We start from the raw sequence: 1006638 nt of genomic DNA, 5'->3' as shown, positions 1-1006638 counted from the left end.
TTCGACAGCATGGATAAATTTTCATTTTTTCGTCGATTTCGCTTAACTAAACAGACTGTCTTAAACTTTTTAAGTGAAATTGAAGATCAGCTTAAGTACAACAATAACCTGTAAGTTGTTTAGCGAAAAAAGAAATTGTCCCAGAAATGCTTCAAAGTGTTCTTATGACTATAATTTGTTTCTCTTGTAGCACTAGTTTAACACCAATAAATCAGTTCCTAACAACATTATGATTGTATTTTTGTGGCAACCATCAAACGGCAATATCAGATTTTATTGGATGTCATCAAACAACAGTTTTAAGGATTCTCAGGAGGGTTACAAGAGCAATTTGCCTCACAAGGCCACATCACATGAGAATGCCACAAAATGAGCATGAAAAGTTAAGAATTTCAACAGACTATTACAATATTTCCAGGTTTCCTAAGGTGATTGGTTGTGTCGATGGTACTTACATTAGAATTCAGTCGCCTGGTAAGGAGTGCCTTTTATTTTTAAAGTTCATCCATTTTAATACCTTTATAGTCTTGAAATGATAATAAATCATGACTCTAGGAGGAGATGATGCCCAGGTATTTAGGAATAGAAAGGGATATTTTTTCTATTAACACCCAGGTTGTTGGGGATTCACAGCTAAAATTCAAGATTGGCCTGGTTCTGCACATGATTTAACTGTTTTCTATAATAACAGGATACATGGAAGATTTGAGGGACAAGAATTCCAAGATTCTGTTTTACTAGGCAGGTATAACAGTTACAGAACATCTTTCCATTATATAAATTTAAAATTACTGGTTAATATTACTTTATAATTTCATTTCTAGTACTCTATGTACGACTTGAATTGTTGTAATACATACTTATATATTGGTTGATAATTTTAGGTGATAGTGGGTATGCTAACCGCAATTATCTGTTAGTATCCTTGTTAAATCCCTTAAACCAAAGTTTACTGAATAAAATACTTAAATAATAGTATTTTATTCAGTAAACTTTGCTCAAACCATGCAGAGGAGTGAGGCTCATATTAGGACACACAATACTATAGAAAGATTGTTTGGTGTTTGGAAAAGGAGGTTTCCTATTTTGGCTTATGGATTGCAATACAAGCCAGAATTAGCCAGTGACATAATAGTGGCCACTGGAATATTGGCTAATGTTGCAAAAGAAAACAATGAAGATGAAGACAATGAAGAAAACCGTGATGCTTTTGACCAACGCAGACATTTAATTGAACATTATTTTATACATCTTTAAGCATTAAAAAATAATGTAGTCTATAATAAGACAAAAAATAGATAAAGATTTTTTATTACAATATTTCCCAACAAATTTTATACTTCAAAAAACAAATAAATTAATAACCAAAATTGCACTTATGCTATAGGATTAAACTTGCTTAACTTTATTAAACTTTTACAAAACCCTAATATTAATGATATATAATTAGTGAGATCATAAGAAATAAATATCAAAATAAGCATAAAACTAAACATTTTTGGTAAATATTAAGTTTTGTTAAAACAAAACAAGTCCAAAAATATTTAGATGGTTGAGGTCACTGTATCAAACATTGATTGTTTATATGTAATTTCTGTCTTTAATAGCCCTATTTTCAGTAGCTTTTCCTGCTTTTGCAAGCTCAAATTATCTTCTTCCAACTTTAAATTTATAATTTTTTGTTTATGCTCCCCTTGAGCAAATTGTTTGGCCTCAATTGCCTGTTCAATTTGTTTTTCTATTAAAAGTAATCTTCTGTCCAATAAGATATACTTTTCACGGACATCAGATGAGCAGGCAAGGCTCTAATGGGTCTTCTTCTATTTGATTGAGGGATTTTATTTTTACTTCTTTCATTTCCAGGAGTGCTCGCTATTGTACTACTGGTAGTAGCTTCACTAGTTTCTCTATGACATAGGAGTTTTGAATTAATGGGTTTTTTGTAGTACTGCTAGAGGACACCTAGTGGCTAGTACTTTGATTATAACAGATCAGACTCAGGTATTATAGCCTAAAATCTTTTTAATTAAACTATTTGTTATGCCTAAAAATATATTATCCTTACCTTATTGCCATTGTCAGTAACATTTAATGGAACAAATTTAAAAATGTTAACATCTTCAACATTATTAGATGTGCTCTGAATGTCAGTCTACTTTTTCTTGAGAATTGGTTCAAAATTTTCTTTTTGTGTTATTGTCAAGCTGTCATCCTGGTTAAAATAGTTGTCAGAATCAAATTCAGAACTAAACCCTTTCACAGATTTTTCATTTAGAACTTGTAACAATAGATTGTCTACTCTATTGAGAACTATGTCAGGGGGTGCAGGTCCCCCTCCAGTTAAATAAATTTCCTTCTTGTGTTCTGCCATTTTTTTCCCAACATCCTTTTTTTTATTGTCATACAACCTTTTGAGTTGGTTGTGACTTCTAAATGCCAAAACAGGTGTTTCAACTCAAATTCAATTTTTTTTCCATATTTCAGCTTTCTCTTCAATGCTAGTTCTAGTGGTTTTTTTTTATCTTCTAAGACTAAAGCATATTTCATGACAATGTTCATTAAAGATTCTTTCTCCGCGGGTGAAAATTTGGGGATACTTGCCACCTTTTTTTCTGCCATTATAAGCAAAAAAATTGCCAAAATCACTTAATTTTTACTACAACTTATGTCTCAGTTATAATAATGAACTTTTTTTTGTTTATAATGTCCACTTTTATTTTCTTTTTGTAACCTCAAAAATCCATCTGTGCTTTTTTTTGAAAACTAACAGTGTTGCCATATCATAAATACAGATTAGATAATTTCCGTACGATGCATTACTATACGTAATTACTATATGCTATACATAGTACTTGTCTATGATGCATCGCGAATGATGCATCGCGAACGCTTCGCGTCTACTTTGGTCCGTGGGGACCAGTAGAAATTTTTAAAATTTTTGTCAGTACTACAAAAAAAAAAATCCTTTAATTATCCAAGGAGTGCCCTAAACACGCAGTGGGGAAGAGACCTGCCGTATCCTCATAAGGTAAGGCTCTGAGTTCAAACCTTAGCCTCGGCATGGTGCTCTACCCAACTTTTTCTTTTTTTAGTACTTCGAAAAAATTAACATCTATAGTAAATACAGAGAGAAAAGGGAAGGTCTTATTATCTATTATAATCAGAAATAAATTTCATTGAAATATTACTTACTTATTTCTGGGTATCATGCTTCAGAGAACCATGATGTGTTACAATACGCTCCGCTCTAACTCGTATAAATATAACCAATATTCAATGATACCTTCTTATTTTATTATAATACGCCATCTAGGGTAAATACGCTAAAACAGAGTCCTCAATTATAATACACTGTTGTACTATAAAAACACTTTATTCTTTTTCTTCTTCTTTTCAATTGTTGAGCGTGTGAAATAAAAATTTCTAAATTGATTTTTGCTATAAGTGACGTAATACCCAATATAATTAAGTAACTCATTATGAATTCGTCACAACAATACAGATTTTACACTGTTGTACTGGCGAACGTTATGGCGTATTCACCATAGTATGCAGATAATCGCTGTTTCCAATGTAATTTCATTTAAATTATGCTCCAAGTTTTTAAATTATGCTCCAAATTCAAAATTTATTTTTTTACCTTAAAGGCCATTCAAAATTAAGTAAAAAAGTTTAATAAATAAAATTTTCACGACTTATACGTGCCACAAGATAAAGGAAAAAGAGGGTCCCATTTATGGTATTGGAATAATTTTTTTATTTTTCAAATTTATTTTTAAAAGCTTATAGTAATAAGATACAAAAAGAATTGGCATGAGGAGAATAAGGAATAAAAGAAACCAAAAACGAAATGAATCGAAACTATAGAAGCCGAGATATAAGTAAACATGTGGGAAAAACAAAAGAAAACTGGTTTTTTCCCACCGTACCATTTTTTTTCCTAAAATGATTATTTGCAAATTTTAAAGTAAGCCCTAAATTAACCATTTCCAGTAAAAAAGCCCAATAAAAAAATAATTTTTCTTTTGGTCGAAAATCGAAAGGGAACCCACGAAAATTTCGAAAAAATTATTTTTATTTTTTTCTAAACTAACTGTAAGTCTGATAACTTTTTGTTTCAAACAAAAGTTCTCAGGAATTTAATGAGGTATCCGCATGATAAAATAAATCGATTCTAGCTATTATAGAATCGGAGAAAATTGAAAAAAACTGTAAAACATAAATATCGAATTATCAAGAGCACTATGAAAAAATTTCAATTTTTTATTGTTCTATCCTACACTACTTCAGAGTACCTTTAAAAAAGATTATTATCGATTTGACTCTTAAATGAACGGAAAACCTATTTCTTTGCATTTATCGATTTTCGAACAAAATCCGGGGTCAAAATGACCATTTTTTCAAAATATGCTCCGAATTTGAAAATTCTTTTTTCTGCTTAAAGACGATTTAAAAAGTAGTAAAAAAGCTTTATGACAAATTTTTCCACGATTCATACGATTGCCACAATCTAGAAAGAAAATCAGGTCCTATAAGAAGCTACGTATTGGGATAGGACAAATGGGTTTGTTTCTTGATTTTTTTTGTATTTTTATTTTGAAAGGCAATTATAATAAAATTTAAAGGAAAAAAAAAGAATAAAAAATGTATCAACGTATGGAATAGAAGATATAAAAGCCGTGAACGGCTTTTTTTTGGAGGTTTTTCTTAAATAACAGCGCGTTGCGGAAAAACGGTAACATTTAAAGAAAAACGGTTTTTAATGGATTATAGCCAGATAGTATCCGGTGATTTCAGAAAAAAAATGGTTTTCGTAGGTGTCATAGGTATGCCGGTATAAAGCGTCAAAGTTAAAAAAAGGTGTAGAGCAAAAACTACTCTACGTAGAAGGTTGTAGAGTATGTTGAAAAATAGGATTTAAAAAGTTCTTAAAACGCTGAAAGTTTGAAGTCTCTAGGTGCCGCCAATAAAGAGTTATTAAGAAAAATAGAAAAAATCGGTCAAAAAAAGGCTCAAAAAGGGGTTTATATTTGTTAACACAACTCACCCTGTATAATACCTAGCGTCATGAATAATACCTCTATTTAATCCTAAAGGATTAAGCTTTCAAATGGTGTAAGCAAAAAAAATTAAGAAAATTTTTTAGAAGTTGAAAAAAAATCATTTCTCAAAAAATTCAAATTTTTTTTTTCGAAAAAAAAAATTTAAGTTTGAGCTCGTTTATCTCGGAAGAAGTTTCTTTTTAAAAAAAAAGTAGTTTTAACAAAAAAGAAAGCTACATTTTCGTAGAAAAAAGCTGTTTTGTCCGCAATGTCGGGAACGTTACCGTTTAGGCCCCACAATCGTTTAAGTCCGCGAGGTACCGCAATAAATTTCTTTGGTGAACTATTTTTAATGTAATCCGGTAACTTGTTCCACATTTGAATGCCGGTTATATATTATATCCCTATTTAACTTATAAGAAACTGTACAATACCAACCAGCTTGCTAAATCATCATTTGTCTTTTCCTATTTTCAGCATTTTATAAGCTTTAGCTTTTATTGTACGTAAATTTATTCTTTAGTCTATAATTAACTCTGTACTGTATAAGACATATTATCTAATTTGAATAAAGTTTTTTTTTAAAAACAGAGTTCCGTAGTATCGTTACATAATTGGCGCAGTCGGGCTTTTAGTACGGTTCGTTTTAACGATTTATTGGGAGGTGAACCTTTGTTTTCGGGAGTGCGGTTTTGGACTTTTATGTCGTTTTCGCACTTCTAACCAGTTGGGTGAATTGAGTAGCTCAACGAGAAGATCCGGAACAGTACTACGTCGTTGACGGAATATCAACGTCGGAAGCAGCCAGATCCAGAGATGAGACTTCAAAGGGACATTAAAGGGCTACGTATGGACAAGATACTGGTTTTGCTGTAAGTACATTTAATGTCATTTAGAGTGTCTAATACTGATAGTGATAGCTCATACGAAAGTTTATCATCTTCAGATACAGAGAATATGAATTCTGGCTCACCAAGTTCTTTCAATTTTAAGTATCGTTCAAGATCTCCTTTAAAAGTAGAAGCGAAGGCACATCGCAAAAACTTTAATAAGGAAAAAATAATTCAAGAGAGTAACTTTAACAATTTTAATATGCCTAACGAAGGTGCAGGAGCTTCGACTCCAACCTTTCCTTCTTTAAAAAAGGAATATTTAGACATGGTTTCCGAGTTTCATAGCGAAAGGGAACTACTTCCTAGATTTTTAAATATTTCAGAAAAACTTGTAAATAAATTTTACAATACTTTAGATTTAACTGATTTTCAAAATGAATATTTATTGTCAAGTTTAATTTCTAAAATAAAAGGTGAAGCCGCAATAAATATTTCATCTAGTTTAATAACAAATTGGCAGAAATTAAAAGACGCATTACTAAATGCTTATGCTGATAAGCATGATATTTATACGTTAAATATCGAAATGAAAGAAATAAAACAAGAAAATGAGACACCATTCGAGTTTTATAATAAAATACAAAAATTATTAAATTTGCAAATATCATTTATTTTAACACATTCAAGTGTAATAGAATCTCTAGTGCTATCTCAATACTACCGAAATTTAGCTTTAAGGATTAATTTTTAGAATTAAGAGGCTTAAAAGATCCAATTGATTCATTAATGAGAACCAAAAATCTACAGGATTTAAATACAGCTTTAAATATGTTGATTAACGATTTTCAAATTCAGTCAGCGGAAGAAAAAAGTTTAAAAACGTTTAATAAATTTATTAATAATAGATCTAAATATCCAAATATGCTAAGGAATTTTAATTTACCGATAACAAACTTTAGCCATAATAATTATACACATTTACAAAATCAAAATCAAGCCAGTAATTTTAGGCAACATCTTCAAACTCAGAATTTACAAAATCCAAGCAATATTGGTCAGAATTTTAGAAACACTCAAAACCCAACACAAATAAATTTAAACACACAAAACACCACAAACGTTTTTAGGCCTAACCAAAATAGATCTTTCCCAACACCCACACCAATGTCAATTTCAACGAGGAATACTTTTAAGCCACCCCTTAGCAATAACTATTTTAAAAATCAGCGAAATAACCCAAATATTATTGTTGAGGAATTACATAACATTGACGAACAAAGTAATGATAATATATTTTACGAGATTGATGACGAAAACAATCAATCCGATTGTATTATTGAACAGCCCTGTGAAAGTGACGAGTTTTTTCGGTCACAAGCCTCGGTAGCACTGACACCATTACAAGATTGCCAAAATCCCAACTGATGAATTTTACTTATAACGAAAGCAAATTACCATATATCATATTTTCTGAATTTAATTTAAAAGTCCTTATTGATACAGGTAGCACAAGATCTTTCGTAAAAAACCTGATATCGCTATGAAATATTTTAAAAATTGTAGAAAACATGATCCGTTTCAAATTTCCACTGCCCATAGTACATCAGTTAAAAATTTTAGCACTCATTTTTTTCATAATTACTTGTATTGATAATTGATTGTTTACTTGGTATTGATAATTTAAAAAAATTAAAGGCTATGATCGATTTAAATAAAAATATTCTTTGTACTCCAGAAACTGAAATAAAACTCTCATATTATAATGTGATGACCCATAATACAAATTTTATAGTACTGCATCCAAGGTCAGAGCAAGTTATCAAACTCAAAGTAAAAAATATAAAAGACGGTAACGTGATAATACCCCACTTGAAATCGGATAATCTTGAAATTCCCGAGTGCACTGTGAAGGTTGAAAATAATCACGCCATTTGCTCTATATTAAATTCGTCAGAACAGCAGAAAACCGTTGATTTTTCCCACCCAATAGAGGTAACATATGAATTCTAAAGAACGTGACGCAATTTTTAAACTTTTAAGGGAATATTCAGATATTTTTTATCAAGAAGACGATAAACTAACATTTACCAATAAAATTAAGCACTATATCAGGACAACAGATAATATTCCCGTACACACCAGAACATACAGGTACCCAGAAATACACAAAAAGGAGGTACAAGGTCAAATCAAGGACATGCTGGACCAAAATATAATTAGGCCATCCCATTCGGCTTGGTCTTCACCAATTTGGGTTGTCCCCAAGAAAGCTGACTCATCTGGACGCCAAAAATGGAGAATTGTCGTCGATTTTAGGAATATTAATTCAAAAAGCATAGGCGACTCCTATCCACTACCAAACATAACCGACCTGCTGGATAAACTAGGGCGCTGCCAGTACTTTACTACATTAGATTTAGCCTCTGGATTTCACCAGATCGAAATCGCAGAAGAAGATATCCAGAAAACGGCATTTAATACAGAAAACGGACACATTTCTTCGAATGTCGTTTGGGCTAAAAAATGCTCCGGCTACGTTCCAGAGGGTCATGGACAATATACACCGAGGATATCAAAATGAAATATGCGCCGTATATTTAGATGATATTATCATTTTTAGTACCAGCATTCAGGAGCATATAACCAGACTAAAGAAAGTATTCGATCGACTTACAGGAGCCAATTTAAAAGTCCAACTAGACAAATCGGAATATTTGCAAAAAGAAGTGTCATATTTGGGCCATATAGTCACACCCGATGGTGTAAAGCCTAATCCTGACAAGATCCCAGCGATAAAAGAATTCCCAATACCAAAAAATCAAAAAGAGATCAAAGGATTTCTTGGGTTACTAGGGTACTACCGTAAATTTATTAGAGATTTTGCGAAACTAACTAAACTTCTAACAAAAAGACTAAAAAAAAGACGCCATTGTAAACATTTCGGATCCAGACTATATTAACTGCTTTGAATTTTGTAAAATTCTTTTAACAAACGAACCCCTTCCTTACAGTATCCAAATTTTGCCGAACCGTTTATTTTAACCTGTGATGCATCGAACTTTGCTTTAGGAGCGGTACTTTCACAAGGAAAAATTGGATCTGACTTGCCAATAGCATACGCTAGCCGTACCTTAAGTGAATCAGAAATCAACTAGTCAACAATAGAAAAAGAACTCTTGGCAATAATCTGGGCAACCAAATATTTTAGACTATTATACCAAATATATATAGACTATACATTAGACTATTAAATAATCAAAATGAGCCTATAGAAATAAAAATTTAATTACGCTATTCTTGCCTATAATAATACAATTCATTCTGTAACCAACTTAAAACCCTATGAAATTATTACTGGGCATTTAGACACAAATTCTCCACTTGATATAAATATTGATAGTCAACTGTTAAATAATTATATTACTTGGGTTCTATTGTTAAAAGCATAACTGGAAATTTAGACGCTCGAGACGGTGAAAAAATTTACACAATTTTACATCTTCAGAAAAATGAATAAAATCTAGAAAATCAAATTAAAATGCAATACTCCGTTAATAAACAAATTATCGAAAATTTTAATAATACTGTCCAGAGTATTATGCACAATGAAAATCTTTTAAAATCAATAATATTGCAGCTTAACCAATTAATTAAAGAAAATGCTAGTTTCAAAGATATGCTTTTTGCCAAGGGCTTGTTTAATCAACTAATAGCCTTATATAACTCCATACTTAATACTTTGCAAGATATCGAAAATTCAATTACCTTTTGCAAACTGGGCGTAATGTACCCTAGCATAATTAAATCTAAAGATTTGTTTTATGAATTGCAAAAAATTGCCACACACTATAAGAACCAACTTCCTTTCGATGTGAAACTCGAGAACATAATAAACTTCGAAAACATTATAAAAATCTCTTACAAAATCGATTCTAACGAAATATCGTATTTTTTCACTTCCCATAGAATATAAAGACAATTTTAATTTATATTATTTACTTCCAACTCCAACAAAAATTAATTCAGAATATTTTGCAATAATCCCAAAAATTAAATATAGAATTAACTCTGTACTGTATAAGACATATCTAATTTGAATAAAGTTTTTTTTTAAAAACAGAGTTCCGTAGTATCGGTACATAATTTGCCTACATACTGGAATGATTTTTTAAAACCTGATGTTCGATGAAATGGAATTCTAATCAAGTTTGGATTTCTTACATTGTGTATATAATCATAGTGAAAAACATAAGTCCCTTAAATATGGCGGCTGACCTGATTTAATGATTTTGTACAGGTAGATTGAGAGCTAATACACTCGATGTTACTGCTAGCTACAATGACGTCAATAAGGGTATTAGACCGATTGTTGATTCTAGTAGGGTTATTAATCAGTTGCCGAAGATCGAATACTTCCAAAAGATACTTAAAGTTTTGAGTTGCTGCAGTTGGTCTCAGTAAATCTATATTTATGTCCCCCATAAAAATTATACTGGCCACCATCATAGCATGGAACAGATATAGTAAAAATTTCTTCAACAAGTTCAAGAAATGTAGGCATGCTAGAAGAGGGTGGCCTATACATATTTACTAATAAAATATTTCTTTTATTTGCAATAAACCTTATATTTAAATACTCAAACTCATTAGTTATATGGGGAAATGTTACTAAAGAGAACTTAATGACTTTCTAAATACCAACCCCGCCACCCCGCCCATTCCGATCTTTCCTTATAAAATTATAATTAGGTATGTTAAAAATCAAGCTATCATCAATCATCATCTGGTGTAATCATCTGATGTCCAAAATAAGGATGAGCCTCTAACTATACGAGGTCGTATAGTTAGAGGAAAGTTGCGCAATATAGTATGGCTGCGTCTGCCTAATCCTCAAATGCTACTTAGCTGGTTCTTGCTATGAGTTTTATTGATATTTTGACTAGACCCCCATACCCAGCGAAATCCAGGACCAGCAATTCATCTGTGTAACAAAAAGAACAAACACTTTCTGGAGGATTTCTTCAAACACGTCTGTATTTATTAACTAAATAGTCCTTGAAGAATTACACAATCTGAATTAAGAAAATTAAAGTAATAATCCCAAAACGAGGGAAAACAGGATAACAAATTTACATAGTTGCGCAACGGTAAAATGCAATTAATTGCGAGCAAAAAGGGTCGCGTGGACCGAAAGCGTTACTGGTGGGACGTGTATCGCTGACTCTTTTCTTATAATATTATTTTACCGAATTCGGCCGTAAACGATTTTTCAGTTCCTGGAATATATAAATCATATATCAGTGGAATATATATATTAGTTGGCCTTTATTTTATACTTAATATTGAAAGTTAACGAAAATTTGTTTAAATTCCAACATAGTTTCCTTTTATAATAGAATATTAATCGCAAAATCGTTTGAAATTTTTTCTGGCGTTATTTGAAGATATTTAATAAAATTATTTATTAAATTAATACATTATTGTGACTACTTTTTCTTCCCTATAGGATGACATCTTTCAATTTTAAATACGACATACCGACATTTTGAATAGATTTTTTAATTACGTTTCCAACGAGGTATCTTAAAATTTCAATCCTAAATACAAAAGTATTTAGGATCATGTCTAAAAAAACATATAACTATATCTCTTTTGCTTAGCTGTTGGAAAGATAATTAAAACGGCTATTTAAAATTGCCCTTTTACCTTGCGCCGATAAGGAAAAAAAAAGGTCAATTAAGGCCATTTTAATGACCCCTTTGGACAAGCTGAGATACACTCCTAAAATCCTTAATAGAAAGATACAGGTGTTTGGTTGAAAACATTTCGATTTGAAAAGACTTGACAACAGTGTATGTAATGTAACCGCGCTCCGTCTAAAGGTATGGTCTATCTACTGCGGAGTGCGCAAGCGGAGTACGCAATGCGGAATCCGCATGGATTGATTCGTGTGTAAATAAATGCGGCTGTTCTATGTATCGCGCACTCCGCACACGCTACGCAATCGTCCGTTGCGCACGTCCGTCGCTATTGAACGTGAGGCAATTTCGACGACTGGTCCGCAGCAGTTGTAAACAAACTACGGTGAGAGAATCACGTGCTTTTAAATTAAAATAGAATAAAAAGCAACTTTATTGTGACAAATCCAAAAAACTTTTGCAAATTCTCTAAAGAGCAGGACGATATCCTAATTGAAAGCGTGTCTCAACATCCTGCGCTGTATGATGCCTCTCAAAAGTCGTATAAAGACAATGTGATGAGAGAGAATATATGGAGGGAAATTGCTGGAATTATTAAAAGAAGCGGTAAGTTTAGTTTATATATTTAAGAAAAACACTTATATTCACATTATTTTTTATCTGTTCGATTTATTAATTTTTGCTGCCAATGGACTTGTCCTTGTCTACTACAAAAGTAGTTATAATTCCTCCCGTGTTCTATATGCCTGTAATGTCGCATTTCCCCCAGTTTTATTTAATGGTACCATATTTTTAGTTCGAAGAGTTGTGGCAGGTTCTTCTACTTGCAGTTCTAACACAGGGCGAGTTTCTTAGCAAATTATGCAAACAACAACACGCTGTAATTAACAGCTCTGCTGTATCTGGTAAATATAGGTACTAACTTCTTGCATATTGCTGCTAGCACTTCTTTAACAATTAAACTTATGTGGTTATGCGAAATTCTATAAGCAAATGCTAACGAACGGAAGGATTTTCCTGTTGCCAGATATCTGAAAAAAAATACATTTTAGCTTAAGACTGCAAAACAAGATGGAGAACATTAAGAGATTTATATAATAGGAAACAAAAACTAATAACGAAGCAACCAACTGGTAGTGCTGCAAGCAGCAAGAGATCAACCTGGAAGTATTTGGATCGCATGTCATTCCTAAGAAAAGTGCCACATGAAAAGGCGTAAGGTTTTTAAAAAGGTGACCTTTATAGAATGCTATTTTATATAATTTTTTTACATAGGTCCTTTACTAATGTTTCCGGAACTGGGTCTCCAACCTCTGATGGACTTTATGAAAATGACCAAGACAAAGAAAATGAAGAAACTGTTATAGATGAAACTGAACAAGAAGAGCAAGAAGAGAAAGAAGACAATAACACTAAAAAAAGATGTTTTGAGGAGTCTGAAATACCCAATAAAAGTGCAAACAAAAAGAAAAATACAGATCGCATTCTTGCAGCTTTAGAGAACAGAGGCAAAGAGAGAAATGAATTAATTCGTGATTTATTGTCAGCTCCATCTGAACCCATCACTACGCATGAAACAAATCCGATAATGAAATTTTTTCAGAGAATGGCTCAAACTGTAATGACTTTTCCTCCCCACCTAGCAGTTGAGGCAAAAGCTAAAGTTTGCCAAATTGTTACCGACTTGGAATACCGTTCAATTTCTCATAATAAGCTGCCTGCTGTGAGCTGGCAACCATTCCTGCGAGCCCTATTGCTATCAGGAAAATAGTATACCAAAAAACGATATTTCTGAGGGTCAGTCTAGCAGTTTAGATGCTATTTTTGATGGGACAAGTTTTTTACTTAATCTTTAAGACTTGACCACATTTTTTTAAATAAATGCCATAATGACACAAATTATTGTTTACTTACCTAAGAGTTAAAGCGAATTTTTCATATCCACTTATTGGATCTTGAACAAAGCTGTTAGGCTGCTTTTCCAATAAAGGCGATATCATGTTCAGAACTTCCTTAACTTACTTAATCTAAAATATTCCTTAAACTTTGGTTCGTTTTCTTCTAAATGGTTTTTAATTAGAACTTTAAAAGTTTCTTCAGTTCTCCTTTTAAATAACTTACTAACTTCATATCTAATATTGAAAACAGTACCAAATCATCATCCTTTTCTTCTAGCAGCAAAGATAATATTCTTTTTCTCTTGTCCATAGCACATCTCGTAACAAAACTCCAAAAGAAACTAATAAATAAAAATGTAAACAAAATTATATTGCATTGCGCAGTACGTATTCTAAATAGACCACCATAATATGCGAATTCTGCAAGCGCAAATATAAGCGCGACGCAACGCGTACTCCGCTTGCGCACTCCTCAGTAGATAGGCCATACTTTTAGACAATTTTTGGGAAGCACACCGTCTCCTTGAGCTTTGTCAACAACTATGAGGCCACATGTATGAAGCTTGTATGGTGAAAATCGGAATCGTATGTCGGCCATCGTGCTTGGCAAAATTGACAGGGAGGTGACAGACAATTGTTGACATTGATTGATCACATTTGTCATTGTCATACCATTTGAGTTTGTTTTTTATTTCAATCAGGGTTGCCATTGCTAGGGAATTTTGCGAAATCTAGGGAAAAATTGGTTGCCTCTGGGAAAAAGGGAAATTTTTAATAATCTAGGGAATTTTTTTTAGGTAAAATTCCGGTAAAATAATTATATCTAGGTACGTATTTTAATATTACAGAAATTGCCCATACGCATTTTGCATATACAAAATGCAATTTTGACCGAATAATTTTACACAAACGGTTTAACCGGACATTAAAATTGCAGTGTATGTGCGCCTTTAAAAAGAGCCGTCTCGGTAAGTGGTGACAGTTCACAGAGGGTTCGGGGATTCCCAAACTCTCGGGGGAATTTACTTAAGTGATCGACAGTATTATCAAAGTATATAGATTTCAACTAGTTAACTAATTAACTAGTTAGTTTCAACTATGTTAGACTGTGGTATTATTTTCGTGATTTCGTCGGGTTTTTTATTAGAACAAACCATCAAGCATCAAGGCGTTGTGAGTTGTATAAGTAATTATTTTTTAAAGTGGTGCGTCGTTTTTTACGAGTAATATTTTACATTTGTCTTATTATTATATTGTTAAGTGTCAGAGTTGCAGGACTTGCATGTATATAAACCAAAAATTGTTTGTTGCTAAAATTAATGTAAATTTTATTTTATTCTAAAGCTAAAACAGCAAATTATAATGGCTTCAACATCTCGCCAGATTTCGTCTAGCTCTAGTGATTCGGATTCCGCGTCGGAGAGGCCAAGAGTAGTAAAAAAGAGGAAAAAAACCATTTATACAACATTACCAAGATAAATGGGAACAGGATGAGCGGTTTAGGAACTGGCTTACAAAAAGTAAGAAAGGGTCTACTTTTGGCTATTGCAAGGCGTGCAAGAAAGACTTTGTATGTGGTAAGTCAGAAATAGAAAAACACTCCAAGGGAAAAAAACATAAGAAAAATTCGAAGGGGTTAACCAGGCAGCTTTGTCTAACATACCTACATTACAGCAAAAACTATCATTAAATCAAAAGGTTAAGGAGGCTGAAATTATTAAGGTTAAGGAGGTTAGCAACTTATGCAGTGGAGCATAATATTTCTTTTAATGCATTAGATCATATAGCAAAGCTAAATCGCGAAATATATCCGAACTCCGATATTCCAAAAAAAGTTACATGCGGAAGAAATAAAGCAACTCGAATAGTTAATAACGTCACCGGAAAATACTATTTTGAGAAGTTATTAGATATTTTAAGAAAAACTAAATTTTCGCTTATATTGGACGAATCTACGGATCAGAGGGATATTAAACACCTGGCTATGGCAGTCAGGCTGTTTGATAAAGAAAAAAAGAATGTGGCTGATCTCTTTTTGGGCTTACTGTAAGTGCCGCTAGCAACTGCTGATGCCCTATATGCCGCTGTATCGAGTTTCTTTATAGAAAATAATATTTCATATAAAGACAATATGATTGGTTTTGCGGCAGATGGGGCAAGTGTTATAATAGGTTCGCGCCATTCTCTATCTATATTATTTAAAGTTGACATCCCAAAACTATTTATAATGAGGTGTATTTGTTACTCATTTGCATTGTGTGCAAATTATGCATGTGAGAAACTGCCTACCTTTATTGAAAATACCGCTAGAGATATATGTATATTCATTTTTAAAAAATAATTTTAAAAGACAGGCTGATTTAACGATTTTCCAGAAATATTTGGAAATTAAACCCCATAAAATCTTACACCCCAGCCAAACCAGATTATCTATTATCTCTAACCCAGGTTATCTCTTTTTGCTGTCGTAAAAAGACTTATAGAGCAATATAATGCGCTGGTGTTATATTTTACTAATGCACATTTACTTGACAAAATACAAAATGCTGAACAAATTTTAAATAACTTACGAAACCCTTCTTTTTTAATGTATTTAGAATTTTTAGATTTTAGCTTACCACTTTTCAATAGCTTAAATTTAGTGATTGAATTGGAAAATATTAAAATACCTTTTCTATACCAAAGAAATTGTACCATTTTAAAGACAATATTAGGTTGTTATTTAAAAAGTGAATATATTAATTCAACAGATATCGAAAACATAGATTGTAAAAATCCCCGTAATTTTATGAAAATAGAAGATTTATACCTTGGGGGGATAGTCACTGCTAAAATCCAAGATAATTTACATAAAATGAAGGCTGGTGAGTTATTGAATTTTAGAAAACACTGTTTGGCGTTTCTTATTGAAGGATGTGAGCAAATTTTAAAAAGATTTAATTTTAAAGATCAGCCTCAAAAAATAATAAAACAATTAACTTTGCTTGATCCTAAATCAGTGGTTGATAAAAAATATAATTCTATTGCTCCATTGGGAATGCTGTTTCCTAATTTAGTCAAACAAGACACAATAAATGACTTAGATCGAGAGTGGCGTGAGCTAGAAAATGTAGAATTGCATACACTTGAGAATTAAAGTTTGGTAGATTTTTGGATAGCAGTTAGCAAATTTAAAGGCGGAGATAATAATCCTATATTTCCCAATTTATGCAATTTTGTGTTCAGTCTACTTTGTTTGCCGCATTCTAGCGCTACAGTAGAACGGATTTTTTCGGAAATTAATTTAAATAAATCAAAAATACGTAATCGCCTATCAACAAAAACATTAACGAGCATAATGCATTCTAAAAATTTAACAAAAAATACTTCTTGTTTTAAATATTTGTAATTCCGAAAGAAATGGTCGCAATGCTAAATGACCAAATTTATAACGATTAAAGAAAAAAAAATTAAACAATTTTGTATAATTAAATATTAATTAATTAATTTTTTTAAGTATATATTTTTTTTGCTGAGAAGACATTTTATTTTTAATTGAAAAACACATTTAAGTATTAGCATAAGTATAAGTTTATTAGTTTTTAAGCTGTATTATAGGTATTAGCAGTTTTTATTCTTACATCTGTATTTTAAAATAAGTATATACCTAATTAAAGGATTAGTAAAAAACAATTGTTTTAATTTGTCAATATATAGCCAATTTCATATCTAGGGAAAATCTAGGGATTTTTTTCAGATTCTTCTAGGGAAATAAAAATATTGGACCTGGCAACACTGATTTCAATGAATGCAAGCGTGGGTTGAGTTGAGTTTGCTATTTGTTTTAAGGATATTATTTTAAATTGATGACTTTTTTCTAAAAAGTTCTCTTTCAATATTAGGAGTAATGTTTTAATTGATTTACGGCAAGCAATTCCAGGTTTCTGGTAAGAAAATCTGATTTTATTTATTAGTATTATGTTTTTGTATTGTTAATCTTTAGTCTGTAATAAAATCAAATTCAGTTGATTTCAATGAAGAAGTTTTACTTTTCAAGTATTTAATTTTTAACTTGATTATTATTAATATATATTACAAAATGTCTGGCCTCTCATTTTCTATTCAACAATTAAAAATTGATTTAAAATTCTCCTGACAATTTCCTTGATGTAAGAGTATGTATATTTTAAATGGTTCTGAGAAACATAGTAATAAAAGATTTTTTTGATTTCCTTCAGTTCATATTACAAGAAAAACATGGAGAGCAATATGCAATGTAAATTTTATTAAGACTTTGAGCTATAGAATTTCTTCTGGTCAGTTCTCCACAAATTTTAATAATACTAATACTGCTGGCTTTACACTACAATACATATTTATTTAAACATTTATTTTGTGTTTTTTTCACATGAATCATTTAGTCTCAGAACATTGAAAGGCTTTTCAATATTCTAAGCATTTAGTAAATTGATTTATAAGGTTTGCGGTGCCTATTTTTTTATTTTATTTTATGCTAGTATCATACCACTTTCTGTGTTCACTGAGATGAGACATAGGTACAGAAACTAAGAGACCCGAGCACACGGAATGGATCAGAATTAATGTTTTTCTTACAACTTGTGTTTTTTTGGAGTTTCTTTTTATTTTATCTAAACATCTGTCCTTGAATTAAGTTTTTATTAATATTATAGTTCCAAGATATGTTGTTAGTATGATTAGAGACCAACAAATATATACAATGTAAGCGATATGTTTATACTAAAAAGTGGTTTTCATTTTAAAAGAGTTTATTTTGTTTTGTAAATGGATATATTATTTCTTTCGATAATACTCTGCTATAGAATTTTTAATTAATTTTAAAAATTAATATTTAAATTATAATTTAAATAATTTTAAAATCTGTTTAATTTTTCTTTAGGAAACAGATATATGTACATATTAAAAAAGAATAATTCATTCTCTATTGAATCAATGTGTTAATAAAATAAGGATATGGGAGTGCCTTTAGATGTATTATGAAAAAATGGCACAACAATTTTGACAACCTTTTCTAATCTGTTTAAAATTAGGGTAGTTCAGTGCTAACAAAATACTTTTAAACATTATTAGATATTAAATTATTGTATATTATGTATATCATTTTTTAAGTAATTTTTTTTTCAGGAAAATTAAATAATAAATGTATTGAAGGAAAACATTGTTTTATTTCCATTTGTCCAAATGGTGATATGTCGTACACTATTGTTAGTACACTGTCGTAGATTATTGCAGTAAATTAACTCACTTAGATAGGTAAAATAAAGCTGAAAAATTTTATTTTTGTTCAGATCAATATTTGATGCCTAATCAAAAAGGCTCTTTTCTCTATGAGTAACCTTTTTGATTAGGCGTTTGCTTTAGATATTACGATTAAATGATAAGATTCGGTCGGATTATATGAATTTTGATTTCCCACCTTAATTTGGCCACGCCTTTCTACCATTTTGATTGGTCCAATTAGGCACGTCAAACTGTCAAGTTAAATACAAGAGTTTCCGTTGCCAAGTGAGAGGACGCTAGCTGATTTGTCATCATTTCTATCAGTTTGTATGCAACCACCACTTCTCTATACATTTGTGTTCTGTGTATGAGGCAGTACCGCAGTATTGCGAGAGAAGTGATCGTGTTGTTACGCTTCCATTTTTTTTAAATTCCCTTCTCTCATAAAACGAAACGTATTAATCTATTGTGCCTAATATTAAGAAGGTTTATTAATATTAACGTGTTTTTCTTTTATTAGTTAAAGTTAGTACTGTCAGAACAAACCCAATATACAGTCCACTTTTAACAAATCCAACAACAGGTCAAATGATACATCATCTTGAAGCTCTTGAAAAATGCTTTCCAATGTAGCAATTATAGAAAGCCATATTTTAGAAAATTCTTCTCTGTTTCAATCGATGAAACCATAAAATAAACCAATAAATAAAAACACATTTTTGACAGTTTTTATTATTAATCAATAAGAAAGGAACGTAAATTTTATTTCAAAGTTATATCCCTATAAACTGCAAATAGTGCAAGAAAATCCAGTTTTGTGAAATAATAATTACGGCAGAACCTCGACTAGTTAAAAATATTTGCTTCAGTAATAAGTCAGTTCAGTTTTGACTTCTTTTTGTCAAGTTACCTAAAATCTGAGTCACTAGAGTATCATAGAATAGTTTAGAAATCACCCATTAGTTATTTTTATTTTAAAAATGTTGTACAAAGTCATTTCTCCAAATATATAGCTTACAACAAATAACTGTTAGTAAGTTACTTATTTCTAAATGACAAACCTAAATAGAGCTATATCCAGAGAAACGTTTGTAAATGTGCGTCAAGAATTTGAAAGTAGGCTTTATTATTTTCTTCACAATAACAGAAATCAAGAATAGAAAGAACGGAAACAATATATACAAATATTTTTATATATTGTTTTCCTCATAAAATAGAGAAATATTTTCTTAAATGTGGCTTTCTATGGTATCATTGAAAAGCACTATTCAAGAGCTTCAAGAGATGTATCACTCGGCCTAAGATTTTAGTGATGTATCTCACCCTACCCAAAGGGTTATCTATATAAGGATGAGATAATATTATTATTTATGTTCCCCCTACATTTTATGAAAACTGTTTTCAGCGGAAAAAAGTTTTTGCGATTCCAATATATGGCTATTTCAAGTTTTTTAATTGTCACCCTGCATAAGTGTGATTAATTTAGTGTTTGATTCGACACAGCGTTTGAAATAAAAAAGATTTTTAGAAATTTCATTTAATTCCGGATATATTACATTTTTTAAAATTTTAGATTTGCATTTATTCAAGTAATAAATTGCACAATTTTTCTCTAATTTAACTGTCCTCGGATCTTCTACTGCTTCTGAGACCCCATGTACATTAGCTTTATCTTCGACACCCTATATTATTAACTTTTTGGAATTTTGGGACTAAGGCAAGTTTAGCTAAACCGCAATATTCTTGGTGAAGATTAGTTATTTATGATTAGTTATTACTTAAAGATTATAAAATTAATAAATTGATTTAAGATTACCTTGAAGAAGTAAAAGAAAGAAAAATGTGAAATGGCTGTCATAGAAATTGAGAAACACGACCTCGGTTTAGTTTTTGCAGATAAAATGCATAATTTTTGAGGTTTATAATTAGATGTGTTTTAAGATATGCTAATAAAGTTTTGAGTTTCCCATTTCAGGCTATTATAAATCAGAATCTAAATTAATAACTATAAATATTAATCAGTATGCCATGGACATAGGTTTACTATATTTATTTTTGTTTTATCTAATAATATTTTATAAATTGACTTAATAAATTATTACTTACTAAATTACTTAATAAATTATTAGTTACTTTTAGAATATAATAACCTTCATTAAATACTTTTATTACTGTGACATAAATTTAAAATATGGTCTGATTAGAGAAAATAGATTATTTGATTTAGTAGTTTTTATTAATTTGAAATATTTCTTTCTACCTCGTATATCGCTTACTTCTGATTTATCCTTTTTCAAAAAATATTCACAATTGTTTTCACACTTTGGTGTGAATCACAATTGATTTCTCTCTTAAGATTTTTGCAAAATATCTAGAAATAAATATTACATTAAAACACGTTTTAAAATACTCAAACGGTTTTATTTGAATTATTTGATTTTTTAGTAGAACTACTTATATTGCTATTATGTAATTAGGAATAATATTTATGTAATTTAGGAATAACAATAACTTACATTTTTATTGGGTTCAATATTTGAAAATTAAACTTGACTGGTCTATCATCCAAATGTAAAAAACTTTGGACATCTTTACAAATTTCACTGTCCAATGATTTTTGCAATCTAATATTAATGTTACCTTGCAAAGCAATTCGATACTGCTGAATATTTGAATTTGCTTTGCATCTATACCTATTTCCTATTACAAAAAATAAATTCTCTAGAAGTGATTGAGGTGCCTAATTAAAATATATTCACAATTCAAGGAGTTTGTTAAATATTCAAGTAAAACAAGGACTGAATTAAGGATATAAATAAATGCAATGAATATTTTTTTAAAATTATTTTTAAATACTTCAGTTGAGATAAAATAATTAAGAACAAATTTACAAAAAATAACGTAAATCTGACTAAAACTACCTCTGAGGTATTGATTTAATACTCAATTACATAGTTTTAAATCTGCTTTTATTAACGTATATTTTCTTAAATAAAATTAAATCAGAAATAAGCTACCTAAAAAATAATACCTAATTGATAATATTACGATTTTCGAAACTCCTTTTTTTTAAATTAATTAAACGCTCTGTAAAGGCTAAAGTATCTACAAAAAGAATTGAAATAAAATAGTTTGTATTAATAGGTTAAATTGAATTCAATATTTATAACAACATATATTGTGAAAATTCTATAATAAATGATCCCTTCTATTTAGTGAAAAAAAAATGTATATGAATTATAAAAATAATTTAAAAACCTTTTTGTAATGTATAAACCTTTCTAATATATCACATTTCCGTACAACATTTCTTCTTAGTAATTTTGTTTGGTATGTTTTTACGTAACTATCATTTTTCAAAAAATTATTTTTGTATATCCATTATTTTTTAGCAATGTGTTCCCCAACAAAAAATATCACGGGTTTGAATCCACTCAAACGGTATTTGATTTAGAATCTGCGATTTAAAGAAACTTATGTTATTGTTTTTTCTTATTATGACATTCCCTATAAACAACACTTATTTTGATTTGTTGCCCGCATACCGGTATATATTATGCAAGAGAAGCAGCAGTTAACTACGCTACTAAATGTAATAAATTTATGTTTAGCACCAAAAATGTCCACAAAAAAATTAAATAATCTTTCGAAGTACCCCTGTGGAAAACATTAATAGGTATCAGCTCAAAGCGCCCGAGTTTTCAGTATAGTTCAGTTTAGAGATCTATTAGAATCTTTGATGTGCCGCGAATAGTCCGTGTGCCAATGTTGCTTGTATTGTCACATGACATGCATGTTTAAATCGCAAAATTTTATATGAAAAGAGTCATAAAGTATTATTCTAAACGATATTTAATCATTCCATTAAATAAATAAATGTTTTAAGCATTTTTAAAGAATTTTTACATTTGATTCGTAAAATTTGACTACATGCGCCCACGTACTATTTTGTTAGACTTCTGACCTTAGCCATAGCCACTCAAGCCTGAAAAGTTGCACAGGTCCGGCCTTAAAATTTATTTGTATTTAAAACTTTATTATTTGGGATTTTTGGGCTTAGTTTTATTAAGTTAGAAATTCAGGATAGTTGATAGCAAGATAATATTTAATTTAACTATAAGATTTACGTAAAATGAGTTTAACCAAAAATTTTAATTTAATAAGTTTAGTTTTTAGCGCCATCATTGGGGTGTTTATAACACCCACTTATACACACAGGGTGTATATAAGTGATGAGAGAATAGGTGGTATGAATTAATTAGGCCCATTTATTCTGTAGATTAAGGCATTAAATATTTACTTTTTGACACAAAAGGGTAAAATGTTTTGGTTTGTCTTCAAATTTTATAATTCCTTTTTTTGGGTATTGAGATTTATTTTTACTTGGTGGTGTTTATTAATGGGGATTTTGGCTGCCATATTCAATGTCCTTTATTATTGTTTTTTTTTAATTAATACATATTATGATATATTATTATAATAATATACTCATGAAAACCCCCATCTCTATTTTGAGTACCAACTTCATTTGATAAAAAGTAATTATGTAGTCAGAAAAGTGGAAGTATATTTTTTAATAAACTTTTACATTAACGATCATCTAGCTGTCTATATTTTATGCGTTTAAAAGACACAAGTTTTACTTATAAAAAAAACACACTTTGCATCCTGAATGTAATATTTATTCATTGGTTTGCCTCATATTTAGTTATTGTGCATATTAGGAGAGATTAGATGAAAATTAACAAAAATAAATGCTTATACTAAAAACAAAAATCTTATACAAACACTACATTTTAAGTATACTGGATCCTAAAACTACAGTGAGGATACTAAATACTTTTATAAATTTAACCACTCTTTTGAATCTGGCCCAAAAAGTTAATCCAATTTTCTAAATTCTGTTTTTTGCCTTTGTTCTTTAGCAGTTTCTTCCGTTAAGAAAAGAAACAGTTTTTCTGTTGCCACTATGGATTCCAACTTCATCTCGCACATCAGCATATAGATACTAAAGCATTATATTATGTATACTTTATTGTGTCACTGAAGGACAAACAGGGGCAGTAAGCTGAAAAAAACAAAACTTTAAACTTGTTTAATTAATTAAAATATGGTTTTCTTATTATGGAAAAAAAGGGACTTTTTTCCAGAGAATGGTGGAAAAAGCAGTCCTTACTGTGTCACTGAAGGACAAACAGGGGTAGTAAGCTGTAAAAAACAAAATTTTAAACTTGTTTAATTAATAAAAATATGGTTTTCTTACTATGGCAAAAAAGGGACTTTTTCCCAGAGAATGGAAATCATACATCAATCATAAATCATACCATGTTTCGGCTAAATAATATATGGATCTTTCTTCCTTCCAAAATGGTTTAATTTTCTTCAAATATTCTATACACCACTTGATAATTCCATTACAGCAGCTCTTAAGCTTAAATCCAAGTTTTATCAGGTATCTCCACAAGGTTGAAATTGAGAAATGTTTGTCCCTTGTCGATAAGGTGTCCTTAACCATCTCTATGGTCAGAACCTCATTGTTTTTGTATTTAGAATACACACCTTTCCTTAGCAATTTGGCAATATCCATGTCAAGTCCCTTTGATTGTCCGGCATCTTTCCTTTTTTTTCTGTCTTTAATCCTTTTTTTTACAGGCATATTGTACTACAGGGTACCCCTGTTAAAAAACGCTGTTTTTTGCAAAGCACTACAATCATTTGTGAACTGAGGATTTTAGATTGTTACAGATATTTAGATACATTTGTTTGGCGTCTGTACTTAAACAATTACGTTTTAAAACTGCCTGATTTTTCCCTATAGCTTCTACTTCCCTTGCCTCTTTTTGCTTTCTCAACACTAAAAAATGAACTATCAGAACTATGTGAGTCTAAATCACTGTCCAGATCACTCTTATTGTTTTCATCACAAATGTTATTGTCTTTCTTGTGCACCCACGGTTTCCATAAGCCCGCACAAACACTTTCTTCTTCATTTGCCTAATTTTCCTGCCTATTTTCCCAGGATCGAAACATTTAAGGTTTTTAAGTATAATACCAAAACAAATCCACAAACACAAATAAAAAAACACACTTCCTCACAGTAAAAACTGCAAATAAATCAGACGAATACAGGCCAAATTCAAAATTCTCCACTTTCATAAACGTGTAAAAAGCAAAACCGACAAAACCCATCAAATAATAATAACCTCACATGGCCCCCCTCCCAACTATTAGAGGTGATAGACCCATCCAACAAACTATTTTAAAGGCCATAGACCACGAACTTATAAATATACCTGGACTGCCATTTCAATGAAAAGTCAATGACCACTACTAGGGGGCCGCCATTTTGCGTGATTGTGTCCTTTCGATGTTGGCCACTCTGACAAATTTTAGTTGTGCCAACTGTAGGGAAACAAAACAATTTAAATTTTTGAGGGGTTATGTTTACAAAAATACAAAATAGAAAGTTACATATAGGTAAGAATTTAAGATAGTTAGCGTTAGAGCTGTGATTTTTCTGGTACTTCTTTAAGAATTTCGTTAAAATTTATAAAAGAAAGTATCTTTACCTAAAATGAGACAAAGTTTCAATCAATTTGGAATAGATGCATGCACTTTAAAATATTTGTTTTATCATTCTGATAATCTTGAATCTTATAAATACTAATACCATGAAAATCATGATATTCATTTGAATTTTTACTTGTATTTACTTATATTAATAACCGCAATACACAAAAGACAAACTGAGGTTAGGTTCGTGTACGTACTACGTATGCGCAAGCAAAAGAGCAAAAGTGCATTGTGGCTCCTGAGCTTCTTGTAGCAGTTCCGGCATTGACCGAAGACCGGATTGATCGATAAGTGTCGACACCGTTCTACGTGCGTATTTTTCGGTACGTGACCTTCTACTCATATCCCCAAAATATCCAGGGAAAGTCACTTTACTTATTTATTTACTCTATCTTGTTTACGTTTACGTGTCAGCAGGTGACAGTTTTAGATTAACGGTTGCATTCTAATATTTTGATACATGAGTGAGTGAAACCTATGACTTAAGGGTTTTTACTTAATTCTCTCGGGATATACATATGTCGAAGGAGCCCATTTTATTGGTCCTTCGAGCCGGATAGTTTTTTTTTCTTACAGAATAAGACCGGGAATCTTCCAGCCTTATCTGCTGATTTACATTACATTTTTAAATGCATTTTACGTCTTATTTTACTATTTCTATTTTTTTACATTACCCTGGGCCTTATAGCCCTTTTAGCCTTACATGCTTCTATTCCTGATCAATTATTACTTGATTTTATGAAAAGATGTCATGAAATAGACACCATTTTTATGAACTTTTTGAATTGCCTTTGAAACAAAGTGGCATCTTAGATACATCCCTTCATCCTATATTTACTGCGCACGATCACTACACTCATCATGATTATGATAATTTTCTTAAATTGGCAATTCCTATGTTTAATGGCGACATTACTACTTTTCCTACTTTTCACCAAAGTTTCACTGTTATGGTTCACTCTAAAAAACAATTAAGTAACATTTCCTAATTTAATTACCTGCTTGGCGCATTGAAGGATCCTCCACGGGAGTTGATAGCAGATATTTTAATTACAAATGAAAATTATCCAATAGCCTATAATATTATTATCGAAAGATATAGTAATAGAAGATTACAAGCATTTACTCATTGGAAGTTAATCGAGGAATGTCCCCGAATGACATCTGATAAAAATTTTGCTATTCTTAATAACTTTGGGATTTTCCGATTACTTATTCTTTACTTTCCAAAATTCACCCTTCCACGCGCAAAGCATTTGAATAGCAACACGCTTCAAATGATGTACCCAAATACGATGTTGTACGATTGTTTTTACAAAAACAATGTGTTGCTCTTGAAACCATAGAACTGGAAATGTCTCAAAACTCAAAGCCGTCTACATCTAAGCATAATTTCTCATTTACCAACCCCTTGTATTTCATCCAATAATAGACATAGACATAATTCTATTTTATTTTCGAATACCTAATTTAAACCTAATTTAAAAACCTAATTTACTAAATACTTGTTTCTTATGCAAGGGTTCCCACGTGGTGTACAGATATCCCACATTTCTCTCAAAAACTGTAAAAGAACGTTTTGATATAGTAAAAACAGAAAAGGTTTGTACTAATTGCCTTGCTACTTGCTACATACTGTTAGATCTTGTTCTTCACAAAAACGATGCCTTATATGTTCCCTTGAAAATCATACTTTACTTTGTTTTAAAACCCACAAATACTTCTGGAAATCAAGTTCCTTTAGATAATCCTCAAACATCAGATAATTCATTAACACATAGATCTACCACTGCTTGTATGTTACTTAATGATTATGAGGTTTTATTATCTACTGTTTTAATTAAAATCATAGATGTCTTTAATAATTGGCATACTTGTAGAGCTCTTCTTGACGGAGGTGCTCAATCAAGCTTTATTTCAAGAAATTATGCAAATAAATTACTTTTACCTACCTCTAACATTTCTATGTCTTTGCATGGACTCGATGGTATGTACTTAACTGCCAAAAAAGGGTGTGAATTGCAGTGTCGCTTCACTTTACGATAATAATGAATCTTTTAATTTTGAAGCTATTATTATTGATAAAATTTGCAATGATATGCCGTCAATCTCATTTTCAAAAGAACATTTTATTATTCCATCGGAACTAAACATAGCTGATTCATATTTCTTTAAAAAATCATCTATAGATCTTTTGCTTGGAATCGATATTTCCCCGTACAATTTGCAAGATAGAAAAATAGAAAATTGGCCTAATCAACCAGTCTTAATAAATAAATACCTGCTTTGGTTGGACTGTAATTGGTAAGACATCTTATACATCTACTGATGAAATCGTTCGAACCTTTTGTACTGCTATTTCAAATTTGGACACTATAAACAAAACCTTACAAAAGTTTTGGCAGATTGAGGAAGTACTGGAAGTCAGTGTTAAATCAAAAGACGATGAATATTGCGAAAAATATTTTTTAAATACCACTCAACACCTTCGAGTAGATACGTGGTCTCTTTACTGTTTAAAATTACTGCTTCAGATTTTGGAGATACATATACCGTTGCTCTCCGCAGACTTTTATCTATAGAAAAAGGATTTGCTCAGAGCTATCAGTTTTTTACTTCTTATTCTACAATTTTACAGGAATACATAGATCATAATCACATGCAACTTTTACAAAAACCTTCTTTACTTACCATGCATAATTACTTTTACATCAGTCATCATGCTATCTTTAAAAATGATTCAACTTCAACTCCAATACGCAACAGATACTCCAATTGTCTATGATTAATATAAATTAGAATAATTTCCACTCTTTCGGCTAGTGTGTAAAACATTTTGTATATAAAATCTTTAATTCAACAAATAAATTTTCACTATTCCAAGACTGTCAAATGTAACTGACGGCAAAATAAATTCTTTATTTTCCTTAGCAACTATAAATAACTAAGCAGGTATAACAATAAATACAGTTCACCCAGGATATCTGTGTTGATGAAAAGAATGCGGAAAAAAATTCAGTTATTGCAGCAGTGCATTCAGTTTATTGTTATTATGTTATTTTCATGTTTTTGTTTTCTATCTGAACAAATTAAGATAAACAAAGATTCTTCTAATTTTCTCGAAAACAAATCGACCGATTTAAAAAAATCAAACGTCAAAATAAAAGACTTCGAAAGACCTTTTAAACAAGCTATTAAAGTCCAGTGCAACGATATATTAGAATGGTCACCCGTCAAAACACCAGCATTTTACTTCTCAAACAATGTAAATAGAAGGTGGGTGACATTGTTTGGCAGGTGGAATGCTAGTGTTTTGACGGGTGACCATTCTAATATATCGTTGCACTGGACTTTACTCGATATCCCTTGCCATTTAAAATTTTTAAGGGGATGACCCTGGGGGGCAATGGGTGAAAGGGGGTGAAGTAATTTTAGGTTAGAAAGTTGTCCCCCTTGACAAACCTTTTGACGTATTTCGGCGTTTTTTTAAACAGTGGTTTTCGATAAATCCGTGGTGGGAAGTTTTCAAATGAACACCCTGTATGTTTGTGTTAATAAAATAGGGATATTATTAACCTAATGGTAATGTCTTTAGATGTATGATAAGAAAATAGCACAAAAATCCTCACAACCTTTTCTAATCTTTTTAAAAATTAAGGTAGTTCAGTGCTAACAAAATACTTTTAAATATTATTAATTCTAATTGATATAAAGCCTGTTATAATAAATTATTGTAAATTACTTATATCCTTTTAAGTAATTTTGAGGAAATTAATGAATTAAATAATAAATATATTAAAGCAAAACTTTGTTTAATTTCCGTTTTGTAATTGGTGTCATGTAGTACACTATTGTTAATTGATTATTGCAGTAAATTAACCTATTTAGATATGTAAAATAACGTTCAAGAATTCTATTTTTATTCTGATGAACAGCAATCAAAAAGGCCCCTTTCTCTATAAGTAACCTTTTTGATAAGGCGTTTGCTTTAGATATTACTTAAATAATATTACCAGATTAAATGAAATTTGATTTCCCGCCTTAATTTGGCCACGCCTTTCTACCATTTTGATTGGTCCAATTAGGCACGTCAAACCGTCAAGTTAGTTACAACAGTTTCCGTTGCTAAGCAAGAGGACGCCAGCAGTTTTGTCAGAAGAAAATCAGTTTGTGTACAACCAGCACTTCTCTACAGGGTGTTCATTTGAAAACTTCCCCACCCTGTATATTTTTGTGTTTTGTGGGTCAGACTATTTGTGGTCAGACTGCTGCAGTCTAAAAATATTTCCGTTACCAACTTTTTTCAACTTTATCTTATATTAAGGTTGATACGTATATTTATTTTTATTAATTATTTTTTCTTTTTAGTTACTCGATTTTTTTGGAGGAAAATGTTCGGGAAAAGTTGCCTTTTTTTGATTGTGCAGTTCTCCCACTCTAAAAATTCCTACGTCGGATTGCACGAGGAAAATCGAGTAAACTAACTAGTAGAGTCTATAGTATTTATGAAATCTCTGTGATATATAATTTTTTTACAGATATGCACTTAATTCGAGTCCATTATTATACCAAAATCTTAAGAGCAGTAATTATGAGGAAAGTGGATGTTAAGTGAAGTGATCTGCAACTGTGGCAAAATCATGTCATAAAAAACATAGAGTACTCCTTATATTCGTATAAAAAGTTTTCTTTCTTTCCACGTGTTTAACTTTTTTGGCAAACAGAAGAGGCAATAAGAAAAACAATTACAAAACTGTATAAAGATTTATATTTTTTATAAAATTAAGAACGAATTTTTCAAAATAACTTTAGCATTTTACCTTCGTGTTAATTCGCTTTAATATTTGTTTTCGTATGATATACGTTATAAGAATTATGATAATTAACATGCTGAAAATTGACATTTATAGAAAATTTTACAACTGTATAAGAATTATTTATAGTTATAAATTATAATTAATATTATTTGTTTCCTTAAAGGTAATAGATCATTTATAATTATAGTGAGAATAAATTTATAATATGTTACCAACTAAATAAATTATTTGATCCTGCCTAAATGATTAGTGACATTTAAGGTCGGAACAAGCATTCTCCTCAAAACACTTGCCTTCTTCGCATACATTTCTCGCCTTTCATCGTCACTGAAGTTCAATTCCAAATCAACCTCGTCTAGTTCAATATAACATATTAATTTTTGCTTGTAGTTCTAAAAGAAAAGAAATGCAAAATTAAATCAAAAAATATGTAAATTTATATAGTGTATTTATTATAGCGGCAACTCGGCCAAATTAGCTCAAATACTAATTGAAAAAAAGTTAAAGCGAATTGTATATTTTGTAGTAAAATTGGTAATTTTTAAAATTTTATTTAATTTGAAAAACTAGGATTACAGGTATTTATATAAGTTTATAAAAGCTTATTTGGCAAAATGATGATTGCATGATGATGAATTGCTACTGGGTAAATATATACTAAGCAAACATAACTGAGTGGCTGGTTGCTGGTTTATGTCTTGAACTTCATCTTTAGAGGGGGTTACTTTAATGGGTGTCATCTTCTTCTTATGGCCTCGTAGTTTTAATAGGGATGGAATCTTGGATTTGAAAAACAGAAGCAAAATCATAGTGATGCAAATTATAACCTGTATTGTGACAATAAAATTTGTTGAAAAGTCTTGGAAGATTTAATGCTTTAAAAAACAGTAAATAATTAATTTACTGCATTTAAGTGGCTAACAAGATCTTTTAATTGGTAGACCTCGCTAAAGTCTATAGTACTCATGTTTTTTTGAGTACTATATACTTTATTTGGTTTGTTTTGTTGGTTGATGTTGTGGTTATACGTAGAATTTAATTGAAGTTTTGGAAGCATCAATTTTGTTATATTTTCTTAACTGACATACCTCCGTGTCAGGATAAGGTTTGCTCCAAGGACTTTTTTATAGAGCTTTTACAATGATCAAAAATGCTATTAAAAAGTTGAAACGCAACAGATCTCTTGGTCCTGATGGCGTTCCAGGATATATTATTAAAAAGAGGCAGTGATTTCTTGGTAAAGCCTCTTTCGCACATTTTTTACCTATTCAAAGGCTTAGCGTACAAGTAAGGTCATTCAGATATTAAAGAAAGGACAGAAAAGAAATATAAACTATCGACTCGTTACTATTTTGAACTCTATGTCTAAAGTTTTTGAAATTATCTTATTTGATCGACTATATAATAAAGTAAATTATAGTCTGGACTAAGTATAATATATCTACTATAATAAAGTATATCTGAATATCAATGGAAGACAGATTGATGCAGTTTAATAGAAGGTGGCTAATTTGACAAAGGATATTAATATGAAGAAGGCTTTTGATAAAATAAGGCATAGTCAGATAGTAAATTCTCTCTATAAAAGTTATGTGACAAATATTTTAATTAAATTGCTTATCTCCTATTTAAATGACAGGCAGCAATATGTTGAAGTCAAGGGTGCTAAGTCAAATGTTTATACTAGCACCACTGGTGTTCTCGAAGGATCCAATTTACGACCTCGGCTATTTTTTATTGCTATAAATGCTATGTTATAGGTATAAAATTCTGTAGGTAATTCAAAAAGCTTGTCAGATCCACTAGGGGTTTTACCATTGCGTGTTGTCTAAGGCCGATTTTCAGTGTAGAATTTGTAAGAATCGCCATTACTCTTTTGGGTGACAACTTTGACAGGTAAGTGTGACGTACTATTTCCCCCACCACTTAAAATTTATAACCTAAAGAAGCAGTCACTGAAATGAATTGGTGAAATGAAAAAATTTTTAAAAATGAAGCCGACAGAACTTCTACACTCTTTTCTCTCGTATAAACTACTTTTATTGAATCTAAAATAAAATATTTTTAAGCCACTAATGTATGTATGCGTAACAAATATAACATAATATAAAATTTCTAACATAGATACCATCAAGCAAATTGCTTGCTATTTCCTGTCCTTAACCTCAACTACTACTTCTTCTCCTTGATAATTTAAAACTAATTGGTATTTAATCTTTATAATTTATAAAGGGCACAAACCATATCGTGATCCTCAATACATTTTTTTATAATCTAATCTGAGTGTTCCATCTTTAATTGAAAAGACAAAAAAACAATTAAAAATTAAACGAAACAGCACTGTCGCAAAATATGCATGCCTCCACAGAATGGGAAACGCGCCTGTAAAGATGACGAACGGACGGAAGAGAGAACAGCGGAAGATCCAGTGCCTTGAAAGCTTGGGCGATTTACGGAATAATAAAAAGCTTTTACTAATCGAAATTTAGATGACGTTAAGAACAAAAAGCTACTGAAACTACCGCTTTGACCTAGGGTGAACGGACTGTCAAGCATCAAATTATGTCTAATATTTCCATCTTTATGTTTAATACTTGTTGTTTAACTCCCAGGTTTGATACAAGGTAAGTTAGAATGGTCTTCATAACAAGTGATCCTACCAGAGATGTAAGCTTAAGCTTAATTTAATGATAAACTGCTTGGATGAAACTAAGCTCTTTAATTAATAATTTAGTTTTTTTCATAGTAAAAAAATATTATACTTAACTTAGTAATGTGTCTCTCAGACTGTTGTGTAGCCAAATGATATTTTGTATGATATATTTGAAATCAATAAGATATCTTTTTATTTCTTTGAGTCCAAGATGTATAGGACATTCCATTTAAAAATGCCTTTTTTCAGATCAGGACTATAAAGAACTGACCACTTTTAATAACATAGAGCAGCAGCCGAGAACCAATATGCTGATGGATTGAAAGATAAAAACTGCACCTAGGTCTTTAGTAATACCATAGAATCCTCGACGGACAATATGGCAAAATGGGGAAAGATTTTTTTTTAATGAATAATACTTCAAAATCTGCTTTCTTTTTCTAGATATTGGATTCCCAAATAAATTTCCCAGTGAAGCTCAATAAAGAGCAGAATTCATCTTGTTCCTGTATAGCCTTTTTGACGGCCTCAATATCAAAACATGCTTAAAATGTGACGCTAAACCTCAGAGAAAAGCAATTTCAGCAGTTTCGATGTATAAGCAATTTTGGAACCTACACAAATCTTGGAGTCTGAAATTTTCAAAGGCAAATAGAAAAATGGTAACTCCTGTAAATTTTACCTTTAACATATTTACTTATAGCCTCTTTCATTACTAATTTATTGATAGTTATTCAGTTTTGTAATTTATTGATTTATAATATTTACTAAGGAACATTACTCGTGATTTAAGTAGGAAGTAATAACTTGGTGCATTTTATTTTTATTGACCTTTATACATTTACCATAACCTGTTGCAACACTCTTATATTCTACTATAAATTCTACTTCATACACTTTGCTCTCTTCTTTCTGGTGCTGTAACTTTTCCTATTGCCTCTTTCACTTGTAATTGATTGACAGTTATTTATTTTGTAATATTTACCGTAGGGAGTAATTCCTTGGTAAATTTATTAAATTTTTATTGACCTTTATACACTTATTATAACTTTTTGTAAAGTTATGTTCAGAGATCTATTAGAAACTTTGATGTGTAGCAGATGCCGCACTAAATGGTCCGTGCGCCTATGTCGTATTTATCGACGCATGATATACAGTTTAAATGGAAAAAATTTATGTAATTTATCTATGAAATCATTTTAAATATACGTAAAACCCCATGTTTTATACTATTTTTTATTTTTCTTTCGAAAATTTAATTTCTAGAAAGAAAATAATATCACAAGAAAATAAGATAAAAAAATTGACCGCGGACTAAAATCCAAGCATTTTACAAAATATTTTAAACAGTCCCAGCACTCACAGACTTCTCAGCTCTTTTCAGTAAGTATATTAAACAAAGATAAAATACCTGCGTTCTGGCGTTCCTACTTCAGGCTGTGCAAGTGATTGTGTATCTCTCTCTATCCCACTGATTTTGAGGATTACGGGACCGTACTCAGATAAGTCTTTGGGCTGTTTTTGTATTACTTTCGTCGTGTTTTTAAAAAGATCTTTAATTTATGGGTCTATCACCCTTAATAGTTGGGAGGGGGTCATGTGAGGTTATTATTATTTGATGGGTTTTGCCGGTTTTGCTTTTCACATGTTTATGAAAGTGGAGAATTTAGAATTTGGCTTGTATTCATCTAAATTTTTTGCAGTTTTTACTGTGAGGAAGTGTGTTTTATTTGTGCTTGTGCATTTTTTTTGCTATTATTTTACCTAAAGACCTTAAAATGGTTCGACCCTGGGAAAATAGGTAGGAAAATTTGGCAAATGAAGAGAACAGTGTTTGTGCGGGCTTATGGAGACCGTGGGTGCATAAGACAGACAATAATATTAGTGATGAAGACAATACGAGTGATGACTGGAAACTGATTTAGACTCACATAGTTCATTTTCTAGTATTGAGGAAGTAGAGGAAGGGAAGTAGAAGCTACAGGGGAAAATCAAGCAGTTTTAAAACGTAATTGTTTAAGTACAGACGCCAAGCAAATTTGTTTAAATGTCTATAACAATCTAAGGAATGATCCTCAGTTTGCAAAAAACAGCCTTTTTAACAGGGTTTCCCTATAGTACAAAATGCAATTTTGTAAAAAAAGGTATTAAAGACAGAAAAAAGGAAAGATACAGGAAAATCAAAGGGACTTGACATGGATATTGCCAAATTGCTAAGGGAAGTTGTGTATTCTAAATACAAAAACAATGAGGTTCTGACCATAGAGATGGTTAAGAAAATCTTATCGGCAACGGACAAACATTTCTCAGTCACAGCCTTGCGAAGATATCTGACAAAACTTGGATTTAAGTTTAAGATGGTTGACAAAAGGGCTGCTGTAATGGAAAGTACTCAAATTGTCAGGAGAAATTTAGAATCTTTGGAAAAAATTCAAAAATTTCGGGAGGAAGAAAGATCCATATATTATTTAGACGAAACATGATATATACATACACATGACGCGGCAAAAAAAGGGTTGGACTGATAATTCTAACAAATGTGTCACCAAACAGGGATCTCGGATGATCATTATTCATTGTGGTTCAAAAGTGTGTGGCAAAAAAATAGAAGAGTGCGATGAGTGAATGTGGATTATCATAAAAACATGCTTGCAGATATATTTAAAACCAGGTTTGAGAAAACATTAATTCTAAATTTAAAGGAAGACAGTGCGATTGTTATGGATAATGCCTCGTACCATTAAGGTTTTCTGAAAAAATCCCAAACACATCTTCACATAAATTGAAAATTGAGACATTTTTATTAAAACATTTACTATTTTCACAAATCTTATACAAAGAAATAATTATTGGAAGTTGTAAATATCAAATCATGGGAAAAGCAGTACGTAGTAGATAACATAGCTAAAAAGTATGGCCATACTGTCCTTAGACGTAGACTTATTTTTTACAGTTTCTGTCTATGATTTATCTTACAGAGACACTATAAAACCAGTTTAATTATCTTTTTTACAGTTACTGCTATACTTGTTCTGTCCTAGAGAGGCAAGATTACTTCTTTCATAATTCACTGAAAGGAAAATGCTATTTTACATCTCAGTTGTATTTATTTTTAAAAAAATATTGTAAATTTATTATTATTATTTAAATTTAAGAATTATTTCTGCTACTCGTATACACTTTTTAAATCTGTTTTAGTATCCATATGATTCAATGTGAGATGAAGTTAGAATCCATAACGGCAACAGAGAAACTGTTTCCTTCCTTAATGGAAGAAACTTTAAAGAAAAACGGAAATAAACAGAGAAAATTGTATTAACTCTTTGGGCCAGGTTCAAATGAGTGGTTAAATTTATAAAAGTATTTAGTATCCTCACTGTACTTTTAGGATACTTCAAATGTAGTGTTTTGTACATGATTTTTAGTTTTTAGTATAAGTATTTATTTTTGTTAATTTCCATCTAGTCTCTCCTATTATGCACAATACCTAAATATGAGGCAAACCATTGAATAAATATTACATTCAGGATGCAAAGTGTGTTTTTTTATAAGTAAAACTTATGTCTTTTACAAGCATAAGATATAGACAGCTAGATGGTTTTTAATGTAAAAGTTTATTTTAAAAAGTATACTTCCACTTTTCTGACTACATAATTACTTTTTATCAAAAGATGTTGGTACTAAATATAGAGATGGGGTTTTCATGAGTAAGTTATTATAATAATATATCATAATATGTATAAATTAAAAAGAAAAGCAATAATAAGGAACATTTAATGTGACGGCCAAAATCCCCATAATAAAAACCACCAAATAAAAATAAATCTCAAAACCCATTTAAAAGAAATATATAAAATTAGAAGACAAACCGAACCATTTTACCCTTTAGTGTCAAAAAGTAAAATTTTAATGCCTTAATCCACAGAGTAAATGGGCCTAAGTAATTTGTACGACCTATTCTTTCATCACTAATTATAAACACTCTACTGATGGCGCTAAAAACTAAACTTAATACCTAATATTCTCTTGCAATAAACTATCCTGAATTTCTAACTTTATAAAACTAAACCCAAAAATCCCGAATAATAAAAGTTTAAATACAAATAAATTTTAAGGCCGGATCTGTGCAACTTTTCACGCTTGAGTGGCTGTGACTGAGGTCAGACGTCTAACAAAATAGTACGTGGGCGTATGTACTCAAATTTTATCAATCAAATGTATATATTTTTAAAAAACAGTTTTAAACATTTATTTATTTAATGGAATGATTTCGCTTAGAATATTACTTTATGAGTCTTTCCACATAAAATTTTGCGATTTAAACATGGATGCCATGTGACAATACAAGGAACACCACACACATCAAAGATTCTAATAGAGCTCTGAACTAGACTTTAACGCTCTTATAAATTCAACTTTATACACTTTGCTCTCTTGTTTCTAGTGCTGTAATTTTTCCTTATTCCCTCTTTCATGTGTAATTTATTGACAGCTAGGTATTTATTTTATAATATTTACTATAGGGCTTACTTCTGAATTATGTAGGAAGCAATTCCTTGGTGAATTTATTATTTTTTTTGACCTTTATACATTTAATATAACCTTTTGTGACCTAAATTGGAAGTTTATACCTTATCAAATTTGGACGAATTTTTAATTTTATTTAATGTTTAACAGTTTTTTATTTTATGTTTATATAATTTTTTATTGTATTACCTCTGAATTGTTTGCTATAATCTCTTTTTATAATAGTAATACATTGGTGAATATTTTTTATTTAATTTCTGAAACCACACATTTCCCACTAATTTTAAGGGCACGTTAAAATAAAGCGAACTTCAAATTTAGTGCGATAATCAGATTTTTGCCCGCCATTATTATTTTCCGTCACAAATTTATTTTCCTTTCCTGTTAGTACTACTTCTCAAAATTCAGCCACATTTATCGACGTTTAATGTTTTATTGGCTATTATGGGAGTTTCTTATCTAAGTAGAATTAATCTATGAAGAAGATCGCCACGAATAGTGCTATTATGTACGTAAATCATTAATTTTATCCGGAACGTTTTAATTTATAGATGTTAATATATCCGACTTTCAGCGTGGAATGATTCTTAGTTGGTATTTACTAATGCGTTTCTGCGATTCTGGGTTTAACCACAGATGTAAATAGCTCCGCACGTGCTAGCTATTTACAATAGCTATGTAATAATATCATTATTTTACAACAAAAATCATAATACATACGTATATTAATTTAACAGTAATCTTCTCGGATTTGCCGAAAATTTGTCTACGACAGTCTTTTCAATAAACTCACTGCTTTTTTTTTATATAATTGCAATGTATGCTCATCAGATATAAACCTGTAAGCCTTTCTTCACCCATGGTGCTTTTAAGCCACGTTTTAACTCTTCGCAGCGTACTGAAGGACCGTTCTACGGTCGCTGTGGTGCATGGGATGGTGCTTAAAATAATCAATGCCTTTCTGACAGCAGAGTAAAAAATGTTGATGATAAAATGATGTGTTCCCCCACCAAGATCATGTTGATCGATTTAACTTGCAGTGCGCTAACTAATGGTTCTAAAACTGCTGAATATTTGGCTATTGTTTGTAGAGCAATAACAAACACTGGTTTTGTAACGGCTGAATGCAATTGACATGCAGATTTTCTGGTGGAATAATTTCCCTCTAAGGATAATGTTTCTAGAGATTTCACAATCTCTGGGATATTTTGAGAAAACTTTCTGATTGATTTATATTTTTCGGACCCTCTCATACAATCGTGATAGGTTTGGAGCGTAGTTTCGACTTGTAGTCGATTCTCTGAAAAACTTTATAACATCCTTTACAGTGGCGACAGTATTTCTAATTTCTGGCACTGCGTTCGCATCATTCAAAAAAAGGTTGAGTTTGTGACTTGAACAACGACGGCACTTTTCCAGGTGACTGTTTAATTTGTCGTCCTCTGAATTCTCAACTTCAATAAATCTAATAAACACCCTCATCTAATTGTTTTCCTCTAAGAGGCATATCATGTGTACCGCAAAATACTATACTATTTCCCCCCCCCCCCCCCCCGATTCGTATAAATAATTTATTTCTTTGAGAACGCGATTCTCGTACGTATGCAACCGTCAACTAAATTCTTGATCGATTATTTGCCTCGAGAGCAGCCTGTAACTCCAATGACGTCTCGCTTCTTTCCGTTCTGCAAGGGAATCTGCTCGTCCTGCCAGGCGGTAGCTTAGATTCTAACACCCGATAAGATATGATTCTAACACCCGATAAGGTGTTTAAATTTGGTAATTTTCTGTTTCCCTGGGTATAATTTTGACCTTAAAATCCGTATATTTGCATTGTTGTAATGGCTTACGAAGAGTATCAGGATGCATTTCAGTAGAATTGGAAAGTAATAAAAAAAAACCTTCTTGGCAGTTAAGTGTTTAACCAACTTACCAAGAGCATCAGGCTCCAATTCAATTGCTAACAAGATTTCCTTAATTTCTTCCAAGCAATTGATTGTATTCTTCCAGTTTATAAAAAGCACCACTCGCCAAATGCCTGGAAGAGTCTTTTGTGAACTAACCTGTGAACTAAGCTAAATATTTAGCAATATATAGTACCTACTTTAACAGATTTTTTAGGGTTTATACAGGGAACCAGAAAAATTTCATACAGTATTTCTGACCTTCCATTTTAAATTCGACGATTTAATATTTGGGTTTGTTTTTCCAAATCTTTATTTAGCATCTATTTCTTCGATGAATGCCTGTTCTTCGTCTTAAAATTTCCTGGTTGAAACTTGTATAATTGATGATAATATTTGTCTGTCTTAATCGATTGCTTTTAGGTGTCCACTTTGCAGTTGGATGTCTACAGGCACATTTTCAAGAAATGTAGCATTTGTCGCTGTTAGGCGAAGATTGGTCGTTGCATGCTTTCGGCAGTCTTCATGCATATTTTTGAACTTTATATGCCATATATAAATGCTGACCATAAATGATTCAAAAATACCTATAATAACATCACATTCAAATATCATTTACTTTGGACTTCCTATCAGTAAAAGTAAAATTGCGATATTCAAAATTCGTTAACTTTGTGGTTTGAACAAAGAAATCAAATAATCATATTAGGTTTTGTTTTGTTTTGACTCACCTCTTTTAAAGAATTTCCTGATCCATTTGACAGATTAATATTTCCAGTCGCCAATTGTTGCGCAGTAAACGTAAATTAAACCTCGTCTCTCTGCAACTAAACTATGAGACATTATGGCACATGAAATATTCGCTCGTATTAAACTCCGAACTGAATTGAATTGTATTCGTTGTCTCGTCGAACTGAATTGTTTTGCTCTGGCCCACGATCCCGCTTATATATTCAAATATTCCTGCTCCCGAAATACCTAGAAAATACTCGACTCTCGACTCTATTTCCGTCCTTGTCTCATACTTGCTATCGCCTATCACTGCCTTTCATTTCCAGCTAAAACGTTCTTCGTGGTATTGCTATTCAATAGAAGATGTCGCTATTGACAGTATAAATTGATGCTATCTCAGATTTCTCTTATTCTTTTTACTAGAAAAAGTACTGTCGTCCGTAAGTAGATATGACTAGATGTTTTCTCCCAATTATATTCGCCTTTAATCCTAGATGGCTCTGATTGTCTCGTCGGGAGCGGAAACTACGCGATGGGATGGTTTCGCGGGAGATTTAAATTATATTGAGTCGCTAACAGTATACTATATCGAATGGTGTAGAATATTTAATTATAAATAAAAAAATATTAAATCAAAATTTCTGACTGAAAAGATCTACGCAATCTTCGATTGGGAGGTTCGAACTAATTAAGGAATTGTCAATTGCTTCAGCAATTGCTGAAACATTTTGTGCTTTTAGTTCAACGAACCCTTACGTAAACTTACATAAAATTGACGTTTATTTTATCTTCTAGGGGAGGGCGCAATTCCCTCAGATATAGCCATTATAAATTTTCAAATTGGTAGCCACTATAATTTAAAAAAAAATAGCTATACAAAACCCCTCCTAAAATTCAAACATCTACATATAATGTACAGTTGTATTTGAATCTTTAACTAAAAAATATAGGATATTTAAGACTACTTACTTGGAATTTTAAGTCTCGAAACTCAATTTCCTCCTTTGACCAATATATTAAATGTTTATAAACTTTTTTAATGACTAAAGTCAGTTCATCAATATCATCATCTATTAATATGTTATTTCTTGTAGCTTTTCGAAATAGGGGCATTGCTGGAATGGGCTCCTTGGATAAAATCCACTGCTTATATTTCGGCAGATATTTTATTTTTGTGCTAAATATATATGTTGTGCTAATTCTAGGTAATATCTGGCATGGAAAGAATGAAAATTTAATTTTTGTCGAGCTGAAATAGTCTATCTTGGTTCCAGATAAGTGAAATATACTATGGCGTTTAGTAGTTTTCAGCCAGTTAAAAAATTCTTCTCGTTCTTTTTCGATTTGTTTTTGTTGATTTTCTGCAGCTGAAAACAATATTGTTACATTAATATAACTGCACTATCATGTTTGAATTAGTTTAAGACTATTTAAAGAACTGCAAAACATAAATAGCTGCATGAGGAATTATATTAGTTTAACAAAAAACAATAAATTAGATTGTAGCATTTTTACTATTCATTTAGGTGTGAATTAAAACACTAGATGCACAAAAATAATCAACTTATTTACTATTTATTACACGTATATATTAAATACAATATAATAAACACGATGACTTAAGACTTCTAGAAACATTTATTTAAACTGTATATTTCGTACTATTTATTTTGATTTAAAAGTCGCACATTATTTGGACTTGAACTGGCCTTCCAGTAGCTTGAGCTCCTTATACAGGTTGGGGCCTCTATCTGGAATAAATTCGCCAGCTCTTGAAAAAAATATTTCAGAAAAACGCAAAGACCAGTCTACTAAGATTTTTTGGCCGTCTTTAAAAATGTATTCATTTTTTTTAACACCTCCAAAAGGATGAAACCTAAAACTATTAAATTTTTTAAAATGAGATGATGCCCACTTCTAAACCCTTGCTGAAGAGAGGAGGTGATTAATTGCTATATAATGACCTAACTGCCCCAAAATTATGTACATGCCACCGTACATAACCACCTTTCAGTAAATACATTAATTCAAATATTTGTTTAACGAAAAAACGCACAGATAAACAGGTTTTTATGAAATAAATCGAATTAAAGAATCGATAGATCCAGAACTCGTGGACATATAGGTCTGGACCTATCGGCAAAAAACAAAAAACTAGACAAAAAACAACCATCGATAAGCGAGGATACAAAACTAGATGTTCTACAGCAGTGTTACTCAAACTTTTTTCGTGGCGGAACCCTTTTAAAAAACTAAATTTTTAACGGAACCCTAAACTCTAAGCTAAAAGCAAAAGCAGTTATATGTGAATTGTTTATTATTAATCATACAAAAAAAGATAGATACAGTAAGTAGTGAGTTAGTAAGCAAATGATAACATTAAGTTCATTTAATGCGAGGCATGTAATTGCTTTTTATTCCTCATCAACTGGGTAATGTCAGGCTTGATAGAAGAAGGTTGATTTCTCATGTCTGGTTCGGCATCCAGTCTATTTCGGTATTTTGTTGTTGTAGCTGTATATGCTGAAAATGCCGTTTCACACAAATAAGTTGTTGGTAACAGCAGAAGAACATTCAAAGCTTCTGTGGCAAGTTGTGGATATTTATCACGAACCCTGCACCAAAAATCATTTAGTGAAATTGTTTTGAACAATGATTCCATGCTTGTATCCGATGTCATTTCTAGAAATGATTCATAGATCTGATTTGGCATATTTTCAGGCTTCTGCAATTTAGATGAAAAAGGGTTTTGAATCCATGAGTTTATTTTCAGTTTTGTATTGCACCAATTCAACAAATATTTCATTTTGAAATATTTTTGTATCACTAAGACTATGGTGACTAAGGAACTCACTTAGCAATGAAAAGTTTTCGATTTCTCTCTTCTCAAAATAAGTAATTAATTCGTTAAGCTTTTCCAAACATTCCTGCTAAAAATGCTAGTATAAATAACCAGTTTTTATCGGACAAACGGTCTTTTAAATTAAAAGGAACATCTGTAAGAAAAACTTTTAATTCTGTTCTTAGTTCAAAAAGCCTTGTTAAAGTTTTACCCCGAGACAACCATCTCACTTCAGTATGGAGCAATAGTGTTTTATGATCGCTACCATAATCTTCACATAATATTGAGAACAATCGGGATTGTAGTGGACGTGACTTGACAAAATTAATTATTTTTACTAACTCATCAAGAACCAATTTTAGATTTGGTGGCATTTTCTTAACCGCGAGTGATTTTCTATACAGGATGTAGTGGCTGGAACTACAATTTGGCGCTTTCATTTTTATTCGTGATATTGCTCCTGCTGTTCTACCTGTCATTGCCTTGGGTTCATCGGTACAAATATCAAAGCAATCATTCCAATCGAGTTGGTTTTCTTCAAAAAATATGTTAATCGTGTTAAAAATTTCTTCTCCGGTTGTATTAGTAAGCAGCGATGGGCACATAAGCAAGTCTTTTTCTAGTGAATGTTTATATGGATATCGCACAATTACTAGCAAGATGGCCAGTCCAGCAACATCAGTCGACTCATCCATTTGCAAGACCAATTTGTTATTTTGAAGCCGTCAAACCAGTTCTTGTTTTATGTTTGCTGCGATATCCCCAATTCGGCGCGTAACTGTATCGTTCGAAAGCGGCACTGTAGAAAGCTGCTTTACAAATTTTGCGTCGATTATACATTTTGTTATGTCTACCACACATGGTTTTTCACACGATCATTTCCTACTGAAAATGAAAATTTTTACAAAAGAGTCTACTTTCAGCAAGATGTTACAACTCTTGATTATGCTGCTATTGTATGACAATTACTTCCGCAATAACTTGATTAGACGTAGAAGGATAACTAAATATCCAGCAAGGCTACCTGACCTTTGCTAAGGACAAAGTGAAGGTAGTATTAGATGCTAATCTATAGTCTAAGGGAATCAAGATAAATCTTTTTCGGAACATTCAACGCCGCCAGGATAATAGATGTCTAATAAAGAAGATCCAATAGAGCGGGTAGCCTTTGACTTAACCGAAAACGGTAATAAAAAATAAAATTAGTGCTGCTAGCATAAGTGTTCTCCACTCCAACAGTCTGTCAGGTCTGTGAGGAACTGTATAAGTGAACTGGTATCGTTTCTGGCTGACGAAAATATAACGATGCTTTCTCTAACTAAGCATTGGTTAAAACAAAACGATTTATTTCTTTAAATGATTATGTATAATGTAGTTGTACCACCAGAGAAAATAGTATGGTTGGAGGTTTCTCCAATATTGTTGAATAAAAAATGTGCTTGTCAATTTGAACCTATTTTAACAATAAATGAAGAAAAATGTGCGAAAATGTGCTTATATAGTCATGTAACTTGTATGTTTTTAGTATTTATAGATCTCCTTCTCTATCTCACGCAGGAGATGCGTGATGCTTTGACACGTTTTGCGGTACTGGTAAGGTGCTCTGCTGCAGACTGATTTCAATGCAACTATTGTTTTTACAGGTGATTTTAATGTCTTATTTGGAACATACCAAGAGAAGCAAGAGTAATAGAAGAAAGACTTTTTAGAAAGTTTTGGCCTAAAATATATTTTCTTTTTAAGAGAGACTGCTTAGACAACATCTTTGTAAATTTTGATGTTCATGAAATAAATAATACAAATCTTAATGTATTCGCCAACCACTCGTACAACTTGGAAGCCTTAATTTGAAAACTATTGATATTTTAAAACATAATTAACTAATGAGGCTTCTAGTCTAATGAGAGCTTAAAGCAATTAAGAGATGAAGATCATTTTGGGTGAGGTGTGTAGACAGGGTGATATTCCAGGTAACAGATGGCTGTTGAAGAATTTTTAAAAACACTATAAATAGAAAATGATAAAATGTAAACGTCAATTCAATAATAATCTGATAAGATCCTTCAAGAGCCCTACTAAGTGTATGTGGAAAATATTAATAATAAAAGGGAAAAGGCCTATGGAAGTAAAAAAAATACTATTATCTGCTGACCAGTTTAATGACTTTTTTAGTAGTGCTATTCTAGATTTCTTAATAAGTTTTTATTATACTACGTTTATGACGATGGTTGTCCCTTGATATGATGGTATGACAATATCTGTATTTACTTGTGAAAAGATCGGCCTAAATCGCCTTTTTCCCATGGTACGGCAGAAGTCTTTACTATCGTAACAGTTCACAAAAACACTAAAATTACTCAACCTTTCTCCTTTTTCAACCAAGAACTAAAGAGAAATTGTTTAAAATAATTTAATAAATGTATAAATTCGGGGGCATGAAACATTTTTTTCCTTTTTAAAAAATCAGATTGTTATAGGTTTCGTAATTTTTGTGAGATTTTTTATAAACCAGAGGTAATAACCCAAGAGTTCTAAGAATGATTTCAAGTCTTTTGGAGATTTGGGCAACGGAAAATTTTTATCGCCGAATTTTTTTTGGGATTTGGTTCTATTCCATCGGTCGTCACAACGTATCCTAGATATTGAACTTCCTTTTTCAGAAACTCGGATTTATCTAATTGAGCTTGTTAGACTTGCTTTAAGAAAGAAATATGTTGTTCCAGACATGTATTAAATACTACAACGTCGTCTAAATACACTAAGCAGATTTCATTCTGTAGGCCTCTCAAGATATTGTCCATTACTCTTTGAAATGTTGAAGAGGCATTTTTGAGTCCAAATTTAACTGGTTCAATAGCAAGACCGACGTACGGGGCTGGTGCATGAAATGCGTTGTATGGGCAGCAAGTAACGGGCTGCAGAGGAAGCAAAAGGCTCTGATGCATCAGTACAATGTGTAAAGTCCCGTTGAAAGGAATGCTATTGACGCTGCTGGTCCGTTTTATAAGTCGGAAGCAGAGAATAAGTACATGATGGTCATAATGGACTACTTGAGCAAATAGGTTGAGGCTTATATTTATCAAACCAGGCAATCTCTACTATCGCCTACACTCTAATAAAAGAATTGATTTGGTGTACCTTTGGAACTAAATTCAGACTAAGGACGAAATTTTGAAACCACTCTGTTCGAGAACATCTGTAAGACACTTGAATCACGAAAACGGTAATTAATCGGTATTTGCTTAAAGTATTCTTTAGCCACTAAAGAGAGTGGTATAGATTTCATTTGTTCCTGCCAGCTTATTGATCGGCCATCCATGAAGGCATAGGAGGGTATCCAGCTCGAATAGTGGTAAGAAGAGAATTCTGTAAATATAGCGATCTGAAGTTTGGTTGCCCTCTAGGAACCATTATTGCTGGGGAGACCGTAAAAGAATAAATGTCAATCATAGTCAAGAGCGAATTTCCATTCAAGATGCCAGCGATCCGATGCTGGATGTATAATATGATGTCAATGCCAAAGACCAGAAGTACAAGAACGGTGACATGGTTTGGCTTTATGACGCTAAAAGATGGAAGGATCTACCATTGAAACTTCAAACATCCTGGGATGGCTGATATTAAGTGCTGGAAGCAACGTCACGAATACCACCTGTCTTCCGTCATTCAGTGCGGGCACACTGCACGACGTCTCTAGAGACGCATGGAAGGTCAGCGAATATTCCGGAATCATGGTCAGCCGAGTATACAGGGCAGGCCAAATCAAAACGAAACACAGCTGATATTTCATATACCGTTTGTTAAAAAAAATCGCTCGGACCCGGTCGATTTTTATTTTGAGGGGGAAAGATTTTCGCAGATCATCAACTTTGCAATTTCAACCTCTTGCGGGGGTGAGATCTAATCCCAAAATCTTAAATGAGATTAGGAGTCAAGTGATTTTCAATGATTTTTTTTTTTTAATTGTATGCAGATATTCTTAAGAACATAGGAAAAAAATGAATTAAAGAAAAAGCTAGAAACGTTTGTTACTAAATTTTATTTAATTCTAAAATGGATTACTCAACTGTATCGCTGATTGAACTGTATTACAGAAATTGTAAATATGCTAATGTTGCGGCTCACATATTTAATCAAATGAATCCAGATAAGCATGTTTACCGAAAATAATTAAGTTGGTGGCAAACTTTAGGAAGACAGGGTTAGTTGCATCATTTCAGTGTAGCCCAAAACCAAGCGCTCCAAATCGATGGATAGTTGGAAACGAACTTATGGAAATTGCTGTTTGGGTCACGTCAATATGGACCCTACATTAAGCATCAGGCAATTACCTTTAGTATTTGGCATATCTCGTACGAGCATTCGCAGAATTTTAAAGATACATAAATTTCACCTCTACGAAATTCATCTTGTACAACCATTGAACGAAGATGATTTTGGACGACGTTTGCAATTTTGCTTAAATTGAAAAATTATAACCGATACTGGTGTGAGGAAAATCCACATGTAGTTCATAAGGTTGACACTCAACACGCTGAGAAAGTAAACGTGTTTTTGTGTAATTAGTCGTAATAAAAAGGACCTAATAAGATAGTAATAGGATGCGTCCTAAAATAGAAATATTTTTACGGATTGGGGCTTGTTTCTACTTTAGGACTATATTAAGAAAAATTAATTGAATCTATTATTATTATGAATAATAATAGATTATTATGAAATATAATTGAATTTATTATTATATTTATAAGTTGTTTTATTAAATTTTAAAAATGAAATTTTATACGGGTTGAAAGAATTTTGGATATAGTGGACAAATTTATGAAATTTTAAAAATTACTTGTTTGCACAATATTTTGGTATTTTGGGACGTCCAGCAGAAAGTTAAACGTTCATTCTTGATTAATCCTCAAATCTTGGTAACATGCACTATCGCTTTTCGGCAAATGAACTTTAGCTCGAAAAATTCATCCATTATCCCAAAGATACTAGTCACACACTTTTATAAAAGGTAAAAGGCTAACTTGTTGAATTTTCCTTTTTTCGGGTTACATCATCTTAATAATTATTATTTAAACATGTAACCGTTGTCATTTTATTAAATGTATTTGTGATGCTGTAGATTTTGTGTTTTTACCTTTTATAAAAATGAACTTTAGAATCATTAATAAAATAATTAATTCTGGTGCCGTACCTTAGTTTACTTTTAGTTAATTTTTACAAAAACGGTGATATTTAGCTGAGAGTACCTTTATGCAAAAGGCATAGGAGCATCATCATCTGATACTCAGGTCTTAGAGAAATGGGGTTAAATTTACGAAAAATACCCCTGGTTTTCACGCTTCTGGATAAAATTATTTTTATTTAGTGGGTTCTAAAGAATAAACGTACTATAATAACAACGTATAAACTTACTTAAACTTCTATTATAACAATAATTCATGTCCCAAAATTGGTTGTTATAGCTAAAGTAGCTCCGAAGCTATAATACAAAAACTAGTTTTTAAAGTTTGTCTTCAAAAAGCTCTAGCTCCCTGAGGAAACACTTCCCGACCCATGTTCATATGAACTTTTCTTTTTTTTGACATTAAAAAAAGCTAATAGGTAAAAGTTAAAGTATAGGAATCAGCTAAGCAGATCTATGACAGGTGAATCACCCAAATATCATATCACTGCAGCATGTTGTGCATTTAAAACATGATTCTTTAACATTATTTTATATCTTTGTTTTTTGTATGATTTTTCAAAATCTGTTCTATGCATAAAGATTTTCAGTGGCTAAGGGTTTCTGATATTATATGAAACTTATTGAGTTAAAAATAAATATAATACTAAAATACATATATGTATACGAACTTGTCTTCAATTGCTCATATTTAAAATTTAATTGGCATTAAGGAACTTTAATCTACACAAAAATATAACCTTAAAACTATGAAGGCCACTAAGCCTTCATAGAAATTTATTATAATAGAAAGAAACATGGCCTATTGTTACTGATTTGCGAAATAAGGTTCCTACATATAGCAACATTTTTACTTTACCGAACAGTCTTAACGATTAGTTTGAAAATGTTGCTAAAAATTTAACGAGTACCTTAACCCCGTTAATTAATCCACTGTCATATCTCTCTAATTCTACTGTAAATTTGCATAATTTTTTCTTCACATCCGTGGTATTAGCAGAGCTTAGCAGTACAATTAAAGATATTAAAAAGAAGTCTTCATCCGGAACTGATAGACTAACACTAAAAATCTTTTCAAACCTGCCGGAATGCACTTTAAACATTTTACTACTCTTATTAGTCTGTGATTCCACAATGGAGTTTTTCCGAACTGTCTTTAGACAGTTATAATTATTCCCTTGCATAAAGGAGGAGAGAAAAAGGAAGCTTCGAGCTATCGCCCAATTGCACGTCTCCCCGCGCTGTCGAAAATCATTGAATGATTAGTTAAATAAGGCTCCTATCGTTTTTGTCCAAATATAAAATTCTCACTTCTCATTAGTTTGGATTTTTGAATGGACTAAAAAAACTAAGTGGGTTAAAAGTACTTGCCAAGTCACATGGTACGTTTAGTGCAATCATAATGTGTTTCCAAACAATTGTAAGAAAATGCAACTGCAATTGGATCCCATCTTAACCTTAAAAATTTTATTATACTATCGGCTTCTGAAACAAAAGTAATACCCTTATTTATTATGTAATATTCAGGCAAATCATGTAGTAATAATAGGCCTGGGTAGTTAGTTGCCCATTTTTTGGCCTCATAACAGCCTCTAGATAGGAGTTCAATAATTTGATGTCTTATGAAGATTAGTTCTTTAAGGGTAGAACCATCCCCAGTAAAATCATCCACGTAAGCTGAAGTTTTTAATATGTTAGATGTCAATGGTAAGTCGTTGTAGTCATCTGCCAGTTTTAAAAGCATTCTAATAGCAAGATAAGGGGAACAAACTACGCCAAAAGTAACAACATTTATTTGATAATGCAAAATAGGATCAGTAAGTACGAAACGATATAAAATTCGTTGATGCATTCGGTCCTTGGGATTATAAATTAAAACTATTATTATAAATTAAATATTATTTCAACTATAGAAAACGCAACGAAAGACTTACCAAGGGATCGATTTATCAACAAGATGAATTTAGAATTAGGACAAAGATAGAAATTGAAAAACCAATTAAAATTAAATAAAATTTAAACTTTTTAAAATTAAAAGCTTTAAAGAAACTTAAATCCGATAACACTATTAAAATACTTCCAGCCGATAAAGGTAATGCTACTGTTCTTTTAAATATTAACACTTATGAAAATAAATTAAATTTATAAATTAATGATGGTAATTATTCTAAATTATCTAAAGATCCTACAGAAAAAATTGAAAGACAAATTTATAATTTACTTAAGAAGCATAAAAATCCATTTTCTGATATTGATACTGTGGGGGTGAAAGCAATAAATTTATGAGAGAAAAAGGATAATAAAAATGAACATACCATAGGCTGTTGATTCCTTTCTTCTATATGCTGACAAATACATACTTATTAAAAAAAATTTAAGAGTATTTTCTAAAATGCCCATAAAAAATTATAATTACAATGTACCGCAAAACAAACGACAGCATTAGATAAGCGAGTCAATACTTGGTAGAATAACCTTTATTCTTGAGGACGGCTGCGCATCTTCGTGGCATCGAATCTATTAACTTTTGGCATGTTTCAACTGGGATGGAATACCAAACTTCCTGAACTTCCTTCCAAACATCTTGCTTATTTGTTATTTTTTAGTAAGTAAGTAAGCAATATTATGATATTATATTTAAAGAGAAGCAGTAAAACTTGCACTGAAGATAATATATTGTTTTTTACGGAATCAATCCAACTCGACAAAAGAGTTCAAATCTTTTTAAAAATAATAGGTATTAAAAAGGCTTATCCGGCTTGAGGGATCAATGTTTCGTAGATTATGTTATTTTATAGGCTATGCCTGCTCACCCCGTCATCCCCTAATCCAAACACTTTCGTCTATAGAAAGATTACTGCAAAATTGTAGTAATAAATGATTTTAAATTTTAAATGTATACTCGACTTACCCATTAAGGCACAAAAGGAAGGTAAGAGAAGAGGTTTTTCAGTTTTACGCGCGGTTAGTTGCACTGCTAATCCGCTTCTCCTTTGGGTGTACTGTTCACGCACATTTTTGCTAGTCTTTTTTTCTTAATCTGCCTTTGCATCTCTCTCGCACAGGTAAAGTATATTGTTTGCATATTTCAGGATAAGAATTAATATGGGAGAAGATTTATAAAAAAGGCAAGTCGAGGAGAAAATGCAGGTAGTTTTATTTAAGTATTAAGTAAAAGTATTAAAAAATTTATTAATAAAAATGCGTTAAGTACAAGAAATACTTCTACCAGAAAATATATCCAATATTACATTATTATAAAACAAAAAATATAAATAGATAAATTATGTAACCAATAAAAACTTGAATTTAATGTTCACATTTTTTATCCTATGCTAAATATTAAATTTGGTTCTAATATTGAGGACAAAATAACTACCCTTACTTACTGTGTTGAGTAATCCGACATATTTTAAAATACTAAAATTTTCTTGATGTGTGTTTTCATAATATGGGATAGTATTTTCTAAATTGATTTTCACTGAAATAGTGCCATATATCCCCAATAAAATGAGTTAATAATCAATACTCTTACTTACTATGAAAACAATTTATGTAATCCAGCATATTTAAAAAAATTAGAATTAATTTCTTGTGATAAGCGAATGAACTAATTTCGATAACTTCAACATTTACATGGTAAAAAAACCGTTGCTTGGATAAAACTTTAAGATTTATTTAGGGATAATTAATCGGTTTAGTTTTATTTACTGAATAAGTCGTTCAAATTATTTGACAAATTTTAAGAGACTAGAATCGAAAATATAAAGATTAGAAATAGCTTGAGCAATTTAAAACACCACGATTTTCAGAAAAATTGTTGGTTCAGTAGAAAGGTTACGGCCTATAGACCATTTTAAAGTAAGGACATTTTTGGATGAGTCATATTTTATACTAAAAAATTTTAAAAACTTTTTACTAAGTGACATAATTGAAATAATAACTTGATTTTAATAAGCACTAACGGTTTATACTAATTTAATTTTTTTTAATTAAAGAGAGTAACGATCTCGTATTTAATATGTAATATTTTAAAGTGTAAGGGCTGGTCTCCAACCCAAGCCCAACCTAATCGCAATCCGCCCAGCCTCACCGTACTCCAAAATGAGAATCTGATAAAAAGTGTAGTTTTTTTATGTAATATTTTATTTATTGAAACTAGGAACAATAAAGTATTATTTTATTTTTTAAAATAATATAAAACTCATTAGCTTATATTATACCAGAATATATTTTTAATATTTGTGTTTATGAGTCAATATGACCAAAGTATATTCATATATGACTATTGATATTGACCTGGGTAGCGCCGCGCCGTGGGCAAATGTTCACGATGCGATCTGTGAGGTTCCGGGTTTGAATCCTGGGATGGCCATGGTTGTGTGTGTTTGTCTATACAAAAATTCATTCGTGGTGCAGAACACACGTTAAATTGAAGGTCTATTATATTCAATCTAGGCAGCCGTCTAAAATGGCGCGAGCTGATCATAAGAAGGAAGGAGATTATTTAATAGAAAGAGGACGGTCTATAGAACATTTTAAATCAAAAAAATTGTTGGATGAACTATATTTTGTACCAAAAAATCAAAAAAACTTCTTACCAAATGATGTCATTTTCAAAATATTGCTATGCAAAAACTCCCTGATATGTAAATTGTTCGCAAGGATTTTCAGCACTGTTGCCATACTTGACAAAAGTCGATAAAGTTTAGGTAAAAGTTGTCAGTTCTTAACGAAGGTAATGATAAATTAGTTAGTAATGTTAAAAACTAGTTTTCACTTGGAATTTCTTGAAGTGAATTTCCGTATTTTTAATACGAAGTTAGTAATGTATAACTAACTTCGTAGTAATAGTCTTACAAATCTTCGTATTGCTAATATAAATATATTGGCATAATTTATCTATTTTAACATGCACTAACTGATTAAATACAGTGCTTTCATTTCAAAACAATCCACTCTTAATAACTTAAAAAAAATGTAAAAATCGAATCTATATGCAAGGGGACGTTTAATTTTATATTTGACAAAGTTCCGTCAATCCCCTCCTCACCTCCAGCTAACCTCATTTTGATATGTCAAATGGGAACACTCATCGTGTACTACATCATTGTAAGCAGCATTAAAAAAATGTCTATACAAGAGTATGCCAATAAAATTTAAATGGGAAAAACGTACCAGCGAATAGTGACCAAAAATGTCCTGAATGACCTCAAACTTTCCTATTTCAAATGGCTACCCCAAGTGTTTTACATCATTCTAAAAGGCATACAATCTCCTATCTAAAGGAAAAACAAAATCGGTTGACGTATAATCGAATAGTAAGCAACAATGTGTGGTAATAAAAGACATTTTATCAACTTAAACATTGGTAGGCCTCATAGTGTTACACAGTACTTTAAATGGCAAATAATTTTCCATCATACTTCGCCAAAAAAAGGGCTGCAAGTTGAAGCAATTTACCAGTAAAAATGTCTATAATTTATAGTAATAAATAGTTCATTGAGTCCAAATATTTTTTTTAAAACATATGCATCTAATCTTTGCGAGAGTTGTATCCGTGAGAACCACTGACTCTTCACCATAGATTTTTCCAATGGCGTAGTTTACCAAATGATCATCGTGAGAAATGCTGAATTTTCACAACGTGGTTGGCTACATCATCAAATTTTTATTATATAAATCCATAGTATTTAAGATTATGTTTAAATTATGGTGAGATTTTATTGTACGACTATCGTAGTTATTATACAATATTATGAACCTGTTGCTTCATGTCACTTTGTCAGTTGTACTTTAATAAATTTACTTTTTAAAAAGTCATAGTGTTGCATAATGTTCGTAATTCGAGAAAATAACTAATGCTATTTTAAAATTCTTCCCAATATTTTTTGCAGTATACGTCGGCTTTTTCAAACGACATATATAATAAGTATCTATAGATACTGTGTTATCATTCTTAAAAAAATCTTAATTTTTTACCCGTAGCAACGGTGTTTTTTTACCCTTCAAATGTCGAAAATACCGAATTTGGTCTATTCTTTTATCATAGTAAAAAAATTCTAGTTTTTTAAAATACGTCGGCTTTTTCAAAAGACATACACAGTAAGTATCTATAGATACTGTATTGTCATTCTTAAAAAAATCTTCAGTTTTTACCGGTAGCAACGGTATTTTTTTACCTTTCAAATGTCGAATGTACCAAATTTGGTCTCTTCTTCTAACATAGTAAAAAAAATTTTAGTTTTTTAAAATACGTCGGCTTTTTCAAAAGGCGTATATAGTAAGTATCGGCAGAAATTGTAATATCATCCCTTAAAAAATCATATTTTTTCACCCCTAGCAACGGTGTTTTTTTACCCTCCAATTGTCGAATATACCAAATTTGGACTCTTCTTTTATCATACTAAAATAATTAAATTTTTTTAAAATTGGTTAACTTTTTCAAACGGTATATCCAGTAAGTTAGTAGAGATATTAAGTTATCATCGCTAAAAAAAACTTAAAATTTCGACCATAACAACGGTGTTTTTTTTGCTTTTTAAATAATAAACGACTTATATCGATTTTAAAATAATTTTTTTCCGATTATTTTTTAATTTTACATAATTTTTTAAATTATGCCGACATAACAAAATTAGTAAAGAGCAATTTTTTGCGTTAAGAAAATGCATCTAATGGAAATTATAATGCATCTAAAGTTTTGCATGTGTTGAGTAAACTATCAATTTTCATAAGCGCCGCTTCGACATCGCGCTCGACCTCGTGAGCCGGCAACCTCCGTTGCTGGTATTCCGTCGCTAACATTACTCCGGTTCGAGAAAAACGAAGCACAATTTGAGCACTTTGAATAAAATAGATGCTGTGAACTGATTACATTTTTTAAACACCTTATTTATAGGAGCATATGAAAATCGTCATCCATATACAACATGAAATTTCCTTTTTTTGTTAAAAAAATGGCTCATCCAAAAATTTTTTTGTTTTAATATAATAGATTTGCGGTAAGCTTCCTAAATATACCAAAAAAAAAATCTAAAAATCGCCGGGTTTTAAATTACTCTATCATCGATTTAGTATTTTCAATGTTAAAACTCTATTATGAAGCCGCAAACACCGTGTATAATTATTAATTTGATTATGCCGTAAATAGTATAAGGTAAATATGAAAAAATTTTCCATAATACTTATACTATAAAGAGAATTAATTTAGACATATACAAATTAAAATATAATAAATGGGTAACTCACCATTAGGAATGATATCACTACTATTTTCCGAATAACAGGAAATTTTAGTATTTAAAGAATCATCTAAATATTCATATAACCAAACCATTTTATCGCCCAGCAATAACTCAGATTAGAATAGATTTATTTAAATAAGTTAATTTATTAAATTCAATATTAAGTGACGACCAATTTTAATAATTCAACGTTGTATTGTACCGAATTTATTTTATCATCTACGATTCGGCAAACAAAAAGTGATTCGCAATTAAAATATGCGCATTTTAAACTGGCTTTTTCATTTTTTAGTTCTACTCGATGCGACTATAGCTACGTTTACAACGCGTGGATGGATCAAATGAATAAATTTTTATTTAGTACATCCCTGTTTTCAAGGATGGATTTTGAGGGTTAAATTAGTGCAGGTGCAGGATTATGTCTAGGATCAAAATGTTAGTTGAAGTGAATTTAGACGAAGAATTATAGAACATAACCTCTAAATCTAAAGTGTTATTGTTTAAAGACAATAAAAATAAACTAATAATTTCTTTTTCAAGGCTTAAACTTGTCCCCTTGTATGTATTTTCTTTCCTTGTGTTGTATTTTCTTCCTTATTTTTGTGTACAAAAATAAAAACCTCCTAAGCTAACATCCAATAAAATGTCAAACTTGTCATTTTGGCACTTCAAAATAGGTCCTAGGTGTTTACACCGAAAAAAACTAAATTTAATCTACCCTGTTTGGGAAGCCAAATAAATATTTGGTACCCCCGTTGTAAACGTAGCTATTGTGCTGTCACAAGAAATACATCGCACAAATATTTTCTTTCGTTTACGTTACGTTATAATGCCTATGTATGATATGGAATTTTTGTTGAACGCAAAACATGTTATTATCATTATACAGTGTGAGTCTGTAACTTAGAATAAATTCAGTTCATGTACATTTTTTTCTCAAAAAACTCCTCGGATTAGTGTAATCTGTCGATTAGTATTTTTAGTTGCGCTCTTTTTTGTTGAAAACAAAGTTTTACAGGGTGTCCCAAAAATAATATTTGATGACTTTTTTTTAAATACAAACGCAAATTTTTTAATGAGTATATTTGAAGAGCATATCAAGTTATACATAGATGCAAAATTTCAAGCTTATGTGATTCGCAGTTTTTAAGATAATTAAAATATTTTTTTTTTAATTTGATATAAATTATAAAATCTGTTTTATTTAAAAGGTTTTCAAAGTTGAAATATGTCAATGTTTTCGATGATTTTTTTAAACATGGCGTTTACTGTATTGTATGTTTCACACGATGGGGGTTCCCATTTGACATATCAAAATGAGGTAAGCTGAAGGTGGGGAGGTGATTGACAGAACTTTGTCAAATACAAAATTACACGTCCCTCTGTATATCTAAATTGACGTGTTTTTGAGAAGTTAATGTGGTGGCTCGTTTTAAAATGAAAGCACTGTAGATGTAGGACAAACATTGTATTGACAAAAATTTGATGTTTTTCATTGGGATCTCATAAATGATAAGAGTAACAAGGTCAGTTACATTCAGATGGCGCATTTAAGTGGCTGAGAAAATGCTATTTGAAAATTTTAAGAATGTCAAATAGTAATTACGTATATGCTTCCAGCAGTGGTTCGTGGTTCGTGGAAACAACCGGTTATGAGTAGATTAATGAAAGTTAAGGCTGGCAACAATCATTTCTAACTACTGCCAAAGTCTATATATTTCATTATTGAAATATTGAAACATTGAAATATATAGACTTTGATACTACCAACGCTTAAGATAATCTTTTTATACATCTAAAAAATGTAAAAAGATGCAAGGCAATATGGTATTCAGATAAAATACGAGAGAAAGCATATTGACTGACACATGTATGAACGTATGGTGGGATCGAATTCGTGTGTGGCAAAATTGACAGGGAGCTAACGGTAATGATGTTGGTGACATTGACTGATAGAACGTCATTTGTCATATAATTTTTCAAATTCAAAACATGCTTTATTATCCTAAATACATGGTATTTGTTGATAAAGCTTCTTATAATTTAAAACATGAACATAAATCGACATATTACTAACACATAATTAAAAAAAAAAACACAATACTGGCTTCAACATACTAGCATACACAATAATAACATAAAATTTAATGTAACATTCAAGACGAAATGAGTTAAAATTTTATGAGAGTAACATCATAAAAATAATATAAAATATATATAGCATGACAAAAAATTTTGCTTTTAAGCAGTTCCGTTAAGGGCTTTTTAAAGCGAGGAGGACTTTTAGAGGCCTTGATGCAATTTGGAAGATGGTTAAAAAATTTTATGCTCAAGTATATACGTTTCGGCATTGGAATATTGTAATTTTGTCTGGTATTGTAATCTTTTGAGGAGCCATTATTTACAAGCTACAATTTAAGTTTGTTTTTCAATGCTGTAATCGTGGTACTTGTGTGTATTTGAGTTTGTTTTAAGGATGCTATTTTAAATTAATTACTTTTTTTTCCTAAGAAGTGTCTGTTTCAATATCAGAACTAATATTTTAATTGATTTGCAGCAATTCCAGGTTTTCGGTAAGAAAATTTGTTTTTATTTATTACAGTTTTTTATATTGTCAATTTTTAATCTTTAAGAAAATCAAATTTAGTAGGTTTCAATCAAGAAGTTTCTCCTTTCAAATATTACATTTTTTAACTTGATCTTTATAAATACATGTTACAGAATATCTGGCCTGTCATTTTCGTTTCCACAATCAAAAATTTAATTAAAATTTTCCTGTAATGATCTGTCATGTAAGAGTCTATCCATTTTAAACGGTTCTGATAAACATAGTAATAAAAGATTTTTTCAATTTCCAGACTCTAAACAAGAAAAACATGAAGTGAGATATGCAATGGAAATTTTATTAAGGTTTGGGTTTAGTCATATAATTTATTCTGATTACTTCTTTCCAACAAATTTTAATAACGCTGATATATTTAAACATTTGTTTTGTCATTATATAGCGAATTTATTTATAAGGTTTGCACTGCCTATTTTTTAATATATATAATTTCATGCTTATATTATACCATTTCCTGTATATAGACTAAGAGAGCACCTAGAATCGATCAGATTGAACGTTTTTATTATAACTTGTTTTTTTACGGAGTTTTTGTTAATATTATAGTGCCAAATTATGTTGTTAGTATTATCTGAGACCATCAAATATATACTAAATGTTTTCATTTTCAAAAAGCTTTTTTTGTTTTGCATGTAGATTCTTGTTATTTTTAAATAAAACTCTGTTATAGAATTTTTAATTAATTTTTAAAATCTATTTAATTTTTCTTTAGGAACAAGAAATAAGTACATATTAAACAAAGATAATTCATTCTCTATTGAATCTATGATTGTGTCTAGTAAAATAGGAATATTATTAACCTAATGGTAATGTCTTTATATGTATGATAAGAAAATAGCAAAAAAATCTTTATAATCCTGTTTAATCTGTTTGGGTTAGGGTAGTTTAGAGCTAATAAAATACTTAAGCATTTTTAGTTTAATTCTAATTTATATTATGTCTACAATTTATAATAATATAATTTATATTGTATTATATAGAGTGTAAATTTCAAAACTTTCAATGCAAATATCTCTGAAACTGAAAAAGTTAGAAAAGCGAAATTTGATAAAGTCTAGTTCAGAGATCTATTAGAACCTTTGATGTGTCGCAAATGCGACATCATGTTTAAGTGGCTAAATTTTATATAATTTATCTATGAAATTATTTTAAATACACGTAAAACACCATGTTTTACATTATTTTTGATTTTTCTTTGGAAAATGTCTATTTTTAGAAAGAAAATAATATCACAAAAAAATAATATCCAAAAATTGACCGCGGACTAAAATCCAAGCATTTTACAAAACATTTTAAACACTCCCAGCACTCACAGACTTCTCACCTCTTTTTAGCCAATCTATTAAAGAAAGATAAAACATCTGCGTTCTGATTGAGTATCTCTCTCTCTATCCCACTGATTTTGAGGATTACGGGGCCGTAGCCAGATAAATTTTTTAAGCTGTCTTTGGCAAAATAGGCATAAAATTTTGGCAAATGAAGAGGAAATTGTTTGTGCGGACTTATGGAGACCGTGGGTGCACAAGAATGATAATAACATTTGTGATGAAAACAATAAGAGTGATCTGGACAGTGATTTAGACTCAGATAGTTCTGATAGTTCATTTTCTAGTGTTGAGGAAGCAGAGGAAGATGCAAGCGAAGTATAAGCTACAGAGGAAAATCAAGCAGTTTTAAAACGTAATTGTTTAACTACAGACGCCAAACAAATTTGTTTAAATGTCTATAACAATCTAAGAAATGATCCTCAGTTCACAAATGATTGTAGTGCTTTGCAAAAAACAACGTCTTTAACAGGGATTCCCTATAGTACAATATGCTATTTTGAAAAAAAAGGGATTAAAGACAGAAGAAAAAGGAAAGGTGCAGGACAATCAAAGGGACTTGACACAGATATTACCAAATTGCTAAGGGAAGCTGTGTATTCTTAATACAAAACAATGAGGTTCCGACCATAGAGATGGTGTTTGCTACTCCTGTACACTTTTTAAATCTTTTTTAGTATCAATATGCTTCAGTGCGAGATGAAGTTGGAATCCATAGCGGCAACAGAGAAACTTTTTTCTTCCTTAATGGAAGAAACTGTTAAAAAAAAGCAAAAAAACAGATTTAGAATATTTCCAGATTCAAATGAGGTAGATTTTATTAATGGTTAGATTTATAAAAGTATTTAGTATCCTCCCTGTAATTTTAGAATTCAATATACTTAAAATGTGGTGTTTTGTATAAGATTTTTAGTTTTTAGTATAAGTATTTATTTTTGTTAATTTTCATCTAATCTTTGAGGCAAACAAATTAATAAATATTACATTCAGGATGCAAAGTGTGTTTTTTTAAGTAAAAGTTGTGTCTTTTACGGATGGTTTTATATACTAAGATGTAATTAATAGAGTGAAAAATCGAATGAAGCATGGCTGAACAAAGTTTAAATACTAACTAAACTATATAATCAACTAAGGAATTGGATCTTTATCCCTATAAAGAATGGTTTTTTGAATATTGCTAAACTTTCGTATAGATCTGATTTTCGATTGTTGTTAAATGGTTCTGGTAATTTTAACTTATCTATTTCTACAAAGTCGCCCGTATTTAAAACATATTAACCTTCAATTTTCGAGTTTTCTATATTTCACATGAGCTACATGTTCTTTAAATGTGACAATAATCGATGTTTTCGCTTGCCTTCTTATTACAATAGTTGCAAAACTAATCTCCTAGATCCCGGACGATTAATTGGTCTTCATTTGATCTTTTGGGTTTTCTAAAAGATTTCTTAACTTAGCCGAACTTTGATAGACGTTTGATATAAGATCATATGATATCGCAACATCTTTTTGACGAGTTCTTAATATTATCCCTCTTCACAAGGGTGGAGAACCTAATGATCCATCAAATTTCCGTCCCGTTGCTCTTCTTTCTACATTGGCAAAGGTTCTTGAAAGACTTGTTAAGGTGAGAGTTATTTCATTACTTAAGCGACATGATATTTTGAGTATTGAGCAGTTTGGATTTCGACAGGATGTTGGTACCGGGGAATCGATTTTCGCATTTATTCGGGTGCTCTATGATGCTGCTGCAGCGGTGTTTTGTGATTTGTCGAATTTGTTGACTGCGTGAATCATGAAATACTGCTGGGAAAGTTAAGCAAATACGGTTTCAGGGGTGTTTGTTTAGAGTGGTTTAAGCCCTACCTGTCTGGCCGAGTCCAGCGAGCACTCTTAAATGATGAAATATCAAGGGACTTGTCTGTCAATCCTGGTGTTTCCCAGGGTTCAGTTTTGGGCCCACTGCTATTTCTTTTATATGTCAACAACCTTCCCCAAATTTTTACTGAAGGGAAGTTTACGATGTTTGCAGACGATACAACTATCTTATGGCATGATACAGATCCGTCTCAATTAAGCAAAAAAATAACTGTCGGTCTTCAGAAAGTAAAAACCTGATGTGACTCAAATTTATTGAGTTTTAATGTTTCAAAGAATAATATTGTTAATTTTAAAGGTTCCATTAATAATATTCTTATGATCTGAAACTTATCAACCCAACAGTTTAAGAATTTTTTGGGTTTAGCCATTGACGATACTTTAAAATTTGAGGAACATATCTCTCGTGTTTACAGTAAGGTCTCGTAAGTGGGTAAATCTATGCTCTTGTGTGAAAATAAATAGTTTGGATTTTGCAATATCTAAAAATCCCATTCTGGGGGTCCTGTTCGCAGTATCTTTTTAATGTCTTGTTTGTTTTTCAGAAGAGAGCAGTTCGCTATTTATGCGGGGTAAGGTCTGCTAATCAGTCCTGTCGTCCTTTATTTGTTAAATGTAAAATTTTGACTTTATGTTGCCTTTTTGTTTTGGAAACGGTAATACTTATTTTTGAGAACACTTATTTAAGGGGGACCTTGAGTTTGAAAGACACTATACGACCCGCCAGGTCTGTTTGCTTGGGTTGCCTAATCCTCACTTTAGTCTTGTTAGAAATTCATTTGTATTTGAAGGTAGAAAACTTTTTAACCATTTACTAAACATAACGCAACTAAAGAGCACAAAAAAGTTTGCAAAAAAAAGCACAAAGGGCAGCAAGGACACTTTTGGTAAATAAGGGATTTAATAGAAGTATTATAATTTATATCTTATATCTACATTTAAATTTTTGTTTTACCAAATAGCTTTGTCAACAACTATGTTATGATAATAAAGCTATCTTGGACTTTGACTTAGATACAATAGGATAATTGTCAGAGTTTCACTCTACATGAAATATATCTTTTTGTTCAAAGTAGCCTAAAATATAAATGAATATGACATGATTATATATATGATTTTTACATCAGATGTCGGCAATTGTTGATAAATTCCTATTATGCAATTAAAAAAAGATTTGATTTCAAGGAAACTACTTTATCCAAAGTCGCAATGATTGACAATAATTACACTAACCGACAAAATAATAGCTTTGTTCTCCCATCTAAGGAAAATATATACAAGGTGTTACAAAATTCGGAGCAAATATTTTAAGAGCCTATTATTAGAGTTAAAATAAGATTCTTTTAAAATAAATATGTGTCCTAGAATGCACCCCTTCAGAGCTCCAGCTTGAAGAAAATCGATTATTTGGAATCGTAACTACAACTATGCATCAATTCTTCTGAAAATTTGCATGTCCCCGTTTTTTGGATGCTATTTTTATTTTCTCTCCCAAAAAATGGTGTAAATCCAATTTTAGGGGAGTATTTAGGGGAGCTTACCCTTCTGATGGCCCATATCTTATATTTCCTATAAAAACTTTAAAAATCTAGTAACATTATCTAGTTGGCCATGAAAAAATATAAATTTTTTTGTCTCTTCAATTTTTTCCATATAATTAAGCGTTTTCGAGAAAATCGAAGCTTATTAAACCTGATGAATCTATTTAATTAGAAAAAACGAAGTGGGCTGTGACTGTTTTATTTTTTGTTAAACCAAATTAATTTTATCCAAAAACGCAAAAAATTATAATTTTAATTTTTTTCATGGCTAATTAGATAGTGTTCTACATTTTCAAATTTCTTATTGGAAACACTTAATATGGGTCATCATAAAGGTAAGCTTTCCTGATTGCTTTCCTAAAATTGGGTTCACACCGTTTTTGGGACCGAAAATTTCAAGAGGACCCAAAATAATTAGGACTTGCAAATCTTATTTGATGTGATTTTAAAAAATGTAGTCTTAAGGACATTTTGCATCCCATTTTTTGCTAAGCTTTTAACATCGTTTTGACGATATTGACATATAGCGGAGATTTATGATTGCCAAGAAAATGTTTAGTCAATTCTAAGGATAACCAGGCTTCTTTTTCAACTTCGTTAAATACTGCCAGAAACTCTGGACCTTCATGAGTTTCCTTATGTCAGATCCAACAAACATGCCTTCTTTTATCTTGGCCTCGCTAAAAGAAGAAAATTTATTTTTCAAGTATTGAAAAATAAATTTTCCAACCCAACCCAGGACCATTTTTGTCCATGGCTTTAAGGAAGTTTTTTATTAACCCCAGCTTTATATGTAAAGGTGGCAATATTATTTGTTTGGGATAGACTAATGGAACACTTTTTTTAATTTTTTTTCGCCAGGGATATAAGCTATTTTTTAGGCCGGTGCTCTTGAGTGTAATGTTTTTACCGATCCCTACGATCCCATTCATACAAGAAATAGCAGAATTTGTTATAGCCAGTTTGAAGTCTTAAAATTAAAGCAACAACCAAGAAATCAGCATAGATGGTCCACTGGAAGTTTTTGTAGTAATTTTGTATAAAACAAATCTCATCACTTCATACGTTTCTTTTAAATTAGTACTGTGTGCTACAGGAATGGATGGAAGTTTGTTACCATTATTTAGAAGCACGGCTTTTAAACTAGTCTTAGAGGAGTCGATAAAAAGCCATTCGAAAGGAACATGCTTATGACCTAATTTACCAAACATCATTACAAAACGCTGGGCTTTCCTCTTTTGAAAGAAAAATCAAGAACAACTTGATCAAGAACCTAAAATGAACAAGAGCGAACAAGAACCTAGGATTAGGTGGTCCGATTCTGTGAGTCAGAGGACGAATCTTCCGGGCTGTCTGATAATGTATCATTGCCTAGTGATGAGTGCGCTGGCAAATTCTCATAACAGAAAACAGGTTTTTCAACCGAATTCACGTCAGGATACTTTAGAGCAGCTCAATTTTTTATGAGACAAATCGCAGTGAGACAAAGCAATGAGACAAAGTACAGCAGATTTGTGATACCCACGATTTATCTGTCAATTTAGATAAAACAAAAAACTCTAATTTTAAAATAGTTAAAATAACACTCTTCGATATGCGCAGTGCTAGACTTTTATTGGCTATCTGTTGTGAACTTTCCACACACGTACAAAACTGATCAGCAGAATGTTTGCACTTGCATGGCATTTTTGTTACTTACTTGCGGTTCGAACAAGAGTGAACTTGTTTCAATAGTTCGCCTATTTTATAAATTATCGTAAAAAACAAAGTTGTAAACATGGAGAATTCATGCAAGTCATTTATTTCGACAACGGGACCTAACAAATGTAAATATTATTACCAATATACCAATCAAAAAAGCCCTTTTCTCTATGAGTAACCTTGATTAGGCGTTTGCTTTAGATATTACGATTAAATGATAAGATTGTCAGATTAAATGAAATTTGATTTCCCGCCTTAATTTGGCTACGCCTTTCTACTATTTTGATTGGTCCAATTTGATTGGTTCCAGAGAAGACGCTAGCTGATTTGTCAGAAGAATTTCTATCAGTTTGTATGCAATCACCACTTCTCTATATATTTGTGTTCTGTGGTGAGAAAATGAAGCTGTTGTAGTATGCTGTGTATTTAATCTGTGGATAGTAAAAGACAGTGACAGATTGCCTGGTTTTTGAACAGGCCTAATACGTTTAACAATTGGGTTTAAAGCCTTGAAACCATTAAAATCTCAGTAAAAAACCATTCTAATTAAAAATCTATGAATGTGAGAATTATTTTGTTCCTCATTCAGCCATGCCCAATTTAAGGAGGGGCCTTACACCAGATGCCTTACCTTAGGTAACCCCCCAGCCTTTATACAAGGTAACAACTTCCTAACAAGTGACCCCATCAGAGGTGTAAGCTTAAGCTTAATTTAATGATAGACTGCTTGTATGAAACTAAACTCTTTAATTAACAATTTAGCTTTATTGTAGTAATAATATATTATACCTAACCTGTTAATGTGTCTCTTAGACTCAGATTTCTGTTGTGTGGCCAAATGATATTTAGTATGATATATTTGAAATCAATGAAATAAATGATATATATGATAAATATTTTTTTATTTCTTTGAGTTCAAAATATATACGACATTCTATTTAAAAATGTATTTTTTCAGACAAAAATTAGTTTTATTTTTAATTTCTTTTTTTATTTATTTGTTACAAGTATCAACAGCCACAAAGCCACTTACAGATTCTAACTTAACATACCATAAAAAGTACTGAAATAAATAATAAAAGGAATAACAAAAATGAGCAAATACACAATGTGCATAATAACGCAGAAATTAATTTTTAGCGCACAGTATAGTAGAGCAAAATTAAAAATTTGGCGTCATAATCAAATTTCAAATTACTCTGTTTTATGATGTCACAAGTTAGTACTACTCCTCGACATTCAGAGAGCGCAACAGTCAATTGTCAAGTCAGTTCATTCGCTCTTGGGAGTTTCCTATCTAAGAAGAATTAATCTAACTTTTTTATCTTTATATTTTCCTGAGGGAATTCATGGAGACACGAATCTGATAAATACAAACATATAAAATGTCAATAATGGCGTTTTCGACTGGCTGCACTAAGCCGCACTCAATGCGAACTCGCACAGAATTACAATTTGGACTGGTAGAAGCACAGATGTAAAAAGCTCCGCAGCTGCGGAGCTATTTACATTTGTGGTAGAAGCTAATAACGAAATCTATTGGGGAAATAATGTAGTACAAGTGCGGACCCACGGAAAAATTTACAAACCATTGGTGTATTAGTGCAGGTTTGTGTAATCTTTGTGCTTCTTAAGTGGGTCAAAGTGCTATTTATCGATTTTCAAGTTTATACACATCACTTTTAAGATTTTTGTGTTGTGCTCTTATCTGTGTAATTTGGGATTTTTTGTGAATTTCTTGTGTTCCACTAAAACTAGAAACTTATGCCTAAGAGCCACGGTTAATGCTTTATTCACATCAAAAAATGTAGGTTTTGTTTTATTTAAAGTCCAGTTCAGAGATCTATTAGAATCTTTGATGTGTCGCAGATGCCGCACCATCTAGTCCGTGCGAGTAAATTATTGTATTTAAAACTTATTGAACTTAAATTAAATTAAGTATATCGAACGGTGTCGTTACAGATTTAAGTTCATATTTCTTTTAAATACGTGAATAAGTCTATTTTCTTCTTCTTTTCAATTGTTGAGCGTGTGAGATACAAATTTCTAAATTGATTTTTGCTATAAGTGACGTAATACCCAATATAATAAGTAACTCAGTTTCTCTGTTGCCGCCATGGATTCCAACATCAGCATATTGATACTAAAGCATTACATTATATATACTTTATTGTGTCGCTGAAGGACAAACAGGGGCAGTAAGCTGAAAAAAACAAAACTCTAAACTTGTTTAATTAATAAAAATAAGGTTTTCTTACTATGGCAAAAAAGGGACTTTTTTCCAGAGAATGGAGGAAGAAGCAGTCTTCATTGTGTCGCTGAAGGACAACAGGGGCAGTAAGCTGTAAAAAACGAAATTTTAGACTTGTTTTCTTATTAAAAACAGTGCTTTTCTTACCATAGCAAAAAAGGGTTTTTCCCAGAGAATGGTGGAAGAAGCAGTCTTTATTGTGTCACTGAAGGACAAACAGGGGCAGTAAGCTGTAAAAAACAAAATTTTAAACTTGTTTAATTAATAAAAATATGGTTTTCTTACTATGGCAAAAAAAGGACTTTTTCCCAGAGAATGGAGATCATACATCAATCATAAATGTATCATACCATGTTTCGGCTAAATAATATATGGATTTTTCTTCCTCCCAAATTTTTTAAATTTTCCTCAAATATTCTATACACCACCTGACAATTTCATTACAGCAGCTCTTTTGTTAACCATCTTAAGCTTAAATCCAAGTTATATCAGGTATCTCCGCAAGGTTGAGACTGAGAAATGTTTGTCCCTTGCCGATAAGGTGTCTCTATGATCAGAACCTCATTATTTTTGTATTTAGAATACACACCTTTCCTTAGCAATTTGGCAATATCCGTGTCAAGTCCCTTTGATTGTCCTGCATTTTTCCTTTTTATTCTGCCTTTAATCCTTTTTTTTACAGGCATATTGTACTATAGGAAACCCCTGTTAAAAACGCTGTTTTTTGCAAAGCACTACAATCATTTGTGAACTGAGGATCATTCTTTAGATTGTTATAGATATTTAGATAAATTTGTTTGGCGTCTGTACTTAAACAATTACGTTTTAAAACTGCTTGATTTCCTCTGTAGGTTCTACTTGGTACCCTTGCTTCTTCTTGCTTCCTCAACACTAGAAAATGAACTATCAGAACTATGTAAGTCTAAATCATTGTCCAGATCACTCTTATTGTTTTTATCACAAATGTTATTTTCTTTCTTGTAGACCCACGGTCTCCATAAGCCCGCACAAACACTTTCCTCTTCATTTGCCAAATTTTCCTGCGTGTAAATGTAAATTAATCATAGAAAATACATGAATATCAAATATTTTAAATCATTAATTAATTTTGAGAATACCCTGATCTTTAGCAAAGGAATCCATGTATTATGAAAATCAACCGAACAAGTAGCTAAGCATTTATCTTCATTTAACATTATAAATGCACTTTCCTTTAGCTAAGCTTTTTTTTAGTTTTTTTTTTAACAGAGAAACTGTTTCCTTCCTTAATGGAAGAAATTGCTAAAGAACAATGGCAAAAAAAAACTGAATTTAGAAAATTGTATTAACTTTTTGGGCCAGATTCAAAAGAGTGGTTAAATTTATAAAAGTATTTAGTATCCTCACTGTAGTTTTAGGATCCAGTATACTTAAAATGTAGTGTTTTGTATAAGATTTTTAGTTTTTAGTATAAGCATTTATTTTTTATCTAATCTCTCCTAATATGCATAATAACTAAATACAAGGCAAACAAATTAATAAATATTACATTCAGGATGTAAAGTGTGTTTTTTTTATAAGTAAAACTTGTGTCTTTTAAACGCATTTTCCAATTTTCTGACTACATAATTACTTTTTATCAAAAGAAGTTGGTACTAAATATAGAGATGGAGGGTTTTCATGAGTATATTATTATAATAATATATCATAATATGTATTAATTTAAAAAAAACTATAATAAAGGACATTGAATATGGCAGCCAAAATCCCCATTAATAATCACCACCAAGTAAAAATAAATCTCAATTCCCAAAAAAAGGAAATATATAAAATTTGAAGACAAACCAAAACATTTTACACTTTTGTGTCAAAAAGTAAATATTTAATGCCTTAATCCACAGACTAAATGGGCCTAAGTAATTCGTATCACCTATTCTCTCATCACGTGTTATAAGGGACTGATGACGCTAAAAACTAAACTTATTAAATTAAAATTTTTGGTTAAACTCATTTTACATACTTAAATCTTATAGTTAAATTAAATATTATCTTGCTATCAACTATCCTGAATTTCTAACTTAATAAAACTAAACCCAAAAATCCCGAATAATAAAGTTTTAAATACAAATAAATTTTAAGGCAGGACCTGTGCAACTTTTCACGCTTGAGTGGCTGTGACTAAGATCAGGCGTTTAACAAAATAATACGTGGGCGCATGTAGTAAAATTTTACGAATCAAGTAATGTATAAATTCTTAAAAAAATGCTTAAAACATTTATTTATTTAATGAAATGATTAAATATCGCTTAGAATATTACTTTATGACTCTTTCCACATAAAATTTTGCGATTTAAACATGCATGTCATGTGACAATACAAGCAACACCGGCACACGGACTATTCGCGGTACATCAAAGATTCTAATAGATCTCTGAACTGAACTATATTAACATATTTGGAGGAAATCCGTTAAGGAATACCCATAGTATTAGTAAATATAGATAAATCTATTAGCTTTATTTATATATAGGTATTCATTGAAGAATTTTTTTGCCTTTTGAAACATGCCCTGAAGTCCCTGCTGCGTTCCCGGATGTAAATCTAATTACAAAAGTAGTTTAAGAGCAGGGGAGGCAACTATTTCTGTTTTTGGCTTTCCCAAAGATGAACAACTTAAAATTGAATGGCTAAAAGCCATACCTAGAGATAATTGGGTCCCTACTCAATATTCTGTAGTTTGTGCCAAGCATTTTGACCTGAATGATATTATCCGTGAAGATGATTATCTTTTACCTGATGGCACACTTACTGAGATTAGAGTTAAAGCAAGATTAGTTTGCTCAGCAGTGCCTCAATGTTTTCAAAATTTACCTGCATATTTAACAAAAACAGTGCCTCTTTACTCAGCCACTAGCCGACTTTACTCAAGCCGCGAAATAACAGTTGGCAATGTCGCACCACGTGGAAGATTCGGATCCGTTTTGGTGGATCCGTTTATGCTTTGAAAGCGCGGCTCTGCCGAGATGGACGTTCAATTTTGATTTTATTTATGTGATTGATTTATTAACTTTCTCAGTCGGTGCTAAAGAAGTGGATACAATGTTTAAATTATTAGTGGTGTCGTTAGCTTTATTTAAGCCAGAATTTGGTGATAGATCAAAGCTAGAAGAAAGATACTGTAGGTACCTCTTGGTGGGTAGATTAAAATAATCTCTAAGCAATTCATATGCGCAAGGGGATATAATATATAACATAAAAGACTATAGTTGTTGGGAAATAACGTTTTTGCTTTAAAATAAGTAAAGTTATTTGGTCTATTAAAAGTATTACTCGATTACAAATGTCACTATCTTTTTTATCCTCTAAGTTGTGTGAATCAGAACTTTCCAATAAATTTATTGCCTGTTTTAAGAAATCTGAATTTTGGTTAATGAAGTCATGAAACTTCTCTAGAGATGAAAAGTATGGTTTATTAAGCTCACAATAATCAGAAGACTTATACCTAGTTAATAGATTTTCGAGTTAAGAGCACCTGCCGACCACTTTTCGAATTGATCAATTCGAAAGGTAAAATCCATTTTAGGTCATTTTGGGACAACTCATCGTTTTTTAAAGAGACTTTAACATGTAGGTCGCTATCTATTAATATTTGATTAATAATATTTATACAAGCATCATTCAAGTTCAAAGTATAGAACTATAGTTTTGTATCGTCAACAATTTTTACATTCGACAGGTCAGATATTAGAATTTTTTGGGAATAATTACTTATAAGATCTTGAAAATTTGTTATGAAATCAAGTTGCTCAGAGGCTTCATTGGCAAGTTCATTACGTTTTTGTTGTTTACTATTTCTTTCGTCTCGACTTTAATAAAATTCTTCAATGAATTCCTATAGGAATATGAATAATTTTTTTTATTTATTCATTGACCTTGTCCTGAGCACATTTAGCAGTGGCGAAGCGTGAACTTTTTTTTCGGGTAGACAAACAATAAAAATCGTTAATTAGAAAAAAATTGTGTATTCAATATTATTCACATTAATGAAATACAGAATGAAAGCGCATGAAATATTAACTCAAAGAGAAAAATTATGTAGTGACATAAAAAACAAATAAATAATTACTACTAGCATAAAAAGATATATAGATAAAAATAAATACTACTTACAAAAAAACACAACTAAAATAAAATTGCCAATATCGAGCAGTCGTTCATAAATAACCACTAAAAAAACCTTTTCTATACACCCAAAAATAAAAATACTAATTATTAAATTACTATAGCACGCGCCCCCACCAAATGGAAACAAAACTGAAGATGTATTGCGGCCGACCAGATCAAGCGTGTCCATAAAGAATAACCCTCAACAGCATAATAAAATAGCTGGTCGACTTCGATAGACAAAAGCTCGAATGTCTTCCCCGCGAGTAAATTTTGCATACGTAATAGGCTGAATGCGGCCGGACCTCTGTAGCCTGCTTGATGCGTATTTGGTTCGATATGCTGCAAATTTCGGAAGACAAATATTAATGTGTCTTCCTATATTTGTCTTCCTGGGGCTCGTATACATTAATTGGGTGTCAGCCTTGTATTTTTATCTTAATCGGTGCGGCAGGCGGTGCGCGCCTTCGGATTAATCATGATTAGATACTATATAATATTAGTAAAGATAGCGACTACGTTCTGTGTTTTTTTTATGTTTTTTTTTAATTTTAATTCAACAATTACATGAAATAATTACGTGATAAATTAATGACAAATAACTGGATAATTTTGGGTAGACAGTGTCTACCTTGTCTACTCGTACGCTTCGCCACTGACATTTAGTCACGAGTTCCAATTAAAACAACCTCTATAATTTTGTAAAAACTAAATCGGTCGCTCACAATCGACCATACCAAATCTGGGTTCGAACCCAGGGCCACACGACTGCTAGGCAGGCACATACCAACCGCGCTGTCGGGGCCGGCTATATATAAATCAAGCTAATAGATTTACCTATACTTACTAACACTGTGGGTATTCCTTACCAGATTTCCTCCATATATGTTTATAAATAAAACAAATCCTACATTTTTTGATGAGAATAAAGCATTAACCTTGGCATAGTTTCTAGTTTTAGTGGAACACAAGAAATTCACAAAAAATCGCAAATCACACAGATAAGAGCACAACACAAAAATCTTAAAAGTGATGTGTAAAATAGGCTTGAAAATCGATAAAAAGTACAATGACCCACTTAAGAAGCCGGCCGGCTCCACCTGTTTCTGTTTACAAACAAGGTGTTTTAAAAAGATTTATAACCATTTATCACTGTTTTAGTATATAATAATGTGTAATAGTATATAACACACCGACACTGGCTGGGAGATGTTACTAAGACTTACTAAGTTCATAATAATAACTACATTGACTTTCCTTTCCGAAATTTCACTTAAAAACTCAAATTTAAAAGAGGAATTCAAACGATCTCCAGTAAGTCCTATGAGAACTGAGATGAAAAGAGATCTGAAAGCAATGTTGCTGATGTTATCATTTCGCGGCTTGAGTAAAGTCGGATGTGGCACTTGATGTACCAACAGAATTCAGCAGTCGTAAAGCGTAAATTCAATTTTAAATGTCCGTTTAGGCTGTGCATTAAACATAAACCACGTCCGCTATTTTTATGTCAATCTGACGTGTACAACAGGAAAAAATAAATGTAATATTCCTAAGTGCATATCAGAAGTTTAGTAAAACATAACGCCAAAATGTTAGATTTTTTTACAATTTTTAGCAAAGGAGGTATTGTGCTGTGGTGCTTTCAGAGTACTAGCCAAATATTTACATCCTCCGTCAACACATTAATTCAGAACGTTGTATTACAGGTTAATTTTTTAATGCAATATGTTTAATTAGTTTCACATCTGTTGGGTTTCTTTTTTAGCAAAAACCTCTGCCAATATTTAAAAATAATGGACTTCTGTTACAATACAAGTTGGATAATGAGTTTGACTTAGTTTTTGTGGTTGCATATCAAGAAATGCTTCAGCTAAGTTATGTTGACAAATTTTTAAGTGATATTCAGTTGGAGTTCCGAGACAAGTATAAGAATGACTTGAGTGTTAAAAACTACTTTCAAAACTTTGATTTTTCACAAACATTTAATAAAGTACTTAAAAGGGCTGAAGAATGGGGGAAAATGCAGGCTCAACTTCCAAAACAGATGAGAACATTTGATGAATCTGATAAATCTAAGAAAACTGTTGCCTCTATGATTGAGAGGAAAGGGGAGGAAAAAAGCAAGAAGGAAAAGAAAAAGGAGGTTAATTTTTCCAGTGAAAGTATGTATAATCTAATATATAATTTTAATATTTTTATTTTATAGTCTTTAGTACTTCATATGTTTTGAGATTGGCCATTTTACTCATTTGGTCAAAGTCAAAAGCTTTTTTTTATAACAACTAGGCATTAAGGATGTACTAACAAATAAGTGAGTTAAACTATACAGTGGTGGCCAAAAGTATGGAAACTTTTTTAATTTGTATTTTTTTTTTAAGAAACCAGGCACTATAATAAAGTTACTCATATTGTGATAAAGTATATATAATATATATTTTTTTTAATAAACTTTATTACTGAACTTAAAACAGTTTACAAAACTGATAAGAAGTCCTTCATTAGGAATATTTTAACATTTAAATTAAATAGTCAGTTAAGTATACATGATAATATAAGCTTAGATAAACTATAAAAAGAAAATTAACACTTTCAATATCCCTTTAACCCACAAATCACCCCCAAAACAAAAAATACCAAAACTATATAAATTTTCTCCAATATAAAACTTTTATAATTTATAATTTATAATTTTTTTCAATAACTTACATCACTCCAAACTTATTATCTATTCAACTTTTCAAAATTGGTATGTTTTATATAATTGAGCAGTAGGAAACAACCTAGGTAAATTATAAAGATATTTTATAGCCCGATTTTGTAGTCTTTGAAGCTTCTTTACCAGAGTTTTCGTTGTTGATCCCCAAATAGTACCCATGTATTGCAGATGTGATTTAAACAATTTATTATACACCGCTCTTTTCATTTCATCAGGCAAATAACTCGCACATCTTTTGATAGCACCACAAGCACTGGACAGTTTCTTCTGTACATGACAGACATGATTTTTGTAATATAATTCTTCATCAATAGACAGTCCAAGGTATTTGTAGCAGTCAACTTTTTTAATTAGATTATTGTTTATTTTAATGTCTGTTTCACTTATTTTTTTATATTTATTCCTAAACACCATATATACAGTTTTGTTTACATTTATTTTTAAATTATTTCTTAATAACCATTTGTGATATCTGGATAGACACACATTTGTTTTTGTTTTTGAAGGTGGTAGACAATGGTACAGTGGAAACATCTTGTCGAACTTGCATTGTCTTATTTATTTAATGTAACATGACATTTCGGTTGGGTTGGGTTTTACACTTACCAACCGAAATGTCGTGTTACATTAAATAAATAAGACAATGCAAGTTCGACAAGATGTTTCCACATTTGTTTCCTTGACTAATGTTTTGAGACACAATAAATAAGGTAGAGCAGTGGACCTAGGACAGATCCCTGGGGTACACCCATGATGAGTCTCTTTGGTTTTACTTTCTTTGTCGTTCACACTTGTATACTGTTTATGTTTCACCAGATAAGATTCTATTAATTTATAGGCAATGCCTCTAAAGCCCATTGACAACAGTTTCTTAAGCAGTATCTTAATATTTACCATATCGAAAGCTTTTTGAAGATCAATGAACACTGCTAACACATGACATTTCTCATCCAGAGCTTTTGTTATATGATCCTGTAGTTCAATCACTCTGTATTGCTAGATTTCTGGAATCCATATTGTTGTGGATCAAATTTAAAAATTTTTTCTATAAATTTTATTATCCTTCTTTTGATTAGTTTCTCGGCAATTTTAGATAGTGCTGAAATATGAGCTATAGGCCTTTTATTTGTTGGTTCATATTGATTTCCTGCTTTATGAATAGGTATGATTTTTGTTACTTTACTTTGAAACACTCTGGATAACATCCATTACTAAGCATCTCATTCAACAAGAGAACCAGGATAGGTATTACCAAGGTCTTTACATTTATTATATCAGAGGTTGTAATTTCATCACTCCCAGGAGCTACATTTTTTTTTAGTTCATTTATAATTTCATTGATTTCTTCATCTGTACATGGTGTTAAAAAGATGGTTTTGTCTTGAGTCTCCTCCTCAAATATAGTGTCCAATCCTACCACCATTTTTTCTTGTTCAACTTCTTTCCTTATTTCATTTTCAACATTTAGAAAGTAATAATTTAAGGTATCAGCAATTTCCTGGCTATCATATATTTTTTCATTGTTTATTTGGATGTATTTAATATCATTGTTCTCACTTCTGTTATATTTATTGTGTATAGTATTATTTATGACTTGCCATGTTTTTCTTTTATCTCCACTTGCCTGTTCAATTTGGCTATTTACAAATTTATTTTTCAATTTTTTTCTGAGGGATTCACACTGATTTTTCAAGTTTCTAAATTCCTCCCTTATATTTATGTTGTTAGGATTTCTTTGTGCTTGTACGTATATTTTATCTCTCTGCTTAACTAATCATAGAAATTCTTCATTGATCCAACATTTATTTCTATCCTACATTGTTTTTATTGCAGTTGATTCTTTTTTGGCTTCTTGTATTATTTTAATTAATGTCTCAAAATTATTTATTTCACTATTTTCTATTTTTTCTGTTAATAATATTTTAAAACGCTCAGACTTTACACATTTAATTTCAATTTTTTGCTTTTGCGTATTATTTGTTGCTGCCATGTCAAGCTCTATTTTTTTTTATTTTGTGATCCGTCATGGTATGCATGAAGTATTTGACATTGCTATTTAAATTTAATATGTTGGTTATAGTGTGATCAATGAGTATATTACCTATACTTAACTAGGTGTACTTACTATATATTACCTAACTTAACATATTAATTTGAAATTAAATGTATTATAAAAAGAAAGTGAAATAAAACTAATATTTTCTTGGCCAAAAGTTTGGAAACTGAAGAAAGTTATTTATGTAAATTACATCTAAATCAAAATCTGCTAATATTTTGTGGCATATGCCTCCAAATTTATTACTTCTCTACATCTTCGTGGCATAGAATCGACAAGTCTTGCACAGTCTTCCCTGGAAATGGCAGCCCACTCAGTTTGCAGTATTTCCCACAGTTGAGCCTTGTTCGAAATTGAATGGTTTCGAATCTTCCTGTCCAAATGATCCCATAAATTCTCTATGGGATTCAGATCTGGGGACTGTGATGGCCAATCCATAAAGCAATGCTCTGTTTATTTAACCAGTTTTTCACAAATTGGTACATGTGTTTAGGGTCGTTGTCTTGCTGAAACAACCATCTCAATGGCATTTCCTCCTCAGCATAAGGCAACATGTTGTTCTCCAATATGTCTTTGTATAGAAAACGGTCCATTATTCCATCAATATTCATGTTTTACCATAGGCATTTGGTATTTGTGGCTGTACTTTGTACCTTTTGGTCGCCGGACATAACATCTCCCATCACTCCCAAATACAATATTCAGTACAACAATACAGTATTCCAATTTTGGTGAGACCAGGTAAGACGATCTTGTGCAAATTTTAAGTGATCCTTTCTATTTTTCTTTGATATTAGTAGTTTCTTTACAGCAACTCTTCCAAAAAGCCCCACTTCATTTAGCTTTCTTCTCACTGTGCGAGCAGATACAGAAATCCCCATTTCACTCATTTCTCCAGAAATATCTATAGAAGTTTTCTTTGGGTCGTTCGATACTCTTTTTATTACCTTCATAGCCCTTTTGGACAACTTTCTTGGTCTTCCTTGCTTGTGGGCTACCGAAACATTTCCTCTCTCTTCAAATTTTTTAATTATTTTTGAAACAGTGCCTTTTAAAATGTTTAAATTTTTACTTATTTCAATTTGTTTATAACCCTTCTGGTATAGTTCAACTATTTTACTTTTTAAATCACTAGATAAGTATTTACACTTAGGCATGATGCCTGTCTTCACTCAAACAAAATCGTACTGTTAAACAGCTTGTAGTAAACAATTATTATGATTTTATTGAAGGTTTCCATACATTTGGCCACAGAGAAATAACTCCTCTTTCATCAAAACTAATAAACAACATTCTTTTGCTTTACCTCCATTGGAATTTCTTTATTTGCTGATAAGCTGTTTATTTATATTTTTGAGAGTTTTCATTGCGATAATTTCTGCATTTTTTGAAAAGGTTTAAAGTTTCCATACTTTTGGCCACCACTGTATATGCATCAAAGAGCAATTGAAAAGAGCTTCTCTATATTAATGCAAAAAAAAATCATCTGCTGCTTGGTTTTTGTGTTTTTTCCCACTATTTTATTCTATGTTCCCTAAAACATAGAATAAAATAGTGGTATTTTATATGATTATGTTTTGTATTTTTTTGTGAGTCTGGTGAGTATCGTATCGTTATTGTACCTGCTTCAGTTTTCCTGAAAAATCAAAAAAATCTGGGACCTACTCTTCTAAAATATTTGTGTACAAATATAAATAATAATGGGAATGGCAGAATTCAACAAATACCTCAGCATGTAGGTCAGTAGCAACAAATAGTTGTTGCACATTGAGAGTTTTCGCATGATATACATTATATATTGCATATACAGATGTTAAATTTTTATTTAAACTATGCAACTATAAAGTTGATGCACCTGATCTTTTAAGGGACTGAAACTTTTTTGTTCCCCCTAGAAGACACCTTCATTTTTATTTAGAAAATAGACCTACTAACTTAGCAAGAAATGCACCTTTATATCAAGTTTGCTCATGGTTTAATGTTTTACACAGCAATAATGATATTGGCCTCTTTAATGGCTTTTCAAATTCAAATGCAAAATTGCTCCAATGATTATGACCTTATAACCACTAAGTATTTAGTTTTTTTCAGTTTATTGGTTATGTATAATTACTTTTCATTTGTTAAGCATATGTTGTCTTATTATTAGGAATTTCCTGTTAGACAATGTTTGGTAAAATAAATAAATAAGTTAAAGTTGATTCAGGACTTTTCAACTGATGTAAAAGAGGAATATTGCATTAAGTACAAGGAAAAAAGTGAATGACAATGGTCATTATTAATTATTATTCATGTGATTCGTGCTTAAAAAAATTTATTAGAAAAATTCACAAGAATTGCACTGAACTGTCAGCGTCTGAAATTAAATGTATGCCACTATAAAAAAGATGTTTGTTATTCATTTGTAACCCATGTAAATCCCTTATTGCCCAAATGCCATATAAGGTACAAATGCTTGACCAGATCAAACAAGATGTATTAGATCTTAAATCTCTACACAGCAGTGAACCAACACATTCTGGATTAAATGTTCCAGGAAAGAGTTATGCAGATGCCCTTGCTCCCTCTGATCAATCATGACTCCAAGCCAATACTGATGAGCATACTATTATAATTAGAGGCAAAAATAAGGAAGATACCAACAATGCCAACTGTGAAAGACCGACTGTATTTGTGGAGTGTAGTGGAGAACATGATGTCTCAAAGCCTTCAAGTAATTTAAAAAATGTCATAACTGTATTAATGCCGACAATTTTTTTTTAACTAAGTATAACATTAATCATGTAGCCAATCTTAAGTATTGTTCATAATTGCTCATTCTGATCAAGAAGCCATACTAAATGAACATTTAACTGAAGGTATGCCGGGGCAGCTAGAACTGGAACCTTTGCATAAAACAGTAAGCAGGGGACATAGGTCATTAAATGTTGTAATAATAATAAATGTGTTTGTTACGACAAAATATGCATTTTTACAAATTTGCTTAATATAATGTATCTAAAATTAAAGAAAAAATGTAATTGTCCTAAAAGACTTCAGACGCCCTATAACAAAAGAGTTAAGGGTACTGCTTAAGCTGAAAACTAAGTATTAAACTAATATTTAGCTTGTAAGCTCCTATTTTCTAACCTTACTTAACTTAAGGCACCTAAAATTCCAGAATACAACAAATCATTCCAAAAGGAAAATATATAAGTATACTGATTGTTATGACAATTTATAATCAATTACAAACCCTTAAAATTGGGCAACAGTACATATGAAATTCAAAATTTTATAAAAATTTAGAATTTTCTTCATTAATGTAAAATAATGAAGAAAAAAAAACTATACTCTATTTCAGAAGTGTATAGAGCAATAAACTGGGGAATTCCGTTCTGTTTGGCTACATTTCGTGGTAGTTCATAGGCGCAGGTACTTATAATATTTATGAATTTAATTTTCACGGATTAAATGCCTTTATTTTGAAAGAGATTAAATACTAAATAAATACTTTTAATCCTTTTGTATAGGTACCTATCTTTTAACGCTTTGTAACATGGAAAAATGGGGTCAGGTAATATATACAGACTATAAATACTTTTAAATCATATTTTAAACGTTAGTAGTCACTGCTACGCTGTAGTGTAATCACAATATTATTATCCCAATATTTAAAAAATGGAGGTATTCAGTCCAACGAAAAGATGTACTAAATATTCTCCACTATCGCTGAGTGAAAAAGTTATTATTTTAAATGTACATGATTGCATTAAACACGATTACCCTAGTTTTACTGTGCAAGAAATTGTTGAAAAATGTTCTCGAATGAGTGGAATTGGAAAGTCCACCATTTTCAAATTGTTGCGGGAAAGAAAAGTAGCAAATCAAGTGGAATCTCCCAAGCAAAAGCCAGGACGACCTACAAAAGTCCTTGATGGAAATGCTAAATGTATAATTCGAAGAAAAGTTCACTCTTTTTATTTTAAAAAGGAAATACCCACCCTAGACAAAATTTTAATGGAGCTTGGCCGAGATGACAGTATTCCGTTGATAAGTAGAAAACTTGTATGGAAAACTTTAAAAAATATGGATTTTGCCTGGGAAAAGCATAAGCGCAAAGCACTTTTACTGGAGAGCGATGAAATTGTTTGTTGGAGACGACAATACTTGAGAAGTATCAAGCAGTACCGCAGGGAGCAAAAGAAAGTTTTTTATCTTGATGAGACGTGGATTAACGAAGGTTATATAGTCCAAAAAATGTGGCAAGACAAAAATATAACCAGTGCTCGCCAAGCTTTCATAGAAGGCCTGTCTACGGGTATTAAAGTACCTTCGGGAAAAGGAAAAAGACTTATAATCACACATATTGGAAGCGAAGAGGGATTTTTAAAAGAAGGTCTGCTAACCTTTGAGTCGACTCGCACAGGAGATTACCATGAAGACATGAACTCAGACGTTTTCGAGGACTATTTTGGTGAAATGATAAAATTTCTTCCGGCTAATCCGGTGGTTCGGTGGTTATGGATAACGCAAGCTATCATTCACGGCGAATAGAGAAGACGCCAACTTCAAGTTGGAGAAAGCAAGAAATTATCGATTGGCTGACTGCAAAAGGTATTGCGTTTGAAGCAAATTTGATTAAAAAAGAACTGCTGGCAATAGCAAACTTACACAAAACTCGTTTTATGAAATACGCCGTGGAAGATATAGCCGAAAAATATAATATAACTGTACTGCGCTTACCGCCATATCATTGTGAACTAAATCCTATAGAACTGATATGGGCGCAGGTAAAAGGATTTGTAGCAAGACAAAACACGACTTTTAAAATGAAAGATGTTAAGCTACTGTTTGATCAAGCCATTACGGAAGCGACACCAGAGAATTGGCGAAAAGCAGTCCAGCATGTAATTAAGCAAGAGGACAAAATGTGGGATCTTGACAACCTCATCGATCAGACAGTCGATCCTTTAATTATAATGTCAAGAGGTGATGACAGTTCATCAGATGACGAAGAATACTACAATCTATTATAATTTAAAATTGTTATACACTGTTCAAAAAGTGCCAGATCCAAAAGTGACATTTTCAACTGTTTTACTCTACATATTATGTTCAATAAATTTGTGAAAAAAATATATTATTCCATTTAAACAAAAGTAACTTTCTAAAATAAAATAGCATTTAAGTACATTAATTATAAAGTAAAAAACAAGTCCCAGTTGCACGCCTTTGGCGAACCGTTTTCAATGTTTATCAGTGGGTAACAATGGGCAAAACTCATAAATTGACCCAAAACCGGGTGGCACTACCTGCAATCAACGAAAAGAAAGAATTTTACATTGAAACTAATACCCAACTAAGGTAGTGGCATAAAATATTGGTGGATCACCAGGTACCACTTTTGCATACCTAATGAGGTTTTATTGCTCTACACACTTCTGAAATAGAGTATAAATTAAAAATTAAGAAGTAAAATAAATATGTGAAAAGTGACATGAGAATAAGGTCTATATCAACGGCCAAGATCATTTGAAATCATATATATCACTATAAGCAAAGAAGTCAAGATCGCCTACCAACTTTAGCTAGTCTCCTATTTGTTCAGCAATTAAAATTTTTTTTAAGTTTCTTTTAAAAGTAACTAAGGAAGAACTAAGTAACGTTTGCGGTAATAAATTTATAGTTTTGGCAGCACTATATGAAAAAGATCTTTTAAAGATTTATTTATGATGCCCAGGAATAGAACTCTATGATTATAACGCAGAGGACGACTGCGCACAGCTACCCTAAATTCAAGCTTAAATAAATAAATAAATTGTGCACTTGAACATAAGAGGCGTTAAGAAAAATTTCGATAAGTTGCTACTACTTATAGAACCGACTAAGTTTACATACTGTGATATATTTATTTAGATTTGATGTTTTAAATTAAATTCTTACACGATTCCCGGTTATGATACATTTTATATTCAAGGCAATTTTAATTTAATCTTAAAGGGGTTCTTATATTTATTTTATTAGGTCAACACTAAATCCTGAAGCAGTTAGTCATTCTAAATTAGGGAGAACAAAAATAATGATTAGTAGGATCACCCTTGGCATATATGGTGTCTCTAGGGGAGGAAAAAATACCATACTCCTAAAAAATATTAATAGCTTGAGCCAGTTATTTAAAATCTGATCAGACAAACCTGCAAACACCTTTTTAGATAGGCCGTCATCATCCCCAGGTTCAATATGGATTGCTGTAATTCTGTTAAGTCTGTGAGATTTAAAAAAATATTTTTAACCCTTGCAAAATTTGACAGAAAGCTAAGAGGATCAGAAGGTTGTATGATATTTTTAGTTAGGTATTTAGCTATATTACATATAATTAATTTAATAAGTTCGGTGATAATTTACTCTCATTAACGCTCGAGGAAAAGTGGTTTTTATTACGAATATCGTTTATTATTGATCAACTATTTACATTCATCCAAAAAAACATCAGTTCAATGATTTTATTTCTAAGTGACTGGATGTTTAAAAGCGGAGGATAGATATAGTTTTTACAAGCAAAGATTTTTTCAGGGTCTGCGCTGTTCTTCAAAAATCTCACTGAACTACACTACTTATTTCATTAATAACGTCAACATTAATTTCCTCAAGGCTATCATCATTTCTTTCTACAACTGTCTCAGATTGATCACGGATTTGAACATTTGGTATCCGCCCATCATTCCGTATATTCTGGGTTGCAAGGTTGCAGTTGCTAAATTAGCAAAAACCAGATTTTTATTGGGTTTTCTTGTATAAGTAGTAAGTATTTGAGTGAGAGTTTTTAAGTGAATTAAGGTTGCAGTTAATTTATATAAGTATATACAGGGTGTTCATTTGAAAACTTCCCACCAGGGATTTATCAAAAACCACTGTTAAAAAAAAAAAACGCCGAAATACGTCAAAAGGTTTGTCAAGGGGGACAACTTTCTAACCTAAAATTACTTCACCCCCTTTCACCCTCTACCACCCAGGGTCATCCCTTTAAAAATTTTAAATGGCAAGGGATATCGAGTAATAGCTTGTTTAAAAGGTCTTTCGAAGTCTTTAATTTTGACGTTTGATTTTTTCAAATCGGTAAATTGTTTTCGAGAAAATTGGAAAAATCTTTGTTTATCTTAATTTGTTCAGATAGAAAACAAAATCTTGAAAATATCAGTTTTTATTTCAATAAGTGTTCAAAATGTTGCCCGTTTTTGGCCAAACAATGATAATTATAGGCGATGTTCAAATTCCTGATGGACATTTTCAAAAACATGTTGTGGGATATCATGGCAGCTGTCGATGATGCGTTGACGAAGTTAATCCAAACTTTCAGGTTGGGGAGTAAATAAAGTGGTAGATTTCAAATGACCCCATAGACACAAGTCTAAAGGCGTTATATCAGGAGATCTAGCAGGCCATTCTATAGGCCCCCTTCGCCCTATCCATTTATCTGGAAACTCGTCGTCTAGCCATTGCCGAACGGGAAGAACATAGTAAGGAGGAGCGCCGTCTTGCTGGAAATATATTTTAGACGACCCAAGGTCATCTTTTTTCCTTTCATTCATAAAGTCCAACTTCTTTTTATTTAATTGTCGGTTTAAAAATGATTTGAATGCAGAAGAAGATTCATTTTAATTTAAGCAGCCTGGAAACACTGATCACGATTTTCTTTTTTCTTATAACGTTTTTCAGAACAGATGACCTCTTGTCTCCAATTTTTCTGTGACCCCTACAGCTACAGATTTAAGCATCGATTAATAATTAAGTATATTTACAAAATCGCTTAAATGTAAGCGATAAAATATTTAAGTTTTTAATATGTATAGTCTTCTAATTCCTTTAAAAGGATGAAAGTTGCTCATCTTAACGTAAGGTCGCTTTTTACCGAATTTAACGAATTATCCACGCTAATAATAGAAAATAATTTCGACGTAATAATCATTACTGAAACATGGTTAAGTCAAAACGCTAATGCCAATCTACTTAACATTCCAGGGTATTATTTTATACACAAATATAGAGCTGGGTGTGGGAGCCTACATCAGGGACGGATGGGACGTTGAGGTCATGCAATTTAATTTCTCTATCGCTGCAGAACTTGAAAATATCTTTTTAAAACTCTTTTTACCAAATAAAAAAATTACTATAGGAGGATTTTACCGCCCTCTTAATACAAGCATTAACAATATGATCGGCGACTTCATAATTAATTATATTTTTCTTTATGCCGATATCATTATACAGTGCGAACGTAAAGGTTGGAATAAATTTATTTAAAATTCAGGGGTATGTTAAAAAAAAAAACGCTCGGACATGTCGATTTTTATTTTTAACTGCGGGTTTTCTTACTATAATTTTATGTATACAGGGTGGCCCAAAAATAAGTTACGGTCATCAACGTAATTTTTTTAAATGTAAACACCTATTTTTTATTTTAGATTTAGGTTCTACATCAAATTCTCAGTACATTTCATGTACCATGTCCTATACCTAAACTCGACCGTTGACGATTGAACACAATAAAAGGCTATTTTTGGAAGAGTTATTTATATCAAGCAAGAATACATAACAATATTTTAATTAATTTATTAAGTGTTGAAAATGGCTGCCACGAACCTCTTGGCAATATCCCAGTCGATGCTGAAATTCTTGTAAAACGTTATCGATAACAGAAGGTTCTATCAATCTTATTTCTTCCGTTATTCTAATTTTTAAGTCTTCAATGTTGTTTGGCCGATTAACATAAACTTTGGACTTAAGATACCCCCACAAAAAAAAATCTAAAGGAGTCAGATCCGGCGATCTGGCCGGCCATTCAATTGCATCTCTCCGACGAATCCAGGTACTGGCGCACGGGACGAGTGTAATGGGCTGGAGCTCCATCTTGCTGATACCATAAGGAATTATCTAATATATCTGGGTCTTCTGGATCGGGGTATAAAGTGGCAAGGCATGGAACCAAGTCATTTTCTAAAAACTCTAAATACCTCTCACCATTCAAGTATCCTTCAAAGAAAAATGGCCCTATAACCCTGTTTTCAATCACCCCCGCCCAAACATTTACTTTTTGAGGGACTTGGCTGTGGCACTCCATCATCCAGTGCGGATTTTCAGTAGCCCAATATCGGCAGTTTTCCCGGTTTACACTACCATGAAGACAAAACGTTGCCTCATCAGAAAATACAATTTTTTTTGAAAATTGTGGATTAGCATGGCACAAGTCCATAAGTCTCTCACAAAATTCTAAACGCCTATCTGGGTCATCTTCATTTAGTTCATGAACCAATTGAACTTTGTAAGGGTGCCATTTATTTATACCTAAATACTTAACGACGGATGTCTGGGATATCTGATTTTCTAACGCAATATTGCGAGTCGTTTTATGGCAATCTTCTTCAACTGCCAGCAAAACATTTAGTTGCTTCTCTTCTGATATACTTGACCGACCTTTCGTATAATTATCCCTGACATGATCCAAATCCCGATATTTCTGTTCTATTTTACTGACAGTACTTTGAGATATACGTGGCCTATCAGGATACTTGGCATGATAAATTTCACAGACTTCCATCTGAGTGCGCATCCTGTTTCCATAACCAATCATCATCAAAATCTCTATTCGCTGTCGCTCACTAAGACGTACCATTTTTTGAAATTTTAATTTTATCTTTTGATAAACTTAACACAAGCAAAACTTTGCTTAGGCATCTAAATCAAACTAAATTCACTCAAAATTATTTGATGTCAACAAATTGTGACAAGTTAACAATCAAAAACACCAACCACAAATGTAAATAACCAAACAATAACTGATGGTTGCTTGATATAAATAACTCTTCCAAAAATAGCCTTTTATTGTGTTCAATCGTCAACGGTCGAGTTTAGGTATAGGACATGGTACATGAAATGTACTTAGAATTTGATGTAGAACCTAAATCTAAAATAAAAAATAGGTGTTTACATTTAAAAAAATTACGTTGTTTACCGTAACTTATTTTTGTGCCACCCTGTATACATAAAATTATAGTAAGAAAACCCGCAGATAAAAAAAAAATCGACATGTCCGAGCGTTTTTTTTTGAACATACCCCTGAATTTTAAATGAATTTATTCCAACCTTTACGTTCGCACTGTATGTTTGAGGCTCTTAATGTCAATTTTCTTGACCTGCAGAACTCCTTTTTAGATACTTTTAGTGCCTATGGTTTTGAACAAATTATTGAAGAACCAACGCGAATAACTAGTATTACAAGTACGCTAATAGACCCCATTTTTATTAAGAGAGACTTTGTAGGCAATTGTGGTACTATTCCTTCTAATGGAATTAGCGACTATAATCTGGTTTTTGTCGATATTCCTATTAATTTTAAAAGCCACCACCTCGCTCTGTTGAATATATATCTTTTGAAGGCATTAACTGGCATAATTTTACAACCGATTTACAAAATCTTCTTTGGTACAGAATTTTCTGGGAACGTTGTCTTGAGAGGAAAATATAGATGTTTAATGAACTTATTATAACTCTTTTCGACAAGCATGCCCCGCTTCAACAAGTTAAAGCTACGAAACCGAGGGCACCATAATAACACAAGACATTCGAGAATTGAAAAAATTAAGGGATAAAAGCTGGCAAAAATATAAAAAAACTATGAAAGAAGCAGACTATAATGATTACAAAATTTTAAGAAATTACCTTTTATCATGTATACAAACAGAGAAGGGAAAACATATAGTAAATATTTCTCAACAAAATAATCCCTTTAAACTTTGGAGGAGTCTGCAAGATCTTGTCTGCCACCAAATTTATCAAATCCTGAGAATATCAAAAAATATTTTACCTCATTTTTCCAGTCTATCCAATGTACAAAAAAAACACAATTTTATAACGATAATCATGTTAGTCCTGAAATTCATACTATTTTACACAAAATTAAATCTAATGCATTGGACGTTGATTCAATAAATTTAAAAATGTTGCAAATATTTAGCCCTTTTATAGATACTATTATTATAAATATTATAAATTATATAATTGAGCTTGATAACATTCCAACTCTTTGGAAAACTGCAATTGGTATCTCACTTCCTAAAGTCAATAACCCAATGGACTTTTCTGATCTAAGGTTAATCAGTATATTGCCAACACTATCAACAGTTATGGAAAAAGTTCTCTATAATGAACTTTTTTTTCATTTTGTGGAAAATAAAATAATTCTAGATTTTCAATGCGGATTTAGAAAGGGTTTTAGCACCGCCTCAGCATTTGCATCCGTATTAGGAGGTCTCTTTGAGAAAATTGACTACTTTTTTAAAATCAATATCTTGTCTAGAGGTCATACCCTTATTTGTAATCATAAAAATTAATTTTCAATGTTTTTCGTAATAAAGAGAAATTTGAGAATTAAAAAAAAATTAAGGGCATACTTATATACTCTAGCTTTTTACGTCGACTGTGAAAAGTTGCTCGCTTAAACGTGGGCCATGGACGTTACATTTTTGTGCTGTAGGAGGACGGTACTTAACTGGTATAATTAACCTTATTTCTGCGTTAAAAATATGATATTGATATTTTTTGTTGCGGAATTGTTGAATTCGCCTACGGATCATGTGATAAAACTCCCAATCCTAAAAAAAGGGAAAATTTATATACTTGTAACATATATACAGTGCGACTCTTAATTATTGTCCCTTCCCTTCCCTTTCATCGTTTGAATGCGTTTATATAAAAATTTGAAATTTGGCATACATCATGGCATACAGCAACCTACTTTGGTCCCCAGCTTATTATATATACATGGAATACTTCGTTAAAAGCTCTCACTGAATGCTTTATGGTTCTAGAATATTAAGTCATAACCTATAGCAAAATGGCAGCTTTTCAAAATCTTATTTTTATTTATTTTTATTTCCGTTACTACACCTGTTCAGGTGAAATTTGTAGGTGTGTTGTTGCTAGAGTTTGTATTTTTTGTCAAAGTCAAAAAACAAAAAAAAAAGCAAAAACTACAAACAACACTACACTTACAAACAAATTACACCTGAACAGGTGTAGTGATGAAAATAACAATGCGAAAAGTATTGATTTTGGATGGCTGCCATTTTACTATGGGCTGAAGTAATTACTTAATATTCTAGGACCATAAAGTATTTAGTGGGAGCTTTCCAACGATGACTCCCCTTTCCATTTAATTTTATTTTTGAAAAATGAATAATAATGTGTTCCAAATTTTAAATTTCTATATAAACGCATTCAAAAGATAAAAGGGGGGGAGGGACAATTAAGAGCCGCACTGTATAACTAATTTAATCCCTCACTGGAGCGATACATGTTTTTTAATATATTTTTTTTTACTTTTGTTAACTTGCTAAATTTTATTTACAATTAATTGATTCCCATTTTTTAGCTACCACACTGTCTGGACCACCAAAGTCTCCCAAGTCAGATAATGATACTTTAGATGAAGAAACACTAGCAGCAAATCGTGAAAAATTTGCGAAGAAGATGGCTCAAAAGAAAAAACCTGATACCAAGTAAGTTTATTTTTTTAATTTCTCCGTAAACATCATTTATTATAATAATCTTTGATTTTTAATTAAAAAGAAACAACTCAAATTCGTCCTGATGCTACTTCTACTTCGTTCTCTGTTGGACTTAAGCACTGTACTTTGTGCTCCAACGTTTCTAGATTTGTTCTTCATGAGAGTTGAACGTGCGTTGTTGTTGAGTCGGTAAAGAGTCTGATATTTATATAAGATATATATAGGAGTCTGAGTATTCAAGCAAGATTTGCTTACACATGGTGTCAAAGGTCCAGGCAGCGTTGCAGGATTTCTTTCAATGAGAAGACGTACACCGTAATGAATCAATACGTGGGAGTATTGATTCAATACGAGAAAACAATATTTAAGAACTAAAGAATTATATTGAATTTCTGCCCCAACTGATATTTCAGGCCTTCAAGTCCCGCATTCTAAATTTATTTAAGTTGAGGGAGAGTTAGAATGTAAGAATGAAAATTAAATGCCATTCAATATTTAAGTTTGTTGGCAAATCGGGTTATTCAAATGTTTTTGCTCAATGCCTGTGACAAATGTCCCAATAAATTAAAACGACCTGTGGAAAATATTCAGAAACAAGAACGGCAAGATACACACAATCCAGCAGAGGGGTTGTAGAAGAGCTGAGTATTTCAGCTTTTTTCTAATCTTTCTTTTTTTAAATCTATATACCCATTTCATTAAAGCCAGGTGGCTACTAAACAAAATAAAAAACGAAATGAATGAATAGCAACACAAAGAGGCGTATACATTGAACGCGACGCATCCGTGACGCCATGGCATTTGCATGAGATGCGAATTTTTAGTTTACTAAACAAAAACGATTTTTTTTTCAGATAGTGGCATACTGAGTTATATAAAAAACGTTGTGGTTTAGAACTTATGCAAGATTTAAAGTATCAGCAGACAGTATAACACTTACGAAAGCAAATATCATGTAAAAATTAGTTTATATTATTTTTTATGTAATTTATGTCAATAATTAATATAAACACTTCTTAAAATAAACATGTTTGATACATGTTTAATAATTTAGTGAAATACCTAATATAGGAATATTTAAATGCCGAGGGAAATTGCTTTTCTTCGGTCCACATAGAAAATTAACTAAAAATAGTTTATCTATATTATTTGCTACAGAAAATGGATTCCAAATCGCCTATAACGCGACGCTCGCGCGCCTCCTGAAGTTATTAAGACAGTTATTAAGGGTGGATCGTTTTGAAATGAAAGCACTGTATATATGGATATCCAGAAATATAAAAAAAAATTCCTGAAATACAAGACGAAAACGAAAATGTTCACTTTTGGAGATGGTTATTTGTCAGATCCTGTATAAGAGAATAAAATGAAAACTGCTTATAATAGATATTTTTATAAAAAAGTCAGTGGCCTGCATAATAATAAGTAATAGAATGTTACTAAATGTGTGAGTTTGAATTTTTATAACCACTCACCAAAGTAACTGAGAAAAACGCAAACACAGAATGACATTTATAATCATTCATCTTGTCAAGGATAGCCTACTTTAGAAATATTTTCACCTAAAGTAGAACAATAAAATTTTATCTTAAGCACATTGAAAACTTCCATTGCGTTTAAATTTAAAAAAAAACAGTACTTTTTTTTATCTGATTATTTGACTTATAATGATTAATTAAAAAGTAAAACATTTTACACTCAAGACAATCCTTTCGACAGTATTAAAATTTATTACTTTTATTCTTTAAATGAATATGTTATGCCACATTTTTTCCAAATGTATGATATTCCTTACGGAAAAAAATGTTTACAAAAAAGCAATACTCTTAAAGTTATGTGATTCTAAACTCTATTCACAATAATGTATTTTACAGTGTTATTCAGTAGAACCAATTGGTTTAAAATTTTTAAATAAAAAATTATAAATTACATATCTTGGAAACTACAGATCACAAAAAATTGAAATTTTGCAGTTTTGTATGTCGATATGCTCTTTTGAAATAAGCTATAAAAGCCATTTTTAAAACAATCGTCGATAACATTATAATATGTATTTCAATTTTGGGAGACACTGTATATTAATTTTTACATAAATCGTTAAAAATGTTCAAAACGATTTTGAAGTACGAAATTCGTTTACTATTAAATAGTAAACTTCACATTTTAAACATTTGTTAAAAAAAAATTTAGTAAAACAGATTTTATAATTTTTATTAAATGACATTTTTTTATTCTTATTAACTTGAAAATGGTTCATCATATAAACTTGCAGCCATGTATAATTTGATAGGCTCTTTAAAAATACGCAATAAAAAATTAGGGTTGTTATTTAAAAAAAACGTCATAATTTTTGAGACACTCTGAATAACTTTGTTCTCAACAAAAAATAGAGCAACTAAAATACTAAACAACGGGTCCAAGGATTGTTTTGAGAAAAAAAATTATCTGAACTACTGAATTTATTCCAAGTTAAAGACTCGCACTGATATGATATGAAGTTGATCGAGACCTCCTCCCGTCTGAGTTTCGTTTTTAATGTTTTTGTACAAAATGAATCTCTTGCCATTTTTATTTACAAATTTTTCTTAGAAAGAGTCCAAAAAGCCCTAAAAGCCCTAACCAAGAAAAAGCGGGCAAAAAACCAAGGGTTTGGGACTTTGCGCCCGATGGAACGGATGCCAAAAGCCTAGAAAGATCTACCGATAAGCCTGAAGATGCTAAGAGCCATTTAACACCGGATGATGTGGTAAGAAATGACATATGGAGCTTTAAATTACTGAATGGGTATTATTTACGAAAATAATTACCACAGTAGAAGCCTATTTTAAAACTAGGCTATAAATTATTTTCTTATTTTACAGATTGTTGGGCAAATGAAAGGAGTTATTAAAGATCTGGAAGTAGAATCTTCCGAAGATGAATACGATGATGAAGAGGGAGAAAAGGAGGAAATTACAGAAAAAGATGAACAGAAAAAAGCATCTAAAGGAGGAATGTTTTCTATATTTAAAGGACTTGTTGGTAATAATTTTATCTTACTACTAGTTTAAAATGAAGCTGCTTATTTAAAAATTTATCCGAGAGCTTATCATTTAATTTTTAGGTTCGAAAAATCTCACATTAAGCGATATGCAACCAGTATTAGAAAAAATGCGCGATCATCTAATTGGGAAAAATGTCGCGTCTGATATTGCCATAAAGTTATGTGATTCTGTGGCATCCAAGTTAGAAGGCAAAGTTTTAGGTATTAATTACATCGGATTTTATTAAATTGATTAACTAATAGCGGTTTTTAGGAACCTTTGATTCTGTGGCAACAATTGTAAAAAATACACTAACCGATTCGCTTGTACAAATTTTAAGTCCGAATAGAAGAGTTGATATTTTAAGAGATTGTTTGGAAGCAAAAAAGGAAGGACGGCCTTATGTTATGACCTTCTGTGGAGTAATAGATTTAATTTTGGATTGCTTACATCAGAAATTAATTATTCTTTTTTAGGTGAATGGTGTGGGAAAGTCGACTAACCTATCAAAAATATGCTTTTGGTTAATTGAGAATAATTTACAAGTGCTTATTGCTGCCTGTGATACTTTTAGGTAAATATTTGATAATTGTCAACATAGAACTTCTTTTATATTATTGCAAGTTTGGATATACATACATATATATATGCTTATAATATCCGTAATTAATTAGAGCTGGTGCAGTGGAACAATTAAGGACACATATGAGGCATCTAAATGCTTTACATCCGCCGGAAAGACATAGTGGTAGACAAATGGTACAATTATATGAAAAAGGTATGCAAGAATTTTTGTAATTAGTGTATCAGCTGTACGCTGTGTTTCTTTAATAAATAAAACACACTACTTGTATTCAGCGTATATAATAAATAAAAAATTGCTGCTTAGCGCTTTCGGCCGTAGCCAATATCAGGGCTTAAGATACTATAATAAGATACATTAAATTAGCACAAGAAGGAGCATTTCAGAATTAGACAAACATCGTTAAAACAAAAATCGTAATAAGTCATAAAAATAAATATAAAAGGCCAGTCACACAAAGAGGGACGAAAAAACATGAGAAAAGACATGATACAAACATACGAATCAATACAATCCTAAGGTCAACTTACTTTTCAAAACAACGACACTATTCTAGAAAAACGGTACACCATGTTGCCTATGGTTTCTTAAGTACTACCTGATGGACGGTATTAAAGCAAAAGGAAAAAAATCTGTAAATTCCGTGTTCTATGATTTTCAATCTTAAAATTATCGGAAAACGGAAAATCTAATTTAAATGGGCTACAAAATAAAATGAAATAAAAGTAAAATAGTGTAGAACCCAAGTTAAGATAGAATGTAGGGGGAGGGAAGGGAAGGAAAGTCAGTAATAAAGTTAAAGGAAATTTAAATGTAGGCCAAAAGCTGATTTATTGGGTTTAGAAATGTGTTCTTTAATTCTTTTCTCGAGTTTTCTAGTAGTTTTACCGATGTAAGTGGCAGCAGTCTTCACAATTTAGCTTATACAGATCGTGTTTTCGTTCGTTACTTATAGGAAACCGCATAGAGGCGAAATTTTGCAACGTCGCGTCACGCGTGTACGAGTGCCTGCGATGAGTACCGCCCCGGCCGGCCCGAGGACGGGATTAGTAAACATCTGACTTTTGTGGGAGCTGCGTCGTTTGGCGACAAAATGTCCCAAAATATTACGCGAAAATCCAGGCATTTTTAAAATATTTATTCCAATGCGGGTTTTACAGACATGACAATGTGTAAAACCCGCAATTGTAATCTTAAAATGTTTAATATGCTGTGTTTTGCATAATGAAAATTAAAGCGTTATTCTAATAAGAAATAAAATATCAACTCTGATAAAAATATAATAAAAAATCAGAAATAAAACTATAATAAACATACTTAACAACATATCATTTTTTAAATAAAAGGCTCAAATAAACTGCCTTCTTTCGCTAAACAAATACTTAACCTATTCTAAAAGCTATTTCGCACCTCCAAAAGATTTTCAGGTAAAATGAAATTGGCACCTTCGACAATTTTATTTCGCAACTCCTCTAAATTTGTTGGCCTACTAAATTCATGCTTGTAAATGGTCTGCTTAAGGTAACCCCACAGATAAAAGTCATTTGGAGACAAATCTGGAGATCTAGGAGGCCATTTAATATCGCCAGTCCCACTAATAAGGCGGTTAGGAAAAGTATTTGTTAAAAATTTTTTTACCCTAGCCGCGTTATGAGCCGGACAGCCATCTTGCTGAAAATAAACCGATCCCAGGTCTACATCAGGTAGGATTTGAATGGCAGGAAGAACTTGGTTTTGCAGCAACTCAAGGTACTTTTGGGCGTTTAAAGTGCCATCAATAAAAAATGGCCCTATAACATTGTCGCCCAAAATACCTGCCCAAACATTCAATTTCTGAGGATACTGGGTACGAAACTGAAAACTTATGTGCTAGTTTTCCTGAGACCAATAACGAACAATGGAAGGATTGTGTTTGCCATGTAATGGAAAAGAAGATTCATCAGAAAACAAAATATTTTTTAAAAAATATTCGTTTTCATTTGGCTTTTTCATCATGGTTTCACAAAATTCCATTCTTCGCCACTGGTCTTCAGGAAATATTTCCTGAGTTTTTGAATACTTAAAACATTGGTACCCATATTCTTTTCCAGATACGAGCAACAGTTTTATTGCTCATTCCCAGTTCCTCTCCAACACTTCTAGTGGACCGTGTCGAATCAAGTTCTAGGGTACTGCAAACCATTTCTTCCCGCCGTTCTATATCCTGGAGCACTTCAACAGGTGGTTCTTGACGTTTTATGTGGCATTATTTACAATCTTGAAGACAAAAAGATGTTTCAAAATTTGTAACCACATTTAAAACCGTTTTTGCACAAGGAATCGGTCTATTCTCAAATGTCACTGAAAACAAATCTCTACATTGTACTGCCGAATTGCCTCCATAAAACCATTTAATTAGTTGAACTCTTTCGGAAGGGGTATAAACAGCCATAGTGAAAAAAACACGAAAATAACGCTCAAAAATTATTAATGCAACGTGCAGTAACACAGCAAAGTGAGGTCTGCTGACTCCCGGTTCAAAAAATAAAAACGAAAAATTCCGCCGCCTGCAAGCCGCAATCAAGCGGTGTTGCCATTATTTTGGGTAATACGTAGCTCACGATAACACGGTCTGTATACCCCATTTTTATGATGTATGTATATGTTATGTACATTTTATGTATGAGGGATTTTTTACATCTGACTTACATGTACACAGAGTAACTGAAATAAAACTGTAATTGCTAATCAGCAACGTTGGCGCATTTTGTTCTTACCTGGACATAGTACGGGGTGTCCCATTTTGGATAATTTTGCGGGATATCTCCGTTATTTTTATTATAATATAATAATATTTTTTTTTTATTTATCATAAAAAGCTTCAAATAAAATACAATACATTTTATAAAATTCAATAAAATTATAATACTTTGATCAACCCAGTACATTATAACCTACTTTCGTCAGCAGTAGTTAAATATACCCAATATATAACACACACAATAATAACACATACGTGGGTCATTGCAAATCGATGATTTGACAAAACACAAGTTATATATCTGGGTTTTTAGGTCAAGCTGTGGTCTAGTTGAATTGGTTTCCATACGGGGCAACTCGTTGACATCCTTCGGTGCCCCGTTTTTTTTCCAGGAACCACAGCATCCGGTAACAAATAACTTAATTAAAAAAAGGAAAAAACAAAATTTAAAGGTGATGTTCAAAATAACGGCCATTTTCTCTAACGCATAATTGGCACATCTTTGTAACTCTATAACCAAAAAAAGAATCATTGTTCTCCTTCGCAAAATTCGAATGGCTAAATGAATTACCTTTCGAAGTTCTGCTGTCGTATCTTGTTTTAAATAATTGATTTTGTATAGAGCTCCATAAAAAAAATCTTGAATTGAGTAATCTGGAGGTCATCTAACAGGTCTGTTGTTATGTACCTCTATCCATCTTTCACAAAAGTTAATATTAAGAAACGCCCTTAAGAGCCTAGAGTTGACTTGGTGCACCATCTTGCTGGAGGTAAACAGCATTATATTGAGCTAATAGAATATTTTCGAGCGGTTCTGGAATAAGTTCCTCAGGGATTTCTAGTATAGGATCTACGTGCTGTAAGATCTTCTTCAAAAATCTTATAAACTATTTGTCTGCCAAACTAAAACATGACACTTCAACTCCGAAGCGTCCTTGTTGTATATTCTCAAACATTAAATGCTGATTTTCTGTATGCCATTTTCTGGTACTGTAACAATTCAAAATGCCCGCACTTAAAAAAACATTCATTTGACAAGATAAAGGTCTTCCAAATAATTCAATAGTATCGATTTGCCGCAAATACCACTGGGAAAACAGTTTCATATAGTTGCACTATATGAAACTGTTGATACGTATATTTCTTCAATATCCACTGAGCGTCCCATTTTTACGGTATCTAACAAGCTCTATAAAATATACTAGCGTATCATATTTTTCGTAATTTTCATACACTACCACTATTCGAAGAACTAAAAATACCGAAAGAAGGAACATCAACTGGTTCTGAAAAATAGATTAAAAGTCGATCCAAAACCGATAAGATAAACAAATATTTGACATTTATTTATTAACAGTAGCCATAGCCTACTATCAAACGTTGAAAAATAACGGAGATATCCCGCAAAAGTACCCAAAGTGGGATACATACAGGGTGTATAATATTATACCTATAATGAGAAATAAAATTCTTGTAAATATATAGGATTGGAAATGTATAATTATAAATAAATATATGTATGTACATATAGGGTGTTAAAGTTTTATTAATTTATTTGTTCACATATATTTCAGGTTATGGAAAAGATGCTGCCGGCATTGCAATGGAAGCAATTAAATACGCAAGAGATTGCAAAATGGATGTTGTTTTGATAGATACTGCAGGCAGAATGCAGGTAGGTGTTAATTTTTTTTAAATTACACATGTAAAATTATGGTCCATTAATTGAAATTAATATATGACACGCTAGGCGTATCTATTCCTCATGCAGGATCTCTCTAAAAGGCCTGTACAAATGGTCCGACGTAAAGCAAGTTACCGTAGTCCGAAATTGCCTCGTTTTCGAGGTCGTAAGGTTAAAAAATAATAGGTTAAATTATAATATTTTTTGTATACGAGTAGAATTTTTTTTTTTAACGTACAGACTGATAAAATTCTATTCATAAAGGTAGAGTAGTTTTATTCTCACTTGAATGGCTATAAAAGTCGGTACACACACGGGTCTTGCTGCTGCGCGATGCCACTGTGGTATAAAAATTGTGGTATGCGATACTATACAATAATTGGACGAATGCATGACCGCAAAAACTTTTCTAGGTTACCCTTTAGGTCCAAGAACGATAAATAACAAGTAACTGCCTTTTGTGAGACGCAAGTATATGGATGTACCCAATGACCTCTCTTTTTTTCGATATATATATTTTGCACGAAAAAGAGGGACAAATTTTAGGTTTTTTGCGGACAACAGCATCCATCTCTAATGACAAATTATTGCATCATCTCGGCGGCCGGTGCCGCCTAGTGTATACAGTGCTTTAATTTCAAAACGATCCACCCTTAATAACTTTCTTAAAAAAAAAAAAAAAAAAAAAAACACGTCAAATTAGATACAGGGGGACGTTTAATTATGCATTTACTGAAGTTCTGTCAATCACCTCCTCACCTCCAGCTAACCTCACTTTAATATGTCAAATGGGAACCCCCATCGTGTGATACATCATAGTAAGGAGCGTAAAATTCTCTATTCAACGGTACCAAAAAAAAATGAAATCGGTAAATGTGTAAGCAAATAGTTAGCGAAAATGTCTAGAAATAATGAATATTTTATTTACGCCAAACTTTGGTATGTCAAATGGCTACCCCACGGTGTGATACATTATTTTAAAGGGCATTCATTATGCTATCAGTGGTTGTAAAAAAAATAAAATTGATTGACCAAGAAGCAATTAAAGTGTAAATCGGTAGGGTAGAAAAACGAATTTTATTAGTTTAACAAATTTATTTTATTAAATGTTCAAAATGCGCGCCGTTATTAGCAAGACAATAAAAAAGCCTATTTTCAAACTCCTTACGAATATTGGCAAGGGTCTGCCCCCTAATTTCTCTGCATTCTTGAAATATTCTATTTTTTAAATTCTCAATACTCTCAGGTGGGGTTTTATAAACTTTGCTTTTTAAGTAGCCCCAAAGAAAAAAGTCTAGTGGGGTTAGGTCCGGAGACCGCGCAGGCCATTCGATTGCACCACGTCTGCCAATCCACTTTTCTCGAAAATTTTCATCAAGCCACTCTCGAACTACAAAAGTGTAGTGCGCGGGAGCTCCATCCTGCTGAAAATGTATATTATTTCCATTCAATAATATAACACCATGTTGATCTACTTGATTTTCCATAGATTGGATGATGGAAGGGTATATTGCATTTTCTAAAAGGTTTAAATAAATTTCGCCAGTCAAATTTTCTTCCAAAAAAAATGGCCCGATTATTTCATTCCCATAAATTCCTGCCCAAACATTAATTTTTTGGGGATATTGGGTATGGCCTTCCCGAAAAACATGCGGATTTTCATTATCCCAGTATCTACAGTTATGTATGTTCACCAGGCCATTTAAAAAAAAGGTCGATTCGTCACTGAAGCAAATGTTCTTCAATAAATGGGGATCGTCGTCAATTCGCTGGCACATCACAAAATTGAATTCTCCTATCAAAATCATCTTCTCCGAGTTCATGAAGAATATGAATTTTATAAGGAAAGAACTTATTTTTTTTTTTAACTTTATGTACGGAACCAGGGGAAATATTTGTTAGTTTTGCGGCCTTTGGTATAGACAAAGTTGGACCCATAGCAAATTGTCCTAGTACTTCAACTTGGCATGCTTCATCGACAACTCTATGTTCATATTTTTTCTTATTGCAAATCGATCCCGTCTCTTCAAATTTTCGTATCAATTCTAATACATATTTATGGCTCACGTTTTTATCTTGATACCTTTCATTAAATGCTCTCGCGGTTCTGCGAGTACACCGATCTTGAGCTCCATAAAGGAAAATTAATTCCATTCTTTCAGCTAGCGTATACACCATTTTATTAACTCACTGTTTTAACTAAAATTCAAAAATTGCACGCGTCAAACTGACAGTTTTAACAATAATAAATCGCCTGCTTTTTAAACGCCTTAAAAATGTAAGGTATTGCAGTGTTTTTTTGTAACTATTAGGTAGGTTTCGCAAAAAATTTGAAGACACTCTTTTTTCTCGCAAATAACGGGTTCTCGAATATAACAATTATATTTTAAGTGTATTTGTAAAATAAAAATATATATCACTTTTATCACAGATAAAATAATTATGTTATATTAGTGTTTCTTATAAAATAAAATAGATTTATCTAATGCCATTTTTTAATGACCTTTACTTAGGTTTATTTCCGCTATGTTGGTTTTTATGATTTAAATTAAATGCATATATATTTAAAGGGGCATCAAAAATGAGGTGCGAATATGCACTTATAATATCAATAAAATTCGTTACGCAGGAAAATATTTGCCCAGAGAAAATAATATTTTCTTATATAATAATCATTACAGGTATGATCATAGCTAAGCCGCCATGATAGGCGTGGTGTTGTTTTCGCCATTTATCTTTTCTTTTTTACAAAAGGTATTGAGCTTATAAACTCTATCAGTGTGATAAAATAATCTTAGCCGAATACAAATTGTGTTATGATTTTTTTTATTAAAATATTTATATTTTATAATTGTATTTAAATAGTCTTATGAGTTAGTAATAAAACAATAATATAACATTAATAAAATAATTTTGTAAATGCTTTATTATGGACTGGATCGATTTTATAATCCTATATAAAACTATTAAATTAGTTTAATGAATTAAAAATATTTTATTAGCGTGGGCCCTTTTTGAGTTCATACACGTGGTCCAAAACCCAATGTAAAAGTCGCATATGGTCAGATGACGTATCCGTGTGGTTTTTAAGCAAATGGTGGAAATTGCTAAATTGGGTGGGAACTGACGTTTTCAATTTGAAAATCAGAGGCTTGAAATGGTATCGTTGATATAAGTTTGAATTTTCCGAATATGTGCATATCTTTTATCGAATCGTCTTTATTGAGCCGCAAAAATCCGCCCTATGACTTTCTACAAATTTACATTTTCAAGGGCAATGGAATGAATAAGGACAACTATAAATGATTATAAATATGAATCGATCATAAAAACGAATTAGGAATATTTTGCATAATGAATATGAAATATAATTATATAATAATATGAGTAGAATATGAGTAGGGAGTAGGATAGTTGAATAGGTAAAGGATAGTGATGTCTGGCAATGATCATAAGTGCATCGAGTTTTCACGTGTCACGTCTCGTGATGTCACGGGTTATTTCATTAATTCATTATTAATATTATGGAGGTGAGATAATTTTAAAACGGTTTTTAACATTTCGATAATTAGTATAAATATAAATATTAATAAATATATAATTATTTGTATGTAAAGAAAATAACAGTAATAATGATTCTAATTCATTCAATCATTCCAACTTAGGTTGCACAGGCGTTGAGTCAAGTCATAATTTAGTCTTCAAATATTGTAGTTTTGGTATGGACATACAAGTATACAATATAATAAGAAAGTTAGTATCTCTTCCCGTTAAAGCGGAAGTGATGGAAAACAATAGAATATGTCAGAAGACGCTATTTACATGTGTGGTCTTTGCCTACTTAAATTATTCATTTGAAGAATTTTAAGAAAGAGCTGGAATCCCAACATTGTAAAGATTGGCGGATTTTTTAAAAATATGTTTAGGCATACACATTACACAAGTATTAAGTTACTTAGTTTGGATTATCAATAAATAACTAGTTTTATTTTAGTACTTAAAAATATTCATTATTACCAGATGTTTTAGCTCACTATTCGCTGGTACGTCAACCGATTTAATTTTTTTTGCACTGTTAAATAAACGTTTTAATGCTGCTTACAACGATGTGTCACATGATGGGGGTTCCCATTTAACATATCAAAGTGAGGTTAGCTGGAGGTGATTAACAGAAATTTATCAAATATAAAATTAAACGCCCTCTAGATATCTATGACGTCTATGACGTTTAAATGGCAAAGGAGGATTATTATTCCACCCATTTCTGCCTCTAAAAATATGAATCTGATGTTAAGAAAATTGATATAAGGTTGGTACAAGATAATCATAATTCAGACTGCCTAAAATACAAAATTAAAATATGATTTACGTTAAGGCACAAAGAAATTTTCAAGATCTTCTTGTGAAAACTTGTAAGTGCTTGACAAATTCATTAAAATTTTCTTCACACAGATTTTATAGTGATAACAGGCATCCAGAATACTAAATATTTTTATTATCCATTTCTGTCGCATAGAAAACTTAGCTCTTAATTCCTGCCAGCATCAGAAGGATCTAGGTTACAACCTAAACATTAGTGTGTTGAATGTGTACTTCTATTACCTGTGTTGGGTCATCACAGTAATAGAAGTGACAGTAATATTCCTTTCTGCTAATCTAATAATAGCCTTTTGTACGTGCTTTTCTTTTTCCTCACCACTTAAAGATTTAATAAAAAAGTAACTAACGGGTAATTTCCATGGAGTTTAATGGCAAACATTATTTATGACTTTAAAGCTTCACCACCAACTTCCAGTTGATCGTCGTTTAAAGTAATGGCAATATTCGCATATCCCCGCATCTTTCTACCATAAAATTCAATTTGTTTTTTTTTATTGGCATTTCATCCGACATTAATGAGATAATTATAGATCTTTCTAAGTTTAAAGCTTCATCAGATTTCTTTTGTAGCAATTCAAAAGATAAGTCAAGGAAATTAGGGTCGCACTTAATATTGGAAAATCATTTCCTAATAGTTGATTGATCAAAGCTAATGTAAATTATTTTCCTACTTCCTCGTAGAATCTCGCAGAGTAGAATTTTTTCACGAGTCACTGAGGCCAAATTTACATTTTTTAAATAGCGTGACATTAACAAGTAAGGTACATCAGTAACAGTTTTGTCAATATGGTATATTGCATTTTGTGAAACATTTTATTTTTCCAAATCTTCCAACAAATTTTTCATTCGAAATTCTTTTTTTTTTCGTAGCTTAGTAACTATAAAACTTTGTTCTATATCTTTTTGGTTTTTGCTGATTTTTCTGCATTTTATTATTCTTACTCAACATGAAATTGGGAGACTTACTGGAATAAGGCAAATGAATGTGGTAGTTTTGATTCTGGGCTTTCCAGAAGGCTGAAAAAATTGAGGATCAAAAAATGAAAAAAAAACAACATATATTTTTTCTTAAAACCAAATAATCTAGTCTAAATACATTTGCAGTTGTGACTAATCATTCCTATAATACATAGAATAATATAATAATATAGGTTTAACTTTTGACAATTTTAAATTAGCAAATAAAAAATAATGCTAAATATAGAATTTTTGCACCTTATTATAAGCTCCAATAATAAAAAAAATCAACTCACTATTTAAACAAAAATTGGAGAGCAATTCTAAAATAAATGGGTATGTAGTTTAAAAATTTACTTTATATATGATTTTCTAAGATACTCATGATGTATGTTTTACCTATTAGTGATACTTCCCTATAATATGTTTGTTTTTTTTTTTAATTTTATCCATTTTTCTCAACAAAGCTTAAACTAATTTTGTATGTTTTTGTCTTACAATACTATGTATTTTTGTGGAAAAAAAATGCTGAAGGCAAAAGCAAAGGAAATTAATCAGAGACTTATTAGTTAACATTATCGCGTTTATGTGGATTTCAGTACTGTGAAAATATTTATTGTTAATAGTATGATTTTTTTTAAACAAATAAATATTATTTGTTTCGAATTTAGTGCCTAAAATTGAATTGGCGCAATAGTTTCGTATAATTTATTTGGCCAAAATTTAAGTGTTATTTTAGTATTGATGATGGGATGGTGTTGAACGCTTTTTTGTCTATGTAATTCTTTTTTTACTTAAAGAAATTTTACAATCATGTATATAGCCACACCGTTTTATTTATTTTTAGGATAATGAACCATTAATGAGAGCCCTCACCAAGTTAATAAAAATTAACGAACCTGATTTAGTATTATTTGTCGGAGAAGCATTAGTCGGTAATGAGGCTGTAGACCAATTAGTTAAATTTAACCAGGCTCTAGCTGATTATTCCTCTACAGCAAATCCCCATCTGATTGATGGAATTGTCCTTACCAAGTTCGATACTATTGATGACAAGGTAAGTTAAGCCATAATGTGAATGATTATCAAAAATAAGATGCAAGTATGCCCGTTCATATTTTATGTACGAATGTATTAATTAATTTTAAAATTTTGAAGCACGAAATTGCAAATATACAATAAATTATACAAACTAGATGAATTGTTAACAGCTATCCTAAAAGTCCTAGGACGAGAACGGATATATTCTCTTTAAAAGGATTCAGTCTTCATAAACTTGTACAAGAGTCACAATTAAATTTTAAGGCATTATAAGTATCTTAAAATCATCAATATTAATGTCATTATTATTATAATATATTACGTACAAAAAAGAATTATGGCTAAAAAAAAAGTATAAGTTCCCGTTTTACTGTGTAAATATATCAAGTAGATTCGATTATACCGGATGACACAGAAAAAAGGGAACACTTAATAACTTTGTTACTTTTTAAGATAAACAAATAAAATTTGGTATATCGATAGAATAGTTATATGAGCATCTTTTGACATATTCTATTGTTTTCCATCACTTTCGGTTTGACAGGAAATGACACTAACTTTCTTATTTTAAATGGGACACTTGGTATATTATTACGTATTTCGATAGAAAATAATATTCTGAAAACAATGGTACTCTATTTGCTACTTTTTGTTTTATACTCAAGGAAAAAATTTTTTTTTTAAATTTTAAAATAGGATGCCATGAATGTGTGGAAAGTTTTAATTGTTAATCAAGTAATCACAGAAAAATAGTTTTCATTGCATTTTATGACTTAAATCTTTTACACGTCTATTTAAAATGTCCGAATCATTAATTCTGGCATTTACATTATTTTTTTAAATAGCATATTATTGGGAACAACCACTTTTAAAATGCGGTTTCTTTTTCCCAATAATTTATTATGATTATAAACAGGAAGCATCGTAATGACACTGCTGCATATTTTTTTCAAGTGACATAATACATCATATTTTGTCAAACGTTATATTACTATTTGAGAATAAAAGAATAATTTTTTCAATACAATATGTTTTTCAGTATCTTAATATTTTATTTTTTATTTAACATTTACCTAACATAACATAGGTATACACAAGCGGTAAACAAAAAGAAAAAATATGAGGTTTATAAATTATTTTAATATAAAGTTTTTACATGTATTGTTCGAAACGACCACCTTCTTGTCGAATGAAAGTACGTATGCGCAGGAATATAGCGTACGGCATATTAACTTTTTCTTCATTGGTAAACATATTAGCAGATTTATTTAAATAACAAATAATAATTGCGCTTAACAAGATGTCATGTATTATGTCAATTAAAAAATAAATGAAGAACGTCAAAACGCAGCCAAGAAATCAAAGCCTTCTATGCTATTTTTATTCATTAAATGCGTTTATTTATGTGACTTAGTTTTTTTTCTCCTTATGGGCTTATTTATCAACCGATTTAAAAGATAATCATATTAAATTATTGGGAAAAAGAAACCGCATTTCAATAGTGGTTGTTTCCAATAATGTACTATTTAAAAAAAATAAATAAATGCCAAAATTAATGGTTTGGACAGTTTAAATAGGCGTGTAAAGGATTTGTGTTATTAAATACAATGAAAACTATTTTTCTGTGATTACTTGATTAAAAATTAAAACTTTAAACGCATTCATGGACCCTGTTTTAAAATATTAAAAAAAAAAATAGAAAATACAGTACCATTGTTTTCATAATAATATTTTTTAACGAAATACGTAATAATATACCAAGTGGCCCATTTAAAATAAGAAAGTTAGTGTCATTTCCTGTTAAACCGGAAGTGATGGAAAACAATATAGAATGGCAAAAAATGGTCTTATAACTATTCTATCGATATACCAAATTCCATTTGTTTATCTTAAAAAGCAACAAAGTTATTTAGTGTTCCCTTTTTTCTGTGTCACCCGGTATAGTTAGTAACGTATTTTGTTAATCACTATTTAAGTAAATATCAATTTAGAAAAAAATCATCTCATACTCTGAATTATTGAAAATTAAACAAAGAAAATAGACTTATTCTTGTATTTAGAATTATGAACGTGTTTGATAATGTTTTTTGTGATATCATCCTTTATTTATATTAAACTACATGGGACCCTTAAATCAAATAAACTACTAAAAAGTACCTAAACCCTAGAGGTAAAAATATTAAATTAACTTAAAGAGAACTATAAACTAACTTAACTAGTGAATATAAATTTCAAAATAAAAGAAAAAGTAATTTTATCAACAGATAATATAAATTTTTTAACATTTTTATTATTGAGGTGGACCAGGGCTTAATAAAGTATAGGTAACAGATTTCATGTTATTTTAATAATTATTTATGTCCTGGTTGGTTAACCTAACCTATCATTATACTCTGTGGATTGAAAAATATATTATTTTTTATAAGCATTGTTGGTACTCCGCTGAGCCAAAATCGATATTTGTCTGAAAAATGTGTTTTAGTCGTGTTGGGCATATTATTGGTTTTTACAGAGTTATTCTTGTGGTGGGATTAAATATAAATACCCTTGTTTACTATTTTACGATAATATTGTATTGACATGATAACGTAACATTAATACTATTTTAGGTTGGAGCAGCTATTTCAATGACTTACATTACTGGGCAGCCCATTGTATTCGTCGGTACTGGTCAAACGTATACGGATTTAAAGGCCTTAAACGTTAAAGCGGTGGTTCATTCTTTAATGAAGTAATTGTAACTGTTAATTTGTATCATTTTAATATTGATTTGATCCTTAACCCTCTGATGCCTACTATCACATCATATAAAATCTAATATTAAACACTTAATTAGACATCTCGATCATCTTATAATTATCTGTAAAAAGTGGGTCGCCTAGAGGCGTGAAATAATATGGTATATTAATTCATAATATGCATAATATCATATATACCATGTGGGGGCCTTACCGCTATGGTATATTATAAAATAATGAACAATAACAATAGTTATTTATGTAACAAACGTGTTAAATTATCCTTTTTTATGAATAGGAAATTTGTCACATGAGCCGTAGGCGAATGCAACAATTCCCATGAATAAAAAAAGGGGATTTTACACACGTGTAACATACAAATTTTTTCTACTAACTTAGAAAACATTAAAAAAATCAAAAATATCAAATTACTTTACGCACTTAAACGTACGGTAAAAAACGTCAAAACATTTGTTGACAAATTATAAATTAAATGTCAAATTACTTTTTACACATTTAAATAAACGTCAAAATACTTTACGCACTAGTGAAAAAAGACTTTTTTAGACACTAGTGCATACGTGAAATTTTACACAACCTGGGAAGTGTGTAAACACCTTACGCACGGTAGTTGTCGCGAAAAGGTGGTTCCTATTAAATGACAAATTTTATATTGAGATTCGACGCGAAAAGGGTATACTTTGGCAATAAAAATCATGAATGGCACCTTACCTTTGGAATTTCTGGATGTGAGTGTCGCAGGGATCCCTGATTTCCTCTGGAGAACTTGACTGGATTCTGCTTGTTTCAAAGTATTCACTTAAATTAGATTTTTTTTAAAACAATGTAGACTTTTGCGAAAGGGAACTTGCGAAGAACTACCTTTTGAGAATTACTTTTTTAATATGCTTGGAGAGAGAGACGACTTGTGGCGCTTCAATCGCAAGACTGCTAAGTCGTCTGCGCATCCAGGTACCAACCAAGTATTGCCAATGTATAAATATAAAAATTTAACTTTAGACGCGGGAAATAATTGTTGCAGCGACATTTTCCGCCCACCAAAACGGACGTTTTTCTTTATATTACAAAAAATCTTAAATAGTTAAAACAAAAATTGCGAAAATTAATCATTTATTTACCGCTTTACATCTCACCATTTTCCATCCAAGTAGTACAAAAAAAAATTAAATGGAGAGAGAAAAAAAAACCCAAATTAACAATTTTTAATACTAATTTTTAAACCTAAAGCTATAAACCAAAAGTGGTATTTAAATGTATGAATGTATGAAGCTAATCTATCGGCAAGGGGCACAACTTTACGATGGGCCGTTTGAACAATCCGTTCTGTGTTCGCGCCGTAACTACTCGTATATGGCCATCATTACCGGGATGTACTTCTATAATTCTACCAAGTACCCAATTCATTGGATTCTTGGTTTCATTTTTTATGAGAACCAAAGCATTTATTTTAATTTCACTTGGTTTTTGGACCCACTTAGAACGCTGTTGTAATGTATGCAAGTACTCGTCCTTCCACCGAACCCAGAAATCGGTATTCATACGCTGAATTAGCTGCCATCTAGAGAGACGGTTCAATTTAAGAGAAGACATGTCTGGACTGGGACAAGTAGTAAGGGGTTCTAAGGTCAGAAAATGACCGGGGGTCAATGAAACCAGATCGTTGGGGTCTGAACTCTGAGGACAAAGCGGACGAGAATTTAAGAGCGATTCGATTTGTATAAGCAAAGTATTTAACTCCTCATAGGTTAAGATTTGATCTCCAACAACACGGAACAAATGATACTTTACAGATTTTACTGCAGCTTCACTCAGTCCATTAAAATGAGGTGCAGCGGGGGGATTGAAATGCCAAGTGATTTTTAATTGCTCAGATGTTTGTTTGGACAAGTCATGCAATTGGGTATTAGCACCAATAAAATTGGTACCGCAATCGCTGTAGATATCGGAGCAACGACCACGTCTAGCGACAAAACGCCGAAAAGCCGCTATAAAAGCCTCAGAGGACATATCGGATACTAACTCAATGTGTACTGCTTTTACAGCACAGCAGACAAAGAGGCAAATATAGGCCTTAGACAACTTGGAACCACGATATCTTCCTAAAGATATGGTAATGGGACCTGCATAGTCTAACGTGACATGCGAAAAACACTTCAATTGTGAAATACGAAAATAGGGTAGATCTCCCATATAGGGGGTATACGATTTTGGTTTAAGGCGAAAGCAGCGAATGCATTTTGATAAAACAGACTGGATGGCCCTGCGAGCTGAAAGTATCCAATACTGTTGACGAAGTAAATACAAAACAGTATTAAATCCAGGGTGAAAATGTTCTTTATGAATATTTTCAATCAAAAGGTCAGTAAGTCGATGAGTACGGGGAAGGAGAAGAGGATACTTTGTCTCAAACGGGATATTGGCATGACGTAAACGTCCGCCCACCCTGAGATAACCCTTTTGGTCTAAAAAAGGGGCAAGTTTGCGATATGGCTTTAGTAAAAGTTTATTGTCGTATATATTCGATATTAATTGATCGAAAGAAGACTTCTGACATCTTTTTACTAAAGTAAGCAGAGCGTCTTGCATTTCGTCAGATGATAGTTTAGAGGCACAAATTCGAATCGATTTATTGCGACAATTGAAAATAAATCGGTTGCAATAGCCTATTATACGCTGAATTTGAAGTAAATTTGATTTGTTTTCTAGAAGTACGTCTAAAATGTTGGCTTCGATTACAACTGAGAGAACAAGGGGTTTTTCCTCGCAAGACATCTGTTGGGTAATATCAAGAGACTTGGCAAAATTTGAATTTAATTTCCAGTCCGATTTAGGTAGTTTAAGCCATGTGGGACCGCTAAACCACAATGGATGATTAACTAAATTATTTGGCGTTAAGCCTCTACTTGCGCAATCTACAGGATTGTCATCTGATGAAACGTGAAACCACGAAACATTAGGGATATTTTCTTGAATATGGCCTACGCGATTGGCGACAAAAGTCTTCCAACGATGAGGAGAACTCGAAACCCAGGCGAGGACTACGGCGGAATCGGTATATGCAAAAATAGCATTTATCGAAATTAAAGATGAGTAAGTTCTTATTACGAAAGCGAGAAGATCTGATAGAAGAGTAGCTCCTAAAAGCTCTAATCGAGGTAGGCTTTGTGATTTAAGAGGTGCGACTCGCGATTTTCCAGTTATTAGGAATGTTTCAATTTTATTATTACATAACTCGGTGCGCAGATACACAGCAGCGGCATATCCCGCTTCAGAGGCATCAGAAAATCCATGAATTTCACAGCATACACTATTTTGAGCGAAAATCTGTCTGGGCAAGACAATGTTTGATATAGCAGGTAACTCTAGCCTGAATCGCATCCAAGAATTGATGATACGAGAATCAGGGATATCATCCCACCCTGAATTAGACAACCATAGCTTTTGCATCAAACACTTAGCGAAAAAAGTAACCGGAGAAAGAAAACCCAAGGGGTCGAAAATTCTGGCAATCTCTGACAAAATGTGCCTTTTGGTGCAACTTTTGTCGGATGGTTGACATGTATATGAAAAAGTATCAGTTGAAGGGTTCCATTGGAGGCCAAGAACCTTTATGGGTGAAGAATTTTCTTTGTCAAAGGTTATGGGAATCTGACATTCCTCTTGCGAAAAGGACTTCAAGAGGGTGGGGCAATTGCTCGCCCATTTTCTTAATTCGAATCCTCCTGACTTCAAAATTCCAATAAGATCCTTCTGAAGAGAAACAGCCTCATGTATAGAGCAAGCTCCGGCACAGATGTCGTCGATAAACATTTGTTTGCGTAAAATTTCACAGGCATTTGGATATCTATGAGACTCCTGACAAGCTAGCTCTTGAACAGTACGTATGGCCAAAAATGGACTGGAACTTACGCCAAAAGTAACGGTGTTCAAGCGATATTCCTGAAGAGGGCCTTGGGAATCAAAACGCCAAAGCAACCGTTGAAAATCTCTATCCTTAGGAGTCAATAGAATTTGTAAATACATTTGTTTTATATCAGCCGAAAATACCACAGCATAAAAGCGAAATTTTAGGAGAATACTAGTGATATCAGGTTGAAGTTTAGGACCGGGAAGAAGACTTTCATTCAAACTTATACCCTTCGATCCTTTAGCTGACGCATTGAAAACGACTCGAAGTTTTGTAGTAGATTTTTCGGGCTTAAGCACACAATGGTGAGGGAGATATGCGACAAAATTAGGTTTTTTTTCGTCTTGCGAAACTAAACTCATATGACCATTATCAAGATATTGCCTCATAAAATCCGAATATTGACGATACAAATCGGGGTTGCTTAAAAGGCGATTTTCAAGAGAATGAAAGCATCGCTTCGCCATAGAATAGGTATCACCTAGATCGGGGTCTGAGTTGCGAAAAGGAAGAGATACAATAAAACGACCTGACTTGTCTCGCGAGACAGTGTCTTGGTATATCTTTTCAGCTCTCTTATCATCGGGAGAGCTATATAATTTTACCGGGACTGATTCCAATTCCCAAAACTTATTAAGAGTCTGATGAAGGGATGGTTTCGCTAAAGAAACATAAGATTCTACCTGAAACGATTGAGGAAAATTGGAGATTTTTCCGAGAAGTACCCATCCAAATTCAGTCTCAATGGCTGTAGGGCTACCACTGGCTCCAGGAATTCGACCTGACTTCAATACTTGCGAAAACAGATCTGCTCCAAGTAACATATCGACTGGAGCAGGAATATTAAAATCTCTATCACCAAGCTTCAAATTTGAAATATCGTTCCAATGTGGAGACATAATCTTAAAAGAGGGTATATCTGAGCAAATCTTTGGCAAAACAAAAACCTCAATGGTAAACAATGGTGATGACGCATCAACAGGTTTAATTGTACAACTGGACGTCCCACTAGTAGTACCCGCTGATTGACTAATTCCCACAATAGGGATAACGTAATTCCTTTTTGGAAGGCCCAATCGATTTAGGCAAGACTCTGTAATGAAATTAGCTTGACTAGCAGAATCTAGGAGTACGCGAACCTTTTGAATGTTTCCTCGTACGTCGATAACGTCCACATAAGTGGTAGATAGAAGTACTGTGCTTTTAGGTATAACAGATTTTAGACAGGCACATGCGCAGTTAACCTGTGTCACTTCTTCAGATTGATTTGACAATTGTTGATTCGAGTGTGATTGCGAAATATTATCGAGATGAGATGAAATCGGGGGCTCATGAATTATTAAAGTAGAAGTTCCGGGAACGTTGGATTGCACTGAATTATTATGTCTGGAATTTGGCGAAAAATGAACCAAAGTATGATGGCGAGATAGACAGTTGCGACAGTTAAATGTCGAAGGACAGTTCTTTAACATATGCGTAAACCTTAAGCAGTTTATACAGGCATTATTTTGTTTAATATAAGCAAAACGATCATGCGGGGATTTAGCAAGAAATAAAGAACATTGCGACAAATTATGTGTAGATTGATTGCAAAGGCGACACTTTTGCAATTTTTCAGGGAATGAAGAAACTCTTGAACCTATATTATTTGAAGAACTAGCTAATGCTGAACGGTTAAGATTGTTACTAGGAATATTTGCGACAAAAGTTTGAGAATAATTTTTGGGGCTATGAAATGAACTATTTTGACTTTTGAAATTATTCGAGGATGACGCGGGTATTTTTTGGTGTCGAGGGGAAGGCATAATCTGAACAGATTCTAAGGCTTTACAATGATTATGCAGAAATTCAACTAAATTTTTGTAAGTGGGTAATTCTACCTTACTATACTCCATTTCAAAAGTAGTTCTGGTTTGATTATCGAGCCTTTGAAGCAACATATTGAATAAAACAAAACACCACTGGTCCGTTGGAAAGCCTAAAATATGCAGAGCTGCAGTATTTTCATTAAAACAGTCTAACAAATTGCGAAGGTCCTTAAGAAAATTTGATTTTAAAAACGGAGCAGTATTTAAAGCGTTCCAATAGGTGGTTGCTAAAATTCTTTTATTTTGATAGCGATCTAACAATGTTTGAAACGCAATTTCATAGTTTGCTTCAATAGTGGGTATGGACTTAATCAGATTTAGTGGTTCACCTTTTAGAAGAGAAATCAAATATTGAAATTTTTGTATGTTGGCCAGAGTCATATTTTCGTGAACTATTGACTTAAACATATCAAAAAAAACAGGCCATGACTTCAAATTACCATCAAAACTAGGTACGGTTAATTTTGGTAACCTAGCATTTAAATCAGTGTGATTTGGTACTATGGGAGCTACATTAGTGCTTAGCGAAAAACTATTTTCTTCGGGTGGACACACTTGTGAATAAATTGTTTTGACTTTAAAATAATTTAAATCTACTTGCTGTCTAATAACATCTTCGACAACGAATTCTTCATCATTCTCTAAGAAACCAACCACATCATTATGAAATTTTTTAAACTCGGTATAAACGTCATCTAAACTTTCATACATAGATTTAAATAATGGAATATCGTGACGATTATTTACAGTTTTTTCGGCAAAAATATAAATGTCGGTTATACGTTTAACAGAAACATTTCGTTTTTGAGCAACTTTATGTTTTGAAGACATTTTTCTTTTTAAATAATTAGCTACAATCTGATCAGCTCAAAAAATGAATTATTTTTAGGTTTAAATTGCTTAAAATCAGCAAAAGATTTTAATTAGAGATTAAATATTAGCGAAAAGATAAAACATTAGCGATATGATATTCAAAAAAGTATACTAGCGAAGAGGTATAGCGAAATTAATTAATTAGTGCGAGAAAGGAATTAAAAAAAAACTTACAACATTCGATATTATCCTTAGAAGAAATCCACGTTGAACACTCACTTGATAAACTATAAAACTACATCCCTTGCGAACAAACCAGCACCAATACCCCAATCTCAAAAACGTTAGAAAATGGACTGTATTCTTTCTTTTCTCTATTGACTTCTTTCTTAATTAAAATATTTATGCATCCTAATATTACGCGAACCACAACCGAACGATATACCTTTAGGTTCCAAAAAATATAAACAAACGCCGTCGCGCCGTCAACGTCTCAGCCGTATTAGGCTTTATTCTTTATTATTTATAATTTATTTCAAATTACCAAAAATAGATTTTCAAGGTGATGGGTCAAATACTGTTCACCTGTGTAAAGACGGTCAGATGGTCGATTTTTTAATATATATAGCGAAAATTGAACGGCTTACACGTTTTTAAATACGACGAGAGCCGACGGACACGAATGATTTAAAAATGGCTGTTATGGTGGAATATGAAAAGTCAGATGGATTAATCTGGAATTATTACATGAATATTTCAATCTTTATGTAAATGAAAATCCGGAAGAAGGATCAGAAAATGTCGCGAAAAGGTGGTTCCTATTAAATGACAAATTTTATATTGAGATTCGACGCGAAAAGGGTATACTTTGGCAATAAAAATCATGAATGGCACCTTACCTTTGGAATTTCTGGATGTGAGTGTCGCAGGGATCCCTGATTTCCTCTGGAGAACTTGACTGGATTCTGCTTGTTTCAAAGTATTCACTTAAATTAGATTTTTTTTAAAACAATGTAGACTTTTGCGAAAGGGAACTTGCGAAGAACTACCTTTTGAGAATTACTTTTTTAATATGCTTGGAGAGAGAGACGACTTGTGGCGCTTCAATCGCAAGACTGCTAAGTCGTCTGCGCATCCAGGTACCAACCAAGTATTGCCAATGTATAAATATAAAAATTTAACTTTAGACGCGGGAAATAATTGTTGCAGCGACAGTAGTAGAAAAAATATTTTAAATTATTTTTTACGAAAATCAAAAAAGCCAGTTTTTGTTGGTGAATTACATAAACTTATATTGCATTTTACATAAAAAGGAGAGTTTTTGATGATTTCGAAAATTTCCATGGTTTTTTGCCTGATCGATCATGAAATATGCACTAATAACTTACTTGGTCAAAATGAACGTCTTTTATAAATCACACTTGGTGGTACATAAGAACTAATACTTATATAAATATATAAATGGAATTTCAATAAAAGTTCATCTTGAGGCGGGCAGGTGCATTAGAGGGTTAATGCCATAATTGATAAAACAATATTATGGATGACTTAAATATTATTTCTGTTAATTTTTTGGTGTCTGAATTTTTAATTCTAGCGCTATATTTAATTTTTTTTAGATTGTTATTTTAATAAATAGATTTATTGTAAATTAAGAAATCTAAATCGTGTTTTTTTTTGTAGTAAAGAAAGTTTGAGTTGTGGCTAGAGCAATTTATTATACATGTTAAAATTATTTCTACCTTCATAGACATTTATAAGAATAACTTTTGATTAAGCGAGTTGAAATTGGCGCATGTAGACATGTCTCGTAAATGGTGAGTATTTGACGTAATAACTTATTTTCCTGTTATATCTGATTTTAAAATTAATTATTTTGGAAACAAAATATATATAATTAATTAATTAGTGAGTTAAAAATAGAAATTATGGATCAAGTTAGCACGGAAGCGAAAAAATTTCCGTGTTTTGATTTTTATGTGCTCATTTACATAGAATAGCAATAACGAGACAAAGTGTTAAGTTAACGAGAGAACGACAATGCTTCACCAATTTCTCGCGTGCGCTTGCCTCTGAGAGGGGAAATTCAATACGCCGAGTTAGAGAAATGGTCAAGACAATAATATTTAATATTGATAATTCAAATAAAATAAAACCCAACCCAGTGACATACTGAAAATATGAACAAAAAAAGTCATTATGCAAAATAAATTTATTGGTTTACAATTTCGATATTCATAAAAAATAAAATGCATCGTAAAACATCATTAATTTATATTATTTTCAAAATACAACAAAATGTATGTTATTTGACATAAAAACTTTGTACTTAATATATATTATCAAAATTATAAACAGTAAATATCACACTACTACTATTATTTATTATTATTTTCAAGGGCCATGTTTAAACTTTTTTAAACATTTTATTTTCTTTCTTGAAGTTTGAGTGGCTTGTTTTGGTGTTATATTCCTGAACATAAGAAGTTTTTTTCTGATATCGTCGTTATGACTCATTTGCCTTGGGCGGATTTTTGCCCCAAAGCCAATTCAGCAGTACTTTTGAGGGACTTTGGACGTCACGAGCTGAAATAAATACTTATTAATATTCAACTAGTGAAGAAATTTTCAGTTAAAAAAAATCGGGAAAATATGAACGAATATGACAAAAATGTGCCAGGTTCGACATTAGTTAACTGCCAGTGGGTTTTAATAAGGTAATGGATAAGTATTTGTAATGTCAATTTCATCTAATACAATAATGAAAGAGGAGTTCTATGCTTAAAATACTATAGTTACAAGTTTCAGCTTTTAAACATGATAATGTAAAAACTAAGATGGACAAGCATCCTCATATTTATTCAATTCCTTTAGATCTGCCGCTGCCTGACTTTGTAGTCGTAGTATGCGAGACGTCTCCATGTTTTTATTATGTTCACTGAAGTTGCATTAAATAATAATTTCCCTGTACCTTAAAATTTACTATTTTGAGAAACGGGGACGTAATAAGCAAATAGTAAAAGAATAATGTATTAAATCTTTATAGGTTTATTGAATGCATATGTTAAACCATATTTTTAACTATGCATTATTTCTAAAAATAAAATACTTGCATATCATCTCTTAGTGGGTGCGATATTTTTGATATTGGTCTGGGTAGTGATTGGAAGCCGTATTTATGAATAAACACTCTTTTAAACTTAATTTTACGTTAAGAGTAAATACTGTAAGAGGAACTGTAAATTCAGTTACTGTGGTTTTCATTTCATTCTATTTATTATAAAATCTTGTTTAGTTGATCTGATAATTAGTTGATCTGATAAATAAAGCATTGTGTTTGGAAATCCGCGCTATCTTATCATTTTATTTGGGAAAACTGTAAAATATGATTTTTAAAATAGTTAGTTCTGATATACAGTGCCTAAAGAAATATTAAAATACAGGGCTTTGAATTAATATAAGACCATGAGGAATACGAACTCCCGCTTCATTGCCAATCCTGAAGCAATATTGCTCAAAAGATCTTTTTTGCTTATAATTTCATAATATTACTTATTTATTTGAAAACAACAAATTAAAATTTAAAAAAGGAACATATGTACTTACAAAGCGTGTAACTAGCGTCAACTAATTTGGCTGCAGCTTCTGGTGGCAATTTTGCGACTTCGCTTATATGCTCGTGCATCACGGCAAGTTGTTGCAATCTCCTTGCTTCCTGTTCGTCGACGAACGTTTTATCTTTTTTATACCCTACTTTCTTTAGTTCTGATAATCTAAAATATAAGCAACTTTAAATTGTATCGTTTAAGCTATAATAAAGTGTATAAGAGACACCAGACTAAAACTGTCCAATAAAATTAGAGAATTTAATTTAGATTTTCTTAAAATTGAAAGAAGTTTATCTTAATTTAAGGTTCGAAAATATAAAATTAGGAATCTCTGATTTTATCCAAAATTACTTTAATACGAGGGCGGTTCAGATATGCGGAAAACAAATGCTATAAATGACGCGCATACATGTTTTGAAAGTGTTGGCTCGAATATGTGATAAATCGAACCGTCAACGTCCAGTACCGACCGTTGCGCAACGTATTATTCATTTAGTGTAAGAAGGCGTATCCTTAACAGTGACTTAACGCTCTTTTGGTTTCAAAATTTTAAAGGATTAATAACAATTAAAAATTTAGGTTTAAGATAAATCGCACGCAAATATTTCTGCCTTTGCGAAATCAGTTCGGTAGTGAGTGCCTAAGTAGGACTGCTTTGTTGAAGTGGGCCAAAGCACAACATTCACCGCGTGGCAGAATTCATTTTGGAGGACCTTAGGATTAATGTTCGAGACATTTCGGCTGAAATCGACATCTATATATTAGCGCAGAGTCTATCATCCACGAACACCTTCAATATCGCAAGATAACGGCGCGATGGGTTTCTAAACTGTTGAACTTGGAGCAAAAATTCTTAATTGATTTTCTTTTGCTGACCCGATACGAAGGAGGCGGTTTTTAACGCGAACCTTTACTATAGACGAGACATGGGTACACGTATTACCCTCTTGAAAGCAAGGTGTCGTCTAAACAGTGGAGGAAGGGGTGTCAGTCAAAGCGAAGACAACCAGGTCCGCGGATAAGCCTACTCTAACTTTCTGATGACACACGTGAAACCCGCTTATTGCTCGAAATGGAGAAGCGTTCCAACATGAAGTGCGTTTCTTCTCCAGAGAAACGCGGGCCCTCATACGGTGGGTCTGACGCTCGATACAATATCGAAATTGGGATAAGTGGTACTGGAACTCATTTCCCTACAGTCCTGATCTTCACACTGCGACTACCACATGTTTGCGAGCACTGAAAGAAGTCCTCAGAGGTCAAAGATTCAACACTGACGACGAGTTTGTGTGCGCATGGCTGCCCGAGTTGCCCAAGAAATTCTTCGATATTAAAAAGCTTCCGGAAAGGTGGACAGAATGTGTAACTAGAGAGGGAAAGTACCTACAAAGAAATCTGTACATTTTTTCAAGAGTAAATAAACGTGTTAGAGCACTTCTCTCAATAATATTTGAAAAATAATTTAGAACCTTAATTTAGACAATTCTAATTTTCTCTTTATCAGCACAAATGCCCATTTATCAAGAAGTTAATAATTTCTATTTGTACAGTGCACTTAAAAAAGGATTTTTATAAAAATATACGTACTTCATAGCTAGGCTTTGATTACTATCTAACGGATCTTTAGCTAATTCTGTTCCAGAAGCCGCCAAAAATATCGCTGATGATTTACTGGGGGAAGACGTGGAAGGTTCTGAACTCGTCAATTTAGCTTGGTTGGAAGAATCCTTCTCGTCTGAAAAATATATTTAAAATTAGACTAAAAAAAATATTTGCAACGTTTTATAAAATATTTAGTGCGAAACTAGTTGTCTAGTTGTGTTTAAGTGAATTTATTTAAGCTGAAAATCTCTTTTAGACTAAAACATTAATTAGAAACGGTTTTTATATTGAAACAAATTAAAATGTAGGGTATAAATATTGTCTAAGCATATGCATGCCAATTTTAGTATGCTTAAAATTTAGTTACCAGAAATGTCTTCATATTCTCAACGAAATAAGTTAATTCAATTTAATTTTAATTAAAATGGGAAAATTATGGAATTATAACGTCTCGGGGATAAATTGTAAGATCCAGACTTCATCTTTTCCATTTTTTAATTAAAATGTAAGCTTAAAGCAGTACACTACGACCTAAAATGTCAACAAAATTATTAAACAATTTGTTTAATAATTTTGCCCAAAATCTACTCTTCTCTTAGTAGAAGAGTGAAATTCCCATTTCTAAAAATATGGTTCAAAATACATCTGAAGCCTCACTATCAAAAGTCACTGCCTTTCACCCCTCGGTATGGAACATAATATTATGGTGGATTTAGACCTTATAAAAAAGTTAAATTTTCCTGAATATGCATATTGAGAGTGTCTCCAATAATAGGTGTTAGTAACACTTATTCCTAACGGACCAGCCAAAAAAAATTTAGGAAGATGGACAAGCATCCTCATATTTAATCAATTAAAAGAAGAGAAAGCGGTATCCCTGTCCATACTGTAAATTTATTTCTTTAGAAACAGTTACTTAAGGAAAATGTTAAGTGAGACTCAACTTTATTTGGTACAATTTCAAATTGTTGAGGAATGCCGAACTATTCATTTAAGTTTAATGCTAATACGATTAACGCAACAATTTTGACGGCAAAAACAATGTGGAAGTTTCTAAGCATTTCCAAATTATTCCATGGGTCTTTAAGGGATATATCGCGTCATTCATGACATTTTAATCCATTTATCTTGGAGACAATTGGAATATAACGTCGACAGTCAGCTCGAGTCAGTTGAAAATTTAAAAAAATAAAGAGTATATTGCTGACGTAAGAGTGTGGTTCGAGTCACGTAAAAATTGGTGTCAAAAGAAAAGCCTTGACCTGACTTCTTTCTGGAGCCCCAATTTAGTGGATGTCTTTAACAAGAACTCAGGCCAAAATGGAGACCAAGAAATTAATGGAGCTGTTAAGAAAAATGAGACGAAGGCGATACGAATATGAAACTAGATCGGAAATAAGAAGAACATGATATTGACCATCATATTGAAACATCTTGACCTGATCTAAGGTATAAGCGAAGAAAGAATATAAAGAGCGAGATAAAAAACCTGAGAAAACCTGAAGGTCAACTGAACTTAAAAGCAGATATTAAAAAGGAGCAAGAAGAGACACAGAATAAATAACAAGAGGAACAAGAATTGAAACTTCCAGAAAATTTCCGATGTCTAACCATACTCTAAGAATGGTTCACCATAAAAGTATTTCAGAAGCTTTGGTTCTTTTTAAGCAACTAAAAGCGACATCCTGATAAGACAAATCAGAACTTCGGATAGGTATCTTAAACCATTTTTAGTTAGAAAACCTAAAAGACCATTCCGCTGTTAAAGTTGTAATGAGTATGGCCATTTTAAATGCCAATGCCCCAAGCCTTTGGCAGACCCCGAGGAACCAGGAAAAACATCGGCGCTTTTATGGAAAGCAAGCTGGCAGGGTTCTATTAAGCCCCACGTATAAAAATAAGGGTGTGACGTCCTGGAGAAAGCTTGGTAGTACAGGGATAAATATGCAACCGTGAATGTGAGATGGTGGTTAATCATATAATACTATCGTTATGCAGAACATCTTAGAAAAGGAATCCCGATCATTAAACTACATGAAGCTGTAGTGACAATTGGCTTAACAACCCTCCAGCAGTCAGTTAATGGCAAAAATTACAGATGTTTTCATATTAGGATTAGATGTTATGAATCCGCAGCAGTTTAAAATACAGGGTGTTACAAAATTCGGTGCAAATATTTTAAGAGGGTATTGTTGGAGTCAAAATGAGACTTTTTTTTCCTATAAAGAGGTATCCTAAAATTCACCTCCTCAAAGCTAGAGCCAGCGCAAATGGCTCGAAGAAAATAGATTAGATAGATTCGCTCTTAAAATATTTGCACAATCGGTTTCACTTCCATCGGTGTCAGATCCTTTTAAATGTATGACTAACTGATCAACAGCTGTCCAGTCCAGAGCTGGTTCTTGTTCCATAAAATGGCACCCCAAAAATAGCATGATATCACAGCCATTTTTCACTTCTTATAATATTTTTAAAGAATATTTTTAATCAACATTTTTGAATTTAAAATCAAAATTTTTTGCAACATACCGCAACATTTGCAACAAGTCCGGGTGGTAGACTGCTCTAAAAGGAGAAGAGTCCGGGTATAGAGAAGTCTTAAAACAGAATGACCTATATCGATTATACATATAACCTTATCTATTTTATAGCTTTTATATTTAGGTTTATATATTTTTATTAAGCTGTATAATACCGCTTTAATATTTCTTCCGAGCGTGAAATACTCCGTTGTCTCAACCAGTTTTTCATTACATGTTTGCTGAAACTGAAGTGTATCATCTATAATCACTATTGGCTAGAATGTTTGAAATGAGTTTTTCCTAAATCTATTTCTTGTAGTGGATAAAATTTATTTCACTATGATAGTCACCCGACTTTAAGATTCAAATTCCAGATTTAAATTTTAAATATCCGTTTTTTATGAAACCTATTTCGTCGGTTGCATTAACAATAACCATTCTTTGTCCTTTAGATACTGGTCTATGAAACCCTTCGTTAGTACTGTCTCCCGAGGTTTTATCATGGCTAAGCGAAGAAGTAAATCTATTACATACCGAGTGTCCCAATTAAACCTATGTACCCCAAATAACCGTCCCCTCCAAAAAAGAATGCTGTTTTGAGGGGGATTTTGCACCTATATTTTCAGATTTGCTACTTTACCCTCTAGGCGGAGTTGGATATTCACCCCCAAAATGTTAAAGTAAAGGAGTGTCGACTGATTAAGAACGACCCTATTTTAAAGGTCTACCTTGAGTACAACTGCCAATTTTGAGGCCTCTACTGTCATTCTGTTGAAATGACAGCTTGTCAAATAAAAAAATTACCTTGTAAAAATTGTAAATAAAAAGGTTTCATTTCATACACTGAACTCTTAAACACAAAGTTTTTAATAATTTCCAAAATGACGTTCATTTTACAAGGAAGAATTGAAATTAATATTTTTTTAAATTATGAACAATAATTATGACCCATAAATGTTGTGGAAAAAATTTACAATAATCGGTTGGTAACAAAAGACGTAAAAGAGTAAGACCTGTACGAAATGAAATTATTACTGCATGTATCGGAAGGAAACTTTAATCACACCTCATTTAATCCGGTGTAACACATACATCCTTTAAAACTAAACGTGTAGGCTGGAATTTTAGGTAATCACATTGTTGGACCTTTTTTCATACAGGCCAATTTAAATCGCGATATTTATTTAAATTTACTGAAAAATGCCGTAAATCCCTGGATCACAGAGATTTTAGAAAACCAACCGGATTTAGTTGAAGACTAGCTAGTCTTTTAACAAAATGGAGCACGTCATGTAAGAGATTTTCTAGATATTACTTTTCCTGGTCGATGGGTTGGAAGAAGAGGTCCAATAGACTGGCCGGCACGATCACCCGATTTAATGGTTACCGAACTTCTTTTTTTGGGAACACCAACAATCAATTGTTTATAAGCCGCAGCCAGAATCACTTGAGAATTTAACGACTGTGATTTAACGAATGAAAACGAATCATAGTTAAATGCTGTCAGCTAACACCTGAAACATTTCGAAGGGTTCGAGAAGAATTTGAAGCTCGATTGTATCACTGTATGGAAGTAAACAGCGATCATTTGGAAAAGTTTATAAAATAAATTATTATTAAAAAACATTATTAATTTAACATTTAATATTATTACAAAATCACAAAAAGTTTCTCCAGTAGTACTCCAGCAACAAATTTCTCCTTTTCAAATTAAAACTAATTTTTAAAATCGTACTTATATTCTCTTTTTCTCCACTACCAACTTATTTTAAACATCGTCTGACCGTCACCATTAGTCCCGAAGTTTAAAGCGGCTAATTTTTGTGATCGACACGCCTTTCCATTTAACATTTTGGAGATGAATCTCACCCCCGCCCAAGAAAGTGTCCCCCTCAACACAATTTTTGTTGGTGGGTGGCACTTATTTGAGGTGGATAGTTTTAGGTCAGATACCCTGTATAAATTATGACGCAACTTTCTTCCCTATTATGCCTAATACTCCTAAAAAATGTTCCTAAGCACTCGGCTTCTCCATCAGTTTTTTAAAATTATTTTTGCCTTTATTCATCGAAGTTCCATACCTCTCATTACTCTTCTCAATTTTTCGATATTATCGAATCGGTTTGGTGTGCGTCGTAACAGGAGCCTGATTCACGTCTCTAGAAACATTTGACAAACTGTAATTGCTAGCTTTGACTGTCAATGTTCTCTTGACCTGATTATTCTCCATCGGCAAAAACAATGTAGAAATTTCTAAGCATTTTCAAATTATTCCATGGGTCTTTTTTATAAGGAGCCGCGTTTCGTGACATTTTAATAAGTTTTGTTGGTAATTTAGAAAACAACCAAACGTCAATTAACGCGAATCAGGTGAACATTTTGAAACCTGACGTAAGTAAAAAGAGTATATGCTTGATATAAAAGTGTATTCCTCGCGTAAAGGTATTCCAGAAAGGATTCTGTTCTGAGTTACGTAGCAATATGAATCTTTCATATAATATATACATATGCAAGTTTAGAACAACCATTCCGAAAATCATTCGACGGAAAAATTCTAAATGGTAATATATCATATTTATGCTTACCTTCTCCAAGTACAGCCTTTCTTAATTCTGCGACTGTCATATTTAATACTTCCTTTTCTCTAATAGCGTTTGACAATTTTAATTGTAGGGTATCCCTTTCCTCCAGCAATTGTCTCACTTCTACTGTTAACTCTTCACATCTAACATCACGCTGGTGTAATATATAAGTTACGAAATCTAGTTCCGCTCTGCTGACCGTATCTGAAGACTCCGAAAGAGATTGTGACACTGACTCTAAAGTCCCGCCGATGGGTTGTTTGGTAACTGGAATCCTTCCAACGTCCATTTCTGCTATTAAAGAATCATACTGATTACTTTTATCAAACAGTTGTTTTCTGATCTGTGCGATCCTGCTTTCTTGATCTTCTATTACAAGCTTAAGTTCCTCTAACTGCTTGGTATCTTCGTCCAACAGTTTATTCTGCTCGGCAAGTTTCTGCTCTAAGTCTTGTTTCTCGTGGACCGCTTGGTTAAACCTATTAAATAATAAACAAATGAAATAAGATTAAGCTAACTAGGGATATTAAACAAATTTGGGATTCATATAAAAAATGTATCCTACATGTGGTTATCTTATAAAATTAGATTAAATGTAACGATGAACCTTTTCCATGGTAATAGATAGAAGTGGCTGGGCACTTTCTGAACGGGTTTAATAAGCACAAGATCTAAAACATCTCAGTTTTGGTTCGTGAAGATTCCATGTTCAAAATATGCCAATGTAAGGGCCCGGGTATGAATAATAGGGCTAGTTTGATATATATCCAGTTAAACAAAGTTGTTTAAAATGAGTTAACTCCTTTTAAATACATATCAAATATCAGTTCAAACTTTGTTGTTTGTTGTGTTTAAGTGTTTTGTTTGTTTCGTTTTTAGAAAAGTTTTTTCTATTCGTTTTTAGGCTAGACCAGAAAATTATTATTATTTTTTATATTTATCATTATTTATTAAGTGTTAAAACAGCCCTTAACTAATTTTCAATCTATTTTTCATATTAGACTTGCATGCATTCGTATGTATGCTGCTAAGACCTTGAAAGTTTCTATTTTAAGCACTTCTGAGATAATTAAGAACTTAGTAGGTTTGCCGGAAAAATTGTACGTCACATCATCGAAAAATACAATTGATACTTTCCATACTGGCTATGAATATTATTGACTTATAAACAAATATTTGCGGTCCACGCATGTAAAATCCAAGAATTTCGATAAAAAAAGTCGAGGTGTTATGAGGACTACTATTCTAAAAAATATGAACTGTATATCAGCATAAATCGAATTATTAACATTTTATTATTTCAAAATTGGTTTCAATTGTTCTCAATATTCGTATATCGATAGGTAATAATAAAAATTGTCAATACTAAAGCAAATAAAAAAACTTACTCACCTTTCATAGTCACTTTTATTGGCCTCGACCAGCTCTTGAATTTGTCCTTTTAATACATTAATATCTAAATCTTTATTAGATAAAATCTCATCATAATGTCGTTGAATATCAGACAATTGGTTATTCTTTAGCATTTCCAACGAATTATTATATTCAATATCTTTCTCGTTAATTAATCCGTTTAATCGATTTACCTCTTGTTCGTAATACATATTTTGTTGATAATATTGCATCATATTTCCATTTAATTCTTGAATTTCTTGCTCTTTTTGGAAGAGCTTTTGAGTAGTTTCTTTTAGTTGTGCCTTAATCTCCGTAAGACGATCCTAAAAGGATGCATAAAACCATTATCCGCTTAATAAATTAACTAAATTTTAAAAGAATTCATGTAAAATAAATTCTAATAAGCTTCCTAATAACAATATAACCTACTATATCCTACTAAAACTTCTTAATAAAAATATATACCACGCGACTGGTTACTTAAATATTAAAGGTTTAGAAAATTGGTACTCCAAAAGTTAACTTTTTGGAATATTTAATGTCAAGTTGGAGTAGCATTATACACAAAGGTAAGAATCTGGATGGAATAAGTTGGCAGAACACAACCAAATAAAAGGATACATTAAGTCAAAAAAACAAAATCATCCAATGAACGCGTATTGAAGCAATACAGTAATAAAGAGCAAAACTTCCAAATTTTTAAGAATTATTTAATTAAAATAACTAAAATAAATAGATAATTACATAACGTCAACAACAACAATTTAACAAATTTATCTAAACACAATTATATCGAAGGATCATTGTACCCTAATTATATTTTCATGAGATATGCAAACATTTATGTAATTGTTCAATTTTATGCAGTCAATAATAAACAAAGCCATAATATAAAATAATATTTTTTGGAACATTTTGGAAAAAATTAATTCGGTTAAACAAATTGATTTTAGGTCTATTATGTCTTTCTCGTTAAATTGTTACGATAGAGGCATGCGAAAAAATACTTTGCTATTTCAATATCTCCTGGCAGTTGTAGATGTTGAAATAGCATACGCGTTTTCCAAACAATGTTTTTCCATTTAGCCGTGACGTTAGTCCCCACTTTAAGTATTTTCTAACCGATTGACTTAAAATTTTACTTCAAAAACTTTACTTTATAAACGAAAACCATGGGTTACAAGAGGCCTTAAAATTTCAGCTAAAAACCTCAGTTTTTTGACTAAATTGTGCAAATATACCACAAATGAAAATATCCTTGTATATCATCAGAAATACCGTAGTCTGTACAGAAAGACAATTAAAGCAGCAAAATCTAATTGTTATAGAGATCGCTTAAATATGTCATCAAATATGCAAAGAGAGTGTTGGTCGATTATTAATGATTTTAGACATTGCCATAGAAAAGTATCTGAACCGGAGTTAAGACCTGACATTTTAAACGACTATTATTGTGATATGCCTAATATCTTGCTCAAGGGCATTCGTAGTGACATTGATCCCTTACACTATCTTCAAGAAGTGTCGGTTGAGCATTCATTTTTCTTTCATCCTGTCGATCTTACCGAAGTAAAAAATGAAATCAAACGCCTAAAAAACCATAAATCATCTGGAGCTGATGGGATATCTTCCAGGTTGTTACTCTTTTTGCCTGATTCAGTTTTAAATGCTTTAGTTTCTGCCATAAACAATTCTTTACATATTGGCATTTTTCCTTTATGTTTAAAAGAGGCAGTGGTTATCCCTCTTTATAAGGGTGGAGATTTGGATCAGCCTTGTAATTTCCGTCCCATTTCTATTTTGTCTACCCTCTCTAAGATAGTTGAAAAACTTGCAAAAAGCAGAATTTTGTCCTTTTTACATCATAATGGCATTTTGTCTGCAAATCAGTTTGGATTTCAAGCCGGTAAAGGGACTCATCATGCTGTTTTTAGCTTTTTGGAGAGCGTCTATGTGTCCTTGAATTCTGGAGAGTCATCGGCGGTAGTGTTTTGTGATCTATCCAAATCATTTGACTGTGTGGATCATGGAATACTGTTATCTAAGCTCGATAAATATGGTTTTAGGGGCGTAGCGTTGCGATGGCTTGAGTCCTATCTATCAAATTGTACTCAGAAGGTTACAGTGTCTGGGTGTTTGTCTGCTTCTAGATCCCTAAAATGCGGCGTTCCCCAGGGTTCAGTGTTGGGACCACTGTTATGTTTACTGTATGTGGATGACTTGAGTTCATTGAAACTGCAGGGCAAGGTGGTTCAGTTTGCTGATGATACCACCATACTATGGAGCCATAAAAATTCTGATTATATTAAGACTTGTATCCTTAAAGACCTTCAGATTTTATCAGGGTGGTGTGCTTCCAACAGGCTCGTGTTTAATGTAAGAAAGACGTCTATTATGGGGTTTAAGTGCGATGTTCAGAGTCTGATGTTTGACGAAAATTCCCTCTTGCAGAATAAAGAGTGCTGCAAGTTCCTAGGAATTACCATTGATGGTCGCCTTCGATTTGAAGATCATATTTTACATTTAGCTGGGAAATTATCTTGTGGATGTTTTGCAGTAAGAATAGCAAAACAAGAGCTGGGAGGGGTGGTTGCACGTTCAGTGTACTTTTCACTTATTGAATCTCATATTCGGTATGGCTTGCCTTTTTGGGGTTTAACCAATAAGGGGCTACTTAACATTGTCTTTGTTATTCAAAAAAAGCAGTTAGATACCTGTGTTCTGCTAAGTTAAGAGATTCTTGCAAACCCCTCTTCGTTTCTGAAAAAATCCTAACTCTTTTTTCACTCTTTATCTTAGAAACAGCTGCTCTTATTCACAAAATTCCCAAACTACCCTCTGACACCGGGCATTTGACTCATTTCCCTTACCAAAAACTCATTAATTTACATAAGTAAAAAAATTTACAATCATGTTCCTCTATGTGTTAGACATATATCGGATGTTAAGAAATTTAAAAGAGAATTAAAGTCGCTTTTATTGGCTAAGACATATTATAACCTGGATGACTTTTTTAATGGTTTTAAGGTTTTAACCTTGGACATATTGGAAAGTTTTTTTTTCCTTTTTTCTTCTCTAGTTTTGTCAACAAGTTTACCTTTATTTAGTAATTGATTGTTTTATTTAGTTATCTTTAATTCAAGTATGTTCAAAAAGTTTTGTCTTCTTGTGTTTAATTTTGGTCAGTGTTTTGTCAATTTTTGAAATTGTATTTTTGTTTTGCTTTTTTAGCTTGTAGGATGCTTGTACACAAGATTATTCTTACGTAACATAGCACATTTTCTTTCTTTCTTTCTTTCTTTATGTTAAGGTATAAAAACCTTCGGATGGTTGTGTGCTGGTAATCCCTTCCAGTATCGCTTTGTTATGGCCCCAGGGTTGCGCTTGTATGTTTTGTCGTATTGTACACAATGCCTAATGCTGGTTCTGAACCTATCAGGTTGGATTCTGCTAATGATAACATGTATACTAAACAAAATTTGATTAAATCACTTCGTTTTAATCTGATAAAGCTATAAAAATGACACACGATTTCCCGCTCACAAGGTAGGATCAGTCCTCATAAAATCAGCCTTCATAAAAAATGTCCCTTCCTTATGCGTTTGTTACAAAAATCAACGCTGATTTTCTGATTGACACAGGAAGTTCAAGTTGGTGATATTTGAAAAAAATATATTTATATTTAAATAACACATGCGCAAAAAATCCATCTTTTGGATTTTTAACAAAAATATATAACTACCTTTTTGTTGAAATCTATACTTATGCGTCTATTAGTAGCGCAGCTTGATTAGGTTCATCAACCGACTATTGTTATCAACCTATACAGATCGTGATTTCGTTCGTTACTTATAGGAAACCGCATAGAGGCGAAATTTTGCAACGTCGCGCGTGTACGAGTGCCTGCGACAGAGCACCGCCCCGGCCGGCCCGAGGACGGGATTAGTAAACATCTGACTTTCGTGGGAGCTGCATCGTTTGGCGACAAAATGTCCTAAAATATTACGCGAAAATTCAGGCATTTTTAAAATATTTATTCTAATGCGGGTTTTTGACAATGTGTAAAACCCGCATAGAATTGTAATCTTAAAATATTTAATATGCTAAGTTTGCATAATGAAAATTAAAGCGTTATTCTAATAAAAAATAAAATATCAACTCTGATAAAAATATAATAAAAAATCAGAAATAAAACTCTAATAAACAAACTTAACAACATATCATTTTTTAAATAAAAGGCTCAAATAAACCGCCTTCTTTCGCTAAACAAAAACTTAACCTATCGTAAAAGCTATTTCGCACCTCCAAAAGAGTTTCAGCTAAAATGGAATTGGCACCATCGACAATTTTATTTCGCAACTCCTCTAAATTTGTTGGCCTACTAAATTCATGCTTGTAAATGGTCTGCTTAAGGTAACCCCACAGATAAAAGTTATTTGGAGACAAATCTGGAGATCTAGGAGGCCATTTAATATCGCAAGTCCCACTAATAAGGCGGTTAGGAAAAGTATTTGTTAAAAATTCTTTTACCATAGCCGCGTTATGAGCAGGACAGCCATCTTGCTGAAAATAAACCGATCCCAGGTCTACATCAGGTAGGTGGAGGTCTGCTGACTCCCAGTTCAAAAAATAAAAACGAAAAATTCCGCCGCCTGCAAGCCGCAACCAATCGGTGTTGTTATTATTTTGGGTAATACGTAGCTCACGATAACACGATCTGTATACACCGATATCTACCGTCGGTTGATATATTATCAACTGACTATGTTAAAGCGAGAAAGTTAAAAACATATACACAAGTTCCTATAAAGTACTTTATAATCTTTTTAAGAAAACTCGCGATTTTACGGCCGTGTATGTAAAACTTGCATGGGAAATTTATCTCTACTTTTGCGTCATATTTCTTTAAAATGTTGGGGCAACCCATACGCACTACGCGAATTTTAGAGGTCTAAACAAAATTAAAAAACGAGACCAAGGAGCGGCTGCTCGATAACGCTCGAGGCGTGATTACCAACCGTATTATGGGTTCGCTTTAAGTAATTCGGAAATAAACAGTCTGTATATGTGCTTTTATATAGACATCAACTAAGGTCTTATACTGATCAACTATGGTCTTGGTATCTGCGAAAGTCAATGTATTAATTTGCAATAACAAATATCAGTCACAAGTTAAAAAGAGCACGATTGCGTTCGTTTATCCTGCTCCCGGCCGTGGTAATTCTTTTCAATTGACTGTACACTTTGACATTATAACCATGAGATGACGAGAAGAAGTTGTTTGCAAATATTATGGGTATAAATAAATCAATTGTTTCATTCATCAAAGGGACAAATGACAGCTAAAAAATTAAAAAAATCATAATTGTATCAGGATATCAATAAAAGGAACAGATAATAATATTAATCATACGCAAAAAAAATAAAAATTATTAACGGCGCAAATTTGGTGATGATTACAAAACTTATTAATTCCAAAGGGACCCATAACATTTGGTGGATTCCATAATAATACGATAGTTGGAATAGGATTACTTAGTGTTGGACTAAGATTACTTTTCCCAAAAATGACATATGTACCATTTTACATCCCTTAACATATGAAACAAATTTGTTCCATATATTAATGAAGCAATGCCATAAATCCAAGTAAATCACGGACTTGTTAAGGGATTAAGAGCACTGTTTTGCAGTGGCCCTCGATTGCAGTTTTACGACACTTTACAAGTCTGGCGACGCAGTAGACTTGCCGCGTCGCCAGACTTGTTAAGTATCGTAAAACTTTAATTCCACCGAAAACCTGTGGTATTACGTTGATTTCGAAATAAGACATACATAAATCCACTTTAGGTCTTCACAGAAAAACAAACTGTTTGATAAAATATTTAAAAATGAACATAATACATTAGACATTTACGTGAATTGGATGTGTTCAAACTTTAATTTTTATTAATATGCTTGAAGGATATCTAAACTATCAATGATTTAACTTACCTGAAGTAGTAAATTTTCCTCCTTAAGCTTATCACACTCTTTTCTTAATTGCTCCACTTCTTTATTGCTGTCATATCTGGCTCTCTCATCGAAATCGTTTAACTGCTGAATCAACTGCTCAATATATTCGTTCTTGTCATGTAGGCTTTGTTTAACTTCTGCTAACTCTTTTGTAGAAGAAGAATAGTTTTGTTTTAATTGCTCAAACTCCATATTTATAGATTCTCTATCTTGTTTTGCTTGTTCCAGATTTATTTGTTTTATTTGGTCGGTCTTTTCGGCCAGGCATTGTCTTAGTTCCATTACTTCTCGTGTATTTCCAGAATGTTCTTTTTTCAAATTTTCTAGTTCCAACATAACTGAATCTTTTTCTTGTTTCACTAGTTCCAAAGCACATAGCTCAGTATTTAGTCGAACGAGTTCTGCTTCTTTTTCATGAATTACACTCAAATCTTTTTGTAAATCCTCTATGATTTGGTTAAGTCCAGATATTTCTCTTTTATTTGCTGCAATTAGTTTCTCCATGTCATCAATATTTTGTTTTAAGGTGTCTATTTCATTCTCCTTTAGACCAATAATTGTTAGTTGTCTCTCAATTTCCTTAATAATATCCTGTTTTTCGTAAGAAAGAGAAGTCGGAGAATATTTTTCTAACAAAGAAACAATTTCTTCAATCACAAGCCTTTTTTCATCAAATTGTTTTTGAGTTGTTTCCACAATTATATGTAGACTACTTAGTTTTTGATTCTTATCAAAAACCTCGATGCGTAATTTTTCTAATTCACTTAAACAATTAACCATGTTATTCTCTATTTCTTCAATCTGCTTGTCCTTATCACTAATAGTCTGTTGCAGCAAAGATATTTTGTCAATTTCATTACTGATTTCCTGGTCCACATTTTTTCTCAATTCGCTATTTTCGTTCAGCAGAATATTATTTTTTTGTTCTAGTTCTGTCAGACCTGATTGTAGCTTAGACTGGATCGCCTTAAAGTCCTTTTCAACCATTTCTAAATGTATTTTCCAGCTTTCAGCTACGTCAGCACCTCGCTGATCCACCTGAATCTGCCAGGTTTGATTTAAATCATTAATGGTTTGTTCCAAATGTTTATTTAGTGTCGTAATCCTGGCTTCAAGGGCCGATTTTTCTGATTCCAACGTTTGTATAATGGAATTCAATTCTGTTATATTTTCATCTCGTTTTGCTATTTCTAATTTAAGTTCTTCATTGCTTAACGTTAAATTTTGATTAGTAGTTTCGAGATGCGCTATGATACTAAGTTTTTCTTCTAGTTCCTTGTCTAGTTTATTTTCTGATGGTTGTGCAGTAAGTGCCAAAATAGCCTTTTCCGAAACTAATCGATCTAATTCTTCTTGCAGCAGAAACATTTCGTGTTTTAGTTGACTATACTTATTCTTTTCAGTCTCAAGTTTCATTGAAAGATCATCGCAAGATTCTTTGAGATCCTTAATTTTACTACTTTCTTCACATTCTTTTAAACGTGAAATTTCGGCATCTTGCAACTCTTTCATTTCAACCATTTTTGTATTTGCTGTATCCAACACATCAATTTGTTTTAATAAATTCGCCTTTTCAGCAATTTGCTTTTGTACGCACTGACTTAGCTCTTCACATTTTTGTCCTAATTCATTTTTTTCTAGTATTAACTCCATTTTTTCTGAGGTTAATTGTTCTAATTCGGATTGAAGCTGCAAAACTTTTGATTCTACCTGCTTTAGAGATTCCGATGTGTTTTCCATTTCGTTTGCTTCAATTAATTTGACACTTAACTCCTCTATTTCCTGTGACAATTGGGATTTTTCAGTTGCGTCTTTCTGTATTTGTTTATTTAAATCCTGCAAAACGATGTCTAAATTATTTAGTTTTTGCTCTAAAATAACTTTTTCGGACATCAAACAGTCTAAGTTTGCTTGAAGATGCTGTTGTTTGCCCTTTAACTGTCTATTCTCTTCTGTCAATATGCCTACTTGCTTCTCCAACTCCTCCTTTTTTTTTAATTCCTCTTCCAATTCTAAACTAAGATATTTAACTTGATCCTCTAGATGTTCTAGAGATCGCCTATTTGGCGAATGTATATCTTCAGAAGCTAATGAATTTAATTCGTCCTTTAGCTTCTCCATTTTATTTTCGGCAAGATTTTGCTTTTCGGATAATCCACTTATTTTGCACAATTTTTCATATTCATCCACTTGTTGTAGTAAATGCGATCTTTCCGTAATTTTATTTTGCAACTCTTTGTTGAGTTCTTTAATTTTTTCACGCTGTTCTTCAAGCAACGTTTGCAAATCTTCATTATCTAAAGATAAATCTTTAATAATGTTTTCCAGCTCTTTAACTTTAGCTGAGGACTCAATAGCAGGATCTGTTTTCTGAAGTCCAACATCTGGAGTGCCCCAGTCGAGATTTTCAAATTTATCCTGTGCTTCCTGGTACAGCCTTTTCCACCTGAGCACTTCAGAATCTAGTATCTGTTTTGATTCAGTAATTTTTTCATTAGCTCTAGTCACCGCCTCAAGTTTATTTGCCAAACTCGCTCTTTCACCTTTTTCTTTCTCATATTCGCTACTTATTTCTTTAATTTTTTTTTCCAATGAACTTATTTGATGTTTCAACTCTTCTAAAATGGTATCGTCTAAACCATCATCCACTTTTCGACTGTTACCCTTTGCCTTTAGTTCTTTGCATTTCTTTAAGAGCTTTGCAGACTTGATTTGCAGCTGATTAATTTCCTCCAGATAGGTCTCCCTTTCCATATGTAGTATTTTAACATTTTCTTTTAACTGAGTAATTTCCTTCAATAGGTTCTTCATGTGAGGCAAGTTTTCCAAAGTATTCATGTGTTCCTGTTCCAGCCTAGCTTCTTCGGGTCCCCAACCCCATCCATCATCATTTTCTTCCATTACTTTCAATGTCTGTCCCTCATCGTCAAAGCAGATATAGGCTTTTTTAGGTTCGATAATTTCTTCAACCACTGAATGCGCTTGCTCACCAGATAATTTACTGGTCGGCGCAAATGGAGGTGTAGCACAGCGGTCTAAATTGTCATCCGTTAATATTTGGGACTCCAGTTCCATCTCATCAGGATTTTGACTTAATCGCACAGAATCTTGTTGGGGTTCAATTTGTTCTCCCTTAGATTCTTGGCAAATAATTTTAGTCATTTCAGACACTAACTCAGTACACTGATCCAAAGCAATTTCTTTTTCGCGATCGGTGTTGTACAGAAGGAACTCAAGGGTCTTGATTTTTTTTAATAGAGCGTCACGTCCATCTTCAATTGATGCTTGATGCGTTGAAGGCACTCCTTGCAAATTGTCAATGGTAGATTGAGTGTTTGGTTGAGCTAAACTAAAATCAAAAGATTGTTGGGGAACATGGAAAGAAGATTGAATCGGGACTGACTTCTCTTCAGCAAAACTATCAAATATCGATGAACTAGTAACTTGTGGCTGCTTAAAAGCATCGAAAAGGGGATTTTCACATATAGATTCATCAGTTTTTCCGGAAACGTGTTCGAAATTACTTAAAATCAACTCTGCTGCAGGGTCAAGTAGTTTCTGAGAATCTCTTTTGGGTTCTAATTTTTGACTCGCTTCACACGAAGCTTCCAGAGCTGCTTTGGCAAACTCTAGTCCCTTAATTTCCTGGCTTAAATTATGGTTTTCTTGTTTTAAGTTCTCGATATCGGCGGCTGAATGTCGAAGTTTTTTATTAGATTCTTGTAGATTGCACTCAAGTTCCTCTATCCGGGATTTAAGTTTTCCAACTTCGAGGTTCAACTGATGCCTAATTCGTTCCTGCTCTTCTTTGCTAGCCTGAAGGTCTTTAGAAGAATTTTGAAGCTCAACTTGAAATTGGTTAATTTCTTCACCATTGCTCTGCTCTATTTCAATAATATGGCATTTATATTGGTCTATTTCTAAATTAAGTTCTTGAACCTTTTCCAAGAGCTTCTCATTATCCATAATTAAATCATTTTTAGCTTTGGATAATTGTTCTAATTGAATTTGATAGTCCGATTCAATTTTTTCATAGTCGGATTTACATGCGTCATTCTGATCCAGAATTAATTTATGATGTTCTTCAAGAACTGTTATTTGAGCTTTTAATTGTTTATTGTTGTTTTCCGATTCTTGCAGAGTGTCCTCCAACCCTTTAAGCTCAGTTACCTTGTCATGTGCTTTTTTTAGCTTAACTTTGAGTTTCTTAATTAACTCTTCTAATTCGGCGTTCCTGTTTATTAACTGCTCACGTTCCTCTTTCACTTCCTCAAGCTGTTTTATAAGCGCCTCGTCATTAGCGGTTACTTCTGCTAATCGCAGCTCCAGCTGATCCTCAAGTAATGACTTTTCTTTAAAGCTATTTGAGGTTAAGTTAAGTTTTTCTGTAAGGTCAGTATTGCTAATGTGAAGTTCGGAGTTGATTTGCTGAAGATTTTCAATTTCCTGTTGCAATTTGTCCACTTTTTGCTTAAAGCGACTAAGTTCTGCTTCGCTGGTTTCTAACTGGAGTTCCAGCTCGTTGATTTTAAAACCAGTCTCTTGTTGTTTTACCCGATTCAATTCGGCTTCAAGTTCTTGGTAGGCCACGGTTTTTTTCTTCAGATTAGCAGCAATTTTTTTCATTTTTTCCAACTGTTCCTTGTTTTTATTTGTTAATTCTAAGACATGGGCTTCATTGTTTTCTAGTTGGTTTTGAAGTCGCAAGTACTTATCCTTAATATCACCGCTTATAACTTTAAACGATTGGTTCCTCTCCTCAATGTCTTTGTGTAAACTTGTTATAATTTCGTCTTTATTTGCTATCTCCTTTCGCAGTTTTTCTATCTCACTCTGTTGATTCTCTAATAGTGTCTGTAATTCCTGAATTTTTGACGCTTCTTCTATATGGTGCGTGAGTGAAGATTTTAGTTGGTCCAGCTCATTTTCCATAACTTCTATATTCGTTTGCTTAGCATGCATTTCATTTATCATACTTTGAAGTTCAATTATATTAGCCTGTAACTCTTCAGTATTTTTTTCACGCTCACTTAGTTCATTTTGAAGCTTCTCGATTGTCTCAGTACTATTTTTTAATTTATCCTCCAAATTATTTCCGTGTAATTCAACAACAGTACTTTTCAGTTCACTGATATTTCTTTGTAGGTCATGAATATTTTTATTACGGTCTTCTACCTCACTTTGTAACTTAATTATTAATTCACGTTCACTCATCTGATTCTCCTGTAGTTCTCGTATAACTTCTTGCAATTCATTAATATTGAATTGTAACACTTTAATCTCATTTTCTTTAAAACTTAATTGATGTTGAAGTGTAGTAATAGTTTGGTCTTTGTCGGCAAGTTGCTTTTGCAGGTTTTCCAAGGTTTCTTGCTCTTGCAATTCACTAATAACGCCCCGTAGTTCACTGATGTTCATCTTAAGCTCTTGTATATCGTTTTCTCGTTCTTCCAGTTGGCTTTGTAGCTTGGTAATTGTATCAGCTGAATGGATCAATTCTTCTTTATTTTCTTCGATAATTAGTTGATAGTTATTTATTTCGTCAAGATTTGAGTTTAGTTTTGTCTCTAAACTACTATTGTTATCAACAAGGTCCTTGAAATTTTCTTCCAAATTAAACTTTTCTTGATTTACATTATCTAATTGTTTCAAAGATGTTCTAAGGCCTTCGTTTTCTTGCTTTAAGCTTTCATACTTATTTTGAAGTATTTCTAGGCTTTCTGGAATCTGGAAAATTGAAAATTAAATTTAGTTTGTTTTCGGTGAATTCGGTGCATTCTAATTTAGTTTTTGGTTGCGATGGATTTGGGGTCAATGAAACCCAAAATTATTAAGTAATGTTTTAGATAGAGAATATTTTTATAAAGTTTAGTAGAAAATAAAATACAGAAGTCTACTTGTATGTTTACACTGACATTTAAGAAATGGATATTAACAAATATCTTTCTTTACTGTAATAACCTGTAGTGCAAAATCTAAGACGTTTAGGACATATGTTCATAGTAACTATGTTCATTTAACTAAGATTGCTCGGCAGGTAACATAGATACCGTGCTTTTGATGCCGGCAATTCTATATTTTTAATCTTCTTAATTTTTGTGGTACTTTAAATGCACCAATAATAAAAACGAATAACCCGACTAAGAATTTCCTTTTGTTCCAAATCCAATCGAACCACAAAAATACAAGCATTCAAGGAAGTAAAATTTGCGGCATACCTTCTCAACAAGTTGTTTTTCAAGTAACTCTTTTTCGTTTTGTAACTGTTCGTAGGTCTCTTCTAAAATGTCCCTGTTGTTTTCAATTTCCTTCAACTGAAAGATATTTTTTTTATTAATAATGTACAGTTCATATATATTTATTTTATTTACAAACTATCCGCTAAATACCTTGTTATTAAGATGTGTATTTTCCTCCTTTAGATTTTCCATCTTTTGCATGACTTCTTTGCGTTCTTGGGTAAACATTTCTATTCTTTGAAGAAGCTCGGCGGTATCTTCACTCAGTTGTTGTACACTTTCATCCAACTCTGCAGGAGGGTCATCTTCAGGACATTTCAGGGTTTCTAAATGTATTAATTATTTTATAACATTCTTTTCTTTTTCTTTCTTACTAATTTACTATTCCGCTAATTCTTGGCTCATCAGTAAATATCACACTCTGTTTATGTAACAGTAATGTTCATACAACATAAAAAATATACAGTGTGTCCCATTTAAGGGTTAGCCACCCCTCTAAAATATTTGTTTCTTGACCAATTTTCAAAAACTTTTTTTTGTTGGATAGATGGTCAAAAATGGCACTTATGAGCCAAGTTCGACATTTAGAGACAGCAGGTCATGGCCTACTGTATTCAAGTTTAAAGTGCGAAAAATCGAGAAGTAGTATTAGCGATATTTATTTTTAAAAAATGGTACTGGATTATTGTTCAGGACCACTTAAAACATAAGTGTACCAAATTTGGTTATGATAGTATACAGGGTGTTGAAATAAATTGGAGATTGGCGTCAAATTTTCAAAAGGCGCAATAACATTCTTAATCAAATACGAATATTTTTTAAATTTTTGGCTAATTGGCATGCGTCTTGAGAACACAAAGGTTGGAAATATCCTTCAATAAACAACAATCGATCATATTATCATACTATTTTGGGCTCAATTTGTTTGTTTTTTTATGAGTTTGTTTGTTAAATTCCAAAGATGTTTTTGTTGAATTCCAAAGATGTCAAAGATGATTGTGTCTGATTAAAAATTATTTTGTAGGAATTTTACCCAAGTATGCTATGAAAGAAAATGTTCCTGACAGTTTGTCAAAGTTTTCATGCATTTAGTTCATTTTGACTGCTTGTCGAACAATTATGGGTGATTATAATTTAAACGAAAGAGTTGAAGTAGTGCGGCTAGTTGGCGATGGAGTTAGAACATTTCGTGAAGCTGCGGCGGAATTTAACAGGAGACATCCTGGTAAAAACATCCATCATTCAACAATAGCAAGAATAAACTACGGGTTTGATCAGTCTGGTTCAGTAGGCGGAGTACGTCCTCATTTACATCATAATCGAGCAAATAATAACCAAATAATTCTTGAATACTTTAATGCTAATCCGCAATCTAGCATTAGAGATGCTAGTGCCAACTTAAATGTTTACAAAAATTGCATATGGAGGTGTTTAAAGAAAAATAACAAGAAGTCTTTCAAGCCTATATTCCTTCACACTTTGGAACACGGGGATGAAGAACGCAAGATGGAATATTGTTTGTGGTTACAAGGCGAGTATTTGGCTAACCCTACATTTTTGAAAAATATTTTATACACCGATGAGGCAACATTTACTACAAACGGCATTGTGTCATCTCAAAATATTAGAATGTGGAGTAACATAAATCCCCATTGGGTGATACAATGTAAAAGGCAGTATTCGCAGAAAATTAACGTATGGTGCGGTATCTTGAACGAGCGTATAATCGGGCCGTTTTTCTTTAATAAAAATCTAAATGGACTTAATTTTCTTCGATTCCTGGAAGGTGATTTTAGTGACGTAATCGATGATTTGCCGTTAGCCGAAACAAGAAACTTACACATACAATTTGACGGTGCGCCTATCTACAATGCAGTGGTAGTGCGGAATTGGCTAAATCAGAATTATCCGAATCGATGGATAGGACGAAACAGTCCATTAATTTAGTAGCTAGCACTTTCCCCCGGCCTTTCTCCCTTAGATTTTTTTCTTTGGGGAACCCTTAAAAACAAAGTATACAAATCAAGACCGCAAACTCTACATGATCTTTGTGAGCGCATTAGACAAGAGTGTAATGAAATAAGCAGGGTACAGTTAAGAAGGGTGGTAGTAAACAACAGAAGACGCATAGAAAAATGTATAAGAATTAATGGAGGCCATATTGAAGGAAATAATATTTAGTTTTGTAGCATTAATTTTTAAATTTGAGTGTTAGCAAAGATAAAATACTAGTAGTATTATTATCTTTGGTGTTAGGTAATTCCTTAAGGTAATTATTTTCAGTTGCTGCTTAGCCTACATTACATTATTAAGTAACTAGTGAAGTGCGAATTGCAACCTAACAATGAAATAAAACTAAAAAATGTATAAATGAAGTTGTATTATTGTGAAGCCCACAATAGTATGATAATATGATCGATTGTTGTTTATTGAAGGATATTTCCAACCTTTGTGTTCTCAAAACGCATGCCAATTAGCCAAAAATTTAAAAAATATTCGTATTTGATTAAGAATGTTATTGCGCCTTTTAAAAATTTGACTCCAATTTATTTCAATACCCTGTTTACTATCATAACCAAATTTGGTACACTTATGTTTTAAGTGGTCCTGAACAATAATCCAGTACCATTTTTCAAAAATAAATATCGCTAATACTACTTCTCGATTTTTCGCACTTCAAACTTGAATACAGTAGGCCATGGACCTGCTTTCTCTAAATGTCGAACTTGGCTCATAAGTGCCATTTTTGACCATCTATCCAAAAAAAAAAAGTTTTTGAAAATTGGTCAAGAAACAAACATTATAGAGGGGTGGCTAACCCTTAAGTGAGACACACTGTATATTGGACTTTTTTGGTTGGCCAAATTTCTAGAAAGTGATCTTCTGTAATCAACTGCGTGGTACGGATAAGGATACTTTCTAATAGTTTCATTCTTAAAATATTTTGCTTAATTTTGTTAATATTTAAACTTTTTAATGGTTTATATAGATTGGCGAATAGATTACTACACATACATATACAGTTCCTAACAGGCAACGCAACGCCGCCGCGACGACAGTATGCCGGTGTTCGAGGTTCAAGCTCGATTATTTTAAATTTTATTTTAGTAAGCGTAAGTATCTCTTGCGGCAAAATTTAAAAAAAAATATTACGCGGCATTGGCATAATATTTTTCTAATGCAGGAATTCCATGTTTAAAACCCGCACAGATTCGAAATAATTTTTTTTATGCTGTGCATTGCATATTAAAAATTAAAGCGTTGTTCTTATTAAAATAAAATATCTAATAAACATAGAATTAAAAAAAAAAACAGAAAATAAAACTCTAAATAATAAACCTAATAAGTAATTCTGTAAATAAAGGACTCAAAAAGACCTCCTTCTTTAGCTAAACAAAAGGTTAGCCTATCGTAAAAGCTGTTTCTTACTTCCAAACGAGTTTGAGGTAAAGTGCAACTGACAGATTCAACAATTTTGTTTTTCAACTCCTCTAAATTCATTGGCCCACTATTATGTTTATAAATACTCTCCTTAAGATAACCCCACAAATAAGTCTTTTGGTGACAAGTCGGGAGATCATGGAGGCCATTTAATATTGCTAGTCCCACTAATAAGGCGCTAAGGTATAGTAAAAGTTTTTGTTAAAAATTCTTTTACTCTAACCCCATTATGAGCAGGATAGCCATCTTGTTGAAAATATACTGTCTACCTCAGGGAAGAGTTGAATGGTAGGAAGAACTTGGTTTTGTAGCAACTAAGTATTTTCTAAGAAATTTTTATTTTCATTTGCCTTTTCCATCATGGTTTCACAAAGTGCCATTCTTCGCCACTGGTCTTTACGAAACACCTCCTTAGTCTTGGAATATTTAAAATATTTGTATCCATGTTTTTTCCAAAGACTCACAGTTTTATGGTTCATACCCAGTTCCTGTCCATAACATTTCTGTTCGATCGTGTTGAATCTAAAACTAAAGCACTACAAACCATTTCTTCCCGCCGTTCTATCTCCTAGACCCTTTCAATAGGTGGTTTTTCAGCTTTGTTGTGATATTTTCGATATTCTTGGAGGCAAAAAGATGGCTCAAAATTTGACACAATTTAAAATAGTTTTAGCACAAGGAATCGGTATATTTTCAAAATTTACTGAGAATGAATGCCTGCATTGTACTTCCAAATTCCCTCCACAAAACCATTTAATCAACTGAACTTTTTCGGAAGGGGTATAAACAACCTAGGTGATAAAAACCTTTAAAGAAATTAAAATAGTGCTGTAAAACTCAATCAGTGCAGTATGCAATCACACAGCAAAATGAGGTCTGCTGATTGTGCCGTGCCGAAAATAGCAAATCAGACAATCGGAATTCGCCGATAAGCGGCGATCAACCAGAAAGTAAGCGAGAAGCGGTGTCACCTTTTATAATGCCTATGTGTAGTCTTCTATTCACCAACCGGTATATTAAAGAAAATAATAGTGGATAAGCATATGTTAATTGTTTTAAATAAAGAGCCCAATACGTAACTTTGAGATATGGTGTTCCATTTTATAAACTTAGTTCAACTAATATAATTTTCAAAATTTATTGATTGATTTCTAATTTCTAGATTTTAACCATTTAATCACTAAATGAAACATTTTAGAAATCGATTATGATCTCCTACATCAAATACAATTTTTTTTTTCAAACCTAATTTGGGTTAATACATGGATCTCGCATTTGCGGCTAGAATAGGAATTTGGACAATAATTTTCGACGTTGCCGAAAGCTTAATTGCAAAAGAGAAATTGAGCTGGGTAAGAAGTAATTTAATTTAAAATTCAATGTAGTACAATCATAAAAAGTATAGGTAAAATTTTGAGGATTGTAACATGATCTTTAAAGTATTTTTTTTATTGAAAACTATTTTTTTTAACTATCGGATATTATACAGTGCTTTCATTTCAAAACGATCCACCCTTAATAACTTACTTAAAAAAAAAAAAAAAAAAACACGTCAAATTAGATATACAGGGGGACGTTTAATTATGCATTTACTGAAGTTCTGTCAATCAAATCACCCCCTCACCTCCAGCTAACCTCACTTTAATATGTCAAATGGGAACCCCCATCGTGTGATACATCATAGTAAGCAGCGTAAAATTCTCTATTCAACGGTACCAAAAAAAATGAAATCGGTAAATGTGTAAGCAAATAGTTAGCGAAAATGTCTAGAAATAATGAATATTTTATTTACGCCAAACTTTGGTATTTTAAATGAATACTTCTCTACATCATTTTAAAATTCTTACATTTTTTATAATAGATCATCAAGAAAAATACAAGCAATTTAGAAGTTAAAATGTGTGGTAACAAACAGTACATTTAGTTCAAGCAAATTATTTATTTTTTTAAGTAAAGAATGTGTACCGTTATTTGCGAGAAAAAAGAGTGTCTTCAAATTTTTTTGCAAAAATCTTTGCAGTCTTATAACTTTGTATAACACTACACTTTGGTAGTTCGAAAGTGGCTTCATGAAAATTTTCGAGAAAAGTGGATTGGCAGACGTGGTGCAATCGAATGGCCTGCGCGGTCTCCGGACCTAACCCCACTAGACTTTTTTCTTTGGGGCTACTTAAAAAGCAAAGTTTATAAAACCCCACCTGAGAGTATTGAGAATTTAAAAAATAGAATATTTCAAGAATGCAGAGAAATTAGCGGGCAGACCCTTGCCAATGTTCGTAAGGAGTTTGAAAATAGGCTTTTTTATTGTCTTGCTAAAAACGGCGCGCATTTTGAACATCTAATAAAATAAATTTGTTAAACTAATTAAATTTGTTTTTCTACACTACCGATTTACACTTTAATTGCTTCTTGGTAAATCAATTTTATTTTTTTTTTACAACCATTGATAGCATAATGAATGCCCTTTAAAATAATGTACCACACCATGGGGTAGCCATTTAACATACCAAAGTTTGGCGTAAATAAAATATTCATTATTTCTAGACGTTCGCTAACTATTTGCTTACACATTTACCGATTTCATTTTTTTGGTGCCGTTGAATAGAGAATTTTACGCTCCTTACTATGATGTATCACACGATGGGGGTTCCCATTTGACATATTAAAGTGAGGTTAGCTGGAGGTGAGGAGGAGGTGATTGACAGAACTTCAGTAAATGCATAATTAAACGTCCCTTCAGTATATCTAATTTGACGTGTTTTTTTTTTAAGAAAGTTATTAAGGGTGGATCGTTTTGAAATGAAAGCACTGTATAAAATGGTGTGTCGATGCGGTCTAATGTCTTAATGTGTTTCTAGGGAGAAATTCGACTCGCAATTGGTAATAAATCTCGCGTCCCCGACATTTGATTGTATCTAGAAGTATTGACTAATATTAAAGTATTCAATGGCGGTGGTTGCGCTATACAGGAACAGTAGATATTTTTTAGTGCAAATATTCAGTATCTCAGCAATACCGCCTTTTTTTTAAAGCTAAAACATTTTAGAACGAAAAACACTGGATTAATTTAAACACTTTAATCTATGAACTTAAAAAAATAATACTTTCAAATTTTCACGTACCGTCAGGACTTAAATGTTTCTGATATGCAGCCAGTTCCAATTTTTCCTGCTGTGTCAATCCTTCAACAATCTCGATACTTTCAGCAGATGAAACTTTTTCCGCACTTAATTTTTCCAGTTTATCTATCAAATCCATATTTTCCTAAAAAATTAAATTTTATAAATTAAAAATCTTAAGAAAAACTTTAGAACTGTTTCAAAATTACCTGTATGTACGTCTCCAATTTAGCATTTATTTCAGATTTTTCCTTTTTCATCAACTCTAGTTCTTCTAAGATGCTTTCTTTTTCAATATTTAAAGTTTCTAGTTGATCTAAAAGCTTCTTTTTCTCGTTATTTAAAGTATCAATTTGTTCTTCGTAACAAATTGATGACATTTCAGAAGAAACCTGGCTGGTGATTTGAATTTCCTCTAAATTTTTTTGATTTAGTTGTGCCTTTAAGTCAAGTAACTCTGGGCACAAAAAAAAGTTATATTCTTAAAATATTTAGTTAAAATTCAAATACTTAGTTTCAAGATTTATAGATTCATCAAGTAATATTAAATCAAACTTACCAGTTTCTAGAATCTGAATAGCCTTATCTTTTTCTTCTATATGTTTCGCAAATGTGTCATCAAGCTGCTTAGTCGCATCATCTAAAATTGTTTAGGCTTTAAGCATATAAATTAAAACTTAAAATGCACGTTATGTATATACAGAAGCGGAAAAACTAGAATCATTAGCCGTAAAATTAAAATTAGAGGCAATAAGTAATACTACTTCATAATAGTTATGCTAGTTATGAAAAACCATTGTCATATTTTAAACCTTTAAAGCGTTACTTACATTTGATTATAATATTTTTATTTCACAAGAAACTAATAAATAATATCTGTTCACATTAAAGAAACTGGATATCTATTTCCGAATTAAATTAAAAAAATCCTAAATTGCAAATTTAACTTAATTTATAAGTTTAATATTTTTGGGATCGGGAAAAAAATCGTAGCTTTCAAAATATGATTTTTATAAACAACTATTCTTGCAACACAATATAATCCATACTGTACTAACAAATAAAATAATTTATTTCACTCCAAAATAGGAAAGCATTTTAAGAAATATACTATTTTACTTTTAAAAAAGTAAGTGTAACTTGGTACCTTCTTTTGAGCTATTTGCAGATTCCACCATTTTTAATTGCATATTTCCCTTTTCATCTTCAAGTTCAGCAATTTTTTCATTTAGTTTAACAATATCATTCTGCAATTGTCCGATTAAAGCATTTGCATCGTTCATTTTTCTGAATTGGTCGAGTTTTTTGTTCAGCTCTTTAATTTTTCCTTTTTGGATGGCTCTTGTCTTAATCATATTTTTATTGGCTTCATCGAGCTGTTTTTTTAGTTTTGCAATTTCCTGGTTTTCTATTAAAAAAAATATATATGTAAAAATTGGAAGCCATAACATATTACCTTCGTCTAGATCTATTTATTTATTTATCTAGATTAATTATATTACTTATCTAATAGTTAATGTACAATATTTAATAAATCTTTGACCCACAATAGACCATCTAATTGTGATTAGCGTTCTAACATATCATCACTTTTTTTTTAAAAGATCATTAAAAACTGGCAGTTGTTACTCGAACATTTGTTGAACAAATGTTCAAACCAGAAATACCCTACAAATAAATAACAAAATACAAAGTTTATCTCAACTTAATTTAACTTTATTTAACTCAAACTAGATTTAGACGAAACCGACATTAAGCTTCTTGAGATAATCAAAATACAACCTTCGCCTTACCTAGATGTAAATTAAAACAGAAAAGACCAATCAACCAATATGTCCCTTTTGCAATAACTATAATCTCACCATAAAACATATTTTTGCACATTGCAACAGACTACATACATTTAAAATAAAACACAACTTACCAATCACCACTAACCTAAAACATATACTTGAACCGAACAAAGAAAATATAAAGGATATAATAAAATTGTTAAAGGAAGTAAATCTATATAATACAATAAGAAAATTAAAAAAAACGTACAGGGCGCTAAATGGCCTCAGATGCTGATGCGCATTCACAAAACCTAAATTCTCTCTCTCTCTCTCTCTCTCTCTTCAAGGTTGTTCCAGAACAACCATTTACCTGCAGAAAGTACCAAAATTCCTATATCATTTTCAATACACGGTTGAGTTGGGTTATCATTGACTTTGAGAACTACCGTCTTTTACCTAAACCTTATGGAATTTTGTCAAGTTTACCAACACTGCCAAAAATCCGCATTGCAATGTGTTGAAAGAACGTCATTTACTAAAAAGATTTTTTAGTAGAAAATATGATTCATCCAAAAAATTTTCAGTTTTAAAATATTCTATAGACCGTATTGCTTAACATGGAAAATCGTTGGGTCTTAAGTTGATCAAGCACCCTCGCTTGCCTTGGCTGTCAGTGTTCTATTAAAAATATTTGTCGCTATCAGCCAAAATAATAAAAATGTTCCAAGCACTCCCGAATTATTTCATGGATCTTCAAAAGAGACTAAGCTTTATGATATTTTAATAAGTTTTAACTAAATTACTAAATTATTAAATTTAGTAAAATTAATATTAAACAATTAAGAGTAGACGAATCAGGGGTGAAATTTTTATGATCTGACCTTAACAATAAAAAAATTGTATTTCTGACATAAGAGTGTGCGAGACAGGAGTATGTTCCTAAGTATTATTACAATACAGCGCATCCGTAAAGTAGCGGATAAATTCAATAAAAATTAAATGGACCGTTTTTTGAAAAAAATGCCCCAACCCGTTGATTTTAATATTGGGTTTAGGACTTTTCTACGTGGAAATTAAATATACAGGGTGACTCAAAAAAAGATATGACGTCGTCAATATGTTTTTTAAATGGAAACCCACCATTTTTTAATGCAGAATCAGAAAGAACGCATTTTTTTACAAAGGATATGATACAAATGAATAGTGGTTACATAAGCAATTTTGAACCGAAAATGAGGTCATATCTTTTTTTGAGTCATCCTGTATATTTAATTTCCACGTAGAAAAACCCTAAACCAAATATTAAAATCGACGGGTTCAAGCATTTTTTTCAAAAACAGTCCATTTAATTTTTATTGAATTTATCCGCTACTTTACGGATGCACTGTATATGAACTTACGTCCATTTAATTACTGTATTCATTAATTTAATTACCGGGTAACCCAGGATAAAGGCCACAAAAACCCCATAACTTCTTCCCCTTTAAAAAAAAAAAAACAAATTAAATTTGGTAGTTTTGGTATTCAATTGTTTTCTGTCAATCCCGGTTTAGAAAAAAATTTCTTTTATTTGGTAATATTAAATGTGATACTTCGTATTTCTTTACATATTTCGGTAGAAAATTATATTCTGTTATCTGGAAGTCAAATAAATGACAAAAAATTAATATCATCATATCCAATCACTAACACAAACGCCAGCTAAGTGGTTTCCGTGTCTTGAACTAACTTTTAAGGGGATTATTCACCCATAAATTCCTGTTTCCTGGATAATTTTTTTATTTTACAATATTTTTAAATGCGGTTTTCGCTAATGAAATGTACATATTTTTTTCAGGAATTGGTAGGTGCTAGTTTTTGTAATTTCAAAAATTTTGATTTTTGAAATAAAAGCCAAAAAGATAAATAAAAAAATCTTTCCATACGTCTCTAGATACATCGATATTAGAAACACTATATTAAAAAACCATTTCAAAAAAATTAATAATAAACCTTTGAGAATGGAAATACAAAATTCAGGCATTTTTCTTAAAATTTCTTGACGCGCCGATAAGTTTAGTATTATTTAGCAACAACGCACGGCTGGGCTAGCGTCAATCTGATCAAGGAAAGCGCGACCCGCGAAGCTACTCTTGTTTGGCCCGATCTGCGCAAACGGCGGTATCGGCTACTGTTAACAGCAATTCAAAAAAAGTAGGAAGCCAAAACAGGATCAGTTTAGGCCTAGAATGGCTGCAAATATAGAGTAAGAATGCCACATTGCTTTTACTATATATAATATAAAATATATACAGATAGATACAGGACATTTTGGAAATTTTTGCATTTTGTGACCCCCGTCGTATCTCGTTATTTTTACAGTTTTTGTAAAAGTAAAAACTTATTCTTATAGATTTTTTTCCATAGAATCTAGTGGTAGAGATATATATTTTTTTGATTAATAGTTTTTGAGTTATAACTCAAAATTGGTCTTTTTTTTACCTCTTCAAAAATATATAACACTATGGACTTTTCAAAAATACGCAAATAACTAAGGATTTTGTAAATTAAATGCATAATTTAATAGTAGGCCATGAATAACAATGATAGACAAATAAAAAGTTACAAAGTTATATATTTTTAAAAAGGTAAAAAAAAGGCCAATGTTATGAACTATAAATATACAGGGTGTTCCATTAAAAAAAGCAGGTTAGGTTATAACTCAAAAAAAATATCTACACCACTGGATTCTACGGAAAAAAATCTATAAGAATAAATTTTTACTTTTACAAAAACTTTAATTTATTAACTTAATTACGTTAATTTATAATGTAATGTAATATAAAATTTTTTGAATATTTGAAAGTTATTTTTAATTCAAAACATTCTAAACCTGTAACTTTACAACTTAGTACTTTTTCATACCTATATTTTACATATTATATACGAGCGTTGATTGAAGGTACGGGTAAAGTCCAGTTCAGAGATCTATTAGAACCTTTGATGTGTCGCAGATGCCGCACTAACTAGTCCATGCGCCTATGTCATATTTATAGTCGCATGATATACATGTTTAAATGGCAAAATTTTATATTGTTTATCTATGAAATCATTTTAAATACGTTTGGGATTTTATGTATGTAAAACCCCATGTTTTATACTATTTATTATTTTTCTTTCGAAAATGTCAATTTTGAGAAAGAAAATAATATCACAAGAAAATAATATAAAAAAATTGACCGCGGACTAAAATCCAAGCATCTTACAAAATATTTTAAAAACTTTCAGCACAGACTTGTCACCTCTTTTTAGCCAGTCTATTAAACAAAGATAAAACCTACGTTCTGGGGATTCCTACTTTAGGCTGTGCAAGTGATTGTGTATCTCTCTCTATCCCACTGATTTTGAGAATTACAGGGCCGTACCCAAATTTTTGGGCTGTTTTTGTATTACTTTCGACGTGTTTTTAAAGAGATCTTTAAGGATGGATCTATCGCCTTTAAAATAGTTGTTGGATGGGTCTATCATTTTTAATAGTTGGGAGGGAGGTCATGTGAGGTTACTATTTGATGTGTTTTGCCGGTTATGCTTTTTACACGTTTATGAAAGTAAAGAATTTAGAATTTGGCCTGTATTCGTCTAAATTTTTTGCAGTTTTTACTGTGAGGAAGTGTGTTTTTTTTTTGTGTTTGTGGATTTGTTTTGGTATTATAACTAAAGACCTTAAAATGTTTCGACGCTGGGAAAATAGGCAGGAAAATTTGGCAAATGAAGAGGAAAGTGTTTGTGCGGGCTTTTGAAGACCGTGGGTGTACAAAAAAGACAATAACATTTGTGATGAAAACAATAAGAGTGATCTGGACAGTGATTTAGACTTACATAGTTCTCATAGTTCATTTTCTAGTGTTGAGGAAGCAAAAAGAAGCAAGGGAAGTAGAAGCTACAGAGGAAAATCAAGCAGTTTTAAAACGTAATTGTTTAAGTACAGACGCCAAACAATCTGGAATCAAGGAATGATCTTCAGTTCACAAATGATTGTAGTGCTTTGCAAAAAACAGCGTTTTTAACAGGGGCTCCCTATTGTACAATATGCCTGTAAAAAAAAAGGATTAAAGGCAAAATAAAAAGGAAAGATGCAGGACAATCGAAGAAACTTGACACGGATATTGCTAAGGAAAAGTGTGTATTCTAAATACAAAAACAATGAGGGTCTGACCATAGAGACCTTATCGGCAAGGGACAAACATTTCTGTCTCAACCTTGTGGAGATACCTGATAAAACTTGGATTTAAGCTTAAGATGGTTAATAAAAGAGCTGCTGTAATAGAATTGTCAGGTGGTGTATAGAATATTTAAGGAAAATTAAAAAAATTTGGGAGGAAGATCCATAGAAATAGAAGAAGAGAGATCCATATATTATTTAGCCGAAACATGGTATGATACATTTATGATTGATGTATGATTTCCATTCTCTAGGAAAAAGTCCCTTTTTTGCCATAGTAAGAAAACCATATTTTTATTAATTAAACAAAAGACTGCTTCTTTCTCCATTCTCTGGAAAAAAGTCCCTTTTTTGCCATAGTAAGAAAACCCTATTTTTATTAATTAAACAAGTTTAAAGTTTTGTTTTTTCAGCTTACTGCCCCTGTTTGTCCTTCAGCGACACAATAAAGTATATATAATGTAATGCTTTAGTATCCATATGCTGATGTGCGAGATGAAGTTGGAATCCATGGCGGCAACAGAGAAACTGTTTCCTTCCTTAATGGAAGAAACTGCTAAAGAACAATGGCAAAAAAACAGAATTTAGAAAAGTGTATTAACTTTTTGGGCCAGATTCAAAAGAGTGGTTAAATTTGTAAAAGTATTTAGTATCCTCACTGTAGTTTTAGGATCCAGTATACTTAAACGCATAAAATATAAACAGCTAGATGATTTTTAATGTAAAAGTTTATTTAAAAAAATATACTTCCACTTTTTTGACTAGATAATTACTTTTTATCAAAAAAAGTTGGTACTAAATATAGAGATGGGGGGTTTATATGAGTATATTATTATAATAATATATCATAATATGTATTAATTAAAAAAAACAATAATAAAGGACATTGAATATGGCAGCCAAAATCCCCATTAATAATCACCACCAAGTAAAAATAAATCTCAATACCCAAAAGGAAATATATAAAATTTGAAGACAAACCAAAACATTTTATGCCTTAATCCACAGAATAAATGGGCCTAAGTAATTTGTACCACCTATTCTCTCATCACTTGTTATAAACACCCCACTGATGGCGCTAAAAACTAAACTTATTAAATTAAAATTTTTGGTTAAACTCATTTTACGTACTTAAATCTTATATTTAACTTAAATATTATCTTGCTATCGACTATCCTGAGTTTCTAACTTAATAAAACTAAACCCAAAAATTCCGAATAATAAAGTTTTAAATACAAATAAATTTTAAGGCCGGATCTTTGCAACTTTTCACGCTTGAGTGGCTGTGACTGAGGTCAGGCGTCTAACAAAATAATACGCGGGCCCATGTAGTCAAATTTTACGAATCAAATGTATAAATTCTTAAAAAAATGCTTAAAACATTTATTTATTTAATGAAATGATTAAATATCGCTTAGAATATTACTTTATGACGCTTTCCACATAAAATTTTGCGATTTAAATATGCATATCATGTGAAAATACAAGCAACACCGGCACACGGACTGTTCACGACACATCAAAGATTCTAATAGATCGCTGAACTAAACTATATAAGATGATTTGCGATAACGTGTGCTGTTTAAGATTGAGATTTTGCTGTCGCAAGTGGCGATTAAAATACGGCTTTCAACATGATGCGATTCGAGATCTCATGTGACGTATAGAAAAATGCGTCCGGGGACGTTCTTCTCCGCGCGTGAAATTGGAACTTAGAACTTAAGAACAATTTAGATGGTTTATATGTACGGTTTAAAATAACGTGGTGAATTTAGGATTATTTGGTATTTATTTATCATTCATCATAACTGATATCAACTACTTGAGATCAATTATGGCAACTCAAAAGACGATATTGTTTAAGAACGTTTTATTAAACTCATCTCTATCAAAGCTAACTACCGCGGATGTGTCCGTTTCTGCCTCCCTACCAGACATTTAATAGTCTATTACAATTTAGATAGTTTATGACTATCTTTGCTAGAGCGGCAAATTAAACAAATATTTTCTTCCGCATCTACCTCTGCGCCGCAGCAGTTTCTCGAAAGGATGGAAAGCGGAGTCTTAAAAAGCAAACCAGTTGAGTGTTTTCTTTTTCATTCACCATCCGATATATATATGTTTTTCGCGTGCTATTTTTTTTAAATTTCTGATATTTGGCTCCTGCTACCAAACAAAATAAAAAAAATTACTGATTAAGATGGCATTGTGGGTGAAATTAAATATTATAATATGTGGATTTAAAATCAATCATAATAAGGCGATACTTGATGAATAAAACTTGTAAAAACAGAAATCGAAAATAAATAAAAATGAAAATTATAAAATAAATTATTATTAAAACCTCGTCATACCTTGTTCAACAGATTTGGTTGTCCCTCCCATACCACTGTTTTTCAGAAGTTTTAACTCAGTTAATGCATCTTCGAGTTGATTTTCCAGTTCTTTAATTTTAAATAAATTCTTTTCGTTTTCGTTAGTTAAACTTTTGTTTTCATCTTTAATCGTTTTTAACTTATCTTCATTAGAAATTTTCATGTCATTTATTTTTGAAATTAATTTGTGATTTTCCATCTTCAGTTTTTCAAGTTCTTCAAGTACATTTTGCTCATCATCGCGTGTCTTATTCTCGCTCAAGACTTTTAATTGTGTTTCCTCTATGTTTTTAATTTTTTCGGTTAAAGTCTTGTTTTCTGATTGAAGTTTCTCTATAAGTATATCGCGTTGCATTAGTTCTACATTATTGTCAGATTCTAGAGGGACATACTTGCTGAAATACAAATAGTTTTAAGAACATATTTATTTGTACAGTGTGTGTTCCAGTAATAATGCATAAATTCAATACTAACTAAACGAGGGCGCGTTCGGATCTGTCGACATTTTACTTAAAAAAAAAACTTGTATACAGAGTGTTTCAGAAAGGGCTATCAATTTTTTTGTTTTAATTAAAATCTCTATATCTAACGACTTATTTGCCAAATACGAAAAACTAGACATATTTTCTATACATACCTAACTATATTTTAATAAAACTTAATGTTCAAGCACATACGCTTTTACAGTTTGACGGTAGCTTGCTGTATATTATTAAAAAATCTATTGTTTCTTCTTTCCAATCTTTTTAATCTTCAATATTATTAGGCTTGTTCTTGTAAACTTTGTGTCCGGTCGTGAAACTAGCACGCGAGTATTATTCAATAAACTCTTCGTCACAGAAAATAATGCCGGTTAAGTCTATCTAACGTGAAATTTTCTCCGCTTTCCGAATCTGCACTCAAAAATATGAGCTCTCATTTAAAATTTCGAAGTTGGCGTCAAATTAACCGTCAAGGACATTCCCAAGATCAAATTGTGCCCTAATCAATTCCATCTAACTTTTGTTTAAACTTCTTGTTCACGAAAATCAATATTTTTAGAGATATTTGACCGTTCGGATGTTTAATAGACATCCTGAATATACAGTGTGGGGACTCTAGCTGGAATAAATTAGCTAGCGCTCTTGCAAAAAATATTGGAAAGCACTTTTAAAATGGAAATTGACGGTGTACTTTTCTTTTAGAAATAAGCTAACCCTTGACTTTAAATTAAAAAAAAAACTAGGTACAAAAATTAAAAACGAAATATGCGTATTTTGTTAATCCTAAGAAAGTAAAAAAAAAACAACAAAATTACCTCATAACCTCATCCAACGAGGGGTCAGGTCCGGTAAGAACTTAGATAGGAACACAATTTTTTTTTTCACTGGAATGAATTATCCTTTTGTGTCGCCTTATACGAATGCTAGTTTAAAATGCAGGTTGATGGCACATTTTATGATTATTTTATCAAAAAATTAAATTTCTTTTTCATTTTCTAAATTAAATTGACATATTTCTTGTACTGCCACGGTTTAAGTTCTCAATGATCAGAGATTGAAATGAAATATATACATCTGTAAAAAAAAACTGTTTATTGCTTAAGCAATAATTGTTCAAAGTTAAACTTATTTACCTCCTGACAAAGCCCTAAACGGTGATAAACTTCTGTTTGTAAAGTTCTGAAAACATATATGTAATGTATGTAATGTAAAACATAGATATACAGGGTGTCCCGGTTCATGTGGGAAATCTCTCGGATCCAGGTAGAACATCGAAAAATAATACCGAACGTTCCTATAAAAAAAAATATAAAATAAAAATTTTTGGTGATGAATTCTATTAGGAACCTCTTAAAATGACATCCTTAAAATACATTTACCTTGTTTACTTTACCAGGGGCGGACTAGGTTGTACACTTTAATGCGTATATTTTTAACACCCTGTATTTTAAAGTCTAAAAAAAAAAAGTTTGGCTACCTTAAACCCAAGGCTAAAAAAAAGGTACTCTTGTTCATTATCGATAAAATGAACCGTTTTGGAGAAATAAAATAATAAACGAGCCAATGTTTTTTTTTTTATTTTTTTTTAAATGAGATAAGTACGCCAGTTATTCAAAGACCAGAAAATTTCGATAGAAAGAACCTAAAATTGCATTAAGGAAATTTAATAGTATTACCTCATTAAGTGGAAAATAGAAACCTACCAGTTTCCCTTAGACGTTGATAAACACGTTGAAATGTTTTCTGATCCGGAATAATGCGATTAGGAAATCTTTCTTCGTACAATCTTTTTGCTTCCAATGCATTGCAAGACGCCAGACCATACATAAGATGCATATCTGCATACTCAATAAAAGTAAACTCCATATTTTGACGTAATTTAAATTAAAAGTTACCAAAAAATACAAAAATTAAACAAATATTATCAAATAAAGGATGAATATGTTGACAAAGATTAGGTTTAAATGATAGGTATTTGCTAAATTTAGAGTATAGCAACGGTTGTAACAATAACAGGTACAATACAATTGGTTTACATAATTTTTTTAGTTTTTTTTTATGTTTAGTTTTTATCTTAAGAATAACAAAAAAGAAATAAACGTATAATAAATAAGAAATATTTTGTAAAAGTATTTTTTAGGACACCACTGTATTTTTAGGAACATGTATTTTTTTTAAATTAAATGACTTACATCGAAATTTTCTGGTCTTTGAATAACTGGCGTCCTTATCTTTTTTTTTATTATTTTTTTTTTATAAAAAAAAAACATTGGCTCGGTTATTATTTTTTTTCTCCAAAACGGTTCATTTTATCGATAATGAAGAAGAGTACCTTTTTTTTAGCCTAGGGTTCAAGGTATCCAAATTTATTTTATTTAGACTTTAACATACAGGGTGTTAAAAATATACGCATTAAAGTGTACAACCTAGTCCGCCCCTGATAAAGTAAACAAGGTAAATGTATTTTAAGGATGTCATTTTAAGAGGTCCCTAATAGTGTTCATCACCTAAAATTTTTATTAAATTCTACTGGGTAGTTTAAAAGTAATTTATGAAAAACCAATTTCCAGCAGCGTCCTTTAGGAGGCTGTATCTTCGTAAAGAAGGCCTGTAGAAATTTTTTTTATAGGAACGTTCGGTATTATTTTTTGATGTTCTACCTGGATCCGAGAGATTTCCCACATGAACCGGGATACCCTGTATATAATATACAATATAATTATAAGGGTTGCCTTTGTAAGTTTCTGAATGCTTCTTCGGTTGAAGCTCGGAGTTTATCTATATAATTATGCCGATTTTATTTATCAAATTTATTTTTTATGTATTACCATATAGAGAAGTCTAAAATACTTAAATCCAGTGATCTCGGGAGCCATCTGATTGGCCTGTATGTGCCAATCCAGCGTCTACCAAAATGAGCACTTAAATATTCTCTAACTAGCCTTGAATTATAATAAGAGGGTGCTGCATCTTGCTCGAAATATATCTGATGTCGCTGTGCCAAAAGTATGTCCTCCAGCAACTCTGGCATATTATTTTGTAATATATTTAGGTATCGTTGGGCAGTAAAGCTACCCTCAAAAATTGTAGATGTAATTTTAGTGCCCAATGCTAATAGCTGCCATTCAAAAGTAAGATGTTGGTTTTCTTGATACCAATGTCTTGTATTTTATCTATTAAATATGCCGCTGCTGCTTATATGGGATTCGTCAAATCATATTACCTTTCTTGCAAAATCCAGATCTTCATTAGATTTAGTTAAAATACAATAACAAAATGCCAATCGTTTAAATCGATCATCAGAATGCAATTCTCGAACAATATTTACCTTATACAGTTTAAATTTGCTTTTTTAAAATTTTTTGCACTTTTGTTTTTGCAACTCTGGATTGGATTTTAACTGAAATACTGTAGATCCAGATGGCTGACATCTTTCTGGAAACCTAATATCTTTTTACTTTTTTTTATTTTTTAACAAAATAAAATAAGTCGATTTTTTATGCACGTTCAAGTTTTATGCATGCGTGAAAAAATTCATGGCCTACCTACTATTAAAAAAACAAACTTGATTTTTCTGATTTTTGAAGCTAAAAATAACTAAAGCTATCATGTGATATAGGGTGTTCCATTTAAAAAATACTAAGTTTGTGCCCAATCTTAAAAACAGTGTTCTAAAAAATTTTTTAAATACGCCACTCTGTAATAATATTTATTATAAGCAGTTTTAATTTTTTTTCTATCTTATACAGAGCCTGAGAAATAATAACATCTCGAAAAGTAAACATTTTCGTTTTCGCCCCGTAGTTCAGGAGCAAAAGTAGTTGGAATATTTCTGCTTGTGGCTTCAAAAGTTTTAGAAAAAAGTGATACAGGGTCGAGAAAACCGCAAAGCTATATCTTCAAAAATTACAAAGATACCGTGCAATCTCATCCAAAATAGGACACAGTGTACATACATTTGGGGTAGTTAGGTCATTTTATAGCGATTAATGACGTTCTAATATTACAAAATACGTATTTAACGTCGAGATATTTTGTTTTTAATTTTCATAAACCGTTTTTTAAATTTGAAGTCAATGGTTAATTTGTTTTAAAAAGAAAAGTACTCCATACTAGTACTTCTTCACAGAGCTTTCCAACAAGGTGTCACAAGTGGCATCATCCAGTTTAAAAAAATAAGTAGGGTTAGTCTCAACCTTTCGAAGGGTTGAACAAAAATTTTATTAGATTTTTAAAGCCGACAAAAAATCAATTCAAGAGCGCTAGGGAATTTATTCCAGTTAAAGTTCCCACCCTATATATATATTTATTGATTTTCGTGTTTCCAGGTAGTTTACTAAATTTTTTATTGGTTTGGTGACTAGAAAATCCAAAAAACAACATAAACAGTGTTTGGTAAACTTTATAAATCCGTGCATAAATCGAAAATAACAAAATCTTTAACGGTTAAAACGAATTTCGAATTTAAAAAATGTAGATACGTATGTTGCCTCCCCTACTTCCAAGCAATGTCTTGTTCAGGCGTATATGACCGCGGGAGACAATTAAAGAGTTAAACAAAGCGTCACCTTTAACAATTAAGACTTTAACTCGAAAGTCGCGAACTAGCACAATAATCAAGAATCAATAATTTTTTATATATTAGTAATTAGTTATATAACCGGTTAAAATTTCTGCTTTAAGAAATTAGTGTTTAAAGTTGTGTTCCTCGAATAATTCATCGAAATTCCGACAACGAAATTGGGTCCATAGACTAATTAGATAAGGACTAAGTAATGTTGGTCAAGATTTACCCATTTTGCAGTTCATAACCGTAGCACCGTAGCAGATTTTAAAGATTAGCTGGAGGCACGTTTCCAAATCATACCCTACTGAAGAGCAGGTCCCAAACATGCTCTATTCGATTTAAATCCCGACTGCATGCTGGTCAGCCTAAAACTCTGATATTGACCTCCTGATGATACTCAGTAACTATTCGAGCCACGTGTAATAATTGTTCAAAATGTTCACCATCCACTAGGACACATTGTCTTTTATTTAAATTTTGCCCGACTCCAAACAATGATTCTTCCTGGGCCCTGATGGTATTGACTCCTTCCACAATCTTTTTCCACAATTCCTGACGGTTATTTATTTTATTTTTATACACAAGTGATTTCAAGTAGCCCCAGAAATAAAAATCTAAGGGATTAAGATCGGGACTACGCGCAGGCCACGGATATTCACTATCTCTACCAATCCATTTATGAGGATAAATTTCGTCCAAGTAATTTCTGACTTGGAGTGAATAATGTGCCGGTGCACCTTCGTGCATATACCAACTGTCACGTCTTAAATTTAGGGGCACATCTTCTAGAAGAATGGGTAGATCATTCCTCAAGAAATTTAGATAACGTTCTCCATTAAGCTTAGCTGGCAATTCAAACGGTCCCACAATACAATCCCCAAAGATACCACACCAAATATTTATTGAAAACTCATATTGAAAATGGTGTTCTTGGAAAGCATGAGGATTTTCCATCAAATAGATATGATTGTTACGCCAGTTAAAAACACCTCTCCTTGTGAACGTGGCTTCATCCGTAAATAAAATTTTATTACAAAAAAATGGATCATTCAATTGGCGCTCTCTTAAAAATTAACTGAATTGGAGCCTTGCAGGAAAGTCTTGAGGAAGAAGATTTTGAACTGGAGTGAAATGATACGGATACAGTTTTTCTTGGCGTATATATTTGGACACCGAAGATTTCCTTACACCAGTGGCTGCCTCAATACGTCTTGTGCTGGTTTCAGGATTTTCGATAACACGAACCAAAATTTCATCTTCCATATCTGCTCCAATTATCCTTGGTCTTCCGGCATTTACGTTTTTTGAACGAAATGAGTCCGTTTCGCCTAATCTATCGTACAACGCTTTAAATGTTTGATGATTTGGCTGCCTTCTATCCGGATACAGATCTAAATAACGCTGCGCTGCTCTTCGAGTACGAAAATTTTCTTGAGCATATACACATACCATATCCCGGATCTGAGCATTAGAAAAATCATTGTGACGCGGCATTTTTAAGCGAAAATAACACAACAAGAACACGAGCTTTAGCCAAATTAAAGACTTACTTATTAATACTTCACCTTGACAGGTCGTAGTTATGATGTGTTCATCCTAGGCAAAGCCTAGTTTGTAAAACTCCGATAATAATTTGTTCATACGCAACCTAATACAAAAATGCGTTTATTTCGAAAACGGTCTACTTTTTGGAGATCAAATAAGTATACCTTTTTTGACTAGAAGTAAATGCTGTTTTATTATTTCCACTCGCAAATGTGCGTACAGGTAGGTCAAAAAAGTTATGACCATTTTAATCACTCAATGTTGTTGTATGTGGCGCCATCTAGTGGTAATGGGAAAATAGATATCATATTCGTGTTCCTCATCCCAAATAATAAGAGTACGCCAAATTTTAGGTTAATCTGTCCAGTGGATTCCAAAATATTTCAATAAATGTTTGGTAAAAAATTAGTTTTAACACCCTGTAGAACGAAAACCAATAACATTTTGCTAAGCGATATTGAGCTCAAACGGTTTATTTTCATGTCAGGTATCCTACATTAACCTATGTCCAATTAATTACGGGACACCCTGTATAAATCCATTTCAGAACCCTTTCGGATGAAAATCTTTGTATAAATGACTCACTTCATGTATAAATACTTTATTTAATAGACCCTCGTTCAATTATTATTGAATTTATTAATTTCTTCTGGGACGAACTGTATGTGTACTACTGACCCCAACTAAAATATTTGGTAGTAACACATTTATAACCAATAATAAACCAAATTTTTCTCGCGTAAAAATATTCTGAAAAAGGCGTATATTTTTAAACTACTTAGATTTGATAGTATTGATTGCAGGATATAATTTTGAGTAATTAATCATATTTGACGATTCGACTTTTGCCCTAATTTAAGTTACTGTGTTTTTTGCTAAAGCTTTGACTGATTTTATAAATGTATTAGGCGTCAACAAAAACAAAGTAAAATTTTTTAATCTTGCAAATAAAAATCTTCTAGCAAATCTTTAAAAAGAAATTCAACATGAGTAAGGTGAAAGTCTACTAATGTGTTCTTGACAGCAACGACGAGTTTCGTTACAATATATTAAAAGGAAAGTACTTACCATTGTTCTAATTCAATATTCTTTCTTTCTAGTGACGTGATATGTTCCTTTAACTCACTAATTTCATAATTTTTCAATTTTAGATCACTTAGAAGAGTCAATTGTCTTGCTTTCATTTCCGCTTCTAAAGTTACAAAATCCTGCTGCATTTTTCGCATTTGCTCTTTCGTCTCATCGAGTTCATCTAAAGTGTGTTTTCCCTTTTTACTCAAGCTTTCTGTCATCAAAGTTATCGCTTTTGTTCTAGCGTCTAAAACAGAATCCTTCTCTTTTAAGTTTTCTTGTAAATCCAATACAGTGCCTTCTAATTTCTGGCTTTTGGCGCTTAACTCAGTAATCTTTTTTTCTTTTATTAGCAAAATGTTAAAAAGTTCTTTTTGTGAAGAACTTTCGTTATAATCAATATTTTTGTCTTCAGAATTAATAACCGATACGTTTAAAGAACTCGACGTAGAAGTGTCTTTAAGTTGAGCTTGAAGTTGAGTTACCATTTCTTCAATTCCTTTCTGACTTTTTCCTCTTTCAGCAAGTTTTGCTCTAAAACAGATTACACATAAATATTTCAATTTAATCATCGTATTTTTTATACAGGGTGTTACAAAATTCGGTGCAAATATTTCAAGAGTATTGTTGGAGTCAAAATAAGACTTTTTCCTATTAACATATGTCCTAAAATGCTCTCCCTCAGAGCTACAGCTCGTGCAAATTGGTTGAAGAAAATCGATTATTTGGAACCGTGACTACAGTTATGCGTCAAATCTCCTGAAAATTTGCAAATCTTCGTTTTTTGGGTGCTCTTCTCATTTTCTGTCACAAAAGTGATGTAAATTAAATTTTAGGAGAGGATTCAGAGGTGCTTACCCTTCTGATAGACCCTATCCTATGTTTTTGATAATTAATTTAAAACTCTAGCAACACCATCTAGTTAGCTATGAAAAAATTGAAAAATTTGTGTCTTTTGCAGACAATCGCTGGTTAACGAGAAGGGAGCATTATGAAAATTGATTAAACTATGAAATAGGAAAAACGAAGTTGCCCGTGATTGCTTTCAATTTTGTCAAATCAAACTAATTGTATCGAAAAAATGCAAGAAAAGATAATTTTAGATTTTTTTAAATTTTTACAATTTCTTATTGGAGACATAAGATATGGTCATAATGGTAGACCACCCAGATTCGTTCCCTAAAATTGTGTTTACACCATTCTTGGGACGGAAAATGTCAGGAGCAAAAAAAACGGAGATAAGCAACTTTTCAAAAGATTTAATGCATAAATGTATGCATGCTTAATGTTACAAATAATAAAAACAACAAAGATAAATATTACCAAAGATAATTTTTTTTGGAATTTTGGCTATTTCAATAATCTCGCTAAGATTAACACTTTTTGAGATATTAGCATTTAAAGTTTTTAATATACTCAAAAAAATGACATTCATAAACTATGTAAATTATTTTATTACACTTTTAATGAATAATAAAATAAAAAAGATAAGTTTCAAATAAAAATTATGAATATTTGCCAGTAAATGATTGACATGACCTCTATTTGTCTCAATACATTGAAAAATTCTTTTACTGAAAATCTAAAAAAATTATTACTCATTTCGAAATAACTCATGCTAATATTTTTTCCAATGATTTCATGTATATCTATCTGCAAAAATCTAATGGGTTAAAGTCTGGACTTCAGGCGGGAAAGGTCTGCGACTTTCACGCCATACACAATAAATAACAAAACTAATAATAAGAATGCAATAAAAGGTAATAGATAACGTTACCAAATGTGTGGGTTTGAATTTTTAAAACCACTCATCAAAGTAACTGACAAGAACTTAAATCCTCACAGTGACAATGACATTTCTGATAATTCATCTTGTCAGGCACAGCTTACAAATATTTTAACTTAAAGTACGAAAATAAAATTTTATCTTGAGCGCAATGAAAACTTTAAATGCAAATATCTCAAATAGAAATAATTGAATCAAGATTTTCGAAGTGTACCTTTTTTAAGCAAAACTGGTTGCACAAAGCATATTTTAAATAAATTATGCCAAACCTAAAAAAAGTTATGGCATAATTTTAAGATTTGCCATATAAAAAGTCATTGTCCAAATTTTGTTAAAAACAAAGAATAAATGCTAAATTTATGGCCAAAATTCAACAAAATTATATCAAGTTTATTACCTTGTATCTTGGTTGTCTTTGGTTAATCAGACTAAAAAAATTTAGCTTAACCCCCTTTTTTTAAAGGAAAGCTGTTAAATTATTTATGGCACCCTGTATATATAAAAATTATTAAACTAACTTATTTTCTTCTAATTGCTGCCTCAACAAATTTATTTTTTCCTTTTTAATAGCATCTATATTCACTGTAGCAGTTGTACTAGAGCTTGAACTAGACCCAGATTCCTTTTTTAATTTCGAGCGCTTCGCCCGCGCTCTATTTAAGGTATTTACATATTCCTCGACCTAAAAATATTTAGTTAATGGTATTAAATGTATAGTTAAAATATATAAAATTACTAATTTGGTAATACATGTACCCTTTTAAATGTTTAATCAGTTATATCTCAGCAGTAATGTGATTGCGCAATAAGTATGATACCTATACAGGGGAAGTCGGGCAGAACGCACCAAACTCCAGGTAAGTATTGTTAACGTGAAAATAATTTAAAAAATTTTGTTTGTTTGTAATATATAGGCTATATTTTAAAAATAAATGAGATGCGGATAAGAACATATGAGTTTTTTTAAATTATTTTCACGTGTACCATACTATCTGGCGTTTGGTGCGTTCCTACCGACTCACCCTGTATAAGAGATTTATAGTCAATTGTTTTACATGCATTCTGTTCTTATTTAACTGTGTTGTCGTTACAATTAATATTAAGAATCTAAGAAGATGATGACTAAAAGAGCTGCATGACATTAAGTAACAATAACTTGAGCAGTAAGGAAATCAATAAAAAATCCACTTAAGTTTTGAAATATTGTATAATAGAAAGTCTCTTCTTGTTTTCTCTTAAAAGTTCAGATATGTTCGATCAGTTGAACTATTCCATATTAAATTTTCTAAAACTTTGACCTTTTCTAGAATATTGTTCTCATTTGGAATGACTTTCCTAAAATAGGGCCAAATTTTTACTGTCTCAATATAGTTATTTATATATTTATAATCAATTTAAAAAGAAGGTATCTTCTTAAAACACTGAAAGGCTAGAATAAGCAAACAACAACTTTGTTTGAGTTCAACATGTGCACAAGGGCAAGGGCAGTTTTGTTTACAAACATATTTATCGATTCTCTGTTGTCAAGTTTATACACATTTTCAAGAGGAAATTTTCAGCTATATATCAACACATATAATAATGTTAATTTATTACTTTGAGGTTACGTCGGGTATACATGTAAGAATTGCTTCCAAAGTAAATGAAAGTCAAAAGTTTTGCAAACATTGCCAAAAGACTGTTTAAAAGACCTCTCTGGATTGTATGAAATGTTGCTCTAAATTCCATGGAAGGTGCGCGTTTCAGGCGAAAGTCGCCAATCAAGACGAAAAGGTGATCTGCTGTAAACAAACCCTGCAAAGTGAGGTTAGTCTATTGAAAAACCCTACAAATAGTTCTAATTCACCTAAAATGGATGAAAAAGCACTCAGGCAAGTTATAAAAACTACCCTAATAGGTCAATTAGCACCCTTTAAAAAGGATATGGCAAAAAATTTAGCAGAGCTAAAAAGTTCCATGCCTGACTCTTTCGAAGAGCAGAAAAAGTTCTAAGCCTGACTCTGAAATACATGCCTTTGATGTTATAGTGCTATCAGTTTTGATGGCTGTGCAGTTTATGTCAAAGAAGATATTTTCCAGGAATGTGTCATTCTGAAATATAATGAAGTCAAGTGCCTAAAAGTCACTGTAGTTAAGTGCAATACCTTGACTGATCTATTGGCCTTATATTGGTCTCCCTCTACGAACAATACGAACATAGATGGTAGCTTCATAGTCAGCTTACAAATTTTGTTAGGAAATATTTCATCTGATCCTGGTAAAATGTTTTTTTTACAGGTGATGTAAACATCAACCTGTTGGATGAAAGTTGCGCCAATGTTAATAACTACTTAACTGTTATGAATAGCCTGGGTTTTACTAGTTTAATTAACAACATAACAAGGGAAAAAAATAACACTGCAACTTGTATTGATTATCTTTTTATTAAGTGTAAAGACAAATGCTTAAATACAATAGATCCCATAAGTCTAAAACATGACCCTACAGATCACTATCCCATCCTTCCTAACATAATGCTTATGAATGACACTGTTACCACAAAAAGACCAAACACAAAAGAAAATTGATTATGCTAGGCTCTCTAATCTTATATCAATATTGAAGATTATTGATGATGCTGAAATTTATACGGAAAATTTTGATGTCTGTTTAATCAGTGCTATTGAAAAATCCATTAAGCAGGTTAAAACTAGAAATATGAAATATAAATTGCAGATTTGGATCACTGATGGTCTCGAGTTGGCAGAAAAAATAAAACCTCGTGATCCAAATGTTCATGTCATGCCACTAAGTCAAATGTAGTCTTGCTATTTTACACCAATACCACGCAAATGACCTAATCGCCATAATCAACTCACTAAGAAATAATGTAAAGAGCGATTATTTCACATCAGCGATTATTTTCATCACATTACTTCAGAAGTCTTAAAACACAATCACAATCATTTGATTCCACCTTTAATGCATGTTCGAAATTGCACTCTTGGTATGGGAGTCTTTCCAAAGATTCTAAAAAAAGCAAAATGGCAAATTGCTTTAATAAGTAAAATCAGTAAATTAGTTAAAAAATGCATAAAGTCAAGTACAGTCTTTCCTTGATGATAAAAACTTACTTTACAGGAATCAATATCCATTTTAAAAAAAATTCCAGCACAGAGAATGCATTGAGTGCAGTCACAGAGTTGACCCTTAGGGGCTTGGATGATGAAAAAAGAGTTTTGGGGATTTTCCTGGATCTAAACAAAGCATTTGACACTGTGGCACATCACATACTACTGCAGAGACTCTATAAAATAGGTTTTAGAGATATTGCATATAAATTAACAGAAAGCTACTTAAATGAGAGAACACAACATGTTAATATTGGAGATACTGTAAGTGAGTCTCTAGTGGTGGTATGTGGTGTTCCACAGGGGATGGTACTTGGTACACCCTTATTCAATATCTACATAAATGATATTTTGTCTATTCTTAGCAAAAATGAGGGTATACAGTGTTTTGTTTTGCTGACGATTAATGATATTAATACTGAATTAATAATAGTGCAGGGTGAGTCCTGGGAAGCTGTGGTGAAGAATGCAGAAGCTGCTATTACAAAAATCAAGTGTTGGTTAGATCACAGCCTATTTTCACTTAACATCAAAAAGACAAAGGTCACATTTGGGTTAACTGCAAGAACTCTTCCTAGTATGCAGACTCTTAGGATTCACAGCCTCTAGCTGTTTAGATGTAATGCAGTGTGCCTATTCTGACAAAATTGAGAGGGTAATGTCTTTAAAATATTTAGGTATTTTTCTAGACGAAAATCTTAACTGGAAAACACATGTCGATTATGTCACAAAAAAAATAGAAAACTCAATTATAAATTTTATGAGCTTAGAAATGTTTTAACCCTTAAAATGGTTTATTATTTATTGATTGAATCAATTATAAATTATGGAATAATAATAGGGAGCAGTGCACGTAAAATAACAAATTCTAACCTTTTTATAGCTCAAAAAAACATTATAAAGATAATGATGTTTAAGAATAAAAAATTGTCCATGAACCTACTCTTTCAGGAGAGTAAACTGTTGATATTAGAACAATTATACATAAAGGCTGTAATACACTTTAGGCTTAAGACTCAGTATTACAGACAAAAAATAACACAATCAAAATACTCATAATGCTAAGAACCAAAATCTAACAATGACATTCTCCAGAAATTCTGCAACTCAGAGGCATATTAGTTATACTGGTCCTGTGGTTTACAATGTATTGCCTGACTTCATTAGGAATAAACCATTTAAGGTTGTCAAACACAAAATAGGTCAGTAGATATTGGAAAGTAGCTTTTGCTTGAATTTTTAGACTGTTTTCTTATGGGTATGTTTTGATTGCTAATTGATAATGTTAAATATACATATAATAATATTTACATGTTTAACACAAAAATTTACAAATATTATTTATAAGATGTAACTTTAAATATAAGAAGAAATTAACTAGAATAGATAGATAACCAACACACACAGATTTTTAAAATCCATTGTGTTGGTAAATACTGTTAGTACCTATATTGTATAAATGAGTTTTAGGTAGATATGTGATTCGTCCTTCAATTTGTAAACAAAATGTATTGTATACTAATAATAAATAAATTTGAAAGACAAAATTGATGTTAGATTTTGGATTAAAAATTAGAGAAAGTAGAAATAGATATAATATGTCATTCTAAAAGCAAAAATAAAATCTTCAAGCAAAAAAAAAATTATTAACATTCTTATTCCTAAAACTGCTCCTAAAAAATTTGAAATGGCAACACTGCAGGCAAAAGCTTATGTCATCTTGACAAACAGCATTGTATTTACATTCGGCATTTGTGAAGTTCTGTGCTTTATTTGCCATTTCTACACAAGCATTTAGCAAGATCAGAGATTTTGCAAGCAACCAAACAGCCCATAGTTCCATGGCAATGCTAATTCTAGCCTTTCAATGTTCTAAGTATCTCTTAAAGTAAGAAGGTAGGCAGACTCATATGGTATTTTGCATCTCTTAAGAGGGTTAACTCAAGTCACTTATAAATTCATTCTACAGCAGATAATTCAGAAAATACTTTTCCGGAAGAAGTTATAACATTGTTCAAAGAGTTTAGACAATATCACAATTTATTTGTAATTTTTAGGCTTAGTTGTTAGTGATTAAATTAGACTAGAAATTTAGAATTAGATTAGTGTTAAACACAGTTAAGGTTTAACCAACATGCTCTCCAAATTGGCATCAGTGGCAATAGAGTCCTTCAAAACAAGAACAAAGGTGGTCTTAAATATGAGAGTCATAAAAATCATATTCTATCAGTTAAACAATTACAATAATAAATAAATCCTAAGTAAAAAACTAAGATTAATTTGGTGAAGAAACTCCAGAGTAACTACTTACTACAGAGGTTATAGCTAACAGTTGTGCTTCATCAGTAGAAGACAACCATAATATCAAAGTAAAAGAAAAAAAACATGTATGGAGAATCAACAAATAAAAACAACTATAAATAAAAAAGGAAAGTTATTATAATAAGTGAAGTAATAAAAAGATGTGGTTTTCAGAACATACCACAAACTAGAGAAAAAAAAAAGTAAAGGAGGAAAAAAGTAACTAAGATCTTTTTAATCAGAAGTGGACAAAACTTTAAAGACATATCAAGTATTACATCTTTGAATTAATGCATATAATATATTTGGAAATTATTATTTATTAGCAAGTATGAACTTTCCATATCTGAAAACTTGACCTTTTATCAAAAGTGATATTTGCCAAAGAGCTTAACTGGTCTTATAAAAAATGAATGTGTTTTCAGATGAAAGTTTTTTTAACTCTTTAGATCTGATGGCATTTTTTGGATTAGGAGACCAATGAATGAAAGATTTAACCCAAACTATATGCAACCCACGAAAAAACACAGTGGCAGTGGTAGTGGTGTCATGGTTTGGGGTTGATTTTGGAAGCTATGGTGTGGGTCCATTGGTCAAGATAGAAGGTATTATGGATCATATGTATACAAACACATATTAGAAACTGCGATGCTGCCTTGCACAGAAGACAAAATGTGCTTAAGGTGGGTTTTCCAGCATGACAATAACCCAAAGCACACATCAAAAGTAGTAAAAAGTTAGTTCTTAACAGTTCTAAATAAATTGCAAATATATTATATGTATTAATTCAAAGATGTAATACTTGATATGTGATTAAAGTTTTGTCCACTTCTGATTAAAAAGATCTTAGTTACTTTTTCCTCCTTTACTTTTTTTTCTCTAGTTTGTGGTATGTTCTGAAAACCACATCTTTTTATAACTTCACTTATCATAATAACTTTCCTTTTTTATTTATAGTTGTTTTTTATTTGTTGATTCTCCATACATGTTTTGTTTTTTTCTTTTACTTTGATATTATGGTTGTCTTGTACTGATGAAGCACACATGAAATGGTTCAATTTCATTTCTTGCGTCATACTTCTTATAGAATTGTGAGTGATCTGCAATGTTTGCCAATTTAACAATATAAGAGATTTCAGAGAAGGAAATATTAAAAAAGAGAGACAGGATGAATTTTGCTACGTTTTTACTTCTTACATTTTTATATTATGAATTTGCATGATCCTTGCTTATATACTGCATGAAGCTTACTTCTTACGTGTTACTTCTTACTACATAGTGCCTACCAAATTGATGAACCCACCTTTATTGTGTGATGATACTTATTGGTATTACTGATGTAACAAAAGAGGCTTTGATTTTAAAAAAATATTTTCTAATGAAAAATTAGATGTATTTAAAAAAAACAGTCTTTAACAATATTCACAATTTCTTTAATTGTCTTTCATTTTTATTGTAACAATTTTATAAAACATGAGATCCAATTTCTTGAGATCTTAGACTTTTTTTAATTTTCTAGAATTAACCCCAAATTATGCATAAAGCAAACATAAGGTTAGAGCAAATAAATAAAAATATTCTTACCTTATCTTGAGATACACTGCTCTGTTCTTTGCGAAGCATCTCCTTTAGTTGAGCAATAAGAACCAGTTGCTGCTCATTCTGATCCTTAAGCTCAGAAAGTTCCTGAACCGAAGAACCCGTTCTGTCAGTTCCCCCAGGATCGGGGTTGTCCTTACCCCACATCTTATCAGACATTTTTCGCAATAGCGAGAGTGACGCTAAAAGCTAACGCATAAATTAAAATAAAATCAGTACAGGCATATTTAAAAATAATTTTTTAAACATACCCTATTTGGAAAAACATGAATATTTTTGCTATATTTATTAAGTCAGATGTTGTGTTGATGTGTATTCTTTTGACGTTGACATTCTTGACATGCTCCACGTACCTGACATTTATGTTACATTAGAGAGATGAAGTGATACCCAGAACACCAAGCACGTATACGTATAAAAATAAATTGATAGCTGCGCATGCCCAGTTTCACTTTAGCGTTCTACGTGATACGTAGGCTATAGACATACTTCACGGCCGATCCTAACGTATAAGCTTAGCTGCGATTACTTGCGAACCACAGCGATTATAACCGAGTAAGCCGTGCGTATGAATTATATCATTTATATATTACAACTGTTTAATTGTCATTGCCTTATTTGTATGTTTGCGTGTTATATAAACTTCTCGTTCTGAAATAAATCCGAAAGCTAGCAATTCTGAATCTATCAGAGCAGTTGAGAATTTTGTCCATTCATGGCTTACGTCGTCCGCCTACTTGCTGGTGTTACTTTATATGCCTATTAATAATGAACAAGCGTCTAGGAATAGAGAAACATATTTTGGGGAACGTAATGCTGCCTATGCTACCTACCTATGCTAATGCTAACTATTAAATGGGAAATAAGCTAGAGGAGGTTAAACCTACATTAAAATTGCCGAGTATCGCTCTCATCTTTTTTCTATAAATAAGTAACTAACAAACATTACGCTCACATGCACCAATCCGGTAATTAAAGTAACCCTAAGTAACTTTTAGTCTATAATGAACTTAATTTTACTTTCGCTTTCCCCAACATACCATATTTTCTCTGGTATGTATATTAATATTTATTAGGCACAGTATTATTTAAAATAATAACTAAATATACTTTACGAATTGGGTATACAGGTTGATGTGTAGGAAGTGTAATGATTCCATCATTACACTTCCTACACATTACTACTCGTCTGCTTCGTCGTTGTTTTTCAGTACGACGTTAGTAAGCATCTGACTTTGATACGTTACCTGTATAACTGGCAATAAAAAATTCAGGCATTTCTAAATATTTTTCTGATCGAAGCTTGCAATAGTGAACAACCCACATGGAATCGTAATCTTGAAATGTTTATTATGCTGCGTATTGCATAATAAAAATTAAACCGTTATTCTAATAAATTTAAAATATAAACTCTAAGAAAAAAAAATTAAACACTCTACAAAAATAAAATTAACCCTTTTAAGAATAAATTACTATTTAATTCTTTACATAAAAGGCTCCTTCTTTGGATAAATAATAAGGTAACCTATCATTAAAGCCATTTCGTACTTCCAAATGAGTTTCTAGTGACATAGAATTGGCACATTCAACCATTTTCTCTTGCAACTTCTTTAAAATTGTTGGCCAGGTTGTTGTTGGCCAGTGGTTGACCTACTAAATTCGTATTTATAAATTGTTTCCTTTAGAGAACCCCAAAAATGAAAGTCATCTGTCAATCATAAAAGTGAAATCTGGAGATCTAGGAGGCCATTTAATAGCGCCAGTCCCACTGATGAAGACGGCCACGAAAAGTATTTTTTTTTTTTACCATAACCGCATTATTGGTTATAACGCGGACAGCCATCTTATTTAAATACTCAGTAAAATTTCGTAAAACATTATCTAATTATTTTTTAATACTTCTAGAGTTCTGTAATACGAGTGTTAGAAGAATCTATGCCCATGTTTTTTCCAAATACTGGTAACAGTTGTATGGTTCAGACTCAGTTTCTCTCCAACACTTCTCCTTGCTCGTGTTGAATCCACGAGGGGACTACACTACAATTCTAGGGCACTACAAACTATTTCTTTCAGTAATTTTTGCTCCTGGACCCTTTCGATAAAAGGTTCTTGCACTATAATAAATATCTAAACCGATTTTGGATGGTTGCAAACCTCTAAAAAGAAAAGTTTTTTGGTAAAAAATTATTGAATTGTTACATTTAGAAAAATATAAACGACTATAACTTGCAAAACTCCCAAAGGATTCGAATGAAACTTTTGAATGCAATTAATAATAAATATCTAAACTGATTTTACATAGTTGCAAACCTCTACGAACGAAAGTATTTTGGCATAAAATGATTGAATTGTTTAGTGGGTAGTGGTTTTACCGAACCCCACACTGTTCTGGAGGGTCTTGTGCATGTCAGTTCGTGCGTAAATGCATTCCGCCGTCGTGTAATGAAATAAAAACAATATAAAAAAAGTACACCAAAGAGCGCAAAGAATTGTATTGTTGGGCAGTTCAGTGGGTAAAAACTTAACTGCTTCTAACATACACAAATTCCTGAAATTTCCAAAAGGAACTTAACTAACACCTCACACTGTTACGAACGAGGTCTATGTAAGTTCTTCTTAAATAAAATTAATGAAACCACCTAGAATATTCTTTTTAGGCATCCTGGTATTAATTCAGCCAGTCGTAATAACTAATTAATTCTGATTGGACCTTTCAGGAAAATATTGACTGCTATCTCCTGGAAGAGAGTGACAACCTGAAGGGAAGACCTGGACTTCTTTTGTAGGACCTGACTTTAGTATCGACGACTTAGAGCTTAACTAGCTCTGATGGTTTTATCCCATACCACTAGTTGGCTGAATTTGGATCTTGTATTTATACCCAGATATTACTTTTTTATAAATTAACTAATATAAATAAACTAATTAAAATAACTCGATTTAATTAGTTTAAAAACATCTCTTATATCGTTTTGTAATGTCTCTTAAATCTCAGTTCAATTAAAATGTTTATTATTAATATTAAAAAAAGTTTTATCCAATTCCTTTGGGAGTTTTGTAAGTTAGAGCTTTTATTATATTTATTTATTTTTTCATTTCTTACATCTGACTTTTTATTTAATTTTCACAACAAAACCTTAGTTTGTGGCAGTTTGGGACCATCGTAAGTCGATTTAGATTTTCATTGTTAATATTAGGACAAAAAATTATTAAAATCCCTTGGGAATTTCAGGAGATACGGGCATTATATTGAATAAATAACAGGGAGCGCGGACTATAAATTGGTTGCTGCCGACATATGCTGCGTACTCGATTTTGGTTGCTCGATATCGATCGGACGCTAGATTCACACACATTCATCCTTCTAGGTTATAATATTATAAAAGACGGCATATTTGTGAAGTATCTATTAAGTATTGGATGCCAAAATATTAATAAAAATGTGTAATTAAGTATGTTATTAAAATCTAGCAAATTTATTGCTTATTCGAACCCGAAATGCCGCAATATTAATGTGTGCAAAAATGAAGGTAGTATCACGTATATATATATCGATATCCAGCAGCATCTGAATCGAGAACGCAGCATATGTCGTTTGTCAGGAACATATTTATAGTTGGCGTCCATTATTATTTAATCAATTTAATGCTCCTATCACAGATTACCTAAACCAGCTGGGCTCGAAAGGCATGGCAAGGCAAAATGCCAAATTTGCAATGCTTATGACATTTTACCATTTTTTTGCTCAAAAGGCATCAAAGAATATCAGATGCAAATGTAAGCCTGGTGGCATGATCTGCGTTCCCCACTTTTTCGTCTGCTCAACGTCGGATCGAATAGTAATAGTATGGGAGCAAATTATTTTAGTTTCACGCTTGCTTCGGTACCCGTGACGCTGAGAAGTGGCATAGTGCAAGCGCAAATATATTTTTTTAACTATGACGAGTTATAAGTGCATAAGTAGATGCTGTTCTTCTGTGAACACAGAAATAACCTTTTTTGGTCTTCCAAGTGATCCTTTAAGATAAAGGTATTTAATTTATTTAGTTTTAAAATAATACGCACCGTTTGTTTAGACGTGAAGCTTGGCTTCGTGCAGCTAAAAGAGAAGACCTGCTGCAAAAAGAAAACTTAAAAAAATACAGAATATGTAGAAAGCATTTTGCGGAAAAATATATCCCATCTGGAGGGAAAAAGTTATTTCCAAACGCTATACCTACATTTTTTTGTAATCATATTTGTGTACTTACATCGACCGAAATAAATGAAACTGAAATTAATGTTAATCTGGAATCCGAAAGCGAAGAACCTCCACGAAAGATTTTGATTTTATCAGGTAGGTTAACTAACAATAACAATAAAATATAACATTTTAATGTGTTTTTATTAATTTAGGTTTTTTTTATTGCTAATTAAAGAGCTCCTGATTGTGTTATTGATCTTAATCAAACATATATTTTTATTTTTTAGTTTAACACGATTTAGTTACCTAATTCTTTCTTTACTGTCTCATTGGAAATTGGCTGAAGAAAGTTGCAATTTTGCTATGTTTAAGACTTAATTCTTGTGCTGTTATATTAAGCTTAAATTTAAATATTTTTCACTGTGGTTCAAAAATATGTAAGAACCGCATTGTCAGCAATATTCCTAATTAGAAAATAGTATGAATTAGCCACATAATAACCACATAACAAATTTCTTAAAATATGGCGCGCAGCTCTCATAAAACTATAACATTTTGTTTATAGTAGGGGCTTTTGGTTTGCTGTTATCAATTGCACTTAAAGTATAATAGAAATATTAATATAAAAAAAATAGTTAGTACAATGCAAAAAATAAAAACTCTTTAGAGTTACAGGTCGCTAACATATGTATATAATAAGAGCAAACAATAAGTCACATTTCTTTTCAGCAAAATGTCAAGTATTTGTTTTTATTCTGTTTGCCCCTCGGTTTACCCTGGCTTATCAAGTCTTGTAATATTTATTTTATTTTTTCACTTTCACACAAATAAAAATTTGTTTTTAAAAGGACATTTTTTTAAATGTGCTTTAGAAAATAAATATTTTTAAAACTTTTTTAATAATATTTTTTTTTCTTTGTTATTATCTAGATGTGAATAACCTTAAATCAAATAAAGATATGATTGACCAAACGACCAATTATAAATTTGTTCAAAGTGATTTTTCAAAGGCATATGTAAACACAGGTATTAGCATAGGCATTATCTAAATATTTATAAAAATAGTATTAGAGTTAATAATTTTTTAGATGTGACAGGCACTAAAGATACGCCCATCAATTACATTACAAGCATAAAATCAACAAGCATAGGAACACAAACTTCATCTGCATTGACTGCCAATAGCCCAAGAAAGCTGAAATTGCGATACCAAGTCAGAGGTTTAAAAAGGAATATATTAAAACAAAAAAAGCAATTTGAGCAGGCTAAAGCGATTAAACCGAAACTCGATAGTTTTATTAAATTATGTGACAGCTTTTTAAATAAAACTTTATCTGAAATAATAAAAGTTCGAGCTAAATTACAGCAGTAGGTAAAGCTAAACGATATCCAGATAGTTATAAACAGTATAACAAATCTACCTACTAAACGTACTCTGGAAAAAATAACACAAAGTATTGTTTCAAAACCAGGACTAAACGAACAAACATTCAATTCTCTTGCTATTAAAGTTAAAACTATGTCTGAACTTGATAAGTATTGTACCATATGTATTGATGAAACATCTTTAATGTCCTATCTGTATTTTAATTTAGCAAAAGATGAAATTGTAGGCTGGGAGGATATTGGAAAAAATGACAATAATAATATAGCACAAAATGTTGCTGCTATTATGGTTCGCGGACTTTTTCATAACTGGAAGCAACCACTGGCTTATTTTTTTGTAAACTCCCAACTTAAAGCTTCAGATATTTTAAAAATATTAACTGAATGCGTTAAAAAATTATCAGATGCTGGTTTATTTATCCAAGGCTTAGTAACTGATATGGGCTCTACTTTTATACAGCTTTCTAGAATGCTAAAGGTTAACGAAGAAAATCCTGAAATTCAATTGGGCGATTTGAAATTAGTTTACATTTTTGACCCTCCACATTTATTAAAGGCTACTAAAAATAATTTAGCCGAAAATAATTTTCATTTTGACAACAAAGTAACGTCTTGGAAGTTTGTCGAACAATTTTATGAAAAAGATAGCCAGCAAGTGTATAGGTGTGCTCCGAAACTTACTAAATCCCACATATATCCTAATAACTTTGAAAAGATGAAGGTAAAACTGTCCACTCAAGTTTTAAGTCATAGTGTTGCGAGTGGAATGAATACATATATGACTTTAGGAGCACTTCCTGTAGATGCTTTACCTACAATTGAAATTATAGATAAATTTAATACTTTGTTGAATTTGTTTAATTCTACAGATACGTCCCACCCGAATAAATTTAAAAATGCATATCAGGGTCTTGATTATCAAGTTGAGTTTTTAAATCACATGTGGCTATTTTTGAAAAACCTGGAAATATGCAATAATAAGGGAAAAATTTGACAAAAAAGTGTAAATTTCGTTCGTGTTGGATGATATCTATCTATGGATTGAAAGTTTTATGGCAGCGTCTTTCAAATTGCGGATTTAGCTACCTAAAAACCAGAAAAATAAATCAAGACTGTCTTGAAAATTATTTCGGAAATATAAGGCAACAAGGAGGGAATTGCGTAAATCCAACCCCAATTTAATTTCAAAGAGCCCATAAAAAAATATTTTGTCAGAATTTTTTACACTCGAATATATGAACTGTGAGGACGATTTAGGCGTGCTTCTAGCTGAGCTAAAAAACGTTTCAGATACAAATTTAGGAGAAGTGATGCCTACACAGTCATCTCAAATATGTAAGGCAATAACTGTTTCCACCACACAAAATGCTTTTAAATATGTCTGTGGTTACTTAGTTAAAAAAGCTTTAAATATTCATAAATGTCCCATTTGTGTCAGTTTTTCAGAAGAATCCGAAAACCTTGATGCTTCAAATTTATTAACTAAACTAAAGGCATATAGCAACACCGGAACTAATATTTTTGGTAGTTTGAAAACACCTAGCGAGAAATTTGTATGTTTTATTTATGAATTAGAAAAAAAAATTATTTCAATGTTTGATCAAATATCTACTGAATCTGGCATTTCTCATAAATATTTAAACGTTATGGGTTTAATAAAATTTAATCATCCCTGTAATAATTTCCCTTGATTATATATTGTAAAGTTATTTATAAGGATATTTTATGCTTTAAAGTATGCTAACAGAGATTTGAAATCTTTAAAAAAATCGGAGAAAACTAATAAAAAAAATCGAATTCTTAACCATTTATAATAAAATGAATATTTATTAATAGATAGTTTTATTTTTGAAACTGAATAACTGGTGCAAAAAAATGCGTGTTAAAAAATAAAGAAAGTCTATGACCAATGGTGGAAATCATCCGCTACCGGTAAAGGCCTACCTAAATAGTTTAGGTAATCTGTGGCCATATTTCCTGGAATTCTAAAAGAGTTTTAATAATTTTGTGTCTAGATATTACCCATGGCACCGAACATAAACTAGAATAGAAGGATCACTCTAAGCGCCGCCCAAAATGTTGCCTTTCTCACTCGCTTTCTGATGCTACTCTTTTTTGCTGCCCGGTGGCGACTGCGTTATACAGGGGCGTCTTCAATATTAGAACTATAATAGCGTTGTGCGGAAGTTTTGTACTTTAAAAATGCCGGCGATATGTTGCGTAGATGGCTGCAGGAGTAAAAGGGGATATACATTTTTTTTTAAATAAAAATGGATTAGTTTACAGAAAAAAATACACGCTTTTCTTCAGTATTTCTGAAATATCTCGGAAAATTGAGATCTTACAAAAAAATCTAATAAACAAAAGTTGGTTTAAAAACAAAAGATTGGCTTTGATTTATCTAGGTGCTATAGGCGCTTACAACTGTGTGAACATAACCCCTTTTTTTAGATAACAAAATATAATGACGTAAAATAATAACGTGAAATAAAAAAAAAAAAACGTTTTTTAGACAAATATCTAGCACATTTTTTCAAGTATGTACTATCGAAAACTTTAAAAATAAACTTGATTGTAAGTTATTAGCATAAAAATTAAAAAAGTTAGGAATAAAATAAAAATAATTGCAGTTTTAAAAAAATTTATCATAAAAAATTATGTATTTATTTCAAAAATTAAAGCGTAGCCATCTACAATGGACTATATATAGGTACCAATAATATGTTCAAAAAGTGTCAGCGATTTAGAGTACATATTTTTTTTAAATCGTGATTTTAATCTGAAAAAATGCAAAATTTTTGGTAATATTCTGTTATTAGTGGTGGTTTTTAATAGTGAAAGCTATCCGATTTATTATTAGTTGCATTACAATCATTTGAATGATATAAATTTTAGCCACTTATACCGTCTAACCATACTTAAAACTGCATTTTTTTCGTCATTAAGGGTGGTTTTTAAGGGTTTAAGTTTCAAAATATTGATGTGTACTATAATCCCCAATGTAAAACTATATTCATTTTGCATATTTATATGAATTCTAGGTTGTAAAACACCTATTTTCGTTTTATTTGAATTTTAGTGGTTTGTTCTTTCATCCCCTATTTAAAAAGCAAATAAGTAGGCATTTAATAAGTTTTTTTTATTTAACTGCCTTTTTATATTTCACTGTTACCGAGTTTCATGTGTTGTTATCACATTATTATGTAAATTTTATTAAATATTTAAAAAATGGGTATATTAACGAAGTTATTATTAATTAAGTGTATGTAATATTAGGTAGGTAGTTTCTTGGTCAGTTAAGAAAAGAGCATGAAAGGAACGTAAAGCTAAGATTTAATTGTGTACATTCTAATAAACTTAATTTTAAAGCTATCTACCAAGTGTTTTTCTTACTTCTTATTCGTTCAAAAGAGATACTTAATAATATTCTTTCAATTTCATTTTAACAATAATACAAAGTGCCTTTAATTTCAAAAAATTTCATATATTACACGCTGCCCGCCGCGATGTACGAAAATATTCCTTATTAAAAATGTTTCAAACACCCCCCGTATCGTAAAGGATTGCCGTCGAAACTAAATAATGATTTACGACCGCGTAAAAAAAGTCGGCACTGTTTAGAAGTCCCTACTTCAAACGGCCGCAAGAGAGTGAACCTACTGTCTTGTTCTTTATACTGTGCCCATGGATAGCTAAATCGGTTTATACAGGGGAACCAACCGCGACGAACTAAGGTTTTTTTTGTAAAAATCAATTTAAACTTCCAAAGATTTGAATTAAACTTGTTTTCTGTAATATATAATAAATATCTAAACGGATTTGAGATGGTTGCAAACCTCTACAAACGAAAGTTTTTTGATTAAAAATTATTGAGTTAGTTGTTATAAACGACTATAACTGCCAAAGAATATCGATAAAACCTTTTCTTATAGCCGTTAGGAGTTACATAGCCCTTTATATTTTTTTAACATCACACAATTCAATAATTTTTTACCAAAAAACTTTTGTTTGTAGAGGTTTGCAACCATCTCAAATGCGCTTAATTATTATAGAAAAAAGATTAATTCAAATCCTTTTTCATTCCTTTAATATTCAATTTTTTTAAGTAATTTTCACAAAAAATTTTAGTTTGTAGAGGCAATTAACAACTTTCGTTTTATTAACGTGTCGTTAGTTTTATTTAAGTCAGGATTTGGTTATACATCAAAGCTAGAAGAAAGATACTGTAGGTACCTGTTGGTGGGTAGATTAAAATAATCTCTAAGCAATTCATGTGCGCAAGGGGATATAATATATAACATTTTAAAAGACATTACTATAGTTGATAGGGTTGATAGGACAAAAACGTTTTTGCTTTAAAATAAGTAAAGTTATTTGGTCTGTTAAAAGTATTACTCGATTACAAATGTTACTATCTTTTTTATCCTCTAAGTTGTGTGAATCAGAACTTTCCAATAAATTTAACACCTGTTTTAAGAAATCTGAACTTTGATTAATGAAGTCAGGAAACTTCTCTAGAGATGAAGAGTATGATTTTTGGACTGGACTTTTTCTAGAAAGAGGCACTGTTTTTCTTAAATATGCAGGTAAATTTGGAAAAATTTGAGGCACTGCTGAGCAAACTAATCTTGCTTTAACTCTAATCTTAGTGAGTGTGCCATCAGGTAAAGGATAATCATCTTCATGGATAATATCATTCTGGTCAAAATGCTTGGCACAAACCACAGAATATTGAGTAGGTACCCAATTATCTCTAGGGATGGCTTTTGATGTCAAGATGACTCTGACTTTTAGGCATTTAATTTTAAGTTGTTCATCTTTGGGGAAGCCAAAAACAGAAATACTTGCCTCCCCTGCTCTTAAACTACTTTTGTAATTAGATTTACATCCGGAAACACAGCAGGCATGTTTCAAAAGGCAAAATTAATTCTTATATATAAATAAAGCTAATAGATTTACCTATACTTACTAATGCTGGGTATTCCTTACCAGATTTCCTTTAAATATGTTTATAAATAAAACAAAATCTACATTTTTTGATGTGAATGAAGCATTAACCTTGGTTCTTAGGCAAAAGTTTCTAGTTTTAGTGGAACACAAGATATTCACAAAAAATCCCAAATCATACAGATATAAAAAAAAAAAATTCTAAGAGTTCAACACAAAAATTTTAAAAGTGATGTAAAATAAACTTGAAAATCTATAAATACCACAATAACCCACTTAGAAAGCCGGCCGGCTTCACATGTTTCTGTTTACAAACAAGGTGTTTGTCCTTATAACCGTTTATCACTGTTTTATAACACACCGACAGTGGCTGGGAGATGTTATTACGACTTAGTAAGTTCTTAATTATCACTACGTTCACTTTCCTTTCCGAAATTTCTTAAAAACTCAACTCTTCTTCTACTTAAAAACTCAAATTTAAAAGAGGAATTCAAACGATCCCTATTAAGTACCGTGAGAACTGAAATGAAAACGGATCTGAAAGCAACGTTGCCGATGTTATTATTTCGCGGCTTGAGTAAAGTCGGATGTGACAGAAATGAAAAGGTATCTAGAAAAATAACACAAGGTGGCAACATCGGATACGTGCATTGTAAACATAGAGGTGTGCTACGTTGACAAGCTGCTTTTTTTTCATTAACTTTTTTGTCAGGCATCTTTTTTTATTCTTAAAAATTTGTTGATTATTCTCAAAGTATATATTATTGACTCAGCAAATAAACGAAACTTTTACAGAGTACATTTTTTACCTGTTACAAAATACAACACATTAAAAAAATATGTAGTGGATTAAGAAAATATATATTGAATGAAAACTTGGAAATGCGATTTGACATCATTGTCTGAGTTGGTGAACTCAAACAAACTTCGCCTATGGTTTGCAGCTAGGCTTATTCCAGGCATTCAATGTTCTGAGGTTTGAAGCGTAGTTTCCACGTGTAGCCGATTCTCTGAAAAACCTTATTTCATCCTTTAGAGGCGACAGTATTTTTAATTTCTGGCACTGTGTTCACATCATTCACAACAAGGTTGAGTTTGTGCCTTAAACAATGAAAATATAAAGCACGAGGATATTTTTTTTTCAAAATGGCTTGTACGCCACCCTTTTTCCTTACCATTGTAGAACAGCCATCGGATCCAAACCCTACGCAATCTTCGGCTATGAGGTTAGAACTAATCAAGAAATTGTCAATTGCTTCGGCAACTGCTGAAGAATTTTGTGCTTTTATTTCAATGAACCCTACAAATTCTTCTCTGATTTTCCTTTTGCTTTCGTCGTAGAATCGCACGCCTATTGACAGCTGTTCTTTCCCAGCTACGTCTGCTACTTTATAAGCTAAGACTGCGTATCATAGAGTAATTAAAAGTATTAATAATATTAAATATTCATTTCTCTATGCTGCGTATGCCATTCTGAACCTCACTTATTATGTTCTCCTAAAGCCGGTCCCAGACACTACGTGCATTCGGCGAATGTGCGAACTTTCGGACTATGTACTAAGCCTTCGGTCAGCTTCCCAGACGCAACGTTATTTGCAGAAATTCGTCCAATATCGAATGTTTCCAGTAGTACTACGAAGAGCAACCAAGGACGGCGACCGACGACGTCTTGAATTTCAGTGGCGTGTGCAGTGTACAGTTTAAAATGGACAGTCACGAATAGCAGGTCGTTGTTGCCGCTGCTAGTTGTATAATTTTTAGCAGTGTTTTATTATTACGTAATAAGAAAAAGAAGATGGTGGATGTTATCTTTGAATAGAAGTCGTTCTAAGTATGTATTAACAGTGACGTTACGGACAAGGGCGTCCAGAGAGGCGGTACTTGCCTCCCTGGAAATTGCTTTTTATTTATTATGAAAATAAAAATGTGAAAATACATTACTTCTTCGGGACAATCAGTTGCCGCACTAAAAAGTCTAGTTCGGACTGTGGCTAGTAATTTACTCGAGTAATTTTTTTGGTGTATAGCAAAATTAATTTTTTTCAGACATTAAAGATGCGAAGACCGTTAATATCTTGAGCATGCACTCAACTTGTCAGTGTAGTCACACAATAATATTACTAAACATTTTTAGAGATATAAAGGTATAAGTATACTCGGCGATGGTGGTCTCATGCACTGTATAAAGAGATAAGTGGATCTTCATTATTTGCAGTTTTGAAGATGCAACAAATTAGCGGACACTACAAAAATTTAACCGCATGAGTCCAACGGATTTTGAATATTGTATTAATTTAATGGGTCCGAAGATTCAGAAAATGAATACTACTTGCAGGGAAGCAATATCCGTTCAAGACAGACTAGCAGTGACATTTGGTATTTGGCGACCGGCGATTCTTTTACAAGCCTGCAGTATTTATTTCGAATATCTAAACAAGTCATTAGCAAGATTATTCCAGTGATGTGCGAGGCATTCATCGATGGGTTAAAAAAACACGTAATTCAGCCCAAGCATCTTCTTTCAAATGCCTTTTGTAATAATCCTTATGTTTTTTGATCCCATATCACAGGCATCTTTTTATAATTTTCAATTAAGCCCAAAACGTTTTCTTCATCCCACGTAATCATATTTTTTTGGTTACAACGTTGCACGGCACACGCGAACCTCGCAAAACAACGTCCACGAACCAACTGAGAATTCCTTTGTGTTCGTCCTAAAAACCGACAAAATTTGGCTCTGCGCGTGCTCGCGAACTCTGTTCGGTCAAAGTTTACTGAATAAAATACAAGTTGCTTCACTCGGCTCCACGCGCCGAATTACCTATTCACCGCCCCTCACTTCATTTGCCGGGCGACGCTCCTATAATCGAATCTGTTGGGTTACACAGTGAGTACAGTTTAAATCGTTTTGATGTGCGAGCGTTTTATTACTAGTTGTACCTGGTGGACTCAGTGGACTGGCAAATTATTATACTCTATTATATTAAAATGTCGACTTATTGTTCGGTAGACAGTTGTTTTACAAAGTGTGGAAGTGGTTTAATGTTTTTTAGATGTCCGAAAAATGAAAATAGGTAAGTACATTGGAATTAGTTGTTTATTAAATTTATGATTGCATTCCTAGTTACTTTATATTCTGGTTCCTGTTTCTTTTTTTAAATTGATAGAAAAAATGGATTATAGGTGCCAACTCTGGAAAGGTATTTTGGGATTTACTGACGAACATAGATATGCCGATCTTACTCCGGAACAATGTTATAAAAGGGTTAATATCTGTAGCTTGCATTTTGCGGAGAGCAGTTTTATTTGCCCTTCAAATCAACGTCTTAGACCCGACGCAATTCCTACATTGTTCCTGACCAGAGCATTGACAAGTATGTTTTATGTTTTCTTCTAATTTGTGCACTTATAATGGCAATATGTATTAAAGGGTATATATTAAAGGAAGGTACCTAAGGTAATATTTGTAATTTTTTGGTGTATAGGGAAATCAGAATTATTTATAAATTTACGTACTATTTTTCCAGGCACAGATAATTCTAACATCATTGCAAGTCACACATTAAGAAAGGAATTCAGTGACGCTTCCGTGCAAACTGACACTCCGATGCAGGTTAATGTTTCTGTCCAGACGGATGTATGTAATAATACAGGTAAGTGAAAGAATCGGCACTGTGAACTTTTTTATAATATGCAAAACAATTACACTTGCACTATACTCAAATGTTTTACTTAAAGTACAATAAAAATTAAGAAAAACCTAGTAATTTAATAATGAATACGACGCTACCCCTATAATAGTTTTTTAGCTCCTGAGTACAAAAATCTATATTTTTTGTTAGATTTTATTATTTCAGTTTGGGTAAAATTTAATAAATTACAAAAAACATTACCTTAAATTTTTTTGAATTATTTTGATCTTGTTTTGAGTTAAATTTTAATGTTGTATTAAAACAGTTATCGTATATCTAAAATAAATTTTACTTTCAAGATAAGTTCTGTCAAACGTCTATGAAGATTTCGGCAATGACTCCAAGAAAAATTCAATTAAGAAAAGAAATTAAAACTCTGGAAAAGGAAGGCTCTCACGCTAAAAGATCCCTGGAAGTAGGAGTTACTTTGGACGATGTTCAAATATTTTTAAGTACAATTTTGTAATTAACAAAGGAGCAACAAATAAGAGTTATTTGAAAACCATGTATAATTATGATAAAATGAAACAGTATAGACTTGCTCCAAGACTATCTAGCAAGCACATTTTTCCAAATAACTTACAGAAAATGAAGGTTAAATTAGCGACACAGATATTTAGTTACTCTGTTGCAGTAGCATTGCATACTTATATTGATTTTAAAATTCTTCCAGAGGCAGCAAAAGTTACTGCAGATTTCATTGAAAAAATGAATAGATTATTTGATATTCTAAATTCGAGTACTCTGCAAAATTTCAATGCTTTCATGGGAAATGAAAATCAATTTTTTTTAAGAGAAATGGACAACTTATTTAAAAACTTAAACGTTATAAATGTTAATGGGAAAAATATGACGAAACAACTTAAATTTATTTTTGGTTGGCGGCTGTCTATTAATGCTATTTTGATATTATTTGAGACTTTGCAGGGTAAGGGATATAAATATCTGTTTACCAGAAATCTAAATCAAGATTGTTTGGAAAACTTTTTCGGGCAAATCAGGAATTGTACTGAAAATGTGAGAAATCCAACTCCCATACAGTTTTGCCGGGCTTTTAAAAAAAATTTTGCATTACGGCATTTTGACTATTCTTAATTAATTCTAATACGTAATACGTAATCTTAATTAATTCTAATACGTTAGGTGAAGACGAAACTAAATTTTGTCATTTTAAATCATACAGTGAAACTAATTTTGGATTAGTAGTCCCATTTAAGAATATGACTGATTATGTTATTGCGCTGGAGAACATATTTACTAGTAAATTCGAAGAACTAGATCATCAAACCAATGTTGGAAATAAACTGAGAAATCAATTTTTGGAAGTCAAATTTATTCACCCTTGCAGTTCATAGATTATTTTTGTAGATTATTTTGTCCGACTTTATACAAGAGTTCGTATTTATTTTACCTTAAAATTCGCGAACCAAGATATTAAAGCCGCTAAAAAAAGCAAATATAGTATGAAGCTCTCTATTTTGCAACATCTGTAAGATCAAAGATATTATAACTAATGGTGGATTTACACAGACAAATAACATAAAATAAGAAATAAAATAAGGACTTATTTATTTGACACTTGGCAATTATACAGGCAAATAATCCACATTATTGGGCTGGTTATGAATGAAACATTATGTTTATTACTTATAATGTCTTTGATAATGCTATTATTAGTCTGACAAAATAACAAAAACGTCAAAAAGTGTAGTAATCAATCATTTAAAATACAAACATGTCATTACTTAGTAGTGATGTCTATCTTTAGTTGTTAAGTTTAGTAACAGTAATATATGCATTTTTTCACACAAACTTTTGACTTTGATTTAAAAATAAATCCTAATGAAACCAGTCGTACCAAAACAACTTTATTAAGATACCTAAGTACCTAATTATTAACAAAAAAAATTTAACTATTTAGTTCTTGAATTAGGTAAACTTTGATAATGTAAAATTTATTTAGTTTGGTGGTTATAAAAACAAATAATTTATAGTATTATCAATTTACATATTTTTCCCAAGTAGATACATTAAATAATAATTTTATTCCAGATAATAAAGTTATTATAAAATCGTGCTCCGTCTTCCCCTACAGTTCGAATTAGACGAAACTCGTAAAATAATAGCTATCTTTTACCAGAATTCCCCTTTACATTTTTTGCTAGTTCCCCGTCGGCGAGGAGCTCGGCGGCCCGCCTTTGAGATCGAAAGATAAAAGGTTTTTCGCCGAGTGAAGCAACTTGTATTTTATTCAGTAAACTTTGGTTCGGTGCACGTCCACATTACTGAATTTGGTTGCTGTAACAGTTGCAGTTATAGTTCGTCAATGAGTACGCGGCTTAAGATACGGTTTTAAAAATTGCTGTTTTTATGAATTTAAAAGCCTCTAAAACTTATTCTACTTAAAATAGAAAAAACAAATTTCATTTTTCTAGTCTTATTTTTTAATTCCTTTTTTTCTGATGAAAAGGTAAAAAATATGATACATGTCAAAAAAAATTAATATACGTAAAATTATCAATGAAACTCAATGAATTAAATATTTTAATCATTTTATTAAATGTTCAATGTTCACCATTCACTTCTTGGCAAAATGCTACTCATTCAGAACATTGCTAAGAGTATTTTCATTAATTTGACTAATTTCATATCTAATTTTAAATAATCGCGGTTTCTCTTTATAAACATTTGATTTTAAATACCCCCCAAAGAAAAAAATCAAGGCGTGTGAGATCTGGGGATCTTGCAGGCCATTCCGTAGGACCATTCCTTCCAACCACTGTCCGGGAAATACCACATTCAAATATTCGCGTACCTGACGAGCAAAATGGAGTAGGGTACCATCCGGTTGAAACCAAATAGATCTGTTAAGTACCTAATGCTTGTTTTTTTATTGCATACGTAAACAATTTTAAGTGCATTTGTTCCATATTTTTTGACATGTATCATATTGTTACACAGTTTTATTGTCATACAGTTTTTTCTTTATATACACATACATAAAAATAAGTTTATATTCAATTTCTCAGCCATACATGTGACGTAATAATCTGTCGATAAACGAGCAGCGGAACTAAACTTACATATAAATGGAAGTAATTAATTAAATTTCATTTAATTAAACAATTAAATGTTAATATTAACTTCATTAATGATAAAAATGTTTGATCTTTAACCGCCTTATAGTATACAAGTCATTTATAAACAAGTGTGTTTCTGTATAATAATATTGTTCTTCTCTTTTAATTCTGTATTTTCTCATATAATTCTGTATAAAAAAATACAGCAATTAACTTTTGGGTAACATGCGTGCACTAGGCAGACCATTATGTAACAAAACATGCATACAAAATACGTATAATATGCTAGAAAATTTGTAATAAACTAATTGGGTATTAAATGTTTGACATAAAAGGACAGATCAATAAAACCGTTACAAATTTCTAGTTTTTGCCACAATCGCCTCACTAATTGTCATAAGATGATTTATAGATTCTGTTATTTAAAGGGGATAGAAACGCTACTTAAATGTAAAAATTACCGCATTCGATCTCAAAAATTAACATATAAGAGTTAAGAACTTGCAGATGGTCTTCTTGAAATCAGAACAAGGATGAATTCTGAAGAAAGAGACCGTAGTTTTCCCGTAATCGTCTTTGGAACTCTTAGGTGAAAGAATAATACATTTTTAATAATAACTTACTTTCATAAGAAAAAATATATATTACTATTTGTACAACATGGTTTATTCTTGCAATTTGTAGAATTGCTTACAAAAGATTATAGAAATAAATTATAAAAAATCATAAAATGATCTAGAGTAAAAGGGAAGTTCAAAAGAGATTGCAATATGGGAATACCATAAAACCAGACTGAGTTCAGAATGGTAACCTATAGTTCCGTCTTTTCCACTGTTCCCATTTTAGGATGGTGTTTACCCTGATACACCTTGGACTCGATTGTTATACTTTCACACTCCGGTTGTTCGACGAGAAAATCTTTCGCCGTCCACGCTTGAGATCCGTCTTTAAAAAGAAATATGGCTCTGTTGTCATCTACTAAGTATCTGAAAAAGCCAAAATATAGTCACAAGAATTCGTTATCACAAAGACAATGTTGCATTGAAATGTTGCATTCTGCTGTTAGCAGTCACTTTTATTTACTGACTTAAATATCTGTTACGTCAACTGAAGTAAACAACCACAAATAGGTCTTTTACATTTAAATGCTTTAAAAAGAAGGAATTTGGCAATTATGTAATTGCTGTATGCATGGGTGTTTTCCACTCTAGTTGCCTAGAAAGAAAAAGCTACACTGTAGTAACTAAAAACCAAACATAATCTGAAAAGAATGATTATAAAATCTCGGATTATTTAAAAACACTGAATGATATAAAGCAACAGATAAGGAGTAAAGAAATTCTACTAAATAAATACATAACAACTCCGTTGCTCATACAAATAAATGCCGCTTAACCTTGACTCTATAACTTTAAAAAAGGAAACTTTCAAAGACTATACCATGCTTATATTTCACAAAGACTGGTCACCTTTTTATAAAATATTAGACTTAAACAGTACCTATGATATTTTGTACAAATCTCTTTACTCAACTCTGGATCCTTTGTTCCAATGCAAGTATCCACCTTGGTACTTGTATCTTGAAGGTATCCCCTTGAAGCAGCATGACTCAGTCATTGATTTAGAAGTCTTTTTGAATCCGAGACTTAATTCTTCCCACCATTCCAAGTATACCATAAATAGAGCTAATAAACTGATTGGATTTATCAAGAAATCTTGCAAAGACTTCACCGGTGTGTCAGCATTGAGGTCAGGGCACTATATATTTACTTGGTCTAATTTAATTTGGTCACCTCATTTTCTCATTTACATTGAGACACTTGAAAATGTCTAGCACAAGTTTATCAGGTTTGCCAGATATGCTCTTATGAATTCGGGCCTCAATCGTACCTGTTCTGAGACCATGTCCTAGTTGAGTATTAACTCTTTGTCAACCAGAAGGCAGTTCTTTGATGTTTGCTTAGCATTTAAAGTCCCGAATGTTATTGTTAGAAGTCTAGAGTGTCTGTACCTCTACCCTTTTGCAGAACATCCTATTTAATAAATAGTCCTATTAACAGAATAGCTTCTACAGTGAATAAATTTGCAAAAGATCTTGACTTTTTCAGTACTTCTTATATATAAATTTAAATCTTCAGCTAGGGCTATTATTTTGGGATAGCACCCTAGCCCTCTCTTTAGATTAAGCTTAACTAAGTATTTTTTTCTTAGAAGTATAGTTAATACTTCAGATTACTGTTAGCGACTAATATGTACTTCAAATGTTATATACGTTGACCAATAAATAAATAAATTCACACTGTTAAAATTAAAAGAAACATTCAACTGAAGAATAATAATATATATATATATAGAATATACAAAATTACAGTAAAAAAAAAACAAAACAAAAGATAATGTAACATAACATATAATAAATTTTCCACATTACAAACCAAGATTAAGGGTGATATCATTACTGTACCTGAAACTGAACAGCAAATCAAAGAAGACTCAAATCATTTGTGATCATTCATTAATTCAAAATGTTCAAGGCTTAGAAACATAGACATATTTTCTATAATAGATTTAAAGTCTCTTACTGAATCAATCAAACCTCAAATCCTTCATTAATTACTGACACAAAGTAAAGGGAGATTGAACCATTTTCCAAAAAAAGAATAGTGCTCTCTTTCTGGACGCTCTCAACATTATGCTAAACAAAAACTATGAGGAGAAACTAATTAATAAACTTTATTTCAGATTAGACAGAACATCAAGAGCTGAAGATTTTGCACCAATGTACTGTGAGATAACCCAACCTATCCAGCCAGTTAAAAGCAAAATTCACTGGATACCTTAATGTGGATTAAAGCAGCTCCAAAGTAGATTGACTCCTAAGATTACCTCTTGACCACTATGGACTAGGTAAGTACCATCCAAGAATACTATACCTAATCTAACTAATAAAAATAGTTGCTTGAAGACTATGAATTTTATACCAGACCTTCTTGTATATAGCTTAGAACAAGCTAGTGAAGTTTACAGTTAAAAGAATCTATTGTCAATATGAATTTATTTAATAAATGCTGGAAAGTAATTAAATGTGTATTTGTAAGAATGACTCTGTGTTATATTTGATTTAAAATATAGATAGTGAGGGTTTCTGCAAGATACTCACAGTTTTTTTGCCAAAATCTAGAACATATAAATGAGGCGTGTCACAGCAAAACCGCCTATATCCGATTTTTTAAAAAAATGAGCTAAAAATCAATTTTACATCTATTTGATTCGCCTGATAGATGGCTAAAATGTTGATACGCCAAAAATGCCTTTATCCCATATAAAACTACTAGTAAATATCAGGTGTCGCGGCAAAGGGCTCCATATTAACCGACTTGATCGCGTCAAACGGGCCTATATCCAATGAACCAATGAAATGGCTAGAATAGCTTTTTGCCCCAGGAAGAGCTTATTAATTAAGTTGCTCCTGCATAAATATTATTATAAACTGTTATAAATAATTAAGTTTATTTAGTTTAGTGACCATGAATGAGAGTATAACTCCATTAGAGCCAGGAAAAGCTAGGCGACCTCCTGGAGATCGTCGCAAGTGGAAAAGAAACCTAGCAAAATCTAAAAGGTTGGTTATTTTTTTTCTTTAAATTAGCGATATATAAATTTAATATGAATTAATTTAAATCAGGCATTATTATTTTAATGTTTAAAATTTACAGATAATTTAATACACTCTAAACATTAACGTTTAAAAAAGAATTGATTAATTTTATATAGGTTTTTAAAATTTGTTTTTTATTATTTCAGATACGATCCTCCAGGGCCACCAGAATATCCTCGTTGCAACCATTTGAACAAGTCTTATAAATGCAAGAGGCTAACAATGAGGGACATCAAAAAATTTCATGCAAATTTTTACGCAACTCGCGAGAAGAACTCCCAGGATGCTTTTATCATAAAACATGTCTTGAGCATAAAAACTCAGATTTCTAGCAAAAATATTTTGTTTACCGTGATATATCGTCCACCTTCATCAGATATTAACAGTTTTCTTGATTCCCTTGAGGATCTATTTACAAATATTGTTCCTTTATTTGATCATGTGGTTTTTATGGGGGATATTAATATTAATTTACTAAAGAAGTGTAGACTTTCTGACAGATTTTTAGCGCTCTTAAATACATTTGATTTAAATCAAGTAATAACCGAGTCTACAAGATGGAATATATCTAACAATACAAGTACCCTACTTGATGTCATTATTATAAATAAACATTTTCCAATAAATGGTGTCGATTCGTTGTCTTTGCCACAAACCATTAGTGATCACAACTTAGTATTCTGTTGTCTTGAGTTTCCTAAAAGTAAAGAGGGACATTTTAAAATGAAATGTAGGAACTATAGTGTTATTAATACGGATTTATTTGAGCATGACGCTTTAAGACTTAATTGGGATAGTATATATTACCTAAATTCCGTTAACGATAAACTTGTGGCTTTTAACAACAATATACTTTGTTTAGTTGATAAACATGCGCCAATTAAGACTAAAAATATTAAAAATAAACCATTTACTCCTTGGATAACAGACAATATTAAATTGCTTATGAAGCTCCGAGATAAAGCACTGCGAAAATATAAAAAAAAATAAAACTGAGTTAAATTTAAACTATTATAGGCAATTGCGAAACTATACAAAACATGCTATTCAGCGGGAAAAAATATCATATTTTAACACACTTTCTACAAAAAAAAATCGTGATTTTTGGATAAATGCTAATAAACTACATCTAACTAAATCAAAGAATACCGATCTGCCTTGTAATTTTAGTAATTCAGAAGCCCTAAATAATTATTTTTCTCAATGCGTTAACCAAATTAACAATAATATATCACAAACCAAATTAAATTTTTACAATGAAAATAAATGGAATAATAGTATTCAAGAATTAAATTTAAGTCTTCTTGATGAAGAAAGGGTTAACAGTATAATTAAGACCATAAAATCAAATGCTATAGGAGCTGACGGACTTTGTATAAATGATATCAAGCTTTGCCTACCTTTTTGTAAAAAACCACTTGTAAACATTTTAAATACTTGCATTCTTACAAATGTATATCCTGATATCTGGAAAAAAGCACTTATAAGACCTATTTCAAAAATCTCTAATCCAAAAGAACTAAAAGACATAAGGCCTATAAGTATTTTATCAGTAGTTTCTAAAATTCTAGAAAAGCATATTCACCAACAACTTTATAATTTTGTTAACTCATTTGGTATACTTCCAGATACGCAATCGGGATTTAGGAGGAATTATAGTACAACTACTAGTCTGGTGGGAATGTTAGATAATATAAGACTTAACGAAGAACATAAACAAAGTACTTGCATGGCGGTGCTTGATTTTAGCAAAGCATTTGATACTATAAATCACTCAATGCTCCTTGCAAAGTTGGGATATTTTGGTTGTTCCGAATCTACAGTTTCTTTTTTTGATTCCTATCTTAAAAATAGATCACATTCGGTGTTGTTAAAAACCAACAATGGAAGTTTGGAGCACTCAGGGTATCTTGACTTGGAAGTTGGTGTTCCTCAGGGCTCCATATTGGGACCTCTTTTATTTTCGATTTATGTTGCGGATATGCCTAACTGTATTGAACATTGTAAATTACAACAATATGCTGATGATTCTCAAATATACATGCCATTAAATTTTTTTAATTTTAATATTTCTGAGCAAAAAATTAAATCGGATATACTAAACATAGTTAATTTTTCCAAAGAGCATAACTTAAAAATTAACCCTGCTAAATCTAACATCATTTTATATGGCTGTAAGTCAGGAATTCGGAGACACTTATATAAAAGTATAAATATTGAGATTAATGGAGAAAAAATTCCAGTTGTCAATGAAGTGAAAATATTAGGATTGACTTTAGATTCTAACTTTTGTTTTGAGACACACATTAAGAACAAATTAAATATAGGCTATATGCGTCTTAGAAATCTGTACAGATTTAAAAATGTCTTAAAGAAAGAGTAAAACCAAATATTATCTCTGCAATAGCCTTATTCTCTCCTTACTCGACTACGGTGATATCGTATATTCTAATTCTATAACATCTGAGCTTTCTAGATCTATACAAAAATTGCAAAATAGCTGTATAAGATTTTCTTATAGCGCTGCTTATCGGGAGCATATCACACCTTATTTAAACATAAATTCTATTTTAAATATGGAAAGGAGAAGAAAATTACACATATATGCCTTTATATATAAAATAATAAAGTCGGGTCAACCCCCTTATTTAAATAAGTTATTTACTACTCTCTCGCATTTACACAATACTCGTAATGTTGGAAATTTTAGGATACCTCAACATAGAACAAGTAACTTCCACAAGTCATTTTCGGTTGTCGGAGTTACAATGTGGAATAACTTGCCAAATAATATTAAAGATTTGTCATTTAATAAATTTTACACCAAGGTTAAGCAAATTCTTCTCGACTCCCAACGAGATGCCTAGTAGTATGACTAGTAGTAGATACATAGTAGTATAAACTGCAAAATCAACTAAGACCAAAGATAAGCTGGCCTGTCCAATCTTTCCTTTGTGGTTCTTTTTTGTCTATTCTTGTTACCTTCCGTCGCATGCCAGCCAAATTGCTTTGCCATTTTTTGTTTCTACCCTTTTTAGTTTTAATTTTGTTCTTTTTTAGGTTAATTAGGATTTTTTTTTGTGTTTATTTATAATGTTTTCAAGGCCTGTTTCACGCAAATTGCGCTATCGGTTTTATATAATCGCGAAGCAGTTCCTTTTACCAAAAATTGTCAATTTTATTTTCTCATGTAGCTAATTATATTTATAACTATTTTTTGGTAATAAACTTTTTTGACTTTTGACTTTGACATGTAAAGGTAACAACTGCAAAAAGACCACGTCCTAAAAAGAAGCCTACATCTACAAAGAAAGTTAGTACAAACTACTATATTAGAGTTTCCGGCACGGAGAAGTTTTGTTTACGTGTATGTCAGCAAACCTTTGTTGATATTCTTCAAATCTCACAGAAAAGAATTCAAGGCTTAGCTCGAAAATTTCTAAATACGGGTAGAATGCCAGTGGATAGGAGAGGTGGAGCAAGACCTAATCATTTCTATGACAGGAAGAAAACGGCTATTAGAGGGTTTATAGAAAAATTGAAATGCTGTGAAAGTCATTATTCTCGAGGTAAGTCTGCACCGACGATACTTGCCTGGAAATTTTAGTATTAATAAATTATATCGAATGTACAATAATGAACAGCCTGACGAATTATTAAAATTTAAAAAAAAAACATTTTTTCAAAAGATTTTACCACTGAATATAACATTGGCTTTGGCACGCCAACCACAGATGCCTGCTCTAAATGTATTGAACTTAAAGGTAAAGTTAAAAATGACACCAATGCCCAAACGAAAAATAAATTCATGACTGACATGGCATTTCATAAAATATGATATAAAGCTTTTTTTAGAAAACTGCAAGAAAAGAGAGAGGATCTTTTAACACTCAGTTTTGATTGTCAAAAAAATTTAGTTTTACCCAAAGTTCAAGATCAGACGGCATACTATAGTGGACAAATTTACATTAACAATTTTTCCATTGTGAAGGGAAGCTCAAAAGACGGTTTGTCTCCTGAAAATGTATTTTGTTATACTTGGAGGGAGCACGAGCATAAAAAGGATGCTAATGAAATTGTTTCCGCGGTATTTCATCAATTGTCGATCCTCGAATTATTGGCATCTGTTTCTACAATAAGGTTGTGTGCTGATGGATGCGGTGGGCAAAATCGTAACTCGATTATGATCGAAATGCTGCACTATTTTTTAGCAAAAGTCGCACCTCCAAACATTAAGGAAATACAAGTTATTTTTCCTATTACTGGACACTCGTTCTTACCCGCTGACCGCGTGTTTGCATCTATAGAAAAGAAATTGCGTAAGTTACCAGTGATAATAAACCCAAAAGAATATGAGACAGTTTTTTCAGAGCATTCTACTATTTTTAGGCCTGGAACTGACTTAAATATTTATGATTGGAAGACTTTAGCAGAAACTTACTTTAAAAAAACTGGATCCTGGCACTTTAAATTTAATGAAGTGAAACATTTTATCCTTACCAAATCTGCACAGCAAAATGTGTTGCTCCGGGGAGAAACATCTTATAATAGCAATATATCTACTGGAAAATTAATTGTAAAAAAGGTATAAAAATTAAATCTGCTACATTGCCAGGTCAGATACCTATGGGAGTGGCACTTAAAGCAGTAAAGATTCAAGATATTAAGAATCTTCTGAAAAAACACTTTGGCGAAACCTGGACCACACACTGCTTATTTTAGTATTACGAGTTGCTATGAATTATTTATAATAATGATATAGGTTTTGCTACCTATACTTTAGTTGCTACAGTTTTTTGCATCTCCTGAGAAATTAGCGGAAGTGGATATAGCCCCCTTTGCAGTAAGATGCCTCAAATGTGCCTTTACCTTTCTGCCTGAATATGATTGTTCCACAGCCCTGTTTGCCACAATTTGGTTAGCTCCTCTGTCTTATCCCTACTAGGATTGCCAGCCACATTTACAAATGTCATTAAGGTTTTTCCCTTCTTAGTCAGTTTGAGCATGTCTTCTGGATCTCCCTGGCCAAGTTGCGATAAATCTATGTGTGGTACTGGCCTTAAGTGTTCAGGAAGCTCATCTGGTTCAAGTGGTTCCTCATCTTCCTATAATATAATAGTAAGTATGAATATCTTGCTAGACTGAACTGAGTCTTTTGGGGTCAATAAACTGTGTGACTCTATTAATAATATTAGAAGCTTAAAGAATATGAAATTTATCTTAGAAGCATGCAAAACTAGAGTAGTACCTCCCACTGATCCAATAACCTCTCCATATCGGCATCAGAGAAGTCTCTTATGTCTTTTTTAGCCCAATCAGGTTTGTCTTTGGCTTTTTTAGATTGCACCAAAGAAACATTGTTTATGACGTTAATAATGGCAAATATGACTACAAAGAGGACTATTTTCTCCATACTTATATACTAATTAAAAAATTAGATTAATGTTTACACCCTAAAAAAAATTATAGGTTAGGTACAGAAAAGACGAAGTTAGGTTAGGTGAATTTGACAATCAGCTGACCGCCGTCACAATTTGACATCTGTCACATGTCAGTTAAAAATCAAAACAAGAATCAGATTTTTTTTCAAGAAGTAAATACTCATAAAAATAAATAAATTATTAAATGAAATATTGTAATAATTACGTTTAGTTGTGTCGTGTTTAAATTAATATTTACCCGTGTGTAAGTAAAATTTACGTTTCGCGGTTTTTCCTTGTAGACAGAGAATTCACAGTGAATATGGAGTTAGGAGACTGGCGCCAGAATATTTTGTCCCAATTGCAGAAGAGGAACCGAGAAGAAACTTATTGTTTTCAGGATTTAATAACACAACGTACGTAGTAACTTAATTATGTAAAAATAATAAAGATCATATAAGGAAATTTAAGTGAGTAAACAACCCAAAGACTTCGGAATAAGGGGCCAAATTTCATTGAAATATCACCTCACCTATAATTATCTCAATAGCCAATGTATTAGATCCCTTCTTACTTTCGTTTTCACTTAATCCTTGAAATACATAAATTCCTATTAATGCCTCATGGAATTAAATTTATGTGTTTTTAGTTGTTTATTAAATTTTTCTGAACATAAGAAAATGTTCAGTTATCTACTTTAGTAGAAAAATGAGTCCAACTTAAACCAGTATTATATTGAAAATTAAAGAAGAAGTAAGTAGAGTTACTGAGGTTAAAGATCTATGAGTTTTGTTTCGGTCCAATTTAAATTTTAATAGTAATTTTTCTAATATTATAAAAAAAACTTTTAAAGCACTGTGATTTCTGATTAGAAACACTAAGCATTTTAAAATCTTTATAGATAAAAAGACTTGTCCTAACTGATAATGTATCATAGCTTCAAAACTATGTACTTTTTATAAAAATGGTGAAACACATCACTTTTAATTTATTTTTTTACCTAATTTTTATTTTTTTGTTTTTTTTAAGGGGTTAAAACCACCCTTTAAGATTTTAACATCTTTTTTATCCTTAAATTGATTGCTTTTTGGAAAAAAACTGCAAAACGCCTCAATTTAATTTCATTTTAATGAAAACAACAGATTCTTGAAAATTCCGCCACCCTGAAGGGATGAAATGGAGTGAAAACTTCTTCTACAAAAATTTTTTCTTTTTAAACTTATAGCTTTGCAAATTAATATTTTTACATATTACAAAACAAAAAATTTTGTTTACAAAGAAATCCTTCAGTAGAACTTTTCTTTTATTTTCAAATTCTATGTGAGCAACGCCGTGAGCATTCAGCTAGTAAGACTATATAATGCAATAGTTAGACCATGTCTTGAATATGCTTCTCAAATATTGATGCCTTTGATATCTGTAATTTCTCCTGAATCTTTATGTCATGGTGTCAGTGATTCAGTTTGAAGACATGGTTTCTTATTGAAGTATGCTGGATAGTTTTTCATTTAATAGTTTCCTAGTTATAAAAAAAAAAACAGGCTGTGATATTTTTGCGTAATATATTAAATAACTTTAATTATAAACTGTAACCTAATCTAAAGTTAATTTAAGATTGCCAAATAATCAAAAATTCTTTAATGTAGATCCTTATAATAATTTATCTCCATTTAATTGAATGATGGGATTCCTAATTAGGTTAGCGCCCCTTTTTACAACTGTTCTATTATTTTTTATATTTGACTTGTTAATTATTTTCAAGTATATTATTTTTTATTGTTGTTTTAAATTTAATTTTATATTAGTTGTAGTCAGTAATTTTTTTAGAACCTACTCATCTTTACATTTACCAATTTTGTGGTGTTTATAAACTATTGCAAATAAATAAATAAAATATATGAAATAATTCCTAAATATTCTTAAGATAAGATTTGGCCTAAAGACACAATCAAGATATTCTCTATTTCTTCCTATAGTTAGTTTATTAATGTTGTTCTACTGTACTAGATATTTTTATTTTGTCCATTAAGATGAAACTGAGACTTTCTTTCCCACAAAGCACAAACAACTTTTCTTTGTTTAATTTTATGCTAATCTCATGTAAATGTTTATTTTTCTACAATCTAAGTCAATACATCTTTTAATATTTATTTCAAATCAATTTAAAATATATTTGTTTTTAGATAATAAAGTGTTCGAGAATGCCAACTCCTTGAAACATGAAAATATTCAGCTATCCATCCAGAATGAGAAACTCAGAGTCGAGGGAGGTGGTGGAAATAGATCGAACAGTGCTACAGGTAATTTAAAAAAAAATGTATTATAGGCAAAAGATCAAAACTACTCAAAATGCCCATGAAATACTCAGAAAGAGTAGAGTAGCCAATAATGCCCTACAATTTGTATGGCTTGTCCAATTTCGGTAAAAAAATATCCAAAGACTCCTAATACCTAAAATAACACCTTTTTCACATCACAAAAAGTCAAACCCCAACTTAACCCAAAAATGCTTAAAATTACCTAAACATACCAAAAACTATCCAAAACTTCCTCTCTAGTTTCTTCCTTGTATATTATAATGTAAAGTCATAAGACCTCCCTGTTTTTATTTAGTTAATTTTATAAAGAAAAGTCTGTAAAAAAGTGTATATTCACAATATCACATTAACTTCATTTACAATTATCTTATATGTGCATTAAAAATGGTTGATCACACTGTTTCAGATCACAAGAAAACGAATAAAAAAGAAAACGAACTATTAAAAAGGAAAATAATATATAAAATTGTTTCTGTAATATTGTTGAAAAGAAGTTATCAGATCAAGACATTGCATGTTTTGATAAGTTAATTAGGATCTTAAATCAGGCCCAAGATAAATTACAATAAAAATCAGAAAAAAAACTATTGGGTTACAAGTGAACCTACCCAAGAATTAAAGAGAAAGACAAACTATACACTAGATGGAAAAAACCAGAACTCAATATGCTGAAAGAGAATTTCAAAAAGCTAAAACTGAAAGAAAGATATAATAATTTTTTGAAAAACTGACAAACTAGCAGCTAAAATAAATAATAGTAATGTACCAAACTTCAATGAGAACGAAAACCAAAAAATAATTTTCTTGCATCCTACAGATGACATGAAAGAAAAAATAAATGATCTAAAAAATAATTGTTCACCAGGTTTAGTTCTTGACCATATTAACAAAAATGAGGTGATGGAGTTATTGTAAAGTTAATCAATAAAATACTAGAAATTGAAGTATTCTCTGAAGAGTTGAAAATTGGCAAGATAACACCAGTTTATAAAAAAGGAAGTAGATCAAAAGTTAATAACTACAGGCCAATCACAGTCCTAATTTTTTATTATTTTGCAATATCATTGACGCAATTTTTGGGTTTCACATCAACCAGTATAGATTTCAGAGTAAAAGCAGTATACTCAGAGTGACTTGTTGATTTCTTAGAATATATTTTGAAGGAATTAAACAAACATACATTTGTCATCATAATCTTCATAGGTATTCAAAAATCCTTTGGTACTGTGAACATACACTTAATGTTAGATAAATTAAAAAACATGGGCTTCAGAGGCACCTGTCATGAACTGCTGAAATCATAATCCAATAATAAAAGTTAAGGTTGGTGTAGAACAACGCTTCGTCCTAAGGCCACTGGAGTACTTACTTCATGTGCACAGTTTAAAATATGCCAGACTTGCAATACAGTGTTGGTGCATTATACTAGAGGAAAGTGTAAATAGTGATTTAAAAATTGGCTGAATTACAACAAGCATTAATGTTGAAAAAATTCTTTATATTCAAGGAAAAAACAAAAATGTTAGCAAAATCTAAATCTTATACTTATGTTAAACAATACCGATTTACGAGAAGTGAGACTTTTAGCACATAATGGGCTTGCTCCAATGAAGCATACAAAGTCACGTTACTTATTGAGCCATACTTGGGGCATCACAAGTAAATATGGTAAGTTACAAAGGTGTCAAAATAAAGTAGTATTTTTTTTGTAAACTACTACAGACCAACAAAAGACGTATACAAATTCAAAAACTAGTTCAAAAACTTTATTAACATAGAGTTGTTGACAAAAAGAGTAAAAACTATTATCATAGAGTTGTTGCTGAGAAACGCGTAATCTCAAAGTAATAATGTGCTATAAATGCAATGTGTCCAGAAAGAAGATAAAAGTGAATTGTTGGAATTTCTCTGTGATATATGTCGTGAATATGTAAAAATCTGTTTAGGAATAAGGGGTTCTGAGATATAATGAAGGCAAGATGCTTGCCTCACTTTTGCCCAGACTGCTTAGAGTGCGTTCTGATGACGCCTAGCTTAAAGGAAAAAATGGATTCACTAGAGTTTGAGGTACAAAGCATAAAATGTAAGTCTACAACTATTTCACCTGCTGATCCGATCCAAGATAAAGACCCACTTTTCATTAAGAATGCGGCTGATTTCATTGGTAATCAATTAAAAGATCAAGCAGAACTTATTACTGAAAAGCTTAATGGGACAGTCATTGACATTGAAGCAAGGATGATGTCACCAATATCTCAACCATTCCCTTAACCACTTCTGACGTAATGATTTACTATCACAGTCTAGATTAAAGTCCATACAGGCTGTTCCAAAGGATAAACAAAAATTAGCAAGAAATATTTCCAAGATTTCTACACTATCATTTCTACAGTACTTCGCACTTTGTAAAGGGCTTTAATAAAAACTCCACATCTCTATCGGCTACACCTGATAAAAAGTGGTGTATTGGTTTAGTCCTGAATTAGGGGATTTACGTGGGGCATAAAATAAAAACTGTTACTAATTACTAAACTGGTTTATTCAAAAGAAAAGACACCAAAAAGTGCCCCAACACGAACTGTACCTGTAAACTACCGCTAAAGAGAAAACTAGCTGACTAACCCAACATTTTTGTAAAACATGTCATTAAAATAACTTCAGTACTAGTAGCGTCATCTCTTGAATGATATACTAAACTTAACACACTAGCAAACTGTAATATTATTTACCATTATATTCTAACAACCCCCCTCAATGGTAAATCCCTTATTCTAACCCTAACATATTCCTAAACTTGCAATCAATCAATCATTCCTAAGTGGTTTTGTCATAACATCAGCTAACTGCAGATTACTACGTATATATTTAATGTTGACAACACCACCATTTACCTTTTCCCTAACAAAGTGAAATTTAATGTCTATATGTTTTAAACGTTTATGAAATTCAGGATTTTTAGTAAGTTTAATCACGACTTGATTATCTTCATAGATACTTACACAAAAAAAGCCATTTATGATCTTAAAAGAGCCATGTTACACTGCTTTCTCGACGACCATGAAACCGCACAGTTAAAAAGTCTAAATACAAATGAATCAAACTAGACGTATTCAGAGCAATTTATTTTTAAAAGCTTAGCAGAGCGCTTTCGGCGTATGAACCATCATCAGTGCTATCTGAAATGAGTTGGGTGTTGTATGCGTAAAAATATTAGAGTTAAAGGTGAACGAATGGAATGTACTCACTTGTCAGTTAAGCCCAGGAGTTTTCCATAGTGGGAACACATTTTATAGTTTTAAAATTATACATATAAAATTAACATTTAGACATACTTATACAGAACACTAAACAGGACGAACAGTATTTATTTTATTTTTTTTTAAATATTGTCAAACTTTCCGGACTTTTGGCCTGATGACACTCTACAAAGTTACTTGTATCCCTGTTTGCACCTAAAAACCTCAACTTGTACATATTATTGTCTCTGGTTGCCTAATCTCAAAGCCCTTATCCAAAGCACAGCCCATAATAAAAAGATTGAATTTCAGCTGTGGGCTGTGGTACATAAAATACCTGATTTAACTTAATTTCTCTTTAGATACTTCCTGTATGAGCTTGAATTCTTAAAACTCCAATGCCTTTAACCTCCAAACGATTACCATTGCCAACCCTCACTTTCTGGGTAGTTTTAAGCTCTCTCAGAGTCTTAAACATGTTTATATCTTTAAACATATGCTCACTAGCGCCTTTGTCAAGACACCAGTCTTCACTTCAGTTTTGGAGTTACCAACTAAGGCAACTGGCTGCCGTCCTTTTTGCCACTGTGGTTCTTATTCTGCCGAGGCCAACAATTTTCTATCTTATGGCCTGGTTTTTGACAGAAAAAACACTTCAATAGAATCACTTTTCTTTTTTACTTGGGCACTCCCTTGTCATGTGACCAACTTTATTGGAGGTAAAACATTTCCTGGCTTCGTTTCCTTTGACTTTTATTTCACTAAAACTAGCAGCTAAGGCTGTGTGCTGCTCTGTGCACCTGTGTTGGCCAACAACCTTGAGGTTAGCTCTGTCAATGTTTGACTCAAAGGACATTAACGCCTTTGTAATAATCATTCTATTTGATAAAGCTTCCCCGGTTTGTTTCAATTTAGTCTTTAGCTCGTCAACTTGTGAAATGAAATAAGAAGCAGTTACTCTCACTAAAAGACGTATTGAAAAATCTTTGTTGAAGTAAATGTAAGCTTACTTGAGACTCTCTCTCGAATACTGCCTTCAACTTTGTCCACATATTACAAGAAGTTTCACAAGATAGCAGATGAGTAACGAGCCTTGGTTAACCCTCAATATAATAAGCTCCTGTGCCTTGACATCCTTCTTTAGCCAACTTTCTAGCTGTTCCCCAGAGGCTGGTCTCTGTTTTTCACCACTTACCACCTCATAAAGCTCTTTGCGTTTTAACATCACCGAAATCTGGAAGAACTACCACAGAACCCAGTTTTCATTGCCACATGATTTAACTGTTGTACTTTGTTCTTTCTCCATTACTATTGTTGTGCAAAATTCCACAACAAAGAATTTAATTTTTAATTTAAAAGATTATTTTTAAACAGACGGAACTCATCAAACACTTTACTGAGAATAGAAGTATTTTTCTTCAGTTCAGAGAATTTGCCCCCGGCACCAAATGCAGGCAGAGTAAGCATTTGGACGTTTTGATTGGCTAGTTCGGTGACAAAGCGGGGAAAATAACTCGGTATTTAATTTGACCAGATATAGATCAATGATGAGACAGAGAGTACACGGTTCGCATTCTCCGCCATTTTTTTGGCAACAACAGCGGCGTACTATTATTTTTGAACGATTCTGAATTTGTGTTTGTTGAAATATCACTTTGCATACTTAAAGTAGATACAGTCCACTCATACAATAAATTGTGTACCTAAGTAAACAACTGGCCCAATTTAATGGTCATTCGAACCGGATAATTTTGAGGAAATTTGAGGCAGCCCAAGCAGAAATCAGATTTTTGTGACTGTTTGGTTATGGTTTTTTCCAACGAGCAGGGACGGGGATGGAGAATTTGTGAGGCCTCGACTGGTTTGACATGACTGCAGTTTTAAGGTAGGAGATTTCGGATCTATTAACTTGAACTTCGAACAATTTGTGTTTGTTTAGTGTCGTTTTAGACTTCATTTTGTCGTATATTTTAATGTGAACTTTTTGCCGAATTTTATTAGTTTTTATGAACTTAAAGACCTAACTTTGATAATTTTAATTGCACAAAACTATCGTGCTTAATTAAACATTTAGTTTTTTGTGATTATTTGACGATACTTTTAACGTTGTATTTGTGATGTAAACGGGACTTTTCTTGCGACTATTTTACTTAGTAGTACATTAACAAAAATACAAATTTGTAGTGTAGTATTTTTACTTTCATGCTAATACTCGACGTTTATTTTACTTTTGACAAAATATTATTGTAGTATAGTATTTTACACTCACGCTGAGACTCGAAACTTGTTATGCTTTGACTCAATAAGTACTAGGTATATCTTAGGTTAAATATTTGACACTTTTACAATTTTGGTAGACTTGTTAAGTGTAACGTATTGACATTTGTAAGCTCACTTTTGCATAATTTGTCTTTACCTTTTCATATATTTGTATTTATACATTTGTCTTGTATTAACTTGTATTAATTTGTATAAAATTTTTTTATGGAAATGGAAGCGCTAAGAAAGCAGAGGGGTATTGCAAAGGGTACCATAACTAGAATTAAGAATTGGTTTTCACAGAATAGTGACTTAACTGAGTATGAACATTTTGATTACATACTAGATTACAGGCTTTAGTCTTGGCCTTTCATAATTTTTGTAATATTCAAGAAAAAATTGAGAGGGAGAGGATGTAAGTGAATTGGATGAGAAAGGCTTAGTCGAAGATCATTATTTAACTTTGTCAGCTCAATTAAAAAATCAAATTAATTTACTCACTAAAAATAAGTCGATTTTACTTCGAGATCTTATAACGGTTCTTAAACACAATATAGAGGGTTTAAAGAATTTACGTATTAATGTTGATCAATGGGACCTTATACTTATTTATATTTTTTCACAAAAACTGGATGCCGGTACTCGGAAGGCATTTGACTTTAAGCTAGGTATAAACTTTCGCCCTACTCTAACCCTATTTTTTGAATTTCTTAAAAAACAATGCATTATTTCCGAACGTTTTTTTATACCAGACATAGGAGTAGATTTAAAACATACAAATCTGATTCATGAGTACTCATTCGTAAGTACACCTTAGCCACAGCTACTTTCAGCGTAATGATGCTATTGTGCCTTCTAAAACACAAGTGAACTTTAAATGTATTTTCTGCAATGTTATTGGACACAGAATATATAAATATCAGAAATTTTGTGCTCTCTCCCGTACTAAAAAATATGATGCTGTAAAGGCTAAAAAACTTTGTTTTGGCTATTTAGTCTTCAACCATACAACCCAAACTTGTTCGTCACGTAGTTGTGGTATTTGTAATAAACACCATCATACCTTGCTTCACTCAGATTTCAATTAACCTAGGCTCTTGCAACAACCCTATAAACCTTTAGTAACACGTAATAATAATTCAGAAAGACACTTAAGTAATATAAACAACCAGTAAAGAAATCAGATGTCTTTGCAACCAAATCGTGCTCCCTTGCAGCAACATCAAACTTCTTTGCCACAAAACTCATCGCGTTATAATCATGAAACTTCTGTTGTTCACACTAATGACTCATCTTTGGATGCTACGTCATCTCATACTGTATGTTCGACGCTCTCAAGTGGAGAGACTCTTTTGGCCACAGCGCTTATAAAAATTGTTGATTCTTATGGTAAACCTATACTGGTAAAGGCTATTCTTGACTCTTGTTCTACAACTTCTATAATTACTGAACGCATTCTTGATACTTGAACGTTTACTACGAATTTTACTACGAATATTGTCGACACATATCAGTTTGAGATAACCTGCACTGTTTTACGTAATATAACAAAACCCTTGCCATCGTTCTATTTAAAACGCGACCTGATACCCTACCCATAGTAACTCTCGTAGATCCAGAATTTTTTATTCCTTCGAATATTGACTGACTTCTTGGAGCTGATATATACTATCAGCTACTTACCGGAAAGATACTTCGTCTTGAGGGCAGTTCACTTACTCTGATTGGTACATATTTGGGCGATGTAATAGGTGGCCCAATTTATACAGGTCTAATTTCGAATAAAGCTACTTACAAGGATGCACAACCCCAAACTTGTTTTTTTACACGACAGTAATCTTTAGAAACCTTGGTCGAGAAATTTTGGGCTCAAGAAGAGTTTTCGACTAAAGGAAAGTACCTCTCTGCTGATGATGAGCTAGCAGAGAAAATATTTTGTGACTCAACTTTTATTCTTGACGATGGGTCATATGAAGTAAATCTTCCACTTCAAACCCCAAATGAATATTTGAAGCTTGGTGATTCGTTTCAAATGACAAGAAAAAGCTTTTTTAACCTTGAAAAACGTTTTAGCAAGGACATATCTCTATTTGACAATTATAAAATGTTTATAGAATTTTTGAATATGTGACGTTAGGTCATGCCCAATATATTCCCTTAGAACTTTATAATAAAGGCGGAAATTACAAGTATTTTTCACCTCACCATTGTGTGATACGAGATCAAAGTCCAACCACAAAATTAAGAGTGGTCTTTGATGCCTCTATGCGGACACTTCTACGGGTCTTTCACGGTCTTTTCTTACGGTTGTAATTACGGCTGATGTTATGAAAATGTTTGGATGTATTCGAGTTTCTCCTTAAATGACCTTTTTGCAGAATATTTTGTAGCGTGATAATCCAGATGAGCCTCTAAAATGTATTGAGCTTCTAACGGTAACTTATGGTACGAACAGTGCGCCGTATCTTTCGATTCATGTTCTAAAAGAAATCGCTCTTAGAAATAAAAATGATAGGTATCCTCTAGCATCATACGCTATTTTACAGCAGACATACGTTGACGATATTTTTGGCATAAGTGATTCTCTAGAAGAATTAATAGAAACTCAAAAAAAGCTTGTTAAAATGCTCCTAACTGCAAATTTTCATCTTCACAAGTCGTGTTCTAACAATGAGGATCTTATGTCTATTTTAAATCTTGAATCATCGTCAAACTCAAAAATTTATGAAATTAAATCTGACAATAGTCATAAGGTCTTGGGAATTTCGTGGAATGCAACTACCGACCAGTTCTCGATTACTCTTCCCAAACCTTCTAATAAGGTCGTCCCAACAAAACGAGAAGTTTTATCTCAAATCGCTTAACTATTCGATCCATTAGGTCTTGTTGCCCCAATTGTGGTAGTTGCTAAAAAACTTCAAATCCTCAACTTTTACTTAAATAGACAGAATTATAACCCAAATTCCTCAGCTTTAAAACTTAAAAATATCGAGACATTCACTTACGGGTTTTGCGATACCAGTTTAAGGGCATACGGCGCATGTGTCAAGTTACAAGTAAATTGGTGGCGTCAAAGAGTCGAGTTGCTCCTCTGAAGACACTTTCAATCCCTCGATTAGAGCTCTGTGGAGTTTTACTATTGTCTAAATTGGTTTCAAACTAACTGGCAATTTTATATGATAAACTTTTCTTTGACAGCGTTAACTTATATTCGGATTCCCAAATAACACTTTGCTGGATCAAGTGGACAAATTTTGTTTCAAACCGGGTCTCGGAGATTCAGCAATTAACTTTTTCGTTTAACTGGTGTTATATAAAGTATATAGATCTTGTAACCCGGCTGATCTTGTATCCCGGGGTACGACACCTAGCGAGTTAATGAAGTCCGATTTATGGTTTAACGTACCTCAGTTTCTAAGATTAACAGATTATGACTTTCAAAACTTTAGAGTTAGAACTCCACATCGTTAAAATTATTCAACTTAAAGGGTTTTCTCAAGAGTTGACAGATCTACAAAATAACAAGCTTATTTCAAACAAACCTGTTCTTAAACTTTACCCATTTATTGGCGAAAGAGGCCTCCTTAGAGTGGGTGGCCGTTTAGCTTGGGCTGACTTGCCCTTCGAGCAAAAGGGTACTATTTTGCTCCGATCGAGACATCCTGTTGTTTCTTAATGCTTAAATTGGAACATATACGTTTGGGACGCGCTGGGGCACATGTATTTTATCCAACTTTCGATTAAGATATTGGCCTCTTGGCGGCTTGACAGAAATTAAGCGCGAAATATACGAAATTGTAATATATGTTTTCGTTTTAGCGGGCAAATAGGTCAGCGAATTATGTCGAATCTTCCTAAGGATCGCACGACACCCTCACGTCCAATTTCAAAGGTCGGAGTTGACTTTGGCGGCTCTTGCTTTGTTAAAAACTCTTTGGCAAAACGTTCATCCTTATCAAAGGTCTATATTTGCGTCTTTGTATGCATGGCTACCAAGGCTGTGCATATAGTTAGTGTCCACGCTATCCACAGAGTCCTTTATTCTCACTTCAAAACGATTTATATCCCGTAGGGGTCAACCGGTAATTATCTATAGTGATAACGCTACAAATTTTATTGGACCAAACAATCAGCTCAAAGAGCTTTACAACTTTTTTCGTGACAAGTCTACAAAAGACAATTTAGAAAACTTTTTGTCAACAAAGGGCGTGACCTGGAAATTTATTCGTCCGAGAAGCCCGCACTTTGGTGGACTGTGGGAACCAGCCATCAAAAGTACCAAATATCATTTGCAGCGAATTGCAGGAACAGCTCACTTTACCTTTGAAGAACTATCGACAACTTTAAATTCCAGGCCGTTGATTCCTATATCTAGAGACTCTTCTTATCAACCAACAATTGTTTTGGCGAAGATGGGTTAAAGAATATTTAAATCTTCTGCAAAATGGGCCAAAATGGCTCATACCTAAAGAAAATTTAAAGGTAGGCGATGTTGTTTTTTTCAAGGGAGAAAATACACGACCTTTGGAATGGTCGGTGGCAAGAATTATCGAGGTAGTTCCTAGTCAAAGTGGCAAAATTAGAATCGTCAAACTAAAGACTAAAAATGGTATTTTTACGAGGTCTATTACAAAGGTAGTTCCATTACCTAATAATGATAATATGAATATTTAAACTGTAAGTTTTATCTGTGTTTGAAAGATAAATCTTTCAACGGGGTGGCAGGATGTTGTGGAAAATTCCACAACAAAGAATTTAATTTTTAATTTAAAATATTATTTTTAAGCAGGCGGAACTCATCAAACACTTTACTGAGAATAGAAGTATTTTTATTCAGTTCAGAGAATTTGCCACCGGAACCAAATGCAGCGAGAGTAAGCATTTGGACGTTTTGATTGGCTAGTTCGGTGATAAAGCGGGAGAAAATAACGTGATATTTAAAACAAATGTGGAGTCTACGTTTTCTATCTTTGACAAAATTTTTGAACAAATTATATATTATACCGGATATGTTTACCAGAAAACATATCCGGTTTTTAGGAATATTTTTTCTATAGCCTAAATGGATTATTCCTGGTCGCTGTACTGTTACCAACCTGCTAGCACCTGAACAGATCTTGTTAAAGGCCTTGGAGAGACGATGTCAGGTAGATGTCGTATATACGGACTCCTTCAAGTCTTTTGACAGGACGATTGCTTTCGGGTAAACTTGAAGGCTTGGGAGATCATGGACCTCTTCTTCAATAGATTAGTAGCTATTTTTCCAATCGTATTCAAAAAGTGAAAATATCGGATTTTAAGTCTTCTAACATATTCAAATTCAAAATAATTTATTAGACAAAATCAAAATTACAGTTTCAAATAAACTAATGTACAAATCTTACGGCATCTATTGGAAAATAGTGGAGTCCTCATTCGGAACACAGGCAAAAGCCCTATCAAAGGACATTAAAAACAAAAATATATATAAAAAAACAGTATAAGACGAATATATAAATATTTATATAAAAAAAATTATAATCGTAAATTATTATTAAGTTTAGAGTTTTTAAGTTTTATTGCAATTCTAATAATTGCTAATTTTTTATAAATTCTTTTATCTAAATTCTAATCTTTTATAAATACCGCGAATTTGATTTTTGACAAGCTTTTATCATACACTGAAAGACTATTCCACAAAATTATCGCATTATGTTGAAATGACTTTTTATAGTTTGCTGTTTTGTGATTGGAATATCTCAACATGAAATATAGAAATATTTCAACGTTTCTGACATCATGGTTGTGAAAAAACGAGATAAATTTATCAAAAAGGTACGGCGTTTTTTTCGTTTTTATGATTTTATATGCAAACAGATAATAGTGGTATTTTCGCCTATTAGACATATTAAGAATTTGGTTTTCCTTAAGATAAGGTGTTATATAACTTCTGTAAGGCATTGAGTAGGCAAACCTCATGCACGAATTTTACAGCTTTTGAAGTTTTTTACAATATCCATTGGAAATCGACTCAGTAAAATAGTCAAATAAAGAAATAATGAGAGATTCACAAAGCAAATATTTTACTTTAGAACAAAGATTTCGTTTTAGGTGCGTGATATTTTTTAATTTAAATAGCAAATGTTTTGTTTATATGACTTTCAAATTTTAACTGACTATCCATCAAAATTCGTTAATCCATTAACGTTTATATTTCTTTTTACAATTTCTTTTATTTGAGGATTTGAGTGAAAGATTAAGACTTGGGATTTTGAGGTATTCAGTTTCCATGTTCTTAAGAGTATATGGATATATTTTTTATATACTCTTTATTTTTTTGAGTTGTATATTGTTAAAATTTAGAGGTAAGTAAAGTTGTCAGTTATCAGCATATTGAATAATGTCTGAGAAATTAAAAGATTTTTTCATATCCGCGACATATATTGAAAAAAGAAGGGGTGACAGTATCAAGGCCAATACTGTCACCCCTAGGTACCCCTTTTGTTATCTGAAATAAATTGGATTTTATTGTGTTATGCTCATTTTAAATAATCACATAGAATTTAAGGAAAACCCAATATAGTGCAACTTGGACAACAATAAATTGTGATCCAAGGTATCGAAGGCGTTACTATAGTCAAGCAGTGTAAGACATGTCATTTTTATTTTGGGCAATCAAGGCAGGTAGTTGTGCTAAAGTTTTTTCTAAAGCCAGACTGGCAATCTGGAATTAATAGTATATTGTATACCTAGTAGGAAAAGCTTAACATTCCCGGGCGATCGTAAAAACGGAGTCCGGGAATGTGGCTTTTCCTACGAGGTCTACATACTATTTTTCCGAAAATCGGGAATCATTCAAATTACGGTAAATTATTACTAATCATGTTAAAAATTTCAAATCAACATTATTATTTTTCCCTTAAATAAAAGAAGCCATGAAACATTGTTTCGTAACTACGGAATATGGAACATAATTTTAAATTGTCAAACTTGACGAGTGAAAAGTTTATTTGTGGCGTCTTTCCAAAGTGTTCATTTTTTAACGTTTTAAAAAGCCAAAGTAACGTGTAAAATGATGAGTGATGATGACTGTTCCATTTCTGGAACCCCCCCAGAACTCAAGAGGCAGTGAATGCTGCATCATTGGAATTGTTACCAGTAAAATCTAGAATTAAGTATAACTATGCATACAACCGCTTCATGGACTACCGTACGAATAAAAATGTAACTTCTTTCTCGGAAAATGTTGTAATGGCATACTTCTTGGAGCTTGGTTCCAAGATGAAATCTTCAACTTTATGGGCCAATTATTCAATGCTGAAGGCAACCCTTGCAATTAGACATGATGTGGATATATCTAAATATTCAAAACTTCGGGCATTCCTGAAACGGCAAGGACATGCCTATAAGCCAAAAAAATCCAAGATTTTAACTAAAGAAGAAATAAACAAATTTATTCAGGAAGCTCCAGATGATTAAGGTAACTTACAAAACTTCAAATTATATTTGGATTCTTTACATGCTTATTTATTGTTGTAGGTAGCTGTAATATTTGGAATTTCCGGAGCTTGTAGAATGGACGAGCTGGTTAAAATGACTGTACAAGATATACAAGTTCTACTATCTAAACTTTTAGTTACCATACCGGATTCAAAAACCAATATATCAAGATCATTTATAGTAAACGAAATGTACTTAAATCTATACCGCAAGTATGTCTCTTTAAGACCATGAGACATGAATACCACTTGGTTTTTTTTTTTAAGTACCAAAATGAAAAAGGTTGTAGACAAGTAGTAGGAATTCACCAATTTAGAAACATGCCTAAAATAGTGGCCAGTTATTTGAATTTGCCAAACTCCAAAGAATATACCGGCCACTGTTTTCGTCGGTCTTCTGCTACAATGCTTGTTGATTCTGGTGGAGATATTACTAGTTTAAAGAGACTGGGTGGATGGAAATCAACAAACGTCGCTGAAGGATATATAGAAGAGTCTCTTACTAATAGGGAAGAAGTGGCAAATAAAATTTTCACAGCAGAAAAAAATCAAGAAAGTAAATCTAATATTTCTAATACTGCAGTAACGCCCAATATTAGTTATTGTCATACAAATAAAATTATTAGTTTGGAGAATATTCAACAAAATAATGCTATTAGTTCCCAAGTTCTTCCAGTTTTCAATACTTGTACTAATTGTCAAACAACAGTAAATATAATCAATAATAAGTAATAATTTTAAAATATAATGTTAACCTTGTTTGTGCTGAAAGTTTTAAAAATAAAAGTGTTTAGGAAAAAACCTGTTCGCATTTATGTTCTAAAGTTTACTGTATGGAAATAACATTTCCTTACAGTACAGAAATGAATATTTCCTTACTGTTATTTTCGGTTGCCAGGCAACTATTGACTTTTTCTTTCAAATATGTTGTCAAAAATGTTATTATTTCTTATCGATTTTCGGAAAATTATATTTTTACTTATTATATTTTGAGTCTCAGGTCTTTTTTATCCTTTGACTCATTATTTTTGACATGTTTCTACATGTCCGGAAAAACTCCCTTTAGAATGCATGAGTTAATTATGTCAATTAGAGCGTTTATATACAGTAAGGAAAACAGATTTTAAGAATCTTTGATAGAAATATCATCTTCTCCGGTCGCATTTGTTTTAATTTTATTAACCAAATCTATAACAGTTTGTTTATCTATAAGATTAAATGATACCTTACGCGTATTGGGACCTATATTTTCATGAATATTTGGTTAAAAGTATGTAATTTTTTCTGGTGATGCCATTGTATCTGTGTTATTTGAAGTTATAAAAAAGCTATTTAATTTATCAAGATATTGTAAAAAGAGTGGTATGTCATGATTTTTCGGTTTATTTACAATATTTAGCCGTTTTGCTGCAGTCCAAAATTCGTTGCCGGTTTTTTGTGTCATTTGGTTGAAGAAACTTATTTTTTCGCGTATTATTGCATGTTTTGTAAATTTTCTAAGGGATTTATAATAATTAAATTTGGCCTCTATTTTTTAATATAATTGCGCTACGATTTATCTCTTAGTTTTATTAAAAGTTTTATCTTATTTGTGATCCATGGTGATCAAATGGTTTTTGATTAATATTTTTATTTATTTATTAATTTACTTATTATTGAAATGTTATTTATTTCTCTTCCAACGAGCAATTGCCCAATTTACAACAATATAAATCATTTAAAAAGTCATTTTCATAGTTGATTGCACACTATATAAATAGGTTTAAAATAAATGATTTTACATTGACAGAAAAAACTTTTAAAGTTAACATTAAGCTGCGTCTCCTTGGTTAATTATGTGTATGAGTGATTTTTTTTAACGTTTTTGTGTATAATATTGTTCATGATTTTGTTCCTGAAAGGCTTTGAACGTTGCCATAAATCGTTATATAATTTTCCTCATCTTCCCTTCCCCTCAAATTTTCTTTCATATCCTGATCCTCTTCCCATGCTCCCATTAGGTATGTTCTTTCTTTTTCAGTAGAATATTTATTATTAAATTTTTAAATTATTGTTTTTTTATAATTTTTTTTTGGCCTCAACAGAATTCAGGGAGCCTTTTGTGTAAGGGATATCTCTGTAAATCTGCATATTATGGCCTGTTGTCACCTTGCATTATTAGCTTTTTTATTTTGTTACAAATTCTTCGATTTTTTTTTGTTATTGGTAAATGATGAAATACTCAATATTTAGTGGAATTTTGTAATATTTTGAAATTTTGTAAAAGTTAATACCTATTAGTTTTATTCTTTGTGCTTAAATGCTGTAATTTCTTGGTGACGTCCTATTATTATTATTATTATTATTATTATTATTATTATTATTATTATTTTACAAGAGAATAAAAACCTAACCTACACTACAGATTGCACAAGAATCATAATGTTACCTGATAAAAATCTTAAAAATAGATAGGGTACAATTTGACTTAAATATTTCCACATCAAAGAATAAATTCACAGACTATTGGTTTTCAACAGTCTTAAAAATTCTATTCTTCAATTCTTAAAAATTCTATATCTCCAATCCAACTGATCCGAGTACTAGTTAGCAAGTTTGCCTGCCCTGGTAACAAAGAATTATTCTCATAATTGGTTCGGTGGGATGGAATATGCAATGAGGGTGTTTGACGGGTCTGCCTATAAAGAACATAAAGACCATTTTACCGAGTATATCTGGGTAGCAAGATCCAGAATGGAGAAAGTCATAGAAGACTAAACAGGTCACAATGTTTACGACGGGTTTGGAGAGTATGGATGTTAAGTTCAGACTCAAACTCGTGATAGATAATAGGAAGTGGAACATTATTAGAAATAGCATACTTATTAAGTAGCCACTAATAGCTGATGGCTTCCTGAGCCTACACAAACAAACAGTGCCCCAATTTCCTTACTTGATGACAAAACCCGACTGGTTATACTCTTATGCACTGCAATCAGCACTTCCCCTCCACGAGAACATTCACTAGTAAAATCCGATCTATCCTTTCGGCATACAGTATAATCGTATAATTGGAGTACTCACTGGTTAACCAGGTCTCATTTAAGACAATTATGTGATATTGAGAGTTATAGGACACATTCTGGTGCAACAGGTCAAGCTTGGTTCGTAAACCTCTCACGTTTTGGTAATAGACCATCAATTGGAACTGAGGAAGCGGCACATTCAGTTTTTTTGAGGTTTTTTGGAAACAGTTTTAGGAATCTCTGCAAAATACTTTAGTAGATCATCTCAGCCAAATGGCTGGATAAAATTTACCCACCCCCGGATGCAAGTATCAAAAGGGTTGGGCTCTGTCAATAACTCTTATACCTGTAAAAATTGTCTCACGGTGCGGCAAGTGTTCAGAATGGCCGCTTTCTGCAGGTCGATGTAGGTGTTCCTGTGCAGTCCCAGTTTTAAGAGGCTAGCTTCTAGTGATTTCGGTATAAGGCCTGTAGTGATAATATTACTGGGACGATTTCGACCCTGTTTGCATGCCACATTTGTCGGATCTCAAAAGCTAGATCTGCATATTTACTTACCTGCTCCTGATACTTACTCAATACGTTGTTGTTATTTGGTATCGTGATGTCTATTAGGAGGACCGAGTTGTCTCTTTTATCCACCACCACTATATCAGGCCTGTTCGTCACCTGTCTGTCGGTGATAATGGGCCTGTCGCAGTAGAGTTTAAAGTACCTTCTGGGGTTGATACATATAGTATGGAGTGTAAGTATTAATAAGTCCATACTTCTTGGCCAACTTTTGATGGATGATCTTGCAGACCTGGTTATGTCGATAATTATAATCGGTATTTGCGAACAAGCTGCACCCAGATGTTATGTGCTGGATTGTTTCCGATACTTGGTGACATTTCCTGCTTTTGCCTGACTCAGTGTTTGGATCCCTAATAATAAGTTTCTTATAATTGTTAGTATTGATGACTTAACCTTGAATTGCCATCATAAACCCTTCTGTCTCAGGAAAGAGTTCGCCTCGAGAGAGCCACCTATTGGATGCCTCCTTGTCGATATGAAGTTGGTTAAGGTCGTGGTAATGACGACCATGTAACTCTTTTTGAACCCATTCCTCCATCTTTGTAGTGTCCGATTTTACTTCAGAGGTTAGTTCAGGTGAGGCGAGGTTAAGAGGCGTATAGTTCTTGTCTGCCTTCGCAACGGTATTATGGAGGCTTGAGGTTCGAGCTTTGGTGTAGAAAAACTCGCGTAAATTACTTACTTGTCGGGAATGTAGATTGCTAACATCGACTTGACCGATTATTATTATTATTATTATTATTATTATTATTATTATTATTATTATTATTATTATTATTAATATTATTATTATTATACTTGAAAGTGTGTATATACATCGAAAATTCAATAACATTAAAATACATAAATAATAGAACACACTTATATCTATAAAAAAAAGTAGACTATTAAATCCAGCTAGCTTTTAAACAAAAACGACCCATTTTTACGCTAAACAGAAATAGAGATGTTCACTCACATTGTCTAAAAATAATGCATAAGTTAAGAAATTAAATTTTTAAGACTCTTCGATTTTTAGATGCATACTCACATCAATAAGATTCCTATAAAAGTGTGAACGAACAGCAATGTAAAACTATATTGTACAAATATGTTAAAAATAACAATAAGATTAATACTATTTTACAGAGTGCTTCAGACAAATCCAATATTTAAGGTAATTTCATATACCAACTTAAATTTGTTACAAGATGTATGTTATATTTTTGGCAGGCTGCGGTACTAGCGCAACATCTGCTGATTAAAGAAAGAAAAGAAAAAAGGAAATAAATTCGTTGACAAAAAATAATATTTTATTCTAGAACTCAAATTACAAGAAGAGGTCCAACAATTGAAACAAAAACTGTTTACTCAAGCCGAGGAACTGACAGAGTTACATAGGAAAAAAAGTGGAAACATTCAAGAAATAATCGATTTAAATGTAAAACTGCAAGACAGGAATAAAGCGGCCGCTGATAAAGAAATTCAGTAAGTTACACTACTATTAAAATCAGTTTTTGTTGAAATAAAACCACAAAACAATCATAAAAACCCTGGGGGAAACTTTTCAATACAAGAGATTTTTAGGTTGGCAGAGGCACATTCCAAAATAATAAGTTTAGAAGCCGAAATCGGGATGCTGACCCAAGCAAACAAACAACTTCAATATTTAAATGATACTCTTAGGGATGAACATCAGGCTTTGCAGTTGGCCTTTAGTGCTTTGGAGGATAAACTTAGGAAAGTACAGGTAAATATTTGGAAAAAAACTGTCAATTTAAAACAATTCATTGTTAATGCTTGTATTTTTTCCTATTAACCTAAAATTTTAAGATTTAGTACTTTTTTAGGAGGAAAATCGCCAGCTGGTGGAGCGTTTAATAAAGTACAAAGCCAAAGACGCTGACCGAATGAATGAAGAAAATGACAATTTCTTAAAGTAAGTCAATCGTTATGTACTATTACAACCTGCCGGTGTAAGTTTGCTTTTAGCTTTTTTTAGTCTTTTTGAGTATTTTTTGGTTAACACGTTCACTAAAAGTAAAAGTTAATTCAGTAAATTACTCTTAGTAAATTCAGATGGATTTAAAAATTAATCAAAAATTATTACCTTTGGTGTTTAACCAATGTTCCCCAATATAATTAAATTATTTGTTGCTTTTTTGTATTTTAGTCTTGTATTATTTTTACTTATCTGTAGTGTGTAAAGAATATAAACTAGTAGTGTACAGTTTTTACACGTTAGTTGCTTTTTTTGTACTTTAGCCTTTTTTGTACATTTGTTGTCTTGCAGCGAGGGTGCCAGTAAGCATTTTTCTACTTCTGTACTCAGCACGTTTGGTATTTTTAGGTATGTACAAACCCTTGTAGTTAGTTGTGTGTAGCGCTTTAAACTGTTATATGCTTGAATACAACTTTGTGTCTGTTGTTAAATGTATTGAGTCATTTTGCAAAGTCTACTCAACCATATATCATGTTTTAATTGGTTTTAGTTTTAACATGATACTAATGATGTAACAAAACTGTTTTTACGGTGTAAAAGTGTTTAAATAATATGGAAAGAGAGAAGTCAGGCATCAGGAAGTGATTATCAGTGGCTTTGCTTATTTATTTTTTTTGTCCAAAACTATTGAGTATTGCCTTAAAATTAATCCTTTAAATGCTTATAAGATGTTTTGTAATCTACATCATCAAAAGTTCTCGTAAGATGTTTTATTCGTATTAGTATTTTCGACTCTAATTTTGTATTTGACTTTCTTGTCGGTTACAAACTATATACAGTGACCGCCTAAAGTTCCGCATAAATTCGATAAAAATTAGAGACATGATTTTTTGAGAAAATGCTCAGACCCGTCGATTTTTATTTTAAGTTGCGCATTATTTCACATAAATTTTTGTATACAGGGTGGAACAAAAAAAAAGTATGACGACATCGGTCATTTTTTTAAATGGAATGCTATATTTTTTATTGCATTTATGAAATAGAGGTGAAATTCCAAGCAAGTTTCGTATAACACACCTTATCTCAAAACTCAACTGTTTCAGAAATATTTACATTTAACCAACAAGAAAGCAAGTAAGTATGTACGTCTATTTACAAATTAAGATAAAATGGAGGATAAAATGTTATAAACTGTGAAAACTCTTATTAATGTATCAAGTGTTTAAACTGATCCCTATTTACTTCTTGGCAGATAGCAAGACGGTTTAGAAACTCATGTAAAACACTATCAATTATTTCGGGTGATATACGTCTAATTTCATATCTAATTATATTTTTTAAATCTTCTACGTTGTTTGGCTTCTCAATATAAACTACTTTTCAGGCACCCCCATAGAAAATAGTCGCAGGGATTTAAGTCTGGTGACCTGGCCGGCCACTCTATTGGCCCTCTTCGTCCTATCCATCTTCCTGGGAACACTGTATCCAAGTAATTACGAAAATTCAAATAGCGTTGTCCTGTTAAGTTTTCTTCGAAAAAGTATGGCCCTATTACTTTATTTTCCACGATACCAGCCCAAACATTAATAGATTTACGGTACTATGTATGAGCCTCAGTTGCTCAGTGTGGATTTGATACTGACCACTACTGACAATTTTGCCGATTTACGACACCGTTTAAACAAAAAGTTGCTTCATCCGAAACCAAAACTCGTAACACAAACTGACGGTTATTATTGCAAATGTTCATCATTTGCTCGCAAAATTGGTTTCTTCGATCAGGATTGTCCTCATTTAATTCGTGTATTAGTCTAATTTTATAAGGGTTGTATGCATTTGCTTTTAAGATGCGTCTTACTGACGTTCCGGCTATATTATTATCAACTGAAATTTGTGAAGTTGCATTGTTTGGATTTTCTTCGACGGAGCAGAACGTTTAATTTTGTTTCTTCAGAAATTTTTGGACGACCTGATCTTGGTAAATCCCTAACATGACCTAAAGTTATGAATTTGTGCTCTATTCTACTAAGAAATAGGATGGTTTGGATATTTGGCATTAAACAGTTCACTTACTTCTTTTTGCGTGCGCACTCGATCCCCGTAATTTCAATTCGTTGGGTTTTCGTTAAATTAACCATAATTTATTCTGATATAAAACTATTAATTTTCGAACTGACAGTGACATTTGAAAATGGAGATTCTTTACAAGTGCAACCATGGAAATAGAAACAATTGGCAGTGTTTATAATATTATTTTTATCCTCGATTTTACCTTAATTTGTAAATAGACGTACTTATTTGTTTTCTTGTTATTTAAATGTAAATATTTCGGAAACAGTTGAGTTTTGAGATAAGGTGTGTTATACGAAACTTGCTTGGAATTTCGCGTATATTTCACAAATGCAATAAAAAATATAGCATTCCATTTAAAAAAATGACCGATGACGTCATATCTTTTTTTTTGTTCCACCCTGTATACAAACATTTATGTGAAATAATGCGCAACTTAAAATAAAAATCGACGGGTCCGAGCGTTTTCTCAAAAAATCATGTCTCTAATTTTTATCGAATTTATGCGGAACTTTAGGCGGTCACTGTATGTATATGTGTTTTGTACTGACGAAATATAAAATTGAGTTATTTCTGCAGATGTTTTTTCAATTTTGATCCAGATTTTCATGTTTCTAAAGACATTATCTTACTCCAGAAATTTTAAATAATTTTTACCTAATTTCCTGGCTTTTTGAGTCATAGACCTTCCAGATATTGAATTCAAGGAATTTCAAACAACAAAAAATACAACTTCAACAACAGAAATATTTGTTACTATGTTTCAGTCATTTAAAGCAATTTTTAATTTCTCAGTCATTTGACTTTACTTCTTATGTTTTCCAGGCTTTTGGAGCAATTTATTATGTTTTTCGAAGTCTAATTTTTTTCACGTAATTCAAAGCATTTGAATTAAATTGCCCGAGAATTGTCAAACTATTAATTTTCATTTAAGGATTTGAAATATGATTTTTTATGTCTTTCAGGCATTTAAAGTCACTTCTACCTAGAGTTTCAAGTTCTATAGTTAAAAAACATAATATTCTAAAGAGGTTCATTAATTTCCTTACATTAATAACTGGAGATAGATCCGCCAGCCATTTACTCACACGAAATTTGATACTATCATAAATTTTCGAATACAATTTTAATATTGCAAATTTGCAGAAAACGATACGCCAAAATGCAAAAAGACTTAGAAGAAGCCTGTAGAGATACAAAAGGCGTTTCCTCAGACGACCTGTCGGAGGGTTATGGACCTCTTAGCCAATCCACCTTACCTTCGAAGGTGCATCTTAAATTTGTAAGTATTCTTAGTAAAAAGCAATTGAAGATACTTAACAAATATTTAAAATAAAAATAGAAAACAAAATTTCGGTTTTAAGGAATTACTCAGTTACACCTTATCGCACCAAAATGCAGCATCATCAGGCCTCAGAAATTAAAACAAATGCAAAAAATTAAAACTAAACAAATTTGGTAATGTCGAAGGTTTTTAAAATAGTTTTATACAACCAGCTGATTGAGTATGCAATGTGAATTTTCTACCAGTAATTGATAAAAAAATTATTAACAGCACTAGTACTTCTGGATTTCTCTAGAGTTTGTAATGATCATGACCTTTTAAGAGTTTAAAGTTAAAATATGGTTTTTAGATTAGTTAGTATGACTTATAAATTATTACTTTAAAAAGAAATCACAAAGAATATTTTTTATCAGCTTTTTTTCGTATAAAGGGCATATATTATCTAAAGTGCCCTAGGGTCTATTTTTGTCTTTTCCAGGGTCTATTATTTATTACTTACCCTTCCATATACTTTAAGAAATCTTTAAAGTACTAAAACTCACGCTAATTTATTTTCATTTTAGCCATCATTGTTACCTGAATGCATCTTCCTTATTTAATCAAGATATAATTTTATTTAGGCCCTTAGCCTCAATGGATAATCTTAAACTTAGCCCTGTTAAATCAACTTTTTTAAATCAAGATTTTTGACCCTAGGCTTTTCTTAAAGTTATTTTTAATATTCTATTCGATAACATTACTCTTCTTAAGGAGGGATGTGCCAAGAATTTAGGTTTGGTTTCGCGAATATTCATTAAGCTGTTGATTTAAAAGTCGTTTATAATTTTACAAATTCTATATAATAATCGCCATATTTTAATTTACGTAAAATGCTTTGCGAATCCTTAATCTTGATCCATATTTTCATTTGATTGAAAGAAACTGTATTCAGAAGGTACAAAGTGCTTACGTCTCAATTTATATTATGAAAGTGCGACCATATTTTTCATCCTTTTCGGGAGTTAAACTGATAATGGAGAAACGCGGATATTTTTATAGGGGGATTTTTCATTTGAAGTTCTACGAAACGCCTCTTTCATTGGGTTTTAAAAATACATTTTGTATTCATTCTCGAGTCAGGATAACAGTTCTTCAAGATCAGACATTAATGTAGCAAAGATCATTTACTTATAATGTCACAAAACTATATAACTCAATAAATAATCCAATTTTGAGATACTTGCGGAATAATGAATATTTATACTTTAGTAGCATCGTTTTTCTTTACATGTGTATTTTTTTTAACCTGTTATGGTGTGGGTAATTCTTTTTTAATTTAAATGTAGGTATAGTTGGTTTATCTGATTAAACAGGGTTCAGGAGAGTAGTTTCTCTAAAGCTAGACTGCGCCCTGTTCTCTAGAACTTAATTATTTGAAATTTGTAATGTTCTTAATTGTAATATTAATAATATAATTAAAAACATAACCTAACATTTCAATTTTCTGTCGAGATGTGTGGAGCGAAATACATACCATATTAAGAAATTTGCGATTAAATTTTTTAGAAATAACCATGAATTTTTGAAACAGTTTATTAAAAAAACAAAACAAAAAAATTAAAATAAATGTTTAAATTGTTGACCATTAACTTCCTGACAGTAACCAAGTAGATATTCAAATTCGTAATACTTTACTTATTGTTTGAGGTCGGATTTGTTGTATTTGGACTCTAATTCTATTTTTTAGTTCTTCTAAACCTTCAGGTTTATCAAAATAAACTTTAGATCTTAGATAACCCCATAGATAAAAATCCAATTGGGTTAAATCTGGCGACCTTGCTGGCGATTCAATAAAACCCCCCCTTTCAATCCATCTATTTGGGAAATTTGGCAAAATGGCAAAGTCGATGGAGGCCACACAACTAAAAGATTTTGACAGTTCTGACTTTTCCTGAAGTAGGTGTCAACTTCGTTATTTTAAATGGAACACCCTGTATATTTTTACATTTTTGACTTCCACGTGAAATTCTAGGTGTATTTTGTGTATAATGTCCTATACCTAAGTGTAACCGTTTTTGACATATTTTTATTTTCATGTGAAAATTTATGTTTATAAGCCCTAACATAATTACCGATTACTCCCTTTCAGTAGCCTTTATTTATTGGTTAGTTTTGGTTTTACTTTAAAGGAAGGACCACTTTAAAAAACTATTTTAATATTTTTAATAAATCATTAAAAATCAATTTTTTTAAATGGAAACCCCCTATTTTTATTATTTTTTTATAAAGATAATTAAAAATAAGGTTATCTAGTTCAAAAATTGATAGTTTCCGAAATATTGGCAGTTCAAATTTGGCCTAATATTAAAAGCCGCATAGAGTAACACGGCTCAAGGATTGTTGATTAGTTGGCCATGACAGTTTTTATAGTAACCGCTAGAAGCGGCAGTAAGACAATGGATTATAACAGAGAAATGTCAGAATTTCTTGTAATTTCGTAATTTTTTAAAAACTAATATAACGGGGCGATTAAATTATACACACGAAGATTATTTAAATTTGTTTATTATCTATGGAGAATGTAATATAGTTTTATCGAGAACATGACAAATACTTGCGGATAGATTCTCAGAAAAACAGAAACCATCATGTTGCGCTGTTAGGCGAATACTAGAAAATTTTACAAATTTTAACAGATTTTTTTTTGACATTTGTTCAAAATTTTCTCCTTGAACTTCTAATCATTTTTCACATCTGCGAATTAGCTCATCATGGGTTGCCGCTCTAATTGACTCTAGAGATAAACTTTCAAATGATTATCTAACCCTTTCCATACAATCCTGCTGCGTTGTTAATGGATTGAAATAAACAATATTTTTTATCGTTCCTTAAATAAAATAATCTAGGGCAGTTAAATCCGGAGAACTAGGAGGTCACAAAATAGGTCCGTTATTGACAATCCACTTGTCATAAAATGATGCGTCTAAGAATCTCATTACAGGAAAGGTTCTGTTTGGTGGTGCACCATCATGTTGGTAATAAATGTTTCTGTGTTCTGCCAATGGTAAATTTATTAAATATTCTGTATCCAAGCCTTCTAGAATATTTAAATATCCTTCTCCTGTAAAAATTAATACAGAACTAAAAATTTAAACATAATATGCATTAAATTTATCAGTGACTTGCCATTTAAGTTTTCTTCGTAAAACTGTAATTTAATGATTCGATCATTTCTGATAGCACAAAAACATTAAACTGCCAGACTTCTTGATAATTTCGTGATCTCACAGCATGAGGATTTGAATCACTCCAAACATGGGAATTATGTCTGTTAAAAAGACAATTTTTTGAAAATTTTGCCTCATCAGTCCAAATTACGTCATCCAAAAACTGAGGATTTTCCTGTACCATTGTTAAGATAAATTTACAAAACTGGATTCTTTTGGGCAAATCTGTTTCTCTAAGGTGCTGAACCAAATATATTAAATAAGGGTGGAAGTTATGTTTCAACAAAATCCTGTGTATTGTGTCTTTGGAGAATCTAGTTTGTGAAGCTACTTGTCTTAAGGCCGTCATAGGATACGCTGCAAAATATCCCAATTTCAATATTTTCATTGTCAACAACTGGTTTCCTTTTTTGCGCTTTCGCCTTAACAGTGCCAAAATTTTTTAAATTTTCTATTATTCGCCTAACACCACAACATGATGGTTTCTGTTTTTCTGAGAATCTACGTTCATACATTTGGCATGTTCTCAATAAAACTTTGTTACATTATCCACAGATAATAAACAAATTTAAATAATCTTCGTGTGTATAATTTAATGGCCCAGGCATATTAGGTTTTAAAAAATTACGAAATTACAAGCAATACTGACATTTCTGTTACTAGCGATTACTATAACCAACTAATCAACCATTCTTAAGCCGTGTTACTATGCAGCTTTTAATATTAGGCCAAATTTAAACTGCCAATATTTCGGAAACTATCAATTTTTGGACTAGATAACCTTATACAAAGTTAACCTTACTTTTAATTATCTTTATAAAAAAATAATAAAAATAGGGGTTATTCATTTAAAAATTGATTTTTCATGATATTTCATTCTAATTTTTCTGATTTCATTTTAATTTTTAATGCTAGTTTTTGACCCCCCTGTATCTTTTTTTTATGCCAAATATTAAAATAGTTTTTTAAAGTGGTTTTTCCTTTAAAATAAAACCAAAACCAACCATTAAATAAAGGCTATTGAAAGGGAGTAATCGGTAATTATGTTAGTGCTTATAAACATAATTTTTCACATGAAATTAAAAATATGTCAAAAACGGTTACACTTAGATATAGGACATTATACACAAAATACACCTAGAATTTCACGTGGAAGTCAAAAATGTAAAGATATACAGGGTGTTCCATTTAAAATAACGAAGTTGACACCTACTTCCGGTATAACCGGAAAAGTAAGAACTGTCAAAATATTTTAGCTATGTGGCCCCCATCGACTGTGATATCGATCGCGTCTATTCGTCGTAAGACACCCTGTATACCGTACTGTTCGCGAATAGTCTGGGGAGGCGCTATCCTGTTGGAACCATATCGAATCTGCCGGTATAAATGAGTTTTCAGCATTTGGATAAAATGCAATTAAACTAAGTACTATCTGATTTTGAATCAACTCTAAATATTTTTCAGAGATAAGTGCGGAATAAAATAAGGATTCACAATTCCTGCCCATCCGTTTAACTTCATGGAAAATTGTGTGTGACTTTCCATACACCAGTGTGGATTTTCTGGTGCCAATAATAAAACTTTTGCCTATTTACAGAACCATTTAAAAAAAACTTGCTTCGTCGGAAAAAAGCAATCATACTTAAATATTGTGGGTTTGCATTACATTATTCATCATTATTTCGTAAAACTCTATTCTGTGGATGTAATCATTTTCTATAAGCTTCTGGATTAAATGAATTTTATATGGATCCCATTTATTTCTATGGAAATATTTTAAAACACATGATTTACTAACCGACTGATCTGCAGCAACTTGTCGAGTTGATTTATGTGGATTTTCTTGTAAATCGAGCAAAATATCTAATTGTCTGTTTTCTGGAAGCATGGGACGGTACAGGTCATATGTGTCTCTAACATGACCAAAAGCTCTAAACTTCTCTTCAATTTTGCTTACTACCGAACGTGTAATAGGCCTCTGCGGGTACTTATTGTTAAACAGATCGCAAACTTCGGCCTGTGTTCGAATCTTGTCGCCATAACGTACCATCATCAAAATTTCAATTCTTTGTTTTTCAGTTAAACGCGTGATACTTCTAAACATTGCAACTGCACTTGACACTTACTGACATTTACGTTAAGTAATACATACTGTTTCCATGCTATTAAATGGTGACAAGGTATCAACAATCGAATATACCTGTTAAGAAACTATGAAAAAACATGTTTGAATACGCTGAAATGACCCAAACAGTTGCAAATTTATTAATAATGTTAATATTAGGTATAAGACATGGTATTCAAAATATACTTAAAATTCTATGCAGAATTCAAAAATGGAATAAAAAATAGGCGTTTTCATTAAAAAAAATTGAAGTTGATGGTCGTTGCTTATTTTTGTTTCACCCTTATACATGAACGCATCATCAAAAAAAATCGCGAATTTGTTCCAACTTGCACGTCCTCACTGTATAATATCACCTATGCATTTATTCCCAAAAAATGTTTGCAAATAAATACCGCTTATTTCTTATTAGCTATTGTTCTCACTAAGATGTTCATTTTCTCACTAATTGACGTTTAAATTACAAATTTAATTTAAGGAAAGTAAATTATAAAGCAAACTACGTTTCACATTCACTACACAATTTTTAGATTTTTAACAGGAAAACTATCATTAATTAAACTATAAAAAACAGCAGCGCATTTGTCGTATTTTGTGTTTAGTAATGTTTTAATATAATTAAAGGCTCTTCAATATTTGTTGCAAAAAATCACACTCATATAGACGAATAATTAACACTCTTAATTTGCGAATCAATAGAATCTTTTATCCGAAGAATTCTAGAGATCTTTTACATATGACCTGGCTAAAGTCCTAGTAAATGTTTACTATATTAACTTAATTTATAAATGTATCTACAACAAACATTTTCAACATACTGAAGACGATTTTTGACAAAAAAGCAAGACAGGGATAGTATGTAATATGACAATAATTTAAAACATGTAAAATCAATGATTGACACATTTTTTTCTTATTTTAAAATTAAGAATGTGCCTATTTGCGTATAAAATTTTCATTTCTAAATAGATTTTTTGTAATATCTTTGTAATATGCTCCTTAAATCTAAGTTAGACATCCAAATATAACCCTAGCTTTCTTTCACAATTTGAAATATTAACTTCTTATCCGCCAAATTTAAATTTAAACTCTCTTTAAATTAAAACCTCTAAATTCTTTTGTTGTTTTACAAAACTGTTTTTTCAGCGTTTAATTTTAAATTATCTTTATTCGAGTAATGAAACATTGAATTTAGATCATTATTTAGCTCAGCAGTAGTCAAATCAGAACCCTCAGGATAAAAGTAATGAAGAAGCTGGGTATCATCAGCATAGGACTGTATCTAAGAAGCTTTAAAAAAACCCACGTGATACTTCATCGAGATATTTTAATTTTGCCCATTGCAGGTAGCAGGTTTTCCTACAAGATTCAGCGTATAACACAATCTTAACTTAAACATTCAACTGATGTAATAAAGATATAAATACCTATCTAGTTTTCTAATAATTTCTATCTAAGTGATGGTATACACGATCCGGTTTCAACGGATGCGTTTCTACCGCATACGGATATACGCAATGCATACTGCGTTGAAAACGGATATGCACTAAGACAAATTCCAAAACTTAAATGCTTTGAGACTTTCATAGAGAGATAATGTCTTCATTGCTTAGAATTACTTGTGATCTTGAAGCAGAAAATCTTTTACGAGAGCCAATATAACGTAAACATTGAAGGCATCCATATTTTGAAAGTAGAGTAGAAAAATCAACAATTTTTATACAAATATTCGGCAGTATAATGATATGTTTTTCAATTATTAAAAAATGTCTAAAAAATGATTTGGCGAATTATTAGCTATGTTAAAACAAGGTATTTAATGTAATAATTTGAGTGGAAATGACTAAAAACGCGCGTTACAACCGGAACGTGTATTGCCTCCTATTTTAAACTATTTGTTGTCGTACCAATGCGGTACCGCTGCGTTTCTACCGCATCCGTTGAAACTGGATCGTGTATACGCGCACTAAGTGCGGGTATACACGATCCAGTTTCAACGGATGCGGAAGAAACGCAACGGTACCGCATTAGTACGACAACACATAGGTTTAAATAGGAGGTGATACACGATGCATTAGCACCGCATAGACAGAAGAGAAACGCAGCTTGCTGCGGTAGCAACGGACGACGGGATGATCCTAGCCAACACACGTACTTACATGTATCGCGATACACGTTCTGGTTGTAACGCGCGTTTTTAGTCATTTTTGCCTAAATTATTACAGTAATTACCTTGTTTTAACATAGTTAACAAATCGCCAAATGATTGTTTAGACATTTTGTAACAATTGAAAAACTTATCATTATACTTGTATAAAAATTTGTCGATTTTTTTTCTACACCACTTTTAAAATATGGGTGCCTTCAATATTTACGTTATACTGATTCTCGCAAAAGATCTTCTACGTTAAGACCACAAATAATTCTTAACAATGAAGACATTATTACTCGATGAAAGTCTCGAAGCAATTAAATTTTGGAATTTTTCTTAGTGCATATCCGTTTGCAACGCAGTGTGTATCGCGTATATCCCATGCGGTACAAACGCATCTATTTCTATCGCATCCGTTGAAACCGCGTCGTGTATATCCGCACTAAGAGTAATGAAACAATGCAAACAAAAAACTATTAAGGTTAGTACTCCCATGTATTCTGATGATAATTTATTTTAGGATGCACACGAAGGCGAGGTAAACGCGATAAAATGGAGTCCGTTAGATCGGATATTCGCCACCGGTGGCGCCGATCGTAAAGTGAAACTTTGGGACATTTCGAAAGGTCAGTCAAACAATGCATGACACGCGTCACTATTACTATGGGCTGACATCATTTGCTTGGGGCTTAATATTATCCTCACGGCTGACTTGATCATAATTCACTCCACAGCATTTTGCTATTGCAAATTATCATTGTTTTGTTTGTTTATTAACAAAATTTTTAGTTTTATTTAAGCCCTTTAAGGTTAAGGCATTTTATCTTTATAAATGACTGATTGTTATTTTATTTATTTGTTATACAAATGGTGCATGAAATGATTCTTGAAATAAATTGGCTCTATGTCTTTCGTTTTTTAGGCTAGTTTTATGTTATATGTTAAGGTTTATGTCTTTTTTTATATAAATAAATTTTACTTAGTAATTTATTGGTTTTGTTTTAGTAGTAATGAATTTGTTCTATTATGTGTGTTTTAAGGGTTAAACTCTTTTAAATATTTTGTTACAGAAGGCGTTATTTTCAGTCATGTTTTACTAAATAAGTAATTACCAACAAATCTTTTAAAATGTAAAATAGAAGCTTTATATGCCTCATGAGTTCACGTTTCACCCGGAGGGATATGCTATTTCCTTTATATGATTTACAATAATTTCTTACAGGAATTCAGGAATGCAAAGGTGTCCTTGTGGGAAGTAATGCCGGTGTAATGGCCGTAGACTTTGACGCCTCCGGATCCCTGGTTTTGGGTGCCTCGAACGATTATGCCACGAGGGTATGGACGGTGGTTGATCAGAGATTAAGGGTAAGTCTTTTATTGACAATTTTATTATAATTAAATTATTGAGAATATTGATAGAACAAAAACACAATTTTACCAACTATTCATTTAATATTATTATTTAACCACTAAACGAGTCAAAAGTCTAATAATAAATGAATACATTTTTCAGTTTAATCTTAACTAAGAAAAGACTTTGTATATGTATTGGGTAAGAGATGGCTGTCTATGTACGGCAAATTTTTGAAACCTCTTAAGTTTTTACTGGCTTTGACTTTTCTTATGATTTAAAGTGTTTCTTTGTTAAGGTAAATATAGGCAAAGCAATTTTTCTTGTTGATACAGTTTACAACGCAATTAAGTCAGATTTAGAGCGTTGTGTTGAATGTTTCGATAAAATATTATATGACATAATTATAATAGTAGAGTTGATTAAAAAACGGAATACAATATATATAGTTACTAACCATACAATAAATAAAAAATGAACATTTACAAATCTCACTGAAGCACACTAAGCACTTTTGTGCGTGATTTAAGGTTACATAATTGGGTAAATGTTAAATCTAGCTAATTATGTCCTTATTGGGTAAACAGGCTATAGTCGGGTTAGAAAGCTCATTTCGGGCTATAATCAGTACAATATACAGTTTTAAAGCGTAGAAAAGTTTTTAATGATTTAATAAATCTTGAATACATCCATTGAATGTTTTTTGTTTCAAACTGCTTTTGAAATAATATCAACTTACATGTATTACTTTTATAGTGCGGGTTTGTAACTTGTAATAAATTCGATAATAAATAAATTGAAGCGTGTTCGGAAAAACGCTGGGACACGTCAATTAAGATTGTAAGTTGTGCATTTTTTATAATAATTTTTTTTATACAGGGTGTGGCACGTAGGCAGGGGTTATACCAACTTTCCTATTTTAAATGGGACACCCTATATGTTATTATATTTTTAGATTTTGCACAAAACTCCAAAAATTTTGATGTATCACATGCTATAACTTTATTCACCAGTTTTTAAGTTTTGATTTTTTGTTTTAAAAACGTTTTAAATTCAAAAAATAAGCGTTTCACTAAACAGTTTTTTAATCGTAATGCATTTTATGAATCTCTTATAAAAATGTGGCATTTTTATAAATTTTGACATTGCTACAAGACGTGCCTTTACTGTCGGATAATCATATTTAAGTTTCTTTTAATTTTTTTACGAAATGGGCTATTTAAGTGAAAAGCACATTATTGATAATCTTAATGATGATTGGGTATGGAGATAGAACAAGAACCCAAAATGAAGTTTTGCATTTATTCAGACAGAAGTATCCCGATTTACCAATCATATTTCAAAGTACTACAAGCAAGATTGAAAAACAGTTTTGGGAAAATGATCACGTAAGAACAATGACTAGTTTTCGTCGATCTGCGATAAAAACACCAAAATTAATGTGTTATTAGCCATTGAAGAAAATCCTAATATTTCCACTAGGCAGGTAGGGCGCGAATTGGAAGTGAGCCAGTCTTCAGTGGTAAGGTTTCTTGAAGGAGAAAAATTTCATCCCTATAAACTAACAATTCTTCAGGAACCCAATAAGGAGGATGCAGATAGAAGAATTGAATTTTGTGTACAATTTATGGAATTAATACAGAACAATAATCTTATTACAGAAAACATTCTCTTTTAAGATGTTTGGGCTGGAATTCTAGGTTAGCAAGTTATAGGCCCAATTTTCTTCGAAAAAAATTGAAATGGAGCCAGGTACTTACAGTTTCTACAAGAAGAACTAATTCCAAATCTAGCTGTTCTATTCCCTGATCCAATAGAAGCTGATATTCCGAATAGAAACATCTGGTTTCATTTTTCCAGACAGATAAATTGGCAGGAGAGAACCTTTTGAATGGCCACCAAGATCGCCCGATTTGACTCTGCTAGATTTTTTCCCATGGGGATATTTGAAATCCAAAGCTTATGTGACCAAGTCGGCAAATATTGAGGAGTCGAAAACTAGAATAAGGCGAAACATTTTTCCAGAATGCATAAGAAACGTTCAAAATGAACTTGTAGTATTTTTAGGGCATTGCCAAATAGTAATTGCTTTACATTTGGAATACTTATTAAAGAAAAAGATTAAAAAATGCCCTCTTTAAGTTTATTTAGTAGTTTTTTTTTTTAACGCCCTCTATCTTATAAACAATCGAATAAAGGTATAGCATGTGATACAACAAAATGTTTAGAATTTTGTGGAGAATCCAAAAATATAATAACATATAGGGTGTCCGATTTAAAATAAGAAAGTTGGTATTAGCCCCCCCTAGATGGCACACCCTGTATAAAAACTTTATTGTAAAAAATGCGCAACTTACAATCTCAATTGACGTGTCCGAGCGTTTTTCCGAATATGCCCCCATTTATTTATTATCGAATTTTTTCCAAGTTACAGACTCGCACTGTATAATAGTAATACATGTAAGTTGATATTATTTCAAAAGCAGTTTGAAACAAAAAACATTCAATGGATGTATTTAAGATTTATTAAATCATTAAAAACTTTTCTACGCTTTAAAACTTGACGCAAATCTAATATCTTACTTTCACAAAATAGGTTATTTATGAGATATGTCTCTGCTAAAAAAGTTTTTTAAAAACCATTTTTGAACTGATTTTAATTTTTATATATGTGTTAGTCCTTCCATTGTTTGGTTAGGTGAAATTTCATTTTTTTGTTTTCGGTTTACGGCTTTTTTGTTGCTTAAGGTCCTGTTTCGATATTAATTCATCTTCTTCGGTTTTCTTTTTGGTTTTTCTCTTTTGGGAAAGACTTTGGAGGGTAGTTCTGCCTTTGCTCAAATCTTCAATCTGTTAACTCCTTGGTGCTGGAGTGGGTGGCGCACTTGTGTTTGGCACTAAAGGTTCCAAAGATGTAGTTGTGTCCAACCTTTTTAGTATTTCGACTGTATATTCGTCGTGCCTAATGATAAGCTTCGATTTTACAATTTTTCAGAACTGTTCTTTTCTAGCTATTTAAAAAAAATCGTAGAGAATTTTCAGTTCTTTTTTGTTCAGTTAAATCTCTCCCGATAAAAATTTGAGTTGCCTTTAATTTATTACAGTTGTCTAGAATTTCACTCACAATACTCTCTCTAACACGTTTCACTAGTATAGGCCTAGGTTTTTCATTTCTGTCTTTTCCAATATTAACAGTTTAGTCTAATTAATTTTTCCTATTTTGAGGCGTAAGTTATCACTGACAATGTCTGACACAACTTCCTCCAAGAGTCTAGCTGCAAAGTTTTCCTTTTAGCCAATTCTACGTTCTTTAAAACTGAAAATCCTGCGAAATCCTGTTTTAGCGTTAATACATCCTGTCTCGTTCGCTGTAAAATTTACCTCTTGTGCTGCTTATTTATTTGAAAAATATACGTTTTCCGAAAATCGATAAGAAATAATAACATTTTTGATAACATATTTGAAAGGAAAAGTCAATATTTCCTCCAACTTAATTGTTGCCTGGCAACCGAAAATAACAGTAAGGAAATATTTATTTCTGTACTGTAAGGAAATGTTATTTCCATACAGTAAACTTTAGAACATAAATGCGAACAGGTTGCTCCTAAACAATTTTTTTTTTAAAACCTTTAGCACAAACAAGGTTAACATTATATTTTAAAATTATTACTTATTATTTGTTATATTTACTGGGTTTTGTCAATTAGTACAAGTATTGAAAACTGGAAGAACTTGGGAACTAATAGCATTATTTTGTTGAATATTTTCCAAACTAATAATTTTATTTGTATGACAATAACTAATATTGGGCGTTACTGCAGTATTAGAAATATTAGATTTTCTGCTGTGAAAATTTTATTTGCCACTTCTTCCTTATTAGTAAGAGACTCTTCTATATATCCTTCAGCGACGTTTGTTGATTTCCATCCACCCAGTCTCTTTAAACTAGTAATATCTCCACCAGAATCAACAAGCATTGTGGCAGAAGATCGACGAAAACAGTGGCCGGTATATTCTTTCGAGTTTGACAAATTCAAATAACTGGCCACTATTTTAGGCATGTTTCTAAATCGGTGAATTCCTACTACTTGTCTACAACCTTTTTCATTTTGGTACTTAAAAAAAATCGAGTAGTATTCATGTTTCTTGGTCTTAAAGAGACATACTTGCGGTATAGATTTAAGTACATTTCGTTTACTATAAATGATCTTGATGTATTGGTTTTTGAATCCGGTATGGTAACTAAAAGTTTAGATAGTAGGTCTTGTATATCTTATACAGTCATTTTAACCAGCTCGTCCATTCTGCAAGCTCCGGAAATTCCAAATATTACAGCTACCTACAACAATAAATAAGCATGTAAAGAATCCAAATATAATTTGAAGTTTTGTAAGTTACTTTAATCATTAAATATTCCTTATCTGGAGCTTCCTGAATAAATTTGTTTATTTCTTCTTTAGTTAAAATCTTGAATTTTGTTGGCTTATAGGCATGTGCTTGCCGTTTCAGGATTGCCCGAAGTTTTGAATATTTAGATATATCCACATCATGTCTAATTGCAAGGGTTGCCTTCAGCATTGAATAATTGGCCCATAAACTTCAAGATTTCATCTTGGAACCAAGCTCCAAGAAGTATGCCATTACAACATTTTCCGAGAAAGAAGTTACATTTTTATTCGTACGGTAGTCCATAAAGAGGTTGTATGCATAGTTATACTTATTTGTAGATTTTACTGGTAACAATTCCAATGATGCAGCATTCACTGCCTTCGTGAGTTCTGAGGGGGTTCCAGAAATAGAACAGTCATCATCACTCATCATTTTACACGTTACTTTGGCTTTTTAAAACGTTAAAAAATCAACACTTTGGAAAGACGCCACAAATAAACTTTTCACTCGTCAAGTTTGACAATTTAAAATTATGTACTTCGTTTCCGTAGTTACGAAACAATGTTTCATGGCTTCTTTTATTTAAGGGAAAATAATAATGTTGATTTGAAATTTTAAACATGATTAGTAATAATTTACCGTAATTTTAATGATTCCCGATTTTCGGAAAAATAGTATGTAGACCTCGTAGGAAAAGCCACACTCCGTATTGCCAGTCTCGGCTTGCGCCTCGACTGGCAATTTTACGATCGCCCGGGAATGTTAAGCTGTTCCTACTGGGTATACAATATACTATTTATTTATATGTATAAAATCCGGCTGCGCTACGATTATATTATTATTTGCCTGTCCACAGTATGAATACTGGGCAGCATATTATACTGGGTAAGGCTAATCATTAAACAAATATTATTTTAATTGATTTGAAGCTGTAAGGCTTATGATTTTACCCAGTTAATAAATGAGCCTACTTCTATTACTGGTTTTTCTCAATAATTATTAATCGATGTTATCTATCTTTAAAAACCCACAATATTACAAGGGCTGCAGTATTTAACGCTGATTTATTAAGTGACTATCAATCTATATTCTGTAGTTTTCAAATTGAGAAAAAAAGTAGGAATTTTAAACATTCCAATAAAAATAATAATAAAATATTTTTATTAAAATGTTAATTTTTATAAGGATCTAAATAAAATTATTTATGATAATATGTACTATATAAATAATTTAGATCAAAAAATTAGGTACCTTACTAGTAATATTTGGTTTTTATTTATTTGATAAACATGCACCATTTGCGACGTCAAAAACGTCTAAGCTCTGTACCCCGTAGATAAGCCAATGTGCAGCTTTTTATGAATGAAAAAATAAGGCATTGTCAAGGCTTAAAAAATATTAAAAAGATGTAAATATTAAAGTGTCGCCGATTGGAAATAATGCTAATAAGTCTAAAAATTGTCTCTAATAGATCTATTCCTTTAAATCCCCAAGATTCAAACAAATTTAATGATTCTTGCTTTAGTTTATATCCCATTAGATAGTTGTCCAGAAAGAATTGCTAATTTTTTTAACAAGCAGTTTATGCATGAACTAAATTTGAAATTTTCTCGAGGAAATTTTTACCATAGTTTTAAACCTTAAATCAAATTTACACAGTTGTTATTCAACACCGGCGTCAATGTTGTAATACTGTATTACAAAGCTGTCTCCACATATTACACCTATTATAAACTGTTGCCTAGAAACTGGGTATTTCCCTGATATGTGGAAAACTTATTTCTTAACACGTTTGGCTAAAATTAGTAATCCAACTAACTTCTGCGACCTTCGACCAATTTCAGTTATCACAGTCATCTCTAAAGTTTTGGAAAAATGTATTGTTGTATTATTCCGTATAAGCAATCGGGTTTAGAACAACATAGCACGACATCTTTCTTACTAAACGTTACGACAGAGGTGACTCCACAGCACTTATAAAGCTTGACTTTTCCAAAGCATTGACTCAAGGTGTCAACCTCAGTTCATCATTTGCTTATCTATTACGGATTTAATAATATTTCTCGAATGTTTTTTAGATCATACTTGTTGTATGTAATTTTAAAATGTATATTGTATGTCAATGTTTACTAGGTCATATTGACGGAATGCAAATAGTAGTCTTGGAAGGTCAAACTTTCTCAAATACTAAATATATAACATCTGGAATACCTCAGGGATCTGTTTTGAGCCTGTCTTTTTTGTGATGTATGTTTCTGATTTGTTTAATGTTGTAAAATACTGCCAGATCCAGGGTTTTGCCCTTGATCTAAATCTGATCTTTTTCTTCTCCTCCCTATCTATGCGAAAAACTTACCTTTCGGAAAAATTTACATACTTAAATATCGATAAGTCTTTTTTCGTCACGGTTTTCTATATAACACTGAAATTAAATTACGAGACAGTTCTACCACTAACGAAAACTCTTTATTTTTACTCTCGACACGTGTTTCACTAACGATGCTAGCATCTTCAGGAGAAGATTAAAACTAAACTAAAACTCCTTACAAATCTCATTATACAGGGTGTTACTTAAAGGTATGTCATAATTTAAAAGGGACATTCCTGGACCGATTTTAAGTCGAAAAGTTCATATAAACATGGGTCCTAAAATGCTTAGTTTTTAAGATACAGGGTGTTAAAGTTTTATTTTTTTTTTCGTTTTTAATACATTTTTCAAATACGGTTTAAAATATTGAACTGAATTTTGGCACAGGATATTATGGCATAAAAACACATTTTTTAGATGTTCACCTACTTTTTTTTAGCAATCAGTGGCGTAGCTATGATGAATTTTTAATACAATTTTACAAAAAAAATACTACGCCATTGACTTACGAAAAAAATTATGATTTTATCTTAATTATCAATCAATTATAAACAAAAAATTCCTCCATGACTTTTGCTGTAAATCTTACCGTTTGGGTGTAATCGTTAATTAAAAAAAACGTCTTTTATGCATAAAATGCATCTTTAAAAATTATGGAAATAAATCAAGTTAGCTTTGCTCGTTGCCAGAAATTGTTTTTTGTTGTTTTAAACATTATGACACTTGCGTTAGTGATTATTCTTAACAGTTTGTTTTTAGTACCCTTTGGATCTTAAAACGTGAATTGTACTATTAAAAAAATGGTAGATTATTCTAATTTGGAAATGACGCAAATGCATTTCCTTTATAAACTTGCCAATGGTAATGCTATGGAGGCGCGGCGTTTGTATCAAGAAAGGTATCCTAATCGCGCTGTCGCAAATAGAACACTATTTATAAACATTCATCGTCGTCTGGCTGAATCTGGGAGTTTTAAGGCTAATTCTGCCGAGGGAAGGCCCCGTACAGTTAGGACACCGGCAGTTGAAGAGGCTGTCCTACATGCAGTCGAAGAAGATCCGATCACAAGTACACGAAAAATTGGTATGGTATTGAACATCTGCTACAAGACGGTATGGGTAATTTTAAGGGATTCTTTGTTATATCCTTTTCACATACAAAGGGTTCAGGCATTGCTTCTTAGAGATTATGAACCGCGTACGCGATTTTGTAGATGGTATCTCCAATAAGTAACACAAAATCCTCAATTTGGTGCGAACATCTTGTTTACGGACGAAGCTTTTTTTTTCTCCAGAAATGCAATAATCAATTTCCATAACAATCATTACTGGGCTCAAGAAAACCCTCATGCGATTACAGAGACACATTTTCAGGAACAATTTTTAATAAACGTTTGGATCGGTATAGTATCCGATCATTTAATTGGACCATCTTTTTTATTAGGACACCTTAACGGACAGAATTATTGTAATTTTCTCCAAAATGATTTGCCTTTGCTTCTCGAAGATGTTCCTCTTCAGTTACGGCAAATAAAATTCTTAAAAGCGTAGACACCAACAAAGCTTTTGGACCCAATGGAATTCCAGCCCTAATACTAAAACGTTGTGCAGACGAATTGACTCCTCCCTTATGTAGACTGTTCACGGCATCGTATAAGCAGGGCCAATTTCCAACAAGCTGGAAAACTGCTCGAGTGCAAGCTGTACTCAAAAAGGGTAAGAAGACGATGCCCTCCAATTACCGCCCGATTGCACTAGTTCCAGTAATATCGAAGATTATGGCGAAAGCAGTCAACCAACAACTGTTAAGATATCTGGAATCATCTGGACTAATCAGCGATCATCAATACGGCTTCCGAAAGCTTAGATCCACCGGCGACATTCTGGCGATATTCTGGCACGGTGAGTCCCGCTCAGTCGCTCTTGACATTTCCAAGGCATTTGACAGAGTGTGGCATGAGGGACTGCTAACCAAGCTCTCCTCAATCGGCATACAAAACTCATTATTGAATTGGATCAAAAGTTTTCTTGAACAACATTCTATGCTTGCATTCTATCCCCCATTCTTTTCTTGGTATATATCAACGATTTGCTAGGAACCACTGTCAATCCAATCTACAGCTTTGCGGACGATAGCACACTTATTTCCACATTTAAGTCCGCCAAACCAACGACAACCGCAAGTTCTCAGAATCTTAGGCAGCAACGAGTAGCTTTAACCAACAACGATATTAAAGCAATCTTGGAGTGGGGCAATAACAATTTGGTCAATTTTAACACTAAAAAAACGCAGGCTGCCGTGTTTACGATGAAGACTAACCTTGGTGGCCCGGAGCTGGTTATGGCAGGGAAAACATTGCCAATGAAATCATCTTTACTAGGTCTTACTTACAATCTTCTAGGAGTCGAGGTCACCAACAGTGTATCCTGGCATGACCACGTTGCCGAGGTCGCCAGGGCGGCTTCCAAAAAAACTCGGAGTGCTTTTCAAAACGAAAAAACTGTATACACCAAAACAGCTGCTGACTCTTTATAAGGCTCAAATACGCCCTTCCCTCGAGTATTGCTCGCATGTCTGGAGCTCTGCACCCAAGCATAGTTTAAACCTGCTGGATTCTATACAGAAGAGAGCTATTCGTCTTATCGACAAACCAGAACTGACAAGGATTCTGGATAGTCTGGAGCACAGGGGAAAGGTGGCTGATCTCTGTTTATTCTACCGTTATTATCACGGTAAGTGCTCCTCTGAGTTGGCAGGCCTGATTCCACCCAGGGCTGTTCCGGCAAGAAGGACGCGTCTAGCAGTTGCGGCTCATCAACATCGAGTCCACCTGCCTACCCCAAGGACGTCGCTGTATCGGGACTTTGTGGAACGCGCTTCCACCTCACATATTTCCCGACGCATACAACATACAGCGATTCAAGATAAATGCCCACAAATATCTTCGCACAAGCACCACTCTAAGAGTGACATAGGACTTTCCTCTTGTGCTTGTGTTTACCATAAAAAAAAAACTTTGGTTTCTGCATGATGGTGCTCCAGCCCACTTTAGCATATTGGCTCGTGAGCATTTAAATAGAGTCTACCGAAATAAATGGATAGGCCGTGGAGGACCACAGTTTTGGCCACCTAGATCACCTGACTTAAATAGCCTAGATTTTTTTTGTGGGGACACCTAAAAACATTGGTTTATCAGACACCAACTGTGACATTAGAAGAACTAAGAAATAGAATTATTGACGGATGTGAAACTATACGAAATACGCCTGGAATTTTCGAAAGAGTTCGTGATTCTATGAGAAGAACATCAGAAGCCTGCATAGAGGCAAGAGGTGGTCATTTCCAACATTTGTTGTAAATTGTGTATGTATGTATTGTATTTAATTGTTGTTGCTTTTTGTTCACCAGTTTGTAAAAAATGGCTTGAAAATAAATATTTGAAAAATGTACCGTTGGTATGTAAGACGTAATTATGTAAGACGTTTTTTAAATTAACGATTACACCCAAACGGTAAGATTTACAGCAAAAGTCATGGAGGAATTTTTTGTTTATAACTGATTGATAATTAAGATAAAATCATAATTTTTTTCGTAAGTCAATGGCGTAGTATTTTTGTAAAATTGTATTAAAAATTCATCATAGCTACGCCACTGGTTGCTAAAAAAAAGTAGGTGAACATCTAAAAAATGTGTTTTTATGCCATAATATCCTGTGCCAAAATTCAGTTCAATATTTTAAACCGTATTTGAAAAATTTATTAAAAACAAAAAAAAAATAAAACTTCAACACCCTGTATCTTAAAAACTAATCATTTTAGGACCCATGTTTATATGAACTTTTTGACTTAAAATCGGTCCAGGAATGTCCCTTTTAAATTATGACATACCTTTAAGTAACACCCTGTATACTAATGATAAACTAATAGAGTGGAAAAGGCAATGAAGCATGGCAAAACAAATCTTAAACACTAACTAAATTATATAATTGACTATAAGACATCCCTGTTAAGAATGTGTTTTTGATTTTTGAATATTGCTAAACTTTCGTATGAATCTAATTTTCTATTGTTATTAACTGGTTTAAGAAATTTTAAGTTGTCTATCCCTACAAAGTGACAGTTTTTAAAACATGTTCAGTCACACTTGACGTTTCAACTCTGATTTATGAAATAATATTTTAATTTATTCTAGGCTTTTGGAGGCACTTTTTATTTGTCCTTTTAAGTGTTTTCTAGGTAATGTAAGAAGAGTAAGAAGTTTTCTTAAGAGAATATTCTCGCCGAGAGTTTTCTAAACTCAGCTAATTTTTTTGTTCTATTATGTATTATGTATTGTCCTTTATATGAGGCGTCCCAAAGCAAAACTTATGGAAATTAGTTTGAGTGAAAAAAACTTATGTTTATGGAAGTTAGTTTGAGTGTAGAAAAACCCTTAAAGGTAGAGATTGTCAAAATATATAAAGTGGATTATTTTTCGACGCTAAAATAAATTGAAAATAAGTAGTTTTTTAGAAAAAAGCTAAAGAAAAATGGATAATACAAGTTTTGCTTTGTCAGAGTGGATTTAGCAAGTTTTGGTACTGTAGTATCTTTCAGTTTAAATAAAATAAGTAATGCGTCCAGATTAGCGTATTTAGTACGACATACCGCACATTCTAGCGAAAAATGCGGTAGATTCTTACTATCGAGATCAGTTGTACTCGGGTCATGAGTTTAACAAAACGTTTGTGGTAAAAGTAAAAAGGAATTTATTAAGTTATTAAATAAATAAGCAGTTAGTATTATTACCGGTGTTTTATTAGAGTTAAACAATAACCCGGAACATTACATTGGCGACGAGGATTTTCACTGTTTTTTATTTTTCTTATAAATAAAAAATAAAATTATAGTGTTTTAAAATAAACATTTACAAAGAAAAACGCTTGGAATTCCACGGGCAGTACTTGAGTGCGTTAGTGCAAAAGTTACAATAATTTAAACTATGGCGACAGAAAATGTAGGTCATTTACGCGTTGATTGAGAAATTGGGAAGATGCGCGATATTATGGGCGAAAACGTGCCACTAAAAGTATACGGCGGATAGATGGCTCTACTAGCGCGGGAGCGCGAGATTGCTAATATTATTAAAAACATCAGTGGAGCCGTATAATCGGTACTGAACGCATTGGAAGGAGTTTTTGCACAGCGTTTTTTTGCTATTTTATATTAAGTGTTTTGTGAGTGTTTTTTTTTGATATTTTAATTAAATTTTGTTATGTCGAGCATCAAAATGAATGCTTGCGTGTATCGTGCATGCAGTAGCATTCGCAAGAAAAACAATAACACGGTAAAATTTTTTAAATTTCCTGTAGCAAGGCCGGAAATACTAGCGCAGTGGGTGCAAAACTGTGGCAACGAGAAAATTTTTTTAATGGATGAAGGGGATCTTAAAGATAGACTTATTTGTGAAAAACATTTTGTCAAAGATCAAATTTATGTTAGCGGTGGAAGATCGTTGCTACAGAAAATGGCTGCTCCTATATTCTGGAAAGGTAGGTCTATTAAATTCAAATAGTTATACAAATTTTAATAGGTAAGTACCTAGTTTACATTTCAAAAAGTTTATTTATAGGTTTATACCTAAACTTTTTAAAATATAGGTAAGTAAAGGTAGTCTTTCATTTATGAAATATACCTATATTAATATTCACTAGGTAGGTACTTATAGGTATTAACTTTCAGGCTGTTTTTTAAATATGTAAACGTATTTATGATATGTACCTTACTATACTTACAACCTACTAGTATGTCAGTATGTAGCAAGTATGAGCTTTTTTTTTAAAGGGTTAATAAATTTAATAATATAGGTAAAAATTATTATACCTAGCATTTATATTACCTATGCATAGGTCCTTACATAGTACCGTTATGTACATTTACATAGGTATACTGGGTGGTTAGGTTCAAACGTCATTAATTTCAATATGTGGATAGATAAATAAAATTGAAAGTTTCATGATAAAATTTTTCTCAAAAATGTTTAATAACATAACCACAAAGATACAGGCAGTAAAAGTAGAAAAAAAAATGGTTTATTTGAAAATTAAAAAAAAAGCTTTCATTTAAAATTTTTTTAATGTTTATAATATAAAAGCTTTTTTTTATTTATTTATCATAACTTTAAAACTGCCAAATCGATTTTAATAAAATTTTAATAAATTTCCATTTTTGTCAATTTTTTTTGTATAAAAAGTTAGCTCTAATATATTATGTACATATTCTTCATTTGATTTTGAAAAAAAAGTTGTACTTGCGAAAATCTAATATAATGCACCGTTTTTAAAATATTGTACCTAATTTAAATATACAGAAACCTCATCTAAAATGCTACAGCTTTAGAAAAAAAATAGGCTTAATTTTGATATTAATCCTGTCAAATTAAGTGCTTAATGACTTAAGGTAACATAACTGATAACTGTATATTCAACTTATTCATCACTCTAAGCTCGATTTTTTTTATATATGTAAGTATGTATATGTAAATTTGTGTAGCATTTTAGCTAGTGTTTCTGTTGTCTCTTGTAGGTACATTAAAATTAAAATATTAAAAAAAAAACTGCCTTTGTATTATAATCAGAATTGCATGCGAAATTTCATTAAAACTATTTTAATAATATACCTAATATACCTATTATTATTATGTACCTACATTTTTATATTCCAGATTTACCTGATGAAAATACCCCGCAATACCCTGCAGAAAAAGCTGTTCAAGAGCCTAACAACGAAATAGAAGTTGTGTTATCAAACGCCGCCGGTCAACGTAAGTTTAAATAATATTTATATTATAAAAAATATTAAATAGTTTAAATTAAAAAAAAAAATTATTAAGATACAGTTTTGTTTTATGTAAATAAAAAAAGTACCTACGCAGTATTTACGTTTTATAACTATTTAATTTAAAACCTAGTATTTTAATTTAAAATAACATTAATAAAATAACAAAATAATAGGATTAATAGTAGGTAATAAGTAGATAATTTTGAATTATCAAACTTTTTTTGAAAAAAAAATAATAAAGACGGTTTTATTACAAAAACAACAATCGTGTTCCACAATATAAACAAGTGTTTTACAATTGCGAGTATTGCGAGGACAAAATCAAAACTTTAGGGGAGATTATGCTTAAAAAAATATGGAAAAGAGTCCATGTAAATGTGGGTCTAAATGGGCTTCCTGGAACTTTAGAAACAAGCATTTTTGGACCTATGTTTATATACCTACTTTATGAACTTTTTTCCATATTTTGCTGAGCGGAATCTGCCCTAGAGTTTTGTAACCGCACAACTCTAAAACATCCTGATGTGTATATATCAAAAAAAATCATGCAGGGTGGCTTCTACACATACTCTATGTTGGTTTTTAGATAACCAGCTGAGAACTTACTCCAGAAAAAGAACTAGAGAAGTTGAAGAAAGTTCCGGTTCAGAAGATCTTCAGTATTTGCAATACATTACTCCTTCGTGTCCTGACGATTTAAAAAAAATATTAACTGCTGAGTCTGATATGGTAATGTTTGGCGAACCAGGAACCCCTTCATCTACTAAGTCGCAAGTGAAACGGAAATGCAGTAGCTTAACAGTTAGATTAGTTAATTGTAAGAAAAAACTCCGTAATCATAAAATGAGAAATATTCGCTTAAAGAGAAAAAATGCAAATCAAGAATGTTTGATTAATCTTTTTAAAACTAAAAGTCACAGTGTCAAAACTTTCATCAACATGCAGTTGCCATCGCGTAAAAGAAACTGTTGGAAAACAGATGAAAAGCAGTTTGCTCTGTCTTTATATTATAAATCCCCGGGATGTTATAAATTTCTTAGAAATAATTTATTATTTTGTCTTCCAGCTGTAAGAACAATACAATCATGGTTAAAAGTTATAAATCTAAAAACTGGGTTAGAAAATACGTTGACAAAAAAATTAGCTTTAAAAGCTAAAACAATGAGTAAATCAGAACGAGTTTGCGCTCTGCTTTTTGACGAAATTGTATTAAACTGTAAGTTAGATTACAATCAGTGCCACGACTATATTGAAGGCTATGAGGATTTAGGGTTTCTTGGGCGTAAAAAGGGCATTGCTAATGTAGGATTAGTTTTTTATATAAGAGGAATTTTTGACAACTGGAAAATTCCTCTTTGCTACTTTACATCCGAAACATCGGTAAAGGGAGAAACCCTCTCCCAACTAATTAAATATGTTGTTCAGGGATTACATAAAATAGAATTCAATCCCGTAGCACTAGTATGTGATCAGGGACCTAATAATCGAAATGCCTTGAAAACTCTAGGAGCTTCAGAAATGAATCTGATAGTAAAAATTAACGACGAAAAGATTTTTACGATATATGATGTTCCGCATTTAATTAAGAGCCTAAGAAATAATTTTATAAACTTAAAATTAACGTTTCTAGTAAACGGACATTTAGTTTCTTGGCTGGATATTCTTAAAACTTACGAGGCGGACAAAAAAAGTACAACTACAAGGATGATGCCAAAACTGACAGATCAACATATAAAGCCACCTTTTTATGCAAAAATGAGGGTAAAATATGCAGTACAAATTTTTTCCCACTCAGTGGCTGCAGCTGTGAGGTCAGCTTCTCAGTTGCATGCTTTTACAAGCAATACTGCAGCACAAACTGCCGAATTTGTAGAGAACGTTAATATCATTTTTGATTCTTTAAATAGTAGAGTTTTATATGATGCAAATCTAAATAGGCGTCCTTTATCGACTAAGGACCAACTTTCATTGAACAATTTAAAAAATGGGCTGGAATATTTTAAAACCATCGAAGTTTTTGAAGACGGCAGAAAAAGAAATAATATTTACTGTTTAAATGGATTCATATGGACAATCAAATCAATACTTAGTTTATGGGAGCATCTTCAGAGTATTTCCGAATTTAATTGTAAATATCTTATAACCGGTCATCTAAATCAAGATCCGTTGGAAAATTTTTTTTCGGTGGCTAGAAATAGATGTGGATACAATCCAAAACCTAGTATTCAACATTTTAGAATTGCATTGCAGTCCAATATCAACATTAGGTTGCAAAAGGCATTAGAAACCGGTAATTGTGAAGAAGATTTTCAGGAGCAACTAATTTTAGATGACTTAAGAGAAGAAAAAGAAAATACAACATTTTCGATGGAATTCCAAAACTTACCAGCAGAGTTTGAAGAAGACGATTTTCAAGCATCTTCATCGTCCACGATTTCTAATGCACTTTTAGAAACACATCAAGAAGGGTCATCATCACCTGTATCTAATGAGGTAACACTAGAAACCTGTTCAAATGTATATGTTGCAGGATATTTTGCATATAAGATTTTGCAAAAAACAAATTGTAAAAATATTTGTGAAAATTTTTTAGTACAGAGCAACAATGCTGATATAAACGATGAAAAGGAAATATTTTTGTTAAATAAAAATTATGCAAAAGAAAATTATGTTTCCTGCCTGAAAATACCTTCAAATGAATTTTTAGAACTAACCCAAATGTTAATAACAAAATTTCACACCTATTTTGAACATTTTAAACTTCACAATGGTGTAATGAAATCAATTTACAGGTTATTACTTAATGAAATCGATATAAATGTTATTAACTTATGTCCCGAACATATTGAAAAATTATTAAAATTATTAATAAAAACAATGCTTTATAAACAAATGAAATGGGAATCTCAAAAGAACGTCAATGACAAGAAAAAGGACCGCCAATCTAAATCTATTAAAAAGAAAAATAAACCTCATAGAAAAATAATAATTTTATCAAAAAATCACTAATAAGTTAATTATTAAAAAACTATGTAAATTATTTACAAAAAAAAATGTTTGAAGGTATTTTTTTATACCTACAGGTCATCATAGCCTATGTATACCTACACAGAAAAAACACTTTAATATATTGAATAACAAGGTTTTGATTGTTTTTTTTTTATTTATCGAATAAAAATTATGTTCATTTAATTAATTATATTTGAAACAATTAAGGAGAAATTATTGATGCTATTACAAGTATTATATTCAGAACATATCAAAATAGTTATTCACTTAAAATATATTGTTATTATGTAAATGATTCTATATTTTTAAAACTAAGGGTAATCTGTACTTCTTTGAAAATCACAGAAATTATTGCGTTTAAAGATTATGTAATCAAGGAAAAATTTGCAGTGTTTATTGCAATGGAAACTAAAGTTAGGGGAAATTAAAAGTGTCGTAGGGTTGGGTTGGGTTGTCATGACAACAACATGAGGTTGTTGAACATTGACATTCAATGTTCTCTTCGCCTTAAACAATACTGTGATCGCCGCAATATCGTTACCATTATTTCAATGTGACCCATATTCAATTTAACCATAGCTAAAATTAAAAACGCCCCACTTTCATTTTGGTATTCGGCAATGCCGGCGTGGAACAACAGGCTTCGGTTTAGGTTTCAATGCTTGTGTGTATCGGTTTCTGTGTCAGTACATAATTATTTTATTCTGTGAGTACATTATTTTTTATATAATACCTAATATGAATAATTTGCTGGTGTCCTGGGGGTCGGACTCCTTGAAACAAATCTTTGCAGGTCAGTTAAATTATATGCTATTTTTGTTAAAAAGCTATATTTGTTACAGTTTTCGAGATCCGATAGGACCATTACATTTATTATAGCCTGTGTTATTACACCAAAAAATAATGTTATGTTTGTAAAAAAGAGGTTAATAAAAAAGATAACCTTATATATTTTTGTTTTATTTGATTAAAAACTCCTGTCCTTCAGCTCAGGGCTTAGATTTTCGACTCCTCTCAAATTTCGTTCGTATAGAACTAAGTCAAAATTGTATAAAAATTAACGATTCGTATTTCAAAAATTAAATATCTGGATCGTTAATTGTTTTTGACTTGGTTTGCATACGACGATATTTGAATGGATTTGACAATCCAAGCTCAAATAGACTTTAAACTCATATTCAGTCTATAAAACACTCGCATTTAAACAATTAAAGTATTTTATTACAATAAACACTACGTGAAACTAAATCAACTGTGGGATAAGGTTGTTTAAATAAGTCTCTACTTCAAGTTATAAAATAATAATTTTTGTTACAAAAAAAATTAGATTTATTTATAAAAGAGTTCATATTAATGTAATTTACACCTACCATTTGCTCAAGATGATACCTGATAAAATGAGCTAATATTTTCTAAGATTACAGAAGACTTTGGCTAAATAAGCAAATTTTAAAACGTAATAATATTAATAATAATAATATCATATTGTGCGACTTAAAACACACAAATTTGTATATTATTGTGTCAATCGCAAAAACTATATTATGTACAACTCGGCCAAAGTAGCTTGGCCTCTGAGATGCGCGAATAAAATTATTAAAGATACGGTATTTGTATGGTTCAAACCATTGTGCACATCAAGGTCAGAGGCGAAGCTACTTTTGCCGAATTCTAGGTAGGTATACATATTTATATTCATACAAAAAACAACACTAAACCCCAGTATAAAAATTGTTTTATACAGTGATAAACTGCGCTTCGATTCATGAGAAAACAATTTGATTATGCATTTGCTAAAACTCCCCTGGGTGCCCGATATCGGTTTTCTTTAAGCTGAAACTGAATCGAAATGAGAATTGCCGCGCTTGGCCGCTAAGCGTCGCTCAAAAGCAGCAAGTCCCCCTCGTTCCGCGCGTCCCCGGCCCTCACTACAGACGGGCACGGTTTAATGCAGGGCATTTACGTATCTTCCCAATTTCTCAATCAACGATTTACGCGAATTTGATCCGGCAAGTTCGGATTGGTCGATTTTCAGAAAAAGAATAGAAAATTATTTTGTAGCTAATGATATTAGAGATGAGGGTCGAAAAAAGGCAATCTTGTTAAATATATTAAGTGAGGATGCTTACAAATTAGTTTTTGACTTATGCATTCCCGAGGAGCCCGAGAAGAAATCATATACATCTCTCATAGACCTTATGACCGAACATTTTAAGCTAAATGTCTCAGTATTCGCGGAACGTTCTAAATTTTATACCGCTTGAAAATTATTTATGACTAAAAGTGGGCAGCCAAGCTTCAAAATTTAGCTTCAGTGTGTGATTTCGAGGCAAGTGTTTTGAAAGTCGTGTTAAGGGATCTTTTTATCATTGGATATGATCATGGTGCAACTCAAGATCCCTTACTCGAAGAGAAGAAGTCGACAACGCAAGAGGAGAGTATAAATATAGCAGCGGCTAAATCAGCTGCACAACCTTTTATGGTGCACGATAGTCCAGGTACAAGTTATATGAAACAAGAGGTAGAATTGCATTTTACTGGAAACAGGCTGGGTAAGTCCTTCCAACATTCTACTAACCTTGCCATGACTCAAAATTCGAGTGAGGGAATCAACAACGCTAATCAACAACAGTGCTTAGTTTGTGGACGTAAAAATCACAAATCAGAATTTTGTTCTTTTAGAGAGTGTTTTTGCCATATTTGTGAAAAGAAAGGGCATTTAGCTCCTATGTGTCACCTTAAAAGAAATAAAAAAAATTATAAAAAGCCAAGCGTTACTCGAAGCGGTCAAAATTATTTGGAATCTAAAGAATATTCTTTACATAATCTGGATTTTAAATATAATCCCATTTTAATTGAATTACTTGTCGATAATAAAAAAAAATCTTTTAATTTGGACACAGGACCAAGTTTTAGCATTATTTCTGGAAAAATATACATAGAAAATTTTAGTATTTTCATATAAAAATTAATAAGATTGTACAAAAAACTAATCATGTCACCTCTATAATGGAGATCATTTTATTTCTTTAGGTTTTATTAAATGCAATGTGTTGTATGATAGTCAGGGACATGATTTGGTTTTTTATATAATTAGAAACGCAGCTGGACCACCTCTGTTAGGACGTGATTTTTTTAATGTTTTTAATTTAAAAATTTCTAATTTAAATTTTATTGATGTGCCCTTTGATATTAATAAGTTAATAAAGCAATATTCTAACGTTTTTTTTCCTGGAATTGGAACTTTTACTAGGGGTGTTATATCAATCAAATTAAAAAATCAAGATGTATCCCCCAAGTTTTTTAGAGCTCGCCCCTTACCGTTTGTAATGAAAGAGAAAGTAGAACAGGAACTTAATCGTTTGGAATCGTTGTGGGTTATATCTAAGGTAGATTATAGTGAATGGGGAACACCAGTAGTACCGGTGCTTAAAAAAGATGGCTCGGTGAGACTTTGTGGTGATTTTAAAGTCACAATTAATCCAGTTATTGAGGTTGATCCTTAGAACATTGAAAGGCTAGAAGTAGCATGCCGTGGAACTATGGGCAGGTTTGTTTGCTTGCAACATCTCTGATGCAATGATGCCAAGTGCTTATAGAGAAATGGCAAAAATCACTTTATAATATCATCAAAATTTTCAGTTGTTTCCGAAGGCACAAAACAATACTACTGCTCCCCTTTAATAAAATATCAAGCATTTTTTAAAAATAAATTTGATAAGATACTCTATATCGAAGTCAATATAAGTTAAGTAAATGAAAATAAAGTACGAAGAAACGAGAAAACGGTAATGGCATCGCAACGCCGCTCGATCGCATTGTTTATGTCACAGATACAAGCACTCTTTACCAGTGACGTCGTCAACAAATATTTACCTGATAAATTTTTATTAATTAATAATTAAAGAGTTTGAGTATAAGTAATATTACCATTTATGAGCTATTTATGTGTTTTTTTTAATGGACTTCATTAGAGGAAGGTCCTAATGAAAGGCAGCATTTTTGTCAAAGCATTTTTATGGAAATTAAATATTTTATTAATATAATATTATAGATTTCTTAATAAATCATGTTTTAAGACACAAATTTTTAACATTTTGCAAAATTTTATTGTTATTGTTATATTGGACAAAACTCAGTTTTACATCACTTCCTTACATCACATAATATATACTTCTATGCTGCTGACTTTTTTAAAGGGACAGTATTGCTTCAGCGGAAAAAGTTAAAACTACAAGGATGTTCAAATTGTGAAGGAGTTGCAGGTTTTTTGTAGGTTATAAGATTTTTATTATGAGTATTTAGCCTGTATAATGGTTTTGAGACATTTAATAGTGACCTATATAATACCTAATACCAAATATTATATCATATTAATTTATACTAAAAAACAAAGCTAAGAATAAAGACTATGTACAATAGATTAGATTAGAGAGTTTATTAATAGTAATATACAAACAAGTGCTTTTACAAGTCAAATAAAATATGTCGTATGTTGGGCTTTTCCATAAAATCATGTTATTATTTCATGTAAGTATTTTAATAATGACTTGAGACATCTAATTTAATTTCTTTGGCGCAAATTTGCTTGTTGCAATCTTCGAATTTTAATTTTTTGTTCTTTATTTTTTTTCCATAATCTGGTGACAAGTGATTAAGCTCTTGAAACGGTGGAATCATCAGTGCTTAGGTCCTCAGGATATCATTTTGATTTTACCCTAGAATAATATACATAAAAATATAGTATTACCAAAATTTAAAAAAAAAAAATTTAAAAAATGTATTATGATAATCCAATTGATCAATAAAATGTATGTTATTATAGAGAATCTTTGTAATGTCATACATTTGATTAATTGCATTTAATTAAACAAATATAATACAATAAAATACCATATCACTTTTAAATAAGATATATAGAATAGGATGATACATGGCATAAAACTAGTAGTCTATTTTGAGTGTATTTTTACCTTTTCCTTGGCAGAGTCAGGGAATGTGTAGCAGTTAAACAAAAACGGCTTGGATGAGAAATAGGAATTGTTGACCTAGACTCCACGGTTACTGTAGAACTATAATTTTCAGATGCAGTTATTGTTGATGATGAATGATCAGATCTGTAATTATACAAAATTTGGTGTATCAAGAATATTAATCTATTTTAATTATCCATACGTGTCTATATTAGCTTCACTGTTTGTACTATATACCATTTTGAAAGCTAAAGAAGTTTTTGCACTCTTCAAGAAAGCTACCCCTGTAGCTTTGAAGGGTAAATCACTTGGTAAATTAACTGAATTATTGGCTGCTGTGTTTTTAACCAGTGCATCAGAAATCCTAGTAAAAAAATTGTTTTACACACATACCTAATTTAATAAGTATTAGGTATAAATAAATCTATATGAGTAACACTAATACTTTTTGTGAAGAAGCTGTATGTTTTACAACATAGCCCAAGCACAAGTTTTAAAAGGTTGTTTTTTTAGCTTACATAATGTAGTACATAAAAGCATGCAAACCTTTATCAATAATTCTAAGGTAAAATATACTCATACCTATAAATATACTAGAAAAATATATTTAAAAAAATTACCTTTGAGGTAGAGCTGATTTTTTTAATAAAGTCTTGCTACTGATAATATTATCTCCCTTATATCACTTCTAAGGATGTGATCTGAACAAACAAATATGTTCTTTTTAAATGTGTTGATTTCCATTAATGAAACCCATTGTTCCCTTTGGGCATAATCATTGGGCAATCTATAATAAGTATTTGATATTTAATCAAAAAGCAGAAAAAAATTACAGTAATAAATTAATATGTGGTGCCAATTACTATATATATTATTGTAAGTTGCAATAAGGTAAAACAAAAAAAAAATTATGGAACAAATTTTAAAGAAAGACAAAATTAACTTTATACATAGATATCAAACTATATATAGATAGGTACATAGGTATTATGCATTTTTTCTGCCAAAACAACAAAAAAGACATAAAATCCTGTAATAAAACCAGGGACAAAATTCTAGTTTTATATCTTTTATAGCGTATTAATAGATGAAAGAATCAATGATATGTTCAAAAAAATATTTAGATTTAAAAATATAAATATGTTGGTATTTTACGCACACTTTCACATTCAAATTTTTATTAGGTTTATATCTATAAAATCCCCTATTCTACATTTATGATGATGGTCACCCCATGATGTAATGTTATGAAAGTATCGGTACTTACTTGTGAAAAGATCGGCTTGAATCACGTTTTTATCATGATGCGGCACAAACGACACAAGTTTTTGCCATCCTAGCAATTTAAAAAAACACTAAAACGTGGCCTTTTTTCCTTTTTAAACCAAAAATTAAAGAAAATACACGAATCCCGAATATAAACAAAAAGCTGTTTGACAGATGACACAACGCGTATGGTTTAGGCGCTTAAGCTCCGGTGTTGTCGCTTCAAATTTTTTAGAAGCAGTTTTAGTGATAAGAATGTTAATAATTTTGTTTTTTTTTGCTTAAGGATATTATATTTATTCTTAAAATAGGTTAATTGTAGTATTTATACTTTTTATTTTAAATTTTCCTAGAAAATATAACAGAAATAAGTTAAATTAACGTTATAATGTTTGTTAAAATATAGCTAAAAATTTTCTCCGTTGGAAATTTGTATCGACTTGACAACAGAGAATCGGCACATATGTTTGTAAATAAAACACCCCTCTTGCCCCTGTGCACATGTTGGACTCAAACAAAGTTGTTGTTTACTAATTCTAGCCTTTCAATGTTCTAAGGGTTGATCAGTACCCACTTCCACGAATCAATGAACTTTTTGTGAAATTACAAGAGGGGGTGGAATTCACTAAGTTGGATTTATCTAGCGCATATCAGCAAATTTGCTTAGATAGCAGTTCAAAAAATCTAACCACGATTTCGACACATAAAGGGCTGTACCAATTTAATAGAGCACCATTTGGTATAGCAAGTATTCCCTCAAAATTTCAGAATATCATGGAATCCCTTTTTGAAGGCGTAGAGGGGGCAGTTGTGTTTATCGATGACATTTTAAACGTTTAGATACCGTTTTAAAAATATTGGATAGGGCAGGTCTAAAAATTTGCTTGGAAAATGCAAGTTTTTTATGAAACAAGTTTCATATCTAGGATTTAATATCAATAAAGATGGTCTTACGACGTGTAAAGAAAAGATTTGTGCTATTATAAATGCACCCATTCCAACAAATGTAACCCGATTAAAATTATTTTTGGGACTAATAAATTATTATGGCACTTTTGTTGCTGTTCCCAACAATGCTGTTCCCACTTGACCAGCTTCTTAAAGATGATTTAAAATGAAATTAGACCAATGAATGTTCTGATGCATTTTCTGCAATAAAAAAACTTATGACTGCTGCTCCAATATTAGTGCATTATAGGCCTAGTTTAGCTCTAAAGTTAGTAACAGATGCCAGCGATTATGGGTTGGGCGCGGTTATATTCCATGTTTTTTCAGACAATATTGCTTTTGCGTCGCGGACGTTATCCGCGACAGAAAAAAAATATAGTCAGGTGGAAAAAGAGGGTTTAGCTATAATTATTGCCTTATGCAAATTTAATCAATACTTATATGGGCGTAAATTTACTCTTATAACTGATTCGAAAGCGCTTACTACAATTTTTCATCCGCAAAAAAATATACCCCAATTTTCAGCAAATCGCTTACGAAGGTGGGTTGTTATTTTAGAAAATTATCAGTATGACATTAAATTTGTAAAGTCAGGTGATAATTTAGCAGATAGCCTATCACGTTTGCCTGTCGAAAACATTGAAAAGTGGGAGGATGTGGATATTCATTTTATTATTTTTCAAATAATCCAAAATTTCCATTAAATTTCGAAATAATTAAAAGCGCATCGCGAACAGATTCCCAAATTTTAGAAATAAAAAATTATGTAAAGAATAATAAATGGCCATCTAAGATAATAAACAGTTTAAGATCTTATTATCGCATAAGAAATAAAATAAGTGTAGAGGATGATTGCCTTTTGTGGAGCAACCGCATAATCATTCCAACCGAAATCCGCGAGCATATTTTAAATCAACTACATATGTCACATCAAGGGGTGGTGAAAATGAAAAGCTTAGCACCGTCGTATTTTTGGTGGCCGGGACTTACTACAGATATTGAGAGGTTGGCAAGCAATTGTGAAAATTGTTCTTTGTATAAAAAAATCCTAAAAAGGCTGAAATTCACCACTGGCCATGACAATATCGGGTCTGGGAGCGGGTACACATTGATTTCATGGGGCCATTTGTGAATAAATATTTTTTTGTAATTACAGATGCCTATTCGAAATGGTTACAAGTTTTTCCTGTTAATAATTTAACAGCAAAATCAACTATCGAAATTTTACGTTCAGTCTTTTCACGATTTGGAATACCTGAATTTGTGGTATCAGATAATGGCAAAACATTTTGTCCTAAAGAATTTTTTGAGTTTTTAAATAAGAATAATGTTCAACACTTAACATCTCCACCATATCATCCCTCCTCAAATGGAGCAGCTGAAAATGCTGTGAAAACGGTAAAGGCATCTCTAAAAAACTCATTGGGGAATAAGTTAGGTATAGATATAAATAAATCATTATGTAATTTTTTATTTGATTTTCGTAACACGCCACATTGAACGACCGGAGTGACTCCTTCTTTTCTTATGTTTAACAGGAAGATCAGAACAAGATTTGATGCTTTACTCCCTAATAACTTAACACATAATACTAAAAGTAGCAAAAACCAAATTATTACTGAAGTCAGAAACAAAGTATTAAGTAATCAAGCTAAATAAAAAAGTTATCATGGAGGAGAGCGTTCTGCTGAATTTTCAATCAATGAACAAGTTTTTGTTAGGGATTTTCGTTGTGTAACAAAGCCCACCTGGATGAAAGGTTGTATTATACAATAAGTGGGAAAGAATATATATATTATAAACATTCCAACCCTAGGTAATATTAAGTGGAAACGTCATTTAAACCAAATTAAAAAGGTGCAATTTAGAGAATCCCAAATTTCAAAAGATATAGGTCAAGATAGTGTGTTAGTGAGGATTTTTGTGTGGAAAATTCAGAGGATACACCTCTGGACTCTAATAGTGATCAAAAAGTTAATATTAATGGGGAAAGTGAAATGATGGTGCGTCCCAAGAGAATAATTAAACCTATAGAAAGATTTAGATTTTAATGAAAAAGGTGAATTATATCTATAGATACACAGTTATAATTATATTATAAATTTAAGGTTAAATGAATATGTATTTTTTTTGTAGGGGAGAAGAATGTAGTATCTTCCAGTTTAAATAAAATAAGTAATGCGTCCAGCTAGCGTATTTACTACGACATACCGCACATTGTAGCGAAAAATGCGGTAGATTCTTACTAACGAGATCAGTTGTAGTCGGGTCATGAGTTAACAAAACGTTTGTGGTAAAAGTAAAAAGGAATTTATTAAGTTATTAAATAAATAAGCAGTTAGTGTTATTACCGGTGTTTTATTATAGTTAAACAATAACCCGGAACATTACAGGTACAAAAGATGTATTTTTAAAATAAGAATAATATTACTTTTGTAAAAGTATTTATTTAGTTTAACCTAAATTTTAACAACAAAAATTCGAGAAATACCTTTAAATAGGAAAAAAAAACTAACATCAAATTCTTAGCCCGAATTCCTAGTTAATTGAATCTCTTTGTTCGCAAAAATTTTCATTATCATCATTGCTTCAGCTAAAAAGCTTTTGAAAACTGTAAGGTCATCTCTTAACTGCCAGTCAAATCCAAAATGTTTCTGCAATAAAGTCCGAACATCAACTCTAAGAGGTATTATTGGCAGAGGAAAACTTTTAACTTTTTTACCTTTCTTTAAAACTGATTTAAAAACTCCGGTGGTGGAATTGTAATACATTTCTCCACAGACTACAGCATTTCCAATTGAATTTTTAGAAAAGATGAAGCGCTTCATTTCTGAAAACTTTAAATTCTAAGATCCAACTGCTTTAAAATACTCCTTTACTCCCGTTTTCCAATTGGTAACTGGACAATCTTGATCCAACAATCTTACAGTGCCGTGGTCTTGGATTAAGATGGATTTTCGATCAATGATTGTGGCCTATTTTTTTACCACTGTTTCGATTCTCCCAAATACTCTGTCCGATGGTAGAAAAGAGTGTCCAGTAACTGGAAAAATTAATTCGATGGTTGTAACATTCGCTGGGGCACTATTGGACAAAAAGTAAATTAGCATGCCAATCATTGTCGAGTTGCGATTTTGCCTCCCACAACCATCTGCGCAAACTCTAATCACAGTGAAAGATGATAAATCGATTTTGGAAAGAGTGTGATATACTGCTGAGCATATTTCATTCGACCCTTCGTTATGTTCATTCTCCATCCAAGAATAAATGAAAACATTTTTATTAGTTAGCTTTGCCTTGGAAGAGCCCCGTACAATGGTAAAATTGTATGTATAAAGCTGCTTGCTATAATTGGCAATTTGATCCGATACATTAGGATTAACAAAATTTTTTTGACAGTCGGAAGAAAAAGTGACCATATCATCCCTAACTGCTTTTAGTTTACCGAAAAAGGCATTTGCTCTTAATTTGTGCACTCTTTTTTCTATTATCATATCTTTTTTTAGATCAATATTAGTTTCTGGTTTTATTTTCTCACCCAATTCAATGCCTTTTGAACAGGCATCTGTAACGGGGGTTCAGAAACCAATATTATATTCCCTATTAAAAATCCTATCAAATATCTTTTTTACTTTTAGGGCCGCATCACATGATTCGGTATACATTCGCCATATTTTTGAAATATTTAAACGCCAGGCAGTAAAATTGGTATAAACTTTCTTACAGTTACCGTTCGTTTTTCCGAAAATTTAACACTAACGCGGGGATCGCGTTAGTCATAAATTATCCATAACCACGTATGTTAGTCATAAACCACGGTTTTCTTGAGGCATTAAACCTGATTCTAGATACCTTCTAGATATTCTTTGCACACGGTCTCTCGAAATGCTCAGAATGTTTAAAAAAGTTTTTTGACACACCCTATTTCAAATTTTTCACTTCCACTTTTTTTACAAAATTTCTTACACTTACACCTTTTCTGCTACTATTTCCTTTTTTTGATCTATCCCGCTTTGGCTTTGATGCTTTGGAATGTTTTAAAATAAAACAATCTTGTCCAACTTTGGTTTTGTTTGAGTAAAACTTGCGATGAAATTCATAGATGTCAGTTAACAAAAGTTTTCTGCATTTATATGTCTTCCCGTTATGACTACAGATGGGGTAGGATGGCAACTCTTTTGCAGCTAGTCTGAAACAATAAAATTTAAAAACATTCAAAAGTTATTTACCTAACTTATTATCAACTTAAAATAACCAAAAGAAAGGTTAATGACAAAAAAGGCTTTAAGCAAGTAGTGTTTAACAGGAAAAATCGTTTTTTTACTTTGATTATCCGCATTTCGGATAATTTTTTTCTATAAAATAACTTATTAAAAAAGAAAGTATTTATGTACAGGTACCTTTCACGTTTAGCTATTTCTCGCCTCCATTTAGATTTGTCAGCCACCTTCTTCCTGCCTTTTTCCAATTCTGCTGCTACAATGTTTTGATCCATTTTTTACTAGCTTTTACGTTAAATAATTATTTTTCTTACAGTTTATTAATAAACACAAAATAAGTAAATTGCTTAAAACAAAATAAAAACAACAAGCTTCTTTAACGTCTTAGAAGCACTGTCTATATTCATGCAAGGTTACGGAAGAAATCGTAATAAAGCGATTTCATTGCTGGAGCGGAAAAGGCGAGTTTTGATCTGTCAGCGCGATTGGATATAGCAAGTTTTGCTTGGGAACCCAAATTTCATTGCGAGATTTGAATGGCTTTAAGCGAGTTTTGCTGCAAAATTATTTTACTAAGGTGTAGAGGGCAGCATAATAATATTTTGCAATATTTTAGCGGGATTTTTGAAAAAGTGGATAAGACGGATAAATTTTTCTTTGCGACGCCTCATATGAAAAACACTGTTGTTCCTTTTTATAATTTCGTGTATAATTTTATGATTCTAAAGAGCCTATTTTATCTTTAAATTTCTTCTTAAGCGCGTTTAAAGGGTTCATTCTGAAATAATTCTCCATATCGAGAATATTCTCCGATTTTTCATTCTCGTAACATCACTACCTCTAGGCATTTTACCTAATTTCTTTCTCTGTTTTACAAAGATTTGCCATTAATTTGATTACACCTTATTATACACATTACATTCTAATGCCCTGTATATGTTTAAATCTAGATAATGCAGGTATCTTCTATGAATATAGGAGTATTAATTTCACAGGTACTACAGGGGTATCAGAAAGAGAAAAAAAACAAATTCAACAGATCTGACATAAAGGGAATCAGCACTCACATAATGTAGCAAGCTCGTAATGTAGAAAACCCTTTGATCATTTGAGAACAATGATTAAAGCAAGTTAGGAATATTCTTCGTCAGGTTTCATTACAGAACTGGAAAAAAGAAATATTGAGTTTGCTGCTGCTTTGAAAAGGGAGAAAATCTCTGAACGATGATCTTTTGGTAATTTCAAGTATTTTCTCTCTTTTTTATGCCCAGGAATTTCTAAATTTCTAAAAAACTAGTTAATAATAATTTATTTTACTCCAAGCTCTTGATGATTGAAAATCGTTATTCATGTTATTCCAGGCTTTTTGAGTGTTTTTTATATTTTCCAGAAATTTTTTATGTCAGTGATTTGAAGTAATTTCTTCTATTATTTCAGGCATTTGATATCATTTTGTTTTTCAGTCATTTGATCTGGACTGAGTTTGCATGTCTTTCAGTCATTTGGAGTTTTTTTTCTGATTTTATCCAGACCTTTAACTTTATTTTACATAATTTATATGCTTAGGGATGTGTTCCAGGCATTGAAAATACATTTTTATGTGTCCTCTTTTATATCTGTAGAAAATAGTGCGCGGATAGGTGGTGAACGGCCTATATAGAATGAAATAATGAGTAGGCCAACTTAAATCCAAACATAATATGTAAGTGTCGCGAAAAAGTAGCAATCAAATTCTAAATATAGACTTCGCCGAAAACGGAGGCAAAATATGATTTTTATTAGGTATTGGTTTTTGCTAGTGATGGAAAAATCACATTATTTTGAAAATCGGATTATTAGGATATAAATGATTTCAATAATCGGATTATAATTCAAATTAAAAATCACTCGTGTGTGTATATTGCAACATCGCAAATTATAAGAGAAAAGACACTTTTTATCAGCTGATCAATTCGTGAGAAATAGTAAATATTTGCTCCTTGATCATTACACTATTGCTGTTTCTTGAAAAAGTATATTTTAAATTTTAATATTTTTAATTTAAAATTAATTATAAACTGTGAGAAAAGAATATTACTGTAAATAGTAAATGATGTTTACGATGAAATGAAAATTTTAAAATATTTGGGTAGAACGACTAATTCGAAACAACATCAATTAAGAATACATCCAACAGTATCGCTAGAAGTTGCTACACCCGAATAAGATCAAATAGACACATCAAAAGGCCAAACAGTAAATCAGTCCACTTAAAGTATTAGCCCAAGTAGGACCTTCCAACACGGCAGTAGAGCCAGAGGATGCCTTGATACGTCCTTCCACCTTCTCGCAAACTATTTTCGTTGCTGTTACCTAAAAAATTCATTAGACCAGAAACAATTAAACCATTAAAACCTTTTGGTTCAAATGAATCAAATGAGCTCAGATCAATCAGATAAATCAAATCAGAAAGTAAAATTTCAAAAATTAATATCAAGTTAATTAAAATTATTGTGTTGCTTTAACGACGGATATCTATACCTCGGACAGCAACAAAGCCTACGTAACTGTCACTTGCCATTTTATTCATGAAGATAAATGTCAAACGCGTGTTTTAGCTACCAAGGAATGGTGTGGATCCCATACTGCCAAAAATAATGCTGTAGAATTAAAAGACATTTTGAACAAGTGGGATATAGAAAATTGTAACTATAGTATCTGATAATGGCGCTAGTCTTAAAAAAGCAGTAAACGAGTATTTTCAAAAATATCGCCATCCATGTTTCGCTCATACGCTACACTTAAGCATTCCTGACACTATATCTTGATAGAGAAATTGAGCACTCTTCTAAAAAATATAGAGCTATCGTCGGTTATTTTAAACATAGTGTTGTGGCAAATGATAAACTTAAAAGCGTTCAAGAACAAATGAACTTTTAAAGGTCAAACAGGAAATCGCAACTCTTTGTAACAGCACCTCCATTATAACTGAAAGACTATTATTTATTAAGGATCCATTAAGTGTAGCAAGAGCAAATTTGCCAATAGATCCTGAATTTTTAGACGCGAAAGAATAGAAGGCACTTGAAGATTGTGTTATGGTTTTAAAACGTGTTAAAAAGTGTTCTGCCAGGTGAGAAGTATCCTACATTATCTGTAATTATTGCTCTTTTACGTAGATTTCAATTTACCTTAAAGAATCTTAACGTAAATTGCAGCATTGATGAGGAATTAAAATTGAAGGTGCTGGATACAGTCGCACGGCATTTATCGGGCTTTGAAACCAACAAAACTATTGCGAAGGCTTGTATTTTGGATCCTAGATTTAAAAAATATGGTTTTAGCCTCGACAAAAATGCTCAAATGAGATGTTCAAAAAATAGTGATAGATGAACTGACGCAAATATTAGTAGCCAAAGGGAGGGAAAATGTTATAAAAGAAATTGATGCAGAAGTTCCTAAGAAACGGGGAGAACATTTGCATCATTATTATGAGTGGAAATCATTTGGTCTCATTTTGATAAAAAAGTCACAACATAGAAATCTTTTACTATATTAATTTTAATTATCTAATTTAATCTTTATCTAATCTTTAATTATCTTCAATTGCTACTTTAAGGGTAATGCAATATTTAGAGATGCCGCTTTTAAAAAAGAATAAAAATGCCTTGAATTTTTGGAAAACAAATATGTTAATAAGGCCAGAATCGTAGATGGCGATGAAATATTTATGTGTCCCGTGCACATCTGTACCCTCATAGAGAGTTTTTTCAAAAGCGGGACAAAAAAACCAATCAAAGAAAAAGTAGACTATTACCCAAAAATTTAGATTACATAATTTTTCTAAATTCATGCCTTTAATTAGTTTTTAACGAATTAAAATATATTTTTCTTTACACGTATATTAGAAATAATTATTTTTTTAGCTAGAAATTCTTATTATCTGTACTTATTTTTAGCTAGAAATTCTTGTTTTCGTTACTTATTTTTTTTAATTTAAAAAAATTATTTGTTTAATTTTTTGCTTTTTACGTTATACGAATGATCTTATATTACCATTATTTGACAAATAAAACATGTTTATTTCTATTTAAACAAATAATAAAGGGCTTAAAAGGAACACAAAGAATTATATATTTCATATCTACTTTTAGTTCAATAACAATCCTAAATTGTATCTATAAGTCCCATCCTTTCGTCCTACACCCTTTAGTAATTAATAACAAAAAATAATACCAGTATTATGTTTCTTATTATTAAATACTGAATATTTTATAGAAAATAAAATAAATAAAAATCTATACTATTATTCATAAAAAATATGAAAATGAAAAGAAATGGCAACGCAGCTGAAAATCTCACTTCTGCCGCTTTAGGCACAGTATAACAATAAATAATTTATTGTTATACGTGCTTTAGGCATACTCCCATGACAAATTCAATTGACCAATAAGAAAGTCTGAATCAAAAACCCAAACGCTGACTACCGACTTGTGAGTGATCGCGAATGAGACGTATGGCGATTATATTTCATCTCTTAATTTTTTCTGTCACTCGCCCATAATAATTGAATTATTTTGACATAATCGGATGATGAATGATTCTTCATTTGAATTATCCCATCTCTAGTTTTTGCTTTAGTTCTGAAAAAGAATTATTAAAATAACGTGTATCTCGTTAAATATAAGTGTTACCCTCATCTGTTATTTGAGCTAGTTATTTTTTTGTAACATTTTATTGATCAACCAATATATAGAGCACTTGTTTACGAACTTGGGTGTTTTTATTTATCCCGGATCATTACAATGCCATATATTATTTAAGGCATCTAAAGTCATTTTTTTTATGCACTTGAAGTCAAGTTTCGGTAAGTATTATTTGTTATTGTTGTATAGAATGTATTACGAATGAATTATAACGAATAGTGTAATTCTTACGTGTTACACTATTCGATTTTAGTTCATAATATTGCACAGTAGTTTTACTCTACACCTAGATATAAATATCTGTCTGTGCAGTTATTATGCGTAAAAGTAATAATGATAACAAAGCTATACGAAATGTAACTAAGACGTGCAAACAAAACTATTTGGTTAACAAAATGAAAAGAAAAATGACATGTCTTCGCGACATAAATAAATAGTTTTCAGCAGTGACAAGAACATAATTATATAGATTTTTGTTTAAAAAATATTTTTTTTATGTATCCCACTTGTATGAGTTGGCAATAGATTGTATAACTTAAGGTCTAGGTAACTAGAAAATCAAAAATGAAATAATATTGAAGATATTCTTAGGTATAAAAATATGTCTATTAAGGTTATTTCTAGTTCTATAGGAGTGAATAACTGTTGTAATTATGGATGGTTTGGAGTAAACAAACGGATACTCTGACTGGATAATAATGTGCTTATTTTTGGAATATTCTCATAATATAGGAGATTTTATTAGGTAATTCTGAGGTACATTTAATAGAATTAAGAGAGTTCATAGTTCTGGTCGGTTAAATTGTTTCATATTCAAGATATTATCAAAAAATATTATTATAAGTTTTATGAGGGTGACGTTCCTATTATTTTTAAATTCAATTTTTATACTTCCATAAATATATTTTAAACACATTTAAACCATAAATATCTGGTTTAAAATAGTCTTTATGGGAGTCGACAGATTAATAACCCTTTCTGATATCCGGTGCATCAAACGTCTTTTATTACAACAAAAGTATTTCCATTTAAGACCAATCTCCTTTTTGCTATATCGAAGTGACGATGATCCCAGCTAGGGCACTATCATTAATCTCATCAATCTTCTTCAACGTTAGAAATGAGGATGTTTCACGTCGAAGGCGGGAAAGATAACTTTAAAAACTTTTAAATCGCCTCTTGTGCCTCTAGACACATGCCGTAATTTAAGTGTGAAAAAGAGAATCATTATTCGAGGGGACTAACAAGGTGCGAAGTCATTATTACGCGATTTATAATAGCTTTCATGGGTGCCATTTTTCCATACGAAATGCATTAATGTAATTTTCATTTATCGGTTAGCTCGACTCCCCGAGGGCTGTTCTCGAACTAGTTATTACAAGCAACTTAAAAACAGGTTAAAAGTAATTTATTTTTAAAAACGGGGCGTTAGACAATCAAGTGTTTTCTTATAAATGAGTGACTTCTGCCGAATTATCGTTTTTAGGATATTCCACTCTCCGAGTAAAATGTAAGTAAGCAGTAAAGCCTATTAAGTTTTTTGAATAAAAAATTATTCCAAATCTTAGGCACGAAGAAATATCTAAAGTAATTTAAACATATTTTTAATGATTAAGAGATATGAAACTTACCTTAAATGAATCAAATATAAAATGATTTCGGATGACCAAAAAACAAAAATGAACTTGAAAATGCGCGAAATGAAATTAAAAATGACTTCACATTTTCGAAAAAAATTTTTGGAAATTGGAAAGGAATGAAATTAAAAAAAGATATTTCAATTGACTGTAATATTTTAAATCCCTGGAATGTCCAAAAAGGAGGACCGAAAGACATGAAAAGTGACTTCGCATGCTCGGAATAAAATTAAAAATTATTGCAATTTTAAATTATTTAAAAATTCAAGCATGAAAATTTCCTTCAAATATTTAAAATCAAATTTGTAATAATTCACTAATTTAAAGCCAATTCTCATTCCTAAAACTTAAAATAATTCTTCATTTTTTCTAGGCATTTTAAGTAAATTTTCATGCCTTAAATTTTCAAATAATTTCTCATATTATTCCAAGAATTTGAATTTATTTTTCACGTAATTTAATTATTTATAGTTTTTGTAAATTTTGTTACAGTCACTCATAAAATAAGAAAAATCACAAATAAAATAAAAAATTATTTCAAATTTTAAGCATGAAAATTGACTTGAAATGCCTGGAATAAAATAAAGAATTACTTTAAATTCTGGTATTAAAAACAGGCTTAAAATTTCCAAAATATTACAAATTTAATTCCAAATATTTGAAGGAAATTTTCATGCTTGAAATTTGAAATTTTAAAAAATTTTATTCCAGGCATTTCAATTCAATTTTGTGCCCATAGGAGGGTGATGCGTCGCCGAGCGGGAACATAGGAAAATCCCATGTAAATTTTAAAGGGATCAATTATTGGCTTCCCTGTACATTTTACTGAAAAAATGTAAGATAACTTTTTGAAGAGACCAATCTGGCAAACCCTCGTGCCAAGTTTTAAAAAATTTTAATAAGTGAATCTGGAATTATTCAATTAAATGTAATTGCAAAATTACCAAATTTTCGGTTCAGGTAAAACCAGACACCAGCCACCAGCAAACAATTTGTTATAAGGCTTTCTCAAATCTAATGCACAGCCGAATACAAGAAATGTTTTTTTTTTCGTTTTATCAATCTCACAACCATACATTCAAAGTAAGACACGTTAACATTCCTTTTTTATCTAAACTTTTATTTAATATAACGATGAAGTTAAACCAATAACAATTATTATTATCGATTATTAAAAAAATAATTTTATCATATTTAGAATTTAATTAAACCAATAGCAGTATCTGAAATATTTTCAATTTATTTTCCCATCAAGTCTATCTGGTCCATTTCAACCATTAAACCTATTTTTAGTAACTTCGAGTCCAAAGACATTGCAATAAATAATTGTAAATGTTTAACTCAAAAGATCGATAATAGATCCGAAAAAAGAGAAAACTCTTAATACTTTACTAAGTGTGGAAAAATATAATAAAATAAAATAAAATACAATAACTTTTTTAAAAATAATAGAGAATTACATAAAAACATCAATTAATCAAATGTTCAAACAACCCCCCATTAACAGCTAACCGATCATCGAATTCATTCCTAACGTTACTAAGTTGATATTGGGAAATTTTATTACATTCTAACGAAATAGCGTTTTGTAACTGGTTTAGATCTCAAATTTTACACTTTTATAAATGACACTTTTTAAATGACCCCACAAAAAGAAGTCATTCGGTGAAAGATCAGGTGACCTGGCTGGCCAAAGTATCCGGTACCGTGGACTAATAATATTGCCATTAAAAGCATTTTCCAAGCACTCTCTAATCATACGGGCATTATGGGCCGGCCAGCCATCCATTTGGTACCAGATCATTTGATCTTCCTGAACAACTTCTTCCAAGGCGGGTCCAATTTGATTTTGAAATAAGTCCAAATAGGTTTCAGCTGTTAGATTATAGTCCATGAAAAAGGGTGCAATAATATGGTGTCCGATAATTCCCACGAATACATTTGTTTTTTGGGGATATTGTGTCCGAGTATGAACAAAGCGATGTTCATTTTCTTGGCTCCAATACCGGCAGTTCTGAACATTTGGTTCATTGTTGAGGGTAAATGTACATTCATCGGTAAAACAATTATTTCTTAAAAAATTCCTATTATTATTTGCTCTTTTCATCATTCCAAAACAAAATGCCATTCTTCGCTCTTCATCTCCTTCCTGCAGCTGTTTTTCAAATTTATACAAATAATATTTGTGTTTTTTTAAAGTGCGCAATACCGTTGTATGATGTTTATTTACCTCTTGCCCAAGAACCCTCGTACTAACATCTTATTTTCCTGCACACTCAGTAGAATATTAAGATCTTTGTTCTCTCTTTCTTCGGCTCTATTTTGGATATCCTGAGTTGAACATTTACAATTATTTATTACGGTACCTTTGGACTCGAACTTACTGACAATACGTTTAATAGTTGAAATGAACGGAATGGGCTTGGTGGGGAAATAAACTGAAAACGTTTCAGATACTGCTCTAAAACTGTTTCCCGCATAATGCCACTTAATTATAGCTATTTTTTCGTCGATTGAATAATTCATACTTGTGACAGCTGGTTAAAAGACCTGTCACTAGCCGAATTTCGCGTCTTTTTAGGCGTAGTAGATTTTTGGTGAGACAGGCAGAGGGCTCACCTATGTACGCTTTGGCCTGTCTCAAACCAGGGGACTCAGTCCATCTTCGGTGGGTCCACTTGTCCAGCAGACCCTTTATTGACGCGACCCCAACGCATTTGGCGATACCAACTATGGGTTCCGGCCCCATCGGCACATTCGCGGATCCCAGTCTGGCAAAAGAGTCCGCTTCCTCATTACCTGCATGGCCTGCGTGGCCAGGTATCCAGGTACGAGGTACTAGGTACGAGCTGGACTCTGCAGCCAACCTGTTTTTTCAGGACTTTTATGCACTCTAGTACAAGCTTGGAGCTTACCTTTGCGGCCGTGATAGCCTTAATGGCAGCTCTGCTGTCCGAGCATATTGATACGACTGTATTGCGGTGTCTGCAGCTTAGGATTTTCTGTCCTCATTTTAATACAGCGAATACTTCGGCCTGGAAGACAGTGGCGTGCTCCCCCAGCGAGTATGCCCTACTGGTATGTGGGATCCCACCACAAAGCACTGATCCAGCTCTGTTATTCATTTTGGAGCCATCTGTGTACCAGATGGTCTCCCTATTTAGCAATGCAGGTCTGTTGGAATGCTGCCACTTCTCTCTACCTGCAATGGGCGTCACGAATCCCTCGCAGTCCACTGTCACTGGAGCCATGCAGTCACTGCCCATCAGAAGGAGAGGACATTCCTGTATGGCCCGTGCCAAATTTTTGCGTTACCGGTCTCGCCAGCACGTAGATCGCCAAGGACGTATAGCCTGTACGCAGTCCTCATTGCCTCGAAATGCACAACGAGGTCTAGAGGCGGAAGGCTCAGCAGAATCTGAAGCGCTCTAGTTGGCGCCGTCCGCATGGAACCCGTTATGCTGAGACATGCAAAACGTTGGACTCTGTCCAGTTGAGCACGAATTTTCGCTTTCTCCGTACATGGCCACCAAACGATAGCCCCGTATGTGAGAAGAGGTCTTACAATGCGCGAGTAGATCCAGTGGAGGATCTTAGAAGACAGACCCCAGGTATTGCCGAAAGCCCGCCTGCAGGCCCATAGCGCGCAGGTGGCCTTCTCCATTCTGGTGTCTGCATGATCGTGCCAGGAGAGTTTGGGATCTAACATCTAGAGATATAACAGGGGGCGTGCCAAAGTTACGTCTCCTCGTGAATAGTAGGAGCTCTGCTTTTTTGGGGTTAATTCTGAGACCCCCCGAGAGGCACCATATGTCCACCATACGCAGGGCTCTCATCATAGGGCCCCGCATTGAGACGGCATCTTTCCCTGAGCAAAGGATTACCAGATCATTAGCGTAGGCCTGTGTGTATAGGCCAGCATTGTTTAAAAGATTTATCAGGCTGTCGACCACAATGCACCACAAGGTAGGGGACAATACTCCTCCCTGCGGGCAGCCCCTAGCCGCCAACGTTTCGACAATCTCGTTATTGAGCTGGGCAGATACATGACGTTTCGAGAGCATGGCCTCTATCCAGCTAACCAAATAGGGTTCTGAGCCGCGGCTCTCGAGTGCTTGGCAGATTAATGCGAAAGGGGTGTTGCCGAACGCCCCTTCAATGTCTAGAAACGCACCCAGACAGGCCTTGCCACTACCCAGTGCACCCTCCACCTTCCTAACGAGGTGGTGTAGGGCTAGGTCCATGGATTTGCCCGCCTGATAGGCGTATTGGTGCACATGCAGTGGTTTGTTGACCAGGATGCTTTCCTTAAGGTACCGATTAATCAGCCTCTCCATCGCCTTCAGCATAAAGCTGGTAAGGCTGATAGGTCGGTACGATTTGGGATCTGTAAAATCGATTTTTCCGGGTTTCGGAATGAAGACGACTTTCACTTGACGCCATAACTTTGTGACGTAGCCCTGAGCAAGGGACGACCTGAATAGTCTGACTATGTGTGGGGTTAGTACTTCCAACCCGTTTTGCAAAAGGCTTGGATATAATCCATCCATGCCCGGAGATTTGAAGGGGGGAAATGTCTTGATTGCCCATTTCACCCTCTCGTAGGTAATTATTCTTCTAGCAGTCTCGAACTCTAAGCGAATCGGAGCCCGAGAACAGCTAGGAGAATCGCGAGATGAGTTGGAGTCTGGGAAGTGAGTGGGCAGCATGACCTACAGTGACTCCCGCTCATTGGTAGTAAAGCCGCCATCTGGGAGTGACAGCGACCTCAATTTAGTTCCAGGTTCCTTGGACAGTACTTTGCACAGTCGTGCTGCGGAGGGTGTGTTTTCAACGTCATCGCAGAACCGCCTCCAGCACTGTCTTTTGGAGTCCCTGAGTGTCTTTTTGTATTGCCTTTGAGCTGCGTAGAATGCATCCCAGTCAGTGGCAAGCTTAGTGCGCTCAGCCCTGCGAAGGAGCCGACGCGTAGTGTCACGGTGCTTTTCCGTGTTACTGTTCCACCAGGCATTCTTGGCATTGGCGGGTCTCCGTCTGAGGGGACAGCTGCCCTCGAATGCCGCGACTATCGCACGAGTCAGGTTGACAGTCCCGATTTCTGTGTCGGCCGGAAGTGTGTACCTTGCCGGCATGTCCGCAAGACCACCGACTAGTTTCTCTCGAAATTGGTCCCAGTCAGTGCACCTTGGGTTTCTGTAGGCTGGGGTATCGCACCGAGCCTGCTTCTCTAATTCAAAAAGAATGTGCATGTGGTCTGACATTGCGACCTCAAGGGACACTCTCCATGAGCTGAAAAGGTTCACAGTACTAGGTGAACAGATAGTAAGGTCAATAATTGATTGACCCCTATTGCAGTAGAAAGTTGGGACACTGCCTCGGTTGAGTAGTTCTAGGCCATTTGAGCACAGGAAGTCAACCAGGGAGCGGCTCCTTGGGTTCTCATCTCCGCATCCCCAAAGGCCGTGATGTGAATTCGAAAAGCAGCCCATGAGAAGCGGAAGACCCAAGTCTTCACAGTATTGATCTTTAAGGATATTCTGGAAATAATTAGTTTAATGAGAGGTTTTTTTCAATGCAATATCCTTTTACAGAATAAATTCGTATATGGTTCATGAAATAATTATTAGTCAGATAAAAAGAGGATAATTAAAACCAACTTTTTAGATAAAATATTTATTATAATAAGTTCGAAGTCGATTACAAAATAGGTCGACATATTTTATTAAATAGACTAACTTAAAAATAATAAATAAAACGTTACCTAAATAATTAGTCATTAAAAATAGTTATTATGGTATTTCGTTAAAGTGATGACGACACTGTCTCCCATCAATGCTAATAAACCAAAAAAGCATCGATCGAAGAAACTTTGGTCTAAAGGACAAGCTTTTATAAATAGAGCAAGCATTAAACATTCATTCATCCCTTTTACTCATCCAGTCATGCTTAGTCGTCCTTCAGACCTTACGTCCTAAATAAGTCCCTATATGCTTTAGAATATCCTATATGAAGCATGATTTTTATGCCTTACTATAACTAAATATTGCGTAGTATATCCGGCGCCAGTAGAAGCAGCTGAGAATTGATTCAATAAGCAAAATTGTCTAACTAAATAATTATTATTAATAAATTAAAACGGTCGCGTCGAGACTTCTCTATAACTTACACTGATACCGCCATTAAGCGCCCTCCGTGCAAGCTGTACCTACCTAAATAAACTACCAGAAGTCTATCGCGCAAGCTTAAATCACACATGTTTACTATAACGAAACTATATGATTTTTTTAGTGCAATATCTTGTTTTTATAGCACATTTATTTAACTGGTGAGCCTGAATAAGAAGTGATTGCACACCATTAAGTATAACTAAAAATAACTATTCATGTATGCGTTAGCAGCACTAGTAACTGAAAACTAGTCCTGAAAACTAGTGGGTGTTACAGGTAAAGAAAATTGCGCGTTATGGGGGTGGTGAGGGTTAAAAAAATTAAAGTGTTTATACACAGAAACTGATCAGCTAACTTAGAATCTACGCGAGTGGTGCGAGTAACTGTTTTCATAGAGTTTGCAAAGGCTTCCGGTACGGCTGGCGCTTAATTGCGACGGAATGCTGATATTGTCCTGGCACAGTTTGTCGCTCAACTTTCTCCGTTGCCATATAAACGTGCATGCGGCGATAATGACCATCTGGACCGCCAAGAATAAGAGTCCAGCGACCATAAGTCCGGCCAAATTGAAGCATAAGCCTTGATTGTAATCGGAATTGATGAAGACGGCTTCGCTTCCTAGAGAGGTGTTGTTGGCGTTTTTATCGAAACCGAACTTATCGGTAATCTGGATCGATTGGACCAGGAGGAGATCTTCTTGGGACTCAGTAGAACGTCTCCTCCTGCGTTTGCCGAAGGAAATGACCGAGCGAAGTTCACCGGTTGATTCCTCTTGGTCGCATTGGACTGGCTCGCATGATGGCATGCACGGAGTTACTAGAGCACGGAACTGGACAACTTCTGATGAGGGGAACTTAAAGGCGTCGAAGTGGGATAGAAGAATCTGGAATAAAAAAGTTGAATTAATTCAAGAAGTCACCAGGTGTAGGTGTGTTGGAAGGTATGTTTGTTCTAGACTTTTGAAATTGTTTTTAATTTTTTTTGCACTTATTTGTTGTAATTCTTTATGCATTCCAAGTACTGGAACTTTTGAAATCATGTCTTTTGTAGTAATTAGAAGAATTTCCTTACTTAATTTCAAGCATTTGATCTAATTTTCATGTCTCCTAGGAACTTGAAATAACTCTTCTTTAAGGTTTTCAGCCATTTGAAGTAATTTTTCATTTTATTCCAGGTATTTGGAGGCAATTGTTATGGCTCCAACAGATTTTGAATAGTTTTTTACTTTTTCCCAAAAATTTGAGAGAAATTTATGTGCTCTCCAGGTTTATGGATCTATACCTTCGAAGCATTTCAAATAACTTTCAGACATTTGTTCATAAGTTTTTCGTTTTATTCCTGCGGTTTGACGTAATTTTTTTTAATAATTTCCAGGTAGTTAAAGAAATGTTATTTATGCTTTCCAGGTGGTTCGGGTAGTTCTTAGTTTCTGCCGGGCCAAAAATTACTACAAATTCTTTGTAATGTTTGTCCAGGTAACTGAAATGACCTAGATTACTTAAGAAAGTAATCCTATGCCTGGAAGAAATTGAGAACTTTAAGGCATCTGAAGGAGATCAGAAGCAGGTGCCTGGAAGAGCGAACGAATTAATTCAAGGATGACAACGACTTGCGAGGGTCTGAATAAAATTAAGAATTGAATTTGGTGCCTGGAAAAGGATGAAAATTACCGTGGAAGCCTGAAAAGAAGCTCCATTGAACCTGAAGCAAATGTCGGACAATACAATACAAAAACGCAAAAAGATGAACGCATTTGTCCTGAAGCCGCATCTAATGTACGAATTCTTTGAAGTAGTGGTCTTAATTCAGTATTCATTGCAAGAAAAACCTTTCAAAATGATCTAGTAGATCTACTACTGAAGGCAATATAAATAAAGTTATTGATGAATAGAGAGGACAAGAACATGTATCTTCAACACTTAGTTCTTACGTTTTCGGTTTGAGCACTCGCAACTAATATTCAACATTTCTTACAGAGGAGTCAGTTGCGAAAAGAACTAACTTCAAGATGAAAACACTTAATTCGTTCTTTTCCTGTTTAAGCACTTTTATAGATGGGTCCCATAATGATATGAGCTATCAGAGTTATTCAAAACCATTTCGTTGGAATTAACAACATCAACAGCAATCAGTTCCGTTACGAATATCACATCAGGGCTGTTTTTTTTTTTAATTTCTAGTAGAGGGGTGTTTTGTCACTACCAAAGCGTCACATTCATTAAAATGAGTTTCAAGCGTTCCTAGTTCATGGATCTATATCTGAATAGAATGTGGCTAAAGATAATGATAAAGACATGTTTAAGATGAAATTGTGTAATAAGTGAACCGCGAAGTATCCTTAGGTCGACGACTATCAGAGTCAAACAAAACAATTTCCATACCAATTCATACCAACTAATTCCTTTACGAAGGGCTGTTTTTGTTCAAAATTTTTATCAGAGGATTTTTTTGTCTAAAAGAGTTTCAGATAATGATGAAGAGACTAGACAAGACGATTCTAATTAAAATAATAATTAAAGTAGAAGATCAAAACACAAGTCTTTCTTTTCTGTTTGAGCATTCTTATATATTGGTCCCATAATAAAATGTAGGGCAGCCATTAGAGTCGATCAATATAATTTCGCTGGAAAAAAACACTTTCCATAGCAATTAATTCTCTTACGAAGATCACGTAGAGGCTGTTTTGTTAGTTGCCAAGATTTGAGGGCGTTGACATTGTTTAAAATTATCTACAAGGGTTCCTAGTTCATCGATCTTACTCTGAAGGGAATATGTCAAGATAGCTACTAGCCAAGATAAAATGCTGTTACAAGTATCTTTGTGTCGACGATTGACACCTGGCTTAACTATAAAACATATATAATTAATAGTTAATAACTATTAACTATAAAAATGTAACTGGAAGATAAAAACGCTCAATGTTTACCTTTCCTGTTTGAGAAATTGTTGTCAGAGGACTGTTTTGTCAGTTGCCAAGGCATGAGGGCGTTAATATTGATCAAAAGAATCTATAAGAGTTCCTAGTTCATGGATTTACTTCTGAAGGGAATGTGGCTAAAGATAATGATGAAGAAACTGGCGAAGATGAACATGTGTAATTAGTGAACCAATAAATATTCTTTGGTCGATGATTCTAATTAAAATATAACTAGGCGATAAAAACTCTTAATTCGTTCCTTTCTGTTGAGCACTGTTATAGATAAGTCTTATAATGAAGAGAAGAGGTCTATAAGACAGCCATCTAAGTCGATCAAAATTATATCTCTGGAACCAATGCCATCAATAACAACTAATTTCCTTTAAAAGATCACAAAAAAGCTGTTGTTTTCTTTTTTTCGATGAAAGGAGTCTTTTCGTTTGCCAAGACATTCAAATGTTTATACCTCATGACCGCCTGATGCAATTGAAATAATTTTTTTGGAATCTTGTAGATACACAATTAGGGCGTTGACATTGATTAAAATGATCTACAAGAGTTCCTTGTTCATGGATCTACATCTGAAGGGAATGGGGCTAAAGATAATCATGAAGAGACTGGCCAAGATGAAATTGTGTAACAAGTATGCTTAGGTCGGCGATTGACAGCTTATGATGTAATGATGACTATAAAAATGTAACTCAATTCTTACCTTTCCTGTTTGAGCACTCTTATAGATAGGTCCCATAATGAAATGGTCTGTAGGACAGCCATCAGAGTCGATCAAAACGATTTCGCTAGAATCCACACCATCCATAGCAACTAATTCTCTCACGAAGATCTCATACGGGCTGTTTTTGTCGAGAATTTCGAATTTTAACGCCAACGGATCTCCAACTTCGGCGGATTGCATCATATCTTCGCCATTTCTGTCGGTAATCTTCATTGCGACATTGGGCGAGTCCACGGTCACTTCCTCCGATAGAGCTGTAATAAGAAGAATAAATGGTTATTATCGCACTGGGAACAAACTGGTTATGTTATAGTACTACACCAGGGATCTGTTAATATGTATCTTAATTGGTCATCTTATCACGGTGTTTTATAAACTGTAAAGTGTTGATCAGAAGCAGTAGGTACCGTAATCGCGGTCGAGTCATAAAATACGTACCGATCTTTTTTCTTCCTGGATTTGAATTATCGCGGTATAAACTGGGATTATTAAAATTTAATAAGTGCAAGGTTTTACCATAAAAAGGCCGTCTACATAAATGTTGTTTATTAGAACGCAAGCAGAAGCATAAAAAAGCTTTGAAGCAAACATTATGTTTTTTATGAAGAACTAATGATTTATTAAATGCAGCCGGCAAATAAATATTAATTACTATATTTTAATGAAGCTGTACGTATTTGTTTTAAATAAAGTGAGTTGGTATCCAACAAAGAGAGACTTTTGACAAAAATCTAGTAGTTACAGTATCACAGATTTAATAGCATGCCTACACGTATTTCGCTCAGTTTACAACATCATGCCACTTTAAAAGCATATACACACTCATATTTGCCTCAATATTGATAACAAGAACTTATTTCAAATGAACAAATTAAGTCTTCGCGGAATTTTAGTGGTATTTTACCTCTTTCAGACTTTTGAAGTCAATTTTTACGTTTTCGTTTACGTCAGCTCTAGCGGCTGGGCCATAAATTGCTAGTCTTCTCCTATCGAAGGATTGATGACTATGGATCTTCTGCTCTAACAGTTGTCTTAGTTGACTGAAGATTAAGTGAACCCTTAATGTTTAAAATTACACATTGTACTAGCTTCGGCCTATTGTGGTAATGCCCTTTAACTTTGCCAATTAGCCTATAGATTGATCAGAGTGGTTCTGAGAGGTGGTTAAAGTCAATTGAACCAAAATTTCACGCATTTCGTTAAATGTGTCAATAGCTTCTTCTGTTGCCATCCATTTGTCATGTCTTTCAGGCATTTGAAGTAGATTTTCGTTTGATCTCAACTTTTTGTAATTTTTGGGATTTGATCAATGGCTGCAAGCATTTTATACATTTGATGTAAATTTTTATTTGGCTTCAATTTTTGAGGGTTTTCTTGATTTTGAACAATTTTCCGACTTATTCCAAACGTTTGGTATAATTTGTATGTTAATTTTTTGTAGTTCCAGGCTTTTGGAAGTAAAGTTTCATTTAATTGCAAATATATTTTTAATGTTGAACAATTATTTGTTTTATTCCAGGCATTTAGTAACATTTTTTATATCTTCCAGGATTTTAAATAACTTCTTATTTTTTCTAGGACTTTGAAGTCAGTATTTATAAATTTCTGCAAGCATTTCTCGTAATTATCGTTATTTTTCTTGTATTTCAGGCATTTGAAGTAAATTTTCATTTGATTCAATTTTTTTATGGTTTTCAGGATTTTAAAAAATTATTCGTTTTATTCCAGGCATTTAATAATTTTTATTAATTTAATTTTTAAGTCTTCTAGGATTTTAAATTATTTTCCATATTTTCTATGGTAGATCAATAGTTATCAACCAAAAACTTTGATCTTGAGGCAGCAAGAGTTTGCTGACGTGAAACAACATTCAAATGGTCATATCTCATGAACGGCTAATCCAATTGAAATAATTTCTCTGGAATATTGTTAACAATAACTTGGTCTTACACTTTGATAATCATGATTGTAGATCCACTCCTGAACAAGATTTTTATCGATTTTCTATCCATGACCTCTTTAAATCGGATATCGAATTTAAGGATTCAGATATCTTCAGTACTCTCTGATTTACAACTTTTGCAGGCTGTATAAAAAACAGGGAAAATATTAAAATTAATCGAATAAAGTTTATTTTATGACTCTAGGATTAGTAGATCAATTGTTATCGATTAAATTGTCACTCAACCAACCATTTTTACTCGACCAAATATCGACTCATTAGCTTTTGGCACTTAAAGTCTTTTTTCTTAGTATTTCCTAATTGCTTTGAGTTTTTTCTATATAACTATATAACCTAGTTGTTTAGGAGTATCAGATACACTTTTCATATTTCCGCTGTATTTGACGTGATTCTTCATGTCTTAGGTATATGAAGTCAATTTTCTTTTTACTCCAAGATTTGATATAATTTTCAGGTTTTCAAATAATTTTCCATATTTTCCAGGCCTTTTGCTTCGAGTCAAATTTCTATGTTATGTATGTTTTCATACTATACTGCCATTTCCTGGGCTTTCTTCTGGTTCAACAAAAGTCTGTCTGATAGAACAGCTCTCGACCTATTGCTTTGCCTGTTTTAGGCCTGCATGTCCATATCTTCAGATTTTCCAGTTGTAAAGACATCATCGGCAAATAGGGCAAAATTTCCTGTTTGGTTTTCAAAGGAAGATCGTTGATAAAAATCAGGAAGAAAACCGGTTCTTGAATAGAGCCCTGAGAAACATCCACTTTGATGCTTTCTGGTGTCGATGTTTGTTCTTGACTTTTACCACCTGCCAGCAATTCTATAGGTAACTTGAGACGAGCCAAATACTATTATCAAATATGTCCTTTAAAAATCATTTTATTCCAGGCATTTGACTTGACCAGATTTTCATTGAACATAATTTTCCATCTTAAGTTTACACCAGAACTTCCAGTTCTCCAGAATCGAATGTCACGTAGATTGTCATACTCTTTAAACATTCTCATTTTATTCCAGTTTTCATGTACATGAATTTTCCGCATCTTTTAGGAATTTGAAGTAAATAAGTAGAATATATTCCAGGCATTTGATATCATATTTACTTTTTTCCAGATTTTCAAATAATTTTTGATATTTTCCAGGCTTTTGCTTTTGGTCAGCTTTCATACTATCCAACCATTTGAAGTTATTTCCAGCTCTTTTGCAGTAAATTTTTATTTTATTTTCATTTCACTTTTTATTGATTTTTTTTTTCAAGTGTACACCAAAACTTCTAGTTCTCCATAGTTAAACGTCACGTAGGTAAGCAATATTTAAGGGATCTTGCTTCACTGTCCACTATTTCATTTTCCTCAACACTGATGTCATTAAGAAATTACACGTGGGCATCTTCCATTGAGGTCATCATCAGTTGGTGTTGAATTGTTGATTATTTAATAACGTACATATAAGACGTTTGTTGGACCAGCCTCAGGAAAACCACTTGGAGATATTAAGGACAGAGTTGAAGAATTCTTGTGGGGTGGGGAGCTTTTTTAAAGACTTCCAAGCATATGACCTATTATAGGCCAAGCATATGACTATATTATATAACAGTAAAGTGTTGCAGAGATTGTAAGAACTTAACTGATGTCGTCCAAATCTTGTATATGAAAATTATGTTTATCGTTAAACCAGCCTATTTTATATTAATTGAGTTAAACGGGTCAATTTTAATGTCAAGGCAGTAAATTGTTGACCACTGGCCAAATAAGTGTTTGTAGACTGTAATTGTCAATGCTGGTAACTTCTTCTTCCTCCTCTTTTCCTTCTTCTTTTTCTTCGCGTCAAGGACAAAGAAAAAAATAGTGTAAAAAAACTGATGCCAACTGTCATTTATTTTTGCATTAAAAGCGTCAACTGAATTAAAGATTAATACAGTAAACGGTCAGCAGGTAATCAAATTACTGTCTGTAGACTCTTCGGTCTATGATTGTCACTACTGCTGAGAGATAACAGCTGTTAACAAATTCAACTTTTCCTTGTCTACTTCTTTGCGTCATTTCTCGCCTAAAAAATTAAATTACTATCTCTAGATTAATTGTCAACACTGGTGACAGATGACAGCTCTAAACAAATTCAACTCTAAGATTCTTCTTCTTTTTTGGCGTCATTACTCTCCTAGGAAATTAAATGACTGTCATTAATCAATATAAAAATTGAGTCATCCTTAGACAAGGACAAAAGTTAGTTTAGAAAGACTGATGTCATCTGTAATTTATTTTTTCAAGAAGGTCAAATGAATTTAAGATCAGCACAGTAAACTGTAAACAGTTGTTCAACTTATCGTCTCTAGACTCTTTGATCAACGATTGTCACTATGTTTCGACCCCTTATTAGATCATCTTCTTCAGACTTCTTAATACTTAACCGCACCCTGCCTAGTTTTCCAACGAAGTCAAAAGTGAGCACTCATAGTTCAAAGAAGGAAAAAAATAAAAGATGAGGCAAAAAAATGCCTACATAACTCCGCTAATTGTGCCCGATGACAAGGCAATATCGCAAGATGACCGTAGAAAAAACATCTACAAATTGCCAGTATTGAAAAATAATAAAAAAGTACGGCGAGCATCTAGATCTAATTTGACATGGACGGCGTACACCTTGCACCGGATCTTCTTTTTTGCTTGCTTTGTGTATTTTTTGATAAATTAATAACGTCGGAATAATATACCTATTTTGTCTAAATGGTGTACCTTTTCAGATTTAGTGACTTTAGTTTGTTTTTAAGCGTGACTCTTAGATGGAGCCGCTGGTATTCATTTGTAAATATACTCTCAAGTTTCTAAACAATATCATCTTCTGCTTGCAATCGAATTTGGTTCTCTTATTTCGTATAGGACCCCACCTCTGTTCTTTTACATGTACTACCCATGAAATTCTAACATCCTCCCTAGTAGAGTGCACGCTTGACTTAAAATAGATTATTCCTTAAAAACTTCACTTTATAATTTCCTAATCGACTTATAATTAATGCCGATAATCCTAGCACCTACTAATTAGTGAGTGCCAGCCTAATTGCTTAATAAATAAAGAGCGTCGGTAGCGGCCATTCGATGTTATTATAATGGTAATGGGTAATAACAACCTTTATTTTAAAAACTAGTTTTGATGCGATATAGTTGTATATCGCTTTAAACTAGTATGTCCTGATATAGTTATATTAATAAATAAATACATAAATCGAAATGCCAGTTTAGTTACTATCGCGTGCATATACTTGGTCGGAGTGGACTTTTTTGTTTCAGTATCTCACTGAGCTTAGATAAATTTGTAATGCTATTCAAGGCATTTCAAGTCATTTTCCAAACATCTCCATAGAAGCTGGGTAAAATAAACTTCCTGCTAGATATAAAACATCAATTTCAAGGATGATGCTTACCTAATGTAATATCTCCATGCACTCCCAAATCAACCTCATTCGTCACACTCTTATTCGTAAGATCATATTGACACGTAACAGCCAAACCAAGATCACTACTGGTCACAATCTTATCGTGGTGCTGAATCACCACATCGTTGATGTATCTGCAAAAACACAAACACAATTTTAATATCAATAATATTAAGCATTCTCAAATAAGTTACCTTCCCAGTCCATTCTTCCTAACGTTACATTCCAAGTTATCGTAAGCCATACTGAGTTCAAATTCCAAACTGTTGTTGACGTCTTGCACGCAAGAGTTGGGACTTCCTTTGGCGTAGATCTTTCCATCGAACAGTTTACTAGTCTGGATCTTGGCGATCATGTCTCCTGATCTACAGTCGATGCTCACGTTGTAGCAGGAGCTGAGCTCGTAAGTCGCTGCTTCTGGAACGTCTAAGTAGGGATCCTGGAAAACAATGAATATTGAACTTTATTGAAGAGTTAGCAGCTAATTATAAAATCTCAGTTAAAAATAATAAATCTATTGAGGAAAACGTGCATAGATCGACTTTAAGGTGTTCACAGCAGTTCAGGCTTCAAGACGTTCTAAAGAAAGGATGTTCAGATGCAAGCATCTCTTTTGACTGACATGTTGTGATGTCACCTACCTCACTGACAGATATCATTGATACAAATAATTTGGTTCTATCTATATCTTACCTGGATATCCGCCAAAGTAGCTCTAGAGTGATGGCTCAATCTGCAGACCATTTCACCGGTATCACCGTAGTCGTACGAGTGGCATCTGTAGGGGGAGTTTAAGCAAAGTTCTTTGCATTCGTCCAGAGATCCGACATCTTGGTATACAGAGTCGACCTAAAAACAATTCAATTAATACATCTGATATTATTTGGAAAAACGTGGAAAACTCACTGTTTTCAGAATTCTTCCATTTAGTTTCTTGAATTCACACAGTTTGGTGGGTTCTTCGATGCAGTTGTTCTCCATATAGTCATACCCGTCGGCTGAGATAAAGGCGTTACTTCCTGCTACTGTCAGTCTGTCCATAGAAGAAAGCTCGCAGTTTCCAGTGGCGTTGTTGTAGTTTGATGATCTGTAATATAAGAACTTATTCAGAACAGATCTTACATCAACCTTCTACCATTAATAATAGAGTTTCTCGAGCAGCGAGATGATGGCAAACGAGTTCAATTCTTTTACGCACCTGGACGGAGTTTTGTCAACATCTCAATGCTATTTTAATGGTAACTACTTTTTTAATCGGCAAGTTGTTGGGTGTTTAATTGTTTTACTGCGCACATGGGCGGTCAACACTTTGTCAACACCTCACCGCTAAATTAACGATGACAATCTTGTAATAAAGACTCAGGATTTCTCACAATATAAAAATGCTTACATAGAAGCAAATCAAATAGGAAACGGGAATCTAGGAGTGCGAACGGCAGCCATACAATGGCTTTATTGTATAGGAAGTTTATTAAATGAAATTAATTTTATCCACGGCTTAGAGCAACTATCATTTTTCTTAACGCCGTTTGAGCGGTAGTTCGCAGAATAGCAGAAATTAAAGATAAATAACTAGGTGCAGAATTACTACGGTTATAAAGGAACTTAAACTGTACTTTTGCTTTTCATATGGGAGAAAATAATTTGCGGTTTTGTAACTGTGCGAGTACAATGGTCATAAATAATAGGAAGCGCAAGTAATTCAATAGCAGGTTTTTCTAATTGTTCTTAATTAGACGGGTTATTATTGGATAATTATCAAATAGATCTGGTAAAGAAAATTGATTTATGTGGTGCACGTTAACGTATAATTACAACTGCTTTAAAACAGTGATTTTAGATTTAAATGGTCAATTAATCCTAGAATATTTTGCGAAATCAGTAGATTTTTCGTGATCAGTTTAGCTCATGATGAATCGGTACCAGGTAAGAAAAATATTTGTCAAAGACCTCTCTATTAGAAGAACCATGAGCCGCCACTATGCCTACCATTTGCATAACAGTGTCATTATCAGGTAAAAGAGATTATTAATTAGATCCATATGCAAATACCTGATTAATCATCAAGTTGGACCTTATATACAGCAATAAAATTAGATATGCAATTCATTTCCTCATACACGGTAATATTTCGTTTCTGTGAAAACACCATAAGGCGAACGGAGCGTAGTAATTATTCGTCCCAATGAATGCGTATCTCAGCAATGCATAAAATCACAATTATTGGTACAAGAGCCATGCTTGCCAATTATAATCGGCTAAACAGCATCGGATTCCCGGAAGTTGGTACGCATCGGTTGGTTTCTTTAAGAAGACGACGACACGACGGCCTTGGCACTACAAGCATAATTACTAGGAGGACAATCACCAGTAAATCACCGTTTTGCTTTTTGAATAAGCCGTTAATTAACGTTTTTTTCATATAAAACACATAAAGTCAGTTCATTAAGGATTTCACGTTCCGAGTGCTGAATAATGTTAACGTTTAGAGTGTTCCACCCAAACTTTGAATACATACCAGAGAGATTAGAAATATTAGGGAAATCAGTGCGCAAAGCGTTATTTCTGATCAGTGCGCACATAAACGACGTGAAATACCGACACGTTATACATACCGGATGCGCAGAATATTGGAATAATAATTTATAGAAATTAGGTTATCGTTCTGCCTTGATGTCACTGCCGAGGAGTGAGTTGCTTTTCCATTACAACTTACTGGATGATATAGACCATATTGGAGGCAAGTAACTTCTCTGTTCTGAAGAATATCATAAGAAGTATATCAGAGAGAACCGTCATTCACTAGACTTCAAGTGAAACTCCTATAACAGTTGTTTTTATTTATCTCTTAGGAAGATAACTGCGTTCTGCCTATGAAGATCTTCTTGACTAAATTGCCGCTTGCTATTATTATTATTCTTCCCTTAGATCTCGTAACGTAAGTATGAATACCTCTTAAGAAGATAAGTCTGGACCTAATGGCAGCTGCTGATAGAAGGTTTAAAAGAGAGGATCTCCTTAAAGGGTCTCTAAAAAAATACAGGCAAAGAACTGAAAGAACTAATAAATTTATCATTACTGATTCTTTTCAATGCTCTCAACTACGTGTTCACATAATCTGTTTGTGGCCAAAACATTAAATCTTACGAGAAAAAGTAACTTGCCTATCTATAGGATTTTACCAAAGTTTACAACCAAGCGAAACAAAAAACAAGGGAATACTTAGAAGTGAAAATCCTAAATGATACCAGTTGAATATTTTCTAGAGCTGCCCTTATAGAGCATCATTTTCATGAAAATAACAAAATGCCTTTAACTTTACCGATACGAGAAGCTACGTTTATAAATTGCTTTACTTAAGATACACTAGGATATATTACTAGCAATATCTTTGCATAAAGTCTTTAGCAATAAAATCTTTAGGAATGATGCAGTATTCTCTAAAGCTGCTCTCACAGAGCATCATTTCCATTGAAATAACATGCCGCCTTTGATGTTACCGTCACGAAGAACTGCGTTTCCAAATCCTGCACCACAGATGCATTATATGATTGCCTTCCCAGGGTGTTTTTTCTAAAACTATGTTTAATAACTATTTTAGTTGACTAGGTTCGACTATATACATATAATAGCTTTTTTGTGCCATTAAAGGGCACAAAATGGCCAGAAGAATGGATAAAATCCGTATACATTCCACTAGATTAAAAAAAATATATATATGAATGCAGTAGCTATAGAACCATCATCCGAATAAGTATCTTTTTTGTAATATAGCCCCAGAACAAGCAGGTTTTATCTCAGTTCGAGGAACAAAAGACCAAATCTTGAAAATGAGACAGGTGGTTAAGAAGATATTTAAATACAAAGTCCCGGTTATGATATGTATTCTGGATTATCGCAAGGCTTATAATCCAAGGCTTTTGACACGGTGTACTGGAATGACAATGTCTATATGCACATTGAATGCACAGTATATTCCAATGCTTGCTACATCTTTCAGCTCTGTTGAATTGATGTGCGTAGAACAGAAATAAATGCTGGATTATGGTTCTGGCTTAATGCTAGAGTACTCTGACAGTTGAGGAGTGCTCTTTTTCTCACTGGCACCTGGTAATCTGCATGAATAAATGTGTATTTCTGAATAAAACCGTCTGTCATCAGACCAACGCACCCAAGGACTAAATCGCTATTGCTTTTATGAATCTTTACCTAATAACTTTTAAAATAAGCTTAAACAGTTCATCAATCATTTTACGTCCTGAAGTCATATTTGTCAGATCAGTTATGCACGTATGCAGATTGCATATTATTAGCATACTTTTTATGATGCATTTTTAAAGGCAGATCCGTTAAACCCGTGGGTGATTTTTAACCATGAGAAAAAATCATTGGTATGTTAATACTGAATAATTATGAGCATTGTAAATCTTTCAGGTGAAATATCTTGTATGAGAGGGAAGGGGAATATAGTGGATCTTATTCCAGCTTCATCACATATGAATTTCTTGAGCATTAAGTTGGGGTTTCCTGATGAAACTTTTTATGGCAGACCATCTGAAAGCATGGAAAATAAAGACGATGAAAATCATCCCGATATAACACAGGCATAGACAAATTAACAAGCAAACAAGTAAACCTTATTGGACCTTACGTTCCGTTAAATAAAACACTGCTCAATTAGTAATTTTAAAATTAAAATCTTTTCTGATTAATACTATTTTAAATTTGCTTTTTTACCATTCATTAAATTACAACCTATTTTCAGGCTTTTTACGAACACACAAATTCACTGTAGTTTGTTTTACGATTTTATTTTACCATTCAACTTTTGTGATAATTTTGTGGTCAATGTTTCCGACCGATTTATCGCCACTATATTTCCGACAGGTTTGACGCTAATTCTGAAGTTGGCAGGAGAATAACTCTAATCTATTTTAACGTTGTGTCTCCCGCCTTTTTACACAAGTTAAATAGAAACATGGAAGGGTACTTGGAATGTCCACCTTTTGTCAAATATTGCTTGTCCTTTTACATAGTGGTGTGTTATTAATAGTCTTGGATGTTCGGTATAAATAATGTTTTAATTTGTGATGTGGAACTCCTGTGTGTAACTTACAAATAAGTATAGTTTATCTCTTTATTTTTTAAATCCTTTTTCTATACCGGGTGGTGCGTCGCCGAGCGGAACATAGGAAATCATAGAAAATCCTATGTAAATTTTAAGAGGGTCAATTATTGGCTTCCCTGTAGATTTTACAGAAAAAATGTAAGATAACTTTTTGAAGAGACTCATCTGGCAAACCCTCGTGCAAACTTTAAAAAAAATTTAATAAGCGAATTTTGAATTATTCAATTAAATGTAATTGCAAAATTACCAAATTTTCGGCACCAGTAAAATGAATTTTGTCACTGACGTGAGGAAAAGTGTCAATAAATCAGTGACAGTCGATATTTGAAAACAAGTATGAATTATTCAATCGACGAAAAAATAGATATAAATATTTAATATAACTTCATCGTTATATTAAATAAAAGTTTAGATAAAAAAGTAATGTTAACATGTCTTACTTTGAATATATGATTGTGAGATTGATAAAACGAAAAAAAACATTTCTTGTATTCGGCTGTACGTCAGATTTGACAAAGCCTTATAACAAATTGTTTGCTGGTGGTTGGTATCTGGTTTTACCTGAACCGAAAATTTGGTAATATTGCAATTACATTTTCAAAGTTTCAAAAAATTTTAATTTCAAAGTTTCGAAAAATGGTAACAAGATTCGCTTATTAAAATTTTTTGAAACTTTGCACGAGGGTTTGCCATATTGGTCTCTTCAAAAAGTTTTCTTAGATTTTTTCGGTATCTGCAAAGCCAATAATTGACCCCCTTAAAAATTACATGGGATTTTCTATGTTCCGCCCGGTATAAAAATATAAAAATCACATTCAATTTACTTTCAGTTAGTACTGATAATGGCTCACATGTCGAACGCGCTCCGCCAAGACATTAATAAACACTTTGGTCTAAATATATCGGGTCGGCTTATTTCGTCCTGTCCTGCGAGCAACAGAACCATTTCTCTCCTTTAAATCTACATTTGGTTACATGTTGAAAAGAGGATATGTCCAAGCAGCCATATCTCAAGCCCTATTGCACCTACGCGAATAAAACACAAACAAAAATTTCCCCTTTCAATGAGCTTCATTTACACCTAAATATTTTTTTTGAAGTATTGCAATTGTCTTGAAAATGGACCCGAAAACCATCATTTACTGGCCTAGTAGATAAAATGAATATTGATAATTCTTGTACTTAACGAGAGGTTGAGTGCTAAAATATGGGATACTCTGGTACCCAATGTTAGCGCAAAGGAGTATTCACATTAACTAAATATCTAGTCCATGTATTACCATCGACTCTTAGTGGTAATTAATGACATTGAAACGACTATTAATTTTAATATCTGCAGAGTTGTACCTTCCTGCTTCGAGATAGGCATAGTAGACATATATCGATCTTTCGCTTTCACCGGGAATAAATAACGAAGAAAGATATATCGCGAGCGACAATACGGATCCCATGCTAGTCAAGAAGGCAGCGCGGTTGTTCTTCAAACAATCCATAACTCCTAGTCGAGCCCGCCAACCTGCGACACCGCAGGTGTGTTACAACTACGCCTACCAAGAACTATATTCAATAGGATAAGAACGATTAAAATTGCTTGCGCTTCCTGCTTTCGGTACCGATGCAAATAGAATAAGTCAACACATCCCGGGATGTAGGCGCTCTGGGAGTGCAAATTTTACAGTGACGATTTACGACTTTGGCAAATACGGGTTAAACAATATTAAATAACGGCAAGTATTTGAGTGCTTTTATCGTTAAGGAGTTTTTTAATGGCCGTTATTGTACTAGTCTTTTTTTTGTTACATGTGCAGTAATTGGCACCAAAAGATGAATATGATTCAATTAGAAGGTGCCAGAAAGTGCCTAGTAACCATTGGCTTTACTATACTGTCATGCTTAGCAAAAATGCAAAATTCTTAACAAATCTTATATCGCTGTTTAATCATCTGTTTTGTGTAGTTTGTGTTTGTATTTAGTTACAAGTATTACGTTGAAATAACATTAATTGGCAAAAAAGGAAAATAATCTAAAGGGAACTAGACAAAGTATCGGTCTCAAAAGTATTTGTTAATTCTAACAGTAGGTTACACGTGTGTCGCTCATATTAAGAGCATCATCAGACCTTAAAAACAGTATATGTCGACTAAAAACAGTACATACTTTACGGTCACATTAAACACACACACTTGAAAGTATTTATATTTATCATAATTATTATAATAAAGCCGTATTAGTATAATTTAAGGGTAGTCCTGAAATATTAAGAGGTGTGGATCATACTTTATTTAAAGAAGAATTACCTTAAGTTGATCTTTATAAAATTCCTAAAATTTTAGGATTCCTGTACAACACTTGAACTTCAATTAATGCATAACTAATTTTAATGTTGGAACAAGTGCTTCAGGTTACACTAAAAACTCATAAAACTCTCTTAACATCACTTTTAAAATCGATAAATGACTTAGTTAGTCGAATAAAGTTAGTCGCTTATTGTAGAACTATCCGCTAATGTATATTTTAAATGTATCTGCAAATTTGTATGATTTGTAGGATAAAACGGCTGTAAATAAAAATAATAGCAATACCAATAGTAAGAGCAATAAGAAAAAGAAAAAAAATTAAAGATAGGCTTGAAACAAGAAATTTCAGTTATTCAAGAAGCAACATGTTTTCTATCGTTCTCTGTGATCAGTTCGAAATGTAAATTTAATGTACTTCGTCTTTTTCGGAAAATTTCCGAATCAAAATTAATAGCGAGTTTTGGAGTCTAGCCAAAAAGCAGCAAATTTTGTATGAACACATAGAATCTTTCAATCCAGCTGTACAGCAAATGCCAGATATTTGCCTGGTGATGTAACAGTAAAATATATGCACGCTGATTTTCTAGAAAAATTTCCGACAAAAATATTTCATATAACGTGTATAGATGCGAAGTTTCAAGACTCGGCAATAAAGAGTGTGAGCATTGTCAAGGTATGAAATTGTACGAACACAAAAAGAATCAACACTGATTATAAAAGATTTTGTTTTCAGAGGGATACCACTCATTAATTAATAATTACACTACTACAGTTCAAAATAATTCAAAAAATGTCCTAGATCATATATTATTTAAAAATCTGCTATCTAAATTTATATGTAAACTTCATATAACCAATCACTACACTATAATAGCAACACTTGGAATTAAATATTAATAATAAATCCACTGAAAATTATTGTAAATGAAAAAATATAGATGAATTAAAAAATATTAGTTGGGATAATACATACAATGAACCAGATCTTAACGCTTTCCAAATTTTATTGACGTAATAAAAAATGAGTTGCATTTTATACTCGATATTTCGAATAAAAATTCGTCGTAAAAAACGTCAACCTTGGATAACAAATAGATTGATAAATATAGTAAATACTAAACAACATTTGTACAAGCGACATCCGGAAAATCCTGATAGTAGCGATTTGGGTGGAAATACAAAAGTTTCAAGAATAAACTTAAAAATCTTATATATCTAAAAAAGCGCGGTATTTTAAGAATAAATGAATTAACGCCAAATCAGACTCTAATCCTCTTTGGTACGTTATTAATAAGTTTACCAATAAGAGTAATGGCAATGACTACAATGAAATAAGTAAAATTAAATTGCAAAATAACGTAGTAGTAAGGAACAAAAGAATGTGATTATTTTAATGCCATTTTTGCGGACATTGGAAAAAAGCTTGCATTCAACATACCTCAGCAATCTAATGATCGAACAATAGACACTCGAAAAATAAATGAGCAATAAATTTTTCTATATCCGACAGATGATAAAGATCCATGTCTTTTTCGACTGTAATTAGAGAATTAAGGACTAATAAAAGACCGGGAGAAAAAGGCATCACCGCAAAAATCTTGCAATTAACTGTTCCTTGTATAAACTAAACCCTTAACCTACTTTACATATATGAATGATAGAGAGGATAATTGTTCCAGTATTTAAGAAAGAAGATTGAACTGAAATAAGAAATTACCGCCCAATAACATTAGTTTTAAATTTTTCAAAAACCGTAAAAAAACCTGCTTTGTGCAGAGGCAAATTTTTTTATAAATATGGGCTTTACCTATATTAGACCTATACTAACCACGGATGCTACATTTTCAGCTATTTTTTCACATGCTGCGTTTTGTTTATTGAGGACAGTATACAGCTTCATAAAAGCTTTCCTAGTTTTTTGCCACACTTGATTAAGAAATAACATTTGATCCTGCAAAACCAAAACAATGCGTCGCCTTGAATATGTTTTTTTCCACCCGGAGTGACGACCGTGAGTGACTACCCACTCATCTACTTTCTTCTCCTCCCGTAATTACATCCAGTCACGTACTCTAATATTGTTAAACATAATATAGTAAAGCTTACACCCCAGGCTGCGCCATTCCGACTCCCTAACCTATAATTCCGGTAATGTGTAGACCAGTGCAGCGCGAAGACGTCCGGCAGCTCTTCATGTGCGTTGCGATATTACAATAATTAGTCCGTGCCATCTATGCATTTTCACTTTTGATCTGTATCTATTGCGCCTTATATGTACATACGCTCGCCTATTTTAACTCTATTTTTAAGTCAGGAGATTAGTGAGTTTGCAAAGAAAAATTCGATATGCGTATCTTCTTTTTAGGACGGCGAACCCCAAGGGTTCGAAGACGTTGAGAAGTTTTTTTGTCAGAATCAGTGTATACAATTATAAGTCAAGTTACTAAATCTCAAGTTAAGAAGAGAACGTTAGCCACCTATGCCAGCTACCAAATTAAGACATTTAAAACAGTTCCTCTCTTCGTTACCTTGGAATGATGTCTGTTTCAAAAGCAATGACCCATCATCAGTGAGAACTTCTTAATTGCCCAAATGGATCAAGATGGTTTTGGTCTGTAGCAAAAACAGTTGGTCAAGGTTTTTGTAGGTCAAAATTCCACCATTTTCTAGGGAAGATGATTCCATTTCACTAGAAAAGGCAGACTAGCTGGGTCAGATGTTCGCATCAAACTCTACTGTAGGCCCAGAAGGTAAAACAAGAAGGGCTTCTTCAATGCCAGAGGTATTCAATGCCTAAGTTACAGAGATCTTGAAAAAGTTCTCAAAAGCCTAAACACTAACAAGGCCACCAACTTTGATAGTCTTAAAAAAGTGTGTGATTGTGCTGACACCACCATTGTGCAAACTATTCATACAGAAGAGATCACTTTCCTAGAAACTGAAAACACGGTTCAACCGCGATTTCTAAAAAAAGGAGAAGAACAATTATCCTCCGATTGCTTTAGTCTAAGATAATGGAGAAAATTATCAACCATCAAATTTTGCAATACCTCGGGTTCACCAATATCCTTAGTGACCGTTACTAAGGTTTTCAAAAACACAGGTCAACTGGAGATCTACTATTGGCATATGTGTGAGAAATATGGTGAATTCCGTACAATATCTCTCGATATTTCAAAGGCATTTGATAGGGTCTGGCAAGAAAACCTCTTAGATAAACTGTATTCTTATAGTATAGTATAGTATAGTTTGCAACCAACTCTCGCTGCTCTGCTTGGAACCGATCCATCCAAGTTGTCGTTGATGGACACACCTCACAAAGGTTTCAAGTTAACGCTGGATCCCCTCAGGGAAGCATCTTGTCCCTCTTCCTTTTATATATCAACGACGCTCAATCAGATGACTTCAGCAGACACCCTGTGCCATAGGCATCGTCAGGAAGAACTAATAATGCCGACCTTAATATTAGTGCAATCCGATTGAGTTTACCGCAGCTAAGACTTAGGCTGCTATATTTAAAGAAGGTTGCCTCTGCTGCCCCAAGCCTCAATATATCTAGGCTTGCTTTGTTGCTGTCTTTGTCAGTTCGCTTGTGGGGTTGGAACATATATGGAGTCTGCAATCTAACACACTTTGAAGCTGCTTGAAGAGGGCCATATGTCTTATTGGAAATCCAAAGATACTAGAAGCTTGGCCAGTTTGGTGCATATAAGGAAGGTTGGTCTGTGTCTGAGTCTGTTTTATTGATACCATCACTCTAAATGCCCTTCTGAACTGGCTTATATCATTCCACCTAGAGCTATACATGCAAGATCTACTTAATTGCAGATTCGCCTAATGATTATCTCATGAATACCGAGTGCAAACGCCTAGAACGTCGCTAGTCAAAGGAATCAATTCCTACAGCACGTCTTTCTCTTGCAATTTTTAAGTTCCGCAAGTTGTGATGTTTGGAACAACCTAAGGCTTGGCCTATGCATTTCTGATGCAGGTTAATGCAAAGCACCCAAGAAAGAAGTGCTTGTTATGTGCAGAGGCAGTTCAGTGCATTATTACCTGTACGCAGGTGTGTAGTTGGAACTACCAAGTGTACTTAATAATATTGCAATTACTTATTTAATTAAATTCATTGAGACAACTCCGTTTTCTGATCATAGGACAGCCTTTGATACCCTCAAGGGTAACCCAACAGAAACTCTGAAGTTTGTCGATCAGTAATCAGTTCCGCTCTTCCATGCTTTTATAATGGCTTAGCTTTTTAGGTCAACTGGTGCATGAGAGAAACCAAGTTATACCTGCTGTCAGTCCTATCTTTCTCCTTCTCTCTTCTAATATAAGACTTATTGGTAAATACATCATAGTCATCGATAGTGCGGTAGCAAGTAGACTTGGCGAAGATTGTCAGTTTCTTTAGGTTCGTAGGAAACGTAGTGGCTTATCCTAGTTTCTATATCTCTCCTTCAAAAGTTGTTACTTGGTTGTTACTCTCTCCCTGTCACTAGAAGAATTTACGTTAAATCTTTCACCAAGAGAACTTTTGGCATCATCTGCAGTTGTTGAAAGTTAAAACGTGAGTTGAATATTAACTTTCATTCGATCCAGTGAATCCATAGGTATTTTGCGTACCCAAGAAAGTCATTTGCCAGGCCGGTATGTAAATATTCTTGCTTTGTGCAGAGGCAGTCCCCGCATTTGTACTCCATTGCGTTTTTAGCTTTACATATGTGGGTAGTTGAAGTATGCTAATTAATCCTGCAATTACTTATTTAATTGAATCTATCTTGGTAGCTAACCTAGTTTCCTCATAATACGACGACCTTTATACCCCCTTCCCAAACGTAATCCAATAGAATCGCTGAAGGTTGTAAACCAGTGATCAGTTCCACTTTTCTATACTTAGTTCAAACCAAGTTATACCCGAGATCAGTCCTCCCTCTTTGACCCTGTCTTCTCCTATATATGTCTTTTGCATTTCTTTGGCATTAACAATCTCTTAAATCAGTGGTTCACACATCATTGTCATCGATAGTGTAGTAGTAAGTAGGCTTGGCAAAGATTTTTGGTTTTCTCAGCTTCGTAGGGAACCTAGAGGTTAACCGATGTAGTTGAAAATCGAAACAAATTGATTGAGTTGAATCGTTCAATCCAAATTAGACGTAAGCGCATTGCGTATTGCTTGTTCCGTCTCAGCAGCAAGAACAAGTTGAAAATCAGTGAATCAATGAATTATTGTCGTTCTCTCTTTAACTTAACGCCTTGCTTATGAATTTTTGTTGTATGTTGATGCACAGTTATTTCACCATTCATGGATTAAACTTTCCAGAACGGTATTTAAAACGAATATTGCGCAGATGCATTTCATGCATTGTACTCCACTGTCATGTTTATTTATATGCAGATGTGTATATCTATCTCTCGTAAGTAATCACTTAGCTCAGATCTTCTGCTGTCAGTAGTAGCATTCACCTCACAGGTCTTACCAAGAGACGTTTTGTCGCCATTGTTTGTTGTTGGGAGCGGAAACTCTTTCGTTTAATACAAATTAGACGTAAACGTATTGCAACTTTTGCTGTATGTTGATGCATTGGTATTTCCGCATTTAAGGAGAAAATTTGCCCTATAAAATGACTGTCTGTCTTTTTAAAGATGGTCTCAGTAACTCAAATCTTGATGAAGACTTGAGTGGCATATCCTAGTTCCTGGAACTCTCGTTTTCTCCTCTACTAGGCTTCAGCGAGAGATTTTAACTTAACTTATCTGGTGTTGTTGGAAGTTAAAACTATATATAATACGTGAGTGAATTTCAGCTATAAGATTATCAAGGAAGGAACAAAAACAGTTATATCCTATAATAGGTAAATAAAATTGGTTTAAATGTGTGTGTGGAGAGACATTAAGCACCCCCTGCTGTTTGCACCGTGAGAGGTAATGACCAAATAGGAACCCAGAAACAATTTTGACATTCTATTATTGCAACAGTAAACCTGCATGGAAGTACCTAGAATAGATTTAAAGTAATAAATAACCAGCGATTAAAAGTGCCAACTAACGGAACTCTATCGTTAAATCCTTTCAACGCACTGATATAAAAAAGGTTTCAGGGCAAAGAACGCGCGATACGTGGTAGCAAATCGATCTCGTCTATTAGAAACGGCTCTGTTTAGTACAACACCAACGAGGTGTATAGTCTAACCGAAAAAAAACGACAATCGAGGAAAAAAGAAATTTAATTAGCAACAACAAAGCCGATCGCAAATTGATTATCTGAATCACGGCTTGACTGGAGGCGCGCAAATTATTTTTGAAAAAAAACTTCTTCTGGTTACAAGATAATAATTCTCTTGATTATAAGAGAGTCATCGTAAGTCTGAATGGGGAAATGCATTTCTCGCATAATGTCTTCTAGAAATTGTGTTTTTCTGGCGTACTTTTAACGAGATGATCAGTTGACAAATGCGGAAAAGCTGTGGCTAAAGGAGTTCAATCAACAGTCAACTTTATTATCCTGATCACTCCTGATATCTGTGTCACCTTTTACTATAAACCAGTGCTCCTATTGTGGGCATTCCATAAACGAAATTTGGTCAAGTCCGGCATATACTTTATGTATATATACATATATACCCACCAACAAACCATTATTAAACCAAATACGTCCGGTGTACCATACCGTTTTCGCCGCTTTATCGATACGCTAGAAACCGTAGCCCTCATGAATAAAATCACCTCGTTACGTAAGTATTTTTTTTCAGTAGTAGGAATTTTAATACATATTTCATTCAGATATAATCGGTCGTTCAAAATCCGCAATATTCTGGCACGCAACTAACGGTCGGTTTCTTCGGTCTTTTGTGTTAAGGCTTCCGAAGTGTACTGTCAAGATTTTATCGCGAAACTTCGGCGAGATCAAAAAGGATGACTCGGCTAGACGTTATACATATATCGATAGACTGGACATGTGGAAAAAAGCATGAATTTGCCCAAACCGTTATACGTCTTCAGGTGAATCAGTTCTAATACTAGCTCTTATTCTATTATTGGAAGTTGGACCACATTAAAAAGATAGCAACATCAAAGCAGAGCAGATCTACAATCTGATGAATCAACCAATTAGAAGCAAAGTAATGTGACAAAAAGTGTGTATGATCATGCAATACTTTATTCACTAATCGGTTTTAGAAGAACTTATCATAAATCACTCTTCCTGCCTTTTATTTGATCTAAAAGATCTAAGAGCTAAAAAACAAGATCTGTGCATTTCAAAAAGTTTTCATGAAATCAATGGTGTATGATCATGGAAGATTTTATTAACTAATCGGTTATGGAAAAGTTAATGATCTAAATTTTCTCCCTACCTTTCAAAGAGGTTCAATTGCTGATTTAGAAGACTCAGAACTGACCCTTATCTTTACTTATCTAATTAAATTTTCATGGAATCAAAATATGGATCAACTAGTCTGTACTGACAGGGTTGAAGATCCAAATCTGTTTCCATCCATGATTATTATCTCACCCTCACGACATGAATCTTTGAAAAAACAAGGAAAAGATAGTCCAAGCCAAAATAGAGGATATCTGAAATAAATTTCAGAGTAGAACGAGGCCTGATTTGCATAATTACTTCCTAATAAGTTCTTTATAGAATCAAAGGAAATCCTTAGGGAACACCTCATCGACTAGTCTGTGCTAAAAGCCCCTTTTTTGCATCCATCATTATAATCATTATAATATTTCTAGAGAAGAGGATATCCAAGGGTAGAAAATAGAAGATCCAGAGATTTTTCCTTATACATGCTTCATGGAATCATTGGAAATCCTTATTTTACTTTGCCAATTTTACTTTAAATTTTACTACTTGAAAGTTTTCAACCTGACTATGATTTTTGTGACGTCTGTAAAACCTTTGACAGTGCCGCTCAATATAACGGAGCCTACTTCTATCAAAAGATACTCTAAACCTATTTGGTCTATTGAAGTGATATCAAATATCAAAAATCTTATTGACTAGTCTGTGCTGAAAGGTAGAAGATCCTTCTCTGTATTCATCATTATAATTTCAATGCATGGATCATATTTCCAGAGAATAAGACATCCTGAGAAGCTAATATCTTTTAATGTTTGATCGAGGAATTTGATTACATTATACGAAAGAAACTTAACTCACTACAAGAACTTGGGATCTTCGCTTCCTAGCAGTTCATTTATGGATTAATTGACAATCTACACATGAAGCACATTCTCAAGTAATATGTGCTGCAAGGGCTGAAGATCCAACGTATTTTTCCACCCATAATTAAAATTCCTCCAATGCGAGAACATAATGATATCTTAGAAAGGGAATGTAGTGGAAAAAGAGATCCAAATCAACTGAAAAAGTATACAATAAAAAGCTATGAACTCCTAACTCTCCTTTTTTTGATGTACTTAAATAGATTTCAACAATTCTTGTTAATTTTGACTCGAAAATCAAAGACCAGCAAGCAAGCAATTGATATCAAGAAGAAAATTGTTAATCGGGTGATTTTGGTGATTTAACATCATCTTTTAACATCGAAGATAATTAGCTTGGTGAAAATTCTACAAGAGAACCAAACAATGAAGACTAATCATACTAAAGAAGCAAGAGCAAGATGAATAAGATAATGAAAAACTATGTGATTTTAAAGATCAAGATGAAGATGACTGAAAACAATACTAAGAATAAAATTATTCATCCTAAATGATAGTTCCATATGTTTCAATTAAGGCGTCTTTTGCAAAGAGCTCTTTAACCGTCTCTAAAGTCGATTCGATATGACGTGTCGGAATGTAAAACGTAAATTACATCTGGTCAAAAGACGTAATTCATCGAGGGAACCCCAGGGGGACAAATAATATTGGATTTAATTAATACGTCACAGGCACAAGACGGTGTTTATTTAAGTTTGTTCGCGAGAACATTAGTCAAATGGTAATAACATTGTGAATTGCGTTGGAATTTCGCGTGGTGAGCGATGATTGCCGTTTTGTTTATCGTGACTGTTCATGAGCTTTCGATACAGTGATGACTTCCTTGTATCTCCTTCGATTGACTTTCTCGAATATAATGTTTCTGGAGAAAATTTTTTGATTATGGTGCAGACGTTTTCGATTATTCCGTGGTCCAGCTGGTGTAAGGGTGCAAAGTCCCCATAAACCGACAGAGAAACAGATGTTCTTTAAAACGAGATCTAGTCAAGGTTCTTTCTTTGGCTCTGGTCGACATTAAAGTTAACGCGTATCGCCGTTAAAAAGTGAAACAATTACATCGCATCGCAGACAAAAAACTTCTAGCAAGAAGATTCACATAAAAAAACTGTTACATTGTACCCTTATATGCGTTTAAGTGTGAAGTTTTTATTTGTATAGCTGTACCTGTATTATGCTTTATAGCTATTGAAGTACACTTCCTTATTCATGTATAGTAATTTTGTGTAATTGAAAAGCTCTTCGGATTTTACTTTTAACGACCGAACAATCCTAACTTCTATGCATTTTAACAGCTGCTTAGGATAAATATTACCTTCATATAAGACACAACGTGCCTCATTTCTTACTATGGTACGTGAAAAACTGTCTTAGAGGCGACTCCTTTGATGCTGCCGACAAATGAAGCGCTGGCACAGTGAAAAAGTTGCGTGTTAGCCAGAATTAAGACCTGGTCGCACCTCTCGAATCATCTTAACCTTCATTTTTAATCCTTTTTTGTGAAGATTATACCCAAGACCGCATAGATAACTTATGCCATCCCAATCTGTTTCTATGGCACATGAAAAAGAGTCTTGGATTGGCCTTGCAGATCAATCCTTTGATGTTGCCGACCACAAAATGATGCACTGGCTTAGTGAAGAAATTCTCTTCCCTCTTATTCTCAAAAATCATCATATCCTTAACTTTTGATGCATTTTTTTTTTAAATCACCTGCAAGAATTCAGAGGTGGCTCATTCCAGGTCAGATCTCTTCCTAAGGCACATGAAAAACTGTCTTGGATTATCCTTGCAGGCCACTCCTTTGATGTTGCTAACTTGTTTGAAGTTGAATTCAAAGTAATTTAAGAAAGAAGTTGCAGAAAACCGTTTATTGTGATTGCAACTAAATTATTCTGATTTCCGGTTTTCCTTAATAATAACCGAACCCAGTTATATCCACCTGCGCTCCGATTGTTCATTTTTAAGCTCGCTCCGCTTGCCTTCTTGCTAATGATTTAAAAACTGAAAGAAATCATTTGCGAGCCTGTGCATAAATAATAATATCGGCAGAGTTGCCTTTTAATAAATATTCTCTTGACAAGTTAAGTGATTTATTCGTTTCCCGAACCACTGCGGGATTTACCTTTTGTCCTTTTATGCGAAAAATAAACCGAGAAGCTGAAGAGAAATAAGAGGAAACTGATTGGGAACAATTTTTTGATTGATTCTTTAAAAAGGTGATATGAACAATCAAGAATCTGATATGTAGATGAAGATGTCAATAAAGAACTTTATGAAGCAGAAGAGAAATAGAACAAAACCAAAGCTTATAAGATGGAAGATCCTCGATTTCTAATTAAGAACGTAGGAGTTTTATTACCTTTTTGCCATAAACTATAATGAACTTGTTGAATAAGGCTTAATAACCGAATAAAATTTATCTGCTGCTGTAGAACTTTATTACACTTAATTATTGCATGAAATATTTCACAAAACCCGATTCAGTTTGCTAATTCGCAGGTTGTAAAATCGCAATAAACTGTTCGATAAGGAATCCAAACAGAATTACTAGTGTCAATTGTGCATTCAAAATGTATGTAGGCTCATTATTTCTTATTAATTCAAACATGGGCTTTTCTATTTGAAGCAATTTAATTTTACAACCTGCAATCAAAATTCTAACGAGTGATAATTTGAATGTATAAGCGCCGTAACAATTACAATTATTATTGCGGGAAAATTTAAATAAAAATCATCTGTGTTCTGTTTTATCTCCTGTTTTTCCTTGGACTCAGGAAGGTATTTTTTGCAGAATTCTCTTAGGAGCTACTTGGTGAAAAAATCGTCTAACTACCTTGATTCAATTTGTTTTTATGTTGCCAGTTTTTGAACGAATCCTACCTGTTTTCTCTTCTCTCTACCAGTCAGTACTTCTTATGTATCCTCTTCTCCTGCAGTTCAACTGAAGAAGTTGATTATCACATGTTCTTACCTACAACTCAGGCGAGAATTCCCTTGAGCTACACGGCTTTCCATTGATGAAAATGTCATACTTCTTCCATCAATCTATTTACAGATTGATCATTGATAGGCCAAAAAATTCAATCATGTTCGGTATTTGAGATGTCATCATTTATGCCTGTCACCAAGTAGCAGAGAAGTCTTGAGGGATAACAGCGTCCAAATCTAGTTAGGAATAACTCAGGAATTTAAAATATTTCCTGGTTCTGCATTGATGGAAATGTCATAATTATCCCCTAAGTCTGCTGACAGATGGATTAAAGGATTTAATTATTTGTTCCAGTCACTCACTAAAAAGAGGTAAAATCCTGAAAGATAAATAAGAGTGTTCAGATCTAGTTTCTATTTCTTGGGTGCACTTGGTACTTCCTCGACGACCTCATTGTCGTTAACTCATAAGTCTCTTGTTCCATACATATAGTTCTCCTTTGATGGAAATTTCCCCTTATATCCTTAGCCTAATTACAGATTGGTCATTGATGTTTCTGTTCTTTTCAAGGTACGTAATCATTTGTCATCAAGAAGCAGTGAAGTCCTGAGCGACAAGAGTGGCTAAATCCAGAGTCTTTTTCTTGGGTGCACTTAGAATTCCCACGACCCCATTATCGTCTGTTTTATATTTTATTTTTCGTGGAAATTCTCTTAGGAGCCACTGTCGCTCTTAGACTCTGGATTATTACTCGCTGAAAAGATCCTCTAATTATCTTATTTCAATTTGTTCTTTCAATTTCTGAAGGAATCCGACCTGTTTTTCACTTCTCTCTACCAGTCAGTGCTTCTAATATTTTCTCTTTGTCTCCTGTTCCACTGTAGAATTTGATATTCACGTGCTCTTGCCTGCAGATCAGGCGAGAACTCCCTTGAGCTGTAGCCCTTTTTTTATATGTAATAGATCTCTATTGATGGAAATTTTATGCTTCTCTCCTCAGTGTATTTACAGATTAATCATTGATGGGCTTGTCCCAATGATTAATCATTGGGACAGATTAATCATTGAAAGATCCATTCATTTCTAAATTTAGTCTATATCTAGTAAAAATCTAGTTTTACTTTAAAAATCGATTTTTTCCATACAATCGGCCCTTGTTGCTAACTATTCTCCACTGATAGAAATTTCATAAGAAGACGTCATTGTTCTCATCTCTCAAAAATCTCCTATTTTATATACATAGCTTTTGTTGCTACATATTCTCCATTGGTGAAAATTTTATATTAATCTCCTCAGTTTGCTTAAAGATTGATCATCGATAGTTTGCTTCTTTTCAAAGGATGTAATGATTTGTGACTGATAAGAGTGTCCAAATTTAGCCGCTATTTTTTGTAAGCACTTAGTTCTTCCTCACCGACATCATTGTCCTCAGTTCAGGAATCACTTGTTCCCTACAAACTTGTTCCATGCCTCTTGTTACTACATATTACTTTCTATTAATGGAAATGTCACATTTCTTTCCTCAATCTGTTTACAGATTGATCATTGAGCGTTATTTGAAGGATGTAAACAGTTGTTCCTGTCACTCACTAAGAAGCAGTAAAGTCCTGTAGGATAAGCATGTCTAATTAGAGTCTGTATTTCTTGGGTACACTTGGTACTTCCTCAACGACCTATTCTATACCTATTCTTATTCTTCATACCTCAGGAGTCTCTTGTTCCATACATATGGCTCTTGTTACTACATATGGTTCTCTATTGATGATTCGGTTTCCTTCAGAGAATGTAATAATTTGTCACCAAGAAGCAATGAAGTCCTTAGTACTCATCTGGACCCCATTATCCTCTGCTCAGAAGTCTCTTGTTTCTGACGCTCTTAATTGAAAAAGCATGTGTAATCATTACCAACTTTATTAGTGTCTATTCTTGTTTCAATGCTTGGACTTCCTCGTCGTAAACCACTCATTCTGCACTCAAAACTGTACTACTTGGTTCACTCTGGATATATGATATCATCAATTTATGTTCGGTTTCTCCTAAGAGTTTTAAGTAATATCTATGTGGCACTTTGCACTTGACTCTATGACCAGTTCAGATATTTTGGAAAAACCTTTTTTTTTTCATGCTTTTTTGGTACCTAACCCAACCCGACACACCCCAATTCTGAGTTTTGTCTTTACTTTAACTTAAGTAGATTTTCACTTCCATTGAGAAAAATTACTCTTTGATTCTCAATGTAATCTTGTCTACTCCAGCTCAATGACCATCTGCTTAGTTACAGGTGTTACATGTGACATTAAAACCTACCAATAAATCAAAAGGCTTTGTTGGTCATACCCATGAATAATTCCAATTGCGCTACCGATGAATATGTAAAATGTGATGGAATAAGTGTAATTAAATGATGAAACAAAATAGGCTTTGATCAAGATTAAGAAAACTCGCTAAACTCAACTAATGCCTTTAATGAAAAAATTATACGTAACTAACAACTTGCATAATCCAATCCTCGCCGTTCATCTCTCGGCAACTACTTAAAGTAGTAACATCAACGTACTTATGTAATAATGGTAATGGCAGTGAAAAAGTGCAAATATGTCGGGTTTACTTTCTCCCCATGGTACTTGAACTTGACCTTGACGTTATAAATCATTCTTCAGTTCGCTCGTTCTCGTTGCGTTATGCAATTTTGTAATGTGTTGGCGGAGAAGTCATTAAACGTTAATTTTTAATAGTCCCGGCATTAACCGCGGCGCCATTCTTTAAGGCATAGTAAATATTTATGTAAGGATCGATTAACTCCTTAAAGGGTTTTTTTGCTACGAAAATAAACTAAATTAATTAATAAAATGCAGTGAAAAATTAAATTGCCAATAGTGAGTCTCGTAAATTCAAACAGCGATGACACGGTCATCAGCACCATCGATGATGCTAATTATCTCAGCTCTATGATGACATCTTTATTGGTGATGTGATTCAGTGATACTGATGACAGCTCTTTAATGAAAGAACTTTTTTCAATAAACTCGTTTGAGGAAGAGGAGAGGTAGTCAATGGAAGCAACTGTCTTTTTTTGTTTTGGCTGTTTTGTCTAGCTAACTGAAGTCATTTATTGCACAAATGATGATGGCTATATAATGAACATTGCTAATTGAGTTGGATCTGGGTTCAAATAAAAATCAGGTTTTAGATTTTAATACTTTCGACGTTTCCGCTTATATTAGGCCATCCTCAGGGCGCTACAAGGGACGTAATTGATACTGATTTAAATTCTAAAATAATTAGTGTTGGTTTTTTAAACTTGAAAATATTATAACATAAAACTTAATATAGACAAGATACATTATTAACACATTTGGACTACATGAACGGATATAAAGACACTTGAAAAAAATTAAAAAAAATACATAAAAAAGAAGGATATATTAAACTTTAAAACAAATTCATAATGAAAATTAAGAATTAAAAAAGAGATTAATATCTAAGAATTATATTTTAGTCATTTGGATTCATTCTTCTAATAAGGTTGAAATACGATGTACTTAGATTATCTGTGTCTTCCTTTTTATTAATGCTTTTATTGTGTTTTTTAATGTTGATCTTTTCTCAAATTATTCTTTTTTATATTTTGATTGTTTTCTCAAGATGTTTACATCTTGAAAATTGAATTGGTATACTTTTACATTGGATATTTAGGAAGGAAAATGTGGGAAGTGTTACTGTCTGGTAAAAGCAAATTTGATTTTGGTTGTATTTCCTTTATCCGCCTTTATTATTATTATTATTATTAATATATTAAGGTGTTCTTTTAAAGAAAACGTTTGGTTTTTTAACTTTATTAGTTAAAATTTTTCTATAATAAATTGTTCTAAAGGAATACTGTTTGCTGAATAAGGAATATTGAACATATCTCCTAGACTTAAAATAGGTTCACCTTATCAGGAAACTCACTACTCGTTAAGTTGACAAATTATTTTTTATTAACAATATTATTATTTTCATCATATCTGTCATTGCACAAGCGATTTAGTTTATTAATTTGTCTGAGTTTTATGAAATTATATAATTTATTGTAAGCATTATTTTGTAATTGTAAAAAGAAATTTGTGAGTTCTTGTGGCAAAGTTTATAAACATATTATAATGATATGTGGCAGATTATTATTTTTCCAATGTACATAATCAATTTATAAATTAACTAACCTATATTGAAAATTTTTAAGTAAATTATAAGGCCTATTTTTAAATGTAATATCTTCAGTTAACAAGTAATGTAAACATTGAAGCAGAAACTTCTTATGATTTTTGTATTTTGCAAGTTGACTGTTGGTTCTTGCATAGGTTTTAAAGGTTGTTTATACTTCCATTTCATAATATTTTTTTACGTCTTACAAAAATCCCATTGTATCAAAGGTCCTCTGTCAGTTTTTTTCCACCAAATTATAAATTGTTATTATTGTGACCCAAGAAATCTTTTATCCTTCTTACTAAGTGAGTTGGATCTAGGGTCAAATAAAACTCAGGTTTTAGATTTTAATACTGACGACGTTTCGGTATTAGGCCATCCTCAGGGCGCTATAAGGGAATTACATCCATGAAATGGTTAATGAAATTGTCTTCTATGTAAAATACAAATTATTATTAAATAATAAGTATAATTATTGTTGGACGTCATGCCTGCATAAAAAGGCAAATAACATAAGTAAAATTGCGTACCAACTGCCTGGAATTGATCTTAAGAACTGGATCTTTGCCAATTGACAACACTAACGCCATCTGAAGTGGAACTACTCCCCAGCGGAGTGACCAACTGTGCAAGTACACGCGCTTGTTGCGCACAATGTTTTTGTTAAAAAAATGGCCAAAAACCGAATTACATACGTGAGAGATTCATTCAATTTTTAAATAATAAACGAGGAAATGGTAGCAGAGTAGACACCGCGAGTAAATATACGTATACGGCCCACGGATTAGCCAGATAGCAAAACTAAGCGAGTAAAACGGACAGGTAAGTTCCAAATAAGGGTGATTGCAGAGAATTATAATCTAGTTCAGTGTAAGACCTCTTAAATTTTCTGCCGGCTCTGTAGGTGCAAACAACATGCATGCGGAATGACCGGGCTCTCTGTAAAGCTCTCTATAAATACGTCCCATTTGCATGCCATTTTCCTTTTCGAGAATTGCTAAATACCTTAAGTCGACGACGGCAAAAACGAGAACGAGCTTTGCTTACTCATTTCATTTGTTCCCTATTGTCTTTGGGTAATCTACAGTCTATAGTCAATAATATTCGGAATGGCGGTTTTTGGTGATTCAGCTTGCTTTAAATTTTCTGTAGGTTTTTCTTCATATCCAGCAATTCTTGGGTTCTGGTTTCTGGCAACATGCTCAGTACTTTTTCTATCTGCTTTTAAGCCACGGAGTTCATCTTCTAGGTTCGCAATTCTATTTTCATATTCTCTAAATTGTTGTGTTAATTGGTGACCTCTTTCCTATTTAATCTTGTTGTCATGATTGGCCCAGCAGCGTATACAGGGTGTCCGGGGCAAAATACGCCACCCTGAAAATCTTGGCCAAGCACGTCAAATTTAATATTGAGAGGGATATTGACAGAAATTGTGTTTCTCTGACGTCATCCTCTCGCCCCCAAAGCCCCCATATCAATTTTTTTAAATGGGAATAGGGATCAAGTGATTTATTAAAAGAATTTTTATTACATATATTTTTTTATATTTTAATATCAAAATGATTTATATTGATAAAAAAATAAACCTTATTTAAAATGAAAAAAATCAAAGGTATCTAACACCTATTTTATTAAATGTTCAAAATGATCTCCGTTGACTTTCATACAAGCATACAATTGTTGCTCAAAAGAACTGCGTATATTAGCAAACATTTCATGCGTTATTAATTGACATTCGGTAATAATTCTATTTCGAAGATCTTCAAGAGAGTTAGGCTTTGTGGCAAAGACTTTGGTTTCTAGATGACTCCATCAAAAAATCCAAAGGGATCCAAAGTTGGTAAGATCGGGGGATCTAGCAGGCCATTCTATGGTATTTCTCCGGCTAATTGATCGTCCAGGAAATAAGTCGTTCAAAATATGAAGAACGGCAGCAGCATAATGTGGTGGTGTGCCGGCTTGTTAAAACATCACTTCATTTTCTATACAAACTTATCAGCTTGTTTAAATAACTCCATTATTCTGGGATTAAAGGCTCTGCTCCAAGTAATTTTTAGCATTAAGATTTGAATTAGTAAAAAAAAGGTCTTACAATATGATCTCCCAGGATATCAGCCCATACATTAAGATTTTGAGGTCGCTGCGTATGTGTTTCTCGAAATAAATGAGAATTAGGGTCGCTTTAGTATCGACAATAATATCTGTTGACGTTAGCTCATGTACTAGTTAATTTTGTAGGCATATTTGTGTAATTTTAAAACTTTGTGAACGGTACTTTTAGACACGCCAGATGAAGTAGCAATTTTTGGAGCAAATAATTAGGTTTCATCTCAACATGACCCAACACTGCAATTTCTACCACTTCATTTCTCACTGGATGCTATGTAGAGAATAAAATTATGTTTAATTCAAGGTATCTATCAACCCCTATTCCCATTTAAAAAATTGACATAGGGGCTTTGGGGGGCGAGCAGATAATGTTAGAGAAACGCAATTTCTGTCTATATATCCCTCTCAATATTACATTTGACGTGTTAGGCCAATTTTGGCTAAAAAAAAATTTTAAAAGATTTTCAGGGTGGACCGCTTTGTTTCGGACCCCTTGTATTTATCTCAAGATAAGTTTTTTTTTTAAAATTGTGGCACGTCTACTTACAACCAAGGTTGGACATCGACTCTACAGAAGTGCAAATATCCTGAGAAGATAATTCTTAATCACAAGCATTGTTATGCGTCTTCCAGTGGAATGTTGGATCAACGAGATCTTTATTGCTGATAGCAGAGGTCACTCTAATCACCAAGTGCCAACCTACAGTAAACTATCTTAATACACCAATATACTTCCAGGCTCTGGCATCGTCATCACTAGTCATCCTGAAGAGTGAGTCCTTCAAGACCTCCTAATCTTTTACGATAAGAGAGCTAACTTAGGCAGGATTTGTTGGCTCCAACTCACTATCATCAATTAGACTTCCACTAGAATACTTCTTTCTGGTAAAATTGATATACCTATGATCTCAGTTCTTTGGATCATTAGGCTCATCGCAAGACTCATAATGGCTGGCTTCAATATCGCATTGCTCTGCTGCCCATTTGAGCGCCCCAAGTGGAGTTTTTGCCTTCTGAAGAGATGCATAAAATGGCAAAAAAGATGAGTAATTCTTGTAATACCAAGTTGCATGAAGATGATGGTAATTAAGTAAGTACTGATTAAACGACTTCCTGTGCGTATGCCCCGGTATGAATTTGACCGCCGGTGGTATTTAAAGTTCAAATACCAGTATGATCTGATGACAGGGGCAAATGAAAGAGAATGGAATGCTATTAAAGCGAGTACCGGCCGATTGTGATGCGAACTTGTCGATACTGCGTTATGTGTATTATAAAAAAAGTACTCTCCGCATTGTATGGGCATGCTTATGGGCTTTGAGATAAGACATGGTTAGACCAGTTAGCCATATCTATTTTGCGTCGTGTGTGAGAACGTACAGTCACGGAACAACTAATAGGAAGACAATCGTTGGTACGTATGAACGGTCTTCGGTCGGGTACTCATTTAAAATTGCCGGTACTTACTGTAGATTATCTGCGACACTACACATGGGGCTTAAGATGGTACTTAGTTGGACGCATGACACGGAAATCGGGTTTATCAAAATTCATTTTGGCTTTTATATGTTAAAGTTAATTCGGTTTAAACTTTTTGTTTCTCTGTCTAGTTTATTATAAATTTTAATTAAAATGTCAATAAAATGTGATTTTTTTTAAAATTAGGGTTAAAATTATTTGGTTGGTATATGATCTGTTATAAAATGTAATTGAATATTGAAGAAATTAGAGAAGCTTTTAAAAATTTTAAATCAATTTTTGAAATTTTATTAAAATATTTTATTGCCTATTTTATTTCAAAATTGAATTATTTTAAGTTCGAATATTTTTTTTTAAGATTTATTACAGATTTTTTCTTCTCTCAGATTAGGATTTCCTATCTGATTTATTAATTTTAATTAAGATATGATATTTAATAAATTAAATTGAAAGTCTAAAATAGTGAAATGATTGCAATTGTAATTAAATTAAAAATAAATTAAAATTTATCGAAAGTTTAACAATATAAGATTATTTTTTTAAATTTTAACTAAAATTAAAGCTAAAAATTATAAATTTAATAAATTTTTAATTGGAATAGTTTTTTTTTATTTATTTTACCTGTCTTATATTCTTACATAGTACAATTTTCAGTTTTTCTATTTGATTTAATTTTAATTCAAATATTTAATTGCTATTTGTTCGCGTTTTTCTTATTCACTTAAATTAAATTATTTTAATTGGAATATTTTTTAAAATTATTTATTACAAATTTTGTCTTCTCTTAGATTAGAATTGTCAGTTTTCTTGCCTGATTTATATTTATGAATATAATGTTATAACAATACATATTTAATAGAGCAATATATATTTAATTGGAATATTATATTTTATGAAATAAATTAAGTTGAAAAATGTAACTTTGAAATATGAAGATTTGTTTTTTAAATTTTAGATAATATTTAAGATTTTCTAAAAATGTTAAATTTAATTAAAATATAATCCACGTAATTAAAATTAAAATGATTTAATTGAAGTAAATTTTGTTTACAGATTTTTTTGAAGAATGTAAGATTATTTTGTTTATTTCAATTCAAATTAAAACTTCTTATATTTATTTGTTTTTTTTACTTTACTTTTTGAATTATTTTTATTGGAGTAATTGTCTTTCTGTCCGATTTAAACATTTTAATTAAAATGTTAATAAAATATGATTTTTCTAATTAACATGATTTAATTGGAATATTTTTATTTCATAAAATTAATTGAAAGTTTTAATTTAATTTAAATTATTTCTTTTAAGAATCTTAAATCAGTTTTTAAATTTAGTTAAAATATTGAATTGCATAATATTTTTTAAATTTTTTTTTATAATTTACTAAAATCAAATTGGAATAATTTTTTTTAACTATTGATTTTTCTTCCTTAGTTATTAATTTTAATTAAAATGTTTATATATTATGATTTTTTTAGCTTACATGATTTGGAATATTTTTTTTTTATAAAATTGATTAAAAATTGAAAAATTTAGATGCCTAATGTGTATGCCTAATGCTAAAATCGAGTTATTTTTTGAACTATTTTTTAAAATATTGGTTTTTTGTCTTATATATTAATTGTAAATATAATATGATTTTTCTTGTTGAAACATTCTGACGAAAATTTATTGTTTTAATTGTCTGCGAGATTTACCCAAAATGCCCTACAATGAATATATTTTTTTATTTTAATTAAAATTAAAGCGTCTAAAAATTTTAAATCAGTTTTTAAATTTAATTAATATATTCAACTGCCTATTTAAAAAAAAATATTTATTACAGGCTTTGTGTTTCATCTCGTATTCATTTTAATTAAAATGTAAATACGATATGATTTTTTTAATTAAAATGATTTAATTAAAATATGATTTCTAATAGTTTTAATTAAAGTTGCGTGTATAAATAAAGATTAAAAGTGTATTTATTTTTTCCAATTTACAAATACAAATTTTTCCTGATTTACGTATTAAATTAATAACATTGTCAATAACAATAATTTTTTTTAAATATATTTTAATAAAATTTTGCAGAAATTGACTTAACTTAAAATAAATAACAAAACACCAATTTTAAATTAACAATTAAATATGTTAATTAAAATTTAAAAAAAATATCTGCATTTTGACTAAGGTAGATTTTAAAAGTTTGAAAATTTGCTTATTTGAATTTAAAATTAATGTTTATTTTTAATCAAAAATTAAACAAATTTTAACTGAAATTAATTAAATAAGAATGAAATTGAAGAAAACGGATGATGGTTAATATAAAGAGAGAAATTTAATATTCATATTAATAACAAAACTTAAGTTATTCAATTTGTAAAAGAATAATTTGGAAATATCAGAATAGCATACAAAAAATAATTTTAATAACACTTTTGCATTTTTATCGAACTTTAAAAATATATAGTTAAAAGTGAATGAAAATGAAATATCAATGAATAAATCTTTAAAAAAAATCGAGAATAACAGAGTAAAATGATTAAAAACTAATATATTTTATAGAGTAATGTCCCTGGGGTTTTATTTATAAGGTGAAGGTAATAAAAAGGTCTTAATTCTCCAGAAAATTCCTATTTTTATTTTGTAATGATCAGGTCGAGAATTAAAAATCAAAAAGGGGGTTTATTAATTAATTATTTATTTACTTACGAAACGACAAACATATTTTTTTTTAAATTTTCAAAGAAATGTATGGTTGTCGTCGTCTCTTAGCCATAATATATGTGACAATTTTCGTTTTAACTAATGTAAGTACCTTAGTTCTTTTATAATAATAAGTGAGCGTGCTTATAAGGACCTAATGCATTTACCCTACCCCCCTATTTGATTATTATTCCTCGACCTGATGATGCGATAAGTTTTGTAATCGCGAAACCGGTCGTCACAAAATACTAAAAATTAGGAATTTTCTGGAGAAACAAGACTTTTTTTTGCCTTCACCTTATAAAAACTAATAATTTGTTAAAATATTTTTATGATTATGAGCCTAATATAATTTGAAGAAATGTGTAATTAACTCTCTTTATAGCAGTGCAACAAAGATAGACCTTATAATTATAATTAAGCTTTTGAACCATAAAATTACCATATGGGATTAACATGTATTAATTTCCTAGAACCATTATTTAACGTTGGCATCAGAGCTTTACAAGATGCTTTCATTAGCTTACATAAGCCTTATTTAATACTGCGAATATGCTAATGATTTAATAAAAAAATGATTTAAGACTAAATAAAAATTAAGACTAGACTGGAGCACCAATTTCCACTTTTTTAATGGTTTCAAGCTGGTTTAAGCAGCAAGAAGCTCCTCTCATAATGATATATTCGAAAATAATCTGGAGGCAAACAGTTTCTTGCTTTAATTTGCATAAAGGCATTAAAGTGGCTTCATCCAGTTAACCTAGACGGATACATTTTATTACCGATGAGTGTTTTAAATGCATTTTTTTTCAGTGTGTCTAGTTTCTAATGTCTATTCGCTCCCATTAATTAACGATTTTACGATGCCTCCTTTCCTTTAATCTCGAGGTAAAAGATCACTTAATGGCTCAAATAAAATGATTTTTTATTAATATAATGGTCTTTCTGCGTGGCAAAGGCAAGTGCAGCAAGGTCGGATCCGAGCGAGTTCACTTACCGCGAAAGGGAAAGTAAATTGTATAATCATGATGATTTGCATCTGTTTTAGCTTTAGTTACTTAAGCTACTATTTTTTTAAAAGATTTTTGTAACGGGATAAGACGAGTTCAAATGGTGACACAAGGGACTCTTCATTGACATTCAAATTTGTGATAAAAAATGTGACACTTGTTTCTTGTATACACAACAAAGTTAAAGTTTCTTTTTTTATGAAAAGGATCAGATTTAAGTGCTTAACATTATTTAGTTGGTGTGATTGTCAGTTTCATCTGAATCTAGTTTGAGTTGTGGTAATTTTTGTCACAAGCAATACATCATATATTATTCTCGCTAAACAAATGTTTTAATCAACGATTTTTAAAATTTTTGGTTTTGGTATATTTATCAATCGTATATGGTCAAGGCATATTTATTAAATTGTAGAATATATATATACAATATATATACGGTTCTGTTTACAAAAGGGAGAAAATTTTGGCATTTAAAAAATAGACAAGTTATGACATATTACACTCGATCACCACGCCTAAAATATGTGATAAAATGACCCTGATATCACATATATGTACCATACGATATACTTTTCATACCCGTATATGTCTTATAGTGTAATAATAGAATATTATACACAAAGAAATCTAGAAAAAAATAGGAAATGCATTTACGTGTATGAAACTATAATTATACCAAATAAATACAAATTTGCTCAAAACTACTAAACAAGTATTAGATTTTTTTTTAAATTTTATAGAGGTTTGTATAGACATTTTTTTATTTTGCCAGATTTTTAATGTTATTTTTTATGTTTTCCAGGAGTTGGAAAACAGAATTCTTGTTCTTCATCTAATTCTTACAAATAGTAAAAAAGATAGCCGATTGCGGTTTCCAGTTTTCTTCTAATAAGATGAATCTACCATCACACCATCGCAATTATAACGTGCTATTTAATTTTTTGTGAAAAAATCAAAATAACAGTTTTTAGTTCAAATGACGTCTCCTACCAATTTTAATAAAAACGTTGGCGCACTACCGGATACAATAGTTAAAGGCACTTACATTTCAGTTTTAAACTAGCCCAAATTGAACAAAATCGAATGTATTCCCTTACTTTATAAAGGTCGCTCCGCCAATGAGTCTTTGGCCAACGTGCATTCTATATAATCTAAAAATTAATCGAAAATTAACTTTTAAGGTAATATTCAATTCCTTTAATACATCTTTAGGAGTAATCCGGATAAATTTAGTGGCAGTTTAAGTGCAAATTCTGGACTTTGTACCTTCAATCTCTTCTTAAAAAAATCCAAGCCTCCTTATAGCTCCTCTAGGAAATTGACTTTCATCATTATCACTTTCTAAACCTCCAAGGACTCTTCTACCTTGGTCCTAAGACAAGAAAGGACAAATTGATCAATGAATCTGGATCAAGAAAAAGAATCAATGTGCTCAAGGACTTGAGACTCCAATTGGTTCCAAGACTCTGGGTAGATGTTGTGGTTTTCTCTGTCTTCTGTGACACACCAAAATAACAATAATCTCTTTTAGTTAAGCAAAGCATACGCACCTAATTACTTCTCTCAAATCACTTCATAAACTAGATGATTAGGTAAATTAATATACAGGTTGAGCCAATAAAGGTCCCGGATGCGGAATCAATGTACTTGTCAGGCATGTATAGTACAAGAGGGCCAAGTATAACAAAGGAACATGAACTTCGCTTTCAACTCAACTTAAAACGTAGCCTACCCAATTAAATCACTTCATTAGCGGGATACTGAAGGAAATGACCATGTAACCCAAAAATGTTATTAATTACATCAACTCGGCGATTATCGCTTAGTAAAATTATTATTCATAAATATATTAACTGAACTGTAATTATTATTTACAATATAATATTTATTGCGGAATATGTAGCGGTTTTTAATTAAATTAAGGCGAACGGGTCTCATTCATGAGGCGAAATAGTTATGCAAATTTTTAACACCAGTGCATATCAACAATAATTATTACACTCGAAATCAAATTGTGCGTGCGACCTTGTTTCTGATGTTAATAAAAGAAAACGTACGCTAAACGTGTTGTTGCGTGACAAATTCTCCTGCAAAAAGGTTAACTATCGGTTTGGATACCAACTGTAAAATTGTAGATTATTCAAAGATGCTAGTATTATCAGGCCATTCATTACGTTTAAATATGGATGTTTTAAACGTGGTTTTAGCTTAGAACTCACCTTCAAGGTAACATTTAATTTCTACAGCGCAAGGGTACCTAAAGAGTAATCAGTACATCATGAACTTGCAACTCTTCTTTGCAGCACTTTCTTAACCTCCGAGGACTCTTCTCTTTTGATCCTAAGATATGAGAAGATATTGATCATTAATATGTACTCAAAACTCCAATTGAGTCCAAGACTCTGGTTGGCACTACGAGTGGTGCTTCTGTGGCACACAATACATCAACTAGCATCTCTTTCAATTTATTTTAAATGTGATGAAACTATTAGAGACTTGGATCTTTCCACAGTTTAGAACTATTTGCCTTCACTCTCTTTTCAATAGATAAACTTTTTTTCCTCGGACTCACTATTTTATTTTCCTTGCAGATTGTTAGTATTTATCTCCCTTCAAGAAGACAATTTTTCTTAAGCAATGATTTCCCTAAAAATTGTCCTCGTATTCAACTTTTCTAAGAGACTCACTTTCATCATAATCATCATTAGCAAGGACATAAGACTCATGAGTTTCAGGGATTCATGAAGAAAGATTGATTGTTTATGCCGCTTTTCTTTTTTGCACACTCCTAGTGGTTTCATTTTCTATAGTTATTACGACTGATTAAACACAAATTCCATCGAGAAGCAGGTTTCTCACTAACGAACAAATTGAAATTCCTGTTGCATTAACTACAATTAATAGCTGATCGTGTTCGAAAAGGTCTTCATCCTTATTATCATTCTCAGGTGATAGTCTTTAGAAGAAATTAAAACCAGATTTTTGAACTCGTTGTTAGTCAAACATCATGTTGAATGTTTAAGTAGTAACATCAAAGAAAGCCGTGCCATGGATGTTAGAAAAGGAAGTGAGAGAGTCTGGGATACGAAATAAAAAGACCAGAATAAAAGCAATCGATCTGGTCACCGCGATAAGTGGTTTATATCTGTACCACAAGAGAAGAACTGTCCATATTGACACTCTATTGGTGAAAAAGGACAAACAGATATATTCACTATACATCTTTGTGAGCTTTAAAAATTCGCTAACTTATGAACTCTTTATTAAAAGCTCATGAGCTTTGTTCAGCTTGAATTCTCCCGTTTGGTGAACTCGAAGGAGCTTTTACTTTCATTTACTCCCAAGTATTCTTGTAGCAAACAATTTTTATCGACATTTGAAGAACATATGTAATTAAAATAAACACTAACAGACGTTGCTCAATGTATGTTTTAACTGTTTATTATTCAGCAGTCTAATGCGGTAAATATTCTGGGCTTTTATGGCCTTACACTATACCGTTTTATCGGCTACCAGATGTTTTCTAATATTACACCATCTATTGAAAGAGAAATATGATATAATGCATATTAATCTCCAAAATATGAAAAAGATACTGGTAAATGCTCAGGACTGAGCAAGACTGAGATATGGAAATCGCTCGCTGAAGATGCTAATCAACGTTATTTTTCTTCTCTACAATAATTATGGTGCGTTATTTCAAGTTCTTTCATTGTTTGGAGGAGTTGGAGAATGTCGATACATATTAAGATGTCAGTTGACTTTTTAGTTTCATTCCTAAGCTGTTGTCTGAATGTTCTGCAAATTGGGTTTTTATTCTGTTTCCTTCTAAGGCCTTTGATCTCCTGGCAATGGGTCCAAAGTATGTTAAATACTGTTGGATGACATAAATGGGTAGTCTGATTTTATTTATTTGTATTGTACAACAACACATTTCTAGAGCGTCAGTTCTCATTATCCACGTCTCAGCTGCATAGATCGCTATGGAGAAAATGCGAGTTCGTATAAGCCTGAATCTAGTATTAATTGCAATGAAAGTGTCCTTCTAGATACGGGTGAGTTTCGCTGTTGAGTCTCGTGCCATGACGATGCTCTTACGGATTTCAGTTTCACAATCTCCGGTATTGGTGAGGAGAGATCCAAGATACTCAAAGTGATTGACCACTTGGTAACTGACGAAATTTGTCATGTAAGGCTATTGTTATTATCACTGTCCACAATCATTACTTCAGTCTTTGAATTATTGATTTTCAATCCGTACCGTCCGCTCTGTTCATCTTGCTTCTACATTATATTAATGAGTTCATTATTATCAGGGGATCATTTGCGTACCGTAGGTTGTTAATTTTTCTGCAGCCAACAGCGATGGCACTCTTCCACTCATCAAGAATTGCCCATATATATCGAAGAGAAGGGGAGATAAATCTGACTTGTCTTAATCACTATCTGGATAATAGTTTTGTACCTAAAGAAGTTGATGTAAGATGAGTAAATGTAGAGTAAATGGAGATGAATGCCCCAGATCTTAAGGCAGTCAGAGATAGCTGAACTATGTCTAGAGAGGTTTCCTTTTGTGATTTGAGTACAGCGTTTGATTGTGTCAACTATAATATTCGTTTGCGGAAGCTCTCCCATAACAACTTTTCACCTGCCAGCATCTTACTCTTGCAATCTTACATTCAAAACATACAACAAGTGGAGCTTAGTAAGGTCATAGTAGTGTCAGATGGATTCAAAATGGGTCGTATCCTAGGACTTATTTTGTTTCTCGTTTTAATAAATTACCTACCACAACATGAAGATGAAGAAATATGACCACTCTTGGCTGATGACACTATTCTATCTATGGGTGTTTACTTACTATCGGAGGTCCTACAACTCTATAGAAATACTCAAACTAGAGCTTCAACTTAGAATAGTGGCTTTTTTTCTTTCCAACAAGTTGCTACTTAATGCAGCAAATCTTAAAGACCGCACAAATAGTGCTTTCTATAAGAGAAGTGAATGTCCCAAATTAAGCTGAGGATACCTTTTAAGGTATAACTTTAGACCATAAGCTGCAATGGAGAAATCACATAAGTAGTCTTGCTGAAAAACGTATAAGTTCTTTGCTTATCCTATTTAACATTGTTCCACTATCATATCTCTCATATGCTATAACACTGTGGGCATGTATTTGTGAAGTTGATGACTGTGACCTGTATCGTTTTGTACGACTTTTATATATAAAAGAAGACATTCAGACGTACATAATGAGAAGTTGTTACGTAACTGTTACGAACATGTCTATAATTATCAGACTTAAAAAAATCGGCAAAATCCACTAAAATCATATTGGCGACTTGGCAGGTGTCAAGATGGACCAATATATTGGAATATACTATAAGATTTTTTAATGCTCTTCCCATGAATATTTGAGACGTGAGACTTTTGTTAGCTTTAAGAATACAGTCAAGAACTTACTAATAGAAAATACTTCTTATACATATCAGGAATATTTTAATCACAATTATGTGTTTTTAACCTTGAACTGTTTATAAACTGTTTTTCTCTTCTTTTAAAAATGATACTATTGCTAGGATTCTTTTGAGTTCTAACATATATTATATCTTTTTTTTATGACGTATGTAAACATGTACATACTATATATTAGCATTAATAAAGATTGATTGATTTATGCTTCGTTTCGGTTTTAATTAGTGACTAGACTCGTTATTGCAATATAATACATTGATTCCGCATCCAAGATTTTCGTTGACCGGACAGGTATAATAACTTCCCTTTTGGTATATTTATAACGTCTAAGGCCAAGATATTGGTAGTATAATCGTAGTTAACTCTTCAACCGAGGAGCATACGCTGTCTTGTTTTTAGGCAGTGCTATATACTCTTAATCACTGGTATTTCAATTATATATCATAACAAAAAGCTAATGATACCTTATAATAATTAAAATTTAAATCGTAATTGAATGAAATAACAACATCCGAGACTATACGTATATTTATAAAATAACTTGGTTTAAGGTGTAACTCGAACCGCCCATAATATCTAAGTTTAATTAACGTCGTTACGATAGTTCTTCTTACCGACACTTAACCCAAACCGGGCTTAACATCCCGTCCTAATATCAGTTTATCTAAGACGATTACACCTACCGAGATTATAATACTTGAATAAAGACATGCGGTACTCCTTTATCTGGCACGATTTCTGTGCTAATACGTACGTGCCGTTTTGCATATCTGCCCGTTTATCCGTGCTTTATTTCAATTTTTGCACCAAGTGCCATGTGTGAGAGGTCGTCGAGGTTAAAGAGCGGATTTCATGCACGTCGTTTATTGAGTTGGGGCGGCAATTGACGACCGACCTTAAGACGGTACTGTTAAAGACCGTTACTAAATTGGCTTTAGGTTAACGAAAATTGCATTAAAGAATGTTTATAAGGTATGAGTTTTTCAGTATGATTCCGAAAAAACGAGACAGAATAAAACCACACCAAAGGTTCCAACCATAGGACTAATGTAACCCTCAGTTTCCAGAAACTCCTAAGGAGCAACCTCATCACAAATGATAACTCTCAATATATCCAGTAAATATCCAAAAGTTTCCTTTTTTTTAAATATAAATGTTCAGTCCATATGAAAGACAATAAATAAAATTGTCCAATAAATAGATAATTTTTTGATGCAAAGTGAAAACGTAAATTTCGGAGTAAAATGTCCATGCAATGCGGAACAGGTCCATTAAATGGTACTACCTTGGTACTCATTTTAAACACATCCATTAGAATTGTCCAATGCCCAATGGCTCTTTATTATTGTTTTATCAATGACTTCTTATTTTATTGAAGCTATGATATTAAGAATTTCGTAACTTCAAATATATTTATTAAAATTAAGCTATCGTTTTCGACGAGATATGAATGTTATAGAAAAATAGGAGTTCAGTGTCTTTTCATTTCTGTTCGTCTAATGGCTTTTTACTTTTTTTCAATTCATGGGCTTGAAATTCACCTAAATCCATAGAATATAGTTTATCCCATACGTCTGCATATGCCGATTGTAATTACTAAATTAATGGAATCCTTAGGAACGCTTATGGCGCTAAAGTCTATTGATATTCATAGGCAATATCTGGATATCAACATTACTTGTGTGATTCGCTAGTTTTATCTCAATATAATGTTGTCTTATTCTGATATTGTCTATGGTTGGTGCTTGGACTATAAGGATAAGAGAATAATACAAAAGTTACACCATACCTTTATCGGAAAATATCCTTTAGAGTTAATGTTCATCATTTGAAACTTCGAAGAAAAAAGCTTTAAATTCGCAAACATCGAACTGAATTATTTAAACGATCATTTTCTTACAATATTACTAGACAAATTATTTGTTTTTATATCAACTTAAACTCTTTACACATTTTAGGTAGTGTTTTTGAAAAACATATATTTACAATGATGTTTGGTAGTCAGTAAATAGCCTTCTGAACCCAGATGTCCGGCATAGATTATGCTTTTGTGATTTACTTTAAAAATGTGTTTTATTTGTGTTAAAAAATATTAAAAATAAATATTACATAGACATGTTTATAAATTTAGATTATTTTAAGTTTAAGATTTTAGTGTTGTCACACTTGAAAGTTGGTTTATACATTATGTCTGGCTTTTATTTACGCGTTTAGTTTTTTCCAAATGATTTGTTATTAATATTATTATTATTATTATTATTATTATTATTATTATTATTATTATTATTATTATTATTATTATTATTATTATTATTATTATTTAAGAAAAGATGAACGTCTTTCATAGATCCATCTATGAAATTATGATTCCAATGGCTTTTCATTAATTTATTAATATTTATCAAATAGTTTCTCATTTTTTTAAGGTGTGGCATTAAGAATTTCCTAAATCTATGAAACGTTATACATATTTTTATCTTTCAACCAGTATGAATGCCTGATGTACCTTATAAAAATATGAGTCTAACGGATTTTCTACTGGACTCAGGTAAACTAATTATACTTTTCAAAACGTCGTTTAGAAGGCCACTGAAACTCCATTGGATAAAGATAAATTAAAATCCATTGGCTTGTACAAAATTATTATCCAGTAGATGTCCATAATTAATCTACGGACATTTCGACCTATAGTTTGGACCACTCAGGGCATCCATTGGAAGATGAGTGCTGACGGAGGACTGAACTATTTTCAATAATTTGCGCTCTTCACTTCTCTTCAGTTTTCAGATATCTGACCTAGATTCTCTCTCTCTCTTTCTCTCTTTGACCATTTTTTTATAACGTTTGAATTAAAAGTTTTCACTCAGTTATTCAATAGGTTTTACCTTAATTCAGCAGTAGTGACGCTGAAACTAAATGGGGTGCACGGAGGACTGAACGATCCACGTTGAATTAGTCAATGAGGTTTAAGAGTGTCGGACGAAGCACTAAACAAGTTCAAAGGCTATTAGGTTCGTTTTGCGCATAGCCAGGCAGAGGAGTGTCGCCACGTCAAAAATGGTAATTCTTAAGATATAGTAAAAGCACTAATATTAAAAGTTTATTAGCTTTTAAACTAATTCAAAAAGTTGGTCAAATCTATTTTGAATTTTATCTAAAAAATTTAGATTGACTTCGACATTTTTTCCTATGTATCGGTTGGAGGACTGAATGGTCAAAATATGCACAAATCCTGAAACCGGGTTGCCAAAACAAATACTATAATTTTCCTAGGAGTAAACACTAAAATATTTAAGCCACTTGGTCATTAAAAAATCTATTTTGAGTTATTGTCACTTTTCCCTAAATCTTAATAATTGCTCAATAAGCAAAGGCAACTCTGACACTGTGTCCGAGACAGTTCGACTTTATTAGTCGGATGAAGGACTGAACGGTCAAGGTAGCGTCCCAAACTCTTAAAAATGGGTTTCAAGGAAAATATTTCAATTTTCATAGGCATAATGATCAGTGGCAAGCCTGGGACGCGTAGGCATTGACCGTATGGGTCGGGTAAATGACTAAACGGTAAAGACAATACCGCAAACTCTGAAACAGGGTTGCCAAGGCAAATACTTCGGTTTTCCTAGAAATAGACACTGAAATATTAAAACTCAGTCACTAATACGTTAATTTAAAATATTATCCAAAAACTCCCTAGATCGTAATTTTTCCCTAGATTTCATAAAGTATTCAATGAGTAGTGGCAAACCTGGGACTGTGTCTTCCTGCAGCTACACTAAGAGACCAACTCTTCTAACTTGGTCCTAAGACATGAGAAGACAAATTGATCAGGAGAAGGAGGATCAATATGCTTAAGGACTCGAGAATATTTCGATGAACGTTCACCATACGTTGTAAATAAAATAGTAACAAAGCGGAAGAGCTCTTGGATTGCAGATAATATGAGATATCTTGTGCTTTTAATCAATACGGCTCTTTCAAAATATAAAAAGGAAAAAACAGTAAGTAGTTGAGAAAATTGGCAACCTCGGAACCAAGTTACAATAGCTATTCATCGAGAGAAGAAGTGCTACTTTAATCAACCACTGGAATATGTCAACCCTGCCACAGCGTGGAGCGTCCGAGTGTATTGGTCAGGTGGAGAAAGGAATGGTGAAAACTCTGAAACAGGGTTGTCAAGGCAAATACTTTAATTTTCCTAAGAATAAATACTGAAATATTTAAAATTAGTTGGGTATTAATAAAGCATCAGTTTAACTCTGGAATGTTCTGCGTAGGCTTACTATTCACTTAAAACTTTGATATTTTATCTTTAAAATAAAAAGGAAGGAGTTAGAAATTAAGAGTTTTAACTTACATCTCTCGAGGAAGTTAGGAAGGCAGTGTTTTCTATAAAATCGAAGCCGTTGATATAGATGGGATAGGCTTGGCTATGCTGATACACTGTTGTATATTTATTCTCCCACATATTGTGCCTGTAACTGCTGTATCGCATCGTCTACTTTTCCAGAGTCTGGGAAATCTTCATATCTATTTCCAATACCCAAAGTTGCATCACCAAGTCAATTATTCGATTATAGGCCTATGTTTTCAGCATTTTTTCCACCATCTCCAAAATATTAGATAAAGTTTTGAAAATCAAATAATGTGGATAGATTTGCTATTTTGCCTCCATTTCAATGTGTGTTCAGAGGGGACTACAGCTGTCCACCTAAATGTAATGGATGATATCTTGTTATCAAGTTGTCTTCTTTTTATCCTTGTTTGCGGCTTGCTATTAGGGTTCATCCTTGGACCTTTGTTTTTCACTTTATATACTTCGCAATAATCATCTTATCTCAGATACTCACTGCTCCATATATATGCTGATGACACACAAAATTACTTGTCATTTTTACTAATAAAATTGAAGAAGCTAACAAACGTGCTTCTCGAGACCTTCGCCTGCTTGCCAGAGCCTCCGAAGATCTCTGGTTAACTTAAATTCATACCAACCAATTCATTTAACCAATAAATGTCAGGCTCTTCTATTTGATAGGATTCAGTGTAGAAACAAGTATGAAACCCTTGTAAAAATTGATGTAGATGGTGAAACGATAAAATGTCTTCCTGTAGGTAAGACTCTTGCTGTACTATTGCTGTGACCTTGTAAAAATTGATGATGGTGTTTATAAACTTAAAATCAGTTCATGTTTCAACTTTTTAATTTACTCTATAGACATTATTATCATTATTATATTGAAGGTTATTCCAGAGAAGATGCATATTATTGATATAAATAATAGCTCTCTTAATAATGACTATATTAAAATGCACATTGCATCACCAAATTTATAATTTTAGAAAATATAAAAAAAAAATTACCAGTCATGCCTCTTATCGGTACGGAATGAACTTATTTGATATGCATGTCTAAATAAAGGATTCTATAATGGACTTTCAGTTGCATAACATTAAGTTTACCGTTGGAATGTTTTTGTACCCGTTATTACCTTATAGTTAAAAATGAATCTAAAAAGATGATCGTTCATTTCCCCTGTTAAGAAATCAGCGGGCCATGCTGACCAAAAACAGAGTTGAAGAACCATATTTGGCATAAGCAATAACTAGTCATTATCGGAATAAAATTTCGGTAATCACCGGGATTAAATGTAGATTGATCAGATAAGTTCCATTACAGGTTAGTTACCCAAGTAATGTCAATACACTTACAATTGGAATTTTAATGCCGTCGTTCCTTCATTTTTGTATCATTTTACGACGGGATGTGCTAATTACATTCCCTGGCTCACATAGTGAGATTACGTAATTAACTATTTTATAAACTGCTTACAGAGACTTTTAACAAGATCGCAAATGCCTCTAAAAATCGAGCATATCAAATGAGTCGGACGGGGGACTGAACGGTCCACATAAATCTACGCACGATTTCACCCTGTAAAATTGGTGTTTCGCTAACTAATTTTGTTTGCATCTTCAGTTCATCTGAATTAATTAACTGAATGTGCATATACTAATACGATTCTCTAGGTAATCTCAAAACTGCTTCGGAAAGTTAAATTTCACTTGCCCGCTTATTTATTATGCTAGAAAACTATTTACAGCCAGTATCCCTAATTGCGAAATAAGGCACTATCAAGCAAATTGCCCGGCAATTATTCGCATGCCTCATTTGTACTGTCGGTAAATGCCGCCATCTTTATTGATTGCTGCCGTTACTTTATCGATGAAATTCGTAACGCATTTGTCATTCTGCGAAATTTAATTAGATCGTGTTTTGACAGTATCAGAAAAATATTTAGAGTCTTAAAGTGTTTATCAATAGTTTTGTGTTGGAAGTTCTGGAGGTTCCAGCACTATGAGTTTCCGTTCATAAACGACTGACGTTTCACTAGAATTCACAATTTCCTAGAGGTAAAATGCCTAGTAAACGCAATGTTGGGAGTATATTAAATATGTCGGACTGAGACTAATTGAGCAACAATCTACGCAAACTCCGCTTTGGAGCTATGTATTAAAAAGCGTCAAACAATCTTTTCTTCTTATTCTTCAGCTTTCATATACTTGATCTCTAGATTTTCTCTTTCTGACCATGTTGAAAAAATGTTTGAATTCAAAATTCGTATCCAGTACACTACGTTTTACCCTCCCTAATTCAGCAAGAACGGCGCTGAGACTGAATGGGACGCACGGAGGACTGAATGGTCCGCAGTAATTTTGTCAATGAGACAGACAGAACAGTGTTACTTGGAAGATGTAGGAAATGCACTAATATTGAGAGTTAAATAATTTGTGAAATATATTTTATATTTATTATATATTTTAAATTTAATATAAAAAATCCCTAGATTGTAATTTTTCCCTATATTTTAAGAATTACTCAATACGCAATGCCAATCCTGGAATTACGTAGGCACTTTGAGTGTATTGGTCGGAATGGAGGACTTCACGGTCAAGATATTTAGGCAAACTCTAAAACAGAATTACCAAGGCAAATATTTAAATTTTCCTAGAAATAATGACTGATATATTAAAACCAATTGGTCATTAATAAATTCATTTTAAACTTTATCTAAAAAATCCCAGGCTTGTAATTTTTTCCTAGATTTCAATAGTTGTTGTATATAGTGGGCAATAATTATGGATTTTGTTTTTTTATTTAAGAGCAGTGCCTATATATTAAATACTAGTCGGTCATTAATAAATCTATTTTAAATTTTCTCTAAAAAGTTCATAGATTGTAATTTTTCCCTAGATTATAAGAATTACTTAATAAGCAATGGCAACCCTGAAACTGCGAAGGCAGTTCGATTGTATGGATCGAGTGGAAAACTGAACGGTCAAGACACTTACGCAAACTCTGAAAGAGCAAATATTTTAATTTTCCAAGGAGCAAAGACTGATATATTAACAAATCCCTAGATAGTCTCGCTATATTTCTTACCCAAATTATATCAAAGAGGTCGAACGAAGAATTGAACGGTTCACAATGATTCGTGCAAGCTCGGTAGCAAGGTTGCTATGTCGAAAACATAAATTTTTCTAGAAGATTTAGAATAAATTCCTTAGAAAATAAACATTTTAATATTACTGAATTTAAACATAACAATTTAGATAATAATACCCTAATCAATACTTAGATTCCTAAAAGTTAATACTACCCTGGGGACAACGGAAATTCTAGGACCAAGTGGCAATTCTAATAATTGGGTCGGATGGCAAACTAAACGGTTCACGACAGACTTGCGCACACGCCGTTTTCCCATTGCCTTAGTTTTATAAGATTTTTAATACATTTACGCCAAATGCCTTTAACCCTTATAATAATACTATTTTTTTTTTAATTTCCAGGTAAGCACCAACCAAACGACATTAACTACTCAGTAAGTAATAATAATTTCCCCTTAAAAAAACAATGACTTACCTGCAAGCAAACTCTGATTCACCCAAACACAATTCGAAACATTCCTGTCTGGAACCGACAATCTGGTGAGTTTTCACATAGTTGGTGAGTCGATAGTTCTGGACACGGTCAATGCACCATGCTCTTTCACAGGGTTTCACCCCTAAGCAGCTTTTCTGAGCGTAGATCGTAAAAACTGGGAACTGAGACTTTGTTAAGGCACCTGGAACAAAAAAAAAATCATTTTATTTTACAGCAAAGGCGCACCAAACAAGCACTTCGACGTATTAGCAATTAAGTCACACTTCTCACTTTCGCTTAACGCGTTAGCAGATTACGTATCCGATGAAATGAGATACAAGCAAAGAATCGTATTTGAAGATAGATTAAAGCGTAAAGGTGATTAACTTAGGTAATGTTATCTTAACGATGCTATGTGCATTGGTGTTCGCCAGTTGACGTATTTAATGAGCAGTGAAAATTAGATGTTAAGATTAACGTTTTTTTTTAAGTAAGATAATGGTTAAGATAGTTATTGTGTACTTTACATATTAACCGCAACTCTTAGTTTTACATGGAATAGAAATTTAATACCATGTAATTGTCCCAGTGGTCCAATTGTCTGTAATCCAACCTGTCACCTGTAGGATACAAACGACGAGAAGAATCTCATGATTCAAAGGATGAAGTGCAAAACATACAAATGAGCTTGGGGCAATACTTTTTGATCAGAAGATATATTTAGAGTGAAAACAGGCTGATCAGAAAAAGAAATTGATAGAACTCATTTAGTTTTTAACTCTAATTAGTGAAATTGAGTTAAAGGTATTGGAGGAAGGACTGAATGGCTTTACTTAGTTTATTGATTATACTCTGCATTCTCTCGGATTGGTTTTACTCTAAATTCTGACTTAACTGGTCGGACCAAGAACTGAGTAGTGTTACCATGCCAAATTTTTTTCTATAAGAAGGCAATGTCCTAGATATAGTAAAAGAACTGAATTTTATCTAACAGATTCTCATTTTCCGGCTAATTTTCCCTAGTGATCAGGAATTGCCTCATTAAAAAATCCTTGAGTATGACAATCCTGAGGGTATCGGTCTGGTGGAGGACTGAATTTTCCGCGCTAATATGCACAAACATCTAAACAGGAGCTAAGACAAGAATTTCAATTTTTCTAAGAGTGAATTTAAAAAAATGCCTCCGAGTTACTTAATGAAAAATGACTAAAAATGCGAACCGTGAACGTAAGTGGGCGGGTCTTTGCTGAGCCAATCGATTATATCAAATGGATCGAATGGAGGACTGAACAGTCTGCACCAATTCACGCAAGCTCCGAAGCAGGGTTGCCATGCGGATATTTTAATTTTCCTAGGGAAAAATTTGCTAGATATGGTAAATGAACAAATACTTAAAATCAGTAGGATATTAAATTTTTTTTATCTAATGGATTCTCAGATGGCCAATTTTTCTTAGTGTTTAGAAATTGCTCGATTAAAAATCTTTGAGAATGGCAACCTTGAGACTGAATCGGTCTGGTGGAGGACCGAACGGTCTGCGCTAATTCGTACAAACTCCAGAACAGGGGTGCCAAGACGAGAATTTACATTTTTCTGGGAGTAAATTAAAAAATCCTCCAGGAATGGTTTAATGAAAATAACCTAGGAATTCCAACCCTGAAACTAAGTGAGTGGTTAGATCAAATGGATCGGACGGAAGACTGAACGGTTTGCACCAATTCACGCAAACTCCGCAGCACGGTTGCCACGTGGATATTTTAGTTTTCCTAGGGGAAAATTTTCTAGATATTGTAAATGAAATAATATTTGCAATAAGCTAGCCATTAATAAATTAATTTTTTATCTAACAGATCTATAGATGATCATTTTACCTAGATTTTAGAAATTGCTAGATTAAAAAAACTTAGGAATGATAACCCTGAGACTGATTGGGTCGGGTGGAGAACTGAACGATACACGCTAATTTCCACAAACTCAAGAACAGGGGTGCCAAGAAAAGAATTTAAATTTGTCTAGGAGTAAATAAAATTTCTCTTAGGAATTGCTTATTAAAAATGCCTAGGAACTCCAACCTTGAAACTGAATGGGCGGTTCTTTGATTAGTCAGTCGATTATATCAAATGGGTCGGACGGAGGACTGAACGCAAGCAGAGAAGCAGTTGCCAAGAAGTAAAAGAAATATTTGAATACCAGGATTATTTACGGAGCACATCGGCCAACTGAAAAAAGTCAATATTCCGTCATTGGGAGCTATTAACCTTTTTATTAAGTTTCAAGCAAGGTCAAAGTTTCACCGAAATTGGAATATGAATGAGGACCAAGAGATACAATCATGTGAATATTATGATTTTTATCTAATAAACTACCGTTAAAGAGGTTATCAAGTGGTGATGGAAATGAAGTAATAAGACTGATATATATAGTGCATCTGTAAAGTAGCGGATAAATTCAATAAAAATGAAATGTTTAGGGTTTTTCTTTGTATAAATTAAATATACAGGGTGACTAAAAAATGATTTCATCAATATGTTTTTTAAATGGAAACCACAAAATTTTTTCATGCAGAATCAGAAAGAACGCATTTTTTACAAAGGATATGGGACAAATGAATAGTGGTTACATACGCAATTTTAAACGAAAAATGATGATGAAATGTAAAATTAAAGAAATATCTATCTAAATTAAATGTTGGTATTTTGGTTTTTTAGTTGTTGTCAGTGTCAAAAAGTGAATGTATTTTGGTGCAACTATTTGAAGTATTTTTACATTTGCAAGTGGTGTTTATCCTTTTTGAGATGGCGAATGTCACCCTGCGGAAGGACATGCACCAACGTGATCTTTTTTTCAGCAAGATAGAGCCCCGCCACACTATGCTTTACCCGTTCGTAATTATCCAGATGAAGTTTTTTTAAATCATTGGATAGGTAGACGAGGGTTCATTGAATGGCCACCCAGATCGCCAGATTTAACTCCCCTTGATTACTTTTTATGGGGATACTTAAAAAGTACAGTATATGTCACTAAACCAGTGATTTTAGAAGATTTAAAAGAACAAATGCGCCAGGAAATTAGAAATATCACTCCAGATGTCATTGACAACGTTCAAAAAGAATTTTTAAATCAGCTTGGTTATTATCAAGTTGTTAATGGTGCTTAATTTCAATATTTACTTTAGATAGGTATTTCTTTAGTTTTACATTTTACCATCATTTTTCGTTCAAAATAGCTTATGCAACCACTATTCATTTATACCATATCCTTTGTAAAAAAATGCGTTCTTTCTGATTTATTTTTACATTAAAAAATGGTGGTCTCCATTTAAAAAACATATTGATGACATCTCATCTTTTTTTGAGTCCCCTGTATATTAAATTTCCACGTAGAAAAACCCTAAACCAAATATTAAAATCAACGGGTTCGGGCATTTTTTTCAGAAACGGTCCATTATATTTTTATTGAATTTATCCGCTACTTTACGGATGCACTGTATAGTATTGTTTTTTTTAGTTATGTTTGACCACTTCTCATCTTAGCACTTACACCCCTTTCAAACTTCCTGATTCAAGGTTCCAAATAACTGCAGTAAGTTTTGTATCAGCCCAATAAAACACTGTAACTACCAGTGAGAGACGCAAAAATCTTAATTATGGCTTCAAGCAAGTAACAAGCTTAACAAGTAGTTTTCTTCGGTTTTACGACGTTGCAAACGCTCATCACATTTATATAGCAGTCTCGTTTAACGAAAAACCGACCTATTACATTATCTAGATTAAAATTACAAGTTCACGGCGGAACCGTAGCAAATAAACCATCCAACAAGGTGGATCATAAATGGTAACCCCCAATCCGATCCGCCCCTGAATAATTAGTTTCTCCAACCATCCGTCACCGAATTTCGCGTTTCCTTTTCAAACGGGGCGGTACAAAGGATTTACACCGATTTCGCTTTATCAATTTAAACTTTCAATTTTTCATTAAAATTGCTGACCGTGACACCGAGTAATAAGTCGCTTCATTTTTACTGACACCCATGGTTGCTTCGGAATTAAATTGACCTTTGATACCCGACCAGAAATCGTAAGTAAAATTATTGCATACCATTTGTTACCATCCCCGCATCTTCCGCATACTTCGAATGAATTAAACGGATGATTGATTATTTTCATTTCTTCAGTTTTTGATTTAATTAGTGGCGAAGAACACATGACTAAAATGTCTCTATGTTCTCTTTCGGCGGTTACCATTTCTAGCTGTCAGGTTGAACGATTATATGAAATGGATCGGACGGAGGACTAAACGGTCCGCGATCATTCTAGCAAACTCTAGAAAAGGATAATATGTAATAGATCGGACGGATGACTGAACGGCTTTCGATAAATCGCAATATGGAATACGCCCTATCAATTTTAAATCAAATGGACCATTTTATCTTCCGATAATAACACTGAATTTTAACTGAATTGATTTCGCGAGGTTCATAGACCGTTTCCGTATCGTTAAATCGTTCGTCTGCAATAAAACATAAGAATAGTAATGTTGCTTCGTATATTTACTTGATAGATAGATGGTATACATCATTCGGCTGGATTGTTTCCGCGTTGATGGGTTGCGTTTAATGCCTTCTGGTGGCAATTCGACGTAAAAGGCGTTTTCAGTTAAGAATGCACCGCCCAAGGGCTTAATATGCTCCTCTATATATTGCTAGTAAAAACTGGAAGAGATTGATGAAAGAGAATGGGTGATGGTCTTTTATTATTGCCACACGTATAATCGACGTTGTGAAGACAGGTTCGTGATTAATAAAGTCGTCAGGATAGACGTTCGAGCAGAAGCACCATTTGATGCAAAACCGAATGATGACGATGAAGAAACGTTGGATTTCTTTGATAAAAAAAATTGAGGGAGTCTTCTGATTGGGCAATCGATTAACATCTCTTTCTATGGAGCTTTAGAAATCCACTATAAGTCTAAGAGAGAGAAAGAAATTTAAGGTTTATTGGGAATGTGGACGACTTTCTTTATATAAACCAAAGTAAACAAGAAGACTTTTAGCATCTAAATAACATAAAATTTAGGATTAATGTTCGATTGAGATTAGGATCAGGAATAAGAAGAAATAGTCTGACCAGTAGCTGCATTATGAATTGACTAGACTTTTGACAATATACGAAGAGAACTTCAGATACAATAAAAGAGAATTTTTAGGTGATTGTAGTGACTTCTGACTTCTCTCATCAGATAGAAGATGCTCTTTACATAAGACTGTTGTTATGAAGATACCTTACAGAAAGTGTGATGGGGAGTATCATCTGCATCTATCAAGTAAGTTTAGTACGGGGAGTAGAAGATTCATGGACCTTTGCTGGAGTCTACAGATTAAGAGTCTTGGAAATTGATTTAGGTACTGGAAAGAACAAGACTGGACTGAATTATTTGACTTTTTAAGAGCAAGTGTCCAAGAATGTTTTATCGCCAAAGTGATCACTCGCTTTAAAATCTGATATCTCAAAAACTACTGAGAATATTTCCATTAAATAAAAAGAAAACTCTTCAGAAAAGTATTTTGTAATAATATTATTTAAGGTTCAAACCAATTTCGCTTATAATTTCAGAAATATTGAACTTCTTAAGCGGAAGTGTTTAAGAATAAGCTCTGACCCTTGGTGACCATCCGCTTTAAAGTCTGTTATCTGAACAACTACTGAGAATATTTTCATGAAATGACAAAAATATTATTCAGAAAAAAAAAAATTCTGTCATAATCATGTTGAAGGTTTACACCAGTTCCGACTATGGTTTCCAACATATTGGACTTTTTAGGCGGAAGTGTCCAAGAAGAAGCTTTGAACCTCAAGGTAACCACTAGCTTGCACGTACTGGGAAATCTTTCATGTCAAAAAAATCATCAAATAAAAAGCATTTTATTGAGAAAAGTATTCTCTAGTAATGTGACAAGATTAAGGAGTTAAATTGGAAATTTATCTACAACAATTAAAGAAATTACTTTAAGATGGAAAAAGCCTTAAGTTTAAAACACTGTCTGGAAAGCGTCCTTTTGTAAATTTCTCTTAGGTCAGTTATGTAATCTAGCTGGTGTAATCTAACCTCCTTTAAGCTCACATAATCATTTCATCTGTTCTGGTGTGTCTTGGCATACCTTAAGTGGAAAATCAATGGCGAGCTTTTCTGCATGTATTCAGGTGGTGTAAGAATTCGAGTTCACCGATATAAGCTGCAGATAAAAGCTAAAAATGTGGCGTTTGTCTGTTCATAAATTGGCAGCGTATCTTTTATCAAAAACACTTCCTTACAATGTATCTCTTGCACGGATAGGCTCCTATCAGATCGTTTAAGTATATTAGGTTTCCTCTCGTGATTTTTCGGTTATGGTCTAGGGTTACCGATCGCTATGAGCAATACAAATCTCCTACACTCCTTAACAAGTAAACTATTGCCTACATAAGAAGGTCGACACAACCGATAATTTGTCAAATCCCCCCGAACTTATCTGCGATCTGGTTGAAACATTATGGCGTGTGGTTAAATTTTATTCTTATAGGTTATTACAAAACGGATACCTGTACAATTAATCCCAGTAAATCCCGTTAAAAGGCTGGAATTAATGAACGGTTTTACTTTAAATATCCCGACAAAGTGCTGAATTACTGATGAAGATATTACCAACATCGCGAAGGTGATAAGGATCTTCCAACATCAGGCCCAGTCAATCATAAAATCATCGAATAACTATTACATGTTCAGCCTACGGGTTTAGTAGGTAATCTTGGTATTACAGTGCTCAATAATATAAGGACGATTATAAATAAGTGTCGTGTCGTTCTGGTTCAATCGATTTTCCATGTTTTTTTTATTATTGAATTTGCCTACGGCCTATACCTTAATCGAGCTAATCAGAGCAGCGACGGGTGATAATTTTCCGCGGACATACGGATAGGGTCAATTATATATCCAGGGGCAAAACTGTCAATAATTTTTAATATATTAATATCAAGCGTTTTAGATTGCTATCATGCAAAGAAGATGATTAGGTCTCTTGCTATTTTCCTCTAGTTCCTTCATCATCGGTCTTTGATCCATTTCGGATCCTCAAGAGATGTCTCTACCTTCAACAGGGTCTTTGTATCTCATTGACTCACCCACTCTCATGAAAAATTTATGTTGTTTTTCATGAGCTGACAAAAAAATGAATGTTTCTTATTCAGATTGTTGGACTAGTTTTTCAATTGAAAGAAATATTATTCAGAACAGTATTCTGTAATAATATTGTTTAGCAGTTAAATCCGTTTCAGCTATAGTTTCTCAATATATTAGACTCTAAAAGGAAGCGTCCAAAAAGAAGATTTGACCCTCAAGGTGACCACTCACTTCAAAGTCTGATATCTCAAAAAGTACTCGGAATATTTTTATGAAAAAAGAAGCCTATTATTTAAAAAAATATTCTTTAATAATGTTATTTAAGGTGTATACCAGTTACAGCTCTAGTTTCGGAAATATTGGATTTTGTAGGCACACGCGTCCGAGAAGAATGTTTCACCCTCAGGGTGACTACTCGCTTTAAAGTCTGATACCTCACAAAGTACTAAGAATATGTTCATGATATAAATAGCATAATATTCAAAAACCTATTCTCTAATAATGTTGTTTAAGGTTCAAACCAGCTACGGTTATACTTTTGGAAATATTACGCTTTTTAGGCGGGAGCGTCCAAGAAGAAGGTTTGATCCTCGAGGTGATCACTCGCTTTAAAGTCTGATATCTCAAAAACAAGTGAGAGTATTTCAATTAAATAAAAAGGATGTGATTCAAAAAGTATTAATTGGTAGTGTTGTTTAAGGTTCATATCAGTTACAGCTCTAGATTTGGAAATATTCGACTTTTTAGCGAAAGCGTCCAAGAAGAAGGTTGGATCTGTAAGGTGACCACTCGCTTTAAAGTCCGATATCTCAAAAAGTACTTAGAATATTTTCATGAAATAAAAAGTGTATGATTTAAGAAGATATTTTGGAATAATGCTGTTTAAGATTTACACTAGTTTAAACTATAATTTCGGAAATATTTGTCTTTTTCGGTCTTTGCTGCGGTTTGTCTGTCTGCAAATTGTGTGTAGTCTGTGCAACTTCGAATGCGTAAGTTTATCTGATTGCCTAAGAGATATGCTAAATAAATTCCATATCTCTTATTAGCCTTGGATGCTTTAACAGGAGCTTCACAATCTAGAAAATATGGAAAAAATATAATCCCTGGAAAACATTTATAAGTTATGAATGCTATAAAGAATTAGGTCTTTAAAATGTGGAAGTAAATTATTATAGGTTTCTGATTGTTGGACTAATTTTCAATTTTTTTCCAGACATTTTTCATGAAATTCTAGATATTTGATGCCGTCCAGAAATTTTTATGTAATTTTTGACTTTACTCCAGTTTTTGTAAGTCTTGCAGGTATAGGAATTATTGTTTCATGTCCTTCTATGCTATTGATATAATTTTTTATCTGCCAGGGATTTGACAAAATTTTTAGTTATTTTTTTAAATTTCTAGTTATTTGATACGTAATAAATTTAATGCAAAATAAGTTCAAAAGCCACCGGAATAAAACAAAAAATTATTTTAAATGCCTGAAGGGTATGAAAAATCTGAAGCCAAATGAAAAATTATTTTATATACCTGAAATGCATTAAAAATTACAACAAACACTGGAAATTCATTGAAAAATTACTTCAAAAGCTTAGAATAAAACTATAAGTGATTAAAATCTCTGGAAGAAATCAAGAATTACGTCATAGACCTGGAATAAATTAGAAAATTATTTCAAAGGTCTAAAGAGCATAACAAATCTGGAGCAAAATAAAAAAATATTTTAATTTCCTGGAAAACATGAAAAGTATCTGGAATTTAATAAAAAATCGTGTCAAGAGCTCAGAATAAAGCAAAAAATATTTTAAAATCTTTGGACGACGTCAAATGCTTGAAAAAATGAAAGTATCGGATAATGTAAAAAATTATTTAAAGGACTGAAGAACGTAAAAAATCTAAAGCAAAGTGAAAAATTTATAATAAATCCCTGAAATGAATTAAAAATTACATCAAATATTTGGAAAAAATTAAAGCTTAGAATAAAGTAAAATTTATTTTAAAATTAATTTACTTAAAAGAGACATAAAAAATCTGGACGAAAGTGAAAAACCATTTAAAATTATTGAAAGATAAATTATGTCCTTAATTATCTGGAATTTAATGAAAAATTGCTTCAGAAGCTTGGAATAAATTGGACAATTATTTCAAAGAGCCTCAACTACAAAAAAAAAGACCAAAGTAAAACATTATGTTAAATTCCTGGAAGTCGCATAGTTTAAACTATAAGCATAAAAATAGAATTACAACAACAGCACAGCACACATACAACGGCATAAAAAATTATGTAAAATACCTGGAATTGAATAACAAGTTGCTCCAGGAGGAATAAAGTAAAAATTATTTAAAATGCCTGAAGGACATAACATATTTGGAACATAGTAAAGAAATATTTTAAATTTGTGGAAGGCATTATAAATAGCGTCAAATACTTAAAATTTAAAGAAGAATTATTCCAAGGGCCTGAAGTAGACGCTAAAAATTATGTCAAAATACTGGAAAAGATAAGAGTATGGAATATTTTGAAAAATTAATTCAAATACCTGAAGAACATAAAAAACCTCGAGCATATTAAAAAATTATTTTAAATTCTTGGAAGGCATTATAAATGGCGTCAAACAGTTGGAATATTATTCCAAGAGCCTGGAATAAAATTGTAAATGATTTAAGCTCCCTGGAAGACATTAAAAATGAGGCCAAGAAGCTGGAAAAATTCAAGTATGGAATATTGTGAAAAATTATTTTTAAATACCTGAAAAACATAAAATATCTGGAGCAAAGTGAAAAGGTGTTTTAAACTCCTGAAAGGCATTAAAAATGATGCCAAAAGACTAGAGAAATTAATGCATAATAAGAAATTATTTAAAATTCCGGGGAGGCGTTATAAATGGCGTCAACGACCTGGAATTTAATGAATTTGTATTCCAAGGCCCTGGAAAGTGAAAATTTTATTTCAAAGTGCTTCTGGACCTTAGCAAGTCTTTTGACACCTTTAGTCATGAGGTAATGTGCTCTATATTTCACTATGTAGGATTCTCTAATAACGCAGCATTACTGCTAAAAAACTACCTGGCCAACAGAGAACAATCTTTAATGGAAAAACATCATTATATTTTAAGGTACGGAGTGGAAAGCCTCAAGGTTCCATACTAGGTCCACTTCTATTTCATTCGTAATAACTATTTTAGAAGTGCTTTTTGTCTTTCTCTTTGTGCTTTTGTGGACGCAGCTTTAGCTCGCTTTTTTATCACAAGAACGTAAACAAGAGATTTCTAAAATTCATTATAAATAAGCAATTTTATTAATTTATCTTATAATCATAAGTTAATCTTAAACTTCTCAATCTGTTATCATTATTTTTGGGAAAAAACTTATAAAGAAAAATTTAAGGAAACACATATGCGTGATGCTACTAATAATAATTCACCAGTACCACTTAAAGAGTCAACTAAAAATCCTGGTCAATAATATTGGACAAGGAGTTAAGACTTTCAAAGCATATTAAAAAATGTTTTCAAAAAGCCTACATTTATCTAAGATTCATATTTCAACATCGGCATACAACTGAAAAGAACCCTTTGCGTATCATTTGTTTTGTTTTTGTCCCAACTAAACTTTTGCGATGTAGTTTATGGACCTTGCATTACTTCGCAGATCAGCCAATCGCATTTAAAATATTATTATTATTATTATTATTATTATTATTATTATTATTATTATTATTATTATTATTATTATTATTATTATTATTATTATTATTATTATTATTATTATTATTATTATTATTATTATTATTATTATTATTATTATTATTATTATTATTATTATTAAATGACTGGAAAGCATCAAAAATGACGTCAAAGCCTAAAATAAAGTGAAAACTTATTTCATTCAGTCAAAACATGAAAAATGACAGGTCCAATTCTGGACTTATCCTAAAATGTTTACTTTCAAATAATGACTTACATATTTATAGACTTGAGTCGTTATGGTGTCCATAATGTGCTTATACCAAAACAACGAACCTTTAAATCTTTTAAACTGTTGGTAGATTCCTTTGGCATTATTGTTAAACCACTTGAAAAATATAGAATTATCCTAACATAAATAATGAATGCAAATGCTGCAAGTTATAACCTTAAATCATTTATCCTGCCACTGAATGAATGTCAAAAGAAGTCCAAGTTCAAGACCGCACGATTAACATAAAGCGTTCGCAAGAAGAGTAATTACCAATAAATTAATTTAAATTTATTTACATAAAGTGTCTAATTAGCCGTTTTAATTATCATGGGTATTCAATCAGCGGTAGACCGGCATAGCAGCGGTTCTTCTTGCAAATTTTTGTAAACTAGGTTATATCTCCTAATATAGACCATATTTTCATTGATTTCCTAAAGGCTATTTTGATATCCCAGAGAGTAAATAGTAAACTGCACATATTTAATTTTAATTGACGCAATTATGATTAACTGCTATTTAAATAATAAAGCGTTTAATCTAAATTACTAGTATAATTTACCAATTTACAAAATAAGTATCTCCTGAGAATCAAGGAAGTGATGACAAAATTGATATATGTAGTGGATAATGGGAATTAGTGGAATTCCCTTGTCAGTTATGATCTTTTTAAATAGACATTTCTGATTTTGATCTATAAATGCACTCTTTTCCAATGCACTGATTACTTTGACAGATTTAGTATCGTGAGAAATATTTTGTATAAACACGTAACAGATCTCTAAGAATGTATGAAGAATTACGAAAAATTATTAGAAACATTTTTAGCACAAGATTTGGGAGCTTAAACGTGTTACCGAACATTTCAGATCGTAGAAAGGATGAGATGCTAGTGGTAAGTGGTACTAAAATAGACATCAAGTGACATAAATATTTAATATACAAACTACTAATTACCTTAAAAAAAATACTTAAATACCTGAAATAAATTTGAAAATTTGCCTGAACCATGAAGAAAAATCATTAAGACATCCACATAGAAAAAATAAACTAGAGGATGATCTAGACTACATCGGAGGCAATCTTCTCAGCTCTAAACAATGTCATAAGATATATATCAAAGGCTTTTGAGATCAAATAATCATTATTTTCTGGATCTAAACTGAAACTGCTCTTACAATAGATCTCATTTAACTCTCACTGAAAGCATACAAAGTCCTCTTAGGAAGATCTAAGAGCACTTTGGTTTGTAAGATAGGATCTTTTTGACTAAATCGCTCATAGATCCCTCTATAGAAGCATTAATACTTTTTAGGAAGTATAATATAAAATAAAATATAAATAAAAGTATAATATAAAGTAAAAAATATAATATAAATACTGGCAATTGCTGGTAGAAATTTGGTAAAAGTGGATTTCCTTGAGTCTCATAAGATACAGTCAAAGAGCTTAAAGACCTAACAAATTCAGCATAACTTACTACTGATTTTTCTCAAAGCCCTCAACTACGTGTTGATATAGCATGTTTATGGCCATGACAGTAAATCTAAGTAGGCTCATATCACCAAAACTTCCATCCAATAGGCCAGACTCACTATAAGCCTTGAGTTTGAGGAAGGCTCTAATCGGTAAAAAAGTATCCAACTAAGGAAAACTGGAAAAATGAAAAAATGGAAAGTAGACATCCTGCATGATACAATAATAAGTCCAATAATACCTTAAGCTTTTATGAAAATTATAGGCTTTACAGATACTAAGAATGTACATAAACATTTTACAGATCACTAAGAATATACATTTTTCGTTCGGAAATTTTTATTCAGGAAATTCAAGAGATTTTCCGCGCGAATTTGGATTTAAGAGGTTAAAAGTGTTGCCGAAAATTTTAAACGGTAGAAAGGACCAGGTGCTGAATTAAATGGCAGAATAGCAAGTGGTGTTCAAATAGTCATCAGAGAGCATGGAGATTCAATATACAAATTAGAAGAAGTAAGACTCTAATTCCTGAAAGAAAATCCTAACTACCGTAAAAGAATGATTTGAAATGTATGGAAAAGGGGTAAATTGAGGTCGAATACCTAAAATAAATTTGAAAATTTGTTTTAAAGCAAAAATGTTTATTAAACCATTATTTTTATTGACCCGAAGTAAGGACTTAAAATTTCAGGAAAAACATATTGGTACCAAATTTTTTTCCATATTACAAGAGTATCTACCAACCTCGATATTCTTGCAGCTAAAAGACGAGTAAAGCTCTTCGACATGCATAGAATGTTTCCGAGACATTCATATAGAAAAAATTAACTAGAGATTGATACAGACAACGTTGAAGGTTAACAATCTCTGTTCCGAATAATAACATAACAGATATATAAGACTTTTAAGAACTTACAAATTTCATTAAATTGTGTCCCTCAGAATTCTTTAGTTTAAGATCAAAGAACAATTACTGGATCCTAACTGAAACTCCTCTTACAATTGATCTTTTTTAACTCACACTGAATGCATGCAGAGTCCCCTTATCACAAAAACGTTGCGTGATCAACTGTCTTCTGATTCATAAAAGATGATCTTGTGAGGACCAACAAGTTCATCATCATTTACTGATTCTCCTCGAAACCCTCAACTACGTGTTTATACAACCTTTTTATAGCCATGACAGTAAATCTTAGTAGTCTATGACCAAAACTCTCATCAAATAGACCAGACTGACTATAATCCTTCAGTTTGAGTATATGCCTGTAATAGCAGATCTTAAGGAAAAGTAACCTTTATAGCTATATAACCAAAGTAACAAGTACAGTTTAAGGGAAACAGAATTAGAGGGAATACTTAAAACTGGAAATCCAAGTCCGATATTCTAGAACTATCCTCAGATGGCATCATTTCAGTGAAAATATTATACTATATACATTTACTCCTGTAAGTAAACATATATATTTAAACTTCTACAGCAAGGACTAAAGACTCAACCAGCAAGAAATCAATTATTTTGATATTCTTCAATTCCAAAATCAATAATTACATTATTTTGAATACTGGGTTGTATAAAATTTAATAACTGGAAATTATAGTATCTAAGCATATTCCAACCTCCGTCCAGAATGTTTTTTTCAATAGTAAATGGACTATTAATATAGACTTAGTCAATATAGCTTCATTTCAATGGGAATAATGTGCTGCCTTTAATATTACCCATACGAAAAGCTTCCCAAATCGTACACTGCAGATGCATTATATTATAATTGCCCGCCCAGGATGTTTTTTCTCAAACCTCTGAAAGATGGGCGTATATTTAATAATTATTCTGGTTTGCATAGTTTCCCATTACTACATGTGTATGGCAAAAAAGAGAATTATTAGAACCGAACGCCCAATAACACCCTGAAGCTATTTACAAACGATCTATGGTTCCACCATCAAGATTGTAAAGAAAGTCCCGTATAATTCTCCTAATACCAGCAATAATTTCGAAATCGAGGCCACCTTAGTCTCCATATTTAGCAATAAGAATACATGATAAGTTTGGGGAACAGGTAGATCGTGATAGTCGTGAGTTAAGTGCATGCCGATGTGGGTGCATGCGTAAAAAATTACTGAGACTTAGTTCAAATATCGGGTGGGGAGCTGAATGCATATAAATTGAACAAAAAAGTTCCTATAATTATAAACTTTTTCATCAATTTGCTATATCAGTATTTCGTTTAGAAATTACTGCCTTACTAAGTACTGAATTTCTGCAAAAATGTCTTTTTCTGGCGTGATATGACATACATCAGTTCCAAAGTAATCTGCACGGCCGTTATCTTCTTTGACGTAAAGAAGGCTTTCAATCAGAAGTTCTCAATAATTATCTCTACCACGACTTCCGTCTTAGCACAAATTAATAAAAACCCAAACAAGAAGTTCCGAGGAAGAGGAATCCAAACATAGGAAGGAAGTCTTTCATTCCGGCCCAAGGTACAACGATCAGCATAAAAAAAATCACAGTGCACATCTTGTTAAGGAGTAATAACGGGGTAGTGACCGAGATTCGAATGTAGATGTGTCCGCCATACATGGTCTTATTTGATCATTAACAAATTCAGTATCGCAGGTTTAACGCTAATTACAAGAAATATCTAAGCGTACGAGTATGCGGCATGCACGAAATTTTATAGTTATTGAACTTGAGTATTTCGTGGTATTTGTTACAGGAATTTTCAGTAAGATGATATATTGCTTATCAGGCTAGAGATTAGATATCTTGTTTGTTGCATGCTTTACATACAGGGTGTCATTGAAATGGTGTAAAAAAATTCGGGGGGTGATAGTACTCCTAAAAATTTTAAAAAAAGTTCCTATAACTATAGGGTGGAAAATGCATATTAAGGGAGTTAGGGGCACTGAAAGGGTAAATTTAAAAAACGGTTTTTTGAAATTGTAGGCTTAAAAAACGAGATAAAATTTCGAAAAAAAATCCTCTGCCATAAATTTTGACCCAAAATCAAATGGTGATACTGAAAAATAATTTGGAAAATCGGAAAGGGTAGTTTTTGCAAGGGTAGGGGGTTAATTCGTGAATAACTTTTTTTAGGTTATTTTCTTTGCAACGTGGGTTCATTTTTTAAAAACTACATACTTTTTTCTACAAAAAAGGTACTCTTGTTGCACATCGCCCAGAACGATGGTTTTCGAGAAAATTGAAGGCAAAAAGTTTGCTCTGATGGGCTGCTAACTGGTTAAACAACATAAACTTATGAAAGTTATGGGGTTTCAAAAGTAAACAAGTAGTTATTAAATAATTAATTAAAAAATCTAAATTTCATGATTTTTAAAACATCGTATTGCTTTAAAAAAACGAAATAAACCAATTACCAAAATTCCTTATTAAATGCATACTTATTTGATTCATTAGCCTAGTTTACACCGCGAGTACCAAATATTCAATACGCGGACCCAATCCCCTATTCTCAAACTCAACGTGCGCGAGTTGACAAGTTTACACGTAAATTATTCCAAATTGTGACTTAATAGGTTTGAGAATATGTAGAGGTTTTAGTCCGCCTACTGAATATTTGGTACTCGCGGTGTAAACTAGGCTAATGAATCAAATAAGTATGCATTTAATAAGGAATTTTGATAATTGGTTTATTTCGTTTTTTTAAAGCAATACGATGTTTTAAAAATCATGAAATTTAGATTTTTCAATTAATTATTTAATAACTACTTGTTTACTTTTGAAACCCCATAACTTTCATAAGTTTATGTTGTTTAACCAGTTAGCAGCCCATCAGAGCAAACTTTTTGCCTTCAATTTTCTCGAAAACCATCGTTCTGGGCGATGTGCAACAAGAGTACCTTTTTTGTAGGAAAAAGTATGTAGTTTTTAAAAAATGAACCCACGTTGCGAAAAAAATAACCTAAAAAAAGTTATTTACGAATTAACCCCCTACCCTTGCAAAAACTACCCTTTTCGATTTTCCAAATTATTTTTCAGTATCACCATTTGATTTTGGGTCAAAATTTATGGCAGATTATTTTTTTTCGAAATTTTATCTCGTTTTTTAAGCCTACAATTTCAAAAAACCGTTTTTTAAATTTACCCTTTCAGTGCCCCTAACTCCCTTAATATGCATTTTCCGCCCTATAGTTATAGGAACTTTTTTTAAAATTTTTAGGAGTACTATCACCCCCCGAATTTTTTTACACCATTTCAATGACACCCTGTATAAATGATTTATATAAAGAATTGGCAACGATAATGGTGTGTGGTCCTTGTTTTGCAGAGGTCGATTCTGCAGTAAGTATTTTAAGTTATTCTTGTAGGTCAGAGAAACTTTGAACACTTAGAATTATTTATATCATTCTGCTCAAGACAATCTATTGAATTTCTGGTATTCCTAGGACTTATTCCAAATGTTGTTCAAGCCTTGACTCAATAGTTCTTACTATTGACGTTCCACATCTAATATTTCTATTTCCATGTGCAGATTTCCTTTACTTGGTCATACAACAAACATTTTTTATTTTTCCATTGATTTTACTTTTTACTACATCAGAGTAACCAGGGTCTCTCTAAGTTTAAAGTGAGATATCACTGATATTGAAATTGGGAATGTAGCTTTTGTATCGGTAACATCAAAAGCTGCATATCAATTTTATGGAAATAACTCCCTGCGAGGGCAGCTCTAGAGATTAATGAATTTATTGGATCATTCCTAAAGACTATATTAATTAATAGTCTATTTACCATTGAAGAAAGAATCTTATTTAGTCTTGGAATGGACTGAACGAGATTGGGTTATATTGACATTGGTAATAAAATATTCTAATGCATTTGAGGTGTAGAAATTGAGAACATAGCTCCTCGTGTCAACGCTGTAGGTTATTTCTATAGCAGCCCCGTGGGAGTATTTTTAGAGAATATTGCACTTATTGTATCATTCCTCAAAACTATTAGTCTATTTGCCTTATTCTTATTTAGCCTTGGAACACCTTGACCGAGGCTGGATTATCTGAGAAGTAGGATGTTGGGAATGTGGTTCCTAGTGTCGGTAACATCAAAGGCTGCATGTTATTTCCATGGAAATGATGCCCTGTAATGACAGCTCTAGAAAATATTGGACTTTTTGTATCACTCCTGAAGACCACATTGATTAATAGTCTATTTGCCATTACAAAAACTTTTTTATTTAATCTTCAAACCTAGAAATCGATCATAGATTTAGTTTACTCATTGATAATGAATTATTCTAATGCATCTGAGGTGTAGGAAATTGGAAGCGTTCACGATAATAATCAATTTACCATTAACTTTAATTAATTTGATTAAGTTGTTTGTTTTGTTTCGGATCCCTAACATATTTATACTGTTACTATAGGCATGATTAATGACAAGTTGTTTGTTAGATTTTCTGATAGATTTGATTTTTTATTTAATATATGGGTGTGGTGTATCAAACCAGGGTCAAGCGAGTAGAGGGGTCACACACAGGCCAATAGCTTTGGAGAACCCAATGAAGTGCTCTATTCTGAGAAATTTTGGGCATTTCTTCCTACTCCTAACACCAGCAGCACTCACACTCTTATCAGATAATCATTTCCGTCAGACAATCATGTCTGGAATTTACCACATCTAGAGCCTGTGTTACCAAAGTTTCTCGTGGCGGCATCAAACATCAAAGGCGGCATGTTATTTCCATAAAAAAAGATGTCCTGTGAGGGCAGCTTCAAGGAATACTGGACCTATTGTATCATTCCTAAAGACCATCTTGATATATAGTTGATTTGCTATTGAAGAAACTTTCTTATTTAGTCTTGAATGTAGGAACCGATGTTGGAGTACGATCAGATATTGTTAATAAGATACTCTAATGTATTTGAGGTATAGGAAATTAAAAGGGGATGGCTAATAAAATTCTCCAGTGAATTGCTTATAAAATAGTCTAGTATTCACCTTAGATATAGGTGAACAAATTGGTAACGTAGTTCCTCGTGTCGGTAACATCAAAGGAAGTATTTTATCTGCATGAAAATGATGCCTTGTGAGGGCAGCTCTAGAGAATATTGGAGTTATTGTCCAATCCTTAAAGACAATATTGATTAATAGTCTATTTGCTATTGACAAATTTTTTTTACCTTATTTATTCTTGGAAGCCTGTAAACAGCCAATTTAATTAAAATATATCAAATACCTAACCCAATCCAATTATTATTAATGCTAGCATCTTTATAAATAACTTCATAAATAAAATATTGACTGGTCAGTAAACGTCCGATAATTTAAATTCTTTACACAAATTAAAATGTCATCGGTATGCTCATGGAACTTAAAATGGATGCAAACATATCATCTGTACAAACCCACCCATTACCTGTAATCACATTATCATTACGTAATGATTTACTCGGTATTACCTTATAAGAATAAGGAGCAATGAAGTTTTGGATTAAATATTTAAGATTGATAAAAAATTGAATCAGGGTTTAACGATAGGGAAGTGTAAAAAAAAGTGAACATTGAATTTTTAATTTTGTATGGTTATTTGCCACTGTATGGTGACCCATTCAGACCTTCTCTCTTCTCCTGAAAATCCGTCTCTTTTGAACCTCTAATTGAAGAAAATTTATTCAATAGCCCAAGTGAAGTTTGCGCAGATTGTCGGTAGTACAACAAGTACCAAACGGGAATAACAAATTGGTTATATTATACATTTAAGTAGCGTCCAATTTGTGTTTGACATTCCGAGTAGATACCAGAACGCGGTAGCCGCATAGAGGAGGCGATCCGCTAATTGCCTACTGTCCCAGCTCGTTATTATTATTCGATATACGGTCTACAGATCACATGGGCGTGGTGATCTTTATATACCATCACATATTTTGGATAATTATTATATTGGTATTTAGATCATTGCTTGCTCACAAGATAATATCATTATACATAACTGTAACTGCGAGGTGTAACTGTGTGAAATTATATAGTTACTTGCTCCTGAGAGTGATTATAAAACTAAATCAGATGATGCTTATATGTTACTTCGATTGCCTTAACTGGTCCAGTAAGAAATAATATCAATTTCTCTTTGGATCAAGCGAAATTGTCTTAAATTCTTCAGCAAACGTAATTGAAAAATAAATCTTTGCGAAACCGCAAACTGCTATGCTCACTGGTTTTTCTTATTAAGAAACCGTAGGTTACGGCTAAGATGGTTCGGTTTCGCTATGCGATCTGCGGGTACTTAAAAAAAAATATTGCTACTTTTCGTTCGTGACAAATGGATTAGTGATAATAATAATTTCTTTTTTTTCATATTTTTCAAGTTGCTCCTTTTAAAACCATCGAAACCTTTTTAATTTCCTTTATGTCCCAGTTACAGGGAACTTTACGTCATCTAATTGGCTTATAAGCAAGAACAAAATGAACCGATAGTTCGCCAACAAAAATGTTAAAAATCAATCAGGAGATCCAGCAAAAACCCTAGCTATTTTTAGTATTTACTGATAAACAGAAGAAGCAGACTTTTGTACTAAAGAATAAACAGATAACACAATGCTCCCAAAGTTCACAAGTTCACACATGCCTATGAGCAAAGAAGGTATGATCTCCTAAAAACCATGAAGGAAATCATGAATTGGAAATAGGTTTTAACGCACATTAGTGAAAATCATCAATTGGACCCAGAGTTTGACTCCTCTTCAAATCAAAATAATCGTTCGGAAAAGGAATAGATAGGAAAGGAATAGATTTATACTCACATGAGATCTACTAGTGAAATCGAGGAAGTGGAACTAGGCGAGAACTCACTGGAAGGGAATATAAATATCTCATCCTGTATAATTTTTGGCAATAAAGTGTATACATTTTCTGTTATCGGACCAAATATAGATTTGTTTTTATTCTTAAATTTTTTGCATAGACCTAATATGTAATCAGGTATGAGAAAAAGAAAAATTTCGTGATCTAACCTTACCTTTTTAATTTCCTTAATCTCAGCTCGTATATTGACTAAAAGTCTACATAAGCTTTCTTGATTAAATTAAAAAAATATATTTAGTTTTAAAATTGTTACCTAGGACTTGATGAGTTATAAAAAAAAAGAACAAAAAGAACAATTGCGTTACATAACCTGACATTATTATTTCCTTAATATCTCCCCAAAAAATAGTTTTAAGAAAAATTCATAAGAGAAAATGAATTACATTTTTAAATTTCCTATAAGAAATTACATAAAAAGGAGATGCAGTTGATGCAGCTGTACGTTGAATCAAATCCGTTTATCTTTTATTGATAATCAGAAAACTGAAGTTCATCACTATCTATACCAATATAATAATAAAGCATGATGAACCTCATGATTTGCTGATAATACTCAAAAACAAAGGTAAGGACACAAAGTCACGGTCTCATCCAATCTATATAATTTCTTAAAAAAGCTTAAAAGCTACACGTGTTAGTTCTCTTACAGTTGTAATGTGATCTGGGTAAAAACTCTTCTAACTAAATCTAAACTCTTACAGTTGTAATGTGATCTGTGTAGGTCTAGGCCTGATAATGCTCCGACAGGAGCGAAACACGTGTAGCTTTTAAGCTTTTTTATGAAATTATATAGATTGGATGAGACCGTGACTTTGTGTCATTACCTTTGTTTTTGTTTTCGTTTGGTCTCTTAGAGAAAAATGGAGGATATGTTTCTATGATGATACTCATAAATAAAATAATCTTACCTGGTAAGAGGTCAGCATTAGATCCAAACAGCACACAGAGTCCAGTTTCATAATTCACCGATTGACAGCTTTCGTTGCCCTGACACGTTTCGAGACAGTCGGTGAGCATCAGGGTACCGGGAATTGAATCTATAACGTTGCCGGGGGAGGAAAATACATATCCTGTTACAAGTTCAAACCTAGAAATACAAATAGAGCATATTATATCAAGGAGAAGGAACGAAACTTACAAATGACCTTGTTAGATAGAGTGAGTGAGAACTTACCCAACCATTTCTGGATCACATTCGTCCATTGGTGATGGGGGTGGCATACCTGCTGAGGGTAGTTTTTCTGGGGTGTTAATGGTGTCGCCTTCTGGATTTGCCGTTTCTTGGCATGTCATCAATGACATCGCCAGTAGTATTACTAAAGATTCTTTTAGGTAATACATCTTGGGTTTGCTCTGAAAAAAAACATGAGTGAAGTTGTTTTACCCATTTTTTTTATTGTAAAAACTTAATTACAGCTGTGTTAACTAACTCAACATTTTTTTAAAGAACAATAGCAGCAAATAAAAGCTATTCAAATATTCCATCATTATTATTCAAACGTCAACTATTGGAAGCGATCTCTCAAATAGCATAAAGAGCATCAGGAAGCGTTTAGTCCCGGCATCATCATCATCATCGTTTCCTAGCATAACGTACTCGCGAGGCGGTTTAATACTGCCATTGCGATCTGATAAATGGCTTTTCATGGCCGTTCTCCTGTTTAAAAGTAAAAGTAGAAGACGTTCAAAGGGTCCGGGCCCCCCTGGGCGATGATGATCCTCATTTGTCTGCGTTCCATTTATATTGTTGCTCGGTCAAGTGGTACTCGGTATACCGGGGTGACCTCTCTCTTGGAGAAAACGTCGTGGATCGCCAGGTGGAACCACGCGTAAGCCTCCCATCGCGTCGGTACCATTTAAAAATGAAAAAATTAGATCGACTCAGGAAGTTTCAGTGTGTCTTAAGGGCGTTATCGTCAGTCAAGCATGGACAACTTTATTTTGCTAGTTCCGCGTTTTGTGATGGTCATCTTTTTCGTTCTCGTCTTATAAATTGTTTGGGTTCAAACAATTTAACATAGGTTAAATACATACCCAAATCTCCATCACAATAAGAATCATTGTATTGAAAAACTTCTAAAGAAAGACTTTGTCACAGATCCCCACAAAGTTGTTAAGAAGATACAAGACCGCTTATGAATCATGACAAATTTATATGAACGTGCGTAGTATATGAATTGATATATATGAAAGAACATATACTGTTACTTCCAGGCAGTTGAAATAGAAAATTATTTCCAGGCAATTGATGTTTTCAAACAGTCAGAATAACGGTGACTTTATGATGATAATAAAATTATATTGCAATGACGACAAGGTTTGACACCAGAGGAACGACTTGAACTCTTAAGAACAGTGGTGCATCTGTTCACCAAGGCTACATACAAGATACCACAGCAAATCGTCTTCAAAAGGTTTTTTATATACAGTGTCTCTAAAAGGTCTGTACAAAATCTAAGAAAGAAGATCTCCTGAGGTCAAAATAAGCCGACTTAAAGCAACTTACCTTAGTCCAAAGTTGCTTCGTTTCTTAGTTATAGGGTGTTAAATTTAAAAAATAAAAATCGATTTTATTTTACTTTTATAACATTTTGCGACATTTCCCTTTAAAAAGGTCTGTACAAAATCCTAGGACATATTCCTTAACTTACCTCAGTCCAAAGCTGCTTCGTTTCTTAGTTATAGCATGTTAAATTTTTAAGAAATAAACAATCGATTTTATTTAATTTTTTTAACATTTTTAAACATACCACTTTGAAAATTAGTACGTAGGGGTTTTTTGGTATGAGAAACTCGAAAATGGGCATCTTTTTACTCTGGCCGATAAAGAGCGCTTTATACTGCATTATTGATGGTGTAAAATGGCCATAACTTTTTTGAAACTTGCTGCCGCACCGGACTATTAAAAAATTGGTATGAAATTTTTTGTATTGTTACTTTTAACGTAGTTTGCAGGAATGTTTCTTAATTTAATAAGAAACAATAATTTATTTAAAATAATTATAATTATTATAAACTTTTAACAATTGTTCCAAATAACCTCCATCAACATAAATACATATATTAACACGGCGTAAAAAGTTAAAAAGTACTCTTTGCATTAATTCCTCATCGTTTTTCAGTATGTTGGCTGCATTTTGAATCCTTGCCCACAAGTCTTCTTTTATATTAATTGCTCTACAGTACACCATCGTTTTTAAAGACCCCCAAAAAAATTATCTAATGGAGTCAAGTTCGCCGAGTCGTCAGTTTACAGGAACGTCTTTTTGGATATTGGTTTTGCCAATATTCAACAAATATTTGGATATTGTTGATGCAAATAATTCTGAACATTTAAAGTGAAATGACGTTATGCACCATGCATAAAACACATATCTGGCCGAAGTTATAATGGCAATTCTTCTAATAAATCTGGCAGCGTATTTTGTAAAATTTCTAAATAATTCACATCAGTTAGCGTTGGTGGTAAAATTACGGGACAGATTATAAAATTGCCAATGATTTTCGCCCACACATTGACCCTAAACTCATGTTGAAAAAAAGTTACTTTAGTGGCATTTGGATTCTCATCAGCGTAAACAGGCTCATTATGAAAATTCGTTACACCATTTCTCGTAAAGCATGCTTCATCTATAAACAAAATTTGCTTAGCAAAATTTAAATTTTGTTGTCTGTTTTTATTGACAAATTGACAGAAGCCCAAACGTTGTTTAGAATTCGTGGGCAAAAGGTCTTGTACCTTTTGAATGCGGTATGGATAAAGCTGCTGTTCTTTCAATTTAAACTTTTAACCAATTTCTTAGATGCTGCGGCTTCTAAACCTAAGCTTAATGTAGAATCTTCATGGATTCTTCCCAAAATTTGTTCTTCCGTCTAAGGAGTCCTTATTATACGGTGCCGTCCATAATTGACAGTTACAGGAGTAACACTACCGGTTTCGCGAAGGCATCTTTCAGTATCAGCAAATGTTTGATGATTTGGTATATGCCAATTTGGAAATCTTTTCCCATATACCCTAATACTTTTCGAGGCATTTCCTTCACAATATCCAAAAACTAATAACATATTCGTCATTTCTGCAAAACTGTATCTTTCAGGCATTTTAACAAATTAGAAATTTAATTTCTACTAACAAGATTAAAAACAGCTTATTTATTCAAAAACACCTTATTTATTTACGCACTAGCAAATTATCACTGAAACACTTATCGTACCAAATCAAACAATGCTTTTTTCTTCCAAACATGTGGGTGATAACGAAAATTCTTTACAATAAAAATATTTGTTTATTATTACTTTTCGACACATACATACCAAACTTGGAAAAAAATCATTTGGCACTAATTACTGACTGAATTTCATTACTAAAGCTAAAAACTTATGTCAAAGGAAAATTATGAGACCCAGACATATTGACCGGTTTAATTATCCTCAACGTAATATCAATAGAGTAACAACACACTAATATTTAATATATGTAATAATTTTTGATAACGACGGCCATACTGAAAAGTTCGTCCGTACTGCTTCGCGACAGTCGTTCCATGCCACTATTCTTGCCTGCGAACCATAATTCCGTGTTCATCTCCGGAATTCCATACTCGACCCTTTTTTTGCTTTAGTTATGTTGAAACCATTTTTTCTTCATCGTCACACTTAAAAAAATTATTTTTAATACCGGTGTGGCATAAAAGACTAAAACACGAAATATCTTGGTAACGGTTAATTTTAGCGGGTTCTAACAACAGTACCTTTTTTACTTAAAAGCGTTAGGGAATTAGTTTCCTTTACAAAAAATAAATAAAAACCACACTTGCAAAAAAGTTATGGCCATTTTACGCCATTAACAGAGCAGTATGGAGCGGCCTCTATCGCCACATTAAAAAGATGCCTATTTTCGGGTTTCTCATACCAAAAAACCCATAGGTACTAATTTTTAAAGTGGTATGTTTAAAAATGTTAAAAAAAGTAAATAAAATCGATTTTTTATTTCTTAAAAATTTAACATGCTATAACTAAGAAACGAAGCAGCTTTGGACTGAGGTAAGTTAAGGAATATGTCCTAGGATTTTGTACAGACCTTTTAGAGACACCTTGTATTGAAAAGCTTCTCATCAGCTTTAGCAGATGAGATAATATTCACGCTTTTACTGTTACACTGTTACAAAATATACTGGTGAGCCCGAATGAAAACTTTGCAGAATTGAAGGAAATCGTTATAGAAGATTTACCACTGTATGTATGGCAAAGGGCCCAACCAGATCTACTCTAGTATACGTCTTAAAAACTTCCTGATAAAAGAAGAGGAACTGATTAACAAATCCAAATTAAAGCAAGACAAAGAAAACATGTATCATCTGAGAAACTGTAGAAAGGGTATGGAACATGTGTTTTACAGATTGCATTTCTACTTACTAGGCTTATTGAATGAATGATTAAACAAGCAAAATCTGCGTAGACGATAACACATTCTTCACAAGCGACAAGTTTAAGTTAGACCCTTATGGCATGGTGTGAAGACTCTCAACAATCTTATTGGATTTTGAAGAAATTGGTGCCTCTCGTTATTTAGGCTTCAATTACGAAACCCTTCAAGAAAACAAATCATTGCCTAATTTTCAATAAAATTTTCTGTTACTTCCAGGCAATTGGAGGCTTTCAGGAATAAGAAGAATGACTTCAACTTCAACTACCTGGAAGTAACAGAAAATTACTTCCAGGCAGTTGATATCTTCAAATAGTCAGACAGCTGTGACTTCATCTTCCTGGAAGCTAAAATTACCTAAGGTTTAAAAGAATTCCCTGCTACTTTTAGGCAGTTAAAGTCTTTCAGGGATAAGAACAATGACTTCAACTATCTGGAAGCATTGAAGGCTTTTACGAATAAGAAGAATAAGTTTAACTGCCTGGAATTAACACAAAACTACTTCCAGGCAGGTAATGTTTTCTAATAGTCAGAAAACAAGGCTTTCAACTGCCTGGTACCAAAGACATATTTTAAAACTGATTATACTTTATTTTTAGAAAATTTCCAATTTTAACATTTCTTTACTTCAACCTTTAAAGGCTCTTCTATATTTTACCCTTACATTCCTAATTTTTTTAAAGAACTCTTTTTTGCTCACAAAGATTATCATAATCATAACTCGTTCATTGATTTTACAACAGATTCTTTTCCGTAATGGATGATTTGTACTACCAAATATCACCAATTAATTTTTAATAGATTCTTCCAAATTACATAATATTATATTGACATTATTGACTTACAAATTTCCTTGTAAATACCAACAATTTGGAGTTATTGAGTAGTTTTTTAATACATTAAAAAATCTTGACATTGTCAAACACTTTAAAAAAATCTAAATATTTTGAAAACCCACGTATCGATTTTATTAAGTTTAGGTTTATGTCAAAGCCGATGAGTTTCTTCATCAAAAAGGTCCTTACAAGTTTCTTAGTAAATACCATGAATTTGGATTAATTAAGTAGTTATTCAATGACATTTTCAGATGAAAAATTTAGATTTTATTTAGGCGAATCTAACATTATCTGTATTGGATTGACTTTTTAATAAATGATATTAGCTTAAACATTGCGGAATATGGTCTGGAAGTATAGAAATCTTGCTAAGTATTCTTGTCGAAAATTGACATATCGGAGAGTTATAGAAGACAAGACAAGAAAGCTTTAAAATTTGTTTTACCCCTGGCCTCTTGGTTTGAACGGAGTATATTGAATTTTTATCACTAAAATGAGTCATTTTAACAAAAAAATTCAATACTTTGGATTTATACAATCGTCATTTTCTAAAGTACATTATAATGTTCATAATATGTTTTCTATATATAGAAAGTCTATTAAAATATCGATATTTTGCCTCGTTGGCCTTATCTCCGTGTGAGGTATAGAGCTTGGGCCCAAGATTGCATAGCAACGTTTCATTATCATAAAATTCACCAGAAAATTAGATTTCGCTCCGAGAAAGGAATCATTTTAACACTAAACTGGCGTTGATGTAATGTCGTACGTTTCAATTTGTCTGACATGGTAAGTAGTATAACATTTAATTTGCCACTGGGAAGCTCCACTTTGCTACCACATTTCGTTAAATATATAGGGTGGTGCTAAAAAACCGATGTTTTGTCATCGCCCCATGTCATTTTTGGACAATTTTTTAAGTATTATAATGGCTAGGGCATTCTTGGTGATCCGTAGCCTTGGGTCTTTTTTGTACAATTTTAAAGTAGGGTAGGGCGGGGCTAGTTGAGTCACGGGGCTAGTTGATCCACGCACCATATGACAAAAACCTAACACTTTTTAAGGAATCCGAGTGAACACGAAGCTACGTAGACCGACCGTATTTGTTGATCTCATGAATTTAGTTGATCGCCAGCAGTTGAAGCGGAGGTGTCGTCAATTTTCAATTTTTGCACGCGAAAGTAAAAAATCGATATTGAATGCGTTTTTGGTCCTACTTTGTTATTTTAAAGTTGTGGACTTCAAAGTAAGTACAATATTTGTTCATAACCGTGTTATTTTAATAATATTTAGTTAAAAAATAACAGTTCTAAATATATTTTTTATTATGTGTTGAGCCAAAATTAACGGGGCAAGTTGAGAAATGGCTCAACTAACCCCCTTTTATGTATTTGTTTTATTTTATGTATAAAATAATATTTTTGCTATATTCCTGTTTTATTTTCAGATGCGTACTTACAAGAGGACGACCGCACGTGGAGAGGCGGCAAAAGAGCAGCTATTTAATGCAGCAAAAGCAGTTGAAAATGAGGGAAGAAGTATTAAAACCGCAGCAACTGAATTTGGAATTGATCGAACGACACTGGGCCGATATATAAAAAAATTAAAGAGTGGAGATGAACCAGACGAAGTAACAATGGGATATGTTGCATCTCGCCAAGTTTTTACTTTAGAGCAAGAAGAAATTCTTAAAGATTACTTGCTCAAATTGGCATGCATTTTTTATGGTCTATCGCCAATTGATGTTAGACGCCTAGCCTTCGAAACAAAACCAACAAAATATAACTTAAACCTTCCTGAACCTTGGAAGATAAATAAAATGGCTGGAAAGGACTGGTTGACGGCTTATTTAAAGAGAAACCCTCAGCTCTCAATAAGAAAACCAGAAATGACAAGCTTAGGTAGAGCAACCTCGTTCAATAAACATAATGTTAATGTTTTGTTTATGTTTTTCGAAAAACTTGCCAACGTTATGGACAAATATAAATTTTCGCCATCAAGAATTTGGAACACAGGCGAAACGGACGTGTCTACAGTAACAAAACCTTCAATAATAGTAGCAGCGAAGGGAAAAAGAAACATAGGTGCTGTTACTTCAGGAGAGCGTGGAACTAATGTAACCCTAATTACCGCCGTATCAGCAATAGGGAATACAATACCACCCATGTTTGTCTGTCCCAGAAAAAAATTTGAACCCTATTCTATTTAAAACGGTCCTCCAGAATGCATCGGTGCAGGAAATGCAAGTGGTTGGGTGACTGATTTAGAATTTTATGATTTTATGAAGCATTTCATTAAACATACAAGCCCTACTAAACAGTCTCCTGTTTTACTTATACTGGACAATCATTCATCACATTTATCAATTGAGACCGTATAATATGCAAAGAACAACGAAGTGGTAATGCTTTCATTCCCACCACACTGCACCCACGAACTTCAGCCACTGGACGTGTCAGTCTTCGGGCCTTTCAAGAAGTATTTGGCTTCTGCCTCCGGATGCATGGCTTCGTAACAACCCCGGACAGACAATTAGCATATACGAAATACCAAAAATTGTTGCCACAGCTTTGCCATTAGGAGCTACAAGTTCCAATATAATAAATGGATTTTCAAAAACAGGTATATATCCTTATAATCGTGATATATTTTCTGATACAGATTTCGCGCCATCATATGTGACTGATCGTCCAGTTCCTGAATCTATATCTCAGACTCTGTCGACAGAAAATAACAGCGTTTCTGCCAGCACTTCCCAAACCATAGCTCCAGAAACACCTGATGACAACGCCATACCATCTACATCTACTGGAGTTTTTTTACTTGAAAGCTTGCGGCCTTTGCCTAAGGCAGGACCAAGAAAAACACAAAACCAGAGAAAGAAGAGAGCTTGCGCGATTTTGACAGTCACGCCAGAAAAAGAAGCACTTGCTGAAGAACAAAGCAAAAGGAAAATGAAGTTCTGGTAAAGTAGACAAAAAGAAGAAAGAAGCTGCTAAAAAAGCTATTTTAAGAGATGTGTCCTACTCAGGTAATACACTATTGAAAACTAAAGAACGACGGTCCAATATTACTTCTTCACATTCAGACGATGGAAAGACTCTAGGAGCCGTTGCTCGAGAAAAAGAAAACAAGTTTTCCAAGAACATAAAACAGCATAAAATAAATAAGAAATCTTTTTCCCCATTGCCATCATCTGAGTCTGAAGATGATGAATGTTTATGTCTGATGTGCCTAGCAGCATTTACAGATAGTGTTCCGAGTGAAGAATGGATACAGTGTTCCAATTGCAAAAAATGGGCTCATTTAAGGTGCACTCCGGGTACTAGTATATGTTATATGTGTATAAACTGCGACAGCGATTAGTTTTTAATTTCCAAAATGTTAAATTTAGTTTTGGTAGTAAATTTTTTGAGTATTTCTAAAATTAGATTTTTATTTTTCATTAGAAAACTGACTTAACCAGCCATTATGCTAGTTTAGTTTGTGTGGTTCAACTGACCCCATGTGTCGGTTCAAGTTGCCCCATATTATATGGGTTAAGTTGAGTCAACTGTACCCAGCCATATTGCAGTCATTTTTACCTAAATAAATTAATATTTCGTCAAACTTATTAATTGCTTTTTAAAAACAGATATATACATCAATAATCCCTAAAATGTTTAATTATTTATATTAAATAATAACAACATGACCCGTCATTTTTCCAAGCCCCAACCTACCCTACAATATAATCCAGCATGTAAGAACGAAGCCTAATAAAAGGCTTATGCACTAGTGGCCAGAAGGTAGAACACAACTCGAATATAACCCTGAAATTTAAAGAAATTGTACTAAAAAAGTGCAAGTGGCCGGAGATCTGACACAATTCTCTTTCCTCTCACAATTTTTGTAACTTATTTAAAGCATTCTTAAAGTAGTTTCACAGATGTAAATAGCTCCGCACCGTGCTCCGTGCGGAGCTATTTACATCTGTGGTAGTTTCTTGCCCCCATAAATTTATTTTTTGTACAAATTTAAAATTTTAATATTGACCAGCAGGTACAAAATAATATTAATAAAACCCTGAACATTAAGAAAATTGTACTAGAAATAACCCGAGGTTAAGACGCCTTCATTCTTTGCCTAGCATTCTTTTCTACCCACTAATAATAGGTAGAAAAGAATGCTAATAAAGCCCTGGCATTAAGAAAATTGTTCTAAAAATTCTTTAAAATTTGTTTTTGAATTATTTTCATTTAACTATTAAAAAAATTCAATTTTTTTATATTTAAATGAAAATAGTATAGAAATTTTTATCCTCTATCTAGTCACACATAAGTTCATTTTTGTACAATTAAAAAAAATTACAATCGGCAAGTAAAGAGCTTATTCTTACCAGAACTTTGTACAGTTAAAAATTTGCTTTTTACTAAAAACACATAGTGTGTGACTAAAGGATCTTAAAATGACGCAAGCCTCAACCCCTCTCGCCATTTGCAGAAATTACTAAGACATTTTAAGACAGGTTATAGCGAGAATATTCATACTTTATTTTACTTCATACTTATTCATATTCATCTTAGTTATGCATGGTCAGAGGCTACGCATAAGCAAATACAAGTAAAAAGTTGTATTCAAAAATTTCTTGAAAAAATTATGGTTTGTAGTTATAGGCACAGAAAAATTCGCAGCGCGTATTGACGATACGTAAAGTTTATAGTTTATAGACAGGTGATGCTGTTAGTTGATGTTTTTCCAATTTTAAAAAATTATACGTGTGTAGCATTTTAGTGATGCGTAGCCTATGACCACGCATAAACCGTTATACAATTTAAAAAATTATTACTAATAATGCCTTAAAAAAATATATTTTTTTTATAGTTAATTAGGGATAGTATAGAAATTCTTAGCCTTTATCTAGTCATGCATGTGTCGTTTTTTTGTACAATTTAAAAAAAATCTGCACTCGTTAAGTAAGGGATTTAGAGATTTAAAAAATTTGTACTAAAAACATCTTGTGTGTGTGGCCAATTAATAGAATTCTCTTCCCTCTCTCAGTATTTTTATAATTTACAAAGACATTTTAAGAGAGGTGATGCATGGAAGATGTTTGTACAATTTTAAAACTTTGTTCTAACAAATACGTGGGTAGCCTCTTAGTGATGCGGAGCCTCTGGCCATGCATGAACCTTTTTTGAAAAAAAATTTTATTCAAAAATGAATTGAAAATATTTTCAATTTCTTTAATAGTTTAAAACGTATACACTAGGCAAATAAATGGCAAAAGATTGATGCAACTTTGTACAATTTAAAAGAGGGCTGAAGCTACCCGCCATCAAGCGTATATTATTAAGTTCTTGCTAAATTAATAATAGAAATACTTGCATGGTAGTGATAGTATGTAGTAGATACTTGCATGTACAAGTTGAATGCAGTTAAGTATTTAAAAAAATATATAATTTCTTTTAATTGTACAAAAATCAACCTATACGTGGCCAAAGTCTTTATATACACTCCAATAATGCTGGTTCATATTAGCACTGTATTACTTATCATTTATGAGTTCCCACACTCGGAGCTTAATTACAAGCTTAAACTTTGCAACATTGAAGTTAATGTGTTACCACACAAGAATAATCTTAATAATAACTTTTGATCGCTCCTATTAAGCTTAATAAAAACAATCCGTAATTGAGATTCTCCTCATTAATCATCGTCACGTATCAACAAGTAATTTAACGAATCCAGATAAGTATTTAATGGTAATTTTAAGAAATGACTGCTTTCAATGGCGTAAAGTACCAATATTAGACGGCACAAGAAAATTACATAAATCGCAGCAGTTCTTAAGGCGAGGTCAGTGTTATTTCACTTCTACACTTGACCGAACAACAATAAATGTTGCACGGCAGACGGGCAGTACCTGCTTTACTTTTACTTTTAAGCATAAGCAGTCAGTCGTTAGTAATATATCACTATCTCCCATGTTTACGACCGTAAACTCATTTATATAAACACGAACGCTCACTTTAATATAATATTGTTTATAGTACGTACAGTTTATGTTCATTATGCCTTTGATAATGGCGGCTTTAAATTATTGTTAGTCTCGAATAGATATTTCTGTGTGGCATTATTGATGGTGACGTTTATGAGGCTCACCGTGTAAATGGTATCGCTAATACCACTACCATGTATGAAAATGCTCAAAGCGGGTGTTAAATGAATAAGGAAACTGTGGCGGAATTAGCGAATGGCTTTACTATGACAATAAGTCAATAGATTTGTCGGTTTTCTCACGCTTACTGTGAACATGGTTGCATGAATTTCTTCTTTATTATCAGTTCATTTAACTCAATCTATTTAAGCATGATTTTGGTGCTCATGGTTCAGTTTAATGATCTTCTCTAGTGTTTAAACATAAATGTTTAATCACTTACTATCCACAATCTTCGATTATTAAATATCAGTTTAATCAATTCAATGGCCATCACATAGAACATGTCATTGGAAACAAAGTTTTTTTTATAGATACTGATATAGATTGAAGCTTGGATAAGTTTAATAAAGACAACTTTTCACGCCGTTTTATCGCGATTTATTATTGTGTAATCGATGGTTAAACTCGTCGTTGAGTTGAATTTGCAATAAATTATTTTTTTATTGATTGAGTGGAGCAAGTTTTTATACAGAGGCCGTTTGGTATTGCTTTAATCAACGGCCTTGATACGTGATGATTTTTAGATGAATACCATCTTAGTTGAGCGTTTTGATTGACCAGTTTGTCGGTTACTTTTTACAGTATTAATTAACCAGAATTCATCTATGGAGTCTCCTTCATAATGTTTTGAAGGAGTTATGAAAATAGCTTGCACAGGTTGGAAGTTATATGAAAAAATCGCAAATAGTAATTTAAAAAGAACAGAATAATTCTGGTGAGCATTAAAACTGGCTCTAGCTCAAAAAGTATTAGGCTTATACAAATGGTTTATATATTAAATAGTTCATTAGAAAACGTTTTTTTCTTTAAAGACTTCATTTAAGTATTTCAAACACTTTAAGCACTTCCTACAAAATTGGAACATTTGCTAGAAAAATTACCTAGAAATCAAAATTGATCTAGTTTGGTCAATTATTTACATAGATTCATCTATGGAGTCACCGTTCAGACTTGCTTCATTGCTTGGTGAGTCCATCTGTGTTAACTCTTTGTGCAGATTCTGTTGGGTGTAGTGCTTATCATGAACGAAAAGGTTGGCTCAGCTGTCATGAGTCAATATTTAGGTTCCTTGTTTGAATCGTATCAAGGAATGAAGCATATTAGAAGTTGAATATAAAATATTCAAAGTTAAAAGAGATTAGAAGTTCAAAATTTTTAGATAGGATAATCTTAGAAAATCTAAGAAATGCGAAGGAACATAATGAAATACTAGAAAATTTGTTAAAAAAAATACCCTTAAACCAAAATTGACAGTTTAGTAAATTTTGCATCCAGAATCAATTCTTTGAATGCACAGAATGCATCTCTAAAGTCGCTTCTACAACTTTGTGAAGAAATTAAGAAAATATCTTTAGGTCGGAAGTTATATGGAAAAATGTTTTAATACAATTAAACAATTTAAAGTTTGTTCTAAAAACCTCAAATCTAAGGAGCATTAGATCTTGACTAGTAAAATTAGTTCTAGCTCAGAAAGTGTTATATCTGCAGAATTGGTTCATATACAAAATTGTTCTTCAGAAAACGCCTCTTCTTTGGGTAAAAATTTAATTAAGTATCTCAAACACTTTTCAAGTAATTTATCAAAAATCAGAAAGCTTACTAAAAAAATTACCACGTCACCAAAATTGATTTAGTGATCAGATTTTTTACATAGAATTTGTCCAATATCTGAAATAATTTTCAAGTAATTCCTAAAAAAAATCAGAAAGTTTATTTACTTTAAATTCCCACAACACCAAAATTGATCTAGTTTCGCCAATTTTTCATCTAGGTCCAGATTTATATTCATCTATGAAGTCTAATTTGAAGAATATTTGAAAATAAGTTAAATAGTTTGGATTTTATATGAGAAAATGTTTAGGGATAATAAGAAAAATTCAAAGTCTTAAATTTTTATCAAAAAGCTGAAATCTGGTAAGCGTTGGACCGCGGTAGGCAAAACTCGTTCTTACTCAGAGAGTATGAGACTCACAGAAATGCTTCACATATTAACATTTTTTCTCAGAAAATTCTTATTCTTTGAGTAAAAACTTGATTTAAGTATCGCAAAAAGTTTTCAAGTGATTCCTAAAAAACTAGAAAATTTACTAAAAAAAATATCCTCAAACCAAAATTGATCTAGTTTGGTCAATTTTTCATCTTGGATCAGATTTTTTACACAGAACTCATGTATGGAGTTCCTTCTAAAATGTTGTGCAGAAATTTGAAAAATATCTAATCTAGATCTGCAGTTATATGGAGTTAAAAAAGTTTGCAATTTAAAGACCCTAAATCTGATGAGCGTTATGTATAACTGGTTATATCTCAAAAAGTACAAGACTCAAAAAAAAGGCTCATACTTTATGGTTGAAAATATACTTGATATACTTTATACTTGAAAATATTCTTTAGAAAACACGTTTTTTTCTACTGAACGATCCATTTTAATGCTTCAAATAGTTTTCAAGTTATCACGTTTTTAAATAAATATGCCTCGTACCCATTTAACTTATGCACATTTTTTGCAGAAATTGGATGCTCTCAGTTAACCATTAAATATTTAACCTCTTTTGGCATATCAAAAATGCGATTGAACATCATTGCATAATGTTGAAATGGTTCATATATTAAATTGTTCCTCAGAAAATGCATGCTATTCAAATAAGAATTGCAATTAATCTTTCATAATTCTCAAGTGATTATTTAGAAATTCAAAAGTTTAGACTTTATTATTTGGGAATAATAAATAGTCTCTAAAGGAATTCTTCCTTTAGCATCAAATTTTTTACATGAAATTCATCTATGAAGTCCTCTCTAATGTTGTGAAGAGATTATAAAAATAGTTTAAATAGATTGGAAGTTATATGAAGTTAAACAATTTAAAGATCTCAAGTCTGGTAAGCATTAGGTCTTGGCCAGCAAAACTGATTATATCTTAGAAAGTATTAGACCCATAAAAATGGTTTATGAGAATATTCCTTGGAAAACACATTTTCTTCTAGTGATACTCGCATTAATTCATTAATGCACCAGATAGTTTTCAAGTTATCACTTTTGTAAATAAATGTGCGTCGTATCCATTTAACTTACGTACATTTTTTGCAACAACCGGATATTTTGGGTTAACCATTACATGTTTACCCTTTTTCAGCTTGTCAAAGTGCAATAGAACAACACTGCATAAACTAAACCAGATTTCGTGAAACCCACATACAAAATAAATCTTATTTATGCACGAACGTAACGTTATCTAATGTCAACCGAAGAAAATATTTCATAGAATTATTGCGCTACTCCACCTACTGCTTTAATCCTCGTATGTAAACAAGGATAACAGATTGGCCGGGTAATCTCATTAAGCAAGCATGCAATGAGATTAACAGGCCATAAACTATCCGCATCCCTTAACGCCGCACCACAAATCTTATCCGAGAACGTGAAAAAAAATTACAGAAAATTAACATATCAAAATACCAAAACCTGCGCATTGAAATTCATCGGAGACTGAAACATAAATTAAAGCCTCAGCCGCCGAGAGCGTGCGTGTTTTATAAATGACCGGACTAAATAAATAGCAAATAATTATTTTCCTTAAAAATGCTTTTGCCAAGTTAAAAATGGTGATTATGCGTGTATGACTAGCATGCGATGCTTAAGAGCCCCGGCCTAATTATTATTGTAATAATTCTTCGGGATATAACGTACCGTAACTGAATAAAACAGTCAATCAAGAGATTCTTTTATTGCGCAACCAATGTCGCTAATACTTCTGCAACAAGAATGAAATTGATACCATAAAGACATAAGCAATTAAATAAAATCCTATTGCGCCAATACAAGACGAAACTTATGCAACAATTATCGCTGTTGCAATACTTGATGCGATACTTCAGGTATTTAGTGGTCTTGGGGCTACATATTGAAATATTTAACAAATTTTGAAGTCCATCAAGAACCTGCGCAAAGAAATTTAATTATATTTCCAGGATTCTCAATTCTATCATTTTGCTTGTGAAATATTAACCAACTTAGAATCAACTTCATACATTTGTTGCACAACATCTATCGCCAATACGCACCAAGCCTGATAACATAAATCTAAAATGTCATTCCAATAAGTCAATACTACTGCACCGATACAACTGTTTCTCTACATGTTGCTTATGAACCAAACGCTGTTTGTTGGTCAGATGATATCGTATGCAAATCGATATTTTTATTTCTCAGTTCTGTCATTTTCTTTGTAAATATAAACACATCATATCTTCAAATTGTTAACTAATTTAGAATCAACTTGATTGTTTTCTTGCACAACTAATGTCGCCGATACGTACCAATAAGTGTGATAAAATAAATCTAAAATAAATAAATCATTTTAAGAAACCAATCCTGCTGCATCGAGACAACTGTTGCGCTACATGTTCCTACATGAAATTATGTTTATTTATTTTTGTTTGTGCCGAGCCCAAAGTTGCACATTTTTTTTTAAATTCGGATTTTTACCTCTGTCTCTTGTCTTGTGGATATAGTAATAATTATGAAATATTGCTAACTTAAAATCAACTTTATACATTTGTTGCGCAACATATATCGCCAATATTTGTACAGTAAGCATGAGAATATGAAATTAAAATGTTATGTATCGTATAAAACATACAAAGTTTGTTGCGCAATAAGTCTTTGCACATATTTTTTCTGCACACCTGTAATATATTTGAACCTACCGGATTTCTTGGCAAAAGAGCAGCAAAACGTAAAATTAATTCTAATAAGTAATTAACTCTGTCGAGGAGATCGCCGAACAAAATTATATAAAAATCTAGATTTTTGGAGATGTAAACGTACATAACTATTAAACGTTAACCAACTAGTATCAATTCAATAGCTTTGTTGCGCAACAAATGTCGTTAATACCTACGAACAAGCGTAATAACACAAATCTAAAATGTTATGCCAACAAACCAACCCTGCTGCACCAATGCGAGTGTTGCGCTACACGGTTTACGTTAAACAAATCCTGTTTGCTACCTCATAACTGTTGCACAGATATTGCATTCATATCATAGATCTTAATTTCTTATTTCTGTCATTTTGTTTGTGGATATAAACGCATCATAACTATAAAACGTTTGCTTGCCAGTCGTTGACAAATCGAGTTTGTTGTGCGGTTTTTGTTGCATTGCATTTTGTTGCAGCTGATTTGTGATTACGCAGCTTGAGCAAATAATCAAGCGAGATGTTTGCTCATATTTAAATATGAATAAGCAATAAACTACTTAGGAAAGTTATTTATCACGCAGGCCTACAAGTAGTACATATCTATTATCCTGTTATACAAGAATGTTGCGCAACATGTCGGGCGTTTAAAAAAATGATAAGGTCGCGCAATGTTTGTGGCACCGATAATATAAGAATCAACAGTAGAGCAAAAATTAAATTAAATTTTTATTTATTTTCTTGTTGCACTGTTTAATGCGTGGTAGCTGTTGTACAGATATTGTTTGCATATCACGATCTTTATTTCTTACTTCTGTCATTTTGGTTGGAGATATAAACGCATCATAACTACGAAACGTTGACACCCACATGAAACTTTTGGCAAATTGGGATTTTACTCCCAGGCTTTGCACTTCTGTCAATTTGCTTGTGAAATATTAACCAACTTGTAATTTACATAATACATTTGTTGCGCAACCTATATCGCCTACATGTATACAATAAGGATGATGAGATAAAACCAAAATGTTTTAGCGAAAAAGCGATGTCTTTTGAATAATATAAAAATCAAATTATAGTTATTATTTGTTATCTTGTTGCATTATTTAAAGTGGCGAGAAACTTTATATTAACTAGATAGGAATTGACAATATTTGTTGCGCTACAAGAGCGATGTGATGATGAACATCAGCAAAACTTCTTCCGTAAAAAGCCCAAAACCCACTTAGGTAAAGCCGCAGTAAAAAATTACTTAGTAAAGTTTCAAGTTGCGTGCATGTATAATTATTATAATAATATAATTATTATTCAAATTCCACATGTACAATAACTATGAAAGGTCAAGCTAAAAATTCACTTAATACAAGTTCCCAGTGACTCAAGTAATGCGCAACTAAGAAATGCAATAGTTGAACAATCCGAGTTGGTTGAGTGAAGCTTGTTGCAGATGTTTCGCTAGCATTTTGGATTCTTGCATGCGTATTTGCAATAATTTTTAAAAAATTATTGCGAGACCATGCGTTAGAAATTTTATAAGAATCCGCATCTTCACTACTCAATTCTTCTATAATTACGAAACTATCACGGTATTTACTGCAGATACCAAAGTTGCATGCAACTGAGCGAATACCTATTGGCCATATTTGTTGCGCAACATAGCCTCCTCTAATCTGCATACAAAATAATGTTTTCTTTTCTAATTAAAAAAAACTTACATGGCGCTTCTCTTGCTGTTACAATCACTTTATTACCACAGATCTTCTTCAGTCAAGAACCCAAAACCCACTAAACCTTAATTTGCGAATTCCAAATGACATTTGCATATTATTTAAAAGACGTACGGACAATCAAGTGTGGAGAAGGGGAAACTCATCAAGAATTCGGATTTTGTCATTCACATGTTCCCGTTTCACCTGAAAGAACTTCAGGTTATTTACATTCATTACTCGAGATTGTTCTTCGGGTTAATCTCCTGATAAATCAGACTGGCCAGTGGCTTTTTACGAGTTTTAAATTGGGATATTGCCAATTCGGAAGCATGTTATTTGTTGCTTTATTATTTTTTAAATACCTAAATTACTGACTTTCTTGGCTAATTGGCGAATAAACTTGTTGAATATTAAAGAACGAGTACTTAAAAGCTTAGCGGCAATCAGGATTAATTGTGATAAACATTTATTAATGTAGCTAATAGGATTCTCTGTTTTGTTCACATTGCCTTAATCTAGTAGACTATTAAAGAGGAGATCCATTCACCATTCCATTGACCATAGATCCATTTCAATAAAGAACCCGAAAAAACGTCACCCAATCCTCATTAAGACAAAGACAATAGCTTGAAATTTAGTGATCTTAACTATTCCATCCTGGAAACACCTTGGAGGAATCTGAGCACTTATGTAACAAAGAGGTTCTGTTCTACGAAGCTCATTGGAAGATATTTTTCTAGTAACGGGAGGGTTAAAAGGAGAGCTTGTATAAGGGCAGCCAGTAAGTCACCTTTTAGATTTAGCTCAATCCCTCTATGCTAATTGTCTAAACAGGTTATGTTGGGTGAAGTGCTACTCGTAAATCAAAAATTTGCCTCAGAAATGAAGATCCAGATAAAGTCTTTCTCTAAAAATTGAACTTTCAGCAAAAAATATTTAAATTTTTAAATAAACATGTTAAATATATTACATTTTTAATAATTTAGACTAAATTTTCAATTAAATACTTATCTTACTTTCATTAAATAAGGCAAACAAAGACACAAGTAGTCAGTTAATTATCGCATTTTTTATCATCATGTTTTTCTATTGGATCAGTTAAGTAAGACTTAACTGATCCAATAGAGACCGGAATTTTTTTAAAAGGGTAACCATCAAATGATTGTTCTTTTTCTTGACTTTCTTTTTTTTCTTCTTCTTTTTCTTCTTCGTTCATTTGTACCATAGCTTTTAAATTTATCTTGATCTGACTGAATACTGATCTTTCTGCAGATACTTGATGAATGTGAAAGCACATACACCAAAAAAGCTGCCAAAACTGATACACTTATCTCACTTTTATTAAATAAGGAAGACAAGGACAAAGTAGTCAGTTAATTATCGCATTTTTCATTCTCATTTTTTAAAATCAAAAATATTGCAAAAACGCCTTTAAGAGAATTTTTTTTCATCTTCCTCTAATTTAATCACTAGCTCTCTTCTATTTGATCAACTTTATGATGCATTTGCAATATTCTTTTATTTCTCTGGAATAATTTAATGGAGACTCAATACGAGCTGCTACATGTCAAACCATATTCATCAAAAACGATGTCTAGATTGATGAATTAAGTAGGGTTTGGAAGTCTTTAAAAAAGGTGACTATCAAAGGATTGTTATTTTTCTTTTTCTTCTTCTTCTTCTTCTTCTTTTTCCTCTTTGTCGTCTTCTTCATCTTCATCTTCACTTTCATCTGAATTTTTATTTTCATTGCCAATTATCGCATTTTTATTTTTTTTTTATTTTGATAATGTTAATAACCTCCGCCCACCTTCTCAACACCTCCGTATTTATATCGCAATTCATTATTTCATTCTACGGTGGACATAAGGAAGATTTAATATCAAACGTCGATAGTAATATCACGGTATCGCATAATTCATACGAGTTTTTAATTGCTCGTACCCGGCTCCCATTGATTACTTGTCGCACGCAATTAATTTTAAAATATAGCCGCTTGTCGCACATTTCTAAAAACAAAATATAATTTCCCAGATTGTCAACGGGTTGTTTTTTTTTTTTAATTTGAAAACGCCTCTTCTATATTTAGGTGCTTCTTTTATAATTTATCGGATGAAAAAGTCGCGGGGCGCCGTGAAGGTCGTGAATGCTGAATTAAATATTTATAAGGGTCTATTAAAATAATTATTGTAATGGTTATCCTTTTAGTATATTAGCACTTTAAACAGAGTTTTTCCTAGAGTATGATTATACAGTCTTAAGAACATCTTAAGAATGTCTAATAGGTGTAGAAGATCATACGGGCGTAAGATTACCGGTCAGGCTCCGAAGGTAATGAAAAAACTTATAATAATTTAACCAGCCGTGATCTAAGGATAACTAAGGTCTTAAGATCAAAAGAGGAAAAATAAGCAATGGTGATACAGAGATTCCCATGGAGATATCATTCGAACAATTGGACAAGTATTTGGACATCTACCAGGCTGAACTTCCAACAATAAAAAGGCAGTCAAGAGTTACTGAACAATATAAACAACGAGTTAAGTTACTCACGAAATTCGAACTAAATGGAGGTAATCTTATAAAGCTCTTTTTTTTTGACATACTCTCAAATGGAGCAATACAGAACTAGAAGAAATCCAAAGGACTACTGTGCTTACCCAGTCCAACAATCATCATCTAAGGTCTTCAACACTTAGAAGGACATTGCCAAGAAGAGTGGATTGATCGGCATCAACAATCTGCATATAAATTGGTTCACTAACCTGAGAGAATTCTTTGTCCGAAAGGCACAATCGTCAGAACGTCAGTCCGTTATCCTAATGTCTGACAGAAATAACTCCCCTTTGAACCTGGTAAATGATGACATGAATTTATCATTCTTTCTGATTCACAACAATGATTTTAAAGAGAACTTCATGGAAGGCATTATAACAAACTCAATCATCTAATAGATGGTACAAACTCAGAAAACCGAAACTATTCAGCACATGACATCTGGTTGCCTGTACTTAGCTATCTCTGACTACCTTTATAGATCTAACCAAATCTGCAATATTATACATCAGAAACTTGCAAGCAAGTACGGTCTGCCCAATGCCTATACCAATTGAAGATACGTCCATATCACTAATATAAAATAGGCAGACGACATTGTGATCCTAGCAGATAGCAAACCAGACTTTCCAAAAAATGATGGACAAAATTACGAAACACAGTGAACGATTTCGACTACATTTAAACAAGTTACACATCAACGAAATGCTTTTGATTAATGGCAAAAATATCGAACAGATATCATCATTCAAATTCTTCACCAGTCCTAATTTGAGCTTGGAGCGCATAATGCTCATAGTCAGCTGTTGAATCTTTAGTGTATTACTGTAGGGTTGTGAAGCTTAGAATCTCCACCCAATAACTGAAAGAAGGATCGAGGCTTTTGAGATGTATGTATATGGCCCCATGCTTCGTATCTCATCGATTCACCGAGTTCCAAACAAAGAGGTGTTCAGATTAATGAAAAGGGTAAAAAAGTAATTAAGCATCATTGGAGAGAAAAACAAGATACATATACTGAGACTGATAATTTAATGAAAGATGCAGATTTGTTGAAAGACGTCCGAGCTCCTGGTTGAAACACATTAGAACTTCGACTGAGATTTTTGGAGCTGCTGTATCCATGACAATGTTTTCGGCATCTTAAACAATTCATAGTTCGGCATTAAGATTTATTCAAATCAACTAATCAAAATAAAAACGGGTGCCGAATCCTATAGCGGAATGTCTAAATGCTACCAGGAAAAGGGCGAGGAATTTTCAGGTTAAATTGTAACTAGGAATCTTTGATCCACTACTTCACGCCAGAAACTAAGGAATAATCAAAAAAATTACGGCTGTTCAGTTCTCATAGTGTCCAAAAAGTATAAACAGACGCGGGGAATCCGGAAAACTTTGACCCATCTCCATACAGCTCTGATTTGGTCCTCAGTGACCACTAGAGTTGTTGCTTCACTTGAAACAGCTAATAGAATTAAAATGGGCGAGACCATCTAGGACAATGTTAGCCATATGGATCATTAACCTGCGTGAGGAGAGAACGTGATAAGATGAAGAAGAAGGCTTATAAGCCACACGATAAATATAAAGCACATCGAGTTTTAGAAAATGAGAATCGAGTCTATTCCCTTTGATACTTGTATCTGCGTAAGGTAAATTTTATCCAGCAATTGATGAGATAAGTTGATCATAATAAGAATAAAAGTAATAACAATAAATACAAAAATATGAGAAAAAGAATATGACTCCATGGCCATACAATATTAGCTTATCCTTGTCGTTTTCACCAGAGATTAATCACTTAAAATCTTGAAGATCCTTCACACTCTCAGCTGAAATTCAGCATTTAATTATAATCCTTCATAATTAAAAATATTGAACTTTTGGTCTCTTCTTTGATTTTAGGTCATATTCAACTTTGATTCCCTGCAACGTGATCCCACCTAGACCCGTTGCAACTAACTCTTTTTAATACATTGACATGTATATGTATTTCTTTATTACGAACTCTCAACGATTTACGAAGAAGCATTCTTAAGAGTTTTCGTAAAGTGCAACATCTATCTACCACAAAAATCAGGAGGATAAGGAATGCAGAACGTAGAAATCAGCCACAGCTTAGCTACCACAGGACTCGAAAATTATCTGAAACTAAAAGATACAGACAAATACATGAGTTTGGTATCTAGGCAGATGTAACACACCAGAAGTTAAGCAAATCAATACCACTAATTTCAATAAGTCTTAGACAGAAAAATTCAAAGCAATTACATAAAAAAAACAAAGAATAACAACGACCAAGAAGATTATAAGGAACCTTAATATGATCTGAAATTAGTCAGATCTTTAATTTTATCAAGCTTTTTAACAAGCAAGATTTTCAAGCAATCTCTTCCTCCGCTGGTTTTCTCTAGTGGATATGATTCAATTTACTGTTACATCATTTTAAAAGAAAAGAAATAATTTCAAATTTCATAATGCGTTCTGATGATCGGTTTCTCGTATACGATTGGAATAGTTGCAATTTATCAGTGTCATAAAGATAATAAGGATGCCATTGATTTTTTTTACTGACTGATATTGGTATCAGACCTTATAGATGTTTTACAGCTAACTGTCCAAGAAAAATGCATGTGGGACACTTAGGTAAAAAAAAAAAAAAAAATTTTTTTTGGTGAACGTATATTTTTTTGTAATGTTCTGTATCTGATGATGGCTGTTTACACAGCCGAAATGCATAATACATTTACCTAAGTGTCCCACATGCATTTTTCTTGGAGATAAAGACTTCCTCTATTTGTTATCTTCATACACTAATAGTTAATCCAGAAGGTTTCACCAAGCAGTGAGGCAAGTCTGAAATGTGACTTAGGCTGCCGTTATAAAATCCTCTCTAGAGCTTTTTTGTTACAGTATGTTCAATTATCTCACAAAAGCTTTTATCTCCAAGTACAATGAGCAATAAGAGAGAAACTGAAGAGGTCATTGTTTTCTTGAAGATTCAGCAGAGCTAAAGCGATTCCTCTCTTTCTATCGAAACTGTCCAGGTGCTTGTTGATTTCTTTAGGTAAATAGTGTTATCTTGTACCAGGCTCATCAGACACTAGTGTTTCTTTTATTTCCATTCTTTAAAATGGAAATATCATTCAATGAGCTTCGTAGAACAAAACTTTTTTCAAATTGATCAGTATACAGATGTTGGTCAAATAAATCTGAGCTCAGCTGTCTTAGAAAAACTTCTGACAGTGAGTAACTGGAAAATATAAGGATCTGACATAGATTGTGATGAAAATATTGGATTTTTGACCTTTTCTTCATTTATACCACATGTAATAAAGCAGAACAACAACAGGAACTGGTACATAAATATACTTGTCTCAGTCACGTAAATGTGTAGACGAATACAAGCAGACTAATACTCATAGTCCAAGTTCAAAAGCGTTTAAGACAGTAAAGGATCAGAAGGATTTTGTGAATAAATATTGTTATCTCAGTCTTCCACTAAGAATATCAAGAGACAACTCAACATACCAGAAGAAGATGAATAATAAAGTTCTGATGGTTAGCTCCAAGATGTAGTTTAAAGTTCAAAGATCAGTAGGGTTTTGTGAATAGATATTGTTATCTCATGTTTCTACTACGAATCTCAACATGTGAGAAGAAAATGAAGGATAAACCTCTGATTGTTAGTTAGCTCCAAGATGTGCTTCACAAGCTAGTCGAAGATAAGCGAGATTTTATTAATAAATATGGTTGTCCCAGTCTTGGAGTCTAAATGTCAAGAGAAAACCCAATATATAAGAAAGTGATATTAGTCATATTGCAGATAAATAAATATTGTTATCTCATTTTCACGATAGTCCTATGGTTGGAACCTTTGGTGTGACACTCAAATTACGAGACAGTTTTACCACTAAGCATCTTAGCATCTTCGGGAGAAGATTAAAACTGATTTATGAAGATTAAATCTAACAGTTTTAATCATCTTCTTCTTCCGAATATGCTAAAAGCGTTAGCGAAATACGCGTCGTGAGTAAAAATAAAGGGTTTTGGTTAGTAGTAAAGCTGTCTCGTAATCTCATTTTTTCACTACGAATCTTAAGAGAAACCCAACATGTAAAAAAAAGATGAAGAATAAGCCTCTGATGGCTCTTTGATCAGCTCTAAGATAGGCTTTAGAACGGCAGTCGAAGATCAGCAGCATTTTGTTAATGAATATTGTTATCTCATTCTTCCACTAAGAATGTGAAGAGAAACTCCAGCATGTAAGAAGAACATAAAGAATAACCAAGACGTACTTCAAAGCTGGTCGACCAGCAGGATTTTGTTAATGAATATTGTTATCTCAGTGTTCTACTACGAATCTCAAGAAGGTGAGAAAGAATAAACTCGTGATTTTCTAAAAATTGAACTCATTTTATATCCTTGAAAATCAACCGAAACGGTTAGGATGATACGATCTTTTATCTCTTTTGTGCTCATTCTTGCCACCATATTTGCACATATTTTCGATTTTTCAGCACCGCGTTTAGTTTCCCATGTACCGCATCTAATTTTTTCATCTTGACATTTAATTAAGGCAGTTCAGAAAAATTACATTTTAAAGAACAAAAAAAAATATGACTTTATAATCACGATGATGCACCACGAGATCATTAAACGTAATATAAGGAAGAAGCAATACAATAGTGAGATGAGAGATCCGCATTATTGTTTGTGTTTTTCTCAAGATGTGGAAGGAGATAACCCGGTTATGCGGTGCATGGCCAATTATCTAATCAATTTCATACAATCACGTAATAAAATTTTAATGGTAATCAGTTTTCCGCTATCTGATTTTAGTAATTTTTATTCGAAATGTGTAATTTTGTGCAATATTTCTTCGCAATTGAATCAGATCAGTTCTACTTCAGCCATTCGTTGCTTATTGCATATTAAGCTTCCACTACAACAGTGAATGGTGTATCATCTGCAAACTACCGTACTGTTTCAAAGATCACCTCCCAATTGAGCTCGTGATTTTAGTATAGCAAATTCACCAACTGGTACATGCTTTTTATGCCACAACCAGAACCTGTTATCACTTTTAAGCCATTTCTCAATTAGCGAAATGACCATTGTAAGTCGTTAAAAAAGGGATATGCAGTTACCATTCTCTGATAAAATATTGAGTGATCCGCAATAAAATTTTACAATAAAAATAAACCAACCATATGGCAAGCCAAGCGTAGAAGTATTTTATGATTTTGAAAATCAACACAATTTCGGCACATTAGCCGTCTATACCGTTAAATAAATTTACATTTTTATTTCAAATTATGATGTCAAGATTGACATAGCAGGTCAAGGAACCGACTTTTATAAGGTTTTGCCTTGCTGATGTTAAATATCTATTTTTAAACATGGAAATCTCTGTTTGTATTTTAATTGTCTACTTTAAATGAACAGTTAGACATATATTTATTAGATTCTTATACGTCTGTCCATTAAGTTTTATTAGACACGATCTTTTATCCTCTTAATAATAACCAAATAAAGTTTGTTTCATGGTTCTAGGTTTAGTACATCAAAAGTTATCAACGAAAAACCTCGAGGCTGACGTAGGAAGGTCCAGCTGACGTGAAGCAAAATTCAACTGGCGATAACTCCTAACCTATCAATTCTATTTAGAAAATTTAAAAAGATTCTTTTAGATAATCACCTTCTTGAACTTTGATTATTTTGGTCATAACTTAAGTAAATCTTAAGTTATCAATCAAAAATCCCGAGCTTAACGTACCTAAGAAGTCTGATATTTCCGAAAATATAGGTTGTGCTGGTTTAACTATAAATAGCCTTTATAGGAAATACATCATTGAATCTTATGATATTTGTTTTGTTATGAGAAATCCCTTTATTAATTTTTTAAGATTGTGACCTTTAAAGTGAGTGGTCAGTGGTTGAAGAGTAAACATCTTTCTTAAGCACTACTACCGAAATGTGCGATATTTCTAAATTTTTAGGTGGTACTGAGTTGGACCCTTAACAACATTTGCAGAACATACAATTGTAAATCCTCTACTTCTTATTTTATAAATATATTTTACTAGGTTTTAAAATATCGACCTTTGAAGTGAATAATCTCCTTGAAGATACTCCATCTTCTGTCCATCCCCAGTTTCAAAATTAATTCAGGACACTCTAGGCCTAAATAGCCGTGATCCTAATATAAACATTGCGCAACCATCCCAAGCACTCCAAATAAAAAAAGAAACCTCATAACTCTTAAATAATAACCGGCCAATATATTTCTTTTCACTTAAGCAATGTACCCTCGTTATTTTAAAATTAAAATGGGCCCTGACACCTTAATTAAATAAAAAATAACCATCAACCAGATCAGATTAATATCCAGTCATAAACTAGTTCAAATTATAGACATTAAAGATCATCATCATTAAACGTGCAAGAACGATGTGAGAAACCCGTTAAAAATACTCAAGAGGATGTTTTTTTTGTTAGTGCCTAATTCAGTGTTTCGTAATCTGAACCATTAATTGTGATAACAGCTGCTCTTTTCTAGTTTCATTGTAATTGTTTTCTAATGAATAATTTTCTGTTTTTTTTTTCTTCTTAATAGTGCTCATTAGGAAACTTTTTAAAATAATTCAAACATCATCAGAAAAATTAATTTAAGTCATTCCAAAGCAATTTTTAACATTTGTCATCATCTCAGACCCAATTTACATATCCAATGGCGAAAATGATAAAAAATAGCTGAACATCGTTATTACCGATTGGTCTCATCTACCGTTACAAGAACCTGTCGCCTACGCCGCGGCACATCATCAACACAAGAAGAGTCTTAACAAATAAGTGTGACGAATTATTAAAATTACGCCGCCGTAGGATTGATCGCTCTTTTTACCAAAACTCATAGATTTAATAACCATGTATAGAAAGACGATTCAATTTAGACCTTCATTTATAATCGATACAGTATTGTTAAGAACGTCTTTAATAAAATAATTAAATATCTCAAATGTGGTGACCTTGGAGGCCACTACATATTTTCTGAAAAAATTCAATTTTGTGCATGTGGATACTGATTGGTCAGTTTACATTTCTAAAGATGATGAATTAAGTAAAATAAATGAAATCAGGTGATCCTTTTTCCAGGCATTTGAAGTTTGTCTGAATTAAGCTGCTCACATTGTACATCTATGGCTTCATTGCCAAATTCTTCAAGAACCTTAAATCTGGTGATCTTATAGGTCAGTCTGTAAATATTCCCTTCGACATCGTTTATGAGAAGGAAAAATTAAGTTCTCTGCACCTGGACACTGATTTCCTTACTGATGAGTTTATATTTCTGAAGATTACAAATGAAGTATTAAATGAAATCAGATAATACTTTTTCCAGGCATTTAATGTTTGTCTGAATTAAGCTACTGACATTGGGCATCTATAGCTTCATTTGAAAATTCTTAAATAACTCCAAATCTGGTAATCCTGCAGGTCAGTTTGTAGACTCCTTTCTTAACCTAATTTATGAGGACTTCATATTCTGGAAAAATTAAATTTTCTGCATCTGGACACTGATTTCCATATTGGCCAGTTTATAATTTTTAAGATTACCAGTGAAGTAAAGTAAATAAAATCAAATTATGACTTTTCCAGGCATTTGAAGTTTGTCTGAATTAATTTGCTGACGTTGTGCATTTATGACTATATTTGCAATTTCTTCAATAAGATCTGGCAATCTTGCAGACCAGTCTGTTAATTTTCCCATTGACATTGTTTATGAGAAGGAAAAATGAAAATTCCTATATCTGGACACTTATTTCCATATTGGCAATTTGGTTTTCCGAATATTGCGAGTGAAATGAAGTAAATGAAATCAAATGATGCTTTTTCCAGGCATCTGAAATTGGTCTTAAAATAACTGCTGATATTGTGAATTTATGCCTTCATTGGCAAAATACTGTTGCAAATTCTCCATAAAACAGTTAGTAACCTTAAATCTGGTCATCTTGCAGACCAATCTATAGATTACCTTTTGAAATGTTACATGAGAAAGGGAAAAAGTAAGTTTCTTTGCACCTGAATTCCAACTTGGTATTATCCGTTTAAATAGGGGACCATTCCAACAAATTCTTCTTTACATCTAGTAGTACAACGCTTAATCAATAAAAATTTTACCATTCAGGGTTATCAGTTCTTTTCGTGTCTTACTTCCTCCTCCTGATCTTCATGTTTTTCTGAATTGATCTACAAGAAGTCCGCTTTCTTAACTGGGAAGTCATTTAGCCAAAACTTCTGCATTTAGTTTTTCTAGTAGTTCCAGGCAGTATAAAACATTTATATTTTCAAAGCATCTAAATATTGTAGTTCTTTCATATCTCACGTAAAACCTTGTGTGGAATATATAGAACCTAAAAACGCTTAGGTCATTAAAGGAACCATCTCTCCTCCATAACAGAGCATCTGTTGATGAATTGCATTAATTCTTATGTTTTACTGTCAGGGCTTTTTTCTAAATAAACCATTTTTTCCAGTCTTCATCAAGATGCTTTTTTCATTGAAACTAATGATCATTGTGAGCAGTTTTTTTTTCATTTAGTAAAATAGGGCATCTGTTGATGAATTAAGGGATTACCACTAAGGAACGCAAACTTTGAAGTTATTTTTGAATGTAATAAATACATTCCTCAGCATTTGCTTTTCTGGATATCCAGCCTTCACGAAAAATTCAACAAAGGAATTGGTTTTTCTGATTGGTTAAAATATCTGCTTCTATTGACTGGTTTTATCAGCTAAGCAAACGAGATATATATCCTCTCGTTTTCTCTCTTTTTCATTGATTTTCTAGCTGCTTTGCTTTTCGTCTTGTGAATCTTCTTCTTCAACATTTTAATATAATTTTCATTTATTCTTTGCCCCATTAATCACTCGTTCCAGGTCTCATCAGCAGAAATCAATCCCATTAGATTCCTTTTTGAACCCAGAGCGAGAAATGATGACACTTGAAAAACCTTCTCTGCTAGAATGCGACTAATTAAAAAAAACGAATGAATGAAAGGTAAAATCGATAAATAAAAAGGATAATCTTCTTCATGTTTGAAATGCAATGACGGCTTTCGTATAGTCAAGCGCACTTGACCGAGCAGACTTTCTGACATTGTTTATATCGCTCTATTGTGTGTAATGGCTTTCGCCTTCGTTGCAATGTGAGCAACCAACAGCTTGATTTATTTCGAGAGATGGCAAGAAGGATAGAAAGAAGTGTTGTCGGAAGTACCGAGTACCTTAACTAGATTATGGCAATTATATTAGGCTAAGTAATGAGATCGTCTGGTGCTGGCGAACGATTTTATTACGATTGTACCATAAAGCCACAGTTCAATAACGATGGTGCTAATAAAGCTATAAAGATTAAATGATTCAATTTACTAATACATACGGCATGGTTCATACCGCGCAGAACTGAAAAATGATTTTTTTTTGTTCCGATCTCTCCCCACCCACTTCGGCGCAGAAGTGGTCTTCAGAATGTCTTCGAGCGGATTTGTGAGTAAGTCGCTCTTTTTAAGTAGGTACTTCTTTTATATTAAGGGTTGCCGAATTACCAGTTGCCACATTAAACCTTCTGTCACATTAAACCTGCTTCTGTATGCTGACGAATTGCAGTACTGCACGAATGAGCTTGCCATGTATGAGCCACAAATTCTGTCATCTGTTGCACAACCTAATCCGTTTAATTTCTTGCTAAAAAATTAATTTAACCATAATTTTTTTATTCCTTTAAAGTTTTTCAGTTTTTCAATTTTTGTATTGTTTACTTCCTTCGTCACAATTTTTTTCCATAAGATTTTTTTAGAGGATCATGAGGTTTTGGCCTGTCGTCCTAAAAAATCAAAAAGTTTAGTGCAATCATGTTTCGTCTTTCCAGCAAGGTATTTTCAGGGATATTATTGACACTTGAAAAATCGAGCAAGTACCTTTACGACCATTTTTCAACATTTAATGATGTTCATTGTGTTAATTGTTTATTCCTTCTAAATATTCCTGTTTAATTTTTGTATTGTTTACTTCCTTTATCATGTTTTTTCCCATACGATTATTTTTTCATAAATTCACAAGGTTTTGGCTAACAGTCCTAAAAGTTTCATTTTCCGAGGAAGGCATCCTCGGGAACGTAATTCTATCAGAGATTTCTCAAACAACAAATAAAAAATAGGGCAAAACTAACAAAAGCGTCTTTTTAGACCATTTCTTTTAAAATTTAATGAAGTTTTTTTGTATAATTTTTTTCCCTCCAAGTTTTCCTGTTTAATTTTTGTATTGTTTACTTCCTTTATCACATTTTATCCTTAAGGATTTGGTCTGAAGTCCCAAAAATTAAAAAAAAATAAATAAATTGCAATCACAATTTGTCTTTCCAGGAAGGTATATTCAGGGATATTGTCCCACTAAAGATATTTCTAAAAAATAGAGCAAAAGTACCAAAAGCGAAGTCTTTTTACGACCTTTTTTTATCATTTAATAAAATATATTAATTTCTTATTGCTTCTAAATTTTCCTCTTTGATTTTTCTATTGTTTACTTCCTTTATCACGTTTTTCCTATGAATTTTTTAAATAAAATTATCATTTTTTTGGCCTGCAGTATTAAAAAATTCTTAGGCAGTGTCCAACGAAGTTTCCTCCGTTTTTTTCCAATCGTTTGCTGATCAAATTTTCAGAAACTAATGAAGGTATTTTTCTAAAACAAAAAACATAGGATTCAGTAATGTATCTCCGACAAACATTATTCATAGTCCACACCAGTAGTAAAACCTGTATTTTCAGAAATATCAGACTTGTTATGCAGTGATATCCAAGAAAGACTTTTATTCTTTAAGGTGACCACTTACTTCATAGGCTCAAATTTCAAAAACTAGTATATAAATAATACAAGAAAGAAAAGCAACAAACACAGATCTTATGGTGACAGACCCAAGGTATCCAGAATGGATCCAATGAAACCAATGAAGGAACGGAAGATGAGGCATCTGGAGAAGAAAGACTTAAACCTGGACTATCCTGGGGGGAACCAATTGGATAAAGATCCTAATTTTAATAGAGACTTAGGGATGCCTAAGACTTGATGGCATCGATCCAGAAGATGATCTCTTTAAAGCTTTTATGAGTTCTGAACATTGAAGAATGATGTCTGGCAATAGCCATTTCTTTAAGACCCTCTGAGATGGTAATGGTCTAAAATCCCACCATACTGTGACCTTCACCCATCACGTTACGGGTTAAACCATATTTTGTATACATTTTAATATATCTATAATTACATTCCGCTAAGGTTGCCTAAAAAATCTTGTGCAAAGTATAATTAATTAATGAATAAATAATTATTTTTTTAACAATATTGCACCTTTTTCGTTATGCATTAAATTATGTATTAATCGAAAATATGTAACTTATGCTATATGCATGTACTGGGTTGCCATCTTTTTCCTTGTGCAGTTATTGGGTTGCCAGGTGTGTACAGGTAAGTTAAAATTTTAAGTTAATTTTATTGCAAACATCGTAGTATAGGGTTGCCTGCGAAAAACGGATTGATCCCGATTGTCCCGGATTTTTGAATGTCAAAAATTTCATGCGATAGAGAGGTCCGAGAAAATTATCCAATGCGATAAAAAAGGACGCAGCATTACGAGTGCACATGCTCTTTGTATGTGAATTAGAGAAAGAGAGCGACAGTGCTTGTAGTAAGAGCATCATTGTCGTGAATTAACGCCATTTTATTTACGTGTGAAAAAATGAATAAAAAGTCCTTTTTATGTGGTTCAGGGGACTCATCCAGGCTTTAACGACGTTTTTGTTGAAATTAGCTTTCCGTAAAATAAGAAACTGTAAATACAATGACATTGACCTAACGACCGCGCCGCGAGATTTTGTTGGTTATCACACCACGTGTGTCACAAAAAAGTGACTGCGTTAAGCAATAAATACTATCTGATAACCTTGCCGTGGAACCAATATCAGCACATCAAAGATACGCGTTCAGTCCTATAGCATGAGCACGAAAATATTATCAACTATAAAAGAAAATATAGACCTACAGAAAACAGATGATATTTCATCCTCACTGCAAAAAAGCAAAATCAAAGAAGATTAAAAAAAAATCTCTACAGTATTACGGAACCTATAATATTTTCAATGTATCTATTTAATGACACAATAGATATAAATTATTTATTCAAAATTTCCACGGGTAAAGCAGCGTCTGAAGAAGTTTTTCATTTCTTACTGTATGTCAAGGCGACTGGCAATCAACAAAAGCTAAATTTTATTAATGATTGTTCAACAACGCCTAGAAGAAAAGCCTATCAAACGAAACAGAATCTTGAATTTTGCTTCAGAGTACACAAGCAAAGTTGTGATGAGTCAAGATAAAAAAAGGTGTTATTGAAAATGGAACGAGATATATTTTGGCGACTTTTGGCAATTAGTATTAACAAAGAAATTAATCTGGTATATTGCTCTGTATAATGCCACCTGCTCTTTTTTCACGTATTCGTGAAACGTTTGAAACTCCTAAATCAACGTGGTGGCCTACAGGTATCAACGTTGAAATTATCGATGGTTTTTAGTTATTGCACTTGACTGGATCTTCTATACTTCAAACATTTGATAAAGTTGCTGAGACAATACTCAATACGCAACTTTAGCCTACAACCAGCTACAGAAATAAAAACATTTAGTTTTCGATCCTTATTAATTCGTATCGATCAAAGACTTCGAACGTCATCATCGGAAGGAATTCGATACTCCATATAAAATGTCTGGACCTCAACAGAGCAGACTCAAAGATTTTTTACACAGCCTTAAGAACATTGCAATTACATTTCTCAACAATTGCTTCAATGAAGCATTGGTAAATTTTTTGGCTGAGTATTGGGTCAACAAAAATGTGGTAACGATCATTGGAAATTAAACAAAATTGTTAACTGTTGACCATCAGTGCTACTCTTATGAAGTTCCATTAAAAAAATTGAACAAGTCGATTATGTATGTCTCCACGAGGAAGCGGATACGAGGATGATTTTCCATGCTTATAAAGTGGGGGATGCACAGGGTCGCAAATTTTGATAAAGGCCTCTGATACCGATGTGTTGATTATTTTGCTGAGAAATATATACAAAATCTAACAATTAGAAATTTGGCTAGCTAATGCAATGACACATTACATCACTTAGCAGTGTAGTTCATTCAAATTAAGTCAAAGTCTTCCAGCTCTACATGCGTTTTAAGGATGCAATTACACGGTAGTCTTTTATAATAAAAGTAAAGTAAAACGTTTCAAATTATTTTCAAAAAACGATAATTATCAAATGATTTTTGTGTCATTAATAAGTGATGAAGTTGATATTTCCATTAACGAAAAAATGGATACAGTTCACGAATTTACGGCTACCATGTATGGTATAACCAGAACTACAATAGAATAGATAAAGCAAGACACTGAATTTTTTTGAGAAGTTATTCTTCAAAAAAAGATAACAAACAGTTTTTGAAGTTTCTACTTAATGCGTGAAGCTACAGCCTGAGAAATGTGGCTTGTATGTTGACGATTATCTAAAACGGACAGGATTTATTGACTAAACACCTTTAACGTACAAAAAATTATGAAAATGATAGCGGAAGAAAATAGTGATGAAAAACGTGACTCCTATGAAATAGACCTTTTCCGATGAATCGGACTTTGAATAATACCATCGATTTTTCGTCTCAAATGTTCATATTTTGAATATATAATATGTGTAAGATTTTTTAATTTAAATATTTTTGTATTTTCAATAAAGTAAATCTTTACAGATAACTACAATTCAATTATATTTCATGGTGTTTTTATTTTATTTGAGAAAATATTGATTTTTTGTTTTGTTTATTTTAATTCACACTCCTAATTTAGAATGAAATTTGCAAGAGAAGTATATCTTACTATTATTTATTTCTTGTATCTATTGAGTCGCACGAAAATTTTAACTCTCAAAAATCGACAACCGACAATAAAATTAAATTTAATCTGATATAAATTTTATCGCGTAACTCGATAGTCGCAAATTGCTACTGCGACTTACCTGTACACATCTGGCAACCCAGTAGACATCGATTAGTACATAATGTAATGCGTAATGAAATGAGTGCAATGTTGTTAAAAAAATTGTTATTTAATAATTAATAAATTATAATTTGCACAATATTTTTCAGGCAACCTTTGCGAAATCGATTTCTAGATATATAAAACTCTAGAAAAAAATATGTTTTAACCCGTGATGGGTGAATGTACATAGTATGGTGGGATCCTCTACTATAAGAGTTTCCAGAGGTTCCAGAAGTGATTGAAGCTTAATCCTTGTTATTCCCTTCATATAGATATCCTGAAAAATGTTGAATGTTATAAAGAAGCAATAAAACGTGTTACTTTTCCCTTCGTTAGATCTACGCAAGAAGCAAAAGAGCGTTACGTGGTGATTTATTTTCGCACGCGCGAATAAAAATAAGGAAAACCAGCGCGTAAACTGAAGATCTACGGCGCCGACTCGTCAAGTATAATTTTATTATTGCCTTTTACGACCAGGCCGACGTCAGAAAGGCATATGTGCACCTTTTTACGACGACCATAAATCCCATGTTGTTTATGGTGCAGCCAGGTGAAGAAATATTTTGGCTTGCGAAAGAATTAATTACTTTACTTCATGTGTATATTAGTACTCCAACGAGTTCTTTGAATCACTCAAGAACTCGGAAGAATGTTAGAAATCTCTTTTAAAGTAGGTAATGGTGTATATAATTAAATACGTGTCAAGCTCTCTTGACACATCTACACTAAAACGATTTCAAATCCCTTGAGGTGAAAAGTCCAGTTTAACCTCTAGAGCGTTGGGATGAAAAAGAACAAATTCAAATTATGAGGCTGTGACACCCTAAGAATCCAAATCCTAAACCCTTTAATTGATTTTCTACTTAACTAACGCAAAAATTGAAGCAAATAATATTGCTCATCCCCCTTCAGTCCAAAATGATAAGACGTAATGCAATAAACCGCTAAGTTAACTCAAAAAAGGACATTGATCCACTTACTAGCCCTAGACACTGGGACCACGCCCTTGCTGCTTTAATTCCATTCCTCTCCATATAATAAAATACTGTTTAACCACTTGTTTTTCCGTAATTACAACTGCCGTAAGTTTACCGTTTAGGTGAATTATCGTGTGCAGAACTAAACGGTGGATGGCTAATTGCACGTTTTAATTGTGAAAATGTTATGAAATAATTTAATCGTCGGTTAGCTAACTGAGCAACTGAAAGGATGAAGTGAGATTAATAAACGGGATTCTGCGTTTTGTTTTTTAATATCTGGTACTTTTAATTTTTAATGAACGGTTATTGATTTACAGTGGGAATGATAGGAAGTATTAAGGACTTTATCATTAGGGCCATCTGTTACTATTTCCAAAATTATTGTTTGGACAGGGTTGGATGGACATTTATAGAATTTATGTTTCTGAATCAAATCCCAAATTGTTTTTATTTATTTATTTATTTATTTATTTATTTAGCAGTTTATTTCCAACAGGCAAAGCCCAGTTACAGGAAAATCTACAATTAATGTTTTGAAAGTGTAAACAAGTATTAAATTACTATAAATTAAGTAACAAAAAGAAAGAAAAATAAGGAAAACTTAAATTACTATAGTAACATAATGTATATATCAAAATTAAAGGAGATGTAAATTAACATTAGAATGAACAAATAAAGGGATTCATGGGACAAGGGATAAAAGGAAGAGAAAAGGAATTATGGTAACTGTTGGTTTGTCAGAGCCAAAACTAGATCCTTTATGGAGCATACAAATATGTCACAGGTTGATGATACTGAATTAAAAATTCTGCACATTTGATATACGGGATCCTGAAACCTAATGTTAGTTCTGGCGCGATCTAAAGCAAAAGTGATATTTGCTCTAGAGGCAAATCGTGGTACATGAAATAGAATATCGTTCAAGAGAGGAGGAGAATTTATTTGATTATTGACCAATTTCCATAAGAATATTACAAACTGAATGGTTCTCCTCATGGCCAGAGATTGCAGATTAAATCTACCCAACATCAGATCATGATCATGTCCCCTAACATGATATATTCCATCCTCACGAAACATAAGAAAGAAACTTTAAAACCCTTCTCTGACCACTCTCGATGTAGCCAACATGGCATTCATAGGACACCACACCAAGGAACCGTATTCCAGTCTTGATCTAACAAAGGAAAAGTACAATAGTTTTATTAAGTTTGAGTTGTTAAAGAGTCGGCTATTTCGAATGACCAAACCCAGAAGTTTCAACAAGGAGGTCACTGTCTGTTCAATATGTGGCACAAATGTGAGTCTATCGTCGAATACAACCCCTAGATCTTTAATAGAAGTACTTCTACAGAGGATTTGATTATCTATATTGTAATTAAACAAAACAGGATCCTTGGCTCGGTGAAAGGAGATCACACAGCATTTCGAGATGTTAAGACATAACTGATTTCGACTGCACCACCCCCTAATTAGGTCCAAGTTACTCTGTCAGAACAAGCAGTCCAAGATACTATTGATACACCAGATTATTTTTAAATCATCAGCATAAGCTAGTCTAAGGCAGGAAATCAATTCTATAAGATCATTAATATAAAAGATAAAAAGAAGTGGGCCGAGATTGGATCCCTGTGGGACTCCAGAAGTTAAAACAAAGGTATTAGATCTGCAACCTTCCACCTCAACAAACTGTAGACGGTCAATAAGGTATGAAGAAAGCAACGAAATTAGTCTTTCTGAGAAGTTGAATTGCTTGTTTAATTTTTCCAGCAGAATGCTATGATTTATCTGATCGAAAGCCTTACTGAAATCAGTATACATCACATCAACCTGACTTTTTCTATCGAGGGCTGAAGAAATAAAATGAGTCACATTACAGAGGTTAGTGATGCACGACCTTTTAGGAATAAAACCGTGCTGATCTATAGAGAGTAGTGATTGAACTTGGGGAAGAATTCTGTTATAAACAATAGCTTCAAAAGTTTTGAAAAAATTGCAAAGTATGGAGATAGGTCGGTAGTTATCGATTCTGTTTATATCGTCTTTTTTGTGAATTGGTATTACTTAAGCACATTTCCAGACGCCTGGAAGTTTTTCAAAATAAGTTTAAAAATATGTTTTCAAAATAAGGTTAAAAAGTTCTTAAGTGCTCCTAAGGAGCAATACTTAAGAAGCCATAGGCAAATATGATGTGTACCATTTTTTTTTTATAGTATCGTTGCTTTAACAATGTCTTAAGCCCTGATGATGGCCTACTGCCGAAAGAGCTAGGGAGCAATTTTCAATTTATTATACGCTGAATACAAGTAGTTTGTTTTAAAATAATAGTTTCTATATCCTAAGCTTTTTATAAAAATGGTATTGCTCCACGAGTTTTTGATCATTTTACATTTGAAGTGAGTAGTCACCTTGAAGTAACATCTTTATTTTTGTAATTCATGAGGATTTCTGGGAATCAGGTCCTTATCTAAATGGGTTTTTGGCACAAAAATCAAATTTTTCAATTGAACCAGAATTCCATTATTTAGTTTATGTTGCAGTAGCAGCTGTAATAATACATTTTCCATGCACAAAAATCAAATTTTTCAATTGAACCAGAATTCCATTATTTAGTTTATGTTGCAGTAGCAGCTGTAATAATACATTTTCCATTCTGAAGAATCAATTTGCTATTTTAAGTTTCTGGTCCACTGCACCATGACAGTCGTTCTCTCGAGCGGATTTCTGTATTGATTTGCATTTATATTTAAAACTTATCAAAACGTAAACTTTAATTAATTTTATAATTACTACATTCTCGCGAATGTCTGGTAGACAAGACGAATCTCACGGTAATAAGGCTGATTGCTTTTCTTTTATATACGATCAGTCCCGCTAAAACACCAGAAAATTAAATTGATAAAGATCAGTATCATCAGTAAACGAATGCAAATTAAGACGTAGTATCAATTTACAATTGATGAGCTACTTCTTATTTTTGCTTCATCTATCTAAACGACAAAGCAATTAAAACCACCACGCTTTCGTTTATTTGCTACATAGATATAAATTTGCTTCTTTATAGGTCTGTTTCCCTCTATTTTACTGCGGTAACTGGCAGTTAGCAATTAGCTACTAACTATACATACATTTAGGAAATAAAAATATTTATATGACTTAACTCCGAGAGCAACCAGATGAACATGACGCGGCGGAAGGAATCATTTTATTATCTGTCAGTTCTAATGGAGCCAGTAGTGAGCTGAAGTTTAAAACGGAATTTATTTGCCATATGCATCTTCTCTACATGCTTATTAAAACATTTAAAAACAAGAGAGAAAACAAACTGAAAACGTAGACGATATAATTGATATATGAGATAATAAAACCTGTTTACTGTGCTAGAGTAGATAAGATCGAAAATGGCAATTATTTTATAGGCTCTTTGTGGCTAATGGGTAATAAAGGAGAATATGTATAAGTTAAGTGGTCTAGGATCCACTAATTATAGAAAATCACTTTGAGGAAGATTTTGAGAGAGATCTTCTTAAATCATTCGCATCATTTGCTGACTATGCCGATCATCATAAACCATTCAATGGCCTTTCTTTTCTTTGAAAAGGAATCAACATTAGAGAAGAAATTTTTTAGATAATGGTGTTTGAGCAAGATGTTCAAAGTTCAAATGGTCTTCAAAGTACCCACTCACTTCATCTGTCAAAAACCACTGGAAGTAAATTCATCAAATAAACTTGATGTGGTTCAAAAATATAAGTTCTATGATCGTTCTTCATAACGCCAAGCCAGTACAAGCAATATTTTGGAAATATCGAACTTCTTAGGTAGTGATCTTCAAGAACGATGTTTGCTTTTCAGGTTGACCATTGACTTCAAAGGTCAAATTCTCAAAAATCACCGAAGATACATTTATCCAATAAACATCGTGGGGTTCAAAAACAGATATTTTACGAAAGTTATAATTTCAGAAATATTGAACTTTTTAAGTAGACAATTCCAAGGACGATGTTTGAGTGACCACCAACTTCAAAGATCAAATTCTCAAAAAATAATGAGTAAGTATTTCTTTTAACTAAAAAGCATATTATTCAGAAACGCATGTTCTATAAATATTGTTTATAGTCAAAGTCAATTCCAGCTATTATTTTGGAAATATCCGGATTTTTGGGCAGTACTCTCTAAGAAAGAAGATTGGCCTTTAAAGTAACCACTGACATCAAAATCTCAAAAACGTTATTTATTGAATAAAAGTGATATTAACAGTAAACGGTCAAGCAAAAATCGTAGTACGTATGTTCTACAATTTTGCTTCACCGTTTGGTGTTTTTATTGGCATTATCAGAGCAAAGCAACGACTACCTACTCATACAAAATTTGATTACATAATAATAAAACTGGTTTCTCATTTATAGTTTCAAATTATAATATAAAAACTTTCCTGTTTATAGTCCATAATTTGGCACTATTAGAAAATCATTAGCATTTATTCGCAGATGCCGCTTTGAAGTTGATAAATAAGCAATAATTTATTAATAATCAAGAAGGGGCAATAAATATCCTTGGTAGATTAATATTTAATCTGTATAGATAAATTTATGATCATTAGCAGCTAATTAACTCCTTGATATTAAATTCTTTTAAGATTTATTTTAGATAAATAGAAAATTGATTATGTTAAATGATTTTAAAAGTTTATAGTGAAAAGGAGGTCAAAAATGCATTTAACATTTCGTCAACTGAAAATAGTGAAATAAATTGAGGTGAACTTCGAGAGTGGCCACCTTGTTTGCCAGATCTGGGTCCATAAAACTTATGATTTAATCATGATGATTTCATTCCGGAAAAATCAATTTTCTTCATCTTTGAACAGCAAAAATTGAATCGCGAAGAGTAATAAACGTTGCTCGTTTTGATTGCAGCACCGTCCTATTCCCTATTTAATAACCGACCACCCGAAACAATTACAAGCCGCGAACCTCTCTTAATTATCGCAACATATCATCACACACATGAAAACCAGCGAATCTCATCGCATACGTCTGTCCGTCTTGTCTTCAGCTTGTCCGAATCAATCTTTACCGAAAGTAACATTAGAGACCGACAAGCCATTGCGAAACTGGTAATTATTTTGTAGATCTAAGGCATTTCCTTTTTCGCTAAATGCTCGCTTTTAATGGGTTTTGGTGTATTTGCAGCGAATGCTCTTGATGGTTAATTTGTTATCCAATTTTTCATGTGGTGGTACCTAAGGAGAAGAGTTCGGGTAGAAGCTAGTATGTTTTTTTGATTATTGGTTACCTCAGGAGGATGGCACAGATCTATTGATCACATAATTGAAGTTTACCACCCAATTCTCAACAAAAAACTCTTTCCCAGCCATAAAGACCGGTTAAGCGATGTTTGTTTTTGCGGGCTACAATCGTACAATCACGTAAGTAATCGTTCGGATAAAATTGCCATTTCTTGCTCGGGCACGGAAATAAATACATAAATACGGTTTTGAGTTTTCCGCTCCGTACAATTATCGGATTATAAGCCATTGAAAAACTAGCGAACAATAAAATTGTCGGATTTTTATAGTCGGAGAAACGGACTGACTGAGGGCTCTCGTTAATTCGATGGTGGTATAAATCGTTTTGTCATGGCTTTAGAGTTAGTTTTTCTCGACGGATTTAATGATACTGAAAGAGGGTTTTTTTCGATAGACGTGCATTTGTAACTTTTACTTGATGAACAGGATGAGATCTACTATGGGTAATTGTTAGTGATTACCTTAGTAATATATAATCAAATAATATTAAATCAAATCAAAAACTTAATTAGGGCGTGGTACTCAGACCTTATAAGAGTTGCGTTTTGATTATTTATGTCTTTTAGGAAATTTCATATTTTTTAAAATTATATACCAGGCGTGACAAACCAAAGATATAAGTAATTCCCAGGATGCGTTCTTCCAAAACCCCTGTTTACAAAAAACGAACGATACAGATCGCCTACGGCTACTTTATAACACAAAAAATCAGAATTTGCAAAACAGTTTTTAATTTTTTCAGTTTTATGGGAACAGGGAAAATGTATGCTCACTATGCCATGCATAAATAGAGTAAAGTGAAGATCAACCCATAAATTAAATTTCAGTTGATTATTAGTAACATATGTTGGAGTAATATGATCATACTTGCCACCTCCATAAGAATTTTTCTTTGGTATTCTGGATTTAAAAAATAATAATATTCCTCACAGAAATCTAGCTGAGAGAAAACTAAAGATTCACTTAACATCTTTTGATATGCTGTGCAAGTCAATGTTTAAATGGATTTACATTTTTAGATACACGAAAAAAAGCTTTTTTGAAACATGTGACTCAAAATTAAGAGAGCTGTCGAAAATGAGCCTCAATTTCTCGCCTGCTTGACATCAGAAAGAACAAGATTATTAATATGCAGACTAAAAAAAATACTAGCATGGCATATTATATAAATAGCATATCATAAGTAAAGTCATTAAAGCCTTTACATTTAGACTTTATTTACCGAAATAATTTGTAAATCTTAACCTTTGTAATTTTACGAAAGCGGAATTCGTTATTATCATCAATATTAAATAATGTCATATTTAAATAGAAGTGAATCGAGCCATGATCGATCAATAGGAGTAGCTAAGGAGCTTATTTTTATAAAATGTTTTCTAATATTTTTTGGGTTTTTTCAAAAAGGTAATTTCAAAAACTGATTTAGAATGAACATTCCAGGCTTTTTTCCGTTTTCTAAGCTAGTTCACATGCCAGATAGGTTTTCTTTTCGCTGCGTATTGAAAATGATGTATTGAAATGATAATTTTTAAAATCTATATCATAGTCTTTACCCATTTAGAAAAACGAGAAAAGCTTATATTTATTATAAGCCCTCCTTTTTAATTTTATCACATGTTTATTACTTGTTGTAATATAGGTTTTAAATTAACGTTTGACTTAATGTTAACGTTTCTTTATTAAAATTGTGAAAATATATATATTTTAGGGATTTAGGAACCAATTTAATAAAAAGATTATTAAATTTCGCATAAACGACACGATGATCAGTTTGATTGTACATTTCTAAGGTGCGGAGTTTATTAGTCCTAAATTATTATCAGAACAAATAATATCTATATGACTATCAGAGTCTCTAATTACTCGAGAAGGTTCACCAATAATAACCTGTTTTAAGTTGTATATCTCTAAAATGGAGTTTCCGGGCCTATTTATACACAATTTTACATTCACATCACCCATTTATATGACAGTCATATTTGGGGCATGGTGATTCAAAACTACTCAGCTGAGTGTAGCTGACAGATAACGGTTTGTATATTACTGCCACCAAATAGCTCAATTGCTTAATTTTAATATCTAGCCAAATATCTTCAATATTTGCTACTTATATTTAAAAATGATGTGTCAACAACTAAAGGGGACAAAAAATTAACAACATATGCCTTCACATCACCTCCCCTTAGGAATAACACAAACTGTTATTCCTAAATATTTGAAAACCACGAATAGTAATAAGACTGTCTGGATAATCATCTGTTAGCCAGGTTTCTGCTAAAGTCAGAATATGAAAACCTCATCTAATAATTGCTCTTTAATATCTGCAAATTAAAGAATAAGGGATCGATTGTTCACATGAGAAATATCGAGATTGTTTTTAGTTATGTTCCTAGGAGTAGGATCTGTATTGAACGTAAAAAGCTTCAAGAAGTGAACGATCTAGAAGTTACTTGAGTAGGTATATTTAGTAGTGTAGTATTATGTTCTACAGTAACCATTGAATCAGGGAAAAATACCTCATCGTCGGAGCTTGAATTGAGGTTGACAGGAACATTATTTGCTGTGAATCCCTCATTTGTAACTAAATAATTATTTTTAGAGCTAATAAACTTTAAATTCCTATTTTTATGTAGAAAAAAAATGTAGATAAAATTTTATAGTAATCATCAATTATTTGATTAAATATATAAATCAGACCAATAAGTGGGTTAAAGGTTAATTTTTTAAGCTTCATGCGGTAAGGGCAGATTGATTCATTGATTGATTTGCAACAGGGCAAGATCTTAACAAATCCCTGCAGCCGAATGCTTATTGTTGCAATTTTCCTAATTGAAAAGGTCATTTATCTGTGCTAAGCGCCGTAGCCTCTTTATTAGTTTTTTCTTTGAGTTTTCCTCTAGGGAAAAGTTGTTCTCTAGTAGGTTAAATTTACTCAAAGATTATATGAGAGGCTGATCATCCTCTTCGCAAAGTATACACAAAGGTTCTTCATGGAATATTCCTATTGTGTTTGGACTACCCAGTGAATAGTCCTGTCCCTATACTGAATTGAATTTTGCTGAGCTTTAGTATCTCGCAGGTGCCTTGATGGGCCTTGGGGATGCACTGTTTTTCAATGATTCAGCCCCGGTAGTTGATTCCAGTGGTTTTCGTAAGTCTCTTTAGTTCACTTTCCGAGACTATCATGGACCCATATTCAGAGGCTATCAATGATTTTTCCCCTTGCTAGGGAGTCTGCTTTTTCATTGCCTTCCACGCCTGTATATCCTGGCATCTAGGCATGAGTTACCCTGTTTCGGTTTGCAAGACTAAGGAGGTGTTATAAACAGTTCCAGACTAATTTCGAGCTGATGGTTGAGCATATTAGAGCTTCTATTAAGGCTTGACTGTCTGTAAAGATTGTTACGTCTTTGTTGACATAGGCTTTTCACAAGTTTTCCCTTAGGCACATTTCTATAGCATGAATTTTTGCTTGGAACATACAAACAAGTTGATTCTCGGATTCAGGCCATATATTCCAGCTCCTGTTCTACCATTGATCTTTGATCCATCAGTAGACAGAGGTCCAGACCTGTTAAAGTTTCATCATGATCACAATTAAGTAGGAGAAGGATAAGGAGATGAAGATTTTACCTTATTATTTGTTTTCTCTTAAGAAATCTGCCATTTAGCCATTTTTATAAAGTATAAAACAAGTAGTGGTAAAATATTGGAAACAATGAATCGCCTGGAAAAGTCACTTTTCTAATGATTCCTACAGGTGAAAAATTATAAGCGGTCGTCAATCATTCGTGGGACTGGGAAGGAGAATAAGGCCGAAGATTGAATTAAAAGTTGCTGTCGTATTGTATTAGAGTATGGGGTGGTACGTGCAAATGAAATATTTATTCTTTCAAAGTTTTCAAAAATTATATTCGCGAAGTAATTTACAAAAAGAACAAACTATACTCAACTGAATATAGATCGACTTTACATACAAATTCTTTAAAAAAATATCCCTAGTATGTATCAACTAACGTTTATGTTTTGCTTCTCTTCGTCGCAATGCGGTACTACCTTATCACTTTTAAATTAATTATCACATCTGCATTATTTTTTGAGGTAGATTTATTTATATGGGCTACAGTGTGGGAAATTATTTTATATTGCGTATATTAAAGCTACCAGTACGAAAACCAGTTTGCGGAATCTTCTAATGCATCCAGCATCTATAAGCAACGACTTTCGATTATTTTGAAATATTTCTAAAATAACTCACTTATCTTTTGATTGATTGTTACAATATGACAGTTTACATTAACTTTCCAAAGGTTTATATTACCGGTCCAATTTGACACGCGTACAAAAAACGCATGCAACGACAAACCAATTACTACAAGGAATGTAATTTCACCTTGCGTGTATCTATTTATTTATTATTCTCGCAATAATCGAAGATATTCGATTACGGGTACAGTTAAAAAATAAAAAGGCAGTGAGCAGCAGTAGCAGCAACGAGCTTTAATAAAGTCAGTCAATAACGTGTACCGGTTTATTTATTTTTTTCAAATGCACCTAAATTTGGGGTGATAGGTCATTACAAACTCTACGCATCAATAGATCGCAAATAAATAACATAAAAACAGTAATTAAACCATTTTCTGTCCACCGTAACTAAATCAGGTTTGTGTGCTGGCTATAATTTAGAAAACACATTGGCCGACCTACGGTGAATAATAATTATAATAATCAATGCGCATAAAACGTTCTTGTTGTATTTTAAGGCTATTATTACCGTATTCAAAATAAGAATGCAAGTAAAACATGAATTGGGTTACGAGTGAGATAAGCGTGCGTCATTTTCACTTTAGGAATTCGCGAATTGCATTGATGATGGACGTTGGTTGGCAAGGCCGCGATGTCATGATTATCGTAATTATTATTTATTTGAAATGTACGCAAAGCGCATCCACGTGGAACGAGACCGTGGAGGTAAAAAAACAAAAGTAAGAAATCTTATGCACCGAAACATGTCTGAAGTATCTTAATGCATGAGAGTTTAAAACAAAGATCAAATAAATTTTAGTTTTATATAAAGTTTAAAGTTATATAAAGGTTGATACAAAAAAAACTGCTTACCTTTATAAGTCCAATGTGTCAACGGCAACGTATCCCGATTTTAAAAATTGAGACTTATTTGATTGTTATGTTCTATGACTAATTCTGTAAGCTATTTATGGCTATATTAAATTATTAGATGTTACTACTTATTATATATAAAAATATATAAAAATCTGCAAAATTGTATAAAATATTATTATAAACTATATTAAAATCTCAATAATAATGCATATCCCTTTAGTTTCGTTTCATTTCGACAACACTTAATAAACATGTATGCCTGGTTACCTATATTTAAATTTTTGACTCAAGTAGAAATGATCAGAAACAAGAAGTTAAATCGACGGTCTCGAAGCATGAATGACACCCATTTTATACCTGTCATCTCTCAGGCACGACACAGGTCGGTGCGTGTTTCATGTTATGGTTTATTTACATCGTAATATAGATTAAATTAAAACTCAAATCTCTCGCGCGAAAAAAAGTTCTCAAAAAGTGTCAACTTCAAATCAACTATAAAACAGGTAAGTTTAATAACCTTTACTATTTATTAAGCTTGTTTATCAATGTTATTCTTGGTTGCTAGATACACTTTTTAAGATACCTCCACTTTTGTTTTAATTGGTTTAAAGTAAAGCTATATTTTATATTGTCTAAAACGTATACCCAAAAATTTTAAGAATTTTGGTTGAAAGATCCACGCTACTGCTGTATCTTGAATATTATGAAATTCATGCAGAAGACAAATCAGCCAGTTCCTCTGTCTAAATGCAAGAATTTTTTTCAGGAGTTCTTGGTGAGTAGAGGATACAACTGACTTCATAAATGTCTAATTTTCAGCTGCTCTAATCCAATCTTCATTGATCTATTGATAGTTGAGAACGATCAATCATACGTCCGGTTTGATTTTCCTTGATACACCGGAGACGATTTGCGATATTGATTTATTACTGAATCTTTTCGCCCGATCGACTTAAAGATTTATGATACGTTGCGTAAGAGGCTAATATTAATAGTTGCAAATTAAGTATTAGCGATAATTTCCATGCTGGTAATGGGCGCTTCCTGGAGGGTCAGTACAAGATATTCCGCTTCTACCGCTAAGACGCCGTAATTGGACGTCGTGCTGTGCTGTCACAGAACTGATATGACGTCACTGGTAGTGACTGGTTACATGTAAACTTTGTAATTGCTTTAATTTATGTGGGTTTGTTTGGGTACGGTGTGCCCCACGTTGGGCGCCCTCAATATATGAGGTAATATCTCTTTATTAACTTTTTAGAGAGAAAAGTGAGAGAATATTAATTAGGCATTATTTTTTATTTCACTGATCGCTGGACTAGTAAAAATATTTTTCCTCTTCCAGGATTTTGGAGGAATTTTTCATGTTAGTCCAGACATTTGTCGCAAGTTTGAAGTGTGTCCAGGATCCAGAGATTTCAAAGATTTTTCTGTATTTTCCAGACTTTTGAAGTAATTTTGTCATTAAAAAAATACATCAAATGCCTGGACTTAAATGAAAAATTCTTCTTTACATCTCTTGAAGATGTAAAAATTACTGGGGGTGAACAAAAATGTCGGTAGGACCAGACTTTGAATAAATTTCACTTAGGTGAGACCTACTCAAAAACATTTTCGGAATTTGTAATAATTTTTTTTAGAATTATGTAAAGGATAAATCTCTAATTCTTAAGACGCCTCTTTTAGTGCAAAATTATTAATCTAAAGCTGTTTTGGCTAAGTATTTCTCATTACACAAAATGTCAACTTCTTCCTCAGATAATTCAAGATAGTGGCGTTTTAATTCGGTTTTTTCACTTGCACTTAAAGCGTTTCCTAACAAGCATTTTCATATATAAAGAATTCTTGTAGTTCAATAATTTTCTGAGTTAGACTGAGATTTACTAGGGGATTAAAAAAATGATCAAAATCCATAAGTTTTCTTTTTTACATTGTGTCAAAATTCGGGCAACCAGAAGAAAAATTTTGAGATTCTGTAAAAGCATTTTAATAAATTAAAGACAGGGTAAGTAGGTAAGGTAAAGACGAAAAACTTAGGTCAAAATTCTTTTTAGAGAACTGTTCAAATCCATCAAGTTTTTTTTTAATTACGTCAAAATTCTGCAAACAGAAAAAATATTTTGATTCCGTGAAAGAATTTTCAAAAAATAAGTCAAATGCTTTGAAGACGTAAAAACTTACATCGAAAGCTTGGAAAAAATATATAAAATAGTCGAAATAGATAGAGTTTTTTAAATAACCTTGAAATTCAAAAAAATATGAAAAATGTTTGGTGAATGAATTTAAAAAAATTACTTTAATGATTGGACTAAGATGAAAAATGACTTGAAATACCAAAGTTGTAAAAAAGATACGTCAGGAGCTCGGAGAATGTTTTAAAATTAATTGATATTCTCCGAGTTTTTTTTTAATATCATTAAAAATTGAAATACAGATAAAAATATATTTAGATTTAATAAAAGAGTTTAAGAAAAAATGAGTGAAATGCCTTCTGCCTTGACTAAATTCAAATATTACGGCCATGGAGTTTTTTTTTAAATTACATCAAAATTAAGAAAAATAGAAAAAAAAATCTATTTGTTTAAATAAAATAATAATATATATATATAATAATATATATATAAATAATATATATAAATTATATAAATATATATATATATATATATATATATATATATATAGTTTATTTATATATATAGTTTAAACAAAAATACGAAAAAGGGAAAAAATATTTCGTAAATGATTGAACTTAAATAAACAATGACTTTAAATCCCTAAAAGGCCTAAATTACGTCAAAAGTCTAAAAACCATAAAAAAAATATCTCAAATAATTGGCCTAAAATTAAAAATTACTTTAAATGCCTTGAAGATGTAAAAAATTACGTTATAGGCCTAAAAACATATGTAGATCCGTAAAGTTTCTTTTTGAGAACAAAGAAAAATTGTTTCAACTGATTGGACTTTGATAAGAACCTGGATGAAAATTTACTTGAAATGCTTTAAAGTGGTAAAAAAATACGTCAAACGCCTGGACTAGGTTTATAATTGGTAAGTTTATACTACGTTTATAATAGGTTTATTATTTTTTACTTTCTCTCCCTGTTCTTTTTTATCCTTTTAGGCTTAAATCTTTCTATATCTCTCTTTTTTAAGTACCTGGAAGAAATATATTAATGATTAATTTCAGACAGTTAAATGAGTTATTCTTTTTATTCTCTCCAAAATTTCCAGGGAAGAATAGAAAGAGTTCTATACTTTTAGACACAGCTCTCTTTGTCTCTCTTTCTGTCTCAAGTGCATGGACAAAGTATCTAATTATTAAACAAATCCAGGCACTTGATATTGTAATGCAAACCTCCCTTCCTGTTGAGTAGAAAAAGAGGGTTAAATGGCACGATTGGGTATATACCCCCTATTCTTTTTAACCCCTTTCTCTATTCTTTTTTACTCTATCTCTCTCTTTTCAGTTTCTGAAAGAAATATATAATTAATGATTAATTCCAGATAGTTGAATGAGTCATTCCTTTAATCTTGTCTGAAATTTCCAGGGAATGACAGACATTTCCAGAAAGACCAAAGGGTTCTATGCTTTAAGACTCTGTCTCTATCTCTCAGGTGCCTGGAAGGAACATTTATACTATTTGGAACTAATTCATACATGCATTTCTACAAGAGAGGCGAAATCTAGCCGTGTTGCTACTCTTACTTAAGTTTCCTAATTCCTTACAAACCATTATTATAAGTCCCTCAATTATATAAGAGGTTTTGTTTATTATGCAAGTTAAATATTTTATTAATTTTACCTCAGCATACTTATTTTAAATGTCTTTTAATCGTTTAAATTTTTTTTTTGATTCATATTTAGTAAGTTTGTTGTTTACATTTTAAAAAAATCTCATTTTACATATAAATTTATTGATGCTTTATGATTTGATGCATGCTTTAGAAAATACGACAAATGCTTGGAAAACCTTAAAAAAAAAATTTTGTAATTCATGGAGTTTTTTTTACATTACGTCGAAATTCTACAAAATAGGATAAAAATATTTTAATTCCTGTAAAATTTATGTGTTTTTATTTGGGTACAATATGTTGAGCGCCCTCAATATATGAGATAATATTTATAGGTGAAATATATACTTTACTTAATTAAAAAATGCATAGAATATTATTGGAGATAATTGGACTAGTCATTATTTTTCCATCAATTATTTTCTTTTAAATATTTAAAAATATTTTTCTTTCAGGCTTTTAAAAGAATTTTTCATTTTAGTCCAGACATTTATCGCCAGTTTTTGAAACATCTCCAAGATCCAGAGGTTATAGATATTTCTCTATATATTTTCCAGACTTTGGTAGTAAAAATTACCTTCGGCCTTTTGATAAGCAAGAGTTCAGCCATAACACAAAAAAAAATCATCTCTTTTACTAATTTGCAGGTTGCTTGTACAGAACATAATAAATAAAGAATTTCATTCAATACAAAAACAAAATATTCATATAATTATCAAAGTACCGCCATAAGTTATGCCTGTTGAAAATTATCTTCGACAGAAATACCCACTTGGCCTACTGCTAACTGTAAACGTTGTTGCAGGAGGCGAAAATCGCCACGTAAAAAATCAAAAAGATTGGTAGCAGCAAATAATAATGCTGGCAATGCAGATATATCTTATCGTGCGATCTGTACATCGATCATACGGATCGAAAACGTAGAAATTTGCAACGGTAACATAATAAACATACCATGGAAAAGAAAAACTATATTCAATAAGTTACCAGCATGTTGTGCGAAATAATGTTATTAAGATATGAGTAAATACCGAGGTGATAAGTTTAAGGTGGGTGTAACGTATAAGGGTGTAACCGTTTGTGGTTTCTTTTGGATTTAATTGCATCACACATGAGGGTGTGTTAAATATCATTTTGATAGATAACTCAAACTGTACTACTGCTAATGACTATCTTTTGATTGGATTTCCTTTTAAAGAAAACATTTATCATGAGGAAGCAACAGCAAACCAAAAACCCTAACGTAATTCATTTTAAAGAGGACAAAAGTTGAAAATTGCTGTTATGTTTGTTGGTAGGATCTACCAAGAACTATTAAAATCACCTTGATGAAATTAGTAGTTTAGTAGATATGATAAGTCAAAGGTTGGTTGACGTCACTAAGAGCTTCAGGCTTCGGTCTGGAGAACTTTGAACCATAACTTTTGATCTACAGTAGATAACATCGTTAAATAAACTTCAGTAAATAGGTAGCGATGCTGTCTTAATAAATGATAATAACCATTCAAAAGGGTCGTTCGACAACACCCCTTTCGCATTAATCTGCCAAGCACTCGAGAGCCGCGGCTCAGAACCCTGTTTGGTTAGCTGGATAGAAGCCATGCTCTCGAAACGTCATGTATCTGCCCAGCTCAACAACGAGATTGTCGAAACGTTGGCGGCTAGGGGCTGCCCGCAGGGAGGAGTATTGTCCCCTACCTTGTGGTGCCTTGTGGTCGACAGCCTGATAAATCTTCTAAACAATGCTGGCTATACACACAGGCCTACGCTGATGATCTGGTAATCCTTTGCACAGGGAAAGACGCCGTGTCAATGCGGGGCCCTATGATGAGAGCCCTGCGTATGGTGGACATATGGTGCCTCTCGAGGGGTCTCAGGATTAACGCCAAAAAAGCAGAGCTCCTACTATTCACGAGGAGACGTAACTTTGGCACGCCCCCTGTTATATCTCTAGATGGCATGCAGCTGCATTACTCCAGGACAGTTCGATTTCTGGGAATCAAGTTAGATCCCAAACTTTCCTGGCACGATCATGCAGACACCAGAATGAAGAAGGCCACCTGCGTGCTATGGGCCTGCAGGCGGGCTTTCGGCAATACCTGGGGTCTGTCTCCTAAGATCCTCCACTGGATCTACTCGGCATTGTGAGACCTCTTCTCACATACGGGGCTATCGTTTGGTGGCTATGTACGGAGAAAGCGAAAATTCGTGCTCAACTGGACAGAGTCCAACGTCTTGCATGTCTCAGCATCACGGGTTCCATACGAACGGCGCCAACTAGAGCGCTTGAGACTCTGCTGAGCCTTCCGCCTCTGGACCTCGTTGTGCAATTCGAGGCAATGAGGACTGCGTACAGACTATACGTCCTCGGCGAACTACGTGCTGGCGAGACCGGTCACGCAAAAATTTGGTCACGGGCCATACAGGAATGTCCCCCCTTCTGATGGGCAGTGACTGCCTGGCTCAGTGACTGTGGACTGCGAGGGATTCGTGACGCACATTACAGGTAGAGAGGAGTGGCAGCATTCCAACAGACCTGCATTGCTAAATAGGGGGACCATCTGGTACACAGATGGCTCCAGAATGAATAACAGAGCTGGATCAGGGCTTTGTGGTGGGATCCCACATAACAGTAGGACATACTCGCTGAGGGAGCACGCCACTGCCTTCCAGGCCGAAGTATTCGCTGTATTAAAATGCGGACAGAAAATCATCCTAAGCTGCGGACATCGCAATACAGTCGTATCAATATGCTCGGACAGCAGAGTTGCCATTAAGGCTATCACGGCCGCAAAGGTAAGCTCCAAGCTTGTACTAGAGTGCATAAAGTTCTGAAAAAACTGGTGCAGGTTGGCTGCAGGGTCCAGCTCGTCTGGATACCTGGCCACGCAGGCCATGCAGGTAATTAGGAAGCGGACTCTCTTGCCAGACTGGGATCCGCGAATGTGCCGATGGGGCCGGAACCCATAATTGGTATCGCCAAATGCGTAGCGGTCGCGTCAATGAAGGGTCTGCTGGACAAGTGGACCCACCGAAGATGGAGTCCCCTGGTATGAGACAGGCCACAGCGCCTGATAGGTGGGCCCTCTGCCTGTCTGACCAAAAATCTCCATACTATCGGTATTGCGGACAACCCGGAATGCCGATGGTGCTGTGAGGAGGATGAAACCGTTGACCATGTAACCGTTGTCGGGGAGTGCCCAGCACTCACGCGTGCCAGATGCAAATACTTGAGTAACACTTTCAGTGTACCGAGTGACTTTAAGTCCTTCAGACCAGAGCGCCTTATCGGTTTCTCTAAGGCCGTTGAGCTCTGGTAATCCCCGGTGGGGCATGACGGGTCCATCAGGAGACCTATATGCACAACTGCCTTGGCAGCCCACTGTTTCGACATATCAATTCAATTCAACCATTCAAACTGCAGATCTAGTAGCAAGGGAGATATATAGCTAGATAGGTCCAAGCTTCGATTAAACTCCGATCATATATGGCAATTGCTTTTACCTCTATTGGTAGTACGTCTATTGTAATCATTAAAATAAAAGTAAGAGATCAAGTCACTGCCTACCAAAAACTATTAAAATCAACTTGATGAACTCGGCGGTTTAGAAGATACGGTGATGCAAAATTTGGTTGATGTGCCTAGGAGTTTCAGGCATCGGTCTGGAGAACTTTAAATCATACCTTTTGATTTACAGAAGATATCATCGTTAAATAAACTTCAATGGATAGATAATGCTACTGTCTTTAATAATGGTAATAACTATTTAAGCTCTAAACCTATTAGGAATGTAGAGATACAGACAAATTGTTTGAAACTCCGACCTTTTATGAAAATGGCTTAAAGATTAATAAAAATTTACATCATATAATATTAAATATTATAATCAATATAATATTCCAGTTACACTTCTAGAATTTTGGAACAAATAAACAAATATTTCAGATTCCTAGATCCTGGAAGGATTAAAAAAAATCCTTTTAATTGCTTGAACTAAAATCACAAGTCTCTTAAATACCTAAAAAAACAAGCAAATATTTAAAATCCATGGAAGAATTACAATGCCTGGACATAAATGAAAAATTACTTCAAATGCCTTGAAGATATAAAAATTTACATCTTTTCCAGTTAAATTTCTAGACTTTTGGAAAAAATGAACAAATATTTGAGATTCCTGGATCTTTAGAAGGATGTAAAAAAATTGCTTCAAATCCCTGGACTAAAATGAAAAATCCGTTCGAATGCCTGGTAAACAAGCAGATATTTGAAATTTTTTAATAAATTAATAACACGCAGTTTTTTAATAAATTACGTCAAAACTCTGTAAAACAGGCAAAAATAATGCAAATTGATGGAAGAATTAAGAGAATTACGTCAAATACCTGGAAGGCTATTTTAAATTACTTAAAATGTCTTCTGAACTGAAAAATACCAAGAATAATTGAGCTATAGCAAAAATATCAAGTAAAGTTAGATCAAGAGGTTCCCCATGCAAATGTTACTTAATTTCTCAATAAAATAAGCGAGAGTAGTTGGAAGATATAACTTATTGCTAAAAACATACTAAAGAATACGTTCTTGGTTGTCAGTCTTAGGATTGGACAAGCAGTAGAAGAAACTAATGTTGGCTTGCTATACATGAAGAAATCAGGCTTCAAGCTAAACGAAAAAATCAAGATAAAGTAAACTAGGCAACTAAAACGATTTCTTTTCGCACCAAGAATTTTACACTTTTCGTTTTGTTAAAAATTCAACAGGATTTTATATCGTCAGGCCAGATTGAACGGTACCTCCGTATAAACTATAATGATGATTCTATTAAATAAATGGCCGTGTAAAAGTACTGTAATGTTATTAAGATTTCAACGTCATTCTCGTCAGTAATTATCACGGTGGTAGTTAATAGTAGTAGTATATACAATGTGCCGCCGAACAGACTGAGTTTTGAATACAGTATTTGCATATTATAACGTAAATACATCGCTGGCCTACATTCAATTTAACGAGCACAGAATTGTGGATTAACTTAGATATAAAGGGAAATTCACATGGTATTTTATGATCTCGTTAAGACAATTTAACAGTATATTGTCAAGCGTAGTTTTCGTACCAACAGTATGTACGACTCTGACCTATGTACGAGGAGGATTTATGACCCGGAAAACTGCTTAAAAAAATTAAAAATCCAATCGGTTGTAACGCATTTCTATGTAAATTCTTAGCTAGTAAGATAAATCAAATCGTTGATTATTGATTGAATAAAATGTGCCATTTTTTTTTAGACTAGGCATTTGAGGTTTCGCTTTTATTTTTCCAGGGATTTCAACTAGTTCTTCATTTGACTTTTGCCAAGCGTTTCAGGCTAATTTGTCTTTCAGATAAAATAAGTAATTGCTTAGATCTTTTAGGCAATAGAGGTATTTTTTTTAGGTCTTTCAGGTATCTAAAGGATTTTTTGAAATTTCATTTTAGGAATCTGGATTTCATGGTTTATATCTTCCCGACAATGACAATTATATTTTATGTCTGTAAAGTCGAAGAATTAATTACTAATATATATCAGTTTTAATTTTTCAATGTATTCCAGACATTTAAAGCACGTACAGAAACAAACACATGTTCAGTGCCAGGAAGACATAAAAAAATTAGCCTACAAACCAGAAATAGAAAATTGCGCCAAGGAGCAAAATGCCTGGAAGATCCTTTCACTCCAAGTCTGAAATAAAATAGAAAATTAATTGAAATTGCACGAATATATTAAAAAAATCAAAATCTTGGAATAAAATGAAAAATTAGTTAGAATTATTTATAGATAATAACAATTTTCCTTTTCTTTAAGTCAAAAAAAGAAAATAACAAAATTAGGTCAAGTGACTGAAAAAAAAAACCTTAATTTCAAAAAACTGGAATACAATTGAAAAATTCATTAAAACTCCTAGAATAAATAAAAAAATTATTCTCAATTCTGGACGACGTCGTATTTTTTAGGCAATAGAAATATTTTTTCAATTAAAAATTCCAGAAATTTGGCTACATATTTTGGGTTGGGTTGGGTTGGGTTGTTAATACAATATGATACCTTGTAATTTTGTTAAAAGCCAGGTGATAAAATAGAAGTTGAAAATATCATAAATTCACCTAAAACTCATTCAGCTCCAGATTTTAATAATCTAAAAAATGGTGCTATTAAAAAAGTTTCTACGTCTAATTTTAAACCAGTAACATTAATAATTAATTTAATCTTTATAAAAACTCTAAAGTATTTAGGCATACATTAAAAAATTAGTTAAAATTTTAGGAAATCATAAATGATCACTTTAAAATTCCGGACTAAAATGAAAAATGACTTTAAATAACAGAAAGAGATAAAGAATTATTTCTGATTCCTAGAAGCCATCAAAGCATGGAAGAGAAAAATATTTTCAATTTCTTGAAAGTATAAAAAGTGGACACCGAAAGCCTGGAATAAACTCTCTTACCGGAAAACATTTAAAGTTAAATGCTTAGAATAAAATGAAAAATTACTTTAAATGACAGAAAGACATAAAATATACGTCAAATGCACGGATGAAAAAAATAGTTTCAATATCTCGAAGGCACGAAAAGTGGACTTCAAATGTATGAATAAGATTAAAACTCACTGTAAAACATAAAAATTGACTACAAATACAGGGAATAAGAAAAACTATATTTTGAAAACATTAAAAATTGACTCCAAAATCCTGGAATAAAGTGAAAAATTACTTCCAAAACATGAAAACTTGACGTCAAATGCCTGCAAGATGTACATATTGATTTTGAATATCTGAAATAAAATTAAAAAATAGTTAAAATTCCAGGGAGACTCCAAAGATCGCTCTAAAATGCTGAAATAAAATGAAAAATAGCTTTAAATAACAGAAGGAAATAATTATTTTTAATCCCTAGAAGAACATCATCAAATGTCGGGAAGAAAAAAAATATTTTCAATGTCTTCAAGGCATAAGAAGCAAAAGATTCCAAAAACATGGAATAAAATGAAACCTTACTGAAAATCATAAAAAAATTAATTGAAATATCTGGAAGAAATTAAATGAATATTTTGAAGACATTAAGAAGTGACTTTATTTAAAAGGTGGACTCCAAAATCCTGGAATAAAATAAAAAATTACTTAAAATTACTGAAAAAAAAAACATAAAAAATTTATGTCATAACGATAAAAACATCAAATGCTACAAATGCTACAATACAAAATTACATCAAATGCCTGTAAGAAAAAAATATTTTCATTGCCTTTAAAAAGTTACTCCAAAATCTTGGAATAAAATTAAAACTTCACTGGCAAACAAAAATATACACATTAGCTCCAAAAATCTGGAATAGGATTGAAACATTTGTGGAATACTTAAAAAAATGTATCCAAAAATCCGGGAATAGAACGCAGGATAAAAAACGAAAAACTCAATATTCTCTTGTTTTAGTTTTAATAAAATTAAAAATCAGTTAAAACTTCAGGAAGATTTAAAAGATCAATTCAAAATTCTGGAATAAAATGAAAATGTCTTTAAATGACAAAGAAACATAAAGAGTTATTTTTAATTTCTGAAAAATATAAAACATACGTCAAATGCCTGGAATAAAAAAAAATATTTTCAGTGTGTTAAAGGCATTAAAAGTGGAATCCACAAGCCTGGAATAAAATGGAAAACATACAAAAAATTACTTCTAAACATAAAGAATTATTTCTATTTTCTTGAAGCTATACAAAATGATGTCAAATGCCTGAAAAAAAAATGTTAATACCTTGAAGGCATAAAAACTGGACTCCAAAAGCCAGAAATAAAATACAAACAAAATATACAAAAAATACTTCAAATGCCTGGAAGGAAAAAATAATTTTCTTAAACGCATCAAAAATTGACTTCAAAATCCTGGAGTCCTCAAGTATCCGGAAAATATACACTCCTTGGCTCCAAAAATTCAAAGTTAAAGATTGAAACATTTCTGGAATACTTTTAAAAATTACTTAAATATCAGGGAATAGAATGAACAATAAAAGCGAAAAACTGAATATTTTCTTGTTTTTTTTTTTGTAGGTTGGATTTTATCAATTAATTTCTCTTGTATATGTGTAGTTGCTGAGCCACTCTCCCTAGAGTGTCAAAATACAGAATAGACGAAAATTAAAAAAATATTTTGTTCTATGTAGAACCTCTATATCAAACTCGAAGCAAATCGGATCAATAGCGAAAAAGTAGGTTTGTAACGTGTCTTAACCTGAACCCAATATACTGAAAATTAAAAAATATATATTTTCTTGTTCGAAATTGATCCTGAATACCATACTTGAAGTAATTTAACAACAGCAATACAGTGTAGTTGTAACGTGATCTTAAGACTTAATATACGGAAAATTTATTAAAAAAAAATTGTTCTGTATAGAGCCTAGATACTAAAATTTGGAGCCGTGGTAGAAAAAGGTCAATGGCTCATGGTTTTATAGTTTAATATGTTAAAAATAAAAAAATATATATATTTTCTTGTTTTGAATAAAACCTAAATAAACTAAATCAGATCAATAGCGAAAAAGTAGAATTTTAACGTGTCTTAATATGAACTCGATATATCGATATAAAAAATATATAAATTTTTTTTCTAAATTGAACCTAAATAATAATTCGGAGCCACAGCAAAAAAGTGGAATTGAAAGAATAATTAAACAATATTAGATCAAAAGTAAAAAGGATTTTTTGTATTTTTTTTGCAAATATCTTTGTATACACCGACTTCGTATCTCCTACGCATTCTAAGATCCCAATAGTCACCCTAAAATTTGTGACACCCTGATAATATAAATATATTTAGTTTTTTTTTGTAAAGGTTTAGTGTAATTGTATATTATTTTCTTGGTTCTGTTCTATCGGTTATATTCTTTAATAAACAGGAATTTTCACATTTAATTTCCTAAGTAAGTCTATTACATATGCTAAAGTATAAAATACATTAACATATCCATCTATTACAAACGGCTTAAATTAACGATGTTTAAACATAGTGCTTAGCATAATACATCATAAGGCCGAAATAAAATACTTTGCGTGCACCGGTAATTATTTTACACTTCTAAACAACAACAAAAAAAAATTACATGAAATGCCCCGAAAGTAAAAGAAAATCCGTGTCCTCAAGGACCTATTATACGTATGGAAATAATTTATGTGCATCCAGCGCGGAGAAGTTAATTCGAAAACGAACGGGCTTTACTGTTTTGATAACGGAACTGCTTATTTCCATTTCGAAGGTAGTACCTGAAAATTGTTTCCTTTTTAAAATTCGCACATATATACGCTCGCACACACGGAGATTTATAGAGTTATAGATTGCATATATGTCGATCGCGGGCATAACCCACTATTTTCTGGTACGCATAATTTCCTCCTGTGGCAGCGGTACACGAAGAGGTTTTACCCGACGTAACTTCGATACTATTAACTTTTATGTCTGTTTCGTGGTGATCCCATTTTAGTTTGTAATAGTCTAAAAGTCTGATAATTTCCTTCCTTTCATACAAAAGCGTTTTTATTAAAAACTCGCTTAACTCACCTTTTAAAACCAATACAAGAATGGTAGAAAATCCTGGTACGTACCTGAAAAGAAAAATGTATATTAATAATTTGGCACTACTCTTGATTAACTTATAAACATTCTGCGTTAGATACTAACTACTATAGCATAAATCCTCGTTATATAACATGCAATTCCTTACGGTAAATCAAAATCGGAATGTAAGGGAACAATAATCCGTGATGCCGCGAACAATATCGCTCCGGCTCCGTCTAAAAGACTGCAAAAAAAGAAACGATAACGAAAAACGACAAAACAAAAGCAGCCGATCTGAGCACCAATTCCGCCGTCTGTCACGATTCTCAATCATTTTCTGCTTGTATGGGTTCCCTGGCTATGGTGCTGACCTGTGACTTTGTTTACTGTTTTCTACATGACTGCCTCTTTCGATCATTCTTTATGTATCTATTATTGCGCTGCATAATGCAACTATTAATAACTCTTCAGAGGTAGAAGCTATTTTTCTTCACGTTCTCCACCCCCTTTGCATCTTAGTTTTTGTTATCATTATTGTGACTCTGACTTTTCCCAGGACCATCCCCACAACTTCTTTAAGATCTTTTAAATGGCAAACAATGAGGCGCTTTTATGCAGAAATGCTTCGTTACAGGTCTGGTAAACTCAGGTCTTTACTAATTTTGTCCAGGAAGGTTTTGTTAGACTGGTAAAAAAAAATTAAAACATACATAGGCATGTTCTTGAAATTATTCCAATAAAACTAGCTGAGTCAGAATTTCCAAACCTGAACAGTAGTATGCGCTCAAGTGTTCCCTACAAAAAACTTTAAGAGTTTTTAAAATATTTTGGACCAGTTTTTGAGCTATCATTAGGTTTGCTCAGGAAGTCTTTGTAGGTTGACTTTAAAATATTTCTTTATTTTCCAATAAAACTAGCTGAGTCAGAATTTCCAAACCTGGACAGTGGTGTGCGCTCAAGTGTTCCCTACAAATAACTTCAAGAGTTTTAAAAATATTCTGGACTAGCTTTTAAACTATCGCCAAGTTTTTGTTAAAGTGATAAAAAGTAATTAAAACAAACATTAGCATGTTCTTGAAATATTTCCAACGAAACTAGCCGAGCTAAAGTTTCCAAACCTGGCCAGTGGTATGAGCATTAATAACCCTTATATGAATCTCCAAAAATTTTCAAAATATTTTTGCCTAGTTTTTGAGCTACTATCACTAGATTTGTCCAGGAAGTCTTTGTTATAGCGGTAACACTAAACTATATGATGACATTAAATTATTTTCTAATTATATTAGCTACGCTAGAGTTTTCACTCCTGAACAGTGAAGTGCGCTCAAATACGCCCTACAAAACAATCCAAATATCATTGACTAGTTTTTGAGCAAGCGCTAGGTTTGTCCAGGAAGTCTTTTTTTATAGCGGTAGAAAATATGGTGCGGAAATATATCATTCAATTTGAATTAAATATTTAGTAGAGAAGTCCGCGACACGGGTAGGGATTGGCATATTCTATGAAGCCAAGTATATTTTCGTTGTATAGTGGTTAATTGGTTAGCCTATAGTCTTTGCCTATAATTTTCATATTTTATTGACTTTTAATCTGCATTAAATTTTTCGTAATTTTTTTATATCCTTTGCATTAACCTGCAACAGAAAATCATAGGCAAAGATAGTGGGGAAGTACGAGAAACGATATCGTTATGTTTTGAACTTGTGGCTTAGAACTATCATTCCAAGTGAATATATTGCTTTTCGCCCCCAAGACCATAATTTACCAGGCGTGTATACTATACTTTTTTACTACAAATTATGGAGGACGGACATGGAAATAACAAATATATGCCACATGGACACAAGTAATGATATTGTTTATCCTGAAATTTGTCAAGGTTTAGTAACAATGATGGCAATTGGTGAAGATCAAGGGATTATATGGGCAAGAGTTGCTCGTATTTCAGTCCAAACTTAGATCGTGGGTGGTCTTTGAAGCTTTATTTTCCTATTGAAGCTCTCTAAAAAATCGAATTTCTAATACTCACATATAATGTCTAGGACAAACGTGCCAGGGCTTAGTGTATACCAGTCTAGCCAATGCAGGTGCGGATAATATAAGGCTATTTTTATTTTATTTTAAGCATTTAGCATATTTTTTGTTCCTTAAGAATTCCAAATTATTATTCAGATTTTCCATGCTTTCAGAGTCTCGATTTTTCACGTCTTTAAGGCCTTTGAATTATAGAATAATTTGACTTCACATTATTCTATACATTTGTCATAATTCTCTATCCTGTTAAGAATTTAAAATAATTTTAAAAGCTCTCGGAGTAATTTGATATGATATTCAGACATCTAGCATATTTTATTATTCCTCGTAAGATTTCCAAATAACCTATTAGATTTTTCAGACTCCTAGAGTAATTTTGCACATCCTCCCGAAATTTGAAGTTATTTTTCGTTTTATTCCAGACACTTCGAAAATTTTTTATTCCTTATAAATACCAAATATTTATTCAGGTTTTCCAAGTCTTCGATCGGATTCATTTTTTACTTCTTTAGAGCATTTGAAGTAATTCTTTACTTTATTTAAGGCATTTTGCATCATTACTTAATTCTATCAATAACTACAAATAATTCTTTAAAGGATTTTTAGGCAACTGGCCTAATTTTTAATTCCGCTCACGAATTCTAAATAACTCTTGGATATTTTTTTATAACCCAATTTCAAATAATCATTTAAATTTTTCCAGACTTTCGATGTCATTCTGACCTCTTTAAGTCCATTGAAGTAAATTTTTACCTTATTCTAGACATTTGACATATGAAGTTAATTCCTTATAAGTTACAAATATTTATTCAGATTTTCCAGGTTTTCCATCGGATTAATTTTTTACGTCTCTAAAGTCTTTGAAGTAATTCTTTACTTTATTCCAAGTATTTTTCATAATTATTTATTCTTTTCCAAAAAATTACAAATAATGTACTTTTTGACTTCTTCTATTCATTTGAAGCTATTTTTTATTTTATTTCAGGATTTTATAGACATGTACCGACAATTACCAAATAACGTGAAAGAATTATAATTATAATTATAATTATGAAAGAATATTTTTGAATTATTTTTTACCTGAAACTTTTTATATTGATTTCATTTTTAGTTTTATAGTATTAATACTAATTTCCTTTCATTTTCTAAAACTATAGGATTAGATTTTTATATATATAAAATTTGTATTATAAGTTATAAGGCTCAACTCCACTATCTGGAATGAACGCGCCAGGACTTGGTGTATACCGGTATGGTCAACACATGTGCGGAAGTCTATCGTTCAGTTTAAAGCAAACTCTATTTCTAGTGAAGAGATTCGAGGGATTAGTGGAAGTACTCCATGAAGCCGAGTATATATTTCCGTTTAGCGGCCAGGACAAATGAGGAATTGAAAAACATTAGTGAGTTTTCTCTTTCACCTAAGTGAAACATTGACTGGGATTAAACTTGGTCGAAAACGAAACAAAATGGTCTTTCAAGGATTTTAACGATTATCAGACCATGCGATCTTAAGGCCTTTATTCTTCTATTGAAACTAAAGGCTTAACTGTCTAGAAGAAACGTGCTAGGGCTTGGTGTATACCGCTCTGATAAACTGAGATCTTCGGTCTGGAAATGAATGTATTACCTTACAATAACAAATCAAAGGCGAGTAACGATTGGCGAGAATATTCCATGAACCCGGGTATATCTTCTCGCAGTGAAGCGGTGAAACACTGTTGTTCTCTCTTTAATTTAAGGCGTTGCCTATGATTTTTTAATTTTGTCTTCTTTTGCGCGTAAAGCATCAGAGCTCATTAAGGTAATATTAGGTAAGCTCATATTAGGTAAGGAAAAAGCTGCTCCTATACAGGTCTGGACAACTTAGATCTTGTGTACGTAAATCAGTGTATTAGGGAGAGAACCTTGCAGATTCAGTCATTTCAAGTTCTGTTTTATATAAAATACGCATCTTTAAATATTATACTAAACTCTTAAAGAGTAATAAATAAAATATTAAATGTTCCATTGGTTCCAATTGCAAGGTTTGTAAACACGTAAGAGTCTGAATACATGAATGAGATCATGAGAAACGAACTGCGGAGCCACACCGATCGGAAAAACAATTTTATATTTCATGTTTTATCAGGTATTTAAGTCAGGTTATGCGGAATTGCACAGTAAGTTATCTGACTTTAAATATTTTACTTTATGGATGGGTAATCTTGATCTGAAAGCCGCGCAAATCGGCCTTATACAGTTAAAAAATTATTGAAATAATCAGACTGGTCGGGGAAATAATTTGAATATTTATACATTTATTTATATTGACACAGTTCGTTAAATAATTAATTACGAGTGGGTCTCTGCTACCGTCATTATTCGAGACCAGTTTACAACCCTAATATATATAGTACATCACGGAACATTGAACGGCAATTATCCTGGGCATTCTGTATGTAATTAAATCATCCTTTGATGTATTTATAGCTGAGGATTATCATGAAATTTCAAGCCTTAGGATGCGCATTTACAAAAACCATCGATAAAAGTTACTCATCTATAAAACTTTTTTCAGTTAATTTAGTAGTAACCCGAAGCAAAAACTGCCCATGAGTGACTGCTACAGCCGTATCATATTTTAAATAAAAACTGAACTAAGCTGACTGACGTTGTTGGCCATAACATTAAAAACACCTTCAGTTTTTATGCGATTTTATTAATCCTAGGATTTATATCTTGTAATTGTTCTTCTTTAAGACTTTTTTTGCCTTTGGTGTCAATATAGGCAAAAAAAATCAAATTGAAAAGGATATGCACTTTTAGGGTTATTTTGGGTTCTATAACCAAGATACAATAGAACATATGAGTATAAACTTGTAGCATAGGAGAATATGAGATATAACCCAGCTGATGATATCATAAAAAACATCAACAGTCGCATATTACAGTAAGTTTTTCTTTCCCTGACTCAATCATGACATCTTGCTCACCCGATCTTGAAGTATGTTTTGTTGGTCGAATATGTATGCAAAGCTATGAAAGAAACAGTTTCTACTATAGAATAGCAGAATGAACTATTTTAGCATTAGGTTATGAGCTAACCTGGCTGTTGATATAGTGAAATCATTAACAGTCGCATATTATGGATTCTTTTTCTTCTTCTGACTCAATAATTGCTTACCTTGCTCTTAGTTATTGTAGATAAAAAATAGTAAAAATAGTGAAAAACGGTAGTAAATCTATGAAAGATTGTGGATTTGTGGTAAATAGTAAGTAACGTTTATACCCAAACTCTTACAAATTACTTAACAATGAAGTATTTTTCTTTGTAGAAACTATTTCTGTAGGGAGAATAAAGCAACTCTTTTTGGTGCAAATTTTGCCTCATGCGATCGAACAGTATGCAAAAATTATGCTGAAAAGAAAAGTGGTCTGCTAGCCAATAAGGTAAAGGAAATCGTGGATTCATCATCCACAAAGATGGAAAACATGTAAAGTGAACATGAAAAAGGAAATTACAATAGAAACTTACAGCTGCAGAGAAAATTAGGAAGGTAAATAGTAACTTTTACTTTCCCTCACTCAGTCATGACATCCGGCTCATCTGATTAAATTTCTTTTGTTGGTTAAATCTGTATGAAATGCTGTCAGAGAAACAGTTTCCACTACAGAACCGAATATTTTAGCTTTGAGTTATGACCTAAGCCGGTTGTGAATATCGTTACAACTTCGTCTCAATACTTGATAACTCAATCCATTAAAGATGCTATCAGAGTCCTTCTTTTATTAAATATCTCTTTTGGACTCTGCAATACCTTCTTTCCGTTTTTATTACTCCGATGTCGTCAGTATATTTGATATCATATTCAATGCAACTGTAAATGTGTTGTCAAGAGACCAGTAGTAAAGATGAAAGAAAAAAAAGTTCAATCTACACTATTATTGTGGTATCGTTCATGCTAATAGAAGTCATGAGGAAGAAGAAGATAAAGAGATTATCTTCGTTGAGAGAGAAACCATTTAAAAATTTTAAAGCGATAATTTTTAATACACCTATTGAGTTAACTACCATGGAATTCAAAATAAATTAACTGCTTCAACTGTATCATCTAAATTCCAATCAAGACTTGATTTCAGACTTCCAATCTACTTCTCTTGTTTTTTTCTGGATAAAAGGAATTCACTTAAAACTCAACCATTACCAGCTACAAGTTAGAATTGCTCCTATGAAAGATCCAGCTGTCTATATTGTTCTTGAATGCATTAATGATTTCTAATACTCAATTCCTGCTCACTCTTTAAATGAATAAGTTGGGTTGCTTCTTCGCTTTTAGGTATAAAAAGATCTGGTGTACTTGGAATTGATAAACATTTATTTTATCGTCCCACCTGAATAAAAAAAAGAATTTTTAAGGAATCCAATGTACTTTAATGTACAAAGGTATTCTAAAGTACTTTTTAAGAAAGAATTCAATCTTTAGAAAAGAATCCAAGGGTTTTTGTAATCCTAACCTTTGTCAGACGTCGACGCATGCAAAAGAGTTCAAATTGAAGAGCATTTTCAGTTTTAATAATTGGGTAGAATATCTTTGTCCAAACTAAAAGAAAAGAGTTTTCTTAATGCGTTCTTTGTAGATCCAACGACGAATCAATATTACTATTCTGAGATTTCTTGCAACATTGTGAAAATAACGTCAATGTAAAAGACGTTTCCACAACCAAGAAAACTCGTCTTCTCATCATGAATTTGTATCAGTGTTTGGACCAAGATAATTTCATGAAACATCAACAGTCATATATTACGACAACTTTTTCTTTCTATGATTTATTCATGACATCTTGCTTAATTGATCTTGATCAAGTTTCTTTTGATGGTTGAATCTGCAAGAAAATCTGTCAAAGAAACTGTTTCCACTACAGAATGAAGTACTTTAGCTATACTATTAATAGCCATTTTGGTTGCCTGATCAAGTTTCTTTTATTGATTAAATCAATATAGAAAGATGTCAAAAAAATAGTTTCCACTACAAACCAGAGTATTATAGCGATAAGTTATGATCTACCTCGGCTGTCGATGTCATACAAACATCAACAGTCGCATATTACAGTTCTTCTTTAATCGACTTAAACTCCTACGTTGTTGGTTTCGCATCGGCGTCTGCTTAGTAAATTTTCATTAGTTTTCCTCTCGTTTACGGCCATTTCCTGGTCGTACGGAGAACATCCCGCCGCCGCTATTTAACGCAATCTCCGATTTAAAAATCCGATCTCATGAGTTCCAACTTCGATCGTATTACCTAATAGGCAGCAAATACATGGAGTCCTATTAAACCGGGTTTAACCACCGATTCGTGTAATGAGCTGATGAGATATCTTGCTCGGTTAAAGTGTCGTTTCGTTTAATAAGACATATCTCATCCTTTTACGAAATGATTATCTTAAACCAGTAAATGAGGAGAAGAAAACACTATAATCTTGAAATAAAAAAATTAATAAGTCAATTTCAAAATGAGACACAGTGTAGTTTTAACTACGACTATTAAGGATCGTACAAACCGAAAGACCTCCTGAACGCTTGGAAACCTTTAAACGGAGGAAAAATAAAGATTCAGGAAAACGTCATCTTGATAGAAACGAGAGGCCAACGGTAGTTGAACCTAATTGATCCTGCGATGGCCTTATATACCTGCAAAAGTACCCGATGCTATTTACGAGATACGTTATGAGCACACGTTGCCGTGGTTACACGTTACACTATCTTAAAATGGCCATGGTATCGGCGTATCACTATATCAGCGTGCTTTTATTGTCGATAAGTAGACCGCAGTTAACATAATTTTTGTGTAAAACTTGCCATTTCTCCAGCAGAATGCGTGTGTGAAATGGCAGTTACCGCTCTATGAATGCCCCCATTGATTTGTGATTTTCTTGGGGTATAACCCGTCGGTGGTTCGCCACGGGACGCGTTACGTGCCCATGAAAGACCCAGTATTCAGGTGAGAGTATAATGATTTAACAATGGAATTGATCTAGCGATCGTGATTGGAATTGAATGTCTTAATAGTTTCTGTCTAGTTTATTCTTTTGATCGTGAAACTGTTATATTTTCGGCAAAAATGAGCAGAACTTTATGTAAAAATATCTGAATATAGTAGTGTTTACTAATTTTGAATTTTTTTAAATTTTCTTGCTTGTCTTAAAAATCAGGGACTATTCCTCTGCACAAAGGTGGTGACCACAACAATCCATCTAATTTTAGACCCATAGCTCTTCTGCCTGCCGTATCCAAAGTTGGTTTCATTTTTGAGCGGGTTTAATCTGTTGTCCTAACCAGTTTGGATTCCAGAAAGAGAAATGCACCGGAAATGCTTGGAAATGTTTAGTCTTCTTGAGCTAATCTACACCAGTCTCAATGCAGGTGATGTGGGTGCAGTCGTGTTCCAAAGCTATCAGATCCTACGTGTCAAGTCGTGTTTAGATGTCAACTTTGAAAATTGGTTCTCACAGGAAGTGCAAGTTTCCATTGAAGATCTTCGGGATTCTGCCTTGGAACCACCACTCTTCCTATTATATATTAACGACTTACCACTACCCATAAAAGGCAAGGTGACAATGATTGCTCATGACACCACTATTTTATGGCATTTGCCAGATCTCCAAATGACTGTGAACACTGATCTTGAAACAATTAAGTAGTGGTGAGATGTAAATAATTTTTGTTTTAATACCACGAAAAAAAAATTTGTTCAGTGTTAAGTGTTTTTGGGTCAGCAAATTTTTGCGTCTAATAATTGATGATAGGCTTAAATTTTAAAATCATAGTATGTATTAAGATTTCTTCTGTTTGACTTTTATTTAGCAAAAGGTACTTGTCATGCTCTGTGGAGTCTCAACTGAGCTATGGCTTATGTTTTTGGGGCTCATGTGCTCACTATAGGTTTGGCTTATTGTTTCTATTTCACAAAAGAGCAATTCGCTTTTTATATAGAATAGAATGCGAGTTTTTCAGTTTATATCGGCAAAACTTAAATGGATACCATAAGCATTAAAATATTATAGTAGCAGCTATATTTTCTTTAGTTCAGTCAGTTAAGCCAGAGTTTTGTCTCAACTGCCTGGAATAATATTTTTTAATTAATATTATTATTTACTTTTTCCAGGCAGTTTGGAACATATTTTCTACTCACCAGAAATTCTAAATTTTAGTGTTTTTTGTTTTAAATAGTAGGTATTTTTTATCTATTTATCAAAAGTAAAATTTTAATTTGATGCAGTTTATAGTCTTTATACTTATCAAAAAATAAAATATCCAAACAAAAAAAATGATCTGCTACTACTTTCCTAATTGGAAAATTTGTTTTTATTTTTTGGTAAAAAATTATTTTTTTTGTTTTTTTATTTTTAAAATAATGAAAAAATCCAATCCTTTTTAAGAATTTCAATGATCCCGTTTTGGTTTTTAAAATAAAAATATCCATCATTTTTTTAATAAATAAAAATAAATCAAACTGCTTAAAATAAGTGAAGAATAATTTAGTAATTGTTTAACTGCCTAGAACTAAATAAGGAAATAAAATATAAAACAAATAAAAACACAAAATTAATAACATCAATGTTAGAATTAACTAATGAAATTAAAGAAACATTTTAGGCAATTAAGCCAAAGCTCTGGATCGACTGTCTAGAATAATAAAAGTAATGCTTTTACATTAATAATAAATTCCATAATAATTCCATCTAGGAAGCTGCATAAAACAATAAAATTAAATGGTCACCTACGTGGAATTAAGAACATCCAAGAATTAAAAGGGTAAAATAAAAAACATGCAGCTTGCACTCGAATTTGCTACATTCCTCTTATAAAAGAACAGTAACTAGCTCAAATCTGACATGTTTCGGACACAGTAGACTCCATCATCAGGATTATAAATATTGGTCATGAGCAAACAAAAGAGGCGAAACAAAAAACACAGAAGGGATCTTAAAAGTAAACAACTTGTGCTTACTAGGGCCTGAGTTTATGCCTGTTTTACTTCAACTTACAACTCCACTGCAAGTATAGACTATTTCTTCACTGCCTAGTTTCACTATTCAAATTAATAAAATATGTTTTTCAGTTTATATGGGCATAACTTAAATAGACTCGGTGAACATTTTCGCTCAACTGCCTGGAATTATATATATGTATATTATAAGATAGAGTATATAGTATATCTTTCAAAAAAATTGTAAAATAGGCAGCTTGTTTGTTTAAATGAGCATTTTTTATAATATTTAGGAACACTATATACGGTTCGAAGTATAGTTTCTCTTAGTATATATATTTTTTAAAATTTTTTAATAAAGAACACGGTATTTCGGAGAGTTTGAAAATTATAAAAAAATATAACTGACAAACTAGTTTTCAAAAATTTTATAAATAAGTACTTAAACTTACTATAGTGGTGTTGGAGTTTTAAAAATATTTTATAGCACACATTCTAAAAAGTTTTTTTATTAGTTAACTTATGGTTAATGTATAAAGAGTTTCAATTTGAGAATTTCAAAAAAAAAGGTTTGGAATAATATATTTATATTTTATATGTTTTTGTCATCATTATTGTTAAATTTTTCCAGGCATTTAAATAATGTAGATATATATATATATACAGGATGGTCCAGTTTAAACGTCATTAATTTTAATACGTGATTTAAAAAGAAATAGACTCTCATTATACATTTTTTCTCAGAAATGTTTATTAACAAAGATACAGGGTGTTAAAGCTAAGAATAATTATTTGTTTATTTATCATAACTTTTAAACTACTAGCTTAATTTTAATTACATTTCGCATGAAGGTTACTGTAGTAAATTGTCAATTACTGATAAAGCCCATTTTTAAAAAGATTGCCAGTGGCGTAACATATGGAGGGACTTGATTCTTTTTTGCATCAAATCTGCGAGGTGATAAAATATTTTTTTATAAGAAGTCAACTATTAGATTCTCCATTTAATTTGGAAAAAAAGTCACTATTATAAAATTATGATTTAAGGCATTGTTTTTAAATATGTCTTTTAAGCATTAGAAAATAATTTTTCATCTTTTTTAGGCATTTAGAGTCAGTTTCTCGTGTCTCATTGGCATTTGACTTAATTTTTCCAGGCTTTCAGAATAAGTTTTTCATATCCCCCATGCAATTGATCTAAATTTTAATATCTTTCAGTTATTTGCAGTAAAAGAATTCAAATGTAGAAAACGGACATAATTTTTTTTTAATCCTTGAGTTATTTCAAATAATTTTTCCATCTTTTCTTCATTTTATTTCAAGGATTAAAAAAAATCATATTTTCCAGGCCTTAAAATTAATTTAAATGTCTTTCAGTCGCAGTTTCAGCTGATTTTTCATAGTATTCTACACCTTTTGTATGGCTTTTAGAGATTCCAGGATATTTTAGCTTTCTCCTAATAATTACTAGCATACAATTTCAAAGAAATCTATTTTTTGGTAGTTAATAGAAAATCCACCATTAAAAGTGAGGATACATGCACCATCCTCAAAGTACCATTATGAGAACAATCTTCCCTCGATAAATATAATTATGAAAGAAAGAGGGTTGGTGGACCACCAACACACAAGACCTGGACGAATTACTCCAACTGCATATAATCAACGCACGATCGAACTATTAAATGATATCCAAAAATGTAATCCTCTAGTGATCACTCATCTACCATTGCAACCGTTATCAATCAACTCCATACACCAGAACCAGTAGGACCATACTTCTACGCAATTCAACGTTTTTTGCTTAACAAACGATCATAAAAACTGAAATTCACACGCGTATATCATTTACCGCCTTTATAATTTGACAGAAGCGACATTCCAACAACAACAAACAACTTAATTAAGCGTTGCAACTACCACCAGCATAAATCCATTTCTTTTTTGCAAATTGATCTACTTAAAACAAGTGCCGGCCGACAGTAAGACGCTTTACCTACACCACATACATAACTGTAGTACCAGAGTGACATACATCTATACAGAGACGGATTTTGTAATTAATTTGGGGTCAGTTAGTAAGCTGTTACAACCAGGAAGGTAGAGGTAGTAAGAATATGATTAGATGCAAATGAGAGTTGATGCAGAAAATCAATCTTCTCCTCCAGATAGCATAATCCAACCATTCACTGGTTAAATCTATCAGCATTCGCTCATCAAGATGTTCTGAAGTACATCTGAGATTTGAGAAGAATTCTGGGAAGAAAACTAAAGAAGGGAGGCTACTGGTAAATCATTAAGAGCTTGATTGAAATTCTTGAGAAAACAGACAAGACAGTTTGCTTATTACAGATACATATGACATCTTAAACGCCCTTCTATCAATCAACATCTTCCTTACCCAAAGAAAGTTGAAACTCCATCTCTGCATGTGTGCCATCAAGTGTATTTTTGCATTAGGGTTAAATCTGGCGTACGAGAAGGCCGTAGTCAGACCGGTCTTAAGTTGCTCTCGGTGTCGGACCGGGTCACTTGGACACATCAGACCCACCGAATTGTTTATGGGCATTATGGGCTGCTTTATGGGTATGATTCCAAAGTTAAATTGGTTTAGGTGCATTCTTTGTCACGGATCACCGTTAGACGCTCGAAGGTACAAGACGACAGGTACTCTATTGTTTATTGTGGTTTGGTCGGATGCTTTATTGTCGACTTTTTGGCCGTGTTGTCTCATTTACATATACGGCACTTGCCTTTAATGTGCTTATTATGTGTATGTTTATATTATATGAGATGAAGTTTTTAGATATTTATGACTGCTTTACTGAATTTGTTGAAAACCTCCATTAGTCAACTCGGTTTTTCGTTAGAAGAGCAGTAGAACTCCCTGGCTTTTATCACCTCGAATTGGTGTCATCATAAATCAGATCATTTTCAGAAACCGCTCTATTAGCATATCTATTCTAACAAGAGGAAAAAGAAGAACTTCCTGTCTCTTTTTCCCCCAACACCGCCATGAACAGCTTTAAAAACTTCTGAATTCTTGAGAAAGGACTATCAGACATGTCCTCTCTTTTCCAGAAATATATATAGAAATACTTCTAGAAATACTCAGGCCTTGGATAGCGTTCACCTAAATAAGCTATCTTCATATTCTTGTAGAAGAACGACTCCAATTCCAACACTGCTGGCATGTGTCTTCCAGATGAATAAGCACGATTTCCAAGTCATCATTCAAGTCGTTTCTTATTTTTCAGACAATCAAGTTAAGTTCAGTCGCCGATAGTCCACAGAAAATTTGCTAGATCCCTCTTTTTTTTTACTAGTACAATTGGAGTTGTCCAAAGACTCTGGGATGGTTCTATCACTCCTCATTCATTGGAGCATTGCTTCCCTTTAACTTGTTTAGCTATCGGAATTGAAATGTTTCATCGGAGCATTATCTCCAGTGTTAATTCGATGCTGCACAAAATCAGTACTTATTAGGTCTAAGGACCTCTTCAGTTCTCCTCTTCCCATAAACCTAGTAAAAGTTTTTTCTAATTTTCTAGCCAAAAATGACTCACATTTCTTCAGTCGGTCTTCGAGGTTACTCTTCGAAGTTTTGATTTGTCTTGTGGATTTGGCTGGATCTGCCCTGCAGTTGCTTGAAAATCTGCTTCATACTCCAGTCCAGACCAAAGCTTCGAAATCCAGATACTAGAGGTTGGTTAGTATCAGGTTCTCTAACTCAGTTTGATGATTGAGCAACATCAACCTCAAATTCTTGGAGATGTTCTTGTAACTGAGAACAAGCAAACGAATTAACACCACATAGATTTAGATAATGATTCACGCATAGATTGAAGAGATCTCTGCAATTCATATCACTGAACGCCATTGGTTATAGAGTGACACCAGAGGAATTATTTATGCAACATCTTCAATTGTTGAAAACTTCCATTACTCAACTCTATTTTTTTTATAAAGAGCAGTAGAAGTCCCTGGTTGGAATCTTCTTGATATGGTTTCAACATAAATTTAATCATCTTCAAAAGCTACTCTATCAGCAAATCTATTCTGCCAAGGATGAACAATGAAAACCTCTTTGCTCCAGAAAGAGACACCTTGATTTATACAACATCTTCATTTATTGAAAACTTCCATTACTCAACTCTATTTTTTAAAACAAAAGTAGTACTCTCTCGCTGACATATTCTCGAAATGGTTTCTTCATGAATCAGATCATCTTCAGGAGTTACTCCATCAGCAAATCAAGAACTTCTTTGCTCCAAAGATTGAAACCCAAAGAATTATTGATACCACATCATCATGTTACCACTTAAATCCTTGTCAAAGAACCATAATAAACTATTCAACGTCAATAATAAACATCCTTCGAATTTAATCTGTGGTGATTAATGACATTTTAATTGCGTTATCTAACCCGTTTAGTAGCGTAGCGTAAAACTAGTAGTAGTAGGAACGTCGTGACAGTAAAAAAATCTATATTAAGGAACGCAGACAAAGGAAGCGTATAAAAGCAGCCGAACCATATCGAGCGTGTAACTGTAATCGGAACCATTGGTACCAATTAAGGATGACGTAAGCAATAATGGGATCCTTGCAAGTTAGTTAACAATGTTTCTAGATCAGCGAATGCTGATTACTAGTGAAATCGAATTTTGTTTTGTGAAAGATCGACGAATGATTGATGAAAGAAGAATTAGTTGATTCTAATAGAGTTGTTCAAATATTCATGCAGTAATCATTTGTTAAGACGTGACCCACTACCGCAACTACAATTGCAAAAACCAATCTCTTCTTCCTCATGTATAAATCAAGAGGTGTTGCTGAAGAACAATTAGCAATAACTATAATTCACGATCTCAACAATATCCGACAGACAGGTTATTATTCCATTAACCTAAAGTAGGGAGAAGATAAGATTTTACTTAATTTCGTACGTCCAGATGGATAATTGGCCTAACGGTTCATTTACGTATACGTATAGGTCTAACCTGCGATTCGCCGGCGGTCTGATATTAATCGAAGACAATGGATAAGAGCTATGATGTAGCCCCTACGGGGATCCCACCGATTTTTGTCATTCGAGTTCGTTTTTGATGATAATTTTATTACTTGCGTTAATTTACTTAACAACTAGTTGCAACACTTAATTTAATGATGCAGATGAGATTTTTAGATAAAATAGAATCTGTGGTCAATGATCTCACAAGCAAATATATAATGGAATTCCCTGGAGAACGCTAAAGGTATCCAGGTTAAGCAACTTGCCATCTGCAAACTTACATAGATGATAAAGGAGATATGTGAAGAGATGTATCAGAAGTCATGGATGGGTACTCTGATCGTATAGAAATCCAGCTGTATCGTTCAGGAGTTGAGAGACAAATATGCCAAAAGTTATCACCCTGTAAAGTTTGCGGACTTATGAACACCACATAACTTGACCCTATTACCTTGATTTCAGGTAATAGGGTCCAAGAGCAGTGTGAGCACTCACTTTAAAGTCCAAGATCTGAAAAACTAGTTCGAATAATTTCAAGGGACAAAAAGGATATTATTCAGGAGAATGTTCTTCACAAAAATTGTTCAGAGTACAAAATAGTCCCAGAAATAGTTTCAGAATTATCGGCTCTTTTAGGCAGTAGTATCCAAGAACAATGTTTGATCTTCAACATGGCCCCAGTCACTTTCAAGTCCAATAACTCAAAAACTAGTTGGAACATTCTCATAGAACAAAAAACATAATGCTCAGAAAGATGTCTTTTACAAATATGATTTTGTGAGTAAACCAATTTAAGAAATGTTTTAGAGTTATTGATTCTATTAGGCAGTAGTGTCCAAAAACAGTGTTTGATCTTCAAGGTGATCACTCATTTTTAAGTCCAAGTTCTCCCAAACTAGTTGAAATATTTTTATGGAACAAAAAAAAATTATAAAAACATTTATATGGTTTAGCGAGTAAACTAATCCAACAAACATAGTTTTTAAATTATTGGTCCTTTTAGGCAGTAGTATCCAAAAATAATGATTTTTATGGTCACCTTTCACTTCCAAGTCCAAGATCTCAAAAACTAGTTCGAATATTTTCATAGGACAACAAGTATAATGTTATATATAATGGCCAAAGGGTACAAACTAGCCATAGTAATAGTTTCAAAATTATCGGCCCTTCTAGGCAGTAGTGTCTAAGGACAATGTTTGATTTGCAAGAAGACCACTCACATCTCAAAAGCTAGTTGCAATATTTTCCTGGCAAGACAAGCATAAAGGTTAGGAGAATGTTTTTTTTTACAAATATAGTTCAGTGAATAAACTAACCCAAGTAATAGTTTTAGAGTTATTGCCTCTTTTAGGCAGTAGTGTTCAAGGTAATGTTTGATTTCTAAGGTGACTACAAACTGCCAAGTCGAAGATCTCAAAAACTAGTTTGAATATTTTTATGAAAGAACAAGCATGATGTGCAGGAGGATGTTCATTGCAATTGTTGTTTAATATGTACTATATAAGAAATAGTTTTAGAATTATCAACCTTTTTAGGTAGTAGTACCCAAGAACGATTGATCTTCAACGTTTGATCTTCAAGGTGACCTTTCACTTCGCAAGTGCAAGGTCTCAAAAACTAGTTGGAAGGTTTTCTTGGAACAAAAAACATAATATGCAAGAGAATGTTCTTTACAAATATGGTTTGTGAGTAAACTAATCCAGGAATATCAAGTAATCAGTAGTTTCCAAGAACAATTTTTGACCTTCAAGGTGGCCACTGATATCCAAGTCCAAGGTCTAAAAAACTACTTTTAATATTCTCATGGAATAAAAAGCATAATGCTCAATCAACCCTTCTTGGCAGGAATGTCCAAGAACAATGTTTGATTTTTAAGACTTCAAAAGCTAGTTAGAATAGTTTTATGAAACACAAAGCATAATGTTCTTTACAAATGTTTTTTAAGGTAAAAACTAGCCCAAGAAATAGTTCCAGAACTATACGCTCTTCTAGGCAGTATAATGTTATATATATATATATATATATATATATATATATATATATGTATATGTATAATAACAATGTTTGATTGATAAGGTGACCACTTACTTCAGTCCAAGATCTCAACTACTAGTTGGAAAATTCTCATGGAACAAAAAGCATGATGGAGGATGTTCTTTACCAATAGTTTTCTGAGTGTACTGATCTAACTAAAAGTGTCAGAATTATCGACACTCTTAAGTGAACAGGTAGATGGACGCTATTAGAATAAAAATCAGGGATGCAGTTTGTATACCATGCCACTTTAGTAATATAGAAATTGAGCTTATTAGTCCTGAAGTGTAGAAGAAAGAAGTGATAAGAATCTATAACCAGAAGCCAGAACTCCAAAAACTGAATAACTGCCGGTAAAAAAGGCATTAGAGGAACCTGGTTGAGGAAGCAATAGATAGCCTTCAATCAATACTCTTGGGAATTAATAATAGGATGTTAATAATAGGATTGGAATATTGCACAAAAATGCACAATATTTTCAAGTTCTAAACATACAAATGCTAGACCAAACATCAACAAGAAGCATCCAAGTATACACGACTACTGTATAATAGTTTACGCATCGATTCCCTACTGCGTTCACAAGCAAATGAGGTAACAGTAACTATTATTTGTATTTAATTAAACAAAATAAAATGTGTACTTGCAACGAGTTATTGTCCATAATGATGCGTGTGTCTGATACTGCTACTTCCTCGATATGTTTCTGCTAATTAGCATGTAACTCTCGTAAAATTTTATTTAGTTGCTTTTTGCGGTGTTTTTTAATTACTGTATAAAAGTGATTATATTTTGTTTGAATAGTCGAAATCCTGGATGAACGACATGAACTGATCTACTGGTTCAGTGTGAGCAAGAGGATTTTGAAGTCCAGATCTCAGTTGAACCATGGTAGTGTTCTGACTGAGAGTGATGAGCCAAGAAAAGAATATGAAGCTACTAATAAACAGGAAAGTTTTTGATAATATTTAAGTGTTTAAACTTGATCTAAAGTGCTGGAGATAGACGTAAATATGCAGTTTAAAATGAATCCCAAGTGATGATCTGTTGTGTTGACAGAGATAATAGTAAAGGAACAAAAGAATGGTGACTTTCTGCTATGGTGTATTGCTTCAACTGAAATTTCTGTACATTCAACATAAATCATAGACAACTCACTTGCCTAACCTATTACATAGAATCTATCATTACTTAGTAGGAAGCGCTTATCATGTATCACAGTTTGAATTTAAGAAAAATCCTTTAAATACTGACTAATGTTTGGTTCCGAGTGTCGGTAACATCAGGTGAATATTAACAAATATTCGTTAAAGTGTTTGCAACATCAAAGAAACTGACAGACAATGGTTATTATTTAAGAGATATCCTGTGAATATCGCCAAATATTAATTAAAGCGTCGGTAATAAGGTTTTAAGTTCATCATTAAAGTTTTAGTGTTATAAAATTACGTTTTTCTAGTAAATGAGTCTTGATGAGTTTTGAGCTGATGCAATATGATACTTAGATTTCTCACCTGAAATTAAAAAAAAAAACTAAAATATGCCTTTAAGTCTTTTTAATATTTTACTTTCATTTTCAGGTAAGTGCAAAGAAGCAGACGGACCTTGCAGTAAGTACCTTGACCGTTAATTACTTAACAACCACCCATACCATAAACATTTCAAAGACACTCGTTACAGCAACGCGTGAGTTACTTCATCTTATTTTACGAAGTAATAAAATATTTTGACCCAATATATATACAAACAGCCTCTAAGTGGTACGTACATAAGAAATATTCAATTTGCGCCTGTCGACATAAACATCGTCTCGCCATAATCCTCTTAAGTCATAATCAAATATTAATAATATATTACTGCAGTTATATCGGCAGATAAATCTGCGAAATGGTAGATTTAATAGGCGAGATATACATATGTCTATTTACACGTAAACATTCGGCTTAATGCCGAAAACTATTATTCAATCGAATATCAACTCGAGCGTGTGTATCACGAATTTACTTCACCGTAGGCAAATAAACTGCGATGCCATGAAACCACTTATGGACAAGATGTTTATAGATCAAGATAGATTATAGAAGGAAGAAACGTGCTCGTCGAAAACACTTTTATTAGTCTTGTTCTGATAACTGTAAGACAAGACCTATCGCTGTATCGATTTATTTAAGAATTCAATTTTCAACGATAAGGAACTTCGTGTGCATCTTCTAGCAAGGAAATCTAGTTTCTTGCGATTTACCAAATTTAGACTGAAGCACTTCTTGTTGAATATAATTAGGAATTTATATTGGGTGTATTAGATTTTGATTCAATTCACCACCGAGGGATGTAAGTCTTATTAAACTCATCGTCATTCCTTTGATGTTACCGGCCCTCGACAATGAATATTTGGCGATATTCAGGCAGGTTTGGTACAAATTAGGGAAGTGATTTATGGTTTATCATAGAAATAACAAGTCATTTGAATATCTTCTTTGTATTTACTTTTATAGTTTTTATGAATTAATTGCTATCATAAATTTTCATAAATACAAAAAGATTTCCCTCTTAGTGAGACAATCCAGGAACACACTGTATATTATTTGAGACTCATCTTAAGCAATTTGTACGTTGTTGACGTGCGAGTATCTGATGTTCTTGCAGTTAAAAAATACCCAATCTTTTTACATAATTATTTATGAATATTTATGGAATACCTGTTTCTTTTTACATTTTTGGTCCGCCTTCATCAATCCCTTCGATGTTGCCGACACTAGAACGAACATATCGACAAATATTCGTTATAGCGTCATTCAAATATTATTATCGCTAATTAATGACAGTAATTTTCTGCTTATTACACACCAATTAACGTTATGGCCAATATAATCAAACATAAGCTACAAATTATATTAATGAAGTCTGTGGCCATTGTTGAACTTTCAAATTGTCTTTTTAAAATTGTGCATAATGGAATGTTCAAGTTTGCTCGATACACTTTAATTCGACTCACTACCGAAGAGTGCTGACTCATCGTCATTCCTTTGATGTTACCGACACTATAGCAAACATTTGCCGATATCCAGGTAATCTTGTTGCTAAATAATGGCCGTAATTTTTGGCTTATTACAAACCAATTAAATGCGTTATACTATTTCGGAACTTCTCTTATAAACTTCTCCATACTCTACAACTATCACTTTTTCCTATATATGTATTTAAATGTAATCTTATAGTAAATATAACCAAACAGGCGCTCAAAATTATATTAATGAAACCTTTGATCATTGTTGAACTTCATTAAAGTTTTTTAAATTGCCTTTTTAAAAATGTGCATAATGGAGTATCACGCATTCTTTAATTCGATTCACCACCAAAGTTCCTTTGATGTTACCGACTCTCGACAACGAACATTTGCCAATATTCAGTTAGGCGAGTTATTTGATACTCACCTTAATCAATTGATATGTTGGTGATGTAGTGGTATCGTATGTTCTTGCATGTTATAAAAAAACCCATTTTTCCTCTTGACTATGCAAAAATACTTATGGAATACCCCTTTCTTTTTAGGTTTGTGGTCCATTTTCATCAATTCTTTTGATGTTACCGATACTGTAACGAACGTTTGTCTATTTTTAAATAATCTTGTAGCTAAATATTGCCAGTCATTTCCAGCTTGTTACTATATTACTTCTTCCTATATGCATTAGAATGTTACCTTATAGCCGATAAAACCAAACAGAACCTTTGGCTGTATTTGAACTTTATTAAAGTTTTCTAATTTGGTTTGTATGCATAACGGATCGTGCAGCTTTGCTCGATTCACTATAACTAATTTACCACCAAGGTGTTATAGCCTTATATATTAGCCTTAGCAAACTCATTGTCATTCCTTTGAGGTTGCCGATATTCGGATGATCTCTCTCTAAAACGAACAGTGCTATATCAATTCCTTTGTTTTTAATGTCCCTTGAAAACGAACATTTGCTGATGTTCCAATAGGCTTGTTACAAGTCAAATAACGGAACTTCAAAAGTACTAACAATGTTTCTTGAATATTTATTTGATTTTCCTTGTATTTACTATGCATTTTCAAAGAATCATTTTTTTTGTAAATTTTCATGAACAAAAGAAATTTTTCTCTAAGGGAGTGAATCTTTAGAAACACTATATGTTATTTGGTGCTCATTTTAATTAATTTGTGCGCTCAGGTTGGTGATGTAGAAGAAATATGTTCTTGCAGGTAAAAGATACTCTATTTTATCCAAAAATACCTATAGAATACCTTTTCCTTTTTAGGTTTTTGATCCAAGAGTAATCGTGCTGTATCAATTCCTTTGATATTAGCGACACCATGACAAACATTTGCCGATAATCGGATAATCTTGTTGCTAAGTAATGACAGTTATTTTCGGCTTATTACAAAGTTATACTGAGTCTGAATTATTCCCTGAACACTTACTAATACTCTGCAACCATTACTTCTTCCTATATGCATTATAATGTAACCTTAAAGCCGATATAACCAAACATGCGCTACGAATTATATTAATGAAACCTTTGGCTATTGTTGAACTTCATTAAACCTTTTCAATTTGCCTTCTTAAAAATGTGCATAACGGAGTGGTCGGTACACGTCAACCAGAATGGCCATCAGGAAGTTCAAAATTGGTAATATGGAGGCTTCGAGCGGCTGCCAACGTGGTTTTATGCGAACCAAATAAGATTGCTAATGAAATATGGGCTCAAAGCAACCGAATTTCGCCTCGAACAACGTTTAAATCTGAGTTATGCTAAATGAGATTTGATGTAATTCATTATGGTATGGACGTGTTTCTACTGTAATTAGACTAAAGACCACCATAGGGAGTATGCCGTGCTTTCGCATTGTTTTTACTGGTTAATTACTTTATTGGCAATCGGCCTGTGGGTGCATATATAATTTACAACTATGCTCCCTGAATTAATTAGTTGGTAATAGCGGTTGTGCTCATTTCGTCAACAATTATCATTATATACGATTTTGCTGTTGCTATGTATGACAACAACGCTTGTGAAATCGGTGGTGGTGGCGAATTTCGACCAACCAGCATGCCTGGATATGTTGATGAGTTATATGTTAATGAAAGTGCCGGATTTTCTGAATTTGCTCGAGACACGTAAATCAGTTGACACTTCCGTCACGTTTCCATGAGTTGTAAGCTGTACATTGGAGAAGAACCTTGAGGAAAATGAGGCGAAGTATCCGTCTAATAAAAGTGATATTAAGCCTTTTTCCAGTAATGGTTTAACGCAATTCACGTTCCAGTTACACCTTGAATCATTTTGAATTATCACCGCATCTCTTTATAGCGATCGTCAATGATTCTTGGTTCCCAAAAGAGTTTTCATAAAAAGCAGATTTTCGGTAAAAAAAGAATTTGATAGAACTAGAATATTCATAAAGGATTCTGAGCTACTATGCTCATGATTTATATCAGCCACTAAATATTAATTTGCCTCATTGGGTGAGCTGTAGAAATTTATGGCCTCGCCTCTAGTAAACACCTCTTAAGAAGTCTATTCGCATCACGCATCATGAAACTGGATTATTTACAACAACTAGCGAGCACGGTAGCCCCGGAGGAAATCTTCTAACTATTAATGAATTTCTTATAATAACTCGACGACAAGATTTTAAGGTTATTTCCCACACTTGTAGCGGATAGTCGCTGTGCAGAATATGAAAATTTATAATGGATAATCTACATAATTTCACCGTATTTAATAAGTTTACTAGTACCGCTACGAGCTGTATATAGTTTATTAGTAATAACAAATAACTTCCTAGAAGACATAGTTGTTACTTTAATTTGAACGGACGGACTAAACATGGTATACGCAGTGCGGCATTGCAGTCTCGCACTGCATACATTATTGGTTAATGTTACTTTGTTTGGTATTGGTGTATGAATGAATATGCGTTCCATATTTTTATAATTGGTCTATTAACGGTATATCTGTTTCTGGCTTGATTCAATTTAATACGAGGTTACACCAAGAGAATCTCTAAAAAATAACTTTATTTCTTGACAGGGAATCAGCCAAAGAATTCATTGATTTTTGAACAATTATAGCAACAAATCTACCAGGGACTTTCAAACTTTCTTTGTCTATTGCAATAAGGATGATGGTTAAAATGGAATCTCAGAAGGAATATCCACAAATGTTCGTTAGAGTGTCGTCAACATCAAAGGACTTGACAAAGCACATTTAGGACTTCAAAAAGATCTAATAGCGGTTTGCACTATGTTGAGTTTTTCTTTACGGCATTTGTCCAGTCTGTTTCTGAATATATTTTTAATTCTGCACTTACAACAATTTCTGGAAGAGAGTTTTCGGAGATAAGTTTTCGTTTAAGATAAGGATATTTTTTCTTTGTAGGATTGCAAATTTTTTTGTTTGAAGTTTCTTGAAGTGCTCTCTAGTCCTATCCGGTAAGTTAAATACGACTAAAAGTAGTATTTAACTTACCTACAATTACTAATAATTTAATCGAGCTTCAATATAGTTGCCACGGATGATTTTGTAAATTTGTGTCGGTAATTTATATAAAGTCTCCTCTTTGTCTTTTTTTATTAGAATTGTTAAATTAAATAGCTTTAATCTATCCTCAATAGGAATTATGGTCGCTCTTCTTTGGACTTTTTCTAAGAGCTCTATTTCTTTGACAAAGTAAAGATTCCAGATCAAATGACAATATTCAAGTTTTGGTCTGATAAATGTTACATATTTTTTAGAGACTTATTGCAAAATCTCCCCCTTTAAAGTAGATTAGAGAATTAGCTCTTTTCACTATTTGAACTATATATCTTTCTATCATTACAATCCCCAAGTCTCTGTTACAGCTGATAGGTGCGTATTGTTGATGGTATAAATAATTGAATTTTCTTTTCCTATATACAGAATAGTGCCACATTTGTCAGTGTCAAGCCAGTCTTGCATTCAGAATTCTAAGATTCGTATGTAGGCTAAGAATCTGTCAAAATCAGAATCTGAAAATGGATTGCAGGAAACCTGCCCTTCATCTGCAAAGGCTTGGCTATTAATTTGAAATTTTTTATCTAGATCCCCAATATAACATGGGAATAGCACGGGTCCAAGAACTGAACCCTGAACAACGCCACTACCTTTGGTTCTGAAAGCTGTATTGACCCTCAATCTGGAGATTTTAGATTTCTGTGTGTTATGTATGAGTATCTCCTGTTTCAGCAAATTGTGTTTCTTTGACAATTGCAACATGAACAATCTCGATATTATTCATGAATCAACTAGAAACAGATGAAAGACTGGGTTGGTAGTTGGTGAAATGACCTCTTTTATAGCATGTCTTCACAGGCTCTTGGATAGTATATTGATTGGTTGATGATTCATTGGTGACCAATAATTAACAATTGATTGATCTCTGATATCACTTATACCAAAAGATCTACCAGGGAGAACTAATTTTTTTGGCTGTTGTAAGAGGCCAACATTTTGATGAATAATTGTGAGAACACTAATAAATCAATCAGAAACAGATGTAGAGCTGAAATTTTAGTAGATTCAAGAATACGTCGTCATATCATCACTACTTATAAGCTTTCTTTTATTATTATGACAATACATTTTGACGAATAATCTTGATAAAACTCATAAATCAACCAGAAGCAGGTGTAGGCCTGATATTTTAGTTGATGAGAAGACTCTTTTACAGCTTCTGATGAGTCCAGGAAATTGGATGCTATATTGATTGGTTAACTGGTTGATTGGTTGACCAGTCAAGAAAAATGATAACGATCGTTGTAACTAAATCTCAGAAGAACATCAAAGGAAATAGCTAAAGGTACACAACCATCTATTTCTTTGAATATTTCTCAGTGGAAAATCTAAATTTAGCTGAAAAGTCATTTAATATACGAAGTCAGATACTGTTACTTGGGATATATTTTATCTAATTCTGCGTATGAAATACATTTATAGTTCAGGCATACCTGTTCTTTAGAAGTCATGTTTGGGGTAATTTTAATCGGCATAAGTTTCCCATTTCAGAGAATCGAATATTGGTTTGTTTTTCTATAGAAAAAAAAGTTGGATAAAAATCTGAGAGTTGACTGAAGTAGTGTAAGCATAGAGAAACTAGTTTTAAAATGGCCCTAGTCAACATCAGTATTAAAGAATATTGAGAAAGAAATTTGGAGCTTAGCACTATCACTTATGGTTGTGCTGTGTCGCCGTTCTCAGCTTAGTTAGATATAGCATAATTAAGATTTGGAGAAAATCATGTGAATATCGACAAATGTTTCTTATTCTCGACACGAAATCTGTCAAGAGAAAGATCTAAAAAAATCATTGATATCTGATGTCAATTCCACTAACAATTCAACCGCGCACTTTCAAACTTTCTTTGCCCGTTGCAAGAGTAAGGATGATAATTGGAATGAAGTGTCAGAGTGTCGGCCACATCAAAGGATTTGACACAGGTGATGTTAGGATTTTAAGATGTCAATGTCATGTCAATTTTCAAATGTTAGTGTGTCGGCAAGATCAAAAATTTGCAATAGCATGGTTGGGATTTCAAAAACGTCATGTGAATAGTTATAAAAAATCAGTGAAGAAAACAATTATAAGGATTATTTCCTTTCTAATCTATCAGGATGGATAACCAAAAATGAGTTTTTAGTGTATATGAAACACTTCGTAAAGTTCGTAAGATATAAAAAAGAAAAGCCAGTAATGCTTATATTAGATAATCATGAGTCACACATATCTCTTAATTATCTCTATGCTCTTGCTCTTATCGTTTGCAACCTTTAGAAAGCGTATTTGGGCTTCTCAAAAAATTCGTCAGATGGATTTCTGGGTGAAATCACACCCTGGAGTGACTATGACAATTTACAATATCCCATTAGTAGTCAGGGAAGCACTTCCGTTAGCTGTAACACCTAAAATACAATATCTAGATTTAGGGCAACAGGAATATTTCCAGTTAACCGCAACATTTTCACAAGAGAATGGCGAGAATTTTCTACCATCATCAGTGACCTACAGACCGACCGACTGTTGGGATTTGAAAAAGATTCGCCAAATGGTTCTTAGTGTGTCGACAACATCAAAGGATTTGGTACAGAGTACGCTTAGTATTTCAAAAAGATCATGTAAATATCGAATAATGTTCGTTATTCTAGACACAAAATCAGTCAAGAATAGAGTTAAAAAAATCTCTGATCTCCGATCAATTCTACCAACAGATTCACCAAGGACTTTCAAACTTTCTTTGGCTATTGCAAACGGTAATGAGACACCCGAAGAACACTCCAAAATCAACCAGAGACACTTAGTTTCTTCAAAAAGATCATGTGAATATCGGCAAATATTGAAAGGAAAAGAGATAAAGATTTCATTGATCTCTGATCTCAATTCTACCAACAGATCCACTAGGGTTGATGAGAGCAAGAAATTGGGTTCTACATATCACAATATCCACAAATCTTCGTTAGAGCGTCGGCCACATCAAAGGAATTGATATAGCACAGTAAGGATTTGAAAAAGATGATGTGAATTGACAAATATTCGTTGATGTGTCGGCAACATCCAAGGATTTGCTTATGAAGAATTTTGCTTATGAAGCAGATTTACAGTCCAGGCATACCTGTTCTTCAGAAGACAAGATTGGGGTGGATTGTTGGTTCTCATTTTAATCAGCATAAGGTTCCTATTTCAAAAAATAGATATTGATTTATGTTTCTTTAAAACACAAAAATTAATGAAAATCTGGAAATCTGATTCAAAATTTGATTAAAATCTGGGAATTGGAAGAGTGCAAGGTAAAAACTATACTATATTGTAAGAATCATTTATATCTCAATATCTAACACTATTGTCGGTATTGATGGTCGATTTGTTATCAAATATCCCCTCAAAGGAAACTTAAACGAGCTAGATCTTTCAAAACATGTGGCATATTGAAGATTGCTTTATTAACATAATTATGAATCCTTATTATAAGAATGTTCATTAAAGTGTTGGCAACATCAAAGGCTTTGACAGAAATGCCATGCAGATATTGGAGGGAGGCTGTTGAAGGTGATCCAAATGGGTAAAGGACCAATCAGTTCAACTGAATTTACCTGTAAAAGTTCTGCTACCTCCTCAAGATTGATACGGTTTTTTACGTTAATTAATGTGTACACGACTTAACGTGCGGCCTTAATTATTTCAATATATCTAAGATAAATTACGTTATTACACTTAAAAGCCCATTTTTCTCAGTTAATTAAATATGTGAAAACGTTGAATAAATCCAAAGCATATTGCAGATAAGCCGTTTTTAATTTTAACGTTCGGTTTTCATTAATGAGCGGAACGTTAAAAGATTCAGAGCCATTTGCGTACAAGACAAATCGTTGACATAGTGATCCAGTTCGCGAGGCGGTCATTTCTTCCGATTGTCGCACGATCAATTAAAATATATACGTACGTATGTGTGGCTGTTTTTCAGCTTGGCAGGCACCGAGAGCGACATCGCATTAATGTTCCAACTGTTCGTTACATTCCTCACCTTTAGAAATATAATTAAGTGACGCGAGCTCAGCATGTTTGCCAGTACAGGTGTGAAATTAGGCATTTATCTAACGTGTTTTACATACTAACCGACATTCTACACGTAGTTTCTGTTAGTTTGATAAAATGGAAGTTAGTTTCTGTGTGTTAAAAGCTATCTAGGTTACCAGGGGGCCATTCATCTTCTCTTCAATAATCTCCTTTGCTTCTGTAATCAGTTGGGCTTCATCAGGATTTACATGAAAAATATAATATAATATACAAAAATAAAATCGGACAGAATTTCATGCATTGAATTCCATGAGACATTGTGAGAATCTTCTGTTTCACGTTTTTGATCGACTACTTCACCACAGAAGCTGAAAGATGGTTCAGAGACCACCAGTTTTTTTATCAGTACCACTACTCAGGTTCAACTTTTCTGAGGATAACATTAGGAAAAATCAACAGAGAATAGTTTTCTAGAAAGAAAAGAGTAACGAGAAGCAAGTGAAAAATTGAATTTGTAGATTAAAAGATGGTAGGGTTACACCTTCCAAGAAGATCAAGAATATCAAAGCCATTTATCAAAGGCGGGTTTAAAACGTAGTCTAGGGTAGTAGAAAACAGAAGTATTACAAATTAGTGTCAACATGCGCACAACCCCATTTTAGGTTGAATGGTGGTTATTTCTTCAATTTCACTTATAAAGAAGAAATTCTAAGAAGTTCGAGAGTAAAGAATTAAAATGAGTTATGCTAAATATATGAGCACAAAGGTTCAGAAGTAATGAGAAAAACTGGATTAAGTACATGGCTGACGTGATCCGCAATACTGTTCAAGAAGTTTGTGGCTCTGCCTGAATAAGTGGTATTCTAGATTTTATAGAAAAAAATAAGTTCTACAGGTAGAAGTTTGATATTTCCAAAATTATTGCTTGTAGTGTTCTAGATGCGATGAGGAAAATTCGTTTGTAGATCTCATGGAGTTTATTTGATGAATTTACTTTCAATATTTCAATGAGCTCACGACCTAAAATGTTTGATATTTCCGAAAAAAATTCGTTCTACTGGTTTATACATTTGAGAGCATTTGTAGAACATTCGATTTTGAATCCTGTGCTTTTTATTTACAAATTATAGTTTTACTAGTTTCGAGTGAAAGCTTGAAGTGAAAGCTAATCTTGAATAGCCAACAATCTCTTTAAACAATAGTGCCTAAAAACCTCAATTTTTCCTAAACTATTTATTCTACTGGTTTATTTCTTAAAGAGCATTTGTAGGATACCATTTTTACTGTATGTTTTTACAATATGTAAAAATGGTATTCTGGATTTCATGACAGAATTAAAAGAAGAAGAAGAAAATCTATATCAATCCTTTGCTTCTAGTAAGTGACTCGTTAACTCTAGTAGATAAAGGTCCAGCAATTAAAGAAGACTGATGTAGACTATGTTCAAGAATCAGTAAAAAACTAAAATTATTAAATACGTTGATAAGTTCAATTACAGAACTTATTCTTTTTCTACCTTTCTAAAATCCTATTGACCATCGGCACCGTATAAACAAATAAATATGGGATTTTTGACCCACGGCCTTGGTTTTCAGAAGCAACCAATGAATATATCGTGTGAGTAACAAGTGAGTCATGAAATGACGCAAACAGATAGAAATGGCGGAGAATACATAAACTCAGTTTAGGACGTACGTAGACCTGTATGTATAAATAGTATTCTAGATTCGATGGGAGAAGAACGACTCCTTCCATGTGATGGATATAAATTCTCACTTGTTTATTTATAGAAAGTTCTGCGTGAACTTTCCATATGAACTCTTGTGCAGATAAGGACCTTGAATCTCATTTGGCAAGGTGGGAGAATATTTTACTTACATGTTAAGTAACACAGTCAGTGGCGGTACTCAGACCATTACTGTCTTATTTCAAGAGTCACTTTGACTATTTTTGAGACGCTTCTTAGTATGTTTAAGCCTCGTCCAGGCGCTTGAAGGTAATCTGAGATTCTATTCCAGGAATTTAAATCACTTTGACTGCCTGTGAGAGTCTTTTAAGTACTTTTAAGCTTCGTCCAAGTACCTTAAGGTAATTTAAGAGTCTATTTCAGGAATTTGAGTCGCTTTGGATGCCTGTAGGAGGTTTCTTAATACTTTTAATCTCGCCAGGATTTTAAAGGTAATTTTGAGTCTATTCCAGGTTCTCATCAGACCATTAAAAAAAAGTGGAAGATTTTACCTTGATAACAGTATTAGAAGAGATCATAAGGAGGATAGAGATATCTTGAGAACAAACATACTGCATCAGAACACACCTCACTACTCAGTAGGGAGAGATTACCTATCATCGCTTATATTTGAACAAGTTCACCTGAATATCGACAAATGTTGGTTACATCAAAGGAATTGACATATCATAGTTTCATTTTAAAAAAGATCATGTCAATATTAACAAATGTTCTTTATGGCGTCGGCCACTTCAAAGGAATTGACACAGCACAGTAAGTGTGTCCAATAAATTATGTGAACATAGACAAATATTGGTTAGGGTTTCGGCAACATTCAAGGACTCGACCCAAATAAACATTGTATTCCTAAAGACTTATTATCAGGCAACTCCTTAAATAAGACAGTAGGATCCCTTGGATGTCTTAAACTAGAAAGGAGAGTGGATAAAGGACCAACAACTAGAGAAGACTGATGTATACCAAGAATCAGTTGACCGAAGCGTATTGAAAATTGCTGAATACGTTGACCAGTTTCTTCCTAAAATCCCATTGACAATCGACACCATATAAATAAATACATATGGGATCCTTGACCATACCTACCCATGACCTTGGCTCTCATAAGCAGCCGATGAATAATTCGTGTGGGTTTCATAATGTGTTTATATTCAGTCTCTGGGTTATTGATCTGATTTTAAAAATAAACCCACGACGAGCAAAAAGTTAATGAGTAAAAAACGTATGAATTGAGCACGTGGCTTTCGTGCTTTTTTTGCCCGGTCGCAGTTATTTAATTTGACGCCAAATCAAGGCGCAAAATTCAATATCTTATACTATTAACAGACGCGACGGAGCATGTCGAGACATATATAGTAAGCTATTATTCTGATATTAGCCTTTACCACCACCAGGTTGTTTTCATATTGATTTCGATTACTTAAGAAAAAAAAAATTAAGTTAAGTAGCCAAATTCACCTTTCTAGTTAATCGGATATCCCTCGTTATTGGGTCAACTGTTTCCGTAAATTTATTCTTGTCAATACATGAAATTGATCACTGTGTTCGCAAAAATGATTCATCACCACATGCTAAACAAAACGCTCACCTATATTCATCATTTGTTGCCTTAATGATCTAGTTCAGAGCTGGTTTTATTTATTGTCCCTGTTTTGCGTTGTTAATAATAGCAGTTTTGTTTGTACGAAATGTTTTTTACACGCTAAGAATTAACAATAAAACCCGCAGTAATTGTTAAAAATATTATGTAAACATGACATCGTTCTTGTGCTGACGCGCCGTGACTGTTTTGTGGTCGAGTGTTAGTGGATTAGGTTAATTTTGTTGTATTTTGGCAAGCAATGAATTGTAATTATTTTTTATTGAAGTGGAAGTTTTTAAGTACCAAAAGTGGAATAATAGCACATAAACCATAAATTTGATACCTGAGTCGCAAAGAAGCTCATAAGTTGACCATAATATGGTTGTTCTGCACACTATTGATAAATGTTAAAAAAGTTTAACGTTTGTTTTCAAATATAAGGGCTGCCCTTATATTAACAAACAAAGGTTAAATTAAGGGAATTATTTAATGTTAATTAATATTTTTGGGTATTCCATAGTACATGTACATCAAAATTGCAAAAGTGTCTTTGCAACCTTGCTGTAACATTGCAGAGGTCATTTAAGTGACAAGGTAACTTTTTAATGAGAACTTTTTATTTTTACAATAAAAACGTAATATTACAAATAAAACGTAATATTTTCATTTTAATTTTTTTATGATAACGTTGATAAGGTCAAATGTAAGCTTGTCATAGCATTAAAAATATATGTATTAGAAGAGTATTTATTTGACTTAAGATAAAGCACAAGAAAATTCAACAATTTCTCTAAAATAAACACACTAAACATAAAATGATTAAATTTTAAACGATAGTAGTAAAATAATAAAATAAATGCAAAACAAGTTGTGGAAACCGTTAGATTTAATGCAAGCAAAAATTAAAAGTCTTCTTTTCTCTTTTCTTCTCTTATATTTAAAAATACATTTTAAAGGGATTATGTATCAGTTTACATAGTAATGAAGAAATTTAAAGATTAGATGCATTGTATCCATGACCTTGGGACAAACTTAAACTGAAACTCATCAAAAACGGTTGATCGATTGATGAATTCCATCTAGAGCAAGAATTCACCAAAGCAAAGACACAGATTAATATGCGAATTATTGATTAATATTACTATGATGGTAGTAAAGTCCGAACTGAATTTTAAAGTATTCCTGGATTTTTCATTAGAATCATGATTTCACACCATCCATGAGATATTTTGGATACGTTGGAACCTCTAAAACTTCTAAAAATTCTAACTAGAGGTGATATTCATGGCAATAAGTGAGATCCTGAGAGGCAATCTAGGAAACTCAGGGTTTAGTCTCGAAAAACGACCGATTATGACTGAATTTTTTTGTTCACTGAAGGTTCAGCATCAGTAAGAAATCAGAAGTTCACGTAGGGATTTTTAAAGCCTCACCATCAAAAAAACGATTGATAAATAAATTAATTGGGTTTATTGAAGGTACTGATCTGAACCCGAAGTCCACGTAAGAATCTTGATAGATCTAGAGACTCACCTAAAATTATCAGAGGCCAAAGAACTTTGATGTGGCAATAAGTCACTTTGGTTTCACGTCTATGGACTAGAGCTATAGAGCTTAAGCTCATCTCATCTATCTTTAAAGAAAATAAAGAATGTCGTTCTAGAATATCCAAACTTCTCGAAGGAAACTCTAAAGTTGATATTCAGAGAGGCATTCTAGACAAATCATGATTCAATCTAAAAAAGTAACTGATTAATGAATTAATTCTGATCATTGCTGGTACTGACAGGAATCAGAAATTCACATATCACCAGGAGTTATCAAAGGCCAAAGAACTTGAAAATGACAATAACTAATCAATCAAAATGTCAAAAAAAAAATAAATAAATAATAAAAGTTTTGGACTAAGTGTAATGAGCTTGAGCTTGTCTCATCCTTCTCTGTAGAAAATGACAAATTTCATTGCAGAGTATAGCTTCTCGAAAAAACTTCTAAAAATTCTAACTAGAGGTGATATTCATGGCTATAAGTGAGATCCTGAGATGCAATCTGGGAAACTTAGGGTTTGCTCACAAAAAAACTAGTGATTAACAACTGAATTGTGTGGATTGGAGGTAGTGACATGAACCAGAAGTTTACATAAGGATCTTGATGATTTTCGGAAGCTATAATAATTATCGGAGGCCAAAGAACTTGGAAATGCTAATGAGTCATATAGGTGTAAAGAGCTTGAGTTTTTCTTCACATCTTCTCATCCTTTTCTAAAGAAAATTAATAATTTCGTTGCAAAAGATCCAAATTTCTCGAACTAAATTCTAACTGGAGGTAATACTCGTGAGCATAGAAGATATCCTGGGATGCAATCTAGCACACCTAGAGCTCGCCCTTGAAAAATTACTGATTAACTAACAAATTTCGTCAATTGAAATTCCTGTCAGGAAACAAGAATTCAACAGTACACGTACAATTCTTGATGCATCTCTCAAGCCTCACTGAAGTTTTTACGGTCCAAGGAACCCGGAAATGTCTATAAGTCATCTTGGTTTAACGTCTCTGGACTAGGTGTAAAGAGCTTAAGCTCATCTCATCCCTCGTTTAACTAAATGAGAAATTTCGTTTCAGTACTTTAATACTTCTTGAAGAAAATTGCAACTATAGCTGATGTGCGTCTACAGGAACGAGATCCTGGTGTTTGGCCTACGAAATTCAGAGATTGCTGTCAAAAAATTTATTACTAATTGATGAATTTCATTTATTGGAGGTGTTTACCAAGATAGAAACGGTCCAAAAATTGAAGTTTTTTGATAATTTAACTCTAAGTCGATTTTCGTTCGAGGGATAATAATAATAAGAATTCTTTTTTAAAACATAATGAAAAGATTGTGTACAGGGATCTAAAACACCAGATACAAAGACAATAGGAAATGAGAAAAGTGCGGACAATCCCAATTATTAAACGACAGGCGTAATGAGCCTGATCGAAAACATGAAATTGCTCAACCTTCCCGAAAGCATCTATAAGCTAATGCAGAAGTTTTTAGTATTTTGTAAAGTTTATATTGCGACATACGTATTGCGCATTTACTATTATTAGCTATATCATGAAGTTAACTTTGGGAAACCGAGTATAAATGGATGCGACTGGCTAGGATAAGACAAAGGGTAAAATTAATTAAAATATTCACATGCTTATTTAAATGTATTCTAAACTTCAGGAAACTTTTGTTTTGATTTTTTAAAATACTTTCCCTTTTAAAAGACTTGGCTAATATCCATAATACACATTATGATTTACAGAGAGCAACGGAATCTTTCAATCTAAACCCAACATCCTTCCCATACATCAAGTTCTAATTTGGAAATCACCATTTCAATTTTTATGCCAGTACTATTTGAGTTTTCAGTATATTAAGGATATATTATTATCAATATTTATTTGGCTCAAGATTGAGGCCAAATGTACCGCAACTAACTCACTTTAGGAAGTGACTGAATCGGTACAAAAAAAGTTTGAACTGCGAAAAATTTGTTTAGAAGCTGGACGTTATACCAAAAAATTTTTTTTCGTGTAAATTTTGATTCAGAAGTTCTTAGTGATCATAATTTTTAAGAATCATAGCACAATTCGAAATATAATTAAAAACAGGTATTTTATCAAGTTAAACTATTTATAATGAACGGTAAATTCCGAATAGCATACATTTAAGTTATGTTGAAACGCGCATAACTTAAATGGACATTAGATAAGGAATCGAATTTTTTTACAGCATTAATTAGTTACTTGGTTCATTACCGCTTAATTAGATTGATTTGAAGGTTATTATTTGGTAAATAATTTACTGCTTAAATATGTTTATCACTTTTTCAACATCTCTTTACGTAATTTTGAGAAATTAAATATTTTGATGAAATAAAACTTTTGCAAAAAAAATATAGTTAGAAAACTCGATAAAATTAAACATAATAAACGTGAATAATCCAATTTTCCCAAATATTTTTTACTGCAAAATTTTCCGTTTTTTTTTAAATTCTTCAACACCTACGCATGATTAGTTCTTGGAGATTGGCGATGAAATATGCGAAGAATTTAAGAAACCAAACTTAAATATATACGAAAAACACTTTATATTTATAAATATTTTACAGATACAGAAATTGATATATTTTCAGAATCTTTTGGCAAATAATAACGATCTAACGTAGACTGAGGACGACATAGCGAAAATGTCTATAGTAATATTTGACGATGGTAGTATGATCTTTAAGGAAATTGCTACGATTGAAGATAACATTAGGATCCAAGATGTAGATTTTTCCAGTCAGGACATAAATTCTAACTTCATTTATTATTTCCTCTTCATGCTTTAAAAAAAAACAAGTAGAAGAAAAACAGCACGAAGAACTTAAAAATGTAAATAAAAAACAAGAAAGACTTAAAATGCAAGCACACCAAGGGACACCACAAGCCAAATAATGCAAGCAAAACAAATAAAAGAAACAGAAATCAATCATTATCAAAAAGAAAATTTTAAAATAGAGACTACAAAAATATGTAACATTAAATAAAACGTAAAAAGATAAGTATAAATTCTAATCTCAAAATTAAACAAAGAACAAGAAAAAGATCGTAAAAAGGCTTAAAAATCGGACATAAAGATAGAACTTTCCTAACGAATTTTTCCTTTTTATTAAAGTTAGGGTTCAGCTATCAATTTTTCTTTGGCATAATTGTTTTGTGTAAATTTTGATCCAAGTGCTTCTATGCTTCTATTGTCATAGTTTTGGATAATTATTGCACAACTTAAAATTTAATTGAAAACTGGTTTTTTTATCAAGTTAATTTATTTATAATGAACGGTTTCTAATAGTATACATTTAAGTTATGCTGAAAATGTATAATTTAAATAAACATTAAATTAGGAAATTAAATTCTTTAACAGCATAATAAGTTACTTGGTTTAAGAGAGATTAGATTAAGTTGAAGGTTATTATTTGGTAAATAATTTATTGCTTAAACGTACTTGACCGTGTCAAATTTAATCAGTTTTTTAATATCTCTTTACATAATTTTAAGAAATAAAATATAAAAATGTACTTGGAAAACTCGATAAAATCAAACATTTAACAAACCTGAATAATCCTATTTTTCCAGTTACTTTTCACCACAAAATGTCCCGTTTTTTTTTATAAATTCTTTAACACCTACGCGTGATTAGTTCCTATCGTCACGGGGTTTGACCGCCCGAACCTATACAAACTGAACGAAAAGAAAAATTGTAAAAAAAGTACCGAACGGCTGAACCGGGTACCAACAACGCCGTACCAACCGTACGACCAAATCGAATTAGTGGACGGTGTGTAATAAGAGCCAAGACCAAGGCCGGGTTCTTTTACCGTCAAGACTTCATTGACGATTTTACAGTTACCGCCGATTCACCTATCGGACCGCGATGTGGTGTCATCGGATGCCGAAGAGACCAACATGGTATTTCGCAGCAGGGGAAGTCGGAGGTAATGGTTCGGTGATGGTACCTTCTTTTTTAACCGCATAACGATAATTTTTTTTAACGGTTAATTGATATTTTGGTTAGTTTTCTTACCGTCGGTAACCTAATTAAATTGTTGCAATTCGGTATTGAAATCACAAACCTAATGGGTCTCGAGATAAGTCACTTGGAAATTCATCATTTCTCTCTCTATTGCCTTCTAGTAGCCAACAAACACCCAAAATTTTGACCGTAACTATCTAGAGAAGCTTTATTCTGGATCGTCCATATTTGTCTATATAATATTATCTTTAACCTCTAAATTAGTACTAAAGTAAAAAAGGGATGAATGTAAGGTCTAACTGCAGAGATTTAATTACGAGATCAGTATCCTAATTGCTCTCCGCAGATCCTAAGTTCTTACTTGGTATTGCTCAATTTGGGTTATCTGAGAGAGCCAAAGATGCATTTGTCCTTCAAAAGTAAAAGAATTGGCTTAGTGTATCTCTTCAGTTGATGGAATTAAACAATCAATCATTAGTTTTCATCAAAGAGCATTAAATTTCCTGAAATAAATGTCAGAACCTCATATATTTCCTTCATTCCTTCAGTTATAAATTTTCTCAAAAAAATACTTTGTTGTTATTCAGAGAAGGTTAAGATAAGCTCAGAGAAGAGGAACCAAGACGACTCATTAGCATTTCCAAATGCTCCCAGTACACAAGTCCTCACAAAAGCATCTTTCGTTTATTTACGAAACTAGACAGTTTTGAAAATATACTGCCTAGGCTACATTATTATTTTATTATCTTTTAAAGATTTTTTGGAACATCTAAATATTAGTAGAAGAAATACAGCAGAGGTAGCTTGTGGGGGTTTATTGCAACACTTGATCTTATCAAAGGAGAAATAGAAAAGAGAATACAAGAACAATATTTGAGAAAGTCGAAGAGACCATCACGCCAGAAAGAAATAACACATTGAACGGAATGAAAAGGCGTTGAATCAAAGAATATTGGATGATTTGTGTAAGTGACCTTAAGACAAATAAATATTTAAGAGAGTATTCTGAAACTAGTGAGGGTATAATCGTAATTTCTGTGTATTCATGAATCTCAGCTCTAGTTGGAATTTCCTTTAAGAACTTCGAATGCTCTGCAAGGAAAATCACCGTTTGACTTAGAGAAAGATGAGACAACCCCAGGCTCTTTTCACCTACCTCAGAGGTGTGAAACTTCTGGTTCCTGTCAGTACTTTCAGTGGAAGGAATTCATTTATTAACCAGTACTTTTTAACAGCAAGCTCCGAATTTCATGGTTCAGGGAATACTTCATTTCATTTAAAGGAGTGAAGCCCAGGCTTTTTACAGCTAACTAAGAGACATGAAACCGAGAAAACTCATTAAAACTTCCACGTTCTTTGGTCTCTAATAAACTATAGTGAGAATTTAGAAATTCACCAGTAGCTTATGTAAACTTCTGGTTTACAAATAACTCAGAGACGTAAAACCAAAAAGCCTCCTTGGCATTTCAAAGTTCTTTGACCTCTGATAACTCTAAGTACGGATCGAGAAATCCACCAATACTACATGAGGTATTGGTATCTTCTGGTTTCTGTTAGTAGTCCCAATGGACATAATCCATTCATTAATCAGTTGTTTTCGACAGCAAGATCTGACTTTCCTGGTTCAGACCTCAGGATCTCATTCCTACTCAAGAATGTAAACTACTATTGAAATCATCAATAATTAATTTTTATTCATTCAGATATTCAATAATCTTGCTGCTTTGATGTACTTTTCCAATAATCAACACCTTCGTTTTTGTCAACATTATCGCTATCGTCGACATCACCAGCAATAAATATACCAGTAGGAGTCAATTCGTCAATATTGACTGTCAGATCATCACTGACTTGATCAATCACAGGAACGTCCGATCACAGAGTCTCGCAGGTCAATAGGTGGATCTTAAAATAAGCTGTTTCCAAACTGCGAAGCTACTTTCACGAAAAATAATTCGTATAGGTTCAAAATTTCCACTGATAATTGGCCTACTGAATACTATAGGGTTGTCTTGTTGACTTGATGGCTTTGCTGCAATTACCAGTGCTATAGGGTTACATTACATGGACTACTGGTTAAGTAGGTAACCTTAGTTTTTTCTAAAGTTGGTTCGAATCCTCATGATCTCTTTTCCCTGTTAAAAACTAATTAATATGCTTTGAATCTCCTTCTGTTTCCTCATCCTCTTCCTCCTCCATCGCACTTTTTCATTCATCATGGAGTCTTGAACTCTCTTACTATCATGATTGACCTACTTACTGTCGTTCCACATACATAGTAGTACCATGTTCCACCCGTCTCCCCTATTCGCGTTTATACGTCCAATAAAATGCTCATCGACTCCCACGATTGTCTTATAAGAATCGCTTTATTCTTTTCGTATATACGTTATTTATAACTTATTTTTTTGCCTTGGGCTGACTTCCTGCAACAAAGAACAACCTGAATCGGAGTCAGCAGGTTTTTACACGGGGGGACTCAACCTCGTTACAGTTACATTAAAATTATTGTTCTGCTGCACTTGCGTTTATTTGGGTCACGAAATAATAATGTATTATTAGATTTTTAAGATTAAAATGTTGTGAGATCATCATTGCGAGTTGCCAATAGTACTGATCTAACATATCGCAGCACTATTCTAAGAAAATTGGAAAATTTCTTAGATGGTTTTTTTAGAAGCCAAATGGTTAAACAACAGTTGTTTAACATGTCTATGTTTGGCATATTTTTATGACTGTATTGTCTTTAGACGTCAAGCTATATTAAGTTATTTAAAAATAGCCGTCGACCGGAATTTGTTGGTTAAAAGCTTGGTGTCTCACTTGCATGCATAATTTTTGTCTGCTGTTAAAGTATGTTGACCAGGGGCGGTCGTAATCAAAAAACTCATCAAAAGTAATTGGGCTTTTGGAACCTTTTAAAGAGAGCGAAGAGATGGTGGAAGCCTTAGAAGCCCTCTGAACAACAGAGACTGGTATATCATCAGCAAAAGGACCAATTAGAGGTTTGTGAGTCACTGGATTAACCTTACGATAAACCGAATTAACCTTTACTATGATTTTTCAGTATCTTCTTTACACTTATTGCATCAATCCCAGCAATTGGAAAATACGCAAGAAGTCAACTTGAAGACAAAATATCCATCAGTTGTAACTGAGAAAACCAGGCAAATACTAATAAACTAACCTCTAATCTCTCAGCATCTCTTACTCACTTACTGAATTACTCAACTTCACCTTGTATATTTGTCAAAAACCAAAAAAGAATGACAATGACCCATTAGATGCGCTAATGCCCAAAGGCATTCGATCACTTGGTGCGTAAAAAGACGCACAGGCATTTAATGGGAAAATAAATAAAACCGATGTTGACGGAATCTGTTTTGGTATTCATTCGGCGTGACCTTTTATCAGAATTTTCAGATACGTGCGTTGTTATTGGGATACGTGGATTAAATGACCGGCGTGATAAGCCGAAATTTTCTGAGAAGACTTTGCCAGTCCAGACATTATAAAAAAATCATCTGTGTTTGTTGGACTGAACAAGTCGACAAGTGAAAGACTAAAGTATAGATGCAGAAAGCGAGGAATAACAGACCATAGAGGTGCGAAGACAATAGAGAGTCTAATCAAGGAACTTCCCTTTAGCGACCAGGCAGTGAAGACTTTCAGAAAAATCAAGAATTTAATGAATTAGCTAAAGACTCACTATGAATGTCCTCGAACTTCTGAAAGAACTAAATAAATAACCTTGACTTCTGATGCTAATTAGTTCAAAAGATAAAGACAGAGCACCAGGTCTTAAAAACGTTCAAGGAAATAGAGAAATCGATTCAAGAACTTAACTACAGAAGACTGATGGCTGAGACTCTCTTTATTTTTGTAAAATGTCTTTTCGACTGGACAATGAGAGAGACTGAAGACGAAGAAAATTTGATACCAGGATAAGAAAGCTATTAAGGAAATAAAGAAAGCTGAACCCACAATATGATTGGCAAGGACATTGTCTGTGTCTGTTGGACTGGACAAGTCGAGAAGTAAAAGAAATTACGTACCTTAATCCATGTTTATTATCTCCAATACAGTCAGCTGGAGATCCGTGATTGTCATCAAAGAAATGAAGAAACTGATGAATTAACTTAAGAAGGCTGAAGATTTACTACAAATGTCCTGGAATTCCTGGAAGAACTGATAAAATAATCTGGACTTCTAGAGTAAGCAGTTAGAAGGATGAAGACTGGATCTTGGAAACATTAAAATAAATTAAGATATGGATGCAACAATTTACCTGCCGAAATGCGGTCGGTAATACTACAGATGTCTGTCCTACCGATTGAACTGAAAGCTTTAGTTTCCTAACCAAGTACCAGAGCGCTTCGCTTCTTTCTAAGATTTATTGATCTCAGCATAGATTGATAAAATTATACAAATAAATCCAGCTCGAAGTACTCCGAATATTAAATAAATCTGAATCCAAGCACCCAAGACCATATTCAGCTAATTCTGACTTTCTCACTTGCATATGTGGAAGTAAACTCCCTAAATGTTATTAATCGCGGAGCAATCCAGGCATAATGAAAACTGTTTCCCGAATCTTATGCGTCTTGTTGGATCCCGTGGCTAAATTAACTGGGAAAAGCTGAGGATAATAGAATAAATGAATCCAGTCGGGATAAAACCATACCGTGCACACCAAGAGTGAAAATTATTTATCAAAATCTCTTATATGCTTAGTCAAAGTTAACGAGTGAAAATATAATTTTATATGATTAGTTTCTGTGAAAAGCCGTTAGGATAATAAAGAAATTTTCCATAATTATTTTGAAATACCTATACGCAATCATGTTACAATTAAGCCTATTAAAGTCAATTTGTTTTTAATTTAGGATTCATTAGCAATTAACATAACCTCGAGACTTTTTTACGGTCTGTTTTATATGCTAGTAACTTGCCGAGTTTTTGACTGAAATTATTGTGCTACTGTGGAAGTATTGAGAACCCACAGTATGATTAGCATTGATATCATCTGTGCCTGTTGGACAGATGAAGTCAAGAAGTAAAATACATCATGTATCTCTCAACCCATGTCCATTAGCTCTTTTACAGTCAGTTAGAGATTGAGGAAGGCGAAGAGGCTTGGTTATGGAGGTCATGAAAGAATTGAAGAAACTGATAAATTGGTCAGACTGAAGACTAGAGCCAAAAAAATTAACTTTTTTTTTCTGATGACCAGGCATTGAAGACTTTTAAGGATAAGAAGAATTTGATGAATTAGCTTGAAAAGGCTAAAGATTTACTCCTGGAAGAACTAAAGAAATCAACTCCAAAATATTCGGACAGTTTTTAAACGTGATGTAATGTGAACATCAGTAACATTTAATTTTTTAACTTTTATTGCAACTTAAAAGTTTATGGTTTTAACTTTTTAACTAAATGTATTGTAAAGTTTATGACTAATTAAAGATGACGCCTTACGTTTAGTAGTTTTACTGATCTGAGGATGCCCTAGTACCTTGACATTGTATCCCTTCAACCTCTGAAATAAAGAAATCAATCTGGCATTTGTCGCAGTTAACGCCTTTCAATAAATTATCAGAGAATGATGAAGGTAGAGAGATAGAAGACAGAGAGGATATAAATCTTCGGAAAATATAGGATTTATCAACAAACTTCTTGACTGACTGAATTTCAGTGTAAATGCCATAGAAGAACTGAAAGAAAAAATGATTTATTCAACGACTGTTTCACCAGAGACTATTTGCTTGATATCATCCATACAGATAAGACGAATTAACATGCGTGTAAAGAACACCGAAAAAGTCTCACCGTCATTACTAAACCCAACAAAATAAAACAGTTACATTCGTGTTCGGCGGATATAAGACGGGAAAATGGCCAGTTGTTAGATGCGATTATCTGGGTTTCTTTTATTTCGTCAAACATGCGACAATATATTCTAGGCCAGTTGTTGTTGCTTTATTTAAATTCGAGACGAGACCAAATTGCCCGATGTGTTCCATAACTGTCTCATTCTTGCCGCCTGAATATTAAACATTGCCATTTATCAATTTGAACTATAAACTCTCCGGAATCTAGTTCAGCTTCATTATGTGTATTTGGGTTTTAGTGAAATCTTAAGCTCTACACGCAATCTGCTTATCGTTTATTATTAGAAGTGTAAATTATTGCTTAGATTTGGCTTTTTTATTAAGATTTTTTTAAGGTATGTGTTTCAAGAGAAAGTAAGACCGTAACTTCTGATCTACAATAGCTAGGACCAAAATTCTTAAGTCGATGATTGCAGTTATCCTGTTACATACCAGTGGAATCAAATGAATTGTCACAGGTTTGGACTTCGTCAAGACTTGGTTTTTCAATGCCATAAAAAACTGATGAATATAAACACTTGGCTCATCATGATTTCAATCGTTCATATCGGATGGAAAAATCAGTCAGTAGTCGGTTATAAGAAGCAATTTCTCGACCACCGAGGGATACAACGTTGATTTTTGCACCATCATCGTTGGATTCCGCGGATCGTCACGCGGCACGCTTTAATTTATCTAAAAGACGAAGATGGACATTGGTGAAGAGTGATTTTTTGCCAAACGATCTCTAACAACCGTGTAAATGATGTATTATGTATTTAACAATACCGTTAAGAGGTGTTAGATTTCTAAAGAAGCGCGATTTGCCTTAATCGATTAACTTGCCCGAGCGTATAAAACGAATTCCGGTACCGGCAACTATCGGTTTTTGCTAATGCTGCTGCAATTGGAAATGAACAGTGTTCACTTTTCTTTTTCATCGCAGTTTTTGCTTTGGCACGACGTCGTTACAAGAACTAAAGTAATTACACCCACCGTCGTAGACCCATTTATTATAAGACATCATAAAAATCCACTGATAATTTAAGTCTGACCTCCAAGAGGTCCCAATTGAGGATGCACAGACAAATTTTTGATTCTGTCCATACGAATCCATTGAATGATCCAAAGAAACATTAAAAAATATAAATGTTTGTCCAATTTCAAATTATTAACATAATTAAGCTCACTGTCTCGTACTGCTATTTCTTCTTCTTCTTCTATTCATTCATTATGAACTTCTTCAACCCCTTCGGAAGATCCATCATGAGAACCAGTAAAGAAACTCCTTCAACTTCCCGCATATAAATTATAGCATGAATTCCAAACATGATTTAATAATTTTATCACGGAACCTACATGCTCAAACTGGGTTAAAAAATTCTCATATTAATAAAATTTTTGTCCCGACTTGTGACTTTAAGATGATCATCTTTCATTTTCGTGCCAGTGAACATGCATTAATACTATGACGTTTTCAAGGTACAACTTACAACGGGAACCCGTTACCTAAGAGCGAAAATAGAGAAATATAAAATAAAAAAATGGCTGTCTAGATCGTATCTCTAACGCCTGTTCGACGATTTTCAGTAAAGCTGTGGCCATAAATTTTATATAAAATCGCTTAAATTGTCGGTTTTCAAAGGTTTTGCTCCGCGCTGCTTGCAGTATGCATCATTTATATCTGCCTAGAATTCGTTTATTCATTTTTTTTGTTGATAGTTTTCTTTTTTTATATTAACGGTGCATAAGAGGAATAGCGGATTTCGATTTTTTCTATTGCAGAAGCACTTGAATCAGTTGAAATAAGCGACTTTGAAGATGAATCCTTAAGGCATTAGTGAAATTTGCAACAGTTAAAAAATATGTCATTTTCAGATTCACAATAAAGCAGTGAAGAGTCAAAGGGGTCAACCAGTCTCATCTTTATAGTTGATGGTCATGACAGGCACTCAGCACTTGATTAACTTCTCATATAAACTGTGGAAAAATATGACAAAGTACTAGAAATAAAAATGTTTATTACAAAAGAAACTAGGGGTTTCTGAAAAAAAAAACTAGTGGATTATCTTTGTAGTTAAAAACAGTTTAACATGAAAAAAACTAGTGATTTTTAAAAAAATTACTAGTAAGTTATCATAGATTGAATATAATTCAAAGTGTATGAAGGAACAAACTAGGGGTTTCTACAGATATAACTAGAGATCTGCTAACTATACTTCTGCTTATTCATCAACTTCCTGAAGCAACAGAGTAATTACTTGAAAGTTACCATTTTCTTTGGAGAATTAATAATTTAAATTTTTAGGACTCTTTTAACTATATTGTCCAAAAAATGAGTGATTTCCAGATTCCAAGTAAAGAGTTAAAATTGTCAGTTCAAGAGTTATTAACGAATCACATTTTGGTAAGTCAGAAGCCGGGAAGTGGTTTTCTTTAAAATTTTCCTCGATGGATGATGGTCATTGATAGACGAGTTTCAATAAGTCAATGAGTAGGTGATGGTGATTACAGGCACTGAGCAAAATCGAAGCAGTGTTTTTTTTTTTAGAAACTCCTAGTTTGTTTCGTGATTATTTCATGATTATTTTTGGATCAATCATGAAACAAACTAGGGGTTTTTGAAAAAAAAACTAGTGGGTTATCTTCGTAGTTCAAATAAAAACAGTTTATCAAGAAACAAACTTCAAGTGAAAAGTCAAAATTATCAGTTCAGTTGTTACCAACGAGTCACACTTTGGTGAGCCATGACTATTACAGGCACTTAGCAGAGGCAATCAATCCTATATGACTGTGGAAAGCTCTTTGCTAAAAGAGAAAAACTTTAGGTTCAGTCTGTTATTCTTTTAAAGACAACTGAGCGATCATTTGTGAGTTGTATAGAATAAAAAACTATTTATTCTATACAAGACACAAAGTGCTGCCGAGTTGATGCGAGACTGATTTCGATCCAGTTTGATCTTTGTTGGAAGACATCTTGATGGTAGGGTAATGAAGTAGCCTGGCAAGGCTTTCGTTGAAATTAAGATAGATTATAATCATTAATAAATACTCATCAGAAAACTTTTGGCACTAGAAGAATCAGTTTTTTTCCTTCGAATAATCGAAGGCTACTGGAGTAACTGGTTGTAAGTTGACACTTTCGTTGAACAATTATTGATTAAATCCTCAAAGAAGTTGTCAAGGCTCCTTTAATATTTTATTGTCTAAAAAATTACACATTTTCAGAGTCCAAGTAAAAAGTCAAAGTGTTCAGTTCAAGAGTTGTCGACGAGTCACATATTGGTAAGTCATGGCAATCGCAGGTACTTAGCAGAGGCAATCAACTCTTCATCACTCGGTAAAGGTCTTTATTAAAAGAAAAAAGATCTCTGGATAGTCTGTTAGCTTTAACTAAAGACTACTGAGCGATCGTTTACGTCTACGTCTGCGTTAAATCCTAAGCAACAATAATGGGTGAAATTTTTCTGGATAGCGTGCTTTCCACTGTCTCTCAGTCTCAGATGTCAAAAATATTTTTTTATGTTTCCAGACATACGAAGTCATTTTTCATGTCTGTAATTATTTTAACCTTTCAGTCATTTTATTTCAGGTTTTAAGCCTTTTTTAGGCATTTTTTTCACAGTATTTCTTTTGATATTTCGTATGACTCCCAAGCATTTATTTTTTAAATTCATTTTATTTATGTTTTCAAGGTTTTAAAGTCAATCAAGTTTTGTGTCTCCCACGCACTTGACGTTACACAGACTTTAATTTTTTTTTTAAATTTCATGTTTTGGGAATTATTTTTAGGGACAAAACATATGTTTCTTTATATAAGAAGAATCTTCTAATCTCAAATTGTACACATGTGTTTATTTTTGCTCTGATTTAATTTTGAGTTTTTTTTAATATTATAGCAAAAACTAAAACTTATTTTGCTTAAAGTTAAAGAGCTAAGTCGCTACTGTGTGTGTAGCATATTGATTCTACACAATTATTTTATTTTTATTGGAGTTTTTCTAAGTAAAGTTTGTAAGGTTATATTGTGAATAATGAAGCCCTGCAACAAGTGTTTAAAGCCAATCAATGATGATCACATAGAGAAAGCCCCTAGATGTGATAGCTGCCGTGTATTTTTTTTCATTTGGATGAAAAATGTTCCGGTCTTTGTGCAAGTGAGCAGAGAGCCATAGTTGTGCAGAAACGCATTATTCTGTTCTTTTATGATGCTTGTGTGCTCTCCTTCAAAAAAATTCCTCTGCTGACAAACAAATTTATTCAACTGAAGGAGCAGATTAAATTCCTAAAGGATGAAGTGGAAACATTAAAAAAACAGCAGACTTCTCAAGGGAACTTGGGTGTCCTGCTAACATGGAATCAGTGTTACATGAAATTGAAGATCGTGCAGAGCGGGCGAACAATCTAATGGTTTACGGTGTTCCTGAGTCTGGAAGTAGCAGTATGCAAGAAAGAATTGATAATGACAATGTTGTACTCGCCCCCATCTTAAATAATGTTCGCATCGCACAGGATGATGTTTTAAAGGCTTTACGAGTAGGACAGGCTTCCGAAGGAAGGAACAGGCCAATTAAAGTGGTAACTAAACACTCAAATTTGGTAAAGAATGCTATGAAAAGGCGAAATAGACTTGGTGGTAACATAAGAATAGGCTATGATAAAACAAAGCTTCAGCAAGAACAGTTCAAAGCTGTTCGATCTGAGCTACGTGACAGAGAACAAGAAGGAGAGACTAATTTAATTATTAAATTCATAAATGGTTCTCCATCAATTACCAAAAAACCGAACACATTAACCTCTATATCTATTTATTTTCAGAATCTGGGTGGCATTGGTACTAAACTTGATCAACTTCATGGTGCAATATTGCAATGTGATTATGATGTCATTATTTTGATTGAGACTTGGCTAAATCAACATTACTCAGACAATGAATTAGCTAATTCTGAATATCAGATTTTTAGGCTAGATCGCAATTGCTTAACTAGTACTAAACAACGTGGTGGTGGAGTATTAATGTTAGTACACAATAAATTTAAAGCCAAACAAACAACTCAAGACTGATATCTTAAATGTGGAGCACATTTTTGTTCAAGTGGATTATGGTGAGCTATCTAATATTTTTGGTTGTGTTTACATTCCTCCTAATTCTTTAGCAGAAGTCTACCGTGCCCATTGCTCAGCAGTTGAAAGTATTAAGGACAATTTTCCCAATATACCTGTATTTCTATTTGGAGATTACAATTTACCATTAGCCACTTGGAATTACTCAATTGAAGAGGGACTGTTAGTTGAGTGCACACTGACCTATCCAGCCAGGGTAGTTTGTGAATCATTTTCTTATTTAAATATGCGAAAATCTAACATTATTCCATACAATCATGGTGTATTTCTGGATCTGATTTTTAACAGTATTGACAAGTGCCATAAAATAACTGTTCAACAAGCTTTAGACAATCTTCTTCCAAACAACTTTCACCACTTAGCAACACTTTGCGATATTAGGGTTAGTGATAGGATTGAAAGGTTGGATTATAGTACAACTCATTTTGATTTTAAAAATGCTGATTTTGTAAGTTTGAATGATTATTTTTCTTTAGTGGACTGGATTAGTATTTTTGATGATTCAGACATCGATAATTCAGTGAATAACTTTTATGAAGTAGTTTTATGTGCAATCTCACTCTATGTACCAAAAAAAATATATAAACCTTCCAGGTTTCCTCGTTGGTTTTCCCCAGAATTAAGGAATCTTATTCTCTCAAAAAAGACTGCTCATGCTAAATTCAAAAGTACTAACTTAGCTAAAGATTATATCCTCTTTGCTAACCTACGTAATCAATGTAAAGTTCATACTGAGCAATGCTATAGATCTTACATTGCTACCTTAAATGAGTCAATTCAATCTGACACCACACAATTTTGGAATCATATTAACTCCCTTAATAAAAGTCATGGTATCCCAAATGCTATGCATTTAAATGATATTTCAGCAGATTCGGGGGAGGATATTGCAAACTTATTTTCTACCTATTTTTTTAGTGTTTATTACTCTGATGAGGTTGATCTCAGTAACTTTAATTTTCCAGTAGCAAATTCTTCGAATTCTTCAAATTCTTTCGACATGCCTTTTATCCAGTTCACCCTGTCTGAGGTTTTTGAATCTATATTTGGTCTTAAGGACAAACTGAGTTATGGTCCTGATAATTCCTAAAAAGATGTGTTTATAGTTTGTCTAGACCTTTGTGTACATTATTTAATTTGCCTTTAAAATTACAAGCTTTCCCTGAGAAATGGCGTTACAGCTTTATAACTCCTGTATTCAAAAATGGTGACAGGGATGATATAAAAAATTACAGGCCCATTGTTATGTTATCTGCTATCCCTAAGCTTTTTGAGCTTATCCTGAACAAATATCTTACTTGGCATTGTAGAGTTCTCTTGATCAACGAGCAACATGAATTTAGGCAGGGTAAATCTACTTCTACAAACCTTGTATTATATCATGACTTCATTGTCAGGGCTTTCGAGGAGGGTCATCAGGTCGACTCCATCTATACTGATTTCTCAAAGGCACACATACAGTCATTGCTCATTTTTAAATTAAGATGCTATGGTTTCCCTAAGTGGTCTCTTTCTTGGCTAAATAGTTACCTACATAAAAGGATACAATTTGTTAATGTAAGGGGTTCACTTTCATTTCCTATTTTGGTTACTTCAGGGGTGCCTCAGGGGTCACATTTGGGGCCTCTACTCTTTAATTTATTTATTAACGATATTTTTAGTATTATCAAATTGTGCAAATTCCTATTATTTGCAGACGACCTGAATCTATTTTTACATATTTTAAACTTGTCTGATTGCCTGATGATACAATCAGACATAGATTCTCTATATAATTGGTCTGTCTCTAATGGCTTACATCTTAATAAGGATAAGTGTTTTATCATTTCTTTTACTAAATCTAGAAAAGTTGTCTCATTTGACTACCATATAAAAGATAATATACTTTTAAGAGTATCGCTAATTAAAGATTTGGGGGTGTTGTTTGACAGTTCCCTGACTTTCATACCCCATATAGATAGTTTCTCTAGGAAAGCCCTTCGTACTCTTGGTTTTATAACTAGAAATACTCAAGACTTTTCAGTAGCTGCCTTCAGAGTTTTATATCTTACACTTATTCGTAGTGTCATGTCTTATTCTTCCATAGTCTGGTCCCCTTATTATGTTAACCATATTTACAGTCTTGATAAGGTCCAAAATAAATTTCTCAGGACTTGTGCGTGGCGATTAAATGTACGAGATGAGTCTTTATTGGAACTTAAGTCAAGGCTAAACATGTTCTCTTGAGGTCTATCGAACTAGGTGTGATATGATATTTCTTCACAAGTTTTGACCATTGATTGCCCTGAATCGTTATCGCGTATAAACTTTAGATGCAATACCAGAGTCCTTAGAGAGACGTCCCTTTTTCTGGTTGAATATCACCATACAAACTATGGTAAATTTTCTACAATTAATCGACTCCACGTGTTGGGAAATAGATTTAATCAGGCTTTTGACTTAAAAAGCCTTCAAAACTTAAAAGGTGTCTGAGTGAGTTTACTCGTTGAGTACGTGTGTTAAGTATCAAATAAATTTGATTGCTTTTACTTTTCTTATTTTGATTATTTTATTGGTATGTTTTTAGTTGCTTTATATTTTTTTTGGAAGTTTTATCTTATTTGTATATCTTGGGCTGCTACATATTTATATACATTTAGGGTTAGGATATAATTTATTTTGTAATTTTGTTAGAATGGGGACATCCCGTAAATAAATAAATAAATAAATATGTTTGTGAAAATATTTTTCAGACATAGTATTTTTTTTCATTTCTAGATATTATATTTATGCCAATTTCTATGCTTTCCAGGCATTTAGAGCAATTTTTCAGGCATATCAATAGTATATATTTTTTAACGTCTTCCAGGGATTTAAAAGGACTTATCTTAATACATTTTATTCCAGGTTTTTGGAATTATTTTTATCTTCCAGACGTTTTATTCCAGCTTTTAAGTTTCTCTAGGCTTTTTTTAGAGTAATTTTTTTATGCTTCCATGGTGTTAAGGTCATTCAAGTTTTATGTCTTCCAGGGAGTTGACCTTGCAGAGATTTTAAATTTTTTTTTTGTAGCTCCTTGTTTCGGAAATTATTTTATTTGAGTCTTCCAGGAATTAGAAATTAATTTTAATTTTGTGTATTCTGGAAAAGGCCTGGCCTTTTCCAGTTATTTTTTTAACGTATTAAAATAGTTATGTCTTTTTATTTATACTCTTATTTAACAAACACTATTTTATAAGTCTCCTGAAGGATTTCTTATTGGCAGTTCTTTTGGGTATTGCGGGTCTATTAATTCTGGCAATATACTATTAAATTAAAATATTTTTAGTGTTTGAAATATATTTGAATTCCTACAATCTTTATCTTAGGCAATCAAAAAATGTATTACATTTCATTTCATTGAATAATAGTTTGTTATTTATTATTCCACAAAGAAATACAAAAGTTTTCCTTTTTTCCTTATTTGTTACTGCTAATTGTCCTTAGTTCTGATAATGATACTCTTGATTTTTTTTTTTAATTTCTTCTTTTTCCGAGGTCAAGTTAAATTCCTTCGTATTTACTTCTCTTTTGACATTTTATTTCAGACATTTTATTTGAGAATTTGACATTTTGTTTCAGGATTCTGAAGTGATTTTTAAGTCCTACAGTTAAGCATAAAACATATTTTTGATGATATTCCAAACATTCTAAGAAATTATCCATTTTATTCTACAAACATTCGACGATAATTTGTATGACATTCAGAGACTTCAATTGATTTTTCCTTTTATATTTTCAGACTTTTGAATTGATTTTTAAATCCTACAGTTAGGCATAAGAAAACTTTTTTATTGAATTATGGAATTTAGAACAATTTTAAGAAATTTGCCGTTTTATTTCAAACATTTAACTTTTTATAACTTTTTCTATAACAATATTTTCTATATACATATTTTATATAAATATATTTTCTATAACTTCCAGAAACTTTAAGTGATTTTTACTTTCAAATTTCGAGACTTTTGATGTGATTTTTAATTAGCTTTTCCAGGGTTTTTTCTGTCTTCCAGATATCCCACGTTATTTTTTTTAAGGAATTTAATAGTTTTTTCCATATTTTCCTTTGGAGAGGGCTTTTAATTAAAAGCGGTACCACGTGAAATTGAGTCTGTACTCAATTTCACGCAATCACACAATCACAAATTTTATTAAGAATCTTATTCATTGCTTAACCTAAATTTAAAAAAAAAAGTGTTTAATTTATTTCGGCCTAAAGATGCATCTATATGTTAAGAAACTAAAAATATAAAAAAAATTTAAAAAAATGTATAGTCACTGATTTGGCACCCTACATGTTAAAAGATTTAAAATTTATAATACAACGCTTAGTCATTTGGCAACCATGATCAATATTTAACAATCTAGGAGGAGAAATTTTATTTCGCTTTAAGATGCACATCAATACATATCATAATTATTTATATATATATATGTATATACACTATCTAGATAGTCCATTAAAGCCAACCCAACCCATCCGCAAGAATTCTCAAGTACCCATACCCGATTATTGATTCTTTATGGGTGCCAAAAGGCCAACCGCCATAAATGAGTTATGATTATTAATACTAACAATAATTATTTTTTTATTGCGAATCAATTAGATCCTTTGCCCTTTCTAATGACCCACATTCAAAGTAAAAGACCATTAGGACGCGGATGAAGATCGATTTGTAACTCTTGAACTGATTCGAGCTATATAGTTTTATATTAAAAAAATGGCAACTTTTGTTGTTATAAGAGAACGTCTCGTGACCTTTGCTCTTGTAATTTTACGCCCTTGATGCGGTCGCGATTTCACGAAGAGATGCTGCAACGACGTTTTGCATTATTCGTGCTTAGATTTCTAAGATAAATTATTCTTGCAATCGGATAAATAACAATAAATGGAATGGGCCGTTGCCTTAGGAGCCAAAAGTGTTCTTTGATTATTGTTTAAAATAAAGCCACGTTTCTCTACTACCATCTTTATTTTTTTTGTTATTTTATTTAATTCTTCATTACAACAGTTCAAAAGAATATAGTATGCGTCAATCTCAAACTTAATGTAAATATACAGGGTGTTTCAGTACTATGGGATCAAACTTCTAGGGGTTGTTCAGTGCAACAGTAGAATCCATTTGAGTATAGGAACCCATGTCCGAAAATGTTTTACCTCGCTACTACGGCCCTAAGACTCGTTTAAATTTAGAAAAAATATTAATTATCTAAATAGGATCTGATGCATTTATTTTTACCTTTTGTATATGATACCATCACAACAATTTGTTCAAAATGTCTTCCTGCAACCTCAATACACCGATTTAAACGCCGCACATGATTTCGGCGGACTACACTAAAAATTTGATCCTCGTTTTAAATGATTTCAAATGCTGCTGTTATTCGTCTAATTAAGTCTAGCTCTGATTCTACCGGAGTTTCGTAGACCCCACAAGAAAAAATCGAGCGACGTTAAATCGGGTGACCTAGGAGGCCAAGAAACTGCTCCACCTCTGGCAATCCAATGGTGCCCAAACCACTGAGCCAAATACTCGCGTACTTGTACAGCAAAGTGAGCCGGCGCTCCATCATGCTGAAACCACATTTGCTGTCTAACGTTTAGTGGAACATTTTCAAGGAGTTCTGGGAGAACTTACTCCAAGAAACGCAGATAAATAGGTCCTGTTAACCGTTCCGGTAGATTGTATGGCCCAATTAAATAATCATCAACAATGCCTGCCCATACGTTGACAGACCAACGATTCTGATGTTTTCTTGGAAAAATTGCATAAGAATTTTCTTCGTCTTAAACATGGCTATTCCTACTATTAAAAATACCGTCTCTTGTAAAAGAGGCTTCATCGGCCCATAAAACATATCGTAAAAAATTTGGTTGTGCAATGATGTGATCCAAAAGCCATCGACAAAATTGAATTCTAGGATGATAATCGGCTGCAGTCATACCTTGAACTTTCTGGAAGTGGTAAGGATGTTGTTGTTCGTGTAGTACCCGCCAGACAGAAGCGTTACTCGTATTCATATTCTTAGCGACGTCACGTGTGCTATTTGATGGTTCATCGGCAACTCGCTGAAGCACCTCTTCTTCAAATTCGACCGTTCTTATGGTTCAAGCAACACCAGTATCATGCATCTTGGTTCTAAACATGCCTGTCTCAGCGAGCCGTTGATTTTAAACAATTGTTGTTATGGTATCATGTACAAAAGGTAAAAATAAATGCAGCAGATCCTATTTAGGTAATTTATGTTTTTTATAAATTTTAACGCGTCTTAGGGCCGTAGTGACGCATTTCGGGACATGGGTTCCTATACTCAAATGGATTCTTCTGTTGCACTGAACAACCCCCAGGAGTTTGATCCCATAGTTCTGAAACACCCTGTACAATTATTGAAAATCCTTATAAACTAAACAGAACTAGTAAAATGAACTTACAAATAAAAAAACACTATTACAATATAAACTTAATAAGTACTAAACAAACTAATAAGTCCACATAAATACTCTAGAAAGCGTAGGATACTTTAGCTTGGTAAGTTTAGACAAAAAAATCATTATGACAGTATAAGGGATTATCTAGAACGAGTTGCTTTATTTTTAATTTAAATTTAATCATACTGTCAATTTCTCTTATGCTCTTTGGTAATTCATTAAATGCCTTGTGCGCCGCAAAAATTGCTCGCTCTTTTTGAGTAGGACCGATTTATGTTGCAAAATGCTAAAGTTATGCTGATGTCTTGTTTGCATTCCTCTGTTATAATCCGAGTTCCTTGCGAAGTAATGACTGCAAGTTTTCGCAAATATTAAGAGTTTATAGTAATAAATCGAGCATACTGTCATAATACGATGCTTTACAAAAAAATGGTACTGCACGATCCAGAAAACCGGCACCGTCTAGTTTTCTGATCATTCGTTTTTGAAGAACCAATAATCGCTTCAGATCAGAAGAGGCCCTCCCAATTATTGATACCATATCAGACTCGAATTTGGACATGGGCATAATAAAAATAATCACTAATTACACTCATGCTTACCATATGTAGTAAGTTACTCGCCAGAAAACACGATGTTGCCAAACCTTTGGCTAGGTGGTCGATGTGGGTATTCCATGACAGCCTGTTATCGATTTGAAGCCCTAAGAATTTTTTATAGATTGGGTGTCAGTTCTTATGAGAGCACTTTGGGGGTTTGTAATAATTGAGTGATTATTTTTTAAGTGAATAACAGTAGGCTTTTCAGCGTTCAATAATAATCCGTTTTTTTTTTTGCCCCAGTTTGCGAAATTCGTAGAAACTTCGTCCAGACCAAACTATCGCTGTAGGTCGGTTTTCGCACTATGATTGTGAGGTGTCGTCCGCAAATTGACATACGAGCTCATAAAGACCTGCTAATATTTAAGGAGGTGATTCCTGAACCTATTTTAAGAAAAAAAGTTCTTATGAACATATGTCTTAAATGTATAAACTTTTGAGAAACAGGGTGTTGAAGTTTTAAAAAAAATCAGTTTTTTAATAATAACTTAAACAATATTATAGATATTTTTATCAAATTTGGTACATGTATTTTATGCATCAAGGCGCATTTTCTGATGTGTAAAAAATTTTTTTTTCTGCCAGTGGCGTTCCAACAGGTCTACTATTGATTATTTTTAGTGGAAAAAATACTACGTCACGTGGTTTTCGCTTAAAAAAATAAAAACAATTTTACTTCCCTAAAAATCTGATGCGGTGTGAAAATGTATGTTCGTCGATTGCAAGCAAATTAAGGGATCACATTTATTACAAGAAGTATGAGAAGTTAAAAAATTTTAATAATTTAAGAAACACTCATGTTTTTAATGCGTTTAATAAATAAATGGGCGTAAAAAAATGTCGTAACGCGTCTTTATTTAACGAAAATAAAGTCGCGGAATCGCAACAAAAGCCAGACGTATTTATCAGGAAAGGTATCCAAATCGTGTTCTACCAGATAGCCGTATCTTTTCAAATGTTCATCGTCGACTTAGGGAAACTGGTTGTTTCAAGAAAGGTACTCCTGAAGGTAGACCTCGAACTGTCAGAACCTCTGAAATTGAGAACGTAGTGCTACAAGCAATCGAAGAACACCCTGAGACGAGTACGAGGAAGATCGCTAGAACTCTGCATATGTGTCATTAAATTGTTTGGCGTATTCTGGTTGATTTTTTGTTATACCCATACCATTTTTAAGACATTTCTTCCCGGAGATTTTCCGAAGCGAGTGAACTTCTTTCAGTGGTATCTCCAGAATATTATACTAAATCCGCAATTTGAGTCACAGATTTTGTTCACAGACGAAGCAAATTCTTCTCGGAACGCTATTCAAAATTTTCACAACAATCATTTGTGGGTAGAAGAAAACCTCCATGCCATAACGGAAACCCTTTTTCAACACCAATTTTCGGCAGGAATTATTGGTGATTACCTAATAGGTCCATTTTTTCTACCAGGGCGTCTCTGTGGTCGATCATATTTACAGTTTCTCGAAGAATAACTGCCTCGGCTTCTTGAAGATGTGCCACTTCTGTTAAGAAATCGAATATGGTACATGCACGATGGTGCCCCTGTTTATTTTACTTTAATTGTCCGAAACCATTTAAATACCATTTATCTAAATCGATGGATCGGTCGCGGAGACCCACAACAATGGCCAGCAAGATCCCCTGATCTCAATAGATTAGATGTCTTTTTATGAGGGCACTTTAAAACTCTAGTTTATAAAACTCCCGTAAATACTCTAGAAGATTTAAGACATCGAATAGTTGCCTTGTGTGAAACTATACGAAATACGCCGGGAATATTTGAACGTGTGCGTAATTCTATGCGTAGACGAGCGGAAACATGCCTACTTAGTGAAGGTGGCTATTTTCAACAATTTTTGTAATCAGTGCAATTAAGATAAAAATTTATTTGAGCCGTTCATTTAAGCTTAGTTTCATAAAATTAAATAAAACTCGTTTTTTGCACTTAAAACCAGGTTGTTTTCAAAGTAAAATTAGGTAGGTATTTCTGAACTAATTGCCAACTGATATTAATCATTTAATCATATTCAATAGCTCAAAAAAGAAAAAAAAACATTTAATGTTATTTAACACCAACAATTTACTTAAGACAACAGCTATTCCCATCATCGATGGTTATGTATAAAAACGTCATTTTTTCATGCATTCACGATAAAGAAAAATTTGACATTTAAAATCACAGCTTGTTGCCCATAGCAACGTCTCTCTATTTTTAACTCCCATAACTTTTTAAACGTGTTAAAATCATGGGTATTTCTTAAATTATTTAAATTGTTTAACTTTTCATGCCTCTTGTAATAAATCGATTTAATTTGCTTTCAATCGACGAACAAAAATTTTCACACCACATCAGATTTGAACTTTGAAGACTCAAAATTTGAAGAGAAGTAAAATTGTTTTTATTTTTTTAAACAAAAACCATGCGTCGGACGAAAAAAAACCAAGCGATCAAATTTGCTAAAAAGTGATTGAGGATTTTAAAAATAATTTTTATTTTAAGAAAAAGCAGTGGCGTAGTAATTTTTTCATTAAAAATACTCAATAGAAGCCCTGTAGGGACGCCACTGGCAGAGAAAATACTTTTTTGTACATCAAAAAATGCCTCTTGATGCATAGAATACATGTACCAAATTTCATAAAAATGTCTACAATATTGTTTAAGTTATTTTTAAAAAACTGATTTTTTTTGAAAACTTTAATACCCTGTTTCTCAAACGTTTAGGACATTTGTTCATAGAAACTTTTTTTCTTAAAATGGGTCCAGGAATCACCGCCTGAAATATTAACACGTCTTTAAGGAACACCCTGTATATGAGAGTCTTGACTACTTAGGTGACTAGATAGATCGTTACAAAAAATAAGGAAAAGTAGTGGGGATAGTATTCCTGCGTGGGGAACTCCAAATCTTACTCTTATCATTCAATTTATTTGGGATTTGGAGATACTGCTTTCTGTCCGAAATATAAGACATTAGCCAGTTTAAAAATGGGCCATATATACCATACGCTTGTATAAGTTGCATAAGTTTTAGTATTTGACCATCAATCGCATCAAACGCTTTGCTTAAGTCATAAAATACCCCGAAAATCACCAAACCAGAATCCATCCTACGATTTATTGCAGAAAGCCATGTTGATACGGTGAAAAGAGTTTGTTAGGTTCAAAGAGTTTTACTAATCTGCTGTAAAAAAATCTTTCAAAAATCTTCGAAAATACCGAGAGATTCGAAATAGGCCGGTATATTTGCTAATGCTGCCTTTCCTTTTGTATATAGGAATTACTTTATTAATTTTTAATGTTGTTGGAAAATACCCTTACTAAAATTAGCATTAATTATATTTTCAAGGGATGCCTAGGAATTTTGTCAAGGAATATACCTGGCAACGTAGTTGAAAGCAATACATGGGATTTTTTGAGCTGATGGTTTTTTTGAAACTTTAAAAATAACATCAAGTACTTCCTCGGCAGTGACCGGAATAAGGAAAAAGAATTGTTCGAGTTCGTGCAAACAGCAAGTATTTAGGTTTATATTTGGTTTAAAAATGTCTTTATCTATGTTCAAGTTAATAATAGACCACGCTGTTTGATGAAGTAAACCGAATGAGTACAATGGACCAGAGTTACAGCAGTTTAACCTAAAAGTCTTCTTCATGACTATTTTAATATATACTCCGAAATAGGCGAACAAGCTTATTATAACTGTCTGGCCGTCGCGTCGGTATCATGTTACCACTTCCGTAAAACAAAAGTAAGTCATAAACTATATTTGTCTTAAGCAAATGCCGGCTTTAATAATGGTAAGAAAAAGCCTTTTGCGGTCTCGAATTATCTTATGCCAAACAGGGACAATTCTTCGTAGGTGGGCGCTCACCTCTCGCCGCATGGGACATTGTTCAAGTGATCTTTTGACCACCTCGACAACTTCCTTTTACCGCACAAACTGAATACATGACACTTTTAACACTGTTCCCTATTGTAATAAGATTATTATTGAAATAGTTTAGTAATGAGATAAAATGTTTACTGCATCGTCCCACCAACTTCCTTTAGAATCAATTTAAAAAAACATAAGATAGAACTGTCTACGAAATGCACTTAATTTTCCAAGAAATTTAAGTCATATTTTCAGTTTTTTCCAGAGAGATGAAATTAAAGTCTTCGATTCTTTTCCAATCAGTTGAAATAAACTTTTTCTTTCTCCTTTTTATTTTTTAGGCAATTAAAGTAAGTTCTGATTTTTATAGGCACTTAAACTTAATTTCCTTTTTCCATATAATTCAAGATATATTTCATGTTTTTTACTTTATTATAATATACAAAAATAAAATCGGCAGTGAATTGCATTGAATCCCATGAGACATTGTGAGAATCTTCAGTTTCACGTTTTTGATCGTCTACTTCACCACAGGAGCTGAAAGATTGATGAATGTGGTTCAGAGACCACTAGTTCTTCTATTAGTACCACTACTCAGGTTCAACTTTTCTGAGGATAACATTAGGAAAAATCAACAGAGAACCGTTTTCTGAAAAGAAAAAAGTAACGAGAAGCAAGTGAAAAATGGAATTTGTAGATTAAAAGACTATGGTAGGGTTACAGCTTTCAAGAAGATCAAGAATATCAAAGCCATTTTAATAAAGGCAGGTTTGAAACGTAGTTTAGGATAGTAGAAAACAGAAGTATTGCGAACTAGTTTCAACATGCGCACAACCCCATTTTAGGTTGAATGGTGGTCATTTCTTCAATTCCACTTATAAAGAAGAAATTCTAGGAAGTTCGAGAGTAAAGAATCAAAATGAGTTATGCTAAATATAGGAGCACAAAGGTTCAGAAATAATGAGAAAAACTGGATTAAGTACATGGTTGACGTAATCCGCAATACTGTTCAAGAAGTTTGTGGCTCTACCTGAATAAGTGGTATTCTAGATTTTGTAGAAAAAAATAAATTTCAGATTTTTAAGTTTTCGGTTGGAGGAAGTTCTACAGGTAGAAGTTTGATCTTTCCAAAATTATTGCTTGTAGTGTTCTAGATGCGATGAAGGAAATTCGTTTGAAATATGTTTGTAAATCACATGGAGTTTATTTGATGAATGTACTTTCAATATTTCAATGAGCTCACGACCTAAGATGTTCGATATTTCCGAAATTGTTGCTTGTACTAGTTTAGATCATGAAGAAAATTGATAGAACATATATTTTTGAATACCATGAACCTTATTTGATGAATGTACTTACTAGTATTTTTTTTTTTAAGAATTTTTTTTTTGAAACCAATGGTCATCCTGAAGAGCAAATTCGTTCTTAGGGACCATTACCTAAGAAGTTTGATATTTCCGAAAAAATTTCGTTCTACTGGTTTATATATTTGAGAGCATTTGTGGAACATTCGATTCTGAATCCTGTACTTTTTGTTTACAAAGTATAGTTTTACTAGTTTTCGAGTGAAAGCTTGAAGTGAAAGCTAATCTTGAATAGCCAACAATCTCTTGGAACAATAGTGCCTAAAAACCTCAATTTTTCCAAAACTATTTATTCTACTGGTTTATTTCTTCTCCCCCCCCCCATTTTTACTGTATGAAAAATTGTATTCTGGATTCCATGACAGAATAAGAAGAAGAAAAAGAAGAAGAAGAAGAAGAAAAAGAAGAAGAAGAAGAAGAAGAAGAAGAAGAAGAAGAAGAAGGAAATCTATATCCATCTCTTGCTTCTAGTAAGTGACTCGTTATATAAGCCAGTTGGATCCCTTAGATCTCTCAAACTCTAGTAGATAAAGGACCAGCAATTAAAGAAAACTGATGTAGACTTATTCAAGAATCAGTAAAAAACTAAAATTATTAAATACGTTGAAAAGTTCAATTACAGAACTTATTCTTTTTCTACCTTTCTAAAATCCTATTGACCATCGGCACCGTATAAACAAATAAATATGGGATCTTTGACCCACGGCCTTGGTTTTCAGAAGCAACCAATGAATATATCGTGTGAGTAACAAGTGTGTCATGAAATGGCGCAAACAGATAAAAATTACGGAGAACGCATAAACTCAGTTTAGGACGTACGTAGACATGTATGTATAAATAGTATTCTAGATTCGATGAGAGAAGAACGACTCCTTCCATGTGATGGATATAAATTCTCACTTGTTTATTTATAGGAAGTTCTGCGTGAACTTTTCATATGAACTCTTGTGCAGAAGAGACATAAAGACCTTTAATCTCATTTGGCAAGGTGAGAGAATATTTTACTGGCATGTTAATTAACACAGTCAGTAGCGGTAATCTAAAGTACTCAGACCATTACTGTCTTATTCCAAGAGTCACTTTGACTATTTTTGGACCCTTCTTAGTATGTTTAAGCCTCGTCCAGGAAGGTCCGCTTGAAGCTAATCTGAGATTCTATTCCAGGAATTTGAGTCACTTTGACTGTCTTCCAAGTACTTTTAAGCTTCGTCCAAGTACCTAAAGGTAATTTAAGAGTCTATTTCAGGAATTTGAGTCGCTTTGGATGCCTGTAAGAGCTCTCTTAATAGTTTTAAGTCTCGCCAGGCTTTTAAAGGTAATCTCGAGTCTATACCAGGTTGTCATCAGACCATTAAAAAAACTTGGAAGAGTTTACCTTGATAACAAACATACTGCATCAGAACACACCTCACTACTCAGTAGGGAGATATTACCTATCATCGCTTATATTTGAACAAGTTCACCTGAATATCGACAAATGTTGGTTACATCAAAGGAATTGACATAGCATAGTTTCATTTTAAAAAAGATCATGTCAATATTGACAAATGTTCTTTATGGCGTCGGCCACTTCAAAGGAATTTACGTAGCACAGTAAGTATGTCCAATAAATTATGTGAACATAGACAAATATTGGTTAGGGTGTCGGCAACATTCAAGGACTCGACCCAAATGAACATTGTATTCCTAAAGACTTATTATCAGGTAACTCCTTAAATAAGACATTAGGATCCCTTGGATGTCTTAAACTAGAAAGGTGAGTGGATAATGGACCAACAACTAGAGAAGACTGATGTATACTAAGAATCAGTTGACCGAAGATTGTTGATGTTGATGATGATGATGATTGTTGTTTTTATTTTTCAGGCAAAACTTTTAATTCTGATTTTTTCCAGGCAATTTAAGTTATTTTTTATGTTTTCCAGTTTAAGTTGATTTTCATTTTTTCCAGGTAGTTGACGTCAGTTTTTTATTTTTTTTCAGGCAGTTAAAGGTTTCGATATTTCACGGTACTCATGTTTGAAATTAAGGTTTTCGGTTTTTTTCCAAGCAGTTGAAATGCTTTTTTTTAGGCACTTGAAGTTAATTTCATATTTTTCCACCCAATTCGAATTCGTTCTTTTTCGTGTTTTTGATATAAAGTTGATTTTGATTTTTCCAATAAATTCAAATCGCTTTACACTTTCTTTAGGTTAAAATCGATTTTTTTTCAAGAAATTTAAGTCTTATTGGAATTTTTTCCAGACAGTTGAAGTCAGGTTCTTATCTTATCGCACTTATTTTAAATGGATTCCAAACAGATGAAATTAGGATTTTTAATTTTTTTTCCAAGCAGTTTTTTTTAATTTTTTAAGCATTTGATTTTTGCCAGGCTTGATTTGAATAAAATTTAAATTTTTTCCAGGCAATTCAAGTAATTTTTTATGTTTTCTACTTAAAGTTGATTATAATTTTTTCCAATAAAGTCAAATTGGTTTGCACTTTTTTCAGGATGAAATAGATTTTTTTTTCAAAAATTTTGGTCATATTTTAATTTTTTAGGCACGTGTTAAAAAGTCAATTTTTAGTTTTTTCCACGCAGTTGAAATCTATTCCAGGCAAATGCAATAACGCTTTCAACTTCCTGGAAGAAAATCAAAATGGCGTTAGCTGCTTGGTAGATATTGAAAATGCCTTCAACTGCCTAGAAAAATATAAATATATATATCAACTGCTTGAAAGATGTCAAACATGGCTTCGATAGACTGGAAGAGGATAAAAAAATTCCTTAACTGTCTGAAAATAGCAGTAGTGATCAGAGAAGAATCAAAAGACTTTGTGAAAGAGAATTTGATGATGATAAAGAAAGTGAAGGTATTTCTTTATTCCTCAAAGGCTTTCGACACGCTTGATATTGACTATATATTTTAATAATTATGTACTTAAGAAAGGAACCTTTAAAAATAATAAAAGTGTTATAAGATCTTATAAAAATAATGGTGTTTCATGAGTTCTCAAAAGCTTTTGATACTGTTTAAATTGACTCTATTAATTATGTATTTAATCAAAACTAAAATATTAAATTTTTGTTTAAATATAAGTTGTAGACAATAAAAGTTTCCTATTAAAATATAATCTTAAGAGCTATAAAAAGTTCATTTTTACATAAAATATAATCAAAAAACCAAAAAAAAGTTTACTACTTACCAACAATACCCGATATCATTCGTACATGGGGCTTACCTGGAAAACAAAAAATTTCCAATTAAATGTGTTTGTTTCTAAATTGCTATAAAAGAAAAAAAAAACAAAACCGCCATGATTTTATAATTTAATAACAAATTGTAATGTTATAATAGTCGTGTGGTTTCGCTTGGTACCGGTGGCGTTCTACTTTTCTAAATTGTTTTCACACAAAACTACTGAAAAACCATTGTTAGTCTCATGTCATTTTACGCAGGCATGCAAACCGAATGTTACCAGTGTATTTTTACGGATTGTGACTATTAACTAAACGATTAACAGTTAGATCTTTTACACGCTACTTGCATTCGGAACTTTATATAAAATTGTCGCCTTTGGTTCTATTTCCACGCGATCACTTTAGAGTTAAAATAAATAACGTATCTAAAGAGTTGAAAAAATGGTTGATTTTTGCAGTTAAAACCATTAGCCAATTTTACTACAAATACCGTCTATAAGGTTCTAGAGCTTAAAAACTATAGTATCCTGAATATTTTTTTGTTTCAGTTTTTTTTTTATTTGCTAAATTTTTTGACATTATCAGACCAGGAAAAACTTCCTGTCATAGCAAACAGTGAAAAAAAAGTAGTTAGTAAGACTCTCTTCACACTAATTCTTTAAGTAGTTTACATGGTGTTAAACTTCCAACATATTTTGGATAGAGGATGTGCATTGTCACGTCTTTTAACCTACATGGTAAAATAAGAATAGTTGAAGCATCGAAAATCAAAAGCGTCTTAGTGCAAAAAAGTAAATGTTGAGTTATATTTGACAATAAGAAAAGAAACAATAAGTATATTTTGGGGACAAATATTTTGTTAATCAGTAATAAGTATTTAAAATACACATTTGAAAAATTAAAAATCGAAAAAAATTTATCTACAAAAAAATTAATAAAAACCTTTAAAATATATATATATATATATATATATATATATATATATATAAATATATATAAACAGCCGTTTTTTAAGTTATATAATATATATATATATATATATATATATATATATAAAACATGAACTTAAAGCTAATTAATACTCATTTTGTTTTATTGGCATTGTTCATCAAATTCTCGCAGGTATATTTTATGGGTATATTGTCTGTTTGGAATCGTACAGATTTCTGTTACTTGACTGCAACTTTCTTCAGGTCTTTGGTATGTACCATGACGTCTTCGTAAAACTTTTCTAATGTAAATAAAAGCAAGCAAATAGTTACTCTGTTTATTGTAATCAATAGTTTTGTAAAACTCGTTAAAACTTGACCTTTTATGTTCCTCGATGGTAAGTTTTAAAAACAGGTACCGTAAAACTGGGTTACTTTGCACTGAGCAGGGAAACTTTGCACCGAACATGTAAAATTATATTTTCTGTAATCCTCCTCATAATTTTGTTCATATATTTCTACTACCTCTAAAACACATAGGCAACATCGCAATACGTCACCAACACGCGCGCGACTATCCTCTTGGTCGCCAGTTGTTTATCAGCAACCGGCCGAATATTAACCTAGACATTCTATGATTTTCTGGCTTTGCAAAATTATACTGTGCAGAAAGTCCCAGAGTACAAAAATTGGTAAGTACACATCTAAAGGCTTATACTATAACCGATTGCGATTTGTAGTTGTTAAAATAACGGGTTTAAATAAGGATAGCAATAAAAAAAAACATTGTTTACATGTGCACTTATCACGTGGAATTGGGTATACTTTGCACCGCTCAACTGGTGCAAAGTATCCCCAACTTGCAAGTGGTGCAAAGTATCCCCTACTTGTCACGTCCAAACTATTTTCATTCGCAAGAGTAAAAGTTAAATAGGTAAATGGTTTTCAGAAAATGCCCAGACGTTATAAAAGGAAACTGGGATCTCGCAGATATGCAGACTACTCAGAAGAAGATTTGAAGGCATGTTTGTCAGCAATACAAGATGGCATGAGCACAAGAGTTGCCGCTGAATCCTTTAACCTTAATTCCAATGAGAACTATTTTTTACAAATTAAAAGGAACACACGCTAGAAAACCTATGGATACCCATCAATATTCTCTTATGAAGAGGAAAGATGTTTCGTACAATGCATTCATAGCCTTAGTGATTCTGGTTTTCCTGTTACTGGAATGGAATTGCGACAAATAATCGAGAGCTATTTAAATCGCAAAGGAAAAAAATAACTCGTTTTAGGGATAATACTCCAGGTATCGATTGGGTCAAATTATTTTTAACTCGTTATAAGGACCTTACTGCAAGGATAGCCTCGAATATAAAAAGAAGTAGAGCAGCACTCAATGCAAACCAAATGACTGAATACATAGAAAATCTAAAACAAACATTAACTGGTGTAAACATTAACTGGAGCCGCATGCTATTTTTTATTATGACGACTATTGACAAACTTAACCGATGACCCCGGTCAAAAAGAGATATTAACTAAACGTGGTGTTAAGTATCCCGAACGACTTTGTAATTCCTCAAAGAGTAGCATTTCTCTTATGATATGTGGAAATGCAGCTGGTGAGCTTCTACCTCCTTATGTGGTGTACCAATCCAAGCATTTGTGGGACACCTGGACTGAGAATGGTCCCCCTGGTACGCGTTATGCAAGTACTGCATCTGGTTGGTTCAAATCACAGACATTTGCAAATTGGTTCAGCACTCTCCTATTGCCGAGGCTTAAAAAAATTCAGGGAAAGAAGGTCGTTTTAGGAGACAATTGTCTTCTCATATTAATGATGAAGTCCTCGATTTATGTCGAAGACACGACATTGATTTTGGATATTTGCCTCCGAACAGGACCCACGTTACACAACCGCTAGATGTCGCATTATTTGCCCCCATGAAAAGAGCGTGGAGAGACATTTTATCTCAATATAAGGAAACTCATGAAGGGAGTAACTAAGCAATCTAATATGACAACTGCTAGCGACACAAATCAAGTTCGTCGGATATCGAAAATACTTTCATTAAGTATTTAGAAGATAAAAGACAGGAAGCCACACAGTTTAAGCCACGTAGGAAGAAGAAAATAACGGTTTCAGCAGGAGACAGTATTGCCCATTCTGAAATTAGTTTAATAGATCTAACTAGAGCATCTACATCCGCACCTCTTCAAGCTGTTGAACCAGAAATCGTAGATGATTCAGAGGAGGACATTGTTTTGGACGACCTCTTTCCACTAGGCAGGGATTCATCAGATGATGAAATAAATGAGATGCAAGAGAAGAAAAAGAATTTAATGAAAAACTCGTCTCAGGTTCTCTTAGAACAAATTTTGTCGAAAAAGTCAAAAACTCTGGATTAGATGATGTTAAAAAAGTTGTTGGTGAGTACGTTTTATTTTCCTATGAAGATCATGTTTATCCTGGAGTGATAACAGCAATAGAAAACGATGGAGCGATGATCAATGCTATGGCCAGATCAATAAAATTTTGGAAATGGCCAGAAAGACGTGACGAAATATGGTATTCGTTGGACAACGTAATTGGCGCCATTAGCCCTCCCAAGAAAATGTCCAAATGAGGATTGTACATTGTCCCAGAATGCGACAAATTGTGGTGGGATTAGTTTTAAACGTTGTATTTTTACTATTATAATGTTATAATAAAGTTTGTTCATTTAAATTGTAGCAATTTTCTTTACTTTTATGCTTGTTTCATAAATATATGTAGCTAGGTAGATTTAAATTCACAAAACTTGGCCCACGAACATGTTTTTCGCATTTAATTGGTGCAAAGTTTGAAATAATAAGGGTTTTCTATGCACCAGCAAGCATTTACTAGCCAAATATTAATTAAATATTGAGTGGTGCAAAGTATGACTTTTTTGGGGTATACTTTGCACCACTAATAAAACTAGGTTGTTCTCTTGATTAGGCAATATACGTAACAAATACCTATAATTAGAGTTATATTACAACCTGCTCAATTGATATTTATAATAAAAAGTTCAGATCTTCTTTCGAGTGACGTTACATCCTAACTAATAAAATAAAACTAAAAAAAATGGTGCAAAGTAACCTCGTTTTACGGTAAGTTTTCTCCCAAAAACAATGTACGAAAAATCAAATCACCCCGTTGTCAAGTGGCTTCTTAGCTGCATTTTGATTACTTTTGTAGTTTGTGTATTGAAGACCACTTAGCCTTAAACTTTTTCTTTTTCTTAATACTTCCACTACCCTTTTTTCTTTTTTTACAGTGGTATTTTAAAAAACAATTTCAATGTGTTCACGCATTTCAACTATTAACTAATAATACGGTTATTTATAACCTGAAAACTTCGATTTCAACAATTTGTAACGAAAATAAAATTCGTTCGTGCAATAATAAAGGATATTAATCCTAAAAGCCAGTAAAATTTCGTGCTGCTAAAATAGATCGAAATTAATTTCTCGTCCTTCTCACCGCTTCTTTAGTTTAATTTTTTAAAACCACTTTCTTCATTATTTGTTTTCTCTGGTGTCATTTTTGTACTTTACTGTGTGTTTTAATATAGTTATTTAAAACAAACTTTTGTCGGAGTGATTTTTATTTTTGTCGTACAGCCACTTATTAAAATTTTCTCTTTATGTACCCGTAAACCGTACAATGTGTAAAAAAAATAGCATTTCAAGTAATTTTTTAGAATATTCCGGGTATTTTACCTAATTTTGTATGAACATTTTAAAAGATAATACTTAATATAATAATAACTACTAGAAAAATATTTATTTCAAATTTGGAAGACATGAAAAATAAAGTGGCTTAAAAAATCTTAAAAATTGGTTCTAATGTCCTAAAATACATGAAAAATTAACATCAAACACCTGAAATTTATGAAAAATTAGTTATAGTGTACAAAATACAGTGTGAAAAACTACTCAATGCAAGAGTGAAAAATAGATTGAAAAATATGAGATACTAATAATTCTTAAGTTATTTATTAAAGATACACAAATCGGGTAAAATGTTTGAAATTAAATAAAAAATAATTCTTAATGCCTGAAAAATATGAAAAAATACGTAAGTGTCTGGAATAAAATTTAGAACTACTGACATAAAATGGAAACTAAAATCAAACACCTGAACGATATGAAAAATCAACTTGTATATTCAAAATACATAGAAAACTACTCAATGAGCCTGCAAAATAAATAAAAATTAAAAAGTCTCTTAAAAAGCTAAGAAGTACTTTTTCATATTTTCCAAGCCTTTGAATAGTATTTCATGTATTTAGGACAAGAAATATTCTTTTGTATCTTTTTGGTGTTTGATTTTATAATTCATTTTATTTCAGGCATCGGACGTAATTTTTATTCGTATTCACGGCATTTCATATTTTTGGACACTAAAAATAATTTTTCGGATCTTTCAGACAATTGGAATAATTTTTTATTTTATTTCAAGTATTTTACTATTCATAAAGCAGGCATTTTGATTATTCATTTTTCATATATCTGAGGAGTTTGATTTTATTTTTCATTTTAATTCAGGCATTTCACGTAATTTTTAATTTTTGTATATTTTGAACAATGGAAATATTTTTTTATATCTTCCAGGCAGTTTACGTAATTTCTCATTGTCTTTGTTTTACTGTTAAGTTTTAATTTTATTCTAGGCATTTTACGTAACTTTTTTTTGGACATTTGATCTGATATTTGCTTTAATTCATGGTATTTTAGGTAGCTTTTTAATTATCTTGAATACTATAAGAGGAAATATATAGAAATAATGCTTCGTATCTTTTAGACATCAACTTAAAGTAATTTTTCGTATCTTCCAGATATTTTACGTAATTTTGGATTTCCTTTCTTTTTGATATTTGACGTAATTATTTATTGTAATTAAAGCACTTTGTATAATTTTTAGTTTTAATTAATCTATTAATCTTGACATTTTACGTAATATTCCATTTTATTCAAGGCTTTTTACCTAATTTTACACAATAGAAATAATTTTTCGGGTGCTTTAGGTATTTCAAAAAATTTGTCAAAATTTTATTTTCACAAAAAGAACAGTTTTAGGACCATTGTTATTTCTACTACACAAGTACATTAATGATATGGTAAACGTTTTTGAAAAGTGTAGGGTGGTATTATTTGCAGATGATACAATGATGTATATTATAGGCAAAAACTTACAGCAAATGCAAATAGACCTAAAAAATTAATTGAATGGTTGCTACAAACAAATTGTGTTTAAATACAGCTAAATCGAAGTTTTGCATATTTGACAAAAAGTCACGACTTAATCAAATAGACGTGGATAGTATGAGCATTACTATAAATGGGGATAGCATTTTTTATGAGAGTGAAATTAAGTATTTGGGTACTATTCTAAATGCCAATTTAAACTTTTGTGCACATGCAGAGTACGTCATGCGAAAATTCTCCGAAAAAGTTGGATTTATCACCAGAGTGGGAAGAAACCTCTCCATGAGCACAAAGTTGCTTTTGTTTAATAGCATTACACTTCCGCATTTGCAGTATTGCTCCACGTTGTTGTTTAATCTGCCACAATATAAAAGACACCAGTTGGAAGTAATACAGAATAGAGCTATGAGACTGATTTTAAAATGTGATCGATATACACCAATTAAATGTATGTTAAGTGTCCTAAATATAATGTCTGTCTGAAGACTGAACGCATAAAGTTTAATGTCTATTTGTTTATATTTAAATTGAAACATCGTTTGTTACCCAGCTATATCTGTGATAAGTTAAAATCGTTTGAGGATGTACACACATACAATACTAGTAATCGTCAAGATTTCGCCATAGTGGATAGGTGTAACACTGTTCAGTTACTTAATTCGATTTTATTTAGAGGCTCAATAGAATTTAATAAATTGCCTGTGATAATTAAGACCTGTGATAATGTAAACCAGTTTAGGAGGCTAATGAGAAAACATCTTTTAAATAGGGATAGCTAAGAGTATTTCTATTTTTTTTGTGTTGTACATTATATTCTTTTTATGATTTTAGTTATAAGTTTTATTATACCATTTGTGTTGTCCTAGGTTAGGTTTTATTTATACCAATAATTGTTGTGTACGTTTTCTTTTGTTACGCTGTTCACCACTCTATTATACCTAATGTAGCCCTGTATGTAATGAACTTTAATTGGTTTATTACTCCTTGAAAGACGTACAAAATTATGCAATATGCCTGGAATAGAACGAAAAATTACTTAAGTGCTTTTAAGAATTCTATTCATGGTTTTGGAGAGTTTTAGATCGTTAAAGTCATGTTTCATTCATAATAAGCAGATCTAATTGCGAACTTTGAAGCAACAGTTTAAGATTTTGGGATACAACTCCTCTTCATCCTGAATTAGGAATAAAATGGAAATCCTGAAAAGATGTTTAATTGCTAATTTAACTCATTCTACCTTCTCTCTGTGTACATTTTAGAGTCATTACATGCAAGAGTTATTTCAATGATCTTATGATTTCCCTTTATCCTGGGTAATAGAGACTCTAGTACCATATTTCTATAAATGGATACTGTACAGCATATTCTAGAGAATCATAAGAATTACTAAAGTGTTCATGGTACTCGTGCTGTCCTTTCATATGTTTATTCCAACATTCGGATTGCGATCCAGAGATTCAAGTTGAATATAGTATCACTTAGTGATCATTGATAAAGTGATATGGATTCTAGTTCTTTACAATGTTTGAACCATTTGTTGGGACCATGCGGACATTGCTCTTGCTCTTCAACCTACGTAGCCAATATTTCCATTTTATCGATACTCCAGTAGATAATCTGGATTATTGCCCCACTCAAATACGCCTTTCTGAATTTCCCTTTTTGGTTTTACTAGTAAGTTGTGGTTTTAGAAAGAATCCCATGAACCGGCTAAGCACAAAGAATGTTTCAACCTTATAAAACACATACCGCCACCCTTAAGTACCCTAAAGGTATTTGAAACTTGACCATTTAAACCACAACATCAAAAAAAGTGGCCACTATTTACTGCTTCTCACGTACTTCTTAAAACCGATTTTGTTACATTTTAATGTCCTTTAAGCACGTGTAAACAGTATAACGAGTAGCCCAAAACAGGGTTTATTTATGACCTGGTAATAAATTAACGACCATGAGAAGGTCGCGAGCAAAATGGGTTGGGTTGGGTGTTTTAAAGGCGGCGTTTACGTGCTATGGGGTTTTCAACTTTACATTAAGCGTATTCGCTCTATTTTATCTTATCTTTGATCGAACGTCTGTTATAATGGGTTTGTTGATTCGACCGTGGCGCCAAGGAGTACATACACTCTGACAACTAAATCAGTCGCTTCAAATGCCTGAAGGGGTAAAAGACTAGATCAAATGTTTTTGGAAATCTGAAATTTTGTAGAAGGTTCCTCTTATAACAGATCTCGTTTGAAGTAGTATTTTTTTGACAGTTTAAAGGTAATTTCAACATCCTCCGGTTTTCTGGCATCTGGGTAATTTTTATATTTATTGCAGGCAATTGACGTAATATCTTTTGCAAAATTATGTTAGGGCATTTAAAGCATTTTTTAGGCATTTAAGGTGAAATTTTTTAAGCATTTGAGGTTTTTTCGATTTTATACCAGGTATTTGGTTTGAATTTTATGCCAAATATTAATCTTCCAGGGACTTTAAATACTTTTTTCTTATATTTAGGTATTTGATGTCATTTTTCTTGTCTTGAGGACCTTGGAACTAATTTTTCTTATCTTTTAGTCAAGTAATTTTTCATTTTATTGCAAGCAATTAAGAGGTAATTTTTCAGGCATTGGACGTTACTTTTCAGACGTTAAAGCATTTTTTCAGGCATTTGAATATTTTTTTATGGCACATAATTTTATTTTGTCCAGCCAAAATCTTTCAAACACTTCAAACATTCAAACTTTTTTTGGAATTTAAAACATTTTTTCATTTTATACTCTATTTCAGAAGTGTGTAGAGCAATAAAACCTCATTAGGTATGCAAAAGTGGTACCTGGTGATCCAGCAATATTTTATGCCACTACCTTAGTTGGGTATTAGTTTCAATGTAAAATTCTTTCTTTTCGTTGATTGCAGGTAGTGCCACCCGGTTTTGGGTCAATTTATGAGTTTTGCCCATTGTTACCCACTGATAAACATTGAAAACGGTTCGCCAAAGGCGTGCAACTGGGACTTGTTTTTTACCTTATAATTAATGTACTTAAATGCTATTTTATTTTAGAAAGTTACTTTTGTTTAAATGGAATAATATATTTTTTTCACAAATATATTGAACATAATATGTAGAGTAAAACAGTTGAAAATGTCACTTTTGGATCTGGCACTTTTTGAACAGTGTATAACAATTTTAAATTATAATAGATTGTAGTCTTCTTCGTCATCTGACGAACTGTCACCACCTCTTGACATTATAATTAAAGGATCGACTGTCTGATCGATGAGGTTGTCAAGATCCCACATTTTGTCCTCTTGCTTAATTACATGCTGGACTGCTTTTCGCCAATTCTCTGGTGTCGCTTCCGTAATGGCTTGATCAAGCAGTAGCTTAACATCTTTCATTTTAATAGTCGTGTTTTGTCTTGCTACAAATCCTTTTACCTGCGCCCATATCAGTTCTATAGGATTTAGTTCGCAATGATATGGCGGTAAGCGCAGTACAGTTATATTATATTTTTCGGCTATATCTTCCACGGCGTATTTCATGAAACGAGTTTTGTGTAAGTTTGCTATTGCCAGCAGCTCTTTTTTTATCAAATTTGCTTCAAACGCAATACTTTTTGCAGTCAGCCAATCGATAATTTCTTGCTTTCTCCAACTTGAAGTTGGCGTCTTCTCTATTCGCCGTGAATGATAGCTTGCGTTATCCATAACCACCACCGAATTAGCCGGAAGAAATTTTATCATTTCACCAAAATAGTCCTCGAAAACGTCTGAGTTCATGTCTTCATGGTAATCTCCTGTGCGAGTCGACTCAAAGGTTAGCAGACCTTCTTTTAAAAATCCCTCTTCGCTTCCAATATGTGTGATTATAAGTCTTTTTCCTTTTCCCGAAGGTACTTTAATACCCGTAGACAGGCCTTCTATGAAAGCTTGGCGAGCACTGGTTATATTTTTGTCTTGCCATATTTTTTGGACTATATAACCTTCGTTAATCCACGTCTCATCAAGATAAAAAACTTTCTTTTGCTCCCTGCGGTACTGCTTGATACTTCTCAAGTATTGTCGTCTCCAACAAACAATTTCGTCGCTCTCCAGTAAAAGTGCTTTGCGGTTATGCTTTTCCCAGGCAAAATCCATATTTTTTAAAGTTTTCCATAAAAGTTTTCTACTTATCAACGGAATACTGTCATCTCGGCCAAGCTCCATTAAAATTTTGTCTAGGGTGGGTATTTCCTTTTTAAAATAAAAAGAGTGAACTTTTCTTCGAATTATACATTTAGCATTTTCATCAAGGACTTTTGTAGGTCGTCCTGGCTTTTGCTTGGGAGATTCCACTTGACCTGCTACTTTTCTTTCCCGCAACAATTTGAAAATGGTGGACTTTCCAATTCCACTCATTCGAGAACATTTTTCCACAATTTCTTGCACAGTAAAACTAGGGTAATCGTGTTTATGCAATCATGTACATTTAAAATAATAACTTTTTCACTCAGCGATAGTGGAGAATTTTTAGTACATCTTTTCGTTGGACTGAATACCTCCATTTTTTAAATATTGGGATAATAATATTGTGATTACACTACAGCGTAGCAGTGACTACTAACGTTTAAAATATGATTTAAAAGTATTTATAGTCTGTATATATTACCTGACCCCATTTTTGCATGTTACAAAGCGTTAAAAGATAGGTACCTATACAAAAGGATTAAAAGTATTTATTTAGTATTTAATCTCTTTCAAAATAAAGGCATTTAATCCGTGAAAATTAAATTCATAAATATTATAAGTACCTGCGCCTATGAACTACCACGAAATGTAGCCAAACAGAACGGAATTCCCCAGTTTATTGCTCTATACACTTCTGAAATAGAGTATAAATATACATTTTTTTTTTCATAACGACTTTACATTTTCCATACATTTCTGGCGTATTTTTTCTCACTTTGTGTGTTCTTAAGAGGTTTGAAATATTTTTTCTTTTGTTTTTTTGCAGGCTTTTTGGACATTTTTCAGGCCTTTGACGTTCTTCTTCATCTAATACTGTATTTAGATATTTAATACTTAACCTTTTAGTCATTCGTTTAGGTATTTTAAGTAATATATTTTGTAACTCTTTCGGAATATGAAGCATTTTTTAAAGCTTTTAGGCCGTATTTTTATTGGAATGTAAATCATTTTTTGAGGTATTTAAAACGCAAATTTTCAGGCATTTGAAGTATTTTATTACGCACTTCTTTTTATTCCTTTCGGACGTAGTCTTTTTAGGATTTGGAGTATTTTTTCACATAATTTTTGGGAAAATAAAGCATTGTTCCAAGCATTTACATAAGTCATAATTTTGGTTTGCATTTAAATATTTTTTTTATGTATTTCAGACTTAAGTTTTCAGTTATTTGAAGATATTTATTATTTTATTCTTGGCATGCTAACGTTGATATTTGCTAACATTTTATTTTATTTCTTCCAGACGTAATTTTTCAGGCTGTTTAGATATTTTTTTGTTTTTTTAAGAATAATAATATTAATAATAAAGCATAAGCTTAGCATCATAGCTGCATGGAAATATGAGAAGAAATGTTCGCATTATTATAATAAAAATGAAAATGTTTAAATATATAAAAAGATATGGAGCACACACAGTGTGCAAAGATAATCCTCTTCGGCCTAATCAAATTATCTTAATCATTTTAATCCTATTCAACTTAAACTACACAAAGTGAACTTAAGAAGAATTTAAATTAATTTTATAATATATTTCAGGCACTTGACACGTAATTTTTAATGCATTTTATTTAAGTTTTCAGGCATTTGAAGTAACTTGTTACGTCATTTTTCGGAAACTGATGTATCTTTTTAAGTTATAATTTTGATGAAATTTAAGTCAATTTTATATGATTTTCAGGCTTTTTGAATAATTTTTAATTTTAATTCAGTGATTGTATGTAATTTCTCGAACTTTAAAGCATTTTTTTAGGTATTTCAAACGTAACCTTTCAGGCATTTAAAATATTTTTGCATACATTTATTGCTTTCAGACGCAAATCGTAATTTTTAAATTTTAATTCATTACGAATTTAAACAATTAAATTGCTGTAATTGCCAGGCATTTTGATGGCCTTTAAGAATTCAAATTAACTTTTCAATTTATTTCAGGCACTTGAGACGTAATTTTTAAGGCATTTTTATAGATATTAAATTCTTAATTTTTCAGGCATTTATACTAATTTTTTACGTATTTCTTTGGAAATTGAAGCATTATTTTAGGCATTTCAAATGCAACTTTTTGGGCATTTTTTATTCACTTCATGGCATTTGATTACAGTTTATGTCCTTCGGGGTCTTCAAATATTTTTTAATTTACTCCAGGTACTTAAGACATAACGTTTAAGGCATTTTATTTAACTTTTTAGATATTTGGCGTAATTTTTTGATTGAAACGACATTGAATAATTTTTCCTGAACATTTCATTTTTTATGTATTTAGGCGTTTTTTTAAGCTTTTCAGTTATTTAGAGTAATTTTTCGGACAATAAAATTTTTTTTCAAGCATTTAAGCCGTAATTTTCTTGAATTTTGAAGCACATTTTCATATACCTATTTCAGACATAATTTTTTTGGCTTGTGGCTTACGAATATCTTATCACAGTTGTTCTTAAGATTCAACTAGATCTTCGCCAGATATTCTTATGCCTGGAAAATTGAAAGTCTAAACCTGGAATTATGCATCAATAGTTTCTTCTTGCATATTGCAGATTTCCAGATTTGAACGCGTAAAATGATCAATGGAGTCACTGGACATTAGATAGATCAATGGAAAACCGTCTTAATAATTGATGGATCTCACGGAAATATACTGCGTGGCACCAGCTTCCCCCACCACCACCACGAACACAACTTCCGAGTAATTCCGAGTGATGCCACCTACTTAAACATATGATATGGCAGCACCAGAGTAAATTTTTCTTTAGAACCTGCTGACTGTAGGTGAACGAATGTCACGACAATCCGCCCATATTGGTTATTCATAAGTTTACGGTCGCCTAACAAGTTATATACTAATCTGAAATCTGACATGCTCACGCTATAATGCATAATCGTTTTAAAACGGTATTTAATAGGCTAGACAAAAAAAATTCGCCCGGTCAATTAATTGATGCATATGCTCGCATGCACGGCAGGATAATTGGACCAATGGGATGAAGACACCGGAGTAACAGTAACCTGAAAATTGACGTAAAAGAAGTGAATAGGGCGCTTGTTTGTTTATAGGAAATCAATTTACGGTTTCGAGCTTATCGCGATGACGAGCTTTTGGGAGAGGCGCGTTATTCACGGAGAAAAGGAACTTAATGATGTGGGAAATTTCGATGTGGAAAATAACTGAATAGGAAAGAAGCGCAGTAGGCTGCGCTGATTGACCATTTTCATCGCCGTACCCCACTGCGCCGCCAAGCTTGATCCATGACCTTCTTATCATCTTATTTATAAAAGAAATAATCTAAAACATGTCAATATGCTTTCAGCAGGAGATGGAACTGTTTAAGCAAGAACTAAAAAAAATTATAATCAACTGAAGAATCTGTTAAATCTTTAAGGCTTTGTTTAACCTTTGACTTGGTTTTAAATTTGGCGGCACAATTAGTTACGCTATTAAAAACGTAAACAAATTGCTGCTTCAGTTCCTTTTCAGACGTTCGAGGAAACCATTAAAAGGTAACACGAGCGTGTTCAAAATTATTGTATTATTTGCCCCATTAAAATTTCCATAAAAATGTAGTTTAGATAATTAACGCGTTGAAAAAAATTTAATTTCGCTGTGAATGACCTAATATTTTAGACCTTATCAGATTGGCAGTCAAAAAATTAAGACGTAATTAGGTTGGTGGCTTAGAAAGAAACAATTTTTTTAAGGTTTTAGGAATTTTATATTCTATGAGACTTCTATCTAGACTTCTCGATGGTCACTCTGTAATTAAGTCCTCTTAAAGTCTTGAAATTAGACTAATGATAGTTTTTGCGAGTAGAATACTGATCAGCTGACTTGTAGTATCAATTTCTTGTGAGAGTGAACTTCTATCCATTTTCTTGAAACATATGATGACATGAGAATTTGACTGTAACTAATCTTTTCTTCTAGTCTTTTATGGTAATGGATTAGCAAGGGATAATAGGCAGTTTTCGAAGATGCATATGTTTTGACGCTTAACATAGACATAAACGTTATCTTAGCCGCTGTTTGACAGCTCCCCAAAAAGTGTTTTCGAAATAGGTGATACGTTTACCGCTAACCTAACGATAGCAAAAAGCTTTATTTCCATGAAATACGTGTTTATATTGTTTTTCTTAAGTTACAACATGATTGAGGATTTTGCAGCCCTAGATTCTTCCAGCTCTGACAGCGACTTAGATGATGCCCTGTTGTTAGAAATAATTAATCCACCTATTAATAATATATACCCAGACAATATCTATAGCAATTTTAATTTAAACAATTTATCCAACACAGAATGTAGACTGAATTTTCAATTTGAGAAGACAGATATACCCAGATTGGGGTGTGCACTCCGACTTCCAAATGAATTTACAACTGATAGTGGACGTAAGTGTTCTGGTCAAGAAGGACTCTGCATTCTTTTAAGGAGATTGGCCTATCCTAACAGACTAAGTGATTTAGTACCCTTCTTTGGTAAATCACCTCCAGCATTATCCAAAATAATTGATTACATGATGCATCATGTATATGATAATTTTGGGCAAAAACTGTGTAATCTAAGGGATTTGCAATGGTTGAATCTTGATAGATTTAGGTTGTATGCAAATGCAATAAATATAAAATTCGATTCCCATTTCGAGCTGGTCTGAATCCAGGACAGAGGGAATTTAATGCAAGAATGAGGCGGGCGAGAGTTGCAGTAGAGTGGAGTTTTGGAAAGGTTATTGCTGAATTCGCATTCCTAGATTACAAAAAAAAATCAGAAACTTCTTCTGCAAGAAGTAGGTCTCATATATAGTGTTGCAGTTATTTTGACAAATTGTCATTCTTGTTTATATAGTAATCAAACAGCTCAGTCATTTAATATTAGCCCTGTAGAATTAGAAGAATATCTGCAGTAACTATAACTAATATGTGATTTATCTATAAAATGTTTACTCTACAGTCATCTCAATATTACAAATATTTTTTAATATACACAAAAAGTCTAGAGTTTTCTTAGCCAAATCATGTTACAGTATCTTGTAATTTAGTTTTTTATGGGTGTTAAATGTTAATAGAAATAAAATTGATAAAATTATAGATACATTGATTTTTATTTACTCTTATCTAACATAATATCTAAAGTTGATAAAAAAACCTTGACAATTAAATTTTTTGAAACTTTTTACATACTCCAAGATCACTACTTTATTAAAGTAACATATTTTGCTCGCATGTTTCTTGGAGTATGTAACAAAGATTAAATTTTCAAAGTCTCTTAAAAAAAAACGTTTAAATTAAATTTATATTAAATTATCTTCAATACATTAACAGTTGTAAAATTCAAAAAAAACTTACAACATAAACCTCTAATTTACAAAACAAAAATAGGTTAATCCCTGCAAATGGATTCATTTTACATAATAATTTTTGTCAATTCTCAAAAAAAGAGGAACATTCACATATGTATAAAAAATTGAGAGCTAAAGGCTTATCCTTATCTAGTACCTATTTTTGTAAAATCTTTTTTAAAAGGTCATTTACAAGTGCTTGTTGGGTTTTTAATAGGTGCATCAAAGCCTGCCTTTCTTCTTTCTCTATGGCAAATTTTTCCTGCTCAAAAGCCAGTCTTTGTTTTTCCATTTCCAACTTTTCTGATTCTATTTGTTGTTTTTTCCTCTATTTGCAATTCCTTTATTCTAATTTTCAGTTTGGCATTATTTTTTTCCTCCAAAAATTGTAAAGTATTCTTTTTTAAATTTTTTTGTACCACTCTGCCTTTTCTTTTACGACTTAGGCCTGAAATACACCAGATTAAAATCACAAGTTTTTTTCACTATATGAAAGCATAACATAACAAAAAATTATCATAAATAATGGTTGGTATTAATCATAAAACTACCTTGAATGTTTAATTGGGCTTCTCTGTGAAATTCATTAATTACTGGGTGATCCAAGGGGTGATCGTTTATTGGTATTTGAGATTCAATATTAATTGGAGATTGAGGCTTATTTGGAATTGTAGCACTCTCTTCTCCTGGAGACAAAAATATAGTAAACTTACCTTAATGTCTATATTTAATTTCTTTTTTAACTCCAAAGTTTGTGGAGAAATCTGCTGTATTTAAAGTTAATCAAAAATATAATTACCAAACATATATTCAATATTAGGATTGCTTGGCGCCCAATCAAATTCCTGCTGTTCGTGATATGGAGAAGATGAAGATGGTCTTGGGTCTATAACTGCGTGTTTATCCAATTTATACATTTGTTGTGTTAAACCCTCCCTCAACAATTTGCCTTTCTCAGAATTCTTGGCCTCTTTTTTAATAATTTCTTTTTCTTTTAGAATGCCGTTAATAAGTTCTAAAACTTCTTGCAATAATCCATCCAAGCTAGTATATATTTCCTCAACTCCTGATCTAAAATCGTTTTAAAATTACAGAAATAATATTAACAACTTTGAAATTCGTTTTTAATGTGATTAACATACCGGGCTCTATTTTCCTTTTCTTTCCTCTCAAAATTTTTTAGAATGTAATTTACATGTTCTTTCATTCCTCTTAAAATATAATATCTTTTCCTGTAAATTGACAAAAATTATTGTGTATGATGTTCTATTTTGCTGGATCAACATAGGGATTATTAGCTAGGATGTCCATTAGAAGTATTTGGTCATCTTCATCACTAAATCTAACCCTACTTCTCTTGAATTTTGTCAAGACACTAGAATTTAGATTGTTGGTCGTGGTCATTGTTACACAAAATTAAAAAAAACACAAATTTATTCTTACTCTTTGAGACAAAAGGAGACTAAATAAACTTGAATTATAAATTATTATTATTTGACAATAATGTAAACAACATTAATGCGCATGCGTTTCGCTATGTTTATGGCTATGTCTCTCGTCCGTAAGATAGCGGAGGGTATCGGTTGGGATATACGATAAATGACACTTCAAATATCATACATGTCAATTAGTGGTTACCGGTGATACTTTTAATGGTTTCGAAAACTGCCTAATGGCTTAGAGAGAGGAAAAACGAAAGTTTCAGAGCTACTTACTAGTAGTTCATTCCATTAGAGAAGTACTGAAAATAAAATAATTCTAAATATGTATAAAAAAGAAAGTAAGCAAAAGTTGATGACATTATGCTATTTTTTCCAGACAGTTGAATTTTTTTATCGATAAGCAATTGTCATCTCTGTATTTTTGATCAAGCACTTAGCAGTTAAATTTTTTTTAGGCAATAAAAGTAGTTTTTCACGGTTTTGTTTTTTTTTTCAAGCAGTTGATTTTAAAAATTTTAAAGGCATTTAAAGTCAATTTTTATTTTTTTTCCGAGCATTGAAGCCACTCTTAATTCTTTTCCCAGGCATTTGAAAATGAATAATTTAATTTTTTTTTTGGGATATTTAACTCATCTTTTAACTTTTCTGGGCAGTTAGGTCAGTTTTTGAATGTTTCAATTAAGGCATTCAAGCTCTTTTTTCCAGGTACTTAAAGTCAGTTTCTTTTAGTTTTAACCCGTGCAAACTGATTTTGTTTTGATTTCTTTTCATATCTTTTTTTATAATTCATTTTCACTTTTTACAGTTAAAGTCACTTTAATTCCGATTCCCAGGCATTTGAAATAGATCTTCAGATTTGTTCCATGATGTTTTTTCTTTATTTTTTAGATAATTCAAGTAGTTTTTTACAGTTTTGTTTTCAGGAATTAAAAATTTTCGTTTTTAACATTCTCTAGGTATTTAAAGTAACTTTCGATATTTTCAGATCGTTTTAGCTTTTTTTTCAAGCACTTGAAGCTCAACAAGTCGATTTTCACCTTTTACAAGCAGTTTAACTCTTTTTTTTATTTTGTTCCCACACATTTGAACTTGATTTTAATTTTTCGTTTTACTTTTTACGGGAAGCTTAGATCAGATTTTTATTTTTTTTTATAAGTTATTTTTTTCATGGAACTTAAATCGCCTTCCACTCTTTCAGGCAATTTTTTTTATTTTCAACTTGTACTTGATTTTTTGCAGGAAATTCAAGTTGTTTTTCACGTTTTCCAGGCAGTTAAGTTCACTTTAGTTGTTTTCCATACAGTTGATAATGTTTGATTTTCATTTTTAGGACATTTAAGTTATCTTTCACTCTTTCAGTCAATATAAATCAATTTCTGATTTTCCCCAGGCATTTTTAATAATTTCAAAGAATATCAAGTTGTTTTTTACTTTTGCCAGGTAATTAAAGTCAGTTTTTATTTGCCGCTAAAACAGATTTTATATTAAATTTTTTCTAGAGAATTTAAGTTGCTATTGTAGGTTTGCACTCTTTTAGGCGCTTTTAGTTAATTTCTAATTTGAAATTGATTTTTTTTAGGGAATTCAACTCGTTTTTTACATTTTTCAGGCAGCTAAGATGAGTTAAAATTTTTTTCTTGACACTTATATTTGTTAAAACGGAAAAAATTTTTAGAGAAATACAAGTAATTTTTTACTTTTGACAGAAAGTTTAAGTCGCAATTCACTCTTTTAGGCAGTTTAAATATGTTTTTATTTTTTTTTCAGGCACTTGAAATTGATTTTTTCTAAGGAATTCAAATCGTTTTTTATGTTTTTTAGACAGTTGAGGTCACTTTAAAATTTTCCTGTGACACTTAAAGTCTTAAAACGGGACGGCTTTTTATTTTTGCCACGAAATTTAGGTCGATTTTTTTACTTTTTACAGGAAGTTTAAGTAATTTTTTTATTTTTTCAAGTCTCTTGAAGTTGTTTTTTATTTTTTTTTCAGGCACTTGAAAATGATTTTTTCCAGAGAGTTCAAGACGTGTTTATTTTTTTCAGAAATGTATTTTTACATGTAATTAAGTTATATTTTTTTCAAGTCTCTTACACTTGTTTTTAGTTTTTTCCAGGTAATTTAAGTCGTTCCGTATTCCAGGCAGTTGGGAATACTTCAATTTTTTTAAAGAAATTCAAGTCGTTTCTCATTTTTTCCAGGGAGTAATTTTACTTTTTCCAGACACTTGAAGTCATATTATTTAATTTTTGTTCCCCAGTACTTGAACTTATAAACAGTTTTTTTCCCTTACTTCTACGTACATACTTTTGAAGTCAAAGTATGTAGTTAAAATCAATTTAATTTTTTCCAAATAGAAAAAAAAATCAGGCAATAGAAATCTAAAAAAAATTCCAAACAGACTGAAAAACATTTCCAACCTCCTAAAAAGAATCATAATAATGTCAACTGCCTGGAAGTATCACATAATACCTTCATCTACTTGGAAGAATTTATATACCATGACCTATACCCAACCTCAATATTTATTAAGAAATTCGCGATTAAATTTTTTATGAATAACCATGAATTTTGGAACAGTTTATAAAAAAAAACAAAACAAAAAATTAAAATAAATGTTTAAATTGTTGACCATTAGCTCCCTGACAGTAACCAAGTCGTTATTCAAATTCTTGTAATACTTTACTTATTGTTTGAGGCCGGATTCGTTGTATTTCGGCTCTAATTCCATTTTTTAATTCTTCTAAACTTTCAGGTTTATCAAAATAAATTTTAGATTTACCTCATAGATAAAAATTTAATGGGGTTAAGTCTGGCGACCTTGCTGGCCATTCAATAAGACCCTCCCTTCTAATCCATTTATTTCGGAAAATGTTGGTAAGGTAATCTCGTACTGTTCGCAAATAGTGTGGTGGAGGGGGGGGGGGCGCCATCCTGTTGGAACAATATCGAATCTTCCGGTATAAATGGGTTTTCACCATTTGGATAAAGTGCAATTAAACTAAGTACTATCTGATTTTGAAGCAACTCTAAATATTTTTCAGAAGTAAGTGTGCTCTCAATAAAATAGGGACCCACAATTCCTGCCATACGTTTAACTTCTTGGGAAATTGTGTGTGACTTTCCATACTCCAGTGTGGATTTTCTGGTGCCCAATAATGAAAATTTTGCTTATTTAAAAATTTCGCTTTTTTTGCTTACAGAACCGTTTAAAAAAAAACTTGCCTCGTCGGAAAAAACAATCTTACTTAAAAATTGTAGGTTTGCATTACATTTATTCATCATTATTTCGCAAAACTCTATTCTGCGGATGTGATCATTTTCAATAAGCTCCTGAATTAAATTAATTTTATATGAATGCCATTTATTCCTATGCAAATATTTAAGAACACGTTATTTACTAACCGACTGCAGTAACCTGTTCAGGTCATATTTGTCTCTAACATGACCAAAATCTCAAAACTTTTTTTAAATTTTGCTTACTACCGAACGTGTAATAGGCCTCTCCGGGTACTTGTCTTGTCTTGTTGACTTGATGGCTCTGCTGCAAGGCAATTGCCAGCCCGATTTGTGTGAGATCCTACTTTATCTGGCTCTGGACCATGTAGGAGTCTCAGGATACTTTGCTGCACTGTAACTCTTTGATAAGGAAATACAACTTATGATTGGGACTCTAGGCGTATTCTGTTTCTATCTAAGGCTGTAAAACAGGAGGAATATTAGTGATACAACAGAGGGAATATATGACCACACCAATGCACTAAAACAAGCAATTAAGGCAGGATTATAGGACAATTCAAGGTTATTGGAAAGTTGAGCTTTAGATTTTAATCTGGTTAATGTTTATGAATCGCATGATTATCTCTATTGTTTCATCGTCCGGAGCAGATAAGATGTCAGTCATAGATAATGGTGATACTCCTTTCTTTAACACAAAGATCTTATATAGGTCAAAATTAATAACGCGATTAATTGGGCACTCAAAGAAAATATGGTCCAAGTCGTCCCATAAACCACAATCACACAAAGGGTTATCTTTTATGTTAATTCGATAAAGGTGGGAGTTAGTCAAGCAATGTCCTGTACGCATTCTAATAATTGTTGTGATATGTCTTCTGTCTTTATAGTTCAAGTTAGCAAACCATTTTTTGTTGGTAAATGTGGGTTGTACCCTAGCATATCTGCGATGATGGTTTAACACTAAAATTTTCCACTTGTCCCTAAATGTATTTATTATTTCCTGCCTTAAAATGTTGAATATATCCTGAATATCATAGAGCATTCTTCTAGGGATGTTTAAATCAGTTCCCACTTTGGCCAGAATATCTGCCTCATCATTGCCTGGTATATCTGAATGACCTGGGATCCAAGACAGTCTAATATCATAGCCATTGTTGTTAGTCATGGCAATTAATCTTTTAGTTTTAAGAACCCAATATTCAGAGTTTGCTGTAAAAAAAGAGCCACTGAGCTTTGTAATTGCACCTTTTGAATCTGAAAATATTATTGCTCTCTTGATTTGTTGCTTGATAGCGGTTTCTACAGCATCATGAATAGCAATTATTTCGGCCTTATAAATATTAAGGTTATCCGGCAAATGTGACGAGAATCTATAGTTCAAGGATGGGATAGATATGCCAAATCCCACCCTGTTGCCCTTTTTTGAAGCATCAGAATAAATAAATGTATAGCGGATTTTTAAGTTGTTGGTTTCGTCTATAAATTTATTTCCTGTCATGATATGTCCCTTTTTTAAGTTACATTTTATAATTTTTAGAGACCCACTTAGAATGTTTAAGGGGATTTCGTAACATGGAAATTTTTCTCCTCTATAGAGTAAGGTTATGTATGGTCTGTAGCTTTGAAATGCAGTCACTAGATATGGAGTTTTATTGTTATTCCAAATCTCAGGTCTATGTATTATTTTAGATCTAATATTATTTATGATTTGAATAATAGGGTGATTTGTAATTAATAAAAATTTCGAAATTTGTTTGAAAGCCAGTAGTTTTCTCCTGTATTCTAGGTCTATCATAGATGCTTCCGCTAACAATGCCACTCTGGGCGTAGAGCGCATACATCCCATACATATGCGTAAGCCCTCGTAAAACACCACGTCCAATCCATTCAGAGCCGTTCCTGCACATGGTTTAAAAAATATCGAACCGAAATCTAGATGAGAATGTACCAAAGCAAAAAAGGCAGTCAAGAGGGTGTTTGGGTCTGCACCCCACCATACTCTACACAATGCTCTTAGGACGTTCAGTGACTTTTTTGCTTTATTTTTAATTTTTAAGATGTGAGGTGGCCACTTTAGATTCTCTTGCAATACTATTCCCAAATATTTGACGTTTTGTTTAAAGGGGATAACTGAATTATTAATTTGTATGGGAGGTGGGGTGACACTTTTTCTCCCTCTAGTGAACCACATTGCTTCACACTTATTAATCGATAAGGATAGGTTGTTTTCCCGGAGATATAAATCTATGCGTTCCAGGGCAATGTTAATTTTATTAATCATTGTAGCTACGTTTTTGCCCTTGATTATTACTGTCAAGTCATCGGCATATCCTATTACAAATGCATCCCCCAGGTTTAAGTCAAAAATGTTTTTTATATAAATATTAAATAGGATGGTACTCAAAGGGGAGCCTTGTGGAAGACCCATAGTTGTCAGCACTGGACCCAAGAATGACCCATTATTGCTCCTACAATACAGAAGTCGGTGTGTAAAAAGTTTGTAGATTACATTACACATATGACTGGGCACTTCCATGTTTTGTAGAGTATTATACATTTTATGGATGTTTACATTATTATATGCTGCTTTTATGTCTAAAAAGACTGCTATAACTGATTCAGAGGAAAGAAATGCATCATTAATATAAGATGTGATAAATGCAATATTGTCATATATGCCCTTTCCCTTACGGAAACCTGTCTGTCTATTTGAAAATTTCAGATCATGTTCCAGTTGCCAATCCAGACGATTCTTGAGCATAATTTCTAAAACTTTAGCACCACATGATGACAATACAATTGGTCTATAATTGTCAGGGTCCATTGGGTTTTTATTTGGTTTCAAAATACTAACAATATTGATTTTTTTCCAGGATATCGGTATTTCCCCTCCCATTAGGATTTTATTGTAGATATTTAAGAGAATTTGTTTAGCTTTAAAGGGCAGAAATTTGAACATTTGATAGGATACATCATCCATACCTGGTGCAGATGATTTCTTTTTATTTAAGGCCAGGTTTAACTCATTTAAGGAAAAAAGCAAGAAATTGTCATCTCCATTGGCCGGAACCAGATTGAAACTGGGGTCTATATTTATAACTGACATATTGTCTAAAATGGATTGCTTAAAATTATCTGAAATTACGTGATTAAATCTACTTATTTTAGAGTTGTTATTAAATTTTTTAATTTTGTTCCAAACATATGTGATACTCGAATTCCTATTTAAAGTGCCACAAAAAAGTTTGAATTTTTCTTTTTTTTTATGTTTTAGTTTTTTCCTAGTTATACCTCCGGGTACTTATTCTTATAAACAGATCGCAAACTTCGGCCTGTGTTCGAGTCTTGTCGCCATATCCTACCATCATGAAAATTTCAATTCTTTGTTTTTCAGTTAAAGGCGCATACTGTTTCCATACGATTAAATGGTGACAAGGTGTCAACAATTAAATATACCTATTAAAAAAACTATAAAAAACATGTTTTTGAATATGCTCAAATGACCCAAACAGGTGCAAATTTATTAATAATGTTAGTATTAGGTATAAGACATGGTATACAAAATATACTTAACATTCTATGCAGAATTAAAAATTAAAATAAAAAAAAGGTGTTTCCATTTAAAAAATTGAAGTTGATGGTCGTTGCTTATTTTTGGTTCACCCTGTATACATGAATTCATCATCGTTTTTTTTTTGGAACACACCCCCGAATTTTAAATAAATTTGTTCCAACTTGCGCGTCCTCACTGTAAAAAACACGTTAAATTAGATATACAGGGGGACGTTTAATTATGCATTTACTGAAGTTCTGTCAATCACCTCCTCACCTCTAGCTAACCTCACTTTAATATGTCAAATGGGAACCCCCATCATGTAATACATCATAGTAAGGAGCGTAACATTTCTATGCAACGGTACCAAAAAAAATTAAATCGGTAAATGTGTAGCAAATAGTTAGCGAAAATGTCTAGAAATAATAAATAGTTTATTTACGCCAAACTTTGGTATGTCAAATGGCTACCCCATGGTGTGATACATTATTTTAAAGGGCATTCATTACGCTATCAATGGTTGTAATTTCAGTGTAAATTGGTAGGGTAGAAAAACAAGTTTAATTAGTTTAACAAATTTATTTTATTAAATGTTCAAGATGCGCGCCGTTATTAGCAAGACAATAAAAAAGCCTATTTTCAAACTCCTTACAAACATTGGCAAAGATCTGCCCGCTAATTTCTCTGCATTCTTGAAATATTCTATTATTTAAATTCTCAATACTCTCAGGTGGGGTTTTATAAACTTTGCTTTTTAAGTAGCCCCAAAGAAAAAAGTCTAGTGGGGTTAGGTCCGGAGACCGCGCAGTCCATTCGATTGCACCACGTCTGCCAATCCACTTTTCTCGAAAATTTTCATCAAGCCACTCTCGAACTACCTACCAAAGTGTAATGCGCGGGAGCTCCATCCTGCTGAAAATGTATATTATTTTCATTCAATAATATAGCACCATGTTGATCTACTTGATTTTCCATAGATTGGATGATGGAAGGGTATATTGCATTTTCTAAAAGGTTTAAATAAATTTCGCCAGTCAAATTTTCTTCCAAAAAAAAAGGCCCGATTATTTCATTCATATGTAGTTTTAACAAGAATTAATCGCCTGCTTTTTAAACGCCTTAAAAATGTAAGGTATTGCAGTGTTTTTTTGTACCTATTAGGTAGGTTTCGCAAAAAATATAAGTGAAATAAATACACATAAAAAGTTATAAAACTGCAAAGATTTTTGCAAAAAATTTGAAGACACTCTTTTTTCTCGCAAGTAACGGTACACATTCTTTACTTAAAAAAATAAATAATTTGCTTGAACTAAATGTACTGTTTGTTACCACACATTTTAACTTCTAAATTGCTTGTTTTTTTTTTGATAATCTATTATAAAAAATGTAAGAATTTAAAAATGATGTAGGTACCACACTAAAAGTATTCATTTAAAATACCAAAGTTTGGCGTAAATAAAATATTCATTATTTCTAGACATTTTCGCTAACTATTTGCTTACACATTTACCGATTTAATTTTTTTTTGGTACCGTTGAATAGAGAATTTTACGTTGCTTACTATGATGTATCACACGATGGGGGTTCCTATTTGACATATTAAAGTGAGGTTAGCTGGAGGTGAGGAGGTGATTGACAGAACTTCAGTAAATGCATAATTAAACGTCCCCATCTAATTTGACGTGTTGCTTATAAACTTTGTTAATATTATTATAATCTCTATGACTATTATATATAATCTCTATAATCTCTATGACTGTGATAAAATAATCTGAGCCGAATACAAATTATGTTGACAGAAATATTTATATTTTGTAATTGTATTTATATATTCTTATAAGTTAGTAAACAATAATAACATAAAATAATTTTGTAAATGCTTTATTATGGACTGGAATCGATTTTATAATCTCATATAAAACTATTAAACGAGTTTAATGAAATAAAAGTATTTTATTAGCCCTTTTTTAGCTTATACACAATATATAAATGTTTATAGGAGCAAGTTCAATAACAATAAAGTTTTATTATAATACTATTTAGCATGCTATATTATGATAATTTTAAGTCTTCAAATTTAGTGTCGTTAACTGCCTGTAAGATACAAAAGAACCTTCAACTGTCTGGAAAAACATTAATGAATTTTTGCTTATTTAACTACATCTCACTGCGTGGCAAAAATGAGTTCAATAGACTGGAAAAGAACAAAAAATTCCTCAACGCCTCTCAATGTCTCAAAGAGGTAGTAGAGACCAGAGAAGTGAAGAACAAGAATCAGAGAACTTTAAGATACAAATGTGAAAGATCCACCAGGTCTAGTGCTGCAGAAAAAACGTTTACCCAATTAACACCTTGATCAATAATAGACTTTTTCCTGATACTTGAATTTTGGAAACTATACCGATTTTTATTTTTTATCAAGTTCAAGTCGTTTTTCACTTTTGAAAACAAGTTTAGATCTCTTTTTTTTTTATTTTTGTAAGTCACTATTTCTTTAAGTGTGTTTTTTTTAGACAGTTAAAATAACTTTAATTTTTTTCTCAGTCACTTGAAATTGATGTTTTCCAGTAAATTTAAGACATTTGTCTTTTGAAGTTGTTTTTTTTTTAGAAATTTAAATCGCATTTCAAACGGCTACATTAAAGAGCAGCATATTGGCAACTATTTGCAACAATTTATCGAAACTCCAAAAGGAAAACTTACACCGCATAAAAGACGTACGACCACATGCGTGCGTATTGGCAATTCTGCCGGTTCCACTCTATCTAAATCGGACTAATCACACGGCAATTTAAATACATTACATACCGAACTAATGTCGATATCAAGGCGGCAAATGTGCAATAACGCTCCAATTAATATTCCTAAACATTCAATAAAAGTGAGTCGTTTTGATAACGGTTATAGAAATAAAATTTCATTATTATGGTTCAACATAAGGCCACCCTCATATAGGCAAAACGGTTGGAAACCGTAAGAATCCGGTAGCTGAAGTAAGAAATTTATTAGTGATATGCGAACCATTTTCAGTACCCCTAACGTTTTCTAACGAGCGACTCATGTTGCTCATTAGGCACAGATTTCTTTATTGCCCCACAACACTTCGTCTAACTCATCCAGTTTCAGCTAAACTCACTTAAACAGGCGAAAAACTAACGAGCTTTAGCGGCGTTACAAACGACGAATGGAAAAAGTTATAATAAACACGCAATTTATCCTCCATATAGGGTGAGCTTCATTGTAGTGGCTCTCGGCCGCCTTGTTCGACCAGTATCAGCCCTATCTTAAATTCTCCGTATTTTTCGCTCGACAGATCTGTTTAAGAATAGTTGTTTTTTGCATTATCATCGTGTTTTGCTGCTGAGCTCTATCTAGACTACTATAATTGAAAAAAGTATTATTGATTTATTTTTATTTTTTATTTTATTTATTTATAATCAAATATATATAAAAGTACAAAATAAGCACCTAAGTAACTTAATACTTGTGTATGCCTATATACAGGGTGTTCATTTGAAAACTTCTCACCACGGATTTATCGAAAACCACTGTTTAAAAAAAACGCCGAAATACGTAAAAAGGTTTGTCAAGGGGGACAACTTTCTAACCTAAAATTACTTCACCCCCTTTCACCCTCTGCCCCCCAGGGTCATTTCCTTAAAAATTTTAAATGGCAAGGGGTATCGAGTAATAGCTTGTTTAAAAGGTCTTTCGAAGTCTTTTATTTTGACGTTTGATTTTTTTAAATCGGTCGATTCGTTTTTCGAGAAAATTAGAAAAATCTTTGTTTATCTTAATTTGTTCAGATAGAAAACAAAAACATGAAAATATCAGTTTTTATTTCAATAAGTGTTCAAAATGTTGCCCGTTTTTGGCCAAACAATGATATAGGCGATGTTCAAATTCCTGACGGAAATTTTCGAAAACATGTTGTGGGATATCATGGCAGCTGTCGATGATGCGTTGACGAAGTTCATCCAAACTTTCAGGTTGGGGAGTAAACACAATAGATTTCAAATGACCCCATAGAATAAATTCTAACGGCGTTATATCAAGAGATCTAGCAGGCCATTCTATAGGCCCCCTTCGGCCTATCCATTTATCTGGAAACTCGTCGTCTAGCCATTGCCGAACGGGAAGAACATAGTGAGGAGGAGCGCCGTCTTGCTGGAAATATATGTCAGCCTCATCAAGTATAGGACTTCCATCATCATCGATTTGTTTCTAAGTCATTAATAAAAGAATTTATTGGAATGGAATTGATCAAGGTTTTAATTGGACAAACATTTTCCTGCATCATCAGATTTTTCAGACCTCTGTTTTCACTCCTCTGATCTACTGTCGCTTTCAGGCGGTTAAGGAATTTTTTTGTTCTTTTTCACTCTATTAAAGTTTATTTTGCTAAGTTCCAAGCAGTGAGATGTGATAAAATAAGTAAATATTCAAGTTTTTCCAGGTAATTAATTGAAGGCAGTTTTGTATTTTACTGGCTTTTGGGGACAGTATGAATTTTTCCTGTGTAGTTTTTATTTCTTCCACGTAGATGAAGATCATATGTGATACTTCCAAACAGTTAACATAATGATTTTGTTCAGAAAGCTGAAAATTGGTCTGCCTGAATTTTTTTTTAAAGATTTCAATTATTTGAAAAAACTTAATACATTTTTAATGTGATTGAAAAACAGGTGTAAACAGTATCTCGGTGTAAAAATCAAAATATATTGGCTAAGCGCTTTCGGTTTTACAAATAAACCATCATCGCAGGAGCCCTAAGACAAGAAAATAATTTACAATGATGTTAGTCTAGAATTCACTTTAATAACTTACTTGTCAAAAAGTATAAAAAACAGACGAAGAATTTACAAAACTTAAAAATAGATAAAATTTCAATACAATGTTCTCATAGTCCAACAACTATATCTTAAGTGAAACATTAAGTATTTGGGAGAAAAATTAAAGAAGGAATAAACTGTGTGAAAAAAAAATTAAAACCTAACTTAAACAGCCCCACACAAATTTCAACTGCCTGGAAGAACATCTAAAACTGGGTCCAAGTTGACTGAAATACGACTTGAATTTACTGGAAACAAATCAAAAACGATTTTAAGTGCCTTACAATAAAATCAAGTTTAAGTATTTCCTTTTCCTGGAAAGAATGGAATTATTTTTTAATCATATTTTTTTAAGCTTTGATATGCTAATGATATTTTTTATCATCTTCTAAAAAGTTAATATTAAGATATTTCCAGTCTGCTGAAATCAACTTTTACTGTTGAAGAGCTTTCTTTTGCTTTTTTCAGGCTGTTAAAAGAAGGTTCATCGCGATTTTAACTCCTTTGACTAGTATTATTCATAACTGGTATTAATCATTTTGTTTCAGGCACTTGAGATTAATATTCATTTTTTCCAAGCATTTAAGATCATTTTTACTAGGTGGTTCATATTAACATTGGCTTTTTTTAAGCTGCCTGGAAAAAATCTACAACTGACTTGAATCTCTTGGAAAAACCTTAAAATTAATTTCAATTCTTAGCTTCAACTGTCTGGAAAAAATAAGATTTCAGGTGTCTGGAAAAAAATTAAAAATTACTTGAACTGCCTGAAAAAAATGAAAAACTAATTTCAACTCACTGAAAAACGACTGGAATCTCAAACCTCTATAATCTTATAGTTAATTTCAATTGCCTAAAAGAAATCGAAACTGCATTTAATTACTTGGAAAAAGTAAGAAACAAAATTGTCTGGAATTGAAGAAATTAAAATCAATTTTAAGTGCCTGGAAAAAAATTGAAAATTTTTTTAATTGCCTAAAAAAGAACAGCCTGAAAAGAATATCCACGAAGAATTCAAAATCAAATTTAAGTGTCTGCGAAAAAAAGTGACTGCAACTGTTTCCTAAATAGAACTTAAATCAGTCAGTCTCAATAACCTGGAAAAATTAAAACTGTATTTAATTATCTACAAAAAAAAAATTACTTGAATTTTTTGAAGTAGAATCAAAAACTGATTTTAACTGCCTCCTGAAGAGATGTAGTTAGTTCTCTTTAAAACATTTTAAACCGATTTCAACTATCTGAAAAAAAATAAATTGCTTTTAATTACTTGGAAAAAGTAAAGTGAATTTTCTGAAATGTTTTAGAAATGTCTTCAAATACCTAACAAAAAATCAAAATCAACCTCAAGTTCTGGAAAAAAATTTAAAGTGTCTTTAAGTGTCTGGAAAAGATTTTAGGTGTCTGGTAGATAAAACTAAAAAAATAGTTCATCTGCCTGGAAAAAATCAAATACTGACTTCAACTGTCTGAAAAATTCAAAAATTATACTTGAACAAAGCAAGAAATAACTTAAATTTTCTGGAAAAAATCAAAATCTATTTCAAGTGTCTGGAAAAAAAAATTAACTTAAAGTTCCTGAAAAATGACTTGAATATCTTGAAAAATTTAAAATCAATTTTTTACGGCCTAAAAATATCGAATTTCTAAAAAAAAATTAATATTACTCCACCTCCATAAAAAAAGATTTTAGTTTCAACTGAGAAAAAATACAGAAATTTACGTCAACTTGGGAAAAAGTAAAAAACGATTTAAGTATCTTAAACAAACCAAAATCAACTTCAAGTGTGTCAAAAAAAATTAAAAGTGACTTCAACTATCTGAAAACATTTTATAGATTTAAAGTCTCTGGGAAAAAACTAAAAATTACTTCAATTGCCTGGAAAATATCAAAAACTGACTTAAATGAGCTGGAAAACTTGAAAAACAATTTGAATATATTAAAAAGAACTAAAATCAATTGAAACTGCTTGAGAAAGCTTACTTTTATTTCCTGTAAAAACCAAAAAATAATTTGGATGTTTTTTAATTTTTTGGAAGTTAGCTGCCTGCAAAAAATAAAAAAATTACTTGAATTTTTTGAAGTAGAATCAAAAACTGACTTTAACTACCTCCTAAAGAGATGTAGTTAGTTCTCTTTAAAACATTTTAAACCGATTTTAACTATCTGGAAAAAAAATAAACTGCTTTTAATTACTTGGAAAAAGTAAAGTGAATTTTCTGGAATGTATTAAAAATTACTTCAAACACCTGACAAAACAATCAACCTTAAGTTCTGGAAAAAAAATTAAAGTGTCTTTAAGTGTCTGGAAAAGATTTTAAGTGTCTGGTAGATAAAACTAAATAATTAGTTCATCTGCCTGGAAAAAATCAAATACTGACTTCAACTGTCTGAAAAATTCAAAAATTATACTTGAACAAAGCAAAAAATAACTTCAATTTTCTGGAAAAAATCTCAATCTATTTCAAGTGTCTGGGAAAAAAATTAAAAATTAACTTAAAGTGCCTGAAAAACGACCTAAATATCTTGAAAAAATTTCAAATCAATTTTTTACGGCCTAAAAATATCAAATTTCTAGAAAAAAATTAAAAATTACTTCAACTCCATAAAAAAAAGATTTTAGTTTCTGAACTGAGAGAAAATACAAAAACTTATGTCAACTTGTGGAAAAAGTGAAAAACGATATAAGTATCTTAAAAAACCAAAAACAACTTTGAATATCCTCGAATTTCCTGAAAGTTAGCTGCCTGGAAAAAATGACTTAAATATCCTGCAATATAATCAAATTCAACTTCATATGCCTTAAAAAAAATAAAAGCGACTTTAACTGTCTGAAAAGATAGTTCAAGTATCTAGGAAAAAAATCTAATAAATGGTTTCAGCTGCTCAGAAAAAAAGCGGAAAATTGTCTGAAACTTGAATAACTTGGAAAAATTTGAAATCAATTTCAATTGCTTGAAAAAAAATTGTCTTTAACTGTAAAAAATAACTTTTAGTTTGTTAAATTATATGACTTTAATTGCCTAGAAAAAAAATCAGCTTTCCGCACCTGAAAAAAAAAATTAAAAGTGACCTCAATGATCTGTGAAAAAAAAAACAAACAGAACTTTAAGTACCTAAAAAAAAAGATTAAAAACTGCTTTCGCATACTTGAAAGAATAATGAACATCGTGTATAATGAATTTGGAAAAACATGCACATTTACAAGCATATATCTCTGTATTTTTTTGTCAGGCACTTGAAGTCGTTTTTGACTTTCTTTAGGCAGTTGGGGTCAGCTTTTGACTATTGTATTCAAAATGGCTTCAACTACCTAAAATATTTAAAAGTTAATTTCGACAGCCTAATAAACGACTTGAATCTCTTCAAAAAAATTTAAATCAATTTCCACTGCCTCGAAAAAAAATCGGAACTTGACTTTAATCACCTGGAAAAAGTAAGAAATAACTTGAATTTCCTGGAAAAATTAAAATAAACTTCATGTGCCTGGAAAAACAAATTAAAATTAACTTTAACTGAAAGCGAAAAAACTGAAATTTCCTTTACCTGCCATCCACCAGAAAAACCTGGAGACCGACGAGAGTCCAAACCGCGGATCTAAAGGATCCAATGTTAACAATCCATATAGAGAAAATCAAACTCATCACTGGCTTATCTGTGATGGGCATCAGACATATCTAATTCATCCCGTTTAATGACTTTTGAACTTCGAAAAGATCGACACATTCCACTTCGACCAAAATCCCGATATCAATATCGCCATAAAATCAAATTAGGAATCTCCCCTGAGGCAAAAAACCACACTGCAACTTCCTACTCCCAGTTTTTGTTTTTCCGTAATCTCGCCGCCGTCGCTTGTAAGATGTTGGTTAGAAAAAAGAGGCATCTGCATCGAGTTCACGATCCTCTGACGACATAAATTTGTCACCATAAGAGAGCAGTTGCACTTGATTCCACGAAGAAGAAAATGGACTAATGCCTGCAAACGATCCAACGAACAAAAAAAAAAGCTAAAAAAGAAAAAGAGCGATCGACGGTCGTGCGATGTCGCAATCCGGTTTAAACGACCCATAAATGTTATCGGATGGATCCTAGTTGGCCTTGCGGATTGTGCAAGATCGATCAGGGTTGGACTGTTTGATCTTTCTGATCGATAATGAAGTTGTGGTGTTTTTTTTTTATTAATGTGGCGCCTACTGTATAATTGATTTAACGTTTCGGTTATATTGTTGGACTTCCTCAGGGCTTCATAGAAAACTTATAAGGTTTTGTACGCTCGTAGTGTTTATTCTTCAATAATCAAGATTTTCGTTTCAATCAGTTTCAAAATAATTAGGGTTTCCAGACCGGGATCCCGCGGTCCCAAAATCCGGGGATCCCGGGACATTTTTAATCCCGAGAATCCCGATTTTTTGTAACATAAAATTTTAAACTGTTATGTTGAAAAATGTATTTTTTATTCCCTCCATCGACGTTTTATTTAATTTCAGAGGTTATTTACGTTTCTTTTATGGCACAAACGAGGATTAACCTATCTCCGAACGGGGAATCCCCTATTTGCCCGTCTGCGCCAATCGTTGTTTACTTTGTCTTTTTTGTTTCATTTAATACTTAAATGTGTGTCGGACAGTGTGTGGAGATATAGCGCTGATATTCAATTATTGTATTTAAGACGATAAATACGTTTTGTGGACGTTTACAAAGGTGCTAAGCTAACGAATAAGATTTAATAACAGATAAATATTTACATTTATAGCGATTTATGTGTATAATGTTTTATGTTTTTATTATTTATAGGCTTACAAAAATGGCCGATCGTCAAATTATATTCATTGTGCATCCTAAAAAAATAACGACACATCATCAATGTGGTCTAATTATCTAATGGCTGTGGATAAACAATCTGCAAAATGTAAAAATGGTGGCTTTATAATAGCAACCAAAGAGGGTTCTACAAAGGGTTTTTATGTGAATTTTAATTCTAAACATGCAAAAAGACAAGAGGAGGTAACTGATGCCTCGTCCTCAATAATAATTGCAACCGACACAAATGTTGACAGTAAAGTTAATCAAGGTGAACCCGATGCATCCATTGGATTACCTTCGCCTATCAAGCAGCGTAAAATATTAGATTACTTTGCTTCCCCTAATGAAAATTCACTAGATGCCTTACTTGCCCGAATGACTGCCCTCGATGGATTACCATTTAGAATTTTTACTACATCGATTGATCTTAGAAAGGCAATAATGGATAGGGGGTTCCCTGACGTACCAAGTTCCCCCACAACCATATGTGAAGGGGTTTTTGCGTACCAAAACAAAATTCTTACCTGCTATATACTAGAGTTTGAAAAAATGAAAAAACAAGGAAATTATTTCAGTTTAACTCTGGATGAGTGGACATCAAACTCTAATAGGAGATACATGAATGTAAAAATTCACAGTTTGAATGGAAGAGTTTGGAATCTCGATTAATAAGAATTTTGGGTTCCATGCCAGCAGAAAAATGTGTTAGCTTATTAACCGAACGGTTACAAAAATTTAGTCTAAGCTTAGATAATAACATTGTCTCTGTAACAACAGATGGGGCCAGTGTAATGAAAAAAAAGTTTGATAAAATGTTACCAGCAGCTGTGTTTTGCACATGGAATTCATTTAGCCGTATTGGATGTATTATACGTTGGTAAAATAGGAAAAGGGCTACAAAGTCAAGAGGAAGAATCACTTACTGAGGGGGAGGAACTTAAAACTGATGATACTGATAGTGAAAATGATGAAAACAGCGATAATGAAGAAGGCGGAATGGAAGTTATGAATGGATTACCACCCAATAAGCAGCTTCAAATGACCACAAAGCACGATATTTATTTTATTGTCAAAAAAATTCGCAAAGTAGTAAGGATGTTTCGCCGTTTCCCTACCAAAAATCCAATTTTACAAACCTATGTGAAGGACAAGCATGCAAAAGAACTTTCCCTTATATTAGACTTTAAAACAAGATGGAATAGCCTTGTTGATATGTTGGAACGTTTTATTTTGTTGAAAGACTGTGTTCAAAAGAGTTTAATTGATCTTGCCATTTCGATTAGTATAAACGACAGAGAATTTCAAATAATGAGAGATATAGTACAATGTCTTGAGCCTGTTAAATTAACGGTGGAAGCCATTTGAAGAAAAGATGCTAACCTATGTACGGCCGATGTAAGTTTTAAATTTTTGTTTGATAAACTTAAAAAACTAAATACTTCACTTAGCGGAGAATTTCAAGAAACGCTTAAGCATCGCATAAGTGAACGACGAACTACAATGTCTGGCGCCATCTCATATCTTCAGAATCCTAGCACATATTTTGAAAGCCATTTATTTGAAGATCCAAATTCTGAAACAATAGCTTAATTTATCAAACATATAAATGAGAATTAAAAAAAATATATGGTTCCTGATTCACAATCTGATGATGAAGAAGACGTGCCTCTGTCAAAAACAAAAACTTCAAGAGGCAATAGGTTCTGTATCTGTAACTGCAAAACCTAATTATCAAAGACCGGAAAATTCCAAAGTACGCCTAAACACTATTAACGTAATTAAAAAAGAAATGTCACTTTACGAGAATGGAGGATTAAAAAGTTTATATTTGAAACAGTGTTATGAATATTTACTGACAGTACCGCCAACAAGTGTCGAAGCTGAAAGAGCTTTTTCTTCGGCGGTCACATTTGCGACTAAACTTAGATTTCGTTTAAGTGATTTATCTTTAGATACGTTAGTGTTTTTAAGAGCATATTTTATTTTTTATAAACAAAACTAACTGTTTAATTTCAAAGTTATTTTGTATTTATTTATTTTTTGAAGGATGTGTTTCTGTCTCAAGTTTGTTTTTAGACTTTTTAGTTAGGTTGTTAGGTACCTAGGTATGTAATATGTAATACGTACCGATCTACAAATGTACTGAAAATGTTTTTAGTTCTGAATTTTTAAATAATTTGTTTTCAGTTAACTGCATTTTTATTTGCTCGGGATACTGTTATTACTGTTAAATATTTTATTCAAAATATAATTAGCCTCGGTCCCGGGATTTGGATTTTTATCCCGGGATTTCAAAACGGGATCCCGATCCCGAAAACTGGAATTTCTTTTCAATCATTGAGAATTTTATTAGCTTGTCTTTTAATATTAAACCATTGGCAATTTCTGTATATTTTTAAAATTGGTTTTGGAAGTTTTCCTATATAATTTCCAAACCATCTTTTAAGATATTTCTGTAGTTCTTTTACAGTATTATAGAAGTCTGTAGTCTGTAGATGAATTTTACTTTAGCTGCTTGGAAATTAATCAAAAACTAACTTTCCTGAGTTTGAGTGAGTTTTTGAAAAGGAAACTAAAATCAATTTCAACCACGTGAAGCAATCGCTGAAAAAAATTAAAAAAGACATCAAGCGTTTGGCAGAAAAAATGAAAAATTGACCTCAACTTGCTGAAAAAAGTGAAAAAAGAAAGTGTCTGATGAAAAATATAGAGGTAACCACTACCTAAAAAAATCATTCAATAAGTTGAATTAATTAAAATATTTCTTAAGGTTACCGACTTGTTCAGGCTATTGAATTTCTTTTTTTAATTTTTATTGCTACTTCCAGGCAGTTAACATACAAGTAACATGTTTTTCCAGAATTTTAGCTAAACTAATTTCTTCTTGCCGTTCATTTTCCTTTCAGACACTAGAAATAAGTTTTGCATTTTTTTGTTCGGTACTCTCTAGTTCTGTTTGATTTTTCCACTTTAAACTTTTTTCCAGGATCTTGAACCTGATTTTTTATTTTGTGCAAACAATAAGTCTTGTTTAATGCATTTTAGAAAAATCAAGTTATTTTTTAAAAATGGCAGTTTAGGTTTTTTTCGGGCAGTTGAAATTGGTTTAAATTTCTGCCAGAGATTCAAGTCTTTTTTCAGGCAGTTCAAGTTATTTTTAGTCTTTTTCTCAGACATTTTGTTTTTTTTTACAGAATACTTAAGTCGTTTTCCGTTTTTTCCAGAAAGCTGTAGTGAATTTCTCATTCTTTTTCCAGGCAGTTGAAGTCAATACTTTAATGTTTTTCCAGACAGTTGAAGTCACTTTTAATTTATTTCCATACAGTTGAAGTTGATTTTGTTTTTCTTTCTCAGGTTATTTAAATCAATTTTTAGACAGTTAAAGAAAATTTTAGCCTTAGCTCGAGAGTTGAACTTGGTTTTAATTTCCTTTTCCGAACACTTAAAGTTTATTTTGATTTTTTTTAGACTGTTTTATTCTTCCTCTTTCTTTAACCTTCACGTTTTTTTGGTGGCATGGGAGTATTTCATTTAAACAGCGAGGAAATACTGCATCCACATGTTTCTATATCCATGCCACTGGTATTGAAGGAAAAGTATCCAGGGTTCCCTTGTATGAAAATGCTTACTAAATTAATGGCACATCTAACAAACATTGTTTAAATTCATTTATCGCGAAATTTTTAATAGCGAGTTTTGAAAATATTAAGATTTTTGTAAAGTCTTTGACAATATCAAGGGTTTTTTTAACGCATTAAGAAACTACTCATCTGACCAATAACTCCTAGACGGTTACATTTACAAGGAAACTTATAAAGACATTTTTAATAAAGAAACTTATTGGCTTTCATATGAAATTAAAAGCAATTAAATTGTTATATAAGTTTTCAAGATATTTAGATTTTTGTGAACCTTTGGCAGTATCAAGGTTTTTTTTTCAATCTATTTAAAAACTACGGAAATAACTCATAAACAGTTCTATTTACAAGTAAACGTGTAAGTAATTTTTGGTATAGAAACTCAACAGCTTTCATACGAAACTAAAATCAATAAAATCGCTATGCATGTTTTTGTAAAGCTTTGAACAATATCAAGGGTTTTTTCAATTCATTGAAAAAATATTCAATAACGTCTAAACGGTTATATCTACAAAATTGTACCGGGAACGTAGCCGTGGTCGGTATTGTTATCGTATATGTCTGCCTTTCTCGTCTGAGTTTGGCACTTTTTATAGCTTTTAAATTATTTTTTGCATGTATGGTGTTGTGACAGTTACAATGGATCATCATTGTTGTTTGTGAATCTTAAATCGCATTATTAAGGAATAAAACGTGAAAAATACCATAGTATATTCTTTACCGCCAATTCTGTTATCAACAATATCGGGAGGTATTTAGGCGACTGCGTTCCAATATACTGTTAGTAAAATAATATGGCAGGCAGTGGCAAAACTTTCGATGGAGATCCTGCAAGTAGCTGTTCTAAGTGTAAGGTGATGTTTGATGATATAAGGTCCAGTGTACTATGTGTAATCGGTACTTCCATGGAAAATGTTGCAATGTGGATATGCGTGGTTTCCATATGAAGAAATCGATTTGGAAGTGTGAGACTTGCGATACAACATCTACTAGTGGTCAAAATTTAGTGCAAGAACCACGCCTGCGAAAAAGAAGCCGTATAGATGATGTCGTAGATCAGGAGATAGATGTTGGTGCTACATGATTATTTTTAGTAGAGAAAACCAAAGAATTAACTCAGAAAGTTGATCTTTTATTGGTGGAAAACAGCAGCCTTAAAGCTGAAATCGCCAGCTTAAAGGAACCGAAACATCCGACAGCAGTGGAACCTAGGGGTGGTGTTGTTACTCATGCTTCAACGGTCCAGAAGAAAAATGACAACAAAGCGTTAGTAGTTAAACAAAAGTGCCCACAAAAAGATGTCCAACAAGTTAAGAAAGACCTGCGCAAAAACGTAAACGCTACTAATATAGGTGCTGGTTTATCTTTGGATAAACCCACTAAGAATGGAAGTATAATTGTAAAATGTGGCAATGAAAAGGATCTATCCAACATTCAGGCACAAATACAAAAGAAAATGGGTGACTTATATAGTGTGGATGTCCCGAAACTGTTAGAACATCGAGTCAAAGTAGTAGGAGTTAGTGAGACGGAATATACTTTAAGTGATAATGAGGTTGTTTCAAAAATTGTGAGTCAAAATAACGTTTCAAATGCCCTAGAAAAGAAAATTAAAATTCTACGTAGAAGGAAAGTGGTAAATCGTAAGTTTACTTTGGTGCTGGAGGTTGATGCTACCACATACGGAAAACTTATGGAAAGCGAAAGGATGAACATGGCTGGAATCGCTGTCTAGTGTTCAACGACTATGGAATAAAGAGGTGTTTTAGTTCTTGCCGATATGACCATATTGTGAATGAGTGCAAGGAGGACAAGGTATGTGCAAAGTGTAGTGGAAATCACGATTTCAAAGAGTGTAGCATTGATTTTGTTAAATGTGTAAACTGTGCTGTGTCCAATAAGAAATATGGTCTTAATTTGGATGTGAGCCATGTTTCTTGGGATGTACAGAGATGTGAATCGTACCAGAGAATTAAAGACTTCCAACGTAGTAAGTACTTAAAATAGCAATTAGACTCTAATATTGTTTTAAATTCTAGTATAATATATTTAAATTGTCAGGGATATCTTAACAACAAGGATAACATTCTAGTTTTAATTAATGATTGGAGGCCTAGAATAGTATTTTTAAGCGAGACACATGTTAGTCCAGAAATTGAATTATGTAAATTGCATGTAGATGGGTACAAATTAGAGCAATGTACCACTAACAACAACAGAACAGGAGGTGTTATGGCTCTGGTTAGGTGTGATATTAGATATAAGAATAAAACCGTTCAGTGTGTTGATAATTATGTTTGGTTATTGTCTCTTAAAATATTTTTGTCTGATGTTAAATATTTGTGTACTGTTTTATATTACCCTCCCCAAAAACAGGATGGTAAATTCTTAGAATACTTTAATGACTATATTGATCTTGTAAGTGATTTTATCGGCATTAATATTATAGTGGGAGATTTTAATTTTGATCTTGTAAAAGATACATTTTACGGCAATAAAATAGGTAATATTATTTACACGGGTAGGTTTCACCAGATTGTTAAAACAGCTACCAGAATTGCCCCTAATAGCCAAACTCTTATAGATTATATAATAACCAATTATAAACAGCTCCCACACAGAGTCTATTTAACACCCAAAATTAGCGACCACTCTATTTTGTCCATAGATTTAAATAAAGAAAAAGAGCAAGATGCAGATATAATATGTTATCAAAGGTCTTTTAAAAATTACAAAAATGATCAGTTACAGCAAGAGCTCTTAAGCATTGAGTGGAACAGGGATATATCTGATGTAAATGTTTTGGCTGATTATTTTGTCACTAAAATAAAAAATGTTATAAATCGCATGTGTCCAAATTTGTCTAAAAACAGAAATATTGAGATAAAAAGTGGATTAGTGTGGAGATCAGGGAACTAATGCAGGATAGAGAAATATTACACAAAAGGGCAGTTATTGATAAGAGTGAAAGAACCTGGGGTGAGTATAAAGCTAAAAGAAATTTCATTGTAAATAAAATTTGCGTTGAGAAAGAAAAATATTACGCTGAAACTATTGATTTACATAGAAAAAATCCAAAAGAACTGTGGAAAAATCTTAAAACTCTACTACCAGGAAAAAAGCAATTACTGCCACATAACATAAGATTTGATGCCGAAATAATTACTAAAGAGGCAGATATGGCGGACAGATTTAATAAGTATTTGGTTAATAGTATTGAACATATAATCCTCAATATACTATAGCCCGCCAACATACCGCCCTTTAACAATGGAACCACAGTGACTAATAAGACACTATCCAAATTTGAAAAAATATCAATGAGTCGAATGAAAGAATTTCTTAAAAGTTAAAAAATGTTGGAGGTGGAGACAGTGGTATTTCTAAACAGGTTCTTTGTGACGTTACTTCTGCCATTGGAGATCGACTATTGGATATAATCAATAGATCACTTGAATCAGGTGTATTCCCAGAGACGTGGAAATTGTCGACCGTAATTCCTGTTCCCAAAGTCCACAATACTAATCTTCACAATGAATTTAGATCAATAAATACAGTGCCGGTTTATGAAAAGCTATTAGAAATTTGTGTAAAAGAACAGCTACTTGAGTTCTGCCTTAGTAATAATGTCATTTTCCCGAATGAATCCGGTTTTCGCGCACTCCTGCGAGTTTGTTGTTGTGAGTACCTGTGATAGTTTCCTCAGAGCCGTTGACAATGATAATTTTGTACTAGCCGTATTTTTAGATTTCAAACGAGCATTTGAAACAATTGATAGGACTATTTTATTGGAAAAACTTAATAGTCTTGGAGCTAGAGGTAGTGTGTTGGACTGGTTTAGGTCATATTTATCTAATAGTGTACAACGAGTTTTATTTAAGAATAGTATGTCTGAATTCATTAATATAGAATATGGTGTGCCACAAGGAACAGTTTTGGGGCCATTATTGTTTCTATTATATATAAATGATATAGTTAGAGTAGCTACCAAATGTAATATTGAGTTGTTTGCTGATGATACAATGCTTTATATTAAGGGAAATAACTTACAACAAATGCAAAATGAAATTAATAGTAATCTTAAAAACCTATTTAATTGGCCCTGTGTAAATAAATTATGTTTAAACATAAACAAATGTAAATTTTGTGTTTTCACAAAAAAAACTAAAATGGCACAGTTGGACATTCGGGGTTTGCATATTAATGGTAAATGGGGAAAAAATCTTATACGATAAAGAAATAAAGTATTTGGGTACAATATTGGATTGTAATCTAAGTTTTTATGGGCCTCTTGATTACATATAGGTATCAGAGTACAGGCTATACGTCCTCGGCGAACTACGTGCTGGCGAGACCGGTCACGCAAAAATTTGGTCACGGGCCATATAGGAATGTCCTCTCCCTCTCATGCAGTGACTGCATGGCTCCAGTGACTGTGGACTGCGAGGGATTCGTGACGCACATTGCAGGCAGAGAGGAGTGGCAGCATTCCAACAGACCTGCATTGCTAAATAGGGGGACCATCTAGTATACAGATGGCTCCAGAATGAATAACAGAACTGGATCAGGGCTTATTGGTGGGATCCCTTATACCAGTAGGGCATACTCCCTGGGGGAGCACGCCACTGTCTTCCAGGCCGAAGTATTCGCTGTATTAAAATGCGGACAGAAAATCCTAAGCTGCGGACACCGCAATACAGTCGTATCAAAATGCTCGGACAGCAGAGCTGCCATTAGGGCTATCACGGCCGCAAAGTTAAGCTCCAAGTTTGTAGTAGAGTCCATAAAAGTCCTGAAAAAACTGGTACAGGTTGGATGCAGGGTTCAGCTCGTCTGGATACCTGGCCACGCAGGCTATGCAGGTAATGAGGAAGCGGACTCTCTTGCCAGACTGAGATCCGCGAATGTGCCGATGGTGCCGGAACCCATAGTTGGTATCGCCAAATGCGTTGCGGTCGCGTCAATGAAGGGTCTGCTGGACAAGTGGACCCACCGAAGATGGACTGAGTCCCCTGGTATGAGACAGGCCAAAGCGCACATAGTTGGGCCCTCTGCCTGTCTCACCAAAAATCTACTACGCCTAAAAAGACGCGAAATTCGGCTAGTGACAGGTCTTTTAACCGGTCACTGGCACTTAAGAAGCCATCTCCATACTATCGGTATTTCGGACAACCCGGAATGCCGATGGTGCTGTGAGGAGGATGAAACCATTGACCATGTAGTCGGGGAGTGCCCAGCACTCACGCGCGCCAGGTTCAAATACTTGGGTAACACTTTCAGTGTACCGAGCGACTTTAAGTCCTTCAGACCAAAGAGCCTTATCGGTTTCTCTAAGGCCGTTGGGGTCTGGTAACCCCCGGTGGGGCATGACGGGTCCATCAAGAGACCTATATACACAACTGCCTTGGCAGCCCACTGTTTCATTCAAATTCAAATTCAATTGATTACATATTAAGAAAATTTTCTAAAAAAGTTGGATTTATTAGTCGAATGGGCAAAGAATTATCCATAAACACAAAATTGTCCCTGTATAATGCAATAGCACTACCCCATTTGCAGTTCTGCTTAACTTTATTGTCAAATTTGCCGAAATTTAAAATAAAACAATTGGAAGTAATACAAAACAGAACTTTAAGAGTAATTTTGCTTTGTAATCGTTATACCCTTATAGAAACCATGTTAACTATCCTAAATGTGTTGTCAGCAAAGAATCGCGTATAATGTTCATGTATTTGTATTTAAATCGAAACATAACATGCACCCAAAATATATCTGTGATTAAGTTAAAGTTTTTAGTGATGTCCACACATATAACACCAGAAATCGTAATGATTTTATATTACTCGACATATGCCAGACAGCCCAAATGTATAATTCGGTGTTACATAAGGGTATTATTGAATTTAACAAGTTACCAGTAAATATTAAAAACTGTGATAACTTAAACCAGTTCAAACGGCTCTTGAGGGAATATGTTCAAAATAACTGTTAACTGTTTATATTTCTTTTTTAGCTTTATTTTTTAGGTTTAGGTTTTATATTTTTTATCATGGTGATTGTTATTTTTTAAATTTTATTTATTGATATGACTATTTTTTTCTGATTTTTATTAAAATTTTATTTTAGAATTAAGTTTTTATTTTATTTTTATGTTTAATGTTAAGGATATTTTATTTAATTTTTTAGGTTTTATTTTTAAAATCTTTTATTTATTTAAGTTTAGGTCTAAGGTTTATGTACTGTTTATACAATGCACCTTTATCATATAACATTTATTTTTATTTTGATCTGTGTCCACGTTAGCTAGGCCTCCTTTTCGATTCGACATTTGTACATACGTAGATTGATTTTTTTAGTTATTAATTATTAATTAAACATCTTTGTATATTTTTATTTTTTTTGTATGTAGCATTTGTTGCTAAATAAAGAAAGATTATTATATTATTATTATTACAAGGAAACTTGTAAGAACGAAGTTTTGTGATAAAGAAACTGGACAGCTTTCTTTTGACACTAAAATCAATGACATTGTAACGTATTTTTTCCAAATATATTGAATCAATTAAGAAACTTCTCAGTAACTCCTCAACACTTCTATTTAAGAGGAAACTTGTAAGAACCTTTTTGGTTAAGAAACATATTGGCTTTCATATGAAGCTAAAATCAATAAAATATTTACTTATTTTTTAAAACTTTTTTGATTTTTGTAAAGCTTTTGACAGTATCAAGATTCATTTCCTTCCATTGACAAACTACTTAATAACTCCTGAACGACTCTATTTACAAGGAAACTTTTTAGGATCATTTTAATAAAGAAACTCATCAGGTTTCATTGTTTTCCATCTCTTCGTAGCGCTCGTGACTCTTTTTTAACTAGACAGGCCTTTGACTCTATTACGTGATAAAATATTAATTTATCCCCTGAAAAACCTAATGCGATAATAGACGAGTTAAAGCGTGAAAACGTTTAATCGACATCACCCACGATATTTCTGGTTATAACGGACCGCAACCCAAAAAAAAAATCCAATACGTTTTCGTCGCTTTAATTTCTGCCCAAAACATGATTATTACCTGTTTTAGTGCGTTTTTTTGGCAGGCACCGTTATTATAGCACACCTACAATGAAATTATTGTTTTGTTAATTGAATTTGTCGTCAGACCAGCCTGTCGTGTTAACGGATTTATTTAACGGATGATACAGTATATTACTTACCACAAAACAAACAAAAAATGGAGCAAGTATGCCAAATAAAGAGTTTTTTTTATAAATTTATAGAGGAATTTTATGGCTTAACGGTTGTTGTTTACATCGACGATAAAAATTGGGTTAATTCAATGTGGTTTTAATTAAACTAATTTTTTTTTGTCATTAAAATAAATAAGAGGAAAACTCAAGTACTTTTTATAACGCCTCACCTTATATGTCTCACCATAGGAATCACTACCAGAAGAGCAATATCTTATTAAGTAATTCTCTGTGTACTAGTGATTAGTAATTCTGAACTAGCATTTTATAGTTTCCTTCGTTGGTGGCTTAATGTCATTTTATGGACGTAATGATACTTAAAATAAATCTTTTTGAATATGTACTAACAAACTGCTGGAAGCAATTTCGCATTAACTTATGGCCACAAAGACCGAGCTTAACGGAGTTTTATTAGTAATAGTTTTCAAATTATATTGTATTATGTCTGCGTATTATTTTATAACCAACAATTTCTATTGTTTCAGGTAAGTTGTGAATAATTGACGACTTATGGGGTTCTTGGAAGGCTTTTGAGCAATGCCAACTGGTGAGTACTAAGAAACGTTTGTTGCGTTAATAGTTTCCGGATCAGTTTCATGCATAATTTAGTCGGATGTGATTTACACTAATTTAATGATTGGTCCTAAAATTTCTGGTTATATTGTCGAGGAATTATAAAAATAATTTAAATTGGTTGGAAGTTATATCAAACAAAGTCCAAAAAACTTAGTTTTTAATTTATTCCAAATACTGCAAATCTGATGACCATTGGGTCTTGGGGAGCAAAACTGGTTCTAGCTAAGAATGTATTTGACTCATAAAAATAGTTTATATATAAAAGTAGCCGTTAGAAACCACTTTTTCTTGTAGTAAGAATTCTATTTAAGTATTTCAAAAGCAATTCGTAAAAGACAGTTTCCAAGTAATCCGTAAAAGACTAAATAAATGTGGTAAAAAAATAATCCTTAAATCAAAATCGTCTCAGCCTAAGCAATACACGATAAACGTTTATTTTTAGTTTACACCAGATGTACATTTAAAGACGTTTACAAAATGCTTTTAATGGAATGAGCTTCTAAACAAATATACTTATCATTAACAAAACTTGAATATTTAGTTATAGGAAACCAGAATAAAACCTTTATTTTAATCGTTAAATAATTCATCGTTGATATGAAATTTATATTAAAGGTATCTATTTAAGCTTGAATTGTGGTATATTATACCAGGTCTCCGGGAACTCTACCAGCAAACTTTATAGGGTGGTTCTCTAACAAAAAAGTAAGAATTTTTTTTATATAAATGTAAGTTCTAAACGTCTTACTTTGGATCTACAGGGAGTTAAATTTTTTTTTAAATGTCTCTAGTATCAATAATTTTTTTTTTAAATTTGCTTATGTGTTTTATGCATCTGGAGGCATTTTTCGACGTACAAAAAAAACTTATTTTTTACCAATGGCGTCCATAAGGAGTTTATCGTACATATTTTTTAATAAAAAAAGTACACTGGATTTTTCTAAAATAAGTTTTATTTTTTAAATTCTTGTTTAGTTTTGAGCAAATTTCTGTTCTTGATTATTATTTTCATTGTATATCTTATTTGGTATAATTATTGTTTTTCATACACGTTAATGCATTTCCCACCTTTTTCTAGGGTTCCTCATGGATGATATTTTATTATTGTACTATAAGATAAATTCGGGTATAAAAAGTATATTGTATGCTACCCAGTGGCATATATGCGATATCGGGGTCATTTTATCAAATATTTCAGGTGTAGTAATCGAACTTAAAAACTAAATATGTAAATCCCCTGTCAATTTTTTAAATGCCGAAATTTTCTGCCTCTTGTAAACAGAATAGTATATGATATACGTTTATTCTATAGTTTAATAAATATACGGTTGATAAATAATATGCAAAAATCTAAAATTTATTAAAAAAACCGTTGAATAAATATATTTAACGATAATAATACATGATGTGTTGCTTGGGAGTTAAGTCTTAAACTTTTTACGTCGTATTCACCTGCAGAGTGACTACTATGTTATTCTAAACGAATTACACAAATATCTTAGAAGTTAGAGGGTAAAATGTCCAAGAACTATTAAAAAATCATTATCATTGGATATGATTAACAATTGCTTAAGAAGTGTGATGATTTAATAACAGAGTGTTCTGTCACAACTATGTGGCCACTTGCTGTTTACATTGCTTGTCTGATTCAAGCACGCTCTTTGACCTATGACCGAAATAAATTATATCTGGAAGCGACCAGGATCTCTCTTCGATGGGCTTTGAGACTTAGATTAAAGGCCAAAATAGAATAGAAATGCTTTTCCAACTTCTCCATTCCTGTTCCATTGCTTGTTCTAGGCCTTATGGCCTTCTTTATTTCAAAAACCTCATATCCGATAGACTCAAAGGTCTTTTTGAGTTGCTGCATTTCGTCTAGGTGTTTGGAGAGCATACATCCTATATATCCTAGAGATTTCTTATTTTTACTCTTGAGGTCTTACTGATTATTGATGTTATTTCGGATCTAGACCTCTCTACTAATAAAAAAATAGACATTTTTGTTCTTTTTAAGGTCTCCAGGAAGAAAGAGACAAAAACGACCTCCTCACTTATCTTGCAAATATCGCAGAATTGTTTCCTATTTTGACCATCCTATTTTGACAAAAGATAAGTGAGTTAATTATCAACCATGGAACCCCTTACTTAGTAACACTAAAAACAGATAGATAAATTTTGCACTTACTTAAGTAAGTTATAAATCATGCGGTAAATTTCCCACTTAAAATGTTTTCAAGTGATCTTCAAAAAAAGTGATCGTTAAAAAAATTTAACTCTAAATGAAAGTCGTCCCAATGAAGCCAATGTCTGGGATCTAAGTTCTTTCTTGCAATACCTTGGGAGTTATATGGCAAAGTATGTATAAAAAGATTTAAATTCCATGCATAACTTAAATGGAACTGATCACATTAGTTTTAAAAATATTATAATCTAAAAAGGAGTTTGGTAGTAGGAGGTAACTGGACCTATTTGAAAAGACAAAAATTAGACAGTTTTGTTCTTTTAGACTTCTTTGGGAAGGAAGAGAGAAAAAAACCTTCTTACCTCTTATCACTAATCGTGAAAGTAGGTTTTGATTGGCTGTGAGAACCTACTTGTATACTCTCACGGTTATTTATGAGACTTTAAAAAATATTTTATTATTTTATTCCTTTAAGTTATTGTTTGATGGGTTCTATTTTATTGTCTTTCAGGCATTGAACGAATTATCTCATTTTATTTTAGGAATTTGATATAATTTTGTCTTTCCAACTCTGGAAAAACTTGTCATGTTTTTTACGAAAGTAAAGTAATTTTTAATTTTTAGTTATGTAAATCTTTGCTAATTGCCTAATGTTCTGTCACTCTTATCACTTCTTCAATTAAGCTAGTTTCATCCTGGCAGCTCCTTCAAGTTGTTTGCAAGTCAAATTTTTTCTGACTAAAACACTGAAGAAAAGCTGATGATGAGGATCTTCACTTCATTTCAAATAATGGGTGTCTCAGCATCATTTATTAATATTCTCTTCCTGATGATTGATTTTCTTACATTCTGTAATGAAACTGAACTTCGGTCCTCTGAACTCCTTCAAGTTTTTGTTTGCAAGTCACCATAATCAGATAGTGCAAACAATGTTGTGCTTCGCATCCTTTATTAATATTCTCGTTCTGAAGACTGATTTCCTTATATTCTGTAAAGAGCATAAGAATTGAAGTCTTGAAGAAAAGTCTTGGTTTCATTTTAAAGAAGGTGTTGCTCAGCTCAAATATTGATGGTTTCTTTCTCTTAGCTCCCTCAAGTTATTGTTTGCAAATCAAGGTCCTTCTCACTAGATCAAGGAAGAAAGGTTGAGGTGGGAATATTCGCTTAACTTCGAAGAATTTATTGCTCAGTCTTAAACGTTGCTGGCTCCTTCCTGCTCACTTTGGTTATCTTAGCTCTTTCAACTTGTTTACAAGTAAATTACCGAAGCACTGACGTAGAGTGATCGTGAGGATTTTGGTTTCATTTAAAAGAACGTATTGCTCAACATCAAATATTGATGTTTTCTTCCTGACCATTGATTTCATTAAACAGTTTTATGTATTCCATAATGAAGCTGCTTAAGTTTGGCTCTTAGTTCCTTCAAATTGTTGTTTGCAAGTCAAAGTCCTTTTCACTGAAGTACTGAATAAAAGTTGATGGTGAGAATATTCGCTTCATTTCAAAGAAGCTATTGCTGAGCATTAATTGTTGATATTTTCTTCCTGATCACTGATTTCTTAAGATTCTGTAATAAAGCTACTGAACTTTGATTCTTTCAGTTCCTTCAAATTGTTGTTTGCAAGTCAAGGTTTTCCTCACTGGACCACTGAAAAAAGTTGATGGTGAGGATCTGGGTTTCATTTCAAAGCAAGTGTTGCTTAGCATCAAATTTTTTAATTTTTCTTAGATTCTGTAAGGTTTTGTTTTCTCAGCTCTTTTAAGTCGTCATTTGCCTTTAAAGATCGTCCTTACTTTTACATGGAGATGCATGATGTTAAGATTCTTTACAATCTTAATTAATTTTGCTGGTATAATACATGGTATCCTGCAAGCACAATGTATAAGCAGGTTTTCTTCCTGTTTCGCCCTGAAGACGTCCAAGGCAATAAAACTGTTGAATAGTCCAGTGGCCTAATACCACTACTCTTTTTTAGGTTCAAATATTATTTAAAATAATGTGAATCAGATCCATTTAAGTTATGTATGCATATTTTAATAATTCTCGGATATTTTTCATATAACTTCCAAGCTGTTTAAAATTCTATATCGGTCGGTATCACCTTGTAACCTAGCTTAAATTCCTCAATGCGCACACGAGACTTCAAAATATGCGTTAAAGTAATGCACAAGCTATAAGTGTATGCGTGATAAAACGCAGAAAATTGCACATTTTATGTGGCTAGTGGCAACTTGAAGTCGATTTAAGTTATGCAGAGCATAACTTAAATGGATATGATGTACGTTCTGATAAGTTAAGGGGTGTAAAGGGCGATTAGGTCATCACTTGTGCACATTCATTTAAGTTATGCATACAATTTTCTTTGTAATGGCAATGAATCAATTCATTATCAGTTATGTTTAAATGTTAGTTGATGACGGGCTTGAGGCGATCAATTTCAAGATACGAAACAAACAAATTATTTCATACGTCGACAAGGAAAACGGGTCGAAGACGGGCCGCGAGCAATAAAACCCAATCCGATTATTGATCTTTCGGTTTACATGACAACAAATATACGTATAACAAATAAACAATAATACAAGCGAATAAAATTCCATCGATACGAACAATAACTGTTCGACACACATTCTGCGATGCCCACGGAACGGTCATTATGATCATTATGTGCCCAAGAGGTCCGAGTGTCAAACGACGTTATTTATTTCTCCCGCACTGCCCACAAGTCACGGATTTGGAATCTTTAGCATCAATTAGAAACGGTTAATATTAACATTCTTCGGTTAGGAAAACCGCGAGATATTTACTATCATAGCGTATACGCCAACTCACCCGGTTTTGGTTGAAATACGAAGGTAAATGTCTCATTAATAAACGTGAGTGCCCACAAGTGCGTTTTAACCCGCCAAACGAGTGCTATTTTTAACATTGGTGAGGAAGTTTTTTAGTATTTTTCATACTGAGGAGGGCCAATAGCTGTTTTCGATCACCTCAGCCTTTTTTATTATCCTTAAACTAATAAGAGTCGCATCCATTTAAGTTATGCATTGATTTTTTTTTTATATTTCTTGGACAAGATATTCAAGTTGTTTGTATAATTCCTTTACAGTCTTATAGTGGATATTTCATAGATGAATTCTAAGCAAAAATGTTGATCCTAGATTGAAAATTTGCCTAATTAGGACGTTTCTTACTACACTTTTTAAAGAGCTGAGTGTTTTAGATAACAAATCTTCTTCAGTTTCTAACCACTTTTTACAAAATGTATTGTAGATTATCGGAGCACATTACAAAAATCATTTTAACCACTAAAATCTGATCTAAAACACACAATGAAATAAATTAGGTTCAGATAAAATGTTGTCTGATCGTCAACGGAGTATAATCCTTCTCCCTAATCATCAGGAGAACGTGTCGAAGCACGGACAATAAAACCGATCGGCATAAAACAGAAAAAAAAGTAAGAATATGGTGTTGGCTAATGACTGTAGGACTCGATCTAATTATAAAGATGGACGCAATCATAAATTGGTATTTCTCCTTTTCTCGTTCCCCCGTGTGGTAAAAACCGGGTACATCCGTTCTTTAATAAGATGGTTACTTATTATTTGCATCAGAATTTGCTTTAATGGTCGTTGTACATGCGTCATTCGTCAGATGATTCGATTTACGTATTTTTGTCTGTTTTTATTTTAAAGTGACAAATAGGAGGTCTGGTATATTAAGAGATGTAATCGTTGCACGTATTGGCTTTATCAAAAAAGCTAAATATATGATAAAGAAGTGAGGGAATTTTTTGGCAAACGTGATTGTGATGAATTCCAGAATGAAAATGTTCTTGAATGAACAAAGAAACTTCCGAAAAAAAAGACCGTAAAAAAATTCCTACAATAATTTTTTTTTTTTTAATTTTTTTAACGAACATCTTGAATTAACGAACTTTTGGTGAAAAAATTTAGAAAAAAAAATTCCCGCACGAAAAATTTTCCGAATCAAGAAATTTCCGATCAAAAAATATTCAAACGAATAAATTTTCAAAAACTAAATTACAGAACGAAAAAATGGGTTAATAAAATTTTTATCCTAAAAAAAATTCCAGAATGGAAATATTCCAGAACAAAAATGTTCTGAAAAAAATTCGTTCATGAAGAAATTCTCAAAGAAAAATGCCTGCACTAAACATTTTAGAAGAATTTTTAAATTTTTTATTTTGAAATTTACTCAAAGACGAATTCCCAAAGAAAACTTTACGAAAGAGTAAGTTTAAAAAAAAAAATCTGAAGAAAAATGGTTTTCAACGTAGAAATTCCCGAAATTAAATTTCCGGGGCGAAAAAATTCCCAAAAAAAACATTTTTTGAACGAAGAAACTCCCGGAAGAAACAAAGATATTCTCGAAAAGAAATGATGCATCAAAAATCATTAAACTGAGAAATTTTGAATGAAAAAAAATTTCAGAACAAATTTCTGAAAAACATGCACATGAATTGTTTTTCCAGGTTTCAATAATTATTTTTTCGGGAATTCCTTCCGAAAAAAAAATTCTTGCACAAAAAAATCTCCAATAAATCAATTCCTAGAGAAAAAATTTCTTGAATACAAATTTTTTAACGATAACAAATTCCTGAAGAAAAAATCCTGCAAGCAATTATGCCTGGAATTTTTTTAAAGAAGTAAATTGCAAAAAATCCAAAAAATAGTTTTTAATGAAGAAATTTCCCAAAAAAAAATCTCCAACAAATAAATTTCTAAAAAAAAAATCCTGAACGCAAAAATTTTTTAATGAAGATACTGAAGAATTTTTCCATTTCAACAAAATGCCAAATTCAAAAATAAATTTTGTCTATTTGCAGGCATCAATTTATTGATTGATTGATTCAGCAGATTGATTGATCTGCTATAATCTTGATGTTTGCAAGAAAAAGTACATATATAATAATCCTATTAATTAATTTATAAAACTTTGACTAAGTGTTAAGAGCCAGCTTAAAATCCTGATCTTAGTCCTATTAAGTCAAGAGGAAAATTGGAGCTAAGTAGCCGCAGGTTCCACAGTTTTGCTTGTTAAATAAAAATCTGATACTAACATAAGGTCCATACGAAAAAAGAAATTTAAATCATGTGTCTTGACATATTTTATCGCTCTAAAAAGTCGAATTGTCGCTCTAAATTGTGATTGTGAACCGCCTAAAATTCCGCTTTTTCGTAAATCCATTTATTGCTTTTGTATATTGAGAAATATTTTATAAATACAAAACTGCTATTAACAGTAAATAGATTATTGGCTAAATCATTACTAAGATATGAAATAAATGTCTGTGAGGTTTATATAAAAATTCATTAAAATAAAAATAAAATAAATAAAGGTGGTACAAAATTATATTTTAAGAGTTATATATAAAAATTATATTTATTAGCTTAAATGTTTCTGATCAATTTGTTATAAACTTATATATAAATTAGAACACGTTCAATGTAGAATGTAGAACAATGAATGTAGTTCAATGTAGAACACAAATGTAGTTTTTCGTATAAAAAATTTAAATTATGAGAAGCTCATTACAAAGAAATAGTAAACATAAATCTCTAAAAATCCACTTTTAGAGCCACAGATCCACCATCATCAAGATTCAAAAAATTGGTAAGAAATGATCTTCTCTATAATGATCTTATGCACACAGTGAAAATTTATGCCGAATATTAAGAGCCAGCTCGAAGTACTGATCTTCCTCCCATTGATTTGACAAGAAAGCTGAAATTAAATACTGCTTCGAAAATGTTTAAGTTTTTTAAACAAAAAATTGAAATTGTGACAAATTGAATGCAAAAAATTGTGTTTGAAATTAATACATTAAAATGTGATTTTATAGCTCAACATGTGGGTCTAAAAACACCCTTAGAGTCTAAGATTCAAGGAATTACATACAGATCGCTAATAAATAAACCAAATGTTAAATGCTAATTAAAAGTCCTGATCTTGATCTCATTGAGTTACCAAGAAAACTAGGACTAAATATTGTTCGAAAATTTAGTTTTTCAAAAAAAGTGTTAATCATAAAAAATTATATTCTATTGCTCTAAAGTATGATTTTGAAGCTCAAACTATTGCTCTGAAAATACACTTAGAGTCACAGAAATTTAAGGAATTATATTTCAATTGCTAATAAATGGTCCTCTCTGATCTTGATCTTTCTAAAATGTACCAAACGTTAAATGCCAGCTTAAAGTCCTGATCTTGATCTCATTGAATTGACAAGAAAACTGGGACTAAATACTGCTTCGAAAACTTAGTTTTTCATATAAAATTGAAATTATGCGAAACTTATTGCCAAAAAAGTATAAACCATGAAAAAACCATATTCTGTTGGCCTAGAATGTGATTTTGAAGCTCAAATTGTGGCTCTAAAAACACACTTAGAGGAGCACAGAAATTTAATGAAATTAATATAAATTAGTAATAAATTATTTTCTCTGATCTTAAAGTATGTTAAATCAACAAAACGTTAAATGCCAGGTTAAAGTTCCGATCTTGATCTTATTGAGTTGACAAGAAAACTGGGTCTAAATACTGCTTAGAAAATTTAGTTTTTCATATGAAAAATTTTAATTCTGAGAAACTCATTGCACAAATGCATAAACCATAAAAAACCATATTCTGTTGCTCTAAAATATGATTTTGAACCTCAAACTGTGGCTCTAAAAACATACTTAAAGTCACAAAGATTTAAGGAATTACATATTAATTGGTAATAAATGGTCCTCTCTGATCTTGATCTCTCTAAAATGTACCAAACGTTAAATGCCAGCTTAAAGTCCTGATCTTGATCTCATTCAATTTACAAGAAAACTGGGACTAAATACTGCTTCGAAAATTTCATTTATCATATAAAAATTAAAATTACGGGAAACTTATTGCCAAAAATGCATAAGCCATGAAAAACCACATTCTGTTACTCTGAAATGTGAATTTGAAGCTCAAACTGTGGCTCTAAAAACATTTTTAGAACCACAAAGATCTAAGCAATTACATATAAGAAACTCATTGCAAAAATCATATTCTGCAAAATATGATTAACTCAAACTGTGTCTTTAAAAACATACTCATACACAAACACATTTTTAGAACCACACAGATTCAAGAAATTACATTCAGATCGCTAATACATGATCTTCTCTGATCTTGATCTATGTAAAATGAATCAAACCCTCAATGCCAGGTCAAACTCCCGATCTTGATCCCATCGAGTTAACAAAGGGGACTGAATAGTCAGAAAATTGTCAGTACTTTATAACTTCCGATACAATATGTATTGATAACTCTTATGATAAATCAATATTTTACAAAATGCGGGAAACATTTCTCAAGTAAAATGAAAAAAATAACAAACGGAATGTTTACCTTATAATTGCTGCCGCGGAGACCCCTCGGTAGATCTTCTTCGACAAGAAAATGTTCAACTTCAGTCACTATACCACCAGGAAATTGCAGATACCGCTGACAGGTACTACCGACAATTATTGCCAGATAATTTATCGATTAAAGTCTTATAGCTGAACACGGGCACTAACTATGGTACTATCTTAAAATGCAACGGCTCGCTGCCCTTGGCCTTGAGATACTACTATAAGAAGTACAACTACTCTTCTTACCAGTATATAATGTTATACAAGAGAGGATGGTACCACGGTATGTATGTCTAGCCGCGGTTACCGCAACGCGAAGAATGTTTTCCGTAGAGTCGGTACTCCTGCTTTTCGTTGCGACTCCTTGCAGGTTGTATGCTCTTCGCGGAAGAGCAAAGTGGTGGGGGGATGCTGCACCGGTACGACGTACTCCCTGCTGTCCGGTGGTACCTACGATTGCGTATACATAATATACGACAGGTGGAGGACGACGCACAGCGGTTTAACACTTAAGGCATAGAGGGTAAAATTACGTTTATTTTTTTTAAGCGTCATTTCTCAGAATTTATTTGTATAGAAGGGGTACAGTCTTTAAGTCAACAATTCTTAAAAAAATAAAAACTGTTTTGCAAGGAAATTCTTCATTTTCTTCAGAGAAGGATGAGATAAGCCCAAGTTCTTTACACCTAAAATGACTCATTTTCAAGTTTTGGTCACTGAGTGAGGCTCTAGAAATACATCAGGATCCTTATGTCAACTTTTGATTCCTGCCAGTACTTCCAATGTACAGGATATTCCAAGAATGACTGCTTATTTTGAGAAGGACAATCTAAATGGATGATCCACGATTATTAAAAGGAAAATATGTCAGTGGTGCTTCAGTTTTTTTAATACACCCAAATAGAATAATATTTTATTAAATTAAGGCAATGGATGAAGGAACATTAACAACTCTACTTTATTCTTGTAGGAAACGGAAACGTGTAGACTCTTCCTACTAGAATAAGAAACAGCACCACGTGATTTAGAGACGTCTATAGAAACAAATTTTGTTCCTTTTGTGTAGTCCTTGCTAGAAGGCCATTTACTGATCCGTGTTTAAAGGTATGTAAATCTTTAAATTCATATATTGGTTGATAATCTGTTGATACTAGTCAAAGAACATCCCGAAGTAGAAATCCTTGGTCCTACGATTGAATTATTTCTAGATATTTCACTAATCCGAGAAGCAGCCTAGTTTGACTGGAGAAGTATGGCACGAGCTCAAGCTCTTTAAACCTAGTCCAAGCGTAAAACCAAGTTGACATATTACCATTTCCAAGTTCTTTGGACTTTGTTAATTCTGGGTGAGGCTCTAGAAATTCATTAGGATCTTTATGTGAATTTCTGGTTCAAGTCAGTACCTCAGAATATATTAACACTTTACAGCTTCCTGGAGGAGATCAAGTCCGTGAGACAAGGATACTTTATAGGTTTTTTCTCAACTCCTTTGACATTTGGCAACTTTCAGTAAAGTTCCAGTGATTTATCATGAGTCGTATGTATGTAAGATATATTACATTTTCTTTTTCTTACCAATGGCTTAAAGAGCTAAGATTCCAATATATCCAGAAATTCTTTACAATTCAGCTGTCTTTAGTAAAATTGATCTGAATTTTGTCATTTATATGCTGCAATTAACTATCAGGAATGTTAAATAGAACCACAACACGTATTCAGCTTAAGAAAAGTTAGTAAAATTATGGTAATTCGATTATTCAACAGTTTTTGCTTTAGTGCACTCTTTCAGTGGGTAGAATTCATTAACGAATCAATCGTTTTTGAGAGTTAATTATGAATTTTTTTAGATAATGCTAATTGTCTGCAAGAAAACTCTTCATTTCTATATAAATTAACGTCAAACCTGCAGGAGATGGTTTTTATTTTTTTTACTCAAAAACCTTACATCGAACGAAAAAACTGCAAGGAACCAATTTTGTTCCAAACTGAAAAAAGATTTGAGAAATAATTTTTGTTTTTAGGTAAAGTAGTCACGTATCATTTTTGTTCAACAATATTGTATTAAAAATCACGTTTATAATACTTGACCCTGTATACTGTTATCTTCTCCTAAAATTATAAAGATCATAAACCTCATAGCTCTCACCCATTTTGAAATCTGGAGTTACCAAGCAAGTTGCAATATATAGCCCCATAAGTATTCTCAATTCAACTTTTACACTTTTTGAGAAATTGGTACAATTATCTAGTATCTTGTCTTGCTTCTACGATAAGTAATAGACAATTTGGTTTTATGTCAGCTAAGTCAGAAGATGGTGGTCAGATACATGCTGTTTAAACTGACTTTTCAAAAGCTTTTGACCGTGTAAATCATAAAACTTTGAAAGTAGTTTTAAAGAGACTTACTTATGACAAAAAACCACCAGTTTTGGTAAAAAGTCTTAACCTTATATTCAGATTGAGAATCGGTTGCACGTTTTTCGCCCCTTAAAGGCATCATCAGGACTGAGTAACAGCTTCTAAGAATTACATTTTTTACGAGACTTTTGACCAAAACTTGTAGTTTTTTGTCATAAAACTTTGTTGAAAAAAACACTAACCACAGACGTCATAAAAATTTAATATGACGTCTGTAGTTCATTGCATAATTGGCTAAGGAACTATTTTTCGATTTAATGAATTTAAGATACTCTTTGAAATTCTTCAAGGATCCCACTTGAAATCACTTTTATTCAATATCTATATCAACGGCACCTTAAATATCAAGGCCCCAAACCTTTGAAAGACTCGATGAATAGATCCCAATTATTGGCTCCATGAGTGGCTTAACAACACTCCAGCAGCAAGTATTAGTGACCGAAATTATGGATTAGATGTGATGTTTGCTCAGCAATTTAAAATGAATGTATATAAACACATATTGGTGACGAAAACTGAAGAGGTCTTTGAGCACCATCTACATAAAGATAATGGAAGTGCCCGACTCGTTAAGTTATCTTCGGATATTACCATAGCTAATATAGTGTTCATGGTGGTTAATGATAAACTAGTGAAAAAGATGGAAGTATTTTAACTGTAAAGTATTTTAAAACTGTAAAGTAGATGCTCAAGGAATTTTTTCTAGCAAATACGACCCAGAAGGAATCTACTGTTTTGGTTCAAATGGTAAACTTGAAAAGATATGATCAATATTTAAAGCCAGAAGAGAACATTGATGTTTGTTCTAAAGTTGTCGCACTCATGACAAATGCTGATAGATAGCATCATTCAAATAGACATTTTCTTATATGTTTACAATTTGACCATGGACCAGAGTAGTACATTATGACGTCTTATTGAAGAAACTTAAGATGTTTTTTCCATACACGATAATGACCTGAGAAGTTGTGATTTGGTGCATCATCGAATTAACACGTGAGACAATGCTTTGATAAAACAAGCACCTCGAAAGATTCAATAGTTAAACAAGTTGAAGATTCCTTAATGCTTCAAAAAATGTGGACTCAAGAAGTGGTAGAACCCAGTTTGGATCTCCAGTTGTTCTAGTAAAAAAAGGGATGGAACTAAGAGATTTGTGAGGACTGTCGTCGACTGAATGATATTACCAAGAAAGACAGTTATCCCCTACCAAGATTTGACGACCCTCTGGACACTATATCAGGTTTTCAACGTTCCATCTGAAGAGTGGATACTGGCAGGTAATAAAGAAGATAAGGAAAAGACTGCATTCTCGACTGAAATAGGCCTTTGGCAGTTTACAGTCATGCCCTTTGGACTCTATAATACTCTAGCCACCTTTGAAAGTCTTATGGAAATTGTGCTAAGTGGAATAGCTTGGGAATCATGCTTAGTTTATCTGGATGACATTATAATACTGGGAAAAACGTTCGAAGATTCAGCATCTAAAGAATATTCAAGAGGTAAGAAAGAAGTTTGATACCTCAGTCATGATCCGGATAAAGTAGAAGCAATTGAAAATTCGTCATGCAGCACTGACAAAAACTAGTTAAGAAACACATCTCCAATTTTAAGGTATGTGATTCTTCGACTCTATTTAGACGCAAGCAATGTTAAAATTGTGTACCCAGAGAGATACATTCAGACGATGGCAGGAACTTTGAGTCACAAGTACAAACATTACAACAAGTATGCCAGTTGCTAGGAATCAGTAAGACCCCACACAGACAACGCCTACAGCCTTAGTCTGATGGAGTTGTTGAAAAATTTAATTGCACATTTGAAAACTATTTGGGAGTTGTGTTAAACTTTTAGCAAACCAATTAGGATACATATATACAACATTGAAATAAGCCTGGCAAAAGTTGTCTTCCGTGATGAACGTGAGCTGAAACTCTTGAGGAGTACGTCAACCATCTACAATAACATTTTCAAATGATCCATAAACAGGCACATTTATGGAGAAACTTCACCTAGAAAGTAATAGAATGAAGTCAAATTATGACACAAAACGAATTTTAAAATTTTTTTTGTTCGCTTTTATTCGCTCATAAAAACCCACTCTGTTTACCGATTTTCTTCAAAAAGTATTCAGGTAATCATCCCCTTATAAAACATCAAGCCTGCAAATTTCACGTCATTTAGGAGCTTAGATTTTGAGTTATCGCAGTCAATTCAAATAATGCTCTTTTTTTTTAAATGTATTTAAATGTATTGCAAAAGTTTACCGTGTTAAGAAAAATTAGGAGCTTTTTCTAAATCTGTCTGTTAAAAAAAGAACATTAATATTCTTGGTCTCTTATGGCATACTAAGCAGTTCCACTGTGCAACGTATCAAAAGGCTACCGTGGGGTTTGTCGCGAGAAAAGTTGCGTAAGGTACTACCGTGGGGATACTCAAGGGCGAGCGATGGTACCACATGGTTGGTTCATGGGCAAGGTTGTGGGCGTACGTTGACTCTAACGTACGTATAGCTCGATCGGCTCTTATGTAATTAGTATCAACGCGGGATTTTTACAGTTACACTCTTATGTATGCACATGCAATTTTTTCCTCGATTACGACTACTACTGCTTTATTATTTATCAGGTTTAATTGTTGGCTGTGCTATACGGGAAACTATGGGGGAAAAAGACAATTCTGTTCTCTTTTTTTTATCGGTTCGTACGTGGTTTGATCTTTAAAATTAATTTTTCCTGGTTTTAATTGGGGCCTGGCGATGTTTTAATTTCTTCCGTGGTGTTTAATTGGTTTTGAAGAAGGAACAAATTGTATTTAATTAGTTAAGGTTAGTGTGGGTACTGTGATTAAATTTTTATAAGGTTGAACTTTTATGATTTATTTTATTCAATCTGAAACGATTGAGAGACTTTCTGGCGTTGAGAAGTCATATTAGCCACTTTTAATATTCAATTTTTTCTCAACCCCCTGTATATTAACTAAAAATATTAAATAGGTGTCTAATGAAATTATTTAAACAATTTATGCACTCTCTTCCGGTTTTCAAGTTATGGTGGTATTTCTTACTCCCAAGTTTAACGAACTTTAGTTATTTAGGTCTGTCCTCTCCTAAATTAAATCCGCCATTGTTGGAAAATAACGCAAGCACTTAAGTCTCTCCCACGGTTTCAAAAAAAAAAAAAACAACAAAATATTTTGGTACCTCCGCTTTATGAAAAATAAAATTAAATTGTAATTTGAAGAGACCATATATACATAATATAACCCCGTGGCGAACTAACTGAAATTAAATAATAATAATGCTTATACGATATACAGTTTTAATTCGTCTTACCTCGCAATGTAATGATCATGGCGATATGATGAAGATGAATATTGTCGGATAAGTATTAGAGATTCGGATAATGTCACGCAACTGGGTTTGAAAACAATAAAGCAAATTCCGGCTTGTGATGTTTTGTTCTGTGGCGGATTTCAGGTTAATTCGGTTACCAAATTGATTTTTGACTGATTACTTTGTTACCAACAATTATGATGATTAAATTATAATGTCAAGCATCCAAGAGAGAATATTATTTTAATAGTACGAGATTTTTTCTGAGTAAGATGATCCAACTGAGTGAAATGTCCAATAAAAAAATTATTTTCTGAGCAGAATATGATCAGAAATTTATAACACAAAATATTATTTTCTTAAGAATTATCCTTCCTGAGAAAATTTTAGTTTGGCAAAAAATGTATTTATTTATTTTATAATTTTCAGCAAGCAAAATACTCTTACACAAATAAAGAAATATACAATGAAAACACATACAGTATCGGACAAAAATTAAGCGACGCTATAATATTCCTAAAAAACTTTGTGACTGCATCTCGTATAATTAGGAACAATTTTGTTAATCGTATTTAAACATTCTTTGCCTCTTGTGATGAATAGCAAGAGATTAGTAAATTGTTGTATGTTTTTATTGTTATGTTTTTGTGCGTTTTTTCATGGACAAAAATAAAGCGACTTGATCCATATTGTTCATACCATTAGTAGATAAACATCGGTTTTGGTGGGTATCAAATCTATATTTTGTTTAAAAATGCCTCGTGGTAAAAGTTTTTCTATTGATCTTAAAGAAAGAATTATTTCATCGTTTAAGATGGGAACACCACAATACTTAATAAAACAAGAACTAAGGGTTTCAAAATCTGTTGTGTTGAGGACCATTCAGAACTATCGAATTAGAGGAAAAGTAGTTAACCGAAAACAGACGGGCAGACCGAAAAAAACTTCAAAGAAACTGGATAGAAAAATTAAAAGGATCTCCGAGGCAATCCTTTTCTGTCAGCAAAGCAAATTCTGGCTGAAGCTGGGGGCTCTAATGTTTCCTCTCGAACGATACAGGGAAGACTAGTTGAAGCAGGCTTAAAAACATGCAAACCTCCCAAAAAACCGCTTCTTAGTAAGAAGAATATTAAAGCACGTCTTCTGTTTGCAGAACAATATGCTCACTGGACACCAGAGCAATGGAAAAAAGTACTTTCTAGTGATGAGTCAAGGTTTAATTTGTATAAAAGTGATGGTGTTCAATAAGTTCGTCGTATTGCAGGTAAAAGACTTGACCCAAAGTATGTCCAAGGTACTGTAAAACATGGAGGTGGCAACGTGTTAGTGTGGGGTTGTTTCTCTGGCTATGAAATGGGACCATTTACCAAATTGAGGACATTATGGATAGGTTTAAGTATAAATATATCCTTGAAAATGACATGCTACCTTATGCGGAATGGAATATGCCACTACGTTTTGTTTTCCAATACGACAATGATCCAAAACATACAGCAAACTGTATAAAAGAATGGTTTACTGAAAATAAAATAGCCATTCTTAAATGGCCAGCCCAATCGCCCGATCGAAAACCTGTGGGAAATTGTGAATAGGCAACTTAGTAAAACCTATAAAAACAAGGAGTACATTTTTGAAGAAATTAAGAATATATGGAAAAATATTGATCAAGATATAATTGATAATTTAATTTCTTCCATGCCTCAAATGTGCCGCCAGGTAATCGCAAATAAAGGCTTGTGGACTAAATATTAAGGGCGCAATCGGATAATGTTTTCTTTTATTTTTATTGTAAGCGTCGCTTAATTTCTTGTCGTATAGAAATATTTAACTTCTCTTTTTCTTTTTATGATCTTGTTTATACGGAAGAATTTTGGTATGTTATGTAATAAATAGGGTAACAGGCACAGTTGTTGCCACTCCGGTAGTTATTGGCACCCATAGTGTGGCACAAATAGTGTTTTATTAAGATTATAAATTAAAATCTTTAAATCCTTCGAATCTTAATATAATCTGGCAACATTTTTTATTTCCCAGTGGTAATTTCCACACGTCAGGCTTGACAGTTCAAATACATCTTTGAAAGTCAACAGCCTATGTCTTGTGGTGTTTAAGATATTGAGCTAAATATTGTTAAAGTCTTAGTGATTGGCACCTTTGTGATAAGATATTTAAGGAGGTGTAATACAACTAAAAAGGTAAATGTGAGTTATATGAATTAAACAGACATTATTGTGCTAAAAAATGCATGATGCACTAATTTTTCCCGCGTTTTTCGTTTATTTACTAGGATGCCAATTACTGTATAGAAGATTTGATTAAATGATAGTTATTGGCACCTAGTGCCAATAACTAAATTTTTAAGATTTATACTTTATTATATATTTTGTGTTTAATGATCATTTTTTTTAATTATTTACATTTAATTTAAATCATAATAAAGTAAAATAAACCAAATACAGCTGTTGGCACTATGCCAATTATTGTATTTTTGGGTGCCAATAACTATCGAGGTTGGGAAATATAACTAAATTAGATTGAGATTTAATGGAATAGGTAGGTACCTAGGTATTCAGTACTTTTCTATAACTTACTATTTAACCAGAACTAACAAGTAAGGTTTTATTTTTTTTAATATTTTCTAAAAATGGGCAAAGGCATACTGGCCCTTATTTATTAATGGGAACTAATAAAATTAAAGTAATTTTTAGAGACAAACCAAATGTCATAATTTGTTAATTTTAAAACAAAAAAAGTTATAAAAGTGAATTGTCTACTTGCGGCACTCACTATATAGGTATAATACTATTCTGATACTCGTTCACTTACTTAGGTATTTTTTTTATAGAAAATGCCTAAAAGTAAGAGAGGACCTAAAATATAGCAAAAGTTATAATGAAGAAAACCTGCAAAAAGCTCTAGAAGAAAATAGAATTTAAAAATGGGTTACCAAAAAAAAAACAGCTGCTAAAAAATTTGGTATACCACGTGCCACCCTAGATTTCCGGTTAAGTAAAAAATTTTGTAAAACTGGTCATGGCCTTTCTGCAGTATTGACAAAGGAAGAAGAGAATGTCCTAGTTAAATGGGTAACAGAAAGTGTTCGAAAAGGTTTTCCTCAGCGAAAGGAGGACCTTCAGGCCAGTGTCAAAGCATTTTTGGAAAAAAATCCTAGGCCAAATCCTTTTAAGGATAATTATCCAGGTGACGGTTGGTACAAAAGTTTTTTAAAGCGTCATCCAGTTTTAACAGAAAGACAACGTAAACCAGTTACTACCGCCAGTGCTACAGTGGGCGAACAGGATATAAAGGGCTGGTTTGCTAAGATTGAAGAATATTTTAAAGAAATAAATGTGATGGACATATTGAACGATCTCCAAAGGGTTTTTAACTCTGACGAGACAAATTTTCAATTGTGTTCGAAAACAAAAAACGTTTTAGCTCCCATTGGTACACGAAATGTTTATGAAGTAGATCGAGGTCAAGCAAAGTCAACGGTAACAGTTTTGTTCACTTTTTTGGCTGCAGGTGAAACCACTCCTCCCATGATGGTATTTCCTTACAAAAGATTGCCAGCTGACATTACTACTAATATTCCAAGTGAATGGGGAATAGGCTGCTCTCCTAATGGTTGGATGAAAGCTGAGCTCTTTTATGAGTATATTGCCAATGTTTTCTACAGTAACCTTGTAAAAAAAACTCAAAATTCCCTATTATTTTATTTGTAGATGGACATACTACTGATCTAACATACAAAGTTAGTGACCTTTGCACAAGGTTACAAATTATTTTAGTAGCTTTGTATCCAAACTCAACCTGGATTCTCCAACCTGCAGATGTTTCTGCATTTGAACCATTGAAAGTTCTATGGAGAAAAGGAGTTTTAGCTTGGAGAAGGGAAAATCCTTCAATATCTCTTACTAAAAATAAAATCGCTCCTATTTTAAATGAAGCAATTTTGAAGGTAAAGCCAGAAGTAGTAATTCAAGGGTTTCGAGCTTGCGGCATTTATCCCTGGGCCATTTATCCTTCAGCCATAGATTATTCTAAATGCTTGGGAAAGTCAAAAAGTCATGAACAAGAATCGCCCAAAATGTATGTAAAAAAAATAACCTTTCATTTTTAAAATTAAAAGAAATTATTGGTGATCAAAAAATAGATTTTTTGCAAAATTTAAATAATCCTCTAGAAGATGAAAGTTTATGTGCCTTCTACAATATACACAAAGTGTTTATGCCAGATCATATTACTGCAGTATCATTGGAATCAAGAGAAGTTCCCGAAGAAATGCAACTGGAAGAATCTAATGAAATTCAGGATTACAGAGAATTAGAGAAGATAGATGAAAATAAAGACAGCATAGAAGTTAGAATGGCAAGTCCTATAGAAATAAATGAAAATCATGTGAGTAATTTAAATGAACATGATGATAACGTCGAGGTGTTTAGTTTGGAGGATATTCCAATTATATTTTCTGCGTCTCCATCTAACGTTTTAATGGAAAAATCAATTTTTTCTCAAGAAGTAAACACAACTGATAATGAGTTGGAAATAAATGTAGATATCAATCAAGCATCTATAAAATAAAGTGAAGTTGGAAAACAAGTTACCACACCGATTGAAAAAGAAACTCCAGAAATAAAGAAATATCCTATGTGGCCGGAAACACCTGAAAGAAAGGGAAAGAGAAACTCTGAAAAACTACCTTTTGTGCTGACTTCGGAGGAATGGAAAAAGATTCAACTTAAAAAATTAAATAAATAAAAATCGGAAGAAGAAGCTAAAGAAAACAGAAAAAAAAATAAGACTTGAAAAGGCTACACAGAAGGAAAATTTAAAAAAAACAAATCCTAAAAATAAAACAGGAGGCCTTTCAAAAAAAACAAAGTCAAATATCATAAATACTGCAGCAGAAACGAATGACAATTTTAAACCTCAGGTTGTGAAACCTGTATTAAATAAAATAAATGTTATCTCGAATATTCTATTAAATACCCCAAATAACAAACCAGGACTTGTGAGGTATTTATTTCAAAGTGAAAAAGACGATGCAAGTGTTTTTGTTGAAAATGAAAAAAATGATTTTCCTGAGAATAAAAAAGTGTCTGTCGGTCTTTGTTACATCTGCACTTTTAATATAATGGAAGCAAAGGCTGGTATAAAATGTGCTATTTGTGTTAGACAATTTCACTCTCTTTGTATAAGAAAACATAACAATATGCCCCCGATAGTAAACAAATATATATGTAATGGCTGTATTAAAGAGTGTAATAATAAAAACCAGTAAGCTGTAATAAGACTGTTGTAATATACCAAAATTATACGTCTAAGTGAAATTTATTATATAATTAGCTGTAACACAATAATATTAAATTTGTGATTCTATAAATTTGCACTTTTCGGTTTCAATATTAAAATTCAAATAAAAATAAAGTAAACCCATATAGGTATACCTAGTTTTCAATGAAATCTCAAACCGTACATCAAGTGCCAATCACTATGTCCTGAGGTGCCAATGATATTTTTTATAGTGCCAATAACACAATGTTTGCACATATTTATATTTTGATAAAAATTGCTTTCTAATCTTATATTAATCATACTTTTACGATTTAATTATTAAATATACTCCCAATACATATTTATTTATGATAGATATTTAAAAAACCCAAAATAAAACTATTTATTATTTTATATGGAAAATAAAGTATCTCTTAAAGTGCCAATAACTGTACTGTTTACCCTATATGTTTATTAATGAGTGTATTTGTTTTATTGAATTTTAATTCTTCTTGCGTTTTTGCTTTTTTAATAAAAGAAAAAAACTGTATCGTCGCTCTATTTTTGTCCGATACTGTATATCTAAAAAATACAATAAAACGTATAACTAAAAATTATTTATCCCGAAAACTGCTCAAAACCAACAATGCGACTAATCCTTAATCTTGGGCTAATATGAAAAAATAGACAGATTCTTAATAGCGAGAGGCAGACACATTGAAATCTAAATTGCAACACTTTATCTATAATTCAGATTACCAATCAATATTTTGAACATATGAGCAGAATTACAAATTTCGTATTATGAATTCTGGATAACTTAAAGTTCCCTAATATGGAACGGAAGGAAACTTAGAACTTCATCGAGAGTCTGTTGACCATGACTTTAATCTTTAAACGAAAAAATTATTTTTTGATTATGATTGTGATTCTGATTTAAGCTACTGCATGATTATTCAACTGTGATATTCAGACCGGATAGGCTGCTACCAGCAATCAAGCATATTGTGTCATCAGCATTAAACAGCTGGGAAGATCATTGACCAGAAAGAGAATGGGCCCAAGAACTAAGCTCTATGGCATGACATATGTGATGAGTAAATTCTGGGATCTGCCACAAAACGAGTAAACTCTGATGCGCTCTTAAAATAAATATATTAACTCCTGGCTGTTAAGAAAAACTGGCGCAAGTTTATTCTATACTGGACGAGTTTTTTGAAGAAGTATACTAGGCTCAACACAATCGAAAGCTTTCGACAAATCGTAAATGTTGCCTGAGAGTGAAAACTACACTTAAAGCCCTCCAAAATCTTATTACACAAGCTGCTAACCATTGTAACCATTGAGTTTTGATGTCTAAAGTCATGTTGTCTCACATAAAACAATAAAGTTTCTTCAAAGTAATCTTCTTTATGACTCTTCAGTAAGTCCTAAGGCACATAAAGATTGACTTGGAAAGTCTGAAAAATATTGAAATGATTTAAAATTCCTGAAAGAGAATAAAAAATACCCCATTATCTGAACAGAATGTACTAGATCCAAAAAAAAAAAAATATTTTCCAATTAGTTGTTCTGACTTTCTCCGAAAAAATGTGTTTTCTGAGAGAAAATTTTTAATAGAATTAGTCAATTTTATAAAAATGCATGAGAAAAATATTTCCAGTACCTAGAGCACTTAAAATATTAATTATAATGAAAATATTATTTTCTGACAAGAATATTGTAGCGTCAAAAAGAAAATATTTTTTTATAGAGTTGTTCTGACTTCTAACAGAAAATTCTATTTTCTGAAAAGAAACTTTCAATAGAACGCATTTTTTTATATTTTTTTATTATTTATAAGTATATGAGAAAATTACTTTAATTTTCCTCAGAGAACTTAATTATTACGTCAATTTCCCAAAAAGCATAAAGTCAGGCTTCCGTCTAAAAAGCCCAAAAATGATTTTAAATTTCCGGAGGACATAAAAAAATCGCAAAATAAGTCCAACAGAAAACCTTACTTTCTGAGAAAGTAAGGTTTTCTGTTGAAAGAAAGAAAAATGTTCTGACGTTTAATAGAAAATAGAAACGTATCATCCATTTTTCTCTAAGAGACCAAACGAAAACAAAACAAAGGTAAGAACACAAAGTCACGGTCTCATCAAATCCATATAATTTTTTAAAAGCTACACGTGTTGTGTTATTTCATCGATTAACACCGAAATTTGTCAACTTAAGGTGCAACATACGAAACAACTCCTTTGACACAGCATTGGAAGTGGCCTGAAGAACTTGGCTGAGGGAGGAAGTCAAAAACTATTATAGAAGCTTGAATAAGGTGAATTCTGTACTAAAATACCTTTACTTTACGTTGAACTTATTCTTAACCCATTGGGAGTTTTGTACTTTAGATTCAGCACTTAGAGATGAGGTTCAAATATTTTCTAAAAACTCATTTTTTCGTTTAAACCGCAAATTAAATCACCTTAAGACATCTCAAGTTCAATCTTTAAGAAAAAATAATAATAATGTATACCGTAGGCAGCTAGGAAAATGTCACTTTCAATTTCATAAAAGGTACTTGAATTTAACAAATGTGGCTTTCACACCAGACGAGGAAAGTTTTTTGAATCTTAATTTAAAATATAACTTTTCTAAGAAGAATGACTTGCGCACGCGGGAGACTTTAGCTGTGGAGGCTGAGAATGTTTTGCAAACTACTGATATTCATAATAAAAATATTTTGCGTGCTAAAATAATAAATTTTTTAAATTCTAATATTAACTCAAATTCTAATAAATCTAATTTTAATAATAAACATCTAACTTCTCTTAAAAATAAAATAAAGAATCACGATTTAATCCTTTCGAAAGCCTGATTATACTTAAGAGGGATGATTACATAGAGAAGGTTTTGGATTTTTTGGGTTCGAATGACTTTGTTAATGTAAACAAAGATCCTACTAGCTCTTTTTTCTACAAGGTTAAACAAACCCTTGATAGGTGTAATCTGACTTTAGAATTTTTTCATACTAGGAAAGAAAAATTATACCCTATGAATCCCAGAACTCCTCTCCTCTACGGTCTTCCTAAAATCCATAAACCCAATCTCCCTATTAGGCCAGTAATGGGTCCAGAATGAATAGCAGAGCTGGATCAGGGCTTTGTGGTGGGATTCCACATACCAGTAGGGCATACTCGCTGGGGGAGCACGCCACTGCCTTCCAGGCCGAAGTGTTCGCTGTATTAAAATGCGGACAGAAAATCCTAAGCTGCGGACACCGCAATACAGTCGTATTAATATGCTCGGACAGCAGAGCTGGCTACTACGGCCGCAAAGGTAAGCTCCAAACTTGTACTAGAGTGCTTAAAAGTCCTGAAAAAACTGGTGCAGGTTGGCTGCAGGGTCCAGTTCGTCTGGATACCGGGCCACGCAGCCCATGCAGGTAATGAGGAAGCGGACTCTCTTGCCAGACTGGGATCCGCGAATGTGCCGTTGGGGCCGGAACCCATAGTTGGTATCGCCAAATGCGTTGCGGTCGCATCAATGAAGGTTCTGCTGGACAAGTGGACCCACCGAAGATGGACTGAGTCCACATAGGTTGGCCCTCTGCCTGTCTCACCAAATATCTACTACGCCTAAAAAGACGCAAAATTCGGCTAGTGACAGGTCTTTTAACCGGTCACCGGCATTTAAGAAGCCATCTCCATACTATCGGTATTGCGGACAACCCGGAATGCCGATGGTGCTGTGAGAAGGATGAAACTATTAACCATGCAGTCGGGGAGTGCCCAGCACTCACGCGCGCCAGGTTTAAATACTTAGGTAACACTTTCAGTATACCGAGTGACTTTAAGTCTTTCAGACCAGAGAGCCTTATCGGTTTCTCTAAAGCCCTTGGGCTCTGGTAAGCCTTGGCCCCGGTGGGGCATGACGGGTCCATCAGGAGACCTATATGCACAACTGCCTTGGCAGCCCGCTGTTTCGACAATTCAATTCAATTCAAATATGAAAGGATGATCTATATTCTATATATAATAAATGATCAATATTAATTCTTAAATCTCCTCCTTACTTTGACATATCTTAAAAAAGGGTAACAAAATGATAATTTCTCTATGTAATTGGTTAAAATACACCAGAAAAAAGACCCTTAACTTTAAACTAAAATACGTATCTTCAACCTCGACTATTTTCTACACGTTCACACACTCCCTTCAAAAAAATAAGAGCTAAAACGAAAACATAAAGGATTTTGACCTCCACAGTGGGCATTTGGGTATGTACAATATTTGAACTGCTTGGTGTTACATCCAATAATGAAAGGCAAACATTTAAATTTCTACTTAACATTCAGTTAGAGTTAGCTTAGTAATGTATGTGAATATGCAAATGAACCAATTGGTTGAACGTATTTATACCTAACTGGCTAGTAAAGTAATCGTTTTTATAGGGATTTTATTAAAAAAATATTTTTTTTATACTTAATCCTGATAAAACAGAATTTCTTCCCCTTTTCTTAGTATCTTCTTATCTCAAATTTATATGCCACTATTTGTCATATTCAAGATGTTTTATAACTCCTTCGGAAAACATCACAATTTGCATTCATTGGCAAATATACATAATTTATTTACTCTTCCGCATAATGAGACACATGTGAATGCCAAGGTTCGATTTTATTCCAAGAAGTACTACTACCAGCTTTGATGACGATGAAGTACCGTTGGCGCTTACCGGTGTCACTTAACATCAAACAATAATTACCGTGTATTTATTTATTAATAAAATAAGTTATAATAAGTTTAATGAACCTGCGGGTGAATAAGTTATTCAGTAAATTAAATTAACCATTGTTAAGATGAACTATTGCAGTCTCTCACGGTAAAAAAAAATATATAATTTGGATTTCAATATACACCTGTTTCAGCGTTTTTAAATTAATGTACGGATTGTACAGAAATATCAAAAACTCGGAGTTGATTTGTAGAAAATTAGTGCCATTTAAAATAAACTATGATACCCTTGATAGTTCCTTAGTCCATTTTTTACATTAAATGCAGATGACCTGTTTTATATGTGAGGGTCGCTTGTCATTTATTTTATCTATTTTATCGCGTGTTTATCTAGTCGATATTATTTTCAACGCTGTTTTATAATATCATCGTTTTGGTTTCAAACATTTGTAAAGTCGACAAAATATAAATTTTGAAAAGGCATTTTATTTGATTAAAATCAAATAACGCGAAGAAATTAAATACTGAGGTCGTAAAAAGTTACTTAATTTAGAATAATTTATTATTCGCAAATTCATTCCAGGCCTTTGACCTTATTTTGTGGAGCGTCCAATGATTTGAAGTAATCTTTTATGTTTCTCAGATATTTCAATTACGTAAAAAAATCATCATCACACTTATGATACTTTATATAGAGATGGGAATATAGGAAAGAAAATTGAACTTTTATGATACATCACATTACGATCGGGATAAATCCATTACAAACCTAAGTATTAGCAAAAAAAGCCAGAGTACCGACGGTACCTTATTGGTAACAAAGAATCAACTGGCACCACCACAAACATGCCGTTTTAATGGCGGTTCTAATAATTTAAGATCTCAAGGCGACCTTCTTAAAACCACTTCTCATTAAGCCCATTTAACTCTAGAAAAAAATCTAAATTGTAATTATTCCTTTATGGCATATTGGATATTAGTAAAATGATCCTAAAGCCGTATAATGTTCACGTAATTTCGATCCAAATTACAAAACCGTAAGAATCATCGTTGTATCATCACGCAACCGAATATACCGACAACATCCTCCGTGGGACGTTTGATTTCACCAACCAGATAAACCAAAGGAAAAAAAGCACAGAAAATTACAGTCTTCTGCTGAATTTTGCCAAATTTTGCGTGTCATCTCCTCTCGCTTTGATGCATACCATGGTAATTAGTTTAGGTACCGTTAAATATGTTTTGGGTTTTTTTGTCTCGCTTTATAATCAGTATGTCTGTATAAAAGCCCGGGTTTATGCAGGAAATGTATCGTTTCCTGCTATTATTATCACTCAACGATAAGATCGGGTAAAAATCTTTAATGATGACTGCTAAATAAAGTTCTCAGATCGTTCCCAAAATATTTTTTTACGGATTTTAAGAAATATGGTGGAGAGATAATAAAACCTCTGTGGTGGAACCATATGGAAAAACAATAATTTTTACTGGTTTAAGTCGGATAACACAAGTAGAATATGAAGGTGATAGATTGTATGCACAAAAACGCTTGACGCAGTTCAAATATGCATGCACACACTAATCTCCTAATACATTAGCTCATTAGTCATTTGTGCAATTTGCTTGTGCACCCAAACCTAAAGTAAAGCATCGATTTTTAAGCATTGAACTCGCTAGTTTATTAAAATTAAGTCCGTTAATTAGTCCTAATAAAAATTAAAGAATTTCTTCACTAACTGACAGTCTAAGTACCTTTAATAATCGATAAATACCTGTAACCTGTCAGATCCATTTCAAAATTTTTATTTCCAAAATTCGCCTTTTTTCGCGTCTTGAAGGCACATAACCCCGTTATGTGCAACGGGTATTAACAGATTAATTTTGTCGGTTAATTGGACGAGACAGGGATTTTTATATTTAAAATATCTGACCAGAAGCCCGCATGACCCTCTGTTGATTTTAATTAAATTAAGCGTGAAGAAATGAGCCGAAATTTTTAACGAGGGCTCCGATTGCCGTTCGGTTGATGAATTAATCATCGAAAAAAATGAATTGCCAAATACATCAGTGAAGGAAATTGAGTAGAAGTTGAAGAAGCGAGGCTAAAGCTTTGCATTTAAATGCTCTACTTGGTCTTGCGTTATAGTGCGTTATATTGCGCATATTTGTGCATATTATATTGCGTTATAATAGTGTCATAATTGCCCAAGTAGTTGATGACGGTGAATAGATAAAACATCAAATGTTAATTAGTGGTTGAATTTTTATAACCACGGTGGTGACATTCCTTTGGTTCCCAAATAACACAAAACTTTACAAATGCCGAATGTAAACAAAATGCCGTGTAAACCATGTAAACCAATCAGCTTTTGCTTGTTGTGTTTCAATTTCAACTTTTTTAGAAGCGGTTTTAATAATAAGAATGTTAATATTTTTTTTTGCTTTGAAGATGTTTTGATATTTTTGCACTTAGAATAACATATATCTATTTCTACTTCTTACTTTTAATTCAAAATCTAACATCAATAAGCAAAATTAACATTATTATATGTGTTGATATACAGGGTGTCCGGGAATTACGCGTCAGGATTTTGGTGGGCGATTCTATGTGAAAAATTAATGCAACAAATTTAACTAAAATTTTTTAGAAAACTCAAATACTTCAAATTAAAACTCAAAACTTCTTATTTTTTTTAATAACTTTTTACTAGCGATTTTTTGCCGTTATGACAGGTTAAACTTTTTGTTAAGTTTGTTAGTTGTTTAGTTTTGTTAAGCCATTGACGCTTGTCGTTAATGAAAAAAGGCTTAAGCTGTCACCTTAAGAAAATGACTTAGAACTTTTTTGTTTTAATCTTTTTATAAATTTGGATGTCAAATTAGTAAAGAGCATCAAAATATCTTTTAAAAAGGTACTCTTATTGCATCATCGTAGAATTAACGGTTTCCGTGAAAAACGAATTTAAACATTATGTTGTGTACTCTTTGGTAATTGACACCAGGGATGTGTTTTCTACGAATAATTCTGCAACTGAACCCAGATTTTTGTATGTGTAGGTGCTTTTTTTTAAGTAATAAAATCAATGATCTTATTAAAAAAAACACATAAGACTTTAATAAAAAATAAGTGTGCAAAAAAACTAACTATTATTACAGATTGTGCAATGTCTAGTTGTTTTAATGTGTTTGCTGGCCGTATGCCTAGGGCAAATATACTTTTCGCAATTAGAACATGCCTTCATATATTTTCTATCAGCCGATCTTGGACAAATAAAACATCTTCTTTTTTTGGGAATCTTCTGCATAGCGGACCGAGTAGCTGCGGTCCATTTGCCTCTCGACGAACTAAACCTATTTTTTTTTTTTTTTTTTTTTTTTTATGGTAAACACAAGCACAAGAGGAAAGTCCTATGTCACTCTTGGAGTGGTGCTTGCGCGAAGATATTTGTGGGCATTTATCTTGAATCGCTGCAGGTTGTATGCGTCGGGAAATATGTGAGGTGGAAGCCCGTTCCACAAAGAAGATGTTCTCCAGATGAATGAGTCCCGATACAGCGACGTCCTTGGGGTAGGCAGGTGGACTCGATGTTGATGAGCCGCATCTGCTAGACGCGTCCTTCTTGCCGGAACAGCCCTGGGTGGGATCAGGCCTGCCAGCTCAGAGGAGCACTTACCGTGATAATAACGGTAGAATAAACAGAGATCAGCCACCTTTCTCCTGTGCTCCAGACTATCCAGACTATTTGTCAGTTCTGGTTTGTCGATAAGACGAATAGCTCTCTTCTGTATAGAATCTAGCAGCTTTAAACTATGCTTGGGTGCAGAGCTCCAGACATGCGAGCAATACTCGAGGGAAGGGCGTATTTGAGCCTTATAAAGAGTCTGGTGTATACAGTTTTTTCGTTTTGAAAAGCACTCCGAGTTTTTTGGAAGCTGCCCTGGCGATCTCTGCAACGTGGTCATGCCAGGACACACTGTTGGTGACTTCGACTCCTAGAAGATGTAAAGATGATTTCATTGGCAATGTTTTCCCTGCCATAACCAGCTCTGGGCCACCAAGGTTAGTCTTCATCGTAAATACTGCAGCCTGCGTTTTTTTAGCGTTAAAATTGACCAGATTGTTATCGCCCCACTCCAAGATTGCTCTAATATCGTTGTTGGTTGAAGCTACTTGTTGCTGCCTAAGATTCTGAGAAGTTGCGGCTGTCGTTGGTTTGGCGGACTTAAATGTGGAAATAAGTGTGCTATCGTCCGCAAAGCTGTAGATTGGATTAACAGTGGTTCCTAGCAAATCGTTGATATATATCAAGAAAAGGGTGGGGGATAGAATGCATCCTTGAGGGACTCCAGCGTTAATGTTAAATTTGTCGGAGAGGTATCCATCGACGGCTACTTGGATTGTTCGTTGTTCAAGAAAACTTTTAATCCAATTCAATAATGAGTTTTGTATGCCGATTGAGGAGAGCTTGGTTAGTAGTCCCTCATGCCACACTCTGTCAAATGCCTTGGAAATGTCAAGAGCGACTGAGCGGGACTCGCCGTGCTTCTCCATGGCCTCCGTCCACAAGTGTGTGACGTAAGCCAGAAGATCGCCGGTGGATCTAAGCTTTCGGAAGCCGTATTGATGATCGCTGATTAGTCCAGATGATTCCAGATATCTTAACAGTTGTTGGTTGACTGCTTTCTCCATAATCTTCGATATTACTGGAACTAGTGCAATCGGGCGGTAATTGGACAGCATCGTCTTCTTTCCCTTTTTGGGTACAGCTTGCACTTGAGCAGTTTTCCAGCTTGTTGGAAATGAGCCCTGCTTATACGATGCCGTGAACAGTCTACATAAGGGAGGAGTCAATTCGTCTGCACAACGTTTTAGTACTAGGGCTGGAATTCCATCGGGTCCAGAAGCTTTGTTGGTGTCTACGCTTTTAAGAATTTTATTTATAATTCGTTGGGGAAACGAAATTTCTCACATCGATGAATTCACTCTTGGCAAATATGGCGGTGTTTTGCCTTGCGAGTGCAGAGTAGAATTGGACGCGAAGAGTTTACCCAGTAAGTTGGCTTTTTCCCTTGCTGTTACCGCGATAGAACCATCATCTGCTGTTAGGGGTGGCAAGGCCGACTTAGCAAATCCTTGACTAACGGCTTTCGATACCGACCAGAAAGATCTTGTTCCATTTGGGCAGTTTAGCAGTTTGTTTTTGATCCTGTTGTTGTGACTCTCTTTGCATTCATCAATAATTCGCTTGCAACTATTTCTGGAGGTTAAAAAGTTCCTCCAATTTTCGGTGGAAGGATGTTGACGCCATTTGCAATATGCTGCGTTTTTAGTCTTTACTGCCTTTTTGCAATTCAGGTTGAACCATTGCTTGTTGTTTGATCTGCATTTAGTAGAAAAAGGGATATAAGCTTCCATTCTTGCCAAGATCGTCTCTGTAATTTGGTTTGCACATTCCGAGACGTTATTTGTTCTAAAGCAGACTTCTTTCCAAGGGAATGAGCGATAAAATTCCTGAAGATGGTTCCACTCTGCTGATTTATAGTGCCATACCTTCCGCGGCATCGGAGGATCCTGCGTTTTAACATCCAACTGGCAAGAGACTGTTATCAATTTGTGGTCCGATGTTCCTAGGGGGGCCTGTACTGATACAATGTACGAGTCAGGGTCTGAAGCCAAGACCAGATCTAGGAGACTCGCGAACTCGCCATCTCGGTCGGGGATTCTGGTAGGTTCCTCCACAAGCTGCGTAAGCCCGCATATGGTGGCAAATAGCTCAGCTTCTCGTCCTTCATCGTCGTTCTTGTTGCAGAAGCGCAGCCAGTTGATATTGTGAACGTTAAAATCACCCATGACGATGATTTCTGCGCTTAGGTAGTCAATTTGCAGTTGGTTAATGCAATCAACCAGGTTCAAAAAGAGCCGCCTATATTGGGTGTCGCTTGGTGGTCTGTAGATACAACAAATAAATTTCGTGGCTCCACTGGCTATTATTTTAAACCACATAACGTCGAAGTCCGCAGGTTCAAGCGTTTCCTCCCGCTGGCAACTCAAATCGCTCTTGACAAATACTGCCAATCCAAAGTTTAGTCGAAATCGGGTGTGTAGATCGTATCCAGGATAAATGAGGTGAACATTTGTTGTTGAAGGTTTCACCTTTGTTTCTGCCAATGCCAGAATATGAGGCTTATTTGATTGCAGGTGTTGGTGTACTGCATTAATATTGGTGTTTAGGCCTCTGATGTTGCAGAAATTGATTTTTAGGCTTCTAAATCTGCCTGATGAACCCCCCCGACCAGCCTCCGCCCGGAGATCCGAATGGGAGGCTAGTTTACCTCCGGAAAGTTTTGGTCGTGAGGGCGCCATCATGCATTAATTTTACTACTCCATTTCCCCTTTCGAAACCGGACACATCGACATGGCGGCGAAACGTGAGTTCCATGGAACCACTTCACGCCGCCTAAGACATATGTGGTGGTATTGAACCGGGCGATGCAAGTAGACAACATCTACCACCAAAGAAGTTGCTCTTTTAGTCGCCTTTTACGACAGGCAGAGCATACCGGAGGGCTATTCTACCCCGGCCCTCCCCGGGTGGTGCTATTGTTGTGTGCTGGTCCTGTTGACATTCCAAACCAAAAATTTAAGCTATATATTTATTTTGAAGTCCCTTATACTTTAAACGATTTCTCGTGTTGATTTGACACAACTCCTTGCCTAAGCATTTTAGAAATATTTTTCTCCCAGATTTTTGTTTTGGATTCTCTCTTGCCCAGTTCTCGTTAGCTTTTAAGAAAAGAATATAGGAATTGTAGGCACCTGTATCGATCAGATTGAAAAAAACAGCCATCGGCCATCTTCTTGTGCCTCGCCGACAACTATATGCCCTTACACATTTATCAAGCGTATCGACGCCGGCTTTTGTGGAGTTATAGTACAGAATAATTTCTGGCTTGTCATTTTTCACTTGCATATTACGATGTTGTGTGGAAGGAACAGTAACGACCTTCTTCTTTTTGGGTACATAGCTTACAAGTGTTTCACGGTCCCGAAAAGCAAAGCGAATAGTGCCGGGAGTTGCATCCTTCAATGATTGTGGTCTTAGTTCTGGTGGAACATCTTTTCTGTTACTCATTATTGTTCCCACAACTGTAAGATTTTGTTTCAACAAAGCATTTGCTGTTGGCACTGACGTAAATTTTCTGTTTATTGTGATATTGCAACCACTATTCTGCAATTTTGCTAATTCTACAAGACGTTTTACGACTTCTGGACCACTATTGTAATCTTTGGGCTTATTGATTACTTTTTCAGCATATGATTCTGCAGCAAAACAATAGTAGTTTTCTGAGCCACAGAGCACATTAGCTTCAATCCCATATTTACCAGGTTTTGTAGGAATATATAAACGGAATCTGCAGCTGAATGATATAAGCTCCTCGTCTATTACAACTTACTCTGAAGGAGCCAAAAAGTCTGGAAATTTGCCTGTGACTCGCTCCCATATATCTCTTGCTGCAGCAAAGTTGTCGTATTTTTTGTCGTATTTTAGTTTTATCATCAAACCTTATACATTTTGGGAGTAGTTGGAAACGGTAGTGTGAAAACCTAGCCCTATAAATTGGCAAATTCTCTTCATTGAATAAGTCGATAAGCGGATCTTTGTTTTGCTTGTAAGCACCCGCTGTTATCAAGATGCCGATGTAGCCTAATATTTCTTCTCTTTCAAAACTCCTAGATTTTTGTATGAAAGAAGATTGTGGAGGGCTTTCTTTTACAAGGGCGAGTTTCTGGTTCGTATATTGCGAAATAAATTCGATGGTGTCGTCATCGAAAAAAAGTCGAATCGCTTCAAGTGGCGTTTTAGGATTTACTCCATTTTTGAGATCTGGCGCTTCTTTCATAACATTAGCAGCAATTTGCCTTCGCCGGGGCATAGGCTCAGATTTCCATGTAAGATCTGATACAGAAATCATGTCAGAATTAATTTGATTTATTACAGCTTTAGGCCGTGGACGACGTCTTGCTGTAGAATCTAGAAAAAAAAACTACTAATAAACCATTTTGAAGATAGAAGTACCATTATTTTCTTCTGTACTACTACTTTCCTCATCTGATTCCTCATCCAGAATTTCTTCAGAAGATTCATGCTGCTTTGATTGAATATTTGAAGCTAAAAGAATACAAAAAAATATGGAATACTAACGCAGTAAAATTGCCACAACGCGCTACGTTTTTATGATTTTTTTACTACTAATTATTTATTTACTTATTTATAATATATGTTACTTACTAGATAATGAGTTATTTTCCGTTTCATGACAAAAGCGATTCTGCTGTTTACCTTGATCGTCATCGGATTCTTCATCTGAACTTTGCAAATCTGGATCTATGTAATCCCTGACATGATCTTCATCCTCAGCATAAAGAGCTTCTTCCAATTCGCGATCAGTCAAATATCTTCCACTTATATCAAAATGAAACCGTTAGAAACTATTAAAAAAAACTGTATCAGCACTGAACTACACAACAACTGTAACGATACTACTGGTAAAAAGTCGCCAGACGCGGGCACATATTTTTACAAAGGCCTAGGCAGGTGGATCGTACTATGCAATATAAAAACGTACGCCTGTTACAGGTTTAATCTCCCTCCAACAGATATATTAATTTTTTTTACCAAGATAAAGTAAATCGCAACCATAGTTTGATAAAATAATTTATTTAAAAATCATACATAAATATACATACTACACAGATATGATATACCGTTAAGATGGTCCCTCCTAACATACCCGATCTGAAACGCAAGGAAAACCATTATTGGATGAGGAAAGTAAATAATAATATGGGATATTGTTTTGTTGATTGAATAGAATTAAGAACTGCCATTGATTTTGCATTGATTTTACCTTGCAGGTCAATTTGGCCTATTTTAGATTTTAATGAATACTGAGCACATATTAACTATTTGTTTATTTTGTTCAAATCATAAGGATCAATAGTGATAAGAATGTTAATGTCAATCTGGTCTGTCAGTTTTTTTTTGTAAATTATTGTTGCTAAACCATGTCCTCAAGTTATAGATTGCTCCATAGTTGCAAATTACTTAAACCAATGTTGGTACCAGATAGTACCCAGTAGTTAAACCCAGCATATCAACACCTAGGTACTTGACAGATAAATGCATTCCTTAAAATTTGGAGGGAACTGACAATCCTATTTTTAATAGATTCATTCTTTATCTGGTTCTAGAGTATGACAGATAGTTTCGCTTAATGCGGATGTGAAAAGGTAGACCCTATCTTAGCCTAATTTTTTTGTAGTTACTAGTATGTGCTAGGATAGCTTAATTGCTGATTTTCTAAGTAGGCCTAAGAGTTTATAGGGCTCCTTGTTTTTGTTGTGTTAAATAAACCCCAGAAAAGGCCACATTCCATCTTCGGTAAGTTAGCACATGTTACATGCCTAAGTCATTTTCCTATTTTTTTCATCTAATTAATTTCTTATTTGCATGCTTTTCGGTTTAACTCAAAAGAACATCAATGCATCCAACTTTTTAGAGAGCAATTTTATAAAATTTAACTTACTTACCCACACAAAAATGCCATAAAATTGACAGCCATGTCGAACCTCATGTGTGGTCCCCATTTTTAGGCCTTCCTGTACCTTCTGCTTATCCTCTGCTTCTGCTTTTGCTGCATTTTTATTGTTACTGCTTCCACCTCACTTGCTACTCCACGTGTTACCACATCAAGTCGCTTGGATCATCACCTCCGGAACCTGCATTCCTTCCAATCGGCTACACCTAATACCGATTGCCTTCCACTACCTGCTAGACATTCTGGAAGCATCCTAACTGGTCGATCTGCTGCTGCCTCTTTTGACCCAAACGTATAGCTGCCAACAAAGGAGCCCCATTCAGATCAGGTGGGCCCTGCTACAGGTCGGAGAGACTCAGAATTTCAGGTAGCCCCTTTTTCTTTTTGGCTTGGTTTCTTCAGGTATTGATTTATCGGTTCGTCGCAATTTATAGATTATTTTTTTTTGAATTAATATGTAGAAATGATCACAGATTTTAAATTCAATTTAGCAAAATTGTTTATATAACCACCATCACTGATTTGATTTGAAATTGGGAACTGAGTATATACGTATATGCGAGGTATTATCAGATGTACAATTGAATAAGTATAAATTTTACTTTATTTTCTTTCTCATAATTTTAAATTTCATAATTATAACTTAAGTATTAGAGCATTACTGTCTTTGTATTTTTTTTTTTTGAATTGAGGTTATAGATTAAATTAGTTGTCAATTATGACATTGATTTATCTTTCAATACTAAAGCTGGGTTTAACGATATAAAGCTGCGTTTTCTTTGCGTGCCCTAATAAAGGCTAATAATCATAACCCTAGAACCCACATTTAGGCATTGTGTGAGAAACAGTGCAATACGCCGAAGGTTAAACATTTTACCATTACCAACAAATGTTATGTCTATGGGTTAAAAAAATACACAGTTTAAAAGTCCTAAAACATTTTTGGATAGAAATTAAAAACAGCTAAGGATTGCTAAAAAAAAATAGGGAACGAGGGGGTCAGTGCCTGACCCCCCCGTTCCAGGTGCGACTGTTAATAATAGTTTAAGTTACAAAACACAGAAGTTCGGTCACTTCCACGTCTAAGAATTAATTAACTAACCACTAGGTTACTTAGTACAATAACATTTGAAACTAAAAACGAACAATTAGGCAAAGTTGACACAAATAAAGAATTAGCCCTTAGTCGATTTATTCACCACTCTAAACCCGATATCTCTCAGAATGTGAGAGATATCGATATCTCGGATGCCTTATTTCGAGACATCGAAGAAAAAAGAGCCATAAGCATATCTCATGAGGAATTTCAATCCAAAGTGTCTTTGAAATATTGCAATTTCTGCAAGAAAAATGGACATGAATCAAAAAATTGTTTTAAAAATAACAACTTAGTTTCCGTTCATTTTAATCAAAAAGCCCAAAACTCCTACAATCCACATAATTCCAATCAATCTTCGAGGTATAATAATTCTTCAAGACCCAGTAACTTTTCAAATGTTAAAATTTGCAATTACTGTAAAAAACCTAGTTATCTAATATCAGAATGCAGGAGACACGAGTATAATAACAGAAAAAGAAAACAAGATAATATACTTAATAATAATCGTTCAACAAATTTTTCCAGTAATAGGTCAAGCTAAATTTAAACTCCAATCTCTCCCAAGTAAACGCCAAATTTGTAAAAACAATATTCAAATGGCGTCAATTCTAACTCGATTCTAATTAATTCTGTTTTACCATCCCTAAATTAAAATAAAACTTCTCTTGCCCAATCTCGCCACCGTCTTCTCATCATAATTCTACTAAATCTAGCTCAGAGATTGGACAATCAACATCTAAATCCTTGAATCTCCAAAATCCTAATCAAATTGCAAATCTCATAAGTTGAAAGATTATCAAACTAACTCTTATTCTAATTCTATTTCACTTAATTCCAATAAACCTAAATTCTTAGATATTCTTTTGACATACAATGAAAATGTTGTTTACATTAAAATTACATATCAAAATGTAAAATTTAAATTATTAATCGACACTGGCGCTAATGTGTCTCTAATCAAATTGCCAAACTTAAAATTAACTCAGTTTAATGCTAAATGGCTTAAGCGCCAATTCCCCTGTTCCAACTATAGGCAGCATATCGGTTCTCTTAGAAATCTACGACAAATCTTTTAATGTAAAATTTCATATACTTAAGGCTGAATCTAATTTACCATTCGATGGTTTAATAGGCAACGATTACCTGAAAGGTCAAGAAGCCACTATTTGCTTTAAGAAAAATATACCAAATCTAAACTGCCTGCCCTGTCCCATTCCTATTTTTAAGAATTCAAATTCTACAAATTCCAATGTTTACTATGCATTCCTAAATTAGTAGTCGTACGAGACGGTCGTGTTTTTCGTTCGTTGGCTCTGCTAGTATTGAATATTTGTTTTGATTTGAATTGTTGTGTTTATAAATTTTAAGTTACCCGCGTATTAGTTCTCCGCTTAACGTACGGGTCCGGATATATATTCTAGTTCTGTTTTACTGTTTATGTTCCGATCGTACAAACTGTTCCTGTTTAGCTAAACGTGACCGTGTATAGCTACACCATTGACTTTTTGTATTTCTCCGCACTTTATTGAACTTTTAGTATTAAACATTATTTGCTGTGCTCAGTTAATAAACAGTTCCCGTATACCAGCATCCGTCTACCTTATAATGGCTGAGTTTAGATGCGATTTCTGCCAAAAAACTGTTTTAGAAAAGGACAAATATAAACTTCGTTGCAGTGGGGAATGCCGTCGAAATTTCTATATGACCTGCATTGGATAAGGCAACAACAAAGGTGATACAACAACAAAAATACCATAACATTAGGTTTTTTTACAGTGTTTGCGACTCACCAACTTTAAAATATCTTCATGACAAAGTTTCGCAACTCCAAAACTCTCAGATATCCCTGGAAAATGCCAATGCTCTGGGACCCTGTCTAAAGAAGAATAATGACCTTCTTCCAGTGATGAAGAAGGTAATGTGTGAAATTTATGACATTTAAAGTTTCCATGATACAAAATGAAAAAATCTATATGAAAATTTAGAAGATATCCATCGCCTTCATAGTGTTTCTGCAAATGGACAAGAATCTCTGTTCCATTCAATTAGAGATATGAAACAGGAAATATTTAATCTGTCATTTATTCTTATGGACAATCATGATGACACTGTTAAGATCCAGGTCCATGACTCATCCAAACAAGGGTTAATTGGGGAAATCGAGAGCTTGCGGAAAAATGTAAACCAATTGACGCACACCTTAGGTCAATTAGCTAAAGAAAAATCTAATGTAAAAATTTGCCAACCTGTTGCTAAAAAAACGATTGCTTGCCAGACAGATCAGACAGAAAACCGAGGCTCAGAGGTTCTTACAACACCTAATATCAACTCGTTGAATAAAGACAAATGGCATTATGTGGTTGTGTCAAATATCCCACCTCAGTTCACCGGAAATCAGCTTGCGCACTTTGTCAAGGAAAAACTGGGAACCACGGACTTTATCAGATGCTTCCCAATGCTACAAAAACAAAGAAGATGCACATTCCGACTTCAAAATTAGTGTGCAAAATATCAATTATTTAAAGCGGCTGAAGCATATTGGCATGTGGCCTACAGGCACTTTCATCTCCAATTCATGTTTATCATCCTCAAAAATAGCAGCAAAGGTAATTAATACATCTTCAGGCTTACCAGCTTGTAAGACTTTCGCCCCAGATAGTCATAACCTATCGCAACGGTCGGATGCATCAACACCAGACACTCTACCCAGGAAAGTTAAATTTTTGAAGATTGGTTCAGACAAGGAGGCGATAGCTACTTCGAAGTCCCTAGCGACTGAATTGTTGGAGTCTGATTTTATCATTGATAGAGATGGGGAGATGAATAAAACATCAAATATAGACCCGATGACTCCACCATTAGTGAGACTGTCAAGAGACTCGGATGCGGCAGATGGTCCCACAATTTTAAAACCCCTCAGGCTATTTCTTTCATATCTGCATGATCAGCCCTCCAGTGTATGTCTCGAAGGATACACCAATACCAGCATCCGATTGACACTTGCCTCAGAGGGACTTCCTGGTGACGTGGACGCCTTGCGGAAGCTCTACTTTCGCTACCATGACGCCTATGGTATTGGTCCAGCTGAAGTAGAAGCAGATCTGTCAGCCTTTGGATCCTTTTTCTCATCAGAGAAATTGCTACGCCTCCAAAGGATTAGAGAAACCCAGAGCAATTATTCATATATATTATAATTATTATATATATATAACTATTCTAGTGGGTCTCCCACTAAGAATAAAAAATTTTAGGTAGTTTGATGCAAGAAGAGGATCAAGCACCCTCTAAAATACTGGACAATGGCAAGCTTAGTATTTTCTCTCTAAATATTCAGTCTCTAAGACACAAAACACAAACATTGGTTAAATATCGATGAGCCCGTTTTTATTAACAATTACTCTACAGTGGCCAGATTTAATAGAACAAATGTATCTAATGGAGGTACTTTGATAATGTCAAAAAGCAACGACTATTCAGTAGTAACCAAGTTCGATAATTTAATAACTGAAAAACTATTTGAATTTTCCATTATCTATAGTAATAAATAATTATGATCTTCATGTAATTTATATATATAGAACACCTGACGCGGATGTAAATATATTCTTTCCAAAATTACTAAGCTTGCTTGAGCCTCCGCCTTTAAACAGCAAAATCTTTTTATGTGGCGACCTAAATATTGATTTTTCGAGTGTGTGTGCGGCTCAAGAATCTCTCCAGTCCATTTTCGATTCTTTTCGCTTAATCATGCACATTAAATCATTAACCAGAATAACTAAAATCAGCTCAAGTACAATAGACTATGCCGTATCTTTCTTTGATCCGGATTTCGTTGACTGTACTGTGCTAAACTCAGGCTTTTCAGATCATGAAGCAGTGTTAACAAAGTTTTTCATAATATCAAAAACGAAAAATATTCCCCGCAAATTAGGCCGTATTTTTTCAGATCGAATTTTCTAAATTTTAAGCACCTGTGTCGAACAACTGACTGGATTGTCCACTCTTCTAATGTTGATTCAGAATTCTGTAGATTTATAAAAACGCTATCACGCTGTCTCACAAATCCTTTCCTTTAAGGCCTCTCAAACTGAAAAAACATAAACCTTGGTCTACCCAAGGCTTACGTACATCTACTAAGAACATGCGTTCATTATTCAATCTTGCAAAATTCGCGCTTTCTTTCATGACTATGTAAGACTATATAAAAAAGTTTATCAAAGGACTCTAAAAGCGGCAAAAGACATTTACTATAACAGGAGACTGGCAAAGTCTGGGAATGTCGCTAAAGAATCATGGTCGATTGTTAATAATCTGAGAAATAAACCCTCTAAGTCCAATACTATCTCTACCTCTCCTGAAAACCTCAACAATTATTTTGTAAATGTAGCGAAGAATCTAATGAGTACCATAGCTCCTACCCACGATCCACTTTCTTATCTTTCTAGTGCAGATGAGAATTTACAGTTTTTTCTTTACGCCAAAAGTATTACCTGAGCTTCGCAGTACGATTAGGGAAATCAAAAATAAGAGCTTTTCTGGAACCGATGGACTCACGTTGAACATATTTCTAAACCTGCCAGAGTGTACATTAAACCATCTTACAAATTGAATCAACCTGTCTTTTCAAAAAGGAGTTTTTCCCAACTATAATATATAATAATAAATAACAATAATCCCTCTACATAAAGGAGGAGATAAAGATCAGTCTTCCAACTATCGCCCAACTGCTCTTCTTCCCACACTATCAAAAATTATTAAAAGATTAGTGAAAAAAAGGCTGCTATCATTTCTACTGAAATTTAAAATACTCACTCCTCAACAATTTGGATTTTTAAATAACAAATGCACAAATGATGCTATGTTTTCCCTTTTTAATAATGTATACTGTAGCTTAAACAACCAACATCCTACGGCAACAATCTTCTGTGATTTTTCTAAAGCTTTTGATTGCGTATACCATGATATCTTAATAAAAAAGTTGCAACACTACGGGTTTAATGGTAAGCCTCTCGAATGGTTTAAGCCATATCTCAATAGCAGGAGTCAGTTTGTGAGGATTGATACTACGATGTCTTCTTGCAAGCCAATAGAATGTGGAGTGCCTCAAGGTTCAGTGCTTGGCCCTATTTTGTTTCTCATATTTATCAATGATATCGCTAGTCTGAATATTAAAGGAAGAACCTGCCTATTCGCGGTACTAGTTTTACCTGGAGCAATCCGGATATTACTGAACTTCATAAAATCATATCAAGTGACTTAACTTCTATCAAAGCTTGGTGCGACTCTAATCATCTTTGCCTTAACATCTCCAAAACTAAATTTTTGTCCTATAAAAATAATTTGCAATCTTTTGTACTGGATAACGCAACTATTGAAGAAGCCGACTCAGTGAAATTTTTGGGGCTTACTGTTGACAAGTTGTTAAAATGGGACATGCACATTAATGCACAATTATTTGCCATTGAACATCAAGTCCATCACATCTTTTCCTACTTTCCGTAAGGCATTAAAATCATTCCTACTGGAGAGAGCCTTTTAAGAAAGAAATTCAACAAAGACTTTCAAGAAATTAGATGCATCAGGCGAAAAGAAATGGCGGATCGTAACAGATTATCGTAAATTAAATGATGTCACTATAGGTGATTCTTATCCTCTTCCTAATATCGAGTATATCCTTGACCAGTTAGGACATTCCCGTTATTTTACCACTTTGGATTTAGCGAGCGAATTTCATCACCTTGAAATGAAAGATGAAGACATCCCAAAAACTGGCTTTTCAACTCCTTTTGGACACTACGGGTTCACTAGAATGCCTTTGGTTTACGAAATTCGCCTAGCACCTTCCAACGGTTAATGAGCACTGTTTTAACCGGATTTTAAGGTCTCCAATGTTTTGTATCGCTTAGGATTGCTTACGATCAAATAATTTAAAATTGCAGCCCGATAAATGTGAATTTATGAGAAGAGAAGTAGCCTATTTAGGACATGTCATCAGTGACAAAGGTGTCGCTCCTAATCCTCCTAAGTCTCTCACTCAATTGCTAAAGAAAAATGTTCCCTCCACCTGGAATCCTCAAGTCCAAGAATCATTTGAAATATTTAAAAATATTCTCACTTCCCAACCTATTTTACAATATCCTAATTTTAAAGAAAAAATTTTGCTGACTATCGATGCTTCTGATTATGCTATAGGTGCAATACTTTTCCAAGGCGAAATTAGAGAAGACTTGCCGATAGCATACGCGTCACGTACACTAAATAAAGCCGAAGTTAACTGTAGCATAACCGAAAAAAAGCATTGAGTATTATTTGGGCAACAAATCATTTTCGACCATATTTATATGGCAGAAAATTCACAATTTCAATTGACCATCGTCCTCTTACATGGTTATTCAATTGCAAAAATCCTTGTAGTAGGTTACTTCGTTGACTACTTGGATTAGAAGTGTATGAATGTGAAATTCAATATAAGCCCAGTAAAATTAATTCAAATGCCGATGCGTTATCCAGGAACACATTGTTGACAGTTACCTCGAATTCTCACCAAACCTATGACTATTTTATAAAATATCATTACATTAACTCCACAATACCTAAAATCGAAATAATTACGGAAAATATCTTTTCAAAATTTCCCAATGCCATATTTTATTCTAAAGACTTAGATGAGAATAACCCTTGTTACGAAAACCTTATGGCTAACCAAGCTATCCAGTGTATCCCAGAAGACTTGACCCTATACGAAACCATTGAACATTTTCAAACTAAATCATTTTCATAACATGGAATATAAAGATTTATTTTATTCTTTCCAAAACTTAAAATCAAAATTAATAAAACGAAAATGTTTAAAAATCTATATAAAAATCCTCTAGAAGATAACGCGAATTTAAAACATGAAATGCTGCGCGTTAATTTAATTTTTATCAAAAAAGATTACGGTTATTCTAGTTGATAGACCTAAAATTCAACCTAAAACTAAAGAGGAAATTAAACAAATATTAGAACAAAACCACAATTCATTTATATCAGGTCACTCCGGTTATATTCGAACTTATCAACGTATAAAAGAAAATTTCAAATGGGCGAATATGAAAAATGATAAAAAAATCATAAAATCTTGTCAATCTTGCCAAATCAATAAAACTAACCAGAAACTGAATATAAAGCTCCGATGGAAATCAGGACAACTAGCGGAAAACCTTCCCAAAGGTTAACAATCGACATAGTAGGACCCTTGACATGGAAAACGGAAACAAATTTATCTTGACAATACAAGATGACTTAACTAAATTTTCATACGGACGACCAATTGCCAATCATGAAGCTATCACCATTGCAGATAAACTTCTAGAATTTATGAACATGTTCGGGATACCAGATAGTATCCTTTACGACAAAGGTTCTGATTTTTGGTCAGATATTATTAAAGAACTCAATCGATTATTTAAAATTAAATATATACTTTCCAGCCCAAATCACCCTCAAACGGTGCTTTAGAAAGAAGTCACTAAAAGAATATCTAAAATAATATTTATATAAATAATAATTATTAAGAATATATAAAATAATATTCTCTAAAAGAATATCTCAAACATTACATAAACGAAACATAGACTAACTGGGACGAATACGTGCAATTAGCCATGTGTACATATAACACATACATTCATAAATCTACTAATTTCACTCCCTTTGAATTAGTGTTTGGTCACAAAGCAAATATTCACTCAGTGAATCCCCTGAATTTCATTATTCTTATAATAATTCTTCTTCTTCTTCTCCTCTAGCCTGTATCTATCCACTCCTGAATGTAGGCCTCTTCCAGTGCTTTCCATGTTTGTCTATCTAGGGCAGTTTGGAGCCAGTTTCTCCCTGCTATTCGTTGGATGTCGTCCCGCCACCCTAGATGGGTCTCGCCTTGCAACGTGACCTGCCATCTCCATTTTAGTTCGGCTACTCTTCTCATAACATCCGTTACCTTTGTCCTTCTTAGAATCTCATCGTTTCTAATGTGGTCTCTTAAGCTAGTTCCCAGCATGGCGCGCTCCATGGCTCTCTGGGTTTTTCTGAGTCTTTCTGCGCTCCTCTTTGTCAGTGTCATCGTCTTGAGTCCATACGTTGTAACGGGTAATATGCAAGCCTCGTAGACTTTCCGCTTAAGATTAATTGGGATGCTTTGGGATTTTAAAATGTATCATGTATCCTAGTCTTGCGAATGCTGCCCAGCTAAGTCTTGTACTCCTGGATATTTCGGCTGTTTGGTTTTATTTTCCCAGTCTGACAGCGTGGCCCAGGTATATGTATTCCTCGACGTTTTCGAGAGCGTGGCCTTCTATAGTTATTACTGTTTGTTCGTTGGTCATTATTTTGGTTTTGTTTAGATTCATCTTGAGTCCGATTTGTTTTGATGTTTCTTGCAGTTCTTCCAACATATCTTTTAGCTCGTTGATGTCATCACTAATGACGACAATATCATCAGCAAATCGAAGGTGACTTAATCGAGCTCCATCTACGTTGATACCTTTATTTCCCCATGGCAGCTTTTTAAACGAGCTTTCCAGTGCCATCGTGAAGAGCTTAGGGGATATGGTATCTCCTTGGCGGACCCCCTTTTCTATCTTTGTCTTGTTTGTTGATGCTTCTTCGTTGATGGTCACTTGTAGTGTTGCGTTGTCGTAGATGTGTTTTATAAGTTTGGAGTATCTTGTGTCAATTCTTGCCTCGTCCATTGCGTTCAGGACAGCCCAGGTCTCGACAGAATCGAACGCCTTCTCGTAATCGACGAACGCTATGTGCAGAGTTATGTTATACTCGGAGAATTTCTCTATTAGAGTACGGACGGTTTGTAGATGGTCATTTGTACTAAATTCCTTCCTGAATCCTACTTGCTCGACTGGTTGATAAAAGTCAAGTTTATTTGTCAGCCGGTTGGTCAAAACTTTTGTGAAAAGCTTGTACAAGTGTGAAAGAAGACTGATCGGTCGATAGTTTACAATATTGGTGTTGTCCCCTTTTTTGAAGATTAAAACAACCTCGGCATTTTGCCAAGATTCCGGTATTTTCTCTTCGCTAATACATTTGTTTAAAAGGTGACAAAGGGCATGCTCAAGCGCTGCTCGTCCCATTTTTAACATCTCAGCGGTAACGCGGTCTTGTCCAGGTGCTTTCCTATTTTTCATTTGTTTCAGGGCCTTTCTTAGTTCGCTTCTGTTTACTTCTGGTATATCTTCGGATCCAACGTTCCGAATTTCTTGTCAGGCGATGTTTGGTTTAGGCAGGGTTGATGTATACAAGTCCTTGTAGAAGTCTTGAATGACATTTATTACACCTTGTCTATCTGTAACCGTTTCCCCATTTTTATTTTTTATTTTAAAAAGTGTTTTCCTTCCTCCAGACATATTTGACCTGAGTACTTTCATGTTTGAGTTTTTTTCAATAGCTCTTTCTATTAGCTGATTATTATGAGATCTTAGGTCTTTTCGACATTCTTTGTTTATTGTTTTACATATCTCCCTGTATTCATTTGAGTCTCTGGCAGTTCTTTTCCTTTGGTCTATTAGCTTCACTGTGTTTGGGCTTAGTTTGGATGGTTTTTTTACTTTGTACTTACAGCAAATTTTCTTTGTTGCTACCTGGATACTGCTCGTTATGGTTGTTGATAGCTCGTCCAGTTCCATTTTCTTCAGGTTATTTAAGTTGTGCAGTTTGGCTTCTTGAATAGTTTGGTATTCGTCTACCTTTGACATCAATGTTTCAGTGGTTGGATAGTTTCTTTTTTGAACCATCTTTTTCCTTTCAGCTTTAGTGTTGATTAGCAATCTTGTTCGGACCAATCGGTGGTCGCTGCCTGTATCGATAGAGTTTAAGACATACACATCTTGACATATGTCTCGTCTGTTGGAAATTATATAGTCTATTTCATTTTTTATTTGTTCATCCGGGCTTCTCCAAGTCCACTTTCTCTGGGGGGGTTTTTTGTAAAAGGTGTTCAAACAGTATAGATTTTGATGTTGGAGGTATTCTAGTAGCATTTCTCCTCTGTCGTTTCGGTTTCCTATACTATATGATCCTATATTTGGTGGATCGTCTTCGTTTTTCCGGCCGATTTTCGCGTTAAAATCTCCCATAATGATTTGTCACTTGGCGTTTTCCGACCTTTGAGCTGTCTCGATGTCTTCATAAAATTGTTCGACTTCTTGGTCTGGAGAGGAGATTGTAGGGGCGTATGCTTGGATTACTTGCATGGAGCATCTTTTATTAATCTTTAATATAATGTATATTACTCTGTTTGCAGCAGCCTCCGTTTTAGTGACTAGGTGTTATAGTTTTTTGTTTATCATGATCGCCACTCCACCAATATGTGAGTTTGTGTCAGCGTTCTTCTGATATAATAGATGTCCAGACGTAATGGTGGTCACACTCTCTCCTTGACGTCTAGTTTCACTTAGGCCAATTATATCCCATTTGATATGCTCTAGTTCGTTTTCCAGGATCTCAAGATGTTCCTTTGATCTCATAGTGCGGGTGTTATACGTAGCAATTTTGATTTCGATCTTTGAAGTGGGGTTGATGTTTGGGTTTATTGAGTTTTTGCCTCCAACAGAATCCATGAGGCGGTCTGACTTATCAGTGCGAGATTCTGAGTTTTTCACTCTACTCGCCTGGGGTATATCTGTTTTAGAACTCAACATTGGAAGGGTTTTGGCATTAAAGGGCCACGTTTGCCTAGCGGGTTGGCCAGTTTTGGTTTCAGCCGCCCACTTTGGCTCAGACGCTGTTTTGGGTTGCTCCTCTGGAGTCAGACACCCTCACCTGTTTGGTCCGAGGGAGGTATTTGATTTCCCTCCTACCACCCATATCTGAAAGGCATTCCCCTATCCGCCACCTGGGGATGCGCCCTCTAGGGGTTACAGATTTCCTCGAGGGCATAATGATTATTATTCTAAATTAAAATTTAAACTGAACAAATCCCATGAAATTGCCGGAGAAAGTCTTATAAAATCTAAAGAAAAATCTAAACAGTATTATGACCGTAATGTTAGGGAAATTCAATTTAAAATCGCTGACTTAGTTTATGTTCATAATAAAAATATTAAACCCGGTCTTAGCAAAAAACTTAGTCCTAATTTTAAAGGCCCTTATAAAATTACTAAAATAAATTCCAACAATACCGTAGAACTTCAAATCAAACCAAACAAAAGGACAACTTATCACACCAACTTATTGAAACCTTTTGTTTCAGGCGGCGATGACCGACCATAAATCACTCCTCTATTCACCAAATCTATTAATCCTAATACTTATTGCTCCCACACTTTCCACTTCACCCGAACAAATCTATAAAAACATCCCACTTCTGATACCAAATTTTGTTGTGTACTTTTTGGTTATTGACACCAGGGATGTATTTTCTACGTGCTTCCTTGCACGAATTGTCAGGAATGGTCAAGAGGACGCAGCAAAAGACAAATAACACACCGAAGTTTTTTATTACTACTTTAATAATGATTTAAGTTACGAAACTCAGAGAGTCGGTCACTTCCACGTCTAAGAAATAACTAACTAATTAAAGGGGCGCAAGCTCTATTTATACTACTAAAAATGAAAGAACGTATTGAAAAAATGTGTGTGTGTGTGTTAACACCCATCACATCAAAGGGCCACTTGTGGGACCTATAAATAAGAAAGTATTAATACAAACATGAGACGTCGAGAGATTAGAGTTAACCCAAACAATAAAGAAAGACAATGGTCTTAGAACCTAGACTAAACATACACACATGAAAATAAGATTATTGTACCATAATATGAGGCAGGTATCTAACAATTAACCGTACCTTTAATAATTAAACACCCTGGATCTTTCTTAATTTTGAGTTTTCGAAAAAATTGTAGTCACGTTTGCTGCTTTAATTTTGTATGTACAATCCCCCATCGATATCCGGACGCGTAATTTTCGGCACCCTGTATAGTTGAAAACTTCTTTTGAAAATGCGTATAAACTTGACAACAGAGAATCGATGAATATGTTTGTAAATATAACACTCCTCCTTCCCCTGTGCACATGTTGAACTCAAACAAAGTTGTTTACTATATACAGTGCGAACGTAAAGGTTGGAATAAATTCATTTAAAATTCAGGGGTATGTTAAAAAAAAAAACGCTCGGACATGTCGATTTTTATTTTTAACTGCGGGTTTTCTTACTATAATTTTATGTATACAGAGTGGCCCAAAAATAAGTTACGGTCATCAACGTAATTTTTTTAAATGTAAACACCTATTTTTTATTTCAGATTTAGGTTCTACATCAAATTCTAAGTACATTTCATGTACCATGTCCTATACCTAAACTCGACCGTTGACGATTGAACACAATAAAAGGCTATTTTTGGAAGAGTTATTTATATCAAGCAACCTATCAGTTATTGTTTGGTTATTTACATTTGTGGTTGGTGTTTTTGATTGTTAACTTGTCACAATTTGTTGACATCAAATAATTTTGAGTGAATTTAGTTTGATTTAGATGCCTAAGCAAAGTTTTGCTTGTGTTAAGTTTATCAAAAGATAAAATTAAAATTTCAAAAAATGGTACGTCTTAGTGAGCGAGAGCGAATAGAGATTTTGATGATGATTGGTTATGGAAACAGGATGCGCACTTAGATGGAAGTCTGTGAAATTTATCATGCCAAGTATCCTGATAGGCCACGTATATCTCAAAGTACTGTCAGTAAAATAGAACAGAAATATCGGGATTTGGGTCATGTCAGGGATAATTATACGAAAGGTCGGTCAAGTATATCAGAAGAGAAGCAACTAAATGTTTTGCTGGCAGTTGAAGAAGATTGCCATAAAACGACTCGCAATATTGCGTTAGAAAATCAGATATCCCAGACATCCGTCGTTAAGTATTTAGGTATAAATAAATGGCACCCTTACAAAGTTCAATTGGTTCATGAACTAAATGAAGATGACCCAGATAGGCGTTTAGAATTTTGTGAGAGACTTATGGACTTGTGCCATGCTAATCCACAATTTTCAAAAAAAATTGTATTTTCTGAGGAGGCAACGTTTTGTCTTCATGGTAGTGTAAACCGGCAAAACTGCCGATATTGGGTTACTGAAAATCCGCACTGGATGATGGAGTGCCACAGCCAAGTCCCTCAAAAAGTAAATGTTTGGGCGGGGGTGATTGAAAACAGGGTTATAGGGCCCTTTTTCTTTGAAGGATACTTGAATGGTGAGAGGTATTTAGAGTTTGTAGAAAATGACTTGGTTCCATGCCTTGCCACTTTATACCCCGATCCAGAAGACCCGGATATATTAGATAATTCCTTATGGTATCAGCAAGATGGAGCTCCAGCCCATTACACTCGTCCCGTGCGCCAGTACCTGGATACCGTTTTCCCTGGACGTTGGATTGGTCGGAGGAGTGCAATCGAATGGCCGGCCAGATCGCCGGATCTGACTCCTTTAGATTTTTTTTTGTGGGGATATCTTAAGTCCAAAGTTTATGTTAATCGGCCAAACAACATTGAAGACTTAAAAATTAGAATAACGGAAGAAATAAGATTGATAGAACCTTCTCTTATCGATAACGTTTTACAAGAATTTCAGCATCGACTGGGATATTGCCAAGAGGTTCGTGGCAGCCATTTTCAACACTTAATAAATTAATTAAAATATTTTTATGTATTCTTGCTTGATATAAATAACTCTTCCAAAAATAGCCTTTTATTGTGTTCAATCGTCAACGGTCGAGTTTAGGTATAGGACATGGTACATGAAATGTACCCAGAATTTGATGTAGAACCTAAATCTAAAATAAAAAATAGGTGTTTACATTTAAAAAAATTACGTTGATGACCGTAACTTATTTTTGGGCCACCCTGTATACATAAAATTATAGTAAGAAAACCCGCAGTTAAAAATAAAAATCGACATGTCCGAGCGTTTTTTTTTGAACATACCCCTGAATTTTAAATGAATTTATTCCAACCTTTACGTTCGCACTGTATATATATATATTATAATTATATATATATATAATATATTATATATATTATAATTTTAGCCTTTCAGTATTCTAAGCAATGAGTGTTTATTAATAATAATATAATCTAATCTAAAAGTGTATTAATCAGGTCATATAGATTAAGCGTTTATACTTCTCATAACCCTTAATCGGTTCACTAACGAGTTTAATTACGAAGAAAACAAAACACCTTTACAGTAAAGCCCTAATTAATTAAACCCAATCACGCGTATACAAACCATTAAGATAATTATCTTTTGACGTTTAAAACTCGTATATTATAAACAGAATTGTTCGTTGACCTCTTACCGAATCGCGGCGCTAAGTTCCACCACGCCAATTATGTCTTAATTCGTCCATAATCACTTACCGGGCGGGCAGAAGGATAATAGAAGGAAATCAATAACCAGCAGCGGATCGGCGGTCGTATAGACAAATTTAAGCAAAAACCGGTTCTATGTCATATTGAATAAATACAAGAAAGGAAGGAGCGAGTCTCTGAAGCATTTAATTAATGCATTCACCACACGCATACGCCAAAAATAACCATAATCAGATCCGGTTACCGGAGAAAATTGCAAATTCACCGTAACTCGGGGAAGAAGCGGGTTTGTACTTTAATCACGTTAGGTTCTATATTGGTTGCGGTCAACGTTTAAAAATTACTTTCTGTATGTATAATAGACTTACGTATTTGCTGTTATTTCTTGTGAAAGCCATAGAGCTCCTGAAGATCAGATGTTTTTGCACAATAAGAAAACACTTTTCTTAAAATCGTTAAACTTTCTATGCCCATCGACATGGTACTAAACCATTGGTATAATTCGGTTTAAATTATTCAAATAACAAAGGTCTAAGTACCGACTGCGATAATAAGTGTGCCTCTTGTCAACGACCATATCTGCGCTCTATCCGCCAGATAGGATGTTAGCAATTTGATGCTGTTGTCATGAAAATGATATGCAACTAATGTATTCATTAAGCATTAAGATATCATGAAAGACGGAATCAAAACCTTTCATAATGTCAGAAGACAGAACAGAGAGGTACGCACAGATTCTTTAGTAAATGAGACTAAAATGTATGAGTCCTTTCTAAAGCCAAATTGACAGTTAGTAAAATAATAAAAAGTTTGAGTAGCAATGTATTTTTTAAAACTCTTTGATAACGTTGGTAACAGAGAATATAGTTTGTAATTCACAGGCAGATCAATATTCCTTTCTTTAACACCGAACGTTCTTATTGATGCAAAAATTTTGATTAAGTCGTTGTGGAAAACTGACAAAACCGAATTTTCTGAAACTCATTGACGTCAAAGGCCTTTATATAAAGCAGCTTATTATACGCTTTTTAAGATAAACCCTTTAGAAGTGGGATTTTGCTGTGAATTAATTTTGAACTTTTTGCGCGGTACCTCGCGGACTTAAACGGCTGTGGGGCCTAAACGGTAACGTTCCTGATAATGGGGACAAAACTGCCCTTTTCTACGTAAATGGAGCTTTCTTTTTTGTTAAAACTATTTGTTTCAAAAAATAAACTGCTTTCGAGGTAAGCGAGCTTAAAAGCAATTTTTTTTTCAAAAAAAAAAATGAATTTTTAGAGAAATGATTTTTTTACTACTACAACAAAATTTTTTAAAATTTTTTTGTTTACACCATTTGAAAGCAAAATTCTTTAGGATTAAATAGAGGTATTACTCATGTCGCTAGGTGTTATACAGGCTGAGCTGTGTTAACAAATATGAACCCCTTTTTGAGCCGTTTTTGACCGATTTTTTCTATTTTTCTTAATAAGAGTAGTTTTGCTCTACACCTTTTTTTAACTTTGACGCTTAATACTGGACGCTTAATACTGGCATACCTATAACACCTACGAAAACCATTTTTTTTCTGAAATAACCGGACACTATCTGGCTATAATCCACCAAGAACCGTTTTTCTTCAATTGTTACAGTTTTTCTGCAACGCGCTGTTATTTAAGAAAAACCCAAAAAAAAGCCGGTCCGATCAACCAGTCATACCGTCGACACCACGGGAGCCACGGCACCGAACAATAAATTACTGGTCCAGCACCCAAAGTATAGGGAAAAGCTCTGTGTCAACAAGCTTATGGTCGCGTTTCCATGGCAACGAAAACGGCGATTTTCGCCGAAAAAAGACCCTTTTTATAATCGAAATTTAACTACAAAAACCAATTGAAATCGGTTAAGAATTGATGTTAATCTGTTCCTAAGGCTTTATACCATTTTTCCATGTACAAATCATAAGATAAAAACCTCTTTTTATACCCTAAAACATCGTCTGAAAATGGTCGATTTTGACGTCTACGCCGGATTTTAATGCCGACTTTTACGGCGGTTTTGACAACATGGCGTCAACGTGGATGAATCGGCTTGGACTTGCTTCTTAATTTCATTGATAAAATGCTTAAAATAGCTCAGAACTTTCTGAAATTGGGATGGAATTATTCAAGAGACTCTGGAGAATCCGAATATGTGCATATCTTTTACCAAATCGGGCTCTTTTAGCCGTGATAATTCGGCAAAGTTTTAGAATTTACCCTGTATTATTATAATATTTATGCGACACAGTCGTCTATACAAAGCATTTTGCTAGACAAAAATCGTAACACAGTGGGTCCTAATGATAAAAAAAATTTAATTAGGGATTTAATATGTATTATTATTTTATGTAGAAATTTTTTTATAAAGGAAATAAGCTGTTTACCTTCCAAACAATACCAACGTTATCAATTCGTTTTTTTAGGCATAATTAACAACTAAATTGTAAATAGTGGTTGAGAGTTAAACGGTACGCTTTATATTATTAAAATTAATAATAGACAGAATTTTATAACTTCTACCGAATAGATGTGACTATTTGGTAGTATAGTACTTTTTTTAATCGGACCAAAGCAACTTTTTTTAAATATTTCTAATGTTGATCTGGTTTACGATTTTATTGCCGATACATTTTAGAACACCGACATAATTTTGATATATGCAAGTTTTGAGAGTACTTTTTACTAAACTAAAACTAAAGACCAAAGCGTATTGTAAGATATCATGGTTCTCTGAAGCTGTTATATGAAGTATGTTATTTTTTTGTAGACTAACAAAAATTAAGCAAATTTCTACTGGTCCCCACGGACTAAACTTGTTAAATTTCCAAATACGTTTGGAAATACGCAAGATTGCTTGCACCTCTGTTTATCCAGTTAAATCCTCAGACGGATGCTGCCTACAAAGGTCTCCCGAACTATGAAAATGTTCTTTCATGCTTTTCAAATCAATAGTAAACCAGATATTATTACGCTGGTCTGATCGAATTTAAATAAAGAAAACTAATTGATTCAGAAACGGTCCTAAATGCGACTTGCTATTATTTAAGATAAAAATGATTGGCCGAATGTGAGGTAAGTTTCTGGGGGTTCTTCGTTTAGTAAAACATGTCATGCAAGGGAGGAATGATCCAAATCCGACCGAATTCGGGGAGACTTGATACTATAATATCAACCCTCGACACGAGTATCAAACCACCCAATAATTATTATTTTTTATGAAAAAAAAACATTTTCAGATTTAGGATGCTTTTAAAGTGGACAAAAAACGAACAGGGTGCCGTCCTCACCTGAACGAATAAAAAAAGCTGTACTTAAAGTTGTAGACGGGTGCAAGCTAAGAAGGAGTTCTATAAAATACGACCTCAACAAAATGACCCTAAAAAAGTATGTTGCAAAATTTAAAGACAAAAGAGAAACGACAAACTTTAGTACACATTTCGCGAGTAATGAGAAAGCTTCATTTAAATGGTTCCGGGACTTATGACTAGGAACCTGCAGTTCCAACCCCGGAACCAACCAGTCTTCTCGGGCGACAGCCTTTAATCAACACGCCGTTGGGGAGTTCTACAATTTACTGAGAGAGAGATACTGGCTCAAGGAAAGTTCACACCAGATTCTATATATAATTGTGATGAAACAGGAGTGCAGACTGTCCATAAACCCTGCCAAATCATTTAAAAAAAAAAGGACAAAAGTAAGTGTATAAAGTTACTTCAGTTAGAAGAGGGAAAATCGTCACAGTCTTGTACACGGTAAATGCAATTGGAAATTGAATTCCACCTTTCTTCGTTTTTCCATGTATTCGTGAACAAGACTATATAGGGTGTTACAAAATTCGGTGCACATATTTTCAGAGCGTATTAATGGAGTCAAAATAAGACTTTTTTTTTTCAATAAAAATGCGTCCTAAATTGCTTTCCCTCAGAGCTACAGCCTGCGCAAATTGACAGATGAAAATTGATTATTTGAAACCTGAACTACACTTATGCGTCCAATCTGCTGAAAATTTGCAATTTCAATTTTAGGAGAAGATTCAGGGAGGTTTACCCTTCTGATGGCCCCTATCTTATGTTTTCAGTAAGAAAATTAACAATCTAGCAACACCATCTAGCTAGCCATGAAAAAATCTAAAGTTTTGGTATCTTGAATTTTGTTGATACAATTAACCGTTTTTGAGAAAGTTGCTAATAAACGAAAGAGTAGCATTATTAAAATTAGAGAGAACGAAGTGGTCGTTACTGCTTTAATTTTACTCAAATCAAATTAATTGTAACAAAAAAATGCAAGACACGATAATTTTAGATTTTTTTATTGCTAACTAGATCGTGTTCTAGATTTTCAAAATTCTTATCGGAAACCTAAGATACATGTTATCCTAAGGGTAAGCTCTTCTGAATCTGGGTTTACACCATTTTTGCGACGGAAAATGTCAAAAGTACTCAAAAAACCCAAAAAAAAAACTTTGCAATTTTTTTAAAGATTTTACGTGTAACTGTAGTCAGTGTTCCAAATAATCGATTTTCTTTAAACAATTTGCGCGAGCGGTAGGTCTGAGAAGGAGCATTTTAGGACACATGTTTATAGGAAAAAAAGTCTTATTTTGACTTCAACACTACGCTCTTAAAATATTTGCACCGAATTTTGTAACACCCTGTATAACAATTAAAGCACTACCAGAATCCAGAGATGTAACACATCCAAATGGCTGGATGACCAGTGACAACTTCGAACTTTATATTTTGCATATCATAAACTTCGTAAAATGTAACCTAGATCAAAAGATTATATAGAATGGAATAGTTTTGCTAACAATTAACCACATATTTGGTCATTATCAATATAAGCCACATATAAGCCATTGGTCAAAACCGTTAGATATATTTTAAGCAAGCTTGTAATGATTTTATGGGTCAAAATCCCGGACAAACAATTTCTTTAAAATATATGGCAAAGCTTGTTGGTATAGCATATCAGCGAGCTTTTACTCCGCTGGATATTACCAAAGACTTTACTGAAAGTCGTACCCTTTACCTCTTCAAGTCACACTTGTTTACTGACGATCGCTTTTTCACGGCGCAGGTTACCGATCGACCTGACCTCATGGAACGGACACCCGACGCAACTCCAGTACTTCCTGACGATGCAACTCCATTACTTCCTTATGACGCAACTCCAAAACCTTCAGCTGAAAATAGGGAACCCTCTTGCTCCTATAAGACTCCCGAAGAAATAAGGCCACATCTCCAGGGCCCATTAAGAAGGAAACAAATATCAGGAAGAAAACCTGCGAAGAGAAAAGATCTAATAGATATACCGAACATGAAAGAGTTTAAAAATGACCACCAAAAGCGAGAAGAGGAGCGAAGCAAAAACAATTTTAAAGAAATATAACAAGCAAAAAATCAGCGGAAATATTCAATTTAAAAAAGAAAAGGAAACCTGAATCTGCTTCTGATGACAGTCTTTCCCTGACCTATCTTTGCCGGATGAGCTATCTGATATAGAGAACCAAGTAGAATATGAAAGAGAAGAAGAAAGTTGTGTTGCAGAGTTAGTAAACGTTAATGATTATTTCGGTTAGCTTTATTCGCTAGTTCGATTTAGGATAAAAACATAGGTAAAATACTACATTGGAAAAGTAATCAAAAAAATTGACGAAAATAGAGACCATTTGATCAATTTTTTGCGGCGGAAGATACTTGGTTCTAAATTTGTTTATCCTAAGGTTGAAGATCAATCTCTGGTATTAGATCAAGATTTAATGAAGTTTTCACCTCCAAATTTTGTTGATGGAACCGCCAAATCTACAATAAAATTAGCTTTTTTGTACGATTTGTACAATTTGACAATATTAACTATTTAGTAATTTCTTCATGTAGTTAATTAAACCAATAATAAATGTTTTTAAAGTAATTCGTAGTCTTTAACAGTATCGGTTATCACGTGTACTAAAGCTCTCAGACGCTGTATCTAACTTTCTCTACTATAGGAGAGTTGATATACTTGACAGTTTTTAAAAAAATCTCAGTATCTCGTTCCATCATCTGATTTTTCTTATTTTATATATACATAATTATTTGCAAGTTAGTGGATTATGTAGGATACCACAAAGTCGATTTATGAAACGTTTGTTTTTTTTTCTATTTTAATTACAATATTAAGTGTGTCAACCTTCCCTAATCTTTTATACAATTACTTGTAAACTATAAATTAATTATGTTGTAAAAAAAAATGTTTTTTTCTCGCATTTTGCTTAAAAATAATTTTAAACAAATCAGTAAAATGTAAAAACACTATACAGTGAGGACGCGCAAGTTGGAACAAATTCATTTAAAATTCAGGGGGTGAAAAAAACGTTCGGACACGTTAAATTTTATTTTTTGTCCCAATTTTTTTGATAATGAGTTCATGTATACAGGATGGACCAAAAATTAGCTACGACTATTAAGTTAATTTTTTCAAATAAAAATATCCATTTTTTATTTTATTTTTGAATTCTGTATAAAATTTTAAGTATATGTTATATACCATGTCCTATAAATAACCTCAATATTTATTAAGAAATATACGATTAATTTTTTTATAAATAACCATAAAGATTTGGAACAAATAATAAAAAAAAAACAAAACAAAAAAATTAAAATAAATGTTCAAATTGTTGACCATTAACTTCCTGACAGTAACCAAGTCGATATTCAAATTCTTGTAATACTTTACTTATTGTTTGAGGCCAGATTTGTTGTATTTCGGCTCTATTTTTTAATTCTTCTAAACTTTCAGGTTTATCGAAATAAACTTTAAACTAGATAACCCCATAGATAAAAATCCAATCGGGTTAAATCTGGCGACCTTGCTGGCCATTCAATAAAACCTCCCCTTCCAATCCATCTATTTGGGAAAATTTTGGGTAATGTCGTACTGTTTGCGAATAGTGTGGGGAGCGTCATCCTATTGGAACCATATCGAATCTGCCGGTGTAAATGGGGTTTCACTATTTACACATTAGGTAAAGTGCAATTAAACTAGGTACTATCTGATTTTAAAGCAACTCTAATTATTTTTCAGAGGTGAGTGCGCCCTCAATAAAATATGGACCCACAATTGACGTGCCCACAATTCCTGCCCATGCATACGTTTAACTTCTTGGGAAATTGTATAAATATCTGCCATACTCCAGTGTGGATTTTCTGGTGCCTAATAACGGAAATTTTGCTTATTTACAGAACCATTTAAAAAAAAACTTCGTCTCGTCGCCTCGTCGGAAAAAACAATCTTATTTAAAAATTGTGGGTTTGCATTACATTTATTCATCATTATTTCACAAAACTCTATTCTGCGGATGTGATCACTTTCATCAAAAAGCAACACATGATTCACATTCACCGACTGATCTGCAGCAACTTGTCGAGTTGATTTATGTGGATTTTCGTGTAAATCGGGCAAAATATCTAATTGTCTGTTTTCTGGAAGCGTGGGAACGGTCCAGGTTATATTTGTTTCTAACATGGCCAAAATCTCTAAACTTTTTTTCAATTTTGCTTACTACCGAACGTGTAAGGCCGAGGCCTCTCCGGGTACTTATTGTTAAACATATTCCAAATTTCGTCCTGTGTTCGAGTCTTGTGGCCATATCCTACCATCATTAAAATTTCAATTCTTTGTTTTTCAGTTAAACGCACTGTGCTTTTAAAATTTGCAACTGCACTTGACACTTACTGACATTTACGTAAAATAATACATACTGTTTCCATGCGATTAAATGGTGACAAGGTGTCAACAATCAAATATACCTGTTAAAAAACATGTTTGAATATGCTCAAATGACCCAAACAGGTGCAAATTTATTAATAATGTTAGTATTAGGTAGAAGACGTGGTATACAAAATATCCTTAAAATTCTATACAGAATTTAAAAATTGAATAAAAAATAGGTGTTTCCACTTAAAAAATTGAAGTTGATGGTCGTTGCTTATTTTTAGTTCACCCTGTATACATGAATTCATCATCAATAAAAATGGACGTGTCCGAGCGTTTTTTTTCGAACACACCTCTGAATTTTAAGTGAATTTGTTCCAACTTGCGCGTCCTCACTGTATATATGGTATTTAAACAGCAAGTGGATCCTCATTACCTTTTTAAAAAAAAAATAGGTTTGTTCATATAATTTGGTAATATTCAATAAATATTCAATCCAAATTCAATAAAATTTGGTAATATTTTAAAATCGGATAAACCTTTATAAAGTACAACATTGAGCATTTGACTAGAATTACACCTATTAAAATAAAATTGCAAGCATGTCGGGTTTCATAATTATACACATCACTAAAAATGTTGATTTTTTAAAAAATATGTGTTGCTAGCATTTAATTTTTTGCCTTAACAAAAAAAATACACACTACACATATTTGGCACAATAAGCATTAATAAGTGTTTTAAATCTGTTAATTTATTTTTAAATAGTTATGTTTGCTCTATTCTACACAAGCTGCAATTGGTCAATTTTAAAGTTAGCTAAGCTATAGAGAAGTAAAAGGGAAAAGTCAAGGTGACGTGCTTAAATACTCAGCGACAAATAGTGTGCTAATCTTTAAAAAAAAAACTACTTTTTTCGAGTGAAAATTTAAATTAGAATCCAGAAATTTACCTTGATTTTCTAAGATATTTAGTGATACATATTTAAGATATACTTAGTTATCAACCGCTTTTTTTTTAACATATATTGGAGACCCAAATATACTACACGAAAAAATTTTTATTGCTTGCAGACGGTCAGATTTCAATAGTATTTCCAATGACTTAGTAGATTTGAAGTCAATCGGCCTATAGCTAGTTGCAATACAAGTTAGGCAACTTTTCATACACTTTCGCAACTTTCAAACTAGGGTCATCGCCTCTATTGAACAAAATATGTGCGAGTTTTGCATTATGATTTATAGTTCAACTCGTTGCTGGTCTTTAATGTTCCCACCGAATACTCCAAGACAATATAAAAATCTAATGGCATAGACGATGGATCAATAGCTCTCAGTCTAGCTGAACCATTCTTACATAAGTTGAAAGGTGATAACAATTATTTTAAAATACTGCCTGTGAAAATTTTGCATTTTGTAAAGTAAGTTTGCTGCGTTCAAGTCCTTAGGCTAAAGGTTAAGTTACATTTACGAACCTAAAACTGTCAAACCAGTAATTCCACGTAGACTCAAGGCGGTAGGTAACTTTAACATTACTAGAAGTATAGCAGCTCAGATAACCTTTGTGCCACTTACTTCACGTCGTTACATTTCCAGCTAGTTAGAAGAGTAATAGACGTAAAATATTATACCTACATAGAAGGATACTCATATATTACCGTGTTGATACACAGAGGGGTATCACGAATAAGGCCTAAAGCTACCCATCAAACAGATGTTTCAAAATATGTATATACGCGGCTTTATGTAGGAAAACGAAAACATATAATTAAAACAAAGGTCGGTCACTATATATACACATCGCATCGGCGGATATCTCGGTATCCGTGCGAGAAAATAAGGTTAAAGTTAAATATGGCGGCCATTAGTGTCAACGTTTTTTTTAAAGGAAAACCGTTTTCAGGTCGATTCTATTCACATTCTTGGCTTGCGGTGCATCTTTGTTTCGTCGATGGGATTTAAGTTATGTTATTTGATAAATCTTTCATAGGTATCGGCTTGGATGGATTTTATTGCTTTTCTATTGAATTCATAATTTTATTATAACCATATGGGTGGAACACTTGGATGCACGTTTGACTTGTCGATGAGAAGAGTTCGATTTCCTTCAATTAATGAAATCTTGATGGACCAGGTCGCATTTTTAGTCAATTGAGTTTTGACCAAGAGGTACTCAGGCGTTATCAATTCTAACCACTGTCCCCACAGAACATCCCCCTTTAGAAATCAAAGTGAATGGAACAAATGTGTCGGGTTGTTTTAAGTTGTCCGCTTGATCGAAAGATGGCGCGGCATGTCATCGATTTGCCGTACATAACAGAAGTTGTTTTGTTTCATTCATTCTCCGACAGATAGAGGCACTGTATGATTTATTATGGGTTTTCCCGATTTGCTTTCGGTTATGGCTGCAGTTTTATTAATCCAATAAAAAAAAATTGAATAATTTTTATGTGATTTTATTTGATATGATTAATGAAATTTATAGGGGTACAAGGTATCATAGGTGTGGTAATTCAAAACCATTTTAACCCTTAAGTACGGACACTTGTTTTTCAAACAGTAATACTGACAGAGAGTCTCGTAGACTCCTGTCAATATATATATATATATATAAATAAAAACTATAACAAAAGCCTGAATGTCATATTTATACATTATTTCATCAAATACGTTTACCACACGTTTATTGAAAATACATATTTGTATATTATTTACGAAAAACTAACAAAAAAAGTGAGGATATAAAATTTTCAATTTCCAAAACATAATACAACTTAAGGGTCCTTATTCATAGAATATGTTGATTAAACCTAACTGTATCGAAAACATTGATAACATGAAACTAAAGTAAAGCTAAAAATAATTTTAAAAAAATCTAAAGTTGAAGAACAAAAAAATCTGCAAATGAAAATTTAACGCTAATGTTTTAGTAACGCTAATGTTATAGACGTCTTCTGGACCATGACAACAGTTTATGCAACATTTACGTGAACACTGAAGGCATAATATGGGCTTTTTGCATGTTATATAGGTGTATGCAGTCTTTCTTCTCAATCGGGAAGGAGAAATATAGCCTGGTTTGTAGACGTTCTTCCTGAACTGGAGGCTCCGGCATACTCAAAATTCGACGAATTAGACCTTTTACATCTCTGTTAACATATGAATTTCCTAATCGATCTCTCATATGATTCTGAATCAACTGAGATGCTAAGGTTTTAATGAAAGTGAAACGGGACATATCATTATTAGGAAAGGAAGCATACATTATAAAAGAGTTTACACTGCAAATATCGACCATTTTATAAAAAATTGCCAATGGCCATTGTCGAGTTCGGCGACTACACGTATATTTAGCACATTTCTCATCCATGGCATCAACTCCTCCTTTCGTACAGTTATAAAAGGCATTTATTTCAGTCTTGCCTGTTGCTTCATCAGTTGCTTCACCAATGGTGCATAGTTGATAAAATTATAACTGCTTTATTTTTTTTAGGAGTATGTGAAACGATAGTCATATTTTTTGTAAATCCGTAAAGCGTATCACCTTGCTTGCGATCTTTTCTAGAAAGAAGTTCAGGAGGAATCTCCTTTTTATTTTTTCTAAGGGTCCCCACAAATGTCAATTTATTTGCAAATAGGTGTTCGGCAAGTTCTACAGACGAAAACCAGTTGTCAGCAGTTATATTCCTATTGGAATTGTACAAACATTTAGCGAGCCTTATGACTGACTGAGTTGGTTTACAAAGTTTTTTTCTCTTCATTCGTCAATCCACGACCACAAGTCACTATCTTTGCCTGCATAAATATAGGCGTTGTATAAATATTGGGTTCTTGCATCTGTTAGTGCCATTATTTTTATCCCATACTTTTCTGGTTTAGAGGGAATGTACATCTTGAATCTACATCTGCCTCGAAATCCCACCAACATTTCATCTATGCAAGCATTCGCACCTATCGTATAGGAGGTTCTGGCATTTTCAATGAATAAGTCAAATAATTCACTTACAGCAGCTACTGGATTTTCCTTCTTTCGTTCTTCCCTGTCATCTGAATCGTCGAATCGTAAAGCTGTTAATAGTATGAGAAAACGCTCTTTAGACATTACTGCTCGAAAGACATCCCTGCCTGTACCATCAGTCGCAAAAATACTTCTAACATCTTCATCGTTGGATTTGAAAATCGCAGTATATAACAATAAACCCAAAAGCGCCTCTAATTCCTTTATGCCAATGTCTACAAGCTCTGGTTTATTTTGCGTTTATATTTTGTTCGCATGGAAGCTAATTTTTTGTTTGTCCACTTTAAAATCAGTTCAAACATCTGGGCAGGAAACAATTGACTGAAATATGCCTTTGGATTAGTGTTATCACCTACAACAACACGTACCGCTGGTAAACGTACAATATTATGCGCTAAAGTACGTACATTTCTTGTGGGTTCATTTGTACTCCATTTGAATCTATTTTTCCCATAGAAGTATTTTTTTCTTTTTTCTCCATTTCTGTTACATAAATGGTCACTGTCTAGTTTTATATCACTACTATTTTTACTATCACTATCACTGCTAGAAACATCCATCTTTTGAGTTTCATTATGGTGTTCATAATTAGAGTCATCACTAAGCTCTTGTTCGCTTGCTAATTTATGCTCGCTCTCAATGTACTCATTTTCTTCGGGTTCAATATCACTATTATCACTGTCTAGATTTTCATACCACTTTCTAGCGATTTCTTCAAAGTTTGAGTCAAGAACACTAACTTGTTTGGATGTGCCAGGCTTTGAACTAGCCATGATAATAGAATAATAATAAAAATATTACTAACGTAAACACTGACACGGAGTCTACCAGACTTCCAGGTGCGTATAACTTGAGCAAAAACAATTCCAAGATACAGCCACTTTAACACGCTGCAGGCAACTAAAAACGCGGAAGGTACTTGGCGCGGCAGACGCTAGAAAAATTTGTGCTGGGAGTAACAGTAAGAAATCTATGTCGCGGAGTCTGCTAGACTCCATGTTAGTAGTTAAGGGTTAATTCAATATTATATTTAGAAAAAACACCAATATTCTCTTTAGACATAAAATTAATTATGTGCCGTACTACAAGTGAATAATAATGAGAGAATATGGCTACATCCATGTACATTTATGGTATATATTTTACAGATTCTGAAAGATGCTATCTCGTCAGACTATTAATGAATCCTGTGGGAAAACCTAGCCTCTATTAGTGCTTTGATACTTAGTGTTTTGATCTGACGATTGTGGGTAAAATGAATTCTGGGGCAAAATCATCAGACAAAGTGTTCTGTTTGAATTATGTCACTAGTGGTTTTTAAGCAACGATTTTTAATATTAATTATCCATTGCTGTCTATATTTGGAATTCCTTTTGGAAAAGGGAAGCGGCTAGAATATAGGTCTGTGCACTCTGGGACATAGTATTTATGTTTTGCCTTTACGTCACCCATAAACAGACATTTTGTGAAATGGTCCTAATACCAATTCAATGTTAATAATAAAAAGTTAACAACCAAAGAAAAAAGTAAAGGTTTAGGTAACACAAAACAACACAGGAGAAAGTACACCACTTGAGTACCCGAGATGATTATTGGTTTTATAAATAGGGACCTAATTCCTATTTTGTGAAGAGCACTAATCTCGTTTGACAGGCACTGGACACTAAATATTAATGGGGATAAAAAGTATATATTTTTTATTACTCTAATCTCTCAATGAAATGTCTTTAGGGAAAATATTTAAATCCAAATGACATATGACGTAAGGATGGCGATGGCAATGGCAGCTAGAACAGAAGGCCAATCGGGAAAAACCCAAGTTAAAAAATACATAATATATATACACAAATATAAGATTTAGGAGAATTATTGGTAACCCCTTGCTTACCAAGATTTTTAATATAAAAATGTTCAGGTATTGGGAAGAAAGCAATTACCTGGCGACCAAATTGATTCTGATGGTGATTTGTTAATTTTCGAGCCTTTATAGGCTTTCCAAACCGTGCAAAAATTGATTTTAATGACACTATAACAGTTTCAATGTTTTCTGAGTTAAATATTACAAAGACAATATATTTACTGTAATAATCTACCACAAGTAAGTAAGTTTTATTCATAAAATAAAATATATCAACAGCTACAACTTCCATCCCATGATTTATCTGTTACATTCATTGACATTCTAAAAGTTCCCTTTTAGAATGTCAATTTCCGTCACAATTTCTTTACTTTGATCCTAAAATGTCCATACTGGAGTGTTAATAAGTAATAAATAAATAAAATATTTTTTTAAGTTTAGCATACTCATCTTGGTGGTTCTCAGACCAATTAAGTTCTATATAATTTTTTGTTTTTTTAACAGTTCAAATTCAAATTCAAAACGTTTATTTGCCAATATCAAAAATTGCAAAACAGTTGTACTTATGATGTAAGTGAAGTTAGCAAATAGGAATGTATCTCGATTATAAAAACCGTTTCTCAAGAGTACCTCTGCACTTTTAAGTGATACATCCTCAAGAAAAAGCAACAAAAAAGGAAACAAAATAATAAGAAAACGCAAAAAAAAACTTACGTAAGAATATCTTTACAATACATATTGATAGTGAGAGCTTGAAAACAATTTTAAAAAAATACAATTTATTTATATTTATGTACACAGGGCAGGGGTAGGCAGCGACTGAATCAGGGAAGCGCAGGAGAGGAAACACATCCAATGTATATGAATATAAATAATATGATACAGGTATATCTTGTTAAATGCGAAACGAAAATGTAAGTGTAGACTTGACCCAGTACAGCTATATGAATATGACACAACCTGAACAGTTTTCTTAAAGATTAAGTTACATCTGACACATTTGGTACAATTATTTATAACATCTGACACATTTACCATATATATGTGACCATAGCTAAGATTGTTTATAGCTGTTTTTTATTTTCCGGCTCCTGCATTTTCAATATTCCGGCTTTAAACCATCACTATTAAACAGATGTCCCACATATTTCACTTCTGGAAAACTAAACTTGCACTTATTCCCAAATCGCACATTACTGTTTCTGACGCGTTGCAACACTCAGTCTTTTGCAATGTTCTTCTTTACTCTTTCTCCACACAAAAATGTCATCAATATACAGGGTGTCCCGAAAGTAATGGGACATAGAACAACAGTAGATTCCTTACGTCAAAATAATGTGATTGAGGTCATCTTGCCTCATCCTAACTTTAATAGTAACTGAAATACAGGGTGTCAGAGTATTATTTGATTTATCGTTTTGGTCAGGTCCTGAACCAATTGACATATTGACATGAAATTTAAAACATACGAGTCGTTTAAAAAGTAACAAAATAAATTCCTTTTTTAATTTTACATAAAAAAATTATACCTTAATAAAGTCGCTAGGAGCAACCATTTTCGAAATAATCGCACTTTTAGGTTTTCATAATATGTGAATGACTTAAATTTACTAGATTTTTAGCAATGCAATCCTAAAGAAAATAAAAGTAAAATCTAAGATTATTGATATTTATGTAAAATTAGAATAGTTACTAAATAAAAAAAATATTACGACTTTTTTGTTAATTCTTATATCATAAGCAATGTAAATGATATTTAAAGTTATTTATTTTTTTATATTTTATTTTCAAACAAATATACCAAGAACAATCATAAACAGAGAAACATACAATTAACGCTACTATAACAACTATTTAAAATGCCATCCATTAACTTCAAGGCATTTTGATGAAATACGTTTAACAAATGACTGCCGTATTTTAAAGAGAAGATCCTCATTATTTTTTAACATATTTACAGAATTTGCATTTAGTTCATTTATATTATTTATAGGACTATCATAAACAATTGATTTAAAATATCCCCAAATACAGAGTCCATGGGGTTTAAGTCTGAACTACGCGCAGGCCAAAGCAAAGATCCTCCAGGCCAATCCAACGTTCGGGATATTGTTCGTATTAAAGCTATGCTTTTTTTTAAATGAAATATTATAGGAAATTATTTTGTTACTTTTCAAACCAATATACGGGGCTGCAAAAAAGTTAGTATATTTAAAAAAGTTAAAACTAACGCAACGAGCGCCCTCTACCGAAAACACATACAAATTTTTATTTTGAAAACTGCATACAAATTATTATTTTTATTTTTAAAAGACTCGTGTGTTCTAAATTTGATGTTAGTATGTCATTTGGTTCAGGACTTATGAGAAAAAACGATAAATGAAATAATACTTTGACACCCTATATTTTAGTTACTATTAAAGTTAGGATAAGGCAAGTTGACCTCAATCACATTATTTTGACGTAAGGAATCTACTCTAGTGTCCCATTACTTTCGGGACACCCTGTATACTTCAACACCTTCTATGTCTTTAAATATTTCCTTAAACTTCCTATGGAACACCTCTGGAGCGGAGCAAATACCATAAGGTACCCTCTTGGAGGCATATCGACCAAAACTGCCTGCATGGAACGTCGTCAACAATTGACCTTCCTCTGCTAGCTTGATTTGATAGAAATCCCTGTTTCCATCTTGTATAAAGAATATTGATGCACCAGCCATCTTTGAATCTAATTCTTCGAATGTAATTCTTCTTTACAGTAACAAGAGAAGAACACTGTCGGCTCCTCCACCTTTCGAATAGTACCAAATTTCACTATCCTTGCGAGCTCACTCTTCACCTTGATATTGTAGCCACCTTGAAGCTCATCAATACCCTCAAATAAATCTTTATGCTCTCTAATCACCTTCTGCACCTGCGCATTTGAACTAAAAGCAACCATATTAACTTTACGCAGCAAGTCAAACTTTTTTAATAAATGAAAGTCCAATTACACGTGGAGCATTCTACCTTCCCACTTAAAATTTCGCTTTATGCACAGTTCTTTTAACTTGGCACTGAACTGCAGTCTTGTCCAATACAGCTATCTCTTATCTCAGAACCGTTGTAGCTCTTCAGTTTAGGCCTTGTGGGCTGAAGAGGTACCTTTAAGTTTTCTACATATTTTTAAGTCAAAATATTAATATCTGTCCCAGTATCAACCTTGCATTCAACTTCTCTACCATTTATTTTTATCTTTTGTAGCCACTCTGATATGTTACTCACACTCTTTATGTCTTTTTTTTGTCCCGAGTTTTTTTAGGATTTTATTTTTATTCAAACTACCGATTTAAAATACTTGTAATTTGACAAAAAAAATACTAGAGTCTACTTTTTCGCGGTACGAACAGTCTCTACTTCTAATTATTATACTATATGAATGAATTATACTAAAACATTATTTTAAAAAATCATTACAGTCCTACGTTAATAATTCTAACCACTATACCTTCTGGGCGCGACTTACAGAACACAAATATAGAGAAATGCGTGTTGCCTAATGAACAGACAGAAATTCTGTTGACAGCTTTATTGACGTTGTTGACAGAGACGGGGGCAACCATCTTGGGTGGCATGTGGCGGGAAATTTAAGCCTGATTTATTGCCTGATATTTAAATTTCAAGTAATTTGCAGAATTACAAAAGTTGATGCGTTAACTGACGAGTGATGAGATATATTTAAATAGAATTTTATTTAAAAAAAACAATACGCTTATCAATTTAGAAATACCCACATTTAATTAAAATCATAAATTTTGCTGAGAAAAAAATAAAAATATTGCATCTCAGACATACCTCATCACTTTAATCAAGAATTAACACATCAACTAAAATATTATTTAATTTAAATTTGGTTCTCAATACATTGCTTATTAAGATATTTAGCTATAGACACTTACCGAGAATTATAAATTGGCAGGATAGATATGGGACCAAATTTTAAATAAAAAAAAACAAAACTAAATTGTCTTTTAAATATTTTATTTTAAGATGAAATAAAATAAATTTAACAAAGGGTTTTAAAATGCATAAAAAAAGTTACAATATATTCTAAATTATAAGTGTATAAAACAGTATAAGAAACATGCGACACACATACCTAAATAAAAAATTTAACATATATATTTTTTAACCATCTATAAAATCGTTACAAAATAATATATATCCACATATTATGGAAAACAAAATATAAACTCTTATAAAGACAGAAACTGAAACTATCTCTTGAAATAAATCTGGCTTTTCATTGTAAATAAGTTAATTAATATGACTAGATATAACACAAATACACATGTACAAGTTAATATGCATGTTTTTTTCCATTTTAATTTTTTAGTATAAGAAAATAAAAACAAAATATGACTTTTGCTTTTTGGTTAGTCACAATTATTAGTTAGTCACACAAAGACAGTGTATTATGTATACTGTATACAATATTATATTTTATTTGGGTTAAAATTAAATCTCCTAATAAGCATTTCATCCTAATGATCCAAAATACATGTCTTTATTATTAGTAAGTAAAATTTAGTATAAGTTAGTAAGTATTGATTTTTATAACATGATTTTAATTATGGGTCAGTAAATAAAATAAGACTGTAAAGAGCATAGCATTTACTATCAAAATATCTTAGGTAATTTAGGTATTTTAAAAAATAAGATATTACATACTAAAATCTTAGTATCATTAGCTAAAAAGTTAAAAAATAAAATTATTCTGATTGTGTATCATGAGTATTAAATGAGGATATTTAAGATCACATTTTGAAGGCATTTTAGATTGTCAAAACTTTCTATTTTCTAGAATGACCAACACTTAAAGATTGTCGTTGTGGTTTTGAAGTTGGCTTTTGATTTTATCCTTTAAATATTTATAAACCAACCAAAACTTTTTCTCTAAATTGACTAAATGACCACGGCTGTCCATAAATGTGCATAGCTTAAGGTGGATTAAGTCGATTAGAGAAATCAGTTTTTGAGAAGGATATGTCAATCTTGATGTGTCATTATTTTCTTTAAATTGAACAAATAGGTGTTTCTACTCCATCTGAATATCATTTCTACCCAAGAACCAGAAAAGTGTTTGGAGCAAACTCGATAGTTGGTGACATTTTTAGTCAGACTTACATGACAGACTAAGATTTTTGTAAGGATGGATTCAATGGAAATTAAGAAAGTCTATGATTTCTGTGACTGTCTGGGCAATTCCTAATATACAAACTAGTGCATAAAGGATATTTGCATTAATATCTTAATCTAGATGGAGACAAGGAAAAAGAAATAGTTGATATTTTCCCAGTGAAGGTTCAAGAATTAAAACTGAATTGTAAAAAAAAAGTTAAATTGAGAACAGTGACATAGATATGTCCAAAATAGGATTAAATCTATTGTATTATCATCCTGGAAAATGATAATACATCCAAGATGCACCTAACATTATTAGATCTAAATATATCTAATTATAATTATACCTAAACATTATTAGAAAACACTTAGCTATGTCATAATTGAAATTTACCTGTCTCCTGCTCTATGTAGTTGCACGACGATTCGATGTTGGCACGTTTGTAAAATAATTTATCAACCCAGGACTTAAAAAAACTACAAAAAGCCATAAATTTACTTAAAAGTTTTAAATTGGAAGATAATTATGAGTCTTGGCTTGTTTACCACCCAAATAGAACTTAAAAAATACGATATACGATCGTCAAATACGATAGTTAAAATGTCATTAACGTCACTATTGTCATATTTGATGTACGTCAAAAATTAGACAGAATGCATCGGCCATCTTGGGTGGCAGACTATTCCGCCCCACCACATTCAACCTTCATACCGGTGGCGCGATGTTCCTAGCTCACACGGGAGTGTCTAATGCTACGTTTATAATTATCGTATGTAGCAACATAACACAAATCCTGACAGTTTCCTTAAAATTGTAAACGAATTACATAACTCAAAATATCGATTGACATGGTACTTGTTTTCAATTACTTTTTTTTAACTACGCTATTGGTATAATTAGATTTTTTGTCCCCACACGGTTTTCTTAAAACCGTAAACCTTTTTAAAAAAACGCTATAAACCCATCGACATTAAACTCATTTTCAGCACGTTTGCCTAACTAAAACATTAGTACAATCAGATTTTTTTCAAGAGTTTATTACTAGAAGTTCAGTAGAAGATACCGAAACCTACGCAGAACCGAACTCGTCTGGCACGTACTTCTTAAGATGTAATCAACAGAAAAATGGACAGTACCATGGCACAGACAGTATAGACAAAACAAAAAACAAATATATACTTAAGGGTAATTTTTTTTGCGAAAACGACCGCTCTATTGTTTCGCACCGTTTTGACGTAGGTAAAGTAGGCACGCCCAAGGTACGATTTTCAACAATTTATTATAATGCCTGTTTATGGTTTAAACAGAGCGGCATACTATATTATTTCCTGTCATAACCATCAGGCATTGATGAGTATAGATATTACTGCGTCCTTTTTGTTCTAACATCGATATGATCAAGTAAAAATCTATTATTAACGTGCCATTTAGGCTTACGCATTATAAGCAGTTCGCATTTTTTACTATCTGGGCCACGACATGGAAAGGATTAAGATTAAAGTTTATAAACAATAACTATTAAATTAAATGAAGAAGTATTCTTTATTATATAGCAATCACGTCCATACGTTGTTTAAGAACATGCTAATGCCAATTAGTGAACATTTGGTTTAATAACAAACAGAACCACTTGTAAAGTACTTACGGTCTTAAATGTTTAGGGCGTGGTCTGCTCATCTGTCAAACTATCAACTAGTTCTGTTGACATTGGTTGACGGTTCGGACCACACCTTGGAACTGACAAGTGACAACAGAAAATTCTGTTGGTGTGGTTCGACTTTAACTGTATTAAGGGTTTTTCATCTCAATGAAAATCAAAGAATTGTCAGGCCTAAAACTCTTTTTATCCGTTTCTACTGCATTTCACTTCTCAGTCATGCCATGAATTTTCTTAAAATGTTAATTTTGTTACAATATTAGAACTATAGACGAAAGGCATAATTTCATTGCAGTCGTCTTATGTCACCGTGTAGTTTTTCTGAAAATAAAAATTACTATTAAAATCATTTTTCCCATGCATGGTTTTCACTTAAAAAGATAAAAATCCTTTAAAAAAGTACCTTTTAAGTAAAATGTTCTTTGACCAACCACCTTATAGAAAAAGGTTATCTTGTACTCACACGTAATTAAGAACAAAATTTGTAAAATACTCTGGAGAACTTCACACCTTATGGCAAATCTTCGGGAAATACCTGTACTCTTGTATGAGTATAACAAGAAATCAACCAGTCCTACCAACAAACAGTCATACTTATACAGTCAATAACCAAGTCACACCCAACACCTGAGTTGACCTAGCCTGTATATGATTCTTTAATTTTTCTTATAATGAACTGTCATTCAAATCAACGCTTTTTTTATACAGCTAATCTATTATTAACAAAAAATCAACCAATCTTCGCCAAAAAATTTGATGACAATATTTCTCGTACTCGTCTCAGGATGTTTTTTGAGTGTCATCTCCCCTAGACTACACTCTTCAAGTATCTGGGCACATTCATAAGTACTACACTACAAAAACTGACTAGGGTCAGGACATCAGTAAAGACTAGAGGCAACGTGTACTAAGCCGCACTTAAGACCTGACTTAGTAGATGATTTCTTACATTTTGCTTGGAATATACTGATAAAATATAGATGCTCAAATCAAAGTTTTATATCTTTACAGGATGGCCTATCGAAAACTGTTCAGCAAGTTTTATGGCCTGGAATGTGAAAATAAAATAAAAAGCCCCAGTGCACGATAAGCAGTCAAAGAGACAGATGTGTCCACAATCTTGACAAGGCTTCTCAATACAAATACCCCACCTGACATCCTTTGGCTATGTCGTTGCAGTAACTTTCGAAGGTTGACTTTGAGTCAAGGGTGACTCCCAAGAATTTCACCTTGTAGGTGCTATCCTGTGTGTTCCATGGTTATAGAGAGAAATGATATTCTCAGTTCTTGTTAGGTTGAAATTTAGTTAATTCACAAGAAACCAACCCCTTCTCCATGAATACAATTTCCCATAATTTCTCTCAAGCTATTGTGTTTATGATAGTTTACAATAAAGCTGGTGTCATCTGCGTAGAGAGGAAGTTTTGTATGCAATAGATAATATCATCATTCGACATCGCGGCTTACAAGCATAGCACGTATATTTTACTCTTACTAAAAATCTGCTCAGTTTTCAAGTTAAACGTTGGAAAAATATAAATTTTTTTGCATCATTCGATAGTGTTAAATGTGTAGAGTTGAAATGTGCAAAGAAATGTACGTCATGGAAGTTAGCAACAGAATCAGAAACGAAAATCAAATTTTTACAGTCGCCCAGATAAGTTCTTCACGCAATTTATTTTTTTTGCATATGGATTAAATCTGATTTTAAAGATCTAAAATAAAGGTAAGAGAAAAACTATAATTACATATAGACAAAAAAGTATAAATTTTATTTTTTTTTTGGTATAAAAGATAAATGTTTGTAAAATAATAAATAACTTAAAAAAATTGTAGTAATTAGTAATAATTTTGTTACATCTTCAAACTTGGCATATAAATAAAAGATAATAAAATACACCAAATATCTCAGAGACACACGTTTTTTTAGGGGTGTTAATAGTAGTAGTAACCCCCAAATAGTTTAAAAAATTGTAGTAATTAGTAATAGTTTTGTTACACTTTCAAACTTGGGATGTAAATGAAAGTTAATAAGATACATGATATATTTCAAACGTTTTTTTAGGGGTTGCTTACACCCCTTCAACCTCTGAAAAAAGTGTGTCTCTGAGATATATGGTGTATATTATTATCTTTCATTTATACACCAAGTTTGAAGGTGTAACAAAATTATTACTAATTACTACAATTTTTTAAACTATTTGGGGGTGGCTTACACCCCTTCAACCCCTGAAAAAACGTGTGTCTCTGAGATATATCGTGTATTTTATTATCTTTCATTTATATGCCAAGTTTGAAGGTGTAACAAAATTTTTAAAAATTACTGTGATTTTTTTAAGTTATTTATTATTTTACAAACATTTATCTTTTATACTAAAAAAAAAATAAAATCTATACTTTTTTGTCTATAAGTAATTATAGTTTTTCTCTTAACTTTATTTTAGATGTTTAAAATCAGATTTAATCCTTAAATATGCAAAAAAATAGATTGCGTGCAGAACTTATCTGGGCGACTGTAAACATTTGATTTTCGTTTCTGATTCTGTTGCTAACTTCCATGACGTAGAAATGTTGGTGTTTCTGTAACATATTACTATAAAAAGAAAGACAACATCTGTAAGTAATTATTGTTTTCATTATCACTGTAAACAAGCAGCCATAGTTTTTCGATGGCGGGGATATGTGCAAGCTGGAAACAATCTACAGCTGGCGCTCGATCCACGGCACGCATTGTCGCATTCAGTGTGATAGCTGCAAGGCGGACCTGCATGTCGCGTGTACAGGCCTCTCTGCGGATGACCACTCGCGCCTTTCGCGCATTATAATCACAACACTGAAAATCCTTTGCAACGGCTGTAATGAAAACTTTGATCAACTGACCGCTAAGAGGGAGTCTATCGTGGCATTAAAAGTGGAGCTTTTAAACAAAATCGATATACTAAACACTAAAACAGCCATCTTGAGACTCAAACGAGGACTCGAAGTGCTGTTTTGGAGCCAAAAACGTTGGAAGAAGTTACCGCCGAAGCGGTTGAAAGAATAAATAGATCTAAAAACGTCTTGATTAAAGGGATTCCAGAATCTCTTGGTGACGTCACAACTCATAAACAAAAGGATACTACGGAGGTCATGAAAACATTAACTGTCATAGATGAGCACGTACCAGTTCTAATTTCCGTTCTGAGATTGGGACAAGTATCAAAACCCGGAGGACGCCCTCGCTACAGTAAAGTTACCTTTACTGATGCTAGCACGGTAAAGAAACTATTACGTCAGAAAAATAAACTCCTGGATAATGACCTTACCCGCTCGATCAAAATATCAGATGACAAAACCAAAAATCGACTTAACTATTTAACCCAATTACGAGAAGAACTTGAACGTAAAAATGCTAATGGTGAAAATAACCTTACCATCAAGTACATAAAAGGGGTACCAGAAATTGTGTCTGTCGACACAAAAAACGATTAGATACATCTTTTCTCCAATGGAAAATCTTATATACAAACCTAGGCAGTTTATTGGCTAAATACAACGAGTTCTATACTCTACAAAATTCAACTAACAAACCCAAATCTTATTTTTATAACCGAAACATGGCTTTCAAATAAAATACCTGACTCCTAGGTTGACTTACCCGGGTATACTTTATTCAGAACAGATAGAACAAATAAACCTGGGGGCGGAGTTTGCGCCTATGTAAGCAATCAAATTTTAATTGATTTTTCTTCACAAAAGTTACCATTTTCTTCTGAGAACATAGACACCCTAATATTAAAAATAGCAAGCAAAGATATTTCTTTTACTTTTATATGTATCTATCGGTCCCCCGCAAATGATACCAGGTTGGAAAACAACAAAAAGCTTTTTGAACAGATGCAAGACTTGTCAAGGACATGCGAAACTTTAGTAATAGTCGGTGACTTTCATTTTCCTAGCTTAAAATGGCCGCTTACGTTATTTCCTGAACCATACAATTCTGAAACCTATTTTAGTGACTTAATATTAAATAGTAATCTGTCCCAACTTATCACTGAACCCACCAGATACAGACAAAACCGGGAACCATCGACCCTCGACTTATTACTAACAAACGAAGAATCTCTTGTTTGCAATATTAAAATCGAGGACCCTATTGGAAAATCAGATCATAATATAATCAATGCAGAATTTTAATTTTCCACAAAATCCCATAATGGAAAACAGAGCACTAGTCAACATAAATAATTGGTGACAAATTTCGAACATGTCGGTAATGATCTAGGAAAGTTGGACTGGGACCAAATATTTATATCCTGTGAATCCTCATCTGAAATATGGTCAGTTTTTTATAATATTCTTTGCGACTCTATTACTTTGAATTCTCAAGAAAAACCAATGCGACAGAAAGCTAAGAAACCTTGGATAAATAAAAATCTTTTTAACATGGTTAAACGGAAGAAACATTTTTGGACAAAATATAAGCATTCAAGAAATAACATTGAACTGACGAATCATCGTAGTTTTTCAATAATGCTTACAAACTTAATCAAAAATTCCCGCCAGAATTTTGAAATTAATTTATCAAACGACAAAAACTCCAAAAAACTATTTAAATACATTCGCTCCTCAATTAAATCAAGGGTTTCAATACCGTTACTAAAAAAGAGCAACAACAACATGTGTGAAAACGAAATGCAAGTCGCGGAAGAGTTGGCGAGAACTTTCGAACAGGCATTCACTAAAGAGCCCGAACAAGATGTATTACCTACCCCACACTGTCCTCGTATCTTAAACTCTTTAACAACAGTAAATATAAATGAGGAAAATATTAAATAAAAGATTCAAAAATTAAAAAACGATTCGTCTGCAAGTTTGGACAAATTAACGGCAACTATTCTAAAAAAATGCAGTGAAGTGATAGCTACGCCTCTTTCAAAAGTAATGAAATACTCAATAATGAAAAACCCTGTACCCGAACAGTGGAAAGTCGCATCGGTCACGCCAATTTTTAAAAAAAGCGATAAGTTATCAGCAGGCAACTATAGGCCGATAAGCCTAGATTGTTTGCAAAATTATGGAGTCCATTGTTCGAGATGAAGTGCAAACATTCTTTACTGAAAATTATGTAATATCCAACACGTATTTGTAAGGGGTCGCTCTACGATTACTAACCTGCTTCAATGCCTTAACCAGTGGATAACAGCCTTAGACAAAAACCAACCAATAGATGTCATCAAATATAGCAAAGTCGAGGTAGCTAAAGCATTTGATAGAGTTCCCACGAAGCGATTGTTACATAAGCTAGAACATCTTGGCATTAGAGGAGAATTGTTAAATTGGATTGAAGACTTTTTAAAAAACAGAAAGTTCAGTGTGAGGTTGAGGGGTACCAGCCGAGTCCCTCAGGGCTCCGTCCTCGGCCCTCTTCTGTTCCTAGCTTACACATGTGATTTACCTTCAGAACTAAAATGTTGCGTATCAATATTTGAGGCGACACAAAAATATATGCAGTCCCCCTAACTTCTTATCAACAATTGCAAACCGATCTGGACACTATTTGGAAGTGGTGCAGTGAATGGTTACTTCCTCTTAACGCGGACAAGTGTGTGGTGTTACATTTAGGAAAAAATAATCCCCAGCTACCCTACCAAATAAATAACATTGAACTTAAAAAAGTCGAATCTTATTGTGATCTCGGAATAATAGTAACAAAGGATCTCTCTTGGTCCCAGCATTTTGCCTTAATTGTGAAACGTGCAAATTCTATGCTGTATCTGCTACAAAAGGCTTTTGTTAAAATTCCATTTCACAATTTTATGAAGTTGTATACCACGTTTGTCCGGCCTATTATTGAATATGCAGGTCCCGTCTGGTGCGCGGACTTGGTGCGCGACAAAAATTTACTTGAATTGTTGCAGCGACGCGCTACACGATCTACGTATGGTTTGCGTATGCCGAGACCTACCTACAGCGAGAGACTTTCAAATGCGAACTTGCTAACTTTTGATAAACGAAAGCTTCGTGGTGATTTAATTTTTACATTCAGAATCCTGTATAATTATTTGGACTGTGATCTAAACGAACTATTTGAAAGAAATCGGGATATTAGACTTCGCGGTCACACTTTAAAATTAAAAAAAAAAACAGATGTATAAAACAAAAACACGTCAAATGTTTTTGCCTAATAGAGTGTTTGATGTTAGGAATTCGTTACCCTTAGATGTTATAACTGCTCCTACTGTAAACTGTTTTAAGAATCGTCTGGATAGATTGGACATGTTTAGTGTTTAATTTGGAAGCTGACATTTGAAGATTTATTCAAATATATCGCAATGCCTGCTTAGTTCATAGAGCTATACAGAATGTAAATTATTGGCTTTTATCTAATAAAATAATAATAATAATAATTTGGAGCTCTGGGGTACACCTCCTGACCATTACTCCAGACAACCATTCATTTGAATATGTATACTGACGCCTGCCTACTAGATAGCTATTGATCAAATTGCAGCTTGGCTAAAAAAACTCCATAACATCTGGTTTGATGACATGGTTTTCGATTAATGCAGGACAAGGTCTTTCCCTTCTTTCCATCAATTCCAAGATCTCGTCAGTCATCCAAGATTTCTTCATCTGTTTGTCAGGCTTTAAGTACTTTTCTTTGACTTTATGTATACTTGATGACAATTCAGAAATGTATGCTTCTTTTAAAACGTCGGATATTCTGATGACGCAGAATAAAATTAGCTTTGACTTAAAGAACGTTTAAGTATTACGTGACGCACTTTTTAGGGATTTTTGACCCACCTGCCGCATGCAGCATGTATGCAGTAAGTTTTGTAGTGTTCCGTGAAGTGATTTTCGTTTAATATTCCTTATGTGAAGGAAAAAACTTTTGTGAAAATACCTGTTTTTCAAAGACTGATATTTACATCTGTAATGGTTATTACGATAATTGTTCTTTGAACTGTTATTCAAAATTTCGCTAAACGATTAAGACTTAAGAGGTTGCAAGACTGGAACATCAATCTCTTACTATTTGTGTGTAGTATTCCTTAGAGTTACTGATGAATATCCTTCATTGGTTGTATACTAGTACAAAGAAAATAGTATGTTTGTCGCAAGACAAATTTAAAAGAAAGTCTTTTTACTTCCTCAACATAAATGCAGTTTTATGGATATTGACATTATTTCCACTGAGTAAGAAACGAAAATTTAGAAAAATAAATTCATAAAATTCTTTCTCATTTTATAAATTTAATAACTACTGATGAAACATTGCGCATTTAAGCAGCATATAGTTTTTAAGATGATATGAAAACATTAGACAAGAATCGGGTACTGAAAAATAATGGAATAAAAAATTGAGTAATATGATTAGAGATAGTCATGATAATTAATTGTTATCATCCCGGCGTTTGTCCATAGAGTAGTCAATCATTCTGTTTCATCGATGATTGGAAGACCCAAAGCTACAGAGTATGAAACATGAGTAGTCATAAACATTTGATCAACATCATGTAGTCTCTTAGAAGCCATTCGGCATCTTCGGAAGTTCTCTTCATCGTTCCCTTGTGCGCCAATACGTTCGGGCCTAATCTTCGCCTGAATTGAAGGAGTTGGTTTGTGCATTATACGTGTTGAAGGTGTGTTTTTTTGCGATGAGAAATATAGACCACATTTGTTGCATACGCGTTTTACTGTTCACTTTGACAGTAGAATTTGGAAGATAGAAAGACAGTTGTTCAGCCTGACCTCCTTACCCTGGTGCGTTACGTAATACTGGAATGTTCCCTTGCAGAAGATTTCTTTAATTGCTGAAAGTCATAACCTCAAACTAAATGATTCAAAATTATGTGCAATGCTTTTTCGCAAAATAAAAGTCATCTACAAAACTGCACTGAAAATTTAAAAATTAATATTAACGAAACGGTCGTGCCAATAGTTGCAGAAAATCGTGATTGAGGAGTTATACTTGATTTAAATCTTAGTTTTGCCTTCCATATTAGGAACCATTACCCTCAAATACTAAATACTTGCTTTGGCAATTCCCGTGTACTGTCACTGCTAGATTATGGAGACATTGTTTAAGATGACTCTTTAACCGTGTCCTTCTCAAGGACGATACAAAAATGGCAAAATAATAGTTGTATACGTTTTTATTTTAACATACCATATAGGCAACATGTTACTCTTTATCTGAATTCAAATTTTACACTAAATATGAGGAATAGGAGAAAATGTCAGATTTACAAAATAATTAAATTAGATGAAAAGATCTAGGGCTTTTCCCTATACCTTTTTTATTCCCTATTACCCTATAGCAGCCTCACTATAGGTTTACAGGCAAGGGTGGCTTGGCCGTAATAGGTTGAGTAGAGAACCACTTGATTGTAGAATTCAATACTGGTTTATTCACAAAAATTAACAACTATTTATATCAGTCTTAAGATAACAATTCGAGGTAATTATACAAATCAAGGTGAGCATCGTAATCATAATTTTAACTATTTACTAATTTCGACCTTGCGAACTTATAGCAAACGTGAGCTTAAAATCCATCGCAAATACCTTGACCGGCTAATATAAACAATTTTATATAAATATGTATGAATATTTAAAACTACCAAAAAATGTAAAATATTTAAAAAATGTCGTTTAGACATATTCCCCGCTCTCTCTGCTTTCTGCTGGAAAAATGTTTAAGGGTCGGAGTTCTACGATCTCGGTCTCTCTGGTCTTATGTCTGGGTTCTCGTTGCTTGTATTGTCTAATTTTAATAACCCATAGGAATACGCAAGACACTAGGATGATGATCAGTATAGTACAGCCCCCTGCAGTATAGGAGTGGAGTGTGACCTTCTTCCATATCTTGTCTTCCAGCTGCTGGTCTAGTCGCTGCTCGTCAATCGAAAGGTTAGTCAGGTCATCTGATACCTTGAACACGGCTTCTCTCGAAAAACTGCTGATTGTGTTTGTTTCTGTATGGTGTAGGTCGCTGACATTAATAAATGTTGATGTTTTTGTATAACTAGAAACAACAGGAACGGTATCAAATCGGTTTGCAATTATATTATTTTGTTTTGTTTTTAGAATGCATGCTTCAGTTAATTGAATTATACCAGTGGTGTTTAATACCATTTCTTCTCGTATGCCATTGCACGTGATTGCGATGCTTATGGGATTTGGAGAGATAAACATCCATGTATTTGGAGTAAAAAGCTGTTTCCAAATAGTCGTGTGGAGGTTATGTTTTGTTATGTTGCAAGAATTCCCTTGATGTCGTTGATATATTTCGTCAATGACGCAATTTGGACTGGCGTCTATGTTCCTAACTATTGTCGGCGAACATAAATAATGGCTGCTTCGATGTATACATACTGTTAACTCATTGTGTGATAGCTCAAAGTATTGTTGATTGTTGTAGTCGACTGCCAGAATGCCATTAGGTATTTCCAGATACCAGTAGGAATTGTTTTCAACATGAAGGGCTGTTGGATACACTTTCATGAGGTTGAAATTGGAAATATCTTCAATGGCAAAATGTGTGAAGATTTTTGCAATTTGCCTTCCCTCTTGTTATAGCGACGTTCTTATGGGTATCTGCCTTATTTTCAAATGGGATGGTAGCTTCGCGTTGGCTTTCTGAAGGATATTCTGAACATGGGTTGGCTGCTTTGCGTGGCTTGACTGACTTGTCTGCTTTGACTGACTTGACTGCTTTGATTGGCTCGACTGCTTTGATTAGCTCGACTGCTTTGGCTGCTTCGATTGGCTTGCCTGCTTTGACTGGCTTGTCTGCTTTGATTGACTCGACTGCTTTGATTGGCTTGACTGCTTTAACTTGACTTGCCTGCTTCGACTGACTTGACTGCTTTGATTGGCTTGACTGCTTTAACTTGACTTGTCTGCTTCGACTGCTTTAACTGCTTTGATTGGCTCGACTGCTTCGATCGCTTGATTGCTTTGGCTGCTTTGCTTTGACTGACTTGTCTGCTTTGGCTGCTTTGATTTGAAGATGGAGTCGGCCCTTTTTGGCGGTTGCTCCTGACTTGACTTGACGATGGAGACGGCTCTTTTTGGCGGTTACTCCTTTTGTTTAACTCGAAGATGGAGGCGGCGTCGTGGGCGGCAACTCCTTTGGTTTAACTTGAAGATGGACGCGGCGTCGTGGGCGGCAACTCCTTTGGTTTAATTTGAAGATGGAGGCGGCGTCGTGGGCGGCAACTCCTTTGGTTTAACTCGAAGATGGAGGCGGCGTCGTGGGCGGCAACTCCTTTGGTTTACTTGAAGATGGAGGCGGCGTCGTGGGCGGCAACTCCTTTTGTTTAATTTGAAGATGGAGGCGGCGTCGTGGGCGGCAACTCCTTTGGTTTACTTGAAGATGGAGGCAGCGTCGTGGGCGGCAACCCCTTTGGTTTAATTTGAAGATGGAGGCGGCGTCGTGGGCGGCAACTCCTTTTGTTTAATTTGAAGATGGAGGCGGCGTCGTGGGCGGCAACTCCTATTGGTTTAATTTAAAGATGGAGGCGGCGTCGTGGGCAGCAACTCCTTTTATTTAATTTGAAGATGGAGGCGGCGTCGTGGGCGGCAACTCCTTTTGTAGATGGAGACAGCGTCATGAGCGGCTGCTCCTGGTTCAATTAAAAGCTCGAAGGACCATGAAAAGATCTAGGGCTTATCCCTAAACCTTTTTTATTCCCTACTACCCTATAGCAGCCTCACTATAGGTTTACAGGCAAGGGTGGCTTGGCCGTAGTAGGTTGAGCAATAAGAACTACTGGGTGTAGAACTCAATACTTGACTGGTTTAACTGCTTTGATTGGCTCGACTGCTTCGATTGGCTTGATTGCTTTGGCTGCTTTGCTTTGACTGACTTGTCTGCTTTGGCTGCTTTGATTTGAAGATGGAGTCGGCCCTTTTTGGCGGTTGCTCCTGACTTGACTTGACGATGGAGACGGCTCTTTTTGGCGGTTACTCTTGGCTTGACTTGAAGATGGAGGCGGCGTCGTGGGCGGCAACTCCTTTTGTTTAACTCGAAGATGGAGGCGGCGTCGTGGGCGGCAACTCCTTTGGTTTACTTGAAGATGGAGGCGGCGTCGTGGGCGGCAACTCCTTTGGTTTAATTTGAAGATGGAGGCGGCGTCGTGAGCGGCTGCTCCTGGTTCAATTAAAAGCTCGAAGGACCATGAAAAGATCTAGGGCTTTTCCCTATACCTTTTTTATTCCCTATTACCCTATAGCAGCCTCACTATAGGTTTACAGGCAAGGGTGGCTTGGCCGTAATAGGTTGAGTAGAGAACCACTTGATTGTAGAATTCAATACTGGTTTATTCACAAAAATTAACAACTATTTATATCAGTCTTAAGATAACAATTCTAGGTAATTATACAAATCAAGGTGAGCATCGTAATCATAATTTTAACTATTTACTAATTTCGACCTTGCGAACTTATAGCAAACGTGAGCTTAAAATCCATCGCAAATACCTTGACCGGCTAATATAAACAATTTTATATAAATATGTATGAATATTTAAAACTACCAAAAAATGTAAAATATTTAAAAAATGTCGTTTAGACATTAGATGAGCCGTTATATTTAAGGGAATTTATTGCTACCTTGTGATATCTTCTGGCTATACAAGTAATAAAATGTATTTTAGTCAATTATTTAATTTTTGGCTTTTATTTCATTTATTCGAAAAATTTTGACACATTTGGTTTTTTGAGCTGTTTTTTTAATCTTCAAAAACCAATGAAAAATTACAATTTTATTGTACTTAGGTTTCTTGTATGTAGTGCAAACTTTTGAACACTTTTTTAATATTTTTAATAATTTGTAGTAAAATCTTCCTAATTTCTCTTCTTGGCCCATCAAACGTTGATTTTACATATTTGGTTCTTCGAGTCGGATTTTGTGCTTACATGCCAATTTTTAACAATCAAAGTTTTGATTTTCTTTCTTATACATCAAGAAATGCTTACCGTTAACATTAACCGATAACACAAACTAAAAACAGCACATGTGGTGTTCAGCTTGTTAAAGCATACTAAAACTAATATAAGTATAAACTAAACACAGTATTTTTTAATTTGAATTAATTTAAAAATAATAAAACAAAAATAATAATACATTTTCATTTTTATTTGGCTTTTACAGATAAAAAACCGATTCGAAGGACCAAACAAGTCAAAGTTTTTCGCAAAAATCGACGTAAATATGATGAACAAAGAGTAGAAATTAGGGTTTTTGTTATAGTAGATAAAGTACCAACGATTCTATAGAAATTTTTATAAAACTTAATTAAATCAAATAAAGAAGGTTAAACCCAAAACAAATTGTGATGGAAATAACTTAGTTGAATGGTCTGTTTATGCGCTTCGATAAAATAAAAGTAGGCTGTATAAAACAAATTGCGTTGCTAAGAACAATATTTTGCGTTGCTAAGAAGCCGATTTTGACGTTTAAATCAACTTTCAATGCATTAGTGTTATTGTTAACAATTAAAAATGGCTCGTGGTAAGGCTGTCTCTGACGAAATAAGAAAAGTGATCATTCACTTGCATTTAAAAGGTCAAAATGCTTCCTAAATCGCTGACAGTATTAACAAATCGAGGTATACAGTTCGAAATATTATTAAATTGTACAAAAAAACGGGATCTGTTGCTCAAAAACCCAGAATTGGAACACGACCACATTATTCCAACACCAACTTAAGAACCTTAAAACGGATTATCAAATCGGCGTGCTAATTACAACGAATTGAAATTATTGTGGAATCAGGCAACAACAAAAAAGTTTTCAAGAGTAACCTGTCACAGAGCCGCCCAAAAACTGGGATTTAAAACTTACAAGGTAGGCTTAAATTATTTTTTTTATTATTTGTTTTCAAGTTTCAGTATTTTTAGGCAAAAGAGAAACCCCTACTGACAAAAATTCAGAAGAAAAACAGGCTAGCGTGGGCTAAAGAACACAAATTATGGTCTTCGAACCAATGGAACTCGATTATTTGGAGTGATGAAGCCAGATTTGTATTGTAAGTAACCGTTGGTGATAGTAGAAGTCGTGTCGTAAGAACTAAAGAAGAAGTGTTTCAGAATGAATGACTTAAAAAAAAAGTTAAGTTTCCGCCTTATGTTATGATCTGGGGATCGATGTCAGCAAGTGAAGTAGGAAACTTACACTTTGTGGAAGCTATTATGCATGCTGATAAGTACATTAATGTGCTTGAAAATAACCTAATACCCCAAATTGAACAAATGCGTTTAAACAATATCGAATGTATCTTCCAACAAGATGGTGCCGCTTGCCATACGGCTAAAAAAGTAAAAGATTGGATGTTAGAAAACATAATTCCAGTTTTAAAGTGGAAGTCGAGTAGTCCAGATCTATCGCCGATTGAAACCTTGTGGCATATCATGAAGAAGAAGCTCAGATCGAATCCCGCAAGAACCGTTCCAGAATTGCGAACCCGTCTCCAAGAAATTTGGAATAGTTTTACACCAGATGACTGTCAAACATTAGTTGTCACTATGTTAAGACGTATTAAAGCAGTAATCAGTCGAAAAGGCGATGTAACGCAGTGGTAATTTGCTGCTATTTGGTTTTGTTGATTTTTATTAATCGACAGATTTTTTGAATTTTTGTAAGATATTTTTCCTCAGTTATAAAACATGTAGTATTTTAAGCTAATATTAAATAAAAAGATCATATGTTATCAGAAATACCTTTTAGTTTTTAATACGTTTTCGCTAATATGTCAAATTTCATAAAAAATCCTAGTTTTGATAGTTGGGCCAACTTCACTGAGACAGGGCTCGTATGTACCCGGAGAGGCTTATTACACGTTCGATAGTAAGCAAAATTGAAAAAAAGCTTAGAGATTTTGGTCATGTTAGAGACAAATATGAGGTGGACCATCCCACGCTTCCAGAAAACAGACAATTAGATATTTTGCTCGATTTACAAGAAAATCCACATAAATCAACTCGAGTTGCTGCAGATCACTCGGTTAGTAAATCATGTGTTCTAAAATATTGGCATTTATATAAAATTAATTTAATTCAGGAGCTTATTGAAAATTATCACATCCGCAGAATAGAGTTTTGCGAAATAATGATGAATTTTTAAGTAAGATTGTTTTTTCCGACGAGGCAAGTTTTTTTTTAATGGCTCTGTAAATAGGCAAAATTTTCGTTATTGGGCACCAGAAAATCCATACTGGAGTATGTAAAGTGACACACAATTTCCTAAGAAGTTAAACGTGTGGGCAGGAATTGTGGGCACGTCAATTGTGGGTCCCTATTTTATTGAGGGCGCACTTACTTCTGAAAAATATTTAGAGTTGCTTCAAAATCAGATAATACCTAATTTAATTGCACTTTATCCAAATGGTGAAAACCCATTTAAACCGGCAGATTCGATATAGTTCCAACAGAATGACGCCCCCCACACTATTCGCGAACAGTACGAGATTACCTTACCAACATTTTCCCAAATAGATGGACTGGAAGGGGGGGTTTTATTGAATGGCCAGCAAGGTCGCCAGATTTAACCCCATTGGATTTTTATCTATGGGGTTATCTAAAATCTAAAGTTTATTTTGCAGCCTGAAGAATTAAAAAATAGAATTAGAGCCGAAATACAACGAATCTGGTCTCAAACAATAAGTAAAGTATTACAAGAATTTGAATATCGACTTGGTTACTGTCAGGAAGTTAATGGTCAACAATTTTAACATTTGTTTTGTTTTTTTTTATAAACTGTTCCAAAAATTCATGGTTATTTATAAAAAATTTAATCGCATATTTCTTAATAAATATTGAGGTTAGGTATAGGACATGGTATACAAAATATACTTAAAATTTTATACAGAATTTAAAAATAAAATAAAAAATAAGTAAAAAAATATTAAATTGTTATTATTTAAAAAAATTAAGTTGATAGTCATAGCTCATTTTTGGCTCACCCTGTATACATGAATTCATCATCAAAAAAATCGCGACAAAAAATAAAAATTAACGTGTCCGAGCATTTTTTTTTTCGAACACACCCCTGAATTTTAAATGAGTTTGTTCCAACTTACGCGTCCTCACTGTATGTTCTTAAACTTCGTTTGGGTTTAACCTTCTTTATTTGATTTAATTAAGTTTTGTAGAAATAACTATAGAATTCTAAATCAATATTCATCAGTCTTCTTAAATTAATTAAAAATTTGCTATAGACTCGTTTGTACTTTAATTACTATACCAAATAACCTAATTTCTAGTCTTTGTTCATATTTACGTCGATTTTTGCGACAAACTTTGACTCGTTTGGTCCTTCGAATCGGTTTTCTATCTTTGAAATCCAAAATTTATTATTGTATAATATACCTATTTTTAAATAAATTCAAATTAAAAAATACTGTGCTTAGTATTTACTTATATTAGTTTTAGTATGCTTTAACAAGCTGAACACCACATGTACTGTTTTTAGTTCGTTTGTGTTATCAGTTAATATTTATATATCAATTTTCCTTTTATGTAAAAAAAGCAAAATTGGTTTTATGTAAAAAAGGAAAATTTGTCATTTTATATGTAGGCAATGTTGAAGATATTTGAAAAGGGGTTAAAACTAATTTTTTTCGGGTTGCACCGTACTTCAACCCTGAGTTATAGCATGGATCGTCTTAAGATATTAATTTTCTTACGTGATCGGTGCAACTGCAGACAAGAAGCCTTAAGTTACTATGATCACCCGCAAATCTTGACATTGAGAGGAGTTTTTATGCCCGAAAACTTAACACTTTTTCACTATTAATCTTTTTCCATAATAAAGGGTAAAATCTAATTTCTGAGGTCCCTCATCTCAGAATATATGCATTATCTTCTTATGTAAATAACAAATTCAAAGAAAAAAGTAGTGCATAACAATCATAAAATTTTACGACGTGGCACAAAATCAAATATCTGTTCTGCCTTACTTTATATAATGCGTAGCATGGAAAATTGACGCTGATGGCTATGAGGCGCATTGAATAGGACGTCGCGCCGCGATTCAAATAACTGATTCGACCGCGTAATATCCTCCCTGCACTGTAGTATGCACAAACTGAAACACATAATCTGCGTGTGATAATTTTTGCTCGTCTGTACGCCTTTATCACCAGGAGCATCGAAACATGTACCATTGGCTTAATTATTTGTAAAATCGGCCCCACCGGCCATGCCTATCGATAAGTTGCGTGTCCAGAGCAAACTGGGAGCTTGGGAGTGGTACTTTAACTTCATTCTTTGTTTACTTCGACTATTATTATTGGTTTACACACGAACCCAATACCTACGTATGCTTATGGTAATTTGTCAATTACTTATGGCACCATAAACAATTCTTGGGTTCATGTTGTACTTCAATGAAATCCAGAAGATATTTTTAAAATTTTCAGCAGCTTACAGCAGGTCAAAAATTATGAAAAGTTAGAGAGATACCTAATTAAAATTGTCATGTCACTTATAATGTAATTGCAGGAAATCAATTACTCAAGTAAGAAAAGGAGAGAAATTATGAGGTGAAGCTCCATGTCGTAAAAAGGGTAAAACGTAAATCTATTAGCCAAAGGGATTTAAGATTATCTTTAAGTACCACCCAGAACGTTTAAAGTCTATAGTAATAAGGATATTGCGTACCATCTAAACATATGTGGTTTGCCCCTAGTAGTTAATTTAATTTGCAAAACTCGCAACGGGTTTAACGTGGTTTTATTGCTGATTAATAATGGAATTTTTAGAGAAGTACCTTATGTATAAGACTTTAGAGCAGTAGGCCTGGATCCAGTGTAAAAATCTGCATTTTTTTTGGAAAACAGGATCATACTACTTCTATCTGCAGTTTTATATCCAGGTCATACATAGTTTTTAAACTCGACAAACTTAAAAACTGGGTGCATGAAATTAATGATGATATGGTGGGAAATCATTAAAATCTTCTCATGATTACCAAAGTAGCAAAGCAACTGCATATATTATAGTATTTTTACCATTTATTAAGGGTGAATTAAAACACTCGATGCACAAAAATAGTTATTTGATTTATTTACACACTTCACATTTATTTCACCTACACTAAACACGATCACTTACTTAGAACATTGAATACACTAGCATAAACATTGGCTGCTTCGGATTGAGCGGAACATACAGGGGGCAGAGGGAATATTTTGTTGATAAACATGATTAGTATTCCATGTTACCAGGGATTGCTTAATTTTAACAGAAGAAAATGAACTGATATAATAAATTATTATAATTACCAGAAACTGAGTTGCTTTCTTTATTATAAAGCAAAGGAAAGAGTGAAACTCGTTTAATAACCAAAACTATTTTGTACTATATTTACACTAAACACTAACAATAATTAATATTTTTAATTTCGATTCTTTAAATCACCAAATTTCCACACACAGCGGCAATACTGTAGATTGAGCCTAGAAGTATTCTCGCGATAAAGGTATTTGGCAACTGCGCTCGTTTGTTTACTTTTGGATAGTGCACCTTTGATACAGTATTAGTATTAAAAAGATGTTTTAAGTGGTGTCAGTGCGTTTTGTTAATTAATATTGAGACTAAAAACTCCGTTTTTGCTACAAAATGATAAAGAAGCCTGAAGTGGAATGAATTCAAAAAAATTAAAATCGTTCCTTTCACAGGGGAGTTAGGTATCAATGGTGTCATCCTTCTAAGTTATAATATTATAAAAGACGGCATATTTGTGAAGTATCTATTAAGTATTGGATACCAAAATATTAATAAAAATGTTTAATTAAGTATATTATTATAATCTAGCAAATTTATTGCTTATTCGAACCAGAAATGCCGCAAAATTAATGTGTGCAAAAATGAAGGTAGTTTCTGGTCGATATTCAGCAACCAAAATCTAGAACGCAGCATATGTCGTTTGCCAGCAACATATTTATAATCGGCGCCCATTATTATTTAATCTATATAATGTCCGTATCTCCTGGAATTCCAAAGGAGTTTTAATAATTTTTTGTCTAGATTTTTTTTTTTTTTAATGGTAAACACAAGCACAAGAGGAAAGTCCTATGTCACTATGCATGCACTATGCCCACATATTTGTGGGCATTTATATTAAATCACTGTAGCTTTTATGCGTCGGGAAATATGTGAGGTGGAAGCCCGTTCCACAAAGAAGATGTTCTCCAGATAAATGAGTCTCGATACAGCGACGTCCTTGGGGTAGGCAGATGGACTCTATGTTGATGAGCCGCAACTGCTAGACGTGTTCTTCTTGCCGGAACAGCCCTGGGTGGAATCAAGCCTGCCAGCTCAGAGGAGCACTTACCGTGATAATAACGGTAGAATAAACAGAGATCAGCCACCTTTCTCCTGTGCTCCAGACTATCCAGACTCCTTGTCAGTTCTGGTTTGTCGATAAGACGAATAGCTCTCTTCTGTATAGAATCCAGCAGGTTTAAACTATGCTTGGGTGCAGAGCTCCAAACATGCAGGTAATACTCGAGGGAAGGGCGTATTTGAGCCTTATAAAGAGTCAGCAGCTGTTCTGGTGTATACAGTTTTTTCGTTTTGAAAAGCACTCCGAGTTTTTTGGAAGCCGCCCTGGCGACCTCGGCAACGTGGTCATGCCAGGACACACTGTTGGTGACCTCGACTCCTAGAAGATGTAAAGATGATTTCATTGGCAATGTTTTCCCTGCCATAACCAGCTCCGGGCCACCAAGGTTAGTCTTCATCGTAAATACTGCAGTCTGCGTTTTTTTAGCGTTAAAATTGACCAGATTGTTACCGCCCCACTCCAAGATTGCTCTAATATCGTTGTTGGTTGAAGCTACTTGTTGCTGCCTAAGATTCTGAGAACTTGCGGCTGTCGTTGGTTTGACGGACTTAAATGTGGAAATAAGTGTGCTATCGTCCGCAAACCTGTAGATTGGATTGACAGTGGTTCCTAGCAAATCGTTGATATATATCAAGAAAAGGGTGGGGGTTAGAATGCATCCTTGAGGGACTCCAGCGCTGTTCAACAAAACTTTTGATCCAATTCAATAATGAGTTTTGTATGCCGATTGAGGAGAGCTTGGTTAGTAGTCCCTCATGCCACACTCTGTCAAATGCCTTGGAAATGTCAAGAGCGACTGAGCGGGACTCGCCGTGCTTCTCCATGGCCTCTGTCCACAAGTGTGTGACGTAAGCCAGAAGATCGCCGGTGGGTCTAAGCTTTCGGAAGCCGTATTGATGATCGCTGATTAGTCCAGATGATTTCAGATATCTTAACAATTGTTGGTTGACTGCTTTCTCCATAATCTTCGATATTACTGGAACTAGTGCAATCGGGCGGTAATTGGAGGGCATCGTCTTCTTACCTTTTTTGGGTACAGCTTGCACTCGAGCAGTTTTCGAGCTTGTTGGAAATTGGCCCTGCCAATACAATTATACGATGCCGTGAACAGTCTACATAAGGGAGGAGTCAGTTAGTCTGCACAACGTTTTAGTATTAGGGCTGGAATTCCACCGGGTCCAGAAGCTTTGTTGGTGTCTACGCTTTAAAGAATTTTATTTTAAAGAATTATATATTACCCTTGGCAAATATGGCGGTGTTTTGCCTTGCGAGTGCAGAGTAGAATTGGACGCGAAGAGTTTACCCAGTAAGTTGGCTTTTTCCCTTGCTGTTACCGCGATAGAACCATCATCTGCTGTTAGGGGTGGCAAGGCCGACTTAGCAAATCCTTGACTAACGGCTTTCGATACCGACCAGAAAGATCTTGTTCCATTTGGGCAGTTTAACAGTTTGTTTTTGATCCTGTTGTTGTGACTCTCTTTGCATTCATCAATAATTCGCTTGCAGCTGTTTCTGGAGGCTAAAAAGTTCCTCCGATTTTCGATGGAAGGATGTTGACGCCATTTGTGTTATGCTGCGTTTTTAGTGTTTACTGCCTTTTTGCAATTCAGGTTGAACCATTGCTTGTTGTTTAATCCGCATTTAGTAGAAAAAGGAATATAAGCTTCCATTCCTGCCAAGATCGTCTCTGTAATTTGGTTTGCACATTCTGAGATGTTATTGGTTCTAAAGCAGACTTCTTTCCAAGGGAATGAGCGATAAAATTCCCGAAGATAGTTCCACTCTGCTGATTTATAGTGCCATACCTTCCGCGGCATCGGAGGATGCTGGTCCGATGTTCCTAGGGGGGCATGTACTGATACAGTGTACGAGTCAGGGTCTGAAGCCAAGACCAGATCTAGGAGACTCGCGAACTCACCGTCTCGATCGGGGATTCTGGTAGGTTCCTCCACAAGCTGCGTAAGCCCAGCATATGGTGGCAAATAGCTCAGCTTCTCGTCCTTCATCGTCGTTCTTGTTGCAGAAGCGCAGCCAGTTGATATTGTGAACGTTAAAATCACCCATGACGATGATTTCTGCGCTTGGGTGGTCAATTTGCAGATGATTTAATGCAATCAACCAGGTTCAAAAAGAGCCGTCTATATTGGGTGTCGCTTGGTGGTCTGTAGATACAGCAGATAAATTTCGTGGCACCACTGGCTATGATTTTGAACCACATGACATCGAAGTCCGCAGGTTCAAGCGTTTCCTCCCGCTGGCAACTCAAATCGTTCTTGACAAATACTGCCAATCCAAAGTTTAGTCGAAATCGGGTGTGTAGATCGTATCCAGGATAAATGAGGTGAACATTTGTTGTTGAAGGTTTCACTTCGTGAAACCTTTTGAAACTTTTCACTTCGTGAAACCTTCAACAACGGTTGAGGAGATGGTTGCAGACCTCTACAAACGAAAGTTTTTTGATTAAAAATTATTGAGTTAGATGTTATAAATAGCTATAACTTCCACAGGATATGGATAAAACTTTTCCTTATAACCGTTAGGAGTTAAATAGATATCCCTTTATATTTTTTAACATCTAACAATTTAATAATTTTTTACCAAAAAACTTTTGTTTGTAGAGGTTTGCAATCATCTCAAATGCGTTTAGTTATTTTTAATAAAAAAAAAAATAATTTAAATCCTTTGGGAGCCTTTTTCATTTCTGTAACAGTCGACTTTTCAAGTAATTTTCACAATAAAAAACCTTAGTTTGTAGAGATTTATAACCACTATAAATCGATTTAGTTATTGATTGTTAATATCTGGACAAAAAAATATTAAAATTTGTTGGGAATTTCAGAAGATACGGGCATTATATCGATTAAATAACAGCGGGTGCGGACTATAAATAGGTTGCTGGCAAGCGACATATGCGGCTTTTTAGATTTTGGTTGCTGGATATCGATCGGGCACTAGCTTCACAGATATGAAAAAATATCTAGAAAAACAACACAAAGTGGTAACATCGGATACGAGCATTGTAAACATAGAGGTATTCTACGTGCCTAGTTGCCAAGCTTTTTTTCATTAACTTTTTTATCAGGAATCTTTTTTATTCTGAAAAATTTGTTGATTACTCTCAAAGTATATATTATTATTTAGCAAATAAACGAAACTTTTAAAGAGTACACTTTTTACCTATTACAAAATACAACACATTAAAAAAATATGTAGTGGATTAAGAAAATTATATATTAAATGCAAGATTGGAAAATCGATTTAACATCATTGTCTGAGTGATGGTAAACTCAAACAACCTCGCCTGTGGTTGGCAGCTAGGCTTATTCTAGGCATTCAATGTTTTAAGATCAACAAGTTACAACTACCACAAAAATTTATTTACTATTTATATCCGATTTAAATATCGTGCCAATATTCCGAACTTAACTGTCCACTGGCCTTCCAACGGCGACGCGGCTCTTTGTATACTCGGCAGACCATGGTTCCGGAAGATTCGCTAACCTTGCACGCTTCTCCAGAGTTCAATGTCGTGCATTGTGCCCACTTGCGTCATAGGAGTGACAAAGCATACCTGGTATTCGCTGCAATTGCAGCCCATTGCTGGCATTGTCAATATCGTTACAATATCAAAGTGAAAATGGTACACAAATAAACCAGATCCGGTAGTTGACAGCACAGGCTTAAGACTTGGAATAAGATATGGAATAAGAAAATATATGTATGCAGATAGAGAAATGAAAGCCATTAAACCCAACTTGGTACTGAAATATAAGAAACAATGTCTTATAATAGACGTTGCTGTTTCATCAAACTACAACATCACTCAAAAAGAAACAGAAAAAAAGCTTAAATACAAAGACCTACAAATCGAAATGCGAAGAATGTGGAACGTGCACACTGAAGTCAACCTAATCGTCATCGGAGCAACAGGGTTCATCTCCAAAGTCACAGCCAATGTAATAAAGGAAGTCCTTGGAAAGCACAATTTACTGAGCATGCAGAAAGCAGCAGTACTAAGTACAGTAGAAGTACGGTACCCATACTGTCAAAAGAGTTGTATCCTGGAGAGATTATCTGGTAAAGATATTCACGATGCCAATGACATTGATGTCAGGGTAAACTTTAAAGCTGTGGGCCTGGATTTAGTGTAAAAGTCTGGAATTTTTGGATAACAGGAATGAAACTGAACGACATTCAATAGTTTACTTATACTAGTATGATTACCATCTGCAGTTTTATACCCAGTTCATATATTCAAATGAATAATGAAAATTACAAGACAAATATTCATTACTACAATATTTTATCTTAAGACTAAACAATATTTACATTTGAATCGTCTCTTTCTGGCAGCGTCGGTGTTATTAGTAGGAATGAATGATTCAATAAGAACGTTCTTATTAACATTTTATTAGTTTCGTTGTTATTAGCAGATTTCCAGTTTTGGACTTCAATAAAGCTCCACAATAATAGAATCAAAAACAATCGAAGAAAGCATTGTCTACACGTCATTCTTGAAACGAAATAACCTTCTTTGTTTTCTAAAGGATTATATCCGAGACGAGCCTACCAACTTATCTTGTGAAGAAATTTTCGATAACTATAGCTTAGAAATTAACATTTCTCAGTTATATAGTTGTTAACTAATTATTGTAAGTTGTTCATGTTATCAGTGAAAACCACACTATCAGAAAGTAGAGATGTAGAAAGTAAATATAAGTGGTGACAGGATACAGCCCTGTCTAACTCCTCGAATGTTTACTGTGTTAGTTTACTCTTCCATATTAATTTTAATAGTAGCTGATTAATTCCTGAAAAGATTTCGGATATTCCTTCGATGTTTATTATCCCTCTTTGTATTCATCAACTCGTTTATCATCTTTTCGTGTTTTATTATATCGAACGCAGTCTGGTAACTAACTAAACCAATGATAATAATAACGGAATAGAGCTTGATGCTAATATCAACTGATGATCTTTAGTATATGACAAGTGAAAATTGATGATGCTATGGATCTAACGGATATCGGGGCATATATCGTTCATGCTAGATATAAAAGTTGTTCTACGTCAACCGGAATGAATGAATCAAGAAAAACCTTTTGAATTATTAAGAGATCTTTAGCAAATTTCCAGATTTGGACTTCTATGAAGCTCCACATCAATAGAATCAAAAACAATTGATGAAATAACAGTCTTCACGTCCTCAATTTTGGAAAAAAAAAATCTTTTTTTATCTCCTATAATATCTCCGAGACGAGCCTACCAACTTATCTTGTGAAGATATTCATAATACCAATGATATTTTTCAATAATTTAATGACAGTGTAACCTTTGAAACAGTGAGTCTGTATAAAACAACATTCAATTCAACAACCAAAAGAAGAGTGAGCGACGTAAAGGATTTCATTTTGACTAGTTTTACCTGTAGTCTTAAAGTAGAAACCAAATAATCCAAGTACATTGTACCACATTATACCAAGGGTAGCTTTATAAGATACTGAATACTGTTACGCTTCAATTAATTCGCAGAAGATTATAGTGTAAATTGCAAAATGTAATACCAAATGATCAAAGTTTTTTAGTACACTGACTGAGAGCTAAAGTGAAATCAAGACTGACGATACTTAAATGATCTCTTGGACCAAAAATAAGAGAAGCTGGATGAGATACTGAACATTATTAAGGAATGAGAGCTTTAATTAATTATCAGAAGGTTGCAGTCAAACATGAAATCTAAACAGCCAAAAGAAGATTGAGGATCGTAAATAATTGCACTCAGATTAATCATTCACTAGAGCAGTCATTAAAGCATAACATTAAAGGAGCTAAAGTGAGATGCTGATAGTATGTCTCTTGGATCAAAACAAGAGTGAGAGGTTAAAAGTCAATGAAGTCAAAGAACCGTTTAGAAAATTGATAAATCAGTAGTGAAAGAGGGGTGATTGAAGATATAAAAAAGAAGAAGAAAGAAATGTTAAAACAGCTACAATAACCGGACGCCAAAAACAAAAATAGGACGTTTTGCTAAACTGTATATTAGCGGCCTTGCCTTTTAATCTTTGCAAAGTTTATATTGTTACAGATAAGGATATACGGACAGTATAAAATATAACAGTTAGAGAGAATAATACCGAGAACATGGTACATTAGTACCCATTTCGCGGAGTTTATTGTGCTACGAATAAGAAAAGTACGACCATACGCTTATGCCATATTTTATTGCGTATGAAATGCTCTTAATAGATCAAGATAGTCGGCGACTGTGGCCGGGGTTTATTTCTCTCTTTGGTACCAGAACCGATAACCGCCTCCGACCCGTTTTACTATATTTGGGGATTTTGATAAGGATTACATAATTTCGTATTTAATGTGTAATTACCAACTTTTAGTTACTGTGTTTACCAACTAAATGGAATCATAAATTTTAACGCCTTTTATAGCCACCAGATTGATTTTGCTAATGAACTCAGATCATTACGAGAGCTTAATCGTAAAAATGACAGCTCTATTCTACTCTATCCTTAATCAAAAATTAATCCATCTGTATTCATCTCTCTTTCGTTCTCTTACTTCTTCCTTCATAGGTAGATCAGCAAGGTAATGAAACCATTTGATCTCACTTGATTTTTAGTAAATTCATATGATTGAAGAAGAGCTGTTCTAATGTAAACATCACAATTTTTAGTACATCACTCATTCTCTTTAATAAATAATTTCTATGAGAGTGGACAATCTTTTTTTCAGTATTAGTTAAACTGATATGGCGCTGCGGACCCAGGCCTTAGGATTGTAGAGACTATTTTCGTACCCCGAGAAAGTCTGTATAGGTATAAGTCTTAAACCGGCAGTTTGTATGCATACAACATAAAAATAGAACCCTAAAAATGGATATGAAACCACCAAGTTATTTGTCGTTGGAGGGAGATGTGGCTATTAATTTCTAAAAGTGGAAAGGCCAGTTTGAAATTTTTATATTGACATCCATATTGGGACCAAAGAAAATAAGGATGTTTCAGGTAAAAGTAGCAATTTTACCGCATTCTATAGGGCCTGAAGCACAAACGACTTATAATACTTTCGAACTGAGTGCCGATAATAAAAAAGATTGGGAAGTGGTTTTGAAAAAATTTGAGGAACACTTCAAGTCACTTATTTAATGCCAGAAAACAACAGGAGGGGGATTCATAGAGTCTTTTGTGACTGATTTGAAAAAGTTAGCTGCAAATTGACATTTTGGAGACTTAAAATAGAGTTTCATTAGAGATGGAATAGTTTGTGGTATAAGTGATGATAAAGTAAGTAATCATTTGGTTCAAAAACCCAAAATAAGTATAGGTAAATAACTGTATAGGTATATGTATAGCTCCAGATTTGACAGGACAGTTTTTCCAAAATTAGTAGGCAGTGGCAGTGTTTAAGCCATACATAAGAAAGAGAGATAATGTTGTACCGTAAGGTTAGAGATCAAGGGAATAAACCTAAAAATAAAGCAAAAGTAGAAGCTGAGATCAAAAATACCAGAAATGTCCAGCATACAGGAAAATGTGTAGAGGCTATGGCAACTATGACCATTTTTATAAAATGTGTCTTAAAAATATAAAGAATGTACAAGCACTTGAATCACAGTCTGGGAATGACACTGAGGAAGGGTGAAAAGAGTCAGGATATAAAGAGTCTAAGTAGCATATCAGAGTAGCTACAGAAGATAAAAATAAATGGCAAGGAAGTTGAGTGCAAGATTGATACTGCGGCAGATATTAATGATTTGACTCAGAAATATGTGGAGAACTTAAAGGTGATGCCTATTCAACCCACAAGTGCTAAACTGAAGAGCTACAACGATTCTGAGATAGCTGTATTGGGCAAAACTGTAGTTCAGTGTCAAGTTAAAGGAATTGTTTATAAAGCAGAATTAAAGTGGTAAGGTACAATGCTTTAATTTTTTTTTTAATTTGACTTGCTGCGTAAAGTTAATATGGTTGCTTTTAGTTTAAATGGGCAGATGCAGGAGGTAGCATAAGAGAGCATAAAGATCTATTGGTGAGCTCCAAGGTGCTTACAATATCGAAGATGGAATAGAATGCCGAGCCAGTTTGCCACCCAAGGAAGATTCCTATAAGTCTTTAAGACGAGGTGAAGAGTGAGCTCGCAAAAATGGTGAAATTGAGTATTATTTGGAAGGTGGAGGAGTCAATAGAGTGGTGTTTATCTCTCAAAGTTACTGTAAAGAAGTCAGATTGTTCTTTACTACTGTGTATAGATCCCAAACACATAAATGATGCCATAGTTATAAAAAGGTATCAACTACAAACATTTGAAAAATTAGCTTTAAAGATGGCTGGAGCATCAATATTCTCTATTTTAGATGGAAACAGGAGCTTCTATCAAATTAAGCTGGTAGACGAAAGTCAATTGTGGACGACATTCCATGCAGGGAGTTTCGGTCTGTATGCCTATAAGAGGGTACCTTATGGTATTTGCTTTGCTCCAGGGATGTTCTATAAAAAGTTTAAGCAAGCGTTCCAGGGCATAGAAGGTGTTAGAGCCAGTAAATAGTTTTAGGAAACAATTTGTGTGACATTTCATAGAATAAGAGAAATTTCAGTTTAAGATGTAATGCACATGTTTTTCCCAATCCTCTTCAAAAGTGCAAGTTTATGATTTTATTGATGGTATAACGGGCGGTCTTGTGATCCCTTGTCTATTAATTTATGACCGAAGACACGTGTTTCACAGGGGCTCAGTCGAATGGCCTTTGAAGCACGTATTGGGTTAGATAAATGTGTTTTGCTTTTGAGAAAACTGAAATCCAACTTTTAGTATCGTTACGGTTTCGTCAGGCATCAAAAGCCAATATTTTTCTCGACGGGTTCTTTTTCGAATTTCGAGGCTTGCTGAATATTTAACTTCCCATTAATTATTATCTATCTTTTTTGTTATATATACTTTTCAACGTTACTTGTTTTCCTAATTTGGTCAGTTTAAGAAATTAAAGGATTGTGTTTAGAAAAACTGCCTTTTATTTCAACCGAACCGACGTGTTGCTGAGACGGGTAGTTTTGGTGACGCGACATATTTAGTGGCGACCGTGACAGGACTAGAAAACTGACCGTTTAGTCTTGATCGAAAGCAAGTCCACGGGAAAGTGAAAGATTATTTTAATTAGTGAGTGAAACCGATACTCAGTGAACTTTGCAGAAACCAACTGGAAGCATAGACAGTTTGTTATTATTGTTATTTCGGAATATGGAACAAAAAAAAGAAAAATCGCAAAGTAGTTCGCACTTCTTTCACGAAGGTAGCAAATGAGCTTTTGGACTTGCTCTCTAAGGCAGGAGTAGAGCAGCGGCTAGTGCAGGTTTCTTGGAATATTCTCCAGCAAAAACATGAGAATCTCAAAAAACTAGATAAGGAGATTTACAATTCGATGCTGGTAGAAGACGCTAGTGAAAAAGATTTGTTGACCGAGGCTGAAGGTAACGACACCTACGAACACAAGTTCTGTGATTTGTGCATACGCTGTGAGGAGTTTTTAAAGCCACCTGCGTTGGCTGATGAGGTGAGATCGAACCACTCATGTAGCGGTAGGAACACAATTACAGAACAAGGTAAGCGAAAGTTTAAGTTACCGGTGTTAGAATTTAAAAATTTTGATGGGACAATTAAAGACTGGCTTCCGTTTTGGTCCCAATTCAAGAAAATTCACGACGACCTTGATTTAGACTTGGGTGATAAGGTCGAATATTTAATCCAGGCAACGGTGCCGGGTAGCCGAGCAAGACAATTAGTAGACAGTTTTCCCGCGACCGGTAGTAACTATTCGAATATTGTAGACTGTTTAAAGGCGCGATTTGGTAGAGATGATCTTCAAATTGAAGTTTACGTAAGCGAGTTGTTAAAATTGATTATTAGTAACGCTATGTCTAGTGAAAAAATTGAACTCTCGTTGCTTTACGACAAGATAGAGACTCAATTACGTGCGTTAGAAACACTCGGTATAACGGCGGATAAGTACGCGGTCATGTTATTCCCACTCATAGAATCTTGTTTTCTACCAGAACTTCTTCCGTCTGGCAACGCGTGCCATCTATGGATGTCAGTGGGAGCAATGGAGAATCGACCCTTGAAAGTCGCCTGCAAAGTCTAATGTTGTTTTTAAAAAATGAAGTTGATAATGAACAACACATATCGTTGGCTGTAGAAGGTTTTGGTTTAGGTATAACTAAACCCCCTAGGGATGTTGCTAGAAATAAGTATCCGAATAGCAATAAAATCGTACCTTCTAACTCTATTCCCACTGCCACTGGTTTAGCAAATAACACAAGCGAATACCGATGCGTTTTCTGCAATAACAATTCTCATGACAGTGAAAAATGCTTCCGCGCACAAAAATTGTCTTACAAGTAAAAACGCCAAACCTTAAGCGACCTAGGTGCGTGTTTTCGTTGTTTGAAAGTCCGACATATTTCACGAAAATGCCGCGCTAGAATAAGATGTATTATCTGTAGCAGGTCACATGTGGAAATCATGTGCCCAGGCATCTTAGAAAAGCGGCCTCAGAATAGCGAAATTTCTGATAACTGTCATATTCCGAATGCGGGCGCGAATTAGACTTTAGCGAATAGTACCAACACACGGGTATTTTTGCAAACCCTATGCATAAAATTAGATGGTCCAAGGGGTTCAAAGACTATGCGTGCCTTAATAGACGGGGTCTCAAAAGTCATATACTCTAGCGTTCACGGCCAGCAGTCTAGGTTACATCGCCAAACAAAAGATTAATTTATTGCATGGTTTATTTGGGGGAAATCAAATTTTACTGGCTGATTGCAACACTGCAATAAGAGAAACAGTAATGTGCGGTTCGAGAATAAGTGCAAATTCGAACTAAATAAACCAGAAGTAAAATATTTGGGACATCTGTTTAGTAGTGATGGTTTGAAGCCGGATCCATACAAAATAAGTCCTATATTGGAAAAGCTGGAGGACAAAAAACCGTTACAAACAATCTTAATATAAGTAAGTTTGTATCAAGTTTGTCAGATATAAAAGCTGATTATGCTAAACTTAAAAATTTATTGGCAAAGACTCCAGTATTGAAATTTTATGATCAAAGTAAATAAAGTGTTTTGTCAGTAGGTAGTAGTAGCAAAGACTTCAGACGGAGCTGTTCTTTTGCAGGATAATTGGCCTATGGCATTGGGTTCTAAAGCATTGACTTCTACTCAGTCAGTCTTCTAACAGTTCTGGGCTCAAATTGAAAAAGAGTTGTCGGCTATAGTCCATGGCCGTGAGTTTCATCAATATTTATGATAAAACTGTTATCGCAGAATTAGATAATAAGCCATTAGACAATATTTTCAGAAAATCTTTAACATTTATACGTTTATTAACGTATCTCGTTATATATTTATACGTTTCTAAAAAATATATAATAAAATAATATATATATAAAAATAATCTAATAAAAAGCATTTTTATGAAAATTAAATATTTTATAATTATAATAGATTTCTTAATAAGTTTTTATTATTCTACGTTTATGATGACGGTACCATAATATTATGCAGCATCGGTATTTACTTTGAAAAAATTAGCTTGAATCGCCTTTTTTCTATGGTGCGGCACAAACGGCACAAGTTTTTACCATCGTAACAGTTCACAAAAACACGCAAATGAGATCGTTTGCCTTTGTCAACCAAAAACTAAAGAAAAAACGCAAAACTTCATGAATGCCGAATGTAAACACAAGGACGTTTGACAAGATGACATCAGTTTTTGCTTGCGGTGTTGCAATTCCAAATTTGTTAGAAGCAGTTTTAGGAATAAGAATGTTGATAATTTTTTTTTTGCTTTGAAGATCTTATTTTTGTGCTTAGAATAAGATATATCTATTTCTATTTTTTATTTTTAATCAAAAATCTAACACCAATAAGTTAAATTAACATTATTATATGTGTTGATACATATAGCCGAAAATTTTCTCTTTTGAAAATGATTGTGTGACAGACAAAAAAGTTTTGAATGACAGTGTGTGAACTGTGTGACAACAGAGAATCGATGAATATGATGTTTCTAGGCAAAACAACCCCCTTGCCGCTGTGCACATGTTGAACTCAAAAAAAGTTGTTTCTATTCTAGTCTTTCAATGTCTAGTCTTGTTCACAAAAGTTACGGTGATGGTTTCAACCATATGATATTATTGCTAAATAAACAAACCCGGTAAAGATCTTCTGTTGGCTGATTGTCTGTCACGCTTATCGTTAAAGACAAGGTTTGAACATATTATTGTTTAGTCCATATTATCAGGAATCTAATGAGATGATAGAACGTTATGTAGGAATTTGTAAAAATATACTCAAAAAATTAGTATATTCTGGGTTTAATTTAATATTGCTTTTAAGAATCGCTATCAGAATTAGTTTTTGCTCGCCAGGTAAATGTTTTATTTCCAATACCTAAATATTTTGGTATTAAAAAGATTGATAATCAAAAGATTGTCAATAGTTCTACTAAATATTATTTAGAAAAAAGACAGGAAGAGTACAAAAATACCATGATATAATACCGAGAGACCAAAGAGATATAATACCAAACCTAAAGAGTTCGAAAAGGAAGAGGTTGTGCATGTTATAGATTTAGTACACAAAATGGTAACTGGTTAAATTATTGGACCTAGTGAAAGACCTACAGCCTATAAAGTAAGAAATGCATAGTGGTACTGTTGTTGAGATAAACTTTTATAAAGCCTTACCTTCGCAAACTCTTAAGGAGAAACCTGTACAAATATTAGATTTTTCTATAGATAATAACGAGGGTGGTTTTACTGAAACAGGTAGTGTGGTAAACAAACATATTGAACCAACACGAGACATTGACCAGACAATTCTTAAGATAGAATCGTATCTCGTTCTGGTAGAATCCTTCCTTAGCTTAAGTATTTATCAGATTATGTTTTAGAATAATTCTTATTTAGGAATAAGTATTTAGCAGATTTTGTGTTACTTTAAGGGTTAGAGTATTATCCTCATAATGTTACTTAAAAAAAAGGGAATATCAGGATATGTGTTATGTTGCTACAACTATAAACGTACGAGGGTGGATTAAATTATTGATGATATGATTAACCGACCTTTAGTCACTGTAATTTATGTATGTCCTTGATGTGTTGGCGGCTGGAAGCCTAAGGAACTTTTCTGCAATACCGACTGTTGTTATGTAGTATAGGTATAGTTTAGGTATTAATATAATTATTACATACCTACTGTATATTATAACGTGCTTATTGTAAGTAGGTTAGTTAGTTAGTAGGTTTTATATTAAGTCAAGGTTATTGTAAGTAGATTAGTAATGTTATTAAAAACATATTAATTATGCTATCACGTAGGCACTCATTAGGATTACATTGGTAATGTGAAAAATGTATAAACAGTAATCGACCAGTAAAAGCTTTTAGAAATATAGTTACTTTTTTAGCCGTTCTTAAGGTAGCATGTTTCATTTCCAACTCCCAACATATTACATGGCGATCCTGCTAAACCGGAGAAAAAAGTCTTAAGTTAATTTTAGTCAATGCAATGACATCACAAGCACCTAGAAGAAGAAAATAATAGTAAAGAAGACACAGCCACAATGGAGAAGAATCAGTCTAAGGAGGAGACCGTGATTGTTCAGAGTGGAAATAGTGGTGGAACAACAGCCAGTGTTGCTGAGTGGCGTGTAACAGATATCCTAATTGTATTGCTGGTAGTTGTGGTAGCAGTCTGTATTTTTGCTTTTTGTTATGTAAGATGCAAAAAACGGTTGGAGAGGAAGATTCGTTAAGAAGTGATTAGGAGTAGACCAAGTATAGTATAGTGTAAAAACAGTAAAGTCGTGAAAATGTATATTGTTTGTGTCCATGTCAGTGCCTAGTGGATTTAGGTACGTCCTAGAGGAAGTCAAGGTATTCCAAAGGAATTTAGGGAAAGATCCAGACGATAGAAGGAAGGACAAAGGAAATACACAACGTTATGTGAGTAAATTAGATAGGATAAAAAATGAATTGCAGATTTAAAATTAAGATTTAATAGTGATTTACATGAAGAAAAAGTTCTTAGTGAAGTAAGGGAATATGTAAAAAATATAGAAAAATATTTCGAGGCTATAGGTAGTATTTTAGGAAGTAGGCTATGTTTAGCTTAAACTGAACAAATGGAATCGTCTAAACAGAGCGATAGTAACTCTGCCTTAAATATCGATTGTGGTTGTTCGGAAGAGGAAAAAATGGGGGAAAACTTTGACCTTAAAACAGCAGCTAGCTTGCTGCCTGTAATGAATAGTTCAGAGCTTGTTACAAAGCAGCTCATTGATGCAATTTGTTGGTATGATTCCCTTTTGAATGACGAGGGTAAAAAGTTGCTAACCACATATGTATTGAACACGTCTTTCTGAAGGAGCAAAAATAAGACTTAAACAAACATATCGCGATAATGCTAATTTGATTGAAGATATTAGGTTGCATTTTTTCATTTCAAAGAAATCGTCAACTGCAATATCAGTTAAACTTAATTCTGCTAAACAGGGATCTAAATCGTTAAACGAATTTGGCAAATCAATAGAAGAAATGTTGGTTGAGCTTACAATTTCGCAATCTGAGCAGCACAATCTGAAACGGAAATAGTTATAACCCAAGAAGCAATTCTCAATCAAATAGAGGCAATTTCCATTCAAATAGAGGTAATTTTCAGTCAAACAGAGGTTATAGAGGAAATACGTCATACTACTTGAATGAGGAAGAACAGCCTAGTAGTGTACAAGATGGCGCAGGGTCTTCAGGGTTAAAATTTTTTCGTCCCCAATGAAGAATATATTACTGATATAAATGGGTTAAATTTTATTTGGGAAAAATACGAAAATTAAAATTTAAAACTTTTAATCGACACACGAGCATCTATCAGTGTACTTTTTAAAGATCGAGTTGAAAACAATAACAATGTACAACAATATCAAAATTTTACTTTTGGAATGGCTTGCAAAGGGAAGTTGAAGAGTTTGTTAGGAAGTGTGATGAGTGTCAGAGGTACAAACATTCAAGGCCTTATCTTGAGCCTATGACCATCACTACGACCGCATCATCAGCGTTCCAAAAAGGTATTTTTGGATCTTGGTGGGCCACTAACAGCAGATTCGGAAAAAAATTTATACATACTTACATTACAGTGCGAACTTACGAAATTCGTTGAATGTTATCCCATTAAAAATAAGGAAGCGACAACAGTTGCTAAAACTTTTGTAGAAAACTTTATTTTGCGGTATGGGGTTCCGCAAGAAATTGGTTCAGATAGGGGCACGAGAGTTTTTATCGATAACATTAAAGGACATTTGCAGTCTTCTTAAGGTTAAACAAATTTGTTCTACAGCTTATCACCATTAAAGTTTAGGTAGTTTGGAAAATACGCACAAAAGTTTAGGGGCATTTCTAAGAATGCAATGTGCTTTTTCAGATTCATGGAGTTCTTGGGTACAATTTTGGAGCTTTGCATTTAATACTATATTAATACTATATATACTATGTTCATACAGAAACAAAGTATACGCCGTATGAATTAGTTTTTGGGAAGCTTTGTAATTTACCTTCAAATGTAAAACGACAAGTTGATCCTTTGTACAACTTTGATAGCTACCCGTTAGAACTTAAATTTCGCTTGCAGCAGGCTCAGGATGCAAAAAGTAATCTAGTAAAGTCTAAAAATAAAAGAAAATAAACGTACCACTTAAAAACAAATGCAATTAATTATAAAAGAGGAGACAAAGTTTTAATAAAAAATGAAGGTGAAACAAAAATGGAAGCGTTGTTTAACGGTCCATATGTGGTTATCGAAGATAAAGTTACAAATATTTTAGTAATAATAGGGAATACAAATGAATTATTACATAAGAATAGAGTCAAGCCATACTTTGTATAATAAGTTTATATATGTACCTGTAGATTTAATATCTTTTTTCAGTTTTTGCATAGGAGGTGTAGTATAGGTATAGTTTAGGTATTAATATAATTATTACATACTGTATATTATAACGTGCTTATTGTAAGTAGATTAGTAATATTATTAAAAACATATTAATTATGCCATCACGTAGGGACTTATTATGATTACATCGGTAATGTGAAAAATGTATAAACAGTAATCGACCAGTAAAAGCTTTTAGAAATATAGTTACTTTTTTAGCCGTTCTTAAGGTAGCATGTTTCATTTCCAACTTTCCCCAAATTCCCAACATATTATAGTTACTTCTCTGTAATTTAGTCTCCTTTGCAATAAGTGAACAGAAAGTCCATCCGCGTGTTGCGCAACGCATTATTATCAAGTTTCTTGAGAAAGAAAATGTCGAGTCCATCGAAATTTGGAATAGATTGAGTTCTCAGTTTGGGGAATCGACTCTCTCAAAGACTCAAGTGAAAGTGTGGCACAAAAAAATTCGGGAATGCCGCGTCAACGTTGAAAACAGCTCCCACCCACGACGCCCACGGACAAACATCACAAATTTGAAGGTAGCCGCTGTCAAAAAGTTTATTTTGAAAAATCACCGTACTACAGTGCAGGAAATCTGCCAACCTGGAAATCTTGAAAAGTGCGATAGTCTTTCCGATCAAAAAGACGTGGTTGCAGTGTAAAAAATGTGCTTCTGCTCCAAGATAACGCCAGACCGCACACTGCCAAAATAACACAACAAAAAATACTCAAATTGGGGTGGACTACGGAACACCCTCCCTACAGTACCGGACCTCTCTCCCTGTAATTTATACTTGTTCGGGCCTCTGAAGAAGAGCTTGGAGAGCAGCGATAAGGCAGGTCGAAAGCTTTGTGTGTAAATGGCTAGAGAGCCGACCTCGTTCATTCTACAAAACAGGCCTGAAAAAACTTCTAATTCGATGGGAAAAATGTATTTAAAAGGGAGGAGACTATGTAGGAAAATAACGTAATTTCTTTTTTGTTGACAACTTTTTGCAATAAATTTGTTTATTTTCGCTCATCTATTGAGCTTTAAACACGTCAAGAAACCCATAGCCACAGATGTAAATAGCTCCGCACTGCACACTCCGCACTGCGGAGCTATTTACATCTGTACTATAGCTTTTTGTTGTGTGTTTTTGGTAGGTTAGAGTGCGTTTTAAATACAGTGTTTTGTGTCAAAATGTGTGCTTTGGTACCCCTAATATAATAAGGTAAAATTCACCGCAGGATAGTTAAAACTGGATTAAATATCATATTTTGCCTCTTTGTTATTAAAATAGACAGTCAAGGAGAATTTATAAAAAAAAGCATTCCTGTACTGATATGTAATATATTAGTTATTAGTGGAGCGGATTTCGATCTCATATTTTGTGATTTTTAAATTAATATGGCGAGTAGTAGTTCGGTGTTTGATGGCGATCCTATAGATTTCTGTGTGAAATGTAAATTGCCATTTGAAGATGTTAGAACTATTATACAATGTACAAGCTGCAATCAATATTATCACGGAAAGTGCTGTAGTGTGGATATGCGTGGTTTTCGTATGAAGAAGGCAACTTGGAAGTGTGAATCTTGTGATCAATCTCTTGGTATAGCCAAGAGTACTGAGAGAACGGGAAAAAGAAGCCGTTTAGATGATATAGGAGAACAAGAGGTAAACATAAGCGCTACTTTATTGTTTTTAGTTCAAAAAACGAAGGAGTTAAATGAAAAGGTAGACTTGTTATTGGTGGAAAATTGTAATTTAAAATCAGAAATTGCCAGTTTAAAAGAAACAAAAAAAACAGAAACTGTAGTAGCAGGGAGTAATTCAACATCATATGCTACAATTTTACAGAAGAAAAACGATAACAAGATATTGGTCGTCAAGCAGAAGGCTCCCCAAAAAAATGTTCAGCAGATTAAGGAGGACTTACGGAAAAAGTAAACCTTACAGATATTGGAGTAGGTTTATCTTTAAGTAAACCAACAAGGAATGGAGGAATTATTTTGAAGTGTGGTACCGAGAAAGATATATCCAATATTCAGAATCAGATTCAGAAAAAGATGGGAGATTCATATAGCGTTGAGGTCCCCAAGGTGTTGGAACATAGAATCAAGGTAGTGGGTATAAATGAATCTGAATATCCCCTCTCAGAAAATGAGCTAATTGAAAAAATTGAAAGTCAAAACAACTTACAAGAGTCCGCAAACAGAAAAATTAAAATTGTACGAAGGTCAAAAATTGTAAATAAAAAATTTAATATAATCTTTGAAGTTGATGCCACTTCTTATGGGCTAATTATAGAAAGGGAGAGGATGAATATTGGGTGGACATGTTGTCCAGTCTTTAATGAGTATGGGATACGTAGGTAGTTAGATGTTGTCGCTACGGTCATATTTTTAAGGATTGTAAAGAAAATAAATTGTGTGCTAGGTGTTACGGTAATCATGATGTAAAGGATTGTAACGTAAATATTGTCAAATGTGCTAATTGTGTGTTGTCCAATGAAAAGTATGGTCTTAGTTTAAATATTAACCATGTCTCTTGGAATGTTAATAAATGCGAGTCATATAAAAAATTGAAGATATTCAGAGAAATAAATACATAAAGTAGCAATTAAATTCAAATATTGTACTTAACACGACCATGGTCTACTTTAATTGTCAGGGATATCTTAATAATAAGGATAACGTTAGTCAATGACTGGAAACCTAAGATCCTGCTTTTAAGTGAGACCCACGTTACAGCTGGAATTGAACCTTGTGAGCTGGATATTGATGGGTACAGAATGGAACAATCTATTAGTAACAACAGTAGAACCAAAGTATATAGATTTCAACTGCGAAATTTAGACTGTGGTAGAACAGGGGGAGTGATGGCATTGGTAAAATCTGATGTACGTTATAAAATTAAAAATGTTTTGTCTATTAATAGTTTTGTCTGATTAATGACTTTGGGGTTTTCTGTGTGTGGCGTGAAATATTTGTGTTCTGTGCTATATCAGCCATCTAAAAAAGAAGCCAATTTTTTAGAGTTTTTCTCTGAGTATTTGGATGAAGTTAGTAATTTTAGTGAAATTAATATCGTTGTTGGGGATTTTAACTTTTATCTTAATATCTGGCGCATAGGGTACATCTAACACCTAAAATTAGTGACCACTCAATTTTGTCAATATCTCTTAATCAGGAAAACAAGCAAACTATCAAAACCGTTAAACATCAAAGATCGTTTAAAAACTACGACTCGCATCTACTATAAGAAAAACTTCTTGCTATTGATTGAAACAAGAATAGCTCCGACATAAATCTACTAGCTGACTCATTGATCACTGATATTGAGATTATTGTAGACCAAATGTGCCCTAAGGTTCAGATTATCCAGAATCAAAAATATATATAAAAGGGCCGTTTTAGATAAAAATGAGGGGGCCTGAAAAGAGTATAAAACTAAAAGAAATATTATTGTAAACAAAATTAGAACAGAGAAGAAAACATTTTATGCAGAATGCTTAGACGAAAACAAAAACAATCCTAATGAATTATGGAAAAATCTTAAAGCTCTACTATCAGGTAAAAAGCATATTTTGACCAAACAAATCAATTTCAACGGGAAATTAGTCAGCGATGAAGCAAGCATTGCACAAGAATTTAATAAATATTTTATAGAAAGTATACACATTATTGTCACCAACATTCCACAGTCACCAAATATAATAAATAATGATATCAGAGTCCCTGAACCTAGTAAACTATTTTCCAAGTTTGGTCAAGTATCAATGAAAAAAATGAAAGAAATTTTTAAACATTTAAAAAATGTTGGAGGTGAAGAAAATGGCATATCTAAGCAAGTCTTGTGTGATGTATCTTGTGCTGTCGGTGATCGTGTCTTGGATGTTATTAACACTTCTTTAAAAAAATGGAGTCTTCCCGGAATCATGAAAACTATATACAATAACCAAATACCATCAACCATAATGAGTTCCGACCAGTTAATACGGTACCTGTCTATGAAAAGCTCCTTGAGGTATGTGTAAAAGAGCAACTCCTAATCAGTCTGATTTTCGTGAGTGTCACTCGTGTGAGTCTGTTGTCGTTAATATATGTGATAATTTTCTCAGAGCCGTTGATAATAATAAATATGTTTTAGCGGTATTCTTAGATTTTAAACGAGCATTCGAAACGATAGACAGAGAAATTCTGCTATATAAATTTAACCAATTGGGAATTAGAGGTAATGTTTTGAACTGGCTTCAATCTTATTTGCGTAATAGAGTCCAACGTGTAAAGTATGGGAATAGTCTCTCTCAGGTTCTTAATGTTGTATTTGGTGTTCCCCAGGGAACAATTTCGGCTCCATTATTGTTCTTATTATATATAAATGATATGGTAAAAGTTATGCAGAAATGTAAAACTATGTTATTTGCAGATGACACAATGATTTTTATAATAGGAAACAATATTAATCAGATGGTAACTGATATAAATAGTGACTTAACCAAAATTTTAGCTGGCTTTGTGTTAACAAATTATGTTTAAATACAAGTAAATCTAAATTTTGCCTTTTTACAAAAAAATCGAAAAATAATCAAATAAATATTGACAATGTGAACATCAGTGTAGGTGGGGAGAGTATTTTTTATGAAAAAGAAATAAAGTATTTGGGTACAATTTTTGATTCAAATTTCATCGCACATGCCGATTACGCCATGAGAAAATTTTCGAAGAAAGTTAGGTTTAATAATGGAGTTGGAAAAAACTTATCAATGCATACAAAGCTCCTGCTATATAATTCCATTGCTGTTCCCCATTTGCAGTTTTGCTCCACATTATTGTTCAACCTAGAAACGTATCATCCATTCTTCTCTAAGAGACCAAACGAAAACAAAAACAAAGGTAAGGACACAAAGTCATGGTCTCATCCAATCTATATAATTTATTAAAAAAGGTTAAAAGCTACACGTGTTTCGCTCCTGTCGGAGCATCATCAGGCCTAGACCTACGCAGATCACATTACAACTAAGAACAAAAAAATTTTTTTTTTTTGTCTCATTGCTATATTTTGAATTACTTCAAACTGTTTCACCTTGTATTTAGGCAGGTTGAACAATAACAAACCGCTCCTGTCGGAGCATCATCAGGCCTAGACCTACACAGATCACATTACAACTAACAACAAAAAAAAAAAAAAATTTGAATGTGATCTGCGTAGGTCTAGGCCTGATGATGCTCCGACAGGAGCGGTTTGTTATTGTTCAACCTGCCTAAATACAAGGTGAAACAGTTTGAAGTAATTCAAAATAGAGCAATGAGACTAATCCTACAATGCAATCGATACACTCCTGTTATTATTATGTTAAGTGTGCTAGGTATGATGTCTGTCAGGCAAAGGATTATGTTTAGTGTGTATGTACCTATTTATTTTTAAATTAAAACAACGTCTGCCACATATACCTATCTGTGATAAAATAAGAGTGTTCGGAGACGACCACAATTTCTGCACCAGGAATAATACAGATTTTGTCCTTGATAGATGCAATACTAGTCAGATATTGAATTCTGTACAGCAAGGGACTTATTGAATTTAATAAGTTGCCAACTGAAATCAAAGTCTGTGATAATTTAAACCAGTTTAAGAGGCTATTGAGAACATCAGTGTGTGAATGTCTTATTTTATTTTTATTTTTATACATGTTAACATTTTGTTCTTTTATTTCTATTTTTAAACAGTAATTTTTAGTTATTTTAGAGTTTTATTTATACATACTTTCTTTTACCGTTTTATCGGTATTCTCGTATTGTAAAACTACGTACCTGTTTTATTTTAGTTTTTTATTTTAGACTCGCGTTTCATTTATACTTTTTCTGTAAGTTTTATTTGTACATACTTTGTTTTATCATTCGTTTTACCTTTATATATGTAATTGTAGTTTGTATGTGTATTTATTCTATTTTTATTTTACAATTTTAACTCGTATTTTGTTTTATTTTTGCTATTTTATTTTAGGCTTAAATTTTATTTATACATTTTCTGTATGTGAGACTTTTTGTCATTTTTATATATGAATGACATTTTGTACAAGCACACACTTTTTTTTTCAATTTATTTGCATTTTTTTATTTTTATCGATTTAAGAAAAAGTTTTTTTTTTTAAATATGTATTATATTATCTAGATATTATGTATTACCTTTTGTAGCTCAAGCTAAATAAATACATGATTAGTATTCTGTATTAGCTCGCTGATAGCGGTGTTGTCAATTTCATTGACCTAAAGGCAAGATGAATTTTGCTATGCTATATTTAGGAACTTTCGAACAATGTTGCATGTATTCAGTATAACAGATTTCTGTATAGTGACATTAGTGACAATCGTCCAGGAGGAAAGACCCAATGCGTTAAGGTTTTTGGACAGTGTTAAAGGGACAATTCCAGTGGATGAAATAACTAGAGGGAGTATATATACATTATCTTGCCTCCATTGTTGTTTTATCTTGTGAGCTATATCTTCGTTTTTAGCAAGTTTAGTGTGTGTCGTTTCTAGGACATTATTGGTATTTGGCACTGCTTATTATTATTATTATTATTATTATTATTATTATTATTATTATTATTATTATTATTATTAGTATTATTATTATTATTAGTATTATTATTATTATTATTATTATTATTATTATTATTATTATTATTATTATTATTATTATTATTATTATTATTATTATTATTATTATTATTTAAAACAAAAAAGGTCGGTTAATATTTGATCCACCCTCGTAGCATTAGACACTCCCGTGTGAACTAGGGGCAGGAGTCATGCCCGGAAGGGACAGTGGTTAGAATTAATAACGTGGGCCACTAATAATTTTTTTTAATAAAATTTTGAGTATAATTAAATTCCAGTTTTAATTATCTTAAACTGACACTCTTCAGCTGACCGAGCTGCTGCCCAACGTTTTTTTAGGACATTCTGATAAGTGCAGTGCTGGTTTAGGGGTAACAAAGAACATTAATCGTTTTTGGACGGAGGCAGTTAATGATGTTAAGGCTGGAGAAGTTACTGCTGAATACTTTTGAGGACATACAATTAAATTCAGTGGATGTAGGGATGAACCTAACTGGGGCTAAGTACAAATGAGTTTAATCTGCTTCTAGAAGAATAAGGGGACGCAGGAATGGAAAAGATAAAAACGTTCATCTGCCTTTTTACTTATATATTTAAACGGGATGTTAGAGACTAAGAAAAAAAGCAAATAAATTCCCGGAAGAGAAACATAGTTACAGTATTCTCACGACGAATGTAAAATTTGTTTTCTGTCATAAGATTCGTTTTAAAGCATTTACCCAGTCAATAAATCCCAATAATCTTCTACATCTGCTTGCGCGTTACACGAGTAAAGTATTTCCGTTGCAGTAGGAGTCTTGAGCCGCGGAAAAAAAAACCTGAGAAATGTTGCAAAATATAACAAATAATTCCCGTCACATTTCTAAATACATTTAATATGTAGATAACGCTAATGGTACCTAAACCGTAACTCAAGCGGTCCAAGCAGAAAGTGAATGCGTAAGACGAAGAAACGAAAGTAAAATAAACGTCGGGAGCATCAAAGCGACCACTAGCTTGTTTGCATTGACTAATAGGAGCTTCGCTGAAAACAAATATGTAAATGTTATGCCACTTAAAAATTGCTTTTCAATGTTCTAATGTGACTTCCGCATTAGCAAGAGGTACGGACGCGAAATGATTCTCCTGTACCTTCTTTTTTTTCTTTTTTCTATCTCTCTCTCAATCCCTCGAAGTCGGTATTGTGTTTTGCCCTGCTTTGTATGGCATCAACTTGCGCTATTGTTCAGTCATTTTCAATACAACATTTTACTTCTTATGACAAGTGCCATTTGCCATAACTTCCTATAGTGCTCACGGTATAACGACTATTGAAAAAGTCGGTTTTTAATATGCAAAGGATTTGAAAAGATGCGGTTTTCCTCGGATTGTCTCGAGTTTCTGTCATTTTCCTTGGTGGGCGAACAACGCTACTGTCAAAATGTTTTATGATTAACTATATAAATGCACACTTTGTTGTACAATTATACTTACTTGTCTGAGTAAAGGCAATAGTTCCAAAAAAAGAAGATCAGTTTAAAGTTTGAATGGTTGCTTAAGTTTTGGCAACTATAGAATAGAACCTTGCTAATAAAATAATAAACTCATCACCAACAATTTGTGTAAAACAGACATTAGAAAAAAACGACGCAATAATGGATGGAGCAAGTTAATCAGCAATAATTTGTGTGATTTGAATAAAGTGAATTTCGAAAAAAAATTACTTTTGAAAAAGTCGTTCAATCTAAATGTTAAAGCGCACTTTAAGAAACATAAAATTAACACTTTTAAAATTTAAAACTGTTTATATATTTTTTTAAAAGCTAAAATAATATTTGTTAAATGTTGAAATAACATGAAGAAACATACGCACTAACACACAAATAGTTATCTGGTTTGAAACAAATCCTATAAAAAATGAAAGGTTTATAAACAAACATAAGAACTAAAAAAGATTTGATTTCTATTATACTACTATTAATATTTACATAATAGTACTTTTACAAATAAGAAATAAACTTAATAAGCTACTCGTGCAAATATAAAAAGAAATAAGAACAATATCTTAAATAGTTTTTTTATTAACAATATAGAAAATGTAATTATTAATATTGGAGTCAATAACCAATATTTCACTCATATTTAGAACTAAACAACATCCTTAAGAGCAGAAATTACAGTTTTTTTTTCAAGCACCGCATTTTCCAATAAAGTTATTGATTTTCCCGACACGAAATTTTTTACTTTCAATTTTATATCACATTTTCCATTTATACAAAATTCTTCCGAAATATTGAATTTTTTGCCTTTTCGAACATGAAATTTTTTAACAAAATCTTTACCAAAAAAATGTTTTTTCTATTTTTCCTAGTACGAAAATGTGGATTAAAATTTTGTTTTTCAATTTTCATCATTTTTCTAATCCCAAAAATTGTGCAAGAATTTTAATACATTTTTTGCAATTCCAGACACTTTTTTTCTGAATACCTTAACCAAATTTTTCGATTTTCAATTTTTTTTTGGCATTTTCCTGGAACGAAAATTTTTTAAGAAAATTTCAATTTTTTTTTCGTTTTTCCAAGCACGTTTTATTCTCGTATTTTCCTGAAACAAAAATTTTCCAAAACTTTTAATTTTTTGTCTTTTTGGGTATAACAATTTTGTTAATAACAAAGTTTGACCTTAAATTTTTTCTGCTTTTCTCGATACGAAAAAAAAATTTCAATTTTCTTCTTTTCGTTATTTTTTTCCAAGCCTCAATAACTTTCTGCGAAAATGTAGCAAAATTTTAAATCTCTTGGTTTTCTGGACATAAAAAATTTTACCAAAATTATCACTTTTTATTCTTTTTAGGCCGAAACATCGGCAATGTTAAAATCTAAAACCTGCGTTTTATTTGACCCCACATCCAACTTACTCAGCAAGAACCATAAATGATTCTATAAATCATAAAAGGGTCACAAAATACAACAATTTATAAATTTAAAAAGTTTAGAAATTGCTTAAAATGTTTTTTTTTTAAATTTAGTTGCGAATTACACTTTAATTATCAATTCTTCAAAATAACTCATTCTATACAAAATACTAAATTAGACTAAAGAAAACTTACTTTTAATTGAATATCAATTATTACTTTTACTGTTTACGAAAATGTAACCTTTGTAATAATACCAGAATGTATAATTTCATTTGTGTTTTTGCGTCAACACTATTATGGCAATATTTTCTGAATGAACACTTTTGTTATAAAAGTACACATATTTTCCTGAATAAAGATGTCCGTACAATGACTTCAAACTATAGATAAAATATAGTAATAGAACCTTGCTATTAAAAGAAACTTTATATAAAGTTTACCAATTTATATAAAGCAGAAATATAAGCATACTTAGGGTGATTTTTATTTCTATTAAATAAACTTGTTACATCAGCATCTTTTATAATGTTCTCACTAGAAAACTCTAATAATAGTTTTAGAAAAACCATATGTATTTAGTTATTTGTATGTTAATACGTTGACGCTTTTAAGGCGTCCATTGACCAGACATGTATACCAGCATAATTATAAAGTTATCATAATGAGCAGAGTTAAATATTGACATTAAAATGGCAAAATAAAATACTGATTGGCCAACGTTGTAATTTATAATATTTTTTGATATTTGTAATGATTATAGTTTACTTATAACTATTAGATTAGGAATCAATCATGGACCCATAATTCTAGTGCGGAGCCATTTAACACTACGTACATTCAAATACTGTCCTAGTGCTTGTAGTTTGCTATTTACGGTTAAACTGCTTAGAATTGGGATGCAATTTTTTTTAATTTCAGTTTTTTGTTTGCTTCTTTACAATTAGACTAAACCGTTATCTTTGTTTATATCTTACCAGGGATAATTATCTAAATGCAAGGCCTTTGTTAGGGTCGACAGAAGAACGTCGCGGGGAGGTGGGATTTGTGCATATATATAAAACATTCTTTTTGTAACGGTTTTAGAAATCGATGTTCAAATAATCTTAAGTATTTATTTTGAAAGTTTAAATTTCGAAAGCCGTCTTTTGTGGCAGGCGCTTTTTACAACCGCCAAATAATTTATAACTGATTTTGTCAGTGTATTATCATAAACTTAAACTAATTATAAATTTATTTAATCTTAACATTACTTTATCCGCATGTTTCGAATCATATTCACTTGTAAAAGTACTTATTGAGCCTATGCGGATCACAGAACATAGTAGTACCCGTATTGCTCCAATTTTCAACAACCAACCCGATATAGTCACTTCTTGCCGTAGATGATCCACTAATAATTTTTCAAACTATGAATTGGTATTTTTCGAAATCAATTTAAAACTGTGTAAGCCGGCATCAAAATTAATGAAATACAGGGTGTCCCGAAATTACATCGCAATATTTTACCAGCCGCATCTTTGTTGAAAAATAAGACAAAAAGTTCATATACAGTATGGTTCAAAAGTGCATCGTTTTTAAGTTACAGGGTGTTTTATGAATCATGTTAAAGATGGTTTTTTGTTAATATATCCGGAACGCCTAGTTCTAATCTTTTGAAATTGTTACCATAGTAATTTAATTTTTATTAGATTGGAAGAATGCTAAGATCCCAAGGGTTACATCCGTTTCATTACCAGCGGGTCCAAGATTTAAAACCAGACGATTTTCCGTTGAGGATCCAATTTTGTCAATGGGTAATTAATAATCCAAACTTAATTCCTTTCATTTTATGGACGGACGAAGCCACTTTTACACGAAATGGTTCATTTAACATGCATAATATGCATTTTTGGGCAGATCAAAATCCAAGGGCCATAAGGCGTAGTAATTTTCAAAGAAGGTTTTCGGTAAATTTGTGGGCGGGATTAATCGGGGACCAACTTATTGGCCTGATAGAATTACCCAATCGGCTAACTTCGGAGAATTATCTTCATATGCTGGAAAATAATCTTGTGGAGCTTCTGGAAGGAATTCCTCTTATCTTACGCCAAAACATGATTTTTCAACAAGCCTGCTCATTTTGGTCACAATGGGCGTGAGTGGATGAATAACCATTATCCTGTACGTTGGATTGGTCAAGGTGGTCCTATAAATTGGCCTCCTCGATCTCCAGATCTAACTTCGTTAGATTATTATTTATGGGAACATTTAAATGAGTTGGTATATGCCGTGGAGATAAATACCCGTGAACAACTGATGCAAAGGATTAATTGGGCTGTTAATGAAATAAACAGAAATCCATTTTTTGTTTTAAGGGCTACTCGCGCAATAACGCGTAGGGCAAGATTGTGTCTTCAGCAAAATGGAAACCACTTTGAACATTTGTTGTAATTTGTGCTTTTTTGTTTGGTGTTTTTATGTTTTTTTTTTACGTAATAAATTAATTGTTCCTTTTTTTTACCTATTCAATTACGTTAAAAAAAAAACAATTGAACTCAAAAAACAATTGTTGATCTTAAATATAGTATTTGTGATAGTCTTAGGTCATGTTTATCCCTAACGGATTTTTAATATGCTTGATTAAGATTTTTAATTTTATTAACTGTTACCAAAATAACTTACGCGTTCTCTTTGCAAAACATTTACATCTAATTTTTTCGAAAACGGAAGCTCCTATCGAAATTAGACAAGAGCACCTTTTTTATCTAAAAATGTTGGTTTTTTTCAATAATAATACCAAAATTATCACGGAGTTGCTAGGAAAAAAGTTTTAACAATTTAAACTTCACCGACCTTATTTTACACGACCCTGTATACATTTTGGCAAAAATGTTTGCAATATCAGTTTTTAATAAAACCAATAGTAAATGTTGAAAATTTCAAAAGGTTACAACTAGGCGTTCCGGATATATTAACAAAAAACCATCTTTAACATAATTCATAAAACACCCTGTAACTTAAAAACGATGCACTTTTGAACCATACTGTATATGGACTTTTGTCTTATTTTTAGACAAAGATGCGTCTGGTAAAATATTGCGATGTAATTTCGGGACACCCTGTATAGGTGTTCAAAATTTTGATACACCCGCATTCGAATATGATCTACTCAAATCAAATTGGTTCAAAATCTTGCAAAATATCGACGACGGGAAAATTAATGAAACTCTTTTAACCCTTTTCAATGTTTATGCACCAAGAAGGGAGGTTAAAGTGTCAAAAAAAACGGGCTCTGCGGCGAGGTTGTAGCAGCACAAAATAATCGGAACTTTACAATACTTTAAATAAAACCGCTCAAATGAAAATCGCCTCTTTACAACCAATTTCGTAACAGCTTAGGGGCTAAAAACCAATACATTAAATACATTTGTTCTTAAAATAATTCATTAAACCTAGAAATCTCTATCCAGCATCGGCGCTACGACCTCCAGGCGCTACAATCTGCCTTCTCATCTATCAAACCCTGATTCTATAAATAAGTATTTTGAGTCACTTTTTCAGTCTTTTCAGTCAATTCTTTGACAGAACTTGTTTCTACCAAGGATACTAAAAAAAACTTAATAAAAAAAAACAAATGGAACGAAAACGTATGTTTTAACTTTACTCTCTCTATAGCAGAATCTATACACTCAATAAAAACAAATTTGCAAGGTACAAATGATATACCTATTTCCAAGTTAAAGTTCTGTAGCTTCTTCTTTGAGATATACAGTGACCGCCTAAAGTTCCGCATATTTGAATTGTCGAAACAGTGGGCTGCCAAGACAGTTGTGCATATAGGTCTCCTGATGGACCCGTCATGCCCCACCGGGGGTTACCAAAGCCCAACGGCCTTAGAGAAACCGATAAGGCTCTGTGGTCTGAAGGACTTAAAGTCACTCGGTACACTAACAGTGTTTGAACCTGGCGCGCGTGAGTACTGGGCACTCCCCGACTACATGGTCAACGGTTTCATCCTCCTCACAGCACCATCGGCATTCCGGGTTGTCCGCAATACCGATAGTATGGAGATGGCTTCTTGCCAGTGTCCAGTTAAAAGACCTGTCACTAGCCGAATTTCGCGTCTTTTTAGGCGTAGTAGATTTTTGGTGAGACAGGCACAGGGCCCACCTATGTGTGCTTTGGCCTGTCTCATACCAGGGGACTCAGTCCATCTTCGGTGGGTCCACTTGTCCAGCAGACCATTTGTTGACGCGACCGCAACGCATTTGGCGATACCAACTACGGGTTCCGGCCCCATCGGCACTTTTGCGGATCCCAGTCTGGCAAGAGAGTCCGTTTCCTCATTACCTGCATGGCCTGCGTGGCCAGGTATACAGACGAGCTAGACCCTGCAGCCAACCTGTACCAGTTTTTTCAGGACTTTTATGCACTCTAGTACCAGCTTGGAGCTTACCTTTGCGGCCATCATAGCCTTAATGGCAGCTCTGCTGTCCGAGCATATTAATACGACTGTATTGCGGTGTGCGCAGCTTAGGATTTTCTCTGCTTGCAGAGGAATATAGTATGATATAGTAGTGATATGATATAGTATAATATAGTATGATCTCGATAAGCTAAATCCAAGACTTTTTCCTTTTTAATAATATTATTTATTATCTCTCTGGTAAACTAAGGGGGAAAACGACGTCGTCTTTGTTCTTTAAGGGGTGTAGTTGAAACAAAAAATGCCTTGGAGTGTATCATAAAGGGTCCAGCAAGCATCTGAGCCGTTAAAAGAATTCAAAATCGAAGACCAGTCACACTCATGTAGTAAACTATACATCCTTGGAAAGTATGCTTTTCTAAAATTAAACTTGGGTCTGTTATCTTTAGGAACAGGAAGATTAGGGACATGACGAATCCTAGCGGTAATATTGACCAGTAATGCAGGATGGTTTATGATTTGTCCCAGCAAGATTTTATTTATTATTCTTATTCACATAGATTGAAAAGTTTCGCATTACCCTAAATTTCTGATTTTTTTATAGCAAAAATAAATTACAAACTTATTAATTGATTAGTTTTAATGAACAAAATGACTAAAATGCTCGTAATAAGATTTAATTTTATTTAATTATAGGGTAATTTTTAATACAATTTAAAATTAACAAATTCATTTTTTTTTAATAATCATGGAAAACTTTTACTTTAAACTCTAGGGTTTATGCAAGCTTGGAAACGCCTACTCATACTATGTATGAGACTGGAAAAGAGCTTGTTCATGCTGCTCGGAAAGAATGCCTTAATATTCGTCAACAGCATATCTCCAATCCCATAGACAGTTTTTGCCAGCTTGGGGCAGGCGTTTCCAAACTTGCATAATCGCTAGAGATGGAAATACATGGTATTAAAAAAAATCCAGTATCTTTATTAACCTATCAATTTTTTAAATTGTTTTCTTTTAAATCTATGTGTATTGTTAACTATACCTATATTATATGCCAGTACAGCCACAGAATAAACGATCTCAGATCTGAGATCGTTTATTGATCTGATTTAGTATTATCTAGTTTACTGATCTGAGATCGTTTATTCTGTGGTACAGCTCTACAGAATAGAATCTTAATTTTATAAGTGTTGGTATACCTTAAAAAAAATAGTGTACGTCATTTTTTTCCTTTATGGTTAAGTAAATGTAGCCCTTAGGGCTAGACTAAAAACTCTATTTACCTTTATAAAAATGAAAGTCTTTATCATTATTATTATTATTATTATGGTGACCTATTTTGGCATTGAAAATTTGATAAAATAAAGTTACAAATATGAGAATATGTAGATATTCATAATATTCTCTGAATAGGTCAGGAATTAAATTCAAGTAAAGAGTCTTTTTTTTTCCCAATAATATCTCACATGACCCTTTACTATTCCTGATGGTAACATCCATATTTGCCATAACTTCATTTTAAGCTCGAGGCTTCCTTCGGGTTCTTTCGGTTTATCTCGAGATTTTGCCTTGTCAGTGGCTGGGGGAAGCAGGAGTAACGGCGCAGTAGTCAGCAAACCAACTGAGGCGTCATTTCACGCATGTTTAAACGTCAATTTATTCGAATATATTTGATATTTAAACCAACCCAAGTGGTTACTGGGTCAGGATTATATTGAAAATAACACGGCGTGCCGTACCGTTGTCGTGGAATACATTTCAATTTCAAATGATTTCAGTGGAAGTTAAATTGGCGCTCGATTGTCGCATTAATCGACAATTTATCTCATCTGTTGTTTTGAATGTCGATATTATGCTCGCCGCGCCGCAAATGCAAATGCGAATATCGGTTTCTGGAGTATACTGCCGCGCATATTATCGTTACAAGTTCGCCATCGAAATTAAAATTCTTTGGGAACATAACTATACATGCACCACGCATCTGCTACTTGTTAGGTTTTACTTGCACGCATAACTGGGTTGCTTCAAACATCGACGCTTAATAAACTTAAATTAAAACAGGGTTTTTTTTACTTGAATTGAAGCCTGAAATTAATGGAAATTTTCACGTATTTTCTATGCTTGAGTTGTGGTAATGGGTGAAGAAAGACTTCCATGTGCTACAAGTAGAAAAGAGCCACTATATGGACAATTTCATAGTCCAAGTCTGGCAACCATGGTTCACCTCTAACAACTTATTCCAACTTAACCTAACCGCGAAATAAAAATGGCGGTTAGGAGCGAGTTGGTCGGCAGTAATTGGTATGCAGAGAGGGTTCAGGTTTGTGAACTTATAATAATAATAATAATACTTCTTTATTTGCTCATATACATCCAACAGCTTAGCATCGTCAAAAAGTGTAGACTGTCAAACGCCAATAATACAGTGCATAAAGGGAGACATTAATCTATCAGAGTTTTACCTACATAACATAGCAAACAAAAAAACTCACAAAGAAAACTTACATTTTGTTCATAATATAAAACAAAATACAATTTTGGTTCGCATCAGAAATGCTCACAAGTATGTATGAAACATTTGTTATACAGGTATGAAAGTATAATATTCGATAAATTTTGATAGACTAGGTTAAAGACTATTGTAAAATTCGTCCAATGAGTATGGACAGATCTCCAAAATCAGGTTTTTCGTTACTTGCTTAAATCTATTTAAATGTAGTTGTTTTGTGGTTTCGAGTATTGCATTAAAAAGTTTTATGACATTAGTCATATAGCCCTTATGGGTCAGACTAAGCCGGTGTTGTGGAAGTAAGAGATTTCCCCCATGTCTGGTGTCATATAAGTGCCTACTATTTACTGTGCTAAATCTAAAAGAGTGTGTTCTAGCAAACATCAGACATTGGTGAATGTATAGGCCAGGCATTGTCATGATTTTTAAATTTTTGAATAAAGGTCTACAACTATCTATTGGTTTTTTGTTTTCTAGAATTCTGAGTGCCGATTTTTGCAACTTAAATGCTCTCTGCCAGTCAGCCGAGTTACCCCAAAATAACAGTCCATATGACAACTTTGATTGAAAAAGTCCTATATACGCCGTTCTACATACTACTGGAGGCGCGAATTGAACAATTCTGCGCAACAGAAAAAGAACCGACGAGAGTTTTATTGCCAGATCTATTATATGGCTCTTCCATGATAATTTGTTAGCTAGATAAACACCCAGAAATTTGATCGCATCTATTCTCTGATGTCTTTCCCTTAAAGAGAAATTAACCACCTCTGTTTTATTTAGATTCAAACATAGATTATTGTCAGCAAACCATGCTTTTAACTTGTGAAGTGTTGCACTAGTTCCATTCTGTAGGGAAATCAGATCTGAATGCCGACTAAGAAGAGTTGTGTCATCCGCATATTGTACAGACATCACCTCTGAGAAGTGGGCGTGTAATTCATTTACATAAAGTAAATACAGAAGAGGACCCAAGATTGATCCCTGAGGCACCCCTGCTGTTATTAGAAGTATGGAGGAAGTTCTTCCTCCACAAGTCACCATCTGCTGACGCTTACAAAGGTAGGACTGGATAAGGTTCAGGCAAATACCCCGGATACAATAAAAATCCAACTTGCTCAACAAAATATTATGTGAGACACAGTCGAACGCTTTTGAGAGGTCGCAGAAAATTGCACTCACTGTCTTGCCCCCCCTCAAATGCATCAACGAGGTAGTCTTTTTGAGGTCAGGTATCATTACCCTGAGTGCATTAGCAGTGGATCTTCCTATTCGAAAGCCAAACTGCGCTGGTGAACGTAAATTATGTGTATCAAAAAAGATATGAGACGTTGGTTTAGACAGAGCTCAATGGGCTTGGATAATATCGGTATTATTGATATGGGTCGATGATTTCCTGGATCATCCATATTACCCTTTTTAAATATAGGAACAACTTTACTTATTTTAAGCTTTTGTGGAAATGTACCAGATGAAAAACATTTGTTTATTATTAGAGATAGTGGTAGCGCCAAACCATTTGAAAGTTGTTTTAATATTTATAACTTATCTAATTGTATAGTGATAGCTTCTTAAATTTGGCAATCCTGGTTTACTTATAAGTAATAGAAACTCAATGTTAACGCAAAAGGAATCAGCTCTCGTGTGTATTTGGAGTTTCGTTCGTGGGCGTGGCGATGTAGCTCCTCGTGCTTGAAAGAATTTGCTTTTTTTTAAATCTTACTTTAAACTTTTTCATTAAATTTGCTTAAATTCCTTGATTTTTCTTATAATTAGAATAAGTTTTCTTCCATTTTTATTTGATTTCGTTAGTTTCTCTATTTTGTGTGGTTTTATTTTGCGTATTGGGTTTTTGTTAAATGTTATTAAATTTGTTGTTTTTTTTGTTTAACCTTGTTTCTTCGGTATTTTTTCAAAGTTAACTAGCAAACTAGAGATTTTTTTAAATTTTTATTCTTAGATTAAATCAAGAAAAAGGTAAGTTCAAGGAAAGCAAAGTTTTTGGTGAAAATTTAATAAAAACAATGAAAAAAAATTTACCTGAAAACGCGTTTTCAGCATTAAGCTTAAAAAATTGATCAAATTTAACAAAAATCCAAGATTAAACCAATAAAACCAACGATATTAGATAGAAATTATCATAATAATAAAAGTGAAGAACTGTTTATTAATAAAAACACAAAAATCAAAAAACTAAATCAAAATTACTAACAAGATGATAATCGTGATTAAAATTGATAAAAACTTAGAAACGTTAATCTAGTTTAATGGAAATACAAGTCTGAGCTAATTTGACTTAAGATAAATCCAATACGTAAGAAAAATAATAAAAATCAAGAAAATTTAATTAAAATTAACATTTTTTTTAATAATTCAAGAACTACTCAAAAAACTTATATATAAATTACATATATTAAAAATTTTAGGGTAAGCCAAGAAAATATTAAAGTTGAAAAGAAACTTTAATTAAATTTTGCACAAATCCAAGAATACCAAAAAAGCCAATATGCAAAATGTTACAATCCGAAATACAATACAAAAATGAATGAAGAAAATTTATTTAAACCCAAAAAAGTTTCTAAATTTTAACATAAACCCAAGGCTGAACCAAGAAAAGTTAAAAAAACTTACAAAAATTTTTCTGAATCAAGAAAACTAGGTAATAAATTTTAATTAAAAGTCAATAAAATCTAGTGACAATTATTCAAAGCATATTTTAATTTAGAAGATTTAATTAAATTCATCAAAAATCCAAGAATAACAAAGAAATTAAATTTGTCTGTAAACATGCAAAAGCAAGAAAATTAAATTAAAAAGTAATGAAAGTTATTATAATCCAAAAAAAGCAATGAAATCTTAATAATTATAACAGAGATCCAAAGCTAACCCAAGAAAATTTATCAAAAATTATTTTGATCCAAATCAAAAAAACCAAGGAATAAATTTTAATGGGTAGTATTTAATCGAACATCATTTTTATACTTTTTAGCACGTTTAAAAACTGGGTGAAGCAACAAAAATACTTATTGAGCATCTAATCTTGAGCATCTAATAAAGTTAATATTGTCAACTGTTTTATACTACTCTGGATAGCTATTTAAATAATAAAGCTTCTAAAAACTGTTTGAACTTCATACTTGATAATATGACAAAAACTAGTGAGCATAAAATAAAACAAAAATAGGCATCACAAATATACTTTATTGTCTTCTATTTATAAAACAAAAAGAACAAAAAATGCCATTTTTAAAACAGTATTTGAACCACAAAACAAAAAAGAGTGAACATTAAACAAATTATTAAAAAGACTTCAATAAATTAAAAACATCACTGAATTACCAAAGCAGGTTTGGATTTTGATGGACGTCCACGACGTTTCTTTTTTATCAAATATGGATATTTTTTCCTCCTCTCTGTTGTTCCGCCTCTACAGGCGGAACTGTATATTTTAATCTAATTGCTAGGCCCAGAAGATGTTTGCACATATACATCTTAAAAAACTGTGGACAATTGCAGCTACCATTCATCCAATCATCTTTTTCTTTGGGAATTGTTATTCTCCAAGTGGAAAAAAAAAAATTCTTTGAATTCATCAAAAGTTTCCCAAGGTTTTTCAGCCTGAACATCCAATACTTAACCTCCTGGTACTATATAGACGTTGTTCTTCGTGTCAGTATCTAACACCTTTATTTTTTTGTCTAATGTTGCCCATTGATATGCTTTTGTCCAATCAGGAAGTTTAATAAGCGGTGTAATTGAAAAGGACTCCTCTGTAGTTTTGCAGGATCATTCGTTAACCATATCCGATGCAATAACCAGAAAACGAGACAAAGGAAATCTTTCGCGTAATGTATTGCTAACTTTTATGGTTCTATTAAACGATTCCAGTGCGTTGTTTGTGGCTGATGATGATCCTGGCGCAGCACCTAGGTACCAATTGCGATTTTGAGTTAACCACTCTTCTTTGAAGTATTTAATAAAATTAGTTTGGGTTTTCCATTTCCTTATAAAAAGCTGTGATGCGCTAGTAAAATGTTCAGGAGAAGTAACGGACTGTAAAGCATCAATGTTTTGTAATATATTCTTTCGGGCGTTTTTGTCTGAGCAAGTTTGTTCAACCCTGGTTTGTATTTTTGTTTTTGCATGTGCCCAACACATTCTCACAATGGGTTCAGGACCAAAGACTTCTGCAAAAGCATTTTGGATGCTCTTTGCAGCATCACAAACTAATACCGACGGTTGTAGAGAATGTCCGTATACAAACAAAATCTGTGACGCTCGTTTGTCGAAACTCCTAGACATATCGGATGAAATTTTCTATGTTTATCTGTAGTTCCTACAACTAATACCGGGAACCCTTGCCAAATCAACTTGTATGTCGCATCAGCATGGATAATATTTGCATGACGTTCTGCTAACCCCAGTAAATGTTTTGTAGACAATGCAAAGCGAAAGGACATTGGTTCATCCTCGAATATATAATAAGAAAGTACAAACACTTGGTGTATGTCCTCGGAAACTGCTGTATGATTTAATATCCATCGCTCCAGTTCTCCTAGACTTATAGTTGAGGAACCGTATTTAACACGTCTACGACTTGATAGATAATTGGTCAATTGTTTCATTGATGGTAATTTTACTCCCTCCATCTTACTAAGACTTTTTAAAATAGCTTTAGGCTTCAAATGTAAATCAAATAGTTTGTTTATTTCCGTCTTAACTTCCTGATTTATTCCGTAATCAGAACGAATTCCAATCGACTCGTGGTTATGGGCAGCCTCTACACGATAGAGCAAAACAGCATTTGATGTAGCTTCAAACAGTAAATAAATTTGTGCCGCATACTGAGGGCCACGACGTTTTACTTTGTTACAGCGATAAAACCTTTTCTTTCCTTCTACAGTCATATGTGTTATTAAAATAGACCAAGTATTTTCTGCATGAACAACTTTCTCCGCTTCTTTAACACATGCAAATTTTCTTACAAAGAGCCACTGCTTACTCTCGCCACGCTTTTTTTTTGTTTCTAATTCTTCAATCTCCGAATCACTGTCCGAACGATATGAAGGAATTTCTATTTCATTCTCCATTTGAATATTGTCATCAGAACTATTCCCGAGTAAAACAGTATCGAGTTCTATGATTATTTAATGTTTAAAACGAATAAAACGGTGCATAAAACAACTGTTTATACTACTGAAATATATATACACCATAACCAATAAACGTATATGGGAATCCCAAATACAGTTAACTGTCGCTCCAGTATAAACGCACGTTGCCCGATTTTTTTGTAATTCATTAATGAAAGCTGTTGCCGAATGCAAAATAAAAACTTTTAAGAAAAAAAATTGATGATTATAAAATATTTTAGTTGAAATGAATTTGAAAATTAGATGCTCATTTAGAGTTTTTGAAGTTTAGTTGGTATTTTGGTAAACTGGTTTTGAAAATTAGAAGCTCATTTAGATTTTTTGTAAGCTTTGTGTATTGTGGTATTATCGCATATAAAAGTTGCCATGGTAGTTAAAATATTTACCGCATTTTGTTGTATATCCATAATATTTGATGCTCATTTAAAAATTTCCCAATTTTAATTAAAAGCCATTAACATCTCGTCAAAATTAATTAAAGCATATTATAATCTAAGAGCTCCAAAAGGAACCAAAGGTAAGTTTTTTTTTCCTAAGTATCCAAAGGTAAACCAAGAAAATTTAGGAAATTTTAACAAAAAATATTTTTAATTCAAGAAAACCAAAAAACAAAGGAATCAATTTTTAATTTTTAATAATTTTATTTATTAGATTTAATTAAATTTAACAAAAATTCAAGAAAAAAAGTCTATCGGTGAACATGCAAAAGCAAGAAAATTTAATAAAAAATAATGAAATATATTATGATTCATTAAAATGCTATGAAAGCTCATTAATTTTACCAGAAATCCAAGACTAAACCAAGAAAATTTAACAAAAATTATTTTTCAAGAAAAGCGGCAAGAAACTAAAAAATCAATTTTAAATGAAAGCCAATAAAATCTCGTCTGACGAGAAAAGCTAATTCTAAACAAGGTTCAAAAATTTCAAGAAAATCTAATAAAAACTAATGAAGGAAACTTATTTAAATCCACGAAAGGCAATGAAAGTTTTTACGATAATTTTTACGCAAATCTAATGCCAAATTAAGAAAAGTTAAAAAATTTAATAAAAGTTATTCTGATCCAAGAAAACTAACTAAGTAGTCAAGTTTAATTAAAAGCGAATAAAATCTAGTCAAAATTAATCTAAGGGAACTTAATTAAATTTTAGAAAAATCCAAGAATACCAAAGAAACAAAAAAATAATGAAACTTATTATAATCTAAGGCAATTAAAATCCAATAAATTCAATAAAATTCCTAGGGTAACCAATGCAGAGCGTTATTTCTTTAAAATTGTAAATTTTATTGCACGAAAACTTCCTGACTGAATATGACAAGGCAAGTGGCTATATTAAAGACATAGAGATGTGAAGGAACTTAATAGGGTACGAGCATGTAATATATATTTTTTTATGTGGATACACTTGATTTTATAAGTAATGAACAAGCACGTTAGACGGCAAAAACGATATATTATAGAAAATCAGTGTTAAAATCCATTAAATTCCAGTTAAAAACGTTTAGTCGCTTATAGGATTTTTTGCCCCCACAAATCATATTATAACTTGAACGGTGATTTAGAAATTGAACGTCTGCTATTATATTTTTATTACTACATTATTAATTTCGTAGTTTAGCCAAAATCCGAACCCGCCGACGCGCTCTTATTATTTTTTTTTTCTAAATTAAACCGTGTCAAATTGTAGCTTCACGAAATCTTATGGCGTGCGTGTTTATTATAGAATAAGGTATGTCTCTACCGTTACTTTTCATTTGGAGCCACATACTTTTCATTACAGGAGCTAGAGCTAGTTTATAATTAAAGCGGCCACAACAAAAAAAAATAAAACGATTTTTACTGTAATTTATAAGGAAAGCTCGTTTATTTTGAAAACGTCAAGTATGGGCAACCCTGTTATTATACGGTTAGTTTTTTCAAAGAATGTGCCTTTAGGCGGGTACACTTTAAGGAAAATTTGCCATAAATATATAGAAAAAATTGAAACGACTGAAATAGGCGTTAAAATAATCCATTGTTTGTTATCTCAGGAGCTCTACTACTTCTGGTATCATTTGGCAACAATCCTAAAGCGCAGAGATTTTTGCGCATTCATTTTCCTTAATGTACGTTATTTTCTATATTCATATAGAGCTGTAGATTAAAACGAGTCAGAAGGAAATCTTTTAGGTCCCTCACTCTCCATTTGATTGTTGGATTGGACGTCATAGCACAGATTTACAGTATTCTGTAAATCTGTGGTCATAGTATGCGGCTGTTTAACTGTTACCCTCCGATAATTAACTGAAGCTCTCTCTCATTCAATGATAGTATTCAGTATCTCGTTCCGTTTCCCTTATTTCTGGTCCAAGAGTTTACCTAGGTGCAGTTAAGTTCTAAGCTCAATCACGCTTCAGCTTTTTGAAAGATATGGCCCTTTCTGTACTCCTTAGTTTTTCCAGTTTACGAGCACCCATTAAGTTCTAGTCTCTTAAGAAGGCCATCAATCCCCGTCTCAACCTCAATTAATTGGCCTATCTTAATGATATTACTTTGGTGAAATTACTGTACGAGTTTAATAAAATGCCTTAGGCTCAGATCATTTAAATGTTGAAATGCTCTGTTTATGTTGTCCTTTTACATTACCCTTTTGGATTGTGTATTTCCTAAACAATGGAAAAATTTATTTATTTATTAATTTCATTATACAGCAGAGTCAGTTTACAAAAACGATAATAGATAATACAAAATACTAGAAGTATAATATAACAATATAAATATAAATATAATACTAGAATTACAAAAAAAAAATTACCAAGATAAAACCTCTGAAAAAACAATCATCAACAAAGCTAAAAACTTAACACTATCCAAGGAACGTAGGTTAAAGTCTAAGATTATTAATTTTTTATTTGAATGATCATAAGCCGCTGGAAAATGGATCCAAACTATTTTCATTAAAGAAACGCAAAGTCCTAGTCAGTGGAGAAAAAAACCCATAGTTGACCGAATGAAAGGGTAAACGAAACATAGGAGTTCCTTCTTTGACAGGTGTTAAAAGGAATTGCTTCCAAGACGGTAGGACAATGATATAAACCATTTATGATCTTATAAAACGTTAAAGCATCTGAATAAGGCCGTCTGACTTTAAGATTAGGGATATTAAATTGGACAGCGATAGCATTATAGTCGATGTAATAATTACGAAAAATATTAACTTCAGCTCTATAAGCAAGGGATCTTAAGAATCCTCTTTGTACAGCCTCAAGGCGTTTAATATGAGAATAATAAGAAGGGGACCAAATTACAGACGCATACTCAAGCAAGGAACGTACCAAAGAGTAATAAAGTAATTTGTAACAGTAAGGTGAAAGATGTACACTATTTCTAGTGATAAAACCAAGACTACGCATATTCCTGTTAATAACATCCAAAATGTGCGGCAAAAAAGTTAGATTGATATCGAAAAGAACAACTAAATCTTTAACTGTATCAGCTAACCTGAGTTCGTTATTGTTGATTGTGTATTGATAATTCATAATTTTATTAGAACGACCAAACAAAATACATACATACTTCTTTACATTCAGTTTCAAACTATTGCTATGACACCACTCAGCAACACTATTTACATCCAATTGAAGTAGCTCAGCATCAAGATATGACTCAATGGCTTTATACAGTTTAAAATCATCAGCAAAAGCAAGATGCTTTGAATGAATAATTACATCACTCAAATCTCTTATGAACAAGTTAAAAAAGACCGGTCCAATATGCGAACCTTGAGGCACGCCTAAAGATACTTCAATACCATTAGAAATATAATTATTTATCGTGACCAACTGTATGCGCCCAGCAGTAGACCAAGTCTTACCAAGGCCCATAGCTCCAAACTTCCTAACCAGATATTCATGACCAACCCTATCAAAGGCCTTAGAGAAGTCTGTATACACACTGTCGACCTATACAGACCTCTCAAAAGCACGATTCAAATCATATTGGTAAGTCAACAGGTTAGTCACCGTAGATCTATCCTGAGAAAAGCCATGTTGATGATCACTAAGTAATCGCCTATAGTGCCAAAATAGCACAGAAAACCACCTGTCAAACAGCTTAGGAACTACACACTGAATACACACACCTCTATAGTTACAAATATTAGTTCTACCGCAATTTTTATAAATTGGTGTTAAAAACCTTACCTTCCAATAATCAGGAAATTTACCTGAGGTCAAGCAAAGGTTTAAAAGGTAATGTAGAGGCTTTCTCAGAATGCACACACAGTTTTTAAGAAAACCAGATGGGATACCATCAGGGCCAAAAGAATTTTTGTTAGGAAGGCATAAGATTTCATCAAATATGTCCAATAAAGAAAAAGAGATGCGATTTAAATCCAGACTGTAATCAAACTTATAGTCAGGAGCCTTGCTGATTGCCTGTATGTAGTTTCAAAATACCTAGCAAATAAGTGTACAATATCTTGACCATCACCAGCAACCTCGGCTTCCATATGCATGCTATTAGGGTATGAGTCAGACCTACGCAATCTTTTGATTTGTTTCCAAAAAGAAGAAGGATCATGAGAAATGTCAGTATTTAATCTTTCAATATATGACCTAAAACATTCATCACGAAGAGTTTTACACATTTGTACCTCAAATTTGAAAAAAAATTAACATAATCCATGCGATCCTTTTTTTGAATTTAGCGTGAGCAATCTTTTTTTTTAATTACAAGAATTTTCTACTAAACCAAGTGGGAAAATTCGATGATTTAAAATGTTTAATTGGAACAAACATCTCAAGAGCATTGTGAAAAATATCAATGCATTTATTAATATCTTTCTGATTAAAAGCAGTATCCCAATTCATACTAGCAATAAATTTTCAGTGGCATATGTGACTTCAACATCTGACAAACTTGAGAAAAATAAATCAAGAAATGTACCAAACAAATTTGGCAGTCATTCACCTGCTTAAGATTAAGATAGTTACAACAACTACATAGCACATTTGCAAATGATATAGACTCAGCCGTCTCAACACGTAGTAAGTTCTGTTCTGTTCGTGAGCGCAAAGTAAGTTCGTCATAAGCATTTTTTATTTGCTTACGTTGAATAGGTATTAGGTCAGCTTTTATTTTAATTTGACAATGATCAAGTGATTTACGATTTTTTAAAACAGAGGATACCAGCTTACTATTAGGGAAAACCACTCTTAAAGGTCTCAATTTGTTTTTGTTCGATTTGCCTAGACGATAGGCTTTAAAACTTGGACAGGTAATATTTAGCCTTAGACAGCACTCAGTTACATTCTTCTTGTCGTGATCTAAACGAACTTTGGATTCTTCGGCATTACTCTCAGGGACATCATAAAAAATAACATTCTTGGATCTGAAAGCTCTATCGTGCATTTCCTCGTAAATCTCTACAGGGGTCTGCTGTCATGCTAGTTTTACTTACCCCCTGAGATTTTAATTGATTCAACTCATACCGAGGTCTTGAACCTCAGATCTAAGCTCAGATACCACTGAGCCAAGCTCGCCTGTCTAAATAGCCTTAATTTCATTATCACATCAACATATTCTATTTGTTTACTAGACGATCTTGAATTCTCTCTCCTAAGCTCAAAGAGTCGTCAGCTGTTTCAGCGAATTGATCCTGAGCACTGTTCGAAGCATACGGCTACACAGCACGTTTACGGGTTGTAACGAAATCGCTGTTGGTGATCGCAGGCATCGGCAACAATTCGGACTGATGATCAGACATTACTCGACCCGACAAAGATGCCTGCTGATCTTGAACCTGATCCGGGATACTTAACAGATCGGATGGCGCCAACGATGCACGGCACCTAACCTTAACGGCGGCACACTTGTCACAACACCAATTGTGTGAACCAGTCTTCCTAGCTTGTGCAACAACTTTATTAAAACTGGAAACGGAAAGGCCGATACAGCCCCTATGGAACCAAGAATTACACAAACAACACTCAAGTGAACTAGAGTTTGATGAAAACCCACGATGACATTTACAACAACGACTCACGTCGGCTATCTTTGAGTCCTTTTCGATACCTTTGCCAATAAAGTCAAATTGCAATACATATTCAGATGTAAGGACCATTTCTATATTGCCACCGATTACCCAAGGTTATAGAAAAATGTGTAAACAAATTAGGGATCATATTAATGAATATTGTATCCTACCAGACCATCAGAATTTCTATTTAGATATGGCTACAGTACTGCTTGATGAAGTACATTATATTCTTGGAGAGATTGACTTGATCAAGGGATCAAGTTTTATTTTGCTGGATTACTTAAATGCCTTTGATGAAATAAACCATAAACTGTTATGCTCTTAATTACGCGATATTGGTTTTTCTAAAACAGCTATTGAACTTATCACGAATATTTAGAAAACAGAACTCAATATATAAAAACAAATACGGCATTTCGGCCAAAAGGTAAAATATACTGTGGCGCATCGCAGGGCTCTATCCTAGGGCCCTTATTATTTTGTAATTATACTTTTGATATAGTTAAAACCTTAAAATATTGCCAACCATATCAATATGCAGTTGAAGCTTAGCTTTAATCTAGTAGACGTTAATTCTGCTAGTATTTTAATAATTCACCAGAATATGAGAATATGCTATATGGTAGAAATAGAAAACAATTGGAAGACCTTATAAATATTTTAATTATTTATGAACGACTGCCTTCTGTTCAATCTACTCAAAATTTGAGTTTAATTATGGATAGTGATGTACGCTTTTCTGAACATGCAGTTTATGTTTAACTAAAATCCAAAACGGGTGGAAAAATTCTGTCTTAGCTACATATACATTATAAAAAAATTAGCTCGATTATGGATACCAAATGCTTAGATATGGAACAAAGGGTAGTATTGCATGGTAATTATCTTTTCCAATCCATAATTATTAATAAAGCGCCTCCATACCTGTACAACAAAATCAAATTTAGAACAAATGTCCACTTTCCGAACTTACGGTTTAGATGGTTAATTTCATTATCTTTTCGCTGTACCTCAGTATTCCAGTAATCGTTTACATACAGGGTGTCAATTTAAAAACTTTCAATGTAAATATCTCTAAAAAAACGCAATTTGGTAAAAATGTTATACAGGTAGGGGGAACTACAATCACCGTATTTTGGTTATAGGATGAGTTACTCCTTGGGTCCGATGCACCCAACATCCAAAATTTTAAACGGTACCACCCCGTTTAAAATTTTTGATAGCAATATTTTGCAATTTTTGATAAATTTGTGATAGCGTAAATTAAAAAAGGTCTTTTGGAGTAGTATTCACCCGCACAATAATTTTTCCTAAATTTTGTACAGGGTCAAAGGAAGGTATAAGTTAAATAAAATAAAATCTGTTTTTATGAAGTATTTTTTTAATAAATTAGATGCTCAAAATGCAGTCCATTTTGGGCTAAATAAAAGTATAATCTATCTTATTTCATAACTCATTTCTTATATTTTCAAACACTTTCCTTCGAATAGATGCACATTCTGTAATAACCCGTTGTCGCAGATCATCGAGTAAAGCTGGTTGAGTTTTAAACACAACCGTTTTTAAATGACCGCAGAGAAAAAATTTGAGGAGTATTAGATCTGGTGATCTCGCCGGCCATTCAATTGGATCTCTTCTCCCAATCCACTGAGCTGAAAACGCATCAAGTAAAAATTGCCTCACAGGAAGAACATAGTGCGATGGCGGTCCATCTTGTTAAAAATATAATAAACCTTCGTTTAGGTTCCTACCCTCATGAATATCCAACTTATTTTCTATTTCTTCAACAATTTTAGGTTGAATAGGGGTTTGCAATATTTCCATGTAAGTTTCGCCATTAAGATCTTTTTAAAATATTCTAATTTTTTAGTGTTAGAGATATTTGCATTGAAAGTTTTCAAATTGACACCCTGTATAATGTCTTTAGCTTATATAAAGGCATACCCACACGAATAAAAGAGCTTGAGCTTTTCAATATCTGAAACAAAATTCCTTCCACAGAGTTTTTTTTAGAGGGATAGATTTGGGTAACGATTAGTTTGAACAATCATTGTAATTCAAAATATATTTTTTGTCTTAAGGGCCATGATACTCATATCAGCTTTTCTGTCTTAGAGTCCCTTGGTATGTTACCTGCGATTTATAGTTAAAATTGTAGACATTTTCCTTTTTACTTTATATACATTTAGTACTACCTGCTTCCATTGTGCCTGTATTCTTGAAAAAAATAATATTTTTTTTTTGTAGATAGGATGTGAAAAAAGCTACATTTTAAAATTATTTTAACATATACAGAAAAAGCGTGGCAGAAGAATTTTATGTTTTTTTAAATGGAACATACTATACATATAATATTTGATTTTCTGATTCTGCGTCAAAATTTAAACAATTTGATGTATCACATGTTAAACTTTATTCAAGTAGTTGTTGAACTAGAAACAGTTGAAAATCGACTTTTTTTAATTTTACGGGGCTATAGATTCATAGCTATTTGCTATAGAATAAAATTATTTTAACGTTTCTATCTAAACCTCTTTAAGATCAATCTCATGCATTTTTAGCTACGTTAACCATCAAATTTTTTTGACATTTTAAGGAAAAACAGAGACAAGTGACAGTAGCATTTTTTTTCTTTTATTAAACATATCTTAAAAAGTTAAGATATTAATGTAGAAATCAAGTAGACGACGAGTAGTTATGGCTCTGTAGCCTCTTAAAGTTAAAAATACCCAAATTTCAACCGTCTTCAATTCAAAAACTACTTTATTAAAGTATGACTTGCATGACATCAAATTTCTTAGAATTTTACGAAGAATCTAAAAATCAAATAATATATAAGGTTCTCTATTAAAAACAAAAACATACATTTCGGCTGCCACCTTTGTGAACACACTATATTAGTCAAAACAATTTTAAAATGTAGGTTTTTTCACCCCCTGTACAAGAAAAAAATTGTTTTTTTTGCTTCAAAAATACAACCACAATAAAAGAACGGATTACTAGGTAAATGGACACGCTGTATAATTTAATATTTCGCTGTTTTGAGACAGATTTTTTAGAAACAAAAATATGTACCATTACAAATAAATAACTGTTATTATTATTGACTCAAGAAAGAAAAAAAAATCTGTCAAGAAGATAAAGAAGCATTTTCTTGTACGACTTCTGATCTTGATCATCGCGTTCAGTGCATAAGGAATATCAATGAAACTTTATGTCCTAAATACGTGCCAAGAAGTACAATGGGAAAACTGATGATTTACCATGTTCTACATAGATGAGGCTGAATTAAGGTCAGTATCTGGATCAGTACTATGTTCTTGACCCACTGACTCAGCTTCTTAACCAAAAGAGATACTAAAAAGATCTACTGGTCTTGATCACTTCATAAGCAATATGAACGAACCGTATTGGGGAGAACATAAAAATATGTCTGCTTTTATTTGGCGAGTAATGGGTCTGCTCCAAATCGGTAAATCCTGTTTACTTAACTCCGTGAGATATTACATTAGGCTACCATTTAAGATTCGCATCGTAGGTAATAAAGTGTAAAAAAGTGGCCAAAGACATATCTGAGAACGCCAAGGCTAATTTACATAATAGATTGCCAAGACTAATGATAATACACTCGATTACTCGTCGGAGGAAAAATACGAGCGCGACGGTCGCACCACGCGAGCAGGCGTTATGTTAATTTAAAGAGAGATCAGGAAGTCCTTAGTACGTAGTACCATATGGTAGAAAAAATTAAATGCCGGGGCGTTTTCGTACCCTTTTCTTAGAAATCTTAGTCAAGTGGGCTCGAGACTAGTGAAGAGTTTCTAGTTAAATCTGTGTTCATTACTACAGCACTTAATCTCTGAGACTTTTTTTGCTGGGACATTAATTAACTGCTTTACGATGAGATTCAATATACCGTTGAGACATCTAAGGACCTTTTAGGAGAACTAGTGGTACACTCAAATAGCGCGTCAGAGATTTTAAACTGAGATGGCAGATATAAATATGAAAATTGAACTTTTTATTTCTATACGTTTTTTTTGTTTCTCTGTTTCTGTCTGGATCATCTGTAAATTGTGTTTTTTTAGTCTTAGAGTTTCCACAATTTTAAAAGAATATCCGTTCAAATAACAGCCCCTTGGCAAACTTAAAATGTCATTTATCATTCTGCTCTTTCTAAGACCGACATAAAAAATGCAGAATTCTATTTACATAAATGATGTTAAATATGAACCCTCAAGGTGAAATTCAAGGTCACAGTTATTTTTCCCTCATCGTGCCTTTCAAATTTTGATATCACTTATTTTTCAAAGTTATTTGCGTGGTAAGTTTGAAATAATTATTGAATAACCTTGAGAAATGTGCTCCAGGTCAGCAGTTATTAATGTAGATTGGCAAACTGACTCCACGTTTATTTCACCAAAAAATACCTTGAAAATAGATATTTAGTATTTCTTTAACGGGTTTGACCTTGTCAAGGTCACTAAAAATAATTTTACTTACAATTTTGAACGTTAAATTTCTTTAAAATTAAAATTAAAATATTTATCATCTAGAAATTGAACCCCAAGGTCAAATTCAAGCTCACTATTATGTATCCCTCACGGTACCTTCCAAATTTTGATACCATTCAATTTTCCGAGTTATTTGCATGGTAAGTTTGAAATTACTAATAAATAACCCTAAAAAACGACCTCATTCCTGCAAGCAAGGTACTTTCACTTAACGTTTTTTTGCAGCAAAAATTAACTTAGGTACATAAAAGTTTTTTGAAGCATTTGATCTTGATTTTACCGCAATCAGCAAACAAACATTAAACAATAGTTTAAAGCATCAAAAATAGAAGGTTTTGTATAAGAAAATAAACTCCAAGGTCAAATGCAAGGTCACCGATATTTCAGATAATTCAGTCGATATTTGTAATAAGGGAATCTATTGTATTTACCAGTGAAGATCTTAAAGTGTCAAAAATTCTGGAATATGCTGAAGAAAATATCGATGTTTCATGTTCCAAGATGAGGACAAAGAAGATGAAGAATTTCTATCTACGTCACATGTAGTTGAAATGATAAGAGAATCTTTACTCATAGAGATAGAAAATATTTTAGTATTAATAAAGAAGAAAATAATTAAACTGACGATGATGTTTCAATACATCATGATGTGGGCCGAGAAGATTAAAAAATTGTATCTATCAGATATCTATCAGATAACTAAAATATAGAGAGAGTCTTTTGTATCTACCAGTAAAAATCTTAAAAACCAAGAAAATCTGGGATTCTGGGGATAAGTGGAAAATCCCAAGATGATGAAGAAAAATATGAAGAACTTATATCATCCCTAATATAGTGGAAAGGAGAGATTATTTGCATCTGCTAACGAAGATGGTGAAGAATTGGGGACTTCTATTAGCTTTATCTGCCCATTTTCAATTGAAAAAATTTTAGATATTAGATATACACCTGAAGTTGATGAAGTAGAAAATGATTAAATGATTGATGTTTCAATACCCCAAAATGATGACGAAGAATATGAAAAACTCGTATTACCCCAGATATACTTAGATTATTAGAAGAGATTGCTTTGCATTGATTAATGAAGATCGTGAAGCACCAAAAATTACTTTTTATTTATACTTTAATATAGTAGAAACAATTCTTAGACTATTTGAATGAATAACTTCTCAATGTTAACATATTCACATAGGGAAGAAAGGGATGAATGGCCGAGTGGACGACTCAAACACAAAAATTGTTAAAAACAAAATCCTGGAACAAAAATCATTTTCAATATCTGGAAGAAACTTAAACTGACTCCCAATTCCTGTAATAAAATTAAAAAACCTCAAATATAGAACTGACGATACCAACTTGGAAGAGACCATGTTTCAAGATGACAAAGATGAAGAATTTGTATATAGCCCAGATATAGTTAAAATGGTGAAAGGATCTTTTATATCTACCAGTGAAGACCTTAAAGTACAAGAAAATTTTAGGATCTAGGGATAAGTGGAAAATTAAAAAATTCCTGATATTGCCATGACCTCAAGATGATGATAAAAACTGTTTGTCTACCTCAGATACAGGTGAAAGAAGACAGAGCTTCTATACAGGGTATTATTTAAGTACGTGGCCAAACTCCCGGAGGTGATTCTATGAGTAATTTCAAGATGAAAAGTTTTTGCTAAATATCTTAATAAGCTTTCAGTAGATTTTATTGAAATAAAAAAAAAATTTTAGATCTACCTTTAAACTTTTATTTCAATAAAAAAATTGACAATAAATAACACCAGACTTATAATAGTTGCTGAAAAAGCCCTCCTTCAACCTCAATGCAAACATTAGCTCATCTTAACATTGATTTCGTTGAAATATTCCCAGCGTATCTCTGATCTGATCACATGAATATTGTATCCGTTGGGTTAATTCTTCTCTAGTGTTGACTGGAGTTTTGTAGACGAGGGACTTTAAATGCCCCCAAACAAAAAAATCTAACGGATTTAAATCCGGTGACCTGGGTGGCCATGACTGTGGACTTGCGCGCCCGGTCCAGTTTTCTCCAAAAATTGGCGAGATACTATGCTGAAGTGAGGTGGAGCCCCATCATGCATGAGCCACATTGCTCCTCTTACTTCTAGCGGGACATTTTCTAATAGTCCAGGTAAAATAAATTCCACAAAATTACGATATTATTAACCATTTAATCTCGGGGTAAAAAATGAGGTCCAATGAGACAATCATCTACAATATCAACCCAAACATTCACGGAAAACTGCTGAAAATTAACTTCTGTAACCGCATGAGGATTTTCTTCACCCCAGATATGATTATTGTAAAAGTTCATAATTGAATTTATCGAAAAACACGATTCATCGGTAAATAAAATACAAGATAGAAATCTTGGAAACGCTACGTGTTATTACAAAAGCCAAGTACAATAAACAACTCGTTGGGAAAAATTGGCAGGTAATAACGCTTAAATGTGGTAAGAATACAGTTCATATTCTCTTAAAATCTGCCATACAGTAAAGTGAGAAATATTTAATTGTTCTGCAATTTTGCGTGTACTTGTATGTATCGGAGCTACGCTCAACTTCATGTAAAACCGCTTCCTCAATCTCCACTGTTCTTACTATGGCAGGTCTCCCAATTACAGCAGCCAACCTTTGAAATGTGCCTGATTCGCACAGCCTTTGATGTATTCTCACAAATATTTGTCTATTTGGTATAATGCAATGAAGGTATTTTTCTTGAAAAATGCGCCTTCCATAAACAAAATGCATATCGGCCATTTCTCTTGTTTGTAAATTGCACCATTTTCCAATATTAGTAATTTTATTAGCTTAATATTCTTCGAATCACTTCAAATAATTGCAATCGTTACGTACGCACTGATTTAAGTAAGTTATGTAAAAGTTGAATAGTAATTATTTTTCCCTTCATGGCACTCATTTTTGTTACTTTTAAATCATTGCTGTTATAAATTATTACGTTATGCGATTATTTTATGTTAATTTGTCTTATCGAAATTAGTTTTAATCTGTGCGAAGCATTCAAGCGACGTCGTCAAAGTTTCGTCTAATTTTCATTGCTTAATTAGTTTGGTGGTTGTAATATTTTATTATGTTATTTTCCCAGGGACATGCAATAAAGTGCTTTTAATTTTTTATCTCGCAAACAAAGAGAGATTTGTAAGAAAAAAGTTGTATTTTTAGCTTCTTAATTCGAAACAAACAAAAAAGTTTAAAATATTGTTTGTTTGTCACCTATGCTTATGTGAACTTTTTCATAGAATCACTTCCTGGAGATTGGCCACGTACTTAAATAACACCCTGTATAAACGCGAAAAATGAATTCAAATTCCCGGGACACATAACATAAATTACATCAACTGTCTGGAAGATTGAAAGCCTAGAAAACATGAAAAATACTTCAAATACCTGAAAGAAACTGAAAGTAACTTCAAATCGATTAGTTAGGAATTGAGTTTTAAGTTAAATTATAGAGTTTCCTAAGGAAGATTCAATAGAAAATGGTAAAACAATTATTTAAAAAAAACGTACAGAAAAAGTGATTGATCAAAGATACCTATCTGCTACACCATAATCGACACATCATAATTGATCATCATTTACCTAAATATTTGTGAATTAAAAGAAAAAAAAGCGGTTCGTTACGTGGTAATTTCTCGTGTCGCTAATACATCATCAGTTTGGGCGTTCAATATTAATCGTGAGCACTAAAAGTGGAGATCAACACAAAAAAACTCCCAATTTTAAACTCTATCGCAAAAGGTCATCGCCTTGTCTTAAATATTTTAGCAGCTGATAGTTATTCAAGCTATTCTGATCGTGACAATGGCAGGAGGGAATTCGTTATAGTTATCCGCTGGGCCCGCGGATAGGTTAAAGATTATTAGCAATTAATAATTTTGTAAGGATTGTTTGCTCGAATAAATAAAAACCGATGTAAGTTAAACTGTTACAGGCGAAACACGAATTCTTCCCGGGGTCATGAAGTTATGGTGTCAAGATGCTCATGGTTTATCATTTTAGTGAATAGAATATCAGTAATTGTATATTATTTTAGCACCACCTACTTTTTAAATAATTTATCACCACCACGTTAATAATTTTCACCAAATACTTTGATTATCACCAATTTCTTCTTCTCCTATTTCGATTCATGAAACATCAGGCATTTTTCCATCTTCATTTTCGTTGAAGTTGTATTAAAGTTTTTTAAGGAAAATTTTATTATATTTGAAATTATTTATAACAAAAAATCTCATAAGACTAATACCAACTGAGTTATAATGAAAAATGTCCAGGCGATGCTCCAAGTCATAAAGCTCTTTTTCTAATTTTCATTCCTGCATATCTTGGTACCACTTTAAACTACCTAAAAGTTATGTAAATATTTTTTAGAGGAAATTTAATTATAGAGGGTGACCACGGTAACTTTGGCAAAAATTGTAGGGTAGGTAGGGACGCCATAGGCAAGTATTTTGAGCATAGGAACCCATGTCCGGAAAAGCCCCCATTCGGAGATGGGGCTGTTTTAAAATTGGACCCTTTGCGGCAGGTGGGTAGGCAACCCAACGTACACGAAAAGTTTTTTTTTACTTTTTCTGAATACCATGTATAGTTTGTCAAATGTCAGGTTGACTTTGAAATCGCCTATTTGGCGGTTAAGGAAGTAATCACGTTTATATCCGCACAGACCGCACTAGTCGGATCAAATGTTGTGAATTGAGCGGTTGTTTTAAAATTGAAATTTTTGCGCCAGATGGGAAAGCAATAAGGCAATTCTGGCAACCTATCGTACACGAGCCACAAATTAAACGCTTTAGTTTAAAAACAAAAAGATGTAATAATTGCAATAAAGCTCTCCACAAAAAATACCGGAGATAACTCATAAAACTAAAATTATTAAAGTAAAAGCAGTTTTAAATTAACAGGATTAAAATAAAACGAAGAAAATAAAACAAAAACAAAGTGATGGACAGGGGCACTACAACAAATGCCCGAAGTGCTGCCCGTTCTCCTGGATGCATTTATCGATCCGTTGGTGCCATAAAGTTTGCATTCGAGCGAAAACACCCTGCTGCTCTCGAATGAATTCTGCGGCCATTACGATTCGCGCAATTAAGTCTTCCTCCGAATCCAGTGGTGTTTGATACACCATTTGTTCCATGGTGCCCCACAGAAAGAAATCTGGTGGCGTAAGATCAGGAGACCTCGGTGGCCACTCTATGGGACCCCCACGTCCTATCCAACGATTGGGGAAAATTTAATCTAAATAGTCCCGGATCGGCCTTGGCCAGTGCGCAGGACAACCATCGTGCTGCCACCACATGTTATTAATAATCTGTAGGGGCAAATCTTCAAAATATTCCTGTAACTGGCCTTGGAGAAATATCAAATAATTTTCTGCATTCAAGCGGGCGGGTAGAACGTATGGACCAAGCAAGTGGTCGCCGACAATGCCAGCCCAAACATTAACAAAAAACTTCTTTTGATATCCTCGGACATGCATGGCATGCGGGTTCTCTTCCGACCAGAAGTGGTTGTTGTGGGCGTTGAACATACCTTCTCTAGAAAAGCCCTTTTCGTCGGTGGAACAAACATACCACAGGAAATCAGGATTTTCCCCAATGCCATTGGTTTAACCACTGGCAGTAGTGAAGGCGCCGAGGGGGATCGTCAGGAAAGAGATGTTGAACTTTCTTCAATTTAAATGGGTGTAAATTGTTGTCGTGAAAGATATTCCATACCGTCCCATGGCTGCAACCCACTTCGGAAGCGATCTGACGAATGCTCTTTTGGGGATTGTCGGAAATACGTGCCATTACAGCATCTTCAAGTCCATCACGTGCTAGACGCAGTCGTCCTCGCTCCTGCTGTACCTAGTTAACAGTCCCGTATAAACGACTTACAATAAATTTATACTTTGGCAATAAAAAAATACTTTTAAAGAACGAGACTTACTTGAAATGATCCCGTTTCTCGTAGTGTGCGGTCGACATTTACAAACACGCTGCGGTGTACCTGGTCACGCTGTGGAAATCGCTGAGCGTACAAGCGCTGAGCCGCCAATGCATTGCTGCCTGTAGCTCCATAAACTAGATGCACATCAGCAAGCTCGCGGAAAGTTAGCCGGTTCATCGTCTACTTTTTCTCATACAAACGTGCAAGAAACACATTTTTTTTTCCTGTCAGTCAGGTTGAAGTTTCCGTCAAAAATTTATCGTTGTCATTGACAAAAAAAATACATGGTATTCAGAAAAAGTAAAAAAAAAACTTTTTGTGTACGTTAGGTTGCCTACCCACCTGCCGCGAAGGGTCCAATTTTAAAACAGCCCCATCTCCGAATGGGGGCTTTTCCGAACATGGGTTCCTATGCTGAAAATACTTGCCTATGGAGCCCCTACCTACCCTACAATTTTTGCCAAAGTTACCGTGGTCACCCTGTATTTAAAATTACTTATAACAAAAATCTCATAAGACCAACAGCAACTGAGTTATCATGCAAATTGTCCATGCCAACGCACGTAACAAACCACTTTTTCTAATTTTCATTCCGGCATATCTTGGTAACTCTTTAAAGTACATAAAAGATTTATCAATGTTTTTTTAAGGAAATTTTATTATATTTCAAATTACTTATAACAAAATAATTTCATAAGACTAACAGCAACTGAGTTATGATGCAAAATGTCCGAGCCAACGCTTCAAGTCACAAACCACTTTTTCTGATTTTCATTCCGGCATGTCTTAGTAACTCTTTAAACTATATAAAGGATATATCCATGTAGGAAATTTTATTATATTTAAAATTACTTATAACAAAAATCTCATAATATTAAGAACAACTGAGTTATCATGCAAAATGTCCAGGCTAACGCTCCAGGTCAAAAACCTTTTCTAATTCTTATACCTGCATCTAGGTAACGATTGAAGCTTCGTAAAAGTTGAATAAAAGTTCACTGGATATGTTCCAGCCTTTAAGTTTAATTTTTCACTTTCATCCAGAGAGTAGGCATAAGTTTCAGTTTTTTCCAGATATAAAAATGTATTATTCTTCCCGGCATTTTTTTAACGTCTTTTAGGGATTTTCTATAATTTTCCAGGCTTTTGGTGTAATTTTGTATATCTTCCATGCACTTGAAATTGTTCATGTCAATGAGGTAATAGAAGAGTAGTCACTAATCTCTTTCTTCCTTGTTATAGTACAAATGACGTCAATAAGTCCTCCGTGAAGAGGTTTGATATTTTCATAAAGAAGCATCCTATTTGAACTGTTTTGCTTCTATTCCTTGAAAAGAACCAAAGCAGTTCAGCTAGGTGGAGCTGTTGCTAAAGCTCCACTTAGCTTCTTTAGCTCTTCGAGACATAACAGTATCTATTAGTGTCAACTATTCATTCTCTTGATCAATCTAGTCTTCAAGGCTGGATTAAACTGCGACTTAATTTTCTGGATTCTGTATTTCTCTTCTTTAGGTCAAAGATCAACTCTTTTCAAGTTCTTATGAGCTTCTCACTTAAGCTCGTAGTCTAAGTCCTGCCCTAGTTCTCCCCTAATCAATAGTTCAATGGCTTGTTTATCGAATTTTAAAATTTATGCCTTTTACGAGGTTTAATAGAGGAACTTGCTGACAATTACGAGGCCTTGGCAAGCGGTCAATTTAAGCAAGAAAACATCGAAAAAAACTTATTTAATATAGTCAAAGAACTATGATTAAATAATATTCCATTGGCAGGAAATAAGATAAAAACTTGGTGAACCGCACGTTTACAAATTACCAAGTCATGCCGATTAACGCTCCGTATCCTGAATTTGTAGATTTTAAATGCTAATTTAATTATTAATTAAGATGTTCGATGTCATTCGGTGTTTACATCGTTATTTCGAAATTCCAGGTGACATTAAATACATAAAAATTAAGTTAAAACCATCAGCTCAGACTTTGGGCAATTTCTCATCATTAAATTATCGATTTATTATGCACTGACGAATAACTTAATAATTTTCATTCGGTTATTGATGATTTGATATTAATGATTTTGTATTGCAAATGCAGAGAAGCAAATTAATCCAGCAACTGTATGCTAATTTTCCTCAGTTTTCTTCATTTAAGTTACATTTGATTAAAGAATCACTGCAAGAAGAACCGGTAACAGCGAGAGAGAGAGAGAGAGAGAAAAGCAGTCATCGAGACAATAGGATAGAAGGTTTCAATGAAATAGAAGAAGAAAACTTAATGATGCTAAAGGCACCAACCAAAGAAGGATTAAAGATAAGTTTCTTGAGTTGATCAGCCGCATACCAAAAGGAGAGAGAGACTAACTTAATCTATAGTCATCAAATTATCTAGATACTGCGATATACTAACTGACGATACTCAGATCTGCCACACATCACCTCCAACTGTGTCTCAAGGAGTAAAAGATGAGTTATGTCTTCCAGAAAAGTAAATAGGAAATGTGTATCGACTCTAGTAGTAACAGCTGTAGAAGAGCATTAGGTTAAAATGAGCTACGATCTCTGCTGTTCCTCTGTCTCTCTCTATTTCCTTGACTAGGAAGGGATGTGAAATAGTGTGGACAAAGATTTCTACTAAATAAAACATTCAGCACTTAAAGAGTAACTAAATAGTAATTAAAAAGTACCTAAATCTAAAAAGTAATAATAACAAGCAAATAAAAATAAAATACAAAAAGGAGAAGATATCAAAGTTAGCTAAATGCAGCATTGATAAAAAGGGCAAACATTATAAATATATAACAAAATTAAACATTGAAAAGAAAAAAGTACCAATATCAAAAACTTGCCCACATAGTTTATTCCCAGTCATGATCAAAATATTCGGCAGACGTTATAAAATGTTTTACTTTATTCGTGTTTAAGCCCTCGTAAAAGCCAAATTGACATTTGCTTAAAATATTATGTTTAATGAGGAGGTCATATTTTTTTGCTTAAGCAATATTTCTATGATCTGCGATAGACATGGTAAAAGTGAGCGGGATCATTTAGTACACCTCTTTTAAATAGAGGTTTACACTAGATACTTGGAGTGTAGCGTTTTATTTTTCTATTCCTTATTTTCACTAACGCTCCATTGATATTTCATTAATTTCAATAATTATATTAATAATTTCAGTCAACTTCTTTTATCGATATTTCTTTAAGTTCACACTGTCAATGACACATTACTACTGTAACGCATCACTCTCTTGGTTTTATTATTCATGCTTTCTGTTGACGGTCCGTCACTCTTCTGGTTGGTCTTGATTGATGTTTTCTCTGATTGGATTGACATTGACAGCTCAGGCGAGAGGTGGGGTCGTAACTTATTTAGTCGGTACTGCATCCATTTTTCGAGGACTTGTTCCCGTGTTGCAGGTGGAAGCACACGTAAAAGGCCAGTTTTTTTTTTATTTCCGATGTTTGTGAAGCAGGAAGTGGCCAATATGGTTTATAATTTATAGTCCTTAATCTTGTTCCTTTAGGGAACTATTTATTTCATAATTCTGGTGCAGGATGCCCGAGATTTTAATGGATAGATAATGAAACTTAGCAAGGTGAGTGTGTCACATTTTGAACGCCATTCATTTTTTTATCGACAGTGAATACAATGGCAACCGTTGTTTTAGGGTTTTACTTTTCCGTTTTCCTCTTTATTCTTCTTCAATCGTTGATGGCTACAGGCTGTTGATTTCCCCGGGACATTGCTGAAAGCGGTGGAGCCAGAGTTAGAGCTAGTATTAGAGATTCCCAGTCCGGATAGCTAAGCTACCAATGGCACACATTTACAGCATTGATTTTGAAGGCTAACCGTTCATTTCTTGGAGGAATATGCAGGCCAGTTTATTCCATTTATTTAAATATTATTAACCATAGATTTGTCTCACATATTTAAATTTTTATTAATATACTTTTAATTACAATTTATTGCTACAAATATTTAATCAATATCATAATTTAATACGTCAATTTCTTATCTATAATTTTAGTTATTTTTTGTTCAGTATTTTTCAGTACCTTTTTTGGTGGTTAAGTAGACATAACTCGGTTAAGGCCGATGTGCCTTAGGTAAAAAGGTTCATGAACTTTCCCCTGCATAATACAAATATTTACTAAAAACTTTAATAATTGAAATTTATTTTTCAAGTGCTGAAATCTACCTAGCAGCTTAATCATAATTTAAAATGTTACTTTTGACAAACTTGTTTTATTTAATCATATCAACATTATTCATATTTTAATTCATAATAAATTATTAACATTTAACAGATTAGAACATGAGGTGTATATTATCTTTGATGTAAATATAATTTGGTTGTATTGTTAAGATATTTTTTTTGCCTCTTTAAATCTACTTCATCCAGGGTCATTTAATTGTTAATTGAAACCTATATACTAAATCTTTTTTCTTAGTTTTCTTTCATTTATAAAAAAAAAAAAAACTAAGTGGCGCCCTCTTATTTAATAGTTATAATCAAGATTATATTCTTTAATAGCCAGTCATAAGTGAACCTTCGAACAATCCCAAGCCTCCAATAATTCTGAGCTACCGTCTGCAAACTCTTGGCAAAATAGTAACACTGTAAAGTAACGCCACAGGAGGTTATTCAGAAATGTAGCTGTTCAAGATAGGAGAGAGCTTATTTTGGCAGACTTCAAAGAATCTTTATAGACAATCCGTTAATCCCGAAGAATGTTTATCCTTAACTGTATGAAGAAAACTCTTAACCCCATGCACATCAGCTGTCTGAGTGAAGTAAAAGGGTGCGTGATAAAAAAGCTAGAGGATGGCGATTTAGATTACCTGCTATTGAATAGTAAAACTGATTTAAACATGACAAGATTGGTAGTGGCTAAATGCTCATGATCAGATAACCAAGGGGGGGAATCACAAGTATATCAAAAACATGTTCTGAGTGAAAATTATAAAAAAATAAGATATTAGTTCATTTCAATTCTCTAGTTTATTAATTTATAGTATTTGATATTGTTATTATGAAAATCTAAAGCATTTTTATTTGACATAAATAGTATATTGTATACCTAGTAGGAAAAGCTTAACATTCCCGGGCGATCGTAAAAATTGCCATTGGCAATACGGAGTCTGGGAATGTGGCTTTTCCTACGAGGTTTACATACTATTTTTCCGAAAATCGGGAATCATTAAAATTACGGTAAATTATTACTAATCATGTTAAAAATTTCAAATTAACATTATTATTTTTCCCTTAAATAAAAGAAGCCATGAAACATTGTTTTATAACTACGGAAACGAAGTACATAATTTTAAATTGTCAAACTTGACGAGTGAAAAGTTTATTTGTGGCGTCTTTCCAAAGTGTTGATTTTTTAACGTTTTAAAAAGCCAAAGTAACGTGTAAAATGATGAGTGATGATGACTGTTCCATTTCTGAAACCCTCCCAGAACTCACGGAGGCAGTGAATGCTGCATCATTGGAATTGTTACCAATAAAATCTAGAAATAAGTATAACTATGCATACAACCGCTTCATGGACTACCGTACGAATAAAAATGTAACTTCTTTCTCGGAAAATGTTGTAATGGCATACTTCTTGGAGCTTGGTTCCAAGATGAATTCTTCAACTTTATGGGCCAATTGTTCAATGTTGAAGGCAACCCTTGCAACATGATGCGGATGACATGATGTGGATATATCTGAATATTCAAAACTTCGGGCATTCCTGAAACAACAAGCACATGCCTATAAGCCAAAAAAATCCAAGATTTTAACTAAAGAAGAAATAAACAAATTTATTCAGGAAGCTCCAGATAAGGAATATTTAATGATTAAGGTAACTTACAAAACTTCAAATTATATTTGGATTCTTTACATGCTTATTTATTGTTGTAGGTAGCTGTAATATTTGGAATTTCCGGAGCTTGCAGAATGGACGAGCTGGTTAAAATGACTGTACAAGATATACAAGACCTACTATCTAAACTTTTAGTTACCATACCGGATTCAAAAACCAATACATCAAGATCATTTATAGTAATAGTTATTGTCATACAAATAAAATTATTAGTTTGGAAAATATTCAACAAAACAATGCTATTAGTTCATAAGTTCTTCCAGTTTTCAATACTTGTACTAATTATCAAATAACAGTAAATATAACAAATAATAAGTAATAATTTTAAAATATAATGTTAACCTTGTTTGTGCTGAAAGTTTTAAAAATAAAATTGTTTAGGAAAAAGCCTGTTCGCATTTATGTTCTAAAGTTTACTGTAACATTTCCTTACAGTACAGAAATGAATATTTCCTTACTGTTATTTTCGGTTGCCAGGCAACAATCAAGTTGGAGGAAATATTGACTTTTTCTTTCAAATATGTTGTCAAAAATGTTATTATTTCTTATCGATTTTTGGAAAAATATATTCCTGGCATTAGTGCGTTCCTGAGTAACGTTATAATATTTAAAAAGTGATGATAGTAATAGAGATGTATCTCCATAGGACTCTAGACACAATCAAGTTAATACAAAGGAACATATTTTAAAAAAAAAATTTAAAAATAACGAAAATATCATTAAAGTATCTCAGCATCTCTTCTAATAATAAAACTTCAAAAGATCGCGAAACATCTAAGCCATGTAAATTTCAACTTATTAACCTGGTAAATTACGATAATCCGTTAAATGAATGTAACATTAAAAATACCGGATAAGTAACATATCACATCCACCGTAAACCAAGTATGCAAAGTCAGGAAATATACTTGCAGAATAGCATAATAATTAACTATATTATTTCGTAGTCCAGCGAAAACTAGCACGTGAGAAATGCGTCTATTAAGAAGTACCATCCGAAAATAAAAAACCGCTTCAGTGATGTTGATGCGGCGTAAACAAAATTAATAAATAACTTACCAGTTATCCGGGTTAAGGAAAGTGTAGTTCGGGCTCAGTTATCTATATATCTATTCAAACATCTTGATACGGTGGCTTTGCGCCGGAAGTTAGGAGTCTATTTCACTTAAACCAGTATTTATATCTTATACGCAGACGTTTCGACGATATTTTAGAACGAGAGGTATAAATAACTATTTTTAGAAAGATGAAATAGTGTTAGATCCATCCGCAGGAACATCTGGAGCTTATCATCTATGAAATTGAAACCGTATTCTTGGTGGTATCAACCACATTAACAGTAAACAGTCATCTGAAAACCGTAATTGGAAGACACTAACGAACACTCTTCCAGGACCAACATAACCATTTTATGGAGATGATATCTTCTTATATAAACTTATTTATATCTTCTCCCATTATTAACGTAAGAGTTGCCTTATGCAAAAACTCTTTCACTTGACCAGACATAACCCAGGAAACAATAAGATCATGTAGATGATCTGTTTTTTTCAAATTCCACACACTCGTTTCTTACGTCGATCGATATTACAGGGCGCTCTCGTACCGACCGGTCGTGTAAACGTCAAATCTTCGTGACGTATGACCCGGAAAACCCGAAAAACATCGAAACGTCGAGTTTTCGATTGGCCATACGTTCGGCCGTGGTTAAACATTCGCACGCACGGATGATTTATTGAGCACTTGCTTGAGGAAGGAAGATACTAAAGGCGAGCTTCCATTAGATGAGAAGTTATCGTATCGATCCGATATGTCCGTTGTCAGTAAACCATGCCCACGCCCCGTTATTTTGTTTCCTTTAACGTTTTTTATATAAATTGGCAGTTAAATTGTTTGGCACCTAACATGTGGACCAGGATAATTGTAGATAAATCCTGGTTAGAGTGGTGAGGGAAGTTGGTACGGTCACGCAATTTTCTGTAAAATAAGAGATATGTCCTTGTTTTGTTCGAATAAAAGGATTTCTTAGGAAATGACATTTGATTTTGTTTTACGCGTTCATTAAATGAGAAGTTATCTTATTGATTCGATATGTCATTGTCAGTCCACGCCTCGTTAGTTTCCTTCGATCTTTGTTTAATGAATTAAATATTATTAGTATTAAGTTTGGCGCCAAACATATTAAAATAATCGAAGGCAGATCATCATGTTCTATGTAGAGAAAAGTCATTACGACAGTGCAGTAGACTAAAACGATGGTAACAATAGAAATGTTCATATATGAAATTATTAGATAGTAAATACACTTTTTGTCTAAATGTTTTTAAAGAAAAGCGAAAAAAATCAATCAATCAATCTGATGTCTGATATCTTATCAATCTGATGTCTGATAAATTATCTGTAATTAATACTGATTAAGTTTGGGGCTCTACATGTGGCTCAGTATAATTGTAGATAAATCCTGCTCAAAGTGGGAAAGTTGTCCTTGATTTATTAAGGATAGACAAAGTTATTTTTTTATTCTATCTGGTAATAACACGATGGCTGTTTGACGTTAAAGCTGGCAGAGAAGCGTTATATGACATAAAATAGCACTTTTATATTTACTTTAGGTTAAAGTTCCCTTAGGAAATACTATTATCATGGTCGAATCAAAACATTTCCTGAATTATTAATAACATTAGTGTATAAGAGTAAACGGGCTAATCACGTGACCGCGATCTAACCTCCGATGTACATTCGGTATTTAAGAATCGATATCTTTAAACAATCGAACACCCCATTAAGTGGACGGACTCTCCACATACAATATCACATAACGAATATCTCGTATTGCATTCCTAATGAATCGAGCCCATAACAGAACAATGCGTATTCTAATGGCCCAGGCAGCCCGGGAGAGACCCGATGCCTATCTCAACGTTTAATCGAGAAATTTTCAGAAAATAAAACCATCAATTAAGGAAAAATGCCGCTAGAGTCATTTGCTAAGCGGATTTGTTATAAATCGTTTCTGTGTGGCACTGGTTATTTAATAGATTTATGCCTGCTTATAACTAACTCCCAAGGCGCGAAGTTTGTTTCTGTCAACGTTAACAATGTCAATTTTATCTGTGGTCTGTTAGATATGTCGTTTCACAAGACAAGTTACATTGACGGATATAACATAAATGACAGAAGTGACATTGTTAAGATGTTGATTTAGATCAACAAAATTAAGTAGACGCAAACATAGCTTCAACTGTCAAATATAGGGAGTCTAATCTAATCTAATAACCATGCTAAACATAAAATATCCAAGTGGACCTTATAGTTTAGTTGAATCTGTCAATCAAACAATGTCGGATATAATTAATGACAGAAGTGACATTGTTGACGTTGACAAATGATGTGACATTCTTGAGATATTCTTCTTCTTGCGTCTCCCCTGAGTTCTCCCAGAAGATGGTTATGGACTAAGCTGCTTAGGCTATTCAATCAATTGTAATATCCTCTCCTATAATACTGTGTAATAAAAGTGAGGAGTTTTTTCTGTTGCCTCGCCTCCGGTTTTTACCAGACTTGAAGGGGATTCACTTGGATCTCTGTCTTCTTTATTCTTGTTTCATTTAGATCACCCACTTTCCACTGTAATGTGAGGTTCGGGGTTCTCAGTGTCGGATGGTAATTCTTACATGATGCACTATTCAGGAAAAAAATGGGATCAACAAACCACATTCTAGGGTGGAAAGTTTTGCTAGGATATTATAGATTTAGTTAAAAAAAAAACAAAACATAACCTCAACTGTCACTCATAGGAAGTGTCTAATAACTATGCAGAACATAAAATGTTAATGTGGATCTTATAGTTTGGAGGGGAAATTTCAATCTGTGAACGTGAAAAATCTCACTTCTGTCTGTTTTGTCGTTTCACAGTCACAAGTTTTATCTCACATTTTATTTTGTTCACATTTTATCTGACATTGACATTGACAGATAAAATAAATAACAGAAGTAGCATTGTTGACGTTGACAAATAATGTAACATTATTGTGATATTTTTTATTTAGTCCAAAGAAAATAAAGCAAAAATAACGTCAGCTGTCAGACATAGGGAGTGTATAATAACCATGATGAACATAAAATGTAAAAGTAGATGTTATAGTTTGAAGGACTTTGAATTTGAATCTGTTAACTTGAACAATGTCACTTTTGTCTGACATGTCAGTCGTTTCACGAGCCAATTGACGCCGCTGACAAATAAAGTGACATTGTTGAGTTATTATAGATGTACATTTTTTCATTAAAAAAATGGGGTGTGCTTGTTGTGGTCAGCAAATAGGGCACACTTGTTTAGGAACTTAATTTATTATCCTTAAATATTTAAATTGCACTTAAAAACTATTTTAAATTATCAAAAAGAATACGAACAATGTTCGACACGTGTCATCGATCGGAATGGGCAAGAAAACTGCTGTCTACGGTCACTTGTCATCCGTCTACCCCTGACAAGACAGATACCGGCTGGTTGTTGCCGGGCTTCTACAGCCAATCATATTGGGGGCGAATTAACGTGTTATGTATATTCGTCCCAGGGTCCCCCCCCCTTCCCCCAGTGAGAAACCTGCTGGTTGCGAGCGATTCTGTTGACATGCCTTGAGCTGCATTCGGTTGGCATATGAATGTTCTTTCAAGAGACGATGAGCTGCTGAAATGCGGATTTTAGGCGGCCCTTGGACACTCGTTTGGGAAACTCTGGGTCATTGTCTCATTTACGCATATATTACGCATTTACTTCGTACGCCCATTCTGACCTGCACTGTAGAGGGATCTATTACTCTCTGGCAGAATAATGCGTTGGAGGTTCAATGAACTGACAGAATCATTGAGAATTTGCTGAAGGCATTCATCTGTAGACTGGGCCTCAGCACGTCGCTCATAGTGGCTGCAAGGGCGTCTACCTCCAGACGTGAGAGGCAGTCGGCAAGAATATGTTCGTTTTGTGCTGCTAAACTTTCGCGAAAAGAAAGCGATAGGCTACAGGTCTTCACCTACGAGCTGTTGCCATACGCCACTTATTGCGGTGTCGAAAGCGTCTACATACTCAGCTGGGCATTAGGTGCTGGGAAAACCAACTCGGCCGCATCAGCTAGAAGTTCTTTAACCTTGGCTAAGACGTTAGTGACGCGCCTGCGGTTGCTGGCGTTAAGGGCAGCTCCTATTCCCGCTTTTTCTGCCGAGATAGGAGGTCAGTCAGTCGCAGTGTGTGGCAACCAACGGCGGTAGAAATTTACAATTCCCAAGAAGCGACGTAGCTGTCGGTATGTCGTTGGCTGAGTAAAGTCATGAATTGCACTGACTTTTGACGGTACCGGTCGAACACCTGTTCCTGAACACCGTGACACCAACAAAGGTCGCTTCCCGAATCCGAAACTTGAACCTGGTTCATTTTAAGGCCATTGATTTCCAAGCTCTGTAGAACGGATGCTAGGTGTTGTTCGTGCTCTTCTTCTTTGGTTTCTGAGGCTACGGGAATGTCGTCGACGTAGATTTTTACAAATGTACAGCCTCGAATGATGTAAACGAGGAATCGCTGAAGAGTTTGAGCGGCATTACCTAAGCCGAAGGACATCCGGAGAAACTCGTATAAACCAAAGGGCATGATAACAGCAGTTTTATGTATGGCTTGGGGCCGGACTGGGATCTGGTAAAAAGCACAACCATGATTAATGGCGGCGGAAGTCCCTACAGGCACGCCACTGTCTGTTGAATTTTTGGACTATGTGTAGTGGACTGGCCCATGGAGATTTTAAAGGTTGGATAATACCCACTTTCAAAAGGTCGTCGAATTCCGCACGAGCAGCTTGTAGACAATCTGGCGGGCGTCTGCGGGGCTTACAGTACACCGGAGGACCTTAAGTCTCAATATTATGCTGGACTTGTGTAAGATCTTCGATTGAAGATGGTGGCGGGCGTTCGTAAGGGTGAGCAATGGACAGCCCAACTTCTAAGACCTTCATTCGTCGGGACACGCAAGCGATGCTATTTGGAACTGCGGAACTCACCAGGCGCTTACTTCGCATATCGACAGTGATGCCATTGTGTGTTAGGAAGTCGACACCTAAGATAGCTGTAGTGACATCTGCAACTACGATGATCCATGTGACTTGTTGGTCGAGACCAAGATTCAGCGTGGGTTGTTTCTGCTCATATATTCTGATGCAGGCACCAAAGGCGAAGTACAGATAAACAGTACTGGGTTGAATAGCAGTGCAGATTTTCCGCGGTAGCACACTTACATCGGCTCCGGTGTCAAGGAACTGGTGTTGAAGGGGTTGATCTGTGATAAACAGGCGACGTGGTTTATGGGAGACAACTATCATCGCCTTTTTTGAAAAAGTGCATGGCTGTCTGCACTTCTTTGCCTGGGTCCCTAACCTGCGATGGTCGGTATTCATTCATTCATTGTCGTCGGTAGCTTGGGCTGATCGGGATCCTTGATTTCTTTTTTGCTAGAGGGCACTGACCTGGTCGCTGAGTTGAGCTACGTCTTCGTCAAACTTCGGTTTCTCATCAATGGATATAACTAAAAGACGGGTACAACGTGTATATTTATCAGCTTTCTTGGCAGGGTCCTCTAGGTCGCCATCAAGGATTGATATTATGCCTCGGACTTGGGGAGGTAAGCGATCAGGCCTTAGGTTTTTAAGAACTTGTAAGCCAATATTATTAGATGCTAAAGTTTGCATACGATGTAAGAGTTGTGTGGGTTTAAGGTCACCCAAGGTCATCTCCATTAACCATTGAATCGTTTCATTAACACTAGTGGCAAATCTACGCCCTACCCTTGGTAGAGTTTCTTAGTAGATCAACCACCTCTAGGAGGATTTTACTATTGAGACTAGTTACTATGTGGTCGAACTTACAGTCGTCTGCGCTGATTCTGGCTTGTTGGAACTGTGCTTCGAGGCGAAGAAACTATAGTTCAGGCTCTAAGCACCAAAATTCAGGGGCCTTTATCCCTAGAATAAGAATCCTGGGGCTAAAATTTCGTGCACAGGGACAGCATTAGTGACAGATTCGGCATCGGCGTTGCTGACAGTTTTGACGCTATCAACAGATTCAGCGTTAAACATGTTCCTTGATTTTCGTTTCGATTTCGGCCTCACATCGGGGTCACCAATGTGGCTGTTGCGGTCAGCAAATAAGGGACACTTATTTAGGAACATAATTAAATTGCACTTAAAAACTATCTTAAATTATCAAAAAGAACTCGAGTAATGTGCGACACGTGTCATCGATCGGAATGAGCGAGAGAACTGCTGTCTACCGTCATTTGTCAGTCGTCTACCCCTGACAAGACAGATGGTTGTTGCCGGACTTCTACAGCCAATCAGATTTGGAAGAATTAATGTGTTATGTATATTCGCCAGAGGCGTAAACACATAACCATAATTATCAGCCATATGGAGTGGCATATAACGTGCACGTAACCAAAACATCAAAGTTGATAAATAATTAACAATGTCACACATAATGTTATGTTAGTCGCTTCAGAGGCATAAGTGACATTGACGGATATAATAAATGATAGAGTTGACATTGTTGAGATGTTTTTGATTTAGTTTAAAAAAGATGCGTAAAAAACATAACGTCAGTGCAAGCAAATTGTCAGCAAAATTTGATGTAGTGACACTGCTGACAGATTCTCGATACCTTTCCCCCTCCTTCCCCCCCCCCCAAACTATAACATCCCCTTTTTTATTTTGCTGGACTAGCAGTTTTGGTAAACATTGTTTACGTTGACAGATTCAATTTTCCCTCCAAACTATAAGATCCTCTATAACATTTAAAAAATAAGTTATTTATTCAGTAAAATATAAAATAGGGTTTTTATGGAAAGCATCCCTTAAATTCGGATTGCCTGCTCCATGGTCCATTATTCCATCCATATTCATGTACTTATATTAAAAAATTAAAAAAAAACTATTTTAGACTCTTTACTATTTTTTTGAGCCATCTTGTACCAGAAATAATTCCTCAGAAATTGTTGACGTAACAGCTGGGCAGATCACTATTTTATACAGGGTATTCAAAAAAATTAAAAGAAACCTTTAGAACCACGAAAGTGATTATTTTATTTCAGGAAAATCCAAAAAAATAATTTCTTGGGTTGCCTGGAAGATGAGTAAGGACAAAAAATTCAAAAGAGTAAGGAGAAAAAATTCCTGGAAATGCTATGTGGAATTTAAGCAAAAAAATTGAAATATTCCTAGAATTATAGAGGTGTCAAAAAGTTTTGAAAAATCATATTTTTGTTTACACTCGTTTTATTCTCCTTGAACAAATGGTATTAAGTTGTTACCGTTTTTTTTTGGAAAAAGCTATGTTGGCTAACGTCGCCAACTTGACCCTGAAAATAATTGCTTTAATAATAAAGATTCGAATTCAAAATGACAACAGGCAGGGCCAAAAAGTGAAAATCAAATTTAATTTTCGAGGTGAAACTGATGTATTTATGTTTTGCTTATTCCAGGCAGTTGAAATATAGGCAATCCAGTAAAACCAAAATTTCTTGCATTGCCTAGATGGTGAGTATCGAACTTAACTGCTTGGAATAAATTAAAAACTATAAATTTATTTAAAGAAAATAGGACAAAAACCTAATCTCAACTGTCAAACATAAGGAGTGTCCAAGACCCCTGCAGAACATGGTAAAATGTTAAAGTTGATTTTATAGTTTGGTGGGATAAATTTAAATATTTCAACAAGAACAATATGAATTCTCTTTGTCATATGACATATGATCTGACAGTATTAACAAATAAAGTGATAATGTTGAGATATGACGGATTTAAATTTCTTCCCTAAAAAAATGGCGTAAAAACATAACCTTAGCCATAGGAAGCTATAGGAAGTGTCTAATAACGTGAATATAACAAAACCTCAAAGTTAAGAAATAGTTTGGCGGGATATTAATTGAGGGGCTTAGATGCTAAGGGGTACAAGTGTCAAAATAATGTTTTTGAAAAAATCGAGGTAAAAGTTATTTTTAAATAAAAAATTCTGCATTAAAGCAATTACATAGAATCTTTTTTTACAATATTTTCGTACATTTTTTTTAAGTTTACGGTAAAAACTTTTTGAAATTTGGTATTTGTTTTCGTAAAAAAATTTTAGAATTTTGAAAAAACGTTTGCACTTGTATCCCTTTGCATAAAAATTAATACTTCTTTCCCTTTGCCACTAAAGTATTTTAAAAATTCCAAAATACAAAAACAAAAATAAAATTAACTCAAACACATTTATTTTTTAGAAAAGAAACATTTTTTTAATCGTAATCTGATTCCAGGTCTTGTTCCATATTTTCTTCATCCTCCGAGGGAACATCCACCTGGGCTTCCTGAGAGGTTCTTTCAACTTGAAGAATATTATTACGTTGGCGAGTTAGAACTTCGTCGTGTCTTAGGTTGCGGTAAAAATCGTGGTGTATCGGGGGTACAAAGGGTAAAAGCTCCAATAAATTCTTATATTTTGGAAGTTTTATTTTAACGGGCCCTTGGCAGAGAGGCGGGAGTTCAATCGCCGAGGGAATTTGTGCAGTTCGTCCTATCCTTTTCGCCTTTTTCAAGTCAACAATAGCAAAAGGACATTCTTCTATCAGTGTGTCCTTAAAAAACAAAGCACAAGGTGTCTGCTTTTCAAAGTGAAGCTATTGCATTTTTCGTAAGCCCTTTACATTATCATTCATAATATTGCACAAGGGAGCAATACTTTTGAAGTCATTTTCATTCATTTTGGTAACCAAGAATTTCTTACTAGACTTTGCTACAACATCCATCCATTCAGTGGGGACAAAAACAAACGATTTTTTTTCTTTGCTTTTTCAATGAGGCCAAAGTCTTGGTCACATCCCATGAATAAGTGACCTGACACCAAAAATCTGTGATCTATAGTTTCAATTTGGGTATATAATACAATATAGCTCCAAAATTTAATAATGTGCTTGTTTTTGTTCTGTCCCCCTTCCCCCTGCATTGTCACTAAACGCATCAATGTGTTTGACGATGCGCGGTAAGCTTAAAATAAACTTAAGGAGACATGAAATTATTTTCCCAGCCCCTCTTGATGCCTCTCCTTCATGCCACATAAACATCTGTCCTTGACCCTTAGCAAGGTCATGTATACCAAAATTATAGGTCCACAACTGTCTTAGGTAAAATACTTTGCTATTAGTCAGTAAAGGCGTCGGTAGGGTCTTTTGCAGATCAAAGCAAATGGCTACTCGATCAGGAGAACTTGCAGCTTCAGCTTTTGCTTTATTTTTAGCCTGTCGAGCTTTCTCTGCTTTCTTAAGATGAACTTCTTTATTGACTTTTGCAACCGCGGTATCCTCTGGTCTTTTTTATTGTATTCCGTTTTTTATTGTATTACAAAGCTGGTCACATAATGTACAAGTATCTGTATAAGGTCTATGGAAGCTTAAATTAAAGCAAGTATTAAAGATATGGCGATAATAGCTGATCTTTACAGGCGTTTTATTGTGTTGATTACAAAACTCTTTGTACAGGTCATACATTTTCTTGACATTTAAAACAGAATCCGGATATTTTCGATTTGGATTATAATTGTTACTTGTGTAATGGCTCTTAAATTTGGGAAACGAGGTAATATGTTTTTTTACAAAGTTTGTTACAGAAATATCAAACTTGTTAGAAGGGGAATGTTTGCCTCTTTTGTCAGTGTGTGCTATACCAGTGGGAGAGTCAGATTTTTTTTTCATAACGTTGGTAAACAGTTTGTTACTTATATTCAAAGTACGCAAAAAAAACTGTTTGCATACACGTTTCCCAGTTAATTTTATTGTTGTGCTGACCGTCTTATGACTTATGGCTCCTTGAAGTCTGCGGCGAGGAGCACTTACTCCAATACATGAATACAAAAAAGGAGTCTGAAGATTCCAGTTTTGAAATTCCCAAAATTTTGTAAAAATAGCAAGTCGCTCATTTTCAGAAAAGTCCTTGCATTTATAACGACAGGAATGGGGATAAGGTTTCACTTGCTTACATTCCCCTTTTTGTCCTACATACTCTAGGCCACTATTTCTTTTTTTTTAGCTTGCAAACGTTTCCATTGTTCCAGATTTATCTTTCTTTTACTAGGTTTTCTGGTTTCTTCCGATGCATAATTGCATAATGTACCTAAGTATTATTTTATAATATTTTTCTAGATTAAAAAAATCAGTGCTAGTTTACGTGCAAACTAGCATATGTATAGTCGAATAAATTCTTAACTTGCGGGTCCAAGAACATTATTGATATGAATCAAGTTAAAAAGAGTGCCCTAAAATTCTGCATAAAATAAAAGAGGTTCCTGTTTTGCCAACACTTATTTTGAAGAAAAAGTTTCTTAAATCTAACACCATTTTAAGCATAAGTTTAAACCCTAATTACAAATTAATAAAATCTGACTAAAATCAACATGTCAATAAAAACATAAAATATTAACTCTGCGAAAATTATAACCCAACTTTCTTAATATTTATTGCAATAAATCTAATTTTGAAATCACAGCAGTTTCTTAGACTGAGGCAATGATAATTTTCTTTAAAAATATATAAATAGGTACTTACTTGACATACGCGTTATTATTTCACTCATTTTAACAACTTTTTTACGAGCTCGATTTGCAATGATGCTAAACAATTCACTAAAAACAATGCCTAACACCTTACAGGCAAAGGCGTACAAATGCACTTGTATCCCCTTGCCACTAATTACACCGCCCAACAGCGTATGTTACATGGAATATTTTTATGATTCTAGGCTTATTTTTAATGCTGATATTAAATAATGTCATCAGTTTATATGTGTCAGCTCTAGTTTTTGAGTTAAAAGGAGGGAGTATTTTTTGGGAATTAAAAATACACTCAACGTACAAACATTTTTAATTACAAGAACTATACACTCAGGAATTTTCTTTTATATGATTTTCTACTAGTTTTGAATGAACTGCTACTCTGAATACTCCAGCAAAAATCGGCCAACATATGTGCATCCCAGCGACCCTGAAATCGTTCCTCCATGGTTCGAAGATCTTGGTGGAATCGTTCACCCTGTTCTTCACTCATGTCACCGAGATTTTCAGGAAAATGGTGTAAATGGCTGTGTAGGATGTGCACTTTGATGCTCATGTTACATCCAAGTCGCTGGAAGTGTGACAACATCTCTTCGACGTGCGCAATGTAATCATCACCCTTCCTATTACCTAAGAAATTTTGGATAACCCAAACAAAGGAATCCCATGCATTCTTCTCAATTTCTGACATTGAGCTGGTGAAATTAGGATCGTTTACCAACTTGCGAATTTGTGGACCATCAAATATACCTGCCTTGAGTTTTTCTGAACTTAGACTTGGAAATTTCCTTGAAATATATTTGAAACATTCACCATCTTTATTTAATGCCTTAACATATTGCACCATTAAACCTAGTTTAATGTGCAGGGGTGGCAATATGATACGATCTCGTGGCACTAGAGGTTCATTTATAACATTAAGACTACCTGGAAGTAGTGCTTCCCTAGAGGGTCATTCTTTTTTTTGACCAATGTTCTGATTTTGCTCTACTATCCAATAAACACATAAAACAAGAATATTTAGTGTAGCCTCCTTGTTGTCCTAAAAGGAAGTTCACCATCTTAAGATCAACGCAAATCACCCATTTATGATTGTTATATTTGATTTTGTTCATGACTAGTGCTATTGTGGGGTATTCTTAACTTCAGTTGATTCCTTAACTTTAGTTGAATGTGCTATTGGTATGGAGCCTAGTTTATTTCCGTTGTGCAATACTACACACGTTGTACACACTTCAAACTCCGTTTTGACGAGTCAATAAATAAACGCCAATCGATTGGTTCATATTTCTGCAAGCCCATGGCAGTCATTAAACCAGAAATATTAGTACAAAATACAAAATTATCCTCCTCAGCGAAAAAGGGAAGTAAGTCTTTTTCTCGAGTGCGGTAATAAGAAACTTTAGTTTCTTTAGTTAAAAGATTTCTCTCTTTTAATCTGGAGGCCAATAATTCAGACGAAGTTTTAGATAGTCCAAGGTCTCTAATTAAATGATCAAGTGCACTTTGATCGAATGGTTTTGGTTCAAAGAGATTTTCTAGAACAAACTCGTCATCGCTCATGCTACTCAGTTCATTCAATTCATCAGAACTTTCTGTAGATGTAGATGGTAATGGTAAAGATGTATCTTTTGAGCTCCTTACAGGCCTCACAGCTGATGTTGATGTGGGGTAAATCCATTTGGAGCGGTTCGTCTTGTTGATTCCTTTTATATTAAAAACGCAAAAATAGCAGTCATCGTGATGATTTAAAGGTTCACGCCAAATCATTGGGGATTGGAATTTAAAAGAGAGTCTCTTCTTAGTGGCCCATAAACGTAATTCTTCAACACAAATTTTGCACACAATAATGGGCACACAGCACTTGTTATCTGTTTCCAAAGGAAAACCAAAACACTCTAAATACGCTCGTTTCACAAAGTCTGACATATTCAATCGAAATTTTTGAAAAACATATTCACCACAAATATAACAAAAACAATTCGGATCGTTAATGCAGACCCTTCTTAGCGAAGTCATGATGAAAATTACAATAATTTATCTAAAACGCGACTATAATAGATAAAAAACCAAAAATAAAGATAAATGAGAAGAACGTAGCTATATCTAAACAACTCGAGCTGTTAGAGTAAAACTGACGACAGATTCGAAATCAGATGCCTCGAATTAGTAAACAACAATAAAAATATTTCAGTCAACATAAAATAACCTTCGATTTGTTGTGCAGTGTTATTTTTAAATATTGTTTGAGTAGTTAAAAGGGATTTTATGAGATGGCGCCATCAGTAGCAATATTCACTTGTATCTCTTTGCCACAAAGTTTTTGGTACTATGAAGATTTATTTTATGAACTTAACTCATTTTTTAAAATTTTGTCACTTGTACCCCTTAGCATCTAAGCCCCTCAATTGTATATGTCAACCTCAAGAGTGTCACTTATATCTGTTATGTTCGTCCCGTCAGACTTACAAGTGAGATTGACGAATAAAATAAATAACAAAGGTGACATTGTTAATGTTGATAAATAATTTCACACAGTTTCACAAATGACGTAACATTGTGGAGAAATTTGTAATTTAGTTTAAGTAAATGAGGCAAAACATAAACTTAACTTTCAAATATAAGGAGTATCTAATAATCATGCTGAACATAGCAAATATCAAAATTGATTTTATAGTTTGGTGGGAGAAATTTGAATCTACCATGGTCAGCCATGTCACTTCTCTCTATCAGTCGTTTCCTAGGCCAACTGACACTGTTGACAAATGAAGTGACATTGATACATTTAAATTTCTTTAATAAAAAAAATAAAGCAAAAACATAACCTCAACTGTCAAGCATAGGAAGTGTCTAATAACCATGCTAAACTTAGCAAAATATCGAAGTAGTTCTTACAGTTTCAGTGCGAAATTTGAAGAATCCTAATGTCTCATTTTTTTTATGCGTATCAATAGCCTGAACAAGTCTTTGGTATTGCGAGCAAAAAAATTACCGACAAAGTTGCATGACGACAAAAAGAGTTTCCCCAATAATTGCGTATCACACGCTACACATAAAACAAAGCGAAGTGTGAAAACTACAAAACGAAGCTCCTTCACAATTCCCAGAATGCACCCATTCGGTTTAACAGGCATTTAATGTCCTGACAGGAAAATTAATAAAAGTCAATTCTCTTCCGAGAATGTTCATCTCCCCACGGTGAAAATTATACAAAGCAAAATGGATGGCTCGAAAAAGGTATAAGCAGACCAGAACAATCGATCTATGTTGCTGCAATTAAATTTTATGATGACTGACATTTATTCGTTTCAGGCTTATATAATTTTTTGTGTATTACATGAGATTTATTAAGAATAAATTACATACCAAGTACCGAAAATGACACATTTTAGAACAATGTAAAGAATTTAGTATCTCTCAAAACAAACTGACTGATTTTTTTGCATCTATTATCATCATTGACAATGATTCCATTAAGGAATAATCCATGATCCTATAATATTACTTTGTCACTTAAATCTAAAAACGGTGAAATTATTTGTATGTCGTCATGGTTATAAAATTTAAAATGCCATATTAAAGTTCCCAAACAAAACGACGAAAAAATCTAAACATATTCTTGACGTTACGCACTAATGACAATGACATGTTTGATAAGCCTAGGCGGGAAATTCAAATATTTTAATACTACAATGAAAGGATTTAAAACGAATGTAGTTACTCACGTTTGTCGGCTGACAGTAGAATGTTTTGAACAAAAGAAAAGCAGCACATAATTATCTTTCCTCTTAACAATTTAAGATCTTATCAGCATATTATACACCCGTCCGAATATTTCTTGGTTAATTGTTAATTACGGTCTATTTTTCATGTCCATTATTATGCTTGAAATAAAATATTCCGTATATTGTTTAATTGTGTAAAAGGTACTGTAAAGTTCACATATATCTAACTGTTCTTTCTCTAATTCATTATTTAGCGAAAAGGACAAAGAGCGCTTCTAGATAAACTTAAAGATTAAAGAAATGAACCTCTGGCTTCCCATAAAACCGAAAAAAAAGGTACATAACCAAACGGTACTAAAGAGAACCGACATGCAGAAAAAAACACCATAAAACGAAATTAATCAGTTCATAATTACTTTCAAGTCATTGTCTCATTTACGCATAATTGGCAGGACATTTATACGTGAAACAGAAAATTAATTTTGAAATTTTAAATGATGCAAAGCCGATGTTTGTAAGAAAAAAGCCGTTTAGAGCCGCATTATGTTACGGTTACGCGTCTTTTCTTATCTTAGGATTGTCACCTCTGTCATTTATTAATGGCGCTTTTAGGTCTACAATCCTAAAATCATGAAATCTTTTTTTTGGGGCTTAGAGCTCTAAGGACATTACCTCAAAACAGACATAATATGTTAAAATTGTGCCAAGTTTCATAAACTTTATTCTCAGTAAATTCCAAATACTAAACGTCGGTTATTTAATACGTCGCTGGTACGGCTGTTATGTGGATGACATGTAACTAAAAAAAGCAATTTGATTATTACTGATCCTGACTGTATCTCGTTTCCGTCCGCCATGGTCGTCGTATATCAGCTGACCACGAGTCTCTCATGGGTTCGAATCCTGCTGACGACTATTTTCAACTTTTTTTTTGGCTACGATCAACCTTTGTAGTCTTACCTAAAACACCAAGTGCAAGACACTGCAATACCGATTAATATGCCTGACCACATTACCAAAGTTTTACCAAAATCATACACAATAGAATATAATATAAAAAATGCGAAGCAAATATATCGGAGCAATTTGGATTCCGAAGCGCACAGGAACAAGAGAAGTGATCTTCAGTCTGCAAGTTATGATAGATGCAGAGACATGCACAAGCGCATCCACTTGTGCTTTATCGACTTCTTCAAGGCATTTGAGAATGTCAAACATAATAAACTCAAGGAAATGATCAATAAGATGCATATTGATGACAAGGATCTGCGCATAACAATAAGTGCTGAGATAAAGATGAGTAACTTACACAGTAGGAAGATAAATATTAAAGGGATGCGTTCTCTCGCCGCTTCTGTTCAACATATACTTTGAACAAACCTTCACAGAAGTACTGAAAGGACTTTCAGAGGGTATCAAATTAATCGGAGAGATAATCAAAATATCCAAAACTAAAGGTATGCTCACCAGCAGAACGCAACAAACATTGATGCAACCGACAACCAAAACATAGAGCAAGTAGAGACATAACTTGGAACAACAGTCAACACAACACAAAATGAGATCAGTCAAGAGAAATAAGAACCCTAATTGACAAAGTGAGAAAGAAGTCGCCGCATGGTTGGGATCCTAAGATATTTCCTTGTGGCATATCAATAAACGTTGGTTACATTCCAAGAGCATTATTCAAAACAAGCATAACGGAAAATAGATGAGAATATTGTAAATAACCAATTAAAAGTCTTTGAGTAGTATAAGAAAACTAAGACGCTTAGTTAGTTATTATTAGTTAAGTTAGTTATTAGCTAACAAAACTAAGACTCTTCATAAGATGGTCAAATGTACTTGAAATACTCTTCCAGGCACTCGGCGGGCAGTGCTTAAACAGGAGTGATATACTCAACTGCCTGGAAGAAGTGAAGAAAATCTTCATGGAAGTTGAATTTTAACATGATGGAGAGTAGCAGGTAAGATGACTAAATGCACTTAAAAGACTTTTCGAAGCACTTGATGTTTTCTGTACGCTGGAGGCATGCATTCAATTGCCAAGAAGATTTCCCTTCATTCTTTTCCAATTTCGCTAAATTGGACCCTCATGCTATTCGCTGGTTAATAAAAGACTTCCAGGCACTTGGAGAAAGGTGCTTTCTATAAACTGGAAAGATACACTCAACTGCCTGGAAGAAATGAAGGAAATCTTGAATTAGAGCCTGATGCTTTTGGTAAGCTGGTTAAATGCACCCAAAAGGTTCTTTCAAGCAGTCGGTAAATGATGCTTTTTGTAAGCTGGAGAAATGTACTCAAGTGTCTGGAAAAAATGTCTCAAAATGCCTCTAATACCGTGTGTGGTGATTTAATTAAAAAAACTCAATATAGAGAGGAAAAGTTACCGACCACAAGGGGAAAATTCTACACGCTGCTATAGATTCAACAGAACTAAAAATTCTACATGACGGGTACCATTCCACATTAGAAAGTCAAATGGAGCATCGTTTATAGATCTAACCATAACTTCAAAAAACCTCATAATGCAGAATATCACTTGGAAGATGCTGCAGGATGAAGTGAGCTTGAGTGACCACCGGTTTATATTAATCCAAACAAAATCTAACCTAGGACAAACAAGGAACTGCAAGTATGTCAGTTGTGTTGTTCCGCTTTTTGCTTTGTTTCCGGGTTTCTGTAACGTAAAGGATCACAGTTAACTGCATGGAAGAAATAATGTAAATCTTCCTCGTACTTGAATTGTAACCTGCTTCTCTTTATAAGATGGTTAACTGCATTCTAGGGACTTCAGGCACTTAGTGAGAGTGATGCTTTCTGTAAGCTGGAGAAAGCCACTTAAGTGCTTGAAAGAAATGAAGAAAATTTTCATGGAAACTGAATTTTAACCTTGTCAAATGCATTTTAAAGATTTTTCCAGGCACTTGGTGGTTGTTGCTTTCTGTAAGCTGGAGGATAACGCTAAATTGCCAAGAAGATTTCCTTTAATTCCTTTTCAATTCCATTGAAAATAATCAAACCAAATGCTGAAAATAGTGAAAAAGTTTTCTGGCGACATAGGAAGGCCTTTAAATTAGATGAATGCCACACCGTTAACATAGTTGTTAGTAAGTTACAACCAGGAAATTTTTAGACGAAGAAGAAGCACTCTTTGAAGAAATAGATGCTAAATAAAGATTTAGGAAAACAAACCCAAATATTAAATCGCCGAATTTAAATGGAAGGTCAGAAATACTGTATGAAATTTTTCTGGTTCCCTGTATAAACGCTAAAAAATCTGTTAAAGTAGGTACTGTATATTGCTAAATATTTAGCTTAGTTCACAGGTTAGTTCACAAAAGACTTTTTCAGGCATTTGGCGAGTGGTGCTTTTTATAAACTAGAGGAACACATTCAATTGCCTGGAAGAAATGAAGGAAATCTTGTTGGCAATTGAATTGGAGCCTGATGCTCTTGGTAAGTTGGTCAAACACTTAACTGCCAAGAAGGTTTCTTTTCATTCCTTTCCAATTCTAGTGAATTCCAGTTCTACTGAATGCCCCAATTCCCACAATGGAATTGAAAAGGAATGAAAGGAAATCTTCTTGGCGATTTAGTGTTATCCTCCAGCTTACAGAAAGCAACAACCAGTGCCAAGTACCAAGTGCCTGGAACATTTTCTTTATTTCTTCCAGGCACTTAAGTGGATTTCTCCAGCTTACAGAAAGCATCGATCTCACTAAGTGCCTGGAAGAGTCCTTAGAATGCAGTTAATCATCTTATGAAGAAAACCAGGTTACAATTAAAGTACGAGGAAGGTTTCCATTATTTCTTCCATGCAGGTGAGTGTGTTCCTTCACGTTACAGAAACACAGAAACAAAGCAAAAAGTTGAACAATCCGACTGGCGTACTTGCAGTTCCTTGTTTGTTCTAGGTTAGATTTTATTTAGATTATTATAAACTGGTGCTCACTCAAGCTGACTTCGTCCTGGAGTACCTTCTAAGTGATATTTTGCTTTATGAGGTTTTCTGAAGTTGGATCTATAAACGATGCTCCATTTTAAGGTTCTTAGGTAGGACGATTCCCGTCATTTAGAATTTTTAGTTCTGTTGAATCTATAGCGGCGTATAGAATTTTCTACTTGCGGTCGGCAACTTTTCCTCTCTATATCGAGTTTTTCGAATTAAAATCACCACACATGATATTAGACGCACTTTAGTCAGTCAACTTTTGTCGGATATGCAACAACAGTGACTTTTAATTCTTATACTCTTTAATTCTTGAACTGTAGATTCTACTAAATTGACTTTTTCTAATAAATTAACTTTTCTTTGCGTATTTCCTAGGTATCAAAAGCATCATTCACCGGGTGCCTGGAAGAGCCTTTTGAGTGCAGTTAACCAGCTTACGAAGAGTATAAGGATCCAATTTAATGGAATTGCAAAGGAAAAAAAGGAACTAGGAGTGACCAAGAAGATTTCCTTCATTCCTCCAGGCAGTCGAGTGTATCCCTCCAGTTTAGAGAAAGCACCATTCTCCAAGTACCTGGAAGTCTTTTATTAACCAACAAATAGTACAAGGTCCAATTTAGCGAAATTGAAAAAGAATGAAACGGCATCTTCTTGGCAATTAAATGCATGCCTCCAGCTTACAGAAAACATCAAGTGCTTCGAAAAGTCTTTTAAGTGCATTTAGTCATCTTATATGCTGCTCTCCATCAAGTTGAAATTCAACTACCATGAAGATTTTCTTCACTTCTTCCAGGCAGTTGAGTATATCACTCCTGTTTATAGAAAGCACTGCTCGCCGAGTGTCTGGAAGAGTATTTCAAGTGCATTTGACCAACTTATGAAGAGTCTTAGTTTTCTTATATTACTCAAAGACTTTTGAATTCGTTATTTACAATATTTTCATCTATTTTCCGTTGTGCTTGTTTTGGATAATGCTCTTGGAATGTGACCAACATTTATTGATATGCCACAAGGAAGTATCTTAGGATCCCAACCATGCGGCCATATGTCCACATCTCGAAGGATTCTAATTTCTTCAAGAAGGCTTAATTTTAGTTCAATTAAGATTTTGCTTGAATCACGTTTTCATATTGATGAACCGGTTTCGCACTTTGTCAATTAGTGTTGGTATTTCTCTTAACTGATTCCATTTTGTGTTGACTGTTGTTCCAAGGTATGTCTCTACTTGTTCTATGTTTTTGTTGTCGGTTGCATCGAAGTTTGTTGCGTTCTGCTGATGAGCATGCGTTTTGTTTTGGATATATGGATTTAGTTCTTGGCCATATTTTTGACTTGCTGTGTGTACGCTTTGCATGAGTCTTTAAAGCCCGTTGCTGTTATTTGCGATAATAACTGTATCATTGGCATATCTAATGTTTTTGATTATCTCTCCGTTTAACCTGATACCCTCTGAAAGTCCTTTCAGTACTTCTGTGAAGGTTTGTTCAAAGTATATGTTGAACAGAAGCGGCGAGAGAACGCATCCGTCGTTTCCGTTCGCATCCGTCATTTGGCGAGTGGTGCTTTTTATAAACTAGAGGAACACATTCAATTGCCTGGAAGAAATTAAGGAAATCCTGTTGGCAATTGAATTCGAGCCTGATGCCTTGGTGATTTGGTCAAACACTTAATTGCCAAGAAGGTTTCTTTTCATTCCTTTCCAATTCTACTGAATTGCATCCTGATGCTCTTCGTAAGCCATTAGAACAATGCAAATATATGGAATTTACGTATAAGCGTTGTATATTTGCATACGGAGGTCGAAATTATACCCAGGGAAACACGAGATTACCAAATTTAAACTCCTGCAGGGTAACGGAACCAGGACAGCAGGTATATTGTTAAACAAATTAGGGAATTCTACCATCTCTCAATTCTCCCATCTCTACAATTTGATTACGCAATATAGAAAATTATCGATATTACCAGGTTTCTGTCTCATCTGTTTAAACTCATCACCGCGATCATTACCAATAGATTGAACAACAAATTCGACGCATATCAACCAGTGGAGATTTCGCAAGGAGTTTAGTACCACCTTAAAAAAAATAAAGGAAATCCTATTGGCAGTTGAATTGGAGCCTCATGCCCTACGTATGCTGGCTAAATGCATACAAAAGACTCTTCCAGGCAGTTGGTAAGTTATGCTTTCAGTTGGAGAAATGCACTCAACTGCCAATGATATTTCTTTTCATTTCTTTCCAATTTCATTTAATAGGATAAAGCTCTTTGTAAGCTGATTAAATGCACTCAAAGGCTTTTTTCTTTTATAGACAGGTAGTGTATGATTTTTAAGCTTGAAGAATGAAATGCCTGGACGAAATCTTCTGGTAAATATGGAACTGGAATTGAAGCCCGGTGCTCTCAATAACCAGATAGAGGGATGAATCTAGCATCAAGCCATGAAGAACCGAATCAAAATCACTTAAGAAAGATAAAAACAAAATAGAGGTTTCCACCTAAATAACTTCATCAAGTGAAAGAAATAAACGAGTTGCCTTGCCCAAGACGCATCGGCAACATCGCTGAGCGACCTACTGTCACTTGTCGGTATCTGAAGACGTCGTACATCTTATCGGGTCTTAGAATCTAAGCTACCGCCTGGCAGGACGAGCAGATTCCCTTGCAGAACAGAAAGAAGCGAGACGTCATTGGAGTTACAGGCCGCTCTCGAGGCAAATAATCGATCAAGAATTTAGTTGACGGTTGCATACGTACGAGAATCGCATTCTCAAAGAAATGCATTATTCATACGAATCGGGGGGAAAATAGGAATAAGGTAGGAAGTTTGTGTTGTCTTGTCAGCGGGAATGAAACGAGCCAGCCGAGGACGTTACAAAGGACGCGCGATCGGAACATGTTGGCCTTGCCGTGACCCCCACTTATATTGGCAGGGAAATAGGTCAATTGCTCTTTCTCTTTTTTAATAATCTTAACGCCATCCTATCCTCAAATTTCTTTTTAACATCTCCTTAGAGTTTTATTCTCCGTCCGCTGTCCTCGATTGCCCCTATAAGACTGACTACTCGGCCATTGTGTGGTGCCGAGTTTGCTCGAGTCAACCCGAGAAGCTTCGCTGCTGGGTTCTAGATTCAAAAAAACGTTCTAAATTTAAAAATTTAACAGCGCACTTTAGTGAAAAGGCAGAAGATTAATATAAGCATGGCGTGCACCTACAAGTGGCAATTAGCCCGCAATAATATCGATAATGCGAGAGGCGAAGAAAAAAACCATTACTAGGGCCTCATAGTTAATTCTACTACATTACGCCGCACCGATATCCTTTAGCCTTAATAGATTTAAATTCCCATAATCAAGCCGACTTTATCCCAATAAAAAAATTTCGTTATATATATTGCGCTTGGTCGCGGGATCGCTTCTTCTTCTTCTTAAGGTAGGTCACGTCCTCGCTCTTGGTCGTGTTAAATATCATCGCGGAGGCCATTTGGCTCCATTAGTGGCATTATGTAAATTTATAAGAGCGAAATAATTGAAAGGCGATGCTATAAATATCTGGGTATCCATAATGCGATATAATACCCCCATTCTATCGGCTATATAGCGTCGATGAATTACATTTAGGAAGGAATTTCCACGGTTTTTTGTATGAAAGCCTTTATTGGTAGCGACTCACTTGGATGGTTTATGTGTTCAAGCCCTAACGAATCGAATTGTTTTATTTTTAAAAATGCCGAATGGTAAACGTGTAATTGCGCTGGTGTAAGCGACATGAAACTGTAGTCCAAGCGACAGGCAACTGAAGCTTATATGAATGTCCCACTGAATAAATTTGAAATAGTTCTGTTTATGACCATTATCAATGAAAAAAACGCTGAAGTAATTCCGATTTTACAAATGTCTTATTTATGTATTTATTAACCGGCTTAACGCTATATTACAAACAAATTTGTATAAGAAAAAAAATAAGATGCATTAAATCTAACCTATAACTAATATATCCTATTACTAAATCTTTACAAAGAAACATAAGTATCACAATATTACAGAGTTAATAAAACTGAGCATCTGGAACAAGATAACACCCAAATCCCTAATTTGCTTAACAGATACCAGCACTGCACTACCCATATAGCCATTAAATAAGAGTAATTCAAGGGTTTCCTACACTTATTAAAACCTATTGAATAAAATTTCCTAGAGGTCCAATACCATTCTTAGAGCATCAATCATTAAGTCGTACTAAATCTAACTGAAGTTTGAAGCAGTCATCTTTGAATTAAACTCTAAAAAACATTTTAAATCATCAGCAAAGGGGAGAAAAGAGCATTACTGAAAACACTTTAAGTCATCATTTACATAATTGTTCAACAACAAAGGCCCCAATCAGAGCCCTTGGAGAAGTCAGTATATAAAGCATGTCCTAATACTTCTCTCCCAAGAACTCAATCAGAAATACGATACTACGGATACTTATTGGTCTATAGTTATTGGATGTGTCTGCCCAATCCTCCAATCCTACTTACCTGGTTCTTATTGTGAGTTTATTGATATTTTAACTAGGCCCGCATACCCAGCGAAGGACCAGTAATTCATCCGTGTAACAAAAAGATCAAACACTTTCTGGAGTAACACCTCTGCATTTATTAACTAAATGGTTCTTGAAGAATTACACAATCTGAATTACGAAACTTGAAGTAATAATTAAATAATCCCAAAAAGGGAGAAACAGGAGAACAAATTTACATAGCTGCGCAATGTTAAAAATGCAATTAATTGCGAACAAGAAGGGAGGCGCGGACCGAACGTGTTCTACTGGTGGGACGTGTGTCGCTCGACTCTTTTCTTCTAAATATTATTTTACCGAATTCGGCCGTAAACGATTTACGTCAATTCCTGGAATATATAAATGCTTCATAATTTTTTAGATTATCAGTTGGCCTTTAATTTATACTTAATATTGAAAGTTAAAGAAAAGTTGTTTAAATCCCAACAGTTATTGACTTGTGAACTGTCAGTAGTCCTATGGTTGGAACCTTTGGTGTGACATAATATTAATAATATAATGAAATAATAATAATAATAAATTAGGCAAGTTGCTAATCGTGGTAAACTTATTAGATACGGCAATCCTTCCACAATATCTGGAAGAACATACCACCTTTAATAAGCTGCATACTGCTCTGTATGCAGCAGCTGTAACCGCTATCAGAATGAATAAATCGGACGTCCGAAACCACTCGGATACAAACTACACAACAGAACATGTCCGACCTTGGGAAAGGCGATTAAACAACAAAATAACCAAAATTAGAAAAGATATTGGCCAACTCACCGCCTGCATTCAAGGACAAAGAAACAGAAGTTAACCAAGCAAGTCGAGAGTGTTATGCGGCAAAACAAAACCCATGCCACATATAACCCTCCCAATCATATTATAGCAGAAGTTTTAGATACTCTTAAATAAAAAGTAAGCGTTGCTGCACAACGACTTCGAAGATATAAAGAATCTAATCTTAGGAAAACATCCAATAGGCTGTTTCAGAACAACGAGAAACAGTTTTATCGGAGGCTTAGAAATGTCACCAATAACGACAGCGGTAAACCACCATCTAAACGACAAGTCAGGGAGTTTTGGGAGTCAATCTGGTCCGTACCTACAACTCATAATGTCAAAGCACCCTGGATACAAAAAGAGATTGACAGAATGGAAGAACTAAGACCAATGGACGAGCCGATAATATCTCCTGAGCTGTTGCAGATAGTGGAGAATTCCTTCAACTGGAAAGCAGCTGGTAACGACCAGATTGAATTCATAACTTTTGGTACAAACGGTTTAAATGCACTCCAACACATTTAGCTCGTCATTTCAATAGATTTTTGCAGGAACCAACCACAATACCAACTTCCATTGCGCAAGGACTAACATATTTGCTGCCAAAAGATAACGATACCGAAAATCCTGCAAAATATAGGCCTATTACCTGCCTGCCTACAATCTATAAACTGCTTACAGCATGAATTGCAAAAATAATTTATAAGCACTGCGAAGACCACGGAATTATCGCTCTAGAACAAAAGGGCTGCATTAAGAGGTCTCAAGGATGTAAAGAACAGTTACTTATAGACACTGTAATTATGGAACAAGCAATACAGAAGCATAGAAACTTATACACCTCCTTTATAGATTACCGTAAGACTTTCGATACCGTTCCACACACTTGGCTGCTTAAGGTCCTTGAGATTTATAAAGTCACTCCACCGCTTATCAATTTATTAAAACATATGATGGGTTGGGTTGGGTTGGGTTGGGTTGGGTTGGATGGGTTTCTGGACAACACAGTTCAATCTTAACTGCAGAAATGAAACTTTAGCGATTGAGCCTATTAAAATACAATAAGGCCTTTTCCAGGGAGATTCCCTGAGTCCCCTCTGGTTTTTTCTGGCTCTGAATCCCCTTTCTCATATGCTTAATCAAACTCAACATGGATTTACCGTTAAAGATAACAGGAAAAACCTATATAATATTACACATCTAATGTACATGGATGATATCAAAGTCTATACTGGGACATCAACGCATGTTAACTCATTGCTGCGAACAATTGAAATATTTTCCCACGACATTAAAATGAGCTTTAATCGATAAATGCAAAACTCAAACAGTTATCAAAGGTAAACACAACACCAAAAAGCAGAACCTCCTAAAGGAATATATCAATCGTCTTAAGCAAATTTTAAAAACTAAACTGAATAGTAAGAACATGATTAAAGCGGTTAATACCTACGCTATCCCTGTCTTAACGTATTCTTTTGGAGTCATTAGGTAGACAAAGACTGATATAGAGGAGATTGAGAGGAAGACCAGAATAACCCTCACGACGTTTCGAGCACACCGCCCTCAGTCAGCCATTGAAAATGACTCTTCCCAAATCTAAGAGTAGCAGAGGACTAACTGATATTTCTTCTCTCTTCAAAAAACAAGTAGCAGATCTTCAGAAATACTTCCTCACTATGAGGGAAACCTCTTCTCTTCATAGAGCAGTGGCGCTAGCGGATAACAGAGACACACCCTTGAATCTCCGTGCAGGTATAGCAGAACACATTACTGTAACAAGATCAGAGCACACAGCCATTAAAGTTAACACATGGAAGCAGAAGGCAATACACGGAAAGCATCCTCACGAACTTAATGCCGAACATGTCGATTATGAAACGTCGAACTACTGGTTGACTCGTGGAGATCTATTTCCTGAAACTGAAGGCTTTATGATGGCTATACAAGACTAAGTGATTGCTACAAGAAATTACCTTAAGATGAGAAAGTAATCGACGATCGATGTAGAAAATGCCTGCGCGTACCGGAGACAATTCAACATATAACATCAGGATGCACATCTCTATCAGCTGCCGAATATCTGCACCGACATAACTGTGTGGCAAAAATTATTCATAAAGAACTGGCAAAACTTTATCATCTAATTGGCGAAACTTGCCCCCTATTACCAGTACAAACCAGAAATTGTACTTGAAAATGACGACTTTCGCCTCTACTGGGACAGAACTGTTTTGACCGATAGGACGCTGACTTCAAACAGACCAGATATAATCTTAATAAACAAAGCCCAAAAGAAAACCTTTCTAATTGACATAGCAGTGCCAAATACGAATAATGTCCTAGAAACGACATACACTAAACTTGCTAAATACGCAGATCTAGGTCACGAGATAAAACAACAATGGATGCAAGATAATGTATATATTATACTCCCTCTAGTTATTTCATCCACTGGAATTGTCCCTTTAATACTGTCCAAAAACCTTAACGCAGTGGGTCTTTCCCCCTGGACGATTGTCACTATACAGAAATCTGTTATACTGAATACATGCAACATTGTTCGAAAGTTCCTAAATCTACCATAGCAAAATTCATCTTGCCTTCAGGCCGATGAAATCGACAACACCGCTATCAGCGAGCTAAAACAGAAAAATAATAATAATATATAAAATAGTATATAAAATTAGACCTAAATTTTTTATATTATCAACCTTACATCCATCAACAAAAATGTTCAAATAATATTTCAAAACTTCTACTTGGTTTTTATTACCAAAAAAGATAAGAAAAAACTTTGTAGGATTTAAGATTAAATTATGGCCCTTCGATATTAAATTAAGAGTCACCCTTAGATCCTCATTTATAAGAGCTTGACTTTCCACAAACATACCAGCATAAAAACAACAGTATAACTCAGTGTCATCAGCAAAAGCTTGAACTTTACAATACTTCAGTAATCTTTAAATATCAGGCGTATATACGAGAAAAAGTAATGGTCGCAAAATCGAGTCTTACGGTACTAGCTAAAATTTCAGATGAATTTGAATATTTGTCATTAAGTTTTGGGATTATCTACTTTTTTCAAAGGCTTTCCAAACGACATTTTCCATACATCTGGAAAGTAACCAACTTCCAGACAACAGTTGTTAATATGAGTGATATACTTGTCTATAAAGGGACTACAATATTTAAATATAAATGGTGATATTTCATCAATACCAGTTGCATTGGATTTTATTTTTTTTTAAATAATACCAACATCCTCCACTGTAGTTAATTGAAAAGGAAATAAATCATTATTAAACTTGTGACCTTTATAGAAATTGACTCTTTCACTGCAATCAGAAATATTTTGAAAAAAATATGTAAAATAGCTCTTAATTTCATCTGGATCAGAGAGGATGTGGTATCATATTATATTTATTTGAGTAAATATTTATATTTTTTAAAGCTCTCCAAGTTTTTCTAAAATTTTTTTCTTAACATATTGAATGTAAGTAGTTTTTTTTGGCCTTCTTACCTCATTCAATGTAAAATTTCGCGTTTATATAAAAACGTTTATATAAAACCCGATCCTCTATGTCCTTGGTTTGCTCAAATTTTCTCAATGCACTATCTCGTTGTTTCATAAATATTCTTACATTTTCAGTCAGCCAGAGTGCTTTTGGTTTGGTAATTCGTGATTCTAGGTACGGAGCATGAGTATCAAAGAGTCTTATTAGCGAATTATTAAGAATTTGAATTTTCATATCTATATTACCCTTATTAAGTATGTCGTGCCATGGAAAGGCATACATATCGCGTAAAAAATCATTAATATTAAAATTCCGAAGGTTGGGAGGAACATTTGGCACGCAGGAAACTTTAGAAAGATTTAATTCAGAAAATATTATTTTATGATCAGAAATCAAATCTGCAGGCAAAACTCCAGATTTTATAACAACTGAAACAATAGATAAGAATATAGCATCAATTAAAGAACTTCTAAATTTAGATATCCTTGTTGGTTCATCTATGATTTGTATAATGTTGAAATTTTTAAAATTTGGAGGTCTATGTTAAAGTCCCCCATACATATTACTTCATCAACCATAGGAATTAAACCAGAGAATATATTGGCTAAATCACCAAGATTTTATTATTAAAGTTTAAAGTCGGGGACTTATAAAAGACGCAAAAAGCATATTGTTTATTATGAATTTTAGTCTTAAAAATAAAACATTCCAAACAAGGGTTAAAATTAAAGTCAAGATCTATTAGTTCAACATTTAGTTTTTTTTTATATAAGCTGCTACCCCACCTCCTCTCCCCACTCTATCCTTCCTAAAGAATTGAAAATCAGGAATGCAAAATAAATCCGAGCTGTCCCTTCCGAAAGTCATGTCTCCGATAATAGAAATATATCAAAGTTATTAAATATTAAAATTACCATCAGCCATAATAGGACAACCAAATACGACCAATAATAAAACTCTAAGTGAAAAATCAAACCTATACCCAATAGTACTTATATAAGCCTTAGTTTTGACCCGTCTCAAGTAAAACGGAAATCAAGGCAAATAGTTCACACTGCTCTTACGTAAACAAAAAATAAAACACAAATTTAAATGAAAATAAAGAATTGCCAGCAACAAAAATACAACAACACAAAAATAATGTAAAGCAGTATTATAGTGATCTAACAAATTAAATAAAAGTAAATTTGTCACACAATAATCCCATGTTGTATGCAATTACAGGAAAATAATCATAATTTTTCACAAGGTGTGTTAAGTCACTCTCATCCATAATACGATGCACCACATCTCATCTCTGTAGCGGACGATGCGATGTTCCCATTATACACCCACGCATTTTTTATTGGTACACACACCAATCTGTCAAGTAACGAAAACCGAACTTTGGTCAGATCCTCCTCTATATGAAAGCTAGTGTTTTTTAGTTGTTTACGGTTTTTTCGAATCGAGAGTTTCATCGCGTCGTTTGAGAATCGTACCAAGATAGCAGGCGGTTTATTATTATCCGTAGATACTCGAGGTGCGACCCGGTTACACTGAACTAATTCAGAACTTTTAATATTAAATCCTTAGGTTAACCTTCCGGAGCTCGCGCTAAGTATTTTGGAAAGGACGCTCGCATGCGGACTCAGAGTCCGCAGCCTTCAAATGTGCATATTTCTAAAAATTATTGGCAATAAAAGTTAATTTTTATTTATCTTAAGATTTTATTCATCGAATACATTGATTTTGGCATTTTAACAAAACTTATTGCTACAAAAAAAATTAAAATAAACATTAAACAACACATAAAAACTTTCTAGAAATTAAAAATAAAAATGTGTTTCATTCTGAGCGGCATTCATGACAAATAACAAGTGAATGCTCTAAACAAACACATTTGTGGCCAACACAAAAAAACGAGAAGGTCTTTTTTTTTTTTCTATCGCAGTATGAGCAACATCCGCGTAGTCTTGCTGGTAGGAGCTCAGGTGTAGGTGTTTCCAGTCCGAAAAGTTTTTTTATTCTCAACTGCGTAGCCTTAGGAATAGTTTGCGTCATTCGACGGCGAATACAGCCCTCCACTAATTGAAATGACAAAGATCGCAAAAACTTTCTTCATCGTATACTTTCATTATTATCATTGAATGAACAACAAAAGAATTTATTCCCGATATATTGAGTAACGAATAGAACACAACCAACGGCCATCTTCTTATATTACGTGCACAGTTATAAGACGCACATAGCTTGTCCACACAGTCAACAACACCTCCTTTAGATGAGTTGTAGTCCAATATCATATCTGGTTTTCCAGTAGAAGCATCTATTTTATCGTCAAAATGCATACTTGATAAAAGCAGCACGTTTTTTTTCTTTTTTGGTGTATATGATACTAAAGTACAGTTATGACGAAAGGCGAACATGGACGATAAAAGTGGACGACCCAAAGGATTCAAAAATTCAGGTAGCAATTCCCTTTTGTTTTTTCTAACTGTACCTAATAAAGTTAGCTTGAAATCGGACTGAAGAAAATTGAGTAGCTCCATACTGGTAAACCAGTTGTCAACTGTAATATTACGACAGGTTCCTTTTATTGATTGGCACAATCTCTGCACCACTGCAGTGGGAGAATTACTCGCTTGGAATGGACCCTCAGGCTGCTTTCCTACGTAAACCTTCATGTTGCAGGTGTAGAAAGTCTTGGCGTCTACCATAGCAAATATTTTTAGCCCATATTTATTGGGTTTGCTAGGTATATACTGCCTAAAGTTGCAACGCCCTCGAAATGCTTCTAGCTTCTCGTCTATTGTTAGCCATTCAAAAGGTGCATAGGCTGAATCAAAGTTACCAACAACTGTATTAAACACTGTCCGGATGGCGGCTAGCTTGTCAGTCTGTTTTCGTTCGTCTCTAGTTGCCAAATCATCAAAACGTAAATGATCTAGCAGAAATCGAAATCGACATTGGGACATCGTTAGTCGAAAAAGTTCGACGCCAGTACCATTATGTGTCCATATTTCCTCAATATTAAGTCGATTAGATTTCAATACCCCAGATAAATAAAGCAATCCAATCAGTGCTTGTATTTCTAATATGTCCGTGTCTTTTGCATCTCTTTCACGTTGGTAATTGCCTCTACTCATGGCAATATGTCTGTTTGTATTTTCGACTATCGAATTCAGTACTTCGTCTGTAAAAAAAAGCTTCCAAATATCAATTTCTCATTTAGGTCTTTCGCAGGTCTTTTTACCCCTGGAAGATGCTTTATCAAGTTTTGCGCCCTGGTTTTCACATTTCTTTTCGTCATATGTTTGGCCCACTCAGTTCCATCTTTGCCAATAAACACAGGGTTATTTCCACTAGCGACTTCATCAGTGGCTTCCGTCTCCGAAGTTTCTTGTTCGGTATCACTATCCAAATCTAGCCTTTCTATATTGTCTTCTTCTCCATCATCTTCTTGGTCCTTAAAATCACTCTTTGGCTCCTCATCATCTTCTTCCAAACATTCTTGCATGAGCTTTTGCAAACGAGCCTCCTCTCGACTCCAGGAGCACGCCATCTATAAAAGTGTACAAATAATAATAATCTATATTAAATTTTAATAATAAAAGCTAACACTCACCATTGCACAACAAGTTTAACAAAAAAAAAACACATCGCACACACCAACGCCCAAATAAGCACTGACTGTAGGAGAGGAGAACCCGGGATAGAAAGATACTTAATATTACAGCGCTGCGAGTTGTCGATTGTCGAAATTAACGACAAAATAAAATAGTTGCGGAGTGAGAGTCCGCGCGCGAGCTCCGGAAAGTTAAATAAGTTCAGTGCTTTGCTACGTATATTTTCATAATTTTCTCGGGCCATTCCAAAATTTCGTAAGTTTAAGATGCGGTTAGACTGTTCGTTTGTGCCACCGATTTTGCCCAATGTTGGAATGTTGCATTTTGAGCTTCCAGGATAACCCATATTAAGAATCTCGCATTTAATTGAGCATTGAGGTGCTCCTCAAATATTTTGATCACCATCCAAAACTCTTTATTTTACTCTGGATACGTTGCGCTAATGTAATTAGCATCTTCGGGAGAAGATTAATGCCAGAGTTTTTTATTTTTGAATGTCATCACTTTTTTCCTTGAATCCGGACAGTATACGCCTAGTCTCCGTTAATGTAAAAAACAACGTAAACACTAGTTCTGCGCAACTTTGAACAGTTCACGACTGTCTGCGGAGCTCATCGCAAGTAACTTCTTAGGGTTCAAGACATTGCAAATGTATGCCACCAAACTTAAGAATCTACTATCATTTTTGTGACCAAACGTTTTTCTTTTCTAAAGTGCCGACAGTATTCGTATAATGCATCTGTGCTGCTAGTAATGTAGAAAGTCATACAAAAGTATGACATGTATGTAGAAAATGCATACTGCAAGTTCAAATTTTCTTGACAACGTCAGACTCTACTAAGATCATATCAGATTCTTATATATAAATATATATACAGGGTGTTCATTTGAAAACTTCCCACCACGGATTTATCGAAAACCACTGTTTAAATAAAAAACGCCGAAATACGTCAAAAGATTTGTCAAGGGGGACAACTTTCTAACCTAAAATTACTTCACCACCTTTCACCCTCTGCCCCCCAAGGTCATCTCCTTACAAATTTTAAATGGCAAGGGGTATCGAGTAATAGCTTGTTTAAAAGGTCTTTCGAAGCCTTTTATTTTGACGTTTGATTTTTTTAAATCGGTCGATTCGTTTTCGAGAAAATTAGAAAAATCTTTTATTTTTTATCTCAATTTGTTCAGATAGAAAACAAAAACATGAAAATATCAGTTTTTATTTCAATAAGTGTTCAAAATGTTGCCCGTTTTTGGCCAAACAATGATATAGGCAGTGTTCAAATTCCTGACGGACATTTTCAAAAACATATTGTGGGATATCATGGCAGCTGTCGATGATGCGTTGACGAATTTCATCAAAACTTTCAGGTTAAACACAATAGATTTCAAATGACCTTATAGAAAAAAGTCTAACGGCGTTGTATCAGAAGATCTAGCAGGCCATTCTATAGGCCCCCTTCGCCCTATCCATTTATCTGAAAACTCGTCGTCTAGCCATTGCCGAACGGGAAGAACATAGTGAGGAGGAGCGCCGTCTTGCTGGAAATATATTTCAGAAATTGCTGTGTTTTTAAATAAATTAGGTGCTTTATTGTCTCTGCTACCTACTTCTTTAACTTTGATACTGGCTGGAGATTTTATTATATATTTTTCTGACTGCTTCATTCGCAACAATTAGACTGATTAATTTAATTGAATGTTTTAATTTACAAACGCACGTTAAATGATCAATTTGTGTGTCACGGTTCTATTCCTCATTAATTGACTATGTTTGTTCTAATATCTATCCTAATTGTAAGCTGTTTTATGTAAAAGGTCAATAATTTCTCGAAAAAGAGAGCAGGGCATAGATTAAGTAGGATTTACAGGTCAATCAAACTATAATAGACTTAAACAAGACTGTAATAATACTTATTGGAATAATGCTTTCTTATATTTGTCTTCTTTGTGTTAATGAATCTGGTGTTTTATTCCTTCCTTAAATTGGCAAGTGATATTTAAAATATATCGTAAGATTTTTGTGGTTACCTATTTTAATAATTATATCATCTTTATCTGTAGCTAAGTCACCATTTATCGTTTTTGATAGATTACTAATTAAGTTAACTATATTGAAAATGAAAAAATTAGTTTTGTTTTATTTACTGGTAAGGAAATTGTTAATTTTTGTCTTGGCAACCTGCTACGGAGTTTTGAGCGTATCATTGCGCACCGTTCAGTTTTCGATACGACCCATTTTTATATGTCAGTGATTTGTGTATATCGCCAATTAAATGTCACTAATTATTTAAAAGCGAATTCCCAATATAAGACGTTTTTTAAGAATAGAATGTCCTGAAGTTTTTGTGTGTGTGTTTTTTTTTATGGCAGCACTGTTCGGCCCTCGCATCTGACCATGCGCATAGTGCAGAGTAAAAGCAATAAATTGTATCAACACATTCAGAAAAATATTCATTTATTTCCTCTGCTAGTAGATAGAATGAAGAAAAGTGTTCTTTTCACTAAATGATAGTGAGTAAATACACTAGATGAAGTCTTAATCTTCTCCTGAATATGGTTACGAGACTGTTACCAAAATACGTAAAGAGTGGCAATCAAGTTTTTGTTTAAAATTCCAGTGTTTTATTAAACTAAATATACTTTAAGCACTTCAATCAGCTGACTGCAATGGATCGAACGCGGGGTTTGTGAGCCTACCACCGCGGATTAATCAGTCTTCCTTTCGACCCACTTGAGCATCTAAAGTGATAAATGCTGATAACCTGTCAGTCTCAGCGTTGCCATGGTATGCGATTTCTACGTGGTAAATTTTAAAATTTAGAGAAAATTACTTTTGTTCATATATCTAAAAAAAAGCTTTAAGGTCGAAATTTGCATTACCCTTCCAATTACAGACCTATTTACTGTCGAATGTATTCAAAATTTAGGAGCAATCATTCAAGTTCAGAATGCTGTTCTTTTTGAATACCCTTAATTTATTAAGTTCACTTCAGTTTCGGTTCCGACAACATCACAAGTCTTCTGAGTAGGGAGTAAGGCACTTTCATGGTCTAAATCTTACTTAATAAATAAAATACACTACTAGTATTCAGCGTATAATAAATTAAAAAATGGCTGCCTAGCCTTTTCCGACGTAGTTATATTTAAATAGTGTCCTTGCTTTGACAATATCTTAGGCCCTGATATTGGCCTACGGCCGAAAGCGCTAGGTAGCAATTTTTTAATTTATTATACGCTGAATACTAATAGTGTGTTTTATATATTAATCAAATACAGCGTACAACTGATATACTCATTATATCTTACTTTTTTTTTAATGGTAAACACAAGCACAAGAGGAAAGTCCTATGTCGCTCTTGGAGTGGTGCTTGCGCGAAGGTATTTGTGGGCATTTATCTTGAATTGCTGTAGGTTGTATGCGTCGGGAAATATGTGAGGTGGAAGCCCGTTCCACAAAGAAGATGTTCTCCAGATGAATGAGTCCCGATACAGCGACGTCCTTGGGGTAGGCAGGTGGACTCGATGTTGATGAGCCGCAACTGCTAGACGCGTCCTTCTTGCCGGAACAGCCCTGGGTGGAATCAGGCCTGCCAGTTCAGAGGAGCAATAACGGTAGAATAAACAGAGATCAGCCACCTTTCTCCTGTGCTCCAGACTATCCAGACTCTTTGTCAGTTCTGGTTTGTCGATAAGATGAATAGCTCTCTTCTGTATAGAATCCAGCAGGTTTAAACTATGCTTGGGTGCAGAGCTCCAGACATGCGAGCAATACCCGAGGGAAGGGCGTATTTGAGCCTTATAAAGAGTCAGCAGCTGTTCTGGTGTCTAGTCGATGTCAAAAAGTTTGCATTAGTTCATGTCATTTAGAGTTGTTAGAAAATAATTGGGACGTTCGTCAGGGGACAGTTACATTTCTAAATATTTCTGCGAAATTTTAGTTTATTTGCTGGTGACATGGCTATCTTATGAAATTGGTCTGACCAGCAGGCTTTAACACAAGCTTTTCTCACCTCTCTGATATTCAAAAGCTGAAATTCTGATGCGATTCAAATCTTCTTCTTCTGAACTTGACTAAAATTAGTGTCCTATCTTTAAGGTGTAATTTGGGACATCCAATCGTTCAAAATATTTCCACTGAGTGTAGCTCCGAGGCAAAATTTCTGAGGGCTGTTATTGTTAAGAAACTTAGTCTTAAACATTGAATTCATTTAAAAAAAATATATTCTTAGGGTGCAACCTCTAAGATAAAAAAACAATAAAATTCGAATCTAATGGGGATTCTGGGGGTATAGAAAACGTATGTCTACCACAGCAAGTAAGACATGCGCCATACCAATAAATAATTGTAACGTGGTCAAGTGGACGTCGCGTCGTACATAAAAACCGAAGTGAAGAATCGGAGCACATTGTTGCATTATCTTGTCGTTCCGTATTTATTGATCAACGCCAATAGGGCGTCTTTCGCGAGTGGCACTTATATTTATTAGCGATCGAAATGAAAGAGACCGATTCCCACATTCCCAGGACAGATTAAATATGAGTATATTTTACGCCGCGAGATTTAGGTGTAATGATCATAAAGCTGAATGCCATGGGCGCATTGATACAAGCTTTATGCGTGCTTATATTAGGTTTTCTTGCGACTGGCGATTCCTATTTATCATACCTTATCGAATTGCAAAATCTTCTGAAATATACTTATTCTTCTGTATGGATTAATAGAATATATTGACCTCGATATTGGTCAATGTCTAAAGGTGCTTTACCAATTTGTGCGGGTTGGTTAAGGCGTATCGTACCGGTCGTTGCTTTTGATTTACTTGTGACGTCGCTAGGTCAGACCAATGTACAAAGAGAACTGTTGGGTGTAATAAGGAAAACCGTGAAATTATCATCGATTAAGTGGGTCGGACGGAAAACTGAACCGTCCGCGCTAATCTGCGCAAACTCCGTTTTCAGGCAGTTTATCCACCGTGTCAAACGATTGTCACGAGAGTGAGAAATCACCATGAACCATTAAAGTGTTTTTTCAGATATTTCAAGAAAGGTCATTTTCTATACATTTTTCCAATTTGTCACGTAGAAAATGCATACAATGGCAACGCAGAGACTGAGCGGTTGTCAGTTTTTATCACTTCAGTATCAAAAATGGGTCAGGCGGAGAACTGAACGGTCTTTTTGTTTTGGAAAATGATTGAAGTGCTTAAAGTATATTTAGTTTCTACTGCCGTACTGGAATTTCAAACGAAAACCTCACTCATTTGCCCCTCTACATATGTTTTGGTAACATCTTAAGGAGAAGATTAAGACATCTAGTGGACTTACTTACCGCTATAATTTAGCCAAAGATCGGTTTTCTTTTAACCAAATGGGTTCTATTTCAAAATTGCTGTAGAAGAAATTAATTTTTCGGTTACGTTAAAAGGTTAGACGGTGGACTGAACGGGTTGTTACAACTTATGGGTTTTACCCTGCACTGCGCGCATGGTCAGGCGGGAGGCCCGAACCTTGTTGCCGTAACAAAAACTTAAATTTCTCCAAGAGACATTTAAAAAACATTAGGTATTCGCTTTTAAATGAATGACTGAAATATTAAGTGGGGAGTTGGTCGGGTGGAGGACTGAACGATATAAAATGATTCGCGCAAATTCCACAGCAGTGTTGTTAAGGCAAACATTTATATTTTCCATCGAGTAAATTTAAAAAAAAAACTAGATTCTTGCGATTTCGGAAATTCCTAGGAATGACAACTCTGAAATTAAGTGGGCACTCCGACTGTTTAGTTGAAGCGTAGGACTGAACGGTCTACGGCGATTTGCGCAAACTCTGTTTTCGAGCCTTTTTTCTTTTTTTTTTTAATTAATTGCCTTATAATCTTTTTCTACAGTTTTTTCTTTGGCTTTGTATTTAATTAATTGGCTTCTAAAGATTAGAGTTTCAAATGACACTTCCTAATCAGTTCCATTTCAAATCTTTGAACAGAAAATGGAACTCAATTAATAATAACTAATTTTTTTAATTTTAGTACAGTTAACTGATTAATTCGTAATTCAAGAATACAAATAAGCAAGATTGTAAAGTCAAGATTACATGAAAAAGCAGATCTATCAGAAACGATAAATGTTCACGCAGCACAGATAAAGATCCCAAGGTATTTTAATTATTACAATCAATAAGACAAAAATCTTAGAATGAAGATATTTTAAATATCACTTTCCCTATCTTCTTCTTCATCGTCCCGTAGTTCCTGCTTACCAGAACTTTTCAAAACCAAAACCTAGTAAACTTTTTAAAAGCTACGGCTCGTGTATCAGTGCTAAACAGTTGCAGAAATTTGAAAAACAGTGCGGTATTAATACAGAAAGATTTAACTAAAAGTCGCTTTTATGCAGGCTGTTTTTAAAATTGAGTCATTTATTTTAACTGCTTGTAGGACTGGTTAAAACGAGTTGATATAGCAAAAATCATCTATATAAAAGTGTCATAATAAAAGAGAAATAATTTTGAATATAATTTTGAAATTATTTTGAAAAAATAAGAATAATAAACAAATTTTTTGATAATCTCGACGAATGCCGTGTAAATTCTTACCGTTTTTTGTTTATTGCCCTTACGTTTTTCAAAATTTCTGTTATTGTATGGTTTTCAGTTCGAAACTTTGGTTAGATCAGTTGTATCAGTCTTTAATAGTGCGTATTTCATTTGTCTGATTAGTTTGTGCGAAAAAATAGCACAAGCTTACGAAAACAATGAATTAGTGGACATAATACTTGCCTATCACCCATTTCTTGGCCTCCTCGTTCTCCAGATTTATCACCTTGTGATTTTTTTCTCTGGGGCTATTTGAAAGAGTTGTTGTATCATAGGGCAGTAAATACTCCGAAAAAACTTCAAGAGAGCATTGAAATTTGTGATTTAATTCGTGGACGGGATTTTATTTTCTAAACGTGTCGTGGTTTCGCTCTGAATCTGAAAATACTCGTATTGTGCTATTGATATATTTTTATTTAGTATAGGTGATTTTTGTTACATTAACGTCTTTTGACGGATTACAAGATGTATAAATAAACGATTCAACTTTAAAAACACCCTGTCTATACAATGGAGCTGTTAGCTAGTTTCGTGCTAAAAATGCATGGATACTTAATGGGCCTATGTACCTATATTAAGTCTAATGGTATAGCGCATCTAGCTAGTGACATAAAAGATGATTAGCCTAATTGTGGAAATAACGAAAGATATCATGAGTAGCTTTATAAATATTGTGATTCAATGATAATGATATTGTGTAAACATCACATAGGACCTGTAAACTAAGCATACCTTTATTAAAAGTTATTTTCTTTTAAATTATGATTTCTTTAAAAATTTACGAGAAATACGATTTATCTTGTTTTTGATTTTTTTTTGGTATATTGTGCATGAACTAAACTCATCAATTATTATTATATTATATTAACTTGTAACATTTTTCAGTTAACTATTGTTGTTTGGTTTGGTATATAGGGTATAACTTGAGTGATGACTTTAATTTTAAGGGGTGATTCCTTGTCATTTTTTAAGTAAAAAAGTTCATATAAACATATGTCCGGAATTGCTTCGTTTTCGAGATACAGGGTGTTAAACTTTTTTTAAATCGATTTTTTATTATTATCTCATAAACGCATTTACCGAATTTGTTGAAATCTTTACATTTTGTTAGTCACTTTATAAGGTACCTTTTGGAATTCTCACATCTGGCCTAGAAATTTCAGGGGCGTGCCCACGGGCTAAGTCGGATGATTTTTTTGTAAAAAAAATATCGCCCAGTACATTTTTTGTAAGTATGATATTTTTTTTAAATAAAGCATCTAAAAATGAAACTTTTTTGTCTCTTAATTTTTTTTCGTATCTTGCTTCGTTTAGAAATAAAATTAAAAAACTATATTTTAGCACGTCTCGGGCCTCCATAAAAAAAACCTAAAATGCTTCAAAATTGATTTTATTGGGAATACTACATGTTTATGCAGGTATCTATAAAAATTTCTCTGATAAGAACATCCCTGTCTTACATTAACATTTACCAGGTACTGGGTACTGTTAGTGGAATGTGTTTTACTGTGCAGATAACTATGAATAACGCCGAATTAGCTCAAATGCATTTTATTTATGGCCTTGCAGATGGAAATGGTGCAGAAGCCCGTCGAATTTATCATGAACGCTTTCCCGATAGACTAATTCCAGCAGAAAGAACTTTCATAAGACTCCATGCCCGTCTATGTGAGACTGGATCTGTCAATGCTCATGCTGAGCGCGTTGGTAAAGCGAGGGTAATAATGACGCCACAACTAGAGGAAGCAATTCTGCAAGCAGTGGAAGACGATCCGTCAACTAGCACGCGAAGATTATCGTTACAGTTTAACATCAGCCACGAAAGTGTTTGGAGGGTTTTGCACTCAAATTTACTTTATAAATTCCACATTCAGCTGGTGCAAGCACTGTTGCCAACAGATTTTCCTGCACGATTAGAGTTTTGCCAGTGGTTTCTTCAAAAAACTGCCCAGAATCCAAATTTTACGGCAAAAATTCTTTTTACAGATGATGCCTGTTTTTCACGGGAAGCCATCAGAAACTTCCACAATAACCATCTTTGGGACTTTGAAAATCCCCATGCCATTGGAGAAGGTGGATTTCAACAGCAGTTTTTCGTGAATGTTTGGGCCGGAATTATCGGTGATCATCTTATCGGACCGCACTTTCTCCCTCCTAGGCTGAATGGTGATACTTACAGACAATTTTTAGAAGAAATATTGCCAGATTTATTAGAAGACGTACCACTAGCAACAAGAAATACCATGTGGTTTATGTACGACGGTGCACCTGCTCATTTTAGTCTTGTCGCTTGAAACTATCTAAATGATACTTTTGCTCAGCAATGGATAGGTCGGGGGGGACCTTAGCTATGGCCAGCACGATCTCCAGACCTGAATCCTCTGGACTATTTCTCTTGGGAATATCTGAAATCGCTTGTTTATGCGACGCCAGTTGTGAATGAAAACAATTTGAAAACCGGATTGTAAACTCTTCTAATGTCATACGCAACACACCAGGAATTTTCGAACGTGTGCGCCAGTCGATGGGAAGAAGATTGCGTGCTTGTATTTACAGTCGTGGTTCTCATTTCGAGCATTTGATTTAATAAAATTTTGTTGATTAAAAAATCTTATTAATTTTTGTTTTCGGTCAAGTATGCGTTTTGCAAAAAAATATATTTAAGGCTTTTCTTAGTTGTTAAATAATAAACATGCTGGTAATATTTCAGTTAATTTTAAAGCATTTTTTTTATGGAGACCCGAGACGTGCTGAGGTGGAATATGGGTTAAACGCGTGCTTGTGAATCATGATCCCACTTGTGACATTTTACCTCTTTACTTTTTTTATTTTTTATGTGTTTATTTTTATCTACGAAGAATATTGTTAACCCAACCTATCTTTAGATTTGTCGCTGTAATGTGATATGTCTAGCTGTATGTCTAGGTAAAAAGTTTTTTAGCATATTTTATAAGTGTTTTTTTGTATAATTTTTAATACGCTTTTATTAGGCAGTTTTGGAAGATGCATATATTTTGACGCTTAATGACGATTTTTGACAGCTCCCCCAAAAAGTGTTTTCGAAATAGGTGATACGTTTACCGCTAACCTAACGATAGCAAAAAGCTTTATTTCCAAGAAATTCATTTTCATTGTTTTCCTTAAGTTACAATATGATTGAAGATTTTGCAGCCTGGCAGCGACTTAGATGATGCCCTGTTGTTAGAAATAATTAATCCACTTATTAATAATATAAACCGAGCCAATATCTACGGCAATTTTAATTTAAATAATTTATCCATCACAGAATGTAGACTGTATTTTCGATTTGAGAAGACAGATATACCCAGATTGGTGTGTGCACTCCGACTTCCAAATGAATTTACAACTGCTAGTGGACATAAGTGCTCTGATCAAGATGGACTCTGCATTCTTTTAAGGAGATTGGCCTACGACTAATTGATTTAGAACCCTTCCTTGGTAAATCACCTCGAGCAGTATCCAAAATAATTAATTATATGATACATCACATATTTGATAATTTTGGCCAAAACTGTCTAATTAGGATATTTGCAATGGTTGATTCTTGATAGATTTAGGTTGTATGCTAATGCAATAAATGTCAAAGGCGTACCAATTCCCAATTGTTGGGCTTTTATTGATGGGACAGCTGGAGGCATGTGTAGACCAAGTGAAAATCAAGAAGCATACTACTCCGGATATTAACGACATCATTGTGTAATATGTTGGGAGTTTGGGCAAAGTTGGAAATGAAACATGCTACCTTAAGAACGGCTAAAAAAGTAACTATATTTCTAAAAGCTTTTACTGGTCGATTACTGTTTATACATTTTTCACATTACCAATGTAATCATAATAAGTGCCTACGTGATGGCATAATTAATATGTTTTTAATAACATTACTAATCTACTTACAATAAGCACGTTATAATATATAGTATGTAATAATTATATAGGGTGTTTTTTTTAGAGGCGGAGAATTTTCATTTGGCAACACTGTTTTTTATGACAGCCGACCTGACAGTTCTGGGTTATTTTTAGATTGGTTTGGTTTGGCAATTTATCATGAACAGACTCACGCCGGAGCAACGTTTCCAAATTGTTCAAATTTATTTTGAAAGACATGGTTCTATTCGAGAAACACATCGGGCATTACGTGAGTTTTATGGTGCTCATAATCGTCCTTCAGAGAGATTAATGCGAGAAACTGTTGATCGTTTTCGCAATACTTTTACTCTAGTCGACAAAACGCATCCCGTAAGACGCCGTACAGTACCTCACGCAACAAGCGATAGCTGCTGTGCAGCATAGTGTTGATAATGATCAAAATGTGTCAATCCGTCGTCGTTCTCAATAAGTGAACTTATGTCCATTCACTTTATGGAAAATTTTGCGCAAAGATCTCGGATTGCGAGCATATAAAATTCAACTTGTCCAGGAGTTGAAACCCCAGGATCATCTTTTGCGCCGTACATTAGCTGAATGGGCGGAAGGAAAGATTGCTGTTGATCCACGATTTCATATGAAAATTTTATTCAGTGATGAAGCACACTTTTGGTTAAATGGCTATGTAAACAAGCAGAATTGCCGAATTTGGGGGGATGAGAATCCACGAGCTATTAGCAAAAAACCGTTACATCCAGAAAAACTAACCATTTGGTGCGCTTTATGAGCCGGTGGAATTTGACATTGGTCCTTATGTCTTCAGAAATGCTGATGGTCAGAACGTTACAGTAAACGGTGAGCGATACAGAAACATGATAAACAACTTTTTTGTGCCTCAATTGGAAGCCGTTGCAGGCGTTACAGAAATGTGGTTTCAGCAGGACGGTACCACGTGCCATACAGCGTGCCAAACAATTAATTTACTGCAAGAGACATTCGAGCAACGAATAATTTCAAGGAATGGACCCGTAAACTGGCCAGCTCGTTCGTGCGACTTGACGCCATTAGATTATTTTTTTTGGGGCTATGTTAAGTCACATGTCTACGCTGATAAACCCGAAATACTTGAGCACTTGGAAGCCAACCTACGACGCATGATTGCCGAAATACAGCCTGCAGTACTGGAAAGATGTCATAATGCCAGAAAAAATTCTTTCATATAAAGGCAAATTCGTTCATATCAATAAAATATTTTGTGTTTAATTTCAATTTAAAGTTCTCCGCCTCTAAAAAAACACCCTTTATTAATACCTAAACTATACCTATACTACACCTCCTATGCAAAAGACAAAAAAAACTGAAAAAAAATGTTAAATCTACAGATACATATATAAACTTATTATACAAAGTATGGCTTGACTCTATTCTTACGTAATAATTTATTTGTATTCCCTATTTTTACTAAAATATTTGGAGCTTTATCTTCGATAACCTCATATGGACCGTTAAACAACGCTTTCATTTTTTATCCACCTTCATTTTTTATTAAAACTTTGTCTCCTGTTATTATATATATTATATCAATTAATTGCATTTGTTTTCAAGTCGTACGTTTCTTTTCTTTTATTTTTAGACTTTACTACATTACTTTTTGCATCAGCCTGAGCCTGCTGCAAGCGAAATTTAAGTTCTAACGGGTAGCTATCAAAGTTGTACAAAGAATCAACTTGTCGTTTTACATTTGAAGATAAATTACAAAGCTTTCCAAAAATTAATTCCTACGGCGTATACTTTGTTTCTGTATGAACAGTAGTATTAAATGCAAAACTCCAAAATTGTACCCAAGAACTTCATGAATCTGAATACATAGTACATTGCATTCTTAGAAATGCCCCTAAACTTTAGTGCGTATTTTCCAAACTACTTAAACTTTGATGGTGATAAGCTGTAAAATAAATTTGTTTAACCTTAAGAAGACTGCAAATTTCCTTTAATGTTATCGATAAAAACTCCGTGCCTCTATCTGAACCAATTTCTTGCGGAACCCCATACCGCAAAATAAAGTTTTCTACAAAAGCTTTAGCAACTGTTGTCGCTTCCTTATTTTTAATGGGATAATATTTAACGAATTTCGTAAGTTCGCACTGTAATGTAAGTATGTATACATTATTTTCCGAATCTGCTGTTAGTGGCACAACAAGATCCAAAAATACCTTTTGGAACGCTGATGATGCGGTTGTAGTGATGGTCATAGGCTCAATATAAGGCCTTGAATGTTTGTACCACTGACACTCATCACACTTCCTAACAAACTCTTGAACTTCCCTTTGCAAGCCATTCCAAAAGTAAAATTTTTTGATATGTTGTACATACTGTTTATTCCCGCATGTCCACCTGTTGGCAGAATGTGAAAATCGTATAAAATTATTTGTCTCATCTCTTTACTTTCTACTTTTTGTACGTCTCTTATTATTGATAATTTAAGTTTCATATTTTTAATATTATATATTATTAATTAATAACTTATTTTTGCTATTTTTTAGTATTATAACTTCCGGAACTTTAAACATCTCGCAGATTTCTTTTAAATCCCTCAACGTTGCACCAAATGTTAAGGCCGAACAGGTATCCTTGATTATAATTGCGTTTTCATTTTTTATGAATATAGCATTTCGTAAGCAAAAATTTTCTTTATTTATATTTTTATTAAATTCATTTACTGGTTCACAAAATACTTCAACAAAATTTGGCAGCGATTTCAATAATTTTACCACTCCAGGGTGATCAAGCCTCTCGTGAATAGTGTTATTAAACCCGTCGTCAGCGATTTGTTTACTTTGTTGTCGAGTAATTGCATTTATGCATTCCTCATTACCTGACATATTTTTTAATTCACCCGAAGTGATTGCTATGTGAGACAGCGCGTCAGCTGCTACATTATTTTTACGTTTTAAATATCGCACCTCAAAATTATATTCCTCTAAAAGCAATCTAAATCTTATTAAACGACTCGAAGAATTAGTCATTCCGAATAAATAAACCAGCGGTCGGTGATATCACAAATTTCCTACCAAATAAATAAGTCCTAAATGTTTTTACTGCGAAGCAAATAGCCAAAAGTTTCTTGTCTATAGTTGGATATCGTCTTTCGTGAACGTTTAGACTTCGACTAGCATAAGCAACAGGCCTATCATCAGCATTGCACAAAACTGCTCCCAGTGCAACATTTGAAGCATCGGTTTTAAGAATAAACGTGTTAGATTCTGTAAAATCGAGAAACTGCAGAACAGGAGGCTGCTTTAACTTTACTCTTCAAACGCTTCTTGACACTCTGAATTCCACTGAAATGGTACCCCTTTTCTACTTAAATAGTTAAGAGGTAGGTTTTTTATGTGTTTTCTGTAATAGTTCGCGAAAGCTACAAACCTTTTGGTTTCCTTTTCATCTTTTGGAACTGGAAATTTTAAAATAGCTTTAATTTTTTCCGGAACTGGAGCTACTCCCTCTTTTGATATTAAGTGACCTAAATATAATATCGTGCTTAAGGAAGTCACATTTTTTAGCATTTAACTTTAGGTTAACTTTTCGTAGTCTTTCTAATATTTTAACTAAATTCTGATTATGATAAACCAAACTATTGCCAAAAACTATTAAATCATCTAAATAAACAAAACATGAAAAATTATTTAAACCTACCATAGCAATTGACATAGCCCTCGAAAAAGAACTAGGACTTATTTTAAGCCCCATAGGAAGCCTTGTCATTTGGAATTGGCCCCTATCAGTGACAAAAGCGGTACATCACCTACTTTCTTTTTCAAGTTCAATTTGATAATACCCTTGAGAAAGATCAAAATGTGTAAAATATCTTGCCCCTGACAAAGAATCCAAAATATCAGTTATGCAAGGCAAAGGGAATTTATCATCCTGTATACAATTGTTTAATTGGCGGTAATCTAAAACTAAACGCCATTTTTTATTTCCTTGGTTATCTGCATGTTTTGGAACAACTAATAAAGGAGCTGACCAGGGTGATATAGCTTCCTCAATAATTTCCTTATCCAGCATATCCTCTACTTGTTTATTTACCTCATGCCTATAAGCGTTTGGCAATCGATATGGTTTAACATAAACAGGCGGTTTTCCTTATTGTAAATGGATTTTTTGTTTGTATATATTAGTAGTAGTAAATTGATCGTTATCGAAATAAAATACATCTGAAAATGTTGAGCAAATTTTCTGAATTGAAAACTTCTCAGATTGTTCTAAATGGTCTAATTGTAATAAATCTAATATTTTATCTACGTTATCTACAGTTTTTCTAGAACTTTCAAATCCACAAATTTTGTAATCACTCAACGATTTAATTTTCGGCCTAAAATTTTTTATATCTACGTCATCCTCATGAACATTTAAGGACTATTTACACACATCAGTTCCGTATCAGTGCCGTATCAGCACTAGTGCTATCCGTGCGGCTCAGTGGTAACAACTCATACACATCCGTCTGTAGTCCGTACCGATCACGTACGTAGAAATATCAGAACTTTTTTCAGATGGCTTTTTTTACTGATAAAGAATTAACTATTATTGCCATAGCTCTGGAAGAGGAAGAGGAAGAGGAAGAAAATCAAACGAAAATGGGTACATAAAGCTTGGATGAAACGAGAAACTGAAGGAGAATTTATAACTCTATATAAGGAATTGGTGGACGATGAAACAAAATTTTTTGAATATTTCAGAATGTCTCAAAATTGTTTTAATATGTTGCTTCATAAAATAGAAAGGCAATTAATAAAACAACACACTCATTGGAGAAAAGCTATTACACCAAGGGAACGATTAGCAGTTTGTTTGAGGTAAGTAAAAATAAAACAATTTTTATTTATGAAAAAAAACGTAAAGTTTTATTAAATATTATTTATTATAAGTTTTTTATTTATATTTTTTAATTTTTGTTTATAAAAAAAAATCATACAATACAGTAGGTATCCAATTTTTTTTTCTTACATCAATTTTAATTTTTAAACGTGATCTACTTTATCTAAATACAATGTTTATATACTCGTACAATCTATGTATTTATTCCTGCTGATAATTACCAAAAAATGATCGGAGTGTATTTGGAAAGGATGTTTGTGTTTGTTGTATATCACAGGGAGATGTCAAATTTGTATAGTGGCTTTCTGGAGACATATTTGAAGATGATTATTGTGTCGTATCACTGGGAGATATCAAATGGCTTTCACGGTATATTCCTGAAGATCCACTTGGATGTTCACTGGCTTATGTCCCAGATGTCTGTGCCGACGCCGTAATCATTCGCATTTCATATTTTTGAACAACATCAAATATTTCTTTTTTTGCTAAGAGTAAATCGTACGAGTTAAACGTTTTTAAAGTAGCACTTATACCACCTAAAAATGCGCCAACGGGATGTGTTGGCGTCGACGTTGATGTAGCAGGTTTTTTCGATTTTTCTTTGATTAACTACTCCATTAACTGAGAAGATGCCGAAGGTGTCCTTTTTTGACAAGCTGTTCTTTTTTTAGCCATTTTGGGTATTTGCTCAATTCGTTTCACTAGCCTTTGAGTAACGGATGATTGACTTGATTCATCGTCAGTTTGTTTTGATGCAGTTGAAGTGTTTAGTTCATGTACTGCACCCGGTATTGTGTTCTCCTCTTCACTGACTTGTTCTTCAAAATCTTGCTGTTCCTCAGTCTCATCTTTTTGAAATTCAATATTTCCTTTCAAATATCTTTCATCAAAAATTTTTTTTAAAAATCCTAATGCTTCGGCATATTTATAAAGTTTGATTTTTTTTTAGGCTTGTCCAGTTTTTGTTGCACTTTTTTTTATAGATTTCCTGAAATTGTCTCTAATATTATTCCATCTCGTCTTACATGTTGACCCTAAAAATAAATTTATTTGCAGTTTATAAACATATAAAATTATCATAAAATTAAGTTTTTTAATAAATATTTGTTTCTGGTTCCTGGCTACTGGAGATTATTTAAAAACTATATCATTTAGTTTCCGAATGGGGCACTGTACGGTGCAAAACATTGTAATGGAAACCTGCAAAATCATATTTGAAAATCTTATAAATGAAATGTTGCCGCAACCTTCTGAAGACATGTGGAAAACTGTTGCTGACAACTTTAACACAATTTGGAATTCCCCCAACTGTTGGGGAGCGATAGATGGTAAACATTTTACAATTCAAGCACCCCCAAATAGCCGCTCGCAATTTTTTAATTACAAAAAAACGTCTTATATTGTATTGTTGGCACTTGTTGATGCACATTACAATTTCGTAGCTGTAGATGGTGCGTATGGCAAAATAGCGATGGTGGCATTTTTGCAAAATCCAATCTGGGAAAAGCACTTCAAAATAATATCAATAAATTAATAACAACAGATATCCAAATCTGTTGTTATTAATTCTCCAACACAGCTACCAACTAGGCCAAATACACCTGACGATAGTCGACCTCGGCTTCTCTTTGTTGGTGGAAATTGTAGCAGAGTGTTCCTAAAACATTTACGTTTAAAGTTTGAAGCTTACTACAAGGTCCAGTGTTTTCTGAAGCCGGGCAGTTCAAGCAGTGAGGTGATTAGGACAGCATCAAATTTAGTTAAGGACTTTACGAAAGAAGATTTTTTAATAGTAATGTTAAATGGAATTTGTTCTTCATCTGATGTTTTAAAAAATTTAATTCAAAATCATGTTGATACAAACACTTTAGTGATGACAAGCCCTTATACTTATTTAAACCATAATGTTATCTATAATAGTAATAAGGCCCTTTATCGTGCTTTTCATGAGAATAATATTAATCTGTGTGGGATTTTGGAGTCTAATCACGCCAGTAACTTTGGTTCAGACTTGGCATCATTATTACATGCACATATTTTCAAATATTTTAACATTAATATTTCATCGAATAAATTGTCTTTGAATCATCAAATTAATGAGTCTGAACTAGTTACTGATCGTGAATTGGATCCTTCTTTTTTATAGACATGTCCGCGAAAGTTGAATCTCATTCATGTTCATATTCTACTAGTAAAATTGAAATTAGCTCTTCGAAAAACTTAAGTATCTTTATACCTAATATACAATCCCTAAGAAACAAGATGGATGAGCTTCATCTTTTGCTGGACACATGTAATTTTCCTGATATTGTACTTCTGACTGAGCACTGGTTGAGGCCTAGTGAATGTTTTTTAATATCTGATTATCTTCCTATATCAAATTTTTGTCGTCAACAATCTATACATGGAGGAACCATGATCTTGGCTAGGCAAACAATTGAAACGATTTTTTGTAATATTGATAAGTATGATAATCTTCTGTTAGAGAATATTTTTGAATTCTCTCTTTCTTTTTGTAAGCGTTTTAATTTATATATTCTTTGTGTTTATAGGCCACCTACAGGAGATATTGCTATGTTTCTGAACAAACTTGATTCTATTTTATCCCAGTTGTCCCTACACTCTAAGGTTATATTGGCTGGTGACTTTAATATCAACTACACTGATGAAACCTTGCCATGTACTTCTCTTATAAGTATTTTAAATTTTTACGACTTTAAAATGCACGTTCTTTCTCCCACACGAATAACTTCTTCATCTGCAACTACAATTGACTATTTCTGTACAAATTTTGATGACGTTTTATGCACAGTACTCCCATCTGATATTTCCGACCATGAAGCTATTCTTGCTAAAATGCCATATAATACTGTATCATCTTCATCTCATTATATGGGAAGAATTTTCAGCAGGACAAAATTTCAATGCTTTTTCTGCTGCTACAGCTTCGGTAAATTGGAATGCACTTGAAACGGCTTCTGACCCACTTACTTTATTTTTTCAAGTTCTGTGTGATAAGATCAATCAGTGCTTTCCTAAAATGAGGCTTAAAACTAAGAAACGAAAACCATGGGTTACAAGAGGCCTTAGAATTTCTGCTAAAAACCTCCGTTTTTTGACTAAATTGTGCAAATATACCACAAATGAAAATATCCTTGTATATCATCAGAAATACCGTAGTCTGTACAGAAAGACAATTAAAGCAGCAAAATCTAATTATTATAGGGATCGCTTAAATATGTCATCAAATAGGCAAAGAGAGTGTTGGTCGATTATTAATGATTTTAGACATTGCCATAGAAAAGTATCGGAACCGGAGTTAAGACCTGACATTTTAAACGACTATTATTGTGATATACCTAATATCTTGCTCAAGGGCATTCGTAGTAACATTGATCCCTTACACTATCTTCAACAAGTGTCGGTTGAACATTCATTTTTCTTTCATCCTGTCGAACTTACCGAAGTAAAAAATTAAATCAAACGCCTAAAAAACCATAAATCATCTGGAGCTGATGGGATATCTTCGAGGTTGTTACTCTTTTTACCTGATTCAGCCTTAAATGCTTTAGTTTCTGCCATAAACAATTCTTTACATAATGGCATTTTTCCTTCATGTTTAAAAGAGGCAGTGGTTATCCCTCTTCATAAGGGTGGAGATTTGGATCAGCCTTGTAATTTCCGTCCCATTTCTATTTTGTCTACCCTCTCTAAGATAGTTGAAAAACTTGCAAAAAGCAGAATTTTGTCCTTTTTACATCATAATGGCATTTTGTCTACAAATCAGTTTGGATTTCAAGCCGGTAAAGGGACTCATGATGCTGTTTTTAGCTTTTTGGAGAGCGTCTATGTGTCCTTGAATTCTGGAGAGTCATCGGCGGCAGTGTTTTGTGATCTATCCAAAGCATTTGACTGTGTGGATCATGGAATACTGTTATCTAAACTCGATAAATATGGTTTTAGAGGCGTAGCATTGCGATGGCTTGAGTCCTATCTATCAAATCGTACTCAGAAGGTTTCAGTGTCTGGGCGTTTGTCTGCTTCTAGATCCCTAAAATGCGGCGTTTCCCAGGGTTCAGTGTTGGGACCACTGTTATTTTTACTGTATGTGGATGACTTGAGTTCATTGAAACTGCAGGGCAAGGTGGTTCAGTTTGCTGATGATACCACCATACTATGGAGCCATAAAAATTCTGTTTATATTAAGACTTGTATCCTTGAAGACCTTCAGATTTTATCAGGGTGGTGTGCTTCCAACAGGCTCGTGTTTAATGTAAGAAAGACGTCTATTATGGGGTTTAAGTGCGATGTTCAGGGTCTGATGTTTGACGAAAATTCCCTCTTGCAGAATAAAGAGTGCTGCAAGTTCCTAGGAATTACCATTGATGGTCGCCTTCGGTTTGAAGATCATATTTTACATTTAGCTGGGAAATTATCTTCTGAATGTTTCGCAGTAAGAATGGCAAAACAAGAGCTGGGAGGGGTGGTTGCACGTTCAGTGTACTTTTCACTTATTGAATCTCATATTCGGTATGGCTTGCCTTTTTGGGGCTTAACCAATAAGGGGCTACTTAACATTATCTTTGTTATTTAAAAAAAAGCAGTTAGATACCTGTGTTCTGCTAAGTTAAGAGATTCTTGCAAACCCCTCTTCATTTCTGAAAAAATCCTAACTCTTTTTTCACTCTTTATCTTAGAAACAGCTGCTCTTATTCACAAAATTCCCAAACTACCCTCTGACACTGGCCATTTGACTCGTCGTGTAAATGATGTTCCCCTACCTATTCCTACGTCTTCCCTTACCATAAACTCATTAATTTACATAAGTAAAAAAATTTACAATCATGTTCCTCTGTGTCTTAGACATATATCGGATGTTAAGAAATTTAAAAGAGAATTAAAGTCGCTTTTATTGGCTAAGGCATATTATAACCTGGATGACTTTTTTAATGTATTAATTTTAATTTTTCCTTTTTTCTTCTCTAGTTTTGTCAACAAGTTTACCTTTATTTAGTAATTGATTGTTTTATTTAGTTATCTTTAATTTAAGTATCTTCAAAAAGTTTTGTCTTCTTGTGTTTAATTTTGTTCATTGTTTTGTCAATTTTTGAAATTGTATTTGTATTTTGTTTTTTTAGCTTGTAGGATGCTTGTACACAAGATTATTCTTACGTAATATAGCAAATTTTCTTTCTTTCTTTCTCTCTTTAATAGTTTATCTGTCCCACAGCATGCACCATTACCAGGTACAGATTTGGAGGCTCCTTATGTAATTGTAGGTGATGAGGCATTCCCTCTAAATCTCATGCGCCCATATCCAGAAAGAGATATGAATAATTCTAAGCGCGTGTTTAACTATCGTTTAAGTAGAGCTCGGAGGACCGTTGAAAACGCTTTTGGGATTTTAATACAAAAATGTAGAATCTTAACTAGAAGAATCCAGGCTAAACCGGAAATGTAGATTACATAATATTGGCAGCTTGTATTCTACATAATTTCATAAAAAAATATGATACAAATACTTATAATTATCCAAATGCAAACTTCAATAATGTTCCGCAACAACAAGTACACCAAAATCTACCTATGCAGGGGGGAAATGCCACTGCTGACGCATTTCAAGCAAGAGAATTGTTTACAGAATACTTTTCTTTAGAAATTGAACGCGAGCCATGGAAAAACGAAAAAATTTAGGTTCATCATTGTTTTTTGTGTGATATCCGACATAACCTCTAATCCAAAACCTACATACTAATTTTTAATATACGATGTACCCACTTACCTTCGATTTTTAATTCTTCTCCTATGATATTCCAAATATTATTTTTAAAACCGACATCCATATATTTTTTGTGTGACAAGTCATACAATTCTGGATAATTTCGTACCAACTCGATTAATTTTTCATCCATATTCAAACGCAAATTCTAAACGGTTTTCGTCAGTAAAATAAACAAAAATATCGTTCCCGACTTTAATACAAAGGACGGAACTGAAACTGAAGCAGCACTGATGGTAAAAAACGTCACTGCGCCGGACTTACTGAACAAGTTTATTTAAAACTAAGGTAGCGATATTTTATTTTTCACTGACACTGATACTGAACTGATACGGAACTGATAGTCCGTAGTGTAAATAGTCCTTTAATATTTTAATGGGTATTTTATTAAGTTTAGAGCTCGCTACGGCACTAGCAACAAAAATTCCCTCGCATATCTCTTTTGGCAATATAATGACATTTCCACTTAAATTATCAACATTAATATACTTAATAATTTCACACCTTGCCGGAATGTGTAATAAAAATTCTTGCTTTGACTGCATCGGTATGCATATTTTTTCATTATTTTTCCAGAATGATAGCATAAAATCTTCAAAACTAATTTTGACTCAATATTTCACAAAAAGATCTGAACCAAAAACACCATTAAACGCGTCATCAAACGAATCTATCAGCAAAAAATCGTGACACACTTCCATATTATTATTTATTTGTAATTTGATAGTCGCGTCACCTTGCAAATACGTTGACCCCGAAATACCATTAATTTTAACTTTACAACTTACTTATTTTTAAGGTTTTCAACTCGATCTTTAAAAAGTACACTGATAGATGCTCCTATGTCGATTAAAAGTTTTAAATTTTGATTTTCGTATTTTGCCCAAATAAAATTTAACCCATTTATATTAGTAATATATTCTTCTTTGACGAAAAAATTTTAACCCTGAAGAACCTGCGCCATCTTGTACACTACTAGGCTGTTCTTCCTGATTCAAGTAGTATGACTTATTTCCTCTATAACCTCTGTTTGACTGAAAATTACCTCTATTTGAATGGGAATTGCCTCTATTTGATTGAAAATTGCTTCTTGGGTTATAACTATTTCCGTTTCCCCTATACGAATTAAAATTTTGACGAAAATTGGAGTTGTTATTAAAATTTCTTACCCCATAGTTTCCCCGTGGAGTAAAATTCGTACCTCGTGAATAATCTTGCCCCAAAATGCGATTGACTTTGAAAATTGTGATTCCTACCACGCATATTGTATAGAGGTTTTGAACTTCTATAATCTAACTCCTCGTCCTTTGCTCTAGCAATGGCCTCTGAGAGAGAACTGATATTGCAGTTGACGATTTCTTTGAAATAAAATGCAACCTAATATCTTCAATCAAATTAGCATTATCGCGATACATTTGTTTAAGTCTTATTTTTGCTCCTTCAGAAAGACGTGCTTTTAATACATATGTGGTTAGCAACTTTTTACCCTCGTCATTCAAAAGCGAATCATACCAACAAATTGCATCAATGAGCTGCTTTGTAACAAGCTCAGAACCACGTATTACAGGCAGCAAGCTAGCTGCTGTTTTAAGGTCAAAGTTTTCCCCTATTTTTTTCTCTTCTGAACGACCACAATCGATATTTAAGGCAGAGTTACTTTCGCTGTGTTTAGACGATTCCGTTTGTTCAGTTTGAGCTAAACTTAGCCTACTTGCTAAAATACTACCTATAGCCTCGACATATTTTTCTATATTTTTTACATATTCCCTTACTTCACTAAGAACTTTTTCTTCATGTAAATCACTATTAAATCTTAATTATAAATCTGCAAATTCATTTTTTACCCTATGTCCTTCCTTCTATCATCTGGATCTTTCCCTAAATTCCTGTGAAATACCCTGACTTCCACTAGGACGTACCTAAATCCACTAGGCACTGACATGGACACAAACAATTCACTTCTTCACGAATCTTCCTCTCCAACCGTTTTTTGCATCTTACATAACAAACAGCAAAAATACAGACTGCTACCACTACTACCAGTAATACAGTTAGGATATCTGCTACACGCCACTGAGCAACACTGGCTGTTGTTCCACCACTGTTTCCACTCTAAAAATTCATAGTCTCCTCCTTAGACTTATTCTTCCCCATTGTGGCTGTGTACTTACAATATCCTTATCCATTATCTACTTACAATAACATTGACTTAATATCAAAACCAACTAACTAACTAACCTACTTACAATAAGCACGTTATAAAATATAGTATGTAATAATTATATTAATACCTAAACTATAACTATACTACAATTGTGTCAAATTTCAAGTGTGCCTAAGAGGGGAGAAAACATGATTCTACCATTCTAAGGGAATCTCAGCTTTACAACCAGCTAAAAGAAATTACAAGATTTTCCAATGGCGAAAACTTTATTGTTGATGGGGATAAGGGATATGGAATAAGGGAGTTGCTCTTAACCCCATTTCGAGCTGGTCTGAATCCAGAACAGAGGAAACTCGATGCAAAAATGAGTCGGGCCAGAATTGCAGTAGAGTGGGATTTTGGAAAGGTTATTGCTGAATTCGCATTCCTAAATTACAAAAAAAAATCAGAAACTTCTCCTGGAAGAAGTAGGTCTCATGTATAGTGCTGCAGTTATTTTGACAAATTTTCATTCTTGTTTATATAGTAATCAAACAGCCCAGTCATTTAATGTTAACCCTGTACAATTAGAAGAATATCTGCGGTAACTGTAATCAATATGTGATTTATGTATCAATGTTTAACACTCATCTGAATATTACAAATATTTTTTAATATACTCAAAAAGGATAGAGTTTTCTTAGTCAAATCATCTTACAGTATTTTATAATTTAGTTTCATAAAATTATAAATACATTGGTTTTTATTTACTCTTATCTAACATAAGATCTAATGTTTGATAAAAAAAAAATCTTGAAAATTAAGTTTTTTTAAACTTTTTACATACTCCGAGATCATTTCTTTATTAAAATAACGTTTTTTGCTCGCATGTTCCTAGGAGTATGTAAAAAAGATAAAATGTTCCAAATCTCTTAAAAAAAGTGTTTAAACTAAATTTATATTAAATTACCTCCAATACATCAACAGTTGTAAAATGCAAAAGAACTTAACATAAACCTGTAATTTACAAAAAAAAACAGGTTAATACCTGCAAATGGATTAGAAATCAAAGTGATTTGGGTAGGAAGTAAATCTGAACAAAATTCAATGAAATGGAATTATGGTTTCAAAACGGTTAGTAAAATTATATACGCTAAACATTCACTTTTTGAGTTCACGTTTATATAATTTAATTCTTTCTTAACTGTATAGATTTGATTTTTTTTCTGGATATAATTTCCTTTTTTCTATAATATAATTTGGTTTAGTTTGGGCACCTGGGAAAGCCCCATTTAAAACTTTTACTCTTTGCTCTAATTATTATTAAAATCTAATTATGTATTTTTTTTGTTAATTCAACACATGGTTATAAGAAAATGGGCTTTATAATTTTACTTTTTATCTATTGTTTAAACCAACTTTTGCCCTATTTATGGGAGTATGATGTACTGTACTAACACGCCTTAAGATTTGGGTCTTTTCGTTTTCGTATAAATATAGAATTTATTTTTTATTTTGATATAGATCATTTAATACGATTTCTTGCCGCTTCTTGACTGTTGTAAAAACCCTGGCGATAGACGGTTGACTGCGTGTATTTGGGGCTTCAGCTGCATCGGGTGCCTCCTTGTTCTTGCCGTGGCGTCAGTTGGGGTTTTATAGATTTCTATAAAATATCAATTTTTTTTTATTTTGATATTATGATTTTGACAGGAGATTTAAACGTCGAATTTTTAAATCTGGATAACCCTGTACTGGATACTCTTAGCACCTATGGCCTTGAATAAATTATTATTGAACCTACTCGAATTACTAATACCTCTAGCACCTTAATTGACCCCATTTTTATTACTCTCTAATGGAAGCGATCATAACCTTGTTTTTGTCAAAATATCTGTTAAATTTATAAAGCCTCCTCGTTTTTTTCAATATAGGACTTTTGAAGACTTTAATCTAAATGCCTTTAAAAATGATTTACAAGATATACAATGGCATAGAAGTTTTTGGGAAAGAAGCATAGAAAAAAAAGTTAATATCTTTAATGATCTTATTATATCTTTTTTTGACAAACATGCGGAGGGTCAGAGCAACAAAACCTAGGGCTCCGTGGCTTACCAGAGATATTCGTGAATTGCAGAGATTAAGAGATAAAGCATGGCAAAAGTATACAAAGACTAAAACGGAAACTAATTACAATTATTATAAGACTTTAAGAAATCATACATTATCTTTTATTAGAAAAAAAAAAGAAATCACATATCAAATATTTCTAAATATTACTTCTCAAAATACCAGTACTCTTCCACCAAATCTATCAAAAGCTGAAAATATAAATAAATACTTCACCTCTTTTTTACAAACAGTAACTGAACAATGTAGAGATAAGATACTAATTATAAACATTATATACTACAATAATAATGTTTATAATTTTAAATCTAGATTTAACTTTTCACTAACAACTTCTCAGGAAATACATTCAATTTTGCTAACCCTTAAATCAAATGCTGTAGGTGTAGATTCAATCAATTTAAAAATGTTAAAAATGTGTAGCCCTTTTATAGAAGATATTATGCATATGATTAACTCTATAATTGAAACGAGCAATATACTGACTCTCTGGAAAACTGCAATTGGCATCCCTTTACCTAAAATAAATGATCCTTAAACCTTCTCCGACTTAACAATTATAAGTATATTACCCACATTGTCTAAAGTATTAGAAAAAGTTTAATATAACCAAATTTTTTTCATTTTAACAATAATAAAATTATTCCTGATTTTCGGCTTTCGCTTTACCATCGGTACTTGATCATGTCATTAAGAGTTTCGATGAAGGTCTTGATAGTGTTTTGGTTTTGTTGGACTTCTCTAAGGCCTTTGATACTTTAGACCATAGGCTTCTATTAGCTAAACTTAAATATTATGGCTTTGAGTCCGCTGCACTTAATTTGGTTGGATTATTTCTTCGAGACAGATCGCAAAAGATCAGTTTAGGTGACTCGGTATCAAATAATATTTCGATTAAATCTGGTGTACCTCAGGGTGCTATTTTATCCTCGCTCTTATTTATTATTTACACAATAGACGCTCTTCTTTGTTTTGTAGTACACATGCCTATGCTGATGATACTCAGATCTGCTTTTCATTCAAACCTCAAGATACTCAGGAAGCTGCCGGAAAAATAAACTCGGATCTTAATATAGTTAATCAATTAGCTTACGAACATAATCTTAACTTAAACCTCAAGAAGACAAAGTTATTGTGTTTTACTAGTAAAACCAAAAAAGACATGGTCGTTAAAGCTACACATTGGCACCACAAGTGCCTTTATCCTTTATATCTTGTGCAAAAAATTTGGGCTTAATAGTGGATGAGGATCTAAGATTTCCACGCACAGCAATTCACAATGTTAACGTTAGATCACAATTTTAATGCAAATCTCGACAGTTTCTAATGGACAGACAAGTGTGACCATGCAAGGAAATGCTGGGTGATGACCTGCAGTGGGCGCGGGTGCCTTCGCTGCTTTTGCTGCGACTGAGGGAGGTCAATTGTCTATTGCTAACAAGGGTCAGTCATGAACCGACAGGGTATTATTTTTTTGTTTTGTTGAAAAATACAACATTTGTCAAGAATAGCGCGTATTTAAGTATTCAAATATTTTATCTTAGGTGAACCTTAAATGGGTTAAGTGAGAATAGCAGCTTGTTAGACTTCGCCCTTTAAGTTTACACAAACTTTTTCTTTGTTTCTATTATACAAATAACTTGTAACTTATAAAGATTAATAAAAGTTTTTATTTATTTATTTACAAGGGCTTGTTGGGTTTTTAATAGTTGCATCAAAGCCTGCCTTTCTTCTCTTTCTTCAAAAACTACCGATTAGCTCGGGTTGTATCTATGTATGTATCTAACGGAACCTTTGAGCTTAATTTTCACTGGTTTCTAAAAGTCTAATCAACTTGAAGCTTTGCACACGTATCAAGGACTGATGACAAGTCAATTATTTGATAACAGTTGCCCATTATCCTTATTAAGACTGCCAGGATTAATAAATTCTTTTTTAGATGCTATGTAGGAGATAAAGCGAGATAGAGCTGCGCATGCCTACTTTCTCAGAGTACTCTTACTGATTTCTGGAATCTACATTTTATCTTTTGAACTTGCTTAGGCAGGCGGATCTGCACAACGGAGACCAAAATGTCTTTAGGGTAGTTGCAGTCTCACCTTGTTTATTCCTTACACATGGATGGGTACTAATAAGTCTCATAAACGCAGGTTACTCTAATTAATATTCACATAAGATAAGTAATATGATAACCGTGATTTACAAAGGCTTCTGATTAATTACAACAAAATAATCGGAATATAAATTTCGAAATTATTTTATGTAACAAAATTTGGCATGTAAATTAGAAATTTATCGGGATCAAACAAAATATTTTAATTCATAAAATTTTTTTGATTAAAGTACAATAAATAAATATGAACTAAATTAATACTAGTTTAAAAAAACTAAAAAACACACTTTTATTGCTAATCGAACTAATAAATAGAAAATAATTTTTAGTTACAAAGAGATTTTATTACAGTAATAGAAGGTCGGACAATCAATTAATTAATTACCTAAAATAAAAATCATAACAAAATTTAAGTTATTAACAGAATAATTCAAATCAAAGTAAAAAGCGTGGGGTGCATTTTACTTCATTTTCATAACTCTTCTCACATAGATAGTTGCCAATAGAATAATTGTCACATTTAATATATCGAGCACCCCACGCTTTTTACTCTGATTTAAATTATTCTGTTAATACCTTAAATTTTATTATGATTTTTATTTGAGATAATTAATTATGATTTATTGTCCGATCTACTACTACTGTAATAAAAACTCTTTGTAATTAAAAATTATTTTCTACTTTTTAGGTCGATTAGCAATAAAAGCGTGTTCTCTTAATTTTTTAATTTATAATTCATTTTTCATTAACTTTTAGGCCTAATAATGCTCCGATAGGAGTAAAACACGTGTCGCTTTTTAAAAATTGTGTTTAATGAGACCCTGCCTTGGGGTTTTTACTTTGGTTGTTTTTAGAACAATAAATGTTATGAAAGCCTCCTAATTACCTTAATGTTATTAAACAAGTGTTAAGTTAACACTTAAAATATTATCGAATTTTATGAAGCAGATCTTAAGATATGACTGGTTCAGTAGGGTAACTATTGAAGCTAGACTGCGTCAGTTTTTTTTGTGTTTTCTTAGCTCTGTATAAAATTTGTATTGAAAATAAGAGGCATAATTTCTTTTATATGGTAGCCAAAGACGCATGTGCTGTCACATCTTCTTCACCTGTTTTTTTATTTTTTCCAATATGGTCATTAAAAGTTATAACTGGACAAACTTTGTAAAAAAAGCTGATCGCTGATCACATTTGGTCAGAGAGCCATCTGACGATAAAGGTTTTACATATGTAGAAGTGTTTTATATAGAGCTGTTCTTCCCCGTCTTTTTCTTCCTATTGTTCTTCATTTTCATCTTCTTTGGCTTATTTTTCCTCTCCTTCTTTTACTTGTCTAATGCTTTTGTGTCTTTTGGTCCTTGCACCAACGCATTCCTCTTATCGACACTAATATCCGTTTATTGATTTTCCCAGTTACCGTTAGAAGTTTGTGGTGTTTTTTTTGTCCCCGCTAAAATCCCCACGATTTATGCTAATGCGGGTCGTGCTGGTCACTTATTGAATAGGCCATGCCAAGATGGCAGCCGGTGCTCTAAAAATTACGCGCGACACAACCGCATTGTCTTCCGATTGCCGACGTAAACACCGGGTTAATCGTCGTGAATTGTCAATTAGAGATTCAAATTATTTCATGACTGTGTGAGCGTTTTTCTCGTGTTTGTCGCATGCGGCTACTATCGGGAGTTTCTTTTCTATTGGTAAGCGTTCGGGTGGAAAATTGAACCACGCCTGTTAGTAACATGTAGTTAAGCGTCTTAGCACCAGTCAAGAGCAATAAAATATCCTGTTTTCTTTTCTTTTAACGAATCTGGTAGTAACTTGTATTTCTTCACTGTTGCCAATTGTCAGATATGAGCAACTGCTAAATACCAATTGCTAAATCAGGGACGGGCCGTGCCTTGGAATTGCAGAATAAGAGCGCTAGTGCCAAAATTACCACTATCGGGCAAATCTGAACTAAGAAGTGCAGGAGGTAGCGTTGAAATTTAGACGCTCCTTATTTACCAGTTTTTTTTGTGACTTTTGTGTTCAAGTTTTGACTTAATCATAATAATGATATTAATCATAATATTATAAAATTAAATATTAATTGATGATTAAATTAATTAATATTTAGACGAGAGCCTAGCCCTCATGCCTCTGCTGAAATTATATTTATGAAGTTTTAGCGGACGACGTTTTGCGTCGAGACATTAAAAAAAATGTGCAGCATTAAATTCTTAGAACGTTGAAAGGCTAGAAGTAGCATGCCGTGGAACTATGGGCAGGTTTGTTTGCTTGCAACATCTCTGATGCAGTGATGCCAAATGCTTATATAGAAATGGCAAAAATCACTGTATAATATTATAGAAATTTTCAGTTGTTTCCGAAGGAACAAAACAATACTACTGCTCCCCTTTAATAAAATATCAAGCATTTTTTGAATAAAATATGATAAGATACTCTATATCTAAGTTAATATACAACGTTAAATAAATGCAAATAAAGTATATTAGCGAAAACGGAAATGGCATCGCAACGCCGCTCGATCGCATTGTTGAAGCCATGGATACAAGCACTCTCTACCAGTGACGTCGTTAACAAATATTTACATGATAAATATTTATTAATTGTTATAGAGTTTGAGTATATTTAATATTACCATTTATGAGCTATTTATGTATTTTTTTAACGGACTGCATTAGAGGAAGGTCCTAATAAAAAGCATTTTTATGGAAATTAAATATTTATTAGACAAAAATTTTTAACATTTTGCAAAATTTTATTGTATTGTACAAAACTCAGTTTTACATCACATAATATATACTTCTATGGTGCTGACTTTTTCAAAGGGACAGTATTGCTTCAATGGAAAGTGTTAAAACTACAAGGATGTTCAAATTGTGAAGGAGTTGCAGGTTTTTTACAGGTTATAAGATTTTATTATGGATATTTAGCCTGTACAATAGTTTTGAGAAATTTAACACTGACCTATTTAATACCTAATACCAATTATATCATAATAATTTATACTAAAAACCAAAGCTTACCTAAGAATAAAGACTATGTACCAACGTGCCTAAAAAAAACTGGGACATTAAAATTTAGATAGGGAATTGTCTTTTAGTCTTACAGTAAATCGCATTCCTTGGGTATGGTATGCATATTTACTTAATAATTACATATGTAAATAATAATATTGATACAAAACATTTTTATTTTTCGATATTTATTTTTATTTGGAACACATTTTATAAATAAACCAAAACTAACTAATATCTGTTTTAATAATATGGAATAAAAAATTATTAATACTTTTTAAGCCCACCGTCGTTATTAATTACAGCTTGCAAACGTCGTGGCATACTTAAAATTAAGTTTCTGGTATATTCTTCGATTATTTAATCTCATGCGTCATCTATCTTTAGGCGTAATTCATTCTGATTTCTAGGCCTAAAGTAATCTTTATACATATATTTTGCCATTTTACCCCAAACGTTTCCAATTGGGTTGATATCAGAGCATTTCGAGGGCCACGGTAAAACTTGAATTCGTCTTCCGTCTAGATAGTTTTGAACTATACGGGTTGTATGTATAGGAGCATTATAATGTTGGAAGATAAAATCTTGCCCATAGACGACACCAACCGGATGGATGGTGACATGAACATTGTTCAGTATATTGCAATATCCTAAGGCATTAAGCCTTCCCTGTACTATTTGACAAATGCCTCCTCTAAATCTAATCCAGGCCCAAACGTTTATACTAAAACCTCTACTTTGATTAGTCTTATGTGTATCCTTTCATCACATCTGGTATTAGAAAGCCAGTAAACGCGGATTTTGCCATTATTGCACGATTGAAAGGTTTTTTCATCCGAAAATATTACCGTTTCCCATATGTTGTTTTGGTGTGCATATTGATGGGCAAATTCTAATCTTCTCTGTTTGCTTCAGTCAAAAATGTTTTATTTGTTGCACAGCAACTTTTTTCCGAATTTCTTATCCTACTACGAGCTGTAGCAGAACCAGGAAAATTCGTGTCTTCTTTCGCCTTTATTGCTGTTTCAAACGGATTGTTTCTTAAAAAGCCAACTAACTCTCTATCTTGAAATAGTTTGAAATTTTTGATCGACCAGAACCTGGATTTCTTACAATAGCTCCATATTCTGCAATTTTTGCCTTAGCTAAGGAAACGGTATTTTTACCAATTCCCAATTCTTTCGCGATTCTTCCTATAGGAACTTCATCCATCAGGCGAGTGAGTGTATATTATCGCTTTTTGTTGAGGAGATAATGCAGGCATTTTGAAAGAACGATTTTGTTGACGCGGCTGTCACAAAATTAAATTAACTTTGACATAATCAAAATATATTATTCTAATAGACCAAGAGATTTAGGAAATTTTGCTGTCCCATTGTTTTTTTTCGGCACGATAGTACATTAGATTATACAGTGCATTTTTTTTATCTCGGGTCATAGGGCTTTACGTGTAATATTTTCAACCCCATGTTAGAACCTGTTCTATTTAATCGATAGGATTGAAACTTGGAACAAGTGGAGTTTAAGTTAACAGACTTTAAAAAATCCCATTATTTTGCAAATAAAATTGCGAGAAATATATTTAAAATACGTTTTTCTGATGAAAAAGTTTGCTTTTTCTGCACCTCGTACCCTTCATTACCTTTACACTTCAAAGCAGGTAAACAAATATCTGACAGTGACACAAAATAATTTCCTCAAAAAATAGGTTTCTCGCAAATTTTTTTGCAAAATAATGGGATTTTTTAAAGTCTGTTAACTTAAACTTCACTTGTTCCAAGTTTCAATCCTATCGATTAAATAGAACAGGTTCTAACATGGGGTTGAAAATATTACACGTAAGACCCTATGACCCGAGATAAAAAAAAATGCACTGTATAGTTTATTAGTAGTAATATACAAACAAGTACTTTTACAAGTCAAATAAAATATGTAATGAAACTTATAAAGGAATAAAATATAAACTTATAAGGAAACGGTGGAATCATCAGTGCTTAGGTCCCCAGGATATCGTTTTGATTTTACCCTAGAATAATGTACATAAAAATATAGTATGACCAAAATTTAAAATGTGTCAATTTTTTAAATAATTATATATAAACTAGCGTATCTCTACATCTCTAAGTCTAAAAACAAAAATGAAAATAAAAAAATAAAAAAGTGTATTATGATATTCCAATTAATCAATAAAATGTATGTTATTATGAAGAATCTTTATATTATACATTTTAATGATTAATTGCATTTAATTAAACAAATATAACACAATAAAATACTATATTACTTTTAAATAAAGAACTAATGATGATTACTTTATCACTACCAAAATAAGAACTGCCATACATGTCATAAAACTCTTATTTGTACTTGAAAAATAATTTTTAAATGTGCTGTATTGGTGTGTCTATTTTGAGTGTATTATTTATGTACCTTTTCCAGCGGAGTCAGGGAATATGTAGCAGTTGAACTAAAACGGCTTGGATGAGAAATAATAATTGTTGACCTAGACCCCACGGTTACTGTAGAAATATTCATCTCAGATGCAGTTATTGTTGATGATAAATGATCAGATCTGTAATTATACAAAATTTGGTGTATCAACAATATTACTCTATTTTAATTATCCATACTTGTCTATATTAACTCCGCTGTTTATGCTATATACTGTTTTGGAAGCTAAAGAACTTTCCTGAATAGTGCTAGTGCTAATAGAATAGGGGTAAATCAATTGGTAAATTAACTAAATTATCGGCTGCTGTATTTTTAACCAGTGCATCAGAAATCCTAGTAAAAAAGTACTTTTACACTCATACCTAATTCAATAAGTATTAAAAGTCCTACTGATAATATCATCTTCCTCATAAAAGAAATCACTCCTAAGGAAGATATTCTTTTTAATTGTGTTGATTTCCAGTAATGAAATCCATTGTTCCGTTTGGGCATGGTCATTAGGCAATCTATAATAAGTATTTGACATTTAATAAAAAAGCAAAAAAAATTATAGTAATAAATTAAAATGTGGTGGCAATTACTATACCGGGTGGTGCGTCGCCGAGCAGAACATAGGAAATCCCATGTACATTTTAAGGGGGTCAATTATTGGCTTCTATGTACATTTTACAGAAAAAATGTAAGATAACTTTTTGAAGAGACCAATCTGGCAAACCCTCGTGCAAAGTTTCAAAAAATTTTAATAAGCGAATTATTCAATTAAATGTAATTGCAAAATTACCAAATTTTCGGTTCAGGTAAAACCAGACACCAGCCACCAGCAAACAATTTGTTATAAGGCTTTGTCAAATCTGACGTACAGCCGAATACAAGAAATTTCTTTTTTCGTTTTATCAATCTCACAACCATACATTCAAAGTAAGACACGTTAACATTACTTTTTTATCTAAACTTTTATTTAATATAACGATTAAGTTAAACCAATAACAATTATTATTATCGATTATTAAAAAAATAATTTTATCATACTTAGAATTTAATTAAACCAATAGCAGTATCTAAAATATTTTCAATTTATTTTCCCACCAAGCCTATCTGGTCCATTTCAACCATTAAACCTATTGTTAGGAAATTCGAGTCCAAAGACATTGCAATAAATAATTGTAAATGTTTAACTCAGAAGATGGAAAATATGTCCGAAAAAATAGAGAACAGAACTCTTAACATTTTACTAAGCGTGGAAAAATAAAATAAAATAAAATACAATAACTTTTTTAAAAATAATAGAGAATTACATAAAAACATCAATTAATCAAATGTTTTAACAACCCCCCATTAACAGCTAAACAATATCCTAACCGATCATAAAATTCATTTCTAACGTTACTAAGTAGTAACTAGTAAGTTGATACTGGCAAATTTTATTACATTCTAACGAAATAGCGTTTTGTAACTGGTTTAGATTCTCAAATTTTACACTTTTATAAATGAAACTTTTTAAATGACATGACAAAAAGAAGTCATTCGGTGAAAGATCAGGTGACCTGGCTGGCCAAAGTATCCGGTACCGTGGACCAATACCAAAGTGACTATAAGTGACTATATTGCCGTTAAAAGCATTTTCCAAGCACTCTCTAACCATACGGGCATTATGGGCCGGGCAACCATCCATTTGGTACCAGATCATTTGATCTTTCTGAACAACTTCTTCCAAGGCGAGTCCAATTTGATTTTGAAATAAGTCCAAGTAGGTTTTTGTCTGTTAGGTTATAGTCCATAAAAAAGGGTCCAATGATATGGCGTCCGATAATTCCCACGAATACATTTGTTTTTTGGGGATATTGTGTCCGAGTATGAACAAAGTGACGTTCATTTTCTTGGCTCCAATACCGGCAATTCTGAACTTTTGGTTCATTGTTGAGGGTAAATTTACATTCATCGGTAAAACAAATATTTCTTAAAAAATTCCTATCATTATTTGCCCTTTCCATCATTTCAAAACAAAATGCCATTTTTCGCTCTTCATCTCCTTCCTGCAGCTCTTGATGTTTTTCGAATTTATACGAATAATATTTGTGTTTTTTTAAAGTGCGCAATACCGTTGTATGATATTTATTTACCTCTTGCCCAAGAACCCTCGTACTAACCATCTTGTTTTCCTCCACACTCAGTAGAATATTAAGATCTCTTTTCTCTCTTTCTTCGGCTTTATTTTCGATATCCTGAGTTAAACATTTACAATTATTTATTACGGTAACTTTGGACTCGAACTTATTAACAATACGTTTAATAGTTGAAATGGACGGAATGGGCTTGGTGGGGAAATAAACTGAAAACATTTCTAATACTGCTCTAAAACTGTTTCCTGCATAATGCCACTTAATTATAGCTGTTTTTTCGTCGATTGAATAATTCATACTTGTTATCAGATATCGATTGTCACTGATTTATTGACACTTTTCCTCACGTCAGTGACAATATTCATTTTACTGGTGCCCGTTTGGTTTTACCTGAACCGAAAATTTGCTAATTTTGCAATTACATTTAATTTAATAATTCAAGATTCGCTTATTAAAACTTTTTGAAACTTTACACAAGGGTTTGCAGGATTGGTCTCTTCAAAAAGTTATCTGACATTTTTTCTATAAAATGTACAGGGAAGCTAATAATTGACTCCCTTAAAATTTACATGGATTTTCCTATGATCCGCTCGGCGACGCATCACCCGGTATATATTATTGTAAGTTGCATTAAAGTAAAACAAAAAAAAATAATCAAGCAAATTTTAGAGAAAAACAAAATTAACTTTATACATAGATATCAATATCTAAATAAATCTCAAAATTCTTTAAAGGCGATAAAAAAATTAGTAATTTCATCTATCTACATAATGTATATACAGGGTAGCCATTTGAAAACGAAACAGAGCCCATTTTGGGTCCCTCAGAACATTTGCGAAAAAATTCTCGGACCCGTCAATTTTTGATTCAAGGGGGAACCATTTTTTTGCTAGTTTCGCTCCCCTGAGGGCAAAGCCCTAACGGGGGTGACAAGGGCCCTCAAAATTTTAAATGGAACGGGGGGTCGAGTGATACCTTATTTTGAATGTTTTTTTATGTGGATTATAACCTTAAAGTTTTAAATCGTTATTATTTGCCTAGTCGATACAGGGGTTAATAAAAGTTATAAAAACATGTCAACATTTTTTATGAGAAAAATGCTTGTAAATTTAGCAGTTAAATAAATACAAAAAATTTTGTTCTCCTACATTGTGAACCGTAATTTCTGTTGTTTTTTTTTTTATACCCGTAGGTATCTATGCCAATTCTACAAGGGAACTCTTGGTTATTGTTGAGACTGTTATTATAGCAACATTTTGAAGTTTAATAGTGGTTGTCAATTACTGCTGTCAGATCATAGTGTGTCAAACAAATAGCTCTTTAAAGTTAGTTAGTTACAACATTGAGTGTGATAATGGTTTATTCACTTGCTGAAAGAGTTAAAATAATTTCTCTTTTCTTTGCGAACAATGAAAATGCTAATAGAACTCCCCAGCTCTTTAACACACTACAACACCCTAATCGACAGGTCCATCGCAAGTACATTTTGGAATTGGTTCAAAAATTTAGGGAAACTGGGTCTGTGGCGAATAAAAAGCGCGAAATGGATAATCCAGTGGTGAATGAAGCTTCAGAAGTAGCTATTTTAGGCCATATTGTGCAAGATCCTACACTGAGCACAAGGAAGTTATCAACCGTGTCTGGTATTAAGAGAAGCAGCATTCAGAAGATATTTAAAAAAAACAAGTTTCATCCGTACAAAATGCATCTCGTACAAGAACTAAACGAAGACGATTTTGATAGGCGAGTACAATTTTGTGAAACTATATCTGAACAAGCCGCCAATGATCCACACTTTCTATTTAATGTATGTTTTTCTGACGAATGCTCCTTTTTCCTAAACGGTACTGTGAATCGTCACAACTGTCGCTATTGGGCTGATTCAAATCCCAGAATATTTCGTGAGGTGCATACACAACATCCTGAAAAATTAAATGTTTGGGCTGGCATTTTTGGTAAACATATCGTAGGCCCCTTTTTTTTACCTGGCAATTTCACAGGAGAGATGTACCTGGAGTTATTAGAAAATACAATTCATCCAGCATTAGTGGAGATACTAGAAAATAACAACGAGTACTTGGAAAATCGTCTAGTATTTCAGCAAGATGGAGCGCCACCCCACTATGCTGCAAGGGTTCGTCAATATTTGGACCAAACATTTCCAGGACAATGGATTGGAAGAAGAGGAGCTATTGATTGGCCTCCTCGTTCCCCGGACTTAAGCCCGTTAGATTTTTTTCTATGGGGCCATTTAAAAACTAAAATTTATGCTAGTCAGCCAACATCGCTAGCCCATTTGCGACAAAGAATAATTGATGAATGTCGTCAAATCACCCCAGAAATTTTGCAAAATGTTCGGGAAAGGTTTGAACAAAACCTGTATTATTGTATGGAAGTCGAAGGCCAACATTTTGAACATTTACTTGATTGATTTTATCTTTAAGCCCTTTATTTAAAATTATACTTTTTAAATTTTTTTTGTAACTTTTATTAGCCTCTGTATCGACTAGGCAAATAGTAACGATTTAAAACTTTAAGGTTATAATCCACATAAATATACCTTCAAAACAAGGTATCACTCGACCCCCCTTTCCATTTAAAATTTTGGGGGCCCTTGTCACCCCCGCTAGGGCTTTCCCTCAGAGGGGGAAACTAGGGGCAAAAAAATGTTTCCCCCTTGAATCAAAAATTGACGGGTCCGAGGATTTTTTCGCAAATGTTCTGAGGGACCCAAAATAGGCTCTGTTTCGTTTTCAAATGGCCACCCTGTATTAAAAAAACATAGCTATATATACATGTCCTTTTTTCATATTATGCCTTTTTTCGCCAAAACAACAAAAAAAAACCATGGACAAAACTCTAGTTTTATATTTTTTATAGACTATTAATAGATGAATATTTTCAAAAAAATATTTAGATTTTTCTCGCACACTTTCACATTCAAGTTTCTATTAGGTTTATTTCTATAAGATCCCCTATTCTACGTTTATGTTATGAAAGAATCGGTACTTACTTGTGAAAAGATCGGCTTGAATCACCTTTTTATCATGATGCGGCACAAACGACACAAGTTTTTCCATTCTAACAATTAAAAACAAAATGTGACCTTTTTCCTTTTTAAACCAAAAATGAAAGAAAATACACAAATCGACAAATCCCGAATATAAACAAAAAGCCGTTTGACAGATGACCCGCTTAAGCTTCCGGTGTTGTCGCTTCAAATTTTTTAGAAGCAGTTTTAGGAATAACATTGTTAATAATTTTGTTTTTGTTTGCTTAAGAATATTATATTTATTCTTAAAAAAGGGTAATTCTATTTATACTTTTTATTTTAAATTTTCCTGTAAAATACAACACAAATAAGTTAAATTAACGTTACAATGGTTTTTAATATATAGCTAAAAATTTTCTTCGTTGGAAATTTATGTAGACTTGACAACAGAGAATCGGCAAACATTTATGTAAACCAAATACCTCTCTTGCCTCTGTGCACATGTTGGACTCAAACAAAGTTGTTGTTTACTAATTTTAGCCTTTCAATATTCTAAGATTAAATTACAAACATTAGGTACATATATAGATAGGTTCAAAGAACAATAACAGTTTTTTTTAAGAATTAAATGTTACAATGTTACTTTGAGTAACTACTTCATTTTGAATCAATTAATTTAATCCATTGATTAATTCTAAATCATCGATATCAGTATCAGTACAAGAATAAGTTTCATTACTTTTGATTGTATGTGCCAATTCATTGAGATTTATATAATCTTTTCACGATTTGGTTTTATTGTGAGTTCGATCTGAATTGAAATAAAACTCAGATATTAGATTTTAGTACTGCCAACGTTTCGGCCTATATTAGACCATCCTCAGGGCGATAGAAAGTAAAAACATTTTGTTCATAAACATTATACTTATATATACTATTATATTATTATACAGTTATAAAAAGCGCGGTGAGTCTCAAAAAATGCTTATGATATGCAATGGTATTTCTGCTTCAGTCTAAAAAGAAGTAGAACCAACTTAATTATGATGCCTAATTTTATCGCTCTAGTCTAATATAACCGAAACGTCGGCAGTATTAAAATATAAATCTGAAGTTTATTTGACCCCAGATTTAAGTCACTTAGCAAGAAGCATAAAAGATTTTTGGCTCACTAAAAAAACAACAATAATATCGATATTTGATTTATGTTTTTTGATGTTGGTTTTTAAGATATCCATATTTACTTGCACAGTTGCTTTACACTTGCCAATTGTTTCTGAAGTGGATTCAATGGACAGTAACCAGTCTTTCAGACAGGGATTTTTCATCCAATCGTCTCGAAACTTTTGGGTATACGTTTTCGATATTATAAAATATTGCCTTAATTTAAACCAATTAAAACAAAAATGAAGGTATCTTAAATAATGTACCTAGCCAACAAAAATCATACTGATAAACGAATTTAATAAATCGTAAAAGGTATTAAACTTACCTACTTTTATAGTTGATCACTTTTCGAAAACTTTTTTCGCGCGAGAGATTTGAATTTGAATTTAATCAATATTATTACGAACATAACATGCAACAAGCACCGACCTACGTGATGATGAAAGATGACAGGTATAAAATGGGTGTGAATCATTCTTCGAGACCGTCGATTTAACTATTTGTTTGTGATCATTTTTACTTGAGTCAAATAATTTATTCATTAAAACTAATGATAACATAAGTAGTTTTAATTTGTAAACAACTAAAAACACCGGTTAACCGCTAGATAGAAAGGATTGCCGCCAAACATAAAAAAAACGCTAGATCTAGCGGAAAAAAACGCCAAGTTTGCAACATTATTAATTGTTGAATTAATTATCACCCTCATTAATTGGAATTTATTCTGTGGAGTGGTGTAAATAAATAAATAAATAAATAAATAAATTATATTTGTATTTGGGCAATAAATAGTATTAAATTTAAGTAGCAATATCCAAATTTGTTACTTTAAGAAACAGCCACTACGTGGTGTGCGATGTACGAGTTACCCCAAAGACGACTTCACAGTTTCTCTCTCGAAAAAATGGCTTTGTAAACAGGTGCCTTATTGTCGTTATATATAACATAATTATTGCTTGAAATTTAAGATAAATAATGTGTTTTAATAACAAAAAAGTGTTAACAAAAAACGACTGAAACTTAGGAAACCCTCCTCACAAAAAATCGTCCTTCAAAATCGGATTTAAAATTGTATTGGAAAATTAAGCCCGGAAGTCAAAAACCGGTGTTTTATGATGCTCTGAGCCGAAAAAAAAACAAAACTGTAGAGAAGTGGTGGTTGCATACAAAGTGATAAAAATTCTTCTGACAAATCTGCTAGCATCCTCTCGCTTGGCAATGAAAACTGTTGTAACTAATCTAACAGTTTGTAGGAACTAGAGGGGGAACACAGGTCGCCGTCAAGACAGAAATATCAACTGCTACCCATATCGTGCAATAATAGTAACATAGAGGATATCTGGATTCAATTATGTTTTTCTTCTCAAAACTTGTATTTATGTAGTACTTATAGACCTCTAAGGATGTCATATGACACTTATAGTAAATTTTTTGATACTGCAGAAAGGCCAAAATAACAAAATTCTTATGTTAGGGGACTTTAATATACCCACTTTAGTAGATGTAGAAAATAGGAATATTTTTAATAACATAGAAAGTAGATATTTACAAATGATAAACCTGCGACAACATAATAAAATTCTTAACGACAGAAATAGGGTTCTTGATCTTGTTTTGAGCAATTTTTCTTTAACTTTAAATAGAAACGGCTCTTCTTTTATAAGGGAATATCCGGATCATCCCACTTTGTTTTGCAAACTTGAATTTAGCAATACTTCTAATAAAAAAACTTTTAATAGCCAATATAACTATTAAAAGGCAGACTTTTTAAAACTTTACACATTGTTTGAAAATGTTAACTGGGATGATCTAAAAAGCAGTTCTGATGTAGACCAAGTAACAAATATTTTTTACGAAAAAATATATAATATTTTGGATAAATGTGTACCAATGGCACGTGAATGTAAAAAGGATTACCTACCGTGGTTTACTAAAGAAATAATTTTAAATTTAAAAAGAAAGGAAAGGTTGAGAAAAAATACAAAAAATCTAATAGTCTCGCAGAGCAAATTTCATTTATATCAAAAGTAAATTAAAAAGTGACATTAAAATTGCATATGAAAAATACATAGAGGAGGTAGAAACAAAAATAGCTAGCGATCCTAGTAACTTCTGGAGGTACACAAGTTCAACAAAGTCAGGTACTTATTTATCCAATACACCAATGTTATACAGAGACCAGGAAATAATCGAGAGCAGGGATATCGCCGACGCTTTCGCCTCGCATTTTTCTAGTATTGTTCAATCAGATCCCTCTGGCTACACCCTGGATTTTACTCCGGCGGTTCCTCTGACAAATGCGACTTTGTTTGTAAAGGGTATTATTGTGGAAGATATTCAGATCGCCGTAAAAAAAATTAAAACCTAAAAAATCGGTCGGGCCCGATAAGATACCACCCTATATCTTTAAAGCATGTATTGATTTTCTAATTGAGCCTTTATTAATAATATTTAACCTAATATTGGAAAAAAAATGTATCCGGATTTATGGAAAACCTCAAAAATAGCTTCTATATTTAAAAGTGGTGATAAGGCTGATATTTCAAATTATAGACCTGTAGCATTAATTTGTTGTCCAAGCAAAATTTTTGAATCAATATTATATAACAAAATGTATAATCATATAATCGGTGTTATCACTGAAAAACAGCACGGTTTTATGAATAAGAGGTCAACAGTCACAAATTTAACAGAAGCTGAATGGCGTGGTTAACTCTAACGGACAGGTAGATGTTATATATACCGATTTTTCTAAAGCGTTCGATAGAGTCAACCACGACATTTTGTTAAGAAAGCTAAATTGGTTTGGCTTATAGCACGATCTTCTGCAGTTGCTCGCTTCATTCATGCAATCAAGGAACTTCTAAAGTATGTAGTATATAGAGGGTATATATCTTGAAGTTTTGTCGCTTTGTCAGGGGTGCCTCAGGGGTCTAATCTGTGGCCATTGCTTTTCTTATGTCTTATCAACGATCTAGCAGTGTGCTCAAAATATTGTGATGGTGAAATATTTGCCGATGATTTTAAATTTTATGTAGCAATTAATAGTATTATGGACTGCGAACTCTTTCAGCATGACCTGAATAGAGTAATACTTTGGGCAAAACAAAACAAATTATCTTTTAAAGTTGAAAAGTGTATTACAATAAATTTTACTAGAAAAAAAGTGCCAATTAATTACAATTATAAAATAAGTACTAATGTCTTAAAATGTAAAACAGAAATAAAAGACTTGGGAGTAGTTTTCGACAATAAGTTGCATTTCGATGCTCATATTAACACAGTTGTTAATAAGGCATTTAAGATTTTAGGATTTATAATCCGTAATGCCTGTAAATTTACTAATTTAAAGACCATTACTACTCTCTATAATGTCTATGTTCGCAGCATATTGTAATATGCCTCGATTGTTTGGTGTCCATCCTATTCGGTTTACGAACAAATGTTGGAAGAAGTTCAAAAAGGTTTTTGCGGTATTTGTACTATAAAAAACATGGTCTATATCTGATGGATATATCTTATGAAACCTTTTGACAGAATTTAATTAAAAAAACTTACTTCCAGAAGAACTATGGCCTGCTTATTGTTTACACATAAGATCCTTCATAATAATATAGATTGTTCATTTCTTCTCGAAAAACTGCTGTGAACGGTAAATATTCATAACAATAGAGATTTAGGAACTTTTTTTATAAAAAAAAACAAATACGTAGGTAAAAAGTCGCCAATTTTTCGAATGTCCAGTTGAAATCATTTAATGGACTTTGTGTCTGTAGATTGCATAAATAAATAAATAAATAGCATTCTTAAAACAAACCCAACCCACGCTTACGCCATACATTGAAAACAAACTCAAATAATATTACAAGTGATGTTCCATCAGTCAATGTCAACGTCATCTCTGTCAATTTTGCCAAGCAAGATGCTCGACATACGATTCCGATATAAGCTATATAAGCTTTATACATGATAATACTAAATATCATTTTAGCAGGTCCATAAACAATCCTTGATTTGTAACCACACTGTTGCCAAATGTACATAAACTACATAAACAATCTTGCCACAAAAACCCACTTACCCCACTTAACTCTACATATACATTACTTGATAACATTAATTAACCTTAAGATTTATTGTACTTATGTTTAATACTCTAGTCCAAAATAAATACGCCACTTAATATTTTGATTTGATCTAGATAGCATATTTTCTTAGTTTTAGCAACTTTTGTCAAATTTTATTGAAAAAAATGGCTTTGTAAACAGGTGCCTTCTTGTCGCTAAATACAAGTTTGAAAGTTAACATAAATAATGTGTTTTAATAATAAAAAAGTGTTAACGACAAACAACTGAATCTTAGGAAACCTTCCTAACAGAACAGAACCTTTAATGATCAATAATAGTTGTTAGACTTAAGTACTATGAGCTGTACATAAATTTTCGTCAAATAATCATAATTTGATCATTAGTTCAACCGAAGCATTTGAACAAATAACTTCCCTTAGAGCTAATAAATGTTTTACTATAAGCCGATGGTATTATAAAGCGTCCAGAGGCAAATGAAGGAACTACCTGTTCGCTGCCGGTAGAAATAGTAGCATAACAACTAAAATACCTTGATGTGCAATAAAATGGTAACGTTAATACTAACCCGCGGGGCATTCACAAATTAATTTATATTGAGGCAGAATGGTCCGGCGAGGAAGCGCACAAAAGAAAAACAACGAATCACGGGGGGGAAAAATGAAGAAGAAGAAGAACAAGAAGGAAAAAAAAAGTTGAACAACGGCGATGCTCGGCATCATTAAGTAAGATGGTAATATGGAGGAAGAGGAAATAACCGCCACGGGCTCGCCGCGAAACCAGTTCGATCGCGGTGATATTTAAATATTTTAATTTACTTTTAACCGTGGCCGACAGCTCGGATTAAACCCTACGGCCGAACGATACATATACGCTTTCGGTAAAAAAAAAGTTTCATCATGTAAGACTTAAACGTTAGGATTAGAATGATAATAGATCTAGAGGGATGAATATAAATCGCCTTCGCTTACATCTTCCTAGATTAAGATACCTACCTACATCAAGCAAATATTTGTGGACAGACAACTATTCTATAGATTGATCAGGAAGGTGAGTTTTAAAAACGCTCAGGTTTGTAAGTCTTTGGTAGATATTCCGTAATGCAAACATGCTAGGAGCCTAAATTAAACTTTTTTGGCAAGATATATGTCTGGTCTCCAAAACTTATTCACTTTACTAAACCCCTAAATCCAACACTAATCCTGTTATTTGGCTTAGACTCACGAAGGCTCCTTTGAGAGAGGATGAAACCTACAAATTACTATATTTCTTAAACATTAGTTTGGTTATTATCAATACTCTAAGCCATAAAAAATTTCGTTGAAAGATTTGGTTGATGAGATATGACTATTTGAATTTTAGCTGACGTCAGAGCTGCATTGAAGAGTTAGGTTCAGAGACTTCGGTAGATTTTTCGGGATCCAGATATGCTAGAAGCCTTAAACAAAGTTTATTGGAAAGATAATTGTATTCTATATAATGTCAGTTATACTAATTACACCTCTAAATCCAATCCCAAGCAAGATTTCTGACATATAAACTTCAAGCTCCATTAAGAGAGGCTAAAACCCAAAAATCTTTTATATCTTTCTAATAGTTTGTTTTTGCCTTATTATTATATTAGAGAAAATTGTACGTCTGGTTATTATTAACCCATTAAGCCATAAAAAACTGCGTACAGGCTATACGTCCTCGGCGAACTACCTACTGGCGAGACCGGTCACGCAAAAATTTGATCACGGGCCATACAGGAATGTCCTCTCCTTCTGATGGGCAGTGACTGCATGGCTCCAGTGACTGTGGACTGCGAGGGATTCGTGACGCACATTGCAGGCAGAGAGGAGTGGCAGCATTCCAACAGACCTGCATTGCTAAATAGGGGAACCATCTGGTACACAGATGGCTCCAGAATGAATAACAGAGCTGGATCAGGGCTTATTGGTGGGATCCCACATACCAGTAGGGCATACTCGCTGGGGGAGCACGCCACTGTCTTCCAGGCCGAAGTATTCGCTGTATTAAAATGCGGACAGAAAATCCTAAGCAGCAGACACCGCAATACAGTTGTATCAATATGCTCGGACAGCAGAGCTGCCATTAAGGCTATCACGGTCGCAAAGGTAAGCTCCAAGCTTGTACTAGAGTGCATAAAAGTCCTGAAAAAACTGGTACAGGTTGGATGCAGGGTCCAGCTCGTCTGGATACCTGGCCACGCAGGCCATGCAGGTAATGAGGAAGCGGACTCTCTCGCCAGACTGGGATCCGCGAATGTGCCGATGGGGCCGGAACCCATAGTTGGTATCGCCAAATGCGTTGCGGTCGCGTCAATGAAGAGTCTGCTGGACAAGTGGACCCACCGAAGATGGACTGGGAGTCCCCTGGTATGAGACAGGCCAAAGCGCACATAGGTGGTCTCACCAAAAATCTACTACGCCTAAAAAACGCGAAATTCGGCTAGTGACAGGTCTTTTCACCGGTCACTGGCACTTAAGAAGCCATCTCCATACTATCGGTATTGCGGACAACCCGGAATGCCGATGGTGCTGTGAGGAGGATGAAACCGTTGACCATGTAGTCGGGGAGTGCCCAGCACTCACGCGCGCCAGGTTCAAATACTTGGGTAACACTTTCAGTGTACCGAGCGACTTTAAGTCCTTCAGACCAGAGAGCCTTATCGGTTTCTCTAAGGCCGTTGGGCTCTGGTAACCCCCGGTGGGACATGACGGGTCCATCAGGAGACCTATATGCACAACTGCCTTGGCAGCCCACTGTTTCGTCAATTCAAGCCATAAAAAAATGTATTGACAGTTTTAATTTATGAGATATGACTGTTTGAATTTTGGCTGACTTCAGAGCTGACTTAAAACTTGGCTCAGAGGTTTTGATAGATATGTCAAAATTAAAACATGCTAGAAGCCTAAAAAAAGCTTAATATGAAAGTTAATTGTGTTCTGTACAAGATCAATGCCATTCATTAATACTCTGAATAAAATCCTAAGCGAGATATCTGACATGTAAGCTCGAGGGCTCCATTAAGATAGGCTAAAACCCAAAAATCTTCTATATCTTTTTAAATATTAGTTTTTGCTTAATCAGTGTATAAAAATAAATTGCAGGTCTGCTTATTATTTATTTATTTATTTAATCACAGTATTAACAGCCAAAAGCTACTTACAGATACCAACCTAAATACTAATACTAAGTTAATAGGGAAAAAACAACTAAACACTAAAGTAAAATGTATCAACCAAGTCATATCTGACATCTACATAACACACATATTAAAATAATAAGGTAACAATACATGATTAAGAGTATTTAAAGTTAAAACAAAAAGAAAACAAATGTACGGCCACTCGAAATTCTGTTACAACAGGATAAAAAAAAACGTAAGAGAAACAGGATGTTATCTTGATTTAAGTTTATTCGTGATGAGTGTCCTAAATTGATTGAGGCTAATTGACTCAATATCTATATCTGAAGCATATAAATTATAATAATAGCAGAGTTTATATATGGGTGATTTTTTTACAAAGGTTTGTACGTGGACATGCTAAGTAAAACATTCTGGAATTACGAGAATGTAATCTGTTAATGGCAAGGGGGAGATGACGAAGAGAAGCTAAAACCCAAAAATCTAAATTTTTTATTTTTTTTAGATTTTTGGTTGACGCCAGAAATGGCTTGAGACGTTAGGCTGAGAGACTTCGGTAGATTTCTCACGATCCACAAATACTAAAAGCCTGAAATAGACTTTGTTGGAAAGATAATTATTTCCTGTACAATATCGATTATGCTTATTAAATCCGTAACCCAATTCCAAGCGAGGTAACTGACATATATTTTCGAGTACTCTATTAAGACAGGCTGAAACCCAAAAATCCCCTATACTTTCTTAAATATTACTTATCGCTTAATCAATGTATTAAGAAAAATTGTACATCGGTCCATTATCAATCTATTAAACCTTAAAGAGTTTGATTTGGAGTTTTGGTATATGAGATAAGGACTGTTTATATTTTGGCTGAGGTCAGAGCTGGTTTAAAGCGTTGGTAAGGCTCAGAGACTTCGGTAGATTTGTCAGGATCTGGACATGCTAGAAGCCTGCAATAAACTTTATTGGGAAGATTATTGTCTATTGTACAATATTGCTTATTTTTATTAAACCTTTAAGCCCAATTTCAAGCGAAATATCTGATATATAAGCTCGACGGGCATATTTAGACTAAAGCCCAAAGATTTCTATATCTTCTTAAATATTAGTGTTTTTGTACTTTTGTATCAATGTTTTAGGATAACTTGTAGATTAGCACACTAGGTATCTAAAACGAGTATTTTCGTTAAAACCCTTGGAGGAAATGATGTGCGCGAAATATAGGCCCGCCCATCGATGCAACCTTGGCAGATTTAGACGAGGAGAATTATGCCTACTTATTTTAAATTATTTTACCGTACAGCTTTGCTTTGTAAGCAGTTTTTTTTAAATATAATACGGTCGCCTGTAAAATAGATCCAAACCGATTTTGAGGTTGTGCCAGGTAATGATATAATAATCCCTTTTAAGTATTTTGTTATGCAAAGTTATGTTAATATATTCGGGTTTACCGAAAAGGGATAGGTAATCCTTTTAAGTAATCGTGCCAGGTCAAACATTTAGAGTGTAATTGGGCAGGTTCCCACCAGTTATAAAATATAATTTTATGATCATAATCTGATTTTGAGAATTACTTACACAATGGGGGCGTACGTGGCGCGTCAGCCATTATTTGTTAACAAACAAATTAACAAAAAAATAAACACAATCTCAACTTTTCAATATTGCGAAGATTCAAATATTCGAATAGTAGAAAATTCAACCAAAACGATCTAAAGCCGCTGGACTAATAAAATTAAATAAAACCCCAAGTTATGAACCCTATCGAGGCTCTAGGCCACACCTCCGGCGCAGAACGATCACGTGACCACTCCATCTGTTCGGTAACCCAAGTATAGAAGACTGAAATTAACTTTATTGGAAACACAATTATCAACTGTACAATATCGATTATTTTTATTAAACATCTAAACCCAATACTAAGCGACATATTTGATAAAAACGTCAAAAACTATAATCATTGCATTTAATAACTAAAACGTGTGAAAAGCACATAGGAAATACCTATTTGGCATTAATAAACAAGGTATTCCGGCGTCCTCTAGGTATATAAATCCACTGAAAGGATCTATAGAGTATAGACGAAAACACACTTTAATTAAAAATAAAATAGAGGATTCATTCCATGCACAGCTGTCGATGTCCGCGTGTTTTCACAGCAGTGAAAATCGTTATTCATCCTTATCTCCCCCATTGTACGGGTCCTTGTAAGGTGCATTTCTTTCTCTATTGTCGAGAGCGAAATAAATTTTGAAGAACAGAGTTGCATCGTGCATACGTAGCTCTAGAATGTCGTAATATAAACTCACCTATCGGATTGGTATTCTTCCTTGTTGCATATGCAATAAATTCGAGGGTACGAGGTGGCGAGGGGACATTGTGAGGTACTTCCCAACGCCGGTTTATCTATGATTTCGTGGGAAAAAAGGAAAATCTTGTTTTAAACTAGCATCGAAGGACATCTCAATATTCTAGATATGAGATAATTGTGTACATCAATCTTATATGAATCTTATCGAAGTCTTTTATTTTGACGTTTAATTTTTTTTAAATAGGTCGATTCGTTTTCGAGAAAATTAGAAAAATCTTTGTTTATCTTAATTTGTTCAGATAGAAAACAAAAACATGAAAATATCAGTTTTTATTTCAATAAGTGTTCAAAATGTTGCCCGTTAGGGTTTGCCAAATCTACAATTCGTCTATAATTTAAAACGGAAACTACCAACAGCAATTCCGAAGATTAGTTTTGGAAAAAACTAAATAATAACCTGAATTTTTTTTCCGCATTCTTTTCATCAACACAGATATGGGCTAACTGTATTTATTGTTGTACCTGCTTAGTTATTTATAGTTGCTAAGGAAAATAAGGAATTTATTTTGCCGTCAGTTACATTTGTTTGACAGTCTTGGAATAGTGAAAATTTATTTGTTGAATTGAAGATTTTACTTCCAAAATAGTTTATACACTAGCCAAAGAAGTGGAAATTATCCTAATTTATGGTGCCCAAAATCAATGTGCTCGGCAAACTGCCGTCACATTTAACGCCAGACATCCGGAGAAGATAACTTCGCATAGGTATGTTTTGGACCTTATTACTAAGTTTACTGAAACTGGATCTGTTGCAAATAAAAAACGTGATCATCGGCGAATTTTGGATGAAGCCGCTCAAGTTGAAGTTGTGGGTCATTTTGGAATAAATCCTAATACTTCATTACACAAAATTGTTGCTGCCACTGGTATTTCATTAGGCTCTGTTCACACAGTTACCAAACTTTTATTACCAAACGTAATTTTACGTATACTATTACCGTATACTATTACCAAACGTAAATTTCATCCATTCAAAATGAAAATATTGCAAGAGTTAACCGAAGACGACTTCGATAAGCGAGTTGAGTTTTGTGAAAAAATGACTGAAGCGATTAATGCACATTCTATCTAAATGGATTTGTTAATAAGCATAACTGTAGATATTGGAGCAATGAAAATCCTCATGCATTCGTAGAAGGGCATACCCAGTACCCTCAAAAAATTAATGTATGGGCAGGCATTTTAGGAAATAAAGTGATTAGGCCATTATTTATTAACGGAAATTGAAATGGAAACATTTATTTGGATATGTTGGAAAATACCATCAATCCGCTTATCACTGAATCCATTGAAAACCCAATCGGTGATGATGGAAACCCTATACTTGATGAGGCTGAAATATATTTCCAGCAAGACGGCGCTCCTCCTCACTATGTTCTTTCCGTTCGGCAATGGCTAGACGTCCTTGAAGACAAACTTATTTGTTTTTCGTAAATAACCTAATTATTTTTGTTACATGTGGCATATCGTTAGAAAGACTATTTACTAGAGAAGTTTTTTAACACATTTTAAAACCACACAACTTTTTTTATTATTATTTTTTCCATTGTAAAGTTGACGTAACATTTTTTTTCTATTGATTTGAGGAAGTTTGTTACTCCACTATTAGTTTCTCTTTAAATATTTTTCTCAGTTATTACCTAAATCTGAATGAGACAACAATAGTCTTTAAAATAAAATTAATTGTGCGCCATTTTGGCCAAATATAAAAAAAAAATTGATGGTTAAAGTAATAAAACGGGGAAAATCTAATAAAAAAGTAAGAAATATATTACTCCTTAAATTTGGGAAAAACAAAAAAATACTATGCGTTTTAAATAGCCAGTAACCTCACCTATTCACCATTTCCGTTTGGCTACTGACTGAAAGTAATATTACGTGAGTATTACTACAATACAACATATACATTAATGCAATATTGAAATATTGCTATAATGTTTCAGCAATGTTGCGGTTCAATGAAAAAAACGGACATAAAACATTGCTGCAAAGCGCAATATTGCAGATGTAATATTCCTCCAATATAATTTGCCGACAGGGCAATGATGTAGCAAATGTTTTTTATAAATAACTTCACTGTTTTTTTTTTGTTCTTTCCGATGATACTAAACACATTATTAATGCTTACTAGGACACGTTATTTAACTATCGTGTGTTGCTTGGTTTACAATATAACTTTCCTTCTATACATATTTTAATTCCAGTAGCCCAACAGCAAAACACGATACCAAAGCCAACACCACTTTGATATAAATATATGATATTTTCATTATTTTTATATACCTATTAATATATATGGATCTGATGGTAAAACCCCTTATTTAGAAAGTGATTTCCCAGGGAGTGTTACAGGACCCCGATGCGAACGTGTAAATAAGAGTAACGTCCGACCATCAACAGTAATTAGTAATTCAACCTGTAAGTTAACGGCGAGACAATCAAATGCGAATCATAAGACACACACATGTACTGCTGGTGCTACTGTGAAGTGCCCTTATCGGAAGGCAGTCCAACTGCGAGACGAGAAAATAAGTATCGCGACCCACGCAACATTCCCCACCGTACCGACCGTAGGCTAATCAGCTATTAGGGGCTCTTGTTTTTAATTAGCATTTATAATCAGAACATTCTTAGAATTTGTTGAGGTGTAAAGTCATTATCACTATTACCATATAACATTCGAAAGTGTTTTTGTTTTGTTTTTCTTTATTTTTTTTTTTGTTTTTATAAAAGGCGAAGTGCGCTGGGGCCGATTTACCGGGAAGCCCCGAGAATATTCAAATTGTTCTCGCGGCAGCCTAAATAATTATCCCGGTAATTACCGGTAAATTAAGAATTCTGTGAAGGAGGAAGAGAGAAAGCGTAGACTCTGATGTATTGCGCCGCGTGCGTTGGTAGGATCAGATAAACCGTTTTAAAAAAAAATCGTAATATCATGCATAATGGGGGTGTAATTAAAAACCGTTAAATTGTTTATAGCAATTGCAATTTTATCCAAATCACATTATTTGGTTCGAAACTACAGTAAGGCTTATATAGATTTTATTACGACACGGACTTTTGAAGTAATTTCTCATTTTATTCCAGATAATTAGGTCATTGTTTGATTCCTCCTCCAGTGTTTAGTTACCTTTACCAAAGTTTACTGAATAAAATACATATATTTTATTGAGTAAACTTTGCCTTTACCGTACAATTACTCTTACCCGATAAGCGTAATTCTTACATCCATTATTTATGGACCGAACTTATAGTTGTGTTTTTATATACCAGGTGGTGCGTCGCCGAGCGGAACATAGGAAATCCCGTGTAAATTTTAAGGGAGTCAATTATTGGCTCAAAAAATTTTAATAATCGAATCTTGAATTATTCAATTAAATGTAATTGCAAAACTACCAAATTTTCGGTTCAGGTAAAACCAGACACTAGCTCCTAGCAAACAATTTGTTATAAGGCTTTGTCAAATCTGACGTACAGCAGAATACAAGAATAGTATATTGTATACCTAGTAGGAAAAGCTTAACATTCCCGGGCGATCGTAAAAATTACCACTTGTAAAAAATGACAAAATGCGCAAGCCGAGACTGGCAATACGGAGGTGAGGAATGAGGGAATGTGGCTTTTCCTACGAGGTCTACATACTTTTTTCCGAAAATCGGGGATCATTAAAATTACGGTAAATTATTACTAATCATGTTAAAAATTTCAAATCAACATTATTATTTTTCCCTTAAATAAAAGAAGCCATGAAACATTGTTTCGTAACTACGGAAACGAAGTAAATAACTTTAAATTGTCAAACTTGACGAGTGAAAAGTTTATTTGTGGCGTCTTTCCAAAGTGTTGATTTTTTAACTTTTTAGAAAGCCAAAGTAACGTGTAAAATGATGAGTGATGATGACTGTTCCATTTCTGGAACCCCCCCAGAACCCACGGAGGCAGTGAATGCTGCATCATTGGAATTGTTACCAGTAAAATCTAGAAATAAGTATAACTATGCATACAACCGCTTCATGGACTACCGTACGAATAAAAATGTAACTTCTTTCTCGGAAAATGTTGTAATGGCATACTTCTTGGAGCTTGGTTCCAAGATGAAATCTTCAACTTTATGGGCCAATTATTCAATGCTGAAGGCAACCCTTGCAATTAGACATGATGTGGATATATCTAAATCTTCAAAACTTCGGGCATTCCTGAAACGGCAAGCACATGTCTATAAGCCAAAAAAATCCAAGATTTTAACTAAAGAAGAAATAAACAAATTTATTCAAGCTCCAGATAAGGAATATTTAATGATTAAGGTAACTTACAAAACTTCAAATTATATTTGGATTCTTTACATGCTTATTTATTGTTGTAGGTAGCTGTAATATGTGGAATTTCCGGAGCTTGCAGAATGGACGAGCTGGTTAAAATGACTGTACAAGATATACAAGACCTACTATCTAAACTTTTAGTTACCATACCGGATTCAAAAACCAATACATCAAGATCATTTATAGTAAACGAAATGTACTTAAATCTATACCGCAAGTATGTCTCTTTAAGTCCAAGAGACATGAATACCACTCGGTTCTTTTTAAGTACCAAAATGAAAAAGGTTGTAGACAAGTAGTAGAATTCACCAATTTAGAAACATGCCTAAAATAGTGGCCAGTTATTTGAATTTGCCAAACTCGAAAGAATATACCGGCCACTGTTTTCGTCGGTCTTCTGCCACAATGCTTGTTGATTCTGGTGGAGATATTACTAGTTTAAAGAGACTGGGTGGATGGAAATCAACAAACTCGCTGAAGGATATATAGAAGAGTCTCTTACTAATAAGGAAGAAGTGGCAAATAAAATGTTCACAGCAGAAAAAAATCAAGAAAGTAAATCTTATATTTCTAATACTGCAGTAACGCCCAGTATTAGTTATTGTCATACAAATAAAATTATTAGTTTGGAAAATATTCAACAAAATAATGCTATTAGTTCCCAAGTTCTTCCAGTTTTCAATACTTGTACTAATTGTCAAATAACAGTAAATATAACAAATAATAAGTATTAATTTTAAAATATAATGTTAACCTTGTTTGTGCTGAAAGTTTTAAAAATAAAATTGTTTAGGAAAAAACCTGTTCGCATTTATGATCTAAAGTTTACTGTATGGAAATAACATTTCCTTACAGTACAGAAATGAATATTTCCTTACTGTTATTTTCGGTTGCCAGGCAACAATCAAGTTAGAGGAAATATTGAATTTTTCTTTCAAATATGTTGTCAAAAATGTTATTATTTCTTATCGATTTTCGGAAAATGTTTTTTTTTCGTTTTATCAATCACACAACCATACATTCAAAGTAAGACACGTTAACATTACTTTTTTATCTAAACTTTTATTTAATATGACGATGAAGGTAAACCAATAACAATTATTATTATCGATTATTAAAAAAATAATTTTACCATACTTAGAATTTAATTAAACCAATAGCATTATCTGAAATATTGTCAATTTATTTTCCCATTAAGCCTATCTGGTCCATTTCAACCATTAAACCGTTAGTAAATTTATGTCCAAAAACATTGCAATAAATAATTGTAAATGTTTAACTCAGAAGATCGAAAATAGATCCGAAAAAAGAGAGAACAGAACTCTTAAGTGTGAAAAAATAAAATAAAATACAATAACTTTTTTAAAAATAATAGAGAATTACATAAAAACATCAATTAATCAAATGTTGAAACAACCCCCATTAACAGCTAAACAATATCCTAACCGATCATAAAATTCATTTCTAACGTTACTAAGTTGATATTGGGAAATGTTATTACATTCTAACGAAATAGCGTTTTAACTACTAACTACTAACTGGTTTAGATTCTCAAACTTTACACTCTTATAAATGACACTTTTTAAATGACCCCGCAAAAAGCAGTCATTCGGTGAAAGATCAGGTGACCTGGCTGGCCAAAGTATCCGGTACCGTGGACCAATAATATTGTCGTTAAAAGCATTTTCCAAGCACTCTCTTAGCATAGGGGCATTAAGGGCCGGGCAACCATCCATTTGGTACCAGATCATTTGATCTTCCTGAACAACTTCTTCCAAGGCGGGTCCAATTTCATGTTCATTCTTGGCTCCAATACCGGCAATTCTGAATATTTGGTTCATTGTTGAAGATAAATGTATATTCATCGGTAAAGCAAATATTTCTCAAAAAATTCCTATCATTATTTGCTCTTTCCATCATTATGAAACAAAATGCCATTTTTCGCTCTTCATCTCCTTCCTGCAGCTCTTGATGTTTTTCGAATTTATACGAATAATATTTGTGTTTCTTTAAAGTGCGCAATACCGTTGTATGATGTTTATTTACCTCTTGCCCAAGAACCCTCGTACTAACCATCTCGTTTTCCTCCACACTCGGTAGAATATTAAGATCTCTGTTCTCTCTTTCTTCGGCTCTATTTTCGATATCCTGAGTTGAACATTTACAATTTTTTATTACGGTACCTTTGGACTCGAACTTATTGACAATACGTTTAATAGTTGAAATGGACGGAATGGGCTTGGTGGGGAAATAAACTAAAAACATACCAGATACTGCTCTAAAACTGTTTCCCGCATAATGCCACTTAATTATGGCTATTTTTTCGTCGATTGAATAATTTATACTTGTTTTCAAATATCAACTGTCACTGATTTATTGACACTTTTCCTCGCGTCAGTGACAATATTCATTTTACTGGTGCCCGTTTGGTTTTACCTGAACCGAAAATTTGCTAATTTTGCAATTACATTTAATTGAATAATTCAAGATTCGCTTATTAAAATTTTTTGAAATTTTGCCCAAAGGTTTGCCAGATTGGTCAAAAAGTCAAAAAGTTATTTTACATTTTTTCTATAAAATATACAGGGAAACCAATAATTGACCCCCTTAAAATTTACATGGGTTTTCCTATGTTCCGCTCGGCGACGCACCACCCGGTATACAAATATATCGCTAATATACTGAGTTGAGTAAAGTATCTTTTTTGTATGAATTACTTTAAGAATGTAATTTTGGACAACTTTTAACCGTTTAAGATGAGACTTGGAAGTACCACCCGATATTAAGCTGCAAAAGAGGAGACACTCCACTAAAGATTTATACAATGACCGCATAAATTCGATAAAAATTAGAGACATGATTTTTTGAGAAAACGCTCGGACCCGTCGATTTTTATTTTAAGTTGCACATTATTTCACATAATTTTTTGTATACAGGGCGGAACAAAAAAAAAGATATGACGTCATCCGTAATTTTTTTAAATGGAATGCTATATTTTTTATTGCATTTATGAAATATAGGCGAAATTCCAAGCAAGTTTCGTATAACACACCTTATCTGAAAACTCAATTGTTTCAGAAATATTTACATTAAACCAACAAGAAAGCAAGTAAGTACGTCTATTTACAAATTAAGATAAAATGGAGGATAAAATGTTATAAACTGTGAAAACTCTTATTAATGTATCAAGTGTACAAACTAATCCCCATTTACATCTTGGCAGAAAGCAAGACGGTTTACAAACTCAGGTAAAACACTATCAATTATTTCGGGTGATATACGTCTAATTTTATATCTAATTCTATTTTTCAAATCTTTTACGTTGTTTCGCTTCTCAATATAAACTTTTCAGGTACCCGCAGAGAAAATAGTCGCAGGGATTTAGGTCTGGTGACCTGGCCGGCCACTCTATTGGCCCTCTTCGTCCTATCCATCTTCCTGGGAACACTGTCTGGTCTTGTTTGTCTGGGTACAGGGCAGCCAAAGCAGGAATAAGATCTTCTTGAAGAAAATTCAAATAGCGTTGTCCTGTTAAGTTTTCTTCGAAAAAGTATGGCCCAAACATTAATAGATTTACGGCACTGTATATGAGCCCCAGTTGCCCAGTGTGGATTTGACACTGACCATTACCGACAATTTTGCCGATTTACGATACCGTTTAAATAAAAAGTTGCTTCATCCGAAAACAAAACTCGTAACACAAACTGACGGTTATTATTGCAAATGTTCATCATTTGCTCGCAAAATTGTTTTCTTCGATCAGGATCGTTCTCATTTAATTCGTGTATTAGTCTAATCTTATAAGGATGGTATTCATTTGATTTTAAGATGCGTCTTACTGACATTCCGGCTGTATTATTATCAACTGAAATTTGTGAAGTTGTTTGTGAACATGCATTGTTTGGATTTTCTTCGACGGAGATCAGAATATTTAATTTTGTTTCTTCAGATCTTTTTGGACGATCTAATCTTGGCAAATCCCTAACATGACCTGAAGTTATGAATTTTTGCTGTATTTTACTAACTGTTAATTGAGAAATAGGATGGTTTGGGTATTTGGCATTAATAGCATCATCAAAATTTCAATTTGTTGGGTTTCCGTTAAATTAGCCATAATTTATCCTAATAAAAACTATTAATTTTCGAACTGACCATAAGAAAAAACAATTGGCAGTGGTTATAACATTATTTTTATCCTCGATTTTACCTTAATTTGTAAATAGACGTACTTATTTGTTTTCTTGTTATTTAAATGTAAATATTTCGGAAACAGTTGAGTTTCGAGATAAGGTGGTTTATACAAAACTTGCTTGGAATTTCGCGTATATTTCATAAATGCAATAAAAAATATAGCATTCCATTTAAAAAAATGACCGATGACGACATTTCTTTTTTTTTGTTCCGCCCTGTATACAAAAATTTATGTGAAATAATGCGCAACTTAAAAAAAAATCGACGGGTACGACCGTTTTCTCAAAAAATCATGTCTCTAATTTTTATCGAATTTATGCGGTCACTGTATATAACAAGTAAACAAAATTTATTGCCCAGTATTTCCCAAAGAAGGTAAGATTTGTGTATTAGGTTTCGAACTTTGCCACAAAGATAAGATACCTAAGGATATCATTTAGTTTGAAGTTTTGTTCTCTGTCTTCAAAGTAACTTTGGAGTACCGTTTTTGCCAGACCTCTAATCCCATAATGTTGTAACGTATCTAAAAGGATATTGTGAGGGACAAAACGAAGGCCTTAGCCAGATCAATAAAAACAGCTATGTATTTTTTACCATTGTTTAGGTTTTTAGTGACTTCTGATGTTACTTTATACAGGATGGTGCACCGAAAACTTTCCACTCCGAATTTCTCCGAGATTTTGTAAAAAATGAAAAAACGCTTGCACTCGTCGATTTTTGATTTTAGGGGGACAAAATAACCTCGCATTTATAAATCTGTATTATCAACCCCTACACGGAGGTACACTTACCCTTTAAATTTTAAATGCTGTTTATGTGGTTTATGATGGAAAATTTTATCTTGTTAACTTGCTGTTTTCAAATTCTGTGATATTAAAGCTTGTCAAAATTTTTTTAAAAAGATTTTGTTTTTAATAATTAATTTAATACCCGTAAGAGTAAGCTGTTTCGAGCTATAAATGGTACTCAAAAGACCTTTCAAATAAATAATGGGTTTAACATTTTTAAAAGGCAACACCTACTGCCAAAAAGGATAGAAAACTGGCCTTTTTTTTAATTATTAAATAATAAAAGTTTTAAATATTTATTACTTCTGATTTTATTTTATAAGTTTAAAAATAGTGATTTCATATTATCACTTTCATTACTATATAATAACATACAGAATAAAAAGAAAAATTGTGTTTTAAAAAAAAATATATTTTTTTTTAGTGAATTACAAAATAGAATGAGTGTCAGATGCTTAAAAAAATTAAATTACCAATAAAAATGTTGAAATGCCCTCCTCTGACTTCCATACAAAAGTAGCGACACTGTTCGAAATGCTTGCGCACATTATCTAACATTTCCACACTATTCGTTGTCGCCAATCTTCTAAAGAATTGGGTTGTATAGCATAAATTTTGCATACTATACATATATTGTTACGATAAGATTTACCCATCCTGTATATGAAAACAGTTAAACTTTTTATAACCTTTCTTCTACTAATAACCTACTGACTAATATGGTTATCCTTATGCATGTAAACAACGCGTAACTCTTAACAAGACATAAATAGCTACCCACGATCTCAGTACATACCTTCATCAGTTCATTTTATTGCCAAAGTCGCTCTAACAGGACCGTTTATTGAGATAATAAGTTAGAAGTGTTTGTCTTTAAACCATACGCACACGCGAGACAACGGATGATATATTTCAATTTAAGAGGCAATTGGTTATAACTATTAATAAGTTAAACAAATAAGGTCAGAAATATTGCGTTTATCAGTTAACCATATAGCGTTTATCATTAACAGCAATATTCTTCTGGCAAGACTCTTCCTCTCTGGATCTGGTTCAGTTTCCTAGTTCTAGTAAGAAAAATGATTTCTCTAAATGTGCTGTAAGAGTATATTTGATTACATAGACCTTTATTCCTTTTTGAATATTCTATCTCCTTATTCGAAGCCTGGAACTAGAGGAGCCTATTGATTCAATTTTACAGTTCTTCTGATGTCCACGTCTACATTGTAATCATAAATTCCTCGATTAGTTGAAAATCATTCCACTACTTTCTGCCTTAATGACAGGTTTCATTCAACTGTGCAGAAGAATTTCTTAATTTCTTTCAAGCAGTTGTGATCATTTTGCCAACTTACAAAAACCATCATATGTGCCTGGAAGAGTCTTTTGACATTTCTTATTGCCAACCTAAAATAACTCTTCTTCTCTGGATCTGGTTTAGTTTACTGGTTCGAGCAAGCAAAATTCCCTTCTCCTCTAAATGTGTTCTATAAATAAAGTCCAGTACATTCATTAGTCAAACATCTCTCTTTTGAACATTCTATCTCCTTCTTATTCAAATTCTGGAACTGGATGAATTTTCTTAAGACCGCTAAATTCCTCGACCATTTGAAATGCATTCCACCATGTTCTGCCTTATGGGTTGTGTGGCAGGTTTCATTCGATTGGCAAGAAGAATGTCTTCATATCATCCAAACACTTGAGAGCATTTCGCCAAGTTACAGAAAGCATTACATATCGAGTGCCTGGAAGAGGTTTTTTGGCATTTCTCATTGCCAACCTAACATAAGAAATTACTGACAGCAGTAACAATTCATTGCCAACCTAAAAAAAAAATGAGGCTAATAAATAGGAAAATTGACATTTCGTTTACCAACTTAAATATCTAGTAGTTGAACAATAGTAAGTATGTGTATGAATGAACGGAACAAATGGTAAAAACTGATGTTTTTTTTTACTGAGCCTTAAGTACACCTTAACTTGTTTTCTTTTCGTCCAATAGCAAATTAAATATAACTTGCGGACTGCCACTAAAAATAACTAATAAAATAAAAATAGGCCGAAAAACCTGAAAAGCTATTTCCACTGCCTAGAAGATTTAAACAATGACGTCCAATGTCCAGAATCTTGTAATGAATATCATTGATATAAAATTCCATTCCAGGCCCAAGTTCTTCATTGTTTTACTTCTTTCAGGTTGACACTCCTCAAAATGTCAATACTTATATAAATTTTCTACTATTGGCACCATTTGTAAATCATCAGTGCTGCCAACTTAAAACGTGATTTTTTTTGCCAAGGCTGTCGAAGGTTGGCCATACCGAGGCAGTATCTAAAACATGATCGGAGAAATTAAATAGGCATTCCAAGAGTGATCGAATGCCTGGAAGAATTTTTTGACATACCTTATTTGTCCTATGGTTTGGAACCTTTGGTGTGACACTCAAATCATAAAACAGCTACCTAAGTTATTAATTATGGCACTTGACAATATAGATCAGTGAAGTGAAAGTACTGTCAGCTGTTAAATTCAGTGACATTTTGATTGTGATTTGTCGACTGTGCTGTCAATTTAGAAAGACATTTGAGGATTAAAAAGGAACAAGAAAAGGAAGATTTAATTACGATAATAGCAACCCAATGAAAGTGTGTGTTAAAAGAGAAGGATCGCTTGCTTTAATTGCCTGGAAGAAAACCATGATTTTGCTAATTCCTGGCAATTGAAGATCAAAATGTAAAATTTGATATCCAGGAAACAAACAGATAAAATAGGACGTTAAAGTTAACGAAGTATTAAAATAGAAAATTGACCATTTTAACGAGTTTGACAGATAAGAGCAGTAACATTTGGCAGATGATGAGCAAAAAAGGTCAAGATACTATCATTTATTAATTTGTTTGGAAGTAAAACGTAAGAAGATAAAATAGAAATCTGCGACTTTTTTTGAAATATATTAAACTGATTCGCACTATGATGCATTAAGAAGTTAAATTTTAAAATGTTTGACGATTATAATTTTGGCAGATGAGAAGAGTGACGAATAAAGTATACCCATTGTCAGCTGTAAAATCGTTTTGACACTTTACAGCTGAAAGTACTTACACTTTATTGCTCCTTCCACTAAGTTCTACTCAAACTTAAGAAGATAAGATGACAGTTATATTATCTGAAACAATATTGACAGATGACAAAAAGGTAAATTGACTGTGACAGCTGTTATATTTTTGAAGAATAATCATTAAGAAAATAATATACAGGGTGTCCGGAAGCTAGATGCAATCCTTTAAGGGGGTGATAGCTGACTTAATTTTAAACATTTTAAGCTAAATATGTGTAGGTCGAAATTTGTTTATAAATTTTTTATGGCAATTTTTGCATTTTTCTCAAGAAATACCAAAATTTCACACTTAAACGGTAATAGAGCGCAAGTTACAATTAGTATCGGAGTTTCAAAGTTTATTTTGTTTTGTCTAATGTGTATTAATAAAAATACGATCAATTTCAAGCTTCTGTGTAAACTTATTAGAAAAAATAGAGATATTGAAACGTAAAAAATAAATATGGAGTTAAAATAAAAATGCTTTGTTTTATGTTTAAATAATTGTTATGAAAATACTTTCGTCGTTCAAACTTCTCTAAAAATATGCCTAGCTTCTGCCCTTTATTTTAAGATATCACTCATGCCGATGCCTGGCCAATTCTCAGAATTATGACCTCTTTTGTGCAGCAGGTCATGTAAACAAAACTTACTGGATTGGTTTTCTATTATGGGACAGTTCAGGTAAATTAAAAGTAATAAAAACAAAATTAAGCAGAGGTACCTAATAGTAGATACTGTAGGGTAAGGGGTACCTAGTAGGTACTTTGGGGTGGGGGTTACAAGTTAGGTACTCGCTTAATAAATAAAAACGTGTGATTTTAGCCTCTTGTTGTTTAGTTTCACTCTCGCCTCTAATTTTGTAAGATTATCAACTTCGTACTGACTGCATCCATTGTTTTTTAAATCGAATTTCTGCCCGTTTTATTAAACAGTATTGTAAAATGGAATTTACCAACCAAGAGTACGCTGACATTGTCTTCACATATGGACGCGCTAACGGTAATGGGGCTTTGGCACGTCGCTTGTACCAGGAACGTTATCCAGATCGGAGATTACCAAACTTCAGGGGTTTTAAAACACCTTTCGCCGTCTTACTGAAGTTGGCATTGGGAATAATCCGGCACGTGGAGTCAACCCTGGCCATAATAATGTAGAGATTGAGGAGCAAATACTGGAAGCTTTTACCGCAGACCCTACTGCAAGCGTCAGAAAAGTAGCTGAAGACCTTGGTCTTTCTAGATGGAAGGTGTGGAGTACCATGAAGAAAGATGGACAGTATCCCTTTCATGGTACGGGGGTGCAGGGCTTACAAGAAGAAGACTCTGCAAGACGAATTCAGTTCTGCCGCTTTTTATTGAACATGGACATCGAGGACCCGTTATTCTTAAGAAGTATCTTGTGGACAGACGAGTCCAATTTTTCCAGGAAGGATATTACCAACTTCCACAACCTCCACGAATGGGCTGCCAAAGATGCAAATCCGCATTGGAAAAAACAAAAATCATTTCAGAACAGATTTTCGATCAAATGTGTGGGCCGGAGTAATAGGCAGGACTATTATTGGGCCACATTTTTTACCAGAGAATTTAAATGGTGCCAACTGTTTAGATTTTCTACAAAATGATATCCCCGTTCTTCTAGACGAAGCTGGATTATTGGAACGAGAAAGACCAATAATCTTTTAGCAAGATGGTTGTCCAGCGCATTGGTCCTTGGCTGTCAGGAATTACTTAGACGACTGTTTTCCGGACGGTTGGATCGGTAGAGGCAGAACCTTTCCTTGGCCTCCTCGATCGCCTGACCTAACTCCGTTGGATTTTTTCATATGGGGCCGGGCAAAGGAGCTTGTATACACCACCGAAATAAGAACAAGAGATGAGTTGATTCGCAAAATAAATGAAGCATTTGACAGGATGAAAGAAGATATGACCATAAGAGTAACCACCACCGAAGTAACAAAAAGGGCTCGTGCCTGTATTGGAAATAATGGATTGCATTTTAAACATGAACAATAAATAGTTTAAACAAAATCGTATTTTATTTAACATTAAAACCTAAAATAACCCCACAATCGGGGCTCTAATGCTTAGTAGGCTTATGAGAGGTCTCAGTCTAATAATTTTTGTTTACATGACCTGCCGCATAAAAGAGACCATAATTCTGAGAATTGGCCAGGCATCGGCATGAGTGATATCTAAAAATAAAGGGCGTTTCAATGTCTCTATTTTTTCTATAAGTTTACACAGAAGCTTGGAATTGATCGTATTTTTATTAATACACATTACTATTTAGTAATTTAATATTTATTAGTAGACAAAACAAAATAAACATTGAAACTCCGATACTAATTGTAACTTGTGCTCTATTACCGTTTAAGTGTGAAATTTTGGTATTTTTTGAGAAAAATGCAAAAATTGCCATAAAAAATTTATAAACAAATTTCGACCTACACATATTTAGCTTAAAATGTTTGAAATTAAGTCAGCTATCACCCCCTTAAAGGATTGCATCTAGCTTCCGGACACCCTGTATAAATTGACAAATATGACAATTTTGACAGATAATAGCTTTGACATTTGAATAGATGACAAGAGAATAGCACACAGCAAGTTAATAGCAATAGGAAATTATTTTTGGGTTGGTAATCATATCTTATTGCGCAACTAAAAGAATAAAGATTTGACGATTTGTACCTAAGCTAGAAAAGATTCTGATGCTAATTAATCGTTGTAAAAGTTACGTCAAATTTCTGGAGTAAAAAGAATAATGTCTTGAAATGTCTGAATGATATGAACCCACGAACATAAAAAATATTCCTGGACTGCCAATTCAAAGAAAAGTAAATAACCACTACTAGGGGGTCGCCATTTTGCGTGATTGTGTCCTTTCGATGTTGGTCACTCTGCCAAATTTCAGGTGTGCCAATTTTAGGGAAATAAAACAATTAAATTTTTTGGCAGGTTATGTTTGAGAAAACAAAATAAAAAGTTACATTTAGTTAAGAATAGATGCGATAAGATAGTTGTGTTATTGGATCTGAGTATTTATCTTGTACTTTTTTAAGAATATCATTAAAATTTATGAAAGAAAATAATCCTCACCTAAAAAGAGACAAAGTTTCAATTAACTTGGGATAGATGCATGCACTTTAAAATATTTGTTTTATTATTCTGATAAATTTAAATCTTATAAATCCTGATGCCGTGCAAATGATGATCTTCATTTAATTTTTTGCTTGTGTTTACTTAACAAATTTAGTTAAGAACATTTTTATTTTCATTCTATTTTTACTTTCCTCCTATAAACAGAGTTTCCACATTAATAGTTACAACCATCTATAAAAATCAAAATATAGATGCTTTTATGAGGGTTTGTAATTAGTAAAGATTTATATAGTAAAAATAAACTCTATATATTATTTTATGATAAACAACACAGACAGATTATGTTTAAATAAGGATGGTGATGCATTATCTATGTATTAAATAAGGAGGAAGCTATATCTTCTGATGCAGACCATATACCCAAGCGTGTCGTTTACAAATCGGCAAAAACTGGGCAATCCGCTATACTCACAATTGACAATGTTATTTAGAATCAGTCATATCGAGTGATCGTGTTCAGATTTTAGTGCCTGATTTTGGAATCGCAATGATAGATTAAAAACCATGTCAATAAAAAAATTAATTTAGTTCGTGACAGGTCACACGTCAAATGTCAGCGTCATCAACTTTACCGTTATTTAATATATTTTTTGATGACAACACTGAAAATGTTCAGAGTGACCAACATCAAAAAGACACAACCAATATAATAAAATAATAAACAACTGACAGCTGACAGCAGTAACAATTCGTTACCAACCTAAAAAACGGTACAATAAACCCTTCACACTGCCAGCCTAAATGTGATCACAACAGTAAGTATGTGTTTCCAACCCACCAATTTTTCGGTATAAAATGTCGCCAACTTGTATTTTGAGGCTAATAATTGATAATAAAAAGGAAGAAATGGAAAAAACTATATTTTTATTATTGAGCATTAAGTACACTTTATCTTGCTTTCTGTTCCTTCTAGAGCAAATTGCATATAGTAACTAAACAGTTTTTCATTCCGTACTGTCAATCTAAAACTGAAAACACCTTGAAAGTTATGTCAATGCGAATATGAATTTTCTACAATTGGCACCATGTAAATCATCAGTGTTGCCCACCTAAAACGTAATTATACTTATCGGAGGCTCATAAAGTTTGCGATACAACGTTTCCTTATACATTGTTTCAACTTTTTCAACGCGTATATGTTGCATAATATTATCTAAGATCCTTAATATTAGCTACCTACAAATAAGATAAGACCATATTGATATATCCCAGCAGTATTTAACATGATAGATACTGTCACAATCGGAAACATATATAAAAGTAAATACGCATTCCTGCAGACATTACAACTCGATAATTTCAAGATGTCCACTTTATATTATTGTTATTCTCTACATGGTACTGTACTGTGCCTTAATGCATATTATAATAGTGGGTATACTGTGTCGGCACTGTCTCAAACAATGGCTTCCTTATGTCCTTAACTCATCACTGCGACTCGCAACAGAATTATTATGAGACTGGACTAGAGGACTTTCTTTATCCTTCCTACATACGTACGTACCGAAGCGACTTAAGAGATTTATGGTATATGTTGGTTCTTTGTGTTTTCAGTCTACATTAAACTTAAATACTATAACAGTACATATAACGTCAATGGATGCAGAGAAAAAAAGATATGGTTGTTCCCCAAGATATATTTTTTTAGGTTAATAATTGTTGACAGTTGTCAGTTATTTTTAGTTTTAGGTTGGCAATACTGAATTATTCCACCATTCCAGGCATCTAGAAGTATTCATCTATGCCAGGCATTTGAAATAATTTTTCATGTCCCTCTTAGATTTTCTCTTGTTTTAAAGATATTTATTTTAGTCGACATTAAACATAAATACTGTATGAAGTACACAATATACCGTCAATGGATGGCCCTAACAGTTTCCCGTTTTTGATATTCTTTTTTAGGTTGGCAACTGAAAAGGGAATTTCTTTTACATTGAAATTTTTTATTGTTGACACTGATAGTTTTGCAATTGTTTACAGTTGCCAGTTATTATCCAGGTATTTGAAATAATTTTTCATTTGATCTCAAATATTTGACTGGATATTTCATTGTAAATTTGTACGTGTCTCAATAATTAAAAAAAAAAGTAATTTGAAGTATTTTTCTCTTTGTTCCAAACATTTAAGATTCTTCTTTTTTCAGGCATTTTGAATAATTTTTTTTCTATTTAACGATCCAAATATGATTATATCGTTTGTAATATTATTGGGTTTAGGGATCTTTTGGGTTTTGGGATATTTAAGCTTGTCGGCGTTTCGTAAAATATATTTGGATTCAGGGCTCTAAAATAGCGATCATTTCTGAAATAATTCTTATTTTGTAGTTCGTTTGTTGGCTGAAAATCGATACACATTAAAAGTCGAAATTATGTCCTGTTTCTTGTCTGTCTTGTACTAAAGCAGTTGAGTTTATTTTTGATTGAAGGTTTTTCTGGTCATTTTTGTGTTCTCTAATTCTGTCTTTTAAGTATCGCGAGAATATATGTTGTTTTTGGGAGATAAATTCAACTTAAATACGAATCAATTAAATACGTTACAAGATACATCACAAGTGGAGGCTAGAAACAAATGTATTAAAATAATAATAAATTATTTAAATTCCAAAAAAAACATCGATGCGTCTCACAAATATATTCTTGGTTTAAGCATTAACTTAAAACAGTTTCTTAAACAAAATAAAGAAACCGTACATATATTAAAGGCTGACAAAGGTAACACAACAGTATTTATCAAAAAAGATGACTATGTTAAAAAAGCTAGGAATATACTTAATGACACAGACACGTATTAGAAACTTAAAAAGAACCCCAATATATCAGTTCAAAATAAAAATAACAAATTAATAGATTCATTAGTAACAAATTTATAAAAGGCAAAAACACAAAATCTACAGCCTCGCAGAAACATAAAATGGCAAAGGTTACATGTTTTGCTCGACTAGAGCATCATCAGACCTATAATAATTAAGATGATGTAACCCGAAGAAAGGAAAATTCAACAAAAACTTACCATAATATACACAAAACACCTAACATATAAATAAACAAAGCTTACTATAAAGTGGCACTATCTATGTACAAAGAACTTAGCTAAACAATCAAATCACCTTATACATTCCAGAAATCTAACAATGATTTGAAAGTCTAAAATTATTTAAGGTTATTAAAAACTAGATGGCCATCAAATTCAAACCTTTCATTAACACAGGACAGATCTGGGCTTTTAAAGACTTTAAAAATTTCCATTGTCTCCAGCAAGTCTAGTTTTTTACTTTTATTGCACTGGTGAAGTATTTTTATATTTTGGCTGTCAGGAAAATTATGTTTGGAGTCGAGGAAGTGATTAGCAAAAACCGATCTGGTGACTGTGATATCGGTTGATATATATTAAATTTATTATATTGGGCAAGTGTTCACTAATCCTAGTAGAAATCTTCCTACCAGACTGGCCGACGTACACTGCAGGGCACTCTTTAAACCTAATCTCATAAACTCCCGGAGAAGATAGCCGGGGTAGTTAGAGTAGCAGACAATCTTCGAGCTTGCCGACCACTTCCATTACTTCGGCCATAGATAAAATGCATATCTGACAAAAAAGAAAAAAATACAACAAAATTAGGAACATAATTCTAAATAAATTTAGTACAATATTACTTGATTAATATAGAGATTATGGCTTACAGCCTTACATATTTAATATATTTATTTAGTTTACCTTAAGGTATTGTTTTAGTCTTTTACACATATTTTTGTAGCTTTTTAGATTCACAATAGTTTCTGGAATTTTATTGAAGACACTTATTGCACTATGTAATGGAGAGTCCTGACATTTTTTTGTTCGCACCAATGCATTTCTCAACATGTTTTTATTTCTTAGCTGATACTTTTGTAATAATTTTCCCTTTAAACTAGTCTTAATATTATTTAACTGTATACATTTTATAAATTTAATTTGTTCATAGGTTCTTAATTGATTAATGTTTAAAATACCAGTATTTTTATAAATTATATCACTTGGTGTGTAATAATCTAAAGAATAAACTAATTTAACTGCTTTATTTTGCACTCGTTGTATTTTATTTAATAAATAATTTGGAACATTTCCCCAACATACTATAAGGTACCTCAAATGTGGTTCAATAAAGCTGTTGTAGAGTAATTTTTTTGTTTTAATATTTAACATGTGAGAGCACCTTCTCAAAGCACCAAGCATAGAGATATTTTGTCACTAATTTTTTGTATATGATTATTCCATGAAAGTTTATTATTTATATTTAAACCTAAATATTTGTAGTCTGTCACTTCTTTAAGTTTATTGCCGCTTACATGTACACTAATATCACATTTTGTTTTATTTTTATTACTTACAATCATGTAGACAGTTTTGGTAGCATTTATACTAAGCCTATTATAACACAGCCACTTATAGTATATATCTAAAGAGTCATTTATTTCCTTTTCAAGAGTTTTAACGTCTTTGGCTGAGAACACTAGAACTGTGTCATCAGCAAACATAAAATACTTAGCCCTAAGACCAGCATATTTTAGGCTATGCACATACAATAGGTAAAGCAACGGTCCAAGCACTGACCCCTGCGCTACCCCCACATTTAAAGTCTCTGCCTCACTGTTTTGGTCGTTTACTGTTGTGTAGTGTCTCCTACCTACTGAATATGTCCTTAGTAAGCTCCTACATATGCCTCGAAATCCCATTTTACTAGTTTTACTTAGCAGCAATTCAATATCAACAGTCGAAGGCTTTTTGCAGGTCGACAAAGACAGCTACAACATATTTTTGTTGATCAATTTCATTTGACACATACTCTAATAGGTCCGAGACAGCTCCCAAGGTGTTACTCTTTGTTTGAAATCCATATTGTTGGTCATCGAATTGAAAATTCTGTTCTATAAACCTAGTCATACGTTTCTTAATTATTTTTTCTATTAGTTTGGAGAATGTACTCAGTAGCGAAATAGGCCTATAGTTGTTTAGATCCTCACATTTTCCATTCTTGTGCACTGGTATTATATTTACTGTTTTTAAGTCTTCTGGAAAATTCCTGTCTCTAATATTCCATTAACCATTGTCACTACAATATCTCCTATTACATGGGTTAATTTTTCTAAGTCTTTGGTGGTAACTTTGTCCAGGCCTGGAGAGCTGTTTTGTTTCAATTCAGAAATTGTATTTATTATTTCATTTTTGTCTGTAGGTTCTAAGAAAATGGTATTTATTGTTTCCTCCTCTATAAATGTTGTAGTTTGAGTTTTTTCCACTTTAAGGACAAGTTTTTTTCCTATAGATGTAAAATGGTGATTAAACTCATGTACAATTTGTTTTTCGTTTGTAATTTTTTGCCCATCTATCTCAATTTGCTTTATTTTAGTATTGTTGTTTTTCTTTTTCTTATAAAGTTCATTAATCACTCTCCATGTCTTCTTAGAATCTCCACTCACTGCCTTAAATCTCATCTCAGCATACTTCTGTTGCAAATTCTTTCGCATATTATTTACTGTATTTTTCATGCTCTTAAATTCTCTTTCTGTAAACTCATTTGGGATCCTCTTCCAGCGAATATATAGTTTATCCCGTATTTTTAATTTTCTTATAAACTCCGGAGTAATCCAATCATTAGCAGATCTTATCTTTAGTATATATTTCTTAGAACATTGGTTTTTAGAGTTAACAATAATCTCAGCCAATTCTTGGAAGGATTGTACGCCATTATTTTTTCCATGTAGTTTTTCTTGCACCATTTGAATCCACCTTTCTATTAAGAGCTATTTTTATTATTTTATGATCAGAAACCATATGATCATCTAGTTTTATTTTGCACTGTAGGTTCTTATTTGCTATGATATGATCTAGTATTGTTTTACTTGTTTGTGTTGTTCGAGTAGCATTGTCAATAGTTAGCTTATTTTTTATTCCAAAGGCGTTGATTGATATTACATTTTTATATTCATTTACTATGTGAGAATCTATTAATAAGTTTATGTTTATGTCACCTATAATTAAGCAAGAATTTTTTTCACTTTCCATAATATTGTCCAGTTCACTAATAAATTTTTGTGCATTGCTGCTCGGTAGTCTGTATATACTCCATATAGTACATTTAAGTTTAGTCAAGGTTATTGACAAAAAATTGCACTCTTCCAAGTTTACAAAGGATGTATCTTTTACTGTATAGTCTATATTGTTTTTTAAATAAATACTTGTGCCCCCTCCTCGGGTATTCCTACAATTGTGTACGGAAGAATAGTTTTCAATATTATAAAATTATGTCTCATTTTGAAAGATCCATGTTTCTGTTAAAACCAATATGTGAATGTTTATATAGGTTTGTTGCTTTAAAATTTCCTTTATATCGTCCATTTTGTTTCTTAAGCTACGTATATTTATATACAATATATTTAAGCTATTATTTTGTAGTTCTTTAAACATAAGAGTATTAAATGTTTATTGTTTGTTTTAATCTTCAAGATCTTACTATTTTAAGTCTTCAAGACGTTTAATTCTTACCGGTGGATCAGTCTCATTGTATCTCAGGTATATTTTTCCATTTACACAGTATGAACTCTTGAGATTATGATTTTTTCTGTATTCTCGTGCCTTTTTAAACAATGTCTGGTTATAGTGAGTTAAGTCCTCATTAAAGTATATGTTGTTTCTACCATCCAGTCCACATTCATTTGTTTTTATGCCCTTTTTTTTCCTGACAAACTTTAGAATTTTATGTTTACATTCTTCGCTCCCAAGTTTCAGGACAATCGGACCATCCACCTTTTTTCCCACTCTGTAAGCATCTAATATATCCTGATCAGCCCCAACGTTCATACTTTTCACTACCTTCCTCATAGTGGTGACATCATCAACCCCTTGTTTTGGTATACCCACAACGACTAAGTTTTTTCTTTTTTCTATCTGCTCCTGGGCATTAAGCTTTGATTCCATATCATCCACACGTTTTTTTAATTCGTCATTTTCATCTTTAAGCTTTTTCATATCACACAGGACTTCTTCAAGTTGAACTTTGTACCCATCAAATGAGTCTGATATAAATTGAATTGGTTTTTTGATTTCATGCATTTCCTGCTGCATAGTTTTTTTGAAAGGGTCAAGATACTCTTTAAATTAGGCCCTCACCAGATTTACAACCTCAGTTTTATCCATTCCAGTCTTTTCTTCACTTCTAAACCCACTTTTAGTACACACTTTATAATTTTCAATTTTATTTAAACTATTAATTAATTTTGCTTGATGCCCACAACTGGGGTGGTAACTGGACCCACAAGCCTCACAATCCACCGATGTAGTGACTTTTTTCTTGCAATGTTTGCAATATTTATCTTTTTCTTCAGCTCTCACACCTGCTTGAGAAGCCATAACCTCACTCCTTAACTAGCCATAACCTACATTTCCAGAAACATCTATCATGTCTTTAAAAGGCATTTAAAAAATAATTTTTTTCATATCCTTCAATGGTTTGGTGTAATTATTTAATTTATTCCAAGCAATTTTATGTTTTATGACTCCAAAAGCCTGAAATAAAATTAAAATTTTCAGAATATATATTCTACTGTAGGGATAAATATACAAGAATAATTATACAAGATATTCCAGGATGTTCCCTTCCTTTTATCCTTCTTATCTCAGAAAGCAATAGAAATCATCTGCAACATTCCTCATATATCTTATTAACAAAGTTAACCCCCTATATCTTATTTATCACATCTCCTACGCCGGACACACCATGTATACCATACCAATTTCGGACTATCCCAATATTTTACCGGTACTTTAGTGTGTACTTTAGCACCTATTTAGCTTCGGTATCGCCATGTTATGATGTATCAGTACGACCTAAAACCGTTAACAGTCGTGTGAACAATATAGTGGCAAAGGCCATTTATTTCTTTAAGATTTTATAACAATGTTTATATAAAAGGCGGTGGTTATTGTTTGGTACCAGTCATGACCTTCTCGGCGTGACGTTACTGCCCTTGGAGCATCATGTGTCCCACATGTTGGCTACGAGAAACTTTTGATGGCTATTAACATTCTTATATATCATATAGTCGAAACTGTTTTTACTCTATCTTGGGGCGGTTATACGGATATCCATGTAATAGCAGTGATTTTGTTGTAGGATTTTTGATGATTATTTTATGGTGCATTTGCATATGTGGTAATAAGAGAAATTATGAAGACGAGTTGAGAATCTGATCTTGACTGGAAAAGTGTTTTTCTGAAATATGTTGCCATTTTCATGAGAAATTAAAAAAATTAAACGATTTATTAATGATAGTGGGGACAGGGTTAAACAGGTTGATTTTTAGACTTTACAAACGCTTTCGATCGAGTCAATCATATATTGCTTTGTAATAATTAAAAAATGGAGAATTAGAACTGCAGTTTTATTCTATTTATCACAGATTGCAGGTCAAGCACAGTTAGTCAAAATATATGAAACAGTCTCCGAAATCATTGAGGTGCCTTTATGACTCCATTTAAACCAATCCTTTTTTTACTCATATTTCTTGCAGATGATAAAAGTTTTGGGATCCATTGCTTTCTGCTGGATGGGACTTACCATTGGTACAACGTAAATAGTAAAGCTATCGTGAATGCTTAATAGATGTCTTATCTGATCACTTTTTTCTGGATACTTTTTCTTTCTTATTTAGTCTTCGGGTGACCATAACAATTTAGTCACGTTGAAAATTATAAAAATATTCATCACAGCAGTGATTTTATCGATGCAACGTCTGAAAATCGTTAAAAGATAGTTCATTCCTCCTTTAAGCAATGAAATGATAATAAAATATTTATCACGGCAAGGATTTTGAAAACAGTAACAAATGTCACTTATGAATTTAAAAATGATGAAATATTATACATTAGAGACGATTTATACTTTAAAAAAAAAAGAAAAAAAAATCAATAAAATTTTTATTACACCGGTCATTATGTAGATGCATCGCTTTAAAATATTGGAAAAAATTATTTCTGCTTTAGTATTTTGGAAATAAAATGGTTATCGCAGCAGTCACTGTATGTATATACTTGAAGACGATGTTTAATTAGTTTTTTCATTTATTAACGTGAAAATTATTTATCACAGCAGAGATTTTATAGACGAAATGCTTGGAAGTGGTATGTATCATGTATCACGGCAAGGATTTTATAGATGAAATTTGGTAATCCCCTTTTTTCCTTTAACGGTTCGAAAATAATAAGATATTTATTACATCAGTGATTGTATAGGTACAACACTTGGAAACATTAAAAAATTCATTTTTTTCTTGATATACTTTGGAAAAAAAAATTCTGCTTTAATTTTTTAAAAGTGATAAGATGTTTATCACACAGAGATTCTAAAGATACAACCGTTTAAAAAAAATAAAAAATGATGTCCCTTTAGCAACTTGAAATTGATAAAATATTTTTCACAGCAAAGATTTTTGTAGGTGCGAGTTAGTAAAATTGTTTTTTCCTTAGAACATTGAAAGCCTAGAATTAGCATTCCCTGGAACTATGGGCAGTATGTTTGCTTGCAACATATCTGATGCAATTATGGCAAATGCTTATGTAAGAATGCCAAAAAAAAGACACTTTATATTATCATAAAAATTTGTCACTAATGTTGGCTTTAACAATACTATTCCTGATAGTGAAGCCATCCTGCTACTATTCCTCTTTAATAAAGTATGATAAGATATTCTATAAAGAAGTCAACATTCAAGTTAAATGAATGTAGATAACGTATATTAGAGAAAAAGGTAACAACATCGCAACGCCGCTCGATCGCATTGTTGATTCCACCGACACAAGTAATCCTTACCAGTGACGTCGTCAAAAAATATTTATTATTAATAGATTATGCTTTAAATGATAAACAATATTACCGTTTATGAACTCTCTATGTGATTTTTTAATGTACTTCATTAGAGTAAACCTTTTTCAACCAAAAACTAAAGAAAAAATACAGAACGTCACAAATGCCAAATGTAAATACAAAGCCGTTTGTCAAGATGACATTTTGTAAGATGACATCAGCTTTTGCCTGCGGTGTTGCCATTTCAAATTTTTTAGAAGCGGTTTTAGAAATAAGAATGTTATATAATTTTTTTTTGCATTGATGATGGTATTTTTGCACTTAGAATAACATATATCTATTTATACTTTTTATTTTTAATCCAAAATCTAACATCAATAAGTTAAATGAACATTATTATATGTGTTGATATATAGCTGAAAATTTCCTCTTTTGAAAATCTGTGTAAACTGGACAACAAAGAATCGAAGATTATATATGTGTACACATGTTGAACTGAAACAAATTTGGTGTTTACTAATTCTAGCCCAAAATATCAAGAAAGTGACAACATTTCGGAATTATTATCAAATTACTCGCTTATCACATGGGGATAGTAAAATAACCAGGTTGACCGCCTAACTTCAATTAGGAATCTGAAAATCAATTCGTAATGGCCTTTCACCACCCGATGCAAATGAGACAAGACATAAGAGCTTTAAATGAACATTTATCTTCTAAAAATCAAAGCATTTATTACACAACTAAAGTTTAAACTAACAGAGAACGGTTAAAAACATGAAAACCTCCTAAAAGCATGAGGTAGTAGTTATAGTAAAATATAAATAAGTACTTAGTCAACTTCTTTAACAGTTGGTCCACCACCAGGAGTAGGTATCACGCACTAGGATTTCCTCCTCCAGGTTCCCCACCATGCAATTTATCACAATAGTAATTGTCCAGATACAACGTTTGTAAACAGTGAAGAAATTTGTTATAAAGTTGAAAATTATAAAATTATTATAACTGCATAGGTTTTATAAGTAAAGGCTTGAACATTATAAAGAATGAATTATACCAAGGATTTTATGGACGCGGCGCTTGAAACCATTGAAAAAAGTAATTTCTTCTTTAATAACTTGAAAATGATAAAATACTTATCACAGTAGTAATTGTCAAAATGCAATTTTTATCACAGTAAAGATTTCATAAATACGACTTTTTTTTCCTTTATTAATTTAAAAATGTTAAAATATTTATTGCTACAGAGATTTATACAGTGCTTTCATTTCAAAACGTACCACCCTTAATAACTTTCTTAAAAAAAAAAAAAAAAAAACATGTCAAATTAGATATATAGGGGGACGTTTAATTATGCATTTACTGAAGTTCTGTCAATCACCTCCTCACCTCCAGCTAACCTCACTTTAATATGTCAAAAGGGAATCCCCATCGTGTGATACATTATAGTAAGCAGCGTAAAATTCTCTATTCAACGGTACCAAAAAAAATTAATTCGATAAATGAGTAAGCAAATAGTTACCGAAAATGTCTAGAAATAATGAATATTTTATTTACGCCAAACTTTGGTATTTTAAATGAATACTTTTAGTGTGGTACCTACATCATTTTAAAATTCTTACATTTTTTATAATAGATCATCAAAAAAAAAAATATACAAGCAATTTAGAAGTTAAAATGTGTGGTAACAAACAGTACATTTAGTTCAAGCAAATTATTTATTTTTTTAAGTAAAGAATGTGTACCGTTATTTGCGAGAAAAAAGAGTGTCTTCAAATTTTTTGCAAAAATCTTTGCAGTCTTATAACTTTGTATGTGTATTTATTTCACTTATATTTTTTGCGAAACCTACTTAATAGGTACAAAAAAACGAGCGATTTATTATTGTTAAAACTGTCAGTTTGACGCGTGCAATTTTTCAATTTTAGTTAAAACAGTAAGTTAATAAAATGGTGTATACGCTAGCCGAAAGAATAGAAATAATTTTCCTTTATGGAGCCCAAGATCGGTGTGCTCGCGGAACCGCGAGAGCATTTAATGAAAGGTATCAAGATAAAAACGTGAGCCATAAATACGTATTAGAATTGATACGAAAATTTGAAGGGACGGGATCGATTTGCAATAAGAAAAAATATGAAAATAGAGTTGTCGATGAAGCATGCCAAGTTGAAGTACTAGGACAATTTGCTATGGATCCAACTTTGTCTATATCAAAGGCCGCAAAACTAACAAATATTTCCACTGGTTCAGTACATAAAGTTAAAAAAAAAAAGTTCTTTACTTATAAAATTCATATTCTTCATGAACTTGGAGAAGATGATTTTGATAGGAAAATTCAATTTTGTGAAGTGATGTGCCAGCGAATTGACGACGATCCCCATTTATTGAAGAACATTTGCTTCAGTGACGAATCGACCTTTTTTTTAAATGGCCTGGTGAACAGACATAACTGTAGATACTGGGATAATGAAAATCCGCATGTTTTTCGGGAAGGCCATACCCAATATCCCCAAAAAATTAATGTTTGGGCAGGAATTTAGGGGAATGAAATAATCGGGCAATTTTTTTGGAAGAAAATTTGACTGGCGAAATTTATTTAAACCTTTTAGAAAATGCAATATACCCTTCCATCATGCAATCAATGGAAAATCAAGTAGATCAACATGGTGCTATATTATTGAATGAAAATAATATACATTTTCAGCAGGATGAAGCTCCCGCGCACTATACTTTGGTAGTTCGAGAGTGGCTTGATGAAAATTTTCGAGAAAAGTGGATTGGCAGACGTGGTGCAATCGAATGGCCTGCGCGGTCTCCGGACCTAACCTCACTAGACTTTTTTCTTTGGGGCTACTTAAAAAGCAAAGTTTATAAAACTCCACCTGAGAGTATTGAGAATTTAAAAAATAGAATATTTCAAGAATGCAGAGAAATTAGCGGGCCAATGTTCGTAAGGAGTTTGAAAATAGGCTTTTTTATTGTCTTGCTAATAACGGCGCGCATTTTGAACATTTTATAAAATAAATTTGTTTTTTTTTAACTAATTAAATTTGTTTTTCTACCCTACCGATTTACACTTTAATTGCTTCTTGGTCAATCAATTTTATTTTTTTTTACAACCATTGATAGCATAATGAATGCCCTTTAAAATAATGTATCACACCATGGGGTAGCCATTTGACATACCAAAGTTTGGCGTAAATAAAATATTCATTATTTCTAGAAAGACATTTTCGCTAACTGTTTGCTTACACATTTACCGATTTCATTTTTTTTGATACCGTTGAATGGAGAATTTTACGCTCCTTACTATGATGGTATCACACGATGGGGGTTCCCATTTGACATATTAAAGTGAGGTTAGCTGGAGGTGAGGAGGTGATTGACAGAACTTCAGTAAATGTATAATTTAACGCCCCCCTGCATATCTAATTTGACGTGTTTTTTTTTTTTTTTAGGTAATTAATGGTGGATCGTTTTGAAATGAAAGCACTGTATATGCAAGGCTTAGTCGCAGTACAAAATCGATTTCTGCTTTAATAACTTGAAATTGATAACACATATATTACAGTAAATATTTTATAAATGCGACTTAGTTTTTTCTTTTATTGATTGAAAAATGATTAAATATTTATCCGAGCAAAGATCTTATAGGCGAAAGGCTGGGAAGTAATAAAGCATTAATCACGACCTGAATTTTACTTTACTTTTTACTTTATTTTTATTTTACTTAATTTTCTTTTAGGTGCAACTTTAAAAAATGCGGTGAAAAAAATTATTTTTGCTTTAATATTTTGGAAATAAAAAAAAAATTATTTATCACAGTAGGGATTCTATAGACTATAGGCTTGAATGTGATAAAATATGCATCTGGGATCTGGGCAAAGATTTTATAGTGATATTTGATAAACTTCCTTTTTTTCCTTAAGCGATTAGAAACTGATAAAATAATTTACCACACCAGTAAGTTTATAGGTGCAGCGCTTGCATACAGTGAAGAATTTAGTTGTTTCTTTATTAACCTTTAACATTATAAAATATTTATCACAGCAAAGATGTGTGTGTGAAATTTTCTGTTTTTTATGATTAGAAAATAATAACGTGGAAAACAAAAAATAAAGAAAACAGTAAAAAATTAATTAATAACTTGGAAGTGATATGAACATATTATTATCATTGAAAATGAACATATTTTTCACAGTAAAAATTGTATATATGCGACTTGGTTTTTTGTTTTATCGATTGGAAAGTGATAGAATATCAATCACAATAGTAACTGTGCAGATGCAACGCTAACAAACATTAAAAAATTTCTTTATATACTTAAAAAATTATAAAATATTTATCGCAATGGTGATTTTATTGGTGCAAATCTTAGAAAAACTTAAAAATTTTAAAAAATATTTATCACAGCAGAAATTTTATAGGCTTGGAAATGATTAAACATTATTCATATAGCATATTGAAAATTGTAACAAATTAGGTTTCTTTTTAATAACATTAATCACAACGAGGATTTTAAGATGCGACGACTGAAAACGAAAATTGTACAATATTCATCTTTTATATTTTACTAAATTTTGTATTGAACTGAAACCAGTAAAAATTCGTTTTTTTTTCTCATCGGTTTGGAAATACTCAAGTATTTATCTCGGCAGTGATTTTAAAAATTTTACAAATGAAAGCAACTAAAAAATTTAAATTGTTCTATTATCGGCTTGGCAACACTAACCTGAGCAGTGGTTCATAATTCTAAAACCCGTAAAAGTATGTTTTTTCTACCTGATCGGCTAATTAAAATAATTTTTCACAAAAATTAATAACACATTTATAACAGCAGTGATTTTCGTAACAGATTAATGAAAAAATTCTTATCGATTTGGATATACTAAAATATTTATCTCAATTTTTTTTCTTTTGTCACTAGCCGTAAGTTTACTAATTTTCAGTGATTGTTAGATTAATTGAAAAAATCGATTTGTTTAATGGCTATATAACAAATAAAATATTTATTATAGAAGTAACTTTAACGTTTCATAGAATACGATCCGTAAAAAATGTTTTGCTACCTTCACAATCGGTTTGGAAATAATAAAATACTTACCAGTTACAGACCTACTTTACTATTTAAATATACTACCTCACTTTATTTATTTTATATTTTCCATTTAGTAGTAGTATAGCAACAAATTCCATATAGAAGAATCTCATTGTTTTGAGCAATTTCTAGTTGTACTAAAATTGGACACGCTGCGCTTCAGACTACTAAACGGTATAAAAGAATTGATTGATCTGAAGGTTAGATTTGTCTGCGTTTAATGCTAGCGACTTTGTATCTAACCAATTTTGAAAAACAGATGTCATGACCCATTTAGCTTTTGCATACACTTCGTCCCAACATTTGCCCTTAAATAAGAAAAGCGTGTCATCAGTGTATAACAGAAAATATTATTTTTGCCCACTTCTTCTATTAGAGTATTAATATACATCGTAAATATTTGAGGACCAAGTACAGTTCCGTACAGGCACACCGTACCCTATCAAATAGGAATCACCAAGTGACTCACCAATTCTTATTTTGTTGGCATAGGTTTGGTTGGTGTTTTTCAGATCTGATTACGTAAGATTATATCAGCCACACCTCTTATCTTAAATTATTTCAGCTAAATAGGGTGCGCCACAGTGTCAAACGCCTTGGTCAGGGCCAAAACTATTAAAAAGCATTTATTCTTTTGACTTAGGCGTTTAGAGATAAAAGATTAAATTAAAAGAAGAAACCAGATTTATGAGTTAGTATGATTTTTTAAATAAATTTTAAATATTTCCTTAACCTGAAGACAAAAATAAGTTAACATATGACTTATTTTTCAGCATACACTGACCGGCCATTCGGGGAAAGTAATGGCGGCCAAATTCCTGGGGGACGCATCCAAAGTCGTAACCGGAAGCCACGATCGAACTTTAAAAGTGTGGGATCTGAAAAGTCGGGCATGTGAGTATTAAGTCCAAAACTCTCCAAACCCTTTCATTATAGAAAATTCATTATTATTTAGGCATAGAAACGAAATTCGCAGGATCCAGTTGCAACGATCTCGTAACGGTCGATAGCGCCGGATCGACGATAATCAGCGGCCATTACGATAAAACTATCAGGTTTTGGGATAGTAGATCAGAAACGAGCGCCAATAATATTAATTTAAATGGGAAAATCACATCATTGGACTTGTCCAGAGGTAAAATCACTAAATCGGTCTTCTTATATACTATTACTATAGTACTACTTTTAGATTCAAAATACTTATTGGCTTGCGTGAGGGACGATACCCTGGAACTTATTGACCTGAGGATGAATCAAGTGGTGACAACTTATAAGTGAGTTTATTGAGTTCGATAAGATCTTATGAATACATTGATGTAATTACTTTTAAGCTGTGACGGTTTCAAAGTGGGCTGTGATTGGTCTAGAGCTACGTTTAGTCCTGACGGGCAGTACGTAGCTGTGGGATCTAGCGATGGTAGCGTTTACATTTGGGGAGTAACCAATGGGAAAATTGAGACGATACTTAAAGAACATGGGTAAAGTATAGTATAATTTATTATTATTTTGCGTTATATAGAGCATTTTGTTTTAATATAGAGTAGCTTTTAAGAGGGTAAAATCCCCAAATCCATTAATCTGGGTTAAACACTTTTTTTTGTTAATTGTTCACATATTTGAGAATATTTTCACTGAAATAATTAGAATATCTTAAAAAAGATTATAGTCGAAGAAAAAGCATTTCATACCAGTTATTTTAATATAAAACCGTTTCTTGCACCTCAAAAGCTCTTTAAGTTGGAGGCACTTTTGTCCAACAATTTCCAAGTAACCATCAAATTTTGAAGGGCATATTTCCACATCAAGTCTTTTTATTTGAGAGTTTGAAGATTTTTTATACAATAGTGCAGAGGGGTTCTGAGGATAAATTTGAGGGTAAAAACGTGGTTCTAAATTGAAAATTTGGTTAGTAAGGATAGTTGTTTCCAGGCAGTTGAGTCATGGATTCATGTTTCTGAATTAAAGACGGTTGAACGTATTTCTTATTCTAGGCAATTGAGTCATAGAATTATATGCAATTAAATCATTGAATTGCATTTCTGGGCAGTCAATTCATGTATGCATCATAATTTTACGAATCCTGGATATATTTTTCTCAATTCAAAATACTAAAATGATTTTATTATTCTAGTTTCTAATTTTATTAAGATGATTAATCTACGCCATTGATTTATTATGCCATTGATAAATAAATAAAACAAATAACTCATCATGTAATAATGTACATTTTATTCGCTATAGATTTCATTGAAGTAAAACCTGATGCGAATTTACGGCTGACGACGAAACATACACGAGATACAGAAACAAGGAACTTTCATTGCAAATGATTTTGGTTTGCTTTAACAAATTTTTAACTCACAGACACAATATTATGCTCTAACGATACTAAAAATATTAAATAAAAATACACACCTTTGTGCTACTTGGATTAAAATATTTGCTTAAATAAAAACAATATAGAGGTGTAACATGCCGATGACACAGGGATAAAATTCTGATAGATGAATTTTAACTCGCAGGAATGCGACATGCAAACTTGCAAGGCATTTAATTTCCAAATTACTGTCTGGATATTTTGGAAATTGTGTTTTTCTAATCCAGTTTACCCAATTACGACCATCCTTAGCGAGATGGGGATTTAAATTGAAAAATTAAGGTTTTCTACCTTTTTGCTATATCAGCATTTTATTTCTACGTGTCCGGATATGGCTTTAGACATCAACCTTCAACGGATATATCAGTCAGAGACTTGCGTGACAAAATTCTGGAGGGTTTGAGCGCAGTTTCCGCTCTCCGAATGTATGGACCATAGTATACTTGAAAAACTCATCTTCGTTTAAGTATTAGCTTGCTCCAATGCTACTTAACAGGCAAACGTTTATTTTAAAAGTAGTAGGTCCCAGAGTTTACTGATGATACATACGTGCATCAGGGCTCTGTTCTTGGGCCCACTCTCTTTTTAGTTTCTCGTGTATGTCATAATGATCTTCCTAGCTGTGATCCTGGGCCTGTATTATATTTTTATGATTGATATTACAGCTGATCAGTCATGAAGTGACCTGAGCGAGTGGGCGATATCAAATCGATTAAGCTTAAATCAGAATAAAACCAAAAAGGTACTTTTTTTAGAGATGAAACTGCCTTTATTTAAATATTTTAAGGCTCAACTATCTGAAACGAGATAAAAGGTTTACTGAGGTAGTATTACTGCCTGCAATAAAAAAAACAATTAAGCGACTCAACTGTTGTTAAATTAAGCAATGTGTGCCTGAAATTGCTATCAAATGCTAAACTACACAAATTATTGAAGTCTTAACTGTCTGAAATAAATCTTAAGAATATTGGAATCATAATACTGCCTGGAATAATAAAATTAATCAATTGTGTTGATTGACAAAATACTAATTCATGGCTCAACTACCTGGCATAAAAAAAAATTAATTTGTCTGAAATAAACCTCAAGGCTTAACTGCCTAAAATTGTTACTCAAGACCAATCAAGAACTCAACTGCCTGAAATTTACAAAGCCACTTTGTATCTCTTGATAAAGTTGCTGTCACTCTAAATTCGGGATTGATCTGGCGGATCCATGCCGGCTTGTGTAAGAGTGAGATGCTTGTTGAAACTATCAATAAATGTTTTGGAAATTGTCTTTTTTTTCTTATGTGCACACTGTTATACTGACATAGAGTGAGAATTAGAAACATTTTACTGTAACTGCTGGACCCTTAGGTTGAATGATAGATTTGGGGTGAGTGCTATGCGCATTACAAGAATCGCCAAGCCAATTCGTGCAACTTATATGATCTCAGAATGTAATTTAAATATTTTTATAAGGGTCAGGACTATTACTGATTAGAAAATGTACAGAGAATCACTAGCTCCATCGTTGATTAGTATGCTTGTCAATTTATCCGGGCATCCATAATTTTATAAGCCATGGATGTATTTTTCTCAATTTATGACGCTAAAATGATTTTATTATTCCAGGCAGTTGAGCCACAGAATTTCAGGCAGTGGAAACCATGGAATGTTATTTCCAGGCAGTCAATTCATCCGTGCATCTATGATTTTATGAGCTATGGATATATGTTTATGAATTTAAGACACTTAAATAATATTATCATTAAATGATCAATTCTGCTTTTTTACCAAGATACAGATTAAATCTTTGTTTTGTATTAAATTTTAAAAGATAGTTTGTTACCAAATAATAAACGTTGTCAAATTTTCGAAAACTCTTAAAGCCAACTTTCCGAGAAATCGATCGCCGCACTTTATCGAAGAATACTCTCTATTATTGTATTAGGCCAAGCTCTTTCTGACACCAGTGCTTGCCTTATAAACCTTTTCTTATGCACAACGAAAGTCTCTTTGGCCTTTTAATAATATGATAAAAACTCTTTGCTTTTTTAAATATAATATTTGCTTTACTGTTTGTCGCAAATAAACGTAACGTTAATACGCAGATCAACCTCAATTGGACTGTTCTCCAGGTCTGCAGTGACGGCAACCGCTTGGCATCCCTTTGGCAACTTCCTGGCTACCGTCGACCGCACCAAGAGATCCGTCATCTGGACGGGAGATATGTGAGGAGGATATTGAACAACACATGCCGTTTCACACACAAAATCGTCTTGGCTTTTTATAAATTTAAAATTCACTGAATTGTTTGATTTCGGGATAAGTGACTATACTGAGGGCAAAAAATTACAGAATTCAGTCGTTTATGTTAGAATCTTCGATGGAGCAGATCATCTTTATATTTAATAGGCAATTATGATGCAAAAGGATCATAAAATCGCTAATTTGTTACCTGTAATAAAAAATATGCCTTTTTCAAGAGAAATGACTCAGACAAAGTTTCAGGTTTTTACAAGAGGGCCTGAATGCGTTCATTATAAATTCAAGGTTAACTTTTATTTTTCAAATTAAAACCCCTAAGAACGAACGGAAAATTTGCATGTGACTCCATGACCTTCAAAGTCATTCCAGGGACATATAAGCGCAAACAAGATTCAAACGGCTGATCAGCGTAAAGTCCAAACCACCACTCCAGTAATCGTTCAAGACCCTAAAATTTTGTCTCAAATATTTCTATATATATGTATTATTTTGTTAAACATTTATATTTTTAATATAGTTTGTAGGTGCCTTTATTAAAATTTACTTCAATTATGTTCAAAAACAAATAAAATTTATTTAACAAAAAAATTAAAAAAAGGTACAATAATAATGAGTATGTCAGTATGCCACCTCTGGCTCTAAGAACTTCGGCACAACGATGAGACATGTTTTCCACCAAATTTCTGATTACTTGTTGTGGTAACTACTCGTAAATCGTTAAAACAGCATCTGCAACATGATTCAGATTTTGGAAGGGTTGATGATCCTTCAATCGTCTTGCCAGTTCATCCCAGATATGCTCAATAGATCTAGATCCGGGCTATTAGCTGGCCATCTCATGACATTAATATTGTGCTCCTGTAGAAAATTTATCACGACCCTGGCTACGTGTGGCCTGGCATTGTCTTGCTGTAGAATGAACCCATCGCCCATATTTTGGCCAAATGGGACGGCATGAGGTTCCAATATCTCCTTTATGTAACAGACAGCTGTTAAAAGTCCCTTTCCGAAATACGACAAGGTGCGTGTGTCCTGTCAAAGTTATACCAGCCCATACCATTATTGATCCACCTCCAAATGGAACAATTTCCTGCACATAGTCGTCCAAATATCGTTCACCATACACGAACACGCCCATCATTATTGCATAACATGAATCCTTTTTCATCTGTAAACATTACATTGGCCCACTGCTCTCAATTCCAATTAAGATGCTCTTGACAAAAGTTTCTACGATTTGCTCGATGAGCTGGAGCTAATCTAGGGGCTCTAGCAGGCCATACGGAGTTGTCCTTCGTGAAGTCGGTTTCGTATCGTTTGCTCCGATTTTCGCGTTCCCGGAGCTTCTATAAGGCGATTTTGCAGTCTTCTAGCAGTAGCGGTGAGACTCCTAATTGCCCAAAGTCGTAAAAAACGATCTTCTCTCTGGGTTGTTGCCCTTTGCCGATTGGGATAGAGCTCTTGTTATTATGCCGTAAATTTGGTAGCGATTCTAAGCTCTGGAAACCGCAGAATGACTTACAATAAGCATTTGGGCTACACGACGCCTTCAATACCCTACTTCGATCAATGCCACTGCTCTAGCAACTTGATATTCGTTGAGGTATACTCTACGTATCCTCCTTCTACCCAATACATCAACATTATTTGTTAAAATTTAAAAAATTAATACCTGTCACAAAGTAAAGCAAAGTGAAACTAAATAATAATTTCATCGTCTCAATGTTTTTTGTTTTTTTTTTTTATTTTATGTTTTATTATTTTTATTTTTATTTATAAGCTAGAAGTAAAAAAAAACCGAAATTCCTTACCTTTCATGATATAAAATTAGTAGAGAGTAGGGGAGGGTGGGCCACCATGAGACGGAAAAAGTTTTTTAAAATTAAAAAATATAGTTTTGTGTAAATGTTAGGTTCTAAAGAATGATATTTATAATCATGTTAATCTTAAAACAAAACATTAAAAAAAGTTCTTTTTTTTAAAGATGTATCATGGAGGCCCAGAAAAGTGGGCCACCATAAGACATATGTGAAAAAAACAACATGTTTGTTACAAATCTTTATTAAATGGCGGTTTTGACAACTAAAAATATGTACTTAAACGAAAAAAACACAAAAATATAAGATTTGTCAATGTAAAATATGCCAAAAATCAAACAATCATTTATTTTTCTTGGTAAAAAAAGAACTTTAGCGTAAATTTATATTGGTAAACTGAATTTCGAATTTCAGATATTCCTGTAAACGTTTTGTTTTACCCAAATGAGATAATGGCGGTAAAATCATTTTAACGTCATTTAAAGGAACCATTCCTACATCAGGTTCCAAAGGATATACGAAGTGTTCGCTGAATTTTACCGACTTCCGCAAAAACCTTACTTCTACTTCATTGCTGGAACTTTCCAGATTTATCACTTTTCCAACATAGAATATATTATCATTTTTGGCACTAAATGACACTAATACAAAGTCGTCAGGTTTGGGATTTCGACCCAGTTCTTCAAATGCTAAAGGATCAGCCTCGGGAATCCAGTCTGTTGAATCCTGGTCAGAGTCGGCAAAAGATAAACTTCCATGTTCCTCAGACGAAAATATATCATTGAAATCAACCTTCTTTTTTTTGCAAATAAATTCCGGGTGGCAGCTTTTTGTTCGTCATCCTTGTGTTTTCTTTTTAATTTGTCTTTTTCAATGTTTTCCTGGTATTTTTTTTCAAACATATCTTTCTCAGCCGTATTAGTGGGAATGCAGCTGGTAATTTTTCTACGATGACTATTAGAAACCTTTCTCATTCTTGCTTTTGGGTATCTCTTAAATATTTCTGGGCTTATAAACAATTTCAATTTTGGTGACTGATCATTAAGTGTATCATTGGTAACTGTCTGAGCTACTTTAGATGATGTTGATGAAGTATTTTCATCCACGGTGGAAACTTCTGTATTGTTAATATTTAAAATTTCTCTATCGGTAACAGAGCTGCACAGGAAATCGTCATCCGTAAAGACATTTCTGTCAAAAGGGTAAATTCCGGCATAGACCGTTCGAATGCTATTCCAACACAAGCAGCAATTTCGTAAATGGATAACGGATAACCCGAATGATGCAAAAGCCAAGAGTCAACTGCAGTATTATAATTCGCCTTAAATGGGGCAAATACTGATATGTCCAGTGGCTACAGTCTATGACTACAATGTGGTGGAAGTGTGACTGGAACGACTCCATTGTTCTTAGCCAAATTCAGAGTTTTAATCCCAAGGTGGCTCTCATGATTGTCCATGATTAAAATAGTGGGATTTTCTTTGGACGACCAAAATGTTCCATAACAGACGGAAATAATTCGGAGTTCATCCAACCTGCAGTAGAAGCCAGTCCTAATGTTCCTGCCGGTGCCCCGTTTAACACATGATTTTTAAATTTTTTTCTGGGGAACACCATTATTGGGGGCAGTGTATTACCAGTAGCACTTATTATTCAACATGTTGTAATCAAAACTTCTTGTTCTCCACTAGTATATTGACTTACTTGTTTGATACCTTTCGACGACCGAACTTTTTTCGGTTTTTGAACAGTTGTTGTTCCAGTTTCGTCTAGGTTATAAATCCGTGTACCGTCAGAAAACTTCTCAGACCGACTATACGCCTTTTCAAGGTTGTCAAAAAATAAATTTACATTATGTTTGTTAAACGAAGTTGCTCTTGAAAGACTACATCCTTCTGGTTGACGTATGCTTAATTCTTTTGCATGTCTTTTTAAAAAACCCTGTAACCAGTCGATACCAGCAGATTTATTCTTATTCCAAGATAACGGAATGTTTTTTTTATTAAAACACGGGTATCTTTTGTAGTTTTCCCATAGCACATTTTCGAACATTTAATAATGTAATTGACTAAATTCTTCTTTTCCTCTTCATTAAAAACCAGGGGATGCTTATAATTGCTTTTCATTGAAACAATGTCATTGGGATTGGCTTTATTTTGTTCTTTCTTAACATACCTTTGCAACGTTTGAAACGATAAATTGTTTTCTTCTGCAGCTTTCCTAAGAGACAACTTAACTCCATTTATTCCTACTAAAACTTGCTGAACCGCTCTTTTCATATTTTCTTCTTTAAAGGTTCCTTTTTGGCTCTTTCTTGTTCGTCCTCTTGACATCTGCAAAGATAAAACAATATGCTAGCAGTAGTACACACTAGGTTATACACTACTACATTCTGGACCTCCTTGAGACACTGTCTCACTGTCTCACACTATCTCACATAATTGTCTTATTGTGGCCCATTTGTATATTTAGGAAAAAATATTATCATTATACAGTAAAACTAAAGTTGTCTTTTAAAAGTTACATTTAAAAATTAGCTGAAAGGTCAATTTACAAATGCATATAACTGTCTTACCTTTAGAGTTTATAGATCACTCAAAAAAAAATTTTCAAAACAATACATGAAAAAAAAATCGACCTCGCCACGTGCATTTTCCATAAAATCTAGAAGACGACTGATCCAGCGGCGCGAAAAAATGTATATTCAGGTCATGCGCTTACAGAATAGTATATTGTGCGACCGATAGATGGGTATCGCGTAAACGACTGGAAATATAAAGATGTCTCATAGCGGCCCACCCTACCCTACACACCAAAAGTTTCAATCGTGAAATATTTCTCGTTATAATAATAATTATTTAAAATAGTGTCTCCTTTTTCATTTTGAGTAATTTTTAACTTTCACGAGCATGACTTTTTAAGGTGTCTTAAAATGGCAAGTCATATATCGGTACATGCTCTGTAGCGAGTTGTATAATGTTTCTAAATTTTGCATCGATAAGAGGCAACGGAGCATTGTAATAATTAATTTTATTATTAAAGTTAACCTGATATTTAGAATTTAGCAGATATTCGATAACATCACAAAGTTTAAAAGAATATTTGAAAATTCGATAAGAAGAAGCAGCAAAGTTTACATCATTAGCATCTTTTGGAACTTTAACGGTAAATGAATGACTTTACAAGAGTATGAAAATCATAAATCATCTTCTGAAGTACAGTGATGGTAATAAATCTTACTGTAGAGGTTTCAACTAGTTTTTTGTATTCGTGGGGTAAGTAAATGCGTTCTAATAGCGCTTTTTTTCTTAATAATACCAAATAATCTGTCTCATGGCAAAAAGCTGTGACCAAGTTTAATGAATCTATGTATGTATCTACAAAGGACTTCCATTTTTTGATTATGCACAACATAAAGTAACGTACCATTACATTCTTATTTACTGCATAACTGTTTTTTGAAAATAGATAAAGTTTCTTAACATTGCATCTTAATATATAATATAAAGGTTTACAAAACTTAAGACCTCATTGATTCTCATTTCAACTTATAAAGGAGGCTCTATGACGTACGTTTTTATGCGGTTTGATATTTTTCGATTCAAGAATAGGGGAGAAGGGGGCATTTTTGAACATATTTACTAAAATTCAAGCCCTGAAAAAATCTAAATTCCATTATAAAAGTGAGGAACAGCTTTTCCAAATGTAGAATATGTTTACTTTAAGCTCGGACTGAAAAAACTATTGAAATTTTAGTGTGTTTTGTTTGACACGCAAATAAACAATAAATGCGGGATAATAAAATTTCCGTCCTTTTTTCCTTAAAAATTTAATGATATATTCATCTATTTTTTGCCCGATAATTTTTCCTGGTGGTGCTAAACGTGGTGAACCAATGTTTTATTAGTGCAAAATCGGACTACAAAATAATCGTCAATTTGTACATCCGACGACAAATTTGGCAAATCTTCATTTTTATCAGATGACCTTGACCGCTCTAACTCATTTTCAGAATCATCTTGTAGGGATATGGCATTATCATATGATAAGTCACTATCTGCCAATATTGCTCTCTTCACTCTTGGCTCCTTGGCTACCGTTTGTACTCTTTTCTTAGCTTCCCGAGCAACTGCTTCGGCCTCAATAGCATCTTTAATCGGTGTATCTGTAAGAAACAGAGACTTTTTTGTTTTGCGACTTGTGCTCCTTTCCGCGGAAGTAACTTGGCCCACTTGCTTAGTTCCCTTTTCAGCAATAATGTTTGGCGCATCTACAACAGTGGTTATACCCGTTTCATCCAAGGTTAAAAATTTTATATGCAGGAAAATTGTATTTTTCGTAACAGCGCACAAGATTATCTTAAAACTCTGTTAATGCAGTTTGGTTAAATGCCGTAACACATGACAGACTCGTGTTTTCAGGCCTTCGGAGACTAAGATTTTGATGGCGTTTCATAGACCCTTGAACCCAATCTAACCCTGCCATTTTGTTAGTATCCCAACTAGGTGAATATTTTATAGACATAGCTTTTGCATAATCAAATGCCAATGCCCTCAGATGTTTATACGATAAGCCATATTGTAATTTAGAACACGTTAAAATATATTTTACCAACATAAGTTCTTGATCATTATTAAACACTTGTCTGAATGTATGCTTAGAGGAAAACACCTGCTCCCTGGGTTGAGTTGGGTTTTTTCAAGCGGTAAAACAAAGCAGTATGTTTTACGCCGTAAACTTCTGCAGCTTTTCTTAAAGACATTTCTTTTTCTTTTACAGCCGCTATCGCCTTCTCCATGTCTTCCTCAGTAAACCCAGTTTCCTTCTTCCTCTTATATTGTCTTACCATCGTGATTTGCAAATCTGGAAAAACAATCCTACCTAGAAACATTTTTTACTACTAATGGGGTGCCTTTGAACAATGTTCAACAGTGCCCCATTTTAAAGTTCAAAGACACCCTATGTGCTTACACTCGAATTCAACCACGTTTGCTAAAACTATCCTAACCTCAAAAGTCACATATTTTCACAAAACGATCTACATACCTAGTCTAAATTAATTATCTAGGCATTAACTAAACAAACGTTGTTTTTCATTAATTTAATCGCTTTAGTTCAAAAGGTATTTCAAGAAAAATACCTAGTCTAGTTGACGACCTACTGCAGATTAATTGTCCTCTTTATAGTTTAGTGTTGAGCCTAATTTATTTAAGTAGGAAATATTACAAGAAAAAAGTTGAAAAACAAGATTTATTCGTATTTGCGATACAACAAGTCGTGGAAGCCGCTGCACAATACAGTTGCCTTCTTGCACTAGTTACTTCAACCACGTGCCGTTTTTAAACGATTATCGCGCCAGAGGCGGAAAATTTGAATGAAGTTCAAATGTGCCCCCTTCTCCCCTAAACTACCAGGAGACTATTTACTTCAAATCTGTTAAACTCCTTACACAATATACTTAAGTTTTAATTTTGATAAATGTTGATATAGGGTGTGTCATTAAAATAAGTATATTTTATTATTATTTTTTAAGAATGCACATACCTAAGACGCCACTGAAGAAAAAAAAACTAAAAGTCACCGTTTTCGTTCAAATCACCATAATTTCTAATCAATTGTTTCAAAAATTTTCCTACTTCTTAAACAAACTTTTCATAATTCTTGTCTAGAAATTTGTTCATAGGTTTGTCTTATTCGAGTTTTCAATCCTTCTAATGTTCGTGAACGGGTTTTCTAAACTTTATTTCTGATAGCACCCGACAGAAAAAAATCGAGAGGTATGAGATCTGGAAATCTAGGAGGCCATGCTACAAAGGGACTATTGCGACCAATCCATTTATCTTGAACATTTTCAATTTTTATTATCTTGAACATTTTCAATTTTTATTATGATTTTAAGTAATAAAAATTTTCATTAGATAAAATAATAATTAAAATGTCCAATTTTAATGAGACAGACTCTTATCAATATTTATCAAAATTATAATTTAAGTATCTTGGGTAAAGAGGATTCAATATAATTGAACAGATTTGAAATAAATAGTGTCCTAAATGTAGTTTACTCTTAAATCTAAAAATATCAAACTCCATTAAAACGTATGTCTATGAGGTATCGTATTTCTTACCCTGGGCAAAATGTGCATCTTATAAATTAAAAATGAAAAAGACTGCTCAACAAACAACCAAGATATTGGCGTGTATCCAACTTAAGTGGAACACCCTGTATATAAAAATGGGACTTTTTTTGTGCGGAATATATATAAAAGCTATAGACCCACAGTTGCGGTTTTCTATTTATCGCGGCGCACTTAATAACGTTAAGGGCATTTATAGATGGCACGTTAGGTAGGGGTACATTCTGTTGAAAGTCGAAACAAAGAAATTCCGATTCTTCGCCTTCCTAAGTTCCTTTTATTTTTTCTTCTAAAATGTTGTAAAACCATTCAGATTTCTTTAAGTGTAGATCTTTTTCAACCCTTTTTCAAAATGCATTATTTTTTCTTCTTCATCTAAACTAATTTTTAACTTATTCTCAAGTAAGCTACATTTCTTACATGTACCTGTGTTTCTGTTTACATGTTTACATGACTTACTAAGACTATACCTAGTTAAAGTTTTCTTTAAAATGTCAAAAGAACTAATCAATAGTTTAACATTTTGGCTTTTGGCTTTGTTGGAGAAGTTCGCATCACTGATTTTCAATTTTTTTTAAACATAGTTGGTGCATTATTTTAGTATTTCGTTCTGAGGATAGATAGAACTTACTTTTCTAGTTACTTTTTTCTCCGCCGTAGTGTGATACCTTTTTGGAAAAGATTTCTTTTTCGTGATTATTTATTTGTTGAATATTGTTTTCTGGTATCTGGTATAAATCGGGTTGGGGAATAACACTTGGAAACATGTAGAAATAGATGCGCTCTCAAGTCCATGTAGATAAAACACGTTGTTTATAATACTATCAGATCAGGGCAGCTTTATCTAAAAAAAAATACCAATACATCTAGAAAGAAAACCATAAAATTGTTGTTGCAGACTTACTTTGTATTTAAAAATTGTTTCTCGTTTTTAGGATTTTCTTTGCGTGGCTGTGCTTCTTTTTAGGTGCACCAGAAATTAGAACAGCCAGTAAGTCTTGTTTCTCTTGTTTACCTAATCCATTGAATGAGTCAAAAATTTATTCTGCGGTTTGGACCTTGCTGCCTAGTTTGGACTTGTTGCCCTTTATTATTTAAATAGGCTTCGCCTTTTACTCGTTTTCTGATATTTTCTTGCCTATCTTTAATGCTTCTATTCTCTTTCGTCCTCTATTTGCCGAATTCACATTGCTTACTTCTTGATCAGATCCCTCTAAATACACTATAACAGACTCGCTGTCCAAATAATTAGGTCGGTACACACTTCCCGAATCCTAGAAGCGATCGGTGACTTATCCCATTATTACAATTACAATTAATAAAGGAAATAAGTCAAAAGAGCATAACTTCCTTGTTTCTGAAGATACTCCTCCCGTTAATGCACCAAACGATAGTATATGCTTTGCAGAAGTTCATGACACTTCATGACACATGATACATCAATTTAAAAAAAAAATATCTATAATAGTTATCCCCTTCTTGTACCAATTGTAGCATGTTATATGTAAATGAAGTACATAAGAGTTAAGTCGGATTAAGTTATAAATTAAACTACGATCTCCCAATTCACATTTGGATCCATACCCAAATCTAAAATAATTACATTTTGGCATAATAAAATAGTTATTAGACATATGTTAAAGACAAACTAACATCTAACTTGATTTTATTACTTAAAATGTGCCAAAAACCGCTCATTTAAATACCATTTTTTGCTTAATATGATTTTCTTTGAAGAAAAGAATTACACAATTTATTAATTCAAAATAAATATAAAATTTTAGTACTGCTAGGCAAAACATAATGTGCCCACGAACATGTGTGTGTTATACTTATTTACTCTCAAAACAAAATAGATATTGTTTACATATTACAAAAAATTAAAAATAGACGAAAAAGAAACAGTAAAATCCATATTTTTACTTTATACAAATAATATGCATAGTATAATATACAAAGCTTATTATTTCAAAACAAATAAATGTACGTTAGTTAACATTTATAACCAGCTTATTTCCTTACATCTTTGATTTAGAATTCATATAAATCCATTCCTTTATGAAAACCTTTGTGTGTTTTTGTGACTTATTTAAAAAAACTTTTATTTTTAGAGGAAGAATATTTAAGAATTTACATTTAACAAAATATTCCGTTGTATACCAATAAAATATAGAAGAGGAACAGTGTATTTTTGTAAACTTTTATTTCTTGTTATGATGTTATTATCAAATTTCTCTCGTAATTTTTCACCTTTAATGAAAGATATGTTACCGAGGCATAGTATAATTCTCTTATTATTAGTAACTTTGATTCCTTATATAGCGAATCACATGGAAATATCTCGGGTCTGAAAAGCGTCACTTTAATAATATATTTTTGAACTTTTGCGAAAGGTTCTACTGCTGTCTTGCATGTCCCCCAATTGAAAGTCTCTCAAAATGAAATACCATAATTGATGATTGATTTAACTAATCTTTCAATTAGTTTTTTACATAAAATTTGTCTTAACTCGTAGAATTTATAAATATTTTTTTAAAGTTTTGTTGGGTTGTAATCAATGTGTTTTTCAACTTCAGAGTCCGATCAAAATAAACACCAAGAAAGTTAACTGGCTCTCTGTTATGAATCTTACAATTATATAAACAATCCAAATCGAAATTAGTCTGAGTTATGCAAAACTAACCAGTCTTTCACTCAAAATAACACATACTCCGCTTTTTTAAAAGCTTTTCGAAGCAGAGCTCCTTACTAATAACATTGTGTCATCGACACAGCTCATTATTTTTGCTATTTTAGTTAATTCAAAAAATACTTTTAACATAAATTGAAAATAAACTAGAATTGTGCCCAAGACAAAACCCCAGTGTGTGTGAATGTTACTCACTTTGGTTTTTTGATTTCTGTCGGACACATTTTAAAAGATTTATTAAAACCAGTCTTAAATGCAAATTGTGATTCCTCTATTAAATTATTGTAAGAAATTCCATTATTTTTAATTTTAAAAATTTTTCAACAATTTTATTGACGACGCTCGTAAATTGTTAATGGCCTATTGTTTTGACCAGCCTTATCTCCGCCTTTGTACAGTAGTATTAAAATTAACCTTATTTTAATACTATTAATTAAAGGCTTTATTAAGAATGTATAGTTCGATTTTATTAAATTTCTTGTCTTTATTAAAATATTAAGAAATTTTTAAGGAGTTAATTAAAAAATTGCCTAGGATTGGGCCCAAAAATATTGACTGCACATTTTTATTTTAAAATTTTTACATTTTGTTGATTTATATTTTTACTTCAGTTGCTGCCAATTAAACTAAAAAATGTTAATGGTAAGAAATGTTACATTTAATAAAAAACGAATTTTTTTGTTTATAAGATACTTTAAAGGTTATTCGTCAAAAAACCAAACTATAATAATTCTATTTTGACACCCTGTGGATATCTAAGATTGAATTCTGTGATGATCGATCAATTAAGATACCATGTAATTATATTTTATTTATCGGATTCTTTGATAATAAATATGCTGTGTCAAAGTGTCACAATGAAATAATTTCAGAAAGGCACTTTTTTGGGCTACTAGGCATACAAATCTTTCTATTTTCAAAATACTCTTATGATTGGAAGCTTTATAATAATGAAAATTACTCAACTTATCCTCATTTTATTAAGACATTTCAATTCAGTGAATTTTTACTTACTACACCTAAAAACATCATCTGATCATTATGACTGATATTAATCGCCCTTTTGTAGCATTGTATATATGTAAATAATTACAGGAACATATGCTAAACTTGATCGTACTGTATATATTTTTTACAATAATCGCATTCTGTATATTTTATTACGAATAAATATTGTTATTGTAAGATGTTGTATTATTTTTTGTTGTTTCTTTTTAGAAAAGGCGTTGATAAAATAAGGTAAACCAAGTTATTAACTTAGTAATTATTTATTGCTTTTATTGCAGATTGAAGTTATGGCATTTTAAAATGTTATTTATGCAGAGTGTTTCAAAGAAGCGTTTACAGAGTGGCCAAAATTTCATTTGTTACCGATGCACAAGGAAAATGCCTAAAATTATTTAAATTATTAAGCAAAAGCTGATATACGCCGTTCCTTGTTACATTTTATTAGACACATTTTCGGACCTTTCGCCATCGAAGAAAATATCGATATTTTATGTCTATGAAACAATCAGCTTGGAAACACCCTGTATTCGGTTATAATAATTTCAAAAATTACTTATTAGTTAACCCCATAATATAGATTATCCTAATTAACATAATAAATAGTTGACTTAAAATAAGTTAGATCACCAATGGAAACTTACTACACCCAGACAACAATGGTAATTTGAGAGAAGGAATTGTTGTGGGGTTCAAATAACAAGAAAAGCGATTTTGTTCAAACGTCGACATTCTGACTTTTTATAAAGCCATTTTCAGGACTCCAAACTTCGAAACATAAAAAAGTCAAAGTTAGTGATTGATTAGTGAAGATTAGTGGTATTTACAAAAAATTCCAAAATTTGAACAAACACAAAATTTAATTCCCACTCCAACTCCTTCCCAAAAATACGAAAAAAATATATACAGGTTGTCCCAAAAGTAGACGTCCAAACGAGGGGAGGTGATAGAGGAGATCAATGAGCAAGAAAAGATCAAGATGCAATCAAAAAAACCCTATATACTATTATCCGATTGTTAATGGTTTAAAAGTTATTTCCATTTTTCTCATTTTTGTAAAAATCGCTTCATGCATCATGCACAAAATTTATTAAAAAAATATCATAATTTATTTACTTAGTATTTAGTGCGAGTGTGACCCTAAGGGGTGCACCCTTTCATAAATATGATTTGGATGCATAATTGTTTCTTTCACTAGTAAGAAAAAAATAATTTCTCAATATGTTTAATTTTTATTTAAAAATTATCAGGAAAGCTTATTTAATGAAGATTCTCATATGGTGAACTACTTTCAGATAAGTGATACGAGTCTTTTTTGATTGACTTTTTTATTAAACTAATCGTTTTTGGACAAAAATCAAAATATTGTAATACTAAATAATCTAATTCTAAATAATGAAAAAAAAGAATTTATTGCTATTAAACATCACAATAAATGTTCAAAATGCGAAACACCTGCCCTAATACACATTCGGCAACGGCGGATGAAATTACTTTTTATGCGCCGAAAGGCTCTGTCATTATTGGTAATAACGTTGGCCGCTTGTCTTATTTTTCTTCGCAGTTCTACTTCAGTTTGGCTTTCATTGATAAAAACAAGTTCTTTGAAATATCCCCATAAAAAAAGTCTAAGGGGTTCAGGTCAGGCGAACGCGGCGGCCATTGGATGATTCCTCCCCTTCCAATCCATCGATTATTAAAAGTAGTATCAAGATGTTGCTTTACGATTCGGGCAGAGTGAGCAGGAGCTCCGTCGTGTTGCAGCCACATGTCTCGCCGTGTTGCTACAGATACTTCTTCAAGTAAATCGTTTAAGTTATGTTGCAAGAAATGTAAATAATTTTCGCCGTTAAGTCTTCCTGGTAGCTCGAATGGTCCAATTAATTTGCCTTCAATGATCCCTGCCCATAGATTGACTGAAAACTGATGCTGAAAACGATCATTTCTCACTATATTAGGATTAACATAGTCCCAATAATGCAAATTGTGTATATTAACAATCCCTGTTCTTTTAAAACTGCTTTCGTCACTCCACAAAATGTTTTTAAAAAAAATTACAGTCTTCTCTATTACGCTGCAGCATTTCCCGACAAAACTGAATCCTTTTTTCATAATCAGTGGGCAGAAGTGCTTGAACACGTTGCACATGATAAGGATATAACAGATTTCTTTGTAAGACTCGATGAACTGTGGATTTGGGAAGTCCCGAACGTCTTGCTATGCGACGAACACTTGTTGGATTCTCTGTTGCAAATTCCACATTATCATCTTCATCGTTATCATTTCTAGGTCTTCCTACTCTCCGTGGCTGACCAGGAATGATGCCTTCCAAGTAACTCTGATGCACATTTATGAAAACTCTATGGTCAGGATACTCATCATAAAGCCCATAAACATAGTGCATTTCTGCATATTCGTGGGAACTATAAGCCATTTGTGAAGGTTTACTTGTAATTAGTAGCAAGGGAGTTAAAACACGAAAAACTCCGAAAATAGAAACAGCAAACAGTCTAAGTATAAGAAATAAAGCCTAATTTGTTGAAAAACCAAAAAGAAACTAACTACATTCGCGACAGGGAAATGGTATGTTGATCTTAAAAATTATTTGAAAAAGAATATTTAGTTTTCTTGTCATAAATATTTGACCGTAAAGAATCTGCATAAATAAAGCAACTTTTTCTGATAGCTGTTTATTTTTGGTCGAACACGTGCTTTGTAGCAGCATCAATTCAAACGCAAAAATGTGTATGTAAAACTTAAACACATTGGGAAATTATCATTTTCTAAGTAGTGACAGAAGCAATTGTTTTCATGCAATTATTACTTATGAAAAAGTATACTATTTAAGGCAACATTCATAACAAATACCACGCAAATACGTGAGAATATTCTTTCTATGAGTTCTTTACAGAATTCATGACACTATTTTTATAAAAAACAGAAAAACGGTAATAACTTTTAAACCATCAACAATCGAATAATAGTATATGGGGTTTTTTTGATTGCTACTGACCTCCTCTATTGCCTCCTTTCGTTTGGACTTCTACTTTTGGGACACCCTGTATAGTCATACACTTATTCTAAAATTAAAAGTATATTTTAAGGCTCCTTTTTTTCTAAATTTACATTGAGTTTTTTTTTAATAACGCTTAAAATATTTAATATGTACACGTTTTACGTCAAATATTCTGCACTTCTCCAGTACAGTGATGGCAGCAAGGATGCAAAGAGGTACTTTGCAAGTACTTCTGGTCGCCGCTTATCGAATGGGCGGCCCCCACTAATACGTTGCATAAAAGGTCTTGCGACGATGTGATGGTCAATGGGTTTTGAAGGACCTGCCAATTTAAATAAAGATAAGTAATTAAATATCATTTTAATGAAAAATTTATATGTAGAAAAAGAGAAAAATAAGTATTTTTTTAGATGATATTTTGTGTCTTAATATTAAAAAGTTAATTAAACTCGTCAGTAGATGTCGGAAAACGCTGGCGCGTTATGTTTTGTTTCATAGGGATGCTAAGGAAGTTATTAGAACTTCCTTGAACTGAAGAAATTAGTATTTTCTTCTATAGGCATCTTGCATTTAAGATCTTTTTAAGATGTTTCAGACTTTTTACTTTTTCAAATGTACATTAGGCCTTTAAAGTAATTTTATATTTTAATTTGTGTTTCTGTCAGTGTTGTCTTTCGGTAAATTAAGTGATTTTTCACATTCACTTATTGACTATACAGATCGTGTTATCGTGAGCTACGTATTACCCAAAATAATGGCAACACCGCTTAGATGCGGCTTGCAGGCGGCGGAATTTTTCGGTTTTATTTTTTGAACCGGGAGTCAGCAGACCTCACTTTGCTGTGTTACTGCACGTTGCATTAATAATTTTTGAGCGTTATTTTCGTGTTTTTTTCACTATGTCTGTTTATACCCCTTCCGAAAGAGTTCAACTAATTAAATAGTTTTATGGAGGCAATTCGGCAGTACAATGTAGAGATTTGTTTTCAGTGACATTTGAGAATAGACCGATTCCTTGTGCAAAAACGGTTTTAAATGTGGTTACAAATTTTGAGACATCTTTTTGTCTTCAAGATTGTAAAAAATGCCACACAAAACGTCAAGAACCACCTGTTGAAGTGGTCCAGGATATAGAACGGCGGGAAGAAATGGTTTGCAGTACCCTAGAACTTGATTCGACACGGTCCACTAGAAGTGTTGGAGAGGAACTGGGAATGAGCAATAAAACTGTTGCTTATATCTGGAAAAAATATGGGTGCAAATGTTTCAAGTATTCAAAAACTCAGCAATATATTTCCTGAAGACCAGTGGCGAAGAATGGAATTTTGTGAAACCATGATGCAAAAGGCAAATGAAAACGAATATTTAAAAAAAAAAATATTTTGTTTTCTGATGAATCTTCTTTTTCATTACATGGCCAACACAATCCTTCCATTGTTTGTTATTGGTCTTAGGAAAACGACCACAGAAGTTTTCAGTTTCGTACCCAGTATCCTCAGAAATTGAATGTTTGGGCAGGTATTTTGGGCGACAATGTTATAGGGCCATTTTTTATTGATGGCACTTTAAACGCCCAAAAGTACCTTGAGTTGCTGCAAAACCAAGTTCTTCCTGCCATTCAAATCCTACCTGATGTAGACCTGGGATCGGTTTATTTTCAGCAAGATGGCTGTCCTGCTCATAACGCGGCTAGAGTAAAAGAATTTTTAACAAATACTTTTCCTAACCGCCTTATTAGTGGGACTGGCGATATTAAATGGCCTCCTAGATCTCCAGATTTGTCTCCAAATGACTTTTATCTGTGGGGTTACCTTAAGCAGACCATTTACAAGCATGAATTTAGTAGGCCAACAAATTTAGAGGAGTTGCGAAATAAAATTGTCGAAGTTACCAATTCCATTTTACCTGAAACTCTTTTGGAGGTGCGAAATAGCTTTTACGATAGGTTAAGTTTTTGTTTAGCGAAAGAAGGCGGTTTATTTGAGCCTTTTATTTAAAAAATGTTATGTTCTTAAGTTTGTTTATTAGAGTTTTATTTCTGATTTTTTATTATGCAATAATAATAATAATAATAATAATAATAATAATAATAATAATAATAATAATAATAATAATAATAATAATGATAATAATAATAATAAAACAATCTTTATTTCAGAATTATGTTGCTACATAAAATGAAATACTGCTATACAAAAAGTATGTACATCATAAACATATATAGTTCACTCTACAATCTATTTACCCTTTCAAAACGCTCATGAATAGTGTATGGTTCAATGTTTATCAGGATTTTAAATATTACTTTCTTTAACAATTCTATGTTTGGCAATGTTTTAATGCTTGGTAGATAATTTGCAATCATCAAAAATCAAGCAATCATCCTTATTTTTGAAAAAATACAATAATTCTTGGATATATTAGAGGAGAAGGTCCGAATATCAGCCCCATTTTGTTTTTTGAAAATATTAATGGTGTCATTGAACGAATTAACCTGTAATTTGGAAACCTAATTACTGGGAACATCCACTTTAAAGTTATAAACACGGTTTAAAAAAAAAACTTAATAAGAATGGTGTGATTTTCAAAAAGTATAAATTTTTAAGATTTATGAAAAGTGCTTGAAATATCGGCCACCCTATAAAAGTAACAAAAAGTCGTATTTAATCGTAAGGAAATATGTATTTTCAAAAAACGAGACTTAAAATACTCATTTACAAATATCGCAGATATATTCGCCGCGTTCTGTGTCCGCACAAGCCTCATGTGACCACATATTACACATCAAACAGCGCACCCACGACTCGCCCTTGACATCCTCAGAGAAAAGTCCTTCACAATAAATACACGTTGCATCTTCGTTTTCAGGAGGAGAATCGAATTCTTCAATGGCGTTATCTTCATCATCAGAAATGAATATTTCGCCATCTTCACTCTCAGAGTCAGACGATTCAACAATCTTTTTTCGTTTTGGAAGTTTTAGCTGGGACGATTTACCCTTGGAGAAAGTTTTGCCAAACATTCTGTTTTCCTTTTCCACTAACATTTTTAGTTTTTTCAATAGAAGTTTCTAACTCGTTTTTGTATGGAGAAGACGTTATAATTTTAGACTTAGAAGACTATTTTCCACGATTAGTTACTTTTCTTTTTATGGAAGGGACTGGGGAAATCGCAAAAGGCGACACAAACTTGGGTGATTTTGACAAACTAGGTTAAGTGGAGGCAGGAACATCATCAACATATCTAGAGCATCCGGGTTGGGGATCATTATTGGAACATGGCGGGTCAGTAGATTTAGCATTTTTGTTAATTTGAGTTGCTGGACTGGACGCGGGAGAGGAACTTTGATCTTGGGAAGTATTGCTGTTGGTGGAGTTTTCTTTAAAATCGCTGCATCTTTTAGCAGCTTCAGCTTCCTCAGTAATAAATTCAGCATCACAAAAAATGTGTCTATTAAAGGGAGAAATGCCTGTCACTCGAAAACCGTTGATTGCTATTTGTGCAGTCTGTGACTTTAGGGATGCCTTTCCCAATAGCTCGGCTATTTCATAAACAGAAAAAGGACGCTGATTAAACGTATCAAATTTCTTATTTCTTCGCTATAGTAGAGCTTAAATGGACCCATAAAACTTTGATCTAAGGGCTGTAATTTATGCGTAGAATGAGGGGGTAGTGACAATATTGAAATGTGATTCTCCCTGGCTAAGCTTATAACTTCCAAATTGCGGGTGTGGCTGTAATGTCCATCCTAATATTGGATGGACAAAACAGGGTCATCTTCAGATGGTTTAACGAATTGTATAAAATGACGAAACCACTTCGTAATGAGATTTTGTTGAATCCACCCACTGGGATGTACGTCATAAATTGTTCCCGAGGGAGCTCCACGAATTAACTGGTCATTTTTATTTTTCCTGGGAAAAATTAACATTGGCGGTACGAATTGTCCACCAGCACTTATACACGCAACGAATGTCACAAGTGATCCTCGTTCTGCTGAAGTGATGGCAGCTATCTGTCGTTTACCTTTTCGACCAATTACGGTAGAGATCTTACTTTGCACTATTGATAGGCCTGTCTCATCGACATTAAATATTCGGTGCGCTGGAAAATTGTATTTATTGTATTCCTGCTCCAGATTATCAAAAAAACGTGATGCGTGTTCTGCATTAAAACCAAGAGCTCTTGCAAAACACGTTCCAGTTGGCTTTCTTAGGAAAAGTATTTCCTTATGGCGACGTAAAAATCCATCAACCAGCTTCTTCCTGCTATTTCATTCCTAAAGGGGCTATTCTTACCATTTTTTTCAAATAAATTGTACGCCATAATTCGGATGTCTCGTCTAGTTAGACCATAAAATTTTGCCTCCATTGTGAGAATGTAATCAACAAGCTTCTTCTCCAGTTGACTACCTAAAACTGTTTTTCTTCCAAGGGTAGTTGAGGTTATGCGGTCAGGATCTCCATCGACTTTAGAAAGCCTTTGTAAAGTAGATCTTGGTACACAAAATGTTTTTGCTGTCTGCCTACAAGTTAATAAATTTTCTTTAACAGCAGTTATAGCTTTCGTCATATCACTGGTATGTTTCCTTAGTATGGTATTTTTCCTTAGTTCGGGGCATTTTTTACCTAAAAAATAACAATCGTTCCATTTTTCACAAGTCTATACTAAATATGGTCTAAATATGGGCCTGGCTCATATTTCAGACAGTTAAGTGGCCCATATGCCCAAACATAACAACAAAAATGTTCACATTTATTTCAATACAATTTTGGGGAAAACTCTGTAGTACATCTTAAACAATAACATTTCAAGACCACACTTACCAATTTTTAATTTTATTGGCTAAGAATTTTTCACGAAAATATAAAATGTTAACACACGTGTATTAATTTGAGTAACCGTCGGAATAACACCCTGTCGATTGCTTTCCTATGCCATCTATGTTTAGACAGCTGAAGCTAGAGATTTGTTCGTGGATCAAATACTGTTAATCTACGCTCTGTGAATCATCGTATCGGTATGCGTTGTTGCCAATAATAGAGTGACCCATAATAAAAGCATGCCCCATATTCGGACCTTCTATGGCATATATGGTAACTATTTTAAAATTCTTTAAATCTTCCCCGATAGGTTTCCCTAAAATTAAGCTTTAACATCGTTCTAATTGTTCTCTTTAATCTACCAATGTCCCTACAATTGTTCATACATGCTGTGTTATATGTGACACTAAACTAAAATACGTGATGTGACACTAAACACTGACTAAAAATGTTGTTTTAATAACTATTAATATTTCTTCATTTTGGATATTTACAGTGAAAGCTCCCATAAGCGGATACTCACGATTCCGTAACTTTTGCCCGCTTATGGAAGGTGTCCGTTTAAAAGAGAGTATGTGAGTATAGAGTATAAATAACAGGGTATATAATCATGAGGAAAGTGAAACAGAAACTTACCACATTTTTAAAGTATGTATTTATGCTATATATCTATATGTATGTATACGCATACAAAAACATAAATGCTTCAATACATGGTACGAGAATTTAAAAAAAAACATTATTCTTTAGCTTTTTGAAAAAAGTTTAAAATGTTTGTCTGACGAAATTTCACCATCTTTTGCTGAAGGAGACAATTTTCGTAATAACTTTCTAAATTTTTTAAATGTTGGAATGCAGTGAAATCATCTTTAGCAAATTTTTTCAATATAGAAATATGATTTAGAGTTCCACTTTTTCTTCTGAGTCGTTTGGACTACCATATTCAAGTTGGCCTGGGCTTTCTACATCCAAATTCGAAAAGTTGTCAATGGCATTTTCTTTTGTTGTTATGTTATTGTCTAAGGCCAGGAAATCTTCTACTTTCTGGAGGTCTGCTACTCCTAAATGTTTGATATGTCGCAGTAACTGAGCAAGTGTCGCTAAGGGCAGATCGTCTTCAGCATCGCAATAATTTTGCTCAGCAAATTCTGAGCTACATCCACTTTTTCTGAATCCAGCTTTGCCAAAACAGTTCTTAATTGTAGATGAATTTACTTTATCCCATGCTGTTTTTATAAAATACAAAGCTTCTAACACATTAATAGACTTTGTAAGCTCAGATAAGCTTTGGACATCGTCAATTTTTGTTAAAATATGTTTTAAAATCAAATGCCGATAATAAAATTTAAATCCAAGGGCTGACAAGCTGAAGTTGTGTTTGGCGATAAAAATATAATTTTCACATTTTTCATTTTCATCACGAGGATGAGAGCATGCATTGTCTAAAAATAAAAGAACTTGCCTTTTTTTGGATTCCCATTTTCCGGTCGAATGTGCCGGTCGAATGTCCGGTCATCCATGCCTTTTTGTTGGATTTCCAAATCACTGGTAAATCCTTAATAGCAACGTTTTTTAAAGCACGGGGACGAGCCGCTTTCCCGATCACAATCAAATCGCATTTTTCACCGGCCATATTTGCACAGAATAAAAGAGTTAGTCTATTTTTAGACAACTTTCCACCCACACATGTTTCTCCTTTAAGGGACAGAGTTTTGTCGGGCAATGCGCGAAAAAAAAGTCCACTTGCGTCGTTTGCGTTGTACACGTCTTCTGGTTTGTAGCCAAGCAACATGGACGGAAGTTTCTCCAAAAATTGTGACACATCAACTTGATTTACTGCAGCAGCTTCGCCAGATATGCATTTGAAACTCACACTATGTCTCTTGCGCCACTTTTGCAGCCACCCGTCGGACGCACTGAAATTATTATAGCCCAAAGTAATGGCGATTTCTTTAGCTTTCATTTTCACTAACGGCCCTGAGATTGGAATGTTCTGACTTCTAGCTTTCATAAACCACTCAAAACATGTTTTGTCTATAGCAAAACCTTCCTTTTTTAAAAAATCCTTCTTTTGATTTATATTAGTTCCTGATTGCCATTTACTCCTGATATCTTCCTTATTTTTGGCAATTTCAGCTGCTTGCGTTTTTCCAATATTAAATCTCTTTGCCAAATGACGAACTGAAACACTTTCTCTGTCTAATACGTTAACAACTTCCAGCTTTTCCTTTAACGAGAGCATCGTTTTTTTTTTGATGCCATTTTACAGTTACAATAATAAAATATCTCAATCAACTACGAATTTGCTTGAAGTGAAGATAAACCACAAGATTACATTACTGACTAGCCAACGAAATGCGTAAATGAGGAATCACCTAATATAAATCGGGGAATTACCGAATTTTATGTATGTAGATATGTGCATTGCAACTGTTAGAGTTTCGCGTCCGCTTATGGGAGATTTTTTGATCACATACAGAAAAATGTAGTGTCCACGTCCGTTTATAAGAGCGTCCGCTTATCGGAATGCATTTAACATTGAAAATGATATGCTAAAATTCGGTTCCAGGAACTTTGTCCGGTTAAAAGAGATGTGCGCTTATAGGAGCTGTCCGCAAGGAGAGCTTTCACTGTATATGTTCTGGTATGTTCAATGCAGATTTTGAGTTTTAAAAAGTACGATGCTAATTTATTTTTACCAAACTAATTATTAGCTAGTGGAGAGGTCTCAAGCTGAGAAGGCACTGCTTAAAATATCGACGGACAAAGGTGTGCAGTCAAAGTTAGGCAATTTTCTCAACTCAATTCAATCAACTCAAAAATCAAAACTTTTATCTATGGATTTCGTCACAGTTTTACATGTTATAATCTCGGCCTAAAACAAAAAACTACCTAGATAACTAAAATTCAAAAATATCCACCTATACTATACAGGGTGTCCCAGAAAAGAGTGTCAAGGAGTGGCGCAGAGGTACAGCATCCCTCGGGAATCCGAATCACCCCCTGTATGTGATCCTTTTTCTAATGAAAAATGCCTTTAAATTTATTGGACTTTTTTCCCTCTTGTTTTTTAAAGCAATTTATTTTTATTTTTGAGTGCATGATTTTGATTGGTGGATTTAGTCGTTTTCATGTTAGTTAGGCCTAAGTTTTAACTAAATATTTAAATAAAAAATCAGGCATTATTTACCATGATTATAGAAAATTAGCTAAGAAGGTGAAAATCACAACAGAATCATAACTCCTAAATAAAACAATCCTCCTAAAAAAATCCAGGAAAAGGTTAAAAAGAAAAAGAAAACATTACATTACATCGTTAAAAAAGTTACAATACTTTACTGCCTAATCGGCTAGACAGCTATCTACATCATAAAAACATTTATTGGCTAGGAATTCCTTTAACTTTCCTTTAAATATCGAAACGGTTTTGCTAATCTTTATATCATTCGGTAATTTGTTGTATATTTTTGGACCTATTCTTAATACAATTTTTTTAGAAATAAGTAGCCTGCTATGAGGCATGGACAAGTCATTTCTAGAACGAGTTGGGTAATTATGAAAACTACCATTAACAGTAAAGGAATTAAAATTCTTAAAAACATATAAGCAAACTTCAAATATAAACACACGGGACCGTCAAAATTCTATATTCCCTAAAAAGAGGTCTACAGGAAGTCATCGGTGATACTTCGGCAATACACCTAAGAATATGTTTTTGGCTAATAAACACTCGACGTGCAGCCCCAGAGCTGAATACCGTACAAAATTCGCGAGTGTATAATAGCGCGATATAGACAAATTAGTTGATTAATTTCCATTACCACCCTAAGGTTCCTAATGGCATAACATAAACTACCGAGATTCCCAAGAAGTGAATCATCCAATGTTAGGCCAAGAAACTTAACTCATTTTTAGCGTTCCAAACAATCGTTATCGTTGGTTACACATAAATTAATATATATAACTATTTATTTGACTATGACATGCATCAAAAACCATGTCATTAGTCTTTTTATTGTTCAAGTAAAGTTGATTTAAAATAAACCAATTGCTAAGTTCCTCTAAGGCTTTTCCAGCAAATACATCAATTGTTTCTATCTTCGGACCAGCGCAGATGTCTCATCAGCATACATGGTGATGACACTATGTGTTATTGCCAGAGGCAAGAGATTAATAAATAAAAGAAACAACACTGGGCCCAATACGGATCTCTGTGGGACCCCAATATCCACTTTAAGGTTTTCAGACCGCATACTAGATTCGGAGCTATCCCTGACTGCTACATATTGTCAGCGATCTGCCAAAAATGATGCAAACCAGCTCAACACTACTCCCCTTACACCACAGGACTCCATTCTATCCAAGAGTAAAGTGTTGAAACAGCTCAAGCTGAGCTTTATCTCGTTCTGGGTCGTCAGAGGAATCACAATTACAAAAACACACCGGTCAAACTCAAACTTTTTATTCGTACAACCAAAATTAATAACTTTTAGCGCATCACCCTCGCTCATCAGGCTCTCGATCCGAGTGACCTCGTCACCGCGGCATGTACAGTTAACCGCCAGCGCCACCGGCATCTCTCCGGCGTTGCCGAACATCTTTTTATTTCACTGAACCGTATCATGACCCCCCAATTAAATCTAATTCATATGAACAGATTTAATTCTATCAGACGTTTTAACAAAAGCAACTTAGAAACTAACATTGATTACAAAATTTCACGTACAAATAACCTTACAACTAATAGGAAAATATTTATTACAAACTAATTGGTTAAGCTTTCTACATCTTTATAACGCTTGAGGTTAATAATATTTTGACATGAATGTTCCCTACCCATAGAATCACCAATGACATACGAGTTAGAACCGTTGTGCTTCAAAACATAAAAGGGGCCGGTAAACAACAGGAAGAATTTTTTAATGGTTCGATCATCGGCAGATGACTGGGCATGAGATCTAACCAGCACCTTATCACCAACTTGAAAAACCGTAGGATTTAATTTTTTATTAACCTTTTCCACGCGACGTTCAGCTCGGGTGCGCAACCTCTCGCAAACAAGTATTACTACACTTTCCAAATCTAACCCCATATTATCTTCACGTGGAAATGATATAAATTTTTCTATAGGCCGCTGCGGAGTTTCTCCAAATTGCAGAAACATCGGTGTAAACCCTGTAACTTCACTAACCGCAGAGTTTAAACAGCCTTCAATGAATTCGAGAAGACATGCCCACTTAGTATGTTTATCAAAACAATAAGAACGCAGTAGTCGGCCAATTTCTCTATTATATCGCTCCGTCATATTTCCCTCGGGAAAATAAACGGAGGTATGTTTAACCCGGATACTTTCTTCGGCTAATTTACTCCTCCATAAGTTCCCGGTGAATTGGGTCCCGTTATCACTTAAAATGCACTTTGGTTTCTGAACTTTTGGTATATAGTTCAGTAACACTCTATTTATGATAGCCTTAGCAGTAGCACGTTTTAAGGCATACAACTTAACGAATTTTGAGAAAGCGTCTACTAAAACCAGTAGTTGAGTTACCCCACCTCGCGACACTGGTAATGGACCTATTAAATCAGTACATACCAAGTCACCTGGATTCTCTACAATGACGGTATGTAATTCACCCCTACTTAGCTTAGAACATTTTGCCTTTTGACAAAGGTCACAAGTAGATACAATTTGACCGATATGCCGTTGCATTTTCGGCCAGTAAAAAATTTCTTTCATTTGAGCGTATGTTTTCATTCGCCCGAAATGCCCGTTTCCGATATGATGCGCTAAAATCAGATCTCTAACTTGATTCTTAGGAACACATAATTTGTACCCCGGATTCAGATGGTCTCCCCTCTTAAAAAGCAAACCCTTATATTCTCGAAACCATGAAAAGATTCGATACTCTTTCTCTGAAAAAATTCGCGGATCTCTATTAAGCTGCTCTAAAAAGTTAATTTTTTGTCGTATCCAAGCCTCCTCTAATTGATCAGCCCGCAGAGATTTTAAATTTTGTTTTAAATTATCGTAAGATTCTGATAAACTTATCAGCATAATGTGTAGGTTCGAAGATTTTTCTGGGGTCAAGAATAAACTTTTATTAGGGGGATTTCTTGATAAAATATCGGCAACCTTATTTTCAACCCCCGGACAATGTTCTACTTTAAAATCAAATTCTTGTATAAGAAGTGTCCATCTAGTCAACCTAGCCGATTTTAATTTACACGTCATTAAGAAACATAGCGATTTATGATCGGTTATTACCGTTAATGCCTGCCCTAATAAAAGGGTACGCCACTGCCTAAGGCAATGCACCAATGCTAGCAATTCCTTTTCCGTTGTAGTATACCGTATCTGACTTCCTTTAAGAGTGGTAGAGGTATAACTTATAACTTCCCTTTCTTCTTCCAAAGATTTCTGAAAAAGGCAACCCCCCACAGCATAATTCGAACTATCACATTGTACAAAAAATCTTTTTTTAAAATCAGGATGTACCACTAAGGTAGCCCTGAGAAACCGGTCCTTAATGGTCTTAAAGGCTTCTTTTTCTTCCTCTTCCCAAGACCATTTCTCATTTTTTTTTAATAGTTTCAATAATGGTAATGTCAAATCCGAGTATTTGCGGCAAAACCTTTGCTCGTAATTAATTAACCCTAAAAATCCACGAAGCTCCCGAATGTTGCGTGGTGCAGGAAAGTTTTTAATGGCCTGTATGCGTTCCGGATCCATTTCTATTCCCTTACTCGAGATTATATGCCCAAGGAACTTAACCTTCTCGCTAAGAAATTGACACTTCCTTAGTTTGACCGTAACACCTTCTGATTGAAAATAAGTAAAAAGTCGCTCCAAATGACTGAAATGATCACTTATATTTTCCGAAAATACGAATAGGTCGTCTACATAAATTACTGTAAAATCCCGCGTATCCGATGGTAAAACATTTTTTAAACACCGTATCAAACTAGCCATCGAAGTTGACAACCCAAAAGGAAGTCTCTTAAAAGTATAAGAGTCATTTTCATAAATGAAACCTATGTATTTTCTATGCTCCGGTTTAATTTTAATTTGCCAGTACGCGGATGTTAGGTCAATGGTACTTATTACCATGCCTGTCTTAAAATGAAAAAATAATTCATTTGGATTAGGCGGATTTATAAAATCCGGCTCCATACGGCTGTTTAACATACTAGCATTTAAACATATGCGTATGCTACCGTCTTTCTTTCGAACCGTCACTAATGGCGAAATATAATTTGTTTTCTCTCTTGAAATAATACCCCACTGAAGCATTTCGTCAATCTGAGACTTGACTTCGTCCCGATATGCAAATGGAATAGGATAGGTAGCACAATGAAAAGGACTATCATTGGTCATTATTATTTCGTGTTGGTAAGATCTTATATGACCCGGACATTCTGAAAATATAGACTCAAAGCGGCGTAAAAGATCAAAGAAGTGAATTTTATCTAATTCGGATGCATTAATAATATCGACGGCCGCGCGAATATCACTTTCATTATATTTGTGTTTGTAAGCACTAATATTACCCGGCTGTATCACCGAAACAGCCCCTGCGCTAGTACATAAATTAAGACAACGCTCCTCTAAAGAGCTTGTCATATGTTGACTATACTTAACTACATACTCGTTCTCATTTACGTAAAAAGCAATTATGGATTTATTAAAGTCAATATTAGCCTTAAATTCCAAGAGCCAATCGAACCCAAATAATATATCTCGATTCAATCCCGTACTACCAAACATTTAACATCTAGGTAAACTTTCGCATCAGGGATATATAAATTAATAAGCCCTTGCGTTCTATCCCTTTGTTGTTTTCCGCCAATCGCAACCATAATAGCCACATTCGTAACCGGTAAAACTGACATTCTAGACTCATTCGCAATGGATTTAAAAAAATCCTCAGAGATAGCAGTAATTTCGCTGCCACTGTCTATTAAAACTTCAACGCCTTTTTCTCCGACCACAGCCTTGATAACCGGCGATTTAATTGATGGTTTACAGGCCTCAAATTCACCCTCATTCTCGCTTTCCGACTCGCTGAAAAAATCGAAATCTTCGTTAAAACGCGTCATTTCCATAGCTCTCATATTTTGCCTATCGACCCGCGCATCATTTCTGTCGACCGGCTCCGACGTTTGCCCATTAGCGCTCGAACCCTGTGTTCGCCGCCAAGTATTATTGTTTGGCCCCGTGTTGCCACGATTCCCCGGTCCGCTATTATCTGAAGTTTGGGTCGGTCCCATTGCACGATCCCCGCGAGTCTGCACACTTCGTCTATTAACATTAACAGCGTTACCCTCTGTTGGGTAAGCGTATGTTGCGTCGATGTCTCGCAGATACTCATCGACCTCATCGAACGTCCTCAGCCCCCTGGTTACAATACCCCGCTGAACGTCAGGCGGAAAATGCCTGCTCAAAAACGTTATTAATTTAGATTCGGGAATTGGTGACGATAAGAAACCCGCCTGGTTAAAAAGATTCGAAAAGTAGTCCGCGCGATTGCCAGATTCAAATCTCCCGTAGCTTATTTCCAAAAATAAATCTCTCTGTTTGTCCACCCCCCAAAATCTGTTTAAAAACGCCACCTCAAAATCCTGAAAATTATGAAAACAACTTTCTTTTATAGCTGCCCAGTCAGCTGCTGTGCCTTTTAAACACGGCAATACCAAGCCCAATCTATGTCTATCTGGTACGCCGGCCTCGTCAAAAATTTTATAAACCTTATTTAAAAAGGCTTTAGGGTTCATTTTTCCCGCAGGAGAAAAATATAAATTATTACCCCCCAATTCCTTAAAATTTAAAATATAGGATCTATCACCCAAACAAGCATTTTGCCTATTTATTGTTAAGCCCTCTTGAACTATCGCTCCGGCCACCGGTAAACTTACACTCGCGGCCTCATTTTTCTCCCCACTATTTTGATTTTGCTTGATAGATAGATCGGTTACAGCCTGTTTTAACATACTCATTTCAGACATTAATTTATTTAGCACCATATTGAAATCATTAGACTGAGTTATGTTTTCGTGTGCGGTAACACTATTTGTTTGCGAACCCTCCGCATTATCATTATCCGAATCATAAACAAAATCCGACATTCGATTCCTATTTTTACTTTTTCTTTTAGGTGGCATTTTAGCTTCCTTTTTTTTTTTACAAAGTAAGACCACCAACAAACAAAAACTGTCTACACGATTGAAGTTACTCGACAAAATACTACCAAACTACTAACTCTACCTTATCAAACTTAAACATTAATCTAGAATAAGGGTAGATTTCTACAAAAAACCAACTTTGTGATAAATATTAAACACTCCGAATATTCATTAAAGTATTCTAAAGCACAAAAAAAAATAGTTCCGTGAGGATTCTATTATTTTAATAACCTTTATTTTAATAAAAACTAGGTAGATGCTCGTAAAATAGTCTATTGTCCTTGAAGACATCCAAACATGTTGAACTGTACCGAAACGTAGACAACGTACCACATGCGATTAACTAAACACCCATAAGACGTGTTTTTCGTCGGCTGACAGCAAATTATTTAATGATCCGCCTAGCAACAGCACGTCAAGAAATTGGAAAGAGCTTACCGGTTATTAAGCAATTGGTAACTGTAAACCTCAGACCCCACGTCGGGCGCCAATGAAACAGCTTAAGCTGAGCTTTATCTCGTTCTGGGTCGTCAGAGGAATCACAATTACAAAAACACACCGGTCAAACTCAAACTTTTTATTCGTACAACCAAAATTAATAACTTTTAGCGCATCACCCTCGCTCATCAGGCTCTCGATCCGAGTGACCTCGTCACCGCGGCATGTACAGTTAACCGCCAGCGCCACCGGCATCTCTCCGGCGTTGCCGAACATCTTTTTATTTCACTGAACCGTATCAGTGTGATCTACGCAGTCAAACGCCCTGCTGAGATCACAAAATATCACAAATAACAGGGCGCTCACCCGCCTCAAGAGCCTCGATTACCCCGACAAAAATTCCAAAACAGCAGACGTCGTGGATCTACCAAACACAAAGCCATGTTGGCCTGTCGAAATAATTTGATTTTTTTCAAATAAGACATAAGCCGATCAAGCATTGCATATTCAAAAATTTTAGAAAAACAAGAGGTTAAGGCTATAGGTCTGTAATTGTCAGGCATAACTCGATCCCCCTTTTTAAATACCGGTATAACTTTAGATATTTTTAACGAATTTCGAAAAATTCCCTTTTTAAAAGATAAATTTATAAGATCAGTTGGTTTAAGGTCGTGTAAGGTAGGTAGGTAATATAATTTCCATCCACCCTACGCCTGTGAATAGGCTTCACGAGCTTCCATCGCCTAAAAACCGCCTTAACATTTCACTGTGCACCATTGGCCGTCGCCATTTATTGTCCCCCTTTCCATCTTGGCAGCATAATGGCTATCATAATGTCTTATGCTTTAAAAATGAGGAGTGTTACGGGATGTTGTATAAGATAACTGGTATTATCTGAATAGTTTTTGATTTCAAAATTATTACCCTCGTAGAAATCGTTAAGGTCGTTTATGTAAATAATCAAAAGTATCCTATGGTAATATCATGATCTTTTCAGATAGCTCTTTTTGTTGCCTTCCAGATAAGTATGACCTAATCCACTTAGATCTTAAATCACGAATTTCATATAGGCATAACTTTTGAAACAATTTCATAATTTACCCATGTCAAAAATTTCTTTGTCATCAACTCTACATATCAAAAATATGATATTGCACTATCCCACCAAACACTTGGTATAAAAATTAGTTATTATGTTACCTATATATTTGTGCTTTCTTTTGTAACCTTAGTGTATTCTTTCATCACATATTTATTTAAGGTGTCAATAAAATTAAGGTTTTTTTACTATTATCTAAAAAGTAAATTTTAAAGTCACCTGTTATAATTGCTGTTATAAGTTTTTCTGATAATAACAATATCAGTGGTTCAAATTTGTTCAGAAAAATGTTATAATTTGGCGCTCTATAAATCTATCCTACAATAAGTTTAAGTTTTTTTTATTGTACTTCACAGCAGCAGAATGTAAAATGTCTTTCCTCACTGAGGTTATGCGCTTATTTTCTTTCTTTGGACTTCGACTGTTTTTGAAAGTAGATGGCGCTTCATCCGTGAGTATTTTTTTGTTTTCTGGAAAAAATTTCGAGAACTTGAAATCGCAAATGTAGTTTGGCAGATTAATTTCGGTTTTCCAGTGTGTAGTTGTTCCTACAGACTATTTTGCAGCTAAGTTCTTTTTTTAACATTTCCTCTATTACTCGCACTGATTAACCTATAGATTGTAAATTCTGATGGATTACTGTAAGATATTTTTCAAGGTTATTAAATTGACTGTTGTTGTTATTACTAATATTCTTTATTTCCTGTTCAATTTTCATCTCTTCTAAAAAAAGTTTCACTGGACGTAGTGACAAGTAAGTGGTTACCAGGCCGAAATTTATAATTTGTTTCTTTAAATTAAATAATATTCACGATTTGTCGGTCGCTATTTAGTCACGCAAAAGAACTCATCTCTGTAGACAGCATGGATTTTTTAGCGGGCGATCTTGTGTTACTAACTTATCCTGTCTGTCTAGCCACATCTGTGAATCACTTGATGTTAATACTCAAGTAGATGTTATTTATACCGACTTCCAAAAAGCCTTTGATCGGATAGATCACTATATTTTGCTGCATAAATTAACTCGGTATGGTTTTTCAGGGAGATTATTTAATTTATTTCATTCCTACTTGATTGGTAGATCTCAATATAATGAATATGAGGGCTTTAAATCGAAACTTTTTACGAAACGTAACGTCGGGTGTGCCACAGGGCTCGAACCTGGGTCCGCTCCTGTTTAGTTTTTTATAAATGACTTGATTGAGTCACTCACTTATCATAGGCTGGCTTTTGCCGACGATTTGAAGCTATATTTAAACGTGTATGGTTTGGAGGACTGTGTTTTTCTTCAGAACTGCCTAAATACATTGATGGTATGGTGCGCTGTTAACAGGTTAGGCTTGAATGCGGCTAAATGTAGTGTGGTCAGTTACTCTAGATCAAAAACACCCTTAAATTTTGATTACTTTATTAATGATACTATTTTGAGTAGATTAGAGCAAATTAGTGATCTTGGTATCACCTTTGACTCTGAATTTACATTCGTTCCACACTTCAACAACATAGTCAAGTCAGCTCTGAGAACGCTTGCTTTCATAATAGGAAGTTCTCAGAGTTTTACTTTGGAATCTATATTAAGACTGCTTTTCAGTTGCTTTGTGAATCAAAACTGGAGTTTGGCTGCATTATATGGAACCCGCTCTATCAGAATCATGTTGGTCTCCTTGAATCTGTTCAGCGTAAATTTGCTAAGTTTTTGGCCTTCAGGCAGGATTGCATATATCCAGTTAGAAGATTTGATCATCAGCAACTATTGGAACGCTTCAATCTCCATCCATTACATCTCAGAAGAATGATCTTCTCTGTAAAATTCTTGCATGGGTTACTGAATGGATTAATTGATAGCCCTGTACTTCTTTCTGGTGTACGTTTCATGGTGCCTAGGCTTAATGCTAGACATCCCCTAACGTTCTTTCTGCCAAGGCCTCATACTAACATCCTATTGAAATCGCCACTATATACAATATGTGCTATATTTAATCGGATCTGTCACATGTGCGATATAAATTTCTCTCCGGTTCATGTGATTGTCGATATCTTAGTGGATCATTAGGTATATTGCAGTTAATTTAATTTAATTTTGTTGAATATGCGATTATCTTGCCAAACTTTTATAATTGGGTTTTTATATCATATTAATAGTTATTTGCTCTAATTTCTTGAATAACTTTTAAGATTGTGACTTTACTTTTTTTTCTTTTTATTCTTTTAGGTTTGTTTTGTGTTTTTTTTAAACTATATTTTTCATTTTTTTGCAACTGTTTCCTGTTATTGGGCAGGTTGCCTATTGGAAATAAAGGCTTATTATTATTTGTATGTCTTCCGTGCATTATTATTCGTTTTTACTTTATTCCAGTATTTGAAATAATTTTTCATTTCATTTTCATTTTGGAATAATTTTTTATGGCATTCATCTTAGCAAAGATACTTTAAAAGTCGCTTAGGTAATTCAAATAATGTTCAGGGGGAGGCTTGGGAGATAGTAAATGAACTAAGAGGTAAACGGGGCAATATTGTAAAGGTAAATATTGAACCTGATAGGCTGAATAACTTCTATTGTACCATAGGTAGTAACATAGCAAGTCAAATTCAGGGTTTTTCCAACTATGAACAGTTTTTTGAGTATAGGGCTGGACCAGATTCTTTCTTCTTTTTGCCAACTGATCTAGTTGAGCTTAAGTCTACTCTAAAGGAGATAAAGAAGAAAAATACGTCTGGCTATGATGAACTTAATGTACGGTTATTTTTCAATTTACCTGATTCGGCACTGGAGGTACTTGTATCTGCAATTAATCACTCTTTCAATAATGGCCAATTTCCCAATTATCTTAAAGTAGCCAGAATTATGCCTTTGTTTAAGGGGGGAGCTTAAGAATCACCCTCTTCTTACAGACCAATAGCATTGCTTTCCACCCTCTCAAAAATCATCGAGAAATTGGTTAAAAAGCGACTTATGTCATATTTAGCTGAAAAGCAAATTATAAGATCGGAGCAATTTGGGTTTCAAAGTGCCAAGGGAACATCAGATGCAATCTTTTCATTCTTTGAGGCCTTATTTTTTAGCTTGAACGGTGGTGATATTGCTGCAGCAGTGTTTTGTGACTTGACCAAAGCATTTGACTGTGTTAGTCACGAAATACTGCTGTGGAAGCTTGAGCGGTATGGATTCAGAGGTCTGGCTCTTCAGTGGTTTGGGTCTTATTTGCATACTAGAGTGCAGAGTGTTTCTGTGGATGGTGCCCTTTCAAGGGAGCAGCTTATGACTCATGGTGTTCCTCAGGGTTCAGTTCTTGGGCCACTTCTATTCCTCATTTATATTAATGACATGGCCAATCTTAGGATCTCAGGTAAATTCATTCAGTTTGCGGATGATTCAACAATTTTATGGCATGACACGAGTGCGATAAATCTAAATACCACAGTTAACAGAGATATTGATGAAATCAAGAAATGGTGTGATTCCAACAAACTGTGTTTAAATATTTCAAAAACTAGTGTTATGAATTTTAAATGCAATTTAAATAATGTGTTTTTGGAGAATCACATTCTACACAACTCAGACGAAAATAGATTTTTAGGTTTATTTATTGATAATAAACTAAAATTTGAGGGCCATATCACGCAATTGTGTAGAAAAATATCAGCAAATTGTTATGCTTTTAAAGTGGTTGCAGGAGAGGTTGATTTTGATTTTGAGTCCCATTTAAGGTATGGTTTGTGTTTCTGAGGTGCATGCACACATTACTTATTTAATAGTGTTTTTGTTTTGCAAAAGAGAGCGATCCGACGTCTGTGTAATGTGAGCATGAGAGAGTCTTGCAAACAGCTATTTATCACTCATAAAATCCTAACCCTTCCTGCCTTATTAATATTGGAATCTGTTTGCCTCATTCATAAGAAATTTAGAAATGTGAACACAACTAATAGGCATGAATATAGCAGTCGACGAGCTAATAATGTGCCCTTGCCTATGCCTACAAGTTCACTGATCAAAAGAACTTTTATATTTGATGGTAAAAAACTCTTTAATCATCTTCCTGCAGATTTGAAAGGTATAGGTGGCTGGAAACTTTTTAGAAAACGTGTTAAAAAACTCTTAGTTGCAAAGGGCTATTATGAAACAACTGAATTTTTGTCGGATAGATTTTAGTCATTTTTACCTTTTTCTTGCAGGACTTTAGATATATTCTTTATATTTTTTACACCATATCATTTCACCTCATTTATTTCTGTGATTCATTTTTTTTTACAGTTTTACATTTAATAAAATTGTATATTTCGGGAGTGAATAATATTTGTTTGTGTTATACATATTGATACTCTTGACATTACATTAGCTTTGTATGTTTTGGTTCAGAGTCTTGGAGGAGTATTTCTGAAGAATGGGGATGTTGTTGGTTTTACCGGTATAGGTAAACCATATTCATGGAAGCAGAATGCCTTTAAGATGATGGTTCATAGCATGCTAAATAACCTTTATACATGTTTGTGTATATGTTTTTCTTTTTTTACAGCTTTGTCAACAAATTTACTTTTATGACAATAAAGCATATATTGATTGATTGATTGATTGATTGATTGATTGATTGATCTTCCTGGCATTTCCTTGTTTTATAATACAATCCTCCTTATTACTCCTCCTTTTGCCTCGTGTGATTTTTGCCTCTCGGGCGATTGACGTCATTTTTTGCATTAAAAAAATTCTTCCAGGCTTTTGCAGTCTGTCATTTTGCATATTTTTCTGGCATTGAATTTCAGTTGTCCCTCAGACATTGGAAAAAAATTGTTTCAGGCTTGTAGTTTTTCATTTTATTTCATTCTTTTGGAAAATTTTTTCAGTTTTTTCCTTGCGCTTTTTGTGCCAGTATTTGTTTCTATAACAAACACAGTTTCATAGAATGTCTTTTTTTTGCTAGATCAAACACAAATGTTCAACTACATATTATGAATGGAAACATGAATTTTATCGGATAAACCAGAAAAAACACTTTGAGAAGAAACTGGACAATTATGAGTTAACAAGATAAAACTTCCTCAACTCCATGGAAAAAAAGAATTTTCACTATGTTTAAATAAAAAAAAAATAAGAAACGGAATATTATCATTGACAAGATGTTTCATAATTGTTTAAAGATATCGTCAAGTCCATACATAGAAAATGTAATGTAATTAACTTAAGCCTCAGAATAACAGTTTTAATTTGTTATTTTGACGCTCAATATAAAGTTATTTGTTTGTAAATACAAGACATCTACTGATGAACATATTTTCCTCTAAATTAGAAATAATATATTATAAGGATCTCAGTATTTACATGGGACGCAAATAACAACACATTTATTCCCATACTGCTAAGATTGCTAAGACAGAAAGTTGCCGGATATAGGACCTTAAAATAAAGGGCAAAACAAACTTGTTAAATTATAGATTTTTGCAAATATTTCAGCAATGAACAAACCTTAAAGAGGTACAAATCAATTAGTCTGTATAGACTCACCTTTAACGCTAACTTTTCAGCAGGCGTTTGATTACTAACATAAGCATGTTCCATATCAGCAGCATCCAGAGATTTACTATATTCACTCCTTAACTCCACCGAAAGATCCAGATTTGTCCTTCCCAATTCCATCAGATCCCCAGATTTTAAATTTGATCTTTTATTCGCAGATATTTGGTTTAAATTCTTAAATGTTTCAAACATTTGTTTTCGCAAAACAGTATGTTCGTTAAGCATCGATTTTATTATATCTTGTAAGCTGTGGGTTCGTTTGGTGAGGGTCGATTTCCAAGTAGCCAACTCTTCTACCATTAAACTAAAAATATAAGTGGTATGGGTGTAAATTTGAAAAAAAAACAAGGTGCTTAGTTTATATTTTGCGAAACATCAAATTCACAGTGTTAAAACTACTTCTCTTGATCTATCGTTTTCATTTTTTCTATTTTTTAGATCTATTTTTTCATTTCGATTGAAATAAGGCGATGTTTAACAGTTAATAATAAAAAACATTAATACTACAGAGATTGAAACAAAATAATTAAAAATTAAAAGATACACAGTTGTTGTAATACCTAGATGCAAGAAATTTGCTTCTCCAAACCTCACACTGGCCGCTTAACCACTCAGTTTGCTCTTGGTGTGATGTTAAATGGTTCGCCGAGTTTAATAACGCTCTCGCCAAAGAGAGTTTGTCTTCAGTTAAATGCTGCACACGACTTTCGAGATCTTCACCCACAGCGGCGACTACAAAAACTAAATTAAATACCTCCAAGATTCATTCAAAGACATCTCACCTAGAAGGGTTTTAAGCTCATTATTGACTTGAATTTGAAACTTAACCTGGTTTTCCAAATGCGCTATTGTTTCTTTAAAGTTCTTAATGTCTGTCTCATACTCCTTTTTCTCTTTTTCCCATTGTTCCCTGGGCATCACTGCATCTTCTTTTAGTGCGGATATTTTCATTTTTGTCAGTTCTGAGGCTTTTATGTCAGATATTTGTTTTACCTAGGAAGTTTAAGTACATGAACTAATTAGTTTCAAATATGTGAAATATTTATTTTGCATAGATTAATATTAGACCAAGGAAGAAATCACAAAAAGTCTAAATAGTTAACTACAAAACTTGTTTTATCATCATCAGTTTTGTGCATGCCTTCAGACACCAAAAATGTGAGGGAAGAACTAACCAATACAATCAAAATTCAAGAACTTACCAGTTCTTGAATTTCCACATTATTTTTGGATTTTTTAGTTTCAACTGCAACTTCTGGAACAGCATGTGTCTTTACAACATGCATTTTTTTCTTAGTTTTCTGAGGTCTAATACGTTGGACTGCACCCTTGTAGGGCTCATAAGGGATGAACTTTGGCTCTTTCGGTTTCAAAACAACAATATTGGACACCTTTTTGTCTTGAAGTAGGTACTTTGGCACAAGATTAACCACTTCCGCTCCTGGTTCAACCGGCTTCATTGACAACAGCATCTGTTTAAATGTGATTTCTTTGGAGTGTTGGGTAAGGTTTTTGAGGAGGTGTAACTTATTGTCAATGGTTTCCAGGGGTTTCTTTTCCATTCCATCTCCTAGGGTTCTTTCAGGAAGATTTTTGCCTTTAAAGTAAAAGAGAAGGTGAGGTAAATTTTATTGATATCACAGTTGATTATGTTGGATTTACTATTGATGTATATAATAATAAACACATATTCAACAAAATTAAATTAAATTAACTGCAATATACCTACTAACTATAACTTAAACACATGGGTCTTAATCCCAAGGGTAATGATCCACCAAGATATCGACAATCACATTGGAGAGAAATTTATATCGCACATGTGACAGATCCGATTAAAGAAAGAAAGAAAGAAAGAAAGAAAGAAAATGTGCTATATTACGTAAGAATAATCTTGTGTACAAGCATCCTACAAGCTAAAAAAACAAAACAAAAATACAATTTCAAAAATTGACAAAAAAATGAATAAAATTAAACACAAGAAGATAAAACTTTTTGAACATACTTGAATTAAAGATAACTAAATAAAATAATCAATTACTTAATTAAAAAAGTCATCCAGGTTATAATATGCCTTAGCCAATAAAAGCGTCTTTAATTCTCTTTTAAATTTCTTAACATCCGATATATGTCTAACACATAGAGGAACATGATTGTACATTTTTTTACTCATGTAAATTAATGAGTTTTTGGTAAGGGAAGACGCAGGAATAGGTAGGGGAACATCATTTACAAGATGAGTCAAATGGCCAGTGTCAGAGGGTAGTTTGGGAATTATGTGAATAAGAACAGCTGTTTCTAAGATAAAGAGTGAAAAAAGAGTTAGGATTTTTTTAGAAATGAAGAGGGGTTTGCAAGAATATCTTAACTTAGCAGAACACAGGTATCTAACTGCTTTTTTTTGAATAACAAAGATAATGTTAAGTAGCCCCTTATTGGTTAAACCCCAAAAAGGCAAGCCATACCGAATATGAGATTCAATAAGTGAAAAGTACACTGAACGTGCAAACCACCTCTCCCAGCTCTTGTTTTGCCATTCTTACTGCAAAACATCCAGAAGATAATTTCCCAGCTAAATGTAAAATATGATCTTCAAACCGAAGGCGACCATCAATGGTAATTCCTAAGAACTTGCAGCACTCTTTATTCTGCAAGAGGGAATTTTCGTCAAACATCAGACCCTGAACATCGCACTTAAACCCCATAATAGACGTCTTTCTTACATTAAACACGAGCCTGTTGGAAGCACACGACCCTGATAAAATCTGAAGGTCTTCAAGGATACAAGTCTTAATATAATCTGAATTTTTATGGCTCCATAGTATGGTGGTATCATCAGCAAACTGAACCACCTTGCCCTGCAGTTTCAATGAACTCAAGTCATCCACATACAGTAAAAATAACAGTGGTCCCAACACTGAACCCTGGGGAACGCCGCATTTTAGGGATCTAAAAGCAGACAAACGCTCAGACACTGTAACCTTCTGAGTACGATTTGATAGATAGGACTCAAGCCATCGCAACGCTACGCCGCTGAAACCATATTTATCGAGCTTAGATAACAGTATTCCATGATCCACACAGTCAAATGCTTTGGATAGATCACAAAACACTGCCGCCGATGACTCTCCAGAATTCAAGGACACATAGACGCTCTCCAAAAAGCTAAAAACAGCATCATGAGTCCCTCTACCGGCTTGAAATCCAAACTGATTTGTAGACAAAATGCCATTATGATGTAAAAAGGACAAAATTCTGCTTTTTGCAAGTTTTTCAACTATCTTAGAGAGGGTAGACAAAATAGAAATGGGACAGAAATTACAAGGCTGATCCAAATCTCCACCCTTATGAAGAGGGATAAATATAGCGCATATTGTATATAGTGGCGATTTCAACAGGATGTTAGTATGAGGCCTTGGCAGAAAGAATGTTAGGGGATGTCTAGCATTAAGCCCAGGCACCATGAAACGTACACCAGAAAGAAGTATAGGACTATCAATGAATCCATTCAGTAACCCATGCAGGAATTTTACAGAGAAGATCATTCTTCTGAGGTGTAATATGTAATGGATGTAGATTGAAGCTTTCCAATAGTTGCCGATAATCAAGCCCTCTTACCGGATATATGCCATCCTGCCTGAAGGCTAAAAACTTAGCAAATCTAAGCTGAACAGATTCAAGGAGACCAACATGATTCTGATAGAGCGAGTTCCATATAATGCAGCCAAACTCCAGTTTTGATCTCACAAAGCAACAGAAAAGCAGTCTTAATGTAGATTCCAAAGTAAAACTCTGAGAACTTCTAATTATGAACCCAAGCCTTCTCAGTGCTGACTTGACTATGTTGTTGAAGTGTGGAATGAATGTAAATTCAGAGTCAAAGGTGATACCAAGATCAGTAATTTGCTCTAATCTACTCAAAATAGTATTATTAATAAAGTAATTAAATTTTAAGGGTGTTTTTGATCTAGAGTAACTGACCACACTACATTTAGCTGCATTCAAGCCTAACCTGTTAACAGTGCACCATACCTCCAATGTATTTAGACAGTTCTGAAGAAAAACACAATCCTCCAAACCATATACATTTAAATATAGCTTCAAATCATCAGCAAAAGCCAGCCTATGACAAGTGAGTGACTCAATCAAGTCATTTATAAAAAAACTAAACAGGAGGTATATGGTAACTAAGATTTTTTATTTGTAAAAGGTTCTTCAGCCTAATAAATTTTGAGGAAAACCTTAATGCTTTTAATCAGGATAGATAGAAGAAAGAGCCTTTGTGGATTAATTGTGTAAAGCAGACTTAAAAAAATTCTGAGTGTCGAATTTCCTGGCTTTGTAGTGATCAATTAAGTGGGATATTTATAGTTTCTTATAACAAATTCATTATTAGGAGCTAGAAAATGGAATTATAGAATGACAGTTATGTACAAGTTCTAGAGACTGTAACCCAGGAAAAACATGATTCGGTATAGCACATTTATTACCTTTCACATTAAAGGACTAAAAAAAATATATGACTTTCTTCCCTCAAAGAAGTGTAGTAAACATCCTGTTATTGTCATCTAAAGAACTAAAACCTCTAAATGGTAACGGTGCTTAATAATAAGAAAAAAGCTCATTACCTTGATTCATAGTGAAATAACCAACGTTATACTGTAAGCAATTATTATTAGAATAAGCCTAAATGATTAAATATTAAAGAAATGTAAAAGTGGCACAGGACACAACACAAAACTTTCAAAACAATAACATATGCGCTTATGACAGATGACAGACAACATATGGTTGTGACAGATGACACTAACATTTATATGGGAATTTCCCCTGCTCGGACTCGAGGAAGGAATAGAATAATTATTTTTTTTCTACGGGCAGTATATTGGAACATTCATTTTACGATCTTTATAGAATATGGCTGTTGAATACTGGATATATAAAAATCATGAATTAATGAATATTTAACCACCTGAAATAGAAAAATCATTAATTAATGCTTAAGCGCCTAGAAGATGAAATCATGCACTTGGAAGATTGATAGTCAACTCAACTGCCTCTACTATAGAAATCATTAATTAATGATCAACTGCTTAGCTTAAAAGAGTTGTAGATTGATGCTCAACTACCTGGAATACTTTTTCATGAATCAGGAACTTGAAAGACTCACAGTCACGTGCGTGAAAGAATCACTACTTGTATGCTTTCACTATAGAAATCAAAAATTAATTAATATTAAAATAATATTCGTGGTGTCTTAAATATGTAAATTAAGGTCGTTTATTCTTATTGTTATTATTAATTATCAACTTCTTGGAATAGAAAAATCGTAAATTTATGCTCAACTGCCTGCAATATGAAATCATGAATCACGAAATAAAGTCTTAGAATTATGAATTAATACTTATTTCAGACTCATAGTTAAGTGTCTCAATTATGAATCACTACTCGTATGTCTGGACTATAGAAATCATGAATGGATAAACTGCTTAGAATAGGTAAATAGTAAATTAATGCTTAACTGCCTGGAAGATAAAATCATGAACCACGAAACCAAGTCTTTGAATTATGAATTAATACTCATGTAAGAGTCACAGTCAAGTGCCTGAATTATGAATCACTACTTGTATACCTGGACTATAGAAATAAAAAATGAATTATCAACTGCTTGGAATAGAAAAATCACAAATTAATACTCGACTGCCTGGAATATGAAATCATGAACCACGAAACCAAGTCTTTGAATTATGAATTAATACTCATGTAAGACTCACAGTAGTGTCTGAATTATGTCCAGACATACTACTCGTATGTCTGGACTATAAATTCATGAATGAATGATCAACTACTTAGAATAAATAAATAGTAAATTTAATGCTTAACTTCCTGGAATATAAAATCATGAATCATGAACTTGAAAGGCAAGTGTCAAATGTGTGAATTATGAATCACTACGCCTATGGCTGGATAGATAGTAGTCAATAATTGATAAACGATAAATCTCAGATAATAGGCATACACTTGTTAGGCAGGCAGCCATTTTGACCAGCTGTTTTTGACATGAAATAATGATGAGTTATCTGTTTCTATCTTGAGCAAAAGAGAGAAGATCCGAATCATCTTCTCTGTAACGAGGTACGTAGTACGTACTGTACTTCGTATTATAATTTTCGTGACCTTAAAGTAACAACAAAATAATTGAACGTAAAATATCAGCTGATGTTTATTAAAATTTTCCTAATTACATACGGCTCATTAACAGTCACATAACCCAGTGCCAGGAAAAACGTTCTAATTTATTGCAAAAATTGTTTATATTAGCTTGAAATCGCTCATTATAGGTATTAGGACATATTATATTTCTATTTTTGGGTTGTGTTTCAAAAGTGATGATTAAACGAGCGAACGCGTTATCACGCTCCGTTATCTATGAGATATGGCATTAATGCAAATACACTTGTTATTCGGATAAACTGAATTCCTGACCCCCTTATTGGTACTAAATATTTGTACTGCGTTGATTTGATAGTAGAATCGAAGCTTTAAAGGCAAAAATTAAATTGTTGTGATGGGTTGGAACAAAAAACGAAAATATTTCAGTTAGTGTGATTTCGCAGCATGGTATTTATGTAATTATGGCAACAAAAACTTATTTGGGTGAGTGTGTCGGGCATTAAAAAACGTTTTAAACAATTGCTTGATGCGGTAATTTTAACTATGTTTTTGTTATTACATCTGTCAATCATCAGTAATTATTAATTGTAAAAGTTTACAAAGGCAAAAGACCCTTTTGCTAAGTGTTGGAAAAGTTTTTATGAAAAATTAGGTTAAGGAAACGTATGAAAATTACTCACTTTTCACAACATGTAAAAGCGCAAAAGGAAACATTCTGGTTCTAATTAATTGTAGGTAAAGTTCGCATACAAAGATTAAGAACAATTAGTTTGTTAAATATTATATTAAAATAAACAATAAAATTATAACCAAGTGACAGTTGACAGATGTGAAAATTTGTATTATTAATTAATAAGCAGTAGATGGCAGTGCAGCCAACTTAGAGGGCTTTACGAAGTGTCACAAATGTCAACTGTCAAGTGTTAAATATTTTTATATAATAGTTTTTATTAAAATAAACGAATTTTTTTTCAGATAAACGAAGTCTCTGGGTAGCCATAGTTACAGCAATTCTAATTTTGATAATAGTAACTGTAGGAGTAGCTGCCAGATTGCTCTTGGACGAGTACACATCGAGACTAGTAATCATTACCTTAATTATCTTGTTATGTATCATAGGCCTAAGTTCTTTATCGTATTTGGAAGTCCGTAAAAGAACTATAAGGAAGGAAAACGAGAATTTAACGGTGAAAAATGGTAATTTGTATCAAAAGGTTTATCAGCCTAGTGCTCCGAATGATCCGAACTGGGAATATACCAACAGGGTGACTTATCCTGCCAAGTAGTTCAATGAAATAAGTTATGGAATATTTGTTAAGAATTATTTTTAGTTTAAATTCTTTGTATATAATAAAAGGTTATGTATGAACCAAAAGTGGTTTGTTGAGTTATGTCATACTGTACACCACATCCTAAAAAATAAAAGAACAATGTAAGAATGTTTTAGAAGGATCCCGAAAAAGAGGTTATGTTTTACTTTGACTAATTTCTATTTAAACTGTTCAAAAAATGTCCTACCGCTTCCCTGACGACTTCGGGCTAAGGAATATTCGGGTCCGGTAAAGTTAAAGGGACGTCTAAAAACCGATTTTTTTTTTGCAAATTTTTACATAGATTGTTAAGTGTGGTCAAAATATTGATAAAAAAGTGAGGATGATTAGAAAAAATACAAAACTTTGGAAATTATGAAGGTTTTTCTACATACGTTAAATACGTAATTATTGCCGGCTTGCACAATGTTTTTTAGCTCTTGATTTTGCTATAATTAAAAACTATATATAATGGGGCAATTTTGGAACTTTTTGGAGGCTATTATTGTAAATTTATAGCATTTTTTATCGCTTTGTAGTACTTTGTACCCCTTTTAATTACATATTTTGTAATTTACACACAAGAAAAATAAAACAACAACCTTATTGACACAAATGGCAGAGGCTTCAGTATGTCCCCAGTAGTATTTTTTGGTTTTGTCTGGAACACTTTTTAGTTAGATGGGTTGGTTGTGGACTCAATTTTAGATAATAAAGGCATAATATAGTTAGATTTTACATTACATGAACAGGTGTTAAAAAATAGGTATTATTTATTTAAATTATTTGATATTTTATGTAATTTAATATATAATATGTATAAATTAAAAAAAAACATAATTTTAAATATTTAATTATTAATAGGTAAATAATAACGATGAGGTTTAATGTAGATTAACTTATAGTCAAAACAGTAAATATCTTTTAATTAATTATAGGGATAAGGAATAGGAATTATAGGCACAAACACGACTACCTAACCCACTATTTAGCCCCAACCCAAGGTTCCAATTCCTTTTTACAATCCCAACTCCACATGTGCGCCAACCACACAGTCCCATGTGCGTCCGCCTTCTATGCGCACACGGGGCTGCCGCCCCGTGGGCATATTTCATGATTATATAAATAAACAAATATTTATCTATAATGAGACAGGACATAAAATTACGATAATCGTACTAGTACAGTAGCCACTCCTAATAAATAATATTAGTTGACGTAAGTGACATTTGACAGTCTTTTTTTATATATGAATAAATCCGTAGTTACATATTTGATATTCCTGATTTGCGTGTGGAAATTTGTGTTTATGACCTAAAGAAGTGATGTAAATCTTTCTAAGTTACAGAATTTTGTTACTTTAGGCTTTAAATTTAAATTAATAGAATATACAGGGTGTCCCATTAATAATAGTAAATATTTTAACAGCAGATTTCTCTCATAAAAATAATGAGGTTAGGTTAAATTTTTCTAGTCCGAAAATGAAATGCAACCAAGATACAGGGTGATAAACATTAAGTTTTTTCTCTTAAATTTTTTTCATAACTTAAGCATTTGTTCTTTGTTTTTAATTAAATTTGGTATGTGGGGGTTTCTTTATATGCCAAAAATAAAAAAAAATAAAAAAAAATAAAAAAAAAACATGCTTTATTGTTATTAACAAAGAAAAATTGTTCTAAACAAAGCTGCTGTTCCAACTTGGAAAGACACAAACACAAGCCGACAACCTCGCTTTTTACTTGTGACGACACCCAATCCGGGAGCGAGAGGGATTGGTGGGAAGCGAGGACCGAAGAAAGAAAGTGTAAGACAGAACGACTCAAGACACCGGCGCATACGCATATATTTTAAATTTCCTTTTAATTTACGTTTATTTCTATTACCCAATATTAAGTAATTAGTTATATCTAAGGCCGATGTTCTTTGTACAGTTTACTTACATCGAATATATTCATTTATTTTGTTGAGCTAAGTGTTTGACTGGTCCTTCAAATTACCGCAAATCACATCAGCTACCTTAAATTACTACCACTAAACTTAACCCCTACACCCCATACACACTCGAGTTCCAAAACAAACATCAGAAAACAATACATAAGAACAGCAGAAAAAAAATACATAAAAAGTAAATTAAATTCCATAATTATCCCCTCACTTGAGTATAAGACAGCAAAGAATTCAAACCATTCAAACAAATCAAATATAATTCATATACTGTAAATTTACACTTAGGGAAAATTAGAATGTGTCGTCATGTCGAATGTTTTATTATAAATTTCTATTCTGCAAATGTTTTTCCTTAAAACAGGTATAACTTAAAAATGTCGCTAGGATTTACCGTTCTCGAGATATTTGGACTTAAAATTTGCAATGCGCTCAAGAAAAAATAAATGTTTTTCTACTTCAAGTTGAAAAAAAAAATTAAGTAGGCTGTGTCTAACAAAAAAATTAAAACAAACAAATTCACTGTCACTATCACGATTTATGTTTTTTTAGTTACTATGGCGCGTTATAGCTCACACAATTAGTTACTTTATTACTTTTTATTGCGTTATTTTTGTTAGTTATTAATAGCTCTGTTATTAATTGTTCCTTGTTGCGTTAGTGTTAGTTCCAGTAGTCTTTATTTATCACTTTAGGTTAAGATGCCTAGACATCAATATTTTTCTAATTCGGAAATGCGAGATATGGTTTGTGTTTATACCCAAGCAAATTACAGCGCTCTAAGAGCTTGTCGACGTTATGCGCAATTGTATCCAAATAGGAGGCAACCAGATTTTAAACTCTTTAAAATCGTTTATCAGAGACTTGGGGAAACGGATTCATTCAGGCCAAAGCGAGATGTTGGGCGTCCAAATAGACGTAATGTGGACCAAGAAAAAGTTTTAGTCCAGGTTGCTGAAAATCCAGAAATAAGTGTAAGGCGTATGGTGGCAAGAACTGGAATTAGTAAGTCCTCAGTTCTAAGAATTTTTCATAGTGAGCGTCTTTATCCATACCATTTTACGCCAGTACAAAATCTTTTGGATACAGATCTTCCAGCGAGCTGAAAATTCTGTTGGAAATATTAAGCACTGAATATAGGAATGATTCCAATAATTTCCGTACATAAAGGTCTAAGATTCCTAAAGCGGGCCATTCATTAGCGGATTGGTTGGCCGGATCGGTCTGCCCTGACTTGTCCGGCGACCGATCCGCTAATGAGTAACATTGAAAGACAAGGCGCGCACCGGTCAGGGTCGGGTTGTGAGTTCGCCGATCGGATCACTGAACCTACGACCCGACCGCGACCAATCCGTGCGAATTTGTGTATGTGTGGGTACCGCAGATTTGTCCAGTGTGACTTCAGCCTGCAGCAGTTAAACGTGCGCTAAAAGTGAATTGAAAATGTCTTTCGAAGACAACAAAGTTTTTTGGGAAGAATTTATTCTTCTATATCAAGAAAATCCCTGCCTTTGGGATATCAAAAGTAAAGATTATCGCAACAAGCAAAAGAAAAATGCTGCTTATGATATTTTAATTAACAGTTGCAAACCACTTTTCCCAAATGCAAACAAGGAATTTGTTATAAAAAAGATGTCATCATTACGGGCATCTTTCCGGCGGCAACTAAGGCGGATTAATGGCGCTAAAAGAACAGGAACGGGGGCAGAAGATGTACCAGAACCTACGTTATGGTACTTCGATCTATTGTCGTTTCTTATGGATCAAGAAGAGTCTCGTCCAGCAGTGTCTTCGATATTAGACGACAATAACATCGAGGAGAACTCACATATCTCAGTAAGTATTTTTTTATCTACCTTGTTTGTATAATGTAACTCAGAAAAAAATTAAAGTCGTTTGAAAGCAAGGGCGTAGATATGGGGGGGGGGTAAAGGGGGTAATTACCCCCCCCCCCAGAATAATGTATTTATATTAAAAAATATATATAAGTATAAAAAAAATAAATTAAAAAATTAAAATTAATAACATTTGCAACAGTGCTAAACTGAGATTAAATCTAACATATGTATATACCGGGTGTTTTTCAAAAGTGGCTCACCCCTATAACTTTTTTATTTTTTAAGATAAAAAAATGAAATTTGGCAACAGTGTATGGGTCATTGAGATGAATTAAATGGCGTATTCAATTATTTTTTATCACTTCCGGTTTGACCGGAAATGACCATAACTTTCGATTTTTAAATGGGACCCTCTGTATATTTTATTTTTATTCGATAGAAAATGTCATTCTGCGTACAATGACACCTATATGTCAACTTTTGACATATCTGTTAAAAAATATTTAGGTTTTTTAAATTCAATCTAGAGTGCCATTGACTTCGTTAAAATCGTTAATTTAACATCAAGTAGCCCTAGAAAAATATAATTGACCGTCTTTTACCCATACACTGTTGCCAAATTTCATTTTTTTATCTTAAAAAATAAAAAAGTTATAGGGATGAGCCACTTTTGAAAAACACCCGGTATGTTTGTATAATATGTTATTGTAGACTTATTTGTACCTACATACATTAACTTCCAAAAAAATTACCCCCCCAGAAAAAAATAATATCTACGCCCTTGTTTGAAAGAGGTGGTGGATTAAAAAAAAATTATAATAATTATTATTTAATGAAAACCCAAAATTCACTACTTTACGTACTTTATTTAAATTAGACATAAATGAATTTATCAGTGTACAAATCTATCTTGGAAGTCGACGGCACCAGCATTATTGTAATATTCCTTGTATCCATTTCGTACCATTTTGGCGTCAATAGTAGGAACGTCGTGCCTAGAAATATCCAGTGACGTTAGTTCTGAATTAGTGTGCCTATCGTCACCTAATAAAACAGTTCCAGAGTTAACGTCTTCTCTATCAATATGATTAGGTTGAATATATGTAGTACTCTTGCCTCGTAATAGGTTATGTAAAACACAACAAGCCATTACGATGTCGTCAACTGTCTCTACTTTGGTAGCTACTGGTGTTAGCAAAAACCCTAAATCTATTGGCCAGGATTCCAAACGCATTTTCGACTACACGACGCGCACGGGAAAGTCGATAATTGAAACATTTTTCCCCATAGTCAATTCTGGTGGTGTGTCTGTAGGGTTTCATAAAATTCGTCATAAGACTGAACGCTTCGTCTCCTATAAACACAAACGGCAATTTGTTTCTAATTCCTGCCATACTGATTGGCTCAGGCAGTTTTAAAGATCCTTTTGTCAATAAACGGTAAAAATCTGTATTCTTGATGACACCGCCGTCTGATATTCTACCATTCGTTCCACAATTAACATAAATAAATTCATAATTAGCATTTACGATTGCAAATAATACAACGCTAAAGAATCCTTTGTAGTTATAAAAGTATGATCCACTACCTGGCGGCTGTTTTATTGCTATGTGTTTGCCGTCTGCGGCTCCTAAGCAATTTTCAAATTGCCACATTTTCTTAAACTGGTCTGCTATTTGAAGCCATTCCTCTTCTGTTGAGGGAAACTGGAAAAAAAAACTAATATCGGTTAATTGTATTTTGCAGGACACTGATTCACACACACAAGACTCAACTCAACCTTTGGATAGTTCACCAGTTTTATCACCTGCAACATCTCAGAGCTCGACATCAACTTCTCGTAACAAGCGAATTCAGAAGTCAGAGAACACCTGGACAAAGAAGAAACACCAATTTTTGGATGCCTCCCTTAAAATTTTGCAAACAGAGACTGCACCCCCACATACTGATAAAGAAGAATCGCAAGAAATAACATTTGGCAAAAATATTGGCCAACAGTTACAGGAGACTGAAGACAGACAAAAGATAATAGCCCAAAAATTGATATCAGATGTGCTTTTTTATGCTAAATTGGGGAATCTTACTGATTCTTCTAGTATTTCATTCACTCACCAACCAGCACCTTGTCAAAGTGTCTCTTACGTACCACCAGCACAGCTCTATCAACCAACATATACCAATAATGTTACACCTTACACTCAGCCCAATGCAGCAGAAGTCTATCGACCAACCTACGCCAATCTTACATCTTTCACTCCTCCAAATGTAGCACAAGCCTATCAACCAACCTACACCAATCTTAATACACCTTCCACTCAGTCAAGTGCAGCACAAATCTTCCGACAAACTTACATCAATCATACAACATCCACACAACCAAACTCAAATGCGGCCGGCTTACCTTTTACCTCTCAATCAGAAGTGTCCACACCTACAACTGATGCAGCTGCGAAAACTACAGATCATGTTTTCATGGATGAATTTTTATCTTTTGACAAAGCAAAGAACTAATAACAGTTAGTCATTAATTTGTAGCAGTAAGCAAACTCAATAAACAAACTTTCCATTTTTTCTTATTTCTACATTCCTTTTAACATGCAATTATTACAGTAAAGTACTTACCCGCAAGTATTTTTCCCAAAGGGACATGTATATAGCACGACACGTTTCTGGAATGATTTTTCCAAGTAACTGAGGAGAAATTATACACGAAAACTTTAAGTCTTCGTAACTCCTCCCTGTTGCCAGTAATCTCAAAGTTGCCACTAACCGTGCTTCAGCAGTAACTGATTCTCTGAATACAGTATTTTCCCTTTTTATAAGAGGTTCTATTAACATTAATAATTCTTGAAATGTGTTATAATCCATTTGTGGGGTCGTAGTTTTCTCGCACAGGTTTGAGAAGTGAACTAACAACTGATGTTTGCTTGAAGGACCATATTTATTTAAAAAAGGCACAACACATGATAGGACCGACAAAAGGGTGCGCAGCCGATAATGGTTTCTTAAATTCCCTGAGTTTTATTAGACTTAAAAGATGAGATGACGCTAACGCTACCGAGACAGGGACGAGACTCTCATAACGCCTACACGGCCGGCCGTCACAAACATTTTCGACGTTGTCACGTAGAGCACATATTAATATGGACTTATTAAATATGAATGGTTAATAATATAAAAAAATAAATATCGTTTAGTTCCTAACATAGTCCCCCTCTTGAAAGGCTATGACTTTCAACAAAATCAATACAATTAAACTACTTATTGGTTAAGGTAAGTACTAAACACTTTTAAACATCTAGGTAAGTATCCTACCCAACCCCATGGACACGAAAAAGAAATTAAATTTAAATTCATACTTATAAATAGATTTAACTTAAATTATAATATTAGTTTTAATTTTAAACAGATTAATATCTTAATATTAAATTCACATTCACAGAATGTCCTTTTAGTCTTTAGTTTTCATCTTCTGGACTAGGCATTGGAATTACTCGACAAATGCCTCTTTTAAATGTTCCATTTCGGGTTCTGACGCTGATCACTCTGACAGTACCATCTTGGCCGGGGTGGACTTGGACAACTCGACCCATAGGCCAAACCATAGGTGGTACGTTGTCCTCTTTCAGCAGCACCAAATCGCCAATCTTAATTTGCCTCTGCTCCTCGCTCTGGTACCATTTATTTCTTTGCTGTAGGTGATTCAGGTACTCCTTTGTCCACCTACTCCAAAAGTGCTGTCCCATTTGTTGAACAAGGAGATATCGCTTACTGTAGTTCGTCTTCGCCTCCAGCAAGTTTCTTTCAGGCACGGCCGTTAATGCTTCTCCAATTAATAAATGTGCTGGAGTGAGGGCTTGTAGGTCAGAGGGATCGGAAGACATAGGAATGAGAGGTCTTGAATTTAAAACCGCTTCAATTTGACATATAAGGGTATAAAACTCTTCATAATTGAGATTAACGCCGTTCAAAATTCTTTTCAAGTGATGCTTGCATGATTTAATAGCTGCTTCGTGCAAGCCGCCAAAATGGGGTGTACGAGGAGGTTGAAAATGCCAATTAATTTTTGACTGAATTAAATAATTTTGAAACTGTGATGATTCGATGAGACCTCGTATATTTAACATTTCGTTGTTGCAACCCACAAAGTTGGTAGCATTATCGGAGTATATATCAGTACAGAATCCCCGACGAGAGATAAATCTTTTGAGCATCGCAAGAAAACCGTCACTGGAGAGATTTGTAACTAGCTCGATATGACACGCCTTTGAGGCTAAGCAAACGAAAACGCAAACGTATCCCTTTATCACTTTATTTGACCGGGTTTTGCTATCCTTTAACTCGAAAGGCCCGCCATAATCGACGGCAACATGTAAAAAAGGTCGCGCAATCGTTACGCGAGCTCCCGGTAAAACGCCCATCTTGGGAGATATTTCGCTATGGGGGTTAACCTTAAAGCAAATTACACATTTTCTAACGAAGTTTCTAACTACTTGCTTGCCCTTTAAAGGCCAGAATTTTTGCCTAACGTGTGATAGTGTTCCTTGAATACCCGCGTGAAGAGATCGTTTGTGTTCGAAGTCTATGATTAAATTAGTCAAGTCATGTTTGGATGGTAATAGTATTTGATGTCTTTCATCATAACTCAATTCGTTTGAATTTTGGCATCTACCCCCAACCCTTATAATGTTGTCTGAATCCAAAAAGGGAGCTAGACACTTAAGTTTACTTTTATGAGAAACAGTACCATGTTTCTGTAGATGTTGCAGGTCAAGTTGAAATGACTGTTTCTGAGCTAACTTAATTAAGCACTTAAAACTATTGTCAACTGCAGAAATTGATAAACGTCCAGTTTGTCTCTGTAAAGGATATTTTATATTATTGAAAAACCTCATTAAAAATGCAGTGACACGAATCAATTTATAAAGATCTGAATATCGCGAAAATGTGTCAAAGTCTACTACGTCGACCTTAAGACAGGTCTTTACCTCTGAAACGTCTGTTACATGGGAAAAATTTGAGATATGGGAGTTAATTGGCCAGTATTGAGGATCACGTAAAAAATCAGGTCCATGCAACCAAAGATCTGATACAATTAAATCCCTTAGACTAGAGCCTCTAGAAATTATATCCGCAGGATTTAATTGAGACGGAATATGATTCCAGCACTTTATTTTAGTAAGCTGCTGTATTTCGGCAACCCTATTAGAAATAAAGGTTTTCCAGGACCTTGGTTCTCTAGATAGCCAACATAAGACGATTGTGGAGTCTGTCCACAAAAAGATTCCATTAATATTGATTTTAAGTGCTTCCAAACACTTTACAAGCAATCGAGACAGTAGCAAAGCTCCCAGTAATTCGAGCCTTGCCAAACTGATGGATTTCAATGGGCTTACGCGTGATTTTGCGCACAATAAATGTGAAGCTGTGGTACCATCAAAATCTATAGAACGCAAATAGATGCAGCACGCATAAGCACGCTCGCTGGCATCCGAAAAGCCATGCAGTTCTATTACCTTAGGATTTTTGACAAAAACGTGTCGATTTATATGCATCATACCCACTTGAGACAATTCGTCACTAAAGTCTGACCACTCGTCAAGAAGGTGGGGAGGAATTTCTTCATCCCAATCAAGTTTTAGGACCCATAACTTTTGTATGATTAATTTGGCTCTTATAGTAAGAGGACCCAACATACCCAAGGGGTCAAAAATCTTAGCCACAAAGCTTAGAATGCTTCTTTTCGTAACTGATGCAGAATTATTGGAAAAAGATTGTGAGTTATATTCAAATACGTCCTGAGAAGGGATCCATGAAATTCCTAAGGTTTTTACACTTGAACCATCGGTGATCGTGTATTTTGAGTAACCCTGGTCATCGGAGTTTATTTCTTTAAGGACTTCAGAACTATTTGATTGAAATTTGCGGAGATCAAAACCATATCTGGACAAAATTTCACAAAGATTCTTTCTTAGAGTTATCATGGATTGAACATCATTAACGCCCGTGATACAATCATCCACGTAGAAATCGGAGACTATTATTTCACTCTCCAAAGGAAATTCATCTTTCGTATCGATTGATATTTGTTTAAGACACCGCGTGGACAAATAAGACGCCGATGCAGTCCCGTAAGTGACTGTATTAAGTTGATAATGTTTCACTTTTTGATCTGGCGATTCACGCCAAACAATTCGTTGCAAATTTCTTTCATTTTTATCAATTAATATTTGCCTATACATTTTCGCGAGATCACCAATTAGGCAAATGTTATGTTTTCTAAACCTAACAAGCAGTGAAAATAAATCATCCTGTATAGTCGGACCTATTTTTAGGACATTATTTAATGACAGATTATTAGGTGAGGATTTACAAGCCGCGTCAAACACTACGCGGAGTTTTGTTGTAGTGCTTTCTGGTTTTTCTACGCTGTGATGCGGTATATAGTAAATTGGTGTCTCCGATTTAAAGTCTCTAGAAATTTCTGACATGTGATTTAATTGTAAATATTCCTTCATAAAACCTTTATATGCCACGTCAAGAATTTTGTTTTTAGACAATCGTCTTTCGATTGCGTAAAGTCTGTTTATCGCGGTTTCTTCCGTATTTCCTAAATCCAAATAATTTTCCTTTAAGGGAAACTTTACGATAAATCTACCACTCTCATCGCGAGTTGTGGTTTCGCAAAAATGATTTTCGCATTCTATCTCTTGATTGGTCATTTTAGAACGAGGATTAGGTGCTACCTCTTCTACCGACCAAAATTTTTCTAAATCAAAAGTCTCTTTTTCTTTAGGATTTTGGATAAAATAGCAATGTGACAACATAGCATCAGCTTTAAATGTCTGTCCTTTAGAAGGAACTTGACCTGCCACTATCCACCCAAATAAAGTTTTTTGTAGGATAGGTAGACCCTTTCCTAGTCTAATTTGACCAACAGAGAGTAATTCGTAAAAGACTTCAACTCCCAATAGCATATCAATATTAGAAGGTATATTAAACTCTGGATCTGCTAAAGTTAACTCGGAAGGAATCTTAAGATTTGAAGTATCAAAATAAATTTGTGGAGACATATTAGTAATGGTAGGTAAGACATAAAATACTAGTTTAGTATTATACTTAGTGTGTCTTGAAAATACTTGTAAATCAGTTTTTTCAGTTATATTCGATTGTATTTGATTAATACCTATTATAGGCATATCAACCGGTTTAGTGTCAATATTTAGTTTTTTAATTAAAGACTTTGTTACAAAATTTGATTGAGAAGCGCTGTCTAACAACAATCGACAAGGTACAAACTCCCCAATATTATTTTTTACATTAACAATAGCAGTGGATAAAAGATTAAACGAACCCATGGAATTTTGACACGAATTTGCCATCACGTGATTTACAATGTTTGTACAAGTTTCCTGTTCCGAAGAATAAAACGATTCGCCACCAGAAATATCTTTAGATACTAAAACTTGAGAAGAACTGGGCTCTTCATTTGGTACAGCGCAAGCGTTATTTTCATTTTTATAACCGCGCGATTGATGCAACAGTGTGGAATGTTTTTGTTGGCAAATTCTACAACCCGATCCTCTACATTCAAATGTTTTATGACCGTATCGTAAGCAGTTTGTACAAAGCCTTAATTTTTTAACTTGTATATAGCGATCATTAATGGGTAAACTTTTAAATTTGTCACAAAGGAAAATTGAATGAGAACTTTTACAAAATTGACACTTTGGTATGTAATTATTTGTATTTGTAACAAATGACTTTGAAGCCTTATTAGTGCTAGGCCAAACAGGCACATTTGAAAGAGTTTTTGTGTCTAGAGCTTCTAAAAGCTGACATCTTTGTTCCATACAGTCGATAAAATTATTAATCGTAGGAGAATTTATATTTTTGGAAAAAACTTCCCATTCTCTTTTAGAGTTTTGATCTAGTTTTGAGCTTAAAATGTGAATTAAAAGCGTATTCCAATCCACGACATTTTCTCCTAAGTTATCTAAAGAGCGATAGTTTTTTAGGAAATTATTTAAAAATGTTCTTAATTGTCGATGCGATTCTTTATTTATCGACGGATAATCTACAATTTCTTTAATATGTGCATTAATTAACACCTTTTTATTTTCATACCTACGTGTAATTAAATCCCAAGCAACCTGATAATTCGCATCTGTGGGCAATAAAGAAGCAATAACATTCTTTGCCTCACCCTGTAAAGCGCTCTCTAAATGATAAAACTTCTGAACATCAGCAATTGTTCTGTTATTATGCACGATCGCGGTAAATAAATCTCTAAAACGCTGCCAATCCCCGTACGATCCGCTAAATTTCGGAATCGCGAGCTGTGGTAGATTTAATGATACGCTTGGCAACGCCGCCGCCGTCATCGTTGGTATCGCGGCAGAATAAACAGTTTCCGTTACAGCGTTCACGTTCTCCCCTCCTACCCCTTGCCCCAGTACGGGCGGATGGTCAACAGAGAGCCGCATAAGCGGAACTGCTGATGCGGACGTGCGCGGTGGAACCAGCTGGGACTCGCTTGATTCGTTAGGAATTTGAATTGAATGACGGGAAGTGTCCGTCGGATTTATGTTTGTATGAAAGGCAACAGGGCTAACACGTTCAAATGTAAGCAATATTTTCTTTGCTCTTTCAAGAGCATCGTAATATCGTGATTCGAAATTATCTCGTTCATCTAGTTGCGCAGTTTCATTATAGTCGATTGGAAAATCACTAAGAAGTAAATCTTCAAACTCACTTTGTATTTTAATAAATCTTTCCAGTATCGATTGAAAATTATTCATTCGCGAATCTAAGTAAATTTTAGTACGATTTTTCTGGTAAAATTCGTCTAAACAGGTCTCGAATCTGGTCATTTCACTTTTAAGTACCGATCTTTCTTTTTTAAGACGTTGAATGTCAAATTCGGGAGCGTTTCCTGCGGTAGACATTTTGTTGTTTTTTAAATAAAAACGGATTAAAAATGCTCAAAAGATTCACAGGCGTGGGACTAATAAATAAATAAAAGATCAAGCAAAAAAAGGGGTATAAATAAATAAACACACAAGCGTCTTTATTATAGAACAATTAAGCAATAAAATACCCACCTTTACTCTCCTTGCTTGTTGTAGTATTTTTAGTACAAATACGCCGATGATGCTCCAACCCTGACTGCTAGATTTTTTTTAATTTTTTTTTTTTTTTTTTTTTTAAATGTGAGCTTTTTATGAAACGCTACTGCCTATTTATAATAAAATTTGGCAAAAATATGTATATGAATATATATGCGCTTTGGCTATACCTATGACCTTTACTCACACTGAGTTTAGCCTATGAATTGTTTTTGTTTATTAATTTACTGTATTTATACACATACGTCATTTATATTTATACAATAAAGCCCCATCGACTCACTGTATATTTATGTTTAATAAAACAAAGGTTTTATGTACCTAATAAATCATGCAAGTTTGCTTTTTGTTGCTTAAGACAACGATTACTTATTATTAACCCTTATATGGCTTTGAAATAGCTTTAATTAAAGACAGAAGGATTTAATATGATTGATATGATTGATGGGGTTTGAGAATTTAAGGAATAGAAGGACTGACCTTTAGCTTTAGCTGCACATCAATATCAAAATGGAACCACGTCACCATACCATGTCTTGAAGCCTGAATTTGATTTCTGCTGGCTGCTGGTTTCTATGCGGGTCGAAGGCCAATGTGGGGTCGTAGTTTTCTCGCACAGGTTTGAGAAGTGAACTAACAACTGATGTTTGCTTGAAGGACCATATTTATTTAAAAAAGGCACAACACATGATAGGACCGACAAAAGGGTGCGCAGCCGATAATGGTTTCTTAAATTCCCTGAGTTTTATTAGACTTAAAAGATGAGATGACGCTAACGCTACCGAGACAGGGACGAGACTCTCATAACGCCTACACGGCCGGCCGTCACAAACATTTTCGACGTTGTCACGTAGAGCACATATTAATATGGACTTATTAAATATGAATGGTTAATAATATAAAAAAATAAATATCGTTTAGTTCCTAACACCATTCGGAGATAATTTATAACATCAAGAGGCTCAGAGGATTGGATACATTTCAATAAACGTAAATGCGTAAGATGTTCTCTCTTTTGCAACCACGAATGAACTCTTTGCAAGGTTCGTGGTGTATGTGTGGACGTCGGTGGATGAGTCGCAGGCCGGGTCTCGGTTGGGAGTCGGTACGGGTTCGTCTAGTGAATGGCCCGCTTAAGACCAACAACAGGAATATTCTCGGAATCAAACCTGGTAAGTGAATTAATACTTTTTATATAGTTAATACATTTATTACAAAATGAGAAATATTCACAAAATCATTTGATCTTGCTAGTCTACAGCCCCTTCTCCAACAAAATATGTCGCATAATTATTTCTTTTTTCACGGGCTTCGTTGCGGTAATTTAGATTTTTTGTAGCCCTTAGATTAACTAATCCCTCAGAAGGTTCCTTATGCCAACTTCCTTGTATAATTTTACCCTGCAAAAAGTCTTCTGCATCACAAGTTATGCTATCATTAGCAGGTCCAATGGTTTTTCGAATCCAGTTGTGTAGGGCACAAGTAGCTTTTGCTATTTTAACTGCAATACGTTCAGCTACACATATTGGTTTCCTGTATATACGAAATCGACTGGCTAGTATACCAAAAGCATTCTCTACAATGCGCCTCGCACGGCAATGTCGGTAGTTAAAGATCTTCTGTTCGTATGGCATGTCTGAACGTCGAGGGTATTGAGTCATGAGATACGGTTATAATGGAAAGGCATCATCTCCTAAGATAACACATTCTGGTAGAATCTCTAGTGCATTTGATTCAAGTGCAGTTTTAAATGCACAATGATCGAAAATTGCGCCATCTGATTGACTTCCATATCTCCCGATGTCTATTAATGTGAAACAATAATCGTGATCGACTAGTGCTAACAGGACAATGCTAAATGTTCCCTTGTAATTAAAATACAAAGATGTCGTATTGGGTGGGCATTGAATTACCACGTGCTTGCCGTCTAATGCTCCCACGCAGCCTGGGAAGTTCCATTTCTTATCAAATCCTTGTGCTATATTCTTCCATTCGTTTTCGTCCCTTGGTATCTGAAACAATAATCAACTATTATACTAGGTACTGTAAAGCTCAACTAAAAAAATCATTTTTCTAATTTTCAATTCTCAATAATTTTTTTTTACAGCAACCGGATGATGACGAGGATGAAGAAGAGGAGGAGGATGAAGCTGCTTGTACAGCGATTGAGAATCCGTCTATGGACAACAATGCTACTCTAAATAATGCAAACACCACCGGTATCTTAAATCCATCAACTAGCAATACTTCAGAGTCAAATCCAGCAAGAGCAGTCACAAAACGGCCACTCACATCTCGATGTCGCAAAAAGCAAATATCATCAATAGATAATGCCTCCTTAGAAAAAATTTCAAATGCTCACGCAAACAACGAATTTATAGCATTTGGGACTTCCGTTGGTATGCCGTTACCAGCAGCATTAAAATTGCAGAGTGAAATCCAAAATCTGATTACACAAACTCGCTTGCAATATTTAGAGCAGAATTCTTTATCAGATTCCTCTCATCCCAGTTCATCCTTTAGCACAAGTAGCGTGCATACTCCAGCTACAATCCAATATGCACAAAATTTTGGGGAAGGCGGTGTAACCAATCAATCAGTCGCAATAGACTCTACACATATAGCGCCACCACTAAGTTCTCCACTACAAACATACTTTTCGAATTGGTCACTTCAGCAATTATAGTGTAAGCAACGTGTTTTATCGCGCTTATACAAATTATGTTACATAAACATTTTTATGAGTTAGTGTTTTTTTTATGCGTTTATAATAAAAATTATGAGGGATCACAGAATAAATGTTTTGTTTTCATATTAACGTGTTTCAATGTTACATTTGGTTACATTAATAAATTACTTACCTTTATAAATTCCTTCAATCCTGCATATATGGCGTCCAACACATCAGGTAGGAATATACTTATTGAACATTTTGGGACTCGATACAGATACTGTAAAGAAGATAATGAGTCTCCTGTAGCCAAGTACCTCAGAGTTATTTGAAGCTTCAATTTAGCTGATAATGCGTCTCGCATAACAGTATTCTTCTTTTGATTGCTAGTTTGAACCTCCCCAAGTAGAATATTAAACATAGCCTGGTCTATGCGCATGAAATTCAAAAAGCTTGAAGGATCTTCTGCAGCAAGTTCTCGTATAAGGGTGTTACATGCACCCAATTTATTTCTTCGTTGGATCCATTGTCTTACCCAGACTTTTTTTTTCACTTTTCCTTTTTTTTCTTTATTTTCACTTATAATTAAACTTAACACTCGTGCAGCTGCCGCAATCACTTCAGTCGACGCCATTTTTAGTTTAATGCAAAAGTCAAGACATTGAATGACATGACATTATTATGTCGCATGAAAACGAGCCTTTAAGGTATAGAGACACTATATGAGACACGCCCATTTTAATTCTGTTTAGGTTATGTTTTTTGTTTTGTTTGTAGGAATTCCAAACGTCAAAACAAAAATCCATGTTTTGATACAAATTGGAATTCAAAGTGCAATTTTGAAATTGTTATCTAGCAAAATACGACTGTAATTATTATTGTTCGTTCTATTCAAACCTATCAGCAACATTTTTGGCAATTTCCAAACTGATAGCATATTTTGGATGGCATGGAGCCCAAACTAATCAATTCTTAAGTAGAGGCTGAACCACTTTCAATATGAATATGGATAAATTTACATTAAATAGGGTAAGGACAGAATATAATAAAACAGCAACTCTATAAATACTATATATCTTGAAACAGGGGCAGATGCTTTTAATCAGTAGTTTTATAATAAGGGTGAGATTTTGGCAAATGCTGTAAAAATTTAAAAAACTATTAGATTTAAATCAGAAGGCTGAACAGATCCATGTACAACAATAATTATCCTACAAATTCAATCACCTAAAGATCAGGCCACTCCAGGTAATAATGGAATTTCTGTGACAGTTATTAAGGATAATCATTTGCATATAATCAAACCACTAATTCATTTAGTTAATCTAACATTTAAAACTAGACGATAACTGCAAGCATTTAAACATGGTATCATTTCCTCCAACATAATCAAAATTAATGGAAAAATATGTCTACATGAATGTTTGAACTTAAATAATTCTTAGACAAACAATTTGGTTTTAAACAACATATCACTACTGAGGATGCAGCTTGTATCTTAGATTTAATGGATCAATTTCATTAAGAGCATTAGATGCTTGAATGTATGTTTTGACTTAAGTAAGTGTTTAACACTGTGTCACATCAGATTTTGCTGGATTAGTTGAGAAGATTTGGCATGCATGGAATTGTATATAACCTTTCTTAAATGTTTATCAAATAGAATATAATGTGTCAAAATAAACAACCATTTAAAGCATCAGCTGTTCAATTGATATAAATGAAATTTTTCCTATTTTGACAAAGGGTCAGAGAAAACTGGTCTAGTTTGCAGATGACACAGCTCCAATTGTCTTTGGAAAAATCTAGTCAGACGCAGGCAAATAAAAGCATGGCATGATCAACACTTTTTGATCCTAAATACAAATAATTTTTTTTTCAAATTTTCCTGTTGGTAAGGATGGTTAACCCTCAGCCGCTTGGTTAAAGGTTCAACATGTCAAATTAGATATACAGGGGGATGTTTAATTATGCATTTACTGAAGTTCTGCCAATCACCCCCAGCTAACCTCACTTTAATATGTCAAATGGGAACCCCCATCATGTGATACATCATAGTAAGGAGTAAAATTCTCTATTCAACGGTACCAAAAAAATTAAATCGGTAAATGTGTAAGCAAATAGTTAGCGAAAATGTCTAGAAATAATAGAAGAATAGTAATAAGAAGAAATAATAATAAGAATTTGGCATAAATAAAATAAGAATATTTTATTTACGCCAAACTTTGGTGTGTCAAATGGCTACCCCATGGTGTGATACATTATTTTAAAGGGCATTCATTATGCTATCAATGGTTGTAAAAAAAATAAAATTGATTGACCAAGAAGCAATTAAAGTGTAAATCGGTAGGGTAGAAAAACAAATTTAATTAGTTTAACAAATTTATTTTATTAAATGTTCAAAATGCGCGCCGTTATTAGCAAGACAATAAAAAAGCCTATTTTCAAACTCCTTACGAACATTGGCAAGGGTCTGCCCGCTAATTCTGCATTCTTGAAATATTCTATTTTTTAAATTCGCAATACTCTCAGGTGGGGTTTTATAAACTTTGCTTTTTAAGTAGCCCCAAAGAAGAAAGTCTAGTGGGGTTAGGTCCGGAGACCGCGCATTCGATTGCACCACGTCTGCTAATCCACTTTTCTCGAAAATTTTCATCAAGCCACTCTCGAACTACCAAAGTGTAGTGCGCGGAAGCTCCATGCTGCTGAAAATGTATATTATTTTCATTCAATAATATAGCACCATGTTGATCTACTTGATTTTCCAAAGATTGGATGATGGAAGGGTATATTGCATTTTCTAAATGGTTTAAATAAATTTCACCAGTCAAATTTTCTTCCAAAAAAAATGGCCCGATTATTTCATTCCCATAAATTCCTGCCCAAACATTAATTTTCTGGGGATATTGGGTATGGCCTTCCCGAAAAACATGCGGATTTTCATTATCCCAGTATCTACAGTTATGTCTGTTCACCAGGCCATTTAAAAAAAAGATCGATTCGTCACTGAAGCAAATGTTCTTCAATAAATGGGGATCGTCGTCAATTCGCTGGCACATCACTTCACAAAATTGAATTCTCCTATCAAAATCATCATTCTCCGAGTTCATGAAGAATATGAATTTTATAAGGAAAGAACTTTTTTTTTTAAACTTTATGTACGGAACCAGTGGAAATATTTGTTAGTTTTGAGGCCTTTGGTATAGACAAAGTTGGATCCATAGCAAATTGTCCTAGTACTTCAACTTGGCATGCTTCATCGACAACTCTATTTTCATATTTTTTCTTATTGCAAATCGATCCCGTCTCTTCAAATTTTCGTATTAATTCTAATACGTATTTATGGCTCACGTTTTTATCTTGATACCTTTCATTAAATGCTCTCGCGGTTCTGCGAGCACACCGATCTTGAGCTCCATAAAGGAAAATTATTTCAATTCTTTCGGCTAGCGTATACACCATTTTATTAACTCACTGTTTTAACTAAAATTGAAAAATTGCACGCATCAAACTGATAGTTTTAACAATAATAAATCGCCTGCTTTTTAAACGCCTTAAAAATGTAAGGTATTGCAGTGTTTTTTTGTACCTATTAGGTAGATTTCGCAAAAAATATAAGTCTGCAAAGATTTTTGCAAAAAATTTGAAGACAGTCTTTTTTCTCGCAAATAACGGTACACATTCTTTACTTAAAAAAATTAATAATTTGCTTGAACTAAATGTACTGTTTGTTACCACACATTTTAACTTCTAAATTGCTTGCATTTTTTTTTTGATGATCTATTATAAAAAATGTAAGAATTTTAAAATGATGTAGGTACCACACTAAAAGTATTCATTTAAAATACCAAAGTTTGGCGTAAATAAAATATTAATTATTTCTAGACATTTTCGCTAACTATTTGCTTACACATTTACCGATTTCATTTTTTTTGGTACCGTTGAATAGAGAATTTTACGCTGCTTACTATGATGTATCACACGATGGGGGTTCCCATTTGACATATTAAAGTGAGGTTAGCTGGAGGTAACGTCACCCTGAATATCTAATTTGACGTTTTTTTTTAGAAAGTTAAAAAAATCGTGGATCGTTTTGAAATTTTGAAATGAAAGCACTGTATATACATTTTACAAGTTCATGCGTCCTAAGTGATGGCAAATTTACTCCATCATTACATAAAAAGAGTCAATATTTTTTACTGATTTATCACTGAGCTCTTTAGAGAAGCAAATATTCTACAGATGAATGAGATCTATATAAAATCTAAAGGTATACATATGTTCAAAACTAAAACACATATTTAAATACATAATGACAGGATCTGGACTAGGCAATTAATATTATTAATATTATAGCAGTAATTCCTAGTAGCAGACTTTCAAAATGTCAAAGAAGCCCTTTCTTATACAAAACCTAAAAAGATATAATATACTATCAAAAGAACTTCTCCCTACAAATAAATACAAAATAAATTTTAAAAAGTGGTTATTAGAATAAAACATTTGTCTGAGTTTTTTTTAATTTTATTAAAATTAATATTTACAAAAAAGTTTGTCATAAAGCCATTTGAATTAATAGCAGGTTAAAATAAGTATTTTAGATTAAATTAAAATCTGTCACATTCAAAAATTATACTTATAAACTATTTAAGTTATATAGTTAGTTATAAAACATTTTAGAATATTTACTTAATTAAAATTATTAGAAGCTGCATGTGCACCATTGTGTACCTAGGTACTATTCTTGGGAAAATGTATTTATATATGTAACTTTTTACATACATTTTACAACATAATATAGTAATTATAAGACAAATAAAAACATTTCTGAAGAAAGGACATAAAATACGAACATATACCATAACCCCCTTAAAGTGATTGCAACAGCTACATTTATTACTAGACTAGATATTTCAAATTTATCACTAGGAGAACTTTTTCTTAGTCACTCATCCCTTCAGACTAATTTTCTAAAAGTTTTTAATAAAATACACTTATGTCAATATAATTAATCATTTTTTGCAGTTTAAATATGTCAAGAGGAAAATCTTACATTTAGATAGAAATATATAAACATTTTGTATTTCTAGGCTCACTCAATGGAGCGTAAGGCGGTAACCCTTGCCCGTCGGAAGCAATTTGATGAATCTATTGAAAGTCATATGGAGGCAATCGAGCTTTTCAAAAAATGTCTGGAAATTAAAGACAATAAACATGCATTTGAATGCATTCAATTACAGAAAGAATGGAATGAGAGGTTTGTTACAATTATCTAGAGTTTATCCAGATTAACAGTCATTTCATAGGCAAATAAGCAATTTACAAATAAAGAAGAGCTACTTTAAAAGATTAGAGAAACAACATTTGGAATGTGAAAGGGGATCTTGTACAAAATATTCTCAAGGGATTGAGAACTTGGAGGATAAGATATTTAAGAATTTTGAGACTCATGATTCTCTCATATGTTACTTGGCTCAAAAAGGTAAATCAATCATATCCACTCCATATAAATAGAATAAATTATATTGTTCTTGCTTGCAGGAATAATTGAGTCCTTTGAGAGCAACTGCAACTCAATCCCTATTAAGGAAGAAAAAGAACCAACTCCCATTATTATTGGGAACAAACATCCGAAAAATGAGTCTACAGTTATTGAAGAACTTAAAGAATTAAGCGGTCAACTAAGGGAATCTGTACAAGGTAATTAAAGAGAGTAAACAAAATGAATTTAAAAAGATGCACCAATGAACTTCAATCAACATAAATATGAATGTTTTATTTAGGATTACTGACACAATTAGATGATAGAAACAAGGAAATTGAGCAACTTAAGGAACAAATAAAGGATTTGGAGTTGGAGAGGTCTTATAAAGAAGGTAAAAGAAAAATTAGATTTTAGTAAAGTGTAAAATTTTTTGAATTAGACACCTTTTATAAATTCAGGAATTCATAAATGGGTAAATTCTCATCTTGGTTGGATAATATCAGGAAACTTTCTAGTCATAGTCAAAGAAATATTTATTGTGTATAATAGTAAAAAGTTAATTATATAAAACACAAGGTACTATTCACGATCTTACCATAACACTGGGTCAAACAAAATACATCTACAAAATACAAGTATATAAAATCTTACACAAAAGGTTACAACTTATACAATAAAACTTACGCATGCACATTTTTCTCTGATAATCACTGGTAAGATAGTGATAGTAAACAACATTTATTGCACTGTTTCTCGCACAATGCCTAAATGTGGGTTCCAGGGTTATGATTATTAGCCTTTATTAGGGCACGCAAAGAAAACGCAGCTTTATATCGTTAAACCCAGCTTTAGTATTGAAAGATAAATCAATGTCATAATTGACAACTAAGTTAATCTATAACCTCAATTCAAAAAAAATAAATACTAAGACAGTAATGCTCTAATACTTAAATTATAATTATGAAATTTAAAATTATGAGAAAGAAAATAAAGTAAAATTTAGCACTTAATACTTATTCAATTGTACATCTGATAATACCTCGCATATACGTATATACTCAGTTCCCAATTTCAAATCAAATCAGTGATGGTGGTTATATAAACAATTTTACTAAATTGAATTTAAAATCTGTGATTATTTCTACATATTAATTCAAAAAAAAAAAAATAATCTATAAATTGCAACGAGCCGATAAATCAATACTTGAAGAAACCAAGCCAAAAAAAGAAAAGGGGCTACCTGAAATTCTGAGTCTCTCCGACTGGTAGCAGGGCCCACCTGACTGAATGGAGCTCCTTTGTTGGCAGCTATACGTTTGGGTCAAAAGAGGCAGTAGCAGATCGACCAGTTAGGATGCTTCCAGAATGTCTAGCAGGTAGTGGAAGGCAATCGGTATTAGGTGTAGCCGATTGGAAGGAATGCAGGTTCCGGAGGTGATGATCCAAGCGACTTGATGTGGTAACACGTGGAGTAGCAAGTGAGGTGGAAGCAGTAACAATAAAAATGCAGCAAAAGCAGAAGCAGAGGATAAGCAGAAGGTACAGGAAGGCCTAAAAATGGGGACCACACATGAGGTTCGACATGGCTGTCAATTTTATGGCATTTTTGTGTGGGTAAGTAAGTTAAATTTTATAAAATTGCTCTCTAAAAAGTTGGATGCATTGATGTTCTTTTGAGTTAAACCGAAAAGCATGCAAATAAGAAATTAATTAGATGAAAAAAATAGGAAAATGACTTAGGCATGTAACATGTGCTAACTTACCGAAGATGGAATGTGGCCTTTTCTGGGTTTTATTTAACACAACAAAAACAAGGAGCCCTATAAACTCTTAGGCCTACTTAGAAAATCAGCAATTAAGCTATCCTAGCACATACTAGTAACTACAAAAAAATTAGGCTAAGATAGGGTCTACCTTTTCACATCCGCATTAAGCGAAACTATCTGTCATACTCTAGAACCAGATAAAGAATGAATCTATTAAAAATAGGATTGTCAGTTCCCTCCAAATTTTAAGGAATGCATTTATCTGTCAAGTACCTAGGTGTTGACATGCTGGGTTTAACTACTGGGTACTATCTGGTACCAACATTGGTTTAAGTAATTTGCAACTATGGAGCAATCTATAACTTCAGGCCATGGTTTAGCAACAATAATTTACAAAAACTGACAGACCAGATTGACATTAACATTCTTATCACTATTGATCCTTATGATTTGAACAGAATAAACAAATAGTTAATGTGCTCAGTATTCATTAAAATCTAAAATAGGCCAAATTGACCTGCAAGGTAAAATCAATGCAAAATCAATGGCAGTTCTTAATTCTATTCAATCAACAAAACAATGAAACAATATCCCATATTATTATTTACTTTCCTCATCCAATAATGGTTTTCCTTGCTTTTCAGATCGGGTATGTTAGGAGGGACCATCTTAACGGTGTATCATATCTGTGTAGTATGTATATTTATGTATGATATTTAAATAAATTATTTTATGAAACTATGGTTGAGATTTACTTTATCTTGGTAAAAAAAAAATTAATAAATCAATTAATATATCTGTTGGAGATTAAACCTGTAACACACCCCTCCTTCCTGAAAAGGAAGTTTACCTGAAACTTGCAATGGAAATTCAATCCCTAATAAAGAAAAACTAATCTAACTAAATAACTAATAAAAGAAATCCTAACTTGAAAATACTTAATATAATACAACATTATAAGAACCCTCAAAATAACTACAAAGAAACGAATCTATTATAATAATTAATTTACGCTGGCTTATAACTTAGATACTAACATTAGATTTGATCTTGAACGTTATTATCAGGTGGATGTGCCTTTAAATCTTTAGCATGCCAAACTCCACGACAACGGCCTGTCAAGTCCGAAACTTCGTAGGACCATGGAGAGAGAATTTTGCTGATCTTGTAGGGCCCAAGATATTTAGGCGCGAACTTTGAAGTAAAGTTTTTGGCAGCATTAGAGATAACATAATTTCTCTGCCATACCTCCTGACCAAGTTGAAAACGCTCATCGCGATGCCGTAAGTTATAACGCCTACTACGTTGCTCGCAAGCCCTCTTCAGTCTTTTCTGAACATCGACAAATACCTTTTCCAATGTTTTCGATCGCAAAGTTGGATCGGAATCATTAGGGTTAGATGGAGAAATTAAAGTCGGGGTGGGACACAGAAATCGAAGTTCTCTACCAAAAATTACAAAGTTTGGGGTTAGACCCGTAACTTCGTGTCTTGCTGATCGGATTGCACAACCTGCCTTAGCCAAAATTAGATCCCACGTCCTATGATCCTCATCAACATAGCTTGAGATGATGGTTTTTAGAACACGGTGGACACGCTCTACAGGGTTAGCCTGCGGGTGGTAATTAGCAGTATAACGTATTTGGATACCATACTCTTGCATTTTATTTTGGAAAGCCCCACTACGAAACTGAGGTCCATTGTCGGCAATGATTTTATCAGGGATTCCGTAAACCAAAAGTACATGGTCCTCGAGCCATTTTAATATACTGCTGGCGGTAGCCACTCGTAAAGGAAAGAAGAGAGGATACTTACTGAACAAATCATATACTGACAATACGAAGGAATATCCAGAACGAGAACGAGGCAAGGGACCCACAAGGTCTACACTGAGGATTTGCCAAGGTCTAGTCAGGGTTGGTTGTGGACTAAGAAGGTGGCCAGAAGAGACTTTTTGAAGAGGTTTAGTCCTTAAGCAAGTGTGACATCGGGCAATATACCTAGCTACGTCACACTTCATATTTGGCCAGTAATATTTCTGTGAAATACGGGAAAGGGTCTTAAACACTCCAAGATGACCACAGGTGGGAGGATCGTGATGTGCCTTTATGACATCAGATCGTTGATTTCGTGGTACAATCTGCAACCAAGCATCGTCAGGATTATCTAAAGCGGGGTATTTTGACTTAGTGCGCTTATAGAGCTTATTATTAGAAATCCACCATAGTGGGTACTTAGATGGTTGCTCTTTAACGCGTTTTAGCATGCGGGAATACCACTTGTCGATCAGGAAAGAAGAATCGTTCGTTGACATGTCATTCAGAGGTGCTACCTCATCTACCACTGGTACCGAACGAGATAATGCATCGGGGACGATGTTGTCTTTACCCTTACGATGAACTATGTCAAAATCGTACTGTTGTAGCCTTACAGCCCATCGAGCAATGCGACCAACAGGATCTTTGATTGAATTAAGCCACTTCAGACTATAGTGGTCAGTTACCACTGTAAAATGGCTACCTTCCACATATGGTCTGAGTTTTTCGATGGCGAAAATGACAGCCAAACATTCCTTTTCTGTTGTGCTATACCGACGCTCGTTTTTGGTAAGAGACCTACTTAGGAAACAAATAGCGTGCTCTTCGTCACCTTGAACCTGATAAAGGACAGCTCCAAGTCCAAAATCGGAAGCGTCACATTGGATAATAAAAGGAAGATCAAAATCTGGACATGATAAAACCGGTGCGCTGACCAGTTTCTCTTTAATAGTATTAAAAGCATTTTCACATTCAGGACTCCATACAAACTTTACGTTCTTCATGGTCAATGAGGTCAAGGGAGATACTATCGTGGAAAAATTAGGGACAAACCTCCGATACCAAGATGCGAGTCCAACAATTCTTCTAATATCAGTAACAGTCTTGGGGGTTGGTATACGCAGAATAGCTTCAATCTTATCGGGGTCCACTAGTAGACCGGAAGAATTAACAATGTACCCTAAATATTTTAACTCGGGTTTACAAAAGGTACACTTCTCTCTGTTAAGAGTTAGACCTGCCTTAACGATCCTCTGTATGACCTCACGTAAAACACGAATATGTTCCTCGAACGACGGGGTGGAAATGATTACGTCGTCAAGATAGACGAAGACGTATGGCTCCAAGTCAACACCAATAACAGAATCGATCAGTCTTTGCCACACTGCAGGGGCATTAGTCAACCCAAAGGGCATACGGGTAAATTGGAAAAGTCCTCTAGTAGGGACTGTAAATGCAGTAAGAGGGCGAGATTCTGGTGCAATAGGTATTTGCCAATACGCGGACTTAATATCCAACGTACTAAGGAACTTGGCATCTCTTAATTTATCTAAAGTAGCAGAAACAAAAGGTATGGGATAACTGTCTTTGATGGTCACACGATTTAAAGCGCGATAATCGACACAAAAACGCCATTCGCCAGTTTTTTTCTTAACCATTACTATTGGAGATGACCAGGGTGAAATAGATGGTTCTACAATACCATTGGCAATCATTTGTTCCAATTCAGTATTGACATCCTTTTGAAGGGCACGGGAAAGAGGATAATAGCGCTGTTTGATAGGTGCTGAATTTGTCCTGATTTCTAGCTTGACCAAATTAGTACAACCCAATGTTGAACTCATGTTGGAAAAGACATCCTCGATAAGTCGATCGAGAGTTTCTTTTTGTGTTGGAGTCAGAGTATCAACGGATTGAATTGCGGCAGTTTCGTGACAGTAGTATGGAGCAACATCTTTGAAATGCCATTCCCCAGTGTTAAGGTCAGGTATGATCCCCATACGAGTCCAAAAATCAATACCTAAGATCAAGGAATGGGGTAGGGAGGGAACAACCAAAACATCCATAAGGACTACGCGAGTGCGAAGCCTCATAGGTAAGGTCACAATTCCTTTTATTGAACATTGTTGTCCATTGGCTACAGTGCACTCAGTGGCCCCAGATTGTTTAAGGGTGCAATAAGTAGACAAAACAGACCATCCGGCAGAACCAATAATAGTTCGAGATGCTCCACTATCAAGTAAACCTAATAGTGATTTTCCAAAAATGTCTATGTGCAGATAAGGACGCTCATCACCTTTGGCATGTGCCAAGACGAAATCAAGGACGGCAGAAGTACGAACATGTTTGGATAGACTAATGGCCGATTGCGATTCAAAAGATAGGCAAGAGGGACGGCCTATGCTCTTGCCGATGCCTCGTTTTTTGAGCATGTTGGACAAGTCTTTGCACTAACGTCTCTCTTTCCGCATCGGAAACAAAAGAACGTTTTGGGCTTAGAACATTTACGAAAACGATGTCCGCTGTCACCGCAATTCCAGCAGGTTACCACAGAAGAAACTGCATCTATAGAAGTTGAATAAGCCGAATGATTATTAGGAATAATCGGCTTAACATCACTAGGCTCTGAATAAGACTCAATTGACGCTACGTGATGACTGGGTTTTCTGTAGGCAAGTTCAGGTTCTAATAGCTGTCTAATGTTTGTGGGGGGTGGGACAAATCTCTGCACTCTGGCTTCGGTCTCTTCAATTGCTCGACTTAACCTAGTCAACTCGTGAAGATCATGGATTTCATGGGTAGCAAGCCTACTTTGAATATAAGGAAGTAAATTTCGACGAATAAGGTTAAGTTTGACTGATTCGGAGGGACTTTCTGAAAGTTTTCGAAATAGACTCTCCATTGCGACAATAAACGTAAGGACGCGTTCTCGTGATCCTTGGGTGCGTCTACGTATTTCATCCCACAAACCATATTCATAGTCATAAGGCCGAAAGGAATCTTTCAATTTAGTTACTAAATCATCCCAACTGGCAAATTTATTGGTACGATACCAAAGAAGGGCATCGCCAGTAAACAACTCTGGTGCAGACCGGAGTAACTGCTCCTTAAGTACACCTCGAGATAAACGTATTTCCTCAACTCTCTCTAGAAAGTCGTTAACACTAGTCTGTCCATTAAACTTAATATTCCATCGAAACACATCATGTGTATGGTATGAGTGATGCGATAGTTGTCTCGGCTCACGCCCGTAAGTTCGATTCGATGTGTCCGTCGGAGAAAAATTTACTTCTTCCAAATGACGAACTAAGTCGTTGATTGGTATGGACTGGGACAAGTTGTCTCCATAAGCAGTGGAGTTTGCTGGAGGAGATGCATGAACCACGGGGGGTCCAAAACGAACCTGTGATTGCCGACTCATTGATTGAGACTCATTTGCTGAATTCACTGGATAACAGTTAATTTGACTTACAGGAGGTTGTGATATAGGATTTGAAGATATTGATGACTTTGCATTAAGTTCATTTCCGGAAGACTGAAAGACTCTGGATCCGTCGCGCTGCATGAAACGACCATAGGAAGGTCTTGACTCAGATGTACTTGACGTTCTCTGCTGAGGATTAAAATAAGGACAACTGCTTTGAGCAAGCTCCAATAAATCCTGGAGTGGAAGTCTAGACTGTTGTGTCAAAGACGGATTGGAAGTAGTCCCATAGGGTACTGCATCGCTATGAGATTCAATCTGAGGCAACTCCCTATTAATAGCTGAATGTGCAAAGGACGTAGAAGTACCAGACTGGAAATTATTCAAATTGTTCGACTGCTCTGCAACCTCGCATTGTGAAGTCGATGCGGCAGCAACATTGGAATTAACACGTTCCGCTTCAAGTTCTTCAACAGGTGTAGATTCCTCATCACTCAAAACAATTAAGTCATTTGAAACTACTAAGTTGTCTCCTGTATTTAAGGATTCATGGGATTCGTGAGATGGAGTGGCCCCTGTTAGGGTAATGGCTGGTGGTTTGTTGGCATAAGAGCAAGAAGGCATGATACCTTGAGAAGCAAGATTAAGATCACCAAAAAGTTTAGTGCATGAACTTACAATCTCATTTTTTAAAACCGACTCTACTTCTGACACAGCATGGACTCGATTGATACGCTGGTACAAATGCAACACGAGGGTATTAATCCGTTTGGATTCTCCATCACAATAATCCTTTCCGAGAGTCTTAATATCCCGTTCAATAGATATTAATTTACTGCGACAAAGGCAAAGCTCACTATCTGTGTCGAAGGCAGTGGAACTAGGAGGATCAATGTGTTTCTCTCGTTCCAACCGCAAGGACTCACGAAGACTGGTCCGTTTTTGAGCGAAAGAACCGGTTAATGGGAGACCTCGAATGTGTAACTCATATTTTAGTTCCTCACCACCTAGATAATTAACATCCATTTCAAATGTCAAAATAGAGGGACAAAAAAATATATATATTTATAGATATATTATATATAATTTAATAACGTTAATTAAATAAATAAGCTACAAAAAAAAATTAAAAGGAAAATATGATTAAGTATCCAAAGGACACCCCCACCCTTTCCTAAGAAAAAAAAAATTAAAAAAAAAGGAATCAAAGTCCAACAGCAAATACACTACGTATAAGAGCAGTTAAGACTATAGTTATATTTATCATTCAGACCTACTAATAAGAAGAATAGTCAGGTACTTCAAAAAAAATAAATAAATAAATAAAAAAAAAAAAAAAACAAAAGAAGTCATAAAAATCAATCAAAGGTAATACCAGTAAATAAGCTTATTATACACACTTACTACAGTACTGCGCATGAACAGATTTAAAAAAAAAAATCAAAGAAAAAAAATATAAAAAAAAACAAAATATTTAAAAACTTTTCGATTATGTTAATCACTCATAATTACTTCAACAAATAAATGTTCGCATTAAAAAAATTACATAATCAAAGTTCCAACAATTTATCTAAAGCAAATCAAACTATAATAAAAGAAAATGAAAAAGAAAATATATATCTCTATGATACTTTATAAAGTACTACTTCTTCTCGACAATACCTCTATTCAAGAATTTAAAAAAAAATGTTTTTCCTTTTCTTCCCTTTTCTTTCTTTTTCCTTTTTCTTCTTTTTACCTTCACACCACCCTGTAATCCTATAACACTTGAATCATTTATCCTTCCCTACAACACCTGAAGATATTTCCTTGGTTTTTGGTAATTGGTCACCAACCTAAATAAAATTTGATAATTCTCTTTTTTTTTTTAAAATGAGAAGAAACACTGAACTGATGAAAACGTCAAAAAAATAAGAATGGTAAAGTCAACCTTCTAAAACAACTAATCAAAATTAACTGCTAATGTTTAATATAATCAAAAGCCATTAGAAAAAAAAATTGGTAAAGCATGAACTGACACGTTAGGCGCCAAATTTATTGCACTGTTTCTCGCACAATGCCTAAATGTGGGTTCCAGGGTTATGATTATTAGCCTTTATTAGGGCACGCAAAGAAAACGCAGCTTTATATCGTTAAACCCAGCTTTAGTATTGAAAGATAAATCAATGTCATAATTGACAACTAAGTTAATCTATAACCTCAATTCAAAAAAAATAAATACTAAGACAGTAATGCTCTAATACTTAAATTATAATTATGAAATTTAAAATTATGAGAAAGAAAATAAAGTAAAATTTAGCACTTAATACTTATTCAATTGTACATCTGATAATACCTCGCATATACGTATATACTCAGTTCCCAATTTCAAATCAAATCAGTGATGGTGGTTATATAAACAATTTTACTAAATTGAATTTAAAATCTGTGATTATTTCTACATATTAATTCAAAAAAAAAAAAATAATCTATAAATTGCAACGAGCCGATAAATCAATACTTGAAGAAACCAAGCCAAAAAAAGAAAAGGGGCTACCTGAAATTCTGAGTCTCTCCGACTGGTAGCAGGGCCCACCTGACTGAATGGAGCTCCTTTGTTGGCAGCTATACGTTTGGGTCAAAAGAGGCAGTAGCAGATCGACCAGTTAGGATGCTTCCAGAATGTCTAGCAGGTAGTGGAAGGCAATCGGTATTAGGTGTAGCCGATTGGAAGGAATGCAGGTTCCGGAGGTGATGATCCAAGCGACTTGATGTGGTAACACGTGGAGTAGCAAGTGAGGTGGAAGCAGTAACAATAAAAATGCAGCAAAAGCAGAAGCAGAGGATAAGCAGAAGGTACAGGAAGGCCGAAGATGGGGACCACACATGAGGTTCGACATGGCTGTCAATTTTATGGCATTTTTGTGTGGGTAAGTAAGTTAAATTTTATAAAATTGCTCTCTAAAAAGTTGGATGCATTGATGTTCTTTTGAGTTAAACCGAAAAGCATGCAAATAAGAAATTAATTAGATGAAAAAAATAGGAAAATGACTTAGGCATGTAACATGTGCTAACTTACCGAAGATGGAATGTGGCCTTTTCTGGGTTTTATTTAACACAACAAAAACAAGGAGCCCTATAAACTCTTAGGCCTACTTAGAAAATCAGCAATTAAGCTATCCTAGCACATACTAGTAACTACAAAAAAATTAGGCTAAGATAGGGTCTACCTTTTCACATCCGCATTAAGCGAAACTATCTGTCATACTCTAGAACCAGATAAAGAATGAATCTATTAAAAATAGGATTGTCAGTTCCCTCCAAATTTTAAGGAATGCATTTATCTGTCAAGTACCTAGGTGTTGACATGCTGGGTTTAACTACTGGGTACTATCTGGTACCAACATTGGTTTAAGTAATTTGCAACTATGGAGCAATCTATAACTTCAGGCCATGGTTTAGCAACAATAATTTACAAAAACTGACAGACCAGATTGACATTAACATTCTTATCACTATTGATCCTTATGATTTGAACAGAATAAACAAATAGTTAATGTGCTCAGTATTCATTAAAATCTAAAATAGGCCAAATTGACCTGCAAGGTAAAATCAATGCAAAATCAATGGCAGTTCTTAATTCTATTCAATCAACAAAACAATGAAACAATATCCCATATTATTATTTACTTTCCTCATCCAATAATGGTTTTCCTTGCTTTTCAGATCGGGTATGTTAGGAGGGACCATCTTAACGGTGTATCATATCTGTGTAGTATGTATATTTATGTATGATATTTAAATAAATTATTTTATGAAACTATGGTTGAGATTTACTTTATCTTGGTAAAAAAAAAATTAATAAATCAATTAATATATCTGTTGGAGATTAAACCTGTAACACATTGCAGTAGTCTATTTGAGGATAAATAAGTGATTTAACCAGTGGCTTCTTTGTATATTGGGGAAGAATATGTTTAAATGCATGATTTCAGTTTTATGTAAGCAGAAGTAAGCTTTTTCCGAACATGTCATGGAAAGTTTAAAGAAATATTAATGTCAGCCCTAGGTTCCAAACCTGTTTAACAGATGGAATAATGTCTCCATTTATAAGACATTTACATTTATTTTTGCATTAAGCAACAACCCATGCTTAGAAGACCATTCAGAGATTCTGTTCAGATCCCTGTTAACTCAATCCCCTAGATGAGTCCTCATTTTAAAAGAATACAGAAGCTGAGTGTCATCAGCATATAGATGTACAGAGTTATGGTCCCAGTATGCTACCTTGGGAAACTCTGTGTTGAAGTGTTTGAGGATTCGACCTTTCGCCAGCTAATTCCGCAATTTGCTTCTTAAGATTTAGATATGAAGAAACCACTTGCATGCTTCAGTGGAAAAACCAAAGAAGTGCAATTTGGCAATAAGCTAGGAAACAAAGAGTACACCAACCAGCCGCGAACAAATTGTTGAAGGACCAATATCTTGTGTATTTCTGTTATACGAATAACAAGCAAATTTTCTTGAGTTCTTAAAATCATCTTTAAATGTCTTTAAAAAGAATGGAATCAAATGGATAGAAGATCTAAGACATTAATTAATAAAAACGACAATATAAAAAACAACAAGAAATGTCACTGGTCACAAGCTTTCAAATCCAACTGAATGGTTGGTATTATCTGCTTGGATGCAATAAATTCATTCACCACATCAGAAACCAGCTCAAGCATTTTTCCAAGAATCGATAAAACGGATACTAGTCTAATCTTATCCAATGAGGTGATTTTAACAACTTTGGAAAGTGGGATTAACTATGAAAGTCTTCCATAGAATAGGGGCTTTTGCAGGCGAAACACTAAAAATACTGAAAACTTTTGGCGCAATAAAAAATCACTACTAAACAATAGCATATCATAGCTGATGTCATCCATTGCATTTAGATTTAATTCTCTTCAGTAATTTATATCTATCATATTCAGTAATATTACGAAATTGAAAAACAGTTGTGGGAAACTTGCAATGACTTATATTGGCAAAGTATTCAGTTATTTCTCATTTAAATTTTTTAAATTATGTGGAATGTCAAAAAATGTTTTGGAGTGAGAACGAATAGCGGAAGATAAATAATGTTTCGCATCGAGATAATAATTTTTAGCTGACAAGTAAGTGTGTGTTTGTACTTATAGGTATGCTTTTATTTTATGTTTAATAATTTCTTTAATTGTGTCAGTTATATGTGTCTATATTGTGTTCTACGCCAGATAGTTTCGACTGGGGCAAACTCATTAAAAACCGTATTTAGCTTGATGTTAAGCAGCTCTATGGAGATCTATCCACTGATTCATGTAATAGTACACAATTGAAGTAAATATTATCCATATTCGGGGCAGAACTGCTGCCTGGCTTCTTCCCCAAATAGAGGGGAACACAATTGTTTTATTGTGCCACTGGAGAGTACTAGTGGACTGTACTTATTTATTTTGCATGTTTATTGAAGGACCACAGCTTAATAAATGAAACAAACTTTTACAATACAAAATATATTTATTTATTCGATCCGAAGATGGGAAAATTGAACAGTTATTCATTAAAGCAGTTGTAAACTATGGATTGTCTTTGCTGTCTTTTTCTATACTTAATTTAACTTTATGTACACTTAGGCCGTCGTCCCATTAAAGATACGCGACGGCGACGCGAAGGCGATACGATTTCGCCTGGACACATTCAGACGACATGCAGTTGCTCCACCAAAGATACGCGTTTCGTGTTTCCTACGTTAAGTTGTTCAGTTTAGTTCAAAATGTCATCGAGTGAAGACGAGAATGTGGTTGCAATGTATTGGTATTTGCGGAATAGAAAAAAAAATAAAAAGGCAAAAAAAAGAAAATAGTGGGTGCATACTTTTATTGAGAAAAATTAAAAAAAAAAATGTTTGTTGCTGCTAAGAAGCTGCACAGACATCCATTAAAATCCAGTTCAGCATTTCGTTGTGCCATAATAAACAAAAACACAAAACTTCGATAAATGAAAAAAAAACGCCAACACACACAGCTTGAATGTTGCTTCGCAACTGACACGTCCAGTGTCCCGGCAACACGCATTTGGATGTGTCTTCGGCGCAGCGTTGGTGGGGACAAAATGATTTTAAAACATGGGTTGGACACGAAAGATACACGCTGGCGACATCGCGGAGATGTGGCGTCGCTGTCGTGTATCTTTGGTGGGACGACGGCCTTACTTTGCTTCTTAGCAGATAACTTCACTCGCTTCTTAGAAATTACTAACAATGTTGCTTATACTGCAATCACAATGGGATAAACACTTTAACCTATTGTATCAACACACGACGACCGGGCTCATAACTAGCAACAATAATACAGGTAGTTTTTTGACTGCGTTTAGAGTATAATGACATTTACAGACCTTCACGCTAGGTCACTAAAGGTGTAAAAAGTTTCATGGAAATTTATGGGTTATATTTGTTGCCTTTAAAAGTTTGAGGCGTTTAAAAGTAACCACTTCAAATTGATTATTTTCTGACCTGTGGGAACCTTCTAGGGATGGATGGTGTACTTAAAATTATGAACATAAACTAAATATAAATAAATAAACCTCGATGAATGCAAAAGTGTAACTGATGTGTTGTTGAGTTATTTCCCAACAACCCATAAAAGCATTAATTAAGTCTTTATTGAAATTTTTAATGTCTCAATATGTATACAGCTGTAGGGCTCTTCAGACTTGTCTGTAAATTTAGGTTTAAGTAAGAATAAACAAACCATGCAAATCTAAAGTTCCTGATTTAATTTGTTGAACACAAATAACATCGATCAACACGATGAACACAAATAACATCTATCAAATTCTCAGACGAGTGGGTCCCTTAATAACTTGTATTAAGTTGTGGGTTTCCAAGATTGCTATCAGTGAGTCAATTTACACATTGCATCAGAATAACAAAGTCATATATAGGTCATTGTTTATAAGGTACACACAGAAAAATCCCGATGGATTTTTTCACATTTTGTTGTGTAAAAAAAAATGTTTAATTTTAATACACAATTGTTAGATAATATCTCACAGTTCTGTATAAAAATTCTCAGGCATTTTGTATATGTTTTAATGTGTATATTTCATACAATTATTGCATATTAAATTAACACAATATAAGTGGATATTAATTATTAAGATAATGTGTATAAATATTCCACATTTTTTTTTTAAATCCAATGCAGTTTGGTAAAAAATCTAATAACCAAGTATATTTTTACTACAATTTTTAATTATTTTTTTATTCTGGCTTGTTTTGATTTCATTCACAATTGTGTAGAATAAAAAAGATTCTTGCTAATAGCCCTTCACAATTATAGAATTTTAAACTATGTATTGTGTAGTTATAATACACAATTGTGTATAAAGGAGGACGCGCCCGACGCCCTTGCCTTTGCCGCTAGAACTTCGTTGTTAGCGTCAATGTTGCCAGATTCAATATTAAACAGTTGTAAAGATATGCATCAAAATTTGCAGTCAATATAACGTTGTTAATTGAAAATAATTTAATAGGATATTTAAAAATAAGCCCAATCATCATAAGTTCTAATTTTGTTTATTTAAATAATATCGTGATAATAACACGCGTAGGGAAAAAGGAAACGTAACTTTTTTAATTGGCGGTGTAATCTTTAAGATACATTTGATGGCAGCATTGCTATAATTCCCAGTGCCACAGGTGTTCAACTGTTCATTTTTCAGTCCTTCAATCAATCGGCCCGCATTAATTTGTTTTAAGGTTTTTTCGTTTTGTTAAGTGTTAAAATTGCATAAGAAAAAAAATGAATATATTCGTTGAAGATAAACTTAAGGAGTGGGGTTTATTGGACCAACTCCAAGAGCAGTTTGTAGGTAGGTAATTAGGTAAGCACCTTATTTTTTTTGCATTTATTGTATACTTTGGAATTTACTGGATATTTTGATGTTTAGACAGGTAGCTGTTCAGTGATAACTGATAACTTTACTTATAGAATATCCAATTTTAATGTAGAGGTCGGTTAAATTTGTAACCTTTATTGCATTTGTATTTCAATTTGTATTACAAAATGGTATCTACTTAATCATAGCACTGTCTGACAGTCCTGTACCGTCCTTTTCAAGTCCTGTAGTAGTATTGTAAGGAAATTTGAACACCTATACCTACATATACCTACCCACTGTGGGCAGCCACTAGCTCTCACACTCTCTATGGTAACTAAACTATTATCAACAAACTAAAAACCTTTTAAAATTAAATTTTAAAAATTTCCTAAAAATTACCTAGGCTATTAATATTAAAACAAATAATTGAGATTTTTTTATTGGATAGGAAGGAAGGCTCCTGTAGAAATATCGTGTCCACCAAGATCCCCTAAACTTACATGGAGCTATAAAGGAGACAGTGTAAAATATCTATGGAAAAAACTTAGGTTTGAAACGATTGAAGAAAAGATTTAATACATTGCTCTAATGTATTAATGGTGGAATTTTCGAAAATATTTCATACAATTAAATAAATTGTTAAAATAAAAAAACAGCTTTTTTTTTATCCTGTTTTTCCCAGGCGCACTAGAATTTATTATTACACAGATTTATGACGAAATTCTCTAAAATGTATTTTAAATTTTTAAACAATTTGTTTATTTTTTTTATACAAATATATTGATTATTTTTAAATTTTTATGAATATAAATACAAAACATTGTAATAAAAAACTCCAGTTCTTATGTTAATTTGATATACAAACCTAAAATAAGTAACCTACACTATATTTAAATTTATAAAACAATATATAGTATTATTATACACAATTTGTAATAAAATTTAATAGTTGAAATGAAAGAAAATAAAATATATTGTTAAAACAAACTACACAAACGTGTGTATTTAAAATGCACAAATTGTGCTTTTTTACTGAACAATTATATTAAATAAATATAAAATATTGTCGAATTTAAGTACACAAATAGTGTACTATACATACAATAAAATAAATCAAATTGATACACAATTTGTGGATTATAGAACCACAGTTGTTTAAACACAATAGCATAGAGAAATTCTACACAAATTGATTCTGTACCATTTCCAGAATCAAATTGTTTGTAAAATCTATACAATTGTTGAATTTTTATTCACCTATTTTTAAGAGTGTAGTTGGTATAAGGTTTGGTATAAGGAATACCAAAAAGAAACCGTATACCGTTGTTATATATATATACATATATTTATATAACATATATTATATAATATATATATATATATATATATATATATATATATATATATATATATATATATATATTCTTAGGAGCAGTAAATATTGAATTTTGGCTATCTACATAGTCTGGTACAAAGACTAAGGCCGTCGTCCCACCAAAGATACACGACAGCGACGCCACATCTCCGCGATGTCGCCAGCGTGTATCTTTCGTGTCGAACCCATGTTTTAAAATCATTTTGTCCCCACCAACGCTGCGCCGAAGACACATCTAAAAGCGTGTCGCCTTCGTGTTGCCGGGAGACTGGACGTGTCAGTTGCGAAGCAACATTCAAGCTGTGTGTGTTGGCGTTTTTTTTTCATTTATCGAAGTTTTGTTTATTATGGCACAACAAAATGCTGAGCTGGATTTTAATGGATGTCTGTGCAGCTCCTTAGCAGCAACAAAATTTTTTTTTTTTAATTTTTCTCAATAAAAGGATGCACAAACCATTTTCTTTTTTTTGCCATTTTATATTTTTTTCTATTCCGCAAATACCAATACATGGCAACCCCATCCTCGTCTTCACTCGATGACATTTTGAACTAAACTGAACAACTAAATGTAGGAAACACGAAACGCGTATCTTTGGTGGGGCCACTGCATGTCGTCTGAATGTGTCCAGGCGAAATCGTATCGCCTTCGCGTATCTTTGGTGGGACGACGGCCTAAATCTTCATATTTCAGATAGCCTCTTAATTATGATGTTATCCACAACATGAGGGATTTGATAATAATTAATCGTGTCAATAAAGGCCAGGTTTTTGTTTACTTTACACTTGTAAAGGCTATTAATTATATCCACAGAAAAATTATTGCTATTAAAGTCGACATATGATATATTCCCCGGAATTACCCCATTTAGTCTATATATTAGCTCAATCTACAATTGAATCTATATATCTGTTTATTAAACTATTTACTATATTTTACGAATGAAGAATATTTTCGTTTTCTTAAATCATTTAAACTGCTATATATAGAATTTTCTAATAGCTATAATATGTTTTAAAAAAGATCATGAAGACCATGATTGAGATAAAATTATTATTATTTTTTGACAGTTGTGTTCAGCATACTCATGGTGAAATACACGCTTTAAGAACGTCTCATTATTACTCAAAAGTTTTATGAAAATAATCCATCTTTTTTTCAAGATTTTGATTCATTATAATTTAAGTTATAAGTTTTTTCCCCAAAAAAATTCAAATTTTAAAAATGTATAAAAATATCAGATCAAGACCAATTTACTTGAAAGTTCTAGTAGTTATGAAGAGATTGATTGCTCATCGATAGAAAAAGGTTATAAGTTTATTGGTCTATTATTTTTTATGTCATTTTTTTCCAAAAAGAAGTCTAAATTTTATTTTAATTCAACAATTCACAAAGAATTTAAATCAAGAGCAATTTACTTGAACTTTTTGTAATTAGAATCTATTGTTTGCTGTGAGCGATTCAATTGGTTCTAGGGTTACCTGTTAATTGGCGATCTGATCACGTTCTTTTTCAATATAACCTTCAATGAGAAAAGTTGACAAAGTAGCCCTTAGGATGCATTTTCAAAGGTGGTAGAGGCTTTTGTTAGATTGTGGAGGCCGTTTAGAGGTTAATTACCACCACGGGGAGTGATCTCGGATAAATTGCCACTTTGGTTGAGGGAATTTCTGCAAAGGGCAGGGCACGTGGCACATAGTCGTCCAAACAATATCAGGGAAATTAATGAACGATTAATTTATTTCATATTTAGAGCACTGAATTGGTTTAATTAATTGTATGATTTATCCAGTTAGCTTAATAGATTTTAGCTTTAGCTTTTATAGATTCTTTAGAAATAATTTGTATGACTCGGAACTTGATGATTTTGCACTGAGCCATATTAGTAAATTACAGTTATTATTGTTGAATCAAATTTATCTAGGTGGCCTTGAAATTTTTTATACATATCCTCTAGGGGTATTTGGTAGTTTTTTGTTGGGGAATTGACTTTTTTTTTAATGTTCTAGAATGTGCAGCACGTGGTTGGAACATTTCGGAATATTTTCTATATACGTTTATCATACTAGAACCTTAATAGTTAATTATAGACAAGCTAATTTAAATTTATTAAAATAGAATCAAAGTTTTAAGGAGTGCTGTGGACTCGTGTCTTTTTAGGGTTTTGGTTTCCAGTTTCAGTATCCAGTTCCCGTTTCCAGTTTGCGTTCCTGTTTTTTTGTTGTTTTCTTTTGATTGTTTTCCGGCCATCAACTAAGGGTGTGCTGAGGGGTCATTGAGAGAAGCGGACAAGGGGTGATTTATACTTTTTTCTTGTTAATTTTTCAATTTTTTTTTTAAACTTATATTTATATATTTTAAAACTGGCAGACGTACCATGGTATGGCGGGTTTTGATAGGGCATTAGGTAGGGTTCATTACGCCCAATGATGAACTGCTGACCCTTATAAAGGTGACTTAAGATTGGTTATCAGCAACCCATGAATTTTTTCCTTTTTTTGTATGTTTTTTAAAAATTCAATATAAGAAAATATATTTGTTTTTTAAAAGTAGCCCCTTGTGATAGTGAGCAAGCCATAACATTTTAAACATATTTCATTTATTCATTAACTAATAATTTTTTTAGCGATTTATTTTTTTTGTAAGAGTGACGTTTGTCATCTCTGTAAATAAATGCACATGGGTTGCAAGCCGGGATCATTTATGTTGCGCAGCATCCCTTTTATTTAACCTCTGTTGCCTTTGGATTTAAGTATTTTCACCCAAATTTTGGACTTATTTGGAAATATTTCAACAATTTTTTTAATTATGCATTTAATTAAAGTCATTAGTGTGCGCAACAACTGCTTTGGCCAAATACCGATTAATTAATCTATCCATTTGTTCCATCATGCCATCTGACTGCGGGTATAATGCAGTAGTCCTCGATTTCTTGATTCCAAGCGTCTTACAGATGTTCTGGAACAGGCTGCATTTAAAATTGCGACCTTGATCAGAATTTAGCTCTAAAGGTACACCAAATCGGCAGATCCATTCTATTATTAAAGCGTTGGCAACAGTGGAGGCTTCCTGCTTTGGTAGAGACTATACTGCATTTGTTAAAGAAGTCCATCACGACCACGCTGTACTTATTCGCAATTTATGATTCAATAACAATTCTTTCAAAGGGACTTTCCACGTTCTACTGACGCATAAAAACCTTTTGTTTGCTCCGTGGCTCATTACTTACCGTACATACAACGAATTACTGCACCAGTCATTTGCTATTGACCGTTACGTCTGCCTTGCTATTGACCCAGTAAAATCTTGCCCTCATCTCCCTTAGGGTCTTTGTTTCTCCAAGATGTCTCTGGTGAGACACCGCGGCAAGAGTTTACCTTCCAAAATTAAGGGAGTTGTGCTCAATATGACATGACATTGGGAAATACTTGGAAACGTATTACAAAGTTAACAAAGTTAGGACTATCTAGATATCCGTCTCTTGGGCTCTTATAAGGTCCCCATTTTGCCAAGTATCATCGACATTCATTGGGAACTGGCCAATCTTTGATACTCTGGACCTTTGCCTTGTCAACTACAACTCCTTGACTGTGAATCACGTGATTGAGAGTTACAGTTAACGGTGAAAGATATCGAACAATGATATTGGATTTTTTGTGGCCCTACTTAGAAGAAATACATTTTGAACAGGACATGGCCACTTGTTACATTTCTGGTGGTGAAACCATTGATTTATTGAAAGAAAAGTTCAACATTGATTTCACTTTATGCGAGAGATCGAAGAGGATTTTCACAATTTCGACCAAATGCTTGGCCTCCAAGGAGCTTCGATTTAACATCGTTCAATTATTTTTTATCGGGTGTTACGTTAAGTCATTGGACAGGACAGTCACAACACAGGACTTGAAAACGAACATTAATGCCGATTTATTCCTTAAAGTGACCGACAATTGCGTTCACCAAATTTGCTCCTGCATTCGTAGTTGTGGAGGACATTTAAATGATATTTTGTTTAAAATCTAAATGCTATCGTTGAAACTTTGAATTAAAACAAAAATTGTGTTAATTTTTCGATGTTTTATTTAGACTTCAAAACATTTCATTCTTATTGGGAAACCCTTTATATGCTATAAAGGCTTATAATTAAAGTATCTTTTGTTTCTTAGGACTTACTTTGATTGTTTCTTGGATAAATTTTTCCCGGAAAATTGAATAGGAAAATTCGACGAGGAATTTTGAACGATATAGTAAATTTTTATTATTTCACTTTATAAATGTTTTAAAGTCGATTTTTTAACTACCAATATTTAAAAAAAATATGTTTCTTTTTCAGCTTTTAAGCCGCCATTGAAAAGTAAAGACTCCAGCTCTAGTGCATCACCATCAATGACGTTTCCAGTAACAACCGATCACCTCCATGACGAAATAGAAATAAAAAGTTTGCCCCCATTGGAGGACTTGACCCTACCGGAGATCGATATAGCGGCATTTAAGGAATTCCACGTTCCCGAGTTCGAGTTCAAATTTTTTAAAAAAGATGATTGAGACACTCGCGTAATATTAAGGTATAGTGGTAAGATTCTTTAGGTCTTTAATGCAACTGACATAATAAATAAGCAAATACATATAAAAAGGGCATTTCTGCACTTTTTTACAGTATACAAAAAGGAATTTGTTCAGTGCAGAATGACCCCAAAAAGAACTTAGTCGTTCTTAATAATTTTATTCTTCATGTTCTAGTAACTTGCCATTCCATTTTTAGTTGTATTCCAATGCAATTTAAAATAATTTTTTTATTAAGTAATTAGATATAACTAGTGCTTATGGTTGTATTCAGTTCACAATATTTTATTAATGTTTAATATATTTTATATGGTGTAAAATATGTACCTGTTCATTATATTGAGTTTAATTTGACTTATTAAATTATTTATGATCCTTTAATTTTTTGTCGTTTGTATTTAAGGCCCTTCAAGGACTTTTTTATCATAAAGCGACGTCCAGAATACGATAGTGAACTATTATCAAATATTGATCATTAATAAAAATAACGTAATAATAAAAACCCCGAGTTGATTATATACGGGCCTCGCCTCTATTACCTCGAGTTTTAAGTAACACTTTCACTTGATAAATACAAAATGTGCTTATTTAATTAACTGACAATCAAAATTGATTTTATCAGTTACATGCTAAATAAGGTCAAATATTCAATTTAAAAAAACTATTATATCTGGTGCATTTTTTTTTTAATAATGGGTAATCCACTTTGAATTCCACATGTTGGTCAGTAATTATGTAATATGCCGCTGAACGTTTAATAACTTGATTAGAATTACAGTTATTAATCGTGCATATAGTTATTTACAGTAGGTAAAAGGCATTCTTTTATTATTTATAAGGCAATAAATACTCGAGGTTTCAAAAGGGGAAATCTATGCGCTGAATAACAATTTTGGGAAGATGGATCAATTTTTAAATACTTTCTTTTTTAACTGGAAGCCCTGGATTGTTATTCTACATATTAGACACATATTTCATTCCAGACAAATCGAGTAAAAAATAATTCTTACTACGTAATTTGCGTAATGACTGTTGTCAAAAGCTTCCTAAAAAATTCAAATTTTGACGCAGTAAATTCAAATAGTCCGCCGGTCGATAAAATAGGTATTTATCTGATTGACGAAAGGTAAAGCTGTAGTTTCCTACGTTAGCACTGGAGCGCAGTACAGCATCGGCCACTCTTAGCAGTGAATTACAAAGACATGCTACTAGATTCCAAGGATGTACATCTCAAGTTATTTATTAAGATATCCTGGAAAGAAGAAAGAGATAAATGTTCAATGTCTTCCAGGCAAATATTTAAATTCAAAAGTGCTTGATTAATTCAGTATTTTTGGATTTTTTGCCAAATGGTTGAATATTTTCCTGCTTTCATATACAAGTGACCTTTTTTACCAGTGCAGATCTTGGAAGCGGTAAAGGCAGAAGGTGATTTTTCCGTGTGTTGTAATGAGTTACGATTTAAAAAAATAAGGATAGAAGCTTCTAATATGACTAAAAATGTAAGAGTTGAGATGTTTAGGTAATGTGTTAGGTCCCGTGTGGTCCACAAGACTATCTTTGATTGATTCCAGTAATAAAATGAACAGCTTTCTTTTGGATCATGAAAGCCATGATCATATTGAAAAGTCCCTTAATAGTAACATCCTAGAATGATATTTCATACCTGAAGTGCGACTCAAATAATGAGAAAGACTGTCTATAGCAGCTGATGTTCCAATTCCAACTTATCACTCTTATAGGAAAACATCCTGATGAAAGATTTCTACTTAATATGATATTCTACTTGTATATGATTTATTTGAGCATAACGCTTTCAGACTTAATTGGGATAGTATCTATTACCTAAATTCCGTTAACGATAAACTTGTGGCTTTTAACAACAATATACTTTGTTTAGTTGACAAACATGCGCCAATTAAGACTAAAACTATTAAAGATAAACCATTTACTCCCTGGATAACGGACAATATTAAATTGCTTATGTAGCTCCGAGATAAAGCACTGCGAAAATATAAAAAAAATAAAACAGTTAAATTTAAACTATTATAGGCAATTGCGAAACTATACAAAACATGCTATTCAGCGGGAATAAATATCATATTTTAGCACACTTTCTACAAAAAAAAATCGTGATTTTTGGATAAATGCTAATAAACTACATCTAACTAAATCAAAGAATACCGATTTGCCTTGTAATTTTAGTAATCCAGAAGCCCTAAATAATTATTTTTCTCAATGCGTTAACTAATTAACAATAATATATCACAAACCAAATTAAATTTTTACAATGAAAATAAATGAAATAATAGTACTCAAGAATTAAATTTAAGTCTTCTTGATGAAGAAAGGGTTAACAGTATAATTAAGACCATAAAATCAAATGCTATAGGAGCTGACGGACTTTGTATAAATGATATCAAGCTTTGCCTGCCTTTTTGTAAAAAACCACTTCTAAACATTTTAAATACTTGCATTCTTACAAATGTATATCCTGATATCTGGAAAAAAGCACTTATAAGACCCATTTCAAAAATCTCTAATTCAAAAGAACTAAGACATAAGGCCTATAAGTATTTTATCAGTAGTTTCTAAAATTCTAGAAAAGCATATTCCCCAACAACTTTATAATTTTGTTAACTCATTTGGTATACTTCCAATTACGCAATCGGGATTTAGGAGGAATTATAGTACAACTACTAGTCTGGTGGGAATGTTAGATAATATAAGACTTAACGAAGAACATAAACAAAGTACTTGCATGGCGGTGCTTTATTTTAGCAAAGCATTTGATACTATAAATCTCAATGCTCCTTGCAAAGTTGGGATATTTTGGTTGTTCCGAATCTACAGTTTCTTTTTTTGATTCCTATCTTAAAAATAGATCACATTCGGTTTTGTTAAAAAGCAACAATGGAAGTTTGGAGCACTTAAGGTATCTTGACTTGGAAGTTGGTGTTCCTCAGGGCTCCATATTGGGACCTCTTTTATTTTCGATTTATGTTGCGGATATGCATAACTGTATTAAACATTGTAAATTACAACAATATGCTGATGATTCTCAGATATACATGCCATTAAATTTTTTAAATTTTAATATTTCTGAGCAAAAAATTAAATCGGATATACTAAACATAGTTAATTATTCCAATGAGCATAACTTAAAAATTAACCCTGCTAAATCTAACATTATTTTATATGGCTGTAAGTCAGGAATTCTGAGACACTTATATGAAAGTATAAATATTGAGACTAATGGAGAAAAAATTCCAGTTGTCAATGAAGTGAAAATATTAGGATTGACTTTAGATTCTAACTTTTGTTTTGAGACACACATTAAGAACAAATTAAATATAGGCTATATGCATCTTAGAAATCTGTACAGATTTAAAAATGTCTTAAAGAGTAAAACCAAATATTATCTCTGCAATAGCCTTATTCTCTCTTTACTCGACTAAGCTGATATCGTATATTCCAATTCTACAACATCTGAGCTTTCTAGATCTATACAAAAATTGCAAAATAGCTGTATAAGATTTTCTTATAGCGCTGCCTATTGGGAGCATATCACACCTTATTTAAACATAAATTCTATTTTAAATATGGAAAGGAGAAGAAAATTACACTATATGCCTTTATATATAAAATAATAAAGTCGGGTCAACCCCCTTATTTAAATAAGTTATTTACTACTCTCTCGCATTTACACAATACTCGTAATGTTGGAAATTTTAGGATACCTCAACATAGAACAAGTAACTTCCACAAGTCATTTTCGGTTGTCGGAGTTACAATGTGGAATAACTTGCCAAATAATATTAAAGATTTGTCACTTAATAAATTTTACACCAAGGTTAAGCAAATTCTTCTCGACTCCCAACGAGATGCCTAGTAGTATGACTAGTAGTAGATACCTAGTAGTATAAACTGCAAAATCAACTAAGACCAAAGATAAGCTGGCCTGTTCAATCTTTCTTTTGTGGTTCTCTTTTGTCTATTCTTGTTGCCTTCCGTCGCATGCCAGCCAAATTGCTTTGCCATTTTTTGTTTCTGCCCTTTTTAGTTTTAGTTTTGTTCTTTTTTAGGTTAATAAGGAATTTTTTTTTGTGTTTATTTATAATGTTTTCAAGGCCTGTTTCACGCAAATTGCGCTATCGGTTTTAAATAATCGCGAAGCAGTTCCCTTTTACCAAAAATTGTCAATTTTTTTTTCTCATGTAGATAATTATATTAATTATAACTATTTTTTTGGTAATAAACTTTTTTGACTTTGACTTAAGGTTAGTATATGTTCTTCAAAGCATAATTATTGATCAATCAGAATTCCCAGAAACTTAGATACTTCAACCCTCTGCAAAGGGTTACTATTGATAAGCAGACTTGCTATTTACTTGTGACACAATCAGTCCTTATTGCTTCTACCTTCCAGGTACTTAAAGTAATTTTCTAAAAAAATTATCCATCGTTTATTTTTTCAGGCAATTCACAATATTAGATTATTTATCCACATTTCGTCCAGGTAGTTGGAGTTGGACTTATTTTGCTAGGCAGCTGAAGTAAATTTTTGTTTTTTTTTTTCAGCCAACTAAAATCATTCTATTGCTTACTCCAGTCATTTCTTGAGTAGACATTTGACGTACCTTATACCTTGCAGAGATTTTTCTCTAGAAAATTACCCATTTTTTATATTTTTTTTAAGAAGCCTATATTTAATCAATTATTCTAAATTTTTTACAAGCAGTTGGTGTTAAGCATAATTTTTCATTACTTCCAGGCACTTCAACCAATTTCTTGTTTTTCCAGGAGGGTTTATTAGAATTTTGCCCTAGTTAAAGACACACTTTTCTTTAAAAAATACTGTAAAAAAAAGCTTGTTTTAATTGCTTGAAGATATAGTTCTTCTTTTTTTCAATGGCCTAGAAATTGAAACAAATTACTTGTTTTTTAGTAAAAATAGTGACCATGTTCATCAAGACTAATATGTTGCTGCAAAGCATATAGACTTACATAATATCTATTAAAAACAACTGAATTTCTGCTACCTTGAAACTGATTTATTAAGGCGTGACACTGCATAGAGTTTAAACCTTCCGCTACCTGAAAGATTACTAAATAAACCAAAAAGCGACAATCTGTAGAAATATTAAAATAAACCAATTATACAGAGATTTTGAAAGCAAAACTTCATCAATATATATAGGGTGTTCTATTTAAAGTCTACCAAAAAAAAAGTGGTAATTTTCATGAATTTATTATTCGCACCTGGTAGGCGTATATATCGATATATAAGCATAATTAAACGAAACGCAATAGTGAACGGCATCGCGGCCGACATTCACGCGCGACTCGCCAATTATTTTAACAGAAAATCTCGTATATGTCGGCCGTGTTTTACTGTTGGTTTTTAGTCGTCGTTCTTGTATAAGTGGTAGAAAGTGTCCGGCAGTTGTGCGTGATTCAAGGAAACTGTGCGCTAGTTCAGCAATATGGCCGCGAGAGTAATTTTCGTTACTTTGGCCCTTTTCGGCATCGGTAAGTCAGAATATCTTTTAGATGAAAAATTCGAAATCATAATCAATTTTTTCAAAAAAATTGTAAGACAAAAGACGGGTAACATTACAAACTATATATAAAAACTTAATTTTTAACTATATAATGATGTAATACCCTTCTAGCTGAGCCTGATAAATTAAAAAAAAAATACATATATTTAATAGCCCATGTTAGTGGTACTACACCCAATATGGAAACAATAAAATAATTCGAAGCAAATCTTTATGGAAGTTTCTTTTCTACTTGACTGTTAATATCATTTAAGAAACTTTAAAGAAACTTTGGTGAGAGAGTTTAAAAAAAGGTGTTGGACTCCATATCCTTGGCATCTATGATTACATAGTTCACTCCTGGACTAGGATTTTTCAGCTATTATAGGCTACAAAGTACATTTAAACCGTTCTGAATTTATTATTTAACATATGCCTGTTTAAATATGCAGCACATGCTCTTTATGTGTAATATACAAATACAAATATGCTTTATTGTTCTCAACAAAAAATGTTATAAACAAAGCCTTATTGTGCCTAATAAAATAAAATAATACTACAATTAAAAAAGTCACAATATACAAAAGTCGTATAACATTGTACATATACCTAATACTATTTTTTTAAACATTAGCATCTCCCACTAGCACTGAATAGTAAGCCCGAGTACATAAGAATTTTTTTAATAGTAATTTAAATTGTTTAGGCGATTTTGCCTCCCTAATGCCTCTCGGCAGATGGTTAAAAATTTTTATACCCTCATAAAAAACTGATCTCTTGACTAAAACAGATGTTGGAAGACGTAAATTACCATATTGGCGAGTAGCATATGTTGTTTAGGAAAATTAAACTTATGTTGATTTAGGAAAATCAGGCATGCTACTTCTTGTATATAGAGGCAGTAGATAGTAAGAATACTCTCTTTGATAAAGCATGGCCAACAAGACTCTCTAGGTGGTATCCCGCATATATATCTCTGCAGAAGGTAGTTACTAGCGCTCCCCCAAAAGCAGATGCCATACCTGAGATGGGATTCAACTAGGGAGAAGTATACTGTCCTTCCAATTTCCCCTCCAAGCTCTTGACAAGCCACTCTAACAGCAAAATAGCCTGCAGAAACTCGATTGCTGAGGAACAATAAATGTGCCCAAACTTAAGATCCTTGTCAATAACTAGACCCAGAAATTTATTGACACAGTACTGCTGGACAGGACAGTTGGCAACAAGAATGTTATCAAGGCTATGGTTATTTGTAAAACATAATAGCTTAGTCTTTTGTGGATTTAAAGATATTAAATTTGCCCTAAACCACTCAAATATAAGTTTAAGATCAGTCATTATGGCTCTCCGTAGGGAGTCGATATCAAAACCATGCCAGAGAATGGTGGTGTCATCCGTAAACTATGTAAATTTTCCCCGGATACAGAGTTGGGTAAGGTAATTACTAATTTATATATAGGAGAAAGATCATTGGTCTCAATACAGACCCCGGAGGGACTCCCCAGTCGACAGTTTTATGTTTAGAAAACTTAGACCCCACACACACTCGTTGACAACGACCTTTTAGATATGAAGAAAACCAGATTGCCACAACGCCCCTGAAGCCATCGTGGAAGAGCTTTCGCAGCAGAATCTCGTGACTGACGCAGGCGAAAGCTTTCGACAAGTCACAAAACGCGGCAGGAGAAACTTCTCCACTGTTGATCTGACAGTAAAGATCGTTCAAAAGATTGTACATTGCATCTTGAGTGCTTTTATTCTCGCGAAATCCAAACTGAGAAGCATAAGAATATTCTTGGATTCTAAAAAAGACACCACACGACTCCTGACCATCTTCTCAATGATTTTTGAAAGTGTGGACAAGAGCGATATGGGTCTAAAGTTTGACGATTCATCAAGACTGCCCGTCTTATGAACTGGGATAACCTTAGCGGATTTTAAGCAAGGCGGAAAAGTTCCCACAACCCATGATGTATTAATAAATAGCTTCAACAAGGACATTCAAATTTATATCTGGTATGTTATATATGTAATGCGAAATATTTTAACAGATAGCCCGTCCTCTCCAGCTGAGCCCAACCCAACCCAACCCAACCCCATTATTAGGTAAAAAATAACTAATGGGATCTGCTGATGGCGGACCTAGATCTTTGTGAATTTTCTCAGCAGCAATTTCGATAAAAAAATTATTGTCATCAGCAGAGATGTTAGGCACAGCCTTAGAATTATTGCTGTGTGCTTGTCTGATGTCGTTAACAATCCGTTAACTTTCTCTCGACCTGTTTGTAGCCTTAGATAGACGATTTGAATAGAATGATCGTTTAGAAACTTTTATTAACCGGCGATTCAAGGTTCTATACGAATTAAAATACTGATGAAAAACTGGACAATCTGTGATTTTTCTCAATGTATGAAGAGAACGGAGATTTCTACATAAAGTCTTAAGTCCTTTATAAACCAGGACTTATTATTCTTTTCTGGTTTTGATTTTTACCAATTTCTGGTGGAAGCATGAGATTGGGACAGGTTGCGTAATATTGATGCAACTTTAGGTTTTAAGGATCATGATCATAGTTGCAGTTTAATGATTCTTCTAGGTTATAATTATATTTAATATAGTGGTCCTGAATTTTTAATTTTCTGGTTTCTGTTTTTATGTTCTTGCCTTAACTCTTCTTCTTGTGGATCTTTCCACTGGTTGGCAATCTGTTAGGCAATAAAAGCTGTGTGCAATTATTTTATATGCAGATTTTAATCTTAATTTATGCTGCAAAAGCAGATACTCTACAAATTTTCTGAACATAGTGAACCCATATCTGTCTCAAGTTTTTTTTTGAATATTCTTGTATTCTGGGTCAGACAAGTTTTTCATCAAATAATAAGGAATTAGATATATGTTTAAGCACAAGTGGCCTCATTTATTATTGAGACTTCTATACTCTCATCAAACATTACATATAAAAGAAATATTGGGCAAGAGAATATTAACTTTTTGGCCTACCTAATAACAAAACATTTGACAATTTAAATTGTACAAAAGGAACTGATAATATCAATGAGAGGTTTACTTCTTATTTAATAACTTTAAGGAGCTCTTTAATACTGCATTTCCACTGAAAGTTGTTTATAAGTCAAATAATAATTATAAGAAACTTAATAAATGGAGTACTCCCGAACTTGTGTCAAAAGGCATTGAATTAAGAAAATTGCATTAAAGACAAAAACAATCTGGCAACTGTGGTCTCTTGGATCAATATAGTGTCCATCAAAGCCCACAAAAAAATGTAAAAGGATTATTAGATGGATTTGGACATTATTAGGAGTCACACAAATCTTAAATTACCAGCAAATGGCCCTCCCCATATAGTTTTTTTAGATAATGAGCAAATAGAATGAACTGATATAGTTGGCTCGTTTTACCCCCTTACACATAACGGATTATCTCGGGGTATAATTGGACCGGTTAAACAATGAATTCCCTATCGCCGTATTATTCACTATTTAGATTGAGTACCGGTTTGGACGATTGTTACCAACGGTTTAAAAACATTTTTGGTTTTTGATGTAATATTGGCTATTATTTTAAAGGGTACTAATATTTTTTTTAAAGGAAATGCTTTTTTATACATATACTACTAATAATTTGTTTTAATATTATTATTTATTGGTGTAGCCTATTATTATAATTTTATAAGGTAAAAAAGAGGTGAAGTAAGTAGAGTAAAAAAATAAGATAAAGAATTGGGTTAAAAAAGGATTATAAATTCTGGGAAATGTACAAAACCCAAATATAGTGCCGAAAAAATAGGTTAAGAGGATTATGTACCTGAAAGTTGATAATTTGCCTGATTGGACAAATAAATACTTTGGTGGTCTATTCATACATTACATTCTATTCCTTTTGGTATTTTGAAGTGATATCATCAGGCTATTAATTAAATTTACTTTGTGATTTTTTAATTATGGATTTGAAAGAGAACAAACATATTACTAAATATCAGTTTCTATCTTCGGGTGAACGTCGTGTAGTTTTAAAAGTACAAAATTATTTTAAACAAGAAAAAAATAACATGGAGCATTTGACCTCTGTTTTGGCAGTAAAGAATCGGCCATGTGATGCATGCTAGATCTCAAGAAGCACTTTACATAAGATTTGCAATACGGACGAAGAAGAACTGGACAAACCAAATAAAAGAATCCGTCGGCATCCAAAAAGTCTGGACCTACCCCAAACAATTAAGAGCGAAATTAGAACCATAATTTATAACATGTATAAAAGTAAACAACACGTGACGATGGCTGCCGTACTACAAATAATAAAGGACAAAGAACTTTGCGACATTAGTTTAACTAGTTTGGCAAAAGTTCTGAAGAGTTTGGGATTTCGTTACAAAAAGACGAATAATCGGACAGTACTGTGTGAACTTTCACATGTAGTGACAAAAAGATGCAATTTTTTGAGGAAATATCTAAAAAATAAAAACTTCCCAAGATCCCAAACAATTTGTGTCTAGACGAAACTTGGATTTTTGCCAAGGGAAGCTCATCAGAATCATCATGGCAAAATGGTAGCACGCAATGCTATCCCAGCAGCAGTTCTAATTGTGGGAAAAGGTACATTGTGCTACATGCAGGAAACGACAAGGGCTTTATCTCCGACGCTAGTTTGATTTTCTCTTTGACAAAAAAAACAAACGACTACCACGGAAATATGGATGCCGATATTTTTGAATATTGGCTTGAAGAAAAACTCCTCAAACGGTTGGAAAATCTTTATATTATAGTCTTGGACAATGCCTCATACCATTCCAGAGTAGAACAGAAATTTCCCAGTAGCAGTTGGAAGAAAGAGGAAATAAAAATGTGGCTAGAGCAATAAAATAGTGCTCATGACGATATATTTTTAAAGGCTGATTTGCTGCAGAGATGTAAAACGTACAGGTCTAATAAGAAATATGTGATCGATGAGATGGCTCTTAAATATGAGCATGAAGTCCTGCGATTGCCGCCTTACCACTGCCAATATAATCCAATTGAGTTGATTTGGCGCATAGCAAAAAAATATTATAAGGCTGCTTCCAAAACAACCGATGAAGCCAGTGTCCTTAATTTATGGAAAGAATCCTTACATAATAATAATAATAATAAGCCTTTATTTCCAACAGGCAACTTGCCCAATAACAGGAAACAGTTGCAAAACAATGAAAAATATAGTTAAAAAAAAACACACACAAACAAACCTAAAAGAACGAAAAGAAAAGAAAAAGAGTAAAGTAAAGTCACATTCTCAAAAGTTATCCAAAGAATTAGAACAAATAACTATTAATATGATATAAAAACCCAATTATAAAAGTTTAACAAGATAATCACATATTCAACAAAATTAAATTAAATTAACTGCAATATACCTACTAACTATAACTTAAACACATGGGTCTTAATCCCAAGAGTAATGAAGCATATTGTATATAGTGGCGATTTCAACAGGATGTTAGTATGAGGCCTTGGCAGAAAGAATGTTAGGGGATGTCTAGCATTAAGCCTAGGCACCATGAAACGTACACCGGAAAGAAGTACAGGACTATCAATGAATCCATTCAGTAACCCATGCAGGAATTTTACAGAGAAGATCATTCTTCTGAGTTGTAATGGATGTAGATTGAAGCGTTCCAATAGTTGCCGATGATCAAACCCTCTTACCGGATATATGCCATCCTGCCTGAAGGCCAAAAACTTAGCAAATCTACGCTGAACAGATTCAAGGAGACCAACATGATTCTGATAGAGCGGGTTCCATATAACGCAGCCAAACTCCAGTTTTGATCTCACAAAGCAACAGAAAAGCAGTTTTAATGTAGACTCCAAAGTAAAACTCTGAGAACTTCTAATTATGAACCCAAGCCTTCTCAGGGCTGACTTGACTATGTTATTGAAGTGTGGAACGAATGTAAATTCAGAGTCAAAGGTTATACCAAGATCAGTAATTTGCTCTAATCTACTCAAAATAGTATCATTAATAAAGTAATTAAAATTTAAGGGTGTTTTTGATCTAGAGTAACTGACCACACTACACTTAGCCGCATTCAAGCCTAACCTGTTAACAGCGCACCATACCTCCAATGTATTTAGACAGTTCTGAAGAAAAACACAATCCTCCAAGCCATATACATTTAAATATAGCTTCAAATCATCGGCAAAAGCCAGCCTATGACAAGTGAGTGACTCAATCAAGTCATTTATAAAAAAACTAAACAGGAGCGGACCCAGGTTCGAGCCCTGTGGCACACCCGACGTTACGTTAAAAAGTTTCGATTTAAAGCCCTCATATTCGACATATTGAGATCTACCAATCAAGTAGGAATGAAATAAATTAAATAATCTCCCTGAAAAACCATACTGAGTTAATTTATGCAGCAAAATATAGTGATCTATCCGATCAAAGGCTTTTTGGAAGTCGGTATAAATAACATCGACTTAAGTATTAACATCAAGTGATTCACAGATGTGACTAGACAGACAGGATAAGTTATTAACACAAGATCGCCCGCTAAAAAATCCATGCTGGTCTACAGAGATGAGTTCTTTTGCGTGACTAAATAGCGACCGATTCAGGATAATTTCGAAAAGTTTTGAGAAGTTACAGAGTAATGAGATTGGCCTGTAGTTCACGATTAAATCAGAGTCCCCAGCTTTTAACATCAAATAAAGGCAGAAACATGGAGAAAATCTATAAATCACACAGAAAAAATTATAGCTGAAAACTATTAAATACAAAACTATCTATAAATCAATGAAAGGTGTAGATGAGTTAATTAATTAAAGCCCCTATGAAATAATATTCTTTAACTGCCCCTTAAAAGCTGTAATCTTAGAGTCAAAAAAGCTTATCTGTCCTGACAGACCATTAGCACTTCGAGCCATTCATGTAATTGGCTCATTATTACCATAATTAGTATGGTAGAATGGGACTGAACATATTTCTGATGGCCTATTCAATCTGGAAGGCACCCTAAGTTTAAAAAGAGACAATAACTCGGGACAATCTATAGTAGCGTTTAAAACCTTATGCATAAAACATAAGTTGAGTAATGTTCTTCATGACTCTAATGTGGGTAAGTTCAGGTTATCCCTGACCCACTGATAGTAATACTCCTGTCTCCTGTAACCACATCTAAAAGCAGCCACCGTTAAAAATTTATTTTGAGTTTTTTCAATCTGCTCAATGTAGCAGTTATATGACGGGGACCACACAATTGAGCCATACTCCAAGATGGGCCTAACAAGAGAGCAATAAAGTAATCTAAAAGTAAACAAAGACAAATCAGTTGTAGACCGTTGGATAAAACCCAGCATTTTCATTGCCCTACCAGTCACCTGATTGATGCGACTTTTAAAAGACAACCTGAAGTCAATAAATATTCCTAAGTCAGAAACCTCTGTTTTGACACCAATTGCTACATTATTTATTTTATAAAGAAAAGCAACAGGGTTTCTTGGCTTAGAAAAAGTAATCTTATGGCACTTATTGATATTAAGGGACATTCTATTCAAGTGGCACCAATCAAAGAACAAATTAAGGTCTTTTTGCAGGAGCACAGCATCAGAAAGGGATGTGATAAGCCTAAATAGCTTCACATCATCAGCAAACATTAGCACATGGCAATTTTCATGTTTCCAAACTAAATCAAGCTATTTTAACCTATTTAGGTCTTTTTTTTAAATTATTTTAGTAGGAAATAAAATATGATTACTTAAATCCATAGAAATTAATACTAATAATCATAAAATTAAAAAAAAAAATTTATAAAAATATAAATTAAAAAATTGTTTGCAAGCCTGTGGTTTTTTAAGGAGAACTTTTATTACTTATGAGTTAGGGTAAAGCGTGCTGACTATAATGTAGCTAATGCTTATAACAAAGTATTTTTATGCTTATAACTTGCTCACTGACATGACCAACATTTGCTGAATTGAAAACAATAAACTAACTCTGTTTATTGTTTATTGTAACTCTGTTGCTATAAGTTCTGTACAAAATTCAATTTTCCTTGGTCCTTATACAGCTCATGAAATACTGGATATTATAAAATCTGCATCAAAAAAGAAATCGAGTGGACCAGATTTGATTCTGTGCATTTTAATAGGATAAAAGGATACTAACACAATAAAAAAGGATAACAAGAAGCATGGTATATACATGTGTTTTCCCAACCACTTCCTGCAAACCTCTCTGTATCCAAGAAAAAATATTGACAATCTGCATCATGCATGCATTTATTTATTATTAAAAAGTGTGCAGAAGTTAATGTATCACACCTGAATCTCATTACATTTTACATTCAGGCTGCTAGGTGAACTAAGAACTCTTCAAGGCCAGAGGTGCTCTCTTTAAAAATGTTTAATCACTTGCCTAGATATATCAAGGAAAATAAATCTTAAAGAGAGTATTATTATCCACAAAACCATATTATTCACTACAGGAATATTTTTCATCAACATTTCAGGCTTTTTAGGGGATCAACTTTTGTAATTCTCTTTAGTTTTGACATTTTTCTTGTAAAGTTTTATTTTATAAGCAATTTGAAAGCTTAATTTATCTTTTAATGATGTTAACATTGATCTATGTCCAAAAATATTTTTTTAATATAATTCTACAAATAAATCCAACACATTGTATGTAATGTCTATTTTGGAAATATCTTGAAAAATCAGTGTAATCTCACTTGTATCTCTATTTATGAAAAAGATTGTATCATCCATACAGCTTACATAATCATTCTTCAATAATGTTCCTTCATTTCACTGAAACCGATAAAGGTGAAAGTTAACACTTTAAACAAAAGTGGCAAAAATAGTTAAATAAAAACCAAAAGTGAAAATAATGATGCTTACAATAATAGCTTTGTTTTTCTTGACTTGCCTGTGTATCTGACCTTAAAAGTACTCGGGTTACCTCGATGGTGAAAAAACAGGTTTTGATCATACATTTTTATATATACCTAAGATATTTTAAAATAACTTTAATTTGGTAAATAAGGTGTCGTAAGCATATGTTATCCTCAATATATTTGACTTATAAAAATTAAAAAGAGTACTATTCAAAGTACTAAAGTTGATCTGTGAGAGTAGTTCCACAAGAACAAAAACCAGAAACCCAGACAGAATCAAAAAATTATATATAAATTTTAATGGCATTTAGGCTAAAGTAAAAGGTGAACTTAGTTGGCATTTTAAACCAGACTGGTTTTTACTTATATGCTCATATGTTGTTTTGTGGACATATACTATTATATTTACATATAAATATGCTGCAAGGATAGCCAGTATCTGTTGCACATAGGTATCAATAAAAATTTAATAGGTATTATTGATAATAATAGATATTAAGATACTACTTACAATTCTTCTGATAATATTGGGTAAAGAGTTTAGGTTTTAATCTTGCTCAGAGGTCCCATTTTATGTTAGTTTTTTGTTCATCCAACTTTAAATATACCAAATTGAGAGTACTTGCTTGCTTTCACTTTTAGTAGTTTCTTTTTCATGAGATGGATTTTCATTGTTTACGAGATCAAACAACAAATTCGGCAAATTCTAAAACTCTTCTTTTCTGCAAGAAGCAATATAGAGAATGAAGAATAGAAAATACAGAGAACAGAAATATCAAAATCACAACAAAAACAAAACCCACTCAACTATATAACATAACATAACCTCACAATTTGTCTGCTGTAAAACTGGCAACATTGTGTTGATTTTGTTTTTTTAGAATCTCTACCAAACATCTATTTGACGTACGAATTATAGACAGCACAGAACACAAATATAGAGAGAAGTAAGTGGTGGTTGCATATAAACTGATAGACATTCTTCTCTGACAAATCAGCTAGCGTCCTCTCGCTTGGCAACGGAAACTGTTGTTGATCAAACTTGACAGATTGACGTGCCTAACTGGACCAATGAAAATGGTGAAAGGCGTGGCCAAATTAAGGCGGGAAATCAAATTTCATTTAATCTGACAAGGATTTTAATGAAAGAGACCAGGAAGGAAAAATTAATGAGCAAAAGATTTATGATTTGTTGACAGAATTGAAAGAGAAGGATAGACATATAGAGAGAATGAGAAGAAACAGCATGGTTTTTGAAGATGAAGTGTCGGAGGCCGAAAAGAAGTTTTCCTCATCCCTGGAAAATCTGCATAAACAGAATGAAGAGCTTAAAGTTGAATTGGAAAACTTAAAAATTAAAGAAGGTGAATTGTTGGCATTACTGGAAGTGAGCGATGGGGCAAGTCTTAAGTTCAATTCACAAATAAGCGAGCTAAATATCCTAAATAAAAATTTAATAGTAACGATAAAAACATTAGAAAATGAGTCTTCAACCTATAAGACTAAAATAAACTTGCTACAAAAAGACGTAAACGACTTAACTAATTTAAATAAGAAGATGTTAGACTCCGTAAAGGTGTTGGAGGTTGAAAAAGATACCTGTTATTCCGACATTTGTGCATTGAAGGAACAGTTACAGATATCCAAATCTGTTGTTATTAATTCTCCAACACAGCTACCAACTAGGCCAAATACACCTGACGATAGTCGACCTCGGCTTCTCTTTGTTGGTGGAAATTGTAGCAAAGTGTTCCTAAAACATTTACGTTTAAAGTTTGAAGCTTACTACAAGGTCCAGTGTTTCCTGAAGCCGGGCAGTTCAAGCAGTGAGGTGATTAGGACAGCATCAAATTTAGTTAAGGACTTTACGAAAGAAGATTTTTTAATAGTAATGTTAAATGGAATTTGTTCTTCATCTGATGTTTTAAAAAATTTAATTCAAAATCATGTTGATACAAACACTTTAGTGATGACAAGCCCTTATACTTATTTAAACCATAATGTTATCTATAATAGTAATAAGGCCCTTTATCGTACTTTTCATGAGAATAATATTAATCTGTGTGGGATTTTGGAGTCTAATCACGCCAGTAACTTTGGTTCAGACTTGGCATCATTATTACATGCACATATTTTCAAATATTTTAAAATTAATATTTCATCGAATAAATTGTCTTTGAATCATCTAATTAATGAGTCTGAACTAGTTACTGATCGTGAATTGGATTCTTCTTTTTTATAGACGTGTCCACGAAAGTTGAATCTCATTCATGTTCATATTCTACTAGTAAAATTGAAATTAGCTCTTCGAAAAACTTAAGTATCTTTATTCTTAATATACAATCCCTAAGAAACAAGATGGATGAGCTTCATCTTTTGCTGGACACATGTAATTTTCCTGATATTGTACTTCTGACTGAGCACTGGTTGAGGCCTAGTGAATGTTTTTTAATATCTGATTATCTTCCTATATCAAATTTTTGTCGTCAACAATCTATACATGGAGGAACCATGATCTTGGCTAGGCAAACAATTGAAACGATTTTTTGTAATATTGATAAATATGATCATCTTCTGTTAGAGAATGTTTTTGAATTCTCTCTTTCTTTTTGTAAGCGTTTTAATTTATATATTCTTTGTGTTTATAGGCCACCTACAGGAGATATGTCTATGTTTCTGGACAAACTTGATTCTATTTTATCCCAGTTGTCCCTAAACTCTAAGGTTATATTGGCTGGTGACTTTAATATCAACTACACTGATGAAACCTTGCCACGTACTTCTCTTTTAAGTATTTTAAATTCTTACGACTTGAAAATGCACGTTCTTTCTCCCACACGAATAACTTCTTCATCTGCAACTACAATTGACTATTTCTGTACAAATTTTGATGACGTTTTATGCACAGTACTCCCATCTGGTATTTCCGACCATGAAGCTATTCTTGCTAAAATGCCATATAATACTGTATCATCTTCATCTCATTATATGGGAAGAATTTTCTGCAGGAGAAATTTCAATGCTTTTTCGGCTGCTACAGCTTCGGAAAAATTGGAATGCACTTGAAACGGCTTCTGATCCACTTACTTTATTTTTTCAAGTTCTGTGTGATAAGATCAATCAGTGCTTTCCTAAAATGAGGCTTAAAACTAAGAAACGAAAACCATGGGTTACAAGAGGCCTTAGAATTTCTGCTAAAAACCTCCGTTTTTTGACTAAATTGTGCAAATATACCACAAATGAAAATATCCTTGTATATCATCAGAAATACCGTAGTCTGTACAGAAAGACAATTAAAGCAGCAAAATCTAATTATTATAGGGATCGCTTAAATATGTCATCAAATAGGCAAAGAGAGTGTTGGTCGATTATTAATGATTTTAGACATTGCCATAGAAAAGTTTCGTAACCGGAGTTAAGACCTGACATTTTAAACGACTATTATTGTGATATACCTAATATCTTGCTCAAGGGCATTCGTAGTAACATTGATCCCCTACACTATCTTCAACAAGTGTCGGTTGAGCATTCATTTTTCTTTCATCCTGTCGAACTTACCGAAGTAAAAAATGAAATCAAACGCCTAAAAAACCATAAATCATCTGGAGCTGATGGGATATCTTCGAGGTTGTTACTCTTTTTGCCTGATTCAGCCTTAAATGCTTTAGTTTCTGCCATAAACAATTCTTTACATAATGGCATTTTTCCTTCATGTTTAAAAGAGGCAGTGGTTATCCCTCTTCATAAGGGTGGAGATTTGGATCAGCCTTGTAATTTCCGTCCCATTTCTATTTTGTCTACCCTCTCTAAGATAATTGAAAAACTTGCAAAAAGCAGAATTTTGTCCTTTTTACATCATAATGGCATTTTGTCTGCAAATCAGTTTGGATTTCAAGCCGGTAAAGGGACTCATGATGCTGTTTTTAGCTTTTTGGAGAGCGTCTATGTGTCCTTGAATTCTGGAGAGTCATCGGCGGCAGTGTTTTGTGATCTATCCAAAGCATTTGACTGTGTGGATCATGGAATACTGTTATCTAAACTCGATAAATATGGTTTTAGAGGCGTAGCGTTGCGATGGCTTGAGTCCTATCTATCAAATCGTACTCAGAAGGTTTCAGTGTCTGGGCGTTTGTCTGCTTCTAGATCCCTAAAATGCGGCGTTCCCCAGGGTTCAGTGTTGGGACCACTGTTATTTTTACTGTATGTGGATGACTTGAGTTCATTGAAACTGCAGGGCAAGGTGGTTCAGTTTGCTGATGATACCACTATACTATGGAGCCATAAAAATTCTGACTATATTAAGACTTGTATCCTTGAAGACCTTCAGATTTTATCATGGTGGTGTGCTTCCAACAGGCTCGTGTTTATTGTAAGAAAGACGTCTATTATGGGGTTTAAGTGCGATGTTCAGGGTCTGATGTTTGACGAAAATTCCCTCTTGCAGAATAAAGAGTACTGCAAGTTCCTAGGAATTACCATTGATGGTCGCCTTCGGTTTGAAGATCATATTTTACATTTAGCTGGGAAATTATCTTCTGGATGTTTGCAGTAAGAATGGCAAAACAAGAGCTGGGAGGGGTGGTTGCACGTTCAGTGTACTTTTCACTTATTGAATCTCATATTCGGTATGGCTTGCCTTTTTGGAGTTTAACCAATAAGGAGCTACTTAACATTATCTTTGTTATTCAAAAAAAAGCAGTTAGATACCTGTGTTCTGCTAAGTTAAGAGATTCTTGCAAACCCCTCTTCATTTCTGAAAAAATCCTAACTCTTTTTTCACTCTTTATCTTAGAAACAGCTGCTCTTATTCACAAAATTCCCAAACTACCCTCTGACACTGGCCATTTGACTCGTCGTGTAAATGATGTTCCCCTACCTATTCCTATGTCTTCCCTTACCAAAAACTCATTAATTTACATAAGTAAAAAAATTTACAATCATGTTCCTCTGTGTGTTAGACATATATCGGATGTTAAAAAATTTAAAAGAGAGTTAAAGTCGCTTTTATTGGCTAAGGCATATTATAACCTGGATGACTTTTTTAATGATAGGTTTTAACCTTGGACATGTTGGAAAGTTTTCTTTTTTTTTCCTTTTTTCTTCTCTAGTTTTGTCAACAAGTTTACCTTTATTTAGTAATTAATTGTTTTATTTAGTTATCTTTAATTTAAGTATGTTCAAAAAGTTTTGTCTTCTTGTGTTTAATTTTGTTCATTGTTTTGTCAATTTTTGAAATTGTATTTGTGTTTTGTTTTTTTAGCTTGTAGGATGCTTGTACACAAGATTATTCTTACGTAATATAGCACATTTTCTTTCTTTCTTCTTTCTTTCTTAATCGTAATATCTAAAGCAAACGATTACTCAAAAAGGTTACCCATAGAGAAAAGGGCCTTTTTGATTAGGTGTTAGCATCAGATTTTAATCTGAACAAAAAGAAAACTTTCAGCTTTATTTTACATATCGTCAGTGATGTGACAATACCTTCTATCTCTCTTAGACATAATTTTACAGGAAACTAAAAAAATATTTTTATCGTCATGACGATTTTATATTAATATTTTTTTTGCCATAGTGTTGAAAAAGGAAATAAAAGCTAAAAAATAATATTTTTTTTTATTTTATTTTTATAATTAAGATAGGAGATATTGGGTTTAAATGGATGGAAGTTAGGAGGTATTAAAATAGACATATTATTTCAAGACTACGACAATAAAACTAAATTTGTAGAAGAAAATAGGTATATTTATTATAAAAAATTTCTTCAAAACAGTTTTGTTAACTTAAGCTAAATTTACACTTAATTGTAGAACATATCAAACTAATTATCGTTGTTATAAGGAAGATTATCATAATAAGACCAGCAGTCTTTTGGAATAACTTTTCAATGCTTGTAAGTGTAACCACTTTTTTTTCTTGACTGGTAATTGAGACGTATGGACTTAGGGGTATATTATATCAGAACCTATAGGTTTTTTTCTGATAGGCAGCGACTTCCATTCCTTTCCAAAATCTAATTTGATCTGTAAATCATCATCTGAGTGTTTTATCCCTACGATGTCTGTAACTGTAGGGTCTGATGTTTTTTTTCCGGGTCTTATAGAAGTATATTGAAAGTTTGTTACATCAGAGTAATCCTTAAAAAATCATACTCCAATTTTATAGCTTTATACGGCTCCGGATGTTTTCGTGCCTCTTCTGTTGCCGTTAAGTAGTCACTCGATAAATGGATTTTGCGATTTTTTAATTTTCGCTCTATGCAGCTGTGTACTGAATCCACTTCCATTTGTGAATGACCTTTTTCTAGAAACTTTTGTATTATGGTTACGTTATGAACAGTTGAGAAGTTAAGAAGGGCGTAAGACATGATCACATTCCGGTTTTGAAATGTACAGCCGTCGCTGTAGATTATAATAGGAAGATTCAAATTCAAACAGTTTGCTCTGATATAATCTAACAAACAAGATACAAAAGTAGAAGCATTTAGGTTTGTGTCAATTTCTGTAAACTAGTAATAAGACACTTTATGATTTTCAACATTATATACAGTGAAATTATGACAGGATAACTTGGTTTATTGAAATAAATGGAGGTGGCATTTAGATAAGGAGCTACTTTTACGGCCTGTAAATCCATTGTTAATAGAATGCATTTCTTTTCTTTAGCTTTTTTAATGTCGTTTCTTTCTCTTAACGAACATTCTCTTTTTTGTCGATGTGAAATTTCCATTTATCTTCTGGCACATTTTTATGCTCATACTGTACGCAAATATCACATCGATCCTTCTTCGGGGTAAACAAACACCGATTTTTTTCCTTAAATATTTTTTCGAAAACGTACCTTCCCAACGGTGTAACAGTTTCTTCTTGACATTTCTCTGAGTATTTATCAAATAGCTGCTTCATTGATGTAAAATGTTCTTCAAGATACAGCTTGTTAGTATTTTTTCTTACGTAATGGGATGGTTGTTTGGGTAATTCTTCAAAAAAAAGTACTCATTCTGTTCTTTAAACTGCTTAACACGATAAATTCTATTTTTTCTTTTCTCATTCTGTTGTTGCTTCTCTTCTCGCATACCATTTATACTTTGTTTTACCCAAGTTTGCACCGTAAAAGGTCGAAGGCCCAAAGTGCTTAAGAAGAACTGCCTGCACACGGGTAGTTTTTTTTGTCCATTGCTCAGAGTGTAACTGAAACTTCTTTCTCTACGAGATATTTCATTTAGAGAAGCAGTTTTTTTTTTAGTTTCCACCCTTGATACATGCGAACAAACGTAGATTTTTTTTGATCCCAACTTAATGAAGACCAGAAATTTTTAAAAAGTTCATTCCTTTTTTCCTCGGAAAATGCGTCACATTGTCTTTTGGAAGATTTTCTACAGAAAAGTGAATTACAGGCTCCTCCCATGTTCCTTTCAGGTCTCATGCTATCTTGTTTAACAGTCCCATCTCTGCTCCTGCTGTATCCTAAATATTCCTTTCCCTTTTCACGCAATTTTTCATTTCTGTTCTTCTTTCACTCTGCTTGGATAGCTTTCTTCTTTCTTTTACGACCTTCTTCAATATTTCTATACATAGGCTGCAACTGAACCTCATTCCGCTCACCGATTCCCTGTCGTTCCTCAGAAGCACTGGAACTGGTTTCTTCTTCAGCTATTTCCGGCTCATAAACCGATCCACTAGAAGAGCTTCTTGCAGACTCACTGTTTTCATCTACATTTCTCTTGAAATCACAAGATATACCCGAAGTGGAAGGAATCGCAATTGCTACACTTTCAGATCTCAAATCCATTGATATTATATTCTCACTTATGTGGGGAAGCCTTTCGTTGGTATCATCCGGATCATCCGAGGTCTGGTTATTTTCAAGCATACATTGATCAGAATTATGATTATCGGTTTGAATATTTTCACAAAAATGTCCTGATAACTGATCTTCAAAAACAATCGTAATTTGATCTATATTGATTCCGAAGTTATTTTCTTCTTCTAAAAGCTCTTGTACATGAACTTTTTGTACAGAAGGCTCTTGCATGGTAGTGTCTTGTACGGGAAGCTCTTGCACAGGAAGATCTTCTATCGGAAGTTGTTGCATGAGAAGCTTATTGTGATCCGAAAACTCTGGTACGGGTATCATATTATTTTGCGTAGTTTTGGAAACTAGGTTTAAAATTTTTAGCGTACGTGAACTCATGTTGTAGATAGTCTGAAAAAAAAAACTCCTATTTACCGCTTATATTAATTAATAGTTTTTTTAATACCTCCTATCTTTCTAACTAACCATTGAAAAAACAATAGAAAGTAAGAAAATTTTATAAAAAAATAAATAAAATAAATTAGAAAACATCTTAAAACAATGATTTTTAAAAATGGGCACTTGTATTTTATAAGAGTAATGGAATAATCTTTAAAAAAATCTGAAAAATTAAAATGTAACCTAACCTTAACATAAACAATGATTACTTACCGGCTTTTTTTCTCGAAAACAGGGCAATCTTAAGATTGAGATAGTTAAAACAACTTAACAGAAATAGTATCTTGAAAACACCTTACTACTTTTCTCTATTATCTTATAAATTAACATTATTTATTGTAAAAAACTGCGAGCTCAGCAAACGATCTGCTCGAGCCTATACACGCAACAAGATAGGCGGTACTTGTTGTATAATAAAAAGCGCTAACAGATAGGAGGTATTGTTTTTAGTCAAAGTCAAAGTCAAAGTCAAAAATAGCTTTATTGTTACGTAACATCATCTGTTGTTAACAAAGCATTATATAAAATCTTAAAGATAGTTGACAACATAATCTTTTACAAAAATATAAAAATTTTAACAATTCTTACATACATAGAATATAGAACACACCCAAAGAAAGGGTAGTAAGAATTCACATTACGCTGCGCAAAACTCTTCACTGTCAAAAAATTGTATTTAAAAACTCGTCTACAGAATAAAATGCTTTAGCAAGCAAGAGTTTCTTTATATTTTTCCTAAAACGTTTTTCACAATTTATTAGCCTTATATAAAGGGGTAGGTGGTTAAAAAGCCTTCTGCCCCCATACACAAAAGAGGACTTAATCTGCTCACTTTTTGGGATAGGCAGAGGTAAAGAGAAGGTTGTTCGGAGATTGTAACCCGAGGAGGGGGGGCCAAGTTGATGGCGATATTTTTTGTGGATAAGACAAACAGTTTCTAAAATAAAAAGGCATGGCAATGTCGGGACAGAGTGTTTTAAAAATAATGGCCTACAGGGGCTACGAAAGGGAGCTGCACACATATAGCGTATGACTCTTTTTTGCAAAATAAATAGAGAGCTGAACAAATACTGAGAGCACACACCCCAAAACACAATACCGTATCTCAGATAAGACTCTATAAGAGCATGGTAGGCAATTTTGGCCACATCAAGTCCCAGAGAATGTGTTATTACTCTAATAGCATAACAGTTGGATGATAACTTTCCTAATAAAGAGGAGATATGATTTTCAAATTTTAATTGCTTATCAATCGTCAGGCCCAAAAATTTGCATGTTTCAGAAGGACTTATTGTTTCATTTTGCAAAGTGACAGTTCCAAGGTTACATTTAAAAGTTAAAATATTAGTTTTAGAAATATTAAAAGTTAATCTATTAGATTCACACCATGACTTTACAAGAATTAAATCTTCATCAACAATATTCCTTAATCTCTTGGTGTCAGTGTCATGCCAAAGTATTGTTGTATCATCCGCAAAGATAGTAAATTTGCCCCTAATTGGAATTTGAGAGATATCATTGACACATAGCAAGAACAGAACCCTGGGGTACACCAGCGTCCATATTCAGACGGGATGACATATCATTGTCAAAGAATACCCTTTGTCTTCTTCCAGATAGGTAAGAACGAAACCAGTCGGGAGCAACTCCTCTGAATCCATAGGTTTCTAGCTTCTGTAGCAGTATTCTGTGACTTACACAGTCAAACGCCTTAGATAAGTCACAGAACACCGCCGCCGCACTCTCCCCAGCGTTCAACCCCATGTACAGACTCTCCAAAAAATTGAAAATAGCATCAGATGTACCCAGTTTTGTCCGGAATCCAAATTGCCGATGGTTAAGAACATTATGCCGTTTTAGAAATTCCATCATCCTAGTTTTTACCAATCTTTCTACAAGCTTGCCAAGCGTGGGAAGCAGGGCTATGGGTCTGAAATTTGATGGGTCATCATAGTTTCCACCCTTAAATAATGGTATAATCAAGGCATCCTTGAGTAAATGTGGAAAGGACCCACTTGAAAGTGAAACATTTAACACCTCAGCCAAAGAATCAAGGGTTGGTAGCGGTAGCGCTGTTAGGACCTTTAGTGACAGCCCATCCCATCCAGAGGAGTTCTTATTTTTCATTGAGGATAGAGCTTCCATTATTTCACTAGAATCTGTTGGTCTAAAGAAAAATGTTTCAGGCACCTTAATGTTGTGTAAGTATGAGCGCGGATCTCCAACAGACTGAGGCAATAATATTGATAGACCCAAAGCAACACCCTGGAAAAAATGATTGAGTGTTTCGGCCGACACCGTGCTATTAGAAACAGAAGGGTTCCCATGTTCGCCACGTAAGTCATTAACAATTTTCCAAGACTCTCTAGACTTATTTCTTGATTGGTTTATTTTACTTGAGTAGTATAAATTTTTGGCCAATTTCACTGTATCACGGTAAATTTTGCGATATCTATTAAAGTAGGATATGAATTTGGAGTTGTCCAAGGCAAACTTTCTTATGGAATGCAAACACCGAAGATTTTTACCAGAAACTAATAGACCCCTGCTATACCAGGGTCTTCTCCTTTTTTCCCTAATTGTCACCATGGGGAAAGTTGATTCAAAAACATCCACTAAAGTTGAATGGAAACTATCAAAAGGATCACCGTTGTTAAGTATGATACCATTCCAGTCTATTGAATTACAACATTCCTTAAACTTACAGAAATTTTTTCTAGTGAACAACCTTCCGCACTTTTTTTTTCTTGAGGTACACTTTTTTTTACTTAGAAGAAAGGAACATAATACGGCCTCATGATCAGACAACCCGGCATTTACAATTCTACATGCAACCTGCGTTTCACAGAGAGTAGAGCAAACATAATCTAAAAATGACGCTGAATTAGCAGTGATGCGAGTAGGTTGGTCAACATGCAAACTTAAATTAAAAGATTTCAGCACTCTATGTATCGACAAATGATTGTTAGAGTTATTGCAGTCTAAAAAATTTACATTAATGTCACCTGTCAATATTAGTGATGCATTTACCGATATTTGGCTTAAAATGTTATATAATTTATCAATAAAACTACTAAAATTACTCGAGGGTGACCTGTAAAGGCCTAAAATGTACAAATTTAATTCTTTAGAATAAACAATGCAAAATTCAAAAGTTTTTTCTTCCAGGAGATACTCAAACTTGGTTATATCAACAAAGTTATATCTTTCTAAAAACTTATTCTCTATTAATATCAAAGTTCCACCATGATTATACTGAGTACGGGCATAGATGGATGCAAGAGCATAACTTTCTATAAAAAAAGGTTCACCCTGTTTGAGCCAATGTTCAGTCAAAACAACAATGACAGGGTTATCTTCATATGCTAAAAATAAAGAGAGTTCATCAGATTTATTTCTGACTGACTGAATATTTAAAAGGGCTAAAGCAAAATGGACTCCGACTGAGTTTGGCCTAAAAAAGTTTTGTTGTGTTCCAGAGGTCCACTATTCCATGTTATATCCATACAAGGTATAGTTTTTGATACTATTTTTAAGGCAGAGTGAGTGGTAGATATATATAATGATAAAATATCACAAAGTGATTTCGGTGATAGCCGATGTGATGGCCCTTCAAAAGCATTAGTGATAACTCTTACAGATAGGTTTTTATTTCTTATGAATGAATTGATGTATTTAAGAGTCTTAAAGTAGAAGCGACTGTGACTGAAATTATACGTAATACACAAGATAAGATTAGTACTCTTTCCTATAAACAACAGATTATTTAGACTAGACAGTGTGACCTGCGTAAAACTTAAGTTTGTTCTTTTGACTTGACAGAATTATTTGTTGGTTCCACCATATACATAGAGTTGGTATGTGGTTCAACGTCATCAGAGTCTTGGATTACCATTGAAGTCTTTGAGATTTTAAAAGACAATAAATCATTTCTAAGGGAAGCTATTTCACAAGAGTAAGAGTGATTTTCAGCCTCAAGAAGTCTAATAGAAGTGATCATATTTCTACTAAGAGCATGTGTTTCCTCCAGGTCTTTTTGAAGTTGACTTATTTTTTCCTTCTGTTCTGAAATGAGCTTGTCAAAATCCTTCTCAGTCTGGGATATCCTGTCGATATCAGATCTCAACTTTAAAACTTCTTCTCTCTTGCAATTTAATTCCATGACCATTTTTCTTTCCATGTGCAATATGTCTTCCTCAAATTCTTGAGTTTTTTTGCGCTGCTTTTTGAAGGCATTTTCGTTAGATTTCAATTCAGTATAAAGATTATCAATTTTTTTCTCCAGAGACAAAATTTCTTGGTTGTGTGAAGTTTCTAGCTGCTCAATAAAAATACTCTTGTCATTTACTATGGTTTGCAGCCTAGCAACCTGTTTAAGGGTCCTATCATGTTCTGTTGTAGATATCCAGCTGGATGTGGAAGCGGATGCCTTACATGTGTCAGAGCAGTATATCTTTGCTTGTTCGAGTTTTTCATGGGTCCGAAAATCTCTTTCCAGGCAGCTGGGGTGAAAAAAACCCAAGCACTGCATGCATAAGTAGTTATTGAAGGTTTTATTTGCACAGCATCGAAATTTACTTTTGGGATCCATTACAAGATTATCAATCATCATTATCAAAGAAACTAATTCACCAAACAGCAACACAGATAAAAAACCATGGTGGACGTCTTCACGTCTTACGCTATCGCTAACGCTAAATTTCAAGAGCTCTCTACAGTTTAAAATCCACGGGAATGCGACAAAACACGATAACCATACGGAGGAACCACGAACAAAAAAAAAAAAGTTCACCTGCTGATAACACAATTGAACTTAAATTCTTACTATTGATAATTTACGACGGTCACTATTGTTATTTCTTCTCATCTCTATTACGTGAAAACTAATTGAAATTCTGTCATGTAGACTCTACTAACTTGTAGATTATAATTTAACAAAGAGTTTAATATGCAACACGACTATGTTTTTGTATTGAAGCAGTGAAAAAAAGATGGTTAAACTAAGGCAGTAAGTGACACGTGTATACAGTAACAGACACAGCGGTCGAATCCATTACGCAGGGACTTGAAAACAGTGCAGTTTTTGCAAGTTAGGAGGTTTTTGAATCATGCGCAGAATTGTCAGGAATAATTTTAAAGTAGTAACTGAACATATGTATTTTTGGAAGATAGGAGGTATTGTCACATCACTGACGATATCTAAGTGAGTTAATTTACTGCAATAATCTAGGACAGTGTACTAACAATAGTGTATGACATATCACCAACTGGACAGATGGAAATAAAACAACGTTTTTCTTTAATACATTTATTATTTAATTTTCCTGAAAAAAAAATGATATACATAAAATACAATAATTTATTATAACAGACATTATATAAATTAGAATTAATCTAAAAATGTTTAAAAGTATTTTGTTAGCACTGTTAACACCATAATTTTTAACAGACTAGAAAAGGTTGTCAAAATTTTTGTGCTATTTTCTCATCATACATCTAAAGGCATTCTCTTTAGGTTAATAATATCCTCATTTTATTAACACATAGATTCAATAAAGGATGAATTATCCTTATTTAATATGTACTTCTGTTTCTTTAAGAAAAATTAAACAGATTTTAAAATTATTTAAATTATAATTTAAATATTAATTAAAAATTCTATAAGAGTATTATCGAAAGAAACAATATATCTATCTACAAAATAAAATAAAATCTTTGAAAATGAAAACAACTTTTTAGTATAAACATATATCACTTACATAGTATATATTTGTTGGTATCTTATAATAGTAACAACATATCTTGGAACTATAATATTAATAAAAACTTAATTCAAGGACAGATGTTTGCACACAATAAAAAGAAACTCAAAAAAACACAAGTTTTAAGAAGAACATTAATTCTGAGCCATTCCGGGTGCTCAGGTCTCTTAGTCCCTATACTATCTATTATCCTATGTTTTACCCCGCATTTTACGACAACCCTTACTGAGCCAGGGTCATCGACAAAATTGCTTTCATCATAATTTATGACGTTATATAGTGAAACATTTTCCAAAGTTTTTTGAAGCTCAGAAAAATAATTATTAAGCATCTCATAGTCGACGGATACTTTAACTCTTTTAGTGTTTTCAGCCAATTTTATTGTTAGATTAAGGTTTCTTGCCATAAATGCCTTGAACCAATCCAAACCCGGTAAATTATCTGTAAATCTTTTCTCTCGGCACCCCAGATTATTTAGATATTGCTGAACAATTTATTAATCTTATATCGGTTGATTCTAATGGAAGCCCCCAGTTTGCACAAATAAGTAAGCTATCAACTAGTAATTTTTCCTCAGCCTCCGGCCAAACTGGCTGAGTGCCATATTTTAAAGGATGCTTACCATGAACCCGGCTGTACAAGGTTGTGTATGGTACGCCATATTGTTCTGCAGCTTCCCGGACATTTAATGTTCTTTTGTTGACCGCCGCCACTGCTCTTATTAGAAATATTTCATTGTAATTTTTTTTTGCCGGGTGGCCCAATTTTCTTCTTATATACTCTTGACATATTTCTGAAAACAAAAATAAGAAAACATATTCCAATCTAATGTCGAATTTCTTTCAAAATTCTGTGATCCACTTTACCCCACAAAGTTGATATTTTTTTATAATTCCGCGAAAAAATAATAGTGTAATTTTTTGTTTGTAAACTCGCACTGAATATTGTGATCTACATACGGTATATAATTACCTCAAATAGCCAAAAAACCCGTGTGGTGTATACTTTCCTTACTGCACGTCAATCTTTGAATCTTTTCAAACGACAAACACGAAGTGAAACAAAACTGCAATAGCGAACGCTACCAGCCTCAAACATGCCATCCACTAGACTAAATATTTGCCTCGTGCACTTGTGTAAACTTGTATAAAGTTGCAGTGCGGCAGCACTGTCCTACCGTGACGTTGAAGGTCGATTAACGTGTTCGGACTGTTAGTTAAGTTAACTTTACCCCATTTGACGGTACCTATGTCTCGTCTGAACACAGGCAGTGGTATGATACGACCATCGAATAAAATAAAAAATAGGCATGATTCATGTGAAAAAGATAAAAGAAATATTTAAATAAATATGTATCCTAGTGTAAAGCCAGTAGTATCAGCATTATTGAAAATTCTCGAGAGAACTGATCAGAAGAAATTCTATAGCTCAAAGTCTTAATAAAATTTACATTGCATCTCGCTCTTCATGTTTTTCTTGTAATGGGAACTGAAGGAAATAAAAATCTGTTATTACTATGTTTAGAACTATTTGAAATATACATACTCTAACATCAAGGAAATTTTCAGGAAAATTTGAATCAATTTTTCATTGTTGAATAGAAAATGAGAGGCCAGACATTTTGTAATATGTATTTATAATAATCAAGTTAAAAATTAAATGCTTAAAAAATGAAACTTCTTTATTGAAATCAACTGAATTTGATTTTATTAAAGATTAAAGATTGCCAATACAAAAACATAATAGTAATAAATAAAATCAGATTTTCTTACAAGAAACCTGGAATTACTTGCTGCAAATCAATTAAAACATTACTCCCAAAATTGAAAGAGAACTTTTTAGAAAAAAAGTCATGAATTTAAACATCCTTAAAACAAATAACAAACTCAACCCACGCTTCCATTCATTGAAATGAAAAACAAACTCAAATGGTATGACAATGGCAAATGATGTTCTATCAGTCGATGTCACCAATTGTTTGTCAGCTCCCTGTCAATTTTGCCAAGCAAGATGGCCGACATACGATTCCGATTTTCCCCATACAAGCTTCATACATGTGATAGAAAGCATAAATTACCTCAATGTTACAATATTATCGATAAACATTTGATTCCCTTGAAGATAATCACGTTACTAGCGAAACGTGTACAGAGTGTGAGATGAAAGAAGTGTCATAGCTGTAAAAATCTGTTTGCCTTTAAATGTTTTGACGCAACACGGTCAATCGTTAGCCAAAGCTACGGTTCACAATGTTATCTTTATTTTTATAATAAAATTTATTTCTGCCAAAATAATATTTAAGAAGAGGGTGAGTGTAGTTCCCAATAAAATTGGCTTCAATCACAAAAATTAAAAATGAAGAGAAATCGCAATAAGCATGCCCTAACTTAACCTCACAATTCATCTACTATAACACTGGCAGCACTGTGTTCTTTGCATCAGTTAAAATCTCCTCCGATGGCTCCGATTCCCCTGCCCGAAGTACGTTTACAGACAACATAATGAACCACGCCCGTTAATTTATTCTTCTTTCGGTTCCTTCAGACTTGGGCTATCTTAGGAGGTGAATTTAGGCAAAAAATAACTTATATTATTACTACGTAAAAAATGTAGAGAAATCACAATAAACTTAAGCTCACTTAACCACAAAATTCATCTGGCAAAACTTAATAACTGGTAACATTAAGTTTATTGCAGCATTTAGAATCTCTTCCGATTCAAGTGCGTTTATAGACAGCATAATGAACCACGATGGTGATTAAACATTGTCGTCATAAACGTCCTTTCGATTAATCTATATCTATATTAATTATGTAATGATTTCCTTTTTATTCAGTAAGTGCTGGTGTTCTGGTGCAAGATGCTCCACAGTGTCCCGAGCAGCACGGTGTACAAGCCTACGCCCATCCGGAGTCCTGTAACTTATTTTTCCTTTGCACCAATGGCACATTAACTGTGGAAACATGCGAAAACGGGCTATTATTCGATGGAAAAGGTGCCGTACACCATCACTGCAACTACAACTGGGCCGTTCACTGCGGAGATAGGAAAGCCGATTGTAAGAATTCTGCTTTAGTTCACAGTTGCATTAAATCTATTGAAAACATTTTATTTTCAGTAACTCCGATCAGTAGTCCCGGATGCGAATATCAATTCGGTATTTACCCAGATTCCGCTTCCTGTTCCACCAATTACATTAAATGTGCCTACGGTGAACCCCATCCGAATGCATGTGAACCTGGTCTGGTTTATGACGATAGGATCCACGGGTGTAACTGGCCCGATCTTCTCCTGGAAACATGCAATCCTGAAGGTGAATTACTTACGTATACTTAATAGTATTGTTAGTTCTAATTTATTTTTTTTTGTAATTTAGCTGTTGTGGGCTTTAAGTGTCCCACTAAAGTGCCTTCCAATAGTCCGGCTGCCAGATTTTGGCCTTACCCCAGGTTTGCTGTACCCGGAGACTGTCACAGACTTATCACTTGCGTCAATGGTCATCCCAGGCTTATCAGTTGTGGCGAAGGAAAAGTTTTGGACGATAAAACTTTGACTTGCGAGGAGCCCGAGAATGTACCCCAGTGCTACAACTCCCTAAGAAAATAAGTTTTGGTTTAGACTGTATTTCCAAATTTAGTAGATTATTTTCTTTAAGTCAGATGTCGTGTTTTAAGTTTTTGTTATCATTTTTATGTAAATAGATTTTTTCACTTCGAATTTTATTTTAACGAGCTCATACTTTGTAAATTGTGATTTTTTTGTAAAAAAAATTAAATGTTTCTTATTCAATGAATTAAAAGACCGAATTTAACTTTCTTTTAAATGGAAACGAGTATTAATTAAATTAGTTTTAACAGTACTATGTGACCAAGTGGAAATAGATACACCAGACTTGCTGTGGAATTTTAACAATGACATAAAAGCCCGTTCGTTCATCCACCAGAAACTAACGAAGATGGCTGTGATTATTTGTCAAATTCACTAATCTGGATTTTGATAAAATAAAACAAATCAATAAATAAGTGATTCTTTACAATTAAAATGACCCCTAATCGCAGAAAACCAAAAAATTACAATAAAAAGTATACAAAAACCCCAATACACCTAACAATACTTGATAGAGCCGGCAACACTGTGTTAATTGTCGCTCCTAGCATCACCATATTCCATATTGGGAAGCATTTAAAGACAGCATAAAAAACCGCGTGATGTTACCAATATATTCCTGAAATGTTTCATAGTTGTGCTATTTTACTAGGCGTGGCTCGAATTTAAATAAAGGTTATTAAGTCGAATAAAATAGGCTTAATTAGAACATAAAAGAAGGAAAAATCGGACTTACCACATAAATATTTACAGTAAGACCGGCAACACTGTGTTAATTGTAGTTCATAGTATCTTTTCCCGTCCTTGTATGACCTCGTCTACTTGAGGTCACTAATGCATATGGCCACGATACTCAAAAATGACGCCTGGTGGCCGCCATTTTTATACTGGTTGTGTCCTTTTGATGTTGGTCACTCTGAACATTTTCAGTGTTGCCAACAAAAAATATATTAAATAACGGTAATGAAGTTGACCACGCTGTCGTTTGACGTGTGACCTGTCACGAATTAAATGTATTTTTTCATTGACAATGTTTTTAAATTATCACTGGAATTCTAAAATCATGACTCGATATGACTGATTTTAAATAACATTGTCAATTGTGAGTATAGCGGATTGCCCAGTTTTTGGCGATTTGTAAACGACGGGACGCTTGGGTATACCTATCGTCCGCAACAGGCAGATATAGCTTCCTCTTTATTTAATACGTAAATAATGTATCACCATCCTTATTTAAACGTATTTGGTTCACAGTTTCCCAAAACCGAATTATTGTGAATTGTCTGTCTGTGTTGTTTATGATAGGATAATATATAGAGTTGTTTATTTTTACTATATAAACTCTTGCTAATTACAAACCCTCATAAAATCATCTATATTTTGATTTTTATAGATGGTTATACCTATATTAGTGTGGAAGCATTATACATAGAAGGAAAGTAAAAGTCGTAATAGTAAAAATAGAAAAAAAATAAAAGTTTTTTAACTGAATTTGTTAGGTAAATACAACAAAAAATTTAAATAAAGATCATCATTTTCATGGTATTAGGATTTATGGTATTAGAATAATGTATGATTATTAGAATAATAAAACAAATATTTTAAAGAGCATGCATCTATTTCAAGTTAATTGAAACTTTGTCTAATTTTAGGTAAGGATTATTTTCTTTCATAAATTTTAACGAAATTCTTAAAGAAGTATAGGAAAAATCACAGATCTAACGCAACTATCTTAAATTCTTAACTAAATGTAACTTTCTATTTTGTGTTTGTAAACATCTCAAACATCTCAAAAACTTTAATTGTTTTGTTTCCCTACAATTGGCACAACTGAAATTTGTCAGAGTGACCAACATCGAAAGGACACAATCACGCGAAATGGCGGCCACCTAAAGTAGTGGTCATTACTTTTTATTGAATTGGCAGCATAGAATGGCGCAACGTTGCCAATAGGATCGACAAACACTTTAAAATTTTATTTTTAAGGAATTACAAAAAAACAAATAAATGCAACTTAACTTTTACTTTATTATTAATCCTTTAAAATTATATTTCGGCGCTTCATTCTTCATAGATTACTATACAATTATTCACTATGTAGTACCGCTTCCGGTGCTAGGTGGCGCCAAGTGTAAAAGTCAGATAAATTTATCTGACAGGTCTCCTACTTACCGACACGGCTGTCAGCCATCACTTTCGTTTTTGGCGCTTGGGTGGTAACAAGTGAATTTTTCCACAAATAAATTTCAGCTCAAATCCGAGGAGTAAGTTGTAATTTTAAGTAATAACGTTATTAATTTCTTTCAGCATAATGGGAAAGGGTTCAAGGAACCGAAAAAGGTCAGTTTCTGGCTCCGATTCAAGGGAGTCAGCGCTGGCTTTCCATGACCTCGACGCCCGTATGTAGCGTATTGAGCAATTCATACTTAAAACAACACGTGGAAATACTAAATCTAGAGGCAGGCCAAAAAGAAGCCGATCTAGATCATCTGACTCGTGTTCAGAACATCCAGCGCGTCCTCGAAGACCCGACTGGATTTCGCGGAGCCCTGACTCGAGTGAGCAGGAGCCCCGAACCCCTATCCATCCACGTAAGAGGTATAGGCGTCTAGACTCGAGTGAGCTGGACCAACCTAATCATAGACCTTCCAAGATCACCGAGCAGGTGCAAGTGCACAGCAGAACAATAGACTCTGAGGTGGACAATAGAGAGGAGATCCTAGTTATCCACCCAGACAAGGATACAGAACAGTTTCTAACTCTGAAAGATGACATTCTTGAATGCTTGGGCACAGACCCCAATGACATTATAAGTGAGGGCATTGAACTACACCCAGCCCTGGTTTCTAGATGGTCTAACATAATTAAATGCGGCCTAGATAAACAAGAAAGACTAGATCTAACTAAAAACTATATTGTACCCAAAAATTTAAAAACCTTAGAAGCTCCAGATCTAAATGAGGAAATATTCTATCACAAGACACATTAAAAAAAGATAAGTATTTAGCTATCATTCAATCTCAGTTAGGAGCTTCTTTAGCAGCCTTGGGTTCATCATTAAATAAAATCCTAGGTCAAGAAAGTAATGATCATCTTAAAGCCATTATAACTAAACTATCAAATACTGGCAAATTACTAAGTGATTTACATCATTATGTATCAATGTCTAGGAGGTATGTTATCATACCATCCCTAGATGATTCCCTTCGGCAAGTGGTGGTCAAAACGACCCCAGACTCTAAGTTATTTGGTTCTGATTTTGCAGATAAAATTAAAACTGCAAGAGATTTAGAAAAAAACAGTAGAGATTTAAAAGCCACAAAATCTGGTTTAACAAGAAATCCCAAAAGAGCTGTTCAAGAGGCAGACCATTTAAACTGGAGAGGCCCGTCTCGTTCCTCGAGGAAGTTCAGACATCAGGGGCAAAAACCTCAGCAGAATGTGACCTACAGGCACAGACCAACAAGACCAGCAAGACAGAAATATTAAAGGTTAGTATCTTAGCAGGTCGTCTCAAGGCTTTTTCACATCGTTGGTACATCTTAGACCCTAATCCCTTAGTTTTAAATTGGATAAAAGGGTACAAAATTGATTTTAACGGCAACTTCACAATGTCATCAAAAACATATGCTCAGAGGTTTAATAACATTGAAAAAACTCAATTAAGTCAGGTAATCAATGACATGTTCATCTCAGGTGCAGTTAGCCTATGTAAGAGCATTAAAGGACAATTTTTGTCACCTATTTTTTTGATTAAAAAACCTAATGGCAAAAAAAGATTAATTCTTAATTTAAAGAGATTAAATGTACATATAAAAAAGAATCATTTTAAAATGGATGACTGGCGAACAGCTGTTAAATTAATGCAAAGGAATTGGTTTATGTCAACCATAGACTTGAAGGATGCATACTACCTAATTCCTATGCATCAATCTAGTAAAAAATATTTCAGATTTAAATTGAATGAAAAACTTTTTGAATTCAACTGCCTTCCATTTGGGTTGTCTAGTGCACTACATATATTTACCAAGGTTATGAAGCCAGTTGTCTCATATTTACATAAAAGGGGCATATGCTGTGTTATTTACCTTGATGATCTATTAATTTTGTCCAAAACAAAAGAACAAAATAGACAGCATTCTTTTAGGTGTTTAGAACTTTTAAAATATCTTGGTTTTCTGATTAATGATAAAAAGAGCTCATTAGAGCCACAAACAAGATGTCGCTTTTTGGGATTTATACTTGATTCTAGACAATTTTCTATAGAATTACCTCTTGAGAAAGGGTTAAGAATTATTAGGAAGAAAAAAAATTTAAGACACTGACCTTATGTAAAATTAGTTTTTTTGCCCATTTAATTGGTTTATTAGTTTCTACCCTCCCAACCCTAAAATATGGCCTTTTATATCTTGAAAATTTAGAAAAAGAAATATTATTTGCCCTCAAAGTATCAAATCAAAACTATGATTCCTATATGAAAATTAATCCAAGTATTATTGCTATTGCAAAGGCTAGGCAAAATATTCGAGAAGATAATTATTCCTTAGAAATTTACACAGACTCTTCAAGGTCTGGCTGGGGTGCTTACTCAGGAGGGGAGGAGACACATGGGTTTTGGGGCGAGGCAGAGAAAAAGAACCATATTAATTTTTTACAGCTCCTCGCAGTATATTATGGGCTAAAATGTTTTGCTTTTAAATTAAGATCTTGTAATGTTTTACTTAGAATAGATAATGTCACAGCAATATTTTTTCATAAATCATATGGGTAGTGTAAGAAACCATTTATTAAATAAAGTAGCCCAAAAGATCTGGAAATGGTGTGAACAAAAAGATATATGGATTCATGCTTCATATATCCTTTCCTTTTTCTATTTCCTTTCTACCACAACACAAAAACAGTATGACACAGCTTATAGGTCCTGGTGGAAATATTCTGTAGAGAGGAATATTCCTGGATTCAAGGCAACACCCACTCAAGTGATACAGTTTTTTCAATTCCTTTTTAAACAAAGAGGTTTTAAATATGGGTCATTTAACAAATTCCGTTCAGTTTAGGTAAACACCCCTTAATAAAAAGGTACATAAGAGGCATTTCAAAACTACGTCCACAGACTCCTAGATACAATATAACTTGGGATCCCCAGGTACTACTAAATTACCTCAGAAATCTTCACCCTAATGAAATTTTTTTTCTCTTTTGGCTTTAGTTACGGCCCAACGTTTTCAAACATTTGGCCTAATTAAAGTAGAAAATTTGTGCCTATAATTCCTATGCCTTATTCCTATTCCTAATGCCTATAATCAATTTAAAGATATTTATGTACATTAATAGTATAGTACTATAATACATTATAGAAGTTAATGTACATTAAACCTCATCGTTATTATTTACTTATTAATAATTAAATATCTTAAATTATGTTTTTTTTTCAAAATGTTTATTTTTATATATAAAATTACATAAAATATCAAATAATTTAAATAAATAATACCTATTTTTTAACACCTGATAAATGTATTTTGTTCATGTAATGTAAAATCTAACTAGGTATATTATGCCTTTATTATCTAAAATTGAGTCCACAGCCAACCTATCCAACTAAAAAGTGTTCCAGGCAAAACCAAAAAATACTACTGGGGACGTAGTGAAGCCACTCCCATTTTCGTCAATAAGGTTATTGTTTTATATTTCGTGTGTGTAAATTACAAAATATGTAATTATAGGGGTACAAAGTGATAAAGAATCTTATAAATTTACAATTTTAGCACCCAAAAAGTTTCAAAATTGCCCCAATATATATATTTTCCAATTATAGCAAAATCAAGAGCTAAAAAACCTTGTGCAAGCCGGCAATAGTTACGTATTTAACGTATGTAGAAAAACCTTCATAATTTCCAAAATTTTGTATTTTTTCCAATCATCCTCACTTTTTTATCAATATTTTGACCACTCAACATTCTATGTAAAGATTTTCAAAAAAAAATCGGTTTTTAGACGTCCCTTTAACTTTACCGGACCCAATAATTTGATCTACATTGAGTGAAAAAGTGGAAATTGATCGACAGGGAGTTGAGGCTTGGTACGGAACTTAAATAATCATTTAAAAGCCCGTCTGGTCGTGCACCAGAGACTACTAACGGCTGCTGTCATTACTTGTCAAATTTACTAATTTGAATTTTGATAAAATAAAAAATATTAAAAAAAAAAAAACAGAATAAAACTGAGTACAATGAGCTTATTTACTGAGATCGCGTATATTAATAAAATATAAAAGAAATCGGAATAGAACAAAATTTAATGTGATATTATTGTGCCAAATTAATTAAAAAATGAGTGAGTTTATAGTCATACAAGGTAATTTCATAGATTAGATTATTAAATTTATAATTAGACTATATGTTGCAGACAGTCTAATTATAAATTTAAGTGTTATTTGCATAGCACAGATCTCTGTTTATCTGCAGTAGAAAAACATAATTCTTTTGTCTGTTTTGTATCATATCATACTGACTCGACCAATCCAAATATGCTTTATTGTTATAATTAGGACTGTCATGAACAAAGCTATATAGAGATACACATTATATATAAAAATAGATATAGACATGATATAAAAATACACAATGTACGTATATATACTAAACTGAAGGATAAAATACATACATACCTAATTAAAAGTGGAAAAAATGAAACATATAATTAATATATGTAGTAAAAGTTATTCCATAGAGTAAAAATGTGTAATAAAAAAACAAATCACATGCAGATTGTAGGGACAAACATACATACCATTTACAAGTTATCATAAGATTCAGACAATAATTAGCTTCTCCAAAAAGTAAACTTCCTCGTTAAGAACTTCAGGGTAGTGCAAGATTTAATGTCTCAAGCTAAATGATTCTACATTTTGATCCCTTCATATATAAATGATTTTTTTATCAATGATGTTTGTAGTATTGACACAAGACAGTAAGAGATATTAAATGCTATATAAGAAAATGTTATATTGAATAAGAGTTGGCCCAGAACTGAGCCCTGAGGAGGTACAAGTTGGAAAACATTTCCAATGCAAACTTTCTGATGCCAACCAGACAAAAAGGATTCAAACCAAGAAAGTGATAAATCAAAAGCCCTTAATAAATAGTAATTGGTATTATCTTTAAAATGAGCTTGCAAATCATATTCTTTAAAGTATTTTTTTAACACGTTGGCTGCCATGAGAAGCAAATGTGGCTTCACAATTAATTTCATCTAATGGCTGTGTGAATTCACGTAGGCAACTCAGGTCGATCGAGAGTAAAAACCCGCGTGAAGCTACATCTGCTTATTGGCAGTGTGCTTTTGTTATGGAAGAGTTATAGAACGGCTGTATGTGCAAAAATAAGGTTTTGGCTTGTGTCGTCGAGAGTATAGTAGGCTTCACATGGCTGTAAAGTAATATGAAATTAAATCGCATTACCTTTTTTTGCTAGTACAAGTATATATTTCTAATTATTATAAATTGAAAAGAAAACTTATGTGAAAAAAACGCACAACATAAAGAATACAGTTTTATCAAACGAGAATTTTTTAAAAATATGAACAAACTGAAAAAATTTAGCAAAATAATAATTTACAAGTATAATTATACTTATTTAGTACACTGACTGAAACAAGGAAGACAATAATTTTTTTAAAATATGACATAAAACTGAACAGCCAGAGTGGCTTCATGCGGCTTTTACAGAGTTATATGTACTTTATGGCCGCGAGCAGCACATGCGGCTTCTCATCAAAATATGCAAAGAAAAACAAAAAAAAGATTGTTTTGAATAAAAAAAATAACTAAAATATATTTAAAACATACATTTTAAACAAGTTATTAAAAAAAAAACAGGTGGCCTATGAGATTATTTTTTTGGTACCATTATGGCAGTCAATGTGTTAAAAAAAAGAGAAATTACATGTGTATGATTTTCTCAGGTTATTTAACCAGGAAATAAGTCTCTTCCTCTGCTTCTTTTTCTTCATGTTTCTTCCCTGCATATAATATTCTGCAACAATATATCTATAACTCTCCCTCATCACATGGCCATTGCAGCTCCCTTATATTAATTGTATTCATCTTTTCTCCTTTCCTCTTCTCATTCTGCCCAGTACCTCCTCATTTATTACCATGTCCACCCAACTTATTCTTAAGATCCTTCGTTATGGCCACATCTCAAATGCTTCAAGTTGATCACTTATATTTTTCTTTAATGTCCAGGATTCCATCCCATATAGCAATATTGAGAAAATGTAGCATCTCAGTATTCTAACTTGTTCTAAATTAAGATCTTTACTGCATAACACATTTCTATTTTTCATTCTATTAAATATGGTTCTGGTTTGTCTATCTCTTGATTTAACTTCCTCAGTTTTATCATTACCTTTGACTGTTGCTCCTAAGTATTTAAATTTACTAATTTTCTCTACTAGTTCTCCATTTATCCATAGATTTTTGTGTTGATGAACTAGTTTTACTTTTTAATGTTTGAGGTAAGTCTGCTCTCCTCGCTTCTTGTTATTACTTGATTAATCAAGCTCTGTAAATAAATAATTCATAATCCAAATAACACTTTTATTGTGAATTATGATAAGAATGGTGAAGGCACTCTCCCTTCTGGTCCCACGGATCTATGCAGCATATCCTTAAAAGAAAAATGCTTATACAACCTTATATACTAATCATATTTTACTAAAGAGCCTAATTTAAAGACAAATTACAAAAAGTGAAAGAATTAACCAATATTCTTCAATTAAGTCCTTAAGCCTACAATAAATTTTCCCATTCAATTTCAGTGGGACAATGTGGCAATCAAATAGGAAGTGCTATGTGGCCCCAAATTTTACAAGAATACAATGTGCCAATTACCCCAACTACAATACAGGAAACGCCAACTATCAAAAATCAGTCAGATTACAGGTTTTCCTCATTTTTCAATGTATCTAAGGCAAAGCAAGATATACAATTTAATTGCCTACAAGATTTAATCGACAATAAAGTGAAGGCTCGGGCTATATGTATAGATATGGAGGACAGTGTTGTCGCTAGGTTTAAAACTGGCAAACTTAAGGGCCTGTTTGATGATAAGTGTTTGGTTACCAATTATCCTGGTTCTGGAAATAATTGGGCAGAAGGTAAGTAGAACTTACGTGTGAATAACTTCAAATAGATCCTTATGTACAAGCTATATATGTAGTAGTTAGCCAGTGTTCAAATCCTTAGGATTTTGTGAACATGGCCCTCAATACCAAGAAGTAATCTTAAATTGTTTAAGACATTCTGTGGAGAGATGCGATAGTTTACATGGATTTCTAACCATGTTTTCTACTGGTGGAGGCACTGGGTCTGGCTTAGGAACATTTGTTTTAAATATGTTAGCTGATTTTTATCCAAAAATTGAGAGGTTAGTGTAAAATCTGCTCATAACCCTGTATGTAATAAATTTTTCTTAATATAAAGATTTTCCACACCAGTATACTCAACTGGGACAGAAGATGTGATAACTAGCCCATACAATAATTTGCTGGCCACCCAAAAGTTGCTTGAACATGCCACTTGCGTTTTTCCAGTAGAAAATCGTTGTCTTTTAAACATTGTGAACACAAAATACAGGAAAACCTTTATGGGTAAAGGAGGCCCACATTTAACAATGTTTAGCGCTACTGACGATATGAACCGTATAGTTGTAGATATGCTTTTACACCTTACAAGGTATGCACCGAAACTCGTATTAACAAATTGTTTAATTAAAGCATTTTAGTGGGTCCAGATTTCCAGGCAGATTGAATTTTGATATGAACGAAATAAACACCAACATGGTTCCGTTTCCAGAAATGAAGTTTATTTCTAGCGGTTTTAATCATATTACAACCAGTGGTGGAATTACTGCAAAGTCTACAAGGTAACAAGTGTGTTAATTAGTTTATAAAATATTTGTGTAAAAAAAGTTTTTAGTTCCCGCCAAAAGGAAGAAATGTTTTTAGCCGCATGCCACCGAAGTAATCAGCTGATACAGGTAGATCCTTTAGGTAAAAAAAAAAGAACTTTACAATACAAATTAATTTAAATGTACCGTTTTAGGGCCTAAATCGGTCTTGTTATCCTCGACGCTGATAGGTCGTGGTGACTACATTATAACAGATCTGCAATCGCACATCGAAAAGATACAAGCCAAAGCGAAATTTACGCCGTGGTCCAAAAAATCGATGAAACTGGCTTTGTGCAATGTGGCGCCAAATGGGCAAAAAGCCGCCTTATTTTCACTGTTTAATACTACGGCACTGAGCGGGTTGTTTGTACATTTAAAGGGGCATTTTGATAGTTTATTTAGAAAAAAGGTGAGCATAAAAGAAATTTAAACATGTATACATGGTGCCTCAGATCTATTTGGACAATAAGATAGTTAATGTCTAAATAAATTTGGGACGTCTTGCACTTGGTGAGTAAACCAGTTTATTACGGTGAGTGCTACATTTTTTTAAATGGTACTCTGTATTTTAAGATATCTTTTATTTGTAAGGACAACTGGATAGTGTTAACGAACAAAGACTCGCTAAAATTTAAAACCTAGATTTTAAAAGAAATTAGTTTATTGCACATAAAAAATAAATAATTATTTTGGTGATGATAGGTTTTTAAAAGTGGAGAGTATGTGTATAATGTAAATTACTTTTAATCAAAAGAAAGTATATACAGATCGTGTTTTCATTCGTTACTTATAGGAAACCGCATAGAGGCGAAATTTTGCGCGGCACCGCCCCGGCCGCATATTTATATCTATCACACGCTATCGCTCATCCTGAGGGCCGAACTTAGTTTCTTATCTATCACATGTTATGCCAAACGCGCCTTCATAACTATCACCTGTAATCGCTAAGTAAACTATATTTTAATTTCCTAGTGAAAACAAGACAAGCGCTCTCCACTACGTGACTTTTCAACTCGACGTTCAGTCCAATCACAGGTATATGTATCTCTCTCGATGGCATCGTATGTGCACAATATTTATTAATGATTGATAATTCAATCTATCGTTAGCTTTGTGTTCTTGCGGACAGGGGTCAGTATAGGACAACAGTTTTAAAAAAATGTGTTTATTCAGGATTTCTTCGAGGAAAATAGTAAACAAGGAAAATAAAAACTGTTGTGGTCTTACTGCCAGTACTGCCAATTTATGAAGGGCATAACAGCACGTTTTACTTTTATTTTTGGGCCTGGTTTTTAAGTTAAAATCAAAAACAAAAAAATTGCGATGTTATGCCCTAGATATAGAAAAATGCTTTAAGATTTATTAATATCATATTTTTGAATTTTGCACTTAGAACGAGTAATCTTGCATGAAAGATTCTAATATAGGTAGACAGCAGCCTTGCCAGCAGCCAGGTGTTCTCACCTCCAGATTAAAAGAGGCACCTTTTTTATGAATATTATGAATGATGACATATTATTGGAAATTTGTTATTCCAAACTCGATTTTTGTATCCTATTATACAGGGTGTAAATAAATAAGTGCGAAAAAAATCAGGGGGTGATTCTTGGGTAAATTTAAAGAAAACAATTTTAGATGAACGCATATGTATGTCCTAAAAGTCCTAACTTTTGAGATACAGGGTGGTAAATATTTAGGAACAACATATGTTTTTTTATAATATTTGTGAAACCCCTGTAGATATTGTAGTATAATTTGGTATGCATTTTCTGTGCATCCACCCTATATCTCAAAAGTTAGGACTTCTAGGACATACGCTCATATAAAGTTTTTTTCTTAAAATTAACCCAAGAGTCACACCCTGATTTTTTTCGTAATTATTTATTTACACCCTGTATAGTACCACAGTATAAAAGTACAGATATAGTACTATATAGATTAAAATAATAACGACAATAATCTCTCAAGTTTTATTTGACATGAATAGTACATGAAACTATCAAATGAAATAATAAAAAACAACAAAACTTTTTGAACATTTAGAAACATCTGAATAAAAACAGCAAAATAACGGTAAAACTTATACAGGTTGTCTCAAACTAAGTACAAAAAACTTAAGGGGGTTATTCCTTGTTCAAATAAAGGGTAATTTGTTGTATAAACATTAGGGAGATATCGGATTAATAAATACTTTTAATTACGTTGACTTTTGACACAACATTTATACAACAAACTACCCTTTATTTTGAACAAAAAATTACCTCTTAAATTTTTCGCATTTTTTTTAATAACCTACATACTACTCGTATATTATACAAATATAAGAACCTGACATTATTTAGCTATTTTTCTAGCTCCTAGAGCTCGATTTTGCGTGACACAACTTTTAAGGCTATGAGGAGCTAGATTTTCGTTATTGGTTGATTTGTTCCGTTTTCTTCCAGACTGAAATTGTCTTCTTCCTGTAAATTTGGTCTTTCTCCTTGCTACACTTGCGGGTTGGACAGAAATTTTGGTACCTTTTCTAGTTGTGTGTACTACTTTCCTATTTAAAGATGAACAGCAGGGTTTAAAGGCTGTGTGCAACCTACTCAGAAGAGACGACGAACTGTTAATATTTTTTTTGTAGTTTTGCATGAATGCCTTCACCACACCTACAAAGTTCTCAGGATCATCTAAAAGATTTTGTTGAACGTGAAGATCCAATTCGTGTACAAATGTTTTCCATTCGGCTGAAACGCCTATGACCTCAGTTTTTTCAATATCTTATTCCCCTGGGTGCCCAATATTAACAACAAAATCGTTACTGGGCTCTACATTCCGGCTTTCTTTTATGGGTGAATTATGTACACTCTGTTCTACATCAGTTACATACTTTTTTAGTAGAAGGGGTTTAGGCAAATTAGAAGGGAGTTGGTTTCCAGTCGCTATTTTATAGATAATGTGTTTCTGTTGTTCCGAAAGAACATTGCAGGCATTCGAAATATTATATTTTTTAATGACCGCCGATTAATGCATTTAATCGGAAAGACAACATTTTTGGCGATCGCATGTGCTAGTTAAAGAGGCGCGTTTGCAAAACATGTGATAGATAAGAACTGCGTTCGGGCATCGCTCGCTTTGCAATACCGTGTGATAGATATAAATATGCGCCCCGGCCGGCCCGAGGACGGGATTAGTAAACATCTGACTTTCGTGGGAGCTGCGTCGTTTGGCGACAAAATGTCCCAAAATATTACTCGAAAATCCAGGCATTTTTAAAATATTTATTCTAATGCGGGTTTTACAGACATGACAATGTATAAAACCCGCATAGAATTGTAATCTTAAAATGTTTAATATGCTGTGTTTTGCATAATGAAAATTAAAGCGTTATTCTAATAAAAAATAAAATATCAACTCTGATAAAAATATAATAAAAAATCAAAAATAAAACTCTAATAAACAAACTTAACAACATATCATTTTTTAAATAAAAGGCTCAAATAAACCGCCTTCTTTCGCTAAACAAAAACTTAACCTATCGTAAAAGCTATTTCGCACCTCCAAAAGAGTTTCAGGTAAAATGGTATTGGCACCTTCGACAATTTTATTTCGCTCTAAACTCCTCTAAATTTGTTGGCCTATTAAATTCATGCTTGTAAATGGTCTGCTTAAGGTAACCCCACAGATAAAAGTTATCTGTGGGGGCCATTTAATATCGCCAGTCCCACTAATAAGGCGGTTAGGAAAAGTATTTGTTAAAAATTCTTTTACCCTAGCTGCGTTATGAGCAGGACAGCCATCTTGCTGAAAATAAACTGATCCCAGGTCTACGTCAGGTAGGATTTGAATGGCAGGAAGAACTTGGTTTTGCAGCAACTCAAGGTACTTTTGGGCGCTTAAAATGCCATCAATTAAAAATGGCCCTATAACATTTTCGCTCAAAATACCTGCCCAAACATTCAATTTCTGAGGATACTGGGTACGAAACTGAAAACTTCTGTGCTCGTTTTCCTGAGACCAATAACGAACAATGGATGGATTGTATTTGCCATGTAATGGAAAAGAAGATTCATCAGAAAACAAAATATTTTTTAAAAAATATTCGTTTTCATTTGCCATCATGGTTTCACAAAATTCCATTCTTTGCCACTGGTTTTCAGGAAATATTTTCTTAGTTTTTGAATACTTGAAACATTTGTACCCATATTTTTTCCAGATACGAGCAACAGTTTTATTGTTCATTCCCAGTTCCTCTCCAACACTTCTAGTGGACCGTGTCGAATCAAGTTCTAGGGTACTGCAAACCATTTCTTCCCGCCGTTCTATATCCTGGACCACTTCAACAGGTGGTTTCTTGGCGTTTTGTGTGGCATTTTTTACAATCTTGAAGACAAAAAGATGTCTCAAAATTTGTAACCACATTTAAAACCGTTTTTGCACAAGGAATCGGTCTATTCTCAAATGTCACTGAAAACAAATCTCTACATTGTACTGCCGAATTGCCTCCATAAAACCATTTAATTAGTTGAACTCTTTCGGAAGGGGTATAAACAGCCATAGTGAAAAAAAACACGAAAATAACGCTCAAAAATTATTAATGCAACGTGCAGTAACACAGCAAAGTAAGGTCTGCTGACTACCGGTTCAAAAAATAAAAACCAAAAATTCCGCCGCCTGCAAGCGGTGTTGCCATTATTTTGGGTAATACGTAGCTCACAATAACACGATCAGTAGAGTCCATAAAATGAGAGAATATGCCGGTGACGTAAAATGCGCACAAACCCACTTTAAACCAAAAAATCAATAAAGGGGAGGCCCCATATTTCCCTGATTAGGTTTACTTGACCGTGAATACATGCATCTCTCTCTTTCACAAGGAAAAAGATAAAGTCGTTATAATAGTTATACCTCTCCGCTTTATTCATCACAGCACCCTTGGAAGTTCGATGGTGTTTCGCAATAAGTCAGTGTCGTCGCACTTGGGAACGCGTTGAGAGTGTAGAGTGTGCGTGTAAATTTAGTTTAATTTGTGTTTACCTACTTTTTTCTTCCAATTTTGGTGTGTTTTAATTTAAAGACTATTATTTTGTTTGTGTTTGTTACTAGTAACGTATTAAAGGTAAGAAAATGTAGTAGTTTTTTTAAAAGGTATCTTACAGTGCAAATTAATAAACCAAAAGTGCAACTCCAAAGAAACAAAGAATTTACATTAACTTTATTAGTCATACTTCTGACAAAGGTTGGTTTGACGAAAGCCTAAGCGGTATACGAAAACCCATTTCAAAAGGACAGCGATTAATCATCGTTCATGCTGGAGGAAAAAATGGTTTTGTTAAAGACGGTCTACTTATATTCCGCTCAGGTAAGATATAAAAAATATATATTCTGTGATTATTAATTTCTCACTTATAACATTTCAGGTTCTAAAAGTGGCGATTACCATGACGACATGAATCATGAAAATTTCATGAAATGGGTGGAAACCCAATTACTTCCGAATTTGCCACCAAATTCGGTCTTAGTTTTGGACAATGCATCATACCATAATGTACAAGTAAAAAAGAATGTTACCTCAGGAAGTAAGAAACAACTCATAATTGATTGGCTTAAGGAGCATAATTTAGAACATGACGAGAAAATGACAAAAACGGAACTTTATGAAATAGTTCTTCAAAATAAAAGATTTTATCCGATAAAGTGCAAACTTGACGAACTACTGGAAAGTCACGGACACTCAACTTTGCGTTTGCCTCCATACCACCCAGAATTGAACCCCATTGAAAAAATCTGGGCCACTGTTAAAAACTGGGTAGCAAGCAGGAACACAACTTTTAAGTTAGCAGATGTAGAAGCTTTGACGAGGCAAAAATTTGCAGAAGTATCTGTCGATGATTGGAGAAGCATTTGTGACCATGTCGACAAAATTGAAGACAAATATATAAAAGATCATAATCTTTTTGATGAAACTTTAGATTCCCTAAAATTTACGGTAAACACTGGCTCATCAGATGAAGATTTGGAAACGAGTTCCGACGAATCAATTATCAGCAATGTGGACATTTTGTCAGATAGTGACTAATTTAATAATATGAATATGTATTATATACCGTAATAATATTATGTAGTGTTTTTATGAGCAGTAAAATTTATATACCCTTATGTGGAGTTTTATTTTTAATATCTTTAATAGCTGAAGAAAGAAAAGAAATAGATGTTTTAAAACATATTTTAAAAATTAATTTTTGTTTTAAATATTTTTTTTTTATATTTTAAGATTTCAACTGATTTTTAAACAAAAGTATTTCAAAGGACATAATCTTAAATGATGATTACATTAATGAATATCAAATAATGTTCGTATCATAATGAGTATAAAAAAAAACATATGTATTTCTTTAACACGTATCGTAAACGTTATTTTGAGTATCTAAAGTAATATATGTATGTAAAGCTAACACTTATATCCACATACGCATAAATAAAGCAAAGAAAAGTTTAAATTTATTTAACAGTATTTTAAACCCTATTTATTTAATAATATTTTAACACAATACACCCCCGGCACTGATTGTTTAGTCATAAACTATCTGCTAGAATTCTACGCTTCTACGCTTAACGATAGCCAGCTTAGATGCGCGAAGTCTGACGTCACCGGCATATTCTCTCATTTTATGGACTCTATGTAAAAGAATTGTTTAAAAATAATTAGATATTTTATGGATGGTTCACTACTATTTTTATTAAAATGAGACTATTAAAATGGAACAAAACGTCTGATTCCTTCGCAAAAAACTCTTTTAAGAAAAACATGATTTTTAAATAACATCATTTAAATAGTATATTTCAGAATTTTTTTGATTTAATTTTTCGACGTACATGAAACATAGGACGGTTCCTTTTTTAAAACGAAAAAATAGTAATTCTGAAAAATTGATAAAATGCTTTTATAATTATATTAATTATATTATTAATTATAATTTTTTTCCCTTTATCTCAATGCTATAAAATGCATTGAGATAAAGGGCAAATTAGCAAATTGTTTTATTTTACATTTAGAAAATAGTTTAAATATAATGTGTCCAAAGTTAAAAATATCTGGTAGCCTAAAATATAAAAATAAAAAATGATATTTTACAGTTAATAGAAGATAGGGTTAGGACAAGTTATATGTAAAGGCAATTCATGAGGGCACTCCAGATCTATGGGATAGCTATAAAAGGGTTAGAAACCAAATAGTTAATAAAATAAGAATAGAAAAAGTTAAATATTTTCGGGAAGTTATCGATTGGGAACAATAGAAATAATTCAGCAGAGCTTTGGAAAAATCTTAAATCACTTCTGCTGGGTAAAAATTCCATTTTACCAAATGAGGTTGTATTTGAGGGGCAGACTTACTGATGAGTTTGATATAGTCGATAAATTTAATAAATATTTTATTAATAGTATAGACCAAATTATAGATATTTTACCCAAATCTTCAGGGTTAAATGATACAGTTCATAATATATGGGATAAATTTGAAAATACTATGAATGATACAATATAATCTCTGTTAAAAAATAAGAAAAATGGTAAAGGAGGAGAAAGTGGTATCACAAAAAAAGTGCTTGTAGATATATTTGATGTTGTGGGTAACCATGTATTAGACATAATTAATACATCGCATCAATATTATAATTCCCAGAAAATTGGAAGGTCTCAACTGTCTTACCGGTTCCTAAGATCTCAAGCACAAGGCTGGCGAGTGAGTTTAGTCCTATTAATACTGTAGCAGTTTACGGAAAACTTCTAGAATTAACTGTAAAAACCCTAACTTCAAATTTACTGCGATAAAAATAAGATTTTAACAAGAAATCAGTCAGGGTTTAGACCTCATGATTCTTGCGAAACTGTGATAGTTAACATTTGTGATAATTTTAATAGAGAAATAGATAAGGGTAATTTTGTTTTGGCAATCTTCTTGGATTTTAGAAGAGCCTTTGAGACAGTAAATTGCAATATGTAATGCATATAATCTTAAAAAGGAAAAAATGGGGATAGGAGGTACAGTTCTAAGTTGGTTTAAATCGTATTTGCATAACAGCAAGCAAGTGGTCAAATTTAAAAGTAAATTATCTGTTGCTGAAGAGATTAATCATGGTGTTCATGGTGTTCCCCAAGCTACTGTGGTGGGCCCAATTCTGTTCCTTATGTATATTAATGATATTATAAGAGCATTGGCAGAAACCTGTCTTTACAAACAAAATTTGCTAATTTATATTAGTAATATTTTGCCGAATTAATTTAACAAATATACAGCAACGGAATATTGTAAGTGAAGCTTTTATTCTGTTTTATTCCCCTGACATCAAGCAAGTTAATTTTTTTCCTAATAATATCTTTTTTCCATTTACTATATTTCTATATTCGTTTTTCTAACTTCAGAAGACATAAAATCGTTCTTAATTTTATTTTATTTTTATTTATTTATCAAAAACAAATAGGAACAGGTTAACAGGCCGAAACCCAAAGGAACATCCACAAATTACAAAGTGTTTCAGGTGTACTTAACTAATACAAAATTAAAAAATAATACAAGAGCAGAAATTCAGTAAAGTGCTAAGTTTCTAATTTTGTGTTTTTGTTAATTAGAACAAGGATCTCTGATTCTCTTTTTAAACATAGAAAGAGAGCGGCATAATAAATCTACAGAAAAAAATTTGGAATTATATAAGGAAAGCATACGACTTAACGGCGAATTCCTTGCTACATTGGTTCTATACAAACAGACTGGAAACAAATAAGAATTTCGAAAATTTCGCTGAGGTATATGGAAAGGTATTTGGGATATTAGATAACTCGAGTCAATCTGATAGTTAATTATTTTATAGAGAAAGAACATGTCTGTGTGAGAGCGCCGTGTTTCAAGTGAATATAATTGATATTTAACTCTAAGTTCTATTAAATTAGCATGTAGGTTAAATGTACCAGTATTTTTATAGTCCAAAAATCGTAAAAATTTATTTTGTATTGTTTCCAATCTGTTAGCATGCACCGCATATTGCGGAGTCCAGACGACGGAGGCAAAACCCAAACGACTATAAATATAGGCAAAATATAATGCTTTTAGCAAAATATAGAGCTATTAGAGGTTAATAGCCTACTATTTCTTACAATTAATCCCAGCATTCGATTACACTTGATGCTAAAGTAATTAATATGTTCTGCGAAAGTTAGCTTTTGATCATATATGACACCCAGATCCCTCACTTTATCAGTCCTCAAATAGAATTCCATTAAAATTATAGTCGAATTGAAATAGGTTAGTATTACGTGTAAAACATGAATGCGCATTTATCATAATTAAGGTAAAGTTTATTTCTCTGACAATACTCATAAAATCTGTCCAAATCATTTTGTAAGAGGAAACAATCACCGAGATTATTAATGGAAGCAAAAATCTTAATATCGTCTGCATAAAGTCATATTTTGGAGAAGGTAAAACATTTTATAACATCATTTAAATAGATTATAAATAGTAACGGCCCCAAGTGGGAACCTTGAGGTACGCCTGAGGTAACTGGATACGTGGAGGACTGGTGGCCATGGATTAAAAATGTACGACGCCAACCATCGCAGGAGATCTCCATGAACTCCCACTCCAGCAAGTTTCTGTAATAAAGTGTTATGATCAATTTTGTCAAATGCTTTGCTGAAGTCGGTGTACACAGAGTCTACCTGCGTCTGACAATCCATTGAACAGAGTATATATTCCGAGTACTATATCTAAGTTGGAATAAATTGATCGTTTGGGAAAAAAACCGTGCTGCTTATCGATAATTATAGGTTTTAGAAAATGTATCAATTTATTATGAATTAATGATTCAAAAATTTTACCGAAGATATCAAGTTTACTTATTGGTCTATAATTTTTTACACTAGATTTGTCACCACTTTTATAAATTGGCACCACATTAGCAATCTTCCACTAGGAAGGGAACACACATTGCTTAAGAGATAAGTTATAAATAATAGACAATGGTTTATATAGCGACTGTGCACATTTTTTTACAAAAAAAGATGGTATACCATCAGGCCCGCCACCCTTACTCTCGTCCAAGTCGGACAGAGCTCTCCATACTTCCTCTGAATCTAAAAAGAATGCATTAGGAATAATTGCATCAAATATGGGTGAATTATTATGATTTACTGACTGTAAATTAAATGATCATTGTATGTATTATGAAGGGGCTCTTTTTTCTTGAATTCTTTATGAAATTGTCGTAATCTTGTGGCGTGTATAGTCTTTGTTGACATTTTAAGGCATTTTCAATAACCAAAATCTGAATCATTAGGCAAGACACTATGGCCTCATATAAGAAATTTCATGCTGATATTTTGTGAAGTTGATGACTTATTTAAATTATGTTTCAGTATTTGGCAAAGTTTAATATTCCGGTTTTGCCCCTGCCACTTTAATTTTGCTCTAGCTAGTTCCTTTTAAAAGACACTCATGTTTTATTTTTTTATCTGCCTTGCCGGAAGTCGTTTGAGCACCTAGTATGATAAACGCAAGTTGATAAGCTTACTGGATTAATAATCTCGTATTTATATACGTTATATATTGTTTCGATAGTCGCATGGATAGGCAGATATTCCCTCTCAGTTTCTTCACGTCTATAATATGACCTATGCTTAGGAATTTGTTTTATGTGCCTTTTGTGTTATACTGCTTCTTCCTGCACTTTAGATCTTTAAACCTTAAAATATTTTTCGTACTTACCACGAACAAAAAAGCCTCTACATACTGAAAAATTTCCTGAGTAGTATGTCCTTGTAAAATTTCAAATTAGAAATTGCTTGAATACGTTTTTTTTTACTTCGTTTTCCGTTACTGAAGCAGTTTTCCAGAAATTCACAAAAACGTGTTTTCGCTCTCCCTGACTAATTTTATCTTAAGAGCAATCATCAGCACGTGACTTTGCTCGAAATGGATTTAACGCGCTTTATCGGAAAGGTGAGCATTTAGCAACAACGCATCGCTATAGCGAAGCAGAACGCTGTTCGTCTCACAGCAGACGGGCACCCGAGAGAGTCGGGAGGAACCGATTCGTGCATTTTTTAGTTTGCAAGTGGTTGGACTTTTTTGCGTTTACCTACATACAAGTCGCACGGGTATTTCGGTATTTCACGACGTATAATTCAGTAAAGAAAATAACTTGTTTGTATCAGTTCAATCAAAGTATCCTCATGTTCTTCTGGTAATATAGTTTATTCACTATTCAAATTAACGGATTTAATTTATTTATAAAAAATGCTTTTATATAGGAGGGTAATAGAACCACAAATTTAGGGAGTGAAGGAATGAAATATAAAATTTTTTATAATTTTGTATCACTTTCAAATAGATGTAACTAAAACGGTTTTTAGTAATCAAGATAAAATTCTAAATTAAAATTACAAAATAAAGAAACACAAAATAAATTAAATATAACAAAAATCAGTTATGTGAGAAAAAACACACACACAACATGTATCTAAAATTAGAATTATTAAAGATTAACAATGTGTGTGCCAAACGTAGTAACGCAATAATAAAAATCTAATAAAAAGGGCAACCGAAGGTATATTATATATACATACAGTATCGGACAAAAATAGAGCGACGATACAGTTTTTTTCTTTTATTAAAAAAGCAAAAACGCAAGAAATAAACCCCAGAGTTCAATTATTTAAAAAAAAAGTGTGGCTCACTTTCAAATACAACATGCTATAACAACTTCAAATACATATGCTATGTAAAGAGAAAATAATTAACAAAATAATATGTCTCAGAGACACATGTTTTCTAGAAAGAGGGTATGCAAAATCACTCATATTCTCCACTATGTAGATAATAATAATTTTGAATTCGTTGCGTTAGATTACTTATTTTTGCTTTGTTTTTATGGACTTGCTTACTTATAATGACGTAGGTACATGTTTTAGAACAACCTGTATAAAATATAAGACAATATTGAAACAGTTATGTAAGTAAATATACAAAAATAAATATTATAATATAACGAAGTAGAAATTGAAAAACCAAACAAATGTAATATAAACATTGTCATTTATAGTTTAAAATGGGATTAAAGTTCTAGATGGATTTTGAATTTCCATGCCTCTATTATGCCTAGGATCTATAATTTCAGGCAATAGACATTTAAAATAAAAAATCTTTAATTTTTCTATCATTTTTTCTTTCCAAAATGAATCTTCTCGCCAAATCTAAAAAAATTAAACAATTATTTAATTTTCCAATTAAAAAATTATTAAGTAAATATCACTTACTTATTCTACCAACATCCCTTTGGGTGTCCAAATTACAAAATAGCAAAAGTCTCTTTTCGTTATGTGAAGCTGGCCTTTGAATTTAGTAATAATAGTCATGATTTCTTTTGACTTTCATGTTACCGTATTCATCCACGCTTGCAAATTTAATTTTTTTTTACCAATAGCTTCTGTTGGGCTTATATTAGAAGCAGTAGAGGGACATTTAATTTCAACTAGTCCTCTTAAACCTACTAACCCATCAGGGCTAGCTGCTAATGCACAATATTCCTTGTCGATAAAAAGGCCGCACTTTTCGACTTTCATTCCAAATTCTTCCTCAAATTGATTTATTGCAAAAGGCTCCTTTTCAGTGCCATATTTGGTATGAAACGGAACTCTAAATAAAGCAACTGTCAAGGTTTATTTATTTTTTAAAAAATATTTCGTCTCTTATTTTTATAATACAGCCTTTTCATTCTTAACCTTTCAATACATTTTTTTAAAATACCAGATGTATTTTTTTGAGAAAACAATTTGTGAAGCTGTTCATAATATTCTCCGTTCCCAACATTAAATTGTAATGCAGCAGCTTCACATCTTATTTGGTAGGAACCTTTTTTCGAAAAATTTATCCGTTTACCTCCAACAAACTTACATACTACGGAATTATAATGTTCAGCAATGTTGGTATAATATCCATATTTATTATATCCATATGGTATTATATCCATATTTCGTAATAAACTTGCAGCGTGATGAATAAGTCGATTGAAGCACACTTCTAAATCTTGTAATATTCCACAGCCTTTCATCTCTGGAATTAAATTTGCTTCGTCACTTTTTTTTTTCACATTTAAAATAACCAAGAGATGCACATTCACGATGTTCCCCAAACATATGAGACGGAATGTTTCTCAGATCTTTTGTAATATTTTGTAACTTATCAATAAAGTTGTTATTTTCTTTATTCAAACATTTCTTTATCAAAATCACAAACCGTGTCATAGGATCTAATGTTCTTGTTTCATAAGCAAATTAAATGTATTTTACGTTTTCCTTTTAAGTTACTTTTGTCAAAGTTAATCTTGTACTACTAACCTTGCCTCATTCTCAATTCTAATTTCATCGTCAGATAGCTGAGTTTCATATGTTTTTGGCAGGTTGACATTTTGTCCTGAGGATATACTAAAATAATAAGTAAATTTTATATTCCTTAAATTAAAAAAATGATATGTTATTGCATCCAAGTTTATTTATACAAACCTTGGCTTTTCGTGAACCAAATTGGCGAAATTTTCACATGATTCGTTATTATTATTTTCTAAAATATCATTGCATTTTGGTAACCTAAAATAATTATTTTCATTTATAAATAAATAGTAAAAGCAATGTTACTTACATATTTGCAGCCATTCTAGGCCTAAACTGATCCTTTTTGGCTTCCTACTTTTTCGTTTAGCATAATAAATTTTTGACTTTCCGTCTCTTTTTTTTTCCATTTTTTAAAAATAAACGAAAAAAACTCAATAGTACAAAGAAAAACACGCACAAAATTGCAACACCTTCACAATAAAATACTTCTAACTGAACTTCCGATCAGCAACTCTCAATATAAAAATTCTAAATTTCAATTTTACATAGTATTGAATTTTACTATTGACCAGTAGCCGATACCGTCGTTTGCGCAAATCGGGCCGAAAAAGCGTCGCGCGTTTCTTGATTTGAGTCATGCTAGCCCGGCCGTGCATTGTTGGCATATGATAGGGTAAGCAGGGGTAATTGCGCTCAGGGGGTAATGCCGCTCACCCTATTTACTTGACACATACGTTGCATAGAAACACAGCACATGGGCTGAGACGCGAGGGGGTGATGTCGGTGCCGCCCAGCGCCATAATAGCAGTTTGCTTCCGTAGCCGTAAGAGTGAAGTGCGTTTGTTTCTTTTCGGCAGCTTTCATCTAATTTTTAGCTCTGAATTTTTAGCGGTAAGTCAAGATTTTCAACACTTTTAATCACATGTATTATTATCTAAAGTACTAAGACATTCTGTTTTGTGATAATGTAAACATTGTTGTGCAATTGTATTTGTATACATTTTATATTTTAAATCAAATATAAAACGGTCATTTGGGGTTATGGCGCTCAAGTGAGCGTCATCACCCCATTAGTAAAGGTTTTTTTTTTCAGAATATGCCCAGAAAACGTGAAAGGACCACTGCCAAAGCGGCTTGGACCGAAGAAGACCTACTGCATGCCAGAACTGCGATTGAAAGGGGGATGTCGAAAAGACTAGCAGCAAGAACATATAAAATTCTATTTACTACATTAAGAGATAGGCTAAAGAATCAAAACATAGGCCGTCCACGACTGGGTCGTAAACCAGTTTTTAATCAACAACAAGAAAGTGAAATAGCTGAACAGGTTAAGCTGCTGGGATCAATATACTATGGATTAAGCGTTACAGATTTGCGTAAATCCGTTTACAAGTATGCAGAGATTAACAGTATCAAAAATAATTTTGATAAGAACAGCAAAATGGCTGGGTTAGATTGGGTACAAGGTTTTATGCAACGCAACCCTTCTGTTGCTGTACGTAAAGCTGAAGCAACAAGTTTAAATAGGGTTTCTGCTTTTAACAAAGAAGAGATTACTCACTTCTACCAAATGCTTGGTGACCTAATGGAAAAGTATAGGTTTCCTCCTAATAATATATACAATGCTGACGAAACAGGGATCACAACCGTCACAGATCCGGGAAAAGTGCTTGCAGAAAAAGGGCAACGAAGGGAACAAGAGTAGGCGCAGTTACGAGCGGCGAACGCGGCAGAAATATATCAGTCATGTGTGCCATGAGTGCGGCTGGGAACTTCGTACCACCAATGTTTATTTTTCCCAGGCAGACGATGACACCGTTACTAGAAAAGGATGGACCGCCTGGTGCATTTTACACTCACTCCAAGAATGGCTAGATAAATGAGGAATTGTTTGTAGAGTAGCTTAAACATTTTGCAGCATATGTCAAGCCTACAGAAGATTCTCCTGTACTCGTAATACTCGATAACCATAGCAGCCACATCTCCCTTCCAGCTTTTAACTATTGCAAAAAAAATCACATCGCCATGCTTTCCATTCCACCACACAGCTCTCACAGAACACAACCTCTCGATGTGTCTTTTTATGGTCCCCTGAAAGCTGCTTATAGATACGAATGCAACATGCATATGAAGACACACTTAATGGCTAAAATAACTCCATATGACGTCGCCTGTTTATTTAACAAGGCATATGCACAAGTTGCAAACATAAGCAAAGGAGAAGCAAGATTCCGAGCCACTGGAATCTACCCTTTAAATCCAAATGTTTTTACTGAACAAGACTTCTTGCCAGCATCTCTGATGGCTCAAAACTCAGAACAACCCACTCAAAACGAAAATGAAACTGGCGATAATCTTGGAGCTGCGCAAACTCATCACATGACAATCAATCAAGCACCTGCATCTCCAGTTACTGGTTCATCGCTTGATATGTCAAACCACCAAGATCATGAATCTCCTGCTCCTGATCCACTGATGGAAGCGCCAAATCAAAATCTTGAAGCTTCTGTACATGCTGCATCTAAGTCCCAGTCTATCAAAAATAAATCACCCAATTCTGGTCCATCTAACCACTTTTGGGTGAACAAAAACAAACTTATGTTTCTTTTTCTAAGATAGCAACAACACCACCAACTATTGCGTCAACTTCAAAGCCAGCTCAAAGGAAGAGAAAACAACATTCTACCATATTAACATCGACTCCAATGAAAAATATATTAGAAGAGAAAGAAACGAACAAGAAAAAAATACTCAATAAGACCAGAAGAAAAGATCAAACAAGAAGTAAAGTCACAGGAAATAATAGAAATAAAAATAAAAGTGGAACATCTTGCAAACGCAAAGTTTTGCAAGACAGTTCATCAGATGACGATGAACAAATTGAAAATGTCTGTGACGATGACAGTGATGATGAATTGAGTGTGGAAGGAAATGAATATAATAAATGCAATATTTGCGAAGAATTTGGAAGAAATAATGAAATGTGGTATCGCTGTACCATATGTGGGTTCTGGACTCATGCCATGTGCACCGGATGGGATTCTCCAGATGGATACATCTGTGATTTCTGTAACTAAAACTACAATGATGATGTTTAGTGATGCTCAACTATGACTAAATACTTTATTTTAGTTATTTAAGGTTGTTTTTTTTATTTGTTCATAAAAAAATATGTGTATACGGTTATTTTTAAAAAAAGCAGATTTGAGCGTCATTACCCCTATGGCTGAGCGGTATTACCCATAGCCAGGGGCATTGACGCTCAACCCTGATTTTTTTTTGAAGTTTTCCTACTGTTTTTAGGTAAACTATAATTACGTTTTATGTTAACATATTGACACACAAAGAGGTAAACTTCTGTCATTTGTTCTTATTTTTAATAAAAACCAAAGTTTTATAAAAATATTGCGTTTTTTCCTTAACTGAGCGGCATTCCCCGTGCTTCCCCTACTAAACTTATCGGCGGTTCAAGAAATTATAAGAAAAATGCCTGAATTTTGTATCTCCGTTCTCAAAGGTTTATTATTAATTTTTTTGAAATGGTTTTTTTTATACAGGGTGTCCCAAAATTAGTGGACGAAACGCGAACCCTGTATTCTTTGGTCAAAAATAACCTCACTTTTTCCTATAAACATATATCGGCAAACGCCCCTCAAGGGAGCTACGCCCCTTTTAAAGGGGGCACCTGAAGATGGTTTTTTCCACTTATTTTCGAAACGGGTAAATATAAAAATTTTAAATTTTGGTATTCTCCCAATTTTGATATGCTGAATTTAGTTGTCATTTCATAATTTTCATTATTTAGTCAGGTGCGTATCATTTAGGGGGTGAGCCTAAAAAAATACCTAAAAAAAATTGTGTGCAAAGTTATTGTTTTTTTTTCTTTAAATTTTAAAAATTTGAAGCTTTTTACGTAAAAAAGTACCTCTTGGTCGATAACGCTAGGAATTACCATTTTCGAGAAAAACGCATTTAAAAATAACGCTGCATAGTATTATTTTCACTACCAATTTTTATGAACACTTAGTAGCAGGCTTTGGAAAAAATTGACACACTGCATAATGACATTAACATTTGTTGTAATTGATTAGTTGTCATTTTGCATTCAAATTATTAATTTCTTTTTAACTATGGAAGACTTTTCGACCCGTGAAAAAGTAGATATTCATTTTATGTATGGGTTTTGCAATGGAAACGCACATGCCGCTGCACGAGAGTATCGGCGGAGGTTTCCTGCAAGAAGACCTCTACATTGGAAAGTTTTTGTTAGAATTCATAAAAATTTACTTGAATATGGATCCTTCGAACGTGCTCGAGGGCAAGGAAGACCAATTGCAAATGATGGTTATGGGGAAGTACTGAATTTAATTGAAGAAAACCTTCAAATATCATTGAGGACCTTAGAAGAGATTACCAATATTCCAAACTCAATTGTAAGTAAAATTAAGTAAGATAAATAAATAATTAAGTACCTAATTTGTTATCCAAAAAATTAAATTAAGGTACTTATAACTGAAAATTGAGATTGGTATAAATAGTGTTGTTATTAATTATTATCGTCGGATCGCATTAAATTCATTTCAAAATACTCTAATTACTATTATTATTATTATTTACTTTATTTACTTGGATAAGTCTTATCACAAACATCAAACACCCCAAAACAAATCCTTTTGACGACTAACTGGAATGTTTCGTGGCTTACTAAGGTTTAGGCTTATTTCCTATGCAATTTAAAATATTTAAAAATAATTTCAGATTGGAAGAATGACTAAGATGTTAGAATACCATACTTTCCATTATAAAAGGGTTCAGGAGTTAGAAGAAGAAGATTTTTCAGCTCGAGTAGACTTTTGTCATTGGATTTTAAATCACCCAAATCTTCCTCAAAAAATTTTGTGGTCAGATGAAGCAACTTTTTCTACGAGTAAGGGCTTTAACAGCCGTAATACTCATTTTTGGAGCATCGAGAATCCGAGAGTAGTTCGACGAACTAACTTTCAGCATAGATTTTCCTTTAACGTATGAGCGGGTTTGGTAGGAGATAAATTGATAGGCCCAATTATTTTGCCACACAGGTTAACTGGTCGTCATTATTTAAATTTTCTTCAAAATAATCTCAGAGATTTACTGGACGATGTTCCCATAGAAACTCGGCTGGAAATGATTTTTCAGCACGATGGGGCACCAGCTCACTACAGCGGACAGGTGAGAAACTGGCTGGACAATAATTTTACAGGCAGATGGATAGGCCGAGGTAGTCCAATAAACTGGCCTGCACGATCGCCCGACCTTAATCCTCTAGATTATTAACTTTGGGGTAATATGTGCAATATTATTTATGCCACCGAAATTGATACTCCAGAAGAGCTTCAGAGGCGAATTCTCGCAGCTGCAGGCCAAATAAGAGAAAACCAATTTGAAATTCTTAGGTCGACCCAAAACATTCAAAAAAGATCCAGGTTATGCATTCAGGAAAACGGAAACTTGTTTGAAGATTTGCCTTAAATAAATTAGTATTTTTATCTGTTTGCAATTTTATTTGTCAATTTACTTTTGAAGCGTGCTATTGAGTTTTAATAAAAATTTTTATTAATAATACTATGCAGCGTTATTTTTAAATGCGTTTTTCTCGAAAATGGTAATTCCTAGCGTTATTGACCAAGAGGTACTTTTTAACGTAAAAAGCTTCAAATTTTTAAAATTTAAAGAAAAAAAAACAAAAACTTTGCACACAATTTTTTTTTAGGTATTTTTTTAGGCTCACCCCCTAAATGATACGCACCTGACTAAATAATGAAAATTATGAAATGACAACTAAATTCAGCATATAAAAATTGGGAGAATACCAAAATTTAAAATTTTTATATTTACCCGTTTCGAAAATAAATGGAAAAAATCATCTTCAGGTGCCCCCTTTAAAAGGGGCGTAACTCCCTTGGGGGGCGTTTGCCGATATATGTTTGTAGGAAAAAGTGAGGTTATTTTTGACCAAAGAATACAGGGTTCGCGTTTCGTCCACTAATTTTGGGACACCCTGTATAATGTTTCTAAAATCGATGTATCTAGAGACGTATGGAAAGATTTTTTTATTTATCTTCTTGGTTTTTAAATAAAAAATAAAAATTTTAGAAATTAAAAAAACTGGCATCATTTCTTGACAAAAATATGTTAGTGAAAATTAGTGAAAACCGCAATAAAAAATATTGTAAAATAAAAAAGTTATCCAGGAAACAGAAATTTATGGGTGAATAATCCTCTCAACATAAATCCAAACTATTGCAATGATAATTAACGAATTATTTTTTTTCTACACGGCATCCTCTTCTTGGAATATAAAGTGAGCTTGATTTTTTTTAAATTTACGACTTTTATTTGTTGATTCAGGTTATTTTTGTCTGTACGGTATTATGATTTTCTTGCTCCTCATCTGTAAGGTTCGAGGACGAACAAACAATGTAAGGGTCTCGATCATCTTCGAAATCATTCTCAAAATTTTCATATTGGTCCTAATCGACTACACATTTAAGTTGTCTCTAGACATGCTAAAAATATACATAAACAATTCCCCGACTTGATATTTTTTCGAAAATACATATTTTTATTTATACATTACACATTTTTAAGACCTGCATGAATTTACCTGATGACATCACTCGCGTGGTTTCTTCTTCCATGGGCTTGAGATCCCTCCTGAACTTTGTTCAGTAGAGATTTAAAATAAAAAATGTCTTATTATTAGGGTTTAAAAATTAAAAACCACATATTCTAAAAATGAATCAAACGATACCTAAACGTAACCAACAGCCATCATATATCAAATTTTCGATTTGTAAAATTGAACCATAGATATACACAATTCGATATTATCAGGTAAATTAATGTACTTACCGCCAAATTTTATTGAGCATCTAGGATCTGCATAACTATTTTTCCTATACTCGTATTTCTTTAAAAAAACTCAATAAAAACACCATGAACCCGCATTGCAGTAAACAAAATATGGTTCTTTCTGTTGAGATGAAAATGTAATAACACCATCAGTCATTGTAAATGGAACTTTTGTGCCTAGGTGGCCAGAGTTTTTCTTAATGTGTTCAATTCTGTGAGTGATGGGGTTCCACACTGGAAAGCAATATTCTAATAAAGGCACTACATGTAAGACCTATAGTAATCGATTAAAATTGATTCTTCTAAATTCAAATCTGTTTTTTTAAATAAAACGAAGCATCCCATTATTCATTATAAGTCAAATAAAAATATCTGCCATATAAAATTAAAAAGTGTCTTTTTTGTAGGGTAGTTAAATGACTTTAAATAATTTTCTAAACTATTTTTTTTTTAAATAAATAAGGCATCCTGTATATTTTTTTAAAGTATCTGATCACTTATTTAAACAGCTTCAATTTTTATTAATAATGTCCCATAAATTTGTTTCTTATCTTTCAGCAGTAGATTTTTGCAACCTAACCCTCAATCCCGTATTTTTTTCAACGGTTGTGGAAAATTAAAATTTGAAATCGGTTCATACCGATTTCAAATTTTAGAACTGAACTATGAAGTTAATTTAATATTTTTTTTCTTAATAAAATTTATTCCAGGCTTGTGACGTAATTTTCGGTTTCTTCTAGGGCTTTTAATCGCTTATAGTTTTATTTAAAGCTGTTGGAGTAATTTTTCAGTAAAGTCTAGGTAATCGAAGAGGTTTTTTATGTCCTTCGGGAATAAATGAATTTTCACTTTCCTCCAGATTTTTTATGTCTATGGAATAAGACATAAATTTTTTTTTCTAATCTTTTAGTGTCATTTTTAATGTCTTCCAGGGACTTTAATCATTTATAATTTTATTTCAGACTCTTGGAAAAAAGTTTCATTACCTTCTAGGTATTTGATGCTATTTAGTTTTATACAGGGCATCCCAAAAGTTATGTCTAAAATCAGGGGTGTGTTCGAAAAAAAAACGCTCGGACCCTTCGATTTTTATTTCAAGTTGCGCATTTTTGTACGTGAAGTTTGTATATACGGGGTTGCTCAAAAATAAATTACGACCATCAACCTAATTTTTTCAAACAAAAGCACCTTTTTTTATTTCATTTTTGAATTTCGCGTGGAATTCTACGTATGTTTCATGCATCATGTCCATCATACCTAAAGTCAACACTTATCGAAAAAAATACGACCAAACATTATTATTGAAGTTCACCTTACAAGTCACCTTATCTCTGAGAATTTTTATACAGAGCAAAATTCCATTCATTTGTGTTTTTTTATTGTTGGCTGGTGACCGTGTATTTTCATAGAAACTGTATGACAGTTGTACGTTAAACAGATATTGTCAAGTGTGAAGTGTACGAGCAAAGTTGCGGTTTTCACAATGGTAAAGTTAACGGAACGAGAAAAAATAGAAATTCTGTGCATGGTTGGGTTTGGTGATAGAACACGTACTCAAAGAGAAGTTGCTCAATTCAATGAAATCCATCCTGATCGTCCTCCGATATGTCAAAAGGTGGTGAGTAGAATAGAGGCTAAATTTAGAGAATTAGGTTATGTTAGAGATCTGCCGAAATCTGGTCGTCCTGCTCGGGATGAAGATGAACAACTTGACGTTTTGCTTTCTTTGGAAGAAAATCCATGCACTCCTCTGTCGCAGATTGGGGCAAATTTACACATGGCGAAATCTGTAGTTCACCGAATAGGTAAAAAGCACAAATATCACCCCTACAAATTTATTCCTGTGCAAGAGTTATTTGATGACGATTTCGATAGGCGAAATGAGTTTTGTGAACGCTTACAAAACATGTGCAATCCAAATAATAATTTAGTAACCAATATTATTTTTTCCATTTTTCTTTGAACAGACTTTAACAGGATAAGTGTATCTCGATTTTCTCCAATTTGAATTAGTGTCAGCATTACTAGCTTTAATTCCAAATCCATTGGACCCAGACAACCCTGACGAAGAACTAATTTTCCTCCGCACTATGCTGCCACTGTAAGTAAATTTTTGGATGAAACCTTTCCCAATCGGTGGATAGGAAGGAGAGGACCCATCGAATGGCCTGCTAGGTCGCCTGACCTAACACCAATGGACTTTTTTTGTGGGGATACCTCAAGTCGAAGGTATTTCTTAATAGGCCAAATAATCTAGACGACTTGAAAGAGAGAATTCGCAGAGAAGTGCGCGCCATAACTCCGAAAATGTGCAACGAGACTTTATTGATCGCCTTGGATATTGTCAAGCCGTGAATGGCAACCATTTTGAACATTTAACTTAATTTTTGTTTTTTTTTTATTTGTTATATGAATCGTCTTTTTTTCGGTAACTGTTGACTTTAGGTATAGGACATGATGCATGAAACATAGGTAGAATTCTACGCGAAATTCAAAGATGAAATTAAAAAAAAGGTACTTTCATTTGAAAAAATGAAGTTAATGGTCGTAATTTTTTTTGGCGTTATTTTTTCGAACACACCCCTGAATTTTAAATGAATTTAGACATAACTTTTGGGATGCACTGTATACCTATTATTGAAATATGTGCTACCATTTTCCTTTTTATTTGAAGAGGCCTTGGGAAACACACTAGACGTCGAAACATTGTGCCGAATATTTTCGATTTTTTATTAAATTAACTTACTTTTACAGATATTTAATTTCCTTTTTCACTTTTGCTGTAATAATTTTTGTATAATCTCTTATCTACATCTTGATCTGCAAGTCATATATGATTTATGGTATCCAAATATTGAGCATGGCAGTTTTTGCCATAAAGACCACACACACACCATTGGATTTAACCCTTAATCTCTTATTAAGAACATAAAAGACACCAAAAAAAAAACCTTATCGCCCATCCCACTTGTGAAACCAATGTATGTTCCTTGAATCCTCGACATTTAAATTAATTAATTACAGTTTGTTAACATTTCTAGGCACATCTACACCATTACACAAAAATGAACAATTTCGATATGAATTACTTCTACGAAAGCATAGAAGCGGTCGAGACTGTTTTACAAAAATATGATGAATTAGAGAAGATGAAGCCATTAAACGTTCCTAGACTGAAACCCCAGATTCGGTAGTATTTTTTGTTTTGTTAAGTGTAGTGTTTTTTTTTTTGTAAATTGTGATTTTTAGTGTAGTCAGTCCAAATTCGTTGATATTGTTGCTCAAAAGTAAGAAATAAACTGTTTTACAACTTTTATAATGCATTTCACATTTTTTTCTACCCTTAGGTGATCATAAATAAAAAGCATTTAGTTTTAAACTAATTTATTCAAAATTATCAAAAAAAAATAATATATTACTCTTTGAAATGTATACATAAATAGAGAAATAATAAAAAAACACACAGCACAGCTATAGGCTTCCTCAAGAAATCACCATGTCATGGCAAGTTAAAATCACTAATATATGCAAATAAAAAGTGTACATAATCATAAAAAGTATTGTGCCATTTTAAATTGGTCGTGGAAAATAAATATACAAACGCGATATAGTGCTTAACCTATATGACACAGTCTTAAAATACTCATGTAGTGCTTAAAATACCACAAAACGGCCTAAAAAGTCCCCTTAGGGGTATTAAACGCGCCACATATACATTTTAAACGTTTACTAACTATGGTAACTTTCATATAAACTCTTAAAACCGCAGAAACATTTTTTGTACCCAAGATATCCTCACCTAAACTACTTAAATGCATTATTTGATTCATTGGTCAATTAACGATTATTCAGTGATATTATTAGGTTCGTTTGATGAATATTAAAAAATAAATTAATTTAGGCGAGTAGAAGTTAAAATTTGGAATGTTATATATTATATAGAGGGTGGTTCTTTGTGGAACCAACCTATATATTAGTCAGTTTTTTAAAATAATTCTTGTATTAGTTGATTTGTCAAAAAAGAACTTGAAAACTATAATCCACAAATTGTTGCCTATTGTAAACTACGTACATCATTGAGCTATTTTGGCAGTAATATGAACGTTTAGGTCTTATTTAGGTCTCACCGTAAATTCGTTTAACGGGTATTAAAACTTCATCTACTTATCCTTCGTTGCTACGTTTTAAATTTACTATTTGTCGAATCTGGTCATAAAACGAGAAATTGATAAATCATTAAAAGTTATGACGTAAAACCGAAAATTTAAACGTTGGTGGGTGCTTCCATGCCACAAATGATGCTTTTCATTACGCTCGCGGCTGCCAGGGAGGCGTAGGGCTGCCATTCTTTCCTTCTTGTGCCGTCTTTGTAATCTGAGATACCTATAAAACATAACTTTTTGTCAAATGTTTTTTTTTCTCATAAGATTACAGCCTTTGTTCAAACAAAAATATAAAAAAGACACTGTTAAACGGATTAAAAACTTTTATTTAGGAGTTTCTTATTTATAAAAGAACTATTAGCTAATTTAATTGACACATGAGATCCATTACTGATTTTCTTACTTAAATAAGAATTACTTCACACAAATAGACAATAAACACAGATAAATGGCTTACGACAGTTAACGAGACGCAGTCTTGCTTGGTGTTAACTTATAAAAAAGAATACATCTATATACGTGATGGCTGTGCCGTAGTAAAAAAAAAACGTAAAGCAAAATTAAAAAAATAAAATAAAAAATACAGATTTCGTAGGCCTTAATGAAATCAATAATTTTTGTTTTGAGTCCAGCTATTTCAGTTATAATAGTGTAGTGAATTAGATGGTAGCGGGATGGAAATAACAAAATACCTTTAAGCATTAAATATTATGTTGTCGACTCTTTTCTGGCAAGGATGAGTTACCTGACATTCTCCACCACTTTAACAGCTATCATAATAAAATCCAATTTACTTTTGAGGAGAAGAATGGCTCCATCCCGTTTCTCGATACGACTAGAAATACGGATGGTACTTAAAGCACTTACTGGTTCGTTACACCAACAAGTACCCTTTCTTTTTAATCATACTTGATTAATTAATACTTAAATAACAAGCCTAGTAATTAAATACGACAAAAATAATTGCTTTATAGACTTACAGAATCTGTAGATTTTTATTTTCTTTGTTTATTTTTGATTTATGTGTAGCTGTGACCATCATGTAGATATTTTCTTTTATCAGTATTTATTGTCTATTTGTGTGAAGTAATTGTTATTTAGGTAAGAAAATCAGCAATGTATCTCATGTGTTGTGTTTTAATGTATGGTTTGATTAAGACCGATTGTTAAGACAACTGATTGGTTTGTTTTTTAATTATTTTTCTTTGAAATCTTTTTATCTATTAAAATTGAATTAGCTAATAGTTTTTTTTGTTTTAAGAACTCGGTAATTTTCATAAGTTTTTAACTGTGTTGCTCTTAGAACATTGAAAGGCTAGAATTAGTAAACAAAACTTTGTTTGAGTTCAACATGTGCACAGGGGCAAGGGGGTGTTTTGTTTACAAACATATTCATCGATTCTGTGTTGTCAAGTATCAAAAGAGGAAATTTTCAGCTATATATCAACATATATATAATAATATTAATTCAACTAACCATAATATTGTTATTATTGATGTTAGATTTTGTTTTAAAAATAAAAAGTAGAAATAGATATATGTTATTCTAAGAGATGATAAAAATATCATCTTCAAAGAAAAAAAAATTTTTAACATTCTTATTCCTAAAACCGCTTTTAAAAAATTTCATGTGGCAAAAACGGCCTTGTGCTTACGATGGTAATTTGTGAAGTTTTTTGTTGAAAAAGGCAAAAGTTGAGTCATTTCAGTGTTTTTGTGAACTGTTACGATAGTAAAAACGTGTGCTGTTTGTGGCGCAGTATGGGAAAAGTCGATTTAAGCCGATCCTTTTAAAAGTAAATACCGATATTGTCATAACATCATATCAAGCAAAATCTATATTGTTATGACGAATTCATAATGATAATTCATAATTCATTTTTATTCTTTTCAATTTGTGATAGTGTGAGATAGTATTTTCTAAATTGATTTTTACTATAAGTGACGTAATTTCCAATAAAATAAGTAACTCATCATATCAAGGGACAATCGTCGTCATAAACCTAGAATAATAAAAACTTATTAAGAAATTTATAATAATTATAAAATATTTAATTTCCATAAAAAATGCTTTATACTAGATAAGTACCTTTACCCTAATAACCCCGTTAAAAAAACGCATAAAAAGTTCATACACAGTAGTATTGTTTATAATTTAAATCTATTAATAATAAATATTTATCATGTAAATATTTTTTGTCGACGTCACTGGTAAAGATTACTTGTATCGGTGGAATCAACAATGCAATCGAGCGGCGTTGCGATTTTCTTGCCCTTTTCTCTAATATACGTTATTTACATCTATTTAACTTTGAATGCTGACTTCTTTATAGAGTATCATATTTTATGAAAAAAAATGGGATTAGATGGATTTCCGTACTCGCTGCAACTTAAAGCGAAGCAAGGCAATGTTGTATTGTCAATTCTTGTAAAACTGAGTCTGCGTGGGATTATCTATCGAAGAGGTACGCAGAAATTGCGTTTTGCCTTTCTTTACAAATGGTGTGGTCTTCAGGCTAATAAGTTCAATTGCTCGAGGTTGGGATTCGACCTCATAATTACCTCATGGCGACACTAGCGATGTAATATGAAAGATTACTTTAATACACTTTATAAAATACCCTCCAACATGAGGTTTCATGGTTTTTAAGGCCGCCATTTTTGAGGCTTCACGTGCTAATTTTAGGGTCTTATGCCGGGTCCTAAACCAAGTCTCAAGTGAGATCTTAGTTTTAAAGACCATCCCGAGCCATCTCAGGTGCTGTTTCCATTTCCCATCATAAATTAGAGCTTTATCAGGATTTATTGCTCCTTCATAATGTTATTGATCGGACCTTAGTCAGCTGCTGTTCTTGAATCTCCACAATGGGTTACCAGGTCAAGGAAGATAAAAGGAACGTGTAAGCAATGTCATGATTTCTGATTTGTTATTTTAATTTTGGTACTAGTCATATTGGCTAATTTATATCATTTGATGGCTCTTTATTTATTAATTATTGTCTAGTGTCTAAAATTCTTTCTTGGTAATTTACATTATAATGTAATTTACATATCTGCCTAAATAATAATTTGTTCAATATCTTTTAATCTCATTATCCTGATTTCATATAGTATTATATGTAAGCAACCGCTCTGAAAGGTATATTTATTTTTTATTTGATTTAGTACATGTTGTACAGTGTAATGTGCGGTAGGTTACTGACTTTGGCCAAAGTATAGTTACATACTAGCAAGATATTGATTTTTTTAATGTTTTAGAACGTTGGTGAATAAAGTTTTGATTTCAAGGGGTGTACTTTTAACAAGAAACTGTCTTATAATTTTTACAAGAATGATTTATTAAGTTTATGTGTAACCTACACAATGAAGATTGACCAGTAATTGCATATTTTTATAATATAGCTGTGTTAATAATTAAGGCTTGTTTCGTGTTTTACTATATGTTACATCCTTTTTGTTTATGTGAGAACCAATTTGCCAGTTAAAGGTTCTTACAATTGCTCTTTAAATAAACACATCAAACTGGATGGCGCCCACAATTTAAAAGCTAAGCATCTCTAGAAGAATTCATGCCAACCCACCACCAATTAATGTTCTCCAGACTGATAAGCTGCCGTTAGCATATGTGCCACTTTTTTAAAGACTTTCAACATCAGTAAATTTTTATAAAAAACAGAAATCTAAATAAAAAGTGGTAACACATTTCTACATAAGCATTTGACATCATTGCATCAGAGATGTTGCAAACTGCCCATAGCTCCACTTTCAATGTTCTAAGGTGTTGTTTTTTTTTGTATTTATATTTAAATAAAGGCTCTAATTTGTGCCTATTTTAAAAAAAGGGACTCCTCCCTATATTGTTATGCAAGTCCATGTCTTTATTTCAGTGCCTGAAGAAACTGGAATTAAACCGGCGAAACGTCGCACAAAACTAATAGTGTTTTATTTCTACTCCTAAATTTCCTAACGTTTTACAAAGAATTAAGGAGAATAATTTAAGAAGACGAAACTTTACAAAATCATATTTATTACATTCTTATTTTGTTCCAGAAATGTGCTTCAAGGAAATGGTGTCCAATAAAATTTAAAAAAAAACTTAACATATTCAACGTTTCGGATTTATTGTATCACAATCAGTAATATGCTTTAATAGTTATATATTATTATTTTTAAGATCCTACTTGACAATATCATAATTTAAAGGCATAATGGCCGATTTTGGCTGTTTGAATTTATCTATAATTTTTTTAGAGTTGTCCATGTATTTTCAATAAGCAATGGCTTATTAACATAGTATTTCTAAAAATTTATAAAGTCTGGCACATATAGCAGTGACTGCCTGGAAGAAATAGAAACATTACTGTAACTAATAAGAAAATCTCATCCATTTTTCACAAAGAGACCGACGTATACAACAGACAAAAAACAATGAAAAACACAAAGTCACGGTCTCACAACATTTACTTAAAGCTACACGGGTTTCGCTCTTATCAGAGTATCATCAGGCCTAAAACAATAATAATTAGTATTGAAAGAATAAAAGAACATTAAAAAGACTAAAACCTTAAAAAGCCACTAACGTTGGCAAAACAGTAAATAAACATACATTTAAGGTTAGGATGACTATACAGTTATTTGGAACCAAAAAATAAAAAATAAAAAATTGCAAAATAATATCACACCTATTGGGAATCGAACCCGCGACAACAAGCTTACAAGCCAGAGACTATAACCTATGGGCTACCGGAACACTGAGAAGAAGTTTAAAACATTTGTTGTTAAGCCAAGGCATTTTAACACAATATTAAACTTATTTCAGTTGGAAGAGATTATGTAAATATAAAATTGATTAAATAAGATTATTAAAAATAAGGTTGGGTTCAAAATTAAATACTTCGTTAACACAGACAAGAACAGGACTCTTCTTGGCTTTAGTAATTTCCATCCTCTCCAGAAGGTCAAGCTTTTTCCCTTTAGGGCATTCATGAAGTATTTCAGCTCCGACCTCTGGAGAAAAGTGATGTGTGGAAGCTAACAGGTGATTCGCAAACGCTGACTTTGTATCACGGGCGTCTGTATTTTTAAATTTCTCAAACAACGCTACATGTTCTTTAACGCGTGTAGAAATTTTTCTGCCAGATTGGCCAATATATACAGCGTCACAATCCCCACGTTTCAAAGAGTAAACCCCTGATTTCGAAAAGACATTTGCCTTGTCTATCACGCTCACTAACTGTTTTTTTAAATTATTCGCGGTTTTGAAAGCGATTTTGATATTAGAGGTCTTAAAAAATTTAGCTAAATTTAATGAAATTGAGCCGAAAAAGGACAAAGATCTAAAGGACTTTTTGTCGTCTTTCTCATGAAGAAGGTTGTAAGTCAACCTATATTTATTTAAGAACTTAAAGTATAATTTGTTAATTAAGTAAAGTGGGAATCCATTATTAAAAGCAATATGTTTTATAATATTAAGCTCTTTAGCAAACGCTTCCTTTGACAGGGCGATGTTAAAAAGTCTGTAAAAGAAAGAATTGAAGGAGGCAAATTTGTATGGATAGGGAGAAATAGACGCGTATTGAATGACATTATCAGTAGTTGTGGGTTTACGATATATTTCAAATATTAGTTTGTTATTGAGTCTTTCTATAAGGAGGTCTAGGAATGGCAGTTTACCATTTTGTTCTTCCTCAATGGTAAAAGAAATATTTGGGTGCAAAGAATTCACAAAACGAAGAAAATTTGTCAATTCTTCTTTCTGGCCATTCCAGACAATGAAAATATCGTCAACGTACCTCTTATATTCAATGAGAAACTCCCCAAACCTACCCTTAACAATCCTTTCTTCTAGGTTGCTCATAAAAATTTCACTTAACAGTGGGGAAAGGCATGAACCCATAGCCAATCCAGAGACTTGTTTGAAAATTTTATTATTGAATTGAAAGAAATTTTGATTCACAACAAGGCTGAGCAAGTCCAAGAGGTTATCAACTATAACTCGACTAAGGGAATATTTTAATAATAGAGTTCTTACCAGATCTATACATTCTGTAGGGGAATGCTAGGAAAAAGATTTTTTACATCCAAAGAAATAAGTATAGATCCGTCAGGTATGTAAAGATTTTTCAGACTATTTGACAAATTCACTGAATTTTTAGTTGAATAAACACTCCTAAAGCTAGTCACCTCCCTCAAAACTGTGTTTAACCAAGCTGATAAATGGTAGCAGGGGGAATTGATAAAAGAAACCACTGGTCTTATGGGAACATTGTTTTTGTGAATTTCTGGAAGACCGTAGAGAATTGGAGTTCTGGGATTCATTATTGTTTTAGGCCTGATGATGCTCTGAATAGAGCGAAACACGTGTAGCTTTAAGTAAATGTTGCGAGACCGTGACTTTGTGTTTTTCATTGTTTTTCGTCTATTACTGTAACTGCCTGAAAGGAATAATCAATTACTCAAATTGCTGGCGACTAATAAGAAACTGCCTGTGAGTTGAGAACTGTGACTTCAACTGCCTGGGGGGAATAAAAAATGGCCGCAACTGCCGGCAGGAATTTAAAATTATAACTTATAGACCTGGAAGAAATAGGAATATGACTTAAATTGCTTTTAAGGAATAATAAATTACACCCAACTATTCATAAGAATTGAAAGTTATAACTTGAATTGATTGGAAGAAGAATTTATAATTATAATTTACAGGCCTGGAAGAAACAGAAATATGTCTTTAACTGCCTTACTGAAATATAACTAAAACAGCCTAAGGAATTAGAAATGATTCCAATTGCTTTGTAGAATAGCAGTTCTTACTTAAACCACCTCAAAGAAATGGGAAACAGCTTACTGACAAATTTGGGAGGATTAAAGGAAATTACTGTCACGCTTCTGACGTATTCCTTATGCTATTCTCTTCAGTTTCATACAAAAAAATGTATTACTTGACTGAATTAAACAACTTACCTCTTATACACACAAAACTGTCCTTGCAGTTTCCTAAAATCGATTCAATCACGGCGTCGAATTCACAGTCGAACGCCAACGCGCCGACTTGGGTGGCGAATTGCTGCCTGAGTCGGTCGTCTTTCACCACTTGTCTGCCGGAGGCCACCGGTGCCAAATGGATTCTCGGACTGCCTTCTTGCCTAGAGTAGGGATACTCGATATTATCAAATTCTGATTTCTTTAAAAAGGTAATCGTGGGACACTTTATTTATACTATTTAGCCTTATAATCTATTAATAAATAAAGAAAATTTATAAGAGGTACAGTGAAAAGTGAACAACACTATTTATTATACAAAAAGTTTCTGACCGGTCTTTAAAACGCCTTATCAGATATAGCATGGGTCAAAAATATATTGACTTAACTGAACTCGTTTTAGTCCTCATCTCGTTTTTCTAATACCCTAAGAACTTTTTATAAATTGTAATTTTCTGGTCAAGTTTATCCAATCGTATAAGAAAATAATCATTTTAATACAGTTCTAAAAATCATCAACTTTTAATTGAATGATTTTGAGCCATTTGATATCTGATAAAGCTTTATAAAGTGGCTAATACTAACTTAGAGCAAGTGATACAGGGCGTTATTCTGCCTCCTTATTAAATAAAACGAAATTTTGTAAATACTATCTACTGAGACAGTGGGGTGCCTTATAAGAAGTGAAATATTGAAAAAATAAAAAATAATTTATTACTATTCTAGGTGTATTTTGTTGAAAAACAAATCTTTCTAATAAAACACCTGTTAATTAGTTTCAAGACGGGCGTCTTAGCGTGTCTCTTTGCACCATACGGTATATTCTGATCTCTTCTTATGAGCGTTTTCCTTTTAACAGAAAAAGTTTAAAAACGATCAAACATGGACATTTAGGGTGTTAATTAATTGAGTGTCAAGTAATAATACATTGAGTGATAATACAGGATGTGAATCTTTAAGTGATTTTAAGCAGAAAATTTTAAAATAATCATCCGTTATTCTCAAAGAGACTTAGATACATCACCAACGGAAGAGAAAGTATACTCAAAGTCAAAGTCTTACAAATCAAGCGTCTATTTAAAAGGTTACGCGTTTCGCCGCATTAGGACATCATCAGACCTAAATAAAATTATCAAAATTAAATATTAAGGAATAAAACGCTAATTAACAGAAAAGACATACCTCATCTAAATACAAAAACTACATACTTACTCTCACTAACATAAATAAAAATATGAAATATAATATGTCTAATATTGCGGAGGGTTGTTGGGCGGGGTCTGACCCCAATATTAAAGATATGGTCACAAACACGAAACTGAATATAATATGTCTACAACATCGTGCACCGTTATTGACTAAAATATGAAGTTTAAAACGCCAAATATCACCGAAATCAAGTACATTTTATACATATTATCTTGTAAATAACCAAAACAAATACAACCATGAAAGAACAAAAATAAAAAAAATTAAATACGGATTGAACCAGAGACCATTGGATCCGAAGTATAGACCTTGAATGGGGTTTTAAGAGAGGTAACAAGCTTCGGAAGTTGTTTTTTCACTAAGAATTCCGTCAAATTTGCTAATTTTTGAAAAGGCATATACAGGGTATTCATTTGAAAACTTCCCACCAAGGATTTATCAAAAACCACTGTTAAAAAAAAAAACGCCGAAATACATCAAAAGGTTTGTCAAGGGGGACAACTTTCTAACCTAAAATTACTTCACCCCCTTAAAAATTTTAAATGACAAGGGGTATCGAGTAATAGCTTGTTTAAAAGGTCTTTCGAAGTCTCGATACCCCTTACCCTTGCCATTTAAAATTTTTAAGGGGATGACCCTGGGTGGCAGAGGGTGAAGTAATTTAAGGTTAGAAAGTTGTCCCTCTTGACAAACCTTTTGACGTATTTCGGCGTTTTTTTTTTAAACAATGTTTTTCGATAAATCCGTGGTGGGAAGTTTTCAATGAACACCCTGTATATACCAGACAATGCAGTGTTAATTTCCTTAGATGTGAAAAATCTTTTTCCCAGTTTTTCTACTAACCGCATTGAACTAAACGAATCTTTACTAGCAAATTCTAATCTACTTTTGAGCTGATTTCTTCAGACTTAATTTACCTACTAAAATCTGTTTTAGATCAAACATTTTTTAAATTCAATGGCAAAATGTATACACATAAGGCTGGCTTAGCCATGGGATCATGCCTTTACCCTTTCTTAAGTGAAGTTTTTATGAACAACTTGGAGTGCAAAATTATGAACAGTTCATTCGCCGAACATACAATAGCGTATAAACGATATGTGGATGCCGTTTGTATTGTTTGGGGATGCAATGACGATCAATTGTCCACCTTAAATTTTACAAACAGTCCACATAATAGAATTTCATTTACCTTAGAAAGGGAGCACAACAAAAGTTTACCTTTCTTGGACCTTTTGTTAACCAGGAATAATAATAAAATCGAATTCGATTTATACAGGAAACCCTCCGCAACTGACAACGTCATACAATTCACTTCTAACCCACAAATTTGCTTCGTTAAACTCTTTGTTATATAGGATGTTCACCCTTCATCTATCCAAGGAATCTTTTTATAAAGAATTTAACATAATAAAGCAGCTTGCAGTTAATAACGGTTTTCCACTTTCTACCATAAATAAACTGTTTTCGTATACATGAATAAATATAAATTCTCCTACCACATCTTACACTCCAATTCTTTAAATCTTAACAAATTTAGATCTTTAACATTTTTTGGTTCAAAATCTCTCCAACTTGCAAAACTCTTTAAAAAAGCAGTTGATTAACACAAAAGATAAAACGGAGCAAACTTTAAAATCTGGGGTGTATTTCTTTGAATTGTGGTGAGTGTTCCGCTGTGTATGTTGGTCAGTCTGGTAGAAGAATTTCCACTAGGGTGAAAGAACATATAAGTCTTTTTAACAATTGTAAGAACACCGATATTAAAGAAACAAAGTCAGCCTTTGCAAATCATCTTTTATCGACTGGTCACAACTTTTCGGTGTCGGATGATGTAACTATATTATACATGAGTGTGGGAAAGGTAAAAAACTAGATCTTCTCGAAAAGCTGGAGATTACAAGAGCTAAGAGAAGCCCAATATTAAATTGTGTCAATGATATTTAATTTCGAACCTAATCTCATTTTCAATAATCTCCAATTAATTTTAATCCTGTTAACATCGTTTTATCACTTCTCATATTATGTCAATACTTGTATATTACATCATTACCCCGGTTTGTCGACAAGGTCTATACTTCGGACTCCGGATCCAATGGTCTCTGGTTCCATCCCTATTTACTTTTTTTTTAACTTTTATTTTTGTTCTTTTATGGTTGTATTTGGTCTGGTCCTTTATAAATAATATGTATAAAATGTATTTGATTTGAAGTTTTAAAGTTCATATTTTAGTCAACAACGGTACATGATGTTGTAGACATATTATATTTTATATTTTTATTTATGTTAGTGAGAGTAAGTGTGTAGTTTTTGTATTTAGGTGTGGTATGTCTTTCCTATTAATTAGCATTTTGTTCCTTAATATTTAATTTTGATAATTTTATTTAGGTCTGATGATGCCCTAATGCGGCGAAACGCGTAACCGTTTAAATAGACGCTTGATTTGTGAGACTTTGGCTTTGAGTATACTTTCTCTTCCTTTGGTCAGAAAATTTTATATCAACATAAACCTTTTCGTTTTTGACCTACAGGATGTTCAAATATTTATTAAAAAGTGAGTTTTATCATAATTTTTAATCAGTCTTAGATATTTTCATAACATATTAGACACACATTTTATTTATTTTATTTAGCAGTTTATTTTATTTATTTATTTAGCAAAGCCCAGTTACAGGAAAATCTACAATTAATGTTTTTTGAAAGTGTAAACAAGTATTAAATTACTATAAATTAAATAACAAAAAGAAAGAAAAATAAGGTAAACTTAAATTACTATAGTAACATCATGTATATATCAAAATTAAAGGAGATGTAAATTAACATTAGAATGAACAAAGAAAGAGATTCATGGGACAAGGGAAAAAAGGAAGAGAAAAGGAATTATGGTAACTGTTGGTTTGTCAGAGACAAACCTAGATCCTTTATGGAGCATACAAATATGTCACAGGTTGATGATACTGAATTAAAAATTCTGCACATTTGATATACGGGATCCTGAAACCTAATGTTAGTTCTGGCGCGATCTAAAGCAAAAGTGATATTTGCTCTAGAAGCAAATCGTGGTACATGAAATAGAATATCGTTAAAGAGAGGAGGAGAATTTATTTGATTATTGACCAACTTCCATAAGAATGTTACAAAATGAATTGTTCTCCTCATGGCCAGAGATTGCAGATTAAATCTACCTAACATCAGATCATGATCATGTCCCCTAACAGGATATATTCCATCCTCACGAAACATAAGAAACTTTAAAACCCTTCTCTGAACACTCTCGATGTAGCCAACATGGCATTCATAGAAAGGACATCACACCAAGGAACCGTATTCCAGTCTTGATCTAACAAAGGAAAAGTACAATAGTTTTATTGAGTTTGAGTTGTTAAAGAGTCGGCTATTTCGAATGACAAAACCCAGAAGTTTCAACGAGGAGGTCACTGTCTGTTCAATATGTGGCACAAATGTGAGCCTATCGTCGAATACAACCCCTAGATCTTTAATAGAAGTACTTCTACAGAGGATTTGATTGTCTATATTGTAATTAAACAAAACAGGATCCTTGGTTCGGTGAAAGGAGATCACACAGCATTTCGAGATGTTAAGACATAACTGATTTCGACTGCACCACCCCCTAATTAGGTCCAAGTTACTCTGTAAGCACAAGCAGTCTAAGATACTATTGATACACCAGAATATTTTCAGATCATCAGCATAAGCTAGTCTAAGGTAGGAAATCAATTGTATAAGATCATTAATATAAAAGATAAAAAGAAGTGGGCCGAGATTGGATTCCTGTGGGACTCCAGAAGTTGAAACAAAGGTCATCTGCAACCTTCCACCTCAACAAACTGTAGACGGTCAATAAGGTATGACGAAAGCAACGAAATTAGCCTTTCTGAGAAGTTGAATTGCTTGTTCAATTTTTCCAGCAGAATGCTATGATTTATCTGATCGAAAGCCTTACTGAAATCAGTATACACCACATCAACCTGACTTTTTCTATCGAGGGCTGAAGAAATAAAATGAGTCACATTACAGAGGTTAGTGATGCACGACCTTTTAAAATAAAACCGTGCTGATCTATAGACAGTAGTGATTGAACTTGGGGAAGAATTCTATTATAAACAATAGTTTCAAAAGTTTTGGAAAAATTGCAAAGTATGGAGATAGGTCGGTAGTTGTCTATTCTATTTATATCGTCTTTTTTGTGCATTGGTATTAGTTTAGCACATTTCCAGACGCCTGGAAATTTGCCAGTTTTCAAAATAAGGTTAAAAATATGACATAAAGGCTGACAAAGGACAAACATGCAGTCTTTAGCCACAAAACTTGGAACACCATCTGGACCGGCTGTCAACTTGTTTTTTAGCCTCCGACTAACAGCAATAATTTCCTCAGTGGTAATTGATGGAAGAATGTCAATGAGGTCTGAGGAATTAGAAGGAGGATAGGTTTCTGGGAGGTTGATTGGATCTTTATAGGCATTCTGAAAAAGTTTGGCAAAAGCTGGCACAATATTTTCTGTTCCTTGAAAAGAATTACCATTGGCATCGCACACGATAGACGGAAGTAAAGAGCATTTTCATCATTAAGGAACATTTTTTGAGGTAGAAGAGTTTTTTTTTAAATTTCCACTTGTGACGTCCGTACGCGTCCGTCGTGTAAGCTGGCATTTTTTGAAGAAAGAATTATTACGCCACTGATTTTTTAAAAACCAAAACTATTTTTGAAATCCCCATTTTCTTTGGAGTAAATTCGGTCCCTAGGCTTATTTTTTCGCCGAGCGTTTTCGGGTAAAAAAATACCACAAAAAACTATTTTTTTCTTCAGTTTATTGAGACTATTTTTAATATTTTGTTGAAGTTTAATTGGCACCCATATGATATTGAATATTTGAAAGTCCATTAAATGCCCTTTTTAGGGAGTTTATTGGTCTATTAACTTATTTATTGGACTTTTAATTGCATTATTAGAGTAAGTGATAAAATCTGATAAAAGTATATTATGCAGGTGATACAACAATGCTCTGGCACGATATAGATCCCATTCCATTAAGCACAAAAACGTCTGCAGATATTTTGACAGTTAAACCTTGGTGTAGTGCTGATATTAAGTTTTAATGTGTCAAAAACTAATATTTATTTATTTACAAACGGTCAAAGCCCAATTACAATTCTGTAAACAGTAATACATAATATAGGTAATATACAGAAATACACAAATTCATTAAGTAATAATAATTAATAATATCTAACCTATGCTTACTAAAACTTTTTAGGAATTTGTTATAAGTCTCAAAAAGGTCAATATCATGATGTTGGTTTGCTAGTCTCATTGTTCTAGTGAGGAAATTGTTAAGACCATAGTTAGTACGGCGGATTGGGTAATGAAACCTATCAGTTGCTATAGTTGTTCTTAGTGGAACATGAATATTGATTTTTTGAAGTAGCTCAGAAGCTCCAGATTTTCCATCTAGGATATTGTTAAAAGCAATAAGATCCCTCCTTTTATGTCGGATAGTGATGGGAGCCATATGTAGCATATCAAGTATATCTGCATCATTGTAATTATCCAAGATATTAAATTTATATGCAATTTGTTTAAAAAAATTGTGTTTAACTAGTTGAAGAGCATCAATATGTACCCCCTAGAAAGGAGACCACACACAGGAGGCATAATCCAGATTAGGACGGGCCAGGGCACAGTAGAGTGTTTTCAAAGCGGCACTACTTGTGAAGTCTTGAGTACATCTCCTAACAAAACTTAGCATCTGGAAAGCGCTTTATTCAATAACACTAAGTGATGAGAAAACTGTAAGCTTGTATCGAAAGTGACACCCAAATCTTTAAAAAGAGGAGCTCCTTCAAGTTCATCTTATAGTCGAAATTAACAGTATTTCTAGAACGAGAAAAGGTCATTATTTTACATTTCCCTTACACCAAACTACCAGATTATTTAGATCATATTGTAATTTGGCACAATTATCAGGGGATTCGAGTATACCGCTCAATTTCAGATAATCGGCAAACAACAAAAATAGGCAGCTAGTGAAAAATGCATCTATATCATTAATAAAAATATTAAAAAGAAGTGGCCCGAGATGAGAGCCTTGAGGCACTCCAGATGGAACCTGAACAGTTTTAGAAAACAAATTACCAATTTTAACAATCGCTCTACGATAGATAGCTCTTGAGCCAGGACAATGTTCATCAATATCAATCGTTTTTAGCTTATGCAACAAAATATTGTGAGTTATTGGTTGTCCAACGCCGTGGATAAATGTGTTTATATTGTATCGACTTGATATTTCCTTCTCCAAGGCATCCAACAAAAAGTGCACCTGAGTAAGAACGTTCAGCTCCGTAGATTTGCTTAGTCTAAATCCAAACTGCTGATAAGCTAGTAAAGGTTCAAGAAGGGGAATGATGAAGTCACATACTAAGCTTTCAAATACTTTAAATATTGAAAGCTTTAAATCTTTCAAATCAACAATATAATAAATTTCTGGGTTTGACTATCGATCGAGCATTAAAATTCGGGTAGCACATCTCAAGTGTTTGTAATAAAGTTTTTTCTGGCTACTATGCTTTAAAGGCAATAGCGGACTATTTGGATTTCGTCATAGTAAAAAATGCTCATCATACTCTAATTGAGTCTAACCTGACATTTTGGGGTTCTTGTTGTCAATATTCAGTGTATATTGCAGAAAAAAGCAGTTCGCTATCTTTGTCGAATAAAGACGACTAGAGAATCAGGTCGTCCGTTATTCATCAAATGTCGCATTTTGGCCCTGGGTTCTCTGTTTATATTAGAAACCGTTACTCTTACGTTTTATTTTTTGTGCTCAAACATACATCAACACTAATGGACGAAAGAAGTGAAACTTTCTAAAATTCCTGATATTGTAAAAACCTTCAGTATTTAAAATACAATACATTCAATGAAGCTTTCTAACCAATCATACAATACGCCTGACAGCATTGTGTCGGTTTTTGGAGATTATTTCAGAAGTGTATACACGAACTCACTTCCCAGCGATCATCCTGTCGTCTCTGAACCTCCCTTAACTTGCATAGACGTCGTCGCGCTCGCGGCTACCGACATTATAACGGCAAGCAAGTGTCTCAAAAGCAAAATGACCTCTGACCCAGATCTAATTCCTAGTTTTTTAGCTAAGGAATGCTCTGTTGCACTTACAGACCCTCTGCTTCACATTTTTAATCTGATCCTTAACACTGGTATTTTTCCCAATATCTGGAAGCAAGCCAAGGTTTGCCCTATCTTTAAAAAGGGCGATGCTGGAACGATAGAGAATTACCGCCCTATATCCATTTTGTGCAATTTTTCAAAGTAATTGAGATGGCTCTTTATAAATTAATTTTTGCCCAAGGTTAAGTCCATGCTGGCTAACGATCAACATGGCTTTGTTTCTGGTCGATCATGTACTACAAACCTAGCATTCTTTTCTCAGTTTGTGTGTGAAGCACTTAATGATAGAGGTCAAATCGATGTTATCTACACAGATTTTCAAAAGGCTTTTGACCAGATTGACCACTTCATCCTATTAAATAAGCTTGAACGCCAGTTTGGATTCTCCGATCACTTGATAAAGCTCCTTAACTCCTATTTAGTTAACCGCTCTCAGTTTGTAGTGGTCGAAGGGTTTAGATCTGCTTGTTTTTCACCCACCTCTGGAGTTCCGCAGGGCTCTAACTTAGGTCCCCTTCTCTTTAACGTTTGCGCTAATGACTTGATCTCCACCCTAAATTGCTCTCGGTTAGCATATGCTGATGACCTAAAGCTTTTCCATAGGATTGACTCTATAGCAGATTGTGGTCAACTGCAAGAGAACATCAATACTGTACACCATTGGTGCACTTTGAACAGGCTTAACCTTAATGTTTCCAAGTGTAATGTGGCGAGCTACTTTCGAATCAAAATTCCAGTTGTCTTTAATTACTCAGTTAATGGAGAGTCTCTGGCAAGATCTACCTGTTTTAAGGATCTTGGAGTCACCTTTGACCAACAATTTTCTTTTATCCCTCACATCGAAGATACTGTTAATTGCAAACTTTTTTTGAACACTGCCACTGTCAAAACTCTCTACTATGCATTTTGTTAGATCCAGGCTGGACTACAGCTCCCTCCTTTGGTCTCCCATTTACAACCAGCACATTCACCTATTAGAATCAGTCCAACGGCGATTCCTTAAATGTTTGGCATTTAAGGATGATGGAATCTATCCTCCAAGGGGTTTTGACCATAACCTGCTGCTCTCTAGATATACTGAAGGGTCACTTGCGAAGAGGAGAGAAATGCATTCGGTGAAATTCTTGTTTAACTTACTTAACCATAAAATTGACTGCCCATCCCTTTTGCAAAGGATTTGCTTTCATATACCACGCCCAGGATCTAGACAGTGTCCAGCTTTTAACTTGGACACCAGGTCCAACATTCTGTACCAGAATCCTATTTGCTTTATATGTCAAAACTTTAACACTATTGCTGATTCTTGTGACATTCACCATAACAATCTGGCACTTATTTTGAGTTACCTACGTATGGTCGGTGGGGGAGGCTAGGTTATTTAGTTCTTAGTTATTTAGTTTTTAGTTTGAATACATTTATTTACTCATCTTTTTTTCTGCTCTTTTGATTTTAATTAATTCTTGCTTCTTATCCTAATTTAGTGTTGATTTTTTATTATTTATTTTCTCAAAGTCACTACTTTTTTTATTATATAGCAATTCTTTTATAGTTTAGTTACATGGATCTAATACAGTTCATGCATTCATACTTGTACATTTATATATTTAATTGATTTTCCTGTAACTGGGTATTTGTAACCTGTTGGAAATTAAGCTTATTATTGTTATTATTATTAAAATACTATTTCCTAAAAATATTGTCACTCTTAATAACGGCGTTTTTCTCCATCACTTTCTACATTCCTTTTATAAGTTTTTTATCTATAGTATGAATCCAAATATTTTAGGCTGGACATAAATAGAGAAAGTCACATAAGAATTAACCAACTTAAGTATTTGTTTCGCTTCACGTGAGTTCTATTAATATTTTTTTAGTGAATATGCCTCGCAGAAGATATTTGTCGGAAGATCTTCGTACAAAAATAGTTGATGCACACAAGAGTGGTGTACGACAAGTGGACATAAGCAAAATGCTTAGTTTACATAAATCTGTGATAAGCAAGACAATTTCTAACTTTAAAACACGAAATTCGTTAAAGAGCATTAAAAAAAATGGCTGCCCGAGAAAACCAACCAAAAAAAATTGAAATGATCATAAAAAAAATTGCCTAGTGTGACCTGGATATATCAGCAGGATAACCACCCTAAACATAAATCAAAGGTAATTCAAGAATGTTTTTTATCAGAAAAGATTAGGATTATGGACAATACTGGTTATGGTTAGGGACTTTCCTGTACAAAGTCCTGATCTTAACCCCATTGAAAACCTATGGGAGGAACTGGGACACACGCATAAGACATATCAGCACTAAAAATTGACAAATAAAAGTTTTGCAAGAACCCTTGAATTCTATTGGAGAAAAAACCATTATGAAACTTTTGCGATCCATGCCCAACCGATGTCGCAAGGTTATTATGCCAATAAGGGATACTCTACCCACTATTAATTTTATTAGTTTAGAAATACGAATTATATTGAAATATTTAGTACAAAAAATTGGTTTCTCTACTTTTGTCGCTAGTAGTGTCGAGTAGTTTGCTTATTTAAATAAAATCTTTGGTTTTCGTTATATAGTTTATTTTTTTATTATTATTTATTTAGATTATTTTTATATTTTTTTACCTCACTTACTTACGTACTACCGAAACAAAATCTTTAAAAATATTGTTGATTTTTATTATGTATAGAAATACATTCCTCTCGGCATATTCAATAAAACCTAATTTTTTAAAGTTTCTCTACTTTTGCCCGATAGAGTACATGTTTTTAATTATTTTTACTTAACTATACATTTTTTATGCATTTTTAAATGGTATTATTGTTTATTTAGCTTAAGATTATTTTAGGTATTAAAGTTATGGTTTCGTCAACAACAAATATTGTATTAAGGTAAAATGAAAATCCTGCAGTCTCCCTCAACTTATTTATTAAACATTTACTTATTTAAAATTCCCTACATGTTTCGGACACAGTGGTGTCCATCATCAGTGCTCGCATACTGTTCGGTGTCGCAACCTGTTACCTCCTGATGATGGTGTCCGAAACATGTAGGGAATTTTAAATAACTAAATGTTTAATAAATAAGTGTAGGGAGACTGCAGGATGTTCATTTTACCTTGACTTACGACTCCACTGCAAGTATGGACTATTTCTTCACCAAATATTGTATTGTTCCGATAATAAAGTTATCTTTGGAGTTGAGAGAGAAGTTAGGAGAAAAGTGAAATGGATGCCAGGCATTTTACTTATAGGGTGGGTTGCGGACAAAAATTCATAGGAAGCGTACTTCAAACAGTGAGAACATCGGAACTTGAAAAAGGAATTTTACACGAAACTGAGGAGATTCCCGAAATTAGCACGAAGGAAAATCACGACAACATTTAATGTTTTACATGTACCTGTTTGGAAAATTCTGATTGAAAATTTATTATTACCATATCATATTCAAAGAGTCCGGGCATTATTACCTCGAGATTTCTCGTTGCGAATTAATTTCTTTAAGTGATTTCTTCAAAAGCAGCTAGAAAATCCTTTTTTTAACAGACACATTGTTTTTACTGATGAAGCTAATGTTTCTTCAAACTCAAACATTTATGGGCGGATGAAAACACTTGCAGTTTTTGGATCAATCATCAAGAATAATTGTCATTAAATGCTTGGGCTGGCATTACTAATGATTTTTTGATAATCCCATTTTTCTCCCAAGAAGAGTTAGTTGACGGGCAATCATATTTACATTTTCTTGAAGAAGATCTACCGTCAATGCTTAAATAAACCAGATGTGACTAATTCACAATGATGCGCCTTCACATTTTAGCTTACGAGTGAGTGAATTTTTAAATAACATCTATGGAAATCCGTCGATGTCGATTTAAACCAAAGGCGAGTTACAAAATCGTATAATCGTGTGCTTCCAAACCATAAGAAACACCCCATGAATCTTGATCTTGCTTGCATACATGTGGGTGGAGTAGTCGCTTCCAACAACTATTATAAATAAGTTGTGGTTCTTAAAATAAAATTCAGGCTACACGAATATTACGAGTAAAAAATTAGTAATTTTTGTCCTAAAAAAAAGTGCTTCAGAAAACAGTCTCAATGTACTGAAGAAAAAAAGTTTTAGTCTTTATTCTTTGACGCGAAAACGAAAGTCGTACAACACCCTGTAGCTGAAAAACAAAAGGATTTAAGACATATGTTGATATAAACTTTTCTCCATAAACTCACACAAGAATTCACATCCTGTATTATCGGCACTTAATGAACACCCTGTATAGTCGAAGAATTCTTTCTTTAAATTAGCTGAACTTAGGTACGGAAATATATTTAAATTATATTTCCCTAATACATAAACAATGCTTACTTATGTTTACGTACCTTTTAATGCTGCCATCTTGCGGCACCGGATGAGCAACTTCGATGAGATCCCGTTCTCCTATGCTCATGTAAAGTTTGTCCGTATCGGCATGCGGTGCCCGAAAGTCGGGTTCTTTTTGGGACGATAAGATGCTTAATCCTTCGTTCAAATATTTGACCCATGGAGGGGTCGTTGCAGAGTCTTGATCTGCCGAAACCTGAAATAATAGTTCATTGAAATTATCAAATTTAATTGTAATTTAACTCAGACAGATAGTAATATAAAATATTTTAAATCAAAATACAAAATCATTTTATAAAATTGTTGTACAGTTTAAAACATAGATAATGATAACTTGGATATTTTGAAGAACTACTTATTAGACCGCTCACAATGTATAAAAATTAACATCACAATAAGTAACCCAAAAATAATTCAGGCTGGTAAACCCTAAGGTTATATTATTTTACCTATTCTTTTTTTACCTTTTTATTAGATATCTAAATTCTAAATTTAAATATCGACGATGAAGTAAATACAGCCTTAGTTTTTAAAGGAGTAACATGGGAAAAAGTGAAAAACAGAGTTAGTATAGGTTTAAATAAGGTAAAAGGCTTAGCCACTTCAAACTGTCACTGAACCACCAGAAGACCCACTATGTACCGTTTTCCGTAAAATCCCCATGATAAAGGGACCCATTTCCGATTGCAAAAACACCATAAAAAATACATAAGAGATAAAAACCTTAAATAGACTTTTCATATTAATAATGTAGCAAACTGAGATAAGGAAATTATAGTTTAAATTATAATTTAATATAGTTCTGAGGGAAATCTTAAATATCAACAACATCTATTTTGGTTTATAAATCACTAGTGAACTCTATACTAACGTTACGGTATTGTTATATGAGATCAAACCTGTTAAAGCAAGTTAGAACCTCTACAAATTGTCCAAAACTACACCCTAAAAGTAATTTATAGAAAAAATAAACTATATAGCTTAAATGTATTGTACAAAGAAAGAAAAAATATTTAATAACCAGAAGTTAATCATTCTAATCAAACAAGCCAAAATGTTAAGAGAGAATTATTCTCAATTAATTAGACTAATAAGACTTTGAACTTAAAATCTTTCACTATAAACATATAAATATCTTAGCCATTGAGAGAACACTAAGCTTGAAGTATGAACTGAGATAGGGTAGTGTGAAAATAAATGACAAATTATTTTTTATAATGTTTAAATATATTTGTTACCAACTTAAAAGTTTATGTTTTACACATATTACTTATCTAGGTGCAGAAACAAATTGAAATAGAATATAAGTTTAGAACTTTTAGGAAATTATGCAAATTTTTATGTAATTAAAATATAAACTCTTGCATTGAAAATCATATGGTTGGAACCTTTGGTGTGACGCTCAAATTACGAGGCAATTTTACCACTAACCCCGTTTTGGTTAGTGGTAAAACTGTCTCGTCATTTCTTGCATTGAAATTGTAATAAATACAATATTCAAGGAAGTATTGGTGAACCAGCCCGCAGATTATTTTGTACATGAAAATAAGAGTCTTATATAGAATTTGTTGATTTACACTGGCTTTATTTTGTATTATTTAAATGCTATTAATTTCAGATCCACTAAAAAAAAGCATTGAGTAAGAAAAATTAAGGTGCAGTTAGATTATAGTCGTTGTAAGTTTATTTCTTTGCTATTTTGTTTGTGATTTATATTGTACGATGAATTTAACAACTTATTTATTAAAAGATTAAGATCTACAGATTTAAGAACTAATAATGAATAATACTTACATAATAATATAATTATTACATAATAATAATACTTTTCTTTCACCACTTTGAGAAGACAAGTAATAATTAATAAACGCGGCTACTGCCTGCCCTAAAAAACACGAAGAAAGATAGTGTCCAAGCAGTAGTTTTCATCAATAAAATAATTAAACGAAACGGTACGGTCGCGGACAGAGCAGAAAATAAAAAGGCAACAATCAAAATTATTAATTAAATACAAAATGAATCCGCAGTGAGTGTTTCTCTGGTTCCAAACAAGAATGTAACTTTTCGCGAACGGAACTAATGAAACGTTGGTTTAATTACCCGTTTACTACCTGCCCTACAAAACACGAAGAAAGATAATGTCCAGGTAGTAATTTAACAAAAACGCGCTGCTGCCTACCCTACAAAACACGAAGAAAGATGCGCCCAAACAACAGTTTCAAAATAAAATAAAACGGAACGATATCAATAGCAACGGATTCGATAAAGATCTTAATAAGCGAGCGTGGAAGCGGCCGGTCAACTGTCAACAGGTAGCTCTCATCTAACCCAATTCACACTGTCAACGTCAAGACACAATTAAACGTAAATATTGAAAATTTAACGGTATTGAAATATGGAAAAATTACTGGTACTTCGCTCGAAAGGTATGGTACGACCTTACTGCGACGAATGTGTCACCTTGGTGGACCTGGAACCTTTTTATACCCATCGCAGGAATTTGGATGCCGACGTCTCACGATCATCCTCGGAATCAATCGTGGGATAAAAATATAATTGGGAAAACTTAATGAAAATAGAGTTTTTCCTCATAAAAACGGTACGGATTTATAGGCTATGACCTTATATGGTAAAAAAACTTTCTAGTTTCAGCTCTCAAAACCGGGTATTTCTAGGTGAACACAGCGGGACAAAAGTTGGTCACATGTGTACAAGAAAACCGGCTTTTCAGGAAAACCGCGGGAAACGGAAATATAATTTATATTATATTTTGCCACACCAGGCATGCCTCTTCATTTAACAGGGCTTCCCAAGGTAGGTAAACCTTGCAAACAATGCAACAGCATGAAAGGAAAATTTCATGGAAATAACCGGAAAACTGGAAGCGTAGTGATAAAAACCTTCTCAGTTTTAGGCATTTGTGGTTCTTTATTATCCTAAGAATAACCAGGGCTGAAAACAAAGAAGGTCAGAGACTACAACATAGTCAACGGAGAACTAAGTATAACCTATAAGAAATCGAACCTTTCCAGGATACTATCAGGCTAGAAACCTCTTTAAGTTGGTTTCTTTATGTATGTTTATAATTACAAACCCCTCATGACGCACAGGAAGAGCTTCAAATGTATCTTTTTGTTATGTAAATTATAAAATTAGAGGTTAAAATGTTAACGGAGTAAAATTATCTAAGTTGTCTTATAAAAGACTGCCTGGGCTTACCCTTATTACTATAAAATAAAGACAAAATCTTGTAACTTCGTTACAATGTTTTTAATTATCCTTATTTTATCCTTTTTTGGCTGCATAAGCCTTATTCTCTCTAATTAAAGCATAGGATATACAGTGCCAGCCAAAAGTAGAGAAACTTTTAATTTATTTTCTAATTTAATAATCTATTTAAAATTTTTGTGACACCATGTCTTAAAAATGTTTATCTTAGCCTAAGCCAGAAATTCATACCAAAACAGTTTGAATATTTATCACAGGAATGTAAATAGTAAACGATGTTTTTTTTACTTGAGGACATAAATAGAGAAATCTTTTGTATTAAATATTTTAAATTAAATAGGTCTCGTTTGAAGCAGTTCGTTTTCGATTGTGAAGAAGCCTATTGAGTATTAAAATGCCTCGAGGTATAAATTTATCTGAACAAATAAAAAAACTTATAATTGAGAAGCACAATGCGGGAGTGAAACAAGTAACAATCGCTGGAGAACTTGATCTTCATAAAAGTGTCATTTGTAAACAAATCAAATTGTGGCAAACTAGAGGCACTACTGCCAGCATCTTTAAGCCAGGTAGACCCAAAAAACAACATCTGCAACTGACAAGCTAATTAGACGATGTTCTATAAGAAATCCATTTTTCTCCTCCGAAGATATAAAAAAGGCATATCTCAGCATTTCCCTTTCAGTTCGATCTATTCGAAGACGTTTATGTGACGCCAACTTAAAAGCCAGGAGACCGGTAAAAAAACCTTTCATTTCAACGAAAAATAGACAAATTCGTTTAAGATTCGCAAAAGAACACTTACATTGGACCTATTTTCAATGGAAAAACGTTTTATGGTCAGATGAAAGTAAGTTCAATATATTTGGGTCCGATGATATGAGATGGGTTAGACGTCCCGAGAATGAAAAATTCAACCCAAAGCACACTATTCCCACAATCAAACATGGAGGCGGTAATGTGTTGATGTGGGGATGTTTTTCCGGGCATGGCGTTGGTCCACTGGTGAGAATAGATGGGATCATGAATAGCCAATATTATCTTAAGGAATAATATGCTTCCCTACGCCGAGGAGAATTTGCCGTTAATTTGGAAATTCCAGCATGATAACGACCCCAAGCACACTTCTAAAATTGTTAAAAATTTCCTAACCTCTCAACAAATTCAAGTTCTGCAGTGGCCAGCTCAAAGTCCAGATTTAAACCCCATCGAGAACTTGTGGGAGCACCTAGACAAAAAAGTTCGACAAAAAAATCCGAATAAGTTCCGAAATAAAGACAAATTATTCCAAGTCCTAAAAGAAGCATGGAGTGAAATTTTCGGAGATATTATACACAATCTTCTTGAATCTATGCCAAGACGGTGTAGTGAAGTTGTGAAGAATAACGGTTATGCCACAAAGTATTAGTGTGCTTTTATCCACATTTTCTATTATAACATAATTATGTCATAAAAATAAAAAGTTTCTCCATTATTATTATTGTTCTGAACGCAAAGGAATGTACCCAAAGGTAGGATTAATCCATATATAATTTCAACAGTAAAGAAAAAGGTAGATTGACAATTAAATTTTTGTTCAAGTTACTTAATGGACTAATTGACATTCCAAAGAAAGAACTTCTTTAATTTTACACGACCAATGTTACAAAATTTTTTTCTATATATTTAAGTATATATCCTTGATGGAAATTTAAAGAGTTCGTTTAACTTAAATACATTTAGTTTAATTTTAAGGTGGTTGTCTTTTTGGTATCGTTTTATTCTTGTTTTTTTAATTTAATCATTGTATTTTTGTTGTTCCCACTCGGCGTAAAGAAATAAATAAATGTTCTAAATACAATGATCCAATTCTCAAAAGTTGACCATCTAACCATAAACATTTCAAGCATTTTTAATAACCATGCCCATGCTCCTTTAAACCTGAGAAAAACTTAAAGGCCTATAACTGGGACATTATTTGTCACAAAAAAACTATGGCCTATACTCTTATCTCGTTTTAATTTTGATATGATGTATTTTGTTTTCATTTTAAAGCCTATAATGTTTCGTTTTAGCGAGAAACATGTGCAGATTTTTAAATTGAATTGTATATTATACCGAATTAGGATTCCCTATCTCTCTGAGCTTTTAAATCTTGCTTTGCTTGCTATTAGTTATTTTAGACATAAATTACATAAGGACTAGGAGCAGTCTCTTTTCGAGTCATAAATTTGTTTTATTTAGTTATTAAAAAAGTAATTGATTATCATCATTATACAATGAGAACGCGCAAGTTGAAACAAATTCATTTAAAATTCAGGGGTGTGTTCGAAAAAAAAAACGCTCGGACACGTCGATTTTTATTTTTTGTCGCAATTTTTTTGACTGAAAAACAAAACAAAAAAATTAAAATAAATGTTCAAATTGTTGACCATTAACTTCCTGACAGTAACCAAGTCGATATTAAAATTCTTGTAATACTTTACTTATTGTTTGAGGCCGGATTTGTTGTATTTCGGCTCTAATTCTCTTTTTTAATTTTTCTAGACTTTCAGGTTTATCAAAATAAACTTTAGATAAAAATCCAATGGAGTTAAATCTGGCGACCTTGCTGCTGGCCATTCAATAAAACCCCCCCTTGCAATCCATCTATCTGGAAAAATGTTGATAAAGCAATCTCGTACTGTTTACGGATAGTGTGAAGGGGGGGGGGGGGGCCATCCTGTTGGAACCATATTGAATCTGCCGGTATAAATGGGTCTTCACCATTTGGATAAAGTGCAATTAAACTAGGTACTATCTGATTGTGAAGCAACTCTAAATATATTTCAGAGGTAAGTGCGCCCTCAATAAAATAGGGACCCACAATTGACGTGCCCACAATTCTTGCCCATACGTGTAACTTCTTGGAAAATTGTGTGCGACTTTCCATACTCCAGTGTGGATTTTCTGGTGCCCAATAACGAAAATTTCGCCTATTTACAGAACCATTTAAAAGAACTTGCCTCGTCGGAAAAAAATCTTACTTAAAAATTGTGGGTTTGCATTACATTTATTCATCATTATTTCGCAAAACTCTATTATGCGGAGAGAGTGATTATTTTCAATAAGCTCCTGAATTAAATGAATTTTATATGGATGCCATTTATTCCTATGCAAATATTTTGGAACACATGATTTACTAACCGACTGATCTGCAGCAACTTGTCAAATCGAGCAAAATATCTAATTGTCTGTTTTCTGGAAGCGTGGGATGGTCCAGGTCATATTTGTCTCTTAACATGACCAAAATCTCTAAACTTTTTTTCAATTTTGCTTATTACCGAACATGGAATAGGCCTCTCCGGGTACTTATTGTTAAACAGATCGCAAACTTCGTCCTGTGTTCGAGTCTTGTCGCCATATCCTACCATCAACAAAATTTTAATTCTTTGTTTTTCAGTTAAACGCGCCATACTTTTAAACTTTGCAACTGCACTTGACACTTACGGACAATTACGTAAAGTAATACAGACTGTTTCCATGCGATTAAATGGTGACAAGGTTAAAAAACACAGTTGCAAATTTATTAATAATGTGAGTATTAGGTATAAGGCATGGTATACAAAATATACTTAAAATCCTATGCAGAATTCAAAAATGGGATAAAAAATAGGTATTTCCATTTAAAAAATTGAAGTTGATGGTCGTTGCTTATTTTTGGTTCACCTTGTATACATGAATTTATCATCAAAAAAATCGCGTCAAAAAATAAAAATCGACGTGTCCGAGCGTTTCCTTTTTCGCACCCCTGAATTTTAAATGAATTTGTGCCCTGCGCGTGTTTACTGGCTCTCTCTATATCTGCTAATACGTGAATTATTATCTCACAACGTAAGTTTACTTTACTCAACGTACCTTCAACTGCGTCGATATGTCTTGCAGACAGAAATTATTAGGACTGTAATTTTTAATTTCAAACTGGCAACCCTTCTCTGATACCACTGCATTTTCACAGTATAAGTAGATACTCCTAAAAAAAACAAAGTCGAAATTAAACCCATAGGTCCATAGACCTACTATTACAGAACATTTTCTTACTTTTTCTTTATGGGACAAGAGACCACCACATCTCCCAACCGTACATGCTTATTATAGTCGGTATAATGCGGTACACCGCCTCCTACTCCCACTAAGAATACGAAATCAACTTTCTGGAATGTTCCTGTAAAACAGATTTATTGTCAATATGGCTTATAATACATAAATGTGATGATTTTTTTAATGTCTTACCTAGAAGGCGAGTGGTGGTATTTCCTGCGGCTGTCATGGCTTCTCTAGTATGTCCTACCGTAGGCAGTTTGGTACAGACTATTCTGTGAGCCCCGATATTTCCCAAAGTGTAAACGTTAGATTCGCCTAGAAAATGATATTCAAGATAAACGTTTGATTGTCTTCAAATTTTTTATTCATTCTTAAACTATGTCTTTAACTGATTTTATTCAAATTATTTACAACAAATTAAAAGGGAAGGGAATTTTAAATTACTACAATTACAAATCTACTGATGGAAACACATTGGCGAAATTGAACTTTTATGGACATGATGGGCAATGGTGATAGCCACAATAGCTAGAATACAGTGGCGGCCCTGGCTTGTTTGATAACTGTTTATAGCATGTTGTTTTAGCCCTTGGGTCTTTAATAGTTGCCGAATTATAGATAAATTATTGTTTTCGGTAAACTTAGCTGTTCATACATCGTCGAGGCATTTTGAATAAACTTCTAACACCTCCCAGCAATTTCTTGTATGTTTCAAACAAATTTTCGGATATCTAAAGTCATTTTAAGTGGCAATAAATGTTTTTATTTTATTTCAAGCGTTTAATGTTTTCAAGGAATTGGAAATAGTTTTTTGCAATTTTCAAACTTTCAGGAGTGCATATTTCTTATGGTTATAAAAGTAGAGTAAGATGGGATCCTTCATGATTTAGAAAGAAAACGTACTGCCATCTATTATACCCTCCAGTAACGGTTTACTGTTATCATTACAAACAAACTTTCGTCGATGATTGCGTGCAATCGAAATGTGAAACCAGTTTTATAGCCCTCAACAGTATTAGGACGGGTAAAACGGAACCTTTGATTCCTTTTATTAACATGCTCTTTTTTATTGGTTATAGAAATTATTATGAAGTTTATATTATCCTATTAGTTTATATTAGATAAATATGAAATATATGAAGTATGTAGTTTTAAAAAAATTAACCCATTTTCCAAAACAAAACAATGTCATAAAAGTTATTCACCAAACAACCCCCTACCCTTGCAAAAACTACCCTTTCCGATTTTCCAAATAATTTTTCAGTATCACAATTTGATTTAGAGTCAAAATTTATTTGACTTTAAGGATTTTTTTTCGAAATCTTATTTCGTTTTTTTAAGCCTACAATTAAAAAAAAAACTGTTTTTAGCAGTACTATCACCCCCCCGATTTTTTTTACACAATTTCAATGACACCCTGTATAGGAGTTATCTACTTGATAAGGAGAGAATATCTATTTGATTTTACCAAAATACAAATATAAAATGGAATGCAAAAATATAAATCAATATTATGTTGTAAAATAATAATATTTGTCATGCCAACGATTTTCTGCGAATTTTAGTAATTTTTTCAACTGCATATTACTCTAACTATATTTTTACACTTTCATGTCAGACGAGGAGAACTGCAGGAACAGAAGATCGAAGAGAAGAAGAAAAAAAAGCAGAAAAATAACGGCTTTTAACGACATTTAAATGTTACTTAAAAAAGTAACAACTTAAATAGGTGAAATTTTAATTAATGAACATTCAACGAATAAAACTGACATCCGTTTCCCATTAAAATGAAAATATCATAATCGTCCAAGAACTCGTACATGTGCAACAACTGGGACATTCCAGGTTCAATATTAGCACAAAATTGTTATTATAACAATCTTATAATAACCATAAATAAATAACAAAAATAGTAACCCGTGTAAATGTTAACATATAATAAACTGCGCAAAAAACAAATCCTTACTTTCGCTTCGATGCATAATAACGTGTACCAGGCTAAAACAAAAAAGGTCCCATTTTACCCTACCAATTTTCAATCCCCTGAAAAATTGCATTTTTTCAAAATTATAATTAAAAGTACAGAAGTTTTACCGACGTTTCTATATTCCACTCCACTTACTAAAAGCATGACTTTGCCTGAAAAACCAATTTATATCATAAACCAATATTTTTTTTTCGTTTCGGTACAATTTACAGGATTCAAAGTAAAAAGATCCCATCTAACCCTAATTTCTCATTCGATCTAACCCTGAATCCGTTCTAGGCCTTTAATGCATTTGGCAACATACTGTTTACACATTGTTTTCCAAAAATTGGGAAAAAACCTTGAGTCTTCCAGGCATTTCAGGCCATTTCATGTAACTGTTGGTCTTCCATGAATTGGAAATATTTTTTTACCATTTTCATTTTATTCCAGGCGTTTCAAAAACTGTCCGCGTCATTTTTTTGTTTCGTTGCAGTATTTTGGAAGTTTTATGCTTCCAGGGCCCTTTTTTATCTTTCCAGGTGTTTGAAGTAATTTTAAGCTTGTCTTATCATTTTTAGGAACTAAAATTAGATATTAGACACATGTTACAAGAATTATTTTTTTAATTTTAACTATTAATAGATTTTTTTACAGGCAAATGGCTGCCGCAATGAGCCGCCACTAGTACAAACGTATTAAAGAAAAATATATGGAATATTTTACACACACACATAATATATATTGCACTGAAAAGTGATCGAAAAAGTGGTATTTCTTATGCATTTTTAAAGCCAAAGCCAAAGCAGGGTTGGGGGTTTAAGAGAATTCTTTGTTTAAAAATTCCTTGTTTTATTCAATTTTTTTTTACAGAATCTATGAGAGTTTATATCCTATGGCGAAAATGAGTTTTTTAAACGTTTGGTGTAGTTTCATAGTTTACATACCAGGCATGCAAAATATACATTTTTTATATCCTTTTACTTCTAAAATTTCCCCATTAAATAATTAATAAATATCTATATATAAACAGTTGATAGAAATGAGAAAAAAAGTGCGGTAAAATTGACATTATTATTATCTTGCGCTTGCATTGGTGTCCAATTGCTTATTGAAGGTGTAAAAAAGCACATTTATGCCGGTGAAAACGTCAGGTGCTATGGTACAAATAGCGATTCGTTTGCAAATTAAACTTCTACACGTCGAAGCTTAACCGTACAAACGATCTTGGTATTTAAAATGTGCTGTGAATATTCCATAAAGCGATATGTTTTGACCTTACCGAATCTAGTTCCGCTGTATTGACTTGTGGGGGTCGAAGGACCTAATAATCATCTTTTAAGTTTCCCTTGTATTGTGTGTTTCAAGGATAATCTAGTGTCTAGTGTAATCTGAAGACAACATAGTCCTAGCGCATATGATCTTTAATGCAACATAATTAACAATTTATTTTCAGGAATGTTTAGGAGAAATTTAGATAGAACTGGAAACTTAAATCGTCAGTTCAATCCAGTTCAAGTATTTCCATTGAGTGATTAAGGGACAACTCAACTCAAAAGAAAAACTAAAAGAACTTCAATATTCTTAAAACATCTGGACTATGCCGCTCAAATCAAAGAAAATAGATTACCGTTGACGACAACTACACTTTGCATAAGTACAAATATTTAAACAATTTACCAACTTACCAACAGTGGTATATCTAACAAAAGTCTCTTTATTTTCGATCATGGCATCCACCGCCAATTTTTCACAATACTGGGCAGTGATGATAGCTATGGTGGGTTGTTTTGAACTCGCCATCGTGGGCATTTGTTTAACGATGGTGACTCGAGCGTCTTGACTTTGCTGACGTGTAAAGGCGCCATGCTCCATCGCTTTAACCAGTTCTCTGGACTGGAGATCGGTGAAGTGGTGAGCGACTTCTTTTTCATCCCAATTGTTCGTTCTGAAATATGGTGAAAATTTTTAATCACTTAATTAATTTTAGTTTTACAATAGGCGACTGTTTTAAGTTAGGTGAAGTTAAACCGTTAATTAAATAGACCAAAGACAAAAATGGGTAATTATACAGGTTGTTACAGAATAAGATACTAATCCTTAAGGGTGTTAATCCTTAGGTTATTTTAAGAAGAAAAGTTCAACTAAAAGTATGTCCTAAACCTCTTTAACTTTTGAGCTACAGGGTGTTAAAATCTTAATCTTCCTAAGTATGTTTATGAAATTTAACACACACTCTCTGGGTTTCAACAGCCATTTTTTGATGTAGGAGATTTTTTAAAAGTTTAACCAGTGGCGTCCGTATAAAGACGTAGACTAATTATTATATTACGCCACTGCTTTTCCGTAAAATAAAAACTATTTTTATTATTCCCATTTATTTATTTATTTTAGCACATTTCATTTCTTGACTTTTTTTCGTCCGACATGCAATTACCGCGCAAAAAAAATATGCATGGTCAATATATTATCGTGAAAAAAAATAAACGTATTTCTTTTAAAAACATACAGGGTGTAAATAAATAGATGCGAAAAAATTCAGGGACTGATTCTTGGCTAAATTTTAAGAAAAAAACTTATTATCAACGTACGTCCTAAAAGGCGTAACTTTTGAGATACCGGGTGGTAAAGATTGAAATTTGGTATGCATTTTCTATGCATCAAAAGGCATTTTCTGAGGCTCACTATTTTTTTAAATGTGACCAGTGACGTTCCGTTCCTGTAAGGTTTAAACTAAATATTTTTGATGAAAAATATGGTACGCCACTTTTTTTCTTGATTTTTTTTTGTTTTTATAATTCTCATTTATTTCTGAGCAAATTAGATCTCTTGAGTTTCTTTTGTTCGAGGTTGCGTATTCGATTAAAAAAATAAAATCTATCTACCTAAATGTATTACGTGTTTATTAATAATGTTTAGATGTGATTCTAATTTTAGTTTTAAACCAAATGAAAGAAAACGAAATTAAATAATTATAAAAAATGTTGAAAATGACCACCCTTGCCATTATGCAAGAGTCTATACATCGCCGCATTTCGAGGAATCCTATAAAAAATACCGCCACAAGAAGTCCTGGAAGTATATCTTGGAGAAAACGAGTGTATGTTTTCCCATTCAATCTCTGTGGTAGAAAATGTGGGCCAATAAGGTGGTCTCCAATGATTCCAACCCATACATTTAAAGAAAATTGTTGTTGGTGATGAGCTTCAACTATGGCATGGGGGTTTTCATCTGCCCAAATGTAGTTATTATGGTAGTTAATGATTGCCTCTCTGGAAAAATTAGTTTCGTCGGTAAAAAGAATCTGCCTTAAAAACTGAGGGTTTTGCTCAATGACTTCTAACATCCAACGAGAAAATTCAAGTACATAATACATTTTAGATGCTTGCAATGAATTTCCGTTAGCAAGACCATAAACAAAATGCATATCGGTCATTTCTGCCTTTGAATAATTTGCCATTTTGATGGAATGGATCAAAATTTCACAAAAAAGTTTCTACTTTAAAGGAGGCAAGAACTGACAATGGTCATCAACCAACAATGGTGAACCATAATTTTCATCAAAAATATTTACTTTAAACCTTGCACGAACGTGATAACACACTGATACAAATTTTTAAAAATTAGTGAGCCTCAGAAAATGCCTGTTGATGCATAGAAAATGCATACTAAATATAACTAAAATATCTACAGGGGTTTCACAGGTATTGTAAAAAAAAATATATTTTTCTTCAAACTTTGCCACCCGGTATCTCAAAAGTTAGGACTTTTAGGACATACGTTCATATAAAGTTTTTTTCTTCAGCCCCTGAATTTTTTCGCATCTATTTATTTACACACTGTATTTACATTATTTTATAATGACAGTATAACAACTATAATTATAGAAGTCTAGCGGTACTTTAATATTAAATAGTTCAAAAGAATTTCATACAGAGTCTCCCAAATGTAATTCTAAGGATGACAACTTTCAACACTCTGTAGCTCAAAAGTTGATGTGAAATATGAGTTTAGGACATAGCTTTATTTGAACTTTTCTTCTTAAAATCATCTAAGGATTAACACCCTTAAGGATCAGAATCTTATTCTGTAACACCCTGAATACCTACTAATTTCGAATAAAGCCTAACTTTCTGGAAAATCAAGTATCGTAGATTTTTTAGAAAAATACAACATCTTATCGTTAAAGCAACGTGGTTTCAAAACTGGAGAATCTACCGTAGATGCAATTCTACTTAACAATCAGTACCTATCAAAGTTTTTTTAAAAGTAGATTTATTCAGCCATAGCCAGGGCCTTGAAAGCTTGGGCGATTTACGGAACACTGAAAAAACCTCGAGTCATCGACATATAGATGGCGGTTAAACAGCGAAATTACTTCCTTGAGACTACACGAACTATCGAGCATCTGACATGTCATAAAAAATGCGGCAATTTTTCATAATTCTTTTGCTTGCAGACGCTTTCTTTTTACTTCTGCCGAAAAACGAACTTTCATTAATCATTTTTCGCGAAAATCTTAATAAAATGAATTTGTTCTCCTATTTCGCACAAAGTTTTTCCAGGTGTTAAGTTCAGTGTACTGACACGTGGGATAAACGAAAATTTCAAAAAAAGCAGTGAATTATATTGTTATAAAAAACTAAGAAATAAACAGTAAAAACTTTAGACATTGGCGACATTGCATTTGCATAAGTGGTTATTGCAATAATTTTTTGAGAAAATGGCAAGTGCCAATGTAAAAAACAAAAGTGAGAAATTGATGGAATTATTTTGTGGATAGCAAATGTCCTGGTTTTTTAATAGGCCCAATACGTTTAGTACTTGGGTTCAGATTCTTCATCCTTGAAACCATGAAACTCCCAGTAATAAACAATTCTATTTGAAAATTATTTTACTCCAGATTCATCCATGCCAAATTCAAGGAGAGGCCTTTAAGTAGATACTAAACCTTCGGTTAACCTCCCAGGCTTAATACAAGGCAAGTTAGAATGATCGTCGTAACTAGTGACTCCACGAGAGGCGGTAAGCTAAAGCTTAATTATTAATGATTAATTTCTTGGGTTCTATCGTGGCTAAAAATATTATATTTAATCTTAGTAATGTGTCTCAGACTCACATCACTCTTGTGTGGCCACTGATATTTTGTATGATATATTTGAAATCAATAAAATAATATCTTTTTATTTCTTTGAGTCGAAGAAGTATAGAACATTCCATTTAAAAATATATTTTTTCAGATCATGATTATAAAGAAATGACCACTTCTGATTAAATAAAGCAGCAGCCGACAACAGAATATGCTGATGGAATGAAAGTTGAAAACTGCACCCAGGTCTTTAGTAATACTATAGATGGATCCTAGATGGACAATATGGGTGGCAAAATAGGGTAGCATTTCGTTTTTTTGGTAGAAAATTTAAAAAAATTAATACTTCAAAATATGCTTTCTATTTCTATACATTGGAGATCAAAATAAATAAACCAGCTGAAGCTCAATATGCAGCAAGACAACGGCAATTTTACCAGTTTAAATGCATGAGCAATTTTGGATTCTATACAAATTTTGGCGAAATGGCATTTGGTAACTTATGTATATTTTACTTTAACCATATTTACTTATTGTCTCTTTTATTTCTAATTTGTTGAAAGTTATATAATTTATAATATTTAAGTATCTATATTATTATATCTAAGTATACTTATATATAATATATATGTCTCGTGTTCATTTAGTTAATTCATTACTTACTTGGCAATATCTTGTATAGTCACAGGGTTGGGGTAAGCAGACTCGATAATCTCTAGCACCTTTTCTCTGGTAAGGATCTGGACGTTTCCTAAGCTATTCTCCTCTGCCGATACTAAAAAAGGACGTAAATATAAAAATAGGCGAATTTAATTAGTTTTTAATAATGTTAGCAAACAACATTTTTTTGGGCAATTTTAAAGAACCAGTTTTTTTATTAGAAGCTTAGATGGCATTAAGGCAGATGCATATAGCATTAAAGCAACAATTTTGGAATTTTAAAAATGCGGAAAATGTGTGTTTAAATATAATAAATCGAGATTAATGAAGTTTTGATAAAGAGTGCCCCCGCAGAATATAATAATAAAACGTATATCAGATTGTAAAAAGTCAATAAAGTTGACACTACGGTGCCTTCTAAGGCATAAATGACAATTTTTTTTTACATTAACTTGACCTCTTGATCCTCTTATTTTCCAACTGAACCATAACAACAACACTAACTTAAAGTAAAAAAGTTACGAACTGAAATTTTCCGCTCGAAAGCTACGTAAACAGTTTTGTGTAAAAATTAACGTTAATCAATCTTGGCAATACATGTTTACGTTTAAAACGTATTGAGTAATCGCACAAAACTTTAAACTATGTCATGTTTGTGAATTTAAACCCAATTTTTTTCAATATCGCTGTTTATTATTTTGAAATAAATGCAGGAAAAACGAATATTGAACGAAAAATAAGTCTTCTGAATGGCACGCCCTAAACATGATTACACTGATACATAGCAAGTGTTTTTCTAAACAAAAAAGCTCAGTTATAAATCAAGTTATACACCCTGGGCTCGTAAGGGATAAAGGATTTTGATAAGTCTTGAAATCATTTGAACTGAATCATATTTTCTTTATATTTTTTCCTTTATACAGGTACATCAAAATTATTCAACTAGTTTTGGCCTAAACCAATTGGGAATTAGAGGTGATGTCTTGAACTGGTTTGAATCTTATTTGCGTAATAAAGTCCAACGTGTGAAGTATGGAAATAGGCTCTCTCAGGTTCTTAATGTGGTATTTGGTGTTCCCCAGGGAACAGTTTTGAGTCCATTATTGTTCTTATTATATATAAATGATATGGTAAAAGTTATTCAAAAATGTAAAACTGTGTTATTTGCAGATGACATAATGATTTATATAGTAGAAAACAATATTGATCAGATGGTAACTGATATAAAGAGTGTCTTAAGCAAAATTTTCAGCTGGCTTTGTATCAACAAATTGCATGATATAACTACATTTTGTCTGATAGTCCTGTATTAAAAATATTTGATAATAATCGACCAATCCAGTTACATTGTGATGCTAGTAGTATTGGTATAGCTGGAATATTATTACAGAAATATAGTGATAAGTGGCATCCTGTAGAGTATTTTAGTAAACAGTGTACTTACGAACAGGGACGGTACCACTCGTACGAATTAGAAACAATGGCAGTTGTATTTTCTTTGCGACATTTTCGAACTTATCTCTTAGGAAGACATTTTACAGTATTTACAGATTGTGCAGCAGTCCGGGCAACAACGTTAAAAAAAGATTTAGTGCCGCGAATTGCACGTTGGTGGATTGAAATTCAAGATTTTACGTTTGAAATTGAGTATCGCCAGGAGTGTAAAATGAATCACGTAGACTATCTTAGTAGACATCCAATTCCAGAAAGTAGTTTAATTATGAATATTATTAATATTACAGAATTAGAGTGGATTATTGCGGTGCAAACGCAGGACGAGAATATCACTAATATTATAAAAATTCTTCAAAGTGATAAAATACCTGTAAATAAAAATTATTTTGATAATTATGTTTTCAAAAACAATATGTTATATCGAATAACAAAGGATGGTTTAAAGTGGGCGGTTCCAAAGTCATGTAGGTGGTTAATTTGTCGACTAAATCATGACGATGCCGGTCATTTTGGTTTTGAAAAGACATTAGAAAGAATTAAACGAAATTATTGGTTTAGTAAAATGGCTACTTTTGTAAAAAAATATGTTTCCGCTTGCTTGTCTTTATATGAAAGATTTGTCAGGAAAGAAATCAGGACTTTTACACCCTATTCCAAAAGCGTCAATTCCTTTTGAAACAATACACATTGATCACTTAGGCCCTTTTGTTGCATCAAAACATAAAAATAATTACATTTTTGTTGTAGTCGATGCATTCAGTAAATTTACATTTTTAGAGGCTGTTAAAAATACTGGCGTAAAATTTGTTCTACGAGCATTAGACAATTTTATTTATCTTTTTGGCCCCCCGGACAGAATAATTTCTGATAGAGGTGCAGCATTTACTTCAGATAAAATGAAAGAATTTTGTAAAAATTATGGCATAAAACATGTGAAAAATGATGTGGCAACACCTCGCGCAAATGGCCAGTGTGAACGTTATAACTCCACTATTTTAAATTCTTTAAGATGTTACAGCGCAAATGATGATCGAGAAGACAAATGGGATTCACATTTAAAATTAATTCAATACAGCATAAATACTTCGAAAAATAGTACTACGGAAAAATCAGCTTACGAAGTTATAATGGGTTTCAATCCAAAAGTAATTGCTGATGCTAACATTTTATCAGTTGTTCGTGACAACCTGGCTCGTGAAAATTGAGAAACGCTTAGAACCGAAGTATCCAACAAAATTACGAAGAAACAAATGAAATATAAAGACCGCTTTGACAAAAAACGTAAAATATCGGTTGCATTTAAGTGCAATGACCTAGTAATGGTCCGTAAAACAGATTCTGGCCCAAACTCGGGTTCAAAAAAATTACGACCTAAGTTTAAGGGACCGTTTAGGGTAATAAAACATTTAGACAATGATAGATACGTTGTTCAGGAGCTTCGTGAGTCTAGAAAATCAAAAACAATTGTTGCTATTGACAGTTTAAAGCCCTGGATTGTTTTAAATGATCAAGAAGTACAGCCAATATAGTATGAGTAAAGTAAAAGTATTTTAAGAAAATGTTTAGTTTCTTTTTTTTTTAGTTTGTTGTTTAATATCAATAGCAATAAATATTGTCTTTTAGCCTGTTGAGTGTTAATTGACCACTAACAGATGCCTAGATTAGAAACTAGTACGCGGTACTTAGTTTTGGGAGGTAGTTGCAAAATATTAGTGAGGATGAATCATTGATATTTAATTTTGGAAGCCGAGAAAAGTTTAAAAACCTTTCTCGAAGCTCAGTCTAGTTTTCCGCATGTTTTGGAGACTGAAAGCCTCTGTTTTAAGTACAGGGAGGTAATCCTGAATAAAATGTTTTGTTATTGGTTCGTGCATGTCAGTTATTTTCCAGGGGTCACATTTCTATGAGTATATAAAGGTTTAAAGAGGAGGGGGAGATGGGTTAAGTGGTTATAAACTTTAGGGGTTTTTCTGCATGGACTTTGGCTGATATGTTGCGAATCGTGACAAACATATTGTTCAGAAGCTTGATCAATGAGAACTGATGAATTTATAAACCAATGTGCTTTAATAAGAGAAGCGATTTTGTAATATTGTGTGATGCAATATTAAGCCAGTTCGAATATTTTAAGGCGGAAAGTTGGTTGATCTGATCAAAAGCTCGAAAACTATGTAGTTTCGAAGGTCTGTATTATTACGATGTGGTGTATTTGCTCTAATTTATTATCCGTAATAATACTTTTATGTTACTGATGGCTGATGATTTTATTGTATAGAAATGTATATAAATGTAAAGAACCCTATTAACATATTTTGTTAATGGATGAATTTTTAAATATTAGCTATGAACGAAGTTAACAACTTCGTTGTCACAGACAATTCTTCTCGGACGACGGCGATGCCGACGAGACTAGTTGAGGTTGGGCTATTCTCGTGGAGGTCCGGTCGCAACATGAACATTGTGATATTAATTGGTTCGAGGACGAACCTTTGTCAGGATGGCCGAACTGTGGCACCTCATAAATATGGATTTAAAAATAATATCTAAAAGACATTTATAGCATTTAAGTTTGTTTAATCTAGAATATGTGAATAGGCAGTTTCTTATTTATAAGTATGTAACTAAATATCTGTGTGTCCAGAAAAGTCATAAATAAATACTTAAGTGCCCTATTTAGTTGACAGATGTAGGGCCCCGGCACTGAATAATAGTTGTTTGGGACTGAAGAGAGTTTAGTTTTAAGTTGAGACTCGGAAAGTAATTGTATTAAGATTGTGCGAACCATTTTTGAGTTTTAATTAAAACAGTTAATTCAATAATCACTGTTTTATTTTGCCCACAACATAGTATCGAGAGATTTATGCCATTTGGCCCTCTGCTGTACAGGATATGGAGATACTCCGCGTGCCAGCGGGTCCTAAAATCTTGGTGTATTTTCTGTAAAAGTTGCCATCTAGTGAGGCGATTAATATTTTCATTCTTAATATCAAAATCCGGTAAAGCAGAAAGAGGTTTGATCGTTAAAAAATGAGCTGGAGTCCAAGCAGTTAAATCGGACGGATCGGTACTTATAGGACATAAAGGACGTGAATTTAACACAGATTCTATTTGTATCATAACTGTATTAAGCTCTTCATAGGTCAAGATTTGGGAACCAATTACCCTTACTAAATGGGACTTCACGGATTTAATATTACCCTCCCATATACCGCCCATATGAGGTGCAGATGTAGAATTAAAATACCAAATAATGGCTGCATTTTCCGCAGATTTTACAAAAATTTTCCGTAAATACTTAACGCCACCGATAAAATTAGTTCCACTATCCGAATAAAGATTTAAAACATGCTCACGCCAGCAATAAACCGACGGAGTGCGGCTGAAAACGCTTCCGTGGAAAGAGCGGACGCCAACTCAAGATTAAATTTTTAATGTATTATCGGTTCCTGAAACAAAAGAAATACCCTTATTTATTATGTAAGATTCAGGCAAATCATGTAATAGGCCCGGACAGTTACTTGCCAATTTTTTGGCCTCAAAACCGCCTCTAGATGAAAGTTTAATAATTTGATTTTTTATGAGGATTAGTTCTTCAAGGGTAGAACCACCCCCAGTAAGATCATCCACCTAAGTTGAAGTTTTCAATATGTTAGATGCCAATGGTAAGTCGCTGTAGTCATCTGCCAGTTTTAAAAGCGTTCTAATAGCAAGATATTGAGAACAAACTACGCCGAAGGTTACAACATTTATTTGATAATGCAAAATGGGATCACTAGGTAAGGAACGCCATAAAATGCGTTGATACATTCGATCCTTTGGATCAACTAAGATCATTCTAAAAATTTGTCTGATACCGCAAGTGAATACATATTTGTGTAATCGAAAATTGAGTAAAGTTGAAACTAAATCTCTTTGTAGCTTGGGACAATATGTAAAGCATTATTTAAAGAAACTTTCCTATCACAAGTACTGCTGGCATCAAAAACTACACGAAGAGGAGTGCTAGTCGAATCTTTTTTAAACACCGAATGGTGCGCAATATAAAAATAATTTTTAATTTCATGTGGTAATGGTTTATGAGTAATTTCCAAATGACCATTATCTAGATAATCTTTTATTACTTCACAGTAAGAGGTATGTAAAATTTTATTTGAAGCAAATCTTTTTTCTAGTAATAGAAATCTTCTTAAGGCTATATCACAGTATACTATAACAACCAGTAGGTTATCTCTCCCTGTTTCCATTCATAAATCGACGACGGTCTCAAAAACCTTGAAGCCCGCACCCACAGCAAATAGACGGTAGTTTTACGTAAAACCATGGGCGGCGTGCATCGTGCAATAATAAAATTTAGATTAATTTTTCAGATTATAGTTTTTCGACAACTGGCAAATTCTGTTTACCAATATTATTACTTATTATAAATTGTTTATAAATAAGAATAAAATTAATATAAACATTATTATGGAAAGCCATGTTAATAGGAAAATGGAAAATTAGCATGCAAAATAATTTTTTTAATAATAGCACAGGATAAATAGCTAGCTATTTGTTCTGTAATAGTGGGTAAACTTTCAAAAAAAAAAATAGTTGTCAAAAAAAGTCTGCCAAAGTTGTAAAACTTTTCATTACAATTGTACGGTTTATTTTTACATTCTCGTACGGCACAAACAGTTCTCCCTTTAAATTTGTTACGTCTTTCCATTTTCAATAAGAAAACAAAAACAAAATTATAAAACTCACGCAATCAAATATTAATGCTTCTCGCAACAAATAACATACAAAAAATAAAAGACGGCAAACGTCTCTCCGCTGCTAACGACGTCACTGATCATAGGCAAGAGCCGACGGGTGAAATATTTCGGTCAACGAAATTTCGGCGCGTGGCGAGATAACCTACTGGTTGTTATAGTATACTGTGGCTATATTATATGTGTCACCAAAATCAGGTGCAGTAATTTTAAAGGGTATTGCTCGCAGTATTCATCTTCAGGAGACTTATCTTTAACCTCAAGAACTTCTTCAACTTGCCAAAATTTTTGCAATGTATTATTTAAAGATTCATAATTTGAAAATGTAGTAGAAAGTGATTTAATTTCTTTACATGTTGGATTAAATTTTTACCCATTAAAGTCCAGTCAAATATAGTATTTATACCAACAGGCATGTCTGAACCGTTAAACACAATCTAGCATCTCGTAAGATATAAGGAAATACATCATATCCTAATAAAAGAACTATTTTGGACCTCTCTGCATCAGCTAAAAATAAGTTAGAAACAAATGAAAACGTTTCTTTTGAAAATGATACAGCTAGTACATCTTCACAGATTTTATTTAATATTAAAGCATCCAAATGAATTATTTAAATTATTGGTAGGTGCTATTACACAGTGAATCCCTAAATTGGAAGATGCACACATTGAGTCCACATTGAAGAGACAATTGTGCTAAACATAACTTATTAGCACAAGATTTAGTAATAAAAGAAGACTGTGCCCCACTGTCAAGAATGGCTTTTACAGTGTGCCAGTTGTTGAAAGAATCTTTAATTTTAAGTAAAACTGTAGAGATCATGATCATTAAGAAGCATACTACAGTAGATGTTTTGGCAAGAGGACTATCAGAGTTCAATTCAGTTTTATTTTGTAAACCTGAACAGCTGGCTAAATTGGTATCAATATTTTCAGAAATATGATTAAATGAATCATTTTTAAAACAAAATAGTATGGTGACTTTGATAACAAAAACGACAACACTTTTGATTTTTAATAATATCAAATCGATGTTGTACCGTCTTGGCAGTAAAATTCGGACATCTATAAATGATATGATATAGTCCTTACAAAGAAAGCAAGTATTAGTATTTATTGCTTGTTGTCTGCTATTCACCAAAAAGGCAAATTATTATTATTACTAGGCACTTGGTTCTGAGACATATTAAAATTACGAGGGGAGCTTGATAGATTGGGATTTAAATTAACACCGAAGAATTTTGTTTTTTGAGGCATAGATTCTAAAGCGATACATTGCTTTTGAAGATAAACTTTTACAGTTTCGTACTTAGGTACTTGCTTGATGATGCTACATTTGAGGATATTCTTGTTCAAAAGCTTTTCTAGTTACAGGATCCAACCTTTCTAAAAGCAATCAGTTAATATGAAGTCCCAGTGGTAAGTTTCAAATTTTAAATTATTTAAAGATGAAATATTCTTTGTAAAGTATCTATCGACGTGAGCATTGATCAATTGATTTCCACAAGGAAAAGGCTTGAAGGCGTCTGTTACTAGATCTTTCGACGAAGTGTTATAGGCTGTAAGGTAGTTTTCATTAGTAACTGAATATCACTTATTAAGTCTAAAGGTGGCCCTTGCAATGATGAAAATAAATAGTTAAACTTTTCAATATTTGTAATTTGGATTTGTATGAATCAAAGTAGAAAAAGTTTGGTTAAAAGTAGGAAAAGTAGTAATATCTCCTTTAAAAGTAGGTAACTGTATTTTAGGTAGAATACTGTGCTCTCGTGCATTTGACATTAAGGCTGAAGAATGAGGCAGCTCGAACAATTCATAAAAAGTTGTTTAAATTTCATAACACCGCTTTGAAAAATCTAAACCCGTTTTTTTTTTCAACCTTAAGATTCTCGGATGATGAAGCTAATAAAGCGATTAAATTATTGTGATGTTTTTCAAAGTCTTGGTTTTTCAAAACCTTGGTAAGGCTGCGGTACCGAATTTTAAATGCAGTCAGCTCAGACTCATTGTTTTGAGCTAATTTGGCAGCATCAATAATTAAAGATAACTGTGAAATCGCATTGTGACGTAAAGCTTTAGCTTTCAATATCTTATTCTCGGTCATTTTATTTTTCCCTTTTAATTTAAAGCAAATCAGTTATAAAAATAAGCCAAATTAAAATTAAGCAAAATATTAATCAAGTACTTTCCAAAATGCCTTCGTATAATTTACAAGAAAATATATTTATAACAATCTTAGCATATCGCATAGAAAATATTTCAGATATTCAAGCCCACGCAAATAATGTAGCGTATTCTTATCGGCAAACAACAAATTACAAAAACAACCAAAGCCGGTTTTTATTTCTTTTATTTTTTGGAAAATATTGTAGGATATTATATATCATATACAGTGAGAGCCAAAAGTCCGGAATAAATTCATTTAAAATTCAGGGGTATGTTCAAAAAAAAAACGCTCGGACACGTCGATTTTTATTTTTAACTGCGGGTTTTCTTACTATAATTTTATGTATACAGGGTGGTCCAAAAATAAGTTACGACCATCAACTTCAATTTTTGAAATGGAAATGCCTATTTTTTATTCTGTATTCATAAAGAACAGAAAATTTTAGACATATTTCATGTACAATGTCCTATACCTATCTTCATTTGTTTTTGAGTTATTGACAGTTGAAGATCGGCATATTTGCACTTTTGACATGTTATAAAATCCAAACGGTTAGACATAGACAAATGCCGTTTGCACTTTTAATTGAAGCTTTTCATTCAAAATATTAATGTATTTAATCAAAAGTATTGTATAAATGTTGAACAAAAAGAAACTATTCTAATCTAGACCGAATTAAATGTTCAAATTGAGCCCCATTAACTTCTTGACAGTAAGCGAGTCTTGATTCGAATTCTCTCAGAACGTTGCGTATCATTTCTTGAGGTATTCGTTGAATTTTTATATATTTACATTTCTTATATTATTTCTCAATTCTTCTAAATTGTTGGGTTTATTTACATACACTCTATGCTTTAAATAACCCCACAAAAAGAAGTCCAAAGGAGTCAAGTCGGGGGACCTAGCAGGCCACTCCAATTGACCCCTTCGCCCAATCCATCGACCCGGAAATACCTCACTTAAATTTTGGCGCACGGCTCTGCTGAAGTGTGGCGGCGCGCCATCTTGTTGGAACCAAATTGAAGCTTCTGGAATATTTGCATTTGGAAACATCAAACATAAAGCGGGAATCAGTTCGTTCCTTAAAAATTCCAAATAACGTTGACCTGTTAAGTTACCTTCGAAGAAAAATGGACTTATGACTCTGTCATTGATAATGCCGTCCCAAACATTTACAGATTGAGGATATTGGGTATGAGCTTCAATCACCCAATTTGGATTGGAGGAAGACCAGTAACGGCAGTTCTGTCTGTTCATTGTACCATTGAGGCAGAAGGTCGACTCGACAGAAAAAAATATTCTACGAGTAAAAAGACGGTCGTTATGGCAGACATTCATTATAGTTTCGCAAAACTCTAATCGACGATCTGTATCATCTTCGTTAAGTTCGTGGATTAATTTTAATTTATAGGGATGATATTTTGCCTTTTTCAAAATCCTTCTTAAAGATGTTTTTCCAACATCGTTATCTAGTGCTGCCTGTCTAGTCGGTGTATGAGGGTTTTCTTCAATGGACAAAACAACATTTAACTTCTTTTCCTCGGAAATTGAGGGACGACCCGATCTGGGTCGATCTCTGACGTGACCTAATTCCCTAAATTTTCTTTCTAGTTTGCTAACGGTAGACTGAGATATTGTCTTATCAGGATACTTGGTATTAAACATTTCACAAACCTGATGGTGTTGGGTCCTAATGCGATCACCACATCCTATCATAATTAGTATTTCTATTCTCTCAGTTTCACTTAACTTATTCATCTTTTCAGGCAATATTAAATTTTACAATAAACAAGGATAAGACTGCTTGATACCTGTCACTTCAAAAAATGATGACAACATCATTGCAACAATGGATGAAAAAACACAAAAAACAAGGTTACCTTAGTAAGGGTGTTACATAGTTGCATGAATTATTGTATGTTCAAAAATTCAACCGTAAATTTCTCAGTACCTGTTGACACTAACTAGCTAGTGTTAACAGATGGTTTTAAAAAAGCTTCGATAAAAAGTGCAAACCGCATTTGTCTATGTCTAACCGTTTGGATTTTATAACATGTCAAAAGTGCAAATATGCCGATCTTCAACTGTCAATAACTCAAAAACAAATGAAGATAGGTATAGGACATTGTACATGAAATATGTCTAGAATTTTCTGTTCTTTAAGAATACAGAATAAAAAATAGGTATTTTCATTTCAAAAATTAGGAATTAAAAAATAGGAATTTCCTTTTAAAAAATTGAAGTTGATGGTCGTAACTTATTTTTGGACCACCCTGTATACATAAAATTATAGTAAGAAAACCCGCAGTTAAAAATAAAAATCGACGTGTCCGAGCGTTTTTTTTTTTTGAACACACTCCTGAATTTTAAATGAATTTATTTCGAACTTTTGACTCTCACTGTATATAAACTCCTGGACAAAATTATCGCACCACTTGATTTTTAGAGATTTTTTTTAATAAAGATAAAAAAATAAGCAAACTTATAAGCATTGTTAACTATGCATTATTAATTAACAAAAACAATTATATTCTATTTAACAAAACGAGATTTAAGTAACTAAATTCAATACAAGGATCAATTTATGAAAACTTTCCTGCGGATGTATTCTCACTCCTCACGAGCAGCATGTTTCATGATAAAGCATAAACATAGTTTTTATCCAGTTCTGCTTTTTATATGAGAAAAGATATTATAACTGTTTTAACTGATATTTATTTTTATTTAAATTTTCTTGACAAAATAATTAGTGATGCGATATATATATATATATATATATATATATATATATATATATATAAGATATAATATATATATAGATCTTCAACTAAGATCTATATATCTATATATATATACTCCTGGACAAAATTATCGCATCACTAATTATTTTGTCAATAATAATATTTTGTCAAATATATATATATATATATGTGTTCATTTGAAAACTTCCCACCACGCTTTTTACCGAAAACCACTGTTCAAAACAAAAACACGCCGAAATACGTCAAAAGGTTTGTCAAGGGGGACAACTTTCTAACCTAAAATTACTTCACCCCCTTTCACTCATTGCCCCCCTAGGGTCATCCCCTTAAAAATTTTAAATGGCAAGGGGTATCGAGTAATAGCTTGTTTAAGAGGTCTTTCGAAGTCTTTTATTTTGACGTTTGATTTTTTTCAATCGGTCGATTCGTTTTCGAGAAAATTAGAAAAATCTTTGTTTATCTTAATTTGTTCAGATAGAAAACTAAAACATGAAAATATCAGTTTTTATTTCAATAAGTGTTCAAAATGTTGCCCGTTTTTGGCCAAACAATGATATAGGCGATGTTCAAATTCCTGACGGACATTTTCAAAAACATGTTGTGGGATATCATGGCAGCTGTCGATGATGCGTTGACGAAGTTCATCCAAAGTTTCAGGTTAGGGAGTAAACACAATAGATTTCAAATGACCCCATAGAAAAAAGTCTAACGGCGTTATATCAGGAGATCTAGCAGGCCATTCTATAGGCCCCCTTCGCCCTATCCATTTATCTGGAAACTCGTCGTGTAGCCATTGCCGAACGAGAAGAACATAGTGAGGAGGAGTGCCGTCTTGCTGGAACTATATTTCAGCCTCATCAAGTATAGGGTTTCCATCATCATCGATTTGGTTTTCAATAAATTCAATGATAAGCGGATTGATGTTATTTTCCAACATATCCAAATAAATGTCTCCATTTAAATTTCCGTTAATAAATAATGGCCCAATCACTTTATTTCCTAAAATGCCTGCCTAGAGATTAATTTTTTGAGGGTATGCCCTCCTACAAATGCATGAGGATTTTCATTGCTCCAATATCTACAGTTATGCTTATTAACAAATCATTTAGATAAAATGTGCATTCATCGCTGAAGGAGATATTCTTTACATGAATAGTATTATCATTAATCGCTTCAGTCATTTTTTCACAAAACTCAACTCGCCTATCAAAATCGTCTTCGGTTAACTCTTGCAATATTTTCATTTTGAATGGATGAAATTTATGAAGTTTGGTAACTGTGTGAACAGAGCCTAATGAAATACCAGTGGCAGCAACAGTTTTGCGTAATGAAGTATTAGGATTTATTCCAAAATGACCCAAAACTTCAACTTGAGCGGCTTCATCTTAAATTCGCCGATGATCACGTTTTTTATTTGCAACAGATCCAGTTTCAGTAAACTTAGTAACAAGATCCAAAACATACCTATGCGAAGTTATCTTCTCCGGATGTCTGGCGTTAAACGTGACGGCAGTTTGCCGAGCATATTGATTTTGGGCACCATAAATTAGAATAATCTCCACTCGTTCGGCTAGTGTGTAAACCATTTTGGAAGTAAAATCTTTAATTCAACAAATAAATTTTCACTATTCCAAGACTGACACAAATGTATCTGACGGCAAAATAAATTCTTTATTTTCCTTAGCAACTATAAATAACTAAGCAGGTATAACAATAAATACAGTTCGCCCAGGATATCTGCGTTGATGAAATGAATGCGGAAAAAAATTCAGGCTGTTATTTAGTTTTTTCCACGTCTAATCTTCGGAATTGCTGTTTATGTTGGTAGCTTCCGTTTTAAATTATAAACGAATTGTAGATTTGGCAAACACTAACGGGCAACATTTTGAAAACTTATTGAAATAAAAACTGATATTTTCATGTTTTTGTTTTCTATCTGAACAAATTAAGATAAACAAAGATTTTTCTAATTTTCTCGAAAACGAATCGACCTATTTAAAAAAATCAAACGTCAAAATAAAAGACTTCGAAAGACCTTTAAAACAAGCCATTTAAAATTTTTAAGGGGATGACCCTGGGGGGCAGAGGGTGAAAGGGGGTGAAGTAATTTCAGGTTAGAAAGTTGTCCCCCTTGACAAACCTTTTGACGTATTTCAGCGTTTTTTTTAAACAGTGGTTTTCGATAAATCCGTGGTGGGAAGTTTTCAAATGAACACCCTGTATATATTAGATATATAGCGTAAAGGTATACATTTATTTAAATATGAACGCAATAATAGAATTACGTCTATTTTATATTAATAAGTAGTAAATAAAAGAAATAAATAGTATTGCATCATCTAAGAGAACCAGTAAAGCTTGCAAAAGCACTAAATTTTATAGTTTATTTTGTATCGATAAGTAGTAAGTAAAAGAAAGCAATAGTATTGTGTAATTGTGTATTATTCAGCAAAAGTAAGCAATAATATGGTATTATTTAAAGAAAAACAGTAAAACTTGCACTCAAGATAATATATTGTTTTTTTGCGTAATTAATCCGATCCAACAAAAGAGTTCAAATCTTTTTAAGAATAATAGGTGCCAAAAAGGCTTATCCGGCTCGAAGGACCAATGTTTCGTGATGGATAAAATTTTATAAGCTAAGCCCGCTCACCCCGTCATCCCCTGATCCGAACCCTTTCGTCTATAGAAAGATTACGTAAAATTATAGTAGTAAATTATTTTAAATCGTAAATATAGAAAGTATATCAAATTAATAAATTGTAAATGTACATATACTCGACTTACCCAGTAAGGCACAAAAGGAAGGTAAGAGAGGTTTTGCAGCTTTATGATATACACGTGCGTTTAGTTGCACTGCTAATTCGCTTCTCTTCCGTAGTCGTACTGTCCGCACACATTTTTGGCGGTGTTTTTTCTTAATCTGCCTTTGCATCTCTCTCGCACAGGTAAAGTATATTGTTTGCATATTTTCGAATAAGAATTAATACGAGAGAGGATTGATAAGAAGGGAGTAAAATAGGTAATGGAATACAAAGGCAGGTCAAGAAGAAAATGTAGGTAGTTCAATTTAAGTATCGAGTAAAAGTATGAAAAAATGTAGCAATAAAGAAACCTTAAGTGCTATTATGTAAGCAATGAAATATGAACCTAACGTTCTAATTTACTATGTGCTAAATATTAAATTTGTTTGTAATAGTGAGGACAAAACAATACCAATTAAAAATACATTTGGGCTCCAATAAGGATTTTATAAAATCAAAAACTTTGGTGGCGCCATACCGGATTTGACATAGAGTTGGGTAATATTTTGGTGATTTAGGCACAAATATTTAAGAGCAATTATTTGGTAAGGGTTTGGGTATAGGAAGGAAAGCAGAACCCACACCGACTGTAGCTAGCAGCATTGTTTTGAGGTAAGGGAGTATTGTATTCTTCGGGTACTTTGACGATTTTATTTTTGCGGTTCTCTCTTGGACTTGTTGATTGTTTTAACTCTCTTTATAGGTCATACTTTAAAAGATCTATAATTATTGTTATACCCTTATATCATACTATTTTCTTATAAAAGTTCTTCTTTTAAATTAATTATATAAGGAAAATGGTTTCAATTAACAATTAACTATTTTTTTTTTGGTATAACAATGTATAAAAATGATTGTTTTGGAAATCTACAAATGTATCTTTTATATTGAGTAAAATATATAGACCTTATCGATTTTCTAATATTAAATACCCCGTTTTGACGAAAAAATTTATAATTAATATTAAAAGCCAAAAAATATTTTACATCTAGTGAATCATGTAACATTGACACAAGCGTTAGAAAATCATAGAAGAAGCTGTCCATAATATAGAACATTTTTTTATAACAGGAGACACATTTTTTTAAAAATTAACTAGGTCTATTAAATAAATTAAAAGAATAAATCCAAATCTTTGTCACCTGTTATAAAAAAAGGCGACATTTATTCAATATTTCAATTTTCGACTTGGAAAAAATTCTTCTATTTTATTTGCATATGAAACTTCTCCAACTTGAGATGTTAAGTCATCAAGCGGGGTAAAATTTGGAGATCTAGGACGTCAACTAATTAACATGACTAACCTAAAGCCAATAACTTATGTATCACACTGAGAATTATATAATAAAGATAGCCTCCTTACTCGACTTGAACAGGTTACATATTTGTTCGTTGAGTTTATTGATAACATACAGCGTAGAAAAATATACATTTCATAACATAAAATGTTCCATCCAATTGCGCTATATATATATTTATTAGATAAGTAGGATACATACATTAAGACACCACACTCCTTACGAGTAACAGTTGAAAGTACTAAGCTTTATTTAAATCTTATTATGGCAACAATAACTCCAGTTGATCCCTCGCTCAATTTAAAATTAAAAAAGCAATACGCCGGTGTGTATAACTATGGAAAGATTTTGTAATTGTTTCATGTTTTTATTTCCACAGGAGGTATATTCGGTGAAGATCCGAATTTCGTGCAAGTGGGTTCAAAAAAGTGGTTCTTCCCGGAGAGATTTCAGGAATACTCTTCCACTTATAAACATTTTAAAGTAAGAAGTGATGACGTTTGGATTAACGGATATCCCAGATCAGGTACGTCTGTTACCGCGGATATTTGTTGGATGTTGACCCATAAAATGAATTTCGAAGTGGCAAAAAGCACGGCTTTTAATGACAGATCAAAGTTATTCGAGTAAGTACTCTCACAGAAATATAGTATTTAATTAAAATATGGCATTTAAAGGTTAAATACTTTATTTGGGAAGCAGTCAGACTTAATAAAAGACGCACAGCACCAAGAAGCCTTTAGGAACCTGTTTATGTCGTTAGAAAACGATCCAGAAAGAAGAGTGATTAAGACTCATTTGCCATATGAACTATTGCCTGATAATTTGCTTACGTGTGGTGCAAAGGTAAATTTGAATCTATGTAAGAAAACCAAAGGTTAATAATGTGCAAAAGCAATTTAATATTCTTTAAGGCATTTGAGACTATGGATACTGATTCATTTTCCAGGAGGTTTACCTTAACATATAATCGAATGTTTCAACTACCTGTAATAAATTATAAATTACTTGGAAGAAAATCCTCTAAACGAAAGCTTCCGTGTACATAACTCCTACATTTTAGGTGATTTATATCGTAAGAAATATCAAAGATGTAGCACTATCGTTCTACAATTTACAAAGCACACCGACTCGTGAAAACTTTGGGGGAAACTTTGAAGACTTTTGGTCAAACCTCGAAACAGACTGTCGTAAGTGGAACTTTTCACATGCAGTTCAAAGTTCTAATAAGAAATTTTAGTAACGTTCGCCCCGTATTGGAAACACGTGGAGCAAGGATTGCAGCCCGCAAAAAATAAATTGATTGTGTTTTACGAGGAACAGATCCAAGTAAGTACCCATGTGTTCTGATTGAATTAATACTTTCTTATAAAATTTTTCCTTCTAGGATCTCAGGAAAGGCATAAAGAAACTGGCGGATTTCCTCGAAGTGTCCCTAACCGAAACCCAACTGGATGAAATGACCGATTTCTTCAGCTTTGAAAATTACAAAAAAGTAACGCAAGGTAAAAACTTTTTTAACGACAACTTCGAGCACGTGCGCAAAGGCCAATCAGGACAATGGAAAAAAGAGTTTCCCGATTACTTGAAGAAACGTGCGGATAAATGGATCCAGGATAACATTAAGAGGTCAAAAAATGGAGATAAGCTTGAAAAGTATTTGTTTTCGGAATGAATGAAAGTATTAGAAAATATAATTATTAAGTTTTAGTTAATGAGTTTTAATAAAAAATAAACTTCCCGAGGATGGATTTGAGGGTAAAAACGCTATTCTGGTTTAATTATATGGGTAGTCAGAGCAGTTTAGGTTAAACCATTAGTACAGTCGTGCTGTCACTAGAAATAGTCGAATGGATGCTTAAATAAAAAAAGATAGAGGATGAAATTTTTACAATAAGTTGTATGTACGAATTGATTTAGAGGTTGTAAAAAGGGGATGAAGTTTTGAAAAATTGGTTTTAAATTAATAACTTTCTTGGAAAAAATCCCACGAATTTTGTTCAAATAGCAAAGTTATAGATCTGAAAAAGACGCGTACATTTATATATATAAGACCATTTCCAATCATCCTCTAAAAAAACCCCTCAGAATTTTTGTTAGCATTTTTGGTTTTTGCACTCTCTCAACCCATACAACTTCAAATGTCAAAATTTCATCCTCTATCTCATTTTTGCATCTATTCTCATACAGCACGACTGTACTACATGTTTTTTGTTAATCTTCTTAGCATTCTTGAGAATATATATCGACTATGCTAAAAAAATTTGACAGCCCCAAAAAATTTATCAAAAAAAACCAAAAAAATTTCATTTTGAAATAACTCGAAAACTATACATCAAAGAAAAAAGTGTTGGATGTACAGAAGGTGGAGAAAATATTTATCCTTGATTTTATTGTAAAAGCAACCCTCAACTCCGTACGTAAACCCTTATGGAGGGTGAAAATATTGAAAACCTTTTTTGGAGAAACTATCGACTGTACGATGTTGCTTCTATGCAACAAATTGAAAGAGGTGATAAATTGCATTTTAAGGGCTGTAAAATTAAGGGGCGCATATTAGAAACCAGTTTTTTCGAGTTATCTCTTCGGGTAAGAACTTTGTCTTAAATAGGAAAGTTGTAGAACGCAAAGACACGCTTCGATTGATTATGAAATCATCCCTTTGTCTCAATTCTTACACCCTCAATAGAAGGGGTGAAATATTCGAAACTGTCTGTTTCTCAAATAATTTTTAAACCAGGCATTACGCGAGAAAATTCTGAATGTTCCTGATGGACGACTCGACTATCAAAATATTCCGGGGTGAAAATAACCCCTGACATATCATCCCCCTTCAACTTTTACACAATATTCATTTTGTTTTCAACTGACGAGAAATTTGGAAACTAATTAGTTTCATACTCTACGATAGTTACTTATACTTTTGGCTACTTTTTGCATGATCAACCAAGCGAGTATCGTGTATTTTAAAGGGTGAACATAAGGTTGTATCGTGTAAGGTTGGATGGTCTTGTTGTTACAGAATTAATTACGCTTTAGACGGGATCTGGAGAATCCTAACTTTTATTCATTTGGTTAAAATATTTAAAAATGACTTTATTCTAAATTTTTCTTTCAAAACTTTATAAGTACGAGACTGCTGACTGAGACACCCGCCATAATTACAATTGCCTTTGACTCTTAATGGAATTCGCCAATATTTTTCATTGAACCACTATCAATATTATCACTATTTTAATTCTTTGTTATTGTTTACAATATGCTGTGCATGGAGAAGATTTCACGGCAATTGAATTGGTCAACCGGTTTACTAAAGCGGACGCCAGTGGCGCCGCGTGTCGAATTATTACGATTTGGCCCGTATTTGTACTTTCTACCAGGCACTCTATGGTTTGCTTATTAGTGATCTACGTATGGGCTTTGATTGGGCCCATAGCGGCTAAACCCATAAAGGAATCTAGCGAAGTTCCTCAATCTTCGGTCTTGCGCCCAGACGTCTTGTGGACTACTATTTAAGCAGTTCCGCGACGCATCTGGAGGTCTTTCCAGCTCCTGCGTCTGTCAAAGGTGAACCGTGCTGTCCGCTGTGACGGAGAGAGATTATTGGTGTAGTGAAATAAATCTAGTATCATCTCTCTCCGCCAGCACATTTTTATCTAAATTAATGCTAAAAACTAAAATTCATTAGTGTTTCTTAAGTTTCAAGCAAATATTTTTTGAAGCAGGATGGGTTTTAGTGGTTTGATGCCTCTCGAAACTTCGTAAGTAGTTTTCACCGTTAGTGACATTTTATTTGGTGTTCCGTGTTTCCATTGAGAAATCTCTCTTAGGGCTCCTTAAAAATGAAGTTGTAAACCGCCAGTCATGACCCAGCAGTGATGAGGATTTCGCCCTGAAGCCTAAAAGCAAATAATTTCGCCGCCCCTTAGCCCCGTCAACCCACATCATGCCTCAAGCCATATGTGGTGAAAAATAACCCATCGCGGGCTCTCGCCCCTGAAAGAAGAACACCATGGGACTTGACCCGTAAGCTTACTAGCCTTTTTATTTTTGATCTGAACCATATTCTTTTGATTTCTCTGTATGATTTAACATGAATTTATTATTATTTATTATCATATTCTCATTTTAATTTTTAAAACTTAAGTAACTATATTTATTTTATAATTATGTAAATTAAAACACTTACTATATATATATATATATATATATATATATATATATATATATATATATTTTGTTTATTTTTGTTTACATTTTTAAAACCATCATGTATAATTACTTGTATTTACTTTTATTATCCCATGTAGAATTTGTTTGCCTTACAACTTTAACTCATTGTCTCTGATGAAGTATGATATTAACGTTAATAAACACCCTAGTTAAATTAAATTAAGGTGTTTTACTACTGAGTGAGTGAGGGTGACTGAGACAACTGACCATACAGAAAACCCACGAAGCCGGCCTGATAGGTTCTTTTTGTTTCATCATTTAAATTTAACAGGGTTTCTGTAACCTATCAGATCTAGGGAGTTGTTCTTGTTGTTTAAAACTTTTAAATCAAGACTGTCGAACAAACTCAACTCCCTAGAAACAGTCCCTGTAAACCGGTTAGTCTTGCCGGACTATTATTTATACCATAACATTGTAAATAACGTTTAGGCAATTCGATGTGAAAGTACATCACAAAGGTGTTAAGCTAAAAAGAACGCATCCAAGGATTATAACATCGACCCTCTTTCAACACACGCGCATCCCCCTGATGCGGGGGTAAAGTGTAAATTAAAAGAAAGTTTAGTTATTTGACAGCTCGGGAACAATGTATTTATTGTTTCTAATATGCGCCCCTTAATTTTACAGCTCTTAAAATGCAATCTATCACCTCTTTGCTGTGGAAGAAACGATAGCTTACGCGTTTTGCTTCAATTGCGTAGAAGCAACATCGTACAGTCGATAGTTTCTCCAAAAAAGGTTTTCAAAATTTTCACCCCCCATAAGGGTGGTTTACATATGGAGTTGAGGGTTGCTTTTACTATCAAAATGAAGGTAAAATTTTTCTCCACCATACATCCAACACTTTTTTCTTTGATGTATAGTTTTCGAGTTATTTCAAAATGAAAATTTTTTGGATTTTTTGATAATTTTTTTGGGGGTGTCAAAAATGTTTTGCATAGTCGATATATATATCAATGTACGCGTCTTTTTGAGAGCTAACTTTTGAACTTTGCTATTTGAACAAAATTCATGGGATTTTTTTAAAGAAAGTTATTAATTTAAAACCAATTTTTCAAAACTTGACCCCCTTTTTACACTCTCTAAATAAACTCGGATGAATTCGGCTCTATGGAAGAAAAGGTAGCTTTGATTTTTCTGAACAATTTATTTCATGTGAGTCAAAGTTGTAAGTGCAAAGGGGTAGCGCCAATCCAAGACCATCCCCAATCATCCCCTAAAAAAAAAACCCTCGGAATTTGTGTTAGCATTTTTGGTTTTTGCACTCTCTCAACCCATACAACTTCAAATGTCAAAATTTCATCCTCTATCTCATTTTTGCATCTATTCTCATACAGCACGACTGTACTACATGTTTTTTGTTAATCTTCTTAGCATTCTTGAGAATATTTATATGGAATAAGATAAATATTTTTAATAGAAATTTAGTCAAAGAAAGAACAGTTCTCGTCCAATAATTTGATATATTAAAGTTCCTTGTACCTTTAAAACTTTGTGAGTTAAAGGCAATTTCGTCGACTAAGATGTGTCAAATTTGAAGTATTTGTAACGTATATTGGAACATCAAGAATTGTAATTATTAACGGATATATTTACGAGTAAGTTAGGAACTAGTTAAAATCTTTATAATTGCCGGGGATACTTCTATATTGTGAAATGCTGTAACTGCATTGTCTCACATAAACTCATAAGACGGAATATAATGTAAATCATGAAACTAGTCATTTTGAGTGTCCTAGTCTCCAGTATTCCATCTCCATAAAAAAAACCAGAATCGACTATGGATAAAGTTGAAACTCAGGAATTGAAAGTATTAGATGACATAAAAGTTTGTCAAAAGGATTGTCTGGCTATCGATGGTAAAGCACGGATGGAATCATTGATTTAAAAATGGCGATGTTGTTGAGAGGCGAGTAGATCAACCGAAAATCTCTGGTAGTCGAAATAAACTGCAAGTACATTAATGACATTGACAGCATTTATGACATGGATTTGCAAATCGGTGAAAACCACAACATACAAATAAAACAAAGGAAAAATGAAAAGGTTCTATGGAAGCAAATTTAATCACAGGACCAAATGAAACATATAAACAAATCCTGATAGACATATAAACAAATCCTGATGAAATAAAATAATGTTTACAGGAAAATGGAGTAACAGAGACTATACAGTATACATTTATGTGATAAATTAAAAAAAGATTTTTTGGCCAACAGGTATTAATGTTTTTTAAACCTGAGAAACAGAGGCCCTCAAATAAGGAGAACATAATACCACCCAACTTAATTCATCAATACCATCAATACCATTAATTCATCAGAATGTCCAACCTGTTAGAAACAAAACAAGTAAAATTGAAGCTCGTCTGTTTGACAAAAATGTAGATGTCGTCTGCCTTACTGAAAACGTGTGTGAATACTATTTTGTATATTGGCATTAATAAATTGATTGATTGATTGAAAATGAAGCTGATACCTTCAATATACCAGGCTACAACCTTGCAGCGGCTGCATGTCGCAGTATCTATAAGGGTTGAAGGAACAGATTTTATGCTTAATACCAACCCTGATTTTAGTTAAAAGGTTTTGAACGAAGTCCGGTTGCATAGTCATAGAAATTTGTGGCATAAATATGCAAGAACTGAATTTGTATATTGTCAACGTATAGGTCACCATTAACTGATATTTTTGCTTGTCATGGAGAGATACTGATCCACAAAATACAGACATAAATACAGTTCTTAAAAAAAATAAAATAAATAACAATAAAAATAAACTTTATTCATTTAATAATTAAATAATCACCAACATCTTAGTTACGGATGATGGACAAACATTGGTGGCCAGTGATTTTTATTGAAAGATAATATTGATTTAAGTTGAAAACATTGTACTTTGCATTTGTGAGACCAAAGTTGGAACATGCTTTAATAATTTGGTCCCCAGAGTATATTACACAGAGAGCGTTGAAAGGGTACAGAGAAGTTTATTAAAGTTCCTTTACTTTAAGAATCACGGATAGTAGCAGTTCTTAGGAGAGTTCCATGTTTAATATGCAATCCCTAGCAATTAGAAGAAACTGCTTTTTCCAGTTTGGATTACTCAATCAGCAATCAGATTGATTGCTCTGATCTAACAAGCTGCAATTCTGACCCATTTATAACATGTGCAATATTCATAATCAACTCTGCCAGAAAGTAGACATTTTTAACACTTCAGCTTCGAAGATACAAAATCTTTTTAAGTCAAGTACAAGACCATTGTGATACTTTTCCTGATCCCATTCCCACTGTCCATTCCTAATTTTTTCTAAATTGTTTTTATATATAAAAACATATATATATATATAAAAACATATATATATATACAACTGGATATATACTGGATATATACCCAACCCAACCCAACCCAACCCAATGTATAATAAACATATATACAGGGTGTTTCAGAACTATGGGATCAAACTTCTAGGGGCAACAGTAGAATCTATTTGAGTATAGGAACCCATGTCCGGAAATGTGTCACTACGCCACTACGGACCTAAGACGCGTTTAAATTAAAAAAAATATTAATTACCTAAATAGGATCTGATGCATTTATTTTTACCTTTTGTATATGATACCATCACAACAATTGTTCAAAATGTCTTCCTCCCACCTCAATACACCGAATTAAACGCCGCACATGATTTCGGCGGACTAAAAATTTGATCCTCGTTTTGAATTATTTCAAATGCTGCTGTTATACGTCCAATTAAGTCTAGCTCTGATTCGACGAGTTTCCAGATAAATGGATAGGGCGAAGGGGGCCTATAGAATGGCCTGCTAGATCTCCTGATATAACGCCATTAGACTTTTTTCTATGGGGTCATTTGAAATCTATTGTGTTTAATGATTATTACTGTAATATTCCTCATTTATTGCTCAAGGATGTGAATACTAATATTGATCCTTTGCATTATATTCAACAAGTGTCAGTTTAAAATTCTTTTTTCTTTTATCCTGTTAGCCTTACTGATGTTGAAGATGCAATTAAAAGCTTAAAAAACCATAAATCAGCTGGAGCTGATGGAATATCATCAAAATTACTACTCCTTTTGCCTGAATCAGCATTGAGTGCCTTAGCTTCTGGCATAAACAATTCCTTTCATAATGGCATCTTTCCAACATGTTTGAAGGAGGCAGTGGTTATCCCTCTTTATAAGGGTGGAGATTTGAGAGACCCTTGTAATTTCTGTTGTAATTTCTGCAAATCAGTTTGGATTAAGGTAAAATTTGACGCTGTTTTCGGCTTTTTGGAGAGTGTCTATGTGTCCTTAAATTCTGGAGAGTCCGCGGCGGCAGTGTTTTGCGATTTATCAAAGGCATTTGATTGTGTAGATCATGGAATACGGCTGTCTACTATGTCTAAGCTCAATAATTATGGCTTTAGAGGTGTGGCATTGCAATGGCTGGAATCCTATCTGTCTAATCGTACCCAAAGAGTTACAGTATCTGGATGTTTATCCGATTCCAGATCCCTTAAAACTGGCGTACCTCAGGGTTCAGTGTTAGGACCACTATTATTTTTGCTCTATGTAAATGATTTGGGTTCATTAAAACTGCAGGGCAAAGTGGTTCAGTTTGCTGATGATACCATCATTTTATGGAATCATAGAGATTCTGATAATGTTAGAGCCCAGGTTTTTAAGGATCTTTAGATTTTATCAGAGTGGTGTTCTGCAAACAGGCTTGTATTTAATGTGGGCAAAACCTTTATTATGAGATTTAAGTGTGACGTTCAGGTGACGATTCAAGTGTGACCTTATGTTTAGTGAAAACTCCCCCTTGCAATACAAAGAAAGCTGTAAGTTCCTTGGTATTACCATTGATCGTCGCCTTCGCTTCGAAGATCATATCCTAAATCTTGCATCAAAATTATCCTCTGGATGCTTTGCAGTAAGAATGTTATCTCTTTTTATCTTAGAAACAGCTACTCTTATCATAAATGTCCTAAACCTCCCTCTAACACTGGTCATATGACTCGCCAGGTTAACGATTTTCCCTTACCAATCCCTACATCCTCCCTCACCAAGAACTCACTTATATACCTTAGCAAAAAAATTTACAACCATGTTCCTCTATGTATCAGACAAATTTTAGAAGTTAAGAAATTCAAAAAGAAATTAAAATAACTTTTATTATCCAGGGCATATTATAGCCTTGACGATTTTTTTAATGATACCTTTTGACCTGTACTCTGACATCATTTTAATGTTTTGGTTTTGTTTCCTATTAAATATTTTAATTTTCTTCCTCTAAATTCTGTTTTATTGACAGCTTACTTATTTTTTAATTTTGGTAATGTGTGTAAATTTTATGGTAAAATGGTTTAGATGTTATGTTTGTTTGAAATTTGAAATTTAAAGTGAATTTAGAATTTTTTAGTTTTTAGGATGCTTGTGCACAAGATTTTGTTTTGTCTTACGTAATATAGCACATATTCTTCTTTCGTCTTCTTCTACTCCCCAACCTGAAAGTTTGGATGAACTTCGTCAACGCATCATCGACAGCTACCATGATATCCCACAACATGTTTTTGAAAAAGCCCGACAGGAATTTGAACATCGCCTATATCATTGTTTGGCCAAAAACGGACAACATTTTGAACACTTATTGAAATAAAAACTGATATTTTCATGTTTTTATTTTCTATCTGAACAAATTAAGATAAACAAAGATTTTTCTAATTTTCTCGAAAACGAATCGACCGATTTAAAAAAGTCAAACATCAAAATAAAAGACTTCGAAAGACCTTTTAAATAAGCTATTACTTGGTGTCCTATTTGCCATGTGTGACTATTGCTATTTCCGAAACTATAGAAGATACGAGGGTGGTTAAATTAAAAAAGGTTACTAATTTTGATGCTTATTCTAAATCCTTTTACAGCGTTGCAAAATGTTTATTAGTTCGTGAATTACAGTGTGATTTATAAAAAACGCCAAATTTTATTTTAATTATTTAAGTTTTATGATTTTTTGTGCTCTACAAAACTTCAACTTAATTTTTTTTATAACATTTAGTATCTTGGCAACGTCTAACAACTTCTTTATTTTAAATACGGACCTGCATTTTTTATAACTTATTTTAAAAGCATTTTTTATTCCCTTTAAAATGATGTATCTCATCCATAAGTTTCCCAACGTTTTAACGTAATAATAACCATCATTAGGAATTTTTCCTTAATGCAGGCCTGATTTTTTTTAATTGTAAATTAATTACTTAATAATACAATAAAAAGTTTATCTTTTTGGTTGTTTTAACACGGGTTTCTCTGGTCATCTTGACCAACTTGTGGAGTTTTTCATCCCTGAAAAGACCAATCATGCTGGCCTGACCAAAGTTGTATGTAGGCCGATAACATAATTTTTTCAATATGTCAGTGGGATCAGTTGCAATTCTATCATGCAAGATCAAGTTTCAGCTGATGCCAAATTTTCTATATTTAACGCCTTTACACAAAAATCTTGCATCAAACGTAAAAGCCAGAATCGTGTTATCAACTGGTTCAATGATTTGTACCTAATGAAGGACATCTTAAAATTTGCAAAAGAATATCTGAATCAACACCCATTGGAGGACACCAGGCAACATTGCATGAAATTCAGAAAGTCTTACCAGTTATCCATAAGAGCAGCCAACATAGAAAGTAAAGATAATCTCATTGGAAATGCCTCAAATCCAACGAGATGTATGTGGAACCTTATAAATGAAAAGCGAAATGAATATTCCAAGCCGGAAGTCTGAACCACCTAATATTCCATCAGATCACCTCAACGATTTCGTCTTTAATGGCAGCTCTGAAACTGCAGGCACGGATTTATGACACAGATGTTGAACCTCTCTCTTTTATTCAGACTGTACTTGAAAACATATTCTCTTTCCCGGAGAGCTACTTTTAACATAAGCAATATTAAAAACAAAAAGAGTAAGGACTGCTTTGAACTAACAGGGATCACAAAAGGAATCAAAGAGCTAGCAATGATTCCACTGACAAAATTAATAAATCAGTGCTGGCGAGAAGGTAGCTTTCCATCTGCCCTGAAAAAAGCAATGCTGGTCCAAGTGTATAAAAAGGGAGATACTGATGATCCCTCAAATTGTAGGCCAACATCTCTGCTACCAATACTGTCGAAGATTTTTGAGAAGTTTATTGCTGTGCGAAACCTCGATTTTCTTCAAGCTGAGAACCTGTTTTTTGATGGCTTGGAATCAGAGGTGCCCTTAACACAACATCGACTGTTCTCGACCTCGTCTCTTCAAGACCTCAAAAACGGAATGGATCTGTCCAGAACATTTTGCGATCTTAGCAAAGCATTCGAATATGCTTTCCCATGAACTTCTGCTTAAGAAACTATAGAGATAACTTTTCAGATAGTAGCATTGCCGTATTATTCAGCTATCTGTTAAACCATCCTCAAGTGGTGAAGCTTGGTAATGTGGCCTCTTCAATGGGAGAAGTGGTGGTTGGTGTACCCCAGAGATCAATTCTAGGCTCCCTTTGTTTCTTATTTACAAAAATGATCTACACTACCGCTTAAAAGTATTTGCCCACATCTGACTGTTTTAAAGTTATAACTCAAAAAATTATAAACCCATCAATTATTCTTATGAAACAGTTTATTTATAACAAAATGAATATAAACAATACATTTTTCAACTAATTAAATTTAAGAAAATTAAATTTTGGATTCATCTACATGTCTGCCTCGATTTTTAATAACAACTTCACAGAGTTTCGGTAGTCTTCTAATTAATTTGTCCAAAGTTTCTTGAGGTATCTTGTGCCACTCTTCTTGGATGATCCTCCACAAGTCTTCTTTTGATGTGGGGTATGATTTTCGCACTTGTCTATCCAGTTTATCCCACAGTGAATCTATAGGATTGAGGTCCGGTAATTGTGGGGGCCATACCATAACTTTCAGAAGATGTTGCCTTTGTAATTGACTTAAACATTGCTTGCACAATTTCGACGTGTGCTTGGGGTCATTGCCATGGTAAAAGATGAAGTATTCCCTAATTATTCGAGTACCAGGAAGTACATTGTCACTTAAAATTGTTTTGTATCCCTCTTTTCGAAGAATTCCCTCTGTTCTAATTAGATCGCCCACTGCAGATCCTCCGAAACAACCCCACACCATCACCGAACCACCACCGTGTTTAACTGAGGCCACCGTACACTTCTCAGCGACCCTTTCATTGGCATAACGGCGAACAAAAACTCGCCTCTTCGTTCCAAAAACCTCGAATTTCAACTCGTTACCCCAGAGAACTTTTTTCCAGTCATCAATGGTCCATTCTTTGTGTGATTGGGCCCACTTAAGTCTTTTCTTCTTATTAACATGCTTCAGTAGCGGTTTTGATACAGCTAAACGTCCTTTAAGACCAGCATTATAAAGTCGCCGTTTTACTGTCGAAACACTGACCGCTTTTTTACGCTCCTTGTTGATTTTTGCTGTGATTTCAGGGGCGGTAAGGCGTCTATTGCGTTTGCTTGTAATTATAATATTTAAATCCTGCTTTGAACTTGCCTTTAGCCTTCCCGATCGAGGTTTGTTGCTAATAGTCCCTTCTCTGGTGAATTTCCTAACATTATAATCGACAGTCCGCCTTGGAATTCCCAAATCCGTCGAAATTTGACGGTTAGTCTTTCCAGTCTTATGAAGTCCAATGATAATACTTTTTGTTTCTACCGATAACTCTTTAGTTTTAGCCATTTTAAAGAATATTGAAAAACCAGCAAAGAAACGGTGACAATCGTCAATAAGCAAGCGAAATTATTTACCAATGTAACACAAAATCAATTCTTGAAGACTAAACATCTTTAAATGTTTCAAATTTCATCGAAAACGAGCTGTAAACAGATTAGTTTTTTAGAAGAAGTGCATATTTTCACTACATTGTTTGTTATTTGCAAGACTATTTTTAAATACTCAGTGTTTTTCAACGAACCATAGTTGATAGGTATGCTGTTTAAGCATATATGCAATTTACAAAAGAGATACAATCTAAATATAGGTATAAAGATAAGATTTTTGTATCTAAATTAAAATATTAAAAAGAATATATGGTGGGCAAATACTTTTGAGCGGTAGTGTACCTCAAACAGATCCCACCAGGCACTACACCCTTTTTGCGGATGATACTATCATAGCATGCGCGGGCCTTGATTTTAAGGAAACAGTGAGGTCAATTGTCAACTCATGTCGCATAGGAGAAAGTTGAATGCTGGTTTAACGCTAAGAACATTTTCAGTATTCTTGTGAATATTTCTATAAAATAATAAGAGTATTCTTAAAAAATTACAGTAAAAAAAAGACCAGTTCTTGCCCAATAATTTGATAGATGAGCGTTTATTGTACCCTCAAAACTTTCTGAGTTAGAGGCAGTTTTGTCAGCTAAAGTTGAAGAATTACCCAATTTAAAGTATTTGAAATATATCCTGGAACATCAAGATTCATCAAATTAGGAACGAGTTAAAATATTACATTTGTAAAAATGTTGTGCATTAATATAAATTCAAATTCAAAACAAATTTATTCATCATGAAGATAAATAAATAATCATATACAAAATTGTAGCATAATAATATACATATGTTGTACAACCCAACAAAAAGATTATAAATAGGACCATGCCTCGATTATAGAGAACCGTTTACACAGGTTCATCATAAGATAGAACCTGTGTGGCATAGCCCTTCAAAAACCTTAAAAGTAAAAAGTAAAAAAAAGATTTTCTTAATTAATCGAGACATGCATGTGTTGAGTATCGCATTTAAGTATTTAAGTAAGGCGAAGCAGGCGGGGGTTCTGGATATGCAGGAAAGGTAAATTAATTAATATTTATAACAATAATAACTAGACGGCAATAGAAAATCGAGCGGCTCAGCTATTTTAATTTTTATTATAGATTAAGTATTGTTTTTTTGAGAATCGAGCAGTTTATTACGAATATATTTTTTAAATGCAGTAAATAGAAAACTTTTGCAATTAGCCGGAAGTCTATTCCAAAGTTTAGAGGCGGCAAAAACAAAAGATTTTTAAAAAGAAAAACGCATACAACAATTCTGAAGTTTTTGTATTGAGTAAGCGGAGTCGTCTTCAGTCAATGAATCCGAATATACCACATCACAATAATCAAATAAGGATAAAACAAGCGTGTTACATAAAAAATATTTAGTTTTAGGAGGTAAATGATTTTTTAAGCCGTAAAGTTTTCTTAAGCGCATGTATGCAATTTTGAGCTTATTCTTTATATGTTTGAAATGAAATACCGCTATCAAGGTATACTCCTAAGTTTTTGACCGCTCGTACTACTGGTAGGTGCTCATTACGAATCTTTGCATTTAAAGTTGCTGCTGCATTAAGGCCGTTCTTTCCACCACCCAGAAAAATTACACATGATTTAGACGAATTTAATTTCCAATTATGGTCGCCGGAAAAGTTATCTATATTTTCTAAATCCTTATTAAATTGTTCTTCTATTATGGGTTTTGGATCAGCCACCTTCGCTAGAGGTTTCAAAATAGCTTTTTTCCAAATTGTAGGATACAAATTTTGTAATAAGCAGCTATTAAAAATATTTAATAATGGTTTTGTAAAATATGGTAGGCACATTTCTAGATCTTTTAAGCCTATGGAGTCTTCCCCTATTGCGTTACAGTGTATTGTTTTAATGATTTTAATTAATGTTGGCTCATCCAATTGCGTAAAATTTAGGTAAGACCTTGTGTTAAAATGCCTGTTAGCTTTATAAAAATTAAGTTTTTCATTTTGTTGTTTTTGTTTGTTTTTCATCAAGTTGTATCAGCTGTAGTATTTAAACCTGAAAAATAGTTCCTAAAGTTTAAGTCTTTCAAGTTTTTTTTTTGGTGAATGTTGTTTTAAAAAGTCAATGTTAAGATCTCCAACAACCTGATCGTAAAATGGCAAGGATAAGCTACATATTTCCTCTAACCAATCAATAAAATGATCCGCATTAGATGAAGGCGGACGATATACAGTTGTAAACAGAATTGATCTTTTGTTTATATTAAGTTTAATGCTAGCATATTCAAAATCAGCTGAAATTACATTAAAATATATATTTTCATTTTTATATTTGTTTTTAATGTATATTCCTACGCCTCCACCCCTTCCTACTCGATCCCTCCTAATAAAGGAGGTCATATAATATATTATATCATATAAATATATCATAATTTAAAGGAGGTCCTGAGGGTAAAAACGAGTTTCTAGATTAAGGATTTAGGTAGTTAAAGCAGTTTTGGTTAGAGCATATTTTTTGTTAATTTTCTTTTTACATAAAACCAACTTTTCAGTATTCTAGAAAATATTTTCATGAAATATTCCTAAAATTCTTAAAGAAAAGAGCAACTCTCGACCATGATTTATGAACCTTTTTTGCACCTTCAAAACTTTCTGAGTTACTGAGGTAATTTTGTCTCTTAAGTACTTGAAATGCATGGAGCAAGTAGCAATACCAAGATTTTGAGCATAACTTAGGAACTAGTTAAAATGTTTTCATAATATATAGCAATGCCCGAGGATGGATTTGATGTAACAACACGATTTTGGGTTAATGATTTTGGCAGTTTTTTTTTTCTTAGAGGCTATTCGCAGTTAGTTATAAATATCACACTCACACAAAATATCACAAAACAGACTTCAAACAGCGCAAACCTGATTTAAGAAGCGAAGAATATGTGTCGGTAAGATCTATTCGACAGTACCCAGGTTTTGCTAAAAGTGCATAAAATCGTCGTTTCTGACTTATTTACAAGAATTGTGTGTAAATAGATCATTTTTTTTAACTTACGTGGTCTACTGGGAACATCTGCGGGTTCCTCTAATATCTTCAATTCCACTTCCAGTTTACTTATTTCTGAATATTTGTGTTGCATAAGTTTCATAATTTTTTTTATGAAGCCTACATAATCTGAAATTATATTAATATGCATTATTGTGTAATTTTTATAAGTATAGTATATACTTACCTCTCGGAAATTCTTTGGGTGTGACTAGTTCTCTAAAAAAGTCTTGTGCTACTGCAGCCTGGTTTTCTTCGCATAAGTCGTCCTCGCAATTCTTTGGCGGTCGAAACCAAAACCTTAGAGTTCTCGATTCTTGCGTGTGCTTTTTAGTTTGGGCGTTTATGAGGAACACTTTAAACACTAGGGAAAGTTTTGCTGGAACATTGGCATCACCGTTTTCTACAATAAGGCACCAAAACAGTGAAAACTGATAAATTCCATTAATTGATTACTCACCAACTGCAGTTTCCTTATTGATAATAATCCCCGTGTGTTCACCACCTGCCACGTGCATTTTATCATTGGTTTTTTGAACCAATTTCCTCTCGATCATGATTATTGTCGAATTGGCTGTTTTGCCTTTGGGGGTCATCACCACTTGCTCTTGCTCCTGATTCATATTTGATAATTCTGTCATTTTATCTGAAAATAAAAATTTAATTTTAAGAGAACATACAGTTGGACTATTTTAATAAGGTGCTGAACAGCAACAAATAATGTAATTAGACATGCCGAAGGAGGAGAAAGTAAATGCAATATAATGCACGTATTGAAGCGAGATTGTCTTTTACTGGGAATCTAAATAAGTGATTCATAATTACACGAAGATGGAGAGCATAGCGTGATTAAATATTGTTGTTTTTTTTATTTATAGGCAGCCATGTTAGCCTTGATCTTTAAAGGCAATTAAAGTAAAATGATTTTTAATTAGTATAATAATTTTTGTTTTATTCAATAGTCTTGGGGAAATTTTACTTTTTGTGGGCTTCGATTAGTCACCGAACTCTAAAAATATATCAGGATAAAAGGGTGAAGGAGTCAGTTCTGATTTATTAAATGATTATCTTCAATAGTTTTGAAGAAATTGTCCTTTTTGTGAGTTTCATTTGATTTAACATCCTCAATCAATAAATAAATTAATACAGTGCTTTAATGGGAAAAGGTTTATAGCCCATATCCTACTCTTAATAAGGAAATAATTCGCAATTAACGGTCTCAGTAAATCTATTTATAAAACTGACAATACAAAAAAAACTATAAAATAAATTGTTTATTCCTAATTTGTGTTACATCGTCAATGTCACAACACAAGTTTGCAAATTAGATTACGTCTATTGAGTGGCTTTTATCATATTTATTTAGAATTTCCTGAATTGACTTATATGTGAAAATTGGACATTTTTAATGAAAAAAAAAATTTTTTTAGAAGCAACCTTGAACCTGAATGCTAATTTTCGACTTGTCTCGTTTTTATCAATGATTGTGCCTTTTAAAGATAAGGCTTGGACTGGTACTCAAATATTCATTGCTTGTTTAGCTTATCATATACTGCAAGAAATTATATTATTAAATAAAAAAAATTTTCTTCCACAGTTTATTGGAAATTTACAAAGATCATACTCCGTACGATCTTTGTAAATTTGTCTTGTTGGATAGATTTGAATCAGACTTTAATGACCTATAAGGAATTCAAATAACCCAGATGATAAAGCAATTAAGAGCAGATAACCCATAAAATATATGTATAAAGCCTATTCCAACATGTCGAAAGTATGTATACTGTGTAGTGTCAGGGTGTGGACCTCATTTCAGGTCCCTAATATATATAAAAAACTATTTTTAACTTTAACATGTGGCTTTATCAACGTAGTTAAATTAAATAGTGTATAGATTAACCATATGTATATTGATAATAAGGTTAAGCACTTGTAGATATCAAGTTTTTATAATAAAAAAATTACCATAAAATAATGAAATAAAAAATCTATAATAAGGCAATCCTAAAATGGGGTTATTCACCTAACAGTGTTACCACAAATACAAAAATTGATATCAGTCTACATCATATTTTTGTGCCATTCGGTGTCCCGCTAAACCAACAAAATCGATTTTCGCCACTTCCGAATACGAAAAAAAAAGTGTAAACGGATCCAACTATTTATAGCAAAATGGGGGATTTTCAGAAAGTTAAATATAGGTGGGTTCTTGCAAAACTTCTCCTTATGTGTAATATGATCCCATTGGCAACAGCTTACACTGTACCAGTGTTTTTTTTAACGTTAATCAATTTTAAAATGCCACTATCTGGAGATCCTGTTATTAAGTTAAAGTTTGGGGTCAATACAAAAGCAATTAACAGTTCATACACAGGCAGAATAAATATTTATGTGTCTCTCAGTGTAAACTGTTAACTGTATACATTTAAATGACGATATAAATGCACTCCGATGCTCGATTAATTTCAAAAATAAGAGCGGAAATGCTATATTTATCGGACCGGAGCACACTAAACGGATAAACCATCACTTAATTGGGTGTGTTTTGTAGATGATTGTAATACTAAGTAAATTTGAACCTTACAATAGCTTGTAATGTGCATTAATATTTTTTGAGCAATGAAACTTTAAGATTTTCTGCTCTATTCTAACAAAGTTGTAAGGAAAAGAACATTTAAATAAATGATACATACCAATGGACACTAATTTATAGATTTAAAATTACACTGATTCTGTAAAATATATAGAATTAGAAGAGTTGAGTTGGACAATTTTTAGTTTTCTTAATGAATCATTGGTTCAAAATACTAGAAAAATTCCAAATTTACTTCAGCTGCCTGAAATAATTAAAAAACGACTGAGACAAATACAGATTTCTCCCATGAAATAATCTTGAAAGTTATTAAACTGGTTGGGCACACTGGGGATTTTGGTTATATGTCTGACCAAAATATTGTTTTTCATAGTAAATGTAGGAATATAATTCCCAAGTAGCTGGAAAAAATAGAAATGAAATAAAAATAAACCAACATTACTTTACTGGCCTGGTGTCTGGAAAAAATGAAAAATGCTCCAGATGGCTGATTTAATACAAATAATTATTTCAGATGCCTGAATGAATGAAAAATAGCACCAAATGTCCGAACCAAATAAAAAATATACTGGTAGTTGAAGGATTTAGGATATTCTGAAAGATAACCTGGAATTTCCAGAAAACTTGTTGCAAAAATTGCAATATTTTGATTAATATATATATAACAATGGCAACTATAATACAATAACACAAATTACTCATCCAGAAAACAATTTATTTTACTCCATATGAGTTTAAGAAAAATTACGGCAAAAAGTTATTAAATATTTTTCTGGAAATATAAAATGTTTATGTTTGCATAAAAAATATCGTGGTGAAAGTGAAAAGATGTTTTATTGTTGATTAATTATTGTCATTTGAGCTATTCAGAATACATTGTATAGATAGTACTTAAATGAATGTACTTTATACACTCTCTTTTCATATATTAAATAGATTCAGCCCATCTTTATTGAATACTTTACAAACATTATATAACATTAATTACATGTAAAGTTACTATATACTATAAAAAAGTTGGTTAGAATGCAAATGTTCAATACTGCCTAAATGTTAAGATATGGCGCACCATACGTTGACTTTTTGAAAATATTTCCTCTTGCCATGGATTAAAAATTGTTGTCGTTTCATTGGACCAAAACCGACAATTTTGGGATGAAATTACACCATTTGTCGTAAAAGTAGATTCGTCCGAGAATATTATATCGACCTAGCTCTCAATGACATCCGAGGGTTCTCAGCAATTGACTCCAAAGCAAGGATTGTAGCAGCATCGTTGTCATCGCATCTCTTTTTCTGCTTTTTTTTATCTCAACACTACCCGTGGCCTCAAAAAGTGTAATTAGTCGTCTCGCAGAAGATATTGTTACTTCGACTTGCGGAAATTTTTCACGAAAAAGATTCAAAACGTACTTTAACGACATACTATTTCCCCTACCATACGATTGCACAATGAAAATTTTCTGTCTGCTCCACGTGATCGATGATTCGTTTTAATATTGATACAATCGAGCACCTAGATGTGAAACATCTGTATGTGCGGTATCAAATCATGTTACTTACTTTTAGATATAAACTAATAATATTTTCTATTGTAAATATTATCACAAAGATGAGAAAGATTAAAAAACTAAGCAAATTAGAGAGAAACATAATTAAAAAATTATGCATACATACATACATATATATTAAAAAATTTAAAATACAACCAACCATGACGAAAAAATGATCAAATGGTCAGACAAAAAACCTTTTAAATTGGTGAGCACCTTTAGAGATTACACTCTTGCACAACTTACATTTTTTTATGGAATTGCAACCTCTCAACAAGCACCCGGCAACAAGTTATACAGTTTAGGTCCAAAGTAATTTATGTATCTTAGATTAAGATTATTAGTACTTAGTGGTAGTTTAATTTGCCTATTGCACCTAGTTCTTGCATCATAATTATTATTAACAAAAGACATTAGGTCGAGTATGTATATAATTTAGATTGTGAGAGTGTAAATTGATCTAATGTTAAAAATATCTTTATTAAATAGTAAATGCATAGGGTACAATCTATCTTAAAAAAAAAAATTAATATATTTTTGTATTATGTTTAATTTGTACAGGCAGTTATTATAAAGTCCTCCCCACACCAATATACCATATCTTATAATAATTGATTCCATAAATGCTTTATACAACATTATTAAAGTCTTAGTATTTAAAAATTCCCCCAATAAGTAAAATTTATGAATTAGTTTTTGAATTTTGTTGGAAAGATCGAGTATAATACATCTATAAAAAATATATAATTTATAGCTTATTGCATGTACCATCCTGGAGTCAATATCAGCTTTCTCTTTAAATTCATATGCGTTAAGAAGGTGTTTAATAAATAGTATGGTATTGATTTTTCGCTATTTCATTTTATAGTAGTAAAAATTACTACAATCGAAAGCTTGTTTGCAGTAGTATTCTTGGAGATTCTAATATTTTCCTTGCACAATTTGCTTATGTTAAATCACGTGTTGTGTCAAACAAAGTGATATAAGAGTTGCACTTAATATTGCAAATTTCACAGCTCTCAAAATGCAGACATGGTGTGAAAGAAATTTATTAGTTTTCTAAATTTTACCAAAACCAACTTTATTCACTTACAAAGTAATAATAACAAAAATAAGAATACTTTGACTATTTCGTTTAATGGATTCTAACAATCACATGAGATTTTAGGACTCTCGATAAATAAGAACCTGGACTGTGACACTTTTTATGTTTGAGTATGATAGTAGAAAACTAGGTAATTTATCAACAGGTCCCACGGGCTACAAATTAATATTCAAAATTCTAACAACACAATAACATACAATAAAGAAATCCATTTTAACTCATGTAGATGAACACTTAAATAGTTCGGGAAGTATCAAAAAAGAAATCTGCTGGCTTGGATCAGATACCTGCGAATATCAATGGCCTTTCAGCACATTTATTATCAAAATCTCTAAAAACAATAAACAACTTATTCTCTAATGGTTGCTTCCCATCTGAGTTAAAAATCTCAAAAGTCATTCCAATATTCAAAAAAGATAAGAAAAATAAACTTAGCAACTACAGATCTGTAGACATACCCTCAATATTTTCTAAAATTTTGGAAGACGCAATATATAAATGGAAATTAATACAGAGATAAGCAATGTATTAACAGATATCATTTACAAGGGCTTTTTTAGTACAGCCCAGCATAATTCCTATTCTGACAAATAGGTCAACTTATACAGCCTTATACAATCAAATTAATGATCTACTCGAATCTTTGGACACAGGAAACTCAACTTTTGGAGTCTATTTTGATCTAAAAAAAGCTTTTGATTTGATGGATCATAAAATGCTACATGAAAAACTTGAAAGGGTTGGTATTACTGGTGGATAAAATCATTGGGGCATTTTCAAAGGGTACAAATGAAATAGGATATTAACTTTAAAAAGTAACTTAATCTGGTCTTAGTGGGGTTGTCGTTGGTGCTCCCCAAGGCTCAATCTCAGCCCCCTTACTCTTAATATAAGTCAATGACTTATCTTACTTTATGTGTGGCAGTGGTGCTATTCTCTCACTTAATTTGCAGATAAAACTTTTGCAATTACAAGCCACAAAACTTTAAATATTGCCCTGCAACTAACAAAATTAGTGATAGAGTAGATATCAGATTGGTGTAGGGTAAATTAACCGACTTTAAACAACTCTAACACTCAAGTAATAAATTCATTAACATAAACACACACCAAAAGACATAAATTATTTTGAAAATAGAAGACAACCATTTTAAGACACAAAATCTGCCTGTCAAGTTCCTTGATCTTTTGATAGATAGGAACATAGCATCTGCTAATTCTGACCTATTTAATCTAAGAGAAAAGTAGGAATGCACTATCAATTAACCTCCTATTTTGCATATGTTCGGTTTAGACTCTCTTATGACTTTATTTTCTGGGAAAGCCACACATTGATTATCAATAAAATTTTCTTATTCCAAAAAAGGTTATTACATACACTAGCAAAAGTAAGAACATTGTGCACCAATTTTTGTGGACTTAAAAATGATGACAGTTTTTTCACTATTATATCTACAACTATATTTGTATTGTAACACTATTCAATACAAATTAGTCAGTAAAGTGTGATGGGCTTATTAACTCAAGAAATAAACAGCAGCTAGCTGTGCCAAGACACAGTACTACTCTCTGTATGAAAAATGTGCACATTTCACGGGCATCAAAAATTACAATGCACTTCCAGAGTTCTACAAAGGAGCTAATACCAGAAGTATTTTTAGACAAAAAATTAAAAGCTTTCTATTAAAGCATCCTTTCTACTCTTTTAAAGAATATTTCGAGCATAAGACTAAAAATATTAGCTTAAGTCTATAGGATGAATATGTCAGTAGTCAGACAGTTTTGTCAAATATTAAGTTTAAAATTCCTTAAAAAAAATATTTTTTTAGACACGAAATTGATTTAAAAAGAAATTGATGGCTGCAGGTGACTATTTATCATAAAAAAAAAATTAAAGATTTATAGTATATGTTTATGCAAATATTTTTGCTAGTGATTGAACACTTATGCTAAGTAATTGGACAGAACAAAACCAGTAGTCGGACAGAAGGGGATTGGTCAATTAAGATTAATTTTCATTGAGAGCTTTACTTTAGAACAGCAAAAATGTTAAAAAGTTGAGTAAAGTAGAAAAAAATGGAAACAGATAGGTATTTCAGTGAATTAATAAACAAAAATATTGTTCATTGAAAAAATCATTGATTAAGAAAAAATTGTTTAAAAATTAACGCAGAAAAAAGATGAAAAGATAATATCCCCTAATTTACAATATATCATTATACTAAGCAATGATTACTGGAAAAATATGTTTTACTTTGCCTAATCTTACAACTTTAAATGGCGTGTTTTAACAAACTATAAAAACAGGAATACCTCCAATTATTTAAACTAAAGGAACAAAAAACAAAATTCTTTTCCTACAATAAAAACTGAAATAAATATTTATTTTGCCAAATTAATCGGCCATTCAGCTATTTTTTGTTCAATTTCCAAACAAACAACTAAGTTAAGGTTTTCTTCAGAATATTTCTGAGTGTTCATCCTTTTTTGAGAATCCATTTTCTAAAACAAAAAAACCATTTCAAAATTAACTTTTTTCCCAATTTTTGTTAGTAAACGACTACTAGATGGAACCAAAAAATTTAATCATACACTAGTAATTGGACAGTTTTTATAGACCTAAATAAATGGTTTACTATTGAAAAAGTGTGTCCGGTTACTAGCTGAACCAAATTAAACATATTTTATATCCTTAAAAAAAAAGAGATAGAAAAATAGTATTTCATTTTAAATTAGAAAAAGACAAACATATTTTTGCTTCATTTCATCAGAAGCCGGACACGTGTCCGACTACTGGAGTTTTCGCTTTTTATTGTCCTAAAAATAATAATAATAATAATAATAATAATAACGTTTATTAAACAATATACATAATATACCTATTAACCAATACAATAAATAAAAAATATAAACGTTTAGAAATATTACTGAAGCACACTATAAACCCTTGTGCGTGATTTGTGGTTACATAATCGGGTAAATGTCAAATTTAGGTAATTATGTCCTTATTGGGTAAACAGACTATAATCGGGTTAGAAAGTTCGTTTCAGGGTACACTCAGAACAATATAAACCTGTAAGTTTATATTTCAAAACACCCTGAAACAAAAAGCATCTATTGGATGTATTTAAGATTTATTAAACCATTAAAAACTTCTCTACCCTTCAAAAATATCCAGTTTTTGGTTTTGCGTTTAAAAGAGTTAAAGCCTTCAACCATCCTTATATCATTTGGGAGCATGTTATACAATCTCGGAGCAAAATATTTTAAGCTCCTCTGTTCCATGAGTTTTACGAATCGTTGTTGGATATGCCAAGTTGTTTTGTCTAGTAGATGAATTTTGATGGTTAATATTTAACTCTATCTTGTTTTTATTTATATATTTAAGGATTTCGCAAATCTAATATCTTACTTTCAAAAGAGGTTATCAGTGGGATATATTCTCTCTTTGCCAAAAATGATTTTTAAAAACCATTTTTGAACTGATTTTAATTTTTGTATATGTGTTTCAGAAACGCTTCCCCATCCCATAAAACCGTATAAACTAAATGACTTTGTACAAGAGACCTATATACAATTTTTAGATGTTCGGTAGTCAAAAAGTCTCGAAGGTACATAAATTTTGAGAGAAGTCCCCTTAACTTCTGAACCATTTCATCGACATGAAGGTCCCATTTCAACAAATTGTCAATTTTAATACTGAGATATTTAAAAGATGTTGCTTCGGGTATTTCCCAATCCCCAATCTATATAAATGAATGTTGCGAAGCCTTTGATGTTGCAAAAGACATGTAGTTAGTTTTTTGTATATTTAAAGTTAATTTATTGTGTTGAAAACAGTTTTTTAATTCCACAAAGTCTTTTTTTAATTTGGGTTGTTATAATTTGCCAAGACTTTGATCTACAGAGTAAAACGGTGTCATCTGCAAAACTAACCAGCGTTCCATTTAGTTTAACCTTAAACATGTCGTTAACATAAACCGTAAAAAGTAAAGGAACCAACACAGTTCCCTGGGGTACTCCATACCTAACATCTCTTTCACTGCTTATGGTTCATTAAAGTCAACACGCTGTGTTCTATTTGTAAGGTACCTTTTAAGCAAATTGAAAACTTTGCCTCAGAGTCCACAGCTGTGTAGTTTTTTTAAGAGTATCTTATGACAGACAGTATCAAATGCCTTAGAAAGATCCACGAACACGCATAAGCAAGCTTTACTATTATCTAGTGCATCAGATATTTGTGATGTTAAAAGTTTAATTGCATCCTGCATAGATCTTCCCTCCCTGAAACCAAATTGCAAGTCAGATAAATTTAGTTAAGAAATTTGTCATTCTTTTTTTAATTAATCATTCAAAAACTTTTGAAAATGTTGACAAAAGTGAGACAGGTCTGTAATTTGATATTTCTGTTTTATCACCATTTTTATATAAGGGTTTAATAGTTCCGATTTTAAGACAGTGCGGAAAGCACCCTGTATCAAACGACTTATCTATTTATTATCCATCACGTCAAAATCGGTGAAATTTCTGTCGATATTTGTAACTCCTTGGTGTTGGAGTTGATGGCGCACTTGTGTTTGAAAATAAGACACTCTTATCCACTAAAGGTTCCAAAAATGTAGTTTTGTCCAACCTTATTAGTGTTTCGACTGTATTTTCGTCGTTTCCAATAATAAGCTTCGATTTTACAATTTTTGAGGAGAACTGTTTTTCTCTAGCTGTAGCTATTTTACAAAAATCGTAGAAAATTTTACTTTCAGATCTCTTTTCTTTAGTCAAATCTCTACCAATAAAAATTCCAGTTTTCTTTAATTTATTACAGTTCTTTAAAATTTCACTCACAGTACTTACTCTAACAAGTTTCACTAGTATAGGCCTCGGTTTTCCATTTCGGTCGTGCCCAATCCTAAAGATGCAGTCTAATTCATTTTTTCCTATTTTTAGGCCTAACTTATCATTGAAAATGTCTAACACAACTTCCTCCAAGGATCTAGCTGCAGATTCTACAATTCCAAATATTTTTTCTTTTAGCGAATTCTTCGTTTTTTAAAACTTTTTCTCTAAGCACTCAATTCTCAGATTCCAAGACTTCCATGGCATTTTTAGGGTATCGATTTCTTCCTTATATCCTGTGAGATCTTGTTTTAGAGTTAATACATCCTGTCTCGTTTACTGTAATAGCTCAAAAATTTCGTCATTTGATTTACCTCTTGTGCTGCCCATTTAATTGAAAAATATATGTTTAATTTATAACTACACATACAAAATCCGGCTGCGCTACGATTATAGTAGGCCCAGGTCTAGTAACCACATACCTTATTTTTTGTTTTTAATTTTTAAAAAATTATAAAAAAATACTTTTTTCTGGTAGTTTCAACTATTATAAACATGATAACATCATAAAACCTAATAAGAATTAACCACCACATATTTACCATCTTACCTTTATACCTTTATAGTGAACTTAATCTCAACCAATTTAACAAATATTCTTAATTCACAACACAATGCCAAATTTGAACTTGTCCAAACTAATAAAGAACTGAATTGACTTTGATGACAGTAGGATGAAGCAAAAATAGTTAAAATTTATTCTTCAATTTTTTTTTAAAGCTGAGGAATTTTAAATTTTATCTTAATGTGGTGTCCGGCTTACCGGCAAATTCACCCTATGTAAGTCTATTTTTGTTGTCCTTAATGTTCACCTATATGCATATCTTAAGATTTCTCTAACAATAGAAATTTTGAAATTTACATTTCATTACTTTGTTTTTACTTGATTCTAGGTGTTCTTTTCTCCCCTTTTGCACACCTTTTTCCATATTTCTTGCTCCAATTTGCACCTCTTACCTTCGGGATGTATAAGTTTCTTTTCTAACTTATATATGCCAAATTATATTAATTTTATTTTATATGTTCACCTGGCTCTAATATTTTATATTTGACTTTTTAACTATACCTCTATATTACTTGTAAAAGTAATACTAGAATAATTAATATATAAGAGCAAAGCTACTTCACATAAACTTGTATTGAAATGAGTCTTGTGGATCGGTTTTATAATTGTGAGGTGTTCCTTATTTATCATATTTTTCATATTACTATTGTATTATATAACAATAACTTTGTATTTTAACTATAACTGTGTATTTAAAGGACAAATAAAAAAGTTTTGACTGTTGTCAGGTATTGTTTTAGATAAATGCATATCATATCATTTATATGCATATAGTTTTATATGTGTAATTTTTTAAAATATTTAATCTGCTACTTTTTAAATTTTTTAATTTTAGTCTTAGGCATGTTTTTAATAACTGTTTTTTCCCTATTTTAATTTGATGAAGCCATATTGATTCTGCATCATATGATGCAGAATCAATTCAGAGGATATTTGTCATTCAAAAAGAATAATTAAAAACATCTGATCATAGTTAGACCACTTCTCATCATTATTTAAAAAATTAAGCATAATGATGACATACTCTCTTCATATATACAGGGTGTGTCAAAAATCAATGATAAGCTGAAAATGGACAATAGACCAGGTGCTTAAGGATTTAAAACAATCTATCTTGAGTACTTTTAAAATTATAGGTATTGATAAAAAACCAAAAAAAATTGATCTTTTTAGTACTGTGTTTGAATTCCTAAGCATTTTTTTTATGTAACCCTGAATAACTAACTGAATGTAACTGTTTGATAAATTAAAAAACTAAATTCAAACACAACTGTTCACATTTTTAAGAAGTTATCAAATTTTTGCTCAAGTTGTGTTGAAAATTCTGTCTCTTGACGATCATTTCCCAACTTTAACTAACTGTCCTGGAAAAGAAAATTCCTTCACTGTTAGGCAAGTGATTTCAAAAGTAGCTTAGAGTAGTGGCATACATTTGACTATGTACTAAAAAAAAGACCCCTATTGAACCAATAATCTTGCAAGTGTCTTACCATTTTGACATGTAGACTAGATACACCAACTTTTAAAATCACTTGCCAAACAGTGATGTATTTTTTTTTTCCAGGACAGTTGGTTAAATTGAAAGAACTTATCCATTATCTCAAAGAGACCTACGTAAGTAGAGACAAAATAAAAACACTAAGTCTTGGCCTCAAAATATTTTTGTGTTCTGAAGGTTACATGTTTCTCTTAAAATAAAGCATCATCAGACCTGTTGGTTAAAGTTGGGAAAAAGATGGTCAAAACACAAGTTGAGCAAAAATCAAATAATTAACAGGAAATGTCTATTTTTTTTGGTTTTCTATGAACGCCTATAATTTAAAAAGTACCTACTCAAGATAGCTTTTTCTCTTATTTTTTTTGACAACCTGTATAAGATATGTTGTCTTACATATCAAATTTAACTTTGTTTAAAAAAAACAGTGATAAAAATATGAGTAATAGAGAAAGACAAAATACTCAAGACATTGCAGTGCCAAGACACAATTCCTCATTTTAATTCTCTACAAAAATACAGTGTTTACTTATTGTGAATTGAATCTTAGTAAGCTTTGTTTTGGGAAGTAAGTTTTGTGAGGATGAGTTTCATGATCTTATATTACTCATGTCATCAAATAGTAATATAGTTGAATTTGAAAGAATTACCAGGTGGAAGTCAGTAAACCTAAGAAATGAAATGATTTTTTTGTCATTTAACTTCTAACTTTATGAGTTAGATAGTTTGGAGAGTTTGGAGAGATATGTTATATGAACCAAAAGAAAATGTTTATCTATATTTTATATGGTGTGCCATTAATATATTAGAATGAAATTTCATGACTTGCTAGTAGTTGAACTAGAAGAATTGGGCATAGAAAAATCTCAGAATCTAAACACTTAATGCATTATGACCAAAGACTTATTTAATTTCACCAACCATTAAGTCTAAAAGAGCCGAAAAAGCCCTGTGGGAACCACAACTTGAAAGTTTCTAGTTTAAGGAAACTTTTCTGTCACTCTAAGAACTGCAAATTTCAAACTGCCTTTAATAAGGTAAGACAGTTGAAATGCATCCTCAGAGGTTCGGTAGGGAGAGAGTGGTGCTTTGCAATGTAGCCCCAATTTTCTTTGGTCAACCCAAAATACATTTAACTCTGAGACTCGCACTAAGAGAATGATATCTTTAACTCTTTGAGCACTTGGGTCAACCCCTTTAATTTTAAATTAACAATGCATTAATAGACAAAAAACAGATTTCTCAAGTTTTCAATCAAGCAATAAAGTAGGTTAAGGTGTAATAAACACAATTTTTTACTTACCCAGGTATAAAACACTCACTTGTTAACAAAAAACACGAATTCTGTCCTAAAAACCCCAGAAAACAGTCCAAAAGTCAAAAATGAAATAACTCCCGCGACACCGTCAACTCCCCACAGCTGAACACTGAAATTGACTCAGATAAATGAAATGCAAAATGAAAAAACAGAAAAGGCATGAAAACAAGAGCGAAATCGACCAATAAGAGAGAGTGGTAACTTGTGGTCCTTGTTTAACCCACACTAGTTATCCTTATCGTTTTACATATGCCTTTCTCTATCCACAACTGTCACATGCTATTTTAGAATATGACGTCACGGTAATTTTTTAGGTGATCATGCACTGTCAGATATGATTTATTGATATAACGCGGTCCTTTTTGTAAGATTTTATAACAATAGTGTTTACTTCTTAGAGGCAATTACGTTAAGATCTATTTGACACTCCAGTAGTTTCCAGCAATAAATACCAATACCAATACGGGATGTATATACAGGGTGTTAGTAAATAAGTGCGACAAACTTCAGAGGGTGGTTTGGCATGGAAAAATGATGACAGTTTGCTGCTATATAAACGTATGTCCGCAAATGCTTCGTTTTCCGAGATACGGGGTTTAAGTTTTTCTTAAAAATTTACGATTTATTTATTGCTCTGAAACCGGTCGAGATATGCAAATGAAATTTGCGAGAGATATTTCAAATTAAAAATAATTTTTGAATTCCTGGTTCAATTTGTGACAAAAAACCTTTCTCACCTTTTTTTTTGTATGTGGCGCCGTTTTTATGCAAAAAAAATCTTGACACGTATTTTTCATTTCTTTAATTATCTAGTAGACTACTGTCAACATTTATCTAATATTAACACGAACTTATAAATATACCTGGACTGCCAATTCAATAAAAAGTAAATGACCACTACTAGGGGGCCGCCATTTTGCGTAATTGTGTTCTTTCGATGTTGGTCACTCTGACAAATTTTAGTTGTGCCAACTGTAGGGAAACAAAACAATTAAAGTTTTTGAGAGCAGGGTTGCCAGGTGTGGCGCATTTGCGCCAAAGTGGCGCTTTTAAATTTAAAATGGCGTGTAAAATTTTGGTACATGCGCCGGGCGCCTAAAGTGGCGCTTTTGCATTTTGTATCGTGCACCTTGATTGTAAACTAGTCAAAAGAAGCATTGGTTTTGGTTGGTTCTTAATACTATTAATTTCATAAACAAATCCAACTACTAAAAGGGATCGTCTGCCATTCGCCTTTGAATGAGCGTGAGCGTAAACTGGACTTTAGCATTACAGATGCTTATGACAACTTTGCTCGTCAACTGTCAAACCGTGACAGTTGTCATGTTGACAGTTGACATGGCGGCAACATTATTGTTTGTGGTTTGTGTTTTGAATTGAAATTGATTGATATTGATTGATTTTGCTTGATATATAGGATGTTTTTTTTTTGTTAAATATTTTAGAATATTTAATTTAGAAATATGTAATATTTTTGTTGTCATTATTTTTATGAAAAAAGTTATTTTGTAGAATTCCCATTTATTTTATTCCTATATTTTTTTTAAATAAAGTATACGAGTATTTAAACACATTTGTTTCTGATTACAAAAAAAAGACAAATTAAAATTAGGTAATTACTATTATATTTAATAAAATAATAAATATGTATATCTATACCGGGTGCTGCATCTCATTACGCACCATAGGAATTACAATGCAAAAATAAAGAAATAGAAATTCCTGTCTCCCTAATTGCTTTAGCTAAAAAGTTTATAGGACCTTTTTTGTAGCAAATTAATTTTGTTATAAGAAGGTATTTTTATAAAACAAAATATTTGAATCGTGGAGGCAAAATTGTCGAAAATGTTCTTTCCCTTTTCTCTTTCCATCACCTGTTTGCTAATTAAGAAACAAACATTACCTTTTTTGAAACTTTACAGTATCAAATTTCTAAAATGATTTATTTCATACAGGAAAAAGTAGAGATGATAAAACTTTATTATTCTGGAACTAGTACACGGGAAATAAGTGCTTTATTTATAAAATAGTTATGAAATAGTGTAATTATTAGTTTAAACTTTGTACAGTAGTTTATTGCAAATAAATATTGTTGTTATTACATAATGTGACAGATTTTTGAAGTTTTAAAAAAGGTAATGTTTGTTTCTTAATTAGCAAACAGGTGATGGGAAGGGAAAAGGGAAAGAATATTTTCGACGATTTTGCCTCCACGATTCAAATATCTTGTTTTATAAAAATTCCTTCTTATAGTAAAATTAATTCGCTACAAAAAAGGCCCTATAGACTTTTTAGTTAAAATAATTAGGGAAGCAGGAATTTTTATTTCTTTATTTTTGCATTGTAATTCCTATGGTGCGTAATGAGATGCAGCACCCGATATAGGAAACTGTGAATAAAAGGAAATCCACATTTGTCCAATATTTGAAACTCCCGCTAATTTTTTAATAGTTTTTGCGTCCTGTCAAAAGGTGGCTTTGGCGGCGCATTTTAGTGTCAAAACTGGCGCGTGACAG

General features: G+C 33.0%; 13 protein-coding genes and 5 long non-coding RNA genes across 36 annotated transcripts; 11 read left to right on the top strand and 7 right to left on the bottom strand.

Annotated features, from left to right (window-relative positions):
* Positions 1 to 30033: 30033 nt before the first annotated feature.
* LOC126741447 (uncharacterized) lies at positions 30034 to 55415 on the bottom strand. Its single transcript, XM_050447859.1, has 3 exons — positions 55192 to 55415; positions 40886 to 41283; positions 30034 to 30492 (listed from the first exon to the last, which is right to left on the bottom strand). Exons 1-3 carry the CDS (start codon positions 55277 to 55279, stop codon positions 30325 to 30327), a joined length of 654 nt encoding a protein of 217 aa, XP_050303816.1. The 5' UTR covers positions 55280 to 55415; the 3' UTR covers positions 30034 to 30324.
* A 16744-nt stretch (positions 55416 to 72159) lies between these two features.
* Positions 72160 to 105744, top strand: LOC126741570 (signal recognition particle receptor subunit alpha homolog). The gene is made up of 12 exons (XM_050448043.1): positions 72160 to 72355; positions 72415 to 72811; positions 87831 to 87957; positions 90556 to 90712; positions 90828 to 90987; positions 91070 to 91210; positions 91263 to 91411; positions 91466 to 91563; positions 91664 to 91767; positions 95887 to 95987; positions 102181 to 102390; positions 104984 to 105744. The coding sequence occupies exons 1-12, from the start codon at positions 72239 to 72241 to the stop codon at positions 105107 to 105109; spliced, it is 1887 nt and encodes a 628-aa protein (XP_050304000.1). The 5' UTR covers positions 72160 to 72238; the 3' UTR covers positions 105110 to 105744.
* An 8234-nt stretch (positions 105745 to 113978) lies between these two features.
* On the bottom strand, positions 113979 to 167451 carry LOC126741568 (golgin subfamily B member 1-like). The gene is made up of 17 exons (XM_050448034.1): positions 167308 to 167451; positions 167042 to 167245; positions 160565 to 160728; positions 158258 to 158794; positions 150575 to 150990; positions 143392 to 143652; positions 142804 to 142884; positions 142454 to 142701; positions 142248 to 142389; positions 135835 to 136010; positions 135664 to 135759; positions 129425 to 135172; positions 123428 to 123753; positions 122039 to 122514; positions 116917 to 117064; positions 115328 to 115494; positions 113979 to 114307 (listed from the first exon to the last, which is right to left on the bottom strand). The coding sequence occupies exons 2-17, from the start codon at positions 167213 to 167215 to the stop codon at positions 114228 to 114230; spliced, it is 9240 nt and encodes a 3079-aa protein (XP_050303991.1). The 5' UTR covers positions 167216 to 167245; positions 167308 to 167451; the 3' UTR covers positions 113979 to 114227.
* A 3801-nt stretch (positions 167452 to 171252) lies between these two features.
* On the top strand, positions 171253 to 172570 carry LOC126741585 (uncharacterized). Its single transcript, XR_007662230.1, has 3 exons — positions 171253 to 171392; positions 172170 to 172265; positions 172328 to 172570. It is a non-coding gene; the product is annotated as an uncharacterized LOC126741585 (long non-coding RNA).
* Positions 172571 to 184963: 12393 nt separating this feature from the next.
* On the bottom strand, positions 184964 to 193497 carry LOC126741580 (LDLR chaperone boca). Its single transcript, XM_050448065.1, has 3 exons — positions 193251 to 193497; positions 192872 to 193107; positions 184964 to 185330 (listed from the first exon to the last, which is right to left on the bottom strand). Exons 1-3 carry the CDS (start codon positions 193413 to 193415, stop codon positions 185156 to 185158), a joined length of 576 nt encoding a protein of 191 aa, XP_050304022.1. The 5' UTR covers positions 193416 to 193497; the 3' UTR covers positions 184964 to 185155.
* Positions 193498 to 193544: 47 nt separating this feature from the next.
* On the top strand, positions 193545 to 773198 carry LOC126741573 (autophagy-related protein 16-1). 3 transcript variants are annotated; one of them, XM_050448050.1, is made up of 14 exons: positions 193545 to 193838; positions 195606 to 195722; positions 213593 to 213758; positions 213858 to 214020; positions 214121 to 214209; positions 214564 to 214620; positions 217429 to 217564; positions 225571 to 225676; positions 226273 to 226415; positions 769120 to 769240; positions 769302 to 769481; positions 769536 to 769620; positions 769678 to 769824; positions 772846 to 773198. In XM_050448050.1, the coding sequence occupies exons 1-14, from the start codon at positions 193745 to 193747 to the stop codon at positions 772940 to 772942; spliced, it is 1701 nt and encodes a 566-aa protein (XP_050304007.1). In that variant the 5' UTR covers positions 193545 to 193744; the 3' UTR covers positions 772943 to 773198. The 3 variants fall into 3 exon arrangements, with proteins under 3 accessions (XP_050304007.1, XP_050304006.1, XP_050304008.1); XM_050448049.1 differs by having other exon boundaries at positions 772819 to 773198; XM_050448051.1 differs by lacking the exon at positions 214564 to 214620 and having other exon boundaries at positions 772819 to 773198.
* Positions 266372 to 518025, bottom strand: LOC126741569 (uncharacterized). Of its 7 annotated transcripts, none has more exons than XM_050448039.1 (10): positions 517698 to 518025; positions 340963 to 341141; positions 340697 to 340875; positions 319376 to 319577; positions 276834 to 277014; positions 276621 to 276776; positions 276122 to 276366; positions 275916 to 276061; positions 270511 to 270785; positions 266372 to 267764 (listed from the first exon to the last, which is right to left on the bottom strand). In XM_050448039.1, exons 2-10 carry the CDS (start codon positions 341127 to 341129, stop codon positions 267237 to 267239), a joined length of 2079 nt encoding a protein of 692 aa, XP_050303996.1. In that variant the 5' UTR covers positions 341130 to 341141; positions 517698 to 518025; the 3' UTR covers positions 266372 to 267236. The 7 variants fall into 7 exon arrangements, with proteins under 7 accessions (XP_050303996.1, XP_050303994.1, XP_050303999.1 ...); XM_050448037.1 differs by lacking the exon at positions 517698 to 518025 and adding an exon at positions 436197 to 436438; XM_050448042.1 differs by lacking the exon at positions 517698 to 518025 and adding an exon at positions 396215 to 396271.
* LOC126741584 (uncharacterized) lies at positions 542151 to 543189 on the bottom strand. The gene is made up of 2 exons (XR_007662229.1): positions 543042 to 543189; positions 542151 to 542247 (listed from the first exon to the last, which is right to left on the bottom strand). It is a non-coding gene; the product is annotated as an uncharacterized LOC126741584 (long non-coding RNA).
* Positions 591188 to 593555, top strand: LOC126741586 (uncharacterized). The gene is made up of 3 exons (XR_007662231.1): positions 591188 to 591760; positions 591814 to 591941; positions 592003 to 593555. It is a non-coding gene; the product is annotated as an uncharacterized LOC126741586 (long non-coding RNA).
* On the top strand, positions 655653 to 657435 carry LOC126741583 (uncharacterized). Its single transcript, XR_007662228.1, has 2 exons — positions 655653 to 657190; positions 657250 to 657435. It is a non-coding gene; the product is annotated as an uncharacterized LOC126741583 (long non-coding RNA).
* Positions 773199 to 784864: 11666 nt separating the features above from the next.
* On the bottom strand, positions 784865 to 815588 carry LOC126741575 (golgin-45). Of its 3 annotated transcripts, none has more exons than XM_050448056.1 (6): positions 815540 to 815588; positions 809888 to 810282; positions 809468 to 809678; positions 809246 to 809417; positions 808674 to 808989; positions 784865 to 787958 (listed from the first exon to the last, which is right to left on the bottom strand). In XM_050448056.1, exons 1-6 carry the CDS (start codon positions 815571 to 815573, stop codon positions 787800 to 787802), a joined length of 1287 nt encoding a protein of 428 aa, XP_050304013.1. In that variant the 5' UTR covers positions 815574 to 815588; the 3' UTR covers positions 784865 to 787799. The 3 variants fall into 3 exon arrangements, with proteins under 3 accessions (XP_050304013.1, XP_050304016.1, XP_050304015.1); XM_050448059.1 differs by lacking the exon at positions 815540 to 815588 and adding an exon at positions 813815 to 813836; XM_050448058.1 differs by lacking the exon at positions 815540 to 815588 and adding an exon at positions 813314 to 813459.
* On the top strand, positions 814774 to 816234 carry LOC126741582 (uncharacterized). Its single transcript, XR_007662227.1, has 2 exons — positions 814774 to 815342; positions 815835 to 816234. It is a non-coding gene; the product is annotated as an uncharacterized LOC126741582 (long non-coding RNA).
* Positions 816235 to 819406: 3172 nt separating this feature from the next.
* On the top strand, positions 819407 to 822520 carry LOC126741576 (uncharacterized). The gene is made up of 2 exons (XM_050448060.1): positions 819407 to 819949; positions 821698 to 822520. The coding sequence occupies exons 1-2, from the start codon at positions 819557 to 819559 to the stop codon at positions 822460 to 822462; spliced, it is 1158 nt and encodes a 385-aa protein (XP_050304017.1). The 5' UTR covers positions 819407 to 819556; the 3' UTR covers positions 822463 to 822520.
* Positions 822521 to 832549: 10029 nt separating this feature from the next.
* Positions 832550 to 858421, top strand: LOC126741578 (uncharacterized). Of its 2 annotated transcripts, XM_050448063.1 has the most exons (7): positions 832550 to 832779; positions 832837 to 832998; positions 836841 to 837007; positions 837057 to 837232; positions 837292 to 837450; positions 837534 to 837626; positions 857838 to 858421. In XM_050448063.1, exons 3-7 carry the CDS (start codon positions 836850 to 836852, stop codon positions 858047 to 858049), a joined length of 798 nt encoding a protein of 265 aa, XP_050304020.1. In that variant the 5' UTR covers positions 832550 to 832779; positions 832837 to 832998; positions 836841 to 836849; the 3' UTR covers positions 858050 to 858421. The 2 variants fall into 2 exon arrangements, with proteins under 2 accessions (XP_050304020.1, XP_050304019.1); XM_050448062.1 differs by lacking the exon at positions 832837 to 832998 and having other exon boundaries at positions 832551 to 832779.
* A 4974-nt stretch (positions 858422 to 863395) lies between these two features.
* LOC126741579 (protein obstructor-E) lies at positions 863396 to 890333 on the top strand. The gene is made up of 4 exons (XM_050448064.1): positions 863396 to 863599; positions 889347 to 889568; positions 889629 to 889823; positions 889887 to 890333. Exons 1-4 carry the CDS (start codon positions 863554 to 863556, stop codon positions 890114 to 890116), a joined length of 693 nt encoding a protein of 230 aa, XP_050304021.1. The 5' UTR covers positions 863396 to 863553; the 3' UTR covers positions 890117 to 890333.
* A 5778-nt stretch (positions 890334 to 896111) lies between these two features.
* LOC126741574 (tubulin epsilon chain-like) lies at positions 896112 to 959201 on the top strand. Of its 5 annotated transcripts, XR_007662226.1 has the most exons (9): positions 896112 to 896473; positions 898940 to 899278; positions 899352 to 899547; positions 899604 to 899855; positions 899905 to 900045; positions 900099 to 900172; positions 900225 to 900481; positions 958431 to 958552; positions 958768 to 959201. XR_007662226.1 is itself a non-coding variant. In XM_050448055.1 (8 exons), exons 1-8 carry the CDS (start codon positions 896449 to 896451, stop codon positions 923401 to 923403), a joined length of 1329 nt encoding a protein of 442 aa, XP_050304012.1. In that variant the 5' UTR covers positions 896112 to 896448; the 3' UTR covers positions 923404 to 923518. The 5 variants fall into 5 exon arrangements, 4 of the variants coding, with proteins under 4 accessions (XP_050304012.1, XP_050304010.1, XP_050304011.1 ...); XM_050448055.1 differs by lacking the exons at positions 958431 to 958552; positions 958768 to 959201 and adding an exon at positions 923359 to 923518; XM_050448053.1 differs by lacking the exons at positions 958431 to 958552; positions 958768 to 959201 and adding an exon at positions 923376 to 923657 and having other exon boundaries at positions 896121 to 896473; positions 899367 to 899547.
* LOC126741571 (uncharacterized) lies at positions 923702 to 1004265 on the bottom strand. 4 transcript variants are annotated; one of them, XM_050448044.1, is made up of 14 exons: positions 1004108 to 1004265; positions 991061 to 991246; positions 990788 to 991003; positions 990610 to 990729; positions 990474 to 990533; positions 959280 to 959391; positions 955216 to 955475; positions 954810 to 954851; positions 951751 to 951876; positions 951559 to 951682; positions 951376 to 951490; positions 944271 to 944467; positions 931458 to 931639; positions 923702 to 924717 (listed from the first exon to the last, which is right to left on the bottom strand). In XM_050448044.1, exons 2-14 carry the CDS (start codon positions 991239 to 991241, stop codon positions 924599 to 924601), a joined length of 1854 nt encoding a protein of 617 aa, XP_050304001.1. In that variant the 5' UTR covers positions 991242 to 991246; positions 1004108 to 1004265; the 3' UTR covers positions 923702 to 924598. The 4 variants fall into 4 exon arrangements, with proteins under 4 accessions (XP_050304001.1, XP_050304002.1, XP_050304003.1 ...); XM_050448045.1 differs by lacking the exon at positions 954810 to 954851; XM_050448046.1 differs by lacking the exon at positions 990474 to 990533.
* On the top strand, positions 974679 to 976225 carry LOC126741577 (sulfotransferase 1E1-like). The gene is made up of 6 exons (XM_050448061.1): positions 974679 to 974840; positions 974895 to 975141; positions 975193 to 975361; positions 975579 to 975705; positions 975756 to 975844; positions 975903 to 976225. Exons 1-6 carry the CDS (start codon positions 974780 to 974782, stop codon positions 976188 to 976190), a joined length of 981 nt encoding a protein of 326 aa, XP_050304018.1. The 5' UTR covers positions 974679 to 974779; the 3' UTR covers positions 976191 to 976225.
* Positions 1004266 to 1006638: the final 2373 nt, after the last annotated feature.

Source organism: Anthonomus grandis, chromosome 10, assembly GCF_022605725.1.
Source record: "Anthonomus grandis grandis chromosome 10, icAntGran1.3, whole genome shotgun sequence".
Lineage (NCBI taxonomy): Eukaryota > Metazoa > Arthropoda > Insecta > Coleoptera > Curculionidae > Anthonomus > Anthonomus grandis.
The sequence above is the reverse complement of the archived record's forward strand: the minus strand, read 5'-3'. Positions and strand labels throughout refer to the sequence as shown.

Excerpts from the sequence above, each read along its gene's own strand:
- LOC126741577 (XM_050448061.1), top strand. The coding sequence starts at position 974,780 with ATGGCAACAATAACTCCAGTTGATCCCTCGCTCAATTTAAAATTAAAA. Across the intron at positions 974,841-974,894 it reads ATTAAAAAAGCAATACGCCG|GAGGTATATTCGGTGAAGAT; the intron begins GTGTGTATAACT and ends TTATTTCCACAG. Across the intron at positions 975,845-975,902 it reads TTTACGAGGAACAGATCCAA|GATCTCAGGAAAGGCATAAA; the intron begins GTAAGTACCCAT and ends TTTTCCTTCTAG.
- LOC126741580 (XM_050448065.1), bottom strand. The coding sequence starts at position 193,415 with ATGGAGAAAATAGTCCTCTTTGTAGTCATATTTGCCATTATTAACGTC. Across the intron at positions 193,108-193,250 it reads GGTTATTGGATCAGTGGGAG|GAAGATGAGGAACCACTTGA; the intron begins GTACTACTCTAG and ends ATTATATTATAG. Across the intron at positions 185,331-192,871 it reads AATCATATTCAGGCAGAAAG|ATACTTAGTAGATGACAACA; the intron begins GTAAAGGCACAT and ends TGGCTTTTTCAG.
- LOC126741574 (XM_050448052.1), top strand. The coding sequence starts at position 896,449 with ATGAGTGAGTTTATAGTCATACAAG. Across the intron at positions 900,046-900,098 it reads ATTACTGCAAAGTCTACAAG|TTCCCGCCAAAAGGAAGAAA; the intron begins GTAACAAGTGTG and ends AAAAGTTTTTAG. Across the intron at positions 900,173-900,224 it reads GATACAGGTAGATCCTTTAG|GGCCTAAATCGGTCTTGTTA; the intron begins GTAAAAAAAAAA and ends GTACCGTTTTAG.
- LOC126741570 (XM_050448043.1), top strand. The coding sequence starts at position 72,239 with ATGTTAGATTTTTTTACAATTTTTAGCAAAGGAGGTATTGTGCTGTGG. Across the intron at positions 95,988-102,180 it reads ATACTGCAGGCAGAATGCAG|GATAATGAACCATTAATGAG; the intron begins GTAGGTGTTAAT and ends ATTTATTTTTAG. Across the intron at positions 102,391-104,983 it reads TCGATACTATTGATGACAAG|GTTGGAGCAGCTATTTCAAT; the intron begins GTAAGTTAAGCC and ends ATACTATTTTAG.
- LOC126741571 (XM_050448044.1), bottom strand. The coding sequence starts at position 991,241 with ATGACAGAATTATCAAATATGAATCAGGAGCAAGAGCAAGTGGTGATG. Across the intron at positions 951,491-951,558 it reads TCTTGTCCCATAAAGAAAAA|GAGTATCTACTTATACTGTG; the intron begins GTAAGAAAATGT and ends TGTTTTTTTTAG. Across the intron at positions 944,468-951,375 it reads ACATATCGACGCAGTTGAAG|GTTTCGGCAGATCAAGACTC; the intron begins GTACGTTGAGTA and ends CTATTATTTCAG.
- LOC126741575 (XM_050448056.1), bottom strand. The coding sequence starts at position 815,573 with ATGTTTCCTTTTGCGCTTTTACATGTTGTGAAAA. Across the intron at positions 809,679-809,887 it reads ATGTGGAAATTCAAGAACTG|GTAAAACAAATATCTGACAT; the intron begins GTAAGTTCTTGA and ends TAAACTTCCTAG. Across the intron at positions 809,418-809,467 it reads TGAGCTTAAAACCCTTCTAG|TCGCCGCTGTGGGTGAAGAT; the intron begins GTGAGATGTCTT and ends TAGTTTTTGTAG.
- LOC126741573 (XM_050448049.1), top strand. The coding sequence starts at position 193,745 with ATGGAGTTAGGAGACTGGCGCCAGAATATTTTGTCCCAATTGCAGAAG. Across the intron at positions 193,839-195,605 it reads TCAGGATTTAATAACACAAC|ATAATAAAGTGTTCGAGAAT; the intron begins GTACGTAGTAAC and ends ATTTGTTTTTAG. Across the intron at positions 225,677-226,272 it reads ACTTTGGGACATTTCGAAAG|GAATTCAGGAATGCAAAGGT; the intron begins GTCAGTCAAACA and ends AATTTCTTACAG.
- LOC126741579 (XM_050448064.1), top strand. The coding sequence starts at position 863,554 with ATGGCCGCGAGAGTAATTTTCGTTACTTTGGCCCTTTTCGGCATCG. Across the intron at positions 863,600-889,346 it reads TTTGGCCCTTTTCGGCATCG|TAAGTGCTGGTGTTCTGGTG; the intron begins GTAAGTCAGAAT and ends CTTTTTATTCAG. Across the intron at positions 889,824-889,886 it reads GGAAACATGCAATCCTGAAG|CTGTTGTGGGCTTTAAGTGT; the intron begins GTGAATTACTTA and ends TTTGTAATTTAG.
- LOC126741569 (XM_050448035.1), bottom strand. The coding sequence starts at position 355,360 with ATGGTTAACCCAAAATATCCGGTTGTTGCAAAAAAT. Across the intron at positions 276,367-276,620 it reads CTACTTTGGCGGATATCCAG|GATCCCTACTTAGACGTTCC; the intron begins GTAAGATATAGA and ends ATTGTTTTCCAG. Across the intron at positions 276,062-276,121 it reads AGGAAGAATGGACTGGGAAG|ATACATCAACGATGTGGTGA; the intron begins GTAACTTATTTG and ends GTGTTTTTGCAG.
- LOC126741576 (XM_050448060.1), top strand. The coding sequence starts at position 819,557 with ATGTCTTTCGAAGACAACAAAGTTTTTTGGGAAGAATTTATTCTTCTA. Across the intron at positions 819,950-821,697 it reads AGGAGAACTCACATATCTCA|GACACTGATTCACACACACA; the intron begins GTAAGTATTTTT and ends TGTATTTTGCAG.
- LOC126741447 (XM_050447859.1), bottom strand. The coding sequence starts at position 55,279 with ATGGTTTGGTTATATGAATATTTAGATGATTCTTTAAATACTAAAATT. Across the intron at positions 41,284-55,191 it reads TAGTGATATCATTCCTAATG|CTGCAGAAAATCAACAAAAA; the intron begins GTGAGTTACCCA and ends TATTGTTTTCAG. Across the intron at positions 30,493-40,885 it reads TTCGAGACTTAAAATTCCAA|AACTACAAGCAAAAATTAAT; the intron begins GTAAGTAGTCTT and ends CTTTTCTTTTAG.
- LOC126741568 (XM_050448034.1), bottom strand. The coding sequence starts at position 167,215 with ATGTCTGATAAGATGTGGGGTAAGGACAACCCCGATCCTGGGGGAACT. Across the intron at positions 160,729-167,041 it reads GCAGTGTATCTCAAGATAAG|GTCGAGGAATATGTAAATAC; the intron begins GTAAGAATATTT and ends AAATATTTTTAG. Across the intron at positions 117,065-122,038 it reads AAAGGCTGTACTTGGAGAAG|ACGAGAAGGATTCTTCCAAC; the intron begins GTAAGCATAAAT and ends TATATTTTTCAG.
- LOC126741578 (XM_050448062.1), top strand. The coding sequence starts at position 832,750 with ATGAATATGGATAAATTTACATTAAATAGG. Across the intron at positions 832,780-836,840 it reads ATAAATTTACATTAAATAGG|GCTCACTCAATGGAGCGTAA; the intron begins GTAAGGACAGAA and ends TTGTATTTCTAG. Across the intron at positions 837,451-837,533 it reads ACTAAGGGAATCTGTACAAG|GATTACTGACACAATTAGAT; the intron begins GTAATTAAAGAG and ends TGTTTTATTTAG.